This window comes from Ceratotherium simum, chromosome X, assembly GCF_057802395.1.
Source record: "Ceratotherium simum simum isolate JZ-2026a chromosome X, ASM5780239v1, whole genome shotgun sequence".
NCBI lineage: Eukaryota > Metazoa > Chordata > Mammalia > Perissodactyla > Rhinocerotidae > Ceratotherium > Ceratotherium simum.
Window position 1 is genome coordinate 9,882,116 of NC_141940.1, and position 1,153,433 is coordinate 11,035,548.

At 36.8% G+C, this 1,153,433-nt stretch overlaps 1 protein-coding gene across 3 annotated transcripts; it reads left to right on the forward strand.

Moving 5' to 3' along the window:
* The first annotated feature begins 536,708 nt into the window (after positions 1-536,708).
* On the forward strand, positions 536,709-547,593 carry SLITRK4 (SLIT and NTRK like family member 4). Of its 3 annotated transcripts, none has more exons than XM_004442234.3 (2): positions 536,709-536,986; positions 541,472-547,593. In XM_004442234.3, exon 2 carries the CDS (start codon positions 541,522-541,524, stop codon positions 544,036-544,038), a length of 2,517 nt encoding a protein of 838 aa, XP_004442291.1. In that variant the 5' UTR covers positions 536,709-536,986; positions 541,472-541,521; the 3' UTR covers positions 544,039-547,593. The 3 variants fall into 3 exon arrangements, with proteins under 3 accessions (XP_004442291.1, XP_087283635.1, XP_087283637.1); XM_087427509.1 differs by lacking the exon at positions 536,709-536,986 and adding an exon at positions 537,690-537,806; XM_087427511.1 differs by lacking the exon at positions 536,709-536,986 and adding an exon at positions 537,957-538,330.
* Positions 547,594-1,153,433: the final 605,840 nt, after the last annotated feature.

The window sequence follows — 1,153,433 nt, forward strand, 5'->3', positions numbered from 1 at the left end:
TTCTCTGTCTGGCTTATTTCGCTTAACATTATACCCTCAAGGTCCATCCATGTTGTTGCAAGGGGGACAATTTTGTACTTTTTAATGGCTGAGTAGTATTCCATTGTATATAGATACCACATCTTTATTTGTCAACTGAAGGACACTTGGGTTGCTTCCACATCTTGGCTATTGTGGATAATGCTGCAATGAACATAGGAGTGCATAAGTCTCTGAATTGTTGATTTCAAGTTCTTTGGATAAATACCCAGTAGTGGAATAGCTGGATCTCATGGTATTTCTATTTTTAATTTTTTGAGAACTCTCTATAGTGTTTTCCATAGTGGCTGCACCAGTTTGCATTCCCACCAGCAGTGTATGAGGGTTCCCTTTTCTCCACATCCTCTCCAACATCCGTTAGTTTTTGTCTTAGTAATAATAGCCATTATGACAGGTGTAAGTGATATCTCATTGTAGTTTTGATTTGCATTTCCCTAATAATTAGTGATGTTGAACATCTTTTCATGTGCCTGTTGGCCATCTGTGTATCTTCTTTGGAAAAATGTCTGTTCAGATCCTCTGCCCATTTTTTGATCAGGTTGCTTGTTTTTTTGTTGTTGAGTTGTATGAGTTCTTTATATATTTTGGAAATTAACCCCTTGTTGGATATATGATTTGCAAATATTTTCTCCCAGTTGGTAGGTTGTCTTTTCATTTTGTTCCTGGTTTCCTTTGTCTTGCAGTAGCTTTTTAGTTTAATGTAGTCCCTTTTGTTTATTTTTTCTTTTGTTTCCCTTGCCTTGTAGATGTGGTATTCGAGAAGATGCTGCTAAGACGGATGACAAAGAGTGTACTACCTGTATTTTCTCCTAGGAGTTTTATGGTTTCAGGTCTTACATTCAAGTCTTTAATCCATTTTGAGTTAGTTTTTGTGTATGGTGTAAGATACTTACAACTGAAATTGGTATATCGTAGGGTGTATATGTATTTAACTTTACAAGTAACTAACAAATAGTTTTCTAAAATTATCATTTTACACTCTCACCAGCAATGTGTGAGTTCCAGTTATTCCACATCCTCACAAATATTTGGTTTTGTGTGTAATTTTTATTATAGCCATACTAGTGAGTATGTACTGACATTTTATTGTGGTTTTAATTTACATTTTCCTTATGACTAATGGAGTTGAATGCCTTTACATGTGGTTATTGTCCATTTGTTTAAAAAAGTGGTCATGATTTGCCCATTTTTTTATTGTATTGTTTGGCCTTGTGTTGTTGATTTCTGGAAGTTCTTTATGTATTTTGAATATGAATCATTTTCAGATATATGTACTATTTTTCTCAGCCCAAGATTTGCCAATTTTATGAATAGTGTTTTTTGTTGACTAGTAAATTTAAATTTGATGAAGCCCTTTTTATCTCAACATTTTCTTATGGCCAGTGCTTTTTTAATTTGTGAAGAATTCTTAGCTATATGAACATCATGAATGTTTTCTCCTGTGCTTCTTCTACAAGCTTTATGATTCTGGAATCTATGTTTAAGACTGTGATATATGGCGTAAGGTCAGGGTTTACTTTTTTTCCCATACAGATAACCGTTTGTTCCAGTACCATTTGCTAAAAAGATTTTCCTCTCCCCATTAAAATGACTTGGTGCATTTATTGAACATGCACTGGTCATGTGGTTTCTTTCTGTACCCTCTATTCTGTTCTGTTGATTTGTATTTCTGTTGTTATACCAGTACTGCAGTATCTTGATTACTGTAGCTTTATAGTAAATCTTGAAATCAGGTAATTCCTCTAATTTTGTTCCTTTTCAAAATTATCTTGGCTATTCTAGGTCCTTTGCATTTCTAAATAGATTTTGAATCACCTTGGCAATTTCTTCAAGAAACTCTGCTGGAATTTTTATAAAGATTGTATCAAATCTATGGATAAATTCAGAGAGAATGAATATCTCAATAATGTTGAGTTTTTCCATCCATGAATATGGTTTATCTCTCTTTGTGCCTTACAGACTGTAGGAGATCTTTCTCTACTCTCCAGCATGGCTGCCAACTTTTAGTGTAACTGCAGAGTTCTCTTTGCTCTCCGTTCCTGCTCTAGGCTTTCTGCATCTGAGGATATCTTTCTCTACCCTGCTGCCTGGCCAGGAATCTTCAGAAGACAGTTGCCTACTTAAAATTCATGAAGAACTGGAATATCTGGAAATGATTTATTTTAGCTCTCTTACCTTTACTCTAGCTTCTGTGAAAGTACCCCTGTGTACTCAGTGAAGACTCTTGGGAAAGATCTGGCAGATGGGTGCAATCTCATTTTGTTTTGAGAGCTCCTTGAAATTCTAATGTATCGCTCCAGCCGATGTGTAGGCATTACAACTTACTAAACTTTTGGCTAGTTTCTTTTTATTGCAGTCTATGGCAAATACTTTTTTCACCACCACTCTAACATGTGAAAAAACATTCATGGATCTCTTCTCTCCCATGAAGGGCTTTTCCTTTTCTGGAATTTAGTGCATTTAGGTTTCTCGCATCTTCAGCTTTCTGATATTTTGTTTGGTTCCTTGCTGGCTTTTGTTTCTTCTTCTTTTTTTTTTTTTTTTTCTGAGGAAGATCAGCCCTGAGCTAACATCCGTGCTAATCCTCCTCTTTTTGCTGGGGAAGACTGGCTCTGAGCTAACATCTATTGCCAATCCCCCTCTTTTTTTTCCCCCAAAGCCCCAGTAGATAGTTATATGTCATAGTTGCACATCCTTCTAGTTGCTGTATGTGGGACGCGGCCTCAGCATGGCCGGAGAAGCGGTGCATCGGTGCGCACCCGGGATCTGAATCTGGGCCGCCAGTAGCAGAGCGTACGCACTTAACCGCTAAGCCACGGGGCCAGCCCTGTCTCTTCTTTTAAACTATGATTTTGTAGCTTATCTGGATTTTTGTACTTATTGGGTTGAAAGCCATGTTATTTTTATAAATTTCTACATCCAAACTGGAAGCAGATGACCTGAGTAGGTAACCTTTGAATACACAACTGAATGAAGTGAGGGAGATTGCCATACAGATATCTGGGTGAAGAAAATTATATGCAAGGGAATAGAGTGCAAAGACACATAAGTGTGGGCCTGTTCAGTGTGGTGAAACAATAGTAAGAAAGCCAGTGTAGATGGAGAGTAGTGAGGGACAGCAAGAGTTGTTGGAGATGAGGTTGGAGAAATAGAGACCAATAGCCTCTTGTAAGATTTAGCAAGGACTTAGCTCTTACTTTATGGGAAATTGTATACTTTTACAGGATTTTGAACTGAGGAATAACATTCTGACTTACATTTAATAGGATTACTCTAGCTATTGTGTTGAGTGTAGGGTGAAAGACTTCAAGGGCAGAGGCAAGGAAATCAATTTGGAGGCTATTGCAATAATCCAATAAGAAATGATGTTTGTTGGCTTGAACTAGTGTGGTACCATTACTGATGGTGATAAACGGTCGGATCCTGGATATATTTTGAAGTTAAATTCAACAAGATTTCCTGCAAGATGAGATGTGAGAGAGTGAGTGAAGTCAAGGATAACTGAAACATTTTGGGGCCTGAACAACTTGAAGATTTGCCATTATCTGAAATGAGGAATACTACAAAAATCTTCATTTGAGGGGAATATCATGGCCTTTGTTTTGGGTATGTTAAGTTTAAATGGTCTTTTAGACATCCAAGTAGGGGTATTAAGGATGCAGTTTAATGCATGGGTCTAGAGATGAGAAGAGAGCTCTGGAAGTATATATTTGGAAGTGATAAGCATTGTATGGTAAAGACAAGACATTGGATGAGATCATCTAGGGAGTGAGTGGATAAAAATGCCTGATATGAGTGGGTTCTAGAGAAGATGGGAGGGAAGCGATTGGGTACACATTATACAGAACACTTTCAAGTTATCTTGTTGTAAATAAAAAGGACTAGAACTGTAAATAGAAGAAAAATGGGCTTACAAAAGGTTTACTTTTATTTTGGAGAAATGCTTATTAGAATGATCCATTAGAGAGAGCAAACTCTTTCTGTAGAAGAAAGAGGGAGCAATTGCTGGAGAGATGTCTCTAATTTGGCACAGACTATATAGGCACAGATGTAGGTAGGTGGGTAGATGTGGATGGTGGGAGCATTAGAAATTCTTTTCTAATTCTTCAACATCTCTCGTGAAATAGGAAGCAGAATTATTAGCTGAGAGTTAGAATTAGAGAAGGAGGTGTGAGAAGTTCAAAGAGATAGGAAAAAGTTTGGAATAGTAGTCTAAAAATGTGGGAGAAAGAACTGACTGAAAAAGAGTAATAAGATTACTTGAAAGCATTAAGGCCCAATCTGAAATTATTGATTATAATTTTGAAGTGATAGTTGCCAGTGGAGTTGCTTGTAATGTCCATGTTCATTTGAGGCATGGAGGATGCAGATAGTTGGGTTTAGGTCAGCATAATGAAGAGGGTGAAGGGCAAAAGAGTGATAGGTACACTGGAATGATTGTAATGATTGGTGACTATTTTGATATAGTAGTATTATTTTAGAATTTTTTAAAGGCACTCAGTGTCCTGATTATTGAAATAGTGTGGATTCATCTAATGCAGTGCTGATCACTTAAGAAAATATCTGAATTTGTTTTTTCACCAATGTTAGGGTGAGATTCAAAGCCCTTAGTATGGATCTACAGCTCTTCATGATATAGTCCCTGACTTGAATCAAATGCCTCCCCTTTCACCCGAAATTCTAGCTGCAATGCATGTCTTAGTCCATTCAGGCTGCTATAACAAATATACCATAGACTGGGTGTCTTCTGGATGACAGAAGTTTATTTCTCACAGTTCTGGAGGGTGGAAGTCTGAGATCACGGTCAGGTTCTGGTGAGAGCCCTCTTCTGAGTTGCAGACTGCCAGCTTCTTGTATCCTTACATGGTGGAGAGCAGAGCAAAGGAGGTAAGAACTCTCATGGTTCTTAAAAGGGTGCTAATCCCATTCATGAGGACTCCACCTTTAGGACCTCATCTAATTCTAATTACCTCCCAAAGGCTCTACCTTCTAATATCACATTGAGGAATAGGGTTTCAATACTAATTTTGGGGGGAAACAAATAGTATATAATACTTGTATTTGATGTAACAGTATCTAGAACAACTTAATGGCTATCTGTAGGTGGATCTTTCTTTCCCCAGTTCTTCGATTGGCTTGCTCTCACTTTTCCTTTAAATACTCCCCTTGAGCCAACTGCTCTGCAAAGCTTTCCCTGATCACCTCTTCCTGAGGTATTCCTCTGTTCCATTCACTCAGCACAAAGAGAGGGAGTGCATTACAGTGGAAACGTCTCTGAAGCCAGACAGATGAATGCAGGCTCTGCAATTTTTCTATACACACTGCAGCTATTAGACCTTGAGCAAGTCACTTAAGCTCTCTCTCAATTTCTATGTTCACACACTTGTGATAATAAAACCTACCTCACAAGGTTGTTGTGGCAATTAAGTAAGATTAACATGGATAAAGATGCTGGAACATACTAAGCACTCAACAAATATTGTTCAGATGAATGAATGCATCTCTGCTATTAATTCACCTTATAAATATAATTTCTTGCTAAACATAAATATTCAGAACAATAAGCAAAATCCTAATTTTAAGAGTTATTAAGATTTGTATAAGGATGCAAAATATATTCCACTTAGGTTGTTTCCATGTCTTGTCTATTGTGAATAATACTGCAATTAACATGAATGTATAGAAATCACTTTGTGATACTGATTTCATTTCCTTTGGTGATATACCCAGAAGTAGAATTGTTGGAGCATATGATAATTCTATTTAATTTTTGGAGGAACTTCCATACTCTTTTCCATAATGGCTGTACAGTCCTTCATCTTTTTTTAATAAACAAATATGCAGTTCAAAAAATTATGTTTTAATTTAAAAATTATACATAAAAAATAAAAAAATGATATGTATATCATTTATATGTAACCTATGTATGCCATAACATAGAGTGAACTGGCACTCTTTATAATATGAGATGGAGAGGATAAGGACGTATTGTGATCCCCAATGTTAGAAAAATTTTTAATTATTCACCATGGAAGTCTAAAAACAATCTCAGTAATGCCATTTATCAGAAAAATGTTTGAAATCTTAGAATATATTTCCACATTCTGTAGAGATATATGTACAAAAAAGGGAAAACAAAACCATCCAACTAGTGGAAATTTTCCCACTGGATCTCGTTAATTTTTCCACAGATTAGCTCTCATGTAAGAATTCGTGAGGCACTTATAGGAATCCACACTGTTAATATACCTGTCTAAGTTCACCTCTACATTCCCCTGCATAAGTGAGATCAAGAAATAGGATGTTACCAGAACCATATAAGATCCTTTCTATGTTTCCTAGTCAATATTTTCCAGTTTTCCCCCCAAATAACCATTTTCTTTGTAGTTAACACCATAGACTAGTTCTGCCTGTTTTGGCAGTATACACACACACACGCACATAGACACACACACTCGCATATTTACATATTCATACTATATTTACCATTTTGTGCTTTCCTTTCCTTGCTCACTCTTATCTTCTAAGATTCATTCATATTTTCATGTAGGATGGATTCATTTATTTTTCATTGCTGTATAGTATTCCATCGATTACTATATGACAGCTTATTTCTCCATTTGGGTTGTATCTAGTTTGATGCTATTACAATAATTCTTCTACTGTTGAGAATTCTATATGGTAAACAGCAATGATCTTCCAATAAAGGATTTCAGGTGCTCAAATAAAAATAATGCTTCTATGTAAAATCTTTTACATGTCTTGGTACATATGTGCACACATTTCTCTTGGCTATACACTTAGGAGTAAAATTGCCAAATCATAGGATATCTTCAGTAGATACTAACAAAAAGTTTTCCAAAGTTATGCCAATTAATATGTTTGTAGCAGTGCATTAGAATTTCAGTTGCTCTGTATCATTGCTCAGTTTATACTGGCTGTCTTTTTAGTTGTAGCCATTCTGATGACTGTATAATCATATCCCATTGTAGTTTTTTTTTTTTTGAGGGTATCAATAATTTTTTTATTGATGTTTTAAAAGTTTATAACATTGTGAAATTTGGGGTTGTACATTTTTGTTTGTCCATCACAATATATATGTCATCCTTCAGCCCTTGTGCCCACTCCCTACCCGCATTGCCCCTGGTAACCACAATACAGATTTCTCTGTCCATGTGTTGGTTTATATTCCACATATGAGTGAGATCATACAGTGTTTGTCTTTCTCTTTCTGGCTTACTTCACTTAACATAATACCCTCCAGTCCCATCCATGTTGTTGCAAATGGGATGATTTTGTCTTTTTTTATGGCTGAGCAGTATTCCATTGTATATATATACCACATCTTCTTGATCCAATCATCAGTTGAGGGACGTTTAGGTTGCTTCCACTTCTTGGCTATAGTGAATAATGCCACAATGAACATAGGGGTGCATAAGCCTCTTTGGATTGTTGATTTCGGGTTTGTTGGATAGATTCCCAGTAATAGGATAGCTGGACCATAGGGTATTTCTATTTTTAATTCTTTGAGGAATCTCCATACCATTTTCCACAGAGGCTGCACCAGTTTGCCTTCCCACCAGCTGTGTATGAGGGTTCCTGTTTCTCCACATCCTCTCCAACATTTGTTGTTTTTTGTCTTGGTGATTATAGCCATTTTAACGGGCATGAGGTGATATCTTAGTGTTCTTTTGATTTGCATTTCCCTGATGATTAGTGATGTTGAACATCTTTTCATGTGCCTATTGATCATCTGTGTATCTTCTTTGGAGAAGTGTCTGTTCATTTCCTCTGCCAACTTTTGATCGGGTTGTTTGTTTTTTTGTTGTTCAGTTGTGTGAGTTCTTTATATAATATGAAGATTAACCCCTTGTCAGATATATGTTTTGCAAACATTTTCTCCCAGCTGGTGGGTTATCTGTTCATCTTGATTCTGGTTTCGTTTGTCTTGTAGAAGCTCTTTAATCTGATAAAGTCCCACTTGCTTGTCTTTTCTTTAGTTTCCCTAGTCTGGGTAAGCATGACATCTGAAAAGATTCCTTTAGGACCAATGTCAAATAGTGTGTTGCCTATATTTTCTTCTATGAGTTTTATAGTTTCAGGTCTCACCTTCAGGTCTTTGATCCATTTTGAGTTAATTTTTGCAAATGGCGATAGCAGATGGTCCACTTTCATTCTTTTGCATGTGGCTGTCCAGTTTTCCCAACACCATTTATTGAAGAGACTTTCCTTTCTCCATTGTATGTTCTTAGCTCCTTTGTCGAAAATTAGCTGTCTGTATATGTGTGGTTTTTTTTCTGGGCTTTCAATTCTGTTCCATTGATCTGTGTGTCTGTTTTTGTACCAGTACCATGCTATTTTGATTACTATTGCTTTGTAGTATTTGTTGAAGTCAGGGATTGTGATGACTCCAGCTTTGTTCTTCTTTCTTAGGATTGCTTTAGCTCTTTGGGGTCTTTTGCTGCTCCATATGAATTTTAGTATTCTTTTGTCTATTTAGATGAAGAGTGTCATTGGGATTCTGATTGGGATTGCATTGAATCTGTAGATTGCTTTAGGTAATATAGACGTTTTAACTATGTTTATTCTTCCAATCCCTGTGCATGGGATGTCTTTCCATTTCTTTATGTCATCGTCAATTTCTTTCAATAATGTCTTGTAGTTTTCATTGTATAGGTCTTTCACTTCCTTGGTAAGATTTATTCCTAGATATCTTATTCTTTTTGATGCAATTGTAAATGGTATTATCTTTTTGAGCTCTCTTTCTGTTAGTTCGTTATTAGTATAAAGAGATGTGACTGATTTTTGTAGATTGATTTTTTACCCTACAACTTTGCTGTAGTTGTTGATTATTTCTAATAGTTTTCCAACAGATTCTTTAGGGTTTTCTATATATAAAGTCATGTCATCTGCAAATAGTGAGAGTTTCACTTCTTCGTTACCTATTTGGGTTCCTTTTATTCCTTTTTCTTGACAAATTTCTCTGGCCAAAACCTCCAGTACTATGTTGAATAGGAGTGGTGAGAGTGGGCAGCCCTTCCTCATTCCTGTTCTCAGAGGAATGGCTTTCAGTCTTTCCCCGTTGAGTATGATGCTGGCTGTGGGTTTGCAATAAATAGCCTTTATTATGTTGAGGTACTTTCCTTCTATACCCATTTTGTTGAGAGTTTTTATCATAAATGGATGCTGTATCTTGTCAAATGCCTTCTCTGTGACTATTGAGATGACCATGTGGTTTTTATTCTTTGTTTTGTTAATGTGGTGTAACACATTGATTGATTTGCGGGTGTTGAACCATCCCTGTGTCCCTGATATAAATCCTACTTGATCGTGGTGTATGATCTTTATAATGTGTTGCTGTATTCGGTTTGCCAATCAATATTTTATTGAGGATTTTTGCATCTATGTTCATCAGCGATATTGGCCTGTAATTTTCCTTCTTTGTATTATCTTTCTCTGGCTTTGGTATCAGTGTGATGTTGGCCTCGTAGAATGAGTTAGGAAATGTTCCATCTTCTTCTATTTTTTGGAATTGTTTGAGAAGGATGGGTATTAAATCTTCTTTGAATGTTTGGTAAAATTCACTGGAGAAGCCACCTGGTCTTGGACTTTTATTTTTTGGGAGATTTTTGATTACTATTTCAAGCTCTTTACTTGTGATTGGTCTATTCAGATTCTCCATTTCTTCTTGGTTCAGTTTTGGGAGGTTGTATGAGTCTAAGAATTTATCCATTTCTTCTAGATTGTCCAATTTGTTGGCATATAATTTCTCATAGTATTCTCTTATAATCCTTTGTATTTCCATGATATCTTTTGTAAATTCTCCTCTTTCATTTGTAATTTTATTTACTTGAGCCTTTTCTCTTTTTTTCTTAGTAAGTCTGGCTAAGGGTTTGTCAATTTTGTTTATCTTCTCAAAGAACCAACTCTTTGTTTCATTAATCCTTTCTACTGTTTTTTTGGTCTCAATTTCATTTATTTCTGCTCTGATTTTTATGATTTCTCTCCTTCTGCTGACTTTGGGCTTTGTTTGTTCTTCTTTTTCTAGTTCTGTTACGTGTAATTTAAGGTTGCTTATTTGGGCTTTTTCTTGTTTGTTAAGGTGGGCTTGGATTGCTATGAGTTTCCCTCTCAGGACCGCTTTTGCTGCATCCCATATGATTTGGTATGGCATATTTTCACTGTTGTTTGTTTGCAGATAGTTTTTGATTCTCGTTTAATTTCATCAATGATCCATTGGTTATTCAGTAGCATGTTGTTTAATCTCTACATTTTTGTCACTTTCCCAGTTTTTTTTTCATGGTTGATTTCCAGGTTCATAGCATTATGCTCTGAAAAGATGCTTGTTATGATTTCAATCTTCTTAAATTTATTGAGGCTTACTTTGTTTCCCAATATATGGTCTATCCTTGAGAATGTTCCATGCGTGCTTGAGAAGAATGTGTAGTCAGCTGTTTTTGGATGGAGTGCTCTGTATATGTCTACTAGGTCCATCTCGTCCAGTTTTTCATTTAAGTCCACTATTTCTTTATTGACTTTTTGTCTGGATGATCTATCCATTGATGTAAGTGGGGTATTAAGATCCCCTACTATTATTGTGTTGTTTTTAATGTCTCCTTTTAGGTTTGTTTAATAGTTGCCTTATGTACCTTGGTGCTCCTATATTGGGTGCATATATATTTATAAGTGATATGTCTTCTTGGTGGAGTGTCCCTTTTATCATTATATATTTCCCTTCTTAGTCTCTCTTAACCTGTTTTATCTTGAAGTCGACTTTGTCTGATATCAGTATGGCAACACGTGCTTTCTTTTCTTTGCCATAGCTTGGAGTATTGTCTTCCATCCTTTCACTCTGAGCCTGTGCTTGTATTTAGAGCTGAGATGTGTTTCCTGGAGGCATCATATTGTTGGGTCTTGCTTTTTAATCTATACTGCCACTCTGTATCTTTTGATTGGAGATTGCAATCCATTTACATTTAGGGTAATTATCGATATATGAGGGCTTAATGTTGCTGTTTTGTCACTTATTTTCCAGTTCTTTTGCATTTCCTTTGTTTCTTTTCCCATTTGTTTTGGACTGCCAATTCAGTTTTGCTGTTCTGTCTTAGGACTCTTCTAGTTTTCTCTTTGTTTATCATATGTGATTTTATTTTGATTATTTGTTTAGTGGTACCCTTGAGGTTTGTATAAAACATCTTGTGTATGAGATAGTCCATTATCTGATGGCCTCTTATTTCCTCATACTAAGTCAATTCAATCACTTTCCTCTTCCCCTTCTAAGTCCTTCTTGTTATACCTTATTCTCTCTTGTCTTGTGGGTGTGTCTTTACAGTGATGAGGTTATATTTATTTTTGGTGAGTTCCTTCCTTTTATCTTTGATTTTGGTATTTAAGTTGTTGCTAACCTATTCCGGTAAAGATCTACTATTTTTCTGATTTTGTCTACCTATTTTTCTCCTTGCTCCAAGCTTTGTATTCCCTTTATTTTCTTTTTCTCATGCCTGAGGGCCTTCTTGAGTATTTCTTGTCGGGTGGAGTCTCATGGCCATGAACTCCCTTAGCTTTTGTTTATCTGGGAAAGTTACTATTTCTCCATCATATTTGAAGGATATTTTTGCTGGATAGAGTATGCTTGGCTGAAAGGTTTTGTCTTTCAGTATTTTGAATATATCATTCCAGTCTCTCCCAGCCTGTAAATTTTCTGTTGAGAAATCCACTGAAAGCCTGATGGAAGTTCCTTTTTACGTTATGTTTTTGTTTTTTCTAGCTGCCCTTAATATTGTTTCTTTGTCATTGACTTTGGCCAGCCTTACCACTACATGTCGTGGAGTGGGCCTTTTCCTGTTGACATATTTAGGTGACCTATTGGCTTCACTTTCTGGTATTTCCTTCTCCTTACCCAGATTTGGGAAGTTCTCAGCTCTTATTGCCTTGAATAGGCTCTCTGTTCCTCTTTCCCTCTCTTCTCCCTCAGGAATACCTATAATTCTTATGTTATATTTCCTAATATAGTCAGATATTTCTTGGAGACTTTCTTCATTTCTTTTTAGTCTTAGTTCTCGCTCCTCTTCCATCTGGAGCATATCTGTATTCCTATCCTCTATAATTCTAATTCTTTCCTCCATATTGTCAACTCTGTTCTTTAAAGAATCCAGATTCTCCTTTATCTCCTCCATTGTGTTTTTCATCTCCATCAGTACTGATTGGTTTTTCTTTATGATTTCAATCTCTTTTGTGAGGAAACTCCTAATCTCATTGAATTGTTTGTCTGTGTTATCTCATATTTCGTTGAGTTTTTTTATGATAGCTATTTTGAAATCTCTGTTGTTTAGGTTATGGATTTCTGTGTCTTCAGGTCTGATTTCTGGGTGCTTGTCATTTTCCTTCTGGTCTGGTAATTTCATGTAACTTTGCATTGTGGTTCCTGTATTGGCTTTATTTTTCCTCATTCTGCAAATATCTGGTTGTAATTTCCACCTGCCACCACTGTGTGTGGGTTAAGAGCTGTGTCATCTGAGCCCCCTGGGCTCTGCCCCAGCTGTTCACTGTGATCGTCCGGCCGCTTGGTCTTGTCTGGTCGGCTGAGGTGCAGTGTCCGGCATGCGGGGTGGTGGCTCTCTCTTTTGCCCGCTGGCTCCCTGGCATGGGGGGCTTCTCTCTTGTCCCTCGTTATCTACTCTCCTGGAGTGCTCAGATGTTGATGGCACCTCTCTATAAGTTCTGAGTCCTCTGTGTGGGAGTTTCCCACTGGCTAAGAGAGCCCGAAGAGCTATGGTGTACCTGAAGAGGGCTGCCCCTCCCCACTCTCTGGGAGCCATGTGGACCATGATTGCCGATCTGATGTGGAGGGAGAGGAGTTTTCTTTACCTCTCCCCACTTGCTCCGGGGCACAGCACATTCCACTCTCAGATGTGCGGCAGTATGCATTTTTCCAATCTTGCTTTTCACTCTCTAGGATTCCGTTGTTGGTCTGTGACTGTTCCTTTTGTTGTACCTTATCAGGGGAAGTGTTTATGGGAAAGCTCTCTCCACCATGACGCTCCCCATTGTAGTTTTAATTTGCATTTTCTTGGTAACAAAAGATGTTGAGCAGATTTCCATATGTTTATTGTCAATCTGAATATTATCTTTGTGAAATGCCTGTTCAATTCATTTGCCCATTTTTGTATTGAGTTTATTTTTTTCGTATTGATTTTGAAGAGTTCTTTATACATTCCATATGTGAAACCTTTGTCAGATATATGTGTTGCAAATATCATTTACAATGCTACAGCTTACCTTTTCATACTTGTATTGATAACCTTTGATAAATCTCAATTTATGAATATTATTTTTTATTGGTAGCATTTTCTATCCTGATAAAGAAATCTTTGTGTACCCCAAAGTCACAAGGGTAATTACCTATATATAATTTTCTTTCTTAGAAGACTTATTGTTTTACTTTTCATACTAGACACCACATGGAATTGATATTTGCGTATGGTCTTAGGTAAGGATTAAGGTTTATTTTTTTCCATGTACATATCAAATTGACTCAGAACTATTCATTGAAAAAACAATGCCTTTCCCACTGCTTTGCAGTGATGTGTTTCTCATAAATCAAGTGACTGTAAGTGTGTGGGGGTGTGTTTCTGGTTTCTTCTTTCTATCCTATTTGTCTGTTTATCTAAGCCAAAAGCACACTCTTAGTTGCTTTAGCTTAAAATGTCTTTATAGACAATAATATAAGTCCTCTAATAGTCTTCTTTTAAGATCGTCTTGGCTATCCTTGTCCCTTTGCATTTCCATATAAATTGCAGAGTCAGAATCAGCTGGTCAGTTTTGCAAACATTTTCAAGGGGACTTTGATTCAAATTACATTGAATCTATAGATCAATTTGTGAAAATGACATTTTCACAATATCAAGTCTTCCAATCTATAAACACGACATATCTTTACTTATTTGGGCCTTTTTAAATATTCTCTTAGTAATAGTTCACCATTGTCTGTGTAGAGGTTAGTCAAATGTTTTGTTAAATTTATTCATAGATACCTGATTTTTATGCTATTTTTAATGATATTTTATTTTTAAAGTTGATTATGTTTTTTAGTTCTAGTATATAGAAATAAATCTGATTTTTATGTTAATCATGTATCCAGCAACTTACCAAAATTTGTTTATTATTTCTAATAGTTTCTTGATTCATTTGACTTTTCAATTACATATGTATGATTCTGACAATAATGTCAGCTTTATTCTATTCCAATTATTAAAGATTTTTTCCTTTTCTTTTTTTTTGCATATTGCACTGTCCAGAATTTCTAGTAGAATGCTGAATAGAAGTGGCAGTTGCTAGCATCCTTTTCTCATTGCTCATCTCAGGAAGGAATACTTTCAATATCTCATTATAATGTGTGATGTTTGCTGAAGGAAGTTGTAGATATTTATCATTTTAAAGATATTTCTTTTCATTCTTAGTTTGTTAAGAGTATTTTTTCCACGAATAAGTGTTGAATTCTAATACACGTTTTTTCTGTATATGTTATGATCATATATTTTCCTTCTTTTTTATATTAATGTAGTGATTTACATTGATTGACATTCAAATATTAGGTACACTTACCTTCCTGGAATAACTCTACTTTGGTTAAGTATTTCATCCCTTTTATATAACAATGTATTTCACATGCTACTATTTTTTTTTAGGATGTTTGCATCTGTATTCATGAGAGGAACTGCTGTATAATTTTCTTTTTTTGTCATATTCTTGTAAAATGTTGTGTCAGAGTAATGCTGGCTTCATGAAATGAGTTAGGAAATATTTCTTTTTATTCTCTTGAATAATGTATATAATATCCATGTTGTTACTTTCGTAAAAGTTTAGAAAATTCACTGGTGAAGTCATCTTAGCCTTGTGTTTTCTGTATCTTCTTTTGTTAGTTCTAGTTTGTTGTGATTTTCTAGGAATGTATCCTTATAAATTTTAAAATTTATTTTCATAAAATTACTAATACATTTTTTATTTTTATTGTCTATAAAACCTTTAATGATTTTTCCTTCTTTTGATTACTGACATTGGTGATTCTTGCCTTCTCCATTTTTCTTGAGCAGTCTTATTAAGGGTTTGTCAATTGTGTTGATCTTTTCCAAGAATCAGATTTTTGTTTTGTCAATTCTTTTTGTTTGTACATTTTTTCTATTTCATTAAGTTTTTTTCCACTATCTTTATTATTCCCTTATTTCTACTTTATTTTGTTTTGTTTTCCTCTTCTTTGTCTATCTTTTTGAAGATGATGCTTAGATTGTTCAGTTTAAGCCTTTTTTCTTTTCTAATGTGTTTGTTTACAAGATGTTAAGAGTTGATAGAGGAAGTACTACAATAAAAACAGATTATCAGTTGTCACTCGAGTTGAGGGCAAACACAGTGTGACAGTACCCTCATTGGCTGGGAGCTTCTTCTGTGGTAGTGGCTGTCTAGTAATATAATACATAATTGCTGTTGGAGAAATGCCAGTAACTCCATGAGCAGTGAGGAACCATTAAATATTTGGGGTGGGGAGACATATGATCAGAGTCATATTTTAGGAATATTAATCTAACCCCTTTGGGGGCTAGCAGGGAGAGAAACAAAGAGATACAAATAATTTAAGAAGTTATTTGGCTGTGCAAGGAGAGAGATGATGAGTTAGAATGACAGTAATATGGAGAGATAGGTGGGAAAAATTAAGAGAAACATCTTGGAGGATACTATAAATGAGAAGTTTGGATGCAGGGCAGGAAGTATATGAGGATTTTTTTTTTTGAGTCCAGTTGTTAGATTAGTCTGGCTGGATTTTTTTTCTTCAAAATTGGAAAGAAACTAAGAAAAGGGGGTTCTTTAATGAACATAGAATGCAACGTGCCATATAATCAGAAATCCATTGAAGAATTTCAAATAAATGGGCTGGATTCTGTTTCTGGAAACTATCCACTTTTTCCTGCCTGAAAAATATAATCAGATGTGATAAGAGTATCTATTAATGTTGACAGTACAGAATCTGAATGACTTATCAAAAAGATTCATGTTGATTGTGCCTATAAAATATTAAAAATAAGTTACTGATGTGAACAATTTTGTCACACACCAAATCACTTAGTGGAATAATAATCGTCAAATAAGTTTAGGTAACTCTGAACCAGTGTAGTCTGCATGCATTATATTTGTAACTTTTCATGAAAACTTTACCCTCACAACTAAAAATATGAAAAATCATAAATTAAAGTCAATCATGAAAAGAATATCTGAATTATATGTAGCCCCTCTGTCATTATCTGTACCTGTACTCTGACTTATTTTGCTTTATAGCACTTGTTACAACCTCACATAATTTTAATTTATTTGTTTTCTCTTTCTGTTCTAGAATATTATCTCTGTGAGGAAAAGGGATTTGTTTGTATTTTCTTCCCCATAACCTCACCACATAGAACAATATGTGACACACAGTACCTTCAAAATAAGTACTGGCTGAATGAATGATTGAATGAATGAATCAATTTGTAAATTATGTCTCCCGCATTATCATCAAAACTTCCAGGAAGATGAAATGAATGATTCAGCCTTCCAAGGGCTAGCATTTGGTTTATGAAGAGTTGCGCTACCCTTAATTTTACATCCTTCTTCCAATCTGAAGAGAACAAAAGAACCCCACTCATTATCTTGGATATCCCAGGAGCAAATTCTAAAATTTATTTTGACCTGGTTGAAATACACAAAGAAACTTAAAACAAAATTTCCCAAATCAGCAACAATTCATTAGTTTCTTCCTCTCCCTGCTTTCTTTGCCTTCTTTTTTTTTTTTTTTTTTTTTGTTGAGGAATATTGTCCCTGAGCTAACAGCCATGCCCATCTTCCTCTACTTTATATGGGACGCCGCCATGGCATGGCTTGAGAAACAAGCGGTGCATGGGTGCGAGCCCGGGATTCGAACCTGCGAACCCCGGGCCACTGCAGCAGAGAGCACACGCTTAACTGCTTGCGCCACTCGGCCGGCCCCTCTTTGCCCTCTTAATAACTAAATACTTGATAAATTAAATAAATAGCAAAAATAACTGACTAAAGTATTGATGGAAGCTCATATCTAATTTATGATTGTGTAATAAGACAATCAATACACATATACTTATTGTCATGGGCTTAGAACACTAAAATAAATGTATTTGCAATGAAGCTTCTATTTCATTCACTATATTGAGGAATTTTACTTGTTTGACTGTGTGTCAACTAAGCTATCCCCTATTGTACTATTTATATAACATATTTATTCCTAAAAATGACACTTTCGTAAAGCCAAACATCTGGGAACAGAGTCAAAGCAAGTATACTGGCCTTCTCTTGCTGTAACCTGATAACCCTGTTCAGCATCTTCCTGCAATGGGGCCTGTGGGGCAGCAAAGCATATGGTTCTCTTGTCTCTTGGTTAACACATAGATTAGGTTTTCTTTTGTTGTGTGAATAAAAATTAAATTTAACGACTTCAGTCTTCAATGCTGCTTCATATTTTCTGTGATTTACAGTGTAATTACTTCTCTTTAACTGGCCTTCTCATTAGCAATGACCATCCTTACATTTGGCACCTACCTATGAAGAGATTATTTTTATTTTTCTCTTGAATCATTTGTCATTTCTTAAAGATACGAGGCAATAGCAAAATATTCAATGCTTATCTAAATCTTGAGTATAGCATGCCATGAGCCCTTGCTGAGTGGGCAAGACATTAGGATTTTTATCATAAGTGTCTCTTTGGAAGATACTGTATGTACAGCTTTTGTTTTTTCATTCAAATGAGTTTCTTCTCCAACTTTTATTAAAGGAGTCTCCATTCCCTCAGTCACCCAGACATAAACTTCTGTAGTTGATTTGCTTTCTTAATTGTTGATTTATTTACTCATTTACAAGTATTTATTGAATACCTACTCTGTGTCAGGCACTATTCTGGGAATAGAGGAGGCAAAATTGCACAAGACAGATGAGATTACCTTTGCCTTCTCTAAGCTTCATCCTCATTCTGGTTACTATTTCCCCTCTTGCCTCATAGATTGCTCTATCCCCTTTTCTCTCTGTCTGGCACATAGTAGGCACTTGGTAAATATTTGGTTAATTGAATCCAATTAAAACTCTTTTCCACATATTGCCATATTTGCAGCTCAGTGATCAGATCTCTGCTAGTTATTATCTGACCCTGTATTACCTACTTCTAGCCTTATTGACAGACTTGAATCAAAGTGAATTACATTCTATTCCATGTACATTTTTGTGCAATTCTGCCCTCTTTTATATCCAAACACTACATACCATTAAAGCTCAACTAAGTGCTACTTTTTTTTGAAGGCTTCTCTTAGCTTCCAAATCTGACTTCCACAGTATGGTATTTGTGCCTCCATGATGCCCTGTAATGTAGGTGTTGGTTTACAAATCTGGTTCATATATTAGACTAAGTAAGCCTCCTGAGGGCAGGGCCCACATTTTATACCATTTTATATTCCCTGAAGTGCCTATCACTGAACTTGGAAGAATTGTTTGATAATTGAATAAATGGCCAATTAGGATATGAGACATGAATCTTCTCCTAAGCTTATTTCTCATACATTTTTTTTTCTTCAGGCTAGTTGTGTCCAATTCAGAGCTAAGTAGGCCAACTTATTAAATTCTAATCACTTGGTTGAACAAAAGCTGACTTCATAAATCATAGTTTAATACCCTGTCCATAATTTCTTTAGAGTTTTGCAGCTGTGTAGTAATGCTTGTTTAGCCAGTCAGTTAAATTATTGAAATTATACAGCTGGTAGTAAAGGTAGTAAATAGCCTGTTTGCTTTCGGTCACAAGGCCTCATTTCAGAAATTTGTGTGGAAATTTCTGGCATAGCACCATATCTAATGCTATTGCACCTCTACACTGATATCAAAGAAATCATTAGAGAATTTTCTAATCTTATACCCAGGCTGATGTTTTGTTGTCCATGTAAAAAGAAGGGGGGCGGGGGTGTGGGCATGTTATTTTCCTAATGGGCCTCCATATTTTAGATGTACAATCATATTTCAGATCTTTCTGATCTGTTTATCATGGATTCACTCAGTCCACAGAATTTCTAACTCCTCTAAATAATGTGTATCTATTTCTTTTATCAGAATCTGAGATTTTTAAATTTAAAGAATGCTTTGTTATGAAGTGATAGAAGAAAGCATATAGAGAAAATAAGACAATAGGATTTAAAAATAAACATAAGTTTATTTTATAGCCCCAAATACTCATTAATAACTTTGACCAAGGACAGATGTCTTCACAGTACCTTTTTTTCCCCTTCAGGTCTCCTTGCTGTAAACTCTTGGTAAGGGACCTCTGAGAAAAATCCCTGTTGTTAGGTCAAGTCCCTTCCAGGTCAAGCAAAAAACAAAAAATGGAGTCCAAACTTTCATTCTTTGGTCACTAGGTCATTAGAATGTTCCCTTTAGTAATTAAATCATCTACTCCTCAAGTATAAAATTGGTGAATGCAATTTATTCTAATCCATCAGTTTGAGTTTAGGGGATAGCACTGTGTGTAAAATGTAAATGTGTGGTTGGAATCTAGTTTTGAGTTTTTAGAGGATTAGTGAGCTAATTTTGCCTATGGTGTTCGAATCCCTGGGTGTCTGGCCATTGGGATGTGCTTGGAAAATAGAACTCCTAACATCTGGTCATTAAGTAATTTGCCTGTTCATGCCCCTTCATCTCTTTCCATTCACAGCAAGAGGGCTACATTCAGCTGACTCTGTGAAGAGGTGAGACCTCAGTGGCATTGTCTCTAGTTTACCCTTAGGCAGTAAGACTAGCACACAGCCTATGCTGCTGCTGGTGCAAATGTCGATATCTGCCACCAGAAGTGCTGGCTCTCTTCTGGCTAAAGAAGAAAACACCCAGAGTTCTTGAAAAGGTAATGCATCTCAATTCTCTACCACCAATATGTACCATGTAGTCTGTAGAGAAGTAGCAAATTATAGCCATCCTAGTAGATGTGAAGTGGCATCTCATTGAAGTTTTGATATGTGTTTCTCTAATGACTGATGATGTGGCCATTTTCATGTGTTTATTGGCCATTTCTTGGGGAAAATGTCTATTTAAATCCTTTTCTTATTGTCTAATTCATTATTTGTATGTTTAATGTTGAGTCGTAAGAGTTCTTTATGTATTCTGGATACTATACACTTATCAGTTATATCTTTTTCAAATATATTCTCTCATTTTGTAGATTGTCTTTTCACTTTCTTGATAGTATCTTTTAAAGCAAACATCTTTTTAACTTTTATGATCTCCAGTTTATCTATTTGATTTTTGTTGGCTGTGCTTTTGGAATCGTATCTAATGAGTCTTGCCTAATCTATGGTCATGACGATTTACACCTATGTTTACTTCTAAGAGTTTTGTAGACTTAGCACCACATTAGGTCTTTGATCCATTTTGAGTTAAGTTTTGTATATGGTGTGAGGTAAGGGTCCAACTTCATTCTTCTTCATATAGATATCTGGTTGTCACAGCACTATTTGTTAAAGCAATTATTCTTTCCCCATTGGAAATTGTTGTTGAATTATCTTGGAATTGATGTTGAAAATCAATTTATCATACGTGTGACAGTTTATTTCTGTACTTTAAATTTTATTCCATTGATCTATGTATTTATCTATCTACCTAGATGTAGATATAAATATATCTCCTTTCACAAATATCACAATATCTTGATTACTATAGCTTTGTAGTGAGCTTTGAAATTGGGAAGTGTGAGCCCTCTAAATTTGTTCTTCTTTTTCAAAATATTTTGGCTATTCTGAGTCCCTTGCATTTCTGTATGAATTTTATGATCAGCTTGTTACTTCCTGCTAAGAAGCTAGTTTGGATTTGTATAAGGACTTTGTTAAATCTGTAGATCAATTGGGGAAGTATGGCTATAAAAGTCTTTTGATCCATGAATATGGGATGTCTTTTATTTATTTATGTCTTCTTCAATTTCTTTCAATGATATTTTGTAATTTTCACTGTATAATTCTTGCACTTGTTTTATTAAATTTATTTTTAAGTATTTTATGCTATTGTAAATGGAATTGTTTTCTTTTTCTTTTTTTTTTCCTGCCATTCTGGACTCTCTATCAATGTACTTCTCAACTTCCTTGGCTCAGGATAATGTGATACTCATCTTGGAAGTTCTTCTCCTTTGGTTTTCATCACCCACACTGCCTGATTCTCATTTTTTTCATTGATTTAACATTGATTTATAACATATAAATTTCAGGTGTACATTACTATATTTTGACTTCTGTATAGACTACATCATATTCACCACAAAAAGTCTAGTTGCTATCTGTAACTGTACAAATGTGCCCCTTTACCTCTTTCACCCTTCTGCCACCCCCCTGGAATTGTTTTCTTAATTTCATTTTTTAATTTTCTTTACTAGTTTATAGAAATGCCATTGATTTTTCTATATTGATCTTGTTTCTTGCAACATTGCCAAACTTGTTTCTTAGCTTTAAGTTTTTGTTTTGATTTCTAAAGGTTTTCTATATACAAGCACATGCCATTTGTAAATATGGTTTTAATTACTCCTTTCCAATATAGATGCCTTTTGTTTCTTTGTATTTCTTAATTTCCCTGGCTATAACCTCCAGTAAAATGTTGAATAGAAATGGGGGATGCAAACATCCTTATCTTATTCCTGATCTTTGGGAGAAAGCTTTCATTCTTTCACCATTAAGTAAGATGTTATCTTTGTGTTTGTTTGTGTTTTTTTGTTTTTGTTTTTGTAAATGACCTTTGTTAGGTTGAGGAAGTTCTTTTCTATTTCTATTTTGTTTAGTGTTTTGTTATGAAAAGGTATTGGATTTTGTCAAATATTTTTTCTGCATCTATTACAATAATAATATGGTTCTTGTTCTTTATTCTTTCAATATGCTATATTACACTGCTTGATTTATGGATGTTAAAAAACCCTTGTATTCCTGGGTTAAATCTCGCTGGTCATGGTATATAATCCTTCTTAATTGTTGCTGAATTTGCTTTGCTACTATATAGTTTTATTTTTTTACATGTATTCAAAAGGGATCTTGGTCTGTAGTTTTCTTGTGATGTCTTTGTCTGGCTTTTATATAAGAGTGTTATGGACTGAATGTTGCCCCCAAAACTCATATGTTGAAATATTACCCCCTCATGTGATACTATTAGGAGGTGGATCTTTGTGAGATAGTTAAGATTAGATGAAGTCATGAGGGTGAAGCCTTTGTTAATGGGATTAGTGCCCTTGTAAGAGTCACTAGAGAGATTGCTTCCTCTTTCTGCTCTCTACCATGTGAGGATACAATGAGAAATTGGTGGTCTGTAAGCCAGCAGAATCCAACTGTGTTGGACTTCCAGCCTCCAGAACTGTGAGAAATAAATTTCTGTCGTTTATATTCCACCTGGTCTATGGTATTTTTGTTATAATAGCCAGAGCTAACTAGCACACAGGGTAATACTGGCCTCATAGAATGAGTTAAGAAGGGTTCCATACTCTTCTGTTTTTTGGAAGAGTTTTTGAAGGATTAGTATTAATTCTTCTTTTAATATTTTGTAGAATTTACCAGTGATACCTTCTGGGCCTGGGATTTTCTTTGTTGTAATTTACCTGATTTTAATTTGCATATCACTTTTAGCCATTTGATGACAGTGTTCCTTCTGGTATCTACTGTTGTCACTTTTATTGACATGACACTTGTCTGGACACAAACCCTTGTCCCAATTTCCCACGGTTTCAGGTGAGGTCAGATTATAATATTTAATAAGATTTACTGCAAGGGCCGACCTGGTGGTGTAGTGGTTAAGTTCACGTGCTCCGCTTTGGTGGCCCTGGGGTTTGTGAGTTTGGATCACAGATGTGGACCTATGCACTTCTCATCAAGCCATGCTGTGGTGGCATCCCACATACAAAATAGAGGAAGATTGGCACAGATGTTCGCTCAGGGACAATCTTCCTCACAAAAAAAAAAAAAAAAGATTTACTGCAGACACGTGTATAATACATATAAATTACTATGCATAAAGCAGTCTTAAAACTGTAAATTAGATATATCTGCACACAGAATCCAGCAAAGTTCTCCTATTTTCCTCTTCTCATATTAGGCCCTGACCTGCCAACATTTTCTTCTAGCTCTTATGTAAGGTTTATCTACTCTAGTACCCTGGTCCCAAATCATAAAGATTATATAAAATAGATTTTGTTAAGGCCAGCCCCATGGCCAAGTGGTTAAAGTTCCGTGTGCTCCACTTTGGCGGCCTGGGTTTGCGCGTTCGGATCCTGCGTGTGGACCTACACCACTTGTTGGTGGCCATGCTGTGGCTGTGACCCACATACAAAATAGAGGAAGATTGGCACAGATGTTAGCTCAGGGCTAATCTTCCTCAAAAGAAAAAAGATAAGGATTGGCAATGGATGTTAGCTCAGGGAAAATCTTCCTCAGCAAAAACAAATAAATAAATAAATTTAGTTTTATTACCTGCATACATGTTACTCTGCTATTACTTTATTATCCACACACTTTAGCTTTTGCTTGTTTGAAGCCTTCCATTTTAGAATGTGATTTAGTTTTACTTTTGCAAAACTAAAAGAGTCATCAGTTGTCCCCTCCAGGATTCAGAACAAAGGAACTGCCTTCTCTCAAAGGTGAATCCATACCACTGTTTCTAGAGAAAGAGGAAAAAAACAATAAAATATGTAGTGCTATGTTTTTAAAATGGCAATTCTAGTCATCTAAATTAAAAAAAGCAAAAGGAATCCTGTCATTCCAAGGCACCTTGTGTGATTATTTTAAATCATATCATCAGGGAATGTTTATAAAAAGAAGGAATTTTAGAAATATTGAGATAACCTATAATAATTAGATCAGTTAATCCTATTATTGAGTAAATTAAGACTTATAGAAGTTAATAAGCCAAGTGACCTGGCCAAAATCTTGTGATTAATATCAGGAACTTACTAGAACTCAGGATATATATACACACTCTCACACTCACTCACATATATTCACACACACTCACATAGACTTTCTATCCAGCACGTTAGAGATGTTTCTCCTACTTGAATTACTAAAAGTATATGATTAATGGTGAAAGAAAGGGTTCAAATAACTGAAAGGTGTGTCGTGTTTCCTCAAGTGAACTCAGGCTCTTTTGTTCATCTTAACCTGCTCACTCTTGCCTTTTGCAGGTAATGTCTGTTGATCAGAACTATATTAAAAGCCCCTCTTCCAAAGCTAAATAACTGAAATTCAGCAAAACTTTTCTAAGCTTTATGCTAAAAATAAATCTAAAATCTAAAATTGTAGTTATCGTTTTTAATAAATAATCCTTACACCAACAATTTGAGGTAAGTACTGTTATTATCCTTACATTACAGATGAGAAAACTCTGAGGCACATTGAGGTTAAGTAACCTTCCCCTGATCAAACAGCTAGTATTGGATTAGGACCCAGGTTGGTCTGACCCCAAAGTATGTGCTGCTTCTTCCTGTAGGCCATGCTGAATATGAACTTAGAGATCTGTACTTCACTTATTGATATATTAGTAGTCTTTGATTGGAATGTCATGTAAGCATCTAAAAGACTTCTTAATTTTTCTCTTGGGCTATCTTTATCATTTTGTCTTATCCAACATTAGCTCTGTTGATTTGATGAAATATTATGGTGATTAATTAGGTTTGTTCTCAAACTGAAAATTTCTCAATGCGTTAGTTTGCTAGTGTTGCTATAACAAAGTACCACAAATCGGATGGCCTAACAATAGAAATTTACTTTTTCTTAGTTCTGGAGGCTAGAAGTCCAAGATCAAGGTATAGGGGAGATTCATTCTTTCTGAGAGCCATGAGGGAAGGATCTGTTCTAGGCCTCTCCTTGGCTTGTAGATGGCTGTCTTCTCCCTGTGTCTCTTCCCATGATCTTCCCTCTATTTTATAAGGATACTGGTCATATTGGATTAAGGTCCACCCTAATGGCCTCATTTTATTTCTTTGGCCTCATTGATTACATGGATAAAGACCCTATTTCCTCCAAAAAAAAGTCATATTCTGAGGTACTGGTGTATAGAGCTCAACATATGAAGTTTTGGAGGGGGACACAATTGAACCCATAACACTCAACTTTGAAATTCTAAGCTACATTTCGTTGTTACTTACATTGTTTGCCCTGGCACTTCAGGGTTGCCTAACCTAAGAAAAGAATAAATGGAATAGAATTATATGAAATTGGAAATTATATAAAATTGTTAAAGTTCTGGGAATATGACACACTTGTAAATATGCCCGTGTAACAGGATCACAGATATACTCACACTGAAACTCAGACTACAGAGAAAAGTTTTTTCTATTTTATCTGTGACCGGGCTGGTAAATATTTGTCCAATATAATGAGTTAAGCAGTTCTTTTAGGTAGTGCATTTCCATTTCAGATAAAAATGTTCTGTCTTTCAGATATCAATCCCCTTCTTTGCTCCTCTCTAAGAATCAATTAGCCTCAACTCAAGTACTTTCAAGCCCTTCTTAGATAGACTCTGACTTAGTCTTCATCCAATTCCTTTGTCTGGGTGCTCCTCGTCTATGCTGCAGGGTCCCATTGCCCCTATCCTGGTCAGCTCCACATAAGGAGCTCCACAGGTTAGTTCCACGTAAGGATTGATGGTTCTCATTTCAGCCTCTGTCAGACAAGGAGACACCAAGACGAGTTCTCAGGTGCCATCTAGAACCTCTCTCAGCCTGACCATACCACTCCACACTCTTAACTATAGTAGCAGAAGGACAGTCATGTAGCACATCTATCTCCACTCATTATCCCAAATAGAGTATAAGAATCTCTGCCCTTATTATTAACCTCAAATTATTTATATTTATCCCTTCAGGATTGAGACCTGGAGAGGGGAGTCTGAGACACACATGTCTCCTTATGTCTCTCTCTCTTCTTATCCTCACACTTTCTTGGGTTAGAAGGAATGGATTTTTCTTTTACTTCATCTTTCTGGGTAATATATTTTTTACCATAGATCAGCACATCTCATTAACAAACATAATAGGTAGAAAGGTTATCTTCTACACATTATGGGGGGGATGTTTCTATGTTCTAAGTGCTTATGGATCAATTCTTAAATTGTCCTTGAAATGTCAATTAGAAACTAAAGGATTTTGGACAATTATTTTTCTCTCAGTAATACACGAATCTCAAGCTATTCTTGTATTGCAAGTCCTCACCACCCTGGCCTACCACCTTCAACAGATAACCATGCCTTTGAAAGAGGGTAGACAGACTCAGGGAGACAAGAGAACAAAGCACCTTCATGTTCCTTTCTTTCCTTCTCAGATTTTTGCCTCCCTTTTAGCTGTTTTAAGATTGGCCTGTGATAGGTGAAATGATGTATTATGGTGATTCAAAAGTATCCTTCAAAGTCAAAACCACGTCTAGGGGACTCGAATTCATTCTCACTCTTTTATATGCTGTTGTTTTCATTGCTTCACTGCTCACACAATCATTTGCAACATTTCTACTGTGAGCTCTTGGTCCTCTCTTTACTGTTTCTTGATTTGATGTATTGTCAATGGCAGTCTGTTCTGGGCTTGATTATTGGCTCAACCCTTTGTCTAATCCTCCTAATAGGTTTATCATACCTAGATGCATATCATCTGACTCTGGCTCGGGCTGTAGGCCAGTCAACACTCATGAATTACAGCAAAAACTAGGGCACATACTCTTATTCATTTACTAATTCATTCACTCTGTAATAACACTCATCCGTTTATGCACATTCATTTTCATTCCACAAATATTTAATGATTATATTTCTATACACAGGAAGGGTAATGATGAGGAAACCCAAATACGATCTTGAATTGAACCCCAGAAGTTTCCTCCCAAACCAGCTCCTCCCTCAGACTTTCCCATTGCAACTCTTTGCAACACCATCCTTCCAGTAATTCACGCCATAAATCTGGGAGTCATCCATACTTTACTTCAGACTTTCCTTGGTACCTGCCATTTAATCCATTAGCTAATCTTATTTGTCTCTAGCTTCAAAATACGTGCTTAGTATGACCACTTCTCATCATCTCCACTGCTACCAGCCTAGACCATGTCACCATCATATCTCCTGGATTATTGCAATAGCATCTCTAGTGTCACCCTCCTTCCACTCTTAATTCTCTCCAACATTTATTCTCAGAACTGCAGCCAGGGTGATTCTTTAAAAATATATGTAATGCCATGTCATTCCTCTGGTTAAAAGTCTCTGGCTTCCCATATCAATCACAGTAATAACCAAAGTCTTTATAATAGCTTTTAAGGCCCTTAAAGTCTCACCGCAATTTTTTCTCTGTCCACATCGTCTACTGCTCGCCACTCCATCATAATGCACTTGGCATCAAACACACTGGCCTCCTTGCTCTTCATTGAACTGACCAGTCAAACTTTGTCTCAGGTCTTTGTACTTGTTTTGTTAAAAACACTGTTTAAAACATTCTCTGTTAAAAACAGATATTATCCACATTACTAGCTCCTTCGTGTCCTTTAGGTCATTATTCAAATACTTTCTACTCAAGAAGGCATTACCTGACCAACTTTGAAAAATACAAACATCCCTGATATTTCTTCGCCATTTCCCTCCTTTATTTTTCTCCTTAAAATTCATCACCGTCTGCATACTACATATTTTACCTATTCATTATATTTATTTGTCTGAACACCCTTGCTAGTATGTAAGCTCCGTAAAAGTTAGTTTTATTTTTTTCCCTCTATTTTGTTCACTTCTGCATCTCTACCACCCAGAATATTATCTGGCAGAAAACGGTGTTCACTGAATATTCTAGTTAAATGAATGAATGCATGATTATATGAGTGTAATTAATTTTCAAAAAGCAATTGAGTTCAGAGTGCCAAATATGAAGAGAAAATATATAAAATCCATAGGATACCTAGGAATGTTTGTTGTTCAGGATCTACATGAAAAAACTAGAAATACTTCTTGAGAATAAAAAGGTGACTTGATTTAAAGGACTATAAACTCATAATCCCATGTAGGAAGTCTAAATAACAAAAAGGCAATAAAATTTCTCAAAGTAATTTACGTATTCACAGTAATGAAATGCTGCTCCCTGATACATCCCAAGCACCTAGAACAATTCATATCAAATAGTAGGTGCTCAATAAATATTTGTTAATAAATGACTCCTGTCTCCAAGGAGCTCACATTCTCTTTTTTGTGTCCCCATAATGATGCATACCTTGTTGTCATGTATGGTAAGATATGTGCATGTGTGTCTCCTCCTTTAGTTTTAAATGTTTTGAGATAGGAAACTATGCCTTAATCATCTGTATAGCTTTCCCCGTCATGGAGCTTTAAATAAGAGAAACTCGATAAATAGATATAGCTTCATCTACCATCATTCCCAATATTCCTGTTATTGTGGCCATAATAGACTATTACTTCCCTACCCACCATGTACTGGCATACCTATGACTATAATAGACTTCCTTTGTATTTCCTACCTGGCCAAATTCTACTTATCTTAAGAGTCCCAATCTAAATACATTTTGCGAAATATCCTACAACTTCTCAGAAAGAATTAACCAGTTCTCTTCTTTGTTTCCATGGCATTTTGTCCATAATGCTATCAGTCATGAAGATGAGGGCACTAACCTTGGAATGTGAAAGCCACAAGAGCCACAAATAGAAGGAACCTGGATCCTTGGCACTAAGGAGTACCACACCTGCATACCAGCCCTGAAAATTTCATGTAGCAGAACTAGCATACCAGCCTATACACTTATTTGAGGAAGAAATAAACATCTGTATTATTTGAGATCTTTATTACCCTCATACAATCATATAACTTGAGATTTTAAAACATTAATCTGATCATATCTCATCCTAGCTCAAAATACCCCAGTGGTTTCCTCAACACTTGTATCACTCACAATAAAATCCAGACTCCTAACCAGCCTAGAAAGCCCTGCATGATCTGGCCCTTGGCAAGCTTCCTTACCTCTGCTTTTACCGTTCTGCCCTCACTGACTCTGCTGCAGCCACACTGGCCTCATTGCCGTTGTTCAAACACATCGAGCTTGTTTCCATCTCAGGGCTTATGCCCTCACGTGACTCTCTCTCACTAAAGCACTTCTCCCTGATGTCAATCTTCTCACCCTGTTGCTTCATTTAGGAATCTGCTCAAATGTGACCTCCTCAGAGGCCTGTCCTGACCATACAATATAAAAAGTTCTCCACCACTGAGACCTTTACCCTCGTTTAGTTTCTTAATGGCGCTTATCACTGGCTGGCATCATATTACATATGTGGTTATTTACTGTTTGTCTCCACTGCCAGAATGTTAGCTCCATCAGGGCAAGGGCTTGGTGTGCTTTGTTCATTATTGCATCCCTGTGCTTGTCACATAGTAGGTTTTAAAAATATTTGTTGAATGAATGAATGAATGAATGAATATATAAACTTGGAGCAGCTTAGATTATTTGAAATATGCCTCCTTTGTTGACTAAAATGGCATCACATTTATTTTTGCCCTAAATATAATAGCTTCCTCCTTTATAGAACTATTTTATTTTTCCTGATTCTAATCACCCCAACAATCCTGTGAGGGAGGGAGGTATAATTATGAATCCCATTTATATATTAAGAAACTGAGGCTCACGGAAGTTAAGTAACTTGTCTCGGGTAACACAGTTAGTGAGTGCTAGAGGCAGGAATTCATATCTGACTGGGTCCAATTGCCCTGTCCTTTTGACTATACTACCCTACACTTCCAGAGAAACTCAGAACACATCTATTCCTTTTCCACATAAGGGCCCTTCTGTAGTATTACTTATCTATAATGTATTTGTTCATTTTCTTTAACTTTTTCTCTTATAATTTTCCAACCACATAGTATCCTGGTTCTTCTCAGCTAAATGCACTCTAATATGTAAATGCCCCTCGTAAAAGGCAGAGCTCTGATTTAAACATAGTATGCTAGCTACAATCTAACTAGTCACAAGAAGAGTGAGATGATTAGTTTGGTAATCTGGGACCTGGTCTTCTATTATTGTTGTGGATGGTTGCATTGGATTTAAATAGACAGCCAGATAACACTATTGGGTGTTGCAATTGACTTTGTAAGCTCTGGTATTTTTCAAAGGAACTGCCGTCAGGCAAGGAGTTTCCTCCATTCTGCCTTATTGTAATTGATCAAAAATCTATTTTATGCAAGTAATCTAAAGGTAAAACTTTCATTTATCTTTCTTAGAATTTATCTTGTTGATTTTATTCAGCCTAGCAGTGTAGGGAGTCAGAATCACTGGGGATCTTGATTTTGTCATCACTCTAACCTGTAAACTATTTTTTTTTTAAATTTTTTGTTTATTGCAGTAACATTGGTTTATAACATTGTATAAATTTCAGGTGTACATCATTATACTTCTATTTATGCATAGATTACATCATGTTCACCACCCAAATACTAATTACAACCCATCACCACACACATGTGCCGAATTATCCCTTTTGCCCTCCTCCCTCCCCTCTTCCCCTCTGGGAACCACCAATCCAATCTCTGTCTCTATGTGTTTGTTTATTGATGTTATTATCTACTACTTAATGAAGGAAATCATATGGTATTTGACCTTCTCCATCTGACTTATTTCACTTTGCATAATACCCTCAATGTCCAAATGGCTGAATTTCATCGTTTCTTATGGCTGAGTAGTATTCCATTTTCCATTGTGTATATATACCACATCTTCTTTATCCATTCATCCCTTGATGGACACTTAGGTTGCTTCAAAGTCTTGGCTATTGTGAATAACGCTGCAATGTAAACTATTATTGAATCATCTGGGGAATAATAAGTGCCATTTAAATATCATTTTCTCAGTCAAGATACATAAAGTCATTGTGTTTGACTTGCTCAGCTTCATTTGTCAGCATATTTTATCCCATTGCTCAAGTCAGACTTGTAGTCCTGGAAAGTCTACCCTTTTCCCCTCTGCCTAGTCAAAACATTTACTTCTAATCTTAAGTTCACCAACTAATAAGGACTATTCTTATTTTCCTTTATGCACTCTGAACATAGGCATGATTTAATACAATTGAGCTTTTAACTCTTGTTTTAGTCTTGCATTCAAAGGTTTTCTCTAAGGAGTAGAAGGAAAGGGCCAATCCTTATGATTGTATATGTACCCATGGCACCAAGCATAGTTCTTGATATATTGTAGGTGCCCTGAAGATTTTGTGTTTAAAGTTCTAGAAGATCTGGGAATATAAGCCTGCTTTTTCTTGCAATTGTATCCTCAGTGCTGAATACAGTGCCTGGCAAATTGTAAACAGTCAGTAAGTGTTTAGTGAATGAATGAATGGAGGTAGAATGAAAAGCATGGGTGAAAATCCTAATCAGAGTCAGCTACTAAGAACCAGAATTCATCTACACCTCCATCTGATCATTCACCAAGCATTTACTGGATGCCGACATGCCAGGTACTAATCTTGGTACTGGGGTTATAGTGGCAAATAAGAGTGATAAGTTTCCAGCCTTCAGAGGACTTACAGTCTAGTGGACAGAGCCAAAACAATGATCCAGTAATCAAATAAAATGATTTCAAATAAAGACATGTGCCCAAGAAGGAAATAGAGCAGGATGATTATCTTAATATGATGGAAATTAACATGGGAACTAGTCACTAACGATTTTCTTCTACAAACAAGGGTATGTGTGAAATGACAGCAACAGTCTTAGAGCCTACTGATTGGCCTTCCAAAAAACAAGTTCTATACAAATCCTTGACTTGAGACTCTCCTCTCTAATCATCTGAGCTAACTGCCTGTAGTGGGTTGAATAGTGTCCTTCAAAAAGTCCTTCACCTAGAAGCTCAGAATGTGACCTTATTTGGAAATAGGATCTTTGCAGATGTAATTAGTTAAGTTAAAGTGATGTCATACTGGATTAGGGTGGGCCCTAATCCAATGACTGGTGTCCTTAAGAAGAGGAAAATTTGGACACAGAGGAGAAGGCCATATGAAGACACAGAGACACACAGGAGGAAGACTATATGACAACTAAGGTAGAGATTGAAGTGATGGCAGCTGCAAGCCAAGGAAAGCCAAGGATTGGTGGCAATCATGAGAGCTAGGAAGAGACAGGAATAATTCTTCCCTAGGGCCCTCTGAGGGAGCGTGACCCTACCCACACTTGGATTTCTGACTTGCAGTGGTCAAAACTATGAGAGAATGATTTTCTATTGTTTTAAACCACCTAGTTTGTGGTACTTTGTTATGGCAGCCCTTGGAAACTACTACAATCCAGTTTAGGAAGTGTCTTCCTTTGAATTATATACTTCTGCTGTCATGCTAATTACCAAGCAGGGCTTTGGCTTAGAAAACTATAGAAAGTGGCTGTCATTTGCATGTTTAAGTGTTTTTGAAGGAGATAGTTCTCTTTGGTGAAATGTGTCAGGTCTTTCACCAATTCAATTGAAGGAACTCCTGTAGATAAAAGTTGGGGAATTCAAATACACCTAGGTCAAATCTTAGAGCATAAAGCATCAAAGGGCATAAAAACATTATTTTGCCCTTACTCATGAGTTATACCTTTATGGTCAAAAAGGGCTAGGAATTTTAGCGTAAATGAACACAATTACATAAAGCACACTTCAAAATCATCTCAAATGCAAGGAAATAAGAAGGAAGCAACATACCATGGCTTTTGGAGCTAAGAAACCTGGCGTGCATCTTGAATCTCAGTTCCCTTATTTTCTCACCATATGATCTAGGTCAAGGCACCTAATGGTTTTGAGCCTCAATTTACTCAGCTAGAGAATAGGAATAATAACAGCTTCTCTTCAGAGATTTTATGAAAAGTAGAGATAATGTAACAAAAGACATAGTAAAGTGCCTGACAAATATTATACCCTCAATAAATAGTAGATATTATTAAACTAGATTAAACAAAAATTTAAAAGTATAGAAATATCTGTTTCAGAAAGATGAAATCAATTTGGAAAATTATTTGGGCTGTAAAGGGCAAAGGCAAAACTAATTATGATCAGTCTTCATTTAATTCCATCCACAAAATTAAACTTTGGAGAGTTTTCTTCCTTTGGTCTTTAAATTTCTTATAACATTGGTTATTTGAATTTCTCCCAGTAGCTCTGTTGAATGTTTAATGTACAAAGTTTTATATTCACTTTATCCAGTTTTGTTTTAAATCTTATATATTTGCCAAGCCTTTTATAGTAATTTATTGCTCATTTTCAATTCCCTAGCTTTGGTATTATCCAAAGTCGAAGGAAAATTTCCCAAGCTTAGTGCTGAGTGTTTATTGCACAGTTTGAGACTGAATCTGTCACTAAGCTAAAAGTGGGAATTAGTTCAGATCTACACTCTTAATTTTCAGCATCAGAGTTTGCTCTTCAACTTTGTTGCATGGCAGGGTACAAGAGCAATGTAGGCAAAGGGTAGTGGAAGAGACCTCAGAGGGGTTAAGGAGTTCCTACTTCATCACTGCCAACCGTCGTGCTTCAGGTTCCTTTTATGCTTTCCAGTGACACTATGTTCCAGTGCGTAAGTATCTTGGCATTTTACAAAAATGTTTCCAGTGGATGGTTTTTAGTTGTCACGTTTGCTTTGCTATCTTCTCCCCACAGATGCTCTCCTCACACAGTGTTCCCTTTGAAGTAAGGCAGCCAGAAATCTTCAGCAGAGAGGGAACAAGCAAATTGCAGCAGTTTGAACAGTTTGATTTTGCTTACTGTGTGCTCATTTGGGAGCTTTTAGATCTCTGAGGCCGCAAAAGAAGTTCTGCATTCAAATACTTCACCACTGATTTGGGGAGTAACTTTGTAATAATTGCCTTGGAGGTGAAACTGAAATATTAGCACAATTAATATTATAGCAACATGAAACATTCATACCAAGAGGCAGAATGTTATAGGGCATTGATTTTCAAACTGTAGTCTAGAGACCACTGGAGGTCCCTGAGATCTTCTTAGGGTGTCAATGAAGTAAAACTTTTTTGTGACACTAAAATCTGTTTTTGCCTTTTGCATTCTCTTTCTTTCACAAATATAAAGTGGAGTATTTCAAAGCTACATGTTGTGTGATATTGCAGTAGGCTGAATGCAGAAGCAGAGAGGAGAGTTCAACCTTCTGTTATGCTAGGCATTAAAGAGACTTGTAATAAGGTAAAGCTCCCTCATGTTATATTATTGCCACCCTCCTCACTGATTTATTTTTGGAAAATGTAATTATTTTATAAAAAATATTATTTGTGGGGGGTGACGTCAGAGTCATGGCGGAGTGAGCTTTCCCATAAATTCTTCCCCCAATAAGATACGACAAAAAGAACAGTCACAGACTAACAACAGACTCCTAGACAGTGACAAGCAAGATTGGAAAGATCCACACTGCCGCACATCTGAGAGTGGATGTGCTGGGCCCCCGGAGGAAGGGGGCAGAGGTATGGAGAACTCCTCTCCCTCCCCATCAGATCAGCGATCCTGGGCCGCACGGCTCCCAAAGAGTGGGGAGGGGTGGCCCTCGGCAGGGAAACCGTAGCTCTTCGGGCTCTCTCAGTCAGTGGGAAACTCTCACACAGAGGACTCAGAACATCTACGGGGTACCATCAACATCTGAGCACCACAGGAGAGCAGATAATGAGGGGCGAGTGTGAAGCCCCCCACGCCAGGGACCCAGCGGGCAAAAGAGAGAGCCCCCCTCTCCCCACATGCAGGACACTGCACCTCAGCCGACCAGACCAGACCAAGTGGCCAGCCTATCGCAGTGAACAGACAAGGCAGAGCACAGGGGGCTCAGATTACACAACCCTTAACCCCCACATGGTGGCAGCGGGTGGAAATTGCAACCAGATATTTCCAGGATGAGAAAAAACAAAGCCAATACAGGAACCACAATGCAAAGGTACATGAAATCACCAGACCAGAAGGAAAATGACAAGCACGCAGAAACCAACCCTGAAGACACAGAAATCCATAACCTAAACAACAGAGATTTCAAAATACCTATCATAAAAAAAAAACTCAATGAAATGCGAGATAACACAGACAAAAAATGCAATGAGATTAGGAGTTTCTTCACAAAAGAGATTGAAATCATAAAGAAAAACCAATCAGTACTGATGGAGATGAAGAAAATAATGGAGGAGATAAAGGAGAATCTGAAATCTTTAAAGAACAGAGCTGGCAATATGGGGGAAAGAATTAGCATTATAGAGGATAGGAATACAGATATGCTCCAGGTGGAAGAGGAGAGAGAAGTAAGACTAAAAAGAAATGAAGAAAGTCTCCGAGAAATATCTGACTCTATTAGGAAATATAACATAAGAATTATAGGTATTCCTGAGGGAGAAGAGAGGGAAAGAGGAACAGAGAGCCTATTCAAGGACATAATAGCTGAGAACTTCCCAAATCTGGGGAAGAAGAAGGAAATACCAGAAAGTGAAGCCAATAGGTCACCTAAATATGTCAACAGGCAAAGGCCCACTCCACGACATGTAGTGGTAAGGCTGGCCAAAGTCAATGACAAAGAAACAATATTAAGGGCAGCTGGACAAAACAAAAAATAACATAAAAAGGAACTCCCATCAGGCTCTCAGTGGATTTCTCAACAGAAACTTTACAGGCTGGGAGAGACTGGAATGATATATTCAAAATACTGAAAGACAAAACCTTTCAGCCAAGCATACTCTATCCAGCAAAAATATCCTTCAAATATGATGGAGAAATAGTAACTTTCCCAGATAAACAAAAGCTAAGGGAGTTCATGGCCATGAGACTCCACCCGACAAGAAATACTCAAGAAGGCCCTCAGGCATGAGAAAAAGAAAATAAAGGGAATACAAAGCTTGGAGCAAGGAGAAAAATAGGTAGACAAAATCAGAAAAATAGTAGATCTTTACCGGAATAGGTTAGCAACAACTTAAATACCAAAATCAAAGATAAAAGGAAGGAACTCACCAAAAATAAATATAACCTCATCACTGTAAAGACACACCCACAAGACAAGAGAGAATAAGGTATAACAAGAAGGACTTAGAAGGGGAAGAGGAAAGTGATTGAATTGACTTAGTATGAGGAAATAAGAGGCCATCAGATAATGGACTATCTCATACACAAGATGTTTTATACAAACCTCAAGGTAATTACTAAACAAATAATCAAAACAAAAGCACATATGATAAACAAAGAGAAAACTAGAAGAATCATAAGACAGAACAACCAAACTGAATTGGCAGTCCGAAACAAATGGGACAAGAAACAAAGGAAATGCAAAAGAACTGGAAAATAAGTGACAAAACAGCAACATTAAGTCCTCATATATCCATAATTACCCTAAATGGAAATGGATTGAACTCTCCAATCAAAAGATGCAGAGTGGCAGAATGGATGAAAAAGCAAGACCCAACAATATATTGCCTCCAGGAAATACATCTCAGCTCTAAATACAAGCACAGGCTCAGAGTGAAAGGATGGAAGATAATACTCCAAGCTAATGGAAAACAGAAGAAAGCACGTGTTGCCATACTCATATCAGACAAAGTAGACTTCAAGATTAAACAGGTTAAGAGAGACAGAGAAGGCAAATATATAATGATAAAAGGGACACTCCACCAAGAAAACATATCACTTATAAATATATATGCACCCAATACAGGAGCACCAAGGTACATAAGGCAACTATTAACAAACCTAAAAGGAGACATTAAAAACAACACAATAATAGTAGGGGATCTTAATACCCCACTTACATCAATGGATAGATCATCCAGACAAAAAGTCAATAAAGAAATAGTGGACTTAAATGAAAAACTGGACAAGATGGACATAGTAGACATATACAGAGCACTCCATCCAAAAACAGCTGACTACACATTCTTCTCAAGCACGCATGGAACATTCTCAAGGATAGACCATATATTGGGAAACAAAGTAAGCCTCAATAAATTTAAGAAGATTGAAATCATAACAAGCATCTTTTCAGACCATAATGCCATGAAACTGGAAATCAACCATGAAAAAGAAACTGGGAAAGTGACAAAAATGTGGAGATTAAACAACATGCTACTGAACAACCAATGGATCATTGATGAAATTAAATGAGAAATCAAAAACTATCTGCAAACAAACGAAAATGAAAATATGCCATACCAAATCATATGGGATGCAGCAAAAGCAGTCCTGAGAGGGAAACTCATAGCGATACAAGCCCACCTTAACAAACAAGAAAAAACTCAAATAAGCAACCTCAAATTACACCTAACAGAACTAGAAAAAGAAGAACAAGCAAAGCCCAAAGTCAGCAGAAGGAGAGAAATCATAAAAATCAGAGCAGAAATAAATGAAATTGAGACCAAAAAAACAGTAGAAAGGATTAATGAAACAAAGAGTTGGTTCTTTGAGAAGAAAAACAAAATTGACAAACCCTTAGCCAGACTTACTAAGAAAAAAAGAGAAAAGGCTCAAGTAAATAAAATTACAAATGAAAGAGGAGAAATTACAACAGATACCACGGAAATACAGAGGATTACAAGAGAATACTATGAGAAATTATATGCCAACAAATTGGACAATCTAGAAGAAATGGATACATTCTTAGACTTATACAACCTCCCAAAACTGAACCAAGAAGAAATGGAGAATCTGAATAGACCAATCACAAGTAAAGAGCTTGAAATAGTAATCAAAAATCTCCCAAAAAATAAAAGTCCAGGACCAGATGGCTTCTCCAGTGAATTTTACCAAGCATTCAAAGAAGACTTAATTCCTATCCTTCTCAAACTATTCCAAAAAATAGAAGAAGATGGAACACTTCCTAACTCATTCTACGAGGCCAACGTCACCCTGATACCAAAGCCAGACAAAGACAATACAAAGAAGGAAAATTACAGGCCAATATCGCTGATGAACATAGATGCAAAAATCCTCAACAAAATATTGGCAAACTAAATACAGCAATACATTAGAAAGATCATACACCATGATCAAGTGGGATTTATACCAGAGATGCAGGGATGGTTCAACATCCACAAATCAATCAGCGTGATACACCACATCAACAAATCAGAGAATGAAAACCACATGGTCATCTCAATAGACACGGAGAAGGCATTTGACAAGACACAATATCCATTTATGATAAAAACTCTCAACAAAATGGGTGTAGAAGGAAGGTACCTCGACATAATAAAGGCTATTGATGGCAAACCCACAGCCAACATCATACTCAGTGGGGAAAAACTGAAAGCCATTCCTCTGAAAACAGGAATGAGTCAGGGCTACCCACCCTCACCACTCCTATTCAACATAGTACTGGAGATTTTGGCCAGAGCAATTAGGCAAGAAAAAGGAATAAAAGGAATCCAGATAGGTAACGAAGAAGTGAAACTCTCACTATTTGCAGATGACATTATTTTATATATAGAAAACCCTAAAAAATCCATTGGAAAACTATTATAAATAATCAATAACTACAGCAAAGTCGCAGGGTACACAATCAATCTACCAAAATCAGTTGCAATTCTGTATCCTAATAATGAACTAACGGAAAGAGAGCTCAAAAAGATAATACCATTTACAATTGCATCAAAAAGAATAAAATACCTAGGAATAAATCTTACCAAGGAAGTGAAAGACCTATACAATGAAAACTACAAGACATTATTGAAAGAAATCGACGATGACATAAAGAAATGGAAAGACATCCCATTCACATGGATTGGAAGAATAAACATAGTTAAAATGTCCATATTACCTAAAGCAATCTACAGATTCAATGCCATCGCAATCAGAATCCCAATGACATTCTTCACGGAAATAGACAAAGAATACTAAAATTCATATGGGGCAGCAAAAGACCCCGAAGAGCTAAAGAAATCCAAAGAAAGAAGAACAAAGCTGGAGTCATCACAATCCCTGACTTCAAAACATACTACAAAGCAATTGTAATCAAAACAGCATGGCACTGGTACAAAAACAGACACACAGATCAATGGAACAGAATTGAAAGCCCAGAAATAAAACCACACATATACGGACAGCTAATTTTCGACAAAGCAGCTAAGAACATACAATGGGGAAAGGAAAGTCTCTTCAATAAATGGTGTTGGGAAAACTGGACAGCCACATGCAAAAGAATGAAAGTGGACCATCTGCTATCGCCATTTGCAAAAATTAACTCAAAATGGATCAAAGACCTGAAGGTAAGACCTGAAACTATAAAACTCATAGAAGAAAATATAGGCAACACACTATTTGACATTGGTCCTAAAGGAATCTTTTCAGATGATATGCCTACCCCAACTAGGGAAACTAAAGAAAAAATAAGCCAGTGGATATTTATCAGATTAAAGAGCTTCTACAAGACAAACGAAACCAGAATCAAGATGAACAGACAACCCACCAGCTGGGAGAGAATATTTGGAAAACATATATCTGACAAGGGGTTAATCTTCATATTATATAAAGAACTCACACAACTGAACAACAAAAAAACAAACTGGATCAAAAAATGGGCAGACGAAATGAACAGACACTTCTCCCAAAAAGATATATAGATGATCAATAGGCACATGAAAAGATGTTCAACATCACTAATTATCAGGGAAATGCAAATGAAAATAACACTAAGATATCACCTCACGCTTGTTAGAATGGCTATAATGACCAAGACAAAAAACAACAAATGTTGGAGAGGATGTTCAGAAACAGGAACCCCCATACACAGCGGGTGGGAATGCAAACTGGTGCAGCCTCTATGGAAAACGGTATGGAGATTCCTCAAAGATTTAAAAATAGAGATGCCCTATGATCCAGCTATCCCACTACTGGGAATCTATGCAACGAACCTGAAATCAACAATCCAAAGAGGTTTATGCACCCCTCTGTTCGTTGCAGCATTATTCACCATAGCCAAGAAGTGGAAGCAACCTAAGTGTCTCTCTACTGATGATTGGATCAAGACGAGGTGGTGTATATATACAATGGAATACTATCACCCATAAAAAAGACAAAATCGTCCCATTTGCAACAACATGGATGGGACTGGAGGGTATTATGTTAAGTGAAGTAAGCCAGAATTAGAAAGACAAACACTGTGTTATCTCACTCGTATGTGGAATATAAACAAACACATGGACAGAGAAAACTGTATTATGGTTACCAGGGCCAGTGGGGTTGAGGGGTGGGCACAAGGGGTGAAGGGAGACATGTATATGGTGATGGACAAACAAAAATGTACAAGCCAAAATTTCACAGTTATAAACTATGAAAACATCAATAAAAAATATTATTTGTGTTTTTATGTGATGGTTTTATTATTGCTATTTTAATTAAGCTTTTTACTTTTAGATAATTTATTATAGATTCACGTGCAGTTGTAAGAAACAATACAGAGAGATCATGTATGTTCTTAATCCAGGTTACCCCAGTGGCAGTATATTGCAAAATTATAGTGCCATATCCCAGCCAGGATATTGACATTGATTCAATCAAGATGTGGATTATACAGAACAGTTCCATCACCATGAGGATATTGCCCTTTATTAGCACCTCCCCACTATCACACCTTGCAACCACTAATCTCTTCTCAACTTTTATAATTTTGTTGCTTAAATTAATTAATGCATAAGCGTTTAATTTTTATCAGTTTTGATTCCTCATATGGAAAAATTTGATAGGTAGAACTCACAATAACAAAAGTTCTTCGGGATGTTCAGTAATTTTTAAAAATGTAAAGATATCCTAAGACAAACATGGTTGAGAAATACCAGGGTAGTGGTTAGGAGCACAGACTGTGAAACCAGAATACATGGGTTTGACTCCTGGCTCCGCCACTTGCTAGTTGTGAGTTGGGCAAGTACTAAGCCTCTGTATGTCTATCAGTTTCTTCATCTGTAAAATGAGGAAATCCTCATCAGAACATGAGGATTTAATGAGTTCATGCATATAAAGCACCTTAGCAATGCTTGGCACATAGTAATTACTATATAAGAGTTAGGAGTTATTTTTATTGGATGCCCAAGGTCTAGCCTTGGTTGTGGGTGGGAGGACAGAAGCAGCTCTGCCCCTTGACCCCACACTTGCAATATTTTTCCCTCTCTTGTCTTCATGTCTAAATCCCACCTATCATACATGACGGGTCATATTCTACCTCTTCCACTCAGTGTTTCTTGAGCCCCTTTGCACTCTGAAAACCCAGGTCACTCCTTGTGGCCCTTACTCATGTTTGCATTTAGTCACATGCTATATTAGCTGAGTCTTTAATTGCTTTAGTGTGATTGTGTCTTGACAGCCCATGTAGATTGTAAGAGTCTGAGACTGTCTTCTAGGGTCTCCTTTGTTCTTAATGCCCTACACCTAAGGGGTGCTGAGGATATACCTGTTGAATGAATGAACTGTGTCAAAATATACGAACTATATTAATCCTAAACCTACACTTTATATTTGATAGTATTTCTAGATTAAGGAATGTACCAAACTCTCTGTAGTTTTTAAGATAACCTTGGAAAATATTTACCAAGTAAGGCTTAAGAATGAAAAAGTGATGAAAAAATTGTAAGTTCATATTACTGTCAACTGATTTCTCTATCAATTGGAAATAAGAATATTCTCTCTCTGTATTTATGTGTATATGTATTATGTATATGTGTTTGTGTATGTGTGTGTATATATATATATAGGAGACTATATATAAATATAAGTATAGATATAAATATATATGTATATATAGTTGTATAGTTATAAAGGCACAGTTATGTTACTAAGCTACCAAATTCAAGAATATGTGGGCTTATTTTTGTTCATTCAGTGCATAGCTATAGCCATGTAAGGCTACAGATGAACAAATAGAGGCTAAATATGAGTCTAAAGCATATCTTGATTCTTGGGTAAACCTCATAATGAAGTGACAAAATCCTTGCAAAGTGCATTCACCTTATTTCTATATTTGGGAATTCTTTACATGGAAATTTGAAACAATTATGCAGAACACAAGGACAACATAAATATATAATGTCCAATAATGTCTGCTGCAACAACAACCCTAAATAGCAAGGGACTGGCTTGTGCTGAGACCCTGGTTTATGAGAGGCTTCTGGGCCTGGTGCCAGGGTTAAACCTGATACCAAGGGTGATCGTATGGTCTGATAGTCCATTTTAGTCAGTCTCTGATACCACAGACCTCCCGACTCCAGTGCTTCCAAACTTAAACTACAGTAACACCACAGTAGTCTAGGAATGTCAATTGTTTTTAGAAAATCAGGGTAAAATGACACGGGTGTATTTGTGTTGCCCTGCTATCTAAAGCACAAGGACAAAATCCTTGGAAACAGGCTAAAATGGTGTACTTTTATTCAATGTTGATAGAACAGAGTCTCTTTTTCTGTTTTCTCCTTTTTCTGCTCATTCAGTGATACTTGGGTATTTTCTCCCTTGTGCTCCCTCACATGGCACCTGCCATAAATCTTTGTTATAGCATGCGTCACGTTGCTGTACTTATTAGGTTCTATGTTATCTTCCCCCAAGACTGAAATTATTTTGTGTTACGTAAACCTTTAAAAATCTAATTAGGGGCCGGCCCCGTGGCTTAGCGGTTAAGTGCGCATGCTCGGCTACTGGCGGCCCGGGTTCGGATCCCGGGCGCGCACCAACACACCGCTTCTCCAGCCATGCTGAGGGCGCGTCCCACATACAGCAACTAGAAGGATGTGCAACTATGACATACAACTATGTACTAGGGCTTAGGGGGGAAAAAAAAAAAGGAGGAAGATTGGCAATAGATGTTAGCTCAGAGCCGGTCTTCCTCAGCGAAAAGAGGAGGATTAGCACGGATGTTAGCTCAGGGCTGATCTTCCTCAAAAAAAAAAAAAAATCTGATTAAAGCTCTGGATTCAAGCCACAGGAGGTGTAGCATCATACAGCAATAGTTTATGCGTATGGACTCTGGAGACACCCTACCTGAGTTTGAATCACAGCTCTGCTGCTTAGTGACTGTGTGACTTTGAGAAAGTTGCTTAACCTCTCTGTGCTTCATATCCCTCATCTGTAATATGTGTACAATTATAATAGTGCATCCTCAATAGAGTTTTTGTCAGTATGAAATGAGTTAATCTATTTTAAGCACTTAGAGCAAGGCCTAGCCCACAGTAAAAATGAATGAACAAATACACATGTGCACAGACTTTGGCCTACAATTTCAGAGTGGTGGTGAACCCCTGTGCTCATCTATGGATTCCGATTAAGTCTCTGTCTGCTTTTGGCTGAGTGCCTTCTGGAAAGGAAATGTGATTTATCCATGTCTATCTTCTGTGCCTGGTACAGAGCCTGGCACATGAAGACTTTCAATAAGTTCCAAATATAAATGCAGCATATTCTCTTCCCTCTCTCTAAATCTCATAGTGCAGGGGGCCTGTTAATGAAGTTAGCTGTCATTTGAAAGGATACTGCCAAATACTGAAAGCTTACCAGCACTCTTCAAGCCAGGAAGATAAGTCTACAGAAATACAATGCTCTATGGGAAGCTAAGCCCCCATCTAGTGTTTATTGTTACTATTACTAGTAGTATAACTATTTGTAGTAATTGGATTAATAATAGTAGTAACGACCGAATAGAATAGTACATGCTTACCTCGTGCCATACCATCTACTAGGTACTGTACTGACATGGATTTTAATAACCTTACATACTAATAAATGGCCTTTTTGAGCACTTACATTGTGCCTGGATTATAACATCATTTAATCCACAACAGGCAGATGTCATTGCTATTCCATTTTAAGTGTTTACAACATTTTATTGCTGTTGTAAAATTATCTGCAATTTACAAGTGGGAAACCTGAGGTCACAGCAAGGAGCCAAAATTAGGTCTCAGTGACTACAAAGGATCTTAACAACTCTGCAGTGCTCAGGCTGATAAACAGAGGGAAACCCCACAGACCCCATTTGCCTGAGGGTTAAAAGCTACAACCGCTTTTCCTTTCCCTGGCTCTAGCGCTTTCAGATGGCTCCTCTTGGCTCCGTTGGCCAAGAGCAAATAGGTTTAGTTCTTAAAAGGAGATACAAATATTTATGAACCTTAGCGTCTCTGCCTAACTCCAAAAGTAAAAGTCAGGAAAGAGTTAGAAAATAAGTATTTTGTTGTGGTTAGCATCATATTTTGGCCTAGAATGCATACTGGCCAACTCAGATGAAGCTGTGAATGTATTTATTTGCTCTTTTTAAATGAAAGATTATTTACATTTATAGGAAAAATAAAACATGCTTAGATGGTACGTGTCTATCGCTTCATCCTTGCGTTCCCAGATGTCCTAATAAAATGGCTATGAAAACCCCACCAGTGTTCACAGTGAGTTTTTGTGAATTAAATTCCATCATTGGAATCATAATAACTATAAAGCTTAGTTATAAATGCCAGCATGACTATTAGAGTCTGTCTTTAGGAATGCAGTACATTGGAAATCACAGTGCCCCTTGTCCTTAATTTTGTCACCATTCCATCCACTTCTCACCAAGTTCCCTCGCCACTCCTCACCATGGTAACCTTTCTAAAACACAAATGAGAATATTACCTCCTTGCTTAGAAAGCATCAATGCCTCCCCTCATTGTTGTTCTCAAGCTTGATTGTGCTTTGGAATCACTCTGGATGCTTTATAATAAGAGATGCATTACAAAGACTTTGATTCTGGAGACCCAGAGTGAAACCTAGGAATCTGCATTTTTCATAAGTACCCTGGTGATTTTTGATGCTGGTGGTTTAAAAACTACACTTTTGAAAATACTGATCTTCAGGATACATGTCCAGCTCTTTAATCTGGCTTTGAAGGCCTTGCTCGATTTGGCTCTGCATACCAATTATGCAAAGGTATTTTAAAATCATTAATGGATATTAGATTTTATTGAGTATCTTTTTGGAATTTAGAATTTAAAGAGAATCCTTTTTTGGCATTTAGATGTGATTTCCTATTAGACTTCTTAACATCTCTCAGGTAGACTTCCTAATATCTCTCAAATCCATCCACCGCTTCTTCCCTTCTTCCCAGTTACTACCTTTACTTAGTCATCACCATCTCTGTCCTGGACTATTGCCCCAGCCTCCTAACTAGTCTTTCACACTCTGGTCTTGTATTCTTTTAATGTCTTTCACACTGCAGTTAAACAAGTCTTTCAAACCTGCTAACATTTATTTAGCTACCATTTTTGTGAGCATTTACTAAATTCCAGACACTGCTTTTAACAGTTTTATATACAGTCACATTTAATTATCCCAATAACCCTATGAGATATATACTATTACTATCCCTATTTTAAAGATGAAGAATGTTAAGTGATAGAAAGTAGTGGAGCCAGGATGAAAAGCTGATCATTTTAGCACCCTGCTTAAAATCCCTTAATGGGACCCGTTTACCTATAGGATAAAATCTGTGCTTCGAATATGACCCAAACCAACTTTGCCGGCTTCATCTTCCTTCCTTCTTCCTCACACACTATGCTCTGTTATACCAATTTAACAGCTAGTCCTGGAATGTATCGTACTTGTTAATACCACTAGAGTATAATTCATTATATATAACACATTGTACAGAAGCCTACACAGTGCTTTTGTGTGAATAAGAAAAATGCATACTCCCTGGTCTGACAAACTAGGAAAAAGATGCCACATGCTAGGCAGATGCAACCTCAAAGAAGTGTCCATGGTGAGCAGGGCACCGGCTGGATTTTGGCTTCCCCTTCCCCCATGTCAGCTGGCTGCCTTTGTATGATGCACAAATTGTGATGGGCCTCAATGTGACTGTCATTGAATGTGCTGATTCCAGGGGCTGGAATGCCCTCTTGTTCTTTCTGGTGAACCATCCTTTAGTGCTTGGCTCAAATCTTCCTTCCTTCCTTCCTTCCTTCCTTCCTTCCTTCCTTCCTTCCTTCCTTCCTTCCTTCCTTCCTTCCTTCCTTCCCTCCTTCCTCCCTCCCTCCCTCCCTCCCTTCATTCCTTCCCTTCCATCCCTTCCTTCTTACATTTCCACAAGATATTTGATGATGCCTACTATAAGAAGGGATACAGTAGTGAGCATGATAAACATGGTCCCATCCTTTACAGATCAGCAGATTAGCAGAGAGGAATCTTTATCCTTCTAGAAGCCTTCCAGAGATCCCTCAGGCAAGCTAATCACTCTCCCATTCCTGCTCCTATGGCACTATGTGCATGTGATCTATCTGATCTACGTGACTCGGTTTCCTCATCTGTGAAATGATGATAATGAAAAGCTATCATTGTGCTACTATATCACTGTGCTGGTTTTCAAAATCATCTAAAGTAGCAGTCAGTGCAGGCAGTTTATAGTACTTATTATACTAGAAAGTCACTGAGGTATGTCAGTTATTCTTCTAGAGAGAGTACTAATTAGAATTACCTTGTTCTCTGCTGAAGTTCCAATTATTGGGGGTGTGGACAGGGAGGATGGGACTGAGATAGAAATGTGGAGAAAGTTTTCTATCTCAGAGCCTCTGTGGATATCTGTTCTGTGGACTTGCCATTTTTCCATGCAAATATTTTTAGTATACTCTACATTTATTGGAAAATAAACTCAACTAACTTTGCATAACTTAAATACAAATAACAGTAGTCATTGCAGATTTAATTAGGAGATAATGAACTGTGTCTTGACATATATTTTTAAGTAAATGTGGTTTAATAGTGCAGATTGGTAATTTGATCAACGATTTTCAATAGAATCTGCAGGGAAAAGGCTTAATGTTATCAGAGGAACCTGCTAAAATATGACCCATCATTATTTTAATATTCAACAAATCTAAAATGTGGTGTGGTTTGAGTACTTATATATACCATGCCAATGAAGAAAATAATCTAGAATAGTGAAGTTATAAAATATAATCATAAAAGGTATTCTCAAACTTGAATTATACTACGGCTGCCTCATTGGCTATTCCTGCTCGCTCCTTCCTCCCTATGTTCTTTTGTATTCATTATCCCTACAATTATAGTTTTGTCCTTCTCCTAAAGAACAAGTGAAATGAAAGTCAGTGCCTTATCTAGTTACTCACAGCTCTTCCACAAGTTGCTGTGATATTTGAGTAACTATCTGAAGAATAAAACACTGGTATGTGAATGTAATCTGAGTTGTTGCCCCCATGAAAGGCTTCATAACTAGGAAGGGCATAGGGGAGCACTGTACTGTTTCTTGCAGTATACACCTGTAGCAATCTTCCCCTCCCACCTCCCAAAATTCATTCTCTCCTTCTTTCTGTGTATATTATATCCCATCTAGCAACAATATTTCCTGGCCTCCCTTGAAGCCAGGTGTATATTTGCCTGGGTTCCCTTTCTTTCCCCTTCCTCTTGGCTAGAACACAGAATGGTGGCTATGTAGCTTCAACCAGGCAGATAGACATTACATTAAGGACAGTGTTTCTCAATCAGGACAATTTGCTCCCCAGGGGACATTTGACAATATCTAGAGACATTTTGGTTGTCACAACTGAGAGATGGTATGTTATTGGCATCTAGTTGGTAGAGACCAGGGATGCAGCTAAACATCCTACAATGCACAGGATTACCCCAGCCCACTATGTCAATATTGCTGAGGTTGAGAAACATTGGTCTAGTGGACATTAGAAAAAGTTTGGGGGAATCCGGGTTCCTGAAAAGTCTTGTGGAGCAGAGCTGTTCCATCAGCCTTGGATGGCCATGGAAATAAACTTGAGAGAGAAATATACTTCTTTTTTATTTAAGCCACTGTATTTTTTTGTCTCTTTTTTGTCCTGAGAAATAGGCAGTAAAGTTCCTAATTTTACAGGTTAAGAAGCTAAGATTTATTTAGATCAAATGACTTGTCCAAGATCACATACAGCTAGTAGATAACCAACCTTATGTTTAAAGGCAGATGTGTCTGATTCCAAACCCTATTATCTTTATACTCTACCACGCTGCCACATTTTAGCACTTGACTCCAAGACTTTATCCATGACCTACTGAATGAGACTCTCTAAGGGTTGGATATGAGCATCTATCTGCATTCGTAAAAACCTCATAGATAATTCTGATGAGCAATCACAATCACTGCTATAAAAAAATTGAGAGAATTAAGTACCATTTTAAAATAATTACTTAATCAACAAAACTCCTGGGTTGTTTTTTTTTTTTTTTTTTTTGCTTTCGCTACCTTCTAATAATTTCTCAATTTTTGGTTATTAGAGTTACTAGGATTTCAGACCTACATTTTCCCTTACATCTCCTTCTCCGTGTTGCTTGCTAGAGCACCTGTTGTGGTGGTAGTGGTGGTGGTGGTACAGCTTCTCTGCTGCCTTTTTGGCTTTTATTCTTCTCTTCTGTGAGCTGGCAGATTATGGTTAAGGCCTAATTGTGAGGAACCTATGAAGTGTGATAGCCTAAAATTAGGGGCCAAAGGAATCAGTGGCTTATCCAGTTCAGGAAAGATCTCTGAAGCAGACTGGAATCTTGGTTATGCAGGCAGGATCCAAGACAGAATCAAGCAGAACAGAAAGATTTGAACTAAGATCTTTAGCAATAACTAGGCAAGTCCCTGTCAGCCCTGGTGGTCTAGTGGTTAAGCACGCTTACCACTGCGGCCCAGGTTTGTTTCCCTATCAGGGAACCACATCACTCATCTGTAGTTGTCATACTGTGGTGGTTGCATGTCATTGTGATGCTGAAAGCTATGCCACCAGTATTTCAAATACCAGCAGGGTCACCCATGTTGGACGGGTTTCAGCAGAGCTTCGAGGCTAGACAGACTAGGAAGAAGGACCTGGCGACTCACTTCTGAAGAAATTGGCCATGAAAACTCTGAATAGCAGCAGAGCATTGTCTGATATAGCACCTAACATCCATAGGAGCTGAAGAGGTAGAGAAATGTGTCGATTTAACTACCCAGTCAAATATTCAGGAATGGGGAGGAAGTGCCTGCAGAATGAATATTAGGCATTGAGAAATAACCAAGTGCTCAGATCAAGAGCATTTATATGATTCTCATTTAGGAAGAAATCCATTCCCCTCTAATCTCCCCAGACTCTGCAAAGAGAATATAGGTAATTGAGAGCATCTGATTGATGTTAAAAGATATGCTATTAGATGGAAGAAGTGGATTTGTACAGATATTAAAATTACAATTTATTTATATATTTAAATTGACATGTATTGAGTCCCTCTTCTGGGTAGGTCTCATTCTAATTGATGGAAAAACAGATATGAATAACTCATGGACCCTCTTCTTCAGTAATTCACTGTGTTAAGGAGACAGGGAAGTCTGTCATCAACAGATGGACTACAATGCAGTATGAGAAATGAGAAGATAATAAATATGTAGAGAGTGTGTGGGAGATCAGAGAAGGATGGAGAGATCAGAGAAGACTTCCTGGAAGAGGTGGGACCTGGGTTGATGATTGACGAGTAAGTAAGAATTAGGTGAAGAAGTGGATGAAGTTAAAGCATAATATAGCCTGAGGGAAAAATAGAAAGGCATGGAAATGTGCGAGATCTTGGTGTTTTGGGATTCATTCAATGAATACTTATTGAGCATGGAAATTGTGCCAGGAATGGATCTAGATATTGTGGATATAGTTATGGTTAAGACAAACAAGATCTTTAGCCTTATGAATCTTGCAGTCTATTGAGAGACAAACACTTAAATGGAAATTTAATAGAGTGTGATAAGTGCTTTGAAAGGGGCAATAACAGAGTACCAAAGAGGGAGCATAGAAGGAGGACGTTTATCCCAGAAGGGGGAAGGAGGTCTGTGAAAGTATCCCTTAGGATGCAATTGAGTCTTAAAGAATGAGTATGAATTAACCAAGCAAAGAATTTGGGAAAGTACCAACAGTGAAAGTAGCAAACACAAAGGCAATGAGGCAAAGGAAACCTGACATCTTCAGGAAACTGCAAGTACAGTAGTCCCCCCTTGTCCCTGGGAGATTCTCATTGGATGCCTGAAACTGCGGATAGTACTGAGCCCTACATATACTATGTTTTATCCTATACATACATACCTATGATAAACTTTAATTTGTGAATTAGGCAGATAAGAGATTAACAACAATAACTAATAATAGAATAATTATAACAATATACTGTCATAAAAGTTACCGTAGATCTTAGCAACCTCAGCACATGAAGTTTCACCTTTTCTCTTAAAGGAAACACTTTATGGCTTCTTCTTGGCATATCCGAATTGCCAGCATCACTACTCTTGTGCTTTGAGGCCATTGTTAAGTAAAATTAAGGTTACTTCAACACAAGCACTGCGATACCCAGCAGTTGATCTGATAACCGAGATGGTGACTAATGGGCGGGGTAGCGTATACGGCATGGATACACTGGACAAAGGGATGATTCACATACAGAACGAAGCGGGACTACGTGAGATTTCATCATACTACTCAGAACAGCGTGCAATTTAAAACTTATAAATAGTTTATTTCTAGACTTTTCCATGGAAAGCGAAACTGTGGATAAGAGGGAACTACTGTATTTCTGGAAGTTGAAGATATTGGTAAAGGTATTTGTTTGAGTAAATGATCATGGATTCCAGGTTGGACAGAGAAAGGAGTACATTAAGGCATTATCTATAGACTGAGAGAAAATGGGAATGAAAGATGATAGAAAGTTTCTCTGAAATCAAAGAGCAAGTGTAGGGATAATAAGGAAGTGAAAGAGCTGGAAGGATGGGTGATTGGGATTAGTATGTGGAGAATTTATTTGTGATATAGAAGGTGGAGGAGTTCTGGTTGGTAACAAGGTCCAACTTGTGATGATGGAAGTGTAAAGGAGGTATAAAATCACTGGCGATGAAATAAGTAAGAATAAGGAATTAAGGCCAATGAATTGGATATGTTATGCACATAGATGTGGAATCACCCAAGATAGTGGCAGAATTTAGTGTAGGAAAGAAGCCAGGTATCCATGTCTTTAGTCAATGTACAGGAGTAGCCATAGAATCCATAGATGAGAGCAACACAGAAGAATAGCAAGTAGTGTATTTAGCTGACATGAGATTTTCATGATGGTTGAAATAGCATTGGAAATTGAGGTAGATGCAGATCTCACCTGCTGTCTTAGTGGCATTTGAGGTTTTAGAACATGGAGGTAGACTCAGTGGACAGCTGAGTTTCAGTTAAGGCAGAAAATAAAGGAAACACACAATTAAGAGGTTAAACTTGTAGAACAGTCTGTCAAGAGCACAAACGAAGAGAGAAGGAAGCTGAAGTCAGTCAGAGGGGACAGAAGAGCACAGCAGTATGGGGAGAAGAGGATGAGATGGGTTGGAATAATAGGGACGAGACTTGCCTTTTTGAGCAAGATATGGCTTGGCAAAGACGAAAGGCCTGGTGGGTTTAGCTGGGTTTAAAGTTCTGGAGGGAAGACTAAGTGCATCTGGGTCAGCACCTATGCAGACAGTGGGAGTCATTGCCCCAGTGGCATTAGGGATCTGTTGACATTGGCCGACTGCAGCCCTGTGCCATCGCTATTCCTGTTAGTCTTCCCTTCCTGCTTGACAAGTTCAGGCCAGCTTTTTCTGAGTCTCATCACTTCTGTGAGGTAACTTTGACTGACAGCTGTTAGGCAGCTTCTCACTGCACCTGCTGCAAATCCTTTTAAGTGTAGATTCTATGCAAAATCCACAGCTCAAACTGCTTCTTCACAACTACTCAATCCTTCTCTAGCAGCTGAGGCTGGAGTGACTTGAAACACATCTATGTCTTCTCCACATTTCTGTATCTCAGTAGGAGTTCTGTTTCATGTGGGACATACAGCTGTCTTGGAGGGAAGCCCACAAAAATCAAGAGTCCAAAACTGTGAGTGCATCCTGCATTTCCAAAATGCTATTTCCTCCTACTTGTGTACATCACATTTCTCAAGTCCCTTATCTTTTATCATGAACCCTGGATACCTTTATATTATATGGAATTGATTTCTAAAGATTTTATTTATTTTATTTTATTATTTTTTTTTTATTTTATTTTTTCCCCCCAAAGCCCCAGTAGATAGTTGTATGTCATAGCTGCACATCCTTCTAGTTGCTGTATGTGGGACTCGGCCTCAGGATGGAGGGAGAAGTGGTGCCTCGATGCGCACCCGGGATCCGAACCCGGGCCACCAGCATTGCAGCGCGCGCACTTAACCACCAAGCCACAGGGCCGGCCCTGGAATTGATTTCTAATTTTCAGCCTGGATTTACTGAACAATGCCCAAGATAGATGTTTATATGCATTCATTTTTCATGTTTCACTTTGTAGTGATCCTAATAAGACTTTACATTTATAGAGCATTTTTACTCCTAAAAGCTTAAAGCACTTAACAAGAAACTATTTAACAACCCATAACATCCTTGGAAGATAGACATGTGATACATAACTGCTGGAACCTCAAAAATGCATTTTCACTGAGAACAACTTTTATTGAAAACAATATCTGAGGAGGTATCAGCTGAACTTTCTGGATTTATTTACAGTAATTTAGCCCCTATCTCTAAATCATCAGCATACCTTCCATGTCTGTAGTGAAGTGATTTATGAGTTTGGAGCTTAGTTTGGACCATCTTTTTAAATTAAAGAATCTTATCCTTTCTATATCTGATGTTGATAACAGAACCAAAGAACGTGTTCAAAACCCAGAGGTGACATAGCATAGAGACTTTAGATTTTGTGATTTTTGGAGATATCATAGAAAAAGAGAATTGTGATATGGTAGAAAGAATATGGACCCATGTGCCAAAAAATTAGCCAATTTAATTTAATAAATATTTATTTGCTATCTGTATCAATAAGGATTAACTTGACTCCAAGTTATAGGAAAACCCAAAGGACCAGTGGAATAAATGCTATAGAACGTTATTTCTTTCTACATAAAATTCTATTGGCTAGGCAATCCTGGCTTGATCTGACAGCTCCACTCCAGCTCTACTCAGGAATTTAGTCTACTTCCAACTCCGCCTTTCTGTGTCTTTGTGGGTCAAAATGGTAGCATTTACATTCCAGGCAACAGGACAGAAGAAGAATGGTGAAGAATAAGAGCTAAGTGGGTGTCCCAGATGTCTCTTATAGGAGCTTCTTAGAAACAGCCATAAGATAGGACACTAGCACATACTTTCTTTTGTCAAGAACTTCATCACATGGTCACATCTGACTGTAAGGGAGGTTTGAAAATTTAGTCTCTGCGTGACCAAGTTCGCAGGTAAAAATTCTGTTATTATTGAAAAAGAGAGAACAGATATTAAGGAAACCTAATAGTAGCTCTTTGCAGTAGCAATTATTTACAAGTCACTACTGTTGGATTACTGGCTTTTTCACTAAGTTGCTGTTTGACCTTGAGCAAGCCAATTTTATTTTTGGACCTTAATTTCCCTGTCTGCAAAATATTGGATGGTCTTCAACAGCCTTCCCATTTCTAATAGTCTGAAAACAAATGGATAATTGTCCAGATGAATGAATAAATGACAGAAGAATGTCTTGAGGATCTTCATAAGAGTCCAGTAGCTCAACAAGGTCACTTGATCTATGCTCTAGGACTCTGAATTAATTACAATGGATGTGAGCAGATCATAAGGCTATGGGTATAATTTTTTCTGATTAATGAATATTTATTATTTAAATCTTTAATTATATAATACAATATGATATACATTCAGAAACATGCATAAACATAAATGTATACTTTAATAAATAGCTATTAAATGAATACCCATGTAGCCTTAGTCCAGGACAAAAAAGAAATAGCACATTGCCAGCAGCTCAAAATCCCTCGTATTTCCCTCCTAGGTCACAAATCTTTCTTTCCCCTTAAGATTCTAAATCATACAGATAATTTTATCATGACTTTTCTGATGATACCTTACTTCCTTTACAGTTTTACTACCTATCCGTGTATCCCTGAATACTATCATTTAGTGTTTCCTGCTTTTGGACTTCAAGAATTAAATCATTCTGTATGTAGTATCTTGTGATATAGATTTGATTTTGAACTTATATTTGTGAGATTCATCCCCATTGCTGTATATAGCTTCACTTTGGTAATTTTGATTGCTGAATGATATTCCATTATTTGGTGTATCCTACAATTTATTTATCCTTTCACCTGTTGATGACTTTTGAATTTTTTGAGATTTTTGACTCATACGGGCAATGCTGCTTTACATATACCTGTACATGTCTTGTGTGCCTGTATGCACATTTCTCTAGTGTAGAAGTTCTTAACCTGGAGTCATTGGACACCCAAGGGAGTTGCTTGATCATAGGATCATAAAACTGTCATACAGTTTTGAAAGTAGTTGTACCAGTTTACACTCCAGTCAGCAATATATGAGAGTTTTTGTGTGTCCTCATTCTCATCAACATTGATATTGACAGATTTCTTAATATAGATATTGCTTCTATATAAGTTAGGTTTATGAACTAGGACAGGCCTGAATTTAGGAGAAACATTACTAGTGTTAAGTAGTTTTAAGGAATATAGAGGCAAAGGAGAAGAAGAATAGCATTTATACAACAGGGATTCTCAAACTTTGTGTGCGTCGTGTGCATATACATTCATTCATGCAATCAACAAATATTTATTGAGCACCTACTATGTGGCCCATGCCAGCTTTCATGGAGCTGAGAGCCTCGACAGGGAGAGAGACAGTCAAATAATCACACAAATTGGTGATAACTGCTTAAAGGAATGTGCTTCTACAAGAGCATGTAAGAGAGGGACCAACTTTCACTGCGAGGTAAGGGAGAGCTGAGAACTGAAGGATGAGGCAGAGTTAACAGGCAAATATTTGAGCCTTCTAGATAAGGATAGAGCATGGAAAAAGAACTTTGTCAGGAGACCATTGCACATTAGAGGCACTGAAAGAAAGCCAGTGTGCCTAACTACAGAGTGAGGGTGAAGGATGGAGGTAGAAGCATAGGGCAAGAGTCAGGTCATACAAATCACTTAAGGTCATATTAGGAAGTTTAGTCTACATTATAACCTTATTTTGAAGCCCTGTGGTGTTTCAAGCAGGGGGTCTCAGTATCAGGTTTCATTTTGAAAAGATCAGTCTGCAGTAGTGGAGAAAAGAAGCAATGGTAGTTTGATCTAGAATTGTAGTGGTGGAAGATGGAAAGAGATGATAGATAAGTAGGTGATAGGTAGCTAGGATGATAGACACATCAGAAAGACAAATAACTTGATAGATTCTGTAGCAATTTAGCAGGTGTAATCTCGAGTGTTTGGTGTTAGATTAGTTATATTGAGTGAGAGTGAAAACACCAAAGTTCACAGCTATTTCTGGCTTTTGCAGCTGAATAAATGGAGGCAGCAGTCACAGAGATAAGGAACGCTGGAAAAGGACAGGAGGTGGGAAGGGGAGATTATGTTTGATTTTTTGACATGTTGAGTTTAAAGTACCTTTGAGATACTTGAGTAGAGCTATGCAACAGGCTTCCTGAATTTGAATCCTGGAGCAGCCATTTGTGGGGCCCAGGGAAAATTATTTAATATTGTTGTCCCTTAGGTTCCTCGTCTGTAAAATGTGAAGAATAATAATAACCACCTTGTACAGTCTTTGTGAGGGATAAATACAAAATGCTTAGAAGAGAGGTGGCACTTGTTAAGCTATGTTAGCTATTTTTATTTCTGTTTGCTATTATTATCAAAGAGAAGATGTAAATTAAGCAGTTGGATATAGGGGTGTTGAGCTGAGAAAAGCATTGTAAGCTTAGAGACATATTTTTTCTTATAGATTCCAAAAATCTATAAAAGTAGACAGAATAGTATAATCAAATCTCATGTGTGCATACTGCAGCTTAGACAGTGATCAGGTCATGGTCAACCTTGTTTCATTTATACCTTTCATCTATACATTCTATGCCCCTATCTTGGATCATTCTGAAGCAAATCACAGATATATCATCTGATCTGTCAATTTACTAGTGTATATGGAGATATAAATTTGAGAGTCATCTGCATGTAGGAGGTAACTGAAATCCAGAGTGTGTATGTCATTGCTTGAGGAGAAAGCATAGGGTGATAAGAGTATCAAACCTTAAGACATTCTAATATTGTATGGCTGGCTGAATACAAGAGAGTAAGCCTACAAAAGAGCCAGAGAAACAGTGATCAGAGTGGTAAGACAAACACTAAGAGCTTATGGTATCACGAAAACCCAGGGAAGAGAGTGTTTTAAAGAGAGTACTCAATAGTGTCAAATATTGCCAAGAGGTGAAGCAAGTTGGGGGTGGAAAAGTGTTCATTGGCTTAGGCAACATGAATGGCATTAGTTTTTCAGTAGAATAACGGGGAAATAAACCAAATTGTAGTGGGCTGAGTTGGGAGTAGCAGGTGAGGAAATGGAGACAATGGGTTTAGATGATTACTTCAAGTGAGAATGAGATTAGTCTGTAACTGGAAAGGGACATGGATGCAAACGAAGACTTTTTTTTAGATTCTTAATTATATTTAAGTCCTTATGGGAAAAATCTAGATATGGAGAAGAAATTTATGACTGAAGAGAGAGAGGGGTAGTTGACAGTGGCAGTTTCCTGAGAAGGGGGAAGAAATATAGAGCACAGGTGGAAGGATTAGCCTTGGAAAGGACAAAGGATCCCTCATTGAACATTTATGTCAAATACAGATTCCTGAGCTTCACATCTAGTGATTCTGATTCAGTAGCACTTTGTTGGATCCAGGGAATCCATAATTTAAAAAGTACCTAAAGTATTTCAGATACAAGTGGTTCAAGGGCTATCTTTGAGAAATATTGACCTGCAAGTTTATACTGAAATGCTTGCTGTATAGGCACTATGTTAATATCTTCAAATCGTTGTAGCAATTCTTTGAGAGCATTTTGATTTGTTTCCTTAAAATATATTTGGTCATTTTTTTCATGATACAAGTAAACAAGCTCAGTATAGAAAAGTGTAAGGAAAAATACCTACAATCCCATCCCTCAAAATAGTCACTAATTGCATTTGGTCATATTCCCTTGAAAACCTTTATATTTCTGTTTTCTCCCCATATTTAAGCTCAAAGTGCTTATGTGATTTTCTGTCCTCCTTTTTCACTCAGCAGTAGGGTGTTAACATTTTCCATGTTATTACGTACTGTTTAGAAACATTTCATTGGCAGCCCATTTCCACAGTCTGTTTTCCCAATTATCTTTTTTTTTTGTATCCACAGAAGCAATACTGTTGTCCTGTACACACCCCATCCAGAGGTATATCCCAGATTATATATATTCTGGCTGATTAGCTCTAAATTCACACATTTCTCTTATTCAAGAAAGTAATCATACTGTACTGCCCTAGTCAATTCACTCTCCCCCTCTTCTACATCACATTTTCATATCTTTTTCTCTCTACTCATACCTCTAAAACTTCCTCCTCCTCCACCTTTATGGTTAGCTGATCACTTTAAATCAGTCAGAAGAGAACTTCTGCAGACTCACTCCTTGATATCTACCCATCTGCAATCAAATCCTCTGCCTTCTTGCCTATTGACTATGAGGAAATTTCCATGGTCTTATCTATCCTGTCATTTGAGTACTAGATGCCATATATTTTGCTCCAGCACACCATTGATATTTCACTTTGTACAGATTCATTCACAGCACAGGAACATTTTTTTTTAATTTTTAAAGGTTTCTTCCATTGTAATCCACAAATAAACAAATACAATACTTTTTTTGATACCCTTGCCATTACTGTCCCATTTCTGTCTTATGGTTTGCAGCAAAAATTCTTCTAAGTATCTATATTTACTGTCTGCAGTTCTTCAGCTCATATTCTTTCTTAAATTACCTGCAATCAGGCCCTTGCCCCCCCTACTCCACAAAAACTCTCACCAAAATCACCAATGACTTCAACATTTCTAAAATCACATATAATTTTTAAACTTCGCCTTACTTGACCCATCAGCAGCATTTGACTCAGTTGATCACTCCCTCCTTTTTTGTCTTCACTTGTGTTCCAGGATGCCGCATCCTCTTCATTTTCCTCTTACATCACTATATGCTCTTTCTCAGTCTCTTATGTTGGGGCTTCCACTTGTCTTTAGATTTTTAATGTAACACTGTCTCAGGGCTCATTCCTTGCTCTTTGATTCTCCTTCACCTCCTTGGTGATCTCATCCAGTCTCATAGATAAATCAGATAGCTCATAGGCAGCTTGAACTTAACACTTTTCAGCACCAAAAGCTTGGTTTCCACTTCTAAACCTGCTATTCCCGTTGTCTTTTACATCTCAACAAATGGCAAGTCTATTCTTCCAGTAGCTCAGGCCGCATATATGGGGGTCATCCTTGACTCTGCTCTTCCTCTTATGCTCCAGATCCAATACATTAGGATATCTTGCTGGCTCTGCCTTACAATATATCCAAAATCCTACCACTTCTACTATTTCCACTGTTATTCCACTGATCTGAGCGACCATTACCTCTCAGCTCAATCACTAGATTATCTCCTAACAGCTTGCGGCAATATTATTCTAGAGTGGAAGAGGGGCGCACCTCTTCTTATCTCAAACCCAGGCTCTAGGTTAGGAAAAGTCAGTCTTGGTATGTGGGATTGCATTTGAGGAAAAATCATATTTAGGGAGCACTGTGTTGGCTGTTTCAATTGTGCACTCAGGGTAGGGACTGCTACTTTAAGGGTTGCTGCTTGAACACACCAATAAGAAAGATGCAAACATCTAGTCCCTGATTGATTCACGCAGGGAATTCCAACTGCCTAGTAATAGATAGGGCTTAGGGAGGATGACTGAGAGCCCATGATAAATGAAAGGAATGGGGCCTGAGAGGTGCCCTGTTTAGGGGTATGGATCATCTATGCTTTAGGAGAGGTGTCCCCTCACCCCGGGAGTTACTGTGCAGAAAGGAGTGAGTAGTGTGTTGGCATTGGTGGTGACTCATGAAGAGGGCAAGGCAGGAGTCAAGACTTTCCCGTGCATAACTGGGGAAGTGATAGGAATCCTATGATGAGACAAGAAGTGGGTCATTTAGAGCCAGCTGTGGTGGGCTCCCTTTGAGATTGCATCCATCTTTGCAGCTAGCCACCGTGATCACACCCTGAGACCTGTCGTCTGAAATCCTGACAATATCTTTAAACATGTTCCAAGAGGACACAAAGACCAAGGGAAGGGTGTTCAATGCATTTGAGAGTAATTTATTTCCTTTATTTAGGCGACTATCTCTAACAGAATTATCAATGCAGCAGTCTTCGTGGCCAAATTTGAGAGTGTGAGGATTCTGAGAACAAATTTGGTACTTTAGGTCTTAATGAGTCCATACAGCAAAGACAATGGACCTGGCTTCCAAGACATGTTTTCATAGGAGTTAGGACCCACCTTTGGATGCTGCATTGATGCTTTTTCCCAAGTAGAGTCTATCATGACAGCTTTCTCTATTAAATTATGGCTGGAGGCACAGAAAAATGTCTCCTGTGCCAGAATGTTCCAGGAGAGCCCACTGAGAGTACTAGTAATGAACAAGCAATGGTATTTGGGCCAGTTCTGTTGTACTCTGTAGACAATCACAGGGATAAAGTTGTCTTGTTGGCATTTTGCATGAGTATAGGGAGTGATTCAAAGTATTTTCTTACAATTAATATTCACAAAAACTCGTTATCAATTTAAATATCTTCTCTAATAGCCAAACTGATACAAAGTGGGCCTTCTCTTTTATATTATGGATTAGTCATCCAAAGTAAGATAATGAGGCTGTGGGTGACATTTACAGATAATTCTATCAGCAATGAGAAGAAAAATAAAAACAAAATATCTATTCTTTAAAACATAGTAGAAGTAAACAAATTGAGTCACAAATGTTTCATATTTCTAAAAATATTTCTTATATGATATGGAATTTTCAGAGAAATATTGTGTTTTACTGTCCAACAAGCTTATTTCATTTACATGCTAAACATCGTCTTCTTTCCTTTTAGTTTTTTACTAAAATATGGTTATTACTAAACTAGTTTTATAAAATCAATAGATTATAATGAATAAGAAAAGAAAGAAAAGGAAAAATATCATACACTGGTTGATAAAGGCTTACAGGCAATATGTTCCTTCTTATGAAATTGGTTCTAATATGCTTTCTCATAATTAAAGGATTAATTAGAGTTATACCCTTTTGAGACTGTCCTCGTTAAACCCATTTTATACCTAGGAGAATTGAGGTATGAAAAAACTGATTTTTCTCAAGGTCACAACAAATTTAAAATTACAGCTTTAAGAATTGAACCTCAAAATATTGATGTCTTCCATATAGAAATGCACTATGGTATGTGTTTGTGTGTGTGTGCATGTGTATGTCTTAGGGGGATATTTCCTCATATTATGTAAGCCTTATAACTAGAGTTACCCTTCAGGGAAGAGAAAGATAATGTCCCTCCTCAATTTAAATTCTGGGACACGGTATGTGGCTACAGGTATGGTAAGAATAGGTATTCCCATAAGAAGTTGACAAAAGATCCTGGGAAATAGTTATTCCAAGAATTTCCTTAAGGACAGGGTCCAGCACTTCCTCAAGGGAGCAATGTGTCCAGATAAATCTCATTGGATTGATTATCTCCAGTCTTAGTCCGAGGACTCATATCTCAGCTGTGTCAATAACTTGCTGTGTGACTTTGAGTACTCACTGAATCTCTAGGGTTCCTTTTAGCACTAAAATCAGAGAACACTCAGATTCTATGTGATGCAAAGTGACATTACACAATGATGGCTCGAAGGTGTACTGACTGTTAGTCTGGATAATTAGTTTTATTCTAATTGCTCTGGGAACTTAAGCCAACACACTTTTCCCTTCTGCCTTGATGCTTCCCCTCATATAACTTTATTTAGAGAACCTCAGGGTTCTTGAACCTAACTTTTCTGATCTATTTAGAAATATTTACTCATATTTCTTTGTGGTATTTACCTTTTTAGACACCTTGCAATTAATAGTGCTTCCTCCTGTGGTTGATGGTATTGTTGCCACAGATAGTAGTATTGACAGAGGGTTGGAAGAGAGCCCAGTGATTTAGTCCACTTGAATCCATTATCAAGGATTTTTAGGGGTTATATAACCCAGTTTCTCCTTGTTATATTCCCCCGTTACAAATTAACCATCTGGCTTGGTAGAGGCTGCTTTCTAACTGTTTTTCGTAACAGTGGCCCTTGTGCCAAATGTTGGTTCCCATGGAAATGATTTAAAACATGCATTAAAAGCTGGGAATGGCTGTGTTTTCTCCATCTAATGGCTTCCACTGTCTTCTATAACTCCAAAGTTTCTATTTTATTGACAGTTATATAATTGTCACCTGTCGTAGACACCACTAGAATAGGGGCTGGGATTTGGGGGCATGGATCTACTGTCTATCTTCCAGGGTTATAAATATTGTATAATTATGGAGCAAATCATAGAACCAAATAGCTTTTTTTTTAAATTGTATTTATTTATTTTTTTCCCCAAAGCCCCAGTAGATAGTTGTGTGTCATAGCTGCACATCCTTCTAGTTGCTGTATGTGGGATGCGGCCTCAGCATGGCTGGAGAAGAGGTGCGTTGGTGCGCGCCCAGGACCTGAACCCAGCCCGCCAGCAGCGGAGCACGCACACTTAACCGCCTAGCTACGGGGCCGGCCCAAGAACCAAATAGCTTAAGTCTGTTTAATTAATGAGTAAAAGATCCATAAACTGTTAATTAAAACACCGTATTTTATTAAACAAATGCTTTAGGGTAAATTCTTAAGACTTAAAAATCCTTCTATTCTTGGAAAAATTATTTGACTATAGCTATTAAAGATTAAAGAAAGTATTATTTTATTGACCAAAATATAATTTTCAAACTGTCATGCTATGCCACAATTTGTCCCCTTAGCTTTCCAAGTACTAGGTTTTAGTACCCTAGTACCCTTTAAAGTGCACTAACCCTTTTCAACAACTAGCTTTCTGGACAAAGTATGTGAATCCTTATGGAGAGCATCAGAGTCTTTTCCACTCTTGACACATGGATAACTTTTCAAACTAAACTGGTGAAAGGCCCTGGTAAGCTAAGACCAGCAGATGAATTCTGCTATAATACCAATATGGTCTTTCAGGAAAGTTAGTGGAATGAAAAATCAAATATTTCATTACTAATAGAAGTTGAAATGAAATTCCCTTTTATGCAATTAAATGATTCACAAATGAAGAGTAAAAGAAAAAGTGAAAGTGTACAGAGGGATAAACATGGCTTGTTATGGAATTAGACCTTTTTCAGGTAATTTAATGTACATGCATAAAGGAGAGCACCTCATTTGTGCAGAATTTAGAGAATAAGAACTAGCCTATACATTCATTTTCCATAAAAGTGAAATCATTTCTTTAATAATAGTAACAACATTAGCATTTTGGTCTCTTACCGTTTGAAGTACTGTGGTAAACACCTTCCATACATTGACTTACTTAATCCTTGTAACAGACCTATGAGTTAGGTAATATCACTATCCCCATTTTACAAATGAGGAAACTGAGGCATGGAGCATTTAGATTTCTTATCCAATGTCTCTTGTCCAGCTACTAGGTAGCAGAGATGAATTTGTAGTACAGCTTCTTTTCTGCCCTATACTGCCTCTCATAGAGCTAATATTTCTATGTGTTACCATTTTGGACAGATCCAGAACATGTGTCTTAACCTTCCTTAAGAGCACACACCAGGGCCGGCCCCGTGGTTTAGCGGTTAAGTGTGTGAGCTCCGCTACTGGTGGCCCGGGTTTGGATCCCGGGCACGCACGGACGCATCGCTTCTCTGGCCATGCTGAGGCCGCGTCCCACATACAGCCACTAGAAGGATGGGCAACTATGACATACAACTATCTGGCGGGGGGGAGAAAAAAGGAGGAGGATTGGCAATAGATGTTAACTCAGAGCCGGTCTTCCTCAGCAAAAAGAGGAGGATTAGCATGGATGTGAACTCAGGGCTGATCTTCCTCACAAAAAATAAAAATAAAAATAAATAAATAAAGAGCACACACCAGATATAATTTAACTTTTCCTTGATGACTGAGAAATGACTTCCTATAAGAGATCAGCTAGTCTAACCTCATCATTCCCCTAATCCCTGTTTACCTCACTCACCAGCAGATGCCTAAATTGCCCAGACATTTATTTTCAAATAGCTTTGCACATAACCTAATCTGACCCAATTGTCCATCCTTCACTGGCCTTCCAAAATGTTCTATTCTGCCCTCTGTAATTCACAGTCCTCAGAAAAACTTTCAATATCATCAACCTCGTTTAATATTTCCTTGATCTTCTTGTTTTAAGTGAAAGCTGGTATTCCGCTGATGATACAGACTCACCTACAGCCTTCTCAAATGGATAGCTGATTTTTGCTTTCTTCTTATCACTTGCTCTCATACTCTGTAGATATTTTTTTTTTTTTTTTTTTTTTTGATTTTTAATTTTTTTTATTGATGTTTTAATGGTTTCTAACATTGTGAAATTTTGGGTTGTACATTTTTGTTTGTCCATCACCATATATATGACTCCCTTCGCCCCTTGTGCCCACCCCCCACCCCCACTGCCCCTGGTAAACACAGTCCAGTTTTTTCTGTCCATGTGTTGGTTTATATTCCACATATGAGTGAGATCATACAGTGTTTGTCTTTCTCTTTCTGGCTTATTTCACTTAACATAATACGCTCCAGGCCCATCCATGTTGTTGCAAATGGGACGATTTTGTCTTTTTTATAGCTGAGTAGTATTCCATTGTATATATATACCACATTTTCTTAATCCAATCGTCAGTCGAGGGACACTTAGGTTGCTTCCACTTCTTGGCTATGGTGAATAATGCTGCAGTGAACAGAGGGGTGCATAAGCCTCTTTGGATTGTTGATTTCAGGTGCGTTGGATAGATTCCCAGTAGTGGGATGGCTGGATCATAGGGCATCTCTATTTTTAATTCTTTGAGGAATCTCCATACCGTTTTCCATAGAGGCTGTACCAGTTTGCATTCCCACCAGCTGTGTATGAGGGTTCCTGTTTCTCCACATCCTCTCCAACATTTGTTGTTTTTTGTCTTGGTGATTATAGCCATTCTAACAGGCGTGAGGTGGTATCTTAGTGTTGTTTTGATTTGCATTTCCCTGATGATTAGTGATGTTGAGCATCTTTTCATGTGCCTATTGGCCATCTGTATATCTTCCTTGGAGAAGTGTCTGTTCATTTCCTCTGCCCATTTTTTGATTGGGTTGCTTGTTTTTATGTTGTTCAATTGTGTGAGTTCTTTATATATTATAGAGATCAACCCCTTGTCAGATGTATGTTTTGCAAATATTTTCTCCCAGCTGGTTGGTTGTCTGTTCATCTTGATTCTGGTTTCATTTGTCTTATAAAAGCTCTTTAATCTGATAAAGTCCCACTTGTTTATTTTTTCTTTAGTTTCCCTAGTCTGGTTAGGCATGTCATCCAAAAAGATTCCTTTAAAACCAATGTCAAATAGTGTGTTGCCTATATTTTCTTCTATGAGTTTTATAGTTTCAGGTCTCACCTTCAGGTCTTGGATCCATTTTGAGTTAATTTTTGCAAATGGCGATAGCAGATGGTCCACTTTCATTCTTTTGCATGTGGCTGTCCAGTTTTCCCAACACCATTTATTGAAGAGACTTTCCTTTCTCCATTGCATGTTCTTAGCTGCTTTGTCGAAAATTAGCTGTCCGTATATGTGTGGTTTTATTTCTGGGCTTTCAATTCTGTTCCATTGATCTGTGTGTCTGTTTTTGTACCAGTACCATGCTGTTTTGATTACTATTGCTTTGTGGTATGTTTTGAAGTCAGGGATTGTGATGCCTCCTGCTTTGTTCTTTTTCTTTAGGATTTCTTTAGCTATTCGGGGTCTTTTGTTGCCCCATATAAATTTTAGTATTCTTTTTTCTATTTCTGTGAAGAATGTCATTGGGATTCTGATTGGGATTGCATTGAATCTGTAGATTGCTTTAGGTAGTATAGACATTTTAACTATGTTTATTCTTCCAATCCACGTGCATGGGATCTCTTTCCATTTCTTTATGTCATCATGGATTTCTTTCAATAATGTCTTGTAGTTCTCATTGTATAGGTCCTTCACCTCCCTGGTAAGATTTATTCCTAGGTATATTATTCTTTTTGATGCAATTGTAAATGGTATTATCTTTTTGAGCTCTCTTTCTGTTAGTTCATTATTAGCATATAGAAATGCAACTGATTTTTGTAGATTGATTTTGTACCCTGCAACTTTGCTGTAGTTGTTGATTGTTTCTAATAGTTTTCCAACAGATTCTTTAGGGTTTTCTATATATACAATCATGTCATCTGCAAATAGTGAGACTTTCACTTCTTCGTTACCTATTTGGATTCCTTTTATTCCTTTTTCTTGCCTAATTGCTCTGGCCAAAACCTCCAGTACTATGTTGAACAGGAGTGGTGAGAGTGGGCAGCCCTGCCTCGTTCCTGTTCTCAGAGGAATGGCTTTCAGTCTTTCCCCGTTGACTATGACGTTGGCTGTGGGTTTGTCATATATGGCCTTTATTATGTTGAGGTACTTTCCTTCTATTCCCATTTTATTGAGAGTTTTTATCATAAATGGATGTTGTATCTTGTCAAATGCCTTGTCTGCGTCTATTGAGATGATCATGTGGTTTTTATTCTTTGTTTTGTTGATGTGATGTATCACGTTGATTGATTTGCGGATGTTGAACCATCCCTGCGTCTCTGGTATAAATCCCACTTGATCATGGTGTATGATCTTTTTAATGTATTGTTGTATTCCGTTTGCCAATATTTTATTGAGGATTTTTGCATCAATGTTCATCAGCGATATTGGCCTGTAATTTTCTTTCTTTGTATTGTCTTTGTCTGGTTTTGGTATCAGGGTGATGTTGGCCTCGTAGAATGATTTAGGAAGTGTTCCATCTTCCTCTATTTTTTGGAATAGTTTGAGAAGGATGGGTATTAAATCTTCTTTGAATGTTTGGTAAAATTCACTGGAGAAGCCATCTGGTCCTGGGCTTTTATTTTTTGGGAGGTTTTTGATTACTATTTCAATCTCTTTTCTTGTGATTGGTCTATTCAGATTCTCCATTTCTTCTTGGTTCAATTTTGGGAGGTTGTATAAGTCTAAGAATGTATCCATTTCTTCTAGATTGTCCAATTTGTTGGCATATAATTTCTCATAGTATTCTCTTATAATCCTCTGTATTTCCATGGTATCCATTGTAATTTCTCCTCTTTCATTTCTAATTTTATTTACTTGAGCCTTTTCTCTTTTTTTCTTAGTAAGCCTGGCTAAGGGTTTGTCGATTTTGTTTATCTTCTCAAAGAACCAACTCTTTGTTTCATTAATCCTTTCTACTGTTTTTTTGGTCTCAATTTCATTTATTTCTGCTCTGATTTTTTATGATTTCTCTCCTTCTGCTGACTTTGGGCTTTGTTTGTTCTTCTTTTTCTAGTTCTGTTAGGTGTAATTTAAGTCTGCTTATTTGGGCTTTTTCTTGTTTGTTAAGGTGGGCTTGTATCGCTATGAGTTTCCCTCTCAGGACTGCTTTTGCTGCATCCCATATGGTTTGATATGGCATGTTATCATTTTCGTTTGTTTGCAGATAGTTTTTGATTTCTCCTTTAATTTCTTCAATGATCCATTGGTTGTTCAGTAGCATGTTGTTTAATCTCCACATTTTTGTCACTTTCCCAGTTTTTTTTTTTTCATGGTTCATTTCCAGTTTCATAGCCTTATGGTCTGAAAAGATGCTTGTTATGATTTCAATCTTCTTAAATTTATTGAGGCTTGCTTTGTTTCCCAACATATGGTCTATCGTAGAGAATGTTCCATGCGTGCTTGAGAAGAATGTGTAGTCAGCTGTTTTTAGATGGAGTGCTCTCTATATGTCTACTAGGTCCATCTCGTCCAGTTTTTCATTTAAGTCTAATATTTCTTTATTGACTTTTTGTCTGGATGATCTATCCATTGATGTAAGTGGGGTGTTAAGATCCCCTACTATTATTGTGTTGTTGTTGATTTCTCCTTTTAGGTTTGTTAATAGTTGCTTTATGTACATTGGTGCTCCTATGTTGGGTGCATATATATTTATACGTGATATGTCTTCTTGATGGAGTGTCCCTTTTATCATTATATATTTCCCTTCTTTGTCTTTCTTAAGCTGTTTTATCTTGAAGTCTACTTTGTCTGATATGAGTATGGCAACACCTGCTTTCTTTTGTTTGCCATTAACTTGGAGTATTGTCTTCCATCCTTTCACTCTGAGCCTGTGCTTGTCTTTAGTGCTAAGATGTGTTTCCTGAAGGCAGCATATTGTTGGGTCTTGTTTTTTAATCCATTCTGCCACTCTGTATCTTTTGATTGGAGAGTTCAATCCATTTACATTTAGGGTAATTATTGATATATGAGGGCTTAATGTTGCTGTTTTGTCACTTATTTTCCAGTTCTTTTGCATTTCCTTTGTTTCTTGTCCCATTTGTTTTGGACTGCCAATTCAGTTTGGTTGTTCTGTCTTATGATTCTTCTAGTTTTCTCTTTGTTTATCATATGTGGTTTTGCTTTGATTATTTGTTTAGTGGTTACCTTGAGGTTTGGGCAAAAAATCTTGTGTATGAGATAGTCCATTATCTGATAGCCTCCTATTTCCTTATACTAAGTCAATTCGGTCACTTTCCTCTTCCCCTTCTAAGTTGTTCTTGTTATACCTTATTCTATCTTGTGTTGTGGCTGTGTGTTTACAGTGATGAGGTTAAATTTATTTTTGGTGAATTTCTTCCTTTGATCTTTGAGTTTAGTATTTAAGTGGTTGCTAACCTATTCCGGTAAAGATCTACTATTTCTCTGATTTTGTCTACCTACTTTTCTCCTTCCTCCAAGCTTTGTGTTCCCTTTCTCTTCTTTTTTTCAGGCCTGAGGGCCTTCTTCAGTATTTCTTGTAGTGGGGGTCTCGTGGCCATGAACTCCCTTAGCTTTTGTTTATCTGGGAGAGTTACTATTTCTCCATCATATTTGAAGGGTATTTTTGCTGGATAGAGTATTCTTGGCTGAAAGTTTTTGTCTTTCAGTATTTTGAATATATCATTCCAGTCTCTTCTAGCCTGAAAAGTTTCTGTTGAGAAATCCGCTGAGAGCCTGATGGGAGTTCCTTTGCACGCTATTTTTTGTTTTTGTCTAGCTGCCCTTAATATTGTTTCTTTGTCGTTGACCCTGGCTAGCCTTACCACTAGGTGTCGTGGTGAAGGCCTTTGTCTGTTAATATATATAGGTGTCCTGTTGGCTTTGCTTACTGGTATTTCCTGCTCCTTCCCCAGATTTGGGAAATTCTCAGCTATTATTTCCTTGAATAGACTCTCTGTTCCTCTTTCCCTCTCCTCTCCCTCAGGAATACCTGTAATTCTTATGTTACATTTTCTAATAGAGTCAGATATTTCTCGGAGTCTTTCTTCATTTCTTTTTAGTCTTAGTTCTCTCTCCTCTTCCATCTGGAGTATATCTGTATTCCTATCCTCTAAAGTACTAATTCTTTCCTCCATATTGTCAGCTCTGTTCTTTAAAGATTCCAGATTCTCCTTTATCTCCTCCATTGTGTTCTTCATCTCCATCAGCACTGATTGGTTTTTCTTTATGATTTCAATCTCTTTTGTGAAGAAACTCCTAATCTCATTGAATTGTTTGTCTGTGTTGTCTCATATTTCATTGAGTGTTTTTATGATAGGTATTTTGAAATCTCTGTCATTTAGTTTATGGATTTCTGTGTCTTCGGGGTTGATTTCTGGGTGCTTGTCATTTTGTTTCTGGTCTGGTGATTTCATATATTTTTGCATTGTGGTTCCTGTGTTGGTTTTGTTTTTCCTCATCCTGGAAGTCTCTGGTTGCAATTTCCACCTGCCGCCACTGTCTGGTGGTAAAGGGCTGTGTAGTCTAAGCCCCCTGTGCTCTGCCCCGGTTTTTCTGCTGCGATCCACAGTTTTGTTTTTTTTTTTCCCCGCTGCGATCCACGGGTCCAGTCTTTTGATCAGGTCTGCCTCGGATCACTAGGTCTGGTCTGGTCGGTTGAGCTGCAGAGTCCGGGTTGCGGGGAGGGGGGAGCTCTCTCTTTTGCCCTCTGGGTCCCTGACGTGGGAGGCTTCTCGTTTGCCCCTCTTTATCCGCTCTCTGGGGTGCTCAGATGTTGATGGTAGCCCTGTGGCTCCTCTGAGTCCTCTGTGCGGGAGTTTCCCACTGGCTGAGAGAGTCCGAAGAGCCACGGTTTCCCCGCCGAGGGCCGCCCCTCCCCCCTCTCTGGGAGCCGCACGGACCGGGATCGCTGATCTGATGGGGAGGGAGAGGAGTTCTCCTTACCTCTCCCCACTTCCTCTGGGGGCCCAGCACGTTCCGCTCTCAGATGTGCGGCAGTGTGGATCCCTCCGCTCTAGGTTTTCACTGTCTGGGATTCCGTTGTTGGTCTGTGACTGTTGCTTTTGTTGTATCTTGTCGGGGGAAGAGTTCACGGGAAAGCTCACTCCGCCATGATGCTGACGTCACTCTCATACTCTGTAGATTTTAACACCTGAATTTCTGGCTTTTTTTGTCCACTACTTCTCCTGTCAGCATTCTCTCATATAAAGGGTATATCCAGTGGTATTTTCTTCCACCCCACTCCAACTATCCACTACATAGACACACTCCAGACCTTGTCATTAACCATAACGGCTTCACATTCTAAATCTCTATTTCAGGCACCCACTTTCTGAATGGTGCTACCTATGTTTCTAGCTCACTTGTATACCTCCAACACCAATTCTTTTACTCCAGCATGACCTTTCGTTGATTGACTATACCATGATTTTACTGCTCATTCTCAACCTCATCTGTTACTGAGTTCATATCCCATGCTCCATCATTAAAATCACTCCCTTGCACCTCTCTCCTCTGTGCTACTTGCCAGTCTCCCACATACTGTGAGCCTGCCTCTGAGCAATTCAGTGTTGGTAGAGGAAAGCATGTGACTGGACACTCAGCACTGCCTGGCAATCTTGCTATAGTTCCCCATGTGTTTATTCCCTCATTCTTCAAGAAGACTGTTTCAAACTTTTCCTCTTATCAAACCTCTCACCTCCCATACTATTCTTCACTTCTGACTTTGATCTGAAGCCTTCAGTTTTTATTTCACCAAGAAACTTGAAGCAGTCAGATGAGAATTAGCTCTCATTTTCCCATTATCAAGGCTAGTGACCTAACATCTGTCTCTAAATATGCTGCCTTTCAAATTGTTAAACCAGATTAATTGTCCCTACTTAAATATCTCTACTTGGACCCTGGACCCCCATCTCCTCTTGCATTCTCAGGAGGAATATGCGTTTCTCCCAACTTTCTCTTCTTCATGCTCAATTTCTCCTTTTTTACTGGATCATTCTCATCAACAATATAACTTGCTATACTAGTTCCCATCTTGAAGAAATAAAAAGGACAAAACCCTCTCTTAGAACCCATATCCTCTGTCTCACTGGATGCAGTGTATTCCCCTTCCTTGTGTCTCTACTTTCCTTCCTAATCAAAGCTTCTATCTTATGTCTTACTACCAATGACCTTCAGGTATTCTTCTCCATCTCTCCATTGAAACCACACCTGTCAAGGTCACCAGAAACCTCCATGGTTCCCAATTGCCTCTCCTCACATTACTCATTTTTTCCTGCAGCTGTTGACATGCTTGGCTACTCCCTCATTCTGAAGATGTCTTCCCTCGACTTTGAGGCCCTATGATCACCTTGTTTGCCTTTCAACTTACATGTTGTTTCACCGCATTTTCTCTTGCTGTCTTTTCTCCTCCAGTCTCTAAATATTGGAACATATTTAGTGAACTATCTTCTGCCCTCTTCTTTTCTCTCTATATACACTTTTTCTTAGTAATCTCACCCTGTATCATGGGTTTCACATACAATTTATACTCTGATGACTCTGAAGATCCAGACTCACACATCCAACTGCACACACAATATCTCCACTTGTAAATCTAAGAGACACATTGCTTTTAACATGTCCAGAAGAGAACTACATCCATCATGCAGTCTTACTCTCCTCCCCAATCTTTTCCGTCTTTGTCATTTTACCATTATACACAGACTTGATGGCAATATATCTCTCTCACTTCATACCCTGGAAATCCTGCCAACACTGCCTTCAATATGTATTCTGAGTTTGGACCCCCATAATGTCTCTTCAACACAACAGCCAGAGGGATCTTGTTAAAAGTAGAGGTATATCTGAGTAAAAGCCAAACTACAAACAAAAAAAAGTCATTCTTCACATGTTCCGGCCTCCTGTTGCCTCTTTGAACTGCACTCCTTAGCTCCGTTTACATTGGACGTCATGCTATTTCTCAAACAAACCTCAGAGCCTTTTTACTTACTCTTTCCTCTGCTGGGGATGCTCTTCATGCTCTTCCTCCAGATATCTTTACAACTGACTCCCTTACCTCCTTCAAGTCTCTGGTGAAATCGTCTTCTTAGAGAATACTCCTACCGCTACGCCCAAGAAAGGAGAACTCCTTGCCCCCACTAGTCACAACTTCCTTACCCAGCCTTTTTGTTCTTCCTGACACTTATCTATATAGGAAATTGTATTTTTTTGTTTTTTTGGTGAGGAAGACCAGCCCTGAGCTAACATCTAATGCCAATCCTCCTCTTTTTGCTGAGGAAGACTGGCCCTGGGCTAACATCCATGCCCATCTTCTTCTACTTTATACGGGACGCCGCCACAGCATGGCCCAACAAGCAGTGCATCGGTGCGCACCCAGGATCTGAACCCGTGAACCCCAGGCCGCCGCAGCAGATCGCGTGCACTTAAAGGCTTGTGCCACCGGGCCGGCCCCAGGAAATTGTATTTTCAAAAATTTCTGTTTATTCTTTATTTTTTTCTCTCACACTAGAATGTAAGCCCACAGAGGACAAATAACTTACCTGTTTTGTTCATTCCCATATGTCCAGGAAGCAAAGCAGTGCTTGACACATAGAAGTTGTTCAGTAAATATGTGCTGAGTGAAATATCCTCTCGTACCTGTGTGTTGCACAGACACCCTCTTCTCAGACCCGCCCTGCCTGAGGGGACTTGAATAGAAGTTTGACAATGGAATTCCTGTATTCTGTCTTAAAAGTTTATTATTCAGCTTGCGGTTGACCAGGTACACCTAAATGACTAAAGGATCCTTTATAATTATGGACAGATGTCAGGAGAAAGAAAATATCCAAGACACTCCAAATATTATACCCACCATCTCTTCATTGCTTAACAGTTTTTATAATGAGAGAGAAAAAAAGCTTTTTATTTAAATTCTACTAACTCACTGAAAACATTAGGCACTTTTGTGTACCTAACCTGATTTGAAACTCAAAATAACGCTAGGAACAAGGTAGTATTTCTATTTTACAGATGAGAAACTAGAACCCAGTGATATAACTTGCTGAAGTTCCCTATCTTAAGTGACGTAGGCAGGACTTAAATCCATGTCTTGCATAATCTCAACTAGGTCAGAGTGTTGTTGTTTGCTTGTTTTATTTTGTTAGTTTTTATGTATTGGAGATAACTCTTTCAGGTTTAGCTTTGTTAAGCTTAATACATTGGTCTGAATGAGTTTCAGAATCTGTGATACCAGACCTGGTTACTGCTAGGGTAAGAGGAAGTTAAATGAGGAAGTTAAATACCAGAAGGGCACAAGGGCACTAGAAACAAAAAAACTGTCATGGAAGAGTGAAAAAGCTACAGCAAACTTCGCTTACTTTATGATTATAATAAAACGTGCATGTGTGCGTTTGCTATAGACTAGCATACTATAAATCTGTGCAGAGATAAAGCTGAGTATAAAATAATTTTATGAAACCATAATCATTATTATGAATATCAATGAATATCAACAATATAATAATATCTTCAGACTGAGTTTTGCTGGGCTATTTGTTCGTATGTTAAATACCCTCAGCCTACCTTTTCAGTTCTTGCATTTTCTTTTTAAAAATTTGCTTTTGTGAAAATCTCTACCTCCACTCCTCCCATCTCATGTATCAAATAATTTGTTCCAGATATTCTCACACTTACACAGAAAGATATACATATATGCATATGTGTACACATGCACATGGGAATAGTCTATGGTATGTACAGTATTTTGTAACTTACCTTTTTCCATGAATATATCATACTTATAGTTGTAGGCTAAGTATATATAGATCTAACTTGTGTTTGCTTTTAAACATTTACATGGTATTTAATTGTGTGGCTATACAATATTTTATCTAATTTTCTTTTGATGAACATGCAGGTCTTTTATTAGTATTTTTACTTTTTTTTTTTTCTTTTTTTTTTTGTGAGGAAGATCAGCCCTGAGCTAACATCCATGCCAATCCTCCTCTTTTTGCTGGGGAAGACTGGCCCTGAGCTAACATCCGTGCCTATCTTCCTCCACTTTATGTGGGATGCCGCCACAGCATGGCCTGACAAGCGGTGCGTCGGTGCGTGCCCAGGATCCAAACTCAGGCCGCCAGCAGCAGAGCGCCCGCACTTAACTGCTATACCACGGGGCCGGCCCCATACTTTCTTTTTTTTTGCTGTTGCAGACAGTGCTATAGTGAATATCGTTGTAACAATATTTTTAAGTACTCACAATTTTATTTCTGAAGGATAGATTTCTAGAATTTGAAATATTGGGTCATAAAGCAGTCACATTTACATTTTTAAGAGACACTGAAAAATTGCCCTCCAAAAATTTGTACCAATTTACACTCCAAAAAGTAAATAAAAATGCCTGCTTCCTTATATTCTCAGGCAAAATTGGATGTTCCAAATCTTTCAGGAAAAATTTGTCAGGTGTAAAATGATCTCCCTTCATTGTGTTAATTTATTTTCTTTATTAGTGAGGTTTACTGGCAATTTATGTCTCTTCTATGAATTTCCAGTGTATCACTCAGAGTCCTGCCCAGTAGCATATAACATAGTCAAAAGAGGCAAATTTAGGAGGGTTAAATAAAAAGGACTATTTATAAAAGTGACTGGAGTGTTTTAGGTAATGGTTATCAAACTTTTTGGACTCCAGACCACTTTATACTCTTAAAAATTTTAAGCACCTCAATGAGCTTTTATTCATGTGATTTATGTATGTTTAACATATTAAACTTTAAAATTAAGTATTTTAATGATATCTATTTCATTTAAAAAGCATTAATAAACCAATTGTATGTTAATATAGAAACATAATTTATGAAAAATAACTATATTTTCCAAAACATCATTAGTGAGAAGAGTTGCATTGTTTTGCAATTTTATAAATCTCTTTAATATCTTGTTAATAGAATATAGATGTATATTTACTTGTGCATCCAATCTGTTTTGAAAGACGTAAATAACATCTTAACATCATCTTGAATATAAATTTGACCCTATGCAGTCTCTGAAAGTGTTGCAGGGTCTCAGCGGGTCTCTGAACTACACTTTGAGGACCTCTGGTTTAAGAAATCAACAAGGGATAATGCAGTACTGAGGTAGTAACAACAGAGAGCTCTTACCACCACTAGGCCTGAAGAAGAAGAGTAGCCTAGCTGATAGGGTGGAGTGAGTCACAGGAGCTGTGTTCTTTGGTAGAGAGATGCAAAGTAACCTGGCAGGAAGATAATGGGAGGGAGGTGGGGAATAACCCTCCCTCATTCTCCTCCCAACCTCATCTCCTACAGTGTCTCCCATTAGCCAAACCCCACCAGAAGCTACAGGACAATGGACCAAGTGATATAGTCCATATGGGTCAACCACCTTGGATATAATATGCCATAAAAAGAGCAGCGAGTAGATGAGGGAGGGCAAACAGGAGATACCTAGCACATCCATTTCATTTCTTTTGCCACTTGTGTTGTCTTTTTAATGGAGTATGGAAGCTTTTTTTATATTGGGATGGATCAATCCTTCGTTAACTATGTGGCATTTGCTCCAGGTTGAGAACTTGCACTTGAACTGTGTTTACAATGTCTTTCATAATATTGACTTGTTTTTATATTTTATGTGCTCAAAACTTCATTTTTTTTCTTTTGGTTCAGTGCCCTCTATTCCAAATTTGTATATGTGAATTTTGGGAAATATTCTTCCAATAATTTCATCTTTTTTCTTAAGTCGCTGAAATGCATTTATTTGTATATGAATAAACGAAGGAGTTTCGTTTTATTTCAAAAATGTTTCAAGGTAATTTAATTAAAATTCATCTTCCTCACTGATTTGAAATGCTACCATTATGATGTATTCAATTTTTGGATAGACTTGAATCTGTTTCTGAATGTTTTGTTCCATTCCTAATCTGGTTGTCGTTCATTATTCCAGATGTATCCCATTTTAGTTTTAATAACTTTATATATATATACATAATGTTATATATTATAAAATATATTAATATACATCAATATATTATAATTTAATTTAAATATACTTATAAATTATTATGTAATTTTTATATATTATAATATACAATATATAGTAATATAATATATAATTTATATACTGTAATATATAATATATAATTGTAATATATAATATTATATGTTATATAATATAATAATATTAATATATTAATATTAATATATAGTAGTCCCCCATTATACACGGTTTTGCCTTCCATGGTATCAGTTCCCTGTGGTCAACTGCTGTCCAAAAATATTAAATGGAAAATTCCAGAAATAATTCATAAGTTTTAAATTGTGTGCCATTCTGAGTAGTGTGTTGAAATCTCACACCATCCCTCTTCCTTCCACCCAGGCCGTGAATCATCCCTTTGTCCAGCAGATCCACACTGAACACGCTACCTGCCCCATTAGTCACTTAATAGCTGCCTCAGTTATCAGATCAAGGGTCTTGGTATCACAGTACTTGTGTTCAAGTCACCCTTATTTTGCTTAATAATGGCCCCAAAGCACAAGAGGAGTGACGCTGGCAATTCGGACATGCCAAAGAGAAGGCGTAAAGTGCTTCCTTTAAGTGAAACGGTGAAAGTTCTCGACTTGATAATGAAAGGAAAAAAATCATATGCTGAGGTTGCTAGGATCTATGGTAACTTTTATTACAGCGTATTGTTATAATTAGTCTATTTTATTATTAGGTATTATTGCTAATCTCTTCTGTGCCTAACTTATAAATTAAACTTTATCATAGATATGTGTGTATAGGAAAAAACATAGTATATATAAGGTTTGGTACTATCCTTGGTTTCAGGCATCCACTGGGGATCTTGGAACGTATCCCCTGTGGATAAGGGGGGATTACTGTAATAGAAATAACATATACATATATATATTATTTTGTACATATATACATACATTCCTCCGCATCTTAACTTTGTTTAAATTGTAAAATGTAGCCTCTGGAGAAGAACCAGGTATTTCTTCCTCAAGGAGAGGGGGAATGTATGTCTTTTAATGCATGAACTTTATGATCTACAGCTGCAATGTCTTGTTTTGCTGACCTTTATGTTATCAATTAGATTTGAGGAAGTTCCAGTTGACACAGATAAATCACCTTCCCAAGAAGTCTGTATATGTCAGGGAAAAAAAAATATATATATATATTACAGTAGAAGCATTTTATATACTTACTCTACTTTTAAGGAGGAGGAAACTTTGTGCTTCTAAATTACCCATTGTTGTGCTGAGCAGCATAATTTTTTGAAAAGCAAAATTGAAAAATCTTAGAGAAGGCGATTATAATGTTCAAAATAAAATGTACATGGAGAAGCAGGTTGAAAAAAATAAAAGATCCGGGAAACAAGATGATGTTGCGTGAATAACCGAAGGGAGGAATGAATCCAGGAAAGCCAAGTAAATAGGTTTTGAGGGGAGAGAAAGAGAAGAAATCAGAGTAGCACTGGTTGAGTATGGGATTTAGAATTTAGAATAAAGGAATGGGTAAAACAAAATTTAGGAAGTTTGGCTGTGTAATCACTACTAATTCCCTTCTTTGTATCCTTATGAAACCATCTATCAAGATGTACATTGCTCTTAAGGGAGTTTTGGAGTCCCATTTGAGTTTTATTTCCATGTGTCACCATGCTGAAACAGGCTTTAAAGTAGGGATGAGAATGCCCAGTTTTATCTGGATTATGCCCATGGCCCTTGGCTATTTTCTTTGACTTCCCCAGCTTCCTGCCAATAGCTGTGTTACTATAGATTAGGACTTTAGTTAACATTAAAGGACAGAAGTATTTGATGTGAGATATGAATCTGTTAGATATGCTACTTGTTTACTGTTCCTGTAAAATCTTCAGGGGGGAAATCTGTCAACATTGTTGAGTTTTTAATGGATTTCCTTTATGGACTCATCTTTATCTCTCATCATTAGATGTAGTGATGAGTTAGAGTTTACAAAGCACTTGTACACACATTATCTCATTTCCTTTTCATAATATTTCTGTGAGGTAATAAAGACAGAACTCTGCGTGTGTGTGTTTGTGTGTGTGTAATCATCATTTTACTGATGAAGAAAGTGAAAGTAAGAGTTTAGTGGCTTGACTCAAAGTATATTTAGAATCACTTGCTTGTGTGTGTGTATGAGAGAGATACTTGTTATATATACTTCATGTTTTTCTCTACCAATTAAGCTGATTACTGGTTTAATACATGTAAATTTTCTGGTCTAATCAAAGTTTCACCTTGATACAGTATACAATCAAAAAGTGGATTTTTATTCACTGATGCAACCAATAATTATATTAGATCTTTTCCTGACTAGTTCTATTTTAATTCTGTCACCTGTGTGTTTTACAAAGCTCCAAGCAACATGCTTTGTCTCTCCTATTGGTTACCACAGCAATAATAAATTTTTGAATTCAATTTTCATGAGAAGATTAGTTTGCTAATTTTAATTTTTTTTTTTTTGCTTGAGGAAGATTAGCCCTGAGCTAACATCCGTGCCAATCTTCCTCTACTTTGTACGTGGGATGCCTCCACAGCATGAGTGATGAGTGGAGTAGGTCCATGCCCTACTCCATCTGAACCCGCGAATCCCAGCCGCCGAAGTGGAGCGCACAGAACCTTTAACCATTCAGCCTTGGGGCCAGCCCCCTAGTTTATTAATTTTAAATGGTGGATGGCTGTGATAATAAAAATCCTCAAATTGCTTGTTGCATCTGACTTATCAAATTATATGCCATGGCATCATTTCAAATGCAAAATTTTGAATTAAGTAAAAACTAACATTGAATGTACAAAGATCAGTAAACGTTGGACTGGCATGTTTACCTGTATATGTGCAATATCAGACATGTACATTCATCTTATTTAGTATGTCACATTGCTATATGGTTTCAAGTTTCCATTTTTATACCATTTTTCTTAATGGGACTCTATAGTGCCAAATACTTGAAAGAGGAGAAGAATTTGCTGTCTGAGATTTACACCAAATTGTATAGTTAGAACTTGATATAGTCTTTTGAATTTACGTAGAACGTTTGAACTCTTAAATGAGAACGTATTAAATGTTGAAACTTTTACTATGGACATGCCAGATGGAGCTAATGTACAATGGATGTCAGGTGGTAGGCAGCTCTAACAAAAAAGGCAGGATCTCACAGAGGCTTACTGCTCTTCTATCTGCTTATGGCTCTTCTATCTGGAGTGTACTTCTGATATATCTTCATCCCCAGATCGTAACCTCCATTAACAATTTTTTTTTCTAGGAAACCTTACCGATTGCCCCATCCATCCCTGGGTGGTAGATCGTCCCTCTTTTTACACCAGAAGCATTTTTTCTCTCTCTTTTGGCCTATGCCATTGTATTTTTACTTTATTTTAATGTCTATATAGATTTCATACTAGATTATGAATTCCGGAAAGGTAGAATCTGCGTCCAGTTTATCTTTCCACCTCTCATTGCTACACACATAGCAAATTGGTGTCCTAGGGCTGCCATAACAAATTACCACAAACTTGGTGGCTTAAAGCAACAGAAATTTATTCTTTCACAGTTCTGGATGCCAAAAGTCCAAAATTAAGGTGTTAGCAGTGCCACATACTCTCTGGAGGCCCTAGGGGAGAATCCTTCCCTGCCTCTTTCGACGTCCAGTGGCCCCAGGTGTTTCTTGTCTTTGGACGCATCACTCCATTCTTTGCCTCCATCTCCACATGACCTTCTCCTCCCTGTATGTCTCTCTGCGTCTGATGTCTCCTTCTCTTTTCTCTTATAAGGATACCAGTCATTGGATTTGGGGTTCATCTGAATCCAGGATGATCTCATCTCAAGGTCCTTAATTTAATTACATCTATAAAGATCCTTTTTCTAAATTAGGTCTCATTCACAGGTTCCAAGGGTTAGGACATGGACATATCATTTGGAGGGCCACTATTTAACTCACTACACACAATAAGGACTCAATATATCAATATATGTTTATTTATTTTTATACACATGGAAACATATCTATATCTATATCTACATATCTATATATAGATATAAATAATTTTATGGCTTAACACAACATCCATTTATTATTTCACTTTCCATGGATCAGGAGTCTGGGCACAACTTAGCTAGGTCCTCTGCTCAGGGTTTGCAATCAAGGTGATAGCTAGGGCTGGGGTCTCATCTGAGGCTCAGGGTTTGTTTTTTGTTTTTTTGTTTTTTTGCTGAGGAAGATTCACCCTGAGCTAATATCTGTTGCCAATCTTCCTCTTTTTGCTTGAGGAAAATTTGCCCTGAGCTAACATCTGTGTCAGTCTTCCTCTATTTTGTATGCAGGTTGCCGCCACAGCATGGCTGCCAGCGGTCGTGTAGGTCCATGCCTAGGAACCAATCCCAGGCCGCTGAAGTGGAGTGAGCTGAACTTAACCACTAGGCCATGGGGCCGGCCGTCAGGGTTCTTTGTTTTTGGTGAGGAAGATTAGCCCTGAGCTAACATCTGTTGCCAATCCTCCTCTTTTTGCTGAGGAAGATTGGCCCTGGGCTAACATCCATGCCTATCTTCCTCTACTTTATATGTGGGACGCCTGACACAGCATGGCTTGTTAAGCGGTGCTTAGATTCATGCCCAGGATCAGAACCCAAGAACCGCCAGCCGCTGAAGCGGAGCGTGCAAACGTAACCACTATGCAACCGGGCTGGCTCCTGTCAGGGTTGTTTTTTAAGCTCACGTGGTTGTTGGCACAATTCACTTTTTTGTAGCTGTAGAACTCATGGTGTCGTTCTGCTGTGTGGCCAGCAGGAGAGCATCTATGACCTCAAAGGATGGCCAGCCTAGACCCTTTTTTAAAGGGCTTTCAACTGTTAAATCATGCCCACCCAAGACTATCTCCTCTTTGGTTAACTTACAGTCAAGTGGTTTGGCTCCTTGATTATATCTGAAAATCCCTTCATCTTTGCTATATATTGTAACATAATTATGGGGTAACACCCAGAGGTGGAGATCATGGAGGCCATCATAGAATTTTGCCTACCACAGGTATATTTACTTTTTGGTTTACCAAGATGTTGTCTTGATTTGATGTGAAATGATTTTAAATTCCGTATACTAGCTATTTCTAGAGATTCTTAGATGTATTTGACTGTTCTTTTATTCTAGGGCAAAGCATCAGGCCCAACATATTGTGCCAGTGTCCAAACTCTGATTCTAAAGATGCTAGTTTAAAGTAAAAAAATAGTTTATGTAAATATGTTCAAATTAGGCAACAGATAGGCTTGGATAATAAACATGACCACCGCCTGGATTGTGGGATGATATTGCTGCCTGGCCCTGATACTATAGTATCCATGGGGGCCGGCCCGGTGGCACAAGCAGTTAAGTGCGTGCGCTCTGCTTTGGCAGCCTGGGGTTCTCAGGTTCGGATCCCGGGTGCGCACTGACACACCACTTGGTAAACCATGCTGTGGCGGCGTCCCGTATAAAGTAGAGGAAGATGGGCACGGATGTTAGCCCAGGGCCACTCTTCCTCAAGAAAAAAGGGGAGGATTGGCATCTGATGTTAGCTCAGTGCTAGTCCTCCTCACACACACAAAAAAAAAATAGTATCCATGAAAGAAACCACAAGTGGGTCAACCAATATAGAAAGAGGAAGTTGCATATGCCACAATTAGAGAGTAGTGGGGACTTTAAAGTCAACAGCATTAGAGAAAATGAGAGAATATGAGAAGTTGTTAGTCCTTGCCTCATGCTTGGCTTCTGCAATTAAGGGGTCTTTTCCTCAAACTTGGTTATTTGATCCACATAGGTTTATTCAGTTCCTACATATGAGGACAAGAATGTCAATAGGTTTCATCTTGAAGATGATAATGGTCAGTTGGAAATATGGTCATCTAGGGCATTGGGTTGACAGGAGCTCTGAGACTATGCCTGAGCTTAACTCAGCACAAGATCCACTAGTAACGACTTCTTTGGGCACTGAAGGGAGGAGTGGAAGCAGAAATTATACCACATATTTACCATCTCCTCCAGATATACTGTCTTCATTTTGTCAGTTGAGAACACTAGATTACTGCCTGTTCACCTGTCTCCAAGATCTTGAATTCCTGCATGGACAACCTACCAAACACTCTGGTACGTCTAGACTTTATTTTTTCTTGTCAATTCCTCCTATGTGTTTCCCATCCTCTCCATTTGAGCCCTGACCCTCTAATTTAGTGCAAGGGTCTGACTTTGGGTTTGAGTGAAAAAGATGTTTATTGAAAATAGGTTCCATTAAAGTTCAGTTAATGGACTCTATCCTGGGAGATCCATGTGTCAGTTTTGATTAGTACATGAATCAACAAAAATAAATGGCTCAAATAAGAAGTCCAATGTTAGTGTAATGTTTCTAAAGTCATTAGAGACTCAGATTCCTTCAATTTATTTTTTCTTTTTTGGTAGGCTTCAAATGTATGAAGGCCTTGAGGTGGGAAGAGTTTAGTGATTATGAGGAACAGAAAGAGGGAAAATGTGGCTGAAGTACAGAGATTGAATAAGAAAATTAAAAGATTTGAGATTATTGGATGTTTTTAAAAGGGGAGTAATGTGATCATATCTTGATGTTTTTAAAGATTGCTCTGATTACTGCAGTTTAAGGGATAAAGTAGGGAGCAGAGAGACCATTTGAAAAGATATTGCAACAAAACTGGCAAGAGAGACGTGTTCTATCGTGGTAGGCGCTGCAAGAACTGCTACAACAAAGTACTGTGAAAAGTCAGAGGCAGACACTTAACAAATGCTTTTGAGGAAGTGCGAAAGGAGGAAGGGAATGCTTTCCATGGGAGCAGATGTTTATGCTATTCAGGCTGATTTAAACAGAGGGAAGCAGCCTTGTTTCAAGTAGAGGAAACAGCATGGGTAATGACACAAAGGCCAGTAAGTACATGGTTCCTTTGTCGTGTAACGAATCATCTTCTGAGGCTGGGACAATGGTCATGTGGAGAGTCGCAGTAGAAGAGAAACCTACAAAGGCAGAGTGCAATCAGATTGTGAAAGGTCTTGCATGAAACGACGAAACATTTGGACTTTATTTTGAAAGCAGTAGTGAGCCATCTTAAGGTCATGTGCTCATCTAATTTAATATGTGTTTTATTTCATATTTCACATTTATTTTTCTATACTGACAGTGTTAAAATAGCATCAGATATGTAAAATGTCTTGTATACTATTTAAGTGCTATTTAAATGTAAGTTCCTATTGTTATTATCATTTATTTTTACTGGTAATAACAATAATAAACCATAATAAGCTTTTGGTTACTGTGGCTCTTCTTAAGAATAGGTAAAACATTTAATTACTGATGAGTTCTTAATAAAGTATATTTAAGTATTCTTTTACACATATCACTGTACTTTCGTTATTATCTCTTACAGTTTGAAGAATATTTTGGTGGAGGAAAAAACAAGGGTAGTAAAGTTTTAGTTTGAGTGGGTTTACTTTAATTTGAAAGCATACAAAAAAGATTATTTGCTCAAAATGAAAAAGACAAAAGCCATTGTGTGTTCTCAAAGTAATTCTAATTACTAGAAAACACAAATTATTTCTTATTAGCTTAATAAGCCTAAAATCTGTTTATGATAAATCCATTCATTTTAGAAATTGTGCACTAAGATTTTCTCCACATTGCAAACATGAATAAGTAATGATTAATGATTGTGCTGTGTTTTAATTTTTAAATCAAATTCACATTTGAGAAACAGTATCTTCTGAAGATAGATAACTTGTTTTTCCTCAGTGCTTGTGATGTATTTGAGTTCTTCAGTTTGCTGTGTTCTTTTTACATTTGAATTATGTGATGTACTGGGGACAGGAATGCTTAGTCTAGCATGAAAAACATGACTGCAGTAGTGCCCCCAGGAGAAAATTAAGAAGAGACTGCATATATAAAGATACCTACAAAACCAATAATCACAAAAGACCATGAAAACACATAAAGACACAGTCTATTATATTTTCCAGGAAGGCTATGTATTTTGAAGGGGTTATTTAAACTCTGGCAGGATTTAAGAGATCATCTCAAGATCTGTTGCATGAACCATTTAACACTTGACCATGCATATAAAAGGGGAAAAGGATAAAGGTAATTACCATCTGTTATATTCCAACTATGTGCTAAGCACTGTGCTAGGTTATTTTCATGCTTTATCTTGTATAATTTTCATATTAATAAAACATCCTCATTTTACAGATGTAGGGCCTGAAGTTCATAGATGTCTGATGTTTCACAGCTAGTAAGTTATAGACCTGTAGATAGAACCTAATATATTTGATTTCAAATTTCATGCACTTTTTATTATAACAGGCTATGTCTTTCCAGAAAGGCTGAGCTAGCCTTCCCTATGACAGAAAAGAATAAAATACGTGGCTTGATTGTACCAATGAGCCTTTTGAAATGTAACCCAGTTTTCTTTAAATTTTATTTGTTTTTATAGAATTTCCTCACATTGAAATTCTCAGACTACATTTTTGGGTCTTTTATTTATTCTTTCAACAACTCTGGAATGAGAAAGGAAATGATTTCTCACCAATTTGTGTCTCTGGGCTTAAGTTTTTAGACTAGGCTGCCTCACATATTCATTTATCAAACTTATTTGGTACTTTGAAGGGTTAATATTCGTAGTTTACTGTCTTAAGCAGCAAGAATCCTTGCAAACTACATGCCTAAGTGCCAATGTAACAGACCCTTGAAATTAGTTTGCCCACAAGTTTGGATCCTATATTTACATCTAATTTTGTGGATTTGACAGGTGTATTTTTTGTGGTTAACTGTTAATTCATAAAATTGATATCTTCTTTGTGAATTATTAATGAATAATTAAAAGTATAATAAATCTCAAATTATTATTTTGAACTTAGTCTTGATAATAAACCAGTAAGTAGGTAGTGGAGGTAATAGATTTTAATCTAATCTAAGTACAAATTGTTGCTTTTGACAAAAATGAAATAACTCAATGGTAATGAAATACCTCAAATGAAGTATTATGTTTATTTAAATTAAAGATTGAAAAAACATATCTTTGTATGTCTAAATGTATATTTGGCTTCTGCAAAATAGCAGTAAATTTCCTTTCTTAAATTGTAGTAGATATTTTAAGGATAACAATTGGGAAGACATCTGATTGATAGGTGGTAATGAGGTATCCTTTTCTGATTAAAACAATGCTAAATCAGAATGATCTAATCAATACCTATTTTATCACATAAATAGCAAAGGTTAGGCCAAGGTCTAAATTCAGTCCAGAGTAATGAATGGCTTTATTTATTTATATTTATTTTTTAGGATGCATTGATTTTTCCTATTGTAATTTTCATTTTGTGAAACATATGGAATGTCAGCTATAAATATTTAAATTATGTGTATAAATTATTTTAATATGGTCCTTGAAATTCAATATATTAGCTACTGAAATGCCTTGTTTAGTATTCGGTTATTGTCAGAGTTTAATAAGGTACCTTCTTGATGTTTCAGTATTAGATTTCCATTGTGAATGGGTGCAGTTTACACAAAGGTACCAAGGTATATATGATGAACAAAACTTCACGTGAAATGGAAGATCCGTTTTTAGGATTGTTGAGTTTTCTACACCTGATTAATTTAGTGCTAGCTCTAGTACTTGCTTACACTCCATGCTGATACCAGCTATAACTCTGTAGTCAGAATTCACTAAATGATATGCCTGTGGCCTGAGAGAAACAATGTGTTACTGACTGTGCATAATGTGAAAATAGAGCACAGTCCTCAGGCAGAGTAAAGTTCTGGATTAAGGACTTAATTTTCAAAGACAAAAGCCTTTCAGAACAGAGATTGCCTGAGTCTCGATTCAATTCAGGGAACAGTTACTCTCTACCTATCAAATATAATACATTGTGTTAGGCACCAAGTGATTAAAAAGAATGAGTTTGACACATTCTTTGCTCTCGAAAATCTTTCCTTTACATTTAATTGGGAATTATGGAAATTTTGAGAATGAATATCCATTATCCATATTATTCTTGCAAACTCCTGAAAACTCAAAACAATCATGGAAGAAACAACTCAAGTAATATCTTTAAAACATATGTGCCAACTTAAAAAATTATATCAGTATTTATTGCACCTTAAAATAAATGCCCATAGTTAACTAAGAGATTTTCAGCCAAGCTATTTTTTTTTTTAAGATATCAATCTTCCTGAGCCATTTATATTGACTAGAAAGTAATATTGCAGTAATAATTTTAGGCTTCACATTAATACAATACACAACTGTTAGTCAGTGTTGTACAGGAGAAGTAATATATAAAATTCTACTCCAGGTCATTGTTTCACTGCCCCCCTCCCAACTCCATTCAAGATTTATGTAGGTGTACTGTTACTCATGCTGTCTGGCTCTGTATCCTTCATGAAAATTTAGTAGGGATTTCGAAGGGTATCACATGAAATTCATAGTGTGGTACATGAGGGATATTTCAAATCATGAGTATAGAATTGTGAAAAGAGTGACTATGAAATTGTTCAAAGTAATGGAGTGACAGATTTAGATTTCCACGATAAATATATCCTAATCAAAAGAGCCGAACAATTTTAGCTTAAACCTTATGAGTTATTATATTAAATGTGGCAATGGAGAACATGTAAGTTCTCTATCCAGAAACTATCTTGTAAATCATATACCATAAGAAAGATATTAGAGTTATAAGAGAATTTAGATTGATTATTTCAGCAATTATTTCTGTCATTTCCGTCAGAAAATTCTAAAAAAGACCTATATGTTACCTTAAATATAAAGTCCAAACTTCTTTTTCAGATACCAGGAACCAGAGAGGTTAATGTCACAGTCAAATACATTTGGATATAAAAATCAATATTAAATTAAGTGAAAGACCTAATGTTTATGGAAGGCTGCAGCTACCAAACAGGAATCATCTACCCTAATTATTTTTAAGCACATGTCATAGTATTATTAATTTGCCATTAGCAGTTCTTTTTTTATCTTTACCAATACCACTAATTGGTTTCTTTGCATATTGAATGATTGAATCATAAACTGTTCACTTTTTGCCCCTCATATTTTTATCTTATGCTTTCTGGATGAATCTAAAGTATGAACTAAGCCTAAATTTCAAAGATATTTTAAAATTTAAACTACAGGCATGGCCAAATTCAAAACTTATCTATATCTACCTGTGAATGCAGTTTAAGTTGATTAAGGAAGTTATTGATAATTTCTATATTTTAAGAGAAGCCACATTGAGAGGCAGCGACTTAAAGTTATTAAATGTAATTTCTCTATCGAGAGAAAACATTAGATTTTATATTTCTAGAAGTTGTGGTTAAGAGCGATGTTTAAGGTCATTTGACTACATATGAGTACTAATGCTCCTACTTTTAATGCTGTTATTAGTGCTACCATTTATTGAATACCATTCTATGTCAGGCATTGTTCTAGGCATATTGAAATATTTTAGAATTGTCACAAGAAGTCTAAGAAATAGATGGTATTGTTATCATTTTTCAGATGAGGCAATTCGGATTCACTAAGTTGCCTCAAATCACATAGCAATAAAATGGCAGAACCAGTCTTCAAACCTAAATCTCTCTGACCCTAACTTCTGTTCTATAGGGAATCTTTACAAATCTTTGGAAAATTCTCATTGTTCTAAGAGCTAATGTTGAGGAGGGATATTTACAGTAATTTTCAGAGTACTGGAAAAAAGGAAACTGTGTAGAGGAGGGCCCTCAGAAGTTTGTGAGATGATTCATGGTGTGTCTTTGGCCAAGAGCTGGGAACACATGTGCAAGGCAAGGACACAAAAGGCTTAAAAAATTGCCTAATGTGTTGATTGGAGTTGGATGGTGATACCAGAATTCATACAGTGCTGGGAGATATTGGAATTAACTGTCTGCAAGTCAAAAGTCAATATCCTTTAAAGGAAGACAACATATTTCAGACTCCCTTCAGTTATAACTCCTTATGTCCTGCATAAAATAAAAATCATGAGGCATAAGATGAAGCAAGAAAGTGTGACCCTAATTTAAAAACCATAGTCAAAAGAAATAGACCCACAGGTAATCCATGTACTGGAATAAGCAGTTATGGATGTTAAAGAACAAGAAGATTATTATGAATGACTAGACAGAGAATCACAGAAGTGAAAAAGAAAATATTCAAAAGAACCAAATTAAAAATCTGGAACTGAAAATTATAATGTCTAAAATGCAAAATTACTGGAGAGGCTTAACAACAGACTGAAGACTACAGAAAAAAAAGTAAGTGAACTTGAAGATTGATCAATAGATATTTTCTGCTATTAAGAACAGCCGAACAAAAAGATATGGAATAAATGGACAGAAACTCAATGATTTGTAGGACAATATCAAGTGGCCTAAAGTATGTGTAAATGGGCTGGAAAGAATATTTGAATAAATACTGGCCAGGAATTTCCAAAATTTGTCAAAAAAACAAATCCGTCTATGTTCAAGGAAACACATTACATACACTGGAATAACAATATGAATGATGGCTGACTTCACCAGTAAAGCAGAGGCCAGAAGACAATGGAATAAAATTTTTAAATACTGAGAGAGCAGGGGGAAGAGATTCCCTGTCAAGTCAGAATTCTATATTCATTGAAAATGCCCTTCAAAAATGAAGGAGAAATTTGAACACCTTTGGATAAATAAGATTTTAGAGAAATGTTAAAGGAAATGGCACCAAATGGTAACTAGGATCTACAGGAAGGAATGAGGATCCCCAGAAAGGGTAAATGTGTAAGGATATAGAAAAGGCAGTTTTAAAGTATTTCTCTTCATTTTTTTGTAAGACAACTAACTCTTCAAAGCAAAAATAATAACCTTATACTGTGGAGTTTATTGCATGTGAAGTGTAAACATATGGTAACCATAAAACCAAAAATGGGGCAAATGGAATTTTTCTGTTGTAACATCCTAACATTTATGTGAATTTGAACAATATGAGCTCTACGTAGACTATGCTAAGTATGCGTATTGTGATACTTAGAGAAAACACTTGAAAACAATATGAGTTATAGTTTAAAATGCAATGAGTAAATTAGGGCCTGCCTGCTTTGCATACACCTGACAGCTGTTACCCATTAAGATAAAACTTTGTTGTTATTAGACCCCAAGCTGCTGTGGCCCTTTCAGAGCTCTGACCCGAAGACTCCTTGCTCTGCTGCTGAGCGACATCACCAGGCATGTAAAGTGCCTCTCTGATCCCTTTCTTCCCTGGGAGTAACCTTGCACTGCTCCCCTTCTGGATGGTTGCCCCTTTGCCCTAGCCTCTGGACCATCTCATGCTGTGAGGGATTTCCCTTTCATACAATGTTGTCCAAGTGCTGTCCAATAAAACTTATTGTATGTTACTACCTCTGGTGGTCATCTTTTTCCTTGATTATTACCAAATCCCTGCAGCTTCCTATAATATCCACCACCACGCTCTTTACAAGAGAAGACCTTTATTTCTTTTTTTTTTTTTTTTTTTTTTTTTTTTTAAATATTGAATATTGAAGTTTAATATCAATAAAATCATAAGGCCATGCATATGTTGAAAATCAATTGCAGTAAAATTTGTTTGTCTTTTTTTTTTTTTTTTTTTTTTTGAAGAATAAATCTGTGTTTTATTTTTTGTTTATTGCAGTAACATTGGTTTATAACATTGTAAAAATTTCAGGTGTACATCATTGTACTTCTATTTCTGCATGGACTACATCATGTATTTCTTTGTATTTTAATTTTGAAATAACTTTAAAAATAAAGAAATGTTGCAAGACCAGTACAAAAAACTCCCATATGTCCTTCATGCAGATTTCTCCAATTCCCCCAATTGTCAACATTTTACCGTATTTGTTCCATCTTTTTCAGTCTGTCTCACTGCATACGTTTGTGTATTTAAATTTGAATACACACACACGCACAAAATTTTTTCTGAATCCTTTGAGAATAAATAGCAACCACTAAAATTTTCAGTGTGCATTTGCCCAAAAGAAGGGCACTCTCTAACATACCCCACTATAGTCATTAATATTAAGACATTAAAAATGGTATCACACTCTCAAAAACTATGCAGACCTCATTCAGATTTGCCAACTGCGCCAACAATATCTTTTTTACTTGCTGATCCAGAATAATAATAATAATAATATTATAATGTCTTATAGTACATTTAGTTGTCACATGGTTTTAGACTTCTTCAATCTTGAACAGTTCATCAGTCTTGCACAGTTTTTCAATATCTTGACAGTTTTTAAGAGTTCAGGTCTTACAACTTTGTAGGATGTTCTTTGACCTGAGTCTATCCAATGTTTAATCCTGGTAAGACTTAAGCCACCCATTCTTGGCAGACATGATGGTGTACTTTTCTGTGTGAATTACATAATTTTAAAGATTCATTCATGCATTTATTAATATAAGTATGGAAACATGGATTAATGTCTTATTCCATGGGCCACATCTGTTAATATCATTATTTGATTTTATGTGTAAATTGCTACCAATTTGGCTAGTGGGAGCTCCTTCAGACTGAGTCCTATATCCTTTTGAGCACTTTTGTGCACTTAGCTTACTTTGGGGAACAAGAAGACATCAAGTACTTCTTGCAGTTCCTTTGCCTCAAGTCTGGAATCAGCTATTTCTCCAAGGATTTCAACAGTCCTTTTGGTGGAGAATAGTACCTAAAAGCCAAGACCTTGGTACTAGAAGCGTCACTGCTTCTAGACCATCTCAGTAGACATAGCTAGGAAATATATATATATATATATATATGCATATAAATACAGACACACATGTGAACGTATATGTCTACATTTTTTGATGTTCAATCAATCAAGGTAGTTTTCTATAATAACAGAAGAGATCAGATTAAAATGATATGATCATCTCAGTATATGCAAAACAAAACAAAACATTGTGATATAATTTAACACCCATTCATGATAAAAACTGTCACCAAAACTGGAGGAGGGAACTTTATCAGTTTGATTAATTGGATCCATAAACAAACAAACAAACCTACAGCTAGCATATAGAACATTTTCCCCTAAATTTGTGAATAACACTAGGATGTTTACTCTCATCTCTTCTATTAAACTTTGTTCTGGAGGCCCTAGCCAATGTAGTAAGATAAGAAAGAGGAATAAACGACGTACATGTTAGATTGGAAAACAAAAACAGTCTTTATAACAATGGCAGGAATGTTTACGTGAAAAATCTCTGAAGGTTGTACCATAAATAAAAAGGACTGAAACTAATATTTAGCAGGATAGCAATATACAAAGTCAATATAGAAAACCAATTTTATTTACATATACTAGTAGAAAACAATTGGAAAATGAAGTTTAAGAAATTACATTTCATGTACAATGGCATAAAAAGCATAAAATACTCAGGAACAAAATAAAAGACATGTAAGGCCTATATATTGAGATTTCCAACTCATTGCTGAGAGATAGAAGACCTAAATTAATGGAGCATGATACCATGTTCATGGAAAAGAATATTCAAAATTGTTAAGATATTAATTTTCCCACAAATTAAATCTATATATTCAATGAAACCCAAGTCAAAACCCCCAAAAAACTTTTGGGTGGATATTTACAAGTTGATTTTAACACTTATATGTAAATGAAAGATACAGAATAGCCAAAGCAATCTTGAAAATATTGTACAAAGTTAGTGGACTCCACTACCTGATTTCCAAATTTACTATAAAGCTACATAACAAAGACAGTGTTGTATTAGCCCAGGACTAGACAAATTGATCAATGGAACATATTAGAGTCCAGAATATACTCATATGTATGCAATAAATTGATTTTTGATAAATACATCAAGGCAATTCACTGGGGAAGGGTTAGACTTTTCAACGAATGATGGCAAGGCAACTGGATATTTATAGAGAAAAATATGAAACTTGACCACTATCTTATACCAACAAAAATTTTTAACTTAAGGTGGATCATAGATCTAAATGTAGAAGTTAAAACTACAGACCTCATAGAAGAAAACATAGGAATTCAACTTAATCTTCATATTAATCTGAACAAACTTGGTATTGACAAATATTTCTTAGATGGGACTCAGAAAGCATTAACCATAAAAGAAAAATTAAGTTGGACTTCATCAAAATTAAAAACTTTTGCTCGTCAAAAGACAATATCAATAAATGAAAAGACAAACCATGGACTGGGACAAAATATTTGCAATAGATATATCTAACAAAGGACATGTGTCCAGAATGTATAAAGAACTTCAAAAAATTCAGTAATAAGAAAACAAAAAACCTGATAAAAAATTCATAAAAGTCTTTAAGTGAAACTTCACCAAAGAAAATATGTACATGGCAAGTAAGCACATGCAAATGTGCTCAATATCATGAGCCTTTAGAGAAATGCAAACTAAAACCACAATGAGATATGACTACATGTCCTTTAATATCACAAATATTAAAAAGACTGACCATACCAAGTGTTGGGAAGGATGTGGAGAAATTGGACTGCTCAAATATTGTTTGTGGGAGTATAGGATGGGACAACTGTTTTGGAAAACTTTTTGGTAGTTTCTAATAAAATTAAACATATAACTACTTTATGACCCAGGAATTACGCTTCTAGGTACTCATCCAAGAGAAATGAAAACATACATCTACAAGAAAAAATTTTAAAGAAAGATTATAGGTGAACATTTAAATTGACCCAAATGTCCATTTGGTTAATTTGATTAAATTACTATGTAATCAAACAATAGATTGCTACTTGGCAATAAAAAAACACTGTATGCATCTTAGAAACATTTTATTGAACGGAAGTAGCCCAAAACAAAATAGTACTTACTATAGGTTCACCTTCATATGAAGTTAAAGAACAGACCTAAATTATCTATGGGGTAGAAATCAGAACAATGTGTGTGAAATGCATCTTGATTGTGGTATTAGCTATGTGGGTGTGTACATTCCCCAGCACTCTTCAAATGTGCCTTGTACTGTATGTAAATTTTAGCTTGATAAAAAATATTATGAAACACTATATCAGAGTTTTGGTAGTAAACAGATGGTACAACCAAATTAGAATTATTCAAAGAGATTTTAACAAAGGGACTTTTACAAAGCGTGTGCAAGGCTAAGAAAACCACCAAACGATAGTGTATAGTACCCCAAAGCTACTAACAATGGGAATCATTACTACCTATAAGCTCTAAGGCAGGACATAGGGCATGAACACTGTTTGGTTGAGGGACACAAGCAGTCCGAAGTGACTGTATACAGAGGAAATGAGAGGAATAATATTTCTACCTCAATCTCCCTCCTGCCCTCTGATCTCCTGCCAGTGGTTGCCTCTGCCAAATCAAACCAGAAGCCTAAGGGCAAGGGAGCAGGTTCAAGCAGTCCATATAGGTTTAGTCTCCTAGGGCTCAGAGCAGGATAAAGAGTAGTAGAGAGTAGATCTGGATGGGCAAACAGAAATTATCCTATATAGGCACAGATGGAGGGAAAGAGTCATTCTAATTAGAATTGTTTCACTCATTTGTTCTTTTGTTTGTTTATTCAATAGCCATTTATGGTGTATCTCCTATGTACTGTGGACTGCTGTAGAGAATTATCGGATTTGACTCCTGTCCTCTGGAATTCCATAGTCATATTTAAAAAAATAAAGTATGATATATTCAAGGTAGAGAAAGAAACTATATAAGAACAGATTAAAAGGATAAGGACTATTCAATCCAAAAAGCTAAAAGAGGAAGACTTGAGTTCTAGAAAATTATGATGTGTGGGGATAATTGTGGGATTTGCACGACGTATCCTCTGTGTGTTTACAAGGACTAACAACCACCTTAGCCATAAGTATAGTCTGGTAGATAGGAGCTACTTAGGCATTGCCTACTGATCAAGGAATTGCATTTAGTGAAAGCTGTTTTTGAAACATTCTATCCACATGAGTAAAAGCTGTCCTGGAGAAAACTTGTTTGAGGATGTTCATAATGGCTTCTTATTTTTATAGCCTTAAAATAAATCACATCTTAGTAGATGTATTTTAGTAGTATTTGTGATCACAAAAACTTTCTGCTGGGTGACTTGGCAATGATAAATTCTGCTTTTCAGTTGTGTCTAATTCAGAAAATACTGCAAGAGATTTATTCAACCTGAAGTGCTTCGTTCAAAACTCTTGAATTGTGAAATATAGATGCTTTATTGTCATATATTCTTTTATTTATTATGAGCTACCTCATTCCCAATGATAAAATCTCCTTTGTGCATCCTACGATCTCAGCAACTAACACTGTTTATGGAAGTCCTTATAAAACATACAGATGCCCCCTTTTAAAAAATTCTGTTTCCTTTTCTGTATGACATTTATATCATTACATATATGACTTACTATGAAACTGTGGTGACTAACAGGACAGGATTCAAAGACAGATGCACATTAAAGTGAAAGGGTTGCCTGGAAAATATTGTATTGTTGATAGTTGCTTCACCACGTAAATGTTTCCTGCCAGACACAGGAAGCTGTGGTCCAGTAATTATCCAGCTGTGTAACCAGATATGCCAATTTTCCAAGAGTTATTCTATTTTCTCTAAGGATTATAATATAGTTCTGTAACTATTTGATTCTGAAATAATGGTACCCTTCAACAATAATAATAATTAACAATTGTAGATCAATTTACCATGTTCTTAACATACATTTTAATTGATCCTCATATAAACATTATTAGATTATTTTTAGGCAGACATTATTATGACCATTTTCCCCAAGAAAACCAGAATTAGAGAAGTATGATTTGTACAAAGTCACAAAGATAATCATAGAGAGAACTAGGCCTTGATAGCTGACTCCATTATATTACATTATTTCTTCATCAGTAGACCACAACCATTTTTCTTCTATTCTCAACTATTTCTTCTTCTATGAAGAAGCGCCTTTACATTTTTCTGAGTCTTTCATATCTCTAGGCTGGATGATAGGAAATCAGTCAGTACCTAGCAGGCTGGAGAATAGTATTCAAGAGGAATATGCTTCCCGTTATGGGCCCCTCTACTAGGAGAGTCATATGGAAGGTGACTTGACCATATTATTGTTCACCTGACTGAAATTTAGGAGGTGTCAATAAGAAACTATCTACCAGAATGCCAAATGGTCCTAAATATCTTGAGTATCAACTGAATGCCCCGAGACTGGAGGATGAATAACGTATTTAAAGAAGTGAAATAAAGCCAGTGTAACTGGAATTCAGAGTGAGATAGAGAGTTCTGTGGGATTGTGCTGAGATATAGGTAAATTTCAGACCATGAAAAATTTTGTAGATCTTACTAGGATTTTATGCCTTATCCTATGAACACTTAGAAAGTCACTGAGGTATTTTAAGCAAGGGAATAACATCTGATTTGCATTTTAAAAGATCACTCTTGATGCTTTGTGTATAATAGATGAGGCAAAGTGAAGGATGAGTCCTGTAGAAGCACAATTAGGAAACGAGTTAGAAGGCTGATGCAGTAGTCCAAGCAAAATATGATAGTGGTTGGACTAGGTGGTGGTGGAAGTGGAGAGATGTGAAGGGATTTGAGATATGTTTTAGAAATAAAGTCTCTAAGACCTGATGTTAGATTGACTGTAAACAGATGTCAGAGATAGTTCCTAGATTTCAGGCATGTATAACTGAATGGATGATGATGCCTTTAATTAAGACAGAGAACCTTGAGGGAAGGATGAGCGAATGAACAGATTCATGATAAAATTCTTAACAATCAACGAATAGAGAGGGAATGTTTAAATACAATGAATAATCTACAAAAATTCACAGGAAATCTAATTCTCAATAGTTGAATGTGGAAATGTTTTTCTTGAGGCCGAAAGGAGACAAGGATGCCCATTATCATTACTTGCATTCAGTATTGTACTAGAGATACAAGCTAGTGCAACAAGGCGTAGAAAGAAAAAGAGGCAGAAGAATTGGAAATAAAGAATTAAACTGGGGCCAGCCCGGTGGTGCAGTGGTTAAGTTCACGCGTTCCGCTTCAGCAGTCTGGGATTTGTCGGTTGCGATCCAGGGTGCAGACCTACTCACTGCTCATCAAGCCATGCTGAGGCTGTGTCCCACATAGAAGAACTAGAAGGAACTACAACTAGGATATACAACTATGTGCTGGGGCTTTGAGGAGAAAAAAGAGAAAAAAGGGAAGATTGGCAACAGATGTTAGCTCAGGGCCAAGCTTCCTCAAAGAAAAAAACTTTCCTTTAAAAAAAAAAAAGGATTGAACTGTCATTACTTGCAAGACAATATGATTATGTACCTAGAAAATCCAAAAAAATTCTCTAGCAAACTATAGTAATATCATTTGTATTTTATATATTATACTATTACTTTATATTTTATGTATTATATATTTATAAACTATATATTATAGTTTGCATGGTATATATATCATATGTTGTTTATATTTGATAATATAAATATAGTAGATTTAACAAGGTTACTAAATACATGGTTAAAAACAAAACTAATTGTATTTCTTTATATGAGCAACAAATATAAATTCATATTTTTAAAAATATGACAATTTAGTATCAATAAACATGAAATATCTAGTAATAAATATAATAAATATTTGTAAGACCTCTAACCTAAAAATTAAAAAAAACCACTATTTCAAACAATTAAAGAAGGCATATATAAATAGAAGAATACACCATGTACTTGTATTCAAAGACACATTTTGGTAAACATATCAATTCTCTGAAAATTAACCTTAAGAATCATTGTGATTCCAATCAAAATCACAAAATGTTTATTTTTGGAGAAATTGGTAAACTGATGCTGAGATTCTGGTATGAATTAATGTTAAGATATTGATCAGCCATATGATGGGTGCATTTTTCTGTATTAGGCTTTAATGTGATTATGAAAGAAATAAATTATTCAAAATGATATTTAAGAAATAAAAAGGTGGAGGATATAAGTTAACAGAAATTAAGACTGATTTTGAAGCTACGGTGAGACAATATGATATTTTGTTAAGGATAGGCAAATAGAACAATGTAACAGAATAGAAAGTCCAGAAACAGACTGACACTTAAATGGCCACATGATTTATGAGAAAGGCTCCCAATCAATTTAGTGGAGAAAGAGCGATAGTTTCAAGAAAGGATGCTAGATCAATTAGATGTCAATACGGAAAAATTATACACTGACCACATTTCACATCACACATAAAATTTAATTCCAGAGTAATTTCTGATCTATATTTGATATGTAATACACTAAAGCTTTTAGAGAAACAAGAATAACTAAGAGGACACCTTTGTGACCTTGGTGTAGGCAATGATTTCCTCAACAGGATGCAAAAAGCACCTACCATAAGTTAAAAATTTTTATATATATATAAATATTTGATATAGAAAGGACTTGCATCCAGGATATATAAATCAACACAAAAAAGGCAACCCAATCGAAAAACAGGCAAAAGACTTGTATAAATACTTCATAAGAAAGGATATCAAAATACTAAACCTATGAAAAATAGTAAACCTATGAAAAAGTCCTCAAGTTCATTAAACATCAAGGAAATAAAAATTAAATCTACAATATGATACCATAAACACCCATTAGTATGGCTAAAATGAAAAAGACAGGAAATTTCCAATACTGGAAAGCATGTGAAACAACAGGAATGATCATACATTGGTGGTTGTGAATTAGTAAAAACACTTTGAAACATGTTGGATATTATCTAAAACATTTTACCATACTGACCCTATGACCTAGCATTTCCACTCCCAGATATATACTCAAAAAGAATGCATACATAACAGCAACTAGAAGGATGTGCAACTATGACTTACAACTATCTACTGGGGCTTTGGGGAAAAAAAAAAAAGGAGGAGGATTGGCAATAGATGTTAGCTCAGAGCCGGTCTTCCTCAGCAAAAAGAGGAGGATTAGCCTGGATGTTAGCTCAAGGCTGATCTTCCTCAAAAAAAAAAAAAAATGCATACATATGTTAACTAAAATATACATACTAGAATGTCCATAGCAGTGCTGTTCATATTAGCTCTGAACTGGAAAGGAACGTTAAGTATCCATCAATTGTATGGTTGATAAACATTTTATAGTATATCACATATTAGTATACTAGACCCAAAATGACAATGATTGATTAACAACTATACATTAACAAGCTAAAGAAGAAAAATCACGTAATCATGTCAATAGATACAGAAAAAGCATTTGTCAAAATCCAACACCTATTCATGACAAAACTCTCAGTAAATGTGGAATAGAGGGGAACTTTCTCAACTTGATAAAGACTACAAAAAGTCCTACAGCTAATATCACATTTAATGGTGAGAAACGTGAAGCTTTTCCACTAAGATCTGGTTCAAGGAATACATATATTCATCAGGATACATGTACAAGAATGTTCACATCAGTATTGTTTTTAATAGCTGCAAACTGGAAAACAACCCAAATGTCCACAAACAGTAGATTGGACTGGGTATATTTATATAATGGAATACTATACAGTAATGAAAATAAATGAGCTATAGCTGCATAGAATAGCATGATGGATCATACAAGCATTGTGTGGAATGACAGAAAGCAAGACACAAGTTATTTATAGTATAATTCTAATAATTCCACTTATATAAAGTTCAATAACAAACCAATGTAAACTATATATATTTTTTAGGGATACACACATTTTGAGATATGAAAGGGATATGTATGTTGGATGTCTGAGTCCTGTCAATATTTTATCTCTTGATTCAGGTGGCAATGGCAATATAATAATCTTTATAATTATTATATTGTATATATTTATATACTTTCTGTATGTGGTCATGTTCCATGATAAAAACAAATTTAATATTTAGTATTTAACAATTAGACTTCTTTAAAACCACAAAATGTTTTGAGATATTAATCTCTCATCTTTTATTCCAAGTCATGCATAAGCGTTTGCTCACAGAAATGTAGATCCGATATTAAGGTCAAATAAAAGTCAGGTTAACATATTTGAAAAACAAGTACCGTTTTGTGTTTCTCAGTTAGTCGTGACTATTACAATAATCAAACCTACCAATTACCTCCTACAGTTAAATAAGTACAAATTGTTTGAAATCCAGGGTAACCAAAAATGAGAGCAGTAGCTGAAATACCAGTAATGCTCCAGAGGGTGCAGGTGATAAGACTGTCCAATAAACTTCATTTTCGTAATAATGTGTGTGTATATCTGAAGGACTTTGCTTTTAAGCTAGTGGCTTTTTAAAAAAATGGTGCAGAAAATATATCTCGGGTTTTAAATATGATTTGAAAGTGAAACATCACGTATCTACCACAAAGGAAAAACATGTGTGTGTATACACATGTGCATATATACACACACACCTGAAAACAGCCATCAGATTTTCTTTGCCCATAGAAAAGCAACCTTAATGCTCTTATTGGCACACTCCCAGGGACTTAAGCCATCCAACTATTTCAAGACTTACATAGCTGTAGTGATAACACTGACAATAGAAAAGAAATTGTATTTTGCTGGGAAAAAGTTGCATTCAATTTAAAAATTTTACACAACGGTGTTTTAAATAGAATGAATGCACTGTCCAATAAACAGGCTTACAAATCTGTTATTTAGGAATGGGCTGGTATCAGCATCTGCCAAACCTCTTCTCAGGTTCAGAGTGAATTAAAGGTAAATGAGATGAAAGCCCATTAAATCTGTTGCTGGACCTTGTCTTTCTCATTCACAAATACAACACTATATTTTTTAAAAACTTCCAATGACACTGTAAAGGCAAAATATACCTCCAGGAAAAATAAATAAATAAAATAATGTTCTTTTGAAAATTCTCTTATGACCATGGTAAGGAGACCAGGGAGAGAGTGAGAGCAGCCTACAGCTATAAGATAGAAAACTAGTTTTAGCAAAAAGCAGAACTAGGCATTGCTACTTTGGCCATTTAGAATGAGGATCATAGTGGTATATAACCGGGGTAAAAGTGAGTTTTGGTTCCTGATGTGTGTAGTCTTCCATCGTGGTCCCTCAAAAGAAAGTTGACCTTTCATAATGCCTGGTAGTAGGGAGAATGCCTCTGGGGTTGCACACTCTGAAAAGACTGATGACAATTTAAAAGAACTGAATATTTTAAAGCATGAACATTTTATGTAATAGAAGCAATCTTTAATTTCAAAACAGTCACCTGCTTGCTAAAAATAGGGGCTCTTAGCAAGAGAGCGTCTCATTGAATATAATTTCTATTGGTGTATTTTTAGTACACTGTATGATAAGTTGACTAATGGAGAACATTAAAGGTGTATTTTATTGATGGGAAAATTTCAAGAGTCTTTAATTCTGATCAGAATTTCCAAGCATTATTTTATTTGATGGGCAAGATGAAAGTATAACTCTCACTCCAAAAAGAAGCTTTTGAAGGATTTCATTCAACATCTTACCTTTTGTTGAACCAAGTGTTACTGTTTTCATTATTTCTATATCTGGAATTTGGAATACATATTAAAGAAAAAGCAGGGGAGAGAGTTAAGCTGTCAATTTTCTATTTTTAGCTCTAGTTACATAGAAAAGTTCAATAACATCTTTCCAAAAAGATATTTTAGAGGCATTTGTGAAATTGCTTAAGGGTAATTAATTCAAGTTCGAATTAGAAAATGAACCCATCAGGGACGTTATTTCTCAAGAAAGAATTCCTTCAGAGTACAGCATGTCTGAGAGCAGATATTTTGGGATTGCGCTTGATTGGATACTCTCAGAAATATAAAGTAACAAATGTTTATGCATATATTTATATGAAACTATCCCTTTCTCATTTGCCAAAGAAGTTTCTTCTTTCCATCAACCTCCTTCCCAACATTTGTTTCTCACTTTTGGCTGTCCTAACTGCTCTTGAGCTCACTGACCTTCCTCATCAGATTAATCTACACTTTCTTTCCTCCTCTCCCAGACACTGACTAGTGCCTAAGGCACCCTGGCACCTACCCGTGCACCCTTAGGTGACAAGGCACATCTCTCCACAACAACTCAGTTGTATGCTTTTCAAGAGGTATAGCTGTATATGTTTCCGAACCTAATTATACCTCTTCGATTTAGTATTACAATGACTAATTTAATTAAATATTATGTTTATTGATGAAATGTAAATTGGAAAAAAAATGTTGTTTCTATTAAAAACAAGGTGAATATCTTTTTTTTTTTAAAGATTTTATTTATTTATTTTTTCCCCCCAAAGCCCCAGTAGATAGTTGTATGTCATAGCTGCACATCCTTCTAGTTGCTGTATGTGGGACGCGGCCTCAGCATGGCCGGAGAAGCAGCGCGTGGGTGCGCGCCCGGGATCCGAACCCGGGTCGCCAGCAGTGGAGCGCGCGCACTTAACCACCAAGCCACGGGGCCAGCCCAAGGTGAATATCTTGAAAAGACTGTATAAGAGTGAGTCATTAAAAAACAAGTTATTGTCAAATGAGATGTGGGAGGAGAAAAGTATAAAATATTGGGAAAAATTACAAAACCCTCTAAGTATTTTATCCCGCTTGCTATACAAATATCTGGGTTCCCTTTAAAGAAGTAGAAAATGAAAATGGTAGTCTTTGCATTATGGCTGGGATTTATGCAATAAAAGTATGATTTATGCAATAAAGGCGTTATCGCATATCCAATACAGCCCTTAGCCTACAACAAACGTTTGACAAATTAATGTGCATTTATATGCTTTATTTTTTAATGTTTAACATATGTATATACCCTTTTTTTTAAAAAACAGTGCTGTTTCAACCAATTTTCGACTACCCAAGTAACTAGTGATCACAGTTGGAATACAGGACATGTAATATGGTAAAACTTTGCATCCCTTTACCATATCCATTCACAACTTATTTATTCTTAATTCGTTTGTATAATGAAGTTTAATTTCTTGGAGTATAATTTTAGCAGGAAAATGAGTTCAGAAAGCCGATGTGACAGAGTAGATGTATAGTGAAGCCAGTTTAGAAGAGGTATAAAGTATAGAAGATGACAAAAACAGTCCACTCATTGTTTTCTGGTCATCCAACTTAGCACTTATTAAAGGCACAAATGTGCACAGAATTATGCTAATAAATATATTGAAATTTGTCTCCTCAAGGACTAGAAGAGAAAAAGTAATAGGCAATTCTGTCTTTGATTTGCGACATGAGCTTTGTCACATCTCTTTCTTTTCCTAAACATAATTTTTGAAACTTTTCCCAACATTCAATAGATGCAGAAATAGCTCACACAAATATAATAGAACACATAATAGAAATACTGAATGGGCAAACTGAAATTTTATTTGTCAAGACCAAGTAGTTTTGGGAGATGAGGTTAGAGAGTAGAATATAATTGGCAGGAAGTCTGTGGGAGACCAGACGGAGAAAGCAAAATGTTTTTTGATCAATTCAGAAAGGCTACGTAATGAAGATGGGACTTATTGTACAATTTAGAGTGAGGATAACCAGTCTAGTTAAGAGAAGAGAGGTATGGTATAATTTTCATATTCAGTTAGGAAACAACATTTTTTGTTTGTTTTAAATCAAGACAATAAACCACTATACTAGTTGTTCCTTCTCAGCAAAGATAGGCAAAATGCATAAAGATTCATGGGAAATTGAGATCATTAAACAAGTGAAGAATATGTTTTCAGGGAATGTTCCTTGGAATACTATTTTTCCCACAGAGGAAATCTATATATAAAGGGAAACTTATATGTTATAAGAGGATTCTAAAAAGAGAGAGAAGGTAATATTTCTACTTGTAATACCAGATACTTCTAAAATTTGACCAATGGCCAATCATGAAGCAGAATGTGAAATAGTCACTTTGGATGGAATATTTTCTTTACTTAAAGAGAAAAGAAATGAGTTTAAGCAGTGTCCAGTGTGGATATTCCATGAATTACAGGATTTGTATTCTTCAACAGCTTTAATATTTGTGAGTTTCTAATGCAATGGGCCCTTGAAAGTAGACTGATTCTGGGATAAAAATAATCATATTTCTACTTTTGAAGTTTACCACTGAATTCTTGTCTTCTGAAAAACTAATCTATATTGCTATGTTTAGCTGAAACATATTGCTCTGACCACACAGGTATCCTTCCACAAATTATTTAAATCCTCTTAACTATATAATTCCACAAAGACAGCATGGATTCCTTTTAGAACAAGAAGATGGGAAGCAGATATTAGGGCCCCCCAAAGACAGTCCTACTTATACATTTTACCACAAATCCTAATGTCATTGGTGTGCAAATTTCCACACAAAAAATGATCATCAAGACACAGATAATAGTTGATAAATCTCACACAATATTGGATGCAAAAATGTAGCATAATAAAGGAATCTGAACAGTTCCCTTAAATCTATTATGATTGGATTTGGTTGAGTATTGACATTTGTCATTAGTTGCGGAATACTGGTCTGATTTTTATCCCTATCATCTATTACTTAGTATATACTCATACATATTCAAAAAATAGCTAATTTATTTATATCATACCTCCTCTTTTCATTCCATTATCTAATATAATAATGTTTAAGTGGCAAAATTGTCTCAGTTCTATGAGCTTCTACTGGCTCAGGGAAGGGGTGGGAAACAACATGGTATTGTGGAAAGATTCCCAGGATTATAGCCAATAAAATTGGGTCTGAATGTCAAAGCTATATTTTCTTGATGTGGAAAATCACATCCGCTTTCTGACAATCAGTTCCCTCTATGAAAAAATGCTTATGGTTAAAATGTATTACCATATGAGAAAGGGTTTTGTAAACTATTGTGGCAGGAAAATTTTCTGAAATATTTATTTTCATCCTGCTACTGTGGAAGATGGGGGAAAAAATAGGAGTTACCTGACCTTGACTATCCCTAAATCTTCTGTGTTAAGAATCTGGACTTCTGATGCATCTGGAGGACTTTGATTTTGTTGTTGTTGTTGCTAAGCCAAAATCAAATTGCACTAAATGCAATGTGGTATCCTGGATTGAGTCTGGGAACAGAAAAAGGACAATAGTGGAAAAATTGGTGAAATCTGAATAAAGTCTGGAGTTTACTTAATGATATTAAACAAATTTTGGTTTCTTAATTTTGACAAATGTACTAAGGTAATATGACATATTAACATTATGGGAAACTGTATTAGAGGTATACATAAATTATTATTTTCAAAACTTTTCCGTAAATCTATAATTACTTCAAAAATATAAAGTTATTTTAAAATGTTAAAATATATAAGTTACCTGAAGATAAAGCCTTGCCAAGGCTTTTGTTAGGGGAGTATAAGGGATGTATGGAGCCGTGTGCAGGAGTGAGGGTCAGAACCATTCCTACCTTTGAGGAGAAAGAGATTCACTAGGCTGGAGAAAGAGGTTGGGTTCTACAGGTGCTGGAGCTGTGCACCTCACTACTGTGCAGTGTCCTCAGAATTGACAACTCTGATTTATAGATATACTGGGGGAAGTGAATACCAGGAACTAATAGTGTGGCCTTATAATTCGTGGGAAAAGAACCCTGTACCCACTTGTAGCACAGAGAGATGGTAGTTCCCAACAGACTTTGACAATATGTGCCTCAGCAATTTATATGACATGTTAAAGATTAGAAACCCTTCCCCCAGGTTTTGTGCACCAAGTACTCCTCATTATTTTTGAAAATTCTGGAGAAGTGGGTCCCCCCAAAACAAGATTGAATTTATCACCACCCTGGTAAAGAAAAGTCATGTAAGATTTTCTTCTGTCCCCACCAAGTTTAGTGAAATATATGCATATATACTACATTATAAGTCATTAAATATATGTAAGAATCATTATTCAAGCAGGGGGAGGATTTCTGCTTGGGAGAGCCCTCCTTTTCGCACAAAGCCACCTGCAGGATGAAAAGCACTTCTTGTGGAAATCCACAGCACAGGCTGATTAAACACAGATATTGGCAGTTGCAGACTGGACAATGAAAGTTATATTACACAATACAAGATATGAAGTAAGACATGTTCTAAACATTAAAATTGAGTGGGATTAAAATTGTTTTATTGAATACATTAATTGTTTTCCAATATAATTTGGAATATAGGAATATAATGAGCCTTAGTGAACAAACTCTTTTGTCAGTTGGTAAAATTTCAATTTTATATTTTACAGCAATGAGAATGAGTGCAAAAGACTTCAACCCGATTCTGTAACAATCATTTAAAAGAAGAAAATCATCAACTTGTTTTAACGTTCTTTTTTTTTTGGTGAGGAAGATCAGCCCTGAGATAACATCTGATGCCAATCCTCCTCTTTTTGCTGAGGAAGATCGGCCCTGGGCTAACATCTGTGCCCATCTTCCTCCACTTTATATGGGATGCCGCCACAGCATGGCTTGACAAGCAGTGCTTTGGTGCGCGCCCGGGATCCAAACCTGCGAACCCCAGGCCACAGCGGAGCGTGCGCACTTAACAGCTGTGCCATCAGGCCAGCCCCGTTTTAACGTTCTTAATGCATGTAAATCAATATCTAAGTGACAACCTTCTTCCAAAATATGCCTAGCATACAACAGTTGGATGTTAAATGAATCTTTCTAAATAAAATAATAAATTGGCTGCCACCAGGAACATAAACTTTTACTGTATGAAACGTTTTTATTTCGTAGTGTAAAATTGGCACCTTTGGTGATTTATTCTTCATGGAACAGCTTGAGATCAGTGCTAAAATGTCGAATATTTTGTTTTAATAGTCTAAGCTTTCTAGACCACTCCACATGTTTTATTCTGAGTATAATGGGAAGGCAAAAAAGAACCAAAATGAATTTTTAAAAGAACTAAAGCTCCATTTGCATCATCCTATGGAACTTGAGAATAGCTCATGAAAAAGTAATTCATTTTGGCTGCATATATTTGAGTTATTTAAATATTTTTAATGTCATCGGTTACAGAGATCTTAAGAGAAGAAGACTGTTATTAAGTGGGTATTGGATGAAGAAGAAATATATTTGAATCAGTTTCTGAGGATATTATACATGTTAGATTAATGGAGAATAAATTATAGTCTAGCTCTGTGGAGGTGGTCACAATGGACTCTAATTTGAAAGAGGTAAAGAATGTAATTACAAATCTAGAGCCTAAGATGGAAATAAAGATAGAGTTTTGAGAAAATTTTCCCAATATTGCCCCCTACTCTATATGAGTTTGCAGATGTAGATACTCCTCATTTTTAGTTTCTTGAATGATTTACAGATTTTCCTTTTTCATTTAACAAGCACTCATGTAGATTTAAATATTGCACTCATTTAGTCTTCATAACAATGCTATCATGTAGGTAATTTTCTATTGTGGTTCTAACAAATTACCCTAAACTTAGTGGCTTAAAATAACTCAAATTTGGTATCACACTGTTTCCATAGGTCAGGATTTCAGACATAGCTTAGTGGGGTTCTCTGCTCAGGGTCTCACGGCCAGCTACATCACCACCTAGAGGCTTGACTAGAAAAGATGTGCTTCCAAGCTCCTTCAGGTTGTTGGCAGAATTCATTTGCTTGAGCCTTTAGGACTGAAGTCCCCATTTTCTTGGTAGCTGTTGACCAGGGACAGCTGTCAGCTCCTAGAGATCATCCTCAGGTTCTTGCCACATGGCCCCCTCTACAGGCAGTTCTCATCATGGTTGTTTGCTTCTCCAAAGACAGCAGGAGAATCTCTCTCAATTCAAATCTGTCTTCAATCTGTTAAGACGGAGTCTTATATAACGTGATTACTATAGTGACTATCCAATCATATTTACAGGCCCCACTCACTGAGGCATGAAAGCATTTGTTAAAACACTCAAAGTCGTATAGCTAGTAAGTAGCAGGGCCAAGATTTGAACCCAGGAGATCTACTACCTGTGTCTGTGTGGTCAACTGTACACTATCCTACCTATTTTCTGACTTTCTTCTGACTTTCCTACTAGAAAGGAAACATTTTTTTGGAAACACTTCCATGGCATTGTTTCTCACTAGACATCAGAATAATGCAATGAGGCCACATTTAGTTTTTGGACATGACAAAAGTCTTGGACTGGTTCATAAAGATGAAGGTCTTCAAATCAATGTAGCCTCACACTGTAGAAAGTATTATTATGCTACTGTTATTGTTGTTGTTATTATAATTTAAGATATAGAAATAACAACCATCCAACCTCCAGGAATAACTGTATCTACCTTTCCATATGCAGGGCATTGGTTATGCGTGCTGTGTGCCAGCTCACTTAGGCACCAATTAGAGAAACCATAATGCTCCTTAATTCTATCCCTCTATTGTGGGAAGCCAAACAAAAGATTTCCTAAAGCACTTTGACTAGGTAGCCAAAATTCACTTGAGTATAGCAAAAATGTGCCAGAGACTAGTAGACAAGAGTCTTCATTCTGCCAGGGATGAGCAAATACCAGCTTTTGATGTATGAGGAAATAATTTATAAGGTGTAAAGCACTATATATTTAAAAAGTGCATCAAAATATGATTTTTAAAATTTATTTAATAAACAATTGCTCAACGTCTATTATAACTCATTCTCATATTGACATTGTATTTATAAATCAATAACAAAATATCCTACTCTTAAGGAGCTCGCTGTCCAGCAGAAAATACTGAGAATAGAATAAATAATTACCATGTACTCTGGCATTTGTTTTAGTAAAGATATATAGAACAATAACACCACACAAGAACTAAGAATTTTTCAGCCATAGATTAATGAGAGAGGAGACTTCATAGGTGGATATCATAGCTAAATATCAAAAGGTGAAGAGGAATTCCATGGGTGGGCAAGACAGGGTGGGCACGAAGGCATTTCAGGCAGAAGAAACATGTTTAATGTGACAAAAACATGTAAGAGAATGGAGGATTAGATGATTTGCAAAGAGTTTGGATTGTAAAAAGAGTATAGGGGGTATGTTTGGAATGGCAGTTTAGACTAAAATGGTAGCAATGAACCACACCATTAATGTCCCTGTAGACCATACTCATGCATTGGTGCTTGAAGATGATTTTGATTTCTCAGAAACAGATGGTTTAGTGATGTGTAGGCTTTTTCATTTGAATTAGCACATATGTTAATTTTTGCTGCTGCTAGATGGATAATTGAGCCAACATATTTTAAATTTTACTTTTTAACTGAATAAGAATGTAACTGCTACTTTAGAATCCACACAATTATCATCATAGACTTCATGATAGCAGAGATTTTTCTTTTATTTCCTGATGTATCCCAAGTTCTCAGAACAGTGACAAACACATGGGAATGTCTCAGCAATTACTTGTTGATTGAATGTGGGTATTCTCAATAACAAGTAAAAAGTAGTTAAACCTGGGTGATTTTTATCTTCTTTATATGTTACCTTATTTTCTAAATCTTCTAAAATGAGCGTGTATAGCTTTTTATGAGGAAAAATATTTAAAAACAATATAAACACTTTAGTATACCAATATGATCATATTCTACTTTTTGTATTTCTCCAGTTTTCTATAATGAAGATATATTACTTTTATGGTGAAAAATATTTAAATGTGATCATTGTAATTTTCTTACCAAGACCGTCGATGGCGCTTACAGAGTACTTTTTTTTCTCTTTATGATTGAAACTTCAAGTTTCCCTAGAGGGACATTCAGAGTAGTATAAAGAGTACTCATGGGGAGTCAGATGAATTAGTAGCTTTGACTTTACCCATCATGTAACTTTGGGACAAGTCCCTCCCCTTTCTGAGTCTTAATATGTAAAAATAAATGATTGGACTAGATCAGCAATTCTCTATCCTAATTGCACATTGGGAATCCACGAAGGAGTTTTAAAAAATACTGATACCCAAGCCCCAGTTCCAAAGGTTCTAATTTAATTGGACCTGAATTGGGCTTGGGCATCAGTACATAAAAAGATAGATAGATAGATAGATAGATAGATAGATAGATAGATAGATAGATAGATAGATAGATAGATAAGCAAGCTTTCCAGATAATTCTGTGTACAGGCAGGCTTGAGAAGAATGGGGCTAGAATTTATCTTCACGTCTGATATGCTATAATCTACTTGACTACACCAATTAAACCATAAAGAGAGGCATAATGTTACATTCGTTTTCCATATTTTTGTCTTCTAGGTTTCTACATCATGTGGAATTTTACTAAACAGTCCTTAATTAATCATTCTACATATCTTATTATGTCCTATTGGTATCTGTTCCTAGCTGGTTATTAAAGGGGCAGGATTTGGTTGCTTGAATTCCCAAGATTCTCATTGGTTGTTCAGATACACCTCAAGTTTTCTGGCTCTCTAACAAGCATAGTCCCTAATGGCTTAAAGTGCTCTGTGCTATAACACAAGGTTTCCATACATCTGGACTATACAAACTAGCCATAGGATTGACTGAGATACTCATTGAGTTGGAGCTCATGTTTTCTAATTGAGCCAACTTAAATAATGTGTGGATGACTTAGGAGGGTTGGGGTAGGCAATTCTAGAAGAAAATAAATGAGTTGTAAGAGTCCTATATTATTCTGGATACAGATTCTTCATCATGTATGTAGTTTTTTTATTGAGGTAAAATTCACTATTTTAACTATTTTAAAGTGTACAATTCAGTAGCTTTTCATCTATTACAATATTGTGCAACCCTCACGAGTGTCTAAATCCAGAACATTCTCACTACCCCAAAGGTAGCCCTATATCCAGTAAGCAATCAATTCCCATTCTTTCTCTCCCTAACCCCTGAAGACCACCAATTTTCTTTTTATTTCTGTGGATTTACCTACTGTGGAAATTTCATATAAATAGAATCATACAATATGTAGACTTTGTGTCTGGATTTTTTTCACTTAGCGTAATGTCTTTAAGGTTCATTCTTGTTGTAGCATGTATCATACTTCATTTCTTTTTATGTCTGAATAATATTCCATCATATGGATATACTGCATTTGATTTATCTGTTCATCAGTTGATGGACATTTGGGTTATTTCCACTTTTTGGTATTATAAATAGTGCTGCTATGAATATTAATGTACAAGTTTGAAACCTGTTTTCAATTGTGATAGTTAATTTTATATGTCAGCTCGGCTAGGCCATGGTGCCCAGATATTTGGTCAAACACATCTGGATGTTGCTGTGGAGGTACTTTTTAAATGAGATTAACATTTAAATCAGTGGAATTTGAGTAAATCAGATTACTCTACATAATGTGAGTGGACCTCAGTCAATCAGTTGAAGGCCTTAAGAAAAGACTTACCTCCACCAAAGAAGTAATTCTGCCAGCAGACTGCCCTTGGACTTGAGCTGCAGCGTCAATGCTTCACTGGGTCTTCAAGGTGCCAGATTATCCTGAAGATTTTGAAGTTGCCAGTCTCCACAATTGTGTGAGCTAATTCCTTAAAATCAGTCTCTCAATCAGTCAATCTCTCTTACCGTCTCCCACCCTCGCCCTGCTCTCTTTCTCTCTCTCTTCATCTGTCTGTCTTCCTTCCTCCGTCTCTTTGTCTCTCTCTCTCTGTCTCTCTCTTTCTACACACACACCCTATTGGTTTTCTTTCTCTGGAGAACCATGACTAATACATCAATTATTTTGGATACATACCTGAGAGTGAAATTTTTGAGTCAAAGGTAATTCAATATGTAACCTTTTGAAGAACTGCTAAACAGTTTTCTACATCAGCTGTACCATTTCTACCATCAATGTATGAATGTTCCAATTTCTCTATATCCTTGCAAACACTTGTTTTCCATTAAAAAAATATTATAGTCATCCTAGTGGCTATGAAGTGATATCACATTATGATTTTGCTTTGCACTTCCCTAATGATTAATGGCATTGAGCATCTTTTCATGTGCTTATTGTCCATTTGTATGTCTTTTTTGGATAAATGTCTATTCGTTTGCTTGCTCATTTTAAAATTGAATCATTTGTTGTTGAATTATAAGAGTTCTTTATATATTCTGGATACAAGTTCCTTATCAGATATATAACTTCCAAAATATTAGCTCATTTACTGGTTGTATTCCCAGTTTACTGATCGTGTCTTTTGATGTGTAAAAGTTTTAAATTTTGGTGAAATCTATTTTGTCTATTTTTTTGTTGTTTTTGGTTTTAGCGTCATATCTAAGAATCCATTGCCAAATCCAAGGTCATGAAGATATAACCCTATGTTTTCTTCTAAGAGTTTATATTATAGTTTTGGCTCTTACATTAGGTCTTTGATCCATTTTGAATTAATTTTTGTACAAAGTATGATGTAAGGGTCCGACTTCATTCTTTTGCATTTGGATATCTAGATGTCCCAGCACCATTTGTGGAAAAGACTATTCTTTCTCTACTAAATGGTCTTGGCACCCTTGTCAAAAAGCAGTTCATCATAACAGAGAGTAAAATAGTGGTCACCAGAAGCTGGGGGTTGGAGGAAAAGAGGACGTGTTGATCAAAGGATACAAATTTTCAATTAGAAGATGAATAAGTTCGAAGACCTAATATACAGTATGGTGACTATAGTTAATAATAATATATTGTAGATTTGAAATTTGCTAAGAGAGTAGATGTCAAGTTTTCTTCCCATACACAAAAAAGTGGTAACTATGTGAGGTGATGGATATGTTAATTAGTTTGTTCATGGTAATCATTTCACATTGTATGCATATATCAAAACATCAGATTGTACACCTTAAATATATAGAATTTTTGTTACTCGTACCTCAGTGAATCTGGGGAAAAAAGCAGTTCACCATAAATGTATCGTTTACTTTTGGACTCTCAGTTTTGTTTCATTGATCTGTATGTCTTTCCTTATGCCAGTACCACACCATTTTTTTTACTGTAGCCTCGTAGTAAGTTTTGAAATCCAGAAGAGTGAGGCTTCCAACTTTTTTCTTCTTTTTCAAGATTATTATGGCTATTTGAGATCCTTGCTAAACCAATGAATATTAGGATAAACTTTTCCATTTCTGTTAAAAAGATAATTGGAATTTTGATAGGGAGTGCATTAAATCTGGAGATTATAGTATACTGGTATATGCAATAATAATATAATAATAATACTGTATATTATTATTGTATATTATTTATAAATTAGAGGTTATTGCCATCTTAATATTATGTCTTTCAATCCATGAACGTAGGATGTCTTTCCATTTATATGTGTCTTTTTCTTTCTATTTTTTTTTAAATTGAGATATAATTGACATTTAACAAAGTATTAGTTTTAGGTGTATAACATAATTATTTATATATGTATATATTGTGAAATGATCACCACAATAAGTTTAGTTAAAATCCATCACCACACATAGCCACAAATGTTTTTTTCTTCTGATGAGTACTTTTAAGATTTACTCTCTTAGCAACTTTTAAATATACAATACAGTATTGTTAAATGTAGTCACTATGCTGTACATTACATCACCAGGACTTATTTATCATATAACTGGAAGTTTGTACCTTTGACCACATTCACCAATTTCCCAACCTCTCCACTCCCCCACCCCCACCTCTGGCAACCATCAATCTGTTCTGTATCCATGAGGATTTTTTTTTTTTTAGATTCCACATATAAATGAGATCCTACAGTATTTGTCATTGTTGTCTGACTTATTTCACTCAGCATAATGCCTTCAAGGGCCATCCATGTTGTCACAAATGGCAGCATTTCCTTCACTTTTGTGGCTGAATAATATTCCACTGTATGTATATATACACCACATGTTCTTTATCCATTCATCCATAAATGGACACTGAGGTTGCTTCCATGTCTTGGCTGTTGTAAATAATGCCTCAGTGTATGCGGGGGTGCAGATATCTTTTTGAGATAGTGATTTTGTTTCCTTTGGATAAATACCCAGAAGTGGAATTGCTGGATCATATGGTAGTTCTATTTTTAATTTTCTGAGAAACCTCTATATTGTTTTTCATAGTGGATGCACCAATTTACATTCCCACCAACAGCACAGAAGGGTTCCCCTTTCTCCACATTCTCACCAACGCTCGTTATTTCTTGTCTTTTTGATAATAGCCATTCTAACAGGTATGAGGTGATGTCTCATGGTGGTTTTGATTTGCATTTCCCTGATGATTGGTGATGTTGAGCACTTTTTCATCCACCTGTTGGCTATTTGTATGTCTTCTTTGGAAAAATGTATATTCAGATTCTCTGCCCATTTGTTAATTGGACTGTTTTGTTTCCCATTGAGTTGTATGAGTTATTTATATATTTTGGATATTAACCTCTTATCAGATAGATTGTTTGAAAATATTTTATCCTATTCTGAAGGTTGCCTTTTCAATTTATTGATGTTTTCCTTTGCTGTACAGAAGCTTTTTATTTTGACGTAGTGTGTATGTCTTTTTAGTTCTTATGTATGTTTTTAGTATGTATGTCTTTTTTAATGTCTTTCAAAAATGTTTTTTCATTTTCATAATACAAATCTTGCATCTCCTTGGTTAAAGTTATTCATAAGCATGTCGTCTTTGTTTTTATTTCAGCTTTATTGAAGTATAATTAAAATATAAATGTAAGCATTTCTTCTTAAAACTGTTGTAATAGAATTGTTTTTAATTCCATTTTCAGATTGTTCGTTGCTATTTCATATAAATAGAACTGATTTTTTTCATGTTGGTCTTTTATCTTGTAATTTTGCTGAATTAGTTTTTAGTTATACTAGTTTTGTTTTTTATTCTGTAGCATTTTCTATATATAAGATCATGTCATCCACAAACAGAGATACTTTTACCACTTTATTTCCAACTTGGAAGTCTCTTTTTTATTGCCTAATTGCTCTGGCTAGAACTTCTAGTATGATGTTGACTAGAAGTGGTAAAAGTGGGCATCCTTGTCTTGTTCTGATCTTGGGGGAAAGCTTTCAGTCTTTAACCATTAAATTTGATTTCAGCTGTTGGTTTTTCATAGATGCCATTTATCATGAGGAGTAACTTTCTTTCTATTTCTAGTTTTTTGAGTAGTTTTATAATGACGTGATATTGGGTTTTTGAAATGCTTTTTCTGTATCAATTGACTTAATCGTGTCATTTTTTCCCTTTCATTCTATTAATGTAGGGTTTTACATTGATTGATTTTTTTCTATGTTGTATTACCCTTGTATTCCTAGATTAAGTCACATAGTCATGGTATGTAATCCTTGACTATGCTACTGGATCTGGTTTACTAGTATTTTGTTGAGAATTTTTACATTTATATTCATTAGGGATATTGATCTTGAGGTTTTTCTTTCTTGTCATGTCTTTTTTCTGGCTTCGGTAACATAGTAATACTGGCTGCATAGAATGAGTTAGCAAGTGTTCATTCCTCTTCTATTGTTTGGAAGAGTTTGATAAGGTTTGTGTTAATTCTTCTTTAAATTTTTGGTAAACTTCATCAATAGAACCGTCTAGTCCTACACTTTTCTTTGTTGGGAGGTTTTTGATTACTAATTCAATCTCTTCACTTGTTATATGTTTTCATATATCTATTTATTCTTGAGTCACTTTTCATAGTTTATGTGTCTCTAATAATTTGTCCACTTCATCTGGGTTATGTAATTTGTTCCTACTAGTGTTTTATAATCTTTTCCATTTCTATAAGGTTGATAGTAATGTCTCCATTTTGATTTCTGATTTTACTAACTTTCATATTCTCTGTTTTTTTCTTGGTCAGTCCATCTAGAGATTTGTCAATTCTAGTGATCTTTTCAAAGAACCAGCTTTGGTTTCCTCGATTTGCTCTATCATTTACCTATTCTCTGTTTGCTTTCTCTCTAGTCTTTATTATTTACTCCTACTGATTTGGGTTTAGTTTGAGCTTCTTTTTCTAATTCCTTAAGGTGAAATATTAGGTTACTGATTTTACATCTTTCTTCTTTTTTAATTTAGGTGTTTATAGTTATAAGTTTAAGTGGGGTATTGAAACCTCCAACTATTATTGTTCAAATATTAATTTATTCCTGGAACTCTGTCAGTTTTTGTTTCAGATATGTTGGGGCTTTGCTGTTAGGACCTATATGTTTATAATGATTTTACCTTCTTAATAGATTGACCCTTTTATCATTATTTAATGACCTTCCTTGTTTATTGTAACTGTTTGTGTCTGATATTAGTATAGCCATTCAAGGGGTTTTTTTTGTTTTTTTTTTTTTGGTTATTGTTTCATGGAATGTCTTTTTCCATCCTTTCACACTTAACTTATTTCTGTGTTTGGATGTAAAGTGAGTTTCTCATAGTGGGATAATGTTTGTTTTCTCTACCTTCTTCCAATCTCTAACTTTTAATTGTGGAGTTTATTCCATTTATATTTGATGTATTTACTGACAAGGAAGGACTTACTTCTGCCATTTTACTATTTATGTTCTGTAAGTCTTATATTTTTTACCCTCAATTTCTCTACTATTCCTTTTTTGGTATTAAATGGATATACCACATAATATACCGTTTTGATTCCCTTTTTGTTAGTTATATTCTATATTTTTAAATTACCTTTTTGGTGGTTGCCTTGAGGATTGCAATTAACATCTTACTTTATAGCAACCTAGTTAAAGCTAATACCAATTTAGTTTCAACAGTGTTATGGGTTGAATTGTGTTCTTCAAAAAAAGATATGTTGACGTCTTAATTCCCAGACATTCTCATTCTCATAATGTCAGCTTATTAGAAATAGGGTTGTTGCAGATGTTATTAGTTAACATGAGGTCATACTGGAGTAGGTTGGGCCCCTAATCCAAGATGACTGGTGTCTTTATAAAAAGATGGCCATATGAAAAGAATTCCATGTGAAGATGAAGGCAGAGTTAGAGTGATGCATCTATAACCCAAGGAATGCCAAAGATTGCTGGCCATTACCAGAAGCTCAGAAAGGCATGGAAAAGATTCTTCCTCAGAGCCCTCAAAAGAAACCAACCTTGTTAACACCTTTATTTGGATTTCTAGCTTCCAGAACTGTGAGACAATATATTTCTGTTGCTTTAAGCCACCCAGTTTGTGATATTTTTTACAGCTTCCCTAGGAAGTTAGTACAGATGGTCCCTGACTTATGATGGTTTGACTTACTATTTTTTGACTTTATGATGGTGTGAAAGTGATACACATTCAGTAGAAACTGTACTTTGAATTTTGAATTTTGATCTTCTCCTGGGCTAGTGATATGTGGTATGATACTCTCCCATGATGCTGGGCAGTAGCAGCAAGCCACAACTCCCAGTCAGCCACATGATCACGGGTAAACAATCAATACACTTAGAACCATTCTGTTTATCACTTTCAGTACAGTATTCAATAAATTACGTGAGCTATTCAACACTTTATTATAAAATAGGCTTTGTGTTAAATGATACTGCCCAACTGTAGGCTAATGTAAGTGTTCGGAGCACGTTTAAGGTAGGCTAGGCTAAACTATGATGTAGGTTAGGTTAGATATGTTAAATGCATTGTAGATTTAGGATATTTTCAACTTATATGGGTTTATGGGGACGTAACCCCATCATAAGTCAAGGAAGATTTGTACTGATTTTCATACCAGGAAGTGGGGTGCTGTTATAACAAATACCTAAAAATGTGGAAGTGGCTTTGGGATAGGGTAATGGGTAGAGGCTAGAAGTATTTTGAAGCACATGATAGAAAAAATCTAGATTGCTTTGAAGAAATTCTTGGTAGAAATATTGATTTTATTAGGGTTCTCCAGAGAAATAGAACCAATGGAATATTTAAATTATATGTGTGTGTGTGTGTGTGTGTGTATAGAGAGAGAGATGAGATGAGATGATAAGGAATTTGCTCAAATAATTATGGAAATTAGAAGTCCCAAGATCTGGGGTTGGAAAGCTGGAGACCCAGGAGAGTGGATGTGTAGTTCCAGTCCAAAAGCTAGCAAGCTCAAGACCCAGAAGAGCTGATATTTCAGTCTGAGTCTGAAAAACTGAAAACTAATATCAATGTCCCGCTCAAGCAGTCAAGCAGGAGGGGTTCCCTCTTAATCAGCCTTTTTCTTCAATTCAGATCTTCAGTTAATTGCATGAGGCCCACCCACATTAGGGAGGGCAATCTGCTTTACTCAGTCTACCAGTCCCAATGTTAATCTCATCCAGAAACACCCCCATAGACACACCCAGAATAGTATTTGGCCAAATGTATAGGCACCCCATGGTCCCACTCAATTTGACAGGTAATATTAACCATCACAAATACGTTAAAGGCAATTATGGTGAGTTCTCAGAAAGAAAAGAGGAGAACTGTAGGGAAAGCTTCTATCTTCTTAGAGAATATGTATATATTATCATAAACAGAATGTTGATAGAAATATGAATATGATAGAAATAGGAATTAACGGTGCTTCAGTTGATGTCTCAGACAGAAATGAGGAACATGCTGTTGGAAACTGGACAAAAGGTAATCCATTTTATAAAATGACAGAGAACATGGCTGAATTATGTTCTACTGTTATGTGGAAAGTAAAACTTGTAAGTGATCAACTTTGATATTTAGCTGAGTAGATTTCCAGGGAAAGTGTGAAAGGAACGGCTAACAGCTAATTATCTTTTTATTACCATACATATCTCTGTCTTGAAAAGTAACTGATGTCTGCAATTCCTGAGTCTTTCTGTGGTGTTACATCACAAATTGGTTTGCTTGTTGGCTTTTTCTGTAAATACTTAAATTTCTCTGGACTGCTAAGTCAATTTCTACTTGTCCATCTGATTTCCAGCTTCTAAAATTTTGTTGCATTTCTCTTAATCTGTTGTTTCTTCTCTTTTCTTTGACCTTGCGGATTTATGACTTTAAGTAATTTTCTGTCTTTTTAGTGTGGTTTTGGTTGAGAACAGAGGTTACTGTGTAGATTAAATTCACCATGTTGAATGAAATCAATGCCTATGACTGACTCTCAGGGATCTTAGAAGCTGTTCATTCTGACATGATAAAAGTTCCTCCTTTGCTGAATAGCCTTTTTGTTGAACATTTGACCTACACTTTTACGGTGACATCAACCATTAATTTGCTTAGTCCAATACATGAGTGAACTTGATCATTTGTATGCTTTCAAATAAAGTGAACCTGTTCTACTTTGCTATGCATAGTGTTTTTTATCTTTACAATAAACATGTGAATTAAGAATTATTTTCCCTTTTTGAGGAAATTGTGACTCAGAGAGTATTTGTAAATTGTATAAGAATACACAGCTGGTAAATGGCAGAGCTAGAATTGAAACACAAATCTTTTTCTAAAATGTACTTGTAGCTACATTCCTCATTCCTGTTACTATACCTGCATCTGTAAATTTTGTAAGTTTATTACAGTTTTTAAAAATCAAGTGTTTTTCATGTATTTAATCTTTGCTACTGTGGGTAGCTCCAGTGGGGAATGATGATGAAGCCTAGAGTGTGCTTGCCTTTTATGTCTCTATGACCTTTAGGATTGAAAAAAGAAGTTATTGGTTTAAGAGTGTTTCCTAAATGATTTATTTCCTCTGAATCCTCTAGCACTCACTACTTGGAAGGTCTGCAAAGAGGCTATGTGGGGGAGTAAAGTAGGAAGTGAGTGAGATTATATAATTTGGTTCATAGATGACATAATTTCTCATTGTTCCCACTGTTTGAGAGAGAAGGAACAAAGGAGAAGACATGTGGGAGTGTAGAAAATGCAAGGTGGAGATATTAATGCCACAGTATAATCTTGCGTGGGTGTTTAGCCTGGGGACTAGAAGACTAAGGGGAGACATGCTAGTTGTCTTGAAATTTTTGAAGAGCTGTCATGTGGAAGAGGGAGTAGACTTTCCCCTGTAGGCCCAGAGGGCATAACTAGCATTAAGAGGTGAAAGTTACAGGAAAGAAAATTTTTACTCGATATGAGGAAGAACTTTCTAATAGTGCACGGTATTGGAACAGGCTGCTGCATGAAGTCACAGGAAATATTCATTCCAATGCCGACTACCTATAAATCAAGGGTGCTGTGGTGGAGACATCTGCAGGAATGGAAAAATGAAGCAGAATCAATCTAATCTAGCCTCTTCTCCAGTTGTATGTCCATCTCTTTCTGTCTATGTCTCCCCTTCCTTCCTTCTTTCCTATCTATCAACTAGCTTCTAGAGACAAGATTGAGAGAAAGGAAAGTTAAGGGTGACAAAGAATAATTTGTGTGTGTGTTATGTTTTAGGGTATTGGGTATAGGTTCTGTTTATATTTCCCCCCTTTACGCTTATGAACAAAATAGAGACAAGGATAATTCTGTGATATCATAATAGGGTTCAGAAGCAGATTTCCATAGGAGGAACAACTTTTGGATCAGATATGTGTGGGTTCAAATTCTGATTTTATCTTTTTTAGCTTTATGATGTTGGGCAAGCCATTGTACCTTCATAAGCCTCTATTTCCTTACTATGAAATTTGAATAAAGTATCTTAATTATATGGTTATTTTGAAATTAAATGAGACAAGGGACATGAAGCACATTGCAAACTGTATAGTGTGTAGTCAGTAATAGCAAATATTTGTTTCATACACTACCTTCCCTTGCTTTCCATCGTTTGTACAAACTTACCCCATCAAGCTGATAGAATTTTAATGTCATAATTTAAATTTCCAAGTATCTGATGTCAATATAATGCGACTGCGTTTATGGCTTGAGAGAATTTAACCAATCATCTGAATTTTTTCTTCAGCCTACTTTGCCAATCCTGCCCATCTCTCCATGAAAAAACAACGGGAGATATCATTTCTACTTGGCAAATTTTGAGCATAGGCAGGCCTGTAGAAATATTTCCCTTCAAAATAACACATTATTTGTATATTTTTAAATTTTGACTCGTAAAATGGTTAGTTGCACTATATGTTTACTAATTTATTGTTGTTTTCAAGTTGGTTTATTAAAGAAAAACAATTTGGGTACTATAATCCCTAGAATATTTTAATTCTTAATTATCTGAAAAAGAGTCTATAGTTTCCTTTTTGACAGCGCTGCTTAATTCTAGATACTGTTCCTTGCATCTGTGTGGGAAAGTTTGTAGACTCCCACTTTATTTCAGAATTAGAAATAGAACTACATAATACAATCAAATTTTATACCTCTGATTGTGCTATAATGAAATGCTTAAGAAGTTCCTTTAGTGCATTTAAATGTATTTAAATGTACCAGAGAAACTATGTATTTAATGTACTATGTATTTAAATGTACCAGAGAAACTTCACGTGTTGATGTGTGTATGGTTTCAGAGTTGATCATGGCAAATATATGAGGTGTGCACGTTACACCATTTATGCCTGATTAGTTGATGAAAGGTGTGTGTGTGTGAGTGTATTTAAATATGTGCATGTGTGTATCCTCACTTTTTGTGCTAGTCTAAATGATAAAGATTTTGAGTGTGTGTGCGCTTCCAGAACCTGTATCTGGCTAACCAAAGAGGAATGTTTGTTTAAATTTTGCTGCTACATTAATTATTTCTGATTGAACTGCCTAGTTGGTCATATGAATCATGAGTTAGATTCTCAGGTTAATATGGTTAAAAATATCAACTATTAAATGTTTTCAATTTAATTATTTTCTTCATAGTTCCTATCAATATTTGTTCTTATTAATTTAAATTTTTTTGATTAAAATATAATGGTGTAAAATATTGAAAAGAACAATGAAGAATATGAAAATAATTCAATATTTTAAAATCCAAACAAATCCAGTGATAAATTTTATTATGCTTTATTCCAATTGTGTGTGTGTGTGTGTGTGTGTGTGTGTGTAGCAGATGGAAGAAAATAACCATGGGAAGTGACATGCAAATAAGATTGAGCTGTCAATAGGATAAAAACACTAGAATCATAAATGTCAGAAAAACACTAATCTTTAGTAATTTCCTGTAATCTTGAGGAAATCTTTGTATTTCCACAGAACATGTGGAAGGGGTTGATAATGAAATTACTTTTTACACTAAAAAGACAGAGTGACCCAGCTGATATATGGTTGTAGATAAAAGCATGTGCAGTTATGTAGTTTATATCCTGATGCTTCACATAATATGTTATCACAAGGTTTCCTTTGTCTTTCAATAATCATTGAAAATGTGATTCTTTTATCAGCACACAATAATAAATCACAAGAATAGACTATAACGTCTTTATTGATCATTTAGTTTTCTTTTTTTCACTTATATTAACAGAGCTACAGTGAAGATACATGTACTCAAATATTTTCATACATCTGCTAATTTCTATTAATTATATTCCTTATGCATTTAGTAGATTAAAGCATATTAACATTTTGAATTCTCTTGATTCTTATCGCCACATTTCTTTCTAGAACTTCGGTGCCAATCTATACTTCTACTTGGAAGGTAATATGAAAACAATTAGATGTCTCTGAACCAAATGAGGAGGACAATATAACTAGAAAGTAGAAAAAGACCTACAGTACATTCAGACAGTAGCATCACCGTACAAACTTTAAAATAAAAATGGTTTTTGCTTTCAAGAAAATAGTGAAAATATTGGAAAAATTGTGCAAATTATGGGGAAATTTAAAAAAAATCATAATATGAGAAGGAACCAAATTCATAATCTAGAAATTAAAAAAAAAAAAAACCAGTATCTGAGACTAAGGCCATATTAGATATGTTTAACGGAAGACAGACACAGCAGGAGACAAATGAGTAAAATAGAAAAGATGTCAATTGAAAATAGTTAATACAAAGCACAGGACAAAAAGAATTTAAAAAAATGGACATATTATAAGAAAAATGTGGGTACAGTAAAAAAATGTGTAACATGTGTAATGGAGTTCCAGAAAGAGAAGAGAGATAAAATGGAGCAGATGCAATATTTGAAGATGTGACATCTAAAGTTGATAGAAGACCTCAACTCACAGATGTAAGAATCCCAGTGAATTCCAAGCTGAATAAACACAAATAATACCACACATATGCACTTATTGGTAAAATTTCTGAAAGACAAAGCCAAAAAATAAAATCCTAACAAATAGTCAGGAAAAAAAGAGGAAGTATAAGGTTACTTTAAAATGAGCATCAGTAAAACTAACAGCTGGATTTTCTCCAAAAGCAAAGGAAGCCAAGAAGACAATTGAAAGTCATTGTTAAAATGTAGGAATAAAATAAAATCCTAACAAACAGAAAAGGCAACCAACCTAAGATATTATCTTGTGTTAGTCCATTTGGGCTTCTATAATAAAATACTAAAGAACGGATCACTTATAAACAACAGAAATTTGTTTCTCACAGTTCTGGAGGCTTGGGAAATCCAAGATCAAGTTGCCAGCAGATTCAGTGTCTGGTAAGAGCCCATTCATAGATGGCACCTTCTTGCTGTTTCCTCAGATGGTAGAAGGAGCAAACAAGCTCTCAGGGGCCTTTTTTATTAGGGTACCAATCCCATCCACGAGGGCCCCACCCTCAGGACCTAATCACCTCCCAAAGGCCTCACCTCATAATACCATCACCTTCAAGGTTAGGATTTCAGCATATAAATTTTGGGAGGACACAAACATTCAGACCATAGTTATCTCCAGTGAAAATATTCTTCAAAATTGAAAGTTAAATAAGTCATCTTCAAACAAAAAGTTTTGAGAGAATTCATCAACAGAACTTCTTAAAAAGAAACACTTAAGTGAATTCTTCACACAGAAATTAATGATACCACATGGAAATCAGAACCAAAGGAAGAAAATGAGGAGCATCAGTACTGTTAATATGTGGATAATTATAAAAGAATATTGTTAACATAATAATAATGTCTTGTAAGCTTTATAATAAATGTATATGTATATGTAACTATATGGCAAAGACCACACAAGGCATGGAAAATGGGTGGATAGTATGGTACATACTTTTGTAAGAATCTTGCATTTTATAGAAATAGTAGACATACTAAAGAAAAGGTTACATTATAATAGCTTAATAATGCATACTATAATCTTAAGGTGCTAATAAAAGATTAATAATAGAATGAATAACAAAAACCTAATATAAGAGAAAAATTGTATATGAATGTATGTTTAATTGAAAAGAAGTAAATTTACCAAAAACAGGTAGGAAATAAGAAAATAAGTAGGAAATGGTTGACTTGAACTTACCTTTATCAGTAATTGTTTTAAATATAAATGTACTAAACATTCCATTAAAAGGCAAAGATTGTCAGAGTGATTAAAAAATACAACTATATGCTGTTTAAAAGGGAGATACTTTAACTATAATAACACAGAATATTTCAAAGAAAAAGGATGGAAAAAATATACCATGCAAAATGCAATCTAAAGAAAGTGTAGCTAAATATTAAAAAAAATCAATATATTAAACCTTGTCAAAATTAAGAACTTTTATTTCTTGAAAAGGAAACCCATACACAGCAAGAAGATAATTAAAATATGTATTTAACAAATGACTCTATCCAGAATGTGTAAAGAAGTCCCAGAAGTCAATAAGAACAAGACAGACAGCCCAATTTAAAATTAAATGGCGAAAGAACCTGAACAGAACTTTCAGAAAACAGCATATCTCCATGACCAATAACCACATGAAATGATGTTTAACATTATCAGTCGTCAATTAATTGCAAATAAAGGTCAAAATGATACACTACCACACCTACCATGTGACTAAAATTGAAAAGACAGATAATACCAAGTGTTGGCAAGGCTGTGAAAGAATAGGAACTCTCATACTTTGCTAGTGGAAGGACAAATTGCTGTCAGCTTTTCAAAAGTCTGATTGGTGGTTCCTCTATATCTTGAAATACACACGTTTGTTGACCCAGCAATTTCACTCCTTGGTGTATAGCCAAGAGAAATGAGTTATTATGTTCATCATAATACTGTCAACAATGTCCATAGCAGTTTTATTCATTATAGCCCTAAACTGGAATGGACCCAAATGTCCAGCAACTGTAGAATGAATAAATAAATTGTGATATATTCACATAATGGAATATTACGTGGCAGCAAAAAGAATAAACCACTGCCACATGCAACAACGTGAAAGAATTCTATAGTCATTGTGTTGAGTTAACAAATCCTCCCACAAAATAATACCCACTGTAGGTTTTGATTCATATGAAGAAGACAGAACAAATGTACAGTGGTAGCAGTCAGAACAATGATTACTTTAGGTATGGCATTGAATGTGAGGTGTAAGAGGGGAACATTCTGGGGTTCTAGAAATCTGTTTTATTATCAAGCTAGTGATCACACTGGTATATTCATGATGTTGTCACTTAAGATTTTTCTCTTTATATGTTATACCTCAATACAGTATAAAATAAAACAGCTTCAGGGGTTAAGGAAAACAGGAAAGGAGGCAGATATATACTAATTTGTCACTGCTTCTAGTGGAAAATGAATACAATCAACTAAAAAGGATTGAATACTTTGTGTAAAATTATAATGCTATTTAAAAGATAAGTATTAGAAGAACTGAAAAGAGATGAAAAACCCTCCAAATAGTAAAAGAAACACACACATACATACAAGAAAGTAAAACAATGAAAAAAATTTCCCAGATTCATTATTAGGAAAGACTAAAATAAAAAAGAGGAATTAATAAGAAACAACATATTTGAAATAAGATGTCTATTAAGAGCACATTTATGTGTTATTAATACATGTAAATGAGATAAGCATCGTCTATTAAAGGAAAATGCAAAGGATGGTTATAAAGCATAATGAAAATATAGGCTATATATAAGACACATCTGAAAATATGGCTTATAAAGTTTAAATATGGCAAGGCAACAAAAGAAACCAATACAATACAGTAGAAAGAAAGGAAAATCTTCATGTAATATCAGACATGGATGAATTCAAGTCAAAACGATTATAGATTATCTAGAAATTACCTATAAGAAACAGTATATCAGAAGCTCTGTGATCTAGATTAAACAGGACAGATACAGGAGAAGAGGCATTGTGACCACAGGATGGAACTCTACCAGAGACCCTGCATTAATCCGTGACCTAGAAAGAGCTGTATAAATTCTTTCCAGTAGCTCAGGAGGCAAAAAGGAAGCTTGCATCTACCTGTGCCTAAAGGAGGGGGAAAGCAGCTGTGTGAAATTAAAGAACTAAACTTGTGGCATATGCAGTGTTGATATATGAATTAACAACTCCTTCCTGGTGAATGACTTTTCTAACAGAGAAGTTAGCATTAAAGTGATGTGGGACCAGTTACAGTATAGGGCAAACCAAACAAGGCGAATAAGAAACTAATCTATAGCAACAGTTTGACAGAATGGACAACATGGGAATTTCACATATCAACCAAAGCCCATTGATTACAAGCTCACATTAGAAAGCTTGAAAGCACATTGAAAAACAAATCACCATGAGGATGAATCTAGTAGACAGTATGTATGTTATACTATTACTTGTGTATATATAATGAGGATGGGTTACATGATCTATGTCAATACATGCTTTTTATGCATTCGCTATATCTAGAAGGAAACACAAGAAGTTCATAAAATGATTGTCTTGGGAAGGACAGAGGAATGGGAAATTGAAAGGAAAGTAGAACTACCTTTATAATTTCGTACTTGAATTTTTATTTTATAATGGGATTATTTGGTCTATTAAACATTTGAAAAAAAACAAGGTATAGACCTAAAAACATTTAAGACCTAAACAATAGTTTGGTTGACTTTATTAAAATTTATAATGTACGGATAATCACTTTGTTATTAAAAACTGATCTAGAAACATAGATAAAAGAGTAAGTAAAATAGAAGAGGACAGAAGAGCTAAAGAGCTAAGAGCTAAAGCTATAAAACTGTTAACGGAAAACAAAAATTTAAATATTTGTGACCTTGGATTAGATAATGGTTTGTTAGATATGAAATCAAAAGCACAAGTGATAAAAGAGAAAATGGAGAAGTTGACGTAAAAAATAAAAACTTTTGTTCCCGAAAGGACACCATCACGAAAGTGAAAACCTAGCCTACAAATGGGAGAAAATATTTGCAATTTATACATCTGACACAGGACTTGTATCTAGAATATATATTTTTAAAAATAACTTCAAAAATTCGATAATGAAGACAAATCAATGAAAATATAGGCAAAGGATCTGAATAGACATTTCTCTAAAGAATACATACAAATGGCCAATAAGCAAATGAAAAGATGCTCAAAATTATTAGCCATCAGGGAAATGCAGATCAAACCACAATGAGATACCACTTCATATTGACTAGGATGGCTGTAATCAAAAAGAGAGATGATAGGGCCGGCCCCGTGGCTTAGTGGTTAAGTGCGCGCGCTCCACTACTGGCAGCCTGGGTTCGGATGCCGGGCGCGCACCGAGGCACCGCTTCTCCGGCCATGCTGAGGCCGTGTCCCACATACAGCAACTAGAAGGACATGCAACTATGACGTACAACTATCTACTGGGGCTTTGGGGGGGAAAAAAAAGGAGGAGGATTGGCAATAGATGTTAGCTCAGAGCCGGTCTTCCTCAACAAAAAGAGGAGGATTAGCATGGATGTTAACTCAGGGCTGATCTTCCTCACAAAAAAAAAAAAAAAGAGAGAGAGAGAGATGATAACAAGTGTTGGCAACAATGTAGAGAAACTGGAATCTGAGTGAAACATAAAACATGTCTACACAAATACATGTACATAAATATTCACAGTAGCATTGTTTATAATAACCAAACAGTGAAAACACTACAGATGTCCATCAAGTGATGAATAAAGAAAATGTGGTATATCCACCCAAAGGAATATTTTTCAGCAGTACAAAGTAATGAAGTAATGATACCTGATACAACATGGATGCACCTTGAAAACATTATGCTAAGTGAATGAAGCCAGAAACAAAAGGCCACACATTGTATGGTTCCATTCATAAGAAATATCCATATGTCCAGAATAGACAAATCCATAGATACAGAAAGTAGATTGCTCATGGCCAGAGCCTGAGAGAGGCAGAGTGGTATTGGAGGAATTAGTAGTGACTGCTAATGGCTATAGGGTTTCTCTTTGGAGTAATGAAAATGTTCTAAAATTATTTATGATCGTGGCTGCACAACTCTGTGAATATACTAAAATAAACATTGGGTTGAATTGTACAGTATGTGAATTATCTCTCAATAAAGCTAACTAATCATTCCGAGTTCATCATAACCCTATAGAGAGAATAGTATATGAAGACAGGAAAATATAGGCCTTCTTATGTAACTATATGAACCAATCATTAATAACATATTTGCAAACAGAAACAATCAATGTGTTAAAAAAGTGAAAAGTTGTGATCAAACGGGATTTGTACCAGTTGTTCAAAGATGTCTCAATATTAGGAAATTTTTGGATGTAAAACACTACATTATCATATGAAAAGAGAAAACCCATAGAATTCGCTCGTGGATTCTGAAAAGGCTTTTGTTACTGTTCAATCTGGGACTTCCAGTCCCAATATCACGGTGAATGAAACTAAAATGCTCGGAGACCCCGTTATTTAAAATGCATGCTGGATAAAATGTGAGAAAAATTTTCAGAGCTTAGTTTGGAAGGAAAAAAAAAACCTGAAAACACCAGGTGCTATGAATAAAGAGTGAACTAAAATCCAGAGAGATAAGTGTACAAGCTGACACTGCAGATGCTCCCCGGGATGAGTGAGGCGGTCTAACTCAAATGCAGGTGACAGGGAATAAGGACATTTATTTTAACATCCATATAGGAAAAATTTACAGGCCCTTGCCCTTTGCAACATAAGACATTAGAAATTAAATCCCACAGGATAGCCAGAACTTAAATAAAAGTTATACAGCCTGAAAAGGAAGAATTAAAACTTTCTTTATTTGAATATTAGATGATCATGGATGTAGAAATACTAAGGAATGCACAGAAAAGCTACTAACGCTAGTAAGTGATTTTTGCAAGTTTTCAGGATACAGGATGAATATATAAGAATAAATTGTTGGTCTGCATACTAGCAATAATCAATTGGAAAAAATTAAATACCATTTACAATAGCATAATAAAATATGAAATACTTAAGAATAAATCTAACAAAATATATCTAAGATTTATACACTGAGAACTATAAACATTGCTGATAAAAATTTAAGAAGTCATGAATTAATGGTAAGATATATGGTATTCATGAATTTGAAGACTGTCTTAAGATGTCCATTCTTCCTAAAAGGTTAAATAAATTTAATGAAATACCACTAAAAATATCAGGGATTTTTTTTGCGGAGATTGTTAAGCCTGAAACATATATGAAAAAGCAACAGACCTGTGAGATCAAAACAATTTTGAAACAGTACCAAGTGCTAAGACTTACATTACCAAATTTCAAGGCTCACTACAGAGCTGCTTTACGTAGTCAATTGACTTTTTGACTAAAGTGCCAAGGTAATTCAATGTGCAATGGATCATCTTTTCCACAGATAGTGCTGGAAAGACTAAATATCTATAGGTAAGAAAGTAAACATTGACCCTTATCTCACATCATTTACAAAAATGAACTCGAAATGGATCATAGACCTAAATACAAAAGGTAACATTACAAAGCTTCTAGAAGAAAGTATGGGAAAATCTTGCTGACTTTCAGGTAGGCAAAGGGTTCTTAGACATGATACAAAAATCATTAATAATAGAAGAAAAAAATTGATGACTTGGAAACATTTAAAACATCTGCTCTTTGGGAGACCATTTTAAAAATGAAAAGTCAAATCTCAGATTGGGAGAAAATATTTTCAATATATGTTTAACTGACAAAGGTCTTATTTACGGATTATATAAAGAAGACTTACAACCCAGGAATATGAAAACAGTAAAAAAAAATGGGAAAAAGCCTTTGAAAAGCCAATTTACAAAAGAAGATATATGAGTGACCAATAATTCTATTAAAAGTTGCTCAATATTATTAGTCACTAGGGAAATGCAAATTAAAACTTCGATGAGATGCCACTGCACACCCAGTATAAATGCGAGAAGTAAAAGACTCAAGTGAAAGTGTCGGTGAGGATGTAGAGCAAGTGGGACACCCATATATTGCTGGTAGGAATTCTAATAGTACAACTTTGGACAACGTTTTGCAAATTTTCTTATAAAATAAAAAATACACTTAGTATATGGCCCAATAATTTACCTAAGAGAAATAAACACACATATCCACAAAAATTTTCCACAAATGTTCATAGCATATTTACTGTATAGCCAGAAACTGAAAATAACTGATGAAGGGAAAATCAAGCTAGCTCATCCACGCAATGTGTACTTGGATGAATAGTGTTCCCCCCAAAATTTATGTCCACCCACAAACTGTGAATGTGACCTTATTTGGAAATAGGGTCTTTGCAGATGTAATCAGGGTAAAATGCAGTCATACTGGATTAGAGTGAGCCCCAGTCTAATAACTTGTGTCCTTTTAAGATTAGGGAAATTTCGATACAGATACACCGAGGGAAGACAGCCTTGTGAAGACAGGCAGAGATTAGTTTTGCTGCCACAAACCAAGGAAAACCGAGGATTGCTGGCAACCATCAGAAGTAGAAGAGGCAAGAAAGAATTTTTCCCTATAGCTTTTGGAGGGAGCATGGCCCTGTGAACACATTGATTTTGGACTTCTAGCTTCTAGAATTATGAGACAATAAAATTCAATTATTTTAAGCCACCTAGTCTGCGGTAATTTGTCACAGCAGCCTTAGGAAAGTAATCTACAAGGGAATATTACTCAGAAAAAAACAAAACGAATGAACTACTAATGCAGAAAACATGGATGCATCTCAAAAGCATGCTGGAAAAAAGTAGGAATAAAAAAATAAATTTTATATGATTTACTTTCTATGAAATATTAGAAAGGTAAAAATATAGTGAGATGAAGCCTATCAGTATTTTCCTGGTTCCGGGTGTGTGAAGAATTTACTGAAAATGAGCATCAGGTAACTTTATGAAGTAAAGAAAATATTCTGTTTCTTTTTTTATAGTCATAAATGTGTATACATTTGGCAGTACTAATCAAACTGTACAGTTAAAATGGTTGCATTTTATGCTATCCAAATTATACTTCAATAAAGTGTATTTTAAAAGTAAAAAGAAAAGTAATGTACACTCATAGAAAATCTGAAAATAAAAGTAAAATTAAAAAGGTCTCATAATTCTATTAGTTAGAAGTAAATGACTGTTAAATTTTGACATAACTGAGATCATATTTTATGAAACTCTGTTCTATCTTGTCTCACTTCTCACATCAGATAGTTTTCCAAATCAATAAACATTTTCACAGAAATATAATTTTGTAATCTGCATGATAGTCCCATGGTATTATTATATCATTTCTCTAAATTTTCCAATATTTTAAATATTAATTTTTGATAGTTTCTTTTTTTGCTTTTAATTATTTAATTCATCAGTGATTTATTTTGATGTGTTGTTTTCAAAATATAAATTATTAACAATGGTGTTTTGCAAGCAGATATTGGATTTTTTAATTTCATAATTGTTTGAAATAACCTTTTATCATAATACATTCCTGAATATTCTCGACTCTCTGGACACTATATTCTAGTCCATGGCTGTGTGTGTAGGCTTCTGCCGAGGCATCCACCCTTCTTTTCATTTACTTATTTCTATGTTTTAGAAATCACTTGTGCAAGATTTTTTCTCTTGGTTTTAATAACTTCTAAAAGTTCATCTGATTTTAGGTGAAATTCAGAATAGTTTGTGATGTTTAAATAATAATAAAGATGTATTGATTACTTTTAAAGAAATTGATATCTATTTAGGTTCAAGTGATTCCATCCAGGAAGATGGAATTCTCAAAGTCCTTTTAAGTCTCTCAATAAAATTTTTTAGATTTCTTAAGATATTAGCTATTTTTGTATTAATTTTATTGATATCATTTTACAATTTTGCACCATTTGGAATAAGGTCTATTTCTATTATATTTTCTCATTAGTAAGGAAATTACTGATTTTGTGTATCGAGTTTATAACTAGCTGTCTTCTGTTGCTCATGCTTGCAATATTTTGTAGTTGCTTCTCCCCCACATTTTTTAGTTAGGTAATCATACCACCTTAAAATAATAATTATTATTTTTTATCACCAATTTTCCTAAAATTAAATCGTTTACATTCCTCTTATAGCGTGGGCAAGTCACTCAGACTATTATTAAATAATAGTTATGATAGTGGACATCATTTCCTGTCTTTTATTTCAATGGAAATAATGTTGGCTTTTGAATTAAGATAAATATCCTTTATCATTGAAAGAAAGACAGTGTTGCACCATGGCTAAGAGTATGGCCTTTGGAGTAATTCTGTATTTACTAGTTGACTGACTTTCTGTAAGTTACTCAACCCTCTGAACCTGCATCTTCATTTGTAACAAAGGTGTTGATAGTGCCTATCTTATAGAGTTATTTGTGAGGATTATATGAGATAACAAATGTAAAATGTTTGCTACAGTGATTGACATATAGTAAGGGCTCAGGATTACTAGCAGTGGGTGCAGATACTAAATAAAATGTCTTTTAGGATTCTCTTGAGGAACTTAAAACTTTTCCCTCATTCTCCCTGTTTATATTATAGATAATAAAATATAATTTATGGTGTTAATATATTAATAGAGTTCATAACATTGTCATTTATTGATTGGATAGAAATTTACTTATCGTAGAATAGCATCTTTTAATACACAAATGAATTTGATTTGTCAGGATTGCATTAAAATATTTTTAATCAGTATATGTATGGTTAGTTTATATAACTTTCTACTTTTCTATAAGGTCGTGGTATTAGGCTAAAAGTGGCTTTCTAAAAATGAATTTTAGCTCTTTTTATAGGTGATGGAACAGTTTACATAGTATAATTATCTATATCTTAAAACTTGAAAGAAATTTTCTTGTAAAACAGTATACAATATAGCAAATATGCTGTATTTGAGGTAATACTATAACTTTTTCAATGTTTTCTGTTGTCATTGTCTTGCTCAAGTTTTTTACCTCAAAATAGTTTCTATCTTGTATAGAAAATTATCCATGCAATTGAAAATTATATTTATTAGCATATAATTATTGATAGTATTTTCGGCTAATTTAAAAATATCTTCTTTGTTATGGTTTTATTCTTTTTCTAATTAAAATTTGAGTTTTGTTCATTTTCTCTTGTTGATTAAAATTGCAAGAAGACTTATTTTTATGATTTATGGTTTTTTCCTATGTATTTTATGAAAAGGAGTACATTATATTGTGCATACTGTTTTGTAAGCTGCTTTTTTCACTTAATTTCTTTAGATGTCATTAATTTTTTTCTATACGTAGTTTTGTGGGGGGTTTGGTAACAGCTTTATTAAGATAACTACCATATAATTTACTCATTTACAGAATACAATTCAGTCATTTTAGTATATTCACAGAGTTGAGCAACCATTAATACAGTTTTAGGACATTTTCATCACCTCAAAATAAAATCCCCCACCCATTTTTTTTTAATGCTAACATGACTTTGCATTATATGGGCACACTGTGGTTACTTAAATATCATTCATTATCGTACAGTTAGATTGTTTATAAATTATGGTATTATAAACAATATTCTGATGAACATGCTTGTAGCCAAAGTTTAAGTAAAAAAACCCTGAATATAAATACAACAATTACCAGATATATACCAAAAGCTTTAAAAATCTGTATAACTTTTGATGGAGAATATGTTTATTGATTGTTGTGGTTTATTTTCTGCTTTAATAGTATGTTAAAAGAGTTTTTTTTGTTTTTGTCCTTTTCACTGTTTGATAATAACTTTGTTTCTTTTTCAGTTGCTATGTATCTTAATTCAGTTGCCTATCTGTCTTTGCAATTAAGGCAATACTAGGCTTCCTTTTCTCAAATGTTTTTAAGGACAATGCAGTTGTGTTTTAACTTGTTTAGGAATGATCATATTCTTAACTTACTGAGAACTTGTTTTTCATCAAAAGTGGTAATTGAATTTTATAGGTTCATTGAGAAGTTAAGAAAACATACTTAATCTTTTTCTTAGTAATGTGTCTCAGTCATTTCGTTATGATGCCAACAATATCAAATTGGGCTCTAAATTTGCATTTAAGAAGTTGACAAAATTGAACAATGAATATAGAAAACTAGATGCATTACACAGCTTCACATGTTGGCTGATTTTTAAGGGCTAAAAAGCAATACACGGGTTCCTTAAAAAGTGAAACATGGATTTACCATATGGACTCAGCAATTCCACTCTTAGATCTATACCGAAATGAAATGAAAGCAGGTATTCAAATACCTGTACACGAATGTTCATAGCAGCACCATTCACAGTAGCCAAAAGGTGAAAACAACCCAAATGTCTATCACCTGATAAATGGATAAACAATGGTGTGTACCCATACAATGGAATATTTGTAGTTATAAAAAGGAATAACGTACTGATACATGCTACAGCATGGTAAATCTTGAAAAATTTGTGATAAATGAAAGAAATCAGACACAAGAGATCACATATTGTATGATTTTATTTATATGGAACATCCAGAATGGCAAATCCATAGAGACAGAGAAAAGATTGGTATTTGTCGGGAGCTGAGGGAAATAACTGCTAACTGAGTATGGTCTTCTTTGGGAGTGATGAAAATATTTTAGAACTAAATAGAGGTGGCATTTGCACAGCATTGTGAATACACTAAATACCACTGAATTGTATGACTTGAAGTGACTAACTTTATGTTATGTGAATTTTACCTTAATAAAAAAAACAATAAATGTAATTATAGGAGGAACATCAATGAATTTGAAGATATACTTAAAATGAACTCAATGTGGGGTTAGTTGATGTTTCTCTTTTCCTTATTTGCTTTACTAAATTCGTGGTTTTACTTAACTCATAAGAATTATGAGAACTGATCTAAGAAGTCATTGAATACAAAATTCTCTCAGGAGGAAAAATGATACATAGGCCTTCATTTCAGGAGTAGCTTACAGTTAGAAAATTAATGTTGATATCTGGCATCAGTGTCAGGATATTGATTTTAATTGGGAAAAGACCTTCCTGTCTTTGAGAATCACATGGTTTCTTGAAAAAAAGGCAAAGGTTAATTATGCATACTGCTGTCATAATAAGTGATATAACCTATTGACCTAGGATCTATTTTGTAAATAAATATAATATCATTGCTTATTACTTTTTAAAGTATGAAAAGGGCACTTAGTTTCATAAAGAAAATGCCCATAACATGGTTTCCATCTGTGATAGACACAGACACTGATAGATAGGAATATGAAAGAATACTTTTAAAGCTAGTCTTCAGTGCCCCTGACCTCATTTTGTAGTAGTTGTGAGCGTGGGTCTATGAAGGACTTGGGAGATATTTTTGCTGAAGTAGAAGGTCTATGTTTTCACCTGGAATTTGTTCATCCTTTTACCTTGTAATAGAGCCCCCTATTTCTGTTCTTGCCTGTCTGTAGCCCATTCTTATCCGAGAGCCCAGAGGGATTCTTTAAAATGTAAATCAGATCATATCACCACAACTCCCTGCAAAATGCACCAGGCTTTCCATTTCATGGAGAGGAAAGTCCAGAGCTCTTCCAGTGGCTTGCAAGGCCTTTTCTCCCTGAACTAATTTACCACTCTACCTGTTGCTCATTCCATTCCAGGCATGGTGGCCTCTATGCTATAACTGGGCTACATTAAGCACACTCTTGCCTCAGGGTCTTAGCACCTGCTGTTCCTGCTATATGTAATGTTTTTCTCCAGATGTCTGTATACCTCAGTCCCTTAATTTCTTCAAGTCTCTTTTCACATGTGAACTTATTAGAGAGGCTTCCCCTCATTATCCTCTTTAAAATAGCAACTTCCCCAGCACTTCCTGTCCTTATATTTTCTTTTCTACATAGCAGTTATCACTATCTGACACACTATGTATTTCACTTATTTCTTCATTTATTGTCCATCTCCCTCAACTAAAATGTAAACTCCACAAGGACGGGGGAATTTTTGTCTGTTTTGTCTGCTCTGTTCACTGCTGTATTCCCAGCACCCAGAAATAGGCCTGCCCTTAGTAGGCACTCAGGAAATACTGGTTGAGCTAATGAATACATCTTCCTTGGTATGTGGTGAATCTGTTCAATCTAAAGACTCATTACTATTATCGTTTACGAGTAATATTTTTTTCCTTTTGGTAACTTTCTCTCTGTTCTTTCTTTCTGGAATTCCTATTAATCAAATTTCTCCAAAATGTTATTTTTTGTCATTTTACTCGATTTTTAAGAGATATTCTTGACTCCATATTATATCCTTGTAAGGACTCCCCCTTTTAAGAATTGGTGAAGTTTAATTTCTATGAATTCTTATTCTCTGACACTTGCCTTTATAGAACATCCTGTCCTTATTTTATTGATGCAACTGGTATCATCTCAAATATATCTGAGAAGTCTAGTTAGATTTTTTTGTTCCTTTTCTCTTCCTTGAGTTGTATTTGTTTCCTGCAGTGTGCAATATTCGGTTTGATCTTCTTCATCTTTCTATTTTATACATTGATTTCTTCAAATATATGGTTATCATTGAAGGTTATTATTATTATTTTTTAATGAAGGCCTAGTTTGCTTATTTGTAGAGTGGGTCGTTTCCCTGATAGATTTCTTCCTTGTCTGAAAGGGAAAAGTTCTGTTTAATTGAATAAATATTGTAGCCTACTAGATTTTACTTTATTGTGCATTGGAGAATTGGTTAATAACCAACCCTCCCAGTTCCCCCCCATGCCACAAGTAGTTGGGCTCGAATCTGGTGTACAAAATCCCTCCAAGAAGCCCAACTCTCCCTGGCCAAACTGCAATTTCTTTGGAGAACAATCTTTTGGTGGTAATCACTGGGCTGATTTTTCATTGACAGGAATGGAAAGTGGCCAGTGCTGTCAGATGTGGCCATTCTTTTCCCATCCCTGTAAATACTCACCGTCTTTTCTGTTTTGCTCGCAATTGCATACCTTCCAACTCCGAGTGTGTGGCATTTCCAAAGCTGTACTAGGAAGATTGGCTCCCACCTCAATTGTAAGCTTTCTTGTGTCTATTCTGGATTGTGGCTTCCTCCTCTTTGTTCTATATATCAGTGTGCTGACCTCCACTTTTTATCTTACAAAATTTCGTGAGTAATTTTTATCTTCTAAGGATCATCTCTCATTACCCCTCATTTTCCTCAGTGTTATATGTTTATTCCCTTGTGTACATATGAACTATAATTTTAATGGGATTTTGGAAGGTAGGGGCAGTAGAGGAATGTACTCAGTTTCCCATCTTGATCCAAAGCCAATAAATGTTACTTTGGGGTTTATATGTTAGTCTTTTTTAAATGAGGGAAAAATGTTACTCTTCACCTATTACTTTCTCACTAACACCCCTGTTATGGACTGAATTGTGTCCCCTCAAAATTCATATGTTGAAGCCCTAATCCCCACTGTGACCGTATTTGGAGATCAGACTTTTAGGAGGTAATTGAGGCTAAATGAAGTCATTTCTAATCTGATAGGGTTGATGACCTTATATACATGCACCAAGGAAAAGTCATGTGAGGAGACAGCTAGAAGGTGGCCATCTTCAAGCCAGAAAGAGAGCTCTCACTAGACCCTGACATGCTGGCACCCTGATCTTGGACTTTCAGCCTCCAGAACTGTGAGAAATCAATTTCTGTTGTTTGAGCCACTGAGTCTACATTGTTTTGTTACGGCAGCCCGAGCTGACTAAGACAACCCCTAATCAGGTATTGACAATTGTGTGTTCCTTCTCTTGGGACCTAGATTAGCTCTTTTGAGATTCCCTTATTCCTAGCAGACATCCTGGCAAAGACAAAGGCTACATCAGGGATCATGTAAAGACATAGCCTTCTACTTTGGTTGCTAGCATCCAGTACCTTCCCTTCCCACTGACTGTTTAGCCTCTGTTGCCAGTCTTGTGGTATAGTTTTTCTTCATCTAAGGCAAAGTACTTAATACCTTTTTTTAAAAAATGGTTTGGCCTAGGTAAAATCAGAAAGTGGATTAATTTTAGAATACTCTGCAATTTCATTGAGTTAAGCTTTTAACATCTTACTTATCAGTTCAAATTTTTCCTTGCAAATATTACACATTCTCCCACCAGCCTAACATTTCACCCTAGGTTTAGCTTCTAAAAGTGTCCATAAATGTATCAGTAATTGATTTTCTTTGCAAAAGAGTTTTAATGCACTCAGGAAACTAAAATGTACTCTGGTGACAGGTGAGGGGTGCTTTATAATTTTTCTTTTAAACTGAAACGATCAGCATTATTTAGGAAAAGTCAAATGAAACTCCCTTAAGGCAAAAAAGAAAATCATAAAATTGGAAGGGATATGACTTCAGAGGTTATGGAGTCCACATTGATTCATTTTGTTGATATAGAAACTGACACAAAAATACTGTTACACAGATTATGAGAAGTGTAATTAAGACTAGGATCCGTAACTTTTATGTTTTAGGACTTTTTGGTCACTATTCTGTTTGCTATAAGGTTTTTATTTTAATATTTTAATAATTAATAGACTTTATTTTTGGGCAATTTTAGGTTTATAGAAAATCTAAGCAGCAAATACAGAGTTCCCATACACGTCCTCATGAACACTCAGTGTCCCCCATTATTATCATCTTGCATTGGTGTGATACGTTTGTTACAACTGAGGAGCCAATATTGATATATTGTTATTAACTAAAATTCATAGTTTATATTAGGGTTCACTTTTGACAGTGTACAATCTATGGATTTTGATGAATATACAGTAATGAATATCCAGCGTTATGGTGTTCTACAGAATAATTTCACTGCCCTAAAAATCTTCTATGCTCTGCCTATTTGTCCTTTCCTTCCCCGGAACCCTTGGCAATCACTATCTCTGTGCTTTCTCCATAGTTTTGCCTTTTTCATATAGTTGCCTTTGACATATAGTTGGAATCATACAGTATGTGGCCTTTTCAGACTGACTTGTTTTACTTAGCAATATGCCTCTAAGATTCCTCCATGTCTTTTCATAGCTTGATAGCTCATTTCTTTTTAGCAGAGAATAATATTCCATTGTCTGGATATACCACAGTTTGTTTATCCATTCACGTATTGAAGGATATCTTGTTTGCTTCCAAGTTTTGGAAATTGTGAATAAAGCTGCTATGAACATTTGTTTACAGGTTTTAATGTGAACAAACATTTTCAACATTTGTGTAAACACCAAGGAATGTGATTACTGGATCTAATGGTAAGAGCATGTTTAGTTTTGTAAGAAACTGCCAAAATGTCTTACAAATTGGCTGTACCATTTTGCATTCTCACCAACAATGAATGGGAGTTCAAAAATATCCTATATTTTTAATACATTTTTATATAGGTATCATAGTCCAAGAATATGAAATTTTCCCAGTAGAGAAAATCACAAGTTATCTCTAATCCTATTGACAAAACTATTTTCTTCTAGTATTTTTGTGTATACTTTCATGCACACAATAATACAGCATATAGAGTTTGCTTTCTGTTTTTTTTTCATTTAAAGACAAATCATAAAAAATGATGTATTCCTGCATATCCTTCAAAACAAAACTTTAATGATTGATTAATACTACATTGTATGGGGTTGCCATAGTTTACATAACCATTTTCCAGTTATTTGGAATTGAAGTGGTTTCTAATTATCCCTTGTTGTAAATAACACTGAAATCAACATATTTAGGCATGTGGTAGTATTCTGTCTTAAAATTTGTTAGATTTTGGAATGTGTTTTAGTGCTTAGCACTTTCAGGTTTTGAAAGCAGAAAATAAATGTTAAATTAATATTTAGGAAGTAAGAAAACATAAATGATAATGGGAGGGAACCCCTATGTAGTACCTACTATGAGGCAGGCACTCTTCTGAGCATTTTATTGATATTAACTCAGTTAATGCTCACAACCATCTGAGGAGGCTTGGAGCATTATTAGCCCCATTTTACAGCTAAGGAAATTGAATGTAAGTAACTTGCTCAAAGCCTCATACCTAGCAAACAGTGGGATTGAGTATTCAAATCCATATAGGCTGGCTGCAAGCAATGTTCTTAACAGCTTCACTCCACTATTGAGAGAATATTTGACTTGCATAATTTAGGGTAGAATACACTCTTTTTAGGGCCATATAAATCCCTGTTATGGCCTCTAGTCTTACATATGTCCTATCACCTCTTTAGATTACCTGCCCTTCCTAAGTAGACATTTGAGTTTGCAGCTCTTGGCAAAGCAATAAAGTACTTACTGGACTATGAAGTGACTGGTATGGTATGAGACAGACATGCCTCAGGTGCATATATGTTGCTAATATTTGGAAGATTGACCAATTCTATGACACCTCTTCCCTGCAACTGTATATGGTAGATAAGTGATGCTAAACAAATAGCAGACAGCTGTGTAGACTTATGATTCTGAAAATTCATGATCTTCAACCCAATCTCAGTTGTCTTGATGTAAATAAATAAATCTTTTCACTTTCATTCCTTTCAGCCACTATTCCAAACCCTCACTACCCTCACTAAGTCCCACCCCAAACAATATTACTTTGACTATCAGTAGATGTGTGTACCATCCACTTTCCTATAAAAATTCAGAGCATTACTCAAATCGTGGGTAACAAACTACTTGCTCCTTTTGCTTGTCATCCCCCAACACCCCTGTTGGAAGGACCTAGGCTTCTAGGTAGGGCAACAGACAGTAGGTTTGGAGAAGACAAAGGGGATGATCCCTGAACTAGTTAGTTAGATCCATTAATTGAATTAGAAATCCAATTTGAGGCCAAGAGAGAAGAATATAGGTATGGAGATATTAAGTCTGTGCTTTTGAGGCCTGAATACCCCATGAAAACGTGAATTCTTATAAAAGATGAATTATAATTATTTTTCATAGTGTAGATTAGACAAATTATACTCATTTTAAATGTTATAAAAAAATTAAAATCCACTTTATAATACATTATATTTAAATAAATATTTATAAAATATTTAAATGATATTTAATTAAATGTTTTTAAATATTAATATTTAAACATATTTATATACTTCAAAAATGATAACCAAGTCTTTAGCCTTTCTTGTGCTGTGCTCTTTTTAAAACACCCTGGAGAAATGTACATCTTCCCTTGGGGGAGACCCCTGTTATGGGTGGCTTTTACAAAGAGCTTTAGCTCTTTGTAATTCCTTCATCATGCTATATATTTCTCTATTTTTTTTCCTAGTGGCTTGAGTTGAATGTTCATGTTTTATTTTTCATTCTTTATTTTTTCAATTATGAAAAGTTCAAAATGATAGATTTTCCTTCGAGTACAACTTTGGCCATATTTCACAGATTTTGATATGAAGTATTCTAATTATTGTCATTTTATTAATATTTTCAAATGGAATGTTTAAACTGTCATATTTTATTTGAGAATTATTTAGGGAAGTTTATTTATGGTTGTTTACTTTCACAACTGGGAATATTTTGTCTGTAGTGTTGTAAATAGCTTATAATTGGGTAAACTCTTCTGCAACATCATTTCTGCCACTTAATTTATGGGTTGTGTATAACCAATCATTTGCTCATATATTTACCAGCTATTTATTTAATGCAGGCCATAGGCCTGACACTGTACTAGATTCCAGTGATAGACTGAGATTAAAGAGACATTGTATCACCCTTTAAGGAACTTAAAATGCTGGACTAGTTGCATATAAGTAAACAGGAGCAAAAGAGTGGTAAATGTATTATGATTATGTACATAAGAGTTGAGTGTGGTCACAATTGAAAGACAGGTTTTGCAGCCTAGAGATGTCATAAAAAAATCTTCATAGAGAAGATGACAGGTGAGAAGAGTTTTGAGGGAAGGAGAGGTATTTGCCTAGTAGTAAAGATTTGGACGAAAACGTTCTAACTAGAGGAAAAATCAACTCTATTCTAAAGTCCAATAGTTTTATAAAAGGATCCTTCCTCTTCTACATAATCTCTTGTCCTGTGCTCTTCATCCTATCCCCTTCCATCTCCCACAGAGATCATTCTTTTTTCCCTTTCTCACTTTATCTTAATCTTCTTTCTCCCTACTTACTCTTTCTCCCAAGTTTATAAATATATATCCACATGGTGCCCGTTCTAACACACACGTACACACGCTCCACCATCATAACCTCTTCACCTTAACTTTTAGTCCTGTCTAGCTCTTGCTTTAATTTTTCCTTCATTTATACATCAGAACATTTTTATCAATAGTCAACATTTTCCGTGTCCATTTTCTCATTGTTTTTGCCCTTCTCATCCACTGTATTATGACTCTCATCCTTACAAGTATCAGCAACTAATTTCACTGAAGTCACCACTGACCATCTAATTGCAAATCTAATGGATGTCTCTCATTACTCTCTTACTTTTTGGAGGGCACATGACAATATTATGAAAAAATTATGTATATATAAAATCGGGATTGGGATTATTTGTTTGCATATGTCTCCCTTACTAGACTATAAAAATGTGAGAGCAAGAGATGTAATATCTTATCCATTTTTGTAGACCTAGTGCTTAGATCAGTGGTAGTATATGGTAGTGAGGGAGATCAAAATTGGCCACCCTGAAATATATCTCTTTACCTTGATTATTTTCTCTGATGGACATTTGATCTCCCCCAAACTGCCTAAAGGAATTTAACTCTGGGTGTAGACAGACTGGCAGGGTCCTCGCTAAGTCCATTCTTAACAAAATTCTGTTTACCAAATATTCACGTTTGTAAAGGTATCTCCCTCTGTGTAGTGGGAAGAGGGGGAGATGACCTTATCTGTGAAAACTCTTATCAGGATTGAAGAAGAAAACTTAAATGTACATACTCTTGATTACTATAATTCCTGTCTCTCCAAGCACATTCTCTATAGGTGGCCCTGCAAAGCATTGTCTGACAAATGTTTACATTTCCCTCTTCATGTAAATTATCTTCTTCCCCTCTGAAATCCCAAAACACCACCCACCCCCAACATCCTCCCTTGTCTTTAGCTGAAGATACTATTTGAGATGAGAATCTCTGCTATTGTGTTGAGAAACTCAGTGTCCCTGGTTTCTCCCATGTATACATGTTATTAAACTGGGTATTATTTTCTCCTGCTAACCTGTCTTTTAATTATTTGGCCAGCCAGAAGAACCTTAAGGGAAAGGGTGTAGGGGGATTCTCCCTCTCCCCTACAGTAGATATTAAACGTTTAGTTAGATCAGCTCCACCAGTACTTGTTCAGATACCCAGATCTCCTGGGTAGGTTTGTAGGTGTTGTGCTGATGCATTTAAGCCAAATCTGTCCAATTATTATCTTCATGTCCTATAGTAATTCTGAGCACTCTATGTCCTGAATTACTGTGTGTGTTTTACTTTCTCTGTAATACATCTTCACTAATGAACTGGTATAAATGTTTGAATCAGTTCTTCATTCAAAAGGAGTTTTGGCATGTGCTGGACGGAGATGTTATGAGAAGGGAATCAAAGACCCTACTATTGTGGAAGCTTGGCCTTTCAAATTATGGGAATTTTCTAATGGAGGGTTTTGAAAATTTCAACAGACCATAAAAGTTTGATTTGAGGCAAACTCATTCTATTTTACTGACATTTTTATGTTCATTTTTCTTTCTTACTTTCTCTTGTATTAATCATTCTCTGCCTCTCAGTCTAACTTATACACACATGTCGTTTTTCCTCTAAAACATATTAGTTATACATTCTTTATTATTCTTTTAGTGGATACTCTAGATATTGCAACATGCTTCTTGACTTATTACAGTCTAATAAGTATTACTTTAACCATCTCCCCTACAATTTTACAATCTTAAAAGATTTTAATTCCATTACCCTCCACCCTTAATACCCCAAGCCTTTTGCATTCTTGTCATCATGCAGTTTTGTTCCAGGTATATTTCAAACCACAATAGGCATTGCAAGTTTCATTTAGAACAGTAAATATTTATTTATATTTATCTTTACCATGCTCTTCATTCCTTCCTGGATTTTAATCTTTTCATCTTAGATCATTTTCTTTCCGCCCCAAGAATATTTTGAACATTTGCTGGTGACATATATCTGGGTTTTTTTTATTTGAAAAAAAATCATTTTTTTCATTTTTCTGAAACCATATTCATTTTTATTTCATTTAGGAGAGATAATCTGACTGGGTATAGAATTCTTGGTTGAATGTGTTGACTTTTAGCACTGGAAGAAACACATTCCAGGGGGTGATATCTGCTAGACGTCAGAATAGGAGGTCTTCCAGTAGTATCTCCCCTCAGCAACAATAATTTGGCAGCCATCCACAGACAAAAGTGCCTTTGTGGGAGCTTTGGGATTCACGTAGGAGATCGTGAAAACCTGGTGGAGCCCAAGATCAAGCAGGACCATTTTGAGAAGGCCAGCCTGTGCCCAGGTGGCAGGCTTGCTGATTGTGGTCGTGGCTACAGACCCAGAAACAGCTCCCATCTTCCTATGGACTCAGCTTCAGCACAATTTGCCCTTGTCCTGTCACCAGCACCATCTGCCAAGGGACCTAGGAGGAGTCATGCCCATCCATATCTCACGTAATGGGCCTGTAGATCTCGGTCCCAGCTTTGGGCTCAGAAGTGGCCCATGACCCAGCTCCAGCTCCTCTTCACCATGGTCTGGGAGCTCCTGGAGGCAAGCCCGCTGTACTCAGTCCAACTGTAGATTCTGAAATGGCCCTGTACCTGGGCTTCAGCCCATCCCAGTTACAGTCTGCAAACAGTCCTGCTAGCCCAGAGACCCAGTGGGAGACACTCTCATATGTACCACTGGAGATCCTGAAATGGCCCTATGCTTGGCTCCAGCTCCTTCTAGCCACAGTCAGGGAGCAATCGTGCCTGCCAGGGACCTGACGGGAGGCACACCCATTCGTGCCTCCAGAGCCAGATCTGTAGACCTTGATACCAGCTGTTGACCCTGAAACAGCCCTGGGATTGAATTCAGCCCCTCAGGGACCCACCCAGTGTCCTGGAACAGATATCCCAAGGACCTGTTAGGGGCCACGCCCATCCACGCACCTGGAAACTGGCACGCTGCCTGCAGATCCAAGTGCAGACTCTAAAGCAGACTCTTGTCCCAGCTGCATCTACTGAACAATGTCCAGAGACAGTCCTGTCTGCTCAGAAACCACACAAGATCCACACCTGTCCAAGCCCCTGGTAACAGGCCTGCCAACTGCAGATGCTACTGTGGACCCAGCAACAGCCTTGTGACCTGACTCTAACCAGTACAACTTTCTGCTTAAATCACCCACATTTTTGTCCTTTTGTTCATTTTTCTTTGTCTTCCATCTGCAGTATCTGGAATGCCTCTGCTCTGTCCTTTTGTATGATGTTTTTTCTCTTGTTTTTTAGTCATATAGTCCTGTCTCTTGGTAGGAACATTTTTTTTCACTGAGGCAAGTCATTAGTTATAAAATGTTTGAAGCTTCCGGTGATATTATTTCCCTAGACACAAGGTTTCCAATTTTCTCTGCCAAGTAGATGGAGTGGGACCTGTTCACTTTGATCTGAATACAGACTGATTTGAATAGGAGCTTCATTGCCCTTTTGGTAAGGCTTGGTAGACTTCTGATTTGACACTGATGTCAGAGAGTAGCCATCTAGAGCTTTCAGCTGAGAGCCTGGTGTGATAACTACAATACCTTTCCCTGGCTGGTCCTGAACTTTCATTTTCATCTCTCAGCAAAAATAAATGGCAGAAAACTTTACACCACTTTACAGAAGACTTCAGCTTAGCTTTTAGCATCTTGCCACTTGTAGCTTCAGAATTTGTCAAATTTCTTGACGATAAAACCATGTATGTATGCAAGGACCAGTTTTCTACTATGCCCTCCTTAAGGGGATTTTGTGCAGTGAAGCTTTCAATTTTCTCTCTAGTTTGCTTGACAAACACTTTGCTTGTATCTTTGTTTCTCAGCAACAAATCTCTGCATGGGCAAAGACTGGATTTTCAGCCTCTTGCCCTAGGCCCATTAAAGGCCCATTAATGACAAATCTTCCTGAGAGTAAAAGCATCTACTGCTTGTCAGCTCACCTCTCAGTGTTCTCTTCCCTCTAGAATCTTGATCCCTCCGGCGCTTATTTCTTCAGTAGTTCTCTGATGCTTTTAAATAGACATTATTTGTATTTTATATAGCTTTTGTATTTTCTTTTTCTCTGTGTAGGCGTTAGTTGGCTTCAAGATACTTTATTCTTTTGTCATGAATTACTTGTAAAGCATTGAAGCACTGAAACAGGGGCACAATAAATGTTGTTTATGGTTGCATCTTGCACAAGGCTACTAATATTACATAATGAATTTAGGAGATAAATTAGCCACATTTTTCAATTCTAAGTAACAACAGGCTGCTTCTCTGGAATCAAAAAATATGGAAATTTTTGTGCTCATATAAGTATAATCATCGAATCTTTTGTATTCTTTTTTGTCTAAATTTATATATTCCAAGTGGAGTTGAATGGACAAGAGGAAAATTATTTGATTGCAAATCATTGAAGTCATTAACAAAGTTCCTGATTAAATTGCATTTGCTACTCTGAACACTTGAATATTTAATGATAATTTTCCAGCTATTAAATTGCTATATTATAACATCATTTTGCATATTATGACACATATTAATATAACTACCCTCCTAACCTATTTATATATTAAAAACAAACTTTTAAAATGCTTATTTCTGAAGTAATCTGTGGATAGTTTTTTTTCAAAACACATTCAACAAACTAAGAAATTTAAAAAAAAATAAGCCTTAGAAAAGCAATTGGCAAAAGTTTACATTCCATTCAATAATTTGGGCCTCTCTGATTTTTATGGTTCTGTTTGCAGGGCTGAGAATGGGGAAAAATTCCCTGAATAATTCTGACTTTCTGGCCACATTCTCTTTAGCTCTAACGTTTTATATTGGATATGCATAGCCTTTAAAATTGTGTTTATCTATAAAACTTAAGTGAAAAGTAAAAGTTGTATGCAAACAATAGAAATTGTTTATACATGCTAAGTAACTAGTTTAATTGTTTTTTCCTTTTATTATTCAGTTATTCAGCTAAATTAGCCACAGCAACTATTTGTTTCAATCTCCAGTAGAAGGTTATAATGTTGTTGTTATGTGCCATTCAGTTGTCATGTTATTATTACTTTGATGAATGAAATGCATATTCATTTTTAAATGTGGCAGGTATGACAAGTGATATGAAGTGGAATCTCAGTCACTGCAGAAAATACGTCAGGCAGTGAGAACAAGCTGTGTGGAACATGAACCAATCCACAGGTTAGAGATACTAAGGAGACAAAAGTGAAGTTTATCTGCAGAGATGCTTAAATAAAATAAATGGGTAAATAATTCATAATCTAAATAATACCTCAGAAATACGTATGATGTTGTTTATATTCTCTCCATTTGCTCTTCTTTTGTATAATCCTATTTAGATATGTGTTTAGTTAATCCATTTGTATATTTTTAAAAGAGAGAGAATTTTAAAAGTATATCATGGATCATGAATTGTTTGAACACCTAAATATACTAGGACAGAGAATATGACATTTTGAGCTATAAAACTCATACTGTTCTCTAAAGTGGAAAGACATTAACTTGAAGCAGAGCAAGCCAAGGACCTGCAACAATTTTTAAGAGGATATGTGTAGCTAGTTCAACTCAAGTATAGAAAAACTACATATCACATGTGCCATTGCTAATTATGGACCTGGCTTGCAATGGTGATACAGGCTGATCTCATCCTTTCTGTGATACACACACTTCTTTGCAGTTCAACATGATATACAGTAAGGTCCCCCCTTATCCACAAGGGATGCATTCCAAGACCCCCAGTGGATGCCTGTAACCACAGATAGTACCAAACCCTATGTATACTGTGTTTTTTTCTATACACATATACCTATGATAAAGTTTAATTTATAAACTATTAACAATGGCTAATAATCGAATAGAATAATTCTAACAATATACTTTAATAAAATTACCATAGATCTTAGCAACCTCAGCATATGATTTTTTTTCTTTCCTTGTTAAGTCAAGAGCTTTCATCTTTTCACCTAAAGGAAGCACGTCGTGGCTTCTCTTTGGTATGTCTGAATTGCCAGCATCACTACTCTTGTGCTTTGGGACCATTATTAAGTAAAATAAGGGTGACTTGAACACAAGCACTGCAATGCCTATACTGAGACAGTCTATCTGATAACCCAGATGGCTGCTAAGTGACTACTGGGCAGGTAGTGTATACAGCATGGATCTGCTGGACAAAAGGATGATTCAGGTCTCGGGCAGGATGCAGTAGGATGGTGCTAGGTTTCATCACACTGCTCAGAATGGCATGCAATTTAAAACTTAATGAATTGTTTATTTCTTAAATTTTCCATTTAATATTTTCAGACCATGGTTGACTGCGGGTAACTGAAACTGTGGAAAGGGAAACCAGGGTTAAGGGGGAACTACTGTAATCAAGACTTATTTTATTTTACTACTCAGGTTGATATTATGTTAGATTATCAATTTTCTACTTGGTGTATTTTGACGAATGCACAACAGGAAATTTAATCAACGTATACATTCTTTATGAGCTTTTCTACTTGTACGAAGATATTGCCAAAGTAAATCCAGTTTAATTAGATTTTCTTCAAATTTGGTATGAGGGGGTCACCATTCCTAAAACATAAGAAATGTATGGAAGTCAAATAAAAAGTTTGACACTCATAAATAAATTTAAAAAACACATGTTGAATTGTCATCATACTATAAGAACAGAATCAACCATGGCCTTATAATTCATACCCCCCAAAAACTATGCACCAACTTAAAATCCTATTTTTGTGTAAATATACTTGGGACCTTTGTATTTCAAAACCACAGTATGATGTGTTTAAAATTAGTACTTTTTCTTTACTGAAATTCATAGCTATGAAATCTCTTGGATCGTTCATCACATATTCTAGTGGAAAATAAAGAGAAAAAGATGGCACAAAGCATGAAAAAGTGGAATAATAAAATTATTCAATACTTAGATGTTAAGCTAATTTTACCTTACCGATACAATAATTCCTTTCCATTTCAGAGACTCTTATAGTTCCTTCATGTAGAGGCTTAATAATTGACTTTTCAAGGGGTGAAGCAATAATTTGGAATGTGATGTCAAAGAAATAATTCTTCACGTTCAATGGCTTCATTGGGTCTTGGTCAAATCCTTTGTTTACTTTGAGGATCAGAAACAGACAATTTTATACGGTTGAAAAAGGTCTTCATAGATACAAGAAAAATAAATAGTTTAATTTGGTTAAAAGACTCCTAAAATAGAGGAATACAGTAAATATATAGAAAGGTGTTTCTCTTATATTCTTTACCTTAAGTTCAGATGGAAGGTTTTGGGTTGGATATGTCAAGATGCCCCATAATGAACAAATGTATATAAGTCTAAATTTTCCAGAATTGTTCTGATTTCCAATAGTTTATTATGATTAAAATATATGATGAATTTCCATATTTGATAACCTTAACCATACATGTAAGTTCCATAATTTCATGATGCCCCAAAGGAGATTTGGCCAGTGTTCAGGCAGGATATGGGTTAGTGGAATATGTTCCAAAGATTATTTTCAGGCTGACCCTGACATTCAGTCTGTATGTTCTATGACTGTGAAAAAATTAACAACAGATTCTTAAATTATAACACTGGGGATAATATCCTATCCTGCTCAAATCATTTTGTTAGTTTGAAAGATCAGCTAGCCATTAGAAAGAAGCATCTAAAAATAATGTTCTTTGGTAGCCGTATTTTATAAGTCTGTGTCTCTGTAGGGACTTTTAAACAACAATTCATATAATTACCATGCATCCAGCACAAGCTTATGCCATACAACATCTCAGACAGATGGCAGTTCACAAATTCAGCCTCTGCTTAAACATGTCGACTTAAAGGGTGCTAATTCCCAAGGAAGCATGTTTCACTGTTGGGCAGATCTACTTTGAGGACCTAAAAGGGAGTGAGAAGCATGGAACAGGGTACATTTTTCATCTGAGCTAAACATAAAATCTGCTTTCTTAAAGCTCCCAACCGTTGATATGAGATGGATACAACTGTGATGATAATAAAAGAACTGGTAGGAAAATTGTGAGAAGTCCTCCCTGGTCCAGGGCGTCTGTTAGCTGGAATACTATTTTCTCAAGCCACAGAAATCCAAATAGGCTGTGAACATGCAGTCTCGAGGCAATGACAATAGTATCTTAACATTAAACTGCTAACAGACTTTAGAACGCCTGCAAATTTTTAGTTTATTTCTTTTTGTCACATTAACCTACATATCTGTCTCTTAGGAAAATGAAATAATGATGAATACTGTCGATCTATAAGAACTAAAAGGGAAAAGCAATCTGATGTTTTCTTTTCCTCCAAGTAGTTTTATAGTTTAAATGGAAGAATATAGTTTTGTGCTGACAAACTTCACAGTCTGACCCAAAAGTGCCACATTGTACTTTAATTATAATGTTCACCAGTATGGGTATAAGACTGACTTACTGCAACAGCTATATATTTTAATTGCATAAACTTCTACTTGTTTAGAATGAGCCTTATGATTCATTCTCATTATAAAAATTTAATAGACATATAATTAAATACATTATTCAATGAGAGTAATTGTGTGAATTAATTTGTGGAAAAATGAATATCCAAGGGTAAAGCATTACATTGCTAATGGCAAAAAAAAAAAAGAGCTGGAGTTGCAGATAATTATGATGCCATCAAAAGAGACCTTGACCTGTAAATTTAGTCACGAGCGTGTATTTCTTTTGATTGAAACCTCTTAGGCTACATCAATGAGTTGTGAAATACAAATTTTATCAATTTAATCAAACATGCTAATTGGTTGAATAAACCCATCAGATCATTTCTTTTGGAATCACATAGATGAAACAAAGTATCAGTTGAAAAGCAAACAATTCAGTAAGTTCTTAGAAGGAGGCAGCTTAAATTGGAGTCATTTTTCCAGCAGAAAGATTATTAATACATGGATCACCTTTGGAACACGCACACGTGTGTGTGTGTGTGTGTGTGTGTGTGTGTTTGCCTGTGCTGTGGGTATAACCTTCTCCTCAGTAATGAACATCATCATTATATTCATTAATTCATTTAAGGTAGTAAAATAAAAATAAAAATATCTAATTAATAGTTAATTAATAAATAATAATAATGTAAGGCAGTAAAATGAGAATAGAAGAGTATCTGCTTAATAGGGTTGTGGTAAAGATTAAATGAGTTAATATGTGTAAAATACTTGGAAGAGATTTTAGCACACAGTAAAAATTCCTTACTTACCTTTTCTCATTTAGTTAATAAATATCAAATGCTTATTATAGGCCAGGTGCTGTGCTAGGCTTGGGGATAAAATGTTGAAAAAGCTGTTGTGGTCTCTGTTCTCATGGAGTTTACAATCTTGTGGAGGATCCAGACAATGAGCGCACATTGGGTCACACATATAATTGTAAAATTGTCACTGCGTTTAAGTGCTATGCGAGCCCATTATGAAGGAAAACTGGTTAAATAGCTAGTATTCTGTGCCAATTATTGAACTCCGGGAAATTGGTTTATTATAACAATCCTCAATTTCCTTGGGGAAATTTCACATCATTTTCTGCAATGACCATCTTTTTTGGCATGCTGGGGGTGGGGGATTTCTTTCATTAATCTTCTCACCGTCTTTATGAACAAACGCAACAAATATTTATTGAGTAAATACTACGTTCAGGGCATTATTCTATATCCTTTAAGAGATGTGCAGATGAATAAGACATGACTCTTATCTTTCTGGAGCTCACAATCTCATGAGAGAGAAATGGTCTTATACATAACAGTCCTAACACAGGCATAGTATAAAAAATGTTATGTCTCTGCTTCTCTTCAGCTATTCCGTGACTGCTTAGAAACGTGTCTGGAACATAATATGCATTCAAAAAAATTAATAGTTTTTATTATTATTGATGTTATTATTGTCACTGGGCAAGACGAAATAGGAATTGATACCGGAGAAATACGTCGGGTCCAAATTATAGAGCGATTTGTATGGTGGTCAAAATCCACTACTTCTCACCAGAGCTGACACTCCAACCATGGTCTCTCTGCCCATGTTCATCCATAATCTCTCACTTGGACTGTTGCAATAGTCTCCTCACTGTTCTCCCTGCCTCTTCCTTTGCCCTCCTACATTTTCAAAAGATAAAATTATTCCTAAAATGGAAGACAGATCACGTGATGCCTCTGCTAAAAATCTCTAGTGGCTTCCAATTTAAATCAAAGTGAAAGGCAAAAACAAAGCCTTACCTTGGTATAAAATGCCATTCAAATCTGTGTTCCCATTATTCATCTGATCTCATCTTTTACCCCTCTCCTCATCACTCATTTTTCTCCAGTTGCAAAGGCCCCATTGCTATTCCTTAAACTCTGCACACCTGGTCCCATCTCAAGACCTTTACCCTTGCTGTTCCACATGTCTGGAACACCCTTTCTAAATATCAGCATGGCCAACTCCCTTATTTCTTTCAGGCCTCTTTGCAAATCTTTCCTTATCAGAGAGTCTTTCAATGATCATCCTATGTAAAATAGCATCCCAGATTACCCTTCTTCAATTTTCAGCATAACACTGATCACTACCTCAAATCATGTAATTCAATGCATTTTTAAAGCTCTTTTCCCACCCTAGACTATAAACTCTATGACAGAAACCATAATTGTCTTTTACACTGCTGTATTCTCAGCAGTACAACAGTGCCTGAGTATTGAGTTTAAATTAATAATTTAATGAATGGTCCCAGTTGTATAAACTCAAGTTTAAGGAATCATAAAATTCTAGTCTAATCCCAAACCAAATTGATGTGTTGGTCCTTATTTAACTACTTTAATATTGGGCATCAATTGTTTCATCAGGCAATCTATTTTAATTAGTATAATTTTGACTAGGTTTATATCCTGTTTTGTAATTACTTGGTTGTTTCATGTGTGTACATTACATGCCTAGATTACACTAGAAATGCTAGATTATACATACCTGTATGGAAGTAAATGTGTCTTATTATTCTTTTATACTCTCCAGTCATCTTTTGTGTACACAAAACAAGCTCATAAATGTGGGTTTTCCAACACCCATTTAAAGAAGGCCACTATGCTTTGTGTTTTAGGTTTACACTTCTCAAATTATCTGAACTGTAGGAACAGTTTTTTTTCCTAATCCAATATGGATTCACACGCTTTTAAAATCCAAATGGCATTAATATGAAAATGATATAGAAAAAACAAATGATCCAAGCCTAATTTTTAAATTATTATTAGATTCAAGAGACGTAAACTTTACTTTAAACGTTTTCTAACACTTTCTCTCAATTTATGTACTCTCACAGACCAGAATCAAACAGTTCTTGGACCAGCATTGGTATCCAGATCTCAATTGGAGTAGCACTGCTTTAGATATTAATCTCCACCACAGCTCTACATATAAGTATTTATAGTCCACCTCTTTAAAAAATACAAATTTACTAGCAGAGTTAAAGTAATCTAGTGAAGACCATTTAGGTAGTAAGTAAATGACCTCAGATTTTAAATCAGCTTGGTCTGTTTGCAATGCATGAATACTCTCTTTCTTCCCTCCTATTACATAACAGTGTTTAGAAAAAAACAGTTGGAGTTCCTATGGGAGAGGTCCTGAGCTCTCATCTTTTCTACTTCTAAATATTCTTCCTAGGTCATCTCAAATTCTTCCCTGGCTGCAACTGCAAGCTAGAAGCCACTGACTAAAAATTTATATCTGAATCCCTAATTTGTCCTCAGAAATTCAAACTTGAATACCTTTATTGTACTAATCATATTTTTTGTTCTCTGTATTTTATGATCTTTGGACATCTTAAAAATCTTGCTGGCTGAGCAGAAACTGCTCCTCCCAGGCCTGCGAATTCTTAGAGTTAGCAAAGGCTGGGAGCAAAATCAACTAATCCTGAGGCTATAGCCCCAGCCATCTCCTTATCTAACTCACACACCAGGCTAATATTGCCCTTGCCCTAACTCGTCTCAGAGCCAGTTATCAGGCAACTAGAGACCACCACTATAGCACAAAGCCCACTAGGATTGCCCAAATAAGCCAATTCTAAGCTGTTTATTCTGCCCTGCCTTGCCTTTCCCGTGGAAACCTCAATAAAGGCTCTGGCCTAGACTTTCCCATGGTTCCTGTCTTCTGCTATATGATTGAAACCTAATGTTTCCCCTGTGGGCCTAAGTGGCATGCAGTGACCCCCACTCTGGGACCTGAGAGTATAATAAACTTCTTCCTTCCAAGCATAGTTCTCATTTTCTCCTGTGGCCACACTAACTTTACCACACCATATCCAGCCATTACCTTCTTGGAACATTTATGCAAGCTAAGATGCCTCACAAGCATATGTAACTCAATATGTTTAATATCGACAGGATCATTTTTTCCCTCCAAACTTTTTCCTTCTCCAGCGTTCTCCATGTCAGTAAATGGAAACCTCTTATTTCAATATGCATAAGTGAGAAACTTTAAAGTAATCTTTGCTTAGCTTCTTTTCTCCATCCATCACTCACCATCAAATACATCTGTAACACAGGTCACTCTCCAAACTATCTCAAACACATTCACTTCTCTAACATTTCTAACTAGTTTTCCTGTTTCCTCTGTTACTCCTGTCATTCCAATCTATTTTCCACCCAACAGCCACATAATCTATTTTTTTTTAAATAAGGTAATATCTTATCTTGATTTTCCTGGGACAGATCCAATTTTGATCTATTATCTCAGATAATGATTAATGATACTCCTTCCATTCTATTAATTGAGACAGTATGTATAATATATTATATCTCCATCCTACCTAATATTCATTAAAATAATTTATTGAGGGGCTGGCCCCGTGGCATAGTGGTTAAGTTCGTGCGCTCCACTGTGGCGGCCCGGGGTTTGCGGGTATAGATCCCAGGCATGGACCTATGCACCACTTATCAAGCCATGCTGTGGCAGTGTCCCATATATAACGTAGAGGAAGATGTGCACAGATGTTAGCCCAGGGCCAACCTTCCTCAGCAAAAAGAGGAGGATTGGCATCAGATGTTAGCTCAGGGCTAATCTTCCTCACACACACAAAAAATAATAATAATTTATTGAGCCATGGCACAGTTACTGCTTCCAGAATTTTTCTTTCCATAAAAAAAAAAACCTAGAAAAAGTATATTAAATAAGCTTTTAGACATTGGAAAGCAAGAAGTTAAGGAGGGTAATTACTGAGAAAAGGGAAACCAATGCCCTATGATCACCCAGGATTTCTCCCAGGAGGCAATTTCAGGGCTATGGTGCACAGACAGGTAATCCTGGCATATCACAAAAGTCATACTGAGTTAAGGATACTGAGTTCAGGAAGGCTCACCAACTGGAATTCGTGGGGAAGAGTAATAGAAGAGGGCTACATAGCAAAAGGGCTCCAGAAATCTACATATAGATCCCCTGGGATCTTGGACTGAATGTGAAGCTGAACATTTGTAGGGTGAATTTCCATGAGGCCACACAGAGAACAACTGCCAGGAAGCTGTATGCTGAACAGTTCCCAGAACTCACACAGGTCCGAGAGAGATTTTCAACAGCTAGGGGGAAAAGACCTCTTCCAGCACCCAGAGTTTTCAGTAAAGACACCAGAATGGTCAGGCCTCAGGAGTAGACCTAAAATAGCATCAAAGTAAATGATACTTTTGACCCACTGTAACAACACTTAAAAATAAGCCTCAAAAGGATTAGTCTGATGCACAAGTACTTTAAAAACATCAACTCTTTGTGAAGGAATAAAACAAAATCCAGACAGCAATAATATAACATTACAGTGTAAAGCAACGAATCAAAAATTAGTGACTATGTGATGAAGCAGGAAAATGTAATACATAACCAAGAAAAAAATCACGCAGAAGAAACAGACAGAAAAAACAGATATGATAGAATAAGTAGACAAAAGCTTTAAAATAGGTATTATAAATATAATCAAGGATTTTAAGGAAATATGAACATAATAAGGAAAAACTAAGAAATATGAAAAAAGAACCAGATGGAACTGCTAGAGCTAAAAAATGCAATAACTGAAATGAAAAAAAAAAAAAGAATGCATCGGCTTAGAAGCAGATTCCAAACTGCTGAATAAAAGATCAGCAAACTTGAAGATATGGCAAAAGAAGTTATCCTAACTAAAACAAAGAGAAAAAAAGAAATAAGAGAAAAAGAGCTGAAAAACAGGAATGTCTGAGAAACTATCATTCCTGAGGAGCCTCAGGAAACACGATGACTAAATGTAATGTGTCCAGATGGGATCCTGGAACAGAACAAGGGCACTAAGTAAAAACTAAGGAAATGTGAGTAATATATGGACTTTACGTAGTCAAAATATATCAATATTTGTTCATTATTTGTGGCAAATCTACCATTCTAATATAAGATGTTAGCAGTACAAGAAGTGAATGACGTCAGCAAGATTGTAGTACAGGAATGTCTAGCACCTGTCCCTCCCAGAAACATCAATTTGAACAACTATCTGTGCACAAAAATACCATCACAAGAGCTAAGGATTCCAGGTGAGGGATTACAGCATCTGGGTGAAGCACAGAAATAAGAAAAGATGCATTGAGGAGGGTAGGAAAGATACATTCACATTACCTCTGTCACCTCTCCCCCAATCCTGGGCAGCGCAGCACAGAAAGAGAGACTCCCCCCATGGGAGGAGGAGAGGGAAATGAGCACTTGACTTCCCTGAGGACCCCAGTGCCGTCCCACCCCAGCACCAGGCCAATTCCTGTGACCCCAGGTGGCTCGCATGGCACCAGCCTCTCAGCGGGCTTCCACGAATCCAGCCTCCCCCCCTAACCACCCCGGTGCCAGCCAGCTCCTGCTGCCCCAGGAGGCTCCCATGGTACCAGGCTCCCAGACCATCCCAATGCCTGCGGGTGCCCGTGGCCCAGTGGCTACTGTAGCCCCAGGCCTAACTGGGTCCCAAGAACTCAGGCTCCAGGAGGGCTTCCATGAACCCAGGATCACAGCCTGCTCCAGTACCAGGCCAGACTAATCCCTGTAGCCCCCAACTCCAGGCAGCCTCCCATAAAGTTAAGCGTCCATTTAGCTTATGATCCAGCAATCCTACTCCTAGATATTTACCCCAAAGAAGTGAAAACATATATCCACTCAAGGACCTATGTGTGAGCAATTATGGCAACTTTATTCATATTGGCCTCCAGCTGGAAACAATGCAAATATAGAATGGCAGGAAAATGTATAAATGAACTGTGGGAGGGTGATATAGTGGGATACATTCAGTAATAAAAAGAAACAAACTATTGACACACAGCAACATGGATGAATCTCAGAACTAGTTTGCTGAGTGAAAGAAGACAGACACAGCAGAACACCTACTAACAAGTCCCTTTATATAAAGTCTAGAAAATGCAAAACTACCCTATAGTGACAGAAAGCATAATATTGATTGCCTGGAGTCGGGTTTGGGGTGTTGCATAGCATGCCAAATGATTTCTGCTTCAGATATTGCACTAATGCATTTACCTCTGCCTAGCATGCTCTCTGCCCTCCTCACCCTACCCCTTTAATTTCCCCAGCTAATTCCTACTCATTCTTCCTCTAAAAGACTTCCTCTAAGAAAATATATTTCATTTTATCAAATCTTCCCTGACACCCTCCAGTATAAATTAGGTCCTCCTGTTTTTTTCTCTCTAAACTTGTAAATTTTCCGTTATGCTAATTGCACAATTTGACTATGCGTTTATTGCATTTATTATATCTTTAATGCATAGTTCAGTGTCTGACAACAATTTTTTCCATAACTATGTTACTAATGAATTAATGAGTAAATAATATTCTTGATGCTTAAGAATTCTGAAGATGCATGCAAATTTTTTTTGTATATGTCCATTTTTATGGTGAAATGATTCACAGCTTTTGTTTCATTTTTAACAGAGTGCATGACCCAGGAAAGATAACAGATAACAAACAATTGCTTGAGAGGTTATCTGGCTTCCTTCCCTGTTTTTTTTTTTTTTTTTTTTTTTTTTTTTAATACAGTCTATGGTATAATAAGAAATACATTTGGTCTTTGTCCCTGGTTCCTGGCACAAAACTTCTCAAAGCTTTGGAATTTCCTGAGTGATGTGTGTTTTTTGTCATTCATAAGAAGCCCCTTTTGAGTTTATGCTAATGAGATGACTTAGGGTGGTGTCCCTAGATAGCCTCAGGGTGGGACTGGTTACCAGAAAGACCAAATGATTCGAGGTTTGGAATTCTCAGCCTCACTCCCTGACCTCTGGGAAGGGAAAGGGGATGGGCTGCAGATTGAGCTCTATAAAAACTCTCAAACAAGATTTGAGGAGCTTTCACATAGGTGAATGCATCCACATGCAGGGAGGGTGGCACATCCCCGTTCCTTGGGGGCCGAAGCTCCTGCCCTTGGGACACTTCTGGACCTCACTCTATGTACCTCCTTCATCTAGCTGTTCATCTGTATGCTTTACAATAAACTGGTAAACGGAAGTAATGTTTCTCTGAGTTCTGTGAGCCACTCTAGCAAAATAAACAAACCTGAGGAGGTAGCAACCTGGATTTGAGATTAGCTTCTGAAAGGGCTGGGGGGCAATCTTGAGACCTTAACCTGTGGAATCTGACACTATCTCTAGGTTGATGTTGTCAGAATAGAGTTAAATTGTGGAACCCAGCTGGTGTCAGAGAATTGCTTGGTGGTGTTGGAAAAAAACACACGTTGGACCCTCCAACAAATAACAGGGATCAGTTGCAGTGTGCTAGGGGCAGAAGATAAAATAATGAATGAGAAGCAACCTATACCTTCAAAGAGTTCATGTTTAACACATGTTTAGCTTTAGGTGCTTCACACCTGCTGACCCCCAAAATTAAATATAGTATAGTATTGTCCATCTCCACCATTTCATTTTTCCCCTGTGGGAAATCAGAATTGTCCACCTCAAAATATGTCTCTTTACCTTGATTATTTTCTCTGAGGGACATTTGACCCCCCCACTAACTGCCTGAGCGAATTTAACTCTGGGTATGGGTAGACTGGGAGGATCCTTGCTAAGCCCATTCTTATCAAAGTTCTCTTTACCAAACATTTCCATTTGTAAGGAACATTTCCATTTGTAAAGGTATCTCCCTCTCTGAACTGGGAAGAGGGGGGGATGACCTCATCTCTAGAAACTTATCAATGTGGAAGGCGAGGCTGCATAATAACCTTAGTGTACTTTTCTGGTAATCACCCATAACTGACTCCCACACCCCCAGCATCCTCCTTTGTCTTTACCTAAACCTATTTAAGGTGAAAAACATCCACCATATGTCGAGAAACTCAGTTTCCTGTGTCTCTCCCATGTATACATGTTATAAAGCTTTGTTTGATTTTCTCCTGCTATTCTGTCTCATGTCTTAATTTGTAGCCCAGCCAGGAAGGACCCAGAGTGGGTAGAGGATAGTCTTCCTCCTCCCCTTCACCCCACATGCACTTTTTTTCTTTTAATTAACTGCTATCAGATTTTCCTTCTTTTTTGTATTATCAGAAAGATAAATTTACAGATTGAGGATCTCTGGGGAAATTCCTTTGAGCAAATTGAGGAATCAAATAAAATGTGTGGAGCACATCGAAGAAAAAAACAACTGAATCCTGTTCTGATAGTTTGATAGGAAATACTACTGGGACTGTGATTCTGAGATGTGATCAAAATGTATTTAAGACAATGTACTTTACAACATTAAGATGGCGCAGATGACTTGGAGGCATTTTACAAAGGAAAAATAATTAAGGAAATGACATTTGGCTTTAGGAAAATATTAAACAAAGCTGAAATTCATTCCTGGGACAACTACATTGTTTTATTTGCAGGTAATTACATGATTCTAAATGTCATTAACAGGCAAATATGCATCTCCTTTCAAGTACAACAAAGCCAAGAAAACGAAATAGTTGCTCATCATGTTTTTCAAAGAATTAATAGGAATTCATGAGACAAAATGAATAGAATGAAAATAAAATTGTGGCCAAAAATTTTTGATAATGGTTAAGCCATAGGATTATCTACATCCATCCACTTTTCCCCACTGTTACCACCCAAGAGGGGCTTGTCTGCCCACCACAAGACATGCCAATAGTCAAGAGGCAAGATGGTAGGAGGGAAAAGACTTTTTATTACAGCTTGCTAGCAAGAGGGAAGACGGCCGACTAATGTCCAAAAAAAAACATCTTACAGAACAAAGACTACAGGCCAGTTCTATAGGAGGCTGGTCTCCAGGTGGAGGAGGCAGATATCTTGTCTTAGATCCTAATAGTCTTTTGTTTTACTGCATATGCATCAGAGACTGGAGCAAAGCCCTATACCCTGATCTTCAGTTGTCGTTGATGATGGCTATCAGCATACACTTTCTGCCCGGGGGTCATCACATTGCTAAGGAACTCAAAAGAACAAAGTTATTGACTTATTGCAGCTGGGAGGGGCCATTAAATCCACAGAGCATGTCTAGGCTAGTTAATCAGAAGTCATTCAAAGTTGCAATAGGGTTTCTTTTCTACAACATGGCTTCCTCTTATGTCAACCTTGTATTGAGCCGGTATCACCACCACTTCTCTTGCTCTTGTCCGAGGAACCATCATCTCAGACCTAGATCATTGCAACAAACCTCCTAAATGCAATCCCTGCTTCTTCCCTTACCACCCTTCACAGATTATTTTCAGGAGTGCAGCTCAAATAATCTTGATAAAATATAGATCAGAAAATGGCTTTCCTATGTTGAAAATTTTCAATGTCTTCCCACTTCACTTAAAAAACAAAACAAACAAGTGAAAAAAAAACACTCCTACAGCAAAAGCACCTCGTTGTTTTTACCTCTCTGAACTCATTTCCTACTTTCTTACTGCTTTGAGCACACTAGCCTTTTTGTTTTTTTGTTGTTTTGCTTTGTTTTTTAATATTATAAGGATGCTTCTACCTCAGAGCCTTTGCACTTGCTGTTCCCTCTGTCTGGAATACTCTTCCCCCAGAAATCCTCATCTTTACCAAATTCTCATCTTTACTCAAATGCTACTTTTTCATTGAGGCCTTCTCTGCTGCCAACTCTACAAAAAAAAACCCCTCCCCCATCTTCTTCTCCTACTTTATTGGTTTCTAGAGCATTTACCCCATCTAACATACGATATATTGTATTTATTCATTTTCTCTCTGCCCTATTACAATGTAAGCTCCATGAGATTGCAGGCTCCATACTTTTGACATCTAGATAAGTGACTGATGTTTAGTAGACACTTACATTTCTGTTGAGTAAATAAATCTCTCTAGTCCTCTCTAGTTCTAATATTCTGAAAGCTAATAATATTCTGCATGATTGTCTTGTTGATGAAACCACTCTGTTCTGCATGATTTTAAGTGTATTAATGAGTGGTGTGCTAGTAAATGTTTTAACACATAGCTTTCTGGAGGGAAATGCCCTGATTGCAGCATTTGCTGGGTACCGTGATGAAAATGCTTCCATCATAAACTTGGGATTGGGATGAAATGCACAGAATTGCCTCTCATAAACTGGTATGAGCCATCAATGGCACACATTGGATTAATGAAATTAATGTACCCAGTCACCAAAGGAGACAAGTATTATTATTTTGGCCCTTTTTCACATCAAGAAACTACTACACAGAGGTTAAACATGCCCCCAAGGTCACATAGCTAGAAAGTGATCTAACTTGGATACGTTTGAAGATTGACGCCAGAGCCTATGCTCAGAGAAATTTAGCTACACTGCAGGCCTCAGGCAAATTGCCTGAAATAAAAATAGGATATTAAAATGAGAAAAATTATAACCATCTGTAGCGTGTGTATTCTTCAAGTGTCAGCCAAGAAGCTACATGTTTGTTTTTTAATTTTGAATCTTTAAAAAATATGTCAGTTTCTCAAGGAGAGGGTCAAGGCTTTGGTTAGGCTTTTCTTCAGACCACTGAAAATCACCATTCTATTGAGAATGACACCATTTGCTTGGCCTGATACAGTCACTATCCTCAGTATCAATTTGCATAACATTGATAGGAACTGAAGGAAGGAGAAAACACTTTTGTGTTTTCTAAGTTTTCTCTTATTTCATTTTCGTGGGATTCCTTGTGAAATCACAATTTTAGTGAACTGAAAATAGAAAAATCTAGACCCTCTCCTTGTTTTCATAAAGACAAGATACCTAGTTGAGTGCATTTCTATTTTTCAGTGATGCAATAATCCTGAGTTATAAGGCAGTAATTCTGTTAGGTACTACATGGTTTTTACATTGTATAGCCATTACAATCAGCCACCAAATCGATGACTCCCATTAGAAAGCAGTCTTTCTTTTATTACCATTAATTTAAACTGTTTGGAAGTCCTTATTCAGAATTCATCTAGTAAAACCATGACAGTTATATGAATTAGATAAACTTGCTCTATTGCCTTGAGAGCTGAAAATAGATTTTGTTTATCATATAAGATTAATTAAAAAGAAAAATTTAATGCAGTATGACCTTTATTCTTACATCACGAAACATTGTGTAACAGCACCTGTTTACTATGCATATTAGTATAAAAAGAATGTATTTATAATAGCTATGTACCAAATTGGTTAAATATAAACAAATCAAATTCAGCATTGAACAATTTAGGAAATGTTTGTTGTGTTATTTTAGGTATTGACCTTAGCGATTCAAAGAAAGCATTTTTTTTTGTGTGTGAGGAAGATTAGCCCTGAGCTAACATCCGTTGCCAATCCTCCTCTTTTTGCTGAGGAAGATTGGCCCTGGGCTAACATCTGTGCCCATCTTCCTCTGCTTCACATGGGGCACCGCCACAGCATGGCTTGACAAGCGGCATTGGTGCACGTTCAGGATACAAACCTGCGAACCCCAGGCTGCCAATGCGGAACGCGTGAACTTAACTGCTATGCCACTAGGCCAGCCCCGAAAGAAAGTATTTTGAGTCATCAAATTTTGTTTTCAGAGGAGTTAAGTACTTCTGGATACCATGTGGTCAACCCATGGCATTTAAATGAAACAGTGTTTGGAATATTTAAATCAATGATTGAAATGGCACGGGAGAATATGAAATTTTAACTAGTATAACTTGCAGATGTGGCATAAGTTGACTCTAGACTGTCACTGTTATAAAAATTCAGAAGTTGTAAGTTTTCTTAAAGAGATTTGATCTAGAGAACCAGCTGCAACAGAAACATTTGAATGAACTTCTAAAAATAGATTTCCAGCCCCACCTCAGATCTACTGAATGAATACACATAGGCAAGGTCCTCCAAACCCGAGATTCAAGGATTTGATGATGGTACTATTAAAAGCAGTTAAGTCATGTCTTTCATGTGATAAGTTGATTTTATTAAGTTTCAAATTGGATATAATTTTTTTCTTGGAATATAAATGGAATTAGGACAACATTTTAGTAGTGAAGGGTTTTTTTTAGAAAGGCAAATATTGTGGAAAAACATTAAATTAAAAACATTGGACATGATAGAGAAAGGTTAAAAGAAACAAAAAAATCAGTTGGGGCATACAAAACTCATTTTTGCTTAAAAAGTATTTTGAAAAGTATAAGATGGAGTTGTCTTTACAAATTAATTCAAGTCTACACAAATGTAGATGCCTGAACTGTAATCCAAATTCTCAGTAACTCTAATACCTTTGATGCATATTTTAGTGAACTTTGACTAATAACAGATCAATGTGAAAAAAAAGGTTCTAGCAGAGATCATGTATTTTGGCAATTTTTTAAAATATATGTTTTGCTTACATTCTAAGTGTGGTGGACTCTACAACTAGAAAAAAATTGATCTGCTTTCTTGGACAGAGGCATGTAGGAGCCACACCAATCTAGAAAATGAATAATACAAAAAGCAACAAAGGTCCATTGGTGGCACTGCATGTAACATTTCTGATAGAACTTGTAAAGGAAGTGAACAAAGGGCCTATGGAGAGCTTTAGACAGAAAAGCAAATGATAAATTCAATATGAAGCTGAGCGTTAGTGTCACTTGACATTCTAAAGACAATCTACAATGTGTTATGAGCCCCTGATTTGACTTTTAATGTGGATAAGAGAGAGAAATGAATTATCATTCATGGAAGTCATTAAAACAAACATCACCCATGCATTTTTAAGCTGGAATTCATTGTAAAATTTTCCTTATGGGACAAAAATTTGACATATAAGAATGATGATTTTTGCCATAAATTCGCACATTTCTCAGGCTAGAAAAGAGAGAATCTGTCTACTAAAAACTAGGTCCTTCTACTTCCATCAAGGAGTGAACTGATTTTAATCCTTCATAATAAACAAGAGTCAGGATGATTTGAATTTGAATCACAACTCTGCTTTGGGAACATTTTATAAGGCTGAAACAAGATGTTTTCATTTTATGTGCCTCAGTTTCTCTGATTACAAAGAGAGAATAAAATTCTGTATTATCCATCATCCTTACGTAGAAGCTGTGGGGATTAGCAAAGAAGGGATTGATATGCCCTTCAAATATAGGACATGTGATAGCAATATTTGATAACATGAGAACAATATTTTATGATTAGTGAGCAAAATCATGTTTTGCCTTTCTGGCATAGTATGCATAATTTGAAAATAAGGTCAGAAAGAAAAAGTACTATTCAAATGAAAGATGTTAAAAATTCAAATGACTTTGTATCTGTTTATAAACTTAACTAAAATGTGTATGCATTGAATTGCTTTAAATAAAAATTCTCTTAGATTAAAAGGGGAATCATTTTTGTGACTGAATCAATGTGTGAAAAATACCTTCTAACACTGACTGTCACTCCAAAACCCATCTATTGCCCTTTTTCTTTTTTGCTCGTTAAATTATGTATGTATTCTTGGCATTCAAAGACTCCACGTGATGTTATTACTCTGTTTTACCTATACTTTTTCTTTTTTTTGAGGGAGATTGGCCCTGTGCTAACATCTATTGCCAATCTTCCTCTTTTTCCTTTTTTCTCCCCAAAGCCCCAGTACATAGTTGTGTATCATAGTCGTAGAGTTGTAGTTCTTCTATATGGAACACCGCCTCAGCAAGGCTTGATGAGCAGTGAATAGGTCCATGCCCAAGATCCAAACCGGCGACCCCCGGGCCGCTGAAGCAGAACGTACGAACTTAACCACTACCACTGGCCGGCCCCTACCTATACTTTTAACACAATATATTTAAGGACCTTTCTACTGTGATTTCTCAGGACATTTCAAAAAGAATTATGAAAGATGGTACATCTGCCTGCTGGTTATTCATATTTGCTGACAATAAGAACTGGTCCACTTAAATTTTTAAGGAGCTAGAACAATCTCAAACGAAATGTAAAATCAATAGCTCGTGCATTTTTTATAGAACACACTAGCTAAGCCAAGTATTAGAGATGAAAGAGATCAAAATAGACACAGAATATGGTGATTTCTCTTTTGGTGTTAGATATCCTTTCCTAAGTGGAAGAGATGTGTTCCAGCCAAGTTTTTTGTAAAATGAATTTATGTTAAGTGAATCTCCCTTTCCAATGGACTTCCAATAGGAAATGAAAAATTTATCCTGCTGATTATAAAACAAACTCTTATTGACTCCCATATATATTAAAATCATCCTGAGAAATGCAGGAGATGTTTGAAAGTTGCATTGAGATGCAAAATTATGACTTTTTGATAATGAATCAGTGGCTATGTTGTACATATACAGTATCTGAGTTTCTAGGCAGTAAAGGGAACTAATTTGAATTTTACTGTCTTCCTTTATAGTAATATTTACCCTCAAATCGAATTTACAATTATACATACTGTGCAAGACAATAATAATGCCCTGAATTCAGAATAAGTCAGGAAAATAAAAAATAATAAGATTCAAAATAAAATACAATCAGGTGCCAGTGCTTCTGGTAATGTGAGAATCTATCTCACTGACTGCTCCATTCCCTATATAATGGCTTGTTAATTGACTTCCAGTGTGTATATTATTAGGATATTGCAGTAAATGGTGTCCCAATATCCTGCACAGGTAACAGTCTCAACACTAACAAGTGCATGAAGCTCTTTCTCAGCCCCCAATCACCTTCACCATGTTAATATTACAACACTGATAATTCTTTGTGCACTCTTCATATCACTGTACTTATTGACCTCTTTTAAGGTATCTCCTGAGATCATCCATGAATTTTTATAGTTGGCTTGGAAGGGAGACAATTGAAGTATTAAAGTGAAATACTAAAGTACTCCCTCCTTGCTGAACAAGGGGAAAATATGTGCTGGGACTAGTAGTTGCCTGGCAACGGTCTGCTAACCGTTAGCATATTAGTGGATGGTGCCTGTGTTGACTGCTCTTCTCCCAAAGTAAAAACTTGGTAATTGACTTTCAGAGGTATCATCATTAGGAAATATTAGCAAAATGGTGTTTTTGAGCTTGACAAAAGATTATCATGAAGCTGAGGGTAGCAAAATATTGTATTAGCTAGCTTCAACAGGTCTGATGTGAAGTCATATATGCATTTATTAGTTAATACTGATTTCAGAAAAATTAGTAAAGTTAGATATTAGCTAGTTGTTAATGTATTATCCTAACTAATGCAAATGATGTTGAAGGGGAGCAGAGTATGCCACTTCAAAATAAGTCACGTTGGCGTGTGGATTATTGTGAGCTGAAGATAATCAAAAGGCCCTAAAGACCCAGAAAGAGTTTTTTAACTCCTCTTTAACTGCCTAAAAGAATTTAGATAGAGGGCCTAGTCCAGGAAGACAGCTATCACCAGAGATAATTACAAAGATTATAGGCTATGTGTGGTGAGCTGAGGGACCTCAGCAGGGCCTGTTTATTCCAAGTCCTCTCTGTGTCCCATTGCCTCTGCATGGCATGACAAACATTTGTTTACCAACCATTTGCTCTTCCCATCTTCCTGTGAATTGTCTTCCCTCCATTTGAAGCCCCAGACGCCTATCCCACTTCCCCTTTGCTCAGGATGGTGTATAAGCCTCAATTGCCTGACTTACCCTTGGGTCTCATATTTTTTTAGGTCTCTCATATGTTCAAAATGGAATTTGTTTTTCTCCTGTTAATCGTTTTTTATGTCAATTTAATTAATAGACCAGCCAAAAGAACCTAGGAGAGTAGAGGAAAAAACATTTCCTCCCCTACTGTGTTCCAGAGTCTTCAGCTGGGCGTATGCTTTTGAGAAATTTACTAACATTTAGTAGTAGCACTTTTGAAGGTAGAATTTAAGACTATTTAATTTCCTAAAGTTTGTAATATAGTTTCATGAATCATCATTGACCAAAGTGCATATGTATAAAATATGTGTTTGTAGTTAGTTTAATAATTATCAATCTAAATTATGGGCATAATATAAAAGGTCTAAAAGTGCTAAAGTGCCTATTAGGGGAAAGAGAAGTTTCATGAAGTACCACTTCAAAGCAACCACTCTCTCTTATCTCTTGATTCTTGTATTTGTTCCACATTTCTGAATAATATTTTTGATTACTATGTTTGTATTTTTTACTGGTATCTATTATCTATTGACTTTTTAATGATAGATGGAGATTTAATTTTCTTACTCTGCGTCACCATTCTTCCAATTTTATCAATATAATTCAATTTCAGTTTTGGTTAAATTAATATTCTGTAGTTATGTTTGTTATGACTATGTAAATATCGTCCACAATTGGGCCATGTAAGATGCTATAATTACATCTTTTGTACAACTTTTTCGTATGTCCCAGCGTTAAATTTCCATGATTTACTGGCTTAAATAAATTTAATTTTAATATTATTAAGTATGCCAGATGTATGAAAGGCCTTTCAATACTGTTTTGTCAAACATTCAAACATATGAACTAATTTATCATTTTTTTTCCTCACAAGGACTTCTTTCCACAATCCTTTGTAGTCCTGATCCAGGCTGGACCTGTAGCTCTCCAAGATGGCATCACAGCTTTCGTGATGACTTCTCTTCTCTCCTGTATTGAGCTCCTATTTTTATTCTGATTGCCTGCTCTCCTCTTTTCTTAGATTATTTCCTCATTTTGTGGAGCCCATCTGTGGTAGGCAAAATTATTCGATGGCCCCCAAGATTCTGGGCCTCTTGTCCTCATCATTCACCTTGTTCCAGTTATTCAGTCCAATTTTAATCTAGATACAGTCATGCTACAGATAATGAAGTTTTGGTCAACAATGACCGCATATATGACAGTGGTCCCATAAGATGAGTACTGTACAGCCTAGGTGTGTAGTAGGCTATAACATCTAGGTTTGTGTAAGTACTGTAGGGAGGAAGAAATTTTCCTCTACCCTTCTAGGTTCTTCTGACTGGTCTAAAAGTTAAATTGACATGAGACAGATTAATAGGAGAAAAACAGAAGTTTAATAACATGTGTATACATGGGAGAAACCCAGGAAAACCTAGTAACTCACCAAATTGGCTGAAGCCTCACCTTAAATACCATCCTCAGCTAAAGACAAAGGAAGATATTGGGGGTGGAGAGAGTCAGGAACTTCAAAGGGAAGGAAGGCAATTCACAGGTAGGTGAAAAGAAGCAAATGTTTGGAAAATAAGTGTTTGGCTGCACAGAAACAGAGAACACAGAAGGGAACCCAACAAACAGGCTTTTCTAGGTTCCTCCCTGTCTACCACCTAGTTCATGTTATGCTAAGGTGATAGCTGGCTTCCTGAGACAAGTTTTTTTAATCTTAATTCTTTTAGGCAGTTAAGGGGGTGGTAACAAGAAAAATTTTCCGAGTATTTTGTTTCTTAATAAGCCTAAAATAATCCTCATGTTAAAGAGACACATTTTGGAGTGGCAAATATTGTTCCCCTTCAATACATTGTATGATGTTCTCACAACGGCAAAATCGCTTAGTGTTGCATTTCTCAGAATGTATCTCCATCATTAAGCAATGCATGACTGTACCGCTATGAAGGGATTTTTCAGTTGTAATTTAGGGTCCAAATCAGTTGACCTTAAGATAGGGTGTTGTGGAAGCAACCATCGCTCTATCTGCCACTCCTCTTCAGGATCCCCCAATCAGTGCCCTGGGCCTGGAACATTCCCCTATAGGAAAGCTGGGTGCCAAAGCCATAATTTGACCCCAGATTCTTCTTCCTTATTAGGAGAAAGCTTTTCCCTGTTCTGTGTATGCAGTGAACATCCTTATATTGCTTAAGCAGGTACTTCATAGGGAACCTGGCCAGCTCCACCAGTATATCTGGCCCCCGTGGGAAGGGAATAGGGTCTTTGCCTGCAGTGCGAGAGGAGTGTGTCCTATCCATTGCCGTGTGTTGGCTAATGGGAGGGACCCGCTGGCCATAGGAAATCAGTGCACACTACCGACGTTGATCTTGATGCATTTCTTCTTCTGTGTGTGAGGACAGCCTTGTTCCAAACAGTGCCTTGTGTGTTGTTCAGTCTTCCTTGGCAACTCCGAACCCATAGAAGATGCAGTGGAGTCTGTGGGCTCCAACTTCTGGTGGTGGGCATTGTTAAGATCTTTGCTGTACTCCACAGTGGGAATTCCCATTTGAGATTGGTAGCTGGATCTTGCTATTTGTTATAGGGAGATCATCTGTGTGGGTCAGACCTAATCACAGGATCCCTTTAAAATCAGAGAATTTTCTTCAACTGGCTGTAGAAAAGGAAGTGAGAGATAAGAAGGTTAAGAAAGATTCAAATCACTGTTGCTGGCTTGAAGATGGAGAGGATCCCATGCCAAGCAGTGGAGACAGCCTCTGCGACCAGTTCCTGGCTGACAGTGAGCAAAAAAAGGGGAGAATCAGACATACAAGCACAAGAAACTGATTTTTGCCAACAACCTCAACGAGGTTGAAAGTGATTTCTTCCCCAGAGCTTTCAGATAAGAGCCCAGTCTGGCTGGAACCTTGATTTCAGCCTCATGAAGCCCTAATCAGAGAACCTAACTAACCCCAGCCCACCCCAGCTCATACTTCTCACCTACAGAAATTTGAGATAATAAGCAGAAGTTATTTTAAGTTTCTAAGTTTGTGGTAGTTTATTATGCAACAATATGAAACTAACATAACATCCTTCATCGGTTCTTGAAAAAATTTATAATTTCTTAAACGTCTAAAAATAAATTTGATATCATGTTTAATATTTTAATTTTCATATGTAAACATATTTTATATTTGAATATCAGAATACATCTAATCTTCACATTTTAAAATGGATTTCTTAGGTGTATGTGAGGTGAATACTTTTTTAATCACCTAGGGTAATTGTGGTGATGTCCTCACCGTGTTGATTCAACCAAAGATTAGATGCTATCAAATGTAATAAAAATTAAATCTGGAAAAAATTCTAGCAGCAGCATGTAGACACTGTGTTATAAGTTTTGCTGTGTGGACACATAGGTGAACAAGTATGAGTGTGGATTCTAGTGGAAAAAATCTCTCTTGTGTGTTTGTGTGTTTGAATAATTAAACATTTATTCAGGAATAAGGAATATGTTGTATACACGTACCCTTCTTACAAGTAGTTGCACGGCAAAACAATCAACTAACTTACTGCTTTTACTCTATGGTGTTAAACAATCAATTTAATATTTTTTCCCTTACTGAATGACTTTGTTAGTGAAACTTAGCAGTTGTCATGTTGTGGCTTCTATTTTTTAGAAATTAATATAAAACACATTAGTGCCATGAATAAGTCAATCTCTGATAACTTTAACAAACTATTGAAAATAAACACCTCTGTATAGGTTAAAGTTGGATATGGTATTTGATAAACAAATGTGTGAAACTTCTCAGTCTCCCCTTACTCTACAAGGAAAAGTTGTAGAACCACTTCCTTATATTCTCCTCAATTGCAGATCTGCTCCATGAATGGTAATGCATGTTTTAAAGTATGAGTGAACTTGATTATGTAGCGCCAGATATACAATGGAACAGAAGGCTAATGCTTAGGCTGATTCCCCCCTAAGTAAAATCCATCTGTTTACTACTCAGGCAGCATGCATTTCAGCTTTGAGTAAAACAAGCTCTATACTTGAGAGTATTTTCTGTCCAGGAATAAAAAGGCATAGGGAAATGTCATAGTAAGACTTTTGCATTTTGTAAAGAAGGGGTTCCCAGCAAACTTCAAGTATATGCTGTCTCTCAAATTTGGTTAACCCAGAAATGCCACATAATGGGATGGTTGCTGATGGTCTCATGCAACACTAGTCTATAATCATGTATATGGAGACCCTGGAGGCACTCACAGAAAGGCCACTGATTATTGATTTCACGTAAAAGGATTTAAAAAAGGGAAATTTATGTTAGATGTTTGTTTAAAGGCCTGCAGATTATCTTTTTGGACCGTTACGAAAGTGTGAAACATAGCTTTGAAAGTGCCACTTTTAAAAATATGTTTCTGGCATACACATAATTATTTCTGAACAGACTGCTGTATTCATATTATATTTGATATTTTCAAAAGGGTATTTTAATCAGTCATGATCACCTTCTCAGGATTTCCCAAACACCCTGAACTGAAAAGCATATTTCTTCTGCCTGTAAGTACTTCTATTTAAAGTCTAGTAATTTTTGAGACCAAGATCAAACAATGGCTCATTTGTGAAACCTTATGTAACTCCTGCTCTTTCCTTTGCACAGCACTTTGCTTAAACTTTTAATAGAACAATTATTTCCTTGAACCTTTCTTTGTTTTTAATGGTGTACATTTCCCCCAACTCTGCGAGATTGCAAGCTCCTTGAAAGCAGAGATTATGCATTAGCCACATCCAGAACCCTCGTAGAAGACTCATATAGTAGAGATTCCATAAATGTCCTGTTGAATTGAATTGTAAAAAGTAATCCATATCGTCCATCAGCAAGGATTTAACAATTAGTACATCTTGATTGAGGACCATTTGCTTCCTTAAAATGACCCAGGTTGGAAAAATGGAGGAGGCCAAAATTGTTCCTTATAGTGTGATGAAGATAGCCATAGCCAAGGGACTCTTGGGAGTGACAAGAAAAGCTCTTGGATACTTAATGCCATTAATAATAAGTAGACAAACAGAAGATAGGCAGGAAGGTTTGAAACACCTAGCTTTTATATTTCTTTGAATTATTGTCTTAAATTGGTATCTTATGTATTACTTACCAGAATGTTATTCATATTCATATTCAAGAGTATAATATGTAAAAATGCTCTGCGAAATCCTAAAGTTCCATACAGATAAAATCTATCATTATTATATTACCTAACCAACAACTAGCTTTGTTAAGTGTCCCTCTCTCGGACATGTCAACTATCAAATCCGAAGAGAGATGATTTTCTTTGGAGTTTTCTGCTCCTTAAAGTCTGTGTTGTTTCATGGAACAGGGTCCTAAAGAGGTAATTAACAATCCTCTCAGGGGAAAGAATCTGGAGAAACACCCCTTTGAAGTGATGGCAAATATAACAACTGGCTTGGTAATTTAGGATGTTGTGTTCATGTAACAAAGTTTTCAGTAAAGTATTTATTAGCGTTTCTCAGTACCTCCAGTTTCAAGAAAATATCATTAGAGTTGTGGGATATAATTGAACTGATAATTTGCATCATAATATAAAACAAACCTCTTTTGGAAACAAAAAAAAACCTGCAGCTCTTTTTTTTATATTGCAGTTAAAATAAAATATGTGATGAAAGCCACTTAAGGATTTACGCGAGGTATGTTTACAAACAAAATTCATACCAATGCACTATTGCTTCTGCATATTTACAAAGCGCAACATATTAATTTAGTCCTCTGAACAAAAATACATTTAAAGTAGCTTATTATTAGAAGTGTGTTTCAGGACACTTCCTTAAAACTTAGAAAATTTAATCATTTGTGAACTAAGCTAAAAAAATAGATCAGTAATTGTTTGATTTGGAGGGAAGAGTAGCCCACGTGTGAAGGGACAAGACCTGGGAGGTTCTGCCCTTTACACCAGTGCTGCACTCTGTTCCTGCATTTGTAAGCCAAAGCCTGTTAAAATTGCTTTATTGTAAAATGAGATAATGACTGAATGTCTACAACAGAGGAGAAAATGGAGCTCTGAACAGCCATTGGCAATGCTGAACAGCGTACAGAGGATCAAACAATCATCTGCCAGTCCCCTATGTTTGTTGTATGCCAAACTTCATATCAAATTCTAGAGACACTATTAATGCCTTTTTGAATTTAATACAAGGAAATGTACCTCTAAAGCAAGGATGCATGTTGTTATTTGTCAAGCAGTGAGAATTATACAACAAAGAGAACCTAATATTCCAGATATTCCAGGAAAGTCTCAACTTAACAATTAACCCCATTATCAGATATGTCCCAATTTTTATTCAGCATATATAACTGATATAACTCAGCATTTCTCCTTTTTCATCTTTTAACTGATAAGTAATGCAGAGTGCTCAAATCAGAGCCTAATTATGGTATTTAATCATTTTATATGACTGACAATATCAGGGTCATTGCTTCCATTTCATTGATTTTGTTCTACCTGTATTTTTGATCCTCCTGTTTTGCATTGTGTGTATCTTTAAAAGCCACAAATCACTTTTTGAAATACAGTAGGGCATCGTCATAAATACATAATTTCCAGAATTGGAAATTTTTCTGAACACTTTCATTCTTGTCTTAGCCTATCTAATGAGGGCTGTGCATTTTGATAGAATTCATGATCTGTATTTTATTTATTTATTTATTTATTTATTTATTTATTTATTTATTTATTTATTTATTTTGTGTGTGTGAGGAAGATCAGCCCTGAGCTAACATCCGTGCTAATCCTTCTCTTTTTGCTGAGGAAGACCGGCTCTGAGCTAACATCTATTGCCAATCCGCCTCCTTTTTTTTTTTTTCCCCAAAGCCCCAGTAGATAGTTGTATGTCATAGTCGCACATCCTTCTAGTTGCTGTATGTGGGACGCGGCCTCAGCATGGCCAGAGAAGCAGTGCGTCAGTGCGCGCCCGGGATCTGAACCCCGGGTCACCAGTAGCGGAGTGCGAGCACTTAACCGCTAAGCCGCGGGGCTGGCCCCATGGTCTGTATTTTAATCTTTTATTCTAGAATTTGCTTTCTCAGACTTCAATTATGATTCCTGGGAGAGCCATAGAAAAGAGAGAACCTGTAAGTTCACAATGTCCTTGTTCTTCTATTTTATGATTTGTTATAATCAAAGAAGTATTTATAAAAGGTTACTCATGCCACTGAGATGGGGGTGAACTTATAAGTAGATGGGTAGTGGTGTGATTTAAAGGTCACCGGACAGGAAACTTTGGTAGAAATATATTTCTTTTATCGCTAGTTTAAATTGACAAACATCCTTTTTGAAGATGTAACTTAAAAATTGGGTATCTATCCCCAATGAGATAGATCATATCTCTAGCCCAGATGTCTCCTCTGAATGCCGAGGCCATGTTTTAATGGCCTATTTAAAATCTCCACGTTTCAAGTGGATGTGTCCAAAACTCCTCATGGTTAACATTCTGGTCCATGCCATCATCATCATTTCTCACATGTAGTACTATAGAACCCTCTTAACTACTGTACTCACTAATTTCTTTTCATACAGCAGCAAGACTGATCTTTTCAAATTATAAACCTAATCATATCCCCTCATCATCCACAAATTTCTACAATTAAATAACTTCATATCATTCTTTGCCTAAAAGAAAAAAAAAATAAAAACCCTGTATCATAACATACAAATACCTGAATCCTGTGGCTTCCACTTACTTCTCTAGCTTCATTTTCAACTATGTTCCCCCTTGATTTCTGCTCTAGCCTTCCTGGCCTTCTCTCACACCTTTGGTCTGTAACACTCTCCCCCTTCCTCTTCATATTTGTTCTTTTGATATCAGCTCATCATCACATTCTCAGAAGTTCACCTTCCCTGAGTTCCAAGACTAGGTCAGATCTACTCATGATATCAGGTCCTGCTCTTTGTAATTATTTTATTAATATCTATCTGTCTCTGCTAGATTTTAAGCCATAACGTTGGGACCTGTGTCTTTTTGCTCAGTGTGGTATCTCCATTGCCAAGCCCAATGCTTGGTACACAGGAGGCATTCAATATAACATTTGTTAGATGAGAGAATGAGGGCTAACAGAAAGATGTCAACCATTCATTTTGTAATGAGATTTAATGCGATCTTATTGCTTTCTTTCCAAAACCTAGCTTCAAAAAATTTAACACTGAGATAAAGGGGAAGAACATACTTTAGAAGTATGGGCTTAATCAGGAGATTTGGTTGAAACATTGTGGTAGGCAAGAAAACTCTTTGGATAATTCCAGGACAATCTGATAGGTGCTAGGTAACTTGGAGGAAGAGAAATCTAAAAACACATTCCACCTTTTTACAACTCCATGAAGCCTTGGCTGCTCTATTGAGGCTTGCAGTCTGACTGTGTCCTTTAATAGCCATATGGAATGTTTAAACCATTGAGTAATTCATAATGACTTTCTGTACGAGTTATTGATCCCAGTCATCAATGAGTAAGGAAAGAATTATTTGCTTCTGTCTTAAAATGTAATTTTAGAAATGAGAATTCTAGAATTCTAGAAACTGAAAGTGTTTTAGGAATGCAAATAGAGCCTGGCTGAAGCTCTAAGACAGTGGAACTCTAATTCTCCTTGAAGAGGAATTGCTGTTTTCTACAGAGAATTTAAATGCATGGGCATTAAAATATGCTGTCATTGGTGGTTAAAGTAATCTTCCCAGGAAGCCATCAAGAGAATTAACAATTAAAGATGAAACTGACTAAAGCCAGATCCTTGCCTCACTGGGTGCTCCTCTTGAGAGTAGTCAAGGCGGGAATGAATTGTGATGGCTGAAATAAGAGGCTACATATGCTATATTAAAAGAATGTGAAGAGAATCATTTTGAATAATAGGATTTTTCCAGAATTCATTTCTTTAGTGGTGGTTTTATATTCTTTTACAGTATTCTGCTTTAATATATAATTATTCCTTAGGTGGCCATCATCTTTAACTAAGAGAAATGGCACTATAGTGTCACTAAGTGGAAATTGTGAAGAATTTGGTGTTCTTAGAACTGAAAGCAAATATGCACACTGATATTAATTGAATTATCTTATGGTTCTCCTCGAGGTAGTAGCATTTATTCTCTCAATTAGGAGAAAAAAGTGACTTAAAGTATTCAAGTGTTCTGGGACTTCTTGAAGACTGAGTTGTTCTGAAGGTTGATTATACTGATAAAGAAGTAGGTAACACATTTGCAATTGACTTTGTAGAAATCTTGCAGAAGAGCAGAAGATTCTAATTAAAATGGGGATATAAAGTTGAGGTGTAATTACGAAAATTGCTCTTATTAAAACATTATTATGCCTAATACTGCACCTTTGTAAAACATGGCTTTAAATGTTGAAGTAGGAATAATTGCTTTTTATCATTTGAAATATTTTTATTTTTCATTTATTCCTTTAAACTGAAATAAATACAGCAATTAGATGATACTTGAAGCTATAAAATGATAAAAATATTTCCTGTCTTTAGTTTGATACTGAAGCTTAGACGGTTTCCAGCCTTTTAAGTAGTGTTTCCCTTCTAACCCTTATTTGTACAAATGTCTAGGTAGAAAATAGAGGAGAATGTCTTTGAGAATTATCATTATCTAGTATGAGTTGTGAGACATGGCTAGTAATAGAAATGAGCATTTAATTATAGGATATGTGATGATGGTAAGACAAGAGAACCAAAAAAAAAACATTAATAAAATTATTTTCAAAATAAATAGAAGTCACTAAAGTTTAGAATCTATTAAGGAATAATTCTACTCAAACTTCAATCTTATGTTGACTAACTTAGCCTTTATTCTAGTGAAAATGATGTAATCCAGTAGATTCTTTCTGAATCCCAAATATGGTATAAATAAGGTACTGACGTGGGCATGCTTTGGGTAGTCAGAGTAAAACAAAAGGCCTGAACACCTTAGGCCAAGATAGTAGACTCAGGCTACATTTACCTAAATGGAGCTGAAAACAGGCATAATTATAACTATTTTCTTTTAACAGGTATTTTATAGGGACAATACTTTTCCCCAAGAGTGGCCTCATAATATACGTTACAAACACATTGCAGGCCCATGGGAAATATTTGCACTTAAATGCCTTAAATGTGTTGACTTGATACCCTTTTATTTATTTATTTATATTTATTTATTTATTTATTTATTTATTTTTTGTGTGGGGAGATCAGCCCTGTGCTAACATCTGCCAATCCTTCTCTTTTTTTGCTGAGGAAGACTGGCCCTGGGCTAACATCCGTGCCCATCTTCCTCCACTTTATATGGGACGCCGCCACAGCATGGCTTGCCAAGCAGTGCGTGGGTGCGCACCCGGGACCTGAACTGGCGAACCGGGCCGCCGCAGCAGAGCGTGCGCACTTAACCGCTTGCGCCACCGGGCCGGCCCCAACTCGGTACCCTTTTAAACAATGTTTTTCTTTGAAATTAATGCTTTGAATCTGATACCCAAATTGGTTCAGATCTCACAGTCAATTGTATGCCAATTTAGTTGAATATTGCCTCCACAATTTATGTCGTTTATGGGCTAGAAGAAGAGGCAGATATTACAAAAATAATAATCTCGTGTAATGTAGATAATATTTTTCAAATGTGTTGATGTGCTGTTTCTTTTTATTCTTCCTTGCGTTCAGCCTGAGCCTTCTCCAGAGTCAGCCATTGCCTAAAAGGAGGTAGAAGTGGTAGCGGTGGATTGATTATTACAGCAAGAAAGCAAAGAGAGTCAGTTTTCAGATTTTGGTTCCCAAAATAGGGCATAGTGGTCCTATGTGGGTATCTTAGTTTCTTCCTTTGTATGGACCCACTACAGAGGAGAGAGAGTTTGGCAGAATTCCCAGTGCATGGCAAGTCAGAGAATAGCCTGGGGAAACTGAAAGCGTCGTAAAATGCCCCCAACTAGCATGTCATTTGAGCAACAAGGTGCTCCTTAAGTGTAAGGTTGGAAATGCCTGAGGAAGATGTCCTAGATCTGGATTTAAGGGCAGACTCAAACAACCCCACGCATTCCAGAGTGATATGGAGAAAGTAGCCAAGATTTCTCAGGCCCTTAATGGTTGAGTGAACTCGTGAACCAAAATTAGCCTGAGATTGGTGAAAAGAAGCCATCAAATGCAGAGATTGAGTAGGTCATGACAGGGACATAGGCTTCAGCGCTAAGCGTTTGCGTGGAGGACAAAATATTGCAGGGAATGTTCAGCCACATTTCAGTATGCACCATCCCAGGATAGGACCAGAGATGCCACACTGAACTGGAGACCAGCAAAGATTCAGAAGACAGCCTGCAGTTCCCTTTCCTAATGCCACAAGGATGTGTAAACTAGATACAAACTTTGAAATAAAGAGACTATGGCAGGCGCCTTGAGAGCAGGGAAAAGCATTCTGATAGGGAATTTGAATGTTGGATTAAGTCGCAAGTGTCCGTTCTACTGAAGCAAACTACCAGACAAAAACAAAACAAAATAAAAACTGTTTTCAACTTGAATAAAACAGAGATTTAAGAAAAATAAAAAGATTGATTGAGGTATAATTCACATACCATCAAATTTATTCATTTTAAGTGTACATTCAATTTATTTTATTAAATTTACAGAGCTGTGCAACCATCACCAATTCTACTGATGATGAAGAGTGGGATGGTGACAGAGAAGATGATAATTAAAAAGTAATTAAAAGTAAAATTTTAAATTAAAAGTAACTCAGTTTTGGAACATTTCAGTCACTTCATTTTATACATATATATTTATCTATGTAGTTATATATACATATATAGTTATACATATATGCAGACATTAAATATATATATATGTCATGATGCTCTTCTATGAGAACAGTATTCTTTTATTAATTATTTTTTTTGGGGGGAGGAAGATTAGCCCTGAGCTAACATCCGATGCCAATCCTCCTCTTTTTGCTGAGGAAGATTGGCCCTGGGCTAACATCTGTGCCCATCTTCCTCTACTTTATATGGGACCTCACCACTGCATGGCTTAATAAGCTCTATGGTCAGTCTGCGCCCGGGATTGGAACCTGCAAACCCCAAGCCACTGAAGCACAGCGTGCGCACTTATCCGCTACGCCACCGGGCCGGCCCCCTTCATTCATTATTTTATAAATTAATTGTATCATTCATTCCTTTAATGATTTTTATACTGATAGATACTGAGGACACAAAGTACGATAAAATTGTCTTTTCCTTTAAGAATTTTATAGTCTCATGTGGGAGGCAATCACAAAACCAAATGATGACAGTACACTATCATAAGGGCTATGATAGACGTATGCTCTAGAATGATTTTATCTTTCATTCTCCCTACCACCCTATAAGATGAGCCAGGTAGTATTAATATCCTCATTGTATAGATGAAGATTCTGTAGGCCACAGCAGTTACAGTAGCAAACATAGTGGGAAGAAAACCAGAAATTAGATAATTTTAGATATTTATTTTGGTCTGTAAAAAATACTTTTTTGGTCTTAAAGACAGTAGATCCTCTCCACTAAAACATAACTCAGTATTTTATAAATTATATGGAGGCATGCTTTTTTTTCTCTATGTAGAATTTGTCGTTGTTCAACCTATAAGAATTTATTAAATAGCCACTCTGTGCCAAATGCTGCACTAGGCATTGTGAGACCTTCAGGATTAGATCTCCTGCCATTATCATTCTTCACTGAGTGGTGTAGCAACACAAGGATGGGAGAATTTGGCCTCCTTCCTGATTCGAAAGGTCATTAGGAAATTTTCCAACCTGTTGTAAGCAAATGTGGGTGAATGCAAAAAATTGACTTAGAATTAGATAAGGCTGTTGTTAAAATTCCAACTTGGCCACATTCTAGTTGTGTGAAGTTCAGCAATTTGCTCTGCTTCTCTGTTTTCTTGCCTTTACAATGGGGATGATAACACCTATCTAACAGTGTTGAAAATTTAATGTGTTATGAAATGAAAGAGACTTTTACAGCACGTGCCTCATAGGAAGTTTCTTTCAATTATTTTTAATTAATGCATTAGTACACTTAGACCACCTGCATATATTACTGAACCCTCTCAGCCTTATACTTTGCTTTGATCAAAAAATAATGACACAGGGGGCCGGCCCTGTGGCTTAGCGGTTAAGTGTGCACGCCCTGCTACTGGTGGCCTGGAGTTCGGATCCCGGTCACGCATGAACCCACTGCTTGTCCGGCCAGGCTGAGGCGGCGTACCACATAAAGCAACTAGCAGGATGTGCAACTATAACATACAACTATCTACTGGGGCTTTGGGGAGAAAAAGGGGAACAAAAAAAAAAGGAGGAGGATTGGCAACAGATATTAGCTCAGGGCCGGTCTTCCTCAGCAAGAAGTGGGGGGTTGGCATGGATGTTAGCTCAGGGCTGATCGTCCTCACAAAATAAATAAATAATGATACAGTTCCTGCTGTCAGGTAGCTTAAATTTAATAAGTTAGACTGAAGAAACTAATACATGTGGGGTAAGAAACAAGTGGGCAAGTTGCATAAGCTACTTACATCTCAACTTCTTCCTATAATACAGATTAAAATTACCTGTTGCCAGGTGTAAGGGGAATAGTTTACCGTACTGTTTTTTTTTTTTTTTTCATGGTATGAACTAAGAAATCTGCACTGAGGTCGGGGAATCAAAGTATCCACCCTAATTGCTGAACTAGCTGCCCTGAGGTGAAACAGCTTCCTACTCCATCTTGACAAGTCTAGACCGTGGCGGCTACATGTGGGCGTAGTTGGGACTGTCATCCAGCTGCTTGGAGGATCCTAGCTTGCCTCACGGTGTAGTGAGAGCCGCAGGTAGAGAGCACAAGTGAGCATCAGCGTTTCAGTCGTTCTCCCAGCTCACTGAGGAAGCTTGTAGCAATGGGTGTGAGAGTCAGGTTCTTGCCATCTAAGCAATCAGATGAAACTCTCCTCCTCGTGTGGGGAGCAGCTTGTGAAGAGGTGGAGGAAGAGCAATGATTTTTACTTACAGAAGTGATTTTACAGCTGGCTGTCAAGTGTGCAGGGAAAGTTTCACCCTACAAATATTGGGTAGGAGTATGATGGGAATTAAATGAGGATGTATATAAACCGCTGAGCACACTACTGCCCACATAGTACCTGCTCAGTCAAAGGTCTCTTATCTCTAGGGAAGAGGGGATTGCTGTGGGCTGCAGTAACTGTGAAGTCTTCAGAGAGCTGGTACGATGAACTAAGGAGCTGAACCTTGACAAAAACATCAGAAGACTTAACCTCTCTACATCTCTGAGCTAATCAAGGGGCCTTTGTGGTCAATTTCCCACTCTAAAATCCAGAGGTAGCATTGTGTTGGCTCACCTGAAAATAAATGGACTAACTTTTCCCCCTCACACTTGGCAGGTGGCTGGGCCTCTCAAAACACCTCGTGGTTCCCCCTCCACAGTCTGGCTTTTGAGTAGGACGTATTCTGTGACTAAATAATCGGAACTGCTTTTGATCATCTGTGCTGAACTGCTGAGCATTTATTTCAGTCTCATTTCTTACTGCCTCCTTTAAATCCCTGGATTCTTAACTAGAATGGCAGAAGGCTAGAGGGAGCACCTCCCTCTCTGTCTCTGCCTGTTTTTAAATGCCACAAGTGACAAAGGGAGGCTGTCTGAAACAGGGGGACCTCAGTGTTGTTTCTGACGGAAAAGTCGACATCAGAGCTGAGTCCCAGCTATTAAATGGTTCTCAGTCTGGCATGCGCAGCCCTTCAAGGTCAGACTCACATCATGCCTTCCCCAGACCATTCACAGAAGGGAAAGCTGAGATTGTTTGTTGTTGTTGTTTGTTTAGTTTTGTTTTAAATAGAGGGAAAAAAAAATGAATGAGCAGAGCGAAATGATGCTGCTGAATGCACAGAAAACAATTGGACCAGAGGTCCTAACAGTCAAAATGGGACCTGATCAGGTCTTGCCCAATTAAGAGCATTGCTGATCTGCTCAGGGTCCCGGGCTTCTGCGTGCAAATGTGGATTGTGTCCACGTTAGAGTCTTGGCTGCCTTGATCAGAGGCAATGGAGGCATTCAAAGAGTTTTCAGTTTCTGGCTCTGCAAATGCTGGAAACTCAGCCTTTAAAGTACAGATATTACTAGTGCCCTAACTGTTTCTGCTCTTAATTGCTAATTACACAATCTGTGTAATGCTAGAGATGTGATTCTTTCAGTTCTGCAAATGTCTTTCCAGCTGCCTATACATTCACATTAAAACCCAGTGCAGCTGTCGTAGAAGCAGTTTTATGCGATTCCCTGGAAGGACAAATTCCCTCCTGATTGCTGCCTGGAAGTCTCTCCCTCCACTACTCAGAAGTCCATTACTTTATGGTTGCTTTCTTCCTGTACAGCATCCTCCTCATCCTAGATAAAGGGAGAAATTGCCATTTTGCTGTTCCTTGCTCACTTAAATGTGAGTTACACAAGCTTTTTTTATTTCGTCTCCTCTCGGGAAATGTTTTAAAATATCTAACTCCTTTCCCTTGGCATCCATCCATAAAAGTATATTTAGCTCTTTGTAATTCATTGCCCATGCAGACTCTGAGATATTTTTTTCTTACAGCATCTCATTTCATTGAGGGCAAACCTGCCTTTAGATCTCTGATACGTTAATATTGTAAACATTAGGACCTTCTAATACTCCACTAACCCAGATGTCAGTGGGAGTTACCAAGACATTGGGTGCACGATAAACTGACTTGAACCCTTATAGCACATTTTGTGGTAGTCTAACACCCTTTCCAAGATTTTTGCCAGTTCAAAAGAGAACTTATATTCTCATGGTCACCATTGACACTGGAATCCTGCTTCTATGAGACCTATCTCTATTTCCTCACAGTATCAATGCAAATGTGAAACACAGCTTCTTCCTTGGTTTCCATAAAACATGCCACAAACCCTTTGAAAATGTAGTAGACTTTATTCAAAATTTGGGAATCATAGATATGGAGGAGGGATTTGCATTTTCAAAGTGCCAACAGTTTCAAGTTCAACATCAGATATCCCTATTCTAAAAATGTGCATCAGCCACCCATCTCTAGAGTCTTCCCATAGACACTTGAATCCCATGTAGTCTCTAATATCACACTATCATGCCATACTGGCTGCTTTCTTCTCTCTTCCTCCTCCTACTTGTCCACACACCCTCCATCCAGAACTGCACTGAGAACTCCAAATTCTTCACCTTCTGTTATGCAGATTTATTTGGCTCTCTTCAGCCTTGATTCTCAAGCCTGCATATCCAAAACCCATAAAAGTACTCAGAAGTATAAAATGTATTTCTATTTGACAGGATCCATCTTCCTGGGAGGGAATTTGTAGTTATAAAAAGTTGTTTTTCTTTTGCTGTTACACTTGCATCAACTGTTTCTTGTGACCCCTTTTATCATTCAACAAATATTTATTTAATGCCTACTATGTACCAAGTTTCAAGCAAGCACTTGTTTCTGGGATAAATATGCACCTGTAATATGAGGCAATATAACATAGTGGAGAAAAGGCTTGGAAACAGAGGAACTTGATTCTGGTTCTGATTCATTTATCCCTCCACTTCTTCATTCCAAAAATGTTTTTGTAGCCTATTCTGGATCAGCAATACATTAGGTAGAGAGGATACTGAAATTATTTAGACCCCTGCTCTCCAGTGTAGTGGAGTAGAGGCCATGTGGGCAGAATCTTGTAATATGGTTCTGTAAGTGTAAAAGTAGAGGTTCTGCTGCTTAATAGCTGTGTGACTTTGAGCAAGTCTCTAGGCCTCCATTTCTTCACCTTAAACTGAAGATACTAATACTATCTGCTTCAAGTGTTTGCTGTGAAGGTTAAATGAGATGAAGCACAGGCAATGCTTAGCATAGGGCTTGGCACACACTAAGTACTAACCAGATATTATTATAAATGGAAGCCCAGAGAGGGAAAGTGACTTGCGCAAGTTCACTTGCTTAGAAGCACTCATGTAAGTTATTAGGTGTTAGGTATAAACAAAATGTGGTGAAAGCAGAGGGAAAGAAGTGGAATCAAGGACAGCATTACCCTAGAAACAGCATTTAAAAATGACACTCTCACGATAAATGAGTCTGGTGGCAGATGAACCAGAGAATGATGCCCCAGTAAGTTGTTATCCCTGGAACGTAAAGTGCAAGGGAGCGAATGGAAGTGGATAAGGTGGGAAAGGATGATAGCGCCAACTCTACTGTATTGGTAGGAGTAATTTACCTGCTTTAATAAAAAGGCCCCCACCTTCCAGTGGCTTTCTTAATAAAGCTTTCTTTCTCACTTATTTTCAAGTCCAGGTGTGTTAGCAGCCTGAGTGGGGTGAGGGTTTCTTTAGGCAGACATTCAGATTCATTCCAGATTCATTCATTCCAGAGGCACTGCGACCTCCTAGGGCTTCAGTGACGTTCACTTAAATCTCTGCATCTGGCCAGGAGCTGAAGGCCAAGTGAAATCTTGGAGGATTGTGTGGGAGGCTTTAAACAGTCCCGGAAGTGGCACACATCACTTCTAACTGTATTCTACTAGCCAGAACTCAGTCACATGGCCCCATCTAACTCCAGGAGATTGGGAAATGTATTTAGCATCCTAGAAGGAAACATAAGGAAAGTTTGGTGAGTGCCTAATATTGTCTTTGCCACACACTTATGCATTTCTGTGGTCTCATTTATCTATGTTAACCTCTCCAAGCCAAAGTTGCATCATCTATAGAATGAGGTAAAGCAAAGACATTTCCCAATGTTGTTGTGAGGATTAAAACATTGTCTATGAAAGTTCTTTTAGAATACCTGTCATGTGTTAGGTGATTATTGTTATAGTAGTGCAGCTGGACAACAAAATGGATGTTGTTTTCGACAGTATTCCAGAAGAAATTCCAAGCTGCACTTTACATGCCTGGCTCATTGAACAGTGGATGAAAGATGAAAGAGTAGCGTTAAAATGCTGTAGGAAGCTAAGCCAGTGAAGCCCCTGTGTATCTTGCATAGTGGAGAGAAATGATGGATAACATTTGCAGACAGTCTTTCTTGATCATGAGCATTTTCTGCCCAGCTTTTGGCAAGAAGACAGTTCAAGTGTGGGCTTCCTGAGGAAAACTGAGAGACCATGGCAGTGCCGACAGGGCACATGGGGAGGCTTGTCTGTGTTTCCCATTCCAACAAAGATGCCAACTAAGCGAAAACAGTCTATACGACTTCATGAGTGTTCTCCACATTATCCTGCCTGACTTACAATCATATTTCGAGCCCTGAGCATTCTCTGTGCAGAAAGTTGGAGCACCACTGTGAGGGGCAGCTGACTGAAGGGAGATGCAGGTGATACAACTCCAAACTGAGGAGTCTCACTTGGAGACAGATCAAAGTCAGATATGTATTTGTTTTCTTTCTTATCAGAGCCTATGTTAACTCTTGACTAGTGAAGACTTCTACTAAAATTAAAATTTTCTCAAATCAAATCCATTGGAGAAATTAAAGTAATAGAGGGAATTTACTCAATGGAGGATTCACTGAAACTGGTGAATATTTACTTTGTGGTGTCAAAAATGGATGGATCTGTTTCATTTTTGTTAATATTTCTTGTTATTAATAAGAAACTATTGCAACCCCAAATAAATTAAATCAAGATTGAATGTGCAATTTCTTTGCAAACAATAAAATTGTTATTTTAGAAGTTGTTAACTTTTGAAGTCAATGCAATTTTGTCAGGATTATTTACCATTGATTAGGAAATAACCTAATGAATCATTTTGAAGAAGTTCTTTATTTTTAGCTCCGACTAACAAGAGAGCTTGACAGCAGCAAGTTGAATTAGTGTGTTGAACTGCCACAGACAGCTATGTGAATTTATGTTAAATGCTTTATTTCAGTGTTTTAATATTTGCTGTTTATAAAGAAAATTATGAATCTGAACACATTCTAGTTAGCTTCCAAACATTTTGAGTTTGACTTTGAAAGCAGCTTCAGGTTAAAGATGTGTTGGGATTTCATCAGTACCCTTTGGGTTATTAAAAATTCATCTGATGGAGCATGATGCAGTAAGGTCAGATTTGCAAAGACACACAAACCTGGATCATACAAGCCACCATACTTGCTTCTCAGGTAAAATCTCAATCTAGATCATCCCTTTTTCCCTTGTACATATGTCTGAAATAAGTTCCCTATGCCTTGTAGGGGAAGAAGAAATTTTCCTCTACCCTTCTAGGCTCTTCTGGCTGGTCTAAGAATTAAATTGACATGAGACACAGACAGAATAACAGGAAAACCAAACAAGTTTAATAACGTGTATATTTGGGAGAAACCCAGGGAAAACTGAGTAACTTGCAAAAATGGCCAAAGCCACCATCTTAAAAATCATATTCAGCTAAAGACAAAAGAGAATGTTGGGGGTAGTGATTTGGGACATCAAAGGAGAGGAAGGCAATTCACATGGAGATGGAAAAGAAAATGTTTGGTAAACAAATGTTTGCCCTGCCTTGCAGAGACAATGGGACATGGAGAGGACTTTGATCAAAGGGGCCTTGCTAGGTTCCTCCCTGTCTCCCACACCTAGTTCATATTATTCTATAGTTATCTATGGGGATAGCTCCTTCCTAGAACAGGCCTTCTGTCTTAAATTCTTTTGGGCAGTTAGGGGGAAGGTCAAAGTTTCTTCCTGAGTCTTTTGTTCTTAAAAATAATCAAGCCATCATTATAAACCAATGTTACTGCAATAAACAAAAAATTAAAAAATAAAATAAATAAAAAAAAAATAAAATAAGCCAAAGAGACACATTTTGGAGTAGCAAATTCTACTCCCCTACACCTCCCGTCTTGAAGCTATTAGGTTGCTATTTTTTTTTTCCATGTAAAGCTCTGATTTGTTTTTACTTGTACACCATCTGAGAATTCTTAGAAAGTATTTTTTCCCATTTATTATAGAATGTACTACTTTCTAACTTATAGATAATCTATCTCCAGCACCAACACTACCCTCTGTATGAGCAACCTCTATCTAGATATTGTATCTTATTCACTTATGTACCTATGTGCCTTTGTACATTTTTAACTCTCAATAAGTGGCTTTTTAATGGAGTTCCCATAGCTAATTAAATTCATCATCTCTTATAATCAGTATCATGCTTTTCTACATTCTGAGGTGAACAATGCAAATTGGAAGACTGAGAAGGTGTTTTCTTCACCTCTTACTTATAGGAGGAAACCTACCCTTTTTTAAGGGCCAGCTAAGTTGGAGGATATATAGAAGCAGAGGATTGCAGTACAGGGGATGTGCTACAACTGTCACCTCTTACAGAGGTATGGGGAGGGTAAAAGAATACAGATACATTGTTTGTGAATGCACCTTCTGCATATATGACACCTTACCTTGCCATCAGATGGTAGTGGTATTAGCAGAAGTGGATGTACTGTGAAGCTGATTAAGAGCCATTCAATGTCATCACAGGTCACTGCCAGAGCCCTATATAGTCCATATTTTGTATTATTTTTCTTAAAGAGGGCCTCTCCAAATGTGTAGGGTTTGGGTCCCACAAAACTTGAATCCACTCCTGGTGAGAAAAATAGTGAGAAAAAATAGAACTAAAACACTGATCTGAGGCTTCTCAGTTTCCAGGAGAGAGAGAGAATCTATATCAAATTATTTGGCTCAGAGTCAAATTTAATGTGAAAGCATGTCATGTTCCAGCTGATTGCCATTGGGACAATGTAATCTATTTATTTGGAAAATATATTTTGAAACATTAATAGGTTGCTTAGCTGTCAAAATTATGTAAATAAAAATGGTATGTGCAAAAGAATTATAAAAATATTTTAATGTCCTTCCATAGGTTTTTAGGCAATGTGCTTCATTCTTTTCCTACACATATGAAATGCAGACATGAAATTTTCCTGGGTGCCTACGGAATTTGATTGTTATATTGACATATGTATGAATGTTTTTCTTAAAGAAAATAAAGTCAATTTCAACTTAAGCAAACCACTGAATCCAAAAACCTTCTGTGAGAATTTTGATGATTTAATTTTCTGTAGACAGTTTTGATTCCACTTTTAATTTTCTAGCTTAGACTTTTGAAGACAATTCAGGAAGCATTCTTTTAACAAAGTGAAATTCACCATCTCTATATTAAAAGATAGAGTGGAGGGTAGGTGTATGGTTGAAAATTTACAAAGAAGAGACTTTAGAGTTAATAATTACTAAATGCCACTCCATGTAAGACAGCATCCGTTAGATAGTGATTCATTGTGCTTAATGGACACTAGCATGCTATTAGATTTAACAGAATTTACTTCTTTCATTATTTTCTGCCATACTATTGCTTAAAAAGGAAGAGTAGTGATTTGAGTAATGAGAAAACAAAACAGAGATGGTTTATTATCATAAAATTTCTAAAATGGTAGTGGATGTGGCTAAATGTGCTTTATATAAGGAGTCAGAAGACCCACAGTAGAAGTCAGATTTGGAAACTTCAATATCCTTGGACAAGTCACGTTGCTTTTCTAACTTTTCATTTCTTCACCTATAAATATAAGTATATATTACTCCTATCCTGCGTATCTCTAAAGTTTTTATTAATATCAAATGAGTAATGGAAATGAACGACACATGCAAATGTGAATTAATAATGATGTGGCTGAAGATGATTGAAAAGAATTTTTAACACTTTGTGTAATGATGGAAATTTGGATATTTTAAGCGATTGTTTTCTAATATTTAAGTTATAAAATATGCATATGCTATAGTTCAAATGTTAATCATATGCCCATTCATTCTACTAACATTTATTTAGCACTTGCTGTGGGTCAGGCACTGTGCAGAGCATTAGGGCTTCCATGACCCACCTACATCACAGATTATCATCTTTTAGTAGAAAGATAACTAAGGAAGAACATGTGTGAATTGCCTATTTTTTATTTTACGAGAGAAAACTATGAGCATGTACCCATAAGTTTATATTTCACAACAATGCCCACTAACTGAAAAAATTATCCAGTAATTTCTTTACATTTCCCCATTTTGTATACAGATGTTTGGTCCCACCTAGGTGGGCCATAGTCAAAGGAGTTTTTATAACCACTGAATTGAGTATATTAATTGGAAGAGAGGTAATTTTATTAAAAATGCTTTGATTGAAACTGGATTGTGAGCTCCCTGGGAGCAAAGATAGATATACATATCTTTCTACCAAATACCCAGAGAAGTCCTATTAATAATAGTAGTTCAGTAAATGTTTAATTTTGATTTTAAAGAGGAACCTGACTTTAAAATGAAAATGTCTTCATGTAGTGTGATACTTACACCCTGTTATTTTTGCCAAAAGGGCGAGGCCCTGATATATTTTACCCAAAGGAACTTTTCTAACATTCTTTACACATCTCCTAATTCTACCATATCCAACCATTTCCAAACAATATGTTTGAATGTGGTCATTTGTTCTCTGAAGATCATCACCGTTTTCTGGTTACAGGGATGTAATGTGCATAACTAGTTTATTATAGAAGTGAATATAGGGCTCAGAAGTCCATGTGCCTATTTAGTAAAAGCAGAGCAAGAAGCCATTTAGGATTCATTAGCACTAATCACAATGCTGGAATATCTTCATAGTAAATAGACTAGAGGTCCATGAAATGATAGAAATTTAAGCAATACTTCCCTTTTTGACCTGTTATGCTAGCCCAAAGAGATATTAGTGTGGATTCAGAGAACTTCATATCTAAAAGTTAGTCAGTTGATTGCTAAATCCTGCCAAGAAGAGAGTGGGTTAATAATTTATAATCCATCATCAGAACAAGCCTTTACTGTTTATAAATTACTTAAAGCTGTTTGCCTGTTTATTTAATCAATTTAATTATTATATAGTTCTGCTTAAAACTTAGCCAGTTGACACTTAATCATTCGCCATCTTTAGTTTGAGTTGAAGGAGGAGATTTTTAGTCAGACACTTTGATTCATCCACAAATATTTTTGATCATCTATACTTCTGGTTGCTAAGCATACAGGAGAGGAACCAAACAGAAAAAATATCCCTGTTCATGGAGATGATTTACTAGTAGGGGAGGCTGACCAAACAGGTAAACAAGTAAGATATTTAAAATGTCATGTGAAGATAAATGCTATGGGCGCAAATAAAGCAAAGTAAGGGAGATAGAGAGTCTGTGGCATGGGGTGATCCTATTTTAAGTAGCATGGCCAGAGAAGGCCTCTTTGATATGATATTTGAGCAGATACTTGAGAGAAGTGAGGGATGACACATGCAAATATCTGACATAAGAATGTTCCAGGTAGACGGAATAGCAAGAATTAAGGCCTCAAGGTGAGAGTGGGCTTGGAATATTGACGGTAAGAAAGAAGGCCAGTCTGGCTGGAGCTCAATGAGCAAGGGGTAGAAGACAGGAAGTAAAGTTAGGGAGGTAGCAGGGAACCAATAATATAGGTCACTGTAAGGACTTTGTCTTTTACTGAATGAAATGGGAAGCCATCAGAGAGTTTGGAATACAAGAGTGATAGGCTCTGACAGGCTCTTACTTTGTAATGTAATGATTCTGGGTGCTCCATTCAGGAGAGACTAAAGGGAGGCAAGAAGAGATGTAGGGAGACTAGTGAAGAGGCTAGAGCAAGAGATGATGGTGACTCGGACCCGTATGATAGCTGCAGAGGTAATGAAAAAAATGTATCAAATATGACTTGGGTGTTTTTGCTGTACGGAAATGGAAAATGTAGTTGCCATTTACTGAGATATGTAAGATTTCAGGAGGATCAATTTTCTGGGATGTTGGGGGAGGGTGAGGATGGAAATTAGAAATTGGTAGCAGTCATGTTAAGGTTGAGATGTCTAAAATTCTATGTGTAGTCTCCATTAACCTTACTACAAGTCCTATGATATTGAACGTTAATTTTCTATTAACCTTAGGAAGCCTCAAATCATTAATTCTTCATAATAATGTTAAATGTTTACTCCGAAATATTTTTGGACCAAATTTCTTATTGTTTTTGTTTTTCTGCTTTGCACGTGGAACGGCAAAAATGCACTTCTTTTAACCTTGGCAGTAATCATAGGGACTCTTTTAATTTTGAAATGCTATAAAACACTCAAACTTCATTAGCGTTTGTGATATTCTTTTTTATTACTATATTTACCTTTGCAATTTTAATTTCATAAATTATCTCAAGAATTTCCATAAATATGCATAAAGAAAAATAATGATCTCAACTACTCTCTCTATGCAGAGATAACCGATGTTTCTTTTACACTCTTTCTGATCACTCCATAACTCATTCACAACTCACATTCTCATAATATGCAGTTATTATATACCAGGAACTGTACTAAATGCTTTATAGGAATTGGCTCATTTAAGTCACGTAACAACTCCTTATCAGTCAGGGTTCTTACTTACAAAAAATGAAAACAAACTAGTTAGTTCAAACAAACAAAAAAAACAAATTTATTAAAGTATATTACCTTAACGATTCCCCACAAATGTTTGAGAATCAAGCTATGGTGCTGTACAGACGGGACAGTACCTAAAATTATAGCATATATTTGGTCTGTTGGAAACATCACCTTTGCCCCTGATTGTCAGAGGCAATGCACATTGCATGCCAATTCTCCTAGCCCTGTGCACTGGATGTTATCTCTGACACATTTGGATCTGCTTTCCAAGGAGGCCCATTGGTGGTGAATTTTCCTCAAATACAGGAAGTATATCAAAAGTTCTGGACAACCAAAAATGCTAACAAACTTCTAGAACAGTCCACCTCTTAGGCTGTCCAATACTAGCATATTAATTTCTTACATATTTAAGTCCTCAAATAGCAACAACACAAGTGATAGAGCCTAACATAATAAAACTAGCCCTCAATAAGCAAACAAATGGAAAAGCAAAGCTTAATTTGCTGTCTGTGCAAGAGGGTGATCCAAATACTCATCACTTCTTATGTTTGCGGGACAGCTCTCTCATCTCCAGGGGATTTCCATTCCTCCTGTAATTCCATCACAATCCATCTCAATGAACTAAATTGAGAATTTTGCCAAGAACAGTTAACCCTTTTTGAAATAGGAAAAGGAAAAGGGTAACAACAACAAAATATAGTTGGTAGATCCAAGCACACGCAAGACCCTGCGTGGTATCCTCGCTGGCACAGGTCATGGCAACTACAGCCAGTGTTCAGAGGCATCAGTAACACACAGTTGTTAGGTTATTAAATAGAAATGCCAAAATGAATAAGCAGTGTGGTGGAGTGGTTCATATTTCCAGATGTGAAATCCAGTATTCACCACTTACTTTTTCTATGACCTTGGGTAAATTACTTAATCTCTCTGACTCTCAGTTTCTTCATCTGTAAAATGAGGATATCAATAATATACCTGGCTCATAGGACTATTGTTGGGATCATATGAGGTAACATGTCTGCCTTCTTTTACATGTAACCTGTTTCTGAGTTAGATTTCTGTACGGGTATATCTAATTATCTTGCTGGTAAATCGGTACAACAGAGGCAGTAACCAAATCAGCAATAATGTGGTGAAGTCTCAACATAGAGATGATAATATCCTTCGTAGTATGCATAACTCAGCATTCCTTCAGCAGAAGCAGGTTATGTCTGTGAAAAATAAGAAAATAAATACAAGAAAAAATCATTTTCTAGTGGAAAAATGAAAAGATATGCTTTATATTGTATCTGTATTGTATTTGTATTGCATATAACACTAAGCAATGTGGGAATGGCCACTCACTGACATAACATAAACATTGGAATAATAATGATGTCTAGAAATTACCAAACATCTATTATATTTCAGGTACTACACTAAGGACATTACATATATAATTTCATGTAATCTACACAACAATTTTTGAAAGGTGTGAAATTAAAGATCAAAGAATATAAGTATCTTGCCTCCAAATACACAATTTTAAATGGCCATCTAACTTTTATATTGTCATGCAAAATTAGGCACTTACTGAACAGACATGTAATCTATATTTTTGCCACAATGCATTCCTGTAAACTGCGAGGTAAAGCAAATCATTGTAAAGTGAATTCTCTTTTCCCAAAGGAGCAATGCTATTATTGGAGGTTGTACTCTTAACCAATAATTTGACATTGAATACATCATATATATATGATCAACAATATTTCGTAAGAGTAAAGATACCACAACCATAAAATATGCTAAGTCTAATAGGTATTAATTATATATGTGTTGAGCAATAATGTTGCTTCTCTTTTTTGAACTTAGGACGGGTCTTTGAGAATACTTTGGTTGGCTTTTTCTCTAAAAGGAACTCCCTTGGGGGAAAAACTACTTTAAAATGCTTTACTCTCTTGATAAATGTCCCTTTTGTCTGCAGAGTCATTTGCAATTATTCCACTAACTATTCTCTTTAAAAATTGTTATTATAGCATCTAGTATTGAGGGGAAAAAAAGAAAGAAAAAGCTGAAGTGATTCAGAAGACCTACATTCTAGCCTCATCTCTACCACCAGTCACCTATATGACTCAAGCAGTAATGCTTCCTCTCTGTGCCTCAGTTTCTCTATCTCTGTGAATACACTGGATTAGGTGAATTCAAAAGGCCCTGCAGGGCTCTAACTTTCTAGAATCTGATATAGGGTACCCAATCCTTGGATTTTGTTCTAAGTTGTTGGAGAGCACAAGTTTTCTGAATCTAGTTCTGTTGACTATTGACTCTTTGTCTGCTTTTGCCCCAAAACCAAGTCACAAAAGGAATATCTCACAGGTTGTATCTTTTGCTTTGGCGATAACAGCAGTGGTTACAACCACATAATGTAATATGTTCTAGTGAAATCACCAGGAATCTAGAAGACCTGAATTAAAATTCTGTTTCTCCATCTCCTGAGTGACATTCAGCTGAGTCACTTAACCTCTCAGAAACTAAATTTTTCCCATTAATGTAATAAAGGGGATGATTCCTTCATTGTAGGGTTATGTTAAAGATTAAGTGACATAATGTGTGAAAAAGTCCTATATATAGCTACATCCTTATTATAGTCATGGGCTAGTGTAAGGGTTTCAAACCCAGGGCGTTTTGACAACTTGTTAAAGTGAGCTATTCCCTAATGGGGCAGTGTGCCTGCACAAAGGAGTTTAGAAGTGAGGTATAGATGCTAATTAGCCCTCAGCTGATTTTTAAAAGAATTTTTGAGCAATTGTTTAAATGAAAATAGTAGCAACAACATACACAAACAAGACAATTGTCTATTTGTAGAAGACATGATCCTATATGTAGAAAACCCTAAAGACTCCATTAAAAAAACTTTTAGAACTAATAAATGAATTCAGTAAAGTTATAGGATACAAAATCCACACAGAAAAATCAGTTGTATTTCTTTACACCAACAACAATCTATCTTAAAACAAAATCAAGTAAATCTCATTTATGATGGCATCAATGAGAATACTTAGGAATAAATTTAACTGAGCAGGTAAAAGATCTGTACACTGAAAACTATAAGACATTGATGAAAGAAATTGAAGAAGACACAAATAAATGGATAGATATCCCATGTTCATGTATTGGAAGAATTAATATCATTAAAATGTTCATACTACCCAAAGCGATCTACAGATTCAATGCTATTCCTATCAAAATTCCAATGGTATTTTTTACAGGTATAGGAAAAACAATCAAAAATTCCTATGAACCACAAAAGACCTCAAATAGACAAAGAAATCTTCAGAAAGAGTAGAGTTGAAGGCATCACATTTCCTGGTTTCAAATTACATTACAAAGTATAATAATCAAAACAGTATGGTACTGGCATAAAAACAGATACAGAGACCAATAGAACACAATAGAATCATGTGCTGCATGATATTTCAGTCAACAATAGACCGCATATACAAGGGTGGTCCCATAAGATTAGTACCATATAGCCTAGGTGTGTAGTAGGCTATACCACCTAGGTTTGTGTAAGTACACTCTATGATGTTCACACAATGATGAAATCACCTAACGATGCATTTCTCAGAATGTATCTTCATCGTTAAGTGATGCATGACTGCAGAAAGCCCAGAAATAATCCCACGCATATACAGTCAACTAATTTTTGACAAGGGCACCAAGAATACACAATGGGGAAAGGATAGACTCTTCAAATAAATGAAGTTGGAAAAACTGGATGTCCAAATGCAAAATAATGAAATTGGACCCCCATATCTTACAGCACTCACAAAAAATTACTCAAAATGGATTAAAGACTTATGTGTAAGACCTGAAACCATAAAACTCCTAGAAGAAAACATAGGGAAAAATCTCCTTGACATTGGTCTTGGCAGTGATTTTTTGGATATGACATCAAAAGGACAGACATCAAAAGCAAAAGCAAATAAATGGTACTACATCAAACCAGAAAGCTTCTGTACAGCAAAGGAAGCAATCAACGAAATTAAAAGGCAACCTACAGAATGCGAGAAAATATTTGCAAACCACATATCTGATAAGGGGTTAATATCCAAAATATATAAGGAACTTGTACAAGTCAATAGCAAAACAAAAAGAGAACCTGTTTTTAAAAATGGGCAAAGGATCTTAATAGACATTTTTTCAAACAAGATATGCAAATGGCCTACAGGTATGTGAAAAGGTGCTCAACTTCACTAATCATCAGGAAAATGTAAATTAAAGCCACAATGAGATATCACCTCACACCTGTTAGGATGGCTATTTGAAAAAAAGGTAAGAAGTGTTGGCAAGGATTTGGAGAAAAAGGAACCCTTGTGCACTCTTGATGGGAATGTAAATTGGTACAGCCATTATGGAAAATAGTATGGAGATTTCTGAAAAAAATAAAAATAAAAATACCACATGATCCTGCAATCCCTCTTCTGCATATATACCCAAAGAAAATGAAATCAGTACTTCAAAGAGACATTCCCGCCCCTGTGTTCATTGTAGCATTATTCACAATAGCCAGGATATGGAAACAATCTAAGTGTTGACAGATGATTGGATAAAGAAAATGTGGTACGTATATACAGTGGAATATTATTCAGCCTTAAAAAAAAAAAAAAACTAGATCCTGCCATTTGCAACAATATGGATGAACCTGGAAGACATTATGCTAAGTGAAATAAGCCAGACACAGAAAGTAAAAAGCTGTATGATCTCATTTATATATGGAATCTTAAATGTGTAGTCTTAAAATGCTAAAAAACTGTCAGCTGATTTAAGTGATCAACATAACAAAACTTGATTAGACTCTATTGCTATTTACCAGTGTCTGTTAATTCACCCAAAATATGTGAGAAAACTATAAACCTGGAAAGGACCATAGAGGATGCCTAACACAATGAAGCCTTATGCTGAATGATCGTTCAAGCCCCTAGAGTAGATTTAAAAATTACAGCTTTCCGAGCCTAGAACTTGGATTATGATTTAATAGATAAAGTGTGGTTGTTAGGAGTCCGTATGTTTAAAAATATCCCTGGAATATTAAGAACTCTTGAACCAGTCAAATCCCTCATTTTACAGGTGAGGTACATGTAATGGAGAGAGGAAGACTGAGGTCACAAAACAGGAACTTGAACAAAGTTGTCCTGATACTTAATCCTTTGCTCTTTCCATAATACCATATGGCAAAAGAAGGTACTAGAATCGGTAGTGCTTTCTGCAAGCCAGGGCCATTTCGGGTGGTATCCTGGCTGTTTGTGCTGAACTCAGGTCTATGCTCTCATGCACATGACGTGGGCGATTTACCAGAGGAAGCATTCTACAGCGTCACATTGCTAGGTTGTTAATAGTGTATCGCCTGAGTTAGGCTGCCACATCAAAATGGAGCAAAATGACAAGGAGAATCCAGATGTAAAGTTGAGAGAGTCAGGAACTCTTGACATCAGAGCAAGAGACAAGAAGGGGAGGTCCGGAGGCGTTTCTAGATATTCCTTTAGTACTTTATTGTAATCCCATGTTTCCACTCGTGGCTAAATGACACAGGAACCACTGGGTGGTCAAGGTGCTGTATGTAGCCCAGCCTGCCGCCCCACTTCCTTTGTAAGTGAGGAAATAGTACGTTGATAGGTATGGCTATTAAGACATTATAAAGTTCACCAGCAGAAAGTTGCTCTAATGACTAAATATATCTACCTGATAAGTGTAATATCAGTATTAAGATAAAGTATTTAATAAGGTCATATTCAAACTCATAATTTGAGAAAAACTTAAGATCTGCAGTTGTAGGCAACAATTTCATGCATGGAGAAATCTTTTCCATTTTTAGTTCTGGTTAAATCCTTCTGGGCTGGCCCCGTGGCATAGCGGTTAAGTGCACACGCTCCAGTACTGGCAGCCCGGGTTTGGAACCCCGGGCGCGCACCGATGCACCGCTTCTCCAGCCATGCTGAGGCTGCGTCCCACATACAGCAACTAGAAGGATGTGCACCTGTGACATACAACTATCTACTGGGGCTTTGGGGAAAAAAAAAAGGAGGAGGATTGGCAATAGATATTAGCTCGGAGCCGGTCTTCCTCAGCAAAAAGAGGAGGATTAGCATGGATGTTAGCTCAGGGCTGATCTTCCTCACACACACACATACACAAAAATCCTTCTGTGGTAATTGTTTCTTGTTTAGAACTTTAAGAAAGCTCTCATCTACAATCGATTGTGCTATTTTATTAGCTTTGAAATGTTTTTAAGTTTAGAGGCGGGGAATTTCAAGACTTAGATTGTAATCCTGACTTTACCGTGAACCAATTCCGTGAACTTGCAAAAGTCTGTTTTCCCCAGACAGGTCCCAGTAAGAGATGATCTCAAAGTGCCCTTCAACTCTAAGAGTCAGTGGGTGCAAAAGGTGCATGCAGAAAGGAAAATAAGATTGCAGGGTGCATCTGTGAGGGATAGTGTGGAATCAACACTAACCCTAAGTTCATCTTTGGGAATCAGGAATAGAATGAACAGATAATGGGTGCCTTTGCTTTTCTTTCTCTTTCTTCACCCCCACCAACCTCTCTATTCCTGCCTGTTTAATGTTATGTCTCTTAATTCAAGCTTTATCCCATGAATTATAATAAAGTTTCACTAGGGTTCATAGATTTCAAGCTAAAGATGTAGGAAGTTGTTAAGGCTTAAAATAAATTTCTGCAAAGGATGATTGCTAGTGTTCTGCTTCATACCGGTAAAGAAGAAAACCTTCTTAAGCTTTGAAACAGTCTGTGAGTTGCACTCACTCGAGTGATGTGTAATCACTGTTAAACATGACAAGCTGTTTTGTGTCCTCACAAGATTCAGTTACAATCTTACTATTCACAATCTTGCTGTTAATTCTTTTATCCAAAAGTTTAAGAATATTATTCATGGGTGACCGGGTGGTGGGGGTGGGGAGAGTGAAAGATGAGGAACATTGTATTTTCTTAAAATTAAAATTTCTCTGAAAATTTGAGAGCATTCATGGGGAGACAAAAAAAAGAAATTAGAACCCTGATAATTCTTCTAGAGCAATGCTTTCTCTTTCCTGAAAGGCTTTGTGAGACTTCACTCATAGTTGCAATTCAAGCACAAGTGAATGCATGGATAATTTTTGAACCCTTCATTTAAAAACCATTTGAGGGCCAAAGTACAAAAATCTAAGGGAATGCTTGTTAAAAACCTCCTATCATATTTTATACTATAATAGTTGTATATCTCGAAACACGGTGTTTTTAATGCAGTATTCTCAAGCCATTGTTCAGGGAACAAATATTCACTGCATGGTACATTGGAACAAACAGAAATTTTGGAATCAGAACATCCTGCCACTTGGTAGCTATGCCAATTTGGGGAATTCACTAAACCCCTAGTTTCCTTATGTCCTTGTGAGGGTAGAGTGAAATATATGTAAGAGCACTTTATGCACAGTACGAGTTACAAGGTAAAGAGAAAGTGTTATTAGCCAGTCAGCTAATTGAGGAGCTGATTGACGACTCACACTTGCCTTCAGAAGGCAACATCTCTAATGTGATAATTGATATTCTCTCTAGAATAAGGTTGCTGTGATTATGACTGAGATAGCTGATTCTTTCAAAGCATCCACCATGCAGACTGCAGCACAGATTAGTTACTCAGTACATAGTACTATTCTAGATACTTCTTGGCTTACAAAAGTTTAACTGTAGATGTTTGGAATAGAAGAGAGAACACTCTCTATTTAGATTTCTATTGTCATATCCGAGTTGCTGTTCAGAATAACTTGGTCCTCAGCAAGCAATCAGGACATTTACAGGCAATTCAGATAGAGAGCTCATTAGTGAATGACAGCAACTGGCCCAACTTCTTCAGCACACTGTTTCTAACAATTCAAGCCTGGAGCTTGTGATGTGTTTCCATTCATGTGCACTGCAAAGATTCCTTTTTTTTCTTTTCTGTTAAATGCTTGTGATTTGCCCTTGCATCATTTCAGTAAGATATAATTTAGCTCCATCAAATTCGTCAAGCAAGCTCTGATGTGGAAAAAGTCAAGAAAGATCTTCCCAGAAGCCACTTTCAGACAGTACCTTAAACTGGGCATTTAGGAGTGGGGTCAGATGGACTTGGGGCTTTCCTTTCCACAGACAGTCTCAGTTGGAGCTTTTGGTCTCCTCCTCACCTCATGGGATGGGCCCTCTTGTTCCCGCTGCAGAGTATGCTGTAGGCATTGAGGAATCTCAGCGGTTCCTTTTGTCAGCTCTAGAGAGTTGGCTGCTGCAACCAGCTACCCAGAAATGATTTTCATATATCCTTTATCATTTCTTTCATATGATAAAATTGCTTTTGACATTCATTTTTAACTTAGCTGTGGTTGTTCCCTCATAAAAAACTATTGAATGCCAGTAATAAATTTCTTAGTAGCTAAGAAGCCCAGTTTTGCAACTAACTACTATGTCTGCCTTAAGTCACTGTATAGTACTTCCAATAATTTACCTCTTCTCGAACAGTCACCTGATAATGTATCTAGATCTTAACAGGTAAATTTGGTCTAGCAGCTTATAAGTTTCATCAAAATGACTATCATAAATAGGAAAGACACTAAAGGAATGACATTCATGGGTAGCACCTTGTTTAAATCAGGGACTATGTTAACTATTATATTATTTCCTTTAATCCTTAAAATCTTAAAAGTTAAACATTGATATATTAATTTGTTAAAGGAGCCTGTAGAGTAGGGATCCATACTCTGTCAGCCTCCAGAGCCTGAGAATTGGCCACGACACTGAGCTCTTCAGTGACCCGGCCTGGCCTGGCCTTCTCTTTCCTGCTCTTGCACCATTTTTGTGCTTATTTTATCCAGTTTTAGTTTTTCAAGTTAATGCCAGGCACAGAGAAATTCCTGTTCCTTATATTCTTTTGAAAAATATACAATTCAAATTTCCCAATGCACGAACTAAATTCTTAAAAAAAAATAAAAATCTTACCCGTCTCTCCATAGTGAGAAAGAACTGCAATTAAAACAGTGGTTAGCAATTCCCAGTCCAATAGTCTAACAAATAAGACTCTCGTAACTTTGCTGTTTCATTTTGTTTAAATAATTTTTATTGACATTCACGAATTTAAAATGAGGACAATTTAAAAATATAATTAGCTCAGAGCAGGATTCCACAAAATTAGCCCTTCATGCATGAGCTGAATGACCTGTTCACATACAGAGAAATATGCCAGTGCCCATCTCAGAAGGGCAAAATTTCAAGGTTCAAAGCTCCTCACACTGTATGTATTGAGAAACAAAACCTCTGTGTGGATTATCTTTAAACACCAGAAGAGACAAAATGATAAGAAATTTATAATTCCTCCTGATGGAAGGAAAGTACAACTCCCACCCCCACTTCTCTACTATTATTGACTATCATTATTATTATAGTTATTTTTATTGAACCCATACTATGTACCAGCCATTATGCTAGGTGCTTTATTTACATTCTCCAAGTGGCCTTGTGAGGACATGTTATTAACCTCCTATTTTTTGATTCAGTAATTCTAAATGTTGAATCTTATAGCATTTGTCATTGAGAAAGAATCAACAAACTAGTACATAGCAGAAGTGGTATTCAAAATACATTCTTGACTCTCAAGTCCATGTGCTTGTCACCAGGTTGTAGCTGCCCCATTGAAGTAAAAGAGAGAAAGAGCTAGGAGATGCACCTGCTATGCCCAGCTTCTTAGGTTAAAGGAAAAGGAACACAGAACAATTTAGAAGTGTGCTTACATTTTTATATTCAAACCCATTCAGTGATGGTTTGTAAACACCCATAGATATTCTTTGCATGTTTTGTACTACTTGGAGTGTCAAGAATTATAGTTTAAAGTTTCACAACATTTTTTAAAGAAAAAATAAGTCTGTCTCTGGAAAGAAAATGGAGAATTGCCTAGAGTTTAAAAGAGTCATTCCTATAAAAACACATATAGCCGGGTCCTGAGTATTTTCACTGATTTTGCATGTGACTTTTCAGGAAGGACTTGTCTATCCCAATGAATGATATAAGGAAAAGTAATATTCTGACATTTCTATTAGCTATAGAGAAATGATTATTAAGTTCACATTGTATTAAATTTGTAATAAGTGAATAATGTCATTTAATGTGAACTAGTCAAGTCATATATGCTTATTTATGTGTAAGTGCTCCTTATATTTTAGGAATATTCACCCACTCTCTTTCAAACATGTTATGAATACTTTCCTCAATTCCCATGTAGTTGTAATCTTTGCTTTTGGTTGTTAGTGTTTATTCACTTGTTTTTAGATTTGCCTTGCTGAAATTCTTAATCATTATGTAATCAAAACTATGTATCTCTTTCTGTATTAAATTTGGCGTAGTTATTAGGCTTCAAAAGGCCTTCTAGATCCATCCAGATATTATGAAACGATTTGCTAACGTGTTCTTGTACTTCAGTGGTTTAACATTTAAATTAAAATTTAATAGCTTTTCATCATATTATAAAAATTGATATATGATCATTTTGAAAAATTCAAACAATACAGAAAAGCATAATGAAGGAAGTAAAAAGAGATCAAAATAATAGGAAAAAACTTACATTATCTTGAAAAATGTCTTTTCAGATATATCCTTAGTCATATGTATACTGTCGGAGTGTGTGTGTGCATGTGTGTGTGTAGTGCTCCATACACTCTATGCATTCTGCTATTCTCATTCCACAATAACAATATGTTGTGGTGCCTTTTTCTTGTCAATTAATATAAATATTCTTCATTATCATCAATGACTTCAAAGTACACCATTTAATGGATTTACTATAATAGTTTATTAACCATCTGTTTCCAATTTGTCATTATTTAAACAATTGTTCAACTAAATGATTTGTGTGTGTGTGTGTACCCTTACCAAATTGTCATATTATTTCACTATGTTACATTTCTAGACTTGGAACTGTTGAACCAAAGAATACTGCAATTTAAAATATTGATCTATATTTCTAAAAGAGGTCACCCTGAATATTGAGCAATTTTCACTTCTAACATATGCTTAATAATTACAAACCTCATACTTAGAAACTTATATCTCATTAAAAATATATTTAAATGCCAGAAAAATTAACACACATATCCCAAGTGTAAGATTTGATAAAGTTCTCAATTTCATTTGCCAAGAACACAAGTTTTTTTTTTCTTTCTTTCTTTTTTTTTTTTTGCTGTAGAAGATTCACCCTGAGCTAACATCTGTTGCCAATCTTCCTCTTTTTGCTTGAGGAAGGTTTGCCCTGAGCTAACATCTGTGCCAACCTGCCTCTATTTTGTATGTGGGTCACCACCACAGCATGGCTGCCAACAAGTGGTGTAGTTCCACACCCAGTAACCAAACCTGGGCCTCGAAAGCAGAGCGTGCTGCACTTAACCACTAGGCCATGGGGCTTGCCCCAGAATACAAATTTTTAGTTGAAGTGAAATGGCCATGCAAGGTAGGAACCTATGTAGCATATGTTGATGTAGTTTTTCTTGGCTCCATGCCGTTGTCAATTATACTTTCTGGACAAACTTGCATTTTGCCTGATTCATGGAGTTCTAGACTTCTTTTCCCACTGCCCTTTTATACCCACAGCTTGTAATCCCATTGCAGAGGAACTGACAAAAGAAATCTATCCTATATCATTTCAGGGCATGTGTACACAGTTTTTAAACCAGAATTAGTATCAGAAAAGGCACATTCTCACTCAAGTGGTGATGAGAGTGTGTTGGAAGACTTGGTATCTCCAGATAAACACAGACAAAGAGGGTATTCCATGCAGAGGAAAAATAATAATAAAAGGGAAAATAAAAAAAAGAACGAGATCATGAAATAGTAGAGAGTGTGTTGGTATCTCAACACATTGCCAGGCCAGCAAGTATGGTTGCACACAACCATATGCTATAGCTCGAGGCATTTCAATGCTGCAGCAGTATAAAGTATGAGTCAAAAAGTTTTAAGAAATGAGAATTGGAAAAGTTGTAGTCCATTTTAAAGAGTTTAGATTTTTTTCAACAGGCAATTGGGAACTACTAAATTGTCTTAGGCAATGCAGTGATGTGGGTAGATTTCAATTGCAGATAACCCTGGCATTTTTGTAGAGATTGGATTAGAGGAGGACACACATAAAGAAGAATATAGAGTGAGGAGGCTGTTGAAGTAATACTGGCAAGAGTTGATGGAGGACTGAAGTAACTAGTATCAATAGGAAAAGAGAAAATGAACTTTGAAGAGATAAAATTGACAGGACTTTGTGAAAGATTTTAAGAAGGAGGAGGTATCAAGGATTACTGGTTTATATGTTGAATAGGGAGAGTTGAATTTAATACAAGTTTTAATTTCACCAAAAATATATGATGAAGTGATAGGTGTCAAGGGTATTGAGGACGTGTGCAAAGAGTGATCATTATAAATTCAAAATCAAATTTAATATGGATAAGGAGGGAAGAAAATATATTAAAGAAATGAGGGATATGAAAAGATGGTAAGATCTGTGGTCTTGGAAGGATGTTGAAATCATATTTCTAGAGGTAAGGAGCTGGAAAGAGAGGAAATGGTAGTCATAGAGTAGAATGCTTGATATTGAGATTATGGAGGGTTTTCAGTTATTGGTAGTTGCCAAGTATGAGTATGACCATGGGAATAAGTTGCTTAAGTGGGATGGAAGACACTGGAGGAAAGGAGGGTGAGGAACTGAGAGGTCAGAGTGTTGGGAGAATTTTCTATGGGAATATTGAAATCACAAAGTATCATAACAGGAATGGGAAGTACAGAGTCCAGAACTGCATTGGACAGAGTCATGAAGAAGTGAAAATTCTCTTGGCATTAAAAGCGTAAAAGGCGATCATGGCACTATTTGTCTTAGAGATGACCATTGTGACCATCCAACCCATACTACAACCTTAGAAAATACTCTATTCCCAATCCACAGCCTAGAAGGGCAGCTTTACACGTGTACTACATAATGATATCAACCTTGGGCCAGAGATTAATGGAGTAGGGATGGACACCTGACTATCAGATTCTCATCAGACCACTCAAATTCTCCTTATTGGAAGCTGTAATTGAGACTCAGTGACTAAGTTAGTCATTAGTGGGGGATCAAGTTTAAGAGTCATGTGGATTCATGGGTTGAGGCTTCAGTTCTGGAGTATCTCTGATCAACCATGTGTGTTTGTTCAGAATTAAGCAGAAAAGGCATATCTGAGAGAGAAGCAGGAGAATGAAGCAATACACACACACACACACACACACACACACACACACACACACACCCCGATACACATAGAAGAAGATTGTCTGGATTCCAAATTCCTATGAGTCTTCGTTATATTTCCTATTATTATGTTCTGTGATATTCTCAGGTATTCTTACAATACGTCTTATATTTAGTTGAACTATTTTGATTGGATTCCTCTTCCATGCAACCATGTTTGCTCTAAGAGAGCAGCTATGATATACTCATTCATTCAATAAGCATTTAATGAAAATTTACTAAGAGCCTGGACTGTTGGAAATACTGTGGAAAATACAAAGATGGGCAAAATGTGGTTCCAACCAGTAGGAAAATCAATAGTGGAGAAAAAAAAACCACAAGATATTGTTAAAATACAATTTTAATTAATAAGTGCTAAACTAGAGGTGGGTTCTGAGCATCAAGACCTCAGCTGGCAAGGACTCAATATGTTAATTGAATGTGAAAGATCTGCTAGAGTCAGAAAAATCCAGTACAGTCACATCGAATGGCTTAAAATTTAAATTTGCCTTGAAGAATGAGTAGATACATGCAAAATGAAATCAAGAGAATGTACAGACTGAGAAGAGAAGGCAGTTTAGGATTGCCTTCAAGAACTGCTAGTAAGGACTGGATCCTTGAATAATTCCAACATTTAAGGGTAAGGTGGATTGGATACATTGGCAAAGGAAATGAGAAAGAAAGGGCAAAGGGACAGTGTGATGCAAACTAAAGGCAAAGAGTGTTTCAAGGTGGTAGATGTCAGACTGACCATCACTGAGAGGTTAAGAAATAGTATTTCTGAAAGTTTAGATTACATTACTGACACTGAGTTGATTAGTAATCTTAGTTGGACAGGTGTCAGTATAGTGGTGAGGACAAAATCAGATGGGAATGCCTTGCTAGTATGTGGGAGGTGAGGCACTGGAGAGAGTCAACAAAATTTTAAAAATTGGCTTTGGGGGCCGGCCCCGTGGCATAGTGGTTGGGTTCAGTGCACTCTGCTTCAGCAGCCCAGGTTCACAGGTTCAGATCCATGGCATGGACCTACACGACCTGTCAGCCATGCTGTGGCAGCGACCCACATACAAAATAGAGGAAGATTGGCACAGGTGTTAGCTCAGGGCTAATGTTCATCAAGCAAAAAGAGGAAGATTGGCAACAGATGTTAGCTCAGGGAGAATCTTCCTCAGGCAAAAAAAATGGCTTTGAAGGTCAATAGAGCAATAGCTGAAGGGAGAAGTGGAATCACAGGATAATTTTTTAAGATGCAAATACTTAGTATATTAGAACAGGACTAAATATGGTATACATCAGTGTGCACAGGAAAAATTCTTACTAAATGATTTTGTGACAATTAAAGATTTTCCTTGAAGAGGTTTAGACTTATGCATAGAGATGTTAAACTTGGCTTTATTTGGAATAGCCCATAAAGAAACGAGCCTAGATGTCCCAAAATAAATAATGAAAAGCTTGAATATTTCCACAGGATTTGGGGGGATTATTATGAAGCATTTTAAAACATTTAACAATAATATCAATGATAAAAATAAAATTGGTCAAAAATTAGTCTTAAGTGAAAAACATAAAGTGCAATGCAGTATGGAATGCATATGAACTATGATTCCTATTTTGTTATTCAAACACACACAAACATTGGAAAGAAATGCTGAGTAGTTGGTTATTCTGGATAGTGAGATTACTAGTGATTTTAATTTTCTTTCCTTTTTTTTTTAGAAACATCTTTATTGAGGTTAAATCTCAATAAAGCGCACAATTTTAGTGTTTAAATTGATCAATTTTGACAAGTATACACAGTGATACTGTTGCCACAATCAAGAAAATGAGTATATTCATCATCCCCAAAGTTTCTGCATGCCCATTTGTAGTCCTTCCGTCTCTCCCCTGCATCCCGAGGTAATCTTTGATCTGCTTTTTCTCACTCTAGATTAGTTTGTGTTTTTTAGAATTTTATAATAAAATCACACAATAATGTGCTCTTTGTTTTCTTTTGGTTTCTTTAACTCAGCATAAGTATTTCGAGATTTCCATGTTGCTGCATGTATCAGTAGTTCGTTCCATTTTATCACTGAGTTACGGTATTCCATTTTATGGATATACTACAACTTGTTTAGCCAGTCACTTGTTGGTTGACATTGGAGTTGTTTCTAATTTTTGGCTGTTACTGATAAAGCTGCTATGAACATTCATGTACAAATGCCTGTATAGCTATATGCTTTCTTTGCTCTTGGGTGGAATTCCTGGGTTGTTTAGTACGTGTATATTTAATCTTTTGAGAAATGGCTGAACTGTTTTTCAAAGAGGTTGTACCATTTTAAATTCCCACCGACAGTGTTTAAGGGCTCCATTTTCTCCACATCCTCACCAACACTTGGTATGGTAAATTTTTTTTTTTCAATTTTAGCCATTTTGAGGGTATGTGGTGCTATCTCATTGTGATTTTAATTTGCATTTCCCTAATGACTCATGAAGTTGAGTATCATTATATGTGCTTATTTGCAATCCATGTATCTTCTTCAGCAAGATATTTAGATTTTGTGCCCATCTTTTTTGGTTTGTTTCTTATAGTATTAAGTTGTAATAGTGCTTTGTATATTCCAGATATGGTCCCTTGTCAGATACATATCTTGCAAATGTCTCTTCCCAGTCTGTGATTGTCTTCTAATTTTTTTAAGTGTCTTTTGAAAAGCAAAAGTTTTTCTAATAGTTTACTGATTTTTTTCTTTTATATGAAGTTTTTGCTTTTTGTGTCCTATTTAGGAAATCTTCCTCAAACCCACAGAGTAAGATTATTAATAAATATGTTTCATATAAATATAAACTCAATTATTTTTAAACCGGTTTGGACTTTCATACCCTTTACTGCTTTTCTGGCTGTGGTAAGTGCTTCACAGTCTCACCAAACTTCACAACAATCTTGTAAGATACAACATTTCCCCCTTGTCACAGAGAAGGGAAAGGACTCTTAGGGACGCATGATTGGTGATTTGGGCAATTTGGATTTGAACCCAGCGCTGAATCCAGGTGTGTCTTATTTTCAAAGTGTGAGCTCTTAACCACGAAACTTAGGCTTCACTTAGGTTTTATGGTAAGATTTCTTGCATGGAACTTCTGAATACACTGATCATATCTTAAAGTTAAAAATTTACCTTTGAACATAAAAGTAAAGGTTGACCTTTTGTGCTGCCTGTGGGTAATAAGATTGAAAACACATGGAATTTTTCTGCCTCTTCATTCTAGATATTTGCCAGAGAAAATATCTAGGTTAAAAAAGCTAAAAATACTACATTTATGTGTCATAATTAATATATTACTTAAAATTAAATTTCTTTTTAAATTTTTTGTTTATTGCAGTAACATTGGTTTATAACATTGTATAAATTTCAGGTGTACATCATTATACTTCTATTTCTGCATAGATTACGTCATGTTCACCGCCCAAATACTAATTACAACCCATCACCACACACATGTGCCGAATTATCCATTTCGCCCTCCTCCCTCCCCCCTTCCCCTCTAGTAACCATCAATCCAATCTCTGTCTCCATGTGTTTGTTTATTGTTGTTGTTATCTACTACTTGATGAAGGAAATCATATGGTATTTGACCTTCTCCCTCTGACTTATTTCACTTTGCATAATACCCTCAATGTCCATCCATGTTGTCACAAATGGCTGGGTTTCGTCGTTTCTTATGGCTGAGTAGTATTCCATTGTGTATATATACCACATCTTCTTTGTCCATTCGTCCCTTGATGGGCACTTAGGTTGCTTCCAAGTCTTGGCTATTGTGAATAACACTGCAATGAACACGGGGGTGCATGTATCTTTATGCACTGGTGTTTTCAAGTTCTTTGGATAAATACCCAGCAGTGGAATAGCTGGATCATATGGTAGTTCTATCCTTGACTCTTTGAGGAATCTCCATACTGTTTTCCATAGTGGCTGAACCAGTTTGCACTCCCACCAGCAGTGTATGAGAGTTCCCTTCTCTGAACATCCTCTCCAAAACTTCTTGTTTCCTGTCTTGTTAATTATAGCCATCCTGACGGGTGTGAGGTGATATCTCATTGTAGTTTTGATTTGCATTTCCCTGATAGTTAATGATTTTGAACATCTTTTCATGTGTCTGTTGGCCATCTGTGTATCTTCTTTGGAGAAATGTCTGTTCAAGTCTTTTGCCCATTTTTTAATTGGGTTGGTAGTTTTTTTGTTGTTGGGATGCATGAGTTCTTTATATACTTTGGAGATTAACGCCTTATCAGATGTATGGTTTGCAAATATCTTCTCCCAATTGTTAGGTTGTCTTTTCGTTTTGTTGATGGTTTCCTTTGCTGTGCAGAAGCTTTTTAGTTTGATGTAGTCCCATTTGTTTATTTTTTCTATTGTTTCTCTTGCCCGGTCAGACATGGTGCTTGAAAAGATGTTGCTAAGACCGATGTTGAAGAGCGTACTGCCTATGTTTTCTTCTAGAAGTTTCATAGTTTCAGTTGTTACATTCAAGTCTTTAATCTGTTTGGAGTTAATTTTTGTGTATGGTGTAAGGTAAGGGTCTACTTTCATTTTTTCATATGTGGCTATCCAGTTTTCCCAACACCATTTACTGAAGAGACTTTCTTTTCTCCATTGTATGTTCTTGGCTTCTTTGTCAAAGATTAGCTTTCCATAGATGTGTGGGTTTATTTCTGGGCTTTCGATTCTATTCCATTGATCTGTGTGTCTGGTTTTGTGCCAGTACCATGCTGTTTTGGTTGCTATAGCTTTGTACTATATTTTGAAATCAGGGAGTGTGATACCTCCAGCTTTGTTCTTTTTTCTCAGGATTCCTTTAGCTATTCGGGGTCTTTTGTTGTTCCATATAAATTTTAGGATTCTTTGCTCTATTTCTGTGAAAAATGTTGTTGGAACTTTGATAGGGATTGCATTGAATCTAAAGATTGCTTTAGGAAGTATGCTTTAGGAAGTAACATCTTAACTACGTTAATTATTCCAATCCAAGGTCACAGAATATCTTTCCAATTCTTTGTGTCTTCTTCAATTTCTTTCAGCAATGTTTTACAGTTTTCGGTGTACAGATCTTTCACCTCTTTGGTTAAGTTTATTCCTTGGTATTTTATTCTTTTTATTGCAATTGTAAATGGGATTGTATTCTTAATTTGTCTTTCTGCTACTTTGTTGTTAGTGTATAGAAATGCAACTGATTTTTGTATGTTGATTTTGTATCCTGCAACTTTACCATATTCATTACTTCTAAAAGTTTTCTGGTGGATTCTTTAGGGTTTTCTATATATAAAACATGTCATCTGCAAATAGTGACAGTTTCACTTCTTCCTTTCCAATTTGGATCCCTTTTATTTCTTTTTCTTGCCTGATTGCTCTGGCTAGAACTTCCAGTACTATGTTAAATAGGAGTGGTGAGAGTGGGCAACCTTGTCTGGTTCCTGTTCTTAGAGGGATAGCTTTCAGTCTTTCACCATTGAGGATGATATTACCTGTGGGTTTGTCATATATGGCCTTTATTATGTTGAGGTACTTTCCTTCTATACCCATTTTATTCAGAGTTTTTATCATACATGGATGCTGTATCTTGTCAAATGCTTTCTCTGCATCTATTGAGATGATCATGTGATTTTTATTCTTCATTTTATTAATGTGATGTATTACGTTGATTGATTTGCGAATGTTGAAGCATCCCTGCATACTTGGAATAAATCCCACTTGATCATAGTGTATAATCTTGTTAACATATTGTTGTATGCCATTTGCTAGCATTTTGTTGATGATTTTTGCATCGATGTTCATCAGTGATATTGGCCTGCAATTTTCTTTTTTTGTGTTGTCCTTGTCTGGTTTTGGTATCAGGGTAATGTCGGCTTCGTAGAATGAGTTAGCGAGCTTCCCCCCTCCTCAATATTTTGGAAGAGTTTGAGAAGGATAGGTATTAAGTCTTCTTTGAATGTTTGGTAGAATTCACCAGGGAAGCCGTCTGGTCCTAGACTTTTATTTTGGGGGAGGTTTTTGATTACTGTTTCGATCTCCTTACTGGTGATTGGTCTATTCAAATTCTCTACTTCTTCTTGATCCAGTTTTGGAAGGTTGTATGATTCTAAGAATTTATCAATTTCTTCCAGGTTGTCGAATTGGTTGGCATATAGGTTTTCATAGTATTCTCTTATAATCTTTTGTATTTCTGAGGTGTCTGTTGTAATTTCTCCTCGTTCATTTCTGATTTAACTTATGTGTGCCTGCTCTCTTTTTTTCTGGTGAGTCTAGCTACAGGTTTGTCAATTTTGTTTATCTTTTCAAAGAACCAGCTCTTGCTTTTATTAATTTTTCTATTTTTTTCTATTCTCTATTTCATTTATTTCTGCTCTGATTTTTATTATTTCCCTTCTTCTACTGCTTTTGCCTTTGTTTGTTCTTATTTTTCCAGTTCCTTTATGTGCATTGTTAGGTTGTTTATTTGAGATTTTTCTTGTTTGTTGAGATAGGCCTGTATTGCTATGGACTTACCTCTTAGAACCGCTTTGCTGTATCCCATAAATTCTGGCATGTCGTATTTGCATTTTCATTTGTCTCCAGGTATTTTTTGATTTCTTCTTTAATTTCTTCATTGACCCAGTCATTGTTCAGTAGCATTTTGTTTAATCTCCATGTATTTGTGTCTTTTCTGATTTCCTTCCTATAGTTGATTTCTAGTTTCATACCGTTGTGGTCAGAAATAATGCTTGGTATTATTTCAATCTTCTTAAATATATGGAGACTTGTTTTGTGGCCTAAATGTGATCAGTCCTGGAGAATGTTCCATGTGCATTTGAAAAGAACACGCATTCTTCAGTTTTTGGATGGAATGCTCTGTATATATCTACTAGGTCCATCTGTTCTAGTGTATCATTTAAGGCCAATGTTTCCTTATTGTTCTTCTGTTTGGATGATCTATCCATTGGTGTAAGTGGAGTGTTAAAGTCCCCTACTATTGTATTACTGTCTATTTGTCATTTTATGTGTGTTAATAATTGCTTTATATATTTAGATGCACCTACATTGGGTGCATAGATGTTTACAAGTGTTTTATCCTCTTGTTGGATTGTTCCCTTGATCATTATGTAATGCCCTTCTTTGTCTCTTTTTACAGTTTTTGTTTTAAAGTCTATTTTGTCTGATATGAGTACTGCTATGCCAGCTTTCTTTTTGTTGCCATCAGTGTGGAATATCTTTTTCCATCCCTTCACTTTCAGTTTGTGAGTGTCTTTAGGTCTGAAGTGTGTCTCTTGTATGCCGCATATATACGGGTCTTGTTGTTTTATCCAGTCAGCCACTCTATGCCCTTTAATTGGAGCATTTATTCCATTGACGTTTAAAGTAGCTATTGATAAATATGGACTTACTGCCATTTTTTAACTTTTTCTTTTCTCAGTGTTTTAGTAGTCCTTCTCTGTTCCTTTCTCCTTCTATACAGAATTGATGGTCTCTTTAGTTTGACCTCTGTTTGAAAACTCTACTCTTTAACTCCCCTCCTCCCTCATTTTATGTTTTTGGTATCATATCTAACCTCTTTTTTGTGCATTTGTATCCATTACCCTCTTATCATGGAAATAGATAATTTTTTCCTATTTGTGGTCTTCTCTTTTCACCTTAAATCAGTCCCTTTAACATTTCTTGTAGCACTGGTTTCTTGTTGACAAACTCCTTTAATTTTTGCTTGTCTGGGATATTTTTGATCTCTCCTTCCATTTTGAATGATAACCTTGCTGGGTAGAGTATTCTTGGTGTAAGTTTATTCTTTTTAGCACTTTAAATATATCGTGCCACTCTCTTCTAGCCTGTAAGGTTACTGCTGAGAAGTCAGCTGATAGCCTTATGGGGTTTCCTTTGTATGTAACTTGACTTTCTCTTGCAGCTTTTAGGATTCTCTCTTTTTTTTTTTTTTTTCTTTTTTATTTATTTATTTATTTATTTATTTTTTAAATTTTTTGTTTATTGCAGTAACATTGGTTTATAACATCATTGTAAAAATTTCAGGTGTACATCATTGTACTTCTATTTCTGCATGGACTACATCATGTTCACCACCAAAATACTAATTACAACCCATCACCACACACATGTACCGAATTATCCCTTTCACCCTCCTCCCTCCCTCCTTCCCCTCTGGTAACCACCGATCCAATCTCTGTCCCTATGTGTTTGTTTATTGTTGTTATTATCTACTACTTAAGTCAGAGGGAGAAGCTCAAATACCGTATGATTTCCTTCATTAAGTAGTAGGATTCTCTCTTTATCTTTAATTCTGGAAATTTTAATTATGATGTGTCTTGTTGTGGGCCTCTTTGGGTTTATTTTGTTTGGGGCTCTCTGTGCTTCCTGTACATGGATGTCTGTTTCCTTCCTTAGGTTAGGGAAGTTTTCATTTATTATTTCTTGAAATAGATTCTCTGCCCCTTTGTCTCACTTTTCTCCTTCCGGGACACCTATAACACGGATGTTAGTGTGCTTGATGTTGTCCCAGAGGTCCCTTAGACTGTCCTCACTCTTTTTAATTCTTTTCTTTTTTACCTGTTCAGCTTGGGCAATTTATTCTAGTTTTTCGTCCAGCTCCCAGATCCGTTCTTCTGTATCCTCTACTCTGCTTTTGAGTCCCTCTAGTGAATTTTTCATTTCCAGTATTGTATTCTTCATTTCTGATTGGTTCTTTTTTATATCTTCCATTTCTTTGTTGACATTCTCACTGAGTTCATCTATTCTTCTCCCCAAATCAGTGAGCATCCTTAACACTCTTTGTTTGAACTTTCTGTCAGGTAGGTTGCTCATTTCTGTTTCACTTAGTTCCTTTTCTGGGGTTTGGTCCTGTTCCCTTCCTTAGAATGTATTCCTTTGCCTCCTCATTTTGCCTCTTTCCCTGTGCTTGTGTCTACGTATTAGGTAGGTCAGCTATGTCTCCTGCTCTTGGATAGGTGACCTTATATCAGTGATGCCTTAGGAGGTCTGCAGTGTGCTTCCCTCAGTTCTCAATATTCCAGGGGTGACCCCTATGTGGACTACGTGTGTCCTTCTGTTGTGGCCTGTTTGCTCTGACTGTAGGCGCCCAGGTAGGCCAAGTTATGCTTCTGGTCAGCTGTTGTAATGCTCAGCTGCTTGTAGTTGTTGTGGGCCCTTCAGTCTCTTTATCTGGTATGGGGAGCCCCAGCACAGTTGGCTGCAAGTTCTAATACCACATTTGTGTTGCAGTATTTCTTTGAAGTGAGTAGGCCCCCAGTGTGGCAGGTTGATAGGCTCAAGGTCTTACAATTGCTATAAGCCTCCAGCCTTTAGATCTCTTGTCAGCTCTCTGAGGATTGCAGCTGGGTGGGGCTGGCCTCAGGCACGGGAGCACCCAATTGTTTCAGGCTTTGGAAGGTGGGGCAAACCCTCTATGTGGGTCTTTGAGAAGCACAAGTCTACTGCAGCTGACAAACCCCGCCACCCACAGGTTCACACACACAGTCAACACATTCCTGGCCCAGGTGCGTGCCCCGACCTCCTGAAGTGGACCCAGTCTCTCCATGGTGGGAGCCCCACACACTCCACCCCCGCCCCACACTCTCCACCTGCTCCTTGTGCACGCCCTGCCCCACTGAAGTGGGCTCAGTTGCCAGGCTGCTGAGAATCCAGTCACCAATCTATGCAGGCCCACAAGTTTCCTGAGGGCTTGTTGTTGGGTGGGGCCAGTCTCTAGGGTGGGCTGCCTGCCCTGGCTAAGCTGGATTAAATCAGTGCTCTAGTGGGTGGGGCAGACCTGGCCTAGCAGGTCCCAGGGAGAACTCCACACCCACACCAGGCCACAACAATGGCCGCCACCAATGTCCCAGTCCCTGGAGATGTCTCACCTCTCACCGAGATGCACTCAGGACCTATCAGGTGAGTCTCTTTTCACCACAGCACTGTGCACCTTTCCTTCTGGTGATTTTCGATTGCTTTCTGAAACGAGTTTGCACGTGGGCCCTTTAAGAGCCGGTTTTAATTTCTTTGTGAACCAGCTTTTCTGGGGGTACTCCTCAATGTTTTAGTAGCAGGCAAAGTCAGATAGTATGCCACTCATCTCGATTGCGCTGGGTCCACAAAATGCCCACAGCGGGGGTGCACCCCGGCTCAGGGCCCTGCTCCTCCAGGGGGGGCTGCATACCTGTGGGCTGCTCCCCGGCCGGCGTGAGGTGCTGCAGCTTGTGAAGGCGGCGTTTTTCCTCTCTAGAAGGGAATTTCTGCCTCTTCCACCTCAATTAGGATTGTCGTTTGTTGCATGAGTTCCTCTTTTCCAATTTTCAGTTCTGTCTCAGTGGTAATTTTTACACGATTAGTTGTACATTGGCTGTGTCTGCGGGAGGAGGTGAGTTCAGAGTCTGCTTATGCCACCATCTTGACTTCCTCTCTTATTTCCTTTTTTTAATAAAACTCTTCATTTTTAACTTGCAGTAGTAAGCAGGTATTATTTTTCCAGTCAGAAAGAAGCAGATATTGTTATATACTAGATGAGTTAAATATGCTGTATATTTCTCTAGGAGAAATAAAATCATATGCTTTTAACTCATACATTCTCCCGTTAATTTGTTATATATCATCAGCATGATCATCATCTGTCTTTTTAAAATGTGTCTGCAACTGTCCCCAAAGTGCATGCTCTAAGACTTTAAACTTTTTAATACTGCACATGAACAATTGAGCTTTTCAAATTGTGTGTGTGTGTGTGTGTGTGTGTGTGCGCGCTTAGAGGATGATGAAAATGTATTTCAAGATCTTAGAGGATGATGAAAATGTATTTCAAGATCTTTCTTAACTGAAACAATTTCACATCTAGTTTAATTTTTTAATTCTGTATTCAGAGACTAATATATTTAGAATCCTTTCCAATGAAGCCATGGAAACTATTTAATGTTATGTCAATTAGTAGTGAGTGTGTGGGCAAAAATGGAGCCTGTGTGACTGATTGAGACTTCTTCCTCCTTTATAAAAAAAATGAAATCTTGAAGGACTCCAATTTACTACTATTAATGATACAAGTGAGCTTAATTTATAACTCCACTAAGGGCAAAGAAAGATTTTTTTTTAATGTGTTTTGCAAAAACTGTGAAAATCCTGACACCAAGGTATTACCTTCCCATTGTATTCTTGAAGTATTTCAGCTTCTTTTTAGAGATAATTTGAGATGAAAATTCCAGGTATTAACATTTAAAGTAGTAAGCTGCTCTGAAGTGTCTTATTGTCTGCAAGCCTTTAATTTAACTTAAAGCCTCAGTGTGAATACTATCAGGGTCACATGGTGTCTCTAGCACCACTTGGTCATACAGAGAAGTCTTTTACAACTACTGCAGACTTGGGGTTGAAAGAAAATGCTATGCTCTACCTGAAATTGTTAGCTTGCATTGTGAATTACCCACACATTTCTCTGAAATCCAAGATGGCCATCTATGGTAGGTGACCCTGAAATTGACCAGATAAGTGATCTAATGTGATGGCCTGTCTCTCGATGGGGATGGTAACAGCCCAGAATTGTCTGACTTTCTTTGCTACAGAAAAGAGAGAGAGAGAGAGAAATAGCTCAGGATGAACTTTCACAAAACGGATTAAGGATAAGCTGTTTGCTTGATTGTGCTGTTTGAGTCAGTCATTTAATAGAGGGCTCAGAAAATTTAAATTTAAATATCAGCAAGTCCATAAAAGATAAACCAAGTGAATTAGAGAAATTGAAAAATCCACTTACTAGCTTCTTCCAATATTCTTTAAAATTATGGCCATTTTCACATTTCAAGAAAAACAAAACTAGCGAAAGTCAATATGGAAGGTACTATCTGAAACCATTACAAAGGCATACCAGATTTGGTCAAGATGGCACAACAAGTGCACACTTTATCCCACCTTCTACACTCCAAGAAACGGCAATAACGGATAAAATATAAGAAAGGAAAACCAAAACCAAAAAAAAGCCAATTCGAAAGCAATATAATATCTGTTCAAACCAAAAGAACAGAAAAACAGGATGTTAAGATGGACTTATCATGCTGTAGCTCTGCTAGGCTCTCTGTTTTTAAGCAGGCAGACGTAACCAGGAGTTATGCTCCTCTATGGTATTAGTAACTAAAAGTCCTTCTTTAAAGATAGGGTACCAGAGGAAAATTTATTTCTGGAAACCAGACCCTGAGTCAGCATTCCTCATCTTCTTTAATTGGGAAAATGTTTGGGATTATGAGACTTAGAGGTAGCTCAGGACCTACAGATTCAAAAATATAAAGATAGAAACTATGAACAGAAACTGACATTATCCCATTGGCGGCTCTGTGATTCTCTGAGCTCTGGCTAAAGATTGGCATCATAAGTAAGATTAGGGTCTGGGCAGAACCTGGGGAATGAGGTGGATGTAACTATGCAAATATGACACCAAGAGAGGTTATCAGACAGAAAGTGTATGTGTGTGTATGTGTGTGTGTGTGTGTGTGTGTGAGTATGAGTGTAAGAGAGAGAGGGAACGAGAAAGGAAAACACTCCCATTAAAAATAAGCCTGCACGCCAAAATTCTAAAACAGAGTAAGAAATATGCTAAAAGAGACAGACCAAAAAAAAAAGTATTAAGAACATGTATTTATTATAAGTGAAATCAATTTTGTGAAGCAATATAAAAAAAAGATTGTACAATCAGTATGTTTAAAGAAAGGGCAATTACAGATCAACATTCACAATGTCATTTATCTGCCATTGATATACAAAAATCACTGAGACAATTTTGAAGAAAATAAAGTGTGGGAATTTGTCCTATTACATGTCAACAATTATTTTAAAAACATTGTAATTAAGACAGAGCGGTATTGGTGGAGAGATTACAAATAGACAAGTGGAACAGAAGAGAAAGCCTAGAAACAGACCAATTTACATATGGAAACTTAATATATGAATGAGATGGCAATTCAAAGCTGTGGGGGATAGAATAGATTATGCTGGAAAATTGGTCATCCATATGGAAAAAAAGTAAAATTAGATTATGCATCACACCAGGCACAAAAATAAATCCAGGTGGATTTAAGAACTGAATGTGCAAATCAAAATTGCTGCACTTTTAGAATACAATAAAGACGACTGGCTCAATGACTACAGGATAGGAAAGCATACATTACGAAAGACAGAAAAAAGAAAATATATAAAGAAATCAATTCTAAATCTGGCTTACTTTATAATAAAAAGCTTTGGTGAAGGTCCCATAAACAAAGTGGAAAGACAAGTGACAGCTTGGGAAATTTTATTTGCAACACATATTTCTGAAAAAGGCTTAACATAAAGAATTTGTAAAGAACTACCAATAAAAAAGGGAAAATAATGGTTAGATCATGGTACATCCATAAAATGGAAAACACTGCAGCTGTTAAATAATAAAACAGTTCTATATTTTCTGATAAGGAAATATATCTAAGAAATATTCGTAATGGAAATAAGCAAGTCTCAGGATACTGTGTACAGTATGCTATGCTTTAAATATATATGTATTTGAATATCTTTGAATACATATATATAGCATCTTTATTAGAGTAGACTATCTTCATAGGCTAGACTATATTCATAGGCTACTCTAATAAAGATGCAGCAGAAAAGAAAAAAATGATTTGCCCCTTAGGAAGGGAATTGTGCAAAAATTAAAAAGTCAGAAAATACCAAAAGCTAGAAATGGGAAATTTAATGTACTGTCAGTGGGAACTTTAATTGATATAACCCAGTTTGGAGCAATTTCACGGTGTGTAGTCAAGTTGAATGTATGCATACTCTTGGAGCCAGAAATTTTACTCTAGGTTACATATCTAGAACTGTGGTTCTCAAAGTGTGATCCTGAGACCTTTCAGGGGGGTCTCTGAGATTCTTTTAGAGGTCAGCAAGGACAAAGTTATTTTTGTAATATTATTAAGATATTATTTGCCTTTTCACAGTATTGGCTTTTGGACTGATAGAGTAAAATCAGTGGTGGTGCATTAGCGTCAATCAACACAGTGGTATCAAAACATTCTAGAAGATGTTGTATTCCTCATGATCACACACTCACACTGAAGAAAGAGAAGAAAAAACAAGCAAGTCTTACCTAACAGTATCTGTAATGAAGCAGTAAAATATGGTAATTTTCATTAAATCTTCAACCAGAGGCCAGGTCTTTTTAAAATATTGGTGACAAAATGAGAAGTACACATAAAGTATTTCTGCTACATACCAAAATAATAATGTTGTCTTGAGGAAAGGCATTTCTGTGATTCCTTGAATTACAAATTAAAGTAGCTCCTTTCATTCATGGACTGACATTTTGCTTGACAGACCGACTGACAGACAAATTATTGTTGTTCAGACTTGGACTTTTGGCAACATTTTCATAGAAATGAATGCAGTCTACCACTTCAAGGAAAGCAAGCAACAGCATTTGTTGTCAATGATAATATTTGAAAATTCAAGTGAAAATTGGAATTTTGGAAAATTTGTATCTACCTTGCAAGCCTGACAACTTCCCAATACTTAAAGACCTTCTGATGAGATCAGCGGTGCTAGTAACAATTATGCCTTTTTATATTACAGAAATAAAAAGTGTCAACATTTGGAAGATCTGCATAGCTCAATGAACTACTGTTTTCCAAATGACCAATGCATGATGTCGCGAATCAAGTGTCAGTAAAGGATCTGCAGTGTAAAATAAACCAATGGAATTTAATGCAAATAAATATAAAAATTCATGGATTTAGTTTTACATTCCATATTGCAAGCAATCTTTAAGAAACCATCATCTGTTTAGTTTTGGTATAGTATCAAAGAGGACTATCGATGATTATCCAAAAAGGCTATTAAAACACTCCTCTCTTTTCCTATTTGATTTCTGTGTGTGGCTGGATTTTATCGATAGACTTCAACCAAAACATTTCACGCCAGATTGAATGATGATGTTCATATGAAAATCCAGATGTTTCTTCTAAGCCACATATTAAATATATTTTCAAAAATATGAAATAATGTCACCCTTCTCACTACATATTTTATGTTTTGAAAACAGTTTTTTTTTCATAAAAATGTAATTTAGGCTAAAATGTAATTGATTTATTATTGTTATATTTAAATTAATAAAAACAAATTTCTATATGCTCTATGCTGTAATCTACTAGATGTTTCCAAATGAATTTTTCTTCCACCAAGAACTTTCTCCTCCTCATACTCGTTTGTTCCTCATTCTTTCAAGAACTATTAATTAAATGCTTGCTAAGGCCCTGTATGAGGGCATGGGGATGCAAATGGTGAACAAAAGCAAATATGGTCTCCATTTACTTGGATGTTCAAATGCATAGGGAAGGCTGACTTTATCACGTAATACCACTTGGAAAGACAGAATTATCAACTGCAACGAGTGGTCTGAAGGAAAAGATGCTGTTCTATGACAGTGTACAGCAATGGAATGCGGGTTTAGACTTAATGGAACCATCAGTCACCTGGTTGCACAAAATATAATCTTGCCCATGACCATTAACCTCCTTTTACCTCAAAGAATGGGGTTAAGAGCAGAGGTTCTAAAACCAGACTATCTGTATTTGGATTCTGACTCCATCTTTTCTTATCTGTGTGACCTTAAACAAATTACTTCATTTCTCTAAGCCTTAGTCTGCTTGTATTAAATGGGGCTAATAATCAAATGCATGCCATAGGATTGCTGTGAGAATTAAATGTAATAATCCGTGTAAGGCTCTTAGACCCATGCATGCCCCATAGTGAGTGTTTAAAATTGTTGGCTCTCATCCCTATTACTGATATTATATTTTTAATGATAATTATCATTATCCCAGTTTCCATTACTTTAATTCACCTTTCACCTAATACAACAATTTCCTAAGTGTTCTTGCTAAGCAGTTGCCTTCAACCTTAGTCAGTGCTCAACATTGCTGTCAGTTTGGTATTGCTAAAGCTTAAATATGATCATATATACTCTCTTGGTAATAACAGTCAATGTCCCCACTGCCCCCAGGATAAAGTTCAAACTTCTTAACCTGACTTTCAAACTGTGTCATGATCTAGTCTTGGTTTTCTAGATTCATCTCTCATCACTGCTCTTCTTGGATGTGCCAGCCCTTCTTAACATGTGCAATATTTCAAGTGCACCGTGTTCATCTCTCTTGGCCTAGAGCAGTGCTTCTTAAAATGTGATCTCTGGACAAGAAGCATGAAGTATCTGTACCACTTGGGAACTTGTTAGAAATGCAAGTTATCAGGCTCAATCCTCAACCAACTAAATCAGAAACTGTGGCAGTGGGTCCCAGCATCTGTGCTTAAGAAGCCCTGCAGGTGATTCTGATGCACAATTAAGTTTGAACACTGCTGGTTTGAGGATTTCTCTTCTTTTCAGCTCCTCATCTTTTTGTCTGGCTAATTTCTAAGAAACTTTCAAGACTCAGCTTAGATCTTACTTTTTACTCTCTAAGAAAGCTCTCTGCATTTATTTCCTAATGTATTTGCTCATCTCTCCCTTTAGACTATGGTGTTTTGAGAAGCATAGACAGTGTCTTCATTGGTTTTACATTCCCAGCATGTTGCATAGTGCCTTAACATATCATAGGTGGGTCAAAAAAGAACGGATGAATGGATGAATAAATGAATGAATGAATAAATGAATAGGCAGGTAATATTTTTGATAAAATACAATCCTAATAGTGGGTACTATAAGGGAGAGAACTGTGTTTAAGAAAATGGTTCCACATGCCACTTGAGGGTGGAAAGTGACATCCTGAAAGTATGAGTCAGAAGGATGCAAGGGAACAACAGACAGTTAAATTGCTCTGCATAAGAGATGAACAAGAATATTTGAAGTTTAGAGAAAACAAAGAATAATAAAGAGAGAGAGGTTAGCCAACATGACAGAAAGTGCATTTTAGAGTAGAGTGTTGAGTAAGAAAAGTCCAGTGAGACTTTTAAGAACAGATATGCCCAATATTTGATTCTATGTTCGTGATATTGCAGTGGGAGACTTTCTCTGTCCCTCCAACTACCATTAAAATATAATGCATCTCAATAGCCTGTGTGGCCACGTTATGGGGATTGCTATGACAGGGCAGTAAAAGGAATTGTGTATCGCTCTATAGTCACCTCTCCACAACATCTCTACATGTATCTAGAGATAACTGAATTGTCAGGAAGGAGACAGTACTAGTCCAGAAGTCTCAGACAGTGGATTCAGGGGACGTGCAAACAACCAGCTGCCACATAAAAATATTTCACTTATAGATACATTTTTGTTGTTGTTATTGTTACTGTTGCTGCTGCTGTTTCCCTCAAATATACTAGATGGAAGTCGCTTTAGAAGGTGGAGGAGAGTTAATATCAGTGTTAGATATTTGGTGGTTTTAAATTATATTCACGAATTCTTTGTTCTCTTCTAGAGGGGAAGCTGATGTCACTTTGAGTATGGGCTGAACTTAGTAACTTGCTTCCAGTGAAGAGAACATCACAAAAGTTGATGGGATGTCACCTCCAATGGTTACAAAACGATTGTAGCTTCTTTCTTGGTTCTCTTTCTGTCTCTCTCTCTTCCCTTCCCATCTGGCCAGTGTCGACTGAGTAACTGAGGCCACATGCATGGGCTTCAGTCTCAGTAAAGCCTTCAGATGACTGCAGCCCCAGCTTAAAACATGACTTGTAAGCTAAGAGAGACCCTGAGTCAGAACCACCCAGCTAAGCCATTCCTGGATTCCTGCCCCACAGAAACTGAAGTAACTGTTTACGATTCTACGATATAGATGATTTGTTACACATCAAAAGATTGCTGATACACATTGGGTTATCCTATCTTACAGAGGATAAACTGAAATCCCAAGAGGTCAATGGACTTATCCCATGAACATAAAGCTATAAATTGTCAGAGCTGAAATTCAAACCCTAGTCTTTTGACTCCCAGTTCAAGGCTCCTTCCATTATATCAGACTGCCACCAGTCATATGTAAGTAATATATTTTGTATATTTTTGGACGGAAATATATAATTCTAAAAGCACTATTGAGTCTTAATCAGAAATAACAAAATGTAAAGATCAATGATTTAATCATTGTCTTTGTATCTCTTAAGCAAAAAAAGTACCAAGTCTAAAACTCCAAAAACCAATTCTTAGAATCAGAAAGCAGCAAAGAACTTTAAAGGTATCTGTCCTAGAGTTTCATTATATAGATGGAGAAAATTGAGTCCTGTGAGGGAAAATTATTGACAAATGCCACAGTGTGAGTTAAAGAAGGATCAAGGACTCAAATTTACCTCAGCTGTATAAAGAAAGCATTACTGAAATTTGGTATTAATGCAGTTGGTTCCCTGAGGACAGAGGTTTTCAAGTTCATGTACACAAGGCTTGGCACAATGGCTGGCACAGATAGTTGAAACTCTCTTACCTGTCTTCTTACTAGAGTAATAATGTTGTTTATTTCTTCTGTAAAACACACCAATTCATACACAAAGGCAGACTCATAGCTAATAGCCTACCCACTCGTACACATCTGGTTCCACCTGTTGAGTTTGATGCTTACCGACAGCCATTATGTTTCCAAACCTCTTTATGCCAAGTGTACTTATTATTGTAATAATTTCATTTAATTGAATATTATATAAACTAATTAATATGAATTTAAAAAGAGAGCTGTTCTTTCTATGAAATCTAAATTAAAATATTGGGGAAGACTTGAGAGAGGCAAGTTGTTAATAAAAAATTGTTTTAGAATTAGGTGTGAGGGAGAGATTGGAAAAAATAAAACAAAAATCTAAAAGCATTCTGCACCTTAATTCCTTCATATGTGTCCTCAGATTTCTGCTACATTTCAAAGAAATGTACATTACAAATAAAATCTACATTTCAAAGAAAGTGGAACTTGATGCCAGAGATGATGCCATATCATGTGCTTTATGTAATAATGACTATGAGAAATTTAAATCAGAAGATCAATGAAAAGGCCTTGATCCTACATAGAGAAAGAAAAGATTGTCCATTTATATGATTTAATATTAGGTAAATTGTCTAAGGTATGTATATGTCATTTTAAAATTTCCAGTTTCAACCAATGTTTTCAATTAATCAACTAAGTATTGGTCACAAGTGCATCAGATAATAAGGTTTCTGCTGTAGTATATTCTTAGTAAGTATTGAATGAATGACTGAATGGGAAGTTAGATGGGGAAGGTAAAACCAGGCACCCTACAGACTCAAGGCATTTTTCAGTTTATTTAAAAAATTTGTCAACTCTCACCTAATGTACACCTAAATGTCAACCCTATTTTCCATCATCGTGTAGTTAGAGGATGTTTGAGCTAAAATAGAGAAGTTCCAAGTCTTTCCTTGTTTCATGTAACACTTACCTCCCTCCTTGACAGAGCAGATTTCTTTCTTTGGGTGGCTTGTGAAAGTTCTCTCTTGGCAGCTCTAGTTGAGTGGCTTCCATGCTGGGTGACAGTTTGCAGGCAGCATATTTTTCCAATGCCATCCACAATGTGATAGTGCTTTCTGACAAAGGAGTTTCCAAGGCTGCTAAGCAACCATTGCTGATGGCTAAAAATAGGGAGCAGCCATCATGTTATGGGACGCTGGAAGCTTATGGAGCTTTTACAAGCCAATAACTCTGGTAGATAATCTATCAGATTCTGCTTTTGAAATGGATTAAAAATACATTGTGTGTGAATCTACAATCATTTGTAGATTGACCATCAAAAGCTGGTCCTCAAATTAAAGCTTTGTTTGCATTGATTAATTTTTATGAGTTCTGTTTAAAAATATTAATTGTATTTGATGTGTAGACACTGTCTTCATGTGCACTTATTTCCATGAATGAAAGACGTAATAATATGTGAAAGCGTACAAATATAGAGCATGGGCTTGAAACTTGCTTCTGAATGAACTGTCAATTACTTCAGATTTTTAGCTTTATATATTGCTACTACAGCATGGATCTATTCACCTCTGTATTTCTTCATTTTTGCGTTCATTCATTTAACATTAATTGCCTATCTTTACTGTCATTTTTCTATCTCTCCATCAACTATTCTTTTTTTGTTCTTTGTATTTATTTATTTACCTAGCTCTACTGCTCTGCATATGCCCATCTCCATCAACTTTTGATCTCTGTAGTTATCCATATAGTATCATATCAAGTTCTCCTCTTCAGCCATCTCTTTTTCTGGTTTTACCGACCACTCTTCCTAAACTTGCATCCCTATCCCTCTCTGACCCCTTGATCTTTTTTTAAATACTTCTTTGTATACCTAATGCCCTCAAAATAATATGTCTAACTCTGTTGTCAATGAGGAGAAGGACTATAAGTCTCTTTTTGCTCACTATTGTGTCTCCAATGCCTAGTACAGTGACTGGCATTTATTAGTCACCCAATTAATATTTGTTGAATGCAGGCATAAATGTCTGCATGTATTTGTATCCTCATCTACTTCTATGTCCTTTCCACCATCACTTCATCAGGTTCTCTCTTATCCTATATATTATCTCTTATCATTCAAACAGGCTGTCTGTCAAGCTCTCCACTCATCATCCCAACTAGTCATCTATCCATCTCTATCCCTAAACCTCCTTATCTGTATCTAAGCAGCTAACATTTTATTAATATATCAGAAGATCTTTTCATCTATTCATCCTTGTATCAATGTCTCTTTCATCTCCTCTGTCACTCATTAATCCATCATTCTCCATCATGCCTTCCTACCTAAATTATATTATGTAGCATTTCAATATAGAATGACAGGTATATACAGTTTTCAGTGAAAGGCCCAAAGGAAGGATTATAGATAATTTACATCTTTCTTCCATTTATTTTATATGAATTCAATTATATGAACTCAGCAAATAAAAAGAAGAGAAAAATAACAACTTAAGTAGTGCCTATCACTACATTTAATGAATGTAGTCCATAAATGGAACATGAGATAGCTGCTATTCCCAAAGTCATTTTTAATGAGATTGCAAAGTATAAGAACAGGTATTATTCATACTACAAGGCCTTAGAACACAAGCCAAATATTTTTTGTGCAGTTCACCCAAAGAAACAGCAATCTGTTCCAAATTTAGAGGAAAAATGACTATGCTGGATCTACTGAGAGACAGTATAGTGGTTTCTCTTACAGCATTTTCCTATGAGAATGTCAAGTTTAACTTTGACTATTGATAATTTTAGCCTTATAGGCTGCCTTTTGGAACTTAATCTCTGTGTAGCATGTGACTCCACCACAGTCATTATTCATAAGACAGGATAAGATTGGGGGGAATAGTGATGCTTGAGCTTAGCCTTGAAGGGTGATCTGGAATTTTTCAGGCAGAAAAGAAAGGCAAGAGTGATCAAGGATGATGGACAACCAACTGCTCACCCAGGTTATCTAACTGAATTTCCCAAGCATGTGTGCATCTCCCCATCAACTCTTGATCTCTACGGTTATCCATCTAATAGGGTACATCTATTCTCCTCCTTCAGCTATTTCTCCATTTTGGAGTTTTACATGACATTTAAGTTATTGCTTTAATTGTTGTATGATATATCTAACATTACATATCCAGGTTAAAGATATTTTTCATTCTTTTATAAAGTAACAAATTGCCTTGTCGTACAAACTTCTCATATTAATGTTAATTACCAAAGTAATCCATGAATAGGACTAAATATCAAAGAGTATAATATAATGAAAATTAATAATTCCTTTCTTTTATTTATCAACTTTAGGTATTGTCTAAAATTGTTGTAAGAAGCAATTTGCATACAGGTTGAAAACAAGAACCCTGGAGCCAGCTTGTCTGAGTTTGAATATGGCATCACTACCCTCCACTTGAGTGACCTTGGGTGAGTTCCTTTATCTCTCTATGCCTGTTTCTTCATCTGTAAAGTAGGAATAAAAATAGTACCTTCCTTAGAGGATTGCTATGAGAATTAAATCATTTAATATGCATGAAATCCTTTAAAGAGTGCCTACTACAGTCTTAACATATTATTATTGTTAGTGATGTTGTTGTTTTCCTGCTTTTAAATATTGGGAATTTAGCTCACGTACATTATCTAATTCACCTTTTCTATCTCCCTCACCCCAATATAGTTATATCACATCATCTGCAACTTAAAGCAACATTAAATAAACTGGTTCATTTCTCTTGACTTTCCCCTTTTCAAGATGAGGATATTGGTGCTTCCATTCTCTGTTCTATCTTGTCCACCTTCCAGTTTCTATCTGTTATAATTTTATCTTTACCTTCTCAAAGTTGATATTGGTTTTAGTCTGTTCTGTAACCATAATTAAGATTTCTGTGATTTGTCCAAAACTCTAAAATGGAAAAAAGTAATAAAAATCAATTTACGTTATTATGGGCCTATAAATGGTGATCACTGCAGGGTTAAGTGGTATGCTTAAGACCACATTCCTAACGCGACAGGTCCAACGTAACAGTCACTTAGCTACATATAGAAGAGTCTTCCATGAGTCAATTTCAATTGGATGTTCCTTTTCTATAAACCATGATTAATGTTACCATGACTTCAAATTTTTCCAAGATAGCAATCATTGTATCTAGTCTATCAGTTCCTTTATATTCCAGAATCTTCCATATTGGATACCCTGTCCTCACACTCCCAGGTGGACTGCTGGTTCTGTGGGACACCCGAATAACTATAATCCTGGAATTTCCCTTACTGTTTTACTGGATCCCATTGTCTTCTTCCTGTTTTACTCCTTTGGTGTTCTGCCTGAAGTACATTCTTAAGTAACATTCTAAAATACATGAGATGCGAACTTTCAAGTCCTTGCTGCCTGAAAGGTTCTTTATTCTGCCTTCTCGTTTGATAGTCTGGTTAGCATAAAATTTCTCACACACACACATTTTTCTCTCAAAACTTTGAAATATTTTTTTATTGGCTTCTAGCTTCCAGCATAATTGATGAAAAGTTTGATGTGACACATTCTTTTGTCTCTGACTGGATCCTCATCCGACCCTCCCCCAACCCTTGGGAAGATTTTATGTTTTTTCTTTTGCTTTACTGTTATAAAGTTTTACAATTATATTCATACAAAAGATGTTTAATTTTCATTTATTGTTCTGGGCCCTTTGATCTGAAGACTTGTGTACTTTTCTTTGGGAAATTCTCTTTTATTATTTACCGGATATTTTCTACTCATAGATTCTCTGATCTCCCTTTGTAGAACTTCTATTAGTCATAATTTCAAACTACAAGATGAATTCTCTTTTTATATTTTCCCTCATATTTTTTATTTCTTTTTAATTTTGTTCTCCTTTTGAGAGATTTGCTTAAATTTATCTTTGTCTTTATGTTAAAAATTTTGTTGGCAATTATATTTTTAACTTCCAAGCCCTCTTTCTTTGTTTCTGATTGTTCCATTTCCATACCTTTCTCTTTCCTTTTAATGGATTTGCTATCTTCTTGTACCTCTCCCTGGAAACTAATTATAGATCTTTTTGAAGTTATTTTATTCCTTTATTTTTGTCTGTTTTTCTAGACTGGTTATTTTCTTTGTTCCTTTTACTTCTGTACATGTTTTTCCTCAGATGTCTGGTGATACTCCTTTGTTCATATTTGAGAATGAGGCCTTAAACAGCTACTAGAGAGTGCTGTGTACATGGGTGGAGATTTCAACTGATGGGTTTCACTTAATTATAAATAGGGTAGAAGCTTTATGTATGTTGGGGAACCACTAAACCACAGAAAGCACATTATTTTACTATTATAAGCAGTTATCCAAATGAGGACCTCAGTTTTCTCCAATTAGTTTGATTTTTCTAGTGGAGAACATAATTTTTTCTGAAGAGTTAAATATCTTCCTGCTCAGAGAATTCCACTTCTGGCCTGATATTGTAGGGTGAGGAGCTCCACAGACCTGCTTCCCAATAAAATTGGTGAAAATTATATATAAATTTAAGTCTCTGGAAATGGTCCTAGGAACATACAACAAATGAAGACACATTTATTCAAGAAAATCTAAAGTTCTGGAAGAACAGTGAGAGTCTGTGGTTTTTGAGCTAAGAACCATCCCCTACCTTTTCTCTCAGAGCTCAGTGATACCAAAACTCACTTCCAAACTGATGCAGCCAAGAACACAGGGAACCCTGTGCCTCTATCACCCAGTCAGAGAGCTATCTTCCTGGGAAGGGCAGGATGTCAACATTTCTCATCTTGCCCCCAGCTACCTGTTGCTAAGTGTAAATTCTGGGGGTTTGCAACTGAGACATGGGGGATCCCTTCTTCTGCCCATCCCACACTTGTGGGACTAAGACTCTACTTTGGGTGAGACACTGCTAAGAATACTGGACCACTGATCACTCTTGTCCTGGTTTGTGGGATGGCAGTTCCATGATGGGAGAGTCAAGCCAGAAGAAACTGAGACTATTACCTCTCTCCACTGAGTATCCAGCCCCTAAACTGGGGGTATCACTCATAGATAAGTGTGACATTGTCCTCACCCCCAGCTCCAGAGCCATGACTCAGACATTTTGCTTGTGGAGGGAGAAGCAGGCTGTAAAACAGAGAGCTCCAAATTTCTTCCAAAAGGAACTGACTTCGTTTGCAACAGAGTGTGAAGTCCAATCCAAAGGATGTTGCTATGAACTGAATTGTGTCCCCCTCCCACCAAATTCATATGTTGAAGCCCTAACACCCAATGTCATGGTATTTAGGGATGGGGCCTTTGGGAGATAGCTAAGTTTAGGTGAGGTCATGAGGTTGGTGCCTTCATGAAGGGATTAGTGCCATTAGAAGAAGGGACGGCAGAGAGCATGCTTTCTCTCTCTCTTCCTGCCAAGTGAGGACACGGTGAGAAGGTGGCTGTCTACAAGCCAGAAACTGCCCATGCTAGTGCCTTGATCTCAGACTTCTAGCCACAAGAACTGTGAGAAAATAAATTTCTGTTGCGTAAGCCACCCAGTATATGGTATTTTGTTATGGTATCCCAAGCTAAGATAGGTGTTCTCAAAAACAGTAGAGGTTTTGGTGGAAGGCAATTGGAAGGAGATAGGTAGATTAATTTGACGTATAGGCTAAGCTGTAGACTGACTAATTTTCTAGAGAGAATTGGGAAAGAGAGAGTTGGGAGGAGCCCTCCTGTCATCAAAACAAATCTCAAACACTGACCTTGCAAAGTATACTTTTCAAAGAGACTACATTTGATTGAATCAATCTATGAAGCAATTTATGCCCAAGGACGTTGTTGAAAACAATAGAGCAATCAGCTGGTGATTAGTAGAGTTTAACAGCTGGGGGTGGTTAAGGAAAGAGACAGTCAAAGAGAGCCCTACCAAAACCACTGTCATCTCAGAAAGAACGTGGGCATACATAAGGCTTTTCACCCTGAAGTGCAACATCAAAGGCTTCACATTTCTGGGGGAAATATACTTCCTTAAAATAACTTTACCAGTCACTAAACAAATTAAAAAGCAAATAACAATAACAAGCCCAGGAGAGGATGAACCAGTATCCAGAGCTGCTACAACATATTTATCTAGAATGTCTATGTTCCAACAAAAATTACAAGACATGTAAAGAAACAGGAAAGTATGAGCCATATACTGGAAAAAAGAAAAATCAGGAAACAAAAACTGCCTGCAAGAGCAACCAGATGTCCGATTTAGCAGAAAAGGACTTCAAAGTTGCCATTATAAATATATTCGAAGAATGAAGGAATGATGATTAAGGAAGTAATGGAAAGTATGACAACAAAGTCTCATCAAACCGAGAGCATTAATAAACAGAAATTATATAAGAGAACCAAATAGAAATTCTTCAGTTGAAAAGTACAATAACTGAAATAAAAAAAAATTACTAGAAGGCTCAATGGTAGGTTTAACTGGCAGAAGAAAGAATTAGTGATTTTGAAGATAGACCAACAGAGATTATGCAATCTGAACAATAAAGAGAGAAAAGAATGAAGAAAAATGAAAAAAGCCTCAGAGAAATACAGGGAATCATTAAGCACACTAACATAGATTTTATCAGTTGGTTTTATGAATCAACTTGGCTAGGCTTTAGTACGAAGTTATTAATTCAAACACTAATCTAGATGTTGCTGTGAAGGTATTTTGTAAATGTGGTTAACATCTACAACCAGTTGTCCTTAAGTAAAGGAGATTACTCTTAGTAATGTTGGTGAGTATAATCCAATCAGTTAATAGGCCTTAAGAGCAACAATCTAGGTTTCTTTAGAAGAATTATTTCTGCTTCAAAACTGCAAAATCAGCTCCTGTCTGAGAGTTTCCAGGAGATGGTGGAAGCACAGCTGCATTGGGCTAAGGAAATTACTTCAAACGGTAAATAAAATCCACAGGAAGGAATGAAGAGATTAAGAAATGATGAAAAAGAAAGTTAAAATAGCAAAAGCTATAAATTATTTAGTTATTCTCTTTACCATCTCTGAGCTTCTTTAAAACACATAAAATTATATAAAGCAATAATTCTAACAGTGTAATGTTATATAATTCTTGCAACATTATAGATGCAGTATGTATAACAATAATACCACAAAAAGGAAGAAAGAGAGAATAGAGACATATAGGAGTAGCATTTCTGTATCTCACTGGAGGTGAGTAAATCAGTGTAAATCTCAAGCTGATTCTAATAATTTAACATTGGCATGGTAAGCTCTAGAGCAACCAATAAGGAAATAACTCAAAATGTTAATGGAAAAATTAAATAAATTAAAATGCTACATTAGTCTCCTCTCGCCACTCCCTTTCAATATCATACTAGAAGTTCTAGCATATTCAATAAGATAGGAAAATGGAATAAAAGGTATACAGATTGGGAAGGAAGAAATAAAGCTCTTTTTGTTCACAAATGACAATCATCTATGTAGAAAATCTGAAAGAATTAACAAAAAAAACCTTCAGGAACTAATAAGTGATTATGGCAAGATTAATAAGGTTAATAATATATAACAAGGTTAATATACACAAATCAATCACTTTTCGTATACTATCAATGAACAAGTGGAATTTGAAATTAAAAATGCAATACTACCTCCAAAAATGAAATACTTAGGTATAAATCTAACAAAATATGTACAAGATGTATATGAGGAAAACTATAAAACTCTGATGAACAATATTAAGGAAAGAATTAAATAAATGGGGAGATATTCCATGTTCATGGATAGGAAGACTCAATATTGTCAAGATTTTAGTTCTTCCCCTCGATCTATAGATTCAATGCAATCTCAATCAAAATCCCAGCAAGTTTTTTTGTGGATATTGACAAACTTATTGTAAAGTTGTTATGGAGAGACAGAATATTGAAGGAGAAGAACAAAGTTGGAGGACAGACATTACCTGACTTTAAAACTTACTATAAAGCTATCAAGACAATGTAGTGTTGGCAAAAAAATAGACAAATAGTGGAAGACAATAGAGAGCCCAGAATTAGACTAACATAAATATAGTCAACAGATCTTTGACAAAGGCACAAGGGCAATACAGTGGAGCAAAGATAGTCTTTTCAACAAATGGTGCTGGAACAACTGGGCATCCACATGCAAAAAAATGAATCTAGACACAAACTTTATACCCTTAACACAAATGTACTCAAAGTGGATCACAGACATAAATCTAAAATGCAAAACTATGCAACTGCTAGAATATAACACAGGAGAAAACCTAGAACCACAAGAAAGCTGGAATGGCTATACTAATATCAATAACAATAGACTTTAAAACAAACAAATGTTACTAGAGAAAAAGAGGGACATTTTATAATGATAAAAGAGTCAATCCATCTGAAAGGTATGACAATTTTAATCACATATGCAGCTAACAGTAGAGCACCAAAATACATGAAGCAAAACTGACAGAAATGAAGAGGAAAGTAAAGGATTCAACAATAATAGTTGGAGACTTTAATATTACACTTTCATTAACGGACAGAACAACGAGGAAGATCAACAAGGAAATAGAAGACATTAACAACACTATAAACCAACTAGACCTAGAAGGTATCTATAGAAAACTCCACTAGGCAACAGCAGAAACTACATTATTCTCAAGTGCACATGGAACATTCTGCAGGATAGACCATACGTGTGCCATAAAACAAACCTTAATAAATTTAAATGGATAGAAATAATACATGTTCTCTGACCACTCTAATTTATTGAAATTAGAATTCAATAACAAAAAGAAATTTAGACACTTATAAATATGTGGAAATAAAACAACACACTCCTAAATAACCAGTAGGTCAAAGAAGAAATCACAAGAAAATTAGAAGTTCTTTGAGATGAATGAAAATGAAGAGACAGCATACTAAAACTTATGAGATGCAGCTAAAGCAGTGCTTAGAGGGAAATTTGTAGTTGTAAATGTCTCTCTCTCTTTCTCTTTCTCTCTCTCTCTCCCCCCCCCCCTCTCTCTCTCTATATATATAAAAGTAAGATCTCAAATCAGTATCCTAAATTTCCACCTTAAGATCCTGGAAAAAAAGAGTAAACTAAACCTAAAGAAAGCAGAAGGAAGAAAATAATAAAGATTAGAATCCAGGGGTTAACAATACACAGAATAGAAAAATAATAGAGAAAATTAATGAATGTTTTGTACATGCTGGGTGCATCTGTTCCCCATACTTTCAATACCCTTGTTTTTAGATACAAATACCACAACTGCTGTCCTTCATACCTGGATTTTTACATCCCAATCTGGTCAAGAATTGAGCATGGCCGATAGATTTTCTCATTGAATGTAGGTCCCCAGCATGTATTCTAAGATGTGGCTTCCTCTGTTTTATGTCATTGGTCTTTTATCTGCTTAACATCTTCCAGATATTTTTTGAAATCACTTCTTTTCGGTGCTTCCCTTCCCATTCTGTTTGTTGTTGCTTGTCATTTGAAAAGTCCCTTTCTTATTAATTTAGTGGTCTCCTAGGAGGAACAGTATATAAATGCAAATGATTAATCATCATTTTGAACTTGAAGTCCTAACTTGGTTAATTATACATTGTATCATCAAAGAATGGATATTCATCAATTTCATGAGCATAAGTCAGTGACCACTGTTTTAAATATTATCATGTACTTAGTTTCAGGCATTGTTGTGTTAGTTAACTCCTTGTTTTTACTGTTGATACATCTGTTACTGGGGAAGAAATTTTTATAAAATTTAATGCTTAAATGGATTAAAGCCTGCATATGCTTAAGAGATGTGTACATGTTACTACATTGAGTTTTCCACCACAAATGCTGTAGAATTTAAAGGTTAAACACTTCTATCTCTTATTAAGGTGTTACGTATTTAAATGTTGAAATTTAAAAAGTTGATTTCTCTTTTATAATTACACATTTTAAATTAAGTAATTTTAAAATAAAATGTTACTATGTCACTAGATTTTTTCACATGATAGCATGTTAAATAAAAATGTTTTGTATTTTTTTATGAATGCTTCTACTTACATCTTAAGGTACTTGAATAAAAAACAAATTCAAATAAGAATGACTATGTTTACTTCTGGGCTTCAATATCAACCTAGTTTTATTTTACAGGAACAAAATAGTACCATATTGTGTTAGTATTGATCACATCCATGCGGAGTTATAAATATAATATTTCCCATATCTACAGCTCAAAATTAACTCACTTAAAGGATCTGAAAATATGATTTCTACTATGCTAAAAAAGTACATCCAACTCTAAATCTTCTGTGCTCCAAATGGTGACAACAGAAAGCTTCCATCTGCCATATGATCCAACTATACTTGCTATGTAATAATATAAAAGAGGAAACAGACCAATGCTGATTTATTAGTTAATTTTAAAATACACAATCTTTAAATTGGAAGAATAATGACCCATAAATACAAATAAGTATGGCCATGTTGACAGAAATTATATGATCAAAACCTCTTAACTTTGCTTATTTTTTGGTAAATGTTAGAAGGCCAATATAAAATATTATTATATTAAATTTCAGAAATGCTTAACTAATTTTAGTATGTGATCATTTTTGTTGTCTTTAATCATCATAAAAATTGATATCGACCTTTCTATCATTGCCTCTTTTACCTGAGAGAAAGTGTGGGATGAAGAGCCGGAATATACAACTTTAACTCCAATTCTAGCGATAACTTTCATTTGGTCTTTTTTGCTTAATTTACTTAACTTTATCTGTCTGAGTTTTGGGTTTCATATATATTAGAAGAAAATATAACAACTAGCCTCCCCAGCTCAGAAAGATTTCAGATGATTACATGAATGCCTTATAGGAAAGGACTTTGAAAATTATCATTTCCAATCTGGGAAAACTTTGGGGAAGAGTAGATATTTCCAAGTCATAACTATGCAGGAAGAGGTTTACTTATAAACAAGAACATCCTTCCAGTGTCATATATCTAGCTTCAATGAAGTTTAAGCATCTAAAATTTAATTACTTATATTTATATGAATGGTTAATTATATAACTTTAAGGTCAAAGCCATTAATCTTGTCTTTATATCAAGACAATACCAAATCAAGGGTATAATTTCACAGCTTCAGTACTACCTTTAAAATTAAATACATTATCTCCAGGCAGGAAAGCGAGGGTGTCGAGTTTTGAATTAAAAGGGTAAGGAAATGTTGTGTGTTTTCTATGTTCTGGAAAGTGGAATAGATTTGAATTATCTCCAGAGGGTAAGCTCTGGAGCCAGACAGCTCTAGGCCTGCATCTTGGCTCTGCAACTTACCACTTTTACCCAACCCGTTTCCTCATCTGTAAAGTGGGGTTAATAACTACTTACTACATAAAGGTGTTGTGGGGATTATACGAGTTATTGCATAGGAAGCACTTAGTACAAAGGTACCTAGTGACTACTCAATAAATGTCACCTATTTGTATATTCGTGGCCAAAGCCAATGCTTGAAGAAGGGTACTATACCATGTCACCAAGACCATTATTGCTCTGCAAGTAAGTTCTCAAGGATTCCAGTCTGAACACTTCTGTTAAATAGTTGTGTGCTGTTCCCTGAATTATAGGTTGTGAATAATTATACCTAAGATAGTTTTGCAATGTGTAAAATATGTTATGGTAGCAAGAAAGGTATCTGGCTTTTGATCTGACCACTCAGAGATTTACTTTGAGACAAGCTAGAGACTTAACCAGGCAATTCATTGCCAGGTACACAAAATTGTAAATTTCTCCCACTCTTCTCCTGCCATCTTGCCCCTTCCTATCTTCTGGCTCTTACTCTTATTTTCTCTGCTTCTTAGATCTTGACTTTCAGCTCCTAATACTTGTCTCAGACCTTTCTGGCTTTTTAAAAAAGATACTTTGCACATGCTTCTTGGATTTACTGATTTTGATCCTTTCTATGTGACTTTCAAACTCTCTGACACCATGATTTCATGAAGCCACCATTAACAGTCAGATATGCTCTGGTCACTCATTCCTCTGCCCCCCTCCCCACTCATGGACCCCACAGGAGCTGTGCTGGCCCTCAGCCTCTCTGATGGAGCAGAATGAACACATGATTTGTTTATTTCTCCTGCAAAATCAATTATCATTGTACACTAGACTAGTTCCCAAGCCTGACTGTGTATGAGAAGGCACACTTGGAAAGGTTTTTGTTTGTTTTTAACTATAAATTGCCAGATTCCATCTCAAACCTACTGAAATGGAATGTCTATTGGTGGAATCCGGGGGTCTGTATTTTTACGTATGTCCCCTAGTGTTTGTCATGCCACATGCCTAGCATCAAGCCACAAAATTATGCTTGTGGAAACCAATGTAGTTGACATTTATTATGCTACTTCACCCCAAAATGAAAGGCACGAGAGCAAGAGTTTTGTTGTGTTCACCATTAAACACCCTGCAAAAAGCATAGTGTCTGACATTTCTTAGTCTTTCAATAAATAGTAGAATGAGGGAAGGAATGAGTTAATGAATTTGGTACCAAGATCACTATAAGGCAGGAGGAAGGAGCAGAGAACCAAAGAAGAACTCAGCCTAGGACGGAAGGAAGATGACTGAGTCACAACTACACTGTTGTACAGTAGAAGAATCATTTCTTTAAGGACCTGTCGGGACCATTTGATCCAAAGTGGTTGGAAATCTGATCTTAGGAGATTCTAAGTGTAGCTTGTTTCTTGGAAATTTTCACATCATTGTTTCATTCAAGAGAAAATCTCAGAAACTATACTGTGAATTTAAGCCAGCTCATCATGAACAAATGGTTTCTTTACATTGCATATCAGCTTCACTATATTTAATATGTAGATACTTAAATATATGTTTTATTATGACCATTTCAGACATTTTTCTTCTTGATTTTTATGCTTGCTCTTTTGTGCTAACCATATTTTTAGAAGATTCTCAAGACCATCACTTATACCCGCATATCATGTGTGATGTCTAATTCAACTTCTAAACAGGCTCCATTTCTCGTGTCACATGATAGAATATTACAGTATTCTGCGATGACTTCTGTGATTGCTGTAAAAAATTATTTTTAAACCCACACACATCTCCTAGACTAGATCAAGCAGGGTTGATTGATTGTATACCAATCAGAATCATCTCCTTTTTTTCCTACCATTTTCGGAAATGGCAGCATAGACTTGGAAAGCTTATTAACATCACTATAGTTGGATGCAGAACACTGGTGATCAATGTCAACTGCAGCAAGTGTAGTCACAAAGATCTATTCTTTTTAAAAAAAATTCAGTTACTTAAGCTTTTAAGAGATTCATGTTTTGTATGTTCTTTTCTTTCTTTTTTTTTTCTTGGCGCACAAGAAAATAAAACCTTCCTTCATGAACCTTTTAAATCTAATCTTATTTATTTCTCCCTGACAGGCATTTTTTTAATCTCCTAGACCCTAAATACCCATAAGAATCATTTTAAATCAAGAAGATGGAGCTGGGGGTGGGGACATGGCCTATATAGGCTAGTGCCTTTAAAAGAAAATCTATACTGGGCCAGCCCGGTGGCTTAGCGGTTAAGTGCGCACCCTCCGCTATTGGTGGCCCGGGTTTGGATCCTGGGCGCGCACCAACGCACCGCTTGTCCGGCCATGCTGAGGCGGCATCCCACATGCAGCAACTGGAAGGATGTGCAACTACGACATGCAGCTGTCTACTGGAGCTTTGAGGAGAAAAAGGGAGAAAAAAAAAAGGAGGAGGATTGGCAATAGATGTTAGCTCAGAGCCGGTCTTCCTCAGCAAAAAGAGGAGGATTGGCATGGATGTTAGCTCAGAGCTGATCGTCCTCACAAAAAAAAAAAAAGAAAAGAAAATCTATAATTGTGAAGAGTAGTTTCCAGGGAGAGGAGTTGATTTGGGTTTTGACTACAGTAATATAAGCTTGCAAAAAATTTTGCCTATTGACTGATATGACTTATTAAGTATTTTCTAGCTTCACTATTTTGGTATGTTGTATGTGTTTGTGTGTGTGTGTGTGTGTGTGTGTGTGTGTGTGTGTATCCTTGTTTTGGACTTTGTGAACCAAAATAAGAGCCAGTTTGTCTAAAATAATCATGCAGAAATTAAATTGCATACATTTCCCATATATTTCCCTACTTTATCTAAAGCTTCAAAAAGTTGCTTGTGCTTAAGTCCAATGCCCCTAACTACATGTTTGGAAATCTTTACCTGGCTCTTCAAACTCAATGTATTAGAAACTGAATTCCACATATTTCTATCCTTCCATCCCCAGATAACCTATCTCCTCTAATACCTGCCTAGGGCTACATATGTTATCCTTAAGAAGTAGAAGTGAAGAGAGAACAAAGTCATTGTCCCCATTTATGTACGTGAATACTGTGAAGTAGAGCCTCCTTATCCAAGGACAGCCCAGAGTGGACCCCAAAGCTACCAGGCATACCTAAAATACAATTGAACTTATTTCATGATGTTCTAGGTTTACACTATTATTTTCACAAGCTCAGTTAATATCATCTCCATATAGAAGGAGACATTGAAAATATTCTGAAGGAAACCATCTTACTGAAATGAGTGCACATAACCATTACTGAGCCCCATACCCATGAAATCAATGTTAATTAAAAAAATGGAGAAATAACATCATATTTTTCTGTCAAGGTTCCTAAGGTCTGGTAGAAATGTAGTAAGAGCTCTAATAGGAGGGAACCAGTAACTCAGTCATGAAAGTCTGAGAAGATCTCATACAGGTAACATTATTTTGGGATGAGTAGACTTTACTAGACATATAAGAAAGGAAAAGTTATTTCAGCCTTAGTGTACCTGATTTTTAAAGATGTGGACTTGTGAAAGAACATGGACAATTTGGCAAATAGAAAAAAGTTCTGTGTGGTTGAAGTGCAGGGTACGTCTGTTGGTGGTGGGGAGGGCCATGGTGAGAGTAGCCAGAAATGCAACTGGAGGGCAGTTAGGCCCAGTTTGTAAGGGACTTTGCATGTAACATCGCCACACTTGAACTTTATTCCGAGGGCACTGGTGAGCCACTGGAGACTTTTACAAGATCACATTTATGGTCTAGAAAGAATTCTCTGGCTAGAGTGTGGAGAATAGTCCAGAAGTATGGTGAGGCTGGAGGCATGGAAAAATAAGAAACTTGAAGTGTTCTGTTACACTTCAGGTAGAGAGTGAGAATAGGGAAAACAAGATGAATTGGAGAGATATTCCCTCTTATATCCTTTCTCCATCCTTTCTTTGGTTCTCTCTTCACAGCATCTTCTCTCCAACTGGCTTGTTCATATGTTTGACATTCACATACACTGATTTCTGGATCTTTTATCAGGCAAATCTGTTGATGCCAATGGATGGTTGCCATGCCCACATCTGACTCCAGAAGCCAGTTTCTATTTGGAACAAGAGCCCAGATTTGACTACTCATGCTAATAATTTAGATACAGCTAAATGACTCCCACCTCTTTGCAGGTGGAAAGATGAAGACACTTTCCCTTGAAGGCCAAATACTGAGGCTGTGCTGTGTTTCTGATGTAATTCCCTTTACTATGAAAGCGAGCAGATGAGCCTCACAGGTTCCTCTTCTCGGTTACCTGTAAACCCTGGATGAAACTCCTCTTTATTGCACCAAGGTTCATTCCCAGTATGATAAGCCCTTTTTTTCCCTATAAAAGGACTTTTCTGGGTTTTGTCTTATTAAAATGATAAATGGCATTTAACTGCTCATAGATTTCAACAGGCACTCCAATTGTCTGAGTCTAATCTTTTCTGAGCATGTTAGTTGCTTGACTTAATGACACATAATATTTTGACAGTGTTATGGACCTATCTTCTTTGTGCCTGCTGTGAGTTAGTACCCAACAAAGGCATTAGTATTCATATTGCATCCTTGGAGATTTTGTCCTCCCGCCTTTCCTGTTCTTCACGTATCACTATGATTAACTTTTTTCAATTACAGCTCTGTGTATGAATAAGGAGGGATACAGTCCTTTAATACATGATTGGACATGGATTTGGTCCTTTGAGAATTGGTAGTTGTTAAATCCAAATGCTAATATATTTCAAGAAAGAGAGTAGTGCTTAAAACCAATGCTGGAGAGAGAAATGTAGCTTATGTTTTTTGGGGTTCATCCAGGAAAATGAAAAAGATTGGTATCATTATTGAATATCTTTATTCCTTTCCATCTGCCAAAGTATGTCAAGGGACTAATTTTTCTCTTGCTTGATATTTTGGTCTATGTGCCATGTCCCATCAGACATTTCAAGTAGAAATTTAAATGGACAAAGTGTCATAACTCATAATATCTGCTTTGCACACAGCACTTATTTGCCACTGTGACTTTGAACAAAGCCTACTGCTCTCTGACTCGGTTTACACCCCTTTAAAGGTGGCACTAGACTATAGAGATTTCTCTGATATCATAAGATTGTGTTTATTGTTATTGTTATTTTCAAAACACACTGAAAAGATCCCTAAGGAGAGGAATAATTAGACTCTTAGAAAAGAGCAGAGGGCATGATAGCACAAAAGCTCACTCGTTAATTTACTTAACAAATATTTGTTGAGTCCATGTTATTGTGAGGCATATAGCTATTTTCATTGTGGTGACAAAATGTCACAGGTAAGGAAGGAACATTCAGGGTGTCTGTTTTTCTAAAGGTCCAAGAGAGGACCCAATTGTTAAATACATTACTTACTTTTTAAAAACATATTATTTAAATAACATTAAGCAAGTTATAGACAAGTGGGTTTCAGATCAGTTACAAAAAGGATCTGAATGGGGAGAAAAATGGAGCTGTCCAAAAAAATCCTCAGTGGACCTCCTAGTGAAGTATACATGTCATCAATTGACATGTTAATACAGAAGCCATCTTTTAAGAGTCTGATGGAGTTAATTCCATTTTAGGTGGGAAGCTGGAGTACATAGTGATTTCCAACTGTCAGATTCTTTGATTCTATTTATGTCTGTGACTGATCCGTGTAGACAGCTCTGTTGTCTTTTCGTGCGTGTCTTGGAGCAAGCCATGGCACTTCTCTTTATTCCCACCAAAGAAAATGCCTAGACACTGCCAAGAAATAAACAATTTACAGAACATTTGGTTGAAGAAATAGAGGATAATGATTTATAAGATGATCATAAAATTTCCTTTTGAAATCCCCATCAGATATCTTTCTGCTACCCCAAAAGTCCTTCATTTGACTTTAGCCAATGGGTTTTCTTTTGCCAGACCCTTCCTTCAAATGCCCCTTAATCTTCATCTTGCCTCTTTTCTCCCAAAGTCCCAATACTAGCTCCTTGATATTCCACGATCTGTATTTATGTTTCTTTTTCATAGGCAAAACTCTTTAGAGCTGTAAAGCACTTTCAATTCTCACCTCTCACACCTATCAATTATTACTTCCTTCAAGGAAATAAAGATCTCAGTCACCAGGATCCATCCTTGGAGACATTTATGAACCAGAAAACATGTATTTCTCCAGTCAAATAGAAATCATTTGCACAGTGCATAGCACATAGTAGCCACTCAACAAAGAGTGGCTGCTATTATTGCTCCATTTTACTCATGTATTCATTCAAAAGTAGTTACTGTGTGATTACCACGTGCTTAGCACTGTTCTAGACACTGAGACCATGACTATGAGCAAGGTAAACAAAACCCCTGTCCTTATCAATATTACATTCTAGTAGAAGGAAATACTTAGAAACAAGATACATGCTATGATATCAAGTAAATAGGTAACAAGTACTAAGAAACAATAAAGCAGGATAAGGGGATAGATAAAGCTGTAGTTGGCTGTTTAAAATAAGGTTATTAGGGAAAACGTCAAGGGTCATGTGGACCATGGGGAATATCCACAAGAGGAGAATCCAGAAAACTCTCTGAATCTAAACAACTCATAGTATTAACTATTGAAATAATTCATTTTACCCAAATAAAATCTCTTTAAAATAGCCTGTCCAGTCTTGAATATGTATATACACACACATACATATACAGATACATGCATGTATTCTTTAAAAGATAATTACATGGGGGGCCGGACCCGTGGCTTAGAGGTTGAGTGCTCGCGCTCTGTTGCTGGCGGCCCGCGTTCGGATCCTGGGCACGCACCGACGCACCACTTCTCCGGCCGTGATGAGGCCACGTCCCACATACAGCAACTAGAAGGATGTGCAACTATGACACACAACTATCTACTGGGGCTTTGGGGAGAAAAAAGGGAAGGAAAAAAAGCAAATATCACATGGTCAGTCTCCACACTACAGATATCTATTAAGTGTAGCACCTCACAGCATACTCTGAAAAAGATCCCTTATGTAAAATTTCTAAATGTCAGAAATAAGTATGAGATTGGGGCTAGATTTTGCCCTATATAGTTAATATTGCTTCTTTGAGCCCAGCCTAAGATACGCTTTACCAGGGGAACACTCAAACTCTGTGTCACAACAAGAACCACTAACTGGAAAAACAAAAAAATTACGTATACCAGTTGTTGGAGACATACCAAAAACCCTTTCCCTAAACAATGCTTTGAACTGATTTCGGCTATTATTTTTTTTATTGGTATGTGTGCTGTTGCAGCCTCATTTTCTTAAACAGAGCTTCTAGAATGTATAGGCCCTGAATTATACGCCATCCCTATATCAATCACCACCCACAAATATTTTAAGGATAGAAAAATAATACAATTGGAGATGTAGTGTTTCACACAGAACTAGTTCTTATCAAATATGGCATGTCTTCCAAAAGTCAAAAGCTAAGTCACATTAAGTTGGAATAAAGCTGCCCAGCTTTTCCTTCCTCGCCTGTGTTCCTGTGCTGGACTTTTGATGAATTGCTAATACCTAAAATTGAGTGAATGGGAAAGCAATTAAAATGCAAACTCTGCAAACCTGTGTTCATCTGTGAGGGCTTGAGGCAAGGGACTGCTGTTGACAAGAAGTTGCTGAACAAGAGTTGCCAGATTTAGCAAATAAAGATACAGGGTCCCCTGTTAAATATGACTCTTAGATAAACAATGAATGATTTCGTAATATATGTATACCCCAAATATTGCATGGGGCATACTTATGATAAACAGTATTCTTTGTTTATCTGAAATTCAAATTTAACTGGCAGCCAGTATTTGATTTGGAAACCTTTCTCACAACTACTGGCATTTGATAAGCAAGGCTGAGCAAAGGTGGGCAGCAGAGTGAAGTTCTGGAGACCTGGCATCAAAAAAGCTGACGTCTAGAGATCTAGAGTCTATCCAAACCAAGTCAGGGGGTGATGGCAGCGGTGTGTCTCTATGTGCCAAGCACTGTGCTTAATGCGTCATATGCATTTTCTCCTTCAGTCCTTGCAAAAATTGGTCCACCAACGTAATGTTATGACAAAAGTGATTTAGTCAGTACAGGTTGTGGAGCTAATGATTGATGGAGTAGCTTTCGAACCCAGATAGTCTCTCTCCAGAGTCCATGCCCCTCGTCCTGAGGCAGTGCCTTCCACTTTGCTTCAAGGTTATTATAAGTTTGGTGTTACAGAGTCGTTGAATGGTTGGTTTCAAGTTCTAGTCCTTTGGGTCTGTTCAAGAAATGATATGGCCTTAAAGTCAGGAGATGCTTAGGGGTTTCTAATAAGACTATTTATAACTCTTCTGAATCAATCCTTGAACTCGGGTTTTATAAAAATAAATGAAGAGAGTTGACATATTCCGCCAAGAGGGTTCTATAATGTTTTGAGGCAAAATACCATATGGATAAATTATTGGTGCCATTTAAGGATCTTGATTTTTTTCTTTTTTTAAATAGAATTATCACTCATTTGTCAAACATTTTCTTAGTACCTATTTTGTGTAAATCACTGCTAGGCTGTAGGAGGGTAGGAAGATAAGTCATAGTCTTTTTCCTCAAGGAATTTACAATTTAATTGGAGAAGTAGATGAGTAAAGAACTAGCTCTTCAAATACCAGACAATGTGAAATCAGGCCTTTAACAGAAGTGCAAGCAGAGTGCAGTGGGAATACAGAAGATGATAGATTCTCTTTGAGTGAGAATGTTATGAGATAGAGGAGGGAGGGCAGGAACGTGAGGCAAATAGAATCACAGAAAAAATAAAAAACAAAAGCAGGTATCTTTATGGTTATTTGGTAGGGAGAATTTAGTAATTTATACAAACAAAAATTTGACAATCATAGAGTAATATTAGTTTAAAATTAATAAATGGTGCTATCATATTTTGAATCTGTACTATTTTTTCTGATGTCACCTCTTATGACTTTTTTCTGAAAATTTTTATTCAAATCTTTTGTTCTCTCAAACTAGTATACTTGGATTTTGTTAATCATTTTAAACTCATGTGATCACAGTGTGCAGACGGGTGTAAGTCCCAGAGATCTGACTGAATAATGCATGCTATAAAAACAACCAACAAATAGAAGATATGGATGCTCTGAATCACATATGTTAAAAAAAAATTGAGGTTCTATTTATGTTAACCTAAAAAGGAACTCATGCTAGATTTGAAACATGATGTACATTAATAAAAGAAATGGATGGGTATGATTTATGGTATTTACCTACAATGCATTATTGGACTTTGCTATTTAATAGTAATAGTTTTCTTTTTGAGAAGATAGATTTACTTAGGAACTTATTTTTTCTGAGATTGCTGCTTTTCATTGTGGGACTCTTTCTTTACTATGCATTCTAAGAAGAATATATTGATCTATCATTCTCAGTTCAGAGAACCCTTCTTGCTGTAAACACTAGTAACTTTGTAATCACAGCATAGCCAAAATGACAGTAAGTATAATTTTTAAGAAGCTCTGAAATGTAAGCCGTGAAAATAAGTTTGAAACTTTATAGAAGATTATATAAACCTCTCTGCGCCTTAATGTCCCCACTGTAAAGATGAGGACAATAAATTTAGCTACTTCATAGGGTGGTATTGAAGATCTAATGAGATAAGACACATCAAGTACTACAGTGCTTAACACAAAAAGAAGCACAAGTAAATTGCCATCTGCTAGATTATAAACTGCATCTTCGTAGAGCCTTTGTCTTATTTCTTTCAGTGCTGGCCCCCAAAACACAAACAGTCTCAGTCACATAACAGGTAGTCAATAAATAGTTTTAGAGTGAATGAAATTAAGTTGTGAAGGTGGTAGAAATACCTTCTGTTTACCTTCATCGATAAGTGGTTATGAAAGATGATTATCTCTCAAAATTGTGGCCCCTCACAAATCTGTCTGTGTTCATATTTTACAGCCCAATCACTACACACACATCTGTACAAAATACTTGATTTATTCCAATAAATAATCTTGGATAAGATTAAGTCTCCAGAATTATAGACTTTGAGTCATTCACTAATTTATTTATTAATTCATTCCAACTGATCACATATTAAGCGCCAGGCACTGGGAAGACGTTAGAAATGAAGATAAATAAGGCATTTCTTCTACTCTAGAAGAGCTGTCAGTTTGCACACTGTGCCAGAAGTATAAACATAATTGCAATGTGTGCTATAAGTGCTACTTTAAAAGTAGAGATGGTGGTGGCACAAGGGGTAGAGGAACCAGAGTTCCACAGAAACAATGAGCTGTCTTCTGATGATTGAGCAAGATATGAACAAGTGATTAAAGGCAAGGAGAGTCATTCCAGGTTTGTTCACCATGGTTAACTGAAGAGACAATTTTAGGAATACTATACTTCTCCCTTATCCACAGTTTCACTTTCTGTGGTTTTAGTTATCTATGGTCAACCATAGTCCAAAAATATTAAATGGAAAATTCCAGAAATAAATAATTCATAAGTTTTAAATGGTGTACCTTTCTGAGTAGCGTGATGAAATCTCGTGCTGTCCCGCTCGTCCCACCTAGGATGCGAATCATCCCTTTGATCAGCGGATCCACACTGTATACACTACCCTGCCCAGTAGTCACTTAGTAGCCGTCTCGGTCATCAGACCGACTGTTGCGGTATCACAGTGCCTGTGTTCAAGTCACCCTTATTTGGCTTAAAAATGGTCCCAAAGCACAAGAGTAGTGATGCTGGCACTTCGGATACACCAAAGAGAAGCCATAAAGTGCTTCTTTTAAGTGAAAAGGTGAAAGTTCTCGACTTAATAAGGAAAGAAAAAAAAATCGTATGCTGACATTGCTAAAATCTATGGTAAGAACAAATTTTCTATCAGTGAAATTGTGAAAAAGGAAAAAGAAATTTGTGCTAATTTTGCTGTTGCACCTTAAATATGTATGTAGAGGAAAAAACATAGTATATATAGGGTTTGGTACTCTCCGCAGTTTCAGGCATCCACTGGGGGTCTTGGAAAGTATTCCCTACAGATAAGGGGGTCTACTGTATCATATTTTAAAAGCTTGACTATAGTTTTCTAGACAAAGTCTTCAGTTGGTGAAATATCATGGCCTATCACCTATCCTTCTCTGCAGTTCATCATTTCACCCTGTCCCTGTTTCTACACTTTGATGAAGAGAGCTGAATAAGTCGTCCATGTAGATATATGAGATAACTCATAAGGTGTTAGAGGATACTTCTTTCAGTTTCATTAGTGTTTTAAAGGGAGACCAAGATGATCACAGATTGAAAGGAGGAAGTATTTGTGGGTCAGAGGTTGGCAGAAAGGCTTTACGTGAAGCCTGAATCTGTAACTTCATGGCTTGCTTTCTTGCCTCACTAGATCTTGCCACTGAACCCAGTTTTCTTTAGCTCAACAGTTGCTTTCCACAAATAGAGACGGAGATAAATCAAGTGTTTGGGTCTGAAATGTATGCCTCATTTGCAAATAGTAGTGTTTGTAAACAAAACTTCAGTTTTAATCTTCGGGGGATGGGTTCTGCTTTCTAAATGCTTAGAAATCCGTGTCTAACACTCTAGAAGTCTAGGTCCCAGCTTCAATGCTGCTAAACCGTGGCAAGGATAATTCTATACCGTGTCCATCAACTCAAGTGTAATATGTGTGTCACTTTCAGCTAAACAGTGACATAATTTCCCTACATGCTGTTTGAGAAAATAATAGTTTTCTTAGTGTTCTGAATGCAAAATGATGTTGAAATAATTTTCTTACGCCATGGATCCTAGTTGTGTCTGAAACCATAATGTTGATTTGATCAGAGTGAATAGAATTGCACAGCTGTAGAGATGGCCGTGAAATAGAAGATGGCCTTTCAAATGGTGAGCATTTTGCTTATGGCAAAATGAATGAAGGCACATTTTTCAACAAAGATATATAAAACATGAAATTTAGTTTCAAAAGTATGATATTAATTAACTCCAATCTAATTCTTTAAATACGCTTTGGACTCTACACTTTTTACTCCCCCAATAAATCTTGGTAGGATATAGTTCCAAATGTTATTATTCATGTGCTTTTGGCTTGTGGAAATTTCCAAACGTTAAGTTGAAAGTTTGGTAAATAAGAGTTACATCTTGTATCTTGAATTTTGGCCAATACTTGTAAGTTGCTCAAATCGTGGCAGGATATGATGAAGAACCCAGGATATGATGAAGAACCCAGGATATGATGAAGAGGGTAAACCTTGTTTTAGTTGAAGTCTCTCAAAGGACTTCCTAAATGCCTAGTGCTTGGATGTGTACTAAAAAATTATCAGGTAGTTATGTCTAGGGTAATGGTTGATAATAGCACATGGCTTCCTCCTTGTTTTGTAACATAAAAACAAATGTGTGGTGGCTCCAGAAAAAATATTTCAGATGGCAAATCTGCCCCAAGGGATAGGAGGTAATAATATGTTAAAAAGTAGTCTAAGATCCCGTGAACATTTGTTGATTACAAGTTCGGTCATTGTTTTATGATCACAGGTGCTATCCTTGGCCCCTGCCCCAACATAATGAACCTCCACAGAATTCAAATGAGAACTGCCAACATCATTAAACACTTGATATAATTTATACATCTTTTTGTCTCTAAATCCATGCTCCTGGAATAGAAACTTCATTATTCTCATCTATCCTTTTAAAATGATAAAGAATTATCCTTTCTTCTTCTAGGCAGGACTTTAGACATGTCAAATTAATTTACTCTATTATAACCAAGTTTTACCTTACAACATTGTGCCCTTTCGACATACTGAAGAAATGGCACCACTGAAATCTTGCTTGGCTCGCCAAAGGTCACATTGAAAATTAGTTGCAAAGTCAGGACTGGGACACCAGTTATCCAAATCCTACTCAACAGCAAACCACACTCATCTCTACATTAGAGAATTTCATTACAGAATCGTAGAGAACGGAACATGGGAACTGGTATCAGGGCTGGTGTGCAACAGTAAAAGGAAGAACATGGCACAGTGATGATGTATTAATGGGCCATGATTTTATAGAACATGATTTCCCAATAGGGGCTGTATCACTTCCAAGGGGACAAAAATTGGTTCCTTGGGGAGGGAGGAGCATAATCTTACTATTTTATGTATAAAGTGCAGATACACATCATATAAACACATATTCAGCATACCTGTGGTTTTAAAATTTCATGGGCAGGGTACTAGGGAAGAAAAAAATTCTAAAAAAGCTCCTTAGGGGAGTAGTAATGAACAAATAAACAAAAAGTTTGAGAAACACAGTTACAGAAAATTTTCTGGGTCTAGGCCAGAAGAAAATGCAGAGTGTAAATCAGAGCACATGTAACAAAAGGGGACGTAGTCAGGGGAAGTTTTTTCATCTCACCATAAGTGACTAGTTATTTATAGACAACTCTATCATAATTTTGGATAATCTGGAGTTGTGTTGTTTGGATATTGTAGTAGGCAGAATACTAGGATGGCTCCTAAAATATCCACCTGCTCTTATATAAGCCCCTCCCCCAGAGTGTGAACTGAACCCATGAATATGACGAAATATCACTCCCATGAACATGTTATGTCATTTGGCAAAGGAGAAGAGATTTTGCACATGTAATTCAGGTTCCTAATCAGTTGACTTTGAGTTAATAAGGGAGATTGTCTTGGATGGGCCTGACCTAATCAGATGAGTCCTTTAAAAGAGAGTTTAGGCTTTTCCTCAGCTCAGAGACTGTAAGCAGCAGAGAAGTGCTCCTGCTAGCCTTGAGGCAGCAAGCTGCCATGAGTTCTACAGCTGCAAAGAAATTAATTCTGCCCACAACCTGAATGGTTTCAGAAGTGAACTACAAGCTTCAAATGGGAAAGCATCCCTGGCTGAAACCTCCATTTCAGCCTTGTGAGACCTTGAGCAATGGAACCAGTTAAACAATGCCCAGACCCTTGACCCATGGAAATTCTGAGATAATAAATATTTACTCTTTTAAGCCACTAAATGAGTGGTAATTTGTTACACAGCAATAAAAAACTAATACAAGTATTTAAAAGAGATTAAGGGGGAGGAGTTTCCAATTTCCACACAACCTTCCCAGAAATCTCAGACATTATTAAACATCATGTAGTTTTATCTTGCCAGGAATGATTATGCTATTTCCTTTCATCTTCCTTCTAAATTTAACTTTTTGGTCTTCAAATCAGGGAAAATACATTTTATGCCAAAAATCTTCTGGGTTCTCCATCTGTATTTAAAACTAGTAATATTGTTCTTAGGGAAACCAGAATGATCAGGTTGCTTATGTTAAGGGCTTATTGATTTTCTTAACTTATACTTTTAGGGAGCATCACCTTTTCCAACATATAATGAGGATCCTGGAAGCTAGTTAATTCCACTGCATGCACACCTGGCCTAGAACTCACTTATAATCATCCTCAATCCATATCACTCCTGACTCTGTCTGGAGAGGCTGGAGTCTTGCCATCTTCCTGGACACTTTGAGAATAATCAAATTAGAATGCTTGCAGCCCACTGTTTTGTAATGCATCATATCCTTGTCATCGTTAGTAATCTCCAAAAATAAAAGCCATGTTCTTCAGCTTATTCTGCTCATATAGCTCTGTGCTTCCTCCTGTCCCAACCACTTCCTATTTCTTTTACTTTCAAAACTTGTTGTGATGTTCTCATTGACTTTCCTGTTTTAACCAAAACCTTGTTGTGGTCCAAGAGCAGTGACTTCTCAGCAGCTATGCCAAGTAGGGTCTGTTTATTCTCCCATTTGTCAATTAAGTTTAGGAGATAGAGTTGGGTTCTTGGTCCCATTACTCCTTGCTATGGACTGAATGTTTATATCCTCTAAAATTCCTATGTTGAAGCCTAATCTCCAATGTGATGGTATTTGGAGGTGGAGCCTTTGGGAAGTGATTAGGTCATGAGAGTGGAGCCCTCATGAATGGGATTAATGCCCTTATAAAAGCGGCACCAGAGAGTTCCCTTGCCCCTTGCCATGTGAGGACATGGTGAGAAGATGGCCATCTATGAACTGGGAAGTGGGGTGTCACCAGACGTCTAATCTGCTGGCACCTTGATCTTAGACTTCCCAGCCTCCAGAACTGTGAGAAATAAATATTTGTTGTTTAAGCCACCCAGTTTATGGTATTTTTGTTAGAGCAGCCCAAACGGACTGATACGCTTCTAAGTTGGCAAAACCCGCTGCTCTTATGAAGTTATATAGTTGCACAACCCCTTACTTCTATTTGCTGCTGTCATCTCCAAACCTCCTGCGTGTCCCAATATGCATATCCCCATATTCATTGCAGATTTTTGGAATAAATCATAATTTCAGCTTCACACAAAGTTCTATTACCATGCAGATGAGCCATCCATCTCTTTGGTCTCAAAATATTTAAACCTTCTCATTTCCTGATACTCACTTCCACTGTACCTCAGCCAACCATTCCAATGGTCACATCCTCATCCTGATAATAACCTGGCATTTCTCCTTTCCTAAAACTATATTAAATTGAAGTATTTCAATCTTTGACTGAAATCTTTTCTTCTTCCATCTCTCTCATTTACTCATATTACATCTGATTATTTGATCTCAGAATGACGCCTAGTCTTTTCATCCATCTATTTTCTCTCTATGTTCACTCCCTTTCTTAACCCCACAATTTATCACCTTATTCTTTAAGCAATAATGCCAACTCTCACTGTTCTGTCAACTTAACTCCTTGAGCTCATCTTTATTTCAACTAGTTTTTATAATTGACTATTTTATTCATTTGTTATCACATCAAACATCGTTAAGTCCATGAGCTGTGTCTCATCACAATGAAGATCTCTGTAATTTCCCATGTTGTCACATTGAACAGAAGGCATGCCAAGGGGTCCCACTACGCTAGTAAGGCCAGTGCTCTGGCTCAAAAACAGCAATGGGAATGATTACACATTTCCTGTCTTCCTATTAGCTTTAAGTGAATCTCTTCCACAGTTGGCTGTACTTGAGCACTCTTACTGAACCATAGAAGATCTCCAGGAGGTCTCATTTATCTCAATTTCTACCGATAATAGACACAGATGTTTGGAGCAGACAGAATGGACTGTGAATACAGAGTAGCTCTCCAAAATTGCCTGGATATTTCTGTCCAAGGAACCTCTTGTGGAATAGAAAGAGCATTGGAAACTAAAAGTCATCAATGGCTTCTTCCTTTTCTTGTCAAATTTAGAATTTTAGTCAGCAGTTATTCAGGATATGTTACCTGCATGATGAAACATCAGCAGAAGGTCACTTACCAGGTTGAGTCTCTTCTGCCAAGGAACACACGCCTAAGCTGCGGTGGGTTGCAATTCCCCCTACCAAGCATGATTAGAATGGAGCATTCTACGTAAATATTAGCTCAAGTCAAGCATTATCAGGTGGAAATATACAAGGGATGACTGATATACCTATAGGGAAAATTTATTGTCACACTCCACTGGTTTGAAATTATAGACTACTTTAATTTACTTGTACTAAGTTTTCCATTTTCAGGATCTAATGAGAATTCATTTGGAATTCCTAATTTATGGAATAAATTAGATGGTGGCATTGCAGTGGATGCCTTTTTAAACCTCCTAAGGAAGTTAGATTTGCCAGAGTTTTAGCACATTCAGTGAGAGGAAGAACCAGAAGGAAAAAAATTTAATATTAGTCCAGTCAAAATTGATAAAGCCCAATTCTATAAATATTTTTGAAGATCTACTCTATCAGATACTGTGCTGGGTGCTGAGAATGAATGAAATATGTGGAATAGCATCTGTTTGGGAATAATTCATAGTTTGGTAGGGGAAACAGACATGTGCAGTCTGAAAGGCACTATCATAAAAATATGAGAATAATTATGTGAGTTCTCAGAGAAGGAAGTATCTTAATATGTCAAGAAGGGCAAACATTATTTCATTCCTTCAGCAAATAACTAATTTGTGCCCACTAAGTATCAGGCAGGAGTGCTAAGCAATGACATGTTCTTATTTACCCTGGGACAGCAGAACTTGACTGAAGCCTCAGGGCCATCTACTCTGTGACTAACATTAACCCAAGAAACAAAAGGAGCTATGAAATAACCTCATTGAGTTGTCATGATTTTTTAAATTAAATTAAGCAGAAATGACAATCAGCTATGTTTCAGGTACACTGGGTACTTTATATAAAATGTTTAATTTAATTTTCAAGACAAATCATAGGTCAAAGAGTAATTCAGTTCTATAAACATTTAGGTATTTAGCAGCTCCCCTGGACCAGGCATTGTACTGGATGCTGGAGTATCAAGAGTAAGAAGGCATGACTTTTATCTTCATGGAGCCCCTGGTTCAGTGAGAGATAGAAATATAAATATCATTCTGATAGGCTATATTAAGTGCTGAAATAGAAATATGGCACCTGGTGCTGAAGGAGCACGAAAGCAGCACACATCTTAATGTGTGGGCTCCAGGAAGACTTCTTGAGGGAGACTTTCAGGGTGGGTGAGTAGGGGTTAGTTAAGTGCAGACATAGAGGGAAGGCATTCCAGGAAGAGAGGTCAGCCTGAGCATATGCCTGGAGGTGTGATGATGAGAGCTAAGGCAGGTATTATTAGCTCCAATTCAAAGATGAAGAAACTGAGCCTCAGTAACTTTAAAGAACACCTCCTGACCTCCACACCAGGATCACCCCACTAGTTAGTGGTGAGCCAGAAGTAAACCTAGCCGGTGTGTCTGCAAAGTCCATGTTCTTTCCATCACTTTAAGCTGCTTCTTCACAAGAATTTAACATTTAATCCTGAAGACCTGGGAGTCAGAGCACTCTAAGGGGAGGAATTAAATTGACTGTAAATGCCAAGAAGAAAGACGTCAGACAGTTAAAAGGGAAAGAAAGAAGAAGAAGAGTGAGAATCCAAATTATAGTATGAACAGTTGTTATTAAAACCTCTTGAATGCTGAGCTGACATTGTGAGAGCTTACGTGTGTCCAAATGCAACCTTCTCTAACTTGCATTATCTCTTTGGTGACACACTGTTTATCCCAATCATTGCAAAGCTTGTGTTCCCATAATGTGAAGTCTGATGGAAGCCCTGACTTTTTCGTAACTTTTTTCCATACTGATGTACGCCATACATGCAAAAGGATCCATAGTAATTTTCGCATGACATGTCCGCTGAGACAAACTTTTTTCATAGAAGAATTATTGCACTGATGACCTTGAAAGGCAGAAGAAGTTCCCCCCGAGGATTAATGAAACCAATCATTAATATTTGGACTTTCCTTCTCTTCCTTTGTACCTTTTGTTATTGTAAAAAGCCAGACAATAGAAAGCCAAACCAAAATGCACACCATCATCTTAACCACCAAGGAAAACTAAGCAAGCTGTTGACCCTACATTTAGAAGTGAGTCCATTTTGGGGTGGTAGACCACTGCTTTTTTACATACCTACATGTTTGATGGCTCAGGAATGGAGCCAGTGTGAAGCATCTAGCCCATTGCTACTCCTGCTGACATTTGGTTTTTAGGACTTGGCATTGTTTTGCTGTATACTTTCACAGGAATATGACACAAGGTCTTACATTCAAGTAAAAAAGGAATAAAAGTTAATGAGCTGTTCAGCTTGGTATTGGGGAAATTCATTTACAAATTGATGTACTGAAAATGCTGCTCCACAATAAGGAACAGCCTGGTATCAATTAAATATATCACAGTAGGAACATATCCCAACCAGTTTTCCACTTCTCAGTCTCTTTTGTTTGTCACAAAAATGTGTTAATCACCTGGCTTCGTTGCTGTTGTAATTTAACTTTTCTCTGCTTCAGTTCATGAAGCAACTTTCTGTCTCTTTATTTTCTTTCTTAATGAAGGACTGATCGTGTACATTCTCCATTAGAAGTCTGACAAGGAGAATGCAAATTCAGCTTTTTCTCTTAGAGTCTATAAAAACAAATAAGACAAAGGCAGATGCTGGGGGAAATTTGTAAATATATAAAAAAAGTTTATTGTCTGCTTCCTTCGCCTGTTCTTCCACCCCAGATCTCTCCCTGCCTCATGTTCTATAAAAGCCAGCATCAGCTATTCACATGTTCTCCACAAGGAGGCTATGTTTAACTTTTGTATGCCCTGATATAGCTTTAGCAAACAGTGTTTTGGCATCATACAATATTGCCGGTGTATACTGCTTGATTGTGCTCCATTCTCACCACTGCCACACACACACATTCGCACACAGAAGTTTTCAGAAACAGCCTAGGCTTTGTGTCCAAAACACTGAAAAGACTTGTAAAAAATTTTTCTCAATTAAACAATTTAAGAAAACACCACTTGCTTGACTAAATAATAGAGGGCTGACCCCTCAGCTACAATGGATCCAGAAGTATCTGTGGCAGAAGTGAATGCTGAATGGAAATTGAAGCAAGTCCCAATAGAATTAGAGTTGAGTTTTGAGCAAGGTCATGACTTCTTCATCAAGTAACTTTCTTTCATAAAAAGGTCCTGCCCTGTTACAGGGGTTTGTGGAGATTGAAAGTCAGACCATGGGACATTACATAAGTATGTAATTCAATCTTCCCTTGACAAACTAGGTACTGTCCAAGTTCCAAGTGATAAAATCAGGCCCAGTAATAAACAATTTACCATCAGGTGGAAATATGATTTATAGGACCAGTCTTGAGCAGATCCAGAAGGCAAAAATAAGTTCTAGGCACAGACAACTTATATTCCCAATGTGACTACTCCTGCCATCAAGTTATAAATCCCTCAACTCACATCTATGGCCCGTTAGGTAGTTTCTGATGGCCAGTAGACTACAGAGGAAATATTTATGGCTGTTACAGATTGAACCACACTATGCTGGCACTGGCAAAGAGTAGACTGTGGTGGTGTTACACCCCCACTTAGGAGTGTCCCTGAAAGACATAGCTAAAGGAAATCTTCCCAGTGGGCATAACTTCAAGCAGTACATCCAGGTGCCCAGTTTCCCTAGGAGAGAAAGCTGAAAATATGGATTCATGGACGTTGCCGGATGCTCAGGAATTTGGAAAGAATAAGAGTGGATGATTGATGACAAGGATTTCTGCAGAAGAGGAATGTGAACAGACCTCTCAAAATGGGCACAGAGGTTGAAGATGAAATCTCTGTCCCATGTAAAGACTCACCAAAGGTTATTCAGTACAGAGGAGTCTCAATAATCAGATGGACAAAATGGCCTACTCTGCCAATGTTGAGAACATCCTTAACCATCTTCTCTTTGCACGATGCATTCATGAACAAAGAGAACATATTGCCTAAGATCAAGGTAATTCATGGGCTGAATTACGTGGACTTTCCCTAGCCAACATGATCTGGTTGCTACAACTTCTGAGGGCCCAAACTGCCAACAACAGAACCCAGTATTATGTATCTTTCCTGGTACAGCAAACCAGCCAGCTGCATGGAGCAAGATTAATATTTGTGGATTCCTTCCATCTTTGTAGGGCTGTGATACCTACATTGTAATGGACTTTATTCTGGATTTGCATATGGTAAACCTGCATGTCTGTAAGTTTACAAATTACTTTAATGTCCAGTGATGCTATCCAAAACAATGGCTGAATTTATTCCTAAAAAAAGTGAAACATGGACTGTTGTCTATGGAATTCACTGGCCTATAACACAGAAACAGCTGCTCTTATAAAATGATAAACTGGATAATTGAAGACTCAATTAAGGAAATAGCAGGAAATACAATGCCTGTAGAGTTTGGAGTGCTATCCTACAGAGCACTGTATAAGCTCTGAACCCAAAACAGATTTATAGTGTCATTTCTGCGATCCCAGAATACATGGGTCCTGGAATCATGGGGCAGAGTGAGAAAGAAAGGAGACATGGTCATTGTATTAATCGACACCAAATCACAGACCGTGGCTAATGTCTTCTCTGGTCAAATGATCAAGAACTTGGGACAAACAAGATTTGAGGACACCTGACAAAGAGATTTGAGGAAGAGATGTGGATAAGATCATTTCAGAAGATGCCCAGAGTATGAGAATATTTGTAGCCCATGTGAATATCACCAAAAAGGCCTCAATTGTAGGGAAGGCTGTCTTATGAACTATTTCAACCATAAAAAAAGGTGTCTGTAAAAATATAATAAAAACCTGTGTGCTAACTACTAGATTAAGAAATAAAACATTACCAGTACTATTTAAGGTCCCTGGGTAACCTTTCACGATCTCATCATCCTTGCTCTCTATACCCCCCTCCCAGATGTAATCATTACCCTGAATTTATTTTTTTATCTTCCCATCCATGCCTTCATAAGTTTATTACACATGGACATATCAACAAAAATATATAACATTGATTTTCATATTTTTACATTTTATATAATGGAAGCATACTCTCTGGGTCCTTCTGCAACTTGCTTTATTTATTTATTTTTTGCTCAAGATTAGGAAAATCATCCATAGTTAACTTTCACTAATGTATAGTAGTCCAGTGAGTGAATTTATCACGGTTATAGTTATCCATTTCCTTTTGAGTATCATATAAGTTGTTTCTAAATTTATTTTTGCTATTATAAATAATTCAGTAATTTTTGTGACTGTATTCTTGTACATTTAGTTTATCTTGGGTTTTCTATGTAAGTAATTATATTGTTTGATTAAAAACACTCATTTATGAACACTGATTCCTATTTTACATAAAGTATTATATAGCACATTATAAATACACACACATTTATGCAGACACACATGTATATATGTACGTATATGTATATATATAGTGTATGTGTGGTAACAGATTTATTCGGTTAAACAGTCTATAGTGGGTGTTTCTTTCTTCTAAGACTTGTTCTGGAGCTTGAAGTCAGCAGGTGTGCAGTCAGGAAGAACATATGGCAAGTGAGGAGGGAGGAGAGCAAGAAAAATTGGAACCTTCAGTGATGAGCTAGAATTCATAAAGACAGACTGGGACCCATGTTGGTTGCTTACTGCCTCCAAGCCTCCAACTTACACAATGGCAGTGGCCTGCAGGAGAAGCTAGTGCCTTGAATCATGGAGTTGTTTCACATATCTGGACCAGGATTTGGAGAAGCTGAAGGAGTAGATCCAGCAGGTGTTGGTGGACCTGTAGGCCCAGTTGCTATTACGTGTAAACAGGTGAGCCAATAGACAAGCTTCATGTATGACTACAACAGTGCCTTTTGCTCTGCTTCAGCCTTCTGAGCATAAAAAGTACACGGCTTATGCTGCATTTCTGCCTTACGAAACACATGCAAGCTGTCTCTTATCGCCCATAGTAACTGGGATCTATGCAGGGAGGAAAATTATGGGAAACACAGTTCCATTTTTAGTATTTCAACAAAACATAAATCTACCAGATTAATCATAACCTCTATTCCCTTCTCTTTTGTCTCCACTTCTCTTTCATCTCCATTCCTCTCACTATTGAGATGGATTTACTGGTGGCAATTATGTTTACAAATTAGTCCATAAGTTGAAGAACACTGTGGAGGGCTTACAAGAGTACGAGGGATGGAAGGGAAAACCTCCAGAGATCCTGACTTGAAAATGGAATAAATAATTCAGGAGAATTTGGGTCTTCTCTTAGAGAGGAGATGAATGTGCTTTTGGTTGTATGATGAAGAGTTGAATCCTGTTGAGGAGGACATTATTTTGGGGAGATTGGCAGAAGGAGCAGTGAAAGAGGTGGAATATGTTGGACATTATCATCTGGAGACAGTACAAAATAAAAGACAAAATCTTCCACTTGGGAAATTTTCTCATTATGAATAGATTCATTGGGAGGAAATTTCCTCATGCCTGACTCCTACTGTGTAGAACAAAGAGGAAACACCCTATAACTACTTATAAATCATTCCTGGGACTTTGAAACTTCAGTAAATATCATAAAGATGGAACAAACAATTGGAAGGCAGATTCATCATAATAAAACAATGAGGGTCACACAAATACAAAGAAGAACACTGGAATTTTAAATACTTTAAGTGAATAATAATAAGGATGCTACAATTAATATCCACTTACCATCCATTATTAGTAACAAATTTTTCAGGAATTTTTGTCCATTCTAGAGAAACCAACTGATTGTCCATTCAAATGTTCAGTTTATTTTAATTTTATTTACTTCAATAACTTCATCTATTTTATATATATATATATTTGCTGAAATGGAGGAAGTGAAGAATTATATGGTGATATTTAATTTATCTGATGGTCTGAACCCTGACAGTTGCTAGAGTTGAGAGCATAATTTACTTCTTGGTAGGCTGCTTGATTATCAGCACTAACTGTCCCCTGGCTAATTAGAATGTCACAGGGCACTGGTAACCATTTAAATGTAATGGCATCAAATCTGAAACTGCAATGGGAAAAGCATCTGGGCTGTCCAACCTCTTAATGACTAGCCCTGAAATATCAGAGACAGCACAGATTTTTAGATGTTCCTACTGAAAAAGACAAAATTAAATTTATTTCAGGTATAAGCATCTTTCTTTTAAAAAGAGTGAAACAGAAAAATGCATGGTAATGAGTTTAAAGTATCAGGAAAGTCAACGTCACATTGCTTTCTGAATACTGATTTCTACTGTTTGTAAAATGTCTTGTAATGAAGAGCTCTAAATTCCCTCCTTCTGCCTCCAAAAGCCAATTATGGACAGTAAATAACCTGTATAATAACACTGGGTAAATATTACCAGAATATATTACATAAATTGTTATCAACAATGGCAGCTTAATAAAAGGCATATTATACGTAGAAGAAAAAGTTATTTCTCCTTCTTAGAAATGGTAGGTGAGTTTTGGTTATCAATGTATAAATATAGAGTGGGTCTGAAAACAGTCATATTATCAATAATAGCTACTGCATATCAAGCACCTACTTTGTGTTAGCCAGGGTGTCAGGTCCATTATATATACTATCATTAATCCTGACAACCTCTGCAGGAGATAATTATTTTCCCTTACTCATATATAAGTACGTTAAGGCTCAGAGAGGTCAATTTTCTTCCCAAATGTCGCAGAGATAATTATTAGTAGATCTAATATTTAAACATTCTCAGTCTGATTTTAAAAACTTTACTCTTAACCATTACACCATGCTGCTGCTTCCATTTAAAGCATGCTGTTCCACTACAACCCTGTTCACAGAGCAACACAACTAAAGTAAAGCCAGTCTCTTCTCTGAATGAATGGGACCATTTTATGAATGGTTTAGAATTGGGAAATTCCATGGTATGCAAATATCTCAAGATAAACTTCCAAAGAATGCTTTGATTCAGCCAATTTCCCCATGAATACTTAAAGAATTTGGAGTTATCATTCACGTTTCTCCATCTTGTACCAATCAGAAAGGAATCAAATCAAATCTGTACATCTAGGTTTTTAAGATCGAGCAAATACCTAGATTTATGAAAAGATGAGCAAATGATAGATGTTTCAATATAAGAATAGTATTAGAATGAATAGAGGGGGACTTGAATATGGAAAGTTTACAGTGGATAATGTGGCTCTCAGATCGTCATCACTCTTATTATTAGCAGGAGAATATGTTATAGGCATGGCATAAACCAGAGCCCATGATGCCAAGTTTTTACATTATGGTATCAGATTCGGGCAGCCCCAAGCTAAAGATATGTCAGCTGTCTTCATCATCAAAAACTAGGCGAGACAACAGAGACAAAGTTGAATATACGTTACATTGTGACTTTTACGCTGTCAGCAGAATGATGACATCAAGTTTCATTGACTTAAAGGACAAAGCACTGCCGGCCATCCTGTAATATATATGCCAGTGATTGTGACGTAATTTAGATTGTGTGTGCTTTTTAGTTTTGAGCAACTTCCTTTGGCCACACTCATACACTGAATTGTCAGAGTGTTGATCAGCTCCTTGTATTAATCACACAGTTCTCTCTTTCTCTCTCTTGACCTCTGGACTGCATTTAGATTTACTCAGATTCAACCAGTTATAAATTTAGGACAAAGAGAGACTTCGGAAACTGATATGACTTACAAATAGCATCCACTTAAGAGACAGAAGATTTAATAACATTCATATCAAAACATTTCCTTTTTCTCCTCAAATGTAGTCTCCATTTGCTCAATGCCTAGGTATTAAACTCAATTCTCCTTCTTCAAATCCTTCTCTGAGGATAGAATTTATAATCTGGTAACCTCAAAGAAATAATCATTTTCCAGAAAAAAGAATGGAAGACTATGAAGTAAAAAGAAAATATTCTATTTTCCTGTTTCTTAAAGAAATCATAATATTATGATATTTATAATGGATATGTAAAGGTTTTTGTAATTAAGGCAGCTTCATTGCTGAGATAGTGCTGATGAAAAAAGAAATTGGGCTGACTCCCATAAAACTAATGGTTTCCTAAACCTCAAAATTGTATCCATTTACCATACTTCTCACTCTATAGAGGTTATAGATGAGCTGCTTTGTTCAGTGAATTTTTTTGAATAGCTAGTGAATATTGGTATGTGAAAAATCTATCATTAAAATAGTCATGAATTTAAAAAAATGATATTACTTTCAATGTTATGAGGAGACCCAGTTTCAAAATAAGAAGCTAAATGAAGTTCTGCAACACCTCCAAGCAACTATATTTCCATAGCTCTAACAAGCACATTTTAAAAATATATATCCTTTGCTATAACATTAATTTGTAACAAAAGCTCCATGAAGTCTAAGCTCTTTAATAAAGAACTTCAGGGGTGATCGATCAAATAAATAGGTCTTTACTAAATAGGCATGCTATTATTTTTCTTAATTTCCTATTACTTCCTTTTTCCATGGTATTGATTATTTGCATAAATTGATTTATTTGCATATTCAGTGAACACATTGGCATTTTCTTTATGGTTTGCAACTTTCATGGTAGAGGTAATCCAATAAAACTTGACTATCAGCACCCAAATTTTAGTAGGAAGATACAAAATCATGGAACTATCATTATTCCTTTCTCATCATTTCTAAATCTACTGTTGCCCAGTATTGCCAGGGCGATTAATATAACATGAAAATCTATACCATGTCACTCTCCTAATCTTAAATCATTTATTAATCAGCTTTTGCTAAGCTCCTACTACATGTGGGACACCATGAGGTGCTGGGGATAAGAGGAGCTCATAGTCTAGTCAGGGAGACAAATGAGCTGATTACAATGTACTCTAAATAAATGCTCTACTAAATTAGTACTCTCAATAAGGTGGTAAAGGATACTATGGGAATATTTGAAAGAGCCTCCTAAAGCAAGGCTCTGCATTTCCTGTAGAATAACGTCCAAGTTCCTTAATGTAGCTTGAAGAGCTATCATGGTCTGGCCCCTTTCTACCTCTGGAGCTGCGTTGCCTCACATTTTATGCCTCAGCAACACCAGATGGTTTTTATTGTGTGTCCCATACCTTGCTGTTTCCCATTTTTCCTGGTTTTATTCCATCTGCTTAGAATATTCTACCCCATCTTATCTGTCTGGTAAACACCTACATTAACTTAGGTATCAAGACTTAGCTCAGTGGTTTCCTTACCTTCTACTATTTTGTGCCCCATGCTGAACCTTCTACTACTTTTATGATAGCACCCAGTGTTTTTAATGCCTGTATTTACTGGACTGACTGCCTCACTAGACTATTAGTAGCATGAGATTAAAAATGGAGAGTACTCATTTTTGCATGCTCAGGCTCTAGCATACCATCAGATGAGGTAATATTAAGGAATAATTTTCCTGTGACTATAGCACTGTCACATCCATTATCTCATCCACAACTCTCTGAGGCAGGTGAGGCCGGAATCCGCCTTCCATTTTACGGACAAGAAACTGATGGTCAACGCAGGTTAAGTGACTAGCTTACGTTTACACAACCAGTAAGTGGACAAGTCAGTTCTAGAAGCCATTTCTGTGTGGTTCTTATTTCAGTGGTCTGGCTGCCGTGTCATACTGATGTCTATCAAATAAATGATTACAGTTCCTCCACACCACCGCTTCTCTTTTCACAGAGGACCATTCAATCCTCTGACAAAATGATAGGACAAATAAGTAAAGCAGCTAATCAGTCCAAATTCATTCCTCCGTGACACAGAACTATTTCCTAGGAAACCAAACCTGGGCAATTTTCTCAAAAATCAAAAGGAACAAATAGATGGCATGTTTCATTAGCAGAAGCTATTCAGTAAGGAAGCTGAAATTATTCATTAAGGTATTAAAAAAAAACCTTCTATTTAACCACCACATAAAAAAAGATTGAATATTATACAACACTAAAACTGGGTATATTCGGTTGTGAGACCCTCATATTAAAAGAAAAAAAGGCTTAAGTAGAAAAGAATAAAATGGTGAATTTTAATAATACTCTGATGTCTCTAATTCAAAAGTACTGTTTTCTAAGTAAATGATCAATTTAGCCATTAACTAAAAATAAAGTTTCTCTATTCCTTTATTTTCCTTTTTAAAAACTCCATCATATAGTAATGAACTCAGCCTGTAGCACCATAACTCTGCAGTGAAAGAAGAGAAAAAGAAAATGCAATCATCCATTTAAAAATATATCTCAGCAGGTTCTGTTTCCCCCTGTGACACCTTCTCTCCCACACACACTACACCACAAGCACACAACTCACACACTCACACATGATTTTGATGTGTGGGATATTAAAGAGAAGTTGCCCCTGACATATTCGCTTAAGCTGTGTATAATGCAAGGGACACCTAAAAAGGAATGCGAGTGTTCTTGTGTGACTTGTAGAGAATCAAATTCCTTTATAGGCACAACATGTGGAGGGAGACTTCACATGAAATTGCAGGCTTTAGTGCTTGTACCTTGGCCCAGCTTTTCTGGCTTGTAGCTAATTTGCTCTTGGAATTGTTTTGTTTTAATTACACCTCTGGAGTTTTATGATTTATCGATGTCATCTTAGACAATTTTGAACTGTTAGAGACAAAAATTCAAAGCTAACCATAAGAGACCTCTCTATATTCATGCTATATTTGGTTACACCATTGAACTATTAAATGTAAAGCTCTTTTCTGTCGGGCATGGGGGAAATTACCCTTATGGTCTCTTAAGATCTTGGGGGTCATCTACTCTTTTGAAGACCACTCCAGCTTCTTGCCCCCAAACCCCAAATATTCCTGTAGCCCCACTAGGTGATTAGGCATCAGGTACTGCCACTTTCCTTTGTACTGCCTCATAGGGCTGTCCCAGACCTTACAGATGCTAACTCAGATGAATGTGTAAGCACTTCATTTACTAAAGGATCAGGTAAGCATCCAAAGCAGGGCCAAATACTGGGACCAGAAGTTGCACTTCATATAACTCCTTTCCTTGTACTGTACTCTTACCCTGCCTCCTGTTCAAGGGTGGTAGGGGGCCAGAGGGGATAGAAGATTCATGCTACCACATATGAAACAAAGTCCCTAGAACCTAATATTAGTCTATGTACAGATTCTCAATAAGAAAGTAGCAGCTAAAGTGTTAATTTCAAGATTATGTCCCCTCTGGGCCAATGGCTGGATATTTCAAAATCAAAAATTCCGTATAAGTAGGTATGGAGGCAGTAATGATAGAATCCGGTGTTATTCATCTTGTAAAATTACAAGAACTCCTCATATTAATCAGCGCCTCTGATGCCTAAGTGCTATCACCTCTTTCATTTTGCAGCATGCAAAAATATAGCCAAGTAGCTGATACTCTCTTTCTTTTATAGCCTTCTGCTTTCTTCGTTGTGAATTAAGCTGATTTGCCATTTAATATCTACCAGCAGCCAGCCGTTTGTCTTGATCTGCTGCCTAAAAGTGTATTGCTATCTTGCTTTCAGTCCGCCCGGAAGATCGTCTCAGCCTTACAAAATTATGAAGGGGGACAATTCTGACTGGTTCTCCTTAGCATGTGAACTGTCATTAGAATAACGTTTGTGAGTGTCCATTGGATCAAGGCTCTGCCAACAGGTCTAATCTAAACTTAATTTTCCGGAGTTTGTAAGAGGAAATTGGGATGTTAAAGCTTTGACTTGGCAGAGAACAAGTTAGAGCAGTGAATCAAATTCACGTAGCCAATGTTTCCCCCCGACCCCAGAATAAAGTCCATACTTCTACATATGGCTTTCAAGTCCTTCCCTGAGCTGATCTCAACCATCTTTTCCTGTTTTTAGCCCCACAGTGCCTGGAGCATTGTAGATCCCATTCTCCACCCTGCTGTCATAGTGATTTTCCTAAAAAAAATAAACTAACTCGTATCACTTCCTTACTCAGAGCCTTTCAATGATTTCCCATTCACCTCACGATAAAGTGCCAATTCCAAAACATGGCTCAGAAGACCACACATGATCTGAGACCTGCCCAGTTCTCTAATACCTGCTGCACAAGCCTTTCAATTCCTTTGACATGCCACAGTCTTCCCCACTTCATAACCTTCACATATTCTTATATTTCGCTTGGGACACTCTTCACTTACACACCATAACCCTAATTTACTCATTCTCTTAGTCACCCATTAAATATGACTTGCTCAAAGAGAGCTTCTCTGACCACCTACCTAGTATAAATTAATTCCCCAATATTCTGTGTCGTAACACCTAGCATAATAATTGTGATAATTTTCTTGTGTGAATATCTGATTATTGTTTGTTTTCTGCACTGTATCATAAGCCCCCTGAGGGCAGAGATTCTATTAGTATCCCCAGGGCTAATGAGCACAGTCTAGCACATAGTAGGTAGTCAATAATATTTGATGAATGAATGAATAAATAAGAATACAGAATAAATAAAATTTGGCACAAATACAGATATTCTAAAAGAATGAAAGGAACCTACACTCTCACCAAACTAAATTCCCCCTGTATTTTTCCACCAAGGCAACCTTTCTCTTGCTACATTTTCTCCTTGAAATTCCCTCTTTCCCAATCTCTGTCTGTTGATAATTAATAGTTTTTATTTTCTCAAATGCCAATGATAAAGTCTACCCGGTTCCCCAACCAGAATTGATTTCTTCTTCATATGCTCCCTGTTCTTACAGTATTATTTTTTTCCGTCTTCCTTAGAGAAGTTATTTATCACATTCTACCACAGACCATGCTCGAATGTCTGCATATTTTTCCCTGTAGACTTTATGCCCCTGGAGAACATGAATCAGCATTATTAATATGTATTTCTTACCACATATAGTAAAGGAAGAGAAGGAGACTATGGAAGATAATGACAGCTGTGTCCTCAATATCCATGCCCCACTTCTCCTAATATAATGAAATTTGTAGTTGGGTCCATGGCCACCAAGGAAAAGACTACATTTTCTAGCCTCTTTTGTAGCTACATTCAGCCATATGACCAAGTTCTGATCAATGGGATGTAAGTTGAAGTTGCAACTTCTGGGTTGTGTCGTTGAACGGAAAGGGTGTACCTTTGCCTTCTTATTTTCGTTTTTGTTTGACAGAGTGCAAGTGAGGAGTCATTTTAAAGCTATTTGAACCAGGCAGAGAGGGGCAATGCCCTAGGAAAGACAGAACAGGAAAATAGGAAGAGTTCAGGACCTGACATCATGGAACATCGTGCAAGCATAACAACTCAGCATTTCGTGGAGCATATCCACGCTACCCGTTCAGACTTTGACATCTAGCAGAAAGAAACTTCTATCTAGTTTCTGCCACTGCTGTGTTTATGTCTCAATTACATGCAGCTGGCTAGATATCTTCATTGGTACAATGTTATTGGCAACTTTCTAGTTTATATACTTTTCAAAGGCATAAACAACTTTGTGAGCTACTGGAACAGCATTTTCACTAGATGCTACAATAAGCAGGATTGCTACCATTTTGCATGCCCTTAAATGCCTTAGCTTTCATTTGGTCAGACATCTGATTTATGTTGTTGTGCACTCAAAAGTAATCATAATTTTACAAATAAGTATCTTGTATCAGGCCAGTCTGCCACTTTTTCAAATAGCAAAATCACTCAGCATTTGTGGACAACTCTTGCCTTGCTATGTTTTCACAGTGAGTTGTTTAACTACTTGCTGCTTCTGGACCTGATTTGCAAAAGAAAAAAGACTTAGGTTTTGTCCATGAAATAGAATGAGGAGATATAACTGGCAAGCCCTCTTTACAGTTTCTGGCTTGGAATGTATGTTAATGAAGATGGAATACTGCCCACAAATTCATAAAGAAAATGTGTTTTAACCAAACATGGGTGTGTATTGCAAACTAAAAATATCAACATAATTCATTTTTAGCAACAAGTGATCAAGAATCTAGGCAGGCATGGTGTAAACAATAATGTTGCCTGTCACCTCAGTGTAGTTATTCATAGTAACCCCTTTCCCCCTCAAAAGTGTTCATGTTTGTATAATAAATATTATGCTCATCCTAGCACCTCCCAAGGCTCATAGCTATAACTCACAGATGTCAAGCTGGAATGAAATGAGTTTCATTTACTAGTAGAGTCTAAAAAGCCTGTGAGAGCAGGAACAGAGGAAAGCAACTGGGGCTAATAATGAGCAGTTTAGACCAGGGAAAGAAATGTGAGGCTGAGAGTGGAAACAAATACCTCTCCGTCCAGTGAGATGTGCCTATTGAAACCAAGGTTACAGAATGGGTGTTGGGATAGCCCATTGCCAGGACACATTGTGAGATGCTAGGAATATGACTTAACTTGGTGCTTCTTAAGTCATAGAGCTTATTTCTCAAGTTCAGGGATGGAAACAAGGTTTTAGTTCATTATCTCCTTAATTTAATTCTCAAAGAATTATATCAATCTATCATCAAATGCTGTTCACTGGTGTAAATCTTATCCAGGGTCCTCTAGTAATTTTAAACTACTCTACTGCTATCACTATTATGTAGTAATGCATGCAGACAGTTAAAAACAAATGGTATATATTAGTCCTAAATGAGAAGTACAGGTCCTCTACCTTGTCCTTCCCTTTGTGGTAAGTAGTTAAAATGTAGGTAAATACACACATACACACTTTTCGTGGTTAGAACCAACATTCTAAATCATAGGATTAGAAATCTGTTTATTGATATAGGAACTTTAGACAATTGTTATCTTGCTTGAAAGATGAGATATTTAGCTTGATTGTGCTAACTTCTACCTCCTATCTTCCTTCTCCCTGAATGTTGTCAATTATATTATTATATTCTTTTGTAGGTTACCTTTATATATTTAGATGATATATTTAAGCATCTATCCCTTGTTCTACCAAATTTAATTTTTAAAGCATTTTTATTGTAAAATAAAAAACACATTTGAGGGGTACGTGGAAGAAAAATGCATAGCTTAATGAAAGTGTATATCCATGTGCCTACCGCTAAGAGTAAATAGAGGAACAGTGTTAACCCAGAAGCTTCCACATGCTGCTTCTCGGTCACAATCACCCTACCTCCTCCATAAAGGTTACCACACCCCTAACTTTTGTGTAGACAATTTCTTCACTTTTCTTTATATTTTTACTACTTGCAATCTTAAAGACTGTAATTTTGTCTCACCAATTTTGTATATTATACACACGGAATCATGTCTTATGATTTAATTTGTGTTTGAGTTCTTTAACCAATATTATATTTACATCACTGCTGCTATGTGTTCATTCATTTTCATCATTATTCTATTGTAATATATATATATATATGTACACACACAATTCATCCATTCTTATATTGATGAGTATTTAGTTTATTTATAGATTTGGCACATTTCATCTTTATTGGCCATTTATTATATCCTCTTTTGTGATGTGCCTGTTCAAGTTTCTTGCACATTTTAGAACTGGATTGATAGTCATTTTCACATTGATTTAGAGGAGTTTTTATTCTGCTTAAAAGCCATTTGTCAATTATATGTGTTCAAAATATCTTCTTCCACTCTGTGGCTTAACTTTTCATCTTCCTTAATGGTATTTATCTCTAACTTTATCTCTATATATATCTTTTGCATTTAGGTCTACAATTGAACTGGATTTTATTTTTGCATATTATATGGGGTGAGGTGAAGGTCAAGTCTCAGTTTTTGTTCATATGGTTAGCCAATTTTCTCAGTTGAAATACAATCCTTTTCTCCCTACTTTGAAGTGCCATCTTTACCATAAACTAAGTGTTCAAAAGTATAATGGGTCTTTTGCTGGACTCTCTATTTCACTTCAGAAGTCCATTTATCTCTCCTTACTCTACTACCACACTCTCTTAATTACTGTCATTTTATAAATAAATTTTGATATCTAGTAAAACAAGTTCTCCCACCTTGTTCATTAAGATCATCTTAGTTATGTCTGTACATTTGCATTTCCATATACATTTTAGAAGCAGCTTGTCAAGTTCAACAAAGTTAAAATTTTATTCGAGTTACATTAAATCTATACATCAACTTGTAGAAAACTGATATCTTCACATAATTGAGGGTTTTAATCCATAAATGAAGTATACCCCTCTGTGATGATTAATTTTATGTGTCAACTTGACTGGGATGAGGGATGCCCAGATAGTTGGTAAAACATTATTTCTGAGTGTGTCTGTGAGAGTGTTTCAGGAATAGATCAGCATTTCAATCAGTAGACTGAGTAAAGAGATCCACCCTCACCAATGTGGGCAGGCAGCATCCAATCCATTGAGGGCCCAGCTAGAACAGAAAGGTAGAAGAAGGACAAATTCTCTATCTCTTCTTGAGCTGAGACTTCAACATCTTCTCCCCTAGGACCTTGGAGCTCCTGGTTCTCAGGCCTTCAGACTCCAGGGCTTATCCCAGTGCGGCCCTCCCACCCCTACCCCCTGCCCCGCTGTCAGCCCTTTGGACTCAACTGAATTATACTACTGGCTTTCCTGGCTCTCCAGCTTGCAGACAGCAGATTGTGGGACTTCTCAGCCTCCATAACCACGTGAGCCGATTTCCAAAATAAATCTCCTTTTATATATATATATTGCTTCTGTTTCTCTGGAGGACACTGACTAATACACCCTTCATGTATTTAAATCTTCCTTAATTTATCATAATAATAGTTTAGTAATTTCTGTATAGAGGTCTTACACATACGTAGTTAGATTCATAATTAGGTATACGATATATTTGATATTATTTAAATGCTACTTTTAAAAAGTTAATTTTCTTGATGTTTTTGCTGTTATATAGACATTACATCCAGTGTTTTAGGTAAATTAACATATTAGTTAAAATAATATATCTATAGATTTTTAGGATTTCTTCTCCACAGTTTTTTCATCTGCATATAAGGCATTTTCATTGCTTCCTTTCTAATCTTTATATACTTTCTTTTTCCTTGCTTTACTGCACTATCTAGAACCTGAAGTAAAATATTCAATAGATGTGGTGATAGTGGGTACCTTTACCTTGTAACTGTCATCAACAAAAATATTTCAACATTAAGCATGATGTATGCTGTACTTTTTTAAGTACCTTGCATTAGACAAAGAATTTTCTCTTCTATTCCTAGCTTGGTAAGGTATTTTTTCATGAATAGGTGTTGAATTTCTCAGATGTTTTTTTCTGTGTAAAAATTGAGATTATTACATGATTTCTCTCCTTTATTTTATTAATGAGGTGTGTTACATCAATTTATTTATTTATTTATTTATTTATTATTTTTATTTTATTTTTAATTTTTTGTTTATTGCAGTAACATTGGTTTATAACATTGCAAAAATTTCAGGTGTACATCATTGTACTTCCATTTCTGCATGGACTACATCATGTTCACCACCAAAATACCAATTACAACCCATCACCACACACATGTACCGAATTATCCCTTTCACCCTCCTCCCTCCCCCCTTCCCCTCTGGTAACCACCAATCCAATCTCTGTCCCTATGTGTTTGTTTATTGTTGTTATTATCTACTACTTAATGAAGGAAATCATACGGTATTTGGCCTTTTCCCTCTGACTTATTTCACTTTGCATTATACCCTCAATGTCCATCCATGTTGTCACAAATGGCTGGATTTCGTCGTTTCTTATGGCTGAGTAGTATTCCATTGTGTATATATACCACAGCTTCTTTATCCATTCGTCCCTTGATGGGCACTTAGGTTGCTTCCAAGTCTTGGCTATTGTGAATAAGGCTGCAATAAACACAGGGGTGCATGTACCTTTGCAAATTGGTGTTTTCAAGTTCTTTGGATAAATACCCAACAGTGGAATAGCTGGATCATATGGTAGTTCTATCCTTGATTTTTTGAGGAATCTCCATACTGTTTTCCATAGTGGCTGCACCAGTTTGCACTCCCACCAGCAGTGTATGAGAGTTCCCTTCTCTCCACATCCTCTCCAACACATGTTGTTTCCTGTCTTGTTAATTATAGCCATTCTGACGGGGGTGAGGTGATATCTCATTGTAGTTTTGATTTGCATTTCCCTGATAGTTAGTGATTTTGGACAGCTTTTCATGTGTCTGTTGGCCATCTGTATATCTTCTTTGGAGAAATGTCTGTTCAGGTCTTTTGCCCATTTTTTAATCGGGTTGGTAGTTTTTTTGTTGTTGAGATGCATGAGTTCTTTATATATTTTGGAGATTAAGCCCTTATCAGATGTATGGTTTGCAAATATCTTCTCCCAATTGTTAGGTTGTCTTTTCGTTTTGTTGATGGTTTCCTTTGCTGTGCAGAAGCTTTTTAGTTTGATGTAGTCCCATTTGTTTATTTTTTCTGTTGTTTCTCTTGCCCGGTCAGATGTGGTGTTTGAAAAGATGTTGCTAAGACCGATGTCGAAGAGCGTACTGCCTATGTTTTCTTCCAGAACTTTCAGTTTCAGGTCTTACATTCAAGTCTTTAATCCATTTGGAGTTAATTTTTGTGTATGGTGTAAGGTAAGGATCTACTTTCATTTTTTTGCATATGGCTGTCCAGTTTTCCCAACACCATTTGTTGAAGAGACTTTCTTTTCCCCATTGTATGTTCTTGGCTCCTTTGTCAAAGATTAGCTGTCCATAGATGTGTGGGTTTATTTCTGGGCTTTTGATTCTATTCCATTGATCTGTGTGTCTGTTTTTGTGCCAGTACCATGCTGTTTTGGTTACTATAGCTTTGTGGTATATTTTGAAATCAGGGAGTGTGATACCTCCAGCTTTGTTCTTTTTTCTCAGGATTCCTTTAGCTATTCGGGGTCTTTTGTTGTTCCATATGAATTTTAGGATTCTTTGTTCTATTTCTGTGAAAAATGTTGTTGGAACTTTGATAGGGATTGCATTGAATCTATAGATGGCTTTAGGAAGTATGGACATCTTAACTATGTTAATTCTTCCAATCGAAGAGCACGGAATATCTTTCCATTTCTTTGTGTCTTCTTCAATTTCTTTCAGTAATGTTTTATAGTTTTTGGTGTACAGATCTTTCACCTCTTTGGTTAAGTTTATTCCTAGGTATTTTATTCTTTTTGTTGCAATTGTAAATGGGATGGTATTCTTAATTTCTCTTTCTGCTACTTCGTTGTTAGTGTACAGAAATGCAACTGATTTTTGTATGTTGATTTTGTATCCTGCAACTTTACCATATTCGTTTATTACTTCTAAAAGTTTTCTGGTGGATTCTTTAGGGTTTTCTATATATAAAATCATGTCATCTGCAAATAGTGACAGTTTCACTTCTTCCTTTCCAATTTGGATCCCTTTTATTTCTTTCTCTTGCCTGATTGCTCTGGCTAGGACTTCCAATACTATGTTAAATAGGAGTGGTGACAGTGGGCATCCTTGTCTCATCGATTTATTTTTAAATGTTAAACCAACTCTAAATTCTTGGAAAAAATGCAACTTATTTTATTTATTTAATGATGGATTCTTTTTGTTAATATTTTGGTTACAATGTTTATATCTATGTTTAAAAGTGAGATTAACCTGTAATGTGTAATGGGATAATGTGCTTCCTGATCAATGACTGAAGATCAGAGGAGCCTTCCCAATGCTGCGTTGCTGCATAATTCCCTATGTAGTTTGGTACTGCCCTGGGGAAGGATCCTCAGACGTGACTTCAGTTCAAATTCCTACCTGTGTGACAGGCTAAAGTCTTGAAGTCAAAATTCATTCTAAAAAAAAAAATAAGGAAATATTGAATCTCTTGTAGACCAGGGTTTATGGGCCTTAGATTTTATCCAATACACTTGATTTTTAGCCCTAGCTATTCAGTGCGGTTTATGGTAAACTCACCAGCTACCTAAGAAATCTTCTCTTCATATTTCAAGACTCAGTTCAAATGGATACACCTTTAAATTCCAAAGCAGAATTAATCACAACCTTATCTTTTTTTCTCATAGTGAGTTAAATGTATGTATACCTCCATGATAGCTTAACAGTTATCAAATCTATTATAGTTAAGCATTGTTCTTCCTTATTATAGAGGCGCATTAAAAGAGTGGAGTCTATGTCATTTCAAGTTCTGTGTCCCCATGACCTACCACAATAACTGGAGCATACTTTGTGCTCAGTAAAGATTTTTTAAATTGTATTGTTATCTTTATTATTATTTTATTTTGAATTTATAAAAATTTAGTTTCATGGCTTAATTGTGCAAAAACTGTGAATTACAAGCTACTTGACATAATAGAAATGTTCTAACATAAAATGTTTTTATTTTGAGACTATGCAATGATATCTATAAATGATCACTTGCATGGGATGCCAAAGACTTCAGACAAAAAAATAAATTACTCAGTGACACAATTTCCAGGGCCTAATATTTGCCTTGTGTTAAGAAAGCCACCGAGGTCGTGGCAGTGATAAAAGTTATACTCAAAGCTCTCCATTCACATGAGGAAAGCATAGCAAGGAAAAATTTGAGTATGATTTGATTAAAGCATAAGATGTAATTTCTTTTGGTGTATGTAAGAAGTGGGACTGAACAGCTGGAAAGAGAAATTAAATATGTCCCTGAGGCTGGAAAAGGATTTGGGGCAGCAGATTCTAAATCAATTGCTAGAAGAAAGACCAAGGTAAAGCAGCAGGTCTAGAGACAATGTTATTGGCAAAATTTTAGCATTGTTATAGGCCAAAAAATGATCAGTATCTCAGGAAGTGTGGTTTTCCAGGAAGGTCTACAGGTTAGCAGCAAATAAAGTCTGGAAGCAGAATTCTAGGTAGAACTTTAGTTCTTTGGGAAGGATGGATAGTATGTAGCATCTGGCCAAAGCGTTCTTGTCTTCCCTCAATGTTCAATTTATTTTTCATCCAAAAGCCAGAGTGATATTTCTAAAATGTAGCTCCAGTCCTGTTACTCCTTGCCTACAATCCTTTAATGGCTCCCTATTGCCCAAAAGAGAAAGTCTAAGCTTCTTAACATGGCACACAAGGCTCTTCATGAATTGGCCCCTGCCTACCTTTCCAGTGTCATTGTCATTTTCTGCTTCATACTTTATACTCCACCCACATAGAACTATTGTAAGTTCTTTGATGTCAACATGCTTTGATTTCAAGTGATTGAAATGCAACTTGAACTGGCTTCAGTAAAAAGAAGAATTTGTTGACTTCAAAATTTAAGAAAGGATTGGACATCCAATCCTTGGAGAGGGCAGGGATTCTGCTAGGCCTGAGCAACACTTGGTTCTAAAGACATGAACATTACCAGAGCTCTTTTCACCTCTCTTAACTTTGCCTTTGTCTATTAATTAGATTAATTCTCTCTTAACACAAAAAACTTAGAGTAGATTGAATAGTGTCCTCCCCCAAAATTCATGTCCACCCAGACCCTCAGAATGTGACCTTATTTGAAAATAGTGTCTTTGTTGATGTAATTAGTTAAGATGAGGTCATGCTAGATGAGAGCGGGCCCTAACTCCAGTGACTGGTGTCTTTATAAGAAGAGAGGACACACAGATACACTCGGAGAAGGGCATGGGAAGATGGAGGCAGAGATGGGAGTGATGCTGGCACAAGCCAAAGAACACCAAGCATTGCTGGGAACCACTAGAAGCTAGGAAGAGGAAAGGAAAGATTCTTCCCTAGAGCTTTCAGAAGGAGCATAGCCCTGGACACCTTGATTTTGGACTTCTGGCCTCCAAAACTATGAGAGAATAAATTTTCTGTTATTTTAAGCCACTAGTTTGTGGTAATTAGTTTGCCCTAAGAAAAAAATACACTGACCAACCTATATAATGCTGCAGCATGACCACATCCCTCAGACTTGCTTTTCCCTTACTTCTTCTTTATTTTCTTATTACTTATGACCCACTAATCTTTTACTAATTGATAGTTCATGAATCCCAAGATGCAATGCTTTTCTTCACATTCTACCATCTCTGAAATTGTAATGCATCTTACAACCAATGTCCTATCATGTTTATTTACTAGTAATTTTTTTTTGTTTCCTTCTTAGTGGTGTATAAAACAATGGTATGCCTTACAATCAATACCATCTGAGATGTAATGAAATATGGTTAATTTTACCTATTATTTATATTGTTTGTGGTCTGTTTCCCTCCACCCCACCCACCCACATACTACATGAGAGGAAGGATCTCGGATTTGTTCACTGCTCTGTCCTCAGCACCTAGACTGATGTCTGGAATAGAGTAAGTATTGAATACATGAATGGATACACGCATATTCTCAGCAAATATTTGATGAACTGAACAGAAATATATTCCTAGGCATCAAGAAATAGCCACTTGACTCTCTCTCACTTTTTAAAGAACCCCTGCAAGAAAGTTTAACTCTTTTCTTCCTAATTATTCTGAACTTGATCTTATTTATTCATATTGACATCTATGCATGTTAATAATGATATTTTGCAATTATTTAGCATTTTGAAAGCTTAAACCTTTATCATCATTGTCACCTTTGATAAAATTTGCCTAATTCACAGGCCTGTGAGTTAATTATTTTCATTTTAAAGAATGAGAAAACTAAGGTTCAGAGGGGCCAACGCATTTGTTTACAGTCAACTAAATAGTAATCCATGGGTCATCAAGAATTTCCTAGTGTTCTTCTTCCTAGCCCAGTGCTCTATTTTGGGTCATCCTCTCTGTAAATGCTATTATTTAACACATATAGGACTTTAGGAATCCATGCAGATTTTCATGATTTGTTGCGAATTTTTAGAATATAAAAGAGAAACCAGAGGAACAGATGGCAATGAATTATATATAGCAACATACTTTAAAATGGCATAAGTAATCTACACTTCAAATATATATTTGTGGAGACAGATATGTTAACGAGATATGGATATAGTTATATACATATGTAATGTGTGTAATTGTATTATAAATATATCAGAGAGATAGGCACCTTGGTAAGGGCATCCTTGTATCCCTACTGGGAGTGTATTCATTCACAAAAATTGAGATATATATCGGGGTTTAGATCTCTACCCTTGAGTTGAAAAGACATACTACTGTTGAGAGCAGTTCTCATTATTTTCAAATGTAGTATACACTGTATAATAAAATATGTCAGGCTTTCTTGCAATGTATTTTAACAAAAAATTGAATAGATGTGAAGAAAGCTGGCATGTAAAACCAAAACACACAGCGATTATCATGCAAATCAAAGTTGCTTTTGACTTTAGGACATAAATTTAATCTCTGTTGTATTCTGGGAGTCTAGTTTGAAAGACACAGTCAGAGATCCTAGAAACTACTTTGGGTTCACTCTCTGCCTGTGCACAGCCTTTTAACTCTGCTGGATTCTTCAGTTTCATGTCATTTCCAGGCACAATATGTAATACAGGTGAGTATCCAGTGTTGGACTGGGCCAGAGTTTCGTTGATCATGATATTTTATTCCAAGAGTCAAAAGCAATGGGGTTTTTATTGATGCTTCACTAAGAAGGGGTGAAGTAAGAGAGGTGAAAACAAAGTTGATTAATACTATCCATAAGATCGTTTTAAAGAAGTCCTCAGTCTTCCATTGAAGGACTTCCCCAATATAGGCCCAGCCTGCCCTTCCATTCCCATCACATGTTACCCCTACACCTATCATATGCTCTGGTCAAACTGCACTAAGTGAGTTTGTCTTCAAATTTTTCCTGTGGACAAGACTTTAATTACATCCTCTAGTCACGTTGCTTATGTAGAAACTTATATAGCTTTCTTCTTCCACTTCCTCTTCAATTTAATCTAACTCAGTGATTAGGGGCCTAGACAATGGAGTCAGACTAAATGGAGTTCCAATTATAGCTCTCTCACGTGTTTTCTATGTAGTCTTAGACACATTACTAAATTTTTCTCATCATCGATTCCTTCATCTGTAAAATACAATAATGTAATATGTACCTCATAGTCAAGAGTAAAAGAAATAATACACATATAGTAAATGGCATTAGGTTCTTAAGAAGTAAATATACATAGATAAGTTTATAAATGTATGTATATATGTACGTATATGTGTATATATGAGTGTATATATTTATATATATGTATATGTATATATTCCAAAAGAATCAAGTGGCATGAGGCTTATCCAAGCTAGTTCAGGGTTCATCTAAAAGGACTTGGTTGTAGAACACCTAAGACCCCTCTCTTTTTCATGTTTTTTTCTAAGGGAAATGGTGATCAGAATTGTAGTAGCTTCCTAGGGCTGCCATAATAAAGCACCACAAACTCGGTGGCTTAAACAACAGAAATTTATTTTTTTTACAGTTCTAGAAGTCCTTCTAGGAGTCTAGAAGTCCAAAATCGTGAGCAGGGTTGGTTCCTTCTGAGTGCTGTAGGGAAGGATCTGTTCCAGACCTCCCTCCTGGGCTTGTAGATGGCTGTCTTCTTCCTGTATCTTCACATCATCTTGCCTCTGTACATATCTGTCTCTGTCCAAAATTTTCCCTTTTTATAAGGACACGCTCATATTGTATTAGGATCTACTCTAATGACTTCATTTTAACTTGATTACATCTGCAGAGACACTATTTTATTTCCAAACAAGGTACATTCACAGGTACTGGGGATTAGGACTTAAGCACCTTTTGGAGGGACACAATCAATCCATTTCAAGAATTAAGACAGTGAAAATGGGACTGGAGGCAGAAAAGGACAATGGAGTCCAGTGCAACAGCTCCGCAGCCTAAACTCAGAAAGCAGCAACGCCAGCCCGAGTGCTCCCATCCATCATTGAATAGAGAGGACTGGCTGACCGTAATTTGTGAAATTCTTTTCATATTTCCCAAATCATTTCTTACATTTGAAGGAGTTGAGTCATTTCTGAAAGTATGCCTGTGTCAAATTAAAATCATCTCCAGGCAATTTTATAAAATTAGCCTTAATACGTAAACTTTGAATTAGAAATTTCTCTAGGAAGTACAGGGCCCTACTTTGGGGGTTAAAGTATGATTCAATATAATTCAAATTAAGTGTTATTACTTTCATAGAAATAATAATAATGCACATAGATAAAGAAATCACTTTTAATTGATTGCACAATTGACCTAAATAAAATGATAGAAGTTACATATTTGCTCCAGAAAAGAGGCTCATTGGGAAGCTACTTGTAAGGCTTCTATACCAGTATATTGGGTGAGAATCTCAGAAAGATGTTTTATTTTAATTAAATTGCAGTGTTAATATTTCCTCTTATTACTAGATCTGGTCTACTAGTCTATAATGCTAACAAGCCTTTAGGGAATGTGCCTGTTGTATACAGAATGTGTCTAAGGGGAAATGATGTTATAGCCCTGGATGTGCTCACATGTAGATACACTTCAACAGGGTTAATATTAATTACCGTTTGTTAAAGCTTGGTTGCTGACCCAATTTATACCCCAAGGGACGTTTCCTTCCAGTTAGGTAAGAGTGGTCAGCTTTCTCGCTCTGAAATACAGGATATTTGGCTTTTCATCTTCCTTCTTTCTCTGACTTATTGCTCTGCTCCACCTTACCATCTGCCCCCCCACACCCCACCCTCAAAAAGTGTATCTCCATAAGTTCAGAAAAAAGAGAAAAGAATTAAGTAAAAAGTGACCTGTCTTTCCCTTGCAAGGTCACATGTTTAAACGTACTATCTTGGCTGTTAAGAAGAAAAATAATACCTTTTATGTAATTAAAGCAGGCACAGTCCTCTGTTCTGGTTCCATCTATTTCCTCTTTAACAAATGTCAGCATCTTGGCTGAGTATCTGAGTACCTGAGTCATAATTCCCAATGTTTTATTGCTATGTTATCTATAGTCTCTCCCATCTTCAGATCAGATATACATGATAAATTAGTTCTATCTTATCTTCCTCTTGTAGCAGGGCCCCAGAATCTCCAGGACCAAGACTTTGCTTTCCAAATGACGTTGTATATGTGTACATACATTTGGAATGTTGGTCTCACCTGTCTCCTGGCCTAGGTCCTTTCCTGTGTCTTCAAACCTCAAATATTACCTGACCACTTTCTCAGCCAAATTTTGTCTTGATTCTTTTTTTTTTCTTTCACTAAGGAACAGGAGCTAACACTGACAGTAGATATGGGTGACAATGAAAGGCAACATTCCACAAAATATGAAAATGCCTGAGAGTATCAGGAGCATATAGGAGCAATTCTTTACTCTTGCATCAGCATATATTTTACTGAGCATCTGCTATTTACAAAACACCATGTGGGATACAGGGAGGCATAAAGCATAGTCCTTTCTCTCAAGGAATTGCAGATCAGTAGTGGAGTCCATGTGACATAAACAAGTATAACCTAAGGCAGAATACAGCAAATGCTATAATTAACATCCAAATAATGTTCTCTAGAAGGGTACAGGGAATAATAATGCATTCTGATTATAGGGATATTGTCTAATGTGCATGATATTTGACTTGATTTTGGAAAGATGGGTAGGATTTTGATAATAAGTAAAGAGCCCACCAAGCTGAATGCTGTCATCCTAGGAATAGAGAGGTGGAAATGTTTAAAACATATGAGAAAAGGCAAATGATCTGATGAGGAACTGTGCATCTAAATATACATTTCAATATTTTCAAAATCTCTTCTTTCTTTCTGGAAATTTCAGTAATTCTCTTGGGCCAATTAAAAGCCATTCATATTGTACTATTTCTGCATTCTAAAACTGACCCAAGCTATATAGAGAGATAATGCTTCTTCATGGGTAAACATGAGTGATAATTAATAACTTATGAGGGTCTGAGAAAGATCAAGTGAGAGAATATAAGGGCAAGTGTATGGCATCACCGATCCTGCTTCTTTCATTTATTGAGTTTGTAATTATATATTTTGTTTTATTTTTGTCCCTCCCAATGGATTGCAAATTGAATGAAGAACAGTGTTTGTCTTGTTCGTCATTTTATCCCAACATGCAGCACAACATCTAATGTGATGTATGTGCTTAATACATATTTTTGAATGAATAACAAATAAAAGAAAGTGTGGACTTTAAATTCCTATAGATATGTCATATGGCTGGTATTAATGTTGTATTATTTCCTCGACCTTTTTCCCATTTGCGACCATAAAAGCAATTATAAAGGCCTAAGCTATTTGTAAACCAATCCCGTGGTCTTGGCCTCAATTAGTGCTCCTCCCCCCATATACCAAACATTCCTTATTAAAAGTGAAATATGCAGCCAAAATTTGGTGTTGCCCAAAATTTGGAGAAATAAATATTAGGGCTAGCAAAAGCCTTTGGTGTATAATCTCAATCTTTTACAATTGAGGATAATGAATATCAGAGAGGAAAGGGACTTGACCAGTTCTGACTACTTAATAGTAAAGCCAGGGCTAAAATCCTGGTCCCCTGATTCAAGTCCAGTCCTCATTCCAGAACATAATGTTGAATTTGCCAGCTTTCATCAAACTAAGCCAGAATGTTTAATGTGCTGTGACTGGTTTTCCTCACAGCTTGTAGTTTAAAGGATAAAGGTTAGCAAATCATGTTCAGTGAGTATTCAAACCAGGATCTTCAGGGACTTTACTTTGTTTTAGTAGTGCTTCACCATTTCATTGATTCAACTGACTTGATGGTTCAATCAGTGTCATCATTATTAGGGGTATTCCACAGGCAGTAAATAGCTTACTTTATGAACAAGTGTGTTAGGGAATGACGTCAAAAATGGTCGAATATAACAATTTCATTAACCAGAAATTTTAGAATGACAAACTCTAGAGCGACATTTAGCCACTCTTAGCCTAAAACTACTCTCCAGGAGTGCCAAAGTCACTGAGTCTACTAAGAGATATAGCTGATATAAGGCAATTTTCTTTTCCTTGAAAACTCATACCAAGGAAGTAAATAATTTAAAAAGCAAAAATAAAAACAACAAGCCAACAAATAAGTAATGAATATCAAAGCATAGCTTATTTGAAGAAGAGTGATCCAGAATGCAGTATCATCATCTAAGATTTTATCCTACACTATGAACTGTTCTGATTCCTTTTTTGTATTCTCTAATTTAATGCCTAAATAGTCCTATGATGTAAGTGTTTTTGAGGAAATGAGGAAACCAACATATTCACAGGTTCAGTAAATTTCCCAAGTTCATACAGCTAATAATGGTGGAGCAGTTATTTTAACCAAATCCATTGGATTCTTGAACTCCATAATATTTCATTATAATGGGATAAAATACAGGTAAGATGGATCCAGTTTTGGGAAATCCTTGAAGGCCAGGTTGAATGAAGTTTTGGAATAAAAAATAAAGAAGGCTCTGTAAATTCTTGAGCAGGGTAGCGGAAGATTAAAGAGAAAGATTATAATTAATTTGACAAGCAAATGCAAGGTGGAATGAGCAGAGCCATGATGCAGGGAGAACCGGTGTGAAGAGGGCTGAAGTTAGAGAAGTGGCAATGGCATCAGAAAAGACGGTTCAGGGGCCGGCCCTGTGGCTTGGTGGTTAAGTGCGCGCGCTGCAATGCTGGCGGCCCGGGTTCGGATCCCGGGTGCGCATCGAGGCACCACTTCTCCGTCCATCCTGAGGCCGAGTCCCACATGCCGCAACTAGAAGGATGTGCAGCTATGACATACAACTATCTGCTGGGGCTTTGGGGGGAAAAAATAAAATAAATAAAATGTTTAAAAAAAAAGAAAAGACGGTTCATGTTCCAAGAAACAGACTAGAAAGAACTGACAGGACCAGGTGATTAATGGAGTGTGGGAAGGAGAAAATTGAGAAAAAAGCCAAAGATGACTCATAAGATTCAATACTCAGAAGCAAGAATGGCAAACTGGAGAAGGGAGCATCTTGGATGGAGAGTGAGAATGGGGGATGGATATTTTTTTGAATTGTTCAATTGGCTGAAAACCAGGATTCATGTAGTAGCCCATTGGTGTGACCAACATTTTGACCAGTCAAGGCTGGCTGCCCTGCTTTGGAGCCTACTTTGAAGGAAAATATAAAACAAGGCCCTTTTCTCAAGGCAGTGAAAGATTTTGTCTTTACACTGTTACTGGGGGCTATTTCCCCTTGGCCAGCTGGCTGGGCTGGGTGTTACCCACACGTAGATGCCACCCACAGGGTGGGTCAAGGAAAGTGTTGCCAAATTGTCCTTCACCCCTAAACTACCCCCAGCCCCTCACCAATATGCTAGGCTTTCCAGTATTTAAATAACTTCCAGTATTTAATAAACTTCTGACTCTGTCTGGTTTATACTCATATGGCTGGGGTAATCCCAAACACACAAAGATCAAAAAGACACCGAGGCCTGTAGACAGTACAGAGGAGATCAGGCATGATGTTCCCCCGAGAAACCAAAGGTCTCAGAAGCAAGGGAAATTTATGGCCAGAGAAATAGTGATGAGTATACCTAATAGAATGTCACAGAAGGAAGCCAAATGGGTATGTACCTAGGAGAAAGATCAGAAGGTCACAAGAAAGTAGGATCAAGAGTAAGTCACAAGCAGTTCAGGGCCAAAGCTTTGTTAAAGATGTAAATGCTTTGGACATTCACTTTTATATTGTGATGCCTGCATGGCACAATGACTTGGATTTCATGACCTGGGAAACATGCAGAACTGCACAGGATGAGACATTTTCTCCAGGTGGCCTCGGTCACCTGCATGAAAATACTCACAAAGCAGGTTCAGATAGCTAAGCTTAAATGTGATTGTAATATTTTCCTCAGGTTGGATGGACTCAAATTTCCTTAGGATCTCATGTTTCTTTTAAACATTTTCTTCTAAGCAATTTTCAAGTAAATTGGAAAAAAAATTAAACAAATGGGGGATATATTCATTTGTAACTATAAAGAATTTACAGCCATCATGAAAGCAAACGCTGACCAAGATGTTCAGAGTAGGTGGCACTTAGGCTCAAGCAGATAAAGGATTGCTTCCAGTGAAGTGCAATACCATTGAGTGGCAAGGCTGAAGACAGCATATGCTGTATTATCAGCACCAAGCACAGTACCTGGCATACAGTAGGTCCTCATTAAATATTTGTTGAATGAATGAGAGAAAGACATTACTCCAATGAAATATAGTGTTTGGTATAGCCACAGAAAAGTCTGAGATCCATGTGATTCTTCTCATCTATTCCACAAATACACATGCTCTGTGCCAGAAACCACACTAGCCATGATCATTACACCCTGTCTTCATGGAGTTTATATTCCAGTGCAAGAGACATAAATAAATAAGCAAAAGGAAATCATTACATTTTTTATTTATAAGTATTAGAAAGAAATAAATATGGTGCCTATAACAGAGAATAACAGGCAGCCTATTTAAGTAGCTGGGTCAGAGGAGGGCCACTCTGAGGAAGTAGAATTTACTCTGAAACCTAAAAATAAGAATGAACCAGTCATGTGAGGAGTTATAGATAACTATAAGCAGAAGAAGCAGGATAAAAATTCTGAGGAGCTGGAAAGAGCTTGATATGATAAAGGAACAGACAGAAATCCTTTTGTAGGTAACTTGTTTGCAATCTCTTCAACCCCTTATCTTGGGGTCCTACGATTTTACTCAAATATGCGTAGGTATAGTTTTCAAATGTTTCTTCATTCTCGTGAATTTTGAGACACTTAGCCCCAGGTAGTCTTTTCAATCCAATTATTTTTTTATTATTTTTCATTATTTCCTCTCTTTCACATCTCAATTCTCAATTGAGTATGTGTTTTTATAAAAAGGGAAAAATCACGTCTATTCTTACTATTCAGAGGTGACCATTGTTAACAAGTTGATATTTATCCTTCTAGTTGCATAGAAATATATTATGAAAATTTTGAGTATTTTTCTTTCAAGTACCTTGGAACTTCTGCATCTGTCGTCTTTGTCCCTTAATTATTGTCTCATTTTTCATCACTTTTGCACTGGATTCAGAAATGATATCAAACTTGATAGTTTATCACCAATTACATCTTCAGTGGTGACCACTCATTTATTTCATCTACAGACTTATTTTTATTTTTGACAATCACATTTTTAATTTTTAATAATTATTACTTTTTTATTGTAGTAAAAACATTTAACATGAGATCTACCACCTTAACAAATTCTAATCATGCAATACAGCCCTGTTATCTCTAGGCACAACTCTGTACAGCAGAACTCTGAAACTTATTCATCCTGTATAACTGAAACCTTTGAATACCTCTTGAATAGCAGCTCTCCATTTCCTTTCCCCCTAGCCCCTGGAATCACCATTCTATTATTTGCTTTAATGAGTTTGACTATTTTAGACATCTCATGTAAGTGGAATCATGCAGTATTTGTCCTTCTGTGACTGAGTTATTTCACTTAACATAATATTCTCCAGGTTCATTCATGTTGTCACATATGGTAGGATTTCCTTCTTTTTAAAGGCTGAATAATATCCCATTGTATGTATATACCACATTTTCGATGGACAGATGAATGGATGAAGGTTGCTTCCATGTGTTGTCTATTGTGAATAATGCAGCAATGAAGGTGGGAGTGCAGATATCTCTTCAATATACTGATTTCAATTCTTTTTAGATAAAAAATTAGAAATGGGATTACTGGATTGTATGATAGATCTATTTTTAATTTTTTGAGGAATCTCCCTACTGTTTTCCATAGTTGCTGCACCATTTTGCATTCCCACCAACAGTGTGCAAGGGTTCCAATTTCTTCACATCCTCACCAACGTTTGCTGCTATTGTTTTGAAAATAGCTGTCTTGACAGGTGTGAGGTGATATCTCATTGTGGTTTTGATTTGCATTTCCCTGATGATTAGTGATATTGAGCACCTTTTCATGTACCTGATGGCCATTTGTATGTCTTCTTTGAAGAAATGTCTAAGTCCTTTGCCCATTTTTAAGTTGAGACATATGTTTTTTGCTATTGAGGTGTAGGAATTCATTATATAATTGGATATCCTCCCCTTGACAGATATATGATTTGCAAATATTTTCTCCCATTCCATAGGTTGTCTTTTTCTCTCTGTAATTGTTGCCTTTGCTGTGTAGAACCATTTGAGTTTGATGTAGTCGCACTTGTCCAGTTTGCTTTTTTTGCCTGGGCTTTTGGTGTCATATGGTCCAACTCTTTTCTTTCCCAGTGAGAAGCTGGTATCTGAGTTTTTCACCTGTTTCCTCTGCACCGAGCCAGGGGAGAGGCTGTGGTGACTGCTTGTGTATTAGTTCAAACTGCCATCTTTGTTCTCGCAGGCCCCCAGGAGGTTAGAGTATGACAAGTCCTGTCAGTACTCTGAGACAAGTGAGACAGAAGCCAGTCCTTTGGGCATCCCCTGGAAAAATTGGAATGTTTGAGGTGCACTCCAACTCTTTCCTTCTCCAAAGAGAAGCTGGGGGTGGGGTTTCCTTGTAATCATACTACTGTGCTTGGATTATGGTGAGGGGATGTCCCAAATTGTCCCACCAGTTTCAATATGGCTAATTTTGCAGTTACCGTGGGTGCAAGAGACTTTCAATTATTTTCTAGATTTCTCACTAAATAAATTTGTCCATGTATTGTTGTTGAATTGGTGTGTTTGTGAGGAGAAAGAAATTCTGCCATCTTGCTGACATCACATTCTAAATTATTTCTCTTTTCATAGCAATTTTTTTTCTTTTATTGCATGTGATAATCCCTTGCATCACCCAAAGAATATTAGTTTCACATATTTTATAGATTTTCTGATATTTATTTTCAAAATGGTAATAACAAATATTTTTGAATAGTAAGTCAGTGCCAGACTCTATTCTAAGCACTTCTTCTGCATTAACTGATTTACTATCCTCACAATGATTTCTTCATGGGTTAGTTCTTTTTGTTGAGATTGCTTCTTCTGATGGCAATGATTTTCACCAAATGTTTGGTGATTCATTGTTGCATCCATATTTATAGTTGAGGGACTAAACTGAATAGAATTCAAAAGCCACATCCTAGTTAAATCCCACATTTAACTGTAACTAAGGAGCTTAATGTGGTTGGACCACCACAAAATACCATACCATTTGTTCCCACATTAAATGTATGACACTGACCTCAGGTGGGCCCTCAGCAGTGTCTGACCATATGTTCCTAGTTAATTTATTCTCCCACTCTTTGAGGCAACTATTACATACTTTCTTCAAATTTCCTTCACACCCTTTCCTATATCACCTTTAGTTGATGGCCATGCTTTCTGTTCGACTAAGCCAATGGAAACAATCAGAAGGGAGGATGCACATGTTTCTTAGCCACAAGCATCTATTACCACATCCTTACCAGTCTATGGATGAACTCTTTCTCCTGTCCAAGGCTGACTTATACACTGAATATCAACTCTCTGGCCTATATAGGGGCTTCACTCCTGCAGTAATATCCTTTCTTTTATGCATCATTGATTTTCCCTATCTATTAAATAATTCTAATGAATATATATCAACATTCCCTAATATATCACCTTAAAAAATGCTTACATATCCCTCTATCTTTTTCTCTGTTTCACTTTCAGTAAAATTTGCTGAACTGTTTAAACCCTTGCCTCTGCTTACTCTCTTTCCATTCTCTTAAACAACTCCTATTAAGCTTTCATCTGAAAAACTCCAGTAAAACAATTTTTTTTGGCAAAGTCACTGATGATGTTCACACTGACAAAGCCCGTGGTTGATCATTGGTTCTCATTGTACTTGATCTCTCAGCAGCATTTGATACAGTTCATCATTCTCTTCCTTTGAACACTTTTCTTCACATTGCTTCTGGGATACCACGCTCCTCTGTTTTCCCTCCGATTTAACTGGCTGTTTCTTAGTGTTCTTTGCTACCTCCCTCTTTGTTTGAACTCTAAATGTTGCAGAGCTCAACATCTTTCATTTGTATAAACTCTCTCCTTAGGTAATCTCACCCAGCCCCATGACTTTAAATATCATCTATATGCTAATGAGATTTATATATCTAGCTTGAATTGCTAAAACTAGCTCTCTGCTTGGCTATTTAATAAGAATGTCAATTTTCACATGGCCAAACCCGAGTTTTGATTCCTGTCCTCTCCCCTACTCTAACCTGTTCCTTTCCAAGCCTTTCCCACCCTGATATATGGCATCAGAATCCATTTACCCATTTGCTCTAGTCAAAACTCTCAGTCATCCTTAATTTCTCTCTTTTCCTCAATCACTTTCCCTCATCCAATTAATCAGCTTATCCTCTTGACTAGATTTTAAAAACATATCCCTAAGTTCTCTTATTTCCTCCATCTCATCACATTAGTTATTATAATGGCTTACAAATTTCTATACAATCATCTTCCCTGCCCCAGTACAAAATTATCTTTTTGACCTGTTGTCAAGTTATTCTCCCCCCTGTTGACTCTGGTTTAGACACACTGGCCTCCTTGCTGTTGCTCAAACATATCAGGCATGTTCCCAATTCAAGACTTCACACTTTATTTTTCCTTTGCCTAGAATGTTGTTCTTATAGATACCTTCATGGCTTGCCCTCTTTTCCTGTAGTTCTTTACTCAAGAAAAGTCAACTTAACAGTAGAATCTTCCTTGGCCACTATCTAAAATTGCAATTCCCAGGCCTCCTGGTGCCCCCTTTCCTTCCTCCTTCCTTTATGTTTCTCTTTACCACTTACTTTCATCTGTATACTACTTATTTTACTCTTTTATCTAGTATTGTCTGCTGCCTTTTTCTATAATATTAGCTTCTTGGCAATGTGAAATTCTCTCTCTCTCTCCTTTTCTCCCCCACCTCTCTCTCTTTTCCTCTCCATCTAGAAGAGTGCCTGGTACATAGTGCTTGAAAGAGTGTCCAGCACATAGTAGGTGTCCAAAAAATACTTGGCAAATGAATTTAATGATTTGGCAGTAAAATTAATGGGCCCAAAGAGTGATCAAAAGCTTAAGCATACCCAAATGGACCAAGGTTGTATAAGATGTTAACATTAGGAGAAATTGAAAGGTATATGAGAACTTTCTGTATTCTCCAACTTCTCTGTAAATCTAAGATTTTTCCAAAATAAAAAGTTTGTTTTGGAAAAATCATACAAAATAAACCCATAAGTCTACCCTCCTTTACTAACACTATGACCTAACCAGCCGAATTCACACAATGCTAAACATTACTTTGTAATCCGAGAGTACTAAAGTGTCATTGCTGGAAAGGCCCTTAGGGACCCAATGGAGTAATCCCTTTATATTACAGATGAGGACAGGACATTTAGACAAAGGTTTATGGCTATGCAGTAGCAGAGCCAAGGCTAGATTCCAGGTCTCCTGATTACTAATCAAGTGCTTTGCCTACCTTTGCACATTGCTTTTCCTTTTATAGTACCCCCTTTTATCCACAGGGGATACGTTCCAAGACCCCCTGTGGATGCCTAAAACCGTGGATAGTACTGAACACTATATATATATTATATTTTTCCTATACATACATACCTATGATAAAGTTTAATTTGTAAATTTTCACAGTAAGAGATTAACAACAATAACTAATATTAAAATAGAACAATTATAACAATATACTGTAATAAAAGTTATGTGAATATAGTCTCTTTCAAAATATCTTGTTGTACTGTACTCACCCTCCTTCTTATGGTGATATGAGATGATAAAATACCTACATGATGAGATGAAGTGAAGTGAGTGATGTAGGCATTGTGATGTAGTGTTATTTTCTAACTGTGGTTGACTGTGGCTAAGTGAAACTGTGGAAAGCAAAACCGTGGATACAGGGGACTACTGTATAGTCAAATAAGCCAGTTACAGTGTAGGGAATTTTCCTTACCCCTGAACTTTTGCAGCTTTGCAAACCACTCTTGGTAATCATGCATGAATAGGATCAAATATGACAAAAAGTTATGTTCTCTTTAACAATTAAGGGTTATACTTATTCAGTTCTGTCATAAACTTTACGTATGCAATACCATTATTTGAATAGTGAAGAATAAAATTTACCCGTGTACAAACAATAGAGTTGGCATAATATGTTTAAAGTCAACAGAAGAGCTATTATTTTTTCATTTAATTTATGCTGCCTAATGTTAAATGGTATGTAGTCTACAACCACTTCTCACAACATAATGTTAAATGACCAAATAGAATCTCTTTCAGATAGGGTTTGTGAGGAGTCTATTGCATGTTCTCTTTATGACATCAAATAAATCAGACTATGTGTTAATAGTTGCATTAGTAGCTTGGTAAGTGTTGATTAAAAAACAAGGAGCAAGGTAAAAAAGCTATTCCTATTCCGGTAATAGTTTATATTAATATATATTCATTTATCACAAAAGCATCTACAATCACTTGAAACAATAACATATATTTGTGAGAATTTTATTTAATTCACAAATAAGTCTTAATGATTTTAGAAATTTGTATGTGTTTAAAACAACTTTGCACTCTCCAGAGGGATTTTTTGGTCCGTAGGTTTGGGAAGTCTGGGGTGTGTTTGTGTGTGTGTGTGTGTACAAGAAGGTAACTATGTAAAATGTTTGTATAACAATGAATGTCTGGTAATGAGGATATGGATGATTTTGTTAACTTCTTTACACTTTCTTGTATTTTCCAATTTTTAAACAATAATTGTGCTTGCATTCATTGTTTACAAACATGAACAAATGCTCTTTTAAAACATGTACATTTATTCTTATTTGTCATCTCAGCTGCTCCTCAGTGATACTAAAAGACTTAGAATCTAGATGCCTGCTTGAAAAATAGTGGAAAATATTTTGACACTTTGCCAAATCACTTCTTTCTCTCTCCCATATTCCTTTCCAGTTTCTGTTTTTCCTATTTCAGTAAAACTTCTGAAATAAACACTTCATCAAGATGTGAGTTCTAATCTTGGATTCACTCGAACAATGACTGATGGGCTTCCAATATATCTCCTTGATTCTGAAATGCCTTGTTTATTTAATAAGACCTTGAATAACACCTTCTCAGTTGAATTGTGTCCCCCCCCACAAAAGATATGTTGAAGTCCCTACCCCCAGTACCTCAGAAGTTGACCTTATTTGGAATAGGGTTGTTGCAGATGTAATTAGTTAAGATGTGGTCATACTGGAGTAGGGTGTGCCCCTAATCCAATATGAATGGAGTCCTCACAAGAAGATGGCCATGAAGAGGATGTGAGCAAGATGGCAGAATAGGAGGTCCCCCATTCATATTCTCCCAGAGCAATGATATTTGACAGCCATCCACAGAAAAAAGTGCCTTTGTGGGAACACTGGGATCCTGGTAAGAGGTTGCAAAACCCTGGTGGAGCCCAAAATCAAGGAGGGCTATTATGAGAATGTAGGCCCATGCCTAGGTGGCAGGCTCGTTGACCATGGTCCTGGCTACAGACCCAGAAATAGCCCCATCCACGTGTGAACTCAGCTACAGTCACTTGGCCTTGGTCCTGCCACCAGCACAATTTGACAAGGCACCTGGGAGGAGCCAGGCCCACCCGTGCCTCTGGTAATAGGCCCACCAAACTTGGTCCCAGTTGTAGACCCTGAAGCAGCCCTGTAACAGCTCCATCTCCTTTTAGTTGTGGTTTGAAGCAGTCATGCCCACCTGGGAACTGGGAGGTAGGCACACGTGTCCTTGTCTCCAAAGTCAGGCCTGCTCACCTCAGTCCAACTACAGATCCTAGAGTGGCCCTGTATCTTGGCTCCAGCCCCTCTCAACCATGGTCCAGGAGGAGCCTTGCCCCCCCAGGGAACTGGTGGCAACATGCTTGTCCACCCCAAAAACTCCACCAAAAAAATGTTAGAACTAATATACAAATTCAGTAAAGTTGCAGGATACAAAATCAACATACAAAAACCAGGTGTGATTCTGTACATTAACAATAATATATCCAAAAAAGAAATTAAGAAATCAATCTTGTTTACAATAACATCAAAAAGAATCAATGACAGGAACAAATTTAACCAAGGAGGTGAAAGATCTTTACACTGAAATCTAGAAAACATTGATAGACTTTGAGGAGAACACAGATAAATGGAAAGATATCCCATGTCCATATATTGGAAAAATTAATATTGTTAGAATGTCAATACTAACATATGTAATGATTTACATATTGAATATTATCACTATCAAAATTCTAATGGCATTTTCAACAGAAATAGAAAAAACAACTCAAAAAATGTATGGAACCACAAAAGACAATGAATAGCCAAAGCAATTTTGAGAAAGAAGAACAAAGCTGGAGGCATCATGCATCTTGATTTCAAACTATGTCACAAAGCTATAGTAATCAAAACAGTATGATATTGCCATAAAAACAGATACACAGACCAATGGAACAGAATAGAGTACCTGGAAATAAACCCGTGCATATATGGTCAATTAATCTTGGACAAGGGAGCCAAAAATACACAATGGGGAAAGCATAGTCTCTTCAATAAATGGTGCTGGGAAAACTAGATATCCACATGTATAAGAATGAAATTGGAATCTTATTGTACAACATACACAAAAATTAATTTGAAATTAAATAAAGACTTAAATATAAGACCTAAAGCCATGAAACTCCTGGAAGAAAACATAGAGGAAAAGCTCCTTGACATCAGTCTTGGTGATGATTTTTTGGATTTGACACCAAAAACAAAGGCAACAAAAGCAAAATAGACAAGTGGGACTACATCAAACTAAAAATCTCTGCACAGCAAAGGAAACCATCAACAAAATAGAAAGACAACCTACGGAATGGGAGAAAATATTTGCAAACCATATATCTGAAAAGGGATTAAAATTCAACATATATAAGGAACTCATAAAACTCAATGGCAAAAAATCAAATAATGTGATTTAAAAATGAGCCAAGGACCTGAATACACATTTTTTAAAGAAGACATCCAAATGGCTACCTAACAGTGACATAAAAATGTACTCAACATCAATAATCATTAGGGAAATGCAAATAAAAACCACACTGAGATATCACCTCACACTTGTTAGGATGGGTGTTATTAAAAAGACAAGAGATCACAAGTGTTGGCCAAGGCGTGGAGAAAAGGGAACCCTTGTGCACTGTTGGTGGGAATGTAAATTGGTACAGCAAGCATGGAAAACAGTAAGAGGTTCCTCAAAAAATTAAAAATAGAACTACTATATGATTCAGCAATCCCACTTTTGGGTATATCCAAAGGAAATGAAATCAGTGTATCAAAGAGATATCTGCACTCCCATGTTCATGCAGCATTACTCACAATAGCCAAGATATGGAAACATCTTAAATATCTGTGATGGATGAATAGATAAAGAAAATGTGTTATATACATAAAATGGAATATTATTCAGCCATAAAAAAGAAGGAAATCCTGCCATTTGCTACAACATGGACAAACCTGGAGGACATATTATGCTAAGTAAAATAAGCTAGACACATAAAGACAAATACTTTGATCTCACTTATATGTGTAATATTAAAAAATTGAACTCATAGAAGCAGAGAGTAGAATAGTGGTTGCAAGGGGCTGGGGGTAAGGGAAATGGGGAGCTGTTGGTCAAAGGGTACAAACCTCCAGCTATAAGATGAATAAGTTCTGAGGATGTAATATGCAGCATAATGACTACAGTTAACAATATTATATTGTGTACTTGAAATTTTCTAAGAAAGTAGATCTTAAATATTCTAACCATGCAGACGAAATGGTAACTATGTGAGGTGATGGATGTTTTAATTAGCTTGATTGTGGGAATCATTTCACAATGTATAGGTATATCAAATCATCACACTGTATACTTTAAATATATATAATTTTCATTTGTTAACTTTATCTCAATAAAACTGGAAAGAAAAAGAAGACGGCCATATGAAGACAGAGACCCACAAGGAGAACGCCACGTGATGACGAAGGCAGCTGCAAGACCAGAAATGCACAATTTTGCTGGCAAACCACCAAAAGCTGGGATGAGGCAAGAAAGGATTCCCCTACAGGTTTCAGAGGGAACATGACTCTGCCAAAAACTTGATTTCAGACTTCTAGACTCCAGAACTCTAAGACAACAGATTTCTGCTTTTGAACACACCCAGTTTGTGGTACTTTGTTAAGGCAGCCCTAGCACTCTAATACACATTCCACAAAGAGTTAGTTTGTTGTTTCACTTAAATCACTTCAGCCCAGAGCAAAAATTAAAATGTTTTGTGATGCAGTCATAACCTAATAGCAAAACTTGATAAAGATAAATTCTAAAAAGAGAAAAATGTAAACCAGTCTGTCATATGAATATAGATTCAAAATCTGAAATGAGATGCTAACAGTGAAATCTGGCAGTATTTTTAAAGAACAATCTACTATGAAACAGTAGGATCTGTCTCAGTGCAAGTAATAGTAGTAGCAGTAGTGATCATCATCAATTATTTTTCCTGAACCTCTGCATGTTGTAGAGCCTGGTACTATGTGCCTTACACACATTATCTAGTGTAATACTTATAAAAATGTTATGAGGTAGATACCAATATTACTCTCATTTTACAAATGAGGAAAGTAAAGATAAAAAGAGAAAATAACTGGCTCAAGGTCACATGCAAGAATTAAACAAAAGTCTGCTAAACTCCAGAGTGCAGTGTCTTCACCACCATGTTATACTTTTAACTCAAGAAAAAAAAAGTAGGCCAATATTTTAAAGTCTAGAATATAATTCATCTTATGCCAAAGAGGAATATCAATGACCAGCTCACTACCTTTAGAACATTGATATCAGCCTGGTGGAAACTTGCTCAGACTTGCACTACACTTTGAGACTCTTCCTACCCAATCCTTCCTTCGCTCTCTCCTTCACAAGTGTCAGATCAGTATCATGGTCTGAAGGTGCTCCTCACTTTTTTCAGCTTGGTTTGCTTTTTTCCCCTATAGATGTTTCCCTCAATAAATCTCTTGCATGTCTAATCCAATCTTAACATTTTCTCAGAGGACACAAACACACCATGCAGTACGTCCCCATTAAATACTGATTTTCTCCATTATAGTCAATTTCTAGTCTCCCGACCAATCAAGGCTCCATTCCTCTCTGTCCTGTCCCTGTTCCTCAATCCTCCTTTCTCAAACAAATGTATTCCTATTTTCCTGTCTCATTGCAGAGCAGATCTGTTTGCTCACATTCCCATATATTTTCCATAAGACAAATCCTACAGCCCAAGTTTCTGCCTGGGTTTATCAAATCACTTACCCAAAAGAAGCAGAGTTCTCCATTGTGGGTAATTCCCACATTGTTAATAAAAATAAGATTGTCTCCATTATATGGTATACATAAAATATTTAGAGATAAACTTAACAAGATATTGCAGAAGCTATCTTTAGAAAATTACAAACACTTGCAGAGGAACACAAAAGATGTCTCAAATAAATGAAAAGACAAACCATATTACTGAATAAGAAGACTTGTTATCATAAAGATGTCAATTTTCCCTCACATTAGTCTACAAAATCTAAATCCAACAAGTGTTGTTGTTGCAGATTTTTATTTTCATTTTGGTTGTTTTTGTTGACAATATAATCCTATTGATCATGTGGAAAAATGGATAACCAATAATGACCAGGGAAATTCTAGCCAAAGAAGAGGAATGAGGGAATGCTTACCCCAAGAAACATCATTTTGTTATTCAGCCTAATTCATTATAGACTGCATTCAGGATAGTTGTAAGTAACGCCCTGCCTCCCCCATGCACTTATTTAAAATAGGTTGTGGAGCATGACATTTCCTGGAACCCCAGACTAGTGACTCGGATCCAAAGCTGAGGACAAAGAGTTTTCAAACAACCTATAATTTAAAGAAGGTCAGGTTATCGTGGGGGCCTGAATCCTTGTTATGTGTTGAATTGTGTCCCCCTCCCAAATTCATATGTTGAAGTCTTAACCATCAGTACCTCAGAATGTGACCTTATTTGGAAATAGGGTCTTTGCAGTGTAATTAGTTAAGATGATGTAGGGTGGGCCCTAATCCAATATGACTGGTGTCCTTATAAAAAGGGGAAATTTGTATACAGACATGCACACAAGGGGAATGCCACATTAAGATGAAGGCAGAGATGGGGTAATCTATCTACAAGCCGAGGAATGCCAAAGATTGCCAGCAAACTACCAGAAGATGGGAGAGAGACCTGGAACAGATTTTCCCACACAGCCCTCAGAAAGAACCAACACTGCCAACACCTTGATCTCTGATTTCCAACCTCCAGAACTGTGAAACAATAAAGTTCTGTTGTTTAAACCACCCAGTTTGTGGCACAGCCCAGGAAACTAATATACACCCCTTGCAGAGCTTATTTAGAAGCAGATGAACAGGTTCTGCAACTCCCAGTATATATAAGCATAAGACCAGAGGAAAATGTGCAGAATGCTGGAAAGCAGGCATCAATGGCCTTGTGGAGATTCACCCTGCTGGAGAAGGGAAAGAGGATCTTCCTTACTCAGAAGCTAAGTGAAGGGGTTCCAAGAAATTCACTCATAGAGATTGGAGATGTCTGCAATGAGGAAGACAGGCATCTAATTACCTTGTTAGATTTCTCCTTGTGCCAGTGATTCTTCAAGTGTGATCCCTGGACCAGCATCAGCATCATCATCATCATCACCTGAGAACTTGTTAGTCATGTAAATTACTGGGCCCCACTCCAGACATACTAAATCAGAAAGTCTTGAGGTGGGGCCCTGCCATCTGGGCTAACGAGCACTCCAGGTGATTCTGATGAACACTAAAGTTTGCTTACCACTGATTTATGCAGTGGACTTGCTAGTGTGCCCCCTGTGTCTTTTTTGATAGTAGATAAGCGAATTGGAGGGACATGGCTGGACAGAGAGGTAGCAGCAGTGGCAAAGCAGGTGCTCTCCATGTTAGGAATAACAAGGATGTATTATTTTATGATGGATCAAGTAGGCACCATGGAAGATTTTGAGCCATTCTGCTGTTACTGGAGCCAAAGGGCTGGTTGCAGGATGAGGGCAAGTCTAGCAGCAACGTGTTATGGGGAATGCCCCAGAGTATGATGAATGAGCGTGTATTGAAAAGGTCTGGCTAGCGTGAATTTACCATAAATGTTCACTTAAATCTGAATTTAGAGCTCTTGGTATAGCATTCCTTAAAATATCTTCTCTCCTAGAAAATACGTTAACTTAACCCCAGGGCTTGCTGTGGTATAGAGCTGAAAGGTGAGGGCTACGTGGTCCTCACTATGGAAATTCGTGGGCTAAAGGGGCTGAGTCTGACAGATCCTGACAAATGGAAGGTTGTTGCTATCATTTCTGTATAAGAAAGGCAATTTTTTAAACTATGGAAACAATGTGTGAATTTGAAAAGATTTAGAGATGTGATTGTTTCATACTGTATTCCAAATTTTGCTACAACTTGTCTTGCCTTGACTAACAGCTGTTTTTGTTTGTTTGTTTTTGGAGATATGAGAATCGTGATATGTATATTCAGAAGCTGTACACAGATAACATTATATTTGTCAATTTATACCCAAAACTGAAATACAAGATGAAGAAAGTAGTTCTTGAATGGTTAAATGTTTATGAGATCAGAAAACCTATAATTTAGCCTAGAAACCAAACCCTAGACAAACAAGAAGTTTCTAAGATGGTGGGCTTTTTGATTAGCCACCATTCATGTAGGTGAGGAATAATAGGCCACAGGCTAAATAGGTAGACAAATTAGTTTCATGGGCTAAAAGATATAAGGGACTAAAGAAATCATCTAAACCTTGCCAATATCTAATGCAAGAATTTCCTTTACAATTTCTCTGCAAGTGATCAACCAGCCATTGGTTGAATGCCTCTAGTGACAAGGAGCTCACTGCATCCTGAGACAGACTGTACCATTTTTGAACAATGCTATTGCTCTAGAAATCTGTTCTTAAATTGAACCGGCCTTTGCTTCCCTGTAACTTGCACCAATTGGCATATTGGTAGAGAATTGGGAGAACAAATGCTGATTAAATTGAATGGAAATTGGTCTTGAGCCAACCCTCTGAGGCCACACCAATTGACATTACCCAGATTTAGGATATTAGTTATAATGAATGTTATATTGAAATATGTATTTGTTAATGTAAGTGGGGCAGAATAAATTACTTAGGAGACTGAACTTATCCATCTACCTAGGAGATTATATAAAATATAGGTATGAGAGATCTTTGTAACAGTAAAGTGCTACACAAATTTAATGGGTATTGTCATACCACTGACACTGTCTTTCCTTGGCATGAACATTTTATCAATAAAAACAGTAGAGAAGGATGTTGTTGCTGTATAAGTGAAAAGGGAATGTCCCTACCACCACTTTTCTCTGTAGACACTGTGTTTCATTTCTGTTTTGTTTCTCTCTACCCAGCTAAGTCACAAAAGGAATCAAGGCAATTTATGTAGATACCGGCACAAATGGGAGTTGGTCCCATGTGCTGGAAATTCAAGGTAGGCAATTGGTTTGGGTTAGGTGAGTATCAGGTGAGTGAAGTCACTGCTGCACCTAGTATCCAGTACTACAACATAGGTTGAAAGGAGAATTTGAGGAAAGAGAATTGGATGTTAGGAAATTATATTGCTAATGAATTGGGCCACTATGTGCCATGAATATTTATCCCTAAGGAACCAACATGTAGATATCTGCCCAGTCAGGAAGGCCCTCTGATCCAAAATATTTTCCTCACAAGGATAACACATTAGCATTAACACATGTACTTGAATTAGTCTATCAACATTGGAACACTGGAAAAGATGGTTTGTCTTTCCTGGAGAAGCAAGGATTGCCAAGAATTTCTATGGAAGCTTCTAGAGAAACAGACATACTACCTGGGGGAAGAGAATATATTGAAGACAGTCACAGGATAATCTTTTCAATGCTAGGGTCCTTCTTACATTTGCGTGTTTGCACATCTATACTTACACAACTTCATACCTTCTCATATGGGGCTTAAATTGACTTCTACTTAGTGACCCAAACCACTAGGTTAGTTGTCTTCAGGTCTTGACAGTTTCTAAGGGTCTTCTCTTATTGAAACTGAAAATGTTTTCATATAAAATATGGTAGGAAGTGAAAGAGGAAAACTAGTTGGGACCAAACATTAAAGGCCTAGTAAATGTGCCCAATAGTAAAAACTATCATAACAAATGCATCAGACTGACCAATGAAAACCCCATTATCTCCCATAGAAGCTATGAAAGGGGTAGAGGAACAGCTACAAGCACAAGTGTGGTTGTTCTCTCCCCAAGGTAGTTCCCTCGGTTGGGAAGTGGGGGTGAAAATTCCTTTTCCTAACTATGTTTTTCTGAGTATCAAGAAGTCAGTAATTTCCATGACATATATAGCTACTAGATTTTATTTCATCCATCTGACATAATCATGTAAACAAAGGGTTTTGCTTTCTTGTGCCTAATGACAAAATCCTATATCTTCCACTGTTATTCATAAGCAAAATATGCAGAATTTAAAGTGTGAACATTTTCGAAAAATTGTGTCTTCCTGTGACATTACTATTTACTTAATCAAATAAGAAAAATTTATTTTGTAGGGATAGGGCAGGAAGTCACCATGGCACTCATCTAGGTCATCCCCTCATTTTACAGAGAGAAAATTGAGTCCCATTGTGCCCCCCATCCAACCCAGGGGACTAGGCAGGCACTAGTTGAAGCTAGCCATTTGGCCTTCAAGGTTTCGTTTGGACAGGAAATCCTCTCCAAGGCTGTCTAATTCAAAAACAAACAGTAAAGATAGTCTGAGAAGACTCCTTGAGGGAAAGTTCAGAACACACAAGGTGACCCAATTGCAAGCAGCAAGTTTAGAGGTGCAGAAGCAAAATTATTAAAGACAAATTGTGCCTAGTTTCTAGACCTAAGAGGGTCAAGATTAAAGTGGGAGCAGGTGGGAGGTTGGAGGGGCAGTTCTTTCACAAACCATGGATCACATCTATCGGTCTGTGGCAAATGATGCTTGGTTTGGGCTGGGTTAAAAGAACAATCTAGACAGAAATAGATAGGCTTTCCAAAATTACAAAGGGAAGACTAGAACATAGACCTGGTTCTGAGTCCAAAGCACTCTCCTCTAAGCCATCCACGAACACATTTACAGAAATACTCGATGCAGATTAGATGACACAGCAATAGATTCCAGGAAGTTTTCTCCCATCTGTTTTTTCTTTTTATTCTTTTTCATTTACAGCTCAGGCTAAGAAAATTACAGCTGGATTGACTCACTGATGCAGCTGATAGCTTTAGCACCTGCCACAGTTTGCAAGTGCAAGACTGGACTTTTCATTGTGCAGGGCTACAGGCTCATTCTACAGACTGGTCACAATTTTCATAAGAATGTTTCAGAGACTCACTTGGAAATCTGATTCATCCTCACATTAGCTATCCTTAGAAATGAAATTCTTTTGGGATTTCCTCAGTGTTTATGAGAGTCATTGAATATTGCACATTTTAAAACATATTTGAAGTTTTTCTGAGAGGCAGGAGATGAATTCACACCAGGGAAAGTGGCTTTTTGGTAGAAAAGCTGTATGCTGATGATAGGCGTCAATGACAATTTGTAGTTTGACATAAAATTTAAACTGACTGGATATTGAGAGAGAAGAATTCAATCAACAGTCCCTCTGTTTCTTGGGGTGAGATACTTTTTTGGTATACAGTTTTCTCTTGAATTGAAGAAATAGAATGTGGGTTTGATCAGTCTGTTCTTCCCCATTTAAGTGCTAAGACTGTCTTATCCAAGCCTTAATTTTAAGATATGCCATTAAAAATTGTAAGTGCAATGAACACAAGACTCTTTTATTTTGGTGTTTTCTTTAGTCATGCCTTTGTTGGAGTGTTGAGAGCAGCACTGAGCCATTACTGACAACTGCTTTGCCTCCGTGGATCTGATGGTTATTATGATTGAAAACATTACAATGGTAGGCAGATAAAAGTTATCTATTTAACATTTGACTCTAGTATCACATAGTGCTAGAAATAATATTGGTTTTTAGTATTTGTTAGTAATAAAAATAAAAGCAAAAGCTAAATAGCAGGAGGGTGCATAAGAAATTTTGGGGATCTGCCTTCCTAGCTTTGCTAGCTTGTTAAAGAAAAGGACCATGGCTTCTTCATCACCTGCTAGCTTAGTAGCTGGCGAAAAGTAAAACATATTCCCACTGGAGGCATGAATGAATCAACAGAATTCAGTGCATGTCTCTCCCTCTGCATCTTGTGTTTTGATTGTTTTAGCAAATATTACTTCATTCTGAGTTCTAAGACATCCCTAGCTCATTCTCTATCACTTGCTTCAAAGAGAGATCAATAGGCATTTTAGGAATCCATTGAAGATTAAAGAAAGAAAGAAAAAAACACCCAGGTTCAATCCAGTAGCATCACCTAAGGTGCATTACTAGCATGCAGCAGAAATGATACAAATAGCTTCCCCATTGCTTAGGCAACCATGTCTACCATATGTTTAATAAAGTTTAGTTGATTCTGTCAGACTACAAGTTTATTTACAAGTTATAGGGGTCAGATGTAGGCTTTTGTATGCCAGTTCACTGGACTATTTCATATAGCAGCCACTTCTCAAAATCTTTTTATAGATCTGGGTAAATTTAACTTAGAAACTCATAAAGTAAAAGGCATCTCTCAACCTGTGCAATCATATATGTCCTCTAATTCCTGAGAAGTTACACTATTGCATATCATGACTTCCAAATATTCTGATTTTCTGGTTCCAAGTCCACAGAAAGTCTGAGGCCTAGTTCTTTGAGTTTTCGGGTAAGCTGTTTTGTTCAGCAAGATAGTGTGTTTTCTGCAGCAGCAATGTGTTTTATAGATGGATTTGAAATCTTCAGGTATCATCAGGATCCATATCAATTCTAGGGTCATAAAGTGCACCCAAATTGCTCAATTTTCGTACAATTTATTCAAATCCTAGGAACAGACTCCTTAGAGCAAATACAGCTGTTCTCATTGCTTTCAGACTAGGCATTTCAGCACCATTAATTCTACTGTATAATAGCACTGATCTTCACTGCCCAAAGGCCTTTGCGTTGTATCTTGACTTTCTCCCTTAATTCAGGGTCTGTGTATTGTAGTCTTGAAAATATCAGCTGGTTTTAATAACCATTTGCCCAAAGCCGTGTAATTGTCATCCACTGCAGATACCATCTCCTGAGGTAGCCCCAAGCTTTCTGCCAGGCCTCCTACAGGACAGTGGCCTTCCTCCTGGGAGTCCTAGATGTCCCTAATTTCCTCACTGGGGATTGTTCCAATTGCCTGTGGCTGTGGCTGAGGTGAGAGTCAGCCTTTTTGTTGCTGAGATCAGATCTGCAGCGAATTCTAAAGTGAGGTCTGCTAGAGCTGCTACATACTACTGCCCCGATGCTCCAAGTTTGGCACTGGTCAGTACATAGAGAAGGGAATAGTTTGTAGTCCACACCTGGAAAGATATCCAGAACATCTGTGAATTCTAGTTTTCAACCTTTCAACTAGACAGTCTTCAGCTGCTAAAAGCTGTAAGCTGCTTCTTCCCTGATACTCCACATAGCACAGTTCCTATACCCTGAAGATGGAAGCAGAATCGAAAAGAATTTTCAAGATCAGCAATTATTAGGGCAAAAGTCAGAATCATCATCAAGTCCTTTACATGTTTCTCTCCATTAATCCCCAGCAGTGTGGGAAATCTGGTTTTCAAATGGTCGTTGGGCTACTCTTTCCCCATTATTTCTGACTTACTAACTCTGGGTCAGGTCATTAAGATTTGTTTGTTATTGTTTTGTTTTTTTTTTAAATAATCATCCAGGAGTTTTTCAAAAATCTCCTCTAGTGTCAACAGAGTCCCAAGAGTTTTTAATTACTTATAATTGACAAAATATTGCCTGTTGATAGTAGTAGAATTCATTCCAGGATTTGTGATCACTCCTGGCAATATTCAATCATCATTAAATTCAATTTTACACTTATTCCTCACCTACACACAAGCAGCGAAATCTAACTGGAGAAAAATACAACAACTACACAAATTGGTCTCACTTCTAAATTCATGGCCAAGATCCCCAATTGGTCCTTTCCTCTGTCCAGAAATCCTGCTGCATTTTTCCTGGTCCTTTCATGCTTACGTTTTCTTTCCTCAACTATGATTTTGCACCTTCTCCATTCTTTCTTTTTTTCTCATCTGTTTATTCAACAAATATTTATTGAGTGCCTACTTTCTTCCTGACAGTTTTTCCCCGACCTTTATTGAGGCATCATTGACATATAACATTGTGTAATTTAAAGGTGTACAACATGTTGATTTGAAACACTTATATAATGCAAAATGATTACAACTGTAGCATTAGCTAACACCTCCATCATGTCACATAATTGCCATTTCTTTTTTGTGGTGAGAACATTTAAGATCTTATACCACTCACAAAAATTAACTTGAAATGGATTAAAGGCTTAAACATAAGACCTGATACTATATAACTCCTATAAGAAAACACAGGGAAAAAACTCTTTGACATTGGTCTTGGCAATGATTTTTTGGATATGATACCAAAAGCACAAGCAACAAAAGCAAAAACAAACAAGTGGGACTACATCCAACTAAAAAGCTTCTGCACAGCAAAGGAAACCATCAACAAAATGAAGAGGTGATCTACGGAATGGGAGAAAATATTTGCACCTTCTCTATTCTTAATCCATAACGTTCTCACCTGATGACTTTGATCCCTAGTTCACTGAGAAAACAGGAGCAATCAGAAGAGAAATCCTACATGTTCTTACCATCAAACCTATGAAACTACCTACAACCCATATCTACATACTTTGCCATCTCTCGTGACACGATCAATTAACTTTTCATGCTGGGATCTAAAGCAAACCCCGCCAGTGGTGCAATAGAGTCCAAACCTTCCTGCCTGCCCAAGGACTTCACTCCAGCAATTCTTTCTCCTGCATTATCAATTATTCACCTCTCTATCACATCATTCCTATCATGCAAACATGTGGGAATGGATCCCCTCTTAAAACAAAAAATCAAACAAAAAACTCCCTCAATGTCACACGCTCCTCAAGTTATTACTACTTTTCTGTCCAGTGTTTACAGCCAAATGCACTGTTCAATGCTCAGACCTCCTCTTAGTCAACCTCTCTGTAGCATTTGATACAACGGATCACTCATCCCTTCAAATAATTTCTTCCATTGTTTTTCAGGACAACGCTCTCTTGGTTCTACTCTTACCTCTCTGGCCACTGCTTTCCACGTTCCTTTGATGACTTTCTTTTATTGTCTTCACTTCTAACCACAAGTGTCCCTGGGCTCTGTCTGGAAACCTCTTCTCTAGCAACACTAACTCCACAGATGGTCACATCCATTCCACTAATTGTTTAGACAAAAAACAAACAAACAAAAAAACCTTACATTATCTTTGATCCCTCTCTTTCTCTCACCCTCACATCCAATTCATCAGAAAATCCTGTTAGCTCTTTCTTTAAAATATATCCAGAACCTATTTCTGACCTCCTTCACTACTATCACCCTAGCCCAAGCCACCATCACCAGGTCTCTGGTCTTCTTGATTCCATTCTTACCCCAATGCAAGCTATTCTTCACACAGCATCCAGAGTGAGCCTTTTAAAATATAAATCAGGAGAGAAGTCAAGTTGGCAGCGTAAGCAGACTCTGAACTCACCTCCTCCCATGGACACAGCCAATTTACAACTACTCGTGGAAAAATTACCCCAGAGACAGAACTGAAAGCTGGATAAGAGGAACTCTTGCAAAAAAGGACAATCTTAATTGAGGTGGAAGAGGCAGAAACTCCCTTCTGGAGAGAAGAAACGCTGCCTTCACAAGCCCCCAGATTCATGAATGCCCGGGCGTAGCCCAAAGGTACTCAGCCCTCAGTGGAGGAGCGGGGCCCTGAGCCGGGGAGTGCCCCCACTGTAGGCACTTTGTGGACCCAGCACAATCGAGACGAGTGGCATAATATCTGACTTTGCCTGCTACTAAAACATTGGGGAGTACCCCCAGAAAACCCGGTTCACAAAGAAATTAAAACCGGCTCTTAAGGGGCCCACATGCAAACTCATCTGTTTCAGAAAGCAACCGAAAATCACCAGAAAGAAACGTGCACAGTGCTTTGGTGAAAAGAGACTCACCTGATAGGCTCTGAGTGCATTGCAGTGAGAGGTGAGACCTCTCCAGGGACTGGGACATTGGCGGCAGCCATTGTTGTGGCCTGGTGTGGGTGTGCTGACACAGACGCCATTGGAGTTCTCCCTGGGGCCTGCTAGCCCAGGGCCTGCCCCACCCACTAGAGGACAGATTTAATCCAGCGCAGCTAGGGCAGGCAGCCCACCCTAGAGACTGGCCCCACCCAACAATAAGCCCTCAGGCAACTTGTGGGACTGCGTAGATGGGTGACTGGATTCTCAGCAGCCTGGCGACTGAGCCGACTTCAGTGGGGCAAGGTGTGCACAAGGAGCGGGTGGAGAGTGTGGGGCAGTGGTGGAGTGTGTGGGGCTCCCACCGTGGAGAGACTGGGTCCACTTCAGGAGGTCGGGGCGTGCACCCGGGCCAGGACTGTGTTGACTGTTTGTGTGGACCTGTGGCTTGTCAGCTGCAGAAGACTTGTGCTTCACAAAGACCCACATAGGGGGTTTGCCCCACCTTCCAAAGCCTGAAACAAATGGGTGCTCCGGTGCCTGAGGCCAGCCCCACCCAGCTGTAATCCTCAGAGAGCTGACAAGAGACCTAAAGGCGTAGGCTTATAGCAATTGTAAGACCCTGAGCCTAACAACCTGCCACACTGGGGGCCTACTCACTTAAAAGAAATACTGCAACACAAATGTGCTATTAGAACTTGCAGCCAGCTGTGCTGGGGCTCCCCAGACCTGATAAAGAGACTGAAGGGCGCACAACAACTACAAGCAGCTGAGCATTACAAGAGCTGGCCAGGAGCATAACTCGGCCTCCCTGGGCACCTACAGGGAGAGCAAATAGGCCACAACAGAAGGACACACATAGCCCACATAGGGGTCACCCCTGGAACATTGAGAACTGAGGGAAGCACACTGGAAGCCTCCTAAAGCATCTCTTATATAAGGTCAACTATCCAAGAGCAGGAGACGTAGCTGACCTACCTAATACGTAGACACAAGCACAGGGAAAGAGGCAAAATGAGGAGGCAAAGGAATACATTCCAAGTAAGGGAACAGGACAAAACCCCAGAAAAGGAACTAAGTGAAACAGAAATGAGCAACCTACCCGACAGAGAGTTCAAACAAAGAGTGTTAAGGATGCTCACTGATCTGGGGAGAAGAATAGATGAACTAAGTGAGAATGTCAACAAAGAAATGGAAGACATAAAAAAGAACCAATCACAAATGAAGAATACAATACTGGAAATGAAAAATTCACTAGAGGGACTCAAAAGCAGAGTAGAGGATACAGAAGAACGGATCTGTGAGCTGGACGAAAGACTAGAAGAAATTACCCAAGGTGAACAGGTAAAAGAGAAAAGAATTAAAAAGAGTGAGGACAGTCTAAGGGACCTCTGGGACAACATCAAGACAACATATATATATACAGAGCATTCCATCCAAAAACTGAAGAATACATGTTCTTTTCAAATGCACATGGAACATTCTCTTGGATTGATCACATATTAGGCCACAAAACACGTCTCCATAAATTTAAGATTGAAATAATACCAAGCATCTTTTCCGACCAAAACGGTATGAAACTAGATATCAACTATATGAAGAAAATCAGAAAAGCCACAAATACGTGGAGATTAAACAAAATGCTACTGAACAACGATTGGGTCAATGAAGAAATCCAAGGAAAAATCAAAAAATACCTGGAGACAAATGAAAATGAAAATATGACATGCCAGAATTTATGGGATACAGCAAAAGCAGTTCTAAGAGGGAAGTTTATAGCAATACAGGCCTATCTCAACAAACAAGAAAAATCTCAAATAAACAATCTAACAATGCACCTAAAGGAACTTGAAAAAGAAGAACTAACAAAGCACAAAATCAGCAGAAGAAGGGAAATAATAAAAATCAGAGCAGAAATAAATGAAATAGAGACAAAAAAAAAATAGAAAAAATTAATAAAACCAAGAGCTGGTTCTTTGAAAAGATAAACAAAAGTGACAAACCTTTAGCTAGGCTCACCAAGAAAAAAAGAGAGAAGGCACAAATAAGTAAAATCAGAAATGAAAGAGGAGAAATTACAACAGACACCTCAGAAATACAAAAGATTATAAGAGAATACTATGAAAAGCTATATGCCAACCAATTCGACAATCTGGAAGAAATGGAAAAATTCTTAGAATCATACAACCTTAAGAAACTGGATCAAGAAGAAATAGAGAATTTGAATAGACCAATCACCAGTAAGGAGATCGAAACAGTCATCAAAAACCTCCCCAAAAATAAAAGTCCAGGACCAGACGGTTTCCCTGATGAATTCTACCAAACATTCAAAGAAGACTTAATACCTATCCTTCTCAAACTCTTCCAAAAAATTGAGGAGGGGGGGAAGCTCCCTAACTCATTCTACGAAGCTGACATTACCCTGATACCAAAACCAGACAAGGACAACACAAAAAAAGAAAATTACAGGCCAATATCACTGGTGAGCATCGATGCAAAAATCCTCAACAAAATACTAGCAAATCACATACAACAATACGTTAAAAAGATTATACAACATGATCAACTGGGATTTATTCCAGGTATGCAGGGATGGTTCAACATTCGCAAATCGATCAACATAATGCACCACATTAATAAAATGAAGAATAAAAATCACATGATCATCTCAATAGAGGCAGAGAAAGCATTTGACAAGAGACAGCATCCATTTATGATAAAAACTCTGAATAAAATGGGTATAGAAGTAAAGTACCTCAACATAATAAAGGCTATATATGACAAACCCACAGGTAATATCATCCTCAATGGTGAAAGACTGAAAGCTATCCCTCTAAGAGCAGGAACCAGACAAGGATGCCCACTGTCACCACTCCTATTTAACATAGTACTGGAAGTCCTAGCCAGAGCAATCAGGCAAGAAAAAGAAATAAAATGGATCCAAATTGGAAAGGAAGAAGTGAAACTGTCACTATTTGCAGATGACATGATTTTATATATAGAAAACCCTAAAGAATCCACCAGAAAACTTTTAGAAGTAATAAACGAATATGGTAAAGTTGCAGCATACAAAATCAACATACAAAAATCAGTTGCATTTCTATACACTAACAACGAAATAGCAGAAAGAGAAATTAAGAATACAATCCCATTTACAATTGAAACAACAAGAATAAAATACCAAGGAATAAACTTAACCAAAGAGGTGCATGATCTGTACACGGAAAACTATAAAACATTTCTGAAAGAAATTGAAGACACAAAGAATTGGAAAGATATTCCGTGCTTTTGGATTGGAAGAATTAACATAGTTAATTCTCACTACATCTTCAGAGCCTCAGAGCCTTTATTCTGTGTTTATTCTCTCTGCCCAGGCTTTTGCATGTCTGGCTCTTTCTCAGTATTCATGTCTTAGCTGAAATCCCTCATCACCAGAGAGGCTTTCTCTGATCACCTAATACAAACTATACCCCATCCGGTTGTCTCTCTATCCTGTCATCCAGTTTTGTCTTCTTCATAACACTTTTCATTATCTAAGTCATCTTGTATATTCATTTATTTGTTTATTGTCTCTTCTTCTTCTTTTTTTTTTGGTGAGGAAGATTGGCCCTGAGCTAACATTCCTTACCAATCTTCCTTTTTTTGCTGAAGAAGATTAGCCCTGAGCTAACATCTGTGACCACCTTCCTCTATTTTGTACACAGGACACCGCCACAGCATAGCTTGATGAGCGGTGCGTAGGTCCGTGCCCCGGATCTGAACCTGTGAACCCCAGGCTGCTGAAGCGGAGGGCGCGAACTTAACCACTACGCCAAGGGGCTGTCCCTATTGTCTCTTCTTGAACATATCACCAGCATGTAGGGCAGTACCTACATCTAATTGATACTCAATGATTATTGAATTTAATGCATTTCAGAAAAATTGACAGTTCTCCAGAGTCAACTCTAGCTCTACTTCTCTCAGGTCATTTGCTCCCTTGAACCATCATTATTACTCCCCTAGATTCTTGGCAAAGAGGGGAACAGTGAATTGAACTACCAGGACATATGGGAAACAAACAGATAAGAACTTTATTTTGTTTTGTACTTTCTCTTTAAATTTGCTTTTTTGGGCTGGTCCTTCCTTGGCCCTGACTGAATACTTGCTTTTCCCATTAACTTATGGTTGTTTTCAGATACTACATGGGTCTCTAGTCTCATGCTTCCAAGTGATTTCAATGTGCAAGTTCTCTCCCTTCTTCCAGCTCAGGCCTCCAGTCAGGGAATATGATGTGGTTGGTTTCTTTCTGTTTGCCTCCTTTGCATTTCCACATCTCTTCCGCTGCTTGGTAACTAGGGCCTGGGATGGAGATGAAGCATTGAAGATAAGTGGTGTAGGCACATTCTTACTTGACTGATACCACAGTGGATCATTACTGATGTATTCTCTGGGCCTGGAAAGTATTTAAAGCCAATTCTTTCTCTCTTATCTTGTGCTAAGTATATACAAAAGAAAAGGCATGGCCAAAGCCAAGGACTGATTGATTCAACTGGTAAAGATACAATTCTATACTTTTGCATTCAGAGAGTATATTACATATATAACTACAGAAAGGAAAACTAGTCAAAGGTGTCAGCTCCCTGTGGTCCCTGTCTCCCACACTAAAAATGATAACATTGAAACAAACGGGCTGGGTGACTTCAGTGTTTGTAGTGGGATACTCCATTGTAGAGGAACCAGTTGCAGACTATTTATAAGAAGTTTATATTCTGCAGCTCTATTTAGAGGGAGTCAGGGCAGAAAGTCCCTACCTCATCAAAACCTGGGAGGTAATGAGAAATTGTTGCATGGCAGCCTCCAGGGGTGATAAGGATGCAAAAGGTAAATGGTCTTGGAGGAGCATCTCACAGATTTTCCATCCTCTTGTGTTCCAGCAGCATCACGAGGCATTCTACTAAGACTCAAATAACCTGCAGTTCAACCATTTGCCTGTGTGGCCTATGCAGATACATGCAAGGTCGCTAAAGTGCCACGGTGGAACCTTTCCCTATACTCTATAGTTTTTCTTGGGTTCCTCTGAGACAACCCATCCCCACATTGGAGATATTTACTTGCAGTTTCCTTGAGGCTGTTGATATACTCACCTCCAGTCTATTATTCACTGCTCTGTCTGAGCCCACTATGCTCCCACCCCAGTGTCAGAAACATGTCTTAAGCTCTCAGTCATCGCATAGAAGTCCTTCCTGATAGGCTTGAGGTGAGAGCCAAGCACCTCCTTCCCAACCCCTGGTAAATGGGACTCATTGCGTACTCCTATTTTTCTTCCAGCAATCCTTTTCTCAAAACCTCTCAATCTCCAACTCATGATCCCTTTATATAGTCTCCGATGGATGTAGGAGTTTAAGATTTGTATGACCATTTCTTCACATTTGGCTTTGCATCTAGCTATGGGACCTAGGTTTGATTTTTCGTATTTATAAACCTTGGCTCTTTACCTAAAATTCCATTTTAATGTCACGTTATACACAGTTATTATATTCTAAATAAACCGTAATTTCCAGATAAGTCATATCACTGATCACTTTTTCAATCAAATTCTAACTTATTAATGTCCCATAAGTGCCCTTGGAGTATACTTTTTGAATTAGTAGAATGCTGGAGGACATATGACAGGTCTTTATCTTCTCATCTTTATCCATAAAGACTTAGTAGCACACACTTATCAAATCCAACCAAGAAAAGCAGGATTTCCTAGTAGGCAGACTAGGGCAACTGTAATTAAATGAGAAGATGAGGGCAGGGGGAGCTATTAGGATTAATTATAAGTGAGCTATATCAAACTATGGTGCCTCCCACAGGATTTGGTACTTCATCCTATTTGGGGCACACACCATCACTTCATTGTAAGTCATCATAGCAGATGGGGTTGACATTTTCCTTGGATTGGTTGAGTTGACCAAAGCAGGTTGAGAAACTACTTTAGGGAATGTTTAACATGGGGTCCAGTGTACTGCTAATATGGTATATCTACTCAGAATATAGCAATTATTCCTCCATTCATTCACTAAACACATGTGAATTGAATACTTTACTATTTTCCCGGCATGAATTTGAATTTTATTTGGTATTTTTCATCCTACTCTATTAGAGACGCATTTGGAATATGGAACTCTGAGATTAAGGTGATGCCACTAAATACTAGCTCTTTAGGGTATTGTGCAAATCTCAGCAGGGCCATGTTTGTGGACTATTCTGTAGTGGTTTGAGAATATTGTAGCTCTGTTTTGTGGAACTCATCCTCAATTCAATACACATATATCTCAGGCATGCAAGCAGAAAATACTCCTAGCTTCTATTTTCCCCCTTATTTTCTCCTTCCATGCTTTAGGTATTATGAAATTTTCAAAATAAATACTTTTAGAACTATTTTACAGGACCTGGTTGGAATCTTACAAACCTATCATTTTGAGAACCTAGAATGGCTCAAATCTTCTGTCCGTTTACCATTTTCTGAACTTCCTCAGTACCCCTAGCCTTTGAAAGATTAAAATTGGGTGGTTTTTTGGCTAATCTTTTTATATATACTCAGATTCTTCCTCATCAAAATAAGTTTAATATGCAAGTTCTATTTGTAATTTCAGCACACCTCCCTTGGTTCAGCAGCATGAACTTTGGTGGCCTACAGTTTTTAAATTCAAATTTTAAAAATCAGTGTGAAAGGTAAGTGGATTAGAAAGTCATTTTCCAGATACCGATTTTCTGGTTCCTCCCTGGTGATCCAGAGTAATTAATATCCTCAACAATTTCCAGTATGATTGCAGTTACTTCATTCCTGAAGATAGTCTCAAGTACTCCACCTGCCCAGAGGCTTTAAATCAGCCTGTAGTGTCTCGTAAATTTCAGCATCATCCTGTTCACAGATATTTCCCACGTCAGCAGTGAGCTAAGTGTGCTTTCCTCTATATATCAATCTTTTCACACTGTCATTGCTATTGTCCCAAGCATCAAATGACTCTGTTTCATATGTGAACAATACTAGGATCATAATAATCCCAAACAACATAAGTTTCACTAGCCTATAAACCATGGGTAAGCAAGTTATAACCCATGGACCAAATTTAGCTAGCCACTTGTTTTTGTAAATAAAGTTTTATTGGAAAACAGCCATGCTCATTTGTTTACACATTGTCTATGTCTGCATTCTCACGACAGCGGAAAAAGTGACTAGTTTTGAGAGAGGCCTATGGCCTACATACTTTGTAGACCTTTACAAAAACAGTTTGCCAAACTCTGCTCTAAAAATGGAATTGAACTTATTAAACCAAATATTCAAATTTTAATTCTCCCACAACCTACTGATTGATTTGGAATTTCCCCTTAAAAATATTTCAGAGTATCTGATGGGCAGTTGCACGAGTCCACCCATCTGTGCTGGCTACTACTTGTTGTGACTGCTTCCATGCTGGAAATCTGAAGTCTCAAAGAGTAGCAGCAGTTATAAATGTGCCTCCTTGAATCATTGCCCCAGCTAGACAAGCATCAACTTTCCAGCACAGACTGGGCACTTTTACAAATGTGATTTTCTCATTGAGGCATTGGCAGGAACTTCCAGGCTTGTTATAGCAATGGTAGAGTCCATCATGCCTAGCGGAGTAATGATAGTCACTGGCAGGGAATTGCTGTACCCAGCAGAGTGGTGGGAGAGGTAAAACTACTATGTCTAGCCGAGACACAATTGCAAAGTGTTAGCACCCAAAGGACAGATAGATTTCACATCATATCTACCAAGCCTTAGAGATGCCTACGTAAACTAGAGTACTGGTTCTCAATTCTGGCTGCACCTTAGGATTTCCTGGGGAGCTTGTAAAAAATACTGATGCCCCAGGCTCTGCCCCATGCCAATTAAATGAGCATTTCTCAGAATGGGCCCAGATATTGTTATTTTAAACTACCAATTCTTAACTTGTTTTTAGAGAGTAATTGAAATTGAATCCAAGCCCCCAGTGTCATTTCCCACTTGTTACAGTTGTATCATTCCTGACAAACACTAAAGAGGACCTCAGTTTTCAAAAGAAAAAAATCTGATGTAAAATGTCATAATTTCACCTTATATATTTCTCTTTTTTTTCTTTGGGCTATTTCCGCAGCATCTTGGCTGATTTTCTCTCTCTTTCTCAGTCCATGAAAAACATCAGCAATGAAAATTTTTTTAGTTTCCATTTAGATTAAATTAACCCCGATGGATATGTTCAAATGCTTTATAAATTGTTGTGAAAATTCCCATATCTGAAGCTTTAAAGCAGGCCTAACACTGGCTGAGCGCTTCTTATGCATTGACTGTGGCACTAGACCCTTTACGTGCATTATGTCATTTAATTCTCAACATCCCAGTTAGATAGGTTTTATTTGTCCGTTTTACAATGAGGAACCTGAAGCAAAGAAACATTAAGTACCTACCCCAAGTCCATCCGACTAAATGATAATATCAGGATATGAACTCATGAATATCTGGCTCCAAAGCACATGTACATTCCACTACTCCCACTATGCTGCTTCAGACCTCTGTGATTTGCTCATTACTGCGCTCTTCACCAGGAACGACTTACTTCAGCCTCCACTGCCAAACACAGCCTTTCTTTGCTTGAAAGGAGTTCTCTCTTCAAAAAGGCAAGTATCATACTCAGGAGCCACTAAGTTTCAGAGTCCTTGAACATCATCTTCTTCTTGGCCTTATGACACATGTTTATTTCATAGTATTTACTGAGATAAATCTGAAAGGAAGGAAGGAAGTAAAAAAGGAAGGAAGGAATCTCTGAGTGACCCATAGCTAATAGGGATGAATTATTTCTTCAATGTGTTTCTACACATTGGGAAAATGAATTCTGATGAAATGTTCGTTAATGATAGCTAACATTTATAAGGTGAGGTGATTTGCATAGCTTTCATTGAACTCTCTCAACAACTTTGCAAGACAATTATTCTTAATATCCTCATTTTGCAATGAGGACCCTGAGGCACAGAATGTTATAGCAACACAGGTTAGAGTCACACAGCTAGTGAAGGGCAAGTATAGGGATCAAACTAGGTTCTCTGTGACTCCAGAACCCATCCTCTAAACCACTCCTCTATAATACATCTATAAATGTATAGAAAGAATTTCTATATTATGAAAATGATACTCCACGGCCCTTACTAATTCCTCATTCCCTCAGTGAGTGTGAACAAAGTCTCAGTGATGTGAGGTTGTTCAAGTAAATCACCATTTCTTAAAATGTTCTGCAAAGAACTACTTCCAGGAGCTGCTCTGTGAGAAATAGATTTTTTTAGTCAATTACATTTGTGACACACTGCACACTAAATCCTCTTCGTGGAGATTCATCATGCAAATGTACATATCCCACGTTCTGAAAAAATCTTCAGGAAACACACACACATGCATGCACACGTACGTGAGCCATGCAAAATTGCTTTAACTCAGTATTTCCAAAAGTTATTTGACAATGGAAAGTCCCCGCTCTAGCTATTTTATAATCCTACTGAACTAGTATTCAGTGAATTAACATTCAGAAATGCTGATTTAAGTAAGTCATTCAACCATTTAAATGATTCAATTGTAAATTGGACAACTCACAAAGATTATACTGATAGTACCTAAAATGTCTGAAATTGTTATATTTAATATATTTTTCTGGAGAGAAATCTGTTTTGCTTAACTCCCCTTCCCACCACCACCAACACACACACACACACACACCACACCCCATATTTCTTCTTGGAACTCCTCTTTTGGCTGACCGAAATATAATGAGTCTATCATATCCCCTGCCTCTCACCTCTTCCTGTGACTCCCCCAGATAGAGAAGATGTCTACGGTAGCCATGAAAATGTGCCAAACATGTCTCCTGCTCCCGGTTACACAGTTGACAGATGGCCCCAGCAGCTACATTCTAAATCCAACATTACACTTGCACTGAGTTTGCATTTCCCATGGGCTTCTCTCAGCTAATGACTGAGGATTGCAGGAATACTAAGGAAGGCTCATTCCTGCAAGTTGTACAACTCTGAATTTGAGCTGCTCAACAACTCCTCACTGGCCTACCAAGACATACTTAGAAGATCCGTGTAGCCTGAGATCTTTGTCTATCCAACCAGCCTTTCTTCTCTCTTTCCTTCAAAGGGATTAGACCTGCATCACAGTCTGATGACTCCCTCCAGTGTTCCCACTGTTCCCTCCACTTTTCCCTAATAGGCATTTCCCAAATAAATCCCTCATATGTCTAATCCCATCTTGACATCTGCTTTTCAGAGGACCTGACCTAACACAGTGTCCTTCCTCCTCTCAGTACTCAAATGTGTTTTGCATACATCTATATTTTCTCTATTTTCTACTTATGAATCTATGACTTTCACTGAAAAGTACAAATTATACCTTGTTTGTATCAGTATCCCCAATATCTAGCCGTATTTAGGAAATGAAATAATGGATGGAAAGATTGGATTTATAAAAGAAAGAAAGAAAGAACCTTACATCAACAAGATGGTGGAATAGGAGGTCTCAGACCTATCCCTCCAGAGAAATTTTCATCCATGGATGAAAATACCTTTATGAGAGCTCCAGAGATCAGTTGAGAGGTTCCAGCACCCTAGTGGAGCACAAAATCCAAGAAAATCCATATCGAAAATGGTAAGAAGAGTTTCACTTTACCTGCATCTACCCTTCCCAAAGCTTGCACAGTTCATTGCAGAGGAGACTGTTTCCACCCAGGATTTCTCCTGCAGGGGAAAGACAAAACAAAGTGAGCTACTGGCATCCGAAACCTTTTGTGACATAGCTCGAGGGGCCAGCTTCTATCTTGTCTCACTCAGTTTGCTGAGGGAATCAGCATGTCTAGATTGTCTGGGGGCAGCTTAAAACAAAGAATAAGTGCAACTGATGTGTTATCACAATAACCAGCCTGTAGACCCTGCCAGCCAGCCTTCCCATGGATCCTGCCAGCCAGCCCATCCATGCGCAGACCCCAGCAGCCCACCATCCCACATGTACCACCCCAGTCAGTGCCCCATGTGCCCCCACAGCCAGCACCCCACAGGTCCCTACAGCCAGTGCCCAGCACACCTCCACAGACAGTGCTCCACAGACAGATGGCTTCCCATCTACCTTTGCAGATGGTGCCCTGTGTGTCCCCACATATGGGACACGCATGCCCCTGCAGACAGCACGAGGATCTCAGTAGCTGCCTCAACCCTACAGGATTGAGAGAAGACACACAACCCTGACACTGTTCCTTCAGGAGGGCAGGAGAGTTGTGGAGCTTGCACCCATTGTCCTGGCATCTCGGTGCACTGCCCTAAAAAGGGGGGCAGCTGAATCTCAGCAGTCAGCATGGCTCTGTGGGGTAGGGGGAAGGCATATAATTCTAAAACATCTCCTCCAGGAGGAAGGGAGAGAAGTGGAGCTTGCACCCAACACCCTGGCATTTCAGGGCACTCCTCTATGGAAAAGGAGTGGGTGCCTCTCAGCACTTGTCACAGCTCTCTGGGATCCAGAGTAGGCACACAATCTTAAAATTTCCTTCCCAGGAGGGAATGAGAGGATTGGAGTAGGCATATCCATAGAAAAGAATTGAGAGAGCCCCTAAGAATATCTGGCTGTGATGATTGGTGAAAGCCTTTCCTCCCTAAACCAGTCCGTAAAGACTGTAGAGGTGACTGCCTCTTCAAATGCACAGATACCAACACAAGGCAACAAGGAACATAAAGAATCAGAGAAAAATGACCCCACAAAGGGAATAAAATAAGCTCCAGTAACAGATAACAAAGAAATAGACATCTATAAATTGCCTGACAAAGAATGCAAAATAGTCATCTTAAAGAAGCTCAGTAAGCTACATCCAGATCCATGAAACCCAAAGGTTTCCAAATAGAATGAAGGGACTACATGGAGGCACATTATGATTAAATGTCAAAGACAAAGAGAGAATTTTAAAGCAGCAAGAGAAAAACAACTCATCACATACAAAGGAACCTCCATAAGACAATCATCAGGCCAGGAGAGACTGGGATGATATATTCAAATTGCTGCGGGGAAAAAAGCTGCCAACCAAGAATATTATATCTAGCAAAACTGTCTTCTAAAAGTGAAAGTGAGATAAAAATTCCGTGTTCATTATTGGAAGAATTAATATTGCTAACATGTCCATACTACCCAAAGCCATCTACAGATTCAATGCAATCACTATATAAATCCCAATAACATTTTTTTGTGTGTGTGAAGAAGATTATCTCTGAGCTAACACCTGTTGCCAATCCTCCTCCTTTTTGTTGAGGAAGATTGACCCTGGGCTAACATCCGTGTCCGTCTTCCTCTACTTTATGTGGGATGCATGCCACCGCGTGGCTTGATGAGCGGTACATAGGTCTGCGTCTGGGATCCAAACCTGTGAACCCCAGGCCACCAGAAGTGGAATGCGTGAACTTAACCACTACACCACTGGGCCAACCCCCCCCTAGCATTTTTTACAGAAACAGAAAAAAAATCCAAAAATTCATGTAGAACCACTAAAGATTCCAAATAGTGAAAGTAATTTTGAGCAAGAAGAACAACACTGGAGGCATCATACTTCCTGATTTCAAAATGTATCACAAAGCTACAATAATCAAAACAGTATTTTACTGGCATAAAAACAGATATATAAACCACTGGAACAGAATAGAGAGCACAGAAATAAACCCATGCAGATACAGTCAATTATCTTCCACAAGAGTACCAAGAATACACAATGGGAAAAGCATAGTCTCTTCAATAAATGGTGTTGGGAAAACTGGATATGCACATGCAAAAGAATGAAATTGTATCCTTGTCTCAAACCATACACAAAAATTAACTCAAAATGCATTAAAGACTTAACCATAAGTCCAGAAATTATAAAATTCCTTGAAGAAAACATAGGGAAAAACCTTCTTGACATTGGTCTTGGCAATGATTTCTTGGCTATGTCATCAAAAGCATAGGCAACAAAAGCAAAAATAAACAAATGGGACTACATCAAACTAAAAAAGGTTCTGCATAACAAAGGAAACAATTACAGAGAGAAAAAGGCAACCTACAGAATGGGAGAAAATATTTGCAAATCATATATCTGATGAAAGGTTAATATCCAAAATATATAAGAAATGCCTACAACTCAATGCCAAAAAAAAAAAAATCAAATAAACCAATTAAAAAATGGGCAAAGGATCTGAATAGACATTTCTCTAAAGAAGACCTAGAAATGACCAACAGGTGTATGAAAAGGTACTTAACATCACTAATCATCAGGGAAATACAAGTCAAAACAACGAGATATCACCTCACACCTATCAGGATGGCTATTATCAAAAAGATAATAAAATAAGCTATTTTATTATCTTTTATTATTATTCAACACTTGAAGATAACAAGTGTTGGTGAAGATGTGGAGAAAAGGGAAGCTTTGTACACTGTTGTTGGGAGTGTAAATTCGTGCAACCACAATGGAAAACAGTATGAGGGATCCTCAAAAAATTAAATAGAACTATTATATGATCTAGCAATCCCACTTCTGAGTATGTATCCTCACTATGTAAGTATGTAAAGGAATTAAAATCAGGATCTCAAAGAGATATCCGCTTTTCACATTCATTGCACCATTATTCACAATATCCATGACATGGAATCAACCTAAGTGTCTGTAGATGGATGAATGGGTATATACATACACATATATATACATGCAGTGGAATATTTTTGACTCTTCAAAAATAAGAAAATTTTGCCATTTGCAACAACGTGGATGAATGTGGAGGGCATTATGTTAATGAAATGTCAGACATTGAAGAACAAATACTATGATTCCACTTATATGAGAAATCTGAAATAGGCAAACTCATAGAAGCAGAGAGGAGATTGGTGGTTACCAGGTTTTGAGGGGAGGGGAAAACGGAGGGATGTCAGCCAAAGGGTATAAAGCTTTAATTATGCAAGATGAATCAGTACTAAAGATATACTGTACAACATAATGCCTATAGTTAACAATACTCTATTGTATACTTAAAATTTTACTAAGACGGTATATCTTATGTTAAGTATTTTTATTACCAAATAAATAAATAAGGTGAGAGGAAGCTTTTGTAGGTGATGGGCATGTTCACAACATTGATTGTGGTGATGGGTTCATGGTTGCATACTTATCCTCAAACTCATAAACTTTCATGTATTAAATATGCATGACCTTTTGTATGTCAATCATACCTCAATAAAGTAGTTTTTAATTTAGAAAGAATGGATAGGAGGAAGGAAAGAAAGAAAGAAAGGAAAGAGTGCTCTTTCCACTTATCAAATAAATTACATTGGCAAATTAACTTGATCTCTTAGGATAAGTTTACCTATCTGTAAAATTGTATCAGTAATACCTGTCCTGCTTACCCTACATAGATATTGTGAATATGAAATACAACAATTTCCCACAACTTTTCGATTTACCACACATGGTGCTTTCCATAGCTACTCGTCAATCATTTATTTAGCAAATATTTGCTGAGCTCCTCCTTTGAGTCATGCTTTACTTGAGGTGCTGGGGATCTAGAACTCTCAAGGAGCTCATAATCAAGTGGGGAATAGCAATACAGGTAGAGAAATATTTAATATAGGATAGTGACTGGGTGATGCTCAAGGTGCTCTAGGTACACCTGACTCAACCTGTGTGAGAGTGGGGTAAGGGTTGGCTTTATGGAAGATGTGGCACCTAAGATGACTTTTAAAGAATCAATAATAGTCAGTAAGATAGAATATTTAGTATGAACTGTGAGCACTCCAGCAGAGGGAAAAACAGAAGCAAAGCTAGAGAAAGCATAGCACATTCAGAAGTTTCAAGTAGTTTTGTTGAGCGAGGACATAGGAAAGCAGGAGAGAGTGGTGGCAAGAGCAATATCTCTGTATCCCAAATTTCTGCTCAGAATATAAATGGAAAATGTTTAACAATAACTAGAAGGCAAATATTTAGCTGATATTTAGATGAAGTTTAGCTTTGTTTGTCAAACCAGCTTGATAATTCTTGAATAGTAGATGTTTCTATCTGGATGTTTCTAGTATTATTCTTTCCTTGTAAATCTCAATTTTGATTTCATGCTGGACATGAAAAAATATTGAACTCAAATAAGAATGGCAGGTGATAAGAATTCTGGAATTCTGAGGAATAGAAAATACCTAGTAAGTGACAAGACAGCTTTGAGAAATAGAAGGGCAATTGTTCTTTTGTGGTTGGCTTATACCGTTTCCCAAACCATAAATTGTTTTAACGAAGTAATATTACAATCCTTTGAGGAATGTTGGATAGTAGGCTGGGGAGTTGAATAGGCGATATAGAGAAATAATTGATCAGCAATAAACAGAATTAATCAAGACGTTAGATTTAAGATAATATAAATGGTGATTATTCTTATTCGACTTTCCTCATTTCTTAAAAATATACATGCTCTATTTTAATTATCAGAATAAAAAAAACGTTATTATAGGATAATTGGGATTTGTTTGAGGTCTTATCTTACAATGAAATAGCAAAATGTCAAAAAGTACCTGTTTCAAAGCTCAGAAGTGGCAATGCTACAGAACTCAAAATGGCTAGAATTGAATAGCTTGAACACAAACAGCAGAGGAGGCTCAATCTGACAAGAATGTCAAGTTCCCATAGTGCAAAGAGCATAACAATACAGCTTTCCATTTAAAAAGGTGATGTTTGTGTTTCATTTTCATTTTGAAAATTTTTATTTTCAAATTCTACTCAAAAGTTAGATCCCTTAATTTTATCTTTTGTTGAAAGGATAAAAGAAAACATATCCTAACAAAATGTGGATATCTATTATTGATATTTATGCATAACATGGATTCATGGATAGTTAATAACTGAGGTGATAGTTCTAGCTTTAACAAGCTTAGATTCTTTCTCATCTTTGAAACTACCTCTAAACAAGGACAGATCTTCATCGTTGGTAAAATATGGGAATAGTTTTATAGGTATATCTCCCTACCTCAAAATACATGAAGAAGAGTTGCCAAGCACAGCAAAATTTAGACTAGAATGAAAGAAGATGCCAAGAAAGAACACATACTTGCTGCTGCTCTTATTGGGCAGAGCCAACTGACCATTATCTTCTCTAAAATCTTTTCTAAAATAGGTAGCCCACCACGAAGGTCAAAAATTCTCAATGATCTCTTCCTAATGGTAAAGGTATACAACTAATGGTATCTATCTCATGGTAGATATGAGAAGTAAACAAAGGTGAACTAATATCCTCATAATTTTTGTCTCTGATGAAGAGAACAGAAGATAAAAAATTTTCAAAATCATAACTCAGCAACATTTTTCTAAATAGAAGATTCAATTCTATAGATCAAATGGCTAACCATATTCCAGGGATATTGTGATGTAACAGTCATAACAATCATATAGGCAAATAATAAAAAGAATAATGGCACCAAGTGTTTGTTAGAGTGTGAGGAAAAGATACTCTCCTTGTCTACTGATGGAAATATAAATTTATAGTGTTTCTGGAGGGCAATTAGAAATTACATATCAAAAATATTTTAAAATTAGTTAGCTTTTAACTGTTAATTTAATTTCTTGGAATTGATGCTAATTACTTAATAGAATATTCATGATAAGACAGTTACAAATATATTCACCATGGCATCATCCTTAATAATAAAAAATTCAGGTCCAGCCCCAGTGGCCTAGTGGTTAAATTTGGCACACTCCACTTCAGTGGCCCAGGTTTGGTTCCCGGGCACAGACCTACACCACTCATCTGTCAGTGGCCATGCTGTGGTGGTGGCTCACATACAAAAAAAAAATGAGGGAAGATTTGCAGTAGATGTTAGCTCAGGGTGAATCTTCTTCACCAAAACAAAACAAAACAAAAATTGAAAATAAAAATCTCTGTAAGTCCAATAATGTGGGCTAGAAGAATGCTTTAATGTATATATGCATATATATAGAATGCATTTACATGAAAAATATTGGAAATATTGGGATGTTTATGTATAATTATTTTAATAAGTGGTTATCTTTCAGTGTTGGAATTTGGTAAAATTTATGTTTTAGTTTTCTGTCTTTTTGATTGTCTCTATTTCCTTATTTTCCTGCAATGTGTACATATTGAAAAGGGGAGGGACTTTCAGAGTGGGTAATGTAGTCTACTATGCCTAAAACCAATCCCCAGGGAATTACCAGTTCAAGTCCCAAAAATACAAGCCGAAAAGGACTTTAGGGGAATAGTAAGCAAGTTACTTTGCTATGGTGGGGAGTTTAGAGTTAGAGGAAAGGGCAGATCTCGACCCTGATATTCAAATTCCTTCTGTAAGTTTTACTCTTTGTTTAGCATAGCTCCAATGTTTAGCATTGTGACCCTCAGTACTGAATTGCTAGATTCATGTCCATTGTAAGGCAGTTATGTATTACATATTTTTTCAATCAACTTCAATACATCTATCTATCTATCTATCTATCTATCTATCTATCTATCTATCTATATATCTATCTTTCATCTATCTATAGTTCTGTAAGTTAAAACACCGTATTATTGGATATGTCAATGTTTATTACATATATACACATACACATATAATTAAGTTAACTAAATGCATGGGGTTCTAGCAACATTATCTAAACCTGCAAACTGTTGTATCTTTTAACCATGGTAGTGTTTGATTCCTCAAGTATAACTCAAGAACATATGACTTCTGAAAATGAACACAAAAAAATAGTGTCACTCAAGTAAATCATTGTTATCATAGGTCTAAAAATACTTTTCTCAGTCAATCCAGAAGCTCCAGATCATGCATAAACTTGCCTGTGTATTATTGTCATTATTATGGGATTGTTGCAGAGTGTAACCTCATTTATTTACTGCATTTTCGTGCAATGCCTTGAACATAGTCGCAATGGATAATTTTTGTTGGATGACTGAATTAATGAATTTTCCTTATGGCTTTGAGGTTTAACAGAGCAAGAGCTTTGAAATCTGATACAGCTGATTTTGAATTCAGGCTCTCTTGCTAGAGGAGTCAGTTAACTTCTCTGAGGCTCTGAAGCATCATCTCTAGAATGGAGGTTCTCGCTTCCTCGTAAGGTCAGTTTGAGGATTAAGTGAGATCATGAATGTCAGAAGAACATCCATGGTGATAACAGCATCCCTTGATTTGCAGCATTGCACCTTACTTGGTCAATCAATACAAGGCTTTTTGCAGCTCTTTGTGCCCTTGGGGCATTTTAATAGTATATGCCAGATCCATGGGGCCTAATCACTAGGTGTAAACTGACTAACAAAGCTCTGGGGTGGAGGGATCTTTGAATATTGGAGGCTCTGCCAAAATAGACCTAACTGTCTTGTTAACATTGTTCTGTGAAATTTGACCTATTCCACATGAGACCGTCTCAGTTATTTCTGCTGATTTTTAGAGGTAGAAAAAATCTCTACCTACTTATATTTCAGAAGATCTGTGATGAAATGCAGAGAAAATTAAATATATTGTCCATGTGTCAAAAAGAAGATACAGGGTCACATAGTGTTTTATAAGTGTATTCCCTGTAAACTCTAGGTTCTGCTGAGCCCTGCCAGGCCTCCTAGGGATAAGGTAAAGGGGAAGGATGACAGGATATCTGAGCCCTATCTCCACTTCAATCAGAACAGTTCCATTGTTATCTGGTTTATTTTGGAGGATTTTATGGGAGATTACGTGTAAATAAAATATTCTACTGCTAAAATAAAGTCAGAAGCAACATATATGGTGACAAAAACACTGTGTTCAGTATCAGGAAATGGTGAGGATGATGATAAAGTTATATCTGTATAGCACATTATAGTTTACCAGAAATATTCACATAGTGCACCTCATATAGTCCTTACAAATAGACATTATGAAGTAGGTACCCTATTATCCTCATTTTGCAAATGATGAAAACTGAGATTCAGAGAGTTTAAAAGACTTGCCCAAGTCATACAGCTAGTTACCGGTAGAAGTGGGATTAAAACCTACAGGTTATAATAGAATGAACTGGCTTTATGACTTGGCTTTGCCAATTACTGGCTGTGTGGCATTAAGTAAACCTTATCCTCTCTTTGGTACTTAGTTTCCTCATCTGTAAAGGGTTCAGGCTAGAAGGTCTCCGCTTTAATCCAGTTGATATATTGGAGTTCCAAATGTATTCTGTTTGAAGAAAAATATTCAATGGTTTAAAAAAATAAAAACTTCTGCCCTATATTAAATAACATTGGACATCTCCTGCTGATTTGATTACATTTAATTATAGCAAAAGTGTCCATACTGTGTGCAATTCTAGGCCATTTTGACCATCATATACGGCTATTTTGTAGATATAAGACTTTCTGTAAAATTCATTGCAAAATGCAACATCTCCTGCAAGCATACATACATTTATGCACAAACATACAGGCATATGCACCCCAGATGATAATGCCAGTTGTGTAGCTATGTTAGTCAGCTTGGGCTGGCATAACTAAATACCATAGACTGGATGTCTTAAACAATAGGGATTTATTTCTCACAGTTCTGGAGACTGGTAATTCCAAGATCAAGGTGCCAGTAGGTTTGCTTCCTACCTTTTCCTAGTTTGCAGACTGCCACCTTCTCGCTGTGTCCTCACGTGGCAGAAAGAAAGAAAGTGAGGGGTAGTCTCTCTTCCTTTCCCTATAGGAACACTAATCCCATCATGAGGACCCCACCCTCATGACCTCATCTAAAGCTATTACCTCCCAAAGGCCCCACCTCTAAATATCTTCACATAAAGGGTTAGAACTTCAACATATGAATTTGGGGAGGACACAAACATTCAGTCCATAACAATAGCTGAAGTTAGTGGATAGATAATGTGAGAGAGGGCCAAGATGTCTGCTAGTTGACATTGAAAAGCTGCTAGGATTGTACTTGTGTAACTTGACACAATAGCAAAATCACAGTCAAAAAACAAAAGCAGAAGTTTAGTTGCAAGGTGCCTCAGCTATGCAGAAGTACAGATTAAAGCCTCTTTGACCTTAGAGATAATGGATTTGAAAGAGCCATTGTGACCACTCATGTTGACGATAATGGAAGCCCTGTTGATGTCTATTGAAATTGTAATTGCATGTTGGAGAACATGGTAATGAATGTAGTGAAACAGCAGATCTTTAATGTCTTTATACTTTTGATCTTACTTTCTCTCTTTGTCTCCACACAATACCATTTACAATTTTTAATGAGCTAAACAAGTAGCCAACAAAATAAAATGTTAACAGGATGAAATGCATACTTAAAATGTAAGAGGTGTGTTATAGAACTTTCCCCTCACCCCTCTTTCTTACAGCATCTGTATACATTCTTCAAAGCTTTTAAACTCTTTTTTTAATGCATCTTTTGCCATACTAGCCCAGGATGACAAATTACATCTTGACAGGAACTCCTTCTCTTTCAGTATGTTCTTAAAATTTCTCCAACAGCTTCCTTTTCTTTTGGATAATTAGCTCTAACTAAATGATATTTGTTGACAAAAGGAGATGATTTGGAATTTACAATTGTATTAGTTAGGGTGCAATAAGTAAAGGAGAAGGTGTTCGTGCATTTGACAATGTCTCTTCTGATGCAGTTATCTGCGCAAATGCCTCACACCTCAATTCATCACTTCAAAAAACATGTATCACTTTGTGTAAGATATTGTGCTATGTGCTGGGAAGAAAGGGAGAAAAAAAGAAACTGGTACTGGATTATAAGCTGCCTGAAAGCCTTGGGTCTAGTGCAGCACTCTATACATATAGGATGCTTAAAAAATATCTGTTGAAGTGTAATGAGTTAAGGTAATTGTTGTAGAAAGATCATTGGCTTTTAGATAAGGTAGGAAACGTGGATCTCAGTTTCTCCATCTATAAAATGAAGTAGAACTAGATTATCCTTAATGTTTATCTGTAAGGGAAACAAAGTCATGAAGGAGGTAAATTTTTTGCTTTTCTCTTAATTATAAAAGAAAAACAGGGTCAGCCCTGGTGGCCTAATGGTTAAGTTCGGCGTGCTCCACTTCAGCGGCCCAGGTTCGGTTCCCAGGTGAAAACCTACACCACTCAGCAGTCAGTGGCCATGCTGTGGTGGCAGCTCACGTCCAAAAAGAAGAAGATTGGCAATGGATGTAAGTTCAGCGTGAATCTTCCTCAGCAGAAGAAAAACAAAAACAAATTACCTCTTTCCCCCAACAGCATTCAAAGGTGAAGGGACTAAGGTGGGCATGATGTCCTATCCCCTATGATCTTGCTTCTTCTGATTCTTTGCTTACTTTTAAGAATATGGTGTCAAAAAATTAAAAATAGAAATACCATATGATCCAGCTATTCCACTACTGGGTACTTATCCAAAGAACATGAAATCAAGAATTCAAAAAGATATTTGCACCTCTATGTTCATTGCAGCATTAGTCACAATAGCCAGGAATTGGAAGCAATCCAAGTACCCATCAATGGATGAATGGATAAAGAAGATGTGGTATATATGTACAATGGAATACTATTCAGCCATCAAAAAGACAAAATTGTCATTTTCGACAATGTGGATGGACCTTGAGAGTATTATGCTTCCTGAAATAAGTCAGACAGAGAATGACAAATACCATACGATTTCACCCATATGTGGAAGATAAGCAAACACATAGATAAGGATGACAGATTAGTGATTACCAGTGGAGAAGGGGGTGGAGGGAGGGCAAAAGGAGTAAAGGGGCACATATGTATGGTGATGGATAAAAACTGGACTATTGGTGGTGAACATGATGCAGTCGATACACAAACTGAAATATAGTGAAATTTACACCTGAAATTTACACAATATTCTAAGTCAATATGACCTCAATAGAATATTTTTTTTAAAAAAAAGAATGTGACAATGACCATTTTCAAAACAGTTGTCTATCTCATGAACTAAAAGAGAAGGCTGATTAAGGAATTATAAAGTTATAAATTATAAAATTATAAATTTATAAAATCAACATGTCCTGTTTTAGAATCTCCAGAATCCATTGAAATCCATACTCTCACATGATTCTGGTTTAATCACAGCACAGTAATTACAGGTTAAAGAAAACTCTTATAGTCATGAGCTCAAATCTAATTCCCAATCTTTTAGAGCGAGTCATACCTATTAAAAATTAGGAAAGAAGCAATCTAATAGAAAAAATTGCACTAAAATATGAATGACTGATAAATTTCTGTATGTTTTTTAAATTAAAAATATACATGTTAAGTAAATATCCAACTTGTAGAATTTCACATAGTTCAGTTAATGGAAGTAAGGAATTTCAAGTTGTTCAAAACTCTTCTTTTGTTTTTGTTGTTTTTGAGGAAGATTCACCCTGAGCTAACATCTGTTTCCAATCTTCTTCTTTTTGCTTGAGAGAGATTAGCCCTGAGCTAACATCTGTGGAATCTTCCACTGTTTTGTATGTGGGTCACCACTGATTATCCCTGAGCTAACATCTGTGCCAATCTTCCTCTATTTTGTATGTGAGTCACCACCACAACATGGCTGACGAGTGGTATAAGTCTGCACCTGGGATCTGAACCCATGAACCTGGGCTGCCAAAGCAGAGCATGCTGAACTTAACCATTACGCCATGGGGCCAGCCCCCAAAAGTCTTCTTGATGGACTGGTAACACATGTGTAGTTTATGATAGGCTCATGTTCCTTTACCTATCGGCCCATTCACAACTTCTGAACCCAAAGACTGAGCTCAATGCCTACCTCCTCTAGGGAACTTTTCTGACTGCTCCAGGCAAAGCAGGTTACTTCTACTCTACTTGTCTTGGACCTTAGATATATCTGTATTATGGCATTCATCACATCCTGGTGACTATCTCAGGTATTTCTGGATCTGAATAGAATACTTGGTACATAGTGGGTGCTAACTAGATAGGGGAAGAATTTGATTGGTACTAGAGCTACTTGTAGGCTTTCTACTGGCCCTGGATGGGGAGTGAATTGCATCTAGCCTTGGAGCCAGAGGAAACAAGAATGATCTATGAAAATGAGCCATCAGCAAGTTTGATGGTCAGGAAAATAGTGGAATCAGGGTTGGTAGGGGGTGCACAAATTCTATCCTCTTCCTCTAACAAGATCAGGCACATGGCTAGAAACCCCCAGATTTGTAACTGGTTTTAACCAGTCTTCTTCTGGATAGATTGTGTTGGACAAACAACCTCGAGTTTTCTAAGTCTAAATTCATGCAAAGCAATCAACCTTGCTATTAGAACTCATTTATCAGTTAACTTATTCTATGACTAATTTTGACTTGATTAAAATATAAGTTGAACAAATGTAATACTAAATTGGTGAAACAAGATTTTGCAAACCTGTAGCACAAAAGCCACTAACCACTCATCTTGCTAACAATATTCATAAGTATAATAGTTTACCTTTATTGAGTGCTTATGTAATGGATATTTGTATTTAAAACCCCAACATCCATTCTTCTGTGTTCTAGAGAAGCTCATTTCAGTATGGGCTGCTGGGTTGAGCATTTGATGTGTGGATGTGAGGCTTGGAACTGCGGGAGCTACTTTGCTACCATAAGGGAAGCCAGTCTGGCGAAGAATCTGGCCTAGGTTGGAGAGCGGAACTGAGATAATCATAGAGAAATAGAGCCACTGATGACATCGTGAACCTGTGGTACAGGTGGACTGTACCACATATCCAACTATAGATCTAATGTGTGGACTGAAGCATTTACAACCTCTGGACCTTTCAGTTAATCAGCCAGTCGGTTTTCTTTATTCTTGAAATATGTTCGATTTGGGTTTTGCAATACTTTCTACAGAAGGGCATTTCACTCACACAGTTCACTCTGTGCCAGGCCATGTGCTGAGCTCTTTAGATAGGTTATCTCATTTAATCCTCACCAAAAACCCTATAAAGGAGGCACGGCAGACATCAGGGCAGTCATTCCTGCTGAGCCCAGATATATTGTCAGAATCTTCATGAATGCAGTGCTCCAGGTAGCTGTTCCCAATCAACAAGAGGAGACATGAACGATGAAAGTGATTGCTTTCTCTGCTGTAAACCATGCTGCCTGGAAGCTGTGGGTCTAATGCAGCATTCTATACATATAGGGTGCTTAATAAATATCATTTGAAAAGTATTGAGTTGGGATAATTAATGTAGAAAGATCACCAGAGCAGCACCTTCAATGGCTTCCTCTTTCCAGTGCCTGAGGCCCCAGGAGCCCAGTGAAAAATCACTACAGTATCTTCTCATAGGCATGAGGGTTTCCTCCTGCTCTGTCTCTGATCATCTCCTTCAAGCTTTTGCTCTCCTGGGTACTACTCAGTTTCTATTTTTTCCCCACTACTCTTCCTCTCTATCTGGCCCCTTTAAGTTGATTATTCATTTAGCCTGTCCATCTGCAATTTGATATAGCTTCTATTTGCTCATATTTCCCATCCCTGGACTAAACCATCCATAACTCCTTATGAATGAGTATCTTAGTAAATTCCTTATTCAGCCCTATGGTCAGCTTTATATCAGGAGAAGTATCCCGTACTAATGGGAAATGAGGTAGGAAATGCCCCAGGAAGACATTTTTATAACATGCTAAATACAGGATTTGTCATACTGCTTTATTGACATAAAGATGAAAATTATGCTTTATGCTTTAATATTCCTTTATTTTTGTCCATAACTAAGCCCAGATGAGTTTTCAATGACATAATCTGGTCAGAGAACTTCACAACGCACCTCTCTGTGAGAAAAAAATGTACATTCAAGTTTCCCGGGACTTACATTAAGGTTTGAAACAGTCACAGTTGATATAGTAGCAATTGTATCTTGTCACTAGCTGGAATTAGAATAGCGTCCTATATGGTAAAAGATATTACACTTTTGATTGTTTTTATGTATGGCAATATGTTAGCATCCAAGTGGGTGTTTCCTATTACAAACAACTTATTGACAATGAGTCTATGACAGAAAAAAAAAAAGAGATCAGAGACAGAACATGGAAAGGACTTAACTTCAACTTAAATAACAAGATTATTCTTATTGTATTGTGGAATATGAAATCTGGTGCCAATGCTTTTGCATTTCTGATTATCATTTAGTATGGAGAAGAACCTGGCAGAGGCAGTTGCCAATTGCTTGTTGAAATGAAATAGTACATTATTGTGGAAGAAAGCAACAACCTGTGCTGCCTTCCAGTAGGTGTAATTATTTCTAAATGAAACATGGCAGGATTAAGCAATATTTATATTTTATACCAACCAAATAGCTCTTCCTTGTCATACAAATTTTGACAAATAATAAAAAGGAAAGAAAATATATTCTTCCTCAACATAACATTGAGAAACTTTGAATTAGATTTAATGTCCTGGACATGTCTTTGTGACAGTGTGTATACGCTATGTAAGAGAGTAGATGTAGAAACTTTTATGACGATAATATCTGGGAAAACCAATGATTATGATTCATGTAACACCATTACTGCTGCCACTAATACTACTAACTGTACTTGTCCTACTTGCAAGTTTCCCTGAATCTGATCATCCTGTCTGTGTTTGGAAAACCCAATATCATGAGGCAGAGCTCACTCCTCATTTGTCATTTTAGTCTGCATCAGAATTTAAGAACATCTGGTCCAGAGTGAGTTCTAGGATTTGAGATAGTAAAAAAAACAAGCAAACAAAACTCCCCAGCTGGGTGGAGAACCTCTAGGCTAGCCCAAAGTTTCTCTGCACATGACTTTCCAGCTAAGATCCTCATTTTGTTGTCTGTCTATGACACAAATATTAAAGTAGTTTCACTTCTCGAAGAATTTCATCTCCTAAGTCCCCCAGGAAATTTAGTATTATTGGTTCAAATTGCCCCTGGCAATATTAACACATGTTATTTTAAACCTATTATAGACTGCCTTCTAGAGTTTATTTGATCCTTGGTAATGCTTTATTTTCTTAGGATACCATAAGTGTAATTTTTTACTTTTTAATGAGAAACAACATCCATAAGTACAAGAGAGGCTAGATGCCACCCCCGTTGACTCCAAAGAGGCTCACCTAACACCAAAAGACTCTTTTCTCTCCAGAAACCAACCCATGTCCCAAGGATTCATGAGGATGCCTTGTGGTTTGGTGGGCAGCACCACAATGCAAAGCTAAATCCTAGAAACAAATATGAGTTTCAGGTGGTTATCTTCAGGTTAGGCCTGAAGTATGCACCGGGAAGGTTTCAGGAAGACTCCTTGAATTCTTTGTGCTAAATATATACACAAAAATGGACTTGTGGTGGTTATTATTATTATTTCCCTTTCTGTACATTTTCCTTATCGTCGCTTCTGGTAAGAGTTAAATTCATCTCTGAGGCACTCATCCTCTACTACCTGAGGTCCTAGTAGATTTGTCAATTACATTGATCCACACACATCCCACAAACTCCCATTCCTACCACAACACATAACGCAGGCTGAACCAATCATTGTACTCCATCCTCAGGTACAATTTTGGTCCAGGAGTAGATACTGGACCCACAGAGAGCTAATCAGTATCTATCCCAAGATACAGAAATTGGAAGAAAGAAATATTTCTACGAGATTAACTAAAGAGAATGTGAGTTGAGAGATATCTGTAGCCAACGTATCCATCACATGTACAGCACATCTATGCAGAATGCAGCCAAGCAAAACAGAGACGGTGAGAGAGAAGTATTTGAGCCTCTAGACTCCGCATCTCAATTCGTGTACTTCTCAGTTTATGAGCATAATAAATCAGCGTTTTTGTTTAAGCTAGTTCATTTTCAGTTGCGTTTCTATCACTTGTACCAGAAAGATCCTTACTAATTCAACAACTTTCTAAGAAAAGTACTACTTGGCTGATAGTATTCTTATTCCATTCATTAATTCAACAAATATTTATTAACCAAATGCAATGCACTAGTCTCTGTTCAATTGTATTGGATTTATATCAATCAACCAAACAGACAAAAGCTGTACCTTCCTTGAACTTACATTCTGGTGGGGAGAAAGAGGTAATAACTAAAAACTAAATTATATATTAGTTCATAAGTACTATGGACAGTAATAATGCAGAAACATGAGTAGAGAATGTGGAGCAGTTTACGATTTTATGTTGGATGGATGGTGGGACGGTCAGGGAAAATTTCACTGAGAACATGCCATTTAGGCAAAGAATTGATGGGGGTAAAAGAGCAAGCCATGTAGTCATCTGAGGGAAGAACGTTGTGACAGAGGGAACAGCAAGTTCAAAGTCCCCGAGGTACCTGTATGACTAGTATTTTCAAAGAACAGGAAAGAGACCAGCATGGCTGGAACAAAGTAAGAAAGGAAAACGGTAGGGAAGAACAGAGGTCAGAGAGGTCGTAGGAGGCCATGTCTGTGGCATGTAGCCATTACAAGAATTGAGTGTTCACTTTGAGTCAGATGGGAGCCCTCAGAGTGTCCTGAGCAGAGGAGTGGCACGTTTTGACAGAATCACTCTGGCTAATGTGTTGAGAACAACCTGAAAGGGAACAAGGTTGGAAGCTATTATGCAGCTGTAGCAGTAATTCTGGTTAGAGATCATGGTGACTTGGACTAGGATGGTAACGGTGGAGGTGGTGAGAATTGACAGGCTTCTGAGTATGGAGCCATATACCAGTGGTCCCAATTAATCTATATCTGACCAGTTCTTCCCTAATATTCAGTTGGGAAAACTGTCCCATCTGTGAAATCTGTCCAAGTGACATGCTCGCTGTGCAAAAAACAAATAGAGAAAAAACCCTAATAATCTTGCCTTTTAATAATTTTCCTCCAATTCTCAGCTAAGGGGATTGCTTTTCTAGCTGTCATCATTAAAGATCAATTCCTGGGGCCTCTTCTGCATCATCAGAATAAAGACTACGAAGCCGTTTACTACAGATTAGTCAAATATACTTGATCCTTTATGAGAAAACATTTTCCTGACATCACCCTATGAATTCTCACTAAATGCTAAATCAGTTCATTATGGTCCATTTTTAAAGGTAAATGAAGACATCCAATATTTTTCCAAATGGCTATTTTGGATTTAGCAGGTGTAGGGGGAGGGGTCAGAATGAGTGAGGGGTTAAAGGGGGATATTCCAGGGAATTTTCTTCTGAACTAGGCGTGTTGACTTGGTTCTAGTTGAACTATTTTATGTAGCATGCTAATATGTTTTCTGAATCTTATACTCGACTTAAAACTGCATTGTGTTTTCAAAAGCATTTTCTCTGCACAATACAACCTCCAGGGTGTGTGTTTGCCTGCGAATAAACTCACACCCAAGGCGTGTATGTATTGGCAGACAAGCCCATACCCTGGGGTGTGTTATTGCTTGCATAATTAGCCATCAATTATCGCCAGTTACATTCGCACCTGTTCCATTTGCAGATCTTTGGAATTTTGAGCTTACCCAATTAGCATGTTCTGAACTTTCTCCTACTTGTGAGAAAGTGGGATAATAGCCCCTTCTTTGAGGAACCTCTCCTTAAGCAGGGTATCCACAACAATCATCTAAAAAGGGAATATTGTAGTCAACCATTTTAGAGACATTGTGAAAATATTAGTGTGTCAAACACAACAAAGTTATTTATTTGCAGTCAAAGTTTTTTTAGAGTTTGAAAGGGCTTTTGAGATCATTTCATTTTACTGATGAAGAAAATAAACCCTGAAAAGTGAAAGTGACTTTCAAATGTCACACACCGTGTTAGTGGCAGAGCCAGTGCCAGAGCCCAAGTATTCGTAGCTCAGGTCTGTTTGTACTCTGGCATGTAGTTAAAATTCACCTTTTACTTTGAGACTGAATTCAAGACTAGGCTTATTTTGTATATGCAGAGTTATGGGATTAAATGGCATGTTTCAAAGTATTTCCTTCCCATTTCAGCTACAGTAATTGAGGATTATACTAAGCTTAGAATTAATGTTCTCTCACATGAATGTTTTTGTGTCATCTTTAGTTATTTTGAAAGCTTTGGAAAACATATCTCTGTGACAATATTGCAGTGTGATGAACTTGGGTCTTCTAACCCAAGGTGGACTTCCATGTCTTTCACTTTCATCTGTGACTGGATGCAGTTTATAAAGACTGGTTGTATGAGGCTCCTAAATCCAGTCTGTCAAATACAGTGATGCGCCGCATAACAACGTTTTGGTCAACGATGGACCGCATATACGAGGGTGGTCCTATAATATTAGCACCATATAGCCTAGATGTGTAGTAGGCTATACCATCTAGGTTTGTGTAAGTATACTATGATGTTTGCACGATGACGAATTGCCTAATGATACATTTCTCGGAACATATCCCTGTCATTAATCGACACACGACTGTAATCATTTTTCAAGTTGTATTAGTAGATAAGGTGACCTTGATTGCCCAAAAGCCACAAGTGTTAACACAATTTTAATGTAAATTATACTGGAAGAAAAAGTTAAGGATAAGTTATGCTTCTGACCTTTGTATTTTACTGCTTATAAAAATGAGGCTTCTGGATCTTTAAATTATAGATTTTGGTCCCCATTCAACTATATGAGTCCTTAATAGCTGACCTATTTTGGCTTTTTCATAGACATAATTTGAAATGGTCCAGCCTCCAAAAGTAAATCTCTATATAACATGCTTGGGAAAAAGCTATGATTGGTGGCATGGTTAACAATCTAACAGATATTCTTCCACATACCTTTTCCTATGTGAATTTCAGTTATAGTTATTACATTCAGTTCCAGTGATTACATTCTACAGGAATTTTTCCATTTACAAAACTTTCATGTCACAGCAGAGTAGGCATTAAGATTCATTCAATGAGGCTTAATTTGATAGTCAAAGTCTTAGTAATTTGATGGTTACAGTGATGATACAATGACTAGACAATTACACTAGAGAGTCAAGAAACCATCCTTCTGTGCAGATCCACCACTTATGAGCTGGTTTCCTGAATCAATGAGGAGTACTGTTGAGAACATGAGTTTTGGAATGAGACTAACCTGTCACTCAGGATGTGACCTTATGCCAGCTGTTTAATCCCTTTGAGCCTTAGTGTCTTCATCTGTAAAATGGGAAATTATGTTTATTTTGCAAAGTTGACTGTGAGGATTACATGATTTATATAAGTATCTCAGCTCTTAGGAATTATTATTATTATAATCAGGAGCCAGGAAAGGATGCACAGGACTGGATTCTGAGGGTGCTGGATGAAAGGAGTGGAACTTAAAGTTAGATAAAGGAGAGTTTGTCAGTTTAAGAACACCCTCCCTGTTACAAGATTTAACATCCATGCACGGATCCTGGGATACTGTGTGGAAATGCTACTGGGAAGGCTCCCAGAAAACAAAAACAAAACCAGAAAGTTGCTCTATAAGAAGTGAGGTTGAAATTCCAGAATTGCCGTGGCAGACATGAAAGGAGGGATTAAAAATTGCAAAGAAGTAGACATTCTACATATACTATGCAAGACAGGAAAACATACCAGATGATTATGTCCCATTGCGGACCCCAGGGACACATCATTTACTAAAGCAATAAGGAAAGCAGCAGTGAAAGGGACACCAGCATTACTAGTGGAGGTGATATCTGTAGGCCAAGGCTAATGACAGGAGTTGCTAATACAAAACCGGGCTCATTGATAGAAATGGGATGATACGATCCCGAAAAATAGAGGTCACATGGTGGTGCTTAACATCAGAAGCAGGGTGGATACAATGCTCACAATGAGTGGCCAGGTTACAGTGGCAGCCAAGAGATCCTGACCCACAGAAAGTTACGGAGGTGGCTAATAGAGTACAGCATCTTTAGAGGCAAAATTGATGGGCAGCCAAAACAGGTGTCAGTTCTTAACCTATGTAGTAAATTAAAGATTAATCAAGAATAGATGATCATGAATCTAAGGGTATTATCCCCTAGCAAAAGTCATTATCTCTTGCCCAATTTCCTGAGTGAGCCTATTTTCAGACCTTTAGAACCCAAGGACTAAAAAGACCAGATCACCAAAGTAAGGATTCTGCCAATGCCAGGGCAAGTATTCATGGAAACAATATCTCATTATTTCTGCAAGAGGAAAATAACTCTGGGGCCGGCTGGGTGGCGTAGGGGTTAAGTTTGTGCACTCTGCTTCCGCAGCCCAGCGTTCACGGGTTTGGATCCCTGGAGTGGATCTATGCACCGCTTATCAAGCCATGCTGTGGCGGCATCCCACATACAAAAAATAAAGGGAGATTAGCACAGATGTTAGCTCAGGGCCAATCTTCCTTCTACTTTCTACTACTATTCTTTCTACTTCCCAAATCCTATTCCAGAAATACATTACACACTGGCATGTGTGTATTATACATCGTATATAGATATAGATGGATAGATAGATGTTTATTATTACTTTGAGATGGTGAAACAATATAAATACCCATTAGCGTGAGAATCAATAAATAAGTTCTTGTATAGCCACACTATGAAATATGCCGCAACAGTAAAAATATAAATTAAACAAAACAATGTAGGTATGTGATGAAATGGAACGTTTTCACGACATTATCATTGACAAAATCAAATTGCAAAATAATCCATATAGCACGATGTAAACAAATACATACACAAAATAACTATATATTTCTACCAGTTCATGCATATAAGTGCACAGCACAATCATTAACAAGTTCATACACCCAACAAAATGAGCAAATTCCTCTAAGAAGTTTACTTAAAGTAACAGGGTACCTCTGAGAAAGGTATTTAAAGTAATATGGTGATAAAGGAGTACATTTTTCTGTGAAATTTGAATATTCTATGATACTTTTAATTTACTTGTACAAATAAGAATTAATCTAAATTTAAGGAACAAATATTCAGGTACTTTCTGTGCTTCAATGTTTTTAGGCACGGTATAAGGCACGAGAATGATTCCGTATCTGATGCTTGAAAGAACGCACCTCTTAAGCCACATACTCAGAAGTATTTTTAGTTTTACCATGGTTATTGGTGCATTCAGCTTTTAAATTTAGTGAAAGGTTGGTAATTTTCTCAGAAAAAGGTCAATTTCATTGAAATTTTCAAACGCATTATCATAACACTTGTCACTACACCTGGAAATGGTTATGAGAATATAGTTGAGTATGGGCTCTAGTCAGATGGATTTGAATCACTGGCTCTCCCTCTTACTGGCTGCGTGATCCTTATAAGATCATGTAACCTTTCTGATCTGTATTCTTCTTCTCTATGACATGAGGATGATATTATGAACTTTGGAGTTATGATGTGAACGTGAAATGATACAGTGTTTGTAAAGTGCTTAGCACAATGCTTTCTTTTTATTTTTAATGTTATTATTTTGCGTGTTCATTCTTTTTTTCTTGAATTTGTTTGCCAGATGTCTGTATAAGATGTTAATGCTTTCAAATAATTATATCCAAGATGTGTTTATCAAGTTTTTCTTTTCTCTAATTTATTGTCTAAGTTCCTTGCATCAAAATTCTTGGGTTCGATATTGAGCTAATTTAATTTCATTCTTCCTTATTCAATAATGCAAACATTTACAGCTGTGAATTTCCCTCTATCGTGTTGGCCATATTCATTGAGTTTTGATATGTAGGATTTTGTTATTTTATAAATGGTATGAAATTGCATGTTAAATACCTTTCAATGTCCTTTTGGCTCAGTTGTAGTTTGAGGAGGATTTTCTTTTTAACTATGTAGGCAATTGGGTTTAAACTTGATTTAGCATTGATTTCTAATTCTGTTACATTTTGATCAAGGAATGTACATAATCTTATTTTGTGATTTTAAAAAATATATTGAGGTTATGTTTTGATCTTGGATGTGAATACATTTTATTTACAAGGACTATATTTTTTAGAGCAGTTTTAGGTTCGCAGTAAAACTGAGCAGAAGTTATAGAGATTTCCTATATACCTCCTGCCCCTACATACCCACAGCCTCCCCCACTGTCAAAATCCTGTACCAGAGTGGTACATTTGTTATAATCAGTGAGTCTATATTGACACATCATTATGACCCAAAGTCTATTAGAATTCACTATTGTTGATGTACATTCTATGGGTTCTGGTAAATGTATAATGCCATGAATCCACCATTATAGTATCATAAAGAGTAGCTTCACTACTCTAAAACTCATCTGTGCTCCTCTAAATCATACCTCCCAACCCCTTAACCCCAGGCAATAACTGATCCTTTTATTGTACTCAAAGTTTTGCTTTTTCCAGAATGTCGTGTAGTTGGAATCATACAGTGTGTAATCTTTTCAGATTGGCTTCTTTCACTTAGTAATGTACTTCTAAGATTCCTCTGTGTCTTTTCACGGTTTGATAGCTCATTTTCTTTCACTACTGAATAATATTTCATTGTCTGGATGTACCACGGTTATTTATACGTTCACCTACTGAAGGACATCTTGAGTGCTTCCAAGTTTAGGCAATTACAAATAAAGCTGCTATAAACATCTGTGTGCAGGTTTTTGGGTGGACATAAGTTTTCAACTCATTTGGGTGAATACAGAGGAGCATAATTGCTGGATTGTATGGTAGCAATATGTTTAGTTTTGTAAGACAGTGCCAAACATTCTTCCAAAGTGGCTGCACCATTTTGCATTCCCATCAGCAATGAAGGAGAGTTTCTGTTGTTCCACATCCTCCCCAGCATTTGGTGTTGCCAGTGTTCTGAATTTTGGACATTCTCATTGATGTAGAGTGATATCTCATTGTTGTTTTAATTTGCATTTCCCTGATGGTATATGATGTGAAGCATCTTTTCATGTGCTTATTTTCCATTTGTATATCTTCTTTGGTGAAGTGCTTTTTAAGGTCTTTGGCCCATTTTTTAATTTTTTGTTTTCTCATTGTTGAAGTTTAAGTGTTTTTTGTATCTTTTGGATAACAATCCTTCATCAGATGTGTCTTTGGCAAATATTTTCTGCCAGTCTGTGGCTTGTCTTCTCATTCTCTTGGCACTGTATTTTGCAGAACACAAGTTTTTAATTTCAGTGAAGTCCAGCTTAACAATTATTTATTTCATTGATTCTGCCTCTGGTGTTGTATTTAAAAAGTCATTGCTATGCCCAAAGTTATCTAGCTTTTTTCTTATGTTATCTTCTAGGAGTTTTATAGCTTTGCATTTTACATTTAGATCTGTGATCCATTATGTGTCAATTTTTATGAAGGGTGTAAGATCTATGTCTAGATTGATTTTTTGCATGTGGATGTCCAGTTGTTCCAGCACCATTTATTGAAAAGACTACCTTTGCTTCATTGTATTGCCTTTGCTCCTTTGTCAAAGACGAGTTGACTATATTTATGTGGGTCTATTTCTGGGCTCTCTATTCTGTTCCGTTTATACATTGGTCTATTCTTTCACCAATTCCACACTATCTTGATTATTGTAGCTTTATAGTAAACCTTGAAGTCAGGTAGTGTCAGTCCTCGAACTTTCTTCTCCTCCTTCAATATTGTGTTAGGCTATTCTAACATATAAATTTTAGAATCAGTTTATCGATATCCACAAAACAACTTGCTGTGAATTTGATTAGGTTTGCACTGAATCTATAGATCAAGTTAAGAACCGACATCTTGATAATATTGTCTCCAATAAATTTTTAAAGTATTTTACTTCTAATCATGTATTAAATAATTTTCAGAAGCATAGTGGATCATTAAGATGAAATTCCATTTATTTGTTTCTATATTGTTTTATCAGAGGTGTAAAATAGTTTTCTTTCTGCTTATTCAATGTGAAATAAGAATGTATCTATACAGAGCCAATGTTTGCCAACAAATAGAGTCTGTGGTGTGTTCTCTCCCTTGGCCCCACTCTCTTTCCTTATGAGTGGTGTCGCCAGATAATCTCAACAGAAATATTGCACTGTAAAGTTTATGGTCTCATATGAAAGCAACAAATCAGCATAATAATGAATTTCAAAATACTAAAGTAAGAACATTTGCATGAAATTCACAATAGAACATGTCTACTTGACAAAATGCTTAGCTACCACAATCAGACTTAAAATTTACTCCTGGAAAAACCGAGATTTGGGTTTTGGTAGAATACCCTTGGCATATCTGTAGCTGGAGGACAGATGGATGAACATAGGAGTTGGCCCAATTTCCAGTGAACATTCTTCTAGTACATCTCATCTGAATTGAGTTGAAATATTTACCTATTTTCACCATCCCTCTCTTTATCATGCTAAACCAAAGAAGCACATGCAACCCAAAGATCCCCAACATGTAATGAAACCGGGGTTCTTCCTCTCTCTATCCCATCCATTAGAAATTTACAGGTGCTTCTTGTCCCCCTTCAGAAGCAATATATAGTTATTTCTCCCCTCAATCTCCTGCTCAGTCTTGTGTGAGTGATTGTATCTCACTGCGTGGGGAATAACTAAAGATCCAAGAGGAGAGGCATAGTACTTCGGTCACCTTCAAAAACAATATCTATGGACACTGCTGTTCAATCATGACAAAGTGTCTGAAACCTGACTTGTACCGAACTGGAAACAAGTAGAAAAATGGACAAAATGTATAAAAGTATAAAACATCTGTTTTCTGGAAAATCATGCAGTTCATGACAGATACCTGAGAGAAGAGAAACAAAGGAGATGAAACTTATGATCACCAGTCTTTCTGCCCAGAGGCACCTTCTCTGCACCATTGTGCAGGAATGGGGGACCCAAGCATAACACAGAGGTTTTGTTGAACTGAGTCAGATATTAGAGTTAAAAGAGGCTGATGTGGCTGAAATATGTAGGGCAGAGTCCTGGAAGGAGGTGTCTATATAGACAAAGAGCCCCAGAAATCTGCATTGGGTCCCCACGAGTCTGCTGCTGAACATAAAGTTGCACATGTGGGGTAAAACCTCACGAGACTAGGCAAAGTAACACTGAGGAGCTGTAAGGTTAACAATTCTGAGAGCTCACACAGGACAGGAATCCACTCATGTTTTGACCAGCCAGAGTGGAGAGACTTCATCAGACGCCTGACACATTCAGTAGAGATCTCAGAAGAGTCAAACATCAGTAACAGGGATACACTAGGCTTAGAGTAAAGACAACTACAGAAGTTGTCCTAAAAGTCTTAAAAACAAACTTCGAAGGGATCTTGCCCAGGTATTTACGCCAGAGAAATGAAAACATATTATAAAGACTTGTTCACAGATTTTTATAGCAGTTTTTTTTTTCAAAATCACTATGTATTTGGAAACAGTAATAATTTTCATCAACTGATAAATGTTTTGATATGTTGATGTAACTAATATTACTAAGCAAAAAGAATGAACTACTGATACACACATAAGCATGGATGAATCTCGGAAACATTATGCTGAGCATAAGAAGCCAGAAACAAAGAGAAGTTACTGCATAATTTCATTTATATAGAGTTCAAAAACAGGTAAACTAACCTTGGTTGATAGATATCCGATCAAAAATTGCCTATGGGGGTTTGATATTGACTAAATGCAGGCATGGGGGAACTTTCTGGAGTGATAGAAACGTTCTGTATCTTGATTGTGGGGATGGTTAACAGAAGCCTATGCACCTGTCAATCTGATCTGACAGCATACTTAAAATAGGTTCATTTTGTTATATTTAAATAAATTATACCTCAATAAGATTGTTGTAAAAGATAAAACCAATCATACACAGGGAAATGGTTGTACAAGCTTCTGGTTGGTACATACACTGGACATCTTAGTCACAGGACAGCCAGAGGCAGGACACAGCATCTTTCTTGCAGGCTTTCAGATTTTCTTTATTCACGGGGTGGAATGTATCAGTTGTTTATTATGAGTCCTAGCTCAGTGCTGTGGGTTTTGAAGTTAATAGAAAATTCTCTTAAATTATGACAATAGATTATAGGCTCTTTTTTAATGGAGTTTTTGTATTTTTCAGTTACTATGTGTATTTGTGCCATTTTAGGGAAAGTCTTAGTGGTGGACTACTAGTTAAATGTCATCTTAACCCAAAAGTGTGAGGTTCAAAGATATTCATATCCCCGGCACTTCCACAAGGAAGATTTTCTCTCACTTCTGATGTCTTCCTCTCATGTTGACTCCTTTATACTAATCCATTCCTTTTTTATTTTTGCAATCAGCATACATTATCCTATGTCATTTCTCCTTTACTCGTCATCCTCTCTCCACCTGCCGTCTCACCTACCACCTAATAAATCCTATACTGCAGAGTACCCTTAAGTAAAAATCTAATTTGGCTAATAATGTCCATTGAATCAACCACAGAGTCTCTACAATGAAAAAACAAACTTATGAAGGGTCCATTAGTTGGATGGTAAAGTCTGAAGTAACTAATAGAATGTTTGCTGATGCATAATACAGTGGAAAAATCCTGGGTTTGGGAGTCTTGGCTTTCCTATTTATAAAAAGAGAATTTTGAGAATTATATGAGCTGTAATATGTGATATAAATACAAGTACGTGATATATCTTCAAATAATCAAATAATATGTGCCTTCCAAATTATGTATGTAGTATGTATGTATATATACAATATATATATACACATTCATATATATGTATGAATATTTAACACGTTTTATATGTAATTTAAATTTACACATATACAGCTAAATATATGTATTGTAAATATGTGCACAGTAGCATTAGAAAATAAAATAATGGTTTTATCATATATCTCATTAAACTTCAAGATGATGCATAGAAAATTCCCATAGAGCCATAATTTCCTTTGTTCTATTGAAATGTTTCTAATTTATCATTTTACTTCATAGGCATGCATATATCAAGATCATGGAATTTGCAATACATTAATGAAGGTGTTAGGCTACCTTGTACAAGCCACTTGATATCTTAGCACATAAATGATACTGATATAACCTTGCTAAGAAATGTAACCTAGCAAGGAACATTGGATTCTTGTACCTTTTCCAATTTGGATAAGACATGAATATTTGACAGCAATTTTTATAATCATCTGTAAGATTTTTGTTTGGGTTTAGCTGAGCTGAATATCTGGCCTAATCAGTGAATATTCCAGTTAAAAACATCAAGTATTATTTAGGCATTTGCTACCATATCAGCTTAAGAATCTTGTTTTTTTTGATATCACAATATTCATCTTAATAATATGTGTAGACTCTGTAGCCGAAAAAATAGCTTTATATAAATAAAACACAAAAAGATGCATTGAAAATTTCTTTTTAAAATTATAACTAAGCAAGTTATCATTTTTGTTAGATCTGACATAACTTATTCATTAGAGAGCAACAAGTGTGCACATCTGTATATTTGCATACTAAAAATAGTTGTTCAAGAAACAAAAGGTTGCTTAGAATACATAACCTCTTACTCGTTCAAATTATATGTTTCTGAGTGGAGTATTATGATCTTGTTTTCAACTACATATATGTGACTACCTAATTACAAAGAAGACACTTTAAACATAGTGTTTATTTCAAAGCATTGTATCTCAGAATAAAAATGCATTAGAAGCAGTGATCAGGAAGAAAAGGAGGCAGACATGTTCAGAGTATTGGACATAGACATCAATATCTTCATCCTCCCTTCTCAGTAAGTTTTGTTGTGACCAGACTTACTGCAGTATAGACCAAATGCAACTTTTTAGATACGAAAATGATGGCAGCATGATCAGTTCTTGAAGAATCACGTCATCTATTTTTATTTTACCTGAGATTCATTATTAGTGTTTGAAAATGGCAAGGGTGGGTAGAGAATGGGACCAGGAAAGTGCTGTTGCACTGTTAATGTCTATAATTATTATCTATTGGTTAGCTTTGTCAAGTAGGGGATGAGGTTTAGTGGTGGTGCTTGCTGCTGTGAAGAGGCAAAGGTAGCCAGGAGGGAGTTTAGAGGAGTTAAGCCTAGGTATAAGACTGGACTCTGAGAATCATAGCCAAACTGTCCAATGTATAAACTCCAAGGAGATGAGATAATTTTGAGATTGTTCAGCAAGTATCGTGGCTTTAGTTCTTTCTGAGCAAGGTCCTAGCTAGTGTCTAAGGAATGGAGGAACAGATGGGAATAAGGGTATAATATGCAGGATCCAGTCCTCTAGGAGGAGGACAACAAGAACTAAGGTGGATGTCAGGCTCCAGGGTTCAGAGTAGTCTATAATACCAGTGGGAATTGTGGGACTTGGCAAAGAAACCAGGGAGGAAAACTTTAGACATCAGAGAGAGTGCACTGATCTGGTGGTCATGCAGGTATACAGACACCTGCCTGTTAAATCAGGAGCAAAAGTTGAGCTCTAAGCCCCACTTGATAGTTTGCTGTAGCTCTTTTTATATGCCTGCTCTCAGCCAGTTCTAGTCAGCTTGCATTTAGCTCCAAAAGATGTGGAAAGAAACATAAAAATAGAATGTTACATGGTATTTTGGATTCGTTCATAAATATGACAAATGTGACCCAAGGTTAATTTCTGAATGAGGAAGTAGGTGTCAGCATTTAGTATGCACCGATGGCATTTAATCCATGAAAGGCTTAAGATGTCCTGTGAGTCTCCAAAAAAGCATGAGATGTCCCTGCTGTTAAAGTGTTTACTTTCAAATAAAGATGATGAGGCAAGTCCACACACATGTTAATATAAGCCATGAAAATTCCACATGTAAAGCCAGCTTTCCATGCCACAATAAATAATCTGTGGCCTAATCAATTAGATTGTGTTTACTTGCCTGTCATTTTATTTATTTTTAGTGGTTAAATATATAGCTGCAATTCTTCTGAGGCCACAGTATGAACACACTGGAGTCCTAATTAGTCATCACGAGTTGGTTAGTGCAATTTCGACAGAACAAAACCTAGAATCTGAATCCCTTTTTAAACAGTTTATGCAAATTTACTCTTTATTCTCAGGCTATTTGCAATTACAATGGAACTTTTTTTTTTTTTTTTTACTCACTAGATTACTGGTTTATTACAAAGGATATGAATCAACAGCCAGATAAAGAGGTACATAGGACAAGGTCTTGAACAAAGGAGCTTTTGTCCCTGGGGAGTTTGGGGCCCTGCACCGTGGCACATGGAAGCCTTCTGGTTCAGCAACCTCGAAGCTCTCAGCACCCTGTCCTTTTGAGTTTTTTTTTTTTTTTTATGTTTTAAGATAACATTTTTTTTTTATTGATGTTTTAATGGTTTCTAACATTGTGAAATTTTGGGTTGTACATTTTTGTTTGTCCATCACCATATATATGACTCCCTTCACCCCTTGTGCCCCCCCCCCAGCCCCACTGCCCCTGGTAAACACAGTCCAGTTTTCTCTGTCCATGTGTTGGTTTATATTCCACATATGAGTGAGATCATACAGTGTTTGTCTTTCTCTTTCTGGCTTATTTCACTTAACATAATACGCTCCAGGCCCATCCATGTTGTTGCAAATGGGACGATTTTGTCTGTTTTTATGGCTGAGTAGTATTCCATTGTATATATATACCACATTTTCTTAATCCAATCGTCAGTCGAGGGACACTTAGGTTGCTTCCACTTCTCGGCTATGGTGAATAATGCTGCAATGAACATAGGGGTGCATAAGCCTCTTTGGATTGTTGATTTCAGGTTCGTTGGATAGATGCCCAGTAGTGGGATGGCTGGATCATAGGGCATCTCTATTTTTAATTCTTTGAGGAATTTCCATACCGTTTTCCATAGAGGTTGCACCAATTTGCATTCCCACCAGCTGTGTATGAGGGTTCCTGTTTCTCCACATCCTCTCCAACATTTGTTGTTTTTTGTCTTGGTGATTATAGCCAATCTAACGGGCGTAAGGTGGTATCTTAGTGTTGTTTTGATTTGCATGTCCCTGATGATTAGTGATGTTGAGCATCTTTTCATGTGCCTATTGGCCATCTGTATATCTTCCTTGGAGAAGTGTCTCTTCATTTCCTCTGCCCATTTTTTGATCGGGTTGTTTGTTTTTGTGTTGTTCAGTTGTGTGAGTTCTTTATATATTATGGAGATCAACCCATTGTCAGATGTATGTTTTGCAAATATTCTCTCCCAGCTGGTGGGTTGTCTGTTCATCTTGATTCTGGTTTCATTAGTCTTATAAAAGCTCTTTAATCTGATAAAGTCCCACTTGTTTATTTTTTCTTTAGTTTCCCTAGTCTGGGTAGGCATGTCATCCGAAAAGATTCCTTTAAAACCAATGTCAAATAGTGTGTTGACTATATTTTCTTTTATGAGTTTTATAGTTTCAGGTCTCACCTTCAGGTCTTTGATCCATTTTGAGTTAATTTTTGTGAATGGCGATAGCACATGGTCCACTTTCATTCTTTTGCATGTGGCTGTCCAGTTTCCCAACACCATTTATTGAAGAGACTTTCCTTTCTCCATTGCATGTTCTTAGCACCTTTGTCAAAAATTGGCTGTCCGTATATTTGTGGTTTTATTTCTGGGCTTTCAATTCTGTTCCATTGATCTGTGTGTCTGTTTTTGTACCAGTACCATGCTGTTTTGATTACTATTGCTTTGTAATATGTTTTGAAGACAGGGATTGTGATGCCTCCTTCTTTGTTCTTTTTTTTTAGGATTTCTTTAGCTATTCGGGGTCTTTTGTTGCCCCATATAAATTTTAGTATTCTTTTTTCTATTTCTGTGAAGAATGTCATTGGGATTCTGATTGGGATTGCATTGAATCTGTAGATTGCTTTAGGTAATATAGACATTTTAACTATGTTTATTCTTCCAATCCACGTGCATGGGATATCTTTCCATTTCTTTATGTCATCATGGATTTCTTTCAATAATGTCTTGTAGTTCTCATTGTATACGTCCTTCACCTCCTTGGTAAGATTTATTCCTAGGTATTTTATTCTTTGTGATGCAATTGTAAATGGTATTATCTTTTTGAGCTCTCTTTCTGTTAGTTCATTATTAGCATATAGAAATGCAACTGATTTTTGTAGATTGATTTTGTACCCTGCAACTTGGCTGTAGTTGTTGATTGTTTCTAATAGTTTTCCAACAGATTCTTTAGGGTTTTCTATATATACAATCATGTCATCTGCAAATAGTGAGAGTTTCACTTCTTCGTTACCTATTTGGATTCCTTTTATTCCTTTTTCTTGCCTAATTGCTCTGGCCAAAACCTCCAGTACTATGTTGAACAGGAGTGGTGAGAGTGGGCAGCCCTGCCTCGTTCCTGTTCTCAGAGGAATGGCTTTCAGTCTTTCCCCGTTGACTATGATGTTGGCTGTGGGTTTGTCATATATGGCCTTTATTATGTTGAGGTACTTTCCTTCTATTCCCATTTTATTGAGAGTTTTTATCACAAATGGATGTTGTATCTTGTCAAATGCCTTCTCTGCGTCTATTGAGATGATCATGTGGTTTTTATTCTGGTTTTGTTGATGTGATGCATCACGTTGATTGATTTGTGGATGTTGAACCATCCCTGCGTCTCTGGTATAAATCCCACTTCATCATGGTGTATGATCTTTTTAATGTATTGTTGTATTCGGTTTGCCAATATTTTATTGAGGATTTTTGCGTCAATGTTCATCAGCGATATTGGCCTGTAATTTTCTTTCTTTGTATTGTCTTTGTCTGGTTTTGGTATCCAGGTGATGCTGGCCTCGTAGAATGATTTAGGAAGTGTTCCATCTTCCTCTAATTTTTGGCATAGTTTGAGAAGGATGGGTATTAAATCTTCTTTGAATGTTTGGTAAAATTCACTGGAGAAGCCATCTGGTCCTGGGCTTTTATTTTTTGGGAGGTTTTTGATTACTATTTCAATCTCTTTTCTTGTTATTGGTCTATTCAGATTCTCCATTTCTTCTTGGTTCAATTTTGGGAGGTTGTATAAGTCTAAGAATTTATCCATTTCTTCTAGATTGTCCAATTTGTTGGCATATAGTTTCTCATAGTATTCTCTTATAATCCTCTGTATTTCCATGGTATCCATTGTAATTTCTCCTCTTTCATTTCTAATTTTATTTACTTGAGCCTTTTCTCTTTTTTTCTTAGTAAGCCTGGCTAAGGGTTTCTCAATTTTGTTTATCTTCTTGAAGAACCAACTCTTTGTTTCATTAATCCTTTCTACTGTTTTTTTGGTCTCAATTTCATTTATTTCTGCTCGGATTTTTATTATTTCTCTCCTTCTGCTGGCTTTGGGCTTTGTTTGTTTTTCTTTTTCTAGTTCTGTTAGGTGTAATTTAAGGTTGCCTATTTGGGCTTTTTCTTGTTTGTTAAGGTGGGCTTGTATCGCTATGAGTTTCCCTCTCAGGACCGCTTTTGCTGCATCCCATATGGTTTGATATGGCATATTATCATTTTTGTTTGTTTCCAGATAGTTTTTGATTTCTCCTTTAATTTCATCAATGATCCATTGGTTATTCAGTAGCATGTTGTTTAATCTCCACATTTTTGTCACTTTCCCAGTTTTTTTTTCCTGGTTCATTTCCAGTTTCATAGCCTTATGGTCTGAAAAGATGCTTGTTATGATTTCAATCTTCTTAAATTTATTGAGGCTTGCTTTGTTTCCCAACATATGGTCTATCCTAGAGAATGTTCCATGCGCACTTGAGAAGAATGTGTAGTCAGCTGGTTTTGGATGGAGTGCTCTGTATATGTCTACTAGGTCCATCTCGTCCAGTTTTTCATTTAAGTCTACTATTTCTTTATTGACTTTTTGTCTGGATGATCTATCCATTGCTGTAAGTGGGGTGTTAAGATCCCCTACTATTATTGTTTTGTTGTTGATTTCTCCTTTTAGGTTTGTTAATAGTTGCTTTATATACATTGGTGCTCCTATGTTGGGTGCATATATATTTATAAGTGATACGTCTTCTTGATGGAGTGTCCCTTTTATCATTATATATTTCCCTTCTTTGTCTTTCTTAACCTGTTTTATCTTGAAGTCTACTTTGTCTGATATGAGTATGGCAACACCTGTTTTCTTGTGTTTGCCATTAGCTTGGAGTATTGTCTTCCATCCTTTCACTCTGAGCCTGTGCTTGTCTTTAGTGCTAAGATGTGTTTCCTGAAGGCAGCATATTGTTGGGTCTTGCTTTTTAATCCATCCTGCCACTCTGTATCTTTTGATTGGAGAGTTCAACCCATTTACATTTAGGGTAATTATTGATATATGAGGGCTTAATGTTGCTGTTTTGTCACTTATTTTCTGGTTCTTTTGCATTTCCTTTGTTTCTTGTCCCATTTGTTTTGGACTGCCAATTCCATTTGGTTGTTCTGTCTTATGACTCTTCTAGTTTTCTTTTTGTTTATCATATGTGGTTTTGTTTTGATTATTTCTTTAGTGGTTACCTTGAGGTTTGGGCAAAAAATCTTGTGTATGAGATAGTCCACTATCTGATGGCCTCCTATTTCCTTATACTAAATCAATTCAGTCGCTTTCCTCTTCCCCTTCTAAGTTTTTCTTGTTATACCTTATTCTATCTTGTGTTGTGGCTGTGTGTTTACAGTGATGAGGTTAAATTTATTTTTGGTGAATTTCTTCCTTTGATCTTTGAATTTAGTATTTAAGTGGTTACTAACCTATTCTGGTAAAGATCTACTATTTTTCTGAGTTTGTCTACCTACTTTTCTCCTTACTCCAAGCTTTGTGTTCCCTTTCTCTTCTTTTTTTCAGGCCTGAGGGCCTTCTTGAGTATTTCTTGTAGTGGGGGTCTCGTGGCCATGAACTCCCTTAGCTTTTGTTTATCTGGGAGAGTTACTATTTCTCCATCATATTTGAAGGGTATTTTTGCTGGATAGAGTATTCTTGGCTGAAAGTTTTTGTCTTTCAGTATTTTGAATATATCATTCCAGTCTCTTCTAGCCTGTAAAGTTTCTGTTGAGAAATCTGCTGAGAGCCTGATGGGAGTTCCTTTGTACGTTATTTTTTGTTTTTGTCTAGCTGCCCTTAATATGGTTTCTTTGTCGTTGACCCTGGCTAGCCTTACCACTAGGTGTCGTGGTGAAGGCCTTTGTCTGTTAATATATATAGGTGTCCTGTTGGCTTCGCTTACTGGTATTTCCTGCTCCTTCCCAAGATTTGGGAAATTCTCAGCTATTATTTCCTTGAATAGGCTCTCTGTTCCTCTTTCCCTCTCCTCTCCCTCAGGAATACCTATAATTCTTATGTTACATTTTATAATAGAGTCAGGTATTTCTTGGAGTCTTTCTTCATTTCTTTTTAGTCTTAGTTCTCTCTCCTCTTCCATCTGGAGTATATCTGTATTCCTATCCTCTAAGGTGCTAATTCTTTTCTCCATATTGTCAGCTCTGTTCTTTAAAGATTCCAGATTCTCCTTTATCTCCTCCATTGTGTTCTTCATCTCCATCAGCACTGATTGGTTTTTCTTTATGATTTCAATCTCTTTTGTGAAGAAACTCCTAATCTCATTGAATTGTTTGTCTGTGTTGTCTCCTATTTCGTTGAGTGTTTTTATGATAGCTATTTTGAAATCTCTGTCATTTAGTTTATGGATTTCTGTGTCCTCGGGGTTGATTTCTGGGTGCTTGTCATTTTGTTTCTGGTCTGGTGATTTCATATATTTTTGCATTGTGGTTCCTGCATTGGTTTTGTTTTTCCTCATCCTGAAAATCTCTGGTTGCAATTTCCCCCTGCCACCACTGTCTGGTGGTAAAGGGCTGTGTAGTCTAATCCCCCTGCGCTCTGCCCCGGTTTTCCTGCTGCGATCCACAGTTTTGTTTTTTTTTTCCCCCGCTGTGATCCACGGGTCCCGTCGTTTGATCAGGTCTGCTGCGGATCGCTTGGTCTGGTCTGTCGTGGATCGCTTGGTCTGGTCTGCCGCCGATAGCTAGGTCTGGTCTGGTCGGTTGAGCTGCAGAGTCTGGTTTGTGGGGAGGGGGGAGCTCTCTCTTTTGCCCTCTGGGTCCCTGACGGGGGACGCTTCTCGTTTGCCCCTCTTTATCTGCTCTCTGGGGTGCTCAGATGTTAATGGTAGCCCTGTGGCTCCTCTGAGTCCTCTGTGCCAGAGTTTCCCACTGGCTGAGAGAGTCCGAAAAGCCACGGTTTCCCCACCGAGGGCCGCCCCTCCCCCTCTCTGGGAGCCGTGGCGACCGGGATCGCTGATCTGATGGGGAGGGAGAGGAGTTCTCCTTACCTCTCCCCACTTCGTCCGGGGGCCCAGCACGTTCCGCTCTCAGATGTGCGGCAGTGTAGATCCTTCCACTCTAGCTTTTCACTGTCTGGGATTCCATTGTTGGTCTGTGACTGTTCCTTTTGTTGTATCTTATCAGGGGAAGAGTTCACGGGAAAGCTCACTCCGCCATGATGCTCTACAATGGAATTTTTAAATGGAGTAATAATTTTATTTAATAAAGTGTGTGTGCTTCTAGCATCTTGTCTCTCTCTTTCACTTATTTATTCTATAACAAAATGATAGTGCCATTGAAGTACACAATTTTAGTTCTTCTTAAACCCATATTGCTGGAAAACATGCTTGTCCCCGGGGCTCACTTTTGGTGCTACAGACAAGACTTTTTCCCTTATAGATGAAATTCAACAAAAGTTGGTTAAAATGGTCTATCCAGGCCACAGATAGGAGCAAAGTGGGCCTTATGCCTCTTTTATCCCGATTGAATTTAAAGGAAAAGCAAAAGGTATTTTCTCCTGCACATTTTCAGGCATGTGATTCTAGTATACTCTAGTCTATTCTAGTACTACTGTCTGATCCCTCTCTACTTTTCTGGATCACATCATTTGATTTCATTTAAATAAAGATAATGCAATCTCTAGCTCTAATTTTAAGTTGAAGATATTGCCTTTCTGAACTTGCAAATGGTGATCAACAGATAAATAACTAAGAAGCAGCTTTGCTTTAGAACAGATAAACGCTGTCACTTTTTTCCTATAAGTAAGGATGCTAAAAGATGATGATGGAGATAAGTGGAAAGTCATATGCAAGAAAATGTTATAGTCCAAGGGAATCTAAATTAGAATTATAAAGGAAGAAAGAGTTACCATTTGTTGGAGAAGAGGCGTAATGTCACTTTTGATGAGATGGATGGTATGTAAGAAGAATGTAGGACCAAATGCTCAGAATGAATAGTATTTTGTAACGAGTAGAGATCAAGTTTAGGGCTTCCTAAGTGATATTAGTTAAGAGCATGAGGACACATAAAAAGTCGAAGAGTAAAAGTCATAGGGAAAGCAAACATCTCCAGCCCCTGAGTAAGTGGACAGTGTCTTCTCTTCAGTAAGTTTCCAACAGTCTTGACTTGTAATCTGGGAGAACTAGGATGAATGTGTTTCCTTATTCTTTTAAATTGCTCTAGATGAATAACCTAATTATGTTGTGATGGTGTAGCTCATTTGACTCAAAGGTGAATCTGTTTTTTCCCAGCAAAAGCTAAATCTACCCTGAATTTGAATGCCAAGATACTTGAGAACCACTAAACTTCAGCATTCACCATCAATATAGAAAATCAAATGGTTTTGTTGTTCAATGATTTAATTTGATAAAAACAATTTGTAGAGGTGAAATAAGCCACTGAGAGGAGCTCATTTTCTATTCTAGTTGCATTAAAATATATTGAATGTTCTGCTATAATGAATTAGTAAAAACATACAAATAAGGGCTACAGAATCAAATAAAGTGTATCTGTGTCCCACATCTACATTCATGTCAAAAATCAATCAACAAAATGAGCATAAAGAATACATTTCTGAGGGAGTGGACACACATTAAATGATTTCTGCAAGTGATAGACTACTTTGATTCATGTTCAGATAGCAATTCAGGTTATAATTTTCATTCCTATGGTGGTTATAACTGTCCCAAATTCCCCATCAACTTCAATTTTGTAGAGGAAATAATCAATATGCATAGTGTTTCTCTCATTTGCCTGGAATTACAGATGATGACTCCAGCACCAGTGTTCTGGGCTTTATCTTGCAAATGGGACATTGACTAAAATGTGAAGACCATTGGGGCTCTTCACTCATATAATTTGCATTCTGGACACAATAACTTCTGCTTATACAAGAATGGTCTGATCAGTTCTCAAATCCAACAGTTTTGAAAATACTGACATTAGTGCACATTTTGGAAGAGAAGTAAGCAATGTCCTACAAGAGAGAAGATGGAGATGACAAGGATTCTAAACCTGCCTTTAGCACTATCTTGCAGTGTAGGCTTTGGTGAAATCACTTCCTCTCAGTTGGCGTAATGTTCCAACTGTTTCATTTATAAAGAAAGAGTATTTAACTTCTTCCGTGATTCTCAAATGGGGGTGGCAGGTGGAGGGAGGGCAAGGACAACAACATGCATCCAAAAGAGCATATCAGAAAATCCTGGATGATTTTTATTTTCAACGTACACAAGCTCCTACCCTAACTCTACTCTCCTCAGATCTTCTGGTTATAGTAAGACACAGCATTAGTGATAATATGTTACCGATATTGACAGTACTGAGGTCAAAATCTAGATAAAAATCACTGGACTAGATGATCTCTGATAATTTCTTCCAATATTAATATTTTTTGGATCTATGAAGAGAATGATTGCTTCCTTGTACTACTACTAAACACTTCTATCCAAGCATTCTCTTGCTTCACGATACTGTACCAGGAGAATTAAATAATATTGACGTGAAATAGCACAGTGTTACACCTGGTACGTAATGTGCACTCTGTAAATGGAAGTTACCTTCCTTCTATCCACAGCTGTACATGAGAGTTTTCTTTATACGTAATATGTTCGGTGATGGGAGATATAAGAACGGGGGGAGGGTGAACAATAGCTTCTCAAGAGGGCCTAGTAAATTGGAAATTACTCTGGACATTGAGTTAACTCCAAGCCCGGTTGATTCATGCTGACATTTAGCAGTTTTGCACTGCACAATTATTATTTAGAGAAGAGCTATGATTATTCTCAGGTTCTGTGATATGCAGCCAAATAGCCATATTATTGCATTTAAGGTGATATTCATTTTTGTTTAATGACCTTCTTTTCCAAACATGAGTCCTACCTTATTCATCATGAAATATTCCCATCATTATTTAGGGAGTAGTTATTTTCTCTTTATGCCACAGAACACTATTAGGTATGTTCTTATATTAGAAGGACAACTGATCAGATACAATTCATTTAAAATATGTGGCTTCATTTACATGCACTAGGCAGATAGTCTACACACATTTGTTACATAGAAGCATATGTGTTTGGCATAAGTGGATATTGATTTTTATAAGTGGATGTCTATCTGCATTAGGAGAACTTTAAAAATGTCACACATACAATATATTTATTATATAATAATATCTGTCCAAATATAATGTATACATATTATTTATTTAGACTAAAATCAAGTCGAAGTGTCCAGGACCAAGACCTAGAGAAAGAAAAAAATTGAGAGTATCTGTGAGAGCAAGAGAGTAAAAGTGAAAAATATGAGGGCCCAAAAATTAACTTGAACCAATCATATGTGTTCCTAAAGTTGAATTTAAATTGGGTATAACGAGAAATTGTCATTGCCTTAGTATAAAAACTGAACACTTCTTTAATGTAATTCAGTACAGTCATGCATTGCTTAATGACAGCGATAGGTCCTGAGAAATGCCTAGTTAGGCGATTTTGTTGTGTGAACATCATAGAGTGTACTTACACAAACCTAGATAGTATAGCCTACTACATACCTAGGCTATATAGCACTATTCCTATGAGACCACTGTTGTATATGTGGTCTGTCATTGACCAAAACATTGTTATGTGGCACATGACTGTAATAACTAGCTATGTTTGTTTTGATGAGCTCTGTACTATGTGCTTTACCTATTAGTGCTTATATAGTATGTGTTCTGGTTATTGTTGCATAACAAATGACCCAAATTTAGAGTAAGATAAAAGCCTTTTTACTATGCTCGTGATTTAACTGGTCAGGAATTCAGGAAGGGCATAGTTGTCTAGTTCTTGGGGTTTCTCATGCCACTGCTGGCAGATGTCAGCTGAGGCTTCAGTCATTTGAAGGTTCAACTGGACTAAACATTCAAATGGTTCACTCACACGGCTCTCGGTAGATGCTGGCTGTAGGCTGGAATCCCAGCTGGGACTGTCCACCATTTCACTATAGTAGTAATATAACAGTTGGACTTCATACATGGCAGCTACCTTCCTCCAAGCAAATGTTCCAAGACAACCTGGTAGAAAGTTCAGGGCAATTTCTGTTCTGTCTTTGGAAGTCATATAACATCACTCTGTTGCCCCCTAATACTCAAAGCAGTCACAAGTCCCATCAAATTGGAGAGGACAGAACAACGGTCTGCCTATTGATAGTAGGAGTATTCAGGTCACATTATAGAAGAGCATGCAGAATGGGGCATGTTGTTCTGGCTGTATTTGAGCAGCGTAATCCGCCACAATTGATATTTCCATGTTAGTTTTTCATGGGAGGAAACTGAGGCCCAAAGTGTTTAAAAAACTAGAAAGAGACTAACTGGAACTCAAACCCAGATCTGTCTTCCTCTAAAACCTATCTTCTTTCTACTGTGCTGCACTGTCTCATGGGGAATATTATTCTGTCTTAGATTATTATATTTTTTCAAAAATATGAATAGACTGAAATTTAACCTCAAAGACAGATCATCTAATTAAGAGTCATAGACCTGACTTCCAGTCTTGTTTCTACTGCTTGAATAATCTAGAGTGAGTTGTTTCCCATCCCTGGGTTTCTTTTCCACATCTCATGAGCAGAAAATTTGTGCCATATTGTCTTCAAAGCCCCTGACACTTCTTGAATCCTATGCTTCATAATGTGGAAACATTACAAAAACGAGAGAGAGATAGAGAGCAAGAGAGCAAGTGAAGTATTAAGAGCTTTAATAATTTTTAATAGCAAAATTACAATGCCTATTTATCTCACTTCTAAAATGTCTAATTTTGGTTTTGTGATCCCTGCTTGGGATGCTCATTAACCTCTGAGGCAAGAGGCAAGTGATTTAATTAGTTGTGCAATTGTGTCTTTCCTCTCTGAATATTTCCTTTTATATTCAATTACATTTCCTGAATCAAGAGGCTCCCACAGGCGCGAGAAAGGATATGGATTTTATAGGTTTATTTGGGTTACTAACTAAAATGGAATGAAACTATCATGGGTTTAAATAACAGTTTGAGTGAAATAGTATTCTAGTTCTGCAGGCATGACATAGTAATATGTTTCTAGGCAGTAGGATATGCACTCTTAAAAAAAAAATGTATCTTCCTAGAAATAGCTTACTGAATGATTGTCTCATACAATAATGTTAATGATCTGATGAATTCTCTGAAAATGTCCTAAGTCTGGAGCAAACCTCTTAGAAGACCCTTTGTATGTAGACTAGAGTCTAATGCTTCCATCTTATTCTAGCCATTTAATTCATTGCAATTTCACAAAATCACAGAATTCAGAGCATCTTCAATATCATGGACTTCAGTTGTTTCTCACACATTTTTCTCAGTAAAATCTTTTCTCAAACAAAATCAGAAACAACACCTTCTTATACAGTATTGGCAGAAGTGCAGCTTCTGTATTTGAAGTGGGGTTGATACTTCAGAACCTTTCCTTCTATTATATTCTCTCCTCCTTTATACCTTCTCCTACCCTATTGCAGCCTTCAAGTTATCTGTAAGGAGCGTTTAGAACTCTGCAGAATCTATTTTGAAAATCACTCATTCAGTCCATTATTTGATTCAAAAAACATTTGGAAAGCTGTACATGTAACAAACTATTTTAGCCCTATTCTTAGTGTGCTAATTACAGCATATTGTAGGGATACCTAATGTGACCTGGGGTTAGTGGTCAGGAATGACTTCCTGACATAAGGGAAAATATTAACACCTGAAAGAAAATTAGGAGTGAGCCATAAAAAAAAAATTGGGAATAGGAGGGGAAAATGCTTCAGGAAGAAATAAAAGTGTGTAAAAGGGCCCATGTGAGGTGGGGCATGGCATATTTAAGTTTTTCTTGAGAACAAAATATAAAGGGAACCAAAGGTAAGGGATGACCCTGTAGATGTAATCAGAAGCCACATCATAATGGGCCTTGTAAGTCGTTTTAAGAAATCTGAATTGTAACCAAAGGGTAATTAGGCAGGGGGCCACTGTAGGAGGTTGAGGAAGGAGAATGATATAATATGAAATGTGTTTCCAAATGAGCACTTTGGCTGATGTGTGGAGAATGGATTGGAGAGGGCCAAGACAGAAGAAAGAGGGATCTATTTTGAAGGTAGATTTGGCGTCATTCCTAATAGATTGGATGTCATCCATGAAGAAAAGAGAGAAATCAAGAATTATTGGTTTTGGCCTGATAAATAGGTGGATATTGGTGTTATTTATTTATTTGTGGAAGACTTGTAGACAAGCAGGTTTGGGGAGAAAATCAAGCATTTTTTTAATAAGTTTGAGACATATGTTAAATATCACAGTAGAAATGGATGTAGGCAGTTAGATATGAGTATAAATTTTAGGAGATAGGTCTGGGATAAAGATTTAGTTTTTGAGATTCAATAATATGCAGGTGGTATTTGAGGCCATTGCAGTGGATGACATTATCCAGATAGATTGCATAGAGTGGAAAGACAATGGGCCCAAAGCAGAGTCATAGAAGCCCCAACATTTAAGGGATAGTTAGAGAAAATAAAGCCCACGAAGGAAAATTAAATAAAGTACCCAGTGATTAGAAAAGAACACAAAACAAGAGAGTGCAGGGGCATCACGAAAACAAGTAAATGAAGTTGTTCTTTTGGTGGGAGGAGTAGTTAACACTTGCAAATTTACCTCCGGTGAAAGAAAGAGCGAAGGAACATTTGCTTAACTCTCTTTAACTCTACTTAACTACTTAACACTGAATCATTCCCCCCCATAAAAAAGAGAGAAAAAGTAAAGAAAATTAGAGATTAAAACAGCGTGTATAATAAAAGTAGGGAGTAACTACTGACTAAAATAATATTTTCTAGAAACAATGAAATTAAGTTAAAATTGAGGGAGAAAGGTGAGAAACAATAAATTTTCCTCCAGATCTTGATCATGGAAAATATTATTTTTCTGAGAATTTTTGAGTGAGTGCTGAAGGACTTAGCCAATTAAACTTTACTTGGATCAATAAGGATTAGAGAGACACGATCAGGCCACACAATAGAATGACAAATGATATGAGACTGAAGGAACAACTATATCTTATCTGATTCGGTCTTAATATACATTCAAATGACCAAGAGGCAGGTAAGGTAAGGTTATAAAGATAAAGAAATCAGCAAACTAAAAATCTTCTTTGCAGTTTGTCATCATCTGGGTTTCTTGGAAAGCGGAGCCTGAAGCAGGGATGAAGTGCTGACACTTTGAGGAATTCAATCCAGGGACAGTGACAGTGGAGGGAAAGGGAAGCGACACAGAAAAGGATGGGAAGCAATTCAAGGTGATGTTTTACTGTGCTGGCCAAAACAGTAGGCTGTTGGGCAAGTACGCCTTCTCAGCCACACGAGAGATCTTCAGACAGACAGTAGAGCAGTCCAGGAAGAAGAAAGAAATGTATCTGCAAGGCTCCCTCTTCCTTCTTAACACCCCCATACTTCTGAGTTGTCTCATCCTTTGTAGACTACTCAGGAGCCAAATCACACATTCTGCAATATGATTATGTACAAGTTGCAGGAGGAGACAAATACTCAGAGTGCGTATTTAGTGGGCCTAGTTGTGCAGTAACACCCAAGGGGGAGGGCCTGGCTCTCATAGGCAATTGATTGGCCCCAGATGAGGAACCATGCAGCCTAAGTAGGGCAGGTTAACATTGGTGGTGGTTAAAGCAAAGTAAGTAGCTATGGCTTATGTCCCTGAAGAAATCTGAGGAGGTGTATATATATGTTTGACATAAAACTCTGAACAAAATAAACTGAATAAGCTTAAATAAACCCTAACAGAACTCATCCCCAACACACACAAAAATAACAGCAAGTGTGAGTTAGTCCCTGGGCTTTGGTGTAAATTGTAGTGGTCCATGTTGGCCTTACCTCCAACTGTAGTGATCATTTTTCCTTTAAAACAGTTAATGACAAAAAGCCAAGGAGAAAAAGTATCCCAGGGAAGAAGGCTAATTAGATTTGATGGAAAGTATTCTAAAGCAATATACACAATTTGAGATCATCAGCTGCCTCTGTTTCCATCCCCTGTCTCTCATTTACTGTCCTTGCCATGCTAATAATAAACAAATGACAGGCCTAGTTACACATACTCAAATATAATGAGCATCAATTCTCTAACATAGTACTTGTGCATATATACTAAAAAATAAAGTAAAAGGAACATGAATAAAATATATGCTAAAAATACTCTTCAAAGCAGAACTCCTATAGGAAATAGAAAAAAAGTCATACCAAAAGTCCCTATTGTTTAAAATGAATAAAAAGACTCTTTGGAAAAGAAATTTAAAGAAGATATAAGAGATCAGGTAACAGTCAACTAGGCAATAAATGAGAGGAAGACTGAAGCAGTAGGGTATACGGAAATAATAAAGCCATTTCAGAGATAAAAGTTACATCAAAAGCAAAAAGCAGCAGTAGAAAAATATAGCAGAAAAGTCAGTGACATGGAGGACAGATTAAGAAAATCATTTACTTTATTCAGACAGCCTATATCCCCCCCAAACGCCCTCAATCTAATTCATCACCAAATCCTATCAGTAATACTTAAAGTATATACTTTAAATCCATCTACCTCAAACTCCATCTCCTTTCTATTCGAAGACCAAGACACTATCGTCTCTTGCTTGGATTACCATCATATGTTCTCAACTGATCCACTCACTTCTATCCTTGCCCCAAGCCAGTTCTTTCTCCTCATGTCAGTCAGTGTCATCTTTAAAAATACAAATGTGATCATGTCTCTTCCCTATTTAAAAATCTCCAATGGTTTTCCATCACAATTTAGGGTAAAGAGAAAATTCCTTAGCGTGGCCTACAATTACCCTGTATACTCCCCAAGTTTCACATCTTGCCGCTCTCCTTGTTTACTTCACTATGGCCACATGACCTTTTAGTTTCTCAAATATCCTGAGGTCTTTGCTGCTTTGGGGCTTTCATACATAGTATTGCCGCTGCCTTGAATATTCTTTCCCACAGCCATGGACTGGCTAATTCCTAATCATTCATTCCTTAATTTTTTGCTTAAATGCCATTTCATCAGAGAGGCCTTTGATAAATCACCAGTATAAACCTGTTATAACTTATTCTTGTATTGTTTTATTTCCTTGTATGACACAATAATTTGTTGTTATACATTTTTTCATAATTATTTATGTAATTGCTATTATTTATATATTACCATTTAAATGTGTTTCATGTGTGTGTTTTATATATATTATGGTTATTTATGTAATTACTACCTATAAAGTCTATAAAGATAAGGAGAGGGTCTATTTTGCTCACCATTTTCCCGACAGTGTTCAGTAGCTGTACGTTTAAATGAATAAATGAAAAATAACCAGAGATGTGTAAGGCCTAAACTATTTACCCTTAAATTATTACAATCATCTAATTACTAAATATAAATACAAAAGGTTTTTTAGGAACATAACAATATGGTTTGAAAGTTCATCTGGAATAAGATTCAATATCCAATAAACTTTTGAGAAAGAAGAGAACTGGAGGAGTGAAGGAACCAGATCTATAAACCACTAAAACCTATTACACGCTATCATAATTAAAGTGAAGTGGTACTGATGTGGGCATAGACACAAATATCAGTGAAACATAAAAATATCTAGATTTAGACTAGATAGATACAGATATATACACATATATGAAAACATATGACAAATGTCATTTCATACCAATGAGGACAAGATGAATCATTGAATGAATTATCTTGAGACATCTAGATTACCACTGAGGAAAAATTAGGCTGGACTCTTTTTTCATTTCTTGTAACACTGTAAATTCTAGTTGGATTTTGGATAGAAAAAAATTAATGAAATCATGAAAGAACTACAATAAAATTCAAGAAAATATGTTTACAATCTTAGAGTGAGGAAGACCTTCTTAGACAAGAGAGAAGCCACAAAAGAAATCACTGATAAAATGTAGGATCTAAAAATTTAAAACTTTTATGTACCAACACATACTTTAAACATTTCAAAAGATAATAACTAGGAAAAATTGTAACCCTTTAATCAATGGAAGACTGTTACTATTAATATGCAAATACTTCTTACAAATTTGTGAGAGGAACACAGTTAAACTGGTAAATAAAAAAGGGAGGACCAACAATAGGAACAAGATATGCACAGAAGAAATACAAGTGGTTATAAACATATGAAGTGATGGATAACCTCAGTAAAAATCGATGAAATACATTGTATTTTAACTATCAGATTTTCAAAACCAAAGTAAAAAGTAAAAAGATGGTAAACCGCATTATTGGCAGGGATCTAAGGAAACAAACTCTACCATTCATTGCTGGTTGACTGTAAAATGCCATATCGCTTCAGAAGGCAACATTTCAATGTCTCTGAACATTGAAAGCACACCCTTGGACTCAGAATTCTGTCTTAAGAAATTTATCATAGAGAAATACATGCACAAATATTTAAAGCTGCATTTACAAGGATGTTCAACTCTGCATTATTAAAAATTTAAAAAGTGGAAACCATTCCAGTATCAATCAATACGGTATATAATTAGTAAATTAGGAAATGTTAATGCACTGGTGCAAAGGAATACTATGCACCAATTGAAAGGAATGATGATAGATATACAGGAAATGACTTGAGATATATGTCCCATATACATTAAGTAAAAACAAACAAAATATCAAAGAGCAGTATATATCATATAATCCCATTTTTGTAGAAAACAAAAAAGTTGCATAGGATATGTTACATGTCATCTGAAATATGTCAAATGATATAATATAGGTAATAAAACAAAAAAGTTGCATTGCACATGTTACATGTCATGTCATATGGCATAATATAGGTAACTTTTTAAGAGATAAACTACAAATTTTTAACAGTACTTTTCTTTGAGGATTAAAATTAGGAGGCAGGTTGGGAGGATAAGTTCCTTTCATCTTTAACTTCAAACACTTATGTATATATTTTAAAAAATTATAACAAGTATATTTCTGAAAACATAATGTTTAAAAAATCAGTTACAGATGCTACAGAAAGAATAAGACAAGGGCTGACAACTGTCCGTTTGGTTTAGCACCATTGGTCTCCTTGTTCACAGCACTTTCAATATTAAGTTAATATTCACTTAAAAACTCAAAATAATAAAGTATAACTTTTAATCATAGAAATCATTTTCAAGGACAGCTTTAGGATTTTGAAGTCAATGTAGTACCTGTATTTCTAGCAGTTGTTCTTGTTTACCATCCTATATTTTGTTGGTTTGAGTGCCCCTCCAGTCACCTTCAAAATGTTACCATTCTTGGGTTCTACCTTCACCTCTCTTTCAGTTGAAGTACAATTAAGGTAGTTTCTACTGAAGAGAGAATACAAATTTGTTTTGTGAATCCTTGTACATCTGAGAATAGAGCTTCCCAACCCGTTTGCCACGGAATAAGGTTGTACCAAAAATAGGTGATGTGTGCTGAGGAATTGACTGCCTTCATCTTTGGGGTAGCTAGTCACAGCTTGGGTCAGTCAGAGCTTTCAGGCCAGTAGTTTCTTGTTGCGAGCAGCCACATCTAGTTACCGAATTATACTATAAAAACATCTTTTCTATGTATGTCATGAAGTGAAAAAATGGAGGGGAGGGAGGTACCACTTCTAGGCAACATCTTTGTTTTCTTCTCACAAATATCACAAGTCAATTGGGTAGACATCTTAGGTCACAATGTTTTATCCTGCAAAACATGGTAGGTATTTCTTCATCTTCTTCTTGTGTTTAGTTTTCTTCTGAGTAGAAAACTGTGTTCAGGTGGATTTTTCTGCATTTATCAGTAATCATTTTTCCTGCTTTGATGACTGGAGAATTTAAATTTAATATTAAAAGTTAAAGATTTACAAAGATGTCCCAAGGTATAAGTTTCCTTTCCTTAATTTTGCCTGAGTATTGATGAGTACTTTCAATCTGTGTATGCACATCTGTTATCAGTGAGGGAACATTTTCTTCTATTTTATCTTTCTTTATTGTTTGGGTTCCTATTGTTCTAGTTTTTCCTCTGAACACCTATAATTCTTTGCTCCTCTAAATCACATAGTGTTTTTGTGTTATTACCATTTCTTACATTTTCTTCTACTTTACTGGTTGAATTTTCTTTCACATTTTGTCAATTATTGCCTCCAACACAAAATTTTATTTTGCTGTATTGAATTATTTTCACATGTCATCATTTGCTTGTTTTAGTCATCCATTTGTGTATTTTCCTTCATCTCAGCTTGATCTCTTTTTTTTTGTTCTTATTTTTATTTCATAGATGTTCTCTCTTGCTCTTGCAAACAAGCATAAAGTCTAAAGTTTTCACCATTCCTCTGAGAAATAAAACATTTTTCGGGCACTGAAATTCTTTCCTGTGGTGATGCATCCTCTGCCTTATTTATCCTGCCATGTTGTTTCTGAGGTGTTTCAATATCTGAGGAATTGCTGATAAGAATGGGAACAAACTTTGGCTAGTTCGGAATTGACAGTGTCCCCCAAAATGTATATACTTTCAGGTGAACCAAAACAATTTAATGATATTGGAGGGGGAGATTGTGTGACTTTAAGGTAAACTTGTTAAAATATGTATAAATATTTATTAAGCGGCCATTAATAAATCTTGTATGTTTTATTGGGGCACTCTGTAGTCCTACAGAGAGTATATATCATCCAAACTGGGACTCTTTTGAGAGTGAAAGGGGCAATGTTAATACTTATACCAGAAAAACACGTATAAACTGGGAGTGTCATGAGCAAAGTCAGAGATATGGTCATTCTATATAGTTCTCCTGTAGCAATTCATTGCAACTGCAGTATCCAATGTAAGGGAATATCTCTTCCTCCCTTCTTCCAAACATCTTTCAATTGTTTCCTACAAAAGATACATTTAGTGAATCTTCCACGAAGATAGAACTTTCAGCATACAGACTGCTCTTCTCTGCATTCCATCCTCTGTTTCTGTGTGTCTTTCCTGATATTTCAATAGGAGGTTGGGAAAGAGGTACAGCAGGGATAGCTTGTTTTCTGCTTTGCTCACTGATAAGTCTTAAAGGATATATTTAGCAAATTGGACCAGCTACATGTTTCATTCAGCTCAGAAGGCACAAAAGATCCTCTATCCCTATAAGTAAGTATGCTAATTTCTCACCTAGGCATAATTCGAGGGACGGTCTCTGTGAAACGTGTCCTGTGGTTCAATGTTTTGTCAAGTTGAGTGCCATGATTACCAGTTCCACAGCTGTTATCACTTAGGTAGGCTTTGATGAGAAACATGGGCTCTCGTGCTGGGGAAAGAAAGGATAATGTGTGTAGAGCAGGAGCTGTGAGACACTGGATCACTTGGACTCCTGTGTCAAAAATTCAAATAGAACATATGAAAATTTTCTGTAAATAGGAAGCGTAAAATCTGGAGGATATGAAGGGCTCACGAGAGCTATAACTTTTAGGTACTAGGTGATCCTTAAATTTAAATGTGAAAATACCATGGTTCTGTGTAGTCAGTGAATTTTAGTAGTTCATATTAATAAGCACTTACTGCATGCCAGTTAATGTTATAGGTGTTTTATCTTCGTCAATTCATTCATTCATCATAACAACCCTATAAGAATAGATAATATTATCCCCGCTTTACTTCTGAGGAAACCAGGGCTCCAAGAGAATACTTAGGTCAAGCTGTGCAGCTGAGATTCATACAAAGGTCCATGGTTCAATAACCCAAGCCCTTAGCCTTGATGTGATACTCTACATTTGTAGTACAAACTCACCTAGACAATGCTGATCCAGTCCCTTGAGATAGGTGTCTTACAAGACCTAAGCAGAATACCAGGTTTCAAGTTAAGCTGATGGGGTTTTATCACAGGAGAAAGCAAATATCTGGTAAGAGAGAGGGTAAAAGAACAGCACTGAAGGCCATTCATATGGATGGGTGAGTAGAACTGTGGAGAGAACACTAGGGAAAGCTTGTGACTAAAAGGCCACATAGATCTAGCTACAGGTCTTACCAACACATACTATGCCTTGGATAACGTGACAGATTCCATACTCTAAAAGAATTGGGTCATGCTCACAGATCTAATTCCAGTCCTGACCAGGGTTGACTGAGGATCAGGGAGGCTGGGTAGGGAGGTGCCCCTGATTTCAAAATTAGAAGTCATAGTACTGACTCCAGCTTGGAGGGGTTGAGAAATCAGAGGATGACTACAATTTTAATGTCCTCAGAGAGCTTCCCTTGTTAAAGACTTCTATAAAGTTTGAAATTGAAGACAAAAGAGAAGTCATTTGTGGTAAGAGACACACTGGGGCAATGAAATCCTTATATTAAAACATTGTTTTAAGTGTTTTGTAAAGAAAACATTAGATTTAAAATTCAGTTACGTCATGTAATTATATTTAATATTGTCTATGAATAGAGATCCATTTAATGATTCTAAGTTGAGAAAATAATTTTTGACATCTGTTTCAATATTTTGGCTGTTTTCCTGACAAGTAGGATTTCAAAGATAGCTCAATGGAGGCTCACTCATCATGAAAAGGAAAGAAGCTAGAAAAGACAATGAATGAGATATTGAAGCATCCTTTGGGACACATGGCGAATGACTTTTTCTAAATAAAGAAATAAATCAAACCATTATACAAAGGAAAGTTTTATTTGATGATCTAATTCAAAGTGAGTATTTTCCCTGTTCTGTTCATTCAGAGGAGGCTCAGGAAAGCAGGAATTCATGGATAGAGACTTGGATTTCAAGGTGACAAATGCCCAATGATGGCCAGTCATGTGGGGGAAGGCAAGCAGCAGAGTCAGTGAGGTCTGGGCAACTAAGTGAAGTTTGGGTCAGTCATTTTTTGCAGATCCGTGCCATGAAGTGCCCAGGGCCATCAAAGCCAGATTGCCATTATTGCCGACATTTTCAGGGTTGGTTATACAAACAGTGAAGAGGAAGACATTACTCAGTAAGAAAATGTAGATCAGTGTGTTCAAAATAACTTAGTGTGGGGCGGGCTGTGTGAGGGGCAGATAAAACTTTATTTTGTGTACTATAAGCCACATTATACAAATCCTACTAATGTATTATCTCATTTCATCCTCACAACTCTTTGTTATAAGGTACTGCTATTATCTGCATTTTAGACATGAAGAGCTTGAGGCTCAGAGAGCTTAAGTAACTCGAGTAAGGCCATATAACTTGTAATTTGGGACTTTGGGTCTATATGATCAAAGCCTACAGTCAAAGCCTATTATAATGAAAAGTGATTTGGGCTCCTAGAAAATTCCTCACCTTCATGAGGTCCTCCATTTAGGATGGTTTCACTTGACCCTATCCTTAGGATCAAATCCCTAGTTCTAAAGAGATCTTTATTGGTTAGATCAGCATGAATTTTGTAGAGCAGGTAGATATGTGTAGTTAATCTGGGATCACTCCATCCAGATAAAATTCTGGAGGTCAAACCAAACCTTATGGACAGCTGTATGAAGTTTATGCAATGCTTCACATGGACTCCAGGGGCTCAGATGACAAGGTTAGCAATGCACCGCCTTCTGTCTTATGGAAAGGTCACCTCCGAGTCGAGGCAAGAGATTCAGGTATAGGTTATCTTTACACTTTAAAATCCACCCTCTAATAAATCCACCTTTTGCCCTTCCCCTCATTCCACTCCTGCTACAATGAATGCCTCACCATTTCTTTTCAACCCTCTCTACCTTTAACTACACTACTCTCTGCAAGAAATATCCATACTTATCGACCACTTAGTCAACTTCTATTTATCCTTCAAGAACCAGCTCAAATGACATATCATGAATGAAGAATGTCTTAATTCCCAAGGCAGATACAATCACTTTCTCTTCTGACAACCTCCAGCAATTTGTCCAGACCTCTGCTATAGTATCTTATAGGCAGAACAGCATAGCTCACAAAACTATAAGCCATTCCAGGTCACCATCCATTTATCTTCTTCCTAAATCAACATGTCTATCATAGTAAGTATCAAATAATATTTGTTGAATAACGTTTATAACACATAATCACTTAGAAATTATGTGTTATTAGCTAGAAGTTGTACTTATAAATGAGAGTCACCTGTGGTAAATTTTGTCACAGTATAGTCATTTAAATTTCTAAAACTCATTCACTTTTGAGTGATGATAGTGAGAGGGCAGGAATGTGAATTTAGGCCTGAAATGGAGAAGAGCATAAGGAGACCTCACATAGGAGACAGGGTGACATAGTACATAGAAATGTGGATTCTGGGGTCAAAGTAAACCAAGTTTAAAACCCTGCTAAGCAGAGCAAGATGGAAGACTAGAAAGGTACAGGCCTTATTTCCCCCACAGAGAGACCAAGTTAAAGGTAACATGTGGACCAGAATATCTATGTGAGAACTCTAGATAACAGTTAAGAAACTACAGCACAAAGGCCATTGTAAAGTCCAGAAGGGATTCTGGGAAAGGGGTAGGAAAAGTCACAGCATTTTGTGCATCTGTTTATGCCCCTTCCCCTATGCAGCATAGCATGGAGCAACCAGGAGGAAAATGCCCATACCTGGGCTCCTTCCCCAGGAGAGAAACAAAATGCGGATCATGTGTCCAATGTTCTGGTTTGTCTGGGGGTTGCTCAATGGACTGGTTTCTGTCTTACCTGACTTGAAGCACTGATGGGACTGGCACCAGAGTTTGGAAGCCACTGAAAACCGAGTGGAGCAGCACGTTAGAGCTCCAGTTCTTCAGGCAGATGCCAGAGGAAGCAAGACACAAGAAAAGGTTCAAGAGGTCCTAAAACCTCGAGCCAGCCAGATTGGTGAAGGTCTTCCCTTGCATGAAGCCAGTAGGCAAAGACTGGGAGAGGGCGTTGTTTGTTCAAATTCCAAATTCCCAGCAAAAAGTTATTAGGCATACAAATAAACAGGAAAATATGGCCCGATCAAATGACCAAAATAAATTTCTAGAGACTGACCATAAAGAAATGCAGATCTATGAGCTGCCTGACAAAGAATTTAAAATAACTGTCATAAATGTACTCAATGAGCTAAAAGAGAACACAGGTAGACAACTAAACAAAATCAGGAAAACAATGCATAAACAAAATGAGAATATCAAGAAAGAGGTAAAAACTATAAGAATAACAAAACAGAAATTCTGGAGCTGACAAATATGATAACTGAACTGAAAAATTCATTAGAGGAGTTCAACATTAGAATTCATAAGGCAGAAGGAAAAATCAGAAAACTTGAAGACAGATCATTTGAAATCATAAAGTCCAAGAAGCAGAAAGAAAAAAGAATGAAAAAAAGTGAAGAGAGCCTAAAGAACTTATGGGAATCTATCAAACAATTAATAGATGCACTATGGGAATCACAGAAGGAGAAGAGAAAGAGAAAGGGGCAGAGAGATTATCTGAAGAAATAATGGCTGAAAACTTCCCAAATATGAGGAAAGAAATGGTCATAGAGATTCAAGAAGCTGAAAGAACTCCAACTAGAATAAGTTAAAAGAAAACCACACCAGGACCCATTATAATCGAACTGTCTACAGTCAAAGACAAAAAGAATTTTGAAAACAGCAAGAGAAATGCAATTCGTCACATACAAGGGAACTTCCATAAGATTATCAGTGGATTTCTCAGTAGAAATGTTGAAGACCAGAAAGGAGTGGGATGATATATATATTTTTAAATTATTTTATTGAGGTCATATTGGCTTTTAACTTTGAGTAAGTTTCAGAAGTACATTATTATATACAGATTTCTGTATAGACTGCATTGTGTTCACCACCAATAGTCTAGTTTTTATCCATCACCATACACGTGTGCCACTTTACCCCTTTCTCTCTGTAGCTACCCCCTTCCCCTCTGGTAACCACTAATCTGTTCTCCTTATCCATATGTTTGTTTATCTTCCACATATGAGTAAAGCCATACAGTGTTTATCTTTGTCTAGCTTATTTTACTTAGCATAATACCCTCAACGTCCATCCATGTTATAGCAAATGGCACGATTTTGTCTTTTTTATGGCTGAGTAGTATTCCATTGTATATATATACCTCATCTCCTTTATCCACTCATCCGTTGATGGGCACTTGGGTTGCTTCCACATCTTGGCTATTGTGAATAATGCTGCAATGAACATAGGGATGCATAAATCTCCTTGAATTGTTGATTTTGTGTTCTTTGGATAAATACCCAGTAGTGGGATAACTGGATAATATGGTATTTCTAGTTTTAATTTTTTGAGATATCTCCATACTGTTTCCCACAGTGGGTGCAACAGTTTGCATTCCCACCATCAGTGTATGAAGGTTCCCTTTTTTCCACATCCTCTCCAACACTCGTTATTTCTTGTCTTGTTAATTATAGCCATTCTGATGAGTGTAAGGTGATGTCACATTGTAGTTTTGATTTGCATTTCCCTAATAATTAGTGATGTTGAACATCTTTTCATGTGCCTGTTGGCCATCTGTATATCTTCTTTGGAAAAATGTCTGTTCATATCCTCTGCCCATTTTTTCACTGGGTTTTTTTTTTTGCTGTTGTTGAGTTGTATGAATTCTTTATGTATTTTGGAGATTAACCTCTTGTTGGATATATGATTTGCACATATTTTATCCCAGTTGGTGGGTTGTCTTGTCATTTTGTTCATGGTTTCCTTTGCCTTGCAGAAGATTTTTAGTCTGATGAGTCCCATTTGTTTATGTTTTTCTTTTGTTTCCCTTGCCTGAGTAGATAATGTATTCGAAAAGATACTGCTAAGACCAATGTCAAAGAGTGTACTGGTTATATTTTCTTCTAGGATTTTTATGGTTTCAGGTCTTATAGTCAAGTCTTTAATCCATTTTGATTTAATTTTTGTGTGTGGTGTAAAATAATGGTCTACTTTCATTCTTTTGCACATGGCTGTCCAGTTTTCCCAACACCATTCATTGAAGAGACTTTCCTTTCTCTATTGTATGTTCTTGGCTCCTTTGTCGAAGACTAATTGCCCATAGATGTGTTTTTTTATTTCTGGGCTCTTGATTCTGTTCCATTGATCTGTGTGTCTGTTTTTGTGCCAGTACCATGCTGTTTTGATTACTATAGCTTTGTAGTATATTTTGAAGTCAGAGATTGTGATGCCTCCAGCTTTGTTCTTTTTTCTCAGAATTGCTTTGGCTATTCGGGGTCTTTTGTTGTTCCATATAAATTTTAGGATTCTTTGTTCTATTTCTGTGAAGAATGTCATTGGGATTCTGATTGAGACTGCATTGAAGCTGTAGATTGCTTTAGGTAGTATGGACATTAGAACTATATTTATTCCAATCCAAGAACATAGAATACCTTTCCAATTCTTTATGTCTTCTTTAATTTCTTTCAATAATGTCTTATAGTTTTCAGTGTATAGGTCTTTTGCCTCCTTGGTTAAATTTATTCCTAGGTATTTTATTCCGTTTGTTGTGATTGTACATGGGATTATATTCTTGACTTCTCTTTCTGCTAGTTTGTCATTAGTGTGTAGAACTGCAACTAATTTTTGTATGTTGATTTTGTACCCTGCAACTTTGCTATAGGTATTGATTCTTTCTAATAGTTTTCTGATGGATTCTTTAGGGTTTTCTATATAGAGTCATGTCATCCACAAACAGTGAGAGTTTTACCTCTTCCTTTCCAACTTGGATACCTTTTATTTCTTTTCCTTGCCTAATTGCTCTGGCTAAAGCTTCCAGTACTATTTTGAATAAGACTGGTGAGAGTGGGCACTCGTGCTTGTTCCTGTTCTTAGAGGAATGAGTTTCAGTTTTTCACCATTAAGTATTATGTTGGTTGTACATTTATTATATATGGCCTTTATTATCTTGAAGTACTTTCCTTCTATACCCATTTTATTGAGAGAGTTTTTTATCATAAAGGAATGTTGAGTCTTGTCAAATGCTTTCGATGCATCTATTGAGATGATCATGTGATTGTTCTTCTTGATTTTGTTAATGTGGTATATCACATTGATTGATTTGTGGATGTTGAATCATCCCTGCATCCCTGGAATAAATTCCACCTGATCATGGTATATGATCCTTTTAATGCATTGTTGTATTCCATTTGCTAATATGTTAAGGATTTTTGCAACTATGTTCATCAGCAATATTGGCCTGTAATTTTTATTTTGTGTTGTCCTTGCCTGGTTTTGGTATCAGGGTAATGTTGACCTTGTAAAATGAGTTAGGAAGTATCACATCCTCTTCAATTTTTCAGAACAATTTGAGAAAAATAGGAATTAAGTCTCCTCTGAATGTTTGGTAGAATTCACCAGGGAAGGCATCTGGTCATAGACTTTTATTTTTTGAGAGGTTTTTGATTACTGTTTCTATCTCTTTGCTTGTGGGACTGACCTATTCAGATTCTCTATTTCTTCTTGATTCAGTTTTGGGAGGTTGTATGACTCTGAGAATTTATCCATTTCTTCTATGTCATCAAGTTCGTTGGTGTATAGTTTTTCACAGTGTTCCCTTATAGTCCTTTGTATTCCTGTGGTGTCCATTGTAATCTCTGCTCTTTCATATCTGATTTTATTTATTTGAGTCTTCTCTCTTTTTTTCTTAGTGAGTCTGGCTAAGGGTTAGTCAATTTTGTTTATCCTCTCAAAGAGTCAGCTCTCAGTTCCATCGATCCTTCCTATTGTTTTCTTAGTCTCTATTTCACTTATTTCTGCTCTGATTTTTATTATTTCCTTCCTTCTACTAACTTTGGGCTGTGTTTGTTCTTCCTTTTCTAGTTCTGTTAGCTATAGTGTAAGCTTGTTTATTTGATTTTTTCTTGTTTTTTTAGGTAGGGCTGTATTGCTATAAATGTCCCTCTTAGTACTGCTTTTGCTGCATCCCATAGGTTTTGGTATGTTGTGTTTTCATTTTCATTTGTCTCCAAGTATTTTTTTGATTTCTCCTTTGATTTCTTCATTGATCCAATAGTTGTTCAGTAGCATGTTGTTTAGTATCCATTATTTGTGACTTTCCCAGCTTTTTTCTTGTAGTTGGTTTCTAGTTTCACAGCATTGTGGTTGGAAAAGATGCTTAATATGATTCCAATCTTCTTAAATTTATTGAGGTTTGCCTTAATTCATAATATATGGGCTGTCTTTGAGAATATTCCATGTTCACTTGAAAAGAATGTATATTCTGCTGTTTTAATGTTCTCTATATATATCTATTAAGTCCATCTGGTCTACTGTTTCATTTATGGTCACTGTTTTCTTGTTGGCTTTCTGTCTGGATAATCTTCTCATTGACATAGGTGGGGTGTTAAGTTACCCTACTATTATTGTGTTGCTGTCAATTTCTCCCTTTAATTCTGTTAATAGTTGCTTTATATACTTTGGTGCTCCTGTGTTATGTGCACATATATTAACGTGTTATGTCTTCTTGGTGGAGTGTTCCTTTTGTCATTATATACTGCCCCTCTTTCGCTCTCAGTACCTTTTTTATCTTGAAGGCTGCTTTGTCTCATATAAGTATGGCTACACACACTTTCTTTTGCTTGGCATTTGCTGGACGTATCATCTTCCATCCCTTCACTCTAAGCCTATGTTTGTCTTTAGATCTGAGATGTGTTTCCTGGAGGCAGCATATTGTTGGGTCTTGTTTTTTAATCCATCCAGCCACTCTGTGTCTTTTGATTGGAGAGTTCAATCCATTTACATTTAGAGTGATTATTGACACATGAGGCCTTAATACTGCCATTTTATCTTTTGTTTTCCAGTTGTTCTATATTTCCATTCTTTTTTTCTTTCCTCATATTTTTCTCTGCTATTTCTGTTCATGGTTTTCTGTGATGGTTTTCTCTTTATTTATGATTTGTGACTCTATTATAATTTTTTGTTTAGTGGTTACCATGAGGTTTGTATAAAATGTCTCATAGATAAGATTGTCCTTTTTCTCATAGCCTCTTATCTCCATTAGCCTATGCTGGTTCTATCCTTTTCCTCTTCCCCTTCTATGTTTTTGTTGTCACAAATTATTCTTTTTTGTGTTGTGAGTTTGCCGCCAAAGTCAAGTGGTTATAGTTATTTTTGATTCTTTCTTTCCCTTTATCCCTTTTGCTATAATTGTTTGCTAACATATTCTGGTATAGAGCTGCAATTTTCTGATTCTGTCTGCCTATTTATCTACATGCTCAAAGCTTCTAAACCTTTACCTTTTTGTTTCAGGTAGGAAGGCTCGCTTTAACATTTCTTGTAGGGCAGATCTAGTGGCAATGAACTCCCTCAAATTTTGTTTGTGTGGGAAAGCTTTTATTTCTCTGTCATATCTGAATGATAATTTCGCTGGATAGAGTATTCTTGGCTGATAGTTTTTATCTTTCAGTATTTTGAATATATCCCTCCACTCTCTCCTAGCCTGTAGGTTTCTGCTGAGAAATCCACTGAAGCCTGATGAGGGTTCCTTTGTAGGTTATTTTCTTATGTCTTGCTGCCCTTAATAATTTTTCTTTGTCATTGACCCTCAGCAGTTTTAATATTATATGCCTTGAAGAAGGTCTTTTTGGATTGATGTAATTAGGAGATCTATTAGCTTCATGTATTGCATGTCCAGTTCCTTCCCCAGGTTTGGGAATTTCTCAACTATTATTTCCTTGAAAAAGCTCTCTGCTCCTTTCTTCCTCTCTTCTCCCTCTGAGATACCTATAATCCTTATGTTACTTTAACTAATTGTGTCAGATATTTCTTGTAGAATTTCTTTGTTTTTTAAAAAATCTTATTTCTCTCTCCTCCTCCACCTATATGATTTGTATGTTTCTATCTTCTAGCTCACTAATTCTCTCCTCCATAAGGTATTCTCTATTTTTTATGCTTTCTACATTATTTTTTATCTCATTAATTGTGTTCTTCATATCCAGGATTGCTCTTTGGTTCTTTTTTAGAGCTTCAATGTCTTTGGTGAAGTATTCCTTCTGTTCATTAATTTTATTCTTCAGCTCCTGGAATAGTCTTTCTGAGTTTTCTTGTAACTTGTTGAGTTTCTTTATGACAGCTATTTTGAATTCTTTCAATTAGATTGTAATCTTCTGCGACTTCTGATTTGGTTTCTGGAGAGATGTCATTTTCCTTCTGTTCTGCCGTATTACTGTAGTTCTTCACGGTGTCTGATGAATTGATCCTCTGTTGGCACATCTGTGGTAGTAATCACTTTCTCTTATTTTGTGTACCAAAATTTGGTTAATTTGGTTCTGGTCACCTGGTCTCCTGTTCCTCCACTGGCTCTCCATGGGCTCGGACGCTGTTGTCCCGTGCACCACCTATGTTGCTGTTCCGCAGTTGTATGGGGTTGCTGGTTGCACCTCTGCCAGGGGTGCTGAGTTAATAGGTGTTGCTGTCACTGGAAGGGGCCAGGGGGCCTGGGGACTTGTGTGCAGACTCCACTGCTGGTGGAGTTGTATCAGGGGTGCCACCACTGGGGGCTGAGTGCTCCCACCCTGTCTCCTTACAGTTGTGTGTGTTGGGCCATTGCTGGTGCTGCTGCTCCGCTTACTGTCTTGGGTTAAGGTTGCCACTGTGCTGCAGCTGATTCCCTGGCAGTGTTCATGCATGTGCAGGGCTGCTGCCTGCTGCTGCTGCCCCTTGGGCATTCATGCAGACGTGCGCAGGGCCACTGCTAGTCACTGCCACCACCACCCTAGGGCATTTGTGCATGTGCGGGGTCATTGCTGGGCATGCCGCCACCCTTCAGGCATTCGCATATGCATGGGGTTGCCACCCGCCCATGGGCATTCAGGTGCACAGGGCCAGGCTACCCTTGCCTCCACTCACAGTTACCGGGGCCCCTGCATAAGGCTCTGCATCTTGGATCACTGATGCTGGGGGTGGGGGAGGGGGCTGCTCTTCTAGTTCCACTACTTCCCGGGGGTCCAGTTCACCCACCTTCAGATATATAGCTGCTTGTACGTCTTAGGCATCCAGTTGTGCTGTGTACAGAATCCTTTCTTGTTCCATGGATGTCTATTTGGTTGTAATTTTGAGGGAGGAGACAAAGGGAACCTCTCACTCCACCATGATGCTGATGTCACTCCCCAAGATGACATATTCAAAGCGTTGAAAGAAAAAACTAACAACCAAGAGTACTGTATCTGACAAAACTATCTTTCAAAAGTGAAGAATAAATTAATATTTTCCAGATAAACAAAAACGGAGGCAATTCATTACCACTAGACCTGCTCTACAATAAATTCTATGGTGAATTCTTCACATTGAAATGAATAGAAAAGCAACGTAATAACCAGATAATAATATAAAGTACTCTGGTAAAGGTGAATACATGGAAAAATATAGAAACCTGTACTATTCTAATTTTGATGCACAGAATTTAAATGAAAATAAACATTAAAAACCCATAAATCTATGTTAAATGATGTACAATATATAGATATGTAATTTGTGGCATTTATAACACAAAGTGTGGTGGGCTGTAAAAGGACTAGAATTTTTGTATATGATTGAAGTTAAGTTGTTATCAGTTTAAAATAGAATGCTCTAACTTTAAGCTGTTTTATGTAATTGCAATGGAAACCACAAAGAAAATATCTATAGAATATACACAAAAGGCAATGAAAAGGGAATCAAGTATATTACTACAAAAAAACCAACAATGAAACATAAAGGAATGTAGTAAGAGAGAAAAGGAGGGACAAAAAAGCTACAAGACATGCAGAAAACATTTTTTTCCCTCCCAAAACACCAGTTCATAGTTCTATATTCTAGTTCTAGACCCTTCTACTTCTTCTATGTGAGCCACCGCACAAACATGGCTACTGACAGATGAGTTGTGTGTTTCCACACCCAGGAACCGAACCCAGGCTGCCAAAGTGTAGCATGCTGAACTTTAAACACTAGGCCATCAGGGCTGGCTCAGAAAACATTTTTTAAAAGTGGCCATAGTAAATCCTTCCTTATCAGTAATTACTTTAAATGTAAGTGGATTACACTACACAATCAAAACATAGATTGGCTGAAGGGATGGAAAAAAAAAAGAATCCAACAGTATGCTGCCTACAAGAGACAAACTTTAGATCTAAGGACTCACATAGGCTGAACATGATAGGATGGAAAAGATATTCCATGCAAATGGTAATGAGAAGAGAGCAGGAATAGATATATTAATATCAGACAAACAAGACTTTAAAGCAAAAACTGTCACAGGAAACAAAGAATGACATTATATAATGATAAGACAATCAATTCACCAAGAAGATACAGTAATTATAAATATTTATGCACCAAACCTCAGAACTCCTAAGTATACAAAGCATAATGACAGAATGGAAGGGAGAAATGTATAGCAACACAATAACAGTAGGGTACTTCAATATTTCACTTTCAATAATTGATAGAACAACCAGAGAGAAGATCAATACAGAAAGAGGACTTGAATGCAGGGACGGTTTAACATTCGCAAATCAATCAACGTAATACACCACATTAATAAAATGAAGAATAAAAATCACATGATCATTTCAATAGATGCAGAGAAAACATTTGACAAGATACAGCATCCATTTATGATAAAAACTCTGAATAAAATGGGGATAGAAGGAAAGTACCTCAAGCTAATAAAGACCATATATGAGAAACCCACAGCTAATATCATCCTCAATGGTGAAAAACTGAAAGCTATCCCTCTAAGAACAGGAACCAGACAAGGATGCCCACTGTCACCACTCCTATTTAACATAGTACTGGAAGTCCTAGCCAGAGCAATCAGGCAAGAGAAAGAAATAAAAGGGATCCAAATTGGAAAGGAAGAAGTGAAACTGTCACTATTCGCAGAAGACATGATTTTATATATAGAAAACCCTAAAGAATCCACCAGAAAACTTTTAGAAGTAATAAACGAATATGGTAAAGTTGCAGGATACAAAATCAACATACAAAAATCAGTTGCATTTCTGTACACTAACAACGAAGTAGCAGAAAGAGAAATTAAGAATACAATCCCATTTACAATTGCAACAAAAAGAATAAAATACCTAGGAATAAACTTAACCAAAGAGGTGAAAGATCTGTACACCAAAAACTATAAAACATTGCTGAAAGAAATTGAAGAAGACACAAAGAAACGGAAAGATATTCCGTGCTCTTGGATTGGAAGAATTAACATAGTTAAGATGTCCATACTTCCTAAAGCCATCTATAGATTCAATGCAATCCCTATCAAAGTTCCAACAACATTTTTCACAGAAATAGAACAAAGAATCCTAAAATTTATATGGAACAACAAAAGACCCCGAATAGCTAATGGAATCCTGAGAAAATAGAACAAAGCTGGCGGTATCACACGCCTTGATTTCAAAATATACTACAAAGCTATAGTAACCAAAACAGCATGGTACTGGCACAAAAACAGACACACAGATCAATGGAATAGAATCGAAAGCCCAGAAATAAACCCACACATCTATGGACAGCTAATCTTTGACGAAGGAGCCAAGAACATACAATGGGGAAAAGAAAGTCTCTTCAACAAATGGTGTTGGGAAAACTGGATAGCCATATGCAAAAAAATGAAAGTAGACCCTTACCTTACACCATACACAAAAATTAACTCCAAATGGATTAAAGACTTGAATGTAAGACCTCAAACTGTGAAACTTCTAGAAGAAAACATAGGCAGTATGCTCTTCGACATTGGTCTTAGCAACATCTTTTCAAACACCATGTCTGACCGGGCAAGAGAAACTATAGAAAAAATAAACAAATGGGACTACATCAAACTAAAAAGCTTCTGTACAGCAAAGGAAACCATCAACAAAACGAAAAGACAACCTAACAATTGGGAGAAGATATTTGCAAACCATACATCTGATAAGGGCTCAATCTCCAAAATATATAAAGAACTCATGCATCTCAACAACAAAAAAACTAACAACCCAATTAAAAAATGGGCAAAAGACCTGAACAGACATTTCTCCAAACAAGATATACAGATGGCCAACAGACACATGCAAAGATGTTCAAAATCACTAACTATCAGGGAAATGCAAATCAAAACTACAATGAGATATCACCTCACGCCCGTCAGAATGGCTATAATTAACAAGACAGGAAACAACATGTGTTGGAGAGGATGTGGAGAGAAGGGAACTCTCATACACTGCTGGTGGGAGTGCAAACTGGTGCAGCCACTATGGAAAACAGTATGGAGATTCCTCAAAAAATCAAGGATAGAACTACCATATGATCCAGCTATTCCACTGTTGGGTATTTACCCAAAGAACTTGAAAACACCAATTTGTAAAGGTACATGCACCCCTGTGTTCATTGCAGCATTATTCACAATAGCCAAGACTTGGAAGCAACCTAAGTGCCCATCAAGGGACGAATGGATAAAGAAGATGTGGTATATATACACAATGGAATACTACTCAGCCATAAGAAATGATGAAATCCAGCCGTTTGTGACAACATGGATGGACATTGAGGGTATAATGCAAAGAGAAATAAGTCAGAGGGAGAAGGTCAAATACCGCATGATTTCCTTCATTAAGTAGTAGATAATAACAACGATAAACAAACACATAGGGACAGAGATTGGATTGGTGGTTACCAGAGGTGAAGGGGGGAGGGAGGAGGGTGAAAGGGATAATTCTGTACATGTGTGTGGTGATGGGTTGTAATTAGTATTTTGGTGGTGAACATGTTGTAATCTATGCAGAAATAGAAGTATAATGATGTACACCTGGAATTTTTACAATGTTATAAACCAATGTTACTGCAATAAACAAAAAATTAAAAAAAAAAAAAAGAAAGAGGACTTGAACAATATTGTAGACCAGTTGGACCTAATAGACATGTACAGACCACTCCACCCAATATGCAATCTTCTCCAGTGATCATGGAGCATTCTCCAGGATATACATATATTAGGCCACAAAAACAAACCTTAAAAAAAATCATTAAGATTGAAATCCTAGAAAGTATCATTTTTGATCACAATGGAATGAAACTAGAAATCAATAGCATGAGGAAAACTGGAAAATCCACAGATATGTGAAAATTAAGAAATACAGTGTTAAAGAACCAATGGGTCAAAGAAGAATTCATAAGGGAAATTAGAAAATACCTTAAGACAAATGAAAATGGAAAGACAACATACAAAAATTATGGGATGCAGCAAAGGCATTGCTAAGAAGGACGCTTAGAGCTGTAAATGCATACATTAAAAAAGAAGAAATATCTCAAATCAGCAACATAACTTCACACCTCAAGAAACTGGATAAAGAAGGACAAACTAAGTCCAAAGCTAACAGAAGAAATAATAAAGATTAGAACCAAGGTAAATGAAATAAAGAGAAAAGCAATGGAAAAAAAATCAATGAAACTGACTGTTTTTTTTAAAAAGATAAACAAAATTGACAAATTCTTAGCTAGAATAACTAGGAAAAAAAGAGAGAAGACTCACATAACTAAAATAAGAAATTAAAGAGGCGACATTGCAATTGATGTGGCAGAAATAAAAAAGGATTATAAGAGAATACTATGAACAGTATTATGCCAACAAGTTGGATAACCTAGAAGAAATGGATAAATTCCTATAAACACACAACCTGTCAAGAATGAATCAGGAAGAAATAGAAAATCTGAACAGAACAATAGCTAGGAAGATTGCCTGGATAGCCAAGGCTCTACTATTCTATCCACCAGTACTTAAAAAGTCAACTGCACAAGACTGATCTAAGTAGCAGGAGACCAACAAATTGTAAATGGTTTACTATGTTCCATTTGACTCATTGTCATAATAACATCTTACATTTGGAACATGTTCTGAAGAGCAGGGGACTTTTTGGCTTTTAAACAAAATATTTTAACATCCTTTCCTGAAATTCACTATAATTTCCACATCCTCTCTGTTCCATTCCTGAAATCACCAGTTAAAGACCAGCCAAAAGCCTCAGCATTAATCTGGGGCATTCTTGGGGTAGATGGCAGGTGGAGGCACTAATGAGGGTCTGACTGCTTTGTAAGGCGATCAGGGGAAAGAAGCTAACTTGCAGTCTTAGGTGATGAATTAAAAAGTGACTGAGCCCCGTCAATGACCACAAATCAAAGGAGCAGTGATTGACTTATGCTGGCCACGTGCATATGAGTTCATTATTTGGTTAGGAGTATAATCATAATTTGTGGAGAATTTCTTTAGAATTCACTTACCATTCCCTTTCTAGTAGTATTGACCAATTCTAAGTTTAGCTGCTCGAAATGTTTCTTGTTAGGAAAGTCTTTTATCTTTGTATCATGTTACTAAATGTAACTTTACAAGCCTAAACTTGAATCCATGGAGATGAGTTGCAAGAGATTACATTTTTCATCCCACTGCCAATGACATTCTGTGCACTATCTCATTTCTTATGCTGAAGCAGATATCTCTGCCTGCTGACAACTTAAATTCAACCTGTGGAAGTTAAAACACTCCTTATGCCTTCAATTTATTTTCTTACTGTATATGTTACAAATTCTCAATATGATTAACTTCACTACAAGCCCAGAGATTGAACTGAATGGAGATACAAAATGGAGAACACAAATAGAAAAACTTGATTAAAATATCAAAAAAGGAATTCTTAAAACCAAGTACTCATGAGAAGCTAAAAGAAAACATAATAAGAAAATGATGACTAGAACCTTTTTTATGAAACACAGCATTTATTCACATCAAGAGAAAGATCAGGAACTTCAAGGGGAGTAATGCTACATGGAGAGCAATGCCAGTCTTACTCGGTGCTGGAACTTTCGCTGACCCCTTGGGTAGATTTAATTGTTCCCTCTTCTGTAATACCATAACATTTCTTTCATCCCATTCCTCATGCTGGGAGAAGCTAAAATATTTACTTCTTTTTTGCCTTTCCTACTACATATTGAGATCTCAAATACTCTTCTGTAACCCCAGTGCTGGGCACAGAACCTGGTACATAGTGGTACATCATAAACATTCTGTGAAATAATGAATTAGTAGCAAGAAGAAGTAACATAGAGGTTTTTTGAAATATGAGTACCTAATATACTGAGAAGTTCAGAGATAGCTCATGGCCCAAAGAGATAAAACAGTGATGCCTTGCTACTGATTCGTTCTGCTTCATTTCCTCACATTTTTAAGTACCAATGCCAACATAGCCCTTGTCTTCTTGAAACTTAGGGAATAATAATAATGATAAATGATAATTGTTGAGTGCCTATTATATGCTGAGCACTGTGGTAGAAACTTTAAATACACAAGGTGATAACTCAGACACAGCATCAGCCCTCATGAAGCTTACATCAAGGTTTGGAAGTCAAACACCACTGCAGGTGTCCAAAATAGAGCTCCTATTCTCTACACTTACTCCAAGCCTTCTCCAACTATGTGTTACATGACTATATGAGGTCTATAAGATAAAATAAACCATTTTCTCAGAAGTCCCAGTACTCAGAACAAAAATGAAACCAAACAAAACCCACATTATTTTATGGTCTACTGGATCAATTGATTCAGTCAGAGATCACTGAGATAGAAAGCAGGTGGGTCTGACATTTAGTCCAGCTTCTGCCTCTGGTTAGCTGTGTAATGTAAATTAGCCTACCATCTTTGTATGTCGGTTTCCTCATCTGGATAATGTGGTGATTAGCCTAGATCCTGTCTACAAGGGTTCAGGCATCTTAAACATCCCACGTTTCTATGAATTGGCAATCAATAGTGACCTTTGAAAGTGGAGAAACCCAGTGACTACATCTTCATTTCTTTTTGTGGACACAGAATTAGTCTGACATGGAAGGAAATAGGCTTAAATTGTACATATGGTTAGATCATAATAATGTAAGTATGTTCAATGAGATATATACAATTACTAAGTACAGCAGAACCTCACCTAGATTTCAGATTAATCTTTATAAAAAAGAGTACTTTGTGTATCTCACTCTCTTGATTCACAACCTTCACCTACAGGACAAAATACATGTCCTAGGTTTCTTTAAAAGTCTTCTTCAATCTTTCTGTAAGTTGCCCTCTAACATTCTTACTCTATCCCATTGCTAATACCCTTCACTTCAACCAAATTGAGCTATTCTTTGTTCTTTGAATAAATCAATCAGCATACCACCTCTAAGTTGCTATTTATGCCATTCCCCTTGCTTATTTAGACAGATGTTAAATGAGACTTTACCTAATCTCATAGTTTCTAAAACTGAGGGGAGTGGATACCAAGTACCCATATATTGCAAAGAGAGTTGAAGGACACACACTTATAGAACATATTAATAGCTGGATAAAATTGTTCCTGAACTCTTATACCATCACCCACCTCCATATTGTATAAGAGAAGTGAAGACATTCAAAATAAATTGTTCATGTAGTGAAACAATGATTTCTTTGAAGATGGTTGTATGTATAGTAGGGAGTACTATAGCATTTCAGTACCCTTTGCCATAGGTAACTAATCCCCAGCCAAATGAGAGGGCTCAGCAGGCTCTGACTGATGTCATATGACCAAAGTGGTATTAAAATTTTTGTGGTAACTTGACTTGTGTCCCTTGGAATTTGAGAGAACATGGAGACTGGTGCCTGATTCTTGTCTGGCAAAGTCTAAAAGCCTGCTCCTGAGACCTTTAGCAGAAAGATCTCCACTGAAAGCCAGCTGCTCTTTCACCAAAATATAAAAGTGTTTCTGTGTCCAATAGGCCAAGTAGACACTGTAAGTAGTAGAGAGGCTAGAATAATCCTGACAGGACCCAGAGTAGGAGGGCTGCTTTTTATCAGTGAAAATTGGGGTTGGGGTTAGAGGATAATGATTGCAATTGAATGAGCAATGATAGAGCTTTGATTTTGATTGAGCTGGACATTTAAACACCACCAAATGAGACTTCTAAATAAACAAACATGACTGGAAAATATATGGAATCCTCCATGATATCAAGAGAGCTGCAAAGGAAACTTTTACAGAGTGTATTTGAAAAAATGTAGTAATAAAGAAAAACTTTCTTGTTTGTATCCCCACCATGTCCAGCCCATTACATAAATGGGTTACATTTGGAAGGTCATCCCGACTCCTTTTCTATTTTCTAAGTTTCCTTTTCTTTAATTCCTGGATCAAATCCTGTGTCCTCCAAGAAGCTTCTCCTAACCCCAGCCCTAGGATATTTCCTCTGAACTCTTGCTGTGTCAATTACCTGTACCATTCACATGACACTTTGTCTATGCTGCCTCCTATATTTTATTATTTACATGTTAGCATCTATAATCTGTTTCCTCAACTGAGTGGTGAGGCCAAGTGAGGGGGAAGGAAACTACCATTTCTTAAGCATCTACTATATGTCAGGAACTTATATACATTACCTTTTCTATTTTTCACAGTAAGCCCTTGCAGTGGGCATTATCTTCACTTGTTACAGACAAATACAGAGAAGTTCAGTGAATTCATATAAGTTGTTACTAAATCATCTTGCAATTGCAAATAAGCCTCAAGTCATTTTTCCTGAGTTTTCCAGGTTGACGGACATATTATTTGAGTAGATTTTTTTTTAAGAAACATATTTGTTCCTTGTAATGCCTATAAATTCCAAAACAAAGTTAAATTTTAGGGATCATAGGAACCATCCTTGTATTGCTCTAGATTATAATAAGAATGATTTTATATTCCAGCATTGAAGTTATAACATTTACTCCATATGTAAGTTTTAGATATACATTTTATCATTTTGATCTAAGAATATTTATTTTTAGTTAACTATGATATTATGTGGTAGATAGATACTAACCCCTTTTACATAAGCCTTATTGGAATCTAGCAAGATGATCATATGGTTTTTATCTTTGTTCCCTTGATATATAAATAGAAGTTTCAAGAATAAAAAATATATACTTTTCTGAAATAAATCCTACTTGTTCTTTAACTATAAGTCTGTGTTTGAACTGATAGTATTTTATTCATTGCATGTATTTCTGCATGCATAAGTAAAATTAAAGCAAGAAATATAATTTTGTATTTTATTTCAAGAACATATTATGTTTAGAGATGAATTGAAAAATAGCTCATATTCTTTTGTGTTCTATAATAGCATAAATTAATGATAATTAGCTATTTCATAATAATTTAGAAGAAATCACCTCCTATAAAATCTTGAGTAGGTACCATTTTTTGATACAGTTCTTTTCTTCGTATTTCAGTTTATTTCAATTGATACATTTAAGTTTTCTGTTTCTTGAATACATTTGTATGACTGATTTTTCTTTCTAAAAATGTGTATTTCATCAAGACTTTCAACTTCATTAGCATAAAGTTTTACATAGCTACTTACCATAATTTTACAACCTCTATTATTTGTGGTTATATCTCTTTCTACATTTATAAATTTTTATATATGTATTTTCTCCCTTTTTTCCCTTGATCGGGCTTGCCAAAAGTTGCTATTTTTCTTGATACTTTCACATATCAATTCTATGCTTTTATGTTTTCAAATTCATTAATTTTCTATTTTGTCTTTATTAATTTATTCTTCCTGCAATATTTGGTACTTGTTTTTTAATTACTGCTTTTAATGCTTAGCTCATGTAGCTCATTATAAAAATTTCTTTAACAGTGAAATCAGTTGAGGCTCATTATGTTTTACTGAACACTGTGAGGATTCATTGTTTGGCCAGTTAATGTTTTAGTGAGCACCACTTTAGCCACATCTTAAAGATTTGACACTTACTTTTCTCCTTGGATTTGCTTTTAGAATCATCTATAACTGAAGTCATCATTTTCTTTTTACCTAAGAAATGATTTTGTAAAAAATTTTTAAGTCTTTTAAGTATTTTGGTATTTGATTTTAGTTAACATTATTTTTAAATCTAAATGCACTATGGTCCAAAATTTTGGCCTTTCTTATTTCTGAATTCTAGAATTTATGAAATTTCTGTCTGGCATAATACACAACAGCTCATTAAACTGATATTTGTATACCAGAAAAGAATTTTACAATTAGATGGATAAACAGGAAAATAGATATACACACAAAACTTCCCATTAATTGAATTATTTATGTTCACAACATCCATATCATTTGTATTTACCAATTGGATTTATCAAAGGCAAAGCAAGTTGTGTAACACACTCCAAGTATGATTGTATTTTGTTGCTTTTTACTATTCATAAACATTTTTGTTTTATATTTTGATATAATACTATTCAGTAGATAATTATTTGGAATGCCTTCATTGTTCTATGTGACTTTTAACTATAAAATAAGCATCTTACTCCCATTGAATGTTTTGAGGCTTGTATTCAACTTTATCTTTCAGTAATATTAAAATATCTGTTTTCAGTATGTTGGGATTTCCATTATATCTTTGCCTAGATATTTTTTATCTTTTCTGTGAAATCTGTGTTTAAGTGCTTCTCATTGTATTAGTCTACATAGGCTTTTTTTACAAACTCAAAAATCTCAGTTTCTTTACAAAAATACCTCATTTCTAACACATTCCCTTGACCAGAATTACTTTTCACAAGGTCTCATTTAGATGCAAGGGAAGGAGCTGAGAAATGTAGTTTTCCTGTGTTGCCAGGTAGATAGCATTGTTTCTGCCATAGTCTGCCCTTCTGGTCATCAAATATCCATTTCACTCTCCTTCCCATAAAATTAAAAATGTTTACATGCACCCTAATGGAGACAAGCCAAAGTCTTATCCACTTACTGAATCTAGCTCAGATTTCAGAATCTCCAGGCTACGCCCAGTACTCTCCCTTAGATGTGATTACTTTTGATTTGGTGACTTACGAATTAAAGACTAGTTATCTATCCACCACCACCACCACACATTTCCAAAATATAATAGTTGAGCAAGTAAAACGATATTGGGGAAGGGAAGCAGAAAGTGAAGGAAAAGGGAAGAGGGGAAAAGGGGGAGAGAGGAGTAGGAGAGGAAGGAAGGAAAGATGGAAGGGAGGGAGGAAGGAAGGAAGGAAGGAAGGAAGGAAGGAAGGAAGGAAGGAAGGAAGGAAGGAAGGAAGGAAGGACTTTCCATTCACATAAAGGAATAAAGGGATAAATACCTGTCAGTTGCTAGTGCTTATCAAGGCTGAAATCCTGAAAATCAGGCATTATGAAGGCCCCCTACCTTGGGGGTGGGAGAAATCTCTTGATTAAGGCCCAATTCTACTCAATGGGAGGGAATTCTTTTGATTATCACTGAGTCTGGGCTCTGCCTTCTAAGAAGTTTTTCTTTTACATTATTTTCTTGATCATATCTGAAATACATGGGAATATGCCCTCCTTAGTGGCTCTACAGTGGTCTCAATATACTACAGATACTGAAAGATGGGGCTGCAAGTTCCAACTCTCAAATTATCAGAGGCTTTGAAGGATTTTGATCTATTTGTTTCAAGTCAGTTCCATGCACCAGAAACCACACCAACAAGCATTTCCTAGATATAATTCTCAAGTCTAATTTATTTTGCTTCCCTACAGACAAAACACATACACACTCTCTCTCATTAATAGTAGCTATCTTGAGGCTATCTGTAAAAAATAAGTGGGTAACCTTTAACCTGATCATTGTCCTGAATAATTTTCTTCAACTCAGAAGCGTTACTGAAGTCTTATCCTCTCAACATCTTTTTCATTCCCAATTCTTAAAATATTGGGTCTGGAAAACAGCTGGCATTTTCTAAACCTGCAAAACCCCCAGTTCCTTGACTCTTCCTATTTCCTTTCATTTCTGCTTGCAAACTGACTCTATTCTGAGTTCATGTCTTTCTCATGTTATCTTGCCAAACTTTTGCAGGCAATAACCACCAGCACACACTATGAAGTTTCTGTTTTTCAACCTTTTCCTCTAGGACTGCTGGCTAAGTGTGCGTCTGATTATACCTTCAAGTTACTGCAGGTAATGATTTATTAAAAGATTTACATTGCATACCATAAATTGTCACCTTTCTAACCTCATTTATCTATCACCTTGCTACCTTGCACCCAGTTGTTGGATAACAAAGACACATATCTTAGGTTTTTGTTACAGCAGGACTCCACTTCAAGATACTAATTTATGTATTAATAGGCTAGGGTATAGAATGGTAACAAATAACTGTAACATACTTGCTCATGGAAAATCCAGTGCAGATGTTCCTGATTGAATGGTTATCCTCCGAATACTGATTCAGGGATATAGGCTCCTTCTACTGTTTTGCACTCTAAATTGAAACTATGTTTTATTTTTTTCCTTAGAGGTAATAAATCCATTTTAATGCTACTTCTGTCACCTTGTTTGATGCTTCATGTTTTTTCATGGCTTACTTGCCATTGAGATTTTTTCCTGTTTTATTTTATTAAATAAAATGTCTTTCTCAGTTTATTTGGAAGGTATACACCCTGTTTTCATTCAAGAGGTTACCTTTAACTATGAAATATATTTTTGAACTTAATTATAATCATTATTTTTCACAAAGAAACCATCTTTCATATCCTATCTGATGAGAGATGTATTGTTTGGCAATTTCTATTTATTCACTATGAAATTTTATATACAAATTATTACTTGTTACAGAAGTATTTTATAAAATCTGTCTTCTCTTTAAGATGTATTTTTAGCATAGCTTTAGATTTTATTACCATACTTAAATTATTAGACTTAAGTCTGTATTTTAACTGGTTTTAATGCTCACAGCAGGTCTTTTATTCCATAAACAGCTCGTCTTGAAATCCTTGCTTTGATTATTTTCTGAGGAAACTGGAGCAAATCTTCAAGTTCTAGCAATTTGAGAGGAGGTATGTAGTTCCTCTAATGTTTAAAAACTATAGGAAAAAAAGGGAAAAAAAACAACTGCATTTGATCATTTGCCATCAACTTGTTTTTTCTGTTAAACTGCTTGTAGGGAAAAGAAAGCTTTCGAATTCAAGGATTTTTTTTCAAAATAAATGTAAATCTTGATTTCTTTTCATTATTTGCCTATCACATGCTACATACTTTTGTTAATCATAATTGGGTCTTTTTCCAATTCAGAAAGATACTTTTTTGATTGTTAATTTCATTAACAATTTTAATATTTGCTCTGCCTTCTGGGTTTCAGATTATGTTCAATTTGGATTTACACAATCTGTTCTCTGTGTCTTTTAGAAGTTACTTCATAATTTTAATGTCTTCATTCTCTTCTTCAGAGTTCTGGTAAAATATAACAAATTTGTATTCTACTTCAATGATTTGATTATGCATCAATCTGGTTTATGCTTCTCCCATGGTATATTTTTGACAATTGTGAATTTTCGTTTCTGCAAAATTGTTCCTAATTCACATTTTCTCCTTATGGTTGGTTATTCTTAGTTCATAGATGCAGTGTACTCTGAAATATTGTTAAGACCACAAAATCTATTTTTACTTTGGATTTCATTACTTCAAATTTTCTGTTTATAAAAACTATAGAACATTACAGAAAAAGTCCCTAGACACATTCCTGTCACTACCATGAATTTTCTGTGTATCCTACCGGTCATAGTTTTTACTATATATAGAGCTGTATATTATATATTTTATAAGAGTTGCACAAATGCTTTATTTTTAATATTATTTTGTACTTGATCTTCTCTATCTATAGTATGTTTTTGAAATTTATCCATGTTGTTATATATTGTTCCTCCATATATTTGTCCATTTGTCAGCTGTTGGATATATATGCCACTTCGTGCTATAATAATACTGCGTTAAACATTCTTACACATATCTTCTGGTACAAATGTGCAAGAGGTCCTTAAGGGTATATACCAAAAAATAAAAGACCTGAGTATTAGAGTATACACATTTTCAGACTAATATTTTTTTCCAAATAGTTCTCCCAAGTGGTAGTACTACTTTTATATTCCCATAAAGATTATATGAGTTCCTTTTTCACCACATGCTCACCATGCCTTGGTGATATTATGCTTATTTAAAAAAATATTCCCATATTTACAGTAGGATAGGGCAATTTCATTTTTTAATGTTTATTATCCATCAGATGTCCTTGTCTCTGAGTTCAATTTTATATTATTTACCCATTTTTAGTTTTTTTCTTAGTGATTTATAGGACTGTTTTCAATATACTTGATTAACAGTTTGATTGTTATATATGTTCAGAATATATTTTTATCATTGAAGTTTGTTTATAGTTTTTTTTAGATGTTCCTTTTCAAGTTGAGGAAGGTCCCATTTATTAGTATTTACCTGAGAATTTTTATCATTAATGGGTGTGGATTTTTTCAAATTGTTTTTCTGCATCGGTTGATATGATCGTATGATTTTTTTAAACTTTGATGTGGTGGGTTACACTGAGCAATTTTTGAATATTGAGCCAGCATTGCATAACTCGGATAAATCCCACTTTGTCAAAATGTATAATTCTTTTTATGCATTGTTGTATTCAATTTGCTATTATTTTGTCTAATATTTCTACATCTATGTTCATGAGGGGTACTGGTTTGTAGATCTTTTTTCTTCTAATACTTTAATCTAGTTCTAGTATTAGGGTAATTGTGGCCTCATAGAATGAGTTAGGAAGTGCTTCTGCTTGTATTATCTGGAAGAGATTGTAGAGAACTGATGCCATTTCTTCCTTAAAGATTTGGTAGAATTTACCAGTGAAACTATCCTGGCCTGGTATTTACTTTTAGGTAAAGTTATTAATCATTGATCCCATTTCTTTAATAGATATAAGCTTATTCAGATGATCTCTTTCTCCTTGTGTGAGTTTGGTAAATTGCGTCTATCAAGGAATTGGTCCATTTCATCTAGGTTATAAAATGTGTGGCCTTAAAGTTGTTCTTTATTATCTTTTGTTTCTTTATTATCCTTTTGATCTCCAAGGGTTCAATAATGATGACTTCTCTTTCATTTCTAATATTGGTGATTTGTATCCTCTCTCTTCTTTTTATGGTTAGCCTGGCTACAGGTTTATCAATTTTGTTGATGTTTTTAGAGAACCAGCTTTTTGTTTTGTTGATTTTCTCTATTATTTTCTTGCTTTTCAATTTTATCGATTTCTGCCTTAATTTTTATTATTTATTTTATTCTGCCTGCTTTAGGCTTTAATTGCTCTTCTTTCTCTAATTTCCTAAGGTGGAAAGTTAGATTCTTGATTTTAGATCTTTTGTCTTTTCTAATATATGCATGTAATGCTGTAAATTTTTCTCTGTGCACTGCTTTTTTTGTGTGTGTGTGAGGAAGATCAGCCCTGAGCTAACACGCATGCCAATCCTCCTCTTTTTGCTGAGGAAGATTGGCCCTGAGCAAACACCTGTGCCCATCTTCCTCCACTTTATGTGGGATGCTGCCACAGCATGGCCTGAGAAGCGGTGCGAACCCAACTACTTTGTAATTTTTCAGCTATATTTCTGTTATTGATTTCTAGTTTAACTCCATAGTGGTCTGAGAACATACTTGGTATCATTCTATTTTTTAAAATTCACCCAGCTGTCTTTTATGGCCCAGAATGTGGTTTATCTTAGCAAGTGTTCATGTGAGCTTGAGAAGAATGTGTATTCTGCTGTTGTTGCATGCAGTACTGTATAAATGTCAGTTAGACACTGTTGATTGATAGTGATGTTCAGGTAATTATATCCTGACTGATTTTCTGCTGTCTAACCTATCAATTATCTATCAGTTTTTCCTGACATATTTTGTTGTTCTCTATCAGGTGTATACACATTAAGGATTGTTACATATTCTTGGAGAACGGACCCCTTTATCATTATGCAATGCTTCTCTTTATTCCTGTTAATTTTCCTTGTTCTGATATCTGCTTTGTTTAAAATTAATACAGTTATTCTAGCTTCCTTTTGATTAATGTAAGCATGGTATATTTTTATCTTCTCCCTTTACTTTTAATTTATCTTTGCCTTTATAGTTAAACTGGGTTTCTTATAGACAACGTATAGTTAAGGTAATTTTTTTTTAAATCCACTCTGACAATCACTGTTTTTTAATATTTGTATTTAGACCATTCACATTTAAAGTACTTATTGATATAGTTGTAATAATATTTACCATGTTTGTAACCCTTTTCTCTTTGTTGCCCTGTTAATATGTGCATTTAGTCTAATCACATTGTTAATTCACATCAGTGGTGAATTGATATTCACAATATCACTTATACTTCTTTTTAAAAAATTTTGTAGTGGTTGCCCTAGAATTTGCAATACACATTTACAACTAATCTAAGTACACTTAAATAATATCATATGGATTCATGTGTAGTGTAGGTAACTTATGACATAAATCTGAATTCCTCCTTCCTGCACCTTATAAAATTTGTTTCACTCACTCATATGCTATAATGACAGGGTATATTGTTGCCATTATTATTTTGAACACTTGTGTATTACATCAATTAAGAATAAATAAAAAGATTTTATTTTACCTTCATTTATTCCTTCTCTAATGATTTTCCTTTCTTTATTTAGATCCATTTCTGGCCTGCCTCATTTTCATTCTCCCCTGAAGAATTTCTTTTAAAATTTTGTCCAGGGCAAGTCCACTGGAGAACAATTCCCTCAGGTTTTGTTTTTTGTATAAAAAGGTATTTATTTTTCCTTCATTTTTGAAGGATAATTTCAGTAGACATAGAATTCCAGGTTATGTTTATGATTTTTTCTTTCAACACTTTAAATATCTGACTCCACTCTCTTCTTGCCTGCATGGTTTCTGGCAAGAAGAATGCTGTCATTCTTATGCTTTTTAAACTATAGATGAGGTGTTTTTTTCCCTCTGACTTCTTTCAAGATGTTCTCTTTGCCTTTGGTTTCCTGCAGTTTGAGTATGATATGCCTAGATTATTTGATATTTATTCTGCTTGATACTCTCTGAGCTTCCTAAATCTGTGGTTTGCTATCTCATTAATTTTGGAAAGTTCTTAGCCATTATTACTTCAAATATGTTTTTGCTCTTTTCTTTCTTCCTTCTCCTTCTGGTATTCCAATTATACCTGTGTCACACATTTTGAAATTGTCACCAAAGATCTTGGATATTCTACTGTTTTCATTCTTTGTTTTTTACTTTCTATTTCAGTTTGGGAAATTTCAATTGACATATCTTCAAGCTCACTGATTGTTTCCTTGGCTTTGCACAGGCCATCAGATGCATTCTTTGTTTCCATGACAGTGTTTTTTGTTCCTAGAATTCCTTTTCAATTCACTTTTAGAGTTTCTATGTACTTTCATTACCTCTCTGTTCTTGTGTGTTATCTTCTTTTTCCATTAGAGCCCTTAACATATTAACCATCATTATTTTAAAGTCCCTGTATGAAATTCCAACATGTGTGTCATATCTGAGTCTGGTTCTGACGTTTACTACGTGTTTTTAAACTGTGTTTTTTCTTTGCTTTTAGCATGTCTTGTAATTTTTCTGTTGAAAGCCAGACATGATAGACTGGTGATAGGACCTGAAATAAATATGCCTGTAGTATGAAGTTTTATATTAACTTGTCTAGAATTTGGGCTATGTTTGATGTTTGCTATAGCTATAGGCACCAGAGCTTTTAAATACCTCTAATGATCTTGTGTTGTCCCCTCTGATGTCTTTCAGTTTCCCCTAAGAACTCCTTTACAGATAAAGTGTAAGCCTTGCAACTCTTTCAGCTGTGATCCACTGTTATTATTCTGCAGTCCCGTTGAAGTGGTGTAAGGTATAGGAATGGGCAGGCAGTCTATACTGTTGGATTAAATTTCAGTCTTTTAGTGAGACTGAACACCTGGGCTGTGGCATTCAGAAGTGTTTCTTAGCCTTTTATTTTCTCTCCTTGTGTGAGACAGAAAGTCTAGAGGGGTCCAGAATTGGCTAATTGCCCTGTCCCCAAGTTGGATAAGGCTCTGGTGAAGTCTTTTCTCCTTCAGAGTAAGCTTTTGTTATGGAGCACACTCTGGGTATATTTCAAAGGGGTTACTGTCCCCCTCACCCTGCCAGAAGCATGAGGGAATTTTTCCTTCATCTTCATCATGAGAACATGATGGGGTTCCTGCAGTGAAAGCCCATGAAAATGTCAATAAGAGTGGACCCCAGGAGTTTATTTCTTTCATGCTAGTCCACACAAATCCTCTAGCAATTCATCAATATTACCATTTAATTGTTCCTATCAGTTTATGGTTCCAGTGTCTTCTGATCCAGATAAGCTCATCTCAGCTATGATCCTCTGTATTTACCTGTCTCTTCATATTTCAGTGTTGTGGTTTGTCCTGTGACATCGGTTCTCTGATGGGTCTAAGAATGTCATTGATTTTCAGTTTGCTCTGCTTTTTTCCTATTCTAAGAATAGGAGCAACAACTTCCAAGCTCTTTAAATGTTGGAGCTGAAACCAGAAGTTCTAATAATGGTAATATTAGTTTACATAATTCAAGGCAATTTTACTGGATATATACAAGTTTATGACTGCCATCTTTTTGGCAATTTCCGTGTATATCCGTAATAATGCCTTTGACCTAAAATCTGTTCTCTTTGAAATTGATAATGCTGCACCACCTTTTATTGGTTACACATTGCTTGGAATGGATTTTCCTCTATCTTTTTTTTAACCTTTACGTATGGTTTTGCTTTAAGTCTATCTCTTTTAAAATATAAATGCATTTTCCCCCTCATCTGTCACATAATAGGTGAATTGAAACTTTTACATTTAATGTGATTACTGATATAACTCATTTCTGCCTTTTTGATTTCTCCAGTTGTTATGTTTTCTTTTTCCTTTCCCTTCCTTCCTTACAGCTTTCTACTAAGTTTATCAGACTTTCTTTACTTTTGCATTTTCCTCAGTACTGCTCTTGATGTTAGCCATTCTATTTCTAAATCTGTAGTGATTATGCTTAGCTTTTCTGATGTGGTTGTGGTGGTGGTGTTTTTGTTTTGTTTTACCCTTACTTTTTAACATGTACATTTACATTAAGAAAGCCTGAAGTTAATTAGTATGTCTCCCTTCCTCCTCAAAAATACACAGACCATAAAAATATTTAAATATAATCACTTATCTTGGCCTCATCCCACTCATATATTTCATGATATGTTGTCTAGCATTTTTTATACCTTTAGTTCCAGCTTTTGAGGACATGTACTTTCAAAGCCCTTCCTGTTTTGTGAGCTCATAGCTTGATAGTGAATCTTTATTTATGGAACTTTGATAAGTCAAATGAAAGCTCATAATAGTTTGTGGGAATTTGCTATATGTCCAAGATCCAAATCCACAGCCTTGACCTAAAGAGGACCATGGTACTAGTCAAAATCAGTTAATGGGTAAGCACTTTATTTCAGCAAAGTACAATATAGCAGGTTTTCCTGCAGTCCCAGAGATTGTCTGCTGGCAGGCATTTGGCATGTTTCAGGGCTTTCTGAATGTGTAATAGAGAATGCACTTCATCCTACTTCAATTAAAGACTTCTTTGAGATACAAGGCAGAGAGCATTTAACTTTGGGTGAAAGTAAGAAAAAGAACACACTGCTCAGAATCAAAAATAAATTGAGTTTGGGGAGATTTTGATGTTCCTCTGACCTGGAAATGAAATAATATTTACTGCTTCTGTTGACTGAAATTGTACTCTGGGTGTGTTTTATGTATTGGGATGTGCTTACAGTTTGAACTTTCGTATAGAACTTGTTTCTACCCTGAGCTCTACGGTGTGTTAGCATTTTGACCTCAAGCACAATATTTAACCTTGCTTGAGCTTAGTTTCTTTTACACGCCAAAAGGTGACAATACTTGCCCTGGGTATCTCATAGAATTGCTGTGAGTCAAAAAGAATGAGTAAGGATAATGCTTTCTGGATTATAAAATATTATACAAATGTAAAGCATTGCTAAGAAACAGGAAAATGCTGTAAAACTGCATATGACTTATGCCATGGTCCTAGTGAGTCATTTTGTCAGGGAGGCAAGAATTATAAAATCAGAAGATTTTGAAGATGTTCAATGTCTTCCAATATAATCTATTTTAAGTAGAATAGTGATAAAAGCTGAAAAGTATCAATACACCAAGGCTGCTAGGTCATTTTTGACTGCTTTATAATTTATGTCTGACATAAAAAGCTTGGGATGAAACTTATTTCATATAGACTGCGAATCTAGACAGATGAAAGATCTCAGGGAAATCTAAATTTAGAATAATTCTATTTTATGTTCAGAGAGTGGGCAAGGAAGGTCTTCCCTGTAGTGTGGTACCACTTAAGAAATGAAATACAAAGAAAATTGGGTCAAAGAAAGTGATCAAACAACGGTGGTGTATATAGCAAGCAGAAGTGGGACCTTGGCTACTCCAATCTAAGCCATTTATTAGTTCCTTACAACTCTGGGACTCGGATTTGGTGATTAAATGAGTTATAAGGTTTTTTCCCTAGTGTGCATTTCTTATATCATTTTTTTCACCTTTTGCAATAGGGTTAAATGCAGCAGAGTTTTTTCTTATTTTTGAGGAGGATTTAGAAATAGAAGGCACATTCATTTTGTACCTGCTATGACCAGACAATGAGAAAGCTCATTACCCACAATATTTCTTTTCTTTTGTTTTTTGTTTTTTTTTTTTTGGTGAGGAAGACCAGCCCTGAGCTAACATCCAATGCCAATCCTCCTCTTTTCACTGAGGAAGATTGGCCCTGGGCTAACATCTGTGCCCATCTTCCTCTACTTTCTATGGGATGCCGCCACAGCATGGTTTGACAAGCTGTGCGTGGGTGCGTGCCCGGGATCATAACCTGCGAACCCCAGGCCACCGTGGAGCGCACGCACTTAACCGCTGCACCACTGGGCCGGCCCCAATATTTCATTTAATCTTCTGGACAGTCCTATCAGGTAGGCATTCCTATTCTCATTTTTCCTGTCAGGAAGCTGAGGTTTAAAAGAGTTCAATAACTTTACCAGGGTCATACATTAAGTTACAATACTTAAATTTAAACCCATGTCTATCTGATGCAAAAATCTTCTCATTCTGCAGTTGAGATACCTTGTTAGAAAGACGAGGAATTCTTCTAGGACACATGTATATTATACACATAGAGTCTGAGTAATTTTCTATGTGGTATGATTTCAGAGGGAGTGACTGTGCTTCCAAACACCTCTATCAGATGTACTTAACAAGCCTAAAAAAGTTTCATTAAAATCACAGGTACCAGATAAGTTTCATTTGAAATACCAATTCTGATCAGTTAGAAGTCACTGCCTGAAGCACTGCGTTGAGAAAGATTCTGAGGAGGGTGCTCCCTGCCTCAGCGGGAAAGAATATTGTGATCAATTAGTGATGGATGTGGTTATGGATGTGGGATGGAAGAATGGTGGCATAAGTGCCAAGTGTATGTCATCATGGAACTAGACATTTGTTACCTTGATTTAAGCAAAGTTAGTTTCAGCTGTTAATAGTCCAATTCCCTTGGGAGGAGGCCCACATTCAGCCTCATCATTTCTTACACATCATTCTGTGAGGAAGTTAATGGAATCTTCCCTAAGAGAAGTATTTGGTAGTCAGAAGGGAAGGGAGATTGTGGGAGCACTGCATTCATGGGGAAGAAGGAGAGAAGCACCGTGGAGAATGGTGGGAAAGGCCAGGCACAAAATCAAGCTTTGTTCATTTCATGAATGTGTCCAGAGGGGCATTGTTTAAAATCACCAAAGGTTAATCACAAAGCTATCTTGGATGGCTTCTTTGTTGTTTCATTGGTGTTGTTTAGTGTTATGTGGGTACCTACAGTCTCATAAAAATGAAAATCAGTATATTAATTAGAATTCACTTCCATTTGAACCATAAAATTGCTTTATAGTCTTTGCTGGATCAGTAGGAATTTATCTGAACAGTGGTAGCTTGCTAGAGGAAAATTATAAAACCATGACTACATTTTCATGAGATAGGGCAGGAAAGTAGGAAATCTGTTGTGGGTGGAAAGGGTAACAAAATGAGTTTAAGCAAAGTTAGTTAACCCCTATCAGTGAGCACCTCTCAATGGCAGTCCAGGAGAAAAAGGATGTAAGGTGGCTTAGGTGGAAAGCCAAGGATAGTTACTGAGGATAAGTATAAAAGCAAATACCCAAGTAAGAGTGAAACAAGAACCAGGAATTAAACAGAGCACACACTGTGTCCTACTGACTATTTTATTCACACGAAGTCCTGACAAACCACATACTATCAGTTCAGCCAACTTTGTCTACTTACCTGTTGCTTCAGTCAAAAAGGTGGTTAGATTGATATTTTCCATGAGTTGATGGATTTGGCTGAGTGCAACATTTGCCTGGATTTCATACCAGCACAGTCTAGGTTATATTGTAAATCTTAATTTGCTGCTTGTCTTAATTTTCCACCACTAATAGGATCTACACATTTGAAAATTATGTTTTCAATATAATCATTCAAAGAACTCATCTAAGCAAAATTAAACTTGATATGATTTCCCATAGGAAATAAGAATATGAAGTGAGCTCCCTTATACTAATCTCATTTTGCCCTTAGCCACCACACAATTGAACAAGTAACATCTCTAATATCTTCACAGAATTTAATTGGCCCCAATAATAGCAACTTCACAATATTTGTAGGATACCCCTTCAGGGGGGTCAGTGTCCTTGGAGAGGTCAATAAGTGAAGCGTGGGCCTTGGAGAGCTGTGGTAGATGGAGTGAATCAGTTCCGATAGATCAGTAATCAAGTCAGAAATCCAAGGCAGGTAAATCCGATGCGTATTACAAGGCTTGAGGAATCAGAGAATTCTGAAATGTGCCTCATCATGTTGCAGGGTTATAGTTGAGCTACAGACGAGGCTCAGGGCATGGGCAGGCACCTCTGAGCCCAGAGCTGACAGCAGACATGTGATAACAAATGACTTCAAATAAGAATAATGTTTACATAACATTTTACTATTCCAAAGACCCTTTTCAAAATGTTTTATTTTATAAATAATCAAAGATTTGCAAAATAATCAAAGATATGTAAAATAAAATGATAATTTTTCAGTGAAATTTGAAAATTTTAAGGGAAAAATGTCAGCAAAGTTGCTGTAAGACAGATACTCTCATAATGACCTGGTGGATGAATCAAATGGTTTAAACTTTCTGTGGACAGTTTGGCAGTGTACATGATTATTTAAAAAATGTTCATACTCTTTGGCCCAATAATTCCACTTTTGGGAGTTGGCCTAGAGAAATAAACTAAAATTCAATGACAGACTTATACATAAAGCTTTTCACTGAATCATTGTATAGAAGAACAAAAAATCATAAAAAGAACCTAAATACCCAAATATTAGTAAGACAAATAAATTAATACCATAAATATGTAGCCATTAATATTATGTTACAAAATATTTCTAAAGTCCTAAGGAAATTATTATCATAACACATTAAATCAAAGACTATAAGATTGTATATTTAGAATCATCTCAATTATATTAAAAAAATACATCAAAAGAGAGAAATGCATTAACATCAATAGTAATTATTTCAAGGTGGGATGCATATAGATGATATTCGATTTTGTCACTATATGTTTCATATTTATTGATATCATGTAATAAGTATATAATATTTCAATAATAATAATAATAAAATAAATACTTTGATATGTAATATTTCATTTGACTAAAAACCAGATTTAGAGAGTCTTAACATTATTCCTACTTCAGATGAAAGCACAGAGATGCAGAGAAATTAAATGGGTTATCCAAGGTCACAGTGCTTGTAATTTGCATAACTAGGGTTGAAGTCCACTTCCTCTGATTTCTCATCCCATATTCCTCTTTCTATCCCACACTACTTCTTTCAGAAAGAGAATACAAGTGAGGCAGGTGCAGTAACAGTACCTTATGTCAGTTAATAACTAGAGGAGTGGTTAATAAAATGTTTGACATAAGATTACATGAGCTCATCACCCAAAGCAATAGCTTTGCTTCAATTAAAGCTTTGTTTTTCAAGCTGACTCCATATCCGATCTCCTTATACAGTTTAAGCTATCTCTGGTGTATAAGTTAAGGCAAACAATCTCCCGTGTTGTGCTTTTCTTCCTTTCCAAATATCACAATTATCTTGGTCACTTTCCCATGTTTGCGGAATTTTTTCCAAACTAAATATATCAAAACACATAGTAAAATCCTTCTTTTTTAATTGTCTTATTTCTTCATTCCCTGGGTTATGTGCATTTACTTTCCTTCCCTAACAATAAAAGTTTTCTGGCATATTAAGTGCCTTGAAGTTTGTAACCATTCACTATGATAGACGTTGGTTGAAAGCACTTGAAGACAACAACTTGTGAATTATTTTGGGCCCCTGAGGAAATGGTGCCAATGACTAAATTTGCAAGGTATGAGATGTCTTTTGGTTTAGAGACTTTTGGGTGCATGGTAGGGTTATAAGGCATAATAAGCCTTAGAACTCATTCAGTTCTAATCTTGGTCTTATTTTCCTGAAATTATCAACTCTGAATTAACCTTAAGGTCTGAGGTAAGCCGCATCAAAAGCCCTGCCACTCATGTAGATGAGACCACTTTAGGCCATCTGCCTACCTCTAAACCAATCACTGTGACCAGAGCTAATTGTGCACTGAGCTAACTGGCCTAAGCCAGCTGACTCAGCCAGGCTTCCGCGCCCTCAATGGCCCTTGCCTACTGGCTGTTCCCCCTACATAAGCAGCCACACATGGAGAAGGAGAATTTGAACCGAACACCTCCATAAATTATGACCTAGGGCCGATAGATGAAGTTGCTCATGAATTGAATGACTTAATACTATGTTTGACCTGGAAACCTAAGTCAGATCCACACTTCAGATTTTCCATCACATTGAGCTAAATTTTAGTGAATTCAGTCTCTACATAAATCAAAGCAGTGAAGTAACAGAACTTATCCTTATTTCCTTGAAAAAATATTTGTGCAATGTGTGGACACAACTCGTCTATGCTTCAGGCTCCTTGAAGAGGTTAAGTAGGAAGTACAGGGGAGAAGTGTAAGCTGGGCATGAATGTGCAGGTGTGATTTCAAGACTGCTGATATCTATGGGTTTTAAAATGCATTCTCTCAATGCTCCGTCTTCCTTTTTCTCCATTTCAGTGTATGCACTTACCTGTCACAAAGCCTGCTATTAATGTCTGCCTCTGAATTATAACATCAGGCAATTAAGATTCAGAATGTGCTGAAAGATTTATAAACAAAAGAAAAGAAAATGTGTTCTATTAAAAAGCCAGGAAATAAGCATCTTCTCAATGAATTATATGAAGCCTATATTCTTCATTTATTGAAGTCAAAGTTTCCTTTATATGTACAGGATAAACTTATACCTATGAATTGATATTTCAGATAGTATAATTTTCAGATACTATTGAGGGCTAGTTAAAATGGTGTGTGTGTTGGGATTTCTACATGGCCAAATGGTAGAAATGATGAAAGAGGATTCAGTGTAAAATAATAATGGATTGGACTCACCTGTTAAAACATTTCTAAAATCAATAAAGGGAAAGCTCAAAGAATACATTTTTAAAATTCAGTCATTTTTAGCCAATATACTTTGAGGTTGCATCTTATTACATAAAGCATAGGAAGTTTTATGCACAATGCCTGCTGCATCCAATAGGATGCAATAGGAGTTGAGCACATGAATTCTTCATATCTTAAAGCCTGAGAGGGAATCTCACTGGCATGAAGGCAGTAACTGCCTTGTAAATGAAGCAGTCTACATACCAGTTACCATGCACATTTACTTTTAACACGCAAGGAACACCTTCCCATATCTTTCTTCTGCTCACTCCTTTTGAAAGGGTATTAGAAGAGAATTTACATCATCAAGTGTCTTCTAGGCCTCTCCCTTCAGCACAAGGTAGACCCCATGGCATATATTGACCACAATCTCAGGGACAGTGCTCCACTGAAGATGGGCCTGATACTGCAATTTCAACAGACATTTATTTAGTGTCTGTTCTAGACCAGACTTAGTTTGCAATGGGCATTTAACATGCAATGGGCATACAGTGACAAATGTGACCAGACCTTGCCATCAGGAAACTCTCAATTTGAGAGGAAAGACAGCCTTCTTAAACAAGTGAATATGGTACACTATCATATCACACTCGAGTTAGGTACATTTGAATGTAGAAGCTCAGAGAAGCTCTTTCTTGAGTGTTAGAGAAATGTTATAGGGGAGGTGGCATTTGAGCTTGAAAGATGTGTACAAATTTGCCAGACTGAGAAAAGTTAGAAAGGGAGAGGAAGGGTGTTAAATCAGAAGGATGATGTTGTACAAGGGCACCTACAAACGAAAACTTAGAAAGGGCCCTAGATATTCTCTAGAGAGGTCCAATATTCTTATATTGCAGATGTGATGTGAGCAGACTGGAAAGGAGGTGTGACCTGCCCAATCTCACCAAGTAGAGCCAGTGGCTCTCAATTAAGCATTCTTGCCAGTCCATGCTGCCTCTGTTTGTGCACATAGAAAATGTCATGACATTTAGAATTTCCAGAACACTCCATTCCCAACCTCATCCCTTTTTACTTGTAAGAAGACTTTCATTTTTAATCCAGCCTGGGTGAACAGCCCATACTCTGATGTACTAGTATATTTAACGCTATGGAACAGTCAGAAACACACAGATACGCACAGCAGGAGGTTTTCTTCCCTAACCGTGTCTTCAAGTGTTCTCAGACCTCTGCAGCAAGCAAACTCCTTCAAGTTACTCACCCTGATTTAAATATCTACTCATTTAGGACATGTAGCTACCTTTTAAAATTTGCAATGTTGAAAACATAGCAAAAGAGATAGCAGGTAAAACCATAATAGCAGAAATACACCCAGATATGTACAAGGATTGCCATTTATTTTGCCACATTAATGAAACACAACATTATAATCAATGATAAGAAGTCAGTTAAGTGAAAGAAAATTTCTACTTAAAATATGGAAAAGCTGGCATATAGTATGTTCCAATACTTTTATTTTGAATAAATCAATAATGATGCTTAGTACAATGATTTAGGAATTAGGAAAACTGATTTTTAGTTTCCAATTCTGCCATTTATCAGTGGTGAAAACCTAGATAACCTCTCAAAATCTCCATTTTCTCATCAGTAAACCCACATCAATAACTATGCAGGGTGAGTGCGAAAGTCAAATTGAGTAATGCAAGTAGAAATATTTTTTTAAACTATGAAATGTTATCCTGATATAAGGTATTAATGCTACTCAGAGTCATTTAAAAAAAATTGTGTGCTTAGAATTTTAAGTGCTAATTTCCTTATGCATGATCTATATTTATTTTATTTCCACCTCTTAAATATTGCTGTATTAAATGCTAGTGTGTTTTTCAAAGTGCTCTGGCTGATATCAACAGATATATTTTAAAATATAATTATGCAAAATAGAAGTTTGCATAAGTTCATGGGAAAATAAATAAATGCAATGTTATACAATCATCTTAAAAATATGTTTTTCTGGGCTTGATTTGACTGACCACACAATGCAACATGGTCGACTTGCATTTCTGTTGCCTCTTTCTTTTATTCATCTGAAAAATACATTCAGTTATTAGAGAAAAACTGCCTCTTTTTAACAGTGAAAGATAGTATTCCATATATGTAATTTCACAAATTGCAAAGCACTATCACATTGATCTCCAAAATAACCTTGTATATTAGAAGAAAATATACAACGTGAAGTATCTTGGTACTGTTATCTCTTTTTTACAGATGAGAACAATAATGCCGTGAAAGGTGAAGTGATTTACTGAGATTTGTAAAGCTAACTGGGTCTAGGTCCCAGGCCTCTGGTTTCCTTGTCCGATGCTCTTTCTCCTCATATGCTACAGCTCTCTTTCAATAGTACAGCTTGAGTTAATACCTAGGATCATGTCAAAATGAGGACTATGTTCCCTCCCCAGTGTCTCAGCTGCCTAGGCTAGTTAAAAATTTTCAAATTTAGGGATTCAGCCATCCTTTATGAAGGAAGCTGACCACCAAGCACAGATAGATTCATTTATGGGCTATACATGTAAGGCAGGTTTCAAATATGAGAGCACAGTTTCTTAAGATTTTTTATGTTAGTTTAAACAAACGTCTAAAGTAATTTTCAACAAGACACTTTAATACAGCTTACAGTGCTTTTATTCTATTCAAGATTAGTCCCTATAAATATGATATTGAATGCTTGTTATTAGCAGTTATTAAAGGATTCTTATAATGAGTCATGCAAAACTGATTAACCATCTCCTGGTGATTCATTTGTTTATGCAACTTCTTTCTCCTTAAATCAAGTCAGTTATTAACAATAGTCTTCTTGAGCGTGCTTTTTGCTTTTAATGGAAAATAATAAATCTTAATGGATTCTCCTTCACCCAAGAACACCACAGATTCTCCTATTATAAATATGTGAAACCTGTAATTCTCCCCAAAAGCATGCTACTTGTATTCAATATTTTAAGCTTTAACAGTAGACTGCTTTAAAGAGGTTCTATTCTACAAGGAGCTCCTGACTTTAGCATAATATCCTGTGAAAGCTTACCATAACTAATACAAAATTACACATACAGAAAAGAAGTGAACAAGGTATAATCTGTAAGAGAGTGGATTTAGTGTTTTTTGTTAAATTATTAGTTCTCTAAGTTTCAGAAGCAAATACTTCTCTCTTATTGGCCTAATAGATTTCAGCTCAATTGTATATTAAACTCTAATATGAAGCAATAGATCCAACATGAAGTGAGAGCTACTGTCTCAATTCATTATCTAGTCAACCTGTTGCCATTAAATAGCTTTCAAGATAATATACTTAAATATATGATTGTAATTGTCAGTTAGGTGTTTGTATCAATTTCCTAGTCTATGCAGCAAATGACCACAAACTGGGTGGCTTAAAACAACAGAAATTTATTTTCTCACAGTTCTGAGTTCTAGAGGCTGGACCAAAATCAAAGTATTGTCAGGGCCATGCTCCCTCTGAAATTTCTATGGAAGGATCCTTCCTTACTTCTTCCAGTTTCTGGCAGCCCCAGGTGTTCCTTGGCTTCTGGCAGCATAACTCCAATCTCTGCTTTCATCATCCCTGTGTGTCTGTGTCTCTTCTGTGTCTCTGTGTCTCTTGTCCTCTTCTTTTAAGGACATCAGTCATATTGGATTAGGTGCCCACCCTCCTCCAGAATGACCTCATCTTAACTTGATTAATTACATCTACAATGACCTTAGTTCCCAATAAGGTCACATTCTGAGGTACTGGGGGTTAGAACTTCAACATACCTTTTAGAGAGGACACAATTCAACCCCTTCATGTGGTTCAAAATTAAATAGATATATTTTAATAAACTATCCAGTGAAAATATGTCTTTCATTCCTGTGCCACATTTGCCCAATTTTCACCCCACCTCCAAATGTGATTACTATTTATTATATAGAAATTAGTAATTTATTCTTATTTCTTAGAAATTATATTCTATTCTCTCCAGATACATGATAGATAGATAGATAGATAGATAGATAGATAGATAGATAGATAGATTGATAGACAGACAGATAGATAGATAGATAGACAGATAGATATATTGGTCATTTTTTTTCATTTATTGCAGTAACATTGGTTTATAACATTGTAAAAATTTCAGGTGTACATCATTGTACTTCTATTTCTGCATAGATTACATCATGTTCACCACCAAAATACTAATTACAACCCATCACCACACACATGTACCCAATTATCCCTTTCACCCTCCTCCCTTCCCCTTCCTCTGGTAACCACCAATCCAATCTCTGTCCCTATGTGTTTGTTTATTGTTGTTATTATCTACTACTTAATGAAGGAAATCATACGGTATTTGACCTTCTCCCTCTGACTTATTTCACTTTGCATCATGCCCTCAATGTCCATCCATGTTGTCACAAATGGCTGGATTTCATCGTTTCTTATGGCTGAGTAGTATTCCATTGTGTATATATACCACAGCTTTTTTATCCATTCGTCCCTTGATGGGCACTTAGGTTGCTTCCAAGTCTTGGCTATTGTGAATAAGGCTGCAATGAACACAGGGGTGCATGTACCTTTGCAAATTGGTGTTCTCAAGTTCTTTGCATAAATACCCAACAGTGGAATAGCTGGATCATATTGTAGTTCTATCCTTGATTTTTTGAGGAATCTCCATACTGTTTTCCATAGTGGCTGCACCAGTTTGCACTCCCACCAGCAGTGTATGAGAGTTCCCTTCTCTCCACAACCTCTCCAACACATGTTGTTTCCTGTCTTGTTAATTATAGCCATTCTGACGGGCGTGAGGTGATATCTCATTGTAGTTTTGATTTGCATTTCCCTGATAGTTAGTGATTTTGAACATCTTTTCATGTGTCTGTTGGCCATCTGTATATCTTCTTTGGAGAAATGTCTGTTCAGGTCTTTTGCCCATTTTTTAATTGGGTTGTTAGTTTTTTTGTTGTTGAGATGCATGAGTTCTTTATATATTTTGGAGATTAAGCCATTATCAGAAGTATGGTTTGCAAATATCTTCTCCCAATTGTTAGGTTGTCTTTTCGTTTTGTTGATGGTTTCCTTTGCTGTGCAGAAGCTTTTTAGTTTGATGTAGTCCCATTTGTTTATTTTTTCTATTGTTTCTCTTGCCCGGTCAGATGTGGTGTTTGAAAAGATGTTGCTAAGACTGATGTCGAAGAGCGTACTGCCTATGTTTTCTTCTAGAACTTTCACAGTTTCAGGTCTTACTTTCAAGTCTTTAATCCATTTGGAGTTAATTTTTGTGTATGGTGTAAGGCAAGGATCTACTTTCATTTTTTTGCATATGGCTATCCAGTTTTCCCAACACCATTTGTTGAAGAGACTTTCTTTTCCCCATTGTATGTTCTTGGCTCCTTTGTCAAAGTTTAGCTGTCCATAGATGTGTGGGTTTATTTCTGGGTTTTCGATTCTATTCCATTGATCTGTGTGTCTGTTTTTGTGCCAGTACCATGCTGTTTTGGTTACTATAGCTTTGTAGTATATTTTGAAATCAGGGAGTGTGATACCTCCAGCTTTGTTCTTTTTTATCAGGATTCCTTTAGCTATTCGGGGTCTTTTGTTGTTCCATATAAATTTTAGGATTCTTTGTTCTATTTCTGTGAAAAATGTTGTTGGGACTTTGATAGGGATTGCATTGAATCTATAGATGGCTTTAGGAAGTATGGACATCTTAACTATGTTAATTCTTCCAATCCAAGAGCACGGAATATCTTTCCATTTCTTTGTGTCTTCTTCAATTTCTTTCAGAAATGTTTTATAGTTTTCGGTGTACAGATCTTTCACCTCTTTGGTTAAGTTTATTCCTAGGTATTTTATTCTTTTGTTGCAATTGTAAATGGGATGGTATTCTTTAATTTCTCTTTCTGCTACTTCGTTGTTAGTGTACAGAAATGCAACTGATTTTTGTATGTTGATTTTGTATCCTGCAACTTTCCCATATTCGTTTATTACTTCTAAAAGTTTTCTGGTGGATTCTTTAGGTTTTCTATATATAAAAATCATGTCATCTGCAAATAGTGACAGTTTCACTTCTTCCTTTCCCATTTGGATCCCTTTATTTCTTTCTCTTGCCTGATTGCTCTGGCTAGGACTTCCAATACTATGTTAAATAGGAGTGGTGACAGTGGGGATCCTTGTCTGGTTCCTGTTCTTAGAGGGATAGCTTTCAGTTTTTCACCATTGAGGATGATATTAGCTGTGGGTTTCTCATATATGGTCTTTATTATGTTGAGGTACTTTCCTTTCTATACCCATTTTATTCAGAGTTTTTATCATAAATGGATGCTGGATCTTGTCAAATGCTTTCTCTGCATCTATTGAGATGATCATGTGATTTTTGTTCTTCATTTTATTAATGTGGTGTATTACGTTGATTGATTTGCGAATGTTAAACCATCCCTGCATACCTGGAATAAATCCCACTTGATCATGGTGTATAATCTTTGTAACGTATTGATGTATGCGATTTGCTAGTATCTTGATGAGAATTGTCGCATCGATGTTCATCAGTGATATTGGCCTGTAATTTTCTTTTTTTGTGTTGTCCTTGTCTGGTTTTGGTATCAGGGTAATGTCAGCTTCGTAGAATGAGTTAGGGAGCTTCCCCCCCTCCTCAATTTTTTGGAAGAGTTTGAGAAGGATAGGTATTAAGTCTTCTTTGAATGTTTGGTAGAATTCACCAGGGAAGCCGTAGGCCCTGGACTTTTATTTTTGGGGAGGTTTTTGATTACTGTTTCGATCTCCTTACTGGTGATTGGTCTATTCAAATTCTCTACTTCTTCTTGATCCAGTTTTGGAAGGTTGTATGATTCTAAGAATTTATCCATTTCTTCCAGATTGTCGAATTGGTTGGCATATAGTTTTTCATAGTATTCTCTTATAATCTTTTGTATTTCTGAGGTGTCTGTTGTAACCTCTCCTCTTTCATTTCTGATTTTACTTATTTGTGCCTTCTCTCTTTTTTCTTGGTGAGTCTAGCTAAAGGTTTGTCTATTTTGTTGATCTTTTCAAAGAACCAGCTCTTGGTTTTATTAATTTTTTCTATTGTTTTTGGTCTCTATTTCATTTATTTCTGCTCTGATTTTTATTATTTCCCTTCTTCTACTGATTTTGGGCTTTGTTTGTTCTTCTTTTTCCAGTTCCTTTAGGTGCATTGTTAGATTGTTTATTTGAGATTTTTCTTGTTTGTTGAGATAGGCCTGTATTGCTATAAACTTCCCTCTTAGAACCGCTTTTGCTGTATCCCATAAATTCTGGCATGTCGTATTTTCATTTTCATTTGTCTCCAGGTATTTTTTGATTTCTTCTTTGATTTCTTCATTAACCCAGTCGTTGTTCAGTAGCATTTTTGTTTAATCTCCATGTATTTGTGGCTTTTCTAATTTTCTTCCTATAGTTGATTTCTAGTTTCATACCTTTGTGGTCAGAAAAGATGCTTGGTATTATTTCAATCTTCTTAAATTTATGGAGACTTGTTTTGTGGCCTAATATGTGATCAATCCTGGAGAACGTTCCATGTGCATTTGAAAAGAACGTGTATTCTTCGGTTTTTGGATGGAATGCTCTGTATATATCTACTAGGTCCATCTGTTCTAGTGTGTCCTTTAAGGCCAATGTTTCCTTATTGATCTTCTGTTTGGATGATCTATCCGTTGGTGTAAGTGGAGTGTTAAAGTCCCCTACTATTATTGTGTTACTGTCTATTTCTGTTTTTATGTCTGTTAATAATTGCTTTATCTATTTAGGTGCACCTACATTGGGTGCGTAGATATTTACAAGTGTTATATCCTCTTGTTGGATTGTTCCCTTAATCATTATGTAATGCCCTTCTTTGTCTCTTTTTATGGTTTTTGTTTTAAAGTCTATTTTGTCTGATATGAGTACTGCTACCCCAGCTTTCTTTTCATTGCCATTTGCGTGGAGTATCTTTTTCCATCCCTTCACTTTCAGTTTGTGAGTATCTTTAGGTCTGAAGTGTGTCTCTTGTATGCAGCATATATATGGGTCTTGTTTTTTTATCCAGTCAGCCACCCTATGCCTTTTAATTGGAGCATTTAGTCCATTGACGTTTAAAGTAGCTATTGATAAGTATGTACTTACTGCCTTTTTTTACTTTTTTTTTTTTTCTCAGTGTTTTAGTAGTCCTTCTCTGTTCCTTACTTCTTCTATACAGAATTGATGGTCACTTTAGTTTGACCTCTGTCTGAAAGCTGTACTCTTTAACTACCCTCCTCCCTCCTTTTATGTTTTTGATATCATATCCAACCTCTTTTTTGTGCATTTGTATCCATTACGTTCTAATCGTGGAAATAGATAATTTTTCCTATTTGTGGTCTTCTCTTTTCCCCTTAAATCAGTCCCTTTAACATTTCTTGTAACACTGGTTTCTTGGTGACAAACTCCTTTAATTTTTGCTTATCTGGGAAAATCTTGATCTCTCCTTCCATTTTGAACGATAACCTTGCTGGGTAGAGTATTCTTGTCTGTAAGTTTTTTCCTTTTAGCACTTTAAATATATCATGCCATTCTCTTCTAGCCTGTAAGGTTTCTGCTGAGAAGTCAGCTGATAGCCTTACGGGGTTTCCTTTGTATGTAACTTGACATTCTCTTGCGGCTTTTAGGATTCTCTCTTTATCTTTAATTCTGGACATTTTGATTATGATGTGTCTTGGTGTGGGCCTCTTTGGGTTTATCTTGTTTGGGGCTCTCTGTGCCACCTGTACCTGGATATCTGTTTCCTTCCTTAGGTTAGGGAAGTTTTCATCTATTATTTCTTGAAATAGATTCTCTGCCCCCTTGTCTCGCTCTTCTCCTTCCGGGACACCTATAACACGGATGTTAGTGCGCTTGATGTTGTCCCAGAGGTCCCTTAGACTGTCCTCACTCTTTTTAATTCTTTTCTCTTTTACCTGTTCACCTTGGGTAATTTCTTCTAGTCTTTCTTCCAGCTCACAGATCCGTTCTTCTGTATCCTCTACTCTGCTTTTGAGTCCCTCTAATGAGTTTTTCATTTCCAGTATTGTATTCTTCATTTCTGATTGGTTCTTTTATATCTTCCATTTCTTTGTTGACATTCTCACTGAGTCCATCTATTCTTCTCCCCAGATCAGTGAGCATCCTTAACACTCTTAGTTTGAACTCTCTGTCGGGTAGGTTGCTCATTTCTGTTTCACTAAGTTCCTTTTCTGGGGTTTTGTCCTGTTCCCTTACTTGGAATGTATTCTTTTGCCTCTTCATTTTGCCTCTTTCCCTGTTCTTGTGTCTCACGTGTTAGGTAGGTCAGCTAACGTCTCCTGCTCTTGGATAGGTGACCTTATGTAAGTGATGGCTTAGGAGGCTTCCAGTGTGCTTCCCTCAGTTCTCAATGTTCCAGGGGTGACCCCTATGTGGGCTACGTGTATCCTTCTGCTGTGGCCTGTTTGCTCTCCCTGTAGGCACCCAGGGAGGCTGAGTTATGCTCCTGGCCAGCTGTTGTAATGCTCAGCTGCTTGTAGTTGTTGTGGGCCCTTCAGTCTCTTTATCAGCTGTGGGGAGCCCCAGCACAGTTGGCTGCAAGTTCTAATACCACATTTGTGTTGCAGTATTTCTTTTAAGTGAGTAGGCCCCCAGTGTGGCAGGTTGTTAGGCTCAGGGCCTTACAATTGCTGTAAGCCTCTAGCCTATTAGGTCTCTTGTCAGCTCTCTGAGGATTGCAGCTGGGTGGGGCTGGCCTCAGGCACAGGAGCACCCAATTGTTTCAGGTTTTGGAAGGTGGAGCAAACCTCCTATGTGGGTCTTTGAGAAGTACAAGTCTTCTGTGGCTGAGAAGCCCTGCCGCCCACAGGTCCACACACACAGTCAACACAGTCCTGCCTCTGTGAGCGCCCCTGACCTCCCCAAGTGGACCCAGTCTCTCCAGGGCGGGAGCCCCACACACTCTGCCACCGCCCCACACTCTCCACCCGCTCCTTGTGCACACCCTGCCCCGCTCAAGTCAGCTCAGTTGCCAGGCTGCAGAGAATCCAGTCACCAATCTATGCAGGCCCACACGTTGCCTGAGGGCTTGTTGTTGGGTGGGGCTAGTCCCTAGGGTGGGCTGCCTGCCCTGGCTGAGCTGGATTAAATCGGTGCTCTAGCGGGTGGAGCAGACCCTGGGCTAGCAGGTCTCAGGGAGAACTCCAATGGCGTCTGTGTCAGCACGCTCACACCAGGCCACAACAATGGCCGCCGCCAATGTCCCAGTCCCTGGAGAGGTCTCACCCCTCACCGAGATGCACTCAGGGCCTATTAGGTGAGTCTCTTGTCACCGAAGCACTGTGCACCTTTCTTTCTGGTGATTTTAGGATGCTTTCTGGAACGGGTGAGTTTGTGCGCGGGCCCTTTAAGAGCCAGTTTTAGTTTCTTTGTGAACCGGGTTTTCTGGGGGTGCTACCCAATGCTTTAGTAGCCGGCAAAGTCAGATATTATGCTGCTGGTCTCAATTGTGCTGGGTCCACAAAATGCCCACAGCGGGGGCGCTCCCCGGCTCAGGTCCCCGCGTCTCCAGGGAGGCTGCGTACCTGTGAGCTGCTCCCGGCGGCCGTGAAGCTGGCGGCTTGTGAAGGTGGCGTTTTTCCTCTCCAGAAGGGAGTCTCTGCCTCTTCTACCCCAGTTAGGATTGTCCGTTGTTGCAGGGGTTCCTCTTATCCAGTTTTCAGTTCTGTCTCAGGGGTAATTTTTCCACGAGTAGTTGTAAATTGGCTGTGTCCACGGGAGGAGGTGAGTTCAGAGTCTGCCTACGCCGCCATCTTGACTCCCTCTAGACAGATAGATAGATAGAGATAGCGCCTATGAATGGAAAAGATGGCCATCTTGACTCATAATAAGAGAAATGCTAGTTAAAATTACTCGAAGTTTCCATTTTCAACTACACCTTAGCTAAAATTCGGAGGTTGGGTAACACACTTGTTGGTAAAACTTTAACAGGCACTTTCATTTGTTGCTGGTAGTTGTACAAATTCGAGGGAAATTTGGCAATATCCATCAAAATGTCGAATGCATATATCCTAGAAAATTATCTATTTCATCACGGTTTCACATTTATTAGCATAAGGTTGAAAACAAAGTTTTTAATTATAGTTTTAATTTTATCTGTTTTTATGATTATTTTCCTATCATTTCTTATTTCATGCATTCGTGCTTTCTCTCTTTCTCTCCTTATTAGATTAGCTAAAGATTTCCCTATTTTATTATTTTTTTAAATCAAAGAATCATAATTTAGAATTATTTATTAGTTCTATTGTTTTTTTCTAATTCATTCGTTTCTGCTTTAATCTTTATTAATACCTTCCCTCTGCTTTCCTTCTGTTTATTCTATTGTTCCTTATCTAATTCAGTCAGATGCTTATTTCAGTTGTCTTTTATTCTTTCTTTTTTACCGATGTGTATTTTTTTAATGCTTTTATTGAGGTCATATTGGCTTATAATGTGTAAATTTCAGGTGTACATCACTATATGTCAGTTTCTGTGTAGACTGAAGCATGTTCACCAGCAACAGTCCAGTTTTTATCCATCACCATACATATGTGCCTCTTTACCCCTTTACCTTCCCCCCCTTCCCCTCTGGTAACCCCCAATCTGTTCTCCTTACCCATGTGTTCGTTTATCTTGCACATATTGACATACATTTTTAAGGTTATGGATTCCCCCCGATCACTGCTTTAGCTATACCCTATTGGTTCTGATATTTATTTTCATTACAGTTGATTTCTATGAATTCTGAAATTTCAGTGTGTGTTGCTTCTTACTCAAGAGTTCCTTAAAAATTTTTGTTATTCTTCTAAATTTGAAACATAAGATTCTTTGCATTTTCTGTAATCAGAGAATATCATGTATCTCTATTTCTATTCTTTGGAGTTAAAGAGACTAGTTTATAGCATTATATACTCTTAATTTTGTGACTATTTCATGAACTCTTGTAAAGGATACATAATCAGATATCTAATAATCATGCTGAGTACCTCTGTTCGTAATTTTGCCTTGGGTCTGAAATATTTAAAGGAGGAGGATGCTGTCTGCTTCTACCCTTGCTAACATTTATTCCTTTTGTAGTACTTTTCTTTAACTTTATCATCAGACCTCCCCAGTATAATAGAAACTCCATGAAGGCAGGGATCATGTTTGTCTTATTCAAAACTGTATCCTTAGCTATTAGAAGAGTTTGGGCATATAGTAGGAGTTTCATCGATATTTGTTAAATTAATGCATATTCCTAGAAGTAGAAATCCTGGGTCACAAGCAATTAGTTCTAGAGGCTAGGAGGACTTTGGAGGCCAGGAAACAGAAACCTCATTAGGTTTTTCCGATATGAATTTAAGATAGTGAAATTGGCTTTTGAACATATTATGGTAGTGATTGCTATTTGTCAATAAAAACCTTATTTTTCTTTCTTACAGTCAGTGCATTTACATGAGCGCATGGACACCCAGCTAAAGGTGAAATTTCCCACCCTTACTCTTAATTAGGTATGGCCATGTCATTAAGTTATCACCAAAGAAAGAGCAGGGGAAGCAATTAGTGTAACTCCTGACTCACTTACATTAAAGGAAATTGCTTGCCCTGGGCTCCCTCTTTTCGTCTTGCGCATGAACTGAATTAGAGATGTGATTTTGAGCCAGCCTTTGCCTTGCAGGATAGTGGTCTTCTTTTTTGCTCATATACCCTCTAAAAGTGTTTGTACATTTTTACACTGACATCTAAAATTTTACAAATTTTAAGTAGTGGAAAAAGATTTAATTTCTGCTATGTTTTAAATATTGATGTTTTAAAATAAAACTGTTACATCACTCTTGTAAATATGTCCAGTGGAATCTAAATACCTTAAGCGATCCATTTTCTACTGACTTTTGAAAAATACAGAGGGTCTGGAGTCACCCAACACTGTTGCTGCTGCTGCCTGACCCAGTGCCCAAGAGCACTGCACTACCAAGACTACCGGAGGATAAGCCACCATATGACCCCTGAAACTGCACTGGCAAGCAGAACCCAGGCTGCTTCAGACTTTCTCAGAGGCATTACAAGAAACCTAAGAAAGAAAAGAAAATATGCATTTTCTCTTTCTCTTGCCCTCCAGTCTCCCTCTGTGCCTTCTATAAACAAAACCTAAACAGAAGCTAACTGGAAGAAAGTCTGGGATTTAGTTTGCAAGTGTCCAACATTCTGCAATACAGAGGAAAGCATGGGATATGGAGCCGAAAGCAAATCAAAATGTCTAGCGCAGTCTACCCGTTTGGCTGCTTAGCATCCATTCTCATCCTTGTTCTCATATTTGAACTTACGTGTAACAAAACTAACACGGACATCATGCTTCTTTCTAGCAACTATTCCTCATGAAGACAAAGATGCTCTCTCTCACACTCTCCCTCCACAAAAAGAAGACAGAATCTCCTTATCCAATTACAGAAGACATTAATTCCTCTTCTAGTTCAGTGATAATCCCACCTATATATTATTTAATATAAAACTTAAATTATAAAATTAGCTACTACCAATAATCTAAAATAAAATAATAGAGAAAATGGAGAAACGAAATATTTACATAACAAGTAAGGAAACTCATATGCATAGCTACCATATCCCTTGTTTCTGTAATAGTCATGAGGCCATAGTTGATATTTACAACTCCATTTCTCCCCTACCTGTCCCATGTTCCCTTCACTTTTAACCAACCCCTCTGCTAATGGGAGTTCTTAATGGGTCATTATAGCCTTTTGTTAATTTTTACTATTAGACCTGGAAGTACTAAGAGACATTGATGCTCTGGATTGGTCTCCCCAGCTGGGAGGTTAACCCTTCCTTTATCTGTCAACTCACTGTCATTAGGAACCAAAAATATTCAGGGGGCAGTTTCATCCTTCAATTCAATGAAATCGTTATGGTGTCCACGAGTAGAAACATTCAACCCCTGGAGACTAAGACCTCCAAATCAGCAGAGCTTAAAGTTGCCATAACAGGAAGTAAAAATTCTGCTCTTGCATTATTAGCTATATTAGTGAGAGGAGTCACTCCTATTACAACCTTCATTCATAGACCCTTATTAACCAAATAGTTTCACTCTTCTTTCAAACAGCCAATAAATTCTAAACACCACATTGATTTGAAGCTAGCCATCGTCTATTTAAACATATACGAACAAGCTATTTTTTATAAGTAAGATGTGTATGTACTCATGAATGTCATTTTTTGAGCTCTCAATGAAGTAGGGTTCAGCATCGATCCCTTATGTGCCACTCTCTTTTTTATAGACATATGTTCTGAGAAAACTTGTACACCCAATTATTTAAAATTTTTCTGATATGCAAATAATCTCTCAGCTGAACATTCCAGTGGGTCTCTTTCAATTTTCTGTCAAGCAAAGAAATGAAAACCACCTAGCTTACAAAAGGACTAGCTATTCAGTCTTTTCATTTATTCAATTTCTCAACACTAACACCAGTATTTCAAATTGTCCCTTCATTTGGCACCCTCGTGATTTTTAACACCTCTGGGGCGATGCACAGTAGTAAAATAGGGATGGAAGAGGGGTACGCCCTTCTTTTGTAAAGTGAGATAGGGAATCGTGTAAGGAAAGGTGTAGGGAAAAGTGCCGCGTGGAAATCAAATTGATGCAATCGTGGCTTTCAAGTTCGCTACCAGATAAGTCATCCCAGAAGTCATGGAACATAATTAAGTAGCTCAAATCACATGGATTATTAAATCAATTTACAGTACACAGTGAGAAAAGGGATGAGAGATGGAAGGTTATCACACTTAGGAGAAGATACAAGTGGGATGGAAGGACAACAGCACCTTAAACCAGGGGACATATAATCTCTCTCTGTTTCTGTCTCTTTCTTTCTCTCTCTCTCTCCACATCAGCTACTCTTGCTGATGATGGTATGGATAAGAACACCAGAGAGGTGGTGTTATTAAGGAAGAGCAACTAGCAGAGGTTTCTGGAACCATCACATGCTCTATCTGAGAGACATGGTAGGGTGGGAGTGGATATGCTTGGCCACAGCTGTAGCTTGCCAATTAGCCTGCTGAACAGCTATGGATTTGGTATACATTTATTTAGTAGAAGACATGTAGGACCATGATGGGAGCAAACTGTGTGTCACCAACGGGTGGCATAGCTGTTGCCTTAGGAGTGGCATGATTCTAAATTATGACTTGGTCCTTCAATCCCTTTCTATCTATAAGTAGCTCTCTTTGTTCCATCACATATCCCATTTATCCTATTTTTTTTTTTTTTGTGAGGAAGATCAGCCCCGAGCTAACATCCATGCCAATCCTCCTCTTTTTGCTGAGGAAGATTGGCCCTGGCCTAACATCTGTGCCTATCTTCCTCCACTTTATATGGGACGCCGTCACTGCATGGCCTGACAAGCGGTGCATCGGTGTGCGCCCAGGATCCGAACCCGGGCCGCCAGCAGCAGAGCGCATGCACTTAACTGCTACGCCATGGGGCCGGGCCCCCCATTTATCCTATTTTTAACAAGTATTATATGAAACTAGCTTACTTATTATCCATATTTGACAAATGTTATACATTCTGTCTGTCGCACAAATTACGTGCTTACTTTCTTGTTATCGATATTTTAAATATGTATTTGACTTATGCCATATATTATAATTTACTATCTTACAATTTATCCTTAACAGTCTTTATGAGTTTTATTCATTATTTTGTTTGACTTCTATTTATCCCATGGTGAGCAAGGGATTCCCACCCTAAGGTTTTTGAGATGGCTGAACACATAACACATGACACTGGACATATGACATCAACAGCAGCTTATTAGTCACATGTATTCACAGCCCAAGAGAGGAGGACACTGCATGCCATGCAGGAACACATGGGAGTTGCACTCAGGAACAGAGTAAACAACCAGGGACTGTGGGGGGCAGGCTTTGTAGTATCAAGAGGGTGGGGTGCTCCAGCAGGAGGATGTGATTGGCTTTTTTGAATAATTCCATGAGCTCTCAGGAAACTGAAACCTGCAACTCAGAGAGAAGCAGGATCTATACCTGGTCCCCTTAATAGGAGTTTTGTTTGGTTAGGGTTAGAGTGGGTAGTTTCACAGGAGTAGACTGGGTACTTTCAATTGGAAATTTATTAAATCCATTCAGTAAACCCAAACATTGTCTTTAATACTCAAAACATTTTGGGCTACTACTGTTAAACCATCATCCACGTAAAAGTACAAGAGCAACAACTATAGATACACATTTTTAGTTCATCATTTCTCTAGATGTTGATTGCATTTGCCTGATATTCTTACTTAGGAAGTTTGTGGCCTTGTGAAATAGAAGATTTTCTTTAAAAAGAAACAACATGTTTCTAGCTCTACTTCTAAGAAATTGGTATTTTGTCCACAATTGATGGATAATAAGATGATAAGAAAGGAACTACCACATGTTTATATGAAAATGTCATTATGCAAATCTAATTATAGTTAATTTCTGTATGGCTAACTTACTGCTAGTGTAATCTTGCACATTTTTTTGTTGCTTAACATTTTCTTTCCCTCAGGAGTTAAAAGGTTGTAAAGAATGTACCCTTTTGAAGAGGGTAGAGACTGATTTATTTGTGTTAAACAAAGAATGAAATGTAAAAACTGTCTATCAAAGAGTTATCATATTGTAATTGGTGGCAATTAGATTCACGTGATTAATGTTGCCATGCACTAATCATTTTGTCCCTTTAAGTCTTTCAGTGTTTGCTTAATTGCGTTATTTGAAAGGAATGGAATACAAAGAGATTCTTGACATAATTGTGGTTTTGATTTTATTAAAATTGCAAGTTTAAACATTTATGACAAAATAAGACCAAAGACAATAAATCTCAAGGTGGAAATACTTGTCAGATATTGTGCAGGTTTGTGTGCTGGTTTCTCTTTTTCACTGCTATTCCTTGCATCCTCAGCAAGAAGAAAGTGATGCCCACAAGCTGAGTTGCTCTAATTATTTCATTCCTTGGAATTCAATAGCACTCAGGTCCGTCATTCAGTCATCTGTTTATTATGTGCAAATGTGAAAGAATCTAGTAGGAGGCGGTTCTGTCAAAGGGTGCCGCATTTAAGACTTTTGATGTGTACCACCACATCTCCCTGCAGTAGTGGTATACAAAAAGCCTGGTTCCCCTAGTCTTCACCAACACTGAATATAGTCTTTAAAATTGTTTTTGGCTATTTTCCAATTTAAACAGTAGAGTTTATACTGTTTTAATTCACACTTCTTTTATTACTATTGAGTGATGGCATATTTCATATATGTTCCTTCTGATTCCTTCCTCTATTTATTAGTTGAATACAACTGTATTCTAACTTATTGCAATTTTTTTATTTTAATATCCTATAGGGCAAGTTCATGCTGATTAACTTGATTTATTCTTGGCTATGGTTAAGAATTTATGTTTTTATTTGCTATGTCTTTTATAAGGGATGAAGCTGGATTCAAACCCAGGAAGTCTGGTTCTAGGGTCTGTGTTCTTTTTTTTTTTTTTGCTGGGAAAGATTCACCCTGAGCTAACATCTGTTGCCAATCTTCTCTTTGTTTCCTCCCCAAAGCCCCAGTATACAGTCGTATATTCTAGTTGTAAGTCCTTTTGGTTCTTCTATGTGAGCTGCCACCACAGCATGGCTAATGACAGATGAGTGGTGTGGTTCTGCACCCGGGAACCAAACCCAGACTGCTGAAGTGGAGCACGCCGAACTCTAACCACCAGGCATTCAGGGGTGGCTCAAGAATTTATTTATTCCAGATGAACTTTAGAAACTTTTTGTTAATTCTCAATTGCTATTGGGATTTTTATTGGAATTTCTTTACTTATACATTAATTAGGGAAGAATTGAGAGCTTTAAAATATTGTCTTCCCATTCTAGCAGCATACCTTGACTCTACATTCAATCATTCAAATAAAGATATATATATATATATACGTATATGTGTGTGTATATACACAAGTATGATGCTTCATATATATATGATAATTCACTTGTTTTCTTAAATGTGTTACTAAATGTTTTAAATTTTTGTTGTTGATTTTATTATGTTTTTAAGTGATTTTTGGTATACAACCATTGTACACAGCTTTGTAGTAATTCTAAGAGCAACAGTCGATATTCTTGACTTTTCTAAGTAGAAAAGATTATCCTATGCAAATAAAGATAGTATTATCTTCTTCTTTCAAATTGGTTTACTTTTCTTTCTTATTTTATTGTATTGATCAGAACTTCCCAGGCAATGTACAATAATAGAGGGGATTATCAGAACCTGTATCTTATCTTTGATTTGCAGGATAAAATTTCTATATTTTCTCTTGTAAGAATGATATTCATCATAGTTTTAAGACAGATATCTTTGATTCTGTTAAAAAAACCATCTTCTATTTTAAGAGGGCTTTTATTCAGGAAGTAGTATTAAAATTTATTAAATGTCATTTGCCATCTACTGATTTATTCGTAAAGTTTAAAACCTTTAACCAGTTTATATCATGTTTTTTGATTATTAAATCCATTCATATTAGAATTTAATTTTAAAATAAAATTTAACATGGCAAATTATTTTTTATTGTATTTATTTATTCATCTTCTTAATATTTCATTTCTAGGTTTTGTATCTAATATATATGAGTGATATTGGTCTACAGCTTTATTTACATGATATCTTTTTAAGGTTAAGCTACCTTTACAAATGCGTTGGAAAATATTCATTTCTCTTTTCATTCTGGAAGACATTATAGGCCATGGGAAATATATATAATTTGAAGTTAGATAAAATTCAGTGGAGAAATTATTCAAGGTTGGAGTGTACATTTTAATTTTTATGAGGTATATATTTTAATTTTTTCCATTTAATTTTAAGAGGTTCATATTTTAATTTTTTCCGTTATACTTGGTCTATATAGGTAATTAACTTTTTATTGAGTCTATTTATATTATTCATATTTTCAGAAAAATCAACCATTTCTTTGAGAGTTTAAATTCATTAATATAAACATGTATAGCAACCTTTTATATTTTTTAAATCCTTATATATAGTTAATATTCTTCCTTATTTTAATTGCCTTGTTTTTATTTTGTACTTTTCTCTTGTTGCTCAATTCCATTGGCTTATTTATTTCATTTTTTAAAACCTCTCCCTGGGCAGTGATGTCATGGAAATGGTGCAGCAGGGAGTAGGCAGTTACTTGAAGCCACGCAAAGAAATAAAAAACTCTGGTAAAGGTCACTACGTAGGTAAATATAAAAGCCAATATTACTGTGTTTTGGTTTGTAACTTCTCTTTTTGTTTTCTGTATGATTTAAAAGACAAACCATGAAACGTTAATTATAAACTTGTATTAACAGGCACACGTTTTTTAAAGATGTATTTTGTGACAATAGCAACATAAGGGGAGGTAGAGGTGTATAGGAGCCGTTTTTGTACACTGTTGAGGCTAAGTTGGTATCAATCCAAAGTTGGTTGTTGTTAATTTAGGATGTTAATCCTCATGGTAAGCATTAAGAACATAACTGAAAATATATAGAGAAAAGGAAATGGGGAGGGAATCAAAACAGTTCACTAAAAAAAAATCAATCAAGCAAAAAACGAGGCAGTTTGAGAGGAACTGAACAAAAATATATGACATATAGAAACAAACAGCAAATAGCAAAATGGCAGAAGTAAGTCCTTCTTTATTAGTAATCACTTAAATGTAAATCACTTTAAAAAAAGAAGCCTGACAGAAAGGATAAAAACCATGGTCCAAATATATCCTGTCTAAACAGACTCACTTTGCATCCAAAGTACAAATAACTTGAAAGTGCAAGGATAGAAAAATATATTCCATGCAAATAGTAACCAAAAGAGAGTTTGGATAGCTATGCTAATAACAGGTAAAATAGACTTTAAGTCAAATTGTTACAAGAGACAAAGAAGATAACTATATATTGATAAAAGGGTCAATTCATCAAGGAAATATAATTATAAACATACACCCACCACACAGCAAAGCCCCAAAATATATGAAGCAGACATTGACAGAATTGAAGGGAGAAATAGAGAGTTATGCAATAACAGTTGGAGACATAAATACCCCATTTTCATTAATGGATAGGACATCTATACAGAAGATCACTAAGGAAATAGAGGACTTGAACAACATATAAATCAACTAGACCTCACAAAAACACATAGAAAACTCCACCCAACAGCAGCAGAATATGCATTCTTCTGAAGTGCGCATGGAACATTCTCCATGATAGACTATAGGTTAGGCCACAAAACAAGCCTCAGTAAATTTTGAAAAGATTGAAATCATACAAAATATCTTCTGTGACTACCGTGAAATATAGCTAGAAATTAATAACAGAAGGAAAACTGAAAAATTAACAAATACTCTTAAACAATCCATGGGTCAAAGAATAAATCACAAGGCAAGTTAGAAAATACTTAGACCAATGAAAACAAAACCACAACTTATCAAAAGTTATGTGATGCAGTGAAAGAGACGGTCAAAGTGAAATTTATAGCTGTAAATGACTATGTTAAAAATGAAAGAGATCTCAAATCAGTAACCTAATCTTACACTTTGAGTAACTGGAAGAAGAGCAAATGAAACCCAAAAGCTAGCAGAAGGAAGAAAATAATAAAGATTAGAGTGGAGATAAATGAAATAGAGACTAGAAAAAGAAGAGAATCTAGGACACTGAAGTTGGTTCTTTGAAAAGATCACGAAAATTGACAAATATTTAGCTAGACTGACAAAAAAAAGAGACAGAAGAGTCAAACTAATAAAATCAGTAATGAAAATAGAAACATTACTATGGACCTTATAGAAATAAAATGGATTATACTTTTATATAAATGGAGAATACTATCAACAATTGTACTACAAAAAATTAGATAATGTAGATGAAATGGACAAATTCCTAGAAACACACAAATTACTAGCATTGACTCAAAAAGAAATAGAAAACCAAACAGACCTGTACACAAGTAGAGAGACTGACTTAATAATCAAAAATCCCCAACAAAATAGGTCCAAAACTGTATTTCTTCATTGGTGAATCCTACCAAACATTTAAAGAATTAACAACCTATCTTTCTCAAACTCTTCCAAAAAATAGAAGAGGAGAGAACACTTCCTGACTCATTCTACGAGGCCATCATTACTATGCTATCAAAACAAGACAAAAACTCCACAAGAAACCAAAACTACAGACCAATATTTCTTATGAATATAAATACAAAAATTATCAACAAAATACTAGCGTGCTGAATAAAACGCCATATTAAAAGCATTACAGACAATGAACAAGTGGAATATCTCAGGAATGCAAGTGTGGTTAAACATAGGAAAAACAATTTATATAATACACTACATGGATAGAACAAAGAATAAAACCTACATGATAATCTCAGTTGATGCTGAAAAAGCATTTGACAAAATCCAAGAAACTGTCATGATTTAAAAACAAAAACCTCATAAAACTAGGAATAAAAGGGAACTTCCTCAACATGATAAAGGACATTGATGAAAAACCCACGTTAATAGCATACTCAATGGAGAAAGATTGAATGCCTGCTTCACTCGTGCTATTCAACTTTGTGCTGGAAGTTCTAGCCAGACCAGTTAGGCGAGAAAAAGAAATAAAAGGCATCCAAATGGGAAAGGAAGAGGTAAAACTCTCTATTTGCAAATAACATGATCCTACATATATGAAACGCAAAGAATTCACACACAAAAAAACCCGTTGAACTAATAAGTGATTTCAGCAAAGTTGCAGGCCAAAAAATCAACACACAAAAATCACTTGTCTTCCAATACATCAACAATGAACAGCCAAAAAGGAAATTAAAAAAAAAAAAAAAAAACAGCTCAATTTAATATAGCATCCAAGATAATAAAATACCTAGGAAAAATTTAACCAAGGAGTTGAAGGATTTGAAAAACATTCTGCGTTTATGGATTGGAATACTTATTGTGAAGATGGCAATACTATCTGGAGCAGAGTCAATGCAATCTCTATCAAAATTGGATTGTATAGGGCCAGCTCGGGTGGCCCAGTGGTTAAGTTTGGTGTGCTCTGCTTTGGCAGTGCAGATTCAGTTCCTGGGCATGGACCTACACCTCTTGGTTAGCAGCCATGCTGTGCTGGTGGCCCACATACTAAAAAATAGAAGAAGATTGGCATGGATGTTAGCTCAGGGTGAATATTCCTCAGCAAAAAAAAAAAAAAAAAAAAAAAACAAATTGGATTTTATTTGTGAATATTTTGTTGATATTTTTGCACTTATATTCATAACAGATACAGATCTGTGGTTTTCTTTCTTATGATGTCTTTTTCTAAATTTGGTATTGGTAATACTGGTCTCATAGAATGAGTTGTGAATTGTTCTCTTGTATTTTTTGGATCAGTTTGTGAAGAACTGGTATTAATTCTTATTTAAATATTTGGTAATTCACCACCAAAGCCATTTGTTCCTGTACTTTTCCTTGTAGGAAGTTTTCTGATTACTATTTCAATTTCATGTTTGTTATAAATTTATTCAAATTTTACGTTTCTGCTTGTTTGGTAGTTTGTGTCTTTCTGGAAATTTGTTCAATCAATCCAGGTTATCTAATTTGTTTACATAGAGTTGTTCAGAATATTCCTTTATAATCCTTTTCATTTCTGTAAAGTTAGGAGTAATGTACCCTATTATGCTACTGAGTCTAGTAATTTGGTTTTTCTCTATATATTTCTTAGCTAGTCTTTCTAAAATTTTGTCAATTTTATTGATCTTTCCAAATAACAAAAATTTGGTTTTGTTGATTTTCTATATTGTTTTTCTATTTAGTCTCTATTATATTAATTTCCACTCTAACCTAGATCATTTTCTTTCTTCTGCTTGCTTTAGGTTTTTTTGCTCTTTTTATTTTCCAGTGTCTTCCTTCAGGTGAAAGTTTAATTTATTGATCTAAGATATTTTTTACATAGGTGTTTATAGCTATAAATTTCCCTTAAAATGCTGATTTATCATAAGTTTTGGTACAATGTGTCTTTATTTTCATTCATATCAAAATATTTTCGGGGTGGCCCGGTAGCATAGTGGTTAAGCTCGCACACTCCGCTTTGGCGGCCAGGGGTTCGCAGGTTCAGATCCTGGGTGTGGACCTATGCACTACTCATCAAGTCATGCTGTGGCGGCATCCCACATACACAGTAGAGGAGGATGGGCACAGATGTTAGCTCAGGGCTAATCTTCCTCAGCCAAAAGAGGAAGATTGGCAATGGATGTTAGCTCAGGGACAATCTTCCTCACCAAAAAAAAAAAAAAAAATTTCTAGTTTCTCTTGTGATTTCTTCTTTGACTCATTGGTTATTTAAGAGTGTGTTGTTTAATTTTCATGTATTTGTGAATTTTCCTGAGTTTCCTCCTGTTTTGATTCTTCATTTCATTCCTTTATGATCAGAGAACATACTTTGTGACATTTGAATCAAATACATTGAGGTTTGTTTTATGTCCTAGTATATGGTCTATCCTGGAGAATGTTCCATGTGCTTGTGAGAAAAATGTGTATTCTTCTATTGTTGAATGGATTGTTCTATATATTACTGTAAGACCTAGTTGGCTTTGTAGTATTTCTCAAGTCGTCTATTTCTTTCTTTTTTTAAAATCTAGTTGTTCCATCCATTAGTCAAAGTGCTGAATAATATTCCATTCTATGTATATACCACATTAGTTTATCCGTTTATCAGTTGGTGAACATTTGGGTTTTATATTTACCTTTTGTTTTTTATGAATAACGCTACTATGAACATTATATACACGTTTTTATGTGTACATATGCTTTCATTTCTCTTCCATATATACCTAGGAGTGGAATTGGTCAAATGGTAGCTCTATGTTTAACTTCCTGAGGAATTGCTACTGTTTTCTAAAGTGGCTGCACCATTTTTCATTCCCACCAGCAGTGTGTGAAGGTTCCACTTAGTCTACAGTTTTCTCTTTTCGGTTTATTTGTCTGACTTTGGTATCTGGGTAATATTGGCCTTATAAAATGAATTGGGATGTGTTCTCTTCTATTTTTTGGAAGACTCTGTGAAAAAAGAAAATAGTAGTAAGTCTTTAAATGTTTGGTAGAAATCAACAGTGAAGCCATCTGGGACTGGGCTTTTCTTTGTGGTTAGTTTATTACTACAAAATCATTCTCTTTACTTATTATGTCTATTCAGATTTTCTATTTCTTCTTGAATGTGTTTGGCAATTTATGTCTTTCTAGAAATTTGTTCATTTCATCTAAGTTTTCTAATTCATTGACATACATTTTTCATGGCATTGTATTCCTTCTTAATTCTTTTTATTCCTGCAAGGTTTTTAGTAATAACCTCTCTTTCACTTCTGATTTTAGTAATCTGGTTCTTCTCTCTTTTTTGTTGGTTGTTCTAACTAAAAGTTTGTCACTTTTATTGATCCTTTCAACGAAACAACTTTTGGTTTTGTCAATATTGTCTACTGTTCTTCTATTCTCTATTTAATTAATTTCCATTCTAATCTTTATTATTTCCTTCCTTCTGTTTGCATTAGATTTAGTTTGGTCCTTTTACAGTGTCTTAAAATGGAAGCATAGGTTATTGATTTGAGATCTTTATTCTTTTTCAATATAGTCATTTACAGTCTTTCCTGAAATAGGCTTCTGCAACATGGAGCTTGGGGGAATGAGAAATGGGGGCATCCTGCCCCTCCCAGGACATCATCTTAGTCCCAGATGGAGAAGTGGGGAGAGAGGGAGCCCTTTTTTCTTGTCTCCACCTGCCAGCAGTAGAGCTTCCATCACACTAAACTGGGGATGCAGTCATGTCTCGAATGCCAGTGTCTCTCACTGTTTTTACCAACATTTAGTAGACTTTCTTAAGTAAACATTTTTCCATTTTTTGTTGCTCTTAGGACAATTTCCAGAGACTTTAACTTTTTAAATGCCAAGATGGCATCAGTTACACATCTAGCAGTTTCTGATGGCTGTTGGCTATGGAAGTTCTGTTACACTCAACACGGCCTCTCATCCCTCAATAGGCTAGACCAGCTTCCTTACATGACAAATTTGGCAGCATTCCAAGAGTTTGAAAACAGAAGCTGCAAAGCCCCTTGAAGTCAAGGTTCCTGAACTTGCATTATATCATTCCCACCACATTCTTTGGCACAAAGCAAGGCAGAAAGCTATCTCAAATTCACGGAGTGGGGAAACAAACTTTACCTCTTACTCGGAGTAACAAAGCCATCGAAAAGGGGTACACATACCGGGATGCAAGAAATTTGTGGCCCTTAATCTACCACATATTAAATCATTTTAAGAAGGGGAATCACGTTATCTGAATTTTTAAAAGGTCACTCTGGCTATTGTGAGGTGAATGGATTTTGCTGGGACATAAGAAGCAGAAACATCATGTAGAAGGTTAGTTCCAAAGGAAAGACCAATTTCTTAAAGATTTTCAAAAAATATTTCTAGACATTTCTAGCGAACACTGTCACGGACATTGTTACAGATTTAGACAAGGTGCTGTAGTATGGTCTAGACTGGTTTTCTTTCGGATTCAATTCATCTTAGCTAAAGAATGAGCAATGATAAATCTCTATTGGCAAAGGGCTTTAGAAGAAAATCTTCAGAATCGTGACCTCAAAAATGTAATCAGTGAGTTCACTCACTGTGTGACTACAGTGGAGAAAGTTGAAGGTATTTTAGTCACTATTCAGAAAGTAGTCTAATAAAAGCAAAGTGTTGAAAAAAGCCGTTTATTGCCCATAGTTTTTCTCCCTAAATTTTGTAAAAGTTAGATTACTACTTTGCAAAGAAACTTTGAATTTGTACTCCTTGAAAGTCAAAAGATATTCCTGTGACCTAATTAAAATTTAAAACTTAGGAATTGGATGAATCAATTTACAGTCATGAAGAACTGATAATGAGAATGCTGTTTCTAAAACTGGCTCCATTAGGAAGATAAAGGGGGTTGATGTTGTGCATGATGACGTGAAATGATCTGCTGTTCTGCTGCAAGAAAAGGTAATGAATGAAGCAGCCAAGGAAAAGGGAAAAAATCCATTAATCCTAAATAAAGAATTACAGAGAGTTGAGCTGAATAAAGGCATTTGGAAAAGCAACTCAAAAAATGCTGGATCTTTTCAATTATCTAGCTATCAAAGTGCATTTATTTTTAATATTAATTCCCAATACAGATGAGGGTGCAGTATGACAAATACTCTCCTACAGTGATGGAGGAGGCATAAATTGTTATGGTGAAAGATTTTGGCCAGATGTATTTCTAACCTTTAAAAAATTATATTTTTGACTCAATAATTCCAGTTATGGAAATGTCTTAAGGAAAGAGAGAGTCACATGCAAAAATATTCATGGTATTTCATAAAGATAAAAAAATGGAACCTAAATTGCCAACAGTAGACGCTTAAATAAGTAAATTATGATGCCTTAATACAAAGAACTACCATGCAGTTATCAGTTGTGTAAGAAATACATTCATGGGGGGAGGGTGCTCATGGCTCTGAGGAGTAAACAAGTTGAAAAATCCTATCCCCCAAAAAACTACAAAATTGGACAAATGATTGATAACAACCATTTAAGGGTTATGGAAATTGACCTAAGGCAAACAACATATTGAGAAGAGTTTGTTCATAGAGACAGAGATTGGATTGGTGGTTACCAAAGGGGAAGGGGGGAGGGAGGAGGGTGAAAGGGATAATTTGGTACATGTATGTGGTGATGGGTTGTAATTAGTATTTTGGTGGTGAACATGATGTAATCTATGCAGAAATAGAAGTATAATGATGTACGCCTGAAATTTTTACAATGTTATAAACCAATGTTACTGCAATAAACAAAAAATTAAAAAAAAAATCTACTGAAATTCAATTAAGAACTGTGAGAGTCTATGGTGTCTCTGGTGTTCTGGCCTGAGGCTGTCCCCATTCCCCATGAGTTCAGTCAAAACACTAGTGATACCAGGATAGGGTTGGCTGTGAGAAATAGCAGCTTTATTGCTAATGGGGGCCTACTTGATTAACAGCAGAGGATGGAAAACACATACTCAGAGACAAACAGCTGCAGCTTTGCTAACCAGAGGTTGTAGTCTCTGTTGAGGTGGGCATCAGATTGAAAAGCCAGCTAGAAATTTAACAGGGAGATCCTGGAAATGAGCAAGCCATGGAGAGGCTCGATAAGCACTACACACATATTTGGCTAATTCACCCAAATACACAAGAGAGACCTAAGTAAATCCAAGTTATCTAAACAACCCTGGCTAACTGAGAGACTGTATGCATGTATAGGGGGTATTTTGGGACATAATGTCTCCACGTATTCCTAGCTGACTGACAGACTGTGCAAATGTGCACAAGAAAACTGAGGGCCCTTAGTGCAGTAAATGCTAAAAACTTCAAAACTTCCTGAATTTTGAAATGCATCCCTCAAGCCACACATAAATCTTCTGGCAAAAGATGCAAGACTTACTGACTCGAGGTGTTTGATTAAAAAACTCTGACCAATTGTCACTGAAACAGTAAACCATGTAGAAATAAGAGTTACCTATAGGAAGTCAGGCAGGTGAAATAAAATAAAACAAGATGAAATGAAATGATTTTAAAAATGAAGTAAAATAAAAACTGAGCATAAATATCACTGACCACAGAGGGCAGAGGAGAGTGACACCACAGATTAAATCCAGGAAAGCCACCTAAAAAAGCAAATGAATAAAGCATCAATAACAACTGTTAGAGAAAAAACAAAGAACATCAAAATCCAGAATTGCTAAAAATATTATATAAAATATGCACTATTCAAAAAAAAATTGCAAAACAATAGGAAAATGTGAGCCATGCTTAGGAAAAAATAATAGAAGCTGCCACTGATTGGACACAGAATTTGAACTAAGCAGACAAATATTTCAAAGCATCTATTATAAATATGTTTTAAAAACTAAAGGAAACCATGTCTAAAGGCAGAATGAAAGGTATGATGACAATATCTCATCAAATAGAGAATGCCAATAAAGAGACAAAACACGCAAAGGACCAAATAGAAATTCCAGAGTTGAAAAGCACACTAACCAAAATGAAAATTTTACTTCAAGAGCTAGTGTAAGAAAGAATCAATAACCTGAAAGATATATCAATAGATATCATGCAGTCTAAAAGATAAAAAGGAAAGTAACAAATGAAAATGAACAGTACGTCAGAGAAATTGGGACAGCATGAAGCACACCAATGTACACGTAATGGAGCAGCGGAAGAAAAGGATAGAGACAAAAGAAGAGAAGAAATAATGCCTGAAAACTTCCCCAATTTAAAGAAAAACATAAATCTAAAAAGCTCAACAAACTCTAAGTAGGATAAAAGTAGAGATCTATACCCTGATACATCATTGTCAAAATCTAGAAATCCAAAGACAAAGAAAACCTTGAAAGCATGAAGAAAAATGTGACTCATCATATACAAGGGAACCCCAATAAGAATCGCATCTGACTTCTCATAAGCTGCGAGATCAGAAGGCATTGGGGTGACACAGTCAAAGTGCTGAAAAAAAGAAACAACCAAGAATCTTACAACCAGAGAAACTACAAATGAAGGCAGGAAAAAGAAAAAGAGAAACACAGTCCAATATAAAAAACATGAGAGTTTTTGCTAGCGGACCCTCCTTACAAAAAATATTAAAGGAAGTTCTTCAGGCTGAAAGCAAGTGAACCCAGATGGAAATTAAAATCCATACACAACAAAGAAAGAGCACTACTGGGCCGGCCCTGTGGCTTGGTGGTTAAGTGCGCGCGCTGCGATGCTGGCGGCCCGGGTTCGGATCCCGGGTGCGCATCGAGGCACCACTTCTCCGTTCATCCTGAGGCCGAGTCCCACATACAGCAACTAGAAGGATGTGCAGCTACGACACACAACTATCCACTGGGGCTTTGGGGGGAAAAAATAAAATAAATAAAATCTTTAAAAAAAAAAAAAAAAAAAAAAACAAAAAAAGAGCACTACTAACAGTAATTATGTAGGGAATTATAATTGTCAGTATCATTGCATATTTCTTCTTTCTTAAGTGATTTAAAAGCAATTGAATAAAATATTATGAATTTAATGGTATTGATGGGTCTACAGCATATGAAAATGTACTATATTTGACAATAATGGCGTGAAGGCAGTATGTGGGAGTAAATCTACAGTAGAGTAAGGAAATGACAAGAGATGGTAACAAATCCACAGGTAGAAATGAAGAGAACCAGAAACGTAAATAAGAAGGCAACCAATGTAAGTAAATGCTAGATCTCTTTTCTTCTCTCAGTTTTCTTAAGACACAAAATTATATAACATTTTAATTATAAAAATATATTGTTGAGTTTTTAACATATATAGATGTAATAATATGTACATCAACAATAGCACCAAGTAGGGGAAGAAGGGAATAGAGCTATATGGGAGTAATAACTTTTCTATATCACACTGGAATTTAGTTACTATAAATCTGAAGTCTATTCTGACAAGATGGGTAAGCCCTACATCAACTTCTTGGAAAAAATATATATCATGAAAATATCATTAATAAATTAAAATGTTGGCCTAGAAAATATTTACATAAGGCATAAAAAGACAATAAATGAGCAAGAGATAAATCAAAAAGGAATGAGGCATATAGAAAATAAAAAGCAAAAGACAGACATAAATCCAAAGATATCAATAAAAACTTTAAATGTGAGTGGATTAACCCACCAAATCAAAATTCAGATTGTCAGGATGGATAAAAACAAGATGCAACTATATGCTGTATATAGGAGACACACTTTAGATTCAAATATACAAATATTTTTAAAGAAAAATGGGAGGATATATACCATGCAACCTTAATAGAGCAGGAGTGTCTATATTAATTACTGACAAAATAAATTTTTTTAGTTACTAGAGGTAAAGTGAGTATTTCATAATCACAAAAGGGTCAATTATTCAGAAATATATGACAATTATAAACATATACATACCCAAAATAAATAAATGAAAAACTTATGGAACTGAGGGGAGAGATGGACAATTCAACAGTAATAGTTAAGGATTTCAGTTCTCCACTGTCGATAACGGATAAAATAACTAAGCAGGAGATGAATAAATAGATAGAAGACTTGAATAATACTAGAACCAACTAGACATCTATAGAACACTACACTACACAACAGCAGAATACACATTCTTCTCAAGCACACATGGAACATTATCCAGCATAGGACATACGCTAATCCATAAAACAATCTTCAATACATTTTAAAGGTACAATTTAAAATCATGCATTGTATGTTCTCTGATTACCATGGATTAAAATTAGATAACAAAAAGAAATTTGGGTGATTATTACACGTGGAAGTTAAATAGTACACTACCAAATTATCAATGGTCAAAAAATATATCACAAGGGAAATTAATAAATACTTTGAGATGAAAGTAAATGAAGACACAACATAACAAAACTTATTGCATGCAGCTAAAACAGTGCTTAGAGGCAAATTTATAGCTGCAAACACCTACATTAAAAAAGAAGAAATATCTTTAAAAAATGACCTAAGAACTATATCTTAAGAGACTGGAAAAAGAAGATCAGAAATTAATTAAATAGAGAATAAAAGAACAATAGAGAAAATCAACAAAACCAAAAGTTGCTATTTAAGCAGATGAACAAAATTGATAAACCTTTAGCTAGACTAACCAAAAATAAGGAATTAAAGATATCCAAATATGAAGTAGTTTTATCTCTAGGAGGTGCTATTTTATGATTTTTATTTTTATATTTTCTAAGTTTCTTATATTGATTATATATTACTTTTATAATCAGAAAACAACTAGTATAAAAATATCAATGGAGGAGTTAGTCATAAATAATAAGGGCAGTAGTTGTTCAATGAATATCTATTATTTCCTTCTTTTAGCAAATATATATGAAACAGCTACTCTGGAGGGAGCCCTGTTCTAGCTATGGGAGAAAGAAAATGGAAATTAGAACATGAATTTGACACTTGACCTTGAGCAAACATTCAGGCTAATCCTCCATTGCCACTGTGAATGTGAGGGCAACAGGCATCATCCACAACTACCAACTCCTGTAATGTCACTCTTCCTTCAACTACCCACCTTACTTGAAGTTCATAATTCTAAAACAAAAGGCGGGGGCGGTAGGCAAGGGTTCTGAAAGCATTCACAGAGAAACTAGTATTTGAGATCGGTCTTCCACCAAAAGTAAGAGTTCACTTCTGGCAGAAGGAATAGCATCCAAAAGACAGACAGAAGCACAAAGGAACACTGCTGACTGTTTCCCTGTGTGGTTGGAAGGTGGCATGTAGAAGTGAATGGAGGTAGCAAGAGAAAAAGCTGGAGGGTAGGGTTGGGTCAGAGTAAGGACCTTGTTGCCATGCTATGAATTGCAGGCTTTATTCTAAAACACGTTGACAGCCACTTGTTTTAAAAACAAGTGTGACACAATCAGATTAGAGTTTTAGAGAGATATTTCTAGGGCTACCTACTACCGGAAAGAATGAGTATTCTTATTTTTTTTTTCCTGCTTACTTATGATTTTTTTAAAGCCAATAAAAACAAAACTGTGATAATGAACCCTATATGTTGTATTTCTCTAAGAAACTTCCTGCAAATAAGTACATTAAATCCCCAAGAATATGACTAAAGTGACATTACAAATTAGGATTACCATGTGCTACAAAGGAAGGAAATAACTTACAAATTGCTAGAGAGTCTTCAGAGACAGAGGAAATAATTTGACAGCACAGAGTCTTGAGAAAATTATGCTAAGGCCCTATTCTGTTTTTTTTTTTTTTTTAAACCATTACTGTGTTGTCTCCTTGTATATTTGCATGAAATAAAAAACTTAAATGATTTATCTAAACACTGGTGATAATATGAATCATAGTTTTTATTTAAAAGTGATAACAGCTCAAAGTTGTTAAAAGGTAACAGAGAACCAGGTGTCATGTGGAATAACGGTAATAATAATATTAATAGCTCTCACTTATATATTATCATATATCAGGTGTGGTTCTTACTGAAGGTGACCATGTAAGTTCTGATCTAAACAAGGAAACTTTTGAGAGTGAAAGGGGGCACTTATTAACAATTACACAGACGTAGGAGGTAATATCAGTAAATGGCACACAAAGAAAACCAAGACAAGTCCCTGCCCTCTAGAGGCTCGTGGTCCAGTGAAGTGTTTTGCTATGATCTTGAGGTTCAGTTTTTTTCTTGATGCCAAAATGCCTCTTGCTTTCCAAAAAACAGCTGGAACTATCTTTATAATTGCTTCCCTGTGTTCTATGCTCTTCTCCCCAGGCCCTGACATGTGGCTTGGAGGCTATTGGCTTGTACTTAGGTAGTTGAGCAAACAGTAAAGGTTTAAAATCAGAACTGTGCCTTCCCTTGGCCAAACAAAGCCTTTGGCTGAGCTTGCGTCTTTTGAAAGGCTTTCACCTTGAAAACGTTTCAGCAACCAGGCTGAATGGCAGTGAGAAAAGCAAATTAGGCAGAAGGAAAAGTCATAGTAGTAAATCCTCCTGAAGACAGGGATGGAAGGATCTGGAGCAGAAATGTCAGTCTGCCAATGATTTTCTGCTTATAGAATTGTCTCCTAGAGGAAAAGTAAGGGTAAAGGGGAGGTAGCCAGTGAATTGACACTTGAATCCTTTGTGACATCCTTTGCTTCATGTGTCCTTTATGTCGTGGGAGCTTAAAAATCACCACATAGAGATTCTGAGCAATATCACACAACTGCACGGAATTGGCAAGGCCTATGCTGGGTGATGTAAACCCTTGAGCCATAGTAGCATACCACTAATAGAAAATTCCCTGGTTTTTAGTAAAATTGACTCCATGTTAATTTTTAGGGTAAATGGTGAAAAGATGTAACTGTTTTCTAGGTGACTATGGAACCATGAAGTCAGACCATTCTCACATCAGCAAAGTGGACAGACATTCACAACGGTCAGTCGCTTTCATGGATTTAAGAAGAATAATAATTGGGATATAGTTCACATACCATAAAATTCACAATTTTAAAGTGCACAATTCAGTGGTTTTTAGTACATTCACAGAGTTGTACCTTACCACTAATTTAAACTTACCACTATCTAATTTCAGAACATTTTCATCACTCCAAAAAGAAGCCCTATACCCCCATTCATGATTGTTCAATGCAACAGGATCTCTTAGGTAGCAAGGATATAAAAGAGATTGGTAGTCAATAGCACCAAGCCCAGAAATTTGCCCCAAATCACTCTCTTACTTGTTCACGAAATCATTGGTTTCAATGATATACTCATGAATCTCTTCATTCATCAAGGATTTACTGAGCACTTACTATTTGCCAGGCACTGTGCTAGGTGTTAAGAATATAACAGTAAACCAGACAGTCATAATTTCTACACTATTGGACCTTATAATCTAGTGAAAGAAAAAGACATTAATCATACTAATAGAGATATAATTAAATTGTGATAATTCCTTGAGGAAAGAAAATGTGTAAGAAGTGTTGGATAGCTTAGAATTGGGGGTCAGGGAAGGCTTTTCTAGAGTATTAGGAATTTATGCTGACATATAAATGAAAAGTAGGAGCTAGCCAGATGAAGAATTGGCCTTGAGGTAGGAAAGAGTTTGGTTTATTTAAGGAACTGAAATCACAATCATAATCATAATAATACCTTAAATGTATCTGGTTCTTAAATGTGCCATATCTCCCGATTCATTGATTCCTGTTTCTTAACATTAGCTTCTGTACTTCCTTGCTTGTTCATCCATTTAGACAATGTGTTCTGGCTTATTGACTTCAGTTCTCTATCAGCTAAGGTAGCTTTGGACAATATTCATAAACCTCTTTTAGTTCAAAAAGAATAGTGCTCCAAAATAGTGACTCCTCTTACACTGCTGCTTAAGGTGTGGTGATAGATGTAAATGAACTTCTAGGTCTTTTCTGCCTCAAGAACAATTTCAAACATCTTCATCAATGAGTTTCCTGAGCAATTCAAAAGTATCGGTTCTCTTCTATAGCTCTGGATGTCCATTTTGCATTGAAAGGAGCCTAAATGCCATGCCACAAATGTATGTCATTTGAAAATCTATTCTCAGAAGATTGGGTCTGAAAAGCATGAAACATGTATTCATGTACTTAGTGAAGGAGAACAGCTAACTTAAAATCAAAGCTCAAGGGCCAACAACAGAGCTGTTTGCAGGAGCAATTTCAGGTAGCTAGAGATGCAGAGATGAGTAGGGCCATGTAATTAGTGAACTTCTGTACATGTATGTGTGTGTGTTGGGGGTGGGGGTATTTGTTTACATTTATAACTGTTTAAGTAGTATCTAATGCTTATGCCAACGATTATACTGCCATGGGTTACATATATTACACACTTTCTTCAATAAACATTTTCAAGAATCCCATGTGTGCAAAACGTGACACTGAATATTGTTGAGAAAAGCGTTTTGTTTATTTGTTAACTTCCTCAGAGAAGCCTCCCTGACCTCTTAGTCTAGGTAAACTCCCCCTGCTTCACAGCTTTACAGTGGCCCCAAATTCCCCTGCCATTACATTCATCATACTGCATTGCAATTACTTATTCAATGTCTGTCTTCCCTGCCAGGCTGTAAGTGACTTGAAGTAATGAATGAATAAATGCTCAGAAATTAAAGAGAAGAAAAGGAAATCCTAATTCTGAGGGGTTTGGCTTCTTGAAGTGATTTCTAAAATCTCCCCTTTGGTGTAGTGATACCTTTTTTAAAAAATTCAATTTCAAAAGCCTCTGGCCTACTTGCTAATTTGTTTTTGAAAAAGTTCACGACACACCGTGGGATGACTGGAGACCTGTTCATTCTGGCGTCAATTCATTGGACGTCTCCTCTGTGCCAGAAATGCTGGCAGCACAGCACCAAACAAGATAATGGAATAGTACATACCATGCAGCCGGGCAAGCTTTCTGTTAGGGGAAGTACAAGGTGCTATGGCGGCTCAGAGCAAAGGCACCCAATTGAGACTCTAAGGTGCACTCAGCTAACTGAAGGTAGTTCAGTATGCTTACACATACCGGTGGGCAATAATAGGAAACCAGAAATTAAAATCATTAGCCTAGCATGCTAACCAGTTAATAAATTTCTCATCTGGTCTTGATAGCCCTCACAAAGCCCCATGAATGAAAGGAAAATTCTCCTGGCAATTTTTTATAAAAAATTTTTTTAATGCAGCTGTACCTTTGATTCTATCCCTAGAGGTACTTGGTGCTCAAGTCTCTTGATACTTTAAGCATAATATGGGAAGAGTAGTCTGTAAAACCAAACTCTCATCTTTCAAACTCTTTCAGGTTCTTTCAATAGATAACTTTCCAGTAAGCACTCTGTGTCTATTTCAGGAATCATGTCAAACACCACTGACTTAGTATTAAACTGGATGGGAAAAAAAAAAACAGCTGCAGAAGACCCTGGGCTCATTTTAAACATTGCCTTTTGTAGTGCACTGTGTGTGCTTCCACACTTTCTCACTCTCTGAACATATTGGCTGCCGGTTGAGGCAAAACGGAGAGATGGTTTTCAAGAGGTCATTAAATTGCGGTAAACACGCACAGATTTCTGCCGCTCCTCTCCATTTGGCTGCATTACAGTGTGCCGAAAGATGTTTGGTTTTCGCGCTTCTAGGAACCAAGCATTATGTCTTTGGTTAACAGTTCGTGTCATCACCTCCCAGGAATGAAACTTTTCCAATCAAAGAAAAATTTAAATGATGCAACTGAAATCAAGAAAAATCTAGGACTAATTTGTGATGGAAAATCATTCATAGAAATTTATAGTCTTGAAAGAAATTACAGGGTAATTTTTCCCAATGTTAAAATTTTAAAAACCATAATTTGGTGTAAATTAAATTTTAAAGACATTATAAACTCCTACAAATGGAAATTCACAAACTAAAACAGTCTGGAAAACTCAACTCGTTAAAAATACAGCAAATCTGTACTTTCTAAATAACTAAATTGGAATAATGAATAAATATTAGAATTCCATCTTTGATGTCATATATTTGACTTTCAGGTTTCCAAATATAAACTGTTTATGAAGAAACAAGGAAAGTGTATGCATATATTTATACATACATATATATTTATGTGTACATGTATATACACAGTACAGAGTATGTGTGTGCATATGTGTATATGAAAAGAACTTGTAAATTGTACTAATTGCAATGAGAATTTTAATGAGAATTAAAATTCAATGAGAATTTTTAGTTATGATTTTCAATTCAAGTAATTGGATATGATATACTTAAACACCAGTTATATATAGTACTTAAGGATAAATTTATGTGTATGATTTTTTACATTTATGATTGTTTACAGATGCTTTGAGTTTTTATAGGGCAGAATATTTTAAAATGGAAGTCACAGTTATCATTTCAGCATTGTGTCCAGTAATACTGCCAAAAGAAACAAAATTTGAGAATCTTTGGGATGTCAACATCTTCCCATAAAGGACAACATCATTCTAAGGGTGCAATTGAATAAAATGACATTCAACTTCAGAATGTGAGGCAAGCATTCCCAAGTTGCAAAAGGACAGGCTTAACAGTATTAAGCCAACCCAGCCATGTGAGCCACTGCACATTAATGGGAGTTCTGTCACAGATGGAGGACAGATTGTCCTTTAATTTTTTCAAATTATTCATGTGTATCCATGGAATATATGCAGTCTGGCAGCTTCTTCAGTGGTGTGTTTGTATTTGATATGCCATGAGTGTTTTGTAATATCATACTTGCCTGACAGAGAAAAGTGTTATAATATCTAAAAGACAACTGGGTAGGCACTGATATCATAAATTTTCCTGTTACTTAGCAGTATAAAATGTATCACTTTGTATGTCAAACTTATTATTTCTCTTCTCATCAAGTCTTAAAAATATAATGGAAAAAAAATCATGGGCTTTAGAATAGAAAAGGTATGGGTTCAAACCTCAGCTCTGCCAAAAGCAGCTGTGCTCAATTTCACCAACTCTAAAATGGGGACAATATTAACTATAGAGATCAGTTGTGTCAGAAAACCCTGACTGTTAAACTGGCTTAAACATAAGGAAATGCATTATACTTCATCACAAGAAATCCTGAGGTAGAGCAGCCTCCAAGCAAGTATACCAAGGATTGGCTCGACTGCTTTGCAATTCTCTCTGTCCTCTTCTCTATGTTGGCTTTATTTCTCTTGGGGTCGGAGCACTATGTCTGTAGCGTATCAAGGCATCGCATCCAGACAAGTCATTATCAGAGGAAGAAGAGGGACCTCTCACAGCATTTCCTTTTAATGAAGGGAACTCGCACAAAAGACTTCCTGGCCAGAAGACCCTCCTTCAAGTCTCAATGACCAGAATTAGATCACATATCCACTCCTGATGATCACTGGCATGGGAATTGGGACTACCCTGGGAGCCTTACACCATCAGGATCTACTCCTGAGCAGACAATGGGGCTGGCCATCTTTTACCACATTACATGGTGAGGGGGGTAGATATCTGAACAAACTGGGCGTACTTTTGGCAAGAAAGAAAGAAAAAAATTGAAGCTGAGTGGGACAAACAATGACTGGGAAGCACTTCATAGGGGTTCTGAGTAATAAATGAAACCATGTATTATGTAAAATCCATCCTTATGTGTCTGACACAAAGTAAATACTGAAAAAATAAAAGCTACTGATATTATAATTGTTATTATTATTATTATTATTATTATTACTACTACTACTACTAAACTCTAAGGTGAAACACTATAATAGGAACCATGGTTGGATGGTTGGGATTCAAGATTAATGTACTTTGATTCTGCTATGTACTATCTCCTTGACTTAGACCCTATACCAGGGATTGCAATACTTTTTCTCTAAAAGAAAGTAAATATTTTAGGCTTTGTGGGCAACATAGTTCTTTTTTGTCACATATTTTTCTTTGTTTTATTTTCTCCCTTTAAACATGTCAAAAACAGGCCACAGGCAGGTTTGACCCCTAACTTAAAGCAAATACTCCTTAGCTTCTCTGTGCACCAGTTATTCCATCTGTAAAATGGAGATTCTTGTAGTGCTTTCTTTGGAGTGTTGTGGTGAGGATCCAATAATTTATGTACACAAGTTAGAACCAGGACTGACCCATGGCACTCAACAAACATTAGTGATGGAGGTTGTTGTTGTTGTTTTAATGCACCACATATATTCATCCATCAACTGACAGACATATTCAGAGAGAAAACACACTGACAACTGCAAGAAAGTACATTATGAGCTACTAAAAAATTTTATGGTGTTAAGATATATAACAACTGATGCAGAAATGGCTTTGAGAGAGAAAGCTTGGCCCAAAAGAAGAGCATGAGCTTATGAGCCAGGCAGACCTGGGTTCCAATTCTAAGTCTACCACTTTGCCCTTTGTTGTGAACTCAGGAAAGTTATTTCACCTCTCTGTGCCTCACTTTCCTCATCTATCAAATTAGATACCAATAAGACCTGCCTCATAGGACTGATCTGAGCGCTGAAAGAGGATGCATGTCAAAAGACTGGCACATCGTAAGAGCTCAATAAATGGCAGTTGCTATCATTTTTCATTTCCTTTTCATTTACATCAAATGCCTCTGAGGCTGTGTCTCCAAAATAGCCAGTTCATTACTTAAGGAAAAACAGCAATTGCTTGATTGTGATTGACTATTTTTTTGACTGCCATGACCCAACGCAGTAACTCAGAACAACCCATGTGTGTAGAAAAACAAGACTTGACTGGTTAATTAAGCCTAAAATGTTGATCCAATAGCCCTGTGCATACACACAACTTGATTTCTTTTAGTTATGTACTGCCTTTCTTAATATATTTGACAGGAAAATGATTGAATTTTAATTATTCAGTTTTAAAGTTTATGCCCAGAAGCTACTAAGCTTTAATTTAGCTCTGTTACTGAGTTAATTGGGCATTCCCACTCCAACCAAGCTAATACTAGATTTCACCTTCTGGTCCTAGGTGTCTGCTAATACAGATGCTAATTTGAGGCAAATCTTCAGGCTCCTGATAATAGCCACCCAAGTCTGGGACAAGAAGTCAACTCATAGGATGGGTATCATATGGGCAGCTTGAAGATATAGAGGGGTGATGCTATTTACAAAGAGAATGAAAGTAGAAATGTAGTTACGATTTTCTTTCAAGTATCAAATTTTAGTTTTAATAGAATATAGACTAACATTGCAAGACTGCCTACTATGCACTACACATAGTTGAGGCAACTGAGGCGCAGAGAGGCCAAGTAACTTATCCAAAGTCATATATCTAATAAATGCATGAAGGAAGAGCAAGTCAACTGGCCCTCCCTACCAATTATCCATTCAATCTTTGTGCTGAATTAAATGACATATTAAACTATAGTCTCTCAAATCCTCAAAAAATACTTAAGGAGTGTCCCATTTATAACTCTCTCGTTTTAGTTTTGTTTAGCCCTCAAGATAATAGCTAATATTTACCAAATTACTGAGATTAGCTATTGAAGGAGAACTATTTATCCCCTTATGGTCTGTAGGTTCCTGGAAAGGCAGGGACATGTCTGCCTTGCTTACGGCTCTATCTCCAGTGTCTAGAGAAATGCTTGGGACATTTTAGATGTTCAATACATATTCCTTGGATGAATGAGAATTTTAAATCCTAGTAAAGGAACACGAGGTTTAAACTCCTGATCATGACTCTTTCAACAGTGAGGCATCAGATATCTGAGAGCTCCAGAAGCAACCCAAGGCATATTTCACTTAACCCTACCGGAATAAATTGCTGAAAATCCCAGCTGAGTAATGCCCCAGTGTGGGTAGAATTGTCCTGTAGTGAATGTTCTGATGTTCCACTCAGATCTCCCTCTTTACAAATTGGTGTTTTCAAGTTCTTTGGATAAATACCCAACAGTGGAATAGCTGGATCATATGGTAGTTCTATCCTTGATTTTTTGAGAAATCTCCATGCTGTTTTCCACAGTGGCTGCACCAGTTTGCACTCCCACCAGCAGTGTATGAGAGTTCCCTTCTCACCATACTCAGCCATAAGAAACGATGAAATCCAGGCATTTGTGACAACATGGATGGGCACTGAGGGTATAATGCAAAGTGAAATAAGTCAGAGGGAGAAGGTCAAATACCATATGATTTCCTTCATTAAGTAGTAGATAATAACAACAATAAACAAACACATAGAGACAGAGATTGGATTGGTGGTTACCAGGGGGAGGGAGGAGGGTGAAAGGGATAATTCAGTACATGTGTGTGGTGATGGATTGTAATTAGTATTTTGGTGGTGAACATGATGTAATCTATGCAGAAATAGAAGTATAATGATGTACACCTGAAATTTTTACAATGTTATAAACCAATGTTACTGCAATAAACAAAAAATTAAAAAAAAAAAAGATCTCCCTCTTTCAGAACTGACAGACTTATTCCTCCAACTGCTGGGAGTGTCGGCTGCAGTATAGCCCTCAATTGTCACCTCTCAACAGAAATTGCCTCAGCTGAAGAGATCTACCTTGCCCAAGGTCACATCACCTTCCTAGGGCAGGCCACATCCAGTGAATCATCGCTGAAGTGGTGTAAAAGCCCCACCACTTGCCCAAACTCAAAAAACTCTAAAGAGTCATGTCAGCTTCGAAACACTTAGGGTGTTAGCTGAGGCCTTTGTTGAAACTCTGTCACAGACCAACTTCTCCCTCTGCCCAATCCTGCTTCTCTCCCTTGCCTTCCACCCATGTTGATCCTAAAGACACTTCTTAATAAACATCTTGCTTGCTCATCTCTATTTCAGTATCCGCTTCCTGGAGAACCCAACCTATGAGAAATCCCACCACGTCCTCTTTTTTCATATTACACTTTCTTCATGCAGGCACTCTCTTCTCTGGCACTCCAAGCTCTCCCCTACCCAAGACTTAGGATTTATATAAGTGTTCCAGTCAAGTATAGCCAATCACACAGGCACAAAGGAGAGGAAGGAAGTTTCTATTCTGCCTTGTTAGATATAAGCATTGTGGGGTTAATAAATGCCTTCCCCAGAAACCTAAGAGATATTTCTCAAACTCCCCTCTCAGTCAGAAAGAGTGAACACATCCTCCAGAAGGACTGGGATGTAGCCTTACGTGGCGAAGAAAGCTCAATATCCTTTTGAATTCCAAAGTTTTATGCTAGAAATAATTGTGAATTTGGCATTTAAGTTGATAATATTTCATGTTTCTCTTAGTTTAAAGTAATGACTCCACCAAAATTTTTTAAAAACTGAGTAAAATTAACTCTCCAAGAAGGTGACCATTGTTCTTCCCATAACTTTTCATGCAGTGAGACATCTGAATTAAAATGTGGCCTAAGATCAAAACTCCTGGTAAAGGCAGAATGGGAGTACACAGCATGCCCGTTCTGACTGGTCAGTTCCTGCACCTTACTGGTTGTTACGTATTTTGAATATCATCCTCACCTAAAATATATGGCTTTCAAGGTAACTAGATTGTATCACATTTTGTCATACCAATTATTTTTAATTATCTTCCTTTTAGAACTTTTCTCTTCCTCTTTTGCACTTCTTCCATCCCTCTTTCTCCTTACTTCTGACCTCCTTTTATATCTCCTCTCCCCATTTCCTTTCATTCTTCACTCTGTCTAATATCTTTATGACCCTATTCTAGGTTAAGCTTGAAGCAGGCAGTTTGGGCATACTGATGCAGGTCTGATATTTTGCATCTTGGTTAATAGTCAAACTTGGAATTATGGTAAAGCCTCCAAACATTGGTTTTGGGTAATCCTGCCTTACTGAGTACAAAAGTCTTGATCAATTAATCTACACGGTTCTGTTTAATTCTGATACTGTGATACTTTGGCCAGATTCCTATCCAATGGGCTAAAACCCATCAAGCTTAGAGTACTTCCCATGTCCTGATTGAGCTCAGAGTGGATACTAGGCGAAACAATGATTCAAATTTTGATGAGTATGATATAAAAATCTGAGTAGCTGTCTTTATCAATAATAACTATAACAACATCATTAACAAAAACAACGACAATAATAGCTAAGATTTTTTGAGTGCTACTATATACCTGGCAATGTGCTAAGAGGTTTTTATATATTGAACCACTTAACCTTCACAACAACTCAATGAGACAGGTACTATCACTTTTCTTTTATTCTCAGATGTTGAAGTTATGTGATTTGCTGAATGTCATACAGCACTTTAAGTGATGAAAGCAAGATCTGAACCCATATAGTCTGTCAATAGAAGCACCTTCTTTAGAATCTTCCAATTTTGTCTCAGCATCATCATGGGGAACCCAAAGTCTATGGCTATGTGCCAAATTCAGTACAATGTTGATAGATTGTGGTGTTCTGTACTGTGGCGTAGGTGTGCATGTGTGTGTGCATGCTACACAGAGACACACACTGATATCTATAATACAAAGTGGTGCATTCAATCACAGAGACCCCTGCCTCAACAAAGGCTTTCCTGTTCTTGCCAGGTTGACTTTGTTGTTTGTCCTTGATACTACCATAATCTGTGCACAATCCTTTAGTGAGGAATTATTGCACTATGTTCAATCATAGGTTATACCATCTATTTTCCCCACTAGATCATGAGCTCTTTTGAGAAAGTCTATTTGGTTCTTCTGGGATCACCAGCTCTTAGCATCATGCTTGTTCCATATTAGGCACTATATAAGTGAAGAAATAGCAATAAGGGCAAAAAGAAGGGAGCCACTAACTCTTACTATAGGTGCTACGGAAAGATTTGCAGAGGAGGTGACATTCTAATTAGGAGTGTGCTGAGTATATAAGAGCAGAAAGGACATTACAGACAAAAGGAATAGACTTATTTCTAGGCCCCAAAGAAAATGAAAAATTCTGAGGGGGATGGAGCACAAGGCGCATAGAAGAAGATGCTATGTGGCATGGAGAGCAGTGTAAAGAAGCCCACAACCAGGCGGGAAGGGCGACTGGGTACAGGTTGCAAAGAGGATCGTATATGTCAGGAAACAGTATTAAGATATTATTGGATATTTGATGGGGAGACATGGAAGGGTTTTAGAGATTTTATATATAGATTGACAAAGCTTATTTTAATTTTAGAAAGATCATTCTGGCTTCTATATGGAGAATGGGGGGGATTCAGACGGGAAACAGGAGAATAATTAGGGTCTATTGCAGTCATTCAGGTGAGAGAAGATGATAGCCTGAACTGAACGGTCATAGTACACATGGAGAGAAGTAAATCGATTCAGGATTTAAGAGATAGATAGAAAGATGATAGATAGATAGATGATTGATTGATAGATATAGAGGTAGATAAGTAGATAAATAGATATGTGAAGAAAAATTAAAGGGAAGAGCTCAGAATGAGTCTAAAGCTTAAGATGAGGAGTATAGGAAATTAACATGTTTGGGGAAGAGCTAATGCATTTGGTTTGGTGTGTCTTATACATATATTTTTACAGATGCACTATTTTTTTTAAGCACAATTGAAACACATAGATTAAATTTCCCATAAAATAAAAGCAATACTACTTATGACCACTAAGTTCTTTAAACCTCTCTTTGGAACCTCAGTTGCTCTTAACAGAAATGAAGTTTATTGGGGTCGAGTTAGTATTTTAAACGGTATTTCCTGAGCAGAATCATCTACCTTGAACATTTCACTCCCTCAAAAATTGTCTCTAATAATTCTTTTTGCACTCTATCATAGAGGTTTTTCCTCTGTTATAGAGTCTTACAATTCAAATGCATGGTTTGTTAATTCCATATGATGTAGAATATATTATTGCCAGCATGTTGTGTTACATTAAGTCAATTTGCAATCATAGATACTTGAAAAATTTATAAATACTAAAGTTTGATTCTCTTTCATTTACAATTATTCTTTTTCCAGAGGTTTATTTCAGCCTTTTACTCTTCCTTAAACTTACTTTAGCTAGGTTTTGCCACAAACCTAAACGCATTCAGAGTCTAGGCAGATATGCTAAGTGAGCAAAGCAGGCCAGTTTTAAGACAATATGGAGTGGTGAAGCCTTTGGTGAAAGCGGAGGTAAGCCTTATTGAATGATATTTAAAAAGAGAAAGAGAAAGCAAGAAAACTAAAACACTGTTCAAGCAGAATCAAAATGCATTTGCTGGTAAATTCCTCATTTTTCAGACTATGCTTTAGCAATTATATGGGATAGGGATTTTCATAGGATGGATAGTGTCTCTGCTCCATCCAGTGACTATCCTATCTTGGCAGGAGGGAATTAAGTATAAAAAATCCTAGGTATGAAAAATGACAGGCCAGTGCAGAAGGAAAGAAAGCTGAACTTAAATAGTTCTGGGGGGAAGTTAGGACCAGAACAGAGCTAAAGGGATGAATTTGGCTCCAGAGCTGGCCACTCATATGGTTATAGCATCCAAATCACAATATGCAAGGGGGCGTGATTGACTCAGTCGGGAGTAATCAGTGTTGATAGTCAATAAGATCTGATATGATGGGTAGGACATAGAAGTGGGCATTTTGAGGTGTAATGATGCTGAGAATCAGAACAGCATGCATACTGGGGGTGGGGGGGTCCATCGGGTTGAGAATTAGGCATAAAAGAAACTAGATCCAACTCTTCAGGGGAGTTGGCTTACATGAGATTAGTAGAGCATCAGGGTTTTGAGGAAGTATACTAGGGGTCTGCACAAGTTTCTAGGGATACAGAGTACAAATTAAGAAAAGAAAGGAGGAACATTGTGATATGGGCTGAGCATAAAGGAAGGAGGACATGGAATGCCTGTGAAGGAGTGGATATTTATGTACCCAAGACATACCTCCAGGCACACGAGATACCAGGCTTAAGACAGCAACACTAACTCTAGGTCCTACCCAGTTGTAGAGATGAGATTCCTGACATCCTGCCAGACTACTTCACTATGGATTCATCTAGTGGGTGGGGCAAAACCTACAGGTTGGAAGTATTAGTGGAGCAACTGAATGGGGCCGGGGCTGGGAAAGCTAGAGAATGACAAGCCCTCAGCCACTTTGAGCTTGTCCTTTCTGTTCACCTTGGTAAAAATGCTATATTTATCTTCTTGGTGCACACAGAAGGGGAGCTTCCCTTCTCTGATTCTATTTTTCTCTGAATTCATTGGGCTTATCTTACGAAAGTCTAATACAACCTCCAAGACATATTCCAATTGCCTTGCATGCTAGTTTGGAAGGAGATGAAGCTGCTATAGATGATCTGGGCTAGGGTGATGGGGATTAATCCAACTTTAATGCTGGGCTCTGAGGAATGTAGTGTTCAGTGAATATGGTAAACTTAGGGGTAATATGAGCCAGTGATGATGTTGACAATGTTTTTAATATAGTGGGTAGGGCACAAAAACAAGATTCCCCAGTAGATATTTTGCGTTCAAATAGAAGGCAACATCTTAGTGCTGGGTAACGTGTCATGTTTGGCACAGGGTCCAAGCTAGCACCTGGAAATTGAAGACAGGGTCCAGCTACTGGACGAGGGATTGGCAAGGACTAAGTAGAGAACTAGGGCTCCATCCAAGTGGAGAGGGGGTTTTAGGCACAGCTCCAAAGAGGGACTAAACTAGGTGTAAAGGAATTGCGGCAGATGACCAATGTCTATGGTGAGGTGGATATTTGGGTGCTCAGGACAACAAGACCAGTTCCAGACTCCACCCACTGATGTAAATAGGGTTCCTAATATTCTGCCAGTCTGGACCAATATTACAATATTGGCCCATATCCTGGATGGCACAAAGCCTATACTTTGAAGAAATAGTACCTATAACTGAGCAGGGCTGGGGAAGTCAAGGTTTGACACTTTGGTTTTACGGAAACAAAAGAGTATTTAGCATTATTATGAAAATTGATTTGTTACTAAATCAGTGTATGCCTAGACCTTACTCTACTGAGAATTAGAGAAAATTACGTAGACTATTGCACTTTACCCTTAACCTTCACTCCCCAAAGAAAATAATTATAAATTGTAGAAGAAACAATAAAGGAACTGTGTCTCACACTGTAAATTGAATGGACCTTGGCTCACTGTTATTAGGAATGATTTAAGGAAAGCTGCTCTCCAGAAATGGAGCTCTGTAATCAACAGAGAGCAGGGATAGAAAAGAAATACTTTTAAAGATTTTATTTATTTTATTTTTTGCCCCCAAAGCCCCAGTAGATAGTTGTATGTCATAGCTGCACACCCTTCTAGTTGCTGTATGTGGGACTCGGCCTCAAGATGGACAGAGAAGTGGTGCCTCGATGCGCACCCGGGATCCGAACCCGGGCCGCCAGCATCGCAGCGCGCGCACTTAACCACCAAGCCACAGGGCCGGCCCGAAAAGAAATACTTTTAAATCGGTCACTCTGCAGTAAGAGTGTAATGAATGCGATCATAGAGGCCGACTCAGAGAAAGCAGTAAACCGAGCCAAAGTCTCAGACTCACAAGGAAAAGGGAAGCATGGAAAGGGTCCCATTGCTCCCACTTCCTCCCAAACATTAGTTTTCCCATCTGCTTAATGATAATTATAATAGCTAAGGTCTGTGTTTCTTGAACATTTTGATTATGAAATAAATGAAGCTCAGTAGCTTCCCTACTCTCTGTGGTCAACATTTTGCACAATTGAGTGAAGTTCTGTAAACAGGGATGCAAGCTTCTAGCAAGGCGCTTTGATAATTACCTCTGAATCTAGTCTTTCTTTGCATTGCATGGTAGAAGGTAGGTGATCACTGTAGTTCCACTTGTCTCTTTTAAATGATTCAAACAGATCCTTTCACAGGGGCACAAAGAGCTACCATGGGTGCTTGTGTTCCACCTGGGGGATGCCTAAAGGTATATTCCAGATGCTTTTTGTATCTGTACTACTTTCTCATTGCTTTTCTTATTCTTCTCTTTGCCCTGTTTGGAAGCTAGGCTTCCATTTACTGTTAATGCAGGATTCTCATATTGGAGACAGTTTGGGACTATTTACCTTGACTTTGACTCTATTGGGTTGTAGTATACAATCTCTAGCATTTATTACTTTGGCTGCACATATAACTATTATTGTTCACCACCATCCTATCCCAACTTTGCACAAGGATACCTATCCTATCTCTAAGGACTCTGTACAGCTTGGTCTTCCCTTAGGTTCATCTAGAAAGGAATAAGACCACAATGTTGCTCTTTAGCACTAGTAGGCTAAATTCTGTTTCAATGGCTCAGTGGTGAAATTTTGTCTATCTCCATCTTCAGGTGGGTTTATTTTGCCCCAAATGGTAAGTTGAATAGAAAACACCACATGAGTATTTGACTCTGTCTTGAATATTAATGATGCTATCCAAAAAAGAGAGATTTCATTACTTTCATGGTAGCTAAGAAGCAATGCCATGCAGAGTTTACTAGCCAGCTGTTAGCATGCACGGGTGCAGGCTGACAGCAGAATCAGCAAACAATTGGCTCAATCTCTGAAACATGTTTTCGTGCCAAGCACATGAAGTTTTAATTATAAGCACTTTGAAATATTCATGGTTATTGAATTTCCTTATTCCGTGCAGAAACAAGATAAAAAGTTCTTTTGAAATCTGATGACAGAAAACACTTGATACTGACAACACACAGTTGTGTAATGCCTAATTAATCACTCGTAGGAAATAAGCATTTTGCCCTGAGATGGTTATTATGCTCAATGCCAAAGTATAACAAACCAAAATGTGGCCTCTATCATAATTCCATATCTTTATAAAATATCTTGTTAACATATGCAAGATGACTTTCATTGATATGAAAGTATTGTAGGTATCAGCATGTCCCACGGTTGGCCATGAAAACTTCAGTTTCCCAGCTTGCCAAGGTCATCTTGCTTCATCTTTCCTATGCTCACATGTATGCTGGTGTGTATACACTGTTCCCCGAAACTTATGTTCAATACTTCACTTCCCCTTGAATTTTGGCCTTAGTGAAATTCAGATATTTGTTTATTAAGCAAAAACCTATTGAGTACTATACTAGGCACATAGAATGCCAAGAAAAACACAATATAAGCTCTGCCATCAAGGATTTCACAGTTTAGAGGCCAAGTTAGCCATGTAAACAAACAAAAGTAACACAAATACAAAGTGAGAAGTGCAAAAAAAAAAGTTTAAATAGAGTGGAAGTATTGAAGCATGCTTTGAGAACTCCATGATTCAGTGGCATCAGCCAGATCTCCCCCCCTCCCACCTGTTTCAATCCAGTTGACTCATTTTTTGTTACTAACCACTTCCTATAGCCCATACTTTTGTGGGGTGGCCCCAGATACTCATGCTTGCCCTCTGCCAATATTCATTATAGCTACTAGATCTCTCCACTACCAGTGCGCATCCTTAAGGTTCATGTTGCAAGTCACCACTGAAGATCTTCAGAGAAGGAGTGCCCCAGCTTACCTTCCTTTATGGGGTGTAGCCATTCCTCCATGATTTCTTTTGATTCTTTCCACAATATAAACATTTAGAAAATCATTCTCAATGTATGAACCTGGGATTACCTACATCAGAGTTATTTGGGGTGCTTGTTAAAACCTCAGATTCTTGGACCCTGCTCCCAGAACTACTAAATCAAAATTTCTTGGGATAGAGTCCAGTCATCTCACAAAGGAATTCTGCTGCACTCCAAAGTTTACAAACAATAGTTCAGAGACCATGCATCCTATCAAATCCTCTCAGCATCATATCCCGGGATGCTTCTCCCTTGATCCAGCCTTAAAATTCTCTTTATATTCATTCATTTATTCATTCATTCATTTTGTTAAGAAGACTGACGAGGTCCCTAGATTCATGGATCTTACATTCTAGTATAATTCTAATGATACATGGGGACAAGTTCTTGAGAGTTATTTTAACATTTTTATGGAGATATAAAATACAAACACTAAAGTGCACAAATCTTTTTTTTTTTTTTTTACAATGGAGTTATTAACATTTATTTTTTGTTTATTGCAGTAACATTGGTTTATAACATTGTAAAAATTTCAGGTGTACATCATTGTACTTCTATTTCTGCATAGATTACATCATGTTCACCACCAAAATACTAATTACAACCCATCACCACACACATGTACCGAATTATCCCTTTCACCCTCCTCCCTCCCCCCTTCCCCTCTGGTAACCACCAATCCAATCACTGTCCCTATGTGTTTGTTTATTGTTGTTATTATCTACTACTTAATGAAGGAAATCATATGGTATTTGACCTTCTCCCTCTGACTTATTTCACTTTGCATTATACCCTCAATGTCCATCCATGTTGTCACAAATGGCTGGATTTCATCGTTTCTTATGGCTGAGTAGTATTCCATTGTGTATATATACCACAGCTTCTTTATCCATTCGTCCCTTGTTCAAAATCACTAACTATCAGGGAAATGCAAATCAAAACTACAATGAGATATCACCTCATGCCCGTCAGAATGGCTATAATTAACAAGACAGGAAACAACATGTGTTGGAGAGGATGTGGAGAGAAGGGAACTCTCATACACTGCTGGTGGGAATGCAAACTGGTGCAGCCACTATGGAAAACAGTATGGAGATTTCTCAAAAAATCAACGATAGAACTACCATATGATCCAGCTATTCCACTGTTGGGTATTTATCCAAAGAACTTGAAAACACCAATTTGTAAAGGTACATGCAGCCCTGTGTTCATTGCAGCGTTATTCACAATAGCCAAGACTTGGAAGCAACCTAAGTGCCCATCAAGGCACAAATCTTGATGTATAGGTTGATGAAGTTTTACATATTTATACACCCAAGTAACCAACAACATGATCAAGAGATAAAATGTTTCTAGCACTCTAGAAGGTTCTCGCATGCCACTTTCCAGTCAATACCATCTCCTCCATCCTCCTGTAAAGGCAACTACTATTCTGACTTTTATCACCATAGATTACTTTTGTTTGTTTCATCACAATAGATTAGTATTTACTTGTATAACTATTATACAATATTTCTTCTTTTGTATTGGGCTTTTTTCCTGGACTTTGAGTTTGTGAGTCTCATCCATGTTGTAATATGTAGCAATAATTCATTATTTTTTACTGTTGTTTTTCATTGTACGACTATAACACTATTTACACGTTCTACTGTTGATAGATATTTGGATAATTTCCAGTTTATAGCTATTAAGAATAAGGATAATATGAATATACTTATATATGTCCTTTTGAGGACTATGCAATCATTTCTCTTGGGCATATACTCAGAATATGATCACTGAGTCATAGGATGGATGGATGTTTATTGCCAATATATATATTTTTTTTGCTTGAGGAAGATTAGCCCTGAGCTAACATTGTGCCGATTTTCCTCTATTTTTTATGTGGGTCACCACCACAGCATGGCTGATGAGTGGTATAGGTCCACGCCTGGGATCTGAACCCACATATCTGGGCTGCTGAAGCAGAGCACACAGAACTTTAACCACTACGCCATGGGGCTAGCCCTGCCAATCTTTTTTCTAAAGTGGCTCTACCATTTTTCATTCCTACCAATAATACAGTCATGCATCACATAATGACGGGGATACATTCTGAGAAATGGCATCGTTAGGTGATTTCATTGTTGTGTGAACATCATAGAGTGTACTTACACAAACCTTGATGGTATAGCCCTCTACACACCTAGGCTATATGGTACTAATCTTATGGGACCACCATTGTATATGCAGTCCATCATTGACCAAAACGTTGTTATGCAGCCTATGACTGTATATGAGATTTCCAGTTATTCAACATTCTCACCAACTCTTGTAATTGCTAGTCATTTTAATTTTATCCATTCTAGTGGGTATATAGCAGTATCTCATTGTGATTTTAATTTGCATTTTTCCAATGAGCAATAATGTTGAGTTTATTTTCGTGTGCTTACTGACCATTCAGATATCCTTTTTTTTTCAAGTGCCTGTTCAAGTATTCTGTCCATTTTTTATTGAGTTGTTTGTCTTTCTTATTGATATGTATAAATTCTGTATGTGTTCGGTATATGTTTCCTTTACCCAATATATGCATTGTATATACCTTCTCCCAGTCTGTGGCTTGCCTTTTCACTCTCTTAAAGGTGTCTCTTGATGAACAGAAGTCCTTCATTTTAATTAAGTCAAATTTTATCAATCTTCTCTTTTATGGTTAGTACACTCATTATCTGTTTAAGAAATATTTGCCTTTTCCAAAGCCTTGAAAGTATTCTCCTATGTTCCTGAAAGATAATACATATCTTTAATTTACCTGGAACTTCTTTATATATATCATAGGGATCCATTTTTATTTTTTCCCAAACAGATACAAGTTATCCCAGTGCCATTAACTGAATAGTTCATAATTTCCCTCAATTATCTGCAATGCCACCTCTGTTTTATATCAAGGCCATCAAGATATTCTCCTATGTTTTCTCCAAGAAGCTTTATTGTTTTATCTTTCACATTTAGGATCTAAGACTTTTTGACAAAGGAACCTCAATGAATCAGTCTCTGATTCCTAAACTGAGATCTGAAGAATCTAGCCTAGTTAACATGACAAAAGGTTGAGTAAGGAGCGAAGATGAGATTGTGGATCAATGAAACTACAGGTAACAGCAAACCTATGGCAAGAGGAATATGATGTATTTGATGGACGAAAACAAGGCCAGTTTGGCTAAGGTGCAGAATGAGCCGGAGTGTTACTAAATGAAGCACAGGAGATAGTAAGGGGCTGGCTGATGCCTGCCTTTGTATACCATGTTAAAGAATTTTTGCCTTTATCCTAAGAGCAATGGCAAGATATTTGAGTTTTGAAAATTACCATACTGGCTGCAATGTGAAAAAAAGATTGAGGGCAGAGTAGTGTGAATAAGGATAGACCAGAAGGCTATTGCAAAAGTCCAGCTGAGGGATGATGGTGGATACAGAACATTGTGCAAGAAGGATAGAATTTGCAGCAAGGGGTGGGAATGTAGAGGGGAGATCATGAGTTAATTCTTTGATGTGTTTAGCTCAATAGTTTTTTGATATATCCAAATGGAGATGGTAGTCAGGTAGTTACATATATAGTTCTGGAGTTTAAAGAAATGATCTCTTCATCTCAAATCCTTCCACCATGTCCTATGTTATTTCTACCACCTCATTAATCGTAATTTCCTCCACAGACTACCTTAACTAAAACGTGTATATCCCTTGGAGTTGGCATATCTTTTTCCAAGTGAAGGCTCTTTCCACACCTATGTCAGAGTAGGGAGATCAGATCAGCATCATCCTTGTTCCCCATTACTATAACCAGGCCTTTATCCTTTCCATAATAATATAAAATACCCTTGTTCCTTTGAGGTATACATCCAGCTATATACGTCATTTTCTCCCATCTTGTCACTGTTATCTACTGACTTGGTTGGCTTTATTTTTCTCTACTCAGAATTTTTCCTGCATTCCGGAAAAGGTCTCCTTCCTATCTAGAACCTACTCAATGTCTAGTTTCTCTGTTCCTTAACCTCCTTGATCTACAAAAACAAGGAAGTTTTTCCCTTTAGCCAATCACTATTAAGGTCATAACCTGAATAGTATCATGACCTGAATATGCTTCATTCCTAAAGCCATCAATTCAAATACGCTACTCACTAAACATAAATTTCTGTTTCAATGTAAATCCGGTTTTGCTATATGCCCATTGTCTTTCCTCTCAAGTGGAAGCTGTTCATTCTTTCACAACCCCCTACCATCAGATTTTAGAATTGAGATCAATGTCCTACTAGCTCCACAATACTGCCTTCAGAACGTTATTACTCCTGCTTTTTTGAGACTCATGCCCTCTGGCTAGGCCATCTTCTCTCACTTCTTGTCACTGTATCCAAAAGTTTCCCCCCTCCAATTATTCATTCAAGGCAAAGACACCTGGACCACAGGACTTCTATTTATCTCAAGCCTTGCAATCATCTTTTATAACTTCTATGTCCATGCAGATGAGCTGTTCAACACTCTGGTCTCTCATTTTCTTGACATCCAGTGTATTCCTTCTACAGTCTACTTTATCCAACTTGTACAATCACACACCAGGACCATCACTCAGAAATATTCCACCTCCAATTCATTCCAGTTTTTGTTTTTTTACCATGACCTCCAACTTATTCATTTATTCTTTCTACTATTGTTCTTTGAATTTATAGACACTTCAAATTCTTAGAAGCCCCTCAACTTTCTTGCTGTCTATTAGCTCAATCTTTACCTTATAGAGTTTATATTGTCTATAACTTCAACTATTCTTCTAATCTCCCTTTCTTCACACACATCTGACAATATCCTAACCTCGGATAGGCCTAAATTTCACCTCTGCTCTTGCCACCAAACTTCAAAAAGCAACAAAACTTGGCTGATGGTAACACTCTAAAATTAGTGGTCACTAGCCTCAACCGGGGCCCACACACTAAGTAGCAGTCCTACTAAGGTTTTTCTAATCAGCTTGATCTCCTTTCTCTACAATGACTACCTCAAATCTTTCCCAGTTGCCTGAAACTTCCAATATCACGAATCTATCCCATACATTTCTGAGCAGATGAATTCACCTCCTACAAACCTACCTACATCCATACCCACGTTTTCTTTATTCCCTCCAGTTAGAACTGAAGAGGTATGGCTCCTCCTCTCTAAACTACATCACTCAAATTATGCTTGGGATTTCACATTCTCCTACCTTTTCATTGTTCGTATATTTCAACTTTCCCCCTCTACTGAATTGTTCCCATCAACAATTACATGTTCCTAATTTTTATCTGCCTTTATTTTTTTTTGTTTTCCACTTGACTTCACTGCCTCAGTCAGCCCTAATTCTCGCCTCCTTATGCACAAACTTGTCCTTTAAAAAGTTGTCTATACTCACTGTTTCAATACACCTGCCATTCACTCTTCAACCAAATCCAGTCTGAATTCCACTTTGATTATGACAATGATACTGATCAAAATAAGGTTGCTAAATGAACTCTATTTCATGAAATCCAATAGATACTTTAGTCTTCATGCCACTCTGTTTCTCTGTCACACTCTAGTCAGTTGATTGCCTAGCCCTTTCCTTCTTGAAAGACTTTCATCTTTTGACTTCTTTGACACCATACTCTCCTGATATCCTTTCTCTACCTTACCGTTAAATGTGTTGTTGCTCGTAGATCTGCCCTATACTTTCTTCACTCACATGCTTCCTAGATGATGTTATCAAACCTATGGTTTTAATTAGCACAGATATTCTGATGACTTCAATTTTTAATATCCAATCAAAATCTCTTCTCTTGTATGCCAGGCTCATATAAAGAACTTCCTATTGGACATTTCCCTATTGAGTTTTAACAGTCTTTAAATTCAACATGATAAAATAGAATGCTCTTTCTGTCACCTGAAATTGGCCTTTTTCCTGTGCTCTCAGTCACAATAAAAGACAAAATATTCTACAAAAGCCAAAAACGTGGGCCTCATTTTGATCCCTCTTGTCACTTTGTCTTCATCATGACCCATGGATTTAGCACCTATCTCTTGTATTTACCCATTTAATTAAATATCTACTGCAACACTCTTATCCAAACGATTGTTGCTTTTCTCTTGAACTACTGAAAATAATCTCCAACCTTCTCGCCATACAACCATTCTTGCCACCCTCATGTCCCTTTATGCACACCACGCATAATGACACGTAACAAATTAATTCTGATCATATATATGCCCATTTTATAAAATAAATAACACTATTTTAGTCCACTGTCTACAAATGTGACTCTTTCACCAGAAATCTATGTCTGACTTATGGATAGACTGAGCCAGATGGTCAGTTTCTTTTCATACTCTATTTATTTAAAATTAGAAAATCCTAACTCACAATTATAGGCTGTTGGTAATGGCAGCAAGTATCTCATGGCTCTTTCAGATTGATTGCAATATTAAGATGAAATGAGGACACAGAAATTGTGGAGACGTCTCAATAAAAACTATTATCAGTGCACTATCAGATGCAAAGTTGACAAGCACATTGCACTCAACAGCTGGAACGTTGAATATTTCAACTTGTCAGAGAATAGGTTCCAATTCTAGTCTCTGGTTTCATTTGGCTCTGAAAAATATTCTACATGTTCTATTAAAGCATTTAAATACGGGTTTTAAGTATGCCTAATGACATGTCAGCAGTTTCTTTCTCCAATGTGTTGAGGAAGATCTTTAGATTTTGCGAAAGAGCCAAAATCTTGGCAATCCTTTTGCAAGCCATTTGCACTTACGACATTTTGATAGATTATCCACAGTATTATAAATAATGATGTTTTGTCCATGAAATCATAGGTTTAGGCTGTTTAATATACTGTATATATCACTCTTCTGGTGTGAAGAAAAGATTTTATTTCATGTTTCCCTTGAAAACCTCATATGTGCATATTATTCCTCAAAAGCAATCATAGTTCACTATATAAAAGTAAGTGTTATGTTTTGACCATTTCTGTACACAGCATGCAAAAACAATACATTGGGTGTCCATGATTTGACCACTTTCATAATTTTCAGTGAGTTAACTTCAGGAAGTATAACTGTGTCCTGTGATTAAAGCAGTTTATAGAATCACATTCAGGTGCTGCTTCTTTATTTTCATAAGAAACTGTGACTTGCTACACACAGAGCTGGTGGCCCTTCAGGGATACTCCTAATGCAGCTTTTCAGGTTTTAATCGTGAGTTACAACATAATCATTGACTAAATGAGAATTTAAAGTTTTCTTCTTCTGTTGCATGGGTTTTCAGTGGTAAACAAAGCAAAATGTGATCCAGCATTTCTTCCAGATGTATGTTTGGCACATATGCAGGAGGCTAACTCACACTTTACATATCAGCAAAGCAAATTTTAAAGAAAAATATCTTCATGTTTGATAGATATTTACTCTTTCACTTTGTGTGTCATTGATATCATGTGGCTTCCCATGGTCTTTATTATATTTTGCCCAAATGGCTTTCTGCTTTTTCACTATGTATAATTATCATTAACTTTGTAGATCATTTTAGTTTATAGGCTATACCTTCTTGGTTTACTTTTTAAAAATTAGTTTCTAAAGGTTTAATTTTCTGTAAGTTATCACTTGCTCCCCTCAAATAATTTTCTACAATTTCACATATAATGTAGGAACTTAAAATAGCATATTTCTTTTTTTTTGGGGAGGGGGTGAGGAAGATTGGCCCTGTGCCAACATCTGTGCCCATCTTTTTCTACTTTATATGTGGGACGCCTGCCACAGCATGGCTTGATACACTGTGCATAAGTCCGTGCCCAGGATCTGAACCTGCGAACCCCGGGCCACTGAAGCAGAGCATGCAAACTCAACCACTATGCCACGGGGCCAGCCCCTAAAATAGTATATTTCTATTTCCCCACTCTCATCCTTTGTACTATCATTGTCACAACTTTTACTTATGCATGTAAAAATCCAAGAATACCATGTTATTATTTTTGTCTTACAGTTTGCTATAAAATAAAAAACTAAAAATAGGCAAATATTTTATTTTACCCACATACTTACCATTCCAAGTACTCTTCATCTCTTTAGAAAGAGATCCAATTTTCCATCTCATGTTATTTTCCTTCTGCCTGAAGAAATTTCTTTTATCATTCTTTGTAGTGCCAGTCTGCGGAAGATAAATTCTCTCAACTATTGGTTGTCTGAAAATTCCATATTTCACATTCATTTGAAAGATATTTTTGCTGGATATAGAATATTGGTTGCCATTTTTTTTCTTTTAGTAGTTTAAAAATGTCACTCCAATGTCTGTGACTTGCATAGATTCTGATTAGAATGCTATAGCCATTCTTATATTCTGTAAGTGATGTTTCTTTCTCTTTGACTGTTTTAATTTTTTTCATGCTATCCCTCTTTTTCTGCTTTAATTATGATATACATTGGTATGATTACCTTTATTTTGTTCTGTTTGGATATTGTTGAGTTTTTTGCATCTTAGATATTTAGTTACATTAAATTTTGAAAAATTTCAGCCAACATTTATTCAAACATTTTTCCCCATTGGGGAATACAATTGCACGTATAAGATTGTTTGATATTTTTCCACATGTCAGTGAGTGTAATGTTCAATTTTTTGCCCAGTCCTTCTATTATCTGTACTTTATTTTGGCTAATTTATATTGCTGTAACTTCTATTTCACTTATATTTTCCTCTGAAGTGTCTAATCGGCTCTTAAACACTTTTATTTCAGATATTGCAATTTTAAGCTCTATAAGTACTAGTTGGGGTTTCTAAAATATCTTTTTATTCCTTTCCTGATTTTATTCATGCTTTTCCTTAAGTATTTGAGTATATTTAAATGAGCTGTTCTAAGGTTCTTGTTGGATAATTTCATATTCTCTGTCGATTTCTCTTCAGTTTCTATTGCCTTTATTTTTTCTCTATGTTATCATTTGCATTTTCCTGTTTTTTCCCATATCTGATAATATTTTATTGAATGCTGGACATTGTCATAATTAATTTTTTAATTATCTAGATATTTTTCTTCTTTTAAAGAGTGTTGAAATCTGTTTTGGAAAGCTGTTAAGTTACTTATAGATAAAGATGATCCTTTTAAGCCTTGTTCTTAAAATTTGCTGGAGCAGGTCTAGGGGATAATTTACTCAAGGGCTAGTTTAGCCCTACTACTAAGGCTGACCATTCTGGGTTTTCTACTACATACTCTGACTTTTCAAGGAGGTCTCTCAACTCTAGGTGGTAGGAATTAAAATGTCTTTGGGAGTTTTGTAATCTCTGAAATTTGTTCAGCTTATATCTCCCTGGAAGTTGGTTTTTGCTTGCCTCCTCAAAGAGTTTCACCCTAAACATGCTCAGATTAGTATTCATCCAAATACCTTTCTAGCCCTCTTTCTTACATAGCTCCTTATTCTCCAGTATTTCCCACAGTTCTGGCCACTGCAGTTTTCTTGAACAACTATATCTGTCTCTTCAACTCAGCAAGGCCTCTAAGAATTTCTTGGGTTCTCCATTCCTGTGCAACAGCCTAGAAATTGCTTCCAGATAGAAATTCATGGAAAATGTAGGATTCACCTTGTCTGTTTCCTTTCTCTAAGGGCTCAAACTCCTGTTCTGCCTTTTACTCGATGTTTTATAACAGTTATTTCATATATGTTACCCACTTTTCTAGTCATTTATAGCAGGAGAGAAATTCCCATACCACTTGTTCTTTCATGAGAGACACCTGTAGCTGATTTTAACAACTTTCTTCAGAGTGTTAATTGTATCTCCTTGTAACTATTTTGCCATGATGAGTATGATGTTGAAAGATGCCCATGTATTCTTTGTGACTTCTCTGAGTTAAGTAACAAATTTATCCATATCCTTCTAGATACATTTATGTCACATTTGCTTGGGAAAAGATTGGTTTACCATTGCCATCATTGTTTAAAAATAATACAAAATTTACGATGGCTATATGTTACAGTTTAGCAAAATTTGTTAACAGTGAATCTCTGTAACTAGGGGAAAATTCATCACCAGTTGAATAAGATCTAATTTTTAAAATATTCCTTTTCATTGTTTTCTATGTCCAGTTTTCCTTTCTGGATGCTTTACTGAAACCACCACATTCACAGATTTACTTTCTTTTCCTTGAATTCACAGATATATGTTCCATATTCTCACTGGAGTCCTATTTTCTAGTCATGTTTGTGATGTTATTCTCAATTGTACTATTTATATTACCATTTTCATTGCTAGTTTTACACTTTAGTATACTACTTGCAGCCATTGATCAATTTTTTTTTATGAATTGGGGATATATATTAATGCATTATTTATGAGGAAAATGGCATATATATCAAACATTAAAAATAATATTAAAATGACGTGGCAGTATATTTCTATTTACATAGAGGTTAAAAAATAATCTATGCTGTTACATGTGAGAAAGCAATTACCTTTTTATGTATTTTTTATTTATTTATTTATTTTTAATAATTTTTATTTATTTATTTTTTCCCCCAAAGCCCCAGTAGATAGTTGTATGTCATAGCTGCACATACTTCTTAGTTGCTGTATGTGGGACACGTCCTCAGCATGGCTGGAGAAGCGGTGCATTGGTGCACGCCAGGGATCCGAACCCGGGCCGCCAGCAGTGGAGCGCACGCACTTAACCGCCAAGCCACAGGGCCGGCCTGCAATTACCTTTTCAGAGATAAAGATTTGGAAGGGGCAGGGAGGTTTATGGGATGCTAGTGGTAATATACATATTAATATGGGTGCTAGTTATTAATATGTTTAGTATTTGTTCTTTTTATAGTCTGTATGTTACATATTGCAAAATTGTTTTGTTAATGACATGAAAGTGTGTTAACCATGATGAACTGTGACTATTAAATGAAAGGCCATTGAAATTAAGTGATCAATGCAATCTTATAGTACATGCGAAAACTTTAAGAATCTAATAATAGGGGCAGACCTGGTAGCATAGTGGTTAAGTTCGCACACTCCCCTTCAGTGGCCTGGGGTTTGTGGGTTTGGCTCCCAGGTGCGGACCTATACATCACTTGTCAAGCCATGCTGTGGCAGCGTCCCACATACAAAATAGAGAAAGACTGGCACAGATGTTATCTCAGGGACAATCTTTCTCAAGCAAACTGAGGAAAATTGGCAACAGATGTTGGCTTAGGGCCAATCTTCCTCAACAGCCCCCCCCCAAAAAAAATCTAATAACAAAATTTGAAAGAGAACTTCTATGAAATTAATCTTACTTTTAAATTTTTACTTCATTTCTTTTTCTTTTAAAACCACTAAACCACTTATGGAACAGTTAATATATACACAGGACAACCAATGTTCCATGGACCATACATTGAAGAATTCTTATTTAGAGAATAGGTTTCAGCTACTTTGCTTTCTGCTAATTTTGCCTAATGCAGCAATAGGATTTGAAGAATCTAAATTAATCATCCATGTTGCTTAACCAATAGAATGCCTCTTTCTGAAGGACATATTCAGTATTATATTCCAATTAAATTTTATGACAGATATTAGTTATGCAGATATATTTTGTTTATAATTAAACTGAGAGTTAAACAATTTAAATTTTCCCATATAATTTTTCAAAGTAATATATGAAAGTGGTCACATTTTATTTATTTATTTTATTTTTCCCCCCAAAGCCCCAGTAGATAGTTGTATGTCATAGCTGCACATCCTTCTAGTTGCTGCATGTGGGACTCGGCCTCAGGACGGACGGAGAAGTGGTGCCTTGATGTGCACCCGGGATCCGAACCCGGGCCACCAGCATTGCAGAGCGCGCACTTAACCACCAAGCCACAGGGCCGGCCTGAAAGTGGTCACATTTTAAAAGTCCAAATAATAAAGAAAACTTTATGAAGAAAAGTATACATCTTAACTGACACTTCCCACCTTCAGTCTTGTTTTTATCCATTCGTTTATCAAATGTATTAACCACCTAATATGTGTCAGATATTTTTTTAGGAGCAGGGGAAATATACAGATATATTGTATTATTATTTCATGATTTATTACTTTAATACTATCTATTGAACCTAGATATAAAAGATAAGAATATAGTTCATTTACACTACCCTGGCTTAGTGAAAACAGTTTCTGGGAGTTTCAGAGTTGAAGGAGATTTTAGAGTTTGCACAATTCTGAGAGAGACTTCAGTGAAAACACTGCAGAAGAAAAAATTAATGAACTTGATAATATAGCAATATAAACTTTTCAAAACCAAATACACAGAGAAAAAGAAATGGAAAAGAACCCCACGTCATCAGTGATCTATGAGACAACAAAAAGTAGCCTAACATATGTGACGTTGAAGTTCCAGAATAAAATAACAGAGGATTTGAAAAATTAAGGCTGAAATATTTCCACAGGTGATGAAAATTATAATCCCAGAGACCCAAGCAGCTCAATAAAACCCAAACGTGAGCCATAGAAAACAGACCAAAGCGCATCATAATCAAATTGTTGAAAATCAGTGATAAAGGTAAAATCTTTTAAAATCACCAGAGGAAAAAAATGCATTAGGTATAAGAGAATAAAGGTAAAAATGATAGCAAACTTCTCTGAATCAATGCAAACTAGATACATCAGAGTGACATTTTGAAGTACTAAAAACATAAAATCCTCTCAACCTAGAATTCTATACCCAGTGAAAAATATCTTTCAATAATAAAAACAAAATAAAGACTTTTTCAGGAAAAAAAAAAAAACATTGAGACAATTGATCAACAGTAGACTGGCGCTACAAAAAATGTTGAAGGAGTTCTGTAGAGAGATGGAAAATCATGCAAGATGAAAATATGGATGCCTACAAAGGAATAAAAAGCACTGAAAATGCTAAATATGTAGGTAAAGAAAACTTTTTCTTCTTATTCTTTAATCTCTTTCAAAGATATTTGAGAGCAGGATGACAGAATAGTAAGTCCCCCACTCATATCCTCCCACAGCAACAATAATTTGGCAGCCATATACAGACAAAAGTGCTTTTGTGGGAGCTTTGGGATTCAGGTAGGAGCTTGTGAAACTTTGGTGGAGTCCAAGATCAAGCAGGACCATTTTGAGAAGACAGGTCCACACCTCGGTGGCAGAATACCAACCATGGTACCAGCTACAGACCCAGACACAGCCCCTCCCCTCATGAATTCAGCTACAGCCCCTTTTGGCCCTTGCCCTGCCACCAGCACCATCCCCCCAGGGACCCCCAGAGTATTGTGAAATTTACCTCCAGGGCTTCAACCAGGTTCCCACAACAACTATCAGAGAAAAATCCTCTTGTGTCCCTGGTGGGGGGAAGAGAAAAGGAACCACTTTGAAATATACCAGAATACTCTGTTATTTGTATAAATGCTTGCCCTCAGAGAAAAATAGTTAATCAGAGCCTAACCTGCTGGGGTATTATCAGAGCCTAAATCACCTAGAGGAAGGGAAATAACCAACCCCAACCCATTCTAACCAACCTGTCCCACCTGAGGGGGGAGAAAACTTGAGAAACTCATGGAATGTTCACAGTCCAGAGCATAGGCTCGCTAAAAGACTGAGATGTACTCATAGCAATATAGAATGCCTCCCCTCCCCCCACATCTCACCACCACATTACTAAAGAAACAAGCAATAGCAGATACACAAAAGATAAAGAGGACTAAGACTTTTCCAAAATTAACATCAGACACCAAACCACAGATCCAGGAAGCTTAAAGACCAAGCAGAATAAATGAAAAAAAAATCTCACCTAGGCATATCATGCTCAAATTGCAGAAAACCAAAGATGAAGAGAAAATCTTGAAAGAAGCCATGGAAGGGAAGAGGGCAAAACAACTTACCTATAAAAGAACAAAAATAAGAATTATATCCAATTTCTCTTCGTAAACCATGCAAGTAATATGAGAGTGAAGTACAATATTTAAAATGTTGAAAGAAAAAAACACCAACCTAGAATTCTGTATTCAGCAAAATTATCCTTAATAATTGAAGGAGAAATAAAATGGTCAATTCATCAAGAGGACAAACAGAGTTTCAAAATGCATGGAACAAAAATTGATAGAACAGACAAATTCACAATTACAATTGGAGATTTCAACAACATTCTTTCAATAATTGACAGAATGAGTAAACAGAAAATCATGAAGGAAATAGAAGACTTGAACACTATCAACCAACTTGACCTAATTGACAGTTTAGAACACTTCACCGAACAACAGAACAATATACATTCTTTTAAAGACTAATGAAATGTTTACCAAGATGATAGACCATGTTTGGGGCCATAAAACAAGTATCAATAAATTTAAAAGCACTCAAACCATGAAAAGTATGTACTCTAGCTATATTTGAATTAGAAATCAACAACAGAAAAATATCTGGAAAATCCACAGTATTTGGAAACTAAATAACACACTTATAAATAAGCCATGGGTCGAAGAAGAGATCAAAATGGAAATTGGAAGGCATTTTGAATTGAATGAAAACACAATATATATGGGATGCTGCTAAAACAATACATAGGGTGAAATTTATAATTCTAAACACTTAAATTAGGAAATAAGGTTTTAATTCAGTGACATCAACTTTCACATTAAGGAATTAGAAAAAGAAGAGCAAAGAAAACCCAAAGTAATCAGAAGAAAAGAAGAAATAAATATAAGATAAACAATTGGTCAGTCTTAAGAGTATATAAAATTTCAGTATTCTTGCAACTTTGCCATAAATTTGAAATTACATAAAAATTAAAACAGTTTTTTTAAAGAGAGGATTTTTCTCATCTAAGTCAAATGGATTCACCTTTTTTACACTCTACCAGTTACTGAAAATCTTTCTCCATTTTCATTTGCTTTACATTTGGACTATGACTTTCTTGTATAGAATTTTTTTATATGTTGTTTCCCAGGGCTTTTACTTGTCCTTTTGTTCTTGTCAAAATAATAATGTTCTTCTATCATTCTATAATGTTTTCCATTTTCTCATTTGTACTGTTTGTTTCATATGGTTGCATTTTTCTCCCGGAGACGTCACCTTTAGAGCCCTCTGCAGTCTCCTTTTGCTTCATACTGGACCAATTCCTCTTTAAGCCGCCTAGTACTACTACTACTACACACACTCACACACATGCACACATGCCCCCACACACAAGCACACAGGCTTTTCTTGTTTGTTCTTGATTTCTAGTATTGCATTATGGTCTGAAAATGAGGCCTATACAATGTAGACTTTTTTGGATATATTAAAGTCATCTCTCAGTTCAAGAATGTGATTCATTTTTTAAAAGTCCCTTAGGCATATGGGGAAAAATATATTCTTTGTTTTTAGAAGAACTGTTCTATTCTTTTCTATTAAATCGACCTCATTTATGCTTATTTATCTAAATCTCTTATATCATTATTGATTTTATCCTACTTATTCTGCATTAGTCTTTCAATGAATTGTGTTTTTAATCAAATTTTTGATGATGATTATTATTGTTTTTTTTTGTGTGTGAGGAAGATTGGCCCTGAGCTAACATCCGTTGCCAATGTTCCTCTTTTTGCTTGAGGAAGGCTTACCCTGAGCTAACATCTGTGCCAATCTTCCTCCATTTTTAGTATGTGGGACACCACCACATCATGGCTTGACAAGTGGTGTATAGGTCCACGCCTGGGATCCAAACCCATGAACCTCAGGCTGCTGAAGGGGAGCACGCAAACTTAACCACTACGCCACCAGGCTGGCCCCAAATTTTTGATATTTAAAGAGTTTTACCTTATGGATTTTGCTCCCGTGTTGTTTTGAGCATAATTCTAGTCACTTAAAATTTCATTGTATCTAATATTCATACTGCTTGCCCTACTTTCGGATTGGCATTTTCCTAATATATGTTTAATGACTTTTTTATTTTTAATATTTCTATATAATTTAATTTAGATGTTTTCTTTGTGAGCAGGAATTTAATCACAACTTTCTTTTAAGAGGCAAATTCCACCCATTCACATTTATAGTAATTACCAATATGACTGGTCTTACTTCTAAAATTTAATTTTTTATTTAATCAGCTTTTTTGTTATCTTCATCATATTTTGAATGCATCCTTTTTTTCTTTTGCATTCTTTTTTTCCTCACTGCCAATTTCAAAGGGCTGCTGCATAATTCTTCTGTACCCTAAAACTTGTGAAATACCTACTTCAAATGAATATTGATATATCAAAATATGAAAACTGAAGAATGGCTATGTAGCCACAATGCACGGAGTTGAGACCCTTTGCATATATTTTTGTGTGTGTGTGAGGAAGATCAGCCCTGAGCTAACTTCCATGCTAATCCTCTTCTTTTTGCTGAGGAAGACCAGCTCTGAGCTAATGTCTATTGCCAATCCTCCTACTTTTTTTCTCCCCAAAGCCCCAGTAGATAGTTGAATGTCATAGTTGCACATCCTTCTAGTTGCTGTATGTGGGACGCAGCCTCAGCATGGCCAGAGAAGCGGTGCGTCAGTGCGCGCCCGGGATCCGAACCCTGGCCGCCAGTAGCGGAGCGCATGCACTTAACCGCTAAGCCACGGGGCCGGCCCCCCTTTGCATATTTTTAATCTTTCCCCAACTTCTATATTTGGTTTTATAGATTTGAAATTTGAGTTTTAAGTTATTATTTTTTATAGAATTTATTTTCTATTTCAAGAATCTACTCAACATTTTCATTATAATTCACATGTAAATTAGCAATAATTATTCAATTTTAACTATGTTTTATTGTCACCTTTGCTTATTGTATATTTAGTGTTCCCCCAACTTGAGTTTTTTTCTGATTCATTTTTCATTAAGCTAGAGTGGTTCCTTAAAGCCTACAGTTGTGTTGTTTTCTAAGCCCTTGCATATCAAAAATGCCTTTCTTCCTTCCTCACATATGAAGGATATATGTGAGGGTAAAATTCTAAAATCAGAGTCCTTTATTCTTATAAATATGTAAATAAACTTCTACTCTCATAGTTTCCACAGTTGCAGATTGGATATCTTATAAAAATCTGAGTCACTTCCTTTTTAAGTTACCTATTATTTTTATCTAGAAGCTTGTAAGATTTTGTTTTTATCCATGAAATTCATGTCACCAGGATTCCCAAGGTTATTGTTGTTGTTACTTCTGCCTAGAGGTCAAATGTATGCCTCTCCTTCTAAGGAATGCAGATGTACGAAGAGGGTCCAGCCATCAGCTATAAGCAGGGGTCTAGGCAAGACAGACAGTCAGCACCAGGGAGGTCTAGCACGGGGCAGCCAGTATTGAGTTATGGGGCTGAGTTGCACTGGCTACACTCCTGGAGGGGTTGAGTGGAGACAAAGCAGAATTGTAATTCCTAACCTTAAACCCTCTGAGGCTAGTGGGAAAGGAAATGAGTCAGAAATATATAAACGGAGATATAAAACATGGATCCAGTTACTGAAACTGGAGTATAAGGTAACAGTGTGATGACCAGGGTGAGCAGGCAGTGTCACAGAGTTCCAGCGTTAGTAAACAGGAAAGTGCCCTTTCAAGAATGTAAATGTGCCAAGAGGGTCCAGCTATAAGCAGGCGTTAATCTTGAAGTGTCAGTCTCAGAAGTAAGGATAATATGATTCCGTTTCCTACTATTCCTGAAGTTCAGACCTAATTGGTAGGTTTAGTTAGAAGGCATTTTCTACGTTTTTCTTCCTTTTTCCAGAATATATGTGATTAAAGTTCACATAAATCAGGATCTCCACATGTACCTTAGTTTGAGCCTCCTCATTTTTCCACCAATAGTAGCTAAAGAAGTGATTCTCAAACAACTTAGGTGAGGGGAAAGTTAGCCTCCACCTTGAGAAACTTATAAGCGGGCAAAATAGGACTGTTCTCAGAGAGTGGGGCCATGAGACAATATAATCAGCACACGGTGAGTCAGAGAAGACACACTAAGTCATCTTAAAGTGACTCTAACTCCAAGACCCTTAGACTTGACAGAAAATATTAAGGCATATACAAAGGGAATTGTCTCCCCAGGGAAGTGTAGAAAAGAGATAATCTCTGACACTGAGGCAGAACTGTGGTGAATTCACTAAAATTATGCCTCTCAGCACGGCTTCTCTTGGCAACACCGAAATGTCAGATTGTGCTTTCCATGAAAATACACACACACACACACACACCCCTACCTGACACCCCTATCCGACACAAGAACAGTATACTTTATCAACAATAATTGGCAAATGTTAGTTTTTAAACTCTCACATTGAACTGTCATTTGCCAAGGCTGACATCTACAACTGTCTTAATTTTGTGATGTTAGATACTCAGAATAGTACCGGGGCCTTAGAAATAATCAAAATGGGTGAAGTGAAGATATTGTTAAGCACCCTTTAGAATCATTGTCTGAAGTTTGCAACTCATAGTTTTCCTTTAATTAAACTGCTTGCTCTATTTGGCTATTTAAATTACACAGAATATGATGTTCTGTCAAATGCTCTTAAGGATAATGTAGAATTTCCCTCACTAATTTCCACCTTTCATTCAACATTTCTTTTCTGCTAGCACAAAGAGATGCAGGAAAATGAGGTTCCTTTCTTGTTGCTTTCTTAGCAATGTGAAGAGCATGATGCGTACAACACATGAACAGAAAATGGGAATTGTACAGAAAGTTACTGTGAAGATATCAAGAGCCTTTACTTCTTGTAACCCATCATGTTTTAGAAATTCAAAGAGTTTGCTTGAAACAGTTTGAGTTCTTCTACAAACTGGAAACACCTCACCCAAAGCTAGCTCTCATCGAGGAGTAGAAGGGTGCACCTAAAATCATCAGAAGAAGAGATTCACCGCAGCTTCGACTGAGATAGATAGCAGGCACTCCGCTTGCCTTTGAGGGCCCTTGGTACACTTCAGGGCCTCAAAGACAGTGACCTAGAAAACTGGAGAATGACAAAATAGGAAAAGGTGAAATCCAGGCCATGAAAAATAAGTAATTAAGGAGGAAAAAGGAGCTCTTGCACCAAGAAGCCCTGAAGAAGCCATAGCCTTCGTGCTGAAGTGAGACATTTTCTCTGTGTGTTTAATTTGAGGACACAAACAGTGATGAGAATTTTTCTTAACAAATGTTTTATAATTTTATCTGTTTTCCATTTTGTCCCCTTTCTGTTTCTTATACTCTCATCTTCTTCTTCAGCATTTTCTTTTCTATGACTTTCTGGATTTCCTTCTTCTCTGTGAGTCAGCCTCAACAGTGACCGGAGGCACCAGACATGATTTAGCCTAGTTGGGGGTGATCAAACTAAAGCAGTCACTAATTCTTCCCTGAAATTCTGCATGACCCTCAGCACACCTAATTTGTATGACTAAATGCTTTATGGAAAAGCATTGAAGAAATGTCCACTGGATCTGCTAGAAATGCTCAAGTACTCCATGCCCGGAGACTGGGCCATCTTGTGGGTCCATTGTCAGATGGGAACCAAGTGTCTCTGATTTCTGAGCTGCTACCCTTGCTGGAGCAGAGATCTCAGTGGATATCCTGGTGTAAGAGCCCAGGATTCCAAGTCAGGATTGCTGAGTTCTCCTATTCCTAGTTCTGACAGTATCTCTCTGAAGGTAACCTTGGACAACCTCTTCCTTCTGGACCTCAGTTTTCTCATGTGAATTCAGGGAGTTGACAGAGAAGGAAAATAAGTTTCAACTTCCTTGATAATCACCACTGATTGGAAGTGGTCGCTTGGGTCACTGTGTTCAGAAAGATTCTGAGTGCCCTGGTTAAGTATTGTCACTGTACTCTGTTGTAATTGCATTGTATCATAATGTCTAAGAGCAGTGATTTAAGAGCACTGAATTTGGAATCAAAACTTTCTGGACCCACCTACCAACTGTGAAACCATTAGCATGTTACTTAATTTCTCTAAGTCTCTGTTCCCTCTGTAAAATGAGGAGAATAATATTACCTACCTTATAGAGTTGCTGTAAGGAATACACTAAATAACACATACAAAGTTCATAGCTTAATACCTTACAGTGTAAGGCCGTAGTTTATATAGCAAATTATCTGCATGGCCCTCAGCTCACTTACAAGTGCATATAAATATATAGCAAAATATCTGCTATGGGCAGAGGATTGGGGAGCGGTGCTTTACCAGCTACCATCTCTAGACCAAATGATTTATAAGGTGCTTTCTAGCTCTCAAGTTACACTTTTTGTGTAACCACCAAAACAGCACAGATCGAGGCTTAGCCACCATAGCAGTATGTGTGATGAAATTTGTGGTAGGCACAAGTGGATGTTGACAGCTTTCCTTGATGGGTTATTTCAATTCAGTTTGTCATCCAGCTTTTGGAATTCTTTTAAATAGGCATGTCTCCTGACTCAAGAAACAATTAGTTAGAACCAGGAGGAAAAAAACAGGCGATTATGTCAAACTTGTAGATTAACTTGACACCAAACTGATTTATATCAGTTGATTTATAATTAACTGATTATATCTTTTTGTCTGTCTAATGAATCTAGTATTTTTTGTGTGTGTGGTTTGGGTGCAATTACCACTTCCAATTCAAACAATTCTAACTCTCACTCTTCTACAGATTCTGGGAAAATCAATCATTTGACAAAATTTTTTGAATGCATATGTACTCAGGCATTGTCATATCCACTAAAGATTCAAAATCATATAAGACATGGCTCTTGAAGCTAGAGAGCAGAGGATCTGAAAGATAAGTTCTAGTGGAATTCTTGAATTTCTCCTGCCCTGATTCCATGTGTTTAACATACTAGTTCTTTATTCCCTATGGTAGATATTCTAGCATTCACCCACATCCACTTCCCCTCTCCTTTCTGGGCACAGGGACAATTGCATTCCCACTCTCCCTTACAGCTAGGCGGGAACATGTGATTAAGTCTAGCTAATGAAATGTGAGTGGAAACAATTATGCATAAGTTCCCCCCAATGCAGTTAGGATTAGGTGAAATTCTCCGTGCTTTCTCTTTCCCTGACATTGGTGATATAGAAGCCCCCAGTAGAAATGGTGACACCATAAGGTGGACCATCCATTGAGCTGTGAACCTACCATACCTACCCCGTCTCACTGCCTATTTGTGTGGGACATGTAGAGTGAACAAAATATAAGCCCTTGTTGTGTTAAATCATTAAGATTTTTTTTTGCATTGTTACTGCAGCATAGTGCAGACTACACTTATGTTTTTATTTTAAATAAGGGCTTCCAACACAGAGAGAGCATACTCTCACCTATGTATACTAACTCCCGTCTCTTCTTTTAACCAAATATTTGAGGTTGAAAAATATTTAAAACATCATTTATGCAATATGGGGCACAGGCTAAAACACCAAGATAATTTCAGTCCTATCACCAAATTTGTCTCTGTCCGACATATATTTTATATACAGCAGTACTTTTATATAATTGCTCAGCTTATCTGCTAAAGCTAGCAAATTATGTGAATTATTTTTAGTATATTTAATACTAAAGTGGGCACATTTTGTGTTGTGATAAATAAATCCAATTCTTCAAATCCTTTCCAAAGGAAACATGCTATTTTTACTTAGTTTTAGAGTTGAGAAATACCTGTGTTGATAATAGAGGGCTTGGTTACAAAAAAGTTGACTTGAGATTATAACACAATGTCACATGTCTCTAGATCACAACAAAATCCAAGGTCATTTCATCTGTAGCATATTGTTACATGTGTTATTAGAAGCCACCACAATTGATTTCCAAGTATTATTAAAATAGTACAACTATTGTGTCATAATTAGAAAATTTCTGAGGATTCAAAATCTTTGACTGCCATTTTGCAAAGAGATATAAATGTATAAATAATTTGTAAATGCTAGATAAAGTTAGAGATATCTAGCATTTTTTTTTAATTTTTTGTTTATTGCAGTAACATTGGTTTATAACGTCGTAAAAATTTCAGGTGTACATCATTATACTTCTATTTCTGCATAGATTACATCATGTTCACCACAAAAATACTAATTACAACCCATCACCACACACATGTACCGAGCATTTTTATATACTAATAAGTGATATAAGTTTTAAAATATATTTACAGTTCATGTTGATTTTGCATGTGTTATTCTAAATGAAAAAAGACCTAAACAAAATTAGTTATTTTCTTTTTATTATTATTTCGTTTAAGTATCAGGTAGGGACATATCTACATAAAATCAAACTCCAGGTGGAAATGGAAACTTTCAGTAAAATACTTGTATATTTTGCTTCTGGATTACCACCGCATGACTATTCAGAGACATTTGTATAATTGGTAGCATTCTAAGCTTTCATATTCAACTCATGAAGCTTATAACCTAATTGTGTGTACAAGACAGGAAACTAGAAAACAATCCACAGCCAAGCTCATACCATTATTAAAGCCCTTATTGCCTTTTATCAAAGTAAACCCTATGCATACAGATCTCTCTCCAAGAGTAATGTATGAGCTCCTTGAGTTTTTCCCAATATCTGTTTCTACCTCCAGCATGTCCACATCTCACCAAATGCATTCTCTGCCCTGCATCCAGTAATCTCCAACACTTTGATGGTCCTCTATTAACAACAGGTGTGATGTCCAGGCTCCTAATCATGCTATTCAAGTTCCTTGAGGTCCTGGTCCTTGGCTACCCCTCCAGACTCAGCTACTCTCCTGCCCTCAACCAAACACCCTCTGTGAGGTTTATCAAAGTGTGGCCACAAATTTACTCTATGAGATTTGGCTTAGATGTCACCTCCTCAGGGAAGCCTTCTCCAACTCCCTGAGTAGGATTGGATGCCCCTCTTTGGGTGCTTATTTAGCACCCAGTGTTCATCCCCTTCACAGCACTTATTTCAGTGCATAACAATTATCTGTGTCTGTTTTCTCCATAGAGGCTGGGAGCTCTTTGCAAGCAGGAAGGCTTGTCTCTTCTCTGTTTCCCTAGTTCCTAGCAGTGATCCTGAGTATGATAGTATGAGCAAGTGAGATGGAATTGTGCCTTGCTTACCATTTGGTAGTCATAGCCTGAAAACACACAGCCAATAGTATGCTAGAACCAGATCACACCACCTTGTGAGAGCCAATGGTGTGGATTTCTTCCTAACTTTACATACAGTGACACCAATTTGGTGGTTTGAAATTGGCTATGGTAGCTGAAAATGCAACGACAATTCGTAAGTGGTACAAATCATGTTTTTCTTTCGTTCCAGAGATCTGGTTGTTGCCATTTACCATCACATTGCTGCAAAACATTTGTGTCTACTTTGGTAAAGTGGCAAATTGTGCAAATATGCCATGGATTCAAGCAAGTGAGATAGCTCAGACACATCAGGATTTGAAACACAAAAATAACTCTTTTGTCATTTAAAAAATGATGCTTTCCCAGTCACAGCTTCGTGACTGGTTTGAAAAGGATTTGTAGTTTTTTCAGTAATGACTGCCTAAGAACTCGAGTAGTTGACGATTCTATGTGTAGTAACTATGGCAATTTTGTTACTTTTGTCATCTTAATAACTCTTTCAGATTAGTTGTGGAGAAATTCCATAAATATTAGCATGTATTTTGGAGAGTGGTGGTTGTTATGCCAAATGGGAAAATACATTTATTTATTCCTGACAAAAAGCAGTCAGTCTGTATCCAATCAGCTGTTTCTGAAACATCCTCCAAGCAGAAGTTTTAGCCCAATAGGCCTACCAGATAGCAGCAGTTTGCATAGATCTTAAAGTACCCATTTCTCCAGTTGTGCTGCTATGAAAATGACAGATGAGGACTGATCTGATCAGAAATTTTAGTGGAAAAGGTTCTCTCCCTACCACTTTCATGGCATGTAAATAGACTGAGAAAAGGATTCAGGTAAAACGTATGATTTCAAGCTATGAAATATATGAAAAATCTCCTACAGAACATCAACAGCTAAATATTTGCTATCATGTAGTTCAGTAGTTCCCGAACATCAATGGTGCTGGCCAGCCTAGGTGCATCAGAATCACCTGGGGAGCTGGTTACAAATACATATTCCTGTAGCCCATAACAAGAGGGTCTATGGTAAGCCCTGGGATCCATATTTTTAACAAATTCCCCAGATAATTCCAGTATATTGATTGAAGACACTAATGTAGTTTTTGACTCTAAGTCCCCTCTTGCAAACATTTTGTTTTAGTTTACAAGTTTGTCTTCCTTTTACTTTAAAACATATGCTCTCAGATCTGAGTAATGACCATAAAGAGAAGCCAGAATTCATCAGTAACATCAACAAATGGCCAAAAAAGTTTTCAATATGGAATGCAAAGTATTGTGCTTACACATGAAAAATGAGTGGGGAAATGGAAGCAATTTTCTCAATAATTTCGCTTCCATTCCCATTGAAATCTTTTCTCTGATGATCTGTCCACATAATTAAAGGACAGGTGCTCTAATCATTGATTTTTCCAGATAATTTTCTCAATTATTTTCAAAGATGTGCAGCTATTCTTAAATCTAGAAAGAAAAATCAGAGGCATGGGTTTTCTGTGACTCTTCCTCTATGAAAATCTTTGCTTATTGTCATGTGATAGAACCACTCAATGATTTAAAGGTCAGTTGCAAACCGGAATTTATTGGCAGAATGACAACTTAGTGTATCAAAATATGTGTGTGTGAGTACTTAAAAATAAATATGCTTTGTTAATACATATATTCAATTGCATATGTACCTTTGCTTTTTCTGAACAGAGTTTTTACTTATCTCAATTGAGTTTACCTTTGCATTCACTTCAAGGACTACGTGTAAACTTTTAAAGCAGCAATGGATGGACTGCACAGGAGCTATGAGTCAATATTCTGCTTTACTTTAGAACGTATTATTCTCTGAGAACAGACACACTTGTAACAGACACACAGGGTATTTTCTTTGGCACCCATGAGTGCATAAGCATTTTCACTTTTATATTTGGTTACACATTTTCTTTGAAAGGAAACCCAGAAGTGTCTATGTTCTATAACCATAGATTTCTTATTCTACCCTGTTGTTGAATGCCTCCAATGTCATTATAACAACATGTAATTTTTGTCTTAATTTATAAAACATTTTTAAAGTTTATGTCAACATTTGGAATCCCTAGGAGTATCCTATTTCTGAAAATAAAAATATTAAGACAAAATCATGGCTAACAATATTTAACTACAAGAATTACTTTGACTGTGGGTTTGTTGGTGTTTTTTTGTTTTTGGATTTGGATCTGCATCAATGACTTTGTCACTTTGGTTCTAATGTCTTATCCAGAGCCACTCATTTAATTACTTTTACAAAACATTAATAACACAACATCGCCATAAAGGTACAGCTGCTGGCCTTTACTGGAATTATAATGAAGATCAGTTATAGTATTTGATCCCGCGTTCCTTTCTAAGTGTTACCATTAATTCAAATTAAAATGCTATGTTACAGTGCTTCCTGCCATACATGGAAATGAAGACATCTTTTATTGACAGTGGGGATGATTTGGGATAATAAGGATAAGAGTAGATTACATTTATCTTTATTTTCACAAAAACTCAAGTCGAAGGTTAAAATAATAAGAATATTACAAATATTTTGGAACTTTAAGACATGAATTAGACATTACTCATATAAATAAATATACTATGGTAGGGTGGAAAGAGCCTTGTTGCAAAAGTCAAGAGCCTTGAGTTCTAATTTAGGCTCAACTACTATCAAGCTGTGTGACCTTGGAAAAATCATTTAATCTCTCTGGGCATCAGTTTTCTTGGTCATGATATAAGGATATTGAATTGGATGGTCCCGACAGTCTTATGAAACTCTAGTGATTTGGATGGGGGAAAGTAAAATAACTTAAAATTAGTTAACTATAATGGTTAGAAGTCATTTTAGCATGAAAGGTTGAGGTCACAGAGGGCTGGAAACATGAGAGCAAATGTTTTCAAAGATTTTATTCAAGAACAAGCTGGAAATAGTTGTTGAGCATGACAGAACAGAGTTATCTATGTTCTAGAATTACAGCTAACAAGGCCCTTAGGATAAAAGCAAATGTATCTAGAAAGAGGACGATAAAAGCAGAAATAGTGGAAAAAATACTCACTTTTAAGTTGATTAGAGACAAAAATAGCACTGTGACCCAATTTGGATTCAGTTTACAAAAAATAATTGTAATGCGATTCAATATAAAGTGATTGTTCCTCCCGGGCAAAGGCAAAAGTTGAAAAAAATTGACAAAACTTAAAAATAGGTCAAGAACTACTGAATGTATGGTTCCCATCCCAGACTGTGAAAATGTGAAAAATGAATCGGAATACAGATACAGAAAATGCATATATAATTTGAAGAAGAGACTCAGCTGAGAAACATGAGGTGCAGATTTAGAACCTAGCTCATCTTTGAGATTTAAATACTCATGATAGATTTCCACTAGCTGGAAATAATAGAATGGAGAACTATTTAATAAGAAGAGTCCTATCAGAAAAATAAATACTTAAGGAGTGCTACAGAATGATTTCAATTCAGCACAAACACATACAAAGTTTCATCTGTTTGCTTCCCTTTGTAGATAGGTCACCCTTTTGTTGAGTAGGAAGGGTCAAGGAGGGAACAATGTAATTCAGTCAAAAAGTCACTGGCCAGGTTAAAGATTTACATAGATCCTTTTGATTATAAGATACACCCTTGTTTCAGGGAATGTTAAATTGTGAATCTCAGAAGGATAGTGATTGGTCTACTTGTCCTCTCTCTCTCTCCCCCAGCTCATTGATTCTATTCAGTACTTTCATCCTATTGAATTATTTTTGATAAGATAGGGGTCACCATTGACCCTTTGGATATGGTCAATCCCCAACTCATCTTAGTGTAAATAACATTTATCTTTGAACCACATCCCTTAACCTTTAAATTATTTTTATACCACATTTTAGCTTCCCTCTTGCATACTATATAGTAGATTGGGATTGGAAACCTAGATCTACCACTAAAAAGTTCGATGACCTTGGGAAATCATTTTCCTGTGGTCCTCAGTTCCATCATCTATGAAATGAACATCCATAAGATCCCATTTGGGTCCACAGTTTGATGGATTATATTTGTATCTTCTCATGTGGATATCACCTGTCTGCTTTGTTCACTGCATTTATACTTCTGCAGTACTTCTTGGGATCCAGTATGGATTTATTCATGGGCAACATCCCAAGAGAAACATAATATTTCAAATGAGAAAAAATAACACAGTCGTGATATAAGGATATTCAATTGGATGGTCCCTACAGTCTTATGGAACTCTAGTGATTTGGAATCCAGGTATTCAAATCACCCATTATTTAATCATTTGTTCATTCAACAAATATTTAATAAGACCCTACTAAGTGCCATTAGGGTAGAGAGCTCCAAGTACAATGAAGGAACAAACAAGAAAACCTAAAATTCTAATAGAGCATGACAAGGGCTATGATAGGGATACAGGCCTTAAAGAACAGATACTGTGGGAAGTACAGAAATGGAGCCAAAATTGGGAAGTTTTCTAATTAGATAAAATGTAGGATAGTTTTTAAAACTATACTACTAGTTTATAAACTTCTGTTTTAAAAATCCATAGCCAAAATGGAAAAGGGGTAGTGTTTATTTTATAGACATTTAAATGGGAATGTGTATATATATATATATATATATATATATATATATATATAGAAAGTAGGCTAATGTGAATATTCAGCAGGATCACTGTAGTCAATAAATCATGCTTCTTTGAAAGCATCAACCATAAACAAACCAGAACGCACTAACCAGAAGCAATGACAAGAAGAGAGAAAAGAGAGTATGGCTGCACTATCACAGAGCCACACTGAATATGCACTTTGAAAGGTACTAAGGATGCATTCATTAAAACCACAAAGAGAACCATATATTATGTTTGCTGATTTGAGTACCTTGCCTTTTTGTATGATTAATTATTCCTGTCAACTTCAAATCTGAAAATACGGAAGGAAAGTATAGGGTGCCTCTAGAGAAGGGCTGTGGGAAAATTCCTTCAGATCTTCCCCCAACCTCATTTTGAATAACTAATAAACAAGCACATTTCTCTGTTAAGTTTGTTAGCTAAGGAAAGAGAGGAATGAGACTCAAATTAGTGAGTCAAGGTTTTTTTGTGGGTTTTTGCTCAAATATTAGTAACTATTTATTTATTTACTCACAAACATTTAGTAAGAGTTTACTCTGTGACAGGTCCTGCGCAAGAAGCTAAGAATGTAGTGGGGTTTGGATAAGAATAAAGACAAGTAAAGCAACATTTTCTATAGAGTGAACTAAGCGCTAGAGTAGGAGTAAACAGGGTGCTATAGGAACAGCAAGAGGCCCTCAACATTGAACTTTCTTTCCCTGTTCTTAGAAAAAAGTCTAGACTGGGAAAATGAGAAACAGAGATCACCAGGACCCCTTTTTTACTCCGCATCCACTCTCCTGATTATGCAGTCTCTCTCTCTCTCTATGAGGCCTTCTTATCCACAAATGCTCTTGCTCAAGTCTCTCTCAAACAAAACAAAAAATTTCCTAGGTTCTTTTTTATACCTTTCCAGTTATAGCCTATCCTTCCTATTCCATTTCATAGCCAGACTTCTTTAATGAGCTGTCTATATTCACTGTCTATGCCTCCTCATTTCCTACCCACACTTCAACTTGCTTCGTTCTGACTTCTGTCTGCACCACCCTATTGAAACTCATCAGTGTCACTAAAGACCTCCATGATGCTAAAGCCAATGGATATTGTCCAATCCTCATCTTACTTCTCAGCAGCATTCTTCATCGTCAGTTATTTCCTCCTCCTCAAAACAATGCTTACCTTGATTCCTGTGACATCATACTCACTTGGATTTCCTCCTGGCTCTCTGGCTACTTCTTCTCAGTCTATTTTGTGGGCGCATATTCCTCTATATGTTCCTTCATATAAGCCTTTCTCTGGGTTCTGTCCTTCTCACTCAGCACACCTGTTTCATATACTCCCATGGCCTCAACTACTATTTGTGTGCTGATTATTCCCAAATTTATCACAAATCTCTCTTCCCATTTCTAGATCTCTACTATCTATCTACTAGACATATAGCTTTCACTATTCCACAAGTACTTCAAAGTGAACATGTCAAAAACCTAATCTATTGTGTGTGCACTGACACCTTAATCTATCACTCCATCTATGTTTCCTGTCTCAGAAAACGGCAGATGGATAGGTAATTACCAAAAGTAGAAAACTGATATAAGTTCTTGAACCCTGTCCCTTTCTCTTCCTATGTCAAAGTGGTTACCCCATACTATCAGTTCTACTCCCTACATAGCTCTTAAAATCTATCCTTTCTTTGCCATCCCAATGGACAATCCCTTATATCAGGTCTTCATCATCTGTCACAAAGAATTCTAAATTTTTGTACCTGGGTGCCATGCTTGCATCATATTTTAATTATCTCTACATAAGTGCACCTTCCCCAGTAGACTGAGTGCTCTCGGATGGCAAAAAATGATCTTTTGCATATTTAAACTTCAGAATCTGGCATGGTAGATACTCAAAGCATGTTAGTTTAGTGGACAAGATGAATAGAGGAATGAATGGAGCCCATGCAGTTTATATATTATGTTTTATAATTGATATGTTTATTATTTATATTTTTATTATAGTTTATTATATATATTTTTATATTATTTTATTTATTCATTAATATATGTTTATTATATATATGTTTATTATATATATAGTTTCATTATGCTGCTAGCAACCTACAAGCAGGGGCAAGGTCTTAAAAATTTTATCCTCAACACACAGAATGACCTTAGTAGTTTTTTGAAGACTGATGAATAATTTCAGCATGCAAAATATCTTTTTAAAGAGAACCATATCATCCCTTTAAAAAGAAACTGTTGGTTCAAATAAATATATATTTTAGGAAACCAAATACATTTTGGGTATTTTGAGGGTATAGGATCAGCCAGTTTGGAAGAAAAAAATGACTAGTCAATTATGTCAAACAACCTGACGGTTTTTTGTTTGTTTTATTTTGTTTTAACAAAATACCCTAATTTGATCAAGTCAACCAGTTATGTCAGTACTGTCTGGAGAGAGTAAAATAGAATTTTGCTAGATGTCTTGTTCTTTAAAATTTTTTTTCCAATCCTTTTGAAGTTTTGTCTTGCATGTAACCAATGCATTATGAAGAATTTTTCAATAAAAATCACTCAAATCTTAATTATTGAATCTTACGATCACTTAAAGAATTGTGTGCTTAACTCCCTTTTTGTGCTATCTATGCAGAAAAGGTTCGGCAAACCTATTCATAACGTTAATGAAAAATGTTGAAGGATAGTAAACTGCTTAGAGAAACAAATGCTTCCAAGGACATTAGCAAAATAACTTGAATACAAACAAGAGTCAGTTACAAATTGTCCTTATCTATTCGTTAAAATAAAGCTCATTAAACGTTCTATTAGACTATATGCTTTACTGATTATTATTTAAATTAGTTTAGAGCAGTAAAATTTATATAAATAAAAGGAATTCTAAATACTGAAGATATTTCGCCAATTCAGACTGGCCATATCTCTAATGAGTCTGACTTAACAAAGCTTTACAGTGTCTAAAGAAAGGTAATTTTGAGGAAATAATGTGTTCTTTATTACTTTTGTGCACTGCAAGTTTTTATCATCAGAACACGTGGGTATATATATGTGTGTACATTTACTTTTATTGAAATGTTCAGACATTTCTACTTAATCTATTTCCAGTTTAGTCTACACGTCTATACCAGAGGGACAAATCTTTGACTATTAGTCCTTTTGTTCATGGGACCATTTTTATTAGTGAGTAGTCATTGATTTGAATGAAAGTTTCCATTTTCTTCAGATCACTTGCAAATATCTCTCTCTCTCTCCTATTTGGACAAAAGAAACAAAGACAGTGTCCTGGACAGAGCATGTGGTTATTCTAAAATAAGGTGACATTCTTGCACTTTAGAGAACTCTCTCTGAATAGTTAGACTTCCATTCTAATAGGTTGAGTCTTGTCTTTACTTGCACATGGATTCACATAAAAATCATTATTGGAGACAAACAATATGGAGCTGTTTTGAACATTGCCTACAAGTCACATCAGCATAGTCTGTGGATGTTAGAAGACTTTCTGCCAATATTTGCTATCCAATTTGACATTGGGAGATTTTTGGCACATTGAACATGACATTTATTTAAGTGTTAGATTTATATTATGCTTTTCTGACCAAAAGCTCAAGGAACCAAGTGCAGTGGCATGATTTGCTGCTATACAACTGATCTCAGTATAATCACAATGACATGTTCCACAAAGCTATCAAATTGGAATTCCTGACTTTGTGGCTCAGGGTGCTAACACTGAAAAGTCTACGAATTTTAAAGGGGTTCAGTTGCATAAATTAATCAACATAATACAATTTGACAAAATATAAGCATTGAAGGGCTAGAACTCTGTTTTGTCGCCGCTTGGCTTAGCTTCTTTGTGGTTGTGCGTTTTGCTCGGATAAGCATATCTAGAAATGGCTTACTCTCCAAAGGAAAGCAGTCTTGTGTGGACTCTGGCAAAAACAAGCCAGAAGTAAAATGAATTATATGCTGGGCATATAAACTTACAGTAAGTCACATAAATTAGAAGGTGATACACCTGAGAGGCAATGAGGAACCTATAATAAAATCTTCTTGGGGACAGCAAGACAATGAAGATTAGAAAGGGGATGAATTACATAATGAAATTTCTGATTTTATTTTAATAAATGTGCTACAGAATTTTCAGCTACTGTGCAGTTATGAAGTCACAGACAGTATACTGTGTGGTCTGTCATCACTCAGGTACAGAAAGTTCTCTACAAAATAATAAGCTAAAATCTACCAACATAACTGTAGTTTAAAATACAGTTTTGTGAGAGACACTAAAAAAACAGTTATCAAGAATACATTCTGGTTTTTCTTTTGTTTTTTGTTTATTTTATTTTGTGAGAAAGATCAACCCTGAGCTAACATCCATGCTAATCCTCCTCTTTTTGCTGAGGAAGACCGGCTCTGAGCTAACATCTATTGCCAATCCTCCTCCTTTTTTTTCCCCTCAAAGCCCCAGTAGATAGTTGTATGTCATAGTTTCACATCCTTCTAGTTGCTGTATGTGGGACACGGCCTCAGCATGGCCAGAGAAGAGGTGTGTCGGTGCGTGCCCCGGATAGGAACCCAGGCCACCAATAGCGGAGCGCGCGCACTTAACTGCTAAGCCGTGGGGCCGGCACCATTCTGGTTTAAGAAAGACAAAATTATGGAGTAAAATTCAGTAACAAATGTGCATTTATGGAAAGTTTCTAGAACATCAACTAATTGAGGAATCATATATCTCTTAAAACTAAAAACCTCAAAGATACCAGGATAAAAATACATCCACCAGGACCATTCTGAAACGATAAGTAGGTAAAGGGGAAAATAATGTGGCATGATCGTCACTGGACTTGACTTGCCTCATCTATTATTTTCTCCAGGGTTCGTCTTCGCTGTTTGCTGAAAAACTGATATGTTACACATTTGGAAGATCCTATTGCTGTAAGTATTTCTCTTACCAGATGTCATAGTTTCTAAGATGCCATCACCAACACCGTATTATTTTTAGTTAATCTCCTCATAAATATCTGTGGTACAAGTAATAAGAAACTAGTTTAGTATGGAGTCATACCAAGATACCAATACCAAGATGTATTTGAATCTTGGCATTTGACATTGGCTTTGCTCATCGGTAGAATGGAGGTAATAACAGCTACATCAATAGGTTAGTGTGAGAATTACATGAGATAATCCATGTAAAGAATATAGCAGTTTCTGGCACTCTCCACCTTATTTCTTTTACCATTTCATTTTAACAGGAAATGTACCTGAAAGGAATTCTATGCTTATGTGTATCTCCTTCTACATAACTGCATGCTTTGTTCATACAGTGAATGCCTATGAGAAGTTCACCACATTTAACGTAGCACATGTGGCCTTCAACAGCCATTTGTCAATTTTGTTGAGAGTGCAGACCCTGGAGTCAGAATGCCAGGGTTTCAAGCCTATGACTTACTAGCTGTGTGACCTATAAAGGTAATTAGTCTTGCTAAGCCTCAGTCTCCTCATTTGTAATGTAGGGATAATAATGGTCCTTCCATCATTGGGCTCTTACAGGATTAAATCAAATTCTGTACGTAAAGCACTTAACACACTTTCTGCCACATAGTTAGGACTCAGTCCATGGCAGATATATAGTGATTACTATTATTGTAATTATTAACAGTATTAACTTTGTTATTACTGGATACTTATTATGTGCAGTGCTATAATAAGTGGGTATATAAAAGGAGTGAGAGCCCTTGCAGTTGAAGCATTTAGAGAATTCGTTCAACTCTTTTTCTTTTGGTCATGTTCTAGGCACTCCCCAGTGTGCCTAGAGGGCCCAGGGCAAAAAAAAATTCCTGCCTTAAAAAAGCTTGAGTTGTTTCCAAGTCTTGGCTATTGTGAATAATGCTGCAATGAACACAAGGGTGCATATATCTTTTCCAGTTAGTGTTTTCATATTCTTTGAATAAATACCCAGCAGTGGAATAGCTGGATCATATGGTAGTTCTAGTCTTAATTTTTTGAGGAATCTCCATACTGTTTTCCATAGTGGCTGCACCAGTTTACATTCCCACCAGCAGTGTGTGAGAGTTCCCTTCTCTCCACATCCTCTCCAACACTTGTTATTTCTTGTCTTGTTAATTATAGCCATTCTGACGGGCATGAGGTGATATTTCAATGTAGTTTTGATTTACACTTCCCTAATAATTAGTGATGTTGAGCATCTTTTCATGTGCCTGTTGGCCATCTGTATATCTTCTTTGGAAAAGTGTCTATTCAGATCCACTGACCATTTTTTAATCAGGTTGTTTCTTTTTTTTTTGTTTTTGTCATATGAGTTCTTTATATATTTTGGATATTAACCCCCTATCAGATATGTGATTTGCAAATATCTTCTCCCAGTTGGTGGTTTGTATTTTTGTTTTCTTGATCGTTTCCTTTGCTGTGCAGGAGCCTTTTATCTTGATGCAGTCCCATTTGTTTATTTTTTCTTTTGTTTCCCTTGCCTAAGGAGACGTATTCAAAAAGATACTGCTAAGACTGATGTCAAAGACCAAACTGCGTACGTTTTCTTCTAGGAGTTTTATGGTTTCAGGTCTTACATTCAAGTCTGTAATCCTTTTTCAGTTAATTTTTGTGTATGGTGTAAGATAATGGTCTACTTCATTCTTTTGCATGTTGCTGTCCAGTTTTACCAACACCATTTATTCAAGAGACTTTCTCTATTTCATGTTCTTGGCTCCTTTGTCGAAAAGTAGCTGTCCATAGAATGGAGAAAGATGCAGTATGTATGTACAATGGAATACTACTCAACCCTAAAAGAAGATGAAATCTTGCCATTTGTGACAACATGGATGGACCTTGAGGGTATTATGCTAAGTGAAATAAGTCAGACAGAGAAAGAAAAATATATGATTTCACTCATATGTGGAAAATAAAATAAATACATGGATAACAGAACAGATTGGTGGTTACCAGAGGGGAAGGGGATGGAGGTAGGGCAAAAAGGGTCAAGAGGCACATGTCTACGGTGATGGATGGTAACTAGACTTTTGGTGTTGAACACGATATAGTGTACATAGAAGTCAAAATATAATGATGTACACCTGAAATTTATATAATGTTATAAACCAATGTTATCTCAATAAAGAAAAAAGCTTGCATTTACCAACTGAAGAACATCTTTACTGTGCATCACTTCAGTAGGGGAACCCTAAAAACAATTGACAATTAAAATGCAGTGCAACGCACGCAATAGTAAGCCAGAGCACAGGGAGGAAGGAAACAAAGAGAAGAGGCATTTAACCCAGTTTTGTGGGAGTGAAGTGAGGAAAAGTTTCCTGGTGGTGGCAATGTCCATCCCGAGCCTTGTAGGACATATTTATTGATTTAACAAGTTCTTACATGATGCCTGCTATGTGCCAGGGGAATTTTTCGAAGTGTTTTACAAATGAGTTATTAGTCTTTTAATTTAGTTTAATTAATTTACTTCTCCTAAAAATTCTATCAGGTGGGAAAAATGAAGCATATATGGGTTAAGTAACTTGTCCAAAGTCATGAAACTAGAAAGTGGTTCCATAGTCCATGCTTTTAACTGCAATGTGCTATGCTGCTTTCCCCTCTGGCTATGTTTTTATAAAGTGTGTTAGTAATAGGGTAAGCTGAGGTGCAAAGGAATAGAGCATAGGAGGAGCAGTCAGCAGCCCATGAACAGCTTTGAGACTTTTGACTTTAGTGGAGCAATGGAAAGGAATCAGAAGGAAGATCAGGAAAGAATATGGAAGAATGGTTGTGAAGATCCTAGAAAACCAAGAGGGGGATTTTGGAATTTATGATAGTCTATGCACAGTTGGCACTCAATTAGTGGTATATGATTATACAATATAGTGCATTGTTGTTATGATGGAAGTATATTTTACACGTTCTAATACATAGATCAAAGGACACAATTATGTTTATTAAGTATATACATTGTATGTCTAGTCCTGGAATAGAAATACTTAGATGCCCTCTCATGAGTCTTATAGTTAATTTATTTGCAATTTTAATCATGATTATCTTTACTTAAGTTATTATCTCTTTTGTAAGTAAACATGCGTGATGTCCTTGTTAGGAATGCCTAACATTCTAAGATAAATGGTATTGCCAAAAGGCAATCCAAATGATCAAAGTAGAGGTATATGTCCAGGAAAAAACCTAATTCTAGTTTTCCATTTTCCCATGAGCAATTTTATGTTTCCCCAGAATATACCAATGGCCTAGAGTAGGTTCTTACTAAATAGTCATTGAAGACTGAAATGTCTTCTTCACGAAGGCACTGGGGAAGCACACTTAGAACAGTTGATGATATCTAAAAATAAGGTTTGTAACTGATGGGCCATCAATAGATACTTAATAAAATACAAGCTAATTTTGTTATAAAATAAATAAATGATCATGGAAAAATAATCAAATTGGCTTAGGATGTATAAAAGAAAATAAGAAGTCCACTTCCTCCCCCCACAAAGGTGCTAATCCTAGTACCGGAAATACCTGCCAAGTTTTTTGTGTGTCTGTCCAGAAATAACATATACTGATAGAAAGATGAGCTTTTTTTTTGTTTGTTTTGTGAGGAGATCAGCCCTGTGCTAACATCTGCCAATCCTCCTCTGTTTTTTTTTTTTTTTTTTTTGCTGAGGAAGACTGGCCCTGGGCTAACATCCGTGCCCATCTTCCTCCACTTTATATGGGACGCCGTCACAGCATGGCTTGCCAAGCAGTGCGTCTGTGCGCACCCGGGATCCGAACCGGTGAACCCCAGGCCGCCGCAGCAGAGCATGCGCACTTAACCACTTGCGCCACTGGGCCGGCCCCAGAAAGTTGAGCTTTTATATATATATGAAATAGTATCATACTACACAAACTGTTCTGCAACTTTTCTTTTTCATTTCACGATGTATGTTAGGCATCTTTCTTATACATTTCACTGAATATTATAAATAACTACACAGTATTGTATTGCGGATGCACCATGATGTACATAAAAATTTTGTCATTTTTTTCCCTTCTAACATGGATGCTGCAACAGACATAGTTCTATATATGTAGTTGATCACATGTGCAAATTTATCTGTATAGTAAATTCCTAAAGGACAAATCGCTAAGTCAAAAGTTATAAACACTTAAAATTTTAATACTGCAAATTCATCCTTCAAAACACTTTTCCCCAATTTACAATTCTTTCAACGGTGTATGAGTATTTGCTTTTCCTAACCCTTTCCAACTGTGTCCCCTCAAACCACTTTTTACCTTGTCCAGTCTGATAGTTTAAAAATAGTATTTTGTCATTTTAGTTTGTATTGCCTAAATTATCTGCGAGCACACACATTTTTTAATGTCTGTTAAATTATTTTTATATGATCTGTTTCACCCCCCTCCCTTTGGCTATTTTTATCAGCTTGATATTCTCTTTCTTATTTACTCATTTATATGAGCTATTTCAAAAGTAAGAAAATCAGTGTCTTATCTGGCCTGGATATTTGAAATCTCTCTTTCCAAATGTGTCATTTTTCTTTAGACTGTCATAATATCTTTGTCATGCAGAAATTTTTAGACTTATATAGTCAAATTACCATTCTTTTATTTTTTTAAGTTATGGATTTTTTTTTTCATGTTGGAAAGGTTGTCTCCTCAAGTGTACATGTAAATTTTCCCATGTTTTCATCTGGTCTATTTATGCATTTTTCCATTCAAATATTTGATCTATCTGTTAATACACTTCAGGGTAAGGAGGGAAGTAGGAAACAAGATTTACAATTATATTCAAAAACAGCTAGCCAGTTGCCCCAATATCATTTATTTTTTCCAGCTTTATTGAGATATAATAGACATATAACATTGCATAAGTTTAAGATGTACAATGTGATGTTTTGATGCACCAATATATTGCAAAATAATTGCCGCAATAAGGTTAGTTAACCCATTGTTCACCTCACATAATTACCATTTTTTGTTGTGATGAGAACATTAAAGCTCTACTCTCTTAGCACCATTCGAGTATACAATACAGCATTGTTAGCTATGATCACCATGCTGCACATTAGATCTCCAGAACTTATTCCTCTTATAACTGGAAGTTTGTACCCTTTGACCAATATCTCCCTATTTCCCTCACCCCCTAGCCCCTGGCAATTGCCAATCTACTATCTGTTTCTATGAGTTCAGTTTTTTTTTTAGATTCCACATATAAGTGAGAACATACAGTATTTGTTTTGCTCTATCTTATTTCAGTTAGCATGATGTCCTCCAAGTTCATCCATATTGTCACAAATGGCAGGATTTCCTTCTTTTAATGGCGGAATAATGTTCCATGGTATATATATTAAATAATCTATTTTCCCACTATCAGGGATGCTACTTCACCACATAGTAAATTCCAGAAGTGTTTGGATCTGGCTAGACTCTCTGCTCTGTTCATCAGTCAATTCATGTGCCAGAAATAAACAGTTTTACTCACTGTGGCTTTCTACACTGTTGTAGTATATGCCAATCCTAGTTCCCCTTCTTTGCTCTTCTTTTTCAGGGGATTCCTTGCTGTTCTCATGTTCATTTATCCAGATGAACTTCAGAATCATTTTATCAAGTTCTATCTAAAATTATGTTAATGTTTTGATTAGAATTGCCTATAATGTAGTGATTAATTTAAGCAGAATCAATATATTTTGAATATTCAATCTCACCATCCAATAGCTTAGTATATCTTTCCACTTATTTAAAGCTGATTTTAAGTATCTCAGTAAATTTTTAAAGTTTCTAGTTGATATAAGTGCTGTAAATTTCTTATGATATTTAGCCCAGGTGTTTTTTGTAATTTTATTTTTTAATTAAAAATGTGTATATTTAAGGTGTACAACATGATGATTTGATATACATATACATAGTGAAATGATTACTACAGTTAAGCTAGTTAAAATATCATCTCCTCACCTAATTACCGTTTTTTATATGTGGTGAGAGCACCTGAAATCTACTCTCTTAGCAAATTTCCAGTATTCAATATAGTATTATTAACTATAGTCACCATGCTATACATTAGATCTCTAGACTTATTCATCCTACAATTTTGTACCCTTTCACCAACATCCCTGCATTTTCCCCACTTTCCCCAGCCTCTGGTAAGCACTGTTCTACTCTCTGCTTCTACGTATTTGACATTTTAAGATTCCCCATGTAAGTGAGGTCATGCAGTTTTTTCTTTCTGTGTCTGGCTTATTTCACTTTGCATGATATCTTGCAGGTTCATCCATGTTGCTGCAAATGGCAGGATCTCTTTCTTTTCTAAGGATGAATAACATGCCTTGATGTTTTAAATCGTATGGCTATTGATGATTGAGACTTTTGTTTCATTTTATTTTATATCTGGTTAGCTTTTATATACAGAGAAGCTATTGATTAATTTCATTGATTTTGTAATCAGATATCTCACTGAATTCTCTTATTGCTTCTAACGGGATTTCAATTTACCCTCTTGGGTTTTCCAGATAGATAATTATATTATTTGCAAATATGGATAATTTTGTTACTTCTTTTCATTTCTTTCATTTGTCTAGTTGTATTGGCTAGTATGTCAGAAATGTATGTTACCGTGATAGTCTTAGCTTTGTCTTGTTCATCATCAGGTGGTTGTTTTTCTGTTCATTTTATTGTTGTTTTGGTGCTTTGGAGAGATTGTTTCTATTATTTAGAAGCTTATGAAATTCTAAGTTTAATTCTATTTATTGTTTTTTTCCTCCTTTCGGTAATATTGAAGGCTTATATTTTTTTATAATTCTTTTTAACTTTCTAAATTTAAATAGTATACTTAAACATCTACTTATTGACTTATCAAATTAAATGGTATCTGTTGGTTTCTCTCCATGGATAAGGAAGATATTCGTGTACTTAAACTTCCTTCCACTCTCCTCCCTGCCATACCTCCACATCTTTGCCTGCTCTATTACAATTTTTACATTGTCAGTGTATATATCACTTATCTTCTGTTCTACAATTATAAATCTTACAGGTTTTCATTTTAAATTCCAAATATTAGTGGAATCAATACTTGATCTCAGCCCCTTCATACCACGGTTTCTCCATCTTTTGGTTCTTTATTTTACTTTACTGTTTGAGTTGACTGGATTTTTGTGCTAAGGACATTTTTGCAAAAGGGACTCATGAATGCTATTGTCCTGGCAGAAATTCTACATATGTTGTGGTTTGGGATTGTGACCATTTCTTAGTTTCATTAAAGATGGAAGTTTCTCCTCTGTCTCTTACTCTTTTTACTATTTTGTGGAGGATTATTGAAGGAAGTAGAGAGGAAATGTTATTAATCTGTCATCTTCTATCAAAAGTCTCCTGAATTACTGCTTCTTAATGAACTACTTACTCCGTAAAGTGGTAAGTTCAAGAATTTTAGAGTCCTAGATCCGTCATTTTCTAGCCTTGGGGCTTGGGGATATTGCTTAATCTCTCTGAGCCTGTTTCCTTATTTGTAATATGGGGATTATAAAAGAATGACTATATTTACAGTTTTCCTAGGAAAGTACCGTGTTATGCCTATTGTCTGAGCTTAATTATTAATAGCTACCATTTTGCTCCCCAAAGTATTCTAGTATGAAAAATAAATTGAATGGGCATTCTAAGTATCGTGGTGCCTACCCCATAGTGCTGCTGTGGTAAATAAATGAAGCACCGTTTAGTGTTTAGCACAGCTCTTGGCACATCATTTATTCAATAAATGTTAGTCTCTCTATTTTATCAGGATTCTTCCCTCTATCCAGACTCTATATTTGAAAATAAATGTACAGTGGCCCTCCAGGAGGAGTACTCTCCAGTCTGGCTGCCAAGTACTAGAAATGTCATAACTCTTGTCAGCTTGGAGAGTCCCCATCATCTCTAATAACCATCATGGTCTCCTTTTATACCTTTCCGCTAGGTAGAGAACACTGATTTTGCAAATTCTGCTTTGTACAGAAGTGAAAAGCATATTTTGGTTTCAAAATCTGACTGCACAAGAAGATTTCAGGAAAGTTCAATGAGAGCATGAAATAGAAACGTATGGACATTTACCTTTCCCTAGATAAACAGTGAAATGTAAGTCATCCAAATAATGAGAAACTATTTGAAACTATTTATCACTGCAATTTGTGAACATACGACTGAGAAGGGGTTAGAAGTGGCAGGAGTTGGTCAAGCATCAAGGACAACACGTCTCTGTATTATGCTCATTTATCTATATAAACCTCCTGGTGGAAATGGAAATTATTTTCCCTGAGAACTGTGATGACTTTACCATTGTTAAATAACTTGCATATTCTTTTGAATAAGTTAGCATAAGGGAAGGATTGAGTTATACGGTACATTTGCCTCTAGGCAGAATATTGCTCGTTAGCTAGTACGTACAGAGAAAATCGAATGGGCAAATCTAGAAATAAACAAAAGACTTCTCTGTCCTTTCTTGCTTCTAGATTTTCAAAATGCATAATCTTATTTATTTTAAAGATATCCAAATAATATCATTAGAACTAAATGTAGGTGTATATACTTATGCATATGTAATGAAAATGAACATGAACAATTTGCATACTAGTGCTTATTGCATAACTGCTTTCTGGCTTGCTCATACTTACAATTTTTGCATATGTTTATCTCTGCTTCACTTATTTCATGAATACGTAAATAGAATTAAGATGCTCACAAATGGACACAATATTGAGAGAACTTTTGCTCTCAACTATCTCTTTTTCCCCAATTAGTGCAGACTGTCTCTAAAGAGCTCATGTGTGGTTCCATTTAATAAAATGCCAATATTGTTCATAAAAATTAAATTTTTCAAAATACGCTTTGAGATGATGATTCCATTATAAAAAGAATCTACATAGAATCATTTTAGTGGGTCTCTTGGGTTATTTCAGATAGATATGTATTAAGGTCAATATGATATAATATTCCGTGGATATACTGATTATGGAAAGCAAAATATAAACTACATCACTCACTCCATAAGTTAGAGGCTAATTTTAGTATGTTTTAAAGCATATTCTAAAAGTATAGTAATTAAAATTAGTGTGAATGGCTTGAGAATCAACAATAGAATAATAAAAAACATATGCATTCTTGAATTAAGCCATAGTATATATAAGAATTTAGTATTTAATGAAAGAAGCCAATTTGGGCATGATGAAGCATTTATTAAATCATGATGGTGGTATTGGCTATTTTCAGGGGAAAATAGGTTTAAACCTCATAGCATAGTATGCACAAAAATAAATCCTAGTACATTGTAATAATGAAATTGAAAAATTAAAGCCATAAAATGTAATAGAAAATAGAAGTTAAAATGACACTGGTCTCAAGAGGGGAAATAAAATTTTAATTACTCGAACAATGAAAGATATTGTAAATGAAAAGTTTCATATATTTTATTACATAAAATTTTTAACCTCTCATAAAAAAGGTAAAGGAGAAATTGAAAATAAATCCTTGAGATCAAGATTAAAGACAGGTTAATATTTTTAATATATAAAAATTACTTAAAACCAATAATAAAAAAATTAATATAGCAACAGAAAAAATAGAAAAGAGACACAATTCATTAATAGATGAAATATAGTCAATAGCCCTATAAGAAGAGTTAACATTTAACCATATATATAAATGCCAAGATGGTGAGACAATGCATCTCTGATAGGCATAGAAATTGTAAATTGGTGTATATTTTCTGGAAAGAATTGCGACAATATTTATCAAGGACATTAAAAGCAGTCATAGCCTTTAATTCAGTAAATTGTCATTTAGGGATGTAAAGAAAATAAATAAATATGTAGACAAAAATTTATGTACAAAGTATTTGCCAGAATGATCATTCTAATAGAAAAAAGTAGTAAATCACCCAATTGTTGACCAATAGAATGATTAATTAAATTATTGTCCATTCATATGAGGTATTGTGCAAACATTAAAAATTATATTTTTGAAGAATGTTTAGTAACATGAGAAGTTCTATCTGTGGACAGACTCTAAGGTGGCCCCCACGTGATTCCTTCCTCCTGATGTTAACATCTTTGTATAATCCCCTCTCCTTGAGTGTGGGCAGAAGGCAGAATCTGTGGCTTTCATCTAACCGATAAAATACAGCATAGGTGATGAGATGTCACTTCTGTGATAATGTTACATAGTTTGTAGCACCAGTCTTGCTGGGAGACACTCTCTCCCTTTCTGGCTTTGAAGAAGCAAGCTGGCATGTTTTAAGATTTCCCTATGGAGAAAGCCACATGGCAAGGAAGTAAAGGCGGTCTCCAGCAGATGGCCATGGAGAAATTTTGGCCCTCAGTCTAGTAGTATGCAAGAAAGTGAATGCTACCAACAACAACTTGAGCTTGAAGACAAATTCTTCCCCAGTTGAACCTCCGATGAAACTGCATGCAGCATCTTTTTTTTTTTCACTATACATCCAATATTTATTTTGTTTAAGAAATTTCTTAAAATGAAGATCAACCAGTACATTTCAAATATAACATAAAGGTGTATTTCTCTGAAAAATTGCTATAGATATAGCAGTAATATTCAACCTCAAATAATGTAACAATCATACTGCATACAGCATCTTGATTGCAACTTTGTGAATCCATGAGAGGAAGGATCCAGTTAAGCTGTGACCAAACTCCTGACCCACAGAAACTGTGTGATAATAAATATGTATTGTTGTAAGCTGCTAAGTTTGTGGTGATATTGCTATTTGGCAATAGATAACTAATACAATATCAAAATATTAAATTTAAAAAGCAGGATAAAAAACCTTTATATATTGTACATGTCACTCGGTTTTGCTGCATAACAGCCCGCAAACCTCAATGGCTTACAAAAAACAGTTATTTTTAAGTTGCATTACATGTTGGTGGTTGCAGGGCTGCTGTGGCTACTATGACTGTGTAGTTTCCCTTACTTCTGTTTGACTCCGTTCCATGCGTTGCCTGATCCTGGGACCCTGACTGAAAGAGTAGCTTCTGTGTTAGGCTTTTCCATTCTTGTGTCAAAGAGGAGGCGCATGGACCATAAGCTGAATCTGAACCATACAATTGCATTTCAAGTTTCTGCTCAGATGTGTTTTATATTACATTACATCAGCTTGTTATGGTTGTAGGACCCAAAGCCCCGTTTCCTGGCTATCAGCTGGGGGATCATTCTCATCTCCTAGAGGCTTCTTGCAGTTCCTGTCTTCAGGCCCTCTCACAGGCCCTCTCACAACATCACAGTGAGCAGTAGGATTCCTCACATCGAATCACCTTCATGCTTCTAATCTCTCTAACTTCTACTTCTGCTCCCAGCCAGAGAAACTCACTGCTTTTCAAAGGCTAACTTGATTGCATCAGGCTCACCCAGATAATCTCCCTATCTTAAAGTTAATTTACTTGAGACTTCAATTAGATGTGTGAAATCCCTTCACAGCAGTATCTAGATTAGTACCTTGAAATCAGATCAAGCCATTTTCTTTTTTTTTTCTGAGGAAGATCAGCCCTGAGCTAACATCTGCCAATCCTCCTCTTTTTTTTTTTTTTTTTTTTTTGCTGAGGAAGACTGGCCCTGGGCTAACATCTGTGCCCATCTTCCTCCACTTTATGTGGGACGCCGCCACATCATGGCTTGCCAAGCGGTACGTCGGTGTGCACCCGGGATCTGAACCGGTGAAGCCCGGGCTGCCGCAGTGGAGCACGCGCACGCACTTAACTGCTTGCGCCACCGGGCCGGCCCCCATGCCATTTTCAAATTACGGTTCATTCACTTACTTATGTGTACTTTGTACAACTTATTTAACATATGGGTAAAATAGTAACTAACTATCTGGTTGTTTTGAAGACTAAGTGGGATCAAGTTTGTAATGTCCCTAGCAAAGCTTCTGCCATACGGCTCTTCAAAATTGGAAGCTTGGATATTGATTTTATAGTAAATTTTGCATCAAATCATTTGTGATACTGATCATGCAAATCAAAGAAAGTCAACAGGATTTTTCTCTATCTCTGGAAATATATATTTCATATGTTTTTGGTACCTAGATTGCCGCCTGTTTATCAAGATAACATATTTAAAAACTATTACAAAAAGTGCAGGACTCCATCTGTATCACATCAGTGTATTTATTACTCTTGGCAAGGAGGTTGGATGCAACAGGATATGAGATGTTTCCTTACCCAGGCTATGAGTTTTTCTTCACAGTGCCTTGCAGCATGTGCCAAAACAGGAATGAGACACCAGGTCTGAAATCAACCCCATCTTTTTCATAAAGGATTACAAATTGCTGTCATTTCATCTCCAAGACCACTGCTTCAGTTTTTTTAAATTAATTTGGCTTGAAATATGATCAACAATCAATGAAGGAAAGGCAGTGAAATGCCAAATCAATGCCTCGGATACACGGTTTTTTAACTGTCTTAACACAAAGCTAGGAAAACAGCCTAAAATATCTGCTTCATCTTATTTATTCATAATAATAACTTTTACAGCACCAAAATGAAATATTATCACCACAAGTTAAAAACGTAAAAATACACATGGAAGGGTTGTTAGAGATATTCAAATTCAATGCTATCACGTCTTAGATGGAGAAACTGAGGTGTGGAGACCAGAAGAGATCTGTCCAATGTCCCACATCCAATTCTTTTCTTGAGTTATTTTTATAGCAGTAGAATAAATAGGAACATTCTGACTCTCAAAAAGGTAATGACTAGATCATTATTTTCCTTGTTAACAAGATACTTGTCTACTTAGGACATTTCTTCCTCAAAGTAATTCACTGGCAGCTAGATTGGGCACATGATCAAACTCAGGAAGTTCATCTTCAATGACTTCATTTTCTGCTTCCTGTTCTCCTTTCCCTACTCTGTGCCCATAATACCTGCCCATACTCCACCCAATTAGAACACCAGTAAGCACATGTTCTCTTCTCTGCCTCTCTTCTCTCACCTGAATTTCAAGAAGGGTCACAATATACTCATTCACACTGAGATCTTATCATTTGATAAGGCCTTGGAGTCAGTTCTTCTAGACATATCGATGTATCCATAGAAGGGAAAGAAATGGACTTTATAACTATAGAATCATCAGTTATCAATTAGCTAAATTAGGAAAGGAAAGGAATTATTTAAACTGAAGTAGATTCTTATACTAGTAGAAATCATAGACTTGAAATTGTAGGGGAACACCATCTTCTCAAGTTCATTTCTAAGGCATCCTAACATTTGGCAGGTTACAAATCCATGATTTGAATAAACCTTTTGGCTTTGTATAAACCAAAGAGCGATTCTCTGACAACAGTTACTTCTGGACACATGCAGGTTACCTCGTAGGAATTGTTACATAGCCAGATCTTTTGAGTGAAGACCGAGCCATGGAATAAGGAAGGGTAACGATCTTTTGGAGAGGGAAGTGGCTCAAATTAGATGGAAGTGCCCTAAAGAGGTTGTGCCATGGTTGAATCAGTGTTAACTGACTCGCCTCAGACATAAAGACGAAAGGAAGTTAGAAAAAAGCATACAACCTCCCTCACATAGTACTCTTTGGACTGCTTCTCCTGTTGTTAGGGCTCTTCTCCTTGCAGGGTCCAGATTAAGCCCTACCTTCTCCAGGTTTCTCATCTCCTCCCCAGAGTTGGCATGTTGGGTTAGGGGAGGGAACTGGCAGTATTTCAAGGGCTTGACCTTGATGTAGAATGCCTTTTGCCCAGCATTAGAGTTGCCATAGCAGAAACTTACAAAGTGGCATGGTTTATTCCAAGGTAAATAGTGTAGACTGAGTGACCAAATCAAAAAAGCATGAGTTGAAAGAAGTTCTGCTTATACGTAAGATGTAGAAAGCTGTAAGACAATGTTTATTCTATCCTAACAATAAGAAAAATGCAGACAATCTACAAGACCATATAGCCATTCCTGAGTTGCTCAGATTGCTGAGGTCATGAAGCAACTTGCTAAACTTAATTTCAAAAAGTGACAAGCCCTTTTGAAAAGAGATAGGACACATAAACTCTTTTTACCTTTGGGAGAGCATGTCAGGAAGAAATGGCCAATAAAAAGCAGGTAAGAAGAAAACAACTGAAACTTCAATGAATTCTTAAATGTCTCCTTTGGGCTAGTGATTAATTTATAATGCTTGAAAGACCCAGACATCAGAGCCTGCACTCACTTGCAAGCTCTTTTCTCAGGCCTCCACCAGCTGAGCATTAGAGGGATTGGAGGCACTAAGAACTGAGAGAGTTCCCTTTGTTGGCACTGCAGGTATGTAGCTGGTGATGGGTTGCCACTGGGAGACAGCCAAGAAACCCTGCCTACTTCCCTGGACTCTTCTCTTATCCTAAACACAAGCCATCTGCCCCAGCAGGAAGGAGAGGAAACCCTCTTGCTCCCAGCACCTAGGCAAAGTCACCGAGCTTCTGGAGTGGTAGGAAGAAAAGGAAACTCTCTCAGGCCCAGAAGACCAGCTACCACTAGAGGTGGGGCACAAAGCTCTCTTCCAATATACCCAACAGATACGTGACCGGGATTGATTGTCACTGGGAGGAGAAGCAGGAATACTGCAAAATCCCCACCCCTGAGGCCCAGGTGCACAGTGTTTGCCTGAGACTGAGACTGCAGTTGGGGAACTGAGAACCCCTCCAACCCCCGCCCCCAGCACAAGCCTCTCACCAAGTAACAGGAAACAGCAGTCTACCACTGAGGGAGTGCAAGAGTGTGGAGAGAGACTCTGCTGTGGTACAGGCATACAGGTCCTGCTGAAAGCTGGGGGTGGAGCAGGAACACTGAGAAGACTTCCAGTACTCCAGGTCCCACATAAACACAAGGAAGTGACCCAGCACTGAAGAAATGTGTCAGTTCCTTTAGGCATATGTGTATACTCAAGGTAACTATAGCAACAACGAAACCTAAGCCCAGCTCAACTCCTGACTAGATTGACTCACCCACACACTAACAGCCTGACAGAAGAACTGGCGTGCACATTTCTGGGCATAAATACTATTGTCTCATTAAGGAAATGCAACTTAAAACCACAATTAGACATCACTACATAGCTACTAGAAAGGCCACAAATAAAAGGCCTGGAAATGCCAAAGGCTGCTGAGGATGCAAAGTGAACAGATCTCTCATAGATTGCTGGTGAGAATACAAAATGGTACAGCCACTTTGGAGAACAATTTGGCATTTTTCTTATAAAAGTTAAATACATTATTATCATATGACCAAGCAATCCCACTCCCAGGTAAGGGAAATAAAAACTTATGTTCACACAAAAACCTCTATATGAATGGTTATAGTAGCTTTACTCATAATCACAGAAAACTGGATCAACCAAGATGTCCATCAATTGGGGAAAGGATAAGCAAAATATGGTATATTCATACAATGGAAAAATACTCAACATTGAAAGTAATAAACTACTGATGTACTCAGCAACATAGATGAATCTCAAAAGCATTACACTGAGGGAAAGAAGCCAAACACAAAGGACTACATCCTGTATAATTCCATACACAGGAAATTCTAAAAAAGACAAAGCAATAGTGATAGAAAGTAGATCAGTGGTTCCAGGGTCCAGCAGGGGAAAGGGTGGAAACTGATTTCAGAGACATGAGGGAATTTTGGGGGGGGGGGTGATGGAAATAATCTCTATCATGACTGTGGTGGTTACATGACATTTGTCAAACGCATCCAACTATATCCACTAACAAGAGGTGAATTTTCCTGTAGGTAAACTATACCTCAATAAACCTGAGTTTTTTTAAAAAAAGAAATAGTCAAGAAGGGAGTGAGCATGAGAAAATTAAAGAGTTGGGATGTAAAGGGATGAAGTTTTGCGGGATTTAGAGCAGACAGAATGGAGTCTGGAAGAGTATCCTGTGCTGTGGTTCAGAGTTTCACAGCAGCCTTTTCTGTGGTGCTATTGACTCTCGGCAGCACCATTCTAAGAGCAGTCATCAGGGCTGACAGAATGTTCAGGTAGAGCCACAGCAACAATGAAACACACAGCAAATGTTTGTGATCTCACTCATCTCTGAATCCCTGTCATTCATATACATTTGTATATATCATGCATAGCGTTTTGTTTACATATAATGCCACCAGAAATTTCCCAATACTCTCTCAATAGCACACATTTTAATTCTTTTAACTAAGGGAATTCTTTAAATGCACAATAGAATCTAATGTTTATGCATTCATATGAATTTTCCTATAAATAAATTCACAAATCTGAAACAAATCTTTTCTCATATCCTGTGTCCTTATTTCTGGTTTGAAAAAGATACTCACAAGTTCCCATGCTCTAGTAATTCTATTATGAGATTCTTCTTAATCTCCTCAATGAAATGGTAAGCTGCTTGAATAGTAGTAGAGCTACCATATAGTGTACTAGGAAATTGACATGAATCATCTTATAACAGTGCTTTGAAGTATATCTTACCTTTAAAAATGAGGAAATTGAGATTACTCAATATTAAATGACTTTTCAATGTTCACCCAGGGAGTAACTGGTAAAGCCAATCTAGGCTTCCATTTGTATTTGTCGCCTCAGCCTGTGCTCTTTCTACTTTGCCATTAAGCCCTCACATAAGGCAAGGAGAAGGCTGGCCACTTTGATAAACTGCTATGATTCCCTCAGTAATGCCATGGTATTTCAGAAGAGGAAAAGACTTTCTCCATCAACTGATCCAATTTCTTCTTTTGACAGATGAGATACTTATGTCTAAGGGTGGTTAGCAACTTGGACAAAGTCATAGGGTCACATATTGAAAGAGCTCAGTGAGAACCCAGATCCCAATCTAGTACTCTTTCCAATGTCTGTCACTGGAAACCAATGGCCATGCAACAAAACTGATTAGACCAAGGAGAAAAGCTTGATTCCAGTATAGCCATTGAGCTGCTCCCTTTGCAAAAAATATTGACGTGCCTCTGGTCACCAGGTGGGCTAGGTAAGAAAATGCAACCAGACAAATACATGGTGTAAAAAGAAGCTCTGCTTTCATACCCTGCTGAGCATAGGTCCAGAAACTATCTTCACCGTGGTACCATCTCTACCCACCTAACAATTACACTAAAAGGGACCTTTTAGCAATAAGAACCCAAAAGGGCCCAAAGATGGGCTGTAACTAGCTACTCAAAATGGTTACCTTCCTTGTAGCAGGTTAAATAAAGAAATCAAAAGAGAAGCTGCTTGTCTTGTTTCTGATCTCTAGAAAGCAAGAGGATTCTCTTTGTGAGAATCAGCTCCATACGTTTTGAGGCAAGAGAAGTAGCTATATTGAAATCTATAATAATAATAGCTACATTTATTGACCTCTTAAGATGAGTCATACTCTGTTCTAGCTTTTACATATATTAGCTCATTTTATCCTTTCCATGATTCTATGAAGCTGACACCACTACTCTAATTTGACAATTGAGGAAACGGAGGCAAAAAAAATCTAACTTACCCAATGTCACACAGTGATAATAGATGGAGAATCAGGCAGTGACTGCAGATTTCACATTCCTAAACATCACACCACACCTGAAAACCTAAGCTATAGTACATCTTAATGGAGATTCAATTGAATTTCAAAATGAGTAATGCTTATTTAAATCTATTTGGAAATGCATCCCACTTCAGTCAGATTTCTAGTTTTCCTGTGGATATAGCAAACAGGCTGTAGTTAATGGAACCAGCTCCCAATAAAAAAAGGGCCAACGCTTGAGAGTCAAAAAAAAAATACTTTGTTTTGGTTTCCGGCTCTGTCACTTACTAATTGGAATCTTGGTGTTGGAATCTCAGCCTCAATTCTTTCACAACAAAACCAACATAATGTTATTGACCTTGCATGATTACTGTGTGTATCATTCAAAGTCCTAGTATGATTGACCCTCAAAAGGAGTGATCGGAGAGGTTCAAGGAAGAGACGATATACAAGGTGTGGGCACAGTTAAGGGAAACCAGCAAGGGTTCGTAATAATAGTGGGTAGCCATTATCACTCTTAGGCCTAAAGGATCAAAAAGAAGAAGGAGTTGTAGGAACCCAAAGAAATATCTGTCATTTCACAATGATAAGGCTACCTGAGAGGAGCTGGAAGCTTTGGTTGATGGATAGCACCAGTTCTTGGTGACCATATGGGAGGAAGCCAGGGGAATAAGTCATCCGCCCTTTCACTTCTCCCTTGCTCCAATTTCCTGGCTCTTATTCACTGAACCCAACAGAAGCCAGAGGGCAAGGGACTCAAGTCATTGCAGCCCATAGAGTTGTGGCAGCTTCTTGGGGTACCAGTTAGAGAAGGGTGAAGAGTGGATTCCTAGAGCACGCTGATAACATAATGGGTTGGATGATATATGCAAAAATGCCTAGCATGCAGCATGGACTTAATAATTATTAATCTACTTTTTTTCTCTGGTGGTCTTGTGTTGTTTTTGCCAGCTCAATGTTGCTTCTCTCGTCTTCCAGTAACAATACTTTTCCTTTGGTAAACACACCAACTCCAGGATAATAAGAAGTGGGATGTGAAAATATATCACTGTTTAAAATTTTCATTTTTAGGGAGAGACTCTGTAGCATAGTGGTTAATAGCATGGACTCTAGAATAAGACTGCCTGGGTCTGAATCACAGTTCCTTTGTTTACCAGCTGTGACCTTGGGCAATTTTCTTAACCTTGATAAGCCTCAGTTCCCACTTCTGTATAAAGGGTATATAATACTAATAGTCACTTAGTAGGCTGATTTTGAAGAATAAATAAGTCAATAAATGTAAAGAAGTTAACATAGTGACTGTTGTAGACTAACAAGCCTGTGTGCCAGGCTTAGCTAATATTATTCCATGTAGTCTTGTTAATACTGATAACCAGGGCACTCACCCACTGCCTCCTCTCCCATTGGGTAGACACATGGTTCAGGCTGGACCAATCTGACTTTCTCGTCTGGGAAGTGAATTCTGCACTGAATCATATAAGATTTAAACAACTGTTGATTTTAGTCATTCTGAAAGCAAGGTCCTTAAGAAACTGCCAATTACTTCTTGCTACCCAATCCCTGGAACTGCCTGGGTTCTACAATTTCAGCCTGATCAACTCTTCCTTTGATTTTGCAAAAGCTTGTTATTTTGTAAAATTGTTAACAACTTTATTAAGAAATAATTACCATACTGTACAAGTAACCCATTAAAGGCATACAATTCAATGGCTTTTAGTATATTCACAGAATTGTGCAACCGTCACCACTATCTAATTTTAGAACACTTTCACCACTCCCTGAAGAAACACCCTACCCTTTAGCAGTCACTCCCCATTCCCCCCAACCCCTTCTCCCCAGCATCTGACAACCACTAATCTACCTGCTCTCTCTATAGATTTTTGACAAGAGTGCCAAGATAATTCAATGCAGAAAGAGTAGTTTTTTCAACATATTGTGCTCAGACTACTAGATACCCATATTCAAAAAAATGAAGTTTGACTCCTAACTCACACCCTATGCAAAAATTAATTCAAAATGGATCAAAGACCTAAATAAAGGCGGTAAAACTATAAAACTCTTAGAAAGACAGCATAGGTGTAAATCTTCTTCCTTTGATTTTTGGAGTCACAAGTCACACTTTCAACAATTTCATTTTAGAGCTCAGATTTGTCTGAAATTTTGTTTTGCTGTTTGCTAGCTTGCAAGCACAGAACTCTACCTGACAGCCCTCCATCTCTGACTCTCTTGAAGTTAGACTATCATATTCCTGATAGGAGTAATGGATTGTTTTCTTACTCAACGCCCTCCTCCCTACTCCCACACTCCCACCCAGGCCACACAAACACAAATTTATGGCATGAGTTAATTAGAATATGTTCTCTTAGATTGCAGCTAATTGTATTTGAAGACACCATTATTGGTGTCTTCACCTACTAAGTGGCAACTGATTAAGTTCTTGGATAAAAGACAGCATTGCCAAGAATACTCATCAAACTTTTTATTCTACAATTTGACTGTCATGTTCGTGCCTAATACTCTGAATAGGAACATTTTTCTCACTCTGGGGAAGCAGATCAGTCTTCCAGAGTTGTTGGCTTTAGCTTATCACCCTTATTGACATGCTAGATTTAGGCTTAAACTCAAGGACATTTTCGCTCTGAGTTTGACTGCTTCTGCCATGCTAACCTCCATGGTATTTAGCTAGTCAATCTCTGGCAGTGTTTCAGCATGTGTATTTGCAGGGCTAAATTAAATTTCAATGAACTTAAAATGAAAAAGAAAGAAAAGTTAACGAGTTGTTCAATTGGCCTTGTGGCCATCAAACTCAATGTAAGGAACCAGACAAGGCTGCTATGAATTATAGAATAATACTAAGAAATAGAATTAGAGAATTCTTCACAAACAATACTCGTGACTTGCCATTTAGTGATAGTCTATTAGGCATTCTAGTTTCACCTTTGTGTGGGAAATTTTAATTTTCCAAACAATTCAAATAAGAATACGAAAACTCTTTTTTTTAAAGTAAAACCAGATATATATATATACATACATGTGTATATATATATATATATGTATGTATGTATATATATATATCTGTGTATCTGTGTGGTTGGGGGAGGAGGAGGCGTTGGAGAAAGAAACCAATCTGTTACTCCCAGCAGTAATATGACATTCTTATTGCAAGAGGGTCAAGTGTGAATATATAGATAATCTCATAGATCTACAACAAACTGAGCAAATGATGATGGTACTTGCTGCTTTGCTTCTTTAATCATAAATACAAACATTCTTTAACTTTGCACATTGACACAGTTCATTAAATTAAATAAAAGAAAACGCAAATTGCCATGCCCATAACGTGAATGCAAGAGTGTGCTCAAGGTTAGACCATCTTGCTGAGAAAGCATACAACTGCAGAATTCAAGTAATAACAAAATAACAGTAACAGTGCCTTCTGTTGTATAGGATGGAATATGCAGTTTGAACCATTTGCAGGGATTCTTTTATTCTCTTAGCAAGCCAATTGAACCACAAGCTTCAGAAAACATCTTTTGACATTCCAGGGGAATGAATACAGAGTTTTCAAGTAAGAAAACTGCAAATGAAAAGGACAGCAATGAGTGTACCAATATCCATCTGAAAAAGAGGACAAGCTTGCTGTTATTAAGTCTAGGCAATAAGACAGATGAGGATGCTAGGTAATGCATCAACACAGGTGGAAAAAGAAGAGCACGTAAAAATAAGGAGTAAACTAACCTTCCTCTCTCCTAGTTTTTCCTCTTATATCCCTTGCTGCTTCTGCACTGAATCATTTTCTTCTACCTAAACATGAAATGCTACAATTCCTCATTACCCAGTCCTAGATCCTCCTATCTTTGACTGCATTCTTCTTAGACCATTAATTCCACTCCTATGGCTTCAATTACCATCCACACACAGCTAACTTCCACATGTATGACTCCAGATCAGACACTTCTTGTGAACTCCAGAAAATCTTCGTTTCCTCAACGTCTTTACTTGGGTACCTCAAAGGCATATCAAATTCAGCATGTCCAAAAGTAAATTCATGATCTTCTTCCTCTAACCTGCTCCTCTAGCAACTTCATCTTAGTAAATGATACCACCACCCAAACATTTGCACAGTCAAAATCCTAAGCCTCATCCTTGATTCTTCAATCTCATTCAGATCAACAGGTCATTAATGGCAGAAGCACAATTTCAACCAATACACTGACTTCAAGTCTAGTGCTACTTCACTATTCCACAGAGTAACAAGGACCCCAGAGTCTAATAAGCACACATTTCATGAATTTAAACTTATCAGACCTATTTTATCTATATTTAGTCACCAGTATTTGTTCATAATGCATTCCCAGGGGGAGGGGAAGGAAACACGTGCTAAAGCAGAATTGTGAAAACTGGGCACTATTCCCAGAGAGCTAATTAAAAAATGTTAAAAGTTCCTAATTACCTCTCACTTTGAAAGTAGATTTTTTTATTATGATGTTGTAAAGGATGTTAAGTGAGACTTTTCCTGTTACCCTAGAATGACAACCTGGAACCTAAGCTGAGGACAAAGAGGCACTAAGTACCCTAACTTCTTAAGATACCTGCCAAGGATTGTGGCCAGACACCTCCTTAAGGGCTCACTCAACTTATCAAGTGGTAGCATGCCTTGTCCTAGCACCTCCAAGCATTTCATTTATAAATGTTTCCTGCCCTTAACTTCCCAGAATGTTTAAGACTGGAGAAGGGAAAGCAAAGGAATCAAAGGCAAAAATAATTATTGCAAAGGTGATTGGGCTTGTGTGCAGGCATCACGCATCAGAATGGACTCTGACTTTGGTGCAGAATCAGGGTCCTGGGGGGCCCCTGCTGTGCCAGACATTGCCCCTATATTTGCTAGATAATGGAGGATATGGGGTTGGGGACTGAGCTGACCACTGCAGAGGAGCTGGAGTGAGGCAGGGAATGAATGGGAGATGTCAGGTTAGTGGCTATTTGCCCACAAATAAGGAAGTATTTCATTATTTCAACAGTATTTCTCAAAGTGGGGAGGATATTGGCATTGGGGTATCACTATTCTTCAGGGACTGTTCATACATTGCATGCATTGTTCTCAACTCTGATCCCTTTGCATATTACATTTAATATCTCTGGTCCCTGCACACTAAATGCTGTTTTGGTTACCCTGACAACCAATAATGCCTTCACACATTTTTAAAGGCTTCCTGGGTGGTAGGAAAGCACTATACCACACAGGTTGAGAACTACTTCCTCATCCTCCACACTAGGAAACTATGTAAGTAAACAAATCCACCGAGCTCCTGCAAAACTACAACATAGGCCCACAAGGGAGCCAGCAATTCGATGCTTTTTTTGACAGAGAATCTTGACGGCCAGAAAGAGATAACAGAGAAGCAGCAATAACCAATAACAAAAAAAGGAATACAATCACAGCCAGGAAATAGACAGATTTATTCATGTGTCCATTTTCCCCACCTCCTCTCCACGTCAACACACTGGAAGAGTTAAGTTTTGAAGAAGGAGGAGAGAAGAAGTATCTCCTTCAGACCCTGTCCTGCCACCTCTAAATTATCAGAGTCCCAGTTTAAACCCATGCTAAAGGGAAAGGGAAAGGAAATGCAAGTTAAGTAGACGTTGAGATTGAAACTGTAAACTGGACTGAGCTTTAATAAGCAAAAGTGACCAGATACGGAATCTGTCTAAGACTTCATCAAAGGACAGGAAAGAGAGATTAATAGAGTGTGGTTGAAGGCAGTGACTGGAGGGGAAACAAATTCATTTCATGTTCGTATCCCACTGAGTCCAGACTCCACAAAAACCTGATTGCAATGCACTTTTATCATTTCATGTATTCCCCTAATTTGATTATTTTCCTTCATATTTAAATACACGGTTATTGGGCTGAAGTTTGATGTTAAAGATTTATAGCTTTTGAGAGGCTACCATTTTTCTTTTCTCTCAGAGTAAGTTTATGAGATCTATGTGTCAGTATATTCGATTTTCTATTTTCCTCTCATTTTATTAGCTAATAATGACAAAACAGGGGCCGGCCCAGTGGCGCAAGCGGTTAAGTGTGCACGCTCCGCTGCGGCAGCCCGGGGTTCGCAGGTTCGGATCCCGGGCACGCACCGACGCACCACTTGGCAAGCCATGCTGTGGCGCCGTCCCATATAAAGTGGAGGAAGATGGGCACAGATGTTAGACCACAGCCAGTCTTCCTAAGCAAAAAAAGAGAAGGATTGGCAGATGTTAGCACAGGGCTGATCTCCTCACACACACACACAAAAATAATAAATAATAACGACAAAGCAAAATAAATATAAAACGTTCAAATAATGGTACAATAAACCCTAGTGTTAATTAAGAATTGCAACACTGCTCAAATTGAACTGATGTCTGGCTGGAAGCACCCCCATGCAATAGCTCAAAATATATAGTACAGTACTTATTGCTTGTCTGTTTTATAACAACTCAAAATTTGATATATGATAGACAGTTTAGAGATTTAAGAGTAGAATGTGTTAAATTGTGAATCAGGCAAAAAGTTGAGCTATGAAACGTGGATGTCATGTCCTGCTATAATGCACCTACCTGGTGTGCTATGAGGGGAAAGAACAAGGGCCCCACCTGCTCTGCTTTATCAGCCATCTTCACACAATTATCTGAGTCCTAAAAATCCACTTGAAAGCCTTTATTCTTGTAAATTAATATTTGAATCTCATTATTATACAATCTTCACCATTCAAAGGGATGACATAGAATTACCAGTGACTTAAATTTTAAAACTTTTGAATTTTAAGTTTTTTACCTTTTGGCAAATGGACCCTATTATGGATCTGATTAAAACTATAGACCCTCTCCTGGAAAGAATGAACATATATACAATTTTGATTACAGTTGCAATTCATGGATCAGCTCCCAGATTATTCAATGACCCTGGGTAGGACAGATTGTATTATACAAAGATGACACCATTGATATTTATCCCATCCTGTATGCTCTTCTTACAAGGGGAGGTTGATGCTCTGCCACTGAGAGACTGGGGCTATGTTCCCTCCCTTTAAATCTGGGCAGACCATTATAATGGCTTTAATGGAGCCAAAGATGAATTTGGACCCCTACCTCACAGCACATACAAAATTAACTTAATATGAGTCAAAGACCTAAATGTAATAGCCAAAACTATACAACTTTTAGAAGGAAACATAGTTGTAAATATTTGTGACCTTGGGTTAGGCCATGGTTTCTTGACAATTAAAGTGCAAGCAGCCAAAGAACAAATACATAAACGGGACTTCATCAAAACTAAAAAAAAATTGGCTTTTAAAGTACACCATCAAGGAAGCAAAAAAACAACCCAAAGAATGGGAGAAAAATTTGGCAAATCATGTATCTTATAAGGGACTAGTATCTAGAATATATGAAAAAATTCTTAGAACTCAATAATAAAAAGACAAATAGCCCAATTTTTAAAAATGGGCAAAGAATTTGAATAGCCATTTCTCCAAAGATGATGTATAAATGACCAATAAGCACATGAAAAATGTTCAACATAAATTGCCATCTGGAAAATGAAAATCAAAACCACTGTTTTATATACCACTTCATACCCACCAGAATGGCTACATTCAAAAATACAGGTAATAATAATTATTGGTGATAATGTTGAGAAATTGGAACCCTTGTGCATTGCTGGTGGGAAAGTAAAATGGAAAAGCTATTTTGGAAAATAGTTTGTAAGAAAAAGAACAGCAAAATAAACTCTAAGAAAGCAGAAGTAAAAATATAATAATAATAAAGTTAAGAGCAGAAATAAGAGAAAAGGAAAAATTATTATAATGATGACCAACAAAAACAAGAGTTTATTCTTAGAAAATAAACAATAAAATCGACAAGTTTCTGGTGAGACTGATTAAAAAAAGAAATGATTAATAACGACTTTCAGGAATGAGAAGGGGACAAATTCTACAGATAAAACAATGATATTTTGACTAATTTTATGCCAATATCTTTTTGAAAAGTAGACAAAATGAAAAAAATTCTTAGAAAAACCCAAAAATAATATGGGCTCAAAAAAATACAAAACCTGAATATTCCTTAAATAATTGAAGATATTGAATTAGCAGTCTATGAAACAATAAAAGAAGAAATAATTCCAGTCATCCACAAACTCTTCTGGAAAATAGAAAGATAGTAAAAGGAACACATCCCAACTGTTTTTTATGTGACCAGCATGACATAGACACTAAATCCTAATAATGAGAGGAGAAAGAAAAAAATTGTCTGTTTCACTCATTAACATAATATAAATATAAGTAAAATAATAGCAAAGTGAATAAAGCAATGTATACAAAAGATAACACATCACATCTAAGTTGCATTTATCACAGAAACGCAAAGTTGCTCTATCATTAGAAATTCAAATAATGTAAATCAGCATATTAATACACTGACAGGTAAAAACTGAACTTAGGATCCTTTCTGTAGATGAATAAAAAACATTTGATAAAATTCAACATCCATTCATGGTTTATAAAAAATAATAAACTTCTTATCAAATTAGGAATATAAGAAAATCCCCTTAGTCTGACAAAGGGATGTGCAAACAGCCAAATTAAACATATACTTATTGGTGAAAAGTTGAACTGTTTCCTCTCTGAGAGCAGGATCAAGACAAGGATGCCTGGCGCTATTGCCTATATTAAGTACTATATTGGGTGTTCTAGCCAGTGCAGAAAGCAATCAAAAAAGAGGGATTTGAAGGATGAGGAGTGTAGAACAAGGAAGAAATTTGTTGCATTTTTGTGTTTAGAGACTCTTAATGAATCTACAGATAAATTATTAGAATTAATGAGAGTGTTGCAAGGTTGTGGGAAAAAATCAATATTAAAAATTAATTCTATCCTTCCCTCTTTCCTTCTCTTCCTCTCCTTTTTCCTTCCTCCCCTCCCCTCCTTTCCTTGTCCCTATCTGCACAGAGTAGAATACTACACAAACTGCAGCCACACATCAAAATTAATGAATCATTTTACAAACCAAATGGAGGGTGAAAAAAGTAAGACACGTTATACACTATTCCATTTAAATAAAGTGCAAAAACTAGCAAAACTAAACTATATATTTAGGAGTACAAACATAGAAGGTTAGACCATAAAGAAAAGCAAAAAAAAATCATATATATATATTATATTTATGTATTTTTCTAAGTGTACTATATTACAATAAAAGAACAAAAAAATCTCAAAACAATTTATGCATGAGACAGGGTATCAATGAGAAACAGACCCTTTCACATTTGGCTCTGTATATTTCTGTGTTATTTAAATCTATTAGAAAGAGAATAGACAGTTTTCATGTATCATATATGTGATTTATTTTTAAATATCAATACAGATTTTAAAAAACTGCAAAAATACCCCAAAATTATTTGTATCAATTTTAAGTGGAAAAGAGTATTTCAGAAGGAGAGTAGATATACAATGGAAAAAAGGCAAAACAAACAAATAAAAAGCTGAAACATTTGAGGGCCTTTAGGTAGTTCGTTGTAGCTGAGGCAAATGGTACATGTGTGGGAATGAATCTGAGCTCTCTAGAATCTGATCTCTGAAGAGCTAGGGCTGTAACAATTTAAGTGTGGTTTGAGATCGCACATTGAATCACATGGCAGTATTCTTTTTACTTTGACCCTGGTGCACAGACTATGACCCAGACTCCATCAGAGCTGGTAATAAATTCCACAATTATTAGCAATTCTAACTACAGAGAGCCAAAGAATTGATGAGGCCAGGAGGAAAGGTCTGCCCTTTAACCAGAAGCTATACATTCAAGTCACCTTCAAGGCAATTTTCTGGGGCAAACCACTGGCCGTGCATTTATATGTGGTTAATGAGTAGTGAAAAGCTCTTTTGAATGTTCAGAGACCCTTTTCATTTGCACACAATTAGGATAAAAATGAAATGTGCAGATTAACATTGAATGACATTCTTCTGTTATCTTTTTTCTATCACATCATGCATGAAAACCAGAGGTCTCTTTGTCATAATAGGGTCTAATTTGCCTAATACCTAAATTTATAAACTTAAATGTTTTTCTCCTCTGAGAATTTGCCATGGTTTTGAGCTCTTGAATAATCTCAGAAAGTGTTAAGGCAACGAACTGCGTATATAAAACTGAGAATTCAGAGCAGAAGAACGGTAGGGAAATTAAGTTCAGAGGAGGAAGCATGAAAGGTAAATGGTAAATATTTAATGTGGCAATTGAACTTTTAAAGATATTTGTTTCCCAAGGATAAAGGCAGTGGACAAACTTTCTAAATATGTTTTAGCTTTATCAGCTTGCAAATTAATGTGGATATGAATACGGTATCTAAAGACATCGTGCTGAAGAAAGATACGGACGCACACCAGTGGTGAGCTTGTTTGTAGAAGGTAAATTATAGGAAGTGTGATATCAAAACTTCCGTGCTCTCTGTATGAGCAGTCTGTGTGGTGGTGAAGAGGAAAGATGCTGCAAACAGAGTGTCCAGATTACCATCCCAGGGGTTAGCGCCTAGAACAAATTAGTCCATATCTCTCTGCTTCAGTGTCTTCTGTATAATAGGGATGATGATAATAATGCCTGCTCCCCCAGGCTCTGGTGAGGTTTAAAGAAAACACGTATGCCCTTCAAACGGTGCCTGGCACGTTGTGGGCGCTCACTCAATGGAAGTTATTATCATTAGTGTTTGAATATATATTATGATATATAAAATGAAACAATTTTTAAGTCATAGGAAGGTAGAGTTATTTTTTAAAAACTGTTTCTTAAGCGTAGTTTCATATGTGATTCTGTTTAATTTGGTGTTGAATGATTTGTTTCTGTAACTATCTGCTCTGCATTAGTCCTTTTAACTGCTTCCAGCTCACCCACACTGAGGCCATGGGGTTCACATAAGAAGCTTCATGAATACCTCGCGCAATTCCCGCAAGCCTACAGCCTCATTTTTCTTTCTGTGCTCTTTGAACCGCTTCATGTAGTCTCTCAGCCGATCTCTGTACCATTGATGGGGGAGCTGCCCTGCAAACCTCTAGGATGCTGCTTTTGCTCTAAGCATCCTCTCAGCAACCCAGGCCTCAAAAGAGGGCCTGCGTGCCCTGACCCACAACCCTGTCCAGGCTTCTGAGGGGAATACATATATATATACACTATATATATAATGAAAGATATGTATAAAATATACATATATATATAAGAAAGAAAATTATAGGAGCTGAAATGGGAATTCCAGGGCTCAAAGACAGGTTGAGAAAATCAGAATTAAACTCAGACTAAAGCAGTTTCTATTCAAGTTGCATGAGACAGACAGGAGATAAAAGTCAGGTGACCATAGAAACACCAGAGATGAACACTGACAAAAAAAAAGGGGCGGAGGAGGGTTTATGATTTGCCACAACTACGGATACCAGGTTAGAATGAATCTTCAGAACTAACATATTTTTTATCTTTGAAAATTAATAAAGCTGCATGGTTAACTTTAGTGTAGCCTAAATTGAAATGTAGAGTGATTTGCTCCTCTGTGATTCGTTAATTCAGTTATTCATCCATTCATCGAAGATATCCTGAGTGCCTACAATGCTTCAGACTCTGTACTGAGTAGGGAGGGATACAGAGAAGAAATAACTCACACCCTTTCTTGGGCTTACAAAGCTCAGAGTCTAGTCACAGGCTTATGTTGAGCCGATGACCTCTAAGGGACTCGTGGCTATCTGGGACAATATTGGTCTTATTAATTCCTCTAACAGTTGGTAGAGATTCCCCTAAATACACCACAGAGTTAATTCCCTTTATGTAGCAAGGACTGGCAACGTGGAGAGGAGCTGTTCGCAACCCGTTTACCATCTCTGCTCGCTAAGCTCCAGCACAAGGGCTGGCAAACTTTTTCTGTAAAGGGCCAGATATTAAATATGTTAGGCTTTGTGGGCTAAGAGGTAAAATGTGGGCATTATATAACCATTTAAAATATAAACACCATTCTTCACTTGTGAGTCTTACAAAAACAGGGCAGGATTTGGTCCATAATTTGCCAACCCCTGTTCTAGTAGAAACATCTGGGGATGGGAGAAGGGGCAGCAAAGTTGCTCTTCCTATCATTTAGGACCAGATAGTTGGCTAAGCTCCGGTTGTACAATGGAGAGCAAAATAGTCATGGTCCTTGCCTTCACAAAGTTTATAGACGAAGCACATGCCTGGTGCATGAAGGAGGTCCTTGTACCTAGCAGCAACTCCAGTCTCTTGAGGGTATATGTTTATCCCATTTTCCCTGCATGTTACAAATACAGCAGCTCTTTGAAAGCATCTCTTACACTTACCCCGTTATACTAAAATGAGTTCTTTCATGCCTCCATACCCAAATAGGTGAAAACCGCTGATGAGCCAAAGAACATATTTTACTTATCTTTATATTCTTAGTGCCCAGTGCTACCCGCCCCTAGTACATGTTGTTCACTCAATAAATACTTGTCAGGATGAATGGCATTGAACTGCTCTTTATCACATCACTTGGGTGTCTTTTTAGGTGACCACTTTTCCTTTTGCTAGATTTAACTGTGTTGTAAGCAAGACTCTGAATTCAAAGCCTTCATGTTTGAGAATGGAAGGGGGTATATTTTCACTGCAGTTGACATCATCATAAGATCTAAAAAATCTTTGTGACATCCTATATGTTCAGCTGGGATTTGCAGCAAACTGTTGTTTCCCCTTTCTCCAAGAAAAACTCTACCAAACCACAATTTTCTTGTTGGTTTCACCAGGAGGCTGTTTGTTTGCACACCCCTCTTGTGAGATCGATCATGTCTTACACCTTTTTTATTCTTTATTATTTCATAAAGGGAAGGGACAACTTTTTCTCATATTGGCTGTTCTGTCTTTGTGCCCTGTGGGTAAAACCAAACACACAGAGAGTGACTACTCAAATGCCCATCTGGATGGCTGAAGCTGACACTTTTCTTCTATTTGAGCAGGTGTGAGGCTGAACATGTGTCCCAGTCAGCACGAAAGATACTAAAGCTTTTAAAAGTGTATTCCGTTTTTACCAGTATAAAAGGAATGCATGTTTATTATAGAAAATTTGAAAATCATAGAAAAATGGAAAACAGGAGAGTATCTCCACCATCGAAATACATCTATTGTAACCTTTGGCTCAAGTTTAAACTTTACATGCCTCTGTTTCTTCATGTATATAATAGAGTTATAACAGTACCTACTGAAGGGTAGCAGAATATGCTACCCCAAAATACGCTTTTTGGCATATTGATTATTTAGGGCTGTAGGCACTTGAATACAGCAAATGCAGGGAGAGGCTTTCTCTGAACACCCCTTACCTCCCCAAGGACAGATCCTCCAAAAGGAACTCACTTGTCATAGACCCTCTCCTCAAGAGTTTCATCAACCAGGGAGGATTGACTATTATCACAGGAGAGGAGACTAGAAGTCAAAACTATATCCAGACAAACTTTGTCACAAACTATCATACCTCCCATCTATTCTTCTAAGGGCCCAGTCATCTTGCTTAAAGATCACTTCTCTCCCCTGAAAGGCCTCTATTTCCCCCTGCCCTTTCCCTATTAAGATGGTATTAATCCTGAATTCTAAAGCCATCTCTTTGAGTTACTCAGTTCTCCCAGGGCTCTCCTATGTATGCATGAGGTATACATGTTAATAAACTTCTGTTTGTTTTTCTCTGTTAATCTATCTTTTATTACAGGGAATCTCAGCCAATAACTCAGAAGGGAAGAGAAAAAATTACTTGTCCTCCCCTAGACTACCTTGTAGTGTTATGATGAGTATTAAAAGAATTAATACATGTATAATGCCTAGAAGAGATTCTCTCACATAGTACATGCTCAACAAACGTTAGACAAATAGTGCTCATCATACTGAATATTATCTTTAAGCATCTTAACTTTACTTATTATAGCACGTTTTCTATATGATTAAAATATTTTAGTTAACATAAACATGACCCAATGCCGATAACATATTATTACTATTAGTAATGGTATATTCTATATACCAATATACCTGGTATATTCTATATACCAGGATATTCTACGTAAAAGAACCTCCAGTTCTTGCACATTTTGTAATGTAATCTGAAGTCCAAAACCCATGAATGTCAACATTATTCGAAATTTTAACTGATCCCATTCAACCACAATTGCCAAAATAGCCTAGAAAAGTCTGTTCATGAAATATTTACAGCCAACAACCATGTTTTCAATTACACCTGCATGACTCTAAACCCACTTACAGAGAGAGCATGCTTTGAAATTGTCCAAAGAAATCTTCATTTGAACTAAGCTTCGAATAGGTAATTGAATATTTATGTAAACTGAATCGGAATATTCAACTCTATAATAGTCCATCACAGTTGCTATAGTAATATCATAATTATTTACAATATTGCCACAATATTCTTATATTTTCTTGAATCATAAAAGGTTGGAGATTATTGTTCATCACTTATTAACTTCCTTAATGGTGGCATTTTTAAAAAGTCTATATTCCGTTTGCCCCCACCCTTCTACTTATCTTTCCATTTCAGAGATGACTTACTTAATGGGTAAAGTAACCAGTGGAGAAGAGTTATGCATTAAAACTGTGTCTGTGAATGGAAAGTATAATGGATAATTGTGGTAATTACCTAGATGAGAACCACATGAATGAAGAAAGGTAGGCAATGACACCACAGTCCCAGGCGATAAATTATCAATTGACCTGAAGTGTTATTTCTTACAAGAAATACATACAGTAAATATACATGAAAAATAAGTTAGAGTAGGTTAAGGAGTTAAAGAAATGCAAAATCTAACAAAAATGAGACAAAATTTTGTATATTATAGAAGTAAACATAAAATAATAAATTCCAGTGCTGGAGAGACTGTGAGAAGAAATATGCTTATTTATGGCGAGCACCATTATATGTTAATGCAGCCCTTTCAGTGGGTAATTTAGTGATGTATATCAAGAGATATAAAATAATCATATCCTTTTGTCCAAGAATTTCACACATGGAAATTTACTGTAAGTGACTAATCAAAACAACACAGTTACATGTTTGTTTTATTAAAATGTCTATAGTCACCTTATTTATTATTGAGGAAAAGCCTGTAAACAATTTAAATGCTCAGCTAAAGAATTGTTCAGTATATTGCAAGAATTGTATTGATATAACATAGTATTAAACAGCTATCATAAAGAATACACCTGAGGATGATGTAAAAACTTGGAAAATAACTTGAAGTTAATATTTGTGAGACAGTGGGACACAAAATTGGACTATACTAGACCTTTTACATTTTCAAGGAATCAAGTTTAAGACTTAAAATATTAAAATTTTGAGGCTGGCCTGGTGGTGTAGTGGTTAAGTTTGCACACTCTGCTTTGGTCGCCCAAGGTTCACAGGTTCAAATCCCGGGCGCGGACATATGCACCGCTTATCAAGCCATGCTGTGGTGGTGTCCCACAGAAAATAGAGGAAAATGGGCACAGATGTTAGCTCAGGGCCAATCTTCCTCAACAAAAAGAGGAGGATTGGCAACAGATGTTACCTCAAGGCTAATCTTCCTCACCAAAAAAAAATAAAATAAAATAAAACTTTGTAAGTCATCATAGTAAATAATTTCCCTCTTAAAATGAAGTAAAGAATAGCTAAAGCATCCAACCAAAAATTAAATATCACTTTCTCAAATTTCACTACATTGTTACTGGATTGCTTGATAAGTAGTTTCTTCAGTTGCTTTTTCTTGCTCCCATATTGAGCATTTAGTGGACCTATTCATGCCATAAATTCAAAATGCTACTGAATTCCACATACCATCATTTACTTTGCTCGAATTTCTATTTTTGGACTAAGGAACATGACTTTATTGGACGCTACATTTCTGTCTCTAGCATTTGGCTTTCATTTATAGTCTTTTTTTTCCACAGAGAAGTGTTATTGTCACCACTTTTTGAGAGTTACTGTCTAAGTAACAATGACTAGAGAACCACAAGGCTGAGTGGAGAGGCTGGGCAGCCGCCTAGGCTCAGTCACTGGCTAAGTGACTTGCTTTGGTTCATCATCCCCAGGGTGTGCATGTGTCAAACGGATGCCTCTGCAACATAATCCCCTTCGTTACATGTGATGAACCAAATTTTTGCCATTCCTGAAATAAGCCATGCACTCTTGTTCCAGGAACTTTCTTTACAGATACTGCTCCCTCTGCTGGGCTATTCTACCCCCTAACCCTCCCATCAAATCGCTAGTCACTGTTTAAGTCAAAGTTCAAGCATGATGTTCTTTATGAAAACTTCTCTGACACCTCCAGGAATGACTAATCCTGGTATCATCTCCATGATATTGAGTGTGGAGTGAGTACACAGTCAACTCCTGAACTATGCTTGCTTGTGGGAGTTTTTAATAGTGTTAATTATGAAATGTCATGACAGAACAAAACAAGGGATCTATTTTCAGTTTCAATTGAAGTTAAAGGAGACTCTTCATGTAAGAGAACCACACACAATATGTGATGAGTATTAAAAAAATTAATACATGTGTAATGCCTAGAAGAGATTCTCACACATAGTACATATTTAATGAATGTTAGATAACTATTGCAGCTTTCAGAGAAAAGGGCCACCAATCCTAAGGTACTCAGGTTAGAGATATGGAGAGCCACGGCTACGTAGCTAGCCCTGGTGTTGGTAAGCAAAGGTTAAGAACTCCTCAAGATCGGGGAAAGGGATAATTCGGCACAAGTGTGTGGTGATGGGTTGTAATTAGTATTTGAGTGGTGAACATGATGTAATCTATGCAGAAATAGAAGTATAATGATGTACACCTGAAATTTATACAATGTTATAAACCAATGTTACTGCAATAAACAAAAAATTAAAAAAAAAAAAAACTCCTCAAGATCAATAATTAAGGCAGCCCAAGTAAAATATGGATATTCCAACACATACCAGGACTCATGGGACAGAAGAATCGATTTAGAAAGGATAAGAAGTCTTCCCCTCACCATACTGGAAACCAAGATCAGAGCCCTGTGTAGCCCCTGCAGAGTTTTGTTATAGATAATTATGTAGACATGAGATTCTAATTCCAGAATATGAGCGCAGTCATTCTCAATAGACCTTCTTGTCATTCTCATGAAGCCTCAAGTTAAAGAACCCCTTAAAGTATTGTTATAGATAGATATATGGGTTGAGGAGACCCTAACGGTTACATCCAAGAACATGATACTAAAGAGCACAAAACTACATAAATTACCCCACATACACAAGAACACACCCACACACAAGTACTGACAATTAGAGACAATAAAAGCCTATCTAGGTGAGGCTATTTCTGTCTGGGGGTGTTACATAGCTCTCCTTGTTCCTTCACATGGTTCAGCAATATCTTGTGCTATTCTCTATCTGGGCACTTCTCAGATTCAACTATAGTAAGTTCTGTACATGTTGATTCCTCCTTTAGAATGTGAGTATTTTATGTCAGGGAAAAATATTGTTTGTCTTTGGCACACAGGATTCTCTCTGCTGCCTCCCTGCTACTTTGAGGTGGACAAATCTCCGTGAGGCTCTCCCTAAGGCCCTATGTGTCTAGACATACCACACAGCCATCCATTCTCTTGAGATTGGCACCTCCCCAGGGCTCTACCTGGGAAACAGAGTATTGACAGACTTGTGCTGGGATCTGCAGATGCCTCACTCCTCTCTACCCATGGAGATCTATTTTAGCCTCTGAGAAAAACCTCTGTTTCCTTGACTCCCCTGCTCATACAATGCTGTTTTCCCCTCATATATCTTTTTTTTTCCATGTCAGTAGTCATATCCATTCCCTAAGAGTATAGTTTTTAGAAAGCAAAACTGAGTAGACTCACTTTTCTCTGCTTCGTGCCTTGTCAGATGGTTCTCCTGAATGGTGAATACAAAACAGCTTAGCTACTTGGATTTGGGATTGGAGGTAGAAAGAAAAATGAACTACTGAGAGGGGGGAAAAACAGTTGATTTTATCTTGCCACGTTTCCAAAGACTCCTCTAGCCCCAGAGGGCTGGTACAATTTCATAAGCACCTGGTTGGCCTTTCTTCTCTTTTCGTGATGTCAGATGAAAAGTTAAATACTCTAAAGAAATTCACTCTTAATTTTAAGCAATGTTGCTGTGAATCCTTTTATAGAATGACTTTTTAAGATAAAACGTATAATTACCTGCTAATTTTTCTTAATATTTGAGAGTTTTCTTAAAGTGAAGCACACCTTTACCTTTATTTGGTCTGACACTTAGGTAATAGTGTCTGGATTTATCATTGATAAGCAGAGTTACAAATTATAATAGAAGTGAGAAAATAGATTTTTACCTCTGTCTTACAAGACCAAGTCATTATTGAAATTAATGCCTTAAGTTAAGAAAGTATAATTTTAAATAATTATGTTCAACTATTTTAAATCAATTATAAATTTTACTTGGGAGCTCTTTGCTAGGATAAATGTCTACCCTGAAGCTTCTAAGGTCTTTATGTGACATATTCATAACTATCAAATCTATTAGCATGTAGGTTTTCATTGATTGAATTCATTATAAAATCCACTATCATTATCTTTTTGTTAGATATATGTAAGACTTGATATAATTTCTCTCTTCAGGATACATTTTTATTATACATTTTCATTGTATATTTCAGCAGCAAAGCACATGCCACCTGGTGGCTAAAAGAAATATATAATATAATAGATTTCAAAAATACTTAGTGGAAAACCAAGGGTTCCAAAATATCACTTTGAATATGTTCCTAAATTAGTAGCAAACATGTATTTTGGGGAAAGGCACACCACAGTGGGAAATCTTACGTGTTCAAAACTAGACATTCAATGGAGGCTGTGTCAAATGGAGACACTTAATGGCAGTACTCCGCTTTAGTTATTTGTTATCTCTTTCCTGAATTGTTTTGTATTTTGAAATATTTTAGTGCTATTATGTCATATACATTTTATTAAGCAGAAGTCAAATTATTTACATGAATAATTGCTTGGTCTGGTACACATCTAGAAGAGTGAGGAAAATATTTTCTTTTCCTTCAACTAACAAAGGAGGAAAGTGATTAGACAATGTGGGAGGCATTCATTTCTTCCAGAATTTTTACTAGCGCAGTCCCTATGTGCCGGATGCCATGCTAGCAGAGAGTAAGGTGGTAGAGAGGAAACTCCAGAGGAAGCCTCTTTAGATTGACAATCAGAACTGGCTTCCAGCTCACAGCCAACTGGTTGTCAGACCTTTGGAAAGTGTTAAGCCATTTGATTCACAGATAGAAGTCACATATGCAAGCTCTTCTTCTTAAGGTTTTAAGGGGATTGATTTTGTTTGCTATGGCCATAATTGTGGCCACAGAGGCTCAGAACAATTCTTTTGAAGTTTCTCTTTTTAAAAGTTTTAATTGTAGTAAAGAACACATAATGTAAAGTTTACCCTCTTAACTATTTTTAAGTATAAATTTCAGTAGTGTTAACTATATTCACGTTGTTGTGTAACAGACCCCTAGATCCTTTTTAACTTGTGAAACTGAAACCCATCAAACAACAACTCCCCATTCCCTGCTCACCGAGCCCCTGACAACCAACCATTCTACTTTCAGTTTCCATGGTTTTGACTACTCTAGATACCTCATATAAGTGGAATCATACAGTATTTGTCTTTTTCCAACTGGTTTCTTTCACTCATCATAATGTCCTCAGTTTCATCCATATTATAGCATGTGAGAGGATTCCCTTCCTTTTTTAATGCTGAATAATATTCCATTGCATCATATCTCACATTTTCTTTATCCATTCATCAGACAATGGACATCTGGGCTGCTTCTACCTCCTTGATATTGTGAATAATGCTGCAGTGAACATGGGTGTGCAAATATCTCTTTGAGATCTTGATTTCAATTCTTTTGGATATATATCCAGATGTGGGAACGCTGGATCATATGGTAATTTTATTTTTAATTTTTTGAGGAGTCTCCATACTGTTTTCCATAGTGGCTGTACCATTTTACATTCCCTCCAGCAGTGCACAAGGGTTCCATTTTCTCTACATCCTCACCAACATGTTATTTTCTGTTTTTACGGTAGCAGCTACCCTAATGGACATGAGGTGATATCTCTTTGTGGTTTTGATTTGCATTTCTCTGATGATTACGATGTTGAGCATATTTTCATATGCTTGTTGATTATTTGTATATTTTCTTTGGAAAAATGACTATTCAGGTCCTTTGCCCATTTTTTAAATTGGGTTACTTATTTTTTTGTTGTTGAATTGTAGGAATTCTTTATGTATTCTAGGTATTAACCTGTTATCAGATATATGATTTGCAGTTATTTTCTCTCATTCTGTAGGTGGCCTTTTCACTCTGTTGTTTCCTTTAACGTGCAGAAGTTTTTAAGTTTGATTAAGTCCCATTTATCTATTTCTGCTTTTGTTGCCCATGATTTTGGTGTCATATCCAAGAAATTATTGCCAAAATCTATGTCATGGAGATTTCCCCCTATGTTTTCTTCTAGCAGTGTTATAGGTTTAGGTCTTATGTTTAGCTCTTTAATTCATTTTGAGTTAATTTTTGTGTATGGTGTAAGGTAAGGGTCCAATTTCACTCTTTTGAATGGGGATATTCGGTATTCCCCACACCATTTTTTGAAGAGACTGTCCTTTCCCCACTGTGTGGTCTTGGCTCCCTTGTTGAAGATCATTTGATTATATACGTGGGAGTTTATTTCTAGGTTTTCTTTTCTGTTACACTGGTCTATGTGTCTGTCTTTATGCTAGTACCACACTGTTTTATTATTGTAGCTTTGTAATATGTTTTGAAATGAGGAAGTGTGAGGCCTCCAAATTTGTTCTTCTCTTTCAAGATTGTTTTGGCAATTCAAGATCCCTTGAGATTCCATACAAATTTTAGGATTCCTTTTTTCTGTTTCTGCAAGGGGCTCAGAACAATATGACATAAAAATCTAGGTTTTGATGTGTAGCAGTGTTTTCCTAACCTCCTGGTTCATCCTAGCAAAGGAAGCTGGTTACTTTATGCAATGATTCAACTTCCTTTACTCAACTTCCTTTACATTCCTCACTTCCACTCCTATCTGATCAGAGCAGATTCACCTCTCATTTTAGAAGATCTCCAGCACTCATCATTCATACATCATGGGCCTATTATAGCAACTTAATCATCCATATGTAGCCATGGGATTTCCCTGCGGTGGCTTATACCCTAGAAGTACTGTCCCATTTTATATCCTATTTGTGCCCTTTATTCTGATTAGCCAGCCACTTCTTTCTCTTTGGGCTGGTCTTGTGCATTATATTCTACGTGCCTAGCGAATCCCTAATCTTTCACTAACTAACCAATCACTAACCTACAAAAGCTTCCTTCATGGGGATTATGCCTTATCATCTTGGCTTTGTCCCTAGGGCACCAGACACTTTCCCTCCCTGAGAGTGTCACAAAGTAGGCCCCTACCAAATATATCTGAGAGAGTCACTGTACTACACAGTACAATCTTCAAATGTATGGTTAGCTGAACTGAGTAAACCTGGGCCACTTTCTCAGGATTCAGTCAAGTCTGTGCTACATCTTCCTGCAGCAGGATCCAAAGGCTGACTGAGTCTTATTCTTCTATTGTGTTCAATGGTGGATAACTTTAGGTTACCCAAGTCGATGCATTTGCTAACGGCGACAATGCGATGACTTCCAAACGTGATCAAAAGACTTAGAAAATTCAATTCTTTGTGGCTTATGAGACCAACCCATGAGTAGCGGAAATGGCATCTTAGTCTGTATTATCTGAAAACTTACCTTAGTTGAGTGTTCTTTGGTTGTTCTGTTATATTCAAATAGCTTAATAAAATAGACTCACAATTTAAATGTGATAATGTACTTACAAATGTAAACAAATTGTGATAATGCCTACTGTTGGGTGGTATGATCACTAGCTGACAAATAGTGTACTGATTAACAATAAAGAGATTCTCTATAAAAAGGTTGAATACATTGTAGGGGCTGGGAGATGGGGGCAATGGGGAGATGTTGGTCAAAGGGTACAAAATTGCAGTTATGTAGGATGAATAAGTCTAGAGATCCAATGTTCAGTATGTGACTATAGTTAATAATACTGTATCGAATACTGGAAATTTGCTAAGAGAATATATTTCAGGTCCTCTCATCACACATAAAAAATGGTAACTATGTCACGAGATGATATGTTAATTAGATTAACTGTGGTAATCATTTCACCCTGTATATGTATATCAAATCATCATGTTGTGCACCTTAAATATACACACTTTTTATTTTTTTTAAAAATTTAATTTAAAAAAACAATAAAGAGATTCTGAACAGCAGAACTGCATCAAGTGTTTAAGAATGTAAATAGATTTTAAAGTGATTTTGGAAAACAAACAAAAATGCTACAGAGATAAAGATTTATGGGCTTGAAGAAGAAACTCACCCAGCTGCACATGTAGACATTTTGTGGTTAGCAGGTGCAAGGAAACTAACATGCATCAAAAACCTATAATGTGGTAGGCACTTTACATATATGACTTCAATTATTTATCACCATAAGCCTGCGGTATGGGTGGTATTACTCTCCTATTTCATATGTGAAGCTATTGAACCCCAAAGAGGTTATGTGTAGTTATGTGTCCAAGGCCACACAGCGAGTAAAAGGAAGGGCCAAGATTAAAACTCAGGTCTGTATGATTCCAAAATTAGTTCCTTTTCCACTACACCAAGGGTTACATGATACCCTTGAGGCAAAAAGAAACTGTGATACCCATATAGCTGAAAGATGACTAAGGAATTCAAGATGTGGAGGTCAAAAATGAAGCTGATGTTGAATGTTTTGAATATTTATTTCTTGAAGCTATATGCTAAAGATTTCCAACATGAACATTTTTATTACAAATGTATGCATATATAAAACTTACAGCATGAATATACATGTATGGGACTGTTACTCAAGCGACTCTGCATTTTTATAGACACTCTATATATTTCGTCACTCTAGCTTAACATAGCTTTTTAAGGACAGGGTCTATGCTTGATACACAGTTGGCTTGGTTTCTGGTTTATGTAGGAATGTTTGCAAGCCAGCCAAAAGCTCACGTTTCACAAGCAGATAGAGAAAAAGGTAAGCCCTTACTGTCTACGAATCCTACCCCAGCTCTGGATGGACCCTGGACTCATAGATCCATTCCCTCATTCAGCAAACCTTAGTTGACTACCTGTTATGTGCAAGGAATTGTGCTAGGTTCAATAGGAGGTATACAAAGATAAAAAATAAAACAAAAAACAAAACAAAATTGAAAAAACATGGCCTCTTGAATTTACACTATCTGACCTACTGATCTTGTTGAGAATTTCCTAGCTGTCTTGGGCTCATCAAATTCATCACAGGTAACCTGTTAGGGAGGTTAAATATTATTATAGTTATTCCTTCTCATAAAGGTTGTGAGGCCCAAATCACCACCATGTTGTAAGAGTATAGGAATCTAACTTTAACTCGTTTATAATTATTATTACTATGACAAGAACATTTTAAAATCTCTCAGTGAATTACCAGTGGTAGCAGTTTTACTCTTTAACACTAAGCAGCAGTTCAGAAATCATATTAGGTGTTCTGGCAATCTATTTTAATACTAATTAGCTAATAAAGTAATTAGCAAAGTAAGAGATATATTACTACTGTGCTGTATTATGATTTAGCTGAAATTGCATATGCAGATGCATAATGTAGAATTTCTAAAAATTCCATTTAGAAAATTTAGCAGTGTATTTAAATATTTCTCATTCACAGGCAACCAGCTGTGATGGAGGAAGCTGTATTTAAATAGTTAGTCAAAATTGAAGGTGCCAGCAGATTTCAAACAGAACACGTGAAAAGGAACTTTTTATAAACTTTGTTTTCCTTCTTGGCGTGCATTATCACAACACACCAAAATTGAGGTGTTAGGTTTATTTTAACCATCTAGGTATATTTAAAAGTTATGTGGTGCCCTCTTTTCCGAGTGCATGGTGAATATATTCACTGAAAGTACCTGTGCACCTGTACCAGACACTGTTAGCATGAGTGCTCATGACATTAGTGTACATATTGGAGTACACCTTGAACATAGCTTTACCTAAGATCTGAGCATGGTTATTCAAAGATAGCATGCTTTTCTACCTGACTGTGTATATCTTTGGTCTAGAATCTGGTTTTTAGTACAAAAAACTGTAAGGCAGGTTTTAAATACATTATAGCACTGCTGTGACATCTATACCACTGAAGTACAAGCTTCCTAATATTGTCAGCCATAGAACAAACAATGCAAGAAATCTATGGGGCCGGCCCTGTGGCTTGGTGGTTAAGTGCGCGCGCTGCGATGCTGGTGGCCCGGGTTCGGATCCCGGGTGCGCATCGAGGCACCACTTCTCCGTTCATCCTGAGGCCGAGTCCCGCATACAGCAACTAGAAGGATGTGCAGCTACGACATACAACTATCCACTGGGGCTTTGGGGGGAAAAATAAAAAAAAAAATAAAAAAAAAAAAAAAAAAAAGAAATCTATGAAGACATTTTTCTTTTCTTTTCTCTTCTTTTTTTATGAAAACACATAGTAACAAGTCATAACAGAACAAATCCTAATAAAGTCGAATCCATTACAGCACAATGAAGCAAAGCTCTCCTATCCACCAATAGATATTAAATTGAAAGGAGCATAGTTACTGTTTGCCTTTTAAAAGGCTGCATTCATCATTAAAAATTATTGGGAGCATAATTTTGCGTGGCCTTATACAAAGTGAATCACACAGATTGTTTCTTGGAACCTAGCAACCAATATCAGAAAAAAAAAAGAATAAAAAACACCATAATGGAATCAAACAATCAAACCAAGACACGTACACAGTGCAAGGAACACAAAGAAAATACCAACTACATCATTTTAGAAAAGTACACTATTGGATAGATTGTGAAACGTGGGAGGACGCTCTATGACCAAATGGGGCTGGAAGAGTAAAAGGTTGGCTCTTCTCTAAGCAATCTGGGAAAACTCTGCAGAAATTGTGCAACTTCAGGGGTATTTAATGGGCTAGGATAGCCAAAGGCATTTAATGTATAAGAACCTAGATAAGGGAAAAATAAAAATAGAGAGTAAAGAATGAAATGGGATCTGTCGTAAATACAAAAAAAAAAATATTTTGTGACTCATGATAGAACTGATTATTGCAAAAAAACACTTTGTCTGAATTAAGTTATAATTTTAAAATGCTTAAACAAAAAGGTAAATACAAATTAACATACAGTAATAAGTCATAGCCTTAACTTTGCTATCCTACCTATAACATTTGGTAATCTTCCCAACTGGTCTTGCCTTGATGACTATTATAGGCTTGAAATAGATGATACAACAAAAGCACTGAGATGAAACAAAACTGTAAGCCAAAAATATATTTTAAAAATGCTGAAACATAAAGATTCCCCAACCACTATCTATGACATTTTTAATTGCATGCAAGATTGTATAATGTTGGCTGATTAAAAATTATTTAAAGAAAAGAAGATTAAAGTACTTTGAATTTACCACCAGAAACCTTCTACAGTAATTTGCATGGCATTACAATGGGATTTATTTTGAGGGGCAACATAAATCATTTAAAATTCTGATGCTGTTATCACCATAATTCACTAAGTATTAGAAATTATCTAGGAAACAGTGGTTTAGCCTGCTTTGTAAGGTACCTTCACTTAATATAGGGCATAGAATCTGTAATTATTCACCAATTGGCAAAGGGAACAAGGGAAAAACTCCTTGTAGGTCACCAGCCACTGACAAATAAACCCGAGTGGAGAGAAACAAGCCCTTGCTTATAGATGTGAGCAGTTCTGGCGTGAAAGCCTAAACTAGCTTCAGCTTGTTTCTCTTTATTTTCCAGTTCTTTTCCTTGTCCTTTATGTATGTACCTTGAATCAGGTTTTCTAAAGAAAAGTTCCCAAATATATACCAGCTACTCATCTCAAATAAGGCTCAGAGGCGTCAGGTCTGCATATTGTCTTATCTTTAACATTTTAACCCAACTACCCGTAATCAACTACCTGTAATTCCTCAACTACGTCAATTCAACTGGCATGTATTAAGCCTGCAGACTGTGCCTGGTACTGGGATATATAACCTATATGCTACTGAATGGGGATGGGAAGAGGTAAATACAAAAATGGATTAAGCCAATAGTCCCATAAGAAGTCTACAGTTTGATGGGGAAGGATGTTAGGTATGATTGACTCTAAAATATAGTGAAGTACTTACACTGTTTTGAGGAAGCACAATTGGTTGAAAAGCTTAATTAAAGGCTTTGTTGAGAGGATGGCATTTGGGATCCAGCTTGAAGTATTTTCCCAGGACTTCCACAGGCACAGATGAGACTAGGTAAGGCTTCCAGACAAAGGGTGCAACAGAAGCAAATATCTAGAGGTGCAGCAGATAAAAATCATAGGAAGTGGTCAGGTTTGGCCAAAGAGTAAGGAAAAGTTCAGGTAGTGAGTAGTTAAAGATGAGAACTGATAAGGTGTGGAATCTGCTTTTTGGAAATAGTGGGCATGAACAGTGACATTTATTGAGCGACTATGTGCTATCAAAGCATTTCATTGGACATGACTAATTCGATACTGGATCTCTTCAACATTCTCCAAAAGGGATTTCTCGTCCAATTGAATCCTGTAAGAAACAGGCAATTCCCACGCTGCTGCAGTAGCCCAATCCACTTTTGGACAATTCTAATCATAAGATTCTACCTTAATGTGCGTTCAAATATTCCTCCCTCTAACATGCATTTACTGTGCATAGTTCTACCCTCTGTAAATATATAGAAGTTTAATCTCTTTTCTATAAGATATCCATCTAAATGACTCAAGACAGCTAAGCTTCCACTGCTACAGGTGAAACACCATCAGTCCCTTCAGTGGTTTCTCATCTGACATGGTTTCCAAACCTCAAGGTTTCCTCCTGGATTCTTCCTAGTTTTAATATCCCTCATGAAATACGGTACTCAGAGTGGGATACACTACTCCAGATATGGCATGTCCAAAAGAGAACAAAACAAAACAATCAGCTTCTTTATTACAAACATTGCATTTTTATCAATGAAGCCTATTTGCATTTGTAGTAACCGCATCCACTATTGGCTCACATTTCTCTTGTACTCAGTTACATCTTGCAAGGAGCCCAGATATTACAGCCGTGGGTTATCTTACAAGACGTTAGGAACAAGACCTTGAAAAAAACATGCGAGCCACCAGGATCACACAGCCTCCATATGGCCCCGAGCAACTCACCTCAGCCTCTCTGGACCTCATTTCCCTCTTCTATAAAATGGAGATAATAAAATTGCCTTCTTCACAGGGTTGTTATGAGGAGTAGGTGGAATCATACATAAAAACCACTAAAAACAGTGCCCAACACAAAGCAAGTTCAATGATTATTAAAAAATGAGGGGCAGAGAGAGATCAGGTGCATGGATAAAGGTTTATTAACCAGGACAATAGGTGAAAGAATCACAATTTACATGAATACAGAACCAGTCTTAAAACATGGTTAGTTAATGTTTTTAGGAAAACCATTTACTCAGGGCAGAGGCCAGAAACGTGGAAGACAGTAAGACTTCTTGGATTTGGAGACTTCCCAGGAGAGAGGAAAGGAATGAAGGCAGGCAGGAAGCCACTGCCGTAAGCAAGGAGATCATAAAAGTAAACTTTAGGTGGCAGGGAGGGACATAGTCAGAGATTATGAAAATGACCCTGGAAGAGAGATAAATTTCTACAAAATCAAAATTATAACCAAATTTCCCAAGTATAATAATGGTGCAAGCCTGAACCTACTTTGGACCAAAGTCTAAGCAGTTAAGCTTAGCATCCAATGCCATAGGTTGCAGTTTTTGTGAAACATTTCTGATTTCAAATTTTCTCATAATGTCAGATTAGGTGCGGGGGGGGTGATTTTTTATTTAGAAAACACAGATACTATCCTAATCTAGCAAGAGAGTAAGAAATCATAGACAAGGGACAATGACTGTAATAACCGAAAGATGCCTGAGATCTATATAGCCACCATCATATGATTTCCAAAAACTGTAATCACCATGAGGGCAGGGACTGTTTAGTACCACAGCTAAAATCTTAGTGCTTAGCATAGTTGCTGGCACAAAGTAAGTGTTCAAAAATGATTTGTTGAATGAATGAAGCAATAGTATTTCTGTTTGCCTCAATCTTTTTACTCATAATGATTAACAGGAAAACTCTAATTAAGAAGGATATTTGAAGGGACAAAAAAGAGAGAAACTGCTAAATCCTATTCTGCAGCCAGTCTTATAGGCAAGAGGGTCCTCAGGGTCTATGATGTAGGGCATAAATAAAAAAGATGAAAGAAAGACAAGGTAATGTATGAAGCCTGTGTAAATGAAAAAATAAAAAGGTTCAGAGAGCTTGCCTGAGCCAAAGATATTTAACTTGTGGAAGGCCAGTGAACTACCCCTAAATTGATCCATCATGGAATCGTCACATCTACCCGTTGTCCTGTAATCAACTAGACCTAGCCTTAGTTTCCTTCTATCACAAGAGAAAGGTGAACGCAATCTTAGAAATCACTGCAATTACTTTAAATTTTAATAAAAAATGTCTAACCAAAATCAATCTGTTGAGTTATCTACATGTCCCACTAGGCTGCCCAGGACAATGTGTGCCACTGGTCCTTTCCATTGTGCCAGTCTTCAGGATACAGTCCATGATACTTCTTGTGATCATAACAGGCCAAGAGATCTGGAATGTTGGCATCGAAAGCAGCTGTAATCTAATAAACTGATATTATTGAACAATATGCCAACAAAAGTCGCCTGCCACCTATAGATTTTCCATCTCCAAAGATTAATCCTGATTACCAAGTATAGTTTTGGTTGCTGTTACACAATGTAAGTAGAAAGGATTATATTTGGAACTGCCCTCTTAGTACTTCCATGCTGCCTCTTAATACTTTCATGACCAATAGGAAAGGTTAATGAAAAGCTAATGCAAAAAAAGATGGAAGGGCAGGACTAAGAATTCAAAGCCTTCAAGAATGAAGGTTTCCGTCACTGTCTCAGGGAAAAGCTGAGTCCTGACTTAAGGAAAAGGAAACATGGAAGGGGTAGTGGAAAAAGGTAGTTATAATATTATTTATAGCCTCATGAAAGAAAAAATACTGTAGCAGGTATGCATATTTCCTCCCTTGCTTGTTGTGTATGTGTATACACACACAAACATATATTGCATTGTAACTATTACATATATATATATATATATATATATAATTTCACTCACACACAATTTCTTTTTTTCTCTCTCCTCTTTCTCCCTTGTTATTTTATATAAGGATTGTTGCTGGCAGTTACCTTTACAAGTTAGTCGTCAGATTATATAACCTTTAGGTGGAATTAAAAGAGTATTTAATATCAGCTAGAAATGGATATCATGACTCTAGACTTTGTGTTGGAGGAAAGGGAGAAGCATCTTCATTTGGAGGAAGGACAGAAAGCATAGAGTTTTGTTGTATGGAAGTTAAATATGTGTAGAAAGATGGCTATAGATACTAAGTAACCACAGAGTGAGCTCTCAGGTCCAAATACTCGCTTCTATACACTGCTCTGTGATCCTGGCCCTGGGACTCTGCAAATCACATTTCTCCTTTGCTACCTGCCTCCTTGTTGAGTTTTGCCAATGGGGGAGCTAGAGGGAGACTGCAAGTTTGGAGAAGAGAGAAGGGACGTGATCCTTCCTGATTACTCACTGATCACGTCAGCAGTGCTCCAACTGCCCTTTACCCTGGCAGTAGCAGTTGGTTCCAGTCTCCAGTTTCTTTCCCCATCCCCTAAACATTTTTCTGTTCATCCATGATGACTATATTACAGTTACCTGCCTTATAGAGTCATAGAAGAACATTTTAGTGCATCGAACCGAGAACCAGGAAACCCAGGATTTTTTTAACTGTTTATTTTTGTTCCTTCCTAGTTCCTAACTTATCAACTAATGTAACCTTAATCAAGTTAGCTTTAGTCTGTTTCTTATATTATAAACTGTGTTATTATGATATCCTTTTTATCATCTACAAGAGTGCTGTGAGCATTAATAAGAAAATATCTGTGAAGCTTCTTAGATATGGAAAAAAATAAAATTTTGAGCTAAGATTCAATATGGCCAAATAAATAATTTTCCATATTAAACCTTTGGAAAATATACAGGCACCAATCCAGACGAATGACTAATAAACTGAAAATCAGTCAAATAATAACACAGCAGCAACAGCAGGGAAAATGTGTTTTTTTAAATTCCCAAATAATTTTGTAAAGAAAAAAAATTAAACCTCAGGTAGATTGAATAGCAAAAGAGAATTTCAGTGTAAGATGCTGAACACCAAATATTTTAGGATGGTTGCTTTTCCAGCTTTCCCTCTATCTTTCTTCACTTTTGGAAGAGGGAGCAAGTGGGGGTGGGGTGAGGATTTATTTATGCAGTAAACCATGGAACTGATAAGAGTAATGGCAAATCCTGACTAGAAGGTTCTAACGGAATCTGCTCCAATTCAAATGCAACCTTCCCTCAAGAACTGTTTGTTGGTGGTGGACTGAGCAAAACACAATTTAAATACCCTGTTAGAAAAAAGAATCCAAGCAAACCAAAAAAAAAGGCATAAAGTCTCTTGACATCCATAAACAACAATTAGAAAGCATCACTGTCAGGCTGAGGTAGGAGTCCCAAGGCTAAACGGCTCTAAGAAGTAAATCTACAGTCTGTTTTGACCTACTAAAGCATTCAAAAAATATAAAGGAATCCACTTTTCAGTCTTGGTAAAATAAGTTCAGTAAGATTCCTCTCTTTCTTGAAATATTTTTCAAATGACCCATTTAAATATTGTGGCACATTTGTGTATATCAGTAAAAAAGGAAAAGTAATAATGTAAAACCAGACCTGCTTATATTTAGGGTATTAATACCAGCAGCGTTTATTTCCCGAGAAAGGTTGGGGTTTTTTGGTTGTTGTTTCTTGATCACTAGATACCTTTATGTCCATATGAAGTAGAGAAGAGAGTTGTTGTTGTATTTCGCTCTCAGTTCCACTGGAGAAGTCAAGTCCCTAACACACCTATGTAAGTTTACACTCTTGAAAACGACATGAGCTTCTCTTCCTTTTCATGTCGCCCGTCTTGAAGCTTTCATGATTTGGACATCAAATTTGAAAAGATTCTCATTGTTTTGGCATCCTCTTTCATCATGTTTTGTTTGGTTATATTGGTTATTTCAATTTCTGGCCCTTCCAAATGATTTAATTTCTTATTTTATAGAACATTTCCTGTTAATGTGCTTTCCAAATATGCCTGGCACATGGTAAATTTTGATTCTGCAATCTGGAGGAATACCAAAGTTTTGGACTGTGTCATCTCTGAAGGACATACAAATTGGTGACCTTGCCACTTGATGGAAGGCAATGTTCTGATTTTCTTAATTTCCTTGAATATGTGCCATGGAAGCCTACCATTATTGCCTTCAACTATACAGTATTTCACAATGTTTAATAAAAGTGAGAAATTTGGTAAAGTTTAAAAATGAGCATTCAGTGCTTCAAGGGCATTTCCATTCAATACATTATAGAATATTGTTTATTATAACATAGTTTCATCTACTTTTTCACTAAACTAAGAGATCTTGAAGGTCAGAGGCAGTGTTTTTCACCTTGGTATTCACAGCCTGATGTGTAATAGGTATTCAACAAAGATTTAAAATGAACTGAACTTTATGGTTGAGCAGATTATTTGCAGTCAGGCTATCTTAACTAAACTTCATATGTTCTTGAATTCATAGAGTTCTTGGAGTCTGAGAGGAAAGGCAGTTTTCTATTCCTAGGAATAGATAGACAGAGTGAATCATGCTAATTTGTTTTGAATATACATTTGACTCTTTCAATGTGCAGCTACCAAATCAACAGTTGGGATGGGGACGAGAAGAGGGAATGGTACTGGTTTGTTTTAATTTTGGAGAGTTTATGTCTATGTGATTTAAGATGCAACGTGGCTGTCTAGGAACTCTGAGGATTAAACTTGCCTTTTTCCAAAAAAGCTCTGTGTGCAAATGTGTTTAATACAGAATTTCCAGCCAGTGGGAAAGAAAGGAAAATGCTTGGTTAAAAAAAAAGTAATTACTTGAAGTGGGTAATGATTTGAAGGAGGACAAACACCTACTTGAGAGTTATGTGTAATTTATACATCATATGCATGGTTATGCTAAAATGTCATTTGTTTCTCCTTTATCCATTCTTCCTCTCTAGCCAATCTGTTCTTGCCACTAGTGTTGATAAAGAATAAATGCAAAATCTCTAATGAATTAGAGATACCTTACATAATAATATTTAATAATGAGCTGAAAAGAGACCCAAAAATATTTACCTTTTGAGCTAAAATCCACATACTCACCAGTTCTTGCCAGTCCTTTGTTACTATGGAAATAATATATGAAATTATCTCCTTATAGAGTTTCCAAAATGTTTACCAAATTCAACTTCTTTTATAGCAGGACATCCGTCACCTTTAGAAATTTCTTTTATAAAATCCTACAACTTATTACAAACACTTATTAACAAAATAGAAGCTCCTGTTAATATATTTAATTTCAAGTTCAAATGTTAGTGCTAACTTAGAGACATTCAACCTATGTTATAGGTCTTTGGTCTTGCAGGACATAATTGGCCAACTAACAACACAAGTCTGACCATTCACCAAATTTTAAGCTGGAGAATGGCATTTCCTATACTTTTGACCAGAAGCCCTCTTTAAATATACATGGAGGGGTAGGAATGGCAGATCAGGTTCCCAAGATCACTGCCCCCACAGAACGATGCCCTGCCATTTGTTATAAAGGAAAGATCCTCAAGGAGAAGTCCAAGTGGCTATCAATGAGACTCTTCTCCCTTCAAGGCTCAGGGCACTCACATCTCTTGAAACATAGGCAGAGAAATGAGGGGAGTCATCATATGGTCCATTTGTAATTTTTTCTCACTGCCCTGAGTACTTGGATCCTATAATTTTGGTTTTCTGGATATTCTTTCATCCATAAAGATAATAAAAATGAAATTTTATAGAATAGCTTCAGCTATAAGAAGTAAAATGCCCAACAACTTTTAGTCTGTGAAAAATACATTGGTTAGAGGTCTTACCTTGAATATTTTTTACATTAGAATATTTTTACTATAGGGAAATACAAATGGAATCCAGATAATATTTTAGAGTTCAACATTTCCAACAAAGAATATTCTAAGAAACATCAATTAACAGTAGCTCAGATGCACGCCCATAGACACTATATCTGTCTGAATAGTTGTTGGATGATAGAGATTGAATTAATTTTATACACAATTTATCATACTAATGTGATCTTAGATACAACTGCAATCACATCTTGTGAGAGCTGACTCTTTTCTCTAAAAACAACATATGCCACTCTTATGACAAAATAATCTTATGGATAGAAGAATGCTAGTTCTTTAAGTCATTAAGTTTCTAAAAAATACAAATTTTCCACAGATAAATGATAAAATTAGTTTCCCCTAAGTCACTTGAACTTTTTTTGCACATATGTTACAAATAATGCTACAAATAACATTGTACAAATAACAGCTATCTATACTTGGGTTCCTTTTTCCCCTTTTCTACCTACATTTCTGTTTGTTTTCCCAAAAAGATATTCAGTGATAGGCTTGAGGAAAATATATTTTTAATATTATCTCCAGGGCCATTATGAGGAACTTTGTTGAAACTATATTTCCCACTTCTTGTGGGTCTGGAGTGCAGAAGATGAGATTCTAGACTAGACTCTCATCTGGCAAGCAAGACTCTTTTAAAAAATAATGATGGTGTTTGTAATGCTCAGCTCTGCAGAGGTTGTTGTTGAAATTAATGTTTAAAAAAAGAATACAGTCATACCTCGGAGATATAGCGGGTTTGGTCCCAGACCACCACAATAAAGCGAATATCGAAAATACGCAAGCCACACGATCTTTTGGTTTCCGAGTGCATATAAAAGTTATGTTTACACTATACTATAGTCTATTAAGTGTGCAATAGCATTATGTCTAAAAAAACAATGTACATACATTAATTTAAAAAATATTTTATTCCTAAAAAATGCTAATCATCATCTGAGCCTTCAGTGAGTTGTAATCTTTTTGCTGGTGTAGTCTTGTAAAAAACATAATATCTGCAAAGCACAATAAAGCAAAGTGCAATAAAATGAGGTATGCCTGTAACTGATAAAAATAGAAAAGTAACAAAGGATAGCAGAAAGTGTAAGTACTCATGGATTTATTTTAACATAATGGTTTCTAGCTTTTGAAATAATTAAAAATAAGCAAAACAAATAACTCCATCACTGTCTTCTATTCATCATCCTTAGATAGATTCAGGTAGGAAATGAATATACAGTCTGCATTCTTTGCTTTTTGTGTATGTAGAAGTTTATTCTACTTATAAATAGCAGGAAATAATAATTCTCTGTGCCAGAAAGGAATTTTAGGTGTTTTGTAAACGTTATCTTAGTCCTCATAAAACTCAGGGTGATTGAGTTTGTCATACCCATTTTACAAAAGAGGCAATGAATGCTCAGAAAAGTTAACTGCCCTAAATTCCAGAGCTATTAAATAGTCAAACAAGAATTTCACCCCAAGTCCATCTGGTTCCAAATTTCATATTCTCTAAAATATTCATAGGCCTAATTTTATGTTTCTTTCACATTTACAAAACAGTAAAAATTTCAAAAATTCTGTAATTAATTTTCTAGGTGATTCACTGGAGCTTCTACTCTGGGTGAGCTCCCCATCATTGGGTGTATTCAAGCACTGAGTGTTCATCTGATGAAGATTTCAGCTTTAACTGGTAGTGGTTCAACCATAAGAATTTTAAGGTCCCTTTAAACCCTGAAGCTCTATGATTAACAATTGTATGCACATAACAATATAGCAGGAATTTTCTGTGATGATAATTTTTCCTATACTATGATCCCTTGGCATAAGACTGAGGACAGTTTTCTCATGAAGACCTTATGTGGGTAGACATTACTCAATTTGAGTCAGATCAGGGAAACAGAAGCTCCAATTTTGAACTGAAAAAGAAGGTAGTCAATCATAGATACATAACACTGGCTTACACAGATGTTCTGCTTTCCTCTGACTCACCCCTTGAGCCTCAGAAAGGGATAAATTTTATTTTTGATATAGTAATTGGAATACAGTCACACCATAACTCATATCTTCATATTATGCCTTTTCTGCCTTGTTTTATGCCCCTGATTTTGACCCATGTTTTGAATTGTCCAAAAGGAATCTCTAAAACAGAAGAGGAGGGCTTAGAAATAAGATCAATTTTGAAGGAAAGTTTTAAGTTTAAATTTCTAAGGAAAAATAATGCTCTTATAAAAGCATAAAAGCATGGAAAAAAAACCTCAATATTTTTGCAAAATAAAAAAATGTTTTGCTGGCTGAGGATAGTACTCTAGTTCCCCAGATAGAATTGAGCATGGTAAAAAAGGAAGGATTCTCATCAACTTTCTGTCTTTCTGACAAAGCTTTGGTTGGTATTACGGAACTTGTACAGCCCATGGGAGTAATTCTCACAGTAGATTGTTTGGCTATTAACTTCCTATTTTCTATTTCATGATCTTTATTATCTTTGAGTTGTCCAAGGGCAGTTGAGCTTGTTTCTGGGCCCTAATCTTTGACAGTGAGTGAGAAAGATGAGACTTCTTCAAGTTAGAGAACACTCAGAAAGAAAATGGGTAAAGAGAACAGACACCATTATATCAGCATCCATGGCTTAAAAAAATGATATTCTATAGAATATAGGTGGTACTAGCGAGCCATATGAACAAGTACTCATTAGGAGCCAAAATTACAAAGATCCTTCAAAACAACATACTCTTCTTTATTAATCCTCCAGAAATAGTGTGTGAATGGATTATCACGTGAAAAATCAGACAATGCCTGAAGTACTCAGACTTTAATGCATTAACAGATGACACCTTAGGTTCTGAAATAAACAAAAAACAAAAAACAGGTTACGGACTGTAATATAAAGAGGTAGCCTGGGAAAAATGGAAAGTCAGGTTAGTTGATATAATCTAATCAATTATTCAACTAATCTCACCTCTTCCAATTTACTCAGTGCCCTATTGGATAACAGTTCTTTTGTCTTTAACTCTGTAATAAGTCTAGGGATGAACACTACTGCTTTACACGGCTCCATTTGGCAGTAGCAAAGGCAATTGTTTCTAATCAAGGACAATTGAGACATTATCACGGGTTCAGGATCAACTCACGCATGCAAGTTGAAAGAGCAGGAGGGATGGAATAAGCCCACTATTGGCAAAGGGTAAAATCAGCTGATTTAAGAGATATTGTCATGCATAATTGATGTGAACTGTTGTTCATGTCCTTTATTGGTTTATTCTAGTGTTGAGCATTAATACTTTAAAACTTACAAACATTTATGTCCCAATTGTTTATCTTTGGGGGAAAAATCCATTATGCTTTCAAAAATTAAAAGTGCCTTGGGCTGGCCCAGTTGCGCAAGCAGTTAAGTGTGCGTGCTCTGCTGCGGCGGCCCGGGGTTCGCTGGTTCGGATCCCGGGCGTGCACTGACGCACTGCTTGGCAAGCCATGCTGTGGTGGTATCCCATATAAAGTGGAGGAAGATGGGCACAGAGGTTAGCCCAGGGCCAGTCTTCCTCAGCAAAAAAAGAGGAGGATCGGCAGACGTTAGCACAGGGCTGACCTCCTCACAAAAAAAAAAAAAAAAAAAAAATAAAAGTGCCTTGATTCCTCTGTGGACAATGAAGTGTGGAGTATTGGGAAGACCTCAAAGACCTGGGGTCAAATCTTGACTGTCACTCACTGTGTGATGTTGGGCAAATTACCTAACTTCCCTGAACCTCATTTCTTAAAGAAAAAGAAGAATCTCTGTCTTGTAGTATTGTCCAAAGAACTAAATGAAATAATGTTTGGCAGCAACGTGGCTAAGAAGAGGCACTCATTAGATAGTAGCTACTATGGTATGGATTAGATTATGATCTGAAAGCTACCTTTCAGCTCCTAAATTCCACAAAATTTGCAAAAATGAGCAGTTAGTACAAGATTTCTCAAAGTGTATATGATCACAAAAAAAAGTATTCCGTTGTCAAATAAGTTTGAGAAATGCTACATGCTATATTCCTTTCCCCTCGTAAGTCAGAAGCCACTTTCAATATAATTGAATTTGCTAAAAATTCCAAAGTTAAAAAAATTGTTTAGGTTTACAGAATCAAGGGTCTTCTAAACTTATTTGATCATAGAAACATCTCTTCAAAGATGATATATTAACATCTTAAGAACTTTCTTGTCATCTACTTAGAGAAATGCCAAGTTTGTGAATTTTTAAAATGCCAGAGAATAAATAAATTTTCAAAATTAAGATACACAGAATGATCTGTGATACCTGGATAGCAAAATTAAAGCTAATTTGATTTTAAACAGCAGCAAGACAAGCAGAATGAATGAGGAATATAATGAAAGTGAAAGACCACTGACGAGGGCCAAGGTTTTTGGTGTTATAATCATTTTTGGTTGCTGGTATTTGATTGACTAAAACTGCCTTTGGAATTAAGGATATTCAGGAGCTTGGTAAAATTCTTGGTGCAGTTGTTTATTTGCCCTGAAGGAGGGAGACACACTATATCAGCGTTGTCCTATGGTTCTAGTTGTACTCCTTGCCAAGCCAAGATTAAGTACGTGAAACATTTGAGGAAAAACTATGAGGCTATTGCAAATCCATCTCACAACATTTGCATTCATATATCTAAGGAAGAACATCAACTTTGTTTTTCTTTCAATTGCCATAAATAGTGCTAGAGTTTTCTTAACACTTTTATTTATTTATATATGTACTCCCTTTTTTTAAGCTAAGAATTTCTCTTAGTTTACTATTGTTCTATATGGATAGCGCATGTAGCTCTAGGAGACAGAAAAGAGACTGCAGGACTAAAGGATTGGGTTTTTAAATTACTTTGAATGCAAAAGAAGCAGAAGGCATGGGAGCTGTTACTTATATGTCATTTTTATGAATATCCACTTAATCATTTTTAAGCAGGAATATATTTTATATTAAAGCATTCATTTTAATGAGTTGGATATCACTGATAAGTTCTTAACACTATTATTAATTGTAACTTATTGATGTTCTAGCTGTACTTGTTTTCAGATTTCTGTCTCTATACTCATATGAAAAAGAACGTTCCACAGTTATTGCAGTCAAATATAGTCAACTCTCAGAACAGTTTCTAAAGTTAAATAAAGATAGGCATTTAAATCATCTGATATTTACTGTCCAAATCTGGCCTTTTCAGCTATCGCAGTACTTGGAATGTGCATTATATTTTCAGGTAAAATTTTTTTTGCTCATTCTATTGAATCTTGTTAACATTTATAGTAAAGGACAAACAATTCACCTATCCTGATAAAATATATTGTAGCTTCCTGAATCCTTTGCATTTAGAATAAATGTCAACTTATTTTGGTATCCATTACCACTTTCAAATTGCATTATACAATATAATGCAAATGTGAGTTCTTAATTAGCAGGATCTGTTTTGTTCAAATGTACAACAGTAGAGGGATTTTTGAACATACTGCAGCTGTTACCTATGGAGGAAACAAATTTCACCTTACTAAGAGGAGCTGCACAAGTACATATGTTGTTATGGACGGATCCTTTCATGCTTCCTTAAGCAATGCTATCACGTAATGGATTTCACATTGAATATAGCAAATTTTACCACTGCTGCCCACTCAATTTCTGCATCTAGCTTGTTGCTAAAAGAGAAGATGAAATTTTTAAGGGCAATGAGGAGTGGGGGTGGAGAAAGGGTTCTTTATGAGAGATGCAATATGTACCAAGGTCATAATGAAATATGCCTATATACACATATCTAAGTATTCATTTAAATATTGTGTGTGCATCTCTGTATACATGCTGTGCCCAGCAAACATTTGCATGAATATAACCTCAAGGCAGCTTCATGAAATGACAAAAATGAAAAAAATTATACTTACATATGAATAGGTACTACAGATAATATAGAAGTTAGAACAGTAGCCACAAATAATGTAATAAATCCTTTGTTCATCAGATTTTTTGCCTAGATTTGAGGCCTTTAAACATCAACCAATTATGGTAAATGTTTAACTGGAGGAGTTCAGGCAGACAGCCAAATTCTGGTTTCAAAGCTATTACTAGTTTTAGCTTAAAGAGTTTTTCACTTTTAAGTAAAAGCATTTCTGGGTACTGGCTATATCCTATTGTGGCTAGAGCTACTGAAATTTTAATAAGTGGATTAACCAGAACATACGCCCTGAAGAAATGGGCCCTGCCATATTACCTGAAATGTGGCAAAGAATGGGCTACTTGGATTCCTAGGGAAATACTTCCCATTTATAACTTAGCTCTATTTACATAAAGCCAGTTTATTCCCACAGACACAAAGTAAAGAGAGAGGTTGTTTTTCTTAGCCAAGTATCTACAAAAACAGCAAGGTTGTGGGGAGGGGAGCAAAATGACCGTTTTAGCCTCTTCTTGTTCTGAAAGCCAGGTATTTGAATTACATACGTGATAGCCCAACTCCTCCCCCCCACAGGTACATTTGCTTTCTTACTAAGCTTATTAACTCAATTACCACTGCATGAAGCTGGTTTGAACATTAGCCCTTCCTGAGGGCATTCCTACCCTCTTGTGGAGGCACTAACAAATGGGTAGAAGAAAGGAGCCTAGATAATCCACACGCTGGATTTGCAGCCTCTGGATATTTGAGATTCAACTGCTAAAGCCTCTTTGGTATAGAAACGACAATGAGGGGGCTACTGAAGTGACTTTTCTTAGTCTATTTTGTCTCCTTTTCTGTCTCCCCGAGCTACCCTGTGGGTCTCTTCCTGTTCCTTCTTTACAGACCCTTCTGCACAGCCCCAAAGCTCCAAACCTTGTCCCCCTTTCCTAAAGTCTCCCATTCACCACCACCCTCCCCAACTAAAGTCCCCTCCCGGTCACCACGAAAGCCCGGAGAAGTGGAACGCACACAATGCCTCCCTTATAGGGCTAGAGCTGGGAACTGGGCATGCTCAGCAGCCAAAGCACGTTTTTTTTTTTTTCCTTCTTTTGGTCGCAAGTGCGGCATCTCTCCTAGTCCCACACCTCCCTCTCCTCTATCCCTATCCCTTCTCCCCACCCCCAGCTCCTTAATCTCCCTGCTTAACCCGTTCTGCACCGAAGGCTCTCAGAGTTCTAAGGTGCAGAGACTTAACCCGTCTCTTCCTAAACCCACTAAATAGTCTCACTTTGGGCTAAAGCTTCACACTTTTGCCTTAAAGCCCCCAACCCCTTTTGCGCAGACAGGTAGGGGGAGTGCGAATACTGCCGGATCCCAAGAAACTGGTCCCAAGAAAGCTCCATCCAGGATCGCCCGCTACCGAAGTATTCCTGGAGCCCTCTGTTCTGCGGGGTGACAATTAGCCAAAGGTACCGTGATACAAAACCCAAGTGCGATTGTTGCCTTTGAATGTCATTGTTGTTGACTCACCCCCCTGGATCCTGGAATTATTCAATTCCGCGTAGACTCGACGCCCCTATCTACCTCCCTGGATCCCCCTTCCCCCAGGCTCTCCGACGTTTCTTTGGCTTTGCCTGGGTTCTTGGTTGCTCTCTCAAAGGAACGCCCCGGTTGTGCGTGTGCGTGTGTGTGTGCGTGTGTGTTTGTGTGCCTTCGTTCTTAGGGGACTGGGGGAGGAGAAAGGACTCGAGTGTGCGTGTATGTGGGGGGGGGGATGGAGGCTGTTGCGCCCGTGTTGGGGGACTGGGGTCTCTACGCATGAGGAAAGGGGTCGCTCCTACCTAGGGGGTGTTTTAGGCAAAAAAGAGGAGGCGGATGCCGGGAGGAAAGTGCGCTGTCTTTCCCGCTGTGTGGGTAGAAGAGGAATCAAGTGGAGGCGTCTTGGTGGGGGACGGGGAGGCCTCAGGAATTTGCGGGAGTCGAGGTGGTTGAGTGTGGGGGGTGGCTGCGAGTGTGCGGGGGGGGCGGGGACGGGGGTTCGGCGCGTGTATGTAAAGGTAGAGCCCGTGTGCCAGGGGCTGGGTGCGCGCGCGGTGTCTGGCCGGGTGCGCGCGCGCGCCGCTGCCCGCCTGCTGATCTGCGAGGGCTGCTCGGTGGGTTTGACCGGCGAGCGGACGCGGAGCAGCTGGGGCGCGGAGGAGCTCGAGGCGAATCACGTAGAGACCATCGCGGACATTGCAGGGCGCATCGCGGCGCGGCGTACCCTGTGAGAGCCGCCGGGCTCCAGAGGTTGGTGAATTTCCAGCGGGGGCTGTGCGAGCTGCACCGACACGCGCTGCCTCTTCCCTGCTCGGCTTGGCAGTGCGCGCGCGCGCGCGTGTGTGTGTGTGTGAGAGAGAGAGAGAGAGAAAGAGAGAGCGCGCGCGCGCGCGTGCGCGCGGAGGGGGGCAGGTAGCTTATTATTTTTAGTTTGGGTCATGTTGGTTTGGGGCCGGCTGAGTGGCTGAAGCGGCCGTAGTGGTTACCCCTCGCGCCACCCCCGTTTGCCTGCCCACGGCGCGGCAAGTCCCTGAGGACCGAAAGAATCCGGTGTCCTTAGCATCGCTGCCTCCCGGGCGACCGGGGCGGCGGGGAAAGTGTCCTGGTCTGGGGCAGCTTGGGCTATTGGGACCGCTGCGCTGGGCTAGGCTTTGTTTTCTGCGCCCCCCTCGCAGGCACTCTAGGCGGACGTGGATCTGGGGCTCCCGGCAGTGGCCCGCGAGCTGGTCGGAGATTGCTGGCACCCAGCAAGGCAGGGAATACGAGAGAAGCTGGTGGGTAACTCTAAAAGCCCTGCAAAGCCCGGCAAGCACTGGCAGCGCGACTTTGCTAGATGCCCAAATGCTGAGCTGATTTCTGGCTTGGTGAGAGCAGCATTATGTGGCTGGCCAGGGGAAGGGGTGCGGGCAAGGGGGAGCCTGGGCCGCCGCTCTTGGTCACCGAGCCACGGGGTCACTCTGCCTGTGACAAGCGGGTCAGTGACTCCCCAGTGGCCATCGCCCTCGTGGCCTGAGCTGGCCATCTCTTCCCCCTCAACCACCGCATGCCTGATCTAGAGAGGCCGACAGAAACTCTAGCAGCTGCCCCTTGTGGGACCGGAGCGCGCGGAGAAATGTGTGCGCAGCGGGGCTGAAGGCCCCCGCGACATTCCGAGCGGTCCCCGCCTCCGCTGCCTGGCCCACGAGGCCGCTGCTTGGGCCTGGGACCCGGGAGGGGGCTGCGTGCCGGCTCCGGGCACTGGGATGCGGCAAAACATTGCAGTACGCGCCATCGCCAGCGGCTCCTCCAGCCGCGTCGCTGCCGGCCCGAGGTAGCGCACGGGGGTGGCAGTGACCGTGTCTCTCCGCGGAGCCCCCCACCGCTGCCCCAGGCGGACCGACGGAGGTTTCTTGTGCCAGCTCCAGGGGAGACACTTTGGCCCACCATCCCCAGTCGTCTGCCTCTCTCAGGCCAGTTCCACCGCACGGGCGCGGAGCTCCAGGCGCGGCACTCTGGTGGATGCCCGATTTGTGGTAAAGCTAGGTTTGTGCAGTCTTGGCCGGCGGTGGGAAACTAGCGTGTTGCGGGGCGAGGAGAGAGAGACGGAGAGGCAGATAGGGAAACGAGCCGCTCCTGGCAGCCCGAGAGATGGCTTCTGATACCCAGCTCATACTTTGTGCGTTCTTTTTTCTTTTTTGCCTTTTTTTCCCCCTGATTTTAAATTGTGCGTGTTTTCTTGGTAGCAGGTGAGTGTGAGGTTTCTTTGGCTTATGTTCAATGCCCCTTCCCCCTCTTTCTAGTTCCCTTCCCCTAGTTCTTTTTCTTCCTCTCTCCACTTCTCCGTTGTGTCTTGCCTCTTCAGTCCCTCTTCCCTTTTCTCCTTGGCGGATAGGCTCCCCCTCTGCCTTGCCTGAGCCTCCAGCTGCCTTGGCTTCCTCTGTTTTAAGGGAGCTGCATTTGGGAACTTCCTAGATCGTCCTTGCGCCTTTTTTTCTCCCTTGCTACTTAAAGTAGAAATTACGAGGAGGAGGGCAGCTCTTTATGCAATTTCAGATCTGTTGATGCTCCTTGTTCTTGTTTTTGTACTGAATTCAGGTTATTCGGGCTTTCTTTTTTTTTTTTTTTTGCCTTGTTTTTTAGTTTTATTGCTTTTTGGTTTCTTTTTTTTTTTGCGGGGTGTGGTAGTAACAAGAAATGACTCAACTGAACCAGATTAGCTGTTGAAACCCACATCTATAGCAAGGCAAAAAGATCAAGTGAATTTTTGATTTTACAATGAAAGTTGTTTTGGATGATGTCATACTTAAGAATTATGACTTCTTTTTGCACTGTCAATCAAACTATCACAGTGAATAGGGGAAATGTACGTCTATGTGGCAGCCAAGGAGCATCTCGGCAGTGCTGGCTGTATTCTGAACCAAACTACTTAAAATGCAAATGTTCCTGTGTCGTGGCTAATGGATTGTCTACCTTGAAATCTGTTTGGTTTTACCACTAGCTGATTCCTCGTGGGCAAAATAAACAAAGGAGTTTCCGTGTGACACGTCTTTCTTTGTATCGTTCCGTCATTGTGTGTTCCTGGGTAATTTATTTATTTAATTAATATTTGGTGGTAACCATATTGAAATTGCAGCCAGCTTCCCTTTCAAGATGGAAGAGACTCACATGGCTAAAAATGTATCAATAAAATGCACAGTGCTTGTTCTTTTTAATCTTTTCCATGAAGCATTGCATATAGTTGTATATGCATGCAGTATTTAAGGAATTGGCTACAATGGGTTAATTTACTAAGCATTAAACTCCACTAAGTGATTCTTGATTTGTTTATAGACAGAAACATGAGGTGGTAATATTGGGAAGGGGTTGTTTGAGAACTGATGATTATAGGTCAAACATTTTCAAACATTTGTTGTGCTAAATGTGTGTGGCGCTGCAGATGAAGCCACTCAAGAATTGTAATGTGTGAACTCCTCCTCCTCCTCAGCAGTGGCAGTCTGTGGTCAAAGTGAAGGAGAGAAGCAATTGAGCCAAGTGTCAGTCGGAGCTGGGTTCAAAAGGGCACATAAAGGAATGGGAGAGGGCCAGGTAGGCAGGAGACCAGTTTTTGGGAGTGGGAAGCTGTCTGGACATCAGCTAGGCAATGCAGGAGCAAGCAGGTTTCTCTGCTGCTTTCAGGGATGCAAAGACAAAAGTCTTTTTTACCCTGTTTGGGAGATGACTGACAGGAAACTAGATACTGTTTATTTACCTGAAAGTAAAATTTGGCCATCCCCTACTGGCTTATTTCTCTAGAACCTCACAGGGTCATCTGTATTTTTTAAGGCATTAGTGTACAGGAGTGAACTGATTCATGTCAGTGTGCTTACCTATGGGCTGAAGCTCAGGCAGACCGCTTCCCAGTACTCCCTCCTTGGTCTTTTGACTGTCCCCTGTAAAACATCCCCATCCTTCCATTGCCATCCTCTATTGAACCCAGGGCTCTGCTGGGCCTCTTATCAAGCTGAAGCCTAGAGAGTAGACATCTACAAATTGAAAGGCCTTTGTGGTGCTAACTACCTGGCCTACAGGATGGTCTGGGATCAGTCATTAGAGTTGCAAGTAGGAACCTTAAGTTTGTGTTCAAGGATGGAATGTAGTGGTCCATGTAGAGAAAGTGTTTTCAAATTGCTAAGGTTTAAGCATGATCAACAATCTTTTTTCCTGTTTGTCATGTGTTCTGCACGTGTAAATTTTGTATAAACTACAGGTATGGAAATAAAATGTATGGCATTTTTGGTGGTTATTGTTCAACTGAGTGAGAATACCTGTGGAGTTTTCAGTGCCTTAAAAATACAAAGCTTAATAATTATAGCCGTGTGTTTGCAATGGTATGATTTAAACACAAATAATTTTCCAAATCATGATCATTGAAAAAATGTTTTCTTTTTATTTTTTAGATTATTTCTCTTTATTCAGAAGCATAAAGTTGTTTGCTGATTGCAAGAAGATGTTTCTTTGGCTCTTTCTGATTTTGTCAGCCCTGATTTCTTCAACAAATGCAGATTCTGACATATCGATGGAAATTTGCAATGTGTGCTCCTGCGTGTCAGTTGAGAATGTGCTCTATGTCAACTGTGAGAAGGTTTCAGTCTACAGACCAAATCAGCTGAAACCACCTTGGTCTAATTTTTATCACCTCAATTTCCAAAACAATTTTTTAAATATCCTCTATCCAAATACATTCTTGAATTTTTCACACGCAGTATCCCTGCAGCTGGGAAATAATAAACTGCAGAACATTGAGGGAGGAGCCTTTCTTGGGCTCAGTGCATTAAAGCAGTTGCACTTGAACAACAATGAATTAAAGATTCTCCGAGCTGACACTTTCCTTGGCATAGAGAACTTGGAGTATCTCCAGGCTGACTACAATTTAATCAAGTATATTGAACGAGGAGCCTTCAATAAGCTCCACAAACTGAAAGTTCTTATTCTTAATGACAATCTGATTTCATTCCTTCCTGATAATATTTTCCGATTTGCATCTTTGACCCACCTGGATATACGAGGGAACAGGATCCAGAAGCTCCCCTATATCGGAGTTCTGGAACACATAGGCCGTGTTGTCGAATTGCAGCTGGAAGATAACCCTTGGAACTGTAGCTGTGACTTGTTGCCTTTAAAAGCGTGGCTGGAGAATATGCCATATAACATCTACATAGGAGAAGCTATCTGTGAAACGCCCAGTGACTTATATGGAAGGCTTTTAAAAGAAACCAACAAACAAGAATTGTGCCCTATGGGCACGGGCAGTGATTTTGATGTACGAATCCTGCCTCCATCTCAACTGGAAAATGGCTATACCACTCCCAATGGTCACACTACCCAAACATCCTTACACAGATTAGTGACCAAACCACCAAAAACGACAAATCCGTCCAAGATCTCTGGAATCGTGGCAGGCAAAGCCCTCTCCAACCGCAATCTCAGTCAGATTGTGTCTTACCAGACGAGGGTGCCTCCTCTTACACCTTGCCCAGCGCCTTGCTTTTGCAAAACACATCCTTCGGATTTGGGACTGAGTGTCAACTGCCAAGAGAAAAATATACAGTCCATGTCTGAACTGATGCCGAAACCTTTAAATGCCAAGAAGTTACACGTCAATGGCAATAGCATCAAAGATGTGGACATCTCAGACTTCATTGAGTTTGAAGGACTGGATTTGCTCCATTTAGGCAGCAATCAGATTACAGTGATCAAGGGAGATGTGTTCCACAATCTCACTAATTTACGCAGGCTGTATCTCAATGGCAATCAGATCGAAAGACTCTATCCCGAAATATTTTCAGGCCTTCATAACCTGCAGTATCTGTATTTGGAATACAATTTGATTAAGGAAATCTTAGCAGGCACCTTTGACTCCATGCCAAATTTACAGTTATTGTACTTAAACAATAATCTTTTAAAGAGCCTGCCCGTTTATATTTTTTCTGGAGCACCGCTTGCTAGACTGAACTTGAGGAACAACAAATTCATGTACCTACCTGTCAGCGGAGTCCTTGATCAGCTGCAGTCTCTTACACAGATTGACCTGGAGGGTAACCCGTGGGACTGCACTTGTGACTTGGTGGCATTAAAGCTATGGCTGGAGAAGTTGAACGACGGGATTGTTGTGAAAGAACTAAAGTGTGAGACGCCTGTTCAGTTTGCCAACATTGAACTGAAGTCCCTCAAAAATGAAATCTTATGTCCCAAACTCTTAAACAAGCCATCTGCACCATTCACGAGCCCTGCACCTGCCATTACATTCACCACCCCGCTGGGTCCCATTCGAAGTCCTCCTGGTGGCCCAGTGCCTCTGTCTATTTTAATCTTAAGTATCTTAGTGGTCCTCATTTTAACTGTGTTTGTTGCTTTTTGCCTTCTTGTTTTTGTGCTCCGACGAAACAAGAAACCCACGGTGAAACACGAAGGCCTGGGGAATCCTGAGTGTGGCTCCATGCAGCTGCAGCTGAGGAAGCATGACCACAAAACCAATAAAAAAGATGGACTGAGCACAGAAGCTTTCATTCCACAAACCATCGAACAGATGAGCAAGAGCCACACCTGTGGCTTGAAAGAGTCAGAAGCCGGATTCATGTTTTCAGATCCTCCGGGACAGAAAGTCATTATGAGAAATGTTGCCGACAAGGAGAAAGATTTATTACACGTGGATACCAGGAAGAGACTGAGCACAATTGATGAGCTGGATGAATTATTCCCGAGCAGGGATTCCAATGTGTTTATTCAGAATTTTCTTGAAAGCAAAAAGGAGTACAATAGCATAGGTGTCAGTGGCTTTGAGATCCGCTATCCAGAAAAACAGCAAGACAAAAAAAACAAGAAGTCACTGATAGGCGGCAACCACAGTAAAATTGTTGTGGAGCAAAGGAAGAGCAGCGAGTATTTTGAACTGAAGGCAAAACTCCAGAGTTCCCCCGACTACCTACAGGTCCTTGAGGAGCAGACGGCTTTGAACAAGATCTAGGTCATGCAATCTTACTTCATACAGAGGACATTTATTTAATGATGAAAGTGCCTTGTGTTGACTTTTAACTTCCAAATACTATATTATCAATAGGCATAGAGGCAGGTGTTTCCAAGGGTGTGTCATTAACTGTAGCTGCAAAGATGTGTCCAGTAGAAACGAATTTCCTTAATAGATTTTACTACATAAAACCTATACTGTGGAGTTCTGTGGGGATACTGCAAACTCTATTGCCAAAGGGATGCTTTATATACATAATACACTGAATTTAACCTCAAGAGGCAAATCTGTTTTGTACCCCAATGCAAAACCTTCGTCTCTTTGTGCTTTGTAAAGCAAACTCAAGAAAACTGGTACCAGTGTTTGTACCTCAGCTGGGTCCTTCATCTTGCACGTAGATTAAGTTGGTGGAACTGGAATAATCCTTTTGATTTGTGGCATTGTAACAACTCTGTAAAGATTATCTGAAAAGTGAAAAAAAAAAAGCATGCAAAGAGAGAACATTCGATAGTATTTGTAAATCGGTAACCTTTATGGCCTGCATCTTGAAACCGCTGGATTTATAATGTAAAATTGTGCAAATATTTGTTTAAAATATACCATGCATTACATAAGTATAAAATAAATTTGAACACCTTAAGCATTACCTGTCTATACATAAAACCTAAAAGAGAAAAAAAATCAATGTGAGTTACATAGCGTTTGTGGTGATCTGAAGAAATACGTGATGTTTATCAGAATTAAACATGGCTCAAATTAACTAACATTAGAGTTTGTTCTCAGTTATGTGAAATACCCACAATCCTTAAAGGTTGTCCAAAATTAGCCAAGTGCTTACCGTGTGAGCGCACCCAAAGCTATTTTTGTAACATAATTCATATTTATGAAGTACTTTGTATACTAAATAGGAAAATATGTACTCCTTAATATGTATTTAAGATGCCTGAATTGTTTTCCTGATCACAGGGAATTTATCAATAAGTATAAATTTAGACAGAAAATGTATACCAAACCGAAACTGAAGCTTATGTGTACAGAAATATTCTGGACATTGTGATCAGGTATAATTTAAAAACAAAACAGACAAAAAAAACCCCAAAAACAGACAAAAATACAAAAAAACAGTTCTGTGCTATTCTTGGGAATTTAGCATATTCAGATTTGTTACCAACTGTGCATTTTAAAATAGGTTCCTTAGTTTTATAGTATTGTGTCTGGGGCAGTTATTTGACAACAGTTGTCTTGCTTTTCAGGATTCTATGAGCTTAATTCAAATAGTTTTCACTACAAATATTTAAAAAATTAATGAGTAAGGTTAATAGTTATATCTCGTCTGCATCAGTATCCTGTTCTTTCATCATTCTGACTACTATCAGATAATCAAGTAGAACAGTAAACATCATGGTAATCTCGGCTATCAAAAACACACTGTAAAATGCTTTCATTGGTCTCAAATCAGTTCAGTCTGCAACTACAAATGGTATGCCACTGCGTTTGCTTGTGCTGTTAACTTCTAGTCCAAATTGGTCAAAGGAAGGAAGACCTTGATAATGGGAGATACTGGAAGATTTTTAGGAGCTCCTGATTAGCGGAGTGACATCCCGAGACACATTGCCTTCTTGGCCTGCCTGCATATGTATATTTTTTGTGCTCCATCTACTATAATTACTGTATTAAGCAGTAAGATGACCAAGAAGGTAAACATAGACATACTTCATGAATTTCAAGTGGCAGATGTTTTGGTGCAGCTTCCAAAAATAACATTATGGTTAAAGTTGTAATAGCAATCCCTTTATTGATTACTAATTTCAGGGCTTTCTATGTTTGTTCCAAGATAAAAAATAAACAACTTGGCATTCTTGGGTGTGTGTGTGTGTGTGTGTGTGTGTGTGTGTGTGTGTATACATACGTATAAATAATTTGGAGATTTTTTTTAAATAGCAAAAAAATTGTCTCCATATGTATGTGCTGGTGCTCTTAAAACTTTAATGTGTAATTTTATTTTTCATGACAATGTCTGTGAAAACTTTATATGAATATTAAAAAAAATACAAACAAATACTTGCTTTCTGATCTTGAAAGAAAAGACCTGAAGATGTGTGCCCAACAACAGCCTGTTTTCATCTACAGTTTCATAAGGACTTTTAATATGCCATTACCATGCTTGCATGCATTCATGGATTAAAGGGCTCCTAATGCATACTGACAGGATAAAGATGCAAAGGCTTCAAAGAAAGTGTTTTAGTTTATCCTGTCAATAAAGTATGGATTGAGGAATCTTAAGTAGACACTTATGGGAGGAACCGGAAAGCTCCATCCATGATCTGGGGATAATAGGTCATTGGCATGATGCCTTTTATTCAGTGTGGTGATGCTTTGAAGCTGTTTCAAGGTTTCTGCAGAGAGGTCAATGGCAAGAGTGCCTGCCACCATCTCAAATCTTGCTGTAGCGTATTGGCTATCTCATACTCTTCTGCTGAAAGTTGTAAATGTTCAACATTTAAAAAAAAATAATTTAAATGTATGTGGTTATTGGAGGTTCTAATTGTAAGTGAATGATAGTAACAAATCCTTGGTTAAGGCTGATATATTTTCCTTAACTAAAGTCATTGTGCCTACATGATACAGTGTATACTATTTTGCACCTGTCTTTCATTAGTTCTACTTGTACATTTTATGATAATGTAGTTAGGCATAAGTTTTGAGCTGAGTGAAAGAGCAGTTAAAATACTGTATCTACATTTTGTTGGCTTCAAGCATAACCTTGATGTTAGTTTAACCCCTTGAAGAATGATATCTATATGTAAGTACAGCATTTTTAGTAGAATTTGATTCAGATCTAGAAAAATCCAAGAAATGCTCATTTCTAATGTGGTCTGACACTTTGTGGGCTTCTTGGCATTGTACCATGTGCTTGGACTCTGTTAGAATGGTTGCAAAGAAAAATAGATCATACAAAATCAGTGAAGGGGTTGAGATAATATATTATGTCCATGTAATATAAATCAAGTTTTAAATTATTTTTTTATGAAATCAATAAAGATGATTCAATTCTTTAAAAGTAAATCTTTGTGTAATTTTATGGGAAAGCAGCTATTAAAATGCAGTGATTCAAGTCTATAAGGCAATTTATATTCTATATTTAGTTTTCCATCTTAATAATTAACCGAATAAAAATATTAATTAGAAAATCATTTAAGACCAGCTTTCTTTTCTTGCTTTTTTAAAACATTTCTTTAAGCCGTAAGGATGCATATATTATACAGGGCATGGCCTCATAAATAATGTCAACAGGTATTGCAGAAATAACAGAACACATCTAGAAATGTATGGCATTAATATTAATCTATATTCTCTTTTGCATGATTTGTACATTGACATTGTATGAAATGAGCACAGTGAGGTTTTTTTTGTTGTTGTTATTGTCGCATCCAAAGAGCTGGGGAGAAAATATATTAAGAATGTATTTATAATCACTATTTTGAAATAAAGTAAAGAAAACATATTGTATTGTTTTTACCCTGATTTGATTATTAGTCTTTCAGGTTAGTTTATAAGACAAAAATCAAGTAATGCTACAAAAGCTAATGTAAATCACAGAAAGAAACTGTTTTAATGACTTTTGTTTGCTTTTAATAACATCAAGGTATTAGAGAGAATTTATTAAATGCCCTTTTTATGAAAGTATTAATAAAATTGTTTACTACAATGGTATTTCTGAAGCCACAGTTTGTTAAATATATTTACTTTTCCATTATTTTTCAGAAGAAATAAAGTGGTAACCAAACTGATCTTTTCACCTAGATTTGAGGGTAAGACATAGAGCTTTAGAGTACTGTTTGTATTCAACTTTATGCTAAATCTATGTTAAGAGATGCTTTCTTTTCAAACATCTTTGCAATCTGTGTTTCTTTCCACTAACAGCCTCTTTGGAGAAAAGTCAGACAATGCCAAGATCAACATGCTTTGATTCTTGCCGATTCCCAGTAATCAGTTGGAATCTGACATAACTGCACATAAGCAAATATTAATATTCAATCTTAACTATCCATTCAAATACTTTTAGAATAACTTCAGGACCTCTATAATCCATGGCCAGGTTGACTGGTTACAGGTTAGTTACCCATTTATGGGGTGGATTGTGATTTTGAACTGGTTCTTTCAAAGATGACCAAAATCATCAATCCATCACTTTACCAGAGTTATTGTGGTTGAGAAAAATGAACCAATTGCATTATGGTTAATTTGAGGGCAGCAAAAATTATATGCAGACTGTATTGACCAATAAAGTGGATTTAAGGCGTGCTTCCTTATGGGAAGAGATGTAAAGAGAGAGGGAAACGGAGGGAGAATATAAATTAAGATTGCTGTGGCCTTATGTCTATACCTAGCTATGCTGAAGATGTGAACAGTACAGATAGCACATGCGTGTACTTTTGGACTAAATGTTTTATGTATCACAGGATATACATCACGTGATTGTGTGACTTATTTTAGTTATTTATGAGTACTGAGCACAGGGCTTTGAGTCTCAGACTCAGTTATGTAGAAGAGTGTATCAAATGAAGGTTTGGCTTCATTTCCAGTGCTCATTCAATTAGTCACTATGGTCAGATGGGCTGAAGTAAAATATCCTGTTTGTGGCTTCACTTACCAGGAATAACTGGCAACATATATTAAGTTCACCTGGTAATTGTTAACCCTCAATTTTAGATTTGCTGGGGAATCTGTCCTTTGTTAAATTAAAAGCAAATGGGAGGTTAAATGAATTTTAATAACTTATTTTTTACGAAACTACCCTTAATCTAATTTTGAATTTCATTTTGTTTTAGTTTCCACTGGTTGATGAGATTGCATTTTAGAAGGAGAAATCAAGGAAAGCAAACTGTCTTGTCTATCTTATATGAAATATTATGACTTTTTAATTTTTTAAAGATTATTTTTAGCCTGTTGTTCTTATGTCTACAGAGGGAAAATGAAGAGGGGCTCCGAGGCAACTACTTGAATACTTTGAGCAAAATAATTGCTATTGAGAATAAAAAGATTCAAATTTTTTATTAAATCATAATTACCAGATCCACTGACTGTAGAACCCAGGACCAGGAAAGAATTAGCCCTCCACCTTAGTTTGCTTTTGTAGATGCTGGTTAAATGGAGGTTCTGGTGATTTTGATAATACATCAAAAATGAGAAATTACTTGTTTAACTTAAAAAGCTCATCAATAAGGCTTTCAGAGAGATGATATGAAAATGTAATGAAAAAGTATACAGTATCTCTTCCAAATTAGCTATTGGAAGGAAATAGTCTTCTAAAGTTCCCAAACAATATATTTCTCTTAGTTGGCACCTCACAAATACTAGATAATGTCATATGCTGCTGGTTAACAGCCTAAGGAAGCCATGCTGTGCAGTGGACCCTACTCATGGAAGTCTTTGAAAATCATAGTAAGCTCTGTTCTCCCTACTAAGAATTGCAATGTATATTTCCATCATTGTTCCATGTAAACTGAAACATTGTGGTAAAATTCTAGAGTTGATATTCAGTAATTTTAATGCTGTTTTCACTAATAAAAGTCTTTTCTTATAGGTCATATTTGTAGCCATTCAGTGTGTTTATTAGTGTGAAATTAGTGAAGCTCAACATCAAAAAGAAATGCAAATAATCTGTTTTTTAACTGATGCAATTGTTCTATTAGTTTACACAATAGGCCAGATCTACCTACCTACCTACACACAAACACACACACATACAGAGGAATATATACAAATAGTGAATTATACACAAAGGGAATTATTTTGTTGATGTAAACAAATAAAATGTTTCTGCCTTGACTACTTAGAGTTTTCAAATCAAAGTAGATATTGGGGCCCAAATGATAATTGTCTTGCTTTTTGCTTCAACTAAATTGAAACCTGACCACTGTGTTATATACAGTAAAATTAGACCCGGTTTATCTCCCAGGAGTTCTGTAGATTTCAGTAATGTCTGCTGTCTTGAGATTTGGTTTTGATTTTCCTTATTTTTTAACTTTATCATCATTATCATCCTCAGTCTCTAAGCTTAGTTAATGTATAGTACAGTATGTAATTCCCAGGTGGCTAACCATGGTGCAAATCAATGCTGCTACTACCTTTCACAAATATTAATCAGAGAACCATGTAGGGACATCTACATCCAAAATAAAGAATCCCAGGGTAAGGATTTGATCAGAAATTATTAGAACATGACAGTTTAAAAAAAAAAAAAAAAGAAGAAAAAGTAGGTTGAAAATTACTGCCTAAAGATCTCTGTACCTAAGTTAAGGTCAAGGAGGATAAGGGCAAAGGAGTATTAAGAGGGAAAAATAATGTTTGCTTGTCAGATAGAATTCAGAATCTGATTACTGAACAAGAATCATGGTAAAATACGTCAAATCTTAGACTTCTTTCTCCTTATTCTCTCTCTTCGGTTTATTTCTTTTAAATATACATGAAATCTAGGTTATATCAACACAACGCCAGTAATTCATATGTTTTTAAAGAATTCACTGGTCAATTAAAACAGCTAGTTACTTTTTCAGCCCCCATGGAATTTTTTCCTGGGATGACTGACATCATGGATTGACTGTCAGGGCCTCCCGATACAGCTCCAGCTTTAAAAATATGATAAGTAGCATTTATGTTTAATGAGTATGGGAGATGAAACATGCATATTACATATACTTAATTTTGATAGGGAGCAAAATAAGTTGATACAAACATTTGGGTTCCTAATCTTGTGGCAAAAGCTGCTAGGCCTTTTGGGTTGTTTTCAGAAATCACATTTCAATACAAATTACCAAGTGCATATTTCAGAAGCCATTTCCTGCAAGAACCCCCCCAGGAAGCCATGTCTCTGCCATGGGTCCCCTTGCTCCATAGCAGGATGTGTCACATTTGCCAAGTCCTCTCTGCTGGAAATTTTTCTCTTCTGCTGCTATGAACAGCCAACGTTATCTATGGCACAGACTAGCTTAGAGAGATTTCGCTGTTATTTGGTCGTTAACGGCAGTACACACAAAAAAATCTAAGATTCTGTGTCCAAGCATATATTTCCCATTGTAATATTACCACAACTAGAGAGCGTTTCAGTTGTATATATTTTCCATATTGCTATATTTGTTTTTATTTACCAGTTATCTTTCAGCCCACAACAGCTACTAGTCGTTTTATTCGTAGCTCTCCTTCAAAGTGGAAGGTAATCTCCACTCTGGAAACTCACAGTTATTTATGGAAAGAATCATCACATTTCTATCTGCTCATTTCCTTCTATAACTTCTAGAAATATAGAAATTTAGTACAGTAAATGATTGATTTAAAAGGAAGTCCTGCTGACACAAAAATAATTATAAGAAGAAAGAGTGAGTTATCAGGAAAAATGTCAACTTTAGAAAGATTTCTTGTGTTTTCGATTTCCTTGCATTGGAATTGGAGTGCAATGCTTTAACTCCTGAATTGGACTCAAAGAAATCAGTATTCACTCTGGAGTCCCTGCAATAACTAAAGAAGTATATTATTGCTGACATGTGGGCAGGTTTACCATGTGTTGCCATAAACGTGGCTGTTATTTTCTCCTTGCCCTCTCTATTTCAGAAAATATTCATTTGCTCAGATTTGGCACAGCTGCTGAAATGCTGCTGTATCAATTCTCACCATGAAAATTCACAAAGCATTTTTTGTGTGTGTGTGTGTGTGAGGAGATTAGCCCTGTGCTCACATCCGCCAATCCTCCTCTTTTTTTGCTGAGGAAGACTGGCCCTGGGGTAACATCCATGCCCATCTTCCTCCACTTTATATGGGACGCCGCCACAGCATGGCTTGCCAAGCAGTGCGTTGGTGCGCACCCGGGATCCGAACCAGCAAACCCCGGGGCTGCCGCAGCAGAGCACGCGCATCCAACCGCTTGCGCCACTGGGCTGGACCCACAAAGCATCTCTTTTTCTATATGTAACTAAGTAGTTACACAGAAATGTGTATTGGAAACTGGATAAAACCGTCGGGATTAAGAAGAGTACTAGTGTGTCCTTAGGAAAAGAGGACTTGTAAGAGAAGTAAATGCAGGCATTTTATTAAAATTATTTTGAATTAATTCTTAATCCTATGAACTTGTCAATGTTTTGTAGGCTTCAATATGTGCATTATAAAGGAAGTCAGACTCAGTTCATAGACAGCATTTCCATTCTCTGCATAGTCAGCTTGGTTGCCTAGACTGCTACAGTGTAGAATGTGTGAGCACTACCGTGGTTATTTAATCCCAAATGCTTATCTGATTTCGGCTGCTCCTTTGAATATAAACACATTGGGGAAGCCCATTTTCTAACAATGTTCTTACTATAGCCAAGTGAGACTGAACTCAATGGTATTTATTCCATCTTAATGGTTGTCAGAGTAGCCTTAAACTAAGAGCCTGTTTGCGAATAGTCATCTTCAACATTTAAGAACCATCACAGGAAGATGGGATTATACATACTCATTGAAATTCCAAATCAGATCATTTGGTCCCAATTCCTTTCCTTTTGGAAGAACAGCTAGGGCTGGAGAGGGAAGGTGACTTGCCCAAGGTCAAATAACATATGAAGGCCAATCTCGTCTACAATCTGATTCTACTCTCTCACAGGATAATGCTGTTTCCATTACACTGTTCTACTTGGCAGTTCCAGAGTGGAGAATGAGGATCTGTGGGTGAGGCTTCAGGGAAACATTCCAACGTAGCATAAGGACATTTTCTGTAAGGTTTTATAGCAGCTCATAACTTGAACGAGCTAGATTCCAAAATACAGAGTTCTTTATCCATGGAAGTGTCCAAAGTGAGAATGGTTCTGACAAGGAGGATGGATGCCATTCAAGAAAATTTATTTGAATTCAAGCTTGGATTAGATGATCTTGGAGGACACTTCTAACTCTTAACATCCTAGGATTCTCTAGTTTGTACACTCAAGTCATTTATCAAGTCAAAACAATCAAATATATATTTTGCCACAAACATTCAAATACTCCATCTATAGTAGTTTAATTACTAATAGATAATATCTGCTAGATACTAGAATAACAAATCAATAACCCAAAATACTAGTTAAGCATCATTTTAGAAGAGAAAAAGTTCTCTCTAATTTTTAGCATTTTCGTTGGGTCAGAATTCCGAAAAGAATAGTTTCTGTTTAATTTTTTTTTACAAAGGAAAAAAACAACCTCCTTTGTACATTGCACTGAAGATGGCACTCTAGTAACAACCTCACACTAGAAATGATAAGGTGAGTTTATACTTATTATTTCAATCCCACATTTTAATTTTGAGGTTATTTTTTGAGTTTGGCAAACGGAACACAAAGGTTAGTTTATCGTAATATCATCTTCTCTAATTGGAGTTGGGTCTATTTTTTTATTATTTACCCTCAATTAGACAGAACTGAAATTTATCCCAAAGAATTTTAGTTCAGGTTATAGCTCAACAGACTACATTAAAAATAGCAACTACAAATTATCTGAACTATAAAAAAATACTCTCAGAAATTCTTATTTGAATTTCATTCCACTGAGACAAAGTTTTCTTTAAAAAAAAAAGGAGGGGGTTGAGAAAGGAAAAAAAAAAACTTCAGACATCAAGGGGTTTTGGTTGTTTATTTTGGGTGTTGTTACTTTTTAAAGATTCTCAACATATCCAAGATCACTCTGAAATGCAATTCTGAGTTTGTCTTTATTCAATACCATTGACTAGAGTCCCCTCAAAAGTGGCTACTGTGCATACACTGACCCCTTTAATCACAAAGAGTATTCCTTCAGGTACTAGTTAGTAACTCACTCAAAATGAGCAGTTATACACTTTGGAATCATACTTCACTTCTAGCAGCAGTGTTAGATGTATAAATAACTTCTGCCTAAATTAATTTTATGTTTAGAGAAGAATAGAAGGGAATAAAAATATTAAGTTTGATTTGTTGCTGACATGTTAAGGTGTCTATCAGAGCAAGGCATATTGATCCTCTGGCCTCCCTTTTCTCTTCATCCACATGCCCACTGATGCCACCGCTTCACCCTACCTGCTGCCTGTGCAGCCCCATTGCCCCTCATTCAAACATCCTCTTTTGTGACAGTGGCCATCTGCTTCAAGAGTAACCTCCCTACCCCTGTTAAAACTCTGATTCTGTTTCATGTTTTTCTTTCTACCTGATTCACATTCAGATACCTAATTCACATGCACATTAGTATGTCTGTACTTTCAGAGGTATTTGCATTTTTAAGAGAGAATATTGAGAGGTAGAGGAGGAGACCATGTTAGTAGAACAAATGGTGGCATTTCAGGTCTGTGACAAGCAATGGACTAGGAGGCCTCCCTTAGTATCCTTCAGTCATACCGTGTGTAAAGCTGGTGCAGCTCAGATCAATCAGTACTAGGAGCCTGACTTAAACCTACTCTTCTAAATTCCCACATTAGGTCCCCTAAGTGGCTTTCATGCATTCAACCTTATTCATATCGGAGTGGAGAGAAGGGGAAATCAGTTAGCGAAGGCTCTGCTATGGAAATGCCATTTAAATTAAAGCCCTGAAGGGTGAGTTCAAATTAGTTGTTGAAGAGTGGGGTTGGCGGAGGGCATTTGAAGCTGAGGAAACAACACGGACTAAGACCCCAATGTGGGAATTAGCTCATTACGTAGTGTGGTTGAGGTAGGCAGGGGCTAGACCAAGGGTTCTGCGAAGGGCCAGATAGCAAATTTTTGAGGCTCTGTGGGCCATATTGTCTTTGTTACAACTAGTCAACTCTGCCATTATAGCATGAAAGTAGTCAGAGACAATAAGTAAACAAATTGCTGTGGCTGTGTTACAATAAAACTTCATTAACAAAACAGGTGATGAAAGGGATTGAGTCCATAGGCCACAGGCACCGACCCCAGGATAGATTGTGAAGGGCCTGGTAGGATTCTGACTACCAAGTGATTTGTAAGGTAAATGAAGTTTTTAAAAAGCATTGAGGTGATATGATTAGGTTTATTTAGGACAGACTTCTGACTAGTATATTGAGGCTGAACTAGAGAAAGTGAAGAACAGAGTATAAGTGGGATAACCAGTAAGGAAGTTCTTGCAGTAGTACTGAAAAAAGATGAAGGTGATCTAAGCTGTTCAAGATGAAAGAAGTGTATGGTTGTGAGCTATATTTTGAACATAGACTCTGCAGGCCTTGCCAATAGACTGGATCTGAAAGTCAGTGGTGACAGGGGAGTCAAGGATGGTTCTGAGAATTCTCTGCCATGAGCAACTGGCCTTATGAAGATGCCATTCACTGAGATGAGGAACTCAATGGTAGAGGTGCTGTGGAGGGTAGATGTCAAGAAAGTAAGAGTTCCATTTGGGACGTGTTAAATTTGAAATGGCTAGAAGTCTTCAAGTTGTCAGGCAGGTGGCTGACTTTGTCCAACGAGAGCTCTGAGGAGCAGCCTAGACCAGAGACAGAATTGAGAATCGTCATCATTGACACTGAAGGTCATGGAAGGAGGTCACAGAAAGAAAACAAGACCCAGCAACGAATGCAGGTGCCTTACAGCTTTGTTTTTTAGTGTTATCTGTGCACTATCTGTATCAGAATCACCTGAGTTACTTGTTAAAATCCAGGATGTGAAAAAGAAAAATTGGAACCAGATGGTAAGAGGGAAAACCAGGAGGCTGTGGAGTTCTGGGAGCAAAGAGAAAAGAGTATTACAAGAAGGATGGAGTGACCTACTGTGTCCAGTGTTGCTGAGAGACATCAGTGCTATCTCACCAGGCTTTTCTGGTACCAGTCCCACTTGGATTGCATCCAAGACAGATGTCAGAACAGCTGTGGGGCTCAATGCCCTAACAGAAGACAGAATCACAGACAGAAACTCCACAGATGGAGATGGTATGAGAAATGAGACAAGAATCAAGACCAGAATACTGGGCAAAATGGAAGCAAAAGATCAGTGCAAGGAAGACTTCAGGATTCCGGAGGGGAGGCATGGAAACAGCAAAGCCAGCAGCAGGGTCATATCCAGAGCAGGAAGTCAAAGTGAGCACCTAAAGCCAGCACCAGAGGGCATCAGAGGTGGGCTGTGATGCAAGTCACCAAACTCCAGCACTTATTGAGAGGCTTTATGCCCGGTGGTGCTGCCACACCACGGAAGGGGAACAAATAGGGGAATCTTGGAGATTCAGCTGTTTGCTGTTGGCTTTGAATTGGAGAAAATATTGCCAGGAAAACTCCACCCACACCCCTCTCCACCACGGCAACATTTCCTTAACAGAGTATATTCTTTAAATTCAAGTTAATACACATCCACTGAGGGCCTACTCTGTGTCTTCTCTGGGTTGAGTGCTGGGGGATATGGAAGAGTTGGACCAAGTCCCAGCCCCCATGGAGATCACAACCTAGAAGAGGAGGCAGGTATGAAAATGACTAAATAACTAGAACATCACATCCTCAATGCTGTAATACAAAGACAATGTGCTATATGAAGAAGTGTTCAGCTATGGGGAGCAAGGAAGGCTTCGTGGTGAAGGTACCATTTGACCTTACCTGTCAAGGATGGATTGGATTTTCATAGAAGAAAGGGAAGTTCCAACTGAAAGAACTGTTTGTGTAAAGGCAGAGAGGGTTGGAAGAGCCTGATGTTCTCAGGGTACTGGGTGGTTCAGTGTGGCTGGAGCAGTCAGAGATATCCCTCAGGAGGCCTCTAACTGCGTACGTGCTGTCTCCACCTGGAAGACTCATAGCTACCTTAAGCTCAGTATGTGTCAGACTGATCTCATCATTCTCCCTGCCCAGTATGTTCTTCTAGTCTTTGCTATCCTGCTGGCCAGCCTTTCAGCTACCTGCTTACTCCAGCTAGAATCCTGGGCGTCATCCTGAGCCCCTGTCCTTCACCACACAATCAGCAAGGTCTGGGGATTCTCCCCCAGTTCTGTCCTTTACATCCCATTGCCGCCATATTGGTCCAGGCCTCCAGCTATTATCACTATCCTGGACCTCTGCTGAAGCCTCCTTGCTGCACTCCCACCCCCAACTGCTTCCATGCCCTCCTATCCATTTTCCACACAAGGTCAGCCACAATTATCCTAAACTTCACGTTATACCCCAGTCCCTTCAGTAACTTCCCATTGCCTTTAGGATAAGATAAAAATAGCTAAAAATCTTTCTCATTTATTGAGTGCTTATTACGTGCCAGTCACTGTTCTAAGCACTTAGCATGTGCCATCTAAATTAATTCTTATAACAATTTTATGTTGTAGGCACTACTATTGTCCCCAGTTTACAGATGAAGAAAAGGAGGCAAAGGGAAATTTTAAAAACTTGCCCAAGTTTACACACTAGTAAATACCAGAGCTGGAAAACAGACCCAGGCATTCTACCTATAGATCCCAGACTTTGCTTTACTATACTACATGTCTCCTATGAAATGTAAACTCTTTAATGTGCACTGTCTACATACCCAGCATGGCTGGGTCTCTGCTTGTCTTCTGTAGCTTTACCTCATGCCGTTGTTACCTGCTCTCCCTTAATATTCTACGTGGCACATTGAACTACATGGCTGCAATTATCTTCAGGCTTTCAAACATACAGCTGCATCCCTCTGCCTAAACCACCCTTTGCTCCTCTCTTTGCTGAGTTGGCTTCCATTCTCATCTTAGATTTCAGCTAACTCACCACCGCCCTCAGGAAGCCCCTCCTGTACATCCCCTGGGCTAACCCCTGTTTCAGCACTTGAACCTTGCATCAAAATTGCATGTTTTGTTATCTGTCTCTCCAATTAAAATAAGAGCTCCTGGAGTCCAGGATCCATATTCTGCTCATCTTATATCCCCGATGCCTCGCATAGTACCTGGTACCTATTAGGTGCTGAACAGATATTTATTGAATCAATAAACATAGTAGTGGGTATGAGAGCAGATGAAGTCTGAGAGAAGTAGTTTGGCGTCAAATTATCAAGGGCTTTGGATTCCATGCTAAGATATGTGTATTTTATTCTGCAGGCAATGGGGAGCCATTGAAGATTTTTGAGAAGGGAGAGACATAATCTGAACTTTTTATTTTAGGAAGATAAATCTGATAGTCTGTAGAGATTGGAAAGAGAGATTTGAAGGCAAGAAGATAATTAGGATGTTTATTAACATAATTGCAAAATTAGGATATCAGTCAGTTTATGCTGCATAAAAAAAAACTACCTCAAAACTGAGCAGCATACGTCATGAGTTGGCTGGGGTGGCTCTGCTTCAGGCTATGGTCTGTGGGTCAGCTACCGAGGCTCTGCTGTAGACTGTTAGTGTGTGGGTTGGCTGACCTAGGCTGATCTAGGTTGGTTTGTCTCCAGTCTGCTGGTTTCAGTTCTGTCTTCTTCATGTGTCTCTCATTCTTCCAGGACCAGCCAGCCACCCAGAGGAAGCTCTTCTGACAGCAATGTCAGAAGCACAAGAGGGCAAGCCCAACCATACAAGTGTGTATCAAGCCCCTGCCTGCATGCTATCATTGACCACAGCAGGTGCACAGGCAAGTCCAACATCAAAGGAGTGAGGAAAAATACTCCTCCTATGGCTATTAAAGGAGAGGGAGTGATTATTTGCTAAACAATAATCTAATCTACCGCTGATGCTATTGCTATAGTCTAGATCAGTGGTTTTCAACTTGGGAGTGAGGAGGCATACCCCGCCTGAGCCACCTGCTCTTGGAAAAGAGTGATCCTTAAGAAGTAACTCCTTGACCCTTTTGTGTTCCCTGAAATGGCTTACTATCAAGAAACCTTTTTCCCCATGTGACATAGCTCAGTCTCTTTTGCTAATGAGCCCCTTGAATACCTATGACCAGGCCAGACACAGATCCTCCAAATTCCCATCCTTTGTTTCATAAATGATTAGCTGAAATGTTTGTCCCTGCTGATAAATTGGAACAAAATGCCCAATAACTGGACTTGACCCAGTTTTGTCAGGCTTCTCTTCTTTCCCCAGGCCCCTGAACTCTGACCTACCCTCAGCCTGAACCAGCATACAACCCCTCTTTAAAGCCTCCTCTTGAGGGTAATAAGTTCTGTGGCCTTCCATCCCATCATGCCACCCTTGCTCATACCACTTCCCCACACCCAGTTCTTTCTAGCCTTGTTTATTCTTCTCTTAAAATAAAAGCCCTTCCATGCCTGACCATTGAGACATTACAAATCTCATGATCAAAGCCTTCTTTCTATGGCAATATCTCCCCTCTCTTTATGGCAATTATCCCTTTCCCCCTACATGCAACGATTATTTCCAATAAATTCTTCCCTTACCTAAGTTCAGATTTGTTTTATTATTTGACATTCTCCACTGGATTTTGCTTTTCTTAAGGACAGGACCATGTATGACTCAGCTCTGTACCCCGGTACCTAGCACCAGGCTCGCTAGTGTAGGTAGGCATTGTTATAGATTGGCTGAATGAACGCAAGAATGAATAAATACTACATGCCAGATGCTGACGTGTATGCTTGGAAAGACAAAGGAGAAAAAGACCTATTCCTTCCTTCAAAGACCCTACAGCTCAGATAGTTCAGTCCAGCTTGGCATTGTGTAGGCAAAAATCTCACTTTGTAGTTATACCACAGAATTAGACTAAATCATGCATTTGCCTGTATTTCTGGCTATCTCCAATCTGAATTAGAAAGGAGCAAATTCAAGGTGTTTTTCTCATTCAGGTGCAAGAGTTTGTGTTTCCTTCTAGCTCAGCAAAACCCTTGAGGGAGTTGGGGGTTATTGTTTTCCAAACCTTGAAAGCTGGGCAGGTGGTGCATTACTCCTACTTCTATTGGTGGGTGCACTCTGCTAAGCTCAAAGGAAGCTTTTGTTACCGGGATTTGTGTTGTTCTAATTCTTTTCAGGCATCCCAGAAATGAAAGAATTGAGTATTGCAGATTTTTAAAAACAGCTCTCAACTATTCCATTCAAGGCAAAGTCTCTGCACCCTCCTAGCAATTTCTACATGGGTTCTTTGTGTTTTCCAGTTCACCCTAACCCCTGGTTTCAGGTGATAGGGAGGGTGTTGTTTCATTTCTTTCTTTGCCTCTCTTTCCTGTTTTTCTTCTTTCTCTGTAAGGAAGAGACAGTTTTCATTTTCTTTTTTGTGCATGTCTGCTCTGCTGTTTGAGGAAGGAGGGTCTTGGTGAGCTGTCACCTTTCTGTGAATAGAGCTCACGTTGCGAGTGTGGCTCGGTTGTTCGTCTTGGAAATAAAGCATCAGACTGGGTGGTCTACTCAGTTGCGTTCGAGTCACAATAATTAGAACCTCATGGATCACATATCAACAGAATGAAGAGAAGGAGCCTACTCTCACTAGCTTGTAGCTGTTTCCATTTCGGCCTCCACTGGTACCAAAATAAAACTGGCAAAAAAAGCCACTCTTTAAGGAAGACTCACTGTTTACCCCATCCTTACCATAGTGCTTCTGTTCATAGAGGTGCTTGATCATATTCTATGGGAAGTGGATTTGGGGAGGTGGGGCCTCTATAGATGATTCCCTACTCCACGAGGATGCAGCAGAAAAAGGCAGAAATCCTAGTCTCAAATGCAAAGTTGGAAGGAGGCAGCCTATAATGACATGTGAGGGGAAGCCTCTGGATACATTTGGTGAAGCTCTATGGTTTCACTCCTCTGAAGTTCTTGATTTACTTTCTTTTTTCTGTTTTGGAACAGAGAGGGGAGAGATAATTGTTATGCCCTTTCTCATGTGAATTTAAAAAGGGTTGCTGAATTTTCAATGAAAATTTTTAAAAAGCATTCCATTGTTTGTCATGTTATGCTCAGCTGTGATTGTCCTTCCTTCTTACTTCTTTGTATACGTAGATTTGCCTGTCACTAGTGGCAGGACTCAAAATTATCTTGTAGTCATGATGCTCTCCTACATAGCAGCTCAGGATAGGGTTTGCAAACTTTTTGGAGCAGGTAGAAAGATGAAACCTAATAGCATTTTCTAGCATTAAACATAATTACTCACTTACACTGAAAATTTAGATTTTCCTCACAGGGGAAAGGTCATAAAAAGGGAGCAAAATTAATATGGAAAGAGATTGACTATAAATGAGTTGAATTCAACAATGTCAAAAGACTTATCATAGAAAAGCTGAATAAAAATTTTAAAAGAGGACCTTTGTGTATTATGATTTTATTAAAAAAATGGATTTTTCTCCTTTCACTTTCCCCAATTCTGCCCTCAACTTCCATATAAATACACTAAAAAGCACTTCAGACTTTGTGACCTAATATGTTCAGACACTGTTTCTCATTTGTTTGGGTATTCTTTTAGCTTTCACTATTGGACATGTGCAGGCTGTCTACACCCAGAGCTGCTGTCATCTACCCAGTGGATATATCCCCTATGTGGGCCTCCAAGACAATAATATAACACTTGAAAGGCCAAGTGTGGCTAATGCGTTTCTCCATCTGGTGATGTATCTTTTTTTTTTCCTTCTTGCTGTCTCTCCATTGGAGTGCTGCTGAAAAACAAGGGTGACTAAATACACTAAACTGTCCAACTCAAGGAAATCCCAGCATATCAAAGACGCAAATAGCTTCTTGGCAAATTCCCATGCCTGACCCAAATAAACAATTTTATCAGCACTGGTAGTTTGAGATGGATAAAATATCAGCAACTTTAGAATGTCTAGTCTGTTGGGATACTTTGTAGAGGCTATGTAGCTCTGGCATCAAAGAGTCTATAAACTCAGTGACACTAGAAGCCAAGTTGGTTGTTTGTTTTTCTTCAGACAAAACAACTAATTGATTGTTTTAGCTAGTTTCCTTTCTGGCCTACCAGTAACTGCTGTCAATAATGATACAAGTTAGCATTTTTTGAGCCCTAGCATGGGCTAGTTCCTGGATGAATAAATTCATCTGTATGATCTCACTCAATATTCTTAACAACATTTTGTGAAGTGGGTTTTATAATCAAAAGAATTTGTACCTGGAATTTTCAGAATCAGACTAGTTCTAAAATTTGCATATTAATATTATGAATATGATGATAGCAAAAATTTCACTTCACTTTTTACCTAACTAAAAAATCACTAAGCACTATCAAAGCTCATGTGTCACTATGAGACCACCATGATTGTCACTGGGACTCTATTACAATATTCCTCATGAGGTTTCAACTGTACAGACTGGGCTTCCTGCAATGTTTGCAACCTGGTAGACACCCCCCTTGCTCCCAGAACAAATTATTTTTCAATTATTATGATGGATTTTTTTAAAAAAAATATTGTAGTAAGAACACTTAACATGAGATTTACCCTTTTAACTGATTTTTCAGTGTACAACAGAGTATTGTTAACTATAAGCATTATGTTGTACAGCAGATCTCTAGAACTTACTCCTCTTGCATCACTGAAACTTTTTGCCTGTTGAATAGCAACTCCCCATTTCTCCCTAGCCCCTGGCAATCACCATTCTCCTCCCTGCTTCTATGAGTTTCACTATTTTAAATACCTCACATGAAAGAAATCATGCCATATTTATCTTTCTGTGACTGGCTCATTTCACTTAGCATAATGTCCTCCAGGTTCATCTATGTTGTAGCATGTGACAAGATTTCCTTCTTTTTTAAGGCTGAATAATATTCCATTGTGTGTCTATACCACATTTTCTTAATCAATTCATCAGTTCATGAATATTTAGGTTATATCCACCTCTTGGATATTGTGAATAATGCTGCAATGAACATGGGAGTGCAGATATCTCTTCGAGATCCAGATTTCAGTTCTTTTGGATAAATACTCAGAAGGTAGACTGCTGTATCATATGGTAGTTCAAGTTTTAATTTTTTGAGGAACCTCCATGCTGTTTTCAATAGCAGTTACACCAGTATGCATTTCCATGAACAGTGTACAAGGGTTCCAGTTTCTCCACATCCTCACCAACACTTGTTGTCTTATGTTTTTTAAATAATAGCCATCATAACAGGTGTGAGGTGATATCTATTTGTAGGTTTGATTTGCATTTCCCTAATGATTAGTGATGTTGAGAATCTTTTTTGTGCATCTGTTGGCCATTTGTATGTCTTCTTTGGAGAAATGTCTATTCAAGTGCTTAGCTGATTTTTTAATTGAGATATTAGTTTTTTTGCTATTGAGTAGTGGGTGTTCCTTATATATTTCAGAAATTATCCCCTTACCAGATACATGGTTGGCAAATATTTTCTCCCATTTGGTAGGTTGCCTTTTCACTCTGTTGATGGCATCATTTGCTTTACAAAAAACTTTTTAGTTTAATGTAGTCCCACTTGTCTATTTTTTGCTTTTGTTACCTGTGTCTTTGGTGTCATATCCGTGAAATCATTGCCAAGACCAATGTCATGAAGATTTTTTCGTATGTCTTCTTCTAGGAGTTTTATAGTGTCAGGTCTTGCCTTTAAGTCTTTAAACCATTTTGAGTTGATTTTTGTTTATGGTGTAAGATAAGGGTCCAATTTCATTCTTTTGCGTGTGGATATCCGGTTTTCCCAACACTATTTTTAGTACCCTTGTCAAAGATGAGTTGATCATGGATGCATGGGCTTATTTCTGAGCTCTCTCTTCTGCTCCATCAGTCTATATGTCTGTCTTTATGCCAGGACCATACTGTTTTAATTATTTGAGCTTTGGAATATATTTTGAAATCAGGAATTACAGTGCTTCCAACTTTGTTCTTTCTCAAGATTGTTTTGGTTATTTGGGGCCCTTTGTGGTATCACATGAATTTTAAAATTATTTTGTCTATTTCTGTAAAAAATGCCATTGGGATTTTGATAGTGATTGCTTGAGTCCATAGATTGCTTTGGGTAGTATGGACATTTTAACAATATTAAGTCTTCCACTTCAGAAACATAAGATGTCTTTCCATTTGTTTGTGCCTTCTTTAATTTCTTTCATCAATGTTATTTAGTTTTCAGGGTACATGTCTTTCACCTCTTTATCTAAGTCTATTCCTACGTATTCTATTGTTTTTGATGCTATTGTACATACAATCGTTTTCCTAATTTCCTTTTCAGATAGTTCATTGTCAGTGTGTAGAAATGCTATATAGATTTTTGTATGTTGATTTTGTATCCTGCAACTTTACTGAATTCCTATATTAGTCCTAACATTTTTTTTTGATGGAGTCTTTACGGTTTTCTCTATATAAGATCATCTCATCTACGAAAGAGATAATTTTCCTTCTTCCTTTCCTATTTGGATGCCTTTTATTGCCTAATTGCTCTGGTTAGGATTTCTAGTACTATGTTGAATAGAAGTGGCAGTGGCAAAGGTGGGCATCCTTTCCTGGTTCCAGATCTTAGAGGAAAAATTTGCAACTTTTCACTGTTGAGTATGATGTTAGCTGTGGTCTTCTCATAGATGGCCTTATTGTGTTGAGGTAATTTCCTTCTATTCCTAGTTTACTGAGAGTTTTTATCACGAAAAGGTGTTAAATTTAACCAAATGCTTTTTCTCCGTCTATTGAGATGATCATGCGATTTTTATCCTTTATTCTGTTAATGTGGTATATCACATTAATTGATTTTCATATGTTGAAGCATCTTTGCATCCCTGGACTAAATCCTACTCGGTCATGGTGTATATGATCCTTTTACTGTGCTGTTGAATTCTGTTTGCTAGTATTATGATGGAATTTTAAACAAAGTATTTATTTAATTAAAAAATGTTATAATAAGGGGCCGGCCCTGTGGCTTAACGGTTAAGTGCGCGCACTCCGCTACTGGCGGCCTGGGTTTGGACCCCAGGTGTGCACCGACACACTGCTTGTCTGGCCGTGCTGAGGCGGCGTCCCACATACAGCAACTAGAAGGATGTGCAACTATGAGATACAACTATCTACTGGAGCTTTTCGGAAAAAAAACGAGGAGGATTGGCAATAGATGATAGCTCAGGGCCGGTCTTCCTCAGCAAAAAGAGGAGGATTAGCATGGATGTTAGCTCAGGGCTGATCTTCCTCACACACACAAAAAAAAATCTTAAAAATTAATGTTATAATAAAATGTCTAAAAAAATATAAAAAGATGAACAATGAAACTGAAGTCTCTCTCTTATCTCTGACCCACAGAGTCTCTGAGGGTCAGAGATAAGAGGGATAAGAAAGCTGAAAGAAAACTCAAACAAACAGACAAGGATTGTGGCTCTTACTCATCCATTAATTATCTCCTTGAACTCAGTGGGTCCCTTCCTCGCTTTCAGTCTCAGTCTTTCAATCTGTTAAATGAGGGTATTAGTTTATTTGTTTTTACTTTAAAAAGCTAGTTGCCTTTGTAGTTGTCACTCAACAGTAATTTGTGCAAAAGATAAAGACAAAACAAACAAAAAAACATAAACAAACAAAAACAAAGGGATATATATGACCCACAGCAAGCCTCTCTCCCATCCAGAGCCTCAGCTCCCCTCCCTATAGTCAACTGCTGCTAACAGTTTCTTGAATATCTTTCCAGGACTTTTTTAGTTGTATCCAGGCATATGTACATATTTTGTGTTTTCTTCCAATGGAAGCATACAGAGGCCTCTACATAGGAAGACGTAAAAAAGCTTAGTGTTTAATATAGTACCACCTTGGAAGCCAGACTACCAAGGTTTACATCCGAGTTCTATGACATACCAGCTGTCTGAACTCGGCCATGTCACTTAACCTTCTGTGTATCTCCAGTTCTTCATCTGTAATATTGGGATGATAATAGAGCCTACCTCATAGAATTTGATGTAAAGACTAAGTGAATTAATAAATAAAGGGCCAGCACCAGTCACTCAGCAAGTGATCGTTAAATGCAAATTAGTCTACACATTCTTTATTTCTTTGTGTGCAAGGTATATAGAGGATCTTGCTCCATGAGCAGTCTCCCTGTCTACCACCATTCTTTTTAATGGTCTTATATTAGTACTTTGAACCAAAATTTATATAACCAGTCCACTACTGATAAACATTGTAGTTGTTTCCAGGTTTTTGATACTAAAAATGTTACTACAAGGAAAATCCTTACACATACTACATTTGCACACACATGGGAACATATTTTTAGGATAATTTTTGAGAAGAGAAATTCCTAGGTTAAAAGGGATATGCACTTAAAGTGTTGATCTGTAATACCTAATTGACCTCCAATAAGTTATACCATTTATTCTCTCATCAACGTTGTGTGAGAGTGTCAGTTTCCCCACACTCACAAAAACTTAGTGAACTATCAATCTTGTTTTATGTATATACCATTCTAATATATGGAAAATAGTATCTCATTACTGTTTTAATCTGCATATCTTTAATTATGATTAAAGCTAGGTATCTTTCTTATGTTTATAAGCTATTTATCCTTCCTTTTATATTAACTGCCTGTTCATGTTCTTGATGATTGAGTGGCTTTAAAATTGATTATCATTAAAAAAATGATCTTAAATCAATCTCATTGTTTGGAAGTTTGCAGAATTCTGACTCCAAATTGAAAACAAACAAACAAACAACTGTCTTGTATTACCCATTTTATGGAAGAGGAAACCAAGTCCCCAAAAATCAAAATAACACATAATGTTAGAGCTAGGTAATGACAGAGCTGGAATTTTAACACCTCCTTCTTTTTTTTCCAATGGGAGCAGCTGCACTGCTTTTAAACACTACCAGTTTTTATCTTCGCTTTGCTAATATATGGATACAGCCATAATTGTCTCCCTACCGAACTCTTTGCTTCATTGTAAGGCAGCCATATTCTTTATTTATTTTTCCTCTTTTAGTTTCTTTATTTTATGTTATTTATTTTTTATTGAGGCAAAATTATCTATAACGTTATATTAGTTTCATGTATACAACATAATAATTTGATATTTGTATACGCTATAAACTGATCACCACCATAAGTTTAGTTACCATCTGTCAACCTACAATTGACCCCTTCACCCTTTTCACCCCCCTCAACTCCTTTCCCCCTGACAACCGTCAATCTCTTCTCTATATCTATTAGTATTGTTCTGTTTGTTGTCTGTTTTGTTTTTTAGATTCCACATGTAAGTGAAATCATGCTGTATTTGTCTTTCATTGTCTGATTTATTTCACTTTTAGCATAATACCCTCTAATTCCATTCATATTGTCACAAATGGCAAGATTTCCTTCTTTTTGTATGCCTGAGTAGTATTCCATATATGTATATATACCATTTCTTCTTTATCCATTCATCCATCAATAGACACTTAGGTTGTTTCCATATCTTGGCTATTGTAAATAATACTGCAATGAACATAGTGGTGCATGTATCTTTTCAAATTAGTGTTTTCAGTTCTTTTGGATAAATACCCAGAACTGGAATTGCTGGATAGTATGGTAGCTCTATTTTTAATTTTTTGAGAATCCTCCATACTGTTTTCCATAGTGCTTGCACCAATTTACATTCCCACCAACAGCATACTAGGATTCCCTTTGCTCCACAACATCTCCAACACTTGCTATTTCTTGACTTTGTGATAATAGGCATTCTGACAGATGTGAGATTATGTTTCATCGTGGTTTTGATTTGTGTTTGCCTGATGACTAGTGATGTTGAGCATCTTTTTATGTGCCTGTTGGCCATCTGTATGTCTTCTTTGAAAAAATGTCTATTGGGATCCTCTGCCCGTATTTTAATGGGATTTTTTTCTTTGTTATTGAGTTGTATGAGTTCTTTATATATTTTAGATATTAACCCCTTATCAGATATGTGATTTGCAAGTATCTTCTCTCATTCAGTAGGTTGCCTTTTTATTTTTTTTGATGGTTTCCTTCTCTGTGCAGAGGCATTTAATTTGATGTAGTCCCATTTGATTATTTTTTGTGGCCATTGCCTTTAGAGTCACATGCAAAAAAATATCACCAAGAGCGATGTCAAGAAGCTTAATGCCTATATTTTTTTCTAGGCATTTTATGATTTCTGAAATTTTATGAATTTTAAAGATTACATTCAAATCTTTAATCTATTTGAGTTAAATCTTGTGGATGGTGTAAGATAGTGGTCCAGTTTCATTCTTTTGCATGTGACTGTCCAGTTTTCCCAACACCATTTGTTGAAGAGACTGGCCTTTCCCCACTCTGTAGTCTTGACTCCTTTGTCATATATTAGTTGACCATATATGTGTGGCTTTATTTCTGGGCTCTCTATTCTGGTCCATTAATCTATCTATCTTTTTTTATGCCAATACCATACTTTTTTGGTTACTATAGCTTTGTAATATAGTTTGAAATCAGGGAGCATGATACCTCCAGCTTTGCTCTTCTTTCTCAAGATTGCTTCGACTATTCAGGGTCTTTTGTGGTTCCGTACAAATTTTAGCATTATTTGTTTTAGTTCTGTGAAAAATGCCTTTGAAATTTTGATAGAGATTGCACTGAATCTCTAGATTGCTTTAGGTAGTAGTATTGACATTTTAACAATATTAATTCTTCCAATCCACGAGCACAGACTATCTTTCCATTTATTTGTGCTTCTTCAATTTCTTTCATCAATGTCTTATAGTTTTCAGTGCACAAGTCTTTCACCTCCTTTGTTAAACTTATTCCTAGGTATTTTATTCTTTTTGATGCAATTGTAGGTGGGATTATTTTCTTAATTTCTCTTTCTGGTAGATTATTATTTGTGTATAGAAATGCAACAGATCTATGTATATTAATTTTGCATCTTACAACTTTACTGAATTCATTTATTAGTTCTAATACCTTTTTGATGGAATCTTGAGGGTTTTCAATATATAGAATTGTGTCATCTGCAAACACTGACAGTTTTATTTCTTCCTTTCCTATTTGAATGGATTTTATTTATTTTTCTTGCCTAATTGCTGTGGCTAGGACTTCCAATGTTATGTTGAATAAAAGTGGCAAGAATGGGCATCCTTGTCTTGTTCCTGATGTTATAGGAAAAGCTTTCAGCTTTTCACTGTTGAGTATGTTGTTAGCTATAGGTTTGTCATATATGGCCTTTATTATGTTGTGATACATTCTCTCTAATACCCACTTTGTTGAGAGTTTTTTATCATAAATTGGTGTTGAATTTTGTCAAATGATTTTTTTGCATCTATTCAGATGATCACGTGATTTTTATCCTTCATTTTTTAATGTGGTGTAGCATGTTGATAGATTTGCAGATGTTGAGCCATCCTTGCATTCCTGGAATAAATTCCACTTGATCATGGTGTATGATTGTTTTAATGTATTATTGAATTCAGTTTGCTAATATTTTGTTGAGGATTTTTGCATCTATGTTCATCAGGGATACTGACCTGTAATTTTCTTTTTTTATGTTGTCCTTGTCTGGTTTTGATGTGATGGTAATGCAGGCATTGTGAAATGAGTTTGGATGTTCCCTCCTCTTCAATATTTTGGAAGACTTTGAGAAGGATAGTTATTAAACTTTCTTTGAATGTTTGGTAGAATTCACCAGTGAAGCAGTCTGGTCCTGGACTTTTGTTTGTTGGCAGGTTTTTGATTACTGATTCAATCACTTTACTAGTAATTGTTCTATTCATATTTTCTATTTTTTCATGATTTGGTCTTATGAACATCCCTCTTAGAACTGCTTTTGTTGCATCCCATAGATTTTGGATTGCTATAGTTCCATTTTCATTTGTCTCAAGGTATTTTTTTTATTTCCCCTTGGGTTTCATCATTGACCCATTGGTTGTTCAGTAGAGAGTTGTTTAATCTCCACATATTTGTGATTTTTCCAGTTTTCTTCTTGTCATTGAGTTCTAGTTTCATACCATTGTGGTTGGAAAAGATACTTTATATGATTTTAATCTTCTTAAATTTATTGAGACTTGTTTTGTGGCATAACATGTTATGCCACATGTTATGCATGTGATCTATCCTGGAGAATGTTCCATGTGCACTTGAGAAAAATTTGTTCTGATTCTTTGGGCTGGAATGTTCTGTATATATCTATTAAGTCTATCTGGTATAATGTGTCATTTAAGGCTGACGTTTCCTCATTGATTTTCTGTCTGGATGATCTATCTGTTGACTTGAGTGTGGTATTAAAGTTCCCTACTATTTTTGTATTGCTGTCAATTTCTCGTGTTAGGTCTGTTAATATTTACTTTATATATTTAGGTGCTCCTACGTTGAATGCATAAATATTTACAAATGTTATATCTTCTTGTTGGGTTGACCCCTTTATCATTTAGTAAAGCCTGTCTTTGTCTTTTATTACAGTCTTTGTTTTAAAGTCTATTTTGTCTCATATAAGTATAGATACACCATCTTTCTTTTTGTTTCCATTTGCATGGAAAATCTTTTTCCATCCCTTCCCTTTCATTCTCTGTGTGTCCTTAGATCTGAAGTGAGTCTCTTGCAGGCAACACATAGATGAGTCTTGTTTTTTAATCCATTCAGTCCTTCTATGTCTTTTGATTGGAGAATCTAGTCCATTTAAATTTAAGAAATTATTGATAGGTATGTACTTGTTGCCATTTTTTAAATTGTTTTTTGGCTGTTTTTGTAGTTCTTCTATGTTCCTTTCTTCTTCTCTTACTTTCTTCCTTTGTGGTTTGATGACTTTCTTTAGTGTTGTGTTTAGATTCCTTTCTCATTATCTTTTGTGTATCTACTATAGATTTCTGCTATGTGGTTACCATGAGGCTCATCTATAACAGTCTATACATATATAACAGTCTAGTTTAAGTTGGTAGTAACTTAAATTTGAACACATTCTAAAAACTCTACATTTTACTCCCACCCCCACATTTTATGTTTTTGATGTTATATTTTACATATTTAATTCTGTGTATCCTTTAACCAATTATTGTAGTTATAGTTAATTTTATACTTTTGTCTTTTAACCTTCATACTAGCTTTATAAGTGGTTAATCCACTACCTTTACGATATATTCACCTTTATCAGTGAGATTTTTACTTGCATATATTTTCTTGTTATTAGTTAGTACCTTTTCTCTTGAGCTACAAAAAGACCCTTTAACTTCTCTTGTAAGGCTGGGTTAGTGGTGATGAACTCCTTTAACTTCTACTTTTCTAGAAAACTTTTTATCTCTTCTTCAATTCTGAATGACAACTTTGCTGGTAGAGTGTTCTTGGTTGGAAGTTTTTTCCTTTCAGCACTTTAAATATATCATGCCACTCCTTTCTGGCCTGCAGAGTTTCTGCTGAAACATCAGCTTATAGTCTTATGGAGGTTCCCTTGTAAGTAACAAGTTGTTTTTCTCTTGCTGCTTTTAAGATTCTCTCTTTAACTTTGACATTGTAATTATAATGTGTCTTGGTGTGGATATCTTTGGGTTCATCTTATTGGGAAAATTCTGTGCTTCCTGGATCTTCATGTCTGTTTCATTCCCCAGGTCAGGGATGTTTTCAGCCATTATTCCTTCAAATAAGTTTTTTGCTCCTTTCTTTATCTCTTCTCCTTCTGAGTCACCCATGATGCAAATGTTCTTCTGCTTGATATTGTCCCATAGGTTTTTTTAAGCTATCTTCACTTTTTAAAATTATTTTTAATTTTTGTTGCTCTGTTTGGATGAGCTCCACTGTCCTGCCTTTCGGTTCACTGATCCATTCTTCTGCCTCATATAGTCTGCTGTTGAATCCCTCTAGTGTATTTTTCAGTTCAATTATTATATTCTTCAGCTCTGTGACTTCTGTTTGGTACTTTCTTATATTTCCTATCTCTTTGTTGAAGTTCTCACTGTGTTCATCCATTCTTCTCCTAAGTTCAGTGAGCATCTTTATAATCATTACTTTGAACTCTTTATCAAGTAGATTTCTTATATCTATTTCATTAAGGTCATTTCTGAGGTTTTTGTCCTGTTCTTTCATTTGGAACATATTCCTTTGTTTCCTCATTTTGTTTGACTCTCTGCCTTTGTTTCTATGGGTTAGGAGAAACAGCTTTTTCTCCCAGTCTTGAAGGAGTGACTTGTGTATGAGATGAACCTTATTGTTCAACCTTGCCCTAACTCTTGGTTGTGTTTTGAAACTTTGTGATTGTCTAAGTAGCCTGATTTATTCTTGATAGGTATTCTTGATATTGGTATTCTTTATATTTATTCTTGATAGGTTGTCAAGGGTGTACCAAGATCTGTCAGTGTTCCAAAGGGAATGATTTCAGTCAACACCTAGTTTCAGGCTGATTGGAAGCCAAACCCTCAGATATCAGCTTTTAAAGTATGCTAATATACACAATCCTGTGGAACCACGATTGTAGATCCTGCAGACCTCCAGACCAGGAGATCTAGAGGTGTCCCTTGGGTGACAGTTGCAAGAATCAGGGTTTCAGATGAGAGTGTAAGCTCCTTTCTGGGAGTTACTGGTGAGCTATGGCAAGACCAAGGGAGGTATTAAGATGATTTCTCTCTGCCTATGATCCCCATGAGCACTTCTGTAACCTATAGATGTGAGGCAAACCTGAAGCCTGTCCCTCAGGTTGAAACACTATGACAATTAAATGGGCCTTTTTCACGTGCAGACTATGAATGTGTTCCAGTATGCTGTCTGTGCAGTGCCCTGGGTATGGTAGTCTGCCCAGTATTGTATTTCTGATTGTTATAGTCCCATGGGGTCCAGAAGCACAAGCCCCTCTGGTCGCCAGAGCCAGGTGATCAAAAGGCATTCCCTGTGTGAACTGCACTTGCCCCCTGGATTTAGCAAGGCCAGGGAAGAGCAATGGGAGGTGGGATATGCCCACAGTTTAAGCAATGCTGGAAAAGAGTGCTGGGGGCGGGTCACACTTGTGGCTTTAGTGATGCAGGAGAAGAGTGTTGGGGATGGAGCATGCCCTTGACTTTAAGGAGGTTGTGTTCATGCATCCCCCGCCTGCACCTGCACTAGTAAGGTAGAAGGAAAATGCAAAAATGGCACTGGCCAGCACCTCTGACATTAAGGAAAGTCCCTACTAATCCCTTCCCCTCCAACAGACACTTTAAGATTAGCAAATGAATACCCTTCACATATAATCCAGTCACCTCTCAAACTGCTACCTTCACTATGTTGGTTCCCGGGAGGAGTGAGTCTGCATGTGAGCCCTTCAAAAGGAGTATCTCAGTTCCTCCCAGCCCCCCAGGTCCCCTCAATGTAGGCCCCATTGATTTCCAAGATGGGGGCTACATCTTTCCGGTACAAGTCCCAAGGGTTGATATGGGGCACAAACCCCTTGCTCCTCAGGGAGATGCTCCAGATCCATGAGATCTCTCTGTATTGTGTTTCACTGTGCCAGGGGTGGGGTTTTTGGTGAGACCATGTCTCTGCCTTTCCTACCCATCTTGATGTGGCCCTTTTATCCTTTGTTGTGGAGAAAGAGCTGTGTAGCTAGTTTTCAGTGGGAATTATTCCATATATAACTGTAGATTTGGTGTGTCTATAGGAGGAAGAGAGTTCAGGGTTTTTCCACACTGCCATGTTGTACTGTGTCCCCTAGCCATATGCTTTAGTATGTGAAATATCCTATTAATTTGGCTTTCGTATAAATGTGTAGAGTATTAATGAGTAAGTAATCCCACTGGAGTCACCACTAAATATTTCCAAGGAAAGTCTTTCCACAGAACACACTGTGGAAAGCATCTTCGGCACTTCCCCCCAACTAGTTCCATAAAGTTTATTGTGTTTCAGTGTTTCTTCATCTATCATGTCTTCTTGGGAGATTGATTACTCACATTGTATTCCATTACTTGGTGTTCTGAAAATAACATATTAAGGAATAACAGAGTCAACAGAATTGTTTTTATTAAAGGAGAAGATTTGTGTATGCAGTGGGGTGCATAGGGGTTAGAACAAGACAGAATTTCCTTCTTTCTGTATTGAAACTAAGCATTTCACATTCTCATCTGTGAATTAAATGAATACTGCTTAATGAATACTGTGAATTAAATGAATACTGCTATTATTCGAATGCTTACTCTGTCCCAGGCACTGTGCTAAGCTTTTTACATGCATTATCTCGTTTAATTCTCACAACACTTTGTGAGATGAGTATTATTTTGTATATGAGAAAAATGATGTTCAGGAAGCCTAAATAGCACCCAAAGTCAAATAATTAATAGTTGGTAGAGTCAAGATTCAAACCCAAGACTTCTTTTATTTTTTTTTAATTTTTAAAAATTTATTTTTTTATTGAGGTAACATTGACTTATAACATTGTATAAATTTCAAGTGTGCATCATTATATTTTGACTTGTGTATAGACTACATCATGTTCACTACCCAAAGACTAATTACCATCCATCACTGTACAAATGTGCCTTATCACCCCTTTCACCCTCTTCTCTCCCCCCTTCCCCTCTACTAACCACCAATCCAATCTCTATGTGTTTGTTTGTTGTTGTTGGTGGTTTTATCTTCCACCTATGAGTGAAATCATGTGGTATTTGTATTTCTCCATCTGATTTATTTCCCTTAGCATAATACCCTCACGGTCCATCCATGTTGTCACAAATGGCAAGATTTCATCTATTTTTTATGGCTGAGTAGTATTCCATTGTATTTATACACCACATCTTCTTTATCCATTCATCCATTGATGGGCACTTGGGTTGTTTTCAAGTCTTGGCTACTTTGAATAATGCTGCAATGAACAGAGGGGTGCATATATCTTTTTGAATTATTTTTTTTGTGTTCTTTGGATAAATGCCCAGAAGTAGAATAGCTGGATCATATGGTAGTTCTATTGTTAATTTTTTGAGGAATCTCTATACTGTTTTCCATGGTGGCTGCACCAATTTACATTCCCACAAACCATGTACGAGAGTTCCCTTTCTCCACATCCTCTCCAATACTTGTTATTTCTTGTCTTTTTAATAATAGCTGTTCTGACGGGCATGAGGTGATATCTCATTTTGGTTTTTATTTGCATTTACCTAATAATTAGGGATGCTGAACATCTTTCATATGTTTTTTGGCCATCTATAAATCTTCTTTGGAAACATGTCTGCCCATTTTTTAATTGGGTTGTTTTTTGTTGTTGTTGAGTTGTATGAGTTCTTTATATACTGTGAATGTTAATCCTTTATCAGATGTATGATTTGCAAATATATTCTCCCAACTGGTAGATTGTCTTTTCATTTTGTTAACGGTTTCCTTTGCCATGCAGAAGCTTTTTAGTTTGATGTAGTCCCATTTGTTTATTTTTTCTTTTGTTTCCCTTGCCTGAGGAGACATAGTATTCAAAAAGGTACTGCTAAAACCAATGTCAAATAGTGTACTGCATATGTTTTCTTCTAGGACAAACCCAGGACTTCTGATAGTAAATTTCTCATTCATTTCACTATGTTGTCTTTATATATAAAACATATATCTGAACTTAGATTATAAAGGAGACAGAAGACAATATGCTGATCCATGCGTGAACAATTAGCGATGTCAGAAATGGAATTATTAGCCTCCAATTTTAGTGATTTCCTGTTAGAACATTGGATAGGACATTCATACATCAGATGAACAATGCCCTAGACCACTGTTTTCCAAAATTGTTTCATAGAACACTGATTCTTTAGGCTAATACGTGATTCTTTTTTAAAAGTTTCTATGCTCAAATAATTTTGGAAAATGTTGATTTTATTAAAGTTAAACAGGTGTATTTACTGCAGTACTTCTCAGAGTGTTTGTTGTACGAAAGTGCATTTTAACAGTCCAAGACACGTGATAGAGTGTTCTGTGTTTCCTAATCTAATTTCTCTTGCAATTCCCTTTTTAAAAATCTCATGTGCCATGGAACACACTTTGGGAAATCCTTACTAATTGGAATCTCCCAGTATTTATGATTCCATGATTCTGTTATTGGCCATGAAGACCCAAGAGAGGGCTGTGATATATATATATATCCTTATTCTATGTTCTTGGCCTAATTAATCTGTAAATATTCTGTGTAAGTTCTTAATTGAGCTCAAGGTAATATTTTCTGTAAAACTTCTTGGCAAGATTATTGATGGTTCAAACGTTAGCTGGAAGGTTGAACTGGACCACAGGTTCCCAAATCAAGCTGCACATGAGAATCAACTAAGGTATTGTTATAAATACAAATTTCTGGGCTCAACTCCCAGGAATTCTGATTCTATATTTTGGGCAAAGGCTCTAGAAATAATTTTTAACAAGTGTTCCAGGTGTTCTGAAGTATATGTTTGGTCCATATGCGAACATTTGGAAAGAGCCTAAGATATAGAATCAAGAAAGCCTGTGGGGATGCTACAGAGAAGTTCTCAAACTTGTTCATGCAACAGTTTCAAGAGTTCTACCCCAGACCTCAGAAACTAGAGGAGTGGAGCTTATGAATGTCACCCTAGGGAAAACTCTACAAGTGAATCTGATGTAGCTGGGTCACAGATATATACTTATGGACCACTAGTCTAAATGAGTTCTAATTCTTTCCAGCCATGATATCTCTTGATTTTACCAGTGAGACCTGAAAATGTCCTTACTACATGAAGAGAAGCATGATCCAGGATGAGGCCAGTTATAATCTCAACTTAGTGCTATACTGATGAAATCAGAACTGGGTGGGACACTGTACTCATATGTGACCATCATTCTAAGAGGAAGCAGAGACAAACCAGAACAAGGTCGAGGGGAGGTGGATGAAGATGATGAGGGTATTCAAACACATGTCCTATGAGGGATGGTTGAAGGAACTGGGAGTGTTTAGCTTGAAGAGGAGAAGAATTGTGTGCAGGCAGGAATATTATCTTTAAACATTCAGAAGGCTATCCTGTGGAGGACATATTAAGCTTGTTGTTTAGGATGCTAGAAAAAGGAAGAAACGTGTAATAGATAGAGGGGAAAGTAGTATGCTTGAACACCTATTAGACCAGGGACTTTCTAGGCATTTTATGCATGTTATTTCATTTAATACTCATAACAAATCTGTAAAATAGGTATAGTTGACCCATTTTACAGATGAAAAACTAGGACCAGAAGGGTAAATTTCCCCATGGTCATATGGATAGTGTGGTAGTGATTGAGGCTGTTTACAAATATTCCATTTCTCCACCTTCCAGATACAAGGTAGGATTGTACTTCCCAAGCTTATTTGAAGCTAAGGATGGACAGGTGACCTCTGGGAGGAATTTTTTTAAGTCTCTAGTGGATTCACCATATTCCCTTCTTCCTGTACTGGTGATCAGAAGAACATATGCCAAGATGAAGCAGAGGTGCCCTGCCAATATGGATTGGATATATAACATAAGTGAGAAATAAACCTTTCTCATTGGCATGAAGACCCAAGAGAGGGCTGCTATGTAGATATATCCTTATTCTATGTTCTTGGGCTAAGTTGTAAGTGTTCTGTTGTTAAATTCCTATTTGTGACTGGAACTTTGGAGTTACTTGTTACCGTAGCATAACTCAGCCCATTCTGGCTGATATAGCTATAAGTAGAAGAGTCAGAGTTGAACCTAGTCTATTTTGCTTCCAAAATATGTGCTCTTTTCATTGTTTATACAAGTCCTTCAGATGACCAACATAAGTTCTATAGCAATGAAAGTGAGTATCTCAATAGTTCATTCATGTAAATATTTGATAATTGTGGGAGCTATTATAGATGGAATTCATAAGTCAGATAGTTGAACGGTCTCTTCCAACTCTGGTATTCTATGATTTCCTGGTTCTGTGACAGGCTATAGAACCCAAGTGCAAAATTGGTGTCTGTGTGTGTGCATACGTATTCTTCCTTCTCCTCTTTTCTAGGCCTAAGGCGTATCCATTCTATATGGACCTTGCTCAGTCCCATCTCAATTAGTCTTTTTAAGAAAATATAGGTTCTGCTTTTTGTCCTAACAGCCATGAAATTTGGCACCAAGTCACAATGATCTTACTTTTGGCTTTTATTCCTAATGACTTCCCTGAGGAAAAAAAAACATTTGCATTTCAGCTCACTCTTTTCTGGTGCATAATATATTCTTAAATTTATTTATAATTTTGTGTGTGGGGGGTCGCACCTTCCTGCAAGTTCTCTAAGGTTAGTGCTATCCCAAAATATCATTTCTTCACTTTACATCATAATAGGGAAAGGGAATAATTTCTGGCTTGAGACCTCCTTATCACTATAATCACTTCCTTGTCATCTTTGAAGCAGATATCGTCTTAGGTGTGACCTTATTGGAACTAAGATGTGATGAAAATCAATAAACATATTTATCAGATTCTTATCCTCCCATGCTTTAAATATCTTATTTCTTGTCTTGGTTGCTACTCCTGTAACTCATCCAACTGCAGAGACACTTTTGAAGAAAGTGAATGGACTGCATTCACTTAGCTTTACAAGAACAGAAACCACAATATTATATCACAGATTATTGGCAGCACCCTTGAAGATGGTTGTCAGTGTGTAGGGCATGGAATGCCTGCAAACAAAGATTTATCTCTAGAATTTTGGGACCAAATCTGAAAACATCACTGTCTAAAACTGAACAAATATGTATTGGACATTATTGGATATGCTCAAAATAACTTACCATAATGAATGCCATGTAAATCTGGTATTATTGAGAAAAAGCTAAATCCTGTATCTCAACCATAAAGATCAGAGTGTCTCTTAATCAAATACAGAAACCAGATTGCCTTTCAATCTAATTAAGGTCATCAGAGTATGTGTGTGCTCAGGAATGTAGTTATGCAGTAAGTCTAAGTATGTTTTATGTGCTTGCTGGTAAGATGCTCTGAGAAAAACAAATTACATGGTTAAGTTGCTAAATACCCACCCCCCCCAAAGCTTCAAAAGCTACATTAGCATATCAAAAGTATTGAAAAAACTTGTAGAAAAGACACTTCTTTTGCTTAACCCAGAATTCCCCAAATGTACTTGCTAATAGAACCATATAAAAAAACCAAACAAAAGAAAAAAAACAATGCCTATTGAAACAGACCAAGGAACACACTTTGGCAATTACTGAGTTAAGGGAAAAGTAAGCTCTAAACATATCAAGTGTTCTGTAAGTGTGGAAAAGTGATAGGCTTGGCAGAGAAATTCTTCTGTTTTCCACTTGTGTTACCTTGAACAACTTACTGATCCTTTGCTCCAAGCCTCCGTTTCCTCTTCTATAAAATGGAGATGAAAAAGTTAAGTAAAATAAGGTATGCTAACCTTAGAAAGGCAGTAGAGCTTAGTGGTCAAGGGCATAGATTCTAGAGTCACATCCCCTGGATTTGAATCCTGGTTCCACTACTCCCTATGTGTGTGATGTAGGGCAAGTTATTTCAACTTACTTTTCCTCTGTTTTCTCATTTGTAAAATGGAAAAATAATGATACCTTCCAAAGAGGTTTGTTGTGAGCATTAAATTGCGTTAAAGTACTTTAAGTGAGCATTTCACTAAACAAAAGTTATTATTTTAGCTTAGCCAAATACCTGAGTTGGTGTAATTGCTCAATAAATGGTAGCTAAATTTTAATCAGCAGTAAACATGTTAACAGAAGGGCTGAAATCTGTATGAAATTTGAAGAGGAAAAAGTAGGGGGAGAATCCAAAGTAGGAATATTCTCATGTATCCAGTAGCCTTATAGATGGTTGCTTTGATCAGTGTCCATGAAGATTCTCTTCCCCTTGACAGATCAGTCCCTAGCACACTAGTCTGTCACAGTTGAAGTACACCGTTAAAATTTTCCAGCTCTAATTTACCTTCTGGCTGGCTCCACATTTACCAAACAATTCTCTATAAGACTTTTTGAGAAACTTTCTTATAGAGAAGAGACACAGGTTAGGATTACTTCCTCTTCAAGATATCTACCTCGCTATTAGTTCCTAAGGTATGTTTAAATATTATTTGTAGTTGCAAATGTCCAAAAGAGATTTACTATGAAGAAACTCATAGTAAAAATACATCCACAAAGTGTGGTTTACATAAATATCAAGAAGAGCTCAACAACCGAAGAGATACGGGGGAGATAATTGTACCAGGAAAAGGGGAAGATATAATTATTGTAATTGGGCGCTAATTTTAGCTCTGAAGTCATTAAGATCTGAATTCCACTTACTTTTCAAACTCGGTCACTCCATTCTAGGTTTTAATCACCCCTTACACCTTTATACAAGTTAAAATTATACTGGCCATTCATTCGAATCTTCTTTAATGGTTATCATCCTTAGTTCTCTAAAGCCCAGTGTTTAAATCTTTAAATCCTCAAGACCTGCTGGCAATTTTTTAAAGGAACTATTATGCATTTTATGATTGATACATACACACACACACACACACACACACACACACATTTCCCCTTCTGTATATGTCATTGGGGCCAATCTCCTCTTTCCTAGATCAATGTGCCTGATTGTTACTCTTGGATCATCTCAACTCTCCTCAACCCACTATAGCATCATATGGTCCCCTCCTATCCCATTGAAACAACGGGAACATCTCTGGCAAGGAAAACACCAGTCTCCACTTTTCCAAGCCCAATGGACTGACTTTATCCTGCTGGACTTCAAAGCAGCATTTGATATAGTTGACCACTCTGTCCTCTCCTGTCTTGGCTTCTGCATAAATATTCTCTTGGTTTTCCTTTCTACTTCATTAACAGCTTCTCAGTCTCCTATGCCAATTCCTTCTTCTCTCCCAAAGCTCTAAAATTGGGATTTCTCAGCATTCTGTTCTAGGATGATGGTTCCCCATCTCTCTAAGAGTAAAACCCAAAGTACTGAGTCTGGCCTATAAGAGCCTACATGATTTGCACCCCCCACTCTTTTTTTGACCAGGTATCCCCGTTTTTATCCTCCCCTTTGCATCAATACTCTTTGAAATATTAATTACCGCTTACTGTCTTTACTTTCTCTCTTCCCATTTTCTCTTGAACTCACTCCATTGAATAGCTGTGGTCAATGTCACCAGTGACTTCCTAGTTGCCACATATAAAGATCGATGTTCAGTCCTCCCCTCACCTGACCTATCCTCAACATTTGAAATGTTAATTGCTCTCTCCTTTGTAAAATACTGATTCACCTGATTCTAGGATACCATTATTTTCATTTCTTTTCCTACCTTACTGACTTCTCTTGCTCTTTACTTAGACCTTCCCTATCCTGCTGACAACTAAACATGGGAATGTCCCAGGAATTAGTGTTTGATCTATTTTTTTCTCTATTTATACTAATTTCTTAGTTGGTCCTATCCAGTCCCATTGCTATAAATATTATCTATATACTGATGATTCCCAGATTTTTATCTCCTGCCCAAAATTCTTAGCTGAACTACAGATTTGTATACTTAACTGCCAACTATACATCTGCACTAATAGGCATTTCAAACTTAACATGTCAAATACCAAACTACTGATACCTCAGGCTGAAGCTTACTCCTCCTACGGTCTTCACTGTTTCAGTAAACGGCAATGTGATTGTTGTTGTTGTTGTTCAGTTGTTTAACTCAAATGCATTGGAATCAGCTTTGCCTCCTTTTATATCCCATACCCCATAACCAATACTCCAGTAAATCCTGCCAGTTTTACCTTCAAAAATAAACAAAAATCAAATCAAAACTAAACAAAAGCAGAACCCGGCCACTTCTCACCATACCATCTCCATTGCTTTCACTTTGGTGCAAGCCATCGTGATCTCTTGCTCAGATGACTTCAGGACTCTCTTAACCAGTCTGCTGGTTTCTGCTCTTGCCTCTCTACAGTTATTCTTTACACAGAAGAGTGATCCTGTTACAATGTGTCAGACCACGTCACTTCTCTTCTGAAAACCATCCAATAGAGCTCATATCATTCATAGAAAAAGCCAAAGTCCTTACACTAGCTTTTAAAGCTCTTCAACATCCAGTCCTTAGTTTCTCTGACCTCATCTTCTACCTCTCTTCCTCTCTCTCACTCTCCCCAAATCACACTTGCCTCTTTGCCATTCTTTGAACATGAACATGTTAGTCATGCTCTTGCCTTAGGATTTTCTCACTTGCTATTCCCTCTGCCTGGAATACTCTTCCCCGCAATAGCCACATTTCCCACTCCATTTTGTTCAGTTCTCTGTTCAAATAGCACCCATACCACTTTATATTAAAAGCATCCAATCACTCTCTAACCCCATTATGCTGATTTACTTTTCTTCATAGTATTCATCACCAACTGAAGAATTACATATTTATTTGTTTATTGTCTGTCATATCTAACTAGAATATAAATTCATGAATACAAGTCCTCCACTGTTTTTCTCACTGATAAATTCCCAGTACATAGAATTCTACCTGGCATATAGTGTGTGCTCAATAACTATTAGGTCAATGCATGAAATGGGCTTTCTTTTTACACTACAATAGAGTTCACAGATTCAAATACCTTCAGTGGTGCTTTAAATACAATAATTCATTTCATTCGTTCATTCATTCCACTATTTGTTGAGCCAGGCACTGGGGCTATAATGATGAAAAATATAGTGATTCTTGTTCTCATGGAGTTTGATCAGTTTCCCACTTTCTTTTTCCCACTTTCCCACCCCTGCCAGCACACCCATTGAAATGTATTTCTTTTGTGTTCTATATCTTAATAAAACGCTATTACTCACTATATAGTCAGCCAAGCTGAAACCTGAGGGTCAATTTTGACTCTTCTAGTCAAAAAGCAAGTAGTCAGTCAGTTCTAGTCATGTCTAGTCAGTTCTACCTAGTAGCGTCTCTAGGATCTATCATTTCTGTTCCACTTCTACTGTCCAATACATTTCACTTTCCCCAGGCTCACCACCACCACCTTTCTAGGCCCTTGCATCTTTAACTTTAAAACCAATTCAATGCATTTTCCTGCCTTCTCTCCTGCTCCTTTCCCCTCCAATCTATTTTCTGCCCTGTAACCAGAGTCTTTCTCAAGTGCAACTATGACCATATCACTCCTCTGCTTAAAACCTTTTGAAGGCTCTCCATTTCCCACAGGACAAAATTCAAATACAGATATTTGCAAACCATACATCTGATAAGGGCTTAATCTCCAAAATATATAAAGAACTCATGCATCTCAACAACAAAAAAACTAACAACCCAATTAAAAAATGGGCAAAAGACCTGAACAGACATTTCTCCAAAGAAGATATACAGATGGCCAACAGACACATGAAAAGATGTTCAAAATCACTAACTATCAGGGAAATGCAAATCAAAACTACAATGAGATATTACCTCACGCCCGTCAGAATGGCTATAATTAACAAGACAGGAAACAACAAGTGTTGGAGAGGATGTGGAGAGAAGGGAACTCTCATACACTGCTGGTGGGAGTGCAAACTGGTGCAGCCACTATGGAAAACAGTATGGAGATTCCTCAAAAAATCAAGGCTAGAACTACCATATGATCCAGCTATTCCACTGTTGGGTATTTATCCAAAGAACTTGAAAACACCAATTTGCAAAGGTACATGCACCCCTGTGTTCATTGCAGCGTTATTCACAATAGCCAAGACTTGGAAGCAACCTAAGTGCCCATCAAGGGAAGAATGGATAAAGAAGCTGTGGTATATATACACAATGGAATACTACTCAGCCATAAGAAACTATGAAATCCAGCCATTTGTGACAACATGGATGGACATTGAGGGTATAATGCAAAGTGAAATAAGTCAGAGGGAGAAGGTCAAATACCATATGATTTCCTTCATTAAGTAGTAGATAATAACAACAATAAACAAACACATAGGGACAGAGATTGGATTGGTGGTTATCAGAGGGGAAGGGTGGAGGGAGGAGGGTGAAAGGGATAATTCGGTACATGTGTGTGGTGATGGGTTGTAATTAGTATTTTGGTGGTGAACATGATGTAATCTATGCAGAAATAGAAGTACAATGATGTACACCTGAAACTTTTACAATGTTATAAACCAATGTTACTGCAATAAACAAAAAATTAAAAAAAAAAATTCAAATACCTTAACGTGGTCTTTAACACCTTAATTAATCAAGTCCCTATTGACCTCTCCAGCTTTATGTTCTGTTATTCTTTAAGCCCGGCTCCCATGTGACTTTATACAAGAGCTGTCCCAGACCTCCTTGTGCTCCTGTAAATACTCCATTTAGACCACCAGCATAAACCAGATCACACTGCATTAGAGAGAGTAGTATGTCCAGGAGATTGGTTGTCTTTTCTCTGGAGTATTAGCTCTAGATACTCACTATGTGATTTCAAATATCTCCCCTGCTGGAATTGCTCTATTCCTTTCCTAAACTCCCACAGTATTTCATCTGTCTCTTTCCTTGGGCACCTTTTATTACAGTTAGTTCTGCACTACTATCACTGCTGAGAGCTCCTGGAGGGCAGAACTGTGTGCCTCTTGCCTTAGTCAGCTCTCCAACCTATGCACCACTGGGCCTGTTGGCTTGCACTCAATTGCGAGGCACTCAATCAGTGCTTGTTGAGTGAATGAATTTTACTTATGGAATTTATACTTATATTGCATTTCTATCACATCTTTTCCCTTTAATGATATGGTTCCACCATTTAAAGGATGCTATTATAATATTTGAGTCTATTAGCTTTTCTGCTAAAGAACGGCTTGGTACTCCCTGCTTTTCTAAATTTGGTAAGAAAATCATCAAAAATCATTCAGTAAATTTCTCACAGAAAGCCAAATTATTTTATTATGTTAGGGACTTGATTTGCTGTGTTTAAACCATGTCAATATATGTTTGATCCCCAATTCACCATTTTTTCTGCTTCTCTTTATTAAAATTCATCTTTTATGACTGATTTTACTATTGGTTGTACTAGCTCAGCAGTTGACCTTGGTCAGTTCAGGGAGACAAAAATAGTACTATTAGCAAGCATTTAGGTCAAAAATAAAGGAAAAATTAACTAATACTTTAAATTGGTATTTTGAGATTTGAGGATATTTATTTGTTTTTCAATGGAATTGTTTTGATAAAATCAGTACCAACATAATTTGATTTTTTAAATTGTCTACTTTGAAGAGATGTATTGAAGTCATATAGAAACAATAAAATACAGCTTCTCTTGGTGATACTCCTAGTTCAATGACGTGCATCAGTTCTGAGTATCTGTCCAATGATTCTTAGACACAAGTTATGAATCTATTTTGCTCCTCTTATTTGTCTCTGTAACTCAACAAGTGTCTTGGGTAAGTCCCATGACTCATAGAAGCTGGGAGTGAGCTGGATCAGAAATACTAGATGTGGATGATTGTTATAAAATGCACACTTTGACCTCTTAAATTATGCCAAGTGACAAGACCCTTTTTGACACATTGAAATGATCTGGCCTCTTCAATATTTAATTTATTACTAATGAGGGACTGCAATTGCTGTGAATTAAGTAGATTACATTTATCATAAGATCTGGCACATTTCTACTTCCATTTTAAAAAGAATATCTGAAAGAAGAAATGTAGAAAATTAGATGCATGAAAATGCATTATCTAATCAAGAACCATGATTATTACCAGCTGTCAAAGGATATCTTAAAATATTTAATGAGTTAAATTAAGCTGTAAAGACACGTCATACCTTTTTATAGAAATTTACCTGGATTTGGCCCTTTGATCTCACTCCAGTGCAGCATGAACCAAGAAAACAAGGTGGGGAACAGACGATAATGGAAGAAAGAGAACCATCCAGGTGGCAAAACACTTAGCTTGACCACTTATTTGCTGCCTGATTTGGGGCAAGTCACTCTCCCACTCTAAATTCCCATTTTCCCACCTGTGAAATGAAATGATTGGACTAGATCATGGGTTTCTGAGTGCCTCATAGTCCATGCCTATTCTATGTCCATAAAATTCAATTTGGCTCAAGTCAGTTCAATCCAACAATCTTGAGGGACAGCAACAGCAGCATATTATAAAATAATATTGTAAAGTATAATATCATATAAACATAGTACAAGGATTTAGAATCAGATAGACAAGAATTAGACTTTGGCGTCTCAACTTACTATCTATATGATCCTAAATAAACCATTTTACCTTTCTGAGCTTTAGTTTTCTATCTGTAAAATCGTGATGATGATACTACATATGTTTCATGATTGTTGTCAAAATCAAATGAGGTAATGGGTATCCTGAATTACGCCATTTGCTGTCTTAGACAAATGTGTGAGAATACAAAGATGAATCTTACCTTGTTTACCCTTAAAGTGATTATAGGCTGGGAAAAACAGTAAGTAAACAATAAACTTACATGCAATGCAGTCTGTGAGGAATGCCTCAAGGAAATTACAAACCAAGTAATTTGGGAATCACAAAGACAAGAGAGCAATTTCAACTTGGTGAATCAGAGAAAGACACATATATCCCTTCAACGATCATTTGCTGAGCGCCTACTTTGTGCTGAGTGGAGGAGTAAAGAGATAGATAAAATCAAATACCTGCATTTCAGGTGTTCACAAAACCAGCGAAGTAATTCTTAAACATTTTTGCTTCATAGACTCCCTTTAAAAAGCTGATGAAAGTAAGGACTCTATCCTCAGAAGTATGGGCACATAATTTTGCATTCAAGTTCAGAGTGTTCAAGAACCCTGTAGAAGTTCATTCCTACACCTCTTGGGTCCATGGGATCCAGATTAAAAATTCCTGATTTAGTTGGAGGCTCCATGAAAGAGGTGGCATTTGAGGTGAGTTCTAAGACTGGCTAGAATTTCAAATGGTGTGGAAAAACTGTCTTCTTGGTCTTTGAATCGTTTCCAGTCCCATGGCTCATACTGACTACTTGCTTCTGCACATTTGTCGGCTCAGGACAAAGTGCCTAGTTTCTGTTTTGCTGCCATTCTTGACACTCGGTACCTGTGTACTCCCTGACTCCTGGATGCTTGCCTGACTTCTTAATCCAAGATGCTCCTCAAGGAGCTCAGGCTTCTGTGCTAGCCTAGTCTGTCACCCTCCAACTAGGCAGCCATGCCCCCATACCTGTTCGCTACTTTTCTTTGCTGCCAGTGTCTTTGTTCTCCCCTCCTGCTTCCTAGGCTGTCTCTCTGATCCACTGCCAGCAAAAGGCCTAGTGGAACCAGTGAACATATAGTGAAGAGATATTTGTGATCAGAAGGCCTTTCTCAGATCCAATGCCTACTCTAAAAAAGCTAGCCCGGCCTATCAGTTCTGCTTTTCCACTGCCCCAGTTGTTGTCCTTTGATTAAATCTCTTATACCTATATACGACGTTAGGCTTCACAGAGTAGACTACCTGCAGTAACACATGACTCCCAAATCTCTGTGGGTTAACTCAGTCAAGTTTGTTTCTTGTGCATCTTTCAGTCCAATGCAGGGAGACAGAAGGAGGCTCAGCTCTAAGCAGTCCTTTGAGTCCAAGGCTGACCATGTTCCACACATGGATCTCAAGGTTGCTCTGAGAATTGGCATCTACATGGCGAAAAGGAAAGAGAGAGCAGTAGTGGCAGTGGTGGGGAGTCTGGAGGGAAGTAACATACATCACTTTCCAGTGGTCAGAACACAGCTACGTGGCCCCACTAACTGCAGCCGGGAGGCTAGTAAAAGCAATCTAACTGTGTGCTCACAAGGAAAGTGAAAAGAATTTAGTGAACACTTAATATCATCTCTGCCATGTATGGCGATCATCTCTTTTGATCCTCCTAAGAATTCTAAGAGGTACATGACAAGGATTAATATCTTCTGTTTACAGATGAGAGAACAGGATCCGAGAGATGAAGTGATTTGCCCAAAGCCACACAGCTGGTAAATGGCAGAATCTACAGTTAAACCCAGGCCATCTGCTTCAGTACTCAAACTCCTTCTTTTATACAACATGACCTGTAGGTTATACTAAAATATAATTCCTGACTATCAGGGGAAGAATCCTTAGGGCAAATTATATCAAAGTGTAAATCTGGGGATGACTTACATCAAAAACATTTGAAGGAGCTCATTAAAATGCAGATTCCCTGGTCCCAACCTACAGCTACTCACTGATTCAGTATCTGGAGGGTGAGCTGAAGAATTTGCAGATGATTCTTCTATGCAAGGTATAGTATGAGAACTCTCTGCCTTAGAACTTCACTTGATTTTCACATATATGCTTAAAAGAAAACAAATTAAAGATCTTTATAGGAAGCTGCCTTTTCATTAGTTTATAATCTGGTCTCTGCTGGAAGATCTCCAAAGCTGACATTGGTGATAAAAGATTCAGTTGTATTTTAATATTTAAAGGCAAACGGATTTCTTTCTAAAAACAGGCAAGCGAGAGTAGGAGTGGGCAAGGGTCTATAGCAAAATTATCATTCAGGTGGAGAAGTGCTTAATAAAACCCTGGCTCTCTCTATTGGCAAAGTGACTAAAGACCTGAAGCAAATTCTATGGTAATTTAAGTAAAAATAATCTTACTTTCTCTTGAATTTAGAGCTTTATGGGCAATTCTGAGATAATGCCTTAAATTGAAGATAATTTTAGAATCAATTTAGGGGATAGGTTCTTTCCCCTGTCATGTTGCCCAAATACTGAATGTAGATTTCATTGCACATCTTGCACAAATACTGCATGGTCTATGACATCAGGGGTATAAATATTTCATAGTTGAGAAACAGATATAGCAATCAGTCATCCAGTTTAATAACCTTCTGAATTCATACCTTTGTGTTCCACCCCAGAGATGTGAGAATGCTGATAAGCCCCTTAATTATATTTTATAATATTCCATTTTAATGTAAAAATTATACATAATATTACACTTTCATGTAGAAATCACTATTAATTTAAGGCATGTTAAGTAAGCTACCTGAAAGCCTTATAAAGTGTTATTTAGATAGTCAAAATGTTTGCTTTTCTCCCTTCAAGGTGCTTTTAGACACTAATTGTATGAATTCCAACTTTAGGCTTAAAATATCCTTCTAGTAACTATAATTACATGTGAATTATTTATACTCTTTAGAAGAATCATGCATAGAGAAATGCTGAATCATAAAATGGTAGATATTACTGATGGCAGCAGCAATCGTTGCCAAGTTCCCTTGAATGGTCCTATCTTCTGCCTTAGTAGATATAGGTGGGTTCTTGGTACAACTATGGCCATGCTAGGGGTGAGGAGGGCCCACTCTTCACCCCTTCTGAAGGAAGTAGATGATTGGGCATCCTGATCTTCAGAAGACTGAGGCCAGAGTTTATTTTATTTGCAGCTTGAAAGCTATAGCCCCTGTTTTCTGCCTGCCCCTGCCTCTCACATATGAAGCCTTAGAGTTTCCAGCTGGACTCGAACAGGTTGATGGGTATGACAGATGCTTGGGGACGGCCTTCAGCATTTCAGAGCCAGTATCTGAGGCTAGCACTTCTGCACATCCAGCTCCAGTCTTGCAACGTTACATCTGAATACAAACTGATATTTCAGTAAACTTTATGTCTGAGTTCCATTCAGGTCTAGTTTATTTTAATCTTACATGAAGTTGGAGGGGACGCTCTTTGGAAACTCTACTGTAGTATAATGTAATGGTCAAGAGTAACTGTTTTAGAATTAGATAGTAAATGACTCTGTCACTTACTAGAAGGGTAACCTTGAACAATTACCTTAATCTCTCTGAGCCTCAGTTTCTCCATGTAAATGTAGATAATGATAGAATCATAATATCCATCTCATAAGGCTATTGCTGAGGTTAAAGGAACCTATCTATCTATGTGTCATGTATCTATCCATCCACACATAGATCGCACACATGTGCTTAACATAGTACTTGGCACACCATAAACACACAAAAATGGCCGTTGAAGTCAGTGAAATGGATAAGATTACACAGGCCAAGTGTGTAGAGTGAGATGAGAAGAGGGTCTAGGATGGTAACTTGGGAAACACCAAGCCTGAATCTGAATCTCAGCTCAGTCACTCACTCGCTCTGTGACCTCTGGCAAGAGGCCTTATTGGATATGTTTATTAGCTTTAGCATGGGGGGTGATGTTGATGGCTTTGGTGGGAACTTTTTCAGTGGAGGGGCAGGTATAGGAGGGTGAATGAGTGAACGGGCAGTGAGTAAGTTCAAACAATAAGTACAACAGCAACTACTACTAATATTACTACTACTACTACCACAACCATGAACGAGGTCTTACTATGAGCCAGGCTCCATTAAACACTCCTCAGCAATGATCTCATTCACACGATTACTATCTCCATCTTACAGATTAGAAAACTGAGGCTCAGGAGGTTTAAGTAATGTGGGCAAGGTTACAGTTAGCAGGTGGCATAACAGGGACACAGACAAATTTCTTTTCACACCCCCATGCTAGCATAGTGAAATGTTAGAAAGCTCTAAGGCATTTATTTAACAGCTTCCACAGATGAAGAGATGCTGTGTACTTAGCTTTCTTAGCACTAGGGCTCTGAGGAGAACACATAATAAAGCAACCTTATAACTCAAATAGCTGTATTTTAAGGCTGAGGCTTTGAACCCAGGGCACTACACATTTGCTGGGGTGACTAAGACTTTTCAGATTTCCACTAATGATACAACTATAAGGCAGGGCTGCTTCAGCTGTGGTGCCCCAAAATGACATTCTTGGAGCAATGCCAAACATTTAGCTGAAATCACAGAGAACACCCAGCAAAAGAAAACTCACAGTTAAGATTTTTGAAGTACGTGGCATGCGGTCAGAAAAGGGCTGTGTTTTACCCATGTGCTGTAGGATGTTCTCTTATATTCTGAATGTGGATGGATCTTTCTGTTTGAACTTCCTTATGCAGCTCCTTTTGGGTTGGCTTTGCAGTCACCTTCTCTATTGGGTACCCAGTCACAGCCCAGCTGGTCACAGAGGCCCATGAGGCTGCAATTCTAATGACCAGCAGAAGGTCCTTGGAATGCAACAGTCCTGTTCGCATAGCAAAAGGAGAGGGCAGAAGAGCTGTCGTGGACTAGGCACAGCATCTGTTCCACTTCAGCAGCACATTACTATGCCACACCCTGGACCACCCTAGACCTCATCATCACCCACATTGCCAACTTGAAATAACAAACTCAAACTCTCCTCTCTGGCTTGGTCAGGAAGTAGACAGAAGCAGAGATCAAAACCAGACTGACCACAGCTGTACCACTTCTTAATTGTGTGACCTTGCACACATGCTTTAGCCACTCAGTGCCTCAGTTTCCTCATATATAAAATGTGGAGAATAATAGTATGTACCTCTTAAGGTTATTTTGAGTTGATTGCTTAGAAAGATGACTGGCATATAGTAAGTGCTAGCTCTTGCTAATTTTCTTCTCTCTCTCTCCTTCAACACCTGCTTTTTAAAACCCATTTGATATCTCCCAACTCTAGACCCTTCCATTTTCTCCCAAACCATCAGTTTTCTTCAGTTTTTCACCCCACCCTTCTATTTTAATCTAGGTGCTAGATCTATCTCCTCAATTGGTCACTGGCTAAATCCTTCCCCTCCTTTGATTCTTCACTGTCCTGTGTATCATCTGGAAAAGCCATAACCCTGGATCAATCCAACTGTCTTTAACTTTCTGGTCTCCTGCTCTAATCTGTCTTCTCCCCAATCACAGTGGAAGAGGTACTCGTTGTTCAGTCTGAGGCAAATCCTATTTCTTCCCCCTCTTCGGGTAAATGATCTTTTCTCCTCTATCTTTAATCTTGTCTACTGGCTTCCTTGTTTCTTCTCATCAGCATTTAAACATGCTCAATTTCTACCTCTTTAGAACAAAATGCAAAACAAATAAAACACACTCTCCCACGACCCTGTGTCTCCTTCTAGTTACCAACCTAGAACAGCAATGCTTCTAGATTCCAGATTTCTAGAATCTAGAAAAAGCTGTGTACACAATGTTGCCTTCATGTGGTCATTAGTGTTAGCTCCTCAGTTAACTGTGATCTGCATTTTGCCTCTCTCTTTCCACAGACTTTGTCCCAGCAAAGTCATCTATGCCTTATGGTGGCAGTAATTGAGGGTAGAAATATTTAGGAAAAAGTTTTGTCTCCCCCACAGGGTATGGTATAATACCTGACACAAAATAGGAGCTCAGTAAATGCTTCTGGGAAGAAGGAAAGAAGATGTACAAAGAATCAGTTTCACTATGACAAAAGAGTGACTTGCAATATTTCTGTCTTGAGCCCAACCCGGTACAAATCCATATGCAATTCAGTAAGAAAAACCTCTCCTTGGAAAGAATGGAGAAACTTGAGCTGATTTTGATTACATAGCAACAAATGGTGTCAGTTGGCTTTTTAATTTTATTTTTATTAAATATTCATGAGTAAATTGCTAATTCATTTCAGAAACAAAAATATAGAGTGGCATGTTATCAAGTTTAATGCATTAAGAGACCAGCCCAGGAGAGTTTGTGAAGTACAGCTGGAGAAACCCGCCTCGAGAGCTCTAAAGTGTCCAGAGAGGGCATGCTATCCCCTTCCCCCAGTTGCTCCTCACTATCTTCTGTATCTTAGCTCCATCCCAGATTTGTTTGCATCCTTTTCATTCACTGATATTCATGGAAGCTTTTGATTTTTCAGTTGAGGAGGAAGAGGCCTTTTCCTTGAGGGCTGGGATGGAAGGAGGGCAGAGATGTGGAGGATCAACGGTTAGTTTCCTATCAATAGAGCAGATACCTTGGCCCAGATCCCCTGTGCAGGCACCATCCTCAGATACTGGGAATTTGGCTGCTGGAAGCGCACAGTTCCTTCTTCTCACTAGGGATCACCCTAGGCCTCAGAGAACTGCTTTGAGGCTGGATAACTGGCTAATCCACGGATACAAACACTGGGCAGCCTTGCTTGAATTTGGGACAGATCTGAAGGGCCACCCTAACTCTAGAACCTCCAGAGAATCAGCTGAGGCCCCATTTGCAAACACATTGCAGGCTGACCTCTCCTACTGCTCATCCCTGCCTCCCTCATCTCCTCACAGGCCTGTGTCCTGTCAAAGACAGAATGCACATGGCGATTAAGGAGATGCTTTTATTTGGGCTTTTGCAACAGGTAGAATATTCATTAATGAGGACCTTCTCAGGGAAAAGGAAGGGGGTTTGGAGTTTTATAAAGGTAGGAGGCAAGGGAGTCATTCACTTCATCCAAGAGTATTATAGAGGCCAGGTAGAAGGATAGAGATGGTATTATCTGGGTATATGCAAATATGCCAGGATAGGGTGGCCCTTTGTGGTTAGCCATTTTCAGAACAAAAAAGAGTGGTGATGGTGGTGGTTGGGTTCCTAACTGCCACTTCCTACTGGGAACCCAGGCCTCAGGTAAAATTCAACTCTGTCCCTCTCCAGAGCTTTCCCCAGTTAACCTCTGATAAGCAACTCTCCATCTCAGTATCCATTTCCAGAGAACCACTCGAATACAATCTACCATCTGGCCCTTTGGACTGGGTTTGAGCTCCTCTGTTTAGAAGCCTGAGCACTAGAAACCTATAGAATTGCATTTTTATGTGATAATTGATGAGATTCTGTGCAAGCAAAGGGTGAGTTTCCAGCCCAAAACCTTCAAAATTCTCCTTGTGCAATGAGACTGACTGCAAGCTGAGCTGCTTCATGGCCAAATTGAGACCCTGAACTGGAGTTCTTGGATGCTTTTCTCCTGGCCATTCCCTAGCCCCCCAAAGATAGGAACTTGGGAAAGCATTTAGATATAGCACCCTTGGTGTGGACGTTAGGCCTTACAAGGTGGGCAGTGATAACAGTGAAGCCTCTTCCCACTGGCTTGGTGGGCAACAACCTGGGGAAGATAAAGCAAGGAAGAACAGTGTGGACCCTGTGTGAAAGCTGCAACCGAAAGTCTCATGAAGGGCACTTGGAAAGTACCCCACGATATACAAAGGGGAGATTTTGGAGATAGAGGTCTGATTGCCAGCAATCAGGTTGGTGGAGGCTTGAGTTTTGTGCTTTGGTCGTGAAAAGTAAATGTGACCTTTCAGACTGGTGAGGTCTGTGATATCTGGGTTACATTTAAGTATCTGTAAGTCAGTCTCACTAAAATGAGAATATTGTTTCTTGGCAAGATGGGTCACTCTTAAGTAAGATCACAGATCAGAAATTTCTTTGTCTATTATACAGTACTTTCGTAATGTAAAATTTAAAAACAGATGTTATTGTCCCTGTAAAGGCTACGGGGAGGTCACCTTTGTGCTTAGGCATTTTGGTTTTGGAGCCTTGACTAGATTTAATCAGTGGGGGAGCCAGAGAGAAGAGAGTGATTTGTAAGGACTTGAGCCTTCCACATGTCATGATTCAACAGCCCTATGCTCCACAATCCACACAAATGAACACATACCTAAGCATTAGTAAAGACAAATTCCATGCGATACAGATGAAGCTTCAAGACAAGTACCCTAATCTTGAGTAACCTCCTTGCAAAAAGCTAAAAACAAAACAAACAAAAAAAAATGCTGGGTAAAAACAAGAGTCTTCTAGGCAAATTTAACTTGGAAAGAAGTCAGTCCTTTAGCCAACTCCCAATCCCAGAGTGCTCACTTTTGTGTTCTTTCTTTCTCACACACACAAACACACACACACGCTCGTACTCACACAGGAGATTGCAGTCCTAAACCCTTCTATATAGAGATGTCATCTCCTCAACTAATGACATATAACTTTTCTAAGCCTCAGTTTCCTCATCTGTAAGATGGAAGAAATAATAAGTATTTAATGAGATCTTGTACGTATGGTGCTTAGCAGTGGGTGACCCATTGTCAGCATGCATCTCTATAGAAGAAGTAGTATTGGAATGAAATTTTTATAAGTGTTATAAGATATCTGGTAATTTATGTCACCTATAATTAGACGTTTATTGCATTTTTCCATGCACTTACAGGTAGAGTGAAGAGAGGGCAATGTTTTTCCAGGTCTATGTCTCTCCCACTCTCCTCCTCAGAATCCAGGATCACTTGACTGCAAGGAACAAGAAAACAGAAACCCTTCAAAGGAGCTCAAGTCAGAAGGGGATTAATTAATAAGGGGAATCTCTTGGAACCCAATTTAGGACGTACATACTTTACCTGTATTAATTAATTTAATCCCCAAAATAAGTAAATATTATTTCCAATTTACAGGTAGGAAACTGAGACCCAGAGAGGTAACATAACTTATCCTTTAAAAATAATCCTTTTCCTATTGCTGGACATTTGAATTGTTTCCATGTGTTTGCTATTATTAAAAAAAAAAAAGGCCAGCCCCGTGGCTTAGCGGTTGAGTGCTAGGTCTCCGCTACTGGCAGCCCGGGTTCGGATCCTGGGTGCGCACTGACGCACCGCTTCTCCAGCTGTGCTGAGGCCACGTCCCACATACAGCAACTAGAAGGATGTGCAACTATGACGTACAACTATCTACTGGGGCTTTGGGGAAAAACAAAGAGGAGGATTGGCAATAGATGTTAGCTCAGAGCCGGTCTTCCTCAGCAAAAAAAACAGGAGGATTGGCATGGATGTTAGCTCAGGGCTGATCTTCCTCACAAAAAAAAAAAAACAAAAAAAACTTCAGTAAATATTTCTGTGCATATTGTCTTTTTTCCTTTTCAAATTATTTTGTGAGAATAAATTCTGAGAATTCATATTATTTAGACAAAAGGTCTAAGCTTTTCAGTCACTCAGTATGTGTTGCTCTAGCTTTTACTTTATGAGGTATTTTCATCAACTAAGAACTGTACAATTATTTTGCAAAGGTAAAGATGCCTTTGGCTGCGCTTACTAATTATTTGACACTGGAATATGTGTTGGATGGTGAACATCAGAACTGAATTGATGATGGGCTATTTGTCTTGTGGATTTATCTACTCTTTCTTACGGTATTGAGCACTTACCGAGTTTGAGCATTGTCCTTGAGTGTCCATAGCCATCAGCCTCTCAGTCAGGCAGCTCTGATCACTAGAGTCAAGGATCTGCACCTTCAATATGATGGATCCTCTTCTGAAGTTATTCCACAGACAATTTTAGGAAGGGAATTTGACTGAAAAAATTGGAATTTTCCACTTGCTTTCCCGGCTGGTTTTGATTAATTATAAGATAGGAGCATTGTAAGGGTAATCAGGTACTCTTATCTTTTTGAAATAAAGGTTCCATAGGAAGGAGAGTGCAGTAAGAAGAAAGAAATGATGGTGGTGATGACATTGACAAAGTTGGTGAATGCTGGACTGGAAGTGAGGAGTGATTACATTTCTTTCATTTCTCTAGCTTAGCGTCATCCTGTGATTAGAATACAAATGTTTAATGGACTTAATCAGCTCACCTGAGAAGCATTCATTAAGAATATAGTAATTTTTCATTCATTCAACAAATATTTATTGAGTACTTATATTGTGCCTATACATGTATTATATATATGCATATATTATATGTATATATCTATACACATATGTGTATATATATAGAGAGAGATATGTGTATATATATATATCTATGTATATGTGTGTGTACATATATATAGACAGAGTACTCTAGCACACAGAGCATGCCAGGAATGAACAAGGGAAATAATATTTAAGTGCTTGTATCATACCAGTCACTCTTGTTATAAGGAAATTAAGGCATAGAGAAGTTAGATGACATGCCCAAAGTCAGACTCCTAAAAAGTAGTAGATCTGGGATTTTAAACAAAACCTGCCTGACTCCACTTTTTCTCCTAAAGTACATTACCTCCTAGTGTCATAAGAAAAAAATAAAATTAAAGAGTTATGAGAGTTTGGAGGAGGAATTGATTAATTCTTTCCCAGGGGTCGGAGAAGGTCTCGGATGGTTGAGTAGGCTTTGATAGGCAAGGGATAAGATGTAGTTGAGGAGGTGGGAAGGTTGTAAAATGTTGAAAAAGCAGCATGAGCAAAAGCAGTGAACAATTAATATCTCTGAGGTTTCAAGGAAAGTGAAGTGGGTGGCTCTTGTGGGTGGACCACAGGTTTGTGGGGCGTAAGGGGAGTAGTGAGAAACAGCCCTGGCAACAGCCTAGAGGTCCAATGTTGAATGTCTTTGAATGTCATGCTAGGGATTTTAGATTTCATTATATCTATAGTGCCAAATGATTACAGAGGAAAGATGTGAGTGATAAGATCATGAAACAAGGCTGTGGCAATGAAAACGAAAAGGCTTGCAAGATTCCAATGATAGTTTCGTGGCAAAATTGGCTGAATTTCATGACTGGTTACATACAGTGCTGAGAGAGGAGGGAATTGAAGTGATGCTGACGTTCTAGTTTTGCTGAAGAGCTGTCTAATTCAGCTTTGTTCAGTTCATCCAGCATTTATTGAATACCTCTGTGGTGTGGCACCAGAGGACAGGAAGGCTGGTTTGCTTTTGCAAAGACGTTCGTAGTGCTAGCAGGCTCAAAGTAAGTGTTTTGTGTGTGTGTGTGTGAGGAAGATCGGCCCTGAGTTAACATCTGCCAATTCTCCTCTTTTTTTGCTGAGGAAGACTGGCCCTGGGCTAACATCCATGCCCATCTTCCTCTACTTTACATGGGACGCTGCCACAGCATGGCTTGACAAGCAGTGCGTCGGTGCGCACCCGGGATCCAAACCGGCGAACCCCGGGCCACCGCAGCAGAGGACGCACACTTAACCACTTGCGCCACCGGCTGGCCCCTCAAAGTAAGTATTTTAATGATGTACTTCGTCTAGTTGATAAAAACTCTATAGTTTAATGAAGCACCCCAGACCTTACCTTACCGGACTTTGTTGACCTTAAAAAAGAGCTTCTTATTTCTTATCCTCAAGGAAATCAAAGATTTTTTCCACACATATTTGAAATTACAAACTATGAATGCCCCCCATCCCATACACACATTCTTTCACAATTTGTCTGACATCTGCATTAATCTGAAGGAATAATTGCTATCAATTCAAAACCTTAGGCAGACTGTACCTGCCATTGAAATATCTTTTCTGTGGTACATATTCAAAGATAGGTTGTTGGATTTTTCAGTCTCTCAAAACCATGAAGCAAAAAACTCGGACCTACAAAAAGATTGAGCTGAGGCGGGGATGTGGTGATGGAGTAGAAGTTTGCCTATCACTTTCACATGGCCCTTGTTGCCATGGAAACAATTGCTTTGGTCTGTACTGCCTGTGTATGTTTAGAATAATCCCTTTTTGTATTATTGATCTAAAATCAAGTCATCTATGAGACTAGGAAGCATCAGAGTGAAACTATCTTAACACATTAAACATCTGTAATGGGAGTAGGCTGGCATTTTGGTCTTCAGAGGATGCTAAGTGAAGTAAGAGACAACCATCTGGTTATCATTTCTGAATTCAGTGAACTAGGAAGGATGAGAATTACCTCACACCTGTCCATGGTTTAAATATTTCTAAGCTAACATTTATTGACTACTTACTGTATGTCAGGCACCATGATGCACCTTTTTGTTTCATGTCTTATTTAATCTTCAGAACAACCCAGGGGAGCTGTACTATTAATTTCATCTCCATTTTACTGATAAGAAATTGGGGCTAAGAGAGATCAGCTGACTTGCCCAAATTAGGCCTGACTCTTTCTACTCTTGCTATACCTGGCTGTGGGCTTTCTGTGACCTGCTATAGTAGGCGGTGGTTGACGTCTTCACTTATTCTGAGATCCCTCCGACTCTCATTATTGGTAAATGAGTAACTCTGAGTCAACTCATCAATGAAGTCAGGGATGAGTCTATTAGAGGTATGCATTTTTAGATTCAGCTGAAGTTCCAGAACTCCTTTGGTTTTGAATTTACACATGTGTGCAAATGGGTCTATACCAACATTTTCTATTTTTCTTTCACATAAAATGGAGAGGATTTGAGGACTGGACCCCTCCATGTAGAATATCATCATTCACTATTTTTTCTTCTGTTTATGGGTAATAAGGATAAGACCAACCATTAGAAAATGGGTTTGGCTTGGACAGTGTTATGGATTGAATTGTGTCCCTCAAAATTCATATGTCGAAATCCTTGTTCTCAGTACCTCAGAATGTGACTTTATTGGTAAATAGGGCCCTTATGGAGGTAATCAAGTTAACATGAGATCCAATATGACTGATGTCCTTATAAAAAGGGGAAATTTGAACACAGAGGCACATGTAGAGGGAAGATGACGTGAAGAGACATAGGGAGAAGATGGCCATCTACAAGCCAAGACGAGAGGCCTGGAACAGATCCTTCCCTCACAGCCAATTTATCCTCTTGTGTGCACTTGTAGAAACATATGCAAAGGCATGAGGTGGGGTGTTTATTTTGCTTTTGAGGAGGCAGCAGTTCAGGGAGGGTTCTCTGGAGATGGTAAAATCTAAGGTGCAGTTTTAAGGATGAAGAGAAGTTTACCTGGTGATGGGGCTGGAGCGTGGGAGAAGTGTATCCCAGGTGGAGGAGACAAGTTGTGAAATGCCACAAGTGGGTGAGCAAGAGAATGGTGTGCTCAACGGACTCCTTGATACTCCTACCTTTGGCCTGACCCTACACATTCCTGCTTCTCCACTACCTTCTGGAGCATCCTTTTTCTCTGTCACTGTTAATACTAAGCACCACAGGTTCAGTCCTTAGTCCAGAGATATTCTCTTTTTACTGCTTTCTGAGAACTACTATTTTTAAAATCATTAAATATAATGATTAAATATAACTACTACATTTAATATCAGATGAAACATCATCTGTACATGGGTTCCCATGTATGAATCTGCAGCTGTGACAGATCCTCTTCTCTGGAGTGTCAATTCTTGTCTTCAGTGATTACATTTGCATAGCCCAGCATCAGCTCAGCCCCAGGGTATCAAAATTACATTCTTCAACTTTCCTCCGAAAGTGTTGCCCAGGTTTCTGTTTTGTTGTTGTTGTTGTTGATGTCCCCACCATCAATCGGTGACCTGGTCTTAACCCATGGAGTCATCTCTGACTCCTCCTGCTCCCAAACATCTTGTTAGGATTCGGGGTCAGACTGACAGTGTGGTTCTTAAATCCTCCTTTGCTCCCTTGTCTTGAAATTCTAAGCAACCTTTACCAGTCCCCAGTATCCTGGCTGGCATCTCTCTCCTGTTCTATAAGTGATGGCAAAAATTATTAACAGTGACTGAAATGATACCTGTAAGGTCCTTCATAATGTGGAATGTCATTAGGCTGGACCTGAGGGCATATATTCATTGTAAATAGTTAAATAATCTCCCACTATCTCTTGATTAATCTTCAGCTGTGATTCCTTCCTTAAACTGTCTGCTCTATCCTTTCTAAATAGAAGAACATTATCTTTCCTGGATAAAATGAGTGCACAACAGAAAATTAGTAGTTGGGATCTTTCAAATAATCTGTAAATGTAACACCTTTCCTCCACCCATTTTTTCTTCCTATAGAAAGTTTTGCAGTTGTTGACATCATGACCACCCTCTTCTTGGTATGTTTTGTTTATGTGAATCCATTCTCTCCTGATTGTCTTTTTCTCTCTGAGTGCAACCCTTTTTCAGACTCTGCTGGATAATCTTCTTTCTCTGCCCATGCTTTAAAAGTTTGCTTCCCAATAAACATTTGTTTGTCCACTTATCATTTTTGCTCTTCAGACTTTACCAGGGCCCTCTCATTCGTTCACAGGACCTCCAACACCAACAAACTCACACCTCTGAATCTACAGGTCAGATCTCTCTTCTAGAGATCCAACTTCCTCTTTGGCATCTCCATTTGGTTTCTCTTGTAGATCCCGTAACCTCATCCTTGCAAACACCGAACTATTCACCTATTCCTTCTTCTGGGAGGGACTCACATTGTTTCTGGGTGTCTTCATCGGTTCGTGCTGCTATAACAAAAATATCATAGACTGAGTGGCTTAAACAACAGACATTTATTTCTCACAGTTCTGGAGGCTGGAAGTCCAAGGTCAAGGTGCCAGCAAGTCTAGTTTCTGTTGAGAGCCCTCCTCCTGGTTTTTAGAAGCTTATCTTTTCATCTCAAGAAAGAGGAAGCCAGCCCAGCTCTCTCTAGTTTCTTGTCTTATAAGTACACTAACCCTTCAAGAGGGCTCGACCCTCATGATCTAATCACCTCCCAAAGGCCCCACCTCCTAATACCATCAAATTGGGGATTAGGGTTTCAACATATGAATTTTGGGAGGACACAAATATTCAGTCCATAGCACTAGGGTTGGGGAAATTATCGCAAATTTTGCTGCCTGAGGTGTTAAAGTGATTCATATCTGTTCCAGTGTGGTTTCTGGCCCCCATAGTTGAGGTAGATTTAATAATAGGACCTAACAACTCTCAGAACAGGCAGAGAAGGAATAAAAGTATCTATAGTAGACTTAATTATTTATTCAATCCATCAACAAACATGTCCTGAGCAGCTACTTTATGCCAGGGATGACAGTCATCATTAGGGGTGAATGGACTAAGGTCATCTCTAACCCTCATGGAGCTCAAAATGTGGCATATTGTGTAGATTTTCCTTAAGTTAATGTGATGATCAATTTTATATGTCAACCTGACTGGGCCACAGGGTGCCTAGATATTTGTAAAAACATTATTCTGAGCGTGTCTGTGAGGGTGTTTCTGGGTGAAATCAACATTTGAATTGGCAGGCTGAGTAAAGCAGATTGCCCTCTCTAATGTGGGTGGCCCTACTCGAATCCATTGAAGGTCTGAATTGAGCAAAAAGGCTGACTCTCCCATGAGTAAAGAGGAGCTCCTCCTGCATGACTACATGAGCTGGAATATTGGTCTTTCCCAGCCTTTGGACTTGGACTGAAACATTGGTTCTTCTTGGATCTTGCAACTGCCAACTTTAAGACTGGAATTGACACCATTGGCTCTCCTGGTTCTCAGGCTTTTGGAACATCTCAGGCCTTTTCAAGAATGTCATACAAATAGAATCCTAGAGTACATATTCTTTTGAGATTATCTTTTTTCTCCCCCTCAGCGTAATTCTCTGGGTGATCATCTAGATTGCTTATATTAATAGTTTGTTCTTTTTTATTAATGAGTAGTATTCCATTATATAGATGTACCACATTCTGGTTATTCATTCTCCCACTGAAAAGCATTTGTGTTGTTTACAGGTTTTGGTGATTATGAATAAAGCTGCTATTAAACATTCAAGTACAGGTTTTTGTGTAAAGGTAATTCACTTGGGTAAATGCCTAGGGCAAATACAGTGGCGGTAGGATTACTGGGTCATATGGGTAACATACGTTTAATTTTATAAGAAACTGTTAAATAGTTTTCAAAAGAAGTCATACTATTTTCCATCCCCGTCAGTAGCGTTTGAAGGATACAGTTGTTCTGCATCCTTCCCAGCATTTGGTATTGCCAGCTTGTTGTTGTTTTCCCATTCTAACAGGTCATAGTGGTAGCTCACTGTGGCTTTAATTTGCATTTCCCTAATGGCATCTTTTAATGTATTTATTTGCTGTCCATATCTCTTTGGTGAAGAGTCTGTTCACATATTTGCCAATTTTATAAATTGTGTGTTTTTTGAGTTTTTTCTTTTTTCTTTTTTTTTTTTTGTGAGGTGATTAGCCCTGTGCTAACATCTGTCAATCCTCTATTTTTGCTGAGGAACACCGGCCCCGGGCTAACATCCATGCCCATCTTCCTCCACTTTATATGGGACGCCGCCACAGCATGGCTTGCCAAGCAGTGCGTTGGTGCGCACTCGGGATCCGAACTGGCGAACCCTGGGCTACTGAAGCGGAGCTTGCGCACTTAATTGCTTGCGCCACCGGGCCAGCACCTTAAGTGAGTTTTTAAGAGTTCTTTATATATTCTGGACACAAGTCCTTTGTCAGGCATATGATTAGCAAATATTTTCTCCAAGTCTGTAGTTTGTCATTTAATTCTCTTAATAGTGACTTTCTCAGAGTAAAGATTTTTTTTTTTTTTTACAAATTTTCATTAAGTTCTATTTACCCATTTTTTCCTTTTATGAGCATTTTTTTGTTTTGGTGTCATGTCTAAGAACTCTTCACCAAGCCCTAGGTTCCAAATATTTCCTCCTATGTTTTCTTATAAAAGTCTTATAGTTTTATATTTTATTTTTAAGTCCATGTACAATTTTTAGTTAATTTTTTATAATGTATGAGGTTTAGGTTGAAGTCCATTTTTTTTTCACATGGATGTCCAATTGTTCCAACAACATTTGTCAAAAAGATCATCCTTTCTCCATTGATTGGCCTTTGTGCCTTTGTTGAAACTCTGTGTCCAAATATGCTTATCTATTTCTGGACCCTCTGTTCTCCTGAGTGATTTTTAACTTTGCTAGTAATACCAGTCTGAAGGTGGATTCTACTGACTGGGGAGAAGTGAGCTGCCCTTAGTCCACCAGAGGATGGTTTAATGGATGGAGCTGATTCTCATTGGATGGAGAGTTCTCTAATCTGATGTGGGACTGGGGATCTGAACTAAAAAAGGATTTAGGAACAGACATTCTGTTGGCATAGTCAGTATTGAGCCACACAGGATGGAATTCTTCACCCCATCCTCGACTCCAATTATATGACTTGACTAGTTTGGACCTGTTTTTGCAAGCATATAGAATTGTCAGGGAAAATTGACTTCCTATATTGTTATATGTCGTGAAGAACTTTAAAAGAAAAAGCTAACTGACTCTTTTTGTCCAAAATCACTTTTCCTGTTTTCCTCTATGTGCCCCCACTGACTTTCACTAGCCAAATGCCTAGTTCCCGCAATCTTATCAGCCTCTCCCTGATATCTCCTGGCTCCGCAAGGAGGATTAGAGGCTCCTTCCTCCATCCTCCCATAGACCCTTATGGAGTTTCTTCAAGCACAGATCAGCTCAGCTCCAACTCTACTGCACCAGCACCTAGGGCAGTGTTTGGCCATCTATAGATACTATGTGTTTGTTGTACTTGAATTTGTTTCTGATTATTTTGGAACAAAATAAACAGTGTGAGACATTTATAAAACATTTTCCAGAATGAAGGGAAGACTGAGTGATGCTGTATGAGAGCTAGACGGAGAGTCAGGGGACCTCAGTTCTAAGCCCACTTACCACAAAGCAGTTGTGTCACACAAGTTAGTTCTTTCATCTCCTTCTGGGTTGCTATGTTCTTATCTGGAAAAGAAGGAGGTTGGGTGAGAAAAGGAGTAGCAGAGTCAAGGCTTCCAGGGGTCAGACTTGCAACATAAATTAATGAAATATGATGGGTATAAGAGAAAGTAGCTGCAGAAGCTCGCTGATCAATAACGATTGGCATTCCACCTCTCTGAGAGATCTGAGGGATCTGTGGGACTGGGAATAACTGGAAAACCCATGCACATGTAAGGGGCCACTATCACACAGCTCCAGCTGAGTTTTGACCTGCAGAGCTCAGTACTGCCACATCATCTGATTTTTTAGAAGAAGTCAGAAACCCAGGTTTCCATGTGAAATCTCATATTTTTATATATTTGCCTCCAGTTTCAAAAAATTATCATGCAGGCTAAAGAAAATCCCAAGAAAACCCACCTGTGAGCCAGATCTGTGGTTTGTGACCTCTGGAGTAGATAGACTCTACAGCTCCTCTGCCGTAAGGTTCTGGGGTTCCCTGTGTTCTTCTTAGGAAGCAGGAATTTGGAATGAATAATTAACCTCTTAGCTGAGGGTACACTTAACAACATTAATATGCTCTTTTATGTTAGCCCCTTTGAAAATTAAATCCTTTATTAAAATAATATTAGCAGCTTCAGGTGCTACTAAGATAACACCTAATATTTACATTCAAGAGGCTGTATGAGAGTCATTTATTAAGACATTTGTAGCAGTGATAAAATTATAAAAGTATTTGTTACTAGAAGTACTTTATTCATTTTTCAATTCCTTTTTTTAGTGCAGAACCTATCTATAGTCCAGGTGGCTCGTAGCCAAGTGTAAGAACACTGCATAATATTCTCATTTGCAAGTGTTTCATTATGGAACACTAATAGTGTGGGTCGGACACACCTATCTACCCTTCAGCTATTCCCTAGATTGGCAGCTAGGAAGAGAGATTGTCCTGTTTCTAGTCAACATTTACCTGGAACTTCATGTTGGCTCCATGGACTGCTCAGCTCTGGGGCTGCACTTCAGCCCAGACTGACTTTCTGTGCCCTCCTTTTTCCTTGCTGCAGACCCTTGGGGGCTCTGCCTGCTCTCCTCTCCTGCTGAGATGCCCACACCCACTCCCTCCCTCCAGGCCCCTCTTCCTGCCAAGGTTGGCCCTGAGTGGGAAATAGCCTCCCTGCACTACCTTTTCCTGGAAGCCCTGAATAAAAGCACACAGACCCAGTTTATTTAAGTGGATTTTCTGTTAATAACCGTGGGGAAACACACAGAGGGTCACAACTTTCACCCACTGGCAATCCTGGTACTAGGACTCTGATTTCCCATTGCTCTTTGCTAGTGTTTTTGGGCCCTTAGCCTCATTTTGACCCTCTGTTCAGATGCAATCAGGGCTGGAGAAGCAATCAGCCCAAATGGCTAGTGTGCCCTACATCCTCCCCTCCTCCTTCATGGGAACAATTTGCATATCTGTGGAAGACCTTGAGCTTGGGATCAGCCAGTTCACCAGGTGTCTGTCCTGCTCACAAATGGGCCTCTTTTGCCCTTTCCTTACTCAACATTTTGTGCAAGTGTAGGAGGGTGGCACTATTTGCCAAGTGGTAGTTGGGGGATTTGCAGTTACCTCTCCCAATGATAGGTACCCCCAGGAGGCTGTGTAGGAAGAACTCAAGAACTTTGATCTCTTTACCTTTTGAGTGTGTTTCCTCATCTGTAAAATGGGGATGATCACAGTGCCTACTTTGTGGAGTTGTTGGGAAGGCCAAACGAGATACGTGCCTTTAAAGCTCCCGGCATAGAGCCTGGCACAAAGGAAGATTTCATAAATAAACAAGAGTTGTTATCATTATTACTAGGAAGAACCCAGTTTATGCAGGGCCACACTCCTCTTGGGAAAGCTCAGCAGAATGGTTCTGCCCATGATGAGGAGCCGGAGTCTGGGTTTTATCACAGATTCTGGAGGATGTTGAGGCCCTGGTGGCCGTGGTCATCTCCCTTAAGCAGTCCCGTAATTCCTGCATTGGGAAGGCGCTTTGGGACACTCAGTGCCCAGTTTGTGGTGCTCTAGGCCCCTTCACTGTCACATCCCAGGTCAAGTCCTAGAAGCTGGGGTAATTTTACAAATACTGGACACCTGGGATGGCACGGGCCTTGATCAGTCAGAATGGCACTGGCTGCAATTCCAAATAGGGCCAGATGGGTTTGCACCAGCTGAACACAGCTCTGCCTGGAACAACTTGTGCTGCTGAGTGCCCTGCGCCCTCCCCACCTACAATATTACCACGCAAAATCCAGTCTTCTGTTCAAATCTTCACATTCCCAGTGGCAATTTTGTGGCGTGCGTTAACCTCTGATTGAATCAATGTAGAATCTGTCTCCATGACAAGTCTGAAAAAATGCCATACCTATTGGTGAAAGTATGCTCACCATTGCAGCTCCTGCCTGGGGAAGTCGCTTCCACTTCTCCTTTCTGAGTTGTGGTTGAAGAGTGTACGTGCATTTGTCTGAGTAGTGACAGCTGACATTGACTAGCTAAGTGGGGCACAGGCACTGGCTGCTTTGCCTCTTCATGACACACCTCCGGCATAGGTGACATTATTTCCTGAGGAAAAAGAGGCTGAGGGGTTAGTGAATGTTTCCCCAATCACACAGGTAGCAAGTGGCCTAGCTTGGATTTGAGCCTAGGTCAATGGACTTGGAAGCCTGGCCCTGACTTCACCCTTGTCATCAGGTTTCATCCAATTTTTCCCAGGATATTCTTTCATTTGAAATGTACAGCACAGAAACTGATGGACATGAACACTCGGCTGTGTGAGGACGCCCCCTTACTGCCCTCACAATTATGACAGCCACTGTCTCCAACCCCGTAGTAAGGTAAACAGTGAAAGATGACCTGGTGTGACATTCACAATTTCTATTTCATGTGATGTGAAGAGGCAATCCTTTGTACCTTCTCTCCTTTAGTTAGCATCTACTCTGATCATCAGGGTCTAACATGACACAGTGTTTTGAATCCCACGATCTGGAGTTAGTGGAACTTGTGTTTGACTCCCAGCTCCACCACCTCGTAAGTGTGCACAGCCTTGGGCAAGTCACTTTATCTCTTGAAGTTTCATTTCTTTAGCTATGTATCCATTGGTTGAGGAAATATTGATGAATATTTTGTGTGTGGTTGCAATAGGCTGTTTTGTGCTACAGATGGGAATGAAGAGATGAACATGTAGTGGTTCCCGCACTCATGGAATTCACAGTATTGTGAGGGAGACTGACAAGCAAGCAGACGAGGGTACAGGGGTATGATAAGTACAAAACTGTGCAGTGCCATGTGACTATAGGGGAGTGTCAACCTGACCCATATCCTCCTTCTCCCAAGCAACCCCTCTTGAATGACTTCATTCTTCGCCGTTAAAGAAGGTCTCCTCCATCTATAAAAGCTCTTCCCAGATTCCACTTTCTCCATAAACCCTTTCTATCTTCTGTGATCTGTCTCTCCTTAAGCTTTGATGACACCCCATGCTTCTCTTTAACTGCTCTCTCTTACTCGTGCCTATTACACCATATTTTCTGTGGAGGCTCCTTGTCTGATTCATCAGTGTGCCCCTCACGGCTCAGTGCCTGGCCCAGGAAGAAGCTTAGTAGATGATCAGGGATTTCCACTGAGAAAGTGCTCTGAAATGGACTCTGCTATTCCCATAAGCTTCTCTGGTGTGAGCATTAAATGCAGAGCTAGCTAGGGGCAGAATGTATTCTTGTTGCAAGTGCAGCTGAGTGTCCAGTAATATGATACAGATGACTTCATGACTCAGATTGGTTGTTTCTGGTGGTGACCTCATGAAATTCTGTTGCCATTTGTAATCCTAGTTATTATTCAGCAGTGCACCCACAATTTTTCTGATGATCAGATTCATCTTGGTAAAGTATAAGCATCTTCTCATGTAAAGGCAAAATAAATTTAACTGCAGACATTTGTTAAAACAAATCATTATCAGTGAAAATCATATTTTCCTCTATCATTGTCAGTGGTTAGCTGTCATTCATCCCAGAGCCAAGTATAGCCAGGTGAGAACTTTGCTAATTCTAAGCCCAGTTTTTGGAGCTCTGGTAATCTCTCTGCCCTTACTTTCCCCCTTCTCCTGGAGTCCCCCCAGCAGAGCATGTGGTATCCGTGTTCTGCTATATGACATCCTGGCAGCTTTTGCAAATGATAGCTCTTGATTCTGATTGAACTGAAAGGGCTTCAGAGGGAGTGAGTCACACGTGAAAGATGGATTGTGTCCCCTGTGGAAGGAACAAAAGGGCTCTGTTAGAAATGGAGGTCTGTGTATGTTCATCCAGCTGCACATTGCAGCACACTGTTCTGGGGAATGTAAACGTGAAAGAAACCGCCACTCCCATTCTTCCTATACTTATATATCCCCGTGTTAGAATATATGCTTTATAACGTGCAAAGTTCTAGAAAATATAAATCACTATACAAAATAAAATATTATATTTATGTGTAAGTAAATAGCAGGGAAATTTTGCTTATTGTGTAATGATTGGAAAGGCAGTTATAAAAAAATTCAATGCACCTTAAATGTTTCTTACTGAGGTAGTGAACTCAACAGTCTTTAACCAAGGTAAGTATGTCTGAGAAATATGTTGCTATCTGCAAAGTGCACATATTCAAAATAGTGAGGAAGAGGAAAGTAAACCATGGTAAGTGTGAAGGGCTTTTTTTCAAGCTGACTGTGAACTGCACAGTAGTGATATGGGTTATGCGTGGAACGGTGGGGATCACCTTTTATGCCAGCATGGCTATTATTGGCTTTATGACATTTCTGCTTGGTACTATAATTTCCTGAAATTTATAATTTAATTAAAGCTATAGAAATTGATAAAATGATATTTTAAATGTCAAACAGTTTAATCTTTATAGTAAAAAAAAAAAAAAAACCCGTTTGGTGGATACACATCGGTTCGAGGGACAAGACACTTCGGGAGTTCACCTTGGAGACAAAGTGTTGAGAGCAGGTCTTGGTTTCTCTGTCTTTGAACTGACCTTCAGATAGTGCCTTTCGATTTAGAGTTCCATTTAGAAGACTTTGGAAAATAATTGAATCTAAAATATGAGTAAAACAGGAAGCTCTTCTCATCAGAATAGGTGCGGGGTTAAAGAAAAATGTAGGGGCAAATTACAGTTCTAATTATTTATAATTGTACTATGCTAGTTTCTATAATGTCACCAATAATATGACAAAATTAAAATAGGAGAAACAAAATATTTTAAATATTGATAGACAAAAAACCTTTAATAGTACAATCTTATTTTCTCCCTCAAAATACCTAAATACCTAGCATTGATTTCTAGAAAAGATCCCCAAAGTAGCCTCTTTGGAATAAAAGGATATTCTTTCAAGTTGTCAGGCCATGGGGTAAAAAAAAAAATCATGATGCTTTTATTGTCTCTCTTTGATATGTACAATTGAAGGTCTTATTGCAAACTAACATTTCCATCTATTATGTGGCATTAAAACATTTTTCATATTAGGCATAGTAATAAAGGATGACACTCCTTAGCCTTAGGCATCTCAGAGGAAAAAAACTTAAAATGTTGAGCGTTGTAGAAAATGTCTGAATATTCAAAATGCTTGATTTTAAGAGTTCAGGTCTATTTTCTAATAGGATGGAAATTACTTTGGGACACTTTTCAATATGTTGGATATGGAAGTATACATTTGGGAAGGCATGAGGCAGAGAAATTTTCTTCAAAAAGTACATGACAAAGACTATGTCTTATTGTTTTTGATATCCCTGTGCTGAGCATAGCACTTGACAAAGAACAAGTTCTGGGGCCGGCCCCGTGGCTTAGCGGTTAAGTGCACGCGCTCCACTACTGGCGGCCCGGGTTCGGATCCCGGGCGTGCACCGTCGCACCGCTTCTCCGGCCACGCTGAGGCCGCGTCCCACATACAGCAACTAGAAGGATGTGCAGCTATGGCATACAACTATCTACTGGGGCTTTGGGGAAGAAAAAGGAGGAGGATTGGCAATAGATGTTAGATCAGAGCTGGTCTTCCTCAGCAAAAAGAGGAGGATTAGCATGGATGTTAGTTCCAGGCTGATCTTCCTCATAAAAAAAAAAAAAAAAAGAACATGTTCTTCTTCAAGGCTTGTTGAGTGACTTAATGGTCTTTGTTCTATGGTTTACCTGTGCCTAAAGCACTGCATTTCTGGGCTAATCCTCCAGATTCCACCAAGGGCTTTATTTTTAGGGGCAAACCAGGTCCAGTGCTATTCCAGTGATCACTGAATCAGAAAGAGCAAGAGGATAGTTTAAGCCAGGATAGCCCCACCACACTTACAGTTTTATACTCTGGGATTATAAGACTGGTTGGCTAGAATCATAATGTGATTAAAAATTGAGAGGAATCATAATATTATTAAAAGTGAGAATTACAGAATCATAGCATATTTTTTAAAGTTAGCATCAGTTATTTCAATTTCCTTATTCCATAGATGGGGAATTGAAGCCTAGAGAGGGTATGCAATTTGCCCAGAGTACCAGAAAGAATATGAGATTTGGTGCCTGAAGAACCTGAGTTTGAATCCTGTTCCACAATGTTGCACAAGTTACTTAGCTTCTCTGAGCCTCAATTCCCTCATGTGTCAACCGGAACGGTAGTTGGTTTCCACCTTCGGGGACTGCTGTTCATCTTGCATCTATGCTAGACATCTTCCCTCTGCCTTTCCAGATCCACTCTCCACTCTTCTTGACTCTGCTCCCTGTTCTGGGAGGTTGTTTCCTGTGGATTATATCAGTGGGCTCCTGGGCCTTCTGGAGTCCATTGGGTTTGGCTGATAGGGCGCCCCAAGGAGAGGTGGAGGGAGTGGGGGGAGTGAGGGCAGGGTGCTTAATCTCCTGGCTTCTTCCCTGCTAGTCACCTTGGGCTGACTGAGTCTCTTGGTAGAGGTCACTGATCTTCTCAAGACAGCCTTTTCCTTATGATTATTGACTTTTCTAGGTTCCAGTAACCACTTCCTCTTCTCTACTCTTTAGGTGTGAGGTGACAGCAGCTGGCTGTTACTAGCACTGCATTATTGCACTCTTCCTGATTGTCTCCCTGTACCCACCTCTCTGTCAAATTATTCCAGTTTGTGTGTACTCTTTCGTGTTTGGGCTCTGACTGATACTATACACTAAGAACAGAGCCTGGCACATAGTAGGTTCTTGGTGCGTGGAATCTGTTGCTATTAGTAGCAGTAGTGTAAATGGTAAGGGTGATTGTGGTGGAGGTGATGGCGCTGGTATTTGCCAAAGCCACACAGCAAATCACCTGCAAAGCTTGCAGGAAGTATTCTGCTCCCATTGTCCTCAACTCTTTCCTGTCTATTGTTCTTCAATTGTGCATGCTGGAGAGGAAAATGGATGGTTGACCTCTAATGCTTTGCCCTTTGAGGCCAGAGTGAAGCAAACTCTCAAGCAGATTCCATCCTATATTTGGTTCCCTGTGTAGTTTCTAAACCTGCCTTCTGTTGTTAAAAAATACAACAGCAAGTGTAAAGAAAATCGTTGCAAATGTAGTTAAGGGTTATTGTTATAATGAAATCAGTGTCAGTTTATAATACCATTTCTTCGAGGCCCCAGAAAACAGAAACTGAAAAGGGAAGTGGAGTCCCTGGTTCTGGGCCTGGGTCTGTCTCTGATTTGCAGTGTGATGTGGGACAGTCACTTTGAGTATGTTCCTAAACCTGGTATAATGAAGAAGAATATTCTTGAAAACTGAACACATTGGAACTGGAAAATTTTAATAAAAATGAACTCAGTGTACACTGATGACGTTTAATTTTTTCTCATTTATTTCGGTGGAAAATGTGAAAGAGAATCACTAAAGATCCCAACAGGAGTTATTTTATAAAGTCAATTGCAATATTATAATACAAAATATGCACTGAATGTGTTCCTAATACTTTGATTTATTTATTTATTTATTTATTTTTAATTTTCTTTTTTTTTTTTTTTTTTCATTGCAGTAACATTGGTTTATAACATTGCAAAAATTTCAGGTGCACATCATTGTACTTCTATTTCTGCATGGACTACATCATGTTCACCACCAAAATACTAATTACAGCCCATCACCACACACATGTACCGAATTATCCCTTTCACCCTCCACCCTCCCCCCTTCCCCTCTGGTAACCACCAATCCAATCTCTGTCCCTATGTGTTTGTTTATTGTTGTTATTATCTACTACTTAATGAAGGAAATCATACGGTATTTGGCCTTCTCCCTCTGACTTATTTCACTTTGCATTATACCCTCAATGTCCATCCATGTTGTCACAAATGCAGCGTTGTTCCTAATACTTTGATGAATTTTCATTGGGTAGCAATACACCCTTCAAGATATTTTTGGTAAACAAATTTAGAAAACAATCATATGAGGAAATGGAAGGCTGTTATTTCCAACACTTTTAATCATTATTTGACCTGCTCTATTTGATATAGTCTGCTGATTTTTTTCTAATATCATCATATGACAGAGTGGCATTCTCATTATTAATTGCAGACAAGAGTCCAAAAAAACCCGTTAATAATTGGCGTGTGAGCATTTAATAGGCAGAAGTGGCAATCACTAGACATCATCTGGAGGTCACTAAGAGAAAGGTATACCTTTGTAGCAGCGTTAAGTATACCTTAGTAACAGCATTCTCTTTGTTTAGTAGTGTTTAGACTGTGGTCATGGGAATGCTATCAATTTGTTGTGTCTGGAAGTCAGCAGGGCATTTTGCTAGGGCTTCCTTGATGTTCTGGTGCATGAGGTGAAGATATGTGAGCTGGACAAAAGCTGGGCCAACAATCAAGGCCCTAGTCCAGTTTTTTTTTTTTTCTTTCATTATTAAGTTGTGTGAATTCCTGTTGGCAGACTCTAGGAGCATGCTGCTTCTATCGTTGGCCCTCACTTTCCCTTTCTTTTAATTCTTTAACTTCTTTTTTGAAATAATTATACATTCAAAAGAAGTTTCAAAGTTATATACAGGGATGTGCTGTGTACCCTTCACCTAGCCTCCTCCAATGATAAAGTTTTGCATAATCACAGTACCATATCAAAACTAGGACACTGACATTGATATAATCCACAGAGTTTATTCAGATTTCGCCACATTTTAAAAGTTCTTTTGGCTATTCTAGGTCTTTTGCAATTCCATATGAATGTTAGGAAAACTGTCAATTTCTATTAAAAAGTTATTTCTGGGATTTTTATTGGGATTGGATTGAATCTATAGATGAATTAGGGGAGAATTGACATCTTACAATATTGAGTCTTCTAACTCTTAAAGTATATATCTCCATTTATCTCATTATGTCATTAATTTATCTCTACAATGTTTTCTAGCTTTTAGTGTATAAGTTTTCTACATCTTTTGCCAGATTTATCCTTATTTCATATTTTCTAGTGATATTTAAAATTAAACTATTTTTAATTTTAATTGTTTAATAAACAATTCCAATTGTTTATTATTAATATATAAACACACAATTGATTTTTGTGTATTGATTTTGTATCCTGCAACTTTGCTAAACTCAGTCATTAGTTGTAGAAGCTTTTTTTACATTGATAGAATTTAGAACACAGACTGTCATTTAGTCTTTGAAGAAGGACACTTTTACATCTCCTTTTCTAATCTGGATGTCTTTTTTTCTTGTTACACTGGACAGAACCTCCAGTATACAGTTGAGCAACCCCCACTCAGGGTGCAAAAGTCAGTCTTAGGTTGTAGTATACTGCATGTAAATGCCCAGAACAACTTTCATCATAGGAACACCTGTTCCTCTGCCCCTACACTGGTAAAACCCATGTTGGGATGCTACATCTTCTAACATGAACATGCCCTCCAGATTTAAAACAAGACAAGGATACCCAGTAGAGAAAGTTTATTCACTGAAGCCTTGACAGCTTGAAGCCAGTGATTTCAGACTGGAAACCAAAAACTGAAGAAATCTACATGGATATTGGGGAAGTGGAGATGGATGAAAAAGTTGTCTGGCTGTAGCCAAGAAGTAAGTGGTCTTCAAGGTGCATGAGAAGGATTTGTAGGAGGAAAATGGGGTGATTCAAATCTCCTCATAGACTTAAATATGGACACATTAGTTTGAAGAGATTTTAGGTAAGAAATTCAAAATGCTAGCTAATGGTGAAGAGTGGGAAAGAACAGAATGAACCATGATTCGAATAGCGGTGTCCATGGGCAATGGATGAAAGAAACTTCCTCTCCATGCTGTAGTCACCATCAAAATTGCACGTGGGAGATAAAGAAGGGTAGCAAGTCAGTTTAGGACTCATCTTTAGGGGGTATTAAAGAAACAACCACAGCATCTTGGGCTCCCCTATGATACCCCCAAGGCTCATGGAGATGTCAGGAGTGGTGTTTTGTGATGTAGAAGCCCCCTCACCCAGGGCTGTCACTGGCTACAGCAGTGCCTAGATGATCAAACAAAGCTGAAGGGTGTGGCTCCTCATTGCCCAGGAGAGGGTATATATAGGGAGGTCAGGAGCCCTGGGTTGAACCACTAGGAGATTTGAATAAGGCCGAGGAAATCTGTACAGGAGATGGTCCTAGCGTAAATAGGGAACCACCAACCGTGAGAACAGAACAGCCGACCCCAGGCACGAAAAAGAGAAAGGAGCGGATCTCCTGTCTATCCGACAACGGAGACAATGAGAGAGTAAGATGACCCTACCCATGTTCCTCTTCTTCTTCCCCATAGATTCCCACCCCACAACCCCTACCCTGTCCTCATCTAGCAAAAACTCCTTCCCCAACCTGCACTCCTTTTCATAAAGCCCCCCTTTCCATCCAGTCTCCATTCTCTTCCACTAAACTAATGCCCTTCTGGCCTCATCCTGTTTCCCTACCAGGTGCAGAAGATAATCACGCAGGTCAAGCAAACACTTCAACAGAATTCGCAAAGACCAAAGGGAGCAAAAGAGCCAACAATAATAGTCTTTTATTATAGGACAACTAAGAAAAGAAGCCAGAATCATCTGGAGCATAATCAAGAGGGCCCGGAGAGCAATGCTGATTCAAGCAACGCTCTGTGAGTGGCAGGGGCCAGGGATTTGGACTTGTCTCCTGTGATTTCTGAGGATGTAGTGGAGCAAGTCAAACACAGCGAGACCAGTGAAAGATAGATGGTACACCAATGGTGATGGCGACAATAAAATCAACTTACTAAAGAGATGTGTGTGTCTCTGTGAGTTTTCTGATGGTGGGGAGGAAAGTCAGGGAAGAGGCAGGTGTTTGAGAAGGGAGGAGGTGAAGTCCTGGAGGGTTGGGAGACAGACCAGGAGGTCTACACTTAGGCAGATATTGGGAATAAATGTTGGGTCAGGACTGAGAACTGAAAACAAATTTCTTTCTTAACATTTTATCTCACTGGCAAGGAGGAAAAGGGCTTGGTATTTCTTGGAGTGTGTGTTTGGAGGTGGGGAAGGGGGGTGGATGGGAAGAGTTGTACTGTGTGTGGGGTGAAAATGACTCCCCACAAAAAGGCAGACATCAAAATTGCCTTCAGGCCACCTACCTCATAGTGGTGTATGTTGTAACCCACCTGATGCTACAAGCAACTGAAGCTCTCAGGAGGACCAAAATCTCATCCTACTGAAAGTCACCAACAGCACCCCCCCACACTAAAATAATGGTGTTTGGAAGCCACAAACTCAACACTAATTAGTGCACTTTTTTGTTAAGAAACTTGGGCTGGACCAGTGACCTAACAAGGGTGGGACAGTGGGAGTGGTCCATCCACCCCAGGCAATAAAGGGGAGCATTGTCTACAGAGAATTTTAATATAAGAATAAAATCCAGTAAGAGCTGGTCTTTATATTATCACCTTCATAATTCAGTATGTCTAAATAATGTCAGTGATTAAATATTCTTTCCCTGAAAAAAAAAACATGTTTTTGTGTATTGGGGGGGATGATGGAGTGGTTTTGATACTAAATGTAGAGAGTTGAGTTAATCACATTCCTTTACCTAATCATTCAGGACTCTTTCCTGTTTATTTACTCATTCACTCCCCTTATTTATAGCCCCCAGTCCCTTTCGTCTTCTCATAAACATTCATTCTAATACAGTTGATGCATATACTTTTCACGAGTGTTAATGAAATGTATATCATTGTTTGTGGGTATTTGTTTTTAATTCGTGTATCTGTTAATATTATGCATCGTCGTTTCTTAATATTTTGCTGAGCCCTGTTTTTAAGATCCATCCACTTTCCTATGAGTATGTCTAGTCCGTTGTTCCCTTGTCAATGGACATGTCAGATACATTCTTTTTACTTTTTACATTTAGAAAGACATTTGGATTTTTAATATTTGTACCTACCCCTTGGTATATGTGTTGTTTGAGTTATACTCAATGTTTCATTTTCTTTGGAGTGACTGTAAATAGTATCATGTGTTTAATTTTGGTTTCCACATATTCTCTGTTAGTATATAGAAGTGTGATTGATTTTTTAAATTAAACTTTTCATTTTGAGATAATTGTACAATAACACAACCAGAAAATTGACGTTGATGAAATCCATCTACCTTATTCAAATTTCACCAGTTTTATACCTACTCGTTTGTGTGTGTGTGTGTGTGTGTGTGTGTATTTATGCAATTTTATCACATGTGGAGATTCCTGTGAGGATCACCACAGTAAAGATACAGAAGAGATTCATCACCACAAAGATCTATCATGTTGCCCTTTAATAGCCACACCCACTTCCCCTTCCCCCCAAGTTCATAACCCCTAGCAACCACTACTTTCAACCTCTACAGTTTTGTTATTTCAAGAATATTATATAAATAGAATCATTTAGTATGTAACCTTTTGGGATTAGCTTTTTTCACTCAGCATAAGTCTCTGGGTAGTCATTCAAGTTGTTGTGTGTATCATTAGTTCATTCTTTTTTATTCCTGAGTGTAGTATTCCATGGTATAGATAAGATGTATCATAGTTTGTTGAATCATTGTACCTGTTGAAGAACATCTGGGCTGTTTCCAGTTTTTTGGTTATTAAGAATAAAACTGCTATAACCATTCGCATACAAGATTTTGTATGAACATAAGATTTAATTTCTCTGGAATAAATACCTAGGAGAGTAATTGCTGCGTAGTCTGATAGTTTCATGTTTAGTTTTATGAGAAAATGCCAAACTGTGTTTTAGCAAGGCTGTATCATTTCACATTCACACTAACAATGCATAAATAGTCCAGTTTCTCCACATGCTAACTAGCATTTGGTTTTATCTCTATTTTTCATTTTAGCCTTTCTGACAGGTTTGTAGTGATATTGTGGTCTTAATTTGTGTCTCCCTGATAGCTAATGATGGTAAACATATTTTCATGTGCTTTTTTGCCATCCGTATATTCTCAGACCTTTCTTATTGACAGATGCATGATGATGGCTTACAGTAAGGATATTGACAATATATGTATCAAGTTTGAAAATGACACAAGGATTGGAAGATTTGTTTGAGAACAGAATCTAAATCCAACAAAAATTTCAACAAGCTAGACTCTGGACCACTAGAATGACAGCTTTAATCAAACAAGGAAAAGTTTACTGGGGAAAAATGACAAGTTCTGATCTTGGTGTTCCAAACCCAATATCTTCTGAATAGGATGGGAGACATTTGGTTTAACAGTAGTATTAAAAAGTCAATCTAGAGATTTCAAATGATACTAAATATAATCTGAGCCAAGAGTGTGAAAAGTCTGCCAAAAAGCTACTGGTGCCTTTGACCAAGTTCCGTGGAAATGTAGTATCTAAAGCAAGAGGTGACAGTCTCCTTCTGTCTTGTGTTGATAAGACTACACTTTCAGCACTATTTCTAGTTGTGTGCCTTATATTTTGAGAAGAATAGAGGCACATTAAATAGCAACTAGAGGGAAGAAAGAAACCAAGGTGATAATGGGACTTGAAACTGTGTTAGAGAACAAACGATGGAAGGAACTATGTCAGGCAGGATCCTGATGGGAAACAGATTATATACTCAAATAGGATAACAAGAGGAGAGTTTAATAAAGCATTGATTACGAAGGAATGGAAGAGTATAGGGAAATCACAAGAAATAGTGACATAACCTGGGGCTGGAAACAGGAGGGCAACAACTACTAACCCTAGGCTGGAGAAGGAGAAGGAGGTGATAGTTACTGGAACCTGGAGACTGAGACTGCTGTGTGGAAAGAACTGTCAGAAAAAAACGTGATGATCTAGGTAAAGAGATGAAACAAGCTACAAAAAGTTCACAAGGAGAGAGCCAGGGGAAAAAGTACTCTGACTTCATTCTCCTCCCTCCCTCCAATCATCTCAGGGGATTGCCACGGATCAAAAGTAAACAGAAGTCAGAGGCCAGCCCAGTGGTGTAGTGATTAAGTTCAGTATGCTCCAATTAAGTGGCCAGGGTTTGTGGGTTTAGATCCCGGGCATGGACCTACACCACTTATCAGCCATGCTATGGTGGTGACCCACATACAAAGTAGAGGAAGATTGGTGACAGATGTTACCTTAGGGCGAATCTTCCTCAGCAAAAATAAATAAATAAATAAACAGAAGTCAGAGGACAAGAGAGTCCATTCATATAGTCCGTGGTTCACATAGGTCAGAGCACAAGGCAGGGTGGAGAAGAGTGGAAAATGGATTTGGTGATGCAAATGGAGGATATACTAATAACATTGAACTCAGAGACGCCAACATCTCAGGAGAGATCACAGTATCTTTCTTCAGCTCTCTGATGTGGAAGCAGATTGGGCTCGGACTTGGTGTCATAACTCTGATTAGTAGAGTCACAATAAGGAACTCAGGGGGAAGTAGCACAAACTCCATCAGGCAGTTGATCTGGATGAGTTCACCCTGGAAAGCTATTTACAAAATGTTCAATTGTAATTTAGGGACATTTTGCCCTTTCCTGTGGGCATGAATGTCTCACCATGCCTATCACTCTCTACATCAAAATGTCCAACACTTGCAACTATATTTCCCCTGGCAGAAAGCAGAAAGTTGTGTTTTTTAAGCTTGATATCACTTGAAAAAGAAAAGTTACTAAATGTAGAAACCTAAGCAGTGGCAAGGATGTGGGGTGGCTTGATCACTAATTCCCTGCAGGTGGGAACTCAATCTTGTTTGCAATGGCATTATCAGGACTTAGCATGGAGCCTGACACATAATAGGCAACAAGCAAATATCTGCTGAATGATGGCACAAGCATGGGAAGCGAGGGGTAGCCGGGTAATGGGGAAAAAGACTTAGATGGTGACTCACGTTAGATGTGGTTCTAGCCCAGCTCTGGCTATAACGAAATATATAATTTTTGGCTAGTTATATAAATTCCCTTGAAGGTGATCTCCAGATATTTAATTGTTTTAATCTAGATTTACTCAAATGTTTGGGTCTTCAGCTCCTACTATGTAGCATATTGATCTGGGTTCAGAAATATCCAAGATATCCAAGATAATGGAATGAGTCACTCTAGCTGAGGTTTCAATAGAACACAGAGGCTGATCTCTACCCAAAAAAAAGATTCTATGCACAGACAGTAGATATATTTATTTTAATTTATATTATTATTTTTATATTAAACCAACTTAATATTAAAAAGACCCCAAATAATTATTTAATTTTAGTAAACTACATGCCAATGCACATTTAAACTAAGACTAATTTCTTTGGATTGAAATTCTTTACTAAGAGTGAATAACACTAATACTAATAATATCTAACAATTTCAAATAATTATGTCTAAATGTATGCATTTGCTTAGCACTTATTAAATATCAAGCACTTCACGTGCAAATGTAATTTAACCCTCACAACCAATTTATGAGTCTAGTACTTTCGCTGTCGCTGTGGTTAGGGAATGAGGAACAGAAGCCACACAGTAAGTGCTGAAGTGGGGATTCAAACTCAGGCAGTCTTAAGGTAACAGTCTGAACTCTTATCTACTCATTATAAATGTTATCATCACTTGACTTTTCATCAGAAAGATGAGGGCAACGATTCATGTTTTCTGTAATATAAATTCAAAGATATTATGATTGTGTACTTATTTAGAGACTGCATTATGGAATTTTCCCTTTTATGGCACTGACACCTAAACATACTTGAGTTCATGAATTTCACATATTGCTTAGAAAAATATACAAGCATTTGGAAAATTCCTTTGCAGAATGCAGCAGCTGGGTTAATTGAGCACAGTTACCACGAACAAATGGAGGTGACCTTAAACTAGTTTAGCACCAGCTTTGTCAACTTACACTGTACACCTGGGTGAATGTGCAGCACGCTCTCTAGTTTATGATGTGCTACACGGTGCTTAATTCCTCACATAGGTTGTCTGTCTTCAAGTCTTCTGCTCTCACATGTGGGACTCATCTCCCCCTGATTGTTTCTCTGAAAAAGGGATTTTTCTTTTCTTTAAGGAATCTTATGCTTTTCCTATGCACTTTGAAATTTTGTAGTTTTTTAGTACTCACTTTCAGTTAGGCCTTTGCTCTATAGAAAATTATTTTTCTTTTGCTTTCTCATTCCTAATAACCAGCAAGCACAAGGAAAACAAAATAGTGTAATCAGTCAGCACATTTGAATAACTAGCATTAAATAAAATATTTCTTAATTTATAACAACAATAATCATAGTAAACTTTCATTGTCTATTTCTAATGACCTGTGATAACATTTTAGGGCCCAAATGTATTATATCTATATAAGCTTAATAGAAAACACAAGGCAGACCAAATTAGACACAGAGGAGGCTATCTAGCCTTTAGATCTCAGACCCATACAGAGGAAAAGATGCTGAAAAATCATAGAAAGTTTCCTCCTTCTTTAAGTTTCTTTAGTCCTGCTATATTCCCTAATAAGTAAACATGTTTTTTGCATAGTATATTACATATAGTATAGTACAGTATTTACCAACTGAAATTTTGGAGCCTGGCACACCTAAGGTCATGACTTTGGGCAAATAATTTCACCTTTGTGAGACTTGGTGTTCTTATCTGTGAAATGGGGCTACTACTTCTTATTGTTTACCCTTCTGAGGATTAAGTGAGAAAATATCTGTCAGTCTCTTAGATTAGTGCCTGACAATTTGTATGCCGGGGATGATGTCTAGAAGGTTGTTACTTACGTGTCAGTTTTGCAAAGAAGAATGAAAGTTGTTCGAGGTTCTATTAAAAATTATTGTTAGCAAAGGATGCTTTAGGGAATTGTAACTGAGCGAATCAGGAACACCTGCAGAGTAGTTATATGGCTACTGCAGATTTGAAGACCCTCAAATGCACTCACAGCTATAGAGGGGGGCTAATTCTCCTTAGCCAACTTTCCTGACATAATATGCATTCCTTCCCTGGGGTAGGAAAGCCTAAACTGTAGTTGATGAATTGCTGAAGGCTCATTGTGGACAAGTATGAGAGTAAAAAAGACTCCAGACATGCACAATCTTGAAGGGGGCTCTGTTTTGTAACTTTTACCTCCAGGAACCCTACCAGGTTCTCACGGTGAAGATTGGAGAAAAATCTCCTGCTTTCGGCAGGGAGGGGGAAAGTAGCCATTTTGAAATATACCCTGAGCATTCTGTTCTTCTTAACAATGCCTGTCCTCAAAAGGAATTATTTTACCTGAGTCTAACATACTGGAGTTTTATGAAAGCCTAACTGACCTGGGGGATGGGAAATATCCACCTCAATTCCCCTCCAGCCTTCTTGTCTCCCCTAAAGGTTGTGGGAGTGAGAAGCACTTGTAAAGGTCACAGTCTAGGAGTATAAGCTTACTAAAAGACTGAGACCTAATCATAGAACTATAAAATGCTTGCCCTCCCCCCACCCCCACATATCACTAAAGGTCTATTTGCCACAGTTCCTTTCACCCTATACATCATGTCCAGCTTTCAACATAGAATTACAAGGCATACTAAAAGGAAATGAAAAAACACAATTTGAAGAGACAGAGCAAACATCAGAACCAGACTCATATATGGCAGCAATGCTGGAATTATCAGACTAGGAATTTAAAATAACTATGATTAATATCCTAAGAGCTCTAGTGGAAAAATAGACAACATGCAAGAATAGGCGGGTAATATAATCAGGAGATAGAAATTCTAAGAAAGAAGAAAGAAGAAATGCTGGAAATCAAAAACACTGTAACAGAAATGAAGAATGCCTTGGGTGGACTCATTAGTACCCTGGACATGAAGGAAGAATCAGTGAGCTTGTGGATATGTCAATAGAAACTTCCAGAAGTGAAAAACAAAGAGAAAAAAATGCAAAAACACTGAACAGAATATCCCAGAACTGTGGGGCAACTACAAAAGGTGTAATGTATGCATAATGAGGACACAAGAAGTTGAAGAAAGAGAGAAAGGAGCAGAAGTAATATTTGAAGCAATGACTGAGAATTTTCCCAAATTAATGTCAGACGCACCAAACCACAGATCCAGGAAGCCCAGAGAACAGCAAAGGGGACAAAAGTCAAAAAAACAAAAACAAAAAATCCAAACCAAGTCAAGCAACCAAACAGAGAACTACACCTAGGCAGATCACACTAAAGCTGCAGAAAATCAAAGATAAAGAAAAAATCCTGGCAGAAGCCAGAGGAAAAAAAACAGCTTACCTGTAGAGGAGCAAAGAAAAGAATTACACTTGACTTTTCTTCAGAAACCATGCAAGCAAGAAGAGAGTGAAGTGAACTATTTACTGTTGATAGCAAAAAAACCCTACCAGCCTAGAATTGTGTATCCAATGAAATTATCCTTCGAAACGGAAGGAGAAATACATTCTCAGATAAACAAAAGTGAGGGAATTTGTTCCTTATTAATAGATCTACATTGCAAGAAATGTTGAAAGAAGTTCTTCAGAGAGAAAAAAAATTATATAGGTCAGAAACTCAGTTCTGCATAAAGACAGGAAGTGTATTAGAAAAAGAAATAAGTGAAGGTAAAATAACAACTTTTATTTGTATTATTTCAATTGATCTAACAGATAACTATTTAAAATGATAATAGAAACAATGAATTCAATGGTTAAAGCTTATGGATAAATGAAATGAATGACAGCAATGAGGCAAGGGATGGGAAGGATGAATTAGGTATACTTTGTTTAATGTAATTGCTCTACTCGTGAAGCAGTATAGAGTTATAAGAAAATAGGGTTAGATTAGTTGTGAATGTATATTGCAAAATATAGGGCAACTACTGAAAAAAGTAGAAAAAGAAGCATAATTGATAGGCTAAATGGCATCACATAAAACGCTCGTTTAAAACTACGGAAGGCTTGAATATGGTGGAAGACAAAAATAGAAACAAAGAACAAGTGCAATGAATAGAAAACAGTAGCAAATACGGCAGATATTAATCCAACTATGTCAATAACCACTTTAACTTTAATTGCCTAAATACATCAATTAAAAGAAGAGGGGACCAAAAAATAAGACCAATGATATGTTGTCAACCAGAAACCCACTTTAAATATAAAAACACATGTAGATTAAAACTAAAGGGCTGAAGAAGCATATACCTGCTAACATTAGTTAAAAGAAAGCTGGAGTAGCTATTAATTTCAGACAAAGCAGACTTCAGGACAAGGGTAATTATCAGGGATAAAGGGGGGTAGCATGTAATGATAATGGGGTCAATTATCCAAGAAGACATAGCAATCCAGAAAAGATAAATCCATAGAAACAGAAAGCAGATTAGTGGTTGCCAGGGGCTGGGGGTGGGGAGGAAAGGGAATGGGGAGTGACTGCTTAATGCCTTTGAGATTTCATTTTGGGGTGATGAAATGTCTTGGAACTTAGAAGTTAAAGTTGAACATTGTTAATATACTTAATTATACTGAATTGTATACTTTAAAAGGGTTAGTATTACATTTTACATTATGTGAATTTTATCTCAATAATGAAAAAAAGAGATGCAACAAAGTATATATTTTAGAAATATCATTTATTGAGTAATTACTACTAAACTGGTAATTGCCTGGCATGTGTGTTGTCTGACCCCATCTCTCGTCCAAGGTAGACAATAATTGGCTGATTGTCTGATATTTCCTCCTCTAACCACTGACTTTGACTTAGAATACATTTCAGTACAGTACTCTAGGAAGTCACTATCAAAAAAAAAATCAGACTCTGTGCTAGGATGGCCCTTCCCAATATTCACCCTCAATCCCACTACATCTGCTAGCTAATACCTGACATTCCCCAATCAAGGCTTCACTCCTTTTGCTTTGGTGTTTGACTTTTGTTAAATATTTCACTGGGGATATGTTGCAGGTTGGGTTCCCAGGAAACAGACTCTAAGACAAAGATTTGTGTGCAGGAGGTCTAATGGGGAGTGTTCTCAGAATGACACCTGTAAAGGAGGGAGAGAAGCAGATTTGGGCAGAAGGAGAAGTTGGACTTTCATGACAGTTGCAGCAGAGGTCGCAGCTGAGCCCATAGAGAGCTCTGGAGCTGGGATGATACCTTGGAGGTACCCTGAAATGAGGCAAGACCTTATATCCTCACATGAAACAGTCATGGTATTTGGGCTGCCTCTAGGCAAGAGTTGTGACCTTGGACTTGGAAAGGTAATTCACACAGATGGACACAGCTCTGAGCTGTCAGCAGCCAACACTCTGGCAATTGGGGAAATAAGTGTATTGGTTCTGAAAGGGGGACCTGAGTGGCAAGCCACAGCAGAGATACACCAATTTTAGTTATCAGCCAAATTTATACTTCAGTATGAATGAATGTAACCTCATTATGGAGGCAGGGAAAGAAAGAAAGCACATCAAAAGCCCAGGAGTAGGATGGGGGTTATGGAGAGAGTTTAAGTATGTTGAAGAGAATATGAACATTGCCATAACATGAGGTAGCAATGGTCTCCAAATCTGTTTTCAACTATTTTGTCCCTAATAAAAAAAAACTGTATAATACATGTATAGTATATACTGTATATAATATAATATAATGCTTGGGAATGATCATAGTAGTGGACTTGGAGATCATTATTTGTAGGAGAATCTCAACCTAATTTTGTATTTGGGGGGCTTTGTTTGCCTGTTAGTTTCAAAAGTTTGCCCGTATGGAAAATTGTCTTCCCAAGAGTCAAGAAGGCCAATTGCCGGTTTTCTCAGCCAATGTACAGCCAGCTTGTGTGCTGTTAAAAAGAGCACCTCCCAACAGGCAGTGTATTCTTAAAGGAAGGTAATCAAAGAATCAGAGAGTTTTTCACTGCAACCTACTTTGATTTCCTGTTGCAGTTACTATGACTGTATAACAAATTATCCCAAAACCCAGTGGTAAAAAACAACCATTTATTATATTCACAGTATCTGTGGTTCAGGTATTCAGATAGGGCACAGTGGGTACAGCTTGTCTCTGCCGCATGGTGTCTGGAGCCTCATTCATCTGGAAGGCTCGAACAGATAGAGACTGGAATCATCTGAAAGTTCGCTCACTCACACGTCTGGCAATTGATGCTGCATGTAGGCTAAGACCTTTGCAGGAGTTGTTGCCAGAATACCTACATGTGGTTTCTTCAAGCAGCCCAGGATTACTCATAACATTGTGGCTGGGTTCCAAGGGTACACGTCCCCAAAGAGAGAACCAAGTAGAAGCTTCATGCATATTACACCTAGAGTCACAGGTTACAGCATCACTTCTGCCATACTATTTTTGGGGTAGTTACAAGCTCCCACTCAAATACAGGGGATGGAACATAGACCCTACTTCAGTGGGAGGAGTGTCATTCACACTGTAAGAAGGGCATGTGAGATGAGATAAATATATTGATGTGGCCATCTTTGGAAAATACAGGGGACCGGCCCCATGGCTTAGCGGTTAAGTGCGCATGCTCTGCTACTGGCGGCCCCGGTTCGGATCTCAGGGGCGCACCCACACACCGCTTGTCCAGCCATGCTGAGGTGGTGTCCCACATACAGAAACTAGAAGGATGTGCAACTATGACATACAACTATCTACTGGGGCTTTGGGGAGAAAAAGGGAAAAAAAGGGAGGAGGATTTGCAATAGATGTTAGCTCAGGGCAGGTCTTCCTCAGCAAAAAGAGGAGGATTGGCATGGATGTTAGCTCAGGGATGATCTTCCTCACCAAAAAAAAAAAAAAAAAAATATATATATATATATATATATATATATATATATATATATATATATATATATATATAATCTGCCACTCTTCCTTTTTCGTATAAACTCATTCTTTCCATTTCCATAGAGGAAGATATTTAGTCAAATATTCACTTTCAGAGAAATATAATTTGAGATTGGAGCTCCTGGGATGATAGGGGGATAACACACTTATCCTCTAACCTAGAGTCTTATTCTGTTGACTATCATATATCCTTTCATTTTTTTTATAGCTGCCCTGGAAATGAAAATTCTATATTCCACTGAGAAAAAGTATTTCCCCTTGATATTTATTATGACTTTCCAAATTGCTGATCTTAAGTGTGACCACACAGAAAGATGGGATATTCCTTTTAATGCTTTCTCAAACGTTAGGATGATCACCAGGAAGAATAGTGCCTAAAATGCCTTTACTGAACTACTGGTTATGAACTCCAGATGGCCTGGATACAAAACTTGTCTATTTGGACAGGATATACACGTCTCTCGCAAGTGCCACATTGAAGACATTCATTAAGTATTAGTCAATAACATACATTCTTCATTGAGGTTTGTTCTGTAAAATTTAGCTTCTGAAGGTAACAGTGTCTGTGTTGTTTAATCAGACAGCATAGACCATGAAAACCAAGATGATGATATCTATACTTTGACAGAAAAACTAGAGTTAACATAGTATTTGTTTACTTGTTGCAATTATCTATCTCAGTTATGTGATATCATCAATTCTTTCTCCTTTCATAAGATTGTATTCTCTTTTTTAAAAAAGGTTTAGTCTTTAATTGTCCTATTTTCAGTAAGTTGAATCTTGAAAGAAACATTCTATCCATTTAGAATTAAGTCGTAGTATCAATCTTGGTGACTGCACAGTTTCCTTTATGTATTTCAGCAAAGATGTGGAATAATATTAATAATACCAGCATTTATTGGACATCTACTACATTCTAGACACTATGCTAAGCACTTCACATTATCTCATTTAATCTTCACAACAACCCTACGAGTTATGCACTATTACTCTTTCCATTTTACAGATAAGAAAGGTGAGGTTGAGAAAACAGAAATAACTTGTCCTGGCGAAGCTATTTCAACCCAGGTTGAATCCAGAGCTTTCACTTTTTACCACTATGCTATAGAAGGAATAACGAAAATAATTTTGTTTTTAACTTATATGATGGCCAAAGAGTTTCTGTTTTTTATGTGAGGAGCTATTGCGAGGGAAAAATGTCATTGCCATGTCGTCTTAATACATACCTTAATTATATGAGGCATGACTCTGTCATAGATTTTCTCTTCTTTGGACCCTTTGCAGAAGTAGTTTCAAGGAAATTGCATTAATTGGAAAAATATCTAATGGCTTTTATGTAAAGTGGGTGCTTTTTTTTTCTTTTTGGTTGCAAGGTAAGCAACAAAACTGACCTTCTCAGAATAGTAATTACATGAAAGCTTGTAATTATGCATCTTATCAAACTTGCAGAGCAACTGACACGGGGGCTGACCATATGTCGAGTTTTCAGCACCCCCAAGTCACATGACCTGGTTGGCACTGCTAAAGAGATGGGATGGCTACGCAAGTGGTATTTCATCACTGAGAAACACCTCTCTTAGAATTCACTCCAGAGGTATGGTGGCTTACGGGGATGTGTGAAGGGAATCACAAGAAACAGAAATCCGGGGAGTTTGAAGAGCAAAGGGAGTATGAATGGAAGGCAGAGCAGAGAAAGGGCTTTTGAAAACCAGCCTTGGGTGAGGGAAAAGAAGCTGAGAGAAATGAATATCTTAGCATGGAGAATGCATTCCTGCATCTGTCAGAGGGTGAAAGTATGGCTGAGATGTGTGTGGAGAGGCTGATAGGCCAGGAAAGAATGTTATGGAATGTTCTGGTGTTCTTTAATGTGGACGAAGTCATCGTATGCTGGATTAGAGTAGCTATGTAGTCATAACCCAATGGGCCGGAGAGGAGAATTGAAACTGAATCAGTGTGCAGCCATAGCATGAGGAGAACTCTGCTAGTGGAGAGACAAAGGAGCCAGGTCTCTCTAGCTCACACTTTTAATTCTACTCAGCATCTTTAAAGTCCAATGGTGGCACTGTATATTAGAAATAGGAGATAAAAATACGATTAGAAGAAAAAGCTAATAAATAGAAATCCCTTGCATGCTATGATTCTACTTCCTTGTCACAGCAATTATTAATGAGAATCAATGGGAATAAATATATCTACAGTCCCATCACCACGATGAGTTGTTTCCATCTTCTGTGTCCCCCACCAGTTGCTGAAAATATGTGTGCATATTTTATGTAGTTAAAATATTGTCCAGATACTTTGCATAGAACTTTTTCCACCTAACATTGTACCACGATCATTTTTCCATGCTGTTCAAGTCTCCATAGATATCATTTTCATTGTTGGTAATATTCCCTTAAGTAGATAAATTATTTAACTGTTTTTCTATTGGCGAGCAAAGATGATCATTTTCTTATTATAAATAAGCTAATCATAATATCTTTTGGATTCAGAGGGTGTGTGTGCCCAGTGGGAGGTAGGAGAAAAAGGGGGTGGTCAGTAAAACCTCCTTTAATAAAGTCTTTAATGGTGCTTACAAAAACTGAAGAGTATTTTCTTAAAGATTGTGCCACAACTTTACACCGCCATCACCAGAGTCTAAATGTACTTGCGTGACCACTTTTGAATATGATCATCATATTTTTAATATGGTTGGTGGTGTATTGCTTTCACTTCCGGGAGCAATTTTGAAGCTTTGTTTTCAATATTTTCAGAACAGTTTGGGACTTTACACTTATTTTGTGGAACTAGATGAAAATTCTCCATCTTTCTCAAGGCAGGGGGATTGGGGTTGATGGAGAAGCCTGGGACTGAGCTTCTGGACTTTGCAAATTTATAGAAATAGGTACATTCAAATAAAGGCCTCCAGATCTTAGGTACCAAAAAATGTTGAGGGGACTTAGGAAAAGCAGACTGGATGATTGTCTGAAGTGTCTTACATTTTAAAGCAGGTGTCTTGTACTCACTAGAGTAATTTAGGACATTTAAAGTATTTACATAGCTGACAAAGTGAGAGCATGACTGACTGTCTGATGTGAAAACATCCAGTCAGTTCAGTCAGAAATCATGTTTCTTTCAATGTTGACTGAACTGACTTGATAGTCCAACATCAAGAAGTCAGAGATAGCAATATATTTATAGAGGTAAATATTTATTTTTTTTGTGTGAGGAAGATTAGCCCTGTGCTAACATACGCCAATCCTCCTCTTTTTGTTGAGGAAGACTGGCCTTGGGCTAACATCCGTGCCCATCTTCCTCCACTTTATATGGGACGCCACCACAGCATGGCCTGACAAGCGTTGTGTCGGTGCGCGCCAGGGATCCGAACCGGCAAACCCGGGCCGCCGCAGTGGAGCGCATACACTTAACCGCTTGCACCACTGGGCCAGCCCCCAGATGTAAATAATTTTTATTTTTTACTAAGTAGTCAATACATGCCAAAAATGATTCTGAGCACTTTGCATCCATTTAGCTTATTTAATTCTCACAATAGCTTTACAAGGTGGGTACTATTTTCATTCTCATTTTACAGACAATGAGAAACCTAGGGACAAAGAGAATAAGTAACCTGTTTAAGGTCATATAGTTGGTGGAGGACAAGACACTTGAATTTAGACATTAGGAATCAGGAGCCTTCATTCTTAGAAACCACTCTCTACTATATAGACTAAGAATAGAGATGATGATGATGATGATAATGATATGGTTTTTTCTGACGAAAATTTTTATCGTTAGCTGCTATTGTTGAGTGCTTATCTTTTCCAGACATAATACTTGATGATTTACCTATATTTATTTTTTCTTGTGTAATCCTTATATCAACTCCGTGAGATAGATGTTTTCATCTTAGAGGTGAGAGATCTGAGGTTAAGTGACCTTTCCAGTCCACACAGGTAAGACGTGGGTGAGTTGGGACTCACTATAAGTACATAATTGGAGGTCTACGTACGCCAGAGCTCATGCTGCCTTAATTAAGATGACCCTTCCTCTCTGAAACACCACCTAAAGCTGAAGCTTTAATCTAAACATATGTGCTTCTCTTATAAATTCTTCTAATAATTATGATAATTATATTGGTACTCTAGTTAGTCAACCACAAACATTCTATTTGTACTGAGGACAGAGATTTGCATGGCAAATTTAGAGTCACTAAATGGATTGTCTGTCGCATAAAAAATCTTAGATCTTAAAAGGTCAAGGTCTGTTTCTGAAGATTTAATGCAATGATGAAGACTGAAAATGTGTGCTAAGTGGCTTGGAATCATCACTTATTCTATTTCTATAATGTATTTAGAATCCTAGACTGCCAGAACTGGAAAGATATTAGAGTTCATCTGGTTCAACGTTCTCATTTTATAGATGAAAAATCAAACGAATAAGCAACCCTATAATGACTTTAGAGCTTAAATGTTTCTTTTAAGATTTTTCTAAGTTTCCTCTAAGATTCTTTTAAAAGTCTTATTTAGAAAAATAAATTTACTCTAGATTGAGTCCATTTAAGCAAAATATATATTCATATGAATAAAATTAGATTCAGAGTGACTATGTCCAGTTCCACCAAGATGGAGTAGCCCTATTCCTCCTGGTCTTTTCTCTTACAAGCAAAAAACTCTAGACATAACAAAACAACCAAACATAGCAAGATTCTGAAAGGTGGAAAGAAAGCAGACTGCAGAGGAATTGTAGATTTGAATAACAACATGGTGGTGAGTTTCCTGAATTTCTTTATTGTCTCCTTTATATCCTGCAGAGGGTGGTACAGAGAATTCCAACCCAGAACGGACAATAGGCATAGTGAAAAAAAGGTCCATGAAGATCCTGTTTCTCCTAGAGAAAGGACTGGAAAAACAGTGGCCTAACACAACAGAAAACTTTTTTGACAATACCCACCCTACTTTAGCTAAAAATACCAATGGAAAAATCTACCCTCCCATGGTTTCAGTGGGGCTGAATAGGGAGATGATATTCTACTCAACTGCCCTCTCTGCTGAAGCAAGTAGTGAACTCCCATTCCTCTGCTGTGTGGTATCAGCTGGGACAAACAGGACGCTGATCTTCTATTCCTCACCTAGCAGACACAGGTGACACTGTTCTAATTCCCCTGCAGAGTAGTGTTCGCAGCACCTATCAAGGAGCTAATCTTCCACACACCGCACTCAGCAGAGGCAGTTGGAGTTCTGATTCTCCTACTAGAATAGTATTAGTAGGATTTAGCAGCAAGCTGAGCCTCCAGCCCCACTCAGCATCAGAAAGACTTAATGAGGCAGTTTGAGGTTAATACTAGGCTTCACTCCCACTGGTGTCATTGAGGCCAAGTAGGGAGATACCTGGCATCAGCAAGACTGAAAAAGGTGATACAAGTCAGGGCTAGTTGCACTCCACTTTCCTGCCACTTCTGATGTCAGCTGGGCCCAGTGGAAAGTTGAATCTTCACGCCCAGCATAAATGGGGTTGAATGATGTGGTGGGAAGTGAGACTGGTTGGTGCTCTGTTTCCCTCTCTCAACCTCCTCTGATGTCAATGAGACCCAGTGAAAAGCTGAGCTCCAATTCTCACCCTGAAGCCAACAAAGCCATGTGAGTCATCCTTTATCAAGGACCTAAACTTATATCCCCACTAAAAAGCAGTGAGATTGTGTTAATTTGTTCCCCACTTTCTTTTGAGAAGGTGTCTGAGTGGCTGAAGGGGGAATGAACTTCTTTCCAGAAAGCAAGCAGAAATAAAAGAAATACTAAAGACAAACACAAAATCAATAAAATTGAAAATGGGAAGCAGTGGAGAAAATCAATAAATCAAATGATGATTTTTTGAAAAAATTCATAAAAATGATAAACCTCTAGCAAGATTGACAAAAATAAAAAGAGACAATACACAAATCACTAATATCATAAATGAAATAGGGAATATCACTACAGCTCCTGTGGCCATTAGAAAATAATAAAAGAATACTCCTAACAACTGTACACAGATAAACGCAAAGACTTAGGAGAAATAGATCAAATCCTCAAAAACCAGAAATTATCAAAACTCAAACAACATGAAATAGACATCCTGAATAGTCCTATGATCATTAAAGAAAATGAATTTGTGATTAAAGCCTCCAAAAAAAGAAATCCCTAGGCCCACATCGTTTCACTGGAGAATTCTACCATAGTGTTGGAAGTTCTTATCAGAGCAATAAGGAAAAAGAAAGGAAGAAAGGAAGGAACTAAATAAAGGCATAAAAATGGAAATGGGAAAAAAACTGACCCTATTTGCAGATGATATGATTATCTACATAAAAAATCCCAAGATATCTACACAAAAACTCCTAGAACTAATAAATTGTTCAGAAAGGTCAAAGGATACAAGATCAATATACAAAAACAAGTACATTTCTATATACTGTGGGGGAAGAGGGAGAATCCCCCTCTGCCCTTTCCCATAAGGTTCTTATGGATGGCCAAATAATTAACAAGACAGGTTAGCAGGAGAAAATAATACCAAATTTAATAACATGTATACATGGGAGAAACCAGGGCCACTGAGTTTCGCAACACAATAGCAGAAATTCTCATCTTAAATACCCTGTTCAGCCAATGACAAGGAGGATGTTGGGGGTGGGGGGAGTCAGTTATAGGAGATTACCACTAAAGCACAGTAAACAAGAATAAGGTTATTATGCAGATTTAAGGCCTCACCTTCCACATTGATAAGCCTCTAGAAATGAGGTCATCCCCCCTCTTCCCAATATAGAGAGGGAGATACCTTTACAAATGGAGATTTCCCTTATAAATGTAAATGTTTGTCTGGCAACTCCCTGCAGGGCCACCTAGAGAATGTGGCCAGAGAGACAGAATTTTCGATAAGATGGGCTTGTTGGTGCCTTTCCTATTGTAACATCTATTTTACATTATATTACAGCCATCAGATAGTAACTCCTTCCTGGAACAGATCTTCTATGTCAAATTCTTTAGACAGTTAGTGGGGGAGGTCAAATGTCCATCAGAGAAAATAATCAAGGTAAAGAGATATTTTTCAGGGTGGCCAAATCTTGATCTTCCACTATACCAACAATGAACATGTGGAAACAAAATTAAAAACACAATAGCATTTACCATAGCTCCAAAGAAAATGAACTATGTAGGTATTAACTGAAAGAAACACATACCAGATCTGATGCTGAAGATTACAAAATGATAATGAAAGAACTCAAAGACCTAAATAAGTGGAGAGGTATACCATATTCATACATTGGAATCCTCAACATAGTAAAGATATCAATTCTCTCCAAACTAATCTATAGGTTTAATGCAAATCCTATGAAATCCTCAGCAAGCTTTCTTTGTAGGTATAAAGTTATTTTAATATTTACATGGAAAGGAACAGACGTCAGAATAGTTAACACGATCTTGACAGGAATAAAGTTGAAGGATGTTAAGGCTTACTACATAGCTACAGTAATAAAGGCAGTGTGGTATTGGCTGAGGGATAGGCGCATAAATAGATGGAACTGTGGGGGATCAAAATTGGCCACCCCAAAATGTGTCTCTTTGGCTTAATTATTTTTAAGGACAAAAAAACTCTGAAGGACACTTTGACTTTTCCCCTAATTGCCTAAAAAAATTTAAGATAGAAGGGCCTGTCCCAGAAAGGAGCAATCACCCTTTGATAATTCTAGATGTGATAGATAGGAAAGCATCTAGCAAGGGCCATTTTATCAAAAGATCTCTTTCAGGTCTCATTGTCTATAGATGGCCCAGCAAACATTTGTTTATCAAACATTTGCTTTTCCATCTCCATGTAGATTGCCTTCCTCCCCTTTGAACTCCCAAACCACTAGCCCCAACACCCTCCTTTGTCTTTAGCTGAAGATGATATTTAAGGCGATGGTTTTGGCCATTTTGGCGAGTTACTCAGTTTTCCTGGGTTTCTCCAATGTATACATGTTATTAAACTTTGTTTTATTTTCTCCTATTATTCTATCTCATGTGAATTTAATTCTTAGACCAGCCAGAATGATCTACAGGGTAGAGGAATTGTCTTCCTCCCCTACAGAACAGAATAGCAAACCTAGAAATAGAAATACAAAAATATGCCCAAATGATTTTTGACAAAGGTATGAAAGCAATTCAGTGGAGGTAGGAGGGTCTTTTCAAAAAATGGTTGTAGAGTAATGAGACATCCATATGCCAAAAAAGGGAGAAAAACAGGAACCTCAACCTAAACCTCACATCTTATTCAAAAAATAACTCAAAATGAATCATAGACTTAAAAGATAAATGCAAAATGGAGAACTGTAAAATTTTTAGAAAGAAAGAGATAACATTCAGAACTTTGGACTAGGCAAAGAGACTTTAGAATTGACAACAAAAGCATGGTCCATAAATAGGAAAATTAATAACCTGGTCTTCATCAAAATTAGAAACTTTTGCTCTATAAAAAAACCCCTTGTAAGACCCGGAAATGACAAGATAGAGACTGAGAGATATTTGCAAGCAACACAGTGGACAAATGATTATTATCTAGAATATATAATACAATCTCAAAACTCAACAGTGAACAACAAATAATCTGAATTCTCGTTTCCAGTGAGCATGTAAGGAGTTTAGAAATCTCCCCTTCATCTTAACAAGTGAAAAGATGAACAAACTGAAAAATCAACAACTCTTCTTAGATCCATCAGACAGTAAGTTCCATACAGCTAATTATGGCCCCCAAAATTGGAAGAACAGACAGGCAGATACAGAGAATCTCATCATACAAGAGCAGAAAGTCAGAAGCAGAAATCTCCACAGGCACCAATACAGGCGTAGGAAAACCTGAATTGTAACTGACAAATTTCTGGAGGCTCAGGGTAGACAAGTCTGAGAGTTAAATACTCCAGGGGGACCAAGTCATGGGGAGCCCCCAGACTTTTGTCAGTTTTACCTCCAGGAGGTCTCCCAGGTCTTCACAGTGAATATCAGAGAAAATTCCCCTTGTACTTCCAGAAAAGGAACCATTTTGAAGTATACCAGAGCATTCTGTTCTTCTTAACAAGGCCTGCCCTCAGGAGAATCTATTTACCAGAGCCTAACCTGGTGGAATCTTATCAGAGACTAACCCACCTGGAGCAAGGGAAATACCTAATTCCAGCCAGCTATAGTCTTTCATGCGGGGGAAGAGAAATAATTCCAGCCCCCTCTTGCCACCATGTCCCACCTAAGGGGGCAAGGGAAACTGAGAAGCACTGTGAAGTTCAGATCCCGGTGGCATAGGCTCACTAAAAGGCTGAGACCTAATCATAGGACTATAGAATCCTTCCCCTTCCCCATACCTTACCACCACATTACTGAAGGCCTTTTTACTGGCCTATTTACCCAGTACATCCTGTCTGCCTTTCAACCAAAAATCACAATCACCCTAAAAGGGGAAAATACAGTTTGAAGAGACTGAAAAAGCATCAGAACCAGAGTCAGATATGGCAGGAAAGTTGGAATTATCAGATGAAGAATTTAAAAAAAATGTAACTATGATTAATATATTATGGGATTTAATGAAAGAAGTAGACAACATTCAAGAACAGATGGATAATGTAAGCAGAGAGATGGAAACTCTAAAAAAGAATGAAAAAGAAATGCTAGAGATCAAAAACACTTTAACAGAGATGAAGAATGCCTTTGATGGCCTCATTTGTAGACTAGACACTGCTTGGAAAAGCATATCTGAGCTTGAGGGTATGACAATAAACATTTCCAAAACTGAAAAGCAAAGAGAAAACAAACAAACAAAAAACAGACTATGTGAGAACTGTGGGACAACTACAAAAGATGTAATATATGCATAATAGGAGTACGAGAGGAAGAAAGAAATGAACAGAAGAAATATTTGAAGCATGCTATAGATTGAATGCTTATGTTCCCCCTGAAATTCATATGTTGAAATTCTAACCCACAAAGCCATGCTATTAGGAGGTAGGGATTTTGATATACTGTTGATAGTTCTTCTACCCTTCCCCAAAGGAACCTATGGCCTTTTACTAGAGTAGCTGTACATTGGGGAAAAGGAAATAATCAGCTTTTCAGGGACTACTAGACACAGGCTCTGAACTGACACTGATTCCAGGAGACCCAAATCATCACTCTGGTACACCAGTCAGAGAGGGCCTCATGGAAATCAGGTGATCAATGGAGTTTTAGCTGGGTCAGTCTCACAGTGGGTCCAGTGTGTCCTTGGTCCCATCCTGCGGTTATTTTCCCAGTTACAGAATGCATAATTGGAATAGACATCCTTAGCAGCTAGCAAAATCTCTGCATTGTTCCTTGACCTGTGGAGTGAGGACTACTATGGTGGGAAAAACCAATTGGAAGCAATTACAACTGCCTCTATCTAGGAAAATACTAAATCAAAAGCAATACTGCATCCTTGGAGGAATTGCAGAGATTATTGCCATCATTAAGGACATGAAAGATGCAGGAGTGGTGATTCACACCACATCCCACTTCAACTCTCCTATTTGGCCTGTGCAGAAGACAGATAGATCTTGGGGGAGAACAGTGAACTATCATAAGCCTAACCAGGTGATGACTCCAACTACAGCTGCTGTACCAGATGTTGTTTCATTGCTTGAGCAAATTAACACATCTCCTAGTACATGGTGTGCAGCTATTGATCTGGAAAATGCTTTTTCTCCATCTCTGTCTTTAAGGCCCACCAGAACATCATATGACAGTAGGGAACTGCAAATTAAAACAACAGTAAGATATCACTACACATCTATTAGAATGGCCAAAATCCCAAACACTGACAATGCCAAGTACCGGTGAGGATGTGGAGGAACAGGAACTCTCACTCTTTGCAGGGAATGCAAAATGGTACAGACACATTGGAAGACAGTTTGGCAGTTTCTTATAAAACTAAACATACTCTTACCATATGATCCATCAATCCCACTCCTTTATATTTACCCAAATGAATGGAAAACTTATACCCAGACATAAACCTACACATAGATGTTTACAGTTGCTTTATTCATAATTTCCAAAACTTGGAAGCAAACAAAATATTCTTCAGTGGGTGAATAGATAAATAAACTGTGGTACATCCAGACAATGGAATATTAACCAGTGCTAAAAAGAAATGAGCTATTAAGCCATGAAAAAATATTGACAAAACTTTAATGCACATTAGTGAAAGAAGTCAATCTGACAAGGCTACATACCATATAATTCCAACTATATGGCATTCTGGAAATGGCAAAACTATGGAGACTGTAAAACTATCAGTGGTTGCCTGGGATGGGGCGAGGGAGATGAATAGGTAGAGCACAGAGAATTTTTAGGGAAGTGAAACTATTCTATATGATACTACAATGGTGGATACATTTCGTTATACATTTGTTCAAACCCATAGAATGCACAACACCAAGGCTGAACCTTAAAGTAAACTATGGACTTGCATGATAATGATGTATCAACATAGGTTTATTGATTTTAACAAATGTACCACTGTGGTGGGAGATGTTGATAGTGGGGAAAGTTGTGAGCGTATATGGGCATATATGAGAACTCTCTACACTTTTCACTCAATTTTTCTGTGAACCTAAAACTTCTCTAAAAAATAAAGTATATTAAGGGGCCAGCCCGGTGGCATAGTGGTTAAGTTTGTGCTCTCCACTTCGGCGACCCAAGATTCGCAGGTTCAGATCCCAGGCGCAGACCTATGCACCATTTATCAAGCTATGCTGTGGCAAGCATCCCACATAAAATAGAGGAAGATGGGCACATATGTTAGCTCAGGGCCAATCTTCCTCAGCAAAAAGAGGAGGATTGGAAATGAATGTTAGCTCAGGGCTATGCTTCCTCACAAAAAAAATAAATAAATAAAGTCTATTAATTTAAAGAAACCCAAACAACTCAATTAGATAATGGGTAAAATACATGAACAAATGTTTCACCAAACAGGGTAAGACCATGTAAGACCATGAAAAATGTACATCATCAGCCATTAGGGAAATAAAAATCTAAACCACAATGAGGTAACAAAATGGCTGAAATACAAAATTGTGACAACACCAAATGTTGACAAGGATGGAGATAAACAAAACCACTCATACATAGCTGGTGGGAATGTATAATGGTGAAGTTCTTCTAGAAAACAATTTGGCAGTTTTTTTTTTTTTTTTAAACTAAACATGCAGCAATCATAAGACCAAGCAATTACATCTTGGGGAATTTATCTTTGAGTAACAAAATTGTATGTTCACACAAAAACCTGTACACAAATGTTTGTAGAAATGTATGACGCTTTCTTCATAGTAGCTCCAAACTGGAAACAACCCAAACGTCCTTCAACAGGTAAATAGTTAAACAAACTGTTGTACATCCATACTTAGGAATACTACTCAGCAATAATAAAGGAATAATATATTGAGACATGCAGCAACCTGGATAAATGACCAGAGAATTATGCTGAGTGAAAAAAGCCAATCCCAATAGTTACAAATCATATTACTCCATTTATATAGCATTCTTGACATGACAAAATTCTAGAAAAAGAGAACAGATTAGTGGTCGTCAAGGGTAAATGAGAAAGTGGTAGCAGAAGGGAGGTCAGTGTGGCTATTAAAGGGCAAAATGAAGTATCCTTATGGTGATGAACTGTTTTTTATTTTGAATATATCAATGTCAATATCCTGGATTGTGATATTGTAGCATAGTTTTGCAAGATGTTACCATTAGCGGAACTGGTAAAGGATATAGGGGAATTTTTCTGTATTATTTATTACAACTGCATGTGAATGGAGTATTGTCACAAAATTGAAAGTTTAATTAAAAATATGGTAGATAACAGTATTATTCAGAATTGCCAAAAAGTGGAAGCAACTCAAATTCCCATCAAGTGATGAATGGATAAACACAGCATGGTATTTTCATGCCATGGAATATTATTCAGCCATCAAAACGAAAGAAATACTGATGCATGCTATAATATGGATGAACCTTGAAAACAAGCTAAGGGAAAGAAGCCAGTCACAAAAGATCAAATGCTGTATGATTGCGCATGTATATGAAGTAGCCAGCATAGGCATATCCATAGAGACAGGAAGAGGATTAGTGGTTGCCAGGGGCTTGCGGAGAGTGACTGCTTAGAGTCAAAATTTCCTTTTCCAGTGATGAAAAGATTCTGCAACTAGATGATGGTGATGGTTGCACAACATTGTGAATAATGCTTAATGCCACTGAATTGTTCACTTTAAGTGGTAAATTTTATGTTATGCATATTTTGTACCACAGTAAAAAAAATATAGTAGAAAGTGAGACATCAATATATTAAAATATTCATTTTTGGGTGAGTGGATTGTAAAGAATCTTTATTTTCTAGTTTATACTTATACTTTATGAATCTTTTAAATGAATGTGAATTAATTTTGTCATCATAAAAAGTTAAAGAAAGAAATAACAATGCATGTACTCTAATACTTAAACCTAAAATTCGGGAAAATTTGGAGTTAGTGGAGTAGAAAGAAGAAAAGGGATTTGAAACATACTTTTAATTATGTAAAATGACAAACAAAAACACAAATTACATAGAATAGTATAATGAACCTCCATTTACCCGTTGTCCAGCTACAATATTCATCAATTCATGAACAATATTATTTTATCTATACCCCACCTATTTAGAACAGATTAGTCGTAATTACTGTGGAGTGGGTGAAAAGAGTGTGGGCTTTGAAGTGAGACATATGTGTAATTTAATCTCAACTCTGGGAGTCCTGACACTTGGGTTTGAATCCTAGGTGTCTGGATTGATCAGTGGGGCCTTGGGCTGGTTGCATGATCTCAGTTTTCTCCTCAGTCCAAAACGATGATCAAAGTGTTTCTGAGTCATAAATGAAATGAAACATAAATATATATGATATAGGTTATTAGATTAACTATACTGGCTATCTACTTGTTTTTTGCAACCTGAGCATAAGTCAGACAACAAGAAATCTGGATTGTTTTTAACGAAATTTATTTACATAAGAGCTTATCAACATGCATTTGGACCGCGAGACCCCACGTCTCAGATGGCCTAGACGATCTCAGTTTGCTCCTGTAGTGAGCCAAAATTATTATTGGAGCCCTTTTCACTCTCAAAGGGTTCCAGTTTGAATAACACATTTTATTGTCACTTTTATATATAGGAAATATTGAAGTTTAAGAAAATGATATTCAAGGAGTTAAAAACAAATTGAAACATAGAGAGCTAATACATGACTATTATGTGCTCTTTAAAATCATGGACTTTTCAAGGTTGATGAATAATTTTTAAAAAATAAACATTTTTGTATGTTAACTGAATTTCCCTGATACTCAGCCATAATTTCACTTATGTTTTAGGATAGATTTTATGATTCTGGGTCATTCCCAAATGATTCTAGTTTGGTGTAAATATAAAGCTTTACAGGACTTGACTCGTAAGCAGTGCTGTGATTTCATCTGTAATGCCGCTACCTTCCTATTCTGCAAAGGCAAGCAGGTTAATTCCCTTGTAAGAGAAAGGCTCTTAGAGTCACATGAAGGAGCCCTTGTGGACAAATCAGATCACTGAATTAACTATGGTGCTATTGGCTTCTCCACTCAAATAAAAATCCAACTGCTACCATGCATGGCCCTGGTGCCTGACAATTGTAAAGTGTTTTACAATCACCTTTAACAAGCCTGTCTCACATCAAGCCGGGGGGCACAAGCTGAAATAGCTAGGCTTTCTTTCTAATAGTAAAATATGTTCATCCCTTCAACAATTACTGAATACCTTACATGTCCCACATTCTATACCAGGTGTTAGAGATACAAAATGTGTAAGGCAGAGTCAATGGTCTAGCTGGTCACTAAGTTAGATGAGGAGCACAGTTTGAACTCACACATTCTGGGGACTTGGAATTGGTTTCACCAGCTATAAGCATAAATTACAATTTATCATTTGCTTTCTAGAATCTGCCATTTTTGCTCATCCATTTTTTCAAGAAATACTCATCAGGTGCCCACTCTGTCATCTCTGTTATAAGAGCTATTCTAAGTACTGGAAATACAAGAAGTCCCTGCCCCCATGGTACTTATAGCCTAGAGGGGGGACAATTATAAAAAGCACTCAAATATACATGTCAGATAGGGATAAGTGCGGTGAAAAGAAAATAATTGAGAGTAAAAGAGGATAGAACTTGATGGAGGTGAGATATTGGGTGATAAGGAAAGCCTCTTTCAAAAGAAGCCTTTGAGAAGAGACCTGAAGGAACAAAATATGAGGTAAGAGCATTCCAAGCAACAGAAACACAATTGGTACATTCCTCCAAACAGCAAGGAGGCCAGTGCAGCTTGAACAGAGTGAACAAGGGGGAGAGTAAGTGGGCATTCCGAGAGGAAGTCTGAAGGGCGGAGGCAGGGCAGACCATGGAGGGCCTGTAAGAGATTTTATACAAAATGGATTCTATTCTAAAAGTGTGCTTGGAGGCCACTGGATGGTTTTGAGTAGAGAAGTGATATGATCTGCTTTAGGTTTTGAAGGCATCACCCTGGACGCTCTGTTGAGAACTATTACAGGGGAGCCAAGGGTTGAAACAGGGAGACAAGTTTGGAGGTTATTGCAATAATTGAGGCAAGAGATTAGTGGTGGCTTGTTTGGGTTCTGGACCCAATTCCAGTGTGTGGAGGGAAGTTTCCTCCCCTGCCAACGAGCAATGCTCTGGACAGCAGCTGGGTATCCTGCAATTCAGCTCAATTCTGACACTATCAACCAGGAGATAGCATCAGATTCCATAGGTTAACGGTTCAGTCCCACAAGACCGCCCTCCACTTAAGATGCCAATCGCAAGCCCAGGTTGTTACCTGTGCTTCTGAGCGACTGGCTGTAAATCAGAGGTTCCCATAACTCCCTCCTCAGTTTCCATTAATTTGCTAAAGCGACTCACAGAATTCAGGAAGCCTGTTTACTCACTAGATTACTGGTTTATTACAAAGGATATTAAGTGATATGAACCAACAACCAGATGAAGAGATGCACAGGGTGAGGTCCTGAACAAAGAAGCTTCTGTCCTTGGGGAGTTCAGGAACCTGCACAGTGGCAGGTGGAAGCATTCTGATTCCCCAACCTGGAAGCTCTCCAAACCCCGTCCCTGTGGGTTTTTAGGGAGGATTCACTACATAGGCATGACTGATTAAGTCATTGGCCACTGGTGACTGATTCAACCTCTAGCCCCTCTGCCCTCCCCGGAAATCAGGAGGAGGGACTAAAAGTCCAACCCTCTATTCAAGGTGGGTTCCCCTGGCAACCAGCCTCATCTTTAGGTGCTTTCCAAAAGTCATCTCATTAACATAAACCCGGTTGTGGTGGAAAGGGACTTGGTATGAATAACAGGACACCCATTTCACGTTTATGCTCTGAAAGCATTTCAGGAACTGAGGACAAGAAACCAAATATTATGACATAAGATGCTCCCCTTGCTCTTATCACTCAGGAAATTCCAAGGGTTTTGGGAGCTATGAGCCAGGAACCGTGGATTAAGACCAAATATATGTGAAAAATATATTTTGGTTACCTGAATGACCAAATATTTATTTCTTATAAATCACAATATCATAGGCTTGAACTAGGATGGTAGCAGTGGAGCTGGTGAAAAATGGTTTAATTAGGGATAGAATCTGAAAGTAGAGACAATAGGACTTTCTTAACAGATTGGACATTGCTATAAAACTCTAATTTTTTGCCTTGAGTTATTGGAAAAATGAAGTTGCCACTTAGTAAGATGGGGAAGATCATAGAGTAGAAGTTTAAGAAGCAGAAATCAAGCTTAGACATTGGATATATTAGGTTCGTGTTCAGATATCTAAATGGAAATATGGAGTAGGCAGTCGACTATACAAATCTAGAGTTTAAGTGAGTGATCTGGGCTGAAGATAAAGATTTGACACTCATTAACTTATAGGTGGCATTAAAAGTCATGAGACTGGAAATTTGACAAAGGAGTGAGTGTAGAACCTTGGGAGACTGGAAAAGAATAGCCAGTAAGTGTTGGAGAGAAGCCAGGAGAGAGTAGCATCTCAGACGCCAAGTAAAAATGTACTTAAGAAGGAAAGAGTGATCAGCTATGTCAAATGCCACTTCATTTATCCAAAAATCATTTACTGGGGCTGGCCCTGTGGCGTAGCAGTTAAATGCGTACGCTCTACTGCTGGTGGCCTGGGGTTCAGATCCCAGGCGTGCATCGAAGCACCGCTTGTCAGGCCATGCTGAGGCACCATCCCACAAAAAGTGGAGGAAGATGGGCACGGATGTTAGCTCAGGGCCAGTCTTCCTCAGCAAAAAGAGGAGGATTGGCATGGATGTTAGCTCAGCGCTGATCTTCCTCACAAGAAAAAAAAAAAAGATTAAAAAAAATCATTTACTGAGGGCTCACTCTTTTCTAAGCATTGTGCTAGGTGCTTGGGATCCAAAGCCAAACAAAATATGGTCTTGCCCTGGGTGAGCTTACAGTCCAGTGGAGGAGATGGCCAAGTAAGCAGATGATGGTGATAGAGTGTGGTCAGAGCTAAAAGAGTCGCATGCACAGCGTACCATGGGAACATATGCCTTCTCTATTATGTGGCTTTCCTCTCAAACCCTTAGAGGCAAGCGATTGGCATGAATAGATCTTTTTTATAAGCATAGTGCCTTCACTGATCGCTGCCAGAAATGTACTGAATGACATTTCAGGTTTTATTTCCTAAGAGGTGAGTTAAGCATAAGCCAAGTCTCTTGGGAGATATTTTTCAGAATAGGCAAGGTATTGTCACAGTCACGAAAGAGTTTGGTATTCATACTCTTCTACTTCTTATTCAAACTAGAATTATACCTTGAGAAAAAAGTGTAAAAATATATACTGATCTAAATATATGGAAGCATCAGACAAATGTTGTTTATCTAAAGTGATTGGGATTTCTTAAGGACACTTTTCTGAGGAGTTAGGAGCAGACTGGCAGAATTAGCAATCCACACAGCTTCCGGAAGCTGCCTATTTGCTTAAGCAACTTGACTATTTTGATTCAGTTCACTCAAATTATCAATTCAGCTAAGAAATAATCATTTGCTTGACTTTGTTTGTTTACTTGTCCATAGATAAAACAACCACATAATTGACTTCGTGGATTTGTTAATTTTAATGCTCCTTCTCCTGGCCTTCAGGTCATAGTGCATACTCCTTAGTGTGACACACAAAATCTTTCATAAAGGAAGTAGAGCAGGAGTTCAAATCACATATTCTAGAGTCTGCAATCTACCTCCGTTTGAATCCTGGTTCCCCTGTTCTCTAGCTGGGTGACCTTGGGCAGGTTACTTGGCTTCTCTATCCATTAGCATCATCATCTATAAAATGGGATAATACTAGAACATGATTCAGAGGGTCACTGTGAGTATTGGATATCTTATTCTGTGCAAGGTACTTAGAAAGTTGTCTAGAGCATATTGAGTGCAATATAAGTGTTTGCTGTTATTATCTGGCTCAATTCCGCTGGTCTGGCTTCACCAGCTGCCACTTGCAAACATGCCACTTCCCTTCAGACAACCAAAGCTACTCAAAGAGAAGAGCAGAAAGAGAGAAAACAGACAGGAGGCTGTAGCAGTGGTTCAAACCAGAGCTGATGTGCTAGAGGAGATAGAGAGAGCTAGACTGCCTCAGATTATAGTTTGAAAGTTGAGCTGACAGTATTTCCTAATGGATTACAAGTGTATGTAGGGTGAGAAAAAGACAAGTTAAAAAAAAGGACTCCTAGCTTGTTAGCTGGAGCAATTGAATAGAAGCAGGTTGAGAGAGGAGCAGGTATTCTGCTTAGGACATGTTATGGATTTTGAACATCTCCAAGTGGAGATGTCAAGAAGGCAGTTGGATAACGCACCTGCAGTTCAGGGGAGAAGTCAGAGCTGCAGATACACATTTGAGAATCATCAGTACATAGATCATATTTAAAGTGCAAAGCCATGGGAATAGTTGTGATCACTTAGGTGCTAATAATAGCATATATCTTTTAGGATTGTTATAAGGATTATATGAGTAAGCCATGTAAAGTAAATGTGCAATAAATGATAACTATTATTATTGCTATGATTATTATCAAGAATAATTTATTGCTAATGGGAATTGTGTAAACCTCTGTTATTACTTAGAGATGTGTCTCCAAACCTTTCCCCTATCGTGGCACACATATAAAATGATAAAATTTGCATAACACACCAGGATAAACTTTTCTGCCTCATGCTCTGGTTCAGTTCCTGCCCAGCTGCCCCAAGGGATGTGGATATCAATTCTCATTACGATACTGCATCACATTGGTCAGAAAGTTGTAGCCCAGAGCCTTGATATGTAGAGCATGATGTGTGAACCAGAAGCATGGGCATCAACTGGGAGTTTGTTTTCTAATGTAGAATCTCTGGCCCACTGAATTTGAACCTGCATTTTTACAAGCTCCCCAGATGATTCCTGTATATCTTAAAATTTGACAAACACTGATTTACAGGATTGTTGTGCAAATCTTAAATAACCCATATTCATTAAAACTGATACATGAATTGCCAAATTTGAGAAGATTATTTCTTCTCTTCTTGCCTTCAACTCAATGTATATATTGTGTCTATTATGTGTTGGACACATGGAAAATTTACAATAAGGTTGTTTTTTCATTGAAGGACTTCTCTGCAATGTGCAAAAAGCTCTGGGGTTCATTGTTTAATTAAGTGTTTTCCATTTTTCAAGGGCACTTTATACCCACATTGTAGCCAGGTCTATACATGATGATTGGCCTGGGACCATTGCTTACCCTTGCAGCTGTGACAGTTTATCTCAGTGTTGGAGTTCATGGTGGGAAACTTGACACCTCACTTGGAGCCACATTAATGGCTGCTGCTGAATTGAGCAAATTCCATTTGGCCTGGGATAATGTCTCTGAAGCACATTGAAGAAATGAGGCATCAGCTACTAAATATGGTTTCAATAGAGGGGGAATGTGGCTAATTCAGGCCTCCACAAAAATGCATTTCTTCCCAAATCAAAGTTTTATCTCCTGAATTACCCAGTTAATTTTATTATTCAGAATTTTCATTTGTCTCATATAGATCATGCCAAAGGGTAAGGTAACTTGTGTGAAAATGATTCATTTACATTTTTAATGTTAAAATATTTTTAAAAATCAAGCTAATAGCTTTAATTAAAATACTGATTTTTTTTTTTTTCAGTTTAGAAATGTCCAAGCTTCCTTGCCTAGCAAGTGGGATCCTGGAGCTCTCACTCATTCCTGATTGGGTGTGGCCTGACTCACAACAGTGCATGTTGAGGCAAGGAAATTCTCCCTTTAGAGAGTCCAGAAACAAAGCTATGGGTCAGGAACCAATGAGAAAGATCAAAGGAAATGTTAGCCCAGAAGAGAGGCAGAACCTGGATAGAAGGTTCCTGGTCTTCAGCTGAAAACAGCATGAGGAGCAAGAGGGAAAGGAATCTGCTTGTGTGTGTGGCTATCTGGGGTGGGGCAGAGCCTGGAGACATCATTATGCATTAAATCTCAGAAGAAAATGTTTTATTACAGTGCACACAGCCTTGCCCATGTGTGGTCAAGGAGTTTTTAGAGGGTAGAGAAGGTGTTTGCATAAGGTAGGACTAGTGAATCTTTGAGTTCAGTTGCCCTAGGGTTCAATCTGTAAGTTCCACAAAGTCTTATGGCCGTCTGCCCTACCATGCTTGCAGCAATATGGCTACCGAAGGGTTTGAAGGACCATAGGCTGCATGGGAAAGAAATAGGGAATCATATGTTTGGTCCTTGTCATGTTGATATGTGATATATTCAGGTGGGATTACCGGGCCAAACTTTCCCTGTGGCAAAAATTGATGAATAAGTCTCACCGAGCAAAGAAAATCCAGCAAAACAGAGCTCTGGACATAGGGGAAGCCAGCCACCAGTTTACTATGTGACTGTGGACAAGGTCCTTCCTTTCTTGGAGCCACAGTTGGCCTATTTGTCAAAGAGTTTGGACTAAATGAACTCAAGGGACTCTATTGGCTCTGATATTCTGTAATCCCAGGCAAGCTGGCAGGGGCAATCTGAATTTCAATAAGTGACATCTCAAAGATTCTAAAAATAGCCATAAAACCAAAATCTCAACTGATGTTAGCCTCGAAATATTTCTTTTTCAACAATCACTGAAGGGAAAGAAATCCAGGGTATCAAAGTAATAGAATTCTGAATTGGGGAACTTTTAGGAGGAGAAATCAAATGCAGTCCTTGGTTCCCTGCTCCGTTCACTCCGAGGCATTCAAGCTGTAACCTAGAGAATGTTTGTGGCACAGGACTATGTATGGAAGAGGGGTGATTCTTGATGCTCACTTCACAGAGCTCTGTAGACAACCTTCAGTCACCATGACCAATCAGAAACAAACAGTAGTCAGAATCATCAAGAGGAAAAAACAAGCATTTTGTATGTTGAAAATATACCTGATGAAATAAAAGTGTGACGTTTTTAATTGCCTATAGGAATTTCAAGAGAGTAGTTATCATGCTCTTTAAATGGCTTTGTTCACTGTGCATTTTCAGAGAACACAATAAGGCAGTAATTTTCGCTTTGATAGAAAGATTGTTTTTACAGGACATATCACCCTAATTAGATTTTTCCCTAAATACTTAAAAAAAAAATGTGTTTAAATCACTGAGTATATGTCCCATTCCAATTAATATTCACACAAGTGAGAAATCATAAAACTACAATGTGAAATTGAATAACAATAAAATAACTAAAATCTACTAAAATGAAACGTAAATATTGAACATGCTTCAGTTTTTCATTTCAAGTAGTTAAAAACAACACTAACTAATAATTATGCTATAAACTATGGAAATCCATCAGCCAAACACCAGGCAAAACTTGAAGTAAATCACATCTGTTTATTAAATCTCAGTTTGAAAAAGGTGTTTGGAACTCAAGGAAAAGCTGCACCATCAGCAATTTTTATGTCGTTCTTCTCAAATTTCCTTTACTCTTAGGTGGGTGATATGGATAGACCAACTTTTTGACTTGAAATTGGAGGATCTGTGTTTGCATACCTGCTCTGTGACTGCTCTTGGCTGTGTGATCTCTAGAAAATCACTTAACTTCTCAGATCCTCCATTTCCTCAGCCATAAAAGAGATGATAATGTCTATCTTCATGCAACAATTATGTCAAATAAGATATAATAATAAGATATAATAAAAGATCTTTCCACACAGTAACGCACAATAAAACCATGGCATAGTGACTCTGTTATCTAAAACCGCATAACAAACCACTCCAAAACTTACTGATTTAAAATAATAGCCATTTTACTATTTCTCACTATTTCTGAGCTTCTGGAATTTGGGAAGAGTTTAGCTGGGCCATTCTGGCTTGGGGTTTATCATGGAGTCCTAGGGCCTTTCCATATGTTGTCTTCACATGGGCTAGTTTGGGCTTCCTCACAGCATGGCAGCCTCAGGGCAGTTCCACTGTTTACATGGCCATGGTTGGCATCCTCCAGAAGGAGTGTCCCCCACAAATTAGGCAGAAGTGCATAGCATTTTCATGACTTAGCTTTGAAAGTCATATAGCATTTCTAGCAGTCAAGGCAGTCACAAAGGCTGAAGTTCAAGGGGAGGGGACATATACCCCACCTTTACATTCAAGACGTCAAAATCACATAGTAAGAAACGCGTGTGGATAGGGGATTGCTGTGATCATCCTTGGAAAATATAATCTGCCACATACTGTATTAAACTTCAAATTTTCTATCATTAATGTCAGTCTGATATTAAAGATAACTTGAAGGCCTCATTCTACAACGAAACCACTCCCTCAGTATGGCTATCCCATTGATTAGTTTAGAATAACATTAATATATACCACAATCCACTTTTAAGTTTCAAAGAATAGTATTTAATACTATATGAGGCTTCTGCTCTGCATCAGATGATATTCTAGATGCTTTATATATGATAGTAATTCTCAATCTGACTTTGTAAAGTAGGAAGTATTCCCATTTTCCCAAGGAGTCTGAGATTCAGAGGAATTAGGGAACTTGGCACAGAAATCAAATTTAGATCTGCCATTTCTTTGACTACAACACATGACCTCTCTCTTTGGTAGCAAATACTTAAACAACACTTACTAGGTTCAGGCATTCTGATAGACACAGACACAGACACACACACACACACAGACTTATTCTTCACTCAACCCTGTGAAGTAAGTACTATTACTATCTCCATTCTATAGATGAGAAAAATTAAGTAAATAAAAATTACATAACTTGCCCAAGGCCAGACAGCTAGTAAGTAGTGGAGCCTGATTTCACACTAAGATCTGAATCCAAAATTATTCTGGAATCATTAAGATCTTAACAATTTAGCATAAATTAGTCTTAACATATTTTTCTCTTTTGAGTGGAGGGATGGTCCTACATTCGGCATTTGCCAGGAGAGGAGGTCATGAGGAGATAAAAGGGACTGTTTTAAGAAGCTTGTCATTGCCTGGGAGTGGTCACAGTGGTGGTGGTGGCATTGAAGGACAGGCAACACACAAAGACCAAGGTCTGCCTACTTTCCAATTTTTCCAGGGTGGACCTTAATAAGATGCTGACTACAAAACTCATCTTAAATCATTGTATTAGCAAAATGCATTTTTTGTGGCGAAGGGGCAAATACAGAGCTCGGGGGAACATAGTTGCTGCTGTTGCTGTCTGTCAGAAGGAAGCCAGGCTTTTTTATTTATCGTGCATTGTTATTATGCAGGTATTTATAAATCAAGCTCTAGATCTTTTTGCTTTATCTGTACAAAAGCAATATCACACAGCAGGTGTTCATTCTTTGCGCTTAACCTTTGTAATGCAGGGTGAGGAAAAAGTCACTATTTGCATACTTTCATTAATGCAAGAAACTTGAAGTTCAACTAGAAAGTAAGCAAGTCATTTAATGACAGATACAAACGGAACACTGTTATTTGACATATTCAAAATGACTTCTGCATTTGTGACACTGCAACTGTAGTTGCTTCTTCTAGAGTCGGGTTTCAAAAAGGGAAACACGCATTAGCTGTGTGATATCAGGCAACACACATAAGTTGTCTGAGCTTCAATTTACTTGACTGCAATGTATAGTTAAAGCCTTCTCTAGCCTCGTTATAAGAAATGGGCACCGAAGAAAAAATAGTTAAATTGTAAAGTGCATGTAGATTGCATGAAAGGTTTGTTATTATATTAATTCATATTAGTAGTTGTATCTTTATTTGGTAAGGGTACACACATATTATTATTCATTTAAAAGCACATATTTAATGGTGCCCTTGTGCCAGGTGTAGTTCTAAGTGCCCAAGATAAGTCAGTGAACAAACCACAACAAAACAGTCCATTTCCCCTTGCACTTTCATTCTAGTGGGGAAAGATAGAACATAAACAAATCAAGAAGTAATTACACAGCATGTCGGATGTTGGTGATAGCTGCTATGGAGAACAATAAAAGATAGAAGGGGGTGAGGAGAGCCGTGGTGATGGAGTTATGTTTGTGCATTGGATGGAGGAAGGGGTGCTAGTATATATAGGACAATCCAAGAAGACCTCTCTAATAAGGTACCATTTGAAATAAGGTAAATTTGAGAATTTTTAAAGATGATCCAGAGTAATGAAATCTATTATTTTTTAATTACTTCATTATAAACGAAAATTTATTTTAAAAATAAATTATTTTTAAAACTGCACACAATATTGGTTTGAAAAAAGTAGAATTTCATCAAAGAAGTAGTACCTAGTTTTATATCAGCTTTATTTGAATAATGAGAATTTTTCTCAATGATTTTTTCCTATTTTGTTTATGTAGAACAAGCACAGGGTTTCCCTTCATCTTAACAGCTCTGATTTATTGAGAGTCTTCTATGCATGATACATTTATGTCTATTACTTTATCTTTCAACCCAACAATGAAAGGTAGGTACGGTTGTACTCATTATGGCTGTTTGAGGAAACTATTTTTAGTTATCTAATTGTATCCTTACAGCAATCTGTGCCTAAAGTATTTCTAAGTGAATTTTAAACAAAAGAGAATATTTGCAGAAATAATATGCTCCAAGGTCACACATCCACTAGATGGCAGAACCAAGATTTTAACTTAGCTTTGCCTGACTCCAACTTTGCTGTTCTTCCTATACACCATGCTGTCTTCCCCATTCGTAGATAATTAAAATGAAATACTTCTCTCTTGGAATGTGTTACATGGGTTCCAATATCCTGCCAGTTTTTCACTTCCTGCTTTGTGGCTTCTGAAATAAGTTTAACAAGAATTGAGATTTAGCCATGGATAATTAATCCATAATGGTTAATGAAGGAGAACTTAAGGCTTTCTGAATTTCAACTAGAATCTTTGAACATGACATCAAGTAAAGAAAGTACTACACCTTCTTTAATACCATATTTTTTATTTCTCTTTGATCCACACAGAATGTCCTTTCTGATCTTTGCAAAATGCAAGAGGCCTTCTCTTGAAGCTGATGGGTCTATAAGGTGATGTGAACACATATGTATGTAACTAGTCTGTAAGATGTAGGAGAAACTGATACTGGGCTGCTCTGTCTGTATGATACAGGAACTCCTACAAAGAAAGTGAATTTGCTGTTAAATCAAGTGCTAGATTACTCCACGGATGCTATCCTTAACACTTCATTCTTCCTCACCAGCACCGCTCATGTCTAATTAATCAGCAAATCCTACAAATTCTGCCTCTAAAATCTTATTTTTCACAATCATAACTTTAGTTTAAACCATCATCATATCTTCCCTGGACTACTGCAGTGACCTTCTCCCTAGCTGATCTTCCTGATTCCCCACTTTTCCCCTATAGTCCATCCCATACACAGCAGCCAGAGTGATCTTTGGAAAACACAAATCTGATGATGTCATCACAACTCCCTTCCCAATTCCAGATCTTCCAAAGGCTTTCTATTGCTCTTAGAATAAAGATCAAATTCTTTAGTAAACTATGAAGCTCTAGATGCTCTGGCCCTTGCTAATCTGTCAGCGCCACCTCCAGATACTTCCCATCACTATGTCTATTTTTATTCACCATTGCATTCCCACTGCCTAGCATGAGGCTTAGCACATATTAGATGCTCTGTAAATAGTTGAGTGAACGAAAAGAGCAAATTTAACAATTTGCACAAAGGCATAAGGCAAGTGAAAATATCTGGATCAAAACACCTTTAAAATCCCAATTTTGCACATTAAATATTTCTTTAAGGCATTTTCTAGGTAGCACTCTACTCCACATTTAGAAAGAACTGCTTAGGTCAGGCTAGATCTGGAGAAGTATTTTTATATGGATCAAATTAGATTTGTGAGCACGCTGCCAGACCTTATTGGAAACTGGTCAGTATTTTTCCCCTCTAGAGGCTTTAACCAGTTTACTCAATCTACTGCCAGCAGACTTATCTCTAGGATTTGTCCAGGGCACCTTCCCTTGCCAGTCATGACTCACTGTCTCTTGCTCTAATCTTCATGGGCTATCTAAAACCTTTGGCTCCATACTGTGGTTCTGACTTCGGCTTCTGACCTTCCTTATTCTCATGACCCATCGGAGACATTCTGGGTAGGCTCTCCTGGAGGTTGTTTGGTCACTGTCCTCCGGCTCCACACATGCCAGCTCTGGGCAACACTCTGTCCTGCTCGTGGCAGCCTGGCCCTGTGGACTAGCACTACTGGGTCCAGCAGTTCTACTCTGGGAAGGAGAAGGAATAGGCAGCTCTAGTAACTTTATAGCATTCATAGTTGTGCCTAATTTAATTCATGATTATGAAGATAAAAAAGGTCTTCATTGAACAATGAATGTGACGATATAATCACCAAATCAGAATGAATAGCCCAGTTAATGTAATGTTATGTAATGAAATATTTCACACCTATTCTTAAATTTATTTGGAAATTAACTTAAATTTGCCTGAGATAAGAATTGTCACTGGATTTCCTTCCAATTTGACTTGCACAAATAGCTAAGATTTCTGAGAATATGGCTCCAAGAGTGGCTCTGACTTTGAGGATCCTATTTAATACCCCAAATTTGTCATTTCTCCTATGTGCGTGGAATCTATGTGTATCAAGAGCTTGGGCTGCTTTTTCACCAAGTCTTAGATTGTTCTCCAAGGAGCTTTCATGGTCCCAGATCCAGCTGTGTGCACCTATTCTTTAAATGGGCCACTTTCACCTTTTTGCATTTGTGATCCTTTAGGGATAGATTCCTCAAACCAGAAATATACCATGGAAGCCACTGGAAATAGATCACATGTAGGCCCTCTCTTTTTTGCTGCCATCTTGGACCTTAAGATGATTTTCTCAGCAATCTAAGGGATGTTCTAACAGCAAACCTGTGACATGACATTTCATTTTAAATGGTTTGGCATCCATCCTTAGACTTTTGGGAACACAAATTGGAATTTCCTTTGGGCCATCAGTCTCCCCTCCTCACAGTCCATGGGCACACATCAGCTTAGACATGTCCAATCAGAGTACTGTAGTCTCCTGGAAAAGGTTTTTGGTTTAGGGATGGGCACATAATTCAGGATGAGCAAATGAAGTGCACTCTTTAGACTTTTGCTTCTACTGCTGAGAGAGGCGTGCTCTCATTTCTTCTGGGTTTGGACCTATGTCGATATACACAGGAGGTATAGAGAGCCTTGCAATGAAGAAAGGAAAGCTGAATCAGAATGGAGCCAATGCAAAAGAAAGCAGAGTCAGGAGATGGAGAGTCTGGGTGCAGATAACCAGGGTCAAGCCAAGTTTACCGCTAGACTTTTCACGTATGGAAACCAATACAGTCCCTTCATTTGCTAAAGCCAGTCTGGGGTGATTTACTTTCACCTGGAATTGCAAGACTCTTGCCTAATTCAAAATAATTTTGTTTCTTTAAATCCCTCCAGTACATCTTGAAGAAGTATGTTCTCTGAGTAAGAGTCCACATTAGGTTATCTACCTGGACTGCGGATACCGGCATTCATTCACCCATGCATACACCGAACCTATTACGAGGCATCTATCCCGTCTTGTTGACTTACTAGCTTCATAAGGTTGTTGCAATGCTCAAATGCCCAACATTTTATTATGAAAGTTTTTGAACATACACAGAAGAGTTGGAAGTATTTGCAATGAACAATCATGAACCTACCGACTAGATCTTATCACTAACATTTTACTGCACTTGATTTATCATAACTATCCCTCTATTCATCTCCCAATCCATCTTATTTTTGGGTGCATTTCAAACTAAGTTACAAGCATCATTATGCTTCCTGCTAAATATTTCCCATACAACTCTGTTGTTAACTCAATGAAACTTTTGGCAACTGACCCTCACTGGGCCTCGGTTTCCTCTTATGAAAAAAAGGAAGGAGTTGTTTTAGCTGACCTCCAAGTGCCCTTTCCAGCTCTGACATTCTGTAGTTCTCTGATATTTGCCTTTTTAATTGATTGACATGCTTGTGCAAAATGCTCTCTTGTTGGATTCAAAAAGGATTAACATGGAAAATACATTTTGTTTATCTATGGGATATTTACCTAACCAAAGCCTGTTTGGTTTAGAATACCCTGCTAACCAGACCGATGTGATTTTGTGCCAAAGCAGATGTTTTCGGGGTTTAAGGAAAAAGAAAATAAAGTATCAGGTGGATATTTTCAAAATTATGGAAAGAGTAGCATCTTATCCAGGAAAAGAGAAAAAGGAAAGAGCATGCAAGAGAACATGACTTCTAATGAAAGTTAAACTCTTCTAGTCCTGGGGAGAAGGGAGATCAAAAGTATCATGGTCAGACAGCAGAATAGGAGAAGTCGGAGGTCTGAGGCCACCAACCCTGACAGCATTATCCCTTGTTTAGTTAATGTTGGGGCAACTCTGTCAGAAAGTCTTTTACACTGATGGTATTTAGGGACTAAGAAAATGGTTTAAAACAAACAAACCAAAACAAGAAAAAAGATATCATGAAAGCCAGTTTGACAGAGAAGTGGCTATTTCTAAGAACATGGGGCAAAAAGAAGAACACCAAGACATAGCTTATTGCAGGAAACAACTAAACCAAATGGAGACCACAACCGTGCCTCGCTGTGGACAGCCTGCTCTACCACGCCAAGCTGTACTGACGCAGTCTCAATATCTGATTTCCTTGGGGGTCACTGAAATGGCTCCTTCAGCAGGGATGCAAATCAGTCACTATGGCTCTGGGGCAGGGCCCTAGGCATCTGGTGAAAGTTCTAATTCTCACTGAAACAGTGTTGCACAGACTGAGCCCCCTCCCTAGATCCCACTTTTTTGACAGAAAAGACTCTTCCGGACTATTTTGAATAATTCAGGTCAGAACAAAAATATCGGTGAAATTCTTCACAACTTTCATTGGCTTCCATGAAAAGGCCTCTTGCACATAACTTTTAGCCTTTGTCTACATGTGTGCAATAAGAAGGCCACAGGGCTTCTTGGTATGGCCTTTATCCATGCCAGATGATCAGTCCCATTAAATATAGACGAGTATTAAATTTTTTTATGTGTGTTTGGGATCAAGGAACTTGGATAAAAAGTGATGTCTGATTATTTGGTCACAGTCCATCAGTTTCAGATCTAAACTAGGAAGAAGTAGTCATTCACATGCCATTTGCATTAGGGAAATAATACTGTGGAAAATCTAAAAATAATCAGGAAAACTGCATCTCAAATAGTATTTTCCTTTTTCCATTTTAACACTCTATTGCTTGTGATGATGCCTCATTAGGCACTGTCAAACACTTCAGATCCTAATTCTCAAGTTTATTTGAAAATGGCTACATTAATTTGGCATTGAAGTACCCAGTTACAGTAGGCATAACTAAATTTGTTAACCTTGTATAGGCTTTGATTCAACAATCATTCTTTCTGTATAATCCATATTGGCCCAAGGCTATGTTTGTGTGTATATTCCATTTTTGCCTTAACAATATTTCTGGAAAGTGAAGACAGAAATGGAAGATTTGTGAAGTCACCATGATATAGGATTTCGGAATAGAGTTGTGTTTTAGGATTCGAGCTGGAATACGCATTATAGATTATGGAAATTAGCAGCTGTGTGGTCTCTTCATTTGATTGTTTCTTATTAGCAACATGCTTGATTAGCTCTCTACCCTTTTAAACAGAATTACAAAATAATTATGTGTTCTGCCTCCAAAGCCCCTTATTGAGGATAACAATAAACTGTCCAATGTTCAAATCAATGTATGATACATTTATATGATTATTAAATGCTTGTAAATTGCCGGTTAACACTGCATGTGTTTACTACCTAGTAAAACAAGTGTTGACCCATCTATTTAAACAACTGGGGGACATTCATTTTGGCTTAAGTCACTGTTTCATCTTGGGAAAACTCTGCTAACATACCAGCCAGCCAGCCAGCCAGCATATCATCTTTCGTCTGCATTTATTAACGGCTTAGAATGTCCATCTGTTGTCCTTAGTAAATGGAACACTAAGAAAAAAAAAACAGTCATTGAGACTATCTATATATAACTGTTTTCTTTATGGAGAAAAGCTCCTTGGAATGTTCTTCATACATTAGAAACAAGGGACAAGTGTTAGTCAGAGAGAAATCATCCAAGTTGATGAACTTTTAAACGACATGCAGCAGATTCTTCTTATCCTGGGAGAAGATAAATATAATTGTTTCAGATAAAATGAAAATAATCAAGAGAACATTTTCCCAAAATGTCTCAGATAACATTTATTTAGACTTTCCTGATGATGGGTGGTATAGAATACAAGAGAAAAAAATTAACAAACCTTTCACGTGTCTTTGTGTTCACATAGTCTCATGCACTGATTCTATCTTGTTTGTGGTTGGGGTTAGATATGAAATTCAGGAAAACTACAAGGGCATCAGTGCACTACAGTTACTATTCGAAGAATTTTAACAGATTTGTTTGTGGCCCTGCAAAGGTGAAACTGCAGTTAAAGTGAAACCATTTGATGACATTCCAGTGAAGGGAACTGAGGGAAAGTATGAGGGCTTCAAGCACGTACAAGTGGAGCAAAGTTGGTTAACTTTGGATGAAAGTAATATAGTAATATAACACATTCACAGGGAAATTGAAATTCTATTGGAGCTAAAATAATTATGTTAAATTAGGGTTAGAGATAAGAGTTAGTAGAAAGGTATACTCTTACTTGAACATATTGTTTTGATACATGGTATATAGGAAAAAGGAAACTGTAAAAGTCATTGCTTGGAAGCCATAATTACATCACCTCAGTCTGATGCCATGGAGTCTAACAGCAATATAATTAGTATAATCTGGTTGATCATGGTGGTGATATTAAGGGCTAGATTTCTGGGAATGTAAACTGTTGACATGCAACACAACATATAAATGGAAGAATAGCATCTAGACACAGATAATATGAAAAAAGAACTATTAGATAAAAATACATCATTTCTAGTAGAAAAGAGGAAAATTTGATTTGGAGACATCAGTTTCAAATTTACTATAATAAGATCCTCGGTTCATGTTACATACAATAATTCAGTCTGAAGTATCCTCGACAAATTAGCAATGCCTCTTTCTGGTTGCTTATTTGACTTGGAAAGAGAATTTTATAAGTGTTAATTTTTAATATGATTGATCAAGGGTTGATGCCAGCAACTTGCCTACAAGTTGTCTTCATCTGTTTAATTTCTTTCAAGTCTACCTCTATTCATCTCCTCCTCTGAGAAGTGAATAAAAAGGAAAAATAGGTCATGATAAAGAGAGTATTTTATTTCACTTTGTCAGCTTTGCAAAATCTTCCAGTTTTAGATAGATGTTTTATCCCCTGACAGTGGCTTTACAATTGATAGTAAATAACGATGAAAATGCAAATCAGGATTCATCTTCCTTTGATAAAGCATTGAACGCTCTTTATTTACATCTAATTTGAGGATATTTAAATCACAATATTGGTAAATATTTACACTTCTGTAATCATTGTGAACTTCATCTTCATTGAACTATATATTATTGTGTGTGCCCAAAGAAGAAATGACTTAATAGTAATTTCATTTGTCTTAATCTCTCGTCTTCCCCACAGGATAACATTCATCACCACTGGCACACTTAGCTAACGTAGAAGAAGATGGAATTAAGTTTATGTGTCAACTATTCATACTAGTAATCTTTTAATAGACATCTACAGGCGTCTTATAGATAGTATAGAGCTGCTTCTTTAGTGTACTGTGAATAATGGGAGTAACGGGATGGATTTGTGTTCTCACTTTATCCTTGTTCGTCTTATTCTCATTCACTTCGGTTTGAAATCTATATGTTTATCTTGGCCACAATATGACACATTTTGTGGCAATACAGGAGAGAGATTAATAATGCATCCAGTTGTACTAGAAGTCAGTTTTTGTCTTCTGAAGTTAATTTTCAGGGTGACAAGTAGAATCTTGGGTTAGTTTTCCATATAGTCCATGACTCACTGAGCAGTTCTTAATTTTCACTCAGAAAATAATGAATGTATTGAAATTCAGGATAGGAATTTGTATTTTTCAACCAACTTCTGTATTTTTAACCTAAACCCAGCTACTCACAGCCAGAAACCTGCGAGTCGGTTATGCTTGACTCTGCTTTACCCTGTCCGCTTCATCCTACTCCCACGTGAAATCAATCACTAAGCTCTGTTTGTTCAGCTCCTTAAATACCTCTGGAAGCTGTCCTCTCCTTTACACAGGGACTGCCCAACATCTTAGCTCAGGCCTCCTCTTCTCTCAGAGATAATACCTCCACAGTCTCTGAACTGGTCTTCTTGTCTTTGATCTTGTCTCTTTCCAATTCATACTCAATGTTGCCACCAGTGTGATATATCTTTAAAAAATGCTCAAAACACGTCTCAGTTTAAACATTTCTAGGAACTTTTCATCATCTACAGCAAAAGGAGCAATATCAATTGTCTACAGGGGTTATGCAGGCAATAGAAATGAGTGAATCTGGCCCCAGGAGGAGAATGTAGCACACTGGAGAGTCCACGGCCTATCTAAAGGAGGCAACCACCACTCAGCTCCAGCCCATTGTTGTTCTGCAGAATTGTGGGCCATTTTTGCCTGATCTTCCCTTGTCTCCTCAAGAGAAATTAGAAATCCAGATTTTCATGTTAAATCTCTTAATTTTTAAATGTTGGCAACTAATTTATTTTCTTAATCATTTAGGGTGGGGAAAACAAAATATGTCTGCAGGCTGCTGGGATTGGGGATCATCAGTTTGCAACTTCTATCCTCTAGGATAAAGTCTGAGTCCCTTAATGTGGTATACAAAGTCCTTTATGTGCTCTTTCAGGCCTATATCTTGAGCCTCATTTCACACAGCTCCTGTCAGTTCTACCTTTCAAATAGCTCTCAAAATCCTTTTATTTCTCTCCATCCCCACTGCCACTCCCCTATTTCAGGCCAACATAATCTCTCCCCTGGATTACTACAATAACCTCTTAACTAGTCTCTCTGCTTCAAATCTCTCCTTCTTCCAAACTATTTTTCAAAATGTGATCTTTATAAATGTAATGATGTGATTCATTGAGAATTTCATGTAGCAGGGTGACCTATTGAGAAATTACCTAGTACATTGTTTTCCTCTTCTGCAACGCATCAGGAAGAGATGAAAGGCATTTTTCCATTCCCCAGGAGAAGCAGCTAGGGCTGTGTGTTCTAAAGAGAGATGCAGTAGAGTGGCTCTCAGCAGAATGTTTCTGCCAGCCTGGCTAGAGAGCTGGGCTAGTGGACTCCACATGACTCCAGTAAACTCTTACCTCATCGAGTACAACTGATGGCTAGTGGGGACCCAGTGCCTGCAGAGCAGAGAGCTGGACATCTGTGAACTCCATTAGGCTGGCAATTGTTTTTTAATCATCTCTGTGCCTAGATTCGGGTATGGTGTCTAGTATTCAATATCTACTTAGTAAATACTGTTGGGCTTCATATGGGATTGAGCCAAAAAACCTACCTTGCTCTTTGGGAAGCTATGGGTCCCCTCCGTAGAAATTTTAATATAGTTTTGGAATGTTCATGGACTATACCTCCAAAAATCATCTATAGACCTGTTACGGGCTTAGCTTTCACCTAGGAAATTACCCCTTAAACCTCATAAATCCCTGTACAAAAGTAGGAGCATGTTCTTATTGATGACAAGCAGTTTTTCAATGTCCAAAAGGGACAAACCCTAGTGAGAGACCAAATTGACCAAACAAAAAGCATTCATACGCTTTGTGCAAGGAAACAAGAACTTAATAATAAGTGTTTCTTAAAGAAAAAATCAAATTCACTTTCTCCTTTAGAAGAGGTTGTTTCTGTTCTATTTCCATAAATTAAGCACAAATTTTCTTAGAACTCTGGAATAAAACATTGTAACTTAGAAACGTGTACCTTGCTTAAGTCAACTTTCAGTTTTTTGTAAGAGATGGGCAAATGTTTTTATGTCTCATGCTATCTCTGAGAAGAGAGCCCTGTACTTGGTAGTCCTATACCTAATATCTAAATAAATGAACAGTAGCTCATACTTGGGGCACTATATTTAGAAGGATTTTGAGGTTAAGTCCAGATTCCACGGGAAAAATTTCATGATCACAGTAGAATGTTGGCTATGGACATGGGACTGAACTGGCTGATGACACTTGGACCACATACTCCCCTTGGCCACATATCCCCCATGGGCCACATATTCTCCATGGGCTACATATCTCCTTTGAACCACGTATCCTTAGGGGCCCCACATCCCTGTTAGCTGCATCTTACTCAAGGGCAGTAAATTATGGGTGAGCCCACTCATCAGTTGTAAGTGAGCCTACAATAGTGTAGTCTAGTAGTTAATTGATGGGTTCTGGAATCTGATAGAATAGGGTTTGGGACTATTTGCCACTCACTGGTAAACTGACATTTGGTTAAAGTACCTTATTCTAAATCTTCTTTTCATCTGGAAAATGTGGATAATAATCAATGCCTATCAAGTTGTTCTGAGGATTCAATGAAAAAATAAACAGAGAGTTCTTAGAGCAGTACCTGGCACATAGTAAATATTAATGGAAATAATTATAATAATGACTATTATCCTATAAGATATGGGGACAACAGAGGATAATTTGTACTGCAAGTTTTCTCTAACAAGATTATCAGCTTTATCAAACAAATCAGAGATGGTTAGATTTAATAGACTCAGTACTGTATTGTTCCCAAAGTGAATTTTGAAAATAATTTTATAATACTATAAAAGCATATTGTATCAGTTGTTCTCAATTTTGTATGTAGTTGTCTAACTGAATAAAATCTGCTTTTGCTTTATTATGAAGATATTGTTTTCAACATTTATCCTAAGAAGTCAGACAGATCTTGGATTTATTTTAAAAACTTAGAGACATGTTTTAAAATAAAAAAAAAAATGTGTCGAGATGATGCCTTTAGATAGGCCACTTGGGACGAATTCATGGCTGCTTCGTTGAAATGAGTGACTTTCCTTTCTATTTTTTCAATACTTACCAGACTAAAGAACGTCAGCTATGTTTTCTAGATTAGACATTACAACTACCCTGTGAGGTAGGCATCAGTAGCTAGCCTCATTTACAGATGAGAAAAGCGGGTCTGCTCTTGCCCTTTACATTCTTGCCTTTGTATATCCTGAGTGATTCCATAGACAAGAAGCTCAGCAAATACTTAGTGACAATGCAGGTGGCTCAGTGGGCTGGAGAAGGGGACTGTAAGGCTGCCAAGGAGGACATTTCATCCACTCTCTGGTCTTTGGTTGGGGCCATACTTAAATCTGCACTAAGTGAGGAGACTCTATGCTGATTTGGGAGACTGCAAAAGAAGATATTTTTTCACTGTTTCCTTTAATAATGCCTCCAAAAATATAATGGCTTTTAAGGATGGGAACAGCATCTGGTGTAAGGAGAGAGGAAAAGAGCAGTTTCTCTATAAAAAGCAAGAATAAAGATGAACTTACTACTAGTAATGGAGACTGTCTAATCACCTGTTTTGAAGCCTGAGCCTGTTTCTCACCTGTAAATTGAGGGCACAGATTGCTCTTGCTTCACAGGCTCCTGGATGGATTTAAATAATGTACATATAAGGCACTTAGCATGTAGTTATTTATAACATGGTAAGTATTCAAGAAGTGTTAGTATACCTTTATTGACATCTCGTTTGGCAAAATTAAGATGGCAAATGGATCTTTAGGGAAAAAAGATCAAAGAAAAATCACATTCAGTGATGGGGAAAATTTAAAGCTGTGAACATTTTCTAAGTAGGTTAGGAAACCTAAAGACACAATAGAGCAGAAAATGAAGATAAACAGCCAAATGATATGTATTTGAAATAAAACTGTATCCTTAATAAACAGTATCCATTATTGATAGTTAGTGAGGTCTTCAAAACTTTTACTAGTCCCAATTCTTTCATGGAATTGACCAGTATAAATTGCACAACTACTGCATTTCAATTGGATTTAGAATCCACACAGTATCAAAATGAGCACGCATGTGCGCACGCACACACACATCCAGCTGTTAGGAACTACTAGGTCAACTCAAATAGACTCTAAATATTTTATCTGCAAATTCAGGTCTTTCCCATGGACCCCCTCCACTATCATACTGTATAGTACAAGGGCTTTCATGATATTCAGTCATTTTTGGCAGCAGCTACTCCCAGTCTTTAGAGACTGCCAGATCCCTGGCAGTATAAGAAGAGTTCTGGCCTCGTATACAAGAAATACAAGGTCTTCATTATACCAGAGTTTAATACTCACAGCCAGAAGGCTTTATATACAATGTACACACAGAATCTCTGTCTTGCCTTCAGACTGAACAACTGTTTTTTTTCTGTGGTGTGTTGCAAAACTGCCATAATTACATGGACAGCTACAGAGACTACACTCAAAATCAAAACAGACAAACCAATTAAATACATTTCACAAACAACTTTCAAAATGAGTCTAATTTACCAAAATGCCGTCCTAATTGACTTATATACCTACGTGGCGACATAGATATTTTTGCTGATTAAGAGAGCCTTCCTTTCTGTGTTACCGTAGTTGAAACAGATCTTGCTTTAAAGAAACCTGGTGTAAAAATTCAGATTTATAGCTCATAAACATGAGATGTTTGTGTTTTGAATATTTTTTATTACAAAAGGACCCTTTACATAAATTCACCCCAGAAGTCTATTGATTAGATTATAGAGGGTGGTTACTAACTATCTTTAAGCACTTTAGAGTTTCCAAAACACTTTCTCTGACCTGATGTCATTTGATCCTTATAAGAATAATGTGAGGAAGTAAGGTGTTATTATCTTTTTTCTATGCATGAGGCTCAGGGAGGGCCCTGGGTCATTGGTTTCATAAGTGGCTATGCTGGGACAAGGGGAGCCCCATTACTTGGCTCCTAGTTAAGGGTCGTGCTTCCCTGGCCAGTGCATTTGGCAAGGATTCAGTTGAAAAAACATGAAGCCTATTGGCTTTTCCAGAAGCACTTACAGGTTTCAAATCAAGTATTCCTGAACTGCCTGTGCCCTGCCAGCCGTTGCAGGATGAAGGGAGATGAGGAAGAGCCGTCTTATCCATTTGGTACATAGGCTATGGGGCGTAGGACCTATGTGTTTTGCCTGTGATTATGAAAATGATTGCGACTTGGAAAAAATATTGCTTGCAGAGTAGGAAAAAATTCAAAAAATCAAAATGGATAAATGTTTAATGACTACTTAACACTAGGTCAACTAGTCACCTGCAAGTGAACTCAGCTCCCATACATAGAGACAAAGACATTAATGTGGATACATTTAAATATGTTTGGTAAGACATGAGATGAAACTTTCAAAAGTAAGCATGCCTGGGGCATACTAGGTCTTAAAATGGTCTGGTTGAAAGGGGTAGGAGTAGAGTCAATGGTAGGTGAAAGGGTATCCTGGGAAAATATTATTTATTTATTTATTTTTTTTGCCAGAGGCTAGCTTTTACATGTGTCTCAGCAGCTTGACATACAGTAGGTCAGGCTACTCAAAGGGCAAATATGAGGATGGGAGCAATATAGGGTTATTTAATTATCAACTCACCTTCCCTTCAGTCTAGGGTTGCCAGATTTAGCAAATAAAAGTACAAGATGCCCAGTTAAATTTGAATTTCTGATAAGTAATTTTTCAGTATAAGTACTTTAGCATAAGTAAATGCGTTTTTTGGTATAAGTATGTCCCATGCACTATTTGAGACATATTTATGCTGAAAATATTCATCGCTTATTGGAATTTCAGATTTTACTGGGTGTCCCGTATTTTATCTGACAACCTTACTTGAGGCATTTCAGTCTGATTCACTTATGTTTCTAGACCTTTGGGTTGAGAGTCCTGGCATCATGGCCAGTATGGATTCTTCACATTATTTCTTATCTATTTGTAAAAAGTAGATATTTGAATGGCTCAATTTATGAAGAATATTCCCCAAAATGTTTAGTTGTTTTCTTAACCACCCTTCCCTTGCCCCCATACACTGCCTCACCTGAGCCTAAGGAACTCTAGCCCTTTACATCTGTGAGCAAGGCAGATGTACTGATCATGTGCAAATGGCACTGATGCGGCATGGCAACTCAGGCCATTTTCCAGACTGTGTTGCTAGTGGTTTGGCTGACAGCCACCTGCTTGCCCTTGGTGCATAAGAGGTATTTACAAAGTTCTGCTGGACTGTAAGCTTCTTAAGGCCATGACTATTTCTTATTCATTTTTATATATGCAAAGCCTTGCAAAATGCCCAGACTTCTGAGAACATGGACTTTGAAATCACACAGACCTGGATTTGAATCCTGATTTCTACTTCCTAGTTGCATGGCCTTTGTGAGTAGTTTTGTTTCTCTGCACCTTCATTTCCTTATGTGTAAAAGGTGATATGAATTCCTATAAATCATGCAGAATTTTGTCAGAGTTAAATGCAATGAATATATATATATATATATCTATATATATATATATATCTCACCTGATAAACTGTAATCAGTCAGTATATGGCTGTGACTAAATGGTAGCATTCATTAGGCACGTAATGGGCTGTTTTCTCCCTTTAACTATTTATTGGCAAAAGCCAGCATGATGGTAAATGTAACAGAAAAACAGTCATCAAATTAATTTCCCATCAGTTTACACCTCAATTGTAGAGAATTGTTCAATCATATTGTAAGAAATTTGATTCCCAGTCCCCCTTGCACATGGGAGGCAACATTAGAAATTCAGAGGCAGCACTTTCCTGACTGAAAAAGTAGCCAACCTCCCCAGGCTTGAAGTGCAAGGACCATTCAGACTTGAATTTGCTTCTGAGGTGGAGAGATTAGGGGAATCTGGAAAACAGCATGGTGCCATCCCTGCTCTTTTTTACTGATGGTGGGTCAGTAAGAATGTGAACCATCTTTATTACACAAACAAACTCGATACAGAGAAGGTAGACACTATTCCAAGTGAACGGTTCAGGATCAGTTATTCAAAATACAATTGGTTAGCTGAGAAAATCGCACAGTGTTAATATCAGAATTAAAATACAAAGGACCGAGGCCCTTGTATTGGGAAGTCCTATAGTGAAGATTCAGAATCCTCATTTAAAAATTCAAAATCTGAAAATAGCTCTGGCTTATATTTCTTAGGAAGTCCTCGATGCCTTAAATAAGGTCAATTGGTTTCCATAGCTTTCTGTCAGCGGTGTGCTGGAACTTCCTCAAACCAGCACAGGAGAACTGATTGTTGAATTTTCAGGAATTTTCCAAGCCTGTTATTAAGCTTTTAGTAGCTTGAAATCTGCTATAGTGGTAGTGTTTACATCCACCAAGGAAATCCACAAAGGCTCCAAAATAGCCCAAGCCCCAACCTGTTTTCTGATATGCTACTCCTTTCTGCATACTCAGTTGTGAGGAAAATGTCCTGGGAGTCTTCCTCATTAGAGGATCTTCTATACACTTATTAGAGAAAACTATCTCATCTTATTCTCCCAACTGGGGAGGAAAATGTGCTGGGACAAGAGGAAGCAAGATAAAAGTAATTCTTTTACACGGGACGCCTCAGCCTCAGAGCACACAGCTTGTTGATGTAGTCCGACATTTCTTAGTATTGATAATAATGAGTGACACTTTTTGAGTTCTTACTGTGCACCAGTTCTTGTCCTAAGCAGTATGAAGTTTGTCATGTTATCCTCACAACAATCACATGAAATAATTACTATTATTATCTCCATTTTACAGATAAAAGTAAATGAAGCACAGAAAAGTTGGAGACTTACAAATGGTCGCAGAGTCGGGAAGAAATAGATTTGAAAGCTAGTCTCTCTACCTCTACCAGAGCTGTGTTTTTCTGACTGTGCTAGGTATTGGCACTTGTGTCAGTGCCCAATACAGTGCCTTGCATATTGTAAAATCTCAACATACATTTTTAAATTTGAATCATAAGTTGTAATGTCTACATTATTTAACCTCACACCTAATTTAGATATTGTGAGCTCCTAGTAACAGTGTTCTGTTTTATATCCATAGCCTGAACACCTGGAAGAATCCTGGACACATAGTCAGTGTTCGATTCAATAAACATTTGTTGGATGGAAATGAACTCGTCAATTTCCGTAGCAACTAGGCTGACTTAGGAAAAGAGCAGGAGCTGGTCTCTGGACTCAGCTTACCCAGAGTGTAAGCTTTCACGGGATTTCTGAGGGCTTGTCCTTCTAAACCTGATTTAAAATAGCAGTAACTGGGGAGGGGCATAATGTTGAATGCAGTTCCTTTGGTGGTACTAGATTGTTCTATTTCAAATCTTCTGTAAGAGAAGCAAAGGAGAAAGGAAACATATTTATTGACGACCATTTTGTTAGGACATTTCATATGTGCATGTGCGTGTAAAGCAACCCTAAGAGGTTAGCACTCTGATGATGTGCATTTTACAGATGCGGAAATTGAGGCTCAGGGAGGTTAACACATCTGGTATTCAAAGCAGCAGACTTGGGAGTCAAATTCAGGACTCTTCAACTCAGACTTCTGGCAATGACAATACCAGCTTTCTTTTCTATTTACCATTTTTTTCTTAACTCATGTTTTAAATTAACCAAGAATTTAGTTATGTTTAATCTGAATGTTCTCTGACAACTGCCATCTCTTTACCTCAAGAGATTGAGTGAGGGGGTCTGTGTTACCTAATGAAAAGGTCTCCATCTAGTGGTTACAAATCAAACTGCGTTCAAATACCCCAAAGGTGCTTCTGGAATCCAGCCAGCCTGAGGTTAGGGATTCAAATTTATATTGGCTGGTGCAGGGCCAGGACTAGCATGAGGTGAAGGAGACAACCGCTTCTGGCGCAAAATTTAAGGGAGTGCCAAAAATTTCAATAATCAAGATAAATAATATTTTAATCCAAAGTTTAAAAAATTTCAAAATTAATGCAAAAAATCCACTATGAACAAAATACAAAAGTTTAAAGACAGGATCAGTATTACTGATTTTACCTTTTGCCTCTAGCTTCAATATGGCGCTACATGGCACTGGACTGGTGTGAACAATGTGAAATGTTCATGAAAACTTTCCTGGAATGTAACCAATACATAGGCCAAATCCTAATGTCTTGGCTTAAACATAATATCAGACTACAGCAAGCACACGCCAGGAGAAAATCTCATTTCTAAGGACTTCAGACATTATTGAAAATTAAGAATGTGTTGACTAAGAGGCTTCATACTCAATGACTTAACTGGTCACAGTCAAAATGACTAACCTGCATGTTTGTGAAGGCACAACTTTAAAATGACCATTTAATCTGACTGCTTTGCTGCTATGAAAACATAAACAAAATGTCTTTTCCATTATGTTCAATTCAACCAACTGTTGTAGTTTACCAATTATTACAAAATTGGAAGTGTTTTGGTACAAACATGTCAACAGTGAATAACTCAAAAAAGGATATTCAATTAGCATTTGAAAATTTTAATTAAGTGTGAACTACCAGTGATTTAGTAGATTCCAGTTAATTATTAGGACAGCAAAATCAGTATTTTTAAAAGGAGAAATAAAAAGTACTCTTGCTGGAACTTGATTGGTTCTGAGTTTCAGAATTAGTGAGCAACTATTAAAATTATCAGTTTACACACTGCCACACATCAAGAAGAGAAGCAGGAAAATTAAGTCAGTCATTTAGATGTTTGTTTTTCTCAACTATCAGCTATCCTATTTGGAAAGAGCCAGTGTGTCTAGGCTCTAAATATTTTCTGACAGTCTCAGAATACTACTAAATGTAACTGTCTATTCACTAAGCACTGCTTTAAACCAATTTATAAATAATGCAAACTCACAACTTTTTGCTCTGCAATTTCGAAAAGTTAAATGAACTTTGTCAACATTGGCGTGGATTTACTCAGTCTGAACAATGAGTAATGTGATTTATTTTAGGTAAATAACTAGGAAAGTTGATTGTTGGAAGCTAATGGTTTACTATTAATGAGCTTGTCTAATTGTGGAATCCACAGAGCTAACTGACCCAGGTAATACCATTGTAGACTTAACTGAAACCTGGAGATATTCTCACAGATGAACTGCAGGGGAGGGTTGCCATGGTAACAGCAACAGGCAGGCCCAGACATCTTTATGTAGACTTTAAAGAAGAGATGAGAGGCGAGGGAGTAAGGAGAAACTGCAGCAGCTTGGTAAAGGTTGGGCTTCCATTCAGAGGAAGTTTGAAGGAGGAAAAAGTAAAGGAAAGTTCTGCTGCTACTTGATGCTGGGCAGAAAGTCTTTATACTGAGCATTTTTGAGAGGCAATAGTAGGGGTAATATTCCTCGAAGACCAGAGACAAATAAATTCTAAGGGATGAATGGTGTACTTGAGACCATTAAATCCTTGTAAAATTAAAGATACAAGAGAATATTCTTCCCTACAACGGATTCAGGAGAGATATTTTAGTATATAGGCATTTAACTTAAATTCCTTAGATAGGTTTCATCATTTCCCCTTAGTTTTAGTAATAAATAAAACGATGTGCAGCAAATATATACACTCACATGCATTATACATATAATATATATCTGCATACCATATATACACATATGCATGCCATATATACATATGCACACACACCTCTGTGTGTGTGTGTGTATTATCCATACATACCATATTTACACAGAAGCAGGCCACACACATGAGATGCTCCCACATTACCAGGTAGTGAGTAATCCAAGGGCAAAGATCAGGTCTTCTTTGACTTACTCTCCCAGACCCCTGCACAATGAGTGCTCAATACTATTTACTGATGGAAACATTCAATCATGTAAACACTGCTTTCATATCCTCTGTATACTTACATAGTTTAATTTGATAGTTTCTTTTTGAAAATTCCAAGAGGAGACTAAAAGAGCTTCCTTCTTGAAGTTGGAGTGTCCTGTTTAGATTACACACAATTATCATTTGCTGTTTTTGTTTTATCATGTTATTTTAAACTGGAGTAGGTGCCAAGATTTAACTATCCTGTAGACTACAGACTAGTAGAACTTCCCTTTTGGTGTTTTGTGAGTTGAGAAGGCAAACATTCCACCATATAGCCAAACAGGGTCCTAAAAATGCTGGAGTGATAAGGGAGCTGAGAAACGGATTTCCAGACACCACATTTTACATGAGGAGGAGGAGGCTCAGACATGTTAAAGACATCCAGCTACTGTTCTTTCTGGATCTGGCCTCCTGGTAGTTATCCCAAGACTACTTTGAGGGCTATTTCAGTTCAACAGCACAGCACTGGCTGAGGCTAATATAAAATACTGGCATCCTTTTTGTGTTTGTTAATGTAGTCTGTGAAGCAAGGAGGTTAAGAGAATGGACTATCCTGACAGACGAACTTGGGTTTTAGTCTCAGCTCTGTCATTTGCAAGTTGTGTGATCTTGACTGAGTTAGTTAACTTTCTAGACTTCAGGTTTCTCATGAGTGGTATAGGAATAAAAATACTATCACCTTACAGAGGTATTGGGAGATTTAAGTGAGATAATCTACGTAAAGTTTTCCTTCCTTCCTTCCTTCCTTCCTTCCTTCCTTGCTTCCTTCCTTCACCAAGAATTTACCAAGCACCTACTCTGTGCCAGGTATTATTCTAGGTACTGGGGATACAGCAGACCAACCAAGATCTCTAACCCCATGAAGCTTACATATTCCAGTGGGAAAGATAACACTAAACAGATAAGTGAAATACGTGGTGTGTCAGAGGGTGATGCATTCCATGTAGACCAATAAATCAGAGAGGAAGTATAGATGGAAAGTACTGGGTCTGAGGAAGGAGGTCCTATTGCAGATGGAGTGGTCAGGGAAGGCTGCTTTGATACTGTGATAATTGGACAGAGACCTTAAAGAAACGAAGGAGCACTCTGGGCAGAGGAAAGAGTAAGTAAGAGTAAGACCCTGAGGCAAGAACATATTTAAAGTTTTCAGGAAGTTCAAGGAGGCCACCATGGCTAAAGTGGGCTGAGCTTGGTGGAGGGGCGAAGGTAGGAGGTGAGGCCAGAGAGAATAATGACATCTGGTCATAAAGGGCCTTGTAGTCCCCTGCAAAAACTTTAGCTCATTCTCTGAGCTAGGAAGTCGCTGAGGGGTTTTGAAGGAGAGGAATGACATCATCTGACATGTTTTAAAACTTGTCTCAGAATCACACTCTGGATACTCACTGAGAAGAGACAGTTATGAGGCAAAGGCAGAAGCAGGAGGCCAGTTAGGAGGCAATTTCAATAGCCGAGTTGAGAAACTACTCAATAAATAGTAGATGATGTTGATGGTTGGCACTAAACACCAGCTATTATTTTACAGTAATAATAGATGATTATAATATATTGACTACAGCTAGTTATGTTTTATAAAGGAAAAAAGACAATTGAAAAATCGTATGCAAAATATTAAGAATTAATTTTGGTTAGAATGAAGAACGTATGATGGTACAAAGCAGTTTCCTTATCTTTCGGTACATTATACTTGTGTCTGCATGATACCAAAATAGCTGGTAGAAAAGTTTAAATTTTAGTCATCAGATGAAAAATAACACAATAGAATATATTTGTTCAGCCATTGGAATACATTTGTTCAACCATTTGTGGCTTTTAATTGAAGTCAAACTGAATATATTGTCAAACTAAAGGAAGGAAGAAAAGAAGGAAGAGGGGAAGGAGGAGGAGGAGGAGGAGGAAGAGGAGGGGGAGGAGGAGGAGAAGGAAGTTGTTTCATCTATTTGATTTGTAGAAGAGAAAGAAGGCAGTTTTCCAAAGGCTTATTGGAAAGTGATTTTTAAACAAAAATTTTTCCTATTCTATAGGAATATATACTTATTACAGAAAAATTGGATATAGCAGAAAATTAGAATGTTGACAAGGGAAAATATTACCCAGATTCTACCACCCAAAGCCAAACTTGGTTTACATGCTATATTTCTTACTAGTCTTTTGATTATTATTAGTATTTCTTTAAATGTTTTACATGTAATGCTCATAGAACATATAGATTTATATCCAATTTTTTCACTTAATACAAAATAAAATGTATTTTCCTATGTCCTCAAATTCTTTATAAATATCACTTAAAATAGCCATGCTATATATTCAGTATGTGCGTCATGATTTACTTAACTAATTCTTTAATTGTAGACAATTTTAAAGGTTATTTTTATATTTCAAGTAGTGTCACAGTGGCTCTCTTTGTGCATAAAAATTGTATTCTATATTTAAGAGTAATTTCTTAGGATAGGTACCCAATATTGGGATGATTGAAACATTTTAAGACTTTTAAGTGGAATTCTTTACCATAAGAATAAAAAAATCCATGAATAAATGAAGGAAAATGACAGAACTGCTAAGCAATACATATGGTAAGAAAAATGACACTACTTAAGATAGGTCTATGCTAACCCTAAATTAAAGACTCTCCAGAGAAGGAATTTAGAGATTAAATTAAATGTCAAGAAAGGAAATAATGTATAAATCCCACAGTGATCAGAAGTTGCCTTGCAGAGTTCCAAATCAGAAGATCACAGATCATGTAATATCAAAGCAAAATGGATCATTGTTAAATGATGGTTCCACTGAGATCAAATGATTACAATCTACATTTATCTTGAATACAGTTATTAAGTTGTCAATAACATCAGCCATGATGCTTATTAATGTAGTTGAAAATTTCTGGCATTTTGTAATTAAATTAGCTCTATTAGTCAATGTGAATTAAATAATGTATCCAGATGTTAAACGAGATTTCCCCTATTGTCTCAGATTTGGACTGAAGCCCCCAAACTGAGAACAACTTACAATAGTGTCCACACATTCTAAAGAAAGGTGCTAGACACACCCATGTAAGATTTGCTAAAAGAAAGAACAAGTCCAAGCATCACCAGCCACCTCTAGCTTATTTTAGAGAAGACAAGAAATTCAAAAAGAAATTGTTTGAAGGGAATTTGTAGAAATAGATCTGGCTTTGACTTTTCTCCTCTCCCCGAACAAGGCAAGATGGTTCCTGAGATTGGGGGTGTCTGTAAGAAAGTCAGCTCACTGTCCTTCTCATCTGAAGGCTGGCTGGGCTGCTGAAACTCTGTAGGCTCCTCACAGTGTGCCACCCAGGTGCTGGATGATGAAGAAATTGTTGGAAGACCATGACCAATGTTCCCTGGATTTTGAAGCCTCATGCGTGAATACAGTCAGGTAACAGTTTTCAACATGGAGCATCCCATAACAGCAGTGCGGAAGCCGGCTTGTCCAACATCTTGGCATGGCACTGATGTGTAAGTTTTACTTTGGTCAGGTGGATGTTTTAGAGGTAGTTAGATTTAAGCCATCTTACATAGAACCCAATATCTGAGAATTAGACAGTTCTTACAAGCGACCAGAGAGCTATGGGATCTGAAAGAGCTGTCACCAAGAGGTGGAGGAGCAGATAGATCAGAGTTGGGATGGGAGTATTCCAGACCATTCGATGAACTGGCTGGTACCCTAATTCAGCTCACAAAGTGAAAGTAAACCTATTGACTATTATTACCTGAAGGGACATTTGAAAGCCCTCTAGCTCAATAAGACATCCTATTTATAGTTGCCAGATAAAATACAGGACGACTAATAATTTCTTGTTTAGCTTAAATTCAAATTTATCCGGGCATCCTGTCTATTTCACTTGTAAAATCTAGGATTAGCTAAGTCCTAGTCAAACACCATATGTGCACTAATAAGCCCACACATATTACATATATGTGTCTGTATGTACACTATACATTTGTTGCTTATATAAACATCAAATGTTAGTTAGTTTTACATATAGTTTTTGCATTTGTAAATAAAGTATCATATATTATAATAATATAATGTATTTTTAAATACATTTACAAATGTATTTACATACATTTATTGTTACTGCTTTATATGCACAACTTCCTTGAATCTTCGCAGCCATCCATGACATAGAGGCTGTTATTATCCTAATTTACAGAGGAAGGAAACATGGTTTAGATAGGTAAAGGAACTTGACCAAGGTCACACAGCCAAGAAGAGGCAAAAGAGGGTTTACACCTAGGCTCATTTGACTGCGAAGTCTGCACTCTAACCACTTGTGCTCTACTTGCCTCTTTGTTTTTAATGCAATGTAAGCCAGGAGAGTAAGTACATTGCTTCCTTAAAATGTCTCGTATAGGGATCTATATTTTAAACCAGAAGCAAGGGAAAGGAAAGTACTCCAAATGTTCAACAACTGAATCGCATGTATGATTTTAATTTGGGACAGATATTTTGTCTTTCTTATACTGACATAAAAATAGAATTATGGCTCCAGGTATCTACTTTGTGAAAACATCAATTGTATAGACACATTTAAACTTCTTTTCTAAACAGGGTCTCAAAAATAATGCCCCAGGTGAAATCTTCCTTTGATAATGGAGTGTTAGATACCCATGTGTAACAGGAAAGAGTTTGTGTTTTTATCTTATCCTATATTGTTTATGTCTTTTAAAAAATTAATTTATATATTTGTTATTTCTTCCACAAACAGATGCACTTGATTGTACTTGAATAAAAGGGGCCACACATAAGAGCTGTAATTTTTCTGAAAGCATCCTCATTCTTTTATTTTTCTGCTAAATAGGGTGGTATAATTTGTTCTTAATGGATATGAAATGAAGATGGATTGTGAATAGGCAATTGAAATTCCCTTTACAATCATCAAATTATTCAGTCCCCAAAGATGATATTTTTGTTACGCTCAAATAATTGAATGAAGTGAATGAAAACTTCCCCTCTCTTGCATTTCTAATTCACCAATCAAAGAATACGTTAATCCTCATCTTCTAGTGAAATGGAAAGAATTTCCTAAAGAGATGTTACCATAGGTGTATACCATTGGGGATTCTTTTCTCCTAATCATTTTGATGTTTCTATTCATTCAAAATAATTTTTGTCCTAGGGTGGTATTTTTAAAGTTCAAAATAATGATATGAGTGCTATTGTGCTCTTTCTGATTCTACACTGTATTTTTAAAATTTTGCAATTCTGCTATTGTACATTGTTAAAGTATATGTCAAATTTTTAAAAATCCATCATTAACTACATTGTTCCTAGAATTATCTCTATTATTCTGAATAGCTCTTCTTTCTATTTAAACCAGACTCTATCTAAAAAGTAGTTTCAATTGGGTTTCTGCCAATCACAGGGCAAGATGGTAGTTCCAATGACATGTATGGACATGTAGCCTCTTTCAAGCAAAAAAAGAAAAAAGAAGAATAAGAAAAAGCACTCTTCATTATGCATCTTTGACACAACAAGCAATTGATAACGTGAAAGTTCTATTTGAATAGCCCCTTCCAGTAGAAGTGTTTGTCTCCTGTCCTTCCTTCCTGGACTTAGATTTATAGATGGTCCTTGACTTATGGTGGTTTGACTTACAATTTTTTGACTTTACGATGGTGAGTAAGCAATACACATTCAGTGGAAACTGTACTTTGAATTTTGAATGTTGCTCTTTTCCTGGGCTAGCGATATGCGGTAGGATACTCTCTGGTGCTGCTGGGCATGGGCAGTGAGCTGCAGCTCCCAGTCAGCCCCTCAGTCCAGAGGGTAGACAACTAATACACTGACAACCATTCTGTACCCATACAACCATTCTGTTTTTCACTTTCAGTACAGTACTTGATAAATTACATGAGATATTCAACACTTTATTATGAAATAGGATTTGTGTTAGATGATTTTGCCCAACTGTAGGCTAACGTAAGTGTTCTGAGCATGTTTAAGGTAGGCTAAGCTAAGCTACGATGTTCCATAGTGTAGGTGTATTAAATCCACTTTTGACTTAGGATATGTTTAGTTTATGATGGGTGGATTGGGATGTAACCCCATTGTAAGTCGAGGAAGAGCTGTATTTCGATATTGACTCTACCAGTATCTTTGAGTCATCATAATTGTCAAAATGCGCTCGCTTAGGTTTCAATAGTTCTTTATGTATCTGAATAATCGACTTTAAAAAATAGACATTATTTGTAAAAGGAAGTAATTACGTTTTAATGATTGTTGGCTCAGTGCCAAGTGTTTTAGTATGTATTATATATACAGTGTCTTATCTAATCCTTACATCAACCTGAAGTAGATATCAGCAGATTAAAAAAACAAGCTCAGAGAGGACAAACCAGTTGCTCAAGGTTATACAACTGCTACAAAAGCATGATCAGGAGTTGAGATTTGGTCTCTCTGAGTAAATCTGTGACTTGTATCTACTATGTAAGGATGATTCTGAGTCACTCAAACTTTCTACAGAGCTTGAATTGACTAACTACTGACCTTCTGTTCAAGGACGCACTGTAGTCTGTCAAAACATGCCAAACTATTCTGTAAGTGCAGTAAACATTAGATTTACTTATATGAAAAATAACCAGCTGACTGAATTTTTCTTTAAAAAATATGTGGATATTGTACAGAAGCATCCCGTGTGTGTATAGACCCAGGGAACACTATGCAAAATGGCAAAGGTGATTCGTGAATTCTCCTCGTCTATTCATCTAAAAGAGACACTGAATATGCTACCTTGAGTCTGTGCATATCATCTCTCACAGATGTGCCTGTGACTCATTAGTAAACATTGGGGATTATGATAACGCTAATCCCATACCAGGGAGGTTACTTGCCTAGTGTCTTCATTTTGCTTACATGTATATATTTTTGATACCATGTAGACTTTTTTAGTAAGGTGTATCTAAGTGTGATCCTTTAAACCAGAGGTCTGCAGACTTCTCTTGTAAAGGGCCAGAGAGTAAATATTTTAGGATTTCTGGGCCATACAGTCTGTCGCAACTACTCAGCTTCACTGTTGTATTGCAAAAGCAGTCATAGACAATACATAAATGAATGGGCATGGTTGTGTTCCAATAAGACTCTACTTATAAATACAGGTGTTGATCTGAATTTGGCCAAAGGGCGATAGTTTGTCAAACTTTGCTTTATACCATGATCTGATAGGGTATACATTCACATACAACACACACATGCACACATACACTTTTTTTAATAGAATTGAACCATTACTATGATGCTTTCTTTTAATAGCTATTTTAAGCTGAATTTTATATGAAATTTCTGATAACATGCAGTTGCAGATTATTTAATTCTTTCCTAAAGTTAGCTCTATTTTCTCAATGAACTATTGGGTAATTAAAATGAAAGGTGCTTGCATTGTATTTGAGAAAGGGATTTTAGGCAATAGATTATGGTTCTCTTCAGTTTTAATTGAAAACTGAGTGAAATTAGCTCTACACTGGCATGGTCCTATAAAGGAGTTAATTATAAGCATTTGTAAAAGTAATGCATAGTCCAAGGGCACTTTTCTATTTATAGTATTGCCATAATTAAGAGTCTGTCCATATTTTTAAAGGCTAGTTTAAAGCTTTTCCAATTTAGCCTTATATATTCTCATCAGATTAAAACCTAGTAAATAAAAATGACCCCAGGTTGGGGTGGGGATGGAAAGAGGGACTTTAGAACATTTGTTTTCTAAGCTAATTAGTCTCCTGAGCTATTAGATATGGGTGCTTACGTTGTTTTATGGTTAAGAATTCTAAATATTAAGACCTGTTTTCTTTAAGTTTAGCAAAAGTCTACATATTCAATGATTTACTTAAACTTAAGTATTTCAGGCTTTCATTCTAAATATACAGTTTCAGATTTCAAAAGGTTTCTAAGGGAATTCTAGGGAACACTCTGACAATGTTTTTGAATTTTAAATAATAGTCTGAAAACAATGCACAAAACAAATCCAGACTATAGAATTCTCAGAGTCAGAATGCACATCATGCTTAAAGAAAAGTGTGAGAAGCTTTTGGATAAAATAGGTGAATCAGTCAGGAAGGTACATATGTGACAATGTTCTCAGATCAAATATCTGCCAGTTTTAAGGTATAAAGTGTAATGAACTTCGTGACTTATTGGAAAAAATTAGAGCTTTATAGTACTTTATAATGTCCATTAACCTACAACTTACAATGAAGCTAGACAATGTCCTAAATCTCCTTTTCTTTTTGCTTAGACATGTTTACAAAGTTATACAACTCAAAACATAATCAAAACATGCATTTAACATAAGCTTTGCTTAACATGCCAGCTCGAAATACTTGAAAGCCCAACCGCCATAGCATGGTGTTCAAGGCCCACACAATCTAACTCCAGTCTTTCTTTCCTGCCTTAGTTTTTGCTAAGTCCTACCCTGTACTGTTTACTGCCGCCAAATATCATCAATTTCCTTTTCACGAATATGCCCTGTATTTCCTGGCCCCTTACTCTTCCGCCACTTGGAAGAGAAATTTTAGAAGAAATGAATGAAGCTACTCTTAAAAGTTAGTGGAAACTGATTACTTTTACCTCTAGGATCAAATGTCGATAACATATATTTTACAGATACAGCCTCAGAAGCCAATCTTTGCTTGCTTGCCAGATATCAAAAGTTTGGAATGTTATTTTTTTAAATCTACTAGTCTATAAAATATTTTCTTCTTTTGTGCAATGCTATTAACTCTGCCATCTTGGCATGTAAATGATTTTCAGATTTAAGAGGTTTATTTGTTAAAACATGGGAAAGTCTCAATTATGAGGCTCTTGAATGGAAGCTTTTGAGGGCGTGGATGCGTACTCGCATTAGGAACAAGCATAATCCCTTCTTTACAGCCTGCCTGGCTTGTTCCCCTGTTTTGTTCCCCCTGTCTGTATAATGAAGGCAATTTATTCTGACGACAATTGAGAATTAAACAGGCCATTAGAGCTGAAGAGAACCTCTTAGCTTAGATTTGACCATGCACTCTAATCCCTAGGGAAACCTCAAGATTTTTCTCTGCCTCAACCTCTACCAGGTAGTGGGCCAATGAAGGGAAGAGTAGTTCTAACTTAGGTTTAAGAAAGATAGGAAGTGTACTTGGCAGTAGGACATCTAGTGGGAGAAGAAAAGGGGTAATAAATAACAATAATAATGATAATAGATACTTACTGAGCATTTACGACCTGCCGGCCAGAGTACTCAGCGCTTTACCAGCATTGTCTCATTTAATACTCATAACAGCCCTAAGAGGTAGGCGCTGTTAGTTCATATCACTTTAGAGATAGGGAAACTGAGGGTCAGAGAGGTTATACTCATTGAGCTCTTACTATGTGTTAAACACTGTTCTAAGTGACATGTCTGTTATTTAATTTAATAACAACTCTACGAGGTAGAAGCTATTATCTCCATTTTACAGATGAGAAAACTATGGAAGTCTAGGCCTACTGATTTGTGAGCTTGCTCTCTTAATCCCTGCACTATCTAGTAGCTTAGCTTCAATTTGTTTTTTCTTTTATTGGAATACCTTGTTTTGTCTGTATTGCTTAGCAATGATTATCTCTTCATGTCTATGTGCATGAAATTTGTCTCTGGGCTCTCCTGATACTTATTATTTCCTACCATATCCCCCACGTCCTGGGACAACCTAGTAGGAGCAGGGTGGGGGATCCAGAGCAAGGAGCCCTTGAATAATGGCGTAAACCAACTCTATTATAGACCTTTGAGAAAAGGGTTCTTGCTGCCCCAGGCTTTGCTTTTCCAGGCTGCCTTCCTCAGTCTGGTGGTAAGATCCAGAAAGAGGACTAGGGGAGGACTCAGACATGTTACCCTATTTGTGATGCGTGAAATTTTAACTTTTTCTCACTTTGCCTGACACATTTCTCTTAATCTTAGAAGCTGCCTGCTATGCATACTTGTTTTATGTGCAGCTGATAAATGTTACGTTTTGAATGGAGTGATCTTTCCTATACAAAACACAATTAGGAAAATTATGAATTAATTTTTTTTAACAAAGATTGTGGAATATAATCCAGAGTTAGACCAGTTAATATATGTGCCTTCTAATATTAAGAAGCTGATTTCTCAGGCGAAGTTGTTTTCAAGTAATGTAGTTGGGGACTTTTTCATCAGTTTCACTCGGACAGACCATCTGTTGGCTGTCAGCCCCGGGTTTTTGCCTGTAGTAAGTACTGTTATTTTATAAACTATGCACTATTTTTACTTGTAGTTATTATATGAATGACATTGAACACTTGAATGGAACTTCTTTGTTATTGTATCAAGATTCAAAGTTTCCTGATTATGAAGTCAGGTAATTTAGTAGCTCAAATATAGAACAGGTTGATAGTACATGTTGAGAGTATTATTTTCCTTGTGTGTGTCTTATTTATTTTTTTTACTGGTTAATAGATTTTTATTTAAAAAAAATTTAAAGCATGCAATTCCCAAATAAGTCAAGTTATCTTACTATTTTTCACAAATTATATTTTTAAAAGTTCTATGACTTTTTAAAAAACTTTATTGAGAAATAATTGACAAATATAATTGGTATTAAAGTGTACAAAGTGATGATTTGATATACATAACACATTGTGGAATGATCACCAATATCAAGATAACAAATCCATCACCTCATGTAGTTAACATTTTTGTGTGGTGAGAATGCTTAAGATCTACTCTCAGCAACTTTCAAGTATACAGTATCATATTATTAACTATAGTCGCCATGCTGTACATTAAATCCTCAGAACTTCTTTTTCTTATACCTGGAAGGTTGTACCCTTTGACCTACATCTCCCCATTTTCCCCACCCCCCAGCCCCTGGCAACCACAATTCTAGTCTCTATTTCGATGAAATAGGCTTTTTTTTTTTTTAGATTTCATATATAAGTGATACTACACAGTACTTCTCTCTCTATATCTAGCTTATTTCAGTTAGCATAATGCCCTCTAGGTTCATCCATGTTGTCACAAATGGTGGCATTTCCTTCTTTTTATGGCTGAATAATATTCCGTATATGTGTATATATGGAATATATATATATACATATATATATATATTACACTTTCTTTATGCGTTCATCTGTTGAAGGACATTAGGTTGTTTCCATATCTTGGCTATTGTGAATAATGCTACAATGAACATGGGTATGCAAATATCTCTTTGAGATACTGATTTCAATTCCTTCGGATATATACCCAGGGGTGGGACTACTGGATCATATGGTAGATTGAGTATCACACTATATCTCCCACAAAGATCTCTATTTTTCAACTCACATAGCGTTAACTTGTGGGGTTTCTTTTAGCACTGATGGTACTTGGGCTACAATCTCTAAAAAAGAGTCATTGATACTTTGCAAACTTGGGAGCCTCATTTATGGACTATCTTTCAAATGATCTTAATCACACGCTGTTTTCTGTGTAAACACAGATTCGAAACTAGGAGAAATAACTGACTTTTTTGGTAAATATTATAATCATCAAAGACATGCTTTTGTACTTCGAGGATAATATATCTGACAGGGTTATTGATTGCAAGCAACAGAAGCTGACTCTTGCTAAATGAAAAAAGAAAGCCAGTGGAAGGATATCAGGGGCTTATAGAATTAAGAAAAAAAAAAAAAAAACGTGGGCAGACCAAACTTGGGAAATGACAGGCAGCAAGGCATTTTTGGAAGAGCCAATAAGCAGAAAGCACATCTACTGTCCTTCCCCCACTGTTATGTAAGACTCTCTTACCCTTGGTCTTTATTGCCACTCCCAATAGGACACCACAACATTCATGATGAAGGGATCTGAACTGAACTTTTTTCTTTGAGTCACTTATTCCAGATTCAAAGTCTTAGATGGAAGTGTCCTGTTGTCCCTCGTTTACCATGTACACAAAGCCACTACTAGGAAATGAAAAGAGCAACACTGCCCCACTTTGGTTCCCAAACTAAGGGGCAGAAAAAACACACCATCACATAAGGACTGCGTATATTGGGAGATTGACCCCCCCAAAGAAGGGGGCTGGATAGGTAAAAAGAGATCTAATATTCACTACACATAGGTGGATGAGTAGTAACCAATCCCATTTAGTCTTATATAAAAATATGACTCTTCCCACAGAAACAAGTCATATTTTAATTTTACTATGCAGTGTTTTGAGCTCTAAAAAGAGCTATCTTAATTTGTGATTTTGTTTTTGTTTATATGAATGCCTTCACAAAAACTGGGATACATATAAAAGGGCTCAGTAGTTGGCAACTTGAAAGAACTACAATTTGCAGTCAGACAATACTAAGTTCATATATCTTTGCCAGCTGTGTGATCTTGAATAAATTTCTTAACCTCTCTGGGCCTCAATTTCCCTACTTATAAAATGGGACTACAGCCACTCATCACAACGACAGAGACACATTCTGAGAAATGCATCTTTAGGCAATTTTGTTGTTGTGCAAACATCATAGAGTGTACTTACACAAACTAGTAGGCTAGATGGTATAGCCTACTATGCATCTAGGCTATATGGTACTCAATTCTTATGGGACCACTGTTGTATGTGTGGTCTGTCGTTGACTGAAACTTTGTTATGCAGCACATGACTGTAATGCTTCCTGTGCTATATTTATTATGAGGATCACATGATATAATGAATGTGTGCTAAACACACAGAACTTGGCACACAGCTTAATAAATGATGGTACTGGGGGCCAACCCTGTAGCCTAGTGGTTAAGTTTGGCATGCTCTTCTTCAATGACCCAGGTTTGGTTCCCGGGCATGGACCTACACCACTCTCCATTGGCCATGCTGTGGCAGCAACCCACGTACAAAAGAAAGGAAGATTGGCACAGATATTAGCTCAGGGAGAATCTTCCTCAGCAAATAAATAAGTAAATAAGTAAATAATAAATGATAGTACTTTCCCCACACAATAAACGTTAAGTCACTAACTTTGCACATGCAAATTCACAAATTATTTTAACATCATTTCAGGTTTTTTAGCTCTATTTAAAAAATGTGACTATTTTATTCAACCTTATCATGTAAATGATTGACTGAATTTTTCACTTTGTCTAACATTTAATATAATGTTTTATTGTCTTAAGTAAATTTTATATGAGCTTAAGTCAAGTTAAGGAATAGCATCATCATGTTGAATTACCAATTTATCTCACTAATAGTCTATCTTAATGAATTCCTAAAATACAAAAAAAAGTAGTGTTTTTTGGATTTTGTTTTCTGGGAGAAAATTACTTCACATGCAATTCTTAGCATTCATAGGACTCAGCTCTCATACCCTGTGTAGATTTTCTTCATTGTTTTTCTTTCTTTCCTGAGTTTTTATCCTCAGATTTGATCAACCTTTTAATCTTTGCTTTGTTGAAAATCACTTCATGGGCCTTAATCATCTATGCCAAATAATAATTGATTAGGAGTTCTGGAAATTATTTCACATTTAAACCACTTAAATCGTCACTGTCTTCTTTGGTAAATTCCTTTAATATTTCAATTACTCAAGAGTTACGATTTTTCTAAAGGCTAATGTTGTTGTTTGATATATTCCCCATCCTCTGCCTAAACTCCTATCCCACCTCCCAATCTCAGACAACTAATCAGCAGTTTAGAAAATATTGGCTGATGCCAAACAATTCTCTGTTTTTTCTATACCCTTCCTCCTGCTTAGAAACTCCTGTTCTTCCTTAGTCTTTCTCTAAATTGTTAGTGATATTTGGGAAGTCTGTTTGCTACAGCCTTGCTATACACAGTTGTGAAATTTGAACATAAATAATGTGGTAATATGCACATTACTTATTATTGTGATATGCTCTGCTCTGGGCAATACCAAATAAACAATATTACCACTCAGATCACATTTGCATCAGCCAAATATTTTCACAATAGTGATATCGGATTGTATTATGTTAAAGACAAAAATAGCAGCTTGAGTGCTGCTGAAGACTGGATATTAACTTCCTTCTATAAACAGCCATCTACCTCTTGGATCCAGGCATTAAAGAAATCTAGGAGATATGCTGCAAGGCTTAATTTAAATTGGTAAATATCCGATGTCTAGTGGATTTCAATATGCCATTTTGTCACACATTTGTAAAGGTAATGATGGATGATGTGCTGGTAAATGTATAACAACTGGCTGGGGGTGTTGGGTGGGGAAGTCCTAATTTGTAGCATTTGCTGATTTTCATGGTGTAAATATCACCAACGTGACCAATTTCAAACTACCAATATGACATTGAATCGGGAAAAATACTAGCAACTAGGTCTCATGAAACAGTAAGAACCAGCTCCAGCACACCATTGCCTATATATTTAAACTGCTCCATTCTTCAAGAAACGAAAGCATCATATAATATTTGATCAGCAGAGAAAATTTCTATAGTCAATATAAAGCATTATAATTTAACAAAAACTCTTATATTTAAAGGCAAAAGTAATCCATTTTATTACCCAATTCATAGTTCAAAATCTTCCAAAGACGAGTGAAAAAAAATATTTATTTTTAAAGTGTAATCTGTGGAAAAGCCACTTCTCAAACTAATTGACACACTGTTATTGTGGTCACAAGCCAGATGTTGCTTTTCCAAAGTGGGAAAAGTCAGTGGGAAAATGAAGCCACTTTGAGTCCTTCTTCACTTGAGATAATGCAAAACTAGAGTGTCCTAAGAAGGGCCTTATGAAGAGTGACTTCTCACACCATGTAAAACAAAAATGCTTGCCTTGGACTTTCAATCTGCCTAATACATTTTGTTAAGTGAGTGAAGAGTATAACATTTTGAAGTTTGCATAAGTCCTTTTTTAGAAACTTATTTTATTGAGGTCATATTGGCTTACAACATTGTGTAATTTCAGGCGTACATTATTATATATCAATTTCTGTGTAGACTACATCGTGTTTACCACCAACAGTGCAGTTTTTATCCATCACTATACATATGTGCCACTTTACCCCTTTCACCCTCCCCCCACTCCCTTTCCCACTGGTAATCACCAATCTGTTCTCCTTATCTGTTTGTTTGTTTATCCTCCACATACGAGTGAAGTCATATGGTATATTCTTTTTATATTCAGTGTACTGGAAATCTCTGGGTTACTGAGGGAAAATGTAACATGAAGACAATAGGTTGAGCTTGTAGGAGAACAAGATCTCCCTGATCTACATGTTTTACATTCACTTGTATGGTAGGTGCTGTGGTGCTGACCGGTTGCATTGAGACAGCCAACAAGTTTTTGCATGAGCAGTTCTCTCTATGAGCTCCATCCCATCAATTTCTTGAAAGCTTCATTGTTAGAGACTCATAAAAAGGCAGAAATAGAGGGGTTCCTAGATTACCGTGATTGTGCAGGGAATCTAATTGGAGGTGTGATTTGCTGAAATCATGCATAGAATGATATGGTCAGGCACTGAAAGAAAAGTCTCTCTTAAAGTCTAGTACTCCTTCCTCCTCATTCAGTATTCTTTGTCCAGACCCTTGCCAGCACAGTGCGATCATCCACATTGTTGAATATCCCCCTACCACCCACTCCACATTCAAACTCCTCTCCAGTCTTTAGGTTGCTCAATTCGTGGCTGATTTTCACCAGTCAGTTGGTACTGAGGAGTTTAGAATCACCATAATACATTGTCATAAATACAGCATATCCTCAATCCTACTTTCTGAAATGCGCTCAAAGCAAGTGCTCTTCTGCTTGAGGCTCATTTGTTTCATCTAATAATAGTAAAAATAGAAATAATAATAATAACTCTCATTTGAGTACATTTTGGTATTTATTTTTGAGTGACCTCTAGTGTTTTATGGTTTCTTTAAATCCTCATCACGGCACTGCAGCTAGATATTATTATCTTGATTTTACACATAGAAAACTGAGCCTTAGTAGGGTGCAGCAAAGTGAAGGAGAACAGACCTGAATTCCGTTTTCTCTGCCTCCAAAATATGTCATCTTTAACTCCTTGAGCCACTAAAACCTTAATTATGCTACCCAGCTTACAGCAATGAAATAGCTTCTGAAAGGAAAAATGGTTGCAAGAGGTAATTTGTTTCCTACAATTCTCTTGGATAATGTCTAATTTTTGAAAAGCATGAGTAATACTAAGTTTTTGAGGGCAAACAGCAGTTAACCAGCTACCTTCAAATGAATTTATGGAGAGAAAATCGAACTCTCTTTAAACTAATGAAGACATGAGCATTTGAGAGGTCAAGATGAATGTCTTCTCTGGGAGAATATCTGTTTTCTGGGGCATATTTGCTACCGTGACTTGTTTATTTTGAGCTGTCCTAGAACGCCGTATAACACAGCCACAGAGTTCATTTTAATTTCTTGAGGCCTCTCACTGGGGAAATCTCTGAGGCATTCAAGGACTGTAACACTAAAAAGGTTCTTAGTTGATTTTATCATTTGATACAAATGTAATGATGCTAAATACATTGATGTAATAGCATCTACCATCTCCCTGGCTCTTCACCTTGGGCAAGAGGCACAAGTCTTTCTGACTGTTCATTACATACTCATTTCAGGAAATAATAGAGAAGAGAGAGAAGTGGGAGGAATGAAGATAAACTTTTTAAAGTTCCCTCCAAGGCTACAGAGGAAAATGTAATATTGTTTTTCTGGGTGGGAGTGGGAGGGGATGAGAGGGAGAGTTTTCTCAGTATATCTTTTTGCACCCATTGAATTTATAATCATTTAATGGATGTCCTATTCATACACCACCACTTAATAACATGAAATTAAACTTTATGAAATATAAATCTTCCTGGCTGAAAGACAAGACTATTTGAACTGAAAAATTTAAACCCATGCTAGGTACTGTTCTGTCTTCTGGTTTGTTACAAATTCTTTTGTGTATCAAACAAAGTTGCCTAGGGCTGAGGACATGATAGCAGAGACATGATCTGCATATATTCTTACAACCCATCATAATTTGAATAAAATTTTTGATTTAAACATTGCAGTTTAAAAACATGCAAAGTGCTTTGCACAAGGTAGATGTCATCAACTGTTTCTGGGTGTTGGAGCAAATAAATAAACCCCTAAGTCTGTGTACCCATGATATGTTTACATCTTCATCCTACCACTCTGTACGTCTTCATGTTTCTAGTAAGAAAAAAAGAGACTCCAGGAATGTTTACCGCAAGGCATGCAATGATAATAAAGCTTTGGTTAGATCCACATTCTTAATCACTCCTTCATCTCATCTTCAAAGAGAGTAGAAAAGAAACTAATTCTTTGATAGAGCTGAACCAGAGCCAGGCACCATAATGGGCACTTTACATACATTATCTCATTTAATCTTCATAATGACACTAAGAAGTAAGTATAATCTTCATTTTACAGGTGATGAAACCTGGGGTCATAAATGTTCAGTTTAACATGACCCAGATCACACAGCCAATAATTAGAACAGCTGAGGTTTGAGTTGGTTTTTATTTGGTTTCCCAGTTAGATACAATGATGATGAGGACTATAATAATTACTATTTATCTGGTGCTTTCTGTGTGATATATCAGTTCTAATCTTCCCCCTAATCCTTCAAAGTATGTATTGTTGTCCTTATTTTACAGATGATCCAAAAGTGAGGTTCAGAAAGATCATGTAACCAGTCCAAGGTCACATAGCTAATATATGGGATAGTGGATATATGAATCCAAATTTGTCTGTCTCCAAAACTTACTCTTTCTCACATAACACTCTACCTCTAAATATAGCCGTATAGCACCTGGTATTAGCAGAAACCCCATCCAAATTCTAACCTCACTCCCCCAAGGCAACACACACATACCCCCACACACATATGGACAGAAGAATAGTGTCCATTACAAAGAAAGGGAAGTTTATAATCTGATATCAAGGAATAAAAACCAATAATATCATCATTCTAGCTGTTAGACAACTAAATATAGAAAAATCTGTTGCATCTTTATTTTAAAATTTTTCCATTTAAAAGTTATGTTCATAAGAAAGGCAAAAATGACATAAAATGTTAATTCTGTTTGCATTTAGGTGCATAGAGTCTTGTGGTTTGAGATAAATCATATAAAATATTTATATAACAAGTTCTATATTTAATCCAATTTTAAGATAATATTATGGATAGAAAAATATAAGGGAAATTAAAAATACTAGATTTGTATAATATTTTCCATTGAAAGTAAAGTAACTAAAGAAAAATTTATATAAAAAAGAACTAGCTCAGAAATAACAAAAGCAGTTGCCAGCAAAATGCACTTTCTTAATTGAAATCAATGAGTCTTGATTAGATCAAGTGTAATGGAGGTAAAATGGGCCTGTGCACAAGTCATTTCCTAAGCATTAATATCTCATAAAAATATCTATTTTATTTTCAAATATAAGCAATTATGCCAATGTAGACAAAAATCAAATTTGTTGATATTTTTTCATTAATAGATCAAAGCAGATACTTAGAATGATAAAAGCAAAATCAACAAAAAAACTAGCCTTTAAAATATACTAAGATGAATGAAAATATAGTAACACTTCAACAAACTCAAAATCTCACTCATGCAGAATGCAGTCAGGAACTCAAATTAAGCAAAAGGACTTAGAAAATGGCCAAAAGAGATGTCATGATATCCAATAAAGTTGATGAATTGCACTAATAGTACAGTTTCTCTTGTCTGTATTCAGTACCTCATTATCTTATTTCAACTGCAATACAGTCATGTGTCACTTGATGAGGATACATTCTGAGAAATGTGTCTTCTGTGATTTCTTCATTGTGTGAACATCATAGACTGTACTTACACAAACTTAGATGGTAGAGCATACTACACACTTAGGCTATATGATACTAATCTTATGGGACCACCGTTGTATATGTGGTCCACCATTGACCAAAATGTCATTATGTGGCTCATGACAGTAGTAATAAATGTGGGTTATTTTGTCTCTAAATCCACCCTACATTAGAGGCAGCAAATTAGAAATGAGAAAAGTTTCTAAAGTTTGGAATGTTGACCGAAGTGTAAGTAGTGACATTTGTTAGAGAATAAAATGTAGGAAAACTATTAAAATATACCTCAAAGCTATCTAGGGCAAATAGCCCTATATATGTATCAATAGCCTACAGGAGCCCAAATTATATTGCAATGAACTATAATAACTGATATTCATAGTCAATACCCTAAGGCCATGGGAAATGGTTAATTTCCATTCAGATTTCTCGTTTTATAAAGGCAGGGAAAAATACAATCTATTTCAGAAATATTTATATAGTAAATGATTAAAACCAAGTATTTGATCTTAAAGCAATAAAACTTCAACTATCCAGAAAAGCATACGGTTTAGAATAACCGAGCCTCCAAGAATGCAAAATATTGACACTCACTGTTGAACCATACTTACATGAAACTTGCCTCTTTCAATATCAGAAGAGTGTTTCCCATAATCACTAAGGAATTAGTAAACCGCAAAGAATTTGGATCAGGTGGTGTGTGTGAAATTTTACTTATTCACAAAATATGACACTTTGCAGTAGTCACTGTACAGCTATGACATTACCTTGTATCCAAAGGAATGGTTTGGCAGAGACTGGAAAGGGATTTGGATTTGGAAAAACAATGAGAGACAACAGAAGAACACTTTCATTCAGTTCCTACAAATTGTAAATCTTACTATTCTGCATTAACCAGGAGTTATTCAGCAATCTCTTCCTTTTAAGCTCTCTGGACGGGCAAAAGCTCTTCTCACAGGTGCTCTTGAACTTATTCTCCTGCTTTTAAGGGGATAAATCCACCCAGGACTGCTGGCCCCTGGACTTCCCTGGTTGGCTCTAGGCTCATTCGATGGCCTTGTTTTCCCACACAAACTCTATATCCTCCTAGGCGCCCTCCATTAATTTGAGATTTGTCATGATTTGTGAACTTGAGAAACTACTATTCTTTTTATCTTTTTCAAAAGGAATATGTTTTGTTCTGTATAGTCAAATTATTCTTTGAAAGTTCAGAAAGGGAAAAAGGGCAAAGTCCCTTGGAGGAACAGTGTGGCTGTGACTGTGAATCAAGTTATAAATTGTTAGTGATCTTTAACAGAAGCAGACAGATTTGTTTAAAGAAAAGTAACAATAAAAACGCACATGTTACTGTGGGGGAGATATGGGTAGCCATGAACCAAAGCGGTTTTTTCTGAGAGAAGAATATCAGGAAACAGCAGTATTGGGAAGGGCAAAGTGAGAAACAGAAAAAGGAAGGAAACTGTGGCCATCATGACATTAGGCCTCAGCTTGCATTATGACACGGGGAGTGGAATACAGAAGTGACATTTTCTCTATTTTGAATCAAAGAGCAGATGATATATCACATTGTGCTGATAGTCCCCTAGGAATCAGGAATAGTTATGATTTTTTTAATAGCTTTCTACAGTTATCATTGATATACAAAGAACAGCATGTATTTAATATGTACAATTTGGTAAGTTTAGATGGATGCGAACACCACTAATACCATCACCACAATTAAGGTAAGAGACATATGCAACACCTCCTAGAATTTTCTTGTATCCCCTTGTTTTTGTTTTATTGTAGGAAGAACACTAAACATGTGATTTGAACAACAGAAGATTTGAACAACACTACAGACCAAATGAACCTTACAGACATATACAGAATATTCTGTCCAACAGCAGCAGAATGCACATTCTTCTCAAGTGCACATGCAACATTCTCTATGATAGATTATATGTCAGGCCACAAAACAAGTCTTAACAAATTCAAAAAGATTGAAATTATATCAACTATTATTCTTTTCTTTTATTATTATTTTTTTCTGTGAGGAATATTATCCCTGAGCTAACACCTGTTTCCAATCCTCCTCTTCTTTGATGAGGAGGATTGGCCCTGGACTAACATCCGTGCTCATCTTCCTCTACTTTATGTGGGATGTTGCCACAGCATGGCTTGATGACCAGTGCATAGATCCGTGCCCAGGATCCGAACCTGCAAACCCTGGGCGGCTGGAACTGGAGTGCGCAAACTCAACCACTACGCCACTGGGCTAGCCCCTCAGCTATTATTCTTAACCATAATGGTATGAAACTGGAAATCAATAACAGGAGAAAAACTGGAAAATTCATATACACATAGAATTAAACAACACACTCCTGAACAACCAACAGGTCAAAGAAGAAATCAAAAAAGAAATAAAAAAAAATATCTTGAGACAAATGAAAACGGAAACACAACATATCAAAACTTATATAATAGCAGTTATATGACGAAAGTTTACAGCAATAAACACCTACATGAAGAAAAAAAAGATCTCAAACAACCTAAATTTACACCTCAAGGAACTAGAAAAGAATAACAAACTAAACCCAAAGTTAGCAGAAGGAAGGAAATAATAAAGATTAGAGCAGAAATAAAGAAAATAGAGAATAGAAAAGAACTAGAAAAGATCAACAAAACAAAGAGCTGGTTTTTTGAAAAGATAGACAAAAAGGACAAAACTTTAGCTAGATTAACCAAGCAAAAAAGAGAGAGAATTTAAATGAAGAAAGCTATAAATGAAAGAGGATGAATTACAACTGATACCACAGAAATTCAAGGGATCATAAGCGATTACTATAAACAATTATATGCCAACAAATTAAATAACCAAGAAGAAATGGATAAGTTCCTAGAAACATACAAGTTACCGAGACTGAATTATGAGAAATAGAAAATCTGAACAGACAAATAATGAGTAAGGAGATAGAATCAGTAATCAAAAACCTCCCAACAAGGAAAAACTCAGGACCAGATGGTTTCATTGGTGAATGCTACCAAACACTTAAAGAGGAATTAAGACCAATCTTTCTCAAACTCTTCCAAAAAATTAAAGAGGAGGGAACACTCCCAAAACACATAAGGAACTCATACAACTCAATGGCAAAAAAAAAAAAAAAAAACCCGATTAAAAAATGGGCAAAGGACTTGAATAGACATTTTTCCAAAGGAGACGTACAAATAGTCAACAGGTACATGAAAAGGTGCTCAACATCACTAATCATCAGGGAAACGCAAACCAAAACCACAATAAGATATCACCTTATACCTGATAGAATGGCTATTATCAAAAGACATGAGGTAACAAGTGTTGGCAAGGGTGTGGAGAAAAGGGAAGCCTTGTGCACTGTTGGTGGGAATGTAAATTGGTACAGCCACAATGGAAAATAGTATAGAGGTTCCTCAAAAAATTAAAAATAGAACTACCATATGATCCAGCAATTCCACTTCTAGGTATTTATACAAAGGAAATAAAATCACTATCTGGAAAGATATCTGCACCGCCACATTCATTGTAGCATTATTCACAATAGCCAAGACATAGAAACAGCCTAAGTGTCAGTCTACAGATGAACGGATGAAGAAAATGTGGTATATATATACAATGGGATATTATTCAGCGATAAAAAAGAAGGAAATCCTGCCATTTGCCACAGCATGGATGGATCTTGAGGGCATTAGGCTAAGTGAAATAAGTCAGACAGAGAAAGACAAATACTGTATGTTCTCACTTTTGTTTGGAATCTAAGAAATCCGAACTCATGGAAACAAAGAGTAGATATGTGGTTGCCAGGAGCTGGAGGGTGGGGGAAATGGGGCAATGTTGGTCAAAAGGTACAAACTTTCAGTTCTAAGACGAATAAGTTCTGGGTGACTGTAGTTAAAAACAGTGTATTGTCTATTTGAAAGTTAAGATAGCAGATCTTTTTTTTTTTTATAATTTTATTTATTTATTTATTTTTCCCCCAAAGCCCTAGTAGATAGCTGTATGTCACAGCTGCACATCCTTCCAGTTGCTGTATGTGGGACGCGGCCTCAGCATGGCCGGAGAAGCGGTGCGTCAGTGCATGCCCGGGGATCCGCGCCTGGGATCCGAACCCGGGCCGCCAGTAGCGCAGCGAGCACACTCAACCACTAAGCCATGGGGCCGGCCCAAGATAGCAGATCTTAAATGTTCTCACCAAAAAAAAAAAAAAAAAAGAAAAATGTAACTATGTGAGGTGATGGATATGTTAACTTACCTATTGTGGTATCCATTTCACTATATATGTATATCAAATCATCATGTTGTACACCTTAAACTCACATAACGTTATAGTCAATTATATCTCAATAAATCTGGAATAAGTAAATAAATTACAGGCAAAAATATCCACGAGATCTGCCCTCTCAAATATGTTTGTTTGTTTGTTTTTGTTTTTTTTGTGTGTGAGGAAGATCAGCCCTGAGCTAACATCTGATGCCAATCCTCCTCTTTTTGCTGAGGAAGATTGGCCCTGGGTTAACATCCGTGTACATCTTCCTCTGCTTTATACGGGATGCCGCCACAGCATGGCTTAACAAGCGGTGCTTCTGTGCGCGCCCAGGATCCTAACCAGCGAACCCCAGGCCACTGAAGTGGATCATGCGCACCCAGCCGCTGCGCCACCAGGCCGGCCCCTATCCTCTTAAATTTTGAAGTACACTATCCCATTATTGTTCACTATAAGCACTATGCTGTACACCAGATCTCTAGAATCTATTCACCCCGCATAACTGAATCTCTACACTTATTGAATAACCCCTCTCCCTTTCCCCCCTAACCCTTCAGTCACTGGCAGTCACTAGTTATTGGGTTTTATTCCTCAAGTAATTCTAGTTAGCCACACCTTGGCCACATTCTTGTTAAAGTGGTTGGCCTTTAGGGAAATTTCTGTCACCCTTCTGCCTGAGGGAGAACCAGCCAATTCCTGCAGGTACCTTTGTCAAGCCAACTATATATAGTAAGCTGTGAACTAGGAATGGTTTTGTTTTTGTTGGTTTTACCCATAAAAATATCAGTGAGTTCTAAATAGAGTTTAATTATTAGACTGTACGGATAATACCTTAGAGTTAGTTAAGCATTAATTGATAGCACTTGAAAGAGAGACAATTTAAGCTGAATTACATACAGTTAATAATGTAGCCTAGTTCTAAATGCAAGTCCTGCTCTAAATACAAGAGGAGAAAACTGCCTTTATGGGTTATAAAAGCACAACAATCATTTTGGAAAATGCTTGGGTTGAGTTTAACTAAGAAAAAAAGTTTGGCTTAGAAATTAGGTGAGAGCGGTGATCTTTAAACTGTTTGAGTGACCAGATTCTTACTAGTATCCTGGGCCACTCCCAAAGTGGCTCTTTACATAAAGTCATCCACCTAAAGAACATATTACATAGAACCTTACTTATTCACCAAGGGACCTATAATAAGCAACACTTTGTTTTCCTAATGTGAATTATGGTGTGCACCTGAAAATAATATTTTCCTCGTTTTTAAAAGTACAATTTAGAGTACTATTTTTTAAGATGTGTTCTACATTGCCCCAGGGGTTCCACTGAGCCCTATTAAGGCAGTAGACAGGGAAGGTGACTTATGGAACTGATGACTACAAGGAAGAGAATTTAGCTATTTGCATCTGATCCAGGTTTATGTTAACTACCATTTAAATATGATATTTACTGCAGAATAATTTGTTAGTCACTAGCCATCCCCTGGCCTGTAATAAAAATAATGCATGTAATGGATATTACTGAGGAAGCAGAAAGACTGACAATAAGGGATTTTGGAATCAAAAGCATCTTATCCTCTGAAAGTCTAAGATTTTGTTACACAAATTTGCAGAACAGATTTTAAAACCTGAGTCAGCAATTCTGCCATTGACTCAAGCTGTTTTGTAGTTAAATATAAGCATTTGTTCTTTGCAACCCCCAAGCTGCCACATTATTTACAAATGGCTAAGTTATTAATTCTAGTTAAAAAGGGACATGAAATATGATGGAGACTGGCCTTTTTTCCATCTTCCTTTTAAAATTTACAACTTAAAAAAAAAAAAACTTCTCTAAAATCATTCTTAAAATATGCCATCAGAGAAACTCTTGGGCAGCAAGCCTATGTGATTTTTTGATCTAAAAATTTTAAAAATATTTTCCTGATTTGGATTTTAACAGATTATAGTCTCAATTCCACAAAATAAGGTGAGCTTTATTAAATTTTCTTTAACTCTCCGTTATAAGCCTCTATTCTGTAAGGTTAGAAAAATATAGTTAATTTGGGATTCCCCCATTTCCTCCGCCTAAGTTTTGGGGAGTTTATGTTGTGCCAAGAGATTGAGGGTGGGGTGTGCAACTGCTCCTCATTGTTGCACTGTCCACACTGGTGTATACTGACACATCCCCATCCCTCTCTCTCTCCTCCTCTATCCTGAGTTCATGGCCACTTTAGTCCTGCTGCTTCTCCAGGATTTGAGACGTTCCTATTCACCTACTGGTTTCTAGTCTAAACTTTCTTTGAACTTGACTTTTTGACTCACTCCCTACGTGGGCAGGTGGATGGACATATCAAGGGATGTCTTCCCAAAACTTTTGTTTAGGCCATTATCTTGCTTTTGAAACTCAGAAAGTAAGAAGTGATTTCTTTGCTCCTTGTGTTCTGAAGTAAACACTCTTCTTAGTTCAAGTCGCCCAAATTTACAGGTGATGAGTGGAAGGAGACACATCAGAGGGTAATAGGAAATACAGGAGGATACAAAGTTTAAAAAGCAGGTAACATTTCAAAATCAAAAACATTTCAAAACCTATTTTTCTGTGTCATTTGTTTTTGAGGGGGTACATTACAAAAAGGGAAATTGGTCTAAATGAGAAAGTATTTTGAGAAGTCTTTGGGGGTAACCAAGGTAGTTAAACACATGCACTAAAATACATTGTGTAAGGATAAACAATATCCACCAATGAGATCATTTTGTGAAACATGGAGTTTCTTACTATTTTATGATTCAACTGTCAACTGAGTTCAGTTTTGATGTATTTCTGAGTGCTTCAAGGCACATTTCCCATCACGATTTGAGCAGAAGCAAGAATGCATTTTCATGAGAATATAGAAATAAGAAAACCTGACATCTATTATCAGAGTTCAGGAATTTATGCCAAAATTCATTAGCATTCAAATTATGAATGAACTGTCATAGAAGAGCGCCTCAGTAAACAAAGCAAGGACCATCCAGAGTCTCAAATGTCCGGGTAACCCAGTGTCGTATTTAGAGCCTCTGGTAACACATTTGGCAGGGAGTAGTCTGGCAATGTTTTCAAACATTTTCTAGGTTATTTGCAATCCTTGGAATCAGCTCATGTAAGAATAGCAATATCCTGGATAAAATGCATGGTAAACAATCTTCCTTGGGGAAACAAGACAGCAAAAAAGAATTTGAGTAAACTGAGGAGATAGGTATTTTAAGTCAATCAACTAAATATTGTTTTTCACAATATTATTTGGAATTTTTAAAGCATTGTTCCTCAAAATGTGTTTCAGACATGCTACACTGTAATAAATTCTTCAGATCATTTCCAAGTATTTGGTTTGAGAACCATCAACCTTGAGAAATTTATGCATATATTCATTTATTTACCTCTATGTAGTGTTCTATGTGTATGGACATGCACATATTATTCTAATAATTCTGATAATTATCAGTATATTAGTTGAGTATGTTAGTATTATTGAGAAGAAGAGCAGACACAAATACAGCTACTAATAGGAGGCTTATAAGCAGCTCCTTAAGAAATCTGTATGAGAGTTACATGGAAGTGATTGGGTTTACAGTAGCAATAATACATATTATTTAGTGAACACTTACTTCTATGGACTGTGCTGAGGGCTTTATAAGTATCAGATTACTCTATCCTCACCGTATTTCTTTGAGTTAGGGACTCTTATTATCCCTCAGTTACAAAAGGGGAAGAAGTTACTTTTATGCAGCTAGTGGTTTACATCATTTATTTATTCAACTTATGCTTGTTCAGAGGTAGTTGAGGATCTGTGCTAATTATTGAGAATAGAACAATAGCAATATCAATAATAATGATAAGAGTAGCAAACATTTATGGGGTGATTACTATGTGCTAAGCACTGGACTAAGCATTTTATATTAACTACTTTATTTAATCCTCATATCAACATTATGTGGTATATACTACCTTAATTCCCATTTTGTAGATGTGGAAATTGACGGCCAGAGATTAATTATTGAAAGTCACATAGTTAATGCTAGTGGGTGATAGCGCCTGACTCCAAAGCACATTTCAAACTTGCAAAATCCCCTGCCTGCCTGCCTGCCTGCCTTTCCTTCCTTAATCCCACAAATATATTTGAATTTGGTTGCCATCATTCTAAAAAAGCAGCTCCCTCAGCCCTGCTACATTTCTGAACTTATTTCTTTGTCTTCCATCTTTCTCAGAGGTTTATTCTTAACTGCTCCTATTCTCTCCCTTCCTGTTAAATCCCTTATCCTCTGCAATTGGAAGTCAACCCTCATCAATTTCTTAAGCTGCTCCCTTCAAGGTCACAAAAAGCTTCTTAATTATACATCTAACAAAGGTTTCTTAGTTCTCATCGTCCTAGACTTCTTTGCTCAGGGTGATCAACAAAGACCACTGAGCAGAGAATGGGCTAGTAACGTGGTTGTTTAAATGCATTACTAACCTGCTTTTTGATTTGTTTGTTTTCTTTTTGTCTTTTCAGTGTTTTTTTTTTTTTCTTCCCCACAGAGGACAGGACTGTGCAATACTGAGCAGTGTCGCTTAACCAGGGGTGCACACAAGCAGCAGCTCCAAGGATTTTGATTCAGGGGTTCTGGGGTGAAACCAGGCATATGTGTTTTCAACATGGTCTCCACATAATTCTGCTTTGTACCAAATATCAGGATTAACTGCTGGAGCATTAGCAGCTGTTTGCATTTCTTTCTAAGCTGTACTATAAAAAAATAGGGTGTTTTTAATATAAAAAAACTATGAGAATAGTTATTTTGTCTCTATCTTTTATTTGAAGAACATGCTTTCTTATGTGCATGTTTGCATATTTTCAGTTTTTTTAGGTCTGGTGATTTACTGTTTAATCTTACCCCTAAAGCTTTAAATCTGTTGGAATTATGGCCCCGAAACAGACAACTGAAAAATTATAGAGATTTACTTCATGAAGTTTGGAGTTTAAAATAGTAAATAGAGAGAGTATAAATACAACTCCCCTTAGAAGTGTATTAGATCATATTATCATTGATTATTTTCAATTATAAATTATGATTTTCATAATTACTATGTAAAATAAAACATATTGTAATTTATCCTTGAAAACTTAATTGATGGCTAAGAATGAGGTCTTTTGTGTCTTTTCGCTGTATGAATGTACCTTTGGCTTCTCTACATGGCAAATTTAAAAAATACTCCAGAATTACTTTGCCCTACTTTAACTAAAGTAACTAATATAATTCTTCAACCTAAAGCAAAATGGCTATTGAAACATATCATACACCGTTTACTGGAGAAAATTTAAAATCTATACAACAGCCCTAAATTATAATTTTTCTACTGAAATAAAAGTGTTTTAAAATGAATTAACATCATGGGTCAAGAATATATTAGCTAATTTCAGAAAATTATTTTAGAGTAATTATTGTCATTCTGTGAGAACTTGTAGAGTTAGAAATAGTCCTTGAAATCAAGATTACCATTTATTTTGTCTTCTTTTTGTAAAAAAGATGGTTTTAAGAAATAGTTTTGCATTATCCATCTGTATAGCTTATATTTTCTAGGATGGGAAAGCTATCTTTTAAACCCCATTAGTTAGAAGATGACTTTTGTTATTTCCAACATTTTAGAAGCTAGGTCAGTGTGGAGACAAAATAAGAATGGGTCTCCAGCCCCAGATTTCCACAGAATCAGAGCCATAGAGATGAATCAACTATGAAACAGATAGTCACAAATATTTAGTATTATTCAGCTGAGATTAAGAAGAAATGATTTCTTGATTTGCAATTACTTGGAAAACTAAGGCCTCAAAATATCTGCTGTTGAGGAAAAGACCACATTTTTTGGTTGTCTGGTTGGTTAGTTTAGTTTGTGTGGGCAAGCAATCAGAAACATCCATGAAAAATGTGTCTACAAAAATCTGAGTGCCTGTTCAATATTTCTACCCTCACAAAGCAAGGGTCACATCTAGGATGACCAACTCATCCCAGATTACCTGAAATTGTCCCAATTTTAAAGCTGAAAGATCCAACTTCTGGGATCTTCCTCAATTTCAGGCAAACCAGGATGGTGTGTCAGCCTACATCTTTGCTCTCGAAATAAAGCAGAACTCAATTCTATTCACTCACCTCCTCAGGGATTCATTCATTTATTCATGATTTCAATAAGTATTTACCAAGGGGCTACTATATGCCAATCTCTATGCTAGCTGCTAAAGAGACAGTGGTAATTAAGACATCATTTCTGTCCTTAAGGAACTTACAATCTAGTGGAGGAGAAGAACATTGAAAAAATGTGGTAACATTACCAAAGAGGAAGATTAAAATCACATGAGGGAGTTTAATTATATGATTCAGGATTCAGGGGATTCGAAGAAAGGCTTCTCTACTGATGCAAGTGGATGGAGGGGTGGAGGGATGACAGAAAATGAAGCTGGAGAGGTAGGCAGAGGCTAGACAATATCGGGCCGTAAGTCATCATAAAGAGTTTGGATTTTATTATAAGAGCAATGGAAAGTCAGATATTTCTTTTGTGAGAGTAGTTCACTATTAAAATATTTGGTGTCTATTGTGGGAGATCAAAATTTGGCCACCCTGAAATATATCTCTTTACTTTGATTATTTTCTCTGACGGACATTTGACCTCCTCCACTAACTGCCTAAAGGAATTTAACTCTGGGTTTGGACAGACTGGCAGGGTCCTCACTAAGCCCATTCTTTTCAAAGTTCTGTTTACCAAATATTTCCATTTGTAAAGGTATCTCCCTCTGTGTAGTGGGAAGAGGGGGGGATGACCCCATCTGTGAAAGCTCTTAGCAGGATGGAAGAAGAAGACTTAAATGTACATACTCTTGATTACTATAATTCCTGTCTTTCCAGCCACATTCTCTATAGGTGGCACTGCGAAGCATTGTCTGACAAACATTTACATTTCCCTCTTCATGTAAATTGTCTTCTTGCCGTCTGAAATCCCAAAACACCACCCACCCCCAACATCCTCCTTTGTCTTTAGCTGAAGATAGCATTTAAGAAGAGAGTCTCTGCTACTGTGTTAAGAAATTCAGTGTCCCTGGTTTCTCCCATGTATACATGATATTAAACTTGGTATTATTTTCTCCTGCTAACCTGTCTTGTTAATTATTTGGCCAGCCATAAGAACCTTAAGGGAAAGGGCAGAGGGGGATTCTGACTCTTCCCCTACACTATCATTTTACCTTTAAGAAGAGAAACACATGAATGGTAAGAGCAGACATTTCTAGGTTCCTGGCTACACATAACTGAAGTGAAGCTCGCCACTCTTTTGTCAGACCAAGTCAGCCACAGTACACTGAGATCCATTCAAAATCAGTGAAGCTACTCCTAAGTGTGTCAGATGATCTCCCAAAAAAAAAAAAATCACCCAGAAGAATAGACTGACTTGCTGCCTTCTATTTCTGACTGTATCTTCAAATTCTGTTGTCCTAGTCAATTTATTTCAACTTGTATCTGAGAGTGGAACCTCTGTGGTAGAGGCATGGAGTTTGGAAGTAAGGCTACTGGCTGGAACAATCTTATGTTTACTAAGCATGTAGGCCTTCCATATGGGGGAAATACAGACTGTACTGCTTATCTGTCACATGTTGACCCGTATATGGAGATAAATAGCTGTCTTTCCTTACCGGGTATTGTTTAACTACTAATTCTCCTAAAGGAATCCTATGTGTGTCAATGATAGGGTATTGTGTTTAAGGGCTATGGGCAACCAAATTGAAACACTGCCTTTCCCCTGTTTTAATATGGATCACTGAATTAAGTTGACTGATAATTTGAGCAATTAAAATGTTTCTGAATTTTGAAATGCTGATACTGTGTAGACAAAGCATCTGCATACTTTTCAGTTTTCAACTATTATTCAAAATTTGGTATCACAGACAGCCTACATCTAGCCACCCAGGCAAATCTATCAAGCCTTTGCAGCTGTTCTCACAATCAGTGTCAATACTTATTGTCATATTCATCCAGCAGTGATGCCCACTGATCCCTCAGATGGGAGGAGTCTTTTGCTTGGCTTCACCATATTCTGGTTGTTTGAAACACAGATCTAGCCTGAGGAACAATTGGTGATATTAATGCCATGCTCATTGAATCCTTAGTTAACCTCTTAATAAAACATGATGACAGAAGAACAAAATAAACTGCTTTAAGAGAGAGTTCCAAGAAATATATAACTCCTTTTGCATTTTTGGTGAACATGTTAAAAATTTTAGCCATCAAGGCTATCAATCATTTATAATTCCCAGATACTTTCCTCAAAAAGAAAAGACATAATTTGCAGGCAGCTATCAAGGTCTATCTAATTTTTTCCTCTGCTTTCCTACTGGTGAAAAAATGGAATAGAGGAGTATATGCATTTTAGGTATATAAATAGTTGCATAAGGGTCATAGGTTTCTGTAGAGGAGAGAGATCTCCTGTATTATTTGCCAAGTATGTGTTGTTGCTTAGCTCCATTTGTTTTCTAGCTTGAAACTTATTAGTATCTATATATGTTTATTTTTATTAGAATCCCCCCAAAAGTTCCTAAGAGGAAAAAAAGGCTGCAAGAGATCAGGCCAGATTCTAGGACCCATAAGTGTGTCCGTAGTTAAGCTAGAGGATGTAACTCTTTGAAGCCCAGTTCTCTCACTTGTAATATGACACACAGAGTAGCCATAAAACTGAATGTGTGAAGATACTTTGTACAATTCCTGGTACATAGTAGGTACTCATAAATATTACTTAACTAAGAATAAATTTGAATATTACTCAGGCTGGATATAGACATCTCTCATTGATCGTCCCATTTATCTTCACCATGGCTCATTAAAATTGTCTTTTGGGAGCCCTTACCACATGTATTCGAGTTTCCCTGGTACACAGGAAGCCATATTGAAATGTGTTGGATGGAACATATCACTGATCCATGAGTACCATAAAGTAGTTCTTGCATATCCTAAGTTCCCTAAATGTCCAGATGAATTTATCTGGTGTTATAAATGATAAACAATATCTAATATCACTAATCCAAGTCATAATATCATTATATTTTATTACAATGAATTCCTTACAGTTACTACTCAATTGTTACTCAGTTAATATGTTTTTATGAATGAATGATGAAGTAATTATAAGCAATGTGACCCTAAATAGTTTATTAATGCCAAGATCTTGCCTCTATTGGACTATTCATTTTGAATGGCTCCATCAGAGTAGCCAAAAACTTGTTGGATGTGTATAAACAAACTTATTTAGTTTCAACCAGTTGTTTTATTGTTTGCCTCTAAAAACACTTTTTATTTAATGTAATTGTAGATTTATATACTGTTGTAAGAAATAACACAGAGAAATACTATGTACCATTACCCAATGGTAATTTTTCAAAATTACAATACAAAATAACACTCAGGATACTGACATTGATACAATAAAGACACATAACATTTACATCACCACAAGGAACCCTAATGTTGCCCTTTCATACCTGCATCAAATTTCCTCCTGTCCCCACCCCTTCCTTAAGCCTGGATAACCTTAATATGTTCCCTATTTCTATAATTTTGTCATTTTAAGAATGTTATATAAATGGAATCATATAGTACGTAACTTTTCGAGATTGGCTTTTTTCACTCATTGTAATTCTCTGGAGATTCATCCAGGTGGTTGCATGTACCAGTAGTTAATTTCCATGTATTGCTGAGAAGTATGCCATGGTATGGATGCACCAGTTTGTTTAACCATTCACTCATGGAAGGATATTTGGGTTATTTCTAGTTTTTGGTTTTTTGAATAAAGCTGCTATAAATATTTGTGTTCAGGTTTTTGTATGCTCATACCTCTGGGATAAATGCCCAGGAATACAATACCATATGGTAGGTTTAGTTTTTTTTAAGAATCTCACAAATTATTTTCCAGAGTGACTGTACCACGTCACATTCCTACCAGCAAGATATGAGTGATCCAGTTTCTCTGCATCTTTACCATCATTTGTCGTTATTTATTTTATTTTAGTCATTCTGATAGGTGTGAAGTGACATCTCATTGTGGTTTTAATTTGCATTTCACTAATGACTAATGATGATAAGCACATCTTTTCATGTATTTGTTTACTATCTGTATATCTTCTTTCGTGAATGAACCAATTCCCCAAAAAACACACACTACCACAACTCATCCAATATTAAATACATAATTTGCATATCCTGATAACTATAAAAGAAATTTAATTCTTAATTAAAAAAAAAAGAAATCTCCAGGCCCAGATGGTTTCCCTGGAGAATTCTATCAGATATTTGAAGAAGAATTAACACTAATTCTATGCAATCTCTTGTAGAAAATGGAAAAGGGGAGAGCGTTTCCCAATTCATTTTGTGAAGCTTGTATTATGATGATACCAAAACCAGATAAAGACAATACCAATACAAACAAGCAAATAAGAAAACAAACTATAGATGAATATCCCTCTTGAAATAAATGTAAAAGTTCTTAACAAAATATTAGCAAATGGAATTCAGCAATACATAAAAAGAATTATGAACTATGACCAACTGGAGTTTCTTCCAGGCATGTAAGGTTGGTTCAATATATGAAAGTCAATCAATGTACAGTCATGCATCGCTTAATGATGGGGATACATTCTGAGAAATTCATCGTTAGGTGATTTCGTTGTTGTGTGGACATCATACAGTGTAGTGAAGGGGAACAAAATTTGCCACCCCAAAATGTTTCTCTTTAACATGAGGATTATTTTAGGCTGATTATTTTTAAGAAACAAAAGGCTCAGAAAATTTTTCTTGTTACTTCCCCCTTCAATACCTAAAAGAATTCAGATAAAAAATCCTGTCTCAGGAAGAAAGCTATCACCTTAGCATAACATGAACTAGGTGGTAGACAGAGAGGAACCTAGAAAAGCCTGTTGTTGGGCTTCCCTCTGTGTTCTTCTGTTTCTGTGTGGCCGAACAAACACTTGTTTTCCAAACGTCTGCTCCTTTTCACCTACCTGTTGATTGCCTTCCTTCCCTTTGAAGTCCCTGACTAGCCTCATTGTCAACATCTTGTTTTGTTTTTAGATGAGGATGGCATTTACGGTGAGGGCTTTGGCCAGTTTGGTGAGTTAGTCAGTTTTCCTGGGTTTTTCCCATGTACTCATGTTATTAAACTTTTGTTTGTTTTTCTCCTGTTAATCTATCTATGTCAATTTAATTCTCAGCCCACGCAGAGGAAGAGTAGAGGAAAATTTCTTCCTCCCCTACATTACTTACACAAACATAGATGGTATAGTCTACTACACACCTAGGCTATGTGGTACTAATCTAATGGGACCACTATCATATATGCAGTTTGTCGTTGACCAAAACATTGTTATGCAGTGCATGACTGTAATCCACCCTAATAACAAGAAAAAAAGTTATATGATCATATCAATTGATTCAGAAGTATTTGACAAAATTCAACACCAGTTAATGATAAAAATTTTCTCATAAATAGGAATAGAAGGAACTTCCTAGACTTGATAAAAATCATTTACAAAAACCTACAGCTAGCTGCCATTATACTTAATGGTGACTTTCCCCCTAAGGTTGTGAACAAGGCAAAAATGTCCACTTCAACCACTCTTATTGAACCACTTGTTTTCAAGTGGCAATATCATTTTAATATTTCTAGTATACAGAGAAGAAAGTATCCTGGTAATTTTCAAAGAAAGTCTTCACTCAAAAGGTCTCTATCTTAAAGAGGAAAAGCAAATCAATAGAAATTAAAGTTTCATATCAGGTAATTTTTTTCCTCCTTTAAAACAACAGTCCACCAAACTCTGAATCTCCAAAATTGGCTTGCCAGCAAAATTTGAAATCTTTCTAAGCGTTTTTGTAAATCATGTATGCCCAGGAATAAAAAGCAAAAGTAGACTTTTGTCTATATTTTTAATTATACTCTGCAGAGTAGAGTAAATATTTTCATTTTTGAGCAGTTGCTGTTGAAAAATTCCATGAAGACATACGCTTGGTTTGGTTATTGAGTTTGTTTTCAATTATTCATTTTTTTAAAAAGTTCCATATGATCTTTTATACCTTTGAATAGAGTAGTTCTTCTATCCAGCTGTCAACTCTTAGAGTTGGAAAGAGAATACAGAAAATTAGGAGAGCTACTCTCTAAGTGACACCCTTGGCTAGCATATTTTATTTGGTCTTTAGCATTTTGTAATCATTTATATTTTATAGCAAAACAGTCAACAGAAATAAGTAGTGGCAAATACTCTAGTATCCATGTGTTCTAGCTGAAAGATGGACTTATGATTTAAACGTATATGTCAGTACTCAAAATATGCTCGCAGCTCAAACATTTTACATATACATTTTAGATTATCCCCACAATCAGAGTACAAAAATCTGATTCCCATTGCTACAAAATAATATTCAATAATAGAAGTGTGGGTCTATTAATGTGTTAAAAAACCCACCAAAATTTAGTGGCTTGAGACAAAAAAATATTATTTGGAATAGTATTCTGTGGTTTTATGGTATTGGGGGATTGGCTCAGCTCAGTGGTTCTTCTATTCTTATCTGAGCTCCCTCATAAATCTGCAGTCAGCTGTACATCAGCTAGGTGGCTCTGCTCTGGAGACTGGTGAGCTATTGGCTAGGGCAAAGAGAGTAATTGGATCAGCTGCGTCTCTTCCTCTAGGAGGTTTTCCTGGGCTTATTCACATGATAGCTGGGCAGGGTTCCAAGAAAGGGAGCAGTAGCAGGCAATACTTCTTTTAGCTTAGGGTCAGAGTGGAACACTGTCATCTCCACCATGTTCTATTTGCAGTGGCATACTGGAGCCAACTTATACCAACTCACGAAAGCTGATATATAATCTACGATGTCAACAAGCTAAAGAAAAAAATATCATATGATCATATCAATTGATGCAGAAGCAGTGAGGACATGTGGATATCTTGAAATTGGTCATAGGGGAATATTTACACTTCAGAAATCAGCAAATGCTACAAATTAAGACTTCTTTTCTCTAGGAAAGTAGATTATTGATCTACTTATACATTTATCAACAAATCACTCTCTATTAGCCAAAGCAAATTACAAGGCCAGCCTAGATTCAAGAAGTACAGGAGTACACTTCATCCCTTGATTAGAAGAGCTAGAAAGTCACATTGCAAGGGACATGATTTTGGGGAAGGTAGGAATAGTGGCCAATTTTTTTTTCAAATAATTCACCATGCATGGCATCTAAGGTTCTTCATTTTGTTTCCAAATCCCATAAATACCCCCAAAGTAAAGTAAATGTAGTGCAATCAGATGCCACAACTGATATCATGATATCTTACATTCGAATAGAATTTTTCATTTATCAAAGGATTCCCACATACATGACTTACATTATATGTAAATTCTAGTGACTACAAGGGTAGCTTTTACTCCAATTTTACTGATAAGGAAATTGAGATTCAGATTTTATATGACTTTCCCAAGTCATGCAAGGCAAGTAAGAAACATGTTCAGAACCTGAATGTAGACCTTCTAACTAGCTATTCATGTCTTCACTTTATCCACCTTGATTAAATCAGATGCAAAGTGCTATAGATATATTGGTTAAGAAATGTTAGTGGTAAATGTCTACTATCTATTCATGATATGGTGTTAATGGAGCTGTTCTATTAACTGACTATCGATGCCACGATACAATATTAATAACTCTTCCAAAAGCAGATTCTAAAATCTAACACAACACCATAAATAAGGCACAGCTTAAGAAGTCAATTTAATCTGTATGTATTATACTCCATACCTAACTCAGTGGAATGTAAATAAACTTATTGCATGTAAATCTTTTGCTTTCTATTTAGCAATTTCTATAAGATAAAATTGTTTATGAGGCAGCACATTTTCTGGATTAATGTCACCTCAGGGTCATCTTTTAATTTATAAACTCTCTCTACCTTGGTTTATTTTTAAAGCCTGGGAATAGAACACAATTGCCTAAAGGACTACACTCTTTTCTAACTAGAATCAAGTAATGGTCCCTTAAATGATAAGCTTGAAATTTTCAAGCCTCAACATGAACAGAATTGTAATTTTAACCTTGTGAAAATTTAAGCATATTTTTCTTTATCATATTAAGCTTTTTAATAAAGATGCAATCTACTATTTTAGAGCTGTTGTGTGTGTTTGTGTGTATGTGTATGTGTGAGTGTGTGTGCATGTGTGTGTTTCATGGAACCAATCAGCCTGTTGAGTACCTCAATGTTTGCTACATTCTCTCTTTTGAGATAAGGTATGAGAGATAATTAATAATGTCAAATTTACTTATCTGTGTCTACACTCATTAATTATTTTTAAGTAAAATATATGCTTCTTGAACATGTGGCTATCAATTGATTAATGCAGTTCAATGGATTGTTTTCAGAATTTAATTTGAGTTGTTTTATTTTTAAACTCAGATTCTCTTGTGCTGATAAATATAACCTCAGCTTCTTTTATTTTTTTATTTTATTTTTTAAAATTTTTTGTTTATTGCAGTTACATTGGTTTATAACATTGGATAAGTTTCAGGTGTACATCATTATACTTCTATTTCTGCATGGATTACATCATGTTCACCACCCAAATACTAACTACAACCCATCACCACACACTTGTGCCGAATTATCCCTTTCGCCCTCCCCCCTCCCCACTTCCCCTCTGGTAACCACCAATCCAATTTCTGTCTCTATGTGTTTGTTGTTGTTATTATCTACTACTTAATGAGGGAAATCATATGGTATTTAGTATGGAGATTCCTCAAAAAATTAAGGATAGAATTACCATAAACCTCAGCTTCTTTTAAAACTAGGATTTTGGATGTGATTTAAGATTTCATAAACTTAAGAATCTTGCTTTGGCCCTGGCTTCTCAAAATGCCTGCCTTTGCTTTTATCAGGTAGGGGAGTAGGAGTGTTGTTTCAAAACTAATTATAATTAAAAATCACTACTAAACACTACCACCAATAAAACAAAAAAATAAAGTTGCTTCTTAGTAGAGAAACAAAAAAGAAAGTTACCTAAGTAGGAGCCAGACTGCCAAAATTCCACAATGCTATATTGAATCTAACTCTGCCATTCACTAGATTTGTGTGATTACAAATAGAAGATGTGCAGGTAAACACTTCAGTGAATTAAGAATGAAAAAAATGTATAAAAGTGGGTATTAAGTTCTTTGTAAATCAAACACTTTTGTTGTTTATAAGAATGATTCTACGCTTTTTCTTCAGACTTTCCAATGGCACCTTTATTAGATATAATTGATTCACTACAACCTATTAATTCTTACTCAAAGTAGAATAACCTTCAAAGCAGAGATATAGTTATGGCTGTGTCAGCACACTTAACATAATTTATTTTAATAGGGTTTCCTACTTGGCTATAATAGAGCTCTAGATGGAGAATTTGAGTGTCAGGTTTTAGCCAGAAGGACTATCTTTCCTTTTAGTCAATTTTATAAACGAGTGTTTATTGGAGATTCGAACATAGATGTAGAAGGCAAAGAATTATCTCTTTTACATGGTATCTCTCTGGGAGGCAATGCTGTTTAACGGAAAGAGCACTGTACAAAAAGTCTGAATACTTGTTTCTAGATCCACATCCCTATTTGCCCAATATATGACATTGGAAATACCAGTGTGTCCCAATTGTCCTACTGTAAAGTGGGAAAAGTTTGTCTCAGATAAATATAATAATCAAATTAAGTGATGTGTAGGAAAAAGTTTAAAATTATTTTTATTATGTACTTTTTGATAGTTCAGAGTACTGATAATACATAAAAATTATGAAGCATAACCATGAAATCATCCAACTTGCAACTAGATCATTAGCACTATTGTTCCAACTGCCTATGTGTTCCTTCCATATTCAATCCCACTGCCTCCTTTTTACTCTCAGCTGCTTTTAAGATCTTGTTCTCGCCTTTTAGTTTTTGAAATTTCACTCTAATGTTTCAGACTATGAGTTTCTTTTAATATATCTTACTTTGCATCCATTGTTTTCCCAGTAAGTGTGTACAGACATATGCTAGTCTTTCTTATTCTGTTTTGTCTATTACCTCTTCTTCATTGTTTTTTTTCATCTACTTCTCTTTCTGTGCTTCATTCTCAGTAATTTATTCAGCTCTATGTTGCTGGCTGTGTCTAATCTGCTGTTCGACCATCTACCTAGCTTTTGATTTTGACAATTACATATATTTTAATTAAACTTTAAAATTTGTTTGTTTACTTATTTTGGAGTTTTAAGAGTGTTTTGTATATTTTTGGATACAATTCCTTTATCAGATATGTGTTTTGCAAATATTTTCTCCCAGTCAGTGACTTGTCTTTTCATTCTCTTAAAAATGTCTTATGTAGAGCAGACGTTTTTAATTTTAATGTAGTCTAGCTTATCAATTTTTTATTTCATGGATCATGCTTTTGATATTGCATCTAAAAAGTCATCACCAAACACAAGGTCACCTAGATTTTTCCTATGTTATTTTTTAGAAATTTTATAGTTCTACATTTTATATTTGGGTATATGATCCATTTTTTTGGTGAAAATTTTGTCTCTGTTATGTGAAAGGTATAAAATCTGTATTTAGATTCTTTTTTTTTGGATGTGGATGTCCAGTTGTTTTAGCACCATTTTTTGATAAGTTTATCCTTTCTCCATTGAATTATCTCTGCTGCTTTGTCAAAGATCGGTGGACTATATATGTGTGGATCTATTTTGGGGCTCTCTTGTTTGTTCTATTGATCTATGTGTGTAATCTTTTGGAAATACCATATGGTCTTGATTAGTGTAGCTTTGCAGCAAGTCTTGAAGTTGGGTAGCGTTAGATTTCTAACTTTGACCTTCCTCAGTATTGAGTTGGCTATTCTGAGTCTTTTGCCTTTTGATATAAACTTTAGAATTAGTTTGTTAATATCCACAAAATTACTTGCTGGGATTTTGAATCAGATGGCATTGAATCTACAGATCAAGTTGGGAAAAGCTGACATCTTAACAATATTGAGTCTTCTTATTCATGAACATGGACTATGTCTTCATTTATTTAGATCTTGGTTATTTTTCATAGTTTGTAGCTTCCTTCATATAGAAATTATACATATTATATTAGACCTAAGCATTTCTTTTCTTTTTGGTGCTAATATAAGTGGCGTTAACTTTGTAATTTAAAATTCCAATTTTTCATTGCTGATATATAAGAAAGCAATTGAGGGGCTGGCTCAGTGGCATAGTGGTTAAGTTCGTGTGCTCCGCTTTGGCGGCCCAGGGCTCGTGGATTCAGATCATGGGGGCAGACCTACACCACTCGTCAAGCCATGCTGTGGCAGCAACCCACATACAAAATAGAGGAAGTTTGCCATGGATGTTAGCTCAGGGCCACTTTTCCTCAAGCAAAAAGAGGAGGATTGGCAATAGATGTTAGCCCAGGGCCAATCTTCCTCACCAGAAAAACAAAACAAAACAAAACAAATGGACTTTTATGTATTAATTTTGTATCCTGCAACCTTGCTATAATTGTTATTAGTTCCAGGAGGCTTTTTATTTTCTAATTATTTGAGATTTTCTTATGTAGACAATCATGTCATCTGCAAAGACAGTTTTATTTCTTCCTTCTCAATCTGTGTGCATTTAATTTCCTTTTTTTGTCTTAATGCATTACCTAGGACTGTATGATGTTGAATGAGAATTATGAGAGGGGACAGACTTGTCTTGTTCTTAATCTTAGGGAGAAAGTGTATAGTTTCTCACCATTAAGTGTGCTATTAGCTGTGTGCTTTTGGTAGATGTTCTGTCTCACTCTGAGGATGTTCTCCTCATTCCTAGTTTGCTCAGAGCTTTTAATCAAGAATGGATGTTGAATTTTGTCAAGTTATTTTTTGCAAACTTAATATGATCATATGAATTTTCTTCTTTAGCCTGTTAATGTGATGGATTTCCTTAATTGATTTTTGAATATTAAACTAGCCTTGCATACCTAGAAAAAAAACCCACTTGGTCATGTTGTATAATTCTTTCTATACATTGTTGGATGTTACTTGCTAATATATTTTTGAGAATTTTTGCATTTATGTTCATGAAAGATATTGGTCTGTAGTTTTCCTTTCTTATAATGTTTTTATCTGCTTCTGGTATAATGTAATGCTGGCCTCATAAAATGGGTTAGAACATGTTCCTTCTGCTTCTATTTTCTGGAAGGGATTGTAAAGAATTGATATTTTTTGCTTAAATGTTTGATAGAATTCACTAGTAAAACCATCTAGGCCTTGTGCTTTCCTCTTTTGGAAGGTCATTAGTTATGGATTCAATTTCTTTAATAGATTTAGGCTTATTCAGATTATCTATTTCTCCTTCTGTCAGTTTTGTTAGATTGTGTCAAGGAATTGGTCTATTTCATCTAAGTTATCAAATTTGTTTATAATATTCCTTTATTATTCTTTTACTGCCCATGGGATCAGTGATGATGATCCTTCTTTCAATTCTGATATTAGTAATTTGTGTCTTCTCTCTTTTTCATTTGGTTAGGCTGGCTGGAGGTTTTTCAATTTCATTGATCTTTTCAAAGAACTAACCTTTGGTTTGGTTGGTTTTTCTCTACTGTTTTCCTGTTTTCAATTTCATTTATTTCTCCTCTAATTGTGATTTCTTTTCTTTTGCCTGATGTTTGTTTATATTCCTCTTCTTTCTCTAGTTTCCTATGGTGGAAGTTTAGGTTAATGATTTTAGATATTTCTTCTTTTCCAATTTATGAATTCAATGCAATACACTGCCCTCTAAATTTTCCTCTAAGCACTGCTTTTCTGCATCCCACAACTTTAAATAGTTGTATTTTCATTTAGTTCAGTATATTTTTAATTTATCTTGAGACTTCTTCTTTCACTCATGTATTATTTAGAAGTAGATTTTTTAACTTCTTAACATCTTGTCATTTTTCAGCTATTTTTCTGTTATTGGTTTCTAATCTAATTCCGTTGTGGTCTGAGAGCATACTCTACATGATTTCTATTCTTTTGAATTTGTCAAGGTGTGCCTTATAGCCTAGAATGTGGTATGTCTGGCTGAATGTACCATGTGAGTTTGAGAAAAATATGTGTTCTGCTGTTGTTGGATGAAGTAGCCTATAAATGTCAATCGGACACTGTTGATTGATGGTACTGTTCTGTCCAACTATAGCCTTGCTGATTTTATGCTTGCTGGATCTGTGAGTTACTGATAGTGGGGGTTAAAATCTCCAGTTAAAACAGTAGATTTGTTGGGGCTGGTCCAGTGGCGTAGTGGTTGAGTTTGGTGTGCTCCACTTTGGTGGCCTGGGTTCAGGGGTTTGGATCCTGGGCATGGACCTATGCCACTCATCAGTCATGCTGTGGTAGCAACCCACATGAAAAATTGTGGAAGGTTGGCGCAGATGTTAGCTCAGGGCTAATCTCCCTCAAGCGAAAAAAGAGGAATATCGGCAACAGATATTAGCTCAGGGCAAATCTTCCGCACCAAAAAAAAAAAAAAAATAGTGGATTTGTCTGTTTCTCCTTGTACTTTTATCAGTTTTAGCTCCACATGTTTTAATGTTCTGTTGTTAGGCAGATACACATTAAGGATTGTCATGTCTTCTTGAAGAATTGATGATATTATCAATATGTAATACCTCTCTTTATCCCTGATAATAGTCCTCTTACAGAAGTATGCTTTGTCTGGAATTAATATAGGTACTCCAATTTTCTTTTGATTATTGTCAGCATAGTATATCTTTCTCCATCACTTTACTTTTACTTAACATGTGTCATTAAATTAAAATGGGTTTCTTGTAGGGGCCGGCCTGTTGGTGCAAGCGGTTAAGTGCACGTGATTCGCTTTGGTGGCCCGGGGTTGACAGGTTCTGATCCTGGGTGCTCACAGACGCACTGCTTGTTATGCCATGCTGTGGTGGTGCCCCATATAAAGTAGAGGAAGATGGGCACAGATATTAGCTCAGGGCCAATCTTCCTCAGCATAAAAAAAAGAAAAATAAATAAAATGGGTTTCTTATAGACAACATATAGTTGGGTCTTATTTTTTTTATCCGCTGTCAGTCTCTCTCTTTTTTTAAAATGTGTATTTAGGCCAGTTGCATTGAAAGTGAATATTGATAATGTTGGATTAGTATCTATCATATTTGTAACTGTTTTCTATTTATTGTATTTGTTTTTTGTTTTCTTCCTCCTTATTTTTCTGCCTTCTCTGGTTTTAATTGAGAGTTTTATATAATTCTATCTTTTCTCCTTTCTTAACCTATCAATTATACATAAAAAATTGTTTTTAGAGTTTTCAATATACATTTGCAGTGATTCTGAGTCCACACTCAAATAGCACTGTACCTCTTCATGAGTAATACAGGTATTTTATAACAGAATATTCCCAGTTCCTTCTTCTTGTTCTTTAAAATATTGTTGTCATTCATTTCACTTATCTGTAAACTGTAATCACCCAATACATTATTGCTATCATTATTTTGAACCAACAATTATCTATTAGATCAACTAAGAATAAGAAAAACAAAATATTTTATTTTACTTTAATGTATTTCTTCTCTAATGGTCCTCCTTTCTTTATGTAGATCTGAGTTTCTGACCTACATCATGACCTTCTTGCTGAAGTTCTTTTAACATTTTTTGCAAGGCCAGACTACTCGTGACAAATTCCTTCAGTTTTTGTTTGTATGAGATGTCTTTATTTCTTCTTCACTCCTGATTGATAATTTCACTGGATACAGAATTTTAGGTTGTTAGTTTTTTCTTTCAACACATTAAATATTTCATGCCACTCTCTTCTTGATTGTATAGTTCTGAAGAGAAGTCCTATATAATTCTTATTTTTGTTTCTCTATAGGTAGTGTCTTGCCAACCCCCCCACACTCCCCACCACTCCTGCTTCTTTCAAGATTTTCTTTGTTTTTGATTTTCCCCAGTGTGAATCTGATATCCTTAAGTGTAGTTTTTTGATATTTCCCCTGGTTGGTGTTCTGTGAGCTTCCAAGATTTGTGGTGTTGCATCTGTCATTAATTTTTGAAAAAATTCAGCTATTATTACCACAAATATTTCTTTTGCTCTTAGCTCTCTTTCTTCTCTTTCTGGTATTTTAATTATACATATGTATCATCCTTTAAAATTGTCTCAGGGTCCTTGGATATTCTGTTGGTTTTTTTTTTTTTCTTTTTGCATTCTTTTTTCTCTTTGCTTTACAGTTTGTGAGGTTTCTGTCAATGCATCTTCAATCTCACTGATGCTTTCCTCAGCTGAGTCTATTTTACTGATGAGCATACCAAAGGGATTCTTTGTTTCTATTACAGTGTTTTTTGATGTCTACATTTCTTTTAGTGTCTTTTGTAGAATTTTTCTCTCTCTGCTTACATTACTCATCTTTTCTTGCATGTTGTCCACTTTTTCCATTAGAGTCCTTAGCATGTTAATTGTTGTTGTTTTAAATTCCTGGTCTGATCATTAAAAATTTCTGCCATATTTACCTCTGTTTCTGATCCTTGCTTTATCTATTCAGATTACAGGAGTTTTTTTGCATTTTTAATACACCTTCTAATTTTTATTTATTTATTTAGTTATTTATTATTGTGGTAAAATTGGTTTATAACATTATATAAATTTCAGGTGTACATCATTATATTTCAATTTCTTGTTGAAAGCTCATCATGATGTATGAAGTAATAAGAAACTGAAGTTATTAAGCCTTTTGTATGATATTTTATATTTATTTGGCTAGAAGTTAAGCTATGTCTAATGTTTGCTGTAACTGTGGTGTCGAAGTCTTCAATTTCCTCTGGTATCCTTTTTTTTGTCTTAGTTTTTTTGAGTTTCCCTAGAAACTAGTTCTTAAATAAAATCTGTGTCTTGTAGTTTTCTCAGTTTTAATGTACTGTTATTATACTGGAGCCCCACTGATGTGGTGGTAAGATATTGTGGAAGGCAATTGTTCAATAAATCATAAGATTAAATTTGAGTTTTTTTAGTAGGACTGAGCTCCTGGGCTATGACCTTGGGAAGAGTTTCTTAGTTTTTTTCCTCCTCTTACATAAGATAGGAAGGCTAGAGGCAGCTCTAGTTGGCTAATTGATCTTATCCTACATCAGAAAATTCTCTGATAAAGTAGTTTCCCTTGAGAGTAAGCCTTTGTGACTAAGAACAGAATGCTCTGCTCAGATTTCAAAACACTTACTTTTCCCAACCCCTGCTGAACCTATGAGGCAACTTAGCTCAAATCTTCACCATGAGAATGTGGTGGGGCATCTGGAGGTAAAGCTTATAAAAATGTGGGGTTGCCCCTAAGACTGAATCACTAGGAGTTTTTAACTGTCAAGTTAGGTGCTGTTCAATCTCTAACAATTTTCAAATTGTCATTTAAGTATTTCTACACTGTCATTCCCTACAGAAGCTTCTGTTCCCTGGTAAGCTGTAATTTTCTGTAGTCTTTTACCTCTCCCAATTTGGGTGTGACTATACTCTGTGACCTTCATTCTTTGATGGATCTAAGAAGAGTTGTTGATTTTCAGTTTGTTCAACATTTTTCTAGTTGTGTGTTTGGGTGTGATGACTTCCAAGGCTTTTACATGTCCAAGTTGAAAATGAAAGTCCCTAGTTTATCTTTTTAACATCTTAACACGATCTTTAGCAGAGTGAAGTTTTTTTTTTTAATATTGATGAAGGCTTATTTATTCTCCCTTTCTTTTATGCATTGTGCTTTTCGTTTCAAGTTTAAGAACTTTTTCTCTATCCTTAGATCCTGAAATTTTTCTTATTTCTTTCCTAAAGTATCATAGTTTTACTTTTTACATTTTATTATTAGTTAATATTTGTATAAGTTGTGATACTTAGGTCATGCTTCATTTTTTATTTTTTTTTTTTGCTTATGTATGTCCAATTGCTCCAGCATCACTTGTTAAAAGTCGATCCATTGAATTTCATTGTCAAAATTCAGTCAGGCATATTTGTATGAGTGTGTTTCTGAGTTCTCAGACATGTTCCATTGATCTATGTGTCTATTCCTCTACCAATACCACCCACTCCTGATCATTGTAGCTATGTATTAAGTCTTGAATTTGGATCGACTGATTCCATCCACTTTATTCTTTTTTTTTTCAAAATTGTTTACAGTTATTCCAGTTGCTTTGACTTTCTGTATGAATTATAAAACAAGCTTGTCTAAATTTATGAACAAATATTGCTGGTATATTTAAAGGAATGTCAGTAAATCTGTGTATTAATTTTGGGAGAGTCAACATCTTTACTCTTTTGAGTCTTCCAATCTATGAACACGGTATGACTTTTCATGTATTTAGATCTTTGTTTTCCTTCATCATTGTTGAGGAAGCTTTCCTCAGACACAATTTTCATTGCTTCTGCCATTACCAGGGGCCACTCTAAAACTGGCACCACTCTAGGACCCTACTAAGTTCCCCAATTTAATTAGAGAACCTCAGCTTCATTTATCCCTCCCCACTTCCCTTGCTGATCACCCAAGATCTTTTTCGTTTGCTCACTACTCTCTGATTAGGTTTCAGCTCACATTTTTTTCCATTTATTTTTCCTAACTCTTTAGCTATTTCCTTTACTTCCCATGAGCCTAGCAAAAACGATAAAAACTACATTGTAGGTAGATCTTTTGCTGTGGGAAGGTCTCGCATATAGCTAGTAAACCAAATTGTTAGAACTAAATGGAAAACAGGAGAAAACAATAAATTTATCAAGTGAGGATTTAATTTCAACCTTAAAATAAGGCACTGTTTTTACTACGTTATGAGTAGTGACATGCACGACCTGCAGACATGGCTATGCTGAATACAGGTACCGAGAATCAGTACTGCCTAGCTGGGTACCTTGTCTGCTTTCCCTAGACATCAAAGTCTTAACTCTTATTTTTAGTGGGTATCCGCCCAGCCCCTGCCACTATCTTTAACATTACTTGGAGGACTTCTTTAAATTGGAACTTTATACCAACCACAAAGGTATTCCTAGAGGATGATTTTGGAATGAGAATTATATATAGTGTAATAGAGTTAACTTATGTTTGTTGTCTGCTGATGCTCTTCTGGGTTGTATGCTATTAAATGCCCCATACTGGTTGCCATTGTTATGGACATCCATGTATCAGAGCTAATTTTGCAGAAGATTCTTCATCTCTTTATACAATTTTTCAGCTATATTTTGATAGCTTTGGCTACTGCTTCTAACATATATAAAATGCTATCATACAAGGGGGTGTACTCTTCACCAATGCACTTTTTATAAAACATTCCACAAGGCTTCTTTTTATATTCTTGTTTTTGTCATCTTTCTACTTCTCCTCTCAGCTCAGTAATATAATGGTAGTGCTGGTGGGGGAGGTGTTATTGCTTTTGATAACATTTTATTAGAATGAAAACAAATACCCAGTTAGAAAACTACCTGAAAAATCTCCTCCATTTTCATAAGTCATTGATAGTTATTTCTGATGTCACATTATTAGTCATTCCCTCCAATCACCAATTCTCCAACAACTTTAAAGTTTTATTATTACACATAAACATTGCATTAATAATATCAAAGCAATTTATTAAAAGAAAAAATAAATTTTATCTAAGTCTCTCCTATGTCATACTTTAGATGCCTCCCCTCAGAATTTACTATTTTGAAAAATAATACTGCATTGGCTAAATACTTTGGTGCTTTATAAAATAAACTTAGTTTTTATTAAGAAATTGGCCATATAGTTAAAACATTTTCCTATGAAGAAATTGACTTTGTTGTGGACACGTACACACATTAGATAGGAAAGGATAAAATAATATAGCTCTACTAAAACAATTTCAGGGTGCAAATCCTCTGGCTGTGTATATGCAATTTCAATCAATTAACAATTAAAACTTTAAAGGAAACATCTTCAATAGCTTAAGATAGCATGTAAATAACTGACAAGAAACTTTGTTTTTTCTCAAAGAACTCTCGCCTTTGGTTTCTGGTTTAGGTGCAAAGTAACCAAATAACCAAGGCTCAATTAACTAAGTGGTAGGGGGATGAGACTGAGCTAGAACAGGAGTTTACTCGCTTTCATTATTTTCTCAGCCTCTCTGGCCATCTGGTGCCTTTGCTAGTCTTTGAATGATAGCCTTATTCATTCAGGCTGGCTCTCATTTTATGGTTGAAACCTTGTCCGTATTAGCTTCTGGGTTTATAGTCTTACATACTTGTATCAGATTTGAAACTAGGCTTCCTTCTCTAATCTTCAATTTGAAAATTCTCAGTGATTAAATATTGAGGCTTATGTCCATCTCTTGGATAAATCGCTGTGTTAGACGTGTGGAAAGGTGCCTGTTCATTAGCTCAATCATTGGGATTCTAGAGATGGGGTCAAGAGATCCCATTTAGGTCACCTATAAACTGAGACAAAAGGGGAAGAAATGGTCCTACCAAATAAGAACATGGGTGCAGCAATGGCATAGACCCTGGGGAAATTAATATTCATGAGGAATTCTATGCCAAAAAAGGAGATTAGACTATTTTCTCCTTAAAATAAAATAATATATTTAACTTACTTGCTATTTAAAAGTTTATATATAAAGTCCAAAACAAAATGCAATAACCCTTACCCTACCTGTTTAATTTTTGATAGTCATATAAGATAATGAATGTGAAGGATCTATACAAATTGTAAACCATGACACATAGTATCATGATCATTTTTTATACTGGAGAGAGAAAGGGCCAGTAGGGGTCTCTTTATCTTCCTTAGGAACATTTTGCTTTCTCTTAGCCTAAATTCTGGAAGCAGCAGAAGACAAATAAGGATTCTGATAGGGAGGAGAAAATATTTCCATAGTTTAAAGATTTGAGGATGACTAGAAGAGATTATGTGGCTGGATTATGTGGCAACTCATATATGGTATTAGGTGCATTCAAAACATATCCTAACCGGCTGCTGAATTTCAGTTGGGCCTTGGGCAGGAAGAGGAAATGTGGAAGGAGGAGGCCCAGAAAGGGAGAATTTCTAGGAATTCATGCATGTGTGCTGGGCGGAAGGGTTTCTCCCATTCTATATCCAGCTCCAACCCATACAGGTCCCATCTCATGTCTCTCTCCCTCTCCCTTGCCTGAGTAAGAGACTCTTTATCTCAGCCCAAGTGAAGATTCAGAATCTGTAGGCTCATTTCATAAAATCTTTTTTTAAGGTCAAAAAATAAAAGTGGTATCTAGAAAAAGAGGTCCTATAAAAAATGAAGTTGCCAGGATTTACTCTTTGGTATTACCTAGTGTGATGGTTAATTTTATGTGTCAATTTGGCTAGGCCACGCTACCCAGATATTTGGTCAAACACCAGTATAGATGTTGCTGTGAAAGCATTTTTTTGAATGAGATTAACATTTTAATCATTAAAGCAAGTTACCCTCCATAATGTGGGTGTGCCTCATCTAAACAGTTGAAGCCCTTAAGAGAAAAAGACTGAAGTTCCCCTGAAAAGGAAGGAATTCTGCCTCCAGACTGCCTTTGTACTTACATTGCAACATCAACTCTTCCCTGGTTGTCTAGTTTTCTAATCTGCCCTACAGATTTCAGATTTGCTAGCCTCCACAATTATGTGAGCCAATTCCTTAAAATTAATCTCTCTCTCTCTCTCATCTGTAATAAGGAGACAATAAGATAAAAATTACATTTTATGGCTGTTTTTGTTGTTGTGTGCATGTATCTGTGTGTGTGTTGGGATAATATGTAAAGGTATATGATAGTACTTGGCTCATGTTAGATGATCTTGAAACATTAGTTTTATTCAACACCTTATGATCCTCTGTCCCTCAAAAAAATTTTATAGGGGAATAAAAAAGTTGTATCTCATTTGTAAGCATCAGAATCATCCTCTTGACAAAAAGACCCTTAGTGTATTTTTAAAGCTGAAAACAAACAAGCTCTATTGTCATATAAAGCTAACATAATGGAAGATTACAAAGCTGACACCAGCAACATCTGTGACACGTGCTGAGATGGAGACTGAGAACAAATCAAAGTAAAACTCCATCTTCAAGGAATTTTCTGTAGAGTAGGAGACAGAATTACTTAACCAGGCAAGTGTATTACACTTTGATGGGTGCTAAGATGGAGATACATGCAGAGTGCCATGAGAAAACAGACAAGGGCCCCTATCATGGGGTCAGGCTCAGGGGAGGCTTCTTAAAGAAGGTGACAGCTGAGTTATGTCCAGAAGGGTGAGGAAGGATTTCAAAGGTAGAAAATGATAGGCAAGGATATTCCAGAGAGTAGTAACAATGTAAGCAAAGGCTGAGAGTTATGAAAAAGCCCGACACGCGAGGGAAAGTAGAACATGCTATTGTGCAACTTGTTGGCAATTTAGAGAAGACTCCTACCCTCAAGTGACTCTTAGTTTCATAGAGAAGGTAACATATTCATGTGCAAGAAAGACACCATGCAATGGTACAGACTAAGTGCCAAACCAGTGGTAAAAAGAAGAGTTTAGGGATGATGGGAGTGATGACGGATCACTGTGAACCAGCTATTGGGAATTTAATGGAAGAAAGGGGAATAAGTTTGAACTTTATGTGGAAACTAAGACCTACCCTAGAAGAGAGAATGTAGAAAGCATTCAAGGCAAGAGAAATGACACACTGAAGGAAGTTCGCGGGAAGGAAACAGTGGGCCACATGGGCCAATGTTTCTCAAATTGAGGCTATGCTGCCCATCTAGTGGGTATTCAGAAAGATGTGGGGACATATAGTTGTCAAAGTGCCTGGGAGGAGCTACTGGCATTTAGTCTCTTGAGATTAGTGATGCAAAACTTCTCTTAGTAGTTGAGGTCCTTAGGTGAGATTACATAAGTGAACCTAATAATTATTGGTAGCTTAACAAGCTTCAGGTTTGCCATGTGTATTTGCCTTTGTTATTTAAAATTTATTTTGGGGAAATTCCCAACCCCTAACCCCCATCCCCTTTTTTTTCAGGGATTTGGAAGTAGGTAGGAGATTTTGACCCTCACATCCAAATATATGTTTTCTTTATATAACTGGACAATACCTGCTAGACTATTGAAAAAGGGTGGCTGCCTTATTATAAAGAGATCTAGAATAAATGCAAGAGAATTTATGCATGATCATACCAGGTGATTTTTTCTGTCAGGCTTCTCTCTCTGACATACCCCTGTTTACCTCCATCCTGCACAAAAGCAAAGCCTGGCCCTCTTTATTCAGATATGTTTGGGATATTTGGATCATAGACCTTGCAACATGATAGATGGGCAGAAGAAGCTGGATTGCTTTAGCAAATCTAATTGAAAAGAAAACTGGATGTTGGTACCTTAGCTATGATGAATGAATATGAAATGCTGTAGCTTATTACCAAGTTATAATTCAGAAATTTGACATTCCCACTTCTCTCCACCTAGAACCTTAGGCAAACCTTTTTTTCCTCCTTCCAAAGTTCAACCTAGCAAGTAGGCCTTCTGTGAGAGGACTGGCTATTTCTCAATTATTACAGAAATTAACAAAAACCAATTAATAGAAATAAATTTGGAGATGTCCCAGAATACAAAACAAAGGGCCTCCCAAATTATCACTAAACAATGAGATGACTGTAATCTCTTATGAGTAGTAAATACCTACATCAAGGCAATATGCACTCAAAAATGTATCAAACTTCCTTCTTGTTATATAAGATTAAGAGTAATGTACCCTCTCAGTATGACATGGGAAATAATTTATAGTATTATGGAGTCCTTTCTATATAACTTGAATAACACGATTTCTTCTGTGTGAAATGGATTTCTACCTCCATCCCCCTCAAATTTAGTTACAAAAGGTTTAACCATGGCTCTATGCCAAGTTGTGTTTTGTTTTGTTTGGTGTTTTTATAAGCTTAAACCAGTAGCTGTGTGTGTGTGTACAGCTCCAAAGTCAGGATATATATATGTAATTTTTCAACTGAGGGAGAAAAGTTAAAAATATCTCTAATGAATCACATGGAAAACCACTGAAAGAAATATAATGCCAAAGAAGATGCTCTCTCTTTTTTCCTTTGTTAGTCTACATAATTACAATATTTATAATGGAATTGGTATAGACCTCTCTTGAAATAAGGTTTACCTTCCTACAAACTGGTTGAGTTAATTTTCGATGGAGGAATTCAGGAAAGCAAATAAGTTTTTGAAGTCTTATATGGTGTTAAGATGCAGATTGGACTGATTTTCTTTTTTAAAAAAAACTTTCAACACTCCTCCTCTTAGGACACATGCAACCCTATGTTACTCAAATTCCTCCAAGTTCAAAGCAGGGCCCAAATTGCAGCTGACCTTTTCCAGAATGAAGATTATTAGAAAAGCAAAATTTCTGGCCCAGCAGAACAACTTTAGCAGTACCCATATTTTGCCTGGTCAGCATTATCGTTTTTGGTTGTTTGTTTTCCAATTTGCCTCTTATTGGAGTGGGTGAACTAATAGATTTGATAAAGCAATGTTGTATTTTTGTAGGAAGTGCTATTATGTGATATTTTCCCCCAATATTTTCCTATCCTGGGGTGGGAAAAGATAGCTCTATTTGGCTTCTCATCTACTTTTCCTTCTGTGCCTTCACATCCTTCCCCTTTCCCTGCTACTCACTCACATCCTGGCTGTCCAATAGCAACCCTTTCCTCATATGTCCTCAATACAGGCTATAAGCCAACTTTCTCTCCCTTCCTTCCTATATGGGGCTTTCACCCAAGGGTAAGACATCACCTGAAATCTACACTAGATTTTGCACACACATAATACTTTTTTACTTGAAAAAAGACAGGGAAAGTTTGACTTAGTCCTATGCAGACATTTAGCTTAATAGGATGTGCTCAAAAAAAGCTGTTCATATCCTGTGTCTTACTGTATTAATTCAAGGCTCTCAGCATCAAAAACTTGAGACACAGCAGTAGCTTTGAGAATTTCTCACCTTCATCCTTTTAAAAATAATTTTTTGTTGGTCACAGAAGGAAGGTACTTTTCTCCTCATTTGATATCTACTTTGGAAATCTGGCAGAGGCCATACATTGTGCTCACTCAACATTAGCTTAGCCAAGATACTAGACCCACAAAACAATTTTAGCTTTAACCTTCCAGATGAAAGAGGAAGTGAAAATGAATTGGTAGGAGAAACTGGTATCCTCTTATCACATTAACTTTTTAATGAATTTGGTTCTATTGATTTATTATATAAAGAAAAAGAAGAGACTTGCCTTTGACCTGTCATATAAAGAAAAAGAAGAGACTTGCCTTTGACCTGTCTTGAAACAGTCTAAATATGATTATTTTCTGCCTTCTGCATACCCCGTGAACGAACAGGGCATAAACAGGTTTTCCGTGCCTACCTTTCTGTATCTCGATACACAGAACTATGCTCAGCCCACACACGGAAGAAGAGGAGCACAGTCACTAAACAGCTGACAATTGTCCAGTACTAGTACTAGTACTACTATTACTACTACTACTACTACTACTACTACTATTGCTGCTGCTACTACTACTACCAGCAGTGGTAACAGCTAACATTTATTGGTTGCTTTCTACATGCTGGGCATTGTACTCAATGTTTTACGTATATCGTCTCATCAAATCCTTATAAAAGCCCTCTTGAATCCAAGTGATATCACCATTATTTCATTTTTCAGATGAAAAAACTGAGACTCTACAAGTAAGAAGTTGCCCAAAGTGTGGAATTGTGATTTAACAATCCTCGCCTTTTCCATAAAGGACAAAAAATTTGGCATAAAATCAAATAGAATAAAATCAAAGAATAGTAAGATAGACAAGAACAAAAAGCATTAGCATTCACAATACCAGTAATGCCATGGTTCTTGAACTTTTAAGGTCCAGTGTTTTTAATGTAATTTTTATACATATAATTTCTTCATTATAATTTATAATTACTCTCAAAGATAAAGGAGTGAAATTCTGCAGACACATACAGAACCAAGAACTGGCACCAGACTTAAATATGTAAAGTCAGTTTACATGGATACAGAGAAGCATCTTTCTCTAACAGATTGACTAGGAGGCTCATAGGATGCTGATCTTCTCTAGTTTTCAACAATCAGTCTGGTGTAGCCTTTGAGTATTAAGATACTGACATATTGAGAAACAGGCACAACTTTTTCTTCTAAGATTCCTGCAGTTATCCTGAAGACTCCATTTATCTACAAAATATCTATTGATTTGATGCACAAACTCTAATACAAAGCTGATGTTGCATTGTATTCCTAAAATATTAAATTTAAGTTATTGCCAGATTATTTGCCATTGAAAATAACTCTCAAATTAAAACTCATTTACTCCATGAAACTTTACTTCTAACCAATGCCCGTATTTCATACCACCCCGCTAATCCTTAGCTTTCCATCAATGCACATCTGGAATTATGATATTGTAGTCTGTATGCAAAAGCTCAACTTCCACAGCAGGGCTGATCAATGATCAAATCCATGAGTTATGTTTTCATTTTAACATCTATTCCAAAATATATTTATTAAAATAAATGTGTATCCTAGATAATGATTTTTAGTGAGCATCACACGAGAAAAACTTGCTTTGCATTTATCCGGGGATGGTAATGAGAAAATTTCTGAAACTGGATTAGAGTTTGGGAGGATTGGGTTCCAATTCCAGTTGCTTTGTTTATTGTGGACAAGTTACTTTACCTCTTTAGGAGTTAATACTCTCTCTCCTGCTAAGTAAGGGTATTGGACTAGATGACATTAAGAGTTCTATCCATATCTAAGATTCTAGGATTTTACCTTTTAGATTTTCAAGACATTTCAATTTGGTATGTCTTGCTTTTCAAACAAGGGGAAAAAAGGATCAATCCTCTTAGGTATTCATATATAGATGACATATGATTTCACTTGGAAAAAAAAGCAGTCATAGTTCATGCTTTTATTTTAATCATTTCCTATCATGGGCACTAGCTGGTTAGACTGTATATGTAATTTTTGTTGGTTGCACAATGATTAGATTTTATCTCAATTTATTGGACCCTCGAAACCAGCAAGTCCAGCTAATAATGGCTGTGAACTGCATCTTGTGGCCATTTATTCATTCATATATTCATTCTGGAAATGTTTGAGTACTTTCAGCCACTAATCAAGGTACCAAGGACACAGGCTGAACACAGGTACATTCCTTGCCATCGTGGAGCTTACAGTTTGATGGTGGAAACAGAAAATGAGTGAACAATAAATATTTAAAATTGTGATGAGTGCTGGGGAGAAACAAGTTGTTGTAATATAGAGTAACAGTCAGAGGTGGGGTGGAGATGAGAAGAGATCTTATTTAGAAATCAGGGTCAGTAAAATCCTCCCTAAGGACTGACGTGTAAGCGTCTCCCTGAAGAAGGAGAAGCCAGCTATATGCAGAGCAGTGGGAAGGATATTACACAGGGGGAAAAGCATGTGAAGTGTTTCTGAGACAGGAAAGAACTTAGAACACTTAAGTGTAGTTAGAGACTAGTAAGTAAACGGGAGAATGGCATAAGATGAAGTTGGAGAAATAGGCAGCACTAATGTGGTTTAAGAGCACACTTGGGCTAGGAACTCTTCTAAGAACTTTACGTGGTATTTGACCTTCTCCCTCTGACTTATTTCACTTTGTCCATCCATGTTGTCACAAATACCGTAGGATCTCACTCATTAAGTAGTAGATAATAACAACAACAAACAAACACATAGATACAGAGATTGGATTGGTGGTTACCAGAGGGGAATGGGGTGGGAGGAGGGCAAAAGGGATAATTAGGCACAGGTGTGTGGTGATGGATTGTAATTAGTATTTGGGTGGTGAACATGAGAACATGATGTAATCCATGCAGAAATAGAGCATAATGATATAAACCTGAAATTTATACAATGTTATAAACCAATGTTACTGCAATAAACAAAAAATTAAAAAAATATATATTTCAGACCTATTAAAAAAAAAAAGAGCTTTATGTGGATTATCTCCATTGACACTAATAGCAAGCCTATGAATTTGGTGTTATTATTACTAGTCCCATTTTACCAATGAGGAAAGGAATACATGAGAAACTTGCAAAAGGTTACGCAGCTGGTAAAGAGTGGCACTGGGACTCTAATCTATGCAGTCGACTTTGGAGCACATGCTCCAAATCAGAACATAGTATAGCTTCATAGGCAATGGTCAGATGACGCAGGGCCTTGTGGGCTGCTAAAAAGGGTTTGAACTGGATTGTAAATGTAATGAATAGCCATTAAACAGTTCTTAGTAACATAATCTAAGCTATGTTTTGAGGATGCATTTCCAGCTGATATGTAGAGAATAGGGGTGGGGATGGAGGCTAAAGAAGAGGAGACATGCGGAGAATGGTTATTGGGGGGCTGCTGGAAAGGCCTAGGAGAAGCAGACACTTGCTTGCTTATTCAACAGCCATTCCACCCCTTCTTCCTAGCCAACAGGGCTCCAACTCACATTTATTTTTGTCAAGTGCTCATGTGTTTATTAGTCTAAATCAGTAGTTCTCAAACTCTTTGGTTTCAAGATCACTTTACACTCTTAAAAATTATCAAAGACTCCAATATGCTTTTTTTGTCCAGGTTTATCTAGGTAGAGTTGACAAATAACAATTTTATACAGTTACACTGTACAACGTGATGTTTTGATATACATATACATTGTAAAATGATCACCACAATCAAGCTAACACATCCATCCATAAATAACCTCACATTAAATGATTCATGTGGCAGTTATAAGATCATGTAAGATCTACTCTCTCAGAAAATTTCAAATATATAATATAGTATAATAAACTACAATTACCATGCTGTACATCAGATCTCCAGGCCTTATTCCCTTATTCATTTTGCACAACTGAAACTTTGTACTCTTTGGCAAACATCTCCACACTTCCCCCACCATCCAGCTCCTGGGAACTATCATTCTACTCTCTGCTTCTGTGAGTTCAACCTTTTTTAGAGTTCACATATAAGTGAGATCATGTAGTATTTGTCTTTCTGTGCCCGGCTTATTACACTTAGCATAATGTCCTCCAGGTTCATCCGTGTTGCCCCAAATGGCAGGATTTCCTTCTTTTTAAAGGATGAGTTATATTCCATTTTATATATATGAATATCCTGCCATATATGAGATATATATATATATATAGATATAGATATATATATATCGTATTTTCTTTAGTCATTCACTTGACAATGGACACTTAGGTTGATTTCATATCTAGGCTATTGTGAATAATATTGCAATGAACATGGGGTTGCAGATATCTCTTGGAAATACTGATTTCATTTCCTTTAAATATATGCTCAGAAGTGGAATTGCTGGATCATATGGTAGTTCTATTTTTAAGTTTTTAAGGAACCTCTATACTGTTTTCCATAGTGGATGTATCAACTTACATTCCAACCAACAGTGTACAAGGATTGCCTTTTCTCCACATCCTTGCCAACACTCATTATCTTTTGTCTTTTTGATAATAGCCATCCTAACAGGTGTAGGGTGATATATCATTGTGGTTTTGATTTGCATTTCCTTGATGATTAGTGATGTTGAGCACCTTTTCATGTACTTGTTAGCCATTTGTATGTCTTTTTTGGCCTTATCCATTAATGAGGTTTGAGCAAAAGTGTGTGTCGGTCAGTGATACAGAAGTTTTAATGAGGTAAAAGTGTTGTCGCATTGGGTTACTAAAATTAGTGTGCTGGAAGTACGGGAGGTTAGAAAGGGGGATGCCTGAAATTGCAGTTTAAAAAGTGTAAAGTTACCAGAGATAACAAGAGGTTGGAGGTAAAGATAGTTGGAAATAAGGAGGTAAAAGACCCGAGAGTCCAAGCTGTTGCATAGGTCACCATCTTGGATATTGAATGTCGTTGACATGCTAACAAGTGTTGGAGTGAAGAGGAAGACAGTGATCAAATAAGCTACACAGTTTTCATGAACAAGTAGGAGCTGGTGAATGACAGCAATGAAGAGCAGAAGACGATGTTTAACTGGATAAGTCTCAGTAGTCAATGAGTATGCTGAAGTTGTATTGCTTCTCAACTTAGAGTTCCTCGTTTTTTTAAGTTATTTTTTTATAACTATAAAAGTAATACATTTGCATTATAGGAAATTTGGAAAATACAAATATACATAAGAAGTAAAATAAAACTACCTGTAATCCCACCGTGGTGGACATTTTTGTCTTTATGTATACGCACATAAACAATTATTAAGATAGAACAGTACTTATATTTTTACATCTTCATTTTTTACTTAGCATTATAGTGTAAGCATTTCCCCATATCTTTATATATCTTTGTAAACATCATTTTAAATGTTCGACTAATAAATCATCCTATGGATATAGTTTAATTTACTGAACCATTTCTCTATTTATGTATATTTTCCTATTGTAAACAGTTTTGAAATAAAGATACTTCTATATAAGTTTTTGTCCATACCTCTGAAAATTTCCTTGGAATACGTTCTTAGAATTAAAATTTCTGGGTCGAAGATATGACCAATTTTAAATCTCATGACACATATGTAGAGGCGCCTAAATTTTAGTATCCCTGGCCAAACGAATTTATTATTTAAAGGGTAAGGTGATATTTCTTTTTGCTTTGTGGACTATTATAAGACAGATTAGACTTCTTTGGCTTCTAGTGATATTGTATGTGTTCTTGGACTGTTCTATTGAGGATGTAATTGAAAATTTTAGCTGATGAGAAAGCTAATAGACCAACGTTTAAGTGAGTTTTTGTTATCACGACACTTGCACTTTGTGCTGGTGGCAGCAAGTGAATTTTCTCCCAGTGTAACAGAAGAAAAGCTACAGAGGCAACTGTGACAGTTCCAGAAATCAGAATAGAGAGTTGTCTAAGATGTAGACTCAGGGGGATCCTTAAAAGCTGAGTTACTCAACCTTTCTTTTATTATTGGCCCTCTAAGAAGAAAAAAAATTAAATTTAAATTCAATATAAATTAATCAATTTAATTCATCAATTAAATCCAATGAATGAATTAAATTAATTTAAGTTTAATTTAATTTCTCTCTAATGAGAGAAATTAGGGAGAAATTAAATATCAATGAATAAAATTTTGTCAGGTAGAGCTTTGGAGGCCCCCAAACCATTGTAATATCTAAGATTTCTCCCCTGTATCCAAACCAGTTTTCACCCCTTTGGGGGTGATATTGGCTCTATTGAGAATGCATATTTAAGATGAAATGAGGAGTGCTCACCCACTAATGAGAGGAGAAGTGCTTTAGTTTGAGCCACTCTTCTCATTAGCAGGAGGTGATCATGTTTTTCACTTACTTCAGTGTAGTCGGAAGAATTCTGTGATGGCCCCCAAGATTCTCACTCCTATTGTAAACATTCCTTCTCTCACTTATTTAATCAGACAGGTGCTGCTGTAAAGAGATTTTACAGATGTAATTCAAGTTTTAAATCACTTGACTTAAAATAGGGAGACTACCCAAGTGGAGCTGATCTAAATGCAAGACTCCTTCAAAGGTTCCGGGTTCTTCCTGGTGAGAGAAATTTGAAGCATGAGAGGGTCGATGGAGGGGACCACATAACAAGGACCTGAGAGTGTCCTAGGAGCAGAGGGCAGTCCCTAACTTAGAGCCAGCAAAAAAACGGGACGTCAGTCTCACAACCACACTGGAAATGAATTCTGCCAATGATCCGAAGGAGCTTGGAAGCAGATCTTTCCCCAGTTAAGCCCTTAGAGGAGGACATACCTGACTAACACTGGATTCCAGACTTATGAAGCCCTGTGCAGAGAACCCAGCTAACAAGTTCTGGACTCATGAAACATGGAAACTGTGAGTTGACAAACTGGTGTTCTTTTATACCTCTAAGTTTGTGGTAAGTTGTTACACAGAAATATAAAAGCAATATATTCCACAATCATGACTCCTCATTATACTGCACATTCTTCTTCTCATCCCTTCTGTGGGAACTAAAATGAAATATTGAGGTGGGACAGGGAAGTGATGACAGAGTCTCCTTTTCATTTAGTTTGCTTTCAGCTTTTTTCACTCCCATCTATCCTTGCAACACTGTCCTGCTTATAAGCCAGGTATGAAAGTGTCCCCAGCTTTAGTTTTGGTACACCTCACACAGATTCCAAGATATAAGTGAACTTTGTGGCTTGCGTCTCTCAACGCCAGTCCATACACACACTCTGAGATGCTTATAGGTTTAAGATTTATCCTGCAACAACTGTCCCTCATCTTACCTTTGGCTTTAGTACCTGCCAATCAGAGTTTGGAGGTGTTAGTGGGCTTTTGCTAGGGTTTTCTTCCACTTATTCCTCAGGCAGGTGTTTGCTTTCACTGTAGCCCTTCCACAACCTAGTTGCACCTGGACGAAATTTTGCAGAGATGATGCATATTTCTCTTCGGTTGGTATTGTTTTGCTCATTGGAGTGGGACTTCTGGAGGGAGGCAATTTAAATTTGTCAATATCAGATGTTATATTAATCTGGACGACTCCTGATTCAGGTTTAAAGAGATGGCTGTCATTATCGCATATTCTGTGAGTAGACTCCATAATGTTAATTTGGGGGAGCTACAAGTGTAGGCTTTTGTTCCTCAAGAGACTCAGAGAAATCAGGTCAATCAAGCAAAGAGGTTTTACTCATGGTAATCTATTGAAGGCAGATTTTGTCTTAAAAATTTGAGGGATCCCCTCAAATTCCCTGGCTTCAGAGAGCAACCACCTGACTTCAAAGGATTGAAATAGACTCTATAGAGGTCCTGCAATTGTGGAGAAAAGTGGCATTTTGACCTGAAGAAAAAAACAATCTTTATATGGATAGGGAAAACAAATGAGTGGATGTCTGTCTACCAATGCAAGGTGACTTTGGTTACATGTCTGTATACACACGTGTGTTTTATTTTGGACTTTAGCGTCGTCTTTTGTGAAAAATAATTATTTGGCAGTTTATTGAGTACAGGGGTTGTTTAGGGACAATAACTTATTATTCAGGGCTCATTGACTGAGAATACAAGGATAGTTTTAACACCTCCTTCTCTCAAGAAAAGCCTTATGAGGTAAGATTTTTCTATGTGTTCAAGAACAATTTGATGATGAGTAAATTCGAATTGGGGCTTTGCTGACCCAGCATTCATTGAGAAGCTGGAGACCAACAACTCTTAAGTCTCTTTGCCTATATATGCAGACAAATTTAGGAAATAGAATATTTCTCATACAGGGTTGCCTGGCCATGTGTATGGTGACATTTTGAGGACAAATATTTCTTTCTTTCTTTGTTTTTCTTTTGTGAGGAAGATCAGCCCTGAGCTAACAACCATGCCAATCCTCCTCTTTTTGCTGAGGAAGACTGGCCCTGAACTAACATCCGTGCCCATCTTCCTCCACTTTATGTGGGACGCCGCCACAGCATGACCTGACAAGCAGTGTGTCGGTGCGCTCCCGGGATCCAAACCTGGGCCGCCAGCAGTGTAGCGTGCGCACTTAATCACTATGCCACAGGGCCGGCCAGAACATTTCTTTCTTTTTTTTTTTTTTTTGTGAGGGAGATCAGCCCTGAGCTAACATCCGTGCTAATTCTCCTCTTTTTGCTGAGGAAGACCGGCTCTGAGCTAACATCTATTGCCAATTCTCCTCCTTTTTTTTCTTCCCCAAAGCCCCAGTAGATAGTTGTATGTCATAGTTGCACATCCTTCTAGATGCTGTATGTGGGACGCGGCCTCAGGATGGCCAGAGAAGCGATGTGTCGGTGCACGCCCGGGATCCAAACCTGGGCCACCAGTAGCGGAGCGCGCACACTTAACCGCTAAGCCACCGGGCTGGCCCCATTTCTTTATTTTTAAATTGTTTCTCCTTGTAGGTAGATACTGATAGTGTACAGAGAACTCTTTGTTTGGGATTAATTGGCTGAAGGTTTACTGGTATAGGATTCATATATCCTTATTTAGAGTGTTTCTCCATTTGAGCAGGGATGTTCTGTGGGAAATGTGGCAGACAAGGGCCACATGATTGGAACTCACAGCTCCAGATTTCAAATGGTTTTCCAAGGATTGAGCTAACATGAGGACAATCTGGGTTTTATCTGTGGTTGTTTTACCAATTTACACAGAGTCTGAGGACAAATAAGTCCTTATTTAGGGCTTAAAGTCACATCATGTGTATAGGTACTGTTTGGGGACAAATTGTCCACTGCTTCTTGCTTGGGATTCTTCATAGTGACATTGTGGGGACAAGTACCACTTGAAATGAAGTTATTTATCCAAGCCATTAGGGACTTGTGGTGGCAAATAATACCTTATTTTTGGATGTTTTGTCCAGGAATGTAGCAACTGTTAGTACAGAAACAACTCGTAAGAAATGATACACGTACAGAAATTTAAGGAATAAACTACTTATCCCATGTTTACTTTTGAAGTGTGGAGGGACAGTTAGATGGGGTATCATATTAATGAAGGTTCTTCTTCCTAATAAGGAAGGACATTTAAGAACAGTGAAGGGTGTACCTCTTTCTGGGTCTCTGAGATTGTAGCAGTAGCACAGGGGAAAACACTACATTTCGGGAGCTCTTTATCCACGTGTTAAGGAAATTTTGGAAAACGGCAAATGACTACTTGGTATTTTTTGCCTTTGGGTGAAGCAACATCATTTGAACAAATAATTATCCATTTGAATTTGTCTAAGCACGTAAGGGTGGTATGTGGCCAAGGTCTTATTAGTTTGTCTTTTGTCCATGTGTTCAGGAACAATTGAGAGAGAAAGAATTCTTGATTTGTGGATCTTTGCCCTCTTGTATGTGGACACTTTGGATACAAACAACTTCTTCCAGGGGCTTCTTCATAAATGTGTACAGCCACAGTTTATTATTATTTTTTATTTTGGATTATTTGTCTCAGCAAATAGAGGCAATTTTGAAGAAACAATTTTGTATGTGAGATTTATGTTCCAAGCATGTGGCAACACAGAGCATAAAAACATTTCCTCTTTTGGTATTTGTGAGGGGTTAATAGCTAAGACGGACATGGGTTCAAGCCTTCCCTCTGGCAAGTAATAGTTTTGTGCCAGTGGCCAAAATTACTGTTTCTGAACCTCAGTTTCTCTTCTATTAAATGGGGAGACTAATAGTCCCAAACCTAGAGTTGTTGAGAGGATTGAATAATATACGCTTATAGACCACTTAAAACAGTGCTTGGCACCTACTAAGTGCTCAGTGAGGATTGCCATCCTCAAAACAATGATAAACCCCTCTGTTTACGGCTCTTTAGAGTTTACACTCTCCTCCCCATTTAGACATCTTAGGATATTTACACAAAATACTATTTTTCAGTCCTGCCCCGTTATTGAAGTCTTTCAAAATGACTTTTGGCAAGACGCTAAGCATCTCTGACTTTCTTGTCCTTCATCTGTTGAGCTGATATGATGATAATAAGCAGCCTATTTCATAGTTTTGTGAGGATCAGATTAGATTCTGTGTGTCCTTTGAAAGTTTAACACAATAATGTTAGGGTAGGTGCTCTACCTTCATTATCTCAGTTAATCCACCCAGCAGCCCAGCATGTAAAATAGTAATACTTTAATTTCATTAATAATGAAGGTACATTTCAGAAGGGTTAAGTAACTTTCCCAAGATCATGTACCTAGTAAATAACAATGCCAAGACTTTATCACAGGTATTTCTGACTACAGAACTGTGCTATTGATCACCATAACAAACTATTTCCCCATTAGGAAATTAAAAATAGTGTTGAGTTATAGGATTCTATTATTATCATCATTACTATTATTTAATATAATACAGTGGAAACTAAAGGCTTTAATTCTGTAAGAAAGCTTCCCTCCCCACCATCTATATAACAGCTGGAGAAAAGATAGAGTAAAAAAGAACTAGGAACTAGTAGAATATTCCAAACACATTCGTGGGAGCCTGGACTATTCTAATAGCTACAGATCTGAAGATAGATGTGTGAACTATGATGTGGTAGACAATGAGATTCCATAATGGAATAGATGAGTTGGGCAAAGGAAAGAAAACATAAAGGTGACTCTGGGTATCTGAATGACCAAGATAGTGGTATTACGGATTTGACTGGATTGAATTAAGCAGGAAGAGTAAGATTTTAGAGAAAAGATAGCAAGTTCAATTCCCAAAAGGTTTAGTTTTCCAATAATCTGCCTTCCAAAAGTCAAGTAATTAACTTGACTAACTTAAGAAAGTTAGCTAATGCCTAAATATTTTCATGCAGGGAGATGAGAGGCAATTACTGATATCAGTAAGATCTTCATTTTCCTAGCTAACCATATTATATTTCTAACATTATATCCATGGTTTTGGGATCAAATTCCTTTCCTTAGCTTTCAAAGCTTCCATAATAAAGTCATATCCTATTAGAGAAGAATGAGTTTGAGTCTTATTTCTGCCAGTTCTAACCACGTGGCCTCAGCCAAATAATTGATCTTCTCTGAAATGTCTTTTCCTCATCTACCAAGTGGGCATAATAATTCTAGTAATAAGATAAAAATGAGATTACATGTATGAATATGTTTTAATAAATGATAAAGATCCTTAGAAATTATAGAGAGTTTTATTACAGTCTCATGTCTTCCATCACAACCCAAGAAATATCGCCATTTAGGTTGGTATCAATCCTACATGTCTACCATTTCTCATAGTTATGTTCCTTCTTTCTGAATTGTTCATTCTCTTCACTAATATAAATTCTATTCATCCCCTATGCCCAGTGAACTGTGTAATCTTCTGAAAACTCCTTAAAAAATACAAACACACAATCTTCTTTTGTTATTCAACTGTGTCAATGGTGCTTTGTTCTATTCTTCCACATTTAAACTACAAAGCACCCTGACAATAGGGTTATCTTCTCTATCCTACATAGACCTTACTAAATACCAATGCAATTGAATCTCACCTAAATTTCTTCTTATGTTCCAAAACATTGCATTTTGTTTTATCTACACTGAAAAGAGAATGTGATTCTATAAATGGAATCCTTTCCTCTACCTGAGAGCTGATAAATAATACTTGTTGCCTCTTTTGCAGAGCTGTGTTTGTCTAGGCTAAATAAGTCCCCCTTTGCTCTTTCTCATCAACCTCATTTACATAGTGGGTGATTAATGAAACTATAATAATCTTTAGCAGGAAATTTTCTACATACCATATATGTTGATGCACTTGCTATCTTGAATGACTGTTGGAAGTGTTTTGGCCATTAACTTCAAGGATAATTGCTGTCTCACTAGGTATTACTTAGTAGACCCCCAAAGAGAATATAATTGGAATATATCAGATAAAATTAGATTTTCTTTCAATAATGGAAATGGATCTGTAGTCTTTCTTTAATGTCCAATTAATTCAATGTAAGAGTGTGATGAATTGATTCACTTTACTGGTAATTGCTACACATTTATGAGAAATAAGATGACTAAAAACAATATCCTCTTCCTGTAGGTATGCTGTTATGTTAAGACTTTAAAACTGTCACCAGAGCCAGGAAACATCACAATGAGATAAAAATCAAAGCAATTAAGGTTGCTTGCAACAAAGGTTAATGTGGCTTATCTTTAGGCTCCCTCCCCATTTGTTAGATAAGAATAGAATGCTTGCAGCACACCCAAGATGCTCTTAAAACTACTCCTTGAGATGTTCATATTTCAACTCTTTCCCTGTAGTTTCAAGTGGTTCAGTGTCACTCTTACTATTCTTGGAATTTAACTATATTCACCTGAACTATGACATTTGCAAAGATCCATCTTCCTTCCTTCACTAATCACATTAAAGTAAAAGTCATATTTCAGTAATTTTTGATGATTTATGGGATTTGGTGTCTTGCTTCCTCCTTAATATGCACATTGTTAAACCATCATTCTCCAGATAATTGGCTTTTAGGCCAGGAACTAAACTTAACCTATACAAGGTATTATGATCATCACTCAAGTTAAAGGTGGTGTATGTGGCATCGTAAAGACACACATTGGCATTTCACTGAATTCAGCCAAGGGCTTTTAAAATCACCTGTCATCTGAGGGAATTCTTCATTTCAAGTGTGGAAGTGAAACCGGCAAACAGCCATTGATGATTAAACAGCCAGTAACTATGGGGGATTGGAATTTGCGAACTCAAAATATGTCTTTGCCTGAATGACATTTTGATCCCCACCCCTGCTAACTGACCAGAGGAGTTTGGGATGGGAGGCCTGCCCGCAGAAAAGGCCATTACCATAGACAACCTCCAAGTACCTGGGTGGGTCTGCTAAGCCCATTCTTAGTTCTGGTTACCCTTTATGAGAGACATTTACATTTGTAAAGAAAATCTCCATTTGTACCAGAAAGAAGGGGTCATGGCCTTACCTAGAAACTTATCAGAATCAAAGGCAAGGACTTAAATCTGCATGATAAACTTACTCATTGTTAACTGTGCTGTTTGGGCAATATACTATCTGACTCCCACTAGGTTCCTATAGATGACATCTCCCTGGAGGCTGGGTTACCATGGTAACGGGTGTTTGAGCTATTTTTTTCAGGAACTGAGCTCCTTTTCCACTTCAGGCCAGACTGAGACCACCAACCCATCAACTGGGCCCTTTTGACCGCAAGAGGTTGGAACTCCACCCTCAGACCCTCAGGGCATGCTAACGCTGCCATTCTGTGAACATGAGTCCTACGAAGAGGCATGAAGACTGACTACACTTGCACAGATCATCAATTACCTTATCTCTCCTCACCTCCAATCATTTCAGACCACCTTGCCCCATTCCCCATAAATACCCCTGAGTCCCTATTTTCGGGGAGGCAGATTTGAGACTTGTTCTCCCGTTTTCCTCACTTGTTTGCCTTGTGATTAAACCCTCTCTCTCTGCAATCTCGTCGTCTCAGTGATTAGCTTTCTGGGCGGCGGGCAAAAATGGCCCTGGTGCGGTAACAGAAGAATGGGCTAGTTTTCCTCTTTTGTCTTACTGGAATCCAGGAAACAGAGAAAATAAATTGCCTGTTTCCTCCTTCACCAAACATTTGGGAGTTACATTTTAAAAATTCCTTTTTTCTGTTTGGCATTTTAGTTCAGAGGTCTAACCTTACCAATAAATGTGTCTAGCAAAGCAGCTTTAATAGCTATTCATTGAGATTTCCAGATTGATTTATTCCTCAATGAAGTTTAGAGTTAATGAGGTAAATGTTAGGGAAAATGCCTCTGTCAATTTTAGTGTTTGATCTGATTTTTAGCTTGTACTGCTATTTTGGAGATTTTGTGTAGGCTGCTATGTGGAGAATTTGTTGTTTACTCTTGGAAAGCTACTTCAAAAGGTCAATGTGAGAATGAAATATTTAAATGGTAAAATATAAAGCATAAATAATATTGTATCATACAAAGATTTATGCAAATGATATTATTAATAAATATCATCTAGATCTAATATAGTAGAAGTTTCAGACAACAATTGATTTTTTTAATAGAATTAAAAAGTTTAGCCTTCAAATGTTTTCTGATATATTTGAAAATAATAGATTATGTAACTGAATATGAAAGTATGATTGTACTAAGAAAATTTTTTTAAAAGCAGAGATCTGTGATTTCTGATTTGAGATGGAAGACATTTTCATCTCCTCTCCCCCTCCCCCAAATCCATTAAAATGACACTAAATAACAAAAAAATGGAAAAAATGTAATCAAAATATGGTAGATATTCAGACAGAGATGAATTAGTGGGCAAAGATTGTGTTGAATTTTGGGAAAATGGAAAAGTCAGAGGAGGGGGCCGGCCCAGGGGCATGATGGTTAAGTTCATGCTCTCTGCTTTGGCAGCCCGGGGTTTGCAGGTTCAGATCCCCAGCACGAGCCTACACACCGCTCATCAAGCTATGATGTGGTGGTGACCCACACACAAAATAGAGGAAGATTGGCACAGATGTTAGCTCAGGGACAATCTTCCTCACCAAAAAAGAAAAAAGGTCAGAGGATTGTATTAACAGATGATCCTGAACAGAGTGAACCAAAGCTCAGAGCACCCACAAAAGAAGGTTCCAGTAGAGGAGAGGACTCTCCTTCTAAGTGCAATTATCCAGAATCAGCTGGTATAGAGAGTGGAAGTGAGAAGAGGAATATAAAGCAATGATTTTGAAAATAACTACCTACAGAAAGATGTGTAGTTTGGTCCACTCATTCATAATAGTGACTACTAACAGTGGAGGGAATTATCAACTATCTGGTTTAACCAACTAGTTTTTCAAAAAAATATAAACAAAAAATCAAGAATCATCAAAAATTTTAGGAAAACTAACAGAAGAGAGAGAGACCAAGATAAGCAAATAACATCTGATTCCAGAAGTATGTGTATTTGGGGAAGAGAAGACAACTTTTAAAAAATCTAGCTTATTATTTCAGAGACACTTGATCAGACATGCAACCATAAAATAAAGACAGCCTTCTTGGCTAAAAAAAAACAGACACAGAAGAGTTTGGGAAAATTAGAAATAAGATTATCATGAAAATTAATAAACAGAAACCTCATTTAAAATGGAGTTGGGAGGCCAGAAGAGGGAGCTATCATGCCCTATGACCATTTATGAGCTCAATACGAAGAAAGACTTTTTCTTCTTGCTCAGCAACAGCTCAGGCAATGAAAAGCCACTACACTTTGAACTCTCAGTCTCCTCCAATGGACTTTGTTTACAAGGGCCCTCTCAACTTCCTCTTCCCCTCTCAAAGTGTTTCTCATCCCCTTGTTACTCAGGAGTGCGCATGGCTCACCATAATTGCAGACCTCTGATTGCCAATCCTTTGCTGATCCCAAATAAACCCATTTTTGCTGGAGAAATAACTGGCTGTCTATTTGTTTAAGGTCAACATTACCAACATAAGAAATTCAATATAAAGGCTGGAAAAAATGTTTGAAAAACGCTTTTAGAAGACAGGGAAAAAAGAAAATGAAGTAGAATGTATGGTAGGAAACTTAGAAGATATTAAGGATCAATCTACAAGGACAAACAACCATCTAATTAGAGTTCCAGAAAGAACAGAGAAGGTGGGGGAAGAGCAGGAAATAGCAAAGAAATAAAAAGAAACTTCCCAGTGTTGTAGAGAGATAAAACTCTACAGATTGAAAGGGCCCATTGAATGCTAAGCGTGATGGATGAAATGAAATAAACACCTAGACAAATTCTCACAAGATGTTATTATATCAAGGATTAAGAGAAGATCTAAACGTATCTCGAAAAGAGGCAAAACAAACACAGTAGATTACCTACAAAAGAATGATAAAAAGATTGCCATGAGAGTTCTAGTCTAGGTAGTGATATAAGATTTTGGAAGACAATGAACAGTACCTTAAAGTTCTGAGGGATGATAATTTTAGATTTAGAAGTCAATACTCACCCAAATTAACAAATAAGAGTGAGAGCAAAATTTTTTAAAAATGCAAAGACTTAGTCATGAATTCTTTTCTTAAAAATATATTAAAGAGTTTATGGTTATGCATAAATAAAAATGAAGAGTAGAAACAGGATCTAAGAAATGTGGAACTAAGGGGTACAATAGAAATAATTTCCAGGATGATAACCATGTAGTAGTCCTAGTATGATAGTTGAAAATTGTGTTTGGCTGTTGGTGACAGTCCTGACTAATGATTAAAATACACAAATATTTATTTTTCTCATATTATGAACACTGTTGAGCTAGTTGCTTGCTGGCATTGTATCAACAGTGCGACCTCACAGTTTCCAAATGGCTGTCACAGTTCTAGCCATCACATTGCCATTCTAGACTGAAACAGGGAAGTAGGGTAAAGGGGAAAAAAAAAGGCACCTCCCAGTTAAGTAAGTTCTTGGAGGCCCCACCCAACAGCTTCTACATAAATGCCATTGGCCAAACCTAGTTGCAAGGGAGATTGTGTCCAGTTAGGACTGGGGGAGAATTGAATTTTGGAGTGGGCAACTAGCAATCTCTGACATGACTTGAAAGCATTTGATTGCATTCAACAAATAGTATGACTATGCTAGTCAATGATATTTCATGGTGAAGAAGGCATATACTCATTTTTTAAAGAAGCCACAGAAAGGTCTTTAGCAATTTCATGAAGAGTAAAATTATATACAAGAGAGTCACGGCCCACAAGCAAAACAAACAAAATGAAATAACTTGAAAATGTGCCATGATTTGGGGCAATATATGGAGTCTGGGAAAAGAGAATCCCTTTGACTTTGAACCTGGAGCATTAGCTACAACTTCTAGTATGATGTTGAAAAGGAGTGGCAAAAGGGGACATCCTTGTCTTTACCAGAGCTTAGTGGGAAAGCTTTGAGTTTCTTACCATTAACTACGATGTTAGCTGTAGATTTTTTGTAGACATCCTTTATCAAGTTGAGGAAGTTCCCCTGTATTTCTAGTTTACCGAGAGTTTTTGTCATGAATGGGTATTGGAATTTGCCAAATGCTTTTTCATAATCTATTGATATGATCATGTGACTTCTTTTTTAGCCTGTTGATATGATGGATTATATTAATTGATTTTGAATGTTGAACCAGCATTGCATATCTTGGATAAATCTCAGTTGGTTGTGGTACATAACTTTTTCTAATACATTGTTAGACTCAATTTGCTAATATTGTGTTGAGGATATTTACATCTATGTTCATGAGAGATAGTGGTCTGTAATTTCCTCGGTTTTCAAGTTTTAAAATGAATCTATAAACAAATCACAGAAAACTTAATTATAATTGAAAAACAGGCTACAAATATAATACAGCTCAACAATAGGAAGTGGAGTAGAGGGAAGTATAAAGACGGTAACATATCCTATGCAGTGGGGAGTCAAGAGATACTGTCTAGAGTTGATGGATCAAGAAACAATCATTTAAATATATTATTTGTTATAATGTCAGGAAGGAGAATAATTCAAAATAAAACATAATTTACAAAAATTAGAAAGAAGAGGAAGAGTCAGGTAGTAGTGGGAATGAGTTAAATCTCTCATCTTTCAAAGCAGATACAAAATGGGTTTTATTGTTTAGAATATAAGCTAGGCTGCCGGAGCTAAGAAATGCCAAAATGTTTTTTTCTCTTTCATGTAATAGTTCAAGTAGTTGGTCCTAGCTGGTATGTTGGTTTGACAGGATGTGGGATCTAGGGTCCTTTTATTATGTTGCTGTGCTATCCTCAACACATGGCCTTCATCTTGCTATCCATATGAATGCTTGAGCTCAACCATCATAACTTCCTTCCAGGCCGTGGATTAAGGGAAACCAGAACGGGAAGACACATTCCTTCACTTTAAGGACATGACGTGGAAATATTTACATCTCTTTTCCTCACCTCCTATTAATCATAGAACTAGTCACATGACCTCACCTATCTGCAAGAAAAACTGGGAAATATCATCTTTAGTGGGGACAGATATGTACTCAGCTAAGAATGCTTTTACTGTGGAAGAAGAAGAGAATAAATATGGGGGATAGTTAGCAGTCACTACTATTCTGTTTAAATTTTATAGCTAAAGAAATATAGCTATAAGCAAGTTAGAGTTATGAAGTCAACCACACACAATCTAAAACCAGAAATGGTATAAATATGGTTGCATCTGAGAAAAGGGAGGAGTGGGAAGAACCATGCCTTTAATTTTGTACCTTTTTGTGCTTGTTCAATTGTTATCTCCATGTGCATTTAGTAATAATGTAATAAAAACAATATGTAAATATAGTTTATATGGCAAAGCTATATCTTTGTTTTAGATAGCAGGGGAAAAAACGACCCCTATAACAGAGTAAAGAAAATCAGATTTAGAGAAAATAAAAAGCTTTAGTTAAATTACCTTTTGATTTCCATGACTTCTTTACACCTCTGTTTTCTCTTGTTTGCTCACTGAGGGGCATCAGCCCTTGTCACATAGGTTGAGAAATGAAAGACAAGATGAAAAGTTAGCCGTCATCACTTTGGGCAAATGAGGTTACTCAAGAGAGAGAATCAGAGAAAAGGGAGATCAAACACGTTCTAGGCCATTTTGTTCACCCTTGGACCTGGGCAGGGCTTCTGTTTTGGGGGCTTTGACCTGTGTGATGCCACTGTATGCTGAGCACTGAAAGATTTTGCTGCTCCCTTAGAACATTACTTCCTGGTCTAATAGATTTCATCCATTGAAAATTGGGGGCTTATTTTCTATTCCAGGTACATTTTCTTTTTCTCAATTTATTCCCATTATTTTTAATTATACTCTTCAAATCATCTCTATATTTTCCATCTCTTATTAGGATTTTCAAATACTTGTAGACAGCAACTCCTTAGTCATTATTTAGTCAAACGTACCTATTATCTCTTCTTTTGATCTTTTCTCTTAGGTAAATTCCTACTGCCACTCAATGTCCATGGTTTTGGAGATTCTTCTCTCTGTATTTTTTTTTTCCCAATACACCAGTATCTATTTCTTCTTGAGAGCAGCACATAAAGTTTCTTTCTTCTGTTATGGGGTCTGAATTATTTTTTTGTCATATAGTATGGGTATCTCGGTGCTTCTGTGCATGTATCACCTGCATCATTTAAAGTATTAGAGCTGATGGAAAATGACTTGACATGGATAAGGGGATATTTGACTAGATGACTTTGAAGTTACCCTTAAACCCTATGATTGTTCAATGTTATAAAAGACTACAAATTGTTTTTCACTTATAAATTGTGCAGCTAAGCAGTGATCTATAAAAATCACAAAAGTCAAATGCAAAACTTTTCCTGCATCATCTTCCAATCTCTAGCGAAGTGAATATATTTTGGAGTGTGTATATAGTATTTGTGCATTATGTTATATTTTGCTTCTATTACTGGACACTATTTCATATATAAATATCTGTATTTCCTACTATCCACCTTCATGCCCTTTAAAATAGGCAGCCATCCCTTGTATTACTGTATCATAGCTTGTCTAGCCATTCAAGTGCGCAAATCTTAAAAACCATTATCCCTGAGTTATAAAATGATATCAATATATAACAGGTGACTGATTCATTAAATAGAGAAATAAACTTGATTTTAGTGCTCGGTTTACCACTAATAATTTAGAGGATGCCCATAGAATACAGAAATGATATTTTATTGTCTTACATCCTTTTTCTTGTTTTGGAAAAACACATCCGAATTGCATAGTTGACTATCTTGCAATGTCTGTTTCAGTATTTTACCCATTGTTTCTTTTTTTAATTTAACATTTGATTTTTCTGTAAGGTATATTCAATGTCTTTGGGTATATAGCCCTTTGTATAAAAACTAAATCGAAGAGGAATCTTTCTCTCCAGCCTCAAGAGAACATTTAAAAACACAGAAATTCTCTTTTTGGATACACCTCCTGCAGTTCCCAGTGGCTAATATTTCTGAAGGTGTAAAATGTGCTTCTAGTTCTTACAGTGACCATTCCTAAATAAAATTGTTGCTAACTGGTCTCATGTGATAATACTTACAAAGTTAGTGGGTAAATATATAGGTCCCCTTTCGATATTGAAGTTGCCTTTGGCATGTGTTGTAAAATATGCCCTTTCCAAGATGGGCACAAATATGTTACTGAAAGTACAGAGAAGAGAAATAATTTTATCTGTGCAGGAGAAACAAACTATTTGGAAAAGTTGCACATTAAAGACCAAAAGGTTTAGACTCCATTACCCAAGAATCATGTCACACTTATTAACAAAGTAGGGAGACGTGCGTAAGGCCAGACATGAGTTAAGTATATTTATATCTATGTATAAAGTCAAGTCTAGTGTATAATAATGACAGAGACTCAGCTTGGGAGAAAGTGCTAAGTGGTAGGAAGAAGGGGAAAGATAATGTGGCAGACAAAAATAAAATTATATTTCAGTATTTTGTTCAAGTAGGTAACAGGAGAGGAGGGTCTGCAGTCAAATTTATTTCTTGTAAATAATGATAATCATTGCTATTACAAAATATAAAATACACTGGGCAGAAATTGAAGAGAATCTTTCCGATATCCCCAGGGACCCAATGAGGTAGGTGTTGTCATCATGCTCATGGTACAGATGAGAAAATTGAAGCACAGAGAAGTTAAAAGTTACTTGTTTAGGGTCACTCAACTAGTATGTTGTGCAATATTCTGATTCTTTTTCACTTCTAGTCCTGGTATCTAGTCCTCTAAACCTGTGCTTCTCAATGGAACAGAGGGATAAAGAGTAAGCTATCTTCGTATTTGAGAAGATCACAAATTCATAGATTGAGAGGAACAAAAACATGTCTTCTAAGTTTCCAAGGAAGTCAGAACTAGTTTGTAGCCACCTACCACTTCCTAGCTATAGAACAGCAAGTCAATACCTACAACACAGTGATCTTTTTGTTTGTTTGTTTCTTAAATATAGAGACTTATGGGGGCAAATTTGGTAGAGTGGGAGTGAACCCAGGAATCGAGTTTGCTGGATCTTTGATCTACACTAAATGCTAGGTGAACTTTCTAAAGTTCCTTTCCACTGCAAAATTATGTGGCTATGATCAACATGAAATTGATCACAGTCAAGACAGAGAATGATGGCGATAATGGTAAAGATGTTATCAATAAGTAATACTTTACAGTGCTTTTCTGTTTGTCAAGCACTCTCTCATACACTGTTTCATTTGATCTTCTCCACAACCCTTGGTAGTAGGTTCTAGCATGAAACCCCAATCTTCATTTCATAGATGAGATCATTGGAGTTCATAGATGGTCAAATACAAATTTAGATTCGATATTTTGAAAACAATAGCAACAACAACCTAATTTAAAAGAAGAGTGGGTGTGACTCAGGACTTAAGCAGTGAAGAGAATTACTAAGATTTTTAAAAAAATCAAATTAACAGCTTTGAGTGTTCCAGCAAGTCCTAGATAATTATAACCTTTTCAACGGAGGCCAAAGCTAACAGTTGTGCTTAATTTTTTCCCCTAGGCTTAGGCTGAGAAGATAGAATATGCATTAAGTTGATAAGCCAGAGATGATCCCTTAAGAGCTGAACTGACTAGGGGAAAACTGAAGACTGAAGGTTGTAAAAATTTGCAGAAAATGAAAATAGGAATGAAGCAGGAATGTCAAAGAAAAGAGTAACATAGTGGGGAAAACTTCTCAGGTTGGCAGGGCATGTATTCATTCTAGGCCTAAGAAAGACGTGGGGCGATGCATACCGAGGTCCAAAGAACAAGACGTAGACAAACACCATGGTGAAGAACTGTGGAGGACTGGATCATACACCATGAGAACAGTAGCACACAACAGCCAGCCCCAGAGACGATCCGCTTTGTACAATTGAGACAATATCAGAGATATGAGCCTTCTTCCTGTTATGTCATCACTGTTGTACTAAGGGACAGGAACTCACTGGCGGGCTCCTTTGACTCCTACAGCATAGCATTCCCTGGATCTCATCCTTGCTCTATTTCTTCACCTCCTCAATGACTTTTCTTTTTGGTACCCACTCCTTCCATGTTGATGTCCCTCAAAGTTCTGACCACACTTTCCTTGTCTCTAACCCTCTCCCCACTTACCCTTGAAAATCAAATTTAAAGCCAAGGCTTATGTTATATATATTTTCCAAATCTCCAGTCCCAATATCCAAGCCTGTATTTTTTTACTGTCTGTGTATTTTTGATCTCAAAATGTTGAAAATATAACTCATCTTTCCAGGCTAAAAGTGTCAGAGTCATCTTTAATTCATCTCCCTAAGTCACCACCCACCCTATTCAATTCTGTTGCTTCTACCTCTGAAATATCTTTTCTATCCATCTTCTCTTCTCCATTGCCACCATTAATGCTCTGTTTTAGGCTATTGTCATTGTTTTATGACTATTGAAATAATCTAGCTGGCCTCTCTGAATCCAGACTTCAAGCTGGATAATCCTGTCCACCGGCAGTCAATTCATTGGCTCAAAGCTGTGTTTCTCAAACTGTTTCAAATAATGATAATTCTGAGGAGTGCTAATAGTGAGTATGCTTTTTTTGAAAAGAGAGTTGTCAAACGTTATTAGGAAACGCTGAGTTAAGCAAGTAAACTACAATTCTTTATTACAGTACTTTTCAGAGCCTCTAGCATATTCACTCACATGACAAATCTTCAAAATAACATTTAATCCCATGGGGGCAAGGATTTGCCTTTTTCATTAGCATATTTTCAGAAGTCATATGGTGCCCATCAAATAATAGATGCTCAATAAATATAATTTGAATGGGTAAAAGAATGAAAGATATTGTAAACAACATTTTCCATCTCAAGGGAGCAGTGTCTGAAATATTTTCTCTGAAACATTGCTCTAAAGTAGGGTTTCTCAACCTTGGCACTAATGACATTTAGAGCCAGATAATTCTTTATGGCAGGAGGCCTATCTTGCACATTGTACAATGTTTAGCAGCCTGTTGGCCTTTATCTACTAGATCCCACTACCACCAACACCCCCATTTATGACAATCAAAAATGTCCCCAGACATTGCCAAATGTCCCTGGAGTGAGGAGGGGCAAAATCATCCCTGGTTAGAAAATACTGGTCTAAAATATAGTCTGGGCTTATTATTCTCCAGCTCAAAAACTTTCACAACATCTTCATTGCCTATGAAATTAAGTCAAAATTCCTTAGACAGATATCCAAGTTCACTGTGTCCTGAATTTTACAGGCACTTGTAGACACACACACAGACACTTGTAGACACACACACAGACACACAGACACAGAGACACACAGACACACACACACACACACAATCTACTGTAGGAACCAGGCAATCATTAAGTAGCACATGGTGGAAAAGGGAGTACTTCACTTAATGTAATTCTAGTTCTGACATGATCTCAGCCTATCACAGATATCATCACTCCCTCCTTCTCTGTCCCACGCATCCAGCTGGCCAAATGTATATTTGAACACTATAAAACTTTTTTTTTTACAATATATACTATTCAAGATTGCCCTTGATATTCTTCCATAATCTGATTTCACCTGAGTACTAACATTTTAAAGAACACTGCATGACTTATCCTTGCTCCTATATCTCATTAGGGGAGCCACCAACTTTTATATATGACCCAAACATATAACTGCTTAATCAATATGGAAAAATTTGAGCATCGACTATGTGCTAAGCACTGTGCACTCTGCTAGGGTTACAACAATTACTGAAACATATTCCCTTCCTTCAAGGAATTTACATGCTAGTGATTAATGAATTGAGATAAGTGCTATTTCAGAGGCAAGCACCAAGAGGTAGAGAGCTTCAAAGGGGAGAAGGAGGAACTCGGTGTTTGGGTTCCTGGCAAGTAATATAGAGGAGATAGCAGGAATGCTGAGTCCTGAAAGAGGAGGAGGTGTGGATCCAGCACTCAAAGAGTGGCCGGTTCCCTCAGGCCTTGTGAAAAGCATATCCAAAGGTATGAAGGCAGAATTTTGCTTTAAAGAATTGCTGTTGTTCAGTGCTGGCTGCATTTGATCCTTGCAGTATTTCTCCCCTAAGGTGAAAAAGAGACCGAAGTTACCCAAGGATTATTGCCCAGGCTTGTCTTCTTCTCACTCATCTGTATGTAGACCTTGCCTTTATGCTTGCTAATGTTGGACAGAACCTCCAGATATATTGCTAGAACATGGCCAGAGAGGATGCTATCGGAGCAGTGGGGTGGGGGTGGGAGTGGAGGTGGCAATGATCAGGGCAGAATCAAGGTGTTTTTCTCAAAAATGTGTGTCCTGGTCATGACACAAACAAACGTTTCCTTCTTGTTATCCTCGATGAGATTTTTAGCTCAGGCACAGCAATCCAAGTGTGCAATGTACTATAGCAGTTTTTAAGGTTAAAAACAACAAGGAAAGAGAACTTTTCTCTAGCCCAACATTGAAGGAAAGTCCGTTAGCAAATGTTTCCATATTGGAAGCAATTTTCAAACGCTCCTTAAATATCCTGCCAATGTTAGCTGCAAATGAATATTTTATCTGAATGTTCACTAAAGTAGTGGAAGCCAAATAGACAAAGCAAATGAAATACAGAATTTATCAAGTAGCCCTTATTGCGTTTTCTATATTTTTTAAAATTTTTCTCCAAAATGCTTAGAATGGAAATAGACTTGTACTTGCCAAAATCTTGCTCAGCTTTATTATGCCCAGATAGGAATTTGACATATCTCTTTGGGACATGTCTTGACCTGAAGGAAATGAAGATATGGGTTCAGAGAGAAATGGGATTTCGGTATCTGCTGCTCTTATTTTGTGGGAGAGTTTCTCCATTGAGTATCTGCTACAGAAACCTGTTTATCGGCTGCAAATGGCACAGAAGTTTTATCTTGTGTGAAGATTCTGAGTTATTGGTAGTGGTTCTTGGGAATTCTGTGTAGATAAGGAAGGAAGGCCAAGTTTGATTACTGATGTCTGTCATGAGCGCAGGCTAAGGAGTAACTGCCAGGCCAGATAACTGCTGGATAACTGCCATGTCAACTATGTTTTCTTGATCTAGTGCCTAGATTTTACGCCAGTCCAGGCCCTTTGTCCATTTTCCAACATGATTGAAATTATCAATATTTGTCTTGATTTATCATTTGAAAATATAGAAAGAATTACAAACAATAACCTTTTTTTTAAACACAATGATCTTCCATATCCCATAACCCTATCTTCTAAATGAGCACATTATTTGCCAGTACTTGTCCCTGTCAATATTTAACACAGGTGTATATGTATCATTTTCTATGCTGCATTTTTATATAGATTTATATCATAAATATTTTTATTTTGCCAAATAGTTTCCCAGGCCATTGTTTAAATGATTAATTTTCCACTTTCTGATTAGTTGTTTTGTTACTAGATAGGCCCACCTCAAGAAATTTTTGGATGGTTTCACTTAGAATCCTAACCAAAGCATATGAACTTTTCCTTCAAGTTTATACTTCAGTTGGTTTCTGAAATTCAATGGTTTCATTAAAGTATTTGAAGAAAAAAAAAAAACATTTTACACAATCTGGATGAATTAATTATCAATAAATACATATATATATTTATATATTGTATATTTATATAAATATATATTTTGTATATTTTTATATAAGTACGCATTTATATAGATATATACAAACACACACGTTTATAATTCTAAGTATCATGATCATCATTTAGGCAAGTCACATTTTCAAAGTTAAGAACCTCTCTATACAAAACAAATATAACACCTGCATTTCTAGGTGTTCTATTTGTCTTTGACTCTAATCCATTCTTCAGGCGTCCACCAGATGGACCTAAACAAACCCTAGGCATGCAGAACCCCCAGACTTAAAATGTATTTGGACATTTCCTTAATCCCAGTGAAGCCTTGCAGTCCCAGCGCTCCATAATCCAGCATGAAGATCCTGCTCCTACCTGGCTCCCACTACTTCCCTACATGAAGTATCCACTCCTGATAAACAGTCCTATTCTCTGCACTGCAAACACTCAGAGTCCACTCATCTTCACGGCCTCTGCTTATGTTGCTTTTCCTGCCTTGAAATCTTCCCTGTTCTGCTAGATTTGTGGAACTCCTACTCGCCTGAAGCAGCAGCTTCTCCAGGCACTTTTCCCTGACTAAGCTAACCTTTCGAAACTGCTCTCCTTTCTTGTTTGCCTCACCGGAAACTTAAATTCTGTTATTTTTCAGTATTTATTATTTTTTTATTAGACCATAGTATCCTCAAAGGCAAAATAAACCCCCCAAAATTGTGCAATACCTTGCATTGATCCATGCTAAGTTAGTGACTTGCTATCAGTGCACCCCAAACTCCCAAGTCAGATCAATAATTATACTTCCTGACACAAACTGGCAGGACACTTTCTTCAGCCATTATGAGTGTGTCTCCAGCTTAGCGGACCATCGCTCTCGATGGATTGTGATATTTCTGTGCGGAGGTACTGTGGTTGCCTCTGTTTCAGCTGTTCTGTTATCAGCACTTTGGGGAATGTTAGTCTTTTACTACCAGAAGCTGAAGAGAATGAAATCTTTGTTTTATTCCTGGCTTTTTAATGAGAGATCTGTTTTCAATAAAATGACAGCATACTCAGGCAGCCGAACAGCTGTTATGGTGGCAGTGGGCTAACATCACCCACAGCAACTATCACTGTCAACTGGGTAGCAGCAGTGATTATGCCAAATGCAGATAAAATTTACTGAAATTAACAGAACTTAAAAGTGCTGCCAACAATTTAGGGCTTAACAATTCATTTTAGACCTGATATTCCCTCAGTGGATTTTTCCCTAACCCCCAGATTTCTGATGTGTAAAATCTTCTATGTCAGTTTCCACTTTCCCTTATTTACACTGCCCCACAGTCAGCCTGGGCTTTTCTCTCGCTATAGGAATGGTGACATTGGACATTAGTGTGAAGTTTGTGTGACTGCAGCTGAGGTTGACTGATTTGGGACAGAAAGATGGAGGGGAGTGCTTGTGTGCTCTTTTCAGGAAAGCATGGAATTGACTTTTGGATATCACACCTGTGAAACACTTTCACAGCGTAAATCTCCCTCTCACTGTTCTGTGAGTTTCACTGGAAGAACTAATTTGTTCCCAGGTCTTTCTACTCGCTTCTCTGAAACAACCTTTTTGATGAGACATGGCAGGGCATGAGAAGAAGGGCCTCCAAGAGAGACTTATAAAAATGAAGGCAACTTATCATTTTAGTGAGTGTTTATTTTCTCTTATGTTTAAATGTTCAATAATGTTTCATTGAAAAACTTTGATTATGCCAATTCTTTGTTGAGCATTTTCTCTGTAAATCATTGTGGCAAGGAACAATTAAGGGTGCATTGAAAAATAGAAGACCAGTTGTAGCTCTAGGCCATAGTTTATTGACTAGTAAAATGAAAGGGTTGAAATAGATCTCTCAGTTTCTTTCCTTCTCTACTATCCTTGTAATGGAATATGTAAGTATGGACAAGCTTTCATTGTAAATTATAATGGAATCACTTCTAAAAGAAGGAATCTGGGTATATTCTGTACACTATACCTAGGTGTATATAAAACTATCACATTAGCATTTTGACTGGATAACCTTGCCATGGTGGCATCTTGTATAAAGTATCAAAGCTATGATGTGTCAGTCTTTGCAGTTTAACATATAATGAGAATGGTTTTAGTTATATGAGTTGCATTCTGAGGGAAGAATTGGAGAAAAGGATTATTTCCTTAAAGGGCCAGATGGCCAAGAGACTTACAGCCTCTGGTGTCCTTGTTAAAAACCGTAGGCCTTAAGTTAGATACATCCACATGTAGGGTTCACAACTTATATGCTACCCAGTTACACAACTATTGTATCATTTCATATTATGGTGTTTGATTAATTGGAATGTGAACAGAAAAATCACCAAAACTAGTAATATTAAAAGCATTTTGCATAGTAACAGCAAATATTTAAACTAATGAGAGAAATGAATATGTAAGAAATCTAATTTTCATATTGTTCCCAGGACTGATTTATACTTATTTCCAACTGTAGCATGTAGGAAATGGTTTTGGTTATTTAACTGGGAAAACAGAAAAGAAAACTTGGAAAAGAGATGAACAAAGCAGAGTTTGGAAAATGGTCTGCTATAAATTATATTTATAAGTAAACATTGCAGCAGTTTCTTTAGTGTTTATAATTTTTGCTCCATATGGCTAAAAGTAAACTTCGGCTAATGTCTGCTTTTCATTAGACATTAAGGGGAACAATTGACAGTGTGCTGGATTCCTCACATGTAAGTCATATGGACATAGAATCAAAATTGTTTTACTGCTTCTGTGTGGTAAAGGAGAGAAGCAATAGATTTTTTAAAATCTAAAATATTCACATGGATATTAAAGACTCATTTTCTACAGCAATCCACTGACTCCTTTCTCAAACAATGTTTGCAGGTTGTACATATTCTTTGCAAAGATAGAGTTGTCATGCCTTGAACTGAGGGGTACAAATTCAGTTTCTGAAAGGTTTCAAATTCAGTACTCCTTACTGTTTTCTTCTCATTGTCAAATGGTAAAGCAGAGCATGATAAAAGCATGATAACACCCCCTGGGATATATTTGTGAAGTAGCCCCAGTTTTTCTGATGGGAGAAATGAGGCAGAAAGGTTAAGTTACTCACCCGAGGTCATGCAGCCAGTAGGTGGTAGAACCAGGACTTTACCTCCGATTTGTCTGACTTCAGTCACAGTGCCTTTTCTGCTACTATATATGGCCTGTATCTCCATGGAACTCATATTTTGACAGATTTTAGTATTTCAATAAAACATCCTATTTGCCTGATTTATTATTCAATGAACTGACCAGTTTGGAGCTTGTATTGACCTAGCTTACTTTCATAAATTCAGAGCAAAAGCCACATTCAGCTCTAGGCTTATCTAAATTGGTTGTCTATTGTAGTCAAATTCATAAACTAGCATTTCAATCTTTTGCTAAGTTTTGACTCTGTGACCTGATCTAGGTAATTCACTGTTCTTTATCAGTCTGGAATGATTAAAAGATGGATAACCCCAAAACAACGACTTGGTAAAGTGTGTACCAACTTCGTTGCTTTATCGTATATCAGTTCCTAAGAGACTGTTGGAATTTATAAACCACTTGGAAACATTTTTAAATCTCAAAATACAAATTGAATATAAGATGCTCTTGTGATGGAAAATTGCCAAGTGTTTGTTGAAGCTATTGCAGAGTTCACATTCAAGTCAGTTCTTGAGTCATATTTCTGAATCAAGGCCTCTAAATATTTTATATAAGTATCTAAAATAATAGACAATGTTTCCTTCAAGATTCTATATGTGAAATGTATATGATGAATTGACTCATTCAGCCAAGCAATACAAATATTCTCAGAGCCTAGTATGTATGTTCAAGAAACTCAGGCCTTCTGACCTAATTTTAGCATTAAAAAATGTTGTGGAACGGGAAATTGACCAATCCACACTGTATAATTTGTTTGTAAGCAATGGCTTTATTGCTCTAATGCCACAAGAAACATGCCCTCATAATTCATGAAGAAATCTCTGAAGTGAGCTAATGAGGCACAATTTCTCATATACATACCCAGCAGTCAATTTTAGGTTTTGTTATATCCAACAATGTATCACCTACTTGAGTTTTAACAAACAACTTGTGTGTGTGTTTGTGTGTGTCTGGCCAAAAATAAATAAAAATAAAAGTGGGATATTGTCTGGCTGGCTGGTTATCTTGGACATTTTTGGTTATATGGATTTCTGTCCTTGGCAAACAAAGTGAAGAAACAAATGTATATTTTATATATTTTGAACTTCTCTCTAGTTTAGCTAGCTGTGCTGTTGGCAAAGTTCTCTGGGCTAGAAATGAAGGTTGTTTCCCTCCCCTCCCCTTTTCTCTTGTCTGTTTTATGCATGCTACTACCCGTCTAATGTGTTTAATATTGACCCCCAAACTTTTGTTTTGAGGGAGTCGGTAATAATCACATGTCTTTTCTTCAAGAGGATGAGGTGTGGTGTAGTGGCAAGTGTTTGGGATTGGAAGTCAGACTAACTTCATTAGTCTACTAACTCGGCTAACACACACTACCCGTTTTACGCATAGTTTCTCTGGCTCTCATTTTCCTCAACTATAAAATGAGGAGGGTGAAGCATGAACTAGATAAAATTGGGCAGGTTATTTAACTTCTCTTTGCATCTGTGTCCTTGTCTATAAAATAAAATTAATAATATGACCAGCTCCAAGGGTTGTTGTGAGGAGTAAGTAGAATACACTTCCACTGATTGTGGAAAGTCCAAAATACCCTCCTGATATTTCCACAAAGTCATGGGACCTCTCTTAGTCAACTGTGGCTTTGATATCTTGTTTCCACCGAATTAATTCCAGTCAGGGATTGCTTCATTGTCCTATGTGTATTGTCCTTATTCCCTGACAAATCATCCTGGATGTGGAATTCAGCCCTTTCCATTTCTTCAAAATGAACAGAGAAAGCACACGTGCACGTATGTGAACACACACACGACAATTGTACGTGCATATCAGACTTTACTGAAGGTTACAGGAGGTACAATTATTTATTTTTCAAGTGTAGAAATAACTTAGAATATTAGTTATCCATGTTCTTAAAAAAAATAAACCCACCATTTCTACAACTTGAGTTCTGCCTTCTCCTCTTTCTTTCCCTCTTGTATTGCTTGGATCCGCGCATTCTTCTCACTTTAGAATACAGAGCAAGAATGCTTTCATCAGCCTCAGCTACAAACTCTGCTACCATCCACAACTGCATATCCCATAATGATCTTGAATAGAAGGGCCTTCAGTTTAAGAGGTCCTGCATCCTTAAAAGTAACTGTGGCCAGTCTCCCCTTCCATTGTCCATGCTCACCTCCCTCAAGAGTTGTGCACTCTTAATGAACAGGAATCTTATTCCATTCTTCTTTAAGGCTCAGTACTTAGCACCATGCTTGGTATATACCAGCACATAATCAATTTTTCTTCTTTGAGTAGACTATATAGATGCTTAGATGGTTTACAGACATATGCTCTTCACATTTTCTTAGAATAATGGAAAACACATATATAGCAGTTATTATGTTCCAGGCAATGATCTAAGCATTTCACATGAATCAGTTCACTTAATCCTCGTGGCAAACCAATGAAGTAGGTGCTGCTATCAGCCCCATTTTACAGACAAGGCAACTGAGGCACAGACAGTTGAGTAACTTGTGTCAGATCACACAGTTAGTATGTACAACTTGGATTTGAACCTAGGCCATTGAGTTCTGGAGTCCATGCTCTTAAGTACTAGATTATACTTCCTCTCTATGCCCTAGTCTTAAAAATTCTCACTGATCAACAAAACCAAATATGTTTATAATTGTATGAGTTTGCTATGTCAAGGATCTGTAATCCTAATTAAAAAGGACCTTAAACATATTGCATCTAATTATAGATGTTTGGATAAATAAAGGGGTTATTTTGGCAACCAAAGAATATTTTTGATGAAAGAGACCATGAAAATCATGGATTACCATCCCTTACAATTCAGCTAATGTGAATAAATTGCCTTCCTCATGACAAGAATATACACTTGTGTCATCTCATTGAATTTGTGCAACAGCTCCATCCTTAGCTACAATATTATTGTCAGTTTGGGGGCTGATGTTATCCTAGAATGTGTTAATAGTACTGTCACTTGGAGGCAAGACCATTTCGTATCTCTCCTACGGGGCATGGTATTATCACTAAGCAGAAAGGTCAGTGGTTTTGTTGTGAATTAGGACAGGAGAAAAAAAGGTTGAACACCTGAGATTATAGTCCCGTTTGGAATTGGATGTTTCTTTTTTCAGATGTGAAAATGTATCAGTTCTTAAAATCATTATTAGTACAGGGAAGTAGCAAAGTATGGTGGTTAAGAGCATGGCCCCTGGGCACAGACTGCCTGGATGTGACTCCCTCCTCTGCTTTACACTCTGGCTGAGTGACCTTGGATAAATTATGTCATGTCTCTGTGCCTCAATTTCCTCATCAGCAAAGTGATAATTATAGGACCACCTCATAGGGTTACTTTGAGGATTAAGGAGTGTAATACATGCAGAGTGTTTAGAACAGGGCCTAAGAGTGTTTGCTGAATGAATAAAATATCAACCTGCTCTCTAAAGTCTCCCTAGGTAGTTATAAATCTTCAGTGGTTCCAGAGTGCATTTATTAAATAATGATGTCATGGGCTCAGATTCTTTTTCTTTAATAAAACAAACAAACAAACAAACAAATCTGATGCAAAGATTCAAAGACTAATACATGGAGGCCTCGTTTTGTCTCCAAAGAAAAGCAGATATTTTAGGATTAACAGTTAAGAACAGTTGGAACAAATATAGAATTTTTAAAATATAAGTATGAATGTATTTTAAAAATATTCAAAAAAATTATTTATCTTTTTTTTTATGGAGGAGAGACAGCGGAGGGGCTAATTTAAGTAAACATTCAAAAGGGGAAAAATTAGGGGGAAAAAGTCTATTTTCCTAGCTGGGAAATGTCTGCAGATATAGTGAATACTTAGTCAGCAGATCTCTATTTTTATTCAAGCAGCTTGCCAAGAAATACAGTGGCTGCAGTTTTCTCTCCTCTCTAATGTGAACTGCAGCTCAGCTAGGAATAGTGAAAATGGATGCCCATCCTTTAATGTGCTTGAGTGGGCAATGGGTAGCACACAGGTCAGCAGATTCTCATTCCGCCCTCTACTGTGGGAATTGGCCCAGTTAACAAAGGCAAACTGGGTTAGGTCTGGGTTGATGACATACTGTTACTATTTGAGTATGCTTTATGAACAACATAAGCTCTCTTGCAAAAATCATTGTGCAATACCCTGGTTTCCTATTTGTCTTAGAAAGCAGTCATGTGTATGAATGTTTTTCTGTGAGATCCAAGAGTTTCAAGACTTAAAATGTGATGATGAGCACTTTACAGTTTATGATGGTTTTATGTACATGGCTAGTCTTAACTACCTTCATTCTTTTCCTCACACTGCCTGACCACCAGGAATGGCTTTGTCCTTCCCTCCAGATTTTTCATCTCCAAATCCTAGCTCCCCTTTAGACTCTGAAGTAAGTGTTTGCACATCCATCAAGCCCCTATTGATAGCTCCAGTGGGAAGTGATCATCTCTTTCCCTGAACTCCAGAAGTGTGTCATCTATACCTGTTTTAGAACACAGTCACTTTCTACCATGCATTCTACCAGTTTATTTTATGTACTTTTTATACCTCCTCTACCAGATTATAAGCTACTTGAGGGTGGGTCTGCATCTCTCAATAGAGAAATACTGTCTTGAATGATGTTCACCATATAGTATGTACAGAATGGATGTTGACAAGTGAATGTATAAACATCAAATCATTTAATCTTCGCAACAATCTAGGAATAGGGAAGTTCTTATTCCAATTTAAATAAATGGCAATAATAATTATAGCTAACATTGATCAGAATGTAGTAAACATTGATCTATATGTTTTGTGCATGTCATTACATCCAATCCTCATAGCAATTGTGTAAAGTAGGTACTATTATCATCTCATTCCCATTTTACAGATAAGGCAATCAAGGCACATAGTAGTTATGCAGCTTGCCAAAGTAGTAATTTATAGAGCCAGCATGTGAACTTTAAGCAGTCTGTTCCAGATCCTTCTCTCTTAATCAGCACACTATTATACCCATTGTTTCATAGCATGTCAGTATGGGAATTTAGATTTAAACCCAGGACTTCTAATTCCATGTCTAGTGTATTTTCTACTGTAAATAACTAGTGCCTTGCACATAGTAGATAGTTTAAGTATTTGACTCTACTAAAACCCTCTCCCCAGTTCCTAGGCCCTACAGATGGACCTCTTGGTTTCACAGGCCAGACCTTCATAGTCTTCCCTGGTCCACTGTTAACCATTCTAAATTCAGCCATGTGACGAGCTATAAAATAAAAATATAAAATACGTGTCAAATATAAAGGTAATGTTTGGGGGCTAAAATAAAATGCCTAGTGTATGTTCCCCTGAAACTGAGAACTTCATAGGCTACCCCAAATTCTAATTGTCATTTGAAAAGTCCCATAGATCCAGAACAGATAGGACAGTTTAATATCACCAACCTGGTTGAGTGGTAGTCAACGCTGGATACATATCAGAATGGCCAACAAAGTGTGTTAAAATACAAATTCTTGGTCTTCACTCATGTTTATTCAGAATTTGGCCTATATTCTAATTCGTATCATTGGCCAATTGTTTACTGTACCAGGTGATATTGCTGTTCCCCAAATTTAAATCAAAAAGTACCTTTATTATGACATGAAATACTATTTAATAAATAACATGCATTACTGTTAAACTGTACTAAATAGTCATAAATTATAGAATTTTTTAAATAATCTACCAGCTACATTATGGACATTTTGTTTGTTATTGAAATTAATATAAAATTTAACTATTACTAAAATTTAGTGTTTTCTTCCATATATATTATTTTTAAATATCGCAAATTTAAAAATACTAAACTATTATATTATTTTCTCCCAGAAATTAGAAAGAAAATTTTCAAAAGCATACATCAGAAAGCAGAAATCAAAAAGACATTGAGAGGGCCTGAACCGGTGGTGCAGCAGTTAAGTTCCTGGCTCTGCTTCGGTGGCCCGGGGTTAGCTGGTTCGGATCCTGGGCACAGACCTATGCACTGCTCATCAAGCCCTGCTGAGGTGGTGTCCCACATAGAAAAACTAAGAACGACCTACAACTAGGATATACAACTATCTACAGGGCTGTGGGGAGAAAAAAGGGGAAAAAAAAGAGGAGGATTGGCATCAGATGCTAGCTCAGGGTTAATCTCCCTAAAAAAAAAAAAAGACATTGAGAAAGATATAAAAGAAATTAATTTGATTCACTGAATAAAATGTTGGTGAAAATAGATAAAATGCCCAGGAAAATAAATAGCAAGTTAACTCAGAGCTACAACTTCTAGCAGAATATAGAATACATAAGTTCCTGATAGAGCAGTATATAAAGATGCCTTCTACATATATGTGGAGCATACCTGATAAATTTCAAGAAAAAATGGACAAGATAAACCAAAATAATTCATTAAACAGAATGCAATTTCTGCCAATTCAGGAACATGGCTATGTAATTTGATTATTAAATGATGGGACGCTCTTGTGGAAAATTCTCCACTTCAAATAGAAAATTTAACTTTGAAAGGGTAGGAATTTTCCAGAAACATATTTGCATGAATTCTTCCAAATGATAGATGGTAAAACATCAGTAGATCCTGGCTAATTTATTCTACCTTGAAGGATTTAATATTTGTTCTATATTTAACACTCTTTTTGGATTGAAAGAAATCAATTGAAGATAATGAGGTGCATAGTTTTTAGAAAATGTGAACAAAATAAAATGCACACCAATACTAGGCATCAGTATTCAAAATTGAAGTTGGCTGTAGAAAAGACATTTTGTGAGAAAAATTCAGCATACTTTGTTGAGAATATAATATACATAATTTAACATTTTTATTGACGGTTTTATTGAAATATAATTCACATACCATACAACTCACCCATTTAAAGTATACAATACAATGGTTTTTAGTATAATGAGTTGTGCAACCATTGCAAGATCAATTTTAGAACATTTTTATCACCCCAAAAGAGAAATTCTGTACTCATTAACAGTCACTATTTCCCACAATACGTATGCCCCAATGACTCAAGTGACTGTATTAGTCTGCACAGGCTGCCATAACAAAATACCAGAAACTAGGTGGCTTAAACAATAGCAATTTATTTTCTCACATTTCTGGAGGCTAGAAGTACGGGATCAAGGTTCTGGCCGATTCAGTTTCTGGTGAGAACTCTGTTCCTGGCTTGCAGATGGCCTCCTTCTCCCTATGTCCTCACAAGGCCTTTCGTCGATGTGTGAGCAGGGGGAGAAAGAGAGGGAGAGGAACACATGGACACACTCCTGTGTCTCTTCTTATAAGAACATTAATTCTAACAGATAAGGGCCCTACCTGTATGACATTATTTAACCTTAATTACTTTCTTAGAGGCCCCATCTCCAAATATAGCCACACTAGCAGTTAGGCCTTCAACAAGTGAATTTGGTAGAGACAAACACTCAGTCCATAACATTGTACCCTAGCCCTCAAAGTGCATGTGCTTCTCACACGTAAAATGCATTCATTTCATCCCAACAGTCCCCCACATTTTAACTCATTTGAGCACCAACTCTGAAGTCCAAAGTCTCATCTAAATGTCATTTAAATCAGATATGTGTAAGGCTCGAGGTATGATTCATCCTGAGGCAAAATTCCTCTCCAGTTGTGAATCTGCAAAACCAGACAAGTTATGTGCTTCCAAAATACAATGGTGGGATGAGCATGGAATAGACATTCCCATTCCAAAAGGGAGAAATCAGAAGGAAGAAAGGAATGACAGCTCCCAAGCAAAGCTAAAACTTAGCAAGAACTATTCCATTAGATCTTCAGCCACCAGAATAATCCTCTTTGGTACCATGTTCTTTGCTACAGACCCACTGGGGTGGCAGAGTTCCACCACAGCTCTGTGAAGCAGCCCTTCCCCTTGAGTTCTGTGGGGTGACCCCACAAGCCACTGAGTGGGGGCAGCCTGGCCCCCTAAAACCGAGGAGGAGAGGGGTCCCACCCTCTGAAACTTCTGAGACTGAAGAGGAAACTGCTTTGCCCTCTGAGCCTGTGGTGGAAGGGGAAGCCCTGAGGATCTCTGGATCACCTTCAGAGTTATTCTTTCTTTACTCTTTTTAAAGGATAAAGCGTATTCTTAGCTGAATAGCTCTATCATCCTGTCCTGTTCCTCTTGGTCCAAACAAGCCTTGTGTCTCCTGGTATAATCAATCTCTATTCCTGGCTTCTGCTGAGACAGCTGATTAAATCCATGGTTCACCTCCATACTAATCTCCTTATCAAATGGTTGTTCAGCCACACCCTTAGTGTTTCTTTGAACATGCTTCCTCATTTTTTGCAATATAGACAGGCTGCAAATTTTCCAAATCTTTAAGTTCTTGTACCTTTTTGCTTAGCAATTCCTTCAATTTATCTCTCTCCTCTGGTGTTTTACTTTAAGTGGTAAGGAAAAACCAAGCCACTTCTTCAACATTTTGCTTAGAAATCTCCTCAGCTAAATATCCAATTTCATCTCTCACAAGTTATACCTTCCAAAAAACACCAGAACAAAATTGAGCCAAGTTCTTTGCCACTTTATAACAAGGATCACCTTTCCTCCAGTTTCTGGTAAGTTGTTGCTCATGTCTGTCAAGATCTCACTGGAATGGTCTTCAATGTCTGTATTTCTATCAACATTCTGTTCATGATGATATATGTATTCTCTAAGAGGATGGAGGCTTTCTTTCTAGGGCTCTTCTCTTCTTTCTGAGCTCTCACCAGAACTGCCTTTAACATCCATGTTTCTACCAACAGTCCCTTCACAGCTATCCTGGCTTTTTCTAGCATGCATCTCAAATTTCCTCCAGCCTCTACCCATTACCTAGTTCTAAATCCACTTCCACATATTTTTTAAGGAAGATTGGCTCTGAGCTAACATCTGTTGCCAATCTTCCTCCTTTTCTTTTTTCTCCCAAAACCCCAGTACATAGTTGTATATCCTAGTTGTAGGTTCTTCTAGTTCTTCTATGTGGGCTGTCGCCTCAGCATGGCTTGATGAGTGGGAATAGATCCACGCCCAGGATCCAAATCGGCGAACCCTGGGCTGCTGAAGCGGAGCCTGCAAACTTAACTGCTACGCCACCGGGCCGGCTCCCACTTCCACATTTTAAAATATTTATTACAGCAGCACCCACTTCTCAGTACCAAAATCTATTTTAGTCCATTTGAGCTGCCATAACAAAATACCATAGACTGGGTGGCTTAAAAAACAGAAATTTATTTTCTCACAGTTATTGAGATTAGAAGTCCAAGATCAAGGTTCCAGATAATTTATATTCTAATGAGGACTCTCTACCTGTCTCTCAGATGTCACTTTCTTGCTATGTCCTCCCATGTCCTTTCCTCAGTGTGTGAGTGTGGAGAAAGAGACAGAGTGAGTGCTCTGGTATCTCTTCTTAAGAAGACACAAATCCTAACAGATCAAGGCCACACCCTTATGACCTCACTTGACCTTCCTTAGAGGCCCCTTCTCCAAATATAGTGACACTGGGGGTTAAGGCTTCAACATATGAATTTTGGAGGAACACAAACATGAAGCCCATAGCAAAAAGCATTAATCTACTTTTTGTCTCTGTGGATTTGTCTATTCTGAACATTTCATATGAATGGAATTATATAATATGTGGTCTTTTGTGACTAACTTCTTTCACTTAGCATGTTTTCAAATTTCATCCAGATTTGTAGATGTATTAGTACTTTATGGATTGTTTCAACTTATTCGCTATTATGAATCACGCTTCTATGAAAATTCGCGTACATTTTTCTGTATATGTGGATGTCTGTTTTTATTTCTCTTGGTTATACCTAGCAGTGGAATTGCTACATCATGTGGTAACTATATGATTAACTGCTTGAGGAACCGACACACTATTTTCCACAGTGGTAGCACCACATTACATTCCCACCACCAGTATATGAATGTTGAGTGTTCCAAATTCTTAATAACCTCATCAGCAATTGTTATTGTCTGGCCTTTATATTACAGTCATCCTAGTGAGTGTGAAGTGGTATCTTATTATGGTTTTAACTTGAATTTCCCTGATGACTAATGATATTGAGCATCTTTTAATGTGATATTTGTCATTTGTATATATTATTTAGAGAAATGTCAATTCAGAACCTTTGCCTATTTTTCATTGGGTTCTTTGTCTTTTTTTTATTGAGTTGTAGGAGTTCTTTATATATTCTAGATATGTCTCAGCAGATATACATTTTGCAAAATATTTCTCCTGTTTTGTGTGTTGTCTTTTCACTTTGTGTGATTGTGTCCTTTGAAACACAAAAGTTATTGATTTTGATGATGTCAAATTTATGTTTCTTTTCTTGTGCTTTTCTACCAAATCTAAAAATCTATTTAATCCAAAGTCATGAAGATTTACTCTTGTGTTTTCTTTTAGAAGTTTTATAGTTTTAGCACTTACGTGTGGGTATTTGATAAATTTGTAGTTAATTTTTATATATAGTGTGAGGTAGTGGATCCAACTTCATTCTTTTGAATGTGGATATCCAGTTGTCACAGCACGATTTATTAAAAAGACTATTTCCCAGTTTAATGGCCTTGGCACCCTTACCACAAATCAATTGACTATAAACACATAGGTTTATATCTGGACTTTCCATTCTATTCCATTAATCTACATGTCTGTTCTTATGCCAGTACCACATATTCTTGATTGGTGTCCCTTTATAGTAAGTTTTGAAATCAGAAAATGTGAGTCCTCAAACTTTTTTTTTTCAATATTATTTTGGCTATTTTGGTTACTTTGTTTATCTATATGAATTTAGGGATGAGCTTGTCAATTTCTGCCATAAAGGCAACTGGGATTTTGATATGATTTGCATTGAAATTACAGATCCATTTGAGGAGTATTGCCATCTTAACAATATTGTCTTCCAACACATGAACTTAGGATGTTTTTCCGTTTACTTAGATCTTTAATTTACTTCAACAGTACTTTGAATTTTTCAGTGTACAAGTCTTGTACTTTTTTTGTTGAATTTTTTCCTGACTATTTTATTATTTTTGATGCCATTCTATATGGAATTTTTAAAATTTCATTGTTGGAGTGTTCATTGCTAGTGTAAAAGCATACACTTGATTTTTTATATGTTGATCATGTATTTTGCAACATTGATGAATCATTTATTAGCTCTAATAGTTAGTGTGTGTGTGTGTTCCTTAGGATTTTCTGTATACAATACCATGTCATCTGCAAATAAAAATAGTTTCATTTCTTCCTTTCAAACCTGGATGCTGTTTTATTTTTTTCTTGGCTAATTGCCTTATTTAGAACCTTTGGTAGAATATTGAATAGAAGTGGCAAGAGTGGGCATCCTTGTCTCCTTCCTAAATTTAGGGAGAAAACATTCAATTCTTATCATTAAGTACGATGTTAGCTGTGGGTTTTTTGTATATGCTTTTTATCAGTTTGAGGAAATTTTCTTCTATTCCTAGTTTGTTTTGTGTTTTCATTATGAAAGTTTGAATTTTGTCAAATGGTTTTTCTGTGTCTATTGAGATGACCAATATTTTTTGTTCTTCATTCTGTTGATATGGTGTATTATATTAATTGATTTTTTTTCATCTGAATGGGATGATTTTAGTGTGGGCACATTTGACAATGGAGAATAGACATTCTCTTTTGCTGCTTACAAAATTTAAAGATTAAGAAACAATTGAAATTGTCATAGCAATAGGATAAAAGAAGCATTATTTTAACTACAGTATTTTCTAAGATGAGGAAGATTTTTCATCTAATTATAAATCCCTTAAGGGCAGGAACTCCATTCATTCCACAGTTTCTATTTTTCTGAATTTTTATTGAGATATAATTAACATATTAGTTTCCAGTGTACAACACAATGATTCAATATATGTATATATTGTGAAATGATCACAATACGTTTAGTTAATATCAATCACCACACATACTTACAATTTTATTTCTTGTGATGAGAACTTTTAAGATCTACTCTCTTAGCACCTTTCAAGTATACAATACAGTATTATTAACCATAGTCACCATTCTGTACATTACAGCCCCAGGACCCATTTATTTTGTACCTGGAAGTTTGTACTAATTGACCACCTTCACTCATTTCACCTCTCCAACCCTGATATAATCAACCTCCTGGAATGAATCCCATTTGCCATGATATATAATCCCTTCCCCCTTTTTTTTTTGTTACTGGATTCAGTTTGCTAGTGTTTGGTTGAGGATTTTTGCACCTATCATAAGGGATATTGGTCTGTAGCTTTTTGTTCTTGTCTTTATCTGGATTTGGTAGTAGGGTAATACAGTCCTCGTAAATAAGTTAGAAAGTGTTACTTCCTTTTCTTTTCGGAATAGTTTGTGAAAATTGGTATTAATTCTTCTTTAAATGTTTGGTAAAATTCACTAGTGAAACCAGCTGGGCCTGAGCTTTTGTTTGTGGGTAATTTTAAAATTACTAATTCAATCTCTACTTTTTATATGCCTATCTAGGTTTTATATTCCTTCTTGGATCAGTTTTGGTACTTTGTGCCGTTCTAGAAATTTGGTTATTTCATCTAATGTTTCTAACTTGTTTGTATACATTTTTACTGTATTCACTTATAACATTATTTTTTAATTTCTGTAAGTTAGATTGTAATGTCCTCTCTTTTATTCTTGATTTAGTAATTTGATTCTTTTCTCTTTTTTCTTTTGTTTTCCCAGTAATTTTATTGAGATAATAATGGTTTATAACATTGTGAAAATTCAAGTGTACATTATTGTTTATCATTTTCTGAGTAGACATCATCATGGTCACCCCAAGTAGTCTAATTATTGTTCATCACCACACATAGGTGTCCCTTTACCCCTTTCACCCACCTCCCACCCCACCTCCCCTCTGGCAACCACTAATGTGTTCTCTTTATCCATGTATCTGTTATACTCCACATATGAATGAAATCATGCAGTGTTTGTCTTTCTCTGTCTGGCTTATTTCACTTAACATCATACCCTCAAGGTCCATCCATGTTGTTGCAAATGGGACTATTTCTAAATCAATGCTCCAAAGAGATCTATGCATCCCTGTGTTCATTACAGCATTATTCACAATAGCCAAGACGTGGAAGCAATCCAAGTGCCCATCAACTGATGATTGGATAAAGAAGATGTGGTATATATATACAATGGAATACTACTCAGTCTCTTTTTTTCTTGTTCAGTGTCTCTAATGATTTGTCAATTTTGTTGATCTTTCAAAGAACCAATTTTTGTTATTTGTTTTCCTGTTTTTTTCTATTATCTATTTCAATAGCTTCTGATTTAATTATTATTTCCTTTCTTGTGCTTGCTTTAGGTTTAGTTTTCTCTTCTTTTTCCAGTGTCTTAAGGTAAAAGCTGAGTGTTCAATTTGAGATCGTTCTTCTTTTATAATGTAAGCATTTGCATCTATAAATTTCTCTTTAAGCATAGTTTAATTGCTTCTCCTGAGTTTTGGTATGTTGCATCTTCATTTTTATTCACTTCAAAATGTTTTCAAATTCTCCTTGTAATTTCTTCTTTGATACATTGTTTTCTCTATTTCATTTATTTCTGCACTAGTTATTATTTCCTTCCTTTTTCTTGCTTTAGGTTTAATCTCTTTTTCCAGTGTCTTAAGGTAAATGTTGGGTTGCTGACCTGAGATCTTTCTTCTTTTATAATGTAAGTAGTTATAGCTATAAGATTCCTTTAAACACTGCAATAGCTGCATCCCATAAGTTTTGTTTCATTCAGTTTTCCATCCCATAAGTTTTCATTCATCTCAACATATTTATTAGTTTCCTTTTTATTTTTATTTATTTATTTTTTTGTGTGAGGAAGATCAGCCCTGAGCTAACATCCATGCTAATCCTCCTCTTTTTGCTGAGAAAGACCGGCTCTGAGCTAACATCTATTGGCAATCCTACTTTTTTTTCCCTAAAGCCCCAGTAGACAGCTGTATGTCATAGTTGCACATCCTTCCACTTGCTGTATGTGGGATGCAGCCTCAGCATGGCCCGACAAGCAGTGCTTTGGTACACGCCTGGGATCTGAACCCGGGCTGCCAGTAGCGGAGTGCGTGCACTTAACCACTAAGCTGCGGGGCTGGCCCAATTAGTTTCCTTTGTGATTTCTTATTTGACTCATTGATTATTAAAGATTATGTCCTTCAATTTCCACATATTTGTAAATTGACCAAATTTATTTCTGCTGTTAATGTCTAATTCCAATCTATTATGATTGGGGAATATACTTTGTACATTTCAAATCCTTTTAAATTTATTAAGGCTTATTTTATGGGCTAGCATATGATCTGTTCTGGAGAATAATCCATTTGCACTAGAAAAGTGTATATTCTGCTGTTTTGGGGTGGAGAGTTCTTCAGATGTCTGCTAAGTCTAGTTGGTTTATGGTATTGTTCAAGACTTCTATTCCCTGGTCGATTTTTCTGCCTAGTTGTTCTATTCATTATTGAATTTCAGATATTGTAGTCTTCAACTGTTTTCAGTGAACTGTCTATTTCTCCTTTAATTCTGTCAGGTTTTACTTGATATATTTGGGCTCTGTTGTTGGGTGCACGTATGTTTAAAATTGTTATATCTCCCTGATGGATTTACACTTTTATTATTATGAAAAGCTCTTCTTATCTCCAGTAACAAATTGTTAAAGTCTATTTTATCTGGTATTAGTATAGTCGCTCCAGTTTTCTTAAGGTTGTTGTTTGCATGATATATATATACATATATATATATATATATATATATTTGATATATATATATATTTTTTTACATCCTTTAAATTTCAACCTGTTTGTATGTTTGAAACTAAAATATGTCTCCTGTGGATAGCACATAGTTGTATCTGGGTTTTTTTTTGTCCTGACTGACAATCTCTGCCTTTTGATTGGATTATTTAATCTATTCATATTAATATTATTATTGATATACTTGGATATATGTTTACTTCTTTCTTTTGTATTAAGTGAATATTTTCTAGTGTAATATTACAATTCTTTTTTTTTTTTTTTGATGAGGATGATTGGCTCTGAGTTAACATCTACTGCCAATCTTCCTCTATTTTGTATGTGGGACACTGCCAGAGCATGGCTTGATGAGTGGTACGTAGGTCCACACCTGGGATCCGAACCTGTGAACCCCTGGCAACTGAAGTGGAGCCTGTGAACCTAACCATTACACAACTGGGCCATCACTATACCTTTTAGTCATTTTCTTAGTGGTCACTTTAGGTCTTGCCATATAATCTTATCAGAATTTATTCCAGATTTACATTAACTTAATTCTAGTGACATGTATAAACATTATTCCTCTATAGCTCTATTCAGTCTCCCTTTTGTGCTATTTTTTTCACACATATTAAAACTATATATGTTACAAACCCAGCAATACATTTTTATAATTATTACTTTATACATTTTATCTTTGTTAAAAAGCTGAAAATAGAAAGGAGAACTTCTATATATCTACAGAATTTGTTATATTAATATTTTTACCATTGTTGATTCTCTTTGTTTTTTGAAATTCAAGTTACTATCTGGCATCACTTTCTTACTATAATACAACTTTGCTCCCAAAGACCACTTTTGTGCTATTGTCAAATATATTACATATCTATATGTTATTGTTCTAACAATGCAGTTATATACAAATATATATGTACACACACACACACACATATATATATAAGTTTACCTTTTAAACCAGTCAAGAGAGGAAAGAGGAATAAATATGCATTTATACTGTGTTTTATAATTATATAATTATACTGTCCTTTTTTTTTTCACATAGATTTCATTTACCATCTGGGATCACTTACTTTCAGCCTGAAGAACTTCCTTTAGTATTTCTTGTAAGATGGATCTGCTAGGAACAAATTATGTTTCTTTTTTTCTTAATATGAGAATGTCTTTATTTCACTTTCATTTTTGAAAGATAACTTTCCCAGATATAAGATTCTGGGCTAGTAGATTTTTTCTTCTTTCATCATTTTGAATATCATCTCACTGTCTTCTAACTTCCACTGTGTCTGCTAAGAAGTTAGCTATTAATATAATTAGTATTCCTTTGTACATGATGATTAATTTTTTCTTGCTGCTTTAAAGATTTTCTCTTTGTCTTTTAGCTTTTAGCATTTTTACTGTGATGTGTCTGTGTGTGTATCTCTTTGTGCTTGTCGTAGTTGGACTTTATTGAGTGTCTTGTACATATTAACTTAATCATTTTTTATCAAATTTGTGAAGTTTTCAGCTAATATGTTTTCAAATATTTGTTTCTGCTCCATATTTTCTCTCCTCTCTTTCTGGTACTGCCATAGCATGTATATTATTTTTCTTGTTGGTGTTCCACATTTCTCTCAGGCCCTATTACATTGTCTTAATTCTTTCTCTTTGTCTATATGATCTTCAAATCACATACTTTCTATTGATCAGTCTACAAGCTTGCTGACTCTTTCTTCTGCCAGTTGAAATCTATTGAACTCTCTACTGAATTTTTCATTTTAGTTTTTATATTTTTCAATATTTTCAAAATGGATATTTCAGAATACCCATTTGGCTGTTTTTCATAATTTCTGTCACTTTATTGATATTTTCTATGGAATGTGATATTGTCATCATAAATTCCTTTACTTCTATTTTACATATATTTTTATAGTCAGTTTTACTCAATAACATATTTAACCTAATTGAAAAGATCCAAAGGAGAACTAAGCAATTCATAACATACGAACTTTAATTTAATTAAACTGAAACAAATTCATTTTAAAAGATGAATAAAGACATAGATTCAAAGCAAATGAGTACATAGAATACTGCTTATATCACATTAGCAATACACAGAGTATAGAATTTGACATTCTCAATTATACAACTATCATGAATCCAGAAGAAAGTAAGAGTCACAAAGACTCTATCCCACAGTAACGGACCTACTATAGGCAACTATGTCTAATGTAAAGGAGAAAATCTGAAGCAAGAAATTTAAATTGCATCAAAAAGAACAGCAAATAGTTGAGGAAGTTGAATAAACAACCATTAAAAGTTGTAAGGACAACCTCAAAAATAGTCATGGTCTATTTACTGATAATAATCTCTAAGGAATTATTATAGATGAAAATATTGATATGAGATATTACTTAAAAAGTTAAAATATACGAAAGATATTTTAAAATTTATTGAGATGTCATTGACATGTAACATTGTGTAAGTTTAAGAAGTACAATGTGTTGATTTGATAGATGCATATATATTGCAATATGATTTCCATTGTAGCATTAGCTAACACCTCTATCACATCCCATAGTTATCATTTCTTTTTTGTTGAGAACAATTAAGATCTAGTCTTTTAGCAACTTTGAAGTTTATAATACAGTATTGTTGTCTAAAATCACTATGCTGTGCATTAGATCTCCAGGACTTATTTATCCACTAGTTGCAAATTTGTACCCTTAAACAGTATATCCCAAAATCGCCTACACCCCAAGCCCCTGGTAACGACCATTCTATTCTCTGTTTTTACAAGTTCAGCTTTTTTAGATTCCACATATAAGTGAGGTCATACAGCACTTGTCTTTCTTTGTATGACTGATCTCACTTAGCATAATGCTCTCAAGGTCCATCCATATTCTTGCAAATGGCAAGATTTCCTTCTTTCTCATGGCTGAATAATATTCCATTGTAAATATGCACAACAAACTTTTTATCCGTTTATCCATTGATGACATTTATGTTGTTTCCAAATATTGGTTATTATATATAGGTGTGAGTTTAGCACTGGGAGCATTGGGGTTTCCCATAGACCTGGTGGGGAGAACTTTGGGTGAGGTAATCCAAGAGGCTCATGGGTAGACTTCCTGCTGAAGTCCTGAGCACAGTCAGAAGGAACCTTAGTTCTTTCGATGCCCTTTAATATTCTTATCTGCCTCTTTTCTGATCTTCTCCCTCCTGCCAGTCATGGAGGTCCCCCCTTAGTACTCTGGATGCTGCTGAAGAGAAATGGTTTTCTCCAGCTGTGTCCCACACAGCTGGGGTAGCCTGGCACTCAGGCTACCTGAGTAGTAGGTACTCACTGCTCTCCTTTCCCTAACAGAAGAGGTGGCACTGTTGGATAGTTCAGACCTGTGCACTGTTTAGTTGGTGGAGGGGTGTTTCTGGCAAAGTTCCTCTTACCATCTCCACTGCATCCAAACTCATATTTTTTTTTTGCTCCAATGGCATTCTGGAATCTCCCCTTGGGAAGGCTGGACTTCTGCAAATTCTCTCTCATCTGTGGTTATCTTCCCAGGTAAGCACTCTCCAGGTTCCGTCTCAACCACGGCAAGAGAGGTTGGGGCAGGTTTTCTGGCTGCACTAGTTCCACAGCCCATGTTGGGGTCTGTCTGCCTATTTCCAGATGCAAGTGTGCATGAGACTCCACATGAATCCCTTGGTACATAGTGCTGGATCCCACAACTCTCACAAAGGCACTTTGTTCATGGATGGATGTCTAATTTGTTGTTAAAAAAGAGGGACGAGAGGAGGAATATTGTATGCCGCCATGAGGCTTATGTCACCCTTTTCCATTACTTCTTTACGCACGTTTTCCTTTAGTTCTTTAAACATAATTATAATGACTGCTTTTAATTATTTGTTTAATTTGACATCTGGGCCCTCTGAAAGGCATTTTCTGTTGCCTGCTTTTGTTTTCTTGTGTATGAATCACACTTTCCCATTTCTTTGCGTGTCTTTTAATTGTTTCCAAAAACTGGACATTTTAGGTAATATATTGTAGCAATTCTGGACATCAATTCTCCTCTTCCAACTCAGAGGCTTATTTTTGTTGCAGGTTGTTGGTTCAACTTTTAAGACAAAGTCTAGCATTCAAAGGATACTCACATGGTATAGTGAATTTTCCTCATTTGGAAGAAACCATAGCCACATTTTATAACATTATGGCAAAATACTTACACATAGCACAGGCATCAGTGCCATATAATATTATATATTATTTCAAAGTTTAGATACGAAACTAAATAGTAAAAAGTAATAGAAGATGAGATGAATTAAATAATTTTGAATAATGTAATAAATGTTAGACATTACTCAATTATTTTGTATTCGGTGCATTATTGTAATCCTTATTAAGCAGATAATATTTTTTTGTTAAATTTGGGGATTTCCCAATAGAAAATATTTCTATAGGTGTCTATTTTTGGATTTTTTTTTGGTCCAGGGAATGACACATCTGGAGAAAGATAATACATATAATTTAGGACTACCTACAAAGAATAAATCTAGGTAAACACTATCTAAGTGGCTAGGGATTCAATAATGTTTCAATTACGTATAGAAAACAATGGGTTGCAATAGATTATTCTTGGAAGAAATCTAGATTCTAAAGCATTCTATATTCTCTGTTATGCACTTTCTTTCTACTTGGAGTGAATAATGCATCGAATACCTTTTGATACCACTGATTTTTAAAATATAATCCAAAAACCAAACACTGTTTCTTAGTTTCAATTAAATGTGGAAGCATATTGAAAAACTTTTACCCCACATAAATTTGAAACCTTTGTCAAATACTCAAAGGGAAAATAAAAGTGATGCCATCATGCCACCAAAACTTCAATTACAGGTTATATGCAGTGCTTGTTTAGACATATTTGATTCTATTAATAGTGATACACATTCTAGATCAAAAGCCAAAAGTATACATTTGAAAATATCTAGTTGTAAATTTTTTTAATTTAGTGCTAATTTGTTATAGTGTTTTAAAAATGAATATTATAAGGACAACTATGCAGGAACCAAAAATCTACATATATAATTCTCTTGAATGCGCCAAAGGGTTTTAAAAGTTATTTGAAGAAAACATAACCTGTGATGTTTATGAAAATACATAATTGATGCTAAGAATTTGCAATCTTTTAATATCAGCACCAACTTCTCCATTATAGAAAATTCTAGAAAATGAAGAAAGTCAATTTGATTCTAAATTTCACAATTGGCCATCTATGTTCTAAAATTAAATATCAAAATTAATTTATTTTTCCATATTAGATATAACAACATAACCTTTAAATGAGAGGTTTAGGATAAGAGAAGAATAGTTTTTCAGTGCTCTAGATGACGTATAATTTGAAGAGTTATGGTAACTGTGAACTTCTGCAACTATGTAAAACTTCACAATTAAAATTTACTGATGTGCACAGTAAGAATGGAGTATTGATTGGACATTGATGTATGAGTAAATGAAAACTTTAAGTTGTTTTCTAAAACCCAATGTTGCTCCTATTAGTGTATCACAACATTTTTCCAGCAATAATTTACCAGGTGTATCTCCAAACACTTACCACTCTCTGGGTATATTTAACTTTGCCAATATTAGTAAACAGAAGAGAAAGTAGTCTCTCAATTTAAATTTACTAAAAATGACTTAAGGTCTATAAGATCATAAGAAACGTAATAACCAGTAGTGACCATTTCTATTAAAAATGAGACATTGGAGCAATAAATAAATAATAACAGAAATATAAACTAATTTGAATATTTTGCTTGAGGAGGGAGTAACTTTTTCTAACAGGCTAATGGTATCCTTGATTTTTCTCCCACAGTGACTCTGCAGACTTGAAAGGATAGTTTGTTAGGGGCTTTCTGTAGATAGGAAAATAAAATTCCTATTTAGAGGCAGTGTGGCACAGGCAGAAGAGCCTAGGCTCTGGATTAACACAGGCCAAAGTTTTAAGCCCAGTGCAATAGCTAATTGTTGGACCCTAGGCAAGTCATTTCACTTCCCTGAACTTTACTCTCCTTTCCTATAGCAGGTGGAAAATAAGACTGTTTATCTCAAGAGTAGTACATACTGGAACATTAAATAAGAAATTGTGTGCAACACATTTACCACTGGCACAAAGTAAGTGCTCAATAAAATAACTCCCTTTTTTTTTTAAAGTGGCCATTTATGAGACACTTAAAGGTGGTTGTTAGGCATCATGCAGTCTGTACTCACAAGGAAACTTATTGATAAATGCACTCCTTGTATAATTTGATCGTCTTGGGAAATTGGGAGACCCATACGGAGTTCAGGAATAGATTTGTAAAATAGGAGATATTGGGAGGGTGAGATCTTTGCAACCCTAAATGTGGTCCACAGATTGCACCAGCAAAATCTGGGAGCTTGTTAGTAATGCAAACTATTAGGTCCCACTCCAGACTTAATGTGTCAGAATTTGTATTGTAACCAGATACCCAGGATATTCGTATGCATATTGAAGATTGAGAGGCACTGGAATAGAGAAACTGAACTGTATTCTGACACTGCATAGGTACCAAGCTTGGAGAAGGTCTGTGTGCTTCTATGTTGGGGGCTTACTCTGTTTCCAACTGCTGTCAAAGTGCAGCTATACTACCATTAGTTGCTCTGTGCTGCTTCTCTGCGGTTAGAGAGGTGCCATTGGAAAAGTAGACTACAGAGACAACAATTCTGCTTAATGCCATAGGCAATCTCAACTCAGATCCTAAAACCAAATAACAGTCTTAGATTCATAGGCATTCCCTGGTAGTCACAGTTAAACAGACTCACAAACTGAATAGCTCAAAATGTACAAATGAATAATCCTGGGAGCTTCAATACCACAGGTCACTACAGCCATGTATATTCCATCTTGGGAAATCAACATCTTGTTGCAGGAGCTCAACTGTTACACATTAGAACACAGTTAGCCTAGTACCTCAACACTATAAAAGACATTATTGTTTAACATCACGGCAATGAAGTTTGAAAAATAATCCAAAATCAGCAATAGTTGCACGTCTCCAGCCGACAACATGAGGGCCAGGAAGTACAATCCCAACAATAATCCAAAAAGGGCAAAAAGTCAAATCAACAATCTAATACTGGGAATCCAGTTCCACAAACATAGGTAATGAGCCACCTATTTATAATAGGGATAAATTGTCTCAAACCAGAAACACTCCTGGAACTTTAGAATTGTGTGGTGTGGAATGCTGGTGGATCCACTATTCCATATTGCACACAAGAGTTGAAAGAAGAATGACCCAAACCAGAAACCATTTTCTCAAGTTCTCATCTACCTGGCCAACCATCAGTGATACACAACCACTGCCATGCTCTTACTTCAGGGTTTCTGAATTGCTGTGCTCCCTGGGTGAGGTGATTGGAGGGAGGAAGAATTTTTTACCAGATATGGTTGTCATTAGTACTATTCACCAATTCTCCATCTTCTGTGTGCATGGTGGGATTGTACTTCCTGGCCCTCATGTGGTCGGCTGGAGACGTGCAACTATTGCTGAGAAATTTGAGTGCTGGAGCTGGACCCTCCAAATCTCTTTTCCCTCTGGCAAGGTGTCTGATACCTTTTGAGGTTCTGGCTACTCTATCCGACTGGCAGCATGAATGATTACGATGAAGAGAGAACCTCTTGTCAACCTGCAAATGTCATATAGCAAGAGCAATATTATATATATATATCACCTATATATTTATATATAAATTATATATAAAGTTTATATTAAGCCAAGAAGATTTTGAATTGTCTGTTATTGCATCATATCCTAGCCTATGGCAATTGATAAATCAAGGAAAATAGCCCTCTTTACAAGACCTTCTCAATAATGGGAGAGGGATGGATGATTTTCCTCCTAGAAAGTTAGTCTACGTGATTTAGTTCTACTAATTAGCAAAGAGAGTCTCCTACCGAGCTCCAAATAATGGCTCTGAATCTAGAAGTCCATGAATTTTCTTGCCCTTCTATAGATGTAGAGCAATTCTAATACAATAGTAGAAAAAGACATTATGTGTAAAAGGGTCGATTTTGGTTTTGATTGCATTGTAAGTAAAATGATGAGAAAAGTTCCAAACTTGTATAACTGGAAGAAAAATATTACCTAACCAGAATATGTCAATTGTGTGTATATGAGCATTTATTTCAAGGAATTGGTTCATGTGGTGGTGGGAGCTGGCAATTCTGAAATACCTAAGGCAGGCAGTGGGCTGGAAACTCAGGTAGGAGTTGCTGCTGTAATCTTGAGTCAGAATTTCTTCTCTGGGAAACATCAGTTTTTGTTCTTAGTACCTTCAACCGAGTAGATGAGATACATCCACATCATCGAGGGTAATCTTCTTATTTGGAATAATTAAGAAAATAATTCAACATTAGAAAAAATCATGATGAGGGTGGATTTTCTTTAGTAACCTGATTAATACAAGGGCTTCTGACAGAGGGTGCTTTCCAAAATATAAATCCAATCATATTATTCCCCTGTTTATAAATCTTCCATGAGCTGCCATTAAAATATTGTAGCCTCAAATGTAATTCTATCTAAGACCTGGTTCCAATTTTTATTTGAACCTTTCTTTCTGCCCCTCCTATCCCCATTACTCTGCCCCAGTTACTCCAAAATTCTTGCCATTTCCTTATCATGCCATGCTCTTTCAGGATTCCATAATTTAAGCTTGCTTCTCTGTTCCCTATACCCTCTTCTCCCCTGAGCAAACTCCTTGTTCTTCAAGGTGTATCTCCACAGTGCAGCATTTCCCACTCCCACAGACAGCCAATCGGTCTTATGTCTATTTCCCCAAAACACATTATAGCAGTTCTATTAGAATATAATCAATTTATAGTCTTCTTACTTTTTTTCCTTTCTAGCAAAAAGATGAAATTTTTGAGTTTAAGGTCTATGATATTCCTAGCCTTTAGCAACTGGTACACAGCTGTTGCTCCAGAAATGTTTGTAGGAAAAAACATCTGCTCTCAAAAAAAAGAGGATCTGATAAATATAGCATCCTGTGATATATTCTCTTCCATTATGACAAGACCTTTAAATTCCCTTCCAAAACTGTTATTCTACAATTATTAGATTATTTCCTTAAGTTTGTCTGTGATATTTAATAGCCCTCTCAGTCTTTATTTTATCATTCTAGGATCTCCTTGCATTTAGATTCTTGATGTTTTTAGTTACAATAGCTCACAAATGACTATCACATAATCATGGCATCTAAGTGGAAATTGCTGTTTTTCATCCTGTGAAACTTTCACTTTTCTATACTTTAGGACTTGAGAGCAATTATTCACACAAATGCGAAAATATGAAAGAACAGAATTGAAAATGGTGAGTCCAAATATTTTATCTGATTCTCCATGGCATTGTATTGATTCACTTTTCCACTTCCAAGGGTCTATATCACTTACCTACTGGGAAAACATATACATATAAATATATACATACATATGTAAAATTATTCTGACAGTTGAGTAAAAAGGTAGAGATAGACATATATTTACAATGGCATCGTTTTTTTAACAAGTTAGAATTTTCAAATTCAGAGAATCAGAATCAGATTTAAAGCTCTGATTTATAAATTAGAGGGAGACATTATTATCTTGAATTTTATGAATATTTTATGAATATGTTGCTGCATAACATTGGCTAAGAGTATTGAAGAACGCATCAGCCAGAAATGTCAGTCATTTTATGTCCAGCATAAATTTTGGCACTTAGTAAGAATGTAATAAATATCTGATGAAGGTTTTAGACATAGTTTTCTGTATCTACAGGGAAATATGAGATCCAAAATTCACCATGGTTCAGCTGCATTTATATATTTCATTGCATGGCCCATCTGACCTGGCAGTATTGGCATTACATAGATGAAGCCTATTTCAAACCAAAAGAGAGAAAGATTGAGGGCTTACTTCACTACTGAGGGAAAAGATCTCTAAAGTCATTGCAGTATATATGCTAGGTCTTAAAAAAATCAGGCCAGTTGGAAACTAATACACACATTGGTCATGCAGAATAAAATTCCTCTCTATAATAGTCATTAAAGCTGTTCATAAAGATTTCATTTCCCTTCCTTCTAGGCTCACGGTCAGTTTGTACTTCTCCATCCCTTTTGAAGATAGGCACAGTTAAGTGAACTGCTTTAGTCAGTGAAATATGAGCTTCCATGCAGCATCCTTATGAGCTATTGCATGTTTCACTACATTTCCTTTTCTCATTGTAGAAGCACGAAGATGAAGCCTTCTTCAGCCTGTCTTGCTATGTGAGAATAATGTAGAACAGATCCCCCCTACATCCAACCTCTGGCCAATACAAGATGGACATGGAGTGTGAGTCAGAAATAGGCCTTTGCTATTTTAGCCGCTGAGGTTTATAGGCTCTTTGTTACTGCTATATAACCTAGCCCATCCTGACTGATATATGCTCCAATAGTATAATAATAGATCCCCTGACTGTGTTGCCAGCCTCTTGAGAGAGTAGCCCAAGGAAAAAATATAGAAAATAATTATCAAATGATAAAGAATATGAGTGAAATCCATTGACACTTGCCATAAAAACAATTTTACATTGGTTTGAAATGAGCTTTCGATAGACGTGGCTCTAAAAAGAAGCTTACATAAGTCCTAAGGCCTCCCCAGGCAAGTTAAAGAAGATTAAATGTTATTGGGAATCAGGTTCTTGGGTTGTGATGACTAATTTCTCCAGAGATCAACCCTGAGCAAGTTGTAGATCAACCATGAACCTCTGTTTACAATCAAATAAAATAACTTCTGTTCTATTTGCCCCTCAATGCTCTGACATGGCCATCTGAGAACTTCCAAAAGCTGAAAAACAAACAGAAACACCTCAGAAGAAAGAAGCTATTGAAACCAAGGCTTTAAGAAATGAAAGAAAGGACCTTCCATTTATTGGTCAACTATTGTGTATAAAGCAATACTTTTTTACATACATTTTCTCCTATCAGTACCACGATACTAGAGGTGAATATTGTTACCTCCACTTATCAGATGAGGAAACAGACCCTTTCCAATAAAATTTAGTATGGCAAGTGACATTGATCTACCTCTACATAAGCAACAGAAAGCTATACATTTATCAAGCAGTTACCCTACCCAGAGCACTGTCAGAAGCGTTCTTTTCCCAAAGGGGATCACCAAATAGTTGATACAATGAGCCATGAATATAAATAAAGGTGTAATAGTATGAACTAATGTAGGTTAAGGTTTTTACACATTTTGTAGATAATGAAGACCACATATATCCCTTGGCAGAAGTCAGTGAAAACCGGGGTGGTTTGGAAGGCAAAGTGGAAGTTGACATTAGCCTTGATTGAGGATGAATGGAAAAAGGCATGGGAGTGGAAATTTAAAGGTGGAGAATGACAGATGAAAAGTACAAAGGTAGAAATGTACATACATCTGGGAAATAGCTCCAATTTGCTTGAAGCACATGTTTTCTTTCAATTAATTAATAGTGGATTAGTGAAATCAATGAACATTCAATTTGAAAGGAATTATGAAGCCCTTATATTTCAACTAACTATCAAGTGAGAACCATTCTACCAAGTCCCAAAGAAATGGTTCTCCAGGGTTTGCATGAATACCTACAGCAGTGATTTCCAACACTGCTGTCCATCATAAGCATTGGAGAGCTTGTTAAAATCATATGTCCCTATCAACTATTGCAGACCCACTGAAACAGTCCTTTAAGATGGGGCCTAGGCAAAGCTGAAGCAAGACAAGTGGGACCCTTTGTGGGCTAATGCATTTTTTACCCCTTAAAACCGATATTTTATGTCTTCAACATTTATTTTGTGGAGCATGGGTATGGGTAAAGGATGTTTGATGACTGATTATTATCCAAGAAAAACTGTCATAATCCCAAAATTGCATATCCTACTCATCTAAATGGAAGTTCTGCAGCTATCTGGACTCATCCTCCATAGAAAGCTTGAGTGACCATCTATTGATACTTGAAGATGTCCATTGAGTACTCACCCACCTACTACAAGAAGCACACCAAAGTATTTTTCAATCACACAAAGTAGTCCATCTCAGGAGAGTTCTGGTAAGCACAACTTCCTCAATCTCCTTGCATTCTCTGTAATGTTCTAATACTTAGGTGTATCCCTTATAGATTGACATCTCAGGCAGCTGCCTGGTGGGTCTGCCCCTTTTAATCTGGTTCTGGACTGATAATGTGTTTTCTTTTAAACAAATTCTCTATGGTATTCCTTATGCAAAGTCAGGGCTAAGAATATGTGGTAGAATGCTTGCTGCTCTCACAAGCAATCCATTGTTGATGGGCTTTAATTTGAAGAATGTTCTTTTTTATGTTAGCCTGAGATGTGCTTCACCGTAACTTCAGCTCATTGAACTAACTCTATTGTATTTTATATGGAAATCTTAAATATAGCTAAAGAGCAATCCAATACACTCCCTTCTGCCGCCCTCCCAGCCCCCGCACCTCTCAAGTTCCTCTCCAAGGTAAATAGCTTGTTCCTCATATAAACATGGCTGACTTCATAGGCATGTAGCTTGAGCAGTCCCATAGGGATCCACACTCATAAAGATCTCATACTCGATTTAATGTTCTGCTGTCACTATCTTAAAGTACTTAACAATTTTGAACAAGGGCCCCCTCCCTTTCATTTTGCACTGGCCCCATACATTATGTGGGTAGTTCTGCATAAAACAGGATTTCAAAGGCCCTCCATAGTCTGGATATTCTTTTTTGGGTAAACTCCAGTTTGTCTCTGTTCCTTTCAGTCCGTACACTTACAATGAGCACAATACACCCAAAGTAACCTACCTCAATAGGGCACAATTAAGTGTGACTACTGTCTGCCTTGTGCTAGAGAATAAGTTCCTTCAATCTTGTGGCAGCTACACAACACTGTTGACTAAGATCAAGTTTGCAAATGTAATGATTTCCTTGTTCCATGCCTGAGTCCTTGTACATTCCACAGCTGAAGGCATTTGGTCCCATTATCAGGCTTATTTTTACCCCAGTCTTGGTTCCTATTCAGAGAAAATTCAGAGTCCCAGGTCAGTGTCTTGTTCCATTGTCTCTGTGTCCTTGCTTTGACAACCTGCATTTTCAAACCGACTCAAGCCAATTTGTTCATGCACAACCCTTAATTATTTCTGGTGGAAAACAGCAAACAGCAATACTTAGAAGTGAGGGATAGCTACCACTTCAAAACTCGTTTCAAGATTGTAATGGAATCTTATCTTGGACCAGATTCTGCCAATACACCGATATTTGCTAAACAAATATCTGTTAGCAAGCGGGCACAAATCAGTTCATACAACCTGTTTAAGGAGTTTAGTGAAGTCCTACCTAACTGTGATTTATATGCTCTGACCACCCCTTGCCTGAAAAGTTCACTGGAAGCAGATGCAATGTTATTCTAGAGGAAGGGTCCAACTGGGAAAGAGAAACCTATTCTAATTATTTAAAACCGAGACATTTTAATGCAGGATTTTGGTTACACATTTGATAGAATAGCTGAGATGCCAAACAGGATAGTGAGGCAATCTAGTGATTAGTAAAAGGAAAATTCCATTAACATCCTGGGCTGGAGGGATAAAGGAGGAGATGGTGTTACTGGTTACCAGAAGGTAGAATAACCTGTTTGCTGGAACCCTGGTAGGACCTGGAGCCAGTTCCAGATAGGGTCACTGCTGGAGAAGCCACAGACCTCATTCAGTTCTTAAACTCTCCTCATGTATATATACACATTGCCTGTAAAATCATGGTTTCAATCCACAAATCCTGAATGCAATTAATTTCAATAGTGAGGGCCCATTTTTAATCTCCATTATGCTAATTGGCCGAGTCTCTGGTGCTGTTCATGAAGATACCTGAAGTGCTTTAGTAGCCACCTGTGGAACATGGGCTTTCTGATTAGAATACTAGCTGACAAATTTCTGGGGTGTGAATTTTTAATTAGGGTTACTGACTGCACCCAAAGTATAACTTAAATTAAGGAAAAAATACATATCTCACTATTTATATTGAAGTATTATAAAGTAAATTAAAAGACATGACAATACCCACCTAGTACTCCATTTCTTCTGCCATAGGGACCCTTAATTAGTTTTAATAGTCCTTTCTACCCCATCCTTCTACCTGCAGTCAGAACTCACTGAAGTCCACTCATTTTAATACATACAGCTTCTCCACACAATGGTGTCTGGCAGATACCTGAAAGAAATTTTTCTGAACAGCTGCACACATGGCTGTTCCCTCTTTCCAGATCTTCCTGGTGCTCTCTGCCTGCATGTATCATGGCCATCTTTCATTTCAAGTGCTTTTCCAGACCTCATGCTCCTTGTGCCTGGAACACTTTATCATGGAGAGATAACATCTAAGGATTTGTATTCACAACAAACAAACAAACAAAAAACCCACTGCAGCCAGAATACAAACGATGCAGAAACTCTTAGAAACAAAAGGAAAATCTAACAGAAAGTTTGGGGGAAACTTTAATATGCCTTTCTCAGTTTTTGGTTGATCAAATAGCCAAACAAAGACATAGAGAATCTGAATTATGCATATAATAAGATTGAGGGAATGGACATATATCAAACTGTATACTCTACAAACAGACACGACAAGTAACCTTACATAGTAAAAAGATTATACAAGTAACTATATAAGGTAACTATGTAAGGTTATTTGTCTTATCTGTTTATAAGACATTTGATTGGTAACTTCAAAAACACGTAATGTGGAAAGGACATTTTCTAGTTGCAATACAATCCAACAAAAATTGATGAAAATTTAAACAATACCAAAAATACTTGGAAATGTAAAGGGACACTCACCTAAATAATTATTGTGTCAAGAGGCTAACCATACATTTAGCCTTCATATCAAGGCCTATGGGATGCAGGAAAGCTATATTTAAAGACAAGTTCCTCTCTTTTATCAGTAAAAATGACAGTCTTTATCCCAGTTCTCTCTCTCTCTCTCTTTTTTTTTTTTTTGCGAGGAAGATCAGCCCTGAGCTAACATCTATTGCCAATCCTCCTCCTTTTTTTCTCTTTTTCTTCCCAAAGCCCTAGTAGATAGTTGTATGTCATAGTTGCACATCCTTCTAGTTACTGTATGTGGGAAGCTGCCTCAGCATGGCTGGACAAGCAGTGCATTGGTGCACGCCCGGGATCTGAACTCAGGCCACCAGCAGTGGAGCGTCCACACTTAACCACTAAGGCACCAGGCCAGCCCCTCCCAGTTCTCTTTTGACTTGAAATTTACTTAGTTTTCAAGCAATACTGTTATCTTGGTGTTTGCTTGGTAATGTTTTGTCCATTCTTTAATTTGAAAAATTTCTTCTTTTGGATTAGATTTGTATTTCTCAAATGATGTAGTGTTGAATTCTACATTTTACCTAAATATGAGGGTCTTTGAATTTCAATAATGTAATTTAATAATATTTTCACCATTCCAGAATTTCAGTATAGGTATGCTCTAAGCTCCAAAGACACTATCTGGTTGTAAGAAAGGCTAGGAGACTTACTTTGAAGTCATGTCTACATAGTAAGGCACGGTTTTTATTTAATTATTTACAGAGCAATAAAAGTCAAAGCTTTCCAAAGATGTTTGTTGACACTTTATGTGAAATTAGATGAAATCAAGTAAATTTTATGTCCATTGTTGTGGTTGTTATGGATTTAGGGTGGCTTTGAAGAATAGAGAGATTAAGGGAGAAATGTTAAAGCTACCTACCACAACCATCCGCTGGTCTATCATTGATTACTGCCACTTGAATTATATGATTTTAGACATTCTGTTTGTATACTTCTCTTAATTTTCTTTCCCTGGCTTTTGTTGTATGGGCTGTGTTTCTTTGAAATTTCTTTCTTTAGAGATTTGGAAGATATACTTATTTTTGTCTGTACTACTGTTTTTCAAGAACACGTCAATCTGTGTATTCCCTAAGTCTCATACTGAAAAGCAACACCGTAATTTTTAATTCACACATGTGATGAGAATAATAGCTGACACTTACTGAGCACTTATCTGTACCAAACATTGTTCTTCTTCCTAACTCGATCTTATTTATTTTTGTCTATTTTTATTAATTTGTTTACATTATACCATTGATAGTTCAACAATAATTTTTCCTTACTAGTGTCTTCAGGTGTATCTTCACCGTCACACATTTTGGATGAACCTCAGGCTCAGAGTGCTGAGTTAGTCACACTCCTCAGCACACTACCATCATTGCTCTGACAAAGCCCCTTGGTTGTTGCTTTTCTTTATGTTTCCTTATGGTTCTCATCCCACCCTATCTCCCTACTCTGTGCTGTATGGTACGTCTTTAAAGCCTCTTTAAATAGGAGAGGATACCTTTCTTCCTCTTTCTTCCTTGCAGTGCTAAACTTAGATATGATGGCTGTAGCTCTGGCAGCCATCTTGGACCATAAGAATATGGACCATGACCTACTGATGATGGAATGGCAAGTTGGAAAGTTCTTGGGTTCTGGTGAATTTTTTGAAGCCATCATACTCTTCCTGGACTGCTTAACTCTGGATTTATTTTATGTAAGAGAAATAAACTTCTTTCTTTGTTTAAACTGTTATAATTTTGGATTTCTCTTATTAATAGATGAATCCAATCCTAGTTTTACATTGTGCTAAGGAGCTTGGTCTTTAATTTTATCAGAGTAAGCAAAGTATTATTTCCAAAAGATTAATTTGAAATTATGAATTTGGTTAATTTGATCTAGAAGAGAATGGGGACAAAGAGATCAATCATAAAATTATAACAAAAGTCAAGGAATGACGTTTATGATGGCAGGGCTACGGTGGCAGCACCAGGTACTGGGTTGTGGTAATAAGGGATTCTCAGTTTCTCAGTTGTGGAGTGGATAAAAGGTCTGAAGACAAGAGGGCCTCAATCAGTATTAAGACTGGTTTATTAACTGCCATGTATCTCCCCTGAGTCCTAGAATGTTCTCCAACATGCATATTAGAGAATATCCCAGAAATTTCTAGGTAGGTAGTGTGATACATTGAAAAGAAGCAGGGACCTTAGGGGCTGGCACTGTGGCACAATGGTTAAGTTCAGCATGCTCTACTTTGGTGGCCCAGGTTCATGGGTTCGGATCTTGGGCACAGACCTATACCACTCATCAGCCATGCTGTGGCGGCGACCCACACACAAAATAGAGGAAGATTGGCATAGATGTTAGATCAGGGCGAATCTTTCTCAGCAAAAAAATGAAAGAAACAAAAAACAAAAAAAAGTAAAAGAAGCAAGGATCTTATTTTAGATAATCCTAGGTCTACCAATGCTAAACATGTGACAAGTAATTAGTTACATGTTAGGGGTCTCATTTTCTGAAAAAGAAAAAAAAAAAAAAAACCTCTCAGGATTATTATAGTACCCATTCCAGGGGCTTTTTATGAGAATTAAATAGTCTCTTCAAAACTTCACTTAGCACAAAGGCATATCATAAGCACTCAATAAATATTAGTTACTTGATTATTAAAGCACTTGCCACATACTAATAGACATACAATGAATTTCTGTTAAATCTGAAAGAGAATGAAGGGAACTTATAACTTGTGCTGTCTTCTTTCTTCACTAAGAAAAACATTTTTGGAGTAAAGAGAGTTGTTCTTAGGTGCACCACAGTTTCCTTCCCGTTTAGGAACTTGGCAGATGATTTTTGACAGTATCAACAACTATGTTCAGAAGGGGTCAGCATCATCAAGGGGGGGTTGAAGTGGAAGGATTCTGGTTGACCCAGCAGTATTGTTTACAGTACTGTCACACTCAAGAGCTCTTGATTAATTAATAAAGAGATAAAAGGGAGTGACTTTCCTTAGGTAATTAGGATTGAGTTCCTGGTTTCCTGTTCTACATTGGAACACATACACAATTGTTCCTAGGCGTTTGTAGACACTTTTTAGTTCAACATCTCTTGATTTTTAGCTCAAAACAGAGATCTAGGGCAATTTAACAAATTACTGAATAAAGACAAAATGAGTTTCTTAAAGATTACTCATTGCAGAAACTGAACCAACAAGAGCGAAGTATTCAAAAGAAGAAAATTGATAGGAAAAATAATGTGATTGATGTAGAGAAATTCCAGTATCCCACTAATCAGCAGTCATCTTGACTCAGTTTAAATGCTGTAACAGTGAAGCAATGAATTCTTTATGAATTTCTTAGATGAATAGAGAATGGACAAACTATATAAAAATCATTGTAATGACAACCATCCAATGGAAGGGAGCTAACAGTGTGATCTCTACGATGTTTTGAGAGAGCTTCAGACAACTATTACACTTTTATTATCTGGCTCAGCTTGCACCTAGATCCTGCCAAGACCAATGTTGAATAAATAGTGAGCACACACAGACCCACTGCTCCATCAGTCATTTCTCTTTGATACTATCTTCCAGATGGACCTATTTCCTTCCTATTCAGAGCTCTTTGCGCTCCTGCTGCTCCATTTTACTATTGTATTTAGTCTCTCTCTGGGATAATTCGTATTGTGCCCATCAACCTTTACCAGCACCAGTTGAATTTTATATTTACTTATAGGACATTGTCTGTTTCAGTTATTCTTTTAACCTTGCCATTTGTCTGATCATAGAAAATGTGGTCTTTCTTTAATTTGTTAGTATGTCTGTTATTTTGGTTCATTTAAGTGTTTAAGGGATTTCTTTCTTCATAAACAGTATACCTTTATATCCCTCCCACCAGCAAGACAACTCACATCTTCCAGTGTTGTTAAAATCTGGCCAGAACAGCAGGGAGACATCTTCAACCCTTTCTCTGTGCCTTCTTTGCATGGTCCCACTATCCCAAGGAAGCTTCTAGCAGCTTTGTCTGCCTCTTCTCTCTGTAGCAATATGAAAAAAAAGCAAAAAGCATTTTTTTATACTATTATCATTACTACTTCAGTAATAATAATACCTATAGTTCAAACAACCCTTGTGCCAGACACAAGTTTTTTTTTTTTTTTATTGATGTTTTAATGTTTTTTAACATTGTGAAACTTTGGGTTGTGCATTTTTGTTTGTCCATCACCATATATATGACTCCCTTCACCCTTTGTGCCCACCCCCCACCCCCCACCCCCACTGCCCCTGGTAACCACAGTACAGTTTTCTCTGTCCATGTGTTGGTTTATATTCCACATATGAGTGAGATCATACAGTATTTGTCTTTCTCTTTCTGGCTTATTTCACTTAACATAATACGTTCCAGGCCCATCCATGTTGTTGCAAATGGGACGATTTTCCAGACACAACTTTTATGCACTTTATATTGTGTGATTGGGGTTCCTTAGTTTGTGATAGAAAACTAACCTTATGTAGAGTAAGAAAAAAAAGGAATTTACTGGCTCATGGAGTTGAAAATCTCAGAAGTTGATCTCTCTGTAGGCATAGCTTTCATCTCAAATAAAAAAAATAGATTTGTGCTTTACTCCACTTCACAGGTTAATCTTTCTACGCTATTACTTTCAACTTCAGGGAAGTTAGACTCTTTTATTAGCAAATATGGTGGCAAAGATGGCCTCTAGAAACATAATGTATATATCACTGTATAGTTCATTATGAATAGGAATCTCAAAGGAAAATGTTTGGCTCTGCTTGGATTATAGATAGACATAGACATAGATATCTGAACCAATCACTGTGGTATTCTTATTGGCCAGGCCTGGATCACATGCCCAAAGGTAGGCAGGTTTAGTCCCTCTCAAATTTCATGAAATGTATTCCCAACAGCAAAGAAGTGTCCTGTTGTAAGAAGGGGAAATGGGGTTGTTGGAAGGGCACAAGCACTGATATCCGTTACATCATTTATTAATTTAATCTAACCCTTGTGACAGCCCTGTGACATATTATTAATTTCACAGATAAGGAAACTGAGACTCATACAAGTCAGCAAGCATGCTAGTGGTCACACGGGCATAAGAGGAATTGCTGGGATTTGGCTTCTGGACTGTCAGACACCATAGATATTGACCCTTCAACATTTCACATCAATCCTTTTGTTTGCCTGATACTAATCCGTTTATTTATTTATTTATTTATTTATTTATTTATTTATTTATTTATCCCTTTAGACAAATTCTGAAGTGTGGCGAATTGAAACTGACTTCTACTCACCTCAAAACTCTGCCACCTCTCTCCTTACTCTCAACAGATTCAGTGGCCTGCTACTTCTCAGTAAAAATAGAAGCTATTCAGTGGTAATTTACCCAATATTCTGTCACCTTACCAAGAGACATCTACATTTGCATGCATCTTTTCTTAAAGCTCTCATCCAGTGAGAGGCTAATCTTGCACCAATGTTCCAGATTCCACTTCCTCTTTACTTCTTGGGATCTTTACTGGATCATCCTCTCTCTTTCCTCTATCTTCAACCTCAGTACTGGCCCCTGCTCATTAGCATTTAAACTCAGATTTGCAAAAATCTCCCTTCACTCCATGACCCCTTCCAGCTCTGGTCGTCTTTATATGACTCTTCTTAGCTGGAATTCTTCAGAATTTTCTACACTTGCTGACTCTTATTTCCTCTCTTCCTCTGTATTATTCAGCTTGCTGCAGTCTGTTTTCTACCTCCATCACTTTACCAAGAAAAGTTTGTGTTAAGATAATCAGTGATATGCATGTTGATAAATCCAGTGGATCCCTTTACACATTATTATACCTGATATCTCTATGGCTTTAAACTCTGTTTATCACACTTTTTTTGAAACCCCTAAGTTTGAATTTCCTCAAACATCTGTACTAAGTTATCTTTTTATTCTCACTTTATACATCCTCTCTAGTTTATCTCGTATATACCAATACATTTCATTTACCATCTAAATACTGATGACTCTTGAATTCAGATGCCTCTTTTAGAATTCTAGGCCTTTATATCCAACTGCTGGTTGGCTGTCTCCAAATGGATGCTTCAAAAGTATTTCTACTTTATCACGTTCAATACTCAAGTCTGTTTTTTTCCCTTAAACTGAGTACTTCCTTAGACTTGAACATTTCAGTATATAATACCTATGTTCGGTTCCTAAAGCCAGAAACAGGTGTTATCCCAGACTCCTTTATCTCCCTCGCCAACTACATTTAATCTATCAGCAAATCCTGTCAACGCTAAAGGAAAACTATATCTTGAAATTATCCACTTTCCTCATCTTTATTTCTATGTCTGTGGTCCAAGCCACTGTGTTCTCTTACCTGATCTGCCCCAATACTTTCTTAACTGGTTCCCTGCTTCTATTATTAGGCCATACAGACCATTCTCCATTCAGCAGCAGCAGAATGATTCTTCTCAGATCTGATCGATCATGTCATTCCTCTGCATAAATTCCTTCAGTCCCACTTGCCCTACCACCATCCAGTGGTCTATGGTTTTACAAGACCCTTTGCAATCTCACCACTGTCTACGTCCCCTACTTCTCTAGCCTTATCTTTCACCGCTCTTCTCCTTAGTCTCTGAATTTAGCTGCGCTGGAATAATTAGTGTTCTTTTTATGAGCTATAATTTGCTTCCAAAGAAACTTCCCTGTGCTCTAAATATTTTGTTAGGTGTCCATATTGTGTGTATCCAGATCACCATGTGCTTATGGTGTGGTATTACAATTGCTTGTTATATCAGTCAGGTTTGGTTAGGTAAACAGACACCATTGCAAGTATTTCAAGAAAGTGATTCAACACAGGAAATTAGGTGTTTACAAATCAATTGGAAGAGTTAGAGGAAAGAATGTTAAGGAGGCCACTAGTAGAATTCAGGTTCAATTCTAGCTTTCAGGAATCAAACAATTGCTGCTTGCTCCCCCTAAGTCGGGAAACAACAAGGAACTTGCGAATATGGCCACAAGTGCCATGCAGCTTTGAGGTTGGTTTCTCCTGAGGAAATGCCTACAGGATGCTACAAATCTCAAGTCTGTTAAGGTCCAGGTGTCTGCCTGCTGCTCCAGAGAGAGGGTAGTATGGCTTCTGCTTCTCTTCTGCCTTACAAATGTCAAGTTATGGTGCACATTGGCAGAACCTAATCTGTACCTTGAACCCTTCTGGCAAGAGAATCTGGGAAATGTAGTTGTAGTCTTCCAGTCCCTGCAATTCAGGGGAGGGAAGGGGGTGAAAATAGTGCTAAGTTCTTATATTCACCAAAACTATTCTTTTGTCTGACACCCCATCAAAACTGTGAGCTCTGTGAGAGTAAGAACTGACTCCCTATTTTTTCCCCTCAGAACCCATCCAAATACCTGGCCCAATGAGAATTGATATAACGGAGGAATAATGAAGTCTTTACATCTCACAGATGTATTAGGAACATTGTTGTTTATAAAATGGAAGTTAATTACAGTCCAGATTCTGTCATAGGAATATAAAGTTCTCTACTATTAATGTCCTGTTGTGCCTAGGCACTGTGCTAAGTCTCTTTACCTGAATGACTTTATTTAGTCCTTAGAATAGCTCTATGAAGTACATTTTACGATTATCTCAATTTTATAGATGGAGATATTAAGGCTCAGAGATTAAGTAGTTTATCCAACGTCACAAAGTTTCTAAAGGAATAAGCTGTGTTTGAAACCCAGCAATGTCTTATTCCAGAGCCCATGATCCATGCTCCACTACATTATCTCCAGCTCAGAGGAGTGGAAGAACTTGCTCCTGCTGGCATTTCATGGAAATGTGGAATAGATTCATGACCTTTGGACTCTAAATCCAGTGCTCCTTTTGAATTCTCATACCGCATCAATTTAAATGGCTTCTCTTTTGCATAACAAAGAGGCTTTCCTAGATGTTTTAAAAAAGGACCAAGCATACCTGGCAACTGCCCTCTTAGTAGCACAAACTGATTACAACCTCATTTAAAGAATTGTCAGATAAAATATGGGATGCCTGTTTAATTTGAATTTCAGGTAAAAAGTGAATATCTTTTTAGTATAAGTATGCCCCCAAAATTGCATACAGTTTACTTATACCCCCCAAAATAAATTCATTGCTTTTTTGAAATTCAAATTTTACTGGCTGCCCTATATTTTTATTTGAAATATCTAGAAACTCTGCCTCATAACAAGCCACATTACTGAATGTAACCCATTCCACTTACTAGACATTACAGCTTGCATAGCACTTTTACCACCTTTAACTTAATACATATAACAAACTTATGAGAAATAAATTATTCACTCTATAACTTAGGGCACTGGGCTCAGAATAGTTAAGAAATGTGCGCATGATCATATAGCTCATAAGTGGTGGAATTGGAGTTTAAATTCAAGTGTGTCTCACTCATGGTCTCGTTCTCTTCCTTAATCACCCTTCAGAACACAGCTCAAGCATCACCTTCTTTGGGAAACCTAACCAGACTACTCCCTACCCAAAGGTGAATTTGTTGCTTCCTCTTTTATGCTGCCATAGGCGTTTACACATGTCGTTATTATGGGATGCAGCACATTGCTCTGTGATTGCAGATGTGACTAAGGGTAAGGACCTTAAAACAGAGGAATTATCCTGGATTATCTAAATGGGCCCACTCTCATTACTTGCATCTTTAAAATTGGAGAATCCTTCCTGGCTGTGATCAGGGGGAGATGCAATGACAATGGTGGAAGAAGGGTCAGAGAGATGTAACTTTGTTGGCCTTGAAGATAGATGAAGTGGGCCATGAGCCAAGAAATGCAGACTGCCTCTAGAAGCTAGAAAAGGCAAGAACACAGATTTTCCTCTAGAGCCATCAGAAAGGAAGACAGCCCTATTGACACCTTGATTTTAGCTCAGTGAGACCAATTTCAGACTTCTCACTTCCATAAGATAGTAAATTTGTGTTGTTTTAAGCTACTAAGTTGTGGTAATTTGTTACAGAAGTAATAAACTAAAAGAGGTAGTTACCATCTCTTGTCATTGCTGTATTTCTTGTGTGGGAGATCAAAATTGGCCACCCTGAAATATGTCTCTTTACCTTGGTTATTTTCTCTGACAGGCATTGACCTCCCCCAAACTGCCTAAATAATTTAACATAGAAGACTTGTTTCAGGAAGGAGCCACTATCATATGATGGCTGTAATATAATGTAAAATAGATGCTACAATAGGAAAGGCACCATGAAGCCCATCTTATCAAAATTCTGTCTATTCCTGGCCCTGAAAAGAGTTGCCAGACAAACATTTACATTTATAAGGGAAATCTCCATTTGTAAAGGTATCTCCCTCTCTGTACTGGGAAGAGGGGGGGTGACCTCATCAATAGAAACTTATCAATGTGGAAGGTGAGGCCTTAAATCTGCATAATAACCTTACTCACGTTTACTGTGCTTTTCTGGTAATCTCCCATAACTGACTCCCCCCACCCTCAACGTCTTCCTTTGTCTTTAGCTGAAGATATTATTTAAGATGAGAATCTCTGCCATTGTGTTGAGAAACTCAGTTTCCCTGCTTTCTCCCATGTATACATGTTATTAAACTTGGTATTATTCTCTCCTGCTAACCTGTCTTGTTAATTATTTGGCCAGCCATAAGAACCTTAAGGGAAAGGGCAGAGGGGGATTCTCCCTCTTCCCCAACACTTATAACCAGCAAAATTCCAAGCAAGCACATAATAGGTGCTCATAAATTGTTTGCATGAATAAACAAAAATTATAGCACACTGCTTCATGATCAGAGCATTATGAAGAAAGAGCCATTCAATTAGGTTATGGGGAAGAATAAATGATCTCTATTCATTTTCTTCCCTGAGCCAATGAGAGTAAACTATCTTCTCTATTTCTTGGCCCAATGAATCATGATCATAAGTGAAGAAAAAGGGGAACAATAAGTGATGACTTTAGAGTGAACCTTTATGTCTTTCTAGTTGTGGATGTGATCCTGAAGGGAGACCTAACCCACAGTTGTTGCAATGATAAAAAATAGCTACAATTTCTTGAATTAATATTATAATAGTTGTCGAACTTTGGTGTGCATTAGAATGGCCTGGGACATCTGTTTACAGTTGCATATTTCTGGGTCTAACCTCTAGCAATCCTAATTCAGCAGGTCAGAGATGGAGCCCAGGTGATTTTGTGGACCATACTGCACCCACACTACACAGGACTATACTGCACAGGATATATATATATATATAATATGAAGTGGTCAGTATGACCAATGCTCTCTTCTTAATATTGTCTTCTTGTTCCTATGAGCTGCTTCTTTGGTCCTGAAAGCAACTCTGATACCAAATTTCATTCCTAAGTAAGTGAGAGAGCAAAGATGAGGGGAATCACTCTTCCACTATTTTTTAAATGCATTTGTTATCATGAAAATATCTGGAGGTCAATGTAATCTAAGAGAAAATACATCAACGCATATCAGAAATTCTCTGTTAAGTGAACTGGAACCAGAACCATTGAATGTAAGAAGAATTGCTCAGAGGAGTTCATTGTGGCATCTTCAAACCAGGAAAGTATAAAGAAGGACATTTCTCTCTCTCTCTCTCTCTCTTTTTTTTTTTGTGAGGCAGATTAGCCCTGAGCTAATATCCGATGCCAATCCTCTTTTTTTTTGCTGAGGAAGATTAGCCCTGGGCTAACATCTGTGCCCATCTTCCTCTACTTTATATGGGACGCTGCCACAGCATGGCTTGACAAGCAGTGCATTGGTCTGCACCCAGGATCTGAACCCATGAATTCCTGGCCACCAAAGCAGAATGTGTGAACTTCACTGCTATGCCACCCAGGCGGCCACTGACATTTCTCTTTTTTTATAGTTAGGCTAAAGAAAGAAGAACTTCAATCTTTAACCAACCACTGGAAGTAAAACATAACAGTTATGAAGAAATGTTCCCAGTTGATCATTTTTAAGTGGTGACCTTTTTCTGTTTAAAAATGTAGCACATGATAAAACTAAAAAGAAATTTGAAAATCCAGAAAAGATGCAAAGAAAAAAATGACAATTTCCCATAATTTCACTGCCTAAAGATAAGCTATGGCTAACATTTTGATTTATTACTCTCAATGCTTTGACTATGCATGTGTATCCTAGCTGTTTGAGATCATACTGTATATGCAATTTAATATCAAGCTGTTTTTTCACTTAACATTGTAGGATATACTGGTTCCCCTATGGCCAACTTGTTGTAGTGAGACAGTTTTTGTTAAATTATTTTCCTTTAAGAGAACTGAGAGATTCAGAAATCCTAAGAAGAGTTCAAAAAATAACTTCATGCTCAAAGTCTCTGCATATTATTCTTGAAAAGAAGCAATTAGGTCTTCCTGGAGTGTCAGAGGCATTGAGTCACATGCAGCTGCTGACTGCTAATTGCATCAGACAGAAGTTAATTTTGAGGTAACTTGCCCTCTGGCACCCCACATGTCAGGCAGTGCGGTGGCTCCTTTATTCACAGTGGCATGCAAGTGAGCAATGCCATGTGTAGAGAATAAAGTGCATTCCAGGCCTGTCATCCTCAAATGATTGCAAAGCTTTGTTAGAAAAGACAGAATTCTAGAATGTCATGACCATAAATCACATTGTTGGAAATTGTCTTTCTCTAAAAGTTTATGGTTGTGGTGCAGTGCTATTTTTCTTCTGGACTTGAATTTGACGGAATTCCACTTGTCTTCACTAAGAAATATTTTATTTTCATTTTCAATTCAGTCATAAATTGCTGAAAATATTCTCTCAAGAGGTAAATTAGAGTGTAGTAATAGCATAACTGTGTCTTAGCACTAAAAAATATTCACTATAAAATATATATGGGGGGCCGGCCCTGTGGCTTGGTGGTTAAGTGCGCGCACTGCAATGCTGGTGGCCCGGGTTCGGATCCCGGGTGCGCTTCGAGGCACCGCTTCTCCGTCCATCCTGAGGCCGAGTCCCACATACAGCAACTGGAAGGATGTGCAGCTATGACATACAACTATCTGCTGGGGCTTTGGGGGGAAAAAATAAAAAATAAATTAAAAAAAATCTTTAAAAAAAAATATATATATGGGGATACTTTGAAAAAATGTGATTGCATTAAAAAGTTGTCAACATTGTGCTCATCTCGATGCCAACTTGAAATATTATGTGATTTGCCTGGTCTTTGTGGCCTATTCCTGAAGGAAAGAACCTCTTCCATTAGCCTCTTATGCTAATGAAAACAAGTTACTCAGTTACAGACATGAGACCAAATCAGGAAAGCCAAGCTTTCTATCCTTTCTGCATCTTTTTATCTAAGCACACTGGAAGTGGCCATTTCATCTGGTTCAGTGCACTTTGGGCACTTGCAGAAGCCTAAGTGCTGGTTATTCCTTTCACTTTTCTAACTTGATAACTTGTTCTAGGTTGCACAATCAAAGGCTACATTTTTGTTTGGTCTATAGACCCAGAAAACTATGTTGTTTATGTAAGATTTCAATCAAAGACAAGTGATGTCAACAATTTGAAATATATTTGAGATTTCTTGTTAATTTTTTAATATGGTGGCATTAAAATACAGAAAGTATTGCAGAATTCTTAAGGTGTTGGTATGAGAGAGATATCTTGTTATCCCTAAAAGATCAATAAATTGATTGTAAGGATTAATTGGATTTTACATAGTATAAAATAGTGCAAAGAGCACTGGGAATATGAAGAATGGTTTCCAGTTCCCAATCTGCCACTGATAAACTGTGTAAGCTTGAATGAGTCACTTTACTTGCCTGTATTGGAGAGAAAATTGATAGAGAGAAAAATTATAATAAAATATATCTTTGTTTACAAGGTCAAATAGTGCTTTTGAAATAAGCAAATTTAACAATGTGAGAAAATCCAGGCTTGCACCAAAACTCAGCACGAAAAATACAATGGCAATGAAAAAATAAGCCAATTTAACCCCAACTGGTGCCTATAAGGTATAAGGAAAAACAAACATTTGGTAATTTGCATAGTTTTGATCACAGAAACAAAATATGGTTTGCAGCACTCTCTTGGAAGAAAACCAACTAGCATGAGGGTTATCACTCAGGAAGGGCTGCAGCAGATTACTAAACAAGGTGCCTTTAGGATGCCCAACCACAACTCCTAGTGTTACGGCACAATGGCAAAAGGAGGAGCCTGGACAAGCCTAGTTTGGTCAAGGAAGCGGCACTGTGGAACTGTCCTGAGAGTAGAACTAACTGCCTGGGAACCTGAGTGGAATCAAAAGAAGGAGGAGAAGAAGGTGTTGTATAACTTTGTGTGAGACCTTCAAGGATACTTTAGACCTGTTTATCCTCCCACTGACTCTGGTTGTGTCCGTGTGGTTGATAAATCATGTACTTGTCTGGTCACTTTGTCTTACCTGTTCAACTGGTCAACTTTGCTTTGCAAAGGGTACAGAGAACAGGGAAAAGGTGGCAATATGCCCTCTGGTTGCCCTTCCTGTGTGATTTGACCTTGGATCGGTACAACATAGGCAGTGCTTTTGTGCAAAGTCTTTGAAGTAATGTGGACCTTCGTTTGAGTCCTGGTTCCACTATTGATGAACTGTGTGACCCTGAACAAATTTCCTAATCTCTCTGAGCCTCAGTTTCCTCATCTGTAAAATAAGGATAATGATGAGTTCTACATCCAATAATTATTAAATGTGAGAAGATTAACAATTCATCTAGGTTCACAAAACTAGACGTGATTGAGTCAAGGCTGGCTGACGTCATGCCTATGTTTGTAGAAGTAACCTAACCTGCTCAAGATTGTGAACCTATTTGGCAGTGAAATTGAGTATGGCAGACACTGCTACTTGCCTACTCAAAATATGTACTTTACTTCCTTGCTAAAGAATCATTTTTCCCCCAGAGTAGAAATGTGGCCAGCTAAAAGTACAACTTCCTAAGTTTCCTTGGAGCTTTGGTTATATATGTGACACAGTTTTGTCCGTTGTGATGTAGTCAGAAATATACCAGGTAGGGTTTCCCATAAAGCTAGTTATCCTATTAAAAGGGCCAGACTAAGCTGCCATGAACCTTTCTTCAGGCTTAGCTATGGAAATAATATCCAGAGGTGGAACAGCCATCTTTGCAACAATCTTGATACCAGAAAGAAAAAAGCCACATGGTAAAGATGGCAGAAGGCAGAGATAAAAGCTGGAAGGAGCCTTTGTGGAAAAGCTATCCCAGCCCTGGACTGTGAATTTCCAGACTTGCATTAAAAAAATCACTGTTTGCTTGAGCCACTATAGTCTGGTTTCTGTTACACACAGCTAAACCTAATCTCAACTGATAAATTAGGATTCAAACCTCCAGAAACTTTTTCAGCACATATTTTCTGGTGAGGTCCCTAGAGACAAAGCTCTGTTCATACTGTCTTTCATCTTATTTATTTCTAATAGTTTCCATCCTTTTCTTGGTCTTAACCATCAGCTCCATAGGGACAAGGTGCTTGGAACCCAGAATAAAGTGCAATCAGCACCTGTGATTTAAGGATTGGGAAATTGAAGCCTAGAGAGAAGTTATTTAGTGGCGGAGCAAAGGCTAGTGCTGAGGAGTTTTGATATTCAGTTTTGTTCTCTTACCATTAGGGCTATACAGGACAGACCAGGATGGGGTTTTCCATCTGGCTAATGCTCCTCATAAAAGTACTGGGCATCAGGGACACATGTAAGTGCTTGCGAAACAAAAGAAACATTTTCCTATTTTATCACTTTGCTCTGAACATTCTCGTTACTTGCTGTGTTGGCAAGGTGTAAGCCTGTTGTTTCATCTGCGAGATGGGCATAATAACAGTGCCTATGTCACAAGGTTATTGCTAGGATCTAAGGAGTTAATATATGTAAAGCTCTTAGAACAGTGCCTGGAATATAGTAAGTGTACTATAATAGTCCTTAGAGCTAAACATTATTATTTTTAACTCTGAAATGTGAATCTTTTCAATTTGTTGCACTGGGACTCTTTGCAATGACTAAAACAAAGGTTCTGTGGTCAGACAGGTGCGAGTTCTAGACTGAGGTTTGTCACCTATGAATTGGGTGACCTTGGGAAAAGCACCCAAATGCTCCAAGTCTTAATTTCCTCTTCTGTAAAAGAGGGTATTTTTGTAGCTATCTCACCGAGTTGTAAGGATTAACTGAGAATATTTTATGTAAGCATACATTAGTAAGCCTACAATGATGTAGGTATTCACTAAAACATAGCTAGCGTGATCTTAAAGTGTCTGTTTTTCTTTAGAGCCTTTCTTCTAATATACTTTAGGTGTTTTGTTTTTCATTGATCTCTGAGCTTGGACTGCATGTCCATCAACTTCATTCACCTGGTATAGCCCATCTTTCTGTTGGCTGCTTTTCAACATCTCTTGTCAATTTTTCCCTTGTGCAATGGTTAAATTTCATGTGTCAACTTGACAAGGTTATGGTGCTGGTTGGTCAAATACTAGTTTAGATGTTACTGTGAAGGTGATTTGGTGGTATGACTAACATTTATAATCAGTTGACTTTAAGTAAGGGAGATTATCTTCAATGATGTGGGTGGGCCTCATCCAATCAGTTCAAGGCCTTAAGAGCAAAAACTGAGGCTTCCTGGAGTTGAAGGAATTCTGCCTTAAGACTGTAACATAGAAATCCTGCCTGAGTTTCCAGCTTGCTGGCTTACCTGATAGAATTTAGACTCAAGACTGCAACATCAAGCCTTGCATAAGTTTCCAGCCTGCCCTACAGATTTTGGACTTGCCAGCCAACACAAATGCATGAGCCAATGCCCTAATGCAATTTTAAAAATAAATATAATAAATATAGTTAATATAATATGATATAACAATCTTATTAGTTATTGGTTCTGTCTCTCGGGAGAACCCTAACTGAGCACCTTGCCTCTTGTACAAAATGGGGTCTTGGAAAAAACAGATTATCTTTAGTTATTTTATAAATTCTGTTGAGAGCCTTATCTTAACTTCTGATGTTTCTTCTGACTGATGGGAGATGAGCAGCTCTATAAGACAACTGGCTGATGTGTTTGTGTTTCTGTTTTTGTTTTCTGTTTTGAAAACTAGCCCTTCATTCTCCTTTCACAGTCAATTTACTACTCCCTACAGCCTTTCACTTCAAATTTACCACTCATCTTCACACACCTCCTGGGAGTTTCCACTTCAGTATGTCTCGCTTTTCTTTCCCGTTTCTCCTTGGGGCTATCTTATCATAATCACTCATTAATCATGGAAATCACTTTACAAATCAGGCTGGGAGGAATCTCATGGCCATTGGACACAGCACAGTGAAAGCCCGATGTGAGATCTTTACAATAAGCTCTTTGTAACACATATTATTGCCCCACAGGTCTTGTAGCCCCTGGACCATTTGGAGGAAACTAGAGATTCGTTAACAATCTGCGGGCATGTGGGGAGGTTCAAAGGAATACATGAAGGGCTCCTGGGAATCCCTAGGGCCTAACTAAAGCACACCTGTCCCCTCATTACTGCAGAAGCTGCTATCTGCTCTGTTCCTGGACCAAGTGCTTGATTGCTTACCCATGAATATTGGTGTCCTAAGAAATTTTCATCTACTCCAACAAGCACAGCTCAGGGAACCCAATTAATTAAACTAGTTTTCCAGCTGATAGATTGATGCATTACCACTGTTTCAGCAAAGCACAAATTAGAAGCATACTGTATCTGATGGTCAGTTCATCTTTCACTGTTGACTCTAATTTGCTAGAGAGGAAGAAACAAAACACGAATTAAACCTGGGAAGAGTTGTGGCAAGGAACTTGTGAATGCTGAGGAAGAGTTTACTGAATACTGACTATGTGCCCAGTTAAGTGTGTCACTGATGCTACCTCACTTAGACTCATAGAAACCTTGTGGGATAGATTTTAGTATTATCCCAATTTTATGAATAAGGAAATAGGCTCAAAGAGGTTGAATTATTTTCCCAACGACGTACAACTCTTTACTTGAGCTGGCAGGAAAACTAAGCAATAGTAATAGTTATGTTCTGACCCTCCGTACACTTAGCAGATTCAATTTCTGCTGATCCGGTGACTTTTCCTAAATCCTCTTATCATCCACTTTCCTCTACTTCTCTAGTCCGTGAAAGACTTCTGTTTGGTTCCTTGGTTGCAATGGCAGCTGATGAAGCTTAAGACCTTTGAAGTACAACTGCTTTGATCCCAGCTGCTCTGTAGCTGATCCTGCTAGGCTGCTTTGAAGTGAAGAAATCTACAGTTCCCTGCTTGTAGGATATGGGGAGTGCTAGAAGGGAGTGGGGAGTCCCCACAGTGGCTGTTGCTGGAATCCAGGTGTGATATTTGATGAGAGTTTGAAGTAGGGCAGGGGAAGTGGACATGAAAACAAGGGGACAGAGATGATAGACTCTAAATGGCTCAAGTCTACAGGATATGGAAACCTTTTGACAGTGGGAGGTGAGGAAGAGGGATAATTTTAGGATGAATCATTAATTTCTGGTTTTTGAGACTTGTGAATTGTGGTGTCATTCACAGATGGAACACACAGTAACAGAAGCAGAGGCTTCAGTTTCATCTCATAGAGCTCTCCTGACAACCTACGGTAGGTGGGGAATCCAGGCAAAGGGAATAAAAAGGTACAGAGAGAAAAATTAACAAAGCCTGTCTACAAAACAGCAAATGGATTGTTGTAATTGAGGTGCAGAATGCATATTGAGGGAGAAGTATGAGATGAGGTTGGAAAGGTAAGGACTAGATTAAGAAGGGATTTTAAAGGCGTGTTGAGCAATTTTTCTTTCGTCTTTAGGGGAAATGGAAAATTATGAGCAGGTTGTAAGCAGGGAAGTGACTTACCTAGAGAATTATCATCTGACTATGGTGTACCAAATTTTGGGGGGGCTCTACCACTCACTTGGGGCACTGGAGAGGTGTGTTTTTGGGGGATCATAGACATTTGGTTCCTTCTTTTCCATCCAGTAATGACTATGGAGGGGAAAGAAAGAATTTGGGGTTAGAGAAAGCATCTAGCCCTAGGCCTAGGATGATCTGACTCATGTAAAGATGCTTCTTGGTTTGCTCTGATAATATCCTTATCATTCTGAAAAACCCAACCAACCTTTATATTTTTCTTTCCTAAAACTGTACAATACACTTCCCTCCAAAACACGCACATACACATGTTGTACTCCATCCCCTTCATTCTTCATATTGTTCCTTACTTTCCAGAGTATGTCTTCACTCTCCGATCCCCAGGTCTTTGTTAATGTTCTTCTTCTATCTGAAATACCACCACCCTCCCCATTATCGAATCCTATCCATCCTTTCTACACTAATTTTAGTCATACTTGCTCTAAGAATCCTTACAGATCTCCCCATCAGAATTAATTTTCATCTGATAGCAGTTTTTAAAAATATCTTTTTTTGTGCGTGTGTGTGTGAGGAAGATCAGCCCTGAGCTAACATCCATGCCAATCTTCCTCTTTTGGCTGAGGAAGACTGGCCCCGAGCTAACATCTATTGCCAATCCTCCTCCTTTTTTTTTTTCCTTTTTTTCCCCAGGCCCAGTAGATAGTTGTATGTCATAGTTGCACATCCTTCTAGTTGCTGTATGTGGGACACCGCCTCAGCATGGCCGGACAAGCGGTGGGTCGGTGTGCGCCCGGGATCCGAACCCTGGCCGCCAGTAGCGGAGCGCATGCACTTAACCACTAAGCCCTGGGCCGGCCCCTAAAAATATCTTTTATAGCATTTATCTCAATGTTCTTGGCCATTTGTGTGTGGTCTATGTACTCTGATAAGTTTGGGAGCCAATAGAGGACAACAGCCAAGTCAAATTATCTGTGCATTTCAGAACTAGCCCTTTGATGCAGCCATGATAGGCATTCAATGAAGTATTGTGAAATTTAAACGACAGTCTCCCAAATGACCTAGCACAATAAAGGCACATATTAAATGTTCAATATTTTTTTGATTAAGTGAAATTTCACTTTTACCCTTATCATTCTAGAAAATTTATTATTTCCTCACTCTTATTAATATTAATATATTATTTCCCCAGAAAATTGCAAATGCAGTGAATTTTTTCCCTTGGAGGCTACTTTGTGCTGTAGTAAGTAGCAATAAGTTTAAATATCAGTAGTAAACAAGGATAAAATGGTACTGCATGGAATCAAGTCCACATGTAACTTTGGTTGTTTGAAGGCAGCAAAAGGAAAAAACACTTGATAAAGAATAAAAATATATGTGCTCTTCATCTAGCATACTTAATCCCTCTGAGCCTCTATTTTTTTTTCCTTCTTAACAATAACCAAACCAACAACAACACAGAAAAGTGTGTGTGTGTGGTGTTGGCACAAGGCTTAGACTAAAACTCTAAGTTCCTCCTTGCCATTAACATGCTATTTTAATCTTATTCATGGAAAATAGGGCTCTGCATCTTGTCTCACTTCAGTGTCTGTTTTGTGACATTGACAATTCCAGTAACATTGGATCTCTGAGGCAAAGTTATTTATTTAACATTTTATAATCATCTCCTGCAGTTTGTCTCTTCTATTCATATCCATTCACTTTCTGAGTTCCCAATAAATACTAAACGCCTAGGAGTAAGGACATGGTGCTCTTGCCATAATCTGTTTGAAATGTAAATAGCACAAACATAGTGATGTCAACTTGACGTAATGCATTAGCTATGATTGCTCCTCATTTTTCACCAAATTCAAATATTTGTTTCTTCACTCTCTAACTTTGGTAGCATTCTATATCAAAATCCCATATCAAAGGAGGATTGGATTTCTTTGAGAAGCCCATCCAAATAGTGAAGCTCTTCCCTTACCCGTTATCCTTGAGCTGGTAAATACAGGTAATTCACACGTGTGGAAGGAAAAGGCTATTTGAACTTTATTTCACTTGGCCTCCCTGTTGCATGTGTGCAGTGATTTAGTACCACTGCAGTAGGCAAACAAAGACAGCCTATTCAGTTGTTACAAATTGATCATCCAACGGATTTTGATAAATCACCACCACCTATGTGTCATGGAAAAACTGAATGCTGAATATGTTTAAGCTACTAAATAATCCACTGAAACATATCTTGTATGCTAATGCTAATGTGAATTTTGAACTAGCTCTGACCAAAGAACAATTATTTGTTCTTTTTCATTTTTATGACTTGTCCCCATATGATGCTTCATTGTCAAAGCGAACCATGCAAGTTTAAAGAGTATAGAAGACTGCCTAGTTTTATTTTAAGAAACTAAAAATGATTTAGAAAATATTTTTAAGCCCACAGCTCTTAGATAATCAGTTATGTCAAACAATTAAATATCATTTAGAATTTAAGCCAATAGCAAATGTCTTCAGCCTCACAATAGTGATGCCCAACCCTAGGCTTTAAGTTAATGGTGACAATTTAGGAAAGATAGTGTTTACAGGAGGCTTGTATTGTCAATTTTTGAGTAAATTTAAAGCCAAAAATTATTGTAACTTGAAAGTGCTGCATAAGAAGGTAGGTCATTATTCTTCTGGAAATCATCATGGTAGTTGTGATTGGGATCTTTAAATAAAATCCTAACATAAATAAATAAATAATCTCTGGTATTTTGAATGTCATGAAAGTGCCCTAACAGTAGGAAAGCTGATGGAGAAACTGGTGGGAAATGGCAGATATATTATCGATCTTGACATTGTTCAAAATAGTTGTAAAATATCCCCAATACGCTGATCCACATGGCACAGAGGGGAAAGACATATTCCCATTTTTAGTTCAACAAAGCTGCAGGCTTGGGTTTGAATATATAGGTAACTGATATTTGGGCACCTTGACTTAATTTGTAGTAGGACTAAGGAACTTTCTTTATCCAGTACTGATAATTTTCCAGGATAGATAACTGGGATATTGTCTATAGAATATGAGTTTGGTGAGTAAGTAGAATACTAAGAAGATTAATTTCCCTGAAGCCCTTTGGGTATACTCCCATCTGTGATATACAACTTGGGATATAGGATGGAAATAAACAGATGGATGATAGACAGATAGAGAGCCCAAGGATTAGTTGGTTCCCCCTGCTCCTTAATATCATCTCAGGATAGGCTTGAACCACATTCTATACCTAGTAAAAACACCCATGATTTCCTGAAGATTTCTATGGCTTCCTTTTGCATAGTTCCCTCTGACTTCACATCCATTCTTGCTGCGTTGGTTCTGCTTCAAAGCCATCTTACCACACCCCTTGTGCTGTCTTTGATCTGCATTGGGACATCCCAGATATTGAATTTAGCCCCGTAATTTTCACGCAGAGCTTTTGTTTAGCAGATTTTCCTGGATGTCTGGGGAAGTCATATGATGTTTGTATTGTAATAAAGCAAACAACCTAAAATGGTGTATGTAAACATAACTGTTCTTAAACCTCCTTTGGCCACTCTGTTTCGGGGTATGATGTGGGTGATTTTTCATTGAGCTTTCTTCACATCAGTGAAAGGTGACAAACAGGGACATTGGTTTCTTCTCCACCAGATAAATAAGTTACTCCTCCTCAGTAGTGGGGCAGAGCACGACAGGCCTCAGCAGCTCCCCATGTAAACACCAGAGTAAGAAATTCATAATAGCCTGCAGCAGCTACATTTCTGGAAAAGATGTGATGACGCCCTTTACAATTATTTCATAAGGGAAATTGCTTTGACATACATGTTTTTACTTTACATTTGTTTTTTCAAGAATGCAATCTTTTCATAAGTCACTGTATATGTGTGTGTGTTTATGTGTGTGTGTGTTTAGAAAACACAACTCATTAAAACTGAAGCAAAGCAATATAAATAACTCATGAAGATAAGACTTAAGAGCAGGAATCTTTACTTTTTTCCCTTTCCTTTAATGATTAAACTAGCTAGAAATTATTCTGTTCTAATGTTGTGGTTTCCAATAAATAGCTTTTGCATTTATTTATTAATTCTTCAATTTCTATTTTCATATCCCCTAATTTTGGCTTTTTATCTTATTAATATTTTATTCATTCTTGTCTTAGGTATAGTCTCTTTTTTTCTAACCTCAGTTAAATGCTTATTTTCATTCAATTTCTTAGTTAATTAGAAAAGCATTAAATCCTATCAATTTAATATAGAATATTTTCACATATTTTCTAAATATTACATAACTGTAGCTTTAAATAATTCTTTGACATAATATATTTTCAAAATAGTATTTTTATATCCAGGCAGTTTTATTTTATTGTTTATTTGCTTGAATCTTTATTAATTTCTATTTTTATTACATTGTGGTCAGATAATATGACCTACATAATTTTTGAATTTAGGTAGTTATTGAAGTGACGTATTTTTCTAGCTTAATATTAATCTATTTTTGTAAATGATCTATGAAGGTTTGGGAAAGAAGCTATATTTTCTATTTATTTGGCAAATAGTATCCATGCAGCTGTTAAATTAACCTTGTTAACTATTACTCATATCTTCTGTAGTTTTATTTTTTGCCTAATTGGTCAGAAAATGATTGATATAGGTAGGTTAAAGTTTTACACCATAGTTAGGTTTTTGTCAATTTTTCTTTACATTTTTAACATAGTTTTACCTTATGTATTTCAGTGCAATTATGTTCAACTATGTAAAGATTCATGACTTATTTTTTCATTAATATCTTTGCTCATTTGATGCTGTGACATTCATTTCTAATTTTTCGTATCGTAATAATATGGCCCCTACTGTTTCAGGGCCTGTGCAGAAAAAGGGGGTTACACAGAAACTGAAACACCCAGCTTTATTGGAATAAGTAAAGGCATGCAGGATTTATTTACATTGAAATGCTACTATTTATACTCAGACAATTTATGTCAGTTTCTTGGCACTGAAGGCCCCAGGGATGGGGGAAAGTAGAGATTTTAATAGTCTGAGGGAAACTAAGGGAGGGGCCAGAGTATTTGTAGGCCAACACACCCACTCTTCTGTCAAAGTATGGAGAAGACAGGTGTATTAGTCAGTTTTCCAGAGAAATAGAACCAAGAGGGGATATATATATTTATTATGGCTCACATGGACTGACAAGTACTGAGATCTGCGGAGTGAGTCGGCAAGCTGGAGACCCAAGAGAGTCAATGATGTAGACCCAGCACAAGTCCAAATGCTTGAGAACAAAGAGAGTTGATAGTGTTTCAGTCAGAAGGCTGGCAGTCTTGAGAACCAGGAACCATTAGACTGAAGGTTTCAATTTGAATCTAAAAGTAGGAAAAAGTAGATGTCCCGGTTCAAAGGCAGTCATGCAAGAGGAATTCTCTCTTAGTCTGAGGAGGATAAGCCTTTTTGTTCTATTTAGGCCTTCAACTGATTAGATGATGCTCACCCACATTAGGGAGGACAATCTGCTTTACCCAGTTTACCAGTTTAAATGTTAATCTCATTCAAAAAAAACACTCTCACAGACACAACCAGAAATGATGTTTTACCAAATATCTGGGCACCATATCTCCCACGCAAGTTGACACATAAAATTATCACCACAGGTATAAGCAAGATAGCAGTAACTTCTAAGGGAACGCATTCTGGTTCCCAGGAAATGGCAGTATATGTAAGGTGAAAGATAAAAAGGAAACAGATATGTAGCCATAGGCTTAACCAAAAATTCAGCAGTTTAAGCAGAATCCAAATAATTAAGCCACAAAGATTAAGTTGTATAGATGATAGCAGTCACAGCTCCTTATCACAGCCCTTATCACTGCTCTTTATCACAGCATGGGGACTCAAAGCATATAGTCTGCAGTTCACCGTTTTGAAATTGTTGTAAGAACAGCCATTTCCTAGAGGAATGTATCAGGAAGGAGAACTTCCTCTTGGTGTTTTCCAGAGACTAAAAGCTACGTGGGTGGTGCTGACAAATACCATAAAAAAGCATACTAGCCATTTTTCTAGGGAGAACTGATGAAAAAGTCACATGTCATCAAACAAAAGGAAATGAGCTGAGAAATAAACCAGCTTCGCCAAGGCAAAGATCCTTTCACCCTGCTACTTGTGAGGGAGTTGATGGAGAATGTCATGGTCCAAATTCTGGGTCCTACAGAAAGTACCTGGAATAGGACAAGGAGGAGGAATTTCCAAGGCAGGCAGGTTCCACCCTTTCAATTACATGAAAGGTAAAGAGTTGGGTAGAAAATTATGGGTAAAAGAATCAAAGGATTTTATTGGTAAGGGTTGAAACATAGAAGGTTGCCAGTTGAAGCAAAAAGGGATTCAGAGGTTGCAGGATACAAGGTTACTATACAAAAGTCAGTCACTTTCCTACATACAGTAGTCACCCCTCATCCACGGTTTAATTTTCCGTGGTTTCAGTAACTCGTGGTTAACTGAGGTCCAAAAATATTACATGGAAAATTCCAGAAAGAATTCATGAGTTTTAAATTGCATGCCATTCTGAGTAGCGTGATGAAATCTCATACCCTCCTGCTCTGTCTTGCCCAGGACATGAATCATCCCTTTGCCCGGTGTGTCCACACTGTACATGATACCCGCTCGTTAGTCACTTAGTAGGTGTCTTGGTTGTCAGATCAATTGTCATGCCATCGCAGCACTTGTGATCAAGTCACTCTTATTTTACTTAATGGCCCCAAAGCACAAGAGTGGAGATGCTGGCAATTTGGATATGCTAAAGTGAAGCTGTAAAGTGCTTCCTTTAAGTGAAAAGGTAGAATTTCACTTATGCTGAGGATGCTAAGATCTACAGTAACTTTTATTACAGTATATTGTTATAATTGTTCTATTTTATTATCAGTTATTGTTGTTAATCTCTTACTGTGCCTAATTTATAAATTAAACTTTATCATAGGTTTATGTGTATAAGAAAAAACATAGTACATATGGGGTTCAGTTCTCTCCATGGTTTCAGGCATCCATTGGGGGTCTTGGAACATTTCCCCCATGGATAAGGGGGGGCTACTGTACCAGCAATGGACAAGTAGAATTTGAAATTAAAAAAGCAATAACAATTACATTAGCACACATACAAAAATGAAATACATAGGTATAAATCTAACAAAATATGTACAAGACCTGTACGAGGAAAACTAGAAAACTTTGACAGAAGATAAAGAAGGACTAAATAAATGGAAAGATATTCCATGTTCACAGATAGGAAGACTCAATATTGTCAAGATGTTGTTTCTTCCTAACTTGATCTATAGCTTCAATGCAAGCCTAACCAAAATCCAAGTTAGTTATTTTGTGGATATTGACAAACTGATTCTAAAGTTTATATGGAAAGGCAAAAATCCAGACTAGCCAAACAGTATTGAAGAAAAAGATTCAAGTCAGAAGACTAACACTACCTGATTTCAAGACTTAATATAAAGCTACAGTAATCAAGACAGTATGATGTTGGTGAAAGAATAGACAAATAGAGAATGAAACAGAATAGAGAGCCCACAAATAGATCCACATAAATATAGTCAACTAACCTTTGACAAAGGAGCAAAGGCATTACAATGAAGCAAAGATAGTCCTTTCAACAAATGGTACAGGAACATCTGGACCTCCACATGCAAAAAAAAGAGAATGTATACACAGACCTCACACCCTTTATGAAGACTAACTCAAAATGGATCACAGACTTAAATGTAAAATGCAAAAATTATAAAATTCCTAATAGATAACATAAGAGAAAATCTAGATGACTTTGATTTTGGCAATGAGTTTTTAGATACAGCAGCAAAGCCACAATCCATGAAAGAAAGAATTGATAAGTTTGACTTTATTAAAATTAAAACCTCCTTCACTGTGAAAGACACTGTCAAGAGAATGAGAAGACAAAACATAGACAAGGAGAAAGTATTTGCAAAGGACATATCTGATAAAGGACTGTTATCTGAAATATACAAAGAACACTCAATACTCAACAATAAAAAAAGCAAACAATCCTGTTAAAAAATGGGCCAAAGACCTTAACAGATATCTGGTGAAGAAGACATACAGATGACAAATAAGCATATGAAAAGATCCTCCATGTCCTATGTCATCAGAGAAATGCAAATTAAAACAACAATGAGATACCACTAGATACCTATTAGAATGGCCAAAATCCAGAACACTGATGACACCAAACGCTGGCAAGGATGTGGGGCAACAGGAACTCTCATTCATTGCTGGTGGGAATGCAAAATGGTACAGCCACTTTGGAAGACATTTTGGTGGTTTCTTATAAAACAAAACATACTCTTACCATACAATCCAGCAATCATGCTCCTTGGTATCTATCCAAAGGAGTCAAGAGCTTATGTCCACAGAAAAACCGGCACACGAATATCTATAACAGCTTTATTCATAATTGCCAAGACTTGGAAGCAACCAAGATGTCCCTCAGTAGGTGAATGGATAAATAAACTGGGGTACATCCAGACAACGGAATATTATTCAATTCTAAAAATAATGACTATCAAGCCATGAAATGGCATGGAGGAACTTTAAATGCATATTACTAAGTGAAAGAAGCCAATCTAAAAAGGCTCCATTCTGTGTGATTCCAATTATATGACTTCCTGGAATAGACAAAACTATGTAGAAGTAAAATGTTTAGCGGTTGCCTGGGGTTAGGTGGGAGGGAGGGATGACTAGGTGGAGCACAGAGGATTTTTAGGGAAGTGAAACTATTCTGTGTAATACTGTAATGATGGATACATGGCCTTATATATTTGTCCAAACTCACAGAATGTGCAACACCAATTAGAAAGTCCTAATGTAAGCAATTCACTTTAGATGATTATGACATGCCAAAGTAGGTTCATCAATTGCAAAGATGAAGTGATGTTGATAATGGGAGGGCTATACATGTGTAGGGGCAGGGGTTATATGGGAAATGTCTGTACCTTCTTCTCAATATTGCTGTGAGCCTAAAACTTCTCTAAAACTTAAGCCTATTAAAAATTTTAAGAAAGGATTCAGACAGTCCTGTGACTGTTGAAATAGTAGGGGTGGTAGACTTGAAGGCAAATATTTGCATCAGTTTACTAGAATGGGAACTTTTACTTTTTGGCTACAGGAAATGGGAGCATCAAGCGCTATGAGATGGCAGAAAATGGGAAGGAGGGACTGCAGAGCTTCTGGAGCTTACTGGAACCTCCTCTTACCATTTCTTGATGGTTCTAGTGCACAGAGGATTAAAGGATATATGCTATATGCTATTCTGCCATTTCCAGATTTTACTTCTCCCTCCCTCCCTTCCTCCCTCCCTCCCTTCCTCCCTCCCTCCCTCCCTTCCTTCCTTCCTTCCTCCCCCTTCCCTCTCCTTTCTCCCCTCCCCTCCCCTTCTATCTCCCTTTCTCTTTTTCTTTCTTTTTGTGCTAGCTCAGGGAAGAGGAGTTGTTTGAAGAGTCCGCAAGACAGCCTCCAAAATGTAATGTCTCTTGCAAAGAAGAAACTCAAAACTATTAGTTTTCTGTCTCTTCACTCCTCTACCTCCCTTCACTTCCCATCTAGCAGTGCCTCAGTGCCCACTCTGAAGTTTCCTGTCTCTTTATTCCCAAGCTGATGTGGAGAGATTGCAACAAGGTATGATATATCTGAACCGAAATACAATTTCCTTTGGCGAGCTCTTTCCAGGTCTAGATTTTTCTAAACCCATTTTCCTTGTATCTATATGTTTTAAAGATTATTTTTTGAGAGAATTCAGAACAATTTTCCCTCTTCTCTAGTAATCCACAGTATTTGTTCAATGCACATTTATTAAGTAACTACTCTGTGCCATATATCATTGTAGATGCTGAGAATAGAAAGGTGAATAAATTAGATCCCTGCCAATGGAGAGCTGGGTCTTGTGAATCTCAAATATCTGTCATTTCTGTTGGTGACAAAGTCACAGCTACTCTTAATATTGTTGGCCCCCATTCATAATGGAAGGAAAGGCTGTACATCAGTTAAAGTTTAATGAAAATAAAGATGGAATTGTTCCTGTGCAAGTTCATAAGCACTAGGTAAAGAAACTCTGCTCTAACAGAAGTCATTGCATTGAGGTTATATAAAGGAAGAACTGGGAAGAAGGCAACTTTGGAGCCCATTAAGAGGCTGGTCTAGAGACCTGGGTGAACTTGCTCAGAGGAAGACACAGACACATGTCAGCTTGATGACATTGAACTCATCCATTTACAAATATAAGTTCTTCCAAATGTGAATAGAATCTACATATTTTACATTTAGGGTTACTAGTCCTGAGATAGTTGTATCATTCTTTATTCTTTTTTATTACCAGGATAGTATTATAATGCACTTCACCAACTTTTATATGTATCTGTTGATTCATACAATCAATATGAATTGACAATATTAAACTGAACAATATAAATTCATTTTCATAGAGTTTAAAATTAGAGATTTTTTTAAAATTAAGGCTTCACATCTGCATTTGTATCTGGAAAGAGAAGACATCACAACACAAGTAGTTTAACTTTTCACATACCTTTCCTGTCCGTTCTCGGTCCCGTGTTTAACATGCTGACCAGCAGTGTTACTGGTGAAACTGACATTTGCAACAGATTATTTTTGTTCAAGACACATAATTTCCACTATGCTTGATAGACACTCTTTGTAAACTTGCAATCTGTGTGTTGTGATGCTTGTGATTTTATTTTTTCACTTAACATTTCACAGTGGCATTATTTATTTTAGTTGCATTAAAAAAAGTTTAAATTGCAGTCCTTTTTTTCAGTTCACTAAATTTTCCATCACGCATCTTTTCTGTACACCAGTTATATTTCTTATGATGGTTTGCTTCTGATGATGTCTTAAGCCATATTCTTTCAACATAAATATGTTTTATTTGCATAGTAATTGCTTATGTCCAGGCCCCTTATAGCTTATTATTCTGCCATTCTCAACATGAGGCTTACGTCCTGTGGCCTATAATGGCTGCTCCAAGTCTATATTCATCTCTTAGGGCTGTCGTAATAAATTACCACAAACTGGGTGGCTTAAACAACAGAAAACTATCCTCTCACGGTCCCAGAGGCTGGAAGCCTGAAATCAACGTGTCTGCAGCACCATGCTCCCTCTGAAGGCTCTAGGGAAGAATCCTTTCTTGCCTCTCCTTAGCTTCTGATAGTTATCAGCAATCCTTGGCTTTCCTTCGTTTGCAGCTGCAGTCACTCCAATCTCTGCCCCAGTTGTAACATGGCCTTCTTCTTGGATCTGTATCTAAATTTCTCTCTTTTTATAAGGACCCCTTAAAAAATATGTCCTTTGCACGTAAGTTTTTCATTTTGGTGACATCCAATTTATCTATTTTTTCTTGTATTGCTCATGATTTTTGTGTCATAATTAAGAATCTATGGCCAAATCCAATGTCATGAACATTTACCCCTGTGTTTTCTTCTAAGAACATATCTTTTGGGAGAGGCACAATTCAACCCAAAATGTGATCTCAATATCATGACCACATTTGAGACAGTGAGAAGGAGAAAAGTAAAAAGAGAGGGCATGTTCCATGCCTTGAAGTGCATAATCTAGAATGAAACATAACATTTCTGCTCGCGTTCCATTGGCCAGTACTTAATCTTAGTTTTATAGTCACTCCCAGCTGCAAGAGAGAAGGTCGGCAAGGTATAGTTTAACTTGATGTGCATACGCTCAACTAAAAATTCTATTACTGTGTAAGAAAGGGAGAATAGGTATTTCTGGAAAACTAGCAATCTTTGCCAGTATGTAAATATTTGGGGGTTATAGTTTTTTAATTTAACATTTTGTTGACATTGCTCTTTTGTCAGATGAATATTGCTGTGGAGAACTTTGAGGCCTGTCTGATCCCCCCTCCCTTACTCTTTCTGCCTGGATGACTGAAGAATTATCTTTTAGCCCTTGAAATTAAATAACACAACCAGAATAACTAAATGTTTATACTTTTGTATCCAGTTTTTAAGTGCAGCACGATGTTTTGACCTGCAGATTCTGATTTTTTTTAATAATGTCTGTGATTACATTTCTACTTCCAGTTCTTGGGAATTCTACTTCAAGGATAACAGTTATGTTTGGTTTTCATTTGTGACTACTTAGCTACTTGCTATTTCTACACTATATATTAGTTCAATAATGATGTTTTAGTCCTCAATTGTTTCCTTGGCTTTGTACCATTCCTTTTAATTTTAATTTATATTCTGATGTTTTATCATCTAATTTTGATCTCTTATTTTATTGAGTTACATCCTATTTAATCAATATAGTGATAAATATTTTCTAGATAGATGTTCTTTTTATTTCCTTTTGAGCAAAATTTTCATCTGCTTTGCTTGGTATTTTTTTTCGTTCTTCCTCCACCCTCTTCCATAGAATCTTTACATAGATGCCATAACACTTTAAAAAATCTTAATTATACTAAAAATGAACAGCTCTAACCAGTCCACTTATTTCTGTTGGTATATTTTGGATGAATTTCTCTGGACTGTCATTCCATCTTGTTGGGGAATTGTTTTCCTTCCTAGAGAGGCAAAATTTGAGAGATGAGTTTCCTCTAGACTATAGGAGTGAGTGTGGTGAAAGAAAGGCATCAGCTGGCTCTATAAGCAGAATTGCTTGCCAGACTTGGGCTTTGTCTCATCTTCAAAGATCTTATTAAGTGTCCTGTAACTTTTCCTGTGCCTTTCCAGTGAAAGACAACTTAGCACATCAGATCGTTTACCGTATTCATTGTGGAACCTTAAGCCTTAGCTTGTGTCAGAGAAAGTCAGCCAGGTTTATTTTCTCCTTTTCCATTTTTCTCAAGGAATAGTTCCACCATTCCAAGAAGAAGAGTAAAAGGCCAAGTAGAAGGTAGCCTTGGGTTAAGGACTCATTGCATTAGGAAGAGACATTAAGTGTTTTCAGATGTCATTTCTCCCATCTCCCACGTCCTCGGGTCTTATTTGTTTTCTTCTTGGTCTTCTGTTTGACTAAATCTCTGTTTATTGCTGGTGATATAATTAGTTCTGAGTTTTTATGATCCTTATACTTGTCCTCTTCAGCTCTCCTCCCAGCAGGGAATTGAGAATCATAGTAAATTCTAGCAGTTTTTTCAGACTATGGTTAGAGGAGGAGGAGTTCAGGGCTGGGGATTTTAAGTAACGGAACTGACTGCATCTTTGTCCAGGTTTGCTCAGCCACACTCCCAATTGGGGGTAGGTCATGAAATTTCTCAAGATTATGTTTATTTCCGTCTCACTGTGGAATGTTTCTGTGGAGGGTGAAATTCAGCTGTGTGGACCTTCACTAAGCTGAGTGGAGCAGATTCTTAAAAACTTCTGTATTTTCTTTTGACTTTTTCTCATCCTCTTTCTTTGTTTGATTACTCCTTAGTCATATGGCCACAAGGTGGATGGGGCTAGCTGAATCAAAGTAAGTCTCAACCAGTAAGGAAGAAGAGATGATGAACAGATTTGGGGTAGATCATCCACAGTGCTTACCAATATCTAAAGCTAACAGGTCCCTACCCTTTTATAATATGATCTCCGTAACTTCAAAATAGCATTTGCATTTTTGTAACCATATCTTCAGTCTTGTCTTAAAAGTTTAAAGGACTCTGTGAGAGACTTTTTTAAAAAAGATACATTCTGTTTTCACCTTACAGATAAGAAAGATTAAAGTAAAGAAGAAAAGGAATACTCAGTGCCAGTTAGGATATGGGGAGAAAGTAGGCAACACTCTCATGCAGAGCTGCTAGGAACGCAAATTAATACAAAACTTTCCAGAAGTAAACTTGGCAACATGTATCAAAAAACTTTTAAAATACTCATACTCTTTGAATTAACCATTTTACTTGCAGATATTTATCTGAAGGGGATAATTGAGCCTGTGTGCAACAAATAATGTGCAAGGATGGTCATTGTAGTATTTTATTTAATACTAAAAAATTTGAAGCTAGTAATCAGGCTGAGTTAAAGTCATTTTAATACACATCTACAATGTGATTTTATGCAGCATTAAACCAGATGATGCAGACACTAAAATCATGTACCATTTATTGAGCATTTGCTATATGACTTACATATATTATTTCAGTTAATAATTTAACGAGCTTTGTGAGTAGGTAATGTTATCACCCTCATTTTATAAATGAGGATACAGAGGATTAGATATTCACTTGCCCAGAGTTATGTGACAAAAATGAGATTTGAGTAAAGAAATGTCCACTTTAAATCCTATGTTCTTAAAACAAGCAAAAAATTTGCTTTGAGGTATAATTGATGTACGACAAACCGCATGTATTAAAATAGTTTAATTTTGACATGAATAAGTTATGACATATGAATAAACATATAAAACTATCACCACAATCGAGAGTGAACATATCCATCACCTACAAAAATTTCCTTGTGTCCTTTTGGTAATCCTTTCCTGCCCCTCTTCTCCCTCACATCTCTATAGAATTTCTTTGGCCCCTTTGTCAAAAATCACCTAGCCACATATATGTAGGTATATTTCTGGAATCTATATTCTGTTCCATTGATCTATTTTTCTATATTTACACCAGTCCCACAGTCTTGAATGCTGTACCTTTATAATAAGTTTTGAAACCAGGTAATGACAGTCTTCTCACATTATTCCTCTTTTTCAAAGATGTTTTGGCTATTCTAAGTCTTTTAAGTTTCCATATAAATTATAGAATCAGCTTGTTAATTTCTACAATAAAACCTGCTGGGATTTGGAATGTGATTGCATTGAATCTATAGATCAATTTGGGGAGAACTGACATATTAACAACATTGAATCATCACATCCATGTATATGACACCTCTCTCCATTTATTTACTTCTTCTTTAATAAATCCCAGCAATGTCATTCAGTGTACAGGATTTCACATCTTTGTCAGATTTATTGTGAGGTATTTTCATAATTTTGATGCTGTGGTAAATGGTATTGTATTTTTAAATTCAGTTTCCAATTATTCTTCATTGGTATATAGAAATATAACTGATTTTTGCATATTCACATTTTATTCTGCAACCTTGCTAAACTCACTTATTAGTCCTGGTAGCATTTTGGTGACTCCTTTGGATTTTCTACATAGATGATTATGTCATCTGTGAATAAAGACAGTTTTATTTCTTCTTTTCCAAAATTAATGTAGTTTATTTCTTTTTCTTGCCTCTTTGCACTGGCTAGACTTGCAAGTACAATGTTGAATAGAAGCGAAGAAAGTGGAAATTCATGTCTTGTTACTAATATTAGAGGGAAAGAATTCAGTTTTTCACTTTTAACTATAATGTAAGCTACAGGTGTTTCACAGATGCCCTTCATCAGGTTCAGAAAGTTACCCTCTATTCTTAGTTTTCTGAGTGAGTATCATGAAAGGGTGTTGGATTTGGTCAAGTGCATTTTCTGCATTATTTATTATAATTGAACATATAATTATGTATATTTTTAAATTTTGTTAATATGATATATTACATTAATGATATTTGAATTTTAACCAAGCCTGCATTTCTTGGGGAAACCCTAATTGGTTTGGTATATTATCCATTTTATATATTGATTCACTCTCTCTGTCTTATTCTGGATACTTTTGTTTGTTATGTCTTCAAACACACAAACTTTTCTTACTGTCATGTCTAATCTGCCATTAATCCCATCCAGTGAATTTGTCATCTCAGATATGGTAGTTTTGTTCTCTTAAAGTTCTGCATGACTCTTTTATGTCTTCCGTGTTTGTCCTTAACATTTTGAACACATAGAATACAGTTTTAGTAACTGGTTAAATGCCTTTGACTATTAACTCAAAAATTTGTGTCAGTTTTGAGTTGGTCTCCATATGTTAGAGTTGTTTTAATTTCAATTTCTCTTTAATGAGATTAAACAACATTTCAGACCGCTGAAGGTCTGTTCTATCTTATAAATTTTTTACCATGTCTTTTTCCCATTTTTCTGTCAGATTTGGGGTCTTTTGTCCTGATATTTTTTAAAGTCTTTACATGTTAGTGATATTAGCCCATTATCTGTGATATATATTGCAAATATTTTTCCAAGCTTGTCAATTTTCTCTGAGTTTGAGCTCCTGGTATGTTTTTTATGCCTTTTAAAAAATATTTTAAGTAGTATAATGTATCAATACACCTTGGGTGAGTAAGCAACCAGTAACTTCCAGGAAGTGATTGGTCCATGGGAAACCCAGGAAAGACCCACTAAGGCAAAAGTACATGTGCTCAGGTGAAGACCACAAGCTGACTGGACTTGCTGTTAGAATTAGGAACAGGGCCGGCCCGGCGGCTTAGCGGTTAAGTGCACGCGCTCCGATGTTGGCGGCCCGGGGTTCGGATCCCGGGCGCGCACCGACGTACCACTTCTCTGGCCAGGCTGAGGCCGCGTCCCACGTACAGCAACTAGAAGGATGTGCAACTATAACATACAACTATCTACTGGGGCTTTGGGGGAAGTAAATAAATAAATAAATAAAATTATAGAATTAGGAACATAAGACCTATGGCTAATCCCACCATCTGTTTCCTCCAAGGCCAAAATCTTGAATGAGTGACCCTTTACCTAGTGAACCAGATGGACAGGACTTGTTTACAAACTGTCTCTTCCAAAAAACCAGAAGTTTGTTATATAGCTATTAATAAGTATGAATTCCTCTAATGTCTCTCCTTGTAGGAATGAGACAAGCTCCATTTCTCTAGGAGGTCACAGGAGAAGGAAGGGAGGTAGGATGTTAACAGTGCCAGCAGTAAATTGAGGTGGAAAAAGTGTCTGAGTGCTGAGGACATATATTGAGAAGTGCTTTTCACATAAGGCACACATGTCTCCGGTTAAGCCAAGCCCCTCCCTGGGTATGCTCCTTAAATTGAAGTTTCCTGCAAGAAACACCCAGCACAACTTCCAGCATGGGCAGATTTTTCCCTCCTCACCTGTAGTGATAAAATCCAAGTCTGAGTATTACACCTACCGAGATAAATTCAATCCTCTAGATTTGATACAAGATAAGGATATCCAGTAGAGCAGAGTTGTTGACTGAAACCTTGACAATCCTAAAGACAGAGATTTCAGTCTGGAAAAAGAAAAGTGAGAGGAACTATGTGGACAGGGGGAAAAGGAGGTGGGATAGAAAAGTTCCCTGGTAGAAGTCAAGAAGTGAAAAGTCTTTGAGGTGCATAAGAGGGACTGGTAGAAGGGAAGTGGGGCGATTCACATCTCCACAGAGACTTAAATATGGCCACTTTGCCTTGGAGAGATTTTATGTAGGACATCCAAAATACTGGGTAATGGTGAAGGGTGGGAGAGAACAGGATGAACCACTGAATTGAGGTAGCCATGGGGAAAGGCATGGAGGAAACATCCTCTCCCTGCCATGTGGACCCACCAGAACTGAACCAAGGGAGATAAGAAGAGATGGCAAGTCACTTTGGGATACGTATTTAAGAAGAGCTCAAGAAACTTCCCCTTCATCCAACCAGAGCATCTTGGCCTCACCCACACCTCAATCCCCCCCATCCCCAACCATTAGCATCATAGAGGTGCCAGAAGCAGTGCTTTGTGACATCTCAGCCACCCCAGGGCTACCATTGGCTAGAGCAGTGACTTGATGACCAAAGAAAGCTGATGGGTATGGCTTCTCTTTGACTTGTTGAGGGTGGATATAGGGAGGCTACGAGCCTTGGGGTAGATCACTGCTTGACTTCAACATGAATGAGATCCCTTGTAAATCAGAGGAGCCTAGCACAGATATTGAACAGCCAATCACAAGCACAGAACAACCAGCCCCTAGCACAAAACCACCAGTCACAAGTGTGGAACAACCAATCACAAGTGAGAAACAGCAAACCAGTAGTGCAGAACAACCAACCACAAGCACAAAACAGCCATCCCCCAGCACAGAACAACTGACCATAAGCACAGAACAGCCAGCCCCCAACACAGAACTGACCACAAGTGCAGAACAGCCAGCCCCCAGCACAGAACAACCAACCATAAGCAGAGAACAACCAGTTCCCAGTACAGAACAACCATCCCCAAGTTCTCGAGAAAAGGAGAGGATGACTCCCTGTCAACACAAGTGCAGAGACAGTACCAAGGTCAGATGAACCTACCCACGCTTCTCTTCTTCCTCATCAATCTCCCACCCAAGACCCCACCCTGTCCTTGCCTGGCACAAACCCCCTCCTCAGCCTGCACCCCTTCTTATGACATCCCCTTTCCATCAAGTCTCCATCCTCTTCCCCTAAACTAATGCCCTTCTGTGCTCACCCTGTTGCCCTTCCAGGTGCAGCAGACAGCCAAGCAAGTGGAGGTGCCCCTGCAAGCATGTGCAGCCAAAAGATCTTCTGAAGCATCCATCACGAGTTTAAGAAAGTACGAGAGAAGTGAATCAAAATACCAGATGGAATCAGCTGGAGCAGAACCGAGACCCTGGAGAACTCTGCTGATCCAAGTAATGCACCGTATGTAGAGAGTCCTGGAGACCTACAACTATCTGCTGCGTCTCCAGAGGAGCCTGTGGAGAAATGGCCAACCACGTAGAGAACAAATGTTACACCAACAGGGATTTGTCAAAGGCAGGCAAATCGCAGATTGCAATTATTAAAATAAAATCAACAAGATATGAAAAGATGTGTGTGTCGCTGTGAGTTCTCTGATGGCAGGGAGGGCGGGGAGGGAGAGGCAGGTGTGTCAGAAGGGTGGGAGATAGAGTCCTGCAGGGTCAGGGGCCAGACCAGCAGGTCCTTAGTTAGCCAGACACTGGGGGACGAGGACTGGGTCAAGACTGAAAACTAAAGACAAATTTCCTCCTGAACTCTTTATTCCACTGGCAGGAGGAAAAGGACTTGGAGTTTCTGCATGTATGTGTGTGGCAGGGGGCCTCCAGATGGGTTGAGATGTGATGTGTGTGGGGTGACAATGACACATCCTCAAAAAAGGCAGACAAAGAAATCACCTCCAGGCCACATACCTCATAATGGTGTTTGTTGTGTATCATCCTCTTAGAAACTAACGCCCTTCAGAATGATCAAAAATCTCATCCTATTGAAAGTCACTAACAGCGTCCCTAAACCCTAAAATAGTGGTATTTGTAGTCCTTAATCTCAACGTTAATTAGGGTACTTTCTTACTAAGAAACTTGGGGTAGAGCAGTGGTCTATCAAGGTGGGTAATGGAGGGTTTTTAACACCAAATGTTGAGGGTTGAATTAATCATATTCCTTGAGTTAACTGTTCAGGACTCTCTGCTGTATATTTACTCATCTATTTTTTATTTTCACTCTCCAGTGCCATTCTCCTTTTCCTCACAATCAGTCATTCTAATGAATTTTATGCATACACTTTCCTTTGCTTGAGTGTTAATAAAATGCATATTGTGGTTTATGGGTATGCATTTTAAATTTGTGTATCTGTTGTTATATGTCATTGTTTCTTACTATTTCACTCAGCAGGATTTTTTGGTTGTTGAGGTCACATTGGTTTATAACATTATATAGCAGCCGTACTTTTAAGATCTATCAATGTTGCTATGTGTATGTCTAGTCTGTTTCCTTCCCTGATTCAATATTTCATGAACAATTATTTTTTACTGTGTAGACTTTATAAGGATATTTGGATTTTTGGTATTACACAAAATACTTTTACTAGGTTAATTAAATATATTTTAATTACTTAAATATTATTTTAGTTTTTTAATTGAAATTGAACTTAATATCTTGATAATACCAATGAAATAACTAAACATTTCTTAAAATCATAATGAATTAAAGTAGTATTATAATTCATATATAGCTTTTTGAAATTTGACTTAGACTGGAATGAGATTTCTCTCTTGAATAATTATTGTGTTTGAACTAACACTTTCTGAAAAAAAAAAACAAAAAAAATTGAGCTTTTGGTAATTATTGGGCCTGATTCGTCAGAAAGGATATCTGGCGATTCTTTCAGATTTTGTGAGGGGGTAATAGCTAAGTGATTAATTTCTCTCCATATCTATGGGACATCGGAAGAATTTTAGTCTCTAGCTGAAGGGCAAAGCTAACATATTTACTTTCTGGATTTTAGATAGAAAAATAGTGGCTTGCCTCAACTGACGCTAGTTCTCTTTGTCAATGATTTGAACAAAGAACCTGCCTTAGGGCTCAGTGCTTTCTATTGGTGAGAAGTCTGCTCTCCTAGTGAGAAAGAGCAATGAAGTGCAGCCCATTTCAGTGATATTGGTCATGCTGCTTCTCTGTTTTGGGTGGACATTGTCAATAGGGAGAGTCACTAGGCATTTTAGGTGAGTCAGAGAAGTAGCAGGCTCAGCTTTGTCCTGCCAAGAGGGTGCTAGGTTTCTTTTTGGAATATCAGCCATAACTAATTTATAGTTGGTAAAAGGTTTTAAATTTCTTCTTCTAGTTTCTGGGCAGGCAAAATCACCTCAGATAACAAATAAAAAACAAGAGCAAAAACACTTCCTCCACACACATGGACACGTACATGCACACAAGCTTCTCTAAGTATGTGGGGAGAAAGGAAGGCATATGGCATATGTGTGAGAGGAGATCCTCAGCTCTGAGTGTCTGTAATGCTGTGAAGATGAAGTAGTCTTGATGTGACCAAGCAGCTTGATTATATGCTTGCAGAAATTGGAAATAAATCTACCACGGCTATAATCACTTGCTAGTTTACAGCCTCTGTATGTTTGGATTTTCATATCACAGGTTTTTGTAAAGTGAGGCACTTTTACACTCCATCAAAGAAAAAACCCCAACTAAACAGACGTATTACTGAGCCAAATCTGTTTGCATCTGAATTCCCAAGCACCTGCTTTAGGTAGCATATGCTACATTTCCATCACACACACACACACACACACACACACACACAAATGTGCAAACACACAGGTGATTTAACTATTGATAGCTAGTGCAAATATTTAAATACCTATGTCCCAAAGCTTTAACGTTTAACCTTAAAGAAACAATTAATTAGCGTAATGTTATAAAAGAGACGACGCAAGTCAAGTTGTATAAATCATAAAAAAGCCCCTGGCACACCAAGGACCATAGATATTGGTTAGATTAAAAGATGGCCCTGGCTTCTCCAAGCCCTTCACTCAGGATTACTGGAGAAATTGTAGCTGCTTTGAAACTTTGCAAATCCCTGTTTCCCCAAGTTTGACACTGTAGACTATTACATATTTGTATTTTTGTGAAAATTAGTTTATCAAAGAATTGAGTGTATTAGGGATGTAAGAAACCTCAGAGATCATCCAATTCAACACTCTTCATTTAACAGATAAGGAGACTGAAGCCGTAGGAAACGACGGAACTTACACTGGGTCACATGGTGAATTAGAATCAAGTCTCCAGAGTAAATAGGTGTCCCTAGAATAAGTCTCCACATAGAACTGGCCTGGTTCTGCACCTGCCCAAGAAGACAAAGCCTGCATCCTCAAGATGTTTTTAAGCTGTCCGGCTCACTTGTGGAAAACCGCAGATTAACTTTTTGGTTAAAGGCAAATAAAGAAGTACGTTGATTGCACGTAGCCCTTTGAAACCAAACTCAGTCAACCCAGGGTGTGTGGTAGACTCCAATTCAGCAAAGGCATTTTAGGAAGAGAGACATTGTAAAAGTCAGGAAGTGGCTTAAGTATCATTCTTCAAAATCAATTATTTATACATTAAAGGCATCCTGAACCTCTACTATACTGTGTGTATGTGTGTTGTGTGTGGTTTTAGAGAGATTCATGGGTGCCTTTAACGTGTGTATATGAGAGAGAGAATTAGAATTATAAAACTAGTTTTAGTTGGTATTAAAATCTAGAGATAGTTAAATTCTAAAAACAATCTGTGTCTGGCATTCTAAACTGTTCCAATCAATTGAGTCCATAGGTTGAACAAAAAAAAGACACATCACCTCCATTAAAAACAAAGTCAAACCATTTTTATTGCTATATAGATAAAATAACCGGATAATTAAGAATTTAGTTCACTTTTTAAAATATCTTATTATTCAATTTAAAAGTAATATATTCTCAGTGAAGAAGATTCGTAAAAATCATAAAAATAAATATAATTGTTTTGCTGCATGCCTAGTTGGGTGAGCAGTGCCGGGTAGGTTACAGAGAGACTGAAGAAAAGACCCAGAGATGGCAGGCGAGACATATAGGGTTATTGGGAGTTGCTTACAGGGATTGTCCAGCGGCAACCAGCTGGACGGAAGTGTGTACCCACCACAGCCTCTTGAGAGAAGCTTGTTTAATTAGGCAGAGGAACAAAGGCTGCGTGCTTGCCGAGGGCGATTGTTCTTGTACGACTTGCATTCCAAGGACCAGAGCTCCCCTCGGGGGGGCCTCAGTGTTCCCTCACACCGGGAGGGTCTTCATGCTAACTATCCCATGAGAAACAGCTGGGTGGGCCAAGCTCAGGCCTGTTATCATCATGAGTGCTGGCGCGTAGCCCACACAAGGGGCTTCAAGAATGCATGGCTCTTAAAGGGCGCGCGGGCTACTGTCCCTACAATAATAAAGAAAATTTGTAATCTTATCACCTAGAGCCATCCTCTACTAATGTTTTGGTCTTTGCAGACTTTTTTACAAAACTGATAAACACACTCATAAGTGTGATTTTACTTTTAGAGAAAATCATCTTATATGCATACACTTTAGTAACCTGCTGTTTTTACATTTCAATATATTATAAACATATTTCCCTATATGCATTACATCATCATTTATAACGGCTCTACAGTATTCCATTGACGGGATATACTGTGATTTATTCAAACAATCCTCCTCTGAAGGATATTAAATTGGTTATGTTTTTTCCTCTATCGTAAACAACAACATGATAATCAAAAATGTCTCCAGATGTTGCCAAATGTCCCCTGGGGGTTAAAAATCACTCCCAGTTGACAATCACTGCTCTAGATCAAGGTTACCATTAATTAATTGATTGATTGATTTATCAGCCAAATATCTTTAATTTCCTCAAGCGTGCTACATTCTTTTTGTGAACTTAAAACCTGTCTACACACTGCTCCCTCTGCCTAGGACACTCCACTCCCTCCTTGATTGAACCACCCTAACATCTCCCATCCCAACACTCTCACTCTGAGGTAGATGTGCCTCCATGTTCTCATAGCACCCAGACCATTTTCCACCTGATAAAAATCACGCTTTATGATAATTCTCTATTTACTTGTCTGTACCCCCCACTAGTGTCTAAGCTCCATAAGGATAGCACCTATCTTCTTCCTCATAGTAGCCAAAAAAGTTCAGACTTTTATTTGGTATAAAAAATCTGATCAAAATATACTTGGTGAATTGATGATTGAATGAATGAGAGAATGTTTCAGCTAGGTCAAGAGGGAATAAAGTGGTCAGCCAGGACTGAATGACAACAATTAATTGTACTGATTTGTCAAAAAGATTTTGATATGATACCAAATATCAACGTATAAAATCATCTCTGAAGTAGTAGGCAAAGTGTTCAGCAGACATCCCTGACTCTCTCTCATCACTAACTATTATTCCAACTATTTCCTTTTCTCAATTTCTGACTTCCATGCATCCACGTTTCTCAGCACAGTGTGAAGATAGGAATAGGATAAGAAGAAATTGGCTGATGGTGTAACTTTACAGATTACTTGGTAATTTAGAAGGCTATTTTTTTTTTTTTTTTTGCAGCTGTGCCAAAATACTTTGACCTAAAAGAGCTGGGACAAACCTGGTGGAGCCTGGAGGGCTGGACCTCCCAATAGGACCTCAGCCCAGCAGAACTGTGGGGACAGTACTCCCCACCTAAAGCCATGAGTGGTAATGCTGCTGCTCTAGCAGACCTGGAAGGTAGGACATTGAGCCAAGGGGATTATTCTCAAAACTTAAGATCTAAGGAATTTGCCATGCTAGGTTTTACACTTACTTGGGACCTGTCACTCTTTTCTTCCTTCTGATTTCTCCCTTTTGTAATGAGAATGTCTATCCTATGCCTGTCCTACCATTGTATTTTGGAAGCACAAAAGTTTTCTGGGTTCACATGTTCACAAGTGGAGAGGAATTTTGTCTCAGGATGAATTGTACCTTGAATCTCACCCATATCTGATTTAGATGATATTTAGATGAGACCTTGGACTTTAGACTTTATAGTTGATGATGGAATGAGTTAAGACTCTTTGGGCTGTTGGGATGAAATGAATATATTTTACATGTGAGAAGGACATGAATTTTGGGGAGCCAGGGACAGAATGCTATGGACTGAACTGTATCCTCCACCAGATTTATATGTTGAAGCCCTAGCCCCCAATGTGATGTTATTTGAAGATGTGGCCTTTGGGAAGTGATTAGGTTTAAATGAGATCATAAAGATGGGGTTCTAATCTGATAGGATTGGTGGCTCTATAAGAGAGGAGCTCTCTCTCCTCTCTTTCTCTCCTGATTTCTCTTTCTCTGTCTACGTGCGTGCACCAAGGAAAGGCCATGTGAGCACACAGTGAGAAGGCTGTCATCTAGAAGCCAGGAAGACATCTCTCACCAGAACCTGACCCTGCTGGCACTTGATCTTGGACTTCTAGCCTCCAGAAATGTAAGAAAACAAATGTCTGTTTTTTAAGTCGCTGATATTTTGTTATGTCAACCAGAGCTGACTAAGACAAGTTCACACCAAGGACACAGGCTTTTTCTCAAAAGTTTGTCACAATCCCTGATGATGTCCTCTAATCTAAGCCTTAATGCTTTACCTCCAAGTACCCAGTGGACTTTTGTAAGCTCAGTATTACCTTCTGTGCAAACAAGCTCCCTCTGCTGAGGGCTCCAATTCTGTCAGTGACATGCTATTCTCCCAGGTATCCCAAGGATCTAAGACTGAATATGTGGTTATGTTAGCCTCATCTCTGAGAGGCCTCCACAACTAATTTCCCCCTTAAAATGTTCTGTATTCTATCTTTTGGTACTGATATGCACAGAGGTCCAAGATATATTATTGTATTTCATCAATTCTAAGAGGCACCACTATTTTATGTACCACTAAGAAAGTAAAAACACTGAGAAATAAGCTGTGATGCAACATTAGTTGTAAAATGCATCCCAATTACAGAGATGTTAATATGTGAAAAATTTGCATCACAGAATTAGTAAAAGGATGCAAGTAGAAAAATCAAGGACACAACACTATATAGAGCGTGATACCTATATCAATCAGACCCCAGCAGGAAACTGATGATCCACCAAAATTAGGATAATGTGAAGAGGGTTTATTTATAAAGCAGTTCATGACAAAGATACAGGTGGGTCATAGGGTAACCACAAGAAATAGTGTAGGAACCTGCATCTAGCAGCAGCAGAGCTGCTTCTCCTTCTAGGATCATAGTGAGGAGAAAGAGGGAAAGTTAGCAGGATTGAGAAGGAAAGTGAATCATGTGGAGCAGGTTGCACTGAGAGAAGGTTCTTCAGTGGAGGGACCCAGCAAGTGTAAATTGCCCTTGCGTGGAGGGAGCAGGGAGATAACTGTTCCAATGTAACCTGCCTCCCTCCCTCTAATCTTCTGCCAGAGCCTCCCACTGGCTGAACCCAGTTGGAAGCCAGAGGGCAAGAGTCTTTGGGTGATGTAATCCATACATTTCAGTCGGCTTAAGAAAAGAGCAGGGGGGAGGAGGATGGAAAATGGATATATAGGGGCCAAAGAAGGTCTCTTTTAAAATATTATTATGTGTACAATGAAAAGAAAACATACACCTTTGTGTACAAACATATTTACATTTTTGTTTTGGAGGGAAACAAAGAAAACTGTTAATAATGACTATACAGGGGACATACGAGTCAGGGGTCTAGGATTGGGAACTTGTACTTTTCATATCTTACCCTTCTGGGTTGTGTGAAGTTTTTACAATAAATACTTATTGGTCTTATAGGAAAAATATAACTAATAAAAAGTAGCCACATAGTTATACCTTTCTCTCCATTTCCAGTGCCATGACCCTAGTCTAGAAGTTAATGTCCTCATACCACAGTTATGTATACACTCTCTCATCTGGCACCTCCATCTTACAGTTTGCTTTCCTATTAATTTTGAATATGACTGACAGAATTGTGTTTACTCATTCACTCATTAATTAAAATATTATTGAGCTGCTAGTACATGCTGAGTATTATTCTAGAAGCAGAGGATCCTCTGGTGAAGTAAAAAGAGACTCATTCTCTGCCTCTGACAGTCCAGTTAGAAAGACGGATGTCACTTTTTTCAAATCTCATGAACAAATATACAATTTCAACCTTGGTGATAATGAAGGAAACATTCCAGAGGGAGTGATAATCGGGCTAAAATCTGAAGGATGAATAGGAGTTACTCAGGAAAGTTGGGGAGGGAATATTTTTCCAGGTAGGGGGAATAATATATACAATTCTCTGTGGTGTAAGTGCACTTGGCCTATTTAAAAAAACAAAAACAAACAAACAAATACAAAGCTATGTGGCTTAAGCATTCATTTGTCTGGGAGCTTGCTGAGAGTTTTGTGGATGATGTGATGAGGGACCAGTCCATGTAGGCTTTTATAGTCAGTTACAAGGATTTTTCTATTTATCTCAAAATCAATGGGAATCCTTTGAAATATTTTTCTTAAACCTCACTTTTGTTATATTGGTGGTTCAGCATAGGCCCCCTAAATCTTTTCAGAAAACATTTTTACTTAGGGCTCCCTTTCCAATTGCCTATAATCTAGCCCCACTGATATGGAAAAAGATGGCTCACTGGTCTCCTATATGCCTTTATCTTCATTCAACACGTATTGAACACCCACCGTGTGCCAGGCCCTGTTCTAGGCACTTAGAATACATCAGTGAGCAAAACAAAGATCTCTGCCCTCATGGAGCTTGCATTATAACCACACTCGAGCCAGTTTAATGTGCATACTGCTCCATAAGTATTCCAGAATACCCTGTGCAATTTGAGAATGTCAACATCAAAAAATGCCTTTAAAGGTTTCTAGTCGTTTCTAGACAGGAATTTTGTTGTAGATAACTAAATTCTGCCTTAGCTGGCTTGAGAAAAGGGAGAAAGATTGGTTATAAGGATAGTGAGACATCTTATAGAACCAGGGACTGTCTCTTTCTTCATTTTGTCTTTGCTACATTGCTTGTCTGCTTGATTCCTCAATCTTGATGCAGACTAGCTCTTTCTTTTGTACACAGCTGTTGGGTTTTACATATCTTTTCTTCCAGAGTCCAATCATACTGAGACTGCAATTTCATAATTCTAGTTTAAATTCATAAGAGAGGGGTTCTTATTTTTGGTTCACACATCCAAATCTGGGACAAAAAATTGTGGTAAAAGAAGTTGGAGTGATATTGGGGAAACACGGCTGCTCCCTCTGTAACTTTGTATACTGGAGAGGGGAGTGAGGGGCAGGGAGAAGGGGAAATTTTCAGAAAACAAGAGATTTGGGGAATGGTTCAGCAGATAAATATGTGTCTACTGTACTAATATAGCCACTTCTTTAGATGTGAGGGAATTGGGTTCTGGAGAAGGACGAGCATTCACTGAGATGTGGAGCCAAGTGGTCTCTTCTCAGTCTTCCTGCCTGCATTTACTCATTTTGTTCCCCTCACATGAAATTCATTTTATATTCTTCACTATGACTATAAAGGTCAGTCCCTTCAACATCATGGGATCTTTTTTCCATTCTCTGAAGTTTTACAAGCCTTAAAATTTGTATCCCACAATTTAGCACACCTACAGAGTCAGGTTACATAGATTCATTTTCTAGATCTTTTGTTCACTGTTCTTTTTCGTTACACTTACTATCACAACTTTAACCTTCTCTATTTCCATATAATCTTGTAACATGTTACAATCTGCAAGAGTAATACTGACTTTTATAGTGTTTATTGGTTGCATTGTAGGTTGACTGATTCCAAATGATACCTACTGGTGCACCTTGATTTTGCTAGTAAACATAAATAATGTTACAAGACACATGATTGCAGTGAATTTGTGTGGACAGCACAAAGAGTTTGGGAGTCAGATGCCTCTGGTTCCAGTCTATATTGCCAGTGTGATTTTGTGCAAGTTACTTGAACTCTCTATCATTCAGCTATCATCACCTATTTCAAAGGATTATTTTGAGAGACTGAGAAAATACATTCATTTATTCCTTCATTCAACAAATATTTAAGGACCAACTATGCACCACGTACTCCCTGACTTCATGTTATTTGCACATAACTTGGTCCATAATACAATATCAACAAGCAAAGCTTTCTTATTCCCCTCTAGAAAGGTGGTCTGTAGCTACATAATCTTATTCTTTAATACTTTTAAAGAATAGTGCTTTCAAAAACTTGGATGTCTTATCCTTTTTTTCTGATCTTGCTCACCTTTTCTTTGTATTTCATATATATTGACTAAACTCACATTCACGGGATGTCATCTTGGTGTCATACATCTTCCCATATATTTTTGCATTTATTTTATTACAATTAACTTTGGTTTCTCAAATGATATATCTTTGTTGAAGAAATTTTAAAATGCAAAGCAAAAATTAAAGAGGAAAATAAAATGTATCTATTGTCTCACTCTGAAGACACGCTACTCTATGAAGAGACACTACTCCCGGCATTTGGTGTATTTTCTCATCATCTTTTGAATTGTATCCATACTGGGCTCTGTATCACCAGTACACTCTCTCTACTGTGCCTCTGTTTAAAAATGCCATTAACATTTCTTACATATTTAGGTTTTGGTAATGAAACCATGACTGACTCTACGTCTGTGCAAACACATTCTCGCTTCATTGACCTGTCTCTGACTTCTTGATAATCAACAGCTCTTTGTCTTTAAATGATGTTTAGTATTTGAGATCGGAACAGATTGGTAATTTGATTAACATGAATGTCCACACACAGAGCAAAACACAGATCCTGTTTTTTTATAATGGGAAAGCAGGAAACGACTTTATGAAATGCAAGTCTAGCTCATTGACTATTTAGTAATTAATGACTAGGAAATTGAGCCCAAATAATGGGTAATTTCAAATAAAACATAACATACTTGATTGTATGTGAGTATAGCATATAAGCTTATCCAATTCAAAACCAGTGTCATTTTGTTAACTTTCTGTATTGAGTGTAGCTTACTTGGTTTTGCCAGTCTGGGTACTGGCATCTTTTAACTCTTTATCCCCCAAATTGTCAAACATACACAAAATTGAGTGAGTAATATTACTATAATGATCTCCCAAGTATCCATTAACCAGTTTCAACAATTACCATCACTTTACCTTGTGGTATCACCTCGTCTTCCCGCTTTTTTTGGTTGGACGATTTTAGATTGAATCCCACACATCATGTCATTTAACTTTTAAATACTTCTGTATGCATCTCTAACTTATGAGGACATTTTTTGGCATACCCATCATATCATTATCACATCTAACAAAATTAATAATTACTTAAAATCATCTAATACTCAGTCCATGTTTAGATTCCCATGATTGCCTCAAAATGTCTCTTTACACTTGGTTTGCATTTGATTGATTTCTCTTAAGTCACATTTATTCTGAAATAGTCCCCAAATCCCCCATTTCATGCAATTGATTTATTAGAGAAAATAGGTCCTTTGTCTTGTAGAATGGCTCACATACTGGATTTGGCTAATATTTTGGGGTATGTTTAGCTTGTAATTCCTGCAAACTGTGAGTTAGATCTGGAGACATGATTAGTTGCAGGTTAAATTGTATTTTATATGAATACTTCATATGCAGTTTTGTGTACTTACTTTTTCTTGCAAGAAATCATGAAACATATAATATCTGGTTGTCTCATTTTTAGTAATGTTAAGATTCATCAGTGCCTTCAGGTATATCAGCTTGATCCCTCCAACATGAAATTCCCATCAGTATTTTTAACAACCGTGATGATAATGGCTTTCCTCCATTATGATATTCAAGGTTGCAAAAGTGTTTTTCCTAATACCACCCTTCATTCTGCCTTTATTAGCTAGACTCCTCCTATGAAAAATAAATGTCCCTCTTCAACTCTTTGAATATCCTGAAATATAGTTGTATTAGAAAGGCAAGGTAAATGTTGACTTCTTTCCCTTTATCAATTTTCATAGTAATGAGTTGGTGTCTACACCTTCCAATGGTGTCCAGTGTGTTATTGCTTAGTATTCTTGTGAACGCAAAGATGTTTATGTATTTGATGTATATCAATCCAGTGCTCTTATTATCTTTCTTAAAAATAAAGTTGTCCTTTTGTGGATCAGTGGAAATCCATTAGAGTTTGCTTCTGTGGGCAACAGAGTCCTAACTCTACTAATCAGGTAGGGTTTGAAAAATTTAAGTATCAATATTTAGCTGCACTTAAGGGGTCTTTTTGACTCAGTATTTTATGAAGATAACAGAAGTATCAGTGGAGAATGGCTAATGCTGTGTTCTGGAATGAGAAATGTAGTGGGTAGAGGGGGTTCTTATTCTCATTCCCTGGTCTTCCTCAGTAAGGGACTGCTGATAACCCTTAATCAGTATGACCAAGGGAAGGGCTATTGTTTCATATGGGCCCTAGTCTGTGGGTCCTATTGCTCCTGTCCTACTCATACTTAGTAAGGAGAGTTTCAGAGATATTATTGCTAAGTCTGAGTTTTTGCTTATGTACTGGCTCAGAATAGAATTCTTGTAATATTGGTTTTTATCAGTTGTACAAAAGTCTTAATTCCATCTGTGGAACTATGCTGTTGCAGCTCTGTATTTCAAACCAGAATATTATGTAACTGTATTTGTACTTTTTGGTGGCTCCACTGCTCTCAGTTCTTTGGGTTTTTGTGATTGGAGGAAATTTTTATATCCCTTTGGTTGAAAAAGTCACTTCTAATATGAGCTTGATCTAAAGACAGATTTTCCTTGGGTTTTATGGCAGCAGAAATCAACAGCTCTCTTTTTGTTTAATTTTTTTATTGCCATAACATTTGTTTAGAACATATATAAATTTCAAGTATACATCATTATATTTCAATTTCTGTGTAGATTACATCATATTCACCATCAAAAGACTAATTACCATCCATCCCCATACACATGTGCCTAATCACCCCTTTCGCCCTCCCCCCCTCCACTCTGGTAACGGATCCAATCCAATCTCTGTCTCTATGTGATTGTTTGTTGTTGTTTTTACATTCTATTTATGTGTGAGATCATACGGTATTTGACTTTCTCCGTCTGACTTATTTCACTTAGCATAATACCCTCAAGGTCCATCCATGTTGCCACAAATGGCCAGATTTCATATTTTTTTATGGATAACTGGTATTCCATTTTATATATATACCACATCTTCTTTAACCATTGGTTCCTTGGTGGGCACCTAGGTTGCTTCCAAGTCTTGGCTATTGTGAATAATGCTGCAATGAATACAGGGGTTCATGTATCTTTACCCATGTGTGTTTTCATGTTCTTTGGATAAATACCCAGCAGTGGAATAGCTGGATGGTATGGTAGTTCTAGTCTTAATTTTTTGAGGAATCTCCATACTGTTTTCCATAGTGGCTGCACCAGTTTGCACTCCCACCAGCAGTGGATGAGAGTTCCCTTCTCTCCACAACCTCTCCAACACTTGTCGTTTCCTGTCTTGTTAATTATAGCCATTCTGACGGGCATGAGGTGATATCTCATTGCAGTTTTGATTTGCTTTTCCCTGATAGTTAATGATGTTGAACATCTTTTCATGTGCCTGTTGGCCATCTGTATATCTTCTTTGGAGAAATGTCTGTTCAGGACTATGTCCATTTTTTAATTGGGTTGTTAGATTATTTGTTGTTGAGATGCATGAGTTCTTTACATATTTTGGAGATTAACCCCTAATGAGATATATGGTTTGCAAATATCTTCTCCCAATTGTTAGGTTGTCTTTTCGTTTTGTTGATTGTTTCCTTTGTTGTGCAGAAGCTTTTTAGTTTGATGTAGTCCCATTTGTTTATTTTTTCTATTGTTTCCCTTGCCCAGTCAGACATGGTACTGGAAAATATGCTGCTAAGACCAATGTCAAAGAGTGTACTGTGTATATATTCTTCTAGAAGTTTCATGGTTTCAGGTCTTACATTCAAGTCTTTAATCCAATTTGAGTTAATTCTTGTGTGTTTTGTAAGATAATGGTCTACTTTCGTTCTTTGGCATGTAGCTGTCCAGTTTTCCCAACACCGTTTATTGAAGAGACTTTCCTTTCTCCATTGTATGTTCTTGGCTCCCTTGTCAAAAATTAGCTGTCCAGAGATGTGTGGGTTTATTTCTGGGCTCTCGATTCTGCTCCATTTATCTGTGTGTCTGTTTTTGTGCCAGTACCATGCTGTTTTGCTTACTCTAGCTTTGTAGCATATTTTGAAATCAGAGAGTGTGATAACTCCAGCTTTTTTTTTTTTTTTCCTCAGGATTCCTTTGGCTATTCGGGGTCTTTCATTGTTCCATGTAAATGTTAGGATTCTTTGTTCTATTTCTGTGAAAAATGTTGTTAGGAGTTTGATAGGGATTGCATTGAATCTATAGATTGCTTTAGGAAATATGGACATTTTAACTATGTTAATTCTTTCAATCCAAGGGCACAGAAAATTTTTCCATTTCTTTGTGTCTTCTTCATTCTCTTTCAACAATGTTTTATAGTTTTCAGTGTATAGATCTTTCACTTCTTTTGTTAAGTTTATTCTTATATATTTTATTCTTTTTGTTGCAATTGTAACTGGGATTGTATTCTTAATTTCTCTTTCTGCTACTTCGTTGTTAGTGTATAGAAACACAACTGATTTTTGTATGTTGATTTTGTATCCTGCAACTTTATTATATTCATTCTGCCATCAATTATTTGTCATTACTTTAATCCATTTATGATCCATAGAATGTGTGGATTGCAAGTTCACACAATCTTGTATCTTAATTTGTTTAGACCATCTATGCATATACAATTTAACTGTAAAATTAACTCACTTCATCTGAAAATCCATTGTTAATTAAGTTTTTTTTTTTTCTTTTAACCTGAAAAAAGTCAAGACCAGGAGTCATAAAATTAGGGCTCATGGGCCAAATCCATCCCACCACCTGATTTTGTAAATAAATTTATATTGGAAAACAGTCCTGTTCATCCATTTACATATTATCTATAGCTGCTTTGATGCTATAAGGGCAAAGTTGAGTATTTGAGACAGGGAATGTAAGGCCTGCAAAGCTGAAAATATTTACAATCTGGGACATTTGTAGAGAAAGTTTCTAACCCCTGGTCAAGAATAATGAAATTTGCTCTGTGTGTATTCATAACAACACGTTTCTCAGGAAACTGCTATGGAAATATCACTCACTAATAAGGAAAAGAGAAATTATTTTGCTCAAATACAATTCTTGCAGTGTTGGTTTGAAATAGAAGAGATTTTTGTCTGTTTTGTTTACTTCTGTATCCTCATCTCACAGCAGGTGATCAATAAATATTTGTTGAGTGAATGAATACATAGATGAATTATAGTTTAATGTCTTTAGTGATTAACCCAACACAAGAAATATACATCAGATTCCTATTTCTACAGCTGCAGTGATTGTATGACTATCATTGGAAAACTACACAATTGATCACAAACTAAGCAGTCAAACATATATTAATATTTTATACACAACTCTTTGAGATATCACTTATTAAATACTAACTTGCTTATAACGAAGAACAGTTGAGTTTTGGTGTCCATTTCTTGGTTTTGATTCTGGTGAATACTGACGTTTCTAAAACATTCCTTGCATCTCTAATCATGAAGAAAAATGTCTGGCTCTACCTTCTGTAACCCATTTTTACCGTGAACTCTAAAGAAAAAGTTTGTGAATTGATTCTCATTCATTCTGTATGACAGACATTACAGTTAATAAGGTTGGTGGCTGTGTTGAGATCCCTGAGATTTGTTAATTTTTTATATAAAGAACCTCATATAAGCTCAAAGAGAAATTGGTTATTTGACTCTGACAGTTCAGTGGATTCAGACCAATTAAAGGCTCTGAATCCTAGAACTTGGGCAGCTTAGCTCATTCAAAGTCGCATTTCTGAATTTTCCTTAGGAACCTTCCTACAGAGTTAGTTACCAAAGGGATAGCTTCATTTCCTGTGAAGTTATCCTTTATCCTGACAATGAAAGATTTTTAAAAACATATTGTTTCACATATTTTGTCTAATTTACCTTTGCTTCAATCCAGTCATTCTGCACTTCCTGTGAGAATTCATCAATTTCTTTTCAGTGAAATCTGAGGCACGTATTAAGTGCTTGCCTGATGAAAGTTGGGTTTAATTCATGGGTCAGTTCACCATCCTGAGCCAAAAGAGCCTATGGTAAATCTTCACATAGGTGTGTCTTTAATAATGTTTGCTGTATGTTTAACAGATGTCACTCAGATCTGATCCTATAAGCAGTCTGTGATTGGCTTCTGGTTGTGGCAGCCTTTGATAAACTTGTTGACAACTCGCCCCCTACTTAAATGGCTCATCTATTTTACAAGATGTTTCTGTATCTTTTAAACTTCTGTCAACACGTATTAATTTACAGCTAGGTATTGTTATGGGCCTCAATATCTACCTAGTGTGAAGTTCTCAGTTCTAATGTATATAATATAGAATGTGGAGATTGAGTGCACAGGTTTTGAAGATTTGTGACATGAGACTAGTCATTTAATCCCTTTAAGTCTCATTTTCCTCACCTGTAAAATAGGGTGTAACAATAGTAACAAACTCACAGGGTAGATGCGAGGATTAAATAAGTTAACATAAGAAAAGTAAAACACTTGGCACATTTTTTGGCACATAGAAATCACTTGGTAAGTGTTGGTTGTTGTTATTACCATGCTACTGAAATATCCATTGGCTTAATAGTCTACCTATACACTAACAATGATCTCAGTCCTCTCTCCCAAAGTGTGCCTCAGTTATTTCTGGATGTTCTCAAATACAGATGTCTCACGTGTAATCACAACCAAGTCTGACTGGCAGCTGTAGTCATTACATAGCATCCACTTTGATCTTGCTTTCTTCTTCTGTTTCCTACTTGTTCACATCCACTGCTAGAAAAGCCTCTTAGAGAACTTTACTGATGATGCTACCTTCCACGGGCATATCTATGTCAATATCAAGGGTTGTCAGCTCAGGAGACTCCCATAGAATGAAGTCCACATGGTGACCAAGTGTTGCTGGGTTCTATGCTGGGTACTCTCTGGAGAGAGATCGACTCTGACATACGGTTTTTGACCTGGTCCCTGGAGAGGCTCTGCTTGTGCCCAGATTCTCACAAATTACCTCTTGAATTACTGCTTTTTAGCAATAATTTATGTGTACAGCTTAGGGTGGTCTAAGTATCCACATATCAAATGCTCTCTTTTTTAAATGTGCTAAAGCAGCTCAACAAAGTTTGGTCTGCCTGCTGAGTTTCTTGTTCATATCTTATAGATATGATCCATTGGAAGGCAGGTTCTCGTTCACTATTTATTGTAGTGGAGGGCTGGAACAAGGATGAGAAATATGTTGCTTGAGAGGACACCTGTCCTTCTGGGAGAATCTGGAGGAAGTCTATTACCCTGAATTTGCTAGATGAGTATCAGCATATGGCCAGAATATATCACTTCAACACACATAGAAGGTGGGTGAGAATTAACCTTGACTGCTATGTGTTTCCAGCCTGAGAAGAAGCCATGTTCACATGAGCTGGTCTTGAGGAGGCCTGCCAGCAGAGTTGAACTAATCCACCATATTACAATTGGGAAAGATCTTCCCCTTCTCCTCACTGTTCCTCATTAGCTACTGACCCACCACCGCCTATGAGACTCTAGTCATTCCAGTTGACTAATGAGTAGATGGGGCTATTTATGCCGAGAAATAAGCGGGCAGTATAATTGTTTCACCTTTAAGGTGAATCGGCAGCTTGAAGAAGGATCACACTGAACATTCAGTACAGAATTGAAACAGATTTAGTGGAGAAAAGATGAAACACACTAAGGCAAATTCTAGATTAGAATTGAAAAAATACCACAAAAGTATAAAGATTTCTTGGATAAATGATTGCTGAAATACAAAATTCAGTTAGAATCAGGGAAAAGAATAAATATAGTTGATCTAGAAGATTAATTGGAAGAGGTATTCTATGATACAGAGCAAAAGTATAAAAAATGTTAAAACAAGAATAATGAGTAAAAAAAAACATAAATAGAAGACAGAGCAAGAGAGTCTAATATATAAGAATGGGAGTGATAGAAGGAGAGGAAAGAAATGATGGAGGAGAAACCACAGGAGAGAAGTATCCCCAGTTGAATCAAGGCTTGGATTTTCAGATCAAAAGGGCACAGCAAGAGCCAGCAGAGTGAAAGGGAAACAACAAACATTTGGCCATATACCAGTGAGATTTCTGAACTCCAAAAATAAAGAAAATACATTTTAAAGGTAATGAGTAAATTATGAGGTATTTCAAACTTATAGAAAATTGTGAAAATAATATAACCTGTGTACTCGCCATCTATATTGAACAAATGTTAACATTTTGCTATATGCTTCAAAGAGTTTTCAAACTAATAAATAAATTTCATATAACTAAAACTCCTCGCCACCCTACTTCTCTCTCTCCCTCTGCAGAGGTGAGCACTTTCCTGAGTTGATTATGCATCTTTTCTATTTATTTTTTTAAATATTTTTATTACATATGTAGGTATTTTTTAAAATAATAGAGTATTATTTTGTATTTTTTAAATTTACAAAAATGTCATACAACATTAGACATTACTTTGTGTCTTGCTTTTTTTTAACTTAACACTGTTTTTTGGATTTATTCTGGTTAAAGTACAGATAGATAGATGTAGATCTAGTTCATTCTTTTTAACTGTAATCAACTGTGGATACCTCTTATGTCAATGTCTCCTTGTAGAAGATTTAAAACCATTAAATGTTAATTTCTGAAATTAATGTATAAATTTAATGCAATTATAATTAGGATCCCAACAGATTTGTTTTGGGAAATTTATAAAATGATCTTAAACATATATGATTATATATGCTCTAAAATAGCCAGTAAAATAAAAAGAGAAATGAAAAAGAAAAAAAGAGAAATGAAATTGCTGTAGTAGATACAAGAACATAATAGATAGTCTCTATAATGAAATAAATACGGTTTTGGTAAATAAATAGAAAAACATATCACTAGAACATACTAGGCATACAGAGATGTATAATAGTATATATGAGATTTTAATATATGACAGTTATAGATAGTTTATTTCTGCCAGAAAAGAATGGTTTAAAAGTCCTGGCATAATTGACAATCCATCTGGAAGATATTGGAAATGGATCTCCATCTTAAATTGTACCCCAAAATAAATTCCAATGTATTAAGTACATATGTAATGAATCCATAAAATCTTGTAAGAAAATAAATGAGATTAAATGTATAATTTGGTATTCATGGAAACTTCTTAACTAAGACTGAAAACCAAAAGGCGATAAAACAAAAAATAAACAGATTTGACAATACAATTAGAAATTTTGATTGCAAAAACACCACAAACAGAATTCAGAGACAAATGATAGATATGGAAACAACTATTTGTAACACTGTAATATACAGAGAGTTCTTACAAAGTGCTATTGAAAAGATAATCCAAAAGGAAAATGGGCAAAAAACAATTAATATACACTTCACAAAAGAGGAAATCCAAATGGCCAACAGATATATAAAGAGATGATCAAGTTTTACCTGTTGTTAGGAAATCTAAATTAAAGTAACAATTGAATACAATTTTATACTCATTAGATGAATAATATTAAAAAGAAGATTACCCATTGATAGTGGAGATGCAAAGCATTACAAATATTTTAGAAAGCAATCTGGTGATTTATATTTATATTATTTATATTATATTTACATTTATATTTACATATATTTATATTTGTATTATTTGTATGTCTCCTTTGACTTGGCAGTCCCACCAATATATAAGAGCATAAGTGATAGAATGTTCCTTTCAATATTGTTCATAAAAAAGCTGAAAACACGGTAAATGCCCATTAATAGAAGAATGATCGAATAAATTATAATACATTCATATGATGAGATAGTGTACAGTCACTAAAAATACTGAAATAAAGCTTTACTGGTTGTACCTTCTCACAGAGATCTCTCTCTCGTCAAAACTCTCTCCCTCTCCTGCCATTTACAAAGCAAAAGCATTTCAGCATACAAATGGAGATAAGCTGGTGTGTGTGTGTGTGTGTGTGTGTGTGTGTGTGTGTGTGTGTTGGGAGGCAGGCGCATACATTTGGTAGTAGCAGCAACTAAACCCTAAATCTGGACTGAGGCTGTCGAATCTTACCTGTTGGGCTTGCCAAAAGGGATATTGTCTGTTTGAGTGTGGTTCCTTGGAGGTGGTTGTATCCAAGGAGTTTCAAATCACTAGGCATAGCCATGAGAATCCCATCAGATATTGTTAGCAGCTATCACACAAAGATCAAGAAGCCAGCCTTCAAGGAAAAGGTGTTAAGCGTTTCCTAACTCATGGGAAATTGGATTGAGTCTCTGAAAATACAGTAGGGATAGAGACCAGATTAGTTTGGTAAGGATTAAGTACAAGTTACTTCTTGGTGTATCTGGAATTGTTGAGGGTTTCGTCTGGGTATATTATGTTAAGGCCTGCAACGGTGAAATGAATTTCAAATTCTGTCTGTTACTTGGGTGTAGGTTTCTAACGTTTCCCCTCTGGTCAGATTGATTTCAGCAGAGCCTCAATTGAGAATGTCTGGGAAGCACCTAAGACAAATAGATTAAAGCAAGTGAGGAGAGGGTGAGGTTGAGCAAGGCAGAGGAGAGAATTAACTAGATACAAAGAAGTAGAATAAATGGATGGCTAACTCTATGACCTACTTCTTTAGTACTAGTGAATATCTTTCAGCAGTAGACCTTGACTGTTAGCATTTAAAGCATATTTGTATTTGGGAGTTTTCAGTTCTTTAGGAAAATTGTATGCATTTTCATTTTAGCATGTTTGCAGTCAACTTCCTTTACTGTACATGGTTAACAAGGCTTCTGGTCTAGTCAATACCAGTATCCTGTTTTTTGGACAGAAAATTTCATGTTAAAAACTAATACCGTTTTCTAAATGAACAACCAACCAATTCACGAGGTTATTAAGGTTTTCTCATTGCCCCAGATTTATAAGGAACCTAAGTACACTCTGTGTGTAAATTATGTACTTCAAGACTTGGACTGACAGTCACATGTAAGTATTACAGATAATTAACATATGGGAAAATATCCAACTTCACCAGTAATCAAATAACAAAACACAAAAATCAAATAATAATTGAATTACCCTTTTCATCTCTCATGCTTTTTTTGTCTACTTGTTTCATACCAACTGTCTGCTATTGTCTGGCTGCTAACAGAAGTCGGCAATTGTAACATACAAAATACCAGGTTCTAGGAATATAATGCTGCTCAGGAAATCTTACATGTGGCTGGATTTATATTCCTGATTCCTAAATTTTCTGTATCTGGGCCTGGCATTGTTATGCTTTGGAAAAGGGAGGCACACGAGAGATAGGAAGTTGAATTATTTCAATTTTTGAGGTGGTATTAAAAGATTTACATATTTCCAGTGGAAATTAGCTACAGATGCTGAAGAAGGAAACCTATCTCTACGCATGCCCTTGCTCTAGAGCCCTCTTCCTGAGACCTAGAGGAATAAGAAATTTGGAAGGGCAAACATTTTTAACTTTAATTTCTTTGGACTTTTAATTCAAGGAGATTTCATTTTTGTTCTTTAATTTCTCCCTGGGAAAGAAATAATTGAGGGGGGTTCACAGTGTTCCAATTTGGGGCATTCTTCATGTTGTAATTATTTGGGCTAATTGCATAATCTCTGGTGAGCTATATTAAACAATGCAGATAGGCATAATTTGAGATGGAAAATAGAATAGATAAAATACTCTGCCTAGGGTACAATGCAGCCTTGAAGTTAATTTTATTAATGTCTTATTCTGACCCACTTTATAGTCTTCTGAGGACAAAAATTTGAACCGTCTTCACATCTGGTCCCAAAAAGATACATAAAATAGAAGTGGTTGATACTAGGGCTGCAGGGGTGGGCTACTTCATCAGGCTGGAGTGGTACTGCCCTGATATATTACTAGTTTACTTTCCCAAGGGGAGTGGCCATACCATATGCTTTATTACTAAGCTCAGTGGGTTAAGACAGTACTTTTCATCCCTAGCCGCACATTAGAATTATCTGGGGAGTATTTAAAATGCTTAAGCTTTACCCTAGAGCAATTAAATCAGAATCTCTGGGGTTGGGGTCTAATATTATTAACAAGCTCCTGGGTATTTCCAGTGTACATTTGTCTTGGGTTGAGTTTCCCAGGAAACAGACTCTGTGACACAGATTTGCATGTAGGAAGTTTATTGGGAAGTGCTCTCAGCAACAATACCTATAAGACAGTGAACAAAGAAGGATTAGGCAGATGAAGTTGAACTTCAGTGGTTATAACAGGGGTCTCTGCCACAGTCAATGCCACAGGGACATATGGAGATGGGACAGCCCTCCATATTTGTCCCAAATTGAGGCAAGGTAGCTAGACACCCATATACCCTTACATCCACCCAACTTTGGATTTGGGCTGCACTCGGGGAGTAAGTGTGACCTTGGGAATGGAAGCTCCTTTTCACTGAAAGGAATTTCCAGAAGGCACTCAGCTCTAGGCTGTCAGCAGCCAACACTACACATGTAGTCAGATTCCAGAGCTCATAGCACTTCCCAGAAGGATAAAGTATTGAAGTTAACCTTTCTGGACCTTCTCTAAAGCCCACAGCTGAGGCTTCTCCACCAAAGGAAGAAGTATGTGTCTGATTGGCGAAGACAGGGAGGTCCTAATACCCAGTGGGCTGTGTTAATCAGTGATGGAGTCACTGGGGAAAAGTCAAACATCACGGGCGTGTCTGTCCCTTCTTCTTTCTGACTTTAGACATCCATGGATGCCCTCAAAAACAATGTACTTTGCTTCCCATCCACCACGTGATAATGCAAGCCTACTACAGGAGTTGGTCGCCACTCTGCAGCCACTATCCACCTTTTGTGCATGCACGCATATGACTGGCTATGCAAATTTATAACAGGAAAAGGATAGGAGACTCTGATATGTTGTCCAATCCACCTTTAACTGCATTCAAGTTGCTATATTGTGACTCCATCTATATTTGTATTCTTGCAATGTTTCTCAATTGTTTACAAGCCAGAGAGGTAAAGAAAAGAAACTAGTCTTCCCAAAGTCATTTCCTCAAAATTTTTGAGAAAGTAAATATAACATACAGAAACAGACAGAAATAAATAATTAAAATTTTAGTGAACAAATAATCAAGACAATTTGGCATGGAGGGCAGTGAACTAAAAAAAAAAATTCTGCCAAGTATAGTGATGAAGAAAAAAGACATAAAATATGTGGAAATTAGCTTTTATGGCATATAGCCACAGAAATAAAAATAGGGAGAGGGAGACAATGGTGTGTTCAATTATATGCTTACAAATTATAAAATCTAATTGAAATGGATAATTTTCTCAGGATAAATAAATGACTAAAAATTATCAAAAGCTAGAAAATACTAATATATCAATAACTATGGAAGAAAGTTTAAAGTCATACAAAACTTAAACCAAAAAGTTTTAGAATTGACAGTTTTATGTATTGTTCATTTGTGCTTTGTTCTATAAAATGTTTGAAATCATAGAAAAATGCATAAATTTCTCAGTTTGTTTTAAAATGATAATACAAGCTTGATATCAAATCTTTTTAAAATAAACACCAAAAACTAAAAGTAAAGATCACTCTTAAGTAGAATCCTAAATATAAAACATAAATCCATTACTAATAATATTAAAAATATGTGGTTCTTAAAAAGCCAGAGTCATACTGAAACCATAGAGGTGTTTACATTAACATCAGGTTCAATATAACAATATCTTCTGTCAATTCTAATATTTAGTATTCTATAGATTTTAGTCATTGCAGAAAGATAGCACATGGAAATAAAGGAAGAGATGAATTGTTATTGACACTTCATATAACTAGTGAGGCTAAAATAACCACCTAAAAATTATAATACTATAAAAATTAATAGAAATAATGAAAGCTCAGTAAAGTAGTCATGTCAAACCCAAACATACACACACACACACACACACACACATATCCATAACATGGATATGTCTATATCTATGTCTGTTTTTGTTAGTGCTGTCGAGTCGATTCTGACTCCTAGCAACCCTGTGTGCAGCAGAGTGGAACCTTGTATGTATATCTATATCTGTTTTGGATATATGTATATATGTTTTAAAGATATATATATATATATATATATATATATATATATATAATGTATTATACATATCACTTCCACTTCTATTCCTCTGGAGACAATTTAGTCCCATGGCCATGCCTAACTGTGTGAGCAGTTGGGAAAATGTTATCTAACTGTGGGCTTGAAGAAGGGGAAGGTGGATTTTGATAGACAGCTAGCAGCTTCTACACATGTGATGTATATATATGTATACACACACACATATATACATATACATATATACACACATATATACATACATACAGAGAGAGAGATTGGTGATTCTACATGGGCAATAATCACTTAAAACATGTAAGAAAATGATCTTATTCAGAGTAATTACAAGAACATTAAAAATGAACTTAATAAGAGCACACATATTTTATTTCTTTATTTAAAAGAAGTACATAAGTGGATATAAATAGCTTATTACACTGGGAAAATGAATAAAGTAAATGTATTAATTATCCCCAATTAAATTCATTGGTTTAATAACAATCTAATTGAAAATTTATTGTAATTCTTTTAATTTGACAAAATGATTCTAAAATCCTTTTGGAAAAATAACTCAAGATATTTATAGAAACAAAAGTAATAAAGTGGCACTCAGTCTACAAGATATTAAGGAATACAGTGTAGTTTACAGTATTCAAAATGTGATATTGGTACAAGAATTGACAGGGTCATGAAACAGAATATATAGACAAGCAACTAATATTCAATACCTCATATCTATCTATCTTTGTATATTCTTTATCTGGCCATGTATCTATATTGGTTAGGCTCTTATGATGTGCTAATTTGTTGCTCTATTCATAAATTTATATGTGATATTACAGTTGGTTAGGCTGTGGTAACAAATAGATCCAGGCATATAATAGCTCAAAAGAATAGTTGACATCTTGTCTATATAATAGTCTTGAGTATAGATTCCAGTTTAGTGGTTGCTCTAGTTGGTACATGTCATTTAGGGACCCAGGGCTGCCAGAGGTTCTGCCTTTTCAAAATATGATGTAAGTGGCTTCCAAGGTTCCCATGGTTACCACCAGCACAATCATCCAGGGGCAGAAAGAACATTGATGAGGTTTATGTAGGCCAGATCTGGATGCTTCATGTATCACTTCTATTCCTATGGATACAACTTAGTCCCATGGCCAAGCCTAACTGGATGGGCAGCTGGGAAGAAGTAATCTAACTATGGGCTTGAAGAAGAGGAAGGTGGATTTTGTTGGACAGCTAGAAGCTTCTGCTACACATGTTATCTCTCTTAATCCACGTGCAACATTATGATCCAGTGCTACTAATATTATTCCCATTTTATATGTGAGGGACTAAGACACAAAGAATTTAGGGAACATGTCCACAGTCACATAGTTGACCTAGTAATCCAATCCGGTTTACTAACTCCAGAGTCCATGCACATCATTATTACTCCTACTATAACCGCTACTATAGCTGCCACCATCACCACTATTGCTACTACTATACACACACACACACACACACACAGGTGTGCATGAATTAAGTTTATGAGAAATATATTAAGAATCATAGAAAATTAACAACTATTCAGTAATTAATCCAATTCACTATTTGAAAACTTAAACATAGATCATTTTCTTGTACTTCATGACAAAACCAGACAGATCAAATAATTTAATGTAGAACATCAGACCATGTAAAACTAAAAAAAAATTAGTGACTATTGATCAGCTCTCCAGAGTTTTTAAATGTAATATGAAGTGTAATTTTAAATGTAATATGGAATAAGTGGCAAAGGAAAAGACCAGTATATTTGACTACCTAAGGATTAAATAATTCACGTGCCAAAAAGCAATAAAATTAAAGGTAAACAATGAACGAGTAAAATCTGTGCAACATATTTGGCAAATGATAAATATCTTTAATATTTAATAACTCTTTTTTTAAATAAAAGCACTGGTAACCTATAAGAAAAAAAAGCGAGGACATGAAGCATTTATTTCACTACAGGGATAGAATAATGACAGAACCATAATTGGCTACTACATGTATGAAAAGTGTTCAAAATCCCATTAGAAAACAAAGTAATGCAAATTAAAGCAATGAGATATCTTTCATCCAATTGGGCAAAGTTAACTAAAAACACATTTAATCAAAAGTATTTAACAGACAACTACTATGTGTTAGCTATATTTTGAAATTTTGGGAGTGCATTATTGAGCAAGACATGTAGGAGCCATGCTTCCATGGAAATTACTTTCAGTGTGGAAGGCTTAGACTAACAAAAACAAGAAACTAAGAAAAGGATTAGATATAGATAAGTGCTATACAAAAAGTTAAAGGAGGATATCAATACAACTGAGTGACTTCTTAACATTGGGTGGTTAGGGAAGGCCTCTGAAGAGATGGTATTTAATTGGGGATCTGAATAACAAGTCAATCATGTAAAGATAGAAGAGAACTCCAGCAAGATGGAAAGTTTGCATGGCCAGATTATATAGGCTTGTAAGATACAGTAAGAAGTAGATTTTTTATTTGAAGTGTCATGAGATACCCTTTGAGGGTTTTAAGCAGGGGAGTGATATCATCTGAGTTGGATTTTCAAAAAGTTTATTTTGAATGCTTTTTGGAGAATTATTTAGAGGAAGGAACAAGATTGAAGACAAGGAGACGAATTAGGAAGCTTTGCAATAGTCCAAGTGAGAGAAGATGATGGCTGAGACTACAATGGTAGCAAGGAAGGTGGAGATCAGTCAACAAATCTGGGGATAGATTTTGGAGGTAACAGTCATAGCATGTGGTAAGAATTGCCTATAGAAGTATGAGGAAATAAAAGAAAATTCAAGGATAACTCCTAGATTTTGCAATGTATGGTATGGGAAGATATCATTTACTGAGATGGAAAAGACTGAACAAGTTTGTTCATGGGGGAATAAACAGTTCTTTTTGACTTTATTAAATTTGAGACACCTTTTGGTGAACTATGGGAAGATGTCAAATATGCAGTTGAATATGTGAGTCTGGAGTTCTATAGGAAAGTTAGGGCCTGTCAGAGATTCATATTTATGTGTAAATTTATAAATTTCTGGGTAAATTTATAAATTTATATATATATAATATACATATTTATAAGTAAATTGTATTTAGAGATCTGGCACTACATAATTTTACCAAGGATTAATGTGTCAAGAGAAAAGAGAAAAGGATCCATGAAAACCATTGAATGTGAGGAGACATGACATACTACTGATGGGAGTTCAAAATTTATGATTTTTCTTTAGAGCTCTTTGACAATCTGAATCAAAAGGTCTTATAGTCTATATTTATTGATGATTTAGCCCAAATTCTAGAAATATTCTCACAAGAAATATACACTAAAATGATCAAATATTTATATATAAAGGTGTACCTTGTGGCATTATTTATAAAAAATAAAATAGGAAGTATCCTAAAATCCCAGAAACTGGGGAATAGGCCTATAATATATGAAACATTTGGCAGCAATTAAATTTTAATTAATGTTTCAAAAATATTTAAGGACATGGAAAAATAAAGCAGGCCATAGCTTTAAGGAACTGACCATATAGTAGGGATATGGGCATGTAAACAAATAACTAAAATTTAATGATTAAGCTCAGAGTAGGAGTGTCTACAAAGTACAGAAGAAACAGAAGAGTAAATGCTTAAGTATGACTAGAGCTAGGGTATTTGGGTGCAGTCTCTCAGAGGAGACGGCGTCTAAATTGAAAATTTGAAGAAAGAATAGGAATGGTTCAAACAGAAATAAACATGCCCAGGCAGAGAGTATAGAGCAATATGGTATATTGATGAAATTTTAAGAAGCTCAATATTACTGAAGCATAAATCATAAAACAAGTGAAATGAGGGAAGAGAGGCAGGCAGGGGCCGGATGATACAGTACATAAAGTATCATGCAAAGAGCTAGAATTTGCAACAAGGGCAATGGGAGAGTGGGGTTAATAAAGCATTTTCAGCAGGGACATGACAAGTCAGATTTAAATATAATCCTAACATCTCCACTCATTGCAAGGAAATAAATATTTCTTGGGGAAAGTAGACGTAAAATCAAGTACCCAGTTTGACATATTTATTTTTCACTCCTGCCTGTCTATTCTCCCACAACACACTATGTTCTTCTCTACCAGCTGCCTCATCACACCTGCTTCTTCTCCCTTCCAGAATTTCTCAAATAATATCTTTCATCAAGAGCAGAACTGATGCTGTATGTTGTCCTCCAAACAAGGCTCTTGTGAAGCCCATCCATTGATGGATGGATGTTGGAGACATAATGTGCTGATGCACTTTGGAATTGTGGAGGATAGAATGGAGATGTCAAGACTGAAGCTAGAGAGACTATTTAATTACTGCTACGGTCCAAGTCCATATACTTAGAACTAAGGCAGTAGCAGTAAGGCCTGAGAGAAGGAAACGTATTTAAGAAATACATATAGAGGAGGTAGAATGGATTGGATAGCTAGTAGACTGAGAGTCAAGGAGGGCAATGGTAAATTTAGTTCTGGACATATTCTACTGAATAGCGTTTAGAGCAGTGGTTTCCAAACTTGGCTGCACATTGGAGTCAGTGGAGGGGATTTGCAACGGTACATATTCTAGAACATCACTCCCAAATATTCTGATTCAATACTCCTGGGGTGTAAAATAGGCATCAGCAATTTGAATAAGCTCCAATGGTGATCAGAATGTACAACCAGAATTGAAAGGTTTGCTGCAGAATACTGCTCAATGCAGTTAGTGAAGCATTAGCTAGCACATAAATAAATACAGAAAAAAAATATCTTGCTTATGGTCCCAGGGCTCCTGTCTTTGCAAGTGTATTTAGCAGAGATCTGAATATTCTCTTCCATTGCTTTTCTGAACAGATGTTCATTCTTCATTCATGAGAAATTAGGGTTTGAATATCCTGCACCTGTTGCCAAATCTTACCAATGGCGGATTATTAACCTCTTTCTCTATACATCCATTAATCCAGTTCATAATGATTTCTTTTCTGTTTAGCATGTGCTTTTTCTGGCACAGAAAGATGTCCTCTATATAGCCCAACTTTCCACGTGCACAAATGATTATATTAGTTACTCAGCAGATGTCCAAGACAATGGTTTTCCGTAGGAGAACTGTATCCTAAAGATTAAACCATTTTGCCTTGAGAAATGGCCAGAACTTTATTCTAATTTAATAAAAACCTTGTAAGGAGCTTGCATGTATAATACACACAGTGTGACCCAGATCGCTGACCATGGAGAATATTGTGTAAAATACAAGCATACATTGATCCATTGATGGTGTTCCCAAAAGTGGTGTTTCACCACATGAAAGATATGATCTCTTTAGGTAAATTGAACTGGCAAATCTGTTCTTCCTAGACTTTTTACTAGATCTCTACTTACTTTTGTCTACTGTTCACTGGTTTTGTCACTATACGTTTTCTTACTTGATGCCAACTCTGAAGATTAAGTAATTTCTCTCCAGACACTAATTAATAAAGGATACAGAGATAATCACTCCCACACCTATTTTTAAAAATAATCTCAATACTAAAACATTTTACCAATAATCTTAATCTATATTGAATGATGATCAAAAACTTGTTAAATAACACTGCTAACACGAAACATTCAGACTCCACTGGAGTTCTCTCTGTTGTTTCTATTGTTAAGTTGCATTGTAACTACACCCTGGAAGCACATGCTCTGCTACCTTCCATCACAGTCACAAATTAGGAACAGTGTGCTCATCTGGAGACCTCCGGATTTCTAACAGTTTTGTTGACAAATGGAATCACGACTGGATTTGAAGGGAATTGTTTTCAAAAGAAGTATTTAAAATCTCCTTTTCAAAAACAATAGAGATAGCAAAAAATACTAGTGATTGCCAGAGATTAGAGAGGATGGACCTGGAAAGTGAAGTGATTGCAACTATAAAGGAGTAGCACGAGGGAGATCTCTGTGGTGATGGAGTAGTTCCGTATCCTGACTGAGGTAGTGGTTTCACCAGTCTACACGTGTGATCAAATGACACAGAATTGTACTCATACATTGTGTCAATATCAATTTCCTGGCTTTCTTATTGTATTGTGTATAAGATATAGCTATTGAGGGCAACTGGGTGAAGGATACAGGGAACCTGTCTGGACTTTCTTTGCACCTTCCTGTGAATCTATAGTTATTTCAAAATAAGAAGTTAAAAAGAAATCTTTGTCAGAGTCACTGTTCGTTAGAGAGCAACAACCCCAAGCAGTGTGGAGCCTGTTTCTTCTAGAACTGGCATCATCTGATTTGCCTGCAGTTTTGCTACCACTTGCCAATGAATGTATCACTTCGCTCAGCTCTTTGCCTGGCATTTTGTAAATGCGTAGCCTTTCCAATTCATGCCAGATTTCTGCGCTTAATATTTTCTCTTGTCCAATCCATAATACCTAGCAGTGTCTGGCATGTAGGAGGCATTTTGGCTGAATGAATAAAGGAAGGAAAGATGGTCTTATCTATCCTACTAGAACTCTGAGTTCCTTGAGGGCTGGAACAACAGATTCATCTATATCGGCAAAACATGTAGCACAGGAGGCATTCAGTGAATGTTTTGAGAAGTAATAAATGGAATGTTATAAAATCAGTGAGGATTATAGTTAACATTTTAAAACCTCTTGCAATCCTCTGCTAAAAGAAACTTTTCATCATTTCCATCAGCCTCACCTTTCTTTTTAAGACCTTTTATATTTTTTTAACATAACTGAAGGCAACCTATTTTTAGCAATGTAGTATACTTCTGTATAAATGACTATAAAATGCTACAGTTTTTTAAGACAGAAAATTATATACAAAGCTGTTCTTGCAAATCATATTCTGTAGAGATTCTAGATGGTTGTGGCATCAGCTCTGCTACTTTTAGAAAGAAATTAGTAGGGCACTTGGGATCCAGGAGAATGGCTGCTTGTTAACTGGTTGCTGCAAAGATGGGAAAAATGAGGATCCCCACCAGAAGAGCAATGAGCTGTCCATACCTTTCATACCTTGCTTACTGGCCCATTGGCAGTGTTTGAATCTTCAAGAAAGCAGCCCGTGTGAGGAGGGTCGGGGGTGGAGTGGGGATAAAAAAGAGGCAGGCATGGCAAGTATCTGATGCAAGTTATGCCCTAATTTTCCAGACATTTCTTCTCTTATTCATTCTCTTGCTTGTGAATATTAGACAGGATCCCTTGGATACCAGTGACAAAAAACCTAACACAAACAGGTTTTGAAACAGGAGAATCTGTTTGCTTATGTAAAAAAGTCCTAAGTGAGACCTGAACTGGGAGCCCAAACAATATTACCCTGTCTTGATTTATCTCCACTTTTAGCTCTGCCCTCACCTGTGTCGTCTTCATTATCAGGCTCCACATGGTGACCCACAGAATCTTCAGGTTCATGACTTCCCAAATTCAAGTACAGTGGATAAGAGAGTGTATCTCTTCCCAGTAAATTCTGTACAAGTCCAAGGATTCATTCTAACTGGACTAGCAGAGGTCACATGTCCACTTATGTACTAATCACTGTGGCTAAGGGGATTCTGGGAATCAATTAGCCAGGCTTGGATCTTGTGCTCCGCCACCAGAGTCAGTTCAGTTCCAACTGAACTAAAGGAACAGAAAGTAGAATATCAACTCCCAAAGATGTTGGGGGTACCAATACTAGAAGAAAGAGGTAAGAGATGCTGGCAAGACAAAACAATAGATATAAAGTATATCCAGTACCCTGCGCTTCAAGACCACTTGAGTCAACTGCTTACAGTTTTCCAATGTGCTTCTCTCCAGTTTTGAGCAATTGCTTTTTACCATCCCTCCTCATATCTTGTCAAAATACTTTCTGTCCTACAAGAGAATGTCCAGTTTAAATATTTTTTCTTTGTCAATCCTTTCCTCAATCCTTGGTCAAATGAGTTTCTCCCGCTATCGGTATTCCTGTAGCACTTTGAGCCTTTGCTCTAGCATCGTTATGTCTGTTTGGTATTGTAATGACCTGAATTTGTGTTGTTATTTCCCTAGGTAACCAGCATTGTGAGGTTAGGTACTGATTCTGTTATAGTTTTGCATTGCCCACAGAGTACCAAGGACTCACCATGCTCGCAATATATTCTTGCTGAATTATTGACTTGAAATTAATTTGGTGCCGAAACCCGGGACTTGAAATTAATTTGAATAATTGATTTTTTTTCCATTTCAACATGATCTATCAATGGTCTGTGTTCATTTCTGCAAAACAGCTCTAGGGCATGTACTTATTTTTGAAGTTTTCCCACTTTTATTTGATTTAAGGAAATACATTTATACTTATTTTTATGAAAAACATCTTTCAGTTGCTAGCTCATCTACACTAAGATTGGGTTTGAGTGAGTTTCTGATTATCTTGAGGCTGGAAGCCTTCACCCCTCCCTTCCTATCACTTATATCCTGCATAATTTTATATCAGAAGCCAAATTCATTATGCATGGTATGCCTTTGACTATATAATCAGCCAGAATGAATATCAACCATAATAGAGTCTTTATATTGCAAATTGAATTCGACATTTTATAATTCAACAACAAAATCTGCCTGGCATGAGAACTCTTCTGACCTTTTATAGCAGTTGATGTCTAAAATGGACACATTATGGTACATCTTCCTTGCTAGTGAAGTTGCAAAGACCAGTGGTTAATCGTACACAAGTTAGAAAATTGGGATGAAAATGGCAAAAATTTCAGTTCAGTATAATAAATCTTTACTGAGCACTTGCTATGGCTCCATGCCCTTTGCTATGTGTGGATGATGAACAAATGAATAGGATATGGTAAAAACCTCGTGGTACAGGCCTGTGAACAGAACCTTTAAAAATAATGTAGAAAGGCCAGTAATAGAGTTCCCCCGACTACTTTGGGAGTATTGAGAAGTGAAACTTAACCCAGAATAGGTACAAAAGGTAAAAGTTCCTGAATGCTGTTAGTTATCTGCAGGTTTCCAAATGAATCCAGATTTGCATTGTATAGAGACAGCTTGTGGCTTGGAGAGGTTCAATAACTTGCTCAAGGTCATGCACAGAGACAGTTTGCTTGGCATCCATAGACTTGCATTTCCAGTTAGTCTCAATCTATGCTGTTAAATGTTATTATCCTTCTCATAACGTATAAATTATTGCCTGGACTTAATGAACCACAACCACAGTGAAATCTTTGTATAACATGATATATTTCAGAGCAAATATCTTTAGAGTAAAATAGCTAAGAAACAAAAAATATTTTATTTGTAAGCTGAGGTGAGTCCCACACTTACCATATCACTGGGGAAAATGGGTGTGTATTAAACTGTGTCTGTGCCAGGTATCAAAATTTGGCAGAGTGCATACAAAGAATAAAGTTTTCAAGTTGGGGTCCCTTAACTTTGGAGGCAGCAATTAGAATAGAATGCACACACAGACTTATAGGTCACTCTGACTCAGTAAAGAAATATGATATAATATTTTCCCTGAATTTCACTTGAAGTGTTAACAAGCTCCCCCTTCTGAATAAAACAAGCTGAAGTTGAATTGAAAGGCTTGTACATTCCAGTGCTCCATAAAGGCAACCAACCTCAACCCACCAAGGTAAACATAGGGTACTGCATATTCAAGATGATTATATATCTTGGTGGGTAATTTTCAAGCATATATGAGAGAGACAATATTAATAATAAACCAAGCCAAAGAATTGTGTATTTTTCAGTGAAAACAAGAGTATATCATTTAGAGTTGTCAGTCCAAATGTGTTGGTTTCTTTGTTAGTTATTTCTCCCCTGAAGTATCCTCTGGGATTTTACTGAATTATACACCTATTTTCTAGAACTCTTGATACACACAGTTTCCTAGAGATGGAAAACCTTTTCAACTAATGAAACTGTACATTTTATGATTATATATATTCAATCTGGGAAAATGAACACATAAATATAGCTTCAAACAAAAAATGTTTCTTCATTTGAGATTGAGAGCTTACACCAGGCCTCTATGCAATGAAGCACCTTAAATGCAGTTATTCTTTCACCTGATCCTCTCTTCCCATCTCCCATACATCTATACATGTTTCCACATGGGGATTTCACAAGTACAATCTATTCAAATCCAATCATTACCTCACCCATAAACTCATCCCTCCTGTGTTCCCAGTTTCTATGTGACACCACCATTGACCCATTCACTCAAGATTAATATTTGTGAGTTATCCTTAGTATTTTCCTCAGTTTTACATCCATACCCTGTTAATTACCTCTCATTAATATCCCTAAATACGTTCTATTGCCTTATTTTAGACATTAGCTCTCACCTGCTCTGTTATAATAGTCACCTAGTCTGTCTTTCTGTTAATCTTATCCTTAAAAACCCTTTTACTCTCACTAAAATCTAGATCTGTTCATGTCACTCCCAATAGTCCCACACTGCCTACAGGAAAAAATTCCAAACTCCTTAGGATGGCGTTTAAGACACTTCATGATCTGACCCCAGCCTCACACTGGTATCAATAAGAAGGTGTATTAAAAAATAGATATATACTTTCACAATTGCACTGAAAGTTTCCTTCTTCATCTAATTTTTTATGTTTTTCCCTCATTTAGAAGCAAACTTCTCAAGAGTTGCCTGTATTTGCTATCTTCATTATCTTATAACCTATTTACTTCTGAATTTACTCCAGTCTACTCCTATTTCTCTCCCATAAATATTTCCACAAAATGTCGTGTTCTGCGGTTACCAATGACCTCCATATTTGTCCGCCAATAGTTTCAGTCTTTCTTTCACTAGACAGCTCTATTACATATGGCAGATTTGACAACCCTCTTATGAACACTCCTTTGTATTCTGAGAAACCACCTCTTTATGGTTCTCCTCTACCTCTCTAGCTGCTCTTTTTACATTCTCCTTTGCAGACTCATCATCTTTTAGCTGGCCCTTAAACATTGGAGTTTCTCAGGGATCTCTCCTTGTCCCTCTTCACTTCTCACTTTTGCCTTAGGCAATCTCATGTACTCCCTGAGTTCAAATATAAGCAGATGACTCACAATATTATCTCTCTAGCATAGGTCTTTTCTCTGAGCTCCAAAACTGTATATTCAACTCTCTACTTGACATATATATTTGAATATAGAATAGGTACTTAAAAATCAACAAATCCAAAACTGACCTTATTGTCTTTACCAAACAGCTCCTCCATCTATATTTCTTGGCTCAGTGAATGACACTAATTGTACACCCACTAGTCCTAGCCAGAAATCTGGGCAACATCCATGACTTCTTCCTCTTTCTGACTTTTTATGTCCAAATAATTGCTAAGTCCTGACAATATTAACTCCTAAATATTTACCTAACGTTCCCTGTCCTGTACACATCTACAGCCACAATCCTTATTTTCTCTTGCATAGACCAGCACAAGAGTCTTCTAACATCTCCCTGCCTTCATCATTTACTTCTTATGTTAATTCTCTATCCTCTAGCATATTTAGTGCTTTTTGCTGCTTTGGTTTCTGAGATACTATTCTTTTTTGGTTATCCTACCATTTTTGATTTTTTCTTCTCATCTCCTTTGCCAGCTCCCTTTAATCTCCCCGTTTATTAAATGCGATGCTCCTCAGTGTTGTGTCTGAAGCATCTCTTTTTCGTATTTCACTCTCTCCTTGGGTGATCTCTTCTCTCTCATGGCTTCAAATAACAACTAGATGTTTTAACTATTAGAGTCATATCTGGAGGCCAGATTTCTCCCCTGAGATATATTTGAATTTCATTCTGAACTGCTCTGCCAGTATGTCCCACAAAACTGAGCAGATCTGGTCCTCCTTCCATCTATCTTGACTATTGATGTCATTCTGACTACAATATCATTTTCCTTTCTTGTCTGATAGTTAATGGTCTACTTATCTTCCAGGTAACACATATCTTCTTTCTGAAGTCCTCTTTACCTAATGCTTTCCTTGCTCTCTGTCCAGTTTGGCTATGGTTAAATTTCTTTCCATATTAGTCAGGACCTTTTGGGTCACTAATGACAGAAACTTATTTCTAACCAGCTGAAGCAAGAGGTAGGGTTTATTCCAAGGCTCATGTAACCATGGAAATGGCCTCAAGGAGAACTGGAGCAACAAACTCCAATATCACCTGGATTCTTTCTCTGTCTCTCATCTCTGCTTCTCTTTGCTGGTGTCATTCAGACAACCTGATTTTCTCCACACCATAGAAAACACATCCACTACCAGTTCTTATGCTTCATGTTTCACCATCATACTCGGAAGGGAACCGCATTGCTTTTCCTCTGCTGCATTTTGAAAAAAAAATTTCAAGTTATGATTGTGTTTGGCTAAGCTCCAATCATGTTCCAAACTCTGGATCAATGACATGTAGTTGTGGAGTCAGGTTATTAACATTTGCCCCACTTTAGTCAGCTGTGCAAAACCAATCAACCACGACTGAAGAGAAAGGAATATGAAAACATAGAAGGTTTCACTAGAAACTCCTGGTTTAAATGGAGGTGCATGGGATATGGGGGAGAATTTTCCAAAAGGAAGGATACAAGTCTTGATGTATAAAATAACTTTCTACTAATCTTCTTATCTAGTTCTTGAAGTTTAGTTAATTGCGTGTGTGTGTGTGTGAGAGAGAGAGAGACAGAGACAGATGAGAGTGTTGTAAGCGCATTAATTTAATGAAATGTATATGGGTGTTCTTGTCTTCATTTTTAAAAGTTTTCTTAAGTTGTAAAGTGGTGATCTGTCTTCTAAAAGTTTCGAGTAATTTTCTTTTCACTCATGGAGAAATGAGTTAATGTTGGGGAAAACTCCCTTTTGTTCTGGAAAGTTAAAACTCCAGGCCCTTAATTTTGTACCTATCACTGTTCTCTTGGGAGGTATAAGAGATCAATTAAACTGAGCAAGTGCTTAGGTTTTGCATGCTGATGAAGTCCTGTAATCTTCCTCTTTACCTATATGCTTCAAAACTCCTGGGATGGGGTTAGGTAAATTTGTATAGAATGGAAACTCAACAAAAAAATTGCAGCTGCAGCAAATTGTGCCAAGCATAAGACTCGCCTACTGATTTCAGTTTGGTGGTGGTGCCTCGGCTTCCATGGTGATTCTTGTTGAGAATTGAACTCTAGAAAAATCTGAAGCCACTGAAAAGGGACAGAGTTCCCTTGGTGTTGGCCATTGTGTAGATTGCCCTCTAGGCATGTATTTACATTCTTGTTCTCTACTGATCCATGACATCCAAGTGACTGGGAAGAACTACATCCACTAGCAATACAAGCCATCTTTAGTGACTTTAAAAATGAAATGCCATATGTCAAAATGTGATCTATACACACAGATTTCAGTCTGATTCTTGGTCTCAGCATCTTTCATTGAGTGCATATCTGCTATACTGATCTAATATCTTTCCCCTGCCTTCACAGTTTAGTTCTCTGATAATCCAAGCAAATGAAGTAGACAATGGTTGAATAGAGCTTTACTTAAATGCCTGAACCAATGTTTTTCCCTGATTTTTTCAAGAGTCTTTATATGTGTACTTAAGCATGCCTTCAAATCTCAGGCAGGCAGTTGACAATTCTGTCCTATCTTTCACTTCCTACTTGTGTAGAACCCTAAGATCAGCCTGAAGTGAAAGCTTTGAATCTTTTCAGAAATTCTCTGGGCACTCACACAACCCTGTATATGTGCATTGACTTCTAGATGATCCTCATAAAAATATGTTTTTCAAAGCCCTCTATGGATATCTCATTCCCCAAGTATTTGTTTTAACTTTTGGCCAATCTCTTGTTTGTCCCAACTGATATCACTATGTTACACAGCTGCAGTATTAAACAATTGCTGCTGGTTGTTTTTGACAAACACCCTGGGGATGGAACTTGTCAACCTGAGAGAACTCTGAATCAGATCAAATAAAGACAAGCACTGTGAATGGGGCTTTTCCATGGAGCTTCCAAACAGGTCAAATAGTAACAGTTCTTTAGGGAGTGGGTAATACGGCGAGTTCCAAACACATTCTGTCCCCTGCAGTGGCTGCTAGGTTGATGATTTTAAGAACTGTCATGGTTGTGAAGCTGTTAGTCTTCAGGTCTACTGTGGAGCATGGGAGAGGAGAATGGGAATAGGACAGCTAAAACACCATCAAGCTTACTGTTCTTACTAAGATTCAGCCATTTTTCTTCAATAAACACTTTTGGGATTGTTGCAAACCTTTTGCTAATTTCTGCAATTCCAAAAGAGTTGATTTTGACAATTTTTGCTAGTATTTTCCTAGCTTTCCTGGAAGAATAGATTTTTGGAATTCTTTACTCTGCCATTCCAGAAGTGATTATATTTTAGATGCTGTTTCAAATCAGAAGTTCTGATGTTTTACATGTGACACAGCCTTCATAAAGGAAGCTTCTTCTTTGGTGTCACTCAGCTGGAACCAATTACATCTTCATTTTATGTTTATTATCTACATGCATTTACTTCAGATTAGCATGGAAGTGTGGTGGCATGTTGGGGAAAATGCATTGCCATTCCAGGCTCTCGTTCTTTTTTATCTGCAAAATGTGGAGTAGGTGATCTTAAAGGTGTCTTTTAAGTATGATGTTGTTTTTATTGACTTTTTGCTTCTGAAGCTTAATCTACCCTGCAGATAGCTTAGGCTTGCCAAAGTGAGACCTATAGGCCTGATTATAACAAATAGCAGAAAGCTTTTTGAAAAGGAAAGTGAGATAGCAGTAAGTGGATGCCATAATGAAGTTCCATATTTATAAGTAGGACACTCTATGCTCACTACACAGACATGACTTTTAGTAATGTCACTGATGACATATCTACCCCATCCATTAAGAATGGAACAACTTCAGACATTCACTTTTTGCTTTTAAAATCAGTGACATGGTTTTTATGGCTGACAGCCTCACAGGGACAGGCAATTAAGTCCTCTGATGAGTTGCTCAATGTATTTCAATGAAGCACATACATTCCCAGGAGAAGATTTACTAACCCAGCAAATTTAGCTCTCAGAAAGTGGGCTAGATCCCGTCAGGTGAGAAAACACTACTTGAGTACCCTGTAGTACTCGATTGAAGGGCCTGGGTTGAGGATGGCCTGGGAAACATACTAATTTTTCCCACCCTCAAGTAGCCATAGCAACATTTTAGGGAAATGGTGTCAGACTTGCCAAAATCAGCTAATTTTCCCCCAAAGGCTGTGGTTTTCATGTAAGAAATCCTTCTTAAGCTCAAGTGATCCAAAGGTTCATAGGGAAGGGAGCAGCTGTCATGTTCAGATCTCTTGGAGCTGGCATCAAGAAGAAATTTCTCTACCAGTTGGTTTATGGAATTCCTGTTCATTGGAAGCCAATGATTTTATAAGCTTAAGAACTAACTCCATCCCCTACCCAGTGAAAATATCCTTCAGGAACAGAGATGCAGCATGGGACAAGACAAAGTCCTTGGCTTAAGGATCTTGCATTATGGAAAGTATGACAGACAATTAATACATAAAGAAATAAATACACATCAGTGCTGGGTACTGAGGAAACAATGGTCGGCCCTGCGTTCATACATTAATCACTTTTATCCTATTCCATGCATGCACACACACAAATGGGATCATGCTATACGTATTATGCTAGAACTTGGAGAAGAGATTTGGCCTTGTGAAATGAATTTTAGAGTTTTCAGAAGCCACTGGGTCTAAGAATGAGTTGGAGGAGAGGAAATCAAGATAATAACAATGGGCAATTTTGTCTAGGAGTTGGTGAGGAAGTAGAGAAAGAAAGGGAACAGGAGTTAGATGGGTACAACTAGAAAATTATGAAAAAGGTTAATGAGGAGTGTCACGTCTACACCTTATAAAGTTTTAATAATTAATAGAGCTTTATAATGGTTCAGGAAGTAACAACAGAATAGAAGATCAAGAAATAGACCCAAATATCTGTGGGAGCATATCATAAATTTGACATTTCAAATCTGTGGAGGAAGATGGATTTTTTTTTAAATGAGTGTTTTTGGGACAATTGACTAACTAACTAGGAAAACATTGCCTGAAAAATTTAAAAAGTAGAAGAAAAAAGTAGACGAAAGATGACTTTCAAAAATATTCTTTGTGTGCGTACAACTTTTTTCAGAATGATAGAAAACCAAAAGACATTAAAAATCAATTAATTGTTATAAAATTTTCAAACGTTCAAAAAAAGGTCAAAAGGAAAGTAACAAACTGGAAAAATTGACACACATATGACAAAGTACTATATTTTTTGATGTATAAAGTGACAACATGTTAAAAATATCAAATAATAACAATAGGAAAATGGACCACAAATTTGTACAAGAAGATCACAGAAAAAAGACATACAAATGAATAATAAATATATGAAAGTATATGATTAATTGCAATCATGATTGAGTTACTGTGAATTAAAATAACTACAAAATAACATTTGTCAACTATAAAATCGGAAAATATTTTAAAATGAGTAAGGATAGGCAGAAATGAAGACTCTTGAGCACTTCTGTGTGATAATAAATCAGTCCAGAATTATGAATATGTTAAATTCACATATTGTCTGACCTAGCAATTCTACTTCTAGAGATTTATCCTAAATATATCTATTTAAAAATATTTTTATATATTTATTCTCACACAAATACACATATATATTCACGCATACACACATGTACATTTTCACAAATTCACAAAGGTATTTGAAGATATTTGTATAAGAATATTCACTGGAATATATTCAAACAAAACAATTATAAACAACTTAAACATCCATTAGTAGGAAAGCAATTAAATAAATTATGTTCGAGCCCCAAATGACATATTATTTATCCTTTGAAAAGAAGGCAATAATTCTGTTTACACTGATATGGAGTGATGTCTATCTCTATTGCAGTATGTATGGACTGTGTGTGTGTGTGTGTGTGTATGTATGTATGTATGTGCATACAAGTGGACACATATGGATACAACAGGATAAAACTTACTATTGCTTGAATGTTTTCAGCATTTGCTCTCCTTCTGCTGAATTAAGAAAATTCGAGTTCTACCCCTAGACTTTCTTACCTTATCTGTACCTATGAGAAAGGATCCACCTGGAAAGGGGAGGTTTTTGGATTTTATGATTTAAATTTAAGAACATGAAGAGAGAAACATGGTTGCAGAGGCTAGAGGAGGAGGGAAGGGGTTTAAGTCCATCTGAGTAAGCCAAAACTAAAGTGCTGATGTGGAGTGGTGCTAAGGAGGGAAAATTGAAGGATTGATGAGCTTCGTTCACTTTTCTGGGTTTTCTGAGGCATAGGTGTGGAAATGGCTTTCAAACATGAGGAATATGAATAAGAGAAGGAAAGGAAAAGGATTTAAAGTATTTCTGGGGACTCTGTCCTTAGCACAATGTTTAAGACATACAAATAAAACACTTGCTTTCATTAAATCAATTTTTGACTGCAGATTTATGTGCTTTTGATAGTAACACCTCTTTGGGGTGGAAACATAGGAACAAAGGGGTCACCCAACATGGTATGGCATATATGTGTGTGTGTGCATGCGTGTGTGTGTGTGCGTGCATATATATAAAATAAATCTTAAATATAAATCTAAATAAATATGTATATCTTCCTACCTTTATCTATCTGTCTAGCTAGCTAGCTAGCTATCCATCCATCCGTCCGTCCGTCCATCTGTCCATCCATCTATCCATCCATCCATCCATCCATCTATCTTTGTCATTAGTGCCTTTGAGCTGATTCTGACTCCTAGCAACCCTGTGTACATCAGAGTGGAACCCTGCCTGGTCTTTTTGCGCCATCCTCTAACCCTCCAAGGCTCTATCAGACAAGGCTTCGCTGCTATTCATAGGGTTTTCATGGCCAATTTTTTGGAAGTGGATGGCCAGGTCCTTCTTCCTACTCTTTGTTAGTCTGGAAGATCCGCTGAAACCTGTCCACCACGGGTAACCCTGCTGGTATTTGAAATCCTGGTGGCATATCTTTCAGCATCACAGCAACATGCAGCCATAACAGTATGACAAGCGACAGACGGGTGGTGTGACTCCCTGACTGGAAAACGAAGCTGGGCCGTGGGCAGTGAGAGTGCCAAATTTTAACCACTAGACCACCATCTATCTATCTATCCATCAGTTTATTTACTATGAATCAGGGGCTAGTCTCCAAGCCCTTTATATTGATTGACTCCTTTGACTCTCACAAAATCCCTATGATGTTGTTTAATTTCCCCATTGTTTAGCTGAGGATACTGAGGTATAAAGTGGTTGATAGTACTCTCTTAACATGCTTCAGGAAGGTCTACCCAATGTTTTATTTAAGCTTTTGGCATCAAGAATACACGAGATTGTTCTGTAATTTTCGTTGTGTTTGTCAAATTTTGCTATCTGTGTAATGCTAACTTTGTTAAAAACATGGAAGCTTGAATTCTTTTTCTGTGTTCTGTACCTGATTAAATAGCATTGGACTTATCTCCGTGTTCTCTGTTTTCCAAAACTCATCTGTGAACTTATATGGATGGGAAATTATGGGGAAAATTTTCTCTTTATAAAATATTTTGAGTTTCATCCATGGGTACCGGTTAGTGGATTGCTTAGGTATTATTTATGTCATGAATCAATTTTGGTAATTTAAATTTTTCTAGAAAATCATTGAATCGATATTTTTACATTTATTTGCATAAAATTTGTGCAAATTATTCTGTCATACTAATACATTATTTGTATCTAAAATTATTTTCCCCATGTAATTTATAAGTTTCTATGTTTGTGATTTCTCAATTCTCTGCTGATTATGTTAGCTAGTGCTTTCTATATCTTGATTTTTTCACACAACAGACTCTTAGAAGTATTTAATTGCTCTGCCATTTTTCAATGTTCAAAATCATTAATGTCTGATTTCCCGTTATTAATCATTTACTTCTGCTTAACTTTGGTTAACATTGTTTTGTTGTTTTTTTAGTTCCTGAATTTATTTTCTTTATTTTCATTCTTTCATCCTTAATGCTGTAACCTTGTATGATAATGTAACTTCTTGGTCGCATCCCGTTATGCATGTTCTTTTCATATCTCCATTGTCCAGATATTCTGCAATTTTAACTTCAGTTTCCTATAAGACGTAGAACTATATAGCAAAAAATTTGTGTGCTTGTTGTTGCTTATAATTTCCATATCAATATTTTTTGTCTGCTTGTTTTCATTTTTGTTATAACCTTCTTGTTTTATAGCTCTGTGCTTAGATAATCTAACCTACACATTTTCTACTTTGAGGACTTTGTGAAGGTTTTGTTCATACTTTAATATGCAGTATGTGGGTGCTTGAAAGAGAGTTTATTCTCTAATAACACAATACATTGTTGGTTATATCTATAAATTTAATCTTATTAATTATTTCAAATAATTCTCTGCATTCTTATTTGCTTTTTGCCTATTTGATTCGTCATGAACTAAAACACATGAGTTAAAGTCGCTATAACTATTATATTTCCATTTCTGCACATGTTAGTCCTGAGAATTTGATCTCTGAATTTTGAGGCTGTGTTATTTGTGCATGAAGTTTCAGAACAAGCATGCTCTTCATTGTGGGATATATCCACTTACAACATAAAGTATCTATTTTTAAAATCTCATTAAATTCTTTCTCTTGAATTTATCATTGATGTTAATGACATGGTCGTGTTTGCTTTTTCTTTATATTTGCTTTATGTATATACCCTCGCTTGTTTTTAAATTATACGATTCAGTCTGCTTTCCTTATATTTGACAAGGGTGGAATTTTATTTTTTGATCCAATTTGAGAATCTTTTACTTATAATCGGCAGAGCAGATATAGTTTTGTTTTTGTCATTTTGTGTTGCATTTTGCTTTTAATATTGTTTTATGATTATGTGATTTTTGCTTATTTAGTTCTTTTGTATATTATTGATAATTCATGTTTTATAGTTTATTATAGTAGTTACCTTTTAACTTTTAATAATATGCTTATACTTGTATTTATTGAGTTGACAACTTTACATAGCAGACTGTCTCTTCTATAAAAGTTGAAAAAGTTAGCATATTTCTACCTCTCTTCTTCCTCCACAAGTATTCTAATGTTTGCTGTCTTACCATTATTTTTTAAATTACCAATATTTACAGCATTTGTCATTGCATTATGTTTTGTTATATTTTCCATGATTGTTTATCCTCTATTAAATATTTAAATGGACTAAATTCTCAATGTTTGTCCTTCATAACTATAACTGTTTTTACTGAATTTATTTTTTTATTAATTTGTTAATTGGCTTAATTTTTTCACAGGAGTTTCACTTGAGTTTCATTTCCATTTGAGGGTAACTTTCAAACACTTTTTCACTTTGATAAGAGTTTTCAAATTATAAAATTATGGAGTTATGCTTTTTTTCTGAAGAAGGTTGTATACTTTGTTCCAATGACTTCTAGTATTAAATGTTCCTGTGGAAAACTGATAGTAGACTAATTTTCCCCCTTATATAAGTGATTTTCTTTGTTTTCCTGCCTGAATACCTATGGCATTCTTTATAATTAGCATTTAGTGACTTTCCCAGGATGTGTTGTGGGGTTGATTATTTCATATCATTTCCCTGGCACACTGTATGTCATTTTGGCATTCAGGTTTATGTCTTCCTTTATTTCAGGAAATTTCTTTGCTATTAGAAATTTGAATGTTGTTTTTTGTTCCTTTTGTTCTCCTTACTCCCTCAAAGAACACCAATTGCATGGATGCAGAATCTTCTTTGTCATTCCTATCTATCACATACTCTCTTCTCACTTCTATCACTTTATTCTGGGAATGTGTCTGTATGTGTTTTTGCATGTTGTTGTGTTTGTGCAATAATTTCTCAAGCCTGGCCTCAATGGCTTTTCTAATGTCTTTTCTACTCCTTGTAGTTTCTATTATTTTTTTTTCCATTCATGTGACAGTTTTATTGTTCTATTAGATTTGCCTTTTCACCTCTTTTAGTTCACTTTTTATAACCTCTCTGTAACTTTAATGAAAAGTGTCCATGTTCTAAAATGTTCTTTTATTTCCCTACATAGTTAATTACTTAATAAATATTTGTCGAGAGCCTACAATGTGCCAGGTACTGCCTTAGGTGTTGAGGATACAGTAGTACATAAACAGAAAAGGTTATCTGCCTTCATACAGCTTATATGCAGACAATAAACAGGATACATAAGTAAAACACATAGTATATTGAATGTTAGATGTAAAATAAAGCAGGTGAAATGGAATATAAGATATTGTTGGGGGCAGTTGCAGTTTTAGATTAGTGGTTAAATAATGTGTTGCTGAAGTGTTGATATTTGAGTAAAGGCATGAAGGATGTGAGGAAGTATAGAATGTTGATAATGAGGAGAAAAATGTCCCAGGCAGAGGGATGAGCCAGTGCCAAGGTTCCAGGTGGAAGTTTGCTTGATATGTTTGTAAAACAGAGCTACTATAACTAGAGTCGAGTGAGTATGTGTGATGTCAGAAAGGCAAGAGTAGGGAGCAGATTATGTGGAGTTTGTAGATCATTGTGAAAACTTTTGGAATGTAAAGAGAAAGATTAAAAATTTGATGATTTTGATTAATGTAATGATAGGAACACAAGCTAACTTATATTTCACAGGATAATTCTGGCTGCTCTGTAGAAAATTGACTAAAGAGAGGCAAATGTAAAAGCAGGAAGACTAGTAATGAGTCTTTTGCAGTAATCCAAGTAGGATAATATGATGGCCAAGACCATGGTAGTTGTGCTGGAGATGGTGAGAAGTGGTTCATTTGTGGATATATTCTGAAGGTAGAGCTAACAGGATTTATAGATGGGTAGGATGTAGAATGAGAAAGAAAGAGAGGAAGCAAGGAGGGATACCCAGGTATTTGGTCTGAGTAACTGAAAGGAAGGAGTTGTCATCAACTGAGATGGAGAATACTTAAGGAAGAACAGATATAAAATGAGTTTAGTAGCTCAGTTTTGGACTTGTTATGTTTAGTATTTCCATCAATCATATAAATGAAGGTTTTAAGTAAAAAATGTGATATAGGAAGCTAGATTTCCAAAGAGAGGTTTGGACTGGAGATATACATTTGTGAGTCATCAGTGTATAGATAGTGTTAAAGATGAAATAACTAAAGTAGTGAGTATAGATATAAAAGAGTATAAGTAAAAGGAGTGAGGGCTGGGATATTGCAATCTTTAAAAGTTCAGAGATATTCAGTTCCTTATTGGGTTTGTCCGTACCTCTGGGCCCCCTTATTCTAAATGATGGATTATTGATTAGAATTTTCAGGAACAAGTTATCTTTTTAGAGAATTCCCTATCCAGCTAGAGATTATGAAAATATGTATCCATCCTTGTTTTCTTCTTTGAGTTGGTTTAGTTCTATTTAATTTTTTTTTTTTTTTTGCTGAGGAAGGTTCACTCTGAGTTAACATCTGTTGCCAATCTTCCTCTTCTTGCTTGAGGAAGATTGCCCTGAACTAACATCTGTGCCAATCTTCCTCTATTTTGTATGTGGGTTGCCACCACAGCATGGCTGCCAACGATTAGTATAGGACTGAACCAGGGTTGCCGAAGCGGAGTGCACCAAACATACCCACTAGGCCATGGGGCTGGCCCCTAAATATTTTTAATTGTGGTAAAAAAAAAAAATATATATATATATATATATATAAAACATCAAATTTTCCATTTTAACCATTTTTAGGTGTACAGTTCAGTGGCATTAAGTACATTCACACTGTTGTGCAACCATCACTACCACCATTTGCAGAAATTTGTCATCTTTCCAAACTGAAACTCTGTACCCATTAAGAAATAACTCCTCATTTTCCCCTCCCTCAACCACTGGCAACCACTTTTCTACTTTCTGTCTCTAAATTTGACTACTCCAGGTACTTCCTATAAATGGAATCATACAATACTTGTCCTTTTGTGTCTGGCTTATTTCACTTAGTGTAATGTCTTCAAGGTTCATCCACATTGTGGCAGATGTCAGAATTTCATTCTTTTTAAGGCTGAATGATATCTTATTGTATCTATATACCATAGTTTGTTTATTCATTCATCTATCGATGGACACTGGGGTTTTTCTACCATTTGAGTATTGTGAATAATGTTATTATTAACATGGTTTTACAAATATCTGTTCAAGAACCTGCTTTCAGTTTTTGGGGGTGTATACCCAGAGGTAGAATTGCTGGGTCACATGGTAATTCTATCTTGAATGTTTTGAAGTAGTGCCAGACTGTTTCCTACAGTCTCACTTCTTGCTGTGCATCAGAATCACCTCTTGAGCTTTAAAAAATGCACATGTTCAATCCCCGCCCCTGGAGACTCTGATTCAGTAGATCTGAGCAGACATCTGACTTCTGTTTCTTTTTAGAATTCTTATTTCAAAATATACTAGTGACAAGTTATTAAGAGGTAGTTTTAAAGAGTGAAAATAAAAGAATATGAAGCAAAAAGTTGAAGTCTCCCCTTAACATTTAGAGTGTATCCTTACATACACATTCAAGCATCCAGACATAGACACACACACAGACACATACTTTTCGTACTTTTAAAAAACCATAAATGTGATCATACCATACACAGTTTCGACAGCAGACTTTGTTATCTTAATAATTTATTATGGAGATCTTTTTTATTTCTGTACACATGGGTCTAGCCCAGTCTTTTTCAGGAGATGCAAAATATTCCATAATATAGATGCACTATACTTATTTAACCATTTACCAACTAGTAAACAATTTAGCATTTAACATACCTGAATGCATAATACTACATTTGAGACATACAAGATTTGCTAAAATTAGAATAGCTCGGTTAGAGTATGAACATTTTCTATGTTCATGGATATTTTATGACTGCCCGTAGTATCAATTTAAGCTCTTCCCATTAGTGCATCAAAGACACTCCCCCCTACTCTCCTACATATTGACTATTTGCCTCAGGCTGTGAACTTCTCACATGTTTCTCAGTTTTTTGTCCCTCCTCAGGTGGTAGAGGATGGCTAGAGTGGGCTTTAGTTGGCTATTTCCCTTCCCCCAGATAAGTTAGGCTTTGATAATACCCCAGCAGGTTAGGCCCTGGTTAACTAGTTTCCCCTGAGGGCTGGCCTTGGAAGATGTATTTCCAAATGGTACCTTTTCCTCTGCCCCTGCTAGAAGCAGGAGAGAATGTTTCCCTGATATTTACTGCAGGTGTCTGGTCAAGTCCCTGTAGATAAATTTCACAAAATTGTGACTGAGTCCCCCTAGAGTCTTTAGCTGTCAGAGTTTCCACACTGAGCCTCCAGCAGTTCATCAGTTACAGTTCAGGTTTTTCTTCTCTGGTTCTGGTTTCCATGAAGGTTTCTACTCTTGTGTCTCTGCTCTGGTAAGCAGGAACTCCCTGTATTCACCTCCCTCCAATCTTGGGAGCAGTGGTTTGCCCTGTGTCTGCCCCTCTCTTGTGGATCTTAGAAGAGTTCTTGATATTTCAGTCTGTTCAGCTTTTTACTGGTTAGGACAGAGTGGTGACTTCCAAGCTCCTTACGTGTGGAACTGGCAGTCCTTCTAATTCCATTTATTTGGCAGATATTCTTCACATTTTATGTTTGAGGGAGTAGCTACTTCCTAGTTTCATTGAGGTTGGGCTTTTCTTTTTTCAGCTTTATTCTTTTTCCCCCATCAGTCTGTTTCAAATAGGAGATGATATAAACACACTTTTACTATGCATTGTTTTAGAAGTCTCACAAAGTATCTTTTAATAATTGGCAAGTACAGGGTGAATATACTTGTGAATGAAAATACTTATGATTTTAATAGTCATATTTTTGTGCTACTCTATTCAATAGGCATTTATGAAACAGATACTCTAGTGCCAAACTCTGCCCTAAATTATGACTGGTTAGAGCGATAAGAGTTTGTCCCCTCCCTTGAGTAGTTATTATTAAATAAGAGTTAGAAAAGTCTCCCTGAAAACTTGACATAAATTAAGTGTGTTGTATGAGGAAAGTCATGATTCATATGGGCACAAAGAGGAAAGAGTCTCTTTATCACATAGCAAGGCACCTGGTAACTATTAAAAAATGTTGAATTAAATACAAACCACAATTGGAATCATATTTGATAGAAGATATGAAGAAAGATTATATTATTGATAAATTATAGACGGGGATGATCATGGGTTCTAGGTAGATTTATCATGAGCAAAGATTTGATTTTAGGACATCATGGGAGCCTATTCAGGGAAAAGTCAGATTAGTTTGAACCTAAGAGATGTGTAGAGGAAGAGTGAGAGATAATACTGGGGTAATTACTAAGAACCAACAGTATTGCTCTGATCCTACTTTGCTGCAAATCCATTAACCTCTATGAAATGTTATGTTTCTCCCACAAAGGAAATAGGGCACCTACTCTGATACACTATGTAAGCATCCGCTACTGCTGATGCCAATCATTGAAAAGCTATGATGACAGAAGATAACAGTACAGATGTATCTTTAAATCAAACTGATCCTAACAACCTCAGGTCTGGACTTTCTCCTCTATGCAGGCTAGGAAAATTCTAAGACATCACCACTGCTCCTTCCATGCCTGTCGTAAGGGCAGATGCCCAGAATTCAATTCTCTTAGGTAGCCCAACACTGAGTACATTGCCTTTTATACATCAAATCTTTGAGAATATGTCTCTAATGGACCTTGGAGTCAGTCAACATGACCTGTTTGAGAACATTAACCCGCTTCTGGCCCACCACCTGCTGAGGATGCGTCCAAGAAGAAATTGTCATCCCTGCATGAACAGTGCTGGACCTTCACCCTTTATCCGGTAGCTACATTTAGAACACAGCAAGAGATCTGCATGCCTACCCCCTTTCTACTTTTTAAGTATCACTCAGAAGATACAACATAGGATAAATCAGGAAATCTGAATATTTCATATATGCTACAGTGAACTGGGTGATTTTTATGGGCAGAAGGAAATTGGCACTAGATGCCATGGGGAGAAGAAGCTATTAATACTGCATGCACTCCTGTTTTAATCAAATTGAAGTTGTAATTTATGTTTAGGAACTATAAATATAACATGCTAGTTTCTGTTGATTTGCATTTGGTTTCTGAGAAAATACAGCAGAATTATAGGAAACTGCAAAAAAAAAAATCCCCCCAAATTTCTGCATTTTACATGCTAAGAAGACATTTTAATTGACTGTATGCTAAGACTAGTAGTTGACTATTACTGTAATAGGTTAAAATTTAAAACCCTGAAATTTCAGAAGTGGTGGAATATTTGTATTTGGGATGTTTTCAGCTGTTAAAAGTCTAGTCTATTAAGTTACATAACTTCTTCCACACCAAAACAATATTAAGATACCAGTTGATGATAAGAATGGATAATACATTCTTCGAGCTTAGTCATCAGAGTAAAAATTATCCAGCAAGCCAGATAAAAACATCTTGCCTTAACACAAATTGCTCAGAGTATTTTGAGGACTTTATGAGAATTTTGGCTAATTCCATTCCTATCTCCCAACCTGTGAACTTGTATGATTGCATTCACCATGTTAACCTATTACTTGACTTTGTTCATTAGCCATTGTACCTTAAAGTCAGCAACTCACAGTGTAGGCAATGCATAGTTAAACCAGCAAAGTTGTAAAGAAAGTTTAACATAGGTAACAGTGAATGAAGGGCTCAGATTTTTATATATGTGTGCTCAACACTTTCAGATCCTATATTTTGACTCTGACATGTTATTATCCACTTATAATGTCAAATCATTTGGGAAACTGGCTGGAATGTGTATGGATCCAGACAGTATATAAAAGCATGCAACAAATACAATTTTACTGGTTGCTCTTTTACTCTTTCACGTTTCTTATTTTTGCAAATTACCAAAGTAATACATATCATTATGAGAAAATCCAAGAGTGTGATGTAAAATGAGAACCCCCCCTTCCATCTCATCTCATTTTAGTGAAACTTCATAATTGGAGATTACTATTGTTAGCAGTAAGGTATGATTATACTTCCACAAGCTTTTCTATACTTGCTTTCTTTTTCTTTTTCTTTTTCTTTTTTTACAACAATAGGTTCATAGATTACATATCTTCTGCAATTTGCTTTTTAAAAATCTTAGTACATTATGGACACCTTACTACATTGGTACGTATAGAATTACCAAATTCTTATTCATATTCCTTATTATATATATTAATATTTTACTTAATTATTCCCCTTCAGGTAGAAAGTTGTGCTGTTTCTAGTTTTCTTTTTTTTTTTTTTTTGTGAGGAAGATTAGCCCTGAGCTAACATCTGATGCTAATCCGATTGGCCCTGGGCTAACATCTGTGCACATCCTCCTCTACTTTATATGGGACACCACCACAGCATATCCTGTCAAGCGGTGCATCGGTGTGCGCCCGGGATCCGAACCTGCGAACACCTGGGCCAACAAAGCAGAGCCCGCACACTTAACCGCTACACCACAGGGCCAGCCCCTGTTTCTAGTTTCTTTATCACAACCAATGATGCTTGTAAGTATAACTTTGGATAATTTGGTATTTTAAAAATATAGTTATTTAAGAGTAAAATTGCTATGCACAGTGAAAATATTTGTGAATACTGTCAAATTATCTTTTAAAATCTATGCAAATTTATATTAGTATTAAAAGTGTATGTGGGTTCATTTTCCCTATACTCTTACCATCCAATGTACATTATATGATGAATCTGAAGGTTAAGAAATTATATCTATAGCTATTTTTACTTTAACAGTATTTGCTACCCTCCAAATGATTACTAGGCATTTTTACATATTGTTCTGTCAATTTTTGATTATATTGTGTGACTTGTTTCCTTATTGTTTCATAGATGATCTTTATATATTGTGGTTTTGAATCCTTTGTCTGTTACATATGTATCAAATACATTCTTTTAATTTATTATCTTTCATCATAGTTTACAGATTTTTTCAAACCAAGATTTGTAATCTGTCTTATCAAATCTATCAGTTTCCTTCTTTATTATTTCTGAGTTTGACATGCCTTGCTGGGGAAATCCTTTCCCACAGCATAACTAAAATAAGCCTGTATATTCTTCTATTACATTTATAGTCTTTTAGCTATTATGTTTTAATCTATCTGGAATTTTTTATGTGAATAGTGTGAGGTAAATACACAACTTTTCTTTTTTCTCAGTTGTATAGCTGTGTAGTTGATTTGAAATAATATTCTTATCATATATTAAATTCTCTAATATTTACCAGTCCATTTCTGTCTTCTCTGATCTGTTTCAGTGGGCTCATTTATTCATTCATTCCAAAGTATTCACTGAATATCTAACATTGTTCTAGGCACAGGGGATACATTGGTAACAAAACTATACATGTACATTTCATAAAATTTTCTTCTGATCATAATATGGAGAAGATATTATGAGAGAAAAGACCAGTTAGGAGGCTACTGCAAGATACTAGGGTAAAGATGATGTTGATTTGGACTAGGATGGTGCAAGTTAAGCCAAAGTGAAGTATATTATTTGAAGTGAAACTTAGTAGGCAAAATAAATGTGATGTGAAGTGGATTAAAATGTGGCTTGAAGATGAAGATGATTTCTAGGTTTCTGGCTTGGTGATTATTGATATAGAGAAAGTGGAAGAGGACCAAGTTTGGAGGAGCAGATTATGAGTTATATTTGAAATATATTGACTCTGAGGTACCTGTATGTGTTGACTTTCCGATGTCTATTAGATGTCTAAGAAGGTATGATGAAGGAGTTGAAATTTCAAGTCTGGAGTTCAGAGGAGACCCTAGATGGATATATAAATTTATGAATCACCTGCAAACATGTAGTAATTGAGACCATGGCTATGTATGAAATTTCCTAGGGAGAGAAATTCGATAAATAAAAGGAAAGGGCCTTGGTCTCAGACTTGAAATCTTCAACATTTAATGATCAGATGGAGAAGAATGAACCTTCAAATGAGACAGGGGAGTGTTTAAAGGGGTGGGAATACAACTAAGAGTGTTGGCACTGTGAAAGTCTAGAAAAAAAGAACAGTTTAAAAACTGAGTATCAGATGCCACTGAAATATCAACCAAAAGGATAACTGAAAAACCTTCATTGGATTTAATGGCAAAAATGTCATCAGTGACCTTAGTGAGAACATTTTTGGTGGATTATTCATGACAAAGTCCAGATGAAGTGACTTGAGGAATAAGTAAAATGTGAGGAATTGGAAATGTTGTTTATAAATACTTTTTTGCGAAGTTTCACTGTGAAGGAGGGGAAAGAGAGTGGTAGTAGGAGGGGAATGTGAAATATTTATTTTACATTTTTTTCAAATAATGGAAAGATTTTCAACTTGTCTCAATAGTGATATAAGAAAAATAATTGACAGACAGGGAATGGCTAAATTCAGATAAGAGAGAGGGGATTATCAACAGTGTCAGTTTCCTAAGAAACGGTGGAGGGATTAAATACAATGTTCAAATCAAGAGTGTGGCTGCAAATATGCAAACAGAGTAAAGTATCCCTGTTCTCTCTCTCTCTCTTTTCTTTGTGAAGTTACAAGCAAGACGTGTTGGGAGCCAGAGAGGCGGGACAACACTGAATGCTTGATGAGTCAAGGTTTGTTATAGTTGCTGTGGGTAAAGGGAGCTCGAGTTTAAAAATGAAATAGGATTGCTATTACTATTGCGAGCCTTTCAACGTCTGTGCTTTCGATCTTATAGTGGAATCAGTCGGCCATTTTGTTGGACTTTATCCAGTAGTATCGAGCTTTGTAGGTGAGGTCACAGATAAAGCACATAATTAGGTTCTTTTACGGGTTTTTATTTTTTGCTATGTGTATATATTTAAGGGGCAGAGTGGCCCTTTAATTTAGAGTATTGGTGAGAACATTGTTGACATGAAGAACCACAAAACTGAAGGCATATATAGAAGGAGTGATGAGTAGAAGTTATGATGCAGTGGAGTCCCCAGTAATATCAAAGAGCCTAGAAGCCTGAATCTTAGGAATGTGTATTCTTGGTTATTAAAGAAAGCCAAAAGGTGGCAGAAGTTAAGATGGAGAGAAAAGGCTTTGATGAGTTAGGGAAAATGACTGGGAGTTTCATAAATAATAATAATTGTGGTGTGGAGAAGGAGATATAGTCAAATGGCATAGGCTCTAATCAACGGTTTTTTTTATGAGGCTTTAAAGGAGTCATCTATAAGTAAGACATGGCAACAAGGAAGGTACTAACTTAACTTTCTAAATTAGGGATATATAGAGTATGAACAATATGCGGATTATGAAAGGATTAAACAAAAATAATGCTCTGAAAGGATAGCCAGATTTCAGTTAAGGAGATTAAAGGATGTTTGGAGAAGAAATTCAGTCCATAAGAAAGTATCATGACTTTGGAATTCCGTATTGTTTTAGTTACTATGGTTTTATTAGTATGTTTTTTATTTGGTAGGGCCAGTCTTTACTCCTTATTCTTAATTTTTATAATCTTTTGACTGTTCTCATGCAGTAGTCTTACTAATCAATGTTAGAATTGTTGGACATGCAGTTCTTTTAATTTAGGTTCCCTATTTTAACTCTTACGGCCAACATCAGTTTTCAAGGCTAGTTAACTCTAAGCTTGATATTTTTCTGAATTTTTACTGAAAATTAAAAAAAAAAAAAATCTACCTTTAGAAATTTTTCCCAGCATATATGCTGTTTTGGTTTACTCCAGTCTATTTTATTTGTTGATGTGATCCTATATGCTTTCTTTTTTCCATAAATTATGCAAAATATGAATCACTAACCTCCTTCCTATTGTTTAATTTTATTTTGGATAATTTTTTTCTTATCTATTCACTTATTCAACAGATATTTATTGATCAACTACTAGGTGATAGGCACTGTTGTAGGTGCTAGGGATAGAGTGGTGTTTGAGAGAGGAAGGGTTTTCTTATAAACGTTTCTTATATCAGTTTTGTTGCTTCAGTGTCACTTGGGAGAGGGGAGAGGTAAAAGTGTGAGCTCAGGCAACCACTTTGAACTATAAGTCTTGCTCTTTTGTTCTTTAATGAAGTATGGGAACTGGATCAAGAGAGAGAATCCAGGGCCGGCCCCATGGCTTAGCGGTTAAGCACATGCGCTCCGCAGCTGGCGGCCCAGGTTCGGATCCCGGGCGCACCGACGCACCGCTTCTCCGGCCATGCTGAGGCCGCGTCCCACATACAGCAACTAGAAGGATGTGCAGCTATGATATACAACTATCTACTGGGGCTTTGGGGGGCAAAAAAATAAATAAATAAATAAAATCTTTAAAAAAAAGAAAAGAGAGAGAATCCACTACTACTATAAGACTCAGAGTAAATATAATGATACTATAATGAGACTCAGAGCAAGTCAGATAAATATATGATACTATAATGATACTATAATTCTTTGATACCTTTGGGAATCATTACATTTTCCTTCTTTTGTTTAACTTACAAAATTTGCAAAAGCATTAAATCCAGAAATCCAAATAATGTTTTTCACAATAAAATATCTAGTTGTTTTATGTAATGCCAAAAAATCAAGGCAATAAAAAACCAGGCAAAAATGTGATATTTCTATCATAAGAACGTAAATGTGATTTGATAGATGTCACTATTGTTTGATGATATGACTTGTGGGTGGAGTCAAGAAAAAGTTTTCTGAGAGAAAGAGTTAGGGAAGTACTCATTTGTATTTAGAATTCTACACGCTTGAGAGGGAAACTTGGTGGGGATAGTTTCAGTAAGGATAAATAGAAAGCAGAACTGATTTTAGTGTTTGAGGACACAAAAATTGATGGCACAGACGTCAAAATATTCTGTGAAATATAATACACTAATGATGGGAGATATCTGCTGAAACATTTATCAGCTAAGGGAGGGTCAGATAATTAATTATTGGCTTGACTTGTTCAGAAGACAATAGAAGAGGAAGTCCACCCATGAGTCTGAATTCTGACCAACAAAGAAGTACAACTTAGATATTTGGAAATAACAAGAAAAATAAGATGTTATTATATTTTAAGACTTTAAAGGAAGGAGGGCAATCAGATATAACCGGATTTACTCATATATTCTAGAAATTTTTATTGAGCAATTACTCTGTGATAGGCAACATTCTATGTGCTGTGGACGTATTAGTGAATAAAACAAAGATGAATCCCTACCCTCTTGGCATATGTTGTAGTTGGGGGAACAAGAAAAATCACAAGTAATTAAATTATTTAACTGGTACAATGGTCGCGAGTACAATGGAGAAAAATAAGATTGTAAAAGAGGGGTAAGGAAAGGCATATTGGGGGCTACAATTATTAAAATGATAATCAAGAAAGGCCTCACAGACAAGGTGACATCTGAACAAAGACCTAATGAAGGAGGTAAAGGAGCAAGTAATGGGAACATCTGGGAAAAGAGCTTGCCAGGAAGAGGCAAAAACATGTGCAAAGGCCTTGTGGTGGAAGCACACCTGGTATGTTTGAGGAACAGAAAGCAAGTAAACAGTGCAATGAGCAGGGAGAAAACTGGTAGATGATGAAGTCAAACAAGAAATGGTGGATTAGATCTTGCTGAGTCTTGATGCCATTTTAAAGAGTTGGCTTTTATTCTGAGTGAGACGGGGAGTTACCCAAGGTTTAGAGCAGAGGGATGACGTGATCTGATTTATATTTTTAACAAGAGTGTGCTGATTGATATGCTGAGGATATATTATAGGGGGGCAAGGATGGAGTGAACACCCTTCAGGTAACTATTGAAAAAATCAAAATAAGAGATTATAGTGGCATGGAGCAGAATGATAGTGGTGAAGGTATTGAGAACTGGTTAAGTTCTGAATATATTTTAAAGTAAAACCAACAGATTTTGCTCATGAATTCAGTAAAGGGATGTGAGTGAAAGAGATGACTCCAAGGATCTGGCCTGTTCAAATGTGAAGATGAAGTTGCCATCAAGTGAGTTGGGGGGAGAATTGCAAGAGCAGGTTTGGGGTGAATATCAGGAACTTTATCTAGGAATGTTAAGTTTATGGTGATTATTAGATAGTATAGATGACAATTATGTAGTTGGGTATAAGAGTCTAGATTTCAGGCAAGATGCCTGGGTTGGCAATATACATTTGGATTTTTCCAGTATAGAAAATTTGTGGTCATGAAATTTTATTAAATTATAAGGAAGTCAAGGTAGATAAAAGTATTTCAAGAAGTGAGTCCTGGGACAATCTAACATTAAGAGAATAGGAACAGGAGGATGAAAGAAGATAGAGATTAAGAAGGAGTGGTTAGAGACATAGAAAGAAAAGCAAGTGTGTGGGTTCTAAAAATCCAATGAAGAAAAAGTGTTTTGAGGCGGAGAAAGTTATCAACTTTTACAATCGCTGCTGATGGGTCACGTAAGTTGATAATTGAGAATTAACCATTGAGTTGAGTTTAGCAACATGAACATCGTTAGTGATTTTGGCAAAAGCTTTTTTAGTGAATTGCTGAAAATGAAAACCTGACTGGATAGAGTTTAAAAGAGAATGAGGTGAGAGGAATTACAGATAGTAACGGGCAAGAAAAATGTTGGGATGTCTGGAGGGAGATGAGGGTCAAGAAAAATTTTTTTTCTAAGATGTGACAAATAACAATGTGTTTGTTTTCTGATGAGGAAAATCTGGTAAGTAAGGAAATTAATCATTTAGGAGAAAAGAAAGCGGTTTACTGGAACAGTATCCTCACTTAGGTGAGAGATGATAAGATCTAGAGCACAAATGCAGGGACTGGCTTAAAAATGAGCACAAATATTTTATCTATATTAACAAGAGAGACGGCAAAATATATGTGCTCAGAGGCAACTTAGGGGGTAGATGAGATTTGGGATTGTGGAATTCCTCTTCTGTCTAATTCAGTTTTCTCAGGAAAGAAGTAAGCAAAGCCATTAGTTGAGTATGAGGATAGAAGAGTAGGTGTTTGAATTTTGAAGAGAGAGACAAGAATGTATTAAAGGATTGTCTAGGAGAATGGAGAAATGAGTGGACTAGAAAATGTGATATGTTTGTAAGTCAGTGTTAAGGACCCCTTCGAGGTGAATAGTCACAAATTTAAAGTGAGATAAGTCAGCATAGCTGTGTGTTTTTCCACAGCCACATTCTTCTCTGCATGTTTAGACAAAAAGTAAGTGGTGATCTGGCTTACCAAGCTTGTGATTTTGCCATGAGAATACAATGAAGCAAGAGAAGACTAAGGAAGTTGCAGGACTGTGTAAGAAAGCGATCTTGATGGGCCATGGAATTTAAAGGTGGGTAAGGAGGAACATGAAGACATCAAAGGGATGAAGGCAGTAAAAAGGTGTTAGTGTCAGTGGATTAGAGATACTGATGAGTTAAAGCATCATTGAAGTCAGGGAGCTGAAACACGGAGAGTAGCCTTGATATTTGCAAAGTGTTGGTCAGAAAGCAGGGTGTTTGAAACTGGTATTATGGAGGAGTTATATTTATTGATAATGGTAAGATATAGCATACAACCATGGAAGTAAGTGGCTAAAACAGGGTTGAGTAGATGAGGAGGGAAGGTCAAGAAATTGTGTACAGTTTATGAGGCTTATCATGTATATGGATATGGAAATCACCAACAGTTGTGACAGAAGTAGTGTTGAAGAAAATGTCCAAGAGCCAAGAACTAAATTCTTCTAAGAATAAAGGAAAGTGACCTACAATATCAGCAGGTTTCTCTTACAAGGAAGTGCAGAGGTGGAATAGTCTGAAGGGTTGAAATTAAAAGTTCAGAGGTTTTAGGAAAGTGAAAAGAATAATGGTCTGGAAATGGCAAGGAGGAACTCACTTTCTGTCTTAAAGGTATAGGGAGTGTGAGAGACAACACAATCACCAGAGAGAAGGCTGTAGAGGCTGTGGTGTCCTTAGGGGAGAGCCAGCTTTACTTTAGAGTAAGAAGCTTAAGGAAACTTACAGAGAAGAGGTTAAAGATATGGGGGATTTTTGCTGACAATGTACCATGAGGTCCAAAAGGCACAGTAGTACGTCTTCAAGAGTTCAAAGGGGGAAGCAATGGAGTCAGAAAAGAGGATTTACTGAGGAATATAAGCATTAGAATCCAGTGGATGACGAATGCCCCAGGATACCTGGCTGCTTATTGTAACTGACATAAATAAATGAAGAATATAGTAAGATCGGTCCTAACTGTCTAAAGGCAGAATGGTGGGAGTGGAGGAGGGATGAGTGTCTTACTAGGATCATACAGGAAGAAGGTACTCTTTTATTTAACTCCTTCCGATGGAAATTTGGAGGCTAGAAAGTTTTATCTGGAGTACACAGGGATTCAGGGCTTCCTCATAAACAAACGATACGAGGAAACCAGGAACAAGATGGTTTAATCCTGAGATTAGTAGCTCTGGGGTTCCCTCTTGTCTCCTAAAGATGGTGGTGTGGAGACAGGGTGGACATAGTATTTACCCTTGACTTTCAGATCAGAAAGGTCATAGAAAAGGTAGTTAGAATTCAATGGCCTGAAACTCTAAAAGGGAATAAATAAAGCTATATAGAAGGGAAGTAGGCTGGAAAATGCAGTTGGGCCTATCCAAATTATAAACATTGTAAAAGCAAGAGAAGGCATTAAACAAAATGAATGAAGTTTCACAGGAAGATCTGTAATTTAAAAGAGACTTATGTAAAAAATACAAGAAGGAGCACACAACCAAGGGCAAACATGGAAAAACTCTAGGGAGGCGAGCTCCCAGAATCTCTGAATCCATTAAAGTGCTAAGTATGAGTAGAAAGGTCTTCGTGGAGAGAAGATAAGGATGAAGAGTGGGCTGAAGTGATAGTGGTGGAGTGAGAAACAATAAACTCACGGCTTGGAACATATTGTGCCATTTATTTTTATTTTATTTTAGCAAATACTTATCGAGTTAAATGTTGTGGTGGTATAGAGATAAAACACAGAATCTATTTTTAACATTTATTAGTATAAAAAATATCCCCTGAGTTCCGAACACATACCAGACACTGTCTTAGGACCTGAAGATAAATTAATGAATAAAACATACCTAGGCACTGCTGTCATAAAGCTTACAGTGTAACTCAAAAGACAGATGTGTATCAAGCATAGAAATAAATATCAATTTACAAATACCACATTATGACACAGGCTGTGAAATAGATAATTGTTAGTGCTTCTTTTTTTTTTTTTGTGAGGAAGATCAGCCCTGAGCTAACATCCATGCCAATCCTCCTCTTTTTTTGCTGAGGAAGACTGGCCCTGAGCTAACATCTATTGCCGATCCTCGTCCATTTTTTCCCTTTTTCTCCCCAAAGCCCCAGTAGACAGTTGTATGTCATAGTTGCACATCCTTCTAGTTGCTGTATGTGGGACACCACCTCAGCATGACCAGACAAGCGGTGCATCGGTGCGTGCCCGGATCTGAACCCAGGCCGCCGGTAGCAGAGCACGCGCACTTAACTGCTAAGCCACGGGGCCAGCCCCAGTGCTTCTTAAACTTTCTACCTACCTCCATCACAAAGCACCTGAGGGATCCAACAAACTTCCTTCACTAGTAGTTCAATGTAGAATTAATTAGCAACTGGAGCACACATCTGAATCTTCAGAGCAGGGAGAAGTAGTTAGAAAAAGTTCTCCCGTCTGGTGATTCTGTACAACTCCATTGGATGTGTGCCTCCACTAAGAATCTCCAAAGCAGAGAATGGAAGGAAGGGAATAAGGCTCAAGAAATATGCACTTTATAATAGTCATGGTAAGGCAGAGGCAGGGGCTTGGGTTTTTGGAGAATTACATTAGTCAAAATTTGTTTGGTTATAAGTGATGGGCCTAAGTTAAGATGAAAATTATTGGTTCAAGTAACTGAAATGTTCAGGGATTTTGAAAGGTACTAAATATAAATGAAAAAATTATTAGCTAGGTCTATATCTAGTTATTCAGATCATGTCTTCAGGAATCTCTGTTTCTATCACTTGGCTCTATTTTCCTTAGTGTTGCTTTCACTTATTGGTTGCTCTACCCATGGTGTGAGAAAGATGATCACCAGAAGTTTGGGGTTATATCCCAGCAGCTTGACAATCCCAGTGAAATGCATTAGCCTCTTTCTTGTTATTTCAGCCTAAATCTCAGTATTATCTTTGACTTGGGCCAGTTTGATCCATGTTCCTATATTTGAACTAATCACTACCACCAGGGTATGGGATATGCCAATTGGCCAGATCGTACACCCATTCCTTGAGTTGAATATGGGTTCTGTTTCATGGGAAACTCGAAAAACTGAGGTGAAATGTCAGTTCTCCAAAGTGAAACTGCAGTTCTATTGTGAGAACAATGGGGAATGGCTGATAAAATGTCGAAAACAATTCGTGTCATTTACAGAAGGCTTCCACGTAGTGATGGCATTTGATCTGGGCTTTGAAAAATGGTTAGCATATTAATAGATGAAGGAAGAGAGAGGGTCATTCCAGATTTAGGAAACAGCCTAAGTAACGGCATGTGAACTGAAAGAGTATGAAGGCTTCCAGTTCAATTTTGTGCACTGAGCATTCACATCTGCCTTCCTTCCCTCCAGAGACACTATTAATATGAGTGCAAAGAATGCAACAAGAAAATGTGGTAGATTGATTTCATTAATGGTCTTAATTCTTCATCCTCTTCCATGTAACTTTGTAGTGACCTCTTGCTCAGACTCTGGGGTGAGCCAAGTGTGATTTGTTTTGGCAAATGGGATATTAGCAAATGTGACACAAACAGAGGCTTGAAAAGTGCTTGTAAAATCGAGTTTGCTTGCTCTTGTACCTCTGCCTTTGCTATGAGAATGTGTCTGGGCTGGCCTGCTGGAGAGATGTGAGAGACCCATAAAACAGAATTGCCCCAGCTAGCAAGCAGTGTACTCCCAGCCATGTGAAGGAGCCTAGCCAAGCTTAGTACCTAGTGCATGTGAGGCTGACTACAGATGCATGAGAGACCCCAGTTAAGATCAACTGAGTCCAGCTCAGCTAAGCTGACCACCAGAGAAAAATAAGCTAAATAAATGTGTATGGTTGTAAGCCACTGAGGTTTTGTGTTTTGTTGTTATGCAACATTATTGAGTTGATAGATAAATGAATATGAGGGAAGAGAATGGGAAAGGGACCTCTAGTGATTAAGGTATTTCAACAAATTTCTAGAAGACTGAAAATAGAAATATATTGGCAAATAAAGTCAAATGTAAGAAGAAACAGCCCAGGGGAAGATTGCAGTGACTGCCAATCGATTTTCTAGGTCTGGTCTTAGAGTTGGCGGGTACAGGTAACAGGGTTATTAGCAATGCTGAAAACAGGGGGATTATTTGAAATTGTATACAGAATAACTTTGAGAATTGCCTTTAGTGTCAACTCCCCTACCCATGGGGAGTGATGAGTGACAGAGTAACAGGCAATCCTGAATGTACTTTTAAACAAATGATAGGAATGCTCTTCTCTAAAGACATTGGATGTTGATTCCACAGCAGCGAAGATGCTAGTTGACAGAAATAAGGCCATGAGAAAAAGGAGAAAAGGCGGAGAGCAGAGTGGAGGAGAATAACATCACAGTTTTACCTAATGGAGCATCAAGAGCTACTGTTAAAGGTGATGGAACAAGAAATAGAGGCTTATGCATATGATATAAGGTTAGAAAGGTTACCAACACGATAAAACTGCACACATTTTGGAGGCGCATGGGATAAAAAAGTTCATGGGGTGTAAGTGAATATAGTTCCCATTTTCTCAAGTTGATAAATCAAGAAATAGTAATATAGAGATATTATTGAGTACCAGAGAGGTAAGCATGAGAACTAAACATAAATATCCAACAGAGATTGCTTCTGGAGTGGGTCTAAGAATAGAAAGGTTTGGGGTGGGAGACTTTAGTTTCCATTTTAAGTTCTTTTTCTTAGTTTGTTACTTCTTTATATATATATATATATATATGTTTATCTATGTGTGTGTATGTGTGTGTTGTAAGTCAGTACAGAGAACAGAAACCATTCTAGGTATTTAAAGCAGGAATACATTTAATACAGGAAACTACATGCATAAAAATTAGAGTAAAAACATGATCAGAAGTTGAGGGTCTGCCACAGAGATATTGATTTCAAGGTTACAGCAGCATACCTGCCATCCAGAGGTCAAGGAGATGTTGCTATTGCTCCTGTCACCACTGCTGCTGCAACTCTGCTCTCTCATATCCACAGAACTGTTGACTGGATAGAGTGCCCTGGAAGTTTCTACTGAAGAGGAGTTACAAAGTCTGATGTGTTCTAGAAAAAATACTTCTGGTATTTGCGTGGAGCATGGATTTAAGAGTCATGGAGACCACTTAGGAAATAGTTTAACTAGCTCATGCAGAAAATCCTTCTAAAGGGGAGGAAATTCCATTCACCACAGCTGCATTCCTGTTTCCTTCCTTATTTACTAGTACAGTCATTATGCAGGAAACATTTTCATGGTATGCTAAATCAACATTACTGCCGCCTCTTGTCCTATGTGGCAATCAGAGAGAGAGAAGAGCACAGATTTGGATTTTGACCTTATAGGCACTAGAGGATGTTTTGGCTGTCTGCTCCAATAAAGCTTTGCTAAGCAGTCCTGTACAGGAGAGTCAGGCACTTGTGAAGCTAATGATGAGACAGTGCCCTGTTGTTCATTTACTGTCATTCTGTGTGTGTGTGTGTGTGTGTGTGTGTGTGTGTGTGTGTGTGTGTTTCCCCACAGGGAGGAAGCTGCCTGGCAGAGCAGGGTTCAGACATTCCTGGGTCCCTGACCATAATACTACCTGAATTCCATAGAAACCTATGCTTTTATTTCTCATAGCTACAAAATCTTGATCTAACTTTGCAGTACACAGACAGACAGGAAAGGAGTGATTCCCTAAATGTGATCAAGGCATACGGAGATAGAAAAAAAAGAGCAGAACTGCCCAACTCCTTAGCTGCTTTTACATTAAGGAGAATAGTATTAAGACTGGATAGAGTGATGCCACACGGATAAAAGGGAATTGAGGTACAAGAAAGGAATTTCTGAGTGAAAATCCAAGCTCTTTAAAGGAGCTAAGGGCTCTATATACAGACAAATTATAGAGGTGAAGATAAATAACCAATTTTATCCTTCAGAAGCTGTAGAAAATTAGACAATGACAAAGAAACTGGGAATGAGCAACACTACACTGTTCCCTTTATTAAAAAGGGAAAAACGATGGCGTCTGGAAAACAGAGATGAATAAGTGTGAGAACAATTCATGGCGAGATTTCAGAATGAAGTCTTCAACATAAGGTTAAGTGTAGCAATATAACATAGCAGATGAGAGCATAGATTCTATAGACTGGATGTGAATCCCTGCTCTGCCATACACTAGTTGTATGACCCTGGGCATGCTGCTTATCCTCTCAGTGCCTCAGTTTCCTCATCTCTAAAATGATGATAAAAATAATACCTATCTCATAGGGCTGTTGTGAAGGTTAAATGAATTAACATAAAATGCTTAAAACAGTACCTGGGATATAAAAAGAGCTATATTCTTTTATATAATGATAATAATTACATGTTATTATCATATTTAGAAAGCACTTAGAGAAAGCGATGATCACTAAAACTCAGCCTGAGCTAACTAAGAACAATTCGTCCAAACTAGCCACACTTCCTTTTCGATAACATTATGAGTTTGTTAAATAGGGAAATGCTATTTCAACAGGGCATTTGACCAAATGCCTCATTTCATCCCGAGGCCTGGACCAATGGCAGAGGAAGTGGATATGGAGTTGGCCGGCAATCAGATGTCATGGAAAGAACATGGGCGTCTGGATCAGACAGATTTAGATTTGAAGCCTGAATCTGCAACTTCTCAGTAAAATTTTGAATAAATTAAACTCTTTGACATTCAGCTCTATCGTGTGTAAAGTGGGGACAATCATATCTCCCTTGCAGGGCTATCATAGGGATTTTTTGTTCACAGATGCTGTATCAAGTGAAAGCTTGGATGGGGTCATTGCAACAGCTCCTTTCATCCCTATATTTTTTGATTGTGGCCTTTTTGTTACTATCATCTGTATTGAATGACTTGACTTTGAGGGTTGTATCTTATCATATTTAATAATTTCTATGAATAAATTATTTAGAAACCCTCGCTCTTCTCCTCACCCAGAAATCTCTATACTGAAATGAATATAAAAAAGATGTAAAAAAGACTCCACAACTGGTCATAATTCTCTGACTATTTGAGACTATTGCACTGCCTTTTTCTGGCGATAAGAAAAAGCCCATTTTACATAGACAAAATTACGCCAAGCAAATAGTGTACAATTGTTGGATAATTATAGTGAGAAGCAAATTGAAAAGTCAATTTTCGTAATTAGTCTCTGATATGTTGTGGATCAAAGATTTTCACGCAATGGAGAACTTTGTATGCGGCAAGACTTATTAAGTTGATATCCTCTTAATCAACATCATACATCAGATGCTTTCAGATGAACACGAGTTAAAATAGTTCAAAGAAGTTTTCCACTTAATATTGTTAATTTTACTGATGAATTTTTAAGTACTGATGACTAGGCCATAGACTGGACCATTTGAATTTGGAATATGTAAGAGACAAGAGATATTTAGCTGATGTTTTTGAGTGCCATGACCTCTGATACACGCCAACCCTTGCTGGTCACCTAGGATGCACAGCAGGCCTGTGATAGGGAGGAGTCCTTCTCAGTGTAGATTCAAGATTCAAGACAGAATCTTGAGTCTAGAATCTTGAATCTTTGTTTTTCATTTGAATGTGTGAAGTGTAACTTTGGTGTGATCAGTCAAAAACATAGAACACCATAGAACTGTTACAAAAGTTTAGATCTTTCAAAACTAAATTGATCTTGCTGCTGAGAGGGAAAGGGTAAATACTTTTGTTCCTTTTTTGGCCTAGAATAGCCAAACGAACTGTCCTCATTGTATCTGCCTTTACCGTGCCCAAATAGCTACCTTTATTTAGCCAGAGCAATTGCAGGAAAAGAAAATTGGGCTCTAATTTCTTGGTGCAGACTTTCACACCTCATCAATTTTTTCTATCCCTTACTTCTTCAATCAATACTACCTTTTTGTAGTTATTATTCGCATCTGATACGACTTTACTCATCTTCCCTCTCACACCCTCTACTACTGTCATACCAAATTAGCAGTTCTCTAAATAACCCATGTTCTTTCATTCTCCTCTCTGCTCCTTTGTTTATGCTGTCTGCTCTATGTGAAAGTCCCTCCCCTTTCTTTCTATTTTTCTTTTTGCCTTACTACTTCTCCTAAATGTAGTTTCATCATTTGGCACAGGCATCCTCTCCTCTGGAGAAGTTTCTTTACACTACCCTGTCCAGCCTGAGTTTGGTGTCCCCGTCTCATTTATAGAAATGAGAGCATCTGTCTATCTCAGCAGTGATCATATTGCACACTAAATCCTTCATTCACAAGTAAAGCATCCTAAGACTTGCACCAATTCTTAAATACCATGTCATTCCACCACAAAATAAGCACATTCTAATATGAGGAAACCAGCTGAATCAAAGAGGGTATACTGGGCAGATGGCTAGGCTCACTTACTAGCTAAGCAATGTGTCCTTTTCCATAAGTTTTGCAATACATTAAGTCAACTTGTGGCCTCAGCTCAATTGTACACATGATAGAAGAAAGGATGATGATAGAGCTTTTTGATTGATAAACTACACAATTTTGAGCTACATCCTCAAAGTAATTTCCCAGTTTAAAACAGGGCAAAGGGAGTAAACAGAATAACAAAAGGTTTGGAAATAAAATAAGTAAAAGCCACCTTAAGGGAAAAAATGAATCTACAGCTAGATGTTGAAACAAGTAACACACATCTGCACATTTATTTGTAAATGATTATGCAAATAAAATGAAGGAAACTACTCTTGATACATCATGACTGGTACCTCCTTGTGCTCAGCACACTCCTGGCAGACACACCACTGTCGTCAGCTACTGAAGTCCTCTCCAGAAACAATATTGAGTCTCTCTCCTTTCCACAGGCTCAGATTCACTGGGAGACCACCGATATCTCTGTTCTGGCTGCGGGACTCTGGCTTTGTTCAGAAGAAGAAGTGTAGGGGAAATGGTGGTTATCTGAATTAGCTCACCTGCTGTTCATGTTACAACCACAAACGCTTTCCCTGGCATCTGTGGGACTCAACCCTCTGGGAATTCCCTCTAGTGAAAGGTAGGCCTGTAAGGTAATAATATATACAATATTGAATGAATTATAACCTAGATTTCTGCTGACAAAGTATCTCCAAGTTATTTAGCCCTATGGGGTTACCTTTCCCTTGAATATTTACTTAAAAATGCTATAGACTCACTTATAGAGGAAAACAAGGGCTTCATCTCACCCCCCATATCTCAGAGAGCTTATATATCTCCTAATTACCTCTTGCCATATTTTCTCGCTTACATTGAATTCTCTGTCTTACCTATATTTTGTTTCTTGTGACTATTCCATTTTTTCCACCTTATATTGACATAGACATGTACCTAACTAGAGTTGCAAGATTTACAAAATTAAAAAAATATATATCCAGTTAAATTTAAATTTCAGAAATTCAAATTTAACTGGCTATTATGTATTTTATTTGGTAATCCTAAACTTAACATCTTTTCCTTGATTTACCCAAAACACCTCTCTCCCAGAGACTGGTGTGCAGATTATATGGAAGATTCATGGGTAACAGATACATGGGTAAAAGTTACAGCACAGCAAAGAAGTTTATTTAAAATCTAGAATTATGTATCTCTGTCTTTTAGTCCCATGGCCATTCTGATCACAAGAAAATTTGCACTGGTTAACTTTGCTCCTTAGGCTCCCTGTCCACCTATAATGTTGCTAAACTCTCTCTTCCCTCTTTCTCCTTTTAATCATCAGCACTTTCACCCTGTCATTTTTAGATCGTTCCAGGCTAACAACTCCTGCCATTTTATTAGATAAGATGTTTTGGCTTTTTAAATTTGTCTCACCCTAGACCATTCCCAAAGTGCCCTAATGTGGCTGTGGAGAGGGGCTTTATCTATTACACATTAAGTAAACTTGAAGTTGTTTTCCCAAATAAAAGCAATACTTTCCTGAGCCGGCCCTGTGGCTTAGCAGTTAAGTGCACACGCTCCGCTACTGGCGGCCCAGGTTCGGATCCTGGGCGCGCGCCGACTCACCGTTTCTCTGGCCACGCTGAGGCTGCGTACCACGTTCGGCAACTAGAAGGATGTGCAACTATGACATACAACTGTCTACTGAGGCTTTGGGGAGAAAAAGGGAAAAAAAGGGGGAAGATTGGCAATAGATGTTAGCTCAGGGCCAGTCTTCCTCAGCAAAAAGAGGAGGATTGGCATGGATGTTAGCTCAAGGCTGATCTTCCTCACAAAAATCAAAACAAAACAAAAAGCAGTACTTTCCTAAAAAGAAGCCTTTAAAAATATTTTTTTCTCTCGTCCATTATATAATTAAACAGCAAATGGAGGAAAATGCAACATAATGCATGCAAAGTAAGATAAGCAATGAAGCTGAGCAGGCTTTCAAAACAAAATTGATAGAATCTGAGCTAAGCATTGAAGAATAAATAGGACCTTTCTGAGTACAGAGTGGAAAAGTGGCCCCCCAAGTAGTTTGATTGTTTTGTATTGAGTTCTCCTCATGGGAATTGATCAAAGTTGCCAGAGAGCTAGTATTCTTTCCACTCCGTTTTGTTCACGTCGTATGTGAAGTATGTGTTTAAAACACTCTTGATTGACTTGAGGAAAGGAAGAAATTCAAGGGAATTAAAAATCAAAGCCATGATTTAAAGTGTGGCAATTTTGTTCTTGCGTGTGAAAGCAGTGTCTCAAGGAAAAGCTATTCTGGCACAGAGCATTTTAGCATTTCCTCCTCCGACGACGTGGAACTTTCTCTTTTGATGACGATGTGTTCTCAATTACATAAGCAGATACGGTAACACTGAATAGCCAAACTTGATTCTAGATTATTGAATTCAATAATATGGAATCGAAATCGTAGATTTAAGCCAAATCCACAGTTCTGCAACTCATGTGAAAAGCAGATCTTGAAGGGTACTCTGAAAATTTAGAGCACGATGTGGATTTTTAGTGATCTTAAGGATTTCAGGATTGGTAACCTGAAAACTTCCCCTACCAGCCACCAACCAATCACATTGGGCAAAGATTCCCAAAACAATCTTTCTGTTTCTTGCACACAAGAGATGGCTAGCTATTGGTTTATTCTGCTTTGATGTCCTGAATACTTAGAACAAAAGTAAGCTCTAACTAAATTGCAATCTGGTAAAAATACAAGGATAGATACTACATGGAAATCCCTAATAAATGAGCTTCATACAAAAGCCCCATTTACCAGCTATGTTTGATCCAAACTCAGATCCAAAGGTGACTTGGAATGCATTAGTTATTTTTATTCCATTAGTGACATATTAGAGATATAAACACTCTCAGTCTCTCCTGTATATTAGACTTATAAACTCTCACTTGATATAATAAAGTTGCCTCAAAATTTGAATTTCACCAACAAATAATTAAAACATATTAAACTAGATAAAACAACCATGATAAAAGAAAGTCAATAATATACTAATTTAAAAAGACTTTTTGCTGTGCCTTGAGGGCACCAGAAATTAGATTTTAGCTTCACAGGAGATGGGAAAAATGATCAACAACTAGGCCCTCCGCCTCTTCCCTCTGATTTCTCATTCCAGAAGCTGAATTCTTGTGGGTGAGGAAGGTTTATTTCAGTGGATGTTCTCTGAGCACTGATTCAGTGCTGGGCTTTTCCTCAGTATTGGAGTCACAGAGATGAATGTCAGGCCTCCTTCCTTTAGTAACTCGCAGTCTATCAAGGGATATAGACATGTAAACAGGCAATTGCAATATTATGGTAAAGAAGTGACCAAAGTATATACGGGATTGATAGGCAAAGTACATTTGATCATAGATGTGGAAAAGCAGGGATTCCTAAAAATATTAGATTCTGAATCTGTACTGGTGAGGAACCTGTTTTCTTTGTCCTCATCAACTGGTATGGGCCATGAAAATGGTAGTCAGATTCTGGTAGAGAATAAGGAGATTGAAGAATGTGGTTTTCCTTTTTTCTTTTTTTTTTCTATTTATTATTGTCCATTGTGGTGCAGGACAGAAGAAAAGTCAGGTGTTGGATAGTACATCAGAGGTATCTGTCACTCAGTGCTGTGGTTAGGAAAGCATCACAATGGAAGCGAGAACAGAGTTGCAATGTGATGGAAAGGAGGCGGAAGAAAGAGAGAGTCAGGAGAGATGTCCTGGAAAAGAGACATGGTATAAATAAGGCACAGACGAAGGCAGTAGGATGCCATGTTCAGGAAGCCAAAACAGGCTAGTTATTACCATGTCATGACATGGAAAGATGATGCTGGAAAGATAGGCAGGGGCTAGATTTTGGAGGGCCTTAGATACCAACTGTGTTAGGCCAGGCCAAAGCCTGGACTTTATCCTATAAGTCAGGGATCACCAAACATTTTTTTGCAAAGAGCTAGATAGATAGTAAATATGGCTTTGCTGGCCGTACTTTCTCTGTTGCAATTACTCGTTTATGCTTCAATTCTAGCTTTGTAGGCAAAAGCAGCAATGAATAACATGTAAATGAATGGTCATGGCTGTGTTCCAAGAGAACTGACATAAAAGGCAGTAGGCTGGGTTTGATCCAAGGGCCATAGTTTGCTCACTCTTGATCTAAGTGACAAGGAATCATTGGCAGGTAAAACCATGCAGTGGCATGCCATTTACATATGACATAGAAGTTGGTGTTCTTAATAAGATTCTCTGGTGAATCTTACATGTACTCAGGTTTAATAAACAACATTCTTTAGTCTGGGCTCTACATCAGAGCTGCTCCATAGAACTTTCTGCAAAAATGGAAATGTTCTATATCTGCATTATTCAATACAGAAGCCCCTAGCCACATGTGGCTATCAAACTCTGGAAATGGAGCTAGTGTGACTGAAGAACAGAATTCTATATTTAATTAATTTAAATTTAAATAGTTACATATGCTAAGTGGTTTCCCTAATGGACAGCACAATTCCAGGCGTTGGCCAACATTTGGATTTTGACTCAATTTCAAGTAGAAGCACAAAGCATAGAACTATGCTGGGAAGTACCTATCCAAGTGGTATTGGGCATCAGCAGTAAACGTAGAAAAGATTGCAAAGCAAGCTCTGAGGACATCTTAAAATCATTCAGTTCCATTCCTTTACTCATTCTATTTCCATCTTCTCTGTTGGAATCCTTCGCCTAATTTTCTACTGAGTTTTTAAGCTTTGTTTTATTAATTTACATGAGCTTTGCATGTAGTACGGAAATGGACATTTTGTAATGTGAGTTACAAATTTTTAAAAAATATTCTTTCTTGATATTTTATTTATTTTGCATTTGTTTACTGTATTCTTTACCATGGAATTTTTAAAACTTGTTTTTACTAAGGTAACGTTGGTTTATAACATTATATAAATTTCAGGTGTGCATCGTTATATTTCCGTTTCTGTATAGACTACATCATGTTCACTGCCCAAAGACTAATTACCATCCATCACCATACACATGTGCCCTGTCACCCCTTTGGCCCTCCTCCCTCCTCCCTCCCTCTCTGGTAAGCACCAATCTAATCTCTGTATCTATGTGTTTTTTGTTGATTTTTTTATCTTCTACTTATGAGTGAAATCATATGGTATTTGACTTTCTCTGTCTAACTTATTTCGCTTAACATGGTACCCTCAAGTTCCATTCAAGTTGTTGCAAATGGCAAGATTTCAACTTTTTTTATGTCTGAGCAGTATTACATTGTGTATATATACCACATCTTCTTTATCCATTCATCCATTGATGGGTACTTAGGTTGTTTTCAAGTCTTGGCTATTGTAAATAATGCTGCAATGAACATAGGGATGCATATATCTTTACGCATTTGTATTTTTGTGTTCTTTGGATAAATATCCAGAAGTGGAATAACTTGATCTTATGGTAGTTCTATTCTTAATTTTTTGAGGAATCTCCATACTGTTTTCCATAATGGTTGCACCAGTTTGCACTCCCACCAGCAGTGTATGAGAGTTCCCTTTTCTCCACATCCTCTCCAACACCTGTTATTTTTTGTTAATTATAGCCATTCTGACAGTCATGAGGTGATATCTCATTGTAGTTTTGATTTGCATTTAGCTAATAATTAGTGATGTTGAACATCTTTTCATGTGTCTGTTGGCCATCTGTATAGGAAATATGTCTGTTCAGATCCTTTGCCCATTTTTTAATTGGGTTGTTTGTTTCTTTGTTGTTGAGTTGTATGAGTTCTTTATATATTTTGGATATTAAGCCCTTATCAGATATATGGTTTGCAAATATCTTCTCCCAATTGCCAGGTTGTCTTTTTGTTTTGTTGATGGTTTCCTTTGCTGTGCAGATGCTTTTTAGTTTGATATAGTCCCATTGGTTTATTTTTTCTTTTTTTTCCCTTGCCTGGTGAGACATGGTATTTGAAAAGATGCTGCTAAGACCGATGTCAAAGAGCGTGCTGCCTATGTTTTCTTCTAGAAGTTTTATGTTTGGGGTATTACATTCAAGTCTTTGATCTATTTTGAGTTAATTTTTGTGTATGGTGTAAGATAATGGTCTACTTTCATTCTTTTGCATGTGGCTGTCCAGTCTTCCCAACACCATTTATTGAAGAGACTTTCCTTTCTCTATTGCATGTTCATGGCTCCCCTGTCGAAAATAAGCTGTCCATAGATGTATGGATTTATTTCTGGGCTATCGATTCTGTTCCATTGATCTGTGTGTCTGTTCTTGTGACAGTAGCATGCTGTTTTGATTACTATAGCTTTGTGGTATATTTTGAAATAGGGAGTGTGATACCTCCAGCTTTGTTTTTTTTCCTCAGGATTACTTTGGCTATTCAGGTTCTTTGTTCCATATAAATTTTAACATTCTTTGTTATATTTCTGTGAAAAATTTCATAGGGGCTTTGATAGGGATTGCATTGAATCTATAGATTGTTTTAGGAAGTATGGACACTTTGTGTTAATTCTTCCAATCCATGAGCACAGAATATCTTTCTATTTCCTTATATTCTCTTTGATTTCTTTCAACAATGTTTCATAGTTTTCAGCGTACGGGTCTCTCACCTCTTTGGTTAATTTTATTCCTAGATATTTTTTTCTTTTTGTCACAATTGCAAATGGGATTGTATTCTCAATTTCTCTTTCTGCTATATAATTGTTACTGTATAGAAATGTGACTGATTTTTGTATATTGATTTTGTATCCTGCTACTTTACTGTATTCATTTATTATTTCTAAAAGTTTTTTGGTGGATTCTTTAGGGTTTTGTATATATAAAATTATATCATCTGCAATAGTGACAGATTTCTTTCTTCCTTTCCAATTTGCATCTCTTTTATTTCTTTTTCTTGCCTGGTTGCTCTGGCTAGGACTTCCAATACTGTGTTAAATAAGAGTGGTGAAAGTGAGCATCCTTGTCTGGTTCCTGTTCTTAGGGGGATAGCTTTCAGTTTTTCACCATTGAGGATGATATTAGCTGTGGTTTTGTCATGTATGGCCTTTATTATGTTGAGGTACTTTCCTTCTATACCCATTTTATTGAGAGTTTTTATCATACATGGATGTTGTATCTTGTCGAATGCTTTCTCTGCATCTATTGAGATGATCATGTAATTTTTTATTCTTCACTTTGTTGATGTGGTGTATCACGTTGATTGATTTGCAGATGTTGAACCATCCCTGCTTCCCTGGAATAAATCCCACTTGATCATGGAGTATGATCTTTTTAATGTATTGTATTCGATTCGCTAATATGTTGTTGAGGATTTTTGCATCGATGTTCATCAATGATATTGGCCTGTAATTTTCTTTTTTTGTCTGTTGTCCTTGTCTGGTTTTGGTATCAGAGTAATGTTGGCTTTGTAGAATGAGTTAGCAAGCTTCTCTTCCTCTTCAGTTTTTTGGAAGAGTTTGAGAAGGATAGGTATTAAGTCTTCTTGGACTATTTGGTAGAATTCACCAGGGAAGCCGTCTGGTCCTGGAGTTTTGTTTTTTGGGGAGGTTTTTGATTACTGTTTTGATCCCTTACTGGTGATTGTTCTATCCAAATTGTCTATTTCTTCTTGATTCAGTTTTGGAAGGTTGTATGATTTTAAGAATTTATCCATTTCTTCTAGATTATCCAATTTGTTGGCATATGGCTTTTCATAGTATTCTCTTATAATCTTTTGCATTTCTGAGGTGCCTGTTGTAATTTCTTCTCTTTCATTTCTGATTTTATTTATTTGAGCCTTCTCTCTTTTTTTCTTGGTGAGTCTAGCTAAAGGTTTGTTAGTTTTGTTTATCTTTTCCAAGAACTAGCTCTTCATTTCGTTGATTTTTCGTATTGTTCTTTTAGTCTCTATTTCATTTATTCCTACTCTGATTTTTATTATTTTCTTTCTTCTACTGATTTTGGGCTTTGTTCTTCTTTTTCTAGTTCTTTTATGTGCACAGTTAGATTGTTTATTTGAGATTCTTCTTGTTTGTTGAGGTAGGCCTGTACTGCTATAAACTTCCCTCTTAGTACCACTTTTGCTGTATCCCGTAAAGTTTTGGCGTGTTGTATTTTTGTTTTCATTTGTCTCCAGGTATTTTTTTATTTCTCCTTTGATTTCTTCACTGACCCAATCGTCCTTCAGTAGCATTTTGTTTAATCTCCACATACTTATGGCTTTTCTGATTTTCTTCCTGTAGTTGATTTCTAGCTTCATACCATTGTAGTCAGAAAAGATGATTGGTATTATTTCATTCTTCTTAAATTTATTGAGACTTGTTTTGTGGCCTAGTGTGTGATCTATCCTGGAGAATGTTCCATGTACCCTTGAAAAGAATGTGTATTCTGTGTTTTTGGTATGGAATGTTCTGTATATATCTACTAAGTCCATCTGGTCGAACGTGTCAATTAAGGCCAATATTTCCCTATTGATCTTCTGTTTGGATGATCTATCCATTGATGCAAGTGGAATGTTAAAGTCCCCTACTATTATTGCGTTACTGTCTTTTTCTCCTTTTATGTCTGTTAATAATTGCTTTATATATTTAGGTGCTCCTATGTTGGGTGTATAGATATTTACAAATGTTATGTCCTCTTGTTGGATTGTTCTCTTTATCATTATGTAGTGCCCTTCTTTTTCTCTTGTTACACTTTTTGTTTTAAAGTATATTTTGTCTGATATGAGTATTGCTACCCCAGCTTTCTTTTCATTGCTATTTGCATGGAGTATATTTTCCATTCCTTCACTTTTAGTCTGTCAGTGTCTTTAGGTCTGAAGTGTGTCTCTTGTATGCAGCATATATATGGGTCTTTTTTTTTCTCCATTCAGCCACCCTATGTCTTTTGATGGGAGCATTTAGTCCATTGACATTTAAAGTAGCTATTGATAAGTATGTACTTACTGCCTTTTTGTTACTTTTTTCTGGGTGTTTTAGTATTTCTTCTCTGTTCCTTTCTTCTTCTCTTCCCTTGTGATTTGATGGCTTTCTTTACTATTATGTTTGGGTTCCTTTCTCTTAATTTTTTGTATATTCATTATTGGTTTCTGGTTTGTGATTACCATGAGGTTCATATATAATAACCTATGTAAATAGCAATCTATATTAAGTTGATGATCTCTTAAGTTTGACCTCTTACTAAAAGCCCTGCAATTTTTATCCTCTCCCCTCACATTTTATGTTTTTGATATCATATTTAACCTCTTTTGTGTCTGTGTATCCCTTAACGTCTTATCATAGAGATAGATATTTTTAGTCCTTTTGTCTTCTGACTTTCATATTAGTTTTATAGATGGTTGTTCTGCTACCTTTACTGTATATTTGCCTTTACCAGTGATTTTTTTTTCTTTGATAATTTTCTTATTCCTATTTGTGGTCTTTTCCACTTAAATAAGTCCTTTTAACATTTTTTGTGTAGCCAGTTTATTGGTGATGAAGTCCTGTAGTTTTTGCTTGTCTAGGAAACATTTTCTCTCTCCTTCCATTCTTAATGATAACCTTGCCAGGTAGAGTATTCTTGGCTGTAAGTTTTTTCCTTTCAGTGCTTTGAATATATCAAGTCACTCCATTCTAGTGTGTAAGGTTTCTGCTGAGAAGTCAGCTGATAGCGTTTTGGGGTTTCCTTTGTATGTAACTTGTTGCCTTTCTCTTGCAGCTTTTAGGATTCTCTCTTTATCTTTAATTCTTAACATCTTAATTATAACGTGTTTTGGTGTGGGCCTTTTTGGGATCTTCTTGTTTGATGTTCTCTGTGCTTCCTATACCTGGGTGTCTGTTTTCTTCCTTATGTTATGAAAGTTTTCTGCTATTATTTCTTCAAATAGGTTCTCTGCCCCTTTGTCTCTCTCTTCTCCTTCTGGGACACCTATAATGTGGACGTCAGTACACTGGATGTTGTCCCAGATGTCCCTTAGACCATCTTCATTCTTTTTATTTCTTTTTTCTTCTCAGCTTGGGTGATTTCCTCTAGTCTTTCATCCAGCTTGCTGATACATTCTGTGTCATCTACTCTGCTTTTGATTCCCTGTAGTGAATTTTTCATTTCCATTATTGTATTCTTCAGTTCTGATTGGTTCTTTTTAATATTTTCCAATTTTTTTTTGAAGTTCTCACTGTGTTCATCTATTCTTCTTCTAAGATCAGTGAGTATCCTTACGACTATTAGTTTGTACTCTTTGTAGGTAGATTGTTTATCTCTGTTTCATTTAGTTTTTTCTGAGGATTTGTTTTGTTCCCTTGTTTAGAATGTGTTCCTTTGTCCCCTCATTTTATGTACCTCTCTGTTCTTATATCTATGTATTAGGTAGATCGGCTATGTCACTTGATCTTAGAGATGTGGTCTTATGTAAGAGATGCATATGGGGAACAACAATATGCTTCCCTCCTGTCATCAGTTCCAAATGTTCCAGGTGTGTCCCTTGTATAGGCTACATGGGCCCTTCTGTTGTAGCAGGGTTGCTCTGCTGCATGTGCATGGTTAGGCTAGGCTGGCATCTGGGCCAGCTGGTCGTAAGGCTCAATTATGTGTGGCTGCTATGGTCACTTTAGTCACTTTATTGGGTGGGGCGAGCCCCAGCACAGCTGGTTGCAAGGTCTAATAGCACACATCTGCTGCTGTTTTGCTATTAAGTGAGTCAGGCCCCCAGCATGGCTGGTTGCTATGTTCAGGAGCTCACAATTGCTGGAGGCTCCCAGCCTGTGAGGCTGTTGTCAGCTCTCTCAGGAATGCAGCTAGGTGGGGCTGGCCTAAGGTGTGGCAGCACACAATCATTTCAGGTGTTGGAAGGTGGGGCAGATCTGCTGTTTAGCTGTTTGATACAGCCAGCAGCACTAGTCTGCTCTGGCCAACAAGCCCCACCGCCTGCAGGCCCACACCCCACCGATGCAATCCTGCCCCACACACACACCCTGCCTCACTGAGATGGACCCACTAGGTCTCCTGCAGAGTTCCCACACACCCCACCTACACAAGCCCATAAGTTCTCTAAGGGCTTGCCGGCAGGCAGGGCCAGTCCCTGGGGTGTCTGCCAGCCCTGGCTGAGCTGGATTAAATCGGTGATCTAGTGGGCAGTACAAATCCCTGCACTACGGGCTGGGGAAGAACTTCAATGGCATCTGCCAGTGTCTGTATTAGCATGCCTATACTAGGACACAATAATGCCTGCTCCAGTGTCTTAGTCCCTGGGGAGGTGGGTCCAGCTGCCTCCTGCCTCTCTGAGATGTGCTCAGAGCTTAGCAAGTGAGTCTCTTTTGCCAAAGCACTATGCACCTTTCTTTCTGGTGATTTTGTCTTGGTTTCCAGAACAGGTGCATCTGTGCGTGGGCCCTTTAAGAGGAGGCTTTTCTTTCTCTTATGTTTGATAGCTTCTCCAGGGGTATTCCTCTTTGGTTTTAATAGCCAGCAAAGCCTGATATTATGACACTTGTCTTGGTTGTACTGAGTTGAAAGGCTGATTATTGTGGCATAGATCTTCTGCTCAGATCCCCTGCTCCTCTAGGAAAAGCTTTGTACCTTAAGATTGCACCTGGCTATGAAGTGCCACAGCTAGAATGTGTTTTTTTCCTCAGCAGAAAGATATTTCTGCCTCTTCTACCTCTGTCAGTGTTGTCTCTTGTCGTGGGGGTTCTTTTTATCCAGTTTCCAGTTCTCTCTCAGAGGTAATTTTTCCACAGGTAGTTGTAGATTTGTTGTGTCTGTGGGAAAAGGTGAGTTCAGAGTACTCTTATGCCACCATCTTCCCAGCCTCCCCAGGGAATTTTTTTAATGTAGCATTTTTTTTTATTGATGTTTTAATGGTTTCTAACATTGTGAAATTTTGGGTTGTACATTTTTGTTTGTCCATCACCATATATATGACTCCCTTCACCCCTTGTGCCCACCCCCCACCCCCACTGCCCCTGGTAACCACAGTCCAGTTTTCTCTGTCCATGTGTTGGTTTATATTCCACATATGAGTGAGATCATACAGTGTTTGTCTTTCTCTATCTGGCTTATTTCACTTAACATAATACGCTCCAGGCCCATCCATGTTGTTGCAAATAGGACGAATTTGTCTTTTTTTATGGCTGAGTAGTATTCCATTGTATATATATACCACATTTTCTTAATCCAATCGTCAGTCAAGGGACACTTAGGTTGCTTCCACTTCTTGGCTATGGTGAATAATGCTGCGATGAACATAGGGGTGCATAAGCCTCTTTGGATTGTTGATTTCAGGTTCGTTGGATAGATTCCCAGTAATGGGAGGGCTGGATCATAGGGCATCTCTATTTTTAATTCTTTGAGGAATCTCCATACCGTTTTCCATAGAGGCTGCACCACTTTGCATTCCCACCAGCTGTGTATGAGGGTTCCTGTTTCTCCACATCCTCTCCAACATTTGTTGTTTTTTGTCTTGGTGATTATAGCCATTCTAACGGGCGTGAGGTGGTATCTTAGTGTAGTTTTGATTTGCATTTCCCTGATGATTAGTGATGTTGAGCATCTTTTCATGTGCCTATTGGCCATCTGTATATCTTCCTTGGAGAAGTGTCTCTTCATTTCCTCTGCCCATTTTTTGATCGGGTTGTTTGTTTTTTTGTTGTTCTGTTGTGTGAGTTCTTTATATATTATGGAGATCAACCCCTTGACAGATGTATGTTTTGCAAATATTCTCTCCCAGCTGGTTGGTTGTCTGTTCATCTTGATTCTGGTTTCATTTGTCTTATAAAAGCTCTTTAATCTGATAAAGTCCCACTTGTTTATTTTTTCTTTAGTTTCCCTAGTCTGGGTAGGCATGTCATCCGAAAAGATTCCTTTAAAACCAATGTCAAATAGTGTGTTGCCTATATTTTCTTCTATGAGTTTTATAGTTTCAGGTCTCACCTTCAGGTCTTTGATCCATTTTGAGTTAATTTTTGTGTATGGCGATAGCACATGGTCCACTTTCATTCTTTTGCATGTGGCTGTCCAGTTTTCCCAACACCATTTATTGAAGAGACTTTCCTTTCTCCATTGCATGTTCTTAGCACCTTTTCTAAAATTAGCTGTCCGTATATGTGTGGTTTTATTTCTGGGCTTTCAATTCTGTTCCATTGATCTGTGTGTCTGTTTTTGTACCAGTACCATGCTGTTTTGATTACTATTGCTTTGTAGTATGTTTTGAAGTCAGGAATTGTGATGCCTCCTGCTTTGTTCTTTTTTCTTAGGATTTCTTTAGCTATTCGGGGTCATTTGTTGCCCCATATAAATTTTAGTATTCTTTTTTCTATTTCTGTGAAGAATGTCATTGGGATTCTGATTGGGATTGCATTGAATCTGTAGATTGCTTTAGGTAATATAGACATTTTAACTATGTTTATTCTTCCAATCCACGTGCATGGGATATCTTTCCATTTCTTTATGTCATCATGGATTTCTTTCCATAATGTCTTGTAGTTCTCATTGTATAGGTCCTTCACCTCCTTGGTAAGATTTATTCCTAGGTATTTTATTCTTTTTGATGCAATTGTAAATGGTATTATCTTTTTGAGCTCTCTTTCTGTTAGTTCATTATTAGCATACAGAAATGCAACTGATTTTTGTAGATTGATTTTGTACCCTGCAACTTTGCTGTAGTTGTTGATTGTTTCTAATAGTTTTCCAACAGATTCTTTAGGGTTTTCTATATGTACAATCATGTCATCTGCAAATAGTGAGAGTTTCACATCTTCGTTACCTATTTGGATTCCTTTTATTCCTTTTTCTTGCCTAATTGCTCTGGCCAAAACCTCCAGTACTATGTTGAACAGGAGTGGTGAGAGTGGGCAGCCCTGCCTCGTTCCTGTTCTCAGAGGAATGGCTTTCAGTCTTTCCCCGTTGAGTATGATGTTGGCTGTGGGTTTGTCATATATGGCCTTTATTATGTTGAGGTACTTTCCTTCTATTCCCATTTTATTGAGAGTTTTTATCATAAATGGATGTTGTATCTTGTCAAATGCCTTCTCTGCGTCTATTGAGATGATCATGTGGTTTTTATTCTTTGTTTTGTTGATGTGATGTATCACGTTGATTGATTTGCGGATGTTAAACCATCCCTGCGTCCCTGGTATAAATCCCACATGATCATGGGGTATGATCTTTTTAATGTATTGTTGTATTTAGTTTGCCAATATTTTGTTGAGGATTTTTGCATCAATGTTCATCAGGAATATTGCCCTGTAATTTTCTTTCTTTGTATTGTCTTTGTCTGGTTTTGGTATCAGGGTGATGTTGGCCTCGTAGAATGATTTAGGAAGTGTTCCATCTTTCTCTATTTTTTGGAATAGTTTGAGAAGGATGGGTATTAAATCTTCTTTGAATATTTGGTAAAATTCACTGGAGAAGCCATCTGGTCCTGGACTTTTATTTTTTGGGAGGTTTTTGATTACTATTTCAATATCTTTACTTGTTATTGGTCTATTCAGATTCTCCATTTCTTCTTGGTTCAATTTTGGGAGGTTGTATAAGTCTAAGAATTAATCCATTTCTTCTAGATTGTCCAATTTGTTGGCATATAATTTCTCATAGTATTCTCTAATAATCCTCTGTATTTCCATGGTATCTGTTGTAATTTCTCCTCTTTCATTTCTAATTTTATTTACTTGAGCCTTTTCTCTTTTTTTCTTAGTAAGCCTGGCTAAGGGTTTGTCAATTTTGTTTATCTTCTCGAAGAACCAACTCTTTGTTTCATTAATCCTTTCTACTGTTTTTTTGGTCTCAATTTCATTTATTTCTGCTCTGATTTTTATTATTTCTCTCCTTCTGCTGGCTTTGGGCTTTGTTTGTTCTTCTTTTTCTAGTTCTGTTAGGTGTAATTTAAGGTTGCTTATTTGGGCTTTTTCTTGTTTGTTAAGGTGGGCTTGTATCGCTATGAGTTTCCCTCTCAGGACCACTTTTGCTGCATCCCATATGGTTTGATATGGCATATTATCATTTTCGTTTGTTTCCAGATAGTTTTTGATTTCTCCTTTAATTTCATCAATGATCCATTGGTTGTTCAGTAGCATATTGTTTAATCTCCACATTTTTTGTCACTTTCTCAGTTTTTTTTTCATGGTTCATTTCCAGTTTCATAGCCTTATGGTCTGAAAAGATGCTTGTTATGATTTCAATCTTCTTAAATTTATTGAGGCTTTCTTTGTTTCCCAACATATGGTCTATCCTAGAGAATGTTCCATGCGCATTTGAGAAGAATGTGCAGTCAGCTCTTTTTGGATGGAGTGCTCCGTATATGTCTACTAGGTCTATCTCGTCCAGTTTTTCATTTAAGTCTACTATTTCTTTATTGACTTTTGGTCTGGATGATCTATCCATTGTTGTAAGTGGGGTGTTAAGATCCCCTACTATTATTGTGTTGTTGTTGATGTCTCCTTTTAGGTTTGTTAATAGTTGCTTTATGTACATTGGTGCTCCTATGTTGGGTGCATATATATTTATAAGTGATATGTCTTCTTGATGGAGTGTCCCTTTTATCATTATATATTTCCCTTCTTTGTCTTTCTTAACCTGTTTTATCTTGAAGTCTACTTTGTCTGATATGAGTATGGCAACACCTGCTTTCTTTTGTTTGCCCTTAGCTTGGAGTATTGTCTTCCGTCCTTTCACTCTGAGCTTGTGCTTGTCTTTAGTGCTAAGATGTGTTTCCTGAAGGCAGCATATTGTTGGGTCTTGCTTTTTAATCCATCCTGCCACTCTGTATCTTTTGATTGGAGCATTCAATCCATTTACATTAAGGGTAATTATTGATGTATGAGGGCTTAATGTTGCTCTTTTGTCACTTATTTTCTGGTTCTTTTGCATTTCCTTTGTTTCTTGTCCCATTTGTTTTGGACTGCCAATTCAGTTTGGTTGTTCTGTCTTATGACTCTTCTAGTTTTCTCTTTGTTTATCATATGTGGTTTTGCTTTGATTATTTGTTTAGTGGTTACCTTGAGGTTTGGGCAAAAAATCTTGTGTGTGAGATAGTCCATTATCAGATAGTCTCCTATTTCCTTATACTAAGTCAATTCAATCACTTTCCTCTTCCCCTTCTAAGTTGTTCTTGTTATACCTTATTCTATCTTGTGTTGTGGCTGTGTGTTTACAGTGATGAAGTTAAATTTATTTTTGCTGAGTTTCTTCCTTTGATCTTTGAATTTAGTATTTAAGTGGTTGCTAACCTATTCCGGTAAAGATCTACTATTTTTTTGAGTTTGTCTACCTACTTTTCTCCTTGCTCCAAGCTTTGTGTTCCCTTTCTCTTCTTTTTTTCAGGCCTGAGGGCCTTCTTGAGTATTTCTTGTAGTGGGGGTCTCGTGGCCATGAACTCCCTTAGCTTTTGTTTATCTGGGAGAGTTACTATTTCTCCATCATATTTGAAGGATATTTTTGCTGGATAGAGTATTCTTGGCTGAAGGTTTTTATCTTTCAGTATTTTGAATATATCATTCCAGTCTCTTCTAGCCTGTAAAGTTTCTGTTGAGAAATCCGCTGAGAGTCTGATGGGAGTTCCTTTGCACATTATTTTTTGTTTTTGTCTAGCTGCCCTTAATATTGTTTCTTTGTCATTGACCCTGGCTAGCGTTACCACTAGGTGTCGTGGTGAAGGTCTTTGTCTGTTAATATATATAGGTGTCCTGTTGGCTTTGCTTACTGGTATTTCCTGCTCCTTCCCAAGATTTGGGAAATTCTCAGCTATTATTTCCTTGAATAGGCTCTCTGTTCCTCTTTCCCTCTCTTCTCCCTCAGGAATACCTATAATTCTTATGTTACATTTTCTAATAGAGTCAGATATTTCTCAGAGTCTTTCTTCATTTCTTTTTAGTCTTAGTTCTCTCTCCTCTTCCATCTGGAGTATATCTGTATTCCTATCCTCTAAAGTGCTAATTCTTTCCTCCATATTGTCAGCTCTGTTCTTTAAAGATTCCAGATTCTCCTTTATTTCCTCCATTGTGTTCTTCATCTCCATCAGCACTGATTGGTTTTTCTTTATGATTTCAATCCCTTTTGTGAAGAAACTCCTAATCTCATTTAATTGTTTGTCTGTGTTTTCTCGTATTTCGTTGAGTGTTTTTATGATAGCTATTTTGAAATCTCTGTCATTTAGATTATGGATTTCTGTGTCTTCGGGGTTGATTTCTGGGTGCTTGTCATTTTGTTTCTGGTCTGGTGATTTCATATATTTTTGCATTGCGGTTCCTGTGTTGGTTTTGTTTTTCCTCATCCTGGAAATCTCTGGTTGCAATTTCCACCTGCCGCCACTGTCTGGTGGTAAAGGGCTGTGTAGTCTAATCCCCCTGCGCTCTGCCAGGTTTTTTTGCTGCGATCCACAGTTTTGGTTTTTGTTTTTGTTTTTTTATCCCCACTGCGATCCACGGGTCTGGTCGTTTGATCAGGTCTGCCGGGGATTGCTTGGTCTGGTCTGTCGTGGATCTCTTGGTCTGGTCTGCCGTGGATCGCTAGGTCTGGTCTGGTCGGTTGAGCTGCAGGGTCCGGTTTGCGGGGAGAGGGGAGCTCTCTCTTTTGCCCTCTGGGTCCCTGATGTGGGAGACTTCTCGTTTGTCCCTCTTTATCTGCTCTCTGGGGTGCTCAGATGTTGATGGTAGCCCTGTGGCTCTTCTGAGTCCTCTGTGCGGGAGTTTCCCACTGGCTGAGAGAGTCCGAAGGGCTACGGTTTCCCCGCCGAGGGCCCCCCACCCCCTCTCTGGGAGCCGCACGGACAGGATCGCTGATCTGATGGGGAGGGAGAGGAGTTCTCCTTACCTCTCCCCACTTCCTCCGGGGGCCCAGCACGTTCTGCTCTCAGATGTGCGGCAGTGTGGGTCTTTCTGCTCTAGCTTTTCACTATCTGGGATTCCGTTGTTGGTCTGTGACTGTTCCTTTTGTTGTATCTTGTCGGGGGAAGAGTTCACAGGAAAGCTCATTCCACCATGATGCTGACGTCACTCCTTAATGTAGTATTTTAATGGTCTTCTCTTTGATGGCTTCTAGGTATTGTGTTACTCTTACAAGCCTTCTCTACCCTGCAATTACTGAAAAAAAAATTCCATAGTTTCTTCTGGAATTTTTATGGTTTGATTATTTACTTTTAAATATTTGCTTGATTTGGAATATATTTATTTTGGTTTAAAGTATGAGGTAGAGATCCAACTTAACTTTTTTTCCACATACCTACCCAGGGGACACCAAATCATTTACTGAATAATTGATTTTTACCCACAAATATGGTATTGTTTCAAATACATCATTCTTTTTCCTCAGCGTATTGTTATGAAAAATTTTAATCATACCTAAAATTTGAAAGAATTATACAATAAACTCCCATAGGTAAGTCACATACATTCTACCATTTACATTTTACTATATTTGCTCTAATATCTATCCATATATCTCTCTAGCAATCTAAAAGAAATTTACTGAATTTCAAAGTAAGTTGTGGGTGTTAATAAACTCTACTCTAAAGAATTCAATATGCATAGCATTAACTAGACTTCAATATTTGTTTATAGAATTTTTTTAAATGTGAGATAAAACTTACGTAGAAGGAAATATACACATCTTAACTGTTTGACAAATGCAAACATCGTTGTAACCCAAACTTCTTTTACGATATAGAATTTTACTGTTAAATTGTGAATGATTTCGGTTGATTTTCAAAAGTTATAAATACCTTTGTTTTATGAGCTAAATCCTACATGGTCATTATGTATTACACTTTTTATATATTATTGGATTTATTTTGCTAGTATTTTTGAGAATTTTTCTGTTATTTTCATGAAGAGCATTAGTCAATAATTTTCTTTTATTGTAATATCTTTGTCTGATTTTGGTATTAGTGTTATTCTGGTCTCATAACATATCAAGAATCATTCTTTTCTCCTCTTTTTTGTTAGGGGTTTGGGCAAGATTAGTTTTCTTTCTTCCTTAAATGTTTGATAGAGTTCACTTTTGAAATAATTTAGGCCTCAAATTTCTTTTCTGGAAAAAAATCTAATAATGAAGTTGTTTATTTCATAGATGGAGAGCTATTCAGATTTTCTGTTCCATCAAGTATCAGTTTTGCTAGGTTGCACTTTTCAAGGAATTTGTCTATTCCATCTATTTGTCAAATCCATTAGCATTATCTCATATGTGCTTAGAATTTGTATTTATAAGCCCTTTCCTTGCTGAAGTTAGTAATTTGTTTCTCTCCTTTCCTTAATCAGTCAATCTATGGATTTATTAAACTTTTTGATCTTCTCAAACACCATAACCACCTTTAAAACAAGCTTTATTGAGATATAATCCACATAGCATACTTTTCACCTATTTAAAACATACAATTCACATTTTTAGAATATTTGTGGGAGTGTGCAACAATAAGCACTAATTTTAGAATACGTCCTTTCCTCCTGAAAGAAACTCCATAGTCATTAGCTATCTTTGTTAATTTTCTCTATTGGTTATCTGTTTTCAATTTCATTTATGTCTGCTGTTGTCTTTATTATTTCCTCCCATCTATATACTTTTGCTTTATATCGCTCTTATTTTTCTAGCTTCTTAAGATGGAATTTTAGGTCATTGAGTTTAGGCCATTATTTTCTAATATAAGCATTATAATTATATATTTTCTTCTAATGCTTACATTATCTGTGTCCTACACATTTTGATGTGGTATATTTTTATTATCATTTAGTTCAAAATATTTTCTAACTTCCTTCATTAATTTTTCTGTGACCCATGGGTTATTTAGATGTGTGCTCTTAAATTTCCAAACATTTATAGTTGTTCTAGATTTCTTACTTTTATTTCTTATTAAGTTCATTTGTAGTCAGATAACTTACTCTATATAATGTTGATCCTTTCAAATTTATTGAGACATTTTATGACCAAACATAAGGTCTATCTTAGGGAGTGTATCATGTGTACTTGAAAAGAAGGTATATTCTGCAGGTGTTGGGTGTACTGTTCTACAAATGTCACCTAAGTCATAAAAGCTGATAACGTTGTTCAGATCTTTTATGGGTTTACTGGTATGTTTTTTGTTTCTTTACTTATTCCATCAATTTTTGAGAGTGTGATGTTAAACTCTCCAAGCATGATTGTGGACTTATTTATTTTTTTCATTGTGTCAATTTTACTTAGTATATTTTGAAGCTCTATTATTAGGTGCATTCATGTATATGGATTGTATGTCTTCTTGATGAATTGATATTTCCTTCCATATGACATCTTTCTCTTGAAATTTGGTAATAATATTTCTCTTGAAATCTCCTATATCTGATATCAACATAACAACTCCAGCCATCCACTATGCACTTTTTTTGCATTTTCTATCATTTGGCAACTGTTTACTTTCAATTCATGTCTTTGTATTTAGGGTTCAGCTCTTGTAGGTGGCATATAGGTATTGTTTGTTTTTTTAATTCATTCAGCCAAATCCTGCCTAAAATAATTGCCTTTTTATGTAATTATTGCTATAGTTTAATTAATATTGCTCTTTTTGTTTCTCTGTTTTTCCATTCTAGCCTTGTCTTTGATTATTTAAATATTTGTTACATTTTTATTTATATAATGGCCTTTTATCTCTTTCCATTTTTTTTTAGTATTTGCTCTATAGTTTCAAATAAGCATCCTTAACTTTTTGCAGATTTCTTAGAGTTAATATCTTAACATGTCACCTAAAATGTGGAAAACTAACAACTGTATAAGATTATATCTACTCCTATCCTTTATATTATAATTGTCATAGATATTACATATACACACATAGGAAAGCCTGCAAGAAAATGTTATGCTTTTTACTTTAAACAGTATCATATATTTTGAAGAAATTAAGAGGAATAATTATTCTATTTTTAAAAATTTACTCAGCTATTTACATTGCCAATGCTCCTTTGCAAATTTTGTCTATTTTGTTACTTTATCTTACATAATTATATTGGATTGTGCCTTCATACCAGCGTTCAATAAAAGTGATAATACACGATAGCCTTCTCTTTTTCTTTCTTTAATGGGAAAACTACCAGTGTTTCATCAGATTCTGGCTGTGGAGTTCTATTAGTTATCTACTGTTCTGTAAAAAATTCATATTAACTTAGTGACTTAAAACAACACACATTACCTCACAGTTTCTATAGATCACAAGTCTGGATATGACTTAACTAGATTCTCTGTTTAATGTCTCATGAGTTTGAAATCAAGTTGTTGACGAGGCTGTATACTCACTTGGAGGCTCAGTTGGACAATCTACTTCCAAGCTTACTGAGGTTGTTGTCAAAATTCATTCCCTTGGGGTCGTAGGATAGAGGGCTGTGGCTTTATGTTGATTGCGGGCTGGAGGCTGCCCACAGTTCCTAGAGGCTGCCCACATTTCCTTGCCACATTGGTCTTTCCCAATATGGCTACTTACTTTACCCAGCCAGAAAGGAGACTCTCTCTCGAGTCTTCTAGCAAGACACAGTCATATACAACATAACCTAATCACAGGAGTGACATCCCTTCACTTTTGCCATACGTACTATTTAGAAGCAACACCAGAAAATGAGTATCATGGGAAGTAACCTTAGAGTCTTTTTGCCACAGATGTTATATATTTTATTATTAGATCTTTACATTCAAGAATGGAAATTGAATTTTATTAAATGTCTTTTCAACATCTTTTTCTTTTGATCTATTAATATGTTAATATAAGATTTCCCAAAACCAAACCATCCTTGCATTTTGGTAATGAACTCAACTTGGTCATCACAGATGTGTTGTTGGATTCAACTGTTAATATTTTAGCACTAATTTTTACATTGATAATGATGAGTAATATTGGTCTATATTTTTCCTTTTGTGCAATACTCATTAGGATATTTTTTTAAATCAAGGTAAAGTATAGTTCATAAAAATCATGTGGGAAATTTCTTCTTTGTTAAAGCTCTGCAACAATTTACATAGTGCTAGTTATCTCTTCCTTAAAGATTAAGATTCACCTGTGAAACCAACTGGACCTCATGTGGTTTAGGGAGATTTGCTATTTGACAGTTTTATTTCTTCTGTGGCATTTGATAGGTCTAAATATATTCTAGCCCTTTGGATATCTGTTTTAAACTTATGTTCAGATGTATTTGCATGAGTTTTACAAAAGCGGTCACTGTATTTATTTTAATTTATTTCATAGGATTGTTGTTTTCCAAGTATTTATCCTCATTTGTATGTTTGTGCTTTCTCCACTGTTTATGTGAGTTAATAATTTATTGTTTTACTGACTTTTTTTTCAGAACTACAAGTCTTGTATTTAATTATTGCTTTGATTGGTTTTCCATTTTCTATTAATTTATATAGCCCGTTTATTTATATTATCCCTTCTCTCTTTAATTTTATTTTATGTCTTTTGTAACAGTCCCACAGTTTGTGAATATTCTATTCTTTTTCAGTCTGTTTTCTCTGCATTTAAGTTTTGAAAGCTTCTAATGACATTTCTTCAAGCTCACTAATTCTTTCCTTGGCCATGTGTAGTCTATTAATAAGCCCATCAAAGTCATTCTTCATTTCTTTTACAGTGTTTTTTATTTCTAGCTTTTCCTTTTGATCCTTTCTTAGAGTTTTCATCAGTGGGCTTACATTACCTGGTCTGATAATTCCAACATATCTGCCATATCTGAGTCTGATTCTCATGCTTGCTCTGTCTCCTTAATCTATGTCTTTTGTGTTTTAATATGCCTTATAATTTTTCTTGAAAAGCAAACACATTGTATTGAGCAAAAGGAACTGAGATAAATAAGGATTTAGAATGAGGATTTATGTTTACCTGACTAGGAGTTAGGCTGTGTTTACTATTTGCTATAGCTGCAGTTGTCAGAGGCTAAAATTTTCTCTGCTGTCCTTGTTTTTGTTCCCCTGTTGTCTTTGAATTTCCCTAAAGACTTCTTAAAGAAAATATGATGCATGCAGTTCCTTCCGTTGTATTCTTTTGTCATTATACAGGAGCCTTATTGATGTGGTGGTAAGGCATGGGGAGGGAGGGGAAGTGTTCTATAGTCCTATGATTAGGTATCAGTCTTTTAGTAAGTCTCTGCCCCTGAACTATGGCCTTCACTGATACTTCTCAATTCCTTTCCCCCCCTACATAAGACAGGAAAGGCTTCAATTAGGTATTCCCCTTCCCCACGTAAAGACCAGAGCATGCTGCTGGAGTTGGGTATTTTCCTTCCTTCAAATCAGTTAGGCCTTGGTAAAATCCCATTAGGTTAGACTCTGGTAAAATTGTTTCTCTTGAGGGGAGGTCTTGTTAAGAAGCACAGAATGCTCTGAACATCTTTGAAATTAGTTACTTTTCTCCTCCTCCTGCCTAAAGCACAGGGAATTTTTCTCCCATCTTCACTGTGAGAGCCTGATAGGGCTCCTGGAGGTAAAACTCACAAAACCGTGGCCCTCCCCTCTCAGACTTTTCCACACTGAGCCTCCAGAAATTCATCAATTACAGTTTAAGTTCTCCTGGACAGGTTCCAGCAGCAGGCTTCTACTCATGACCTTATACTCTGGTAACCTGTGATTCTCTGAATCTGTCTGTTTTTCTAATTTTGGGTCAGTGGATTGCCCTGTGACATCATATCTATGATGGATTTAAGGAGAATTGTTGGTTTTCCATTTGCTCAGCTTTATTCTTCTTGTGGGAATAGGAGCAATGATTTCTAAGCTCCATACATGCCAGATCAGAAACTGGAAGGCCACCTCATTCTTTCTTTTTATTAATATTTAAGTCTGTGCATTTTTGTCTGGCATTTTTTCAGTTGTATTTCCACATGTTCTTTTATGTAGCATTTTCATTAAATTGTGCTCTAGATATTTTGCAAGTCAGTGTTGTTTACTAATTTGACCCAATACTTATTTTTTTTTTAAATATCCGGTAACTAGGAGATATTCACTACACTATTTTTTTCAGCTTTATTGAGATATAATTGACATGAAACATTGTATAAGTTTAAGGTGTACAATGTGATGATTTAATACACCTATATATTGCCAAATGTTTACCACAATAAAACTAGTTAACACATCCTTTATCTCACATAATTACCATGTTGTCGTTGTTGTTGTTGTGAGAACATTAAAGATTTGCTCTCATAAATTTCAAGTATACAATGTGGTATTGTTAACTATAGTCACCATGCTCTACATTAGATCTCCAGAACTTATTCATCTTAAAATTGAAAGCTTGTACTCTTTGATCAACATCTCCTCATTTCCCCCACCCCCCAGCTCCTGGCAGCCACCATTCTATTCTTTTTCTATGAGTTGGATGTTTTTAGATTCCACATATAAGTGAGATGTAGCCCATTGAGCTTGCACTCTTTGAAAGTAGAAAATGCCTTTCTTTTTCTTATATAACACTTTTTTGCAATGAATTTATCCTGGTCTACTATTAAAATCATATTCTTTGCTTTGCCTCTTTTTTTTTTGCGTTTCCTTGTTGTGTCTTTGCCTATCCTTTCGAAGGTGCTGAATCACTTTATTTTCTGTGTGTTTCTTGTGTGGAAAAATAGATCAATTTCCATTTGTGATCCATACTGTATTCTAGGAGTTTTTTAACATATAGATGAGTTAAGGTTACATTTATATTTATTCACGAGATGATACATTTACTCTGTTTTCTGTCATTATAATTCTGTTTTATTTTCTATTTTTGTAATATTTAAGATATCTTTCACTATACTTATCTTTTCTTTATTTGATAGATATGTATGCTTCTTCCATTAATTTATTCTAGTGGTTATCTCCAAAGATACAATGCATAATTTTACTTTCTGCAATTATTCCTGTATTGTTTTAGGCAGTATCTACTGACTCTTTTTTAATATTAATTTTAGTATTTAATAATTTCTATGAACTATGACAGAATTGGTAAATTTCCACTTTCTATCCCTTTTCCTCACCATCTAATTATATTTGGTCATATGACTTTTATACTGATTTTTTTCTTTATCACATTTTTATTTTTTCTCTCAGTTTTACTGAGATATAATTGAAATACAGCATTGTATAATTTTAAGGTATACAGCCTAATGACTTGACTTACATATGTTGTGAGGGGATTACCAAGATAAGTTTAGTTAATATCCATCACCTCATATAGTTACAAAAAAAAAGGATAGAAAGGAAAAATGTTTTTTTCTTGTGATGAGAACTTTTAGGATTTATTCTCTTAGCAACTTGCAAATATACCATATAGTAGTGTTATAGTCATCATGTTGTACATTACATCCCCAGTACTTATTTATCTTATAACTAGGAGTTTGTACCTTTTTACTACCCTCCTCCAATTCCCCTTCCCCCCACCCCCATCTCTGGTAACCACTAATCTGATCTTTTTTTCTATGAGTTTTTTTTAGATTCCACATATAAGTGAGATCATACAGTATTTGTCTTTCTCTGTCTGACTTATTTCACTTAGCATAATGCCTTCAAGATCTATCCACGTTGCCCCAAATGGCAGGATTTCCTTGGTTTTTATGGCCAAATTATATATATATATATATATATATAGTATATATATACTTATCACATTTTCTTTACCCATTCATCTGTTGATGGAGGCATAGGTCATTTCCATGGCTTAGTCTATTATAAATAATGCTGCAATGAACGTGGGAATGCATGTATCTCTTTGACATAGTACTTCCATTTCCTTTGGATATATATTCAGAAGTGGAATACCTGGATCATATCGTAATTCTATTTTTTATCTTTTGAGGAATCTCCATAGTGTTTCCCATAGTAACTGTACCAATTTACATTCCCAGCAACAGCACACAAGGGTCCCCTTTTCTCCACACCCTCACCAACAGTTGATACCTCTTTTCTTTTTGATGATAGACATTCTAACAGGCATGAGCTGATATCTCATTGTGGTTTTGATTTACATTTCCCTGATGATTAGTGATGTTGCGCTCCCTTTCATATATCTATTGGTCATTTGAATATCTTCTTTGGAAAAATACCTATTCCGGTCCTTTGCCCATATTTTTAATTGGATTATTTGTGGGTTTTTTTGCTATTAAGTTACATGAGTTCTTTATATATTTTGGATATTAACTCCTTATCAGATTTACAATTTGCAAATATTTATTCCCATTCCATAGATTGCTTTTTCATTTTGTTGATGGTTTCCTTTGCTGTGCAGAGGCTTATTAGTTTGAGGTAGTCCCACTTGTTTATTTTTGATTTTCTTGCTTGTGCTTTAGCTGTCATATTATACTGATCTTTTTGTACCTTTTAATATACTTAAATCTCTGCTACTTTATGAATAAGATGTAAATAATCTCTTTGACTTTGACTATAAAAATGAGTAAATTGGTATGCTTATAGGACCTCCAATTTTTCCCTATTTCTTTTCCTAAATTTTGTAATTACATATTTTTGATATTTTCAAGGGGTTATAAAATACACAGTCGCTTTCCCAACCATTGCCACTAGTCAGCTATAGTCAGTGATCACTGTTCCTCCTGTTGGCGTAGTTCGTGTAGTCATCGCTTGTTTGTCTGGGGTGTCTTTAAAGTAGTTTCTTCAAGGAGGATTCATGAGATTTATATTCCTTGAGTTATTTTGTGTTTAAAGGTATATTTTCCGTTGCTTTGATCTTGAAATATAAATTATCTGTTTATGAAACACTCGTACCAATTTTCTTTCCACAGGATTATTCTATGTCTACTAAATTTGACTTTCTTTGTGAAAAAAACCTGAGAGGAGTCTGATTTTTTTCCATTATGAATAAGTTGAATTTTTATCTATTGCCCAAAGAATAACTGGAATCAATTAAATTGTTAAGGATACAGTAAGATGTTAACTGTTCCATTTCATTTTTCCAGAAACAAAGTATGTCTCTTTAATTTAGAGATTCAAGTCTTGTTTCATTTCTGGAAAATTTTCCCGATAATTTTTTTGTTTTATTTTTACAATTATATTTTAAAATAATACAAATTTTGCATATTGTCATGCTTTTAAAATATGTCCTTGATTCTCTGACTCTCTTCCCTTCAAAAAGTCAAGCTTACCTAATTCCATTTCCCTTGATTTTCACCTGGACTTAGTCACTCACTTCTAGTGAACAGAATGTGGCAGAAGTGATGATGTATGACTTCCAAGACTAGGTCATAAAAGGAATTGCCTCTTTTGACTTGCTATCTTGGGTCACTCACTCTGGGGAAGACAGCCAACATGTTATGAGGGGACTCAACCCACAGAGAGGACCACATGGGGAGTAACTGAGACCTCCCAATGAGAACGAACACTAATTGTCAATTCATGTGGGTGAATTACTTTGGAAGTGAATATTCTAGCCCAATTCAAGCCTTCAGATGACTGTAGCCCCAATTGACATCTTAACTGCAAATTCCTTAGAATTCAGATGCTCCTGCATTCAGCATACAGAAACTGAGCAAAGTAAGTGTTCATTGCTGTTGTAGCTACTATGACTTGAGGAAATTTGTTACAGAGCGAGAGAAAACTAAAACATACATGTTAGATTTATTTAGTCATATATGTGTATGTGTATATATATATATATATATATATATATATATATATATATATTTCTCTACCATTCTTTTAACTCTTTTGTTTCCATTCCATTTTACAAGCTTTTCTTAACCTTGCTCTATATATCTCTTGCATTATATTTAGTAATGTCTATTATCCTTTGTGCTGCCTCTACTTTCACATTTTACTTTTTTTACTGAGATATAATTGACGTATAAGATCATAATAGTTTTAGGTGTACAGCACAGTGATTTGATACATGTATATATTGCAAAATGATTTCCACAAGTTTAGTTAACATCCATCACTACACGTAGTTACAATTTTTTGTGTGTGCGAAGAAACTTTTAAGATCTACTCTATTAGCAACTTTCAAATATACAATACAGTGTTGATAACTAGAGTCATCATGCTCTACATTACAGCTCCAGGACTTATTTATCTTGTAACTGGAAGTTTGTACCTTTTGACCCCCGTCAACCATTTTTCCAGAAAATGGCAGTAATATTCACATTTTACTTTTAATATTAATTTTAATATTTAGTGTATTTCTTCCATTTCTCTCCTGAATTCTGCACTTCATGTTTTATTTTGTTTGTTGTTGTTGTTGTTGCCTCTCCATATTTTTTTGGATTATTGTATTTCTTCTTTGAGGTCTTTTTTTATAGAGATAATTGCACTACTATTTAAAAAGATCTTGGCAACATGCTCGTTCACAATTTTTATCAGGTCTACGCCAACGTGTTTTTGTTGAGTGTTCTTTGCCTAATATTTGCTTTTTGTTTTTTTATCTTTGGTTCCTCCTTTTATGTTGTATCTTTGTCCAGATACATGCTTACATTTTGGACAAATTATATGCAGGAAACTTGTACGCAAAAAGAGATAGGGTTCTTTTCACATTAGGAAAGCTTCCCCTCACAGTTTTTTTGTGAGTTCCTTAGGTTTTCACTTCTCACAATTTGCTCAGCTAGCAATGCAGTCTCCCCTTGTCCATTATCTTATGGACTCACTGCTTTTTGTTAATATGCCTTTGCCTGTTTGATTTCTCATTTATACGCACTTCTACTTTCCAGAACCAAATACAGTCTAGAGAAACTATTCTTTGCCAACTTTTGATTTTATTCTACTTTTGCAAGCAAGAATGTGGGTGGATTTTATACCACTGGGTGTACCACATTCAAAAAACAAGTGTACCCTGCAGATTTTTCTTTTGGATCTGCATTCATGGACTTACTCTATCTGTATCTTCTTGCGTACTCTTTCACCTTCACTACTTTTGGCAATTTTTCCTTGTAGTTTGTATTTTGAGGTTTCAAAAATTTCTTCATTTTTTTCGAACACGCACTTTGTATTGCTATTTGTCTTTTATATCTTGGCTTTTGGGTGATTTTTGAAATAAGTGGGAAATACTCAAATTTTATCTGCTGTGTTAAATCTGGAAGTCTCTCAATTGGGGGTTATATTGGAGCCTGTCATAGACACATTTTTTTTCTTTTATGGACTATAATTTTGAAGTTCTAAGAATTCTTATAAAAGACAATTAAATAAAGCTGCTACGTTGACACTAGGCTAACTACATATTTTGTGGGCCTGATATAAAACAAAAATGTAGGGCTCCTTGCTCAAAAAGCAGGGAAACGCTTTTCTTTTGTTATCTCTTTCAACCTGTTGTGGTGCTCTTTACTGGCATTCAGTAGTGTGGTGCCTCAGACATTATGATTCTCAAGAGGTGGGTACAGACTCTCACAGGTGCCTTGTCACTTGCACAGGGCACATGCACCCAAACCTAACCCTCTTATGCCTAGGCTTCTGGCAATGGCAAAGGGTGGCAGCAGTCGCTGTGTGGGGTGGGGGAGCCAACAATGGAGAATCTATCCCGTGTATGTGGGGTGATAGAACCAGACACGAACTGAGACTTCAACCTGAGGAACATGCCCCATTGCCCAATTAGACTTCACTTACAAAACACAAATTCAAAGAAATAATTATTAAGAGTTTCAGAATGTTGACTTCAAAGCATTAAACCCCAAGTGTGAGGTGGCTTCTGAGCGTGGGGCCCTGTGCGACTACATTGGTTGCACACCCATGAAGTCAGCCCTATGCTCACAATAGAAAGTTTCAGTTACAGGCACAATATGTGGTTTTGCTGGATCTCATGGACATTAGATACAAATTGTTAGCCATTAGTAATACACCAAGACTCCTCTAGGTATATTACTTTTTAAAGAAACTTTTCCTTTTGGTCCTGCTTATCTAGTTCATTCTCCTATAGCTTTTTTTCTATCATCATTGCTTTATTCACAACTCATGTATGTATTAAGCATTTTCAAACTCCCAGATCCAGGAAATCCATAGGCAAATAAATTAATCTCTACCTAAACCCCTAACTTATACAAAAGTTAACTCAAAACGGATTACAGATCTAAAGGTGAAACATACACTTATAAAAATTTTAGAAGACCACATAGGGGAAAATCTTCATGACCTATGCTTAGGGGAACGGTTTGTAGATATGACAACAAATGCATGGACCAACAGAGAACAAAAATGAAAATGATATAGTAGACTTCAAATTTTTGCTTCATGAAAGATTCTGTTAAAAGGATGAAAAGCTACAAGCTACAAACTGGGAGGAAATATTTGCAAACCACATATCTGACAAAGGAGTTGTATCCACAATATATATTTTCAAAAACTGTAAACTAAACAAAAAGAAAATGAACAATCCAATTAGAAAATGGGCGAAGACATAAAGAGACATTTCACTGAAGGGAACATATAGATGAAAAATAAGCACATGAAACAACGTTCAATATCATTAGCTATTAAGGAAATGCAAATTAAAACACAATGTGGTATCACTAAACACCTATTAAAATAGCTAAAATAAAAAATGATGACAATACAAAATGTTGGCAAGGATGCAGAGAAACTGGGTCTCGTACATTGCTGGTGGGAATGTAAAATGGCATAGCTACTCTGAAGAAGAATATGATGGTTTATTTAAAAAAAAAAAAACTGAACTAAACCTGCAACTAAAATATGACCCATTAATTGCACTCCTGGGCATTTATCACAGAGAAATGAAAACTTATGTCTGCACAAAATCCTGTATGCTATTGTTAATAGCAGCTCTAATTGTTATAGCCAAAAATTGGAAACAACCCAAATGTCCTTCAAGTGGTAAATGAATAAACAAATGGCACATCTATACAATAAAATTCTATTTGGCAATGAAAAAGAACAAATTATTGGTGCAGGCAACACTTTGAATCGATCTCAAGGGCATTATGCTGAGTGAAAAAAGCCAATCTCCAAGTTTACAATGCTGTATGATCCCATTTATATAGCATTTTAAAAATGACAAAGTTATGGAGGTGAAGAACAAACTAGTGGTAGCCAGGTGTTTTGGTCGGGGGAAGTGTAGAACCAGTAAGGGCTGTATCAGTAAGGGTTCTCTGGAGAAACAGAACCAAAAAGATGGAGATACACACACACACACACACACACACACACACACATGTACATACATATACACATACATACACACACGTATATGTGTATACACATAAAACATAATATTTATTATGAGGAATTGACTTGCCATTATGGAGGCTGAGAAGTCTCACAATCTTCCATCTGCAAGCTGGAGACGCAGGAAAGCCGGTGGTATAATTCCAATTTGAGTCTGAAGTTCTGAGAACTGGTGTAAACCCCCCTCCAAGGACAGAAGACAAATGTCCTAGCTAATGTAGGCAGGCAGGAAGGGAAGGAATCCTCCCTTCTTCAGCTTTTTGTTCTATTCAGGCTCTTGATGAATTGGTTAGTGCACCCACACTGGGGAGGGCAGTGCTCTCATTCTACAGATTCACATGCTAATCTCTTCCAGAAACACTCTCACAGACCCAGAAATAATGCCTAACCAGACATCTGGGCATCCCACGACACAGGTTGACACATAAAATTAACCATCACAAGGGGGTAACATTAGGAAGCTTCTTTTTGGTGATGGGATAATTATGAATCTTGATTTTGATGATGACTACTTGAATCTATATATGTGATAATATTTCATAGAACTACACGCCCACACACACACACACACACACACACAAAGTGTAGATAAACACTGGTGAAATCTGAATAAGGTGACTAGCTGAGTTAATAGCATTGTGCCAACGTCAATTCCCTGGTTTTAACAGTGCATTATGTTTCTTTACTATATTATCTGTGGGGGAAGTTGAGCGAAGCGCACATAAGAACTCTCTCTACTATTTTTGAAACTTCTTATGAGTCTCAAACTATTTTGAAATTGAAAAAATTATAATAAAAATAAAAGAGAAAAAAAAAAACTCTCCCAGATCCACAAAAAGGCTTGTATTGAATCTACTATGACATGGTTAAGACACTTGTTTTACCAAAGCCCAATTTTTCTTAAGATGAATTCAGTAATCAAATCAAACATGGATAGTATGTACTCTGAGGTTCAAGATACCCAATACTATTTTCATAATTTACAAAAACATATGTGTATTCAAGTTTGTTTACCCTACACTCAGGTCATTTCTCTAACTTTCTGGACTCTCGCCAAGGTAAAGATCATAGCATGTTTTTCCCATCCATGTGTTTGTGACAAAACCTAGCAGTCTGATGTCTATGACCACAGTTGAGCAAGACCTATTAAATGTTATTGTAGGTGGCAAGATTTAGGAGGCAGTTGTCAATAACTTAAGCTATAGCTCTATATATTCCTCTCCTACCCTCCAAAAGGGGAAATAGCTTTCCCTTTAACGTCTAGAATATTGATGGATAGGGTATAGATAATGAGTTTCTTTAAGCAAGTGTTAGCAAAAGATTTCATACCAAACTCTTACGTGTATTCAGCTTATATTCATATTCTGGGAGTTAGCACTACAGTGATAATAATAAAGATTATCATTTATTATATGCTTATTTTTGCTAAGCCCTGGATAGTAAAAAGAATGAGGGATGATCTTTACCCAAGAAACTCCTACTCTAAGGCAGAAGACAAAAAATTAAATAGTTAATCACAATCAATGTGAAATTACTTAGTTCTCAATCCTTAGCAGTTAGTTCTTTTTCTGTGCCTCTTTGTACTCATCTGTAAAATGGGGGCACAAATAATACCTATTCCACAGGTTCGTTATTAGGATTTCAAAAGAAAATATATGTAAAGGTTCTGGAACATAGTAAGTTTCCATAAGTGATAATGGTTATTATTATTATAATGTCAAGAGTACTCAACCATATCCCAAAGCCTCACCTCTGGACTTGTGTTCCAACCAACCTAAACAGGCCCTCTCTTTACTATGAAGAACTGTTTCATCACTGGTCAAATCAGGAAAAAAATATCCCCAGTCCTTGTCAGGTCAAAAATATTTCTACTGATTCTATGCACAGCTCTCCTAAATTCTCAGAGGCAGAGAGCTTCTAAAAGGAGAAGAGGTGAAAGGAGCCCCTAAGTAGATAGTGAAGCATAGTGGTTGAAAGCACAAACATTGGAATCAGTTTTATCCCATCACTAGCTCTGTGATCCTGGACAAGTGACAATTTTTCTGATCTTAAGTTTCCTCATCTGTAAAATAAAGACCATAATGGTATTTATCTCATAAGGCTATTGTGAAGCTTACATGACACAATGTTTCTAAAGTGTTTGCCAGTTTCCAACATGTAGTATCTCTCAATTCCATCTCTTCCCTACCAGCCTTCAAAGCAGAGGAACTTAGAACTGGTCACAATTTTGTCTCTCCCGAGCCAGAAACACTCACCTGAATCAAAGGTAAAACATATTAATCCTATGTTGTGGTTTTTTTACCCCTTTTGTACTAAAATCACATTAATTGGTTAGATTTATGAAATGCCATAGCACCTAACAGTGTATCTACTGCTTAATAGGTGTTTGGTAAATATTGGTTGACTAACTGCTAATGTATTACCAAGGATGAGTACATTTACAACATAAACCGAAGGTTAATGTGGAGTGTGTTAGAACTTAGAAATTTGTAAAGTGATCTTGCTTAAGTGCTATTACCAATACACTAAGGCCAATTCCCTACAATGGTCCCTCCACACTCCCACTGACAAGGATCAGCCCACTTGGCTTCATGTATTGGCAATACCGTTACCCCTCCGAGACTGCCTTTCACGTCAATGTTAACCATAGTTACCCACAAAAATGTGTTCACTGGTTGAGGGACAGGGGATGAGAGAGAATGTTTATCCTGGTCTAATGCAGCTCTAGGAGTTTATGAGGGGAAGATGAGATACATAGGCACAGAGAAAGAGAAAGGGGGTGGCAAATATATTTCTACTCAGCAGACAGATTATGTTAGGGCACAACCACAAAAGTTGCCTTTATGGACATTTAGGAGCTAAACTCAATGGGATTCTGCCCTCAAGGATCAATATACACAACTGCATTATGTAGGTATTTGCAGTTGGTTTGGAATCAGACACAGAAGCTCTAGCTCTGCCATGTCATTTCACTACTCTGAACCTTGATTGTCTCATTTTTTTACAAAATTTCCAAGAACGAACTTTGGGTAAAGTCCTTTAGACATTAACATCATTGAGAACACATAACTTCTAAGTGCTGTCTACTTATTAACATAGCTCACCAAGCTTTGTGAAAGGGTGGGGGTAGAATCACCTGATAATTGAATCTCTGAGATTTCAGTGTGGACAAGCACTATCTATTCATAACTAGATTTGAAACCACTCCCTCCACTCACAGGGATGGCAGGCTTGAGAGGGAACAGTGCTCACTGCACACTTGTTACACTAAGTATGGAGAATCTACCTGTACAAATCATACCTGTGTTGTGGTAGAGACAGGCAACAGTGCAGGTCTCTGACCCCATCTGCAATCAGTTCCCTAAAAACCCCACAAATCCTGAAAGGGAATCTTCTAGAGTTTAATGTACCAGGCAAAAGACAGGATCTGGCTCAATTTATTTCCTTTACTTAGACTTTGGTATTTTATGCACAGTTGAACACAAAAGGGATGATGTAGAAAGGAATACTCGTTAAAGGACAGTTCTGCTCATTAAGGCAAAAATCTAAGAAATAATCTGGCATTCTGACCTGGAGGGCTACAAACACAATGGTGTTTAAATCATGCTGCCATCCTGAACTCCCCAGCCCAGGCTGACTCCAAAACGTGTTGTTTCCAAGACAGTGTTGTATCAAGGCATTCTGGAACTTGAAAAAATTCGAAGGAGTTTTATCCACATAAACAATTTTCTCTAAGTGTTGAAAGTAAAAGCAAGGATCCCAGGAATGTCCTTCACAAATGCAGCTGTCTGATTAGGAATTTAGAAAAGTCTTGAAGTTGTCTTTGTATTGGAGGGAAGAGTGGGTTGAGGAGGTGTAGAGGGCAACTCATCGTTATGATAATTCCTAAACTGTGCTCTCCAATATGTTAGCACTAGAAATATATGGCTACTTAAATTTAAATAAAATAAAAATTTTCCTCTGTTTCTCTAGCCCCATTTCAAGTTCTCAACAGCCATATCAGGATAGTGGTTGCCGTATTGGACAGCACAGATATAAATATTTTTCCATCATCACAGAAAGTCACATTGGACAATTCTAAACCAATATGTCAGCCTATATTCAAGTTCATAATTTCCAATCACTTAGAGTGTCCTAAGTTACAATTCCTTCATGTATTATTTGACTGTCAAACTTGTAACCAGCTTTCAGGGCTTAGATCTAATACTACTTCCTTTTAGGAGCATTCCCTAACCTTCTTGGTCATAATTGAGAATAAGTATACAATGACATTTTGCAATTTGTTCAATTTTTCCCTGTACTACATTTGGTTATGCAGATACTTATCACCCCTACTATGAATAGAGAGCTCCTTGAGCAAGAACTTTATTCTTTTTTTTCTAGCTTTATTGAGGTATAATTGACAGATAAAAATATTATACATTTAAGGTGTACAAAGTGACAATTTGATATACCTATACATTGTCAAATGCTTATCATAATCGCGCTAATGCTTCCATCACTTCACAGTTACCATTTTTTACTCTGTGATGAGAATACTTATGATCTACTATTTTAGCAAATTTCAAATATATAACAATTATATGTTGTAGTATATAATTAACATATTAATTGATGTATCAATAATTTGTATCAATTATATAAACAGTATTATTAACTTTAGTCACCATGCTGTACATTAGATCGCTAGAACTTATTAATGTTATAACTGAAAGTTTGTACCCTTTGACCAACATCTTCCCATTTCCCCCACCACCTAGCCCCTGGCAATCACCACTGGACTCTGCTTCTGTGAGTTTGACTGTTGAAGATTCCACAAATAAGTGAGATCTTCTGATATTTGTCTTTCTGTGCCTCGCTTATTTCACTTACATAATATTATCCCTGTTCATCTCTGTTGTCACAAATGATAGGATTGCCTTCTTTTCTACAGTCAAATAATATCTGTGTTCTCTTGCATGTCATTGAGCTTCCTTGAGATGATTATTTTGAATTCTTTGCCAAGCAATTCATAGATCTCCACTCTTGGGGGTTGGTTGCTGGGGCTTTATTAGGTTCCTTTGGTGGTGTCATGTTTGCCTGCTTCTTTGTGACCTTTGTAGCCTTGCATTGGAGTCTGAGCATTTGATGGGTAAAGACCTCTTCCAGCCTTTAAATACTGGTTTCAACAGATAGAGACCTTCTCATGTCAGGTGCTTAGACTGATGGGATTGCCTCCAGGATCACAGTTAATCAGGGTTGGGACTGGGTAATGTAGACACTGCTGGGTCTACAATGGGGTCCATGTTTGTCAGGCCTGTTACCAGGGACTTGGGTAGGCATGGATCTTGTCTGGACCCTGGGTGAATATGACTGCCTACAGAACTTTGGTCAATAGGGCTGGCACTGGGACAGAGGTCCACTTCGGATTCTGCAGTTGGATCTACAAATGGCAGGCCCGTTGGCAGATGCATGGATGTTTTTGACTTCTACAAGGTCCCTAGGATGGCTCCTGCTGGGTCACTGAGTGGGTCCCTGGGTAAACAAGACTGTTCCTGGACTGCAGCTGAGAGGGACTGGAGCTGAATTACAGGGCCAATTCAGGACCCTCAGTTGGACTGAGGTTGGTGGGTCCGCCTTCAGGGGCAAGCATGGGTATGTTTTCTGCTGAGTTTCTGTGTGCAAAAGCCTTTTCCTGGGCCACAACTGGGAGGGGCTGGAGCTGAGTTACAGGGACACTTCAAGATCTGCAGTGGGACTGAGATTGGCAGGCCTGCCTCTGGGGGCACAGATGGGTGTTTCTCCTGGTGGGTCCCTGGGCTGACAGGACTGCTCTCAAAATATGGCTAGGAGGGGGCTGGAGCTGAAATACAGGGCTGCTTCACTATCCACAGTCAAATCAAAGTTGGCAGACCTGTTACCCAGGGCATAGTCAGGTGTGTCTCCTACCAGGTTCTTTGGTGGATGGTATTGATAACAGGACCAAGGCCAAACATGGCTATAGCCAAGTCCAAAGAGAGACAAGGCTGTCACTGGGTCTGTAGCTGGAACCACGGTTGGTGAGCCTGCTATCTGGGTGTGGGCCTGCCTTTTCAAAACGGCCCTGCTCAGTGTTTTGTAACCTCCAACCTGGTTCCTGAAGCTCCCACGAAGACACTTTTGTCTGCAGGTGGCTGTCAAATTATTGTTGCTGTGGGGGGACATGAGGGGGGGACCTCCTATTCCACTATCTTGCTGCTGTGACTCTAAGAACCTTATTCTGTAGGAGCATCTTGTGTACACATACACACACACTCATACTCACACAAGCACAATATTTAAATCAGTGATTCTCCAGTTTTAGCATGCATCAGAATGAGAAGGCCTGTTAAAACACACATTTCTGCCTCTCATCCCCAACTCCAGATTTTCTGATGTAGTAGGTCTGGAATAAGTCTCAAGAGTGTGCATTTCTAACAAGTCCAGAGGTGTTACTGATGTTACTGGTCCAGGGACCACACTTTGAGATATATCAACTTAGATCGTCCTTCTAATCCCTAGGCATTGCAACCCGGAATTGTCCGCTAAATGTGGTCAGTCGTGAGCCTCAGCTTTAAAATTCCTATGTCTTTCACTTATTCGGGATGGAGGAACAAGAGGCTTCAAGATTCCTTACCACAATATTGGCCTTTTATTGTTTGGTGGAAGAAAGTACTGATGAGTCTTTGGGGCAAGAAAGCTGGCTAAAGGAAGTGACTCCTTTACAGACTTAAACCTAGTCTAAATTGGAGAATCCTACCTAGACTGGATATGATTTCTTTACCTCTAACACTTAATCTAAACTACCTACTTAATGCACACTCTAAAGTGGTCAAGCTCTGACTTGCTCTGAAGTAACACTTTCTTGCAAACAGTAAGTGGTTGGTGTCTGGATCCAGGATATAATATAGCAGATTAAAACTTCTTTGCATAAATCGGAGGAGACTCTCCCTAATATACCCATAAGCATTGGCAGAGTAAACGTAAAAGCCAACTGTTTCACTGAGTTACATGCCACTTTTCTGAGTTTCAACCTTTGAAAGCCCTCCCAAACTAGTGGTAATAATTGAGAAAGAGTTGCATACAACAACACAGCATTACACATAACTTATTATTCTACCATCTGAAGAGTTAGCTCTCTCCATTATCTTGTTATAGATTTAACTGATAATTTTTACTTAAACTGACTGAATTCATCAATGACTTGGTATTTACAAACACTTGCCAAAGCAAGTGCATATGAAAATAACAGGGAGAGGGGAAGGAAGTACCACTTGCTGAGCAACTTCTATAAACCAAGGACAATCATCTAGGCAATCTATATCTATCAACTCATATGACCCTCATGAATTTGCATGGTTGGGATTATTATCCTTTCATCACATATGAGGAAACAGAAACTCTGATGTACTACATAATTAAATCTTTTTTACACAGCTAGTTAATGCTGTAGCATTAGGTGAAACGAGGTTTCTTCAATGCCAAATCTCTTGATTTTTCCTCTGTATTGGCATCCCTACAATGTATTCAGTAGAAAGGGTGTTTCAATGGGGAAAATGTTTGTTGGCCAAACAGGTTTTGAAAGTGTTGCATATTATGGCCCTTTTTTTATATTCCTGATGCTCAATTTTAAGGGAACTGAATAGTACTTTCAGTAAAGAAACCACAGCCCAGAGTTTCCCAAATTTAATGGATAATGGAACTCTGTATTCCAAAGAAAATATTTTGAGAAATGCTATTTTGTGCTGGGCTACCTGCCTAAAGATAGAACAAATATCTATTTTTAACTCCAATTTCCCAAACGAGAGTTGGGGGTAGGTGATGGAGAAAGTTCAGTACTTCTCGCTCATTCCCAAATTCCTTCCTCAATGAACACGAATCTTCACTTAGATTCAGGGGCAAAGAATTGGGCTCTTTATCAGTTACCATTGTTGCTGTGTTAAAAGGTGATGCACATGTTTCACCTATTCTCTTCTAAATCATTCTTTCTTATGTCTAAAGTGGTATAGTGGACTAGAGCCTTCTCTCCTATTGGACCACCCTGTCTATCTTGTTCTCTCTTCTCTCTTGGTTGTGCTAGAGTTTGGGAAGATCCCAGGATTTGAGTTTGGACCTAAACCATGTGCCCACATTCCCTTCATTGGGGTTTGAATAAAAGCCAGGATCACATTACACTGAGAGTTTACTTTCCGTTGCCATTGAAACTTGTACGTGTGTTTCTCTCAGGGAGCCTGTGGGAAGGGGGTGGCTGTGGTGGGGTATTGAATTCTAATACTTGTAGGTCCTTAATCCATTATTGTCAAAACCTATAATCTTTTTCATGACTTTATATTGATTTTTAACCAATATCTGTGGAGCTTAAAAAGTCCTTCGAAATGTTTCCGTAATTTGCAGTGTGTGTGGAAATATAGATAAAAAAGAAAACAGTAATCTTCTTAAATTACTAATAGACTTTTATTCACTCATTTTATATTACTATTTATATGGTATATGGCATTGTAGGAAGTACTATATCAAGTATAGAATATAAAATACTACCCTTTTTCTTCAGGAGTTTATAGTCCCAAATGTCAGATAAATATATGTCTTAGGAGAGACAGCAAACCTTTAGTCATGCAGACCTGATGTAGGCATTTCTCGACTATACGACGTTGGGCACACTACTTAACCTTTCAGAGCGCTGATATCCTTTTTAGTAATGGTAAGTTTTACTACTTCACAGGGTCGTTGTGAGAACTAAATGGGATAATATCTTTTGTGCTTTGTAGACAGAAATATGTGTACCCCATGGGCATAAAGCAAAAAGCCAAAGGATAATGAACTGGGGACAAATGTCTTCTTGCAGAGTCAAGTTTATTTGAAAATTGGAGAAAATATTTTTTATAATAAAACAAACATGAACATGTTAAGAAGTAGAAAGAAAAAATCCACATGAATTTTTGGAGGTAAAATATGAAGCTTCAATCACATTCTGTTCTTGTAGTGGGCTGCTTCACGTGACACTTCCAGGAGCCCTGGAGGGACGTGCTTTCACTCACCTCTGCTTTATGGATATTTCAGGGGAAAAGAATCTGAGATGCAACGAAATCTGTGAAAATTTTCCTAACCTATAAGCACTTCACAACGTTATTATTACTCATATTCATGACAGAGGGAAGTAAATGCAGGAGACTCAAATCGCTTGTAGGAGAGGACAAAGGAAAGCAGCAGTGTGACCTCGGGCTGACCACAGCAAAGTTCACAGGAGATTGCACTTGAGACACCATTAGGGGACAGGTGCATTCCTGTCATTTCTTTAGATCGGTGATTCTCAAACTTCGGTGCACATCATAATAACCTGGAGGACATCTTTAAATACACATTTCAAAGCTGCATCCACAGAGACTATGATTTAGTAGATCTTGAGTGGAGGTCATAGTATTTGCATTTCTAACAAGTATCTAGGTGATGCTTATGCTGTTGGTTCAGAAAGAGCCACTGCTTTTGAACCATATTTCCTAAGTCCAGAAACCTTAAAAAATATTGATTTTTGGGCCCCACTTCCATATTTAATTCATCAGATTATGAATATTACAAATATTCCAAGGTGTTTCTACTCTGCAGATGGAGTTATGGTGTCCAACTCTTCCAGTTTGCCCAGGATTGAGTGTTTCCTGAGATGGGGGATTTTCAGTGCTAAAACTGGACAGTCCCATTCAAACTGGGGCAGTTGGTCAACCTAGCTATGGAGTCAAGGTCTACTAGATAAATAACGTGCTTTATCTATCTTGTGAAGGATGTTGATAAACACAGTTTATTTTGATGTTATCCTGCCATTGCTTAGCACAAGGAGTGGGCACTCAAGAACTAGTTGCTTGAATACACTTAACGTTACTGAGGGGAAAAAAAGAACTTCTTTCTCATAGTGTGAGTATAACGCTTTAGAGACAACATTGTGAAGAATGGAAAGAACACAAGCTTTGGAGTTAGAATTGGGCATGGTGGTTGCTGATTCCCACATGAATTAGCTATGCACCTTTGGGAAAGCTACTTAAAGTGTTTCTTCTTATGGGAAGTGCAGAAATAATAGCTCACAGTGTTTTTGTGGCAATCTATGAAATTGTTTGTCATAAACATGTCTAGTATAGTGATAAGATCTCTGTTAATAATGCTGGTGTGGATATGTGGATATGTGTTTTTTTCCTTGTTTACTGAAGATGGAAATACAAATAGGCAGAATCCTTTAGGGAGTAATATTGTTTCTATAGTTGGGAAAATGTATTCCAAGATGAAGGCCCAATGTGAGCAAAGACCAGCAGCTCTAAAAGGGTATGGTCTTTTGGGATAAGTACAGCAGAGTGGTGTCATGTTGCTATGGTCTGAATGTTTGTGTCCATCCAAAATTCATATGATGAAATCCTAACCACCAAAGATGTTGGTACTGAGAGGTGGGTTCTTAGGGAGGTTCTAAGGTCATGAAGGTGGAGTCCTCATGAACGGGATTAGTGTTCTTATAGAAGAGGTTCCAGAGAGATCCCCAGCCCTTTCCACCATGGGAGGACACAGTGAGAAATAGGCAGTCTGCAACCCAGGAGAGGGCCTTCACTAGAAGGCAACCATGCTGGCACCATGGTCTTGGAGTTCTAGCCTCCAGAGCTGTGAGAAATAAATGTTTGCTGTTTATAAGCCACCTAATTTATGGTACTTTGTTATAGCAGCCTGGACAAAGACACAAGTACATATAATTAAAGGTAATATGCAATTTAAATGACACCTCAGGGAAATGTGCTAATCTGTTATGAATTCTTGACTTCCACTTTCAAATATAACAATTTAACTCACGATAGTATTTTTTGGCTATATTGGGGCAATATCTATTTAATTGTTAAAAAAATTACCTCAAATTAAGGGCTACTACTAGTAGACTGTACAAAATACAGCAATGCTTACCAAATGCAAAACAATTTTGTAAAAATAAATCCAACATTTCTCTCCTTTATTTATATGAAAAATACAAATTGTATAATCTCATGTCAAATTCTCTGATTTTCAGTTATTAATAGTTTTTCTTTCTTTCTAGTAGTGACAAAGAATTTAACATGAAAAAATATTAATATCTCTAAAGAATGGTTAAGACTGTCAAGTACAGCCAGCTATTACACATAAATAAATGAAATAACTATATGGTCATCATTATTATAAGAATGTCAAAATAGCTTGATTATTGTATTGTCCTATAACTGAATGTTAGTAATGTGAATTCCCAATTTTTTATGTTTCATAAAATTTCCTGGATCTTATTTATAAATTACCATGGGTATTGTCAGTTTTCTCAGAAGAAGAAAACCAACATAATGGAAGTGATTAGTGTGGTGAACACAGACACACCTGTAGTGTAGAGGAGGTGAAGAGTGTCACCTTCAGAGGTTGATCATGTGGTGTGTTCATCATTTGATGTGTGGAAGGAAAGATACAAAAATAACTTAAGAACATAGACATGCACAGAAAGGGAGTAAAAAGAAAGAAATGAGGTCAAGGAAAGTTTGGATTCTGGCCAAGAAAAAGAAGAAATATAGAAAATTGAACAGTGGGAATCCATCTTTAAACAATTGTTAGGAAAGGTGAACAGTGCAGTTGGAAACTCTATCCCTTAAAACATCATAGCAGTTCTAATTAACTCCAGGAAACAAACAAAAAGACACCATGTTCCAGATGTTTTATGAGGAAGTAAAGTAACCATCTTAGAATCCTATTTAATTTTAGCCACTATGTTCCTTTATAAGATTCTAATCAATGGGATGGGAAATGTAATTAGAAGTTACAAACTATGAAAGGTATAGAGCCATCCCAGTTCCTGGTGCTCTCACTAGACAATAAATGGGTTAGAAAGAGCCAGCCAGGCTTGAGTAATGTTTCTGGCAGATTAAAATGCCAAGAAACCCCAGTCCATGGCTTACTCACTCTGTAAATATTGGAGTGTCTATCTCTGTCCGATTCCCCATCCTGTAGTCACTATCCTTGTTCCCACTGATGAGTAAATTTGTAAGTTTGGGCAAGAATCCTGATATCCCATTTGGAGCCTTAAAGAAGTGGAGCCTCAAGAGACCCCTTTCCATAGAAGCACTTGTGAGCATGGTAGAAAAGAGTCACTTAATGTAGTAACCAGAGTTCTAAAATTGAACTCCATTAAGGTATAAATAGACTTTGCTGTGTGTATTAGATTCCTAAGGCTGCTGTAACAAAGTACTGCAAACTTAGTGGCTTAAAACAACAGAGATTTAGTCCGTCACAGTTCTGGAGGCTAGAAATCCAAAATTCAAGGTGTTGTCCAGGCTGTGCTCCCTTTGAAGCCTCTAGGGGAAGATCCTTCCTTACTTCTTCTGGCTTCTGGTAGCCCCAGCTGGTCCTTGGCTTGTGGCAGCATCACTCCAATCTCTGCCTCCATAGTCACATGGCATTCTCCCAGTGTGTGTCTCAGTGTCTGTATCTCTTTTCCTCTTCTTATAAGAACACCAATCATATTGGATTAGGGCTCACTCTAGTTACCTCATCTTAACCTGATTATATCTGATAACAGTTTATTTCCAAACAAGGCCACACTCCCAGGTACCAGGGGTTAGGACTTCAGCATGTCTATTTTGGGGACGCAATTCTAGCCATAATGCTATCCTTTCTTCGGAAGCCCTCCATGACTGTATGATTTCAGGGGGAAAATTTAGTTTTGGTTCCAAACAATCCCTCAAGTTACGGGAAGCACAATATGAGTGGTCTATAATGGGATTTGGAAGTAGTACTAGTAAGATCACCTTTACAAGCTCTCTGCCTACATTGACCAGATTTTAGCATCAACAAGTTAAGTTGCCATGGAATGAGTTTTGTGTCTGAGAGATACTTTCCAAAGCCTAGTAACAGTTTCAAGAGTTACCACAGGCGCTACTGAAAAAAAATTAAGCGCCAATTTGTCAGCATTCTTAATAAAGCAATTCTATATGAAATGCCCTTATGCCAAATTATATTAAGAAATGATCACCATTCCTGAGTAGAACAATTATTGAAAGTCATTACAGACTAGTAATATTATAAATACTGAGTTACTTTCAATAATTCTAGAAACTGTTCCTTCTTGACTTAAGTAATTACTTTTTCTCATCAGAGTCGTTCTCAAATCCTTTTATTGAAATATGCAAAAAACATTTTCTTTGGATTTAAATAAATTCTGACCCCAAGAATTTTATATTTGTTTTTAAAGGATTCAAGCTTTGATGGAGTCTTTATATAAAAGAAGGGCTCAGAAGAAACTGTTGATTTTTGACAGACGTTCTCCATGGTGAATGCATGTGTTCATTAATTCAAATAAATTCTGAGACTATCAGAAAATTCTGAAAGTTACTACCTCTCAGAGAATTCCTAAAGCACCCACTGCAGACTGGAGTGAAGCTGTATGTGTTAGGAAATAAGAACCTCTTATTTTAGGAACTGAGATTGTTACTGGTCCTTATAAGAAGGTCTTCTTGAAGTGACACCAACCAGGAACATGCTTGAAATCGCTCACACCAGCTTGCAAGAGATGATTATGCACATCTCCTCCCAACTCTGTACTCAATGATGTCACCTTGGTAGTTTAAAATTGACCATGGTGGAAACTGGCAAATGCTACAAATCAGGAATTCCTGTCCCCACCTCTGACTCCTAGTGCCAGTACTTATACATTTACCGGCACACCACTGTCTCAAACTATCTTTGCAACATCATCAGTTATGCTTAAGCTCCCATGATCCAGGAAAATATAATGATTTGCTGTATTACATAAACACCCTGAGATTTTTCCTCTCTGCCTTTTGGCACATGCCTTTCCCTCCACCTAAAATGGTCTTCTTTTAATTCCTCATAAACATATGAAATAAGCTTTTCATCCTTTAAGTTCTGAATCAAATGCTACTTCTGCAGTGAGACACTCTTTTTCAACTTCAGCGGCAAAGGTAGAAATAACAGAAGTGGCAGAGGCCTTGTTATGAATATCAAAAAGGGAGATATAAATGTACCCAAATTATTATGTATTTAATAAAACAATTCCCAAGGAACGGAAGTACAAATAAAAACAGGATCTATCCAGGGCTATTGGAGTATCATGAAGAGGGTTAGTATTAGGAGATGAGAAAGTGATCTGTTCCAAACTTAGAGAGGACAAAATGGTAAAGAGGTATGGAAATTTAGTAGGATGCATTCCTAGCAGGTTTCTAGGAGAAGATCAGCGGTAAAACCTGAGAGAAGTGTGTGATTACAAAGACATATTTACTCACCATTCACAACCAGATTCACCCTGAATGACCATCGCTAATGGATTTAGGAGATCCATTAGGAGGACGATTGTGTAAGGGTGAGACCAAAGAATATCCCTTATTACTCCCTTCTCCTGACACAGCCTTGGTGGGGAGTTGTCTTTATCAGGAGGCATATGGTGATTTCAGACAACCACCTTCTCTTTCATATGATAAAATTCCTTCCCCAATGTTTACTCTGACCTGATATTTCTTTAATGACAGACATAGCTTTTCTTTTTTGATTCAACTTTATTGAGGCATAATTTATATATAATAAAATGAATCCTTTTTAAATGTATAATTAGTTAATGAATGATACAAATGTATACAACTAGGTAACTCGTATTGCAACAGAATGTTCCTTTGTGATATTTTGCAGGACATCACCCTCCCCACGTCCCACAAACAACAACTAGTCTGATGTCTATCACCATAGATTCAATTTGCCTGTTTTTAAATTCGTATGAATAGAATCATACAGCAAGTACTCTTTTGTGTCTGGCTTCTTTTGCTCCAGAATTCTGAGGAGGAAACATACTATATAAGGTTTAAATCTACTTAAATTTATTGAGACTTGTGTTATGGCATATATGTGTATATTCTATTGTTGTGATTGGTGCATGTGCATCGGAGCAGTTGCATTTATCAATTGCATTTAGCAGTTGTTGGGTGTAGTACTTTATAAATGTCAATTAAGTCAACTTTGTTGATAGTGTCATTTGTGTCTTCTATATCTTTGCTGATTTACTGCATAATTGATCTATCAATTACTGAGAGAGGATTATTGATATTTCCAGCTATAATCTTGGATTTTTAAAGTTTTACTTTTATCATTTTTGCTTTATTTGTCTTGAAGGTTTGTCATTAAGTGAATACTGTTAAGATAATTGTCTTCTTAATGAATTGACCCTTTTAGCTTTCTGAAATTCTTTTCTATATCATTGGTAATCCTCTGCATCTTGAATGAAGTCATGTGTCTCTCATAAATATACCCATGCCAACTTTCTTATGCTTAGTATTTCTATGATACAACTCTGTCCATTATTTTATTTTCAACCTGTGTTTCTTTGTATTTAATGTATGTTTCTTGTCACAAATGGACGGACATTAAGGGTATTATGCAAAGTGAAATAAGTCAGAAGAAGGTCAAATACCGTATAATCTCACTCATTAAGTAGTAGATAACAACAACAACAAACAAACACATAGAGACAGATTAGATTAGTGGTTACCAGGGGGGAAGTGGGGAGGGAGGAGAGCGAAGGGGATAATTAGGCACATGTGTGTGGTGATGGATTGTAGTTAGTATTTGGGTGGTGAACATGAGAACCTGATGTAATCCATGCAGAAATAGAAGTATAATGATGTACACCTGAAATTTATACAACGTTATAAACCAATGTTACTGCAATAAACCAACAATTAAAAAAAAAAGTATGTTTCTTGTAACCAATATGTAGTTGGTTCTTGCTTTTATATTCAGTCTGACAATCTCTGATTTGTATTTGAAGTGTGTAGTCTATTCATATTTAATATACTAATTGATTTGCTTGAGTTTAAGTTTACTCTATTGGTGTTTTATTTTCATTAGTACCACCTGCTTTTTGTGACTGTTTCTCCTTTACTGCTTTTATCATGGGAGATGAATCAAGTATTTTATATATTTCATTGTATCTCCCACGTTAGTGTTTTAGTTAAGCTTGTGTATGTGTATGTACATGCACATGTATGTGTTTGTTTATTGGATAGTCTATAGAGTATAAGGTATCTGTATTTTATCATACCTTACCTTTAAGCACTATTCTACTTCACCAATAATATTAGAACTTTCCAATTATGTGTTTTTAATTACCACTCTCCTAGTCTTTGGCCCTATTAGTTATATATTTAGCTTCTACATATGTTATAATCATAAACTATATTGTTATCTTAATTTAAACAGTCAAGTCATTTTAAAGATACATATAAGTGTATATGTAATAAGAATAATATATCTTTTATATATAATATCAATAATTTATAAAAATATCCTGTATATTCACTGACATGTGTACTCTTTCAGATGGTCTTTGTTCTTTCCTACAGAAGTATATTTCTATCTGATATGATTTCTTTTAGCCTAGAGAAACTCTTTTAGGATTTATTGTAGCTTAACTCTACTGAAAATTAATTATTTCACCTATTGTCACTTGAAAAACATGTATTGATTTTTCCTTCATTTTTGAAGATTTTTTTCCTGGATAAATAATTCTAAGCTGACAGTTTATTTTTTTTAGCACATAAATGATTTCATTTCATTGTTTTCTGGACTTCATTGTTTACATGTACCATTTTTATTGTTGTTTCCCTTTATTTAAGGTGTCTTTTGTCTCTAGGTGCCTTCAAAGTATTTTTTCTTTATCTTCGAATTTCAGCCATCTGACTCTGATGATATTACGTTTGATTTCTTTGTATTAATCATGCTTGGCATTACCTGAACTTCTTGGATCTATGGATTATTGTCTTCAATTTTGAAGAATGCTTGGTCAGTATCTCTTCAAATATTTCTTCTACTCCATTTTCCCTCTTGTGTCCTTCTGCTAGTTCAAATTATACATACGTTAGACTATTTAATATTGTCCCACATGATATTCATGCTATATTCCATTCCTTTCTCTCATTTTCCCTCATTGTGTTTCACTTTGGAAAATTTTTGTTGATCTTCCTTCAATTTCACTATGTTTTCCTTTGCTGTACTAATCAGTCAATAAGTTTATTGAGAGTATAACATAATTTTTCTTTCTAGAATTTTCTTTTGACTCTTGTATAGTTTCCTGCTCTCTGCTGAAATACCTTAACTCTTTAAATATGTTGTACACCCTTTTCACTAGGTACTTTAACATACTCTTTTTAGTTATTTTAAACTACCCCTTGGATAGTTTCATAATAGATATTTGGAGAATCTCTGGGTTTGATTGTACGAAATATTTCTTCTTTTTATGATGGATTACTTTGTCTTGCTTCTTGGGTAAACTATAATTTTTATTTAAATGTTGGATATTCTCTGTGAAATACCGGTGGACATTAAAACAAGTAATATTCATACCAAAGAAAAGTTATGCATCTTATTCAGTCAGGCCATTAGTGTTGAGTTTTGAATATATTTAGCATCTGCTTGAACTGAGTCTTGGCTTTGTTTTGACTTTTGAGATTCATTTTACCACAAGCTTGAAGGTATTTGATGCAGGGATCATAATATTCTTTTATCAGGATTTGTGTCTGAGTACCTGGTGTGTTTGTTTCTAATACCTGCCCTGTTCTCAGACTATAGCAGGACCCATTTGCCTATTCCTTGGGGAGGGGGCTTCTCAACTCTCCTATCCCTCCATCATATGTAGACAACCACTGCCTCACACTCAGATTAATTCCCATAGTGCAAGTGGATTTTCTCACAGGGGGAGTTGTAATAGATCTCCTGACTCAACTTCAATCTTTCTTGTGAACACTTGGAAGGACCTATGGGAAATAGTTTTTGGTGGGTAATATATCTTTTTTTCTGGAGATCTAAGAGATTCTAAACCTGTGTTGCCTAGTGTGAATGCCATTTGCCTCATGTGGATATATATAAATTAAATTATGCTAAAAATTCGGTTCCTCAGTCATAGTAGTCACATTTCAAGTTCTCAAAAGCCATGTGTAGCTAGTGGCTACAATATTGAGTAGTGCAGATGCAGAATATTCCCATCATCACAAAAAGTTCTATTGGAGGAATCTAAACCATTCAGCTTCTAAATATTTGTAAATAGTTTAGCTGTTTTCCTCTTACCAGCATCTGTGATGACTTTCTCCTCCTCTCAATCAATCGTCAAAGATAAAAAGAACCATGAATATCTATTTTTTTTTTTACAGGAACATCAAAATTTGGATTTTAGTTTTTTAGGTTTCTTTGTTACTTAAATTCTCCGATGGAGTTTTATTTTTTAATTTTTTTAAAATATTTATTTAGCGTGTGTGTGTGCACGCGCACGCGTGCGGAACATCGGCCCTGAGGTAACATCCATGCCAATCCTCCTCTTTTTGCTGAGGGAAAACTGGCCCTGAGCTAACATCCGTGCCGATCTTCCTCCACTCTATATGGGACGCCGCCACAGCATGGCCTGACAAGCGGTGTGTCAGTGCGCGCCCGGGATCCGAACCCGGGCCACCAGCAGTGGAGCACGCGCACTTAACCGCTACGCCACGGGGCGGCCCCTCTGATGGAGCTTTAAAATTGTGAGTTTGTAAATTTCTTGTTAACATTTTTGGAGTAGAAACAATCTTCCCTTGTAACTTGCTGCATTCTAAGCAAGAGCAGAAGCTAATTGGATTTTGAGACAGAAGATTCATATTTAAAAAAAGAAAACACCTTTATTAGGTTGGTATGATTAGGTGTTGGGAAAGTTTGGGCCTTGAGCTCTGGTAATGCATATATCATACTTTGTAACTTTTCTAATGATAATATTGCATATTAGAAGATTATACAGCAAGTTAGGATTGTAAGCATTCTCAAAACACACCTATCAGAAAACACATTGAAGTGGTAATATTTAACTAACGATCTTGTAATTTCTGCTTGAATACCTCTAGGGATGGAGAATTTATTACTTTAAAAAGAAAGAAAGACACAATGAGGGCTGCATATAGCATGGCACCTTGTTTTCCCCAGATCAAATGAGCTGAGAGAGAGCAAACAACCAAGACAGAAGCTGCAGTCTCTTTTGTAACCTAAAGTTAGAAGTGACATACTATAAATTCTGGTGATTTCTACTGCTCACACAGACTAACCCTGGAGCAGTGTGGGAGAAGACTATATAAGAGTATAAATACCAGGAGGTGGGAAACACTGGGGACCATCTTAGAGGCTCACTACCACATGGGTCAAATTTTCAATTTAAAAGGTAAAACAAATGAACAAGTAAACAGAAAAAAAGCCCAAAAAACACTAAATCTGTTATAACTTTGGTGTGAGAAAAGCTTTCCTAATGTTCACACAAACTTACAAGCCATCAAAGAAATAATTGATATATTTTAATACATATTACTTATAAGAAATAGATGTCAAAGTCCACCACAAACAAACCCAAAAGATAAACAGCAAACTAGAAAAAAATATAATTATTTTATAAAGGAAAGACCATCAATACTTTAGATCAGCTACATTATATGAATATACAGTTAACAGAAAAGGCAATACAAATAGATCTTAAACACAAACTACTGTAGTTTACTCATAATATGGGAAATGCACATTTAAACTGCATTAAACTACACTTAAACTTCATTAAAAGTCTATTTTTCTCTTACCAGATTGGCAAATATCCAAAAGTTTGAAAACATACTATCTTGTCAAGGAATGTAAATTGGTACAACCCTTGTGAAAGGTACTTTTACAATTAAAATTAAAATTATGAATATACATACCCTTTTACCTTTCAAGTTCCCTTTCAGAAATTTATACTACAGATATACTCCCATATATCCAAATAAAATTTGCATGAGGTTATTTAATGCACGATTGTTTCCAAGAGCAACACATTTGAAACAAAGGGAATGCCAATCAATAGGGGATTGGATAAATAAATTGTGGTATATTCAACAATGGAAGACTATGAGGCTATATAAAATATAAAAAATGAGGTACTTCTTTGTATTCCAATAAAAAGTGGTCACAAAGATACACTAAGTGAAAAAAGGAAAGTGAACAATTGTGTACATAGTATGTTACCATTTGTTTAAAAATGAAAATATATTTATATGTGCTTGTATAAAATATCTCTGGACAACATATAAGGAACCAATAATAGTTCTTGCATAAAGGATAGTGTAAATACTGGGATATAGAGAAGCATTTTACTGTATAGCCTTCTATACTTTTAAAATTTTGATCCATTGGGATTGCTGTCAATTGAATTGTGTACCACAAAATTCGTGTTGAAGCCATAACCCCCAAAGTGATGGTTTGGAGACTGGGCCTTTGGGAGGTAATTAGGGTTAGATGAGGTAATGAGGATGGAGCCCTCGTGATGAGATTATTGGCTTTATAAGAAGAAACAGAGAGAGAGATTGCTCTCTCTGTCATATCAGCACACAGCAAGAAGGTGGCCATTGCAAGCCAGGAAGAGGGCCCTCACCAGGAGCTAAATTGGCCGGCACCTTGATCTTGGACTTCTGGCATCCGGAACTGTGAGAAATAAATATCTGTTGTTTAAGCCACACAGTGTATGGTATTTTGTTATAGCAGCCTGAGCAAATGAATAGAGGGATATAGTATCGATTCAAAAATTAAATAAATTAAGAAAAATGACTCCATTAACAAGTTAATGCTCTTCATGCCAAATTATAAGTAATCCTAATAGAATATACCCAGAAATTTTTAATCTTACCCAGAACACTGCTAACACAAAAATGTAACCATGAGGTACCTTATCTGCTTGCACTGTTCGGCAATAACTGCTGACGTCCTTCTTAGTCTTCTGACATTTTCCAAGATTTTGTCATATTTGTCAGTAGTGCTACAATTTAACTGTAGCAAATAGTGATGTGTTGAAAAACTATCTATTTGTCTTTGTTTTCATGATGCCACACACAACTCTCTGGTTATTATACAATAATCATCGACAACAAGCAGCAGAGCTCATTACAGATTAGGCTGTGCCAGGTAATTGTAACAGAACCTCAAGAGGCCCTCACCTATCTGCTTTCTGTCACAGTGAAGTTGGTTCATAGGGGTATTATATCTGCCTTATCCATTTTATTTAGATATCTACACCTTTAAATTTGCTGATGCTAATTGTAAAAAAAAAAAAGTGGAATTAGTGATCAATATGGACTAAGAGAGATAAATACGTGTAGAGATTTGGAGCTGATGTTTTAGTAATACGGCCTAGAAAAAAATTGAAGATTCACATCTTTCTGTTACAGAAGTGGAAGATAAGCAATGAATGAAGGGGCTGAGCAAATTAGGTCAGAAAGCTCTGCTATACTCTAGTGAGATGTTTTAAGGAAGGAACTAAAGCAATATTACCCTGTGAATTTGCCAAAATATTGGAAAAGTACTTCTGGGTATGATGCTAGGCAAAATAAGATAAATGTTCCCCCAAATTTCCTAACTCAAACATCCATGATGCTTGATATATGGAGCCATGGTTAGACTAAGAATGAGAGTCAACAGAAATTAAATCAGGTGTGTGATGGGAGATACAAGACTGTTACGGACAACTTGTGCTAGTGATAGCATTTCCATAATAACCCTGAGGGCCTCCAATGACAGATGAATTCATATAACTCTGGAAAGATCAGGAAAGTCTTCATAGAGTAGGTCATCATTCAGTTGAGTTGCAAAAGATGAATGGAAGTTTTTCAACCAGTCTGGAGATGGGATGGGATGGTGTGTGAAGGAGGACCATTCTGGAAAAAGGATAGACATTGTATAGGTAAAGTCAAGATGGTTTCAAACAGATCATTCCAAGAAGTACAGGTATTTCAGTATAGTTCACATATCAGATTTTGAGGTGGAAGCTTCATGCGGTTTAAGAGAGAAGGCATAGGGCCAGCCCCGTGGTTTAGCGGTTAAGTGCGCGCGCTCCGCTACTGGCAGCCCGGGTTGGGATCCCAGGCGCCCACCGACGCACCGCTTCTCCGGCCATGCTGAGGCCTCATCCCACATACAGCAACTAGAAAGATATGCAGCTATGACATACAACTATCTACTGGGGCTTTGGGGAAGATAAAAAAGGAGGAGGATTGGCAATAGATGTTAGCTCAGAGCCAGTCTTCCTCAGCAAAAAGAGGAGGATTAGCAGGGATGTTAGCTCAGGGCTGATCTTACTCACAAAAAAAAAAAAAGACAGAGAAGGCTTAAGATTTAGGTACAGGTTAAATCATAAAAGGTCTCATATACTATTTTAAGGAATTTTGTATATAGTATGTAAGAAACTGGGAGTTATTTGATATGATCAAACCAGCATTTTAGAAATACCATCCCATTTGATAGGTGGATTATGGTTTAAAATCAGGATGTAGAAGGAGAAAGGTAACATTGGAGACAAGTGAGTAAGTTAGGAGGATATGGGAATAGTGTGTGTGAAAGAGAGAGAGACAGAATGAATGACAATGACAATGAATGAATGAGGGTCAGAAATAAAAAGTTAGCAATGAAGGGAAAGAGGAATGATTGGGCATAAGAGATATAAGATATCACTTTTGGGGATAAGGGAAAGAGAACTCCAAGACTGAATTATAGGAAGTTATATTTTAATTATCCTAATGTCAATGAGTTTCAGAAAAGTCACCAAAGCTTGTGAACAAAGCAATAGTTGTCAAATAAAAATAAAAGCAATATTTTAAACATAGATACTAGTCCATTTTTGCAGCACTTGCAAAGGGATGGCCATAAACTGATTCTGCCAGCAATAGCCTGCCAACCATATTCGTAAGAAAAGGCTAAGAATTCATGCAATGTTAAAGAGGCCAGGGATTCAAATTTATTTAGGCAGAGCTGTGGCTATGCTTTACTTCCCAGGGTGAGGAGAGAAGCAAGCTTCTATCTACCTCAAATCAAGTGAGAGGGTGCTTCAAGAGGAGTTTGACATGTGTTCCCTGGAGTTTTAAAGGATGCAGGGACTGTTAGCTGACTCACATCTGAAAAGTTGGAAGGAAAAAAGCTATGGCTTCAATTCATCTGCATTTCTGCAGAATATAGACACAGTGCTGCACAGTTAATGGCCTGTACTTCTAGAGTTTGTTGATGAAAAAGATGGAATTTTGTTTCCTCTGGACCAGATGGGGAGCCCACAGGAAGGGAGACAGACTAAGTCCTCTTGGGTAGGGACTCTGCCCATAAGGACTATTGGAGAAGTAGGTGATCCCAGAGGAAGAGTGGACCACTAGACAGCAAAGAAATGAGAGAAAACTCACCTGGGAAATAGCAATGAGCAACATAAAGCCAAAAAATAACACAATCCTCACTAGAATTTGAAAGTGACTGAAAAACCAATTGGAGCTTCTGAACTATTTCATCCATAGGTGTTAAAACAAGTTATAAGAATGAGTTTGACATAAAAGGTGGAAAGAATGAAGTTGTTGTCTGCTTGCATCTGCTAAGGCTAGCTCCTTCAATAACACTTATAAATTTCTGACTTGAATACATGGTTGAAACAGAGAAGGAATGCAGAATGGCTGCCATTCTCAAGATAGGGGACAGTAGAATTAGAAGATGTGGAGTTGAGGAGTGGTTGTGTGTGTGTGTGTGTGTGTGTGTGTAGTTGATGAGTTCAGTTTTATACATCTTGAATTTGAGAAGGCTATGGACCATCCAGATTAAGATTCCCAGAGGATAGTTGTAGATCCAGGTGTAGAGCTTAGGAAAGAGATTTGGCTACATTATTTAGATTTTGTCATTACCATATAGATAATAATTGAAACATTAGGAGCAAAAGAATTTACCCATGTCAAGGCAGGAAGTGATAAAAATTTTTAAAAAACTAGGTAATAACTCTTAGAAGTGTCAACAGCTATTAGACTGACAGAGGAATAATAATTCCAGAAGGAGACTAAGAAAGAATGGCCAGAAAAGCAGAAGAAAAGACAAGAGTGATTTTTTAGTAGTCAGAAGAAAAAGGAGTTTCAAAAGGAAGGAAAAGAAAAACAGTATCAAATACCTCAGAAGAGTCAATTAAGATGAGATCTAGTAAGAGGCCGTAGAACTGGAACGTTAGGAGATCAACATCACGTGATCTTTATCAGAGGGGTTGCGGGTGGAGGTAGACATGATGGATAATGGCATATGACATAACAATGATTATCAATCTTGGGCAACATATGGACCATTTTTAAAGGAAAAAATATCATGTAACTTATATGATTTTTATCTTGTTACTTAAATATTACTAAACCCAAATTTGTAAATATGCTACTTCCAAAAAATAAAATTTAAACACATAAATACACAATTCAAATAATTTAATGTACTGATGTTTTTTAACTGAAATCAAAGTATAATGCAGAACTAAAATATAGTTATAGAAAGTACCTTGTCAAATTTTTTGAGCTTTGCGATGACTCAATTTTCCCGTGACTTTTCTCCTTCCACACTTTTGTTTGCATGGCACACCGTGCTATGATTTGGCCTTTGCAGAGCCTGAACTAATTATCTGTATCATAAAACTGTTTCTTTCGTTTGTAACAGACAACAAAATGGTATTAATTAGCACCAGCCTGATTAAAAACAAACACGAAGCTGGCACTGACCTTCTTTAAAACAAAAACACACATCTGGGCTCTGAAATTTCAAGTTATAACATCATAACATGGTATAATATGCTATAATAAGATAGACTACCAGGTGACACAAAGTAGGCTTGTATTACTTATTAAGTTTTTCAAGAGTCACACCTATGCATGTTCACAATCTGATGGATTAATCTTTGAACCCTGAGAATATGTTCCTTGGCCCCGGTTGGAGAAGCAAGACACTATACTATTACATAGAGGTATACGATCTTTGTTTCTAAACTGTAATTTATGATGAGCATAGACTTTATCTTATTAATCTTTGTACCCTGCCCTCAGCGACTACCAAAGTTTTTGATATGGAAGGACATTTAAAAGTTTTGATAAACGAATGGATGAATGAATAAATGCCATGTTTTCTGTTTCCTAGTATGAAACATAGAGATTAAATAAAAAAAAAAAACATTGGTGGGAACCAGTTGCTTTTAGGAACATTTTTTCCAATCATTTTGGTCCTGAATCAACTCATGAAGGCATGCCATCAAAGAAGAATTTAGGCATATGGAATGACAACCTTAGACTACAATCACATCCCCATGAAGCTCCGTCCCAGGGCGGTGCTGCTTCTTCGAGGCACTGGACGATGGGCATTGTGATTCAGGTAGCGTCCTGCTGTGACATGTCACAGTTGTTTGCTGACACACGCATCTGCAGCAGCGGCATTCCAGCAGGGCTTCAGAACCGGGACTGTGCTGTTCTTAGCAACAACCTGAAAACTAGTTACCCACTGGGTAAGCTTTTCACAGCTGGAAGTTGCTTTCACAGATATTACGCTGCAGCCTGTTTACACAGATTTCTAGGAGCTTCCAGCTAATTAAAAACTTGGGCAGAGGCGGAAGTGGAAGTAACAAATCACCCGTATTATGATGACACGTCCCAGCTAAGGTACCCAGAGGTTAACTGACTGAAGTTTGGTCACTATTCTGGAAATTAGAAGCCCTATGTGTCTTTAACATGTCAGTGGGTTCCAGAAGACCAGGTCCCTTTGGCACGCTTCGCCATGTACCTGTTCCTAGTTCAGGGCTTTTGCTGATGTTTTCTGCCCCCTTTCCCTTCCTTTTACTTTTTTCCCCTCATATATGTCCACCTGGCAAGGCTTCTGCCAATTCAAGTTTCTTGCTTGCTTCCACACTCATGGTCCACTTCTTCCTAGAAATTTTCTCAGACTAATGTCTATGATGCCTTAATTTTCCTTCCTCAGTTTTATGTAGAAGTTTCTTGACTGGTAACCTGGAGTCAACGCAGAAAACGGGCTTTGAAATGAAAGAGACACGTGTTCAATATCTATCTGCAATAGTTACGTTTTGTGACACTGAGAAAACAACTTAAACTCACATTCTATCTCCTTATCTAAAATTTTGGCATAACAATCTCTACCTTTTATGATTGTTGTGAGGATTAAATGAAATGATAGATGTGAACCACCCAGCTCAGCACATGGCACTTAATAGATGTTCAATTAAGGCAAACTATAGCTTTGTTATTTTGTTGTTCTATCCATTTAACCTTTAGAAATGGATAGTAAACTTAATTACTAAACTGCTCTCACCTGCAAGTTTCTAGATTAACACATCTTTAACTAGGTAGTGATCTGCTTGAGAGCAAGAACTGCCTTATTTTTGCATCACCAGTACCCAGAATAGTATCTGAGACATATAGGTACATAGTAAATATTTACTGAATGAAGGAATGCAAGCATGCATGAACTGTGGAAAGTGATTCTATGATTTATGTCAGTGTTTAAACAGCCAGCTAGCATTGTATGTTGCCTGAAGCATCCATCAGCATCTGTTTCCTATGTCATACCAGTGTTAGTAAATTATTTGTTAATTTTTGTTAATTAGTTTCATAGAATATCACCTTATTGGAAAATCTCCCCATCCCTAGCCCCTACCTCTACTGGGAATATTGGAAATATAAGAGACATACTGTTGCTGTAGAGTGATATCAATAAATTTAACTAAGATAAAACAATCTTATTTCAGCAATCGGCATACAAAGTTACCAACAGCAACCTTGCCAGAACTGTACTAATTTTATGAGTATTGAACCTGATTCAGCCTGGCTGAATACCCGGGAAGTCGTTCCATTTGGGCTGCCTTCATATCTCTGCAAGCTCTCTTGACTTTTGACCCATCGTTCCTATGGAGTTATTCTATATTCTCCCCTCCTAGGTCTCAAAGGCCAGAGAGAAGCCTGCCACCCCTCCAGCTGTGAGCCTGGCTCACCTAGGATGAAATCATGACTTATATGCTGGGGGCTGAACACTTCCTTATTTCTCCTCAAGGAGGTGGATTAATGTCCTTTCACTAGAAATCACCGTCTTTTACTTACTTACACATCATTTTTGGATGTGTCTTGCTCTGTTCCTTTTGCATAAGGAAGAGTAATCACTTCCAATCTTCTTTTTTTCAATCCAAGGGAAGATTCTTGTGTACATAAATATCTCTGACAACGCCATTGCTGTAACTTAATTGTTCAGTTTCCCGATCACCAGCACATCACGCTCCCTAGTCACCCATGTTAGAAAGTTCAGATTCATTATAGACAATTTCATATCCATACTCCCCCACCCATCCAACCAGTTAAATCCTATTGATCCTGTCTTTGAAATGTCTTCCATGTCAGTCCCAATTATCCCATTCCTTCTATTCAAATCTCTACTACCTTTGTTCACACATGCTTCTGTCTTCTGGACTTAATTAGCATCCCTGTCTTCAGTCTCTTATCTCCTTAGACCAATCTTCATATTGTTTTCAGAATTGTCTTTATAAAGCAAAGGTGACATCTCGAATCCTGTTTCTCAAAATTTATCAGTGACTCCCAGTGTCCTTCAAAATAAACTCTAAATTTCTTAGCATGATATTCCCAATTGGACCCCAAAACACTTTTTCTGTTTCAAATCCAAATTCACCATTCCTTGAATATTAAGCTTAAACCTTAACAAAGTACATACTCTCAATGGACCCTAAACACTTTTCTGCCTCAGCATTTCTGTTTAGACTGTTCCCTCTGCCTGGATGGCCATGGGCCCCATTTGGATTCTGCCTACAAGAATCCTCTTCCCTCAGGCTCAGATTCAGAGCCCTGGTCTCTCTATTCAGAATGAATTATTTGTCTCTCTGCATCCAGAGTGCAAACTTATACCTGGATTTAACATTTATTTCATTACGTCTCATATAATAGAAAGTATTTATCTATATGTCTTCTAATATATAAACCCCTAGAGGCAAAAGATCATTTCTACATCCTCACAGCACATAGAACAATGACTGGTACATTAAATGAACACAAAAAATATTTATTATATTTAATCAGATAACATGTAACATTGTCAACTCTATTTGAAAACATAAAGCGTTCTTTTTTACATGCATTGTTGCTAAAATCTGTTCAATTGTGTGAAATGCTAGTCTGTCTAGTCTGAGAATGGAGCTTCTGGCAAATTTTTTCTTCAGGATAAAATTTTCTTTTCAATATCAAAAAGCTCTCTTTTGCTCTCACCGGAATTGAAACACTTGAGGTCATATATAAGAATCTGTATATTTTTTAAATTAATAATATCCTGACATCCTATGGCAGTGCTAGAGTGGGATCTCTTTTAGACTGATGCACTGTGAATGATTTAGTTAAGCTACTACTGTGCCAGAAAATAACAACTAGCAAATCCATTGCCAAGCAGCAAGTCCTGATTTCATAGTTTAGGAAATTGAAAGAAAGTGGAATTTGGAGCAAGAAAACTGAATTGTAATGAAAGAAAATGCAACATCTCAGGCATCTTACCATATGATTGAGAGAGATAATATATTTAACAACATATTGTTGAAGAGACTGAAATAAATTTTTAAATTTAAGTCATGCATTTTAACCCAACAGTGGGAATGTGTACTAATTCCTATAGAGTAAAAAAAAAAAAAAAAAAAACAGCTCAACAAAACCAAACATTACATAAAACGTTGGAGTTTCCTCTTTATATATTTATGCTGATATAGACAGATTATATCAGACTTTCCATATGTTTTATTTCTTCTTTAAAATGCAGATCAGACTTTTGCCTTTTATAGGGAAACACAGTTGTTAACTGATACATTTAAAGAAACCTGACTCATATTTTCAGGAAAAAATATCAGAGTCCTTAAAGCATTTGAATAGATTAACTCAGTGCATATTTATGGAGCTTTGTTTTAACACCTAACACTTCCATAGATTTCAAGTTGCCAAAGCTCTTTCACATTTATTATTTCATTTGAACCCCAAAATAACACTGTGAGGAAGTATTATTATCCTCATTTTCCAGTGAGGTCATTGAGACTCAAAGAATCAAAATGATACTTCTAAGCTACTAAATGGAACTGGAAGCGATGATTGTAACTTGTAGTCCTATGTTGCCTGTACTCTACTCTGTTCTGCTTAGCTTCATACTATGTACCCGGTTCTGTGTTAAGCACTGGGAAGGATACAAAGATTGAGAACAGAGGACACTTGCCCTCAAGTAGCTTGTATTTGTTTCACTTGAAAAAATATATTCAAAAGATTAGTATTTGTGAATGTATAAATGAGTAATTGTGGGTAGAAAGGCGTGGGTTAATAGGAGTATAGAGTAAATTAGCTAGCTAATTGTAATTGACATGTGTTAAATCTTCTTGGTCTGCAAGAAGATAATAATTTGGTTATTCAAAAAATAAAGCAAGATGAATCAAGAGGGGTCTGGCCAAAAATAAAGGTCATTTAAAAATTATCAAAGGATGTAAGTAGACTTACCCCAGCCCTGTTTCTTACCCATCTCTGACTTGCATCCCATCCTTGGCCCATCCCTAAGCCTCACTCTACTCTCAACTTATTCCTGAGCTTCATTTCAAGTCTAGGAACTAGCCCATCCCTTGTCTCATCTGTCTCAACTTTTTAGATAGGATCTGGCAATGGGAGAATGTGAATTTGTGTAATCCATGTATTATTTAGTTATTTGTTAGAAATTTAAACAAAATAGACTTGTCAAAATGTACCTACATAAAAATGCCTATGGCAAAGTGATTGTAAAAAATAGTTTTGACATCAAGTTGGTTGTGTTAAAATGGTTAGCTAAAGGAGTGGATTATTTATTGCTGCATAAACGATTATCCAAAAACTTAGCAACTTAAACACAACAAATATTTATTACCTCACAGTTTCTGTGGGTGAAGAATTTGGCCATTGCTTAGCTGAGTGGTTCTGGCACAGGGTTTCTCATGAGGTTGCAATCAAGCTGTCCTCTGGGATGCAGAGTCATCTGCAGGCTTGGCTGAGGCTGATGATTCACTCCCAAGATGGCTAACTCACACGGCAGTGGGAAGAAGCCCTCAGTTCCTTGCTGAGTACTGGCAGGAGGCCTTAGTTTCTTACTAAGTACACCTCTCCATAAGGACACTTGAGTGTCCTCACAATATGACTGTTGCCTTCCATCAGAGCAAGTGATCTAAAAAGGAGAATGGAAGGCAGGCAGGCAGCAGAATGTCTTTTTTAATCTAGCCTCAGATATCACATACTTCTGCCACATTCTATTGATCACTCATAACAATGCTGGTACAATATGGGAGGGGACAACAGAAAGCTGTGAATACCAGGAGGGAGAGGATCATTGGTGCTGTCATAGAAACTGGCTGTCACAAGGTGCCATGTACTCTCAGAGGCAAAGAAACAATAGGTCTGTCCTTAGATGAGTTAACACTCTGCTATCAGGAAAGCTTGGGTGAGGAGGAGTGGAAAGCCTCTTTGAGAACATCTAAACCTTGTCCTTCAGTTTGGTGTTGAATCCTTCAATGAGCTTTAACACTGTCACCGTAAATCAGAGGTCAGCAAACTATGGCCTGTGGGTCAAATTTGGTTTGCAGCTTATTTTTATATCGTCAGTGAGCTGAGTTTTTTTTTTTTATAGTTTGAAAGGGCTATAAAATAAGTATGTATATAGATAGATGATAGACAAGATGGCTGGATGGATAGATAGATAGATAGAAGCATGAGACAGAGACCATATGTAGCCCGCTAAGTCTAAAATATTTACAAGGCAGCTCTTCAGAAAAATAACACATTTTCCCAATCCTGTTATAGACCATCAAAATACATATAAAACATCTAATAAAAAGTAGAAATTTAAACTCTGCTACATTTCCTGGTAGGAAGTATGTACATGGATCAAGAAGTGTCTTTCTCCCCAGCTAGAAGGTTAGAGCATCATGGGATCCTAGATCCTTAATTTTTCAACTTAAAGCAAGTGTAACTAAAATTAAATATCTTGAGCTCTCTTTATTCGAGCATATCCCAAACTACCAAACATTAATCTCAGGTGCACAAAAGAAAGATTCCGTGGTGAAATATGTTTCAGAAGCACGATATATTGTATCCTGTTTTTGGAGATTCAGAACTTATTTGAATAATAAATGCTCTGAGAAGTCCTTCAATAATTCATCTTTGACTACTTAATCCAGCATCTCAAAATCCAATTTTTCATGGACCTCTTTTATTTACACGTTAACATTTACTGACATACTATGTGTGTAACTGGTGAACACATTCCCCAGTGCCCCACTTCAGGGTACTATAGTATAGGCTTAGTTCAAGACTTGATCTTTGTTCTAAATATCCAGAAGGCTCCTTAGGGTTTGCAAAGATCCTGAAGGCATTGTCTTAAGATATCTTCACAGGGAAGCTACATATGGGCTGAGCCAAGACTCTTGGAACAGGCTCATCCTCCCTCTCATTAGCAGATTGGCTGTTGAGGACACTAAGTCCTTATTGAGTCATGTGACTAAGAAATAGTTGACTGGCAGAGCTCTTGAAAATGGGACGATAGCTTGAACAAATCTCTCTTTCAACTTGGCTTCTGGACACTTGAATAATGCTGCTTTGTTGCAGTCTCATGTTCTCATTTATAGACCATTTTCCTTTTCTTGTGGATGGGACAGGAATCTATATTTTAATAAAATCTCAGGTGATTTAGATGTAGTTAGATGACTAACCAGCATGTGAAAACACATAGATTTCAACAAACTGCTTCAGAAGAATGCCAGCTTTTGCTGATTTTTCAGCATTAAATTCAGTCCTTAGCCTTTTGTTTTTTTATTCTAATACACATAATAATGACACTTACATGTATGACACAATCTTCTAATAAAGGAAATATATGCGATTGCAAGTGTATAAGTGTGCTGATATTTTAGGGGTAATCTTGAATCCACTCTAATGCATATAAAAATGGAAACCATTCTCCAAATTTTAATACTGCAGCTATGACTAGTGCTTTTAGTACTATACTGAAATTGCCTATACAACTCAGGAAAGCCAGTCGTGAGCATCTCTTCCCAACTGCATATTCAGCAACTTGACATAAGTAGCCCAAAATTCACCATGGGCGGGGTATCTACACCGCAGGAATAAGCAAATGCTACATATCGGAAAATTTTTAAACAGTTATCAGCACGCTACTGTTTGAGAGCTTATCAAAACTAATTTTGACACAATGATGTGATATGACACTGAGGCTGAGAATGGCTGCTTCACTGTTTTGTTTTTGTTTTTGCAATTGAGTACTGTAGCAGTTGAAGAATCATACAAACCTTTGGTACAAATTCTGTTTTCATTTCCTAGCTTTATGACGTTTTGGAATTTATTCTGGGATTCAGTTTGACGATATAAAGGGTGCATAATAACATGAATTCCTAGGATGCATATGTGGGTGTTGTGGATGGCTTATGTAAATTATATTACATAGTACTTGGCACATGGTAGGCACTTAAATACATGGTAGCTGCTATTGTTATTCTCATCTCTACTACAGGAGCAGTAATCTCAGCTCAAGCCTAAACTGGGATTCAATATCTAGGTCTCTGCTGAAACGTCCTTACTGTTTCCCTCACTTTCCTGCATTAGTCCACCCAGGTCCCTCTATGCCCTCCTCATTCCGACTGTAGGGCCTCTCTAGGACTGCTAACTCAAAATGCTGTGTCCATATGTTCTCCGATCACCTGGAAGACATTCTGCCCCCTTGCAGTCTGGAATGAGGGGTAAAGGTAGGAATGAAAGTAATTTCAGGGTGATAAACTCCATTGGATTGGTTACTTCTTCAAAGTGTTATCCTGTTCCTGCTACATACATACCAATACACACACACATGGTCTCACTATAGAAATATACATTGGGGAACAGTAGCAGATAAGGCACTTCAAACATGCCGAAGAGGCGTATTTTCAAATATCTTGAAGGCTCTCTTGGGAAGGTTTGCAATTACATATTTACAGATTTAATCACTTCTATAAGAGACACTCACAGATCCTTAGGTCATGATCTGACCTTGGACACTTTGACAATCCAGGACAGAGCTTTCTGATTTTTTGTTTTCTGTCTAACCACAAGCTATATCCTTGACCCACCTCTACTAGCTGACCTGCAGCTATTTGCTCTTGACTGTAACAATAATTAATTCTGTTCCGTTCAATAGGCATTTACTAAGCGCCTGTGTGCATTTTTAACTTTAATTTCCTTTTCTGAAAATGCAAATAAATTATTTTAGGCTTCAGGGGGATTATTTGAAATGTAATTGTTATTTTCCAGCTTGGCTGTGCTGCTATTTATTTTTATGTAACTATACAAACACAGGTGTGTATTTGCTGATATTTTGCTTATTTGAATGAGAAAATAGGAATCATTTCCAAAATAGAAGAGTTTTACAAGCTCTCAGGACCAAGAACTGGGTCTTAGTCACCTTTCTATTTCCTCATAACTGAGCAGAGTGCCTTGCAAGGTGCTCAGTAAATGTTCCTTGCATTGAATCATTCTTTACACCTCAGGTGTCCTCAGTGAATATGCTCCCTTTACATTGAAACCCATCATCTAAGGTCCTAAATGCATTGCCATCATATGAAATAGTGAAACTTCATGATGAAGTTCACGAGCATTTCACGATGTCATTAGATGGTAAAGTAAACATCGTTTGCTGTTTTTAGTACTTGCCTGGATCCCCACCACTGCACACCTCTATTATAGACAGGTTAGCTGTCTCCTATGTTGATTTGATTCCTGCCTTCAGCATGAGGCATATTGTGAACACTTGCTTTAGTAAAAATTGGCTCAGCGTCCATGGTCACTCTCACTGATGTCTTAAGTTTTCTGCCCAGACTCTTTACCTGGCTTATAACCTTCATTACTTATTCTCTCTGGATCCCTATTAATAAGTTCCTCTGGGCCTTCCTCCCTTCCTAAATTCCTTCTTTCCACAGACTATTTCAGAACGCCTATGTTTTCCCAGGATTTGTGTGAAACACTTTGAATTCTGTGACAAATAATATTGCCATCTTTGAGGAGCAATCAGTCAAAAAGAAAAAACATATAACAAAAACAATTAGCTGTGGTTGAAAATTTTACAACTTATTAAAGTGATTTCAAAGGAAGGTAAATACGTTGGGCAAGCATTGATGTTATTACACTTTGGCACATGTATTAGTATTAGTTTGGAAGGGCTGCCAACAAAGTACCACAGTCTGGGTGCTTTAGACAACAGAAATTTATTTCTTCACAGTTCTTGAGGGTAGAACTTTGAGATCAAGGTGTCAGCAAGGTTGATTTCTTCTAAGGTCTCTCTCCTTGGCTTACAGATTGTTTTCTTCTGCTCTCTTCACATGGTCTTCCCTCTGTGTCTTTCTATGTCCTAATCTCCTCTTTTAATAAGGACACCAGTCATACTGGATGAGGGCCTACTCTGATCACCTCATTTTCACTTAATCACCCCTTTTGAGGCCCTATCTCCAAGTACAGCCACATTCTGAGGTACTGGAAGTAGGAATTCAACATATGAATTTTTGGGGGACACAATTCAGCCCATAACAGCACACAAGAAAATTCAGCATCAGGGAAGTTATATAACCTGCCAAGCTATCCCAGTAAGTAACGAGTAAAACTAGGATATAACCTAATGTTTGTGTGAAGAGTTCATACTCTTTCTACACCACTGCATTGCCTTTCCATGTTCCTGTTACAAAACTACTAAAACTGGATCTTGCTCCTTATCTCTGCCTTGCTCCTTATCTTTCACTTCGATAGGGTGGTTTTAACCCCAGTGTTCTTTAGGCCTGCAGATTGATTTTCTGAACCCGTCAGATTCTGATTTTGCCTATCTGATTATAGCTTTAATTTTTACCAACTTTGCTCTGCTTGTTTCCTCTATTTCAGATCATAGTATCACGCCATAGATACTGCTTACAAATATACATGTACTTCTCCATATTTCCCAGCTTCGTTGCAGTTAAGTGGGGCCATGTAGTTGGTTCTAGGCTGTGGTCTATCAGTGGAAATGACGTGTGCTCATTCTGTGCCTATGATGAACTTTTATTGCAAGCTCCCACTCTACTCTCTCTTCTCCTGCTCTAGAGACTTCGAAGATCTATGTTGAGATGATAACATTATGAGATCAAATCTGCCTGGATCAGAGTACCTGCATTGGGATATGAGGGAGCAAGAAATACACCTCTGTTGTGTTAAGCCAGCGAGATTTTTGGATTAATTTGTTGCCACAGCATAGGTAATATGACTAATAAAGGCCAGTCAGATTGGAATCGTGTTATCTTCCTGTATTCCCTTGAATCACTGATCCACAGTCTCTGAGGTTGCTTTCCTTACCTAGAGAGAGAGCACTTGCATGCCTTTTCTGAAGGAACCAACCTTCTGACCATATATTTTTGCTCTTCACAACTGCAGTATCCATCAGATCACTCTGATTTAATTGGACTGCCAGTTCCAGCCCTGCCTTGGTTGGCTTCCACCCAAGTTCCAGTTCTACGAGTAGGGCACATTCCTCATACCTGGATGCTCTGTCTCCTGAATCCTGCACTATAATGGAGTCCCAATTTGCCTTTAAAATCAGGCAAAAGCCCACCTGGAAAAAGACAGCTTCCAAAAGAATATTCCCAGTTGTTAATTTAGTGAGAGTGAAGTTATGTTAGCTCATTGAAATTTAATTGCTAATGGGTTATAAGATCTTAGGAACTACAGGCCCAGCATCTGTCTCTTTTTATTGTCTCAATTATCACCACAATAATTTAATGGCATCCTGTTGAAGAAGCATCGTTGACATGCTAATGAATGACACTCTGCTCATTTCCATGAACTTCACATTCTGGGGTGATAATTTTAAGCCAAGTATTTTAGATTTCTATCATTACTTGGCCACACAGACTGACTTAAAGGTTGAGCAAAATGATATATTAAAAAAAAAAACAAAACAGCACTTAACAGTAAATTGCAAATGTCTTAAACTGTGATCACTTAAGATTTTATAAATATGCACCAAAACTGAGACAAGCCATGAGAATCCTAGTATCTACTTTATTATCTAATTTAATCATGACCTTCTGCATTTACGTTCATCTATTTGGCTGTTTCATCGTATTTAATAACTGGCTCCATCTGTAATATTTTGTTTTTTAAATTATTTATTTTTTTATGTTTCATTTCTATTTTTTCAGGTTGGACTACATTATTCGCTTTTTATTAATTTTGTTTAATTTAGTCCACATGCAATTACATTACACTCTGACTTTGTATTAAACACTGAGTAGTAACAGCCTAGATTTCTAACCACCTTACAGCCTTTTTAGGAGAGAAGATCTAAATAGATAAATATATAAACACTTTAATTTTCACTTCGTTAATTACAAAAGCATAGAATCTGTTGCAATTTAAATTGAGATTTGTAACTGGCTTAAGAATGCACAAAAGTAATCATTTCAAGGTTTTTATTTGATATATTTAATGAATATTTAAAAAAGGGATGATTTGCTTAGAAAATACTAAGCATTTTTTTTGGAACAGTTGTATACCTAACTTGCCACTGGAATTAATTTAGCATGGATTTTAAAAGTCTTTGCAAAATAGAGATTTGTGTGGTCAAAAGAGAAGAGAACAAAAAAGAACAAGCCACAAACTGAAGGAGTTAGATTGGAAATAATGAAGATTTCTTGATGGTGAAGTTCGCTCAGTTCTAGCATAAACTGAAGAAAGTTTGGGAATTTCCTGCCCTGCAGACCTTAGAAAAGAAGATAAATACTAATTTGTCTGGAAATATTTCTATGACATCCTGTCTGAATTTGGTCAATTAGCTGATTAGATGTCTCCTTGTGATTGGCTGCAATTGCTGAAATGGTAATGTGGGAGATCAAGATTTGGCCACCCTGAAATATATCTCTTTACCTTGATTGTTTTCCCTGATGAACATTTGACCTCCCCCACTAACTGCCTAAAGAATTTGATATAGAAGATCTGTTCCAGGAAGGAGTTACTATCTGATGGCTGTAATATACTGTAAAATAGATGTTACAATAGGGAAGGCACCAACAAGCCCATCTTATCAAAAATTCTGTCTCTCTGGCCACATTCTCTAGGTGGCCCTGCAAGGAGTTGCCAGACAAACATGTACATTTATAAGGGAAATCTCCATTTGTAAAGGTATCTCTCTCTCTGTTTTGGGAAGAGAGGGGGATGACCTCATTTCTAGAAACTTATCAATGTGGAAGGTGAGGCCTTAAATCTGCATAATAACCTTACTCTTGTTTACTGTGCTTTAGTGGTAATCTCCTGTAACTGACTCCCCCCACCCCCAACATCCTCCTTGTCTTTAGCTGAAGATGGTATTTAAGATGAAAATTTCTGCTATTGTGTTGAGAAACTCAGTGTCCCTGCTTTCTCCCATGTATACACGTTATTAAACTTGGTATTATTTTCTCCTGCTAACCTGTCTTGTTAATTATTTGGCCAGCCATAAGAACCTTAAAGGAAAGGGCAGAGGGGGATTCTCACTCTTCCCCCACAGTAAACAAGAGAAAATTGCTGTCACTTGGGACATTTTGACCTCAGTCAATGAGCCCAATCCGAACTATGCATGCGGCTTGTTTCACCTTCACTCAGTGGCCTGTAGACAGTGGATCCTGGCAACTTGGACTCATGATGTGAAGAACAGGAACCCTGTTATCTGGAGTGCATCCAATCTGACTCTCTAAGGCAATGTAAAGTAATAGCCAGGCAATTTTCTGGAGAGTTTTGGAGAGCTCATGAAGAACTCCACACTGCTTCTCCTCCATGGGTGAGAGAAGCTAAAAGTGGAGGAGAAGGAGCAGAGTTCATGTGTTCACAGCTAGTGCTCCTAGCACCCACAGATCACTGTGTCAATGTTGACTATCATAGCACAGCCCAAGCAGCTGTTCCTAAGAGATATAAGATAGAGCAAGACGTCTTGTATCACAAGTAGCAGGCTGGAAGACATGCACACTCCTGTAACTGTTACCCAAATCATAGAGCAGACTTCGCAGACATAGCTACCTTATATTCCCTCTTTCCTGAGAGGAAACAAAATTGAAGTCATTCTTCCTAGACCTGGTCTAAAGAGGACAATGAGTCCCTCACTTTTGATAGAGGCATTGAATGGGGTATGTAGAAAAAGATATAAGCAAAAGCATTTATACTGGAAATTCGAAATAAAAATTATAGGCAGTAAAAGTAAAATGGACTTGATGAAAAGAGCACTTGTAGGCTACAGAGAAATGATACAAATGTTAAGTACAAAGAATTATACATGTAACTACACTTACCTGACATTTATACGTGTGATTTGGGATCACCAATAATGGGAGTTAAAAACAAGTGTTTATTAAGTACTTAATTTAAATAAATACTGTACACCTACTATATGTAAGGTAATGTACAGTATGCTGTGAAGGCTATAGAGGAAAAGTTTCTATTCTGAAGGATTTATATTGCGGGAAAGAGAAGAGAGGAGCTTGCATGAAGTTATACTTTTAGTACGTGATCCAGCTGAGGTAGCATGCAGATAACTATAATACAGGGAGTAATATGACTGATATACTGGGAAAAAAATAAAGCAGATTGTTATGCTTTTCATCACCTTTAACATAGTTATTTAGATCAGTGACCCAGTCCTTAGCCCATCAAGGTGCGGTATTTTCCTGGCCTTTGTGTCTGGGACATAAGTTGGTCCCAATTTTCATCTCAAAAAGCCTTCTCCTCTCCAGTCTTCCCAGTCTTGTTAAATGACAGCTCCATCCTTCCAGCTGGTCAGACTAAGATACTTAGTCATTCCTGACTCTTCTCTTTGTTTAGCACCACATATTCAGTCAATTAACAACTCATATCAGTTCTACCCTTAAAATATATTTAAAATGTGAAGTCTCTTATCTACTGCCATCACTCTGTTCCAAGGCACTGCCGTTTCATGTCTCTTTCTCTATCATTGCAATAGTCTCCTAATGAGTCTAACTGCTTCTACCCTTATGCCCCTTCAGTCTCTTCTCAAAGAGCTGCCAGAGTAACCCTGTTAAAACATATTCTATTGTGTTTATTCTCTGCTCAAAACATTCAATTTGTGCTCCAGCTCATTCAGAGTCAAAGCCAAAGTTCTTACAGTGACCAGCAAGGCCACTCCACCATCTGGTTCCCTGCTACCTCTGTGACTTCATTTCCTACCGCTTCCCTTTCACTCACTCAGTTTAAGCCACACTGCCCACCTTATCATTCCTTGAATACACCAAACATGTACTTACCTCATGGTCTCAAGTTTCATCTCCCAGGAACACACTTCTATTGAATACTTTCCTGGTCTTCTAGTTCGGATGTGCATAAAATACAAATTGACACAGTCTCTTTGAAGGGAAGTTTGCATGAGATGCCTTAAAATGCTCATATTATCTGAACTATCAAGTCTTCTTCTACGAATTCCTCCTAAGCAAATAACTCATTACACGTGCAAAGATTTATAGGCAGAGATATATAAGTAGTCTAATATATTTGTGAATACTATCAAGATATAGGAAAAATATAAATGCCAACATGATGGGATTCTTTAAATAAATTATGGCACCTTGATCCTGTGGACTACTCTTCATCCATTGACAATCATGTTGTAGGACAATATTTGTTGAAAATATTTCAACATGTTACCATTTTATAAAATGACTAAAATATGTCTGAGCCAAACAAAGGGGCCAACCAGCCAGGAAGCTCCCTAGGCATCAATATATACGGGAGACTAGAACATCATTGAGAATATAATGAGACTGTGAAAAGCATTTTTATCAGAGCGTTTTTCAGGGAGAGTACAATTTTGAGGGGACAGATACTTCAGTGTGGCAATTAGGACGGGTCTGGAGTGGTGAGATTCCCCAAGATAATGCCCCAGTACTAAAACACGGCTATGAAATTTCCTTTTAAGGAGAGTAGGCCCAATTAACTGTACGACTTTTGTTTGGATCTAGGAGGTGTACGAGTTTGGGGCCTGAGTAGCACAAAGAGTAGATAAAGCCTGATCCATGTCACTAAGAGTTTCCTTCTCTGATCTTTCACCTGATACTTAGACCCTCCTTTCTAAAGAAATACTAATGTGAAGGGGTGCCGAATGATTAACGTGCCTGTGGCACACATGAGTCTCAGTAGTCTTTATGTATGCATGTTATTTGATTTTTTTTTTTTATAATTCTAACATTTTCATTACATTTAATTGTGCTTTTCAGGCTTGTTTCTTTGGTGTTTGGCACAGGCTAATTTTGTATTGAGGAAGAAAAATTTTATTTAAGCATATGAAATATTGTAAATTTTGTAAGGAAAACATAAACCCAGAGCATGACAAAATTTGCAAAGATAGATTGTTTAGCAGTGTTTAAAGATGTGTTGAAGGAAAATGGGGACAGAGAAGCCTTTAGATTTGAGGGTAGAAGTTTTAAGGCAACATTGAAAAGATGGAGAGCTCTGTGGCAGAAGACTGCAATACATTGAGGAATGGAAGGTAAAAATAAATAATTTCAACAAGAAATGAACAAATGAATTTCTGAGCAACATTGAGGATAAAATTGCCTTTTCTGAAATATTGATGGATAAATATTTTATGTCTAGGAAGAAGTAAATAATAACTTTATCCAACAAATGCTGATATACTCGTTGTGGTCAGGTATTTTATAAAACCATTAAAAATAATAACTAATTTAATCCTCATACCTAATAACAACAACCATATGAGGTTAGGTATTATTATCATCTACATTTTATATGTGACAAACTGAGACACAGAAGTTAAATAACATGCCCAAGCTAACACAGTTAATCAATGGTAAGGATAAGATGTGAACCTAGGTACTTTAAGCATTGTACTCAGGGCTCTTAACCATTACACAGCACTGCCTCTCCACTATGGTTAAAATGAGCCACAAGGATAATAGAGAAGAGAGTCTGGCATTGGAAATACCATACACAGAGAAAACAGGATTGTTAGTAAAAGATCAAAAAAACAAAAAACAAAAAAAACCAGTGCATTTGCAGGATGGGATGTACACCAGGCTGGTGTCATGTCTGGGGAAGAGGAATTGAGTGGAGATTTCTAAGAAAAAAACAAAAGATAAATCTACAGAGTGATTTGCCTGGGAGGCAAGACATATGCAAAAGATCTTGTGCAGATTCAGGGATGGAATTTTGTAGGACTGAGAACACTAACAATGGGTAGAAAAGTACTGACAGAGGCTTGTGATGAACTAGAAGAGAGAATTTAAATATGATTCCCATTGTAAGAAGTTTATATACTCTCAAAAATGAGATCTCGCATCTTTCTAAGAAGTTCTTAGAACACCCAGACTGAGATTGAAGGCAGTGACTAGTCCTAGGGTAGTCTTCTTCAACGTGTAGCCTCCAGATGAGCAGCATCAGGATCACCTAGGAACTTGTTAGACATGCGAGTTATTAGTTCCCATTCCCCCATAAGACCTACCGAATCAGAAACTCTTGGAGTGGGAGCTAAGAATCTCTGTGTGAGCAAGACCCACTGGTCATTCTGATTAATGCTCAAGTTTGCTACCCGCTGTTCTAGAAAATCCATGAATCCATTAGCATTTACGGAATCCTGGGGAAAAATACCTCACCTATCCCCTCACGTACCCTCACAGAGGCTTCACTGAATCTAAAGATGGGAGGGAGGCTGCTGAGAGACCCTGCGGGAGGCAGTTGAGGGACCTATGCCTGGCCTGGCTGAAACCATGTTTTGGAAAAGGACAATGAAGAGACTAAACAGATACAGTTGATTACAAATGTGGACAATTTTAGTGCAGCTGAGTCAAAAGAGCCACATCAAAATATGTCTTTGTTTTGTTTTACCCCCAAGTAATGTGCACTCATTGTTTACATCTTACCCCATGCACGATCCTCACAAATATCAACAATTTCTAGTATAGGTAAAACTCATGGATGAGATGAGAATCAGGGATGTACATTGCTCACATTACTTGATAATAAAAAAAAAGTTTTCCACAACTTACCACAGCTGTTTTGACTCAACCACAACAACATATCCCCATCATCAAAATGTTTGTCAAATTAACCAATTCAAATCATTCTGTTTTAGAATCCAACAAATAAATAATATTCTCTTCAGAGAATGAAATTAGCTCATTGCGAGAATTAAAGTAAAGGAGTTTTCAGGGCCGGCCCCGTGGCTTGGTGGTTAAGTGAGCGCGCTCCACTGCTGGCGACCCGGGTTCGGATCCCGGGCTCGCACCGACGCGCTGCTTCTCCGGCCATGCTGAGGCCGCGTCCCACATACAGCAACTAGAAGGATGTGCAGCTGTGACACACAGCTATCTACTGGGGCTTTGGGGGGAAAAAATAAATAAATAAAATCTTTAAAAAAAAAAAAAAAAAGTAAAGGAGTTTTCAACATAATTAAGCCCAACCCCTTTGGCCACATAACCCAATTTGTGTTTTCTAGTGCTAGACTAAAGTTAAAAGAACATCCTTCATTAATTGGTTATCACTATTCTGAACATGCCAGAAGATATTATAAAAGACATATGCAGAGATTTGAGATTAGAGTCTTCTCTCAGGGTCAGGGGTATAAATCTGGCCCAGGTTGATTGGAAAGGAGTGAAAGTAATTACTACTGGAGGCTCTGTCTGATGGATTAATTAGCTGTGAATGAAGCACCTGCTTGCAGTAAACCGTGTTTTATAAGCAGTTTCTATTAGATGGATGATCAGTTGCATACAAAAATCACTTCTTCAGGTAGGATCAATGTCCCTCTACAGCAAGGTGACGGCATTACGTGGCAGAGTTTCTTAAACTTTTCCATTGAAGCTTCCTAAAGGCATAGAAGAGTCTATGAGTACCACCTTGGGGTGTCTTGGAGCTTTTCCACGTCAGTCTGCCAAGAGCAAAAACCTTCTGTAAATCTTTTTCATCTTAAAAATTTAAGAAGAGACTGCATTTCACTTCATAATATATCCATGTTTATTTTGATCAGAAAATAATGATTTAATTTACTACAGTCAAAGAAAATTTATGCTTCAGAAAGATACATTACTTTTGTCCTGTGGCTTAGGGTATACTGATATATTTTCCTAGAGCCTCATAGACCTAGAGTTGAATAGAAGGAAGGAAAGGAATTTTATGTGCGTCTGAGCTTTAGTATGTACTAATGATCTGGGGCAATTTTCCTGATCTCTCTGTCTCAATGTTTACAACTGTAAATAGGAGGTACTGGTAATTCCTCTACTGTGATAACTATGCTATTGTGAAATATTAAAATATACATAAAAAGTATTTTATAAATTATAAAGCACTGTAAAAACATCCAGAGCACTGTAAATCTGATCATTTATATTCTTATACTGATCAATTTACCCAGACAGCTTTATTTGACTAATATACTGGCCATCAATTATTTGGTTATATAAGGCAACATAACTGTGAACAGATCAAATGCATGTTGGTAATTTGAAATTACTGGTTATTTATCATGATATAAATAAAAGTAGGAATGTAATTTAGCCTAACCTTTCTCCCAATTAAAAAAATATCTTTTAAATATCAATTATAGCTCTTGCTTGATCATTTTTAGTAACAGGGAGCTCACCACATATCAAGACAGCCCATGCCAGCTTTTCACATCTCTAATTGTTAGAAAGTCCTTCATTTGTTCATTTCAGGTCACTCACTGTTGTGGAATAGATTGTGTGCCCCTAAAATTCATATATTAAAGTCTTAACACCCAGCACCTCAGAATGTGACTGTATTTGGATGTAGGTGATTAAGTGAAAATGAGTTTACTGGATTTTAATGGACAACTCACAGCCACTGCCACATATGTGATCTCTCTTAACCCACACATAATCTTATGATCCAATAGTAATATTATTCTCTCATTACACGCAAAGAGCTAAAGTGTAAAGAAGCTAGGGAAGATGTCCAAAGTTTATGGATACTAAATGGTTGACCTAGCAATCCAATCCATTTTACTAACTCCAGAGTCCATACACATCACTGTTACCACTACTACCACTACACTACTACTGCTGCACTACTATTACTGCTGCTATTATCACTACTACTACTGTTTATACGCACACATGTGAAAGTAAGCTCCTTGAGACCAGAGACTATGTTTTATTCACCACTGAATTTCACTGCTTGGTATAATATTAAGCCCTAAATAATTAGTCACTGAATGAATGAATGAGCAAACGAGTGTTGATTAGCTCATTCAAGCAGTTAAAAATGCATTTGACTTTACTGTCATTTAGTTTGTTTTCCTTTCTTGTTTAAATGTATTTATATGAAGAGATACTATCAAATCACTTGTTCACACCAACAGAAAAATATAAGCACGCATGCACATGAGTACACACACACACACCTTTCTCCTAAATTAACCAGTCTAGTAATCTAATATTAACATAACTTAGTAAATGTTGAACCTATTCAGGCTGTTACTAATCTCTACTTTATTAGTGCTACAAAGTCATGTTTGGCAGTCTGTCTAGGATTTTTCTATGCATTGATATTAAGATTGTAGGTCTGGAGTTTCTGGGTTTCAGCATTTTGGGGAAAGAGGAGTTAAAATATTGCCTATCTTTAGTCTTCTGTCAGTGTATGCAAGTTTATCTATTGGGTGGACCAAGGATAGAGGCCATCTGCAAAGCAGAAATAACAAAAATGATCTTAGAAAAAAAAAAATCTGTATTTCAAAAGAAAACACAGCATCAGAGTGGTTACCAAGGAAAACCACAGGATTTTGTTTTGTATGTCCTTAGTAATTACTTTGTCATCCAGTATGCCTTTTATTTTCATTACAAACGGGAGCAGTGGGCATCATAATCTCATCAGTACTTAGGGCCTCTGAAAGTTGTACCCAGTCTTCTGGCACTCCTCTTATTCTATACACATATTTAAGTATCACTGATAAAGATTTGTGTTTACATGTGAAGCTCCTTCGGGGAGCTTAATTTAATTTGTCTGAATTAGGATACTTGAATGTATTTCAAGTTATGACAGAAAGCACTTGCATTCCAAGATAAACTATTTCTCCCTGCAAGTGTTTTAAATTTGTGTTTTAATGAAACGTCCTAATTCTAACTCATAACATCACACTGCATTCTTTGTTGTTTCAGTTGTCAATTTATAGCATTTATGCATTTGATCAAACTATGAGATTCACTCATGAAATGAAAATAATTTTGGAAATCTTTTTCAAATCATAATACAAAAATTTGCGTTCTACTTACTCAATAGTTTCTAAAGTTCCTTCCAATAAATAATCATTTTTGAAACCAAGAAGAATAATGTTGAATTTGGGGATGTAAACACAGTAACTAGAAAACAAACAAGTTGTAAAATTTTGAAACCTATTTCTAATAAACCTCATTAAAAAAGTTTACTTTTAACTTCATTTTTGACATATAAATTATTAATATGAAAGAAAGAAAAGGTCAACTAGTCAGTATATTTTAAATACAAATTTGTCCCAAATAAGATGGAATTAACGGAATGTAAAATAAGGTGAAACATGTAATAATATCGATGCTTTCTTAATAAAACAAAATTGACCTTTATGTCCTACAAAAATTTGAGCTCTACTTGATTTAAATTTTAAAAATCCATGTTTTAATCTCAGTTTACTGATCTTGAGATGATTGATACTGCTCTATAAAAATGTAACCTTCACAACACTGATGCAGCATCAGATTGTAGTTAGAATTTTTCAGAGACACACTCACTGTTACAACTGACATTCAAAAACATCATCTGGATATTCAAGATAAGAGTATGCGCAAAAGTGCACTACAACTCAAGTAACAGCATCTCTCCTGCTGACCTCAAGTTACAATATTAAATTGTAGAATTTGCAAATGTTGTGCTTATAATATTCTCAGTGTTTAACATTTTTAAAACAACTAGAATGGGGTCAAGCAAGTATTATTGAAAATGGCATCATAGTAGCAGACCGTTTAAAAGTCAGTTATTTAAGGAAATAAGTCATTTAATCAGAGAAGATCAAGAGATATTATATTTTTAAATGACTCATTTACTTTTCTAAAGCAACCCCAAAAGTCATAACAGCATTTGAAAAAGGATGAAATGTCCTAGAGTAAAGAACATTTACATGGAAATTTTGAAAATCACCTTAAGCCGAGAAAATTCATTGTTGAAAATAATTTAAATACATATTAATAGTGTATATAAAACAAGTCTGACAATGTATTCAAGTGCTATAATTTGCTAAATAAAGTGTAATAATATTTAGACGAATACTATTTGGCAGACTACAGACATTATAAGCAAGTAGTTATCCCTTGATTATATACTAGATAATCTATGATGTGGCTTAAATGATTTGCATGACAGAAATAGACTCATCTTCCATAAGCATTCCACTTCATATCAGAGAAGCCATCTGAGCAAGAGTATCTGCATGTTCCAGTAATCCCAATCAAGGCAGAAACCCTTACTTAAAAAGAAACGGGATGGGTTCATTTCCTAATTGTTCTTTCATTCTGTTGTCATTAACCGTTCCACTTTTATTTTGTCACACACAATCTCGGTTTTTTTCCTTCTTAAAAGCTACTGAAATGCTCATAATTTGCATTTGCACAAGAGCACAAAATATTCTCTCAAGTCCATCAGTGCATTTTGAGATGGCGTGACCACATCATCGGTGATTAATGAGGAGTTAAAATGTTACGGCCGTTTAGATTAAAAAGGAATTAACCTATGGCAGCACTCCCTCTGCTTTTTAGGTGATGGTTTAATTCTTATTCATATTCACAACTGGAAAGGGGATTCCAGTTCAAATGTCACCACTATGGTGGACTTTTGAGTTCACATATATGTATATTCTATTTTCTCAGTGCATAAGGTAACACAACGACTGCGCATAGCATTCAATAGAAAATTGCCGATGCCCCTCCATCAAGAGAAACCACTCAATATTTCTAGATACTGAACTGGTTTGATCACATAGACTGTCTTAGTTCTAGCAAGTGATAATTTATCAGCCACAGTGGTTGAAATATTGCTCCACCTACAGGAAGAACTTCGTGTGTGAGTGTGCATGTGTGTGAGTGATTAAAAGGACAGAGATCCACTAGAAAGAATAGTTTTATTAATCATTAATGCCTGTTCCACTTCCTCCTTCTCTAAAAGAATAAAACAACAAAACATAACAATATATATGAGAAAATAACCAATGACACATCCACAATCCAGAGTGAAGTACTGTGAGTATTGTGGTGTGCCTCTCTCTCTCTCTTTCTCTCTCTCTCTCTGTAGTAGTTGGAAGTTGCACAAGGAATATAACGACTGTATCACCTTTTGTTAAAATATTACAGATAAAACTAACATCCTGTTTAACTTCCATCCCTATCCTGATTTTCTTTCTCTTCAACTCCCCATACAGATAAGCACTGCTATGAATTTGAAAGGTATACTTCCACTCTTCATTTTTTATATAAACAGGAAAGATATAGTACAATTTTTTAAAATTTCATATAAATGGCAACTCATTAATATGTTTTTAAACTCAATATGTTTGTGAGATACATCTGTGTTGAAATGCATTGTAGTTCACTTATTTTCAAAGCTGCATAGTATTCTATTGTACGAATATGCAAGTTATTCATCTAGCTCCATTTTGATGGACGTTTTCTATTTCCAATTTTTAACTATGATAATTCTAGAATGAATAGTGTTGTTTGTGTTTCTTTGCCCTATGTGGGAGAGACTCTCTAATGAGGAATTCTTGGGTTGTGCAGTGTGGACATTTTCAAATCCTCAAAGTATTGATTGTTAAATTGCTCTCCAGAGTGGATGTACCAACTTACAGTCCCATCAGCTGTGTATGAGTATACCATTTCTCACACTATCACCAAATTGGATATTATCATATATTTTAATTTTACTTTAGACACTTCTCTATTATTCGAGTTGTTGTAATAAGCATATAAGGGTTTTGGAACTCATATGTCTGAAATAAAGTTTATTAAGAGTAAAAAAATGCTCATAACATTTGACAGTAATTTCGTATCTGAAATATATATTAAGAAAATATCAGAAAATCAGAAGATTGAGGTTGCAATGTAGGAGTTATGTGGATAGCAAAGGCAACTCTGGAGGAGAGAGGGAAGAAAGGATGCAACAAAGGACAATAAAAATGGAAAGAATTGGAATTACACAAGGGAATCCTAGTGAGTCTTGTTCCAACAACATCTTGGATGGAATCTGACTACCTCGTAACGTCACCTACTTGGTCCAAAGTTCTTGGGAAAGCTGTCTATCTTAGAGCTATCTACTGTCTACTTCTGGGGGCTCTTGAGAGAGCCTCAGTTTAGGTCCTTAATTGGGATGGACTTACATCCAGAGTAGCTCTTCTACTTATTGAGCTGAGAGAGAAGACCCCAGGGTTGGACCGCCTAGAGTTTGGCAGCAGTGTTAGTGGTAAGTAGGATGAACTAAGGGCCCTTTTAACAGAGTTGAAGATTAGTTTTCCAGTGATGTTGCCTCCTGAGAACTAAATCTCCAATGTCTATGTTGTGGAGTGGTTTGGATGGAAGAACTGGAGGAAAAGCAGCCTCAACCTGTTGATGGTAAGTGTGGGTATAATTAATAATTCACTTGTAGTATTTTAGAAAATCTGAATTGACCAGATTAGAATCTTGGAAAGTCCAGTGAAAACAGGGAGTTCTCATGAGTTGACCATTTATTATTTTATATGAAGATGGTTGGTGTCACTAGGCAGGAGAGGACTGGAGGGTAATCAGGGCTAAGAGTAAAGTATTGGGCCATTAGCAGATACAGTTATTTTGTCAGTTGAGCAAGCTTTAATTTTGATAGTCCATTCGTTCTCTTTATCATTCCAGATTATGGGGTGAAAATGACAATGTAATTTTTGGGAGAAAGGAAGAAGTCATTGGATTTCTTGAATGATTTTACTGGCGAAATTAAATTACTCAGTCACTTTAAAGATCCAGTAGAATTCTCCTTGTGAGATACCTATTTTAATAAAAGTGTAACAAAGTGACGTTTTACAAGGAAATGTTTCAAGCCAGTGACATACCTCGCGTATGATGGTAGTAAGAACATATTTATAACCATGAGATTTAGGAGCTGAAAAAAATCTAATTGGCAATGAAGAAAAGTTCCTGAACATCTGTATTTTTGTACAACTCCTTAGGCAAATGGTGTGAATTGTTGAAAGTCACCGGCCTAAAATATGCTGGATTCAAATTAAAGAAATAAAATTGTGACCAAGTTAACATTTTAAAAATAATTGAAATTATGATCAGTAACAGTGTACTGTTATCTAATATCAGGCAAAGCATCACCAGGAAGCTGAGAAATAGAAACATATGCATAGGGGGCTGGCCCCGTGGCTTAGCGGTTAAGTGCGTGCTCTGCTACTGGCAGCCCGCGTTCGGATCCTGGTCGCGCACCAACGCACTGCTTGTCCGGCCATGCTGAGGTGGCATCCCACATACAGCAGCTAGAAGGATGTGCAACTATGACATACAACTATCTACTGGGGCTTTGGGGAGAAAAAGGGGGAAAAAAAGGAGGAGGATTGGCAATAGATGTTGACTTAGAGCCAGTCTTCCTCAGCAAAAAGAGGAGGATGGGCATGGATGTTAGCTCAGAAAAAAAAAAAAAAGAAAGAAACATATACATGGTGAGGGCAGTGACAAATCTTCAGAAATTGTATGCATAATTTTTGAAGTATTTATATTAATAATATTTTACTCATGCAAATTTAATCTTAGAAAATGATGAGCATTTATTTAATTTGATGATGTTAAATGGGATCATGGGTCAGTGAGAAACAATACTTTGGCTACCTATTTAAACAAAGTGAAAATAAGAGGTTTAAAAAGTAAACATAGGAGGTAATGTAATTGTAAAAAAAACTTAGCTCTTTCGAAAATGAGAGGACTTGATTCTCTTAAATAATCAAGCACATGATAAATTCAACATAAAGCACAGGAAATTATCCTGATAAGACTGAATATGTTTGCTCTCTAATAAGATTACTCAGAAGTTAAAGAAAAACCCTTTATAACTTCATACTAAAAGGAGACAGATAATCCAAGAAAACGTCATTTTAACAAAGAGAAAACAAAATTTTAGTTCTGCATCAGTATATTTAACACTAAAGGTCTTTTATAAAGATCTCATAAATAAACTAATTAAATCTTAGCCAGTTTTGACCAAGGCAAATAAAGTTTCTTTTTTGTGAACCTTTTAAAACTTTTCATATTTGTTTAGGTTTTTTCTTACATACTTTGGAAAATATTTTAGGGCAAAACTACCCTCTCCTTCTTTAAAAAAAGGCATATTTAGCATACGTTGTATAAAAATTGTTCTCTTTTTCCACTATTGCTTCTAGTAGTCTCATTTACAGGTATTGATTATAATTTTTAACAATTAGTAACTTCTATTTGACGGAGAAAACTAGGAATTAGATAGTTGTGAACTCTGCCATACTCCAACATTTTGTAGCAGATTAGCAAAGCTTATAAGTACATCCCTCCTTGTAGTACAGTTTCTCAGTGTGGGAAAAAGAACATGTTTATTAACAGACCTAAATATGTATAGCCTCTCTGTACCATATAAAATAATAAAAAATTTATATAAATTAAGCTTATGCTGAGTAACGTTTCAGTATTTTATCTTACTTAGAAATGATCTAGGCATTTAATTAATATCTACAATTTAACTTAATTTAGCATAAATCTAAAGTTTTAAGTTACCAAAAAGATATTGAAAAACTAGTTTTAAACTGACATATTAAACATAATTACTGTTGAAATAATGTTTGTCAAAGTAATGACTCAATTTGTTTAAACACACATTTACCTTTCCCATAACATAAATATCTAGTGGATGTAATGCTAACTTGTTTGATCGTACACCTGCATAAGTTCAGGAAGAATGCACCCAGCTATAATAAAAATGTATCAACTTAATGTTGATGACTGAAGACATAGCTGTTTTTATTAAACCAACAATATTAAACGAGTCTGATTTGCCAACAATTTACCTAAATTATGTGAACTTTATTCTTAAAACATTTGGGTTAATTTTTATAATAATACATTTCTTTGTATGTTGAAAGTATTAGAAGTTTTGTTTTATTAATTTCTGAGAGTTTTAGTGTACATACACACACACATAAACATACAGACAGACACAAATAGAGAGTTTATAGTTTTAATTCTAAAATTTCAGCTATGAGTCAGGCATAACCCAGAAATATAAAACTCATTGGTTTGTATAAAAGTACTGGCTCTCATTTTGGCCTTGCTTTTATATTTTAGCAGAATTGTGTTTGTGGCAGATGAGACAGGTTGAGGTTGCCTATTCAATATGGAGGCTAAAGTGTTCACAAAAATATTTGTGGAGGGCACCAAGATTTTTTTCCCTGATGTGTAATCTTAAGGAGGCTGTAGACTAAATTTTAGGTGAGGGACTAAGGATATACCAAGCAGCTGTCTGTGTGTCTCCAAAGCAGATATGAGAGGATACAATATACAATTTGCTTCCAATTAGCTTTTTCATCCTTAGGTGGTTGCTTTTAGGGTCCCCGAGAACCTCAAGAACCTGTGATAAGGGTAGAGGGATATAATGTTCTCATGAATATAGGAAGTTGAGAGGCTGGAGCAGGAAAGGAAAGCTATGAACAGAGTGGCTAGAAGAGGAGAGGAGATAGGAATATTGAACAGGGACAGATCAGAAGATTCAAGGGAGCTGAAGGGAAGGTCAAAGGTGGTGAAAAAATGACGTGGGATCGATGAGAGGAAAGAAGAGGGGTGATGGAAAGGCAAAGGGTATGGATATCCAGTTTGAGGAGAGCCTAAGTTTTTCAAAGAGGCTATTGAAGTTCTGAATTACCTTTTGTGAAATTTTGCCATTTTTGGAGACGTTGGACCTAATGTGTACCATGTTGGCAGAACATATAGTCAGCAGGGGAGGATGAGGTGGCATGCCTTGTGAAGTGAGAATCACGCATGGGATTAGGTTAATATTCAAATAAACACAAGAGAAGTCACAAAGCAGTCATGAAGAGGCCTGCTTGATGGAGAATCACATATTAAATCCCCTCTAAAAAAAGCCAAAATGACTTCTGTCCAGGAAGATTCTTGCTCAAGCAGAAAAACACCAGGAAGAAACTCATTTAACAAAATCACAGTAACTCCATATTATGTTACCAGAAATGTCTGGAGCACTGGATTAGGAGTTGGGCTGCAACTCTGTGAATCCCAATTTCCCTGGTTAGGAAGGACACAAAGGGTCTGAGAAGCTGGCATAAATACCCAAGTGAGCTTGAGGGGTGACCAGCACTCCATCCAAGTCATGGCACCACAGAAATGTCAAATAAAACAAATCCATACTTAGCTGAGGAAAGACTATATTCAAAATTCCTATTGCACTAGAGAGAATGCCTCAACCTCAGAAATATCTAAGTATCTCAAAACTACACACAAAAAGCCTTCACTTTTATAAGGAGGGGTGGACAGTAAGTAAGGGGAAGGTGGAAAAGTGAGAGAGAGTGAGTAGACTGCATGACTGATGAAGTTCGACAGGAAGTGTGTCTTGCTGTGGTTAGCCAATCCTCAGAAGAAGCTGATAAAGGGCGTGTGTTCTGCATTTTAGTGTTCACTCAAGCCAAGTCAGAGGGTAAATAATGTACAATCACGAGCACTTGGTCAATAGTAAATTTATGTTGTTTTAAACCACTATGTTCATGGTAATTTGTTACAACAACGATAGGAAAGGATGCATATATTAGGGAGCAAAAAGGCTGAAAATAAAGTATATAAGTATCCACCTCAAGAAGTTAGGCAAATAACTGCAAATTAAGTCTAATGAAAGCAGAAAGTATTAAATGATAAAAGCAAAAGAATATGCAAGACAGTACAAAGATATTATGATTAGTAACTAATACTTTTGAAAATTTGGATAAAATAGACAAATTCTTAAAGCATGCGCACAACTTGCTGAACAAGACATAAGAAGAAATAATCTGAATTTCTATAAAGACGTTGGATTTGTTATTAAAAGTATTCCCACAAACTAAAGCTCAATCCCATATGGCTTCATTGGTGAATTCTTTCAAATGTTTAGATAAGAAATAAAAAAATTTTACACAAACTCTTCCAGGGGATATAGACAAAGAGAATATTTACCAACTCTTTTATAAGTTCAGATTAACCTTAGTACCAACATCTGACAAGGATATTACAAGAAAGGAAAGTAAATATCATTATGTCTTATGATGATAAATCCAAATACATAAGCAAAATAGTAACAGATTAATCCTAGTAATAAATAGGATAATACTTAGTGACTTATGGGTTTTATTCCAGAAAAATAACAGTTAATAATCTTTGCAAAATCTATCAATTTAATTCATCATATTAACAGAAAAAAAGAGAAAATATATTTGTAGATGGATAAAAAATATTTGATAAAAGTCAAAACAATGCGTGATAAAAATTCTTATAAAACTAGGAACATAAGGGAATCTCCTTAAGCTGAAAAGAGTGTCTGCAAAAAATAAAAACCCACAACAAACATCATAGTTAACTGTAACATATTTAAAGCTTTCATTATGATATTAAGACTAAAACAAAAGGTCACGTATTACTTGTTCTATTTAATATTTTATTGAAGGTTTTAACCAGCACAAAAAGCAAGGAAAATAAATAAACCTCATAAGCATTGGAAAAGAAGAAACAAATATGTTATTTTTTGCAGGTGACATGATTATGATCACGTACGTAGGAAATCCAAAGAAATCCTATCTTCAGACAAATTCTTAGAATTAATAAGAGAATTTGGAAAAGATGCTAGCTACAAGATCAATATTGATAATAAAGCAGTGGTATTTCTATATAGTAGTATCAAATTATTAGGAAAAGAAGCTAAAGTAATGTCATTAAGGATACTATTTAAAAATTTAAATATCTAATGATGAATTTAATGAAAATATGCAAATCCTATACAGTGAAAACTACAAAATGAGATAAATTGATAAATACAAAGTAAATGGAAGGATATACCATTTTCATGGATTAAAAGACTCAATGTTGTAAATGCTCCCAACATCAATGAAATTTCAATAAAAATCCCAGCAAGTTGTATGTGCATGTGTGTGTGTGTGTGTGCGATAATTCTACAACTTATACGGAAATACAATGGGACAAGATTACTACAGAATATCAAAATATCATGAAGGAAATCAAAGCTGGAATACATACATTCCTAGATATCAAGAATTAGAAATCCACAGTAATTTGGACAGTATGGTATTTGCACAGTGATGGAAAAATAACCCAATGGAGAGTCCAGAAAATGGCCCACACGTATATGTTAACTTGATTTATGACAAAGGTGCTGCTACAGTATAGTAGGAAAAGGTTGCTATTTTCAGTAAATGGTATTGGGCCAAATAACTATTCACATGTAAAAAGTATATCACTTGATACACAAAAATTAGTTCCAAGTCTATAGTAGATATAAAAGTGAAAGTAAGAACAGTAAAGCATTTGAGAGAAGGCATGGCAGGATATCTTCATGATCTAGAGTAGGCAAAAACTTTTTCAACAGGACACAAGTATAATTTTCCATACATAAAAATATTGATACAGTGTACCTTATTTAATTAAGAATTTCTGTTCTACAAAATTAACTTTTAAAAGAGTGAAGAAGTAAGCTATAAAATGAGCAAAAGTATTTGCAATATATATCCAATTAAGAACATGAATCCAAAATATATAAAGAATTATAAATAAATAGGAAAAAGGCAAACAATCCAAAATAAAAATGAACAAAACTTAAACAGGCACGGTACAAAAGAAGATATCCAAATGGCCATTAAACATGAAAAAGGATACTTAAAGTAATTACTACTCAAAGAAATGTGTATTAAAACCTCGATGTGATACCACTATACATCAGGGTGGCTAAAATTAATGACAATTCTAACTATTGGTGAGGACAACGAGCAACGAGCAACGGGGATTCTTGTACCTTGCTGGCAGAAGTGTAAATTGATACAAACTGGAACACTGATTGAGAATATACACTAAAGTTAAATATATAAAAACTCTGTGATCTAGCAATACTACTCCTGGGTGTATACCCCTCCAAATGAGTGTATATTTCTACCAAAAGACATGTACAGGCATATCCATAGCAGCATTATTTGTGAGAGCCCAAAAGTTGTGAAACTTTCTAAATGTGCATCAACAAATAGAATGCATAACTATAGTATAACGACAAAATGCAATAGTATGCAGCAATGCAAATGAACAAGCTACAAAAACATATAACAGTATGTTGAGCAAAGGAATTCAGACACAAAGGAGTATACAATGTAAACATTTTATGATTCCATATTGTGTCCACTGATATCCAAGGACCACTCTTGGGTTCACTTGAAAGCACTGCATATTGCAGGGTGTCAAGTAGCCTCACATTGATGATGTGACCCTCCCCACATTTGCTTTTATTTATTAGCTCCCTGGCTGTCTGCACTTGAGCTACACTACTTGTCTTTTTCTCAAAGAAGTGAAGCTTTTATGTGTTCCAGCTCCTTCACACAAACTATTCTTTCTACGTAGAACACTTTTTCTCATTACTCTTTCCTTGTCTACCTCCTACCTGTTCTTCATATCTCAACATAAATATAATTTTTTTAAGAAAGTCCTCAAGAACTCCCGATCTAAATTAGGTAAGCCCATTTATTCTCACCTAATACTCTCTAGTGTTTCTTCATAGCACTTATCACTGTGTTTGATTTTTAATTTTTATAATTATTTGCTCATTTCCATCCCCTCCACTAGATGATGTGTTCCCTCAGGACGGGACCACTGACGTCCTATATACTGTTCTATCTCAGAGCTTATCTTGATGTCTGACACATAGTGGATTCAAAATATTTTTGTAAATTGAATGAATGATTGAAAGAATGCAAGAGGGAAGATCTTAAGTGGAAAGCCTTTGGCATCATATAGACCAAAGTTAAAATCTTGCCTCCATCACTTACTAGCTGTGTAACATTGTACAAGTCCTTTTAACTCTGAACATCTATTTCCTCATTTACACAATAAGGGAAATGGACCTTTTCTTAATAGCCTATCCAGTTGTTAAGTTTCATCTCATTTCCAGCTCAAGTTCCAACCCCTCTAGAATCCATGCCTCTAATCATCATTCATCTTTGTCTTTTACAACCACCACAGCGCTGTAATTTGTGAAATAATCCAGAACTTAATTTTGCTTTAGCCCTGCAAAGCATAGTCTAAAATCAACAAGAGCAGGAACCATGTCCTTCATTCGATTAGTTAGGATCTAAAGCCCTGCACAAAGCATCCAGTTGATATTTACAGTAAGTACACTCTAATACTGGTTATTAAAAAGCTGGTTACAGAGACCATAGAATCCCCTAATTTTAGAAACAGAAAGGTTCTTAGAGATCACCTAGTTCACTTCCTTTTTACACAGATGAGGCAACTGGGTATTAGAAAGGGGGTAGGACTTGCTCTGCATTTTACTACAGGTCAGTCACAGAACAAGTATTCCCATTTCACTCTAACATACTGCCTCTGAGTTACTTCAACACCAGCATCCATCACCAAAGTAATCAAGAGATCAGGGAAAGAAAAAAGAGAAATCCTGAACGTAACGTAGATGCCACTTTCAAAGGAAGTAGCTCTATCACTTTAGCAACATTACAGAGGATCCATTTTAAATTGTGCCTTTGTAGACAGATGTTCAGCAGGGACCAGATGTAGCTTCCAGAGGGACGAAAAGAATGATAGTTTTACATTTCATTAAGAACTGCAAAGCATTATCTTCAGCATACTCAAAAGAAAACAGAAACTATGAACTTATTAAGAATACCCATTTACACATTTCTGTTATTTATTTTTATTAATGTGTAACACAAATTAACCATTTTAAAGTTTACAACTCAGTGGCATTTTGTACATTCACAATGTTGTACAGCCGCTACCTTTATCGAATTCCAAAACATTTTCATCACTCCAACAGGAAACCCAGTGCCCACTAAGTGGTTACTCCCCACACATATTTTAACATAAATTTAAATATTTGAGTGGTGCTTATACTATGTATGTATTTAGGAAGAGACAAAACTAGATTGAGATTTTTGAAATGGTTGCAACAAAATCCTTTTTACTATTGCCACTAACCACGACCTTTTAATGAACTCTTTTATACATGTATTTAGAGTTCAGTTTCATTTGAATAAGATAACTGATCAATGAGTAACTAAATGAAAAAGAATAGCACATTTAAATATTGAGATTCTCACAATGAAAGCATTATAGAAAATTTCTATATTTTTTGAGCTTTCTAGTTTATAATGCTTTAGAAAACACTCAGAATATACAACTACCCCTGGACACAAACACACACCACCCCAAACATACACACACATCCTCCCAACTCCTATGTGGGCAGCCTCAATTTCTCTGTGGAGCTAGGATCTTTAGTTGGAGAAAGAAACCTCTATTTGCTTTAGCTAATGAAGCGTCTCTTTTTGTTAACTGGCAAAGCTTTCGATCATGAAGCTCTGAAAATCCCACCACAGTGGGGCCTTGCACTAAACAGTTTATGAATTGATATGCTGCTTCCCAGTTTTCCAAGACCAGTAATGTCCTTTGGTGTTGTATGTATAGCAAGAGAATGTCTTAGTCAGAAGGGATGTTCCCCGCTTGGAACCAAAACAGTGCAAAGTGAAAAATGAAGTCAGGTTTATTTACACTTAGCCCCCTCTACTAATATCATCAGCTTGTGCAATAATATCACCACGTGGTCAGATTCTGCTCTCCTGGGAGAGACTGAGGGAAGCTATGCAGATTGTTAATTCCTTATTCCTCCCTCACTTATTCTTGCTAATTTCCCTCTCCATTTTAATTTTTACAGGCAGTCCCTATCTAAACTACTTCAGTTACTAAGCAAATGCATATTTATTGTGGAGTGTATTTGGTGTGCCAAATCAATGCCTTATGTTTTAGAGCCTTTACAGAAATGTAACTAATTTTTTAACCTCCTTCCTTGAGAGTAGAGTGCAGAGAGTGGGGAACTTCAGAATATATTTATATCTGTTGTGTTTAGATTTACCTTTAATCTTGGAAATTAGCTGTTTAATGCATATTATTTATAAAGGAACTATATAGTAAATGAGATTTAATGCATGTCTGAGTTTGTCTAATAAAAGGGAGCCATTTCATGAATGAATCACAGAATCTCAGCACTAGCAGGGATCTTTGGAACGCGTCAAATCCAATCTTCCCATTTTATTTTTTATTTTGAATTTTTTGTTTATTGCAGTAACACTGGTTTATAAGATTGTATAAATTTCAGGTGTACATCATTATACTTCTATTTATGCATAGATTACATCGTGTTCACCACCCAAATACTAATTAAAACCCATCACCACACACGTGTCAAATTATCCCTTTCGCCCTCCTCCCACCCCCTTCCCCTCTGGTAACCACCAATCCAATCTCTGTCTCTAGGTGTTTGTTTATTGTTGTTATTATCTACTACTTAGTGAAGGAAATCATACGGTATTTGACCTTCTCCCTCTGACTTATTTCACTTTGCATAATACCCTCAATGTCCATCCATGTTGTCACAAATGGCTGGATTTCATCCTTTCTTATGGTTGAGTAGTATTCCATTGTGTATATATACCACATCTTCTTTATCCATTCGTCCCTTGATGGGCACTTAGGTTGCTTCCAAGTCTTGGCTATTGTGAATAACGCTGCAATGAACACAGGGGTGCATGTATCTTTACGCATTGGTGTTTTCAAGTTCTTTGGATAAATACCCAGCAGTGGAATAGCTGGATCATATGGTAGTTCTATCCTTGATTTTTTGAGGAATCTCCATACTGTTTTCCATAGTGGCTGCACCAGTTTGCACTCCCACTAGCAATGTATGAGAGTTCCCTTCTCTCCACATCCTCTCCAATGCATGTTGTTTCCTGTCTTGTTTTTGAGGAAACTGAAATACCTAGCATGGAAGGGAGTGGGTCAACATCATATAGGAGGTTAGTGTCAGATCCGAACAAGTATTCTTTCCTTTGGAAAATTAGAATTGGCTAAAGAACCTGAGTGGATTATCAGTGGGGACCCTAACTGACTAAATGATGGTATAAAATACTTGTGACATGCTTATTAGGAGTCACGTGTTCGTTTAAGTGTTTTTACATAGATTAATGTAATTCATCTTCACCTCAACCCCTAAAAGGTAGGTATTTTTATCGCCTCCGTATTACAGATGAGGAATTAGAGGGACATAGAGAGGTTAAGTGGCTGGACTAAAGTGATACAGACTGAAACAACAGATTCAATATTTCAACCCAAGCATCTTGGCTCAATAAGCCAGGCTCTTGCCTACTGAGGAAAGCCCTGTAGTCTTGGAGGCAGGCATGTGCAAAGAGTTAAAGCAGTCTACAGAGAGAAGAGAACAAGGCTGATACATAGAGAGAAGTAGAGAATAGATGCCATGTGGCCTCAGAGCAAAAGAACATAAAGGGGGATGTTGGGGTGGCGAGGAGGAGAGAGACAGACAGACAGATCACAGAGACCTGAGGGAAGGGAAGGGAAGGAAAAAGAAGACAGAGACAGAGAGAAAGGGACAGTGAGTGGGGAAGAAAAATGGAGAGAAATGGCCTGATCATCTTCTATTTTCTGTGAATTCTAGCTTTATTTCTGCAATGATTTCTAAGAGATTCCCCTGTATCCTTATAATAAACCTGTTTTTTTCCTTCATCATCTTGGGATTTCTGTTCCTAGTTCCATGCAACTGAATAATCCTTAAAACAGATAGAAACTCAAGTTTGCTCTTTCAGATTAAGGATGATTTCCATTCATCTTCGAGACGAGACTGAGAGTAAAAACCATGCCACCCCACTCCATCCTCCATTTCTTTCATTCCCTGTTCTCTTGTGCTCCTGCTTTGAGGCGCCTTCATGAATTCAGAACCTCATGATTATCACAGTACTCCTCTTCTAGACCTCAACATGACTCCCTCTCCACCCTTTCTTATCTTCTTACCCACATTGCCTGTTATTCCACATTTCTATTCCTCATTTCTCTTTTGCCCCACCTCAATGTTGCCAAGTACTTCAAATGAAACTAACAAAATGACCACTTAAGGAGAAAAATATTTCCGATATCAATGCACCAGTTCCAATGCCATATATTTTCTGTAAACTTTCTCATGTTAATACCTGTGTAAGTATAGAATAATTTAGAATTCATGAAACAATTTCACTTTAGCTCTTTCATTAGATTCTCACAATACATTGATGAGGTAAGTAGCGAATGTTTTGAAAGTTTAGATAGTTTGGAATTTTATCTACTTACTTGAAAGCACTTTTGGGCACGGGACTATTTTTTACCAACTTTTATAATACCTAGTGACTGGAGTCTAGTGAGCATTTCATGTTTAAAAAAGGAAGAGTAAGTAAGTGAATGAATGAGTAAAGGAAGAATGAATGAATGAAGGGCTTTATTAAGTGGTTTGTCCACATTTTCTTGATATTATAAGGCCAAACCAATTCTAGAACCAAGGTGTCTGAGTCCAAGCATAGACCTTTCTTCCATCATACCAGCCTGCCAACACTCAGCATGAATCCTACTTATACACCTCTAACAAGCAGGAACTTTTAATACTATCTTAGCTCCACTAATTGGAAAAGACCCAATATTTCAAAGGCATTTTCCCCAACACTACATTTATTTTAAGGAAAAATCTACAGATAGGCATTACAAAGCTATATAAGAACATAGAGGAGGCATGAGTAAAAATAATTGGACATTTTAAAAGCAAACAAACCAGAATTTATGCACCTAAATGAGTGTTATCCTTGTGAGCAGTCCCCCTGGGAGAATATACACACATTCCAATGATGGTACAATTGCTCAAAATGCCTTTGGGACTCTTATATGGGAAATGACTTCTAAGACAGATTGGAAAAACCACACAAGAAACTCCATTTTATTAGTTTATATTCACACTTTATATAAAATAAATATCTTTAGACATATCACTCTACAGAATGTCAGGTAAAATTCTAATTAGATACATTTATTAATTTCTCTTAAGAGACCATGAATTTTCTCTTCATAAACACAGACTGAAAAATTAATCAATATATTCCATAGGTGAGACCATTGTCAGAGCTACTAAATATTATCTAAATTAAAAGTAGCCATTTCAGGCACAAGTTAAATTTTCTCATCTTATCAACTTGTGGTTTCTGGAAAGACCTCATCTGTGTGACAAGAACACCAGAGCACTAGTTCAAGAGCCATGTACCTTTACAAGGGCTTTCTAGAAGTTAAGTGGCTCTGCTGTGCTCTCCAATCTGTTGAGAACAGCCACTTTTGGCTGCTGTGGTTTGTAAGATAAAAATAGCAGAGGGAATCATCAAGAATATTTATCTTGATCATACTTTCTAAAATGGAGTTTAGTGGCATTTATATTGGAAAGACACCTGGCGCTTTATTCCTTTATATATTTGGTTCAGTATTTTTTTAAATTCATTCATTTATTCCAGATTGTTCCTGGCATTTTCTAAGACTTAGAGAATCCTTAGCATTAGGAAGTTCCAACAGTGAAAATTTGCCTGTGAAATATCGTAACAACCAATTGAAATATGCGCACTCAGGGGCAGCTGAAGTATAGTGAAAAGAATACATTTAGAACCAGGCAAGTAGACTGTGACATGCTTACCAGCTGTGAGACCTTGGGCCAATAATTTTCTTTTCTGAATCTGTTTCTTAATTTATGGAATGAGAAGTGTAATATTGACCTGGAAGTTTTTGTTTGTGAAGATAATATATCTTTTCTAAAGTGCTCAGCAAAATGCCTATACATATTATGTGGTTCACAAATAGTAGCTGCTACTACTGTCATGATTATGATTTAAAGGTACTGTGTTTATCCAGGATATGCTAAGATAAAAACGTAGCCCCCCCCAAATATCAGTGATTCAAAACAGATGCATTTCTTACACCATAGTCCAATGGTTGACTTCCAATAAGTGACACAGAGATCTTGGTTACTACCGTTTTGCACTACTGCCATTACTGAATGCTTTGTTTCCATTTTTGCCCAGAGTTATGAGAGAGACGGCCTAGAGAAGAAACATTTCCTCTTACCTGCATCATAGTAGAAGCATCACATCACTTCTGCTCCCATTTCCATTAACCAGAACTCAGTCACATGGTCCCCACAAGACTATATGGAGACTGGGGAACTGTATTCTTCCTGCACGCCTAAGAAGAGCCAATGGTGGCCTGAAAACATAGAAATTTTTTTTTGGCCAAAGAAAGTTTCTTCATATTGATAATAAAATAGGTATCCATACAACAGCAACAGCAACCAATTGCTTTGTTATATGATTCCAAGTGACTACCTTATCTCAGTTCCCTTCTCCATCAGATCGAATGATAGTTTGGTCATTTTTGAGACAGGTTTCAGCTGAAATACCATAAGTGTGTTTCCATGTGAATGCCCTTTAAACGTCTTGAACTTATTTTTGTCTGAAAAAGAAATGACCTTGCTGTGTAGGGCATCTCTAAGAATACTTTTCCAATCAGCAACTCACTGGATGAATGAGGCTTTACGAACTGGAAGTATTCATTTTGGTGCTGCAGCTGCCCAGTGTGGACAGAGCACAGGGGTGTATGCGTCTTCCCATTGGACAATAAGACCTGTGTCGCTGGGTCTCCAAAGCTTCTTCCAGTGCAGATGACAGGATCATCTGGGCTTCTTTGTGTTCCAACTGGGACTCCCTCTTCCAGGACAAAGTTCCAAGAGATATCGTTAGCATTTCTAACTAGAAATAATTAATAACAGGTCGGTTTGTCATAATGAGAAGGAATCAGTGCCACAGCAACAGCTGATACCAGGGAAGAACAATTCACGGAGAAATTAATTAGGACTATTTCCATTCAAAGAAACAACTTATCAAGAACTCCCACTCAAAACTGAATCCTGCCAAATTAGCAATCACTAAAAAAAGCACTCTGCTCAAACGAAAGCTGAAGCTCACTTTGAATCTGACTGCACATATATAAATGATCAAGAATGACAAATACATCTATTCAAATATAACTGCAATGTTCTATAGGAGTATCCTAAGTCGTATTCTTTTGTTTTATGAACCACTATTTTAAAATGACTAGTTGCTCACTACGGTGTTTAAATAAGTATATTAATCATATAAACCTACAGTTTATACAGCTCAACCATTCTTTCACATTTACCCTTCTGCTAAGCCAGCTAATCAGTAAATGCAACTGCATTTGGTTTGCTGCTATCAGTGTCTATTGAGGGATATATAAAAGATAGTACTATAAAAGTTAAGCTGTGTTAACTCTTAGTTTTATTTCCTACATATCTCTTAATTTTGGTCACTTTTCTCAGTCTCTATTGCCACTGACCCAGCTACCATCATCTTTTACCTCGGCAACAACAACAGCTGCATAACTCAGATTCAACCAGCTCCCCTCTAATGCATTTTGACTAAAGCATAAAAGTAATACAGGGTGTGCCACTCCTCCGCTTAAAACCTGCCGATAGCTTCCTTTCTATTTAGAACAAACCTAAATTTCCTACCATGACTTCAAAAGTCCTGTTGGATTCGGCTCCTTCTGATCTCCCCAACATGAACTACTACTTGGACAAAACCACCAAAGTCAAATGCATTTTGATTATAAAGGAATATGATCAATTGCTTAACAGGCCTATCAGAATGTATCCATACACAGGGCCTGCCCGGTGGCGCAAGCGGTTATGTGCGTGAGCTTCGCTGCGGCGGCCCAGGGTTTGCAGGTTTGGATCCTGGGCGCCCACTGTCGCACCGCTTGTTAAGCCATGCTGTGGCAGCGTCCCATATAAAGTAGAGGAAGATGGGCATGGATGTTAGCCCAGGGCCAGTCTTCCTCAGCAAAAAAGAGGAGGATTGACATGGGATGTTAGCTCAGGGCTGGTCTTCCTCACAAAAAAAAAAAAAAAAAGAGAGAGAATGCATCCATACAAATGTGTGTTGTCCCTTTGGGAGCAGGCCCCTTGGAAAGGTTCATGCCTATTCATTCTATACTGCTGTTGCCCAAAACCTTTCCTGAGTATCTCTTTGGAAATTCCCATCAGAACTGATTCTCTGGCCATATAAGAGATGTTTCATTACTTTATAGTCTCACATCAATTTGAGTACCGAAGTATTATTAGTTAGCTTAGCTGACTAACTTGTCAAAAACAGGCTCCAAGTATATTTTGGCTGCTGCAAATAATCTAATTGCAAGTTAAGAGTGACATGTCTGACATGGAGAATGTTCAATAGAATCTAAGTGAATTTCCAAAAGGGATTCCAGAAATGATCTGTGCACTGCCAACATTGGTGGAAGAAGTCTAAACTTCCAGAGAGGACTGCTTTTTGAAAATGAAATACGTCACTTGGGCACATAATTTCTCATCTTTTTGACAAGTGCTCTGTGTTATTACTTTACCACCAGGCTTTCTATGTCATCAACTTTTGACTTCCTCAGAGGTTTGGGGACAAAATCATAAAGAGAGTTGGGGTCAAGATGATGCCTTCCAAATATCATTTTGTACTCAGCCCTCAGCATTGGCTAGGGCAATGAGTCTCCAGATCCTACCCTGAAGAGTATAAACAGAGGTAGGAAATCTGGGTTTCTATGTTGTCACCAAACTGGTGCCCTTATCTCATCCCTCTAGTGAAGAAATGGTGAGCCATGAGGACCTTGGAGTGCAATGAATTTCAGATCACAGAGAAAACACAACTCCTGTTCCCTCAGATCTAACAGAATGTTTCTTTAGTTTTAATGTAGGCAACCCTTAGAGGGCTCAGGATGCTTATCAAAGACTCCCCAAGAGTATTATTAAGTGGATCATTCACAGCAGCTCTAATGTCAAGACAAGCAAGATGCTATGTACACTTAGCAATCTGTCTCTGACAGCTCCCACACAGTCTTCACAGCATCCTCTGTGTGACTTTTGGGCTGTTAGCAAGCTCTTCTGCTAAGTTCATCTACTTAGCTTTCAGCTCTGCTAGTTTCTCAGTCAGAGTCAGCAGTCACACATATGCCTTTCCTGTTCATTATATCACCTTCCCCAAAGAATAGCATGGGCCTAGAAAAGGAAGACACACTGGACAGGCAGCAGCTTACAGGTGACTTCTGTGACTGAGATTGCATTGTACCACGTCCAAACAAGCAATGATGATCTCTGAAGTAACATCTGCTGGTCTTTATACACTAGGTTTACAAGTTCCCCTCATATGCTAGGGCAGCAGCAGGTAGTCAGAAACCATTAGGATTGAGTGACTCAGCAAGAAAATAAAAAACAGTGAGTGCATGCTGCCTTAAAGGGAATTTGTGGTATTCAGGAAGCAGCTGGGTAAAAATACTTATGAAAGGTCAAAGATCGACTTTGATATTAAAGTATGACAGAGAACTCCAGTTCAGCTTTCCTTTGAGGAGTGTCTGTCTTAGTCTTCTTAGTTTCCTATTACAAAATACCATAGGCTGCTTTGCTTAAACAATAGACATTTATTTTCTCACAGTTCTGGAGAATGCAGGTCCAAGATCAGGGTGCTAGCATGGTTGGTTTCTGGTGAGACCTCTCATCTTAGTTTGGCCTAGTAGATGGCTGCCTTCCTGCTGTGTGCTCACACAACATTTCCTCAGTGTGTGCTCATGGAGAGAGAGCCAGCTCTTTTGTGTCTCTTCTTATAAGGACACTAATCCCATTGCATCAGGGCCCCACCCTTATGATTTCATTCAATGTTAATTACCTCCTTATTCCTATTCGAAATACAATCACATTGGGGTTTAGGGCTTCAACATATGAATTGTAGAGGGACACAATTGAGTCCAGAGCAGTGTCTTTAAGAATATCCTGGGTAAGTTGGGCTAGGTTAATGTTTTGAACATCAAAATCACTAGGTTTGATTATTTCAGTGAGAACAACCTCATTGGCCTCAACCATTAATACAAGAGATGGGGAGGAAGCCAGGCAAGAAAAAAGAAGAAGAAGTGGATAACTCTTATCCTTCAGATGGGAGCATATTCTTATTTCTCTATTCTTTTGGAAAGGGAGATAAAGGTTTCTAAACTTCCACCCTAGTTTCAACCAAGGCTATTCTAATTTTCTTTCATTAGATATTGGTATTCCACATAAACTTTGTATGAACAAAGGGTTCTATTACTTACAAAAATAGTTTGAAATCCATGAGTTCAGATTTGGAGTTGGCAAAATGCAGCTTGTGTTGCCACCTGTTCTTGTAATTATAGTTTTATTGGCAAAGGGCCACACTCATTTGTTCATGCAGCTTCTGTGACTGCTTTTGCTAAGAGGGAAAATTTGAGGAGCTGTGACAGGGACCATATGTGACCCACAAGCTTAAAATATTTATTATCTGGATTTTCACAGAGAAAAGGGTTGCTGACCCCTATTTCAAATGATCTACTTTAGAGATCTACGTGATCAGCTCCTTCACTAACTTCAGGTTTTATTTTTCAGGTTTCAGAAGTGTCCCCTGACCCCACAAGATAGATCAAGTGCTCCTCTAACATACCTCCACAGTTACTTATGCTTCCTCCTACTATCATATTCTTGTGTTGTATTGTACTGTAAATGCCGGTTAACTTGAGTAGTTTGCACAGGTAAATATATGTGGCTTGAGTGCAGCGTTGTCAGTCTTGTTCTCCATGGTATCCCCAGTACCCAGTGTAGTGTCTAGAACATAATAGGTGCTAAATTAGTACGTGTTGAATGAATAAATGAGAAATGCATTCAATATTCAATTCAACAAATATTTATTAAGTATTTATTACATACCGGGCACTTTTTGAAGTGGATACATTAGAAACAGAGGAAACAAACAGAAAGCATTGCCCTCATGGAGTTTACATTGAAATGGGGAAAGCAAACCACAAACAAGATGAAAACAATTTTAAAACTATATAATATATTTGAGTATGATAATTACTAAGAAGACAAAAAATAAAGCCAGGAAGGGACATATGAAATATTGGTGTCTGGGGAATGGGGAGGAGTTGGATTAAAATTTTAGATAAGGTGGCCCAAGAAGATTCAACTGAGAAGGCAACCTTTCAATAAAGACCTGAAGTTAGTGATTAATATAGCCAATAATAATTTAAGTAGGAGGTGGCCCTATGAATAGGAGAAAGAAGAGAATTCCAGGCAAAGAGAAGAAATTGGGTAACAACTTCCAGGTGGGAGAGATCTTGGCACATATATAGAATTGAAAGACACACAGAAAGCCTGCAGTTATATAATGCAATAATTCTTAAAAAGGAAGAGTGATAGAGAAAGGGACTCAAATGTCTCTAGTTCCAGTGCTCTCAACCAAGAAAAGGAATCACAGAGTAAATCATTACAGATATCAAATAAAACCTGAGTTTACCACTCCACTTTAGAATCAACTGGGATTTAGTATATGTTGAAATGCTATCCAAAGACGGTTGCTTATTATTTTCTTTTATTTATTTTAAGATTTTATAGGTTCTGTGGAAAAGAAGGGATGTGGGAAAAGGGTAGGAATTGATAAACAGCAATTTTTTCAGACAGACTATAAACGCTAACTTCCCTATATTAACCCCCTTAAGGTAACTCAACAGTATGGTTTAAGAGCCTAGTAGTGCTGGGCAAGAGGGAAAATGCAGGCATTCATTCTTTTTTTTTTGGATATACAACAATGTGAATGTATTTAATACCAATAAACTGTACACTTAACATGGTTAAGATGGTAAATTTTATGTTATGTGTATTTTTCCACAGTTAAAAGATTAAAAAAAAAAACTTAAAAAATCAGCCTTAAAGAGAACATATAGTATACCGTAAATTGATTTTTGGTGACTTGTGTGAAAGGAGAAATTAAATATCTTCCCCTTCAATTACTAGTCAGTTATCCTAATATGACTTATTGAACAATTCTTCCCTGTTCTTTTCTGTTATTTTGTTAAACATAGACATTCATTCTTATGTTCTTTCTTTCTTTCTTTTTTTTTTTTGGAGAGGAAGATTAGCCCTGAGCTAACATCTGTTGCCAATCCTCCTCTTTTTGCTGAGGAAGATTGGCCCTGGGCTAACATCCGTGCCCATCTTCCTCTACTTTATATGGGACGCCGCCACAGGATGGCTTGACAAGCAGTGCATCGGTCTGTGGGTCTGTGCCTAGGATCTGAACCTGTGAACCCTGGGCCGCCAAGGCAGAGTGCAGGAACTTAACCACTATGCCAGTGGGCTGGCCCCAATTCTTATGTTCTTTTATTTGTACAATTTACATTGTTGTAGAGATGGCTCTGGAGAGAATATGCCTTCAAGAAATTTCTCTTTTTTTTTTTTGAGGAAGATCAGCCCTGAGCTAACATCCATGCTAATCCTCCTCTTTTTGCTGAGGAAGACCAGCTCTGAGCTAACATCTATTGCCAATCCTCCTCCTTTTTTTTTTCCCCGAAGGCCCAGTAGATAGTTGTACGTCATAGTTGCACGTCCTTCTAGTTGCTGTATGTGGGACGCGGCCTCAGCATGGCCAGAGAAGCGGTGCATCGGTGCGCGCCCGGGATCCGAACCTGGGCCGCCAGCAGCAGAGCGCGCACACTTAACCGCTGCTAAGCCACGGGGCCGGCCCAAGAAGTTTCTCTTCTAATAAAAGGGAGAGGATACGTATACAGATAACGAAAACATAGGCTCTGATTGGAAGAGGTGATATGATATACTGTGAAGTGTGTGGGCGCTGGAACCAGCATTCCTCAGTTCAAATCTTAGATGCTGATACCTTTAGTGTGAACTTCATTATTAATATATACAGTCTTTTCCTCAGTTTTTTCAAATGTAAAATGGGAAATATGCTAAGTGCCTCATAAGTTTATGTATGATCTGAGAAGATTGCCTAGCATGTGGTAAACACAATATTAGTTTATTTTTCCTTAAATTATCATTGACTCTATTAATTTTGAAATGTTTATTAAATATCCACATGGAGTCAAATATTAGGCAGTTGGGGTTCCAGGGAGAGGTGCAGGTTAGAGATGTAATTTTGATTGTCATATTCATGTCCGTGCCCTTTACAGCAATTGGACTAGATGAAGTCCCCTGGGAAATGAGCGCAGATGGATAAGAGGATACGTCTTAGGATGGAACTATGGAGCACTCTAGGAGTGGTACATCAGAAAATGAATGGAAAGCAGCAAAAAAGATTGAGAAAAGAAGTTTCTCTGTAATGGACTAATTTGTGTGCCCCTACCCCCCGCCAAATTCATATGTTGAAGCCGTAACCCCCAGTACCCAGAATGTGACTGTATTTGGAGATAGGGCCTTTAAGGGAGTGATTAAGTTAAAATGAGGCCATTAGGGTGGGCCCTAATTCAGTAAGAGGAAAAACTGCATGAGGATACAGGGAGAAGATGGCAATTTGCAAGCCAAAGAGAGACACCTCAGAAAAAAACAAATCCGCTGATTCCTTGATCTCAGTCTTCTAGCTTCTAGACTGCGAGAAAATAAATTTCTGTTGTTTAAGCCGTCGAGTCTGTGTTTTTTTACACGGCAGCTCTAGTGAACTGATACAGTCCCATATGGTAGATAAAAAACCAGACGTGTTTGGTGTCTCAGAGCCAAAAAGAAAGGAGCTTTAGGAATGGAATGATAATCTGAGTGAAGTGCTACTGAGAGGTTTGAATAACTTAAAAACAGCGAAAAGAATGTTGGGGTATGGCAATATGGAGGGTATCAGGTGGAATCCTGATTAGAATCCTTTGAGGAAAAAAGCAGGAGTGAGGATTTTGTGGCAATGAGAATAGACAATCCTTGATAAGGTCTGCTATGAATGGTGGTTGAGAAATGGGGTTGTAACTGGAAATGGATATGCGATCATGGGAGGGATTTTATACTAGATGACAAACACTAGAGCACTTGTGCATGTGTATGCTGATAGGTCTGGTTAGAGGTGAAGAATAGGACAGCAGCAAGGCTGGTTTCTGGCTTGAGCCACCAGGTAGATGGTTATGGCATCTATTGAGATAGGGAACACTAGAATAGGAATGCTTTTGGGAGTCAGATGATCACAAATCCTTCCTCGGGTCTTCCAAAAGTTTGGCATTAAACTTGACTCTATATATGTGTCTTTAAGTGTAAGAGGGATAGGAGTAAGGTAAAGATTACTTTCTCAAGTTCGTATATTTCCATGACTGAATGCAGCTAGGACATATTGGTCAAATTGTAATCAAATGCAAAACTCGCTAATGTCTGCTTAGATCAAACACAAATGGCAAATGTCCGTATTTATTTTTCGCATACAAATGGATGTACCATGGAGATGGAGAGGGAGTCCTGTGCGTAGTTAAGGAATTTTAAGACCTTCCTCATTATGCATGCATAAATACTAATACAGTAAACTGTCTCCTCTACATGCATGCAAAGTGGTGGGTGTTTACGAGAAGAACCTGGAATGGAGTTAGGAAAGAATCACAAGTATTTACCTTGTTCAGCTTATTCCTGAGCCACACAATACACACTGATTGCTGTTCATGTCCTGCCTTTCCAAACCTCAGATGGGAGACCAGTCTCCACTCCCCTGGTATCTAGAGAGGACACTGTCCTAAAACCTAGTTGACAAGTGGTGAAGGAAATTGAAAAGGTGCATATTATTTTATTTAGTAATTCCACTTGTAAGAATCTACACCAATAGAGTAAATGGGAATGTACAGATTTGTATACAATATATTTATTAATCTAATATCCATTATGTCCAAACATTTTTAAAAATCCTATTTCTTCCACAAGAGAGAAATGATTAAACCATAGAACAGTATATATCTATTAAAATGGTATTTTTAAAGATTTTATGGACATGAAAATAATCAAATAGTCTACTGTCTTCGTTATTTGTTTGGTAACTCACTAATTTATATTTTATTTTTTGATGAAGGGAAAATTTACATGTGGTGAAACTCACAGATCTTAGGGGTACAATTTGATGAGTTTTGAAAAGTGTATATACCTAAGCAATGATTACCATAATCAAGATATATCCCCATCACCACAGAAATTTTCCTCAGGTCCCCTTTCAGTAAATCTTACAGGCAACCACTTCCATAATTTCTTTCATCATCAATTAGTTTTGTTTCTTCTGGAATTTCATTTGAATAGAATCATGCAGCATTTATTTTTTTGCTTCTTTCAAGCTTCTTTGTACAACATTTTTAAAAAAGCTTATCAAATTCTTGGCACACACTGTTTTTCAGAAAATATATATATATAAAATTTGAAAAGAGTGAGAGAGAGAGAAGTTTGTTTCCTAGGACAATGCTTTCCTTTTCATTCTCTTAATGGTGTCTTATTATGGGCAAACATTTTAGATTCTAATAAAGCCCAATTTATCAGATTTTTTCCTTCTATGGATTATGTTTCTTGGGTTATTCAAGAAATCTTATTGTACCCCACAGTCACAAAGATATTCACGTTTTCCTCTTGAAGCTTTATAATTTTATCTTTTATGTTTAGATTTATGATCCATGACAAATTAATTTTTACATGTGTTTTGAAGTAGATATTGGAAGTCGTTTTTTCTCTATACTTTTATTTAATTGTTTCAGAAGTATTTGATGAAAAAAAATACTTCATTTTCTCCATTGAAATTTCTTGGTATCATTGTTGAAAATCAATTGACCATGTATGTGTGGATCTATTTCTGAATTCCCTATTCTATTCATTTACATGTCTGTCTTTATGCTAATATAACACTATCTTGATTACTGTAGTTTTATAGTAAGTCTTTAAATGAAAGTAGTTATTCCTCCAAATTTGTTGTTCTTTTCAAGATTGTTTTATCTATATTAAGTTTTTTGCCATTCCATATAAATTTGAGTCAGCTAGTCAATTTCTACAAAAAACACATGTTGGAATTGATATCTTAACAACATTGAATCTTGTGGTGTTTGATTATAGTGGATCTTTCCATTTATCTTTGTCTACTTTAGTTTCTTTCAGTAGTTCTTCGTGGATTTCTGTTTAGAGATCTGTCACATTGTTTGTTAAATATATTCCTAATTATTTTCTTAATGCTACAGTAGATGGGTTTTCAGATTTTTACTTTCCAATTGTTTGGTTCTAGTATAGAGAAATATAATTGATTTTTTTGTGTGTGTTTACTTTGTATTTGATAACTTTGCTAATTTCACTTATTTCTAGCAGTTGTTTTATACATTCATTAGAATTTTCTACATAAAGAATCATGTTGCCTGTGAATAGACACTGTTACCACCTCTTTTACGACGTATATTTTTTACCTTGATGGATTATACTATCTAAGGTCCCTGTTCAATGTTAAATAGAAATGATAAGAACAAATATCCTGACACTGTGCCTAGCTCTTACATTTATTGGCTGTGTGCTTTGCAATTCACTTAACTTCATTGTGCCTAAGTTTCCTCATCTTTAAAATCTGGGCAATAGTAATTCCCACCTCAAATGGTTATTGTAAATATTAAATGAGTTAACATATGTCAAACACTAAACAGTTCTTGGCATATTGCATAAGTACTACATAAATGCTAGTGTTATTATTATTTCCATTATTGTTTTATAATAAAAATAATTTTATGAATGTTTCTTTGATTTAAATTTTTGTTGGATCACATAGTTTTTAATATCTGGTGTTCTCAATGTGGTAATTTTTAAAAATCACTTTATTGAGGTTGTTTGACATGTACACACCTGTGAAATCATCACCATCATCAAGGCCATAGACATATCCATCATCACTGTGATCATATTTTAGAGGGTACAATTGCTGTTACAATGTTGTCTTCAAATCAGGCACTATGCAGATATGTGATTTAAATTTTTCAGGCGCTAGTATTACTGCAATTTAAGTTTGTATTGATTTAGAGTTTTATTCCATTTTGGTCCATTGTAGTCAGATAATGTTCTTTTGTATATATGCGTTTTATAATTTATAGACATTTTTCCATGGGCTTTAATATGTGATCTTTTAAAAAAATAGTCTATTCTTGTCCTTTGTTAGTGTTATTTGGCATTTTACACTAAGTTAAACCTATTATTAGTTTATATCAAATATTCTCAAGAATAATTTTTATTTAACGGCTATACCCAACTTTAAAAAGATTTGCATCAATTTAGATTTTTCTCCTTATTTACTGGCTTTGGAGCTCACTATCAGCTCTTTTCAAACCCTTATTTTCCAGTATTTGAGCTCGTAATTTTGTTTGACTTTTGGGGCAGGTATAGCACATCTTCATGCTTTTGTTTTTGTTTTTCCTTTTCTCCAGTGTGTATATGAGGAACATAATTTATGATCACTTTTATATCTGAAACATAATACTCTTTTTCCCTCAGTCATGGAACACAACTTAATTGTGTATTTAGTTCTTGGAGCAGAAAGTTTTCTCTTTAAACCGTATAGAAATATCCCTAGCTGCTTCTGTCATTTAATATTGTCAGGGTGGAGCGTGAGGCTAGCCTAATTTATGTCAGGCTGTGGGCAACCTATTTTTTTTCTTCAAGCACTTTAATTTCATTTTCATGTCAAGATTTGTTTAGATATAGAACTTTTTACGTTGTTTTTTGCCTGAAACTTGATTAAACATTTCAATCTCTCTATTCTGCTTTTGTTGTTTTTGTCGCTTATTTTTGTGACTTCAGAAAATTTTCTTATTAGATTGTGTTTATTTTATTTATTGTTTGTTTATTCTTTCAAATTTCACTTGGTCACTTTTTTTTTCTTTTTTTAGTAAAAAAGAGTATCTGTATGATGTATCTCTGTCCTCTGCTTTACATGTCTGTTATCTTCCCTTGTTTTTTGTCTCTGTTCTCTTCTGCATTCAGACTTACACAAGTACTCTCACATCGGTGTTTTATATGACTGCTACACTTACATGATTGATTCATTTTGTTCTTTATTGCCCCCTTTCAAAATTTTCTGTGGAATAAAGTGATTGTGGCCTAATATACTGGTTGTACAGACCCATGATTCTGACCAAGGGTCAGTCATTGATGGAGGCAACAAGTCTCTTTCTATCTTTTATTAAGCACATTAAGCAAACTCTATTTCTTGGAATAAAACTTGGTTCGGTTTTATTGTTTTGGTTAGCAGGTCATCTGCCTTAAACTTGGTGAAAATTCCTGTAAATGTGATCATTCTTTGCCTATTAATCTTATGTTTTAGTGTTGTGTTGAGTTTTTATGAATTTTTAATGCCTTTTCATATGCATTTGAGTAAGGAGATTTGAGAGGCTGCCTCAAATCTGCTGGGCAGGTACCATTTTAAACCAGAGGTTCCTCAGCTATCTTTGAATCCTGCCTGCCCATCTAATTCCATTTTTTATTCTTTTTTTAACCTCATCTTTTAATTACACGATTTACTGAAACGTGAATTTATTTAGTGGATGCTTTCTAAAATTTTCTCCTTTATAATTTGCACTCTGAAATTTGAATACAGTTTCCATCCTTTTGGCTTTAGAATTTTCACAGGCTCATGCAATGGTTGTTCATTTTCTCTCTCCTCGTATTTTAAGTTCCATGAGGATAAGGAATGTGTTTTGTTCATTGCTATATCCCCATCTTGCAGCACCATTCTTGACACATAGTAATTTATTGAATGAACGAATAAGTGAGATTTAGCAGCATCCATGGTTTCAACAGTGGTACGGGCCATAATTTTGGTTATGTGTGCACTAAATGTTGAAGAAATTCTTTTAACCTTATAATGTGTCAAAGGCAACTATGATAGATGTCACAGAGTTCACCGATGTCTGGCTTTTCTTCCTTTGTGGCATATAAAATACTATACTTTTCAACATCCTTTCATTTAGGCAGGATCATACAACTAGTTCTGGGCAATGGGCTGTAAGAAGTAATATGTCTTGCTTCTGGCACAAAGCATAGAAGAGCAGGTGTAAAATTGTCAGCACTATCTTTCCCTGCTGTCAAGGCCAGTGACAGTACAGATCACGGAGTCCCCAATTGCCTGGATCTCCAATTATGTCAGACATACATTGGATATATAGCAATAGTGAAAAATAAAACACTGGTATATTAAGCTAGTGAAATATATTTAAAAATATATTTATAAAAGGGAAATAATTATAATAGCCATCCAGATTAGTAGTTAATCCCATTATGCTTAATTCTGCAGCATGCTATTCTAAATAATAGATTTTTGTAAACATATTTTGTAAAGTAAACTAGAACTCACTTTTTTTTTTTGTGAGGACGATCAGCCCTGAGAGAACATCCATGCCAATCCTCCTCTTTTTGCTGAGGAAGACTGGCCCTGAGCTAAAATCCATGCCCATCTTCCTCCACTTTATGTGGGACGCCGCCACAGCATGGCCTGACAAGCAGTGCGTCCGTGCGGGCCTGGGATCCAAACCCGGGCTGCCAGCAGCGGAGTGCGCGCACTTAACCGCTATGACACGGGCCGGCCCCTAGAAGTCACTTTTTGAGCAACAGTTAGGTTGATGTCTGGAAAATTTCTTACCCAACATTTTTATTTATTTTTTATTTTTTCATTTATTTTTAATTTTTTTATTGTGGTAGCATTGGTTTATAACATTGTATAAATTTCAGGTATACATCATACTTCTATTTCTGCATAGACTTACCCAACATTTTTAAATGTTAATTGTAATACCACAGTAAAAATAAATAAAACTGATATAAGTAAAGAACTATTGGTCTATGTGCCTTTTTGAACTTTGTTGAGAGGAAGATGTCATTTTAACTAAACAGAGAATCGATAAAATATTCTTCCTGAAAAGAGGTGTTAATTGGTGATAATTCTCAGAAAGTGCTCTAAAATTTAACAGCTTGAAGCCCAACATTATAGTGCATCATCAACTATTTTAAAAAAGTCTTGTGGGATACCCGTATAAGGATTAGAGGGACAGAAAAACCAAAGTTGGAGTGGCATTAGTAATAATGATATAAGAAAATATTTTTATTAGACGTATTTCCTTCGAAAAGTTTCAAAAGCATTGACATTTCTCCCCCCAGATTTTATACCATCCATTAGAAATAGTCAAAATTCAGAGATGCTGTGATTTACTTGATATCCTGTATTAGAACTCCAGATGGAACTCAAGGTTACCAATTCCCATTCAAAGTTTTATCATTAAATTACAAAATTACCTAAAAAATTGAAAATAATAGCTAAATCACAATGTAGTGGTTATATTATTTACTAATTAGATGAGTAAAATAAATTCACTATAATTTATATCTGATTTGAGTTTTCGTATAATCCTCAGTGATTTTTAATTTGGTAGGGCTCAGTGTGACCTTACATTATCCAGCCTCATAAGTATTTTCTTCTGTTTTTTCAGATATCATCATAAATTTCATTCCACCACTAGTGGATGACATTATGTTGAAAATTGATAGTAGAACTTAGGCTGATAGACTTGCTATTTCTTAAGATATAACTGACAAGGAAGCCCCAGGAATCTATCCATATAGTATATGATTTAAGATTATCCAAGGAAGAGATCTTTCATTCTCTTGAATTTGAATGATGAAAAAATCTTCAGTGAAAAAAAGGTTTTGACTCTTTATTCTAGTTGGATTCATTCTTGTTCTCTCTTCCATAGAAAAATTACCATCAATCTCAGTCTAATTTTAATGATGAAAGATCCATGGGAGAATAAAACATTATCAAGAGAGAAAAACACATACGGCGATATTTTCAAGTAACGGAATAGGTAACTATCTGTATAGGAAGATCTACAGTGGAAAGCTGCAAAAAATGATGATTCGTCCTAATGTGAATAAATTCTGTTTCCCGTCTATGTGAACAGCACACTTACAGAAAGTTCTGGAATTGTAAGATTTTATTGAAATGCCCATTGTAAGAAGAGAACAGGCCAAGTTAGACTTTGATTCAAATTGCAACTTCACCATCTAGAATGTGTGATCTTGGTTAAGTTACTTATTCTCTCGGAGTCTTAGATTCTTCATCCATAGCATATTAGTAATAATAGTACCTATCTTATAAAGTTGTTGTAGAGGATTAGATGTTATAATAAAGAAAAAGCACTTAGAGCAGTGCCTGGTATGCAGTGCTCAATAAATGGGAGCTATTATTATATAGAAAGGGAGAATTGTTCCTATTTTCTTCTAAAACTTGCAATAGTGTTGAGATCTTGTATAGTGAGGAGGGGGAGATTTAGCGGAAGCTCTAGGGATCTTGTAAAGTTGAAAGTTTTTAAGCATTTTCCCAGAATAGCATCAAAATTAATCTACATATTGGATTTCATCCAAATTGGAGAAACAGTAGAGTCTTTGTTCTATAGTCAAATAATATGGTAGAAATTTAAGTGATTAAAAAATTGGGACAGGAATAATTTCATCCAAGTAACTTCAAAAACTCTATTAATCTGTAAAACCCAATTAAGAGAAACTACATTACAGAAGCCCAAAATCCCTGTGTTGTTTGTGGAGTTCTCTTTCATATCGCCTCATGCATTTCTTTTTAAAATATGCTGGACTTTTCCAGAATGTAGATTATAGTTTTGATTCTCCAAAATTATGACTTTAACTTATCTTTCATGGCAAATTTTGACTTATCTTTCATGGAAAACTTCAAAGTAGAAAAAATGTACTTCGATATTTTTATTGTGACAAGTTTTTGAAGTTCTTAATAATTTAAGTTGTGAATATCATAACTCAAGACCTCATGGCTCAAAATCAAAATTTTAAAACTTTCTCAAAGAACTTATTTTATTCAGGCCATTTTTAAAAATTGCCAAGACTCATCCACTTTGTTCTACCTCCACTAGTACCACCTTAATAATCCAGGCCTTCATCGTCTGTCATTTGGATCATTGTAACAGCTCTTAACTGGTCTTCCTGCTTTGGCCTTGTCAACCTATAGTCTAATCTCCATAGAGCTGTCAATATGATCCTTATTAAATATAAATGGAAGCATGTAAATTCCATGTCAAATATCTTCAATATCTTCCCATCACACTTAGAATAAATTCCATAACCCTTACTATGGCCTACAGGCTCTGACTGATAAAAGTCCTTATGATACTAAAACTTTATCTCATTCCACTTGCCCTTTTGAATATGCCAAGCTCTTTCCTGGCTTTAGAAACTTTCATAATGCCATTTCTTTTAACTCAAAAACTCTTCTCACTCGTTTATATAAGCAGCAGTATTTATTGAGTGTCTACTATGTATCAGGTATTATTGTAGTTGATTGAGAGAATCTGGAACAAAGACTCTAGAGTGGGATAATACTTGGCATTTTTGAGGAACAACTAGGAGGTCAGTGCAGCTGGAGCAGAGTGAGAAAGGGGGAGAGTAGTAGGAAATGAAGTCAGAGAAGTAAGTAATGGAGATAGGGAAATACTATGCCATGTACGCCTTGTTAGGCCATTATAAGGATTTTGGTTTACACTCTAAGTGAACAGGGGAGCCATTAGAGGATTTTGGTCAGAGAAGTTGTGTAATACTATGGATTTTAAAAGTCTCAGTCTGGCTTCTCTGTAGAGAATAGACTACATGGAGGCATATATGGAGGCAAGGGAACTAGTTACTAGGATAGTGCAGTATTCGGGCAAAATATGATAGTGACTTAGACCAGGATAGGGACAGTGCAGATGGTGAGAAGTAGTCAGCTTTTGGATATATTTTGAAAGTAGAGGCAATAGGATTTCTAGTGAGATATGATGTGGGATATAAGATTTAAAAAAAAGATTCAAGGATGACTCCAACATTATTGGTCTGAGCAATTTGAAGGATGAAGTCATCATCAACTCGTAATGGTAAGACAGTAGTAAAAGCAGGTTTTCAATGAGGGAAAATAACGAGTTCAGTTTTGGACATGTTGAGTTTGAAATATCTCTTAGAGATCCAAGAGGAAATGTCAAGTTGGCAGTTGGGTAAACATATGTGAAGTTCAGAAAATATATTTGGGCTGGAGGTATAAATTTGGAGATCACAGATGGCATTGAAAGTCGTGAAAACTGATAAGATCACCAAGGGATTGAGTATTGATAAAGAGAAAAAGAAGATTAAGCCATGAACCTTGAGGTACTTCACTTTACAACGTTAGGGATAAGAGAAGGAATTAGCAAAGGGGACTCAAAAGGAGCTATGAGTGATGTGAGAGAAAAACCAAGAGAGTGTAGAGTCCCGAAAGATAAGTGAAGAATGTATATCAAAGCACCAGGAAGTGAATGACTGAGTCCAATGATGGTGATAGGTCAGGTAATATAAGGACCAAAAATTGAGTGTTGGGTTTAGCAATATGGAGGTTATTAGTGATCTTGAAAAAACAGTTTTTGTAGACTGAGAGGGAAAAGGTTGATTGGAGTAGGTTTAAGAGTGATTGGAGAAAAAAGAAATTAGAGACAATATATACAAGCAATCATTTTGGAGATTTTTCTGTAAATGGGAACAGAGAACTGGAGCAGAAGCTGGTGGAAAAATGGGATAAAGAGAGTTATTGTAATATGTAAGAAAGAGCATATTTGTGGGCTATTGGGAAAAGAAGAAGCACTTGATATAGGAAAAGGAAGGAGAAATTGCTGGAACCTTGTATTTAGGGATGAGAAGGAATGGAAATTGGTTAGCATGAGAAAGTTTTAGATTTTAGGTAGGAGCAGGGAAAATTAATCTATAAACACAGACTGGAAGAGGAATAAATGGGTACAGCTGCAAACAGGAAGATGGAGTGGTTGTGAGAGAATGTGGAAGTCTTCTGATTTTGTTTTTCGAATTTCTTAATGAAGTAGGAAAGAAAGACATCAGCTAGAGTGAGGATGAGAGTGAATTTGTTGAAGGTTTGGAGAGAAAAAAAGGTATAAATTATTTATCTGGGAGAATGGGAGAGTGAATAGATGAGGGAAATACAGTATGTTGGCTGGGCAGCATTAAACTTCTCAAAATGTAGTTCTCAAAGTGTGGTTCCGTGATCAACAGGGTCAATCAACATCACCTGAGAATTCATTAGAAATGCAAATTCTTGGGCCCCACACCAGACCTACCAAATACGTAACTCTAGGAGTGGGACCCAGAAATTTGTGTTTTAATAAGCCCTCTAGGAGATTGTGATGCACACTAAAGCTTGAGAACCACTGGATTAGAAGATAACGGCCATGAAGTTAAAATGTGACCAGTCAGTATGGTTGTGTATTTTTCTCCAGACATATTCAGTACATGGTATAGGAGAACACAGGTGCAGTTGTTTTAATCAAGGCCGTGATTTCATCAAGCAACTAAGTCAAAATGAAAGAAAGGCAAGAGAGTTGAGGATGTATGGAAAGAAACATTTATAATGATTGATTATGGAATTTTAACTGGAAAAGGAATAAAGAGAAAATATCAAAGACATGAAGAAGAATGGAAAAGGAACAGGATCAATGGATCAGAGTTCCTGGTAGTATACTAGAGGGAGTGAGCTGGAAAGGTAGGAGGTGGTTGTTAGAGAGGGTAAAGTATTCGACTGAGACTATGGAAGATTTTTAGTTATCGGTCAGGGAAATGTCTACGACAGAGCTGCCCAACAGAAACAAAATGTGAGTCATAAACGTAACTGTAAAATTTTTGGTGGCTACATTTAAAGAAATGTTTAATCCAAATATTATCATTTTGACATTAATAAATATAAAAATAGTAATGAGATCTTTTATATTTTTCATACTAAATTTTTGAAATCCAGTACGTGTTTTACACTTTCAGTACATCTGAATTTGGACTAGCCACATTTGAAACATTCAGTAGCCACATGTAGCTAGTGACCAACATATAAGACAGCACAGGTCATAAGTGTGATCATAGGGGAGAGTATTGGTGTGGGTTGGTAGATAACATCATTGGTCAAAAGAAGTTAAAGCTAGGGTGTTGGAAGAAGTATCTATGCCCATATTTAAGTTACCCTGAATAAAGGCAGGAGTAGTGCTGGAGAAAGTGTCAGTAAATCATGATCTAAAACCTATGTGGGGGCCAGCCCCATGGCTTAGTGGTTAAGTGCACACGCTCTGCTACTGGCGGCTCGGGTTTGGATCCCGGGCGCGCACCAACACACCGCTTGTCCAGCCATGCTGAGGCCGCATCCCACATACAGCAACTAGAAGGATGTGCAACTATGACATACAACTATCTACTGAGGCTTTGGGGGGGAAAAAAAGGAGGAGGATTGGCAATAGATGTTAGCTCAGAGCCGGTCTTCCTCACCAAAAAGAGGAGGATTAGCATGGATGTTAGCTCTGGGCTGATCTTCCTCATAAATAAATAAATAAATAAATAAATAAATAAATAAATAAAACCTATGTGAAATGAGTAGGGAAGTAAATGACAGCAATAATGAGGGTTTGTGGGCAACGTGTAAGAATGATATCAAATTCAAAGCTGGGATATTTGAGATAGAGGGAGAATGTTCCAGAAGCAGAGATGTGGAACAAGGAGGACACCTACTCCACTTCCAGGCCCAGTGGTAGGAAAGGTGTGCAAGAGGAAATAGCCATCATTTGAAAAGGCTGCAGCAGTGTCCTCAGAGGAAGGAAAAAAATAAAGAGATTGAATTATATGATATTTTGGTGCTGATGGACCATGAGTTGCAGAAGGCACAGGGGATGGGATTCAGAAGTTAAGGAGGAGTTAATAACAAAAACAAAACAAGGGATGTGCAAAGACTTAGTGGGGATGAGAGTGTGAAAGATTAGGGGAAATATGAGGCTAGGGTTTCTTACAGCAACTGAAATAAACAGGGTAAGATATTCAATGAGATTGAGTGGATTCAAGGAAAGTAAGAGTGTGAGTTCCTCCAAGTGAGAGGGGAGGCTGGGGTATCTGGGGCTGTCTCTGGATCCCTACAGGTAAAGGTGAGAAAGTTATATTGTACAAGGCTCACAATATACCCCTGTCAGGGGAAAAGCAGACATATTCTGAGGGTGTGTGACTCTCTCTTTGACACCCATTGATGGAAGTGAGGCTATCTAGGGAGATCAGGTGTTATTCTGGTTGTGTGGGCCCCAACTTGACCTTGACCTGTGGTAATGAAGGGGCAGAAGGGCTAGGATGACATGATCTTATTCACAGTCAAGATATATATATCTTGAACAAATGGGAGAATTTAAAAATGTCAAAAAGGAAATGCCAGTAGATTAATGAGTAGGTACGTAGAAAAAGAACTGAATTAAATAAGGGTCCCAATATTAAGGAATACCAACTTGTAAAGTTAAATTTGTTCTGGGGTTTAGTTTTATGTTGGCAGTAGACTTCAGCTTTTAAAAAGAGATATTGGCCTTCTTCATTTTACTTTATATATCTGTGTTAGTTAGAACAACAGCTTACCCAGGATGCTAGAAATCATGACTCAGTGAAAGCTGCTGCTTCTATGTGAAAATATTTTGCCGTTGGTCAGATATCCCAAGGGCTCACTCTAGGGTTTCTTCATATCTAGCCTTAATCCATAGCACTGTTCTGCCTTCTGAAGGGATAGAAAACATCATCATTCTTCCACTGCTCTGTGCTTTGAGAGGATTGCTGCTTGGGGATATGCACAGTGCTTAAAGGCTACAGGGAAGAGCAGCGATCTGAGAACATCCTGAGGACAAAAATAATGATAATCACGGACATCTTCCTGATTTTCTGACTTTTTAATTACCAGTTTGACAGAAAATAGAGCCCACGTCAACTGGAATATAATATCAGAGTATAGAAATTTTATTTCTTAAGGAATGTCTTAGTTCCTCCCCAAACTTGGAACATGAATTACTGACACCTCTGTGGTAGAAGAATTTAAAATTGATTATTGTTTGGTTCCTACCTATACATAAAAAATATTTATAAATTTGGTTACAAAAAATTTAGACATTTCTGAATTTTTAATTTCCCATGAACAAAGTTAGAAGACCAAAAGCAACCTGGAGATACTATTTGCAACTCATATGACAGAGTACATTTTTGAAGATCAGGTATCTTTTAATGTGTTTCTTTATTTTTATCCCAAAGCACATTATCCAAATTTATTTGCTTATTATGCCTCCCTCAATATCACTTTTATTATTTGATTATTCATTCAATAGCTATGAAATATCTGCTCTATACCAGGTATTGCGCTTTGCTAACTGCTTAAGGAGGAATGCAATATTGAACATTTACAATTGTCATATTTATTAAGTATTTATTGACTATCACTTCAGGGCCAGATACTGGACTAGGAACCAGAACATATGATGATGAGGCCAGACACATTCCTTGAGTTCATGTGGCTTAAAGATAAGTGGGTAAGATAGACGTTAAGTACATAGCCAACAAATAGTTACTTCCCGCTGTAATAAGTCCTATGAAGAAGTACAGAGTGATAGGAGAGCATATAACCAAGGAAACCAAATTAATTCTGTGAAGTGAGGAAGTGCTTCCCAGAGGAAGTAATGGTGAAATTGAGGTCTAAGAGATAAACAGGAGTTAGGAGAAAATTATTGTGGAGGATTTCTCTCCTGTTCCAAACAGATAGAACAGGATGTTCAAGGGCCTTAAGAGGAGCCAGAAAGATAGGGACGGTCAAAAGAAATTTAATTTGCCTGGCATGTAGAATGTAAGGGGAATGAAGTGGTGAGAAATGAAACTGAAGAGGTTGGCAAGAGTCAGGTCATGGGGCAGGGGGGTTTATAAGCCATGTTAAGGAGTTTGGATTTCATTGTAAAGGCAATGGGAAGACATTTTAGAGTTTTAAGCAGGAGAGAGATATGATCAAAATTATGCTTTAGAAAAATAACTGTAGATGCCCCATGGAGAATTGATTTTAGGATGCACAGGGCAGTGTGCAGCAGAGATCAGTTAGGAAGCTATTTCAATGGTGCAGATGAGAGATTGTTGGTAGCTTGGACCAGGTGGTAGCAAAGGAGACAAACAAAAGTGGTTTGGTTCCTAAGATAATTAAAAAAAAACAGGGCCCTTTTTCCCTCCTTCCTGGCTACTGGAGATTGAATATGTTTAAATGAAAATGGAAATAATCCACTTGGGAGGGAGTAGTTGAAAACACAGGCAAGAGAACACATGATCAATGGAGGAGCCTACTAAAAAAGCAGGATAGCATGTGTCCAGAGCATCATGAGATGATCACTCTTAGCAGGAAGGACACACATTTGAGTGTAACAGAAGAAAGAGGAAAATGGATGGGTACTGTTGTGGTTGAATTGTGTTCTCCCCAAATTCATGTGTTGCCATCTTAAGCCCCAGTAGCTCAGGAAGTGACCTTATTTAGAGATAAGTTCTTTACAGAGGTAGTCAAGTTAAAGTGATGTCATTAGAGTGGGCCCTAATCCAATACGATTGGTGTCCTTATAAAAAGGGAACATTTGGACACAGAGCTACACAAAGAGGAAAGGGGATGTGAAGAGACATAGGGTGAAGACAGCCATCTACAAGTCAAGGAAAGATGCCAGAATTAGATCCTTCCCTCACAGTCATCAGAAGAAACTAACCCTGCCAACACCTTCATTTTGGACTTCTGCTCTCCAAAATCGTGCAACAATAGATTTCTGTTGTTTAACCTGCCAAATTTATGGTACTTTGTTATGGAGTCCTAGCAAACTAATACAGGCACCGAAACATAAGTTTGTGCTTGATGAGGAAAAGTTGAGAATATCCTTAATGCCTTCTAAAGTCTAATTTCTCTGTAGAGTAAGAGACAAGATCTGCTAAGAGTGAAAGAAGACATGGCCATGACTAAAAATGGGGCTGGGTGAGGACTGGGGAAATAGAGATTTGAGGAGAAGGCGATTAAATCAAGCATTGACAAAAAGTGGCTGAAACAATGAATTGTAGAGATATATTCTTGTAAAAAATCACACGCATATATAAAGCAAAGAGTGAAATTGTCCTCTTACATCACCTCAATTCCACTACCCATATATAACTTGTTAAATCTTTGGATACATATCCCCATAGCACTTTTATATTCATGTATACATAAAGATGTGACCCAGATATGAGCTGTGGTCACTTTGCCCTTTGATATTTAAATGAAATTGGTGTAAGTACCCAATGCACATTCTATACAAAATGTATTTTTTTCTCTCTTTCTTTCTCTTTCTCTTTCCCCCCTCTCTCTTTCCCTCCCTCCCTCCCTTCCTTCCTTTCGTTTTTCGTTTTGTAAATTCCAAGAGTCCTATGTAGTAAATCTGATTTGGGGTTCCGGATTCTGCTCACATTTTGAGCTTCCTTTCTGTAACTGTTTTCTCTGTTATGACTTAATATTTGTTTCCAATTTCTGCCCTTACATACCATGCTGCAATGAACATCCTTGTGCATACTTTTGTGAGTAGTTTCAAAGGATATATTTATACAAATTGGATAGCTGGGTCAAAGTTTAAAAGTATTTGATTTTTATATCTTGCCAAATTACTTTCCAAAAAGTTGCACCCACATGCAACACTATAAACAGATGTGTGAGAGTGTACCTTCCCCATATACTCACCAGTAGTAGATATGGATACTGTTATTATTTTAAAACAAAACTAGACAAAACCAGAGAGCAAAAAACCCCCCAAAAACCCACAGCTTTTTAACATGTGTTTTCCTGATCACACATAAATTTGCTAATCTTTTCATATGCATATTAGGTAGTTACATTTGTGTGTATGTGATTTTTTGGTCTGCATATTTCCCCATTTTCAAAATTTTACTAATTGCATTTTTGGTTGCATTTTTCAAAATTTTACTAATTTTAATTTTACTAATTAATGTCATCAATGTGTGTAGGCATAGTTGGCATGTAAAGTCTTAGTCCAGTATATAATGGATATGCCTGAAAATGAAGCAACCACTAATATAGAGCTAGCCATCATTTTCCTTATTCGAAGTTCCAATGGGAAAAATTTGCTCAATTTGCTGTATAAACTTTTAGACATTTAAGGGGCCAGCCCCACGGCCTAGTGGTTAAGTTCAGGGCACTCCTCTTTGGCAGCCTGGGTTCAGTTCCCGGGCAGGGACCTACACCACTTGTCAGCAGCCATTATGTGGTGGTGATCCACATACAAAATAGAGGAAGATTGGCACAGATGTTAGCTCAGGGCAAATCTTCCTCACCAACAAAAAAAGACTTTTAGACATTTAGATGAAATTACTCAAAGATCTATGTGTAATATTAAATTCATTATTTTCATGCATATATATATATTACACTTTAAAATTCACACGTATAAAATATTATGTAAACTTGGAAATATTGACTTTTTTCATTTTCACATTTTTATTAAGCAATTACACTTAAGCTCTTTACATTAATTTTCAACATGAATGAGTCACTTTCAGAATCATGTATTGTAAAACTTAGGGCACATCATATTGAACTCCTAAGTTGTTTTAGATATGACTTCTTTAGAATTCATATAAAACACTGTCCCTGTTAATTTCATTTTATTTTCCTAAATATCCACTTCCATATGATTAGAATTTTTTTTCCCTTTAGATCTGTAGGTATATTCAAGATCTCCTTAATGCAACAACTTGGTGTATTTTCTTTTCATTTTTACACTTTATTTTGTTTAATGTGAAACAATCTCAAACTTACAAAAAAGCAGCATGTTATAAATTTTCTTCCTGTACTGTGAGAAGAGTAAGTCATCGTCATTCTTGAAAGAACATTGTCACAATGTCTTATCAACACTGAATAATGTGCATTGCCTACGAATCAAGATATTCTCTTATGCAATCACAATACAATCATCTAAATCAGGAAATTAACATGGACATATCACTACCGTCTATTCCTCAGACCCCATTCAAGTTTTGATGATTGTCCCAATTATAAATTTTATAGCAAATAGATCCGGGTCAAAATCATGCTTTGCATTTAGCTGTCATGTCTCTTTACTATCCTCCAATTCTTTAGCCTTCTTTTTACTTTAATAACATTGAGACTTTTACAAATTATAGGCCAATTAATTTGTTGACGTCTCTCAGTTTAGATTTGTATGATGTTTTTCCATGACATCATCTAGTTTATGCATCTTTGCCAGGTAGAAATGATGCTGTGTTCACGTTGTATCCTATCAGGCATCACATAATTTCAATTTGTCCTATAAATGATGACAGTGACTTTGAAGACTTGATTAAAAAGGTTTCTGCCAGTGTTATCCACTCAGAAGTTACTCTTTTCTCCTTTTTAAATAATAAATGTTTTCTAGCGAGTTGTTACGGTGTAAACGCCCTGCTCCACATCAAAATTTAATATTACCTGTTATGTATTATTTTCTATCTAAAGTATTTATTTTATTTGTATGGACTCATGCTTTTCTATTCTATTTTAATGGGTTATAATCTGTCACTATCATTATTTATTTTGATACTCAAATTGTTTCAGATTTAGCCAGGGAAACTCCTTCAATCTGACCTCTGTGTTTTTCCTGACACAATGATCCCTCCTCATTGCCCCTGTGCTGGGCTGCCCTCCTCAACAAACGTCCTCACATCTCACTGGAGCTCTGCCACCCTTTCCCAGGCCTCTTCTTACTGGTGTGTATGCCCTCCTCACCCTGCTCTGGCGCTGACTTTCCACACTGGGACTTTCTCCTGCAGGGACACCCACCTCGTACTTCTTGGGCTCAGAACCCCTTTGCCACGCCTCCCCCATACGTAGATGCCTTCTTCACTTCTCATAGACTCTGACATTCTGGTCCAGGCCACTGCAGCTTCCCTGCTGCTCTCCCCACTTTGCGCAGTACACCTAATGACTTTGGACTGAATCCATCAAGAAGGAAAAGAGAAGAGGACGAGCAAGAGCACATATTCACTTTGTAATGTAGCTTTTTTTTTTACAATTGTATCTAACAGTTTTGAGAGTGAAATCATAATAATAAAGAAATCTGTTATTTTCCCTTTTTATTTTTGGCAAATTATTTCAGGTGATTGCTATAATTAGTAAAATTAATGCTGACTAATGTCTATCAATTTGATATGTTCTCAAAATGGTTTTTTAAAATAAAGAATTGAGAAAACACTCATAATAGGAGAAAGCTGTATTAGGCCCCAAATATAAGGGTTCCACTTTTCTCCTTGGTAATTTCTTCTATTAACAAAACAAGCCTTGTCTAATTTTGGGAATATATATGTTCCAAATATTTTCCTCTACTCTGTGATTTATATTTTAGCTTTTCTTATAGTATGTTTTACCCTACGGAAGTTTTAATTTGTATGTAGTCAAATCTCTTAGAGCTTTTGCGTTTCATGTCCTGCTTAAGAACGTAATCCTCAGTTAGTTAACTCCCAAACACACACTATATTTTAAACAATATTATTAAAATATACTATCTTTTCTTCTAGTACTGTTATGATTTTCTCTTTTAGATATTTTAATTCTTTAATCCACTTGAAATTATTTTTTCTGTGTAATGTGACATAAGGGTTTCTTTTCTTTTTCCCTCAATCAGTGGTTCTCAATTGGGGCAGATTTGGTCCCCCAGCAACATGTGGCAGTGTCTGGTGACATTTTTGGTTGTGACACCTGAAAGGGGGGGTCCTAATGGCCAGAGTGGGGCCAGGAATGCTGCTAAACATTCTACAATGCACAGGACAGACTCACACACAAAAAAATTATCCAGTTCAAAATGGCAACAGTGATGAGTTTGAGAAACCCTGTCCTAAATAGATATCATTGGAGAAAAATGACTGGATTTTGGGCAAAGCAACTCAATCCCTTGCTGATGTGGCTCACAGATTTTCAGCTACACTTACTGGTTAAAACCACTATTAAATACTTTGCCTTTTAACTCTTTATGACCTAATGTGAATATTTCATATTTGTGTATTTTGAGAGATACGTATTTTCCTATGAAAAATCGGATACATGCATGCCTACACACACAGATACACATGTATACACGCACACAAACGCATACACACAGACTCATGTGGGGCTGTGCAGGATGCCAGCTTTCTGCAAGAGTGTAAATGCACCCTTCTGTAACCATGCCATAAGTCTAGTTTATTACATCACTGCTGCTGACTCCACACTATCTTTGCCTAGCAGCATGCATGAAAGGAAGTTGAACAATACATATTCAAATAATTTTTGTTTGTTTGTTCTTTTTTCTTGTTATTCTAGCTAACTGGTTTTCCAATGTCCTATTCTAGGTCAAAAAATAAACACACAGGAAATAATATAGATTCCAAAACCAAGATAAAATAATAACGATTCTCCAGAATAAGTAAGCCTTTCATTGCCTTTATTGTGCAGACAAAGGAGATATAATAGACTCTAACCATTTATCTTCTTCTGAGGTGATCCTGTCCTTAATTTTGGTTCTGGATCAATGTTCCCCATTGTTGCTACTGAACTTTCTTAAGTCCACTTTCTAGTAAATTTGGAAAACAGTAGGAATCTGCTGTTAACATCATATCATGCCCCATGGATGTTTTAGTTTTTAACAGAAGAAAACTACAAGATTATATATGAAGTTAGGGCTTTTATTCTACAAAAGAACAGGCGTTTAAAAACTATTTCAAAAATGTTGGCTATATTATAACCGGACTGACCTTATAATATTATGTAAACTATGGCTTGATGTATCTGGGAAAAAAACATTGAAGCCATTGTTTTTCAATGTCAAAATTAAGTACTCTTTTTGAAGCTGAGATTCTTTTTTAAATGGTTGAAACAGAATTTGTTGTGAAGATTAGTGAAGAAATACTGCCCTTGATACCTATATTGGGGCAAATTTGGAGAAACTATGTGTTTCTGAGTAGCCCTACTAATACTGCTAGATACCACATTGTTATTCTTAGAGACTGGTGTGCCTGTGAACTTTGCTATCACGCTTGTCAAACTGGCACTGGCACTGAGGGCTTGTATGTAGTGTCCTTTGGATTTAGAGAGATAGAGAGGACACTTCTGGTACTCTCTAGGCTGCCTGGCCTTAGCATTCTGATTGGTAGCCACACCACATATAGGTAATAGCTATTCTCTGGATATAAACTTGGTATTGCGATATACCCAATACAGTGGTGTGCTGGTAAATACTTATAATGCTTTCCAAAAAACAACTCAAAACAAAACAAAAAAACTCTAATTTGCTGCATTACTGATTTCCATAGAATAAATGCTACAAACATGGCTGATGTCAAATTACCAACTTGAGTTAACTGAACACAGAGTTGGGAAGAGATGTGCACAATCAGCTCTCACGAGCTAGTACACACTCATTCCAGCATGCTATTAGCCCAGTCTCTCTTTCTCTTTAGTCAAAATGTCTGTAACGGTTACCTGCTCAAACACATAGTATAGAGATAACATTTTGAAGCCTGTCAATGTATAAGACCTTCTTCTTAGTCATTCTAAAACATACATTTACTCTTAAGATTTGGGAAGGTGGTTAGAATTATTGCAAAAATAGAAAAAGAAAGAAAGTTTTGATATTCAAGTTCTAATAATCAAAATAGGAAGCCAATCAGCTTGGAAGCCAGTGTTTGTTAAGAAAGAACACTATTGTATGAATTCCTTCTTTTTTTTTTTCCCCTTCTGAGGAAGAGTTGCCCTGAGCTAACATCTGTTGCCAATCTTGCTCTTTTTCCTGAGGAAGATTTTGCCCTGAGCTAACATCTGCTGCCAATCTTGCTCTTTTTCCTGAGGAAGATTTTGCCCTGAGCTAACATCTGTTGCCAATCTTGCTCTTTTTCCTGAGGAAGATTCGCCCTGAGCTAACATCTGTTGCCAATCTTGGTCTTTTTGCTGAGGAAGACTTGCCCTGAGCTAGCATCTGTTGCCAGTCTTCCTCTATTTTGTATGGTTAAGTTTGGTGTGCTCCGCTTTGGTGGCCTGGGTTTGGTTCCCAGGCGCTGACCCACACCACTTATCTATCACTGGCTGGGCTGTGAATTCCTTCTTTTCTATCTTTGTTATCAAGAGTCATCAGGCCTGACTAACTAGATTAGAAATTTTCCTGTGTGTCAGGGTAAGACAAAAAAGAACACGACATAGAGGAAATGGGAAACTCGAAGTCCATTCCCTTCTAGTCCTGTGGAATTGTAGGAGAAAAGAAGAAAATAGAATTTGAACAAAGATTAACAATCAAAGTCTTTGCCTAACATCTTCAGTGCCACATCTGTGGATGGAGAGGATGTGATTCAGAAATACCTAGATAATTTTAAAGGAATACCAAAGTCAGATAAGTTTAGCCCCAAGTTCTTCTCTGGGAATAAATGTTTCTGCAGACTGGCATCACCCCCCATCTGGAGAGAGGTTGCAACAGAAGAAAAAGTTGTGGTTCAATACGGTAAAGAATTGCAGTTTCCATGTGATGCAGGAGGCATGTAGAACTTCTTAGTTTTCCCTATAAAGCATCAAAGAGATAAGTAAAGATGCTTCCTAGAAAGTTTGCAAGAGAAGGCCACAAAGGAGGGGGTGAAGGAGCCCTAAAGCTGAATGCTGCAGGGCAGATCTACTGGGCCAGAGTGCCAACCTTAACTCAAGGGTCTGAGTCATCTGTACAAACAGAGATGCAGACCAGTTACTAAGGTAGAAATGGTCACCAAGACTCAAAATGCCAGGTTATGAGGTCACAAGCCACAGATTTTGGAATCGGGGGGCTGCAAGATGCTACATGATCAGGGTAAAAAGGAACATGGTAAACAGAGGGTAAACAGAAAAGCTACAGGACAATGTAAGGCCTTGCCCAGGAGGATGTGAGGTTTACCTTGTCTTTGCAGTCCCCAAGTCATATATGCTTACTTTCCCAGTACATCTCAAGTTCATCGTGGAGAGGAGCAGGAGGTGGAGGAATGAAATCTGAATACTAGTCTAAGAAATTCGAGTAGAAACTGTGTTACTTAAAGAGATATTTACATGCTACTTAGGAGGGAGATAATAGTGTCTGTGTGTGTGTACGTGTGTGTATGGGGGGGTGCTCATTAAGAAAGTCAGAGAAGGGCCGACCCGGTGGCTTAGTGGTTAAGTGTGCGCGCTCCGCTACTGGCGGCCCGGGTTTGGATCCCAAGCGCGCACCAATGCACCGCTTCTCCGGCCATGCTGAGGCCGCATCCCACATACAGCAACTAGAAGGATGTGCAGCTATGACATACAACTATCTACTGGGGCTTTGGGGAAGAAAAAAAGGAGGAGGATTGGCAATAGATGTTAGCTCTGCGCCGGTCTTCCTCAGCAAAAAGAGGAGGATTAGCACGGATGTTAGCTCAGGGCTGATCTCCCTCACAAAAAAAAAAAAAAAAAGAAAGTCAGAGAAGTTATATATGGAGAAGCTACACTTTTTTGTCCACTTGGGCATGGAAATTTTGTGATTCCCTCTACCTATAATTGACTCTTTGGCAAGATTAGGGACATGGACTGTAGTAATCCTGAATGTCTGTGGGCCAGAAGAAACAAATGAAGATGCTACTTTCTACATGCCTACTTCTCCAAAGAAAAGGCAATTGAGAAATCTGGACTAGGGTCATGGGGACTAGAGTCATGGATGAAGTACCAAAGGCTTGCAAAACTCAATGCCTTAGAAAATATAGGAAGATCTTATGTCTAAAATCTGCATTGGGGTTTCGGGAGTGCTATGCAAGAGGCCTTGTAATAAATGCTCTAAGGACATAATCAAACCTATTATGTTCACATCTCTAATCCATTTGCCATAGGAAGGCAGGGTTCTGGTATAAAATTGCTGCCCCCTGAATCAGCCTATCTAGTCCTCTAGTCTCTTGATTTTTTTTCTTATCCTTCTCCCCTGTTGTTTTATTCCACTGTCTCCCCTACCCAGCAGGTCAGTTCCCCTGACCCACTAAGCCCAGTGAGTGGGGACCACTTCTTATATTATGTGATGCGTGTCTTGTTGAGATCTACTAACACCAAGGCACTGTTATCACAACATTAAACAAAGAGAGAAGGGAATTCTTGCTGAGAAATAGTAATGGACTGGCTAGAGTCCCAAATTAGTGGAGATCAGAGGGACACAGTAGGGGAAAAATAAAAGAGAGAAAGATAGCAAGGCAGAGAGAAATTCTAGGTCTACTAAGAGAGCAAACACCCAAGAAAAGACTTAGCAGCTGGTACCAGAAGGTGGCAAAAATCTAAATGCCCATCCAGTTTTTTTGATATTGCTCTGCGTATGCTCACATGTCAGTGTCACCCCAGCTGTTTCTTCCTGGATTTTAAAATTTTTTCTTTGTCCCTTGCCAGGGGTACTAAACCAACTCTCCTTCTTTAATCTGCTGCCCCCATCCCTTCCTCCAACCCATCGGTCCCAATAGCTTCACTTAACACTTTTCTCTTTTGCTTGTCCCAAAAGCCCCCACTCTGCACTCCCACTCCAAATCTTGGCCTCTATCCAAAGGTCAGCTCATTAGTTCCCCACGGTTGTAGCTTTGCTGGATATACCACTGAGAAAGAGGAGCACATGCTACTTCCAGACTATTTTTATCATCTGACAAGGCAAATCGTTCCCATGGTCATCAAGAACATGATCTAATCTAATTTTCCTCAGTAATTATGAGAGTCCAGAGCCAGATTATATACCAACCCAATATTAGGAAAAGATCAATAAATATTGACTGTCTGTGCACTAAGGATGAAACAATGGGCTAGTTCTCAGGCAGAAAGAAAGAGAACAAATGCAAAGCCTCTACTTTCATAGAGCTCTTGATTTAACTGGACAAACGGATATGTAAACAGATGCTTTCAGTACAATGTGGTAATTACAATGATGGAGAAAATTACAGAGCACTGGGGAGAGGGGCATAAAAATGTAGAGGGTTTTATTTAACCCAAACTGATTCAGAAGGTGAGAAATGACTTCTTGAAGAAAGTGATGCTTTAGCTGAGTTTTAAATGATGAGTAGGTGGGTTTCCACTGTAGGGCTTTTGTACATTCTGTTCTGCTTGGAGAACTTTCCTTCCAAGTCCTTGAGTAGCTGGTCTCTTCTCGACCTTCATGTTTTAGTTTACATGTTGCATTTCTAGAGGGGCCTTCTCTGATTACCTTTCCTAAATTAGGTCTGCCTGCTTCCTCTCCTTCATAGTATTTGCTTGTTTACTTGTTTGATATTATCACCCTAACTCTAATATAGGCTCCATGAGGACACAGATCTTGTCTATCCTCGTCACCATTGTAAAACTAGTGCTCGTGGCATAATATAGGCACTCAGTAAGTCCCTGCCGTGTGAGTGCATAAAGAATGCCTGAAGCACAATGTGCAAGGCAAGACATGGTCATGAATGTGGCAGCTGGGCCAGACAGAGGCCTAGTTATAAGGGATGCCTATGTTAGGTTAAATAATTTATCCTGAGTATAAAGAATCACTGAATGCTTTTAAGCTGGTGAGTGATACATGAAAATCACACTTAAGAAAGGACACCTGGGCAGCAGGAAGGGGCATATGATAAAGGCTGGGGCTAGAGGAAGAGGGTGGAGTTTGTTTATTCCTCTGGGCTAGACTTTGAGTTTCCCTTTGGAAGCTGCCCCCAGGGAAATTGGGCAATCCCTTTCTTCTAAGGTGGTGGCTCCTTAAACACACATTGACTTTGTAGTTGACTATATTTCAATTTCAATCAAAGAATTATAACAGTTTACAGGTTATGCATTTCTGGAAATTTCTCCTAGTTCTACATTCAGAAATAGAAAAAAATATATATATATATTTATGTATATATACACACATATACGTGCCATAATAAAATATTATCTTCATAAAGATAAACTTCTTTCTTTCTTTTGTTCTTTCGTTCTTTCTTTTTCTTTCTTTTGTTATCTAAAACAACCATGGTACTGAAAAGAGCATTAGAGATCATATAGTTAAGTGCTCTCCAATAGGAATACACTGAAATCCACATATATAATTTTAAATTTTCTAATAGTCATGTTTAAAAGATAAAGATAGATGCAATTAATTTTAATAATACATTCAAAATATAGTCATTTCAACATGTAATCAATATAAAAATATAATTAAATATTTTATGTTTGTGTGTATGTGTGTGTGCGTCTTCAAAAGCTGGTGTGTGTTTTAGAGTGAAGCTCATACCAACTTGGACCAGCCGCATTTCAAGTGCTCAATAGCCACATGTGTCCTGGGATTGCCATGTTGGACAGCACAGATAATGCCAAGGCCTCATTGTATAGATGGGGAGATAAAGGACGCGAAGGGGGTAGTAAAAGCCCAAGGACACACAGCTAGTTTGTCTCCTAACCCAAGCAGCCAAATGCATTAGCACAAAGAGCTCACATTGGGCAGTCTCTTTCATACTCACAGGGGCATTTTCTATGGCCTTTGACTTTGGCCTGTTGTGAAATGCCCCTGCACCTTTCTAGCTGACTCTTCCTCTGAGGCAGTATTTCTAGTGTGATCCCTGACCCTGGATATAGCTCCGCATTCTGGATGGCTTGGCTAAAGCAGGGCCATCTGTCTGGCAGGTGGTTACTTCTTTGGATGGCTGCATGTCAGCAAGGAAAAAGCAATTCTTTTGGTACTAACAGTCACTCAAGATTTGTAGAAGCAATGACTTGCTGAAAAGAATCTGCTCTGGGGGACTGACTGGGCTTTCTGTCTCAGGGTTTGGTTTAACAAACAGAGAAGCAAACAACTGGGTTACCACCCCAGGATTTAAAATCATGCCACAGCTTTTAGGCAGAGATGTTTTTGAACACCAGCTCATTGAGTGCCTGTACACAGCGATTCTCCCACACACCTACACATACTTTCTTCTGTTTACAGGCAGGGAGTATTTATTGCAGTGAAGGTAATTCTTGCCTTGAAATGATTGTTTTGCTTTCTTTCCTGTAGTTGCTGCCCAGCCTCTCCGTGGTTTCCACCTGGGTGGATGAAGCCATCTACTCTTTAAAGCAGGAATAAAATAAAGGAATAATAATAAGAGTATGCATCTCTACCTAGTTCTCAAACTTTTTCAACATCAGGGAATGAATAGGTGTTATTTGTACAATTTACCTAGGAAAATGGATGAGGCTGGCCTCTAGTATGGGGAGGGGCATTGCTGAGAGAATCGATATATCACATACACCTGTAACCCTTTTAAGACCAACCGATATTCTATGACACTGTGGTTGGGAAGTTCTGCTTCAAATACATATTAATATGTTGATTGATTCATTTATTCATTAATTTATCCATTCATTTATTCAACAAATGTTTACTGAATGTGTCAGGCACTGTTGTAAGCACAAGGGATACAACATTGAGCAAGTTAGGGTAGGCATCAGCTCTCATTGATCTAAGATTCTAGCAATGGAATGTGGAAAGGTGATTGGACAAATTAAATACAATAATTTCAAATATTAATAAATGCTTTGAATCTTATAAAAGATAATGAAATAGACATCAACCTGAGTTTGGGCAGGGACAGGAAACTATTGTAGAAATGGGAGAAGCCTCTCTGAATATGAAAATTTGAGCTGATACCTGAAAGATACGAAGGAGCTGGTGCTACAAAGACCTGGAGAAGAGATGTGGCCCAGGAAGAAGGAACAACAGACAATAAGGCCTTGGGACCCCTTAAAATTAGAAAGAAGACAAGGATGTATGTTCTCACAACTTGTATTCAACATTGTACTGCTGGTTCTAGTCATGGCATTCATGCAAGAAAAAGTAGCAAAAGACATCCAGATTGGAAAGTCTGAGCTGTTTTTACCCACAACACTTCTGACACCAAATGTATAGTGTTTTTTTCCCACATCAACCAATTCTCCAACTTTATGGACACCAACAGGGTATCCTATAATTCAATTCAATTCTGACACTAATTACACAGAGCTAGCACAGACTCCATAAGTTAAGGGCTCAGTCCCACAAGCCTGGCCCCACTTCAGACTCCAGTCTCAAGTCTCAGGTTACTACCTGTATTCTGACTGACCAGCTATACATTAGAGGTTCCTCTGACCCCCTCTTTGGGTTTGATAATTTATTCGAACAACTCACAGAACTCAGGAAAGTGTTTTACTTACTATTACCTGTGTATTATGAAGGATACGACTCAGAAACAGCCAAATGGAAAAGATGCGCAGGACAAGTTATTGGTAAAGGGGCACAGAGCTTCCATGCCCTCTCTGGCTGTGTCACCCTCCCAGCACCTTGATGTGTTCACCAACTCAGAAGCTCCTGAACCTCATCATTTAGGAGTTATTAGAGGTTTCATTGAATAGATATAATTGATTACATCATTGGCCATTGGTGATTGGCTCAATCTCCAGTCCCTTACCCCTCCTTGGAGATCAGGGGTGGGGCTGAAAGTTCCAACCCCCTAATCATGCCTTGATTTTTCTGGCAACCAGTCCCCATCCTAAAGCTACCTAGGGGCGCTTAGCCACCAGTCACCTCATTAGCACATAAAAGACACCCTTATCACCCCTCATTTTGGGAGATTCCAAAGGTTTTAGGAGCTCTGTGCCAGGAACTGGAGACAAAAGCCAAATATTTATTTTTATTATATCACACAAAGGATGAAGTGATACTATCTCTATTTTTTATGACATGACTTTGCATGTAGAAAATACTCAGAATCCACAAAAAGTGGTTAGAACTAACAAACCAGCTCAGCAAGTTTGCAAGATACAAATCAATATACCAAAAGCAATGGTATTTCTATAACTATCAATGAATAATCCAAAAATAAAATTAATAAATTAGTACAACTTACAAAAATATCAAAAATGATAATATGCTTAGGAATAAGTTAAGCAAAAGAAGTCCAAAACTTGTACTCTAAAAATCACAAAATATCATTGAAAGAAATTAAAAAATAACTAAATAAAGTCATTCATACTCATGGATCGGAAGGTAGTATTCTTAATATGGAAATACTCTGCAAATTGATCCGCAGGTTCAATGCAATCCTAATCAATCGCCCAGCTGCCTTTTTTACAAGTATTGACAAACATATCTTAAAATTCAGATGGAAATTTGTGGGACCTACAATAGTCAAAATGATCCTAAAAAAGAAGAAGAAAGTTAGATTACTCACACTTTCCTATTTCAAAACTTACTACAAAGCTACAGTTTTCAAGACAGTATGGTACTGTAATAAGATTAAACATACCAATTAATGGAATAGAATTTAGAGTCCAGGAGAAAACTGATACATCTATGGTCAATTGAATTTAGACAACAATGTTAAGCCCATTCAAGGGGGAAGAATCATCTTTCAACAAATGGTTGAAACAGTGAAATAGTTGGACGACTGGATATCCACATGCAAATAAATGAAGTTAAACTCCAGAATGTACTTGAGTACACTCTGTGTACAGAGTGTCAGTCAGTCTTACCTAGAACAGAATAATCTTGGCCAAATATGCATCTTGCAAACCCAGTCCTATAGCTTATGTGGAAACTATAAAGGAAACTAGAAAAGAAAATGCTAACAAGCACAGTACAATTAAGATTGAATAAATGAATATGAGCTCTTCAATAAATTTCTTTTAAGAGTAGTGAGTTTCCCCTTATTGGTATTCAAGAAGATGCCGGATGGCTTTTGGTGAAGATTGCAGTTAAGGAGCTTCCTAGACTGGGTTACACAGAGAGAAAAGTCAAGGAAGTGCAGTAGAAATAAGCTACAAAGCTAGAAATGTGTCTTTTGATGCAAGGGCAAATAATTTAAAAATATATTTGATTTTTTTTGTTTTGATTTCCAGTTTATGGGCCATCTCTTAAAATCACCTTATGCTTGTTTAACCTGCTGATTCCTGGGCTTCATCCTATATTTACTACGTCAAATTTTCTGGAAGGAAGACCAGAGATGCTGAGTTTTTGTAACCTGTCTCTCAGGTGATGGTTATCAGGACTAAAATTTGAAAAGCACTGCTCTGTAAGAAAGTGAACAGGGTGTTTCCATCTTATGAGTCACTTTTGCAAGTGTCAAAGTCTATTGTAAAGCACAATTGTAAGAACCACAAGGATTTTGTGATTGAGGTGTTAGAGCAGTCTTTTTCCAGGACCTTCTGTAAATCATCTCTTGTAGTCTTTGATCTGCACTAAACTTGTTCTTGACCATGCATTTCAGTTATGTATGCCCTTGAATCCCCCCATATCAAGTAGCATTACATGTTAGGTGTCATCTGTTCAGAGTTCTGCATAACATTTTTATTTTTCATTGGAATTTTCATTTTATTGGAATGAAATTTTCATTGGAATTTATTTTATTTTTCATTGGAAAGTTCATTTCTAACATTCTGGGTTTCTACTATAGAAGATATAACAGCTACAGTTTTGTTTGATATGCAGGTTTTACCATCTTTCTATGTCTACTTCCTTTGGGAATCTGCTCTCTGAATCCATGTGGTACCTTTAGGGCTTTCAATTTTATGGATCCTCAACTCCAGCCACAGAGGAGATCATCACTCAGGTTGGACCAATCATAGTACTACCACCCCTGGGTTCTGTTCAGCAATGAGTATGCATCCCAAACTGGAACAACTAGAGTCTGTATTAGCACTTTTCTTCCAGAGAAAGCTAAATATATGGTCTCTTTCAGCTGAAGATGCTAACCTTTGGAAGTATGAGTCTGAGGTTATCCATGGCCTTCTTGACATCTAAGCAGAAATACAGGTGAGGAGTGCTTGCCCCTCACCTCGAGTCTATGGAAAGGAGTTTCAAGAGGACCACATGGAAGTCTTAATTTGTGTCCCTTACAGTCTGATTTAGTTCTCATTTACACCAGGTAAATCTAAATGGCATGAGACAAGTTGGCTACCCATTGGTGAGCTAAAATAAAGGTGTTTTATAGGGCTGCTTATACTTCCTATGTTTGTTGTGAGGATTCATGAGAGTTTCCTGTAGACTTGAAGAGTCATGTCCATATTATCTTTGTTCTTAGCCAAAAGAGACATCTGTAGCAGTAATAGACCTTAGTAGAGAGAAATTGTAGATATTAGAAGATGCCTAGGGGCTGAAGACAGTGTTAGAGAGGAGCCAGAAGAAAAATTAATCTGCCCTTGTTCTGGCTACCATCCTCCCGTTCCTCCACATCTTGTCTCTACCCTTCTACATCTACTCCTTGCCCTGGAAGACTGACACTGATGCACTACATCAAAGAGATCCCTTGAGTTTTGGCTTCCAGTTGGGTTTCCCAATGAGGATCCACAGCAGAAGATCTGAGGGAAGGAGATGATTAGGCCAGGATATTTGTTTGTTGGCTCTTTCTATCTGAGGGCCCTCAACCTGTCATATTCCTTTACCAAAGTTCTCTTCCTCTTATATTGATATTTTCTACATGACTGTCTCCTTCTGGGTACTGGTGACCACACACTCCCCTCATCCATTCAGACTTAGACGTGGTAACTCCAACTGTCACTAACCCCAGGTTACTTTACTCTGCTTTATGGTCTACCTATGCTCCACTTACAATTTTGTGAACAGTTCCTTTTAAGGTAAACCTTCCTCAAATTTTCCAGATTTGAGTATGCCATCTGTATCCTGTGGGACTCTGATGGATACAGCCCTCAGTTTCCTCAAGGAAACTGCAGATGAGGATCTCCAGAAATGTGACATACCTGAGAAACCCATGAAATCAGCCTAACACAAAGGCAGCCTCAAGTACAAAGAATGGCAGACTTAGATCACTGGGTCAGTAGTAGTCATGCAGAGATGTTCCTACTCCATTACCTCTCCTCCCTCCCCTACTCCAAGCCTAGTTAGAATAAAAACCTTAATAAACAACTAAGGGGAAGAGGAATAAAAAGACAAGGTGGAGAAGGAACATACCGTTTTCACTGACTTCAGAGGGAGAAGAGGAGCTTTAACTTTATATCAAATTTGGAGTTTTAATTATTAAATAGGGCTGAATATTTTAGTTTGTTCTCAGAGGAACTGTATTACATCAGAACGATAAAACTCATGAGGCCTATATTGTTTTTCTTTCTTTTATTTTTTTTTCAGAGATAGAGAAAGAAATAGTCAAACTAAATAAATATAGGGGATCAATGAAAACAAAAATAATAATAATAAATGTGCTTGATGATTACATTGTGCTTGTTCCACGTGATGGCTACATAAGTTACATAAAGCTGTATCTGCTTCTCAAATAAGAGTTTCAAATCCTCTTTGGGCAATAACACCGTGCTTTTCTTTTACCAAGAGTTATCACTGCTGAACCACTTCACTGCTTACTAGATGAAGACACTTTTTAGATTGTCAAACAGTTATTAATTCTAAGCCTGGGCTAATACATTATGAGGAGTATAAATAGGGTTTTCTTACCATAATAATTCACTCCCATTGGTGGAGCTGACTGAGCTACAAAGACCACATGACAGTTGCTCTAATTCTATTTCTCCACCATAAACAGTTAGGTTGGGTATGACCTTACTTATGGTTCCCCAAGGTTACAGCACTGGGATGTGGGCTATATAACATACTAAAGAAGAACCAAAGTCAAGACCAAGAAGATAATACCTTATATCACATTGCAGGGGTGGGATAAAAATTGTATAAGAAAAGGAAGGAATTGCGAAATTGGTGGTTTGAGAGTTCAACTAAAGTGTAAAGTGTGGGTCTGGTTAGATGGTCTAGGAAGTTGTTTTATGAATAGGCAGAAGCACTGAGTCTTACATAAAATGCTTACTTAGTCTGGCAAAAAGGGATAAAACTGCTAAAAGGAGCTATTGATGGATGAACAGCAAGAGATTGCAGACTAATCAATCAATGACATTCTTTCATCCACAATATATGGCTTGATAGACTTTTTCTCATGCTATAGGAGTTAGGATAACCATTGATTTGTTTGTTTTATTATTTATATGTTTTAGCCTGACATATTCCAAAGAGTCCTTGTGGCAACTGGCTTCTCAGTTTTCCATATGGCAGAGTCTTTGTGAGCTGCAGATCTCTTTTGGGACTAAGAATAAGCAGACACTTCATTATAAGACAGGTATACACTGCTGAGATCCTTGCGTAGTGATTACAGTTAATATAATTGGTTAGTCAGAGGCAGCTGAAATTAAGCAAAATAATGCTATGCGCATATATGGGTGCTTCTTTAAAGGCTTTTAACCTGATTTTTCCTTTTTGACATTTGAACATATTTGCTGCACAGGTCTTCAATGATTTTGAATTCTTTTATTTTCTCTGTATCCCAAGCTGTGGCAACTATTGATTGACCCACTGTTTCTGTTGATTTCGTGTAGAATATGAATTTGAGTTCATTGATATTTTAGTTGTCCATTTTGCGGGTATGGAACTCCTGCATATAGTATGCATTTCAGACAACTGGAGCAATTCTCAAGGTAATCACTCAGGCACACTAGTAATCAATCAACAAATTACACTCACACAAACTCATATGTTCTTTTGTAAATGTGTACTTCTAATTTAAAACATTGGTATTATAATTAATAGTACTTTGATTTACTCATTATAATGGTATTTATTGTGTAGCTTAATTATTAGCAGCTATTATACCCACTGACACATACAGAAAGGAGCCACACAGCTGACATTTATCTTTATTTATCAAGTATACACACACACATAAAGTATATACACATGTATATCAAGTATATATATATAAATCCACATATATCTTTTTCGTCAAGTATATTTTAATGTTTCATTGATATAATTTGCATAAAATGAATCCACCAATTTTAACTGTACAATTTTATGAGTTTTGACAAATGTATTTAGTCGTTTGCCCACCACCACAATAAAGATATATTTCCATTATCTCCCAAAGTTCCCTCCTGACTTTTTGTCATCATTCTCCTCCCAATTCCAGGTCCTGGTAACTCAAGATCTGCCTTCTGCAACTATGGTTTTGCCTTTTCTGCAATTTCATATAAATGAAATCATGCAGTGGTTGGAGTTTTGTGTTTGGTTACTTTCACTTATTGCTTCTGAGATTAATCCATATGGCTACATATATCAGTAGTTCATTCCCTTTCATTTTTGAATGATGTTACATTGTACGGAATACGCAACATCAGTTGGTACACACTTGGATTGTTCCCAGTCTCTGGCTTACCTATTCATTTTTTACCAGTTTCCTTTGAATAAGAAGTTTTTAATTTGGAGGAAGTCCACCGTATCATTTTTTAGTTTCTTACTTTGTATATCCTTTCTAAGGAATGTTTTTCCTATCCAAGGTCACAAAGATTTGTATCTCATATTTTCCCTAGAAGTTTTATAGTTCTAACTCTTAATGTTTAGATCAGTGATACAACTCAATTTAGTTTTTGTATATGACTTGGGGTATATTACACATGTAAATACACATTTCTCTATCTATAAACACATATATATGTATAAATATTTGCATACAGATATCCAATTTTTCCAGCTACTTTTTTGAAAATAAAATTTTTCCCCATTTAATTAACTTAGCACCTTTATCAAAAATAAATTGACCATATATATGTGGTTCTCTGTCTAAAACCTTTCTTCTGTTCCATTGATCTGTACAACTGTATTTATGCCAATCCTACACTATTTAGATTACTGTAGTTTGTAAAGTAGGTCATGAAATCAGACAATATGAGTCCTCCAACTTTTTTCTTTATTTTCCAAATCATTTTGGTTATTCCAGATCTTTTGCATTTCAACAATCATTTTATAATTAGCTTGTCAAATTCTACAAAAAGAGCTAACTGGAATTCCGTTTGGTCTGTTTGAATCTATTGGTCAATTTGGAGACAAGCTGACAGTGGAGACAAACTCTGAATGATGCAATGGAAACAGTGAAGCTCTAGTAGTTGCAAACATGAGAACGTGAGAATAAGGTAGATTTTGGGATGTACAGAGTTGTATGTGGAGTAACATCTGGATGATAAGGGATACCTTGGGATAAATATAGTCTTTAAAAAACCTAAACAGTGATGTAAGGCATGGCTAGTTTCTTTCTGATGGTCTTTTAGTGTGAGGTGAAAGTTCAGTGCTAATAGTAATTTCCTTTTCGTAAGCAATCGGGAGTGGTAAGGGAGGTGGATCCATTTTATAGTGATGTTACAAATGTGGGTTCGAGTGTAAACCACACTTATAGTACACATAGTTCTATGGGCCTCACTTAAATTCTGCTTGTCTTCGAAGGTAAGAAGCCTAACACCATGGTAAGATCTAAGAAAAAGACATTCCCAACCTTGGTTTGCAATCACTGTGGAATAGATAGTGGCTGAAAGAAAGCATTGGATTTCTTACTCTGGTGCTTTATCCTAACATGAATCATATGATACAGTACATTTCCTAGGATCTGCAGCTATCAGATGTCAGAGTTATAGACTGCACTTTCCTAAACAGATACACACAGAGGGGAAGGGAATCACGCCATAACTGTAGAACAGCTAAAGCTCTGTCCAACTGCGGTATAGAAATGGAAATGAGGGGATAATATATATCTATTACTCACATTCCTTTAAAGTAAAAGAAAGACCAAGCAGACGGCCAAGTTCGCATTGTTGGCTGTATCCTGATGAGCCATACTTAAACCAATCAGGAATGAGGCTCAAATAAGATTTTTCTCAGGCTTCTTTGGGCTAGATGTTATAGTTTTCATAATAGAACTTTGGTGTTATGCAGGACACAGGTTGTGGAATGCAATACAAATTTAAAACAAATGAGCTTCCACCAGCAGGTTTGGTATTTCTTAAGTTTTTGAGCCCCGTAGAGGTGTTTTAGAGTAAAGGGGTTTGTGTATATTTCAATACGGAATTTAAATCCCTTCAGGTAGAGCTCCCAGGTTTTGAACTTGCCCTTGGAGATTCAGAGAACATTTTCCCAAAGAACATAGCCCCGATCAGCATGTAAAAGCTTGTAGGTAGGGTCTCTGGAAGGAGGGACTAGGTTGATTCTATGATGGGATGAATCACACCAGTCTGTGCCACATAAATTTGGCCAGTGGGGTGCTGGGAGACGAGGAGGAAAGTTGAGGCATATTGTTGCTTTTGACTCTCAAAGACATAGTAGGTCATTGATCCTCACTGAAAGGGCCTAACTTATCCATATACAGAGAGTCAAAAGCTGCAAATTAAGACTATGCTATGAACAAAACTTCTAACATTACTATGATTTATAACCAACAAAAAGTATGGAATTCATTGGCATAATCACATTCAAATTAGAGTTTGATTTCCATCAATCGTACTGGACTGTAAGGAGAAATTGCCCCTTGATGTGAGCTGGTCATCATTAGGGATAGATAAATGATGAGATGGCCACATGCTGTACCTCCAGTACGTGATTTGGGCCTAATTGGCACTCTCTGCAGGGCAGCTTGGACTGAACAGTCATCTAACCTGAACTCTTCTTTCATCGTTAGAATTTTTGAGAAAGAAACATTTGCGGGTATTCTGCAAGCTAGTATGAAGATTCCAGGCTGTTGCTGGCCATTTATATTCTAAATGGCTACCAGTGGTGCTCTTTTGTTCAATGAATCCATCTTGTTCTAAACTCCAAAGTGCAAAACTAACACTGTTTGGATTGTAGACCTTTTTGAAATAATGTTTCCTAAACCTCATGTCTTACGTCGTTCAGGCTGCTCTAACAAAATCTCACAGACATGATGTCTTATAAACAGTAAAAATTTATTTTTCATAGTTCTATAGGCTAGGAAGGCCAAGATCAAGGCACCAGCATGGTCATGTTCTGGTGAGGGCCCTCTTTTTAGTTCATAGCCGTTGCCTTCTCACTGTGTCCTTATATGGTAGAAGAGGGCTAGGGAGCTTTATGGGGTCTCCTTTACAAGAAGCTTCACCCTTATGACCTAAGCACCTCCCACATTCCCCACCTCTTAATAGCATCACATTAGGCATTAGGATTTCAGTATATGAATTTTGGGGGCACACATTCAGACAATAGCACCTCAGTAATCTGTGAGGAATAATTATTTGGAATAAACCTTCCAATTATTTTCCTATGAGCTTCAATACTCTCAAAATACCATATTATACCATCACGTTAGCCTTATTTAAGCAAAGTCCAGGTTTTAATGATTAAAAATGGTTTATTCCTAAAAACTTCATTAGGCCAAGTAATACTATTTGGAAAAAAATATTCAAAAATCCTTCTGCCAGGAAGACCTTAAAAAAGGCAATTCCCAGGCTGGCCCTGTGGCTTGGTGGTTAAGTGCGCGCGCTGCGATGCTGGTGGCCCGGGTTCGGATCCCGGGTGCGCATCGAGGCACCACTTCTCTGTTCATCCTGAGGCCGAGTCCCGCATACAGCAACTAGAAGGATGTGCAGCTACGACATACAACTATCCACTGGGGCTTTGGGGGGAAAAAATAAAATCTTTAAAAAAAAAAAAAAGGCAATTCCCTTCTTTTCTGTGTTTTTATTTTGTATTTTTCATTCATTCATTCATTCTTTTATAATAATAGTTACAAAATATTGAGCATTTATTACATGCTAAGATTTATGATATATTTTTATGTTAATCATGACTTTATAAGAGATATATTATTACTATTGTTCTATTTTTATAGATAAAGAAACTCAATTTCAAAGAGATTGAGAAACTTGCCCCAGGTCACAGAGCTAGTAAGTAGCAGAAATATTTAAACTTTGTGCTATACAATGATAAGTATCATCTTTATGGTAACTGACTATTTGGCTCTTGGTGTTGAAGATCTACAGCATTGCATGCCTACTACCCTTAAGGCCTTACACTGATCAATAGAAGATACATAGAGATTTATCAAATGCAGAGTCTGTCCTCCAGAAGCTCAGAATCTGGTGAAGGAGAAAGGACGTGGTCAAAAATAACTACAATAAAATGAATTAAGTTAGAAGAGGCAAATGAGGTATAAGGAAGGGGAAAAAAAACACCATGGGAAGGTAATTGTTTATCATGAAAGCCTTTGTGGAAGATGGGGGTTTGAACTTGATCTTGAATGAGGATAAGGGCTTAGATGTACAGTGGTGGGGATACGTGGAAGGCATGCAAAAAGAAGATAACTAATAGGATTTAGTGCCCTTTCACTCTAGCGTACAGGAATCCTTGGTTTCTGGTTTAGAAATTCTCCTTTTGCTTCTCCAGATCCAGTCTTAACCCTTCTCTACTGGTCTCTCTGACTCAGAAGTCTGACCTGTATTGACAATATCAATGGGGTCCCATATCTTCTGGGTTCCTGTTGGATTATACCATTGCACAGTCCCAGCAGGGGATCTGAAGAAAGGATGAGAGTTAGCCAGAGGTATTAATTCCCTTAGGCATCCCCCTATAGGGAGTCATCTTGAACTAGTGTATCCAAAACCGGAGGTCACTGTGACTCCCAAGGTAATTATAAAAGACTTTCTGTTTTCAAGTTCTGGTAACTGCTCCCTCCCTTTACTACTGCACCCTCCCTCAAGGTTCCCCTATAGACACAAATTGGTAAGTTGTCTCTTTGGAGTGATTTTAATTATCCCATTTTGAGTATACCATCTCTTCTCTATTGGGACCCCATCTAATACACCTTCCTACTACTCTTTACCCTACTTTCCTGTGACATAAACTGTATCCTTGCTATTAAGGAAACTGTAATATTCTACCTTTCTTATTATATTTATTTCTGAGCTAGTTTTGATGTTTTTCTTCAAGGTAGACACTAAACCAATGCAGCCAATGCATTGCATATGACTTTATGGACCATAGAGAGGCCATGAGCCATATCTAGTGTGAGAAGCTACTGCCAAAAACTACCCCCTTCAACATAAAATTGTTGAAATTCTTAACAATATTGCCCATTTCATGAATGTCTGTGGATAGTCTGGGGATTCTGCATCCCTCTCCATAGGTAGGAAGTACAAAGGATGGCTGACTGCATATTCCTTCCTTTCTCTTGCATTACCCTTGATCTAGAAGATGAGTTTTATGGAGGCCCATCAGCAGCGTGAGCTTGCTTGCTCCTGAATCAAGGGCAAACAGGCGATTGGCTTCATCTCTAAGTCCCATGTGAGCAGCTGAAGTGTGTCTCCTAGGGCAGTGTCTATGATACTTTCTCCTCTCCATCCACACAATATGGAGGCATAGCAAGGAAGGAGAAGGGATATAGAAACAGAGAGGCTCTGCCTCTGCTCCTTGACCCTTGACCCATTGCCACAGTTGGGCCACTAAGTAAGCTAGCAGATGTGGCACAAATTCAATTCCTAGGCTCCTTTGGGCATCTATGGAAGCCATTTGGTAGCACTCATGGTATAGAGATAATAGTACCAGCTGAAGAGAGATGTGCACCCTCTATCTTTTGTAAACTCCATCTCTGCTAAAAGGACCAGGATGAGAAACAATTGTCACTCTCCAAACTCCATGAACCTTATCTCTACCTAGCCATATGCATTTCTCCTGTTCAAATGGCTAAAGAAAGGAGGTCTTTTGTTGTACACAGGGATATGCAATGAAAGCAGGAGGGTATGTTGGACTTTATTAGGGCCCCTTTGTTACTAGTTGTGCTGCTGGATCAGCTCCATATTCTGCTTCCCTCCCTGTTATCTCAGTCTTCGACTTCCACTTCAACAGCAGGATGCCTCTAATTATAAGCTTTTCACCTTGTCCTCCTTTTTATCATTAATCGCCCCTCATTATATTCATTCACATGATACTTCATCGACCTGATAATTCATTGTCTCTATAGAAACTCCCTGCTTTGAGAATTGATGAAGCTGCTTTGGATTTGAAGTTTAAAAGGTCTGGTTTGCGTTAGTGCATTGCAAGTTGTCTTCAGCATGTCAGTTAATCTCTGTGAACTTTACCTAAGTTTCCTCATAGGTAATATGGAGGTTAATAACACCTGCCTCAAGAGTTATTAAGATAAATTTGGAAAGAATCATACAAGTGTAAGCAATTACTATTTTTATACTCTCACTACTACTCATCTTGTCCAAGAATTTATTACATTTCTTTTGGTAACTGGCTTGTTATTTCTCTGTCTCTTCAAGTAGACTCTAGCTGCCATGAGGACAGAAACTGTGTTAACTTTAGTTCACCACTGTCTACCCATCATCTAAGATTGAGCTGATCCAGGTCAGATGCTCCCTAAATATTTGAATTAAACTATAATTGCCACGGTCAGCAACTGCATTTTCACAGCAAACAGCACAGTCCTCTATTTCATATTTGTAGAACTCAATACCAGCTAATGCTTGAGAAAATATAACCCAGTTCATCCTTACTCAAGCACCTCCCTTTTCTTTTAGGGACATTTCATAAACATTCTGGTAACTGAGCCTGAGCTAGGCAGGAAAATGTGTGAATCTGTGATAAATTTATACTTGCAGAAGGATGGTAATAATAGGCTGCATTCCTTTTACTGCCCATCTCCAGTATGAGTGGATAGAAATGCATCAGAGAAGAAATATCTACTCTATTCCTGCTACAACTAACCTATTATGTTTAGAAAATTTAATCTGGCAGTCCAAACCTGCAGCTGATTTTTGTATGGTGTCCTAAGATATACTTATCTAGAAATTAGCTATTGTGCTGCTTCCTGTAGCTTGCCAGGTAAGATTGCAGTAGAGGACAGATGGAGGACATTGGCACCAGAATTCCTCCATTACACCGGCTATTAAAACAAATGGAGACAGGATTCCAGTGCACAGTTTCACTGAAAAGATTTTACCAGCAAGGAAATCCCAGATAAAACACAGTGAATGTCAAACTTGTGAATGTCATGCTGCAAAGATTTCTGTCATAAAAGAAAGAAAACAGATGCTTTACAATTTGGGCAATACACTATACTGATTTTTATATATGTCATTTTTTTTTCTTCATCTCTCTGCCTCCATATACCACTCCACTTAGTATTTTCCTCAAGTTTAGTTGCTTGGCTGACTGTTGTCAAATGAATAGCTTGTTGACAAAGAAGTTTCAGTGAAAGCACCCATAGTGTGAGCTGATAGAGTCCAGCACATAGTAGGCGTTTGATAGATCTTTATTCAATCGAGGAGAAATGATGCACAGGGCTCTTTTCAGGGGAAGCTGCTTCAGAAACCTGACTTGTTAGCACCCAAAATGATTGTTCTCTCACCAGTAGACTCACATTGATCAAGGTCACACACAGTGAGGTCTAAACCAGAATGCCAATTAATTCCTTTGTCATGTTATATGACATTGGCAAGGGACCCAAGCTCTCTGTTCTTTAGTTAACACATATTTTATGTTCACCCATGGGAGAAGTCACATCATATTCAGAAGTTTGCATGGTTAGCATGGCATCAGAAGAAGGGGTGTAGCTAAACAGCCACATCAGATATGAGTTTATCACTGCAATACAAAAACAGCTAATAGCTAACAGCTAGCCTTCTTGGACCGGGGCAGCCTCTCTCCTGGACTATGCTCGAACGGACCCAGAGAATTTTTCCTTGGTAATTATATCAGTTGTCTATTGCTGTGTAACAAACTATACAAACTTAGTAGCTTAAAACAATACACAACTGTTATTTCACAGGTTTCATCAGTTAGGAGTCTGGTCATGGGTTAACTGGGTCCTCCGATCAGGGTCTCACAAGGCAGCAAACCATATGTTGGCTGGGCTACATTCCTTTCTGGAACTTAGGGTTCTCTTCCAAGCTCATATGATTGTGGCAAAATCAGTTCCTGAGGTTGCAGGAGTGAGTTCTCCTTTTCTTAGTGGTTGTCAGCAGAGGACTGTGCTCAGCTCCTAGAAGCCTTCCACAGTTCCTTACCACATGGCTCTCTCACAACATGGCTGCTTGCTTCTTCAAGGCCAATAGAAGAATCTCTCCTCCAATCTGTTAAGACAGTCTTATATAAAGTAACAAACACAGGAATGACTATCCCATCACCTTGACATGTAAGTTAACCAAGCTATAAGCTAACCTATCATATTTACCAGCCCCATCCACACTCAAGGGGAGGAGATTATACTGTATGTATACACCAGAGGATTAGAATCTTGAAGACCAGCTTAGTATTTTTCCAACTGCAGTAACTCTACTTTCTCTATGCAGTATAAATTAGTGCAGTGGTTCTTTCTTCTGACTACAAAGTAGATTCGTCTTGCAGCTTTTTCCAAGTACAGATACTCAGACTCAATCCTTAGAATTCAGATCTAGTATATGCGAGGCAGAACAGAAGCATTTGTATTTTCAAGCCCCATAGGTGATTCTGATGAGCAAGCGGGTGGCAAACCACTTGAGTTCCTGTTCAAGTTCTGAAATCTGATCCACATGTAACTGAATCCTGATTTCAACTTTCTGATTTACTAGCTATATGACCTTGGAAATGTCATTTGATGACTCTAAGCCTTGATTGCCTTATCTGTAAGTGGGGGTGATAAAAAGGGTAACTTAATCATTAGTTGTCACACAAAAACTAATTAAAACTATGCATGGAACATGATTAGCATATGCCTGGCACATTGCAGGTGTTCAATTCATGTAGCTATTATTATTTGATTCTATGGCTGATGCACCTTCCTTCTGATAGTGAAAGCTTGCAAGCTTGTATTAGTTACTTGTTCTGTTTCTTTAGAGTGTCTCTGTACACTGCTGATCTTTCCTATCATAAGTTGTTTTAGAGTTATATAGATTCCCTCACAGAAGGTAATCTCCTATTCAAGTCCTGGATATAGAAGCAGAGTGTAGGCAATTCATTTTTGCCTTTAAGCCATGTGCACAGTGAGATCTGCCATTGCAATGGTATTGCCAACACCTGGCAGCCCAGAAGCATCATACGCAGGCAAGACCAACGGCCTCTAGCTCTTTTCACATATTTGTTCACGACATATGGACTTGACCTCTTATTTTTATCTCAGCCTAGTATAAAGGTACTGATTATTTGGTGGACAGTGGAAGAAATTCCTCCCAACATTCTAATTGACTTTTTTTCTCTATTGTTACTGTTTCCAGGTCAGGCCAAAAGAGAAACTGGCTGGACTTATCAACAATATAAAATCTTGCTGTATTGAAATCATCCAAAAGGGTGTTGCACTCAGATCAATATTCTGCTCAAACGTAAGGGAAGTGTTTTCCACCCTGTGAAAGTCAATTTTCAAACACTTAACAAAGTATAAATTCCTTTCAAAGGCATTGCATAACAGTGTTGTTCCCTTGTGTGGGTACTCAATAAATAGTTATTGACTGACCTGACAGAGTTTTTGACTGTGTGATCTAGCCCATACTAAAAAAAATAAAACTAAAAATCTATTTCAATACCTATGTTCCTGAGTTCCTTCTTGGCTAGACCTCTCATAGGAATATCTCTATAGCTGCTGTAAGTGTGAAAGGTAAATCAGCACGATGGGAATAGTACCATGCTAGATACTAGGTCCCTGAGACCTAGGTTCTAGTTTCAGCTTGGCTACCTCCTAGCTGAGGTAAATTAGGAAAAAGTTTCTTAACCTCTCAGAACTTCGGTTTCTTGTTCTATAAAATGAGAGAAATGCTTCCTGCCCGACTGGTTCAGAAGATTATTGTGAAACTTAAATGATAGCGAGTTTGCGCAGTTCTATGTGGATTGTAAAATACTATATCTTAGTATCTGCACTAAGCTGCTGCTGCTGAAGATGATTGAAGAGGACCATAGCAATCACGATGATTTTAAGGAGCTTTCAATAAATGTTATAAATGCCCTACAGCTGATTTTTCTCTAGCACGCTAAAGTGATGGTAGAGGTAGCTGAGGGCATTTCAGCCATGCACACCACATATAAACATATGTTCTTGTTGGTCAACCTTGTTTGACCCTAAAAATGGGAATTTACCATCATATGGGAAGGGCTGGTAGGGGATACATTTGATATGTAGAACCCTTGATATGCCTCTCCTGTGGCAGAGAGAATGCTATGTGCGTCACCAAATTTTTTTTTCCTTACAACATAAGAGGACAACACTATCCAGAATGCCCTCACCCTACTCCCTTGCTCTGGAAGGGACCATGTGACTGAGCTCTGGGTAATATAATATGTGTAGCAGTGATGTACGCCACTTCCATTTCTGGCTTCTAAAATCCTCTGTGCACTCTTCCATGGTCTTGCTCTCCACCTCCTCTCTCTCCTTGTGACTAGAAGGGGAGGACTCTGACATGGCAGAGTTTGAGTTATCACATGGAGAAGAGCTGCCCACTAGGAACAGCCTTGGACTTGCACTGAGGGAAAGATAAATATTTATGTTAAGACACTTAGGTTTTTAGACTATTTGTTACACCAGCTACCATTTATTACTCTGATTAATATAAATCTTCCAACTTCATAGTCTTTGCTACCTGTTTGTTGCCCTATCTTTGACAACAATTCAGACTGATAACATTGTTAATAATACTTTCTCATAGTAAACCTCAAGGTTAATTGAGCTTCTGGAAAAATATAGTTCATATTATATTAATGTGTTCAATCAGGTCACATCCTCAGAGAGCAGAAAATCATACAAGTCTAGGCATGGACATTTATACTCATCTAGTCCTTTATCCCCCCTCAAAACACACACACACACACTCACTCACACACACACACACACACACATATAGCTCAATTTGGGACTATAGCTGTTGTTAGAAGGCCAAGGGGAAGAATAAGACTGCTGAAGAAATGGTATAAGAGAACTTCCATTGAGGTACTAAGATTAATAGCCAATGTCTCCTCAATTTGCAGAGAGACCAGTTCCATCTATTATGTGACCTTGAACCTATTATGTGACCTCTGAACCTCAGTTACTCATTTTTTAAAATGAATATACTATTCCATTCACGTGTGGTTATGAGGGATAAATGAGATAACGTACATGGGGACAGAAAATTATAAATTCCCATATGAATGAAAAATATTTTAATTATTAACAAGTAATTGCCCTTATATGCTATAATGTAAATTTATTTAGATCCATGGTCAAGAGCAGTTTTAATTTTTTGTCTGATGCAGACACCAACTCATATAATGACTCACTCTATTTTGTTCATTGGAATTTGCACAAATCATCCTAGAATAAAATATCCAAAAGCAAGCAAATAATTTTACCACAAACCAAGGATGCTGTATAGTATAGTGGATACAAGCACAGACCCTGAATTCAGAATGTTTTGGTTTACTCTCCAGCATCACTTGGTATTTGCTGTGTGAACTTAAATAAGTTGTTTAACCTCTCTGTGCCACAGTTTCCTCATATGCAAATTACATATAATAGTCCCCATTTCATAGGGTTGTTGTGAGGATTAAGTTTGTTGAAATGTGTCAAGTGCTTAGGATATGCATTATTATTAATGCATCTGGTATGCATTAAATATATATCATAGCAATACATAGCATATATCATATTTGGGTAGGGTTTACTGTTTGCCATCCGTCCTCCAAATTCCGGACTAAAAACGCTCTTCCATAACATTAGGTGCAAAACTTGCTGTACTTTTAATATGAGGAACTCCTCCTTACCTCACCATTTAATTTTCATTGACTCTATAGGAGGAGTCACAATTCAATACAGTCCTTTAAATCACGCCATAATTTCCATTGACCTCTAAAATGTATCCTAATAAGTTGAGATGCCTTCACATCGCAAAGGGATTCTGAAGGATGGCTGCAGTAGCCTGTAATATTGCAGTCATTAACGTGGGCCTGAAGCGCATCTCAGGAAGACACTGCTTTCCCAGCGTTAACACCTGCTGTCACCTGCAGAGCGTTCATGTTTGAGTCAAACAGAACATGTGCTTCTGCTGCCTCTGCACCTGCGCACACTGAGCTCTGTCTTGTCTCTTTTCAGACGCATCCATTCAGGGAGCTAAGACTTCCCGGAGGTCAAGATGTCATCAATACACACATGTCACAACATGTTTCCTTTTCAATAGCCCTATAACAAGGACCTTTTTCTGTTTTAATAATATGGAAAAAAATTGAAGACATTAGAAGTGATTTTTATTCCTAGCATGAAAAAAGTAACTAGAGAAAAGAATAGGTGTTTGAAAATATTACATTAGAGAGAAAAAAGAATTTCCAAGTAAGAAAGGCCATTTTTATTCTGCATATAGTTATCTTTCTTACAATTGATAGGTATGGTTGGCTGAAAAATATCCCTCCAAAGCTGTTCACATCATAATTCCTGGAACCTGTGGATGTTACCTTATACAGCCAAAGGTTCTTTGCAGGTTTGATTATTTAAGAATATTGTGACATGGAGTGTATCCTGGATTATCGAGACAGGCCCGAATTAATCATAATTGTCCTTATAAGAGGAACTCAGGAAAGTTAGACAAAGAAGGCAATGTAATGAGGGAAGCAGAAATTGGAGTGATGCAGCCACAGTCCAAGGAATGCTGGCAGCTTCTAGAAGCTGGAAAAGACAAGGAACAGATTTTCTCCCCTGGAGCCCTCAGAGGGAACCAGCTCTTCCTACACCATGATTTCAGCCCTGTAAATCTCAGTTCAGACTTCTGACCTCCAGAACTGTAAGAGAATGAATTGTTATTGTTTTAAGCCACTAAAAGCATGCTCATTTGTTACAATGGCAACAGGAAACTCATACAGTAAGTAACACCTAAGTGAAAGGAATACATAACATAAAAGTAAAGGAAAAGGTCACGACGTATCTATAAAACATATTTGTCTTTATTCTCCATTTCCCACTTCTCCGCTCCTATTCGCTGATTCCTATTTGAACCTGCAGAACATTCATGTTCGAGTCAAACAAAATGTGCTGCTGCTGCCTCTGCGCCTGCGCGCACTGACTGAGCTCCCTCGTCTCTCTTTTCGGACGTGTTACATGCAGGTATCTTCAGACAGGCTTTAGCTCACATGGCTCCACCAACCTAGCTCTTAAGGTGAGCGCTAATTTCCACCTTTCCAGTACCAACAATTACTTTCTCATCTTCCTCTTACTAGACTCCTTAGCAGGATTTTATGTAGTTGATGACTTGATGACTCCTGCTCTGAACCCTTTCTTTTCTTGCCTATTTTCTTGTTTTTTTTCTTTCTCATTTTTTGTTTTTGCTCATTCTTTGCTGCTTCCCCTATATCTCTCTGACCTGTAGATATTGGCGTTCTCTAGGACTCAATCCTTAGACTGCTTTTCTTTTCTATTGATTCTAATTCCCTGGATGAGCTCATTTAATCTTTTTTATTTAAATATATTTTTGTTGGAGAATTCCTATTTTATATCTCTGATATAAAACTCCAGACTCCCAGGTTCATCTGCCTATTCAAATCTCCATTTGAATGTTGTGACAGATTATATTTTACAAGAATGATAACAAGCAATATTTCCAATCTCACCCTCTCTTCTAGAACCTTGCCACTCCCCCATCCAGAAGCGGCATCTATTTCTTATCCATTCAAACATGAATAAGCCTTTGTGATTGCCTCCATGATAGAACATGGCCTCATTGACACTGTGTAACTTCTAAAGTTAGGTCATAAGAGGCAATCCATGATTTGACTTTTTCTCTCTCTCTTTTTGTGCTTGCCCATGGAACCCAGCCAGCATGTTGTAAGGAAGCCTAGGCCACAAGAAGAGATCACTTGCAAGTGCTCTAGCCAACAGTCACAGACAAGATTCTTGTAGACAGCTAGTATAAGGTACTAGACATGCGAGTAGGTGAAGTTTTAGCTCATTCCAGGCCACCATTTTGAGCCACCACAGTTAACACAGTGGAACAGAAATCAGCTGTACCCCTCAAGCCATACCAAATCGCAGACTTTTGAGCAAAATAAAAGTTGTTGTTCTAAGCCACTAAGTGGTGGGGTGGTTTGTTGCCCAAAAGTAAATAACCAGAACAAAAAGTCTTAAGCATCTCAAATGTAACTTGCATCAATCTGAATTCCTATTCTGCCTTCCATCCCACACACCTGGCTTTTCATAATCGTCCCCATCTTAGTGGTAACTTCACCTTTCTAGCTCCTCAGGCCAAAACCAATGGAGTCACCCTTGATTCTACTTTCTTTCACATCCCACATCCAAACTGCAAGCAAAACCTGTTAATACTACCTTCCGAATATATCCAATATTTAATCTCTTCTAATTACCTCCAGTGATAGCAACTTGTCCAAATCACCATCATCTCTCATCCTGTCTCAGCTTTGCAACTGCTTTCACCTTTGCTCCTCCATAATCTCTTCTCAAAACAGCAAACAGTGATTATTTAAAAAATTAAGTCAGATCCTGTCACTGCTCTGTTCAAAACTTTCCAGTGGCTTCACACTTCACTAACAGTAACAGACACAGTCCTTCCTGTAACGGACAAGGTCCTGCATGATCTACAATCTCCTCACTCTCGTCTACTTCCCTGACCTCATCTCCACCTGTTGTTCCCCTTGATCACTCTGCCTTACCACATAGACCTGGCTGATGTTCTCTGAACACTCTAGGAATGCTCCCTGCTCAGGGCCTGTGTATATACTCTTTGCTTTATCTGGAAAACGCTTCACTGATTTCAAGCCTCTGCTCATTTATCATTGTATGAGTGGCAACCATATAGAAAATAACAACTCCCCATCCCCATCCCAGTACTCTCTAGATTCACTTTACTCTGCTTTAGTTTTCCCTGGAGCACTTAAAAAAACATGACATGTTTTGTTTATTCACTTATTTTCACTCCCCGTTCTTCACTGTAATGTAAGTTCTATGTAGGAGGAACTTTGTATTATTTGCTACTATATCCCCAGAGTTTTGGATAATGTCCAGCACATTAGTAGGTACTCAAGAAATATTGGCTAACTGAATAAAAAGAGAAATTTGCTATGCATTTTTTGTGTGTGAAACATAGCTTGTTTTAGAAAAATTTAAGTCTAATAACCTTATGAAATTGATGATGTTATTGCAATTTTACAGAAGTGAAAATTCAAGGGAAAAAATGAACATTGAATAAAAGTAGTAGAATGGATAGTGCCTAGAGAAAGCATTCAGATGACATGAGTGCTAGTCTCCACTCCATCAATCACCACCTTTGTGATGCTTGCCAAGTGAAATTAACCTTTTAGAATCTGTAACCTTACTGGTAGTCTGTCTATAATACCTCTCCTGTCTACACAATGTTTTGTGAGGAGCAAGTCAAATAATTGATGCTATAACATTTTGCCAGTTTGAATAGCAGTACATAAATGCATATGCCCATTATTATTCTCAAAATATAACAAAAATATATCTTTACACAAATGAACGCTCTCTCTACCATTTGTGCACCTCCTCCCTCTTCCTTTTCTTGCTGTCTTCCAAGCTGCTTCTATACATGGTGTTCACTATCTGTTGCTGTCTACTTGTTTTCTTATCACCAAAGGGCAAATCCTTCCTTCAAGCGCAATTTTTAATAGAGTCCTCCCTGACCATCAATTTCTCTGTGTTCTGAATGAAAAGTCTGTGCTCTGTAGAACGTGGGTAATTAAAATAACACCAGTTGCCAAATATTTCTCCCCAGTGCCAGTCACCTATCATCACCTGATGATTTATATTTTAATTATCTTATCTTAGATTGTCAGCCCACTGGGGAGATATTTCTTCAACTCCTTTGTCTAAGAAAGGTCCTGGGACTCCTTTTGCAATTTAGTAAAAATTAAATCATAATAAGACTCTTCCTGATGTAAATTGTATTAGATGAAGGAACTCAATATAGTGATCTGAAACACAAGGAAAAATATATAATCCCTGACCTGAAAAGCTAGTAGGGTTTTTGTGAAGTTCAAGGAGCTAAAGAAATTGAAATTACTTTGAAAACTTCATTAACCATGTAAATATAAATGGAGGTAATTAATAGCGGCAATAATAATAGTGAAATATGTGCATAATCATTACATATTCATATCTAACCAGGCAAGGATGAGTGACTCTCAAAAAAATTAAAGCAATTTTGTTTCCCTTTTAGGGAAATTTTTCTTTTGATATGTCTGAGACACATCTATGTTTCAGCTGCTTAACCTAAACTGATGAGGACTCTGCTAGAAGCCAGTTTATTTCATGTTTTTGTTTTAAAACTGAGATAGCCTGAGGGATAATACAGGGTGTTAATAGATACACTGTCTTCAGTTTTGATGGAATAAAGAATTTGCTTGATATAAAACTTCAATCACAAAACCTTGAGGCTGAAATAGCCCTCTAGAGACAATTCATCGCATTACCCCACTTGGCAGGAGAATTTCGGTTCAGGTTGTGCCTAAACAAAGAATAGTCAGATTGTCTGGGCCATGGAAAAAGCATATCTCGTATAATTGTGTGATAAATCAGAATGTGTCAATGAGATGGTAGAGAAATGTGCTGGAAGTGATTCACTCAGTGCTCAAGCATCATTAGAGTTAAGGCCATCTCGATTATCTTTGGAAATCTCTCACAGACTCTTTTGTGAATTGTCACTCTCAAGAAGTTATATTTTAGAACTTGGACTCTGGAGTTAGAATCCCTGGATTGGAATCATGGCTATTGCACTTAACAGCCGTGACTTTGGGCAAGTTATTTAACTTCTCTGTGCCTCATTTTCCCCACCTGTAAAATGGAGATATGAATTGTGTCTACCTCAGAGGATTGTTATGAGGTTTGAATGAGTTAATATATTTGAAGTGCTTAGCAGATATGTAGTAGGTAATCAGTAAATATTTGTTGAATAAAATCTGTGTTGTTTCCATTGTGTTTTTTGTTAGTTTTTAATAGAAAAACAAAAAAAATCTGATAGGTGTTTTTTTATATTTGTTACCTTGTGCAAATGTTAATCTACAGCATATACCTAGAAATGGAATTGTAGGGCTATATGTAATGTTTATGTTCTCCTTGACCAGATAATGCCAAAATATTTTCCAAATTTATTGTACGAACCTAAACCCCTATCAATATTGTGTGAGTTTGTTTTGCATCACATTTTGGCTAATCATTGTTATTGTCATAATTTGTAAATTTTTAGGTTTGAAAAGGTGTTTTATTGTTGTTTTTAATTTGTATTTTTGGTGGCTAATGATTTTGAACACTTTATACAGATAACAATGTTTACTGACATCTTCTGTGAAATATCTATTTGTGTCTTCTGTACATTTTAAAAATTTATGTCAGGAAGAATTTCATTTGTATATGATATTTAATATTCATTGAATTTCAACAGTGGACTCTATGTTGTTGATACAGTAGTGAAAGAAACAGAAGAAAATACCTTCCTATGTAGCTCACATTCATGTGGGGGAAGGACAACAAGTAATGTTGGTAAGTAAATCATAATTACCCCAAAATAGATAAATACATAAAATATTCATGCAATGGAATAATATACAGCAGTGAAAAACAGCTATATATCAATAAGAATCTTTAAAGTAATATTTAGTCAAAAAATGAAGTTTAGAGGAGTATATACAATTCTGTTTTATTTGAATAATGTTTTTTTAAATAGCAAAACCAATCATCATATATCTTTTTGGAGTAGGTAATACATACGTGCTCAGACCATAAATTTAGCAAGAGGATGCTTAACACAAACTCAGAACAGTGGTTACTTGTGGTTTGGAAGGAAGAGGATGCAGTTGAGAAGGGACATACAAGGTTTTCAAATGCTCTGCTAATGTACTATTTCTTAAGCTGATTAGTAGGTACATAAATATCCATGTATTCAGGTTATTTTTAAATGGTGTATATGCTATATGTACATTTTATGTCTTTGATATAATTCATAAATAAAAAAATAATAAAAATATTCAACTTAAAATCAAAAATAGATCACCAAAAAGTGGCAAATGTGTGACTTGTTTTCAAAAGTGGTGTTGGGATATGGACCAGATATTCAAACAAAATCAATGCATGTCTTTACCTTATACTCAACACCAAAATGAGTTTCAGGTGGGTTAAAAATCAAATCATAAGAAGGTTATAACTGTGAACTTATTAGATTTAGACTTTTTATGCTCCCAAGATCCAGATGGTACAAGAGGGAATCGATAGCTATTGATGCATTTATAGACAAGCTTGATGATCTAAAAGGTAACATGGTGGATGTGCCAAAGAGCAGGCTGGTCTGTTGTTTTGTACGAATAGGAAGTCATGCTTCATGAAGAGGAAATGTATTAGCACCGAAAGCAGGTCAGCTGTATATGCTGGCATCAAGTGTGTAATGTATTTTAACCATAGAAATAGTCTGCCACTCTGGATCCTTCCTTACCATTCAAATAGAGGTAACATATGAAAGATAGCTATACAGACTGACTGCTAAGATTCTGTCTCTCTTGACCAGACAAAAAATAATAAATAAAACCTCTTTCTAGTTGCTATTTAAAATGTTTATCCTTAAGGAATTGTGAATTTTCATGTAACTAGAAAGGAAAACCTATCAATTTAAGGCAGCAGAAGGAAATTTAGATAAGTTTGGGTGTAATTATCCCAGTTAGAATACGCAACTTTAAGATGTATTATCCTCTTTATGTAACATTATCATGAATTATACATGTGCACTGAGAGCAAGGCGTATCTCTTATCCATGGCTCTTTTTAGAAGGGGAATGTGTTATATAGATTTATACCTTTGTGTGACTCAGCATAAAGGAAATATTTTCCTAGACTTGAAGCAAGAGGCAGTGCCTGAGGTAATACGAAATGTGAACTTAAGAAAATACAGGTTGATTATAGATATGACATGTCAAAATGCTCATAATCTTTAACTTGTATTAAAACAACTGTTCTCTAGTCATTCTTTCCATTTTCCAAAAGTCTTCTGATTAATCTAGGAATTTTAGAATTCTTTTCAAAGTCAGTATTGGACTTTGTTTATCACATGTAATACAAGTTTGAAATGTTCCCTCATGGGCTCATTAAATTCATCTGCAACTGCTTTCTGAATCTTTTTGTTGAAATATGTACAACATTTCAAAGTAAAGTATAACTAGCAGAAATAAAGTATAGAGTAGTAGTGAAGTCCGGTTTTCTATAATTCAATGAAGGTCAAGAAACCTTGATTTCTTTCAAGAAAACTTTGTGACTTTATAAATGTGATGACATAATGCAAGACATCCAATCACTGCAAGAATGTCCAACAGCAGGATTTTCCAGGTAGGCGTTGGGCAGTTTCCTCAGTAAAATTTCTGGAAAGTGGAGCTTCAGAAGATTGCCAATATGGAATGTTGTGTTATTTGGGGCAGTGATCATTTGAAGTAGTAAGAATACTGCTTAGTTGTAAGGATGAAAAATGTTTCAATTCTCCAATTTCACACAAGATTGTATTCTATGGACTGTCATGAAAATTAGTATGGATTAAACCAAGGGTCAACAAACTTTTTCTGTGAAGGTCTAGATAATAAATATGTTCAACTTTGTGAGCCATAAGGTCTCTGTCACAACTACTCAACTCTGTCAGTATAGCACAAATGCAGTCATAGAAAATATGTAAATGATGGAGGTGGTTACGATTCAATAAAACTGTATTTAGTAAAACAGGTGGCTGTCCAGATTTGGCCGATGTCCCATAATGTGCCAACCCCTAGACTAAACTATAAGAGTAGAATAAATCCAGATTCAGGACAAGGTAGCATTCAATAAAAATGACAGCCAGCGTAGAAATCATTAATGATTGTGGTCAGGTATCATGAATGTGAAAGAAGCATTTTTACAAATCTGCACAATTCCCACTCTTACATATGGAATTTAAACACCCAACTAAGTACAATGTTTAAAAATTTATAATCTATTATTTATAGTGCACAAGAAAAGAAAAATAAGCTCTAATATCCTGGGTCAAAGCTTGGCAGCCATATGAATATGTATTGTCTAATAGTAAGTATTCATAATAAAAAGCTGTAGAGATTGAGAGGGTACCAGTCAAAACAAAGAACAGAAAAGACTGAGGCTAATTAAATCATAAAGAAAAGTAAAAATTATGCAGAGACTTATTATGTCGTGGTAAATGTATTCCACTAAAATTTAGAAAAAGAGTTCCAACACATGGATGGCTCATATTTTATAATAGGCTCTATTTAGAGAGATAAACCATGATCGCTATAATACCCTTTGTTATTTGTGAAAAGATCACATTTCAAAGCACAGAAGGGGACCTCAAAGGGTTGTATTGTGCAGTCTTTTATCCAGAGGCAGGATTAATTAGGGTAATAGCTAGCATGTATCTAGTGCCTAGTGTGTGCCAGACATTTTCCACATAATATCTCTAATTGTCAGATCCTTTGAATCACAACTCGGCTAGTTACTATTTTATGACCCTGGGCAATGAAATCAATCTCTCTGGACTGCTGTTTCTGAAGGGGGTCCTCTAGAGTCAGCCAGTCCCCATGCCATAGAAGTCTAGGAAAAGAGGCTGGAGAAAAACATGTCATCTCCTTTGAAAGGTTGTTTTCAGGGACTTAGAAACCATATTAACTATCTAAGAATAAAATATAAGGGAAATATGTTGAAGCTAGAAAACCTGATGAAATGCTGTACAAATGTGAACAATAAATATGTGATCTAGGGCCAGTCTTGGAGACCTGACTCCTCTTGCCTACAGTGGCTACCAGGAAGTGTGGAGAGAAAGAGGAAAGAAGATAAATTGTATTTTCTTCCTCCTCTGCTTGGCATAACAGGCTGTAGAGTGCAGTGGCCATGTTATCTCACTTAACCTTTAAAATCTTTCGCTATCTTTTGGACTTGAATGCTCAGGATGTGCTGAGTGCCATTCAAGGACTCAGCTCCTTCAATATCTCTTCTCTAACATCACACAAGTGTCATCTTTGCTTTTTCACCTCTCCTTTCACCTATAATGAGTGTGTGAACTGTACCATACTATTAGGCAGGTGATTTTTTACCACTTAGACATTTGCTCTAGTTTCATGTACTACTAGTTTCAAGGCCCTGACAAAGTTCCCACAAGACAGGGACAGTGACCTCTACTTATTCTGGATTCCCAGTGCTTAACTTTCTACTCAGCAAAAAGTTGGCATTCAAGTGAAGCTTTCACTATGTCCTTCATCTATTCTATGCTAGACACTGTATTAGGTGCTAAGAACACAGTGTGGTGCAAAAGTAGACATAATTCTTGTGATCACAGGTAGCCCTTACATTCCAGTAGGGAAATGGTCATCAATTGAATAATCACACAGATGAATTTAAAATTGCAGTGAGATAAATATTAAGAGGTAGGAATATTAAGGATGGAAAATAATATGACTCTGATCTTCGGGAGCTTCTAGTGTAAGGCAAGTCAACAGACAATCATGAAACACAGTGTTAAGAGCAGGATTGAGGAAAGCACGAGGTGCTGTGGGATCCCAGGGGGAAAGCACCAAACCCTATGGTGGTCAGGGAAGGCTGTCAGAGGAAGTAATGCTTCAGCTGACTTTTGAAAATAGGAGCAGAAATGAACAAGATGAAGTTGGAGAAAAGAATTTCAGGGAGAGGGGAGAACATGGGCCAAAGTGTGGAGATTGGAAACCACATGACACATGTGGGGAATTGCAATCATTTCAGAGTTGCTTGTAAATGACATATGAGGATGGAGCTGCTGGAGAGAATGTCAGAGACCAGATCATGAAGGGCTGTCTATATCCTGAGGTTCTGCAGAGAAAGGGGAAATATTGAAGGCTTTTACACAAAAGAGTGATATGGTCAGCTTCAACTTTTTAGACAAATTATGATGGCAGCTTTCTGAAAGTTGAACTGAAAGTGAGAAATACTTAAAGTTGAAAAATCTGTGAAGAAACAGTTACGGGGTCCCAGACAAAAGACGATGAGGGCTGTTCAAGTGGCAGATGCAGTAGAAATATGAAGGCTGGGCAATATGACGATACAAACTATCGAGAGACGTCAAATTTACAGGATTTTGTGATTGATTTCTTGGGGGACACGGGGAGAAAAAGAGAGAGGGAGAGAGAGAAAGAAGAGGAGGAGGAGGAGGAGAAGGCGAGAGGAGTGAGGGAGGGGAGAGAGGGAGAAGGAGAGGGAGAGGGTAAAGGTAAGGGTAAGGGTAAGGGCAAGGGTAAGGATAAGGGAAACGAAGAGCGAGAGTTCAGGAACAACAGGGTGGATAGTGGTATCCCCGAGAAAGAGAATACCGGATGAGGTTCTGGAAGAACCGATATGTGGCAGAAATAAGCTGAGACTTTGAAGGAGACCAACTTGATTCATAGCCCAGTTGTGCCAATTGTTTGCTGTGTGAACTTGGGTAAGACATTTAATGCTCCTTTGCCTCAGTTTCTTTGTCTATAAAAGAGAGAGAAAATAGTACCTGTCTTATAGGATTTCTATTGACATTCAATAGGTTAATGAATATAAAATTCTCAGAACCATGGCTCTCAGTAAGTACTGTATAAATGTTAACTGTTATTATTCCTTTAGGAGAGAAAATGCACTTGTTCAAGTTCGAGTATGCTGAGATTTAGATGTCTGTGGGATAGCCATATGATAATGAGTACATCTGTTTTTGCTCACTGCTATATCCCTCCATACATAGCAAAGTGCCTGATTCCTGGCAGGCCCTTAAGATATATAATTTCAGACAAATAGGTAAATGAATGAATGCGTAAGATATATAACAGGCAGTTAGATATACATCTGAAACCCAAGGAGAAGCTAGGGATGGAGGTAATAGATGTGGTATTGTGGCCATGGGACTGGCTGCGACTTCCAAGGAAATTCCTGTAGGATGAGGAGAGCACAAGACAAAGGATGGAAACCTACATGTCTTGGTTTGAGTTGCTATAACAAAGCACCATAGACTAGGTGACTTATAAACAAAGACCTTTATTTCTCACAGTTCTGGAGGCTGGAAGTCTGAGGTCGGGGTGCCAGCATGTCAGGTTCTGGTGAGAGCCCTCTTCTGGCTTGCAGACTGCTGATTCCACATTATCTTCACATGGCAGAAAGAGAGCAAGAGAGCTCTCTGGGGTCCCTTTTATAAGGACACTGATGCCATAAATGAGGGCTCCAGCTTCATGACCTAATCACCTCAAAGACCCCCACCTCCTAATACGATCACTTTGGGGGTGTAGAATTTCAGCATGTGAAGTTGGTGGGGGTGGACACAAACTTTCAGTCCATGACATTGAGAGACAGTAGCATTTAAGGGTCAGAGACAGCAGGAGAAAAGGAAAACAGAGAGAGGACCAAGAAAGCTCAGGTAAGAACCAGGTGGATGTGGTATCCAGAAGCTGAAACAAAGTTTCTATGGTAGAGAGATCCATAATGTCAAGTGCTGCAACATCTTTCAGTTCGTCAGACTATAAGTTTTCAAGCCACGCTTTGCTGCCCACCCAGCAGACTTGGTCCCAGCCTCCTCTATGCTACCTCTGCACATCATACATATGCTTACTCCTTCCCTCTACACTGCATATGTGTCTAACTTTCTTTACTAGATTTTGAGCCACTTGAAGGATAATTCCTCATCTTATTCATCCGTATGTCCCTGATATCATGCACAGTGATTGGAATATAATAGAGGGCTGATTAGATGCATCTTAAATGAACTATGTTTATTTTATGTTAATAGACTAAATTGTCTCAGGGACATGATTTTCTAAAGGAAAAATAAATGGCACTGTTATTCATGCATATCCTAATTCCTACAAAACTGAATGGGTGAAAGGAGGAGTCCAAACTAAAGGGACATGTGTCATGCACTATATTGATATTTTCTTCTCACTTGTTCATCCTACTGGGCTTTGGGGGAAGCACTGTCCTGTTGTAATAAGTTTCCGAAGGGTTCAGTTTAAAAATCATGAACCTGATGAAAACTAGCATGTGAACAACTTATTTGAATTTGACAGACACTCCATCAAGAAGCATTTAATAGGTACACTCACCAGTGGCCTTTCAGACTCGAAGAAGGTAATATTTCTTCCTATAGTGACAAAATTATACCCCAAGAATAGCTTACTTACAGGTGGTTTCTGTTCATATCACTATTTTTTTATGCCCTCTATTAGATTTTGATATCCTTGTGGTCAGGATCTATGTCTTGTACATCTTTATATCTCCATCACCTAACACAGTAACTGACAGCTAGTAGATTCTTGGTAAATGTTCATTGAATTAATTATTAGCTTAAAACCACTTATCATGTATGTGAATTCAATGCAAAGGTAAGAAATAGTGCAATTTTAAATGTCAGCCTTAGTTTGGAATACCCTCTTTTTAGTGGTATAGAAGAGAACAAATCCATGAGTTTGTTCACTTCAACTTTATGAAAAAAATCAAAAGCCAAAAAAACATGTTCATTCAAGTGCTTGTGTGGGCTCATAGCAAGATGGAGGCAACAAAAGATCTACTGATAAGAACATGTTAAAAAAAAGTATATGGTGAAATGTCTACGCAACACTCTTAGAAAGGATCTTATAACTAATTCTTCCTGACTGATAACTCTTGCTTGAGCTGCATGGTAGAGGTGTGGGGATTGTTGAAATGACTCAGAAGATTTTGAAAGGAAGCTTATATGATTAGTTGATTTTGCTTTTAAAAAAATCCAACAGATACTTGAATGAATCCTACATCAGTTTGACTAATTTTAGCTGAATTTAAGAAAAAAAAATCAGACAATAATTGGTGTTTAAATCTAATTAACACTGGTTGAATGGGGAAGACCAAGAACTCACTTTTAACATTTTATTTTAAAATTAATATACAATAAAATATGCTTTTGATATACAGTCTACGGCTTTTAACACATGTATAACTTTGTGTAACCACCGTCAAAATCAGGATACAGAACAGTTCTCTCACCTCCAAATCTCCCTCATGCTACCCCTTCATGGTTACATCCTCCTCTTATTGCTAACCCCTAGCAACCATTGATCTGTTCTCCATCACTACAGCTTTGTATATTCAAGAATGCTGTATAGTTGGAATCATATGTGTGTTTCCTTTTGAGATTGGCTTCATTCACTCAGCACGATTCCTTTGATATTTACCCAAATTGTTGTGTGTATTGTGTATACGTGTATCCATAGTTCATTGTTTGCTGCTGTGTAGTATTCCATTGTAGAGATATATTGTAATTTGTCTATCCATTTACCCCTTGAAGGTCATTTAGAATATTTCTAGTGTTTGAAGGTTATAAATGGAGCTTTTATAAATATCTGTGCACAAAATTTTATGTGAACATAAATTTTTGTTTCTTTAGGGTAAATATCTTGCAGTGGGATTTCTGGGTTATATGATAAATTTCTGTTCAACTTTACATAAGCTGCCAAACTGTTTTTCTTAATGGCTGTACCATTTTGCATGCCTACCAGCAATAAATGAAAGGTCCAGTTTTTCCAAACCTCACCAGCATTTGGTATTGTCATAACTTTTAATTGTAGGTATTCTAATATGTATGTAGGACTATCTCATCATGGTTTTAATTTGCATTTCCCTAATGACTAATGAAGTTGAACATGTTTTCATGTGCTTCTGTGTCAGCTATATTTCTTCTTTGATGAATTGTCCCTCCAAGTGTTTTGCCCATTCATTAATTTGGTTTCTTGTTTTCTTACTATTGAGTGTACTGAGTTCTTTATATATTCTAAATTAGAGTCCTTTGTCATATACATGACACATTTTATATAGCTTGCCTTTTTATTTTCATAACAGAGTCTTTCTCAAAGCAAAAATTTTTAATTTTAATAAAGTCCAATTAATATATTTTTCCTTTTAAGGATTGTGCTTATGGTGTTACGCTTAAAAAACTCTTTGCCTAACCATAGTCATGAAGATTTTCTCTTATATTTTCTTTTAGAGATTTTATAGTTTTACATTTTACATTTAGATCTATGAGTTAATTTTTATATAAATTGTAGGGTTCATTATTTGCATATGGATGTCCAATATTTCCAATACCATTTTTGAAAAATATCCTTTCTCTATTGAAATGTTTTTGTATCTTTTTGGAAGATAAATTGTCATATTTCTGTGGGTTTATACTGTCAAAAACAAACAAAGCCAGACATTAGTTAAAGTGGTAAGGACCGATTTTAATCACTAATATACTATTGCAATAGGGAAAAGATCCCAGCATGAAGTCAATTTGATTTGTACAGAGGTGTGTAGGCATTTTAAAGAGATAATGAGGGAATAGGCTTGGGGTACGTGGGAGCTCAGTAGAGAGAGGGAAGTGAAAAACTACAAAGAGTGCAAATTGCGGGTGGTCCATGTGAAACCCATCTGGGTTTGCTAACTGGTGGTTATTGAAGTTAGGCTTCTACCCTCCCACAGAGGCTAGGAGACAGAGGCTCTATCTTCAGATGTTGGCTTGCACAAGCAGTAAAATTTTTGGCTACTTTGAGTTTTCTCATGCAAGCACTTTAAAGGGACTAGGATCATCCTAGGGATGCGGCCTTGAGCTGTTAGAAACTATGTTAGTGTTTGTTCAAGTTTTATAGGCCAAGGTTGAGGCCTAATAGAGAAGAAGGCTCCGAGGAGCCTGGCTAGAGTTGGGTCAAAGAGGAAGAATCTTTGTCAGTAATGAACACTTCCTTCTGTTGCTTTGATTTGTGTGTCTTTCCCTTCACCAAAATCGCACTGTACTGCTTACTGTAGCTTTATAGTAAGTCTTACAATAGTGTAATATGCATCCTCCAACTATATTCTTCATTTTAAAAGTATTTTGGTTCTTCTACTTCCCTTGTCCGCTGCATAAAGTTACTATTAGGAACTCAGCTGGGCTAGAGAGATGCATTACCAGGTGTTGCAGTAGTGGATTAAAACAACCACCAAAACTACAGTAACAGTCCAATCTTGAATCCCCTGCTGTGATAGTATAAGCAAGAAGCTAAAGCAGAGAAAGCACTGACTTCCCCCTGTTCCCTTTTCCCCCATGGAATAGTCTGCCAGCTTGAGGGTCAGGTAAATCAGCACAGACGTGGAGTTCATCTCACAGGTGAGAGAGAGAATGAATATGAATGTGAATATGAATATGAATGACAACAGAAACAAGATCTTTGAGAAAACAAGAGGGGATGGACCTCAGTGCACAAGTGGTGAGAATAGGACTTGTTAGCAATAGAAATACTCCCTTCATTTTAACAGACAAGAGGGAAGGCAGGCAAAATGAGCACAAAAAGCAGAGAGGTAGGTTAATAGGTTTGATTGTGGACTGATAAGATCTCATCCATGGGCTTCTATTTTCTCAATAAAATATGAAGTCAAGTGATTAGCTCAGTGGGGTGTTATAAGATTTGAGGAGAGGCTATGTCAACAAGTTGCTTTGAAGATTAATAAAATAAACTCATAAGGGAAATGTAGTATGGTGGTCAGCCATAACATTTGAGTTATAAGAGTTGGGCATATATTGCCCAAGGTGTATCCATAAAGTGAATATAGATACTTTAAAAATACAAACGGGATCATACTAAGCATACTCCTTGCAATTTACTTTTTTTTTAAACAATGTATTTTAGACATTTCTTTTCCCAAGACATTACATATAGATTTACCACATTAATTTAGCAGCTGTATTGTCATCTGTAGTATGGATGTATTATAATTTATTTAGCCAATAAAAAATTTCCAAAGTTTAAGTTTAACTTTGTAACCATTTTCTGGAGGCAAATAAGGTGGGAAAGATTTGAGAATACAAGTGTTACTGTGGGGAGGTGGTTCATTTGGGAATAACAAAAATCATTCATTTACTCAGTGTTACAAACATTCTTTCATTTCAGCAAACCATTTAATGAGTGCATACTGTGTGCCACTTGGCCATGAGTTACCTCCTGAATGTGAAATAATTTCTTTACCTTAAAAAGAATCAGTGCATGAGACCACTTTGAAATAAGCTCTTAAAGTAAAAAAGATTACAATCTTTCTACGTGGTTGCTAATTTAGTATCACCTAATTGTGGCCAGTTTTGTCCCCTACTGAATAGACCCTCACAATCTTTTCTTCCTTTCTTAAATGATTTATCTTTTTCATTTGGTTTTTCTTTAAAGTTCCTGGAGATGTTCAAGGAACAATCCAGTGGTGATGAACAAAGACACACTTGAGTCAAAGTTCTGAAATCTTACATCTGTGCCTTTCTTGTAGAGTCATCCTTTTTTTATTCTTGAGACTGCTGCGGAGCAGCACCTGTGGTGTGAAGAAAATTCTAGACTGCTGGCCTGCTTGCTTGCCTCTTGGCTTGCATTTTCCTCTGTTGAGTTTGAGCTTTCCCTTCCTCCTGACAAAGCTCCCTATTACCTTCCACAAAGAATATGACAGTGCATTCCTTTTACTCAAAAGCTGTCTCTCTGCCTTTGTCTCTCTATTATCTCTCTATCTCTCTGTTCCTCTCTCCTACCTCTAATAAACACATCTTCCTCTGAGTGATAGGCAGAATAATAGCTCAGCATCGTTAGCAACACTGCCCTTCTTATACCAGAAAATAAAATTAAAAAAAAATCACTGTCTAAATATAGAGTTGAAATTAGGAAGTCTGCTTTCCAATTCTTGACTCACTCCATCATTTGCTTGCTGTGGGGACTGTAGGGAACTGCTTGACCTCTTGGCTTCCTTTGGTTCAATGAAGGCAATAATTCTTGCCTTGCCTTCCAGATGTAGGTGAGTAATTAATGGTTGTGGAGTCCGTTGCAACTTGAAAAGTATGCTGCAAAGGCTAATCACTCACAGTATTCACCTAAGTTTTTGAAGTAATTTACACAGAAAAATAAATAGTTAGGATGTGGAATAGGAAACCATGAAAGTTAACACAAATTCATCCACAAATTCACAAGATCCTGAAGGAGACAGGGAGCTACTTACTTGTGTCTTTTTTTCTCTCTTCCTTTCCTGAACTTTGATTTGTGCACTCTCTTCTAGACTCCCTCTCTGACTCCTCACCTAGGCTATTGATTAGTGAGATGCACTTGAAAAGGAACAGGGCTTTGAGAGCCAGAGAGACCTAGTTACACACCTGCTTCCACCATTTTCCAGCTATGAGATCTAAGGCAAATGACTTGTTACATGTTTCACCTTTCTAGGCCTCAGTTTCCTTATTTTGCACAATGGCAATAACCTTTACAACGTGGAGCTGTCAAGGAGAATTACATGCACGCACGTGTGCACGCATGTGTTGATGCTAAGGCATCAGCGAGTTTCAAGGATTGTTCATTCCTTTCCACGTTTTGGAAAGGAGGTGGAAAGAGAGGTCATGTGGCAAAGCTGCAGTGTCAGCTGCTCAGGTGACAGTTAGACAGCCCCAACAAGACACTCAAGAGCCAGGTAGAGCAGACAGGGGTTGTATCAGGCTTAGTGCAGGCCTTGGGTAAGTGTTCCACTCTGACTTTCAACCACACGAGAAGAAGTGTTTCACACCTGACCGAATTCCCTTATTCTGCAACAAGAAACAATATCAACTATGTCCTAAATGAAAGAGAGCACTAGATATCTTCTAAAATGTAGATATTCTTTGTTGAGCTCCAGAAATTGAGACAATAAACATGAGGATCCCCTAGAGGACAGAGCATCAGAGAAGTACATGGTTTCTGAGAAGACCACCTTTCTCAGGGAAGAAAAGATTCATATAAGCGGACAACCATTTCCAAGATACCAAAGCCGCAAACGATGATAATGTGCACATTTTAAGGCCTTTTTAAAGGTTTGTGTATAGAGTCCTCAAGGTGAGTATTATCCCTCAATATATAATATGGATCTTCTGTGAGAAGGGAGTGATTGAACTGAGTCTCTGTAATGCTGCTCTGTTCTTAGATCAGGTCTGTGCTCAGAGAAGTTGTTTTGATAATGTCACGTTTAGCAGAGAAATATTTGATCTTATAATTACATTGTATAAGAAGACAAATACACAATATCAACCAAAAAGAAAAAAGGATTCCTTCAGCCATTTGCAAGGGAAGTAATAAAAATATGGCAAATTTTACGCATAGCTCATTCATAACTGTTATAGGTTACTATAACAATCTTTTGCACTACAAAAATGTCTAAAAATGTCAAATCATGAGGTCTAAAAGCAATGTTTATTTTAGTGCTATATTATATTATAGGTATTTGTATATGTGGCTGTTTTCTTCACAGGAATTTGGTATGAAAATATGTATTATTTATTTCTCTAGTTCTCCAGTACCTCTCATAGTGCTAAATATTAGAATGTCTCAAATTCTAGCACAAAAAGATTATGTTTTGCAGATATATTAAAAGAATTATCATTAGAAAAAGTTTTTAAATATCACAGATATAAAACTCAATGATTGTTTAATCTTAGTATTTCTTTGGGGGAATATTTAAATGAACAGAATAAAAAAATGAAGTAACTGAAAATTTAAGAACACTCTATTAAATGAATTTTTAAAAGAAATTATCAGAGGACTCAACAGGCTTGAATACAAACACATAGGGTTCCATTGAAACATTTTGGTGATAACAAGCCAGAATCAGATAGAAAAGAACTCAATGAATGGATAAAACATTTAAAATATTTGTTTTTTTGTTTATATGTGTCATACACAATTTGCATAGAAATTATTCAAAAAATTAAAAAAAGTTAATGTAATAAAAAATAATTTTTCAACTTAAAGATAAACCTTTCCTTTGTTTTAGTGTAGTGCCTTCTGCTTTTATATAAAAATAAATAGATTATAGATATTTAATACATATATGTAATATCAGAAAGCACAATACTAAAATGAAGAATATATAAAAATATATAGACTTATTCTATTAGCATTCACATTAATGTAACAGGATAAACAGTAATGTTTTTTGTACTGAATTTTACAAAGAGAACATAATTTACATCATTAAATACACTTTGAAACACGATTATTACTATTATTTATTTAACCTGTCTCCCATTGTTGTCTGTTTAGGTAGTTTTACTTTTTTAGTATAATGTAAATACGTCTCTGGGTGCATACCATTCTACCCAAATCTTTGAATGTATGTCTGAATAGGTCCTTCTTAGTGGTTCCTACAAAAGGAATAATTCATCTATAGATGTGTGGCAAATTGCTATTGATGAAATGGTATAAAATTTAAAATACCATGTTATGGCCTGAAATGTGTCCTTGCAAAACTCATATGTTAAAGCAATAAATCCCCAATGTGACTCTTTTTGGAGATGGGGCCCTTAAGGAGATTATTAATGTAAAATGAGGTCATAAGAGTGTAGCCCTAATACGATAGGACAGGTGTCCCTATAAGAAGAGGAAGAGACATGCGCACAGAGAACCAGCCATGTGAGAACACAGCAAGAAGCTAGCCATTTGCAAGCTAAGGAGCGAGGCCTCAAAACCAACCCAGCTGACACCTTGATCTCATACTTCCAGCCTCCAGAACTGTGAGAAAATAATTTCTGTTGTTTAACCACCCAGTCTATGGCATTTTGTTATGACAGCTCGAGCAAACTAATACAACCATTTTCATGGTATGAGAATATGATTTTAGCTATACTTTTACTAATATATTTGGCTTTATATTTTAATAAGGAAAATTATATACTTATTTCATTTGCATTTTCTTGATTACTACTAAATTTAAGTATTCGAATATAAAGGATTTGCATTCATTTTTATGTGAATTGGCTGTTACTATTCTTTTTTCATTTTCTATTTATGTTTCAGAGTTTTTCTTAAAGACTTGCATGTGTTTGTAAATTAAGAGTTTTAACCTTGTAATATCTTTGCAAAGTTTTTCCCAGTTGCTCTTTTTACCTTTATACACACACACACACACATACACAGATGCACACACGTATAAAGTTTTCAAAGTATTTAAATATATCAATGTGTTCTTTTTCATTTTTACAAAAGAAAGATATGTAACTGTATTTTATAACTATTTTATTTTATGTCTAAATATTCTTTAAGCCTTATGGAATTTAGTTATGGTTTAATTTGCTAAGTGTGTAATATAATTTTCTATTGTAATTTATTGACTAATTCTCCTATGGATTGGACATTGCTACCTTTATCATGTTACAAATTAGAATATATACTATGGTTAGTTTCTGAAATATAACTAGTATACTTTTTTGTTTTGTTGTTAAGGGCTTTATATTTTTAGAGCAGTTTTAGGTTCACGGCAAAATTGAGAGGAAGTTACAGAGATTTCCTATATAGACCTTGTCCCCACACATACATAGCCTCCCCCATTATCAACATCACCCACCAGAGTGGTACATTTGTTATAATTGATGAACTTACATTGATACATCATAATCACCCAAAGTCCATAGTTTACCTTAGGGTTCACCCTTGGTGTTGTACATTCAGTAGGTTTGGATAAACATATACTGACATGTATCTACCATTATAGTACCATACAGAATCCCTTCACTGCCCTAAATATTCTCTGTGTGTCCTCACCTATTCATCCTTCTCCTTGATTCTAACCCTTGGCAACCGCTGATATTTTTACTGTCTCCATAGTTTTGCCTTTTCCAGAATGTCATATAGTTGGAATCATATAGTATGTAGCCTTTTCAGATTGGCTTCTTTCACTTAATAATATGCATTTAAGGTCCTTCGTGTCTTTCATGGTTTGATAGCTCATTTCTTGTTAGGGCTGGATAATATTCTATTGTCTGGATGTATCACAGCTTATTAATCCGTTCACCTACTGAAAGACATCTTGGTTACTTCCAAGCTTTGGCAATTATGAATAAAGCTGCTATAAACATTCGTGTGCAGGTTTTTGTGTGGACATAAGCTCTCAACTCCTTTGGGCAGATACCAGGAAGCACGCCTGCTGAATCATATGGTAAGAGCATGTTTAGTTTATAAGAAACCATAAAACTGTCTTCCGAACTGGCTGTATCATTTTGCATTCCCACCAGCAATGAATAAAAGTTCCTGTTGCCCCACATGTTTGCCGGCCTTCGGTATTGGGAGTCTTCAGGTTTTGGCCATTCTAATAGGCGTGTGGTGAATGCTATCTCATTGTTGTTTTAATTTGTATTTCCCTGATGACGTATGATGTGGAGCATTTCTTCATATGCTTATTTGCCATTTCTATATCTTCTTTGTTGAGGTGTCTGTTAAGGTCTTTGGCCCATTTTTTAATCGGGGTGTTTTCCTATTGTTGAGTTTTAAGTATTCTTTATATATTTTGGGTAACAATCATTTATCAGATGTGTCTTTTGCAAAGACATGTATTTTCTTTCAGTTTGTGGCTTGTCTTCTAATTCTCTTGACATTGTTTTTCACAGAGCATAAGATTTTACATTTAATGAAGTCCAGCTTATCATTTATTTTATAGATCATGTCTTTGGTGTTGTACCTTAAAAGTCGTTGCCGTACTCAAGGTCATCTAGGTGTTCTTCTGTTATCTTCTAAGAGTTTTACAGTTTTGCATTTTAAATTTAGGTCTATGATCCATGTTGAGTAAATTTGTATTAAGAGTGTAAAGTCTGTCTGTGTTTAACGTCTGGGTTTAATGAATTGTTGTTCCGTCTTCAGCCTTTTGAACATATCCTGCTGTTGTAGTTTCCATATAGGCTTTATTCCTCATCTACAAGCATTGTTCTATTTGACTTATTTCCATGATTGATTTCTACCTGGTACTTATCCCTTTACACTCTCATAAGCCCTAGCTTGATACAACATTGAACAGCTATAATTTATGTTGGATTTTTTCATTACTTTTATTAGTGGTTACCTGTGGTGCTAGAGACACTAGGATAAATAAGATTTATTCCCTGTCACCAAAGCAATCAATACAAAAACATATAATTTCACCTTGTTATAAGTGCCATGTAGAGAAGTGTACATAATGTGTTAGACCACAAAAGTTGTGCACATAACTTTCTAGGGCAATCATGAGAAAAAGGGCAGAGTAGGGGTCATTTCAAGCAAAGGGAATAGCATATGCAAAGGCATTTGGACATCTGGAGAATAGAGTGAATTTTTGTGTGAATAGAGCTTAGAGATTTTTGTCCAGATTGAGGATAGAAAGTAGGTTGGGAGAGATGGGAAAAACTTTAGGCCAATACTAATGAGTTTTGATTCGATCTTATGGGAAATCGTTGTGGTGATAGTATTGGAGCTGGGGGCAAATGTAGAGGGATTGAGGTGTTCAAGCAGGCAGTGCCACAATCAGATATATGTTTTAGAAAAATGGATGAATGAATGAATAAATAAATAAATAAATAAATAAATAAATAAATAAAAGTCTTCCAAAAAGAGGCAATCTAAGCTCTATATCCCTGCAGAATTTTCTACAGATTAGGGCACTATCTTTGATTACTCTCCATTCATACTGTGCAATAACCTGTATATGTGGCCCAAGTCTTGGAATTATGTAGTCATTTGAGGCATTGACCGATATCATAGACATTTAGAAGAAGTTTCACGCATGAGAGTTCAACAAAAACTTCACAGATGTGACTGTTTTCATGTAGAGAACTGATATTTCATACAGCACAAGTCTATTAAAAGCAAACGATGGCAATTTTAAGAAATTAAATTTCAAGGAAAGTATGAGCATCAGATGGCCTTCTTTGTGAAGTTCTGTAGAGGGACACAGCTGTACTCGTACAGAAAGATGCAACATATTATTACCAACAGCTACTCAGGCATTGGCTTGGATGATTGCTGACTACTGATCCATTTTAAAAAATAAGCTGGACTGAATCTGGGAATTGTCGATTAGGCATCTGACTTTCATATCCGTCAGAGTAGATAAGGAAAATCTCTAAAGAGCACCTTGTTGAGTATAAATTTCAGGACTTGCCACTACCTTTTCCACTAGAGTAAATCATGTCTAACACAAAAGAGCTCTTGAAACAAAGCAAAATAAAACTCCAGTCCAAAGAAACAGTCAGTGAGTAAATTGTCTGTAAAGCATTATACAACTTTTGAAAATGTATTTTTTAAAAAAGCTTTCAAAGAAATGTGGCAATTATACTTGTTTCTATTTTTTCCTTGTTTTTCAGATGGCAAATCACTATGGGAGGCAAAGTACTGCGTTTTATCTTGAAACAATTAAAATTTAGAAAATGACCGAAAGTAGGAATATTCTTAAATCCCTAAAACAGTATTGCTTGCAGGGTCCCCAAACCCTCAGATTACAGATAAGGTAATTAAGGCCCAACATGGAGAAATGATTTGCACAGTGTCATATATTGCCAAAGACAGTTCTTAATATCATACGCCATTTACTGTCTTCTGACTGTTTTCCAGGCACTATGCCAATGCTTTAAAGTATATTATCTCATTGTTAACTCCATCACACATAGGGAATGAAGACTTGAAAGAAGTTTACCTTGCCCAATCTAGCACAGTTTTTCAAGGTGTAGACCTGAGATTCAGACTTGGATTTGTCTAATTTCAGGGCCTCTGCTTTCATCCATGAAGATATATCTCTTATCTAAACCAGACTAGTATTATTCCCTTTGCTATACTCTCCCCCATGTTACTACTGACTGATTTTAGTTACTGAATTATGATAAACACAGTAACTAACTGGGTTTACAGACTTAACCACACCAAATCACGTACAGAGTGTGTGAAGGAAGTAACACAAATCTATATGCCGTGTGGGAAAAGAAATTAACCTTTCTCTGGTTGTGAGATAGTTCTGCCAACAAAAGTGCTTCCACCTTGCCTTTGAAGACATGGGTGGATAGGTAAAACACGTTACAGCACAGGAATACCCTTATAGTTACCTAAGGGGCCTAACTGAAGGGAGATGCAACCAGTTTATTAAATGGGCTGGATGTGCTCTTTCCTACCTCTTCAAACATTATAGACACATCCCATAGTTTTCCAGTTATTTTGAGTTAAAACAATGCATTGATCTTACAGTCAAAATCAAAAGTAAATGATACATATAGCCCTGATTCAAGGCCTAATATCTTTGCATAAATTTCCTAATCCCTCTGCTTCTTTTCCCTCTTGAATTTTTCTTCTATACTGTAGTTAGAGTGATCTTTTACCAATGCAAATCTGATCGTATTACTCTCTATCTTAACTCTGTAATGGCTCCCTCATATTCTTCAGTATATAGTCCAGGCACTGCATTAGCTATCACTGCATTAAAAATAACCCCAAAACTTAGTGGCTTAAAAACACATATGTTATTTTTTATCATGATATTTTGGGTTGCTTGGGTGATTCTTTTGGGATCATTCATATGGCTGCATATAGCTGGTGGATCACTTTGAGGCTGAGCTCAGCTGGGAAGGCTGGGGCCACTTGACCTTATTTCTCGTGGTTTCTCATCTGTAAGAAAGCTAGACCTGGAACTTGGTCAGAACTAGTGCTGCTGGGGCCTGTTTGGCTGCAAATGAGAACTAAGAGAGAAAACATGTAACCGCATAGGCCCAGACTGTGAATTAAGATAGTGGTTCTCAAACAAACTTGAATATGCTTCACAATCACCAGGAGGGCTTGATTAACTCCAGATTGATGAATTCTACCTTCAGAGTTTCTTATTCAGTGATGCTAGGATATTGTGTTTTCCTGAAGAACAGCAGCAGAAGTGCTTTACTTGGGCAACTGTTGTAGCAATTGGAACAGAGAACTTCAAATCAGACCCTTAGAATTTTTTCCCCTGTAATTTATTTCTGTGTCTCCAACATCTACCCTGACACCTAGTAGTTGATCAAGAAATATTTGTAGAACTGAGCTACATGTTATATCTACCCTAATAAGGACACTGCTATTACTTATAACTAATACTGTTCACGGTAGAGAAGGCATTAGGAGCAAGAAGGAGAAAGGTGCTAATTCGCAGGAGTAGGGGAAATAATTTGTGTGTACGTGCACATGTATGGTGGGTGGTTCAGAAGGGTTTGACAAGATTGGAGCTTCAAGACACCTACGTTGTTTGTTAACACTAGATGCCTTGAATGGAACCACTCTGCTAATACACATGGAAGCTGGAAACTTGCCTGAGAGCATATCCACCATCTCCTGGTAGCTGCCTCTCTGAGGAAATCCAGTTTGTTTAAGTAATTTATACCACTATAGGTATTGGTTAGGGCACATGTTTGCTTCTCCCTTTGCTTAACCTCATTCCATTACAGGAGTGGGGTGTGTCATCCCCCACTTTGCTTGTTAGATTCATTCTGTCATGAAAGGTCAGAAAGCAAACTAGTTTTGAATGTCAATAGATGTTTAAAATATTTCATTTCAGCAAGAATTTTTGCACTGATCTTAACTGTCAAATACTGAGCTTTGCAAAAGCCAACTTTTTGACTGTATGCTGAACTACCCTGGGCTCTTACACTCTCATTGATCAGAGTTTGGTAGCTCATACTATAGAAGAATTAATTAAAAGAACTAAGAGCTGCTAGGAGAAACGACTGCACATTGTGCACTTAATGACTGGTGATATTGTGGGTGTGAACAGATAGATAGAGTTTATTGTAATTCAAGGTGTACCTTTGCCAGCTATCAGGATAATTAAATACATCTTTTCTAAGATTCGGAGCTTCAAATTCAAATATTTTCCTCTTTAATATTCACACCCACACCAATGATTGACAGGTAAGGAAATGCATGTTTGTCCTTTTTCCCCTGGTAAGAACTGCTTCTACATTTTTATTGTTAGTGCCATCGAGTGGATTCCGACTCCTAGCACCCTGTGTACAGCAGAGTGGAACCCTACTTGGTCTTTCTGCGCCATCCGGTCACCTTCCAGCGCTCTATCAGACAGTGCTCTGCTGCTATTCAGAGGGTTTTCATGGCCCATTTTTTCAGAAGTGGGTGGCCAGGTCCCTCTTCCTAGTCTATCTTAGTCTGTAATCTCCACTGAAAACCGTCCACCGTCGGTGACCCTGCTGGTATTTAAAGCACCAGTGGCATACCTTTTAGCATCACAACAACATGCCGCCCCCACAGTATGACAACTGACAGACAGGTGGTGTGGTTCTCTGACCGGCAAATGAATCCAGACGGTGGCAGTGAGAGCACCAAATCTTAACCACTAGACCACCAGGGCTGGCTGTTTCTACCTTAATTAATCTTTCTTTTCCCCTCTACAACTTGACATATACACCATTACTAGTTTAACTGCGGATGCTTATTAATTGGCAACTCAATTTTTGTCATTCCTGACTTAAAGAAAACATATTTTCCTATAAAATGAGTTTGAAGATAAAGTTGCAAAGTATGCTTCTGTGTCAATTTTATGTCACTCATTTATGATGCACTAAAATGTAAAATGCTTTTCTCATTTTCATTTTACTTAAGAAAGTTGATAGTCTTCTTTCATTATTAGTATTCTGGTCAGATGATTTCTTTTAGCTGTCATTTTAAAAATGCATAAGGCTAAATTAAAAGTTGCAAAGACTTTGGGGATGATAATTAGGTAATCATCTATGTGAGATGTGATTAAAACTTTAATCATATCATAACATATTTTCATCAACACTTTTGCTAGATATGTTATGAACAACATACTCTAATTCTATACTCTGTGATATTTACCTTTACTACATGATTGTCTGCAAATAACACTTCACAAAGAAATTATGTAACTAGACAGTGTGTGTGGCAAATAAACAATTCCTGTTAAATATCATTGTTAAAGATCAGCTGGTTGGGAGACCCGAATCTTCAAGAAGATTTCAAATTAAAAATTTGAGGTTCCCAGTAGAAAAGTGGTTCACTACTCCAATAGTCGCCAAGTCTTTTTATTTTTAAAACAATTAACACCTATTTTGTTACTTTTGCCAGATACGTCCATATCTTGAAATACTTTACCACATTATATTAATTCATTAATTATGTCTTGATTAGGAGAAAAAAGGAAAAGCAAATTGATCAAAGACCTCGGTAACTGCCAATAAACACTTCTGATCAGCATGAAGTAGCTTGTTAAGCATCCTTCACTAACAGAAGAGTAACAGCAGTCGTGCAGTGAAGAGAGCCTGGGTTTCATTTCTTTGTTCTTACACATACATACACAAATGTGTGATCTTATGCAGGTTGCCTTACTTCTGAGCCTCAGTTCCTGTATCTGTAATATGACAACAGCAATTTCTTTGTCATAAGTATCTTATGGAAACTACATTTAGCTTGAGGCATGGCACATAAGCCCTAAATGACTGGCAACTATTATCTTTACTATTGATCTAAGCAAGCATTTACTTTCTCTGAGCATCATTTTATTCTTCTTTAATATTGAATTCATAAAACCCTCTTGCTGGGTAGTTAGGAAGATTAGTAATGCCTTATGAAAATAATATACTTTATATTGGGCACAAAGTAGGTACTCATTAATGATAGCAACCATGTTATTTTACTACTAGTGTTTTAGTTGAACTTCATTCATTTAAGAAACATTTATTGAATATATGCTCCATGTCATGATTTAGGTGCTGGTGATAACATGGTGAATGAGCCAAACTAGATTCCTGCCTCAAGGAGATTAGAACAGAGTGGGGAACAGACACTGAACAACTAAGTGTAAGTGGAATGAAGGTTGTTGTTGCTGTGAAATCTAATCTATTTGGGAGAGGATCAGGGAAAGCTTCCCCGAGATGACATTTGTATTGAGTCTCAGAAGATAAGTGGAATTAGCTAAGAAAATAAATGGCATCAAAAACTTTATGAATGGATAACAGTGGAAACAATCAAGGCTGAAGTGGTCAGGGAGGGCTTCCTTGAAGGAGTCAAATGTAAACCTAGACCTGAAGTGTGAGTAGGAGCTAGCAGCATGAAAGAGAGACTGGAGGGCAAGTGGAGAAGAGGAAGAGATACAAAGCCCATATTCGTGAAATGAGCTTTGGAGGCCTTACTGACCTATCCAGCCTCCCCTCGCACTACTCTTCCCTCATCCCCAGTGCTGGAGCTACAGTGAAACATGGGATAGCGGTTACAATGCGGGTTTGGGAGCCAGGCTACCTAGGTTAGGATCCTGGTTCCCCCATTCACTTGCAGCATAATTTAGGCAAATTACCTAACTTGTCTGTGCCCCAGTTTATTTATCTGAAAATGGGGATGATAAAGTAATACCAATCTCATATGGTTGTACGAATAAGTAATTTAATGTATTGAAAACTTTTAGAACAGTGCCTAGTACATAGGAAGTAGTCAATAAATGTTAATGATTATTATGATGAATTTATTTCCTCAAATATGCCTTGCTGTCTTCACATGCCCTTACTTCTTCTTGGAATGCTCTTTCCTTCCCCTCTTAACCTACCTATTTGTTACCCACACTTTAAATCTCAGCTGGACATTGAAGCCTTGGGAGTGCCTAATACGACCTAGTGAGAATATGAAGAGTGAGAAAAGAAGGGACTTAGGACAAAGCGTTGATAAACTCCAGTATCTGAGGTTCTGGGAAAGGAAGAGAAACCACTTAAAGAGCCTGAAATGCAGCACCTGAGAAGTTGGAGGAAAATCAAGAGAATGGTATCATGTAAAACACTGGAAGAAAGGCTTGTAAGAAGGAGAATGTTGTCACCAGTGTCCACTGCTGCTTAGAGGCCAAGTTATATAAAGTCAAAAATAGGTCACCCATTGGCTTTGGAAACTGGGAAGTTGTTGCTGACCTTAGCAAGGACAGCTTCAGTGGCATGGTGGCGATGGAAGAAATATTATTGTAAGTTAAAGAATGATTGAAAGCTGAGGAGACAGAAGCAACTTTATAAAGTAGTTCAGTTTGTGGTAGAGCTAGACTCCATAATTACCCTTCGATTTTTAATTGGTCTGAATTGAGAGAGTCATGCCAATGCTCAGATGGTTTACTTCCCACTGTTCACTCTCAAATCCCTATCAACAATCCTATCCCCTTTCCTGATAGTGAAAGGCAAACTTTGGCAAAACATGTGGGTTTGGCCACCATTTTACTATTCTATAGTGGGTGGCAGGAGGAACAGGACTACAACCAGCCTTCACTAGGTACTTTCTTCCCCACACCTACTGGTCCTTTGGGAGATCTTTTTCTTTTTTTAATTTTTCACTTCATTTACTTAACCCTTGTTTATTGAAAGTAACAAACTATTGGTGCTTATGATGATTCAACCTTCCCTCTCTAGATTTTTCCCTAGCTGGGGAAAAATGGTAAACCCTATTGTTGTTGTTTTCTTTTCTGCCTCGGATAAAATATCTGCACGGTTGAAATTTCTCCAAAGTGGAAGGCATCACTGAGCCATTTTGTTTCTTCAAGAGTTGTTCCACTTTTATTTTCCAGAATAGTTTTTTTTTTTTTTTTTTTTTTTTGTGAGGAAGTTCAGCCCTGAGCTAACATCCATGCTAATCCTCCTCTTTTTGCTGAGGAAGACCGGCTCTGAGCTAACATCTATTGCCAATCCTCCTCCTTTTTTTTCCCCAAAGCCCCAGTAGATAGCTGTATGTCATAGTTGCACATCCTTCTAGTTGCTGTATGTGGGACGCGGCCTCAGCATGGCCGGAGAAGCGGTGCGTCGGTGCATGCCTGGGATCTGAACCCGGGCCGCCAGTAGCAGAGCACGCGCACTTAACCGCTAAGCCACGGGGCCGGCCACAGAATAGTTCTTTGAAATCTGAGAGTGTGGAAGGTGTCAGGGAGTGTTATATGCTAGGCCTATTCCTTGAATCTTCTCTCTCTGTCATTGGCCACTGTGTTTGAAATATTTAATGTTGTGCTTCTTCATTGCTGCTAATGTGGTCTTTTTGTTAAGGTTGGGGGAGAGATATTCTATAATCTGACTTAATTCCATTATACTATTTTTACATTTAATATCTTGGTATAATAATCAGATGATCACAACAAAATTTAGAGGATGCCATCAGTGCCCTGCCCACATGACCTTTCATTGAGATTTTCACAGTGAGATCCTCTCACTGGCAGGTGCATTCTTTCCTCCAGCTTCTGTGAGTGCTTACTGCTCACAGCTGAACCCTCCCTCCAGTGAATCCCAGTCTGCCACTTTGAACTTACACTTCCAGGTAACCCACAGCTAAGAATGGACTCATTGCATACAGGAAGCTTGCTCCCTTTTCTTAAGGTGGGGTTATTTCTGTGATGTACTTTGTGTTTCCAAGCTCCCCTTGGGATCATGCTGAATCTACTGTAAATGTGAGACCATATTCTTGTTTAGCAACTTCCGCTGCCCTACCCTACTTCTCTTATTCCCTGTTTTCTGAGAACACTTCCTCAACAATCACTTGCACAAGAATGTCTATCACAGAGTCTACCTCTAGGGCACCCAACCTAAAGCCCCCAGTTAACATTTTAGGGAGTTACTCATATGTCATTCACTCTGCTGACTGCATTATGTGCATGATGTCATTTAATCTGCAGGACAATCTTACTGGGTATGTAGTATTATCTCCATTTAACAGGAGGGGAAACTCAGAGTTAGAAGTCTCCCTCCCCAAGTTCACAGCATTAGTAGGTGGCAGAACTAGAATTTGATGAATTAATTCTACTCTTAGAATTAATTCTAAGATTAATTAGAACAATTAGAATTAATTTATCCTCCTCTCTTTAGAACAGAGGAGGATAGTAATGAACAAGAAACAGTTCCTGCCCTCAAGAGGACGTGTACCCCCAAACAGGTAAAGAACTACAATTTTAGAGAGAGTCTTGATCTTAGTATCAGACACACTTGCATCACATCTCTATGTAGAAAGCAAGTAGTCTATAAACTTTTTTTTACTATAATTTTGTGGGTCTGTGTCTGGGTTTTCTATTCTATTCCATGGATTTGTCAGTCTAACCGTTCACCAAACCCACACTGTCTTAATTTCTGTAGCTTCATAGTAAGTCCTGAACTCAGGCATTACATGTCTTCGAACTTTGTTCTTTTTTGAAATAGTTTTGGCTTTTCTAATTTCTTTGCCTTTCTATATAAATTTTAGAATCATCTCGTTGCTATCTATCGTTAAAAACCTGCTGAGATTTGGATTGGGGCTGCAGTAAATAAATAGATCTGACTGGGGAGAATTGATATCTTCTTTGATTTTTTTTCATTGATAGTTAGCAGTTCTTAGCCTATAGAGCCTGCTCAGGTTTTGTAAGGTGCCAACCTGAATAATTATTTTGGTGCTATTATCATGGTATTTTGTTTGTTTGTTTTTAATATCGAGTTCCAATTATTTATTGCTGGTAAATAGAAACACGGTTGATTTTTGTACAGTCATGCATCACTTAACGACAGGGATACGTTGTGAGAAATGCATCCTTAGGTGATTTTGTTGTTGTGCAAACATCATAGTGTGCTTACACAAACCTAGATGGTATAGCCTACTATACACCTAGGCTATATGGTGCAGCCTATTGCTCCTAAGCTACAAACCTGTACAACATGTTACTGTACTGAGTACTCTAGGCAATCGTAACAAAATGATAAGTATTGGTGCATCTAACCATACCTAAACATAGAAAAGAAACAGTAAAAATATGGTACAAAAGATAAAAAAAATGGTACACCTGTATAGGGCACTTACCATGAATGGAGCTTGCAGGACTGGTAGTTGCTCTGGGTGAGTCAGTGAGTGAGTGGTGACTGAATGTGAAGACCTAGGACCTCACTGTACTCTACTGTAGATTTTATAAATACCGTACACTTAGGCTACATTAAATTTATGAAAATTATTTTTCTTTCTTCAGTAATAAATTAACCTTAGTCTATTGTAACTTTTTTACTTTATAAACTTTTAAATTTTTTAAACTTTTTGACTCTTTTGTAATAACACATTGCTTAAAACACAAACACGTTGTACCACTGTACAAAACTATTTTCTTTTTCTGTGTACTTATTCTATAAGCTTTTGTATTTTTTTTAATTAAATTTTTTTTTTTTACTTTCTGAAGTTTTTTGTTAAAAGCTAAGACACAAACACACACATTAGCCTAGGCCTACACAGGATCAGGACCATCAATATTGCTGTCTTCCACTCCATGTCTTGCCCCGCTGGAAGGTCTACAGGGGCAATATCATGCATGGAGCTGTCACTAGCACCACCACAAACATGTGAGTAATGCGTCACACTACAACATTAGGACGGCTACAACACCACTAGGTGATAGGAATTTTTCAACTCCATTATAATCTTATGGGACCACGGTCATATATGCGGTCCATCGTTGACTGAAATGTTATGTGGCGCACAACTGTATTGATTTTGTATTATGCTCCCTTGAAAAAGTTACTTTGCTACTTCCAGGAGCTTTTTGGTAAATTCGTTAAGATTTTTTGTTTATACAAGCATGTCATCTGCAAAGGGGGACAATTTCATTTCTTTGTTTCCAAGATGTATTCCTTTTACGTTTTTTTTTTTTTTTTTGCCAGATTGCGCTGCCTAAGACATCTAGTGAATTCTTGAATAAAAGTGGTGAAAGGGGAAGTCCTTGCATTGTTCATGAATTTAGAGAAAAGCATTCAGTCCTTGACCATTAAGTTATATGTTTATGCTAGGATTTTGTAGATGCCCTTTACTAGGTTAAAAAAGTCCCCTTCTGCTCCTAGTTTGCTGAGTGTCTTTACCTTGATAATCTATTGATATGATTACATGGCTTTTCTTCTTGAGTCTATTTGTATGATTACATTTATTGGATGTATTTTCCGATATTGAACCACATGGGTATTTCTGGATTAATCACACTTAATCATGATGTATTATCCTTTGTATCATGATGTATTATCCTTTTTCTATATTGCTGAATTTGATTGCTGACCTTTGTGGAAGAATTATCATAAGTGATATTGTTCTACACATTTTTTTCCTTGAAATGTCTTTGTCTGGATTTATTAGTGGAATTGTGGTGCCATAGAATGAGTTTGGAAGTTTTTCCTCCTATTTTCTGGAAGTGATTGTGTAGAATTAGTTTCATGTCTTCCTTAAATGTTTGGTAGAATTTGTCGGAGAAACTGTGTGTGCTTGAGATTTCTTTTGTTGAAAGGTTTATAACTATTAATTAATTTATAAAATAAATGTAGAACTATTCAGGTTACCTATTTCCTACAGAGTAAATTTTGGTAGTTTGTGTCTTTCAAGGAATTGGACTATTTCATCTAAGTTGTCAAATTTAGGGGCGTAGAATTGTTCTTAGTATTTCCTTATTCTCCTTTTAATATCTGTGATGTCTATAGTAATGTCTCCTCTTTCATCCCTAATATTGATCATTAGTGTCTTTTCCTACTGTTTTTGTTTGTCAATCTGGCTAAAGGCATTAATTTTTTATTTGTTTTTTTTTTCCTCAAAGACCACTTTTTGCTTTTGCTTGCTTTGATTTTTCTATTGTTTTATATTTCAATTTCATTGATGCTTGCTCCCATCTTCTATTATTTGCTTCCTTCTACTTGTATTTTTATTTAATTTGTTTTTCTTCCTCTAGTTTTTTGGAAGCTTAGATAATTTATTTTTTTTTACATTTTATTTCTTTTCTCATGTAAGTATTCAATGCTATAAATTTTTCTTTAGGTACCACATTAAGAGTATCAACAAATTTTCATATATTGTGTTTTCATTTTCCTTTAGTTCATTTATTTTAAACTTCCATTAAGACCTCCTCTTTAAAGCATATATTATTTAGAGGTGTTTTTTTAAAAATTTCCATCAATTTAGGGAGTTTCCAGATAGCTTTTTTGTTATGATTCTAGCTTAATTTTGTTAGTGTCTGAGAACATGCTTTATATCATCTCTATTCTTTTAAATATATTAAGATTTGTTTTATAGTCCAGGATATTATATACCTTGTAAATTTTTATAAACACTTGTGAAGACTGCATTTTGTTGCCATTAGGTGGAATGTTCTATAAATATCTCTTAGGCCAGTTTGATTGATCTTGTTGTTCAGATCATCTATATCATAAATGATTTCTTCCTCCTTCAATTAATGGAATGGAGAGGAATGTGAAAATTTCCTACAATAATTTTGGATATGCCAGTTAGTTACTTCTTTCCTATCAGGTTTGCTTTATGTATATTGACGCTCTGTTAGTTGAACACACATTCAGGATTGTTGGAGAATTCTTGGAGAATTGACCTCTGTATCGGTACATAATGTCCCTATTTTTCTCTAATAATATCCTTTGTCTAAGGCCTAGTTTGTTTGATATCAATATAGGTATTCTAGCTTTCTTTTGGTTAGTGTTGTCTGGTATAACTTTTTCCATCCTTTAATTTTTAACCTATCTATGTCTTTATATTTAAAGTGGGTTGCTTGTGGACAGCATAATTTACACTTTGCTTTTTCATCCAATCTTACACCTCTGTCTTTTAAATGGTGATTTTAAGCCATTCACATTTAATGTGATTATTAATGTGATTGAATAAGAATTTATCATCTTGCTAGCTGTTTTGCATTTGTACTATCTTTTTTCTTTAGTTGCTAAGACATATTTATTATTTAATTTTTAATCTCTATTGACTTACTATTTATATCTCTTTAAAAATTTTAGTGGTTCATCCAGAGTATCTTTAAAAAATCAGTGTAGGGGCCAGCCCAGTGGTGTAGTAGTTAAGTTTGTGCATTCCACTTTGGCCGCCCAGGGTTCACTGGTTCCGATCCTGAGCATGAACCTACTCACTGCTCATCAAGCCATGCTGAGGTGGTGTCCCACATAGAAGAATTAGAAGGACCTACAACTAGGATGGACAACTATGTACTGGGGCCTTGGGGAGAAAAAAGAAAAAAAAAGAGGAAGATTGGCAACAGGTGTTAGCTCAGGGCAAAACTTCCTCAAAAAAAGGCTTCTTAAAAAAATCAGTGTTAATCTTCTTATAATATGATACTGATTCACATGCGATGAAAAGACCTTATCACATTATATTCTCATTTCCTATTTTACATCCTCCATGTTCATGTTTTCAGAAATGTTGCTTTTACATATGCTATAAACATACAACATTTTGCTTCTATTTTTTGCTTTAGATAGTCAATTACCTTTTAGAGAAATTAAAACTGGAAAAATATAATCTTATTTTACTTTCATTATTCCATCTGTAGTGGTCTTAATTTCATTTTGTCAGTCCAAGCTTCTGTCTGGTTTCACATTCCTTATGCGAAGAATCCCCTTCAATATTTCTGGTAGAGTAGATTTCCTGTCAATAAATTCCCATAGTTTTTTTTTTTTCTTTTTTGTCTGAGAAATCTTTCTTCATTTTTTAAAAAAGTATTTTCACTGGATACAGAATTCTGAGTTGACAATATTTTTTCTTTCTGCACTATAAAAATTTCACCCTGTTTTTTCTAGCTTGCTTAGTTCCTAAAAAGTATTATGCTATAATACAATTCTTCTGTATGTAATATTTATTTTTTATCTGACTGCCTTTAATATTTTCCTTTTTCTTTCTTTTTAGAAATTTGAAAATGATATGTTTAGGAGTGTGTCTATGCATGTGTGTATTCTGCTTGGTGTTTTCTAAGCTGCTTAGATCTGTGCTTTTGTTTAGTCATTAACTTCATAAAATTCTTGGAGAATATGTTTTCGAATATTTCTTATTTCCCATTTTTTCTCTCTTTTCTTATTGTATGATTCCAAATATGCATATGTTAGACCATTTGATAATGTTCCACAGCTCTTGGATGATCTGTTCTGCTTTCTTCATTCTATAGTCTCTTCATGTTTCAGTTTGTGTAATTTCTATAGACCTATCTTCAAATTTGCTGATTCTTTCCTCAACCATGTTGAATCTAGTGATGTTACTGTGCTTTTAGCTTCTAGCTTTCACATTTCTTTCATTCTTATCATTTCCATTTTCTCTCATGAAATTACCCATCTGATCTTACATGCTGTCCACCTTTTTCTTTAGAAATTTTAGCATATCAGTCATAGTTATTTTAAATTCCCTTTCTGGTACTTCTAACATGTGTGATATTTAGGTCTGATTCTTATGATTTCTTTCTCTTGGGAGTGTTTTATTTTTCTTGTCTTTTTTCTGCTTCTTTTTTTTGTGAGGAAGATTAGCCCTGACCTAACATCTATTGCCAATCCTCCTCTTTTTTTTTTTTTTTGCTGAGGAAGATTGGCCCTGGGCTAACATCCATACCCATCTTCCTCTGCTTTATGTGGGACGCTTGCCACAGGGTGGCTTGATGAGCAGTGCATAGGTCCATGCCCAGGATCTGAACCTGCAAAACCTGGGCCACCAGAAGCAGAGCACGTGAATCCAACCACTATGCCACTGTGCTTCTTTTTTTTTAACCAGCTATCTTGTATAATGCAGTAAAGACTGAGGTAACATGTTTTTTTTAAATAGATGTTCTTTTATTGTTTTTTTCTTTGTTTTTGTTTTTTTGCTGAGGAAGATTCTCCATGAACTAACACCTGCTGACAATCTTCATCTTTTTGCTTGAGAAAGATCCCCCCTGAACTAACATCTGTGCCAATCTTCCTCTATTTTGTATGTGGATCACCACCACAGCATGGCCACCAGTGAGTGCCCCCACCCAGGATCCGAACCTGGGCTGTTGAAGCGGAGCACAGCGAACTTAACCACTAGGCCATGGGGCCAGCCATGAGGTAACATCTTTTTATGCCTGAAAATAGGGATGCATTTTCTTCTATGAGGCCTTCATTATGAAAATTTGAGTTAATCTATATACGAGTTTGGGGTGCATTGTCGTGATGTCTATATTCATTGAACCACAGGCTTCAAATACTTTTAGCAAAACTCATGTTTAACTTGGGGGTTGGTTCGCCAGAGGACTTATTTTTTAATATCTAGTTTAAACTCAATTTTAAATGTTCTCTTTGTATTATGCCACAGAAAGTTGTGTCTGTTGCAAATTACTTACTACTCAATACTTAGCTTGGTGGTAGGGGGCAGGGATGGGTAATCCAGGCAAATGACAGGATTTAAAGGAATTTAAGAAGTAGAAATGACAGAACTTTGTGATGGAGTAGATGTGGAACTAAAGAGAGGGAAGGGAGATGAATTCTGAAGACTGACAAGTCTGAAATATGTAGGACAGGCTGGTAGGTTGGAAGTTCCAGCACAAGTTGATGTTTCAGTTTTGAGTCCAAAGGCAGTATGGAGGCAGAATTCCTTCTTTTTCTTGAGGGGACCTCAGACTTTTTCCTTAAGGCCTTCAACTGATTAGATTAGCTCCACCATATTATGGAGGGCAATTCACTGTACTCAAATCATACTGAGTTCACTGTTAACACATCTAAAAAGAACACATTCACAGTAACATCTAGGCTGTGGTTCCTAGTTGTTTGGCCAGCTAGGAACCATAGCCTTGCCAAATTGACACATAAATTTAATCATCACCAAGTTTCAAACGGGAATTTTTTAGGCTTATACTTAAGTATTTCATTATTATGAGTGATTGTGAGTGATATTACATTTTTAATTTTAGTATCCATGGGTTTGTTTTTAGTATAGAGAAATATTTTTGTATGTTTGTATATTTTAATGTTTATTTTATATCCTGTAATCTTGTTGACCACACTTATTGTTCTAATTTTTTTGTTGTTGTTTGCTTTTAGCTTGTTTAATTTTTTGCTAATAGGGGCAATTTTTTTCCTGTCTAAACAATATGCCATTCATTTCCTTTTCTTTACATATTGCATAGGCTAGAATACCTGGTACTATTTTGAATAATATTGGGGAGATTGGATATTCTTGCCTTGTTCCCAGTTTCAGGGGGACAGCATTCAATTTTTCACCATTAATCTTAATGTTAGCTGTAGGATTTTTAAAAATGAGATATAATTCATAAAATTTGCCCATTTAAAATATACCATTTGAATATATTTATAAGGTTGTACAATCATAACTACTATATAATTCCAGAGTATTTCGCCACTCCAAAAGGAAACTTTGTGCCCATTAGCAGTCACTTCCCATTCTAGCCTCCCTCAAGACTCTGGAAACCACTAATCTACTTTCTGTCTCTATGGATTGGCCTGTTCAGGAAATTTCTTGTAAACGTAATTATATAATATTAGGTATTTTGTGCCTAGCTTTATTTACTGGGCATAATGTTTTCAAGGTTCATCCATGTTGTAGCATGTATTCTTATTTTACTGCCTTTTATGACTAAATTGTATTCTAATGTATGGATATACAACATTTTCTTTTCTATTTATCAGATGATGCACATTTGGGTTGCTTCCACCTTTTGTTTTCTTTTTGTTTTGTTAAGTCTTCTTTAAATATTTGCTAAAATTTTCCAGTGTAACCATCTGGGCCTGGCAATCTCGTTTTTGGGTATTTTAGATTATGAATTCAATATCCTTAATGTTTATAGGGCTATTCAAATTGTCTATTTCATTTTCATGAGTTGTGGTAGTTTGTGCTTTTTGCAGAATTAATCCATGGCATATAAGTTGTCAAATTTATGTTTTCATATTTTTTATTATATCTTTGATGTTTTCCAATCTGTAGTGTTTCCTTCCTTATATCTGTAATTTGTGTCGGGTGGATATTTTCACTGGGTATAGGATTCTAGGTTGACAGTTCTTTTCTCTTAGAACTTGAAAAATTTTTTGCAACATCTTTCCAGCCTACATTGTTTATGATGAGAAACCCACTGTCATTCAAATTGTTTTTCCTCTATATTTATGGTATCATTTTTCTCTGATTGCTTTGAAAATTTATTCTTTGTCTTACATTTTCAGAAGTTTGACTATAATGTGTCCCCCTGTGGATTTATTTGGGTTTATCCTGTCTGAGGTTTTCTCAGCTTTTTGATTCTGTAGGCTCATTTATATCTTTTGCCAAATTTGGGAACTTCTCAACCTGCCTGTTTCTTCTCTTCATCCAGGTCTTTGATGACATGAATATTATATCTTTTGTTATAATTTCTGGGGATCTGTTGATTTATTTCTTTTTTTATTCTATTTTTCTCTCCATTGTTCATATCGAGTAATTTGTATTGTTCTATATTCATGTTTATTGATTCTCTCCTCTGTCCTCTCCATTCTGTTATTTAACTTATCCATTAAGTTTTTTATTTGGTTATTGTATTTTTTTAGTTCTAAAATTTCTGTTTAGTCCTTCTTCATATCTTCTATATCTTTGCTGAGACTTTTTATTTTTTCATTTGTTTCAAGTGTGTTTGTAAATTTTTGTTGAAGCATTTTTTTGGTACCTACTTTAAAATCTTTGTCAGATAATTCTAACATTTCTGTCATCTTAGTCATAGTATCCATTGATTTCATTTTTTTATTCAAATTGAGATTCTCCTAGTTCTTTCTATGATGAATGGTTTTTTTATTGAAACATTGGTATCTTGTGTATTATGTTATGAGACTCTGAATCTTATTTAAACCTTCTGTTTTAGCTGGCTTTCTCTGACACTGCTCTGGCAGGAAAAGGGGACACTGCCTCCTTATTGCCAGGTGTGGGTAGACATTTAGGTTGTCTACTCAGCCTCCATTGCCACCTGAGGAGGGGATATCTTTTTGAGTGAGAGTGGAAGTTTCAATTTGCCACTGAGCCTCTGCTGATACTTCCTTGGCTTGGGAAGTAGAATGCTCAGTTAGTGCTCCCAATGTGACCTCCACTAACAACATGGAAGGGGGGTTATGAAAGTTCCAACTCTCCATTAGGCCTCTTCTGAAAACACCTCTGCAAGGAGTTACAGGGTGATTTGTTATTGCCAAGTGGGAATATAAGACTATGCTTTTGATGTACTCTCTACTGACACTGCAGGGGATGGAGTTCATTACTACCTGGCAAGGATCAAAATCCTACCTGGCTACTTGGCCTTTTCTGACACCACACCTACCCACATGTTGGGGCACCTATGTATAGCCTGGTCATGTAGAATCCTAGGATCCCCACTCAGACTTTGGTGGCATGAGTGGAGGTAGGGACAGTTTTTTTTGGGGGGTGGGGTGGTTTGCTGCAAGAGTGGTTATTTTATAAAAGTTGTCTGTCTTCCTAGGCTACCTCCTTCCCAGTCCTTGGGTTACAAAGGGCAGATTTTGTTTCGGCTCTTTTTGTCTGTGCCTGTTGACATTTTCAAGCTGCTGACTTCTTCAGCAGCAAGTCTAGGATATATGATGAATCACAAAAAACAAACTAGGGAACTCATGATTGTATTGTTCCTTGGGTCCTGAGCTCCCTAGGCAGTCTGACTTTTTTTCTCTATCTTTCAAAGTGTTCTTATGTTTGTTTCATATATAATACCCAGTATTTTCAGTTGTATTTAGCAGAAGAGGCAACATTATATGTATTCCATCTTCCAGAGGAGGGAGTGACTTTCATATACATTTTTAAATTTAATTTTGACAACTACTTCAAGTTAACAGTTAACATGGCAATTGTTTAGATGGGTAAACTAAGACTCAGAGTATTTAAGTAAGTTAGTTTCAATTGTTAAAGCACTGACATTTACATATATACTTTTACCAGACACCTAACATTCTTGTGTTTTATGATCTTAACTTCTACAGTGTAATTTATTTTTCCTCGGTTTCTTCAGATTAAGACTATGTATCAGATTTCTCGGTGTCTCTCACACATTGCTTAGTGGGCCTGTGCATGTATTAAGTATCTAAAAATACTTTCTGAAAAAATACAATGATGAATGTATTCTTATACTTTTTTATTATTTTTGATTAATTTTATTAATCATTTTGCCTGGATTACTGGTAGACCTTTCATTTACTTTTATAGCTTGTACATAGCCTGATACTAATATGTGGTTTAGGAGACTATAACAGGGCACCCATGGGGCCCTACAGGGAAAGAACGGCCTTTTAAAAACTGGCTGTCTATGCAATTCAGAGTCCCTTTAAAATTTTGTAGATCTGCAAATCAGGGCAGACCTGAAGTGGTATTTTTGGAAGGAAAGATTTGTGAGCCTCTTCTTGGTTCACAGCAACTCGATTCAGGTTCACCCATCACCTTGAAGTCAGCCCTCCAACAATCACAGGCACTAATAGCATTTTCTTCCTTTCATTGATTTTTCAAACTGAATGCACAGCCTTCCTCTGACTGGCACATACTATTGTGCCATGCTGCGGTTCTTCCTAGCCCCCTCTATTACCCTGTGTGATTCTTCTCAAATCCCTAATTACCCTTCTGGATACTGCTATGGCAGCTAATAAAAGGATTTTGCAGGCTCAGACTGCCATGATTCTTTAGCAGGTACATATTCTTCCACTATTGTTATGTCAGTTTCAACATATGTTCACTGCTCCACCTGTTGTTTCTAGCACCAGTAGCTTTCATTTTTCTCTATCAAGCTTTACAGTGTTTTAGTTGAACTCATTTCAGAATGGGAATTTAATCAATGTGACGCATTAACATGCCTTAAGCTCAAAAACATTTTGAGTGCATCCTTACAAGTTCACCTCAATTCAAATTGAACAAGTATGCTTTATTTTGTTAAACTATAGAAAGCAAGTCTGTTGATTTTTTGTGAGTCACAAGGGAAAAACTCTACAGAATCATAGAATTATGTTGACAGTGGTGTAGCAAGATAATATGGGGCTTTGACCTATTATGACGAGTGGTCATGGAGGTGGCCCAATCTTAACATCTTGAATATAGTGCTATCTTATGTTGGAGGACCAGTTAACAAATTCCCAAGTGCACTGCCTCCTGCCCCACTGGGATCTTAACCATAATTACAATAAATGTTAATTTAAGAGATAGTGTGTACAGTGGAAAAAGCATGGCCTTTGGAGTAAAACAGACTTCTATTCAATATTTGATCCCCTCACTTATAGCTATGTGGCTTCAGGTAGGTTACCCAAAATACATGGGCCTGAATTTTCTTATCTATGAAGTAAAGGTAATAAATACGTATTTAAAATAATGTATATACAGTTCCTAGTGATTGGCGTTTAATATATTGTACACAATGAAAAAAATTAATTACATAAAATCTTGGTTGATAATAATATTAAAAATATTAATATGTAACATTTATTGAACACTTACTCTGTCAGGTACTGTGAAAAATGCTTTACATGGATTATTTTATTTAATCCTCATATATGAACTCTATGATGTAAATACTATTATTACACCACCCCTAATTAAAGAAACTCATACTCATAGAGTAAGTGTGATGTAAGAAGTTACATTGATAGTAACGGACAGACCCAGGATTCGAATCCAAGTCCATCTAACTTAACTTCTAAGCCCACGCTATTCAAATATATATCGTATCACCTCTCATCAGCCAAGTACATTGCTATTTGATTTGCCTCAATCATGATGTGCTCAGGTCTGTGCTGAAATCAAAGCATCAACAGAATTTAAGTGATAGTAGAAAGAGCATAGCAGCAGCTTTTCACACCTGTTACAAGAGATAAAAATAAATATTGTGAGTTTTTTAAGGAAATTAGTATATAAGTGAATTCTGTAGGTATTCTAAAAACTAGTAATTTAGCGTTTAGGAATTTTAATTACCGTACTCATTGGACTAGTGCCTGGTGCTCCAATATTAGGAAGTCATTATTTACAGCACACTGATAGACTGGCTATGAGAAACCAAAACAGAGGAAGTGTATCTTTGAAAATATGCCTTACTAAACTAAGTAAATCTATATTCTCATAAGTTTAAGAGTCTTTATATTCACTATATCTGCTTCCATAAAAGCCCTAGTTATCCTCTGCTTTTTGCTTTCCAACATGACAGCTAACTAATCTAACAGATTACTTGCTTTGTCTGGGCCCATGGTATTTGTAACCTAATGGATTAAAGCTGTCATCATTTAAGCATCATTTTACCAATTTCACTTGCTATGGAAGGCTAATGTGAGGAAGATTTTGAGCAGAACCCAAGAATAATATCCTTTATATTACTACCAATCTTTTTATTCTTTGGACAGGGCCGGTTGACAGTTCAGAACCATTTAGGCAATATTTGAATTTATAGTTTGAAAATGAAGATTAATTTCAGCACTTTGACCAGGAGAGGTGAATAAGTGGGAACTACCTGGCCAGCAGTCCTTCTATGCTCCATTTTTGTCTCTCAGACATAACATATATGATCAGCACAAGTGTAAGTATTGTATATACTACTAATTTTGAATTATTAATGGGAATTAGGTATATGAACAAAGAGAACAAATATACATGATATACACACCTCCTTTGATACTGAAGTTCAATTTCCTCTCCCTTTATTCTTTATCAGAACAGTTAAAATTTCCCTGGATAAATAGAGTAGACTTTCTGCTCTTTAATTTTTTCTCCCTACCCACTGGTGAAGATCATAATGAGTCCTCTAAGTAGCCAAAAGGCAGCCATGGAGAAAGAGGGTGCACGCAATCTGAATTACCGGTCTTCAGATAATTATGCATTGACTATATATTTTTCTCTGATCTTCTAATTACCACTTTTATTTAAGAACTTTCTTTCTTATAATTTTAATTTTTTATCACCAAATAATTGTCATAATAGAATTATTCTTTATCTCCATTAAGGACCCATTGTGTGTCATGGCTTTATTAATAAATGTGATACAGTTTCACTAAACATATCCTTTTAAGTTCCACATTTAAAAGAAGTTAGTATTTCATATGTCTTTCTTTACCTGTTTTATTTTTCATGGTATGTCATAAGATAGTATTGATGCCTTTGATCTTCTTGCTGTCTGGGGATCTGGTGCAAAGGCATAGAAGTAAAAGTGTGAGGAAAAAGGCATAAAACACTAAGAACTCAGAATTTCAAAAAGGGGAAGATTAGCTTTTTATCTTTATAAATAGATATATAAGTTCACATCTGGGGATTCTTATGCTTTACTTTTTAGAGCATCTACCAGATAATTCACATTCTTAGCTTTTACCATATAGTCTGTTCATAAGAATTAAAGAACGTGGAATTTTTTTGTATATATTAAACAGATATTTACTGAGTACACAGTGTATTACAGGTGCTATGGGAATACAATTGAAGTAGACTACATATTTTCTGTTCAAAGTAAGCTCCAAAACTACGGGGGAAGGAAAGTATAAAGGTAAAAGAAACTGAAAAAAATATAAAAATAATATAAGACCAACTATTATATATAGAAATTAAAATTACATATAATCAGTAGCCTTCCACTTCAAGTATGGCACAAAATTTTCTCTGAAGCTCCCCGCCACTGCAAAACAGCTAATTCTATGTGAAACTGTCTTCGAATGCATTGTAGTTCTTAGGTGAGGGAGTTCTCCTAGGTCTTTTTCCCACAAAAAAATATGAGCTGAGCTCAGTATATGTAGAGTTGAGCAGCAAGTAAATAAAAAAAAGGAAGATTGTCTTGAGTGAAAATGCTGATATCAGCAACACACAGGGGAAACTAAGATTTGGATCAGCATCAATATGACAGAGTTGAGCCTAAGTGTCCCACAGCATACTGGAAACTTCTGAGGGGCTAATGTGGTCCCAGATCAGTAGCATCTGTAGGTGCCAAGTAAAAACCAACACAAATCCTCATATATAGAAAAGCATCTCCAATTTATTTGCTGGAGTTCTCACATTTTAATAAAGATTGCTCAACATACAAGAAAACAACACATAATGAATGAGTACAGGAATACTACCACCATATTTAAATTTCAAGAAAATTATATATTAAAATTATCTGATACAGAGTATAAAATATGTCCTCTGCAGGACATATTTAAGGAAATAAAAGGATGAGAGACTATTAAAAATAACCATGGGTGTTTGAAAAAGAATTCAATAGAAATTGTAGACACAAAATATATAGCTGCAGAAATAAAAATAACTCTAAGAACAGATTGAATAGCAGACTAGACAGAGGAGAACAGAGAATTAGTTTTTTGGAAGATAGCTCTGAAAAAATTTCATATAATGTAGCACATAGAGGCAAAGAAAGTAAAATAGGAAAATAGGTCATATTAAGCTATATGGAGGAAAGAATGTCGAATACAGGTCTAACTAGAGTAAAAGTAGAAAAATATAAAAATACTAACTGATAAATATTAGAAATAATGGTTTAGAGTTTTTCTGAACTGATGAAACACATAAATTCAAAGAATCATTAGGCACAGAATATACCCAATCAAATTAATTAAAAACAATACATATAGACACACATCAGTGAAATGGCAAAATATAAAAGTCAAATAAAGGAATTTAAAAGCAACCAAGGAGGGGAAAAAAGATATACTAAGGAACCAAAATTGACTGATAGTAGAGTTTTTTTTTTAACAGCAACAGTATCTGCCAGAAAACAGTGTATTTACATTGTCAAAATATTGAGAAAATACAACTATGAATCAGGAATGTGTCAAGTATAGTGTTTAAATGTACATGAATTATATAATTTAAGACTTGTGATGACCTTGGTGATCGATAATATTAATCTATCTGAGACCTGGATGGTCACTGATTTGCCCAAGCCAATGTTCTTGCTAATAGTAGAGCTGGTGGTGAACACAGATCTGTCTCCACACCATGCTCTTCCTTTTGTGCAGTGCTATCTCCCATCATAAAGAAGCAGTATAATTCATTTTGTTTTGATTAGAGATCCCCACTCTATCTTCAGACACGTTAGCAACAATAGTTATTCATTCTTGTGTTAACTATTTATAAAGGCCTTTTATACAATGTGCAGGATACTGCACCAAGCATTGTGAGGGGCACAGAAATGAATACAATTCTATAGTCCCTTTAAGAAGACTTTAGCATAGTAGAGAAAATAAGACATTCACATAAATAAAGATATTACCTAGAACACAGAAAGAAGTAGAAAATGATTAGTTCCATGAAATAAAGTTAGATACGGGACTATCAGAGATCAGAAGAGAGACAACATACTTCCAACTAGGAAGGCAGGTGGAAAGACTGTGGAAAATTCCTAACAAATGAGTTAAAGAATGTGGTGTTCGAACTAAACACGAAACAACAAATAGGTTTAGTTGCAAGGTAAATGGAGAAAAATTCGCCTTTAGAGGGGGTAATAAGTAGAGGCACAGAGATAAGAAAGCATCACGGCCCGTGATTTTCTTTGGATGATGGGTATGGTGTGGGAAGAGGAGGCACCAAAGAGGAGTCCAAGAAGGTTGATCGAGGTGGCAAATGGAGGTCCTTGAATGAGGACTCACGGCAGGATTTTGAACAGAGGGATGGCATGATCAGAGTCATAGTTTAAAGGGATTAACGTGGTTATTGAATTCAGGATAGCTTAGTAGGGGAAGGGAATATAGGCAAGATGAATAGAAAAATTGCTATAGATAAAAGGTATTAAAAGAGAATGAACTAAGGTTTCCACAATGGCAAAATTAGATAGGATGGACAGATAGGTAGATAGATCGATAGTTAACCTATGTTCTCCCGAGAAACAGAACGAATAAGATAGATAATAGGATGGATATAGTAAGAGAGAGGGAGAGAGAGAGAGAAAGATTTATTATAGGAATTGGTTCATGTAGTCATGGAGGTTGACAAATCCTGGAGTCTGTGGTGTGCAAGCTGGAGAACCAGGAAAGCTGGTGGTATGATTCAGTTCAAGTCAGAAGGCTTGAGAATAAGAGGGCTGCAGGTGTAATTCTTGGAGTCCAAAGGCCCAAGACCCAGGAACAATAATGTCCAAAAGCAAGAAAAGTTAAGATAACATAACATAAAAGGAGCTACTCAGTTGTCCTACTATAATTCCAAACCTCTGGTCATCAACAGGCTGGCTTAAGTCCTGCCTTATATATATGTGTGTGTGTGTGTCTCTGTTTGTATACACACGTTGTGTACATCTTTGCAGTGGGAGTCATGCTGGCTTTCCGCATTTGTGCAACAGGGAGAAAAAATGGACTTCTTGCCCAAGAGATTATGGGATAAAGACTGGTGATAAACACTGAAGGAGATTCATCCTTCATTGGAGCCTAGGAACTCTTTAGTATTTTCCCGGACCCCTCCCTCCTCTACCCACATACACAAAGAATCAAGTGTAACTGGGTCATTTATATTAGGGAAAGGAATTCATTGCTAGGAAATTTCTAGAAAAATAGTGGGAGAAAATAGGCTTAATTCTAATCAAAGTATATCATATAACAACAATAATATCACTAAATAAGTCCATTTCTAAGAGAAAAAGCATCCCTTTCTCTCTCAATCTGTTCAAGCTACTATAACAACAACAACAACAACAAAAACATAGACCAGTTGTCTTATAAATAACAGGAATTTATCTCTCACAGTTCTAGAGGCTTGAGAAGTCCAAGGGGTAATATGTAGAGGCAAAGAGATACGAAAGCATCGTGGCCTGTGCTTCACTTTGGATGATGGGTATGGTGTGGGAAGAGGAGGCACCAAAGAGGGGTCGAAGAAGGTTGATTGAGGCGGCAGGTGGAGGTCCTTGAATGGGGACTCACTGCAGGATTTTGAATAGGGAGATGGCATGATCAAAGTCATAGTTTAAGGGGATTAAATGGATTAATGTGGCAGGCAGATTTGAGGTCTAGCTAAAGTCTGCTTCCTGGTTCATAAATGACCATATTTTTGCTGTATCCTCACATGGTGGAAAGGGCAAGGGAGCTCTCTAAGTTCTCTTTTATAATGGCACTAATCCCCTTCATGAGGACATAGCTCTCATAACCTAATCAACTCCCAAAGGCTCTGCCTCCAAATACCAATACATTGGGGATTAGGTTTTGACATATAAATTTGGGGGAGGGGGACACAAAAATTTAGTCTATAGCACTTTCCAATTATCAATTGATAAAAAAGAATAAACAATAAAATCAACACAATAAATTTGGAAACTTCAAACACTGAAGTCAAATTCTTCAAATTCTATCTTTTCTTTTATTCTTCTTTAGCAAATTTGTTGACACATAGGCATCAAAACAGAGGAGAGAATTTAAACAATCATGGGGAGTTGGGGATAACTTAAGATGGCCTATATTACAGCTGCCCTTAGATAAACATAAAAGTTAAGGGCAACTTGCATGGATCATTTTTTGTTTAATTCTTTACTATAATCTTTAAATCAACATTTATCTTGAAGACAGGGAGCAGATTTACAGCAAGATTGCACAGTCTTATAATTGGACTAGATTTGAATATAAAGTAACAGTTTTGTATTTGTATAGTTCAAGTCCCAGTGTGGAACTTAATAAGACTGCATTTTTTAAGGAAAAATATCTATGTAGTTTTATTGCCAAAGTGAGAAAAATGGCAGAAAATGATTTGTATTATTTGCTTTGGGGGATGGAGAAACTCCATCAAATTCTTTACCTTCCTGTGTAGACAAAAATATAATCTAAGTCTTCATTTTTAAAAAATGCATAAAGAGGGCCGGCCCCGTGGCTTAGCAGTTAAGTGCGCGCCCTCCGCTGCTGGCGGCCGGGGTTCGGATCCCGGGCGTGCACCGGCGCACCGCTTCTCCAGCCATGCTGAGGCCGCGTCCCACATACAGCAACTAGAAGGATGTGTAGCTATGACATACAGCTATCTACTGGGGCTTTGGGGGAAAAAATAAATAAATAAAATTAAAAAATTGCATAAAGATAATTTATCTCTTAGATGTTTGATAGATTTAATAGATTTTAATATTAAATAATAAAATAATAAAATAATAATAATCCCCAGCATTAATTTCCTGGGGATATTTTTATGCACCCAACTTATTTGTTGGCTGAAACCTCCAATGTTTATTATTTCTGGCTTTTTTAACTAAGGTAATACTTTTTAAGCTACTTTTGCTTTGTTTCTAATAACAATGCAATATGGAGTTTGTGAGTACATTTTCTATTTTACTGCTTAGAAAATTGTGAGAATTACCATGGGATGGCTGATGTTTATGGTTGGAATTATATAGTTTATTTGTGTAATACAGAGACCTACTAAAATGCACTCTTTCACTTTTCCCCCAAATTTTAATTCCAAAGGTCGACAGAGGAAGATTCAATCCTCTTGACCCTTTTACACTAAACATTTCCATTATAATCATCTCTAGTTACGTTCAAAACACCTGAAAACATGATCCCTGGTGCAAGTTTTTACTTTTTCCTCATCTTAAACATGCTAAAATTATGACTGGCAAATATCTAGTAAAAGAGTTAGAAGAAAAAATTCTGGTTTGAATTCTGCTGAGAGGTCCTTCTGCCTTTCCTTAGAAGATAAGCTCCTTGATGACAACAACCATGACTTATCTGGTTTCCCCAAGGGCCTGGTCTAGCACAGACAGGATTTTAGTAAATGAATATTAAAGGTATAAATTAATTAATAGTATCATTGTTATTGAGGCATTATATTTGCACCACAGAACATTAGAGGGCATGTGAAAAGATCAAATTCCTTTTATCACATACATATTCATACATATCACATAGATTTAATTTGCTATCTACCTAATGTCAAAAGAACAAACGTGGTTAATCAACCATCAGTCATGAAGGAGAATAATATATGCATACCTAATAGTGTTAGATATGGCATCACTCCAAGATATACCCCCTCGTTATACCCCCAAACCTCTAGTACTTTCTCTTGCTATCTTATCCCTTATGAATATCATTTATTCCCAGGCCCTCTGTTAACATTTCCATGTGGTGGATTCCAAAGCCATGACCTAAGCCTTCTTCCCACATGTCTATTTGTCTATTATTTCTAATTGCCTACTCGACGTTTCTACCTGTAAATCCTGACAGAATGTCCTTGTATCATGCATACAAACAAATTTTATTATTTGCCCTGTCCACTTCAACCCTTCTTCTTGATTTCCCTATGTTCATCAAGGCCACTACCAGCTTCTAAATCACACAGATTTTAAAATTAAGACCCATCCTTGATTCCTCTTTCTCTCAATCATCTTTTTCCAGTCTTCCACCAAAACTCATCCTTTCTTCCTTTAAAATATCCATGACATCAGCCATTTTCTTTGCTTTTCTACTACTAATACCCCAGTTCAAACACTTCTTACCTTTTGTCTGGATAACTGGAATTGCCTTCTTAATGGAATTCCTTCCTGTAGCCTCTCCCTCTCCAAACCTGTAGCAGCATTCTATTTGTTGGCAACATTATTGTCCATGTCATTCCTGTTAGTCAGAGTTCTCCAGAGAAACAGAACCAATAGGATATACATATAGACATATAGAAGATTTATTATAAGGAATTGGTTCACGCTATTGTGGAGGCCAAGAAGTCCCACCTTCTGCCATCTGCAAGCTGGAGGCCCAAGAAAGCCAGTGGTGTAGATCCAGTCCAACACTGAAGGCCTGAGAACTAACCGGGGAAGGCAATGGTGAAAGTCCCCAGTCCCAGTTCAGGAAGGAAGGGCTGAGAACAAGGAGCGCTGATGTCCGAGTACAGTTGAAACAGTGAGCAAATTTGTACTTTCTCCGCCTTTTTGTTCTATTCAGGCCCTCAACAGATTAGATGATGCCCACTCACATTGATGAGAGCAATCTTTACTCAGTCTACTGATTCAAATGCTAATCTCTTCCGGAAACACCCTCACAGACAAACCCAGAAATAATGTTTTACTAGTTATCTGAGCATCCCTTAGCCTAGTCAAGTTGAAACATAAATTAACCATCACAATCGCCTTTACTGGAAGTGGTCTTCATATTGAAGCTTTTTGTTCTTAAAGATGGAGCACTCAGTGCAACTTCCTCCACATAATCTTCACCTCATCATCCTTGGCAGAATGATATTTCTGCATTCTACTTTTTTATGGATCTTTATCAATACCATTAATACATGTGCTCCTTTCTTTTGTGGTTGATTGTATAAACATTTTGTCTTTCTTCCTAGATGATATCTTAATTGAGGTTAGAAACATAAATATACTAGGTCATAATGAATAATTATAGATGTATTTTTAAAAATGACTGAATGGACCCTGTTTTATTTACCAATATCTAGGGAAGTACTGAGCTAATATTTTGTACCCAAGATTAAAGGGATTCAGAATATTAGAGCTGCAAGGGTCATTAAAGTTCACATATAAAGATTTTCCCTATATTACAGATGAGAAAATGGAAGCCCAGAGAGGTTAAGTGACTTATGTAAGGTCACGCAGCAAGTTAGTAAGTTTCTTCACTTACAGTCCAAAGATTTCAGTGAATTAAAAATGAGTTGCATCTTACTTCCAATTAAAGCAATGGTAATACAAAAATCGAGTGCTCTTACTTAGTACTCTAAACGTTCATTTTTAATAGTCTTCATTCAGAATATATTTATATTAACAAGTTTCGTATCTGCAACTGATAAGATATTCAGATTTAATCTGTGCTTAGATGAGAAAAGTTTGTATTGTATTATGAAGAGAAATATTCTGCTAAATGTTGTTAAAAGGTAAGTAATGAGAAACCAAAACCCACCATTATGCAAATTTATTTTATAGCATTTAAGGCAAAGTGCAATTTCAGAAACAATACAGTGTATTGTAAAAAAGTAGTAAAAATAAATAAATCTACCACTAACCCAAGGACATGAATCATATGAAATATTTATAAATCACATTTTGTAACCTTTAATAATATCAAACCAAATCCGGCGGTTTTAAATTAGATTTTAATCTGGTGCTCTGCTCTTCAAACAATGCTGGATATAGCCAGCCTTCACTACCAAGTGTACTTTTAAATAACTATGCTCCTCATAAAATGCCTTCTTCAGAGAGGAACCCTGTTTCATGTTGTCTATAATAAACAAGATGAACTACAATGCCATTTTCTTCCTCTTAACTACATCATCAGATTGTTTTGATTTATATTTCTCTCATAAAATATTATTATCAAGCAAAATAAAGCAGAAAACCCTTGTTTTTGTTTTACAAGCAAGAGAAAGTCTACCTTTTAGGCTGTGGTTGATTAGACAGTTTGGCTTCTTTTTCCTTCTATTTTTCAATCTTTTTTCCCCTTTGGGTCTTAGGAGTATTCCGAAATGTGCATTCAATCTGCCTTTTTACAAGTGGATCCTTGACATTCTGAAACAGTCTGTGCTGTGTGCTGTGGGTTATGGCAAAATTTCCAAAGAGACTTTGCCCCAGAGGAGGGCCCTCATTAGTCTGACTCTTTCTTTTCAATTAAAATAAAAAATAAAAGTTACAGGGTGACCTTGCAGGACAAAATCATTATACATATTCTAAGCTATCTTTTGGATTTGAAATCCAAAGATGTCCCTGAACTCCTTTGTATTTAATTTTACTTAAGTACTTGCAATTTTAGATAAATAGATTGGCAATGAAGACGGGCCAACAAAGGAACAGCTTCTTCCCTTAGTAGTTAGTAGCAAATTATTAGCTTTTAAAGAAAATTGCCTCCTTCACCGTGCTTTAAAATATGCAGTCTTTGTTTGTAGCGCATTTTGTCTCTAATACTGTGTAGCACCATATATGTCATTTGTTTGCTTCCCTTCACATTGATTCTAAAGCACAGCAACCAAGGTAACATTAAAGGGAATGATGCTCACATTAGAGTATTCTCCATTTACTCATAGACCCAAATTACCATTCTACGCCTGAGATAAGCAACACTGGTGTAATTGAGTGCAATTGGTAGCACTATTATTTTAGCAAAGTCAATATCATGTTTCACAAAAATCACTACATATACAGCCATGTATATCTATATCGGCATATAGATAGTCATAGTGGATCTTGGCCAGAGGAGATCAATTAAATAGGGAGCCTACTGGAAATCATATGCCAAGATAGGTAGTTGAAGTGACTGAAGTGGCTTAACCTGAGGACAAGACAACATAATCAGTATCTTTATTTATTTATTTATTTTTGTGAGGAAGATTAGCCCTGAGCTAACATCCATGCCAATCCTCCTCTTTTTGCTGAGGAAGACTGGCCCTGAGCTAACATCTGTGCCCATCTTCCTCTACTTCATATGAGATGCCGCCACAGCATGGCCTGACAAGCAGTGCGTCCCTGCGCGCCAGGGATCTGAACCCAGGCTCCAGCAGGGCGTGCGCACTTAACCGCTTATGTGGTTAAGAAAACCCAAAAGGTAAAGGCAGTGTGGTGAATTGGAAAGAGTCCAGCTTTGGAGTGTGGCAGACCTCACTTGGAATCCTGTTTCTTACTCACTGTGTGACTAGGAGAATGATTCACTCATGTCTCTGAACCTTAATTTCCTCATTTGGAAAATGGAAGTAATAAAATCAATGTTATGTGACTGTTGTGAAGATTAATGCCAATCGCTTGCAGAAAGCAAGGAGGAGGAAGAGGGCCTAGTGTTAAGTAAGCAAGTAGCTGGTGTCAAATTGCCTTCTTGAGTAAAGGGAGAAATTAGGGCTCCTCCTGGGCTGAGAATAGGAACTGGGACTGGGGCAGATAGGAGCTGGCCACAACATCTGAGAATGGGACAAAGGAGAAAAAACACTATAATACCCTTAGTGAAGCCAGGTTAGAGACCTAGGAACTAATTCATAGCATCAAATCAAAGAGCAAAGAGGCTAGAAAAGCTTTCTGAGTAAAGCCTGCAAATGGGGACAGGCAAGATGGAATGCATAGTTTGAAAGAATGAACAAGGGGGTAGAGCCTGGTGAAACTGTGGATCAATGGTACCCACATTAGGAGTGAGCATTTCATAGGGTCTCTGTGCCACAGCAGTGGATGGGGACAAAACTGTTTTGAGGGCCAAATTTGTTGACATGCTTGGTAAATGCTAGCTATTATTAACATTCTGAAAATGATTCTTTTTTCCTTTTTTTATTTTATCGAGGTCACATTGGTTTATAACATTATGTAAATTTCAGGTGTGTATCATTATATTTTGGCTTCTGCATAGATTGCATCATGTTCACCACCAAAAGTCTAGTTTCCACCCGTCACCACACATACCTGCCTCTTTACTCCTTTATTCTCCCCCCACCCCCTTCCCCTCCCCTCTGGTAACTACCAATCTGTTCTCTATATCTATGTATTTTTTTTTATCTGCCACATATGTGTGAAATCATATGGTATTTGTCTTTTTCTGTTTGACTTATTTCACTTAGCATAATACCCTCAAGGTCCATCTGTATTGTTGTAAATGGCACCATTTCATCTTTTTATGGATGAGTAGTATTCCATTGTATACATATACCACCTCTTCTTTATCTATTCATCTGTTGATAGGCACTTAGGTTGCTTACAAGTCTTGGCTATTGTGTATAATGCTGTGATGAGCATACAGGTGCATATATCTTTTCGAATTAATGATTTTGTGTTCTTTGGATAAATACCCAGAAATGGAATAGCTGGATCATATAGCATTTCTGTTTTTAATTTTTTGAGAAATCTCCATACTGTTTTCCGTAGTGACTGTACCAGTTTGCATTCCCACCAAAAGAATGAAACTGGACCACTATCTTACATCATATACAAAAATTAACTCAAAACGGATTTAAAGACTTGAATGTAAGACCTGAAACCACAAAAATCCTAGAAGAAGACATAGGCAGAATGCTCTTTGACATCTGTCTTAGCAGTATCTTTTTGAATACCATATCTCCTCAGGCAAGGGAAACAAAAGAAACAATAAGCAAATGGAACTAGATCAAACTAACAAGCTTCTGCACAGCAAAAGAAACCATCAACAAAATGAAAAGACAACCCACCAACTGGGAGAAAATATTTGCAAATCATATATCCAATAAGGAGTTAATTTCCAAAATATATAAAGAACTCATACAATTGAAAATGATTCTTATATTAATATAAATGGGTAGACACTGTAGTGTGGGAAAGTTTGCTCAAATGTAAGGGACTAGATTATTGATATGGATTGACTCATCCACTCCTCAAAGTCTCTCAAACCTACTTATTAACAGGATCCTCATCATGTGAAACTCTATTCTGCTGCAATCAATCTTCTAGTAACTCCAGGAAAAATATTTGTGTTTGTGTCTGAATTCAATAATGCGCTCATCTTCCCTAACCTACCTTTTAAAACTGATTCCCAAGGATTTTCTTACTTCTGAAGCCTCTGCCCCATTCAGGCTAATTTCCAAATTCACTTGGCATATTTCTCTCTCTGTGATTTTTTTTCATACCATGTAACATCTTCTATTTCCATTAAATCCTACACCAAGCATCAAGACCGAACTCAAATCCTAGTTTAGATACTATCACTTCTGGACTGTTAGGAAAACTGTCAGTTTAAAATGTTACTTGAGCCAGCCCTCATGGCCTAGTGGTTAAAGTTCAGTGCGCTCCACTTTGGCAGCCTGGGTTTGGTTCCCAGGTGCAGAACCACACCACTCGTCTGTCAGTCGCCATGCTGTGGTGGTGGCTCACACAGAAGAACTAGAAAGACTTACAACTAGAATATACAACTATGTAGTGGAGCTGTGGGAGGGGAAAAAAAAGGAGAGAGGAAGATTGGCAATAGATGTTAGCTCAGGGCAAATCTTTCCCAAAAAAAGAGATATTTCTTAATTATCCATATGCTGTATTTTGATACGTATAACATCACTTTCTTGAAATATTGTATAAGATTTCTAATTCTCAGGGACTCAGAACTTTAGAACGTGTATCCTTGTTCTCCCATCCCCACCCCTCCATGTTATAGTGGCATATGATACATTCTCGATAAATATTTATCACATCAAATTCAATCAAGTTACATTAATAAATAAGCAGTTTATGTATTCTCTTTCTCAGTTTAAAGATCAGAAAAATAAAACTTGGGGAGGTCAGTGGCATGCCCAGGTCACACAGAGTTGTTACATTGCCTCTGGGTTTTACACTTGGCTACAGGCATTCTGGAAGCCAAATAGGGGAGTAATGTTAGGATACCAACTCTTTCTTATGCAGACTTTTTATTATTTTATTGAGGTCACATTGGTTTATAACATTGTGTAAATTTCAGGTGTATATCATTATATTTTGGCTTCTGTATATCTTATGCAGACTTTGACTTAATCTCACTGTTTTCAGTCCAGTGCTTTTTCTCTCTGCACTTGGACAGAGTTTGATAAATACTAGATTATTAAACCAGGAGATACATTACTGCCAGAACAAAGAGAAGTTTACTCTGGGGCCATTTAATTTAGAAAGAACCCTCGCATTTTTTTTAATGCATAGTGGGTATGTGATTGGCTACTGTGACTATCATAATTTAAGGAAAATATAAGAGAATGTTTGACTGATCAAGTGCCATGTTTACTATTAATTCCCCAGTCTTCCAATCCTTAATGTTGGAATCATGAGCTTCTCGGTGATTCTATTGGATGAGATCCTTATGCAAAAAATCCTATGGGTTTCTATGCTTCAACTTCTCCTCCCCTGATTCATCAGACTTCATCCTCCAGTGCTTTCCATCTGCAATGAATTTGTTGGTATCTCTTGTCTACTAATGTGTTAAAATGTTCTTCATCATTTTAATGTAGTCACTACTGGGAAATGAGATAAAGATGTTTGGTCATTCTGCCATCTTTAACCATCTGCAGATTGGTGACATTGAACCAATACAGTTTTAAAACCACTGTGCTCGACCTTTGCTCAAGCTATTCACTTTGTCCTTAATGTCTTCCCCCAATTTATTCAAGGAATATTTACACTCTTTAAAACCCATATTAAATCCAATGAGCTTCAAAAAGTATAACTCAATCTTCCTGGTGCAGACCTAATGTCTCTATTCCTCCAAATCCCACAGCATGTTTTCTCAATCTCTATTACAGCATTTATAATCATTGGCTATATTACTGGAATCATTTATATGTCTCCAACTCCCCAGTTAGAATCTAAGCCCCAGGACATGGGAGTCCATGCCTTTTTAATCTTTATATTCCCAAAGATTTTTGCCCATAGGAGATGATAAATCTTTGTTGAATTGAATTAAATTACTTTATTCTACTTCTTATTTCATTTATTTATGTCTAATAAGTGATTTAATTTTTTTATGTTTTATGCTGAAAAACACTAATGTAATCTTTTCTTAAGAGTTCTTGGTTTTCCAAATCTAATATTCCATGCCTAAACTCTTTTGTTTGTTAAATTACCTAAATAAGTAAAATCAAAACATATTATGGCAGAAAGGGAAATAAAGGCTATGGTTGCTACACAATTCAGCACAAACATTGGAGTCAGACAGACCAGCATTCTAATCTGGCTCCACTCCTTACTTGCTGTATAACCTAGGGAAAGTCATTAAACTCTGAACTTTAGTTTCTTCATCAGTAAAATGAGCACAATAATCCCCTCTTCTTTGGTTATGAAGATTAAATGACTTTGTTAATTATAATCTTTCAAGTACTAGACAAATCCTGGTTGTTATTGTTCCCAAGAAACTTTGACATGGTAAATGTACTCTTTTAGTTATTTCCCTGTTCTCAACCCCTGGGACAGGCCTGCCACATAGTAGGTGCTTACTATATATTTGCAGAGCAGAGACATGTGAGGAAGGAAAAAAGGAGATACAGAAGGATGGAAATAACTAAATTATATAATGTATTTGTTCCAGATCTCCAACAATCTCCAACAACAATCTCTGCTATCTATAAGAAGGTAAATTCTACAATATTATCATGTTTAGAAGTAATTTTCTCCATAGCATAGTATGAAGGTCTATGTCTGTCCTAATGCATGAGTTCATATTCATCAGACAATAAAAATAATTTTTATAATATGCATCAAGTACACAGTAAATGGAATTAGGATTCCTTGTGTTCCCAGAGGCATACAGATTCAGATGTGTGTTCTTAGTCTATAAGATGAATTCATATGTGAAAGATAAAAATGAACCTGCATTTTTTCTTTCTTTTTTACTTTCTTAAGAACACTAGTTCTGGGGAAAATATGCAAGAAAAGTGATTTGAATCCCAACATATTCTCCATTTCATTGATGTGCTAAACCACTTATCAGTTTCAAAGCCCCGATGAGGCGTGACAGGATAGTCAGATGAAGGGAATACCAGTTTGGAAAGGCTCACTTGCTAGATGAACAGCAGACAATGGAGAGATGCAAAGTGTGATTGGAATCCCTCTATTTCTGCTTCAGAGGCCTCCAAAGGAACAGGACTTGAGAGTAGAGAAGAAAAACTACTGTTAGAAACTTAAAGACATCTTGAAGTCGTGCATCAAAAAACAGCTTGAGGAGTCAAGCAGAGTCTGCTGCTTACTATCTGAGTATCTTTGGAAAGGTTACTTTATAATCTCAACTCCTCGATTTTCTCCTCTGCTAAAAGGGATGATAATCTTTACTTCTCAGTGGAGTCTTCAGGATAAGGTAATATATAAGTGATTGTCTGGTGCATTCTTAATGAATATTACTTTTCCTTTTTCCTTTTCCAGATTCAAAGTGTGTTAGAAAGAAACCTCCTACTCATGTCTTGATAAAATCAGGTTTAAAATGAGCTATAGTTAGCTCAGTCATTCAGTAAAATTTGGGAATGCCAAGCTCAAGCCTAAATTTAACACTTGGACCAGTCTTCTGTATTTGAACACGAAGTGCTAAATTATGATCCATCATCAAGAAGCAGGGAGAAAAGTATACTTGTCATATAAATTCACTCGTTTAAGATATACTTGAATTGGACAGCATCCTTTGGAATATGATGTTCCTTAATGCATTATGCATAATTGTTAGCAAAAAAAGAATTATCAATCTAAAATAATAAAAAACAATTATTACTAAAAAATCATGCAGTTAATCACACCTCTGACTGAAACTTTGCTCTTTAGCCCACAAAAACCTGAGTAGACCTAGTGGAAGCATGCTGAAAATGCAAGTAAATCACCTGAATTCCTGAGCTCCCAATCAGATCCACAGAGCTAAGACCAGTTAGAAACTTCACACCTACTGTCAATAATTTGGGAAAAGCAAATTGGCCATATGTGTGGAAAGCCTCAGATTATTTATATCATTTGATCAAATAATTCAATGTCTAGGAAGCTGTCCTAAAGAAATAATCAGAAATGTAAAGAATAATTCATCTACCAAAATCTTCACTACAACATTGTTCATAATAGCAAATTTGGAATTTACTTAGATATTCAACAGAAGGATGGTTAAAGAGCCCGTGATATCCGTATTATGGTCTTTTACGTAGTCATCACAATATTATTTAGAAATAAGTCCCAATGACCAGGGAAATACTCATTATATAATGTTAGGCCCAAAACAGCAGCCTCTGAAATGTTAATGAAATATAGCTGTTGTGTGTTTATGGGTGTATGCATGTATGTGCGTACCTCTGTGTTTACATTATAAAAAGACTGGAAATAAAGGCTCCAAATCATTATTGAGCTTAACAACTAAATTTTGTTTATTATTGTAAGTATATGTATATTTTCAGTTTTACAATAAACATCTATCACTTTTGTAATCAGGAAAACACAAAATTTTTTATAACAATACTTTTATGAAGATCTCCTACAGTATGGTCACTTAAAAGTGCATGTGAGATATAGACTTAAAATAAATTTTGATGAATAAATATTCAAGTAGGTCCAATTGAACTGGAAAGATCCTTTGTTATTCTGTGCCCAGATTGAGGGGACTCACCTTACAGTTATCTACTACAAGTGGGTACAGAGTTGGAGCGCCTGGAAGCTGCCTCATAAATAATCATTCTCCTCTTGATGAATCCTTCCTGGTCTGGTGCAGTTCAATAATTCTTGTTCAGTGTCCTCTTTGCCAGCTGCTCCTCTCTCTCATGCCACCTAGGTCATTGACATTCATGCTTCTAATGACAGAGCATAGACAGGAAAGAATACTACAAGCCTGGGTCACAATTTTAACCAAAACCTAGTACCAAACAAAGAAAACCCAACTGACAAAATAAGATATGCATTATCCTTCACAATGCAGTGTTTTCTTATTTTAAACATGTGATGAATAAAATCAGTGTTATTGTGACTGAGATCACTCTATTAAAATGAAAAATTTTAACAGGTTTCAAAAGATTGTTACAGTTGGGGCAAACTTGGGATAAGTCCAGTATGAATTTGGAAGCATGGCTTCTATTTGCAGTACAGACAAACTATGTATTCTTAGATTGTCACTTCTCTTTAAGCTGGTTTTCCTATCTGGAGAAATAGGGGTTGGGGAGCATGAATGCTAAATCACCTCTCCTCCCAAGCTATGTCCCCCCCGGATATCTAAGTCTCAAAAATTTGAGATCATGGAATCCAATGTTTTCAGTGCCATAAAAGTTTTATAAACTAAAGTTTTCATTCCTCTTGAAAACAGGCTGATTACTGTACTGTAAATCAAGGATCAAAATGAGTTGTGAACAAAGAGTTAGACTCAGTGGAGCTTCATGTAGATGAGTTATAAGGCTAGAAGAACCTATTCGTAGCAAATTAATCAAGAAGCATATTCATTGTCTACATAGGTTTTCTTGAAACTGAGTTTCTCTAGTGCACTTGAAAGACATGATCAGTGCTCACTTGTGACACTGACATGTTTGTTCTTGGGTTTAAAAATATTAATTTTGGATGTAGGCCAATTTTAATTATTCCTCCTAGAAAACACCCCTTTAACCAGGAATGACAAATTCTCCCCTAAAACAAATCGCTGTGTTCACACACCTGCTTATTGCACATTGTTTCAGTATTGCTCCCAGTCCATGGTTTACTTTTAGTTTAAAAATGGAATATGTTTTAGTCAAGGAATAAAAACACTTAGAAGTGAAGACAGGATATATATTTCTCTTTTCACCATGAATTAAGCTGGGCTATCTTCTGAGTATTTCTCATCTAGTTTAAGAGTCAACATTAAAATATTTACAAAGCAAAATACTGTTTATTGTGAAATCATAACACACAAAGGAAAAAGTGGGTTGTGACAATTCCTGAAATCCATAGAGGGCTTTGTAATACAGATGGACACAATTGAGGAAAATCTGTGACACAGCCACTTACACAAGATCATAGAGGTTATTCATCAAAATTCTACGTTGTAAATTAACCCTGCCTAGATTGAATCCTTGGACTATTTGTATACAGAGGCACTAAATCATTTACCACTTTCTAGAATTACAATTTATTTCTGGTTATTATTGCATGGAAGTATCAATCAAGGCTAGCCAAACTAATTTCTAAAATGCAACTAAAAGTAGCTGCAATTAAGTTATTAGAATACAAATTCCCATGATTATCTTTTATATAGCAAATGGAAATGTACTACACATAGTTTCCCTACATTCAATATTCATGAATTCATTCATCAACTTACTTTAAAAATATGTATTGAGTACCCACCATGCTAATTTCTGAGGGAATACAATGATGACAAAAAAATAAATAAAAACAACAGGCAATGTGCTGCCATTTTGAAGGTTTTATTTTATTTTATTTTATTTTATTTTATTTTATTTATTATTTTTGTGAAGAAGACCAGCCCTGAGCTAACATCCGATGCCAATCCTCCTCTTTTTGCTGAAGAAGATTGGCCCTGGGCTAACATCTGTGCCCATCTTCCTCCACTTTTATATGGGACACTGCTACAGCACAGTTTGAGAAGTGGTGCATCAGTACACTCCCGGGATCCGAACCTGCGAACCCTCGGGACGCCAAAGCAGAACGCGTGCACTTAACTGCTGCGCCACAGGGCCAGCCTCCTGGAGGTTATATTTTAATTGATAATGTGTATGCCTGTGTTGTCACTGTATGTGTCTATGCATATCTCTGTGGTTACACACTTGCATGTGTATGAAGCATAGAGATTTAGGAACTAAGAGAATCTAAGAGTCATGAGACCCTAGTTTTAGTCTTGGCATTTACAACACATTTTATTTCCTAAAGAAGGCCCCCCAAATTTATTTTACAGTTTGACTTGGACACACTCCAATCAAGAGGTGGAGTCTAATTCCCCTCCCTTTTGAGTTGGACAGGTGATATGACTTGCTTGTAATTACTAGAAGTATAGCAGAATGGATGCTCTGCGACTTCCAAGGCCAGGTCAGAAAAGGTCAGACATCTGCCTGGTTCTCTTTGGACACTTTCTCTGAAGGAAGCTACCACAATATAAGGACTGTAATTTTCCCGAGACCACTATGTCAGAGGGGCTACATTAGACTTGCGGTCAAAAGTTTCAGCTGATCCCAGGCTTCTTCCTGTCATCTCTTCTAAGATGTCAGACGTGAGTCCAGCCGTCTTGGACCCTACAGACCAGCCCTTCTACCAACTGAGTATCACCAGCTGACCTCGGCCAATGTCAGGAGGAACAGAAGAATTATCCCATTGACACCTAGCCAAATTCCTTAACTAGAATATGTAAAATGTAATAAAATAGTTGTGATTTTAAGCCATTTGGTTTTAAGGTAGTTTGCTTCACAGCAATAGTAACTGGGATAAGATGTACAACTTAATAGCTATGTAACTGTTGAAAAGTTACTCACTTTCTCTGAACTTTATCTTTCTCATTTGTAAAATGAAGGTGCCAATATACGTCCTTCCCACCCAACATAAAATAGCAAGACATCATAGAGAATAATAGTTGTGGAAGTGCATTGTGAATAGTATGAAGTGACGTAATGGTAAAGCATTCCCTTTCTCTCACTGTCTCTCTCTCTCTCTCTCTCTCTCTCTCTCTCTCTCTCTCTCTCTAATGTGAAAGTCATTCTGGTGTTTCTAATCCTCTACGTTATATGGAGATGGCCAGATGATTTTAAGGCATGTACCATGTTGTCTGAGATACAAGCTCAGTCCCAATTGGAGGCTACATTATGCAAACTCTCCTTCTCCGGAACCAATATATTAATTATCTCCATAGTTCAGGTGCTTCTGGTTTCTCTGAGTCACACGGACTGAGCACTGAAATCTCCTTTATTTGAATGCTTTCTAACAAAGTACAATTAGAGGTGTCGTTTTAGCACCTATTGTCCTCAAGCCCACATTTCTCTTTCATTCTCTCAGCAAATTAAATACCAGGTTAGTCTCATTTCTTCACCGTTCCCTCATCCAATATTTTTTGGGTCAAGAAAGTCAAGTTGCAAATGAGGTCAGAGGGTAGTGTCACCATGTTTAATTCTCATAGCTAGTTGGTGGCTCTAATACAGCCTGTGCTGCACTGCCTCTAGTTTGCAATCTACCAGAGTTTCAGAAACTTCATTTTGGATGTTTTCCTAAGCCTTCTTTCCACGGTGACTCTAGGGGACACATTAGACATGTTTTCAAAATGATTTTCCCAACTGAATCCCAGGCAGGTTACTAGGTTATTCTGCCTGAGTTCTTCTAGTATGCAAATATCAAAATTCACTTTTCCATTACAAGAAAAAACTGAACACATGCTATCCCATGTCTGCTAACCTGCCCTTTCTTCTGCCAATAATATGAATATATAGAAATTCATTCTGTCCCATGTCTCTTATATCCCTCTGATAGTCAATGAGGGATTCCTTGTGGTGGCTACAAACTGACCCTTTGATCACACGTCTCGGATAAGGAAGCAATTCTAGGCTGTGAGACTGGATTTGCATATAGCTCTCCAAGGTCAAAGTTTGTTTGGAAGGTAAGTTCATATAGGTATACTCCTTGTTAAGAAAACATGATGTTTGAAAATCTGGATTTATGAAACGGGGAAAATTGAGGAAGTGGGCTGAAATTATTCTCTTTTCAAAAGTTTTATCTGGGGGCCGGCCCCGTCGCTTAGCGGTTAAGTGTGTGTGCTCTGCTACCGGCGGCCCAGGGTTCAGATCCCAGGTGCGCACCGATGCACCGCTTGTCCGGCCATGCTGAGGCGGCGTCCCACATACAGCAACTAAAAGAATGTGCAGCTGTGACATACAACTATCTACTGGGGCCTTGGGGAGAAAAAGGGGAAAAAAAAAGGAGGAGAATTGGCAAAAGATGTTAGCTCAGAGCAGGTCTTCCTCAGCAAAAAGAGGAGGATTGGCATGGATGTTAGCTCAGGGCTGATCTTCCTCACCAAAAAAAAAAAAAAAATGTTTATCTATAGTATTTCTTTAAATACTGATCCACAGGGGCACATTTAAATGCAACATTAGTTACAAAATATGTATGCATACATAGAAATTTTCAGAAATACGTATTTTATGCAGAGTAGGTTGTATCTGCATAAATTATAACTAGGTACTGTATTGTTTCAGGACACAAAACTAAAGATATGGGTATTACCTTATTTACTATTTTGTGCAAAAAATATGCTAGAAATATCATATATGTTATTTGTGTTACTATTAAAGAAATCCTATTATCCCCATTTTAAAGATGGGGAAACTGAGACTCAGATTAATTAAGTAAATTATGCAAGGTCACTCAACTGATATAGGGTGAAAACTTGATTTAAATTATAATTCAACTTCAAACTGCCTGTGCAGCCTTTGTCTTCTATTATTTCCCTTTATGCTCTAACCACACTGAATAGTTTGGGGTATACAACTTTCTACCTTGCCACTGTTGTTCACAAAGTCCTCTCCCTGTTGATCCCATTTCTACACATCATATGAGGTCCCCACCCAAAAACTAAGCCTTCTTTGAAGATTTCTTTGACATCCTGAATCATTAAACTGCCTCACTTTCCCGTCTTCTTACGACATTTTATGGAAACATTCTCGTAATGCCTGATTATATTCTGCCTTATATATGCTAGTTATGTCCGTGTCTTAGCTTCCCAACCAATCAACCTGCAAGAATAATAATGAGATCTGTTAATGCATTAAAGATAGATCACACTTTCCCATTCATTTTCTCTTTCAACGAAGACTCTTAGTGACTGGTAATTTTGAACTCATTTCTAGTGCCCAATGTGAGAGTGCAATTTTTTAATTAAAATATTATGATGTATTTTCTTTAATTTAGAATAGCTTATATTATTTTCTAGAAAGTTGTGAGTATTCTAAAATCACAACAAAAATTCTCCATATTTCTTTGTACCTATCAGTTCATCTACCTCTTTTCCAGAATTTCAACCAGATGTGGTTTTCTAGAACATTAATTTATAATATGAATTTAAAGTTTAGCTATTTGGGGTACCTACAAAGTCCACAATATGTTGTGATTGACACTTTAAAATTATGATTTCGAACTTGGGCAACCAATCTCAGCATTTGCATCTCTGATTGGCTTTCCTCCTCCACTCCTTGTCTTGACACCTATGCTATAATTCTCATAAACTAGTTAAACTGTTATTTCTTTATGGGAAAATTACTCTAAAAGAAAAGTAGCTGATATTTCTCTTGATGAAAGGAGACAGGGAGCAAACAATGGAGTCTAACAAAGTGACAGTCCTTAGAAAGAAAAAAAAAGCAATAAAATTATAGCTAACTTAAAGAGAGGAAGAATGAATTTCATGGTAGCTCACATCTTTGGCATCAACAAGCCAACTGAACATTGGCTTTATATAGAAACAAGAAAAGTATATTTTCTCTATTTAATTTGATGAAAAACAACTGTTCATGAACTGCTAGATAAAACATTATGAATCTGAAAGAGCTATTTACTTTTTCAAGATATGTTGCATAGCATTTGATGAGGAGAAACAGATATTGGTATGCATCAACTAAGAAGGTCTTAAAACTTGGCTCTTATTCCCAAAAAGTTGTCAAATACAATCTTTCATTATTATGCCACATCTATTTACGTATCACCAAACTGCATTGGAGCAGGTTAAAGTGACAAGGTCTGGATTCCATGAGACCTCAATATTTCAATGCAAAAAAAGTTTGGTTTATTTTGACTTTTTTTGAGGCATATTCTTTTACTTACTTGTGAGTTATTGATCTGTAGGTTTTACTTGCCTCGTCTAAATCTCTATACATTAGGAATTAACATTTTTTGTATGCTGTGATCATTTTTATTCGCATTTCTATTGAACCTATTTTTTTCAACTATGTAGAGAAAACACAATGAATTAAAGACTTTTCTAGCTTACCTGCATCTTTTATTTAGTTTTTGAGTCATCTAGAATTACTTTTAAGTGAATTTTCTTGAGCATATGTATTGAGTTCAGAAATATTTTCAATGAAGGACCTAGGCAAGAATTTTTTTTAAGTTGTTCATTCTTTAGCTTCTAGGCAGTCACTACCCAGTAATCTGCATTCATTTTCCAGTTACTTAACAAAAATGTCCTCCAGACTATATAACTTTAACAGAAACTGTTTATTTCTAATTACATATTGAATTTTGCCACCATACAAGTTATAGAAAATCAGAAAGAATTATGTTTGCACAAAGCCTGTATTGGAAGTGATATTTTTTATGTTTGCTATAGCAAGTTATGTTATTGATTTTATAGCACTGTTTGTTTTATTTTTTACAATATGAATTCTGTGATTTAGTTATATCTGAAAGGTTAACTTTGTAATCTGGAAAAAGTTTATTTAAATATCCTAAAAAGGATTAGAAAGAAACACAATTCAGAATGCTGTAGCTTCCTATTCCTAGAACTAGTCTATGAATGTGCAAGTGTGTGTGTGTGTGTGTGCACACCCACATATATAACAGGTAAAAGAGGTCTGTTCCTTAGTTCATAGTAGACTTAACATATACTACATGTAAATAATTATTCTATATTTTTAGATACCATGATGACTAAAACATGGTCCTGGTCCAAAAAAAGTTCATAGTCTGTTTATTGTCCCAGCTCAGACATCTGATCTGAGCTCAAGACACATATACTGGGACAACACCTAATGCAATGCCTGACACATAATAGACACTGAATAAATATTTTTTTTTTTATGACTACTTCTTTTCAGGATCCTTAAATATTGAAGTTCCTTTGGACATTGACTTCTTCTCCTTCCATGATCTCTTCTACTCCCATACTTCAGCTACCAATATATGCTGACAAACTTCTCAATTTATTTCTCCAGCCTGAAATTCTGTTGCAAATTTCAGATCTGTATATCCCACTCTCTGCGTCTATAAATGGATGCCTCAAGGGCTCTTCAAATTCCAGATGCCCATTAGGAAACTCATGATCTTCGAACCCACCCTTCTCTATCCCTACAATAAACTTGGTCTGTGCTCATTTGTTCCTCATCTTAGTAAATGGCATAACCATCCACCCAGCTGCAATGTCAGCATTGCAAACATACTTTAATGTGGCCTGATCCCTGCCTCCTGGTGTTCATACCTTTTTGTAATTCCCTCTCCTTGAGTATGGGCAGGACCTGTGACTTACTTCTGACCAATATCACATGACAAAGGTGATGGATGTCAGTCCCATGATAATGTCACATCATGTAAGACTCCATCTTGCTAGCCAACTCACTATAAAAACTCTCCTTGCTGTCTTGATGAAGTAAGGGGCCATGTTGGAAAGGCCCATGTGTCAACGAACTGTGGGCAGCCTCTAGGAATATGGTGTATTTTTGGTACAGTGAGAGTAACTTAGAGCATAGAGAGTATTTGATAGAAGAGATTATGGGAAAAGAGCCTGGAAAAGTGGTTTAGGGCTAGACTGTGAAGGACACTATCCTGCCATTTGAAGGATAATTTTTTACCATGACAACAAATTAGTTCATTCAATAAATAGTTGTCTGATGCCTATTAAATGCAGACACTTTTTTAGTCACTGGAGATACAGCTGAGAACAAAACAAACGAAAATCCCTGGCTTCAGAAGCTTACATTTGTAGGCAGAGGGGCATTGAATGGTTAAAGCAGGATATATGCGAGGTCACATTTGGATTTCAGAAGAACAACTAAAAAAAGAGAGGGAATAACAAGAGAGAATGGAAGCAGGGAGAACTGAAATCCAATTCTGGGAAATTGTGAGCTAATAAAATATCAAAAATACCATATAGGAAGGAGATGGGTGAATATGGCAGAGTGAGATGTATAGCTGCTTACCACAAGCTAGCACCACACTAGGCACACGGTAGGGCAGTGAATGATTGTGGACTTTAATCCAGCTCTTGGCTTCATTCCAACTTTTTGCTACTCACAGCCAGCTGGAGCTAAGCTTCTTGCATCTAGATTCATTAATGCACATCCTGTGATTGGTCTTTTCAAAGAGGTAAAGTTTGGTCCTTTAATTTGACAGCTCCTTCTCTGAGGTAATAGTTTTATCCGAGAATCTGTTGGCCATGTGTTAGCTTTATTAGAACAGTAGCCCTTCTGCCAATTGGAAATACAATCTGTTCCTGAGAGCAGCTGCTTGTCTTCATTGAAAGAAACGACTTGATCTGAATTTTGCAATTTTCTTACTTGACTCTGGATGTTTGTTCTCTATCTGCTGATGATAACCTTATCCATATTTGGAAGAACTCTTAAATTTTTTTCAGGATCATATTTAAGGCAGAGTAACATTTTAAAAGCAAATGACATATACTTCAATGTGCTTTTCAGAGTGTACTGTAGGAAAACAGTATGTGAGCCTAATTTTAACGGTAATGGTGGTTTGCCATTTTTCTCTTACTCGTATATATCATTAGTGTTCCAAAATTTAGGTCAGGACTGGGAAATGAAAAAGGGATGAGAGAGCATTCTAATGGAGAAGATTAGCATATTTACAAGTAATTAACCTCATATAAGAAGTTATATTAATAGACAATATAGTTAGCTTATTAAACTGCCTGCAGCCACCTTAAAATTTGGAGCCCACAGTAAACTTTAATTTGGGTTGCTTCTCAGCATTGGCATTGACAGGTTCTTTTTTGTGCTGCTTTAATCTAAAGTGGTTTTGTGAATTGAATTTAAACGCTGCTACTAGGCTGATAATATACAACACATTTTAAAACACGAGTTTTCTATTGTCTTTAACAGTCAAGTTTCGCTTATAACGGAGATAGAGTATTTCTGTTAGCACTAGACTTATTTCCGGTTCTGAGGGCCAGTAAGGACCACAGATAAAAAAAATTCAGTTTGCAATGGTAAGGATCACGCAGGCAACATTCCTTTTTGAGTCTTATTTTGCAAAATGCGTTGGATCCAGCTGTGCTGAATTATCTGCACTCATTCAAGTTGTTCTTTTCTCTTGTTCTCCTTGTTAATATGAAGTAATCATTAAAAAATATTCCTCTGTATACAGTTACTGTTATTCTCCCTAGATTATTATTTCCTAAACTAGTATCCTCCATAAGTAGGAGGTCCCATGATCATGTATCACTATATACTTTTATATTGAAATAGATCTTTTTTACATTTTGTCATATTTGAAATCAAGATTCGTTTATTCCTATAGACAAAAAAATATCCCTGCCTTTGTGGCAGTTATCTTTGGAGGACAGAGGGGAATACCATACAAAACAAAGAAATTATATAGCATGTTTGATGGTAATAAGTCCGAAAGAAGGAAAAAACAGGATAACAATAAGAACGGACCTCATTGGCAAAGAGACTTTTGGAAAAGAGCCTTGAAAAAAGTGAGAGTGAGTCATACACTTATCTAGGGGACATTTAATCCAGGCAAAGGTAACACCAGAGCAAAGGCTGTGAAGCAAGAGTGTGCCTAGTGGGATGGAAGAATTGAAGGGCAACGAGGCCAGTGAACCTAGGAGTGTGCAAGGAAGGAACTAGTAGCAGAGGTCAGAGATGTGCGTGCAGACATAAATCTAAGGAAGAGTCAGGAAATACTGACTTCAAGGCCAGGAAATATTTGCTATGTATACATCCAACTAACCACGGGCAATTTGTGCAGGCAATAGGATTAGCTAATTTGACTGTCATTATTGAGCCAAGTAACCTGCTATTTAATGTTTTATTCTGTAGATAGAGCTGAAGATTTCACTTAGTACTGGGATAATAAATCAGATGGTATGGTATAGTTTTGTGTCTGGAGAGTTAAGCTAAGGATGACACTGTATTAGAGGATGGGCAGAAGAGGGGCATCTTCTTTTTCTTTTTTTTAATTTCCACTAGAAAAAGTGAAAGTCTTCAACAAGACATAAAAGTGAATTGTTGAACAATGAAGAAATGAAACTCCATCAAATAGTCACATCTTCATGTAAATGAAACATATGCCCTTTTAAAAAAAAAACATGTATTTTATTTTATTTACCTTTTATTGAGGTCACATTTGTTTATAACATTATATAAATTTCAGGTGTACAGCATTATATTTTGTCTTCTGTATAGACTGCATTGTGTTCACTACTAAAGGTCTGGTTCCCATCCATCACCATACACATGTGCCCCTTTACCCCTTTCGTCCTCCCCCCACCCCCTACTCCTCTGGTTACCACTAATTTGGTCTCCATATATGTGTTTGTTTATCTTGCACATATGAGTGAAATCATACGGTAATTGTCTTTCTCTGTCTGATTTATATCACTTAGCATAATATCCCTGTTGCCACAAATGCAATTACGTAAAATGAATTATGTTAAACAATATATATCTAGGTAGATATATTTGTAGATAATCAAGCTTTCCAAATATCAGTCTCAAGAAATTAGAGCCTCATTCATCTTCCCTATTACTTCTAGGTCCAGTAATTAATTCTTGTACACTAAAAAAGATTTGGGCTTATGCCACAGAGCCTTGAAAAAGGACCGAAATAATGTTTACATTTATTTTCCCTATTTGTGTTCTAGTTTATACCATATCTCAGATTAAATAGTAATAAAACTTCATTTCTTTAGTCATTTGATAAAATTAACACATTTGACTTGATCCAATTTGCCTTTCCTTTGCATTACACAATACTGAAGTTTTACTCTACCCTTTGGATTGCTTAAACCCTTTAAAGAAAAAAGGAGAGTTGTGATACAAGCTTTCACAATGAGGTATTTTAAAAACACAGAACAAAGAAATTATGTATTAAGTACTCGTTTTTCAATGATTTATTAAAGACTAGGTTGAACCATGGGGACAGAAAAGAATCTTGTGATCATCTATGTTACATTTTTGCCTTGCAGTTAGATAACTTGAGTTTGGGCACAGTTCAGTAATCCACTGGCTCTGGGCCATTTACTTTCCCACTGTAAAATAAGAGGTTGCGCTAGATCGGTGATTTGAAAACTGTTTTTCACAGGACGTGAAGACACTTCAAGGGCTGTTGCTGGGGTTAGAGTGGTGTGGGATGAAAAGGGGGTACACAGCTGTTCCAAGCACGTCTGTTTTATATACTGAGATTCCTCGTAAGATTTCATTTGCAGGAAGTTCTCCACTGTGAAAATTATTTGACAGTTGTTGTATTGGAACAATGTTCACCAAACTATTTTTGCTTTTATAGACCATAAAAAAACTTTTAATATACTTACTCCCTCACAAACTTATAAATTAAAAGCTAAACATTTTCACTGTGTGTTTTACTGGTCACAAAAAGTATACTTTAGAGCATATTATAAATATTGAATTTTAAAAATAAAAATGTTTCATCATTCTTTTAAATTCATCCAATAGTATCTGTATATCAAAACAATTGGATGCACATCATTATCCATTAAAAAGTATATGAAGAATCTGTATTATAACTGTCAGAAATTTACCATTCTTCTTTTTTGTCTTGTACTTCATATAGCCATTTCCACAATATTTTATACTGGTGTAATATATTTTATGCTTAAGCCTTTTATGGAACATCAGATCATAGAACATCAGATCATATTTCTTTGGTGCAAAAATATGTATATACACAAAAATGTTCATTTAAACATTTCTTGTGACCATACATTCCTGTGGGTTAAAAAAAAAATCATTCAGGATTGTTATCATTTCCCTTATTTAGTAGTATACAATCGATCAAAATAAAACATATTATACCTTTAAATAAGTAAAAACAAAGAATTAATATTTATTAGAAATGTATTTCGTAAATGCCTGGATAAGAATATTTTTTTGAACGAGTTTATATGCCCATAGATAAATGTTACTTTGTGCTAGAATTGAATTCTTCCACTGAGAACTTTTTGGTGTGTGTGTGTGTGTGTGTGTGTGTGTGTGTGTGTGTGTGTTTGCATATATGTTAGGGCTAGAAACTTACTTGTATAAATTATAAGATGAGAAAGGAGTTTTATTTTAGTAATGTCTCATACTCATTTGAACTCTGACTGATTTATCAAAGATTTTATCGGCTGTTAAGTGGTTTAGTTCTTTCTTCAATGCAGTTGAAAGGAAGGAATTGAAAACTACATGAATTGTAAAGAATGTGACACCCAGTGGTAGTTTGACTCACATCCTCAATAGTTACAACAATATTTCAAATTAAGCCTCTGTTTGGTGCTTTGGAGGTTTTTCTCCCCCAAGGAGATACCCCATGCTGTGATGTTAGGGACAACTTGAGAGCACTGCCTTTCTTTTGTAAAGTGGGAGGAGGAAGATTGTGAAAAGAGACAGAAAAGGGAGAACCTGCTTGGAGCCTACACTCCAGGCGTTTTCAGGCACATCCATTTTCGAAAGATGACATGTAGAAGTAAGGAACCTGAAAATACATTCTCTTAGAACTAGCCACATCCAAGTACTCCTTAAAAAGTCTTCATGGACCTCCACACACAGATATGCACACCCTAGTTTAAAAACCACTGCACTGAAGGGTCTCTTCACATTTTATAATTCCATGATGTCTTGTAGGTTATCATATTATAGATTATAACCCTAAAATCCCTTTGTAATGGAGAGACAGGAAGGAAACACATAGATTTTGCAGATACAAATGCATTTGCAAATGCATCACTCTTTAATATTTTTCTTTTGTATTTACATCAGATTAAACCTCTATAAATAATGGTACCCCCCAAATCAGTTATTGTTCTTCTCATGTGTATCTGATTGAAAAGCTAACTTGAAAATTGAGTTTTACAGTTTACTTGTAAGTAGATCCAGAGCAAATCAGCCCTGTTTCATGCCTCTTGCCTACTGATAAATTGAATTGACTTGTGCAGAAACACATTAAAATGTAACATGTGAAGAATATAGGAAGAGAGGAGAAGTGGCATGATAATTACCATAGAGACATCATATCAACCCTACTATTAGTTTTTCATGTCACTAGCAAAACTGAGAAGCAAGCTCATTAGAGTTAATACAAAGACTTATTTTTGTGTGTTACAATTATATCGTTCTAGTTTAGAAGAGAAGCATGACACAGCTACATGGATTCTATGCAGAGCTCTTTAGGTAATTAACTCCAGCAGTGATACACTGCTTTCATATAACAGGGAACATACAATTTTCACCTGAGAGCACCAGACATTTGCCTTCCTCAAATCAAGTCTATGATGATGGGGACTACTTAATCCATGAATATAGTGTGGTACACTTAGCTGTCCTTCCTCAATCTCTTGAGCAGCATGAAGAGTCTTTCACTGTCCGCAGAAATATATAATAACATCACCACGAAATGTGGTGGCTGGCTTCCACCGTCAGACCTGGGTGCTTACTGACATAATGCACGCAGGCAGAGTGACTGCCTAACGTTCTTGGGTCCTAGTGTTTCAGGAAGGTTTGATGAATATTTGTGGAAGGAAGGAAAGAAAGAAAAAAAGAAAGAAAGAAAGAAGGAAGGAAAGGAGGAAGGAAGGAAAGCATTATATGTATATTTAAAGAAACCTAGTAGAGTATATAGATATAAATGAACGAAATCATTCATAATAGAGTACACTCAAAGATTTTTGTAATTCATATATTTTTGTGTGTATGTTTACATATGTGTGTATATATACACATATATATGTGAGTGTATAAACATACAAACGCATATATATACTCACATATGTATGTGTATATATATATATATATATATATACACTTCTGAACACAGAGAGAGCGAGTAAGAGAGAGACAGAAAATATAAATCTCTTGGAACAGCAATTCTTCTGTTGCTTTTAAATCCCACATGACCACGAGCAAGCCAAGGGCAGGAAACATCTTTTCTTCAACTTTTTATTATTAGATGTAATGCTGTGCCTAATTCAGAGTAAACACAAAAGTGAAGGATTGAATGAATAAAATACAATAGATAAAATCAATAGCTGTGGGATTATAATGAAAATGTGTGTGGATGCAATGTGAAGCTGTAAAGCCCTGTGGAAGGGTGGGCTGTGCTTTTATTGGGAGCACACGCCAGTTCTTGGTTTCTTGAGACAGAGGAATATAACTATCCTCAGGAATTATAGTCAAAGGCAATAGAGCCTTCAGTCAAAAGTTGTCCTAAGTGTGGTTCCCGGAATTAGACAGAACTGAGTTGGATTCCCAGCTTCACCACTTACTAGCTGTGAGACCTTGGGCAAGATATTTAACTTCTATATGCCTCAGTTGTCTCATTTGTACAAAGGGCGTACTATAAGTTCCTAAAGCATTGGGCTGTTATGAAAAGTACAAGCTACAGTGCGTGTACATTATTCTTTACTATAGATTTATGGATGTGACAATACAGGTCAATGTTCAGTCAATTAATCTTTACTAAAAAGATCTTGAAGAAGAAAACGATTGTCCAGATTGTTCAGGTTACAGAGCTTTGTAGTAGTAAAGATAACACGGGTTTTGTAGTATGATAAATCTGGATTGATGTCATAAATCTGCTACTTAAAAGCTATGGGACTTGGAGGAAGTTCCTTAAGCCATAAGATTCTCAGATTCCTCTCTTTGACATAGGTTAATAACATATTAGCTAGCTCATATTTAGTACTGACAATGTGCCAGACGCTGTCCCAAGAGCTTTACATGTATTTGCTCATTTAATCCTCACAGGAACTCAATGGAATAAACACAGTATTGTTACTCCTCTTAGCTACTCATTGAAGTTGTAGTCATTACCTTCATCTCACACTTGAGAGAATAAACTTCAGAGAGATTTCATGAATGTACTAGATTTTCAACTTCTTGACGGTTTGTGTCCTGTGCGAGGCACCACCATGAAGTGGTGAACAGAGTCAGGAAGATGACTATCAGAAATCAAGCCTGTAAATTGACAATGGTTTAACGAGTATGGCTTGAATACTTTAATAACACTACTGAAAACCTAGAGCTCCTGAGAATGAGGATGGGGTAAGGTGTTGGGGAGGACAGACTCGTCAGTTTAGCAGCAGATGAAGACATCGGCCTTTTTAAAGGGACTGAGTGGTTCCACATGGATGCGGCCTTTTGCAGGAGGATAAATGGAACCATTTGAAATCCACGGAAAGTGTACTGAAAAGTACCCTGGAAATCTGACTGCTAGAATTTCAGGTCTTAGGTACTTTCTCTCAAAAAAAAAAAAAAAAAAAAAAAAAAGCTATTGACATTCACCTATTAGATGCATAAGGAAAAAAAAAAAAACCTTAAAGCTGTCAATATTTCTAAGTTTGATTGACATTTTCTTTTTAGGGAAAAGTAAGGAAAGAGATTTACACTTCTCCAAACAAAATATATGAAGAATGCGTATGGTATGGTGGAACTTGAACTGACCTTTTTATTATTTGTCACCAAACCATTAGGGGAAGATAATGTATTTCTCTGGATTGGATATTAGACATAGATATGTTTGCTTTTAATACAGGTATGATTTTTCCTTGTAAGATGATTCATATAAATTTATGGTAATAGATGCTTTATAATTTAACATATATTTTCAAGAATTGTCTGAGTGGTCCAATCATAATATTGTTGTGGTGTTGTTGTAGATGTTGTTGGTGCATTCATTCCCAGTTTTTAAAGGATGAAATTGAGCCTGTAGGGAGGGGAACTGACCTAGTTACAGAGATATAATATATTTAGCGGGATGAGATATATGCATAGAAATGTAACGTGAGACAATTTCCCTGTTCGATGTGACTAAGTTCAATGACCAAAGATGATGATGCCAGTAATCTCATACTTGGATTTAGATTAAACATAAATTGATTAGGTCGGTACCAAGAAGGGCTACTTCTAAATGGCATCATTGGATCTGACACAACATGGTTTATGCAGAAATATTTGGGAGATTTGTAATCAAATATATTTGTCAATAAAATTAATATATACTGACCTTTCAGATGACCAGGTTAGTTATGCAAAGGCCCAGTTTTGTTGATACTATTTACTAATTTGACTCTAAGATATGATCTCTTAGGCTTTGTTATTTATAGAAGCCAGCTCTGTTCTGCCTCCTCTACCTACCTCCTCCTTACTTAATATAGTTACATTTTTTATTCATTTATTTATTCAACAAATATTTATTCAATGTTTACTGTGTACTAGGCACTGTCCTAGGTCCTGGGGACCAAGAAGTGAAAAGACCAACGTAATTCTCTTGTTCGGTGAGCACAAAGTCTAGTGGAAGGGGCAGATCATTTGTAGGTAGATCTGAAAGGACTTGCTAATAGATTGGATGTGGGAGCTAAGGAAAATTGAAGAGACATGGATGACTCCCAGGTTTCTGACTTGGGCAATTGGGTGGATGGTTGAGCAAGTATACTAGAGGGAGAGCAGGGCTTTTGTTGTCATTGCTTTGGTATTCTTCTGGATTGACAAGAGAAAAGTGATAGATGACATTTTAGGTGTGTTGAGCTTTAGGGGCTTATGGGCCATCCAAGAGGAAATGTCTAGTCAGTAGTTGGATATACAGGCCTATATCTGTTTAATCTCTTGAATCCCATCTTTCCCTCCTCAAGGACCTTAATCTATTGTTTATCCCCTCTACTGTGTTTTAAGTTCTTTCTCTATATCTTCTTTATTTTCAATAATAAACATATATTTCAGACACAAAAAAAAACAAACACAAATCTCCTCTCTCTGTATCTCTCTCTATATATATACTACCTGTATCTCACCATTAAGTCATTTATTCAATTAATAGTTATTGAGCACATATTAAGCACTTTGCAGATTACTAGAGATGAAGTGGTAAATAATATCAAGAATCCTGTCTCTATAGTGCTTCATACAGGCAGTGAACAAATAACAAGTATGTCACATGTTATAAGGAAAAGTATAAGATAGTAAAAGAAAAATATAATAAGAAGAACAAATCTACACAGAGATGTCATGAAAAGCCTGGAGGGAGTAATACTTAGGTGAGACCTAAAAGGTTGAGTAAGATCTGGCCAAGAGAAGGGCATGGAGATTGTTCAAGTTTGAAACAGAGTTGAAGGCTGTAGGAAGATTTGTCAAGACTCTAAGGTAGGAAAGATCATAAGCCTTTAGGGGAACTGAAATAGGTCTATAGCGAATGGAATAATTAAGTTCAACCATATGAAACTGTCACTATTTTTGAACTACAAGAATGACAATTCCATATGGTTCAACCCAACAGAAAACAATGGGAAGTGAGATAAATTCATTCATTTGAAAAGTATTTATTGAGTGCCTACTATAGGCTAAACACTCTTCTAAGCACTGAAGATTCAGCAGTGAATAAGACAAAGAATCCTGCCCTCATGAAGCTGAAATTCTAGTGAAGAAAGAAAGAAGTTTAAAGGATGATGATGGGGAGTCCTGGACAGATCATATAGAATCTTTTACATTTGTAATTAATCCTAAGAGCAATGAGAAGACATTATAATGTGTTAAGCAGTGAAGTTACTGGTTTAGTTGTATATTTTTAAAATATCACAATGGTTAAAGTGTGATGAAGATGAATGGGTCGGAGGGATCAAAAGTGGAAATAGGAGACGAGATAAGAGGCTGTTAATCATCAGGTGAGAGATCACAGTATCCTGGACTAGGGTATAGTAAGAATGGAGAGAAGTAGATGATTCGATATTTATTTTTGAGGTAGAAACAGCAAGACTTCATAACTGTCAGATGTGGGGTGGGGATATGAAGTAAGGTAAAAATATGGAGTCACTTCTAGATTTTTGTATTCCAAGCCTGGTGGATGGTGGAGTGATTTACTAAGATTAGGAACACATGAGGAGGAATAGGTGTGGGGCATAGCTATGATCAGTTGTAGATGTTGAAAGTGTGAGATATCTAGTAAACTATCAAGTAAAAGATGTCAATAGACAACTGCACATATCAAAACTGGAGCAGTGGGAGAAGTCCTCCCTGAGTGTAAGCGATAATCTGGCACATGGTCTCTAGGGAATTTGTAAGCACTATTACAATTGACTAAAAGTGATCTGCTTTTTATTTTGCAGTGTGCCAGCAATACTAAGCAATTCCAGAGACAAAATTCTCCTCCCTACTGAAGCTGACTGTTCCCATCACCCTCCCCTCTCTTTCCTTAGTACACCACTGCAGTTGGGTATGGATGCCTGCTTAGGAGAGAAAAGTCTGAGCTAGAGATATTTATTTGGGATTCATCAGCATGTAGGTGATAATAAAAGTCATGGGAGGAGAAGAGACTCTGCAGGGATACCCAATATTGAGAAGAGCATAGGAAAGAGCCAGAGCTTTGAGAATGCTGATATTTAAGGGGTTAGCATAGAAAGGAGTATACAAAGAGACTGGGAAGTATTTTCCAGAGCAGTGAAAAAAAATATCAGAAGCGAGTGATATTATAGAAGCCAAAAAGAAGTGTTTCTGTAAATATGGAATGGTCAAATGTCAAGTAAGATGAGGACAAAGAAGTGTACTATCTTCTTTAGTGAACATTTATTGAGCACTCAACGTGTTAGGGGCCACAACAAAGAATAAAACATGATTCTCATCCCTGAGAATTCTACAGGCAAGTGAGGAGAACAGGTTAGATTGGTCATTAGCAATAAAGCAATATAACAAGTGTTATGAGAAAGGCATGTAAAAAGTGTTTTGGGAGAAACTAGATTGGAAAGGGGAGAGAAGAATGGAGACGGGGATTGTGCCAGAGATGGCTGTATAGGAAGGGAGATATTGGTGGTGGGCCTTGAAGGATGAAGTGGAGTTCAGCAGATAAGATAGAGCTGGAAACTCAGTGCAAAGGAATGTGTGAATTCATGGAGACATGAAAAAGTATTTTGCTTTCAGTAAATGAATGCTTGCTGTGCATGTGAGGAAGAAGCAAGAAACTGAAAATACATATCAAAATTACCTTGTGAAATGTCATGTGCCATGCTAAGAAGATTTGAATTTTTTTTTTTTTTTTTTTTTTTTTGCTGAGGAAGATTCTCTCTGAGCTAACATTCGCTGCCAATCTTCCTCTTTTTGTATGTGAGCCACTGCCACGGCATGGCCGCTAACAGATGAGTGATGTAGGTCCACGCCCAGAAACCAAACCTGGGCTGCCAAAGTGGAGCACACCAAACTTAACCACTAGGCCACAGGGCCAACCCCAAGAACACTTTTTTTTTAACTGTATAAAATAGGGACCAAAGATGTACAATCTGTGATGCCAAAGGCATTTTATTTATATATATTAGCTTATATCCCACCTACTTCCTAAAAAGGTTTGAATTGAGTATCACTGTTTCATTTTTAAATGTAATATTAAAGTCAAAATATATATCTATATATGCAAAATGCTTGCAATTTTATAAAAAGTTCTTTTTCTAAAGCAGTTTTCAAATTTATCTCACTGCACGAATTCAATGAATACTATAGAAAAAATAAATAGTCCCTACCTTCTACATGCCTCTAAAGAGCTAGCCACAAAGCTTTGGGCTAAATAATTGTTCCTGTTCAGGAACCATTGACTTTGATCATGGAATATTGCACATTTTCAGGAACAACACTGGTCTCATATGGGGACCTAAGTACCTATTAGAGGCAATGTCTGGTATAAATCATTTACATCCGTGTTGTGTTCTTTCCAAAAGATGCAGTCTGTCTTCTATCTGAAGTGGTCCCATTCTAAATTACCACCATGGTATGTTTTCTTTGACTCTGGATTATTTTTATCCTCTGGCAGTTCAAAGGAATCTGAGTGAATTTGCCCATCTGCTTTGGGCCTAGGTTGTAACTTTTGGATAATTGCTATCAATATAGAAACTGGATTTCTCAGGCCTCATACTGATTAGGGTCTCAAACAAGTTACAGATGAATTAGTATTTGTTCTTTCATTACCAACTACAGTCATATTTAAATGACCACAATTCCAAGAGTCAATTTTATCTATTGACACAAATATCAAAGCAGTCAGTCAAGAAAAAATCATTAGTGACCTTTTGATTGTGAGTAAATGTGGTGAGTTAGTTGATTAGCTCTTCCCTTTCAAAATTCTTAGCAAATAACTCTGGTTAACAGTTAAAACTTTGGGCAGTGTCACTGAAAAAGGCTTTTCAATCTGTATATGTTCAGTTTTTATCTCCTTAAATGGGATGCTTTAGTAATATGGTAAGGGTATAAAACATTGCATGCACATGATATTGCATTCTTCAAATAGTACTGTCACTCTCCTAATATTAGCAAAGGAAACAGAAATCAAAGAATGTCTAGAAATTAACCTGAAACATTCTAAGTTTATATTATATGACTGAAGGTACTAGATACAACTATACCTATTTTTGCATCTCCCCTGAATCCACTGCATTTCAGTCTACCAAATACACGGACCCTGACAAAATGCATTTGAAAGCCCCATTCAGAAATTGAATAGCAAATGGATGAGAGTCCTATGGTCATTTACCTCTAGAAGAACAGGCCACAGAGAATCTCAGAGGACTGACAGTCTCTTATCAAGCAGTTCACAAGGTTAATTGTTGACCTCAAATGAACTATACGTAGATAAACTAACACAATCCACAATCAAATGGTGCGAGTCATGTCTCTATGGGTCTCTCGCATTTCCCCAAGTCTTTTGATTAAGTGGTATCAATAGCTTTGTTTCAGAATCTTTTCAAGAATGTTTGTATAGCAAGCTACCTTGGAAGATAGAGATAGTATTTCCCTCCAGGGCAGAGAACAAGTATGCTTCTTTAGCAGAATAATGAAAATAATGTCTTTCTCAGGGGCAAATGTTGGACAGATTTGCCAACAGCCCTTTTATGCGATTGTGCCTAAGCAAAGCGTTCCTCAGTTATGACCCAGACCTGCTGTTTGTACCTCATCCACCTGGCCCATTCTATATCACCCCCGTGGGACTTGGGGGGGACCAGAGGAACTAATGCAAATATGAAGCTCATGCTGCCTGCTCTGCCATTTGTAACAAGTCATTTGTCTTTGACTCAGGAGTCTTATGTCTTCTAGTAGCATGTATGAAATTGTGGCAGGTGAATTTTTATCTTGCAAGCATAATAAAATCTCAGACACTTCATAGTTCTTGACACCATTATTAAAAAACAACTCAAGTCAACGTTCTAGTAACAGTAGGGTATTACAAATTAAAATTCTGTGCAAAGCAATAGACCGGGATAGTGATGGATGAAGAGTCAGTCAAAACATTAGCAACATCTTAGATGCCTCCAAGTAAAGTCTTATTAGTGTTGGACTCATTATCAAACTCTTGCATCTTAGTGAACAGTAAAGGTAAGGAAATACCCAAACAAATGTAAATTCTACAGAAAATATAGTATTGTGGTGTATCATTAAGTGGTAAGCTGCTTGGGCTTCCATTCCATAAAGGAACTAACATACGTTGGTTATAAGCATTGACTTGACTATGTATACATAATGCCAGTTAAATAACTAGCTACAAATGGAAATGTCATGAAACAAGTAATCTGATGTCTTTTTTTTTTTTTTTTTGGTGACGGAGATCAGCCCTGAGCTAACATCCGTGCTAATCCTCCTCTTTTTGCTGAGGAAGACCGGCTCTGAGCTAACATCTATTGCCAATTCTCCTCCTTTTTTTTTTTTTATTCCCCAAAGCCCCAGTAGATAGTTGTATGTCATAGTTGCACATCCTTCTAGTTGCTGTATGTGGGACGTGGCCTCAGCATGGCCGGAGAAGTGGTGCGTCGGTGCACGGCCGGGATCCGAACCCGGGCCACCAGTAGCGGAGCGCACGCACTTAACCGCTAAGCCACCGGGCCGGCTCAATCTGATGTCTTGTTAATAGTGATATGATTGAAAGCAAACTTTAAAAAAGAAAGCAATTTCAGATAAAAATTAATTCTGTCTACAGACCAGTAAAATTGAATTCTGTAAGAATTTCTGGAGAAATAATTTGCTACTGAATATGCTAAGATTAATTGTGAAAGCTAATAATGACTTTACTGACAATAATCGGTAATGATATTTACCAATAGCATGATTACAAATAATTCTTTCCTCACTCTTGCTTAAATTCAGTATTAATATATTTCTTCTGGATGAGGTTGTGGTTAACTACTTGTTAATTGTAACATTACCTAGACTTCTGTGTTCCTGATGATCATTTAGACATTTTGGAAGACGCTGTGCTCCATATCTTTGTGTTTCTCAGTAATTCAGTCTTCTGCATATAGTAGGGACTTGGCAAGGTGACAAGGATATGGTGTAATGTTTTGAACTGCCATTGCTTCTAGAAAAAAGATGATTAACTTCCTTTTTTAAAAATAGCAACAGCAAACTTCTCAGTATAGGTGCTTCTGTGATATTGCTCTAAACCACTCCCATGAAATTCAATAGCCATTTGTTCAAGTGTTAGACCACTGCTCTATTTTTATGTTTATGATGTCTTTTTTTTTTCTGGGTAGAGCTTTAATATTCAAAAAATCAATATTCAGAAAAATAACAGGCTGATGACTTTATTAACCCTTTGTTCAACTTTACCCCTCTAATTAAACCATTTTCCAAATGATAATCTGTTCTATACTAACTGTAATTTGGAAGAAATTTTTTCTTGTGATCCTTCTTTTGTGTTGTAAAGAGTAAGAAGCCACAACTAGCATACAAGTATATAGCTCACAAAGCAGAAATATTCAACTTCAGCATTCTAATGATTTTTGATATTTAAATTAATTTAGGATTCAGCTTGGCACATTTATTGCTCTGAGAGCTGTTATCTCCAAATTTCTCTATATAAATTGATTGATCTGACTGAGATACCACATTATTTGGGAAGTACTTTAGACCCATTGGGCAAAAGTATTAATGGAACCTATGAAAAGAAATGTCATGTCCCCTAGAATATAAGTTCCATGGTGGCTAGGACTGTCTCTGGTTTTCTTCTCTATCCTCATTGCCTAGAATAGTGCAATAGAGTAGATGTTCAATAAGTAGTTGTTTAACTAACCAATGAATTAATCCTGTCGTGAGCTTGAAATGTCTATAAAGAAGGAAGGGAGGTATTTTATGGAGGAATTGGTCTGTGAGTCTAGCATTTGTATTTGCCACAATCCATCACGTGGTAATGTTTTATTATATCCATGAGTTATATCATTCCAAATAATTATCTTATTTATTCACTCACTTGTATATTGTCTCTCTCCTCCATTAGATTATAAATTCCATAAGGAAAGGAACAATGTCTGTCTTGTACAGAGGTATGTCCTGGGCACCTCAAATAGTGGCCGGCATATAGTAGATCCAATATATATCTATTGAATGAAATAGTAAATTTTAATATGAATTTGGTACATCTATAAAGTGCAAGACAAAAAACAGAAAGGTAAGAAAAATCCAATTTTTAGAATGCTGAGACAGACCCTCTACAAGGACATTTGCCTCTGTTCAGTATATGAGGCCAGGTTATAAAAATCACTTTCTGTAATGAGCTGGAACCTGCTTATGAATCTTGAATATCTGTGAGGATTGAAGATTTCTAGAGGATGCTGATAAATCTTGGTTTTGGCAGAAGTTAAATTAAGGATTTCATGAGTCTTTAAGGTGTAGAGATAACTTCATAGGATTGATATGTCTCAGCACTGAGAGAATTTAAATGGAATGAGGTATGATCTGATCACGATTATTATATTTATATAGTTTTTTTAATCATTAATAGTAATAGGAGTAGTTTTAGTAGTAGTACTAGTAGTTAGTAGTGATAGTGTCTGGCATATGGAAGCACCAAAAATAATTGTCAAAGGAATAAATGGCCTGTCTCATTTAGATTTGCTATCCCTCTTATTCTGAGATGTCTTTAGAACAAAAACAAAGTTTCCAGTCCTCTCAAAATATCTGAGTTAGATATACAGTGGTTGGGACACCAGCATAAACTCTGAGAGGAGCCATGGAGCTAATCTGTTCCAACTCTTTTCCAAGAGAGAGCTATCCATTGTTTGTACATAGACTTGACCTCACAGACAGGGCAAAAGCTCACAAACAGTTCCACACGTTCATTACTCAGTTTTCATTTCAATTAAGGAGAGATGTTAAAGAGATGTCACGTGTTGGCCTCAGGCAGGGTCTCAGAAGGGAGCACTAAATTGGAGGAATTATCGCAATCTAGGAAATCAATGGTATTAGTTTACACAGAATTATTTAAGTTATATGGGGCTGAAAAACATTTTTATAAGACTGATAATAAAACAGAATGCCAATTTAGAAACTTACAAGAGAAGCATATATTTGGCTTAAGAACTTGGTCCAGTTATCTGTGCAGAGTCTTCCCTGCTGCTACACAAGGAGATAAATTTGTAGATATAATCACAATGTGGCTTTTGAGTAGAGGAACACTTTGCTATAACAATAATATTTGTTTTGTTCCTATCTTCCACCTAATTACTCACCAGGTCCTGTCAATTCCACCTCTGAAATTTATCTTGAATTATTTTCTTCCTTTCTTTTCTTATTTCGCTTCCTAAATTCATCATGTTTTTACCTGAACTGAAGCAATGCCATTTCAAGTGCTTTCTCTAGCTTCAGTCTCTTCCCTATCTTTAGTCTCATCCTTTTTTAATTCACTCTCCACACTATGGTCTAAAGAATGTCTCTGATAATCAAGTCTGATCATATCATGCCACATTAACCCTCTTGAGCAAAACCTTTGACGACTCTTTACTGCATTCCGGAAAGAAACAAAATACACACAGGTATGCATGCACACACATACACACATACTTTTAAGCAAAATAACCCATCAGCCATTATAATTAGCCTCAATCCGCATTTCCATCTTCTTCCCCTAAAAAATGTTGCCTATGCCCTCATAATGATTGCCTTAATATTTGCCAATTCTGAATTGTGCCAAGTCTTCCTTTCATCTGCTTATACTGTTCCTGCATCCTGGGTGTTTTTCCACACTTTATCTGCCTATAAAATTTATTTTTCATCAAGACCAAAGTCAAATGTGATTTCCTCTGTGAAACTTTCCTTGATCCACCTATTTGAAATGATTAATTCTCTCACTCTAGTTCCACAATGCATGTTTTGTAATACTATTTTGCACTTTTCTATTGTCTCCCTTTTATTTTTTGGGTATGTCTGCTTCCATCATTATTTGTTAGCCACTTTACAGCATGACTTGTTTCTTCCTCACCTTCGTATTCTACCATCTTGGTCTGTTCAGCCTGCTATAACAAAATACCTTAAGCTGGGTGGCTTAAACAACAGGCATTTATTTCTCATGGTTTTGGAGACGGAGAAATGTAAGATCAAAGTGCCTGCATATTTGGTTCCTGGTGAGAGTCTACTTTCTGCCTTGCAGACGGTCACCTTTGCACTGTGTTCTCACACAGTGGCAGAGAGAGGGGAAGCTCTGTTGTCTCTTCCTTTTCTCATAAGGGCACTAATCCCATCATGGGGATCCTACCCTCATGACCTTATCTAAACCTAATTACCTCCCAAAGGCCCCACCTCCTAATATCATCGTATTGAGGGTTAGAGCTTCAACACATAAATTTGTGGAGGACACAAACATTCAGCCCATAACACCTACCCACTTGTCCCCACCCCCTTTAGTGTTTAGTGCAGTGTTGAGTACATAATAGACTTGGAGGCACGAAAATCAACTTTTCAGATAACCAACTGCTCTCAAATCTCTGACTGTGATTGACTGGTCATCCCTGCTACTATACTCTGACTCTACCATCACGTTTATGTGGAAGCCCTCCCTTTTTCCAGGCTGCTCTTGCAGCAGGAATACTAAGGCAGATCAGCCTCTGGGAGATTTGAGACTCCTCTGACGACTGACTTTGCCTCAAGAACTCTCCATTGGCCTTACCGAACTCTCTTAGGACTGCTCTGTTGTCTAAGACATCTGTGCAACCTTCCTTTCTTCCTTCTCTCTTTCACAAGGGTCAGGCCTGTGTTGTTGTCTGATGGTTCTTCTGGCCTCCTCTCTCCATTTTCCCGCACAAGCAATACCTCTAAAATTTATCTTGCATGGGTAATCCCCTCTTGGTGTCTGCTTTTCAGAAGACCTTGAGTAACACAGTAGGTTTGAATGAATCAATGAATCAAAGAATGGTGCACTCTTTCTCCTATTTCCCAGAAGCTTTGGTTCTATTCTCTGGCTATTCAAAGTCCTTAATATGATCATCAACCCAGGCCTTCCTTCCTTTTCAGTGCACTCTTATGTATGCACCTGGGAGCCTCTGGCATTATGGATCCTTTATTAGTGACAAAAGCCATATATGGGTCTAGGATTAGTGACTAGTCACTTTCTCATTCTTGTACTTATTTTGAAACAAGAAGCTGAGGAAATAAGGTTCATATTGAACTGATAAGTGAAATTATCAAAAATTATAACCTTGCTTTATGTTTATCTAAAACATCTCAAAACATTTAGTATCTGTTCTGATTTTGTGCTTCTTTTCAGCAACACTTTTTGAAGAGAGAACTTAAAAGACACCGAAAAAAAACATCAGAAGAAGAGCAACATAGTGGCTGGGGCACTGAGTTTGACTCTATATTTCTATTATTACCTGTCAATTGAACACTGGCAGTGTGGCCAACAAAACAGAGAGAGGATCCCAGGCAATGTTGAGATGTAGTTTCACATCAGACACATGTAAGAAAGAGGGGGAACATTAACTCTAATAATCATAAATATGTTACTAAACTCTCTGATCTATGAGCAACAAGATCAACTCCTAGCTTCTCAATTACACTAACCTGGGCCAGAGCTGGTATTTTACCCTCTCCCTCTCTCTTTCTCTTTTCTTTTGTTTCTTTTTTGCCCTCAGATGCAGAGCAGTGTGTTAATCATAATCCTCAGGACGTAGCACTCTTTCATTACTGATCTGTGCAAGTTTCCTGTCTTGTCTTATTCTATCATTTAGTCCTGGTTCCTGCCCCACCTTCATAATGTTTCTAATATATGTCCTTGGATATGTATGTGCCCTTGCAAAAATATATAACGTAAAGCATAGAGGTTAAGAGTGAAGATTCTGGAGCCAGATTGCTTCAGTATAAATCCTGGCTCTCCTACTAAATAGCTATGTAACCTTGCAAAAACTGCTTAACATTTTTGCTACTCATTTTCCTAGTGTTATTGTGAAGATTTAATGAGTTAATACATGTGATGCCCTTCGGAAAACACCAGGTACATAGTAAGCCCTCAATAAATGCTTGCTATTCTTCTGTATAAGCATGCATTTTTAAAATATATGAACGATCGTCCTTAACGAACGTCATTGTATTTCTTATTTTTTTGCCTAACACTATATTTGTGAAATTTAGCCATGGTGTGGTATGCACATCTAGTTTATTAGTTTGGCCTCTTTCACGTATGCCATAATATCCATCCATCCTCCATTATATTCGTAGTGGATACCTAGGTTGCCTCTAATCCTCAACTACCACAAATAATAAAATTTCTAACATATCCATTGGGATTACATTCTGCTGCAAGTAATAGAAACCAAAAAGTGGTTCATTTCTTTTTCATATAATACAAACTCTGTAGGTAGGTGGCTTCATCTTATTATAGTGATTCTGTGTTAAAATATACTCTGTCTACTGTTGACAGAGCCATACCAGCTTTCTTTGTGTTGGCTTATTTAGTGTTTGCTACACACACACACAGATACACACAGATATATATGGGGTGTGTGTGGATGTGTGCATGAATGTAGGTATATGTGTATAGATTCTTTTCCTACTGTTAACCTTATACTTTAGGTGTGTCTTTTATAAACAAGGTATAGTTGAATTTTGAAATGCAACTAGGAAATATTTGTCTTTTATCTGGGAATGTAGTCCATTAACATTTATTTTATTGCTGGCTTACTGGAGTTCTTTCTGTGATCTTACCTTGTGCTTTCAATTTGCATTTTTAAATGCTTTTTATTATTTCTCTTTCATTCTTATTATATTTTGATTGCTTGAAAATCACTTAAATTTCAGTTTTTTTCTTTACTGTTGCAACTTTTGGGAGTTACACAGTCTACTTATATGCTTTTAATAACTGCCCTTAATATCTTAATACCAAGATTCTAAAGTTGTTCGACATTACCACTTTACTCTGAAAAAAAAGGCCTTTAGAACACTATAATCACAAGCTTCCCTTCCTCTTTTTTTTTTTGTTTTACTTTGCTTTCTGATGCTTAATTTTTTTATTTCATTGTGTTCTTATACTTTAATTCTATATTTTAATCCCCCAAATTAAACACTATTATTATCGTTTTAGGCAGTCAGTGTTGGTTAAAATTTACCTATACATTTAATGCTTTCTTAGCTCATTTTTTTTTCCATTCCATTTTTTTTCCTCCTTCCCTACCTTCCACTGGAAATACCAAATGTTATTTTGCTGGTTTAAGAAGTATAGACTCTCTTTTGAAATTTTAGTGGTTACTTCTAATTTATAGAGATGCATGCTTGTATTTTTCCCCTTAAGTTTCTTAACCTTATCAATGGTTGTTTATTCCTCCCAACCTTGGCGTGTTCTCACCTTCCTGTAAGCCTAGCATCTAACAAAGCTGCCATGCACGTGATAGGGGCTCAGTATTTGTTGGAATCATGTTTAAACAGTGGAAATACTATTTGTGTAATATCTCTGGTAGTAACTGAATAACTGCTTGGCAAATTAACTCAGCACAGTTTGGAATGAGACGGCAGAATGAAAAGGGAGAATTTGCCAAATACCTGTTAGGAATTCTAGTATCCTTGCATCTCAATCCAGGCATTTTGGTGACCCTGTCTTCCAAAGACATCCAATATAAATCATACTCAATGGCCCCATCTGCATGGTACAATTGTCAGCATTCTGACTACTGAACTGGATACCAAATGGTCAAAGAGGCCAAAAGAAGCAAAGCACATCATGATTCTAGACACAGACACAGTCTAACAGCGCAGGAGGGGGGAAAAAAACCACCACCACCTACAGGGAATCTAATCAGTGTGCTTTGCTCATGTAATGATATCCAGCTGAATATTTCTTTGAAAATTTTTGAAAAGACTGGATTAAGTACTATCAGGGGAGAATAGGAAAGGTCCTCATGAGAAGATCTCAATGGGAAGTTAGAGAAAATGGGGAAAGTTAGCTTATTGAATGCTCAGGAATCTGGACTCAGATCCAAGGATATTAGGATTCCTTCTCTCTCTTTAAGCTCCCCATATTTTCACATCTTCAGTTTTCAATTGGGAATCAATAATGTTTGCCTCATAGCCATGCCACAGGAAGATTAAGATAAATAAGTCATATTCAGCTACAAAAAAAGTGCTTTCTAGCCCTGAAAGACTGATTTCCACTCCTCCTCACCTCCAGGATCCTTAGTGTAGCTTTATGTACAGTCTGAATGAAGACTCATTCCCCACAGCCCAGGAGCAAGGAAACTGCCAAAGCAACATAGCCCTCTGTCGGTGCACTGCATACCCTGATACCTAAGGATTATCCCAGTGCACTTGCCAGTCCCTTCCTCCATTTCACATGTTCCGAGCAGTCCTCGCTCCCATTTTCCTTGAGCCTCAGTGCTCCCTTCCACGTAACATCAGAAGGACAAGTGCTCGCACAAAGTTTTCTTATAATCGTAGGAAAAAAAAAAGAATATTTTACATTTGTATTGACAGTTTTATAATGCTGTCATATAAGGGGAAACATTTCAAATGCTTTGAGTCATCCCATAGTCATATGCTTAGTGTGCCTCTTTCCCTCCTTCTATTCATTTAATTTTCTCCCTCTCTCCTCTCTCTTACTCTCTCCTTTTTCTGTCCCTCTCCCTCTTCTTTCTCCTTCTCTCTCTCTTTGCTTCTGTCTCTTTTATTTTGTTCAATATATTAATTTTCTTCATAATAACAAATAATAAAACGTCAGCATTTACTGCTTCTTCAGTTGTGTTAGCAACCATATTAGCAAAACTTCATATAGGTAGTATGAGTTGATTATCAAAAGAATTATAGGAAGAAAATATCATCCTCATCATCAATACTAATTTGCATATTTGGAAAATCAAGCTCAGAAAGGCTAAGTAACTTATCAAATGCCCAAACTCGTCACCAAACCCAGGCATGTGCAACTGCAAAATCCTTGATCTCAACGCTGAGATATCTACTCCTGATCTCTGAATCTCTCTTCCACAACATGCTATTAGTCATGTGAGCAGTACTTTAAGAACCAACTGGTAGCAGACATTTTTAATGTCAGCGTGTCAACTACTTTTTCTATTTAACGTTTGTTGGATTTCCTACAGGTGGCCCCATTATTGTAGGTATTTCACACCAGACTGTTTGAAACATAACAAGGAAGCTGATTTCAGCAAATGCATATATTTAAAATATTTTTTTCTTATTACGTGGCTATCAACTGCAACAAATTATTCATGGTGCTGCTTATAGTCTGATTTAAATTGAAAATCCAGTTTGTGTGCCACAATCATGATGCTACCTAGAAATAGTATTTGAGAGTATTCTGTCACATGCTTTGATGTCATTTTCCATAGAAGGGCATTGTTTCACAGAAAAGGAAGCCATAAGCACACACTGATTATAAGACATTCTCAGGTTTGGCTCGCTTCCATATTGGCACCTCCAGGATTGCAAAATTAAAAAAATTCTGTGGTTTTGGGAGCCATTCTAGAATTTTTCTTCTTGCTCACCTACCATATCAAGTGGAATAGCTTCTACTTCCTAAATATCTCCCCAGTTCATCCTCTCCTCTACATCCGGACTGCTATCATCCCATCCTAGGCCTCACTGTCTCTCTCCTGAACTACCAAAACAGCTGCCAAAATGGTGTCCTGGCTTCCAGGATTGCACCCCTTCAGTCTGATCTTCATACTCTAACCTGAAGATATTTTGAAAACCAGAGCTGGTCTAGTCTCTCTTCTACTTAAAAGCCGTCAAGTTCCCATGACAAATTAACAAAAAATATACCCAAATTCCTGAGCATGGCATGCAAGTCTCTTAAGATATGTCCCAGAACCTTCACCTATTTCATTCCTTCCTTATACCAACTAGATGGAATGCCAGTCTCACCTTTCTCCCTGAGAGACTCCTGGAGTTTAACTTCTTCTTTTTGAAGTATTCCCTGATATCCCCAAGTTGAATTGACCACTTGTTATATTTTGTCTATCCCATAATTTATAGTAAACTATTATAGTAAACACTATACCGAATAGCATTTATGTGATTAAGTCACCAGTGATCTGTGAGCTCCCATGTCCCTCCAGTAGAGTGTATCTCCAGGGGACTATGAGCTCCTTGAGGGCAAAGTGTATCTTATTGGCCTATTTAACTGGTGCCAAGCACAGAATCTTGCATATTAGTTAAGAATTGTTAATGTTTATTGAATTTAAATAAAAAGGTATTATAACAGAATTTAGAATAAAATATGAGCTGACCCTAGTGAAATCAGTAAAACCATCCTCAGAAACTGCTGAAACTCTCTCACATCTTTCATCTCTCTTTTCCTCTTTATCATTACTGCCACTTTCCTAACTTAAATTCTCATCATCTCTCAGTTGGGTTATTGAAATAACCTTGATACCGACCTCCTCTATCCAATTTTTCCCTTCCTCCTCCAAACCATCATCCACACTATCGGAGTGATCATACCAAAATAATTTGCCAATTATGTCAGTCTCTAGCTTTCACCCACTTATCAGCTCTCCACTAGCCTTCGGATGAAGTTCAAACTTCTTAGCTTGATGTAAAAGGCTCTTTAAAACTTGGCCATGGTATATACTCTGTAATCTCCTGTAACTCCTCCAAATATACAATACTCTTTCAAAACTTTGACTAGTGTCCATGAAATTTTTTCTCCCTGGAATATCTGTCGCTATTAACTTCCACAACAGAGGCTTACTCATCCTTCAAAGTCCAATATAAATACTACCTCCTCTCTCTCATTTTCTCTTACTATCTCCATTCACCTCACCCTACTCAACAAGAATGAATCATTCCAAAAATACTTTATACACACATCTATTATACTGTACATTGCATCATTGTATTTGTGTATGCATCTTTCTTTCTCAGTGGACTATACTCTGCTTGAGAACAAGGGCTGTGGATTACCCATTTTTGTCTTTCAAGCCAAGTTTGGTGCCTAGAAGACTACTGGTAATCAGAGTTTGTTGCAAATTATATGAGCCCAAACTATTTGGCAATATATACTATAACATGGTGAGGTTACAGAGTATGCAACTATATATAAATATGATGTATACTATGTATATATATTTAAACTCCTGTGAATAATTCATCTTGTTATACATAGAGAAAAATTAATGCTGAAATATTCTGAGGTATAGGCTACATCTCCCAATATGTCTCAAAATTCATGCCTGTTATCGACTTCATGCAAATTGTCTTATCTCTCTTATACCATAGTCTACAGGCAAAATACCAAAATACCAGAAAATCAGTTATGTAGTTGCTGAATGACATTGGATGGAATAAAAGTTTCATTTGTAAATGGACATTTTAATCATGAACACATGGCGTATCCTGAAACATTTGGGCCCTTTTATCTTAAAACTCGAACAAGATAATAAATGTTATCAATGATATTTTAATCATTGATTTATTCAACTAATATTTGTCAGTCACTGTGTAGTAAGCATTCAGCTAGGTCTTGTGATATAGCATAAATAAAATTACATTGGCCTCTGCCTTCTTCGAATTTATAGTCCAGAGTGTAGACTAAAGTAAACAAACAAACATTATTCAAAAATAAATTATAAACATTTTATGAAGGAGAAGTTCAGGGTGTTATGAACATATGTATCATCTCTGAACCTCAATCTCCTCACTTATAAATGTACTTTTGGCATAATAATAATGATAATACCAATTGCTATTTATGAAAAAATCCCTTCCATCCATCTCTCTGTTTACTGTTCACAAATATTTTTGCATCATTAATATATTTATTCTTTCAACAAATATTTATCGAATGTCTGCTCTGCACCTGGGACTATCTTAAGCACGGTGAATATAATGGTAAAGCCTAACTTTACATATTAACTAAATACTCATACAAGTATGAGGAGTACTATGAATAAGACAGTCCCTACCAGACACAGAATACGCAGTGTTTTAAAGGATAATGTTGAGTAAAAAAGGCAATCACAAAATAGTGTGATGATTTAACATTGGCTACTTTAGTAATGAGAAGTTTAAAAGTATTGCCTAATAAGGATAAGTTTTTTTCTTTCATTAATTAACATATAGGCATTGCATGATTCCCTGGAAACTGTATCTGCTCTAAAATCCCTTTCCCAATTAGAAGTTCCACTCTATCTGTTTGCAGAACTCAAGCAGCTATTTGACAGAAAACAATTTGATCAGATTAATTTAGACTATGATATAAACAAATCAATTGTCAGCTCTTTCAGAGATAATTGTATTTTAAAATTATTAATTTATACTTGCAAATTATAATATCTCTAATAGTGATAGGTGTGGCTGGGGATATTTTAGGAGTCAGGAAACTTCCTAAGAACCCCCAAACCATGCCCAGAAGACAACAACCTTTAGTGCCTGTACGGGAGGGCAGTGCTTTAAAAGAAAGAGGGAAATCAATGCAAAAGAAATTCACATTATGCATTTATTTTTTTTAAATTATTTCCAGAGTATCCTGGTTTCACCCACGAGTCCATGTCTACCATCATAATTCTGCAAATCAGAATTTATGACCTTGAAAAACATTGCAAGACCCACAAAGAACAATGACCTTGAAGCATTTCAAGATCCATAAAGAAAAAAACAGTTATAATCCTTAGGCACTATTCAACCGCTTTGGAACAATTTTCAACAACAATGGCTGAGATACTGTTGGGTTTTATAGTAACTCTCAACTAACCAAAAAAATTAAGCCAAACACCTGATTCCCCAAGCAGCCTAGATAATTGGGGTTTCATGGTACATTCACATAAATGTTTGACAATTATTTCCCCCATCTGGTTCCCTGTTCTAAAACCCCCAGCAAATGTCTTTGTAGTAGTTCTTAAAAATGTTCCTTGAATTTTATCCCATTTCAGTGGTTCTTATCTAAATTGTCTTTGCTGATATTGTTGTCTTAAATGGTGACATTGTGTGCCAAGCGTTTTTCTCTTTTCAACTGTATCACATTCTCTTTTGTATTTATTCAATTTAAAAAGAGACACTCTCCACATAATATCAGAAATGATAATATCAAGTTAGCAATTAAAATATTGGCATTATTTAACATTAAATATGATTCATCTATTTTTGACTCTTTTAAAAACTCAACATAGTATGAGTAAGTCTTCCATAGATATTAAAGAACAGCCTTCAATAAATTAATGACTTAGAATGCCTCACATTTTATCAGCAAATCTGGTCAGCTGTGTATCTGCCAAGGAGATGCTGGGTTATGAAATCAGCAGCAACAGCAGCTGATGCAGTAATAGCACTTTTTATTCTTTTTCTTCTGGTGTATACTAAAGAGCTGTTTTTACCTTCAAAGGCCAAAATTGCACAAAAAATCTAATAATTGAGTGAGAAATTTTCTTTAATTTTAGCGCAAACTGACAATTATTGTCATGGAGAATGAAAAGGGTGATTTTCTATCTGATATCTTTCAATTCTGTCTTGGCATGCTTTCTTAATATTTAATAATGATGACACAATTGTGGATGTTATTAACGCTAGTACCTAGCCTTTTTGATCGAGTCACTTTACAGAGCTTAAAGCTTTTGAGTATTTTAGACAGCTCTTATTATCAATTTGAGTATCTGGAAGCCTAACATATAAAACTTATTTTTTCTATGTCAAGGCAAATCATTTTAACAAATTATTTTTAAGTATAGTATGTATACTCTTTAGCTATTGTTATACTAATAGTTAAAATTATACTAATGGTCTACCTTTTGAAATTTTGGTGTCTTTTACACTATGTTGAACATTTTTGGAAACTGGAAAGTGTTATGAAAATGAAAGTTATTAACCCATTACTATTAACCAAACAATATTCATATGTAATATAGCCTTTTTCAGCTTGATATTTTTTAATCCTGAAAGTAATATTTTATTTCCTCTTGCTCTCTGACATGCATGCCTATAGTAAGCTAAAAAAATGTGTTCAACATCTATTCTTTGCAAGATATTGCAGATAAAACAGAGATTCCTCAGACATAGGCCCTGCCCTTGGAAAGCTCATAGGAAAGCAGCACAGTGCAGTGGATTCAAACAGATCTGGAGTTTGAATTTAGATCTCATTAATTATTAGATGAATGACCTTGGATAATTAACATCTAGGATGAGCCTGTCTGCTCCTCAGTAAAATAGGAATTTTAATACAATTTCCTTCCTCACAGAGTTATTGTGAAAATTAAATTAGATCATGGATATGAAGCACACCATCTCCTACAGGATAAATGCTCAGTAAATAAGAGTTATTTGCTTCTGTTGTTATCCTTCTTCTCCTTCTCCCTCTCTCCCACCCACCTCCCCTCCCCTCCCCTCCCCCTCCTCTTTCTTTTCCTCTTTCTTTTACTTCCCCTCCTCCTTCCTTCTTCATCCTTCCTCCTTTTTCCTCCTCCTCCTCCTCCTTTTCTTCGGCAACAGGAGGGTAAAAACAGGGATGCCAGAGGAGGGAAATTGGGGTGGGGTCAGGGATGACTTTTCCAGGGAGGCAGTTTATCAACATCATGTAGAATATGAACAGATGAACATGGTAGGAAAGGACATTCCAGATGGAAGGGACATTGTGCAAAAATGCCTAGAGTCACTGACTCAAGTTTTGCTCGGAAATTCAGTGTGAATTCCATCTCTAAAACCAAAATATCATTTCAGTGGCAACAAATCCTCTGTATATGTTGGGGAAGAGGAGGTTTGCTGAAAATATTTCCATTCTCCTTTGACTCTAAGTTGAAGAACTCAGGAGAATAGAACCAGTTACTTAAAGCAAAGACCTCCATTCCCATAGTCATCAGTTCACCTTCTGGGAAAGATGGTCTCATAACTGCCAGGAACTGAGGCCAAGCAAAGGGAATGATCAACCAGATTTTGCTGTTTTCTACTTTTGGAAAGATGTATAAACTGCCAAACATCAATCACTGATGCCATTTTGTGCCTTCAAACATTCTGGAATGAAGATTATATAATTCTATCTCTATGTATCAGTGCTAAAGTGGAAGTTATCTATGTTCCACCTCTGTTCTAATCTTGAGAACACTAAAAGGGATTTTATGGTTGACATAACTATTTTTTGAAGAACAAAATTTGCTTGGCCCGGAGCCATTGCCAACATCAAGAACTTGGTCCAAATGGTTACTTCAGTGTGACCATAATATGATTCATGTGTTTTCACCATCCTTCCTTCTGATTTTCCCCAATTGTTGAAAAGGGATGTGCATGTTCCTTCATAAATTCATGAGATTTCTTTACAATATATTCTATCAGCAGGCACTAAACTGTTAGCTTCAAAGGTCTATAGAAGTGCATGAAATATAACAAAATATTTAATAATGATGATAAACTGCATAGTCTTCAGAGTGATTGCAAACTTGAGGCCATGCATCTCAGGAATAAGAAGAATATTATGACAGCGATATTCAAAATAATGCACGCTATTTTTAAAATGAGTAATGCAAAAAGGTGCTGAGGTGGAAAAAGTGTCCAATTAATTAGAAGATGAAACAAATATAGCCAACTACCTGGCTGGACCACAAATATACTTTCTTTCTCTTCAAGTCACACTTTTTCCAGAGAAATATATTTTCCTCCTCAATTCCTCCCACCACACCAGCACATTTGCATTTTGATGTTTTTCCAACCCTCATCCACTCTTTAAAGAAGCAGAGATATTCCAATTGTTATTCCCCATTGAGAATTGGAGTAAGTTTTACTTCATGATCCTTGATGGAGCTAAAATTATTATTTTTTTCTTTTCCTTTTTCCCTTATAGGGAGTAAATTGTTGGGTTTATAAACTTTGAATCCAGTGTCAATTTCTGGCCCAATAGATAATGCTTTTTCTGGTCATTTTTCTAAGCCTACTTCAGACTTCTCAAGGGCCTCAAATGGCTTCTGTAGCTCTTAATAGAGCTTTGCAGAAGTGAGCCGAGCTCCACATTAAAAAGCAGATATTTGATACTTCTGGTCGTTTTGCCATTTCAACATAACCCTAAAGCTATTACCTCTTAGACATTTTAAATCTTTGAATTGACGTTTTCTTTTCTTTTCATGGTTATGTACTTTAAACATGCAGAAAAGTACAGAGGGTAATATTACAAACACCCATTTAACTATCACCCAACTCTAAAGATTTTGCAACATTTGGGTCAGAATTTTTTCTAATAAAATAAAACATTTTAGAAAGATTATGTCTATACTTATTGTGATCTTTCTGTAGTAAGTATTGTATTTTACTCATATGAATATAATAGTTTACTAATAATATTAACATTTACATTGGGCTTATGAGATGTCAGGCACTATGCTAAGTGCTTCATATGTATTAACTCATTTAATCCTCAAGTAACCCCTATGAGGAAGATACTATCAGTCCCGTTATACAAATGTGGAATCTAAGAAGCAGAGAGAACAAGTAACTTTAACCAAGCTTATACAACTAGTAAGTGGCAGAGTTAGGATCTGTACCAAGCTATAAAGACTGGATTCCCAACCAGTATGCACCACTGCCTCTCAGCATCAACTTACTCTTTCCTCTATCCATCTACTGATGAACGGTTAGATTGTCTCCTTTTTCTCATTATTACAAAAATCCTTGTGTATATGTCTATGTGCACATGTGATATATGTTATTATATTAGCGTGCTAGGCTGCCATAACGAAATACCACAGACTGAGTGGCTTAAACAACAGAAATTTATTTTCTCACTGTTCTGAAGGCTGGAAGTCCAAGATCAAGGTGTCAGCAGGGTTGATTTCTCCTTGGCTTGCAGATGGTCACCTTCCCACTGTGTCCTCACGTGGGCTTTCCTCTGTGCACATGTATCCTTGGTGTCTCTGTGTGTCCAAAGTTCCTCTTCCTATAAGGACAACAGGTCAGATTGGATTAGTGCCCCCCAATGGTCTTATTTTAACATAATTGCCTCTTTAAAGGCCCTTTCTCCAAATGTAGTCACATTCTGAAATTATGGAGACATGATATGATATATCTTCTCCAAGTCAGTGCTTATAGTTGAGCTTATTTTATGATGTCTTTTGTCTTATAGAAAATTTCAATTTTGATATCCAATTATTAGTCTTTTCATTTTGACTTGTACATTTTGTATCTTATTTAAAAATCTTTCCCTGCTCAGGCATAACTAACATATTCTCTTACATGTTCTTCTATATTTCTTCTTCTTTTTTTTTTTTTTTTGGTGAGGAAGATTAGCCCTGAGCTAACATCTGTGCCAATATTCCTCCATTTTGTATGTAGGTCGCTGCCACAGCATGGCTGATGACTGTTAAAACGATAACACTAAATATGATGTTTGTTACAGAGTTCTAAAAGGCACACCTAATGAATTAAAGAAACTCTTTTATATTCCTAGTCCTCTAATAGCTTTATCATAAATAGGCATTGAATTTTGAATTATAGTAATTGATTTTCTAATATAAAACCAACCTCATGATGCCTGGTTAAACATTACTTTATTATGATGCATCATATATTTTATGCATTGATAGATTCAATTTATCAATATTTTATTGAGGCTTATTATATGTATGCTAATTAATGAGATAGGCCTATAATTTTTATTTATTGCACTGTCCCTGTCAAGTGTTGATGTCAAGGTAATTCCAGTCTCAATGAATAGGGCAGCATTTCATTTCTTTTCCTTTTCTGGAAGAGTTTTGTTAGATAAGAATTGTCTGTTTCTTGAACATTTGTAAAAACAAAACTTGAACACTCCTTGAGTCTTGTATTTATTTTGAAAGGAGGTGTGGTACCGGTCGGTGGACTGTTTTTAAGTACAGGTTAAATATATATAATTTATTGATTTATTCAGATTTTATACTTTTTCTTGTATTGGGTTATTTATATTTTTTAGAAATTTATGCTTTGTATGAAACTTTTCAGATTTATTGATGATTTTTATAGTATTCTCATGATACTTAATATTTCTAGCATATCTCTATTTGTTTTCACTTATTTTCTAATTTTTATTTTTACTTTATTGTTTTACAGAAAAATCTTGTCAGAAGTTTTCTTTTTTTATTCCTTTAAATGTTACAGGCTTTGAGTTTTGTTAATATTCTCTATTGTTTATAATTGTATTCATTAATTCTTGTTATGTATACTTACAACTCCCTTCTACTTTATTTGTATTTAGTCTGTGGTTATTTTTCTAACCTTTTGAGAAAAACACTTTTCTCATTAGTTTTCAATTTTTTTTCTAACTTAAAAAGTCCCACTAAGTGCAACTTGTATTGCATCCCACACATTTTAATATGTAGTGGTTTCATCATCACTCAGTTCTAAGTATTTTATAATTCCCATTTTCTTCTTGCTATCTTTTTATTATTTACATTTACTAGCATCACATTGCAATAACAAGGAAAAGTGGAGTCTGTCTGATGTGAATTCTCTGGAAATTGACCATCCTAGGTGGCCTGGTATGTGCTCAATTTGTGCCAATGTCCAAATGTGCTTGACAAGAAGGACACTTGTCACTTTAGCACTTTAGCACTGCTTCACTATCAGCAGTGCTAAAATGCACGACTATTTACTAACTCATAAAAATTAATTTTTCTCCTGCTCTTTTACATATTTTCCTTCCTCAAAAATTTCTTATAATCTCTGATTCTGCAGTGAAGTGCAAATTATAAAACTATCATTGCTTGTATTGCCATGAAAACCGCTGTGAGGTTGTGTGGTTGTAAACTCTCTTTTCTCTAGGTTGATATGAAAATAGGTTTCTAGCTTCTTAGAAGGATTGTAAATTATCATTCATTTACTAAATTATTTGGGCAGTAAATCCCCATTTCTCTTCTGGGTAGGATTGAGAGGTGATGTGACATAAGAAATGAAAAAGAGCTAATTTACTTGAAATGCCAGTATCTTATTAGTTTGCTAAATCAGTTTTTAAAAAACAAAGTTCAACTGATCGTCCGCCATAGCCACATGCCAAACACCGTTAGGCCCAGATTAAAACTCTCAAGCAGCTCATCATCTCACAGGTGGAGATATGATGGTACTCAAATGATGCTAATAAGCTAAGAATAAGGAAAATGACATCAGGACAGGAACTAGGCCTGACTTATTCACTACTATATCCCATTGCCTAATGTAGCGCCTGCCATGTAGCGACTGCACAGTTAATATCCGTTCAATGAATGGATGGACCTTAGACAGTATCTGTACTACCTGTAATTATATGCAAAATTTTGTGTATAGATGATGTCAAGAATTTCACATTACAATGGTGAATATGGTCTTTAAACAAATAATCACACACCCTCATGAAATATGTGACTTCATATTATGCAAAGGATTCAGAATTAAGATCACCCTGCGTGTGGGTAGCCCACCAGGTCCTCACATATAGACAATTCCATGCAGTAGAAATGGAGATAGAAAGAGAAAGTCCCCTGACCAAGATGTAACCACAAGAACCATTTCTTTCCACAGAGGCACATTGACATATCTCTTGTCACCACAGGATCATTTGAGTCTCTGGCCCCATCCCTAAAGTCTAAAGCCTTCAGCCAGTCTGTCAGTCACAAAAGCCACTACAGCATCTTTCCCCTACTCTGTTGTGGCTTTATTCTCTCAATCTCTCTCTCTCTATTAATCTCTCTCTCTTGCTTGTGGATTTCCCTTTTTTTGATGCTCAGTTATATATTTAAACTTCATTTTGATTTTTTTTTCCTGGTATCCTAATAATTTTGGAGGCAGAGGGAACCCTGTCTTTATTTTATTTTTTTTTTTTAAATTTTTATTTATTTATTTTATTTTTTCCCCCCAAAGCCCCAGTGGATAGTTGTATGTCGTAGCTGCACATCCTTCTAGTTGCTGTATGCGGGACTCGGCCTCAGGATGAACGGAGAAGTGGTGCCTCGATGCGCACCCGGGATCCGAACCCGGGCCACCAGCATCGCAGCGCGCGCACTTAACCACCAAGCCACAGGGCCGGCCCAAGGGAACCCTGTCTTTACAGGTTCAGTCTGCTATAGCCAGGCCTACTCTTTGGTTATGGTTATTAATTCATTCAATCGTTCACACGTATGTAAAAAGTGTTTATTTAATGATTTTTCCATGTTCAGGAATATGTCAGATGCTATAGGAGGAAAAAAAGACAAAAAATAATAAACCTTTGATTTCCAAGAGCTTACAATCTCGTCGATAAGATGCATGAACATACAAATGCTTAAAACACATTAGAGTGATATATACTAACTGTGCTGTGAACTGAAGCACTAGAAGAAATGCAGGAAGAAATCATCCATGGAAAGGGTTTGAAAACTAATGGCCATCCTGCCGAAAGAGCCCTCTTGAAGCTTGGAGAGCAGAGGCATATTAAAAAAAAATAAAATACATGTGTGATCTGGAAGGTTTTAGAAAACCGTCAGTGCTCTCTCAGGTATTACACCATATTGCTAGATCAGCAACACATTATTATTGATTTCACATGACAGTGTCAAGCTGAACTAACATTACCACATGGGATTGAAATGAAATTGATGTACCTGAATAATTCAATCTGTTATTTGTAGGTCAGCCATTTTTTGAAGAGCATAAGCATTTTTAAAATAGTTTCTTCAAAAAATATATGGCCTTCTAAAATTTTCAGCAACCTCCCCCAGATTTAAAGCTTAAAATTCATATAAATACTGTATTTCATTTATGGTCAAAAACACCAGGATGATAGTTGAGAAATATGAAGTTCATCACCAAAGTTTGAGAATGTTATTTAAACAACACCTCCCATTGCCTAACTTCATGTTAGGATGACCAACTGAAGCAATGAGAGTCTTGAACATTTCATAAACATGTTCTCTCAGGAAGTGTACAGGAGGACTGAGCACACTTGTAAGAACCAGAGTGAGAAAATGACTCATTTTGTGTGAAAAAAACATGTTTTCCTCTAGATTTTAAAATTATGCTGCAGATATATTGGAAGCAGTTTTAACGCTCTGAAAAGAAAATTCAGAATATCTGCACTTGGGGAAAAATAATCTATTTTCACTTCAAGAAGGAAGACAGTGACCAAGACACAACAAAAACGACTTTGAACTAGTCCTGAAGCAGGTTTCTGAACAAATACAAGCTTGCTCCCACTACTCCCTAATGTGTTTTTCTCATCTACACTCATCTACCCTCCCCCATCTTGTACCAAGTCAACCATTCTGTCCTTCTTTCATAGTATCAGAGTTGCATGTGAGTGGAAGTGAATAACATGCCATTTCTAGGACTGGACATTAAAACATTACATGTGAATTTCTCTATGCTCATGCCTCTTCCTATGAGCTAGAACACAGACATCGCTGCAACCCAACTTCAACTATGCCAAAGAGGACAATGCCCAGGGAAAACGGTAGAGAAATAAGAAAGTAGCCAAAGTCCTTAAGTGACCAAATGGAGCAGAGTAGCCTGCCTATCCATTCTAGACCGTTTACTAGGAGAGAAACAAACATTTTTGGTCTTTAAGACACTATGAAGTTGGGTCTCTCTATCAGAGAGGCATAGCCTACCAAATAGATCATTGGAAGCCAGGAATGTGTTCAAGCTGTTTTGGATACATGAGTTAAATATAAGATTTTTAGAGCCACATTGCAAGTATTTTAAATGTTTTCTCACATCTCATGTCATTCTTGCCATTCACTAGCAAGGATCTCAATTGAGTCAGAATCAGAATTAGCTATTTTTTTTTTTTTTGTGAGGAAGATCAGCCCTGAGCTAACATCCATGCCATTCCTCCTCTTTTTGCTGAGAAAGACCAGCCCTGAGCTAACATCTGTGCTGATCTTCCTCCACTTTATGTGGGACGCCGCCACAGCGTGGCCTGACAAACAGTGTGTTGGTGCGCGCCAGGGATCCGAACCTGGGCGCCCAGCAGCGGAGCGCGCGCACTTAACTGCTACACCACGGGGCCGGCGCCAGAATTAGCCAAATTTTGAAGATGAAGAACTGAGGCAAGAGAAGTAGCTTTTTAAGTTGTGCCAGAAGAATTAAAAAATAAATACCAGTTGTATGACTCACAGCTCTGTCCTTATATAGAAATTTTATTGTATATAAAATGTTTTATACACAGTGACTGATTCATCATAAAATCTGGGGTTAGTTTGAGACAGAAACAACCCTGGAAAAGAAGTCAAGAGCACCCAGCTTCCCCTCTAACATTCACCAAATGTGTGATTCATATTGCCCGTTCATAGAGATTTTACAAATATATCATCTGCAATTAAATACTATTTTCTGATTAAATAACATTGTAATTTCCAAATACAATAATTCCTCTCCAACAGTGAGGCTTAGGGGCCTGAACACTTTCAATGCAGGAATTTGAGGTTAAAGACCTTCGGATCATATAGGAAATATTCAGCCAATGGGGCCATTGTCATGGGTATAACTGTGAAAGCCATTATCTTTTTGTTGAAGAAAATCAATAAAGATATTATATTAATTAAAGAGAACATAAAACATATTTACATAACAAAGTAATAGTAGTACAATCAAATTTCCATTTATCATCACTTGCTTCCTAAACACTCAGCTATGCCTTTTCTTATGACGTTTAAAAAAATGAATTCCATTTGCTTTATTGTGTATTACAAAGAATACAAAGAGGCATTTTATCCTGTTTGCTTCTCCATTCAAAGATTTAATATCTTTCTGATTTTGCAATTTGGAGTTGACTTTTGCTTCCTGGGATCATCTTGACTTCCAGCGATACAGAGTGACTTGAATGCCTCAGAAAGAAAGACAAACAAACAAAAACGAAAACAAAAACACCTGGGGTGATTTTGTTTAATTGATATGGCATGTTGAATAGCTACTTATTAAACTTCCTATCTACTTGGAAAAATTTTTATCTTAGCTCCAATCTTGGTTATTTCCTGCTAAATAGCATACCAACGGTTGGTGTTAGAAAATGCTTACTCCATCTTTCCTGATAGACACATGAGTGCAGTTTTAATATTCTGGTTTACTTTTCCTCAACTTCTTGTTTCTTTCCCAAATCAGCATTGTAAAATACCCGATCTTTCCTCTGCCACCTTTTTAAATTTCCAAACTCTAATCTCTCTTTTGATAAAGATTCTCAATAGAGGGGCTGGCGATTTGTGCTACAGAATTTTCCCACCTTCATGCACAATTAACTCACATGACTTAGACTGTGTTCAGGGCTCAGTGTGAGTCTGGTGATTAATAATATACATTTCTCATATAACATAACCTCACTATCCAGCCAACTCTTTCAATGCATGCTCAATATTAAACATAGCATTCTGTTTCAAATAGCAGTCTGTTTCAACATACTGACAAATAACTGGTTATGCTGAGTTAATTAAGAATGATAAAAATACATTAGGGACAATTTAATGTATTTAAAGGGCAATAGTGACATATCGGAGTTAATCTCTAAACTTAACTTTGGAAAATAACCCTTACATAAGATGAGACTTGACTGTGCTGGAAGCAATTTTCTCATGGCTTATTTTAAAGGTGTATAGAAATAAATCAAATAAAAGTGGATGAATGAATAAGGAAAATGTGATATATATATATATATACACACACATACACACACATATATATATAAATATAAATATACAGAATGGTATATTATTCAGCTATAAAAAAGAAGGAAATCTTACCATTTGCGATAACATGTATGAAACTTGAGGGCATTATGCTAAGTGAAATAAGTCAGACAAAGAAAGACAAATATCATAAGATCTCACTTATATGTGGAATCTGAAAAAGCCGAACTCATACAAACAGAGAGTAGAGTGGTGGTTGCCAGGGGCTAGGGTGGTGGGGGAAATGGGAAGATGTTGGTCAAAGAGTACAAACTTCCAGTTATAAGATGAATAAGTTCTGCAGGTCTAAGGTATAGCGTGGTGACTACAGTTAACAATACTGTATGGTATGCTTGAAAGTTGCCAAGAGAGTACAGCTTAAATGTTCTCACCACGAAAGAAAATGTACTTATGTGAGTGATGAATGTGTTAACTAAGCTTAATTGTGCTAATCAATTTGCAGTATATATGTATATCAAATAACCACATTAGACACCTTAAACTGACACAATGTTATATGTCAATTATATCTCAAAAAAGCTGGAAATAAATAAATAAATATTAGCATTTCTCATAGGGGAGGCTGTGTGATATAGATGTTAAGAGCATGACCCAGAATCAGCTAACAACTAACTTGAAAAACTAGTTTCACTATTAATAACTCAGTGATTTTGGAAAATTAACTTTACTGATCCTCAGTCTCTTATTGGTAAAATAGGAATATTTACAGTACCTGCCTCAGTGGATTGCCTTGAAAATTAATGTAGATAATGTATCTAAGAGCTTAGCATGGTGTCTAGTACATAGTAGGCACTCAGTAGACAGTAGCTCCAAACAATTTTTCAACAAATCACAGTTGAGGAGTTATCATTGTATATACCTTTTCTTAGTCATGTTTTATTGGGTACTTTAGCTTTGCAGTCTATGCTCATTACACTCCCCTTGCTCTTATCTTTAGGTAATATACCAAATGTTCTTAAAGCAGCAATAACATTCTCTTGAGTCTACAAGTCTTGTAATGAAACCCAATAGCACCTAATTTATCAGTTTAATTCGTTTTTTTTTTTTTTTTTTACCACATCAGGGTTCACAAAGTGGAACATACTTACATTGTTATTTTAAAAGCTATTCTAAACTTGCCCTGACTTCTGAATTTTACTAGAAGATACCAGAATTCCAGCCTAATGTTCAACTAATGCACTAATGGTGATGAACAAGTATGAAAGAAGTATGGAAACTCTAGGAATTAGCCATTTTCAGGAAACTACTGGAGAATCTGCTCCACCAAAAAAAGGGAGTAAAAGGAGAAAGAAGAAGACAAATTATTGCAGATTGGGTCTCCATGAAAAAAGAGTGAACTGAAGTTTAGCATGCAGGATATTTATTCAGGAATGCCATTGGGATCAACACCTGTAGAAAAGAGAGAAAGGATGGATTATGCTGAAAGAGAAGTTGCGTGGCAAGGCAGACCCAAAGAAAACCTTGATTGACACTACTGGGAGCTTGGAAGCTAGAATGGCCATTTAGAATTATCCCGAATTGAGCCAAGATGGCGGGCCTTTTCACTCTTGCATCAATCACACTTGGTTGTGGTTGCCCCAGAAAAGGATTTGGCTTTGGCTAAGGTCACCTTCTGAAGCTGAGGCAATCTTGACAGGGATTGACAGTGGAAGGCGGTCTGCAAACAACACTTGCAGCAGCTAAGTCACAAATCCTTCATTGAAAGAGAATCTGAGTGGTGCATCAAACGTCCACCACACAAAGGATATGGGGAACAGGGACTACAATACATAAGAGAGGTCAAGATAATGCCCAGGATAATAATAAAGGGATATATTGGGATGACAGCTGTGCAGCAGGCCTAGAAATCAAATATTCCAGATTAGAACTGAATGACTAAGGGCCCCAAGAACAGAAATAAAAACAGATTACTTGACATGTTTAAATTTATTGTAAGGAGAGCTAATGGTAGATATATAGAATAAATATTAGGCAAACAAGTAAGAAGACAATTTATTAGCTCAGAAGTGGAAGAAAAATTATGCAAAAAGGGCAATGTAATCATTGTACATTATTGCGTGGTTCATCTGTGAGAAATAATTGCACATCCAAAATAATAAAAATATTGAAAATTGATCAAAACAAAAAATATTAAATAATTGTACTGAGGAGTTTCAGGGGGAAAGATGTTCCTGGGCTAGATGAAGCTGGAATCAGGCTGGAAGTGCAGTGAAAGAGAGCATAATCCTCATCCTCCATGGTGGAAAGTCAGTGGAAAATATCTAAAACAGAAAAAATAAAAGGCATAGAAATATAAATACCAGGAGAAAAAGAAAGCTAAATAAATGTGTTGTAAGTGGTTGCTTTTGGACAGATTTAGTAAGAAAATGAGAACAGGACAGGAGACTCCTGTGTTTGTGTGTGTGTGTGTGTGTGTGTGTGTGTGTATGAGAGAGAGAGAGACAGAGAGAGACGAAGGGAGGGAGGCAGGCCTTCTGGAAATTTACATAAATGAGAGGTTTGGAAAAAATATTTAATTTAATTTGAAATTTAAATTGTTAAATTAAAACAAGAAACTCTGCTCTTGAGATTCATTCTCCCTTTTCCATTATGGTAGCTGAGTAGTATTCCAAATGATCTAGAGAAAATGGACATGATTCAAATAGGAGAGTCAGAATTCTTGAGAGCAACAGACATGCACAATGTACATGCAAAGAAGAGATGTCACATTTAACCCTAGATCTTGACTAAATCTACCTAATTAATAAAACTAGAGTATATATATATATATATATATTTGGTCATATATGAGATATCTCAGTATGGATTTTCTCTTTAATATTCCTGAAAGAAAGCTGTTGTTGTTGTTGTTATTATTTTGGCCTTCCTAACTCTAGGGGCAGTTGGAGCTGAAATCCTGTTTCTTTGACGGTTTTAAGTGTCAAGAATAGAATGTTCATTTGAACTAGGAGATGAGTTTTTATCCTCAAAAAAAGTTCCCTCTACTATAAATATTCTTTGAAAGATAAGATAAAAAATAAGAATCTGATCTCATGATTAGAAGCCGAAACTTCTAGACCCTTCTTTCTTCACTATACACACTCTAAATTTCTTGGATCCTGGTTGCTTACTATTGACTTAAAGGCAAACTCATCGCTGCAAATAATTTTCAGGGCCTTGAACAGTGCCTAGCACATAATAAATGCTCCTTAAATATTTGTTAGAGAACAGAACTCAGATATATTCTTTCTGAAAACAATTGTTAAGTAGAAGTGGAAAAAAATATAGATTCCAGACCTCAATACACAATAAACCCTTTTAACAAAAGAAACTGAAAACAGGAACATATTTAAAAACTCAACTTATGTATAATATTTGACACATAAATAAATTAGCAGGTATGAAACACCACCAATTTTATTTTTATAGTAGTAAAACAAAATGCAGATTTTTAAAAATTCAAGTCACATTTCCTTTTTCTGAGCACTATTATACATTTATGTGACTTGCACAAACAAAGATTCAACTCAAACAAAGATGGATAAGCCATGCACAAAAAAGATATGAGAGGGCAGAGCTGTTTCTTTCTACACTGAGTTAGTTGCAGTTTTGGAAAACAACTGAGAAAATAGACAAGAGCAAGATGTGAACACCATCTTTGACACCTTGATAAAGGGATGAGAAAAAAAATGTTCTTCTTTTCTGTAACTGGAATGTCCTGGGCTACCTTGAGGCTAGGTTCAGCATGGTGTCACATCTAAAGAAACACAAATCTGACTCCAAAGAACATTGAAAAATAACCTAGGTCTTCTGGAAGCTTTTTTGAAGAGATAGCAGGAGGGCTTTTCAATACACAGCATATAGATATCTCTCCCACTCCCAATTTTTCATGTTTCGCTACTGCTCCAACCTCTCCCAAGGTTTCCTAACCCTCTTCTCCTCTTTTTTCAGAAACTCCCAGTCTCCTTAGATTATCTCCTCACACGTTCCTACCATCTCTGCTCAGGCTTCTTTAGGTCCATTCCACATTCCTAATATTTTTATCTTTATCCTCCAGGAAGCTCCAAGTCGAGAGTGTGTTTACCTCTTCCCTTGGCTTCTTACATTGTGCATCTCCACATATTAACCTGTTTGTCACTCCAAAAGCTTGGAAGCCAAGAAGTCCAAAAAATCCCTCTGGATGTTAAAGCAGAAACAGTGATTACCTTTAGGGGTAGTATCTTAAACAGCTTTGGTTTTCTTGTTTATGCTTTCTCATATTTTACACATTTTCTATAATGGACATGTTTCTCTTTTGGAATAAGATAAAAATCAGTTAAAATTAAATGCAACTAAGCTAGCAACACTTTCCAGAGTCTCCAGATATAGTAAATTTGAACTTGTGATAGACTACATGCTACCCAACCTAGATTGTCTATGTCTTGATACTTAGTATCTTTTCCCAGAGAGTAGTAGCATTTCAATTTCTTTTCAAATAAATAATTATGGACTAAGAAGATGTTCTTGTCCACATTTCCAAAGCCACTAGTACTTCAGCCATGGCGTACTTGGCAAAATTCTAGGATGTCTCTCATGATCTCCACCCCTTGGTGCTACACCTATCATTATGTTACAGAAAAGGGCAAAAGAGTTTTTGTCAATATGATTAAGGTTACTAATCAGTGGACCTTATATAGGAAGATTATCCAGTTTGGCCTAACCTAACCACATGAACTCTTTGATGGCATAGTTTTCTCTAGGGGGTAGTGGAAGAGGACCTCAGAGAAATTCCAAGAATAAGAAATATTGGACAGGAGGCACGTTCTCCACTGCTGGCCGTTAGATGGAGGGGCCGTGGGGCAAGAATCTAAGAGTGGCCTTTAGGAGTTGACAGTAGCCCATGGTTCCATAATAGCTAGCAAGGAAATGGAGACCTCAGACCTACAGCTGCAGGGAACTGAATTCTGCCAACAACCTGAAAGATCTCGGAAGCAGCTTCTTCCCCAGAGCCTCCAGATAAGCAATCAGCCTGGCCGGTTCCTTGAATTTGGCCTTGTTAGAAATAAAGCAGAGAGTCTAGTCTGGATTCTGCCTCGATTTCTACCTGCAGAACTGTGAAGTAATAAATGTTTGTTGTTTTAAGCTGCTAAAGGTGTGCTAATTTGTTACACAGCAGTAGAAAACTAACAAACGTGCTTATTTCTCCAGTATTCTATAGCTAAGGCCATATCCTCAGCATATCCTTCTCAGAAGGAACTGGACAGTCTCCATTGTGTTGATTTCTGGGGTGATATAAGATAAAGAATATTCATAGTGTAATAAATACTTTGCAGGTTCTTAGAAAATTGGAATGCAAAATTTTGCTGTCTACCTATTTCAAACAGTAATGGTTTCTGTAAGGGTTGCATCAACATAATAAGAAGAATTCGTAATCTACCTATAAGGTATCAAGTACACACACAGGTGATTATTAATAACACAAACCCTTTTAAAAAATGTCAAACTGTCAAAGTTTTAAAGAGATTTATTAAAGTCTTACACAGTAATTGTGATTATTTGTATTTCTGCTTGTATTTTTGGTAGTTTACCATCATGCATTTTATTACTGTTACGGTTAAGATCAGAAAAACAGAAATGAAGTATTAATATATGCACTTCATCACTAGGAGTATATATATGGTATATACATATATACAATATACTATATATATGTATTCAGAATGATTCTTATATTAAGTAAAATAAGATTTATGCATGTGTAGTGAGTGGCTGTATGTATGTCTTTATACACACACACACACACATATACACACACTACTTATCCCCCCCATATAAACACATGCACACACATACATTTCGTAGATTTGTGTAAGCAAAATTAAACATGAGAGTTTGTGTAACAAATAACAAAGGGGTTACATGAAGTGGGTAACATTGAAGTGGCAGGATATTATTTAATAGTCTATATTACTTGACTCATTGCAATAACCACATATTTTTATAAATATATTTATTGAAATAATTTTAATTGAATTTGATTTTAAATTGAAATAAAATTCAAATTAGGAAAATAAAAATAAATTCTTTAAAAGTGGAAGAAAAATGAAGAAAACAAAAAATAAGAATAAATTTTAAAACCTGATAAATGCTATTTATAACTGGAGGATTTCCTGACAACTTATAATCATTCGTTCCTCTAAACTAGTTATTTACAAATTTTTTTAAGAAAGAAAGGAAACCTCTTCTGTATTCAAATTAAATCTTATGTGGAACGCCAGTCTGCATAACAAACAAAATCAGGGTTACTCTGGTTGAAATGGGAGTGGAGATCCAGACTCTAAGCCACGCTCTTGCCCTGTTGCCTCCAGAGGAACTGTGGGACTCAGTTGGGTTTGGAGTTTAAATATAACTATACCACCTATTCTAAAGCCGTTCTCTAAATCAAGCCAGCCATCAGAAGGCGGAGAAGTTGAACACACATTGGCTTCTATGAATTTGAATTTATTAAACTACGCACTTGTAACACTGAAGCTGGGAATTCAATGCAGTGGTATGAAATTCACCCTGGCATTTAGTGTAGGAGTGCTGCAAAGGACTGTATCCACTGAAACACACAGCGACCTTCTCATGTGGATCCATAGAGGTTTCTCTCAGACCTCAGGGCCAGGAAAAGTTATGGTCACCCTGAGCAACTGCTGTATGTTATTTTATTTTTTATTACGTAAATTGTAATTTTTTGTCTTTACTCTGGATACTGAGATGCACAGAAGCAAATTTATAGCTTATCTTTAGCAATTGTGTAGAACTTTCTGGTATGCTATTTTATTTTCTTATTGCTAACTTCATCTCCAAATACAGTTTCTTTGATACCCTTCTTATCCCTTTGTCCCAATCTATCCTTCTCATAATTTTGTAAGTTTATGCACTTTAATTAGCTGGATCAAATTTTTAAATAGATTAAGCCATGCCCCACCACACCATGGTATAAAGAAATCCTAGAACAGACAAAAGGAGGCTGATTCTCTAGAACATTTTGAGGCAATCCATACACTGTAGTCCACTATTTGAATTCCTTATCCAAGCTGCTCTTGATAGCAAACATCCTAGAGATATGCTGTGTCAACTGGTTTCACCTCCTCTGCAGGATTATGCTGTTCCATGGAGAGGGTCTTGCCTGACTATCACATATGAGATTTCTCTAGATTGGGACACTTTGAGGGTCTTGAGTACAAGGGAGTTTAAGTAAGAATTTGGGTCTTGTGCTCATGTTCTTTTCAAGGCAAAAACAAAGAAGCTAATTTTAAAACATAACAAAATATTGTTCTTATAGATTACACTGTTTCAGAATTTGTGATGATTAAACAAAGTGAAGCTTCTTTCTCAGGGAAAGTAAGTTTGTTAAATAAATAAGCAGTTTTCGGGCCAGCCCCAGTGGCTGAGTGGTTAATTTTGGTGCACTCCACTTCAGCTGCCCGGGTTTGCATCCCAGGCATGGACCTACACCACTCGTCAGTGGCCATGCTGTGGCGGCAACCCACATTCAAAATAGAGGAAGATTGGCAACAGATGTTAGCTCAGGGCTAATCTTCTGCAGCAAAAACAAAAAAAAGTAATTTTCAACAAATGGGAAAGACCACATTTATCTTTGTTTATTATTAAACATCATATATGACATTATTGTTATATTTAATATTATAAATTTAACATATTACATATGTTTATATTGTATATATACACATATTTCATATATAATGTAAATATAACACATAACATTAAATATCATATATAATATTGTTTAATATAAGCTGCTATTTTTTTTTGATGGTCACAAGTGATTTTTTTAATATGTACATTTATATATCCACTTATGTGGTTGGCATTTATTTTATTTTTTTATTTTTTTTCTTTTATTTTTAATTTATTTTTCTTTTCTATTTTCTTATTGATGTCTTAATAGTTTATAACATTGTGAAATTTTGGTTGTATATTTTTGTTTGTCAATCACCATATACACATCTTCCTTCACCCCTTGTGGCCAGCCCCCACCCCCATTGCCCCTGATAACCACAATACAGTTTTCTCTGTCCATGTGTTGGTTTATATTCCACATATGAGTGAGGTCATACAATGTTTCTCTTTCTGTTTCTGGCTTATTTCACTTAACATAATACCCTCAAGGTCCATCCATGTTTTTGCAAATGGGACAATTTTTTAAGGCTAAGTAGTATTCTGTTGTATATATATACCACATCTTCTTGATCCGATCATCAGTCGAGGGACACTTGGGTTGCTTCCACTTCTTGGCTATGGTGAATAATGCTGCAATGAACATAGGGGTGCATGAGCCTCTTTGGATTGTTGATTTCAGGTTCATTGGATAGATTCCCAGTAGTGGGATAGCTGGATCATAGGGTATTTCTATTTTTAATTTTTTGAGGAATCTCCATACTGTTTTCCATAGAGGCTGCACCAGTTTGCATTCCCACCAGCTGTGTATGAGGGTTCCTGTTTCTCCACATCGTCTCCAACACTTGTTTTTTTGTCTTGGTGATTATAGCCATTCTAACGGGCATGAGGTGATATCTTAGTGTTGTTTTGATTTGCATTTCCCTGATGATCAGTGATGTTGAACATGTTTTCATGTGCCTATTGGCCATCTGTAGCTGCCATTTTTAATTTTTACTGTTTGCTAGATATATTATCTAATTTACTCCTTACAGCAGCACTGGCAGGGATATAATCTGGTACTGTAATAAACACTTTATATGTATGATCTTATTCATTCATTGCAATGACCTTTTAAGTTAGGAAATATTATTATTCCCTTTCTTGAAAATAGGGAATCTGAGGTTCAGGAAAGTGAAGTAACTCTTGCAAGGATTTCAGATTCGAAGTCAGATATTGTAAACGATTTGTTTGCCCCCAGGGTCTGTGTTACGAACCATCATGTTACTCTGTCCCTTCCAGCTCAGAAGTGGAACAAAGTTCTGAAAATCACACTGGCAGCATAAACAGTAAACATGGGAAGTCGTACAGCATAGAGGTTAAGAGAATAGTTAGAACTGGATTCTTATGCCAGTTCTGACACTTGATGATAGCATGATCTTGGGCAAAAGACTTTTCCAGCATTAATTTCCTGACTGCCAAATGTGGATAAGAATACTTACTTCATAGAACTATTTTGAATTGTAAATAAGAGAAGGCAAGTTTAGCACTAAGTCGTTTGATATAGGGTGCACTAAGAGGTGGCTGTTAATATTGCTACGGTTCCCTGTTTGGGTGACAAGGAAAATGAGCACTAAAGTGATAATACCTAATCACTGTTTTACCTTCTTTTATTCACCCATTCATCAGATAGTTCTCTCTGGCTTTTAACGAATTAAAAGCAACAGAGTGGTGATGACCAGAGCCCAGAACCAGTGAGTGTTCATTTCACCTGGCCGGCACAGCCTCGTGACCCTCCATGTTAGCTACATGTTCAGCAAACTACGTGTTTGTGTGTTGGTCTCCCCAGCAATTTACTCTGTACCAGGGACTGTGATATGTGTTGGAATGCAAAACTAACAAGCACACAGCCCCATGGTTGAGGAACTCACAGCTTAGCTTGGGAAGACATACATATGAAAAACAAAATCTGAGAGAGTGAGAACTGTTTTAACAGGAACACAGTTCAATAGGATCACAAAAGAGGGAGTGATTAATTGGAGGAGAAAAGGTAAGAAAGTCTTCAAGAAGAATTTATGTTTGAAAAAAGTCCTAGAAGAGAGAAAACTGAAAGAAGGGCATTCCACGGAGCGGGGGTCAGTATGAGTATAGGAACAGAGAAAAGAATGAGAATGAAATGCAAGGGGGAGCTTATGAATAGTTGAGTGGGTTTATAGCAGCAAATTAAACCCTCCTGAACACATATGAAAATCATAAGCAAGTGATAAAATCCTTTAAATGGACAACATGATTATCACACCTGACTCACAGAAGATCACCTCAGAGTCTGGCTTCAATCTCCCTCCTCTCTCTTTTCTCTTCTCTCTCTTCTTATGGTAACTATATTCTCACTCTTCATAGAAACTTAGAAGGAGAAAACTAGTTGGAGGAAACTTGTGCACACAACAGCTGGTCATGGAGAGAGAAGTTCAAACAAGCTGTTGTGAACAGATACGATTAAAAATCTTGAGCGCCAGCCCTGATGGCCTAGTGGTTAAGGTTCATGCGTTCTGCTTCGGTAGCCCAAATTCGGTTCCCGGGTGCTGAACCACACCGCTGGCCTATCAGTAGCCATGCTGTGGTGGCGGCTCACAAAGAAGAACATAAAACTATACACAACTATGTACTGGAGCTTTGGAGGGGGGGAACGGAAGAAAAAAGGAGGAAGATTGGCAACAGATGCTAACTCAGGGCAAGTGTTCTCCTGAAAAAAAATCTTGAGATGGAGAGAATACCGTGGATTATCCAGGTGGGCCCAATCTTTATAAGAGGGAGGCAAGAGTGTCAGTCAGAGAAAGAGAGGTGATGGAAGCAGAGGTCAGGAAAAAACGCTATTTGAAGATACTACACCGCTGGATTTGAGGAGGTAGAAAGAGAGGCCTGAGCCAGGAGTGTGAACAGCCTCTAGAAACTGGAAAGGACAAGGAGAAAGAATTTTCCCTAGATCCTCCAGGAAGGAAGGCAGCCCTGCCAAAATCTTGATTTTTAACCCAGTGAAACCTGTCTGGGATTTCTGACCTACAGAACTGGAAGCTAATAAATTTGTATTGGTTAAACCTCCAAGTTGTGGGAATTTGTTACAACAGTGATAGGAAACTAGGACAGGCAATATTTAGTGCCGCTGATAATGACTCTGAGGCATCAGAAAAATTTTAGTTGTGTTAAGCATATTTTTTTCTGAGAAGGCAAGAATGTTTGGGATATATACCAGCTAAAATATAGCTTAAAATTATGAAAAAAATTTGAACTTGGCAAAACTCAAATATTCAGAAATTTTTACCTCCTTTTATTTTCTGAGAGGGAAGGATACCTATCAGTAAATAGATAGCACTGTGCATTGGAGAATTACTTCTGCCTTGCCTCTAACTTTTATCTTCTCCTGAGAGGCAGGAAAAGAAAATGTTTCAACAATCGATTGATGCATTTTAGACTATGCAAACATCTTCCCATTGCCCTATAAGTGGCCGAGCAAAGTAGTCTAATTACCATAGTGCCAACTTCTTCCAGGCAGCGGGAGTTATTGAGCATCCACTTTTGGAGACAGAGTACCACGGCAGATAGTGTGCTGTGAGGTTCAGAATCCTCTACACAGAGTTTACAATAAATCTGGGGAGAAGTCAGACTTTAAGGACTCTATGGAGGAGCATGTCAACAAATTTGATTCAATATAGGGAAAAATCTGCGTACCTTAGTGCTGAGTGGACACTCTAGCTAAACTTATATCCCTCTATAAAAAGCTTTTACATTATACATTAAAGTGTTTAGCCCACTAGTAATGCTGCCAGGGACATCCATATCTGGTGACCTCTGAAAATGGCAACAGGAGTAAATGAATGTTGCCTCCCAGCTTGTTAAAAATAATGTAGCTGTGTTGTTAATAAATGCTGGGCTTTATAACATCACCCAAAAGATTTTTGTGTTGATGTACTGGATGTTTATCTTTCTGTGACTGCTTCATTAGAAGTGAAAAATACTAAATGATTCCCAGCAAAAGCTCAGAGTTATGGTATTTTGTCCAGTTGCCTGGAAGCAGGATGTAACATTAAGTCCACATGGGAAATAGTCTGCAAAATTTGAGACAAATATTTTAGTAGAAAGCATTGACTCCCTGAATTACATCTCTTTAGTGGCTCTCCATGACCTTTAGCATACTGTCCAAATGTCTTAGCAGGACATACACAGCCCTCCTTCATCTAATCATTGCTTAGATGTCAAGCTTCAGAAGCACAAATGTAGGTGGAAAAGTACAGCTGGAAGTAGGAACTCTCTCTTCTCTCACCCCAGGGCGGGGCAGGTCTTCCTGCCTTCTCCTTGGTGTCTCTCTCAGCCCAGCCTCTCCCATATTTGTCTTTATAGGCCCTATTCCTGGAACCGAATGTCCTGTATTTGCACTGTCTACCCAACCTACATTTTGGCCTTTCTTTTCTGGTTCTGTTTCTGCCTCTTCAATAACTTATTAGTATTAAATCAATCCATTTATTCAAACCTAGAATCTTTAATTTTTAATGATTTCATTCCCTTTCATAGCCAGCTCATTTCAACATAGCCACAACCACTCCCTTTCATTCCTATCTCCATCGCTGTTTTTCCTAGCCTTTTAGCTAGGGCTCTGAAGACCTCTGGCCTGTCTCTTGGCTGAAACTTGATAAATAACATTTATAAAATTACATGATGGCATTAATGGAATTGGACAGGGTAACCTCGGAGTCCGAGAAATGTTTATAAGATTACTTCGAGGGAAATAGTGCTTCTGTTTCCGGATAACCAATTATGTCCAGGAAAATAGGTCTTTTGTTTCCAGAGAACCAATTAAGACACAGTGAACTTTTAAAATAAAAAGTTAAAAAGTTTTTCATAAATTGGGCAATGTTTATGATAAGATGGAAAGGATAATGATGATAACTAAGCATTACTGAGTGCTTGCCATATGGCAGGCATTATGCTAAGTGTTCTAGGTGTCTTATCTCATTTAGTGCTCACAACTATTATAAGATAGATAATATTATTTCCATTTTGAGATTATGTGACTTTTACAGGTCACGCAAATGAGAAGTTTTGAGGCTGCGGTGTAGACTCAGACATATCTTGTTCTAATGCTGTATAATGCAACTATCAGGGCAAAGACTAGTCTGATTTACAGATATTTATTGAATGAATGAAGGAAAGAATGTATGGATGGATTGAAGCAAGAATGGATGCAGAAAACAATCTGAGCATTGTATAACATCTTTAAAATACAGAATTTTATTGCTTTTAGGGGTTTTTAGTAACTCCTATCCCCTCCCCCAGGTACACCAAGTCCTGCCTAAAATGTATCAACCATTACAATGTACATCACTAGTCTTAAACATACCATTTTACCAGCTAAAGTAACTGGCTGTCTGATTACAATAGAGTTATTTAGTTCACAGTGCATTGCCTGCTTCTAAAGTTCCTGAAGCAGTATGTTTTAAATAATGTTTTATGATATAAAGCAAACAGTTTTGGAGTTAATTATGTTTGAGGAAAACTCTAAACTCTATGAACATGCTACTTAGCTCTTCTGTGACTCAGTGTTCTCATGTGTAGAATAGTACAGGGTTTTTAAAAATTTCTTCAGTTTTTTTTAGCTAATATATGAAAAGTTTTGGCTTAGTGCCTGGTACATTAAAATTGTTAGCTATTTATATTAATAGTATTAATTAATGGAAATAGCTTCTTTCATTTATCTTGTGACTCATCATTTTCAAAATATTTTCGCTGAAATTATTTCAATTGATCATCTAAGAAGCCTGGACATAAGACTTAAAAATAGCAAATTTGATCTAAGAAAATTAATAATATGTTTTAGGCTCTGTATTGCTTCTTTTAATTCTTACCACAAATTTGGCAGGTAGGTACTAGTATACAGATGAGGAAAATGAGGTTGACAAATACTAAGTAACTTGTTCAAGGTCTTTAGCCAGTCAGTAACAGAACTCTGAATCAAATACACTTTGAGTTGTCTCTCAATATAAGTTGTAGTACTTCTCAACTTTTATCATGTCATAAGTTTATTCTTGAGAAAGTGGTTAAGCATATGGACTGTAGAGCCAGAGTGCATGGGTCCAAATTCTGGCTCATTTACTTACCAGCTGTGTGAACATAGGCCCCAGTTTCCTCATCTTTAAAATGGAGCTCGTAATGGTACTTCATAGGGATGTGATGAGAATTAAATGAAATAATATATACAAAGCAATTAGAATGGTACAGGGCACGTATTAGTCACTCAGTAAATATTAGCAATTATTTTCTGATACAGATGTTTAGGCATTGCCTATATAATTATTTAACAATAAAAACTCATTGCTCTTTTAGTATACTTTACTCTGTTATGAGACTTAATGGAAGAAAATAATTTAAAAATCGAAATCCTGGGCCAGTCCCGTGGCTTAGCAGTTAAGTGCGCGCGCTCCGCTACTGGCGGCCGGGGTTCAGATCCCGGGCGCGCACCGACGCACCGCTTCTCCGAGCATGCTGAGGCTGCTTCCCACATACAGCAACTAGAAGGATGTGCAACTATGACATACAACCATGCACTGGGGCTTTGGGGAAAAAAAAAGGAGGAGGATTGGTAATAGATGTTAGCTCAGACCCGGTCTTCCTCAGCAAAAACAGGAGGATTAGCATGTATGTTAGCTCAGGGCTGATCTTCCTCACAAATAAATAAATAAATAAATAAATAAATAAATAAATAAATAAATAAATAAATAAAAATCGAAATCTTTTGTTAAGAGGATTGAGCGATGCAGTATCCCGGCACTACCATCTGATTTCAGATAACATTTTGGTGAGAGGGGTAAGGTACCCATTTTTCAAGCAGGGAGAATGAGTTACCCATAGATCAAATGCCATTCTGGTAATAGGTATTAGAAGATGACTGTCAGTGGGCCAGACTTCAGTCTCAGTACAGGAGCACTATTACTTATGCGTTATGTGCTGTCAAGTCAACTCTGACTCCTGGTGACCCTGTGAATGAGTGATGTCCACAATGTCCTGTCCTCAACAACCCTCCTCAGCTTCTGAAGACTCATGCCTATGGCTTCCTTTATGGAGTCGATCCATCTCATATTTGTTCTTCCTCTTTTCCTACTGCCTTCTACTTTTCCAAGCATAATTGTCTTTTCCAAAGAACCCTGCCTTCTCATGATGTGCCCAAAGGAGGACAGCCACGGTTTTAGCATTTTTGCCTCCGGTGATAGTTTAGGCTTAATTTGCTCTAGGACCCACTTGTTTGTCTTTCTGGCAGTCCAGGGATCCATAGAGCTTTTCTCCAACACCAGATTTCAAATGAATCCATTTTCTTTCTGTCAGTCTTCAGTGTCTGGCTTTCACACCCATACACAGTAATTGGGAATACGAGGATGGGGATAATCTTGGCCTTAGTCTCTAATGACACTTCTTTACACTTGATGATCTTTCCTAATTCTTCCATTGCTGTCCTTCTGAGTCTCAGTCTTCTCTTGATGTCTTGGCTACAGTCTCCACTTAAATCTATAACTGAACCAAGGTAAACAAAATCCAGCTCCCCAGATGGTCACACACCTGGACACCCCTCCATGAAACCCCACCAGTTTCAAAACCTACACAATAAGCTGGGTTCCCACAACCCCTCACATGTAGACAGTCAGCAAAACTCTGTGCTGACTCAGGTTTCTTAGCCACAGAGCTGGCATCAGAAGCAAGGTCAGCAAGGGGCTGCCGCAGGACTTTCCCTTCTCTCACTTCTGCCTTAGGTCCCCCCACTGACTTAGCCCCCTGTCTCATACACTCACTCTCACTATCCCGCTTTCACAGTCAGCCTCTCGAAATTCCTGGTTTGCTTCCCTTCCCCCAATTCTTTCCCCCCAACAAAGTCATTTCTTCACTCTCATTCCTGGGCAAATCACTCGCCCTTTTTGTATGCCTCCGTGTCCTCCTCTGTATAATGAGAACACGAACAGTCTCTAACTCACAGGTATGTTGTGAGGGATAGATTAGTTATTTCAGGAAAAATGCTTAGCACAGTGTCTGGTACACAGGAAGCCTCCATCTTCAAAAAGAGTTGCGTACTATTATTATTGATTTAACATCACTTGGTTAGCCAACATTAATTAACAGGGAGGTAACTAGAAAGGTAATTCTGAAAACACATTCATCAATTACTCCCTATTCCCCCCAACATAAATGTGGACCCTTGGTTATAGTAGAGCTTATGTCCTTTACGTAGAGAGACGTGATTTCTATGAGGTGTTCAGAATATCAGCTTGAGAAATCATTAAAATAATAACAGCTATCATTGAATAAGCATCTACATGTTTTAAGATATGGACTAGGCCCTTTATATACATGAGATATAAAGATAATCTGCAAACCCAAGTGTGAAAGAAATAGATTTTTGTGTTTCCGTGGTTTGACCTAATTTATTTTTGTGGCCCACACCTCCCAGGGTGGCAGAAACCGACTCATTGACATGGCAGGATTGTTTCCTGCCCATTTCCCCAGCCTCGTGTCTGAGTTGCTCAGGACTTACAAGGTGCCAAAGTTGGCTGAGAATGGGGTGGGTGAGGGGGAGTGCTGGTGCATCTGTTTCCCAGTGCCATCCGTCCACTCAGGCAATCTGATATTTGCAAGAAATCAGAGACATCTCTCATTTCTCCTCATAGACCCCTCAAGTGACTCTTACCACTATTTCTGCACCATATTTGAGGATTTTGGAATTCTTTTGTTATTTGTCATTCCATACTGGGGCTGTATGATCACTGCTGGACTGCTTATGCCCCATCTATTGAGACACAACAGAGAATCATTCCCTCTCTGAGATCTTACTGTCTTCTTGTGTCTCCCACATAGTACTCAGACTACAGATCCCCTTGATGTCTTGGCACCTCCTTCCTTCACTGAGTCTTGAGATAAGATCACAGCTGACATCTTGATTACAGCCTCACGAGAAACCCTGAGCCAGAGGATCCAGCAGATTATTGACTCACAGACATTGTGAGATAATAAATGTTTATTGTATTAAGTTGGTAAGTTTTGCAGTAATTTGTTATGCAGCAATAAATAACAACTACAATGGAAATAAATTAAAATCTCTGTTTGCCCTTTAAATATTTCTCTGTCTTTTCCTAAAGTCCTATTTGGCAACCACATCAAGGAATTCTTCTTTTTGGGCTATGATTTCTGTCCTGTCACATCCTTCTACTGAGGCAAAGTATATCACAATTCTTGAGTTGAGGTGAGGGGAAAAAGCATGGGGACTTATAAATTGGGAAAGAAAAATGGTTAGTATTTCAAAAGGACCATTCCATCTTGCACTATTCTAAAAGATAGTTGCTATTATACCCATTCTATAAGTGAGAAAATTAAAGCTTGAGAGATGTTATGTAATTAACAAAGGTCGCACAATCAAGTATCAATCATTGACTTTCATTTCTTTTCATTACATTTCACTACCACTAGAAAAAAGTTCGAGCCAATATTAGAAAATAAGAAAAAATCAATCTTGCTAATTATTTATTTATTCATTTATTTATTTATTTGCTGTAAGGAAGATTGGCCCTGGGCTAAAATCCATGCCAATCCTCTTCAATTTTGTCTGTAGGACACTGCCTCCGCATGGCTTGATGAGCGGTGTGTAGGTCCGCACCTGGGGTCTGAACCTGCGAACCCCAGGCCGCCAAAGCAGAGCACATGAACTTAACCACTACACCACTGGGCCGGCCCCTCAACCTTGCTATTTAAATCTGGCATGCAAGTTTCTGTATATGAAGAGTTGTATATTAAATAAGAAAGATTAATTTAGTGTAATTTCAGGTAACAGTATAACAGGGGTACAAGTTGACTTTGGACTTGCTTGATTCTATTTCCTTATGAAGAGCTAAAATAGAGTGCAGTAATTTTTTGCAAATTATGATGAAGTACACAGGAACAATTCAGACACTAGACCAACATTTTCACCTGCTTAAGTTGTCACACTTATTCAATTCCTATCCTACATAGTCCTTTGGAAAGATATGATTTAATATTGCTTTAACCTATGAAACCATTCATAACATTTGGTTCTCATCACGTTTTTCTTCTCATATATAATGAGTATTCATGATGACACCTCTCTTCATCGAGCCTACAGAGTTGAAATCAAAGCCAAGAAAATATATTCTGCTTCCTCCACGTTGATGTACTGAATCTATGACCATCTTGGCAATGCAACAAAAATTAGTGTGCTCTGTACATAAATATATATTTCTTCATACAGTTATCCTGTATTATACACAGTTAGATTGTTTGTGTTCCTTATCTATTCCATCATATGGAGAATTTATTAAGCTACAACTTTCTTCACTATAGCCTGAAGAATCCAGACTACTCCAGGATATTTAACTAATGGAAACTCTTTCCTTGCAGTCAAATGCTCTATCACTGAGCTATACCCGCTCTGGAAATTCCTTCTTTGATTACAGAGGTAGGAAGGGAAGGGGGCACAGTTAGATGCTTCTGAGTTTTCCGTAAAAGGAGGCCCTCAAAGTCCTTTAAAACATTTGCTTATTATATTCATATAACAAACACATATCAAATTTACTTGGTACCTTACACTATTCTAAAAATTTTGTAAATATTAATTCATTTAATTTTCATGACAACCCAACAAAGTAGATACTCTATTTATGTTAATTGTAAAATTGAGGAAACCAAGGCAGAAACATGTTAAATAAATTGCTCAAGTTTGGACAGCTACTAAGCAGCAGTCAGGATTCAAAATTTGGTCTTCTGGCTGGAAGGTCCATGCCCTCAACCATTACACTATGCCATGTAGAGAAAATGAATCATTCTAAAGATGTTTGAGAAATCACATGAATTCCTTTAATAGCATATCAATAAAAATGCATACATATTTGATATCCATATATATTATGTATATCCCATGCATATGTGGCTAATGCTACTGAACGGTCCTGATGATGACCTCTCTCAGGTGAAAAAGCATAGATGTATAATATCTAAATATGGATATAATGGACAAAAGCACTGCTTTATTATCAGAAGATGTTATCTTGAGTATTGACTGTAATTCATAAATTATGACCTCAGTAAAGTAGACTAATCTATATCAGCCTTAGTTTATGTTTTACTCACTATTCTATTATCCTCAGCTCCTTGCACACTATGTTTGGGAAGCGGTAAGTACCCAATGATTGTTTTTGTTGAATTAAGTTGATGATGGGTACTATTTGATTATTTGGGGATTATCTGTTATGTCACCCAATGAATTATGTAATTGTGAATGCTCCCCCAAGATTAACCAAGAGATAGATAGTACTTGCTTATTTTGCACTATCAAAAAGGGTATATTGTGTAGAGGAACCAGAAAGAAACAAGTTTTACAGGAAAGTCAAATGCACATCAAGTCATAGATTAGATTCTACATGCCTTATTCCTGAGTTTGGGAATATTAGACCAGCTCATTCTGTGCTGGAGATAAAGTACTTTATGTCTACCCAGGAAATTGAAATGGAAAAAGGCAAAACAACCAACTGGGTCAAATTATTACCTTGAAAAGTTTGAGGATTGGGCCTACAGTTCCAAAATACAATGTTCTGACAGAATTCTCGTACTTTTTTCATTGAAGTATAAAAAGGAGAAAAGGAGTTCTTTTT

Excerpts from the sequence above, each read along its gene's own strand:
- SLITRK4 (XM_004442234.3), top strand. The coding sequence starts at position 541,522 with ATGTTTCTTTGGCTCTTTCTGATTTTGTCAGCCCTGATTTCTTCAACA.